The following is a 1,153,433-nucleotide window of genomic DNA, read 5'->3' as shown; positions in this document are numbered from 1 at the left end:
TATAACTAAATATACCCTTTTTTCAGCATATTTAAAAAACAGGCTGTGCTAAAAGGCAGGAGTGCAAAGTAAAACACCCCAAAAAGATCTGAGGCATAAATAAAGTAAAATATTTATTTGTTACACATTTTAACAAAAGTACCCACCCCTTCCACCCACAACCATCCCACCCCTCTACCCAATGAAATATCTCCATCCCCAACCAATTCCAAAATCAAAATGTCCAATGAAAAAGGAAGCCTAAACAGTCCTAATCCCATCATGCCCACGCTTTCCACCCACAACTTGTCCCTCACACCATAACAAATAATAAAAGGGGCTGAAGAATAGGGCACTACTACACATGGTAGGTAAGAAGCTGTGGTACGTGCCCCTCCAACCATGCCATTCTGGCCTCAAGATGAGCCAGCCTCAGCAGAATGGGGGTGCATATTGAGGTCTGCGCTGAATATTGCATATAATTAGTATATTAACTTCATATAAGGAGCAGTTAGAGATATGCTGTTTACACTCAAATGAATTGTCATGTAAAATCATCTTTAATGGTGAAGTTGGATTTAAGTTAAAGTTCCAAAAAGCAAATTTTGGAAAGTTCTCTTTTTCTTGTCACAATCAACTGTGTCTTTCCTCCAGTGTCCTGGGTCACCTAAATGTGAATGGCTCTGCTGTTGGGATTTTTGTATTTTTTACAGACAGTGAGACAAAGGGGCCTTAGGTGTGGAGGACAGGATGGGCCATCCTGACAGGATGGCAGTGGAGGGGCTGTACCCTGACCCACCTTCATTCCAAAGGGCTTTGCTTACAGCCCACTCAAAGGAGCTTGATTCCAGATCTGCCCTGCCTTTTGACACCCTGGACAGTGTGGAGCTGGAATAAGAGGAAGGGGAAGAACTGACTAGAACCCGTTTTGGGTGTAGGTCAGTCAATTCCCACACACAACAGCTGACACTAGGTATATAAAGAAGACTTTCAGAACTAATCATCAGAACTCTCCTGGATCTGTGGAATATTCAGAAGGACTGCCCTGCTGCCTGAAGAAGAATGATTGAGCCTGCTTGCCTTGATCCCGGTTCACCCAGAGTAGCTCCAACAGCATGGACAGAACAAGCTTCCAGAGGCCTGCTCTCCAAGTGCCCAGATGATCAGCACCAACTGGATCTGCTTGGATCTGCCTAAGCCCTGCTTCTCACCTCTGCCAGAGTACGTTTTGACCCGCAAGAGGCACCCATCAAGTTCTGGACTGTAGGAGAGTAGGGTCTCCTTCCTATGGTTACCCCCACTTTTTGCTGTGATTCTCTGGTTTTTCGACTTTAGTGTGGCTGTGGGCCTGCCAATCAGACCCACATCCCAGCTGTTCTCTCTCTAAATTGATACCATGTACTTTAGGTACATACCAGATTGGTTACTGGGTCACCCTTGTGAGCCCCTGTATAGTGTACCATAGGTACCCAGGGCATAGGTGCACCTTAGGCCTACCAGGGGCTGCAGCATGTATTGCGCCACCACTGGTTTGCCTTCCAAACTGGCACCACAGGTCTGTTCACACAGCCTGGGTAAGGTGGTGTAATCACCCCTTACTCAGATATAGTATACCTATATCTATATATGCATATAGACACATATACACCTATAAGTCACTCCTATGGCAGGCCTCAACAATCCTGGAGGCACAGTGCTTGGTTTTATGTGAGAGGGTGCCCTAGCATGAGCTGAGCCCCTCTGCAGCTTTCGGAACCATCTCCTTATAGCTGTTCTATGATATAGCCATACCATATACTATTAAGTGCATTATAATCCTCGTGGTTAATGCTAACTTTGGTTTGGCTTTCTCACAACATGTCGCGTAAGGTGTCAAACACTTTGGAATAGTACCCCCCGCCAGTCCTGGCAGCGAGGATAGCATTCCACCCTTCTAGAGGGAGAAAACATGTAGTTACTGGTTTACCCGGTTAAAGTTAAACAAAGCCTCAGCATCACAAAATGGATGCTGCTGCCACAGACACAAGTCTGACCTCCTGTTTCTGGACGAAACTCTGGCAGGGGAGGCCTGGACAATAGGTTTCCTGTCCAGGGAGGTGCCAGCACCTCCCCAGACAGGCTTTTGTGTATTGGGGCAAGGAGGGCTGCATTCAGTGAATGCTTTCCAGACACTGCCTGGGGCACACAAGGTGCTCCATGCATTTCCCAGTTCAAACTGGTTGCTGGGGCACTCTGCCCCAACTCTGCCAGGCAACTGGACAAAGGGAAAGGGGTGTAACCACCCCCTTCCCAGGTCCACCCAAAGGAGGGACCTTAAGGTTAGTCCAGCCCCTAAACTCAGTATAAGTATAGGAGCTGTGTTCCTAGGACTTTAGATTACCCTGGACTAAACTTTGATACAGAAATCCTGGACCTTCGAGATTCCATTTCGACTGGAAGACGGAAGACATCTTCCTTGTGGTCAAGGAGTGACCACCCTATTCAAACAGGCACCAACAGCAACTTTGCTGGTCTGCATTTTCAAGGCTCCCGCTGGATTCCGAAGAATCTGCGACAGAGGACACAGACTTCCAGTCATCTCTGACCCCGACCCACATCCACAGCAAAGCTGAGACACGTGGCAGACACAAGAGACGTGGGACCAGAACTCCTGGACATTGTTCATTTAGCTAATTGCATCAACTCCCGAGGTATTCTCGCAGTTTGCATTGGGGTACAAGAAGCCCCAGCCCCAAGCACCATTTTCCTTGAGGCACAGGCCTCCACACTCCATGAGTGTCCTGTGGGCCCCGCTTTTGCATTTGAGCTTGACGCGTCTTCCTGGTTCCTTGCCTGTTGACTAGTGATCCCACTGAAGACTTTTTTTATGAAAAACTTGCTTTCCTAGTTGCTTCAGGCTTGCTCCAGCTTCTCTGCGAAGGAGAAGCACCACAAATCTTGCTGGTCTGCAACAGAGCCAACCTCAACATCCTGCATGGGTTGCCGTTGCCAAGGCTTGTTGGGTCCAATCTGGATACCGACACTGCAGTCAACTAGATCCTTTGTGTGACATCTTGAATCCAGTGCCTGGTCATCGTCAATGCCTCCTGGATCTCGTGGCTGAAGAGACATGCTTGACTTCTTCAACTGAAATCACCCAACATCGCCTAGTTCCTTCCTGGTGCCTTCCTGGTCACTGGCTAGTGACCCAGACTCTGTCCCTTCTGCTTTCAGGTTCTACAGATCTTCGATCCACCCTTGGATCTACCCGGACACTTTTCCTCTGGTCGGCTGCAGCACTTCTTTGCAGCTCTCCATTGAAAACGACGACGAAACCCGACACGAAAAGACACCTATGCACCCGGCTTCCCTGGGTGAGGTAACACGAGTACTCCGGTGCTCCCGTGGGTCTTGACTCTCAAAGTGTCCTAGTTTAAAAGGGTTCCATCGTAGTCCATCCGGAAGTGTCCTTAAATTGTAGATTTGTAACTTCTACGTTTCCCATAGAAAGTCAATGGCAACCCGCGGCTTTGTTTAAACACTGCACACATCTCTCCTGTGGGACTCCTACTTCCTAACCTTTGGTTGTTTGAAGTAGCCCCAGCGATTCCACAGGCCCCAGGCCTGCTTTCTAATTCTTTTGTGGTTCTTATACCACTATTTTAGTATATGGTTTGTGAGGCCCCTAGGGCATAACGTATACTGTGCAACTTATTGTATATTAACTCAGTGACTTGTATTGTATTTTTACCTCTGACCTCATAAAGAGTGCAGAGGGGTTGTGTTTAGAATAAATACATATATATTTGATATATACCTTGTGTGGTGTCCTTTCATTTGGTTCTCAAGGGATTATAATTGGTTAAACAACTTGCTTAATATGCTCTCTGAAGTCTTAGCCTGATGACTGCTGGTCCATGCTACCACTAGGATAGCTTTCTATAAGGTTGACTTTACAACCAACATCAATAAGGGCTGATTAGACTGGTGCAAGGTGCCCACTAGAACTAGTGGACATCATATGCCAGGCTAACTTCTCACATGGACCATTGGCTGGCATCAGAGAGCATACCTTCCTGCCTCACTGAAGGTTCCATCAGATCTGGCTTGAAGAGCCGCAAACCCAGCACAGCTTAGAATTGGAGGCTTCACTGGAATCAAGTGATGCAAAGCCACGCAGGGACTCCAAGTTGCGGATCCGATATGAAACCTGTACCACTTCTAATGCAGTGATATGAAGCCCCGCAAAGCTTTATGCCCAAGGTGACAGATTTATAGGGACTGACGCTGAGCAACGCAAAATCCAACAAAGGCTAGATGCCCAGCTGAGAGCTTCACCCTTACCGATGCTGAGTGACATGAAGGTCATTAAAGCCTCAGCGCACAAATGGAAGCTTCATAGGAACTGATGCAGAGTAACACAAAGCCTCACAATGCAATGCTGAGTAGAACTTGAAACAAGGCCATAAGGAATAACTCCCAGTCGGCCAAACTCGGTTCTGTGCTGGGCCCGTCCCCATCGCATTTAGCCTGAAATTGTGGCTTTGTCCAGGTCTAACACGACCAGATACACACAGTTGGGGCTTTGTGCTTCTTGGCAATACTTTTGTAAAAACATCAAATTCAATATCTTCCATTCTACTGTTTGGATTTTTGTCGTTCTGGTATGATTTTATTTATTAAAAAATACTATATTTATCTACATTAGTTTATTTTTCTTGTGCAATGCTTTCAATCTATAACTGTTTGTGTGCTACATAAATAAATTACACATTAACAAATTAAAGTTAGGTCTGACTGCTTTTGTGCCAAGCTACCAGAGGATCAAGCATAGGTTAATTTAGTGACCTTTTGTGGTTCACCTTGACAAGAATTGTTGTTGTTGTCAGAGGGCAGGCTTGGACGGCCTATAGGACATTCAGGCACTACTTGAAGGGCTGGTCTGAAAGATCAGTGTGTGGGACAGTTTTTGGATGTTTATGGCCCTGTTTTTTAGTCTGCTGGGGCGCTTTTTTGACAGGCTGTAGGCCTTATTTATAGTCTTCTAGGCAGATTTGTACTGTTGATTTCCCTGATATTAAAACAATCTTTGTCTGAAGCAAACTCAGATCAATGCAGTTTTCTGTACCTTGTAAAATGATTAAACAGCATGTCTCTACATGTTCAAAAGGGCCCCAATTTGCAAACTATGGCCACTTTTTTAGATATCTAATTCATTAATTGATGACACTTATTTTGAAGCCCGGACCTATTTTCTTTCCCAGTCCAATCCTGCCTGAGGGCGCTTTTACCCCTCTCAAACAATATACCAATTTCTTACCCCTACCATGACACAGAATCATGACTTCATGAATAAATAAGCCAACATGTATTTGGGGGTAGATGACGGAGAAGAACTACTTCTTGATGAAGATGAGTTGAAGATGTGCTCCAGGGCAATATGCAGGCAAGGCAGCAGAAACCTGGTTCATGGTGCACGTTTTTCCACACCATGGGGCATATTAGCAACAAATAGCGATAATTATTGCTAGATGTGCTTAGTGCATTTTTTTTTTATCGCCGGCTATTGCCAGATATTATCGCAGAGATAACGTGCTATTAGCAACGTTTTTCTCCAAACCGATAAATTATCCGGGGATAGCGGCTCAATGCGTGAATATTGCTGGAAATCCAGCAATATTCAGGCATCATCGATAATGGGGACTTAACCTGACTTAACCTCCCATTGGATATATGGGTTAAGAAGTGGTCTGAGCAAGTGTTGGTTTCTAGCGATATTCGGGCTGAGCGCAATTTTTTTTTATCGCTTCGCCTATCTTCCTAATAGGCAATAGCTGTGTTAGCCACTGTTTTCAGTCGCTAACAGTTTGGGTACGCCCACTTTGCATGTCATTATCAATAAATATCGCTGACATGCAAAGCGGGCCCCAAACCTGTAGCTATCGCCTAAAAGCTGTCGCTAACTGCTGTTAGCTACAGCTTGCTAATAGGGCGATAATAATATTGCCTCTTTCGCGTGAAAAAGTCCCGCCAAAGCGGCGATATGGCCCTTGATAATATGCCCCCATATTTTTTTCTTGACTTTCCAGATGGCCCCTTAATCCACTGCTTTAGCATTGCCCATATCAATCAAATAATTTGGCAGCACTAAGGTTGTGTAGATGCTGACTGAATAGCGAACCACAACGTGAGTCTTCTCCACAGGAAAACTGTGCTTCATCTTAAGGCATTTGGGTTGCAATATGGTGGTCGATGCATTACACTACACTGAAATTCTGTTCGTACACGTTTCATGTGCGTAATCATGCTGGTGCTTCACATACAATTTAGATGAATTTGCACGTGTACGCTTTCCACACGTGGACATCTGTTTACATACATTGCACAAATACAGTTTCATAAATCCAGAACAAAGGCCTATCTACCAAGAATGTACCCAGGCATTTAGTAGGTAGATCATCAAATACCTACGCCTATCTACCTTCATGCTCGGATTCCTTGTAAGTCACATGCCTTTGTATAAGTGTACACGTTCCCATCCATAAGCTTATGCATGTAAATGTGTGAAGCTACTTTTATTTATTTTGAATGACAGGGGACCTTGTGAGTTGAGCATTAATTAGCATCATGATATAAACTATAACATTTATAACACATTATGAGTTCAGACACAGACATTTATGCCAACCACCTGGTCTGTACTACAGCTTTAACTTTTAATAGAAGCATTTCTGTGTGCCTCTGAAAAACATTCTCACTTACTAAACCGATGAATATGAATCCACGATAACAAGTACATCTGGAAAACATTCTGTATGAAATAAGCTATTCATATTCAAAATGGACGCCCACATATTAATTAAAAATAACTACTTGTTGGCAAGGATAATGTTTCTCTCAAACATGTGCGTTCCTATTCAAGTCAGGTGACTCCTCAGATGCCCATGTGTCTGTGCAAGGCAGACTGCCTGCTTACTGGCGGTCAGTGATTATTAAGGGGATTCATGCATGCTTGTGTGTCTGTAGGGGACTGCCAAAACAGTGCATGTGTGCGATTCCAGCTGGCAGGCTCTCCTTTCTTCTGTTACTGGTTCTACATGAGGCTCGGGCTGCATGTGTCTCGATGTAGTGAGTTTTTGCTCGCCATCTCTTTGACAATATGGCTAAATAGATATGCTGTATGGATGTCAATATCATTCCGTAAGGCTGCTTTTCCCCTCCATCTAGTTATTGCATCGCATTACGGGATCACTGACATAATATCGACTGTCATAATATCGAGATATCAAAATATCGAGGTAAAAATATCGACTGACAAAATATCGACTTCCTATCTTCAAACAGGTAAGTACAATAATATCGACTTTAAAATATCGAGTGTAAAAAATATAGACTGTCAAAATATCGTTTTTTTTAAATGTCTTAAAAGTAATTTAAAAGTAATATAATACTAAATAAAATTAATTTTAACTTATTTAAAAAACTTAAATAAACATAACATTAAAAAATAAGTAATATAACTTTAAATTTAGTAATTTATTTTGAATACATATATATATATATATATATATATATATATATATTGCGCTCGAAACTCTTCTCAAGTATATATATATATATATATACATATTATTAACAAAACATATACAATATTTTTACCGTAGGATAGCAAAAGGTTTAAATGTACTGTAACGACTCCAGTGAGTGCAACAGAAGGGAAAGCGTTGGATAGCGTAGGGGTAAAAATTACTATTCCCACTCCAGAGAGTGCAACAGTAGGGAAAGCGTTGGATAGCGTAGGGGTTAAAATTACTATTCCAACTCCAAAGAGTGCAACAGTAGGGAAAGAGTTGGATAGCATAGGGGTTAAAGTTACTATTCCCACTCCAGAGAGTGCAACAGTAGTGAAAGAGTTGGATAGCGTAGGGGTAAAAATTACTATTCCCACTCAAGCGAGTGCAACAGTAGGGAAAGCGGTGGATAGTGTAGGGGTAATAATTACTATTCCAACTCCAGAGAGTGCAACAGTAGGGAAAACGTTGGATAGCGTAGGGGTTAAAATTACTATTCCAACTCCAGCGAGTGCAACAGTAGGGAAAGCGTTGGATAGTGTAGGGGTAAAAATTACTATTCCCACTCCAGCAAGTGCAACAGTAGGGAAAGCGTTGGATAGCGTAGGGGTTAAAATTACTATTCCAACTCCAAAGAGTGCAACAGTAGGGAAAGAGTTGGATAGCGTAGGGGTTAAAGTTACTATTCCCACTCCAGAGAGTGCAACAGTAGTGAAAGAGTTGGATAGCGTAGGGGTAAAAATTACTATTCCCACTCAAGCGAGTGCAACAGTAGGGAAAGCGGTGGATAGTGTAGGGGTAATAATTACTATTCCAACTCCAGAGAGTGCAACAGTAGGGAAAACGTTGGATAGCGTAGGGGTTAAAATTACTATTCCAACTCCAGCGAGTGCAACAGTAGGGAAAGCGTTGGATAGTGTAGGGGTAAAAATTACTATTCCCACTCCAGCAAGTGCAACAGTAGGGAAAGCGTTGGACAGCGTAGGGGTAAACATTACTATTCCAACTGTCAGGATCAGCACTCTGCAGGATTCGTTTTGTAGCAATAAGCTCCACCTCCGGACCTCCCAAACACCCTGACTGATACCACACAGGGTGTTCGAGTGATACGGCGAGGGAAAAAACCCCGAAAACGGGGAAAACCCAAGGAAGGAAAGGAGGGGTCAGCAGGGAAAGGAAGCTGCAAAACAAAAGAACAGGTTAGTATACTTCCTATGTCTACTCTCAGTAAAGTCTCGCTAAAAGGACTAATCACCTGCTTCTATCATGAATCATTCTCCGCACGACGGCCTTCATCCCTTTCCTCCAATCCCTATACAACACAAGGGACACAGTTAACACATACAATGAATACAACACCCTGCACTTCTACTATATAGGTTATTCCGTCTTCACATACCCCCAGAGTGGCAACACTCTTCCTCTAGAGAATTACACAGCCAAAGTCTTGCACAGTACACTGTTTCTACTGTCCAGCAGATCAATGAAGGCAAGCATAAGAAAGCAAATAACTGCAGAGGCTTTTTCTAAATAAAACGATATCAATTACAGCATTGAAATCCATGAATGGAACTGAAAACCTCTTTTTGTCAATACCCAACCAAACACGGTGAGGTGTAGCCAAAAAGCCACTGCCACCCGCTTTGGGAATTGTAATCCGAAAGAAAAGATAACACTCGTCATGAATTCATGACGGCAATGAGGAGATTGACATTCCCCTTCATTCCGCCACTGGAAGTGCCAAACCAAGTACAACTGTTGAAGTAAACAAACGCCAGACACGCCTTATCCAAGGACGTTCTGATTCACACTCACAGTAGTTTAAGTCGAGTTCAATGCGACTTGCATTTCCCGCTGCAGGTGAGCGCCCCGCACTCATAAGAAAAATATGCCCAGCAAACAAGGTAAACTGTTTCATATAACGATACCAAACCAGGATCGCCAACGTCGCCGAATCCAATGCCGACCTCGCTCCTGGGAAGGAGAGCAGGAACCGAGAGCAGCCGCTCCCGCGTAGACAAACAGAATCACTAGCTCCGAGCAAGCCGCTCGGTAACGCTATATCGCGAGGGCCGCAAAGGATCATGGGAAGCGTAGTCCTTGGCCCGCAATCCCTGGGAAATGTAGTTCATAATGCAGGCGCGAAGGCTAGGACCTGACAGTACGCCCCCCTCCCATGCGCCTCCTAGGCCCGGGCTTAGAGGGAAACCTCCGATGGAACGAAGCAACAGCCCTGGGAGCATGAACATTGGACCATGGTTCCCAGGAATCATCCTCGCTAGAATATCCCTTCCACGAGACCAGATACCACAACACCCCTCTGCGCATCTTGGAGTCACGAATGGACCGAACTTCATATTCAGGGCCATCCCCAAGAGCCACTGGCGGAGGTGCCCTCCGCTGGGAGGTGAGGGCCGCTTTCAGCAGGTGGACATGGAACACTGGATGTATTCTCAAGGAGCCCGGCAACCGCAACTTATAAGCCACAGGGTTGATCTTTTTCACGATCTGATAAGGGCCAATGTACCTAGGATGGAAGATGCTTCTCATCTTGAAGCGGATATACTTGGTAGACAACCACACCCTGTCCCCAACCTGAAACTGAGGTCCTGGCAGCCTGTGTCTGTCCTCCCATCGTTTGTACGTAGCCTTGGCCTTTAGCAAATGATTCCGCGCCTCTCTATGCACTCTTCGCAAGGTACGCATGCGAGCCAAAACAGTGGGCTGATCTCCTACTTCCGAGGGCAGAGTAATGGGCAAAGTGTTGGCATCATACCCATAATTCGCCCTGAAAGGAGACAGGCCGGTTGAACTATGCCAAGCGTTGTTATATGCCAGTTCAGCCATCCATAACAGATTCACCCATGAGTCCTGTGCAGAAGCAGAATAACACCTTAGATACTTCTTCAGGGTTTGGTTTAATCGCTCTGTCTGCCCATCAGTTTGAGGGTGGAAGCTTGTGGAGAGAGCAGCCTCAATTCCCAAAGCCTTACACCACATCTTCCAGAAGCGAGCAACAAATTGTGGTCCTCTGTCTGACACAATCACCCTAGGAACTCCATGCAAGCGGATGATTTGTGAAGCCAGTAACTGCGCCGTTTGCCCAGCGGTTGGAAGATTCGTGCATGGAATAAAATGGCCCATCTTAGTCAGGTTATCAACAACCCCCAAAATAGCTGAATACCCCTGTTCCATAGGCAAGCCCGTAACAAAATCCAGACTGATATTCTGCCATGGTTGAGCGGGCGTGGGCATGGGCATCAACTGACCCTTTTGTTTGGTAGCCTCCCCTTTCGCTCTTGCACACTCCTCACAACCCTTGACCCATGCAGTGGCGTCCTCAACCAATGTTTCCCACCAGAAATATCTCCGAAGCAGCCTTACTGTTTTGGTTATACCAGGATGCCCTGCCATAGGTGCTACGTGGCACCATTCGAAGGCTTTCTTCCGGAGCACAACTGTGGGCAGGTAAAGACTATCCCCCTGGAATGGCAGGCCATTTCTCACCGACCTCCCCGATCTTTTTCCAGCCCATGTATTCCAGGCCTGTCTAGAACGTGCGCTCTGCACTTCTTCCAAGAACCGCTCAGCACGAACCACACATAACACCTTGGCCGCCGGAATAATGGCTTGTTGTTCTTTCTCTTGTGGTACCTCCGGCATGATTTGTCGGGACAGTGCATCTGCCTTCCGATTGTCAACGCCAGGCCTAAAGGTTACCACAAAATTGTACTCTGCAAAAAATAGCATCCAACGCATCTGTCTTTGCGTTAGATGTCTGGCTGAAGTCATGTACTGGAGGTTTCTATGATCCGTGTACACTGTAACCGCATGACAGGCCCCCCACAAGTATTGCCTCCACTCTTGGAAGGCACGTTTAATAGCCAGGAGTTCTTTTTCCGCTATTGTATAGTTGTACTCAGCAGGGCTCAGTTTCTTTGATAGATACGCAACAGGGTGTAGCTGGCCTGTGAGTGAATCCCTCTGAGACAAAACCGCCCCTATTGCTTCATCCGAAGCGTCCGCTTCCACCACGAAGGGATGCTCAAGAACAGGGTGTGCCAACACAGGTGCCGTAACAAACGCCTTTTTTAATACCTGGAAAGCCCCCTCTGCTTCATCGTTCCATTCAAAGCGCACTCCCTTCCGTAACAACCTAGTGATAGGGACAGCCTTTTGCGAGAACTGGTCGATAAAACGGCGATAATAGTTAGCAAAACCCAAAAAGCTTTGCACCTCTCGCACATTCTTAGGGACTGGCCACTCCTGCACCGCCTGGACCTTCCGGTCTGACATCTGTAACCCCTGCGAGCTCAGATTCACTCCCAGAAACTCCACCTCCTTGACCCCAAACTCGCACTTACTCAATTTTGCATACAGGCGGTGTTCCCTCAGCTTTTCCAAAACCGCTCTCACCTGTTCAGCATGGCATGAGTCATCCTTAGAGTATATCAGTATATCATCGATATACACAACCACGAAACGGTCCAGATATTCTTTCAGCACATCATTAATGAAAAATTGAAACGCCGCAGGGGCATTACACAGCCCAAAGGGCATCACCATGTACTCATATAGACCGAATCGCGTCTTGAATGCCGTCTTCCATTCATCCCCCTCACGTACTCTGACCAGATGATAAGCCCCCCGCAAGTCCAGACGGGTAAAGATCTTTGCTTCTCTCACCTGATCAAGCACGACAGAAATGAGGGGGAGAGGATAACGATTCCGAATGGTATTTTTATTCAAGACGCGATAGTCCACGCAAGCCCTGAGATCCCCATTGGCCTTCGCTATGAAGAACAGAGGAGAGGCTGCCGGGGAGCGGGAAGGTCTGATGAAACCCAAGCGGAGGTAGTGGTCAATATATTCTTTCAGGTGAGCAGTCTCAGGGACAGACAATGCATATATTCTACAAGATGGAATTGTAGCCCCCTCTACCAGATCTATGCAACAGTCATACTCTCTGTGGGGAGGAAGGGATTCTGCTTTCACTTCACTAAACACATCCCTGTAACTACTATACATAGCTGGAAGCTGTACATCCTTTTCCGCTGCTGTGGCTGCTACATAAGGAGTGGATAAAACTGCTACATGGACCGAAGGACCAGCCTCCATGTGATCCTGACAAAATTCAGGCAAAAACGCAAAGGTTTTATGTTTCCAATCGATCACAGGATTGTGTCTCCTAAGCCAGGGCATTCCCAGTATTACCTCGTACTGAGGTGCCGCTATGATATTTAATGACAGCAACTCGGAGTGGATCATACCTCGCAATACCACTGACAACCCTACCTCACTTGTTGTTTCGGTGATTTGTCCTGACATTAAAGGTTTACCATCCACCGCTAGAACAACCTCGGGGTTCTCTCTCAGGATGCGAGGTAAGGCTAAACGAGAAACCAATCCCTCATCAATAAAATTGCCCGTTGCCCCTGAATCCAACATAACCAGAACTTGGTGACACTCATTCTGGCATTGCAACGTCATTCCAATCACCAAATGGGACTCTGTTTCCCCCACCTCGATGGCCGACAAGGAAGTCAGATTCCATTCTGATTTCTCCCCTCTTCCCGGACTAACAGGTTCCCCCTGCTCATCATTGGGTGTATTGGCAGAAACAGCTACTCTTTTGAACTTACTGTTACTGGAGGCTTTGGGCTTAGAAGGGCAGTCTCTCACGAAATGCCCCTTCTTCCCACAATACATGCACAGCCCCTGGGTTCTCCTAGCTTCCCTCTCTGCCCTTGACAACGGGGATCTGAGGGCTCCGATTTCCATAGGCTCTGTACTACTTTCAGGCCCACCAGTGGATTTTGAAGAGGTGCGATCGTAATGGAATGTACCTCTATCCCATCTTTTCCTAGCACCACCCCTTTCTGATAAACGACCATCCAGCCGAAGAGCAAGATTGATCATGTCCACACAAGTCTTGGGCTGGGGGTCCACTTGAGCCACCACGTCTTTTAACTCGTCTTTTAACCCCTGATAAAAAAGGGACATTCTCTTCTCCTCAGGCCATTCGGCCTCTGCCACTAACCTGTTAAACGAAGTCAGATAAGTCACCAAATCATTCCTTCCTTGTCTCAACTCCATGAGTTCCCTATCTACTGTGAACGAGGCGGCCCTACGATCAAATACCTTCTCAAACTCGGCTCTAAAAGCCGCCCAATCAGACAAAAGGGGATCGTTATTCTTTACCAGTGGGACCGCCCAATTTGCTGCATCACCCGCTAAATAGGAAATGGCAAAAGCCACCCTAGAATGGTTAGTAGGAAATGACGCGGGTTTACAAGAAAAATGTAATAAGATCTGAGTCAAAAAGACTTGTGCCTTCCTAGGATCTCCTGTATATCTATCTGGGGTGGCCAAAGGAATAGGTGGGGGTACAGTCACCTGCACATTCGAAGCAGGAGAGGAGGCGTTGAAAGGATTCCTAGACAACTGCTCTACCTTTTCTCTTAATGCGGCTGTCTCTGCCTTTGATGAGGCCAGCTCTTGCTGGACCAATACCAATGCATGCAACACGTCCTCCATGGATGCCATTATTGCTACCAACGAACCGGGCAGAGTGTAATTCTTGGGCTAGTGATTCTGTCAGGATCAGCACTCTGCAGGATTCGTTTTGTAGCAATAAGCTCCACCTCCGGACCTCCCAAACACCCTGACTGATACCACACAGGGTGTTCGAGTGATACGGCGAGGGAAAAAACCCCGAAAACGGGGAAAACCCAAGGAAGGAAAGGAGGGGTCAGCAGGGAAAGGAAGCTGCAAAACAAAAGAACAGGTTAGTATACTTCCTATGTCTACTCTCAGTAAAGTCTCGCTAAAAGGACTAATCACCTGCTTCTATCATGAATCATTCTCCGCACGACGGCCTTCATCCCTTTCCTCCAATCCCTATACAACACAAGGGACACAGTTAACACATACAATGAATACAACACCCTGCACTTCTACTATATAGGTTATTCCGTCTTCACATACCCCCAGAGTGGCAACACTCTTCCTCTAGAGAATTACACAGCCAAAGTCTTGCACAGTACACTGTTTCTACTGTCCAGCAGATCAATGAAGGCAAGCATAAGAAAGCAAATAACTGCAGAGGCTTTTTCTAAATAAAACGATATCAATTACAGCATTGAAATCCATGAATGGAACTGAAAACCTCTTTTTGTCAATACCCAACCAAACACGGTGAGGTGTAGCCAAAAAGCCACTGCCACCCGCTTTGGGAATTGTAATCCGAAAGAAAAGATAACACTCGTCATGAATTCATGACGGCAATGAGGAGATTGACATTCCCCTTCATTCCGCCACTGGAAGTGCCAAACCAAGTACAACTGTTGAAGTAAACAAACGCCAGACACGCCTTATCCAAGGACGTTCTGATTCACACTCACAGTAGTTTAAGTCGAGTTCAATGCGACTTGCATTTCCCGCTGCAGGTGAGCGCCCCGCACTCATAAGAAAAATATGCCCAGCAAACAAGGTAAACTGTTTCATATAACGATACCAAACCAGGATCGCCAACGTCGCCGAATCCAATGCCGACCTCGCTCCTGGGAAGGAGAGCAGGAACCGAGAGCAGCCGCTCCCGCGTAGACAAACAGAATCACTAGCTCCGAGCAAGCCGCTCGGTAACGCTATATCGCGAGGGCCGCAAAGGATCATGGGAAGCGTAGTCCTTGGCCCGCAATCCCTGGGAAATGTAGTTCATAATGCAGGCGCGAAGGCTAGGACCTGACACCAACTCTAGAGAGTACAACAGTAGATTGAGATTCCAATAGAAGCCCAGGTTGACACCAGAACATGGGCTTCTATTGGAATTCTCAAGGGCATATTATCAAGCCCATTATCGCCGCTTTAGCAGCAGTTTTCTGTCGCGAAAGCGGCGATAATTTTAATGCCCTTTCTTGATAATATGCCCCTCAATGCTTAGACCTTCAATAGTTACTGGTTATCCAAAAAACAGAAAGCACAATGCAAACCAATTAGGTAATGAAGGCTCGATGAAGAAAGCCAGTTGTATATGTTTATCTGGAAATTACAAAGCTAGACGATCTTTCATGTCAGAGTGTACTTCTGCAGCAATTGATCAAAGACAATAAGAACAAGAAACTATCAGGCTTAAGTACAAGGAGTTAACGCTGCACTAGCGGCACTTCTTCGATGGTTTTGCGGCAAGATTTTTATCGCCTTATGTACAAGCTGCCACTAACCTCTGTTAGCGACAGTTTTCCGGCGAAAACGTCCATTATAAAGATCGCCACTTCTGTTAGCGATAATGACATGCAAGGGGGGCATTCCTGTGCAAAAACGGCCGCTAACCCCACATAGCAATATTTACAAGGGTATTCCTTAAGTGTGGAGGACCCAAAAAACTGCCTCTAACTACAGTTAGAGGCAGTTTTTTAAGACCAGAAAATAGCTGGTCTTAAAAATGGAGATAACCCTTGGGGCATCATTTCAGCAGTGCGGATGACTGCTTTGTGTGGCCTGAGCGGGCCAACCAAAGAGTTACTGCGCACTTGAATGGGCATGTCACTCTGCCCCTGCACTGCTCCGTGAGTGGAGAAGCCCTACCCATCCTCCCGCCCGCAATGGAAACATGGCACCATAACATCAGGAAGGTCTCATCATTTTATGATTGTTCCTCTTCTTGCACTGCTTGGAAGCCGCGGGGTGATGCTCTTTCGCCATAGCGAATGAGCCGACACTGGGGGTGTGTCATCTACGGTACTAGGCCTAGGTGACTTGACCCCCGGGCCTCCTCCACTACGTGTCTCACATTCTCCTTACTTGGACATTGGCAACGTGGTGCAATCCGCTAAACTCTCTCCAAATCTGTTACTCACCCAGCAGGAGCCTCAGCCAGGTGGGATTTCACAAGCCTGGGCACAGCAGTCGCCGCCAAGTCTGCTGGTGAACCTCCAGATGCAGTTGATGCAGCAGGGCCCCCTGAGGAATGAACTTGCAGCACTTCTGCAGCACAAGTTTGACGCAGCTCAGGGGCCTCACTCTCCACAGAATCCGGCCAGCACAAACTCATCAGGCCTGGATGCAGAGAGGTGCCGTGCACCATTGGTAATCATCTCTGTGCACCCCAGTGTAGTGGTGGAGTATGCGATGTAGACCTCCTTACGTTGGTGCGCAGGAGCACCTCTACCATTCACAGCTCCACGAGTCGCAAGTCGGCCTTCTCACACAGGTCAGCAACGTGTTCTCATGCGACCGGCCAGACTTTACCACCAGGTACGGGTGATCGCCGCGCCTCAATGTCTACTGCCACAGCTCATTTACTCCACAGCTCGTCCGCAACCCACTCCAGACTCCAGATGCAGGTCCGGCAATGCATTCAGGAGCAGGCCCAGCGAAACATCCAGTCTCCAAACGCAGGTCCAGTGACGCATCCAGGCTCCAGGCACAGGTCTAGCGATGCATCCAGGCTCCGGGTGCAGTTCCATTGAGGCATCCAGGCTCTCATCCTGGTCATCCTGGATGTTGGGTGGCTTGAGGGGGTTTTTGATGTGTGCTGAACTTGGCCCTGGCTGCTCCATTCTGTATTTCACTGTTTTTTGTTTCCTATTGTCTATTGGAGGTTGACTTATTGGCTATTTTTTCCATTAGAGGCAAAAAAAACTCCTGTTGGGCTGACTAATGTGCAATTTTTTGCTGCTAATGGGTCTTTCATTGGTTTTTGCCCGCTAACGCCGGAATTCCTATCGCAATCACGCTAATGTTAGCGGCCGTTTTCACCGCTGATCCCTGAAGCTATCACCATGTAGCGACGTCTTGTACATACGTTGCAAACAAGGCGATAGTTTTCTGCGGTACACGGCGATAAAAAAACTGCCACTAACTAGCATTAGCGATAGTTTATCGCCAGTTCTTGTACATATGCCCCTATGGATCTGCCTTTTAGAATAACATTACTGACCAGCGCTCACATCTACAAAAAACAAACCTTAAAAAAAAAGAAAGTCTGTGCTCTAAAACCAAACAAAAAAAGAAAAGGTGTTATGCCACACTAAATGCCCTGTGGAAAGAAGAGTAATGCCCTTTATCTTTGTTAATATGAAGCCATATCTGCTTTCTCCCTTTTATGCGAAGCAGGAACTTTGCTTGCTTTCCTAATTTACGTGACCATTTAGTAAATGATCCCCTTATAGTGTCTGAACTTCCTTTTCTATAAAAATCAAGAGTGCGTAAAACAGACAAGCCCACATTGTTATGTATCATAGAAAACATATAAGGGCATATTCACAAGGAGTTACCTCCGATTTATCACCACCTTAATGCATCAAAAGTGGAGATAGAACTAACACCCCATTCACAAGCTGGTGCAAATAGCAGACATTGTCAGAATTCCCACAATACCAGCCCCAAAACCTAACACCACGGCGGACACCACCAACTAACGCTAATGAGATGCAGAGTAGGCGTTCCCGTGCAGAAACACACGAAAAAACTGCAACACCACTTTCACAACGAACTGACAGATCTGCGAAGTGAAACAAAAACACACTATAAGCTGCTTTAGCTGCAGGTATTTAACACCTACCTCAAGCAGGTGTAAAGACGGACGACTAACTGCAGTAGGCAATGGAGCCCCACACACAGCACCAATCGAAGAACGAACAATGCCATGGAGCTACTCATCATGCAGCTTGGAGCTCCAACAGGGCCACAACACCCACTGCCACCACCCCCAGGACTGCCACCACCCCCTGGACCTGGACCCACCCCCCCGGACCACCACAGAGGCAGCGCAGAGTAAGATAGTGGACCTACCTTAAACACACAACTCTCACAGACCTAACGCCCGAGGAAGTCATTGCCCACTACAGGCTCAAAAGGACAACCATTCACCGCACCCTGACCCACATTGCCCACAGGATGACGGTCCCAACAGAGTGGAGAACCAAAATCCCTCCGCAGACAAAGCTGCTGGCTGTGCTGCATCTGTTGGACTCTGGTACCTTCCAACCAACAACTGCCAGAGTCGGAGGGTTCTCACAGCCAGCCCTATCAAAATTCATCACACCTGTCCTGGATGCCATCCTCAGCTTCATACCCCAGTAACTTCACTTCCCCAACACTGCGCAGGAACAGCTTGAGGCAAAGCAAGGCTTCTACGCCATAGCCTGATTCCCGACCTTGCTGGTGGCAATCAACTGCACACATGTCCCACTTGCGCCCCCTGCGGATACTCACACCACTACCGCAACAGAAAGCACACGCATTCCATCAATGTGCAGGCAATTGTGGACCACCGGGGACTATTCACCAATGTCGTCGCCAGCTACCCAGGCAGTGTGCTTGATTCCTTCATCTTCCGGCAGTCCATCATCAACCAGCGCTTTGAGGATGGCACATATGGGACGGGACTGCTCGTTGGTAAGTCAACACACCACACATCACAATGCCTCCAAAGCACAATGCACAACTGTGGGAATGCACATGTGACCAAACCACATTCAACATGTCAAACTACACGAACACCTACCAGACATGACCACAACACTCCATGGTCATCCTGGCTTACCCCTGCACCCTATACAGACCGGTGGTGTGTTTGCCTGCATCAGCTACTCCCTGTAGGCTAGCGAACACTCACCCCACACACAGCCAGCACAGGCATCACTGGATTGGTGGTCCTGCCATCACATTCTGCCAAACCAAGTATTGACTCTTTTCTCCCTGCACTGTCACAGGTGATCAAGGATATGCACTCTGCCCTTGGATGATGACACCCCTTCGAGATCCGAACACACCAAAGGCAGTACAATGCGGCCCACATACGTACCAGGGGCATCGTTGAACGCATATTTTGTGTGTTGAAGTCACATTTCAGGTGCCTGGAAGGCACAGGTGGGAAGCTCCTGTACAGCCCAGACATCGTGTGCAAGCTGATCGTTGCATGTTGTGTGTTGCACAACATCTGTGTTCGCACCAGGACCCCATGGATCCCATTTCCAGAGGTACCAGCCGATGATGGTGGTGATGGGGCAGGTGATCCACATCCCACTTCAGCAGCGGCAGGAATGACCCGTAGGAATACCATCATTCAGGGGCGTAACAAACACCCCCGCAGCCCCCGCAGTGCGTGGGGGCCCCCCTGTCTCCAGTGGATGAAGGGGGCCCCTCAGCTGAGCACCTGCTCCGGTATAGAGCTGTCTCTCTCTCTCTCTAAAGCAGCTGCTGCTGTCTGCAGCCTGCTCCTGGCTCCTCGCGCTGCTGACCTTTGACTGAAGAGAAACAAAGTATCAACTATTGTTTCTCTTCAGTCAAAGCCACGAGCCAGGCCCGGAAAGAGGAGGGGGTAGGGGCCCTAGGATAGTGGTTTCTTCTTTGAGAAGGGAGGAGGCCACGGCTGTGAGGGGTGAGGGATGGGCGAGGGGGGGTTGTCATGGTTTGGGGCCTACATGGGCTGGGGACCTCTTAATGTGATTGTGGCACCCTTAAAAAAACGCTTCCCTGCTTCCCCCCGGCAAGTTATTCAAAGACACAATTACAATGCTGAAGCTGGCTCTGTGTTTCCACATCCGCATTTTAAAAGCATGCTTACCTTTTCTGGATGATTTCAGCCGGCTCGACTACGCATGTCTAACATGCGAAAGTGAAAGTGATTTGCACACCCCTCTTGAGTGGGCCTCGGTAAATGTGGAGAGCTGGCATGCTGGCATGTGGCGAAGACGCAGTGTTCTGCTATGTGCTTGTGCACATGTTCCATGGTGAATTATAATTATTAGAAAGAACGCTCCAGATGCAGAAGCACTTCCTCAGCCACCAAGTTTGGGACAAGGAACGAGACAGTGAGTACGTTTCTTTTTATTGTTGAAAGGTGAAACAGAGGTCTCGGTGGAATGGGATAATGGGCCTGCAAGTAATGGAAGATTATCTCTGTTCAGACAGTCTGTAGGTCCTTTCTCCAACATACGTGCCTGTGTAATATAGTTTGTAATCACTGTGACATTTTTAAGAACTTTTATACATAATAGAAATTGTGTTTTCCGACAAGTCATGGTTCTTTTAAACAAAATATAATTTTAATTGCTTGCTTTATCGTAGTCAGTTTCACGCTCACCCTGACATCTGTTTAAGTCCTCCAAGTCATTTGTTATTCTCTCGATGTACCAAGTCAACCTTCCCTCTGAGTTTGGTAAGCTGAGTTACAGTGACAATCGTTATGTTATGTACAGCACACAGAGGTGTCAAAATGGCATTTGTACAAATATTAATTTTATTGTGAGAGAAAAGCATCCTCATTAAAACATGAATGCATATGAGGGTGATGTGCTCTCTGCCCACCCTTGTTTGGGCAATATATTGTTGGTAGTTCTTAGTATTTAGTGTGTATCCTTGGCTTGGGATGGTGGCACATTCCTTGTATAGCCAGAGTACATATGGATACTGGATGGAAACTGCAAACTGATAGTAGAGCACCTGCCATGCATTTACTAAAAATAAAAAGCTTGTCTATTAGGTCAAAATTATTTTGTTTGAAGAAAGTGATTAGCTTACGTTTTGGAGTCCAGGCGGAGGGGGAGAAGGGTGCAAGGCAGAGGGGAGAATGGTGCAAGGCAGAGAAGAGAAGGGCGCAAGGCAGAGGGGAGTAGGATGCAAGGCAGAGAGGAGAAGGGCGCAAGGCAGAGAGGAGAAGGGTGCAAGGCAGATAGGAGAAGGGTGCAAGGCAGAGAGGAGAAGGGTGCAAGGAAGAGAAGGGTGCAAGGCGGAGGGGAGAAGGGTGCAAGGCAGAGAGGAGAAGGGCACAAGGCAGAGAGGAGAAGGGTTCAAGGCAGAGAGGAGAAGGGTGCACGGCAGAGAGGAGAAGGGCACAAGGCAGAGAGGAGAAGGGTGCACGGAAGAGAGGAGAAGGGCACAAGGCAGAGAGGAGAAGGGTGCAAGGCAGAGAGGAGAAGGGCACAAGGCAGAGAGGAGAAGGGTGCAAGGCGGAGGGGAGAAGGGTGCAAGGCAGAGAGGAGAAGGGCACAAGGCAGAGAGGAGAAGGGTTCAAGGCAGAGAGGAGAAGGGTGCACGGCAGAGAGGAGAAGGGTGCACGGCAGAGAGGAGAAGGGCACAAGGCAAAGAGGAGAAGGGTGCAAGGCAGAGAGGAGAAGGGTGCAAGGCAGAGAGGAGAAGGGTGCACGGCAGAGAGGAGAAGGGCACAAGGCAGAGAGGAAATGGGTGCACGGCAGAGAGGAGAAGGGCGCAAGGCAGAGAGGAGAAGGGTGCAAGGCAGAGAGGAGAAGGTTTCAAGGCGGAGGGGAGAAGGGTGCAAGGCAGAGAGGAGAAGGGCACAAGGCAGAGAGGAGAAGGGTGCAAGGCAGAGAGGAGAAGGGTGCACGGCAGAGAGGAGAAGGGCACAAGGCAGAGAGAAGAAGGGTGCACGGCAGAGAGGAGAAGGGCGCAAGGCAGAGAGGAGAAGGGCGCAAGGCAGAGAGGAGAAGGGTGCACGGCAGAGAGGAGAAGGGTGCAAGGTAGAGAAGGGTGCAAGGCAGAGAGGAGAAGGGTGCAAGGCAGAGGGGAGAAGGGTGTACGGCAGAGGGGAGAAGGGTGTACGGCAGAGAGAAGGGTGCAAGGTAGAGAAGGGTGCAAGGCGGAGGGGAGAAGGGTGCAAGGCAGAGGGTATAACGGTGCACGGTAGAGCAGGGTGCAAGACAGAGAGGGAGAAGGTTGCATGGCAGAGGGTAGAAGGTTGCAAGGCAGAGAGGAGAAGGGTGCAAGGCAGAGAGGAGAAGGGTGCAGGGCAGAGAGGAGAAGGGTGAAAGACAGAGGGGAGTAGGATGCAAGGCAGAGAGGAGAAGGGTGCAAGGTGGAGGGGAGAAGGGTGCAAGGCAGAGGGGAGAAGGGTGCAAGGCAGAGGGGAGAAGGGTGCAAGCTGGAGAGGAGAAGGGTGCAAGGTGGAGAGGAGAAGGGTGCAAGGCAGAGGGCAGAATGGTGCAACGGGGATGGAGAGAAGGGTGCAAGGCAGAGAGGAGAAGGGTGCAAGGTGGAGAGGAGAAGGGTGCAACGGGGAGGGGAGAACGGTGCAAGGCAGAGAGGAGAAGGGTGCAAGGCAGAGAGGAGAAGGGCGCAAGGCAGAGAGAAGTGTGCACGGTAGAGAAGGCTGCAAGGCAGAGAGGGAGAAGGTTGCAAGGCAGAGGGTAGAAGGTTGCAAGGCAGAGAGGAGAAGGGTGCAAGGCAGAGAGGAGAAGGGTGCAAGGCAGAGGGGAGTAGGATGCAAGGCAGAGGGGATAAGGGTGCAAGGCAGAGGGGAGAAGGGTGCAAGGCAGAGGGGAGAAGGGTACAAGGCAGAGGGGAGAATGGTGCAAGGCAGAGGGGAGAATGGTGCAAGGCAGAGGGGAGAATGGTGCAAGGTAGAAAAGGGTGCAAGGCGGAGGTGGAGAAGGGTGAAAGGGGGAGGGGGAGAAGGGTGCAAGGGGGAGGGCGAGAAGGGTGCTGCAAGGCAGAGGGGAGAAGGGTGCAAGGGGGATCGAGATGAAGTTAGAAATGTGCCCCCCGGAAACATTTCTGCGGATGCCCATGGAACGCACACTACTTTGTGAGAGAGAGTGGGAGAGAGTGGAGAGAGAGAGAGGAGAGAGAGTGGAGAGAGAGAGTGGAGAGAGAGAGTGGAGAGAAAGAGTGAAGAGAGAGAGTAGAGCGAGAGAGTAGAGAGAGAGAGTAGAGAGAGAGAGTAGAGAAAGAGAGTAGAGAGAGAGAGTAGAGAGAGAGAGTAGAGAGAGAGAGTGGAGAGAGAGAGTGGAGAGAGAGTGAGGGTGGAGAGAGAGGGTAGAGAGAGAGTGGAGAGAGAGAGTGGAGAGAGAGTGGAGAGAGAGTGGGGAGAGGCAGTGGAGAGAGAGTGGAGAGAGAGAATAGCGAGAGAGTAGAGAGAGAGAGACAGTGGAGAGAGAGTAGATAGAGTATAGAGAAAGACAGTGGAGAGAGAGTGGAGAGAGAGAGGAGAGAGTGGAGAGAGAGAGTGGAGAGATAGAGTGGAGAGATAGAGTGGAGAGAGAGAGTGGAGAGAGAGAGTGGAGAGAGAGTGGAGAGAGAGTGGAGAGAGAGTGGAGAGAGAGAGTGGAGGGAGAGTGGAGGGAGACAGTGCAGAGTGGAGAGGGAGTGGAGAGAGAGTGGAGAGGGAGTGGAGAGAGAGTGGAGAGGGAGTGGAGTGAGAGTAGAAAGAGGGTGGAGAGAGAGTAGATAGAGGGTGGAGAGAGCGTGGAGAGTGAGACAGAGAGTCAGACAGAGAGTGAGAGAGAGAGTGAGACAGAGAGTGAGAGAGTGAGAGAGAGTGAGAGAGTGGAGTGAGAGAGTGGAGAGAGAGTGGAGAGAGAGTGGAGGGAGAGTGGAGGGAGAGTGGAGGGAGAGTGGAGGGAGACAGTGCAGAGTGGAGAGAGAGTGGAGAGAGAGTGGAGAGGGAGTGGAGAGGGAGTGGAGAGAGAGTAGAAAGAGGGTGGAGAGAGGGTGGAGAGTGAGACAGAGAGTGAGACAGAGAGTGAGACAGAGAGTGAGAGAGAGAGTGAGACAGAGAGTGAGAGAGTGAGAGAGAGTGAAAGAGTGGAGTGAGAGAGTGGAGAGAGAGAGTGAGCGAGTGGAGAGAGAGAGTGAAAGAGAGAGTGGAGAGAAAGAGAGAGTGGAGAGAAAGAGAGAGTGGAGAGAAAGTAGAGAGAGAGTGTGAAGGGAGAGAGGGTGGAGAGAGTGGAGAGAGTAGCGAGAGAGAGTAGAGAGAGTGGAGGGAGACAGTGGAGGGAGACAGTGGAGAGAGAGTGAGAGAGTCGAGGGAGAGTAGAGAGAGGGAAAGTGGAGAGAGAGACAGTGGCGAGACAGTGGAGATGGAGTGGACAGAGTTGAGAGAGAGAGAATGGAGAGAGAGAGAGAGAGAGAGAGAGAGAGTGGAGAGAGAGTAGAGACTGACTGACTGACTCAGAGACTGAATATTGACTGACTGAGAGACTGACAGAGAGAGAGAGCGAGACTGGCTGACTAAGAGAGTGACTGACTGACTAACAGAGAGAGAGAGAGACTGATTGAGAGTGAGACTGACTGGCAGAGAGAGAGACTGATTGAGGTAGAGAGATACTGACTGACTGAGGTAGAGAGATACTGACTGACAGAGAGAGAGACAGAGAGAGAGGCAGAGACTGACTGACTGAGAGAGATAGACTGATTGACTGCAAGAGAGACTGACTGACTGAGAGAGACTGACTGACTGAGAGAGACTGACAGAGAGAGAGACTGACAGAGAGAGAGACTGTCTGAGAGGGGGACTGACAGGGAGAGAGAGAGAGACTGACTGAAGTAGAGAGAGAATGACTGACTGAGAGATACTGACTGACTGGGAGAGAAAGAGACTGACTGGGAGAGAGTGAGACTGACTAACAGAGAGAGAGACTAAGAGAGAGAGAGACTGGGAGACTTACTGGCTGAGAGAGAGACTGGCAGAGAGAGAGAGACTGACAGAGAGAGAGACTGACAGAGAGAGAGACTGACAGAGAGAGATTGACTGACAGAGACTGACAGAGAGAGAGAGACAGAGACTGACAGAGAAAGAGAGACTGACTGACAGAGAGAGAGACTGGCTGACAGAGAGAGACTGACTGAGAGAGACTCACAGAGAGAGACTGGCTGACAGAGAGACTGACTGACACAGAGAGTGACTGACAGAGAGAGCCACTGACTAAGGGAGAGAGAGACTGACTGAGAGAGACTGGCTGACTGCGAGAGAGAGAATGTCTAACTGAGAGTGACTGACAGAGGGAGAGAGAGACTGTCTGGAAGACTGACTGACTGAGAGAGAGACTAAGAGAGAGACTGACAGACAGAGAAACTGACTGAGAGAGAGACTGACTCACTGAGCGAGACTGACAGAAAGAGAGAGATAGAGAGACTGACAGAGAGAGAGAGACTGCGAGAGAGACTGACAGACAGAGGGACTGACAGGGAGAGAGACTGAGAGAGAGAGAGACTGAGAGAGAGAGTGACAGAGAGCGGGACTGACTGAGAGAGACTGACAGAGAGAGAGAGAGACCGACTGACTGACAGAGAGAGAGAGACGGACTGACTGACAGACTGACTGACTGACAGAGAGACTGAATGAAAGAGAGAGAGAGACTGACTGACTGACAGAGAGAGACCGACTGACTGACAGACTGACAGAAAGAGAGAGATAGAGAGACTGACAGAGAGAGAGAGAGAGAGAGAGAGACCGACTGACGGACAGACTGACAGAGAGAGACTGAATGACAGAGAGAGATAGACTGACTGACTGACAGAGAAAGAGACTGACTGACTGACTGAAAGAGAGAGACTGACTGACTGAGAGAGAGAGAGAGAGACTGTGATGGAATTGGGGTCACAGTGTGTATGAAGCTATGCAATGTCTCTTAAGATTGCTATTGCCTACTAATAAAAATGTATTATCAAAATGTGTTCTTTGTAGTTACATCTGCTTTTGTCTAATCATTTAAAACAGAAATGAGAAGGAGCAGTGGATGCACTTTTTTCAAAACTGAGCGATGAGTGGGCCCGATGTTGTATATCATGACAGGAGTTTGCATCCGGAAACCCACATAAAATTGGGCAAACTTTCCCGGCCTACTGATTGCAGGGACCCTGTAATGAATGGACCACCACCTATGACAGCCTGCTGGCAGACTAAGCCCAACCTTTGACTCCACCATCCAGTGTTACTTAGAACGGCTGGATTGGTGACAGTGGCGTAACAATAGTCCCGCATCCCCTGCAGTACGGCGGGTCGCTGGCCTGAGAGTACTAGACTGGCACGGAGGATGGGAGGGGGGCCCCTCCATGAAGTTTGCAGGGGGGCCCCCTCAAGTTTCGTTACGCCACTGCCATCATTGACACTTACTTCTCATGAGCACGTCACATTGTGACCGTCCATGGCAATGTGGTGGGGGTGCTGTTTGACCCGGGATGTTGTCACTGCCGGGGTGCACTCCTGATTGTGTGCGTATGCTGCACGGTGGGTGTGTCGCTCCTGAGGCTCTGCTCTGTCTGCCACTGGTCTCTTTCGTGCGGTGTGCCTGTCAGTTCTGTTCTTCCATGGTGCTTCGATGTTGTGGTGTACATGTTGTCCTCTGCAGTTGGCCAAGGTGCATTTGTCGTTCTCCGCTGTTGAAGATTTTTGTTCAGTGTCATTTTCCGTGTGCTGTTCTTGTACTATTTTCCTGCATTGCGCGTGAGTACTATTGCCCTTGTCACTGTTTTTTATTGAGCTTTTGACCATCGCAGGTTTTGTCGCGCTGCGGTTAGTGTTTTTATCTCCGTTGAGGTGGTTGTTTATTGTCCGCGGTGTCGGCAAGCTATCGCATGCTACCGCCGTGTTGTGAATTCCACGATGTCACTGGGTTATTTTCCCGTGATGGGCTGCGGTGCTGAAAGTTGCGTTACGCTACTCTTGCTGTAGTTATCACACGTTCTTGTGAATATACCCCATAGATGTTTAGAGTGCCAATTTACTTGTTCTTAATGGAATTCAAACAATGTGCTTTACCTCTTTCAATGTACATAGAAACCAGCATTGAAATAAGGAATGATGCAGTTGCTAAATATAAGATGGGACATAAGATGGCCATACCACCATGCCATTGTACTGAAACCCAGCAGTGTTTTTTTAGAATTTCGCTGGTAGGTCTGGAAAAATGTGATCAATAGGTAACAGATTTAATTTAAACCCTGAAATGAATATTTCCTTCACGAACAGTTGAAAATCAGTGTATTGAGGGCTTGATATCGATCAAATTCTGGATACCACTGAAAATCTCATATTTGATTTCATGTAAATAACTCCCAGTCAGAGATAGGAGAATATTAGTCTAATTTTGTGCTGCCATATTCTAGCTCTATTTGGTCTTTTACTGAAGGTTTATGAATCAAAAGCCAGGAACGACAGATCATTGAGAAGCTATAGCAATAAGTAGACCAGTGTGGAAAGGGAACACATTACAAACTAACTTTACTTTCAACAACATGGTCTTAGTACGGCTCATGAATAATGTACACGGTAATGCAACTTAGATGAATTAATCATCTATCTCATCTGGAATTACTATTTAAATACTTTCTCCTTAGACACACAAACCCCACCGCTTTTTGGCTCAAAATATTAGCAAATTATAAATAGCATAGATTAATGCTGCGGGTGCTTTATCAAGATCACCTCATTTCTTTTTGACGTCCCAGTTACTCCCTCATTACATTTGCATACATATTAGAGATCTTTGAGCTTACTCTTGTTTATATTATTTTCTAGGTCATTTGGCAGCAGGTAGGTGGGTACATCATGCACTTCCATGTCTCTGGCAAACGGATGATGAATTAGATTATGTTGTTGCAAACATTGACTGTATGGTTTGAAATGAAAATGGGAAAATCTGCAATCCACATATATTTTGAAAATAAGAATTCAAGACAACTAATTGTGTTTTCTTCAGTTTCACGTCAAGCTATTTCACTTTGCTTTGCTTAATTCTTTCAGCTATCGACTTCTTTCTGTTAAGGAAGTAGCTGTTAAATCTTAAATGTACCATTTTCCTAGGTATAGCATGTTTCATCCCGAACACGCAGAAATAAGACAGTACAAATATTTACTTGCTCTGTGTGCTCGAAATTGAATTAGCTAATTACCACTGTGGCCCAGCTATACTGTACTATATGGAAGGGAGCACTTTGTGTAAATATGTGTAGGGCTGTACAACATGAAGAGCAGAAGATGGTGCAGCAGCAAATTTAGTAAAAGTTGCCTACAGGTGACATACTCGGCAGCGCTTACTCTAAATGGTACTGTTCTTCATGGTGCTATGCTTTATGATACAGTGCAACTCCATTTATAAGCCTATGTGACAGATAGCCTTTTAATAGTGAAAACGAAATACACTTTATTTTACTATCAGGACATGTCACACACACTAGTATATGTCTTGCCTTTCACATACACCGCAGAACCTTGGGCCTATTTTAAGGGTGTCTTACATGTAAGGAAAGGGAAGTTTTGGGCCTGGCAAGTGGGTGCACTTGCCAGGACAACATGGCAGTTTACAACTGCGTGCGCAGACACTACAGTGGTAGGTTTGAGATACATTTACAGAGTTACTCATGTGGGTGGCCAACCAGTGCTGCAAGCCCAATAGTAACACTTGATTAACAGGCCCTAGTACACACCGTGCACATTACTAGGGACTTACCAGTAAATCAAATATGCCAGTCATTGATAACCACTCATTGTCACAATTCATACAGAGAGCATACACACTTTAGCACTGATCAGCAATGGTAAAGTGTCCAGAATCCTATAATCAACGAAAACAGGGTCAGAAAACAAGAAGGCAAAAGGCAAAAAGTTTGGGGGAAAACCTGTCAAAAGGGCCAGGTCTAACAATGATATTGCACAAACATGAGCCAGCAGCATCTAGGGTACGATTGGTAGTGGAGGTACACTATTAAAACAAAACTCTTGGGTGCATACAACAACACAGGGGTCAGACAAAAACGATATGTGCTTCAGGGTAAAGTGTACATATTAGAGGTAGGTGTATCAGCCGATATACCTCTTGACTACCTGCTTTTACTTGGCTTTAGAATCTGGGGCAAACCAAGATGACGTTAATTTAGTAGACATTGCATTGTGCCAATAACTGAGGCACAATGCAATGAAAAGTGTTGCATCTGTGCGTGAAAACAGTGATGCAACACTTTTCAATGTGCCCTCCTTGCGACACCATGGATGTGCTGTTTTTACTGTAAGGCGCTCCATCTTGCAAGGATTTACAGATACGTCAGTATTCATCACGTATCTGTAGGCACAAAATTGACGCATTGCTGGAGTGTGTCTGTAAACAGATGCAACTCCAGCAATGTGTCCTTTCACATGGGGAAGCCTCATGTGAAAGGGCCTGCATCAGTCTAACACGTGCTGTGAGGCAACCATAAGGATTTGGCACAGTGGTGTCCTATAACTTTCCTATAAGTGGCGTAGTGAAATCTGATAGATTTCACCGCGCCACTTCTTTGACCCTTTTTCGTGGGATAACGCCCATCCTGCATACATTATACCTGACGCAGGTTTAATACAGCGCAGGGGTTGACAAAGTGAGCATCTGCTCAGTAGCGTCACTTTGTAAATATGTCGCAGTTTGGCGCATATTATACGCTGACGGTGTGTAACAAAAAGTGATGCACCTGCGGCGCAAGGGGCTCATAAATAAGACCCTGAGAATTTTGCTTTGGCTCACCCCAGACACTCTCCCTTGCCATCATTAAGAGGGAGATGGTGCTAAGGTAATTAGCTGCAGAGGGTCAACTCTCGGTGCAAATTGCTTTTGGTTGTAAAGGTTGATCTTTTGCTGCTTTGTGAACCACTTGGAAATGCTTGGTGATACTTTGCGTTGCTCTGTGTCACACGAATGCCAAACAAACCTTTTGTAAATCAGGGACTATGAGTCAGAAAAAGTCCAGTGATATTGATTGCCTGTCTCCAGTGAGCTATAATAAGATATGTGGAATGTTCATGTTATTGAGCACAGACACAAACATCTACCAAGGAGGCCAAGTAGACATTCAGTCCTTGTTGGTTAATTTTATCATTTTTTTCTGTTATGTTGGCATAGAAATTTGAGTACTTGGTAGCCTTGTTTCTTAGAAATTAGGTTGACACACACCATGGCTCAGGTGAACATCTTTTTAGTTCGATCCTAGCGGCAGCACCCATGCGCTGCTCACTCTGCGAGGCATGCTGTATTAGGGTATGCACTGGAAGCCCTGCCCACTCTCTGCCCATATTTGTCATCGGCTTGTGTCATTGTCCTTCGAAAATGGTGGTTTCTGATTCGTACATAGGTTTGTTAGTTCCGCCTTGGTTCTGCCTTGTCTGCATTTGTTAACACCCATAACAACTGGACCTTTTACTTAGCTCGTTACACGGTCTCCGTTATATAGTGGGTGAGTACTATTTTCTTTAATGGTCTTTTCTTATTCCAGTGCAGTCTACTTTCACTTTAGCGGCCGCGCTGCTTTATTTAATTAATTTGCAGCACGGTCCGCATCAGTTCAATGTAGCACAGGCAAACAAGCATTTGCAATGCAACAGGTCTCGCATTTACGAGAGTTTCAGCTATTGGCATTGTAAATGACAATGGCTTTTATTTATGTTTTGGTTTTTGAAACATAAATAAAACGCATTGTCATTTACACTTCCAATAGCTTAAACTCGCGTAAATGCGAGACCTGTTGAATTGCAAATGCTTTTTTTGCTTGTTTTATAGAAGAGAAAGGGATAGGAGACATAATCTAGTGTCCAATACACTTCTCGTAGAACTCAAAGGTATGGGTTTGAACCCCTTTTAAGGCATGTGACAGAAGTATTGTGTGATCCTTAGCAAATATGTTTCAATTAGCTTCAATTTCTATTAAAAAAACCTAGGTAAAGTATATAGTGTACAAGCTCCATTGGTAACTATGACAAAAAGCGAGAGGAACTGAGAATGAGCATGACATAATTTAAAACTAGCTGTGTTTATCGCATCAGCTTCAACAATATCTGCACAGTTAAGATATGTTTTAATGTTGCTGCTTTTAAAAATGTATTTATTTCGCCCACAGGATCTGACTTAGCAGTAGTAGAAGGGCTTAATTTTCCAATAGTTCAATAGATGTAAACTATGAATAGTGTATACACTGTTTATTTGCTGCATGGATCAATAACATATGGTTCTTCTAAGGTTCTAATATATTAGCATGTTTTACAAAGTGACTTTTTTGTATAAGGTCTATTATAAGTTATATTCTCGAAGATATTGGATACTTATAAAGGGAGAATGGAACTTAAAGTTGTGTTGTGAGGATAGGACCTACTTCTGATGTTTCAAAAAATGCAGATAAGATATGTTCACAGCATGAAAATGAAGCATGCATTGAAGGAAGTTTATGAGGAATGGAAAGCAAGGGGAAAACTCTCAGCCTCATCATTAATTACGCGATACAAAAGGGGATCATTAATTACAGCAAAACTAGAATGTGGCTGACCCAGAGGTTCCTATCACGCCCCTGAGGCTGAATTGCTTGTTCTCTGACAGTCAGGCGCATCAGTGTGAATTGAGAAAAAGTGGTAGCAGCAACACACGGAAAAATGTAATAATTGAGTATTACTTGTGGTTGCTTAAAGGGTATTTATTCTGTTAATTCCTCACTTACTAATTCTCTGAGTATCCACAGAAGACAAATTAGAGGTACTCTCCGAGGAGAGACAAGTTGTGTGGACTGACATCACCAATGTGTTCAAATAACGTTATCTTCGTTCTTGAATGCTCCAATATTTTTTTACATTTTTGTCGCCTTAGCATCTTGAACTTCTGTTTTATTTTTATTTTTTCCCTTCTGTTAAAAGTATACATGGTGTAGGAAGGCCTTGTGGTGCTATACTTCCGGAATGCATTAGAGGAGTTAGCACCAGGCCGCTCGAAGTGTGAAGGAAAGCAGCAGCAGGATGAAGAAAGACAAGTAAGTGGTTTATTCATGTAAACAAATGCCAAACAACCCCTGAGGGAATTTTTCCTGCAACTGCCACCACGGGCTCCAACTGGAACCTTATTAAAACTGATGGAACGAGGTTCAGAATAATATTTTGTTTTGACTCGCAAAGTTAAACTTCCGTAACAACATAACTGTATTAATGAAGTCTGTGAATGAAATGTACTCATCAACTTAGTTTAAAATGCATACACGATACAAGGGACTAACATATGTGCATTTTGTTGCAACTGCAAGTTTGTGAAAAATAATAGATTAACCTTGTCTATTGTCTTTGTCAGTATTAATGCTGCTGTTTAACTAATTGCATGTGCTTATTTGTGTGTGCTTATGTTATGTCTTTTCGTCTTTATGTGGCATAAGCTCGAGGAGGAATCCTGTGGCCTAAACGGAGAAAGTAAATATAAAAGCTGCTAAATGTGCTTCAGCTAGGTAACATTTATTAATGGGTTAATATTTAGCAAAGGGGGTGGGTAACAGAATAAATCATAATTCTTTAATTAATTATTGTCTTGTGTTTGTTTAAATATTAGTTTTCGAATGGGCCTAAGAAATGGCTGGCAGAGCTGGAGAGATTGTGAAAACTTGACCAGAGTGAAGACTTCACTCATGCGCAGAAAAAAAGAGTTTTTTGCTGAACAATCAACGTTTAATGCAGAAGCAGTTTTAGTCGAGTTGAATGTGTTCTTGGAGAAAAGTCCAAGGACAGGAAGTTCGAATTGCCTGCCAAGATTAGGAAGTAAAGTTTTGTGCTTGGGCGAATGTAACACATTCGAGGAAGCTAGAAGGATGGAGAAACTAAGAACAATAAGGGCTTATGATGAGGCCCGGACTTGGTTAGGAGTGAATGACCTAATGGTGGACTGATGGGGCTCAGCCAATGACAAGTTTGGATTTTCAGAAAAGAATGCAAAATTTAGTTACTTTAGCTAGTCAGAAAGGTATAAAAATTGCCCCCGTGGGCAGGAGGGCGCTTCTCGCTTTCCGATTCCTGAAGGGCGTGACGTGCTGAAGGACTTGTTGGCGCACGTAAGAATAACTGACTTAATGACTACTTCTTTTTAGGTGAAGCGAGTTTAGACAGGGAAAATTAGAATTTAGGGAATGGAAACTGTTTATTTTACTTAAATCATGCTAACTGATTTTGTTTTGAATTTACTAGTCTAATGTGTTGATCCTGAATTAAAAGCTGCTAATTAAATGCTAATAAATAAAGAATTAAACGAAAATGCTCTTTCTCTGAATAAATAGTTAATAAATAAGATTTTTGAAACGACAAGCTGGTCTTGTTTATTCATGGTCTTGTTACCATCAGTTGATCCATTTTCCTTAGTGACTTAATTAAATGATAAATGTTTTTAAAAAAACATGGTAAGAAATGATAAACTGCAGTTGTATATAAATGTGTAAATAGTTTTCTGAATATATCTGTTTAATTAGGTCACATGATTCAGTCGCTCAGAAATTGTCTCGTTAGTTTATGGGCCTTGGTAAGTGATTCTTGATTAATGGTGAGTATTGCGGAGTTGGGTAGCGTTGGTGAGACAGTTTTTCTATAGGAGCGCTGGATCAATTCTTTGGTAGCAGAGTTACGGTTACTATGGTAAAGGACATGCTACATGGTAGTTACATAGGATTTATGACTAAAACATGTTAAGTTTGTCAAGTTGTTATATGTAGTCGAAAGGTTTTTTCCAGCAGTGGGAAAATTCCTAGTTGTGCCGGCATAAGAGTAGTGTAACAGGTGAAGTTGCACAGTGCTTTTGTTCTGTTTCAAAATAGTGGTATTGTGATATATCACTAGTGTTGTGGACGTACAGCACAAGTTTAGGGATTTTAGGTGTGCAAGGTGGTAAAATGTATAGTGAGGATTGTCTATGAAATCGTAGCTTTCCAGTATAGGGACTTGGAGCCTGTTTTAAAACTCACTGCGAAAAGAGTAGTAGAATTTATCTAAGCTTGAGTGAAGGGTAAGGAAGCGTTGTCTATTCTTACTGGCAAGTGAGGATTTCTATTGGTTGGTTAAAGTCCTACCAGGATTTCATGTATGTATGGTTAGGGATACTTTCCGTTTGAATGTGCGTAAATGATTTTGTAATTACGTTCGAGTCAAACTTTGAATTGTCACTTTAATGTGCATTCAGAGGGAAACGAGATCGTTATTTCCTGTTAGAAGGGTAGAGTAGCATTACTTTATCAACAATTGAATATTCTGTGAGAATAGCGTCGTCTATTCCACGCAAAAGAATACTTGAATGTCTGTAAAAGCTATCACTTTAATTTAGTGAAACAGACAAATAGTTTGTTTTTCTGTAGTTACTAATTGAAATTCATTGAAAAAGTTTTCTTAAAATGGCGCTGTGAAAATATTTTGTAAAGGAGGGGTGAGCTCTAGGAGCGAGAGACGAGAAGCTGCAGCGGTAGTGTACGTCATAGGGTCCGCACTGTGATTGGCTAACATACGTCACAGCAAGCGCGCTGATTGGTTCACGTGACCAAGACGAGCTGATAGCTGATTGGTTTTGCTTGAAAACAGTAATTCCATTGGTTGAGCAAGGTGGTGACGTAGCTTAACCTGATTGGCTTGTTGGTGAGTTTCGCGCACGGATTGGCTGGTGTAGCGGAATACCAATTTCCTTGTTACGTTCTTTACTGAAGCAAAGGTAACAGATTTAAATCAGGGATTATTATTATGTTAAACAGAAAAAGAAACTTTCGTGGTTTCAGAAATTGAAAAATAAACTGAAATCCGATAAGAAAATTGAAACGCGTGGTGGAAGGTTACTTCATAAGTACAAGACACCAGCAGCTTATATGTAAGGTTAATATGGTTATCATTCTTGCCTTTGGTTTGAGAATTGGATGGATTATACCAAAAATGATGGTGTTCTAGCATGGCCGGAAGATGGATCGTTTAACATGAAGGTCATGAAAAATTTGAGAGACAAAATGATGACACTTGAACCAAAGCCTAGACCTACACAATTTGAGGTTTTAGCTGAATGGGAGGATGAGATGTTTGAATTAGAGCGAGAATATAAAGGTATAACAAGAGGTACCAGATTAGACATTAATCGTGAAACTCATGAGGATAGAATCCGTCGATGGAGACATAGTGCATGTGATGGTCTGTATCCAGCAAGATTTAGTGAGGCAACCAGTCAAAATAATGCCCAGAAGAAAAATAATAATGTTGAAGAAAGTGAATTAGAAGATGCGGTTTTAGAAGAAATTTATATTACAAAACAGAAAATGTCACCCTATCAACCAGTTTGTTCATTTGCTTCCCCGAGAGTTCCCCCAGGAACTTCTCCAAGCGCTCCTCCTAGAGAAAATATTGATGAGACACCACCCAGATCAAATCAGAATAATGCAAAAACTCCTGAAAGAGTAGAAACAAGAACTAATTCTAGTATATCAGGTGAAAATAGAAGTTATCCTGAAACTCCAGTTTTGAGAAATGAGACTTCAAGAAATGTAATGAGAACAGAAAGAAGTGAGGAAACACCAAATACTTCAGAATATTTCCGATCAAAAGATGAATTAATACGACAGTTAACTAAAAGCATGGAAGCAGTAACGGTACCAGTAACGATTGGTCCTGTTCAACCAGTTTTTGATCAAAGGGAAATTAGACATTCAGCTTTAACAGTTCCATTAAATGCAGAAATCCAGAAAGTGGCTGAAAAATTTTATTCAGATTTATCTGAAATTCACCGAGAGAAAACAATGATGCCCGATTTAACTTTTAATCAAAGTCCAACATGTAGAACACCAACTGGTGGAGAATCTGATGCTGATACTCCAGAAAAGAGCGTTGATAAAATAGATTTAACACAAACCCCGAAAACTCCAAAAATTAAATCACTTGATGTCGCAAAATTAAAAGCAGATTTGGAGGAATTGATTATTGGCACAATTGGACCTGACAATTTAAAGCATTAAATGAAGATACTGAAGAACTCGTGATATTAGACTCTGAAAATGATGAAGATCTGCTAGAAAAAGAAGCAGAAAAGGAGCTTGAAAAAGAAACTAATAAAGATCAAGAGAGTATTGAAAAGCAGATTAGAAGCTCTGAAAGCAGGAACGGAAGTTCTGAAACTGGGAAGTTAGAAGTAATTCAAGAAGAAGAAGAGTTACCGAGTACCAGCTATAAGGATGATGTTCCTAACAGAGTGAAACTGCCGAGTAAAGAAGAACCAAGATTCAGATTTGAAATCTCAGAAACTGAATCAGATGGAAGTGATGAAGAATCTGAAATAAGAAATTTCAGAAAAAGAGCCTGGAGAGCAGAGTGTAACCTGACTGAACCAAAGAAGAAATTACCAAGAAAAGGAGATAACTGGCCTAATGAAAATGAGGGCCTTAAATTCAAATTGGTGAACAGATCAAAAGAGCAAATTAACGAAGTTTCAAGTCAAAAAGGTGATTCTGAAAAGAAAGGTGAAGCAGGAAAGAAAATAGAAGTGATTAGCAGTAGGGCAAAAAGAGTTGTAAAACCTAACCAGAAGTATAAGTCCCCTGAGTGGACATACATAACCATCCCACCTGTGGTGGAGGTGAATAGTAGTAGTCAGGAAGACTTAGATGACACAAGTGATAATGATTGAAGTGGTTTCTGTAAAAATGTGAGGATTTGTTTTTGGCATAAGGCTGAAGAAATTGTGTTAGGTGACACAAGGTCGCAGAAATTGTGTTAGCTGGAAAAACATATTGATGTAAGACGCAAGGTCGAAGAAAAGCTGTTAGAAAGTAGGGTTTTCTTTTTTTTAAAAAAAATCAAAAATAGGGGGGGTGTTAGAAATTTAGAAAATTTTGAATTTTTGATTTTTGTTTTCTTTTGTTCTGAGTAAAAGATGCTTTTTGTTAATAACAACTCAAGATGTTCCATTCTAAGGAGATGTTGTAAAATGTCTTCTATTTGTCTGGTTTTATTAATTCTAGTCTGGTTAATTTTAGCTGTCATTTTCCCTTTTGGAGTTGACAAGGAAATGTACAAAGCTAACATGACAAGTAAAGCTATGGCTAAACAAGATAATCATGGTGAAGCAGCCAAAACTAACAGAGTTATTGATCATAAACCAGAGATCCACCAAGATAGATCTTTTGGTGATTTCTCTAGAAATACTTTTTCAAGGCTTTTGGCTGAATATGTTAAGGTTATGGAAGTCAAAGATTGTTATATTTGGGTGAAATTGCCTGCTTCTGTTTCGGAGGGGGTGACCTACAACATGCATCCCCTTACTTATGGTATTACTTGCAGTGTGATAGCTAGTTTATTTTATCAGACTGGTCGTCTAGAGTACTACTACTCGAACCATGATGAAATCTTTGCAAACTTGAAAATTGATAAAAGCTTGAATAAACATAAAAATGCTAAGCAGATGAGGGATTTTTTCATTGTAACTAATGAACTCACCTATGAGTACGCTTTTAAAAACAATTTAACCTGTAAATTGAGAACTGAAGAAAAATCTTTCTTGAATTTAGTTGAAGAGAGAAGAGCAATTTATAAGAGAAACAAAATGCTGAAACAAACCAAATCTAAGTTTTGGCAGATTGAAGATGAAAAGCTAAATGGTAGAACAATAGAAAATGTTGCTATTCACATAGATAAACCTGTTAGTGGTAAGCTTTGTATTAGGAGAGACAACACGCTTGTTGCCAATTACTTTGTGGGTGCAAGTCAATGTGAGGATACTTATCAAATCTTGGGTGGATGGGGATTCAAAGGTGGCAAGGATCCAATTTTTCCTGGAATTTATTTTGTGTGTGGGGACAAAGCCTATTACAATCTCCCAGACCACTGGCATGGGACTTGCTTTGTTGGTTTAGTTTTTCCAAAAATGTTTCATGTTGACAGAAATGCTGAGGGTTCATTTGAAATCAGCAATCATCTGAATACATTTATAAGAGAAAGCTTCTCAGAAATTTTGGGAGATATTTTTGGTGCAGTAATACCTTTGGTGGGTATAACCCTGAATGCAGTTAAAATCAGAAAATTGTCCACAATTGTTGACAGATTGTCAACTGATACTGCCAGTGCTTTCCAATTAGTGGATACTGAACCTATTGATATAAGGTCCATGGTAATGCAGAACCGTCTTGCTTTAGACATTCTGCTAGCTAAAGAGGGAGGAGTTTGCGGAATTTTACATATCCAGCATTGCTGCACTTATATCCCTGTTAAGAGCCAGAACATTGAGATGTACATTAAAAACATTACTGAGTTGCACACTGAAATAGAACCTTTAGAAGATGAAGATTTTTCAGAACGCTTGAGCAAAAGATTTGCAGCAATCAAAACCTGGTTTCATGAGATTGGTAGTTCAATTTTAGGCAAAATACTGACACCTTCATTAGTTATAGTCTTTGTGATACTTTTGTTGAAAATTAGTTGCATGTTACACAAGAGAAAGAAATATCTAAGGGAAAAGAAGAGGATTTATAAGCTCAGAAAAGAACAAGAAAAGGACATTGAACTAGAAGAGTTTCGTAGAACACAATATGAGAGTTACAAACAAGCAGCAGAGTCAAAACTTTAGAAATACTAATACAGTGAAAGTCGAAACATGTTCAAAGGTTAAAATTTTGCTAAAATTTTGGGTGTAGTTTGGTGATTTTGAAATCACCAGATGAGGGAATTGATGGAGCGAGGTTCAGAATAATATTTTGTTTTGACTCGCAAAGTTAAACTTCCGTAACAACATAACTGTATTAATGAAGTCTGTGAATGAAATGTACTAATCAACTTAGTTTAAAATGCATACACGACACAAGGGACTAACATATGTGCTTTTTGTTGCAACTGCAAGTTTGTGAGAAATAATAGATTAACCTTGTCTATTGTCTTTGTAAGTATTAATGCGGCTGTTTAACTAATGGCATGTGCTTATTTGTGTGTGCTTATGTTATGTCTTTTCGTCTTTATGTGGCATAAGCTCGAGGAGGAATCCTGTGGCCTAAACGGAGAAAGTAAATATAAAAGCTGCTAAATGTGCTTCAGCTAGGTAACATTTAATAATGGGTTAATATTTAGCAAAGGGGGTGGGTAACAGAATAAATCATAATTCTTTAATTAATTATTGTCTGGTGTTTGTTTAAATATTAGTTTTCGAATGGGCCTAAGAAATGGCTGGCAGAGCTGGAGAGATTGTGAAAACTTGACCAGAGTGAAGACTTCACTCATGCCCAGGAAAAAAGAGTTTTTTGCTGAACAATCAACGTTTAATGCAGAAGCAGTTTTGGTCGAGTTGAATGTGTTCTTGGAGAAAAGTCCAAGGACAGGAAGTTCGAATTGCCTGCCAAGATTAGGAAGTAAAGTTTTGTGCTTGGGCAAATGTAACACATTCGAGGAAGCTAGAAGGATGGAGAAACTAAGAACAATAAGGGCTTATGATGAGGCCCGGACTTGGTTAGGAGTGAATGACCTAATGGTGGACTGATGGGGCTCAGCCAATGACAAGTTTGGATTTTCAGAAAACAATGTTAAATTTAGTTACTTGAGCTAGTCAGAAAGGTATAAAAATTGCCCTCGTGGGCAGGAGGGCACTTCTCGCTTTCCGATTCCTGAAGGGCGTGACGTGCTGAAGGACTTGTTGGCGCACGTAAGAATAACTGACTTAATGACTATTTATTTTTAGGTGAAGCGAGTTTAGACAGGGAAAATTAGAATTTAGGGAATGGAAACTGTTTATTTTACTTAAATCATGCTAACTGATTTTGTTTTGAATTTACTAGTCTAATGTGTTGATCCTGAATTAAAAGCTGCTAATTAAATGCTAATAAATAAAGAATTAAACGAAAATGCTCTTTCTATGAATAAATAGTTAATAAATACGATTTTTGAAGCGACAAGCTGGTCTTGTTTATTCATGGTCTTGTTACCATCAGTTGATCCATTTTCCTTAGTGACTTAATTAAATGATAAATGTTTAAAAAAAAACATGGTAAGAAATGATAAACTGCAGTTGTATATAAATGTGTAAATAGTTTTGTGAATATATCTGTTTAATTAGGTCACATGATTCAGTCGCTCAGAAATTGTCTCGTTAGTTTATGGGCCTTGGTAAGTGATTCTTGATTAATGGTGAGTATTGTGGAGTTGGGTAGTGTTGGTGAGACAGTTTTTCTATTGGAGCGCTGGATCACAACGCAGGTCATAAAGCATTTCCCTTCCATAAAACAATTATACTCTCATCTAAACAGTACGTGGAAAACAATAAAGCAAAATAACTAAATATAACGAAATAAGATAATGCAAATCTTGAAAGATGCATCAAATAAAACATTCTGAAACATTAAATTAAATCTGAGCCTCCTATTCCACCTAAAACGAATATAAAAATAGTACCCACATTTTTCTGACAGCTTAAACCATTTCTGCTTATGCAGCATTTTAGAATGTATGATGTTGCTACGCCATCCATTACCCCGCGGTAGGTTACAACGCGGATGATGTAACGTCCGCGTTGTTACCACGCATGTTTTACATCGCAGGTAATTTCTACGACTTGCACCAGAAGGCATGCTGGACTTAGGAATACCATAAATTACTATACCTTCTCCAGTTAGAGCAACAGCAGGGAATGTGTTGGATTTAAAATCCAACACATTGCTTGGTGTTGCACGCCATCTAGCGCAAGTCGTAGAAACAACTTGCAATGTCATGCCATGCGTGGTAACAACGCAGACGATGTAACATCCGCGTTGTAAGCTACCCGGGTGGTATTACCAGTGTTATAAACGCTGTTTCCCAGCATTTTATGTTGCCCGTCTACACATGCGAAATCCCTCTGCAACATCTCTCATTTCAAACCAATGCCTTCTTTCAGGCAATCAGGAACTATCCCAACATTTTTTACCTTCCAAACATTGCCGTCTCTTAGCAAAAAAGCTTTTTTATGACCTTTCTCACAGTCAACATCCTTGAAAATTTTGATTCACACTAACATTCTGTCCCTTCAAAGACATGTACCCAATCTCCAACCTTGTAATCCATACCATCACCACAACGATCTGAGACATTGATCTTACTCTCAACTCTAGTAAAACTTTGGGTTTATAACCTTTCGTCAAGTCAAAGGGAGATTTACCAGCCACTCAATGAGGTGTAGTGTGATATGACCGAATTAACCTTCTCACTGCTTTTCTCCTGTCTGTGCAACTACTGACAGCGAGCTGTATCCTTTCTTTGATTGTCCTGTTCCACCTCTCAACAAAACCAATACTTTGGAGACAATACACGGAAGACTGAACATGTTCAATTCCATACCTTCCCAAAAAGTATTTCATAGCTTCAAACACAAACTAAACCCCATTGTCATTAACAAAATCTCTGGTACAACCTCTCTATCAGACAACTCACTCAAAAACTCAATTAGCACTTCTGTAGTGATATGATCAGTGAATTTCACTTCAGACCAACAACATAAGTAATCCACCACCACAATGGCATATTTGGGATATTTTCCCAGTACATAACACGGTCCAGTAGCAATCTTCTTCCACACCATGAGACATCGAAAACCACTGGAGAATTCATCAACAACTTCTGTGATTTATCAATCCATGCACAAGACACACATTCTCTAATGCTATGTTCAACATCACGCCAAATCCTAGTCACCAGTACTCTGCTCTGATATGTCTCTTGGTAGCACTCATACCAATATGTCCTTTATGTGCTAGTCTCACAATTCGCCCTCTTAGCTTCAGAGGAACCACCCACAACTCTCCTCTCAACATCACACTACCCACCATGGACGATTCTGTATTCACGTGGTTGGAATAACGGTGCAGCATCAGAAGCCCTACCCCTCACTGACCAACCCTCAACTAGATACATTTTGACTTGTAGAAACACTGCTTCACTCTTCACAGCACTCCTCCACCCCTCATGGGATATCCTTCCATCAATGAATGCTTTCACACTTACCACCATCAAATTATCATTATCAACAATTTTATCGCATACCCTCCAACAGACAACGGGGACAAACAGTCCACCAACACATTTTGTTTCCACATGAGCTCTTGTATACACTTGGTTTTGTCTGCAAATATTGGGATGAACCTCAAAAAGTATTTTGTCAGGCCTAAGAAAGACCATAGCTGGTCTTTGTTCTCTGGCGACAGAGTCTTGTCAATGGCTACAACAAATTACATTTTTGGGAGAGATTCCCTTCTCACCCATCAAATGATCCAAGTATTCTAAACCACTCACTCTGAGACTGATAATGCCCCCATATATTTTTTTACCAAACACCAGAATGTCATCTTGGAAATCAGTGACATGAGGTACGCTCTTCAACATGTGATGCATCCTTTGTTGGAGCACAGTGGCCACCAAGGCCAACAAAAACAGCATCCGCTTGTATCTGTAAGCACTCTCAGGCATAATAAAAGATGCCAATGGCCTAAAATCAGGATGTAACACTATCTGGTCCTGCGCTGAGGACAGATCTAAATTGGTAAACACCGCAGCCCCTTTAACCCCTTCGCTGCTAGGCCTGCCCTTCCTTTGCTGGCTATTTGGGGTAGTTTGTGCTTGGGCCTCTGTGACTTTTGGACCACAAAAGGTATCCATGCCAAATTTGTGTCCTTTTCTTCCAACATCATAGAGATTTTAAAGGAGGGGACCCAGAAAGTTGCAAAAATACAGCAAAATTTTGTTTTTTGGGGGGAATGGGAAAAAAGTGCTGCAGATGAAAGTGTCTGGTTTTATTCCTGCAAATGGTATCAACAAAGGGTTTGTGGTGATGAAATCACCATCTTTACAGCTTTCAGGGAGTGATATACTTTTGTCAGAAAACCAAAATGTTTTACACAATTTTGGCATTTTACTGGGACGTAGCCTATTTTTGCTATATTTTGTGCTTTCAACCTCTTCCTGTTAAGGGTAGAAATGGGTGTGAGAGCAATAATGGATCCTGGAAAGCTATATTGTAAATAAATTGGTCATTTGTGTAGATCCTTTAAGGTTTTCTTAGAGAAACTAACAGTTGAAAGTAGGAAAAAAAAGAAATGAGTTAAAAAAAACAGCCATTTGTGCCAACGTTTTTACCTGTAACTTCTTCTAAGTATGACATATTTTTTAAAGCAATAAACAGTTACATCTGCTGGACCATTCTCATTGTGGGGATATATAGGACTTGTAGGTTTACCAGGAATCCGACGAACCCAGAGCCAATAACTGAGCAGCCTCTTGCAATGTTATTTTATCGTGTAGCGGGTATATAGCAATTCATTTGGGAAAATATAAACAGTGAAAAATCGGTATGAGAGACACCTATGTATTTCTGAAATGGGAACAAAATATGGAGTTTAGAAACAGTAGCTATTTGCACATACCCAAAATTGTGGGTACCCATACTAGCATGTGAATTATAGGACATTTTTCAAAGTGACCTCTTTTTTACACATTGTCTTACATTTGGAAGGCAGAAATGCATCGAAAGTCAATAGATAATAACAGTTGCTCTACTATTCTGTGTTCCCCTAAGTCTTGTGATGAAAATGGTACCTCACTTGTGTGGGTAGGCTTAGTGCCCGCAAAAGAAAACGGCCCAAAACGCAATGTGGACACTCCACATTTTTACAGTGAAAACTGACCCTTTTTTTTCAAACTGCCTATCTGTGTATTTGGATCCCTAGCTCTGCCGGTACCTAGGGAAACCTAGCAAACCTATACATTTTTAAAAACTACACTCAGGGAAATCCAGGATGGGGTGATTTGTCTGGCTCTCTCGAGGTTCTGTTACCCAGATTCCCTTGCAAATCTCAAACTTTGTAAAAAAAAAAAAAGAAAAATTCCTCACATTCCTGTGATTGAAAGTTGTGAAATCTGCGTGGATCTATAAAATTCTGTGCCCCCGCATTCCCCTAAGTCGTCCAAGATAAATGGCACCCCACTTGTGTGGGTAGGCCTAGTGTCCACAACAGGAAATGGCCCAAAGACCAATGTGGACACACCATATTTTTACAGTGAAAACCGACCCTTTTTTGCAATGTGCCTAGCTGTAGATTTTGAACCCTAGCTCTGCCGGCACCTAGGGAAACCTAGCAAACCTATACATTTTGAATACTAGACATGCAGAGGAATTCAGTGTGGGGTGACTTGTCTGGCTCTCAAAAGGTTCTGTTACCCAGGATCCCTTGCAAACCTCAAACTTTCTAAAAAAAACACATTATCCTCACATTTCTGTGATGGAAAGTTCTGCAATCTGTGTGGATCCACAAAATTCCACCCAGCCCGCATTCCCCAAAGTCTTCAGAAAAAAATGGTACCTAACTTGTGTGGGTAGGCCTAGTGCCTGCAACAGGAAACGGGCCAAAACACAATGTGGACACACCACATTTTATCAGTGAAAACTGACACTTTTTTGCAAAGTGTCTAGCTGTAGCTTTTGAACCCTAGCTCTGCCAGCACCTAGGGAAACCTAGCAAACCTATACTTTTTTTTAAAACTAGACATGCAGGGGTGACTTGTGTGGCTCTCACTAGGTTCTGTTACCCAGAAACCCAGAATCCCTTGCAAACCTCAAACTTTGTAAAAAAAGAAAAAAGAACATTTTCCCCACATTTCTGTGATGGAATGTTATGGAAAATGCGTCCACCACCCAGCATTCCCCCTGGCCTACCGATAAAAATGGCACCTCACTTGTGTGGGTGGGCCAACTGCCTGCGGCAGGGAAGGGCCCAAAACGTATTGTGGAGACATAAAAAGAACGATCTGGTTTTGCAAGGGGGGGTAACCTGGGTTTTTGGCCCTGCGCTTTGCGGCCATCTAAAAAAAACTACCAAAACAACTAATTTCTGAAAATTTGAGACCCGATGGGGTCCAGGGAGGTATGGCTTGCATGGATCTCCCAATGTTTTCCTACTCAGAATCCCCTGCAATCCTCAAATTTAGTTGAAAAAAATCTAATTTTCCTCACTTTTCTGTGACGGAAAGTTGTAGGATCACCGGGCTGACACAAATTTCCTACCATCCAGCGTTCCGCCAGGTCTCCCAATAAAAATGGTACCTCACTCATGTGGGTGGGTCAAGTACCAGAGACAAGCTAGGGCCCAAAACCTATTGTGGAGACATCAAAATGACCTATCACAAAACGACGTAGTTTTGCAAGGGGGGTTACCTGAGTTTTTTGCCCCGCGCTCGGTGGCCATCTAGGGAAACCTACCAAACCCATGCACTCTGAAAACTAGAGACCCGAGGGTTCCAGGGAGGTAAGGCTTGCGTGGATCCCCCGACGGTTTCCTGACCAGAATCCCCTGAAAACCTCAAATGTAGCGAAAAGAAATCAAATTTTCCTCACTTTTCTGTGTGGGAAAGTTCTGAAATATTCGTGGGTCCACAAACTTCCACCCACCCAGCATTCCCCCAGGTCTCCCGATAAAAATGGTAACCTGGACTACCCATGGTGTCTAGTTTTCAGAAATGTGTTGGTTTGGTAGGTTTCCCTAGATGGCCGCGAGCCCAGGGCCAAAAACAACAGGTGCCCCCACGCAAAACCCGGTTGTTTTATGATAGGTCATTTTGAAGTCTCCACAATAGGTTTAAGCCCTTGCATGTTGTGGGTACTTGACCTACCTACAAGAGTGTGGTAAAAATTTTATCAGAGACCTGGGGGAACGCTGAGCGGTAGGAAAGTTGTGTCAGATAGGTGATCCCACAATTTTCACACACAGAAATGTGAGAAAAATGTGATTCCTTCAGCTAAATTCAAGGTTTGCAGGAGACCCTGGGTAGGAAACATTGGGGGATCTACGCAACCCATTCTGTCCCTGGACTCCCCAGGGTATCTAGTTTTCAGAAACATGTGGGTGTGGTAGGTTTCCCTCAATGGCTGCCGAGCCGGGGACCAAATACCCAGATGACCCACCATGCAAAACCAGTTCATTTTATGATAGGTCATTTTGAAGTCTCCACAGTGCGAATTGAGCCATTTCCTGTTATGACCACTATGTCCACCCGCACAAATGAGGTACCGTTTTTATCGAGAGACCTGGAGGAACGGTGGGTGTTAGGAAATTTGTGTCAGCCTGGTGATCCCACATCTTTCCCACACAGAAATTTGAGCAAAATCAAATTATATGAGGTTGAAGTCAGGAGCGCCGATGTCAGCAGGCATCAGGGCTGGTGTGGTGTGTGGCGTGAGGTGCCCTCAGTTTGCAGTGCTTTCAGCGGCTCGGTGACGGTGTCCAGTGACATCGGTGAGACCAGGGCTGTGGTGCGAAGTGAGGCGGTGCTTGCTGCAGTGCTGGCAGGTCACAGTACAAGCAGCATCATCGTCGTTGCTGAAGTGCTGTTGTCGGTATATGATATGGAGAGGATGGCGCCGGCGGGTCAGGCTGCTGTTTGGCACAGGGTGGTGCATTGTGTAACTTACAAGCAGTTCCACCAGGCTATGGTGCAGGTAGCAGCATCGAGGTTGGCATGGAGCGTCATCGTCAGGGATACCAGGGTGAATATGTGAAGCGAGATGGTGTGGAGTGCGGTGCCCTCAGCAGTGACTCAGTAGCGGATTCAGGCATTGTCGTTGGGGAGACCAGGTTTGCGGTGCAAAGTGGGGCAGTGCTCTCTGCAGTGCCAACAGGTCAATGAGCCCACAGCAGTATCATCAATGGCGTAGGGTTGCTTTTTCTTCTCTTGCAGCACAAAACACACAGTTTCCAGTGCTGTTGGCAGACGCTGTTGAAGTCTTTGCTGCCCCTGAGACTTCTTGAACAGGGGGCAAGCTCTACCTTAAGCCCTTGGAGAATCTCCAGAAAATAAGTTGCAGAAAATCAGGTCCAGTCCTTTCACTGCCCAAGACAGAAGCAGCCACTGCAGGCCAAACTTGTAAAATGTTACAAGGCAGCTCCAAAGATCACCTATGGGAAAGACAGCCTTTCAATAGTGAAAAATTAAATGCACATTATTTCACTATCAGGACATGTAACACACACTACTACATGTCCTACCTTTCACATACACTGCACCCTGCCCATGGAGCTAATTTTGGACTACCTTAGGGGGGGACTTACATGTGAGAAAAGGGAAGGTTGGGGCCTGGCAAGTGGGTGACTGGAGAAATATAGTAAGGAACTACAGGAAGGAAAACTAAGGAAATACAAGCAAGATACCATAGATTATAAACTTAACAAAGTGTGCACATGGGCAGAGTTTTATGCCCGCAGAAGGTTTGACCAAAGGAAGACTACAACAATATCATCTGAGGAAAGTTTAGTAACAGACAAAGACACTTCCTGAAACATCAGGACTAAGCACAACACGACCATCTACTGCATCTGGTAAAACTGTTCATACAGGCAGGCCCCAGACCAAGGGTTACCACCGGTACAACAAAAGGGAACAACAAGAACATCTGCCCGACCAGGAGAGGACAAAGAAAAGGCAGGCAAATTACTTTGCAGCAGGAAGAACATAGTTTAATAATCAACATCTCATCAACACAGCTGACTTCACACCAAAACAAAGTGTTAAATAAGGGGTTATCATTTGTGCCCACCAGCACTACCAACTCATTGGAAATTGAAGCATCCTTGTTTAGGTTCATGCAAACTTTACGTCTACGTCATTTTTTTTACCAATGTGGCTAACACTGGAACATCGGAACAGTCACCAGAGAGAGTGAAATTCCAACTTAAGAATACATTTCAAGCGCCTATTTCACATAAAATGTTAGACACATTTAAAATAATGATTAACAAGGACATTAAGATGTTGAATTTGAAGAGATCGAAAAAACAGAACCTTACAAAACAGGACAGAATAACTATTAAATCAATAGCAAACAATCAGAACATCACTGTGCAGCCAGCCGATAAGGGAGGAGCTATAGTGATGATGGACACTATTTTCCACAAACAAAAAGTTAACCAACGTGTCATGGATAACAATACATATTTGCCATTGGATTCGGATCCCGCAACACAACTTTTGGGTATTTTAGATACAATTCTACAAAATACAATAGACTTGGCCTGGATAGATGAACCCACTAGGGCATATCTTACTGAGCACAATCCACGCAGACCAAGACTGTATATGATACCCAAAATTAATAAGGATTCAGCTACCCCCCTTCAGATCCATTGTGTCTGGATGTGGGTCACTCTTTGACCCTCTGGGCAGGTATTTGGATTATTTTCTTCAGAAATTTGTACAAGGTCGGAAATCCCACATCAGAGACACAACTTATTTCTTGTTTAAACTTCAAAACATGCAACCTGAGATACAGGCGATGTGGCTGCTGTGTACCATTTATGTCACAGCACTTTACACATCAACACTCCACGTAGCAGGATTGAAAGCGGTTAACTGGGCTTCCACGTAGCAGGATTGAAAGCGGTTAACTGGGCTTTACTTCAGCTTAAAGACATCGATATTGAGAAGATACTATTGCTTCAGTTACTTACATTTTGTTTACACTACAGTTACTTTAGGTGGAATGACAAATATTATGCACAGTTAACAGGAACCTCCATTTTTTTCAGGGGCCCCTGTGTAAGCAAATATTTTCCGGGCTCTATTTGAACATCATAACATAATGAGCAATCCTGCATTGTGGTCTAAAATCAACCTTTACTGCAGATTCATAGACAACATTTTTGTAGTTTGGACAGACACTCGGAAATCACTGGAAGAAATGGTACAAACAATGAATACTTTTGATCCTAGAATCCAGGTTACCCACATGATACACGACAAGCAAATCAACTACCTGGACGTAACAGTAATCAAGAAAAATGAAGGCACAGGAGTAGATACTCAAATACATACTAAATTGACAGACAAAATTATACGTTAGCATACTCGAGTTTTCATCCCAGGAGTCTCATCAGAAATTTACCATACTCACAGTTTATTTGGATCAAAAGAATATGCTCAGAACCTAATGTATACTTGAGGAAAACGGAGGACTATAAACAAAAATACCAACAAGGAGGATACCCAGAAGATATACTACAAGACTGTATGAATAGAGCAGCATGCAAAGAACGTAAAGACTTATTTTTCCCTACTACCCAATAATGCAATTACAGGCAACAGGTCAACACACCCAATCTCTGGTCAAAAAATAAAATTGAGACTTACGAGTGATTGCAATACTAACATTGTCTTCAGTGGTAGTTAATTATGAGCGCTATTACCTTTTCTCACGGTAATTATTTCCACACTCCAATATGGCAGCCATCTGCATCCGCAAGTGGCAACACTTACTCCAATAAGTCTGCTCTCTCTTTGCGTTTTGTCCCGTGTTATACATGAGGACATCCGGCATCCCGGATGCAACTATTGTTAAGAATCTTGTTGAACGCGGGAGTGACTGTGCACTACGGTAAGGGTATTGCGCCATCAGTGCTATTAGTAATAAGGAGGTTTTTTGATGTGTGGTGGAACAGTTCTTTTGGCATCGTATTGGTGTTGTTTGGAGAGCGAGTATGTTGATCGTTTTAGGGGTTTGATCCTCATCTAAGGTTTGAATTCTTTATTTTATTTTAGGTTCCCCTCTTTGACTTAAGCAGAGAGACATTTTAGAGAAGGTAAGATGCATTAATGATTTTACATCAGTTAGATGGAATAGTTATATGAGAGTTAGTCACCTATCTGACTTTGTTGTATTGGTTGATTGCAGTACAGCATCAGGAATCACCAATGTTTGTGGTAAACTCTTGAGGGTACAGGTATGAACATTGGAAATATACAAACACAAAAACACCGGGTGTATTAACACTTTAAAATCACCATGAGGCACACCATGGGTACAATTAATCATGGCTACAGGGCAGCATGTGACCATTTTTTTAATTTCTTGTAACGGTTAACAGAGATCCATTGGGGCATTGGGCTCAAATGGACATCCAAATTTTAGATCTGATAATAATTACATTATTTTGTATTCACAGATTTTCCCCTGAGGAAGGGACTATGATGTCCCGAAATGCATCGGGCATAAGATTGAATGTTGTACGAATTTGTAAAACATTGTTGTTTTCATGTATTGATATATAATGTGCACGCAATGCATTCATGAAAAATGTCACAAGCAATGTGAATTGAAGAAATAATTGATTATGTTATGATTTGTTGAAATAAAACTTCTCTGAAATGAATTGAATAAATACAAATCAATTTGAATTTTAAATTGAATACATTGATGGTGGGATTCACCAAGTGAATAGTGAGCAGTATATCCAAGTCTTAGTACTTGTTATTAAATGATCATTTGACCCAACATGTGTTGACAGCCCATGCTATGCTGCTGCACCTCAGTACAGAGTATTAAAATTGTCAAAAACAGGAGTGCACCCCCTAATTCAATAAAAAACTCTAAAGAAGGCCATAATCTGCTATGACAAACCCGGTGCAGAGACAGAATATCGAGTTGGAAATGTCGTGACACAGAAATATCGACGGAAAGAATATCGTGGTCAAGAACATCGAGTTCAGGAAAGAAATATCGTTTTGAAAAATATAATAGTCATTAATATTGTTTGCAAAAATATAGTTGTTTAAAAAGATATCAATTTTTTAATTAGCGTTATGTATTTTAGTTTGTATTTTAAATGTATGTGATCTATTTTTTTGCATAAGTATTGCTTTTGTTTTTTAATATATGTGTTAATTTTTTAGTAGTTATTAATTTTTTTAAATAAAATTTTGCGTTTTTTAATTCTGGAGTGGGTTGTGGTTTTATAGGGGAATAGGGTGGGAAGTAATTTAATTATACTACATTAATTATTGTTTGTTTATTAGTATTCAATGAACTTAGAGTTTATAATGTTAATTGTGGGAATTTATGTATTATTAATTATTTATTAATTGGTTGTTAATTATTATTAATTAATTAATTAATTGGTAATTATGTTAATTGTGCCATATTTTTAGGAGCGGGTTGTAGCTTTATAGGGGAATAGGCTGGCAAGTAATTTAATTATAATAAATGTATTATTATTTTTAACGTATTAATATTTATTTATTGATGTTTATTTATATTTTATAGTGTTAATTGTGGGCAATAATGTATAATTAATTATTTATTAATTGTTGTTATTATTTAATACATTGGTAATTATGTTAATTGTGTCTATTTTAGGAGCGGGTGGTGGTGCTTACAGGAGAATAGGTTGGGAAGTAATTGAATTATCATAAAGTATTTTTTTTAATTTATTAATATTATTTTGCTTTAAATTGTATTGTGTTAATTTTGGGAAGTAATTTATATTGTTTGGTAATTATTATTAATTAATTAAGAGGTAATTAATTATGGAAATTGTTATTATTATTATTATTATTTATTTTTGTAGAGCGCATAGTCACCCGGGGGTATCCCAGCGCTAAAAGATCCTATCTCCTAAGTTCCGTGGGGCAAGGGAGGAGGAGGGGGAAAGGAAAAGGACGGGGAAGAGACACTGACGAACAAGGTAAAGGCCAAAGGTGATTCACTGAGGAAAGAGGTGGGTTTTGAGCTGTTTCCTGAAGCGGAGATATTGTGATTCAAGTCGCAGGACTCGGGGGAGTGAGTTCCAAAGTCGTGCGGTATGGACTGAGAAACATCTTCCTCCTAATCGGGCTTTCTTGAATCTGGGGATAACAATGAGGTTTTCTGTGTCAGAGCGGAGGGATCTTAAAGATTTGTAGGGTGTGACAAGTTTCTTAAGGACAGGGGGGCCTTGATTTTGTCGTAGTTTGTGAGCTAGACATAGGGCCTTAAATTTGACTCGCTTTCTTATGGGGAGCCAGTGGAGGAGTTTTAGGGCCGGTTTGGCCGAGGCTCTGGCAGGGGTATTTGTGAGAAACCGGGCTGCGATGTTCTGAATTCTCTGAAGTTTATTCAGAGTCGCCTCGGGGGCGCCCATGTATATCACATTGCTATAGTCAAGCCTCGAGATTATTAGGCCTTGAATTAGCAACTTTTGGGAGTTGGTGGGCAGGAGGGGCAGGACTTTCCTCAACGATTTCAAGAGTCCGAAACAAGTCCCGGCCACTTTCTTTGCCTGCACGGTGAACGAGAGGTCGGTGTCAAGCCACACTCCCAGACTCTTTACTTCCTCTTTGGGTTCGGGGAGAGGGCCCAGACAGGCTGGCCAGATGTTCGGGGAAAGTGTGAATCCTTTCGGGCCGAGAAGCAGGACCTCCGTTTTTGACCCATTTAATTTCAGGGCTGAGGTGTTCATCCAGCGATGGACCTGCACCAGGCAATTAAATAGGTCTGCTGGTTGTTGTCTGGGGTGGGATAGTGATACCACTAGTTGTGTGTCGTCAGCGTAACTGACGACGCTCACTCCGAATGGGATGATGACCTCCTCCAATGTGGACATATAGATATTAAATAATGTGGGGCTCAGGGAGGAGCCCTGAGGCACACCACATTGGAGGGGAATTTCGGAGGAGCGGGCGTTGTTCTCCCAGATCTGATAGGTCCGTTGAGCCAGGAAGGATGCGAGCCAGGCTAGAGCAGAGCCCTCCACACCGGCTCCCTTGAGTCTTTTGATTAGAAGTTGGTGGTTGACGGTATCGAAGGCCGCACTTAGGTCGAGGAGGATCACTGCCACTGATCCTCCTCCGTCCAATAGCGTTCTGGCCTCCTCAACCGCTGCCAGGAGGGCGATGTCCGTGCCCTGCCCTGGACGAAAGCCCGTCTGGGAACTTTTTAGTATGTTATTGACTTCCAGGAACTGGGAAAGTTTTTTATTAACCAGTTTTTCAGCAATCTTGCTGATTCCTGGGAGTAAGGAGATGGGCCTATAGTTGGCCAGGTTTTCGGGGTCGAGGGAGGGTTTCTTTAGCAGAGCTTTCACGACCGCCGCCTTCCAGCTCGGGGGTACAACTCCCTGTTGGAGTGAGGTGTTGATCAGATGAGTCACGGGGGGGATGATCGTGGGAGCTACCTCCTTAAGAATTCGAAGCGGGGCGGGATCCCTGGGAGAGCCGCTTTTTATGGATATTAACGTATTTCCCACTTCTTCGGTCGTAACTTGACCCCAAGAGGAAAGACAGCAGGGTGTCGGGGGGTACGGGGGATCATTTTCCTCGCCCGGGATCACGGGGGAATTGAATCGAGAATTATTTGGATTTTTCCATGAAAGAAATCAGCCAATTGTTGGCATTTTGTCTGATCAGCTATGGGGTCCGTGGAATGTCTTGGTCCGGGTACTGGGGTTTTCAGGAGGTCTTTTAAGATGGCATAGGATTCCTTGCTGGAGCATACTGCTTTCTCTATTCTTTCCTGGAAAAACGCGCTTTTGGTTTTTCGGATGGCAATTTTGTAATTTAAGAGAGAGGTAGAATAAATATCTTTGTTTATTTCCGATTTGTCTTTCCTCCACGAGCGTTCCGTTCTCTTGCATTCTTGGCGCAGGGCTTTAAGCTCTGGAGTGTACCATGGAGCCGAGGCTACTCTTTTGGGATGTTTGAAAGAGGAAGTTTTAGGGATGAGTGAATCAAGAGAAGAGGTGATCCATTCATTAAACTGCTTATCGGCTGTGGCAGGGTCGATGGAGAGCTCAGGAGTGGACTCTGCCAAAGCGGCGGCCCATTCCCCGGGTACGAGTTTATGCCACCGTCTGTCAGTGACCTGAATTTTAGTAATTTGAGAGTTGGTAGTGGGCATTTCCCAGGAGATAGGGACGAGAAAGTGGTCCGTCCATGGGAGGATCAGGGGAGGCTTAGTGGTGATGGTTGTCGCATTAGTGAGGACGGGATCCAGTAAGTGACCCTTCTCATGGGTGGGCTCATTGTTTACCAGTCGGATATTGAGTGACAACAGGTCTTGAAGAAGGTCAGCGGCTATCCCATCCATAGGATCTTTAAAGTGTAAGTTCAGGTCGCCTAGGATGAGGAAATTGTCGGCGGACGATGCTAGTTGTGCGACTGATTCAGTGAAAGCGTTAAGAAATTTCCCAGGGGTGCCCGGAGGGCGGTAGATCAGTAGCCCTGACAGGGAGTGAGCTGGGGAGGATTGAATGGAGAATTGGCAGCTTTCGCAGTCCTCGATCTGGGCGTTAGAAGTTCTACAAGTAAGGTGCTCCTTAAAAATTATAGCTATCCCCCCTCCCCTCCCTTTGGGTCTGTGTAGGGCTTGACAGAGGTACCCTGAGGGCAGAGCTATGACAATGTCCGAATCGGCACTATCTGATAGCCACGTTTCCGTGAGAAAGAGCAGATCAAAGTCCTGGTCCTGAATTAGCAAATTTGTTTCAAGTGCATGTTTTGAGAGGGAGCGACAATTAAGAAGTCCAATCTTAAGTCCGGGTTTTGCGGAACTAATGGGAGTCGGGGTGCAGCGCGTACAATTGTAGAAAGGTTTACCTTCGGAGTGCGTGTGGTGACAGGCCAAGATTTTTTCCGGTTGGAGTGCGCGGAGCATATCTCCAGTGTACACCATGCGCTCATGGGGGATATCCGACAGCGTTTCTGGGCCTGGGTCCGTCTGGGCCCGAACTGGCCCAGACGGGCTTGCCTTTGTGTCCTTTTTTTGGGAGCAGGTGGTGGGTATTATAGGGGTAAAGGGGGGGAAGTAATTCATTTTTAATTAATTAATAATTATTTGTTAAATAATGCTAATTATTTAAATTTTAGATATGGCAATTGTGTAAATAATGTTAGATGTGAGTTGTGGGTTTATAGTGGTAAAGGGTGGGAAGTAATTTATTTTAAATTAATTAATAAGTTGTTGATAATTGATATTAATTCATTAATTTAAAATAAATCATGAAAATTGTATAATAATTTTTTGGTATAGGTTGTGGTGTTTATTGGGGTAGAGGGTGGAAAGAAACTTGTTTAACTAATTAATAATTAGTTGGTCATTAATATTAATTCATCAATTGATTATTAATTAGGATAATTTATTATTTTTATTTTGTGTGTGGTTTTGCTTTTATATGGGTCACGTTTGGGCAGTAAATACATTTTTATCTGTATTAATTTGTTTTTTAATTAATAATATTTCTTTAATTGATAATTATGTTAAATATGGAGGTACATTTTTTTTAAATTCAGATGTTTCTTGTGAATTGTGTGGTGTTATAGGGTAGGTAATAAAAAAGATTACATTTATGTAATAGTTAATGTTTTTGTTTATAAATAATATCTATTTAAAAAGAGTTATTTTGTTTGTAAATTATTTTAAATTTTTTTAATATAATCTTTCTAGGTATTTGTTACATCTATTTAACATTATAATATGTTTCTAACTTTTATATTTTTATATATGTTTTTTTTGTTTTGTAAAATCTTTTGTGTTGTTGTTGGTATTTTGTTTGTTTTTAATTTTGAACTGACTCCAGTGAGAATAGTAATTTCTACCACACTGCTATCCAACATTTTCCCTAATGTTTCACTCACTGGAGTGGGAATAGTAATTTTTACCCCTTAGCTATCCAACACTTTCCCTAATGTTGCACTCACTTGAGTGGGAATAGTAAGCTTTAGCTTTCTGCTATCCAACACTTTCATTACTGTTGCACTCAATGCAGTCGGAAAAGTCATTTTTATTCCTCCGCTATCCAACAATTTCCCTACTTTGCACGAACTGACATGTAAATAGTAATTATTCCCCATCCACTATCCAACACTTTCTCTACTGTTGCACTCACTGGAGTGGGAATAGTAATTTTTACTACTGTGCTATTCAGCATTTTCCCTACTGTTGCACTAACTGGAGTGGGAATAGTAATTTTTACCCCTCAGCTATCCAACACTTTCCCTACTGTTGGACTGACTGGAGTGAGAATAGTAATTTGTACCCCTCCGCTATCCAACACTTTCCCTACGGTTGCACTCACAGGAGTGGGAATAGTCATTCTTATTCCTCTGCTATCCAACACTTTCTATACTGTTGCACTGACTGGAGTGGGAATAGTCATTTTTACCCCTCCACTATCCAACACTTTTCCTATTGGTGCACTCCCTGAAGTGGGAATAGTATTTTTTACCCTTCTGCTATCCAACACTTTCCCTACTGTTGCACTCATTCGAGTGGGAATAGTAATTTTTACCCCTCCGCTACCCAACACTTTCCCTACTTTTGCACTCACTGGAGTGGGAATAGTAATGTTTACTACTCCTTTATCCAACATTTTCCCTACTGTTGCACTAACTGGAGTGGGAATAGTAATTTTTACCCATCCGCTGTCCAACACTTTTCCTACTGTTGCACTGACTACAGTGAGAATAGTATTTCTTACCCCTCTGCTATCCAACACTTTCCCTACTGTTGCACTCACTGGAGTGGGTATAGTATTTTTTACCCCGTCGCTATCCAACACTTTCCCAACTGTTGCACTCACTGGAGTCGGAATAGTCATTTCTATTCCTTCGCTATCCAACATTTTCCCTACTGATGCACTGACTGGAGTGGGAATAGCAATTTTTTCCCTTCCACTATGCAACACTTTCCCTACTGTTGTACTCCATAGAGTGGGAATAGTATATTTTACCCTTCCGCTATCCACTACTTTCCCTACTGTTGCACTCGTTTAGTTTCAAAAGCGTTATTCGATCATTAAAAAAATAATCATAAAAGCACATAAAATACATCACAACGTCACAAGCCAGTACATATGAAATATTTACAATTATTAACGGTACTGTTGCACTCACTGGAATGGGAATAGTAATTTTTACTACTTAGGAATCCAACATTTTCCCTACTGTTGCACCAACTGGAGAGTAAATAGTAATTATTACCCCTCCACTATTCAACACTTTCCCTACTGTTGCACTCACTGGAGTTTGAATAGTATTTTTTACATCTCCGCTATCCAACACTTTCCCTACTGTTGCACTAACTGGAGTGGGAATAGTAATTTTTACCCCTCAGCTATCCAACACTTTCCCTACTGTTGGACTGACTGGAGTGAGAATAGTCATTTTTACCCCTCCGCTATCCAACACTTTCCCTACTGTTGCACTCACTGGAGTGGGAATAGTATTTTTTACCCCGTCGCTATCCAACACTTTCCCAACTGTTGCACTCACTGGAGTCGGAATAGTCATTTTTATTCCTTCGCTATCCAACATTTTTCCTACTGATGCACTGACTGGAGTGGGAATAGCAATTTTTACCCTTCCACTATGCAACACTTTCCCTACTGTTGTACTCCCTGGAGTGGGAATAGTATATTTTACCCTTCCGCTATCCAATACTTTTCCTACTGTTGCACTCGTTTAGTTTCAAAAGCTTTATTCGATCATTAAAAAAATAATCATAAAAGCACATAAAATACATCACAACGTCACAAGCCAGTACATATGAAATATTTACAATTATTAACGGTACTGTTGCACTCACTGGAATGGGAATAGTAATTTTTACTACTTAGGAATTCAAAATTTTCCCTACTGTTGCACCAACTGGAGAGTAAATAGTAATTATTACCCCTCCACTATTCAACACTTTCCCTACTGTTGCACTCACTGGAGTTTGAATAGTATTTTTTACATCTCCACTATCCAACACTTTCCCTATTGTTGCACTAACTGGAGTGGGAATAGTAATTTTTACCCCTCAGCTATCCAACACTTTCCCTACTGTTGGACTGACTGGAGTGAGAATAGTCATTTTTACCCCTCCGCTATCCAACACTTTCCCTACTGTTGCACTCACTGGAGTGGGAATAGTATTTTTTACCCCGTCGCTGTCCAACACTTTCCCAACTGTTGCACTCACTGGAGTCGGAATAGTCATTTTTATTCCTTCGCTATCCAACATTTTCCCTACTGATGCACTGACTGGAGTGGGAATAGCAATTTTTACCCTTCCACTATGCAACACTTTCCCTACTGTTGTACTCCCTGGAGTGGGAATAGTATATTTTACCCTTCCGCTATCCAATACTTTCCCTACTGTTGCACTCGTTTCGTTTCAAAAGCGTTATTCGATCATTAAAAAAATAATCATAAAAGCACATAAAATACATCACAACGTCACAAGCCAGTACATATGAAATATTTACAATTATTAACGGTACTGTTGCACTCACTGGAATGGGAATAGTAATTTTTACTACTTAGGAATCCAACATTTTCCCTATTGTTGCACCAACTGGAGAGTAAATAGTAATTATTACCCCTCCACTATTCAACACTTTCCCTACTGTTGCACTCACTGGAGTGGAAGTAGTAATTATTACCCCACCGCTATCCAACACTTTCCCTACTATTGCGCTCACTGGAGTGGGAATAGAAATATTTTCCCCTTCACTATCTGACACTTTCCCTACTGTTGCACTCACTGGAATCGAAAATGTAAGTTTTTAGAGTTTTAAATAGTTTAGGGCCTCATTTATGAAAAGTGTCACATCGCTCCGTGAAAACAGATATGCGTCACTTTTCATTGTGCCCTCCTTGCGACATGATGGATGCGTCATATTTACTGTATAACGCATCATGTCGCAAGGAATGACAGATACGTATCTGTCGGCGCGAAAATGACGCATTGCTGGAGTTGTGTCTAAAGTGTGACGCAACTCCAGCAATGCAGGGGAAGGCCCATGGATATAGCACTATGTCAACCTTACACCTGCCATGAGGCAGGCATAATGTTTTGACGCATTTGTGTCCTAGAAGTGACGCATTATACATTATACCTTGCGCAAGTATAATGTGGCGCAGGAGTTTACAAAGTGATGCATCTTCTAAGATGCGTCACTTAATAAAGAGGGCGCAACAGGGGGCATGTTTTACACCGTCGATGCATCACAAAAAGTGAAGCATGGCAGTGCAAAACTGAATAAATAAGGCCCCCGATATTTTAATGTATAATATAACGTTTTCTTTATTAGATTTTATGTTATAGGTGTATGTATATATGTATATTTATTTGTAAATGTTTATATATTAATAAAATTATAAAATACTTTAAAATTAATTGTTTATTGAATGTTCTAAGGTAAATACATATATATGTTACATTTTATATATGTATGTTTACATTTTTAAAATTAAAATTATTTGTTATATTTGTTAGAATGTATATTACATCTAAATTATTTTTTTAAAGAGTTAATTTTATTATTTAATATATTTAATATTATATATATATATATATATTTTCACAAAACCAGCAATTTGTCTCCAGAATGCATGTATTCTCGCCGTACGCGTCTCAGAGCCACAAGCCCCTTGTTCACAGGCCATTCCCCAAGTCTTGGCAGAAACGTTGAAATTTGAACCTGTCCCCATATATATCCCCAATATATATATTACCTACTGGCGGTCGCCAGTAGGTATATATAGTTAGGATTTTTTCTCTATGGGATTTTTGAAAATTCTATGTCTAATAACTTTGGCGTTTGTGGACGGAATTGGCTGAAATTTTCTGGAAAATGGAACATTTTGTTTCTGAGCAGCCCCTGGAAATTTGGGGGGGGTTCGTCAAGGGGGGGCCGAGAAAAAAGGGGGGTCCCAAAACGTGTTTTTAACATTGAGTTTTCCATAGGGCGGTTGGCCTCACTTTTAGCCCGAACGGCTGAATGGATTTCCACAAAACTTGGCAAAATTGTAGGGACTGGTAGCCCGATGTGCCTTTGCTAGGTCTCAATATATGTGCTTCAGTGGATTTTGAGAAATTAACGTTCAAAAAAAGATATATATCTGTAACAGCGGACCGGGCAGCGCTCCGGTTCGCAGACTTTTCGCGGTACGGAGCTTTGTGAAGCGAAGCTGATTGGTTCTCCGGCGTCTGTGAACATTCCAAACAGTCCGTAGCGGCCGCCATCTTGTCTCTCGGTAGGATCGAGAGACAAGAGGAGGCCAAAGCGAAGGGGCAAATGACCATAAGGGGGCATAGTAGATCCTCGCTGACCCCCTAGGTTTGATGTGGAGGTTTTAAAAGGGCCCCGCGGGGCAAAAAAAAAAAATAATAATAATAATCGAACGGCTGAATGGATTTGCACGAAACTTGGCAAAATATTAGGGACTGGTAGCCCGATGTGCCTTTGCTAGGTCTCAATATATGTGCTCCAGTGGATTTTGAGAAATTAACGTTCAAAAAAAGATATATATCTGTAACAGCGCTCCGCTTCGCGTACTTTTCGCGTTACGGAGCTTTGCGAAGCTGATTGGTTCTCCGGCGTCTGTAAACATTCCAAACAGTCCGTAGCGGCCGCCATCTTGTCTCTCGGTAGGATCGAGAGACAAGAGGAGGCCAAAGCGAAGGGGCAAATGACCATAAGGGGGCATAGTAGATCCTCCCTGACCTCTTAGGTTTGATGTACCATTTTGCCAAGTTTGGTGTAATTCCGTTCAGCCATTCAGGCTGTAGACGTATGTAAATGTCCTATGGAAAATTGCATGGGGAAAACACATTTGAAAGTGTTGAAATTTAGAACCAATTAAAATGTTACTTTGGTTTTGTATTTGTGTGTGATGAAAGTTAATTGGTTATGTATATATCTCAAATGAGAGGAAACCACAGCCATTTTGTGATACTACTGTCTGAGGTACATTTGTGAGGAATTTTTGGTGGTCAATTTCTGGTGTTTGATTTACACAGTACTAACACTTCTCCTACTTTTAAAAAGGTGAGTTGTTAATTTGTAAGGGGAACTATGTTGTACACTTGAAGATAATTTGAAAAATGTTTTCTGTTATTTATTTGCTGTCCTTCTGTTATACTAAATACTTGATAAAGTTAGTTTTATATTATGTATTACTAAAAACGATAAATGAAAGTGATTATTTTTTTCTGCAATTTACAGCAAGCAATTTCAAAATAAAATGGCTCACAATGAAGAGACCGTGGCAATTTCTTTTGAATTATCCACTACATTGATTGAAATTGACAGCACCAATAATGAAATATTGTCACAAGGAGGAGATGACTTGAATGATTTTTTTGATCAATCTGTTGATGGCGAATTTATCGAATGTTTGGAGACCATAGAGTTACAAGAATCATCATTGCAGACTTTTAATGAGGAGATTCCAGATGAGATGATTGAAGAGGAAATTCCTGATGAGGACATGTTACTAGTTCTTTCAAATTTAGAAAATTCAGAAGAATAAATTTATATTTAGAAATCAAAAATTGTTTGAGACATTATTCTTTTTTCTTTTTAATTTATGAGGTTGTAGCGAAGTGATTGTAGTATAAAATGAGACTTATAGTATAGAGTGCAACATTTTTATGTTACATGGTAAGTTTACTCATATTTACTTCCCTTCTCCTACTATATTATCTCCAATGTGTATTTGACATCTCTTCTTCATCTCCGGCCTCCTTTCTCTCACTGTGTGTCTCTGATGCATCTTATCGCTGCTATTTTGTGTAATTACAGAAGAGAGTAAAATAAAATAGTTCGGAACGTGAAAAGGGGGCAAAGTAGAGTACCCCTCACCCCCTAGGCCTTCTCAGGCGGTCCCAAAAGGATCAGTTTCTGCTTTCCTGAGAGATTATGGTATGAGTTCCATATACCACAATAACTTGCATTACAACATGCAAGATATCTATCTCCTATTACCAACTTTTGGAGATATTCGCGCTAAGCGCGAATATCTCCAAAAACTAACACCTGCCCTGAGCAGTTCTTAGCCATGTTATCCAATGGGAGGTGGATAACATGGCTAAGAGCATTAGCTCGGTAATGCATGAATATCGCTGACTTTTTAGCGATATTCATGCATTGCGGCCGTTTTTTATCGCATTTGCGATAAACCTTGATAATAGCAAGGTTTATCTTCGATAATTTCTGACGATGCTTAGCGCTAAAAAATTTGTTGGTAAGCATCGTTAGCGATAAATATCGCTTAACTTTGGTAATATGCACCAACGTCTGTTAACGTTCGATTCGAAGGAAATGAGGAAGTGTTGAAAAACATTGTTTGCGCCATCTTGCCTTTTTTGAAATGCCACACTTTTGTCGTGCACGGCAGCCATTTTAGATGCCTTGACCAGACCCACTCTCTGCACGCTGTCGATTCGTAGCATGGCTCCCCACCCTCGCAAGCATCTTCCCCAGGCACTGGTCACCCCCGCTCTCTGTCTTATGCATGGGCAATAAACCTCCCCCCATCTGCGCTGCTCTTCCCTGAGAATCACACTCTGTGCCCGCCCGACACCTCCCTTTCGCCCTATTCACTACCGCACCCTCTGACACTCCTCTTCCTCTGTGTCCGATTGTCCAGGCTATCAGCTAGCCCTGCAGATGTAGTTTATGGCCCCAGCTGTAAAGAATCACCCCTCTTCAAAGGAGTTATAGTAGATCAAGGCCCACACCCGATGAGATCCGTCACACCACACGTGTTCCTACTATCTGAAAACCATCCTGTATTGTGATTGGGGAGGGGACCGAGCCTGAAGCGGAAGATTCCAGGGATGACTCTTTGTACATCAAAGTTTTTACATTTATGTGTCACATTAAAAATATATAGCACTCCAACAAAGTAGTAGGATTATAAAACTTTAATAACTTATAAATATATACAACAAAACAAAAACAGTAAAAACATTTAAACAAAGAAGAGACCGTGGCAATTCCTTTTGAATTATCCAATACATTTATTGAAATTGACAGCACCAATAATGAAATATTCTCACAAGGAGGAGATGACTTGAATGATTTTTTTGATCAATCTCTTGATGGCGAATTTATCGAATGTTTGGAGACCATAGAGTTACAAGAATCATCATTGCAGACTTTTCATGAGGAAATTCCTGATGAGGACATGTTACTAGTTCTTTCAAATTATGAAAATTCAGAAGATGTTGCCTGGGTGCCGCACTGATTTGGGTATCCGGCGTGGGGCGTCTCGGGGGGTGGATTGTCAGTAGCGGTCTGTTGTGCGAATAGTTCCAAGGCAGCAGAAAGCGCTGAAATCTGGATGTCACGAAGGTGATGTCTAGTAAGTTGCCGCCCAGCAAATAACGGCGTGGGGTGCCGCGGGGGTGAGTGAGTCCAGTAGGCACCACAGCTATACTTACCGGCATTGCAGAATTACTGCTGGGGACAATGCCTGTGCTGTTGCAGGGTCACAGCAGAAACAAAAAGGATTCTGTTGAAGATGTTGTTGGTTTTCAATTTGAAAACAGTTCTGGTGTCAACTGCTATGCTAATGTAGTGGTTAATGTTTTGTTTTCTCTAGAAAATGTAAAAGAGGGGGAGGCAGTCCAAAGTTCTGGTAAAAGGGCAAAGGAAAGGATCGGTGGTTTGAACTATCAGTCAAAAAGGGGAGGGGGTGCAACAATTTTTCCTACCGGGTCACAGTGTGCTTTCACCGGAACTGAGGTCTGCAGGATTCTAGTCATTCAAAGTGAGGCTGGCGCCAGCATGGGAGCGCCGACGTCCCGCGGATACAGCTTCGTCACTCCACGGGCGATCATGGCAGTCATTCCCCATCGGGGGTGTCTGCGGGGGTCGGAGACTCCCGCGGCTCCTCTAGAATCTTCAAGGTCGTGGAGGACTACGGTGGTGGAGTCAACGAGTGACCGGGCCATTTCTTTATGCTGGGCCCGCTCTTGCCAGGTCGACCGCCATTTTGAGAGTTCGGTAGCTACTGGCGATCGCGGGGTCAAATGAGCGGACGGGCTCCACCCTGCCGGGCGAGACGTTGCAGCATCGCCACAGTGGAAGAACCCTTTTCCGGGCGCCTGGAGCGCTGAGGGTGCAGGTGGGAAGCCTCCACTGGGGAGGCGGGAGAGGCCTGTTCGCACCGTCTCTCCCTCCCAGTGCTCCCCGCGGCGTCCCGCTTGAGATTTGTTATGGCCGGACCAGGCGATGAGGACGAGGGGGGGGGGGTCGGAGGCATGTGCAAGACATCCCCCCCAGTGTTGTCAAAGATATTATTGAAGAAAGAAGAAATGTCCCGTCCGTCTTCGGGCCGGGCTTCCGGTGGATGTCGGCCGGACGCCCCTTGCTCTGGCCCCATGAACGGGTTCCTTGGTTTATCGGCTGCAGCCGGATCCCATCGGCCCCGGCCGTTGGTGGCCGGACCGGTAGAGAATGTGGCGGGACTACCTGCAACTGTCAAGGGCCACCGTGGCCGGACTGGGAGAGAGAGGGGAGGGTCGAGGACACGGACATTCCCCCCCCTGCAACTCTCCAGCGTTGTCAATCCCCCTGGCCGGGTCCCGCTGGCCTCGGCCTCTCCTCCGGCTACACCATACGTGATGATCTCCTGGCCGAGGCGTGGCAGCAGGACCCGTCTTATATGTGTTGCTTCCGGCTGGGCGTAGCCGAAAACCTGTTGCCCTTTGGAAGTTTCTAGAATGGGGCGGATGTCTGCTGACTTCTATCTTTCCCAGTTTGCCGTTATTTGGCCGTGGCAGGCGGTGGGACAGACAGGTTTTGGGGCAGTGAGGGGCGATGTTTTCAGGTTTCTTATTACAGGCTTACTTCTAACGTTTCTTGTTTCTAGGACAATAATAGGTTTTATCATTACGTATTGTTATCGTTTCTTTGTTTGTTATTTAATAAAAAGTTAATCAGTGGCCTACTGATTTTCGTTTTCCTATTCTTTTCTTTCCAGGTTGTTTCATGCTAAAGTTTCTGTTAACAGGATACAGTGATCACTTCGTTATTATTGCATATGTCCTTTTCACTAGGGGTGCTCTCTGGTCGGGCCAGATGACGTATCTCTAGTAAATGGTCCGGGTGAAACAGGTGCATCAATCAGTGGGGAGTAGATAGGCATGACAGATTACAACGGGGGAGAAAGGTCCGCATTACCTACCCTTTCACTACTTGCAAAGATTTTCCTACGTATATTTGCAAACAGGGAATACCTCCAAAAAGAACCAATTCCCAAACAGTCAATGTTTGGGCAAACAATCAATCAATGAGGAACGAAATAGGCACGACGTGTTAAAGGTTTGCGTTACCTACCCTTCACTATCTGCAAAGGGAGAGAGAATATTCCTATTCTTCCTCGTTTGCAGGCAGAGAAGATCCTTAAGAGAACCAACTTCGAACAATTCAATGCTCGATTCAAACAATCAACAAGGGGTACTGTGAACACAAATGGACGCCGCTTATGTACATACACATTGCCATTTTCAACAGGTTGTTCTTAATGTTTCTATTTTAGCGAGGTCAAAAAGAGATCCCATTAGTGGCCTACTGATTTTGCTCGATTCCTTTTGTTTTTTTACACGATTTTTCGCTATCTGCAAAGACTAAACAGAGTATTGCGACTCTGTGCTTGTTTGTAAATAGAGAATGAACCAAAGAGAACAATCAATCAAATGGAGAGAGAAGCAGGCACGACGGATTACAACGGGGGCAAAGGCCTGCGTTAACTACCCTTCACTATCTGCAAAGAGAGAGTACTCCTAATAGAAATGAGGGGTGGGGGGCAGCATTCAAAGCAGATCAGTGTGCATAAACACGAAAATGTTTTTACTTACCACGTACTTGACATTCGACAGCTTATGATATTTGCTATTAAAAAACCATTGAAATTCACTGAAAAAACCATAGGTTATAGACCATATATAGTTAGGAATTAGCATTTACAAAACCTTGAAAATTCACTGAAAAAACCATAGGTTATAGACCATATATCGTTAGGAATTAGCATTTACAAAACCTTATTTTACTCACACAAAACCATTGAAATTCCATATATAGTTAGTTGCACTAACTATATATCGCGCACCCGCAATCCACTGCTGATGATGTCACATATTACATCATTCATGACATGGTCAGTGACATCACTGATGACATCACTGATGACATCTCAAATGACCCTGTCCACTTCCAAATATTGCTGTAAGGAAATTAATTCCCATGATTTGTTTATTTCCTTCTTATTAAGTTTTTCCCAGAGTCTGAGTTTGTCCTTTGTATCATTTTTGGTTGTTGTTTGTTCTTTATTGCTTTCTGTTTGTTTACTTGTATCTCTTTTTTCAAACATTGCAGCTATTTGTTCTTTCCTCCTTGCGTCTCGCTTATCCATTTGTACCTCTTTGGTTTCTGAACCCCCTCTTTTGGATTTCTTTAGTTCCCGTATGGTAGCGCTGTAAGTGGCTGGATTTGGATTTCACGCTATTTCGGAAAGTCAATGGTATCGGGCGATTCGTTTGCTCTGTCCTGATAGACTATTTTATTGCAATGATCAAGTCCGTTATCTGGCTTTCCTGAAAACAACGTTTGTACCACAAAAGCCGGTCTATGCTATTGCATATATTCAGTTCTTCCGTTACTGGCGTTTATCCCTTCCACATTCAGCCGGCGTACTAGTGATTACTCACTCTTACCTTGGAGTCTCCCCCCGCGGCAGGCAAGCGATCACTCCCTTCCGTCGGCTGGTCGTTTGGGATTGCTTCCGTCACCATCCAGGTTGCGTTGCCGGCGAGCGCTCAGGGAAAACCGTATCACCTCCTCATGGCTCCCTCCTTTCCCAGATCGGCGCTGCAAGTGTGGTCGCGTCGCTCCTGCAGTTGAGCCCAACTGCTCTCTATTCCACAACGTTTCTCCCCCTCGAGGCGGGACGTTACTTTAGAAAATTTGTTAAATTGTGTAAATATTGCCAATCATGATATGGAGAATTGTAAATAAGGGGAAGACTAGCACTTATTAAATCTTGGAGATGCCTTAAACATTGTTAAATCCCAAAAACTACAATTGCCACAATGCTTGTTGGGATACACCCAAAAGGGGCGGTACCTGCAGTATTAGGAAATGTTAAAAAACACTGTGAGTCACACCCACACACTGACCGTGAACAAGACAGCGGACGCTGTCGAAACGCGTTGGTTTTTTGTTTTTCTGACCCCATGGATGAATAAAATCATGAAGGAAACTTAACTGCTGCGCTGTGCTGGAATTGTTTTTGAGTGCGACTCCATGTTTTCTGCCTCGAGGGGGAGAAACTTTGTGGAATATATATATATATATATATATATATATATATTTATTATTTATTTTAAGCATTTGTAAAGCGCGGCTGACACCTTGCAGGTTTCCTGGCGCTGGCGAATACTCTTACCTCAGGGGAACAGCAGCAAGGAGTAAAGAGGAAGGGGATTTTCTAAGGGAATAACCACGTCTTGATGCGTTTCCTGAAGGGGAGGAGCTGTGATATTTGACGGATATCAGGAGGCAGACTGTTCCACAGTTTAGCCGCTGCGACTCTGAAAGATCTGCCCCCCGTCCTGACTTTGTTGTATTTAGGAACAATCACCAGGCGGGCTGAAGCAGAGCGTAGAGTTCTGGAAGGGATATACCATGTGAACATGGCCTGCAGAGGTTTAGGTCCAGCTCCGTGGAGCGCTTTAAACACAAGGCAGAGGGACTTGAAGGCCACGCGCTGCTTAAGCGGAAGCCAGTGTAGTTCAGCTAGGGCCGCTGTGGCGGAAGATCTCCTAGTCCAGCCTAGAACTAGTTTGGCTGCGGCCGACTGAGCTCTTTGAAGCCGGTCAAGCAGGGCAGCTGGGGACTCAAGTAGCAACGCGTTGCAGTAGTCCAGGCGACTGAGGATGGTACACCTGACTATCTGCTCCCGAGCTTGAGCGGGTAACAATGGCATAATTTTGCATAGGGAACGTATGAGAGCTGTGCAAGTTCCCACCGTCTTTGCAACTTGGGTTTCAGTGTTCATTTTATCATTCAGTGTGGCCCCTAGATTGCGAACCGATGTAACTGGCCGAGGTTTATCTGTCGATTCCGGGGGCCAGAAATCGCAGGGGAATTGCCGGGGGATGCGGCTTCCTGCACAATAAAGAACCTCCGTTTTGGAGGAGTTAAATTGCAGCGAGTTAATGTGTAGCCACCCAGCCGTCTCCCTTAAGCAGTCGTGAAAGGCTGCCAGGGGGGTAGAGTCTTCTCCCTCCCAAAAGAGGATGAGCTGGGTGTCGTCCGCATAATTAATTGTTTTTAACCCGTGTGCCTTTATTAACGTGATCAGGGGTCTAAGATACACGTTAAAAAGAATGGGGCTGATGGAGGAGCCCTGAGGCACCCCGTGGGGGACAGGAGAGAAAGTAGATTGATAAGGGGGGAGAGATACCGCCTGTCTCCTGTCCTGTAGAAAGGAGTGGAACCAGAGAAGGGCAGTGCCGTCAATCCCCGCCGCCTGGAGTCGCTCCAACAGGATCCCATGGTTGACCGTATCGAAGGCGGCAGACAGGTCCAACAGAATCAAGGCTACTGCCTGGCCCCTGTCTGCACGCATACAAAGGTCCTCCATAGCTGTCAGGACAGCTGTTTCGGTCCCGTGGGCAGGGCGAAAGCCAAATTGAAAGTCGTCCAGGATCTGATTATTCTCTAAGTAAGTGGAGAGACAGGAGCTTACCCAGCGCTCCACAATTTTAGCTGGGAAAGGCAGGAGGGAAATAGGCCGGTAATTGGACAGACAGTCGGGGTTCAGGGAAGGTTTTTTTAACAGAGGGGTGATAAGGGCCTCCTTCCAGGGGGATGGCACAAGTCTGCAGTGTAGAGATTGATTACAGATCCTGTGGAGTGTATCAAAGAGGTCGGTACCAAAACTCTTCCAAACTTTAGGAGGTACAGGGTCAAGAGGGGATCCGGAGGTGATCCCAAGAGCCAGCCTTTCAAATTCTGGATCTGGGATAGGGGGAAACTCCCGCAGCTTCTCCCTGAGAGGAGAATCTGAGTGCACCGGAATGGGGTCGCTAGTGCAGGTTCTAGGTGTAGTGGGGCCCCCTAGGGGGGGGGAGGAGTTCAGATTAAAAATAATAGTGTCGATTTTGTTTTTGAAGAACAACGCAAGGTTGTCACAGAGGGCTTGGGTAGGAAGGGTAGTTGTTGAGGCGCAATCAGGGTGGGTGAGGTTTTTGAGAATCTGAAATATGCTTTTGGAGCTGTTGGGGGCATTGCTAATCATCGAGCAGAAATAGTTGGCTTTGCTCTGAGTAATGGCAATTTTGTAAGCTTGGAGATGGCTTTTCCAGATAGCTTTATTCGACTCGGAGTATCCTTGTCTCCATTTCCTCTCTGATTGTCTGCAAGCTAGTTTAAGGGATTTGAGAGAGTCGTTGAACCAGGGAGCAGGAACTCTGCTTTTTACTTTGCCTTTCTTCTGAGGGGCAAGAGAGTCAACGATGGAAGTGATTGCTAGGGAGAAGGCTTTGAAGTTGTTCTCAACGGAGTTATTGGGGGAAAAACTATTTTCAACATTGAATACAGTGCCCGCCGCTCTTAGTGTGTCAAGGGCTTTCCAGTCTCTATACAGAAAATCTGGAGTAGTGCCACGTAGGGGCCTTTTAGTTTTGTCACAGAAGATGTGAAATTTAACCAGTGCGTGGTCGGTCCAACACAAGGGCAGGATGTCACCTAGGTGAACCAACTGGGAAGAGGCAAAGATTAAGTCCAGTTGGTGCCCGGCAATATGGGTGGGTTTGTTAACCAGTTGTGAGAGGCCGACTCCATCGCAGGAGAGCACTAGGTTGTGCAGTGCGTTATCCAGGTTGCCATTGGGCCAGAGATTAAAATCTCCTAGAATGATCAGTTTGTGGTGGGAAGATGCCAGGTTAGAGAAAGTAGTGAGTAGCGATTGTTGCTGCTGGGCGTTAAAAACCCCCGGGGGACGGTAGCAGATAATGGCCGTTACTGTGTCACCATGGTGACAGTTAATAGTAACGCCAAGGAGTTCCGTTCCGGCAACCGGGTCAATGTCAAGAGTGGCCGTCGACCAGGATGCTCGGTATATAACACCCACTCCCCCACCATGGCCCTTTGGCCTGGGGAGATGCAGTATTTTAAAATCTTGAGGGCAAGCCAGACCGAGGTCGATGTTACAGTCTGCATGCGTCCAGGTCTCAGTGAGGAATAGTGCGTCAAGATGATGGACGTCAATGAGCAGTTGGATTTCACTGGCATGTTTTGGTAGTGACCTGACATTGAGGAGGCCGCATGTGAGAAGGCCCTTGCTGGTGAACTCGTGCAGGGGGAAGGCGGTGTCAAGAAAAGACAACTGACCCTGGTGTGCGAAGTCTCGAAGACGGAGAAGGGACTCACGCGCCAAATGTGAGAGGGGGGGGCGACCGGCGGGGGAATCAAAGCTGGGAGAGTTGCCCCGGTTGCGGCCGAGGCGCGGACGAGCGCAGACGAGCTTGCCTTAAGCGCGCCTTCGGCGCGCAATCGTCGCGCCCGCTGCGCTCGTCCGCTGCGCTTCCGACTGGCACTCATGTTTTGTAGAGGGAGGAAGGGGGGGGCGTGGCCACCCGAGGTGGGCGTGACCCTCGAGCAGGGAATGGCGGCAAGACTCGGGACCGGGCAGAGACAGCAAGCGTTCTGCTATCCTGCGCCGACCTGGCAATGACCAAGACAAATGTGCAAATGAGCTTTTTAAAGTGCAAAGTACCAGTTAAAAACACAGTATTAATCACAGGTTTAAAAAACAGATCAGCTCCCGGCTAGTTCGCCTCAGGAGTATTCACGGGTAAGTGGGAGCGGCGCTTGCAGTCAGCGCGTATTTATAGCGTCCTAGCGGGGGGGCGTGGCCACCCGAGGTGGGCGTGACCCTCGAGCAGGGAATGGCGGCAAGACTCGGGACCGGGCAGAGACAGCAAGCGTTCTGCTATCCTGTGCCGACCTGGCAATGACCAAGACAAATGTGCAAATGAGCTTTTTAAAGTGCAAAGTACCAGTTAAAAACACAGTATTAATCACAGGTTTAAAAAACAGATCAGCTCCCGGCTAGTTCGCCTCAGGAGTATTCACGGGTAAGTGGGAGCGGCGCTTGCAGTCAGCGCGTATTTATAGCGTCCTAGCGGGGGGGCGTGGCCACCCGAGGTGGGCGTGACCCTCGAGCAGGGAATGGCGGCAAGACTCGGGACCGGGCAGAGACAGCAAGCGTTCTGCTATCCTGCGCCGACCTGGCAATGACCAAGACAAATGTGCAAATGAGCTTTTTAAAGTGCAAAGTACCAGTTAAAAACACAGTATTAATCACAGGTTTAAAAAACAGATCAGCTCCCGGCTAGTTCGCCTCAGGAGTATTCACGGGTAAGTGGGAGCGGCGCTTGCAGTCAGCGCGTATTTATAGCGTCCTAGCGGGGGGGGCGTGGCCACCCGAGGTGGGCGTGACCCTCGAGCAGGGAATGGCGGCAAGACTCGGGACCGGGCAGAGACAGCAAGCGTTCTGCTATCCTGCGCCGACCTGGCAATGACCAAGACAAATGTGCAAATGAGCTTTTTAAAGTGCAAAGTACCAGTTAAAAACACAGTATTAATCACAGGTTTAAAAAACAGATCAGCTCCCGGCTAGTTCGCCTCAGGAGTATTCACGGGTAAGTGGGAGCGGCGCTTGCAGTCAGCGCGTATTTATAGCGTCCTAGCGGGGGGGCGTGGCCACCCGAGGTGGGCGTGACCCTCGAGCAGGGAATGGCGGCAAGACTCGGGACCGGGCAGAGACAGCAAGCGTTCTGCTATCCTGTGCCGACCTGGCAATGACCAAGACAAATGTGCAAATGAGCTTTTTAAAGTGCAAAGTACCAGTTAAAAACACAGTATTAATCACAGGTTTAAAAAACAGATCAGCTCCCGGCTAGTTCGCCTCAGGAGTATTCACGGGTAAGTGGGAGCGGCGCTTGCAGTCAGCGCGTATTTATAGCGTCCTAGCGGGGGGGCGTGGCCACCCGAGGTGGGCGTGACCCTCGAGCAGGGAATGGCGGCAAGACTCGGGACCGGGCAGAGACAGCAAGCGTTCTGCTATCCTGCGCCGACCTGGCAATGACCAAGACAAATGTGCAAATGAGCTTTTTAAAGTGCAAAGTACCAGTTAAAAACACAGTATTAATCACAGGTTTAAAAAACAGATCAGCTCCCGGCTAGTTCGCCTCAGGAGTATTCACGGGTAAGTGGGAGCGGCGCTTGCAGTCAGCGCGTATTTATAGCGTCCTAGCGGGGGGGCGTGGCCACCCGAGGTGGGCGTGACCCTCGAGCAGGGAATGGCGGCAAGACTCGGGACCGGGCAGAGACAGCAAGCGTTCTGCTATCCTGCGCCGACCTGGCAATGACCAAGACAAATGTCCAAATGAGCTTTTTAAAGTGCAAAGTACCAGTTAAAAACACAGTATTAATCACAGGTTTAAAAAAACAGATCAACTCCCAGCTAGTTCGCCTCAGGAGTATTCACGGGTAAGTGGGAGCGGCGCTTGCAGTCAGCGCGTATTTATAGCGTCCTAGCGGGGGGGCGTGGCCACCCGAGGTGGGCGTGACCCTCGAGCAGGGAATGGCGGCAAGACTCGGGACCGGGCAGAGACAGCAAGCGTTCTGCTATCCTGCGCCAACCTGGCAATGACCAAGACAAATGTGCAAATCAGCTTTTTAAAGTGCAAAGTACCAGCTAAAAACACAGTATTAATCACAGGTTTAAAAAACAGATCAGCTCCCGGCTAGTTCGCCTCAGGAGTATTCACGGGTAAGTGGGAGCGGCGCTTGCAGTCAGCGCGTATTTATAGCGTCCTAGCGTGGGGGGCGTGGCCACCCGAGGTGGGCGTGACCCTCGAGCAGGGAATGGCGGCAAGACTCGGGACCGGGCAGAGACAGCAAGCGTTCTGCTATCCTGCGCCGACCTGGCAATGACCAAGACAAATGTGCAAATGCGCTTTTTAAAGTGCAAAGTACCAGTTAAAAACACAGTATTAATCACAGGTTTAAAAAAACAGATCAACTCCCGGCTAGTTCGCCTCAGGAGTATTCACGGGTAAGTGGGAGCGGCGCTTGCAGTCAGCGCGTATTTATAGCGTCCTAGCGGGGGGGCGTGGCCACCCGAGGTGGGCGTGACCCTCGAGCAGGGAATGGCGGCAAGACTCGGGACCGGGCAGAGACAGCAAGCGTTCTGCTATCCTGCGCCGACCTGGCAATGACCAAGACAAATGTGCAAATGAGCTTTTTAAAGTGCAAAGTACCAGTTAAAAACACAGTATTAATCACAGGTTTAAAAAACAGATCAGCTCCCGGCTAGTTCGCCTCAGGAGTATTCACGGGTAAGTGGGAGCGGCGCTTGCAGTCAGCGCGTATTTATAGCGTCCTAGCGGGGGGGCGTGGCCACCCGAGGTGGGCGTGACCCTCGAGCAGGGAATGGCGGCAAGACTCGGGACCGGGCAGAGACAGCAAGCGTTCTGCTATCCTGCGCCGACCTGGCAATGACCAAGACAAATGTGCAAATGAGCTTTTTAAAGTGCAAAGTACCAGTTAAAAACACAGTATTAATCACAGGTTTAAATATATATATAATATATATATAATATTAAATATATTAAATAATAAAATTAACTTAAAAAAAATAATATAGATGTAATATACATTTTAACAAATATAACAAATAATTTTAATTTTAATAATTTTAATAACGTTTCTGCCAAGACTTGGGGAATGGCCCACTTACGAAAACCCGGATCCTAAAATGCTTCAGAGATGGGCTGATAACAGTCTTCAGTCATCAAGGAATATGTTACTAATTTTGACCGAATTTGCCCACTCTGACAGAGAATCACTGTTAATTGAAATTGAAAAAACGAATGCATTACTGGAGTCATCAGGCGACACTGACCTAATTGCAAATGCCCGGAAGGAAATTGATCTGAGGCTTACAAAGCTGGGGCAAACAATTCAAGAACGGAAAATCAATAAGTTTGCCAGGGACAAAGAGGACTACGAGACAGGTCGCATTTTCACGTTTTCACGAAAATACGATTCTTATAAACGTAAGGCCATGTCCACTGGGCAACAAACAACCAACACTGCTGATTCTGGGTCAAATATAGACCCTACTTCAACTAATCAAGATAATTTATCAGTAGCGTCCTTTAGTGGCTCTGAAGACAGTCTACCACGATCAGTGGCAAGTTCAATTGACTTAACTAAATTCTCTATGGTTGATGAATTAAATTTTGTCAGCGAGGACCGGAGGTACTCTCTGCGCTCACGGAATATTCCTCCCCAAGCAGACAAAGTGTCAGCCAAAAGCGACGCTGCAGGAAACGTAGCGCCAAAAAGAGGTGGCAGGCGAGGCAAAACTCGCAAGAATTGGAACAACTAACAAGCAAGCATGATAATACGGTGATTAACTTGACTGATTTGACATTGTCTAAAGCGGAGGAACAACTCCTCTCTCTAGGATTGTCGTACTGTCCATCTAATGACTTTTCTTATGTCCAAGCATCGATTGATGTTTTTAAATTTATTAGGAAGATTAAATTGCAAAAGTATTTTTTGTTACATCCTGATAATGCAATACCACGTGCTATGTCCGATGTGGCGACATCAAATGTCGAGTCTTTTCAAGTGAAACACCTGCATGGTTTACAGTCATTATTGTCTCTTGATCATGAAAACAACACACAGACTGATTTGACAGTAAGCCAAGTTATCAAAGTAAATTGTTCTCCACCCACTACTTTCCGTGGCAAATCTACTTTCCTACCCTTGATGCCTAAAGACGCTATAGATGTCTTTAGTGATAGGATCATAACAGAATTTAAGTCCCTGAACAGAAAGGTGCTGAAAATGAAAAGACAGATTGATTTCAACAACACGCAATACACCAAACTTGTAAAGAGAATACAGGGCAATGACCAAGTTATCGTGAAAAGTTCTGACAAGGGGGGTAACACAGTGTTATGGGCAAAAACAGATTATACTGCTGAAGCAAACAGGCAACTTGGAGATCTTTTATGTTACACTAAATGTACCAAATTTATGATGCTAAAAAGTCATGAAAACACAAGAAAAAAGATCAATCTCTGGTTTAGAAATGGCTTATTAACCAAAGAGGAAACCAAGTTCTTAAATGTTTCACATCCCATCACTCCTTTGTTTTATCTGTTGCCCAAGATTCATAAATGCACCGTTCCTGTCCCAGGCCGTCCTATTATTTCAGCTCAGGGTAGCATGAATGAGAACATCTCCAAATATGTTGATTTTTTTCTACAATCACATATGTTTTCTCTCCCCTCATTTTTGAAAGACACTACAGATTTTTTGGTTAAGGTCAGTCATATCACTTGGTGTCCTGATTTTTGCTTTCTGGTGATGGATATTGAGGCACTTTATACCAGCATCAACCACGAGCAGGGCCTTGAGGCAGTAAAATATTTTTGGGATGGCCGGGAGGCAGGTTTTAGAAATCACAACCTCATGCTTGAGGAAATGATACGATTGTGCCTGTTCAACAACTATTTCCAATTTGGTAAAGAATTCTATCATCAGGAACGCGGGGTGGCCATGGGTTCATGCTTCTCCCCCAGCTACTCTTGTCTCCACGTTGGCTGGTGGGAGAGGCATGTTCTCGGGGTCACTCACGCACATTGGCTTCCTCATTTGGTGCATTACTGGCGCTTTATCGATGATATTTTCATCATATGGCGAGGCACTAAAGACCAGGCAGCGTCATTTGTCAGTGACATCAATATCAATGATAGGAATCTTAAGTTTACGGCCAGCATTTCATCTGATATGGCTGTATTCTTGGATGTCCAGCTTTACATTGACAGGGATACCATACAGACCAAACTTCATAGAAAAAGCACTGCGGGTAATTCCATCTTGCATGCCCGCAGTGCTCATCCACTTCACACCATCAATAGTATACCTTTGGGTGAATTCATCAGGATCAAACGAATCTGCAGTAGCCCTGACAGTTTAGAGCATTGCTTAAATGAATCTAGGATTAGATTCCTTAGCCGGGGTTATAGTAGAGCCATTCTCGATCAGGCTATGTCCAAGGTATGTGCTCGTTCAAGAGAGGACCTTCTCACTCCTAAAAACAAGGAGACCTTGGATCCTACTGAACAGGGCTCTGTTCGGTTTATTACCACTTTTTGTTCTCAGATATCCAAGATCAGTAACATCATCCGATCTGAGTGGCCCATTGTACTAACTGACGTTATTCTAGCTCCATTTCTACCTAAATCACCAGCCATAACTTTTAGGAGGGCCCCTTCTATGAAAGATGCATTAGATAGAACCCAACCGGAATTGCCTCCTAAAACTAATTGGTTAAAAAAATCTGTTTTTTTCAGATGCACTTCATGCCGTGCTTGCACATTTGCGGTGAATGGAACCCATTATACATCGGCTTTCAATGACAGGTTGATCCCCATAAAAGAACATCTGACATGTCGCAGTGTATATGTAGTATACCAACTTACCTGCACATGTTCTTTGTCATATATTGGGAGCACTAAACTCCCTGCATATCAGCGCATCCTGCAACACATCCGAGCTATTGTTAATTCGGATATGAGTTACCCGGTGGCTCGCCATTTTAAAGCAGTACACGACAAGCAATTAAAAGATTTGAAATATACTTTGTTGTGTTCGGTAGCAAACCCAGGCAGAGGTGGGGATCGTGAGAAATTATTGCGTCAAAAAGAGGCATTTTTCATTTTGTTATGCGATACTCGGGCCCCTAATGGACTTAATGCCTTTGATGAATTACACCATTTTCTATGAGCAATGTATATTCTTTTATCTGACCTTACATTGAATATGCAAACTTTCACTTTTTGGTAGTTTTCCATGAGTTGTAAAGAATTTGTTTGATTATGTTTTTCTCATGTTAATATTTGTAGTTTTCATATCAGCCCTTCCGCAGCCAGTACTATGTATTTCATTGTATCACACAATGAATTTTAAGCATTTGCACTTTAGCACGTAGGCACTTCTTATCATCACTCAATTGACATGGTATTTATAACAAGGGATTGTCATCAAATTGGTCCAGCAAGAAGATAATCAACACCTTTGTGACTGAGAATAAATAGAATGTTATGAATGCACTTGCAATTAATTGTTCCAACATACTGATCTTCTGTCATCTTTGAGGTTTCAGTTGCAGTACACACTTTCTTTTTTTCTTTATTGTTCAAGTCCTTAGGCAGACGAGCTGAAATCACAATTGGTTTTGATTCTGTTTGATCATTTGCTATACGGATTTGTACCAATTTTTGACATGATTTTTTGAGCACTATGCTTTTATTTTGTACTCCCATGTTTCCATTTATGTAAACACATTTTGAGTGATATGATTACTTCAATGATGAATTGTATGCCTATCTGCTTTTTGGATACCCTTGCGTCCTGTTTCTTTAGGCGCTTGGGCTTTTAATTTCAATTTAATGCACGTCCTACTCCTGACGCGTCATGTGATCAAGCTCCGCTCGCGGAGCGAAACGCGTCAGGGAGGGCACTCGCTCTTGCACTTTAACTGCAATTAAAATGGATTGCTGGCACTGACTCTTGTAATGTGGCTTTTGTTCGTGTTTACGATCTAACTAAACACTTTTTGGATTGACAACGAGGTCCGCGCCTGTGGTTTCCGTCACGTTTGGCGGTCAGGATTCAGCGTTGAATATATATATATATATATATATATATATATATATATATATATATATATATATATATATATATATATATATATATGTATATGTATATATATAATATTAAATATATTAAATAATAAAATTAACTTAAAAAAAATAATATAGATGTAATATACATTTTAACAAATATAACAAATAATTTTAATTTTAATAATTTTAATAACGTTTCTGCCAAGACTTGGGGAATGGCCTGTGAACAAGGGGCTTGTGGCTCTGAGACGCGTACAGCGAGAATAAATGCATTCTGGAGACAAATTGCTGGTTTTGTGAAAATTATACCTGCAATCGAGTGCGCTTTCAAGCATAGGAGAAATGCTTTTGGGTTGTTGTATTTCCGGTCTCTCTGCCAGAGAAAGCAGCACCATCTACTTTATTTTCAAAGAGGCCGCAGGTTGGAACGAATGCGGGACTGCAGAGGAATATGAAAATAACTGTGCAATTTGTTATTTAGAGACCCACTGGAGGCCTAAACTAACATGTCAAAAGACATTAAAAACTGAGCCAGGTCTTTGCAGACCCCACAAGAGGGGAAGCATTAATTGTTGGAAACTCTGTGTCCCTGATAGCAAGCAAACTATTTACATTGGGAATGCCCACCAAGGGGCTATAAATTGCTTGCAACTAATGGGGACAGGTTTGAATTTCAAAGATGAAATCCACGGATATTGTGTGGTCCCCTTTCTATGTCACTGATCTTTGCAACTCAAATGAGAATGTAACTCTATTTAAACCCACAAGATGAAATGTGAAACTGACACTGAAGAAGGCGGAAGCGCCGATACGCATTTGTCAGTCCGACACAAGATTAAACTTAAATATATAAACGTATATTGGCTCCAGAGTGCGCTCGATTTAGAGCAACTTCAAGTATAGGAAAGTTGAGGTGAAGTTATAGACATCGCAAGACCACCTTGCGCTGGGCAGGCAGAGATGGAATTAGAGGATACCAAAATTACAGTCTTAATCTGTCTGATCGGATTCTGACAGATAAAGAAATCCAAGTTCTACAACTAGGACTAACATTCTGTCCAACTCCAAAATACGACTATACACAAGTAAGAATCGATGTCTATAAATTTGTGCGTAAAATCAAACTAATGAAGATCCATTTATTAAATCCAAGAAGAAGAGATGGATTTCAAAGTGATGCATCAGAACCAGTGGAAGCCTTGACAGGTGCTGATATGGAAACCTTATGGAGCGCATATGAAAACTAGAGGCAGATATATACTCTCAAGATCCAATAGAGATAAAAAAAACACAGATGCTACAAGAAACAGGCATCCAACAAAAAAGTTGTAAGATCAACCTCAGAGTAAAATCAAGAGCAATACCACCGACACCGCATGATGGAATTGACACGTTTCAAGAACTTATAATTGAAGATCTAAAACAGTTACAATATGAGAGATTTAGAGGAAATATCAGAAATCCCGGAAAGGAGCAATGGAAATCAATTACAGGTTTGAAAGATGATGAAGCCATAGTAATAAAACCCTCAGACAAGGGGGGAAACAGGGTGATCCTTAACAAAGAGCAATATGAAGGGGAAGCTCTGAAACAACTACAGAATCCGGAACACTACTTACCAATTGACAAAATGGAATATGAAAAGAGTATTAGATCTTTTCAGGAATTGATCAACAAATGGAAGGATAAAGGAATCCTAGACCAAGAGGATTATACTTTTTTAAATTGTCAATATCCAGAAGTGGCTACCTTTTACCATCTACCAAAGGTGCATAAGGATAAATATTTTCCTCCAGAACGACCAATAGTGTCCTCTAAAAACAGTTTACTGGAGAGGACCTCTATGTATATTGATTTTTTCATTTCTCCTATGGTTAAAGATCTTATCTCTTATATAAGAGACACAAAATATTTTCTGAGAATCATACAAGGCAACAGTTGGGAACATGAAATGTTGCTGCTAATAACACTTGACATTACCAGCCTCTATACAAGTATTGAACATGAGAAATGATTAGAGGCCACAAAAGTCTTTCTACAAAAACAGCCATTACACTTTCGGGACCACTATCTCCTTCTAATTGAATTCATCTGGTTCTGTCTAACTAATAACATGTTCACCTTTGCAGGCCAGCCTTACAAACAACAACAGGGCACCGCTATGGGCACGTGCTTCGCCCCCAGTTACGCAAATCTTTTTGTGGGCTGGTGGGAGAAGCACATGGCCTGGGTGGGGGCCAGTGAGAAGTGGGTTGACGATGTGGTTTTGTGGACATGCTATATTGATGACTTATTTATCATCTGGCGTGGACCACAAAATGGGGCAGAGAAAAATATTGAAGCATTAATTATTAATGACTGTAATCTCTGCTAACAAAAAATAACAAAGGAGGGGAGAGAGAGTCTCAACAGTGGATTCGTACTCCCTGGGCAAGTTTACATAAACAAAAAGAATCCACCTTGTGATTTGGTAAAGTGTTCCTCACAGTGGTGGGGAACACTCAGTGTTGTTTAAATACCCCTCACACACCAAAAGGACCCTTGGTGTCATGCTTCATCATTGGGGTCTTCGCACCCCTCTACGGGATGCGGCGTGCTACGACCTGCGACTACGCGGGAGCACTTTAATCAATGACTATGTATGGTGCGTGTGAGGGTGTTTTGTATTTAAATTTTTATGTGAGTGAGTGGTGGGGTGAGTGAAATGATAAAAAGTACCTGGCTCGTAGGATAGTACTAAAAATATTTTATTTAGGTCCCCGGGCTGGTACTGTTAAAAACTGTGAAGTGCGAGGTGTTTATGTCGTGATTATGTACATCACCTCATGTGTGGGTCGACATGTTTTCGGAGACCAAGCTCCTTCTTCAGGACGGGGTGCACAAATTCCCCACCTTACTCATGTTTCACTAAGTAAAATCAATGTTATGTATTTACAAAAGTGAAGAAATGATATGTGTCTTATAGGTTATAATGTACCTACAGCGGTGTATCCATAGTTTTTATGCCAATTGCATTATCTAAGGGAAAAAGGAAAAAACATCAATGATGCTCTTGATGACATTTCGCTGGTCTATTCACCTAGAGAAAAGCATCAGGCAAGTTGTGCTCCCTGGGTAAAAGCGGTTATACTACAAGTGAAGGATAACCCTGTAAAAAAGACATGGACATGACAAACATACACATAACAGAAAACACACACTCTATTTATGTGGTGAAGGAATCCTGTTTAGGGAGGAAAAACCATAGAAGAAACAAACATTATAGGCATACTTGTCTCTATGGTGTCGAGAGCCTCATGAGCCTCCTGAACGTCTGGGGTTAACTTGCCAGTCTGCAAACTAGAATGCAATGCCAGTAGTGAGCATGGTTGTCCACTTACTTAAAATTTGTAGTCCAAAAGTACGATCTCTATAATACTCATGGACTCGGAGGAAATCAGAGTCGGTATGTCCCCCAGGCGCGGCTCTGCTGGAATGGTGTTAGTGCCGATTCGCGCTAGTATTTTATACAAAAAGGGGGGTCATTAATTAGGTGCTGATTGATTGTAAAAAAGGCGCAAATAGCCCGGAAGGGCCAAATAAGGGCTTTCCGAGTGGCTTGACCGGTGTATGTTTTCCCGTTGACCATCGCCGATCTAGCTAATCGCGCATGTGCGTAGCTCAGCTACAAGGGTAGTGGCTCACGCGCATGCGCTGGACTGGAACGCTCCCTAGAGCATGCGCTGTTGTTTTAAGCGGTGTTATAGCCGTGTGGAGACAATGAATTAACCCTTACACTTTTAGAAAGTGCAGATACCAATCTTACTGTTTAGTAGGTTCCTCCCTTGAGCATGCGCTGTTAGTAAGCGGTGTAACATCAGTGTTGAGACATTGAATTAACCATTAAACCTCAGGTTTTCTAGAAGGGTACCAATTTACTGTTTAGCAAGTTCCTCACTATGGATCTAGAGGAAATTAATCACAATGCTGATATTGGTTACACGCCTTCTATTACAGGTTCAGTTTAATTGTGCACCCAGTGCCTTATATGACAGGTTCTGTTTAATTGTGCCACCCAGCAGGTGGTGTGTTGACCGAGGGTCAGGGAAGCCCTAAACACGACCAGTGCGAGTGAATGCATCACAAGGTGGCTACATAGGTCAGTGGGTGGTTTATAGGTCAAAGTAGCATGTTCATAGTGTTTGGCTAAGAGGCTAGTTCGCCCCACGGTATGTCATCATTCAACTCTTTTATGTGAGTGCCCAAACGGAACACCCAGCGTTGTTCTTTTTGGAAAAGGCCTTCTTCAGACTGCAGTTGTTCAATTACAGTCCAATGAAGGTCATTGACGCAGTGTTGGGCATTCAGAAAGTGAGTCGCCATCTTTGTTGTACTCTTTTTGCACCTTACATTGCTTTTGTGTTCATTCATGCGAGTTTTCACTGCCCTGGTGGTCATGCCCACATACGTTGAGGCGATAAACAGGGACCCCCTGACTGAAATCTGATTTCTGGATCAGGGCAAAGCAATAAACAGCAAAATATAGTATCCAGGCAAAGGCAATGTAGATAACTGGCAGGAATTACATATAACAAAATGGCAAACACAAGTAAAAGAAATTAATAAAACCAATAATTATGAGCACATATAAAATTTAATAACATTGATAAAAGTTGATAAACATGTTCAATTAAGTGCAAAATTCATTAAAGAAGGACATAAAAAAAGAATACAATAATGAATAATTATAGTCTCTAATATATGCACAAAAGTTTCAAAGGAATTCTGATGATTCCCAAAGACTTAATGCTGGAGTTGATATCTGCCTGTCGACGCGTTTCGGCACAGACAATGTGCCTTCATCAGGACTTTATCAGCATATTTCTATAATCAAAAAGATAATAACAAAATATATACTTTTACTTGTGTTTGAATCAATAAAGCTATTTACAGTTTGGTTAGTTTATACAGTTTGCCAGACATTTCTTACAACACTAACAGATAATACCATGACCTAAGGACACATACATAAACACTTAAGACAATAGTGGAAAGCTCTTATTACAAAAATTAATTAAAAAAGAAACATTAGTATGGAACATTCAGCATAGTAGATGATATTCATTCGATCGCATAGATGATTTCTTTTTGTACATCACTATCGTAATTGATTTTTCAAAACACAGATTTTAATCATCATATAGTTTTGTAAAACCCAAGAAAAATAGGAGAAAGAAAGAAAAGAAAAAAATTTAAATGCTACGTTCCTATTTAATTTTAAAATATTTCTAAAGTGGATAAACTAATATCTTATTTTTTCATCTTGTTATTCCCTGGTCTAAGGTACGTGTCTTGGAAAAGTTGCCACTCTATTTTATTATAAGAAGGATTTCAAGCCTATATTGGGGTTCTAGAACTATGTAGTTATGTAAACCGTGAATTATTATTCCTATTATCCTAGCGTACATTCCCAATAAGCGGGAATTAATTTTGAAAAAAGGTGAAAAAGCAGAAAAAACGGCTATTCTGATCTTCACATACCGTAATCACTTGTCATTAATCTTTCCAATGTTCGACGATAGGGAAAAGTTGGTATACTATGCGATACTTTATATTTTCAATGCCTTAACATCTGTAAAAAAATGATCACGATTGGTAATGTAGTACAGCTTATTCTTAATCAAAGGGGTCCATTTCTGTAGCTGTTTACCTAGCGTGTTATCAATGTGAAGAAGATTACCTGGATTTTCTTTTAATCACAGATGATTATTTTAAAATTGCGCACAATTGTCATTTTTCACGAACTTCTCTTGATAGTAATAACGTTAAAGTAAACTCTGTAAAGATAGAATATTACATAAAGGATGTCAAATAGAGCCCTATTGGAGACCCCCTTGCAGAGGCCTAAAAACTTTAAGAAGTCGTAAACTTACTTTAAAAAATAGAAGCGTGTTCCCAAACGCTGATATTCAAACTTCTAATTCACAGGAGTCGCAACACGGCTCAGTATTTTGAATTCTTCTCTATGAATAATAAAGGGGGCAATTATTTTCTATGTTATTCCTTTATTCTGTTCATTTGCTCGGCCCTTCTAAATGATATCTCAAAATCAGAGTAGGGAAGTTGTTGTGTAATCTTGATGTTCCGCACTGGGTCGCCTTATGTTCTGATACTACTTTCGGTGCAGGTTTATGGGAGTTGGGAAGTTGCGTGGTTGTCCCTATGTTTGTTTTCCCATAAGGTTGCCCCTCCCATCCCGGATGCCGTTTTCCTCTTGGGCCTCCTCGCAATGGAGCGAGGTTTATTTTGGGCGCTTCTTTCCACTCTCTATAGCTTTTTATTACACCACATTTGGCCCACCCGATGTGAAGTTTTAAAGTTTAGATGAGGCTTCAAGCAAAAGTTGCCCGATAAACTGTTGCCCTAAAGAGGTACGAGCGCGTACACCAAGCACTGCTTAAGTTCTAAACGTTCCCCAGAGTAGTCTTGAACTAGCTAAATTTCATGTGCGTCCCTAGTCCGAACTTAAAATAATGGAGGGGTAGTGGTAAGGGTGGAAGAATGGGAAATGCCGATGTGGTGGTGACATCCTGAAGAGTGAACCGCCGTGTTCGTGGGGTATATAATGTTCGACGTAGACTTAGCGCCTACATACCCCTATGGGTGACATTACTGCGCTTTATAAATGCTGATTGATTGAACCACATTTGTAGTGTGTACTGTCCTGGAGGCATATTTGCATTTAAAGTGAATGTATTATATCTATAGTTCGATTTAGAGAACGCCTATCTCATTACAGCCTAAAATAATTCGTTTACTGCAGGCCTCTTATTTGCATCATGCACTGATATCCCAGTATTGACGTGTATTGACGTATTGAGCTCTAATAAAGCACACGTGTTTTTACATGCACACCTATCCCGTCACAGCGCCTTACAGACTTGCACCTTGCATGTAAGTCCCAGTACCTACTGATTAGTCACATAATTTTACTTCCACTGTTCTCAGGGCTGATACATCCTAGGCGCTTTTAAAGTGCACTTTTATCCCAAACCGTTTGTTGTACATTATCGCCATATTGCTCTGCACATGCACACACTGCTGACTTGCATCACGCTCCGAAATTTTAGTGCTGATATTTAGAAGGGATATCACAGGACAAGTCCATATTTATCTGTACCATGTCTTTTAGCCGTTCAGGCTGTTGCGATGGTTATTGGGGGATGAGCTTTACAATCACAATAAACTGCCTGTGGCTATCTTGCCAAAAGCTACATGTACCTTAACGATCACACCTAATCCGGAGGAGTAACTCGACATTTGAACCTTTCAAAGTTGGCAAAATTAGTATATTTTGTTTGTTCTACAAGAATTCTTTTCTGGAACTCAAAAAGGACTTGTGAAGGTATTTCAGGAGCTAAACACCATATGAATGCTAATTACACACCCATTTCTTAACCCGTATGAGAACATAACATTAGAGTGGTGAGTATTTTACAGTGCACTATTAACCCTGAAAAGTAGAGCCAGTGATTATTAGTAGTCTTGATTCATTCTACCCTTCCCAGTCACAACAGGTATGAGTAAACTTCAGCTAGCTATCATGTGAGTATCCGACCCACGAGTGCATGATCTTGCCCTTAGCTCGCTTGTAAACTGCACAGGTCTATTGTTTGCTGCTGTATTTAGCTCTTTAATCGCCGTTTTTTATCTATTTGGTTTTTAACATTGGTCATCCTCATAGCGCTGACACTGTGTGTGTATTTTTAACTAGTACTGTTTGAACTTTGCTATACCCCCATAGTAATATCCCCTTCCTACCTTTTTGATCCCTTTTCGTTTTTCCTTCTTGCACCTAGCACTTTGGAAGCTTTTACTTAGGACTCCGCCCTTAGCGTTCGGCCCCAGCGGTCCCCGGAAGTGAGGCGGGGCCGCATTGCACCGGGGTTGACGCTCTAGCCTTTTGCTCGCCCGCCCGTATTAAACGCTATGATGAGGCGTGCGCGCAGCGGACGCGCGCAGCGAGCGCGCCGCATGCGCGCCGAAGGAGCGCCAAAGGAGGGCCCGTCTGTGCCCGTCCGTGCTCCGGCCGGGCACAGGGCCACGACCCTTGGTAGTTTTTTCTCTAATTCTTTTCCACCTACTGCACTCCGGTACTCATCGGCAGATCTTAGGACTTTAAATGTCCCTGCTTGTGAGTTTGCACATACTTGGGTGGTTTTGGACAGTCGGTCCAGAGTTTGCTCCTGTTGCAACTACCAATTCAATAGCCCTGAACCCCTGGCCACCCAATCTAGCTATAAAATTAAGAGCTTTCAAGCGGGCCTTATCAATGCCAGATCACTGGTGCGCCACACGGCGGAGGTCTTTGATCTACTAGCAGAAAATGATTTTGATCTGCTTTTTGTTACCGAGACTTGGATGACCGACTCCTGCGCGCCAGTAGTTGAGCTGGCTATTCCGCGTGGTTTTAAGATCTGCCGCGCTGACCGCCAACAGGGAAGAGTTGGAGGGGTGGCGGTGATTTATCGGGATCATTGGACTCTCACCTGTGAACACTTAGATGAGCTGGTGGAGGCTGAGCTTCTCCACTTTTGTTTGGAGCTCACTCCACATTTTACTTTAGGCGGCACGTTAGTCTACCGTCCCCCAGGCTCTGTTGGTAACTTTATCGGATCCCTGGAGGAGGTAATTGTGCCACGAGCTCTACGGTTTCCCCGTTTTCTTTTGCTGGGCGACTTCAACATTCATGAGGATTTAGGGAACACCACTGTAGCTACTCGTCTCAGTGAGACTTTTAGTATGGCCCACCTTACTCAATGGGTGGACGCTCCCACGCACGTGGGAGGTCACATTCTTGATCTGATCTGCACCAACTTTGACATCAGTATGTTCCCCCCCTTGCCTATGCCGTGGTCTGATCATTGTTTGATTAAGTTCACCTGGCAGCTAGATAAGGACTTGAAAAAAATTCCTTCTCTGGCACATAGGCCACGAATTAACTTGGGGTCACTAACTGAGTCCCTCTCTCGCACCCGCCCGGATCCGACTACGGAAATGGAGGCGGCGGTTGACGCATTCAATCTTTGGATTGCGAATGGCTCCGCAGCCTCCACTAATGTGGGAGGTATCCGTCGGATGCGATCGAGACCCTCTCAGCCGTGGTTCACACATGCTCTGCGGGAACAGAAGTCGGTCTGTAAGAAACTAGAGAGAGCATGGAGACATGCCTATTTGCCGGCCGATAAGAAGACTTTACGGGTAGCACAAAAGGACTATTATGCTGCGATTAAGGCGGCTAAAAGCAGGTATTACTCAGACAGAATCGAGAAGGCGGATAACAACAGTAAAGAGATCTTCTCGATTGTCCAAAATCTTTTATCGCCTTGCGCCGCCCAATCTCTGCTTCCTTCATCTGCACCTTGGTGTGAAGAACTGTCCTGTTATTTTACGGACAAAATTAAAAAAATTCAGCTGGACCTGGAAGCGGCTCAAAAGACCTTTTTGACCTCGTCTGCTCACCCTCCACCTGATAGACGATGTCCAGAGGCCCAGTTTGCTGCCTTCCAGCCAGCATCGGAATCTGACATACGGCAAATCCTGGTGGCTTTAAAGTCCGGTTCTCCCTCGGACCCCTGTCCTGCCAGGATTTTGGGAGGGATAGTGGATACCATTGCCCAAGAGGTGACCCAGATCGTCAACCTCTCCCTTTCCACTGCCTTGATTCCGCGAAGCTGGAAGGAGGCAAAGCTGCTCCCGCTGTTAAAAAAGGCTGGTTTAGACCCATCAACTCCATCGAGCTACCGGCCTATCTCACTGCTGCCAGCTTTGGCTAAAGTATGTGAGAAGGTGGCTTTCAAACAGTTGGATAATTTTATCGAGTCCTCTCACGCCCTACATCCTGCTCAGTCGGGGTTCAGGGCAGCTTACAGTACCGAGACGGCATTGGTCGAGGTCTCAGAGGCAGTTCGGGAGTGCTTGGACGGGGGCGGCAGAGCGGTCCTGATTCTATTGGACCTCTCTGCTGCCTTCGATACGGTGCCCCATGCCCTGCTTATTGTGAGACTGGGAGCCGTCGGCATTTCTGGACTGGCCCTCGATTGGCTTATATCGTTCCTGAGCGATAGAACTCAGCAGGTCTGGATGCCTCCTCATTCTTCAGCCCCAAAGAGACTGACAACTGGAGTCCCGCAGGGGTCTACGTTGAGCCCTTTATTGTTTAACGTTTATATGACCCCCCTACTTTTTTTGGCGGAACAGCTGGGAGCCAAAATAATGGCCTATGCTGACGACACACAGCTACTTTTCACCTGGCCTAAGGATGTGTTGGATCCATCAGCTATCCAGCTTTGTTTGTCAGAAGTCTTTCGGTGGCTTGCACAAGTCCAGCTTAAGTGCAATGAAGACAAGTCGGAGGTTTTGTTCTTTGGCACCTTCCCTGCTAACTTCAAGGATCAGATCTGGCCCCCTGACCTACCCTGCCCTAGTGCAATGGGAGGCCCGGCTAAGAACTTGGGGGTCTGGTTCAGCCAGGACCTGAAGTTTTCGGACCATGTAAAAAAAAAATCAACCGGCATCTGCTTTGGCACCTTGAAAACCCTGAGAAGATTTTTCCCTCTCCTCCCCAGGGCTGCTAAGGAAACCGTTCTTCGAGCCCTGATTTTGTCTCGGCTCGATTATGCTAACGCCTTATTTAGCGGCCTGCCTGGGTATATGATTCATCGCCTTCAGGTGATACAAAATGCTGCAGTACGTATGCTTTTCTCGCTCCCTAGGAGGACGAGTGTGCGGAGCCACTTGCGTAGCCTGCATTGGCTCCCGGTACCACACCGCATTTTGTTCAAAATTCTTGTGCTGCCCTTTAGAGCAGCTCATGGTCAAGGTCCGATGTATTTGCAGAGACGATTCTCATTTTATATCCCCAATCGTGCTCTGCGATCGGCCAACCAATGCCAATTGATTGTTCCCAGATATAGATATGCACGCCTGGGAGGCCAATCTATCTCAGTTAAGGCAGCTCATGCTTGGAATGCCCTTCCTCTCCACCTTAGAGCTTCTCCAACCATCACTGTCTTTAAGAAGGATCTCAAGACCCATCTCTTTAATGCCCCGCTATAACAGACTTGATTCAGATTTGTTCACTCATGAGGTCACACTACTCACCGCGCCAGGATACCCTGTGGTAATAGAGCGCGCTATAAAAGTTTTAAAATAAATAAAATAAATTATTGAAAAAAACGAGCACATACCTATAAGTATACCTTGTAGCTCGTTCGTGTTGCAATTTCTTAAATTTCCATTTGTATAACGTATAGTGTTAGAAGCGGTGGCAGTATATCAATATGGAACTGACAGACTCCGGTTAAAAAACCCTGAGGATAAAGGAATACAACGTATCAAAAGTGAAGCGCAAGCAGCTCACACGTGGCGGTCTACATAAATGAGTTCGAAGAGGGACGAACGAGTTAAGCTAGAAAATGCAATCAAAACAGCATCCGCTGTTTAATAATAATGATACTCTGGATACCCAGGAATACTATAAGTCCCCTAATGCGAAACGAGCCTACCAGGACTTAAATAAAATAAAATAAAGCGCCAATATTAACACAAATAGTTCCTAACCGAAGCACGAACCTATGGCAGAGTCGGGATACAACGTGGACAATGGCGGCGAGTAAGTCCGTCACATCAGGCAAGAATTGTACGATGATGGCCGATTGGTGTATATATAGCGAATTTCCATAGGCTAAAAAACAAAAGTCCCTCCCATTCTTAAAGAGCTATACTACTCTAATCAGGTGATGCAAGTCGTGTGTATCGAAAAGTACTCAAGGCAAGTTACAAAAAGTGTAATGGCCAAAATAATATTAAAAGAAAGTAGAATTTAAAAGAGTTGAATAAATATAAAGAAAAACCCTAGTGTAATAAATCTATAAGCAGATTTAAAATTTCCTTAATTTCAGAAAACGTATACAGAACCACCTTATATAATTGCGTTTTCCCATGGAAGATCAAGGTTTAACCCTTGAGTAAAAGTTCCAAGGGTAAAGATCCAATATACTTCTTTTTTCTTACGTATTCTGTCTCCTCCTTTGTCATCCGGTGTGTGTATCTTCTCTAACACACACCATTTTGTCTCTGTTGGTAGATGTTTATGTTCCACAAAATGGCTAACCAAAGGTGCCATATGTTTTTTTGTTTTGATTGCCGATCTGTGTTCAGTGAGGCGTGTTTTTATGGCTTGAGAGGTCTCGCCCACATAACCCAGATTGCAGGGGCTGATAATTAAATAAACTACATTTCGGGTGTTACACGTGCATAATTCTTTGGCATTGATAGTTACATTATTAAATGTTATGGTTTTCCCACATACTCAAGTCCACATGGGCATGTGATCAATGTGATCAGGTAGACCACATTTTTGCTGTTGCAGTTGGTCATTTTCCGTTGTTCCCAACTGGTTCCGTTGCTGAATTCCAATCTCTTATTCTTTTTTGTAAGGTGGCAGCTGCTACAGTTTCTACAGGGGAAATGACCTTGGATTCCATGAATGAATGGTGCTTCTTGTTGCGTTTTTTGGGGAAGTGTATGGACAAGTATGTCCTTCAAGTTCCTGCCCCTTTTATGCGCAAACATGGGTTTCTCCAAGTCTAGTGTGCCACATGTAAGTATCCCTCAATGTCTATTGACTATCTTAGAAACAGCATTTGAGAGCGTGTTGTACGTGGTGACGCAGATTGGTCGTTTTTTTTCTGGTATAGCTGGTACCTTGTTTTCCAAAAGGGATTCCCTATTATTGTTTTTGGCTCTCTTCATGGCTGAGTTAATTATTCGATCAGAGTATTGCCTCCTTTGTAATTTCACCTTTAGGTCATTGGCCTGTAACTTGTATTCTGCCACTTCAGTACAATTGCGCCTGAGGCGCAAAAATTGGCCATAAAGGAGGTTTTCCCTCAGGTGCCTGGGATGGAAGCTGTCAAACCTTAGTAACCAGTTCCTCACCGTTGGTTTCAAGTGAGTCGTAGATTTTAACTTACCTCCTTCTGGGTAAATGTGTAGGTCCAGGAATACCAGGGATTCATTTGACACAGAGTTGGTGAATGTCAAAAAAGTGTTTTGAGTGTTTAGCCAATTCATGGAGTTGTTTACTGACTGTAGGTCCCCTTGCCAGACGACAAAAATGGCGTCTATGTACCTTTTCCATACCCTGATATTGTGTCTGAAAGGATTGTGTATGTTCAGGATTTTGTTGGCCTCTAAATGATGGACATAGAGCCCGGCTAGACTTGGAGCAAACGTGCTCCCCATGCTGGTCCCATGGCACTGTAAGTATATTGTTGATTCGTACTGGAAAAAGTTTTTTTGCCAGGCTAGTGAAATGCATTCCAGAACCAAACCCCTTGGTGTTTGGTATTGCCATGGTGTGGTGAATAATATCTCTTCGATGACAGAGAGTGTTTCTTCATGGGGCAAACTAGTATAGAGGCTTTCCACGTCTAGACCTAATAAAAGTTGTTTTTCAGGATCAAAGGTTAGATCTTGCAGTAGTTGGAGGACTGCTTTGGTGTCCTTTAAATATGTGTCCGTGGTTTGTACAAGCGGACGGAGGAAGGCATCAGCGAATTTCGACAGAGGCTCAAGAATCGAGCCAATACCCGAAACTGTGGGTCTTCCCGGTGGTGTCTCAATATTTTTGTGGATTTTTGGTATACAGTAGAAATAGGGCATTCGTGGACATTTTTGTACCAGGAATTCCGCCTCTTTTTTGCTCAACCAGTCATGTGCTAGGGCTTCCTCTATCATACTGCCTATCCTGATGCGGAGAGAGTCAGTAGGGTCGTTAGGTAAGATGGTGTAGTTCCGTCTGTCTGACAGGAGTCTCATGCATTCCGCATCGTAAGCTGTCGAGGTTTGTAAGACTATGGCTCTGCCCTTGTCAGCTGGTTTTTATTAAGATTTCTTTATTGCTAGACAGTTCTCTGATTGCTTGTTATTCAATGTGGCTCGTATTATGAAAAGTGTTAGTTTGGGCCTGATCCAAATTGTTCAACTCACTCATGACTGCCTTTTCAAACATCAATAGTTCGATTGGCAGTACAGAGTCAGGAGGGGTGAATGTAGACTTTGGTCTTAGACCTGTGTCAGAAGTGATACTGGCAGATTCTTTGTCCAGAAAAAAAACTTGTAGTGTTAGTTTCCTGATAAATTCTTGCATTTCGGTGTTGAGCTTGAAGGTGTCTGGTTTGTTAGTGGGTACAAACCCTAGTCCTTTATTGAGCACAGCCTTGTGGATGTCTGTAAGGGGCCATGGGGTTAGATTTACCACTAGGTCCCTTTCTTGTTGGTTGAGGTTGAGGGTTAGTTGGATAGAGCACCTGTCATGCTCCTTGTGTTCATTCTGGAGTCGCTCTGCTCTTGGTCTTGCCGCACTACATTGTTGCCCTTTTTGTTCCGTGCCCGTGATCCAGGGCGGGTCCCTAAAAAAGGCTGCGGGCCATAGAAACAGCCCTCACAATCCGGATTCCATTGGGGGTATCCAGGTGGGGTCGGGGGTGGGCCGTATTGACAATGTGGTTTTGTGGACATGCTATATTGATGACTTATTTTTCATCTGACGTGGACCACAAAATGAGGCAGAGAAAAATATTGAAGCATTAAATATTAATGACTGTAATCTCTGCTTGTAACCAAAGAAGGATACTGAGTTCCCCGGGGATCAAAAGGAGGTATGGGAGAATGGAGACAGAACTAAACTATAGTCAGGGAACTGGGAGTTCCCTTGTTGGAACTAAGGGACCTCACACACCCAGTAATCTAGGTGTCATGCTTCATCATTGGTCCCCTGCTCCTCGTCAGACTGGCGCTGCAATGTCTGACGGGCGCCGTAGGCGCGCTTTGTTGGAGATCTTTTGTTCCAGCCAATAGTTTGTATGCGTGTGAGGGGTCTGGTGGTGGTGTAGTCGTGAAGGGAAAGTGAGGTTTAAAAGAAGGTGAGACAGTCCACAACGGATTTTATTCGGGTGGCTGACTCCCTTATTAAAAGGGTGAGAGGGGAGAAAGAAACTGTTTGATTGACAGCGGACTGACTCAACCCTCTAGAAGGTCGACATGTTTCATGCCTGTATGGCAATTCTTCAGGACCTCAAAACAAATGTACTACACAGTGAAAAATAATAAGGAAAAATTAAAAAGATACAACCTCACTGGGTCAATCTGGGAGCAAGCCAACAGGTCCTACTCTATGGGGGAACCCTACAATATAACCCTGGAGGGCCCCGCAGTCTGTTCCCGTGGGGCTGTTCGAGGAGGTTAATACCTTGGCGTCGAACAGCAGAGGTGGAAAGACCTACCCCCCACGCACGGCGCTCCGACCGGTAGCGCGAAACAGCTGGTTTCGCGCTACCGGTCGGAGCGCCGTGCGTGGGGGGTAGGTCTTTCCACCTCTGCTGTTCGACGCCAAGGTATTAACCTCCTCGAACAGCCCCACGGGAACAGACTGCGGGGCCCTCCAGGGTTATATTGTAGGGTTCCCCCATAGAGTAGGACCTGTTGGCTTGCTCCCAGATTGACCCAGTGAGGTTGTATCTTTTTAATTTTTCCTTATTATTTTTCACTGTGTAGTACATTTGTTTTGAGGTCCTGAAGAATTGCCATACAGGCATGAAACATGTCGACCTTCTAGAGGGTTGAGTCAGTCCGCTGTCAATCAAACAGTTTCTTTCTCCCCTCTCACCCTTTTAATAAGGGAGTCAGCCACCCGAATAAAATCCGTTGTGGACTGTCTCACCTTCTTTTAAACCTCACTTTCCCTTCACGACTACACCACCACCAGACCCCTCACACGCATACAAACTATTGGCTGGAACAAAAGATCTCCAACAAAGCGCGCCTACGGCGCCCGTCAGACATTGCAGCGCCAGTCTGACGAGGAGCAGGGGACCAATGATGAAGCATGACACCTAGATTACTGGGTGTGTGAGGTCCCTTAGTTCCAACAAGGGAACTCCCAGTTCCCTGACTATAGTTTAGTTCTGTCTCCATTCTCCCATACCTCCTTTTGATCCCCGGGGAACTCAGTATCCTTCTTTGGTTACAAGTTATCTGGACACATACTCTGGACCCCGTAAAAAACTGTCCACACCGGTTCCTTCCTTTGTACTAATGTAATCTCTGCTTCACAGGCACCATTAGCAAGAAAGAAGTCATGTATCTGGATTTGAGGGTATCTGTAGAGGAGGGTGCCCTTCACACTGCGCTTTACTGAAACCTACCGCTGAAAATTCGATTCTGCATGTGGGTAGTTATCATACAAGGAGTGTGGTAAATAATATTCCTTTTGGTGAATTTTTAAGGATGAAGCGCAATTGTTCAACCAAGGCAGAATATGAAGTGGCCAAAAAGCAAGCAAGACAAAGATTCTCCAAACAGGGTATCAAAAGGCAGTGTTAGATAGAGCGGAAGCTAGAAGTAATAAGAATAATGATTGCTTATCAGCAACTTGGGGATGTGTAAATAGATTGGTGTAAATTTAGGTAAAACATATCACAATGTAAATCCAATATGTCTGTCATACAAGGTGAAATACACGGATATTGTGTGGTCTCCTCTTTATGTCACTGATCTTTGCAACTCGACTTGCGAGGGGCAATATAAGGGAACACAATGCCCATTCAGGGCAGAATAAGTTGGTGCAGCTAAGTGCTGAATGTCGATAGTATGTGATGTAGCCCTTTTAAGGGCAGAATAAGGTCTAATCACGATGCATTGTTACAAAATGATCGGCATGTAGATACTTTTGTTGTTAGTTGAAGCTGATAAGCAGTGCACGATTTTGATGTGTAAAGAATATGATTTGAATAAAAAAGAATAATGATTGCTTATCAGCAATTTGGGGATGTGTAAATAGACTGGTGTAAATTTTGGTGAAATGCATCAAAATGTAAATCCAATATGTCTGCCACACAAGATGAAATCCACGGATATTGTGTGGTCCCCTCTCTATGTCACTGATCTTTGCAACTCGAAGGAGAATGTAACTTTATTTACACACACAAGATGAAATGCGAAACTGATACCGAAGAAGGCGGAAGCGCCTATACGCATTTTTCAGTCCGACACCAGATTAATTATATAAAAGTATATTGGCTCCAGAGTGCACTCGATTTATAGCAACTTCGAGTATAGGAACGTTGAGGTGAAGTTATACACTGGTCATTGCACAAGATGCACCGCATAGTGGATTGAAGCCTGCCAGCAAGTTTCTTCCACAACTACCTTCAGATGCGATTGACATCTTCTCGGATTTAGTCATCAGGGAGCTGAGGAACTTCTGAGTAAAGAAACCATTGAAAAGAAGGTTGGATAACATAACAAAGGCACAGAGGAAAGCACTTAAAGATCTAGTGGATGATCACTCCATTGTCTGTAAACCCTCAGATAAGGGGGGGAACATTGTTCTTCTGTCAAGGGAACAATATATTGAGGAGGCCATGCGTCAACTGGGCGACGTACACTGTTATGAACCAACAACTAAAAAAGTGTACTTGGAAAGTATTGAAAATCTACACTGCCTATTGAAAAAATGGCATGACAAACACATGCTTGATGTGGAAGAATATCTTTTTCTAAAAACGACTAACCCAATTCTGCCTACGTTTTATTATCGACCCAAGATACATAAAAACATGAACAGACCACCGGGGCGACCCATAGTTTCCTTTATGGGGGGGTTAACTGAAAGTCTATCCAAATTTTTGGATTATTTTTTGTTTGGTTCAGTTCTTACCTTGAAATCGTACATCAGAGACACTGCTGACTTCATTGAACGTGTTGAACAAATAAAATGGCAATCATCATACTGCATTATAACTCTTGACATCACTAGTCTATATACATGCATAGACCGTACACAAGGTCTTCTAGCAGTTGAATACTTTTTGGGAAAGAAACCGTTGAAGCATGCTATACACAATCAGATGCTACTGGAGCTAATTGACTTTTGTCTTCTGAATAAAAATTTTCTTTTTGAGGACAAGATGTTTAGACAGATCTCAGGGACGGCGATGGGCTCCTGCTTCGCCCCCAGCTACGCGAATTTATTTTTGGGCTGGTGGGAGGAGCAGGTAGCCTGGGCCCCAAAAAACGAAGTTTGGTCTGAGATGATTGTCTCATGGTACAGATACATTGACGACCTGTTCCTGATTTGGGATGGGTCAATCGTTGAGGCAGAAAACTATATAACTGTACTAAATGGAGAAGTGTGGCTCACTGGTTAGAGGCGGCAGACCCGTAAGCAGAGAACGTGTCATGCACGCACCTGTTATGTCTCGGAAGCGCCCTGGATCCACGATGCTAGTCACCCTGTCTTCCCCCTGTCACCCTCCGGGTGCCAGGAATTAACACTAACACCCAAAAGGTAACTAAGAGGAACACAGGGGAACAAAACAAGGGTAGGAGGGGTAAGAAAAGACAGACACTCCACAGTCTTCTTCCAAGCTGGGGTATATGTTATCTTCTGTGAAACCCTGCAAGGATATATAAGCAACAGTTATGAGAAGAAACCCCTCCCTATGTCTGTTCAGTAAATGCAAGTAAGAAGTGTCTATTGTACCTTGTGGACTGTGTAATGCTCTATGACTCCAAAGGAATATGTGTTTAACGAAAGAACTCTGATGCAGACTGGAACGGACTGTGTACGAAATGTCTGTACCCTTAAACACAACAATACTTGTTAACTGTCAGTTATCTCTATTCCAACTACTAAACTTCTTGACAGAAAGCGTATAAACACTCACCCTGCACACCTTCAAGGTGCGCCTCAAAACTGCCATGAAATGCCCTCCACAGAGGGAGCTAACCATGCACGCCTAACCGAGCGTGAATACTAAAAGTAAACTCTCTATACTTTGTGTCGAATAGACCTTAATACAACTGAAAGATAATACCGCACACCGCGATAAACAAAAGACAAAAAGGATAAGGCAAAACAAAGACTCTTCCTGCAAGCAAACCGCTATACGGAAGAACAAGTGAACAAACGAGTACTTGCAAGCCTTGCACGCCGACCTTCTCCTAGCTCCTCGGACGCCGTAGTGAAACCCGGAACGAAATCAACTCTCACTACCTGAACGCGAAGCACTTCCTGTATGTCGGGGCGGGCTTATCACGGGAATACTACTCAGTTGCGCATGCGTGGTGTTGACGCATGCGCACTCTCCTCTCCAACGCATCTTGCCAACCAAGCCAACCAACAATAACCTGTCTGAACCACGGAACTGTTCTACTGCGCCTCTCCACTCGTATTGCAGGCATGACAGAACACCCCTCCCACAACGCCCCCCACCGGTTTAGGCTTGTGAGGGTACCGTCTATGAAATGCACGCAGCAATCTAGGAGCATGGACGTGTGAGGCTGGTTCCCAAGATCTGTCCTCCACTCCGAACCCCTTCCAATGTATTAAATACTGAAGACGACTTCTCACTCTCCTAGAGTTCAGTACAGCACCTACTTCATATTCCGCGTCAGACTCCACAGTCACTGAAAGAGGTGTAGGAGAAAGACGGGTGCCAGGCTGTACCGGTTTCACTAACGAGATGTGGAAGACAGGATGTATCTTCATCGAAGGGGGCAGAACCAATTTAATGGCCACTGGGTTCACAATCTTAAGTACAGTAAAGGGGCCTATATACTTGGGTTTAAATTTACAGGTTCCCTTCAATGCCAGGTATTTGGTGGATAACCACACCTTGTCATTTTGATGGTACACTGGACCTAGGTGTCTATGTGCATCAGCAGATCTTTTGTACTCTGTCTTGGCCTTGTCAAGGTTGGTATGAATGGCAGCATGAACCACCTGTAAATGGGCTACTAAATCTTGCGCGGCCGGAATGGTACAAGGCCTCAACGGGGGAAAAGGCAACACCTTCGGATGAAAACCATAGGAAGCATAAAAGGGTGTATATAAGGTGGAAAAGTGATGACTGTTGTTATAAGACAGTTCTGCCAACCAGATCAGTTCATCCCACTCTCTTTGGTCTTGCAACAGTTGACACCGTAAGAATTGCTCAAGACTTTGATTGACTCGTTCAGTCTGTCCATCAGTCTGTGGATGATGACTAGACGATAGACGCACTTCGATTTGTAATGTTTTACATAATTGTTTCCAGAATTTGGAAATAAACTGGGACCCCCTGTCAGTGACCAAGACAGATGGAAGTCCATGGAGACGTGCTATTTGTTGCAAAAACACCCCCGCCAACCCTGCAGAGGTAGGTAAACCTGGAAGCGGGATGAAGTGAGCTGCCTTGGTGAACATGTCCACCACTACTAATAAAGTAGTGTTGCCCCTACGTGTTCTAGGTAATTCCACAATGAAGTCCATGGATACCGATTGCCAGGGTACTGAGGGTGTGGGAAGGGGCAATAACAAACCCACCGCCCCTTCATGAGAGGGCTTGCTCTGTGCACAGACATGACAGGTTTGTACATACTGTTGTACGTCTTTAGCCATATGGGGCCACCAACAATGTCTTTTGATTAATTCTAAGGATCTTTTATACCCAGGATGCCCTGCCACTCCATGATTATGACACCATTCCATGACCTGTTGTTGTAACGATGTAGTGGGGATAAACAACCCTCCCTGTATGTACTGGAGATCATCTGTGACACTAGCCTGGTGTTGCTGTGCTAGGTCTCTAGCCTTGGCTTCACTCTGTGCATGCTTGACCTGTGCTAAGAAGCCTTCTTCGTTATGCAATACCCCTATCAATCTATGGGGTGCAATAATACAAGGAGGCGTCTCTACCGGTGAGACCGGATCGAACCCCAAACGTGAGAGCGCGTCCGCTTTCCCGTTCTGCCTCCCTGCTCTGAAATGGATTTTAAAATCATACTCATTAAAGAACTGAGTCCATCTCAACTGACGCATGGACAGAGCTCTGGCAGATTTAAGGTACTGGAGATTACGATGGTCAGTCAGGACAGTGACTGTGTGATTGGTTCCGAGGAGGTATTGTCTCCATTCTTCCAACACCTTTTTAATAGCCAAGAGTTCCCTCTCCCCCACAGCATAATTCACCTCCGCAGGAGTCAATTTGTGGGAATAATAGGCCACCGGATGTAGCTCTCCGGAAGTAGGATCAACCTGAGAAAGTATCCCTCCCACAGCAACTTGGGATGCATCAACCTCGACTACATAGGGACTGGAAGGATCGGGGTGTTTCAGAATAGGAGCCTGTGTAAAGGAATTCTTAAGCTGGAGAAAAGCCTTATCTGCGGTTTCAGACCACTGGAACGGAACCCCTTTCCTCAACAATTTCGTGATAGGAGCCACTAAATCCGAAAACTGGTGTATAAAACGTCTGTAAAAATTAGCAAACCCAATGAATTGCTGGATTTCCTTCACGGTTTTGGGATGGGGCCAGTCCATCACTGCTTTGACTTTACTCGGGTCCATACGCAATCCTGTAGAAGACACTATGAATCCCAAAAAGGCTACTTGATGACGATGAAAGAAACACTTGTCTAATTTACAGAACAGATCGTTATCCTGTAATAGCTGAAGAACCGACTTGACATGCTCCACATGTTCCTCTAGCGTATTGGAATAGATCAGTAAATCGTCAATATAGGCTATAACGTGCTTGTCAAGATACTCCTTCAGCACCTCATTGATGAAATACTGAAATGCTGAAGGAGCGTTGCACAGTCCAAAGGGCATTACTAAATATTCATACAGCCCATATTTAGTACAGAAGGCTGTTTTCCACTCATCGCCCTCTCTTACCCGGACCAGGTGATAGGCTCCACGAAGATCTAACTTGGTAAACCATTGAGCTTCTTTCACCTGGTCGAGCAGAGAGGAGATGAGCGGCAAGGGATATTTGTTCTTTATCGTGATGTCGTTCAATGAGCGGTAGTCAATACAACAACGTAAACCCCCCTCCCGTTTAGGGATAAAAAATAAAGCGGAAGAGGCAGGGGATCTGGAGGGTCGTATAAACCCAAGTTCTAGCATATTGTCAAGATACTCTCTCAAGTATAGATTTTCTTTCTCCGTAAGGGAGTACACCCTGCTAGTGGGTATGCGTGCGCCGGGCTGGAGGTCGATTCGGCAATCATATGCCCTGTGTGGTGGTAAGCATGTAGCCTGTTTTTGATCAAAAACGGTATAAAACCTTTCATACTCTGGGGGTAGTGTGACATCTGGTGATTCTTCTTGTATCGAGGCCATAAGGTATTGTGATCCCACGGATTCTGTAGTGTGCACTGGAGTGGCACAGAGACTGTCAGAAGACGAGTGTTCCTGAACAATCTCAAGAGGAAGTGATTGTTCGTCATGTATCGGGAACGTAATACTAGAGGTTTTCCAATTTATATGAGGGTTGTGAAGACGCAACCATGGAAGACCTAAGACCACAGGAAACTGGGGTGATTCTATCAAATCAAACGTTAATTGTTCTCTGTGTAAGGAACTGATACGTAGTCCTAAGAGGGTGCTGGCATGTGTGATGGGCCCAGATCTTAAAGGGCTCCCATCTATGGTATATACTTCCTCAGGGGTCTCTTTGGGTTCAGTGGGAATGTTATTGGCAATCGCCCAACGATAGTCCATGAAATTGCCTGAGGCCCCAGAATCAATCATTATCGACTGGGTTAACGACTGTGTCAACCAGGTTAGGATGGCTGTGATATAGAAATGTCCTTTATCATTAACCAAGGAGGAGACCATTTGAACCAATGGACCCTGCGGTACGGTCTCTATTACCTTAGGGTCTTCTAGTTTTCCGCTTTGCGGTAGGATTTAGGTTTGACAGGACATTCACGTACAAAATGTCCTGCTTTTCCACAATACAAACATAGTTTGTTTACTCTACGCCTTTGTCTTTCTGTCTCACTTAAGGGACCCTTAATACTCCCTATCTGCATGGGTTCTGGTTCTTCTACCTTGGTATCTGTTTCTGTTTTCTTTTCTTTATGACTATATCTGGAGTATTCATATCTTCCTCTATCTCTTTTTCTTTCGCCCAATCTGTGATCCAATTTAACCACAAGATCAATCAACTCAGGACATGTTGAAGGAGGATCCACTACGTGTGCCAATTCGTCTTTGAGATCGTCTCGTAACCCTTTATAGAAGAGAGCACTTCTCTTATTCTCAGGCCAATCAGCCTCTACAACTAATCTGTTGAAGGTGGTAATGTAAGTGACCAAATCTTTAGACCCTTGTTTCAAATGTAGGAGTTCCGTATCTGCCGCATGCGTAAAGGTATGTTTGTCAAACATTTTTCTTAGTGCTCGCCTAAACGCTTCGTAATCCAATAACATGGGGTCATCTTTTTCTATTAATGGGATGGTCCAATTGGCTGCGGACCCACCAAGATATGACAATACAAACGCCACCTTAGCTTGGTCGTTAGGAAAACAGGCAGCTTTGCATAAAAAGTGTAACTGGCATTGCGTCAGAAAAGCTGCGCATTTCGAAGGTTCACCGTAAAATCTTTCAGGTGGTGCTAAAGGAATAGACTGGGGGGTAACCACCTGCACTACTGGTGTTGCATTGCTGGTTCCTGCTCTATCCCCATCTTGAGCACTCAAAGCTGCCAATCTATCTGCGATGTTTTGGGTTTCTCTCTGCAGATTCCCCACCATACTAGCCACATCCTGCAGCGTAAGATCCATGACGCCTAGGAGACACTGTACATAAAGGCTTCGCGTTCTGTCATGCACGCACCTGTTATGTCTCGGAAGCGCCCTGGATCCACGATGCTAGTCACCCTGTCTTCCCCCTGTCACCCTCCGGGTGCCAGGAATTAACACTAACACCCAAAAGGTAACTAAGAGGAACACAGGGGAACAAAACAAGGGTAGGAGGGGTAAGAAAAGACAGACACTCCACAGTCTTCTTCCAAGCTGGGGTATATGTTATCTTCTGTGAAACCCTGCAAGGATATATAAGCAACAGTTATGAGAAGAAACCCCTCCCTATGTCTGTTCAGTAAATGCAAGTAAGAAGTGTCTATTGTACCTTGTGGACTGTGTAATGCTCTATGACTCCAAAGGAATATGTGTTTAACGAAAGAACTCTGATGCAGACTGGAACGGACTGTGTACGAAATGTCTGTACCCTTAAACACAACAATACTTGTTAACTGTCAGTTATCTCTATTCCAACTACTAAACTTCTTGACAGAAAGCGTATAAACACTCACCCTGCACACCTTCAAGGTGCGCCTCAAAACTGCCATGAAATGCCCTCCACAGAGGGAGCTAACCATGCACGCCTAACCGAGCGTGAATACTAAAAGTAAACTCTCTATACTTTGTGTCGAATAGACCTTAATACAACTGAAAGATAATACCGCACACCGCGATAAACAAAAGACAAAAAGGATAAGGCAAAACAAAGACTCTTCCTGCAAGCAAACCGCTATACGGAAGAACAAGTGAACAAACGAGTACTTGCAAGCCTTGCACGCCGACCTTCTCCTAGCTCCTCGGACGCCGTAGTGAAACCCGGAACGAAATCAACTCTCACTACCTGAACGCGAAGCACTTCCTGTATGTCGGGGCGGGCTTATCACGGGAATACTACTCAGTTGCGCATGCGTGGTGTTGACGCATGCGCACTCTCCTCTCCAACGCATCTTGCCAACCAAGCCAACCAACAATAACCTGTCTGAACCACGGAACTGTTCTACTGCGCCTCTCCACTCGTATTGCAGGCATGACAGAACGGCCCGGGACCAGGGTTCGATTCCAGACGCGGCAGGGTCGTGGACCAGGGTCAGCGGACTCGATAATTCTCGCCTCGGTGCCTACTCTAGTCAGAAACCACACTCGGCAACTCTGGGCATCAGCTTGCCTCATCTTCACAACGGCCCCCCCAGACCGCCGGGGATGCTTGGTCGCACCTTAGAGATACCCATCAGGGACCATCTCTCAGGGTGAGCCAGGACGGGTTCCCCAGCGGTCGAAGCGTGGAGATACTCCTCCGGGAGTCGATTCCTAGCGCTATATAAACCCGCAATTAAATTAAATTAAATTAAATGATAATGTTTGCAATCTAAAATTCACGGGACAGGTGAGCTCGGTGGCAGCGAGTTACCTGGATCTGAGTGTTGAGATTGCCAACAATACTGTCCAAACATCATTGTATAGAAAGCCCACGGCGGGCAATAGCACCCTGCATGCTGCATGCCTCAAGTAGTCATCCGAAGAGTCTCGTTAAAAGTATTCCATACGGAGAATTTTTAAGACTAAAACGCAACTGCACATTGGACAGTGATTTTCGAAAGGCAGTTAGTGACAGCAAAATGAGGTTCCTAGCGAGGGGATATAAGGCTGAACTCTTAGACAATGCCCTGCAGAGAGTAGATCAGTTGACCAGGGATAAACTGTTTGAGAAGAAAATCAAAGCCCCTATCGATCAGGGAAAATTCAGATTGATAACTGCATTCTCACAGGATGCTGGCTGGCTCAGATCTGTTATGAACAAACACTGGCATGTCCTTAAGACAGATCACATCATTGGTTCGGACCTACCCCCGAGGCCCCAGATAACATTCAAGAAAGCTAGATCCATACGGGATCAACTAGTACATAGTCATATGGACCCCATAATTAACACCAAAGGCACCCTACATGAAGCAAAGGGTTTTTTACCATGTGGAAAATGCAAAGCGTGTGCATTCAGTAGAAGAGTTCTTACTTACCAGGTAAATGGAGTGAAGGGAGGCAAAAGAATAACCAAATTTCTGTCCTGTCACACCAATTATGCAGTATACTGCCTGAGGTGTCCGTGTAAATTAAATTACGTGGGGAGCACCATTAACCCCGTAAAATTGAGGATACTAGAGCACATGCGGGCTATAGCCAAAAATGACTTTGCATACCCTGTCTCCAGACATTTTGCAATTAAACATCGGAGCGACAGAAATCTCCTTCAATACTTTTGTTTGGATCAGGTACCTGACACCCCTAGAGGGGGGGATAGGTTATTAAAGCTCAGGAGACTGGAGTCGAGATATATAGTGGATATGCAAACAAAGGCACCGGGTGGACTCAATAGTGGGGAGGATTTGTCTGTTCACTTATGAACTATGAAACTAGTACGGTGAAGCCATAGACATCTCAAGCATAACAATGAATTCTGATGCAGTGATGTAATATCTTTTTGATATAATATGCTAGAGGTAATGTGAATATTTGCATATAATGGCAGGGAGCTGTCGTTTATGTTATTTATCTCATGTGATGGAATGACATATTGATGTATATATGGGATACTTAGATTTCACAGGTTATGTGTTAAAGAGAGAAGTGTAATGTTTGAATGTATTTTTATTGATTACAAAGTAGAAGGGACGTGGCAACCCACATGGGTTGCTTTGCCGATCCACGGCAAGATAACATAGACTAAAACTATATGTTTTATAATGTTTAAGACGCAATATTTATGCGCGACTTAGACTAGACAATGTGGCATGAATTGTATGCTTTGTAATGCATTGTAGCACTTACAAGATGGCGCCCATGAATATTCAAAGTGCGCGTAGTCCCTCATTTGTGTCATTGGACCGTGAGTTACCTTTTAAAAAATGTTGTTTGACACAGAAGAAGGGAGTTTCTCCCGAAATGCGTCTGTCTAAGGCGTAAATAAACCCACTTTGTGGCTACTGTTCCCGCGAGTGCTGTTTGTTTTTCTCAGAAAGGAGAGAGAACTTTGGAGCCTGTATATATATATATATATATATATATATATATATATATATATATATATATGTGTGTATATATATATATATATATATATATATATATCGATATTTTGTACAACTATGTTCTTCACATCAATATTGTTCGCCCATATTTTTATCCTTACCATTATAAATATATCATGTCGATATTTTTTTACATCGATATTCATAACTTTGATATTTGTGCATGGGGATAATTTGGGTGTTGATATTCTCTCAGTGAACCATCAAAACCATTGCTTGGAAGTGGGTACTACTATCTACAGAACCTCATTTCTCTATACTTTTGCAATTAACATATGTGAGCTAGAGAAAGTTACAGAAGCTCCACCCCATTGAGGAAATACCCAGTGGAATAAAAGGCATGTTCAGTCTTGGCTGTGGAGCATGATTTTCCTGTGAGCTGATGTTTTTAACAGAAACCACATCCATGTGGGTTTCAGGGTGTTGTGTATTTGTGGCGGTCTACAACTTGTCCCTTGAGGTGTGCTTCTGCGCTACCTTCCATCATGCTTCCATTGTGTGTTTGTGGGTTGTCAGGCAGACAAGTTCTAATGTGTGCCTGAGAAATCATGACTGGCCCAGTGATGTGTCACTCTTCAAGAACCATTGCCTCTGACTCAGAAGCAGAAGCAGGCAAGTACAAACATGCGTGCAGTAATGCCTGAGTTATGAAGCAGAATATGAAATAATATCGACTACTACTACTACTACTACGACTAATAATAATAATAACAATAACAATAATAATGTGCTTTACATAGTGCTTCAGACTATACTGCTGCTATTTCTGAGCAATGTATAGAACAGTTGATGCAATAGGCAGTTTACTGATGCTCAATGTCTGGTAATAAAAAGATGGAATTATAAATTAGCGTTGTCGGGTTTTGCAATTGACCTGTATATCACAGAATGGTTTTCCAGTATTGCAAACCCAATTATAAAATATAATTTTTTAAGCTTAAGTAGCAACATTGAAGGTGCTGTAAATGGGACTTGCATACAATTATCATTCAAATAGCACAGTAGGCATCATGCAAAGAAAGCACAAGATTGAACCTGGGTGTGAATTAAAACGAACTTGAAAATAGGGTAAGTGGGGTTGGTACCACCAAGTGTTGATGAGGGACAACCCTGAGTATCACTCCAGCTCAAATAGCACCTTTCCCCTGTGCTCTGATAATACTTCATCTCAATGTTGATTCTCACGATAAATCCACTGAAGCTGGGTACTATTGAATAGTTAAGGGCATAATGCTTGGCCAAAAAGTGAATTTGAAAAAATCCCACTATATTTTTTTGATTACGTCAACAGACAGAAATAGGAAGAAATTTGCTTATATCGTCTCTGAGATCAAGCTAGGAAAAATGGTGCATTTGAATCTCAAACAGAGAAAGGCCAAGCTTTTTCCTGTGTTTTGATCTAGGAAATTCAGTTGTCAGGCATGTGACCTGCCCAAAGGGCTTCTAATTGGTTATCTATAAGTAAGGTCCTAACACATGGACCCGTTCAACCAATAACAAGCCCATAACTAGTCATAATGACCCATTATGACTAGTTACCGGCAAATCTGCCATTCCCCAACTTGATGGGGGGTCACTGTACTCCTGCAGCATTATAAAATGCAGTATGCTTATTTTTTTTAGTATTGCTAGCCTTATGTTTTCCAAAAAATATAATAAATATACAACAATGCATAGGGATTTAAATCAACACTTTTTTGCTATTTGGCTGTTTAAATGTCACTTATAATATGCACCCTCCCACTGCTGCACAAAGTATAAATCAATGGGCCAGCTGACTAAAGCCATTAGATGTCCCCACTTTGAGCGTCTGCACTTTATTTTTGCACATGTAAACATTCACTGTACAAATTGATTTCCCCAGGTAATACAATGAAAAATAAATAAATAAATACCGGTAACTGCTTGTGCTGTAGAGTATCTTAAACTATTTCCATGATAATCAAGACATTTATTGAAATGTGCAATGTTGACTCATCATCATAAACCACATTTAGATCATTTATCCTATGGAAAATGTGAATACATCATTAGAGTAGCAATAATGTATAGTGTACTTGCAGATTTACTCTGTGTATAGTAGGAGCTTGGCCACCTAATGCGGCTTGAGTGTTTTTGAGGGAGTAGCCTCTACAAAACGAGCTGTAATTGTTTGTAGAGTAAATTGTACAGCCAAGATGTCATCAATGATGTCATCAGATATGGCATCAATAATGTCTTTCGGGATGTCATCAATGATGCCATTGAACATGGCAAGAGTGATGTAATATGTGAGGTCATAAGCAGTGCATGGCATAGGTACAAGTTATAGTTAGTGAAACAAACAATAATTGGTGAATTTCAGTGTTTTTTAGTATATAATTTTACATGTTAGCTGACATTTTCACCTTACTATACTGTCACTTGAACCTTTGTTTTTGATATAAATATTACACAGAGGCAGTCACCACTGTGTAGTTATACGTGAATCACAGTTACCATTACCGTAGGAAGAGTGCTTTTTGTTTTGGTTTTGCTATTAACTTTGGTGTCATCTGACGAATCTACAGAATATAACTACACTGTGGTGACCGCCAATGTCTAAATATGAATTTATAAATTACAAAATTAAGTTTCCTTTTATTTTTTATCCATTGGTTTGCTTAACAAATATTCATGTTTTATAGCAGGACACAACTTATTAAATTATATTGGGGCGGTCTAGCTTGACCAAAAGCAAATGAAATCTGCTCGCACAGATATATATAGCTACACTTGAAAAGTGTTAGTTAAGATTAAGGCTGAACACACTTAAACATACCAATGGTTACTAGTTCTTATTTATAGTAGAGTGCCATCAGAAATTCTACATAGTAATCAAGACCATTATTGAAAGCTGCAGTAGTGAATAATTATCATAAACCAGGTATAGTATATTTATCTTCAGACCTTTACATCTGGTTCCAGAGAAACATATACTAATGACTCACCACATTCAACGTTTCTATAATAATTACATACCAAAATACACATATGGATACATTAAAAATAACCAATCCATTTAATTTTTGTTTGACCGTTTATTCAACTTGCCTTGGTGTTTTATAGTCATAGACATAATAACCAAACTTTACAGACAGGACATACAATTTACTATCAAACTTATACAGCTCCAGTAAAAAAGAAAACACAAATGGAGGTTTGATTAAAATTAAGACTGAAGGCATTTGAACCAACCAATGACAGCCTGTAAATACTTATAATGCCATCACAAATGCTGCATAGTAATCAATTCATTTATTGTATTACAATTTTGCCTAATCATAATAAATTAGCATTGGCATATTTATTTAGCATTTAAAAAGCAAGCAGACATCATTAGAGTAGAAATATTGTGTATGCAAATTAATAGGTTGAAGTTGCCCCAAGATTTATGAATGACATTTCAAGCAATTTCATCTGTACCTAGATGGACACTTAGGGACCGATTCGGTAAAATCCTGTCCGAATCGCCGTACGGAGCACATTTCCCATACGAATCGTATTCCGAACCGTCCCCGTACGTACGATGTAGTACAATGTGCACCAAACCAGTTCTCCGTACGAATCGTATCAAACACCGTACGACTTAATAACCCGTACGGATCGCATTCGGAACACGCAGTACGCGATGTCCATACGGATCGAAGCAGCATTTTCCGACCCAGCAAGTACGAATAGTCTGGACAACACTCCGTACGACTCTTTTTCTACGGGAGCTGGAAACGTCCAGAAAAGCAGATTTCGACTCGAAATGCGTACAAAATGGCACCCCCGGGTACGGTGCATACATCCCATAATTGCAGGGGTACGGTGCATCAGGGTACAGTGCGTACACCCCTGGATTTCAGGGGTATGGTGAGTATGTCCCATGCGTACACCCGATGATTGTGGGTGCACGGTGCCTAGGGGTACGGTTCGTACCCCCCCCAAGGTAGGTATGTATACCCCATGCGTACACCCCTTGAGTTTAGGGGTACGGTGCGTATGTGATTGTGTGGCTCTTTGCACGAATTGCTTCTACGCGACGTTTTCCGTAAAAATCAAGTACTCATTCCCCGGTCCGGATCGTACTTGTCGGGTCATACGACATTTTTACGATTCGTACGGTTCACTGTGAGGGTCTATGTCGTACGGATTCAACCTTGTTTTTCGTACGGTTCGCAATGATTCGGATGTAATTTTTTTACCTACAGATCGTACTACGCAATTCAGACGGAATTGTACGATTCGTACGGAAATAGCTACGAATACGAATCGTCATAAGGATTCGTTTCCCGAATCGGAATCGACCCCTTAGTAATTGCTTGGAGTACTACAATTTTAGAAAGATTTGAAACACCTAGATTTGACTGAAGGGGTATCTAGTGAGGATTTGAGGTACTGCATCTTTGTGAAACCTTGAAGCAGGTATATATAATTTGCACAATCACCTACTAACCACTTGACATACTGCAGCTTTCTGAAGAACATCAGATTTTTATGTTCAACTCAAATGGAACATCTGATGTCCAGGACAGCCAATCTTTACGAAAAAAATCAAAAGACATTTATTTGCTCATATACAAAACACCACTCTGAAAAGTTTGTTAATATGCAATTTTCTAGGTTGAAGACACACCTCTTGAAAGTTTTGTTCACAATTCAAGCAAGTGCATCTGGTCCTAGATGGACACCTGCTAAAGACTTGAGGTACTACAGCTTTGTGATTCCCTGAAGGAGTTAGATCTGACTCAAAAGTGACTCCTAGTTACGGCTCCCGATACTACCGATTTGTGAAGGCTTAAAGCCATTAGATTTGCATCAAGAGGGACACTTAGAACCGCTTCAGTCTTCAGACTCTTGAACCTGATTCAAGAAGGCCATCTAGGAAGGATTCACCAAACTGATGGTTTCTCAAATTAAATTGCAATTTCTTTTATGTTTAGGTATGGCATTTGAGACAGCTTTGTAGTCTCATTAGACTATTGGCTTTGGAAAATAAGAATGCACAAATAATGCAATTGATTCCCTTCGTTTTGAAGGACTGCAAATGTCCCATGCACCATTTGTTAACATCCACCTAAAGATAATTCCATTGTATTCTGTGACAAAGTAGGCTTAAAGTGGGATTTTTATTGTTATTGTTTAATATTATCATGAAATTCCCACTATTTATTTTGGTTGCTAAGTTAGATATTGATGTGTTTTCTTTCTCCTTTTTAACATTTTAAAGTCTTTAAACATTTGTAGCTGCCTGTGACTTGCATGCGTGGGTAGGTAGTGATTAATTCTTATTTCTTTAATAACTACTAATAATAAAATGCATGGCACAAGAACAGGTTCTCTGTAGTTGTGCTTAGGCGCAACGTTTTCTCAGCTTATTGTTCCATTTTGATTGGCCACGGCTGGTCAGTGACCTTACCTCTGTCTTCCTTTCATGATCTTTTTTTGCTTAGGTTTGAACAAACACTTTTCAGACTAATGTTCTGAATTAGAGCTCTGTTTCTGAACTTTCCTTCCCTTCAAGCCTACTAATTACAACCTTCACCAATCTGCTATATCTAGCAGCAGTTTCCTAATCTACCAAGGGAGAAGTTACTTTGAGGAGGAAAGTCCCTATGTAAAGGTCACTAATGCCTGCCATTACTGGAGGACTCTGGAACTCTTGCTGAGCGAATTGGAGATTGCAGTGTGTGTAGTGTGTCTTTTGCTTTTTTTAAAAACTGGATGTACGAGCGGTCTGCTCTTTTTAAAATTGCTCATACTCGTCTGATTACGAGACAATAGCACTCCACTTACTTGCACTATAAAATTGTACACTCTCACCCGCTGCTCGAGCGGGCTTCATCGCAACCTGCCCTGTGACACCGCCATCTTGGGAGGAAAGGTTGAACACTCGCCCACTAGGCAGCGCCATTTTCGAACGTGCTCTAGTGGCTGGGTCAGGGCTCTCTGCCCAGATTATTTAGCTGGGGTAGAGCGAGCACGCGCCCAGGACTCTGGAACTTCCGCGCTCTTGAGAAGCGAATTGGAGATTGCAGTATGTGTAGTGTGTCTTTTGCTTTTTAAAAAACTGGATGTACGAGCGGTCTGCTCTTTTTAAAATTGCTCATACTCGTCTGATTATGAGACGATAGCACTCCACTTACTTGCACTAGAAAATTGTACACTCTCACCCGCTGCTCGAGCGGGCTTAATCGCAACCTGCACTCTGACACCGCCATCTTGGGAGGAAAGGTTGAACACTCGCCCACTAGGCAGCGCCATTTTCAAACGCGCTCTAGTGGCTGGGTCAGGGCTCTCTGCCCAGGACAGTTAGCTGGGGAAATGCAAGCGCCAGAGTCAAGCCCGTCTGCGCCCGTCCGCGCCAGGACGGGGCTAGGGGCAGGAATCTCTGTGCAATTTATTCCGGTTATCTATTGCTATAGCAGGGATATGCTATTAAGGCTTAGAGATGCTATACAGGATAGCTGTGTGCAGGTTATTCTACCCGAGTCTGAAACCAGGCATTGTCCTGATAGTACTTTTTCACTCTTGCCCTTAGAGCCCTCCCCTTCAAGCATGGATGATGTTAAATCGTTCTCCCTCCAACACCTTAACTGCAGGTCTCTGCCTAAGCATGCGAGTGAAATCCATCTACTGCTAGAAGAGAAGGGCCCTGATGCTCTCTTTCTTATGGAGACCTGGACTAACGTGGGTTTGGACCCTGATATTGTCCAGGCCCTTTCTGCTAACTATGCCATGGCTAGGCAGGATCGGGAAGTCGGTCGTGGAGGGGGAATTGCTATCATTTATAAAACGAACTATAGCTGTAGATTGGCTAAGTGCTCTATACTGGATTGTGGGAGCCTTTCTTTTGCAATTGGTTTCTCTCCCACCTGTACTTTTTCTTGAATCCTTGTATATCGTCCTCCAGGGGGCCATGCTAATTTTTGTAACAATCTACCAGGCATTGCTGTAAATCTGACCAGTGCAACCTCCAAATTTTCTATTATCGGTGACTTTAACATGCACTTGGACGACTCGGAATCCACCTATGTGCATGATTTCCTAGTAGGCCTTGAAGCCTTCCAAGCCTTTCAATTTAGACAGATTGTAACTGGCCCCACCCATACATTTGGTCATCTACTTGATCCGTTCTTTACGAACTTAGACAATATTTTCCTAAAGGAAACTATTCCAGTCCCCTGGTCGGACCACTCACTTCTATCTTTTGTCTTTTCCCCTTTTGACCTGCCACATCCCTCCTTGAAATCTAAAAAGCTGGGTAGGACCTGGTCCAAGCTTCCAGTGGACGAATGGTTAAACAATCTCAGGAATAGTGTTCCTTTACCCTGCCCCAATCCTATCAAGGGCTACAATGACTTTAACAGTTGGTTGGAATCCTGAAAATATTCTCCCTAACATAGAATTCACCCACTGGGCCGGGCATAATAAGAAGGCATGGTATACACTTGAACTTAGAGGACTTAAGCAATCCTGTAAGCAGTTTGAACATAAGTGGAGGAGGATTTTTCCCCCGCCAGTAAGGCAGATTACAGAGCCGCACTTAGGCTGTATAAGAACAACATCAAAGCGGCGCAAGCCAGTTACTAACAGGAAAAGATTGAGTTGGCCTCTAATTTCCCTAGGGAAATCTTAATTTTTTTAAAATCTCTCACCACCCCTCCTAGCCCCGTCCCTGATCCAGCGAATGCGCAAAAGCGCTGTGACGAGATTGCAAGTTTTTTTGCCACTAAGGTCGCCAACATTTATTCGCTATTCCCACAAGCGGAACTTGAAGCACTTCCCTCCCCTCCCCTTCCATATGGTAAGATGGATATTTTTTCTCCTCTTTCTTTATTAGACACTGTGTGTCTTCTAGGAAATCTTAAATCTGGCTCCCCATCTGATGTTGCTCCCCCCTCGATCCTTAATTCCGCTTCAGAGACTATCTCCCCAGTCATCCGGGATGTCATTAATTCTTCGCTTGCGGCCGGTGTGGTTCCTCCACTGTGGAAAGAAGCAAGAATCAAGGCTCTTTCAAAGAAACCAAATTTAGATCCGGGGGAATGGGCCAGCTATCGCCCAATCTCCCTTCTGCCAGGTATCAGCAAACTGGCTGAAAAGAACGTTAACTCCCTACTGTCCGCCTATGTTGAGGAGAATAACGCTCTACATCCCACTCAGACGGGATTTCGCAGCAGGCAGGGCACAGAGACCGCCCTCATTGCTGTGATGGAAGAGACGAGGAAAACGTGGTGGCCCAGTTGTCTTAGCTCTCCCCTTCGGCCCAAGAAACAAATTAAGAGACTGGGTGTATGACTGGATTCCAGCCTTAGTCTCGCTGTGCAATCTCGCAAAGTGGCCGCTACTTGTTATGGCTTAATTAGACCTTTGAGGAAGATTCTGCCACTCCTTCCTTTTGACGCTAGGCGGCTGCTGGTCCAGGCCCTTATTTTATCAAGGCTTGACTACGCCAATGCAGTCTATCTGGGTGCCCCTAAGGGGACTATCAATATTCTACAAGTAGTGCAGAACAGCGCCGCTCGACTTCTGCTTAATATCCAAAGACGGGCCTCTGCCCGGCCAGCCCTTGTTCAATTACACTGACTGCCAGTGCAACAAAGAATATAGTTTAAGGTCATGTGCACTGTGCATAAGTTGATCACCGGGAATGGCCCTCCGGTGATCTTGCCTATGCTTAATCTCTATCAAGCGCCTAGGACATTAAGATCAAACAACAAAAACCTTCTGACGGTTCCCAAGATCTGGCGAGCACGCATGGGTGGCCGACGCTTTTCGCTTCACGCTTCAAATCTGTGGAATGGGCTTCCCAATTCCATCCGCCTGGAACCTAACCATCTCCTCTTTAGAAAGATGCTAAAGACCTTCTTCTTTCTCTCTCCATGAGTAGTGGTGTCGTTCCCTAGTTCCTGAAGTGCTGGGATGCCCTAGGGTAGCCATGCGCTATAGAAATCCGCATTCATTCATGTCTGCTAGCAAATATGAGTACCTCAATGTACAACCAAAGCAGAGTCAGTGCTCATGAATAAGCCTTTCTAAATAACATGCAAGACTTTTATCAGCATTTTTATCAGCATGTTAGATTCCACTAAACGTATCAACCATTTCCACATCACGTATTCACTGAGTTAACTCTCATGGAAATGGTGATAGTCCAGTCATCTCACACTAGGCAGCTGATCTACCACTATGTTTGGTGAAAGGCTGTTGGCAGAGCTCAATGAGTCTCCAGCAGCAGCTTGTCTATTATGTAAGGTACATGAAATCTGGTGCTGATGTGGTTGGTAGTGCAGAAGGTAAAACATATTATTGTTTCATGGTTGCACTATTACCACTAAACTTCAAATCAGGTCCTAAGTCTTTTTGCATTGACTTCTTTTGACAGAAAGTAGTGTAAGATATTGTCCCAAGGGTTGAAAAGTTGGAGATTTCCAAACAGATACAGCAGGTTGTACCCCTATTAATGCACTAGATCCCCAATGAAAATCTGAATTCAAAGTGCCAATTTCTCACTAGCTATACAATCTGGTGTATGTATTTTTACAACAGCAGTGGTATGAAGACCACATCATGGCACAACAACAGTGGCAAGATATCAATTCTCTGAACCTCCTACCCGTTGTGTGACAATTGGTGTGGTATTAGTGTTCCAACATTTCTCCTTAAGTGCATTGTTGCAGACGTAGGCCAGAACTGGCTTATAGAGTCTGTAGAAGTGGAAAATGGCACACTAGACAGTCCGACAGTGTGTATCCAAGTAGAATCATTAGACTCATTTTGGCTTCTCTCTATTTAGAAAAGTCATAGACAAAAGGAAAACAACAAACAAGGATTAGTATATTTAATAAACCTCTTCAGGCACAAATCAGGGATTCATCTTTGCTCAGGTTTAAGAAACAGTGCCAGTTGAAAAGTCAGGGAAAAAGTCTTGGTTGTCCTGCTTTGTTTTCTGGTAGACTGGCAGCTGAGAAGGAGATTAGTAAAGCAAGAAGGAAGTGGTGTTTATCACAAAAAAGTTCAGCAGCCGCATTAAACCATTCAGTGCGAAGAAAGAGATGTATTTTCAAAAAGGAAGGGAAGGAAGCAAGCTGAGCCATCTGTCTTTAGATCCTCACCTAACACATCAATGCAGAGACATAAAAACTTGCCCTGCGTCATAAACAGAAAAAAGAGAAGGCAATTTCATCACATTCCAATGCAATTGTGAGCATTTTAGGACATTTTATTAGTAAGGATTATCTGCAACAATAAGCAGTAAAAGGCACTCAGGAAAATCAAAACACATGGGGCCAGATGAAAGACCTATCCAATTTGCAACTTGCAAATTGTGTCATTTTGCGACTCGCAATTTGTGAGTCACAAATTGGAATTTACAGCATTGTCTCAGACACTGTGTTTCCTAATTGGTTCGCAAATTGCATACTTCATTAATATTCATGAGGGAGGTGCAATTTACAAGCGTTTCTGTTTCATTTTTTAAGAGTAGACAGTGGTCCATGAGATCATTGCCTGCTTGTTAGACCTGGTACCATAGGCATGAGTCTCTCTTCCATTTTTTGCTGTTGTCTCCTCTGTTTTTGATATGTTTTTGGTGGTTACATGCTTTGGGCACTGTGCCACAGCTATTCAGTGCCACAGTGCAAGTGATCCCTATGTTAAATTGATGTAATGGATTAGTGACTCCATGCTTGCCTTATTTGATTTACTTGTCAGACCCTAGTACAGTGCACCATGTGTGCCCAGGGCTTGCAGATCAAATCCTGCTAGTGGGCTTGCAGCACTGATTGTGCCACCCACAGAAATAGCTTGTAAAGTGTGTCTCAGACCTGCCATTGCAAAGCCTGTGTGCAGTCCAGTACTGCCATGTCGACTTGATAAGTGCATCCACTTTACAGTCCCTAAATCTTCCCTTTTCTACATGTTAGCCACCCCTAAGGCTGGCCCTAGGGCAGGGTGCATTGTATGTGAAAAGTAGGACATGCCCTGATGTGTGTGGCATGGCTTGATAGTGAATTACAGCCAATTGTGTTTTTCCCTATTGCAAGGCTACCTGTCCCCATAGGCCAGAATGGGCAGTTTTATTATAACATCTTATAATCCTAACTGACCCAGTGAACATGGTAGAAAAACAAATGTAGTATGCCTGAACTCAGATTGATAAAATAAATGTTTTAGTAAAGTTGGTTTTAACATTCTGTGTTTGAAAATGCCACTTTTAAAAAGTAGGTATTGCCTAAACCATCCACCCTGCCTCTGCTAGGTTGTGTATTGCATGTCTGGTTTGTCAGTGACAGGGGCTGAGGGGCTCCAGGAGGCAGGGTGAGTCATCACTAGGCTGAATAGACCTATCTGCATTGGGAGTGGTGGGAGGAGTAGCATCTGGGCCTGAATAGGGCTGTGCCTGCCTTTCACAATGCTGGCTCCACCTCCTGTGGTACGTCTGATGACCCTGGCCCACACTGACAAAGGAAGAAGTTGTGCACTGGCAGAATGCACCCAGAACTGGTTTGGACTAGGTACAGACACTCTCTACCTTCAGAAACAAATGATGTGTGTGTGTATAAAAAGGGGGACCCAGACCCCAGAACTTTAGATTACTTCTGGACATCAAGACAGACCTTTCGCCAAGGAGAAGAACCAGAGATTCTGCAGGAGTTTTTGACTTCCCCTGTGCCAGTGTGTTACTTTCTGGGGCTGGCCTGCAGTGGTTTCTTATTGCCAAGGAAAGGAGAAAAACTTGTATTTGCAACTTTCATCATCTTGAAGAAGAATCTCCAAGGGCCTGAACTGTGCTTGCCGCCTGCTGAAGTCTCAGGGATACAGCTCACCCCTGAATTTCCTTGCTAGGAATTCTGTCTGCAGAAACCTGCGTGTTGTTGGGAACTGGAAGCGCGACTCAACGAGGAGTGTGTCGCATCCGCAGCTGTCACCTCATCGGAGAAGCATGTCGCCACCACAAGGGTCGCCATCGCATCACCGGAGAAGCGTGCCTCCATTGCAGCTGTGTGTCTTCGCATCACTGGAGAAGCATGCCGCTACCGCAAGGGTCGCCGTCGCATCACCAGAGAAGCGTGTTGCAGCTCCAAAGTTACAGAGCTGCCACACGCCCGTCGGGCGTGCACGCATCACCTTCACGTCGTTGCATTGCATCAAGGGCACCATCTTCTCACATCGCACCGGATCATTGCATCACATCAAGGCGCCCTCTTGTCGCACCGCAACCAGGCCACACCACGAGTACTTTGCACAAGCACTGAGGAACAGACGCATTGACTCCCCCGAAACAAGGAACCGGCGCTTCGTCTCCCTGCGAACCTTTTGTTTATCTTGCGTGACGCATCCAAAGGTACTTTGTAAGAAACGTGTCGCATTTACCATCTAAAGTGAACTAAGCTTACCATCTTACAGTCATTTTCTTTTTACTGTATTGTGGATTTTTGTCGTTTGGGTCTTGTGTTAAGTCTATTTAAAGAATACTTATTTTTTATAAAACCTGTGTTGTGTCCATCTGTAGTGTTTTCTCTGTATTACTGTATGTGTTCACAAATGCTTTACAAGCTGCCTCTGGGATCAGCCTTCCTGCTCATGCCAAGCTACCACAGGTTTGAGGAGGGGTTATTTAGGAGTGTAGCCCCCTTACTCTGACTGGAAGCAAGGGTGCCTATTTGGACAAAGGTGCAAGCCATTGCCAACTAGAGACCCCCAGTTCTAACACTGCTCTTAAAAAATATTTTCAGTGCCAGTCACAAAGGGGAAGGTGTTCCCTGGTGACCCATCCCGTTTACGAATGGCTTACAACCCATTTGAAATGTGTGGTAAACTGCGAGGGGCAGATTTATGTTGCCTGACGCAGCTCTGCAAATCGGCAGAGATGCACCAGGAAAGATACGGCACGCAAGTTTATCCTTGCGCCACCCATGATGCACCGCATTTACAATGCGGCGCACCAAGGCAGAGGAATAAACAGATGAGTGTCGCATCTAGGGCGTGAAGTTGGCACAGTGCTGAAGTTGTGCTGCGTGCGGCACGCAACTCCAGCACTATTCCAACTTGCCCTATCTCTAACGTGGTGCGTCAAGCCTTACGCCTGCTTCAAGCAGGCGCAGGCTTTTGACGCATCAGCGTTGGGAAAGTGACTCAGTGAAATCTTGTAGATTTCACTAAGTCACTTTTCAGGGGCGTTCCTGCAACGGAACGCCCCCCTGCGTGGAAACGCTCAAATGAAACCTGACGCAGGTTTCATGTGGCGCAAGGCCTTACACCGTGACGCATCTCCATAGATGCGTCACGATGTAAGTATGCCGCAACGTGGCACAGGGTGTACGCAGCCGCTGCGTCACAGAAGTGACGCAACGGTGGCGCAAAAGTGCCGCAAGTCCGACATAAATCTGCCCTGAGTGTTTTGCGGCTGCAAGACAATCTTACATTGAAGTGCGACTCACTATTAGGAAGGGATGCCCATGACATGCCCCTACCTAATAGCGAGTCACAAACCCTATTTTGTGAGTCAGTAATAAGTTACTGACTCGCAAAATAGGGTTTGTACATAGGGCAGACCGATTTTGCAGTCGCAAACGGGCCGATTGCCCGTTTGTGACCACAAAAAGCGGTTGTACACCTGGCCCAGAATGTGATACTGCATTCCTTTGCTGATGTAATTGATTCAGGACTGCTCACAAAACCATTTGGCTATCCCTGTGCCAGATCCTCCAGCCATTGATTTCACTTTAACTAATCGATTTGCCCCATTAATGAATTTAGATTCAACTCAACTAGGAGAAATGGGTCTGGAGAAGGGTGTAGTTGCTCTGGAAATTGGGGGAGACAAGGAGTTAAGGGCTGGGGATAGTGCTGGTTTGGGTGATGAGGTTTCTTCAGAATATCTTGCCTGCCTTGACGTTGCTGCATCTAGAATTAGAGCGGACTAATTGACAGAAGTTAAATTGTTGAAATCTGCTGTCCAGGTTCTTACTGAACAGGTCATTTCTTTTCTAACTAAAGGCGACCAAGAAAACCGCTCCCTGATCCAGACCCCTATCCTGCACCCCAGCCAACTTCACACATCCATAAGCCACATCCCTTTGGAACAGCCCTCCATCCTCAATTGTGCCAAAATCCTTCAAGTGTTACTACCAGATGAACCTCAAGGACTTTAGACACTCATGCGGTCCATAACTCTCAAACATAAGCTCCCTATAGCAGGTTACCTCATCAAGGTTTTGGACCAACCACTGCCCATCCCTTGCCACCTTTTAGAACTAACGAAGGCATAACAAATCCCACAACCGATCCCAAAAGCAGGTGTGAACAGATTCGCTTGCCCCAAAAAGCATTTATTTGACCTGCATGCCCAAAATTCCCCCACATGCTAAATATGAAGCAGAGGACTCATTAATCAATAAATCAATTCATTGGATTTGCGATGTAAGGGGTTGCCGTTCAGTCATACGGGAAAGATATATTGCAAACTAATAGACTTACCCACCCTAACATTCAACCAAGCTGTATAAATCTTCTCTTGGCTGATGGAAATCTTGACCACAATCTTATAGCTCTGGAAGCCAGAGTGAGTACCTCGAATACTACTGGCATTCAGTTCAAGTATCGACCATTTCAATCTTCACCTTCACCATCGCTCATTACACATTACACATACATCTGTCCAAGCTCTGACTCCATCTTAGAAATGAATGATTGACTCAATTGGCAAAGCAAATACAGGGAGATGATGGACGGAGCGCTGAAAATTTTCAAACACTCCCCCCAGTCACAGATCTGGGTTGCCTCCATCATCGTTCTTTAACTCACTTTGCCACCCCAGTTCAGACAGAGCTATATGCAAATCAGTCTTGACCCTGTGCCTCATGGGAACAGTCCAGCCCGAACTGCCAAGCCATGTCTTCCCTCGCCCGGAAACAAGCATCCTGTGACCGGTTTCGGGCTAACAGCCCTCATCAGCCAGGCTAGCTTGAATCCAGTAGCAAAGTGAGGAAGGGACCCTCTTCTGGGATACCCTGCTAATTTAGGGAAAACAAAGCAAACACAAGGAGATGATGGACGGAGCCATGAAACTTTTCAGCGACTCACCCTCAGTCACAGATCTGGGTTGTACCGATCATCGTTGATCACAACTCAACCAAGCCAAAAATAGACCCAGGGAACTATTCAGCATTATCAAAAATCAAACAGCTTCTGGCCACTATTGAAAGATGTGAAGAAATTGCGAACTTCTTTTCTCAAAATATCACCAAGAGTGATCTATCCTTTGCCATAACCATCCCACCAAAGTGCTCATCACCCCTCTATGACCTCCCATCCAAGTCTCCTTTTACACCTTCGCCCCCTCCTGACTCTGTTCATTTACTCACCAGCCCACAGCTACAAAATAATGCATCTTGGCTTAACTTCAGCCCAGTTACAGAGTGGTAAGTCCTCAACATCATCACTAAGCTTAAACCCTCCTCTCATACCTTGGACCCTCTCCCCGCTAACCTTGTTCATGATTTAAAGCATATCATCACACCTTATTGGACTACCATCATCAACTCCTCCTTGGCCACAGGGTGTGTCCCTGTTTCCCTCCAGCTTGGCCAAATCTCTATCCAAGGCCCTCGAAAAATGCGCCTTGCTCCAACTGGACAAGCACATTGACTCTTTCAGCCTTTTGGACACATTACAGTCAGGCTTTAGAAAGGGCTGCAGTACTGAAACTGCAATGCTCAACATTGTTGATGACATCCATCACTATCTTGACAAGGGGGAGGCCTCCTTTCTCATTCTTCTTGACCTCTCTGCTGCTTTTGATACTGTTAACCACTCCGCCTTACTCAACACCCTCAAAGATCGGTTCGGTTCAATGGTCCTGTCCTCAAATGGTTCACCTCCTTCTTTCAGCACAGAACCCAACAAATTAAAATCAGCAATTGCCTCTCTAAACCTATTCCTGTCTCCCTGGGTGTTCCCCAGGGTTCTATTCTCTCTCCCTCTCTATTTAACCTCTTCATGGAACCTCTCACCCTCATTCTTAAGCAAGCAGGAATCAACTACCACCTCTATTCAGACAATACCCAGCTTTACTATAAAATCAAATGCCAAGCTGACATTCTGCACCTCAATGATGCCCTGACTAAGATTCAACAATGGTCCCATCACAATCACCTTAAACACAACCCTAAAAAACGGAAGTCATTCTCTTCACTCCTAAAAACAGCCAACTCCCCATTCAACACTGGATCTCTGACCTTAAAGCTCTCAACTTCCCTTTGTCCACCTCTAACTCAGTGAAATCTATCGGAATAAGCATTGACCAGATCCTCAGCCTTTCTCCCCACTTAAAAATGCGGCCAAAGGCGCTCTCTTCTCTCTACATCACCTCAAGAAAATTAAACCCTTCATTCCTACTGATGACTTTAAATTAGTTGTTCAATCACTAGTACTTTCTAGATTGGACTATGGTAATGCCATTCTCTCGGGTACACCGAAGGTCCACCTAGCCCCAATCAAATCAGTCCATAACCTCGCGGCCAGGCCTATTTCAGATTGTAAACGGTTTGATCACATCTCCCCCATCCTCAAAGATCTCAAATGGCTTCCCATTGAAGGTGGATCCACCTACAAGAATGCTTGCATCACGCATAAAGCTTGCATCATCATACCCCATTGTACCTCTCTCAGACAAATTCCACAAAGCGGGCTGCTCTAGAGAAATGAGGAGCACAAGTACTCTCATGCTAGTACCTCCCTTGGTAAACAAGAAATCTACCCAGTTACGCTCTTTCTCCGGAAATGCACCTACTATCTGGAAGTCACTCCAAAAAGATCTACGTTGCAACCGCTCCTACCTCAGCTTCAAAAAAGATCTCAAGCGGCACCTTCTCAACAAATACTGGGGTCCCTATTCCTGCCACCTAACAGGGTTTCACAACCTGCCCATGATGGTGCTATGTTCTCACCACCTTATACCTGACTTACTAACAACTCTCCTCTCACTCTCACATATACTTCCACCCTCCCCCAACTAGTTCTCTTATAATCACTGCCTACTCCTACATGCAATCTCCTCTCCCATCACCCTCCTCAGTTCCCCCTACCTCCATACTTCCCCTCATCCCTGACCACTCACGCTAGCTCAACTATACAATTCTGGTTATGGACTAATTGTACTCCTTATTTTCTAGTCCATGTATTTACTGTTCTTTGCATTTTGTTCTTATTATCTTGCACTTTTCCTTTTTGTACACATGTTATATTGCAATTTATTCTACTCCCAACCCTTGTAAAGTGCTCTGATACCTTTGGGTCTAGCCTGCGCTATATAGAACCGTTTAAATAAATAAATAAATGAATCGTTCTTTAGCTCACTTCGCCACCTCAGTTCAGACACAGCTATATGCAAATCATTCTTGACCCTGTGCCTCATAGGAACAGTCCCGCCTGAACTGCCAAGCCATGTCTTCCCTGGACTGGAAACAAGCATCCTGGGACCAGTTTGACTCAATTTGCAAGACATCCCCGTATGCACTCAGTCACACATCACAACTTCTAATTTCACAGTCATTGCATTGGCCCATGACAGACACCATATTGACACCAATGTGGTAGCCCCCAAACTCGATGTTTTTGTAACTGAGAGTGAGCGGTTGTCTGTCAAGGAGACACCCGGGGAAGGGACTCAGTTTGTACAACTAATTCTGTCTCGAGAACAACAAGGGGTGGCAAACACTAATACCCACTCTAACCTTAGAAATCTGCCAGGAAATTCTAGTAGTCTCAATTTGGTTTTGTGCAATGTGACAGGGGTAAGGCCTAAAATGTTCCTTATGCATTGGATTAATTTCATCAAGACGTTCGATGTTGTATCTTGCAAGAAACCTGGACCACCACCCCTGTATACATCCCTGGCTAACTCACATTCCATCGCCCTGCACGCCGCAATAATTTAGGTCATTCATTGGGAGAGGGTTGCTAAGCTGGGTAAGAATTGCACTTGAATGTACAGTACCGGAGCTCATGACTAAGGGCTCTGCTATTCTAGCTATTTAAGTCAAGGGATCGAATGGTATTGCAATGGACTTTTTTTAATGTTTATGCTCGAGGAACTAGAGCAGGCAGTAGGTCAACCACCCTCCAAGAGTTGGAGGAATTACTGCACAATAGGGTTCCCCAGCCTTTATTGGTTGTAGCCGGTGACTTTAAGCCACCTTATAACCTCTTGAGATGGAGGATGCATGTCGGGGTAGAGAGGAAGACGAGGTATGGCTTGTTCCTCACCTTGATTTACCACCTGATAAAAAATGGTCGCAAGTAGAGTTTCAGCTCAGCGCACTCACCCTTAAGTTCGGCCTCAGGGCAGCTAATGGCCGAACAATATCTGATAGAAAAGGGGCTAACACATTCAATAGAACCACCAACCTGAGTTGCACAGACTTTTTTCTTTCGGACCTGAGATTGTGGCCAAGAGTGGTCGATATGACTGTGGGCCGCACCACTGGCAGCGACCATAACCCCCTGAAATTACTCTTGGTCTCCCCTTGGGATATTCCTCAGAATTCATCAAATTTTTCACTTATGTCCCCGGAGGCACACCCGACAAATGATGATAGGTGACTAAAATGGTCAAGGATTGCTATGGACAAAGACATCATTAAAATAGTCAAGTCTAACCATTTAGAAAGTATTGCGGACCTAGACAGATTGTCCACCTATCAGGGAGGGTTGCATGAGGTCCCGGCTTGCCATGACCATTTATATAACAAACTGGCCGCATGCTTTATAAAACCTAGACGTCACCAACAAAAAGGCAAGAAGTTGAGGTTGCAGTTTGCCCGGTTCAGTAAAGAGAGCAGGAATCTTCATAAAAAACTAGCCCTTGTCATTAGATGTAACGATGTGATGCAGACACAGGAAGTGCGGAAGGCTTATAAGCTTGCTCAGTCCAGAGCTAAGAGGAAATGGGACCAAAATAGATGGGAGCAAATCAGGGAGGCCTACACTCATAAAGATTCCAAACACTTTTGGCTCCTTGTAACTAGAGGGGATGCTAGTAGACATCTCCCTCCGTCTAAACAACTTCTCAACACCAGCATAGTTTGACCATTTCTCGTCACTCTACTCTGGGTCTTGCACTACTGACAGTGATGTAACTATCAAAAATAGAATCCATCCCACTGCCACGACTTCTTCACAAGAGATGAAATTATTTTTAATGTGAACTCTATCATCAGGTCTAAAGCCCCTGGCCGGATGTCATCCCAGGTGATGTTTTTGTCAATGACCCGGAGAGTTGGGCAACTTACATCTTAGCCCTAGCCAACGGGATAGCAGCAGGGGCCCCAGTTCCATCCTCGTGGAAGGCAGTGGCGTAACGAAACTTGAGGGGGCCCCCCTGCAAACTTCATGGAGGGGCCCCCCTCCCATCCTCCGTGCCAGTCTAGTACTCTCAGGCCAGCGACCCGCCGTACTGCAGGGGATGCGGGACTATTGTTACGCCACTGTCACCAATCCAGCCGTTCTAAGTAACACTGGATGGTGGAGTCAAAGGTTGGGCTTAGTCTGCCAGCAGGCTGTCATAGGTGGTGGTCCATTCATTACAGGGTCCCTGCCATCAGTAGGCCGGGAAAGTTTGCCCAATTTTATGTGGGTTTCCGGATGCAAACTCCTGTCATGATATACAACATCGGGCCCACTCATCGCTCAGTTTTGAAAAAAGTGCATCCACTGCTCCTTCTCATTTCTGTTTTAAATGATTAGACAAAAGCAGATGTAACTACAAAGAACACATTTTGATAATACATTTTTATTAGTAGGCAATAGCAATCTTAAGAGACATTGCATAGCTTCATACACACTGTGACCCCAATTCCATCACAGCCTCTCTCTCTCTCTCAGTCAGTCAGTCTCTCTCTTTCAGTCAGTCAGTCAGTCCCTTTCTCTGTCAGTCAGTCAGTCTATCTCTCTCTGTCATTCAGTCTCTCTCTGTCAGTCTGTCCGTCAGTCGGTCTCTCTCTCTCTCTCTCTCTCTCTCTCTGTCAGTCTCTCTATCTCTCTCTTTCTGTCAGTCTGTCAGTCAGTCGGTCTCTCTCTGTCAGTCAGTCAGTCTCTCTCTCTCTTTCATTCAGTCTCTCTGTCAGTCAGTCAGTCTGTCAGTCAGTCCGTCTCTCTCTCTCTGTCAGTCAGTCGGTCTCTCTCTCTCTCTGTCAGTCTCTCTCAGTCAGTCCCGCTCTCTGTCACTCTCTCTCTCAGTCTCTCTCTCTCTCAGTCTCTCTCCCTGTCAGTCCCTCTGTCTGTCAGTCTCTCTCGCAGTCTCTCTCTCTCTGTCAGTCTCTCTATCTCTCTCTTTCTGTCAGTCTCGCTCAGTGAGTCAGTCTCTCTCTCAGTCAGTTTCTCTGTCTGTCAGTCTCTCTCTTAGTCTCTCTCTCAGTCAGTCAGTCTTCCAGACAGTCTCTCTCTCCCTCTGTCAGTCACTCTCAGTTAGACATTCTCTCTCTCGCAGTCAGCCAGTCTCTCTCAGTCAGTCTCTCTCTCCCTTAGTCAGTGGCTCTCTCTGTCAGTCACTCTCTGTGTCAGTCAGTCTCTCTGTCAGCCAGTCTCTCTCTGTGAGTCTCTCTCAGTCAGTCTCTCTCTGTCAGCCAGTCTCTCTCTCTGTCAGTCAGTCTCTCTTTCTCTGTCAGTCTCTGTCTCTCTCTCTCTGTCAGTCTCTGTCAGTCAATCTCTCTCTGTCAGTCTCTCTCTCTGTCAGTCTCTCTCTCTGTCAGTCTCTCTCTCTCTGCCAGTCTCTCTCTCAGCCAGTAAGTCTCCCAGTCTCTCTCTCTCTCTCTCTTAGTCTCTCTCTCTGTCAGTCAGTCTCACTCTCTCCCAGTCAGTCTCTTTCTCTCCCAGTCAGTCAGTATCTCTCAGTCAGTCATTCTCTCTCTACCTCAGTCAGTCTCTCTCTCTCTCCCTGTCAGTCCCCCTCTCAGACAGTCTCTCTCTCTGTCAGTCTCTCTCTCTGTCAGTCTCTCTCAGTCAGTCAGTCTCTCTCAGTCAGTCAGTCTCTCTCGCAGTCAATCAGTCTATCTCTCTCAGTCAGTCAGTCTCTGCCTCTCTCTCTGTCTCTCTCTCTGTCAGTCAGTATCTCTCTACCTCAGTCAGTCAGTATCTCTCTACCTCAGTCAGTCTCTCTCTCTGCCAGTCAGTCTCACTCTCAATCAGTCTCTCTCTCTCTCTGTTAGTCAGTCAGTCACTCTCTTAGTCAGCCAGTCTCGCTCTCTCTCTCTGTCAGTCTCTCAGTCAGTCAATATTCAGTCTCTGAGTCAGTCAGTCAGTCTCTACTCTCTCTCCACTCTCTCTCTCTCTCTCTCTCTCTCTCCATTCTCTCTCTCTCAACTCTGTCCACTCCATCTCCACTGTCTCTCCACTGTCTCTCTCTCCACTTTCCCTCTCTCTACTCTCCCTCGACTCTCTCACTCTCTCTCCACTGTCTCCCTCCACTGTCTCCCACCACTGCCTCTACTCTCTCTCGCTACTCTCTCCACTCTCTCCACCCTCTCTCCCTTCACACTCTCTCTCTACTTTCTCTCCACTCTCTCTTTCTCTCCACTCTCTCTTTCTCTCCACTCTCTCTCTCACTCTCTCTCTCCACTCTCTCACTCTCTCTCTCCACTCTCTCACTCCACTCTTTCACTCTCTCTCACTCTCTCACTCTCTGTCTCACTCTCTCTCTCACTCTCTGTCTCACTCTCTGTCTCACTCTCCACCCTCTCTCCACCCTCTTTCTACTCTCTCTCCACTCCCTCTCCACTCCCTCTCCACTCTCTCTCCACTCTCTCTCCACTCTGCACTGTCTCCCTCCACTCTCCCTCCACTCTCCCCCCACTCTCCCTCCACTCTCTCTCCACTCTCTCACTCCACTCTCTCACTCTCTCTCACTCTCTCACTCTCTGTCTCACTCTCTCTCTCACTCTCTGTCTGACTCTCTGTCTCACTCTCCACGCTCTCTCCACCCTCTATCTACTCTCTCTCCACCCTCTTTCTACTCTCACTCCACTCCCTCTCCACTCTCTCTCCACTCCCTCTCCACTCTCTCTCCACTCCCTCTCCACTCTGCACTGTCTCCCTCCACTCTCCCTCCACTCTCTCTCTCCACTCTCTCTCCACTCTCTCTCCACTCTCTCTCCACTCTCTCTCTCCACTCTCTCTCTCCACTCTATCTCTCCACTCTATCTCTCCACTCTCTCTCTCCACTCTCTCCTCTCTCTCTCCACTCTCTCTCCACTGTCTTTCTCTATACTCTATCTACTCTCTCTCCACTGTCTCTCTCTCTCTACTCTCTCGCTACTCTCTCTCTCCACTCTCTCTCCACTGCCTCTCCCCACTCTCTCTCCACTCTCTCTCCACTCTCTCTCTCCACTCTCTCTCTACCCTCTCTCTCCACCCTCACTCTCTCTCCACTCTCTCTCTCCACTCTCTCTCTCTACTCTCTCTCTCTACTCTCTCTCTCTACTCTCTTTCTCTACTCTCTCTCTCTACTCTCTCTCTCTACTCTCTCGCTCTACTCTCTCTCTTCACTCTTTCTCTCCACTCTCTCTCTCCACTCTCTCTCTCCACTCTCTCTCTCCACTCTCTCTCCTCTCTCTCTCTCCACTCTCTCCCACTCTCTCTCACAAAGTAGTGTGCGTTCCATGGGCATCCGCAGAAATGTTTCCGGGGGGCACATTTCTAACTTCATCTCGATCCCCCTTGCACCCTTCTCCCCTCTGCCTTGCAGCACCCTTCTCGCCCTCCCCCTTGCACCCTTCTCCCCCTCCCCCTTTCACCCTTCTCCACCTCCGCCTTGCACCCTTTTCTACCTTGCACCATTCTCCCCTCTGCCTTGCACCATTCTCCCCTCTGCCTTGTACCCTTCTCCCCTCTGCCTTGCACCCTTCTCCCCTCTGCCTTGCACCCTTATCCCCTCTGCCTTGCATCCTACTCCCCTCTGCCTTGCACCCTTCTCCTCTCTGCCTTGCACCCTTCTCCTCTCTGCCTTGCAACCTTCTACCCTCTGCCTTGCAACCTTCTCCCTCTCTGCCTTGCAGCCTTCTCTACCGTGCACACTTCTCTCTGCCTTGCGCCCTTCTCCTCTCTGCCTTGCACCCTTCTCCTCTCTGCCTTGCACCGTTCTCCCCTCCCCGTTGCACCCTTCTCCTCTCCACCTTGCACCCTTCTCCTCTCTGCCTTGCACCCTTCTCTCCATCCCCGTTGCACCATTCTGCCCTCTGCCTTGCACCCTTCTCCTCTCCACCTTGCACCCTTCTCCTCTCCAGCTTGCACCCTTCTCCCCTCTGCCTTGCACCCTTCTCCCCTCTGCCTTGCACCCTTCTCCCCTCCACCTTGCACCCTTCTCCTCTCTGCCTTGCATCCTACTCCCCTCTGTCTTTCACCCTTCTCCTCTCTGCCCTGCACCCTTCTCCTCTCTGCCTTGCACCCTTCTCCTCTCTGCCTTGCAACCTTCTACCCTCTGCCATGCAACCTTCTCCCTCTCTGTCTTGCACCCTGCTCTACCGTGCACCGTTATACCCTCTGCCTTGCACCCTTCTCCCCTCCGCCTTGCACCCTTCTCTACCTTGCACCCTTCTCCTCTCTGCCGTACACCCTTCTCCCCTCTGCCGTACACCCTTCTCCCCTCTGCCTTGCACCCTTCTCCTCTCTGCCTTGCACCCTTCTCTACCTTGCACCCTTCTCCTCTCTGCCGTGCACCCTTCTCCTCTCTGCCTTGCGCCCTTCTCCTCTCTGCCTTGCGCCCTTCTCCTCTCTGCCGTGCACCCTTCTTCTCTCTGCCTTGTGCCCTTCTCCTCTCTGCCGTGCACCCTTCTCCTCTCTGCCTTGCACCCTTCTCCTCTCTGCCTTGTGCCCTTCTCCTCTCTGCCTTGCACCCTTCTCCCCTCCGCCTTGTGCCCTTCTCCTCTCTGCCTTGCACCCTTCTCCTCTCTGCCTTGTGCCCTTCTCCTCTCTGCCGTGCACCCTTCTCCTCTCTGCCTTGCACCCTTCTCCTCTCTGCCTTGTGCCCTTCTCCTCTCTGCCTTGCACCCTTCTCCCCTCCGCCTTGAAACCTTCTCCTCTCTGCCTTGCACCCTTCTCCTCACTGCCTTGCACCCTTCTCCTCTCTGCCTTGCACCCTTCTCCTCTGTGCCTTGTGCCCTTCTCCTCTCTGCCGTGCACCCTTCTCCTCTCTGCCGTGCACCCTTCTCCTCTCTGCCTTGAACCCTTCTCCTCTCTGCCTTGTGCCCTTCTCCTCTCTGCCTTGCACCCTTCTCCCCTCCGCCTTGCACCCTTCTCCTCTCTGCCTTGTGCCCTTCTCCTCTCTGCCTTGCACCCTTCTCCTCTCTGCCTTGTGCCCTTCTCCTCTCTTCCGTGCACCCTTCTCCTCTCTGCCTTTTGCCCTTCTCCTCTCTGCCGTGCACCCTTCTCCTCTCTGCCTTGAACCCTTCTCCTCTCTGCCTTGTGCCCTTCTCCGATCTGCCTTGCACCCTTCTCCCCTCCGCCTTGCACCCTTCTCTTCCTTGCACCCTTCTCCTCTCTGCCTTGCACCCTTCTCCTATCTGCCTTGCACCCTTCTCCTCTCTGCCTTGCGCCCTTCTCCTCTCTGCCTTGCATCCTACTCCCCTCTGCCTTGCGCCCTTCTCTTCTCTGCCTTGCACCATTCTCCCCTCTGCCTTGCACCCTTCTCCCCCTCCGCCTGGACTCCAAAACGTAAGCTAATCACTTTCTTCAAACAAAATAATTTTGACCTAATAGACAAGCTTTTTACTTTTAGTAAATGCATGGCAGGTGCTCTACTATCAGTTTGCAGTTTCCATCCAGTATCCATATGTACTCTGGCTATACAAGGAATGTGCCACCATCCCAAGCCAAGGATACACACTAAATACTAAGAACTACCAACAATATATTGCCCAAACAAGGGTGGGCAGAGAGCACATCACCCTCATATGCATTCATGTTTTAATGAGGATGCTTTTCTCTCACAATAAAATTAATATTTGTACAAATGCCATTTTGACACCTCTGTGTGCTGTACATAACATAACGATTGTCACTGTAACTCAGCTTACCAAACTCAGAGGGAAGGTTGACTTGGTACATCGAGAGAATAACAAATGTCTTGGAGGACTTAAACAGATGTCAGGGTGAGCGTGAAACTGACTACGATAAAGCAAGCAATTAAAATTATATTTTGTTTAAAAGAACCATGACTTGTCGGAAAACACAATTTCTATTATGTATAAAAGTTCTTAAAAATGTCACAGTGATTACAAACTATATTACACAGGCATGTATGTTGGAGAAAGGACCTACAGACTGTCTGAACAGAGATAATCTTCCATTACTTGCAGGCCCATTATCCCATTCCACCGAGACCTCTGTTTCACCTTTCAACAATAAAAAGAAACGTACTCACTGTCTCGTTCCTTGTCCCAAACTTGGTGGCTGAGGAAGTGCTTCTGCATCTGGAGCGTTCTTTCTAATAATTATAATTCACCATGGAACATGTGCACAAGCACATAGCAGAACACTGCGTCTTCGCCACGTGCCAGCATGCCAGCTCTCCACATTTACCGAGGCCCACTCAAGAGGGGTGTGCAAATCACTTTCACTTTCGCATGTTAGACATGCGTAGTCGAGCCGGCTGAAATCATCCAGAAAAGGTAAGCATGCTTTTAAAATGCGGATGTGGAAACACAGAGCCAGCTTCAGCATTGTAATTGTGTCTTTGAATAACTTGCCGGGGGGAAGCAGGGAAGCGTTTTTTTAAGGGTGCCACAATCACATTAAGAGGTCCCCAGCCCATGTAGGCCCCAAACCATGACAACCCCCCCTCGCCCATCCCTCACCCCTCACAGCCGTGGCCTCCTCCCTTCTCAAAGAAGAAACCACTATCCTAGGGCCCCTACCCCCTCCTCTTTCCGGGCCTGGCTCGTGGCTTTGACTGAAGAGAAACAATAGTTGATACTTTGTTTCTCTTCAGTCAAAGGTCAGCAGCGCGAGAAGCCAGGAGCAGGCTGCAGACAGCAGCAGCTGCTTTAGAGAGAGAGAGAGACAGCTCTATACCGGAGCAGGTGCTCAGCTGAGGGGCCCCCTTCATCCACTGGAGACAGGGGGGCCCCCACGCACTGCGGGGGCTGCGGGGGTGTTTGTTACGCCCCTGGTGGAAGGGAGTGGAGGTAATTCCTAAATAAAAGAAGGGAGATAGTTCTGCACCGTCAAATTATAGGCCTATTAACCTTTTTGATTTCGTACAGAAGGTTTTTGCACGCGTACTCCTCCTGAAAATACAGGCCTGGATCCCCGACCAGAATATTTGGTCTGTTTACCAAGCTGAATTCAGGCAAAAAAATAGCACTATTGACCAGGCATTTTGTTATCTTTTATTGATCTGGAAAATGGGGACCATCGGGCAAGGTAGTCTCTGTGTAGCCAATTCAAGCTTTATTCGACAATTAAGTCATAAAAGCATACATAAAATCGACAGTTTTCAATATAAAATCCATTAAAAATAATGCAATAAATATTAAGAAAAGATTAAACTGACTATAGACTGTTGCCGAATATGATTTTTCACAATTTCATAAAATCCTAAAAAACCCATAATTTTTCATACAGTCCAGGGTAATATTTAAGCATGGGCGGATTTTGCGGATCCACGATCCGCGGATTTGCGGATTTGCGGATCGTGGATCCGCAAAATCGGCGGATTTTGCGGATTTGCGGATCCGCGGATTTATGCAGGGTGAGCTGTCCATCATAGTGGGTCAATGGCAAGTGTAAATATCTAGTATTAAAGCTAGAGCAAACCCCCGAGGGTGTCAAGGCGCTGGGGCCGTCTGTAAGATTAAGCCAGCTATTGCCCTGAGTCACGTGGTGCTAGGCTTTTATGCCGCTGGCACAAGCACCGGTGATGGGACTGCGGGCCCCGGTTCCGGAGGCGGCTGCCCTGCCCGCCTCAGGGTATCATCGCGGTCTCCTTGTAAACCTGGGTGAGCATGCAGATCGTCGTCCGGCATGGGAATTACATCCCCAGACTGCATGAGACAGTTGCTCGCCCCTCCCGCGCTCTAATTCTACTTTTACTAGATGCACCGTTAACTTTTCTTGAAACAACGTTCATCAAATTTAATTGTTCTCTCGAAATTTGTTATGCAACAACTCCTTTCTCTTCGGAATGCAATTTACAGATTGCTATCTCAAATCGTTTACAAGCACGCCACTCAAAACACCCCCTGCAAGCCTCTCTTTTAAAACTCATCCTTTTCTTTCCCTCGGGCGCTGGGTCGTATTCAGTGACATGTTTGTGGAACAGGGACCACAGGGCAGGCTGTACAACCTTCCATGAGTTATCCTGCGGCCATGACAAAATTGTTGAGTGGGCGAGTTCCTCAACGCGAATTATGGGGAATTATTTAAAAAGGAGAGGGAATCATTTACTCCCGGGCGATGAAATGTTACAGCATCACAGCTGATTTTCGACGGTAGATTTGGGAAGAAGGCACACCTGCCCAGCCTCGGTGACGCGCACGATTTTTTTTGGGCTGATGAATGAGTCACTGAATTTGAGCTGCCTGGCCTGTTGTAACTATTTTACGATGGCGCCGGCAAGCTGCCAGCGCCATCCTAAAATAGTTACTAAATTAGCTTCAACAGGAAGCTCTAATAGATAAAATCGAGCACCTGCTTTATTTTATCTATTAGAGCTTCCTGTTGAAGCTAACTTAGTAACTATTTTAGGATGGCGCTGGCAGCTTGCCGGCGCCATCGTAAAATATTTACAACAGGCCAGGCAGCTCAAGGCTTCAACTTTTGCCCCCGGATCCGCCGCTCGCAGATTTGCGAATTCTCGGTAAATTCGCGGGAGTTCGCGGATCGCGAATTTACCGAAATTTCGCAAAATCCGCGAGCGGAACGGATTTTGCGCTCATACTTAGTAATATTGCACATAACTCATATAAATAAAGCATCCCCCATAATTTTCAACTAATTAATAGTGATACATACTTAGTATTCAGGACTCGGCCGCAATTAATCGCATATGAATTACCCATGCCCATTTCAAAAATTTGGCCAGAGCAATAGCAATTGGGGGACTAGAGTCTGTACATAGGATTATTAGAGCCTCTGCATATCTGCGTGTGCCAAGCAATTTACAAATTGGCTTAACCCACATAGCTCTAGGGGCAGTATACAAGGGACAGAAAAAAAGGAGATGACTTATTGTCTCTCGTTCCTCCCCACACTTAGGGCATTTATCCTTACCGTTTTCACCTGCCCATTTAGCTGTAAAAGACTTAACTGGAAGGGAGCCTACTCTAAATTGAAAATAGAGTTTGCTGTTCTGCTGTTTCTCTATGGCATCACAATATATTTCCAGCTTCGGTTGGGCCTTAAACTCCAGAAAATGTCCTGTTAAGTGTGAGGAGAGACCCTTTGTACAAACCTCTGCATTCACCATCTCCCAATACTTTTCTTTCAGGATTTTCTTGGAGGGGAATGCAGCATTTACCGGGTCATCCCATAGTTCCCTCATTCCCAATCTGGATAATAGGGTCCGAATGGTCTTCAGCCAGTGTATTTTTTGACAAACATCCTTAGCCATTATCTCCCTCAGGCCCTGTGCATAGTGCTGTAGCTCATCTGTGGTCCATAGGCGGCGCCAGTACAACAAAGGCCGCAGAGAGGCAAGATCTTGAACCGTTTTTTTCCCAAGATCCCACATAAGAGGTGTTAAAGGGGTACTTATAGGAACACTAGCTGCTTTCCGCAGAAATTCATTTTCTGCTAGCGTCAGGTTTCTCAAATTCTGAAAGCCCCAAAGTTCGGCACCATAAAGGGCCGAACTTAGCATCTTCATCCCATAAACTTCCAATAATGGGCTAATGGGCTTTGTTGTTGAGGAATTAAACCTTTTCAGAAGAATGCCAGCCTGCTGGCGGTGCTTTAACACTGCAATGTCTAATTGGCTGGTCCACCCCAGATCTCTCTGGAGGGTAACCCCCAGGTAGGTAAAGGCATCAACCCGCTCCAACGGGGATCCATTCATATATATCATCCCTCTGAAGGGTCTAACAGGCCCAAAAGATGTACGACCACTAAGAACCATAAACTTTGTCTTTGCCGTATTTATTTCAAGGCCTCTCTCCAGACAAAAATCTTCAAAGCACTTTAAGGCGCGCTGGAGCCCACAAGGCGTTTTTGACACTATCAGGGTGTCGTCCGCGAACATGAGGATCGGGACCCGCTCACCACACATTGCAGGGGCATCAGTCGGGATCAGGGAGAGGAACTCCGCCACCCCGTTCACGAAGAGCGAGAACAAGGTAGGCGCCATGACACAACCTTGCCTCACTCCCCGCTCAACAGGAAAGGTTTCCGTGACCTCTCCCTGACGTCCCCACCGAACCCGAGCGAACGTATCCTCATGTAAGCGGACGATTAGGCTCAGCAGCTCAGGTGCCATCCCTAGCCCTACAAGAACTTGCCACAGGATATTACGTGGAACAAGGTCAAAAGCCGCCCTTAGGTCGACGAAAACGGCATACAGGGTGCTTTTCTCCAGAACCACAGTACGCCAGTATAACATAATAAACCGGAAGACCTGATCTATGGTGCTTGTTTTCGGTCGAAAGCCAGCCTGGAGGTGACTCAGAATGTTATCATCATCCATCCAGGACTGGATTTTTCCCAATACAAGTCGCCCCACAATTTTTTGAATGGAGTCGATCAGACTTATTGGCCTGTAGTTACCTGCTGTCGACTTATCCCCTTTTTTGTACACTGGCACTATTTCTGCACCTTTCCATGATTTAGGTACTTCCATCCCTTGGGCTATGGCATTTGCCACATACAGAATATCAATCCACCAGCGGCCTCTATTGTTTAAAAATAGGTCAGCAGGGACACAGTCCATGCCTGTAGCACGTCCCTCATTGACTAGGTCTAATGCCCTGTCCACTTCTCCTACAGTGAAGGCAGCCTCATTGTAAAAAGTATGGACAAACGCCCCCTCACTATTGCCAGCTATACTGCTAGCATATTGGGGCCTGAAGTAATCGACCCATGAGTTTCGGTCATCATTATTTTGGGGGCTCTCTCGGTGCCCTCCCCTGTCCCATTTAAAAATATTCCAAAAGAGTTTCGGGTTTTTAGCCTTGCATGCCATTTTAAGGTCTTGCCACCTACTCTCTTCCCAGTCCTTTTTTGCTATATGTTGCTAATGCCTATAGTTTGCACGGGCCACCTTTATTTTGTTTAAATCTTTAGTCTTTAATGCATGGCCTAAGTCTCCCCTAGCTTGGCGGCAGGAGCCATCATACCAGCTCTCCGCTTTTCTAGTTTGGGTTCTATTACCTAAGCTAGGTTTACAGAAATATATTTTCAGTTTGGCAAACAACCTGTCGTGAGCCTCTATCAAAATTTTATGGGAAGGTCCACACATGGTGGCCTATTAACCTTTTTGATTTCGTACAGAAGGTTTTTGCACGCGTACTCCTCCTGAAAATACAGGCCTGGATCACCGACCAGAATATTTTGTCTGTTTACCAAGCTGAATTCAGGCAGAAAAATAGCACTATTGACCAGGCATTTTGTTATCTTTTATTGATCTGGAAAACGGGGACCATCGGGCAAGGTAGTCTCTATGTAGCATTTATTGATGTAAAGTCCGCTTTTGACCTTGTACCCCGAGATAAGCTTTGGACTACTCTCAAAGAGATGGGTCTTCCCCCCCATGATTTTATCACTAGTCATTCGCCTTCATGAGTCTAACTATGCAATGGTTTGCTGGGGCAACCAAGGGCAACTTACTGGCCAGATTAAAGTCAACAAGGGTGTCCGGCAATGCTGCGTACTGGCACCCACACTTATTTTGCTATTCATAAATGGGGTTTCCCAGTACCTTTCTGAGGTCCCAGCAGATAGCCCATCTCTAGGAGGTGATAAAGTGGTTACCTTGCTGTTTGCGAATGACACTCTGCTAGTTTCTAAGAAGACTCCAAGAGGTCTGCAATTGCTTCTAGACTGATTCAAGGTGTTTTGTGACTCTCTGGCCTGGAGATCAACACTTGAAAGACAAAGGTCCTCATGCTGAACCCACACAAGTCATATAAAGAGAACATAACACTGGGTGGAGTCTCGTTAGAGAGAGTGAGTATCATTGATTATCTAGGGATCACTCTCTCCGCCAAAATGTCCTGGAAGCCCAAGATACTGAAGCGCACTCTGCAGCATAGACAGATAACGGGGGCCTTGATTAACGAGCATAGGTCCTCTCACAATAAACTGGTAGCAGATCCTCTCTATATATACGACTGCAAGACATTAAGTTCAGCATTGTATGGAGTGGAACTGTGGGAATTTGAGAAGATGGAAGGTTTACTGACCACCGAGAACAAACTTCTAAGGGCCTTAGTTTTGCTCCTGCAGAGCACCCTTCTCCACCCATTAAGGCTGACAATGGAAAGAGCTACCATTGTCGAAAAGGCCAAGGTACGCCCTTTGTTATTCTGGCTCCATATAAAATCAATTCCAGAGTTGTCTTCATATGTGGCTGCCCTTTACGAAGTCCAAGCACTTGATGGATTCAAGAAGATCCCTTGGCTGCAGGAAGTGAAATCTTTGCACACTGCTATTGGCCTAGAGGGACTGTGGGAATTAAGGGATTGGGCAGGGCTGCCTACCAAGGAACTACTTCAGAAATAATATTGGCATTGGGTGGCCCAGTCTTCCCTTTCATATTCGTCCTGGGGCTGCCTAACTACTGAGTTTATGGAGTTCATACACCTTACTTCATATGAATACTACTTGGATGCTATTACGAGTCCTTAGGACAGGAAGCTGTTTATGCAATTTAGATTTGGTTTGCTTCCAGCGAATGCTTTTACAGCTTCCTGACGCCCACCTTCCATTGTCTTACAAAATCGTCCAGACTGTCCACGTGCTGTGGAATCGATAAGTCAAATATTTTATGCTTGCCCATTGTACAAATGGCCGAGATCCAAATCGTTAGCTCCCACATGCAAACGCTTTGTTATCCGGTGTCATCTAGAGGTGCTGCGCATCTTAAAAAGCTTTGTCGTCTGCGCTGTAGCAAAGTTTCTTGGCACCTGGTGGTCTATTAGAATGTCTGTCCTGAAGCTATAACATTAATAATTTTGGATATTGCTAGGATATTCTCTTTTATTGTACCTTTTAACCAGTTCTTACATTTTTTTATATCTATTTCCTGTTTTAATGTGCAAGTCATGTCTTAAAGGTCTTTACCATTTTAGCTTCATATAAATAACAAATTAACAGTTTTACGATGGGCCTTGCTATCTATTACTCTTGCGTTATTGGCCTCCGCTGTATTTTTGTGCTTCACTGCCTTGTACCACTTGCATTTTAGCACTCATTTGAACTAATTTTCGTTGTATTTCCAGCATGTCTCTAATGATTCTATTTTCATGAAATGTTTGTATTCTTACTTTTATGGTCATAAGACCGAAATGAAGCTTATGACAGGACTTGATACTGCATTCCTTTGGTGAAAAGCCATCAAGAATATTGAAACATGTCACCCTCTTTCTTTTCTGGTCAGATCACCACCGCTGAACAGTTGATCATGCAGGGCAAAAGGAATTAGAAGACATCACCATACCTTGCTGATTCTAAGCACTTTAGGCTATTATCAATGACTGACCTGTGTGGGTGTAAATTGATTATAACATGAGGGATTAAGTATTAAGTGGTTGTCAGTGACCTATAGGTAGTCTAGGTTCAATCATAATAACATCAGTGAACTGGATTTCTAGATACACTCAGGAGAATGGGTGACTGTTCAGTATTATATAAAACATGCATAAAATATTTTAATCTACTAGAGGAAATACTAGGCCAATTCAACAATTATTCTTTCTTCCCTTATAAAATGAAAAACGGTTTCAAAAGCTCTTCATATAGCTGTACTTATATTTAAATTGAAAGATAGGTTAGGCGAGATTCAAGGACAGGGTCTACCAAATTGTATTTTTTCTGCTCAGAGTTGCTTATTAGATGTCTGGAAATACAAGACTCGAAAGCCTAATACTGAGACCAGGACAGTGGTAGTTGAAGCTCAAAATTCTGCACTTATGTATTTAAACAGTTAATGGGAAATGTGTAGAAGGGAACAAAGTTACACAAATGATAAGGCATTGAGGAAAAGTTAACATTCGGCATTTTGAAATAAATGACTAGGCTAAACTCATTTCACTGACGGAACGATAATATTCAAGACAATGATTTGCTAAGTTTCAGTGAAATTTTACAAAGTATTTTGAGTTATTACCAGTTTGAATTTCGAACTGCATTCCTATGTTTAACGTGGGCGCCTTTGCTGCTCTGGGTCCTAGAGGTATTAATTACAATTCAGTCATGTTCCCTCATGCCAGTGACATCACTAGAAACTTCAGACATGGCACTAACTAGAACTACAGCCAGCAGGACACTGCTAAATCTACTATGAAACTGTGCTGCTGCTCTCTTCCCATTCCATAGTACAAAGATGTCTGTGGATGTCTAGCGTAGGTTTTGTACAGTATAAAACACTGCACTTAAAATTAATTTGAATGTTTTACTGGTTTTGTGCAGTACAGTATTGCACACATGCAAAGTTAGAAAAGTTAAGAGAAACAACAGCATCTTTGTACTGGCTTTCATGTACTAACACAAGGAAATATATTTCTGCATGCCTGTGTTAGCTAACATTGGGCCCGATTCACAGAACTAACTTGAGACAAAATCCTAAACTTACTACCATTTTCATATTCACAGAAGACACTTACTCATTTTGGTATTCACAAAAGACACTTACTCATTTCGGTATTTACAGAAGTTAGGAGTCCTAACTTTAGGACTCCTAAATGCCTTTTGTGAATACCGAAAGTCTTAAAGTTGGGTTTTTTCTAGGTTTAGTAGTAGGAAAGTTAGGACTCCTAACTTTAGGACTCCTAAATGCCTTTTGTGAATACCGAAAGTCTTAAAATTAGGATTTTTCTCAATTTAGTAGTAGTAAAGTTGGGAAAAATCCAAATTTTAAGACTTTCGGTATTCACAGAAGGCATTTAGGAGTCCTAAAGTTACGACTCCTAACTTCTGTGAATATCAAAATGAGTAAGTGCCTTCTGTGAATACCAAAATGAGTAAGTGCCATTTGTAAATACCAAAATGGTAGTAAGTTTAGGATTTTGTCTTAAGTGAGTTCTGTGAATCTGGCCCATTGTCATGTGAAAGCCAGGACTTTTGTCTTTGCCAACACGTGTGATATGATCACTTTTTTTCTTGGCTCCTAATCCTCTGTTTAGCACTTCAGCGATAGTAAAAGTATAATTACTAGAGTATGCCTCAAATTCCTTCACGAATCTTCATTCAGCAACTAATCTGCCATATAGCATGCTGAATCGCTGATTTGAGCAAGTACCGAGCCAACTAGATTATTTTAGCAGTTATAAAAGAGATTTCTTTATAAATCAACACTCAACTTAATTAAAATAGGCAGAACTATAAATGAAATTCTTCTTCCACGATATAATAAAAAAGACTCCGGTCAGCGGGAACGATCCTCAGACAGCCAGTTTATTTTATGTCTAAATGCTCGCCCCCAATTTAGCTTTATATAGCGACTAAATGTGCTTTTTATATATTTACAACCATGGCTGAGAAGGCAGCGTTCCTGGACAGAGCTGTGTACTGACCTGGTACAACAACAGTCACCTAATTAATCGATTCAGTTATCGGAGAGTTATTTGCACACAATTATATAACTATATATAAGGATGCCTGATTTATGATGACAGTTGCGCATGGTGCACCCTCGTGGTTGTATAAAGTGTGAGAATTGTACTAATGGACGTCGATTTACCAAAACTCGAGGGGTAGTGGAAGTGACATCACACATTCTTGGGGTTCTATGTCATCACAGTAAGTGACATCATATAACCTTTTTCTGACAAGAACAACATAATAAGTGCACAGTTCATATACAGAACAGCAGTCACTAATACTAAAGCATGTATATTTTATAGCTGTATTCCACTCAGCATGCTAACATGGTATGCTAGATACGCATTACACGTTTCTGTTCTTTTGAACTGGGGAATTTTGTGTTACCAAACCAAAACATGTTTTGGGCTTACAGTGTTCCTATAATTGTTAAAACGTTTTTATTTATGATCACTCTCACTAAGTACAATGTTGAAGGTGTTTTCTAACATAATTGTTCACATATACACAATAAAGAATTGTAAATTGTTCAGCAATGTGTGTTTTTCTTTCACTTTTTTGTTTATTCAGAAGACTGTTTACCTTTCTTTCTTGGATTTCTTTTGCCTTCTCCGAGGCCTGGTGTCACAAAGGAAGTGACAGCGGTAGCAGGAAGCTACCCAGGGGTCTCAGCTGCATCCCCAGGCGACCCCTAAATGACGTCTATGATTGGATTTGTTCATTGTTTACATACTATGGTTTAAAAGGACTACTAAAACAGGGTGCTCAAGATCACATATTTTGCATTCTACTGCAAAAATGGAATGGATGCCCTTGTGCACGTTTGCTGCATTCATAACAGGGAATGATCCATGTTAGATTTGGGTGTCTCTGGTTGGTGCAGGTAGGTACTTGTGACAAATAAGGACCCTTGCCTCTAGTCAGGGTAAGGGGGTGCACTCCTAAATTAACCCCTGCTCACCCCCTTAGCAGCTTGGCACAAGCAGACAGGCTTATCTCAGAGACAGTGTGTAAAGCATTTGTGACCACATACAGTAATTAAGTGACAACACTACAGATGGATACCACACAGTTGTATATTAAAAATAAGTATTCTTTATATAGATTTAACACAAGACCACAAACGACCAAAATCCACAATACTGTACTTAAAAAGGTAGGTTTCAGCATAGTTCTCTTTAGATCTTAAAATGCGACACTTTGAGTCAATGTACCTTTAGATGCGACACACAGGGCAACGAAAAGTGTTGCAAAGATGGTGATGCATTGAAATTTTGGTGCAAAGAACTAAAGATGTCGTCTTCTTGTTGTTGCGGCACGCTTCTCTGATGAAGCGAGAAGTTTTGACTCGATGCGTCAGCTTTGGCTGCAACACTCTTCTCCGAAGTTGCGAGACGCTTCCGCACAATGCGACAACTGCAGCGGCGACACCCTTGTTCCGTGATGCGACAACAGCAGCTCTGACGGCGGCTCGCTTCTCCGTGGATGCGAGGCGCTTCTCTTGATGCGGTGCAATATGACAGCTACAGCGGCGACATCCACAATGCGACGGCAGCAGCAGCGACGGCGACAGGCTTCTCCTTCATTGCGAGACGCTTCTCTTGATGCGGTGCAATACGACAGCTACAGCGCTGACATCCAAGATACGATGGCAGAAGCAGCGACGGCGACACGCTTATTCTTCGTTGCGAGATGCTTCTCTCGATGCGGTGCAATACGACAGCTACAGCGGTGACATCCAGGATGCAATGGCAGCAGCAGCAACGGCGACACACTTCTTCTTCGTTGCGAGACGCGTCCAGCTCTTTGCAACACCCAGTTCCTCAGAAGGCCCAAAACAGCAGCAGCCACTTCCAATGAACTCTGGGGAGCTGGGGGTTGAAGTCTGTTGTCCCTGAGACTTCAGCAGGAGGCAAGTTCTTTTCTCAAGCCCTTGGAGATCCTTCACAACATGAATAAAGTGCACACAAAGTCCTTTCTCCTTTCTTTGGCAGTCAGGCAACCACTGCAGGCCAATCCCCAAGCAACACCTCAGGCTAGGGATAGTCTCTCCTCAGTTTCTTTAGGTTCCGCTCCTCAACAAAGGTTTCTTCTTGTTTGTCCAAAAGTGATCTAAATTCTTGGGATCAGGGTCCCAATACTGATACCCCCAAATCCTTTGTCCTCTGAGAGCAGAGGGTCTTTGCCTAGTCCAAACAAGTTCTGGAGCACTCTGTTTACATGACTCCATCTTTCCTTTCACAGTGCAGAGCAGGAACATCAGACGCCCCACAGGAGGTGGAGACAGCATTGTGGAGGAAAGGCACAACCCTGGAGCACTCTGTTGACATGACTCCTCCTCTCCTTTCACAGTGCAGGGCAGAGTCATCAGATGCACCACAGGAGGTGGAACCAGCATTATGGAGGGAAGGCACATCCCTATTCAGGTCCCAGGTGCTACTCCTCCCTGCCGTCTAGATGCAGATCTCTCTATTCAGCAATGGGCTGACTCATTCTGTCTCCTGTAATCCCCCAGCCCTGTCACTCAAACTCCAGACAAGGAATACACAACCTAGCAGAGGCAGGCTTGGATAGTTAGACAAGAAAATACCTACTTTCTAAAAGGGGTATTTTCAAACACAGAATGTTAAAATCAACTTCACTAAAAGATATATTTTATCATTCTAAGTTCAGGCATACTAAACTCAAATTTCTACCATGTTCCCTGAGTCGGTTAGGATTATAAGATGTACTAATCTAACTGCCCATTCTGGCCTATGGGGAATAGGTAGCCTTGCAATAGTGAAAAACGAAAATGGCTGTAATTGACAATTAGGACATGCAACTCACATCAGGGCTTGTCTTACCTTATACTTACAATACACCCTGCCCTTGGGCCTACCATAGGGGTGTCTGATATGAAGAAAAGGGAAGGTTTAGGGACTGACAATTAGGTGCAAGTGCCCAGTCAACATGGTAGTACTAGACTGCACATTCTCTGCAATTGCAGGCCTTAGATACACTTTTACAGGCTGCTTCTGTGGGTGGCACAGCCAGTGCTGCAAGCCCACCAGCAGCATTTGGTTTAAAAGCCCTGGGCACTCCTGGTGCACTGTACTAGGGTCTGACAGGTAAACCAAAGCAGCTAATCATGGAATCACAAATGTATACATTAATTTACAATAAGCAGAGCATATGCACGTTAGCACTGTTCAGCAGTGGTAAAGTGCCCAGAGTCATAAAACAAACAAAAACAGGTCAAAGTACAGGAGGAAGGCAAAAGGTTCAGGAATGACCCTGCAAAAAGGGCCAAGTCCAACAATCCATGTCACGAAATCATGTTTGAATCATGGCAAAACATGAAGTAATTTGATTTTTTTAGGTCTGGCCTCAAGGCAGCTTTAGTTGTCATGCCAGCCTCATGTTTTCATAAAAACCACAATAAAAATACATGCAAACAGGTTGCTTTTAGTCAATATCTTTAGCTTTTTGGCTGCTCAAGTTTTACTCAAACTATGATCCATCCACCACATAATATAGAATACTGTGATAAAGATGTAGAACACTGAGCCAGCTCAATTTAGCTACTGAATAGCTTCAATTTGAGTGACTCCATTTTGCTTATACACATTTATGCATCCTCCTACTGAAAATAACTAAATAGCATATTAACTCTGAACATCTACATATATAACATATACATAGTGCACAGTGCTGGTCACCACACTGTATTTCTAGTTAGGTCAGAGTTTCCATTAGATAAGAATTTTTTGGTTTGTTAATTACTTTGGCACGGTTTGATGAAACGCCGGAAAACAGCCCCAAAAATGTTGATTCACACAGCTACTTTCAGGGTAATCCATTAAAGGGGGGGGGGGAACAGGAGGAGGGGGTTCCAAAACACGCTTTTCCTATGCAAATTTAAATAGGAATTTCTAGAAGTGTGACAGAAAAAAACAGCTAAACAGAATTGCACCATATTTGGAAGAAAGGTAGATTTTCACTGAGAAAGCATGCTTTTCTTTTGATTTGGTTTAAATCCGTTCAGCTGTTTGCTGAAATTAGCGTTTAAATATAGTGATATCATGCTGTGGGTGTCCAGATATGCTCTGATTGGAAATTTTAACAGGGAATAATCCACACTGATTGGTTGCTCTCAACTGAAGAATATGTTGTGGCATCCATGAAAGGACTCAGAACATGGTCCCTGTGTCCTGAACATGATTTAAAAAAGGAATGATGGTCCAGGGTGAGCAAATTCTGAACCCAGAGGGCATGTGTGGGGGGTATGAGTCCTCCCCCTTAACTGGCTGGTCATAACATAGACAAAATGTTGTGCCTGCCATTACAGGACCTTCGGACATGGTCCCTCTAGGAATGCATTGTTGTGAAAGCCTATTTTTGAGCGTCACAAAAGAACCACAAATAAAGAACGATAAGATGTTTTAGTCACACAATACATCATTTGTTGTTGGTACCATACTAATTTTAGGCAGTGTTGTGTAATCTATGTAATTTACTAATTCGTATGTAAATTGATCCTCTGCTGGGATTTGATGAACCATGTTTGAGAAGGTGCTCTACAAGTTTAACAAGAGCATATATTTTGCAAATTTACACTATCTTCTTCAGCCATGTGAGAATAAAGGCTGATATATGAGAAAAGCATATACTTCCATCAGCAGCAGCCTGCAAGTTCATATCCCAGTGTTCTATCATAGTTCTCACTTTTGGTCTAATGAACAACTAGTGTACCAACATTCTTACTTATGACATAGTAGAAGTGGTGCGGAGGTAAATGTAAATGTAAATGTGTTGTATTTGTAAAGCGCACGGCTGCCCACGCGACGGGTGTCCCAGCGCTGCACTCATACTGCTGTGGAACCCTTCCTGGCTTTTCCATGTGAAATGTCCACTCCTGGGCACCCCAAAGGTGAAGCCAGGCATCCAAGCGCTGCTGAGGCCGTTATGGAGATTAAGCAAGCTATTGCCCAGAGTCACAGAGTGGGACCCATTATTAGACTAGGCACCGAGGCGAGAATTATCAGGTCCGGGGAAATTGAGTCCAAGAGCCGCCGAGGCGGGAATTGAACCCTGGTCCTGGGCCAGACCTCTGCATCAGGGTCTGCCGCTCTAACCATTGAGCCACGCTTCTCCACTAGGTAGCCATTTGATATGGTGAGCCAGCCTTCATAGGCAGGATCATCACAAAAGGACCATAGAGTGCCGAAAGGAGGGGCAAGTACATGGAGAATGGAGGGCAGGGGGAAGAGTCTGGGATTGCAGGCTGGCCACATTGGACATGTGCCATAAGCAGGGGAAGTACAATAGATCAAGGGGTGCTAGTGAGAGTGGGCAAGGGTATGCACACATGTAACAGAGGTCAGAGGGGAAGGGCAGGGGTAGCACGGTGACTACATAAGGTAGGCAGGAATGTCAAAGGCATTCTGGCAGAAAACAGAGGACAGGCTTGGAGGGGCATGAGCAGCAAGCTGATCACAAAGGGCAGGGTGTGGGTCAAGGACATGCATATAGAGAGAGGAGGGGAAACAGGAGGGAACTAGGTGCAACTTGCTGACCATGGAGGAAAGGCTGTGGTGGGTTGGCAAACAGAAGGTGGCGGGCCTGTGACAAACCCTTGTTGGGAATGACTGAAAACTGTGCCCAGTGGTGGTGTTGGGTGAATATGTTAAAAATTCCTAGAAATTCACCACAAAAAACTAAGTTTAAGTAAAAAATATTTTGCGGTATGCTAAGATGATCTTCTCTATCATTGAAAAAAGGTGATATTCACTGAAAGAACACAAAGGATAAAGTGAAATTAATGTTAGGTATGGTAATAATGACTAAATGAATGAATAAGGTTTGTAAAGCATGCATATACTCAATGGAGTGTCAAATGGGAAAGACTCATATCCCCCCACAAATGCCCTCTGGGGTCAGTGTTTGCTCACCCTGATCCGGTATATATTTTTTCCATGGAGTGTCCCAACACTATGCCATTTAGCAAACTATGCAATTACCCTTGTTGAAACAGCCTGGTCTTTAGCTTTTTCTTGAACACAGATAAAGCAGTCACTGAGGGTATCTCAAGACAGTGATTATTCCAAGGTAGGATAAAGTCTGACTTCCTGGTAATGAATCTTAGGAATCTTAACCAGCAGGCTGTTGGCCGACTGCAGGTTTCCAAAGGGGGCATATTGTTTAATTCTATCCCTAAGATAGCCTTTGCCTGTAAAGTGCAGTGCTTTATCAACCAGGACTAGCGTTTTGAAAATAATTATTTTCTTTATCGGAAGCCAGTGAAGGGAACACGTATGTAAAGACAGATGATTTCTTGCAGGCAGGTTAAGGAGAGTGCAGTCTGCCATATTCTGGACCACCTGGGGATTATTAGGCAGGTAGTCCGAAAGTCCCAGATACAAGGCAATTCCATAGTTTTTTAGAGAATGCAGAAGCCCAAACCATGTGCCAACCACTGATTTAATTTGTGGATGAAAGGAAATAGCATTGTCAAATTTGACACCTAAGTTTTAACGATTTCCTCCTGAGGGCCTGGGGGTGGGGCGTCTTTCAGCCACAAGGTCTGCTAAGAATCTGGTGCATTAGAACTGAAGAATAATATTTTGTTCTTATCTGCATTGCATTTAAATTGGTGGGTGGTCATCTAATGGAACACAGATGAAAGGCATTTTTTGATGGTCTCTCCTGCAAACTCCTCGCCATTTCCACAAGCAAACTGCAACAGATTGTCAACGACATATGAGACCACCTTAGCCTCTATGGCCTCTGCTAGCTGGGCTAATGAGAGAGGTACACATGAAATAATGTTGGGATAAGGGCAGAGCCCTGAGGCACTCCCATTGTCAGCTCATGTGCCCGTGCCAAACAAGGAGGTACACAAATTCCAAAGTAAGTGAGAGGGGTCCTACACACCAAAGGAGGGACAGGACACCAAAAATAGACACTTCGGTCTATTCCTCTAGCAATTCTAAGGGGCCATTTTATATAAAGAAAACGTCATCAATAAAACAATGCCATTCACCTATATTCTCATAGAGGTGAGAGTTTGTTGTAAATATGATGTTTCTCAAATTCCCCTACATACAAAAACGCTAGACTAGGAGCGCATGTAGCACCCATACTGGTCCCTTTCTTTTGACGAAATAACTGATCCTTGAACAGGAAGATGTTGCTTTTTAACACCAAATCAGTACATTCTACAATAAAGTCTTTATTGACATCCTCCATCTCTATGTTCTCAAGAATTTCCTTTATGACCTCAACGGTGGATTGCTGTATTGCCCTGCATCACAGCGAATGGACAAGAATCCACAGTATTTATCCAATATGTTGCACTCCTGTCTTTTCTCCCTGTGCAGGCATCATTCGGCAGTCTCACACCAACGTAGGCACACTTGCAACATGGTGCAAGGGTGCCTGCATTACAGGAAGGATTGTTTTTGTGCAGGAAGGCACATCTTCCTGCATAAAAACAATCCAAAGAGACATTTTCCTCTTTCTATGTGTGCTGCAGAATGTAGCACACATAGAAAGAGGAAAAAACGAGAGAGTGGAGAAGTAAAGCAATTTCTCCTCATGATGCCTCACCTGGGTAGGGTAAGATTATATTCCCAGCTTTACAAGTCCTTGTAAATGTGAGAATTCGTCAAAAACCTGGGGGAGTTGCGTGGGAAAACCCACTGCTATTCCCATGGAAAGCCTCCCTCGCACAGAGTAGTCATAATGCCCTGCACTTGAAAACAATTGCAATAATAAAATGTGGACAAACGGTGAGTTATTAACACTGCGTACAATATCTGGAAAACACGTCCTGAACACTTGCCCACATTTGAGTTAGGAATAAGGCAGAGCAGATGCTAAATGCTGACAAAAGCACAGGTAGAAGACATGCGGTTCTTTGCACTGACAGTCTCTTAATTACCAGCATATACCTGAAAAGCTAAATCGGCATTTCTGGGGTGACATACAACATGCCAGTTTCATCATAAAGAACATTTACAAAGAAAAGATTGACACGTCCCTCAGCATTTAGGACAGGCACCATACATGCGTTACGGGTTCATATCATTTTGCACCTCATGGCTGACACTGCATTAACGGAAAGATTCACACAAGCCACTCTCTAAGGGGCAGAGTGGAACAGACAGATGGTGATTTGGGGCCAAGCTGGCACACGATTGAGTCTGAGCTGCAGAAAGGGACTGCATGCGTGCCATGCTAGGTTCTAGAGAGAGGTGGAACAAATAAATGTCAGCAAGTGTCAAGAGTGCACAGAGCAGCACTCCCTGCACACGTGCCTGGAGGAGGTTAGGGCAGCAAACTTAAATCGAACACAGTACCTGTTATAATCTGTGGCAGCCATCCCGCCCTGCAATGGGAACATAACGGGGGCGTTTAGAATCACTGGGCCATTGCCAAAACATTATTCCTTGACTGGCTGCTCATCGCACCGCGCATGCGGCAATTGGGACTTGATGTCACGTAGGCTTTAGCCTATTGAATGCGTCACAAACTCCCCACCCCAAGCTGATTGTCACCTTAGTAGGGATTGGGCACACAGACTTGGCAGTGAATACATTGAAATTTAATTGGTGCAGCACTGTGCCGTGACCGATCCTTAAATAATATTGTTACTGTTGAAACCTGAGTAGCAGCTGCCAGAGCAGACTCTGAGCCAGCACCTCGGGCATGATGGATTGGGGGTTGCTGCCCTTTTGTCCCCTATAAAGGAGCCGCCATTGCAATCAGGAGCTCTCCTGCCGAAGGGCTGTACTGAGGGGGGGGCCTGTAGCTTGGGCCCCCCCCACACCGCGGGGGCCTGTGTTACGCCCCTGGATGTCCAATGTGTCCAGGAAAAATCAGGGAGGACTAATTCATATAATGACTTAATGCATTATGCATAATCAGGTATGGCTGTTCTGCCTAAATTAAGGAATCCTAATAAGGATTGTATTTTCCTAACGGTGTATGGTAGTTGTAGTAGAGCACACAATTCTAAGAAGTGTGGTGCAAGACTTTTTCCCTATGGTTAAGTTTGTATCCTAGAAATAGGACACTTCCAAATGCTTTATTAGATTTCTTAAAATCTAACTTTTAGCTATATTTGTAAATCCCAATATAATGTGATTTACCCTAGCTAAATGTGTATTTAACTCATCATCAATCAGGCAGATATCATCTACATAGGACAATGTGTCTGGGTCAATATCATGAGGAATAGTCACAATGCGGGCGGCAAACTGTCCTGGACTGTTCTTATATCCCATGGAGAGTGGAGAGAAATGATGTTGGAAGCCTAACATTGAGAAGGCAGACCAATCTCTGCTTTCCAGCGCTGTATTTTAGCAGAACAAAACATTGGGAATATCCAAGGCTGTTTTGTATTTTCTACCGACTATATTATTTATAATTGCCATACTGTGTGTATTTTGTATTGCTATTTAAATGTCTATAGTCTAAGACTATACAATATGAAAGATCCAGTTTTGAGATAAGAAAAAGAGGATTATTAATTTGATAGACACCGGGTTGCAGTTTCTACCTGGTACTCTCATTGAGAGAGTATTTCTCTAACAGGTGCCTTAGCATCCAGTTTGATTGCTTATTTTGGTTGCACTTGTGAGCTAAAATTTATGGGTATTACATGATAAGGAGAGTCCATATCCCAGCCGACATGATTTCGATATAAAGCTAGGGCTAAGTTAAGAGCCCATTCTGCTGTGTATGCTTGTTTAACTTAATCAGGGACAAGCGCTGAAAAAGATGGTAGCATTACATCTTCACCGTGTAGCGATGTTCGTACAAACTTGGGGGGCCTATCAACGTACGCGAAAGAATGTTGTTCGATAAAGTTACATTTCCCAGGATCTCACACGAATAGTGTGCTGTATATCACCCTCAACTTATCTGTCCAAATCATATAATCCGTCTGGAGGGACTATGCCTCTGTCTGAGGGTTCAAGTGTTACATATTAATCAGTTGATATCACTGCCAGAAACTCCTTGAGATTTCAGGGACCTATAGTGACTTCTGCCATGCTGTTGAGGAGGGTCAATGCCCACCTCCTGTTCAGGAAGAGAATTCTCATTGTTTGTGGCATACTTTGCGATTAAAGCAGCAACTTTCTTTTTCTGAAATTGGGTCTTAAGTTGTGGAGGTTTCTCCACTTTTTTATCTTCAGTCAGACAAGTGTTGTTAGTCCTTTTTTTGGTTTCATGTACTCTGCTTGTCCATAGGATCTGTGTGGATCTGTGTGGGGTTTGTATGATGATTACAACCATAGATTAAGATTTTAATAAATGCACAAAGACACACATACACATCCACATCTACAAACATATGCACACAAAGACACACAATACATACACCCACAGATATATGCCCACATGCATAGTCATACACAAACACACCGAAATGGACACAAGAACACACACATGCACATACACATAAGAACACACAGACATAGTCTCACTCATACATGAACACACACATTCTCAAACACACATCAGTCATTGAGTGCTTAACTGATATTTATAAAGATATTGCCCACTCCCATGAACTGCAGTTATGCTTATTTGTAGACACCACACATAATGGAATATATGAAGTGCAAAGGTCATCCTGAAGAAGGCTGCATATGGTACCAGGGTGCTAAGCACCCTCACTATGGAAAACCTGCTACCCTGGGCAGTAATGTAGGGCTTTAAGTGGGACAGGTCACTCCGGTTCTCAGGCTCAATAGTAATAGAAAACTGACTTTGTAACAAGTCCCTATTTGCCTGTATATTGATGCCCTTTGTAGGATAAACACTGATTTATTTCTCAATATATGAACATTGACTGTACAAACCACTAATGTAATTCATGTCAGTGGGGTAGCACTGTGTGCACCTCTCATATTTTACTGTAATTACTTCCCTGAGAGAATTAGCTTTTTCCAAGGTGCCAGTTTCTGTAGTTTACTTTTTGTTCATACAGCATGTTAATCTTCTATCGTGAATACCGTGACCTGGGACATTTGTAGGAGTCTGGGTGAGTTAAGGTTTTGGGTGGGTGTTTATAACAGGTCAGAACTGAGAGCGCAGGTGTTGAGGCTGAATTCAGTGTGAAATTCTCAGAGTGCCTGTCAGTGGGTCATGATGCTATTGGGTATATAAGCTCAGCCGCCTCATCGTGGCCTCTCTGTAGAGCACATGGAGCAATGCTATTATGTGCCACTTGTAATTGTGAGTATAGTGAAAACATGTGAAGTAGGTACGTACCTGTTGAAATATTGACAAGCCAAAAGTAAAAGAAAATTACATTCTTACAGCTAAGTGCTTGTAGGGTTTTGTGAAGGAGATGCAAGGAGGTACGTACAGAAAGAGAGTGAAAAGAGGGTGTTGAAGAGGTAATATGCAGATGAGTGATTTCATAAATATGTGGAGCGAAAAAGAGCGTAAGTATCTTACAGAGTTGCAACAGAGGATATTGGTGTAAGGAGATGAAAGAAAGGGATTGAAGCTCTTCAAAGATCAGTACCCTTGTTAATGTTAATGCTATTGATATTCCTAGAGCGTGACTGTTACCCGGAGGTCCCCTGGTGCTAACTGAAGTCCTACAGAGGCCAAAATAGGGGAGGAGTAATGATGAAGATTAACCAGAAAAATCCAAGTTTGAGGGCCTTCCTAAAGGCAAGTAGATTTATCATGCATCTAAGATGCAAAGGGAGGACATTCCATTCCCTGGCTGTCCCATGACCACAAAGCTTCGGCCACCCGAGTTAGCTCTCTTTACAAAGGGCCCCAACACCAATTTTGCTTCTGTGGAGCATAGTGCTCTTCTGGGTATATACCAGTGAAATCACAGTTTTAGGTGATTGGGCCCAGTTTCTTGAAGGGCTTTATGAAGCATGCATAGAGCTTTGAACTGAACACGTTTTTTAACGGGCAACCAGTGAAGCCTTCTAATCGCAGCCGAGATTGAAGTGTATTTTGGTATGCCAGTAAGCAATCTGGCAGCTGCATTCTGCAAAAGTTGACATTTGTTCATAAGCCCTTCCTGGATATTGATATAGAGACTATTGCAATAGTCCAGTTTGGACATGGCTAAAGCAGTGATAACTGTTTGTTGGCTGTCTTTGGGTAGGAATGGCATCATTTTCTTACATAATTTCAGAATATAAGTTGTAGATGAGACTACCCCATTCACTTGATCCCTAAAACTGAGTTTATTGTCTATGTAGACACCAGGGTGTTTTACCTTCTTAATAGGAGTTAGGTAGAGGACCCTTCTATAGACCTCAGAAATGTTTAGTTCATTGTCTCCTATTTTCAAATAAAAATTTTCATAGTAATATAATTGCTCCTCATTATTCTGATATACCTAACAAGCAGTGACAAAGGCAACAGGTTTGACTTGTTTTAGGTGCATTTCCATTATTGTGTGGTGTGTTTGGGTGCAATATTGGAAAGCTCTTATAGGGCAAATTTTAGTTAGATGGCAAGTAGTGTGAAACACAGGATTTTAATCTACATGTTTTACGCCATGCCCAGTAAAGGAAAATGTAAAGTCTTGACATAGGTGATTTACCCAACGTGATCTACCTAAGTGAATACTGGTGGTAAAAAAGAGTCAGTGCAGCCCAAGGGTGAATGTAGTGCAAAAGAGTGGAGCAGGTGTGTCACTATTTTTCAATATGGCTTTTCAGCTGTCGATCCCCAAGCATCAAAGGGACTGAATTCTCTCTCCCCACCAACTTGCCCTGGGATATCAGGGACCATCAATAGATTTGAATAAGGGCTTGTTTTTGACTGTGGACCCTTTTAGGCAAGAAAGCCCTTCATAGGGTTCCAGGTGGCCAAAAGGACTACTACAAACAACAAGGGTCCTTAAAGTCATTTAAGTGCCTCAGTGCCATCTACAATACTTTACACTTTCCTAACAGCCACAAAAGGGACTAGAAAGTGACAAAGGGCCGAATAGATTTAAGGTTCTTCCATAATATTGATACAGAGCAAATCTAATGAGTTTTGCGCCTTCATGCCCTCCCCCTGGCCCCACATATGAGATTTGTTGTTTAATTTGACGTTTCTTTCTCGTTTCCAATAAAGATTTCAAATACAAGCAAAAGAATATCGGATTAATGTTCTTACATTTGAAGTAAAGTCTTGGCGGAACCTCACAGATCTTGGCCAGTTTCAAAATGTACCAATTGATTGTAATGCCGCTAGGTAGGTGGGTATTATGTAATTAGCATGATGGTGACATATATCTGCCACAGTCCTGTGGGTGAAAAACGATGCCGCAAGGAGTGCACCCCGACAGTATGAGCACACCAACGTCACAGGGTTCTTGCCTGCCCCTACTATAAGTGTAATAGCAAACGCTTCTGCCACTGCTCAAGGTATTGACTGTGAGCAGAGACTGAAACTGAACCATCTTTTTTATTGGAGATGGCTTTAATGTCCTAAAACCTAACCAGACATACATACTCTCTACTTTCACTGATGCTCCTGTCATTAGATGAAAATACATGACCACCACATTCAACAAAGATGTAATTCGTCACTGCACTGGAAGGTGAATTCAGTGCTGATACCGGTGTTATTTGAAATGTGCCTCAAGCAGACTACATTATGTGTTTCGGAAAATAACTAATAAATACATTATTGAGCAGTTCTGTAAAACAAGTAAGGTTATCCCATGGGAGTCACCATATAAAGGCATGTGTTAACTGTTTTGGTTGTTAGAAGCTCTCTCAAAGGGCAGTAAAAGGAGTGCATGCTAATGGACCCTGAGGCTAATTTTACCACTGCAATGCCTGAGTACATCCAGTCTTCTTGTGATTCCCCAAGGGTCCTCTCACTGCTCAGTATATGTGAACTTGAGTTACCTTGTTAACAAAAACATATGTGCGTAAACTATTGATGTAGCTCAAAAACCCATTTTTCATTGTAGGGGTGCCTTATAATCACACGTGTAGACTGCATCCACATATAATGTTTTGTTGTGTTTGTTTAAGTGTTAGAATCTTGTAACATGATAACATGAAAGTGATGTGTATAGGGCAAAATGTACAATATGTGAAGAACATAATTTGGAAAATGAGTCTAACTAGCAGAGAATATTAACTGAACACCCGTGCCATGCCATAGACAAATATTTCATTATTGAATGGGCTTATTAATTGTGCCTTTTCATGTGTAGGTGAAATTATTAACTGTACATGATTCAATTTCTATATAACTTTGCAAAGTTCATGTTTCACTTCTCTTATATTAGCTGAATTTTGTAGACCTGAAATGCATTTTCCCTTGAAGCTCTTGCATTAGAATTAATAATTGAATTTCATGGGCATGTTGGATTCTGTTCCTTCTCACGTTTCTGTTGCAGGTGGAAGAACCATCCTTGTTAGTTAGAATAATGTCTTTGTTTTAGGAGTTAGGCAAGGAGAGAAGGGGATACATTGAGCGTTGATACTGATAATAGAGAACTGTTGTATTTTCTCACCGGAGAGAGCCTGGGAATCAAGGCCATCTCACCACCGCTCGGGACATCGCTGCTCAAATGAAAAGTATCTATGAGGATGTGGCTTGACCAGATGGCGTGACTGGTGAAGGATCATGAGAAGCTACCTGTGCTACTGATGTATCATAAATAGGGAAAGGGCCCCTGGCACTTCTTCTTTGCCTTGAGAGAGAGAGAGCATCTTAGAACGAGCTCTGTAGCTTTATGCTGCTTGACCCAACGGATGTGCGGCCCTTCTAAGGAAGACCTCATACGCTGACACCTTAACTAATCTTGACCCGCAAAATGCTTATTTAGGGATGTCAAGTTAGTTCTAGTATAGGGACAGATTAATGCTTTATTCGCAGGAACCTTTGATGCAGGGGAACTTGGACGTTTGTTCCTCATTCTTTTGTATCCTGATTCTTGAACTAATTATCTTGTGCATGTTGCACCTCCTTAATTTCATAAGTAGATTTGGGTTTGTATTAGTCCTAATGTATTTCTAGCCCCTCATCCTGAGGTGCCTGTACAGTAAGTTATTTTTGGCTTTGTAATAAATCAACTAACCTCATTTGGTAGTCTGTGATTGAAATTGAAATGATTGCCCAGCTAACGAATTCTCTCCCCCCATGCTTTCATGCTGAGAAAAAGTACCATTGACTCAATGATCTAGAGCAGATCTAGAACGTGGAAACTCAGATCCGTCACTAGAAAGATGGGGACGTTTTTTCATGTTAAATGAAACTAACTTTAAAAACATTACCAGTTCCTGAAAAATGGATAATGATTCCTGGCCAATTAGGGAGCCATACATTTTTCATATATTTCTCCTGTCAATAATTAAATGAGACAACATGTGGACATCCGCAGGCTGCTACGATACCCCAAGAGTTGGGCTCCGCTGATCACTCTTACGACTTGAAGATTCTTACAGATGTTATGGTGTCCAATCCTTAAAGAAGATGGATGGGAAAAGATCCCTGCAAATATGTTTGCACCTATTAGCCTTGTTTTGATAGAGCATACAAAATTACATAATTTTTATTTAATTTCAGACTATTAGACATAATTACCCAGAGTCAACAGTGTGAAATCAAAATACCTTGTTTAAAAAATTACTCAGATACCAGTAGTCGAAAATTACTGTCAGCGAGCCATGTTCTACTCTAATCAGTCGCCCCTTAATAGAAAATAGCACAAATCTGCATAATACATTTTTGTCAATTTAATTATTTCGTGCAATATGAAATTTGAAACATTTCCAAGATAGTTTAAATTTTACACAAGCTGAATTTTGAAGCACTGTTCCATTTGTGTCACAGAGAGCTGGCTTTGTCTCACTTTTCGTTTGCATTATTAGTCAAGTAAGGTGCATAGGAGTTTGGTTAGTTGGTAACCAGTTGCTAAGATTTGCAGACGAGCCAAGTAAATGAAGAGAAATAAGGTTGCATTTGCGGATCTTGTTTTGGGTAGATTTTGCTGAACTTCCATCGGAAGGGTGTTCTACTGCAAATGAGGCCATGGGGAATAGCCCACTTTCATAGACCAAAGCGCCTTGTGAATGGGCTCCACTTATAGTAAGTACACTCCAAGGCAAGGGAGAAGCCAGGAAAATAAAATACAACCCACTTGCAGCCCAATGACATTAAATAAGAGAGAAACGTGAGTGATCACAAATTTTCCTAAGAATGCCAGTGGTCAATAACGTAATTTACCTGTATTGACTTCTTGCTTTCATTCTTTCTCTCTTTCTATCTTCTTTCTTTCATTTTAGTCTTTTTTCACTGTGTCCTGTTTAGCCATCTTTCTCTCCACCTTTCTATTGTCATTTCCTTTCTTCATCCCATTCCCCTTTCTTTCCTCTTTCCATCTTTCTTTCCGTCTGTTCGTCCTACTTTTGTTCCATCTCTCATTCTTTCTATCTTTCTGTCCTTTTCATATTCCTATTTCATTTTCTTTCTGTCCTTCCTTCAATTCTTTAATTATTTTGTTGTTCCTTTATTTTTTCTTTTGATCCTCGTCCTTCTTTCTCGCCTTCATTCCATCCTTTTTTCTCTCTCTATGTCATCCATTTGTTCTTTCCCTTCTTTCCTTCCATCACCCTTCCCCATCTCCTTTTTCCTCTTTCCACTATTTCAGTCTATTTTTCTTCTCTCCATATTTCTTTCCCATTCTTGCAGTTATCATTTTAGTTATTTGTTCCTTGCAACTTTTCTTCTTGATGTCCTTCTTTCCATGCTTCTTTTTATGTATTTATGTCCTTCTTTCTTTGTTCTTTCCTTTCCTTTCTACTTCTTTCCTTATTTCCGTTTTTCTTTTGTGCCGTTTCCATCCTGCTTCCTTTTTTATTTTTCTCTCCTCATTTGCATTCTATTCTCCTTCCTTTTTTCGCACTCGCTCACTCCATTTACCTCTCACCTTTGTCTTTACTGTTTAAATAATTTATCTTTCTGTTTGTCACTTTTTGGCATCTTTGGCAGTCTATGCCTTTCATCCACTAGCTTTGTCTTGGTAAATATTCTTGCCACATTGCGAGCCACAGACCAAATTTACGAAGGCCATAAAACAATCTATTTTCCCCCAGAGGCACCCCCACTTAAGCTGAAAAAGCAGGTACATCACTACGCCCTTCCTCCAAAGGAAATATTTGAGCTGAAAACTGGTGATCCCACGGATGTATGTCAGTACAATGCGATCTTTTAGATCGCGGTACTTAACAACGCGGTTATTACAACGCAAGTCGTTACAACGACTAGCGTTGGAGGGCGCGGATTGAGGAATATTATAATTTTATATTCCATCACCAGTCCATGTAACAGTAGGGAAGGTGTTGGAATATAAAATTACAATATTTTTTAACCAACAGCGCCATCCAGCGCAAGTCGTAGTAAAGACTTGCAAGTCGTAGTAAAGACTTGCGTTGTAATGGCAGCGCGGTAAAGGTCGTGCGGTGTAAACACCGTGTTGTAAACGACGTTTACCGATCCCACTAGCAATCATGCAATACATATTTGGACATATTAATATTTCTGCAATGTGGCCTCAAATCATTTATGTTGGTCTGTAATGTATGCAAACTCTGCATAGAACAAACCGAGCGAGTCCGTTAAAATACTTCTGCCAAAATAGGACCTACTCTCTGGCATTATGGACTATTCTATACACTCTTTGGTTTATTCTGTGCAGACGAATTTTTGATGTGCTACATTTTGAAGGTCAAACTGACCGGAATTTATCAATTTAAAAAAGTCCCTGTAAATACCGGAATATGTGGGCTTTTGCATAGTAAATACCAAATCTGCAGACAATGGCCCTCATACAATTTAAAAGATAAATTCTAGGCCCGGGTGTAATTTTCATTATGCTGGTTAAATCAGAGTAACTTTGGTAATTTTACATTACTTTTTTATGTGAAATTGCTGATAAAAACGCAAAGGAGCACATTTAGGGATCGCACGCAGCCGCTCATACTCATTATTTGTTTTTTTTTCTGCCACAAGTAAAGCTATTTCTTTTATTACAAAATGCATCCTCACGTCCATTTTGGATGCAAGGGTGCACTTTGCGCTAAGAAAATAGCACTAAATGCTGGAGTAAATTGGGAGAAAATTCAACCCCAACAGCACCTTTAGCACTATTTCCGATCACAAATTGCCTTTTTGAGCCCATTTTAGATGCTAAGGGGGCAGTTTACGATGCGAATATAGCGCTAAATGTTGTGGGGTATTTAGGTGAAAATTAGCAAGCAGCAGCTGCTTCTCGTACTTGCTTTTTGTGCTCAACTGCATTTAACACTATTTATTAGTGCACTTTTCTTTTGAACGCAAGGGGGCATTTTTGCATTAAGCAATACGCTCAATGCAAAATTGCTCTTCTCACATAATTATGCATAATCTTGCATAACTTTGAGGTAATTCCGTATGATTACTCTACACTGAATTACGCAAGTTATGCTCACCCCTACTAAACTACAATCCCTTTGCAAACAAATTACCTCTTCGTAAGTCGCCACATAACTAACCAAGTGATCTTCAGCTCCACACCAGAACCCTCCAAAGCAAAAGTTAGCCTCCCATCCCTTCCCAACATGGCCGACCCATATCACCCCTGATCTCTATAAGAGGAGGGCCGGCCCAAACCCCAGCCTGTTTTTTTGGTTCTGCGCTGCAGATTCTCCAAAGCATGTTTCAGGTAAGTGGTTTCTGCTGTAGCTGGAACTGGAGTCCCTGGTTGATGGCCCTGCTTTAGCGGGCCCTAGGACTCTGGGAACATCCTCCTTCCTTCCCCCGTGTAGTAACGGAGCCACCCGGCCCGTTCACGTACGCATACACGCACGCATACACCTCAGGGGCGGGGTAGCCCCTGGGTATAAATAAATGGCCGGAAGACCGCTCGAGGTCTTTGGCCCTAACCGCTAGCAAGTGTCTGTGTCTCCTTTTGACTGTGAGGTTAGGCCCCATTACGCGGCATAGGTTTGCCCTACCCCCCCCCAGTGTCCCCGACACTACACTGGCGACGAGGCGGGTCCTTACCCCACGCCTCGCCCCACAGCAGTGCCCTGCAGTTTGGCTCCCGCCTGGAGGGCTCGCGCCTGTCGCGCTTGAGCCCTCGGCACGGCGCCGCCAGGTGTACCCGTGCCGGTACTCACCGTCTGCCCAGTGCTAGGCCGTAGCACAACAGGTGAGCCCGCACCTCTGCCAGGTCGAGGTCTGCGGCCCCCGCTTTGCACCGCCCGTCTCTGCCTGCGACCCTGACTCCGAGCACCTCGCAGCCGCACCCCCCCTGAGCGGCGTGCACGCGCTCACGGCGCCGGCGTGCGCCCTCCTTGCCTGGGAAGCGCTTCGGGGGGACGTTCTCGGCCCTCGCGCCTGAAGAGCACAAGCCACACTGGAAGCTCTGGCTCGCGCACGTGCACTTCGCACGTTTCCGGCCGCCACCTGCAATTGCTCACGCATCAGGCGGACAGCCGTCATTGATCGGGGGTAGAGGTCGGCCCTCACGCCCAGCTCCTGTACTACCATCGCTTCCAACCATTAGGCCGCGCCAGGAGGCAGCAAGCACCCCGACCAGCACATCCGCACCAGGGAGGCCCCGTGGACACATAGGGTGTGTCGCAGCACCCCTCTCGCCGCGCTCTCATGTGCACTGCGTCTGGAGGTGAATCTCCGAGCCTTCCACGCTAGAGGCCTCCACGACTCCACACCTCGACTGGAAAGCCGGCACGCAACGTCACTGGAGTGGCCCCGCCCACCTACCTCACAGCGAGGCACAGTCTCTTCACAGGCCGCGAACACGTGCAGGCACATCACCAGCCATGAGTGTGCAGCCCGGAAACGGCGGTGCCGCAGCTGCGGCCCCAGCGCTTCCCCAGGCTCAGCAGCCCACTGGACCTCCTGCCACGGCGCCGCCTCAAGTTGCCGGACATGCTGCGGGCCCTGCGGCAGCCGCCACGCCAGCCCCTCCCGGACACGGTCTAGCAGCGCCCCTTCCCCCATTCAGCGAGCTCTCGGATCCATTCACAGCTGCAGCAAGGTGGCGTTTGTGGATAGGGAGGCTGGAACACTACTTCGTGGGTGTGAGAGAGACCGACGGCAAAGTGAAACGCTCGCTGCTGATGTGCTACGGGGGAGATGAGCTTTACGAGCTCTTCGAGACACTGCCAGACAAAGGTGGAGACCATGACTACGACGCTGCTGTCAGAGCTCTGAACCTGTATTTCGATCCCAGAGTGAATCCGGACTATGAATGGTTTAAGTTGCGCCAGGCACGTCAGGGCGAAACAGAGTCGATCGACACCTTTTACGCCCGGCTGCGGAAGCTGGCATTGGCTTGCGAACTTCCTAACCAGCGCCAAGAGATACGCGTGCAGCTCATCCAAGGTTGCAGGTCGGTGCAACTCAGACGCCTCATCCTTCGGCAACCACGGATCTCCCTGGATGAGATCCTCGTGCTTGCGAGATCACATGAACTCTCCAACGCCAGGGCGGATGAGATGCAAGCGGCCCTCGACTGGCCTGGAGCGGCAGCAAGAGTCCCGCCTATCAAGGAGGAGCGAGTAGATGCGATCCGCCGGCAGCCACCATCTCAAAAAGGGAGCACTCAACCGCCGTCACGCGCCTCTTGCGGAAACTGCAGTATGGATCACCCAGCAGGAGGGAAGTGTTTTGCAAGGGGAAAAGTCTGTTCGAATTGCGGAAAAATTAACCACTTCGGAAAAGTGTGCCGCATTAGCGGCAGCCGCCGCCCCGGACCCAGTGGGAGAAGTCCCGCACAGAGTGTGCCACAGCTATCCCTGGAGGACCCGGGACCATGCAGTGACGCGTCAAGATCGGCGTTTCGCCTCGAGGACGACGACGATGATGTTTTCTTTGTCTCATTCGTGGGGAGAGAGGGGTCGAGACGAAGGCCACCACCCATGTGCGAGATATCCATAGCTGGTTCACCTGTGCAGGCACTCATTGATACCGGGGCGTCGGTAAATGTCATGGATAGTGCCCAATACGAACAATTGTCGCCACGCCCACCGTTATCTCCATCCAAAGCCAAGATCTATACCTATGACAGCGATGACCCCCTTCCACTGCGCGGAGTGATTGAAGTAGTGGCCGCCTGCAACGACCAAGAGGTTAAGACGCGATTCCACGTGACGGGTGGAAAGCGTGGCACGCTCCTCAGCTGCCACACGGCTGAAGATCTTCAACTAGTATTCTTTGCACGACAAGTACACGAGTTGCACACCGACGCGATGCTGAGAGACTTCCCAACTCTGTTTCGAGGACACGGCTGCCTAAAAGGGAAGACATTCAAACTCCACGTGGACCCCACCATCAGGCCGACAGCCCTTAGACACAGAAGAGTACCGTTTCACTTGCGGCCGCAAGTTGAGGAAGAACTGCGAAAGCTCGAAGACCTGGGCGTCACAGAGAAGGTGTCGGGCCCGACACCCTGGGTTTCACCCCTGGTGATAGCCCCAAAACCGAAGAAGCCGGGCGCTATACACCTGTGCGTGGATATGCGCCTCCCCAACAGGAGAGACACCTGACGCCCTCGATGGATGACATCGTAGCTGATCTCAACGGTGCCCGCTGGTTCTCCAAATTAGACCTCAATGCCGGGTACCACCAGCTTGAGCTACACCCGGACAGCCGCAACATAACTACCTTCTCCACCCATGTTGGACTTCGGAGGTACAAGCGCTTAAGCTTTGGCGTGTCGTCGGCCGCTGAAGTATTTCAAAACGACATTTTTGTCTTCTCGAAGACCCTAGAGGAACACCATACACACCTCAAGGCCACCCTACAACGTCTGGCTGATCATGGTCTCACCCTGCATCGGGACAAGTGCTCCTTTTACAAGGAATCGGTGGAATTCTTTGGATACGTATTCTCCAGGGAAGGGCTTCAAGTCGATCCAAAGAAAGCCGAAGCCATCCGCGCGGCGCCCAAGCCAACTTCCGCCACCGAAGTCAGAAGCTTCCTGGGAATGGCTACTTATTGTGGCCGTTTTATCCCCGGTCTAGCATTCCTCTCGGAGCCACTACGTGTCCTAACCAAGTTAGGCCAACCATGGGCATGGACTGCCAGAGAAGACGAGGCATTCATGGCAATCAAGAGTGCACTGATTGACGACAAGGTCATGGCCTATTTCAGACCCCACCGGCGCACGGAAGTAATCGTTGATGCGAGCCCCGTTGGTCTCGGAGCCGTCCTTATGCAAGAGACAGAAACTCACGAGTGGGTACCGACGGCATACGCAAGTCGGGCGCTGACGGCAACCGAAATGAGATACGCCCAGATTGAACGGGAGGCACTGGCCATTAAGTGGGCGTGCCAACACTTTCACCTCTACCTGTACGGGCACGAGTTCAAGGTCGTGTCAGACCACAAGCCCCTGGTGCCTTTATTTGCGGGAACGGCCAGGCTGGCCCCTCCCCGGATCGAGAGATGGGCCGTCCAGCTCCAGACCTACCGTTTTGAAATCATATACCGTCCCGGTGCTGACAACCCCGCTGAATTTCTGTCAAGACACCCTGGGACCACCACCGCAGATCAGGGGTCGGCCGACACGGAGGAGGTCGAAGAGTTCGTAAGAATGGTGTTGCAAGAGGCGTGCCCAACTGCCTCACGCTGGAAGTCATCGGGAAAGCCACAGAAGAGGACGAGTGCCTCAACAAGGTGAAGGCCACCCTAACGAATCGGAACTGGAAACACTTTCTGGACGGAGACAGTGCCCTCACGGCCACCGAACAACAGACAAGACAGCAGATGTGGAGAGCCCAGAGCAAGCTCAGTGTCGGACCCCATGGAATAGTTCTCAGGGGTACAGCGATTGAGATCCCCGCCAAGCTACAGAAGAGGTTGTGCGCCTGGCTCACCAGGGTCACCAAGGTGTGTCGAAAACGAAAGCGCGACTGCGCAGCAAAGTGTGGTTTCCCGGCATGGACGCTGCGGTGGAAGAAGAAGTAAGCAACTGCCACTCGTGCGCCATCACAGGCCAGGATCCGGCTCCCCACCCAGTGATAACCGAGGATCCGTGTCGCGAGCCGTGGTCAAAAGTCAGCGTGGACTTTGGGTCCTTCCCAGATGGACGCCATACCCTCGTGCTGATCGACTCTTACTCACGCTTTCCTATCGTGGAGGTGGTGCCTTCCACTGCATTCACACATATGAGAAAGGCCCTGGAAAAAGTATTCGCCATGATGGGCCTGCCGGAAGAGATAAGATCAGACAACGGCCCGCCCTTACAGGTAAAAGACTTTCAGGCATACCTCGCAGCGAGAGGCATTCATCATCGGAAAATCACCCCACAGTGGCCCCAGGCAAATGGGGAGGTCGAAAGATTTATTCGAACTCTGAATCGCGCACTTCAGATTGGGGTGGAAAAGAGAGAAGATGCAGAAGAATGTCTGTCTCAATTCTTAAGTGGGTACTGGCAAACACCACACTCAACCACGCGCTGCGCCCCGGCGCATTTACTATTTAAGAAAGTGCCCAGAGACTGTGTGCCAACCGCACCCTCGTGGTGCCCACCTGAAATGAACCAAGATTCAACCCAAGATTGGCGAAGCCGCACCAATGATAAAGCCAGTCAGGCCCGGAGAGCCCATACCAGATCCCTAGTTGTCGGTGACAAGGTAGTCATCAAGAACAGACATCGGAATTCAAATTTTGACCCTGCGTTTGAACCTGGAGTGTGGGAGATCGTAAATGTCCAAGGCACCATGGTATCCGCTACCCGAGGCACGAGAGCTGTGACACGGAACGTGTCATGGTTTAAGCGCGCCACTCGAGAGCGCGAAAATACCAGCTCCATGTCCGAGTGTGCTGAGGACTACGGACAGATTGGCAGTGAGTCATCGACAAGCTCACGAGAAGAAGAAGAGACAGCCCCGCCAAGATCTGAGCCAGAGAAGACCGTCAGTCTTGAATACCTCCCGAATGAAGTCCAGAATCCCCCTAAACGACACGGTGAAGCCGAGGACATGTAAATGTAAAATGTAAATTGATACTTGTATAGCGCACTACTCACCCGCAAGGGTCTCAAGGCGCTTGTACGAATACCGCTGTGGAACCCATCCTGGCTTTCCCTGTGAGGTGTCCACTCCTGGGCACCCCCAAGGTGGAGGCCAGGCATCCTTAGCGTTGTGGGGGCCGTTGTGGAGATTGAGCAAGCTATTGCCCAGAGTTGCAGAGTGGGACTCCATGATTGGAATAGGCACAGAGGCGAGAATTATCAGGTCCGTGGAATTTTTGAGTCCAAGACCCGCCGAGGCGGAGAATTGAACCCTGGTCCCGGGCTAGACCTCTGCATCAGGGTCTGCCGCTCTAACCATTGAGCCACACTTCTCCACTGGAGAACCGTCGAAGCCAAAGATACCACCTCAGGCCGAATCCAACTTCCAGCCAGAGACTGAGAGACTATGCATGGAGAGTGGCTTCGCCTAAACAACTCCCATGACCGGGACTATTGATCCGTGAGTTTGGAGGGATGTAGTAACGGAGCCACCCGGCCCGTTCACGTACGCATACACGCACGCATACACCTCAGGGGCGGGGTAGCCCCTGGGTATAAATAAATGGCCGGAAGACCGCTCGAGGTCTTTGGCCCTAACCGCTAGCAAGTGTATGTGTCTCCTTTTGACTGTGAGGTTAGGCCCCATTACGCGGCATAGGTTTGCCCTACCCCCCCAGTGTCCCCGACACTACACCCCGGTGTCAGGTCTGGGCCTGTTAGGCTCTGCTTTAGTGAGCCAGTGATTTACAGGGGGATGTATGATGGGGTCTGGGGCTCTTCCTGGCAGCCTTCGTTTCTCTCCCTCGCCCGTATGGTCCGAGTGTTTTGGTTGTGCTCGTGCTCAGGACCCCTCTGTGACGCTCCTTCTGTTGGTGAGGCTCTGGACATCCCCGGGTGTCCCATTGCTTGGGTAGCTTGGGCCTTGTGTGTGGGGTGGGGGTAGGGGCACCTGACGGTCTGTTCTCCGGTCCCCACCACACCTCTGCCTCGCGGTTGTTTGATTTTTTGGGCCTCGCTGCAGTCCAGTTTCGCAAATTGGTTAGCGTGCAGTACTTATACGGCAGTACTTGCACTGAGCCATACCAAGGTTGTGAGTTTGTTCACCTGGAGCAGCTGAGTGATTTTTCATAAGCCTTTTTTTCACTAAACGTACAGTTTAAACTCAGGATAAAGACGGCCCTTGCCAGAGATTCTTCTCTGCCAAACCCCATCCCATGTGATGCCGCGTTACTCGCTCGTTCCTCAGGATGAGAGCGTGCAGCTTGTATTTCGTGGTGTCCTTGCGTGGCACCAGTCCTTTGTGGGATCTTTCCTGGCCTTGCCTTTATGCCGGCGTCCGGGTCAAGGGCAGTTCCCATCACCTTTCCTCGCTGCGCTTGGCTTCCCACCCTTTCCGCCCGTGCTTGTGATGTGTACAGCACGGGTGGTTGGTGGCACTCCATTTTCCCCCTCAAGTACACGCACGGCGGACCATTCTGGGTTTGCCTTTCGGGAGGTCTTTCCCACATTTGTTTCCTGCCTCCAGCAGGGCGTGTTCGCCCTTCCCACGTGGCCAGTGTCTTCCCTACTGTGTGTGTTCCCCTGGCATTTTTTTGCAGCAATATCGCCTCTTTTCAGTCAAAGGCTAGGTCTGGGGCGTCTTTGCGCTCCTTTCTCTGGTGATGAGTCGACGTGGCCAGATGGTTGAGGTCTCTGACTATTACTCCAGGGACTGTGGGTTCGAATCCTGGTGTGTCAGTGGTTTCTGTGTTACGATTTTGTTGATGGTACTTCTCTGTGTTGGATAATGTATATAGGTTTTTTTATTGGGTTATAGCCTATGTGAGAACCTGTCTTTGCTGTCCATCCGGGCATTGATCCAGGCTGCGATGTCAGCAGTTTTTGTGGAGCACGAAGGGGGGCAGGTCCCTCTTCCCCTGTACATCCGTGCCTGGACCCCCTCGGTCTCAGTTGTCGCTGGGGAGGATGTGACCCTCCTGGGTCGATTGGTTCGGGTCCGGGACCAGCGCGGTGTCCTACATCTCCTTGGGGTCATCATGGCATCTCCTGCTCTCACGGTCTGTTGTTCTTTCAGGCATGGAGCCTGTGTCCCGTCCTCTGTTTTCTTCCCTTTCCTGGGTTGTTGGCTTTAGGGGGCTGGATGTCAGTTGGCTGGCATTTCCTCGGTTACTGGCCAAACTCTACACTCTCTCTGTCTCTCTCTTTCTCTATTCTGGGGTGGAGAAGGGTCCATTGGGTGGTTGTACGCACTTCATGGAGGGCTTTATGTTTTGCCATTATTGTGCGTCCTGGTGAACTCATGTTATTCACCCATTTGCCCTTTTGGGTTGTGTGTTCGTGTGGTCCTTCCGTCCTGTATGTTCCTTCCCGCCTGTTGTCCTTTGGGGTGCAGGGTATGGCGTGGTTTGTCCCTGGTTGTGCATCCACCTGGGGATTCCGGTAGCAGTTGGTTTCTGCGTGTATGCTGGGGGCTGGCTGGTTTTAGCACCTGTCCGTCTTTCTCTAGGCTACTTCTGTGGTCTCTGAGTGAGCTTTTGCTACGGCTTCTGCCCCTGGCGGGCTTGCCCTCTACTGTCCAGGCCGTGGTACCCCTTTTCTCGTCCTGCTTCTTGGCTCTGCAGGTGGATGCTGAGCCTCTTGTCCGTGTTGTGCTTCTCTTCGGCTCCTGGCCTTTGGGGGTTTGTTGGGAGCACTCTGTTGCCTCTTTTGCGTCCTGGGTGGCCTGTCATGTGGTTTTGTGGGTCCTGCCTACTGCCGCGCCGCCGTCTGGTCGGTCTTGGCAGTCTCCCAGGTTCTTCTCTGGAGGGTCCTGTTCGGATGGGGTCTTGGGGTTCTTCCGGTTCCTGGCAGTACTCCTTGGTTTTTCCTCTGCCCCCTAGTTTTCAGTTGGGGTCGGGTCCTCCACGGGGTGTATGTTGGGTGTTCTGCCTTGTTGGCATGCAGTACTTTACGTTGTCCTTCTCTTGGGGGTTCGTCCCTACCGGTGTTTCTCGAGTGCTGCTCGGCCGTCCTGGGTTCTGGCTTGCGCTCGTCTTCGCATGTTCCCATGGGCATACTTTCTCTTGTCCCGCCCTTGGTTCCATTGTGCCGGTGGTTGTGCTCCACAGATTCGGACCGGTCTGGGTTGGGTTGGTGGTGTCCATTCTCTTCCCCTTCCTTTTGGTCACAGGTTGGGTGCACAGCTCCCTTTCCGCCTTGTCTCTGGGTGCGGCCTGCGGTCTTCCTTTTCTGATGTCCCCTTCCTGGGTGCTTGCTGTGATTTCCAGTCTGTGGGGCTGGAGCTCTGCTTGGGTTCCCGGTCGGTTGGTCCTCCTGCTGGCGGTTTTATCGTCTGGCATCTGTTGACCATTCCTTTGGCTCGTCTGGGGTTTGCCCCCCGCCGTGTGGGGGCCTCTGGTTTCTGGCTGGGTGTTTTTTTTTCCTGCCTCTTCAGCCAGGAGGGTTGCTGACTTTGCTCCCTTTGGCTCATTTGTTTCTGTCCTTGACTGGGGTTCTGGGGTTGTCACTCATGGCAAGTTCTCTCTCAGGGGTGTTCTGCCTGTTGTTTTTCTTGGTGCTGGATCTTCTTCCTCCTGTTGCTTCGGTCTTTCTATAGGCATCCAGGTTGCTTTGTTACGGGCTCGGGTTGGGTCCCCGGTGGTGGCTCCTGTGCTTCCTCGTCAGGGCTCCTGGCTTGGCTCGTTCTTGCCGAGGAGCTGTGTCTCAATGTTGAGTCTTGTGCTTCTGTTTGGCACAGGCTTGCACTGGGCAAGGGTTTGTACCCTGCCAATGCTTTCAAAGTGTCCCAAGGTGGTAGATGTTCGTACGTTGCTTCTCCTCTCCCTTGGTTTCCACAACTGTGGGTGTTAGTTGTCTGGGGGTACTGGATTTTCCCGGATCTTCCTTCCCCTTTGCAGGGCCCTCCGCTTCCGGTGGGATTTTGCGTCCTCTTCTCCTTTGCCCGTGGCTCTGGGGTACTGATGCCTGCTGGCTCGGGGTGTCTCCCTGGTGGTGTTGGCTTGGCTTCGGGTGCGTTTCGCCCGGCTCTTCTGTCCTTCTTGCCATTGGTGTGTTTCTGCCTGTGGCCTTGCCTCCTTGTACACTTCTTTTCTTGTCGGCTCTCAGTTGTTCTGCAGGGGCGGGCCTGGTTAGCGGCTGGCTGGGTGGCCGCTTGGGTGCTCCCTTTGGCGGCTAGTGTGCTGCGAGTGGTCTGTGCGGGGACGGTTTTATTAGCCCCAGCGTGGGGATGATGTGCTCTTTCATGCTGCGTTCTCCTTGCTGCCGGGTGCTTTCTGCATCCTTGTGCATGGTGGCCTGGTGTTGGGCCTTCATTTTCCTTTCTGGTGGCTTGGCCTTGGGCCTGAGCCCTTCTGATTTTCGGGCTCCTTGGGCAGCTTAGCGGGCTTTCCACTGTTTGCCGCTTTGGTTCCGTTGGTTGCCGGGTTGCTTCGGGGTTGTTCCTATGGCTTCCGGGGGCTGGTTTCGGGTGCTTTCCTGGGTTCTTTTGCACCCTTCCATGGGGTCGTGTGGCCTGTTGGGGGCGTGGCCTGCCTGTTTTTCACCATGTTGGTGGTGTTTTGTTGGCCTTCAATTCTGCAGGTCGGTTGGGGTGCTGGGTTCCTTCCTGTGCTCTCCTCTGTTCTTGGGGCTCCTACCTGTCCACTTTAGGTTGTGTCTGGTTCCTCAGATTCTGCCCTTGGTTCCCTCGGTTGTCCGCTGGGCCTGGTGGGTTTTTGTTTTCTTCTGTCCCTCCGGTCGTTGGATTTGACATGGTTTCTTCCCTTTCAGTGTTGGTGGTCCAACATGTGGTTTTGCTGTGTTTGGGTCGGCCTGCGTCTAAGTGGCTGCTGTGGCATCTTGTTGTCTCTGGGGGGGGTGTTCCCCTTTTTCCTTCGGTTCCGGGGTCTGGGCTTCTGCTTCCCTCTTCCTTTGGCTGTCCGTCGGGCAGTCTTAGTGTGTTTGGGCCCTAATGCCTCTTCCTGTTGTGTCGACCCAATGGGTCTCGGGAGTTCAGGTTTTCGGCCCTTCCGGGGTCTTTCTGCCCGGGCTGGTTCTTCCTGCTTGTGGTTGCCTTCCTCTTGGCTGGTTTCTTCCACTCGTCTGTGGTTGTTGGGTTTGCCTTGCTTCTTTGGCATCCCCTTCCGGTCCGTTGGTTTCTTGTGAGTTTCCATGAAGCTGCTTGGCTTTGGTATGTGCTCACTTCGTTAGTCCTGTGGCGAGGAAGACTTACGAGGAGGTAATGCCCTGGTTACTTACTGGTAATCTTCATTACTCCGAATATAGTCTCGCCACATGAATTCCCATCCCTCCCTCCCTGTGTTGCTGTCGGCTTCATGTTTATGGTTGGTATTTCTTAGGCTGGGGGGTGGGCTGGCCCTCCTTTTATAGAGGTCAGGGGCGATATGGGTCGGCCATGTTGGGAAGGCATAGGAGGCATGGGAGGCTAACTTTTGCTTTGGAGGGTTCTGGTGTGGAGCTGAAGCTCACTTTGTTAGTCATGTCGCGAGGAAGATTATACTCGAAGTACTGAAGATTACCGGTAAGTAACCAGGGCATTTTTGCGCAGAGATCGGAATGATGAGTTGTGCGATAATTAACCCACCCTCTCACTTTCCCCCTGATAAATACCAGCACATCAAACCTGTCAAAATCTTTCAGGGGAAAAGGGTTGGAAAATAGGCAAAACCTGGGGATTTCCGTGTGCGAAAAACTGACTCTGCAAGTTATGCTCCGTTTATCTTTTAAAAAATCGAGGTATTTACCACACGTGATAAAAACCTCATCCTGGGGTACTGACATTTACCCCACGTATTCTGAAAAGCTCATAATAAGGACCATTTTCAGAGCAAACCTTGTAATTGCCTTTATTTATCCCAAGGTACCATTATTTATGGGGCGCGATAAGTAATTATGCATAGGATTGATAGTCCAGGCCTATGTGCGATGTGTTTGTATTTGCTATAGACGACTTACTGAATAAAGGAATCATAAAGATTAGACGCCCTACGGCTACTTTCATCTTTTGCGCATAAACGGAAGCTGCAACGCCCGCCGGAGCTGTAACACATAAATCTCCGCCTGTTCCTAGAACCTGCGCATATTGTGACAGTAGCTTTGATGGAAGATTCCCACAGCCTAGCCTCGGCCTCCTCGCGATCAGCTGGCCGTTCCCAAGGCACCTCTTGCTTAACCCCTTTAATTAACTCTCAGAAGAAAGACTGTCAGTGCGGCATTAACTTCACTGCAATGAGGCCATAAAATGGCAGCTCGGAGCAGGTTGCTAAGCATGGCCGTAGCTACTGGTTTTACGAGAGAGCCAGGGCTTCCACGGTTTCTTGAGCGACTCACTATACAATTTTTTCTAAAATATATCAAGGTACGCTAAAAGCTGAAAGGACCCTGTACTATTTAACCAACATTGTAAGATAGCTCGATATTTCCCAGTCCACCATGGTAACTCTTACAGCCTATGTTTTTGCTTTGCACTCTGGGGAATGAAGTCCTTACCATTCCATACTGAAATTAAGAATACATATCTTGAAATGCAAAGAAAAAACCTGAACTGGATGAGCTACGGACAAATGGACTTAGAAAACATGTGAGCTCGGATTGGGTGATGCAGCTCTGCTGATGAGGAATGATAAGGCTCTGTATATATACCAAAAAGAACGCAGAGCTTATCAGAAAACTAGTTAGAAATTGTTTCAAAACGTTGGCACCTACTACGTTATGCTGTCCATTTACCCGAGTCCTGAGCAGCCTCTGTGGATCCAATATTGGAAGCCAAATTATAATGGCACATCACTTTTTATACATCGCTTGATTGTGCATTTTTGCCATTCGAAAGCACTGTAAATTATAGCATTGCTATTACGCAACATAATGGTAATTAATATTTAACCTCATAAGGATAAAAGTTTTAGCTTGATTTTTTGGTTGTCACTTTGTCCTTTCAAAATAGAACATTGTGAGAATTAAGGACATGGAATACGGACAAAATGTGCAAATGCAGTGTAAAATGGTACACAAGTACATAGCAAACACTGTCAGAGCCAATAGGCCAGGCTTTATTGTTCCGCACAATGCTCACTTTGTATACACAGGAGCCAGAACCACATTAGAGCGTCTACATGCTCTGGTGCGATGGAACATGGGCACAACCGTGAGCACATTAGAAGAGGAACCAGGTATGTCAAAGGGCTTCTTTACAAGTGGAGAAGTGTGGCTCACTGGTTAGAGCGGCAGACTCTGAAGCAGAGATCAGGCCCGGGACCAGGGTTCAAGTCCCGCCTCGGTGGGTCTTGGGCTCAATGTCCGCGGACTCGATAATTCGCGCATCGGCACCTTCTCTAATCATGGGTCCCACGTTGCAACTCTGGGCAATAGCTTGCCCAGAACGGCCCCAACAGCGCTGGGATGCCTGGCTTCACCTTGGGGGTGCCCAGGGGAGGCATCTCACAGGGAGAGCCAGGAAGGGTTCCACAGCGGTATACAGCGCCGGGACCCCCGTTGGGGCAGCTGTGCGCTTTACAAAATACACTACAAATACACTACAATTGGTAGCAGTGGTTTGAGTTAACTGAACATGCAAAAACAAGTATACGGCTATGTATAAAAGCACAAGAAATGTGTGAAAATAGATTATTTGGAAATGTGGGTGCTATATCGGACTGCAGCATCATTGCTACCTGACAAGTGCATGGAGAGTGAAGTAAAAACCATTCTCAACAATATTGCAGGAAGGTCTAGAGCGCACCAGCATGTAAAGTGCAAAAATATGGTGTTAGTAATCCAAATGCTATACACGCCAAGGCTATGACTTTCTTTTTTAGTTCATATTTGCCCAATCAAAACCAGTGTCCATAATTAGTATAACTGTGTATACAGTAAATTCATATAGCTACAGAACCAGCAATATAATACTGCATATGGATTCAGCGAAAGATTTATTATTCAGTTATTACCAATTCGGTAATCTGCTGTGCATTCAGTCAAATACACAATACAGCCAACACGTGTTTTGTCTAAGGCACTTTTTCAAGGCTTATAATGGGGATGGGGAAAACAGATGGACAAAAGTGCGTGGTAGTTACATGGTCAGCTGCAGATAGCTTGCACCTTAAGTGAAGTGAGTTTTCCCAATTGATGTATGTTGTAATTTTAGTCAGATATGGTGGGAGTAGGAGTTAACCCACACTAGGTTTGGGACAGACATTGATAACAGGTGTTCACTCTCTGGTAGCCTAAAACAGAGCAGTCAGGCTTAACTGTAAAGTATTTGTACAATACTTCAAACAGTAAACCCAAGAAAACACCACACAAAACGATTCCACACTGGGTTAGGTAAATAGAGTTTAAATGATTAAATAAAACAAGGTCAAAACAACAAAAATCCAATAAGTAGAAATTGAGATTTGAATTTTCAAATAATAACCTGTAAAATAGCAAATAGAAGCAAAAGTGTTTATTTTGGATATCTGGTGGCGTCAGACTGGGAGCATGAGCCAGACACAGGGCCCTAGTGAAGCCTGCTGAACGAAAGTACCTTGATACTGGTAACTTCGAGGACAAGGTACAGCCGAGGTGATGCATTGGTGCTGATCCATGCAGTGATGCGCTAGTCCTCATCCACCTGAGATATGGTTAGAGGGCTACTTAAGTGGGTGTCACAAGCAGTGCTGCAGGCCCATTAATAACATCTAATTTACAGGTGCTGGGGACATGTAGAGCTCTTCATTAGGAACTTATTAGTAAATTGAATATGGCAATTCGGTATGAGCCAATGCTACCATGTTTTAGGGAGATAGCCTAAGCAGTTTAGTACTGGTTAGCAGTGGTAAAGTGCTCAGAGTCCTAAAGCCAACAAGAACAAATTAAGAAGAAAGAAGTAGGAGGAAGGCAAACAGTTTGGAGTGACCCTGCAGAGAAGGCCATTTTCCAACACAACCCCCTCCAGCCTAAAGCCAGGTTCGACTAATCAATACTTTATTGTACTTCCCTGCTTAGGGTGATAGATTATATGGACAATGGCCCACTAATGCAGGGGCACAGGTCAGTTCTACGCTTCTCTGAACTTGGCTCTGAACTTGGCTGGATACCTCTGTCTATAATATCTTGAGCCATAAAACTATCCCATGGGGACTCCTTCTCCTCACCTGTGGACCCCATCTGTGCAGCATCTAACCATAACCTGGTCACAGATGCATCCCATAGGCACTACAGACAGTACTACCATGCCCAATAAATTGATATTGCCCATTCCACCCCTTGGATTAGACTTCTGTTTCCAACCCAGGGAAAAGTCAGTCCATAGGGACTGCAACCAATAGAGGCCCCTTGCAGCTGTCAGTGTCAGGAGCCAGGTCCCAGGCCCCAGGCCATCGGCTGCCAGATGGAGGTCCTATGTGGGGCTATTGGGTAGACCTCTCTTCCAGCCTTGGAACTAGCAAGGTGTTCCCTATGGCCTCCAGAGGTTTATTTGACCTCTGAAGTGTCTCAGAGTGTGTGTGTGGGGGGGGGGGGGGGCAGTGGACCCACATGATTTGCATCCTAATTCCACCCTACCTCCCGCCAGTTATGAGGTGGTATTCTGAAACTAGCCCTTCAACCCAGGATCTGTACCCTTACGCTGACCATGGGCCTGGCGATGAAACTCACTATTTGTATACGGAGAGAAAACAAAAGAAATGTGTACAAGTTTGGTGCTGTGATGGTGTCGGATAAGATGTCATCACAGTCAAAAGAGGGGAGCCCTGTTTTTAGGACAAGAACCCTCACTCACCGGGAGGTGACGTGCTTCATTATAGGTTTCCCTCCTCACCCCAGGGCAGCAAGGTCACGGGTGTGGGTAACAACTCTCAAAGCTTTGAAGAGGAGCTGAGGTGTTTTCAAGGAAGGGATCAAGGGTAAGGGTGGTGAGGGGAAGAGTACAGAAAAGGAAAGGTTATAAAACTGTTTACAGGAGGCCAAATAACCTTTATTTTGCAGTCTTCTGGGACAGGATTAAAAAAAAAGAGGATTAGGGGTTACCAGCAAATATACCCCTACAGTAGGTCAACATGTTTCTGCCCTTAGGTGACCCATCTAGGGGTTCAGGGGCATTCTTCAGGACCAATTGGCTAGTCGCTCTGACTGAAAATGTATATAATTGTAAATATACTGGCCACAAGGAATCGGTAGTTGTAGGTTATAGTGATGGCCCAGATTTGTGGTAGGGATTGGGTCCCCCATCTGTCTATTCAGTGATGTAGAAAAATACTCTCCAGCCCTGCGGGTGACACCACTATTTGCAGGGCTCTGTTGGAGTCTGTCTTCTGACTATTACGGCTGTCTCGGTGAGAGAGGACAGCCAATTGATCCTGAAGAATGCTAAAGCAAGCAGTATATATATATTTACCTGCAAACGTAGCTGGGGCGTTGGGGACTCAAGGGACCTCTGACTTTGTAAATTAGGATGCTGCCTGCCACTACACGGCCCCCCTTGACTCGGTACACCAGCTATTAACCCTCTTCTGGTACTTACCATGATGTTGCACTCTGGGAACTGTAGTCACGGACTTGACTGCAGCTGCTCCCAATCAGGCGGGGTCAGCTGATCTCCTAACATTAGGAGCACCGGAGGACTTTCACGGAGGGAAACGGCACCATTCCGTTGCGAGCAAGCGTCCGAAGAAGGCAGTTTAGCCGAAATGCATCACGCTGCGCAACTTTCAGAGAATAAAGGGCTCCCTTATCAATCCCCACTGTGTCCTTGAAGTCACTTCTATTCAGGTGCTTTTTCTGGGCATATATATATATATATATATATATATATATATTCACTGAAAAAACCATAGGTTTCACACCAGTTATAGTTAGGAATTAGCATTTAAAAAACCTAATAAATTCACTGAAAAAACTATAGGTTTCACACCAGTTATAGTCAGCTGGAAACCATCGAAATTCCCACGTTATAGTTAGTTGGACTCAATATAACTTGCGCGTGCAATGCACTGCTGATGACGTCACATATTACATCACTCATGACATGGTCAGTGACATCACTCATGACATCACTGATGACACCATCCTTGTGACAGAGTGACAGACCTCCTTTCACTGAAATGTAACCCTTGAAACACATATTCAAAAATAAAAACTAACATTTTCAAAAAAATGGAGATAGCCATACCAGTTACAACAACCAATTCAATTATTCCACCATCTATATACTCATACTTGAACCTAAATTACTCAAAATCCTCTGGAGCACATATCTTGAGACATAGCAAAGGCACATCGGGCTACCAGTCCCTACAATTTTGCCAAGTTTCGTTGGAATCCATTCAGCCGTTCGGGCTAAAAGTGAGTCCAACCGCCCTATGGAAATTAACATAGGGAAAACACGTTTTGGGACCCCCCTTTTATCTCGGCCCCGCTTGACGAATCCCCCCAAACTTTCAGGGAAGGAGCGGAGCGGAGCTGGCCATTTTCTTGGAGAAATGCAGCCAATTCCGTCAATCAACGCCAAAGTTATTCCCAATAGAATGTTGCAGATTTCCCATGGAAACTAGGTCCTAACTATAACTACCTACTGGCAACCGCCAGTAGGTAATATATATATATATATGTATATATATATATATTTTTTTTTTTTGGTGCAATGTGGTCTTGTAACAGGATCGCTCTCCAGCGGGTGCCGGCGTTGGGCCAGACCAATGGCCAAAAAACAATTTTTGGTACAAAGGACGCCGCACACAGCAACTTCAGTTCACAGATTTATTTCAGTGCCCAGTCTAACACCAACGCGTTTCAGCCTGACGGCCTTGCTCAATAAATCTGTGAACTGAAGTATTCCCACGTTATAGTTAGTTGGACTCACTATAACTTGCACGTCTGCAATGCACTGCTGATGACGTCACATATTACTTCACTCATGACAGTGGTTTTAAAAAAAAAAAATGATTGGTTAACTGGCTTATTAAGTGTATCTTAGTGAATACATATATTAGCGAGTAATGTTTAAATATTTAAATATATGCATGAGTGATGTAATATGTGACGTCATCAGCAATGCAGTGCAGACGTGCAAGTTATAGTGAGTCCAACTAACTATAACATGGGAATTTCAATGGTTTTATGCGAGTAAAATTTCCAGCTAACTATAACTGGTGTGAAACCTATAGTTTTTTCAGTGAATTTCAAAGGTTTTTTAAATGCTAATTCCTAACTATAACTGGTGTGTAACCTATGGTTTTTTCACTGAATATATATATATATAAAATTTCTATGGCAAAATGAAACCCCTCATTTTGTTCCTTTTCAAATTAAATGTATTAAGTGTTACCACTTTATTCCAATCAAGATGACTTCAGGTGTGCCATACTTTTGTCATAAGTAAGACTGTTAGCGTTCTAGTTGTTCTTTAGAACACTCTGGGACATTCTGTCATTGGGCTATAGTTGGGCTACATCTGGCTGATATTTGGGCTACATTTGTTGTCTCTGGTGGCCATCTTTGGGCTACATTGGCCTACATTGGGCTACATTGGGCTACATTTGGGCTCTAACATATATATAGCCCAATGTAGCCCAATATATATTTTTTCAAAGTTAATTTTCGTAAAAACCACTGGAGCATATATCTTGAGACATAGCAAAGGCACATCGGGGTACCAGTCCCTACAATTTTGCCAAGTTTGGTGGAAATCCATTCAGCCGTTCGGGCTAAAAGTGAGTCCAACCGCCCTATGGAAATTAACATGGGGAAAACATGTTTTGGGACCCCCCTTTTATCTCGGCCCCCGCTTGACGGATCCCCCGAAACTTTCAGGGAAGGAGCGGAGCACAGCGAGGCAAAATTACAGGCAGATCCCTCATTCGGCGCCAAAGTTATTCCCAATAGAATTTTGCAGATTTCCTATGGAAAACGATCCTAACTATAACTACCTACTGGCGACCGCCAGTATGTAATATATATATATATATATATATATATATATTCACTGAAAAAACCATAGGTTATAGACCATATATAGTTAGGAATTAGCATTTAGAAAACCTTATTTTACTCACACAAAACCATTGAAATTCCATATATAGTTAGTTGCACTAACTATATATCGCGCACCCGCAATCCACTGCTGATGATGTCACATATTACATCATTCATGACATGGTCAGTGACATCACTGATGACATCACTGATGACATCTCAAATGACATCACTGATGACAACATCCAGTGACTGTATGTTTCTGTAAAGTTAAAATATGTCTTAGATATTGAAGAATGAGTGGATGTATAAGTGTCTGGATGAAGGATTTAGTAGGTGCGTGACTGACTGTATGAGTGAGTGATTAAATGTGTCTCACTGAATGCATGGGTTAGTGACTAAACTGTCTTAATTTGTGCATCATTATGTCTGTTGTGATGTAAACTGCTGCATGTGTTGATCATTAGCTATACGAGAGGCTATATGTGTTATTAATTGGTTGCCCAAGTATTTCTATGGGAGATTGAGTGTGTGTGGGGGTGGCTGGAAGGTGTGTGACTCTGTGCATAGATGTGTGAGCAGTTTATTCACTAGGTGTATGAGTTCAAGAGTGCATGTGGAAACAGCTACATGGGCAGTTGACTGTGTGCATGAGTGTATTGATGAGTGAATGGATATCTCAATGCTACATGTCATAGTAAGTACATATGTAAAACACAGTACATGTGAGAGTTGGCATATATAAATAACTGTGCATGAGAGCCACTGAGTGAGTGGTTGTATCGATCATTGTGAACTTGTATCAGGGATTGTATAAGAGAGTAAATATGTGTTAGTATATGTTTCAATAAGTAAGGTGTGTATAACTGTATAGTTGAAGAAATGGAGGTGAGATTGTTTCTTTGCATGACTGACTGGGTGTGTGAGTAACTCCATGGATGAGTGGCAGTGTGTGAGTGTCTGTATACACTGAGTGTATCTAAGGTTATATTAGAGTCTGAAGAGGTTTATCGTATTAGCACAAGAATGATGCCAAATGAGACGTCATCAGTGATGTCATCAGTGATGTCATTTGAGATGTCATCAGTGATGTCATCAGTGATGTCACTGACCATGTCATGAATGATGTAATATGTGACATCATCAGCAGTGGATTGCGGGTGCGCGATATATAGTTAGTGCAACTAACTATATATGGAATTTCAATGGTTTTGTGTGAGTAAAATAAGGTTTTCTAAATGCTAATTCCTAACTATATATGGTCTATAACCTATGGTTTTTTCAGTGAATTTTCAAGGTTTTGTAAATGCTAATTCCTAACTATATATGGTCTATAACCTATGGTTTTTTCTGTGAATTTCATTGGTTTTTTAACAGCTAATATCTGTAGCTGTAAAATGTATTCTTCTTTAAATCCAAAAATATATTTTATATGTTTATGAATAATTTTTTTTTTAAATATTTTTTTTTCTTCGTTCCCGCTTCGCGAATCGGGAAGCTTCCCGTTAGCTGACCTTGATGCCGCGAAATAGACCGCGAGCCGGTAAACGTTTCTTTACCGCAAGTGCCGCGTTAGAAAACAACATCGTGACGCCTCCCGTCCGCATGACGTTTCACGTTGTCGCGTGATACGTCATATGACGTGCTACGTTAGCGAACTGGTACGCGAAGCGAGTCGCAAAGCGCAGGTTTCTGGAAGCAAACCGGGAGGCCCTGCAAAGCGCTTAACGTAAACACAGCAAGTCATGTGACTTGGTAATAACACTTTTCATTGGTTCATTTCACTTTTGGTTTCCTAATGATGTAAGACTAGGTCATATAATCTAAAATGAACACTTTTGATTGGTTGAGAACTCTTGTTTTTCCCAAATGATGAAAATCCCTCCTTCTTTCCTCACTCTGACTTTCATCATTGTGAGAGAAAGACCCTTTGTGATCACTGAGCAATGGCTTCTTTAGTAGCTTCAGCTGGTGCTTCCCCACCACCTCCACCACATCCAAGGAAGAGTGGACCACCTGCTCAAGTTGTAATTCAACAAGAAGAAGAAGAAGAGGAACAGGAGGACGAGCACGAAGAGAGGCAGTTTTTGCCTGAGCAGCCCAGGACGTCTCACCGGAAAGAAAACTTCATTTGGCAATTTTTTAAAATTCCCAAAGGTCAGAAAAAAGTAAATGCAAGATACGTAACTTGCCTTATATGTCAAGATAGACTGTCCAGAGGGACCGACAAAAAATACAGTTTCGGAAACTACACAATGCATCGCCATATGACTAGGTGGCATCCTAACAACTACAGTGCTGCACAGTTTCGGAACGACCTAGATAATCTCCCTATTATGGCCAGAAGATCTGTTGTACCGGAAGTAACGGGACCAGAGGGCAGGGAGATGGTGCCAAATATACAAATGAGATTTGGTGATGTAAAACACATCTGCGCATTTTGCGATGGATTCATTTCCTACGGAGAAAAAAGCATCACTCTGATCAACAGAGCTATTGACTATCATATGCAAGTTTGTCCGAAACGCCCAAAATAATAAATACTTCTTTTTTTTGTTTTGTTGCTCCTGTTGAGCCCTTTACAATGAATCGTTTTCATTGCCCCCTCCAAGAAAAACCCAAAAAAATATAAAACTGTTCCGAAAATTCAAAAACAGTAAAAAAATGTTCAGAAAAAAAAAAAAAAAAGTTCTTTTCAGAACTACCTCCCCGTTATTAAAAAATTGGTACAATATTTGGAACTGTGCCAACCTCTATTTCTCTTAGTTCGCTTCCTAGTTCGCTCGCTGGTACGCGAACCGGAAGCGAACCAAAAACAGTAAGTATAAGGGAAGGAAACAGACACTTATGTTAAAAGAAACACAGCTATAAGGGAGTAAACTAGAGATACCATTACCCGTAATCCACTGCTGATGATGTCACATATTACATCATTCATGACATGCTCAGTGACATCATCAGCAGAGGATTGTGGGTTTTTTGGCAACATGCCTTATCCACGGTTTAATAACGCTGCCTTTTGCTTTATATAAGTTTTCAAATTGTATGAAATATATACCAATAGGTCGTTATGAACCTTTAGGTAGTGCTTTTCTTCATGAGGTCTGGTCGCTTCCATACACATACAGATGTTTCAAAGATGATCAAGAAGTTTATCTGAATGGAGAGGAATGCACTGAGACGCCAGATCATTCACTAATGTGTAGGCACATACAGTTACACGGTTCATGCAACAAACACCGACCAAATATGGCTTGCGTGTTGCAAGGCACGCCAGTTCCTGCTATCATCCCCACGTTCAAGTTGTTGGAAAATGGTAGTTATTTGATGCTCAATAATGAAGATTGTTCTGAGTTAATTAAAAGTATTCCTTTTATCGTAACAGTAAGTGAACGGGTTATTTGCTGCAGAAATGTTCTATTTCCTCCCACACATGAACATAGGGAGTTTTCAATCTGGCCACAAATACCAACCTTGGGACACGTTTCAACGGCATGGCAAGAATAAGAGCTCTTTTGTCTCAGAGAGAGGTGGCCTTGAGTTCGGCCCGTGAAACTTTCGTACTTCACATAGCGAACACCCATACAGAGGTGCACACCCTTTTCAATTAAGATTTGCCTTTCAATTTCAGCAACATGTTTCCGACTATCTTTAACGCATCCTCCACAAAGTCCCTGGCACACTTTTTTAAAGTTGTTACCAGTGGTCTCGTGACTTCATTTGAGAAAATCTTTGGAGTCATCCCTGCTTCCTTTCATTGTATTTTCTGCACTCTGGTTCGTAGATTGGCATTTTTACTTGCATTACCAGCGGACGCTCTTGTGCTTTTTTACATTTTTAAATATGGATGTCCCTCCTATGCAACCTCCGACCCTGCAGCTGCTGACACTGTTCCGCAATCGCATGCTAGAATATTATGGCACAATGCCGTTGGCGATATTAAGCACGGCATATGGATTATCTTTTCGGTTCTCCTACTTCACCTGTGTCCAGCCTGTATTTCACTGCCTGACCTGTGATTTCGATTGGGCCATTGATTTGTGTCTCTGCGGACCGGTTTCTCCTGACGTCGACTTTAATCAGCTGATGACTCCTATCATTACTCACGAGTTGGTTTGTCCTGGCGAAAGGATTATGGCTGTGGCATTGATGCATGGACTACTTGGTCCCTGGAATTTACTGGCGGCAGCACAGTCTTTCTTGGAACAGAGCTTTCTTGAAAACCCACCGAGCTGTCCTCTGATGGTGATAGAGGATCCGGTGCTGGGAGAGCACGTATGTTCTTTTCCGCTTTTAAATTGGATGGCTGAACTGTTTTCGGATGAAGACGGTGACTTCCTATTGGAGGCTGTTGCAGCTTATTTTGCATACACAGTTATGTCATAGACCTTTTTCATGTTTGATATGCTGAGTACTAGCATTTCATTGACAATTCATTGACTTATTTGTCAAGTTTTTATTATTTACCTTGCCTATTGGCTTAAGACTCGATAAAGTACTTGGCTGTTTTATTTTTCTTTAGCATTAAATTTTCCTAGTTTTTAATGCTTTACCTTGCGGACCGTCCACATATAAACTTGCAATCTGCTCTCATGAGATGGCACTTCTATTATCTTATTCAGTTCGTTTCCGGATCATGAGGAGGTGTCATCTAGGTCCTGGATATCTTTACACCGTGTTAAGTTAGCATGGGCTCATTACCGGTTTAAACGCCATTTTTCCTTTTTTGCAACTTCTGCACACGACACTTAGTTGTTGCTTTAGCTTTCCACCTAGTAGTTCATCATGGTTTACATGAGAATAATATGTTATTGGTCTACTATCTGCTTTACTTGTTAAACTATATCTGTACAGCGAGTGCTAAAGTTTCAAGAACAACACGATACAGAATTGTTATGAGGTCTGATCTCCACGACTTCATACTCATAACATAAGTGCAACTTCTGCCAATTCTGGGCATGAGGCGGGTTTTATATTGCTTTGCCGAACACACATACACAACAGTTGATGCGGTTCACATGAAGAGAGAGCTGGTGTATGCTGATGTGATTCCTTCAAATCTAAGACACTAAAGTATGGGCACGCCCTAAACCAACACAAAGAGACCTTCTTAGCAAATAATATAATATGTGTATTAGGGAGGGTGAGATATAAGCAGCCGCGGGCCGTGCAGGGAGTTACGATGGGGCAGGGAGGCGGGGAGGGGGAGAAGCAGGGTGGAGCCCTCTCTACCTTGCCCCTCCCCCTCCCCGCCTCCCTGCCCCACCGTAACTCCCTCCACGGCCCGCGGCTGCTTATAAGTGTTGCTAACTCTTATTCATTTACAGCATGTTAACATACTATCACCATTCACTTTTTATGTACTAGTAACTATGCTGGTAATTTTGCTACTGATAATATGTGTACTTTTATTATCTAAGGTACTACGCCTGGGAAGACGGCATTAGTAAATAAACATTTCAAATACACATCTGTTCTTCTTAACTCCATGTTCTGGTTTCTAAGAAATCTATAACGACCGACTGTTCATGAGTTCCACGTATCCTGAGGTACTATAAGTTCATATTCTGGATTGTCTAAACATTGAGAGTTTGTTATATCCAATGTGACACTGTACCTAGCTTGCTAAGGAGTTTTTGATTACTAACGTGAGTTTTGGGACACCCTAATTCGCCGAGGTTCCAATCCTCTGTCCACAGTTCTGTGTGAGAACAGAAACCCTGCGACAGGGGCACCCCCGACCCTTGCTGGAGCTTCATCACACTTGCGATACAACTCCAGCAATGCGCCACCTTTACGGCACAGATACATCACGCATCTGTGCTGTTTTTGCCCCATGATGCGCCGCATTGTAAATGCAGCACACCATAGGTGACGGAACAGCGGCACAAAATGACTAACACATCCCTGGTGATGCGCCAGTCATCATAAATGTATCCCTATGCTTCTTATCTTGTTAGAGATGAACCGCCATATGTATCATCAAAGTTATTTGCATTTCCTAAATAGCGAACTTTAAGGAATAAATAGCGATTCTTTACCATTCCTAGTTTGCGATGAGCTATTTGCTAATTAGCCGAATGTAGCCCAATGAAGCCCAATGTAGCCCAATGTAGCCCAAAGATGGCCGCCAGACACACAAAAAAACAAATGTAGCCCAAATATCAGCCAGATGTAGCCCAACTATAGCCCAGTGACAGAATGACCAATCAGCTTCGCAAACCTCCGTTACGCGAAGCGGAGCGCTGTTACAGATATATATCTTTTTTTGAACGTTAATTTCTCAAAATCCACTGGAGCACATATATTGAGACCTAGCAAAGGCACATCGGGCTACCAGTCCCTAATATTTTGCCAAGTTTCGTGCAAATCCATTCAGCCGTTCAATTATTATTATTATTATTTTTTTTTGCCCCGCGGGGCCCTTTTAAAACCTCCACATCAAACCTAGGGGGTCAGCGAGGATCTACTATGCCCCCTTATAGTTATTTCCCCCTTTGTTTTGACCTCCTCTTGTCTCTTGATCCTACCGAGAGACAAGATGGCGGCCGCTACGGACTGTTTGGAATGTTGACAGACGCCGGAGAACCAATCAGCTTCGCTTCACAAAGCTCCGTTGCGCGAAAAGTCCGCGAACCAGTGCGCTGCCCGGTCCGCTGTTACAGATATATATCTTTTTTTAAACGTTAATTTCTCAAAATCCACTGGAGCACATATATTGAGACCTACAAAAGGCACATCGGGCTACCAGTCCCTACAATTTTGCCAAGTTTCGTGCAAATCCATTCAGCCGTTCGGGCTAAAAGTGAGGCCAACCGCCCTATGGAAAACTCAATGTTAAAAACACGTTTTGGGACCCCCCTTTTTTCTCGGCCCCCACTGGACGAACCCCCCCCAAATTTTCAAGGGCTGCTCAGAAACAAAATGTACCATTTTCCTGAGAATTTCAGCCAATTCCGTCCACAAACGCCAAAGTTATTAGACATAGAATTTTCAAAAAACCCATAGAGAAAAAATCCTAACTATATATACCTACTGGCGACCGCCAGTAGGTAATATATATATATATATTTTTTTTTTTTACTAAAAAAATATGTTTCAGGGATGTTATAGTTAGAAATTGGCATTTAAAAAACATTAGAAATTCACTGAAAAAAACTACCGGTTTCAGGGACATTATAGTTAGTTGGACATTTCACTCATACAAAACCAGAGAAATTCAGCCCTTATAGTTAGTTCAGCTAACTATAACTCGCGCCCGTGCAATGCACTGCTGATGACGTCACATAATACATCATTCATGACATGGTCACTGACATCACTGATGATATCTCAAATGACATCCCTGATAACATCACTGATGACATCATACAGTGACTGTGTTTTTCTTTAAAGTTTAAATATGTATTATATATATGCCAACCTGTATTGAAATATGAGTGGGTGTATAAGTGTCTGACAGGATGATTTAGTAGGTGTGTGACTGACTGTTTAAGTGAGTGATTACATGTGTCTTACTGAATGCATGGGTTAGTGACTAAACTGTGTGAATGTCTGTACCAGTCTGTCTGTTGTTGTATAAGCTGCTGCATAGGTTGGTCAGTAGCTACATGAGTGTCTATATGAGTTATCGATTGATTGCCTGAGTATTTGTATGGGATCCTGGGTGTGTTTGTGAGTGGGTGGGAGGTGTGTGAGTCTGTACATAGATATTTGAGTGGTTGATTCACTGTGTTAATGGGTTCAAGAGTGCATGTGGAAACAACTGTATGGGTGGGTGAGTGTGTGTATGGGTGTGTTGGTGAGTGAATGGATGTCTCAGTGGTACATGTCCAAGTAACTACATATGTAAAAGGTAATGTATGTGAGAGTTGGACTATATAAATGACTATACATGAGAGTCAGTGATTTTGAGATTGGCTGTATGGATAAGTGTGTACTTGTATCAGTGATTGTATAAGAGAGTAATTATGCGTTTCTTTCTGTTTGAATAAGTGATGTGTTGTTTGTATAACTGTATAGGTCAGTAAATGGAACTGTGATTGATTCTTTGCGTGACTGACTAGGTGTGTGAGTAACTGGATGAGTGATGGTGTGTGAGTGTCTATGTAGGTGTATGAGTGCATATGATAATGTTGTATTGATGAGTGACTGCATTGTATGAGTGATTGTATGGGCGAATTAATGGATTGTGTGTAGACCCAAGAACCAGTGACTAGATATCTTGTAACTGGTATTGGTGTGTCTATTGTTTCAAAAATGGTATTCTGTTTTTTGGAGTGGGTGTATCAAAGGTTAAATTAGGGTGTGAGAAGGTGCATCAGATTGTCACATGGATGATGTCATCAGTGATGTCATTTGAGATGTCATCAGTGATGTCACTGACCATGTCATGAATCATGTAATAAGTGATGTCATCAGCAGTACATTGTGGGGGCGCGAGTTATAGTAAGGTGAACTAACTATAACGGCGAAATTTCTATGGTTTTGTAGGAGTGAAATGTCCAACTAACTTTAACATCCCTGAAACCTATGATTTTTCATATATATATATATATATATATCTGACTTCGCCTCCTGTCATCCAATTTCCCTGGAACAGACAAATGCGGATTTATGGTGCAAAAATGAATTTATTAGCTGCCCTGTACCACCGCTATATATATATATATATATATATATATATATATATATATATATATATATATATATATATATATATATATATATATATATATATGTATTCACTGAAAAAGCCATAGGTTTCACACTCGTTATAGTTAAGAATTAGCATTTAAAAAACCTTTGAAATTCACTGAAAAAACATAGGTTTCACACCAGTTATAGTTAGCTGAACATTTTACTCATACAAAACCATTGAAATTCCCACGTTATAGTTAGTTGGACTCACTATAACTCGCGCGCCCGAAATCCACTGATGATGATGTCACATATTACATCATTCATGACATGGCCAGTGACATCACTGATGACATCACTGATGACATCTCAAATTACATCATTGAGGACATCATCCAGTGTTTGTGTGTTTCTGAAAAGTTTAAACATGTTTTACATATTGATGAATGAGTGGATGTATAAGTGTCTGGATGTAGGATTTAGTAGGTGCGTGACTGACTGTATAAGTGAGTGATTAAATGTGTCTTACTGAATCCATGGGTTAGTGACTAAACTGTCTGAATGTGTGCATCATTATGTCTGTTGTTGTGTAAGCTGCTGCATGTGTTGATCAGTAGCTATATGAGTGGCTACATGAGGTATTGATTGGTTGCCCAAGTATGTGTATGTGAGGCTGCGTGTGTGTGTGGGTGGCTAGGAGGTGTGTGACTCTGTGCATACATGTGTGAGCAGTTGATTCACTTGGTGTATGGGTTTAAGAGTGCATGTGAAAACAACTGTATGGACGGTTGACTGTGTGCATGGGTGTGTTGGTGAGTGAATGGATATCTCAGTGCTACATGTCGAAGTAAGTACATATGTAAAACACAGTGCATGTGAGAGTTGGCATATATAAATAACTATACATGAGAGCCTGTGATTGCATAAGTGACTGTATCTATCAATGTGTACTTGTGTCAGTGATTGTAAAAGAGAGTAAGTATGTGTTAGTCTATGTTTGAATAAGTAAGGTTTTGTGTGTATAAGTGTATAGATGAGGAAATGGGAGTGCGATTGATTCTTTTCATGACTGACTAGGTGTGTGAGTAACTCCATGGATGAGTGGCAGTGTGTGAGTGTCTGTATAGGTGTATGAGTGCATATGATAGTGTTGTATTGATGAGTGTCTGTATGTATGAGTGATTGTATATGTGAATGAGTGTATGTGTGTGTAGACCTAGGAATCAGTGAGTGCGTATGTAGTTACTGAGATTGGTGTGTCAATAATTTCAGGAATGGTAGTATGTATTTATCTCTTGGTGTATCAAAGGTTAGATTAGAGTGTGAGCAGGTGCATCAATGATGTCATCAGTGATGTCATTTGAGTTGTCATCAGTGATGTCATTTGAGATGTCATCAGTGATGTCATCAGTGATGTCACTGACCATGTCATGAATGATGTATTATGTGACATCATCAGCAGTGGATTGAGGGCGCGCGAGTTATAGTGAGTCCAACTAACTATAATGTGGGAATTTCAATGGTTTTGTATGAGTGAAATGTTCAGCTAACTATAACTGGTGTGAAACCTATGTTTTTTTCAGTGAATTTCAACTGTTTTTAAAAGCTAATTCCTTGCTATATCAAGTTTGTAACCTACGATTTTTAAAGTGAATTATTACGTTTTTTTAGTAGCTGTTTCTCATAACTATTAAATATTATATTTTTTATTAAAAAAAATCCTAAAATTAATTTTTCAATGTATTTTTCCTGTGGATTTTTTTTTATAATTTTACCTCGGAGCGCTTAGGGTGCGCGCACCCGTAAACGCACCCGTAAACGTAGCGAGAGCGCTATTCCCGCATGTGGAAAAAAATATAAGTATGTATTTAAAGTAAATAATAATGCAAGACATTTAGTGGCATACTTATTAAAGTAGTATTTTTGATTTTAAATAACTGTATTTTATCTTTAAAAGCATTTCCTAAAATCTAACAAAACGTCATTCAGGCGCGCCGCGTAAGCGCCCCCCGGAAGCGCCTACGTACGTGCCGCGTAAGCACTCCCGGAAGTACTCCGGAGCGCGTAGCGTAAGCGCATCAAGTCATGTGACCTTAAAATAACACTTTTCATTGGTTGTTAACAGTTTTTTTACAACTAATGAAAACCCCACCCATTTCCTTCACTACCTCTTTCACTTTGGAGAGCGCAAGACCTGTTCCCTTCTTCTCTTCAATTCTTTGGAAAGAATGATTGCAAGACCACCAAGCAGCAGTGATGACTCTGATGAGTTTCTCCATGAGGACCCTCCTCAGCCAAAAGTGAAGGAGCACTTCATTTGGAAGTTTTTTAGCATTCCACAAGGAGAGAAGAAGGTAAATGCTCCAAAGGTGGCGTGCAAGATATGCTATACTATTTTTTCACGGGGTAACCCCACAAGAAAATATAGTTTTGGGAACTCCACCATGATAAGGCATGTGCAAAGAAGGCACCCCAGAACTATGCCCGGGAGAGTGTCCGGGACCTGGCACGCAATCCCCCGAGAGATGGTGCTTCGACTTCCACCGGAGGACCAACATCATCCGTGAGAGGAAGACCAGTCGAGTTAATACCAAATTTTCAGCCTGTTTTTTCGGACATTACAATTAAGTGTGTGCAGTGTGACGAACTGCTTTGTTATGGGGAGCAGAGTATCCTACTAATTATTTGAAAAAGAGAAGACCATCGCTGCCCTCCCCAGCCCTAATATTTCCCTTTTTTTTGCTCCTGTTGAGCAGTTTGGCATTCCCTAGTTTTGTTTTTGTTCTGAAAAAAATACCAAAAAAATTTAAAAACTTTCGGAAAAAGTAAAAAAAATAATAATAAAAAAGAAGAAAAAAACCCAGTTCTTTTCAGAACTACCTCCAATTCTCCAAAAAGATCTATATTCTTAATATATTCTAAAGGAGTGAGTGAAGTGAAGTACAGTGAGAGAGAAATGGAAAATGAGTGAGGGAGCAAAGGAAGGGACGAGAGGGGAAGGGAAGTGAAGTAGGGGGACTGAAAGAAGGTGAGTGTGGGAGGTAAGTGAGGGGAAGGGGAGTGAACATGGCGAATGAGGATAAGTGAGGAAAGCGGAGTAAGGGAACGGTTGTGAGGAAGGGTAAGAGAAGAGCAGTGAGGTTGAGGAAAGAGTAGTGATAGAGGGTGGATAAAGGCAAGTGAGTGTGAGACAAGGGGAGTGAGGGAGTGAGGAGACAGAGGGAGTGAGTGAAAGAGTGAGCTAAGAGGACTGAGTGAGGGAGCATAGAAAGATAAGTGAGGGAGTGTAGGTGAGTTATAGGGAGTAAGCGTGATGGAAGAGGAGTGAGAGAGTGAGGGGATGGAGTTAGCGAAGCTAAGAGAGAGAGAGTGAGGGGAGGAGAATGAGGATGTGACAGGACAGAGGTAGCGAGAGAAAGAGTGAGTGAAGTGGAGTAAAGTGAGTGAGGTAAGGGGAATGAGTGAGTGAGCGAATGAAGGGAATAGAGGGGAAGAGGACTGAAGCATAGGTACTGAGAGAAGGTGAGTGGGGGATGAAAGTAAAGGGAAAGGGAGAGAAAGATAGGGAATGAGGGGTAGTGAGGGAACCAGACTAAGAGAACGGGAGTGAAAGAACGGCAGAGAGCATGAGTAAAGAGGGATGAAAGAGGGTGGATAAAAGTGAGAGAAGGTAAGACAAAAGGAGTGAGGAAGTGAGGCAATAGAGGTACTGAAGGAAAGAGTGACAGAAAGGGACTGAATGAGGGAGCAAAGACAGATAAGTGAGGGAGAGTGGCTGGGTTATAGGGAATGAGCGTGACAGAAGAGGAGTGAGAGAATAAGAGGACAGACAGAATGGGGGTAAGAGAGGGAGAGTGAGGGAAGGGGAGTGAGGAAGTAAGAGGACAGAGGGAGTGAGAGAAGGAGTTAGTGAAGTGGAGTAAGGAGAGTAACAGAAGGGAAAAGAGTGAAGGAGCGTAGGAAGGGAAGAGAGAGGAAGGGAAGTGAAACAGGAGATCTGAAATAAAGTGAGTGTGGGAGTGTTGCTGAGTTATAGGGAGTGAGCGTGACAGAGGAGGAGTGAGAGACTAAGAGGACGGAGAAAATGAGGCTAACAGAGAGAGAATGGGGGAAGGGGAGTATAGAAGTAAGAGGACAGAGGGAGTAAAAGAAGGAGTTAGTGAAGTGGAGTAAGGAGAGTAAGGGAAGGGAAAAGAGTGAAGGAGCAAAGGAAGGGAAGAGAGAGGAAGGAAAGTAAAGGACAAGGTCTGAAAAAGGTGAGCGTGGGACAGGAGTGAGGAAAAGAGGAGTAAACATGGGGATTGAGAATAAGTGAGGGAAGCGCAGTAAGGGAACTGGGGTGTGGGTGAGTGAGAGAAGAGTAGTGAGGTTAAAGAAAAGAGTGTTGAGAAAGTTAATTTTGTATGTCAAACTTACCTTATAAGTAATGTAAACTTAATTACACATTTTCAGTAAATTTAATATCTGTGAAAGAGAAAAAAAGTAAGTTATAATATTTATAATATATATTTCACAATACAAGAGACAAAGCAGGAGATTAAAAGTCATAAAAGGGTAGTAAGAGATAATGTAGGAGTGAGGGACTCAGAAAGGAAAACAAAGGAATGGCGAAGGTCAGAGAGAGTGAAAAAGAAATAGAGGGAGAGTAAATTACTAAGAGGATAATGAGATGGATACATTCAGTGACAGAGAAGAAGAGAAGGAGAGAGAAATGAAGTGAAGATGAGTAAGATACTAAAGGAATGTGCATTAGGAAAACTAAAGGAAGAAAGGGGAGTAAAGAAAGGGGAGTGAGTGACAGGGAAGCAGGAGTGAGTGATGGTGGATTCATGACAATGAGGGATGGAAGGTGAGTGAGGGTGAATGTAGGGACGTAAGACAGTGAGGGGACAATGGGAGTGAGGGTAACAGAGAGGGAGTGAGGGAAGACAAGTGCGAATATGAGAGAACAGAGGGAGTGAGAGAAAGAGTGAGTAAAGGGGAGTAAGGTGAGTGAGGAAAGGGGAATGACTGAGGGAGCAAAGGAAGAAAAGAAGGGGAAGAGAAATGAAGCAAAGAGACTGGGAAAAGGTGAGGGCTTAAGGAGAGAAAGAGGAAGGAGAGTTAAGGATGATGAATGAGGATAACTGAGGGACCCGGAGTAAGGGATCAAGGGTGAGGGAGGGTGAGTGAAGGGCAGTGAGGTTGAGGAAAGAGGGAAGATAGAGGGAGGACAAAGGCAAGTGAGCATGAGACAAGGGGAGTGAAGGAGTGAGGACATAGAGGTAGTGAAGGAAAGAGTGACAGAAAGGGACTGAATGAGGGAGCAAAGAAAGATAAGTGAGGGAGTGTGGCTGAGTTATAGGGAGTGAGCGTGACAGAAGAGGAGTGAGAGACAGAAGAGGACAGAGAGAATGGGGTAAGAGACAGAGAGTGAGGGAAGGGGAGTGAGGAAGTAAGAGGACAGAGGGAGTGAGAGAAGGAGTTAGTGAAGTGGAGTAAGAAGAGTAACGGAAGGGAAAAGAGTGAGGGAGCGAAGGAAGGGAAGAGTGAGAAAGGGAAGTGAAACAGGAGATCTGAAAGAAAGTGAGTGTGGGAGTGTGGCTGAGTTATAGGGAGTGAGCGTGACAGAAGAGGAGTGAGAGACTAGGAGGACGGAGAGAATGAGGCTAACAGAGAGAGAATGAGGGAAGGGGAGTGTAGAAGTAAAAGGACAGAGGGAGTAAAAGAAGGAGTTAGTGAAGTGGAATAAGGAGAGTAAGGGAAGGGACAAGAGTGAAGGAGCGAAGGAAGGGAAGAGAGAGAGAAAGGAAAGTAAAGGACAAGGTCTGAAAGAAGGTGAGTGTGGGGAAAAGGGGAGTAAACATGGGGATTGAGAATAAGTGAGGGAAGCGCAGTAAGGGAACGGGGGTGTGGGTGAGTGAGAGAAGAGTAGTGAGGTTAAGGAAAAGAGTGTTAAGAAAGTTAATTTTGTATGTCAAACTTACCTTATAAGTAATGTAAACTTAATCACACATTTTCAGTAAATTTAATATCTGTGAAAGAGAAAAAAAGTAATTTATAATATTTATAATATATATTTCACAATACAAGAGACAAAGCAGGAGATTAAAAGTCATAAAAGGGTAGTAAGAGATGAAGTAGGAGTGAGGGACTCAGAAAGGAAAACAAAGGAATGGTGAAGGTCAGAGAGAGTGAAAAAGAAATAGAGGGAGAGTAAATTACTAAGAGGATAATGAGATGGATACATTCAGTGACAGAGAAGAAGAGAAGGAGAGAGAAATGAAGTGAAGGTGAGTAAGATACTAAAGGAATGTGCATTAGGAAGACTAAAGGAAGAAAGGGGAGTAAAGAAAGGGGAGTGAGTGACAGGGAAGCAGGAGTGAGTGACGGTGGATTCATGACAATGAGGGATGGAAGGTGAGTGAGGGTGAATGTAGGGACGTAAGACAGTGAGGGGACCATGGGATTGAGGGTAACAGAGAGGGAGTGAGTTAAGACAAGTGAGAATATGAGAGAACAGAGGGAGTGATAGAAAGAGTGAGTAAAGGGGAGTAAGGTGAGTGAGGAAAGGGCAATGACTGAGGGAGCAAAGGAAGGAAAGAAGGGGAAGAGAAGTGAAGCAAAGAGACTGGGAAAAGGTGAGTGCATGAGGAGAGAAAGAGGAAGGAGAGTTAAGGATGATGAATGAGGATAACTGAGGGAACCGGAGTAAGGAAACAAGGGTGAGGGAGGGTGAGTGAAGGGCAGTGAGGTTGAGGAAAGAGGGAAGATAGAGGGAGGATAAAGGCAAGTGAGCATGAGACAAGGGGAGTGAAGGAGTGAGGACATAGAGGTAGTGAAGGAAAGAGTGACAGAAAGGGACTGAATGAGGGAGCAAAGAAAGATAAGTGAGGGAGTGTGGCTGAGTTATAGGGAGTGAGCGTGACAGAAGAGGAGTGAGAGACACAAGAGGACAGAGAGAATGGGGGTAAGAGAGAGAGAGTGAGGGAAGGGGAGTGAGGAAGTAAGAGGACAGAGGGAGTGAGAGAAGGAGTTAGTGAAGTGGAGTAAGAAGAGTAACGGAAGGGAAAAGAGTGAGGGAGCGAAGGAAGGGAACAGTGAGGAAGGGAAGTGAAACAGGAGATCTGAAAGAAAGTGAGTGTGGGAGTGTGGCTGAGTTATAGGGAGTGAGCGTGACAGAAGAGGAGTGAGAGACTAAGAGGACGGAGAGAATGAGGCTAACAGAGAGAGGATGAGGGAAGGGGAGTGTAGAAGTAAGAGGACAGAGGGAGTAAAAGAAGGAGTTAGTAAAGTGGAGTAAGGAGAGTAAGGGAAGGGATAAGAGTGAAGGATCGAAGGAAGGGAAGAGAGAGGAAGGAAAGTAAAGGACAAGGTCTGAAAGAAGGTGAGTGTGGGGAAGAGGGGAGTAAACATGGGGATTGAGAATAAGTGAGGGAAGCGCAGTGAGGGAACGGGGGTGTGGGTGAGTGAGAGAAGAGTAGTGAGGTTAAGGAAAAGAGTGTTGAGAAAGTTAATTTTGTATGTAAAACTTACCTTATATGTAATGTAAACTTAATTACACATTTTCAGTAAATGTAATATCTGTGAAAGAGAAAAAAAGTAAGTTATAATATTTATAATATATATTTCACAATACAAGAGACAAAGCAGGAGATTAAAAGTCATAAAAGGGTAGTAAGAGATGAAGTAGGAGTGAGGGACTCAGAAAGGAAAACAAAGGAATGGTGAAGGTCAGAGAGAGTGAAAAAGAAATAGAGGGAGAGTAAATTACTAAGAGGATAATGAGATGGATACATTCAGTGACAGAGAAGAAGAGAAGGAGAGAGAAATGAAGTGAAGATGAGTAAGATACTAAAGGAATGTGCATTAGGAAAACTAAAGGAAGAAAGGGGAGTAAAGAAAAGGGAGTGAGTGACAGGGAAGCAGGAGTGAGTGACGGTGGATTCATGACAATGAGGGATGGAAGGTGAGTGAGGGTGAATGTAGGGACGTAAGACAGTGAGGGGACCATGGGAGTGAGGGTAACAGAGAGGGAGTGAGGGAAGACAAGTGAGAATATGAGAGAACAGAGGGAGTGAGAGAAAGAGTGAGTAAAGGGGAGTAAGGTGAGTGAGGAAAGGGGAATGACTGAGGGAGCAAAGGAAGGAAAGAAGGGGAAGAGAAGTGAAGCAAAGAGACTGGGAAAAGGTGAGTGCGTGAGGAGAGAAAGAGGAAGGAGAGTTAAGGATGATGAATGAGGATAACTGAGGGAACCGGAGTAAGGGAACAAGGGTGAGGGAGGGTGAGTGAAGGGCAGTGAGGTTGAGGAAAGAGGGAAGATAGAGGGAGGATAAAGGCAAGTGAGCATGAGACAAGGGGAGTGAAGGACTGAGGACATAGAGGTAGTGAAGGAAAGAGTGACAGAGAGGGACTGAATGAGGGAGCAAAAAAAGATAAGTGAGGGAGTGTGGCTGAGTCATAGGGAGTGAGCGTGACAGAAGAGGAGTGAGAGACACAAGTGGACAGAGAGAATGGGGGTAAGAGAGAGAGAGTGAGGGAAGGGGAGTGAGGAAGTAAGAGGACAGAGGGAGTGAGAGAAGGAGTTAGTGAAGTGGAGTTAGAAGAGTAACGGAAGGGAAAAGAGTGAAGGAGCGAAGGAAGGGAAGAGAGAGGAAGGGAAGTGAAACAGGAGATCTGAAAGAAAGTGAGTGTGGGAGTGTGACTGAGTTATAGGGAGTGAGCGTGACAGAAGAAGAGTGAGAGACTAAGAGGATGGAGAGAATGAGGCTAACAGAGAGAGAATGAGGGAAGGGGAGTGTAGAAGTAAGAGGACAGAGGGAGTAAAAGAAGGAGTTAGTGAAGTGGAGTAAGGAGAGTAAGGGAAGGGATAAGAGTGAAGGAGCGAAGGAAGGGAAGAGAGAGGAAAGAAAGTAAAGGCAAGGTCTGAAAGAAGGTGAGTGTGGGAGAGGAGTGAGGAAAAGGGGAGTAAACATGGGGATTGAGAATAAGTGAGGGAAGCGCAGTAAGGGAATGGGGGTGTGGGTGAGTGAGGGAAGAGTAGTGAGGTTAAGGAAAAGAGTGTTGAGAAAGTTAATTTTGCATGTCAAACTTACCTTATAAGTAATGTAAACTTAATTACACATTTTCAGTAAATTTAATATCTGTGAAAGAGAAAAAAAAGTAAGTTATAATATTTATAATATATATTTCACAATACAAGAGACAAAGCAGGAGATTAAAAGTCATAAAAGGGTAGTAAGAGATAAAGTAGGAGTGAATGACTCAGAAAGGAAAACAAAGGAATGGTGAAGGTCAGAGAGAGCGAAAAAGAAATAGAGGGAGAGTAAATTACTAAGAGGATAATGAGATGGATACATTCAGTGACAGAGAAGAAGAGAAGGAGAGAGAAATGAAGTGAAGGTGAGTAAGATACTAAAGGAATGTGCATTAGGAAAACTAAAGGAAGAAAGGGGAGTAAAGAAAGGGGAGTGAGTGACAGGGAAGCAGGAGTGAGTGACGGTGGATTCATGACAATGAGGGATGGAAGGTGAGTGAGGGTGAATGTAGGGACGTAAGACAGTGAGGGGACAATGGGAGTGAGGGTATCAGAGAGGGAGTGAGGGAAGACACATGAGAATATGAGAGAACAGAGGGAGTGAGAGAAAGAGTGAGTAAAAGGGAGTAAGGTGAGTGAGGAACGGGGAATGAGGGAGCAAAGGAAGGAAAGAAGGGGAAGAGAAGTGAAGCAAAGAGACTGGGAAAAGGTGAGTGCGTGAGGAGAGAAAGAGGAAGGAGAGTTAAGGATGATGAATGAGGATAACTGAGGGAACCGGAGTAAGGGAACAAGGGTGAGGGAGGGTGAGTGAAGGGCAGTGAGGTTGAGAAAAGAGGGAAGATAGAGGGAGGATAAAGGCAAGTGAGCATGAGACAAGGGGAGTGAAGGAGTGAGGACATAGAGGTAGTGAAGGAAAGAGTGACAGAAAGGAACTGAGTGAGAGAGCAAAGAAAGGTAAGTGAGGGAGTGTGGGTGATTTATAGGGAGTGAGCGAGACAGAAGAGAAGTGAGAGACTGAAGGGTTGGAAAAAGTAAGGCTAAGAGAGAGGGACTGAGGGAAGGGGACTGAGGAAGTGAGAGGACAGAGGGAGTGACTTAGGGAGTGTGAGAATTTGAGTAAGGTGAGTAAAGGAAGAAGAATGAGTGAGGGAGCAAAGGAAAGAAAGAGAGGGGAAGGGAAGTGAAGAAGGGAGACTGAAAGAAGTTGAGTGTGTGAGGGGAGTTAGGGAAAGGGCAGTAAACATGGGGAATGAAAATAACTGAGGGAAGTGGAGTAAGGGAACGGGGGTGAAGTAGACTGAGAGAAGGGCAGTGAGGTTGAGGAAAGAGGAGTGATAGAGGGTGCATAAAGGCGAGTGATTGTAAGACAAGGGGACTGAAGAAGTGAGGACCTAGAGGTAGTGAAGGAAAGAGTGAGAGAGAAGGACTGAGTAAGGGAGTAAAGAAAGGTAAGTGAGGGAGTGTTGGTAAGTTATAGGGAGGGAGTGTGATGGAAGAGGAGTAAGAGAGTGAGAGGACCGAGAGAGTGAGGGTAAGAGAGAGGGAGTGAGGGAAGGGGAGTGAGGATGTGAGAGGACAGAGGGAGTGTGAGAAGGAGTGAGTGAAGTGGAGTAAGGTGAGTGAGAGAAGGGGAATTATTGAGGGAGAAAAGAAAGGAAAGAAGGGGAAGGGGAGTGAAGTAGAGTGACTGACAGCTGGAAAGTGGTGGATGGGAGAGAGGGAAAGGGCAGTAAAGGAATGGGGAATGAGGATAAGTGAGGGAAGTGGAATAAGGGAAGGGAGGTGAGGGAGGGTGAGAGAAGGTCAGTGAGGGTGACTTAAGAGGCGTGATAGAGGGTGGTAAAAGGTGAGTGAGTGTGAGACAAGGAGACAATAATATATATTTAATAATACAAAATATAATTTAACTTGTGCAACATGTTATATGGTTTATTTTTGCTGTTCTCAGAATATATTGAATTTCACTTAAAACAGTGACGTCAATACTACTCATCATATGACAGCGGGCAAAAAAAAACACAGTCAAAATGATTGTGTTTAAAAAACCCATACAACGTTTCAATAAATAATGTAAAATTTAGAAAAAAACATATCTTAACTCACTTTTGATCCACGTACTTTTCCACGAGGCCAAATAGTATATGGAAAATCCTTTTCTTTGGAAATTACTCAATAGTATTCTTATTCTTCCATTTACCCAAGTTTCTGAAAGAAAAGCTCCAACATCTTTTACATTATGAAACAAAAGTTATATTTCCACCTTTGGCTTACTTATGATTAATATTTCCTATAATACTCATATCACACACTCCGTGATACACTTACACTACCTCTATGACAACTAAAAGTTTTTTAATATCTTAATCAATCTCACTCACAAAGTAATTTTGAACAGCAGACTAAGTTTTATTAACTGCTCCAATCTTCATAGGCCAATTACCTTTCCTAAAATTTTGGTTGTAAGAATACTAGGTAAGAATTTGGTAAGTGATAAGGCAAACGTTGTGTGAAAGCCAATTGAGTATCATTGCAATTAGTACAGCCCTTTTGACATTTTAAATAAGCTGTGTAATGTCCTGATGTTGTCGAAGGACCATCATGGAAAATAATTGCTGCAGTTGCAAAGGTTCTTCCTGAAATTGATAATTGAGAAGCCACAACATTTTTAATTAAAGTTGTCAATTTAGTTCCATCAGGTCTACATCGTTGGAACATTAAAATTACATACTGTCCATATCTTTGTATAAATAATGTTGATAGCATTGCAGATTTACATTGAGTACAGACCATGTTTTGATTTGCTTCTCTAACTAGATTATTAAAAGACACTGATTTGCAGTCTGGTAAACTCAAATATATAAGTCTTTCAGTGTCTATTGTAGTACTACTTGAAAAGGAGCAATTGTCGCAGTCATGCTGCCATTTATAAGAAAGGCCAAAAAGATTTTCTACATCTACACCTTCATCTTGCAATACACCAAGCATATACATAAGAAATTCCTGACAATCTTGCTGAATATTCTGTGTAAATTGATTTAGACCAGAACATATGTCTAAAACATTTCGAATTTCAGAAACAGTTTGTATTTTTGTTCTATCACTGCTACATTTCTCAAACACAGACTTCAACAAAGAACAAAATCTTTGATCCCGATTTTCAACAATCTGTTCTTGTACAGTTTGGAGAAAAAAACCCATTAACCACTACATTAGCATAGCAGTTGACACCAGAACTGGTTTCAAACTGAAATCCAACAACATCTTTAACTGAATCCTTTTCCTTTCGGCTTACAATGACTGGTTCATCTACTTTTCTTCTCTTTGCTACAACTTCACTACAATTTTTCTCATTTCTTCTTTTTCGGCCTACTACACGCTTTTCAAATAGAGGATATTGAGGTAAATTTGGAGCATACTCTCTTCTTAACCTATTATATTCTTTTACACAATTTAGATCAGCACTAATCTTTGTCTCATCAAAATCAATCCAGATAAAGTTCTGACTCGAGATAAAGCAACATATGCCATACCCTCTTTGAACACAGAACTTCCAATATTCACCAAAGCACTATCTACACTTAAACCTTGAGATTTATGAATAGTCACTGCATATGCCAAAGAAACAGGAAACTGTTTTCGGCGAATATATAAATCTTTCACAAGCAAAAATCAAGCAGAACAACGACTGATTTGTTGTACTTCTTCAATACCATCAAATTTAATTTTTAGAAATTAAATTCCATCTCTATTTCAGTAATTCACTAAATCAACAACAAGACCCATTGCTCCATTTACTAAACCTCTTTCCACATGTAAATTCCGTCGTAAAATTATACGACAATTTAAAGATACATACAGAGTCTTTTCCAAACCAGCAATTTTAGATATTGTCTTCTCTAAAGAATCCAATTTTGATTTCAACTTTTCTGACAAAATAATAGTTCCTCCTTCATGCTCTATTTTATCAATAGCTTCGAGTTTCACAATCTGTTGATTTTCTAACTGTAACATTTTGTTGTTGAAGATTGAACATTCTTGCAGAGTTGTCATCAAGCATATAACAGATTTGTTTTCAAGAATTTTCTTAAAAATATTCTCTGGGAGAATTTTTTCATTTGGAAACAAATTTGAAATTAATCGTCCATGTAAAGCTTCTTTGCCATGCTCAGTTAGTTTTCCAATTCTTACATCTTGTAGAATATTTTTATAATCTTCATCCTTTGCTTGTCGCATATTTTGAAGCAGTTCTACATATTTGAAATGTAACCATATGTTAACATTTCCAATGCTTCCTAGGCACTTCCTGGTATCTTCATGTGTAAGCATTTTAAACACTGGTTGTCCTTTCACTGGAGTTAGCTGCAGTAGATCTCCAAAAACAATGATGTATTTGCCTCGAAATAACACATCATAGTGGAGAATATGTGGAGAAGTGTGGCTCACTGGTTAGAAGCGGCAGACCCTGAAGCAGAGGTCGGCCCGGGACCAGGGTTCAATTCCCGACGCGGCAGGGTCTTGGGTCAATGTCCGCGGACTCGATAATTCTCGCTTAGGTGCCTATGCTAACCATGGGTCCCACTCTGCAACTCTGGGAAATAGCTTGCTTAATCTCCACAACGGCCCCAGCAACGCCGGGGATGCCTGGCTTCACCTTGGGGTGCCCTCTCACAGGGAAAGCCAGGACGGGTTCCCCAGCTGTATACAGTGCCAGGACGCCACGTAACAAGGTAACAGTGCGCTTTACAAGTATACATACATTACATTACATTACATACTCTGTTTTAAGAATTTCTTGCATTCTTAAATGCACAAAAGCAAGCATTACATTTGATACCATGCTTACCTCATCAATGATAAGAAGTTTCATTTTCTTTAGGACTCTTGAAACTTCACAACAAGCTTCTCCAGATAGCTTGTGATATTGTAATTTATTATCATGCTCTACTGGCAGCATCAACAAGCGATGTAAAGTAATCCCTTTAATGTTGTGTGCTGCCAACCCAGTTGGAGCGGTAACAACACAAGACAGCGATGACTCAGTTCTTTTCTGCAGATACTTTGCAATTGCTTTAATCAGAAAACTTTTTCCAGTTCCTGCTTCTCCACTCACGTACAGTCGGACGGGTATAAATGATGTACATGAGCACTCTTTTTTCCCATGACATAAACCATGCTCAATCTGTTCTGTGACTTCGTCATATATTTGTCTCTGCTCAACGTTTAGTTCTTTTTCCAAATCTTCTAAGTTAACTACATCCTCCTGAGCTTGTTCCATAGCTCTTTCCACTTCATTCATGGCAGTGGCAGCTTCATTTTGTATAATTGGTCCTCCTAGTGGATCCTGACTCAATGAAGCAGAACTCTGACTGTCTTGAGAACTGTCTCTAGCAATCTCTGCTGCAATTGTAGCTTCTTGCTGTATTTCCTCGTTCAACATCTGCAGATAATTAAACAAAACAGGACATTCTATGGTATCCTTGGTTGCATTGAACAAATCTTCATAAGTAAGAAAATCTCCAAGTAGTTCCTCTTCTGTACGCCATGGCTTAAAGAGTTGCAAAAGAGCTAAATAGTAAAATTCCCTTTTGTCTGAAGATTCACAACTCAATTTTCGATGATTAATCAAATGGCCTTTTCTTTGTTTCACCAAACAGCCTTCACATCCAATTACATCATATATACCTTTATTGATATCTTCTGTGATATTTGTGATATTTTTGTGATATTTGTGGGGTATTTCTAGAGCGCGACGTTCGCTCCGGAGGGAGCATCTTGGCGCTTGGAAACCTATGTGAACCAGTCCAAGAGGATTAGATGGAAGCTTTGGAGTAATCGTCCGGGAGATTAAAGATCCATGTCTTTAGGAGCTTTTGAAAGGGTTTTTCCTGGGTTTGTTGTCTGAGGATTTTGGGCAGTTTGTTCCACGCTTTAGTTGCAAGGAAGCTGAGGGTCTTCTCACCCTTCGTTTTCAGGTTGTATTTAGGTAGAAGGATGAGGTTGTCATTAGTGGAACGAAGGTAACGGCTGGTCACGTAGTGGGGAAAGCGCTTGTTGAGGTATTTAGGGCCTGTTTTGTTGTAGGCACGAAAGGCTGTGATCAGGATTTTAAAGAGAATCCTTTTGTGAAGTGGGAGCCAGTGAAGTGAACGAAGTGCTGCGGAGATAGAGGATCTGCGGGGTAGACCCAGAACAAGACGGGCGGCTGTGTGAAGTACGCTCTGTAGTTTTTGGATGGTGCTCTTTTTGACTCCTGCGAGCAAGCCATTGCAGTAATCCAGTCGCGAGATTATGAGTGCAACTGTCACCGTCTTTCTGGCATCGATGGGGAGAAAGTCAAAGAACTTTCTCAGGGATCTGATTGTTCCAAAGCATTTGCCTGCGACGGTTCTGGCATGCTGATCGAAGGAGAGATCGGAGTCAAAAATAACGCCGAGATTCCTGGCAGACAAAACTGTCTGGGGGGGGCAACGGAATTGTCTGGCCACCATAGTGCTGGACAGAAGGAGATGTTTGTGCCAATCGGGAGGATCTCCGTTTTACTCGAATTGCATTTCAAGTGGTTATTGTCCATCCATCGAAATACTTCAGTCAGGCAGTGTTTGAGGTTAAGTTCCGCTTTGGTAGAAAGTTCGTCCAATGGCACGATGAGTTGTGTGTCATCGGCATATGAGGTGACAGGTATGCCGAATGATTCTATCAGATTGAGGAGGGGAATGAGGTAAACGTTGAAAAGGAGAGGACTGAGGATAGATCCCTGCGGGACACCTGAGGAGACAAGTTTGTCTTTAGAGTGAAATGGGCCTAAAGTGACAGTTTGGGAACGGTCGGAGAGAAAGGACGTAATCCAGGATAGGGCGGAATCAGAGATGCCAATGTCCCTGAGTCTACTGATGAGGATGGTGTGGGAGATGGTATCAAACGCCGCCGTTAGGTCGAGAAGGATTAAGATGGAGTTTTTTCTCTGATCTTGTAGGGTTTTTATAGTGTCGGTCAGTTCAATGAGAGCGGTTTCAGTCGAGTGCTTGGGGCGGAATCCGGATTGTTGGGGATGAAGAAGGTTATTTTCATCCAGATAGCATTTCAGCTCTTTATGGACTAGATGTTCCGTGATTTTTCCCAAGGCCGGGAGTAGCGAAATTGGGCGGAGGTTGGTGAGATCCGTCGGTGGTTTATTTGCCTTCTTCATAAGGGGTTTGACGATTCCTTTTTTCCAACAGGTCGGAACTAAGCCAGAGCTAAGCGAGGAGTTGATTAGGTTGTTAATGGTTGGGTTAACCTCGTCGATTAATTGGTGGAGTATCTTGGGGGGACAAGGATCGGATGGGGCGCCCGATTTGCAGGCCAGGATGGCTTTTTTCGACTCCTCAAGAGTGACAGGGGCGAAGTGACTTAGCGTGCAGCTTTGGGGGACCAGTGGGGGGGGCACTGGGGGAGTGACAGGGAGGGGAAAGTTGATTTGGATTGAGGCAATTTTTTCCTCGAAATAGTCAGAAATTTGATCGCAGAATTTCTGAGAAGGGGGGATTTCAGGCAGGAGTGCCTTAGGATGTGTGAATGATTTAACTATCGCGAACAGCACCTTTTGTTTTTGGCCTGCGTTTTTTATGGCGTTGACGTAGTAGTTTTTTTTTGCCAGTTTGATTTCTGAAAGGTAGTTTTTTCTTGTTGCGATATAGGAAGTACGATTAGTGGCTTCGTATGTCTTCCGCCATTTTCTTTCTGCCTTTTTACATAGCAGATGCGCATTTGCAAGTTCTGGTGTGAACCAGGGGGCGTTGATTTTGGTTTTGCCCCGGGAGGTACGGGGGCGTGAGGGCGGGATTCTGGATTTGATTTCTTGAGCGATCCAGTTGTGAAAGAGATCAGCGTCGGTATCCACATTGCCGGAGAGGATGGGAGCTTGGGTTTGCATTGAAGGATTAAGAGTGATGTTATTCTGAACCTTTTTCCAATTGATGTGATTGTCGGGGAGGGAAACAGATTTGTCGCGGTTGGGTAGGTTTTCGTTCAAGATGTGAAATGGGATCAGGGAGTGATCAGACCAGATCTGGGGCAAGGGCGTTAGTGTGATCAAGGAGGGGGAATTTGTGCAGATTCCATCAAGGGTATGACCCAGGGAGTGGGTGGGTAAGGTGACGAGTTGTTTAAAATCGAACATATCAAGGGTTTGTACGAAATTGATGGTATGAGTATCTGTTTTCGATTCTAGGTGGAGGTTAAAATCACCAAGGAGGGCGAAGAATGGGTATCTGAGTGAAAGCTGTCCTAAGGAATCGTGCAGTGAGTCGAGGAACTCAGATGCGTTGCCAGGTGGGCGGTAGATAAGTCCGCCTGAGAATGAAGTGTGATCGTTCAATTTGATAGAGAAGCCTAGTCCTTCAGTCTTTTTTAGAGGCTCTAGACTAAAGGTGTGGCAAGGGAAGGTGTCTTTAAGGATGATTGCAACACCTCCGCCTCGGCCCTTGGCTCTATCTTTCCTGAAGAGTGAGTAGCCCAGGGGAAGAGCAATAGCTATGTCAGGGTTGCTATCAGCTGTTAACCATGTCTCAGTTATCATGAGGCAGTCAAGGTCGGACTCCAAGATAAGGTCGTGTATATCTTGGTTGTGCCTGCACATGGAACGCGCGTTGATCAGGCCACCTTTGAAGGAGGGCAGAGGGGCCTGAGGTATATTGGCCGCTGGAACAGCTGAGTGAAGCCCAGTGGACCAGTGGCAATGTTTGCAACTGACTGGGCCTGGAAGTGCGGCTGGGTCGAGTATACCTGGACACTGCTTAGTGACCTGTAGTTGAAAGAGGTCGCTAGGTTGGTAGGAGATGTGGGAGGAAGTAAAGGCAGAGTTTCCTGCGCCTGTCGCGGTCTTGTCGCAGACGGGCGCAGACGGGCTTGCCTTAGGCGCGCCTTCGGCGCGCAAACGGCGCTCCCGCTGCGCTCGTCCGCTGCGCGTCCTGTAAAGGCACATTTATAGGAGACCACGGGGGGCGTGGCCTCAGAAAGGGGCGGAGTCAGCATGCACGCCGGTGGTGATGGCGGCGGCAGGCTAGAAGAGCTAGGAAGGGCGCGAAGCAGCTATTACCATCAGCTGTGCGCTAAGGGGAAAATGCGAGCGCTGAGTGAAGTAAGAAGCTTTAGTTTTAAAAGGCAAATGAGCAAATTGTGACACCACACAGAACAATTTTAAAATAAACAAAGTACCTCCAGTTCCCGGCTTCCGCCTCAGGAACTGGGTCAAAGGTTTCTGGTTGTCGCTCGTGGATCAGCGGTTAATATACAATGATCGGGGGCGTGGCCTCAGAAAGGGGCGGAGTCAGCGTGCACGCCGGTGGTGATGGCGGCGGCAGGCTAGAAGAGCTAGGAAGGGCGCGAAGCAGCTATTACCATCAGCTGTGCGCTAAGGGGAAAATGCGAGCGCTGAGTGAAGTAAGAAGCTTTAGTTTTAAAAGGCAAATGAGCAAATTGTGACACCACACAGAACAATTTTAAAATAAACAAAGTACCTCCAGTTCCAGGCTTTCGCCTCAGGAACTGGGTCAAAGGTTTCTGGTTGTCGCTCGTGGATCAGCGGTTAATATACAATGATCGGGGGCGTGGCCTCAGAAAGGGCCGGAGTCAGCGTGCACGCCGGTGGTGATGGCGGCGGCAGGCTAGAAGAGCTAGGAAGGGCGCGAAGCAGCTATTACCATCAGCTGTGCGCTAAGGGGAAAATGCGAGCGCTGAGTGAAGTAAGAAGCTTTAGTTTTAAAAGGCAAATGAGCAAATTGTGACACCACACAGAACAATTTTAAAATAAACAAAGTACCTCCAGTTCCCGGCTTCCGCCTCAGGAACTGGGTCAAAGGTTTCTGTGACGTTCCTCTTAAAAGTATAGGTTTGCAGAACTTCATAGAGACAAACGTTCTCAAGATGACTACTTCTATTTGGATAGTATGTATCCAACATGTTTGTCTTCAAAATATCTGTACTGTTTGGTTCTTTCTCCGCCAAATACTCTATTTCTTGTACAGATTTCAAAACTCGGTTTCGTGTTGCTGCAAGACCTAGACTCACCCAAATGATGGTTCTAGATTTGGCATATAGACTTGCTGATGATAACCAATCAGAACATTCATATGCTCCAATTTCTCGATGCGACAACATCTTCAGACTGTAACTGTATAATTTCTTGCTTAGACTCTTTTCATGTGAAATTTCCTCCCACATTTCCTTCAGTTCCGTCTTTTCTGATTTTGTGATGTAAGACGTCACATATCGAGCCACAGCAATAGAGTTGTCAGCAACATATTGAATATCCATGTTAGCATTCCACATGGACAAAATGACTGGGTTGTAGTCATTTATGTATTTGGACTCCTCATTTCTTCTTAGGTTGTATGTATTTTTAGGTGATTTTCTTGTGACAGTATGTCGCAGAGAAGACATAAAATTGTTCACTCTTCCTTTCGATGTTACTGGACGTGGAAATGCAAAACGACATTTTGTGTAGAACTTGTCCTTGGATTTGTATTTTCGACGACAGTATTTTCCACAACGATAGGTTTGAAAGCGTAAAACTTGATGTCTTAAATTGTTTTCTTCTGTACTTTTCGGAACAACACATGTAGAATACTGCTCAATGAAACTCATCACTTTCTCATCTGAATCTGTTCCAAATTCTGGTGCATCTTTAATCCATAGCAGCATATGTATGTGAGGAGCACCTCTTGCTTGATACTCCTTTCTCCAAAAGAAATCCAACACCTCTCCAAGCGGAGCATTTTTTTTTGTAATAAAAGGCATCATAGCTTCAAACCTATGATTGAAATATCTGCATACATTAACTGGATCCAAAGAGCACATTTCTCCAGGTGTCTTGTATTCAATATTTTCAATGTTTTTATTTGCCTCTCGTAGAAATTCAAGTAAGTCTTCCTAAGCATACTCAGCACAGCTAAGATTGAGGAACCATGTAGGAGTTCCTAAGTTTCTTAGGATACATTTCAATTCCCCATGACGACGGTACCAATACCGTTAGTACCACGCTGACATGCCATGACATTAATTAACTGAGATTCCAAAACACTGTCTTGCAGATTCACTTTATCCATAAAGTCCCTTGCCGAAACATTTTGTAGATGTACTCCACTTTTCAGTATATGGTTCACTGCATAAGAAAGTCCAGACAAGTCACTCTCAAACAGTAAGAGGAACAAATATGGAATGCATTGACGAAACCTTGGATCTTCTGCATATAATCTTAAAGTCCGGTATTCAGATGCAGGAATTTGAACAGGTCGGTCGTCATATCGTCCACCTTGACCTGTTGGAAATAATTGTGGAAAACAACGAGCTTCCAAACTTTCTTCCCATACACTAATGGGACTTCCTTTTGCTTCTTTCATTCGTAACAAGTCAATAGCATTCCCCATTACTTCTTTGGAATGCAATGGATGAACACTATAATGTTCATAAATTTCTTCACTTCTAGAGACATCAACTTTTTCAATTTGCCCAGCTGAGAAATCACTGTCCTCTTCTACAGTTGTTTCTTCTTCTCCAACATTTACATTTTGGTAGTAGTGATTGTTTTTTACCAAATACAATGTTGCCTTTTTGACTTTCCTAACATTCACTAATTCTTGCCAGATTTTCTTACTCTTTGTCGGAACACCATTAACTAGAATAATCAGAGGTTCCTCTTCTACTTTTTCTACACCAATTGTATCAATATTTTTCTAAAAATCTAGAGGCAAATAAACAACTCCTCCCTTTAATCCTCTCTGTAAATCTGAAGGAGGCAATTTCCCTGTCGTAGGCTCCATGCGAACAATAGCCTGAAAAGGATGCACACATTGAATCAGAATAGACTCATAGGAATTTAAATCCATCAATTCAGAAGGAATGTCTACCAACTCCAGATTATTATGAACAGCTCGAGCATGCATTCTGTTTTCATTTAATTTATTATAACAATATTTACAAATACGTTGATCAGAACCCAAATCAAAACAATTTTCTACCAACAAATAAGTTGCAAAATCCTTCCACTCATTACTTTTTGCTTTTTACATTTAAATCAACTAATCTAGTCTGATTCTTGTAATGAGTTCGTCGACAACACACACAAGTAAAATTAGGCCTTTCACTTGAATTGACCTTAAACTTTGTAATTTCATGTTAAAATTTTTCTGTACTTGAAATCTCTACATTCTCTTCCACATTACCTTCTATTACGGTATCAGTTTCTGCACTGTCCTCTTTTTCACCAAAGTAACAAAACTCAATTTCTTCACAAATGTTCTTCACATCTAATTCAGTTCCATGCAAAAGAGCACTATTTAACTGTTTTAGCTGAAGTGCTGGACTTTTTGCATAATACAACCATCTCACTAATTACCTCACTTTATTATGATGCACAGCTAACATCCTAAAATGGTGAAAAACACTCTGACATACTTTTCTTGAAAGTCAAGCCAGTGAATGCCCATGCAAACCTGTTTTTTCTCTCACTCTACAAGGATCTAACTCTTGCAAAATTTTCATTTTTTGTTTTAGACTTTTCTTAGTATATGTCCGTAAGAAACTGAGAAACAAATCAATTGATTCCTGTCGCACACTACAAATACTACTACAATTCCAAGTATACACTGGAGCCTTAGGACATCTCCCTAAAACTTCATCAGCTAACACTTCTTCTGTATTTCTAGTCACAATTTTTTCTTTTTCAACCGGACAACCGTCCTTCACCTCAAATGCTCGACCACTGGTGTCAACTGCATGCACCAAATCATTATCCTGAAAGTAACTTTCTTCATTAAAAAATGGCTCATAACTTGAACTATGCTTCCATTCTCCAGAAAAAACATCAAAAAATTAGTCCGAATAATTACTCTTTTCCACTTACATTTTGATTTGAAAACATTGATTACCTTATCTAGTGTACAAATTCTATTCATTACTAATCCATATAACTTATTTTTCACTTTAAATGCTTCATCCACAATCTTCATTATGGTTTTTTTTCTTGTAAAAAGCGGTCTTCTTTTGATACATCTTTACATTTTTTAATAAATTTGAAACTATTCTGTTATAAAACATTCGTCTACGAATTTCAATAAATTGATTTCTCCTTCTATTGATATAGACAATATCATCTCCTTCTACAGGTCTAACATTTTTTGAGGGGCAGAATGTTTTCTTTCTATTAAGAGATCCATTCTTCTTCTTTGATACAACATCTTTTTTTTGACATTTCAATAACTTCCTTAAAAAGTCCTTAGTTTGCTTACCAGGAGCATTATTTTTTTTCACCAAAGATTGTGTTTTGGATGAGTCTTGTATTTCTGTTTTCTTGGACCTTAAATCCGGTTTATGTTTTTTTTTTACGTCTTTCCTTTGACGGCATATTTTTGTATCTTTCTATAGATGATTACAATCTGTGGTAAAGAAAAAATAACATATTATAGACCACTACAAACACACTACATAGCAATTACAATAAGTAAACAATATAAACACTAGTTTACAACATAAGTTACTTTATACCACAGCAACTGTGTCACAGTAACAGTGCAGTACAGTTTCATTATTAATCTTACTCTCTGCTTGCACCATGTCACTCTGTGCCTGTGTCTTATGTCACTCTGTGCCTGTGTCTCATCTCACTCTGTGCCTGTGTCTCATCTTACTCTGTGCCAGTGTTTCATCTCAGTCTGTGCCTGCCCCATCTCTCTCTTTGTGTGTGTCATTTCTCTCTTTGCGTGTCTCATCTCACTCTATGCCTGTACCTCATCTCACTCTGTGCCTGTGTCTAATCTCACTCTGAGCCTGTGTCTCACCTAACTCTAGGCCTGTGTGTCATTCAACTCTGTGCCTGCCCCATCTCTCTCTCTTTGTGTGTGTCATTTGTCTGTTTGCGTGTGTCTCAACAAACTCTGGTAAATATTTTATGGTAAAAAGTATGGCTTTAACATTTTTGTCAAGGATCACACTGAGTGTCTGTATGAAATAAGGAATTATATTTTCACATTTGTCAATAATGTCACCTGAGTCTGCTTACAGTTTGCAGTTCTAAGGTTAAAGGGTACTTTGTGCCTGTGTCTGACCTCAGTCTGTGCCTGTGTGTCATCTCATTCTGTGCCTGCCCCATCTCTCTCTCTTTGTCTGTGTCATTTGTCTGTTTGCGTCTGTCTCATCTTATTCTGGTAAATGTTTTATGGTAAAAAGCATGGCTTTAACATTTTTCACAAGGATCACACAGAGTCTCTGTATGAAATAAGGAATTATATTTTCACATTTGTCAATAATGTCACCTGTGTCTGCTCACAGTTGGCATCTCTAAGCTTAAAGGGTACTCTGTACCTGTGTCTCACCTCATTCTGTGCCTGTGTGTCATCTCACTCTGTGCCTGCCCCATCTCTCTCTCTTTCTGTGTGTCATTTGTCTGTTTGCGTGTGTCTCATTATACTCTGGTAAATGTTTCATGGTAAAAAGTATGGCTACAACATTTTTGACATAGATCACACTAACTGTCTGTATGAAATAAGGATTTATATTTTCACACTTTTCAATAATGTCACCTGTGTCTGCTCACAGTTTGCATCTCTAAGCTAAAAGGGTACTCTGTGCCTGTGTCTCACCTCACTCTGTTCCTGTGTGTCATCTCACTCTGTGCCTGCCCCATCTCTCTCTCTTTTTTATATGTCATTCATCTGTTTGTGTGTGTCTCATCTCACTCTGGTAAATGTTTCATGCTAAAAAGTATAGCTTTAATATGTTTGACAAGGATCACACTGTGTGTCTGTATGAAATAAGGAATTATATTTTCACATTTTTCAATAATGTCACCTGTGTCTGCTCACAGTTTCCATATTTCTAACTCTCATCAAATTATTCATCCAGATCCATTTAAAATCAAGCTTGACTCACAGTGTGATCTTAGGCACATGACCAGGATGTTACATGTAATCTATCATGCCTGTCTCTGCATGCAATATGTGTGTCTCAGGTCATACTATTTCACTGTGTCTACTGGCAAAAAACAGACCACATATATAAATAAGCAAGACATAACATTCCTTTTTCATTTCAAAGGCACACCCTGGATCTTGATTGCACAGCTTAGAGCCTATTTGTGAAGTAAGAGGCCTAACAGACATGCTGCCTAAGATTCCCTACTAGTACCTATGCTAAAGCCTAACTGACTTTTAAAATACATGTATTTCCATACTTTAAACACATTAACTAAGCAAATTATTCACCCAGATCCATTTACAATCAAGCTTGACTCACAGTGTGATCTTAGGCACATGACAAGGATGTTACATGTAATCTACCATGTCTGTCTCTGCATGCAATATGTGTGTCTCTGGTCATACTATTTCACTGTGTCTACTGGCAAAAAACAGACCACATATATAAATAAGCAAGACATAACATTCCTTTTTAATTTAAAAGGCACACCCTGGATCTTGATTGCACAGCTTAGACCCTATTTGTGAAGTAAGAGGCCTAACAGACATGCTGCCTAAGATTCCCTACTAGTACATATGCTAAAGCCTAACTGACTTTAAAAATACATGTATTTCCATACTTTAAACACATCAACTAAGCAAATTATTCATCCAGATCTATTTAAAATCAAGCTTGACTCACAGTGTGATCTTAGGTACATGACCAGGATGTTACATGTAATCTACCATGTCTGTCTCTGCATGCAATATGTGTGTCTCTGATCATACTATTTCACTGTGTCTACTGGCAAAAAACAGACCACATATATAAATAAGCAAGACATAACATTCCTTTTTCATTTCAAAGGCACACCCTGGATCTTGATTGCACAGCTTAGAGCCTATTTGTGAAGTAAGAGGCCTAACAGACATGCTGCCTAAGATTCCCTACTAGTACATATGCTAAAGCCTAACTGACTTTAAAAATACATGTATTTCTATACTTAAACACATCAACTAAGCAAATTATTCACCCAGATCCATTTAAAATCAAGCTTGACTCACAGTGTGATCTTAGGCACATGACCAGGATATAACATATAATCTACCGTGTCTGTCTCTGCATGCAATATGTGTGTCTCTGGTCATACTATTTCACTGTGTCTACTGGCAAAAAACAGACTACATATATAAATAAGCAAGACATAACATTCCTTTTTCATTTCACAGGTACACCCTGGATCTTGATTGCACAGCTTAGAGCCTATTTGTGAAGTAAGAGGCCTAACAGACATGCTGCCTAAGATTCCCTACTAGTACATATGCTAAAGCCTAACTGACTTTAAAAATACATGTATTTCCATACTTTAAACACATTAACTAAGCAAATTATTCACGCAGATCCATTTAAAATCAAGCTTGACTCACAGTGTGATCTTAGGCACATGACCAGGATGTTACATGTAATCTACCATGTCTGTCTCTGCATGCAATATGTGTGTCTCTGGTCATACTATTTCACTGTGTCTACTGGCAAAAAACAGACCACATATATAAATAAGCAAGACATAATATTCCTTTTTCATTTCAAAGGCACACCCTGGATCTTGATTGCACAGCTTAGAGCCTATTTGTGAAGTAAGAGGCCTAACAGACATGCTGCCTAAGTTTGCCTACTAGTACCTATGCTAAAGCCTAACTGACTTTAAAAATACATGTATTGCCATACTTTAAACACATTAACTAAGCAAATTATTCACCCAGATCCATTTAAAATCAAGCTTGACTCACAGTGTGATCTTAGGCACATGACCAGGATGTTACATGTAATCTACCATGTCTGTCTCTGCATGCAATATGTGTGTCTCTGCTCATACTATTTCACTGTGTCTACTGGCAAAAAACAGACGACATATATAAATAAGCAAGACATAATATTCCTTTTTCATTTCAAAGGCACACCCTGGATCTTGATTGCACAGCTTAGAGCCTATTTGTGAAGTAAGAGGCCTAACAGACATGCTGCCTAAGATTCCCTACTAGTACATATGCTAAAGCCTAACTGACTTTAAAAATACATGTATTTCTATACTTTAAACACATCAACTAAGCAAATTATTCACCCAGATCCATTTAAAATCAAGCTTGACTCACAGTGTGATCTTAGGCACATGACCAGGATGTAACATATAATCTACCATGTCTGTCTCTGCATGCAATATGTGTGTCTCTGGTCATACTATTTCACTGTGTCTACTGGCAAAAAACAGACTACATATATAAATAAGCAAGACATAACATTCCTTTTTCATTTCACAGGTACACCCTGGATCTTGATTGCACAGCTTAGAGCCTATTTGTGAAGTAAGAGGCCTAACAGACATGCTGCCTAAGATTCCCTACTAGTACATATGCTAAAGCCTAACTGACTTTAAAAATACATGTATTTCCATACTTTAAACACATTAACTAAGCAAATTATTCACGCAGATCCATTTAAAATCAAGCTTGACTCACAGTGTGATCTTAGGCACATGACCAGGATGTTACATGTAATCTACCATGTCTGTCTCTGCATGCAATATGTGTGTCTCTGGTCATGCTATTTCACTGTGTCTACTGGCAAAAAACAGACCACATATATAAATAAGCAAGACATAATATTCCTTTTTCATTTCAAAGGCACACCCTGGATCTTGATTGCACAGCTTAGAGCCTATTTGTGAAGTAAGAGGCCTAACAGACATGCTGCCTAAGTTTGCCTACTAGTACCTATGCTAAAGCCTAACTGACTTTAAAAATACATGTATTGCCATACTTTAAACACATTAACTAAGCAAATTATTCACCCAGATCCATTTAAAATGAAGCTTGACTCATAGTGTGATCTTAGGCACATGACCAGGATGTTACATGTAATCTACCATGTCTGTCTCTGAATGCAATATGTGTGTCTCTGGACATACTATTTCACTGTGTCTACTGGCAAAAAACAGACCACATATATAAATAAGCAAGACATAACATTCCTTTTTAATTTCAAAGGCACACCCTGGATCTTGATTGCACAGCTTAGACCCTATTTATGAAGTAAGAGGCCTAACAGACATGCTGCCTAAGATTCCCTACTAGTACATATGCTAAAGCCTAACTGATTTTAAAAATACATGTATTTCCATACTTTAAACACATCAACTAAGCAAATTATTCACCCAGATCCATTTAAAATCAAGCTTGACTCACAGTGTGATCTTAGACACATGACCAGGATGTTACATGTAATCTACCATGTCTGTCTCTGCATGCAATATGTGTGTCTCTGCTCATACTATTTAACTGTGTCTACTGACAAAAAACAGCCGACATATATATAAGCAAGACATAACATTCCTTTTCATTTCAAAGGCACACCCTGGATCTTGATTGCACAGCTTAGAGCCTATTTGTGAAGTAAGAGGCCTAACAGACATGCTGCCTAAGATTTCCTACTAGTACCTATGCTAAAGCCTAACTGACTTTAAAAATACCTGTATTTCCATACTTTAAACACATCAAATAAGCAAATTATTCTCCCAGATCTATTTAAAATCAAGCTTGACTCACAGTGTGATCTTAGGTACATGACCAGAATGTTACATGTAATCTACCATGTCTGTCTCTGCATGCAATATGTGTGTATCTGGTCATACTATTTCACTGTGTCTACTGGCAAAAAACAGACCACATATATAAATAAGCAAGACATAACATTCCTTTTTTATTTCAAAGGCACACCCTGGATCTTGATTGCACAGCTTAGAGCCTATTTGTGAAGTAAGAGGCCAAACAGACATGCTGCCTAAGATTCCCTACTAGTACATATGCTAAAGCCTAACTGACTTTAAAAATACATGTATTTCCATATTTTAAACACATCAACTAAGCAATTTATTCACCCAGATCCATTTAAAATCAAGCTTGACTCACAGTGTGATCTTAGGCACATGACCAGGATGTTACATGTAATCTACCATGTCTGTCTCTGCAAGCAATATGTGTGTCTCTGCTCATACTATTTCACTGTGTCTACTGCCAAAAAACAGACAACATATCTATAAGCAAGACAAAACATTCCTTTTTCATTTGAAAGGCACACGCTGGATCTTGATTGCACAGCTTAGAGCCTATTTGTGAAGTAAGAGGCCTAACAGCCATGCTGCCTAAGATTCCCTACTAGTACATATGCTAAAGCCTAACTGACTTTAAAAATACATGTATTTCTATACTTTAAACACATCAACTAAGCAAATTATTCACCCAGATCCATTTAAAATCAACCTTGACTCACAGTGTGATCTTAGGCACATGACCAGGATTTAACATATAAACTACCGTGTATGTCTCTGCATGCAATATGTGTGTCTCTGGTCATACTATTTCACTGTGTCTACTGGCAAAAAACAGACAACATATATAAATAAGCAAGACATAATATTCCTTTTTCATTTCAAAGGCACACCCTGGATCTTGATTGCACAGCTTAGACCCTATTTGTGAAGTAAGAGGCCTAACAGACATGCTGCCTAAGATTCCCTACTAGTACATATGCTAAAGCCTAACTGACTTTAAAAATACATGTATTTCCATACTTTAAACACATCAACTAAGCAAATTATTCATCCAGATCTATTTAAAATCAAGCTTGACTCACAGTGTGATCTTAGGTACATGACCAGGATGTTACATGTAATCTACCATGTCTGTCTCTGCATGCAATATGTGTGTCTCTGATCATACTATTTCACTGTGTCTACTGGCAAAAAACAGACCACATATATAAATAAGCAAGACATAACATTCCTTTTTCATTTCAAAGGCACACCCTGGATCTTGATTGCACAGCTTAGAGCCTATTTGTGAAGTAAGAGGCCTAACAGACATGCTGCCTAAGATTCCCTACTAGTACATATGCTAAAGCCTAACTGACTTTAAAAATACATGTATTTCCATACTTTAAACACATCAACTAAGCAATTTATTCACCCAGATCCATTTAAAATCAAGCTTGACTCACAGTGTGATCTTAGGCACATGACCAGGATGTTACATGAAATCTACCATGTCTGTCTCTGCATGCAATATGTGTGTCTCTGCTCATACTATTTCACTGTGTCTACTGGCAAAAAACAGACGACATATATAAATAAGCAAGACATAATATTCCTTTTTCATTTCAAAGGCACACCCTGGATCTTGATTGCACAGCTTAGAGCCTATTTGTGAAGTAAGAGGCCTAACAGACATGCTGCCTAAGATTCCCTACTAGTACATATGCTAAAGCCTAACTGACTTTAAAAATACATGTATTTCTATACTTAAACACATCAACTAAGCAAATTATTCACCCAGATCCATTTAAAATCAAGCTTGACTCACAGTGTGATCTTAGGCACATGACCAGGATGTAACATATAATCTACCGTGTCTGTCTCTGCATGCAATATGTGTGTCTCTGGTCATACTATTTCACTGTGTCTACTGGCAAAAAACAGACTACATATATAAATAAGCAAGACATAACATTCCTTTTTCATTTCACAGGTACACCCTGGATCTTGATTGCACAGCTTAGAGCCTATTTGTGAAGTAAGAGGCCTAACAGACATTCTGCCTAAGATTCCCTACTAGTACATATGCTAAAGCCTAACTGACTTTTAAAATACATGTATTTCCATACTTTAAACACATTAACTAAGCAAATTATTCACCCAGATCCATTTACAATCAAGCTTGACTCACAGTGTGATCTTAGGCACATGACAAGGATGTTACATGTAATCTACCATGTCTGTCTCTGCATGCAATATGTGTGTCTCTGGTCATACTATTTCACTGTGTCTACTGGCAAAAAACAGACCACATATATAAATAAGCAAGACATAACATTCCTTTTTAATTTAAAAGGCACACCCTGGATCTTGATTGCACAGCTTAGACCCTATTTGTGAAGTAAGAGGCCTAACAGACATGCTGCCTAAGATTCCCTACTAGTACATATGCTAAAGCCTAACTGACTTTAAAAATACATGTATTTCCATACTTTAAACACATCAACTAAGCAAATTATTCATCCAGATCTATTTAAAATCAAGCTTGACTCACAGTGTGATCTTAGGTACATGACCAGGATGTTACATGTAATCTACCATGTCTGTCTCTGCATGCAATATGTGTGTCTCTGATCATACTATTTCACTGTGTCTACTGGCAAAAAACAGACCACATATATAAATAAGCAAGACATAACATTCCTTTTTCATTTCAAAGGCACACCCTGGATCTTGATTGCACAGCTTAGAGCCTATTTGTGAAGTAAGAGGCCTAACAGACATGCTGCCTAAGATTCCCTACTAGTACATATGCTAAAGCCTAACTGACTTTAAAAATACATGTATTTCTATACTTAAACACATCAACTAAGCAAATTATTCACCCAGATCCATTTAAAATCAAGCTTGACTCACAGTGTGATCTTAGGCACATGACCAGGATGTAACATATAATCTACCGTGTCTGTCTCTGCATGCAATATGTGTGTCTCTGGTCATACTATTTCACTGTGTCTACTGGCAAAAAACAGACTACATATATAAATAAGCAAGACATAACATTCCTTTTTCATTTCACAGGTACACCCTGGATCTTGATTGCACAGCTTAGAGCCTATTTGTGAAGTAAGAGGCCTAACAGACATGCTGCCTAAGATTCCCTACTAGTACATATGCTAAAGCCTAACTGACTTTAAAAATACATGTATTTCCATACTTTAAACACATTAACTAAGCAAATTATTCACGCAGATCCATTTAAAATCAAGCTTGACTCACAGTGTGATCTTAGGCACATGACCAGGATGTTACATGTAATCTACCATGTCTGTCTCTGCATGCAATATGTGTGTCTCTGGTCATACTATTTCACTGTGTCTACTGGCAAAAAACAGACCACATATATAAATAAGCAAGACATAATATTCCTTTTTCATTTCAAAGGCACACCCTGGATCTTGATTGCACAGCTTAGAGCCTATTTGTGAAGTAAGAGGCCTAACAGACATGCTGCCTAAGTTTGCCTACTAGTACCTATGCTAAAGCCTAACTGACTTTAAAAATACATGTATTGCCATACTTTAAACACATTAACTAAGCAAATTATTCACCCAGATCCATTTAAAATCAAGCTTGACTCACAGTGTGATCTTAGGCACATGACCAGGATGTTACATGTAATCTACCATGTCTGTCTCTGCATGCAATATGTGTGTCTCTGGTCATACTATTTCACTGTGTCTACTGGCAAAAAACAGACCACATATATAAATAAGCAAGACATAACATTCCTTTTTAATTTCAAAGGCATACCCTGGATCTTGATTGCACAGCTTAGACCCTAATTGTGAAGTAAGAGGCCTAACAGACATGCTGCCTAAGATTCCCTACTAGTACATATGCTAAAGCCTAACTGACTTTAAAAATACATGTATTTCCATATTTTAAACACATCAACTAAGCAATTTATTCACCCAGATCCATTTAAAATCAAGCTTGACTCACAGTGTGATCTTAGGCACATGACCAGGATGTTACATGTAATCTACCATGTCTGTCTCTGCATGCAATATGTGTGTCTCTGCTCATACTATTTCACTGTGTCTACTGGCAAAAAACAGACGACATATATAAATAAGCAAGACATAATATTCCTTTTTCATTTCAAAGGCACACCCTGGATCTTGATTGCACAGCTTAGAGCCTATTTGTGAAGTAAGAGGCCTAACAGACATGCTGCCTAAGATTCCCTACTAGTACATATGCTAAAGCCTAACTGACTTTAAAAATACATGTATTTCTATACTTTAAACACATCAACTAAGCAAATTATTCACCCGGATCCATTTAAAATCAAGCTTGACTCACAGTGTGATCTTAGGCACATGACCAGGATGTAACATATAATCTACCGTGTCTGTCTCTGCATGCAATATGTGTGTCTCTGGTCATACTATTTCACTGTGTCTACTGGCAAAAAACAGACTACATATATAAATAAGCAAGACATAACATTCCTTTTTCATTTCACAGGTACACCCTGGATCTTGATTGCACAGCTTAGAGCCTATTTGTGAAGTAAGAGGCCTAACAGACATGCTGCCTAAGATTCCCTACTAGTACATATGCTAAAGCCTAACTGACTTTAAAAATACATGTATTTCCATACTTTAAACACATTAACTAAGCAAATTATTCACGCAGATCCATTTAAAATCAAGCTTGACTCACAGTGTGATCTTAGGCACATGACCAGGATGTTACATGTAATCTACCATGTCTGTCTCTGCATGCAATATGTGTGTCTCTGGTCATACTATTTCACTGTGTCTACTGGCAAAAAACAGACCACATATATAAATAAGCAAGACATAATATTCCTTTTTCATTTCAAAGGCACACCCTGGATCTTGATTGCACAGCTTAGAGCCTATTTGTGAAGTAAGAGGCCTAACAGACATGCTGCCTAAGTTTGCCTACTAGTACCTATGCTAAAGCCTAACTGACTTTAAAAATACATGTATTGCCATACTTTAAACACATTAACTAAGCAAATTATTCACCCAGATCCATTTAAAATCAAGCTTGACTCACAGTGTGATCTTAGGCACATGACCAGGATGTTACATGTAATCTACCATGTCTGTCTCTGCATGCAATATGTGTGTCTCTGGTCATACTATTTCACTGTGTCTACTGGCAAAAAACAGACCACATATATAAATAAGCAAGACATAACATTCCTTTTTAATTTCAAAGGCACACCCTGGATCTTGATTGCACAGCTTAGACCCTAATTGTGAAGTAAGAGGCCTAACAGACATGCTACCTAAGATTCCCTACTAGTACATATGCTAAAGCCTAACTGACTTTAAAAATACATGTATTTCCATATTTTAAACACATCAACTAAGCAATTTATTCACCCAGATCCATTTAAAATCAAGCTTGACTCACAGTGTGATCTTAGGCACATGACCAGGATGTTACATGTAATCTACCATGTCTGTCTCTGCATGCAATATGTGTGTCTCTGCTCATACTATTTCACTGTGTCTACTGGCAAAAAACAGACGACATATATAAATAAGCAAGACATAATATTCCTTTTTCATTTCAAAGGCACACCCTGGATCTTGATTGCACAGCTTAGAGCCTATTTGTGAAGTAAGAGGCCTAACAGACATGCTGCCTAAGATTCCCTACTAGTACATATGCTAAAGCCTAACTGACTTTAAAAATACATGTATTTCTATACTTTAAACACATCAACTAAGCAAATTATTCACCCAGATCCATTTAAAATCAAGCTTGACTCACAGTGTGATCTTAGGCACATGACCAGGATGTAACATATAATCTACCATGTCTGTCTCTGCATGCAATATGTGTGTCTCTGGTCATACTATTTCACTGTGTCTACTGGCAAAAAACAGACTACATATATAAATAAGCAAGACATAACATTCCTTTTTCATTTCACAGGTACACCCTGGATCTTGATTGCACAGCTTAGAGCCTATTTGTGAAGTAAGAGGCCTAACAGACATGCTGCCTAAGATTCCCTACTAGTACATATGCTAAAGCCTAACTGACTTTAAAAATACATGTATTTCCATACTTTAAACACATTAACTAAGCAAATTATTCACGCAGATCCATTTAAAATCAAGCTTGACTCACAGTGTGATCTTAGGCACATGACCAGGATGTTACATGTAATCTACCATGTCTGTCTCTGCATGCAATATGTGTGTCTCTGGTCATACTATTTCACTGTGTCTACTGGCAAAAAACAGACCACATATATAAATAAGCAAGACATAATATTCCTTTTTCATTTCAAAGGCACACCCTGGATCTTGATTGCACAGCTTAGAGCCTATTTGTGAAGTAAGAGGCCTAACAGACATGCTGCCTAAGTTTGCCTACTAGTACCTATGCTAAAGCCTAACTGACTTTAAAAATACATGTATTGCCATACTTTAAACACATTAACTAAGCAAATTATTCACCCAGATCCATTTAAAATGAAGCTTGACTCATAGTGTGATCTTAGGCACATGACCAGGATGTTACATGTAATCTACCATGTCTGTCTCTGAATGCAATATGTGTGTCTCTGGACATACTATTTCACTGTGTCTACTGGCAAAAAACAGACCACATATATAAATAAGCAAGACATAACATTCCTTTTTAATTTCAAAGGCACACCCTGGATCTTGATTACACAGCTTAGACCCTATTTATGAAGTAAGAGGCCTAACAGACATGCTGCCTAAGATTCCCTACTAGTACATATGCTAAAGCCTAACTGATTTTAAAAATACATGTATTTCCATACTTTAAACACATCAACTAAGCAAATTATTCACCCAGATCCATTTAAAATCAAGCTTGACTCACAGTGTGATCTTATACACATGACCAGGATGTTACATGTAATCTACCATGTCTGTCTCTGCATGCAATATGTGTGTCTCTGCTCATACTATTTAACTGTGTCTACTGACAAAAAACAGCCGACATATATATAAGCAAGACATAACATTCCTTTTCATTTCAAAGGCACACCCTGGATCTTGATTGCACAGCTTAGAGCCTATTTGTGAAGTAAGAGGCCTAACAGACATGCTGCCTAAGATTTCCTACTAGTACCTATGCTAAAGCCTAACTGACTTTAAAAATACCTGTATTTCCATACTTTAAACACATCAAATAAGCAAATTATTCTCCCAGATCTATTTAAAATCAAGCTTGACTCACAGTGTGATCTTAGGTACATGACCAGAATGTTACATGTAATCTACCATGTCTGTCTCTGCATGCAATATGTGTGTATCTGGTCATACTATTTCACTGTGTCTACTGGCAAAAAACAGACCACATATATAAATAAGCAAGACATAACATTCCTTTTTTATTTCAAAGGCACACCCTGGATCTTGATTGCACAGCTTAGAGCCTATTTGTGAAGTAAGAGGCCAAACAGACATGCTGCCTAAGATTCCCTACTAGTACATATGCTAAAGCCTAACTGACTTTAAAAATACATGTATTTCCATATTTTAAACACATCAACTAAGCAATTTATTCACCCCGATCCATTTAAAATCAAGCTTGACTCACAGTGTGATCTTAGGCACATGACCAGGATGTTACATGTAATCTACCATGTCTGTCTCTGCAAGCAATATGTGTGTCTCTGCTCATACTATTTCACTGTGTCTACTGCCAAAAAACAGACAACATATCTATAAGCAAGACAAAACATTCCTTTTTCATTTGAAAGGCACACGCTGGATCTTGATTGCACAGCTTAGAGCCTATTTGTGAAGTAAGAGGCCTAACAGCCATGCTGCCTAAGATTCCCTACTAGTACATATGCTAAAGCCTAACTGACTTTAAAAATACATGTATTTCTATACTTTAAACACATCAACTAAGCAAATTATTCACCCAGATCCATTTAAAATCAACCTTGACTCACAGTGTGATCTTAGGCACATGACCAGGATTTAACATATAAACTACCGTGTATGTCTCTGCATGCAATATGTGTGTCTCTGGTCATACTATTTCACTGTGTCTACTGGCAAAAAACAGACAACATATATAAATAAGCAAGACATAATATTCCTTTTTCATTTCAAAGGCACACCCTGGATCTTGATTGCACAGCTTAGACCCTATTTGTGAAGTAAGAGGCCTAACAGACATGCTGCCTAAGATTCCCTACTAGTACATATGCTAAAGCCTAACTGACTTTAAAAATACATGTATTTCCATACTTTAAACACATCAACTAAGCAAATTATTCATCCAGATCTATTTAAAATCAAGCTTGACTCACAGTGTGATCTTAGGTACATGACCAGGATGTTACATGTAATCTACCATGTCTGTCTCTGCATGCAATATGTGTGTCTCTGATCATACTATTTCACTGTGTCTACTGGCAAAAAACAGACCACATATATAAATAAGCAAGACATAACATTCCTTTTTCATTTCAAAGGCACACCCTGGATCTTGATTGCACAGCTTAGAGCCTATTTGTGAAGTAAGAGGCCTAACAGACATGCTGCCTAAGATACCCTACTAGTACATATGCTAAAGCCTAACTGACTTTAAAAATACATGTATTTCCATACTTTAAACACATCAACTAAGCAATTTATTCACCCAGATCCATTTAAAATCAAGCTTGACTCACAGTGTGATCTTAGGCACATGACCAGGATGTTACATGAAATCTACCATGTCTGTCTCTGCATGCAATATGTGTGTCTCTGCTCATACTATTTCACTGTGTCTACTGGCAAAAAACAGACGACATATATAAATAAGCAAGACATAATATTCCTTTTTCATTTCAAAGGCACACCCTGGATCTTGATTGCACAGCTTAGAGCCTATTTGTGAAGTAAGAGGCCTAACAGACATGCTGCCTAAGATTCCCTACTAGTACATATGCTAAAGCCTAACTGACTTTAAAAATACATGTATTTCTATACTTAAACACATCAACTAAGCAAATTATTCACCCAGATCCATTTAAAATCAAGCTTGACTCACAGTGTGATCTTAGGCACATGACCAGGATGTAACATATAATCTACCGTGTCTGTCTCTGCATGCAATATGTGTGTCTCTGGTCATACTATTTCACTGTGTCTACTGGCAAAAAACAGACTACATATATAAATAAGCAAGACATAACATTCCTTTTTCATTTCACAGGTACACCCTGGATCTTGATTGCACAGCTTAGAGCCTATTTGTGAAGTAAGAGGCCTAACAGACATTCTGCCTAAGATTCCCTACTAGTACATATGCTAAAGCCTAACTGACTTTAAAAATACATGTATTTCCATACTTTAAACACATTAACTAAGCAAATTATTCACGCAGATCCATTTAAAATCAAGCTTGACTCACAGTGAGATCTTAGGCACATGACCAGGATGTTACATGTAATCTACCATGTCTGTCTCTGCATGCAATATGTGTGTCTCTGGTCATACTATTTAACTGTGTCTACTGGCAAAAAACAGACCACATATATAAATAAGCAAGACATAATATTCCTTTTTCATTTCAAAGGCACACCCTGGATCTTGATTGCACAGCTTAGAGCCTATTTGTGAAGTAAGAGGCCTAACAGACATGCTGCCTAAGTTTGCCTACTAGTACCTATGCTAAAGCCTAACTGACTTTAAAAATACATGTATTGCCATACTTTAAACACATTAACTAAGCAAATTATTCACCCAGATCCATTTAAAATCAAGCTTGACTCACAGTGTGATCTTAGGCACATGACCAGGATATTACATGTAATCTACCATGTCTGTCTCTGCATGCAATATGTGTGTCTCTGGTCATACTATTTCACTGTGTCTACTGGCAAAAAACAGACCACATATATAAAAAAGCAAGACATAACATTCCTTTTTAATTTCAAAGGCACACCCTGGATCTTGATTGCACAGCTTAGACCCTAATTGTGAAGTAAGAGGCCTAACAGACATGCTGCCTAAGATTCCCTACTAGTACATATGCTAAAGCCTAACTGACTTTAAAAATACATGTATTTCCATATTTTAAACACATCAACTAAGCAATTTATTCACCCAGATCCATTTAAAATCAAGCTTGACTCACAGTGTGATCTTAGGCACATGACCAGGATGTTACATGTAATCTACCATGTCTGTCTCTGCATGCAATATGTGTGTCTCTGCTCATACTATTTCAATGTGTCTACTGGCAAAAAACAGACGACATATATAAATAAGCAAGACATAATATTCCTTTTTCATTTCAAAGGCACACCCTGGATCTTGATTGCACAGCTTAGAGCCTATTTGTGAAGTAAGAGGCCTAATAGACATGCTGCCTAAGATTCCCTACTAGTACATATGCTAAAGCCTAACTGACTTTAAAAATACATGTATTTCTATACTTTAAACACATCAACTAAGCAAATTATTCACCCAGATCCATTTAAAATCAAGCTTGACTCACAGTGTGATCTTAGGCACATGACCAGGATGTAACATATAATCTACGGTGTCTGTCTCTGCATGCAATATGTGTGTCTCTGGTCATACTATTTCACTGTGTCTACTGGCAAAAAACAGACTACATATATAAATAAGCAAGACATAACATTCCTTTTTCATTTCACAGGTACACCCTGGATCTTGATTGCACAGCTTAGAGCCTATTTGTGAAGTAAGAGGCCTAACAGACATGCTGCCTAAGATTCCCTACTAGTACATATGCTAAAGCCTAACTGACTTTAAAAATACATGTATTTCCATACTTTAAACACATTAACTAAGCAAATTATTCACGCAGATCCATTTAAAATCAAGCTTGACTCACAGTGTGATCTTAGGCACATGACCAGGATGTTACATGTAATCTACCATGTCTGTCTCTGCATGCAATATGTGTGTCTCTGGTCATACTATTTCACTGTGCCTACTGGCAAAAAACAGACCACATATATAAATAAGCAAGACATAATATTCCTTTTTCATTTCAAAGGCACACCCTAGATCTTGATTGCACAGCTTAGAGCCTATTTGTGAAGTAAGAGGCCTAACAGACATGCTGCCTAAGTTTGCCTACTAGTACCTATGCTAAAGCCTAACTGACTTTAAAAATACATGTATTGCCATACTTTAAACACATTAACTAAGCAAATTATTCACCCAGATCCATTTAAAATGAAGCTTGACTAATAGTGTGATCTTAGGCACATGACCAGGATGTTACATGTAATCTACCATGTCTGTCTCTGAATGCAATATGTGTGTCTCTGGACATACTATTTCACTGTGTCTACTGGCAAAAAACAGACCACATATATAAATAAGCAAGACATAACATTCCTTTTTAATTTCAAAGGCACACCCTGGATCTTGATTGCACAGCTTAGACCCTATTTATGAAGTAAGAGGCCTAACAGACATGCTGCCTAAGATTCCCTACTAGTACATATGCTAAAGCCTAACTGATTTTAAAAATACATGTATTTCCATACTTTAAACACATCAACTAAGCAAATTATTCACCCAGATCCATTTAAAATCAAGCTTGACTCACAGTGTGATCTTAGACACATGACCAGGATGTTACATGTAATCTACCATGTCTGTCTCTGCATGCAATATGTGTGTCTCTGCTCATACTATTTAACTGTGTCTACTGACAAAAAACAGACGACATATATATAAGCAAGACATAACATTCCTTTTCATTTCAAAGGCACACCCTGGATCTTGATTGCACAGCTTAGAGCCTATTTGTGAAGTAAGAGGCCTAACAGACATGCTGCCTAAGATTTCCTACTAGTACCTATGCTAAAGCCTAACTGACTTTAAAAATACCTGTATTTCCATACTTTAAACACATCAAATAAGCAAATTATTCTCCCAGATCTATTTAAAATCAAGCTTGACTCACAGTGTGATCTTAGGTACATGACCAGGATGTTACATGTAATCTACCATGTCTGTCTCTGCATGCAATATGTGTGTATCTGGTCATACTATTTAACTGTGTCTACTGGCAAATAACAGACCACATATATAAATAAGCAAGACATAACATTCCTTTTTTATTTCAAAGGCACACCCTGGATCTTGATTGCACAGCTTAGAGCCTATTTGTGAAGTAAGAGGCCAAACAGACATGCTGCCTAAGATTCCCTACTAGTACATATGCTAAAGCCTAACTGACTTTAAAAATACATGTATTTCCATATTTTAAACACATCAACTAAGCAATTTATTCACCCAGATCCATTTAAAATCAAGCTTGACTCACAGTGTGATCTTAGGCACGTGACCAGGATGTTACATGTAATCTACCATGTCTGTCTCTGCAAGCAATATGTGTGTCTCTGCTCATACTATTTCACTGTGTCTACTGGCAAAAAACAGACAACATATCTATAAGCAAGACAAAACATTCCTTTTTCATTTCAAAGGCACACCCTGGATCTTGATTGCACAGCTTAGAGCCTATTTGTGAAGTAAGAGGCCTAACATACATGCTGCCTAAGATTCCCTACTAGTACATATGCTAAAGCCTAACTGACATTAAAAATACATGTATTTCCATACTTAAAACACATTAACTAAGCAAATTATTCACCCAGATCCATTTAAAATCAAGCTTGACTCACAGTGTGATCTTAGGTACTTGACCAGGATGTTACATGTAATCTACCATGTCTGTCTCCGCATGCAATATGTGTGTCTCTGGTCATACTATTTCACTGTGTCTACTGGCAAAAAACAGACCACATATATAAATAAGCAAGACATAACATTCCTTTTTCATTTCAAAGGCACACCCTGGATCTTGATTGCACAGCTTAGAGCCTATTTGTGAAGTAAGAGGCCTAACAGACATGCTGCCTACGATTCCCTACTAGTACATATGCTAAAGCCTAACTGACTTTAAGAAAACATGTATTTCCATATTTTTAAACACATCAACTAAGCAAATTATTCACCCAGATCCATTTAAAATCAAACTTGACTCAGTGTGATCTTAGGCACATGAGACACATGTCATGACACACACACAAAGAGAGAAATGACACACAGAAAAAGAGAGATTATGCACGTGCAAAGTGACATGAGACACAGGCACAGAGTACCCTTTAAGCTAAGAGAGGCAAACTGTCAGCAGACAAAGGTGACATTATTGAGAAATGTGAAAATGTAATTCCTTATTTCACACAGAAACTCACTGTAATCCTTGACCAAAATTTAAAAGCCAGACATTTTACCAGAAAACATTTTCCATAGTAAATCATTTTTGACACAGAGCACAGCCCATTTAAATGACCACTACAAAACAAGTATGGAATGACGGTACCAGCAAGGTTTTTTTTTTTTATTCAACGTTACAGCGTCAGAAGTTCTATGTGACTAGAGCTCTTAAACTGAAATTATCAGTAGCTGTCGTAGTTGTTGTGACACCCTAAAATTGGTGATTAGACCTCAAATACTACCACACTAGCTTTGAGGAATTAGAACTATTCAGACATTAGAAACCAATTCCAAAAATAAAAGCAACACAAAAATGTATATTTCAAAGAGACTTATTCTTTATATCTTTGAATCAAACTCATAAATTGTAAGGGTACATAATCAACTTAATTACTACCAAATCTTAAGTATAAGGAAATGAACATTCATTCCATAAATACAAAAGATAAGAAATCCAGTCAGTATAATGAATAAAAAATGACTTCTTGTTGAAATAGCCAGTAAGTCAGGTGGAAATAAATGCAGACATGGACTGGTATGTCGACGTTTCGGTCTTATATGGTATTATCCCAAGACCATCATCAGGACGAAGGGTTAATGTGGTATTGATGACCCTTATAAAAACAGATTGCACTGTGTGACTTCTGAACAACGATTTAGTTTGTGATGTCACACTCTTAGGGAGTCACAATTATCTCCCTTGGGCGGCGTTCGGTCAAAAGTACCAAGTCAGATTATTGTTCTTCGACAATAGACACCAGATCCAATTTCTGAAAGTTTGAGAATACGTGTAGACGGGAACACTGAAACCGCAAAATCAGGTTACAAAACAAGGCAGAAACCTAACTCATTTCCAAAATACATGTCAAATATGCCCCATTAAATTTTTTAACAGCATTACAAAAAAACATGACACACAATGCAAGAATAAAGAAGCACAATATGCTTTTTAATCTTCCCCATAGTGCATACAGCAGTCTATCTTTATTAAAAGAATCCTTACTCACCTTTAAAAATGCTTTGGAAGATTTAGAACAGTGTCAGTCACACACACCAGATTTTCTTAATCAGAATCTCTGAATTGCTCCTGAAACACTGCAGCCAGAAATGGCCCTGATTCCCTGTAATTCTTCACACATATCCCTGGACTTAACCAATTAAAATTCATCCCACACTATTTCAAAACCAAACTAACATTTTAATTGGCTCTACATTTTAACACTTTGAAACTCACATAATATTCACCCGTCCCCCAGTGCGCATTCACCCTGTTACCATGGTAACTCCCACCTCACCCAGCACACAGTTCAAAAGTTCATAATACGATGTTGCAAATAAATCCAGCAAGGGTGTTTGACCTCTCAATATACTAGCTAATCATGTGCAATGTTTCTTTCAATGACTTTTTCTCAACCATTAGAATTACTTATTTCAAAAAACAAAAGCATGCACCCTAATTTTCAGTGGAGAATTTTAAAAATCAAAAAATCATTTCTTCTCTTTCAAGTGCACTGAATCTCAACCACTTTTTTTTTCATAATTCCTACTTTCAAACTGCCATTTTATTTCCACAACTCATCTGAATACAAGCACATCTACCTTCAAGATGCCAGAAGTCTGGTGTGTGGGTCATAGCTTTGTCTACTGGAGTGAAACATTTGCAACTAACAGAGGTATTTACAACCTTGATTTACCAAATGTGGACATTGTGTGGATTGGACAGAGAGAATTAAGAAGTCATCAATTGATACCATTGATACAATCCTTTATGCATCTACCACACCCTGACCTCATAATTGTGCACTGTGCTGGCAATGACATGGGCACTTTGACTGGGGTAGGTCTGGAAATGCTTTTAAAGGACATCTTTGGGCAATTGATGTCACTTTTTCCAAAAACTGCCTTGGTATTTTCTAATATATGCCAAAGGCAAAAATGGAACTGGTCCAACCAATTTTGTCCACAGATTGAGAAAGCAAGAAAACATGTGAATAAATCTGTTTCTGCTATCCTCAGAGACTATGGTATGGGTTCCATTTACCACAACAACTTGCGTTACAACATGCAAGACATCTATGGGAGAGATGGTGTACATTTTACAGATGAGGGGAATAGAGTCTTCCTCTTGAATTTGAGACTCTGCATCGGTACCTACTTGTAGGTACAAGAAACACCCACATAACACAACAGCTCTTTTCAGAGCTACCCTACCTCTAAGCACTCTAAATTATTTTTTACTCTAATTTTTTACACTGTTTTTCCCCATGGTGCGCTCAGGGTGCGCGTACCGGTAAGCGTACATGGGAACGCACCCAGCACTTACCCCGCAAATTTATTTTTAAAAAAAAAGGTTTTTTGCCCTTCAGGGTCCTTCTAGGCCTCCCTCAGAAAACATAGGGGGTCAGGGGGTGTCTACCCTGCCCCCTTTTAATCATTACCCCCTTTTTATTTTCACCTCTTGTGTCTCGATTCTACCGAGACACAAGATGGCGGACTCTCCGGACTGTTTAGAATGTTGACAGACACCCGAGAGCCAATCAGCTTTCTGCACGTGCACTCCCGTAGCGCACCGGGTGCGCTCCTTGGTACGCGTACCTGTAAGCGCTGGAAGCGCGCCTATAGATATATATATTTTTTTTAAGTTAATTTTTGTAACAACCACTGGAGCACTTTTCACCAAATATACCAAAGGCACTTCTACGTACCAGTCCCTACAATTTTGCAAAGTTTGGTGAAATTCCGTTCAGCGGTTCGGGCTGTAGCCTTGTCAATTTGTCTTATGGAAATTAACATGGGGAAAACACACTTTGGGACCCCCCTTTTTTCTCGGCCCCTGCTTCACGAATCCCCCCGAAACTTTCAGGAAAGGAGCGCAGCGGAGCTGGCCTAAATTTTGGAAAATTACACGCAAATTCCTCCGCCGGCGCCAAAGTTATTCCCAATAGAATGTTGCAGATTTCCTATGGTAGCTAGGTCCTAACTATAACTACCTACTGGTGACCGCCAGTAGGTAATATTTATATATATATATATATATATTTATACATACATACAGACTGTGTATGTGTATATATATATATATATATATATATATAATCCACCAGCCCGACCAATAATCTCTAGCTGTGGCTCATTATGCGAAACAGTAGCATCATATGTGGATTACTTGCTGGCACCCATCGTCCCAACGCTCAGTTCATTTATAAAAGACACTGGGGACTTCTTAAGAAATATTATGAACACTGAGTGGCATTCAGAATATTGGTTGGCAACTATAGACGTCGTATCATTGTAAACTTTGATACAACATGATGTGGGACTTACAGCTATAAAATATTTCTTGAAAAAAAGACCGATTTCAGAATTGAGACACACGAACATGTTGATCGACATGATAACCTTCTGTCTAACCAACAACATATTCTTATTTAATAAAAACATGTATGCTCAAACATGTGGTTGTGCCATGGGCGTGTCATTTTCCCCAAGCTATGGCAATCTCACCATGGGATGGTGGGAGAAAAACATAGCCTGGGGAGAAGCAAATGATCAATATACCAAGGATGTGGTATTATGGCTTAGGTTCATCGATGACCTTTTCCTCCTCTGGAAGGGTCCAAAGAAACAACTAATCAAATATATCGACATCTTAAATGAAAACAAAGTGGGTCTCAAATTTACCTACAATTTCCCAAAAAAAGAAATAGACTTTCTAGATACCAAGTTATATGTAAAAAATAACAAAGTTGAGACAACAGTCTTTAGGAAAAAGACGTCAACAAATAGTGTCTTGTATGGTACCAGCTTTCATCCAACATCACTTAAGCAAAGTATTCCATATGGAGAATGTTTGCGCATGAGACGGAATTGTTCAGAAGAAGAAGAGATGGAAAACAAATTCAAAGAAACTAAAGATCGTTTCACCGCCCGTGGATATAAACATTCAGACATCGTGAAAGGTGAACAAAGAGCCAGATTGAAAACGAGAGCTGAAACGCTCATATCCAGGAAGAAAAAATCAGAAACAGACAATGACAAACCACAAATGATTCTAACTTACTCCAAAGAAAGCTTTAAGATACGGCAAATCTTGACAAAATACTGGAGTGTGTTAAAAAAAGACACAGAAATTGGCTCCCTAATTGGAGAAAGTCCATTAATAACTTTTCGCAAAGCGCCATCAATACAGAACAACCTGGTCAACAGTCATTTCAAAATAATCAAACCAGTCACATGGCTAGACAAACGACAGTTAGGCTTTGCTAAATGCCAATCATGCAAGGCTTGTACAATCGGTCAAAATCTTAAAAACCTAAAAGACTCTAAAGGACGAAATTTTGAGATCAAAGAAAAAAATAACATGCGAGTCACAATTTGTGGTTTATCAACTACAATGCTTCTGTGGAAAGAAATATATCGGCTCAACCACCTGTCCACCTAAAAAGAGAATCCTCGAACATATAAGATCAATTCAAAACAATGATTACAGCTATGCAATTGCCAAACATCTAAAAACTCACCCTGGTAAAACTTGGAAGGATGTCAAATATGCTGGCATTGCAATGATAAATGAAAATGAAAGAGGCGGCGATCGCATCAGTAAACTAAGACGTCTCGAATCAAAATTAATAATCAGATTCCGAACCAGAACCCTGATGGGATTGAATGGGGATGAGGAGATGCATGACATCTTTGAACACTGTAACAATCCTGATATTAAATGACTGTGGGGCAAAAGTAAATACACACTGCTGTATCAACTTAAGACAATATTTGAATAATAATGGATGAGAGAATATGGCTTTTTGATCTGGCCTATATATGAACTATTATGATACATGTGATGCCAAGCAAATATTTTTGAATAAGTAAAAATTTCTTGATTATCTTTGTGCGTGAGGGCTGTGAGATTGACGCACATTTTTGGGATAGAATAACCAAGGCACTCAGCCTCAATTAACATAATGACACTCAGTCGTGATTGACATAGCATGAATCCAATGTCAAACGCAAAAGCGTTAGTTGGTTATTGACGTACTCAACGTTAATTCCAGCACAGACCACTGGTAACTCCCACTGGTGATTATCCTGAATAATTACAAAGCGCCAATCACGGCCAACTAACACAGACATAATGCTAGTAATAATAGCAAATCTTAGTTTTGCCTACTGTTCCCACAATGCTTCATAATGAGCTGAGTGGTAGAAACAGTATAAATATGCAACATGAAGAAAGGACTAACGTTTGTAAACCGTGACCAGGGACTGGTAAAGTCCGAAATGCGTAGGTGGGGAAAACCTACAGGAGAATAAAGAAACTAAGCGCAATTTGAAGTGGTGTGCGGCGTCTTCTTGAGTGAAGAAACTTTTTGCTACAGCAATTACTAGCGAGGTTGTCCCGAACTTCGCCGCCAGCACCGGCCAGAAGCTGCTCCCCTATATATATATATATATATATATATATGTATATATTTATATGTAGATATATATATATATATTTATACATATATGCAGACTAGCAGCTTTAGCATCATTGTAAGGTAAGAATGGTGTAATGGGTAAGTGGTTTGGTTTGCTTTATAACTCTGTTGTTGCTCCACGATTCATCAGAAAAAGTTACAAAACAAGTACTTTAAAGTTTGGTCCTTATGGCAAATTTTCTGCAGCTCAGTCAAGAGGGGGCAAGAAAAACTGGGCAGAAGTACCATTTCCCAGGTTAATTCTCTTGGGAAGTTTTGACACCCGATAAAAAAGGGCTGTACTGGCCTAATCCACATTTTGCATGAATGTTGAACTTTACTCAATGTTGTGCCTTTGCTTGATTTGAAATTCATGTTTAAAAAAGTGCTAATGTTGGGTATGAAGAGAATACATTTTAGACACATATGGACCGTTAACTCATTTAGAATCCACAATACCGAATCTGTAAGCCTCCACAGCTCTAAATTTTAAACAATACTCAGATTCGATTGGCAGAGGGGACGTTTTCTCCAGTCAACAATTTTGGTACTGCAAATCCAGAGATGGATCAGTGGTACCAGAATGAAGGAATTCAATGATGAACATTTTGCATCCATCATTAGAGGACACAAGGACTCAGTCCAAGCATCCTGAAAGTAAAGAAAAGGTTTCCTTTTAAAGTGGGCAGATTGAGTACACCCTAATCTGCAGGCCAAAGTGCGGTGGGGACCACAGTGACTACCCTGCATTTAACATTTAAAAATGAAATGATTTTATTGCAGGGCCACGGTTCCAGGCAGAAGTAAACGAACTGGTACTGCAGTTCTGGTACCACCCTGCGTGGCTTGCATGGGATTGCAACACCAGGTCTTGAAACTTGCCATGGGAGCACAATTACAACTTTCGAACTGGAGAACCAAAAAATGTGAACAAATGATAGACAGATTTGTTGATAAACCAAAACCTGGGCCAATCCCTGTTGAGCACGACCAAAATGAGTGCATAGCTTGGGTTAGCTGCACAGGACGGATTGGATGAGAGGCTGGATATGCCCTGCGACCCACCCCTGCTGAGCATGATCTTCACACACTAAATTACTAAACACTGAAAAAGGAAATGCAGGCATGAAGAGCGTCCATCCTAGATTATTAAATGCTGGACGAAACAATTTGAAGGGGTAAGTGCCATATTGCCCGAAATAGAGCGTTAGGCCCTATATAATTTTACAGAATGTCATTTTAAGAAGTAAATATTTCTCATTCTTTAGTAACAGTTACGCCTTACTTCAAAGTGAATGTGCTGCGTGCTTTGTCTTTGATAAATATGCATTCTGGCATGATAGTACGAAATCCTCTTCAAGGGAAACATAACTCTAGAGGGGTTGTGGCCAGCGGCCAGTGACTAATGTGATTTCATTGTTCCTGATGGATAATATCCCATTTCTGATCTGTCGCATACCAGGGCTGAAAGTGCTTTTCAATCTATTATGTTTTTATATCACTTACATGGTCGGTTTCAGAACCTGCTGACACTGATATTTCTCCCCTTTCAGGTCATAATTATCTCTGTTTTGGTTCATTCTCAAAGTTACAGTAACACATTGTCAGATCACAGTGTCCTAGAAGTGAAAGCAATGTTGCAAGTAAATTATATCTGAATGACATTGAAATCGCAGACCTGGACATGGGTATTGTAAAGGCAGTAATATGATTTTAGAAATATATAGATTAACGAACTTGATAAAATGTGGTGCCCTTGTGATATGCAGTTTCCTATTTTTTGAAACTGGTAATTTTTCAAGGTCAAATATGTGTCCTACTCACATATGGCATTTTGGGACCATGACAACTTAATGAGAAGATGGTGAGTCTCTTAATGCCACAGTTTTGAACAAAGGCACCAAGAAGTCACCAAAGTTAGAAAGGGAATTGATCCACACGTTGGCTAAAATAAATGTGTATTACAAAAAGAAAATCGGTAATGTGGGGAGCCCACCACCTTGCAAAAATGGTTGGCTGTATAAGTTTGATGCTGAGGCAAAGGACTGGCAATCAGTTGGCATTGGTGGTACTCATTTGGAGCACCCACCAACTGTCCAAGTACAGCATCTTCCAACTCTTCCGAGGCTACACCTAGTGCTTAATTTGATACGGGGGTTTACGGAGCTTAGCAACGTCACTTAATCATGAACACTGGTGCTTATAGCATGAACTCAACATAAAAGTATTGGAGCACGGACGCATTCATTTTTGGTTAGCATGAGAGTTTTGTTCTCAGCGGTGCTTATTGGAGAAATGGGCTGATGCACGCACCCTCCTGACGAGAGGCCTAGCTCTTTTTTTTGTGTGCAAATGAACCACTGGCTACACCACACAACCTTCGCACGCCAGTCATACTTGGTGTGCTTCTGGTTTCTTCTCTCTAAAAACACCCCTCCCCATTTGCATATGCTGTGGGCTTGCTAGTATGAAAAGAGAGTGGTCTCAGGTGTACTTTGCAGATAGCCAATAAATTGAGGTGTTGACTCTCTGATAAGTGAGTGGCCACTGCAGAACTTTGATGGAGGAGGCTTTTCAGAGGCAACCACCACCTTAGATGAATGCCTAACTATACAGTCAGAAAGTTGCAATGGGTTTTTGACCACCACAACCCTTTGCACTTTATGAGGTGAGTGCCCTCAGATGTACTTTGGTAATTGCTGGGGCAATGAGGCAACCATTGCACCACTTTTACAGCAGGGTGGTGTGAAAATGTTCAGGTCTGACAGGCGCAGAAATGGCTCTGCTCAGGGCTGTCTTGCTCTTGAAGGCAATGCAATAAAGTAAGATCCTGGTACACTGGATAAAGTTGATAGAAGAATCTTTATTGATTAACGGGAGGTAACTTCGTATAAACCTCCTACCCACACAGCTCCAGCAGGAACTGAACTTTTAGAGTTCCATAGCAGCTCAAACTAGATGAAGGCTCTAGAATGAGGAACTCTAGAGACCGTGGGAAATAGAACATCATGACACGTAGGTCATTGCACACCTTTCCCATTTCTATAAAAGAAGCAGAAAGAGAAAAGGAAATAAAGGAAAATGAATAAAAATGAGCTTACGTAAAACAAAATCATACAATTTAGCCGGAATCTTCCCAGCATGAGAACTCCTTCGCTGTGTAGGCAAGGGAAGTTTTTCTGGCCCAACTAACTCAGTTTGGACCTTGTTGTGCATGGGAGCAATCCTACTCAAGTTCCAAATGTGAACATCATCCAATTTTGCAGCATTCTGAAAGAGTTTTTTCACAACAAAAGGCCGGGAAAACTTGGAGACCCTAGCAGACCTCTGGGGAAGGCGTACCCTTACTCTCTCACCCACTCGTATGCGGGTGTGAGTAACAGCGTGGCAGGCATCAAAATACTCCTTCCTTTTGACAATCTTCAAATTTTGGACTTCTTGCCAGGACCCCACACCAGGAGTCGTACTGGAAGGTACCACACAAGATTCTGTACTAGGGGCCATCACACTAGAATCAGCATTCAAACCCTCACTTACACTTTTGTTCCTCATCCACGCTTGAAACATGTGGGTGTTGAGACCCCGACCCTGAAACAGCTCAAAAGGGACTTTACACGTGGTAGAGTGAGGAGTGAGACAGTAAATCATAACACGCTCTACCACTTCAGACTTCCAGTCTCTGTTTTGAGCCTTGGCCAGTTGGATGAATTCTTTCAAGACACGGTTAAACCTCTCCACCATTCCGTTGGTTTCTGGATGGTAGAGAGAGCAACACTTGTGCCTGATCCCTCTTTCCCTCTAATACTCCTCCATCTCTCTCGATACAAGTTGGACCCCATTGTCAATCAGGAGACAGTCAGGGAGCCCTTCTCGTGAGAACACTTCTTCGAGGAACTTAATGACATCATTAGTCTGAGTGTTATGGGTGATTTTAATCTCCTTCCACCTGGAGAACATGTCTTTGAGAACTAGGAAATAGGATTGGCCAGAACTACTCGTAATGGGACCTAGAAGGTCTAAAGCCACTTATTGTCAACAACGATCAAGGGTCTCCCGCACAACCATAGGTTGAACCCTGGTCTTGTAGACATAGCCACACATATTACATTCAGAGCAATCCCTCACTATGCGCTCTACAAGGAGATCAATGCCAGGCCACCAGAAGTGTAATCTAATCCTCTCTTTGGTCTTGGATATACCCTGATGCCCCTAATGTGCTGGCTAGGCAATTCTTTGTCTGACTGAGAAGGGATGTACAAGTTTTTTACCTCTCCAAATCAAGCCAGAGAAGACATAAAATTCGTGGTGGACATTCGTGATTACTCAAGACAAGACGGGAAAGAAAATCAGAAACTTTGTTCTGAGCACCAGGAATAAAGTTTACAACAAAATCATAGTCTTGGAGAGCAACTATCTATCTGGAAATCCTTGAGGAAACAGCATCTAAACTCTTTCAAAGGCTTATGGTCGGATTGTAGCACAAAAGAACTTCCCCAAAGAAACTTTTTGAGTTTCTTAGTCGCAAGAAGATGCAGAGGGTTTCCTTCTCTATGACTAAATAATGAATCTCGGGCCCCACCAGTGCCCTTGAGAGGAACATAAGAGTTACCTCCTTACCATTCTTCATCTGCTTAAGAGCAGCACCGAGACCCTGGGGCTGGCACTGTGATAAGGATGGAATGGTCAGCTGTGTCAAAACTCTCAAGAGAGGGTGCACAAGCCAAAGCTTTTTTAATATCATCAAATTCTACTTGCCACTGTGGTGACCAGGTAAATCTCACACCTTTCTTTAGAAGGGACCTTAAGGTGAAGGTGCGACAAGCAAATTGTGGGATGAATTTATTATAGAATTTGTGCCGGTGCTTTCCGGTGTTTAGCACCGGCACTTAAATATCAGGGCCGGGTCTACTGCGCGTTCATTTTTGAAAAAATAAATATATGGTATTCTATATATACCTTTATTGTACTTGTACTATCTGCAGCCACAGGCCCGACCGGCGGCCGCAATGTGTTTTTTCATGTATCATATGTATGAATGATGAATATCCCGCCGGGCGCCGAGTGCAATGTGAGTCATAACTGTCATCACCGACGTCAGGGCATTTAAACGGTTTAATGCAAGTGTGAGTTACTTGCGAGTGAGTGCCCCCCCGTCCGCCGCCGCAACTCACATTTCTTCTTAATCACTGCATGTGAGGTAGTAGCACCAGCAGCCCTGTTGCCCCTGCCCAGGCCAAGAGAGAATATATATTGAATAATAGTATTATTTAGTACTGAATATATATAAATATAAAATATGTGCTAGCAGCCAAGTTTTGTTTCATCATGGCTGATGCAGAGTTGTTGACAGTTTCTGTTTGAGTTTGCCAGTGGGTGGGCGGGCCGCGGAAGTTCAGAACGTGCACAATTATGTATTTGGGCGGCATGGAGGTTCTGATGTGGGTAGGCATGGGCTGTGCGCGCGGTAGCACGCGCAGATTTTTTTTCACCTTTGCTCAGGCAGGCTGCCACCAGTTGCCGCGCCCCAGCATAAGTTGCGCAGTTACATCGGCAGGCGGCAGCTCCCCACGCCACAGACGGACGGCCCACGAGTGATCCACATTAAGTTGACCCGATGCGACCAACAACGACGACGAAGCTGAAGGGTAGAGCTGCTGTGCCTGTGCTGAAACTGTGTCTGGTCTGGTGTGGCAGCCTAGTACTAGAGTCTACACATCACAGGCAGCCTCAGGGCGGTCTGGCACTGCAAAATGCGGCGACGGCGGCCTGGTAGCAAGCAGGCAGCACACAGAAGTACCACTGAGCAGTCAGTGCAGTGACAGTGCAGCAGCACTAGCTAAGCTAGCAGTGTGTGTGTCCTCCCTGCTGACCGGCCCACCACGAATAACGGTAAGGACTGAAGATAGGAATTAAGCTAAGCAAAGCACCTAAAGTTTAATTAAGCTCTGCAGCAGTAATTGGAATAATTGTAATTTGTATGTAAACTAACTAACTAGGTAAGAGAAGCCAGCTAGGCTAACTAGGGATGCCAATTTATGCCAAATGCGGCCCGTCACCATCCAGTCACCGAGAGCATAACAAAGGTCACGGTGTGGGGAGAGTGATTTTCCTGCTGAGGAAGAAATAATACACATGTGACGTTTATGGATCATTTACACAACAGACACCAAAAACCCGGGCCAGCACAGACCGTGGCACTGAGGTGCCAGCGCCACACTGGAGAAGGGCGCTGTGTGTGATATCAGAGTCAGACATGAAAGGCAAGGGAGGGCGCTGGCGGATGTCACTTAGCTTTAGCTCGGGCCAATTTAATCTCACAATAGTGGCTCGGGCTCATTTCATGTCAGGGCTCTGTGTAATTGTAGGGCTTCACGTCTGGTTCACAGGCTTCGTGGCACCCTAGTTTCTAATTTAACAGCCATCTGGATTTATCAAAGCGCACCAGTCTGGTGCAGCAGCCTGTCTTTCTTTGGCAAATCATGGCGTCTGACAGATCTCGCCTCGTACCTCCTGTGTTTTAGGGAATAGAATGTAAGCAATGCCTCCCACAAACCACCATCACCACAAGCACCATGGCACCCCTCATTTCAGCATGGCATACATTGTATCATTGCAATATTCTGAACAACAGAATTAAGTTGATTTTAGTCAGTCTATTTTCGGATCTGACTCCTGCACTCCAGCAGCTTTTGGTTACAAGAAGCAGAGAAAGGTGAAGTGACTTGCCAAGGATCACTGGCTGTCACCTCCGTTCGGCGCTAGGATTGATAGCATGCAAGGTTTAAAGGCGCACAGTCCCCATGTTGTCTTCAGCACATCTCACGCGCTCATTTATGTTTTTACTTTGCCCTGATGTCACCCGGGCGGACCACGTCACTGCGTGTATCTGCCATTTTGTGAACAGGTCTTTGAGTCCCTCTCCGTGTCCCTTTTTAATGCTCTCCCACTTAAGCCCTTCCAAGTGTTTCTTTCCGACTCTGTCAGCACAGGCAGTAAAATTTTTCATTGCCCGTGTGGAGGATGACTCGGCGGGTCTTGGGCTAAAAAATTCCACGGACCTGATAATTCTCGCCTCGGTGCCTATTCCAATCATGGAGTCCCACTCTGCAACTCTGGGCAATAGCTTGCTTAATCTCCACAACAGCCCCCACAACGCTAAGGATGCCTCGCCTCCACCTTGGGGGTGCCCAGGAGTGGACACCTCACAGGGAAAGCCAGGATGGGTTCCACAGCGGTATTCGTACAAGCGCCTTGAGACCCTTGCGGGTGAGTAGTGTGCTATACAAGTATCAATTTACATTTAAATTTACCCACAGTCGTAGAAACAATTCAGTGTGTAGTGGGTGATAGGGTTGTATACTCGACCCTTGGCCTGATCATGGACAAGTGAAATCCGAAGTATGCATAGTTCAAAGGTACCAACCCTGAAGGAAAATCCCACAGACCAGTTTCAAATGGTGTATATTGCATCCAATATTTGATTTTTGAACATCTTGTGTACAGGGACGTTGACAAGGCCAGCTCTATCATGGAGCTTGTCTTTTTTTTTGCAGGTTTATATAGCGTGAACTTGACCCGGAGGAGGTATTACAGGAGCACCAGTTACGTGACACGAGGATAGATTCACTTTTTGGGTAGGCACAGGGAAATACATTAATTTGCCTCTGTCTACTCAAAAGCTGTAAAGTAAACTCAGAAAATAACATGAATTTATAGGGTTCAATGAGATGCTTGGCTAGAGCAGGCGCAGAGGGTTAAAATGCCTGCTGCAAAGTACATGTACTATGCAGATTACAGAGCAGTATTTCTTCTAGAGTGCTCAGAAGGATGCTGCATTTTTTCAGAGATCCTTTTGTTACTGTGCACTTCATAAGTTACAATCATGATCTTGCACAGTGAGCTGTGAACTGCATCAAAGCGCTGATGCAAACAGCTTGGTACAGGTTAGAAAGTTGTTTTTTCCCCAGAGTTTTAACTATCCTAATTTTACTAAAAAATGATTTGTTTAGGTAGAAAAAAATTGTAAAGTCAACTCTAACCACTGTGTTGCGTTGCAAAATTTGTATTAGTTTCAATAATCATTTTGGCTAATGTATTCCAAAATTGTGTTTTAAATGTTCTCTTGCTTTTATTTTTAAAAGAAAATTCTTGGTGGGGGGGTACTTCCTATTAAAACCTTACCTGAGGCAGTCTCTCTTTCTAAAATTCAGATTTGGTATTACATCTGGCTTTCAGCAGTGTCAGTTGAGGATAGGGTGAAGCCAACAGAGTAAGTGGGTGGCGCCAATGGAGGAAGTGGGTGGGGCCAGAAGAAATGGGTGTGGCCTCCTAAAAAAAATTGAGCACCTGGACTTCATATTTTACAAATTAAGCACTGTCGGCCATACCGAGAAAAGTAACCAAATCATCTCTGGAATGGGGCACGGGAAAGTTCTCAATGGTCTTCACTAAATGATCTTTAGGTTTAACAGCATCCTTAGATAATTTATGTCCCAAATAGTCAATTTCAGATTGGTTAAATTTACATTTGCATTCGCGTAAGGTTAAACCATGTGACCTAAATCGTTCCAGGACAGCTATGAGTCTCTCGTCATGTAGTTTCTGAGAAGAGCCATGTACAAGAACGTCATCTTGGTATATCTTAACACCTGGTAAGTCATGTAGGACATCTTCCATAGCTCGTTGGAATACGGAGGCTACAGAGTTCAGGTCGAAAGGGAGCCTTGTAAATTTGTATGTACCAAACAGCATTATAAACGCAGTCAGGTTCATTGAATCAGAATCAATCTTAATGTGCTGGTATGCAGCCCTAAGATCTAATGTGGAGAACACCTCAGCCCCACCTAGCTGCGTCAGCATTTCAGCAATGTTGGGAAGAGGGTACTTGTCGGCTATGACTGCGCGGTTGAGAGCACGCAAGTCCACACTAAGTCTCACCTCGCCAGAGGCTTTGCGAGCAAGCACAACAGGAGCCAACCAATCACTTGCCTCAGTTAAAATTATTATCCCTTTTTCGGCAACTTTTGTATCTCTTTCTGCATAGACTCTCTCTGGGCTAATGGCACACCACGCACCTTGCATGTGACAGGGGTAGCACCAGGCCTTAGGGTAATTGTGTGTAGTCAGACAAGCAACCCAATTTCTTGTTGAAGCTCTGCTCGAACTCATTAAGTAAGACATTAACCCGATCAACGTTTGCAGGCTTGGGTACACTAGTGGTAAAAGGGAGTGAAGATGATGTTTCACCCCTTATGACAATACATGGGTCTCCTCCAGGAATTAGCATGACAAAGAGAATAGCCTGGTGGATCCAGTTCACAATACTGTCACCTCTGGAGGAAATATATATCTTCCCAGCAGTGAATTTACCTCTCTATTCTATTTCACTTTCAAAGTAGCCAAACAACTTTATGGGTTGACCTACGTAAGAAAACGGTTTGATGTCTGGTTTGAATATCTTAACTTTTCCTAATAAAGAAGAATCATAAAAACTCTTTGGGACTAACGTAATTTTCGCTCCTAAGTCAAAGAGCATTTTGACAAGATGACCATGTACTCAAACACAGTAGATGGGACTATTGCACTAGTTCTGACAGGGCTGAGCTATGACCTCACCACAATGCAACTCATCCAGATCAGAGTCCGACTTAATTTGGACCCAAACTTCTTTTTCATGCTTGTTCTTTTTAAATCTCAAAGCTCTGCAAGCTTTTGCTACGTGACCAACTTTCCCACAATTAAGACATTTGGAGTTCAAAGTAGGGCATGACTTGTCATTGGCCAGGTGACCAACACTGTTGCAACGGTAACACTTTCCAGAGAAGACAGTTTTGGACTTGGAAGGCTGAGGCAAAAAATATTTTTAAGTTTTGTTTTTGGTAACCATTTGTACTTTCTCACTAGAAGTGTTGATAGTCCCATTATCCTTCTTTATTACTTTAACACATGCAAGAGAGTGTTCAATGTGCTTTGCGAGATTGATGTCTTCATCTAGTTTCGGATCGTGCTTTTGCCATTGTTCATCTTTGCCCGTCTCTATTGTACAACCCAATATAAACTGGTCACTTATATGGTCTTCAAGTGCACCGTCAAATTTGCAAGTGGAAGCCAGTTTGCCTAATTGAGTGACATATAACTCCGCAGACTCTTTGAGTTGTTGAACACACTTTACAAAGTGGTAACGTTCCAAGATGGTACTGACTTTGGGTAAGTAATGTTTGTCAAGATTCTTTAAAGATATCTCAAATTCATTGAGACTATCAGATTCGGTGTCATTAAGATCTGGTAAGTGTTCAAAGGCTTCTTACCCTCCGAGCCTCGCAGTGTAGTAGTAAAGCTGACTTTCTCTCGGCACTCAGTGAGACTCCACACACCCTAGAGTAGTTGAGAAAAGCCTTCTTCCACTTTGACCAGCGGATGGAGGGCTCACCTGGACTTGACAAGAAGAAGAGAGGTGTAGTGACATTTTGCATTTTGAGATAGTGGTGTGCTTGTCACTGTAGAAAGGTGCGCCTGTCACCGTAGAAAGTAAGTAAATGAAAGCACTTCAAACTAAAATGTGATTATTACTGTAGTAGGCGAATTGAAGGCATATGTGCCTACAACTTATTGCAATATTAATGTGATTCCAAATGGTTTAGATTCACTTGCTCTATATCAGCAACAATTTATCACCCTCTCATTATCAAAACGCCAGAGCTTTTCTGACATTTAAAGCATTTGTTTTAAAAACCAGCACACTTTGAAGCAGGTCTTTGGGGTACTCAGCTTTTTCAAACATTATTACACCGATTTACATTTTTTGAACTCTAATACTCTTAAAATAGGTATTAAAAACTGTCTGGTAAAATGGGAATCAAAACCACAGAAAAAAACAAAGTGCAACAGACTTTGTGGTGAGCTCTCATCACATGGGTAAAGCAAAATTGAAGAGCTAACAAATGCCCAAGGGAAAAACTTAATTCTCATCTAATGGTTCCTAAACGGAATTTAGTAAGAAGTGTCCTATCTCAAGAGTGCAAAAGAAAAATCTAGATAGGACTTCATCCCTGGGGAAGTTTGGATCATGATAACATCTTTGATCTTGCCTTAAGTGAACTCCAATAACTCACTCTCCCTTCTCCTTAGTGCCAGGAAGGATTTTTTTGCCCATACCATTTCACCTTTTGAATGACCTACCAGGTTAAAAAAGATAAATAGTTTACCCAAGGCAATACATGATGTTCTGATCTAAAGGAAACACAACAAGATGATGGACGGGTGCTGAAACTATGTAACCACTCATCCCCAGTCAAAAGATCTGGGTTTAATCCATTGTTCTTTTGTTCACTATGCCACCCCAGGTTTTACTCAGTCATAGGCAAATCAGTCTTGACCCTGCTCCTCATGGGAACAGTCCACCCAGAATTGCCAGGCCAGGTCCGTCCTAAACTGGAAACAAGCGTCCTAGGACAATTTTTGGGGTATCACCCCTCTTCAGCCAGGTTAGCTTGAATCCAGCAACACAGCGAACAAGAGACCCACGTCTGGACATTATCTTGTCCAGTTAGGGTGAGCATAGCAAGCACTACAAGATGATGGACAGAGTGCTGAAACATTTTTACCACTCACTTCCAGGGCTCTCCATGCCACTGGAGTAAAGCTAGCTTGGCTGATGAGTGGGTGAAAACCTGAAACTGGCCCCAGGATGCTTGTTCTCGGTTCAGGGAGGACTCTGCCTGGTAGTTCAGGCTGGACTGTTCCCATGGGGAGCAGGATCAAGACTGATTTGCAAATCGCTAAGTATAAACTGGAATGGCATGGGGAGCAAAAAAAAAAGATGGATTCAGGCCCAGATCTCTGTGCTGGGTTGAATGTTTGACATTGTTCAATATTTTGTCCATCAATTGTTCTTTTTGCTGATGTAAAGGATGCCAAGGGATAAGCTGCCCCATAACACAAGATAGGCAGTTTTAAATGACTTCTCTATTGAAGACCACCAGGTAATTACTCCAGACGGTGAACCAAAACATCACCAATGCAATGTGTATACGGTCTTCGGCATACTCAGGCCCAAGTTCCTCATGCAGAATGTAGGAAGGGTAATAGGGCAGATGTCTGAGTAATCTTTTACAAACTCTGGTCTCTTCTATCTGGAGACTATGAACCATTTTATATCCCGAAATGCTAAACCCATTCCTCAAAACCGGGATACACTTCCTCCAATACACCGCTATAAAAGGGGCAATTGTTTTCTTGTTTAAGCTATTGGCTATCTTGTCCAAGAGCCCCTAACTATGCAAAAAATGATTTCTGCCATTAATAATACATGGAGACGAGTTACCAGCTGAATCATGTTACTCCCAAATAGGAGAACGTGCAGACTCTGGAGATGGGGTTCTGACCAAACAGGAATTGCCTCATTTATACAGTCCCTGGGCCACACTCCATAACAAAGGGGTTATTGACATTAAGCTCCAACTTTTAATTGAACATAAAATCAATGCAGCCCTCTATCAGAATGTTCTGCTCCCGGGGAGACCTTGACAGTAAAACTGTGTAGCACAAATCTGGAATAGGAGCCTCTTTAATAACCGGGGCATCTACAACATTAGCTAGTAAAGGCTCCTTTACAATAGACAGAGAGCTGGGGCAAGCACACACCCTTGTCACATCCCTGACCTAAGCTAAAAGAGGCAGTTCACTCCCCATTTTCTTCATATCTAACCACTGCTGAAAGGTCATATTGAAGGGCTTGCAAGTCCCCCAGGAGCTCCTTTTCAACTCCCATAATCACCTGTTTCTCCCACAAAAAATATACCTCACCATACAATTGAATGTGCCTGAGAGGTCCATAAAAGCTAAATAAATGAACCCCTATTTAGCTATAGTATATGAAGGTTAAGACATTTTTCCAGAGTCCTCAGACCTATTCAAAGCCCATACTGTAATTTAGAAACAGTGCCGCTGTTTTCAGCCCAGGTTACCAATCTATGAAGAACAATTCTCCTGACTATCTTAACAATAGAATATGAAAGGGAGATTGGCCGATAGCAAGGGGGGTTGTCCCTTTTCCCCTTTTTTAAAGACTGGTACTATCAAGCTGATCTCCATAAGTTCTGCAAACCAATTTTGCATGCCTGGGTAATACAATTAGTAATCAAGTGGTCCAAAAATTAGGATTCAGTTTATATAGGCCCATAGGGACCCCATCAGACCCAGGCGCCTTGTTAACGGGGCTCACAGAAATAGCCTCAGTTACTTTACCCAAGGAGAAATTAATGATCAGTGAAAAAATCTCCAGGGTGGGGGTGTGGGACATGACACAAGAGGTATTATTGGGTGCACCAGGATTATAAATACAATAAAATGGCTGACCTATTGTTCCGGGCTAATATTTAAGTCAAGAAAAGTTTGACTATCTTTCTGCCGTCTAATACCATTAGCAGTGAGCCAAAAAGATTTAGTCTCTTTCATCTTACAGGCAATAACTAAGTTTACCAAAGTATCCTGTCGTATTTCTAATTTCTTATGCTTCAGTACAAGCTTATACTCAAATCTAAGCCTGAAGATGGAAGCAGGGTCTCTGGGCTTGGCTTGAAGGGCGTGATGAAATTGGATACATGTTCTTCTACAGCCTCTAAAAGGAACCTCCGCTCCGCCGACCTCGACCTGGCAGAGGTCACCCGCATCCGCAGAAACAGAACAGGTGGGAGACCCTTCTCCTACATCGCCGCAGAGACCAGGAAGGAGCTCTCCGTGAACATCAGACGCTCCCCAACCTGGCACACCTTCAGGAAGGACCTCAAGACCTGGCTTTTTGACTGATACAGTGCTGCCCCCCCCCAGCACATTGAGACCCTCACGTGTGAGTAGTGCGCTATATAAACCCCTGATTGATAGACAGCTTCCATCAAACCAGGGCTGAGACACTGCCTCCTGCCCCCGGTCTGGTTTCAACAAGAGAGCTCTGACTGCTTCACTCAGATCAACAAACGGCTTAACCGTCATTGAGGGGTCTAGTTTAGGAGTTAAACAACAATCAATCAATAACAGATGAGTTGCACATAGCCCCCCTCCACACTAACCTTCTACCATTATCTTTTAATCCTAAAACACCACTGCTGCCCACAGAGGTGACCTGTCTCTCTATTGGGGTTGCCAGCACAATTATTATCGGGATATGGGCGCTAAACACGTTATGATCAATAGCTCCATCGATGAGCCAAGGCAAAAGCAGCCTGGAGACAAAAATATAGTCAATAACTGATTGGCAATCAACAGAAATGAAGGTCAGGATGTTTTTTGGTTTCACACCTACGAGCTCCATAGCGTTACACAAATCATACCCAGAGATATAAAGAACTAGACTACACCCCTGATGGTCATTCCCCAGGTTGGTGTGACATCTCACCCCTCTATCAAACAAACCCATATCATAAACACTGACATCATGACCTAGCTTGGCATTCAAATCCCCTGCAAGTATAACATTTATACCCCTCATCCTTGGCTGATTTCCCTCAATAATTCGCTCAAGATAATCGAAAAGCTACATGAAATTGGGGTAGCACAGTCTTACAAAATTATCATTATAAAAATATATAATGGTTAAATTAAAGATGTTATCCCTTACCAGATGAAAAGCTTGTATTAGTTTGAAGCCAGATTTTGGCACCTTAATACTAAAACTCAGGCTTGTTTTAAACTAGGTAGTAAGCCCTGCCTCTGCGTGTCCCATCAATGAGGGCATTGCAACTGCTGAAAAGTAGGAATAGCTGCCATAAAAAGTCTCAATACCAAGTTTCTTGAAGTAGGATTATATCAAACCATAGTCCAGCCAATTACTATTTATCAGTTTATAAATTAATACTGCCACATTCCAGCTCAAGATTTTCTAGACCCCTTGATTAACAGAGACAGTCTCATAACTATTACAGTTTGCATTAGGCACATCGGATTGTGTATTTAAACTCAAGCTAGGAAATAACGAAATACCACCATCAGTAACTCTAGAAGATGAACATACCAAATTAGGATCACATATCTGATTATCTTCACACTGACCGCTCCCCAGTCAATCACAGTCCTGCATGTTCAATAGCACAGAATATCGATTTAGAGTAGCAAATGTGGGAAGCTGCTCTGGGGCAGAATGCTTACGTGAAAGTCAAGCCCTAGGATCTGATATGGCACTTACACCATTCAGACATATATTAATAGACCTGGTGTTAGCCCCACAGATGTAAAACCTTTGCAGCTAGGGCCTCACAATCCATAGCCTTTTAAAATTCACAATAATACAATTGCCCACAAAATCATTTAACACCAGACCCACCCAGCTCACCCTAAGTGCAAACAGATCTTCATTAAATACCCACAGATTATCATCTGTATTTACATGCAGCCAATAAGTGGCTATGTTCATAAACTGCTCTGTAGTTTCCAAATTATAATCTGCGGCCTTCAATAATCTGCCAGAACCAACATTTAAGGCAAAGGAGGCAGAGGAAAATGGCAGACCAGGAGAATTTTAAAACTGCTCCCAGCATCCCTTATAGTACTAGAAGAAGTCACACCCAGACTGGGTTCATGTCATTTCCCTGGTGGTATAGTGGTCTCAGATGGTGCCTGTTCCGGGACCATATAAAGCTCCACTGTGGTCCTGAGTGCATCAGAGCCCTAAGAACAGGATTCCCTGCCTATAGTTTGCCTTTGGCTGCCATTGGTGGGAATAGGGGCCAGGGCACAGTAAATAGTATGATCATTCTGAGTTTCAGGCAGGATGGTCTTCTGAGCACCACCTAATCCTGACTTGTCCCTATTTGCCCTCAGATGAGCCTCAATTGCATCTAATCTTGTTAGAAGAGGGTGAAGAGAGTTATCCAATGACACCTTAATCTGTTCATAAATTTGATTTACAATGACTGCCTTAAAGGGTGCCAAATCAAGCCTGAGACAAGGTGAAGAGGATGCATCAGTGGGGAATCCAGATTATGCCTCATTTAAAGCTCTGTGGTCTCTTTGTTCCTTTTAGCACAAGTAGCCTCATCAACTCCATCAATTCCACCAGACACATGTCAACAGACAGCAGGGTTAATCGAAACAACTGACTCACAGCTGAGTTCTCTCCCAACGGTGGCTGGTACATTATTCTCAATGATGACCTACATGCTCAGTGTACTTAGTGTACTTACTAACCCTGGAGAAGCTGGGACCATAGAAGGAGCAGGGGGAGAGAGAGAGAGAGAGCGAGAGAGAGAGAGAGAGAGACGTTGTTCTGCTAATTGTATCTCTTTATCGATGTCCCCAACAGCTTAAACAAAAAACCCACCAGGGATGTGCTTCCTGATCTATTACTGATGGTAGACTTACAGACTGCCAACTTCCTTTTCCCCAGGTTAATTGTGTATGCCAAAAATAAGTGGGGCACTGCTTTTACCCACCACCAGCACACAATGTGTCACCCTCATCTCCTACGGTTGGTGCTACCCTCCAGCTCACCATGCGCCTTGCAGCTCGTGGCCTTTGGGAATCTATATCCGCAGCTGCTTCTTGCTAACCAGTGTTCGGCGGCCTCCAGGACTTATCCAGCCCATAAGGCACTGCTGGGAACATGTCATGCTCTTTTTACCATTGCTTGTTTAGTGTGTTGTTTATTTTCTATGCATTCCTTTATGGAACCTTGATTACATCAGGTACCGGCCAGGTTCTGGAGTGCTGGCTTTTTGTCAGTTGCCTTATCAACCTGGGTGTGATTGGTAGCTGATGCAGTTTGGGATCCTATCAATAAAAATACTTATAATATCTGCTTCACGGGGCTCCAGTGTTTACCGTGTGCGAGGGGTGTGTGTTCCAGACTATCTTCACCCCACTACATCTTTGGTACCAGAATTGGGGTCAACATGGAGCAGGTTTTGGACCCACCGACACCGTAGTGCCACCAGCAGGACACCTGACTGCTTTAGTAAGCACACCATTCAGCTTCTGATTCGGATCATCAGGACTATACGACTGGGCCCATTTTCAACCCGAGATGTTTAAATTTCGGATCAATGGAAGAGAATTGTGGAGGTCAGTGCCTGGGTACCTGGGTTACGTTTGTTTGTGTGGGGCATTCCAGGGAGCACGCTGCTTCGAGAGTTTGATGGTCAGTGTTGTGCTGAGGGCGTGCTGGTTGTGACATTGCAGGAAGTCTGGGCGTGATTTAAAGTGGCAACAAGAGCAGCGTCCCTATGGTTGACCGTCCCAGCAGTGTATGGTGACATCAGAGGAAGACTGGCTCTGGATTATGGCACCTTCAAGAGCAGTGTCTTCATATCAGAGCATACACAGTTCTCCCCGAGCACTCAATTGTACATTCACAATATCTGTAGAAATTCAACAAGTCACAGAAATCCACAGTCCATATATTGATCCAATATGCCAGATCCTCGTGTTCTCGAAACAGGTTTATTTCTCCAAATTCACATCGAGAAATGCAGCCTTTGTCTTTCCAATTTCATATCCACATACAGCAGCCAACACGTGTTTCGTCGTGCTGGGTAAAGCACATTGACTTCGTCAGGGCTGCAACCCAAATAAATAATAGATAAAATTCCATACCCATATGTCAGTCTATATATCACAAGATCACATATATTATCCACACAGTGGAAAAGTGAAAAAGAATCCTGTGTTGAAGAAAAGAAAGGAACAAAAACCCAAGTGTTCACATCACCCGATCATGTGATAAACATGGTAAATGGTCCACCACCATTGAGTAGAATAGAAAAAACACAATAGAAAATTCACCTGTTCTCTAATATCTCAATCCACTATTCATCCACCGGATATATCCAGTACAAACATCCTGAAATAATAATTCACCATCAATACTTAAAAGAATGCCCCAATATGAGTCACCAAAGTTAATAATTCTCCAATATGCCATTCCTGATCGAGTTGCCCCAATTAATCCATCATAAATGACTGTCAAATTCATACCATACATTGCGTCATGTAACAGTATGGTAAATCAAGACTCATTTCAAACTTCACCCAAAATTGTCCTAAATATGTCTTACTAGCAAGTGGCAGTATAACTGTGAGACTACCGTATAAATCAAGTCCAACGTCGTATTTCCTATATCCCCAAATCAATATTCATGTATCCAATAATACCGGTAACTCCTAAAACAAGAATTCCAAAAAGCACATTATAATAATATCGTCTTCCGTAATGCGTCCAACGCATTCACTATAGATTTAAAGACTCTGAAAGCACCACCTACTCACCCCACATCTTCAAGTAGAAAGAGCACAAATCTCCCTCTGTTCCAAGCAATCGGTCAAATTTCACTCTGATTTGCGAACCTGCAATGACATATAATAAGACGGTTTTGTTGTAACACATCCGTCTCTAAATATCATAATAGCAATACATAATAAAAACAGAGCCTACACGGGCAATAGCGCTCACCATGTGTACATCGGGTCGTGTGTATCGACAGTTCCCCACGGTAGCACGCGTTCTACATCAGCGTCATATTGGAATACCCATTATATAGTTGAATTTAACAGGCGCCATCTTGTAATGTGCAAAATTCACGTAACTACATATAAGCTTAGTCGCATTCGTTGAAGTTCTAACGTCCTCCTAATGCCGTCTAAGCATTACATAAAAACAAAGTCACTGCGGGCAATAACGCTCACGGTATACACATTAGATTGCATATATCGACACATTATCTATGGCTGCCGGCATTCAAAATCAGCGCCATATTGGAATACCCATTAAGTAGCAGGAGCCCGCGGGCGCCATTTTATGGTATATGAAGAACATCATTCGACCTAAACAAATCCAGAATTTAATCACATATTGTATCTAACCCAATCATAATATAATAATCGTGAAGTATACAAACTATTCATAATACTCATGCCATGTGTGAGTATTTATACCTGCGCTCAGTGGTTACTTATAATATGTTATGCCTCAATCCATGAGTCATAACAAAGTATGCTAAATGTCTCATAACAGATCATATCATCAACGCCATATTAGAATACCCATTAAGTAGCAAGATCCCGCCGGCATCATCTTGTAGTATAAGAAAACCATAATTCCACCTAACAAATCCAGAATTAAGTCACACACTGTATCTAATCCACACATAATATAATACTCCTAAAGTATATAAACTAATCATATTACTCATACCAAGTATGGGTGTTTATACCTGTACTCAGTGGTTACATGGTATGTGTCATGCCTCTATCCATGAGTTATAACAAAGTGTGTTCAATATCTCATGACAAGCCATGTGCCCTACAGATTGTTGTCACAATTCCTGTTGATATAATCTGCCAGCAAAATACGAGTATCCTAATAATACCGCTATCGCTAAGAATATCCTGTAGTGAGTACACACACTTTCCACTCTACTCCAATGGGATGTGGAGTTGTTCCACAGTCACTTCACGTCAAAACCTCGTAAGTCACTCTTCTCCTTAAAAAAGTCAAAATTCACTGCAGTGAAGTAAAAGGATAGTAGGAAGATTAGAAAAGAAGAGGCATGTTCAAATGCAATACATACAATTCACAATACAATAAAAATCAGATTATACATTGTCAAGACTCCTATCACATATTTGAAACAATCACGTGTAATTATATCCAAATTGTAAACAAGGGGTCACATCAGTTTTAACAATTACACACTACCATATCCTCGTATCTTGTTATTTTATCTCTAAATTGTCCTTTACATTTCATTGTCATATCCTAAGGATGGTTTATTGTCAGTACAAATAAGAATTATTCACCATTCCCATCCAGATGGTTAAGTGAATATAAACAAATCAGTAATATGAGCAAATTCTACACAGTTGAATAACAACATGATGTAAACAAATATTCCATTCAACTGCACTATACAGTAAATAATTCCATTCATTCTTGTCCCAGAAAATATTGGAATTCGTTATCAATATTCATTCCAAGTTCCACAGCTCTCAATTTCATCAACCACACAACATCCCTTCGCCTAAGTTTCAGTTGCCTATTGCCTCCTCTTGGGTCCTGGCTAACATGGTCAATCCCATGAAAACTGAAAACATGTTCATCCATATTGTCATGATTCTGGACGGCGCAGAACCCCAGAGACAGCGGATCGATGCAACTTTCATCAGGTAGTCTTCGCAACAGGCCATTAAAGAAGTACTGTTGACAGTGGAACTACGTACTACCCTTCAGGATATCCTTCCTCCTGATTTTACAAAGAAAGGGCTGTAGAAGAGGCACTGTTTTTAAACCAACATACGTCCTAGACTATCGTAAGAAACAGGGACCGCAAGGCAATCACTCAAGACATGTGTGGCCTAGAAACAGATCAATAATAAGGGTTTTTTTCCAAATTGAAGTGGATCACGCATCTAAAGTGGGATAATATAATAAGTCGTATAAGTTTAAATAGGCTAGACAACTGGCAGCAACATACTACCCATATCTCGACTAGAAACCATCGTTCGGATCACAAACAGAGTACTCACTATAAGAAGTGATCCTCATCAAGAATCCTGGGGCAATTACATATACCCCCTGATTGTGACAGCTTACCATTGGTCTTGATAAAGGTGGTAACTATAAGGAGAACCCACCGAAACGCGTCGACGCCCAGAGTGGTATAATTCAAGTCTCCAACTCCAGAGTTGATATGCTGATGTCATAGCAATACAATATTGGTGTTATCACAATGGAGCCAGAATATACAAGCTGTATTCAACAATTGCATGTTGTACCTGTTCTGTCTTTTCTTCTCAATTGTGCAGGTCGCAATTGTGTGTATTGTTTTAACCGTGTTTTAAGACTAGGGATCTAGATTAGTGAAATTTACTCCTGTGTTTTTAAGTTATTCAAAATAAATGAATTTTTAACTACCTATATGTTTCTATTGTATGTACTTATGACATTGTGAGGCTTGGCATCGTAACCTTCACCTAGCATTGTCTCAAGGGAAACTTCTCTTCTTTTGGTTGTATAACCCCATTTCCCTTGGTTCCTCAAGGGGTACCTCTCGACTTCCTGCATCAGGTACCAGCCAAGTTCTGGAGTGTTGACTTTTTGTCAATTGCCTGCTCAACCTGGGTATGATTGGTAGCTGATGTAGTCGTGGATCCTATCAATAAAAGGACTTATCACATCTACTCCACGTGGCTCCAGTGTTTACAGTGTGCGAGCAGTGTGTGTGCCAAACTATCTTCTCTCTGCTACAGAGCCCCATTCTTCCTGGCTTAAGTCCGAATATATGGTGGCAGTGGAACAGAGCCGGGCAACAACCGCTCCACTCCCTCTGTGAAGTTCTCTCTTCTGGTCTCCAGGGTGACGGCCCAGTCCTAGGTCAAGGGATGCCGCAATGCTCCAGCAGCCCCAGGTGGGAGGCCTCTCCACCAATAGGACTCCAAGTGGAGGTATCAGCAGCATCGATCTCTTTGGTAGACAGGAAGAACACAGCGTTACCCTCAACAGAGAGGTCCTTCCTGAATGCCTCAGAGTGGAGCAGTGAATCGATGCTGCAACGCGCCAACCTCCATAACAAGCCTGCCTTGTACCCTGTGACGCCATTTCCCCCCTAGGTGCCATCCTGGGTGCTGTTGACAGGTGCAGAGGCCCAAACACAGCACAGGGAGTCCCCGGCCTCTTCAATTGCCTGGGGCAGGCAGGGGTCCATAAAAGACAACCTGAGCGGCTCCAGCATCCCTCTGGCATCTTACTGTCCTCTTGCTAATGGTACTCAGGTGATAGCTTGAGAAAGGAAAGGAAGCTATGATTTAACCAACTGAAAGGATGGAGGTAATAACAAGATCAGGGTGGGCCAGCTGATATTTCACAAAATATTTTGAGGGTTTACATTGTGCTGGTACCACAATAGGGCATTCATGGACGCACATGGGTAAGTCAAGGCTCACTGTCCTGTAACACCATTCTTGATCACCTGCCACGCACTTCAACAAGCTTCATACATAGTCTTACCTGTTTATCTGGTGCTCTTGTGAATTGGATGTCAAAAGAAGAAATGGATTGTAATGCTATGCAGAACTATTGCTTGGAGGCATCGTTCTACCTTATCCATGTAGATGTGGTATACTGTTGAACATGCATGTGGAAAGTTTGATTGTCTAGTTGATGCGTGCTATGGCATGGTGCATGAGATAAAGGTTGAAAGCTCACCACCTGCAGCTGGTGTGATTGGGTGATCAGGGTGGGAAATAAAAACATGATGTATTTCATGCTTAGGTGTGCTGTGGTTCTGAATTACAATGTCGCTTAAGCTCTGTCTAATTTTCACTAGTTGTTGTTCCAAGATGTGGACACTGAGATGACTCTTTCCAAGACAAAAATACAAAAGATGACATAGTGGACTTAAACATAGTAATTACATGTTCCAACCACTTAAGAACAATGTATGTTATGTTGATTAGCAAAGGGGCCGTACATCATCAGACACTGGAAATGAAGGTCAAAGAATTTCTGTGGAGGGAAAAAGGGGCACCAAAGACTACTTAACCAAAACAAGCAGAGGAAATGGTTATATGAACTTAAGTGGAGTAATAGGATTATTAATGGGTAGTACAGAGCAAAAGTGCAATCACAAGGTAGGAGGCCCCCTTTTGATATTTCCATTCAAGTTTATCTTCTATAATAGGTTGTATTTAACCCCTTTTTCTCTTCATAAAAAGAAATATTCTCTAACCAATAAATGCTCTATTTGTAATGCAGATGACAGTGATGTTTTACATGTTTTTTGAATGTCCTAATGTTTATTCCTTTCGGTTACAGGACTAGGGTAAAATCGTTGCCATACGCACTGTTCAGTTACCTTTTGATATAGTTTAAATTGATTATGAGGATGGATCCTATCACATTGGGAATGTTGATACTGTGACTGGAAAATCTGTGGCTCTTCTTCTTGCTATTGCCGTACAAATATTCACTTCAAATTGGAAAGATTCTATGCAGATTACTTTCATTAGATGGTGGAATCTATAGTGTCATAATCACATACTAGATAGAGATCATTCATCTTCTGTTCGATAAATGATTAAAAGGGACCTTGTGTTGAGGCCTTTGGCCTCATTTTAGTCCAAGCATGTTTCACGTCCCTCTCTTGAAATCTTATATACATAATAGTTGCATGTTTTTTGTATGATTTCGATCTCTCCATAAACAGATTATCTTGTAAGAACCCCCCACCCCTTTTTCTTGTCTCTTCCTTTTCTCATCATCTCTTCTTCTTATACAGAAACCCCATAAAATGCTTTGTAACTGTATATTGCTAGCCCTAGAGTAATATTCACCTTTGCCTTTGTTACTTGTCTTCTTCTTATCGGAACTTATGTTTGCAACTGATTCTCTTGTATTGATTTTACCTTCTAAGGTCATTAGTAAAGCATTTTAAACAAAAAAAAGCAAAAACAAATCAGTGAAGTCTTCACTAAGCCTAAGGAGAAAATATCAATAGAGGCACTATCAGACACAAATGTTACATGCTGACCGCAGCAGGTGACCTTAATATTTAATGTGCTAATTCATTATCTAGTGTATTATATTGATACTACAAACAGTGGTGGGAAAATACTGAAATCTGTATCCATAGCTCTAAGAAGGACATAAGATCTACCTCTCACCTGGAGGTAAGCTTGCCAAATTCTTCAGTGCCGTCACTAGGGTTGGTGTCATCCAGTGCGGTAACTCATGGTGTCACCCCCTCAAGACTTACCCCATGATGGACCTCCTCCGAGTCCGCCAGTGCCAAATAACCGGATGCATGCCTATAGTTCTCAACTGGCTCTATTTATATAAATAATAATGATAATACCAGCCTACTTACTTTTACACCCTTTTTGTAATGGGGGAATGAGCTACAGGTATAAATGTAGAGAATCTTAAATCAGTTGTAAGTTGCCCTGGACTGGTCGCTACCTGTATCCATTAGAAAGTAGCACATATAAGGCAATGTACTCAATCGTGGCTTATTCATTCTAATAGTTGTAGCCTCAATTTTATATTCACTTGGACCCACCTTCAGTCAACTTATTAGGTTTGCCACCTGACTGGTTTCCCTTCCTGCACCGAGGCGGAATGGCCGTAGTAAAATCTAAACCAATTGGATAAAACATAATGGTGTAATCTGACAAACTTTCATTTCTATTAGCATGAACGCATATTAAAATGAAGGGTGACTTACTTATTTTTGTGCCTGTTTTTCAATGGGTCCTTCTTGTATTAAGGCCCTTTTATTCAGCTACAAGGTAAAAGCCAGAATACTATCTTTTCAAGTAAAAGTCGAGACATCCTCACTGCTTATGTTATCTTTCGTTCAGAATTACAAAGGCTTGGTTACTAACTTTCTCTATTTTAGCCCCGTAGTACGACTGGCCATATTAGATATCATTGTGGAAAAGCCGAAACATCCTTGCTTCCTCTATTGTATTTGCTTCACAATTGAAGAGGCTCGATTACTACATTCCTTTATTCTAGCCCCATACTCAGACTAACCACCCACACTACTTCACTTTCCCCTTTTAGGATCTATAAATAAAAGTCTTCCCCCATGACCGCTGTTAGATCTGGGGGTCTCTAATTGGCAGAGGTAAGTACCTTAGACCAAGTAGGGACCCTTGCTTCTAGTCAGGGTGAAGAAGTACACACAGTAGATAACCCCTGCTCACCCTCTAGGTAGCTTGGCACGAGCAGACAGGCTTATCCCTAAGGCAATGTGTATAATAGTTGCACTTAACACAAACAATGACCCCCCATGCACCACAAACTTAGACCACACAGGTAAGTATATTTATAAAAATATATCTTTATCTAGTTTCAGCAAGGAGAATAAAACAGTTGCACGATATTCATCACTTTGGAAAAATGTAGCACTTAATCTTAATGGTTGCACTTAATTTCAGGATCTCATATAAATTGTCTCAAGTCTCTTAAATCGGTATTAAAAATAATACTATTGATTTAGCTCCTCGTGGCTCTAAAAACGAGCAAACCAAACTATGCCACTGATTTTATCAGCAATAATCAGCCCGCAAAGCAATGAGCCCCAAGCGCTGCAAGCGCGCCTCACCAGAATCTCTGGGGACTCCTTTCTTCTGATCGGCACTGCCTCGTGTGCTTAATGGCCTCAGGCACCCCGCGCCTACTAGAGCACACTCGCTCCTTGCCCCGGCCGGTCCCCTCTGCTCTCCCGCCTGCTCTCGACAATCCAGCGAGCGGCGGGGGTGCAGCACACCTCGGGGGACGACGGGCCAGGGGTGTGGGACACACGCAGACTCCCTCGGCAAGGACGGGTCGGGCAGCTGATTCGGCTGTCGGCTCCTCGCTGGGTAGAGTTGATCACGGCTTCTCAGCGGCTTCGGGGCTGCGGGCCAATCCGGTCGCGGCCCTTCGGTCGAGCCTCCTTCAGTACCCGGGAGTCAGCCAATGGCAGCGCGGCTCCCGGGACAGACCCACGATGACGCTCCTTCCGCCTGCCAATCACAGCACACGGCAACAATGATGACGCTGCGGCGCACGGGCCTATCCCGTCGCGGCGTTAGTGAGGGGGCTCGGCTCCTTCAACCAATGGGAGCGCGGCGGCTTCGTTCTTCGGCCCCGCAGCTCCGGTCGGGACGGCGATCTTTTCGAGAGTATTTCTGGCCCCCGGGCCGCGGCGGTAAACAGGCGGCAAGGGCTTTTCACGGGACCAGAGGCGAGCAAAATGCTCGTGGGGGCACCACTCCAGCTGGGGAGTAGTTCACGGATGAAAACACAGTCAACCTCCGATCCTCTACCAAAACGTGCCGATGAGCACGGCGATCTTCCTCCACGGCCGCAATTCGCAAGCCACGGTCTCAGCAATAATTAGAGCACGATCTTTCTGGCGTAGTTCAGTTACAGGGGAACCTTTTGACCCTGGGTTCCCAGACAGGAGGCCAGCTCTTCTCAGGCCCTTGGAGATTCAGTAAGCAGACACAGCACACAGCAAAGTCTTGGTAGGTCAAGCAGGCAGGGTCACAGCACACAGCAAAGTCCCTTTCCTCTTCTCAGCTTTCAGTTGGAACAGCAGAACAGGTCAGCCCTTAGAGCACACAGCAAGGCAATCTTCCTTCAGTTCTCCAGCAGTCCTTCTTCCAGCAGAGGTTCCTCTTGATTGTAGAATCCAATTTTTCTGTTGTCAGGGGTCCTTCTCTTATACCCCTAAAAGTCTTTGAAGTTCTTTGAAGTCTTTGTGCAAGTGGGCCCTGAGCCCGGTCTAAACCAGTTCTGGGTGTTGCTGAAGCACTGGGGGTTTCCTGGCTTCCTTCTTCCTCTCAGTATCAGGGACAGAGGTGACAGTCGCCCAGCAGGGGGGTGGAGCCAGCATTGTGGTCAGGCAGGCACAGCCCTATCACTATCAGTGCGATCTCCTCCCACTTCCCTGGCAGCAGATGCTGCCTTTCATCCACGGGCTGACTCAGACAACCTCCTGGGGGCCCTGCAGCCCCTGTCACACTCGGGCCAGACAGTCAATCCACAAACAGGCCCAGGCACACAGAAAGGTTAGACAAGAGAACAGCCACTTTCTAAAAGTACTATTCTCAAACACAGAATTTAAAAACAACCCTTCCTAAAAGATGTGTTATTAAATTCTGAGTTCAGGGATATCAATCACTTATGTCCCATCTTGTTCCTATGAGAAGATAGGCTGGTATCCATTGGGACCAGCCTCCCCCATGTTATTCTATGGAGCAAGATAACCTTACAGCAGTGAGCACACAAAATGGCTGCTCACTACCAGAGCATGTGACTTGCACTAGTACATGCTCTACCTTACCCATACACTGCATCCTGCCCAGGGGGGTACCTTGAGCTTCCATAGGGGTGACTGTTGTGCACAAGACAGGGAAGGGTTAGGCCCAGCCAGTGGGGACACTGGCCAGGCGGACATGGCAGTCCACTGACTGCACACAGGCACTGCGCTGGCAGGCCTGAGACACCATTTTAGGTGCTACTCATGTGGGTGGCGCAATCTGCGCTGCAGGCCCACTAGTAGCATCTGTCATCACCAGCCCTGGCACACACAGTGCATTTTACGAGGGACTTTATGGTGATACAAATATGCCAATCAGGTATTCCCAATCAATATGACAATTTACATAGGGAGCACTTACACTCAGGCACTGATCAGCAGTGGCAGAGTGTCCAAAGCATCTAAACCAGCAAAAACTAAATCCAGCACAGCATCAAAAATACAGTAGACAGAGGCAAAAAGATGGGGGAAAACCACGCCAAGGGTGTCAGGTCTAACACGTGTCCCCTCCAGCTGAAAGTGGGGAGAACTACCCAACCTCTTGGGAGTCCTCATCACTAAGGCGGAAGAATCTGGACAGACCATCAGCATTGGCGTGCTCTGTACCAGGGCGGTGCTCCACCGTAAAGTCCATCCCCTGTAGGAAAATGGACCACCTCAACAGTTTTGGATTCTCACCCCTCATCTGCATTAACCATCTGAGGGGCCTGTGGTCGGTCTGAACACGGAAGTGAGTCCCAAACAGGTAGGGCCTCAGCTTCTTCAGAGCCCAGACCACAGCGAAAGCTTCTCTTTCAATGGCACTCCATCTCTGTTCCCTGGGGAGTAGCCTCCTGCTAATGAAAGCCACTGGTTGGTCTCTGCCCTCATCATTGATTTGTGAGAGTACTGCTCCCACGCCTTGCTCTGAAGCGTCAGTTTGCACAATGAACTCACTGGAAAAGTCAGGTGCCTTAAGCACCGATGCTGTGCACATGGCAGCTTTGAGGGTGTCATAAGCAGTTTGGGAGGCCTCAGTCCAATTCACTTTCCTGGGCTGATTTCTAGATGTCAGCTCTGTCAAAGGGGCCACAATGGTGCCATAACCTTTGACAAACCGTCTGTAATACCCGGTGAGACCTAAAAAGGCTCTCACCTCAGTCTGAGTCTTGGGGGGCTCCCAAGCCAGAATGGTATCAATCTTTGCCTGTAGGGGCGCCACCTGGCCACTCCCCACCTGGTGTCCCAAGTACACCACTGATCCCTGCCCTATCTGGCATTTACTGGCCTTGATAGTGAGGCCTGCCTTCTGCAGAGCCTTCAACACTTCAGAGAGGTGTTGCAGGTGTTCCTCCCAAGTGGAGCTGAACACAGCAATGTTATCCAGGTATGCCGCGCTGAATTGCTCCAGCCCTGCCAGTACCTGGTTGACCAGTCTCTGAAATGTGGCTGGGGCATTTTTCAACCCAAAGGGCATGACACGGAACTGGAAGTGCCCCTTTGGCGTTGAAAAATGCTGACCTCTCCTTTGCCCCTCAGTTAAGGCAATCTGCCAGTACCCTGAAGTCAAATCAAAGGTGCTCAGGTACTGGGCAGCTCCCAACCGATCCACCAGCTCATCAGCTCTGGGGATGGGGTGCGCGTCAGTCTTGGTGACCGCATTGAGCCCATGGTAGTCCACGCAGAACCGGAGTTCTGGGGGGCCACCGGGGGTAGCAGCTTTCTGAGGCACTAAGACCACTGTGCTAGCCCAGGGGCTGCTGGAGGGCTCAATTACCCCTAGTGCCAACATCTTGGAAACTTCTTCCTTGATGCTAGCTCTGACCTTGTCAGCCACCCTGTAAAACTTCTGTTTCACAGGCAGACTATCTCCAGTGTCCACATCGTGGACGCACCATTTGGTGACACCTGGGGTCAAGGAGAACAGGGGGGGCGAACTGACCCAAGACTTGGCGACAGTCCTTTTGCTGCTCTGGGGTCAGAATGGGCGAGAGGACCACACCATCCACTGACCCATCTTGCTCCTTGACTGCCAGGAGGTCAGGGAGAGGATCACTATCCTCCTCCCCTCCAGCATCTGTAGCCATGAGCATAGTCACTTCAGACCTCTCAAAGTGGGGTTTGAGGCGGTTCACGTGCAACACTCTCAGGGGCTGCCTGGGAGTTCTCAGGTTAACCAAGTAGGTAACCTCGCTCTTGCGCTCTACCACCTCATATGGCCGGGCCAACTTGTCACAGAGCGCACAAGCCTCCACCGGCGCCATCACCCACACTTTCTGACCAGGGTGGAACTCAACCAGAGAAGTGTTCTGGTCATACCATCTCTTCATTTCCTCCTGGCTAGCCTCCAGGTTCTCTTGAGCGAGCTTCCTGAAGCGCTTGGTCTGGTTGCGAATGGCCAGCACATAGCTGAACACATCCTGAGGGGTTTTCCCATGGGATTTCTCCCACCCCTCCTTCACCAGAGTGAGAGGCCCTCTGACAGGGTGGCCAAACAGCAACTCAAAGGGACTGAACCCTAAGGATTTCTGAGGCACCTCCCTGTAGGCAAACAACAGGCATGGTAACAAGACGTCCCATTTCCGCCTCAGGGCTCTTCCAGGCCCATAATCATGCCCTTCAATGTGCGGTTGAATCTTTCAACCAACCCATTTCCTTGAGGGTGGTAAGGAGTGGTGAATTTGTATGTCACCCCACACTCCTCCCACAGGGACTTCATGTACCTAGAAATGAAGTTTGTCCCGCTGTCGGAGACCACCTCTCTGGGGAACCCCACACAGGAAAAGATTCCCATCAAGGCACGGCCCACCACGGGGGCTGTGACTGTCCTGAGCAGTATGGCTTCCGGGTACCGAGTGGCATGGTCCACCAAGACCAGGATTAACCTGTTGCCTAAGGCAGTCTTGGGGTCCAGGGGCCCCACGATGTCAATGCCCACCCGCTCAAAAGGGGTGCTCACCACAGGAAAGGGTTGGAGGGGTGCCACGCACTTCCCTCTGCTCTTGCCACTGGCCTGACAAGTTTGGCAAGACTTACAAAAGGCAGAGACGTGCTTCTTTATCTGGGGCCAGTAGAAATGGGTGACAAGCCTGTGATAGGTCTTGTCTTGCCCCAGATGTCCTGCGAGAGGCACGTCATGAGCCAGACCCAGTAGGAAGTTCCTGAAGCGCTTGGGTACCACCAGCACACGGGCTGCACCAGGCTCAGCGAACTTAGGCTCACTATAAAGTAAGTCATCCTCCCAGTAAATCAAATGTTCTTGGACCCCAGGCCTGCTGCCTGGTCTGCAGCCTGCTGCCGCACACCAATGAGAGAAGGGCACTCCTTCTGAGCCTGGCAGAATTCCTCCCTGGAGGGACCACCATCTTGCTGCCACTGGGACAGCTCAGGCAATTCCCCCAGTTCGGCCACCTGCTCCCCTGTAGGTTCCAGGGCATCCCCCTCAGGTTCTGCTTCCTCCTGGACCGTGGGAACGGTGGGGGCTGGTTTCCCACGCCCTCTACCCCTTCCTCTCTTGGCAGGTCCCTAGGCCATTGTTCCAGGCTCCAGTTCTGCTAATCCACCCTCACTGGCTGCCATTGCACGGGTGGTCACACAGATCCATGCAGGCAAACCCAACATTTCCAAATGAGTTCTGTGCTCAACCTCTTTCCATGGAGAGCTCTCCAGGTCATTACCTAATAGACAAACTACAGGCAAGGCATCACTTACAACAACTTCCAAAATACCGGAGACTCCTCCCCATTCAAATGAAACATTTGCCAACTTGCAGAGGCGCACTGAACTGTCAGACGCCACCACAGGCCGGAGTACCTTGGGAATTATTTGCTCTTCAGACACCCACTGACACCTGACAGATGTCACGCTGGCCCCTGTGTCTCTCAGAGCCTCTATTTCCTGTCCATTGATGGTCACCTTCTGCCCATATTTCTTAGTGTTTTGGGGCAGCAAGGCTTCCTGGGCCATCTCTTGGTCTCCTAAAGAGACAAGGGTCATCACTGCTAACCCCTCCTCCCCACTGGAAATCAAATCCCCTCCCAAAGCTACACTGGCTAACCCTGGGGTTGGAGCACCAGTGGGCGCTGAGATTTTCTTTGGACATTTGGGGGCAATGTGCCCCACCTCCCTACATGCATAGCAAGTAGGCGGGGACCTGTTGTCCTGCTTGCCCTTATGGGGCCCGGACTTTTAGACTTTGGGGGTTGAGACTCCTTCTCCTGGGAACTATTTTGGGGCCCTTTAGAAGACTCCTTTTGATTACCCGTGTCCCCCCACTCTTCTGCTGGGGACCCTGTCCACCTTTGGCTGGGGTACTTACCACCCCCTTGTGGACCCTGATGCTAGTCCAGCGGTCCGCCTCTTTAGCAAGCTCACTGGGATCAGTTAACTTGCTATCTAAAAGATGCTGGCGCAGCTCTGGAACACATAAACTACTCAAGTGCTCCCAACTAATCAAGTGACACAACCCCACATAATCAGTAACTTTGCTGCCCTTTATCCAACCTTCCAGTGCACGCGTGTACATACTCACACACTCCACCCAAGTACTAGAATCAAGCTTCTTGAAGTTCCTAAACTTCTTGCGGTACTGTTCTGGAGTGAGCCCAAACCTGAGGCACAAAGCCTCCTTCATAGCGGGGTAGGATAAAGTACCTGCTGCTTCTAAGGGTGCCAAGACATCCCTCCCAGAGGCCTCAAAATGCTTCCACAAACCTGCCCCCCAATTCTTCTCAGGCACTTCATTCATCTTCAAGGCAAGTTCATACGATCTAACCCACGCATAAATATCTTCACCCCTCTGATAATTCTGTACCAGATCTTTTGGTATGTATACTTTACCCACCTGTACTGGTTGTGCGCTGCCACCATTAGAACTGGACTCTACCTGTTTGGATTTAATGTCCAGCTCCCTCATGCTCAACTCATGAGCTAACTGGAGTTTCTTCTCCTTCAAAGCGAGAGCATTTCTTCTCACCTCCGCCTTCTTCTCAGTTTCAAGGCGCAGTCTCCTTTCTTCTGCTTGGGCTTTGAGTTTAAAAAGCTCAATCTCATGGGCCCTAACTCTCTGGTTATCCTCCAGCTCCTCTGGAGAAATGATCCTACTGGAGTGGTTGCTGCCAACCCTAGACGCTGGCCTTCTAACAGGCAAATCACTGGATTCAAAAGCATTCTCCTGTGTGCCTCCCTCTCCAATAACCTCTTCTGGATCACCATGTTTGGCCTCCCACCAGGCCCTCAGAGCTTTCTGTAGCTCCTCCTTGTTTGCGCAGCCCTTCACTGGGCATCCAAGCTGTTTGCAGAATTGCTTCAGCTGCTCCTTTTTATAGTTGAACAACTCCTGAATTTCAAATTCCAAATCTACCCTCACGCTTGCTGCTTTCTGAGACATGATGCTTCTTAACCTTTTTAAAAAAAAGGTTTCACCAAAAAGAAAAAATCTTGCGCAACCTGTGCTGCTAAACTAGACTAGTGATGTACAAGAAATGACTGCTGGTCAAGTGCAAATATTAGTTCAAAATCCGCACCGCTGTCCACCAATGTTAGATCTGGGGGTCTCTAATTAGCAGAGGTAAGTACCTTAGACCAAGTAGGGACCCTTGCTTTTAGTCAGGGTGAAGAAGTACACACAGTAGATAACCCCTGCTCACCCTCTAGGTAGCTTGGCACGAGCAGACAGGCTTATCCCTAAGGCAATGTGTATAATAGTTGCAGTTAACACAAACAATGACCCCCCATCCACCACAAACTGAGACCACACAGGTAAGTATATTTATAAAAATATATCTTTATCTAGTTTCAGCAAGGAGAATAAAACAGTTGCACGATATTCATCACTTTGGAAGAATGTAGCACTTAATCTTAATGGTTGCACCTAATTTCAGGAAGTTCTCATATAAATTGTCTCAAGTCTCTTAAATCGGTATTAAAAATAATACTATTGATTTGGCTCCTCGTGGCTCTAAAAACGAGCAAACCAACCTATGTCACTGATTTTATCAGCAATAATCAGCCCGCAAAGCAAGGGCCCCAAGCGCTGCAAGCGCGCCTCACCAGATTCACTGGGGACTCCTTTCTTCTGATCGGCACTGCCTCGTGTGCTTAATGGCCTCAGGCGCCCCGCGCCTACCAGAGCACACTCGCTCCTTGCCCCGGCCGGTCCCCTCTGCTCTCCCGCCTGCTCTCGACAATCCAGCGAGCGGCGGGGGTGCAGCACACCTCAGGGACGACGGGCGAGGGGTGTGGGACACACGCAGACTCCCTCGGCGAGGACGGGTCGGGCAGCTGATTTGGCTGTCGGCTCCTTGCTGGGTAGAGTTGATCACGGCTTCTCGGCGGCTTCGGGGCTGCGGGCCAATCAGGTTGCGACCCTTCGGTTGAGCCTCCTTCAGTACCCGGGAGTCAGCCAATGGCAGTGCGGCTCCCGGGGCAGACCCACAATGACGCTCCTTCTGCCAGCCAATCACAGCACACGGCAACAATGATGACGCTGCGGCGCACGGGCCTATCCCGTCGCGGCGTTAGTGAGGGGGCTCAGCTCCTTCAACCAATGGGAGCGCGGCGGCTTCGTTCTTCGTCCCCGCAGCTCCGGTTGGGACGGCGATCTTTTCGAGAGTATTTCTGGCCCCTGGGCCGCAGCGGTAAACAGGCGGCAAGGGCTTTTCACGGGACCAGAGGCGAGCAAAATGCTCGTGGGGGCACCACTCCAGCTGGGGAGTAGTTCACGGAGGAAAACACAGTCAACCTCCGATCCTCTGCCAAAACGTGCCGATGAGCACGGCGATCTTCCTCCACGGCCACAATTCGCAAGCCACGCTCTCAGCAATAATTAGAGCACGATCTTTCTGGCGTAGTTCAGTTACAGGGGAACCTTTTGACCCTGGTTTCCCAGACAGAAGGCCAGCTCTTCTCAGGCCCTTGGAGATTCAGTAAGCAGACACAGCACACAGCAAAGTCTTGGTAGGTCAAGCAGGCAGGGTCACAGCACACAGCAAAGTCCCTTTCCTCTTCTCAGCTTTCAGTTGGAACAGCAGAACAGGTCAGCCCTTAGAGCACACAGCAAGGCAATCTTCCTTCAGTTCTCCAGCAGTCCTTCTTCCAGCAGAGGTTCCTCTTGATTGTAGAATCCAATTTTTCTGTTGTCAGGGGTCCTTCTCTTATACCCCTAAAAGTCTTTGAAGTCCTTTGAAGTCTTTGTGCAAGTGGGCCCTGAGCCCGGTCTAAACCAGTTCTGGGTGTTGCTGAGGCACTGGGGGTTTCCTGGCTTCCTTCTTCCTCTCAGTATCAGGGACAGGGGTGACAGTCGCCCAGCAGGGGGGTGGAGCCAGCATTGTGGTCAGGCAGGCACAGCCCTATCACTATCAGGTGCGATCTCCTCCCACTTCCCTGGCAGCAGATGCTGCCTTTCATCCACGGGCTGACTCAGACAACCTCCTGGGGGCCCTGCAGCCCCTGTCACACTCAGGCCAGACAGTCAATCCACAAACAGGCCCAGGCACACAGAAAGGTTAGACAAGAGAACAGCCACCTTCTAAAAGTACTATTCTCAAAAACAGAATTTAAAAACAACCCTTCCTAAAAGATGTGTTATTAAATTCTGAGTTCAGGGATATCAATCACTTATGTCCCATCTTGTTCCTATGAGAAGATAGGCTGGTATCCATTGGGACCAGCCTCCCCCATGTTATTCTATGGAGCAAGATAACTTTACAGCAGTGAGCACACAAAATGGCTGCTCACTACCAGAGCATGTGACTTGCACTAGTACATGCTCTACCTTCCCCATACACTGCACCCTGCCCAGGGGGGTACCTTGAGCATTCCATAGGGGTGACTGATGTGCACAGACAGGGAAGGGTTAGGCCCTGCCAGTGGGGACACTGGCCAGGCGGACATGGCAGTCCACTGACTGCACACAGGCACTGCGCTGGCAGGCCTGAGACACCATTTTAGAGCTACTCATGTGGGTGGCGCAATCTGCGCTGCAGGCCCACTGGTAGCATCTGTCATCACCAGCCCTGGCACACACAGTGCACTTTGCTAGGGACTTCATGGTGATACAAATATGCCAAACAGGTATTCCCAATCAATATGACAATTTACATAGGGAGCACTTACACTCTGGCACTGATCAGCAGTGGCAGAGTGTCCAAAGCATCTAAACCAGCAAAAACGAAATCCAGCACAGCATCAAAAATACAGTAGACAGAGGCAAAAAGATGGGGGAAAACCACCCCAAGGGTGTCAGGTCTAACAACCGTGTTCCTCATCCAGAACCTACCTCATGCGGGGAACCAGCGGTGTCTCAAAACTTCAGTTTCTGCCTTTCGTGCAATTAAGGGCCATTTCGCTATGTTGGCGCTTTAAATGCCTCCTCATTTCTCCTACGTCAATACGTGAACGTCAGGGTCATATGACTTGCATCTCTACATCTTAGCGGACTGTTAACTATTGGCACTCCGGTTTCGCACGACGCAACAAAAACTTTATTAGGACTAGTTACATAAAACACCCGTATTGCGCCTTCCATCATCTAATTATACATTCAACATTGTAAATAGTCTCATTTGGGAAAGGTGTTATGCCCGTCCAAAGGTGACATCTTGCTCACTGCGCAACTGGAGTGACTGTTAAAAGAGAGTGGACTTCTTCCTTTAATGTGTTGTGGAAGTTAAATAGATAAGCAGCTTTGCGCACCCCTCTCCCCCAGCCCACACACACACCTAAATACCAGGATTGCCTGTGTTTTCCCGTATGACATCATACGCGCCACCACAAACATCCTCAGTGGTATACGCGCACCATTGCCTGGCCCTGTCATTGTCCCGCGCAGTTATATGTGGCCATGTAATTTTTGTTGTTGGAGTACAACAAAGTGACACTGACATTGAGTGAGATTTGCGCCATAGTTATGCTTACATAAAACAGACACGTAGCTAAGAATGTTACTTACTTATCTTGATACCCTGTTGTACTGTAAGAATGAATCAGGTTCTTTCAGAGTGACAGGCTGCAGACAAAACGTGCATGCGGGAAGCCGCGTGCTGCTGTCAGTAGCGTCGTCCTCTAGACAATTTAAAATTAGTGAAGGTGTGTAAAATGTTAGCATTTACTCGCTTTATGCTGAGTTTCTAAAATGTTGCTGCCCAGTTGTAAAGTCTATATTTAGCCTATTCATTCTAAACACAGCCTCGCAATATGACGGGAACTTTCCTCAAGGTTTGAATTTCAGAATAACTACACGATTTCAATCCGGTCAGTTTATGAGAGCAATAACATATATAAATCGCCTAGTTGACAGTTACCATTTCACACCTTAGAAGTCTGGAAAAAAATAAGTCAATTTAACAAAAACTTACATTTATTTTTTTTCATCCAGTTTCTGCATCCCAGTTAAATGTGGTTCAATACGCCTAAACAGCAGCCAATGCTATCATTCACATATAGGTATTTGCTCAACCATTTCGGTAATTTACATCAGTGTATGTGATGCTTTGCTGTTTTTAACTACTCAATCAAGGCTGTCCGCTTCTCCTTTAATACCGAATTTTACCGAGATGAAAGAATAGGGGGAAGATAGGTGATGCTTGGGAAAGGTGCCTGCATGCGCGCTGTGCTGGCTATCATTTAAGCGTGTTGCGCTTATTATCATTATTTTAAATGCTCGTTTTGACCAAGGTATAATTTTTTCTTGTGAGCCTTGTTTTTAACTGTACTATTCTCTTGCCCACATACTTGCATTTTAAAAAGTGCCCCCACCGCGTTTAGCGCGGAGTTTACCGTTTTTTGCAGCTGCCTCGTGGCGCTTGGCCGCCATCTTGGGGTGGTCTCTGCCTCCTTCCGCCATTTGCCTGAGCGCTCTAGCGCTTCCTGTAGCCCAGGTGAGCTGCTACTTAAGGCGAGCTCTCCCGCTGTTCATTCTTGGGAAAGGTGCCTGCATGCGCGCTGTGCTGGCTATCATTTAAGCGTGTTGCGCTTATTATCATTATTTTAAATGCTCGTTTTGACCAAGGTATAATTTTTTCTTGTGAGCCTTGTTTTTAACTGTACTATTCTCTTGCCCACATACTTGCATTTTAAAAAGTGCCCCCACCGCGTTTAGCGCGGAGTTTACCGTTTTTTGCAGCTGCCTCGTGGCGCTTGGCCGCCATCTTGGGGTGGTCTCTGCCTCCTTCCGCCATTTGCCTGAGCGCTCTAGCGCTTCCTGTAGCCCAGGTGAGCTGCTACTTAAGGCGAGCTCTCCCGCTGTTCATTCTTGGGAAAGGTGCCTGCATGCGCGCTGTGCTGGCTATCATTTAAGCGTGTTGCGCTTATTATCATTATTTTAAATGCTCGTTTTGACCAAGGTATAATTTTTTCTTGTGAGCCTTGTTTTTAACTGTACTATTCTCTTGCCCACATACTTGCATTTTAAAAAGTGCCCCCACCGCGTTTAGCGCGGAGTTTACAGTTTTTTGCAGCTGCCTCGTGGCGCTTGGCCGCCATCTTGGGGTGGTCTCTGCCTCCTTCCGCCATTTGCCTGAGCGCTCTAGCGCTTCCTGTAGCCCAGGTGAGCTGCTACTTAATGCTCACTCTGCTCGCGCAGCGGTGACGCGCAGCGGTCGCGCCTGACTCGCGCCGGAGTCGAGCCAGAGTCTGCCCGTCTGCGCCCGTCCGCGCTAAGGACGCGCGGGACGCCGGGGGATTTACTTTGTTAGATCATTGTATGCCTTCATCCTTTGGGTTGATAGGATGATTGTTTATTCCAGTGCCTCGCTTCGAGCCATCAGGGATTCTCTCCCACGCTGCTCTGCCACATTATACCATCCGCTGTGTGGCCCGTGTCAGTGTGTCTGTAATACGTGGTCGCTTGACCGGCCTGTATGTATTCGCGAGCTTGCTACCTCTCCCGCTCTACGAGCTCGTCCCGGTGGCTTTCCTGTGCCTGGTAGCCTGGGATCTGGTCTACGATTTTTAAATCTTAATACCAGATCTCTAGTAAAACACTACTTGTCTGTGGCAGATCTTATTTTGGATGAGACACCAGATCTGCTGGCTTTAACTGAAACCTGGCTTCAAGACACTGATGACACTATAGTTAATCTTGCCTGTCCTCCGGGCTATCTATGTATGAGATCTAATCGCCATTCTAGAGGTGGAGGTATTGCCTTATTTATTAAATCTGCTTTCACATGTACCTGGACGGTCTTGCAGATTGCTGGATGCGAGAGCGCGCTGTTTAAGGTTACCATCAGCCCCCAGTTCTCGCTGTCAGGGATGGTTGTTTACCGCCCCCCAGGCAGCGACGTAGCTTTTAGAGGTGCTTTTCCGGAGGCTGTGAGCCTATTGGCTAGTGGTTGCGCTAATTTCTCGATCTTAGGCGACCTTAATCTCCACTTCGATAGGTTGGAGTCTCTGGCCATTAGTGGTTTTCTGGCCGACTTAGAGGCCCTGCAGCTGACCCAGCTTGTCTCTCAGCCTACACACGTGGCTGGCCACACTCTTGATCCGTTTTTTACGACTCTCTCGGATGCCCAGATTGTGGCGGTTGATCCTGTGGTATGGTCTGACCACTACTTGGTGTCTGCTTGGCTTCCCCTCCCTGCCAGCCCCATTATTCCATCTTCTTTGCGGATACCTCGACGCCACTGGAACAAACTTAGGCTAGAGGACCTTCACTGCATTATGGGTGCTGAGCCTCTGGGTCCTTTGCTGAATGCTACCTCGGGCTATGACCGGTTCTGTAACTGGATTACCAGGGCGCTTGACGCCCTGGTACCTATCATCTCCAGTAAGTCTAGTCCTCGGCAGGCTAGCCCCTGGTATGACAGTGCGCTGCGTGCCATGAAGTCCTCTTGTAGACGGGCAGAAAGGGAATGGCGTAAGACGTATGACGCCGATAGGAAGTCCGCCTACCTGGCCTCAGTTAAGCTCTACCATCGAGCTATATGCAGGGCCCGGGCGGCGTTTTACGCAGCCGAATTCCGAAATAGCCTCAATCCCACCAAAACCATCTTTAAAACCATAAAAGATCTGATGGCAAAGAGAGTTCCCCCGCAGTTGGACAGTTCCATCTCCCACTGCGAAGTCCTAGCTACTTTCTTTCTGGATAAAGTTAAGAAAATCTACCAGGCGTTTCCGAGCACACTGCCACCAGTGATCCCCTGGAGCGGCTCCAGTAACTGTCCATCGCTGCACTCCCTTCCAACTCTTTCTAACGAGGAGTTCGCTAAATGGGCCCTGCGAGTCAAATCTGGCTCGCCTGCTGACCCGGTAAGATCGGCCCTTTTCAGGGATGCTGCCTTTCAGGGACGCACAATAGTGTGTTCTCTGATTAATCTCTCCCTGACTTCTGGCCTTGTCCCTGCCAAGTGGAAGCAAGCGGTGGTTTCCCCGATCCTAAAGAAACCATCTTTGGATCCGCTGAAACCAGAAAACTACCGCCCTATATCTTTGCTCCCTTGGCCGGCCAAGGTCATGGAGGCCCATGTAAATCTGGCCCTCACAGAGCATATGACCCGAGTCAATGTCCTGGATCCCATGCAGAATGGGTTTCGTGCTGGTCACTGCACTGAGACGGCCCTTCTGGCAATGGTTGAGCATCTGCGGACTGTACTGGATGCAGGTCAAACGGCAGCGCTTATTTTATTAGACCTGAGCGCTGCCTTTGACACTGTTTCCCATCGCATCCTTCTACACCGCCTGCAGGACATTGGCATCTGTGGTTCAGCTCTGCAGTGGTTCCGCTCCTTCCTCAGTGATCGCTCCTTCTGCGTTGCCACCCCTCCCTTTCAGTCCAAGTACCATCCGTTGGACCTGGGGGTGCCTCAAGGCTCCTCGCTGAGTCCCACGCTTTTTAACCTGTACGTGCAGCCGCTGGCTGAGGTCGCCAGGCAATGGGGCCTAACCATGATTTCCTATGCCGATGATACTCAGCTGGCGGTTACGATCAGCGGGGATGTCAAAAAGGATGCCCTCAGGTTCCGCTGTGGACTGAGAGAGGTGGCCAGCTGGATGAATAACAACTGTCTCCAGCTGAACGCGACAAAAACGGAGGTGATGATCGTTGGAAAGGATGCGGACCTCTGGGGGGATGGATGGTGGCCTCCTGAGCTGGGATCAGCTCCAGCCCCTGTCCTGGAACTCAGGAATCTGGGAGTATGGCTTGACCACACGTTAAGCTTCGTTACTCACACGAAGAGAGTGGCGGCCTGCTGTTTTGGAGTATTACGCGGGCTAAGACCCCTGCTCAAATTTTTTGATGCTCCTACAAGACAGCTGGTCATTCAAGCTATGATTAATTCTCGGCTGGATTACGCTAGTTCACTCCTTTTAGGAGCGAACCAAGCTGAGATCCTTCGTTTACAGCGAGTCCAGAACGCTGCGGCTAGGGCGGTGGTCGGTTTGCCCCGGACCTGCCCCACCTCTAACACTCTGCGGTCCCTGCACTGGCTCCCGATGAGTAAGCGAATTCAATTCAAAGCTCTCAGCCTGGTTTTTAAAATTCTCCGAGAGTCAGCACCTGTGATACTTAATACACTGATCTCGCCCTATGTTCCAACTCGCTCACTCCGTTCCCTTGGACAATCCTTGGTGGTTGTTCCCCGTTTTAGACTTAGTCGGATGGGGGGACGCTCCTTCCGAGTGAAAGCTGCAGCCCTCTGGAATGCGCTCCCTTTGGAAATCCGCCTCTTGGATGATTTAATATCCTTTCGTAGGGCCCTGAAAACCTTTTTGTTTTAAATGCTTCCGGTTTTAAGTGTTTTGCTTTTCTGTTGCTGGTTTTAGTGTTGTGTTGTGTTTGCCTTTCCCTGCGCCAGGACGCTCCTTCGCTGGAGCATCTGTGCGCATTAAAAATGTTACATAACATAACATAACATAACATGCACAGCAAAACAGATAACAGAATAACGATGCATCGGCTGAAAGATTTCCAAATATAAGCCTTGTTAAAGTTAGCACGTGTCACCCCATGTGATGGGTGTCACCCGGTGCGGTCCGCACCCCCCGCACCCCTCTAGTGACACCACTGAAATTCTTGTGTATAAAAAAGGGACATTCTTGATCACCTTGTTATAGACATTTTTGACCCACTAATTATAGGCTATTGGCCATGTTCTGTCATTCTTGCAAAGTTCTTGCTAAGGCCTTAAACACCCATTTTTTCCAGAGAACATAAAATAAATTTTGCCCGCTCAAGCAGATAAGATTTCACTCAGCCCTCTCAACTTTACTTATCTCCTTAGTTATTATAGTCAATCTTTCTAGAACAGATATGGATTGAGAAAATGTTCACCATTACATAGTGTCTGTTGACTGTAAGTCAGCATTCAGCACAGTTGATTGTAGTCAATTATGACAAAAAATTATCACACTAGGAATGCTTGACCTACTCCAAAAATACATTCAGGTTCTGTGGACAAACACCTTATTACAGGTGGCGTTAATAAAAAAAAAAGTCATGACCCACCGTGGTGTTTAGCAAATATGGATTCTTGAAGCTCCCTTTTCAATATCTTTTTTGCAGATATGAATCTTAAATATTCATCCTCCTCACTAAGATCTGCTGTGCGCTTAATCATTGTAGTACGCTGATGCAATGTACTCCCGCCATTACCATCTTTGTGGACACATTATAAACTACATGAGCATGCCAAGTACTTAAAAGCTAACAAGCTAAAGGCCAACATCACCAAAAATGCTTTCATAGTTTTTAGTGAAGCTAGAAAATGCAGTAGTGCTAGATCCAAATGAGAAAATCTGCAGTTTGTTGGGCGATATAATTATATTGGATGACAAATGTAAAACGTGATTGCTGTTTACAGAGGCTCTTGCCGGTCACGCAAAGACCATTCCTTGCTGGACAAGGTAGAAGGATCTATATGGAAGGAAATGTTCAGGATCCATAAGACTATTCCCTGAAAAGCAATTAGACTTGAACTATCCCTTGTCTCAGCAACAGACATGACATTGAGATCTGCAGCACTACTGGGTATTCATGTATGACATATGGATTGTGGGGGTAGGAACACTTCTAGGACATGACCCAAAGATCCCTTGAAATCTTCAAATCTACACTGTCTTCATGCGTGGGTTGAGAGAATTGTGCTTGGTTCTTTTTTGATGATGAACCCAACATGTCACCTATTTAAACGTTTTTTGAAGGACAACAATGAATCACTCAAGTCCAGAGATAGGCATTGAAGAAATGTTATAAGAATGATTTGCTTTATTTTAGCTGTCTTTTTATTATGCTCTTTTTTTTCACAAGTCCTTTCCATTAAAAGGACGGCCTATCTTTTTTTTGCTTACCTTTGGTCAGTTACTGTATCTTTTCTAGAAAAATGCAATTTGCGCTTTTCGCTCAGTTCTTTTATATCGACACATATCTGGTTCTGTTTATGTTCCCGCATTTAACATGTTACGAGACTTAGCTTTATCTCCTATCCTGTATGGAATCAAATGGAGAACGAACTCTGACGCACTTTGATATTTGATAAATTTGAAACGAAAAAGCATCTTTGTTCGTTAACTGGATGTTAGTCCGGTGTTCAAATTGTTAAATGGGTGTTAAAATGTGAAACCAAATCCAACAGTTGCTTTTTATTCGTTTATTAATGAATTTGGAAAGGAAAAATATATTTGCATGCAAAGGTCCTAATTTGTTAAGACTATGTGAAGGTTATGATAATAAATAGGCCAATATGAAGTGGAACATTTTTTATGATTTAATTAATGTGATGTGGACCAGCCAAGGTTGATTGGTCATGTAATTGATGCTTTGTGTTAAAGAGACAACTTGAATTAACTGAAAATGGACAGGAGACAAAAAATATGCCTCATTCCCAAACATGGATAAATTGTGCAAGCAGCAGGAAAATATATGCAATTTTAAATAATAAAGATTCATAAGTTTAGGATTAGATGTACATAGAAAAGGGATCTTTTTTGTATGATTCCCCCCCACTTTTTACTCCAAATGCTGATGCTTATGACTTTGAAAGTGCACTGGAGTCTGCTGCCTAGACCCCAGTGCCTGTGCTCTCTCCTAAACTGTTATGTTCACTTCGTAATCCCAAGTTGGCAAAAGCTTTACCCTCTTATAAGTCCCTAGTATATGGTACATGGGGTACCCAGGGCATTGGTGGTAAAGGGGTTCCCATGGCTGCAGCACAACTTTGTGCCAACCTGGGTGATCCATGCAGCCTACTGACAGCAGGCCTGACATTGGAGCCTGCAGGAGCAGTGCAAACTGCTTGAACTCAACTGTGCCTTCATCATGTGAAGCACAGTCATATACACTGCCTTAATGTATGAAAGGCACTAATAAGGAAGGCCTCCTCAGCCTAGGAGGCAGGGTGCATAATATTTCAGGTGAGGACATGTCAATGGAAGCCTATATGTCCCTTTACTGGCATTTCCCATTGGAAACCACTATATGTTAGTGGTCCATTGGATAACATGGACTGCCAACCGGCTACCCTCAAGATTGGCAGCTCCACTATGATACCACTAAGTAAGATATGTTTAGTATCAAAAAATGTGCCTTCTTACCTTTGACATGATTCTCATGCGCTAAGTGATGTGGCATGCACCTAGAGGGCACCTTAGAGGTTAGCTCCTGGTTGTCCCCAGCTTTACTGTGTTCTGGCTGACCCACCTGTGCTTTCCCACACCACCAGCCACCAAGACATGATTCTGACATCCTGCCAGTCAGTGTGATCACTCCCAGGAGTCAGAGATAAAGGTTGCGCAGGAAGATGGTCACACCATCTCTTCCCCAGATGGCTAGTGAATTGGCACATCAGAGTGGTGAGCTTTAAAGGCTACACTGCCTCTGATGTGCATTGGGGCTGTCCCCCTGAGGAGGAAACAGCCTCTTTTTTCCCCAGATGTGATTGCACCCAGGCAAGGTCAAGAATTAGGTATGCAGTGGGTGTACATCCTCAGGAAGGCTGACCACACCTCCTGGGTGGGCAGCCTGCAATGTACACCTCAAAATAAACTCTACCATCTTTAGGAGGGCAAAAATACTGGGCTCTGACTAGAAAAGGTGGCCTACACCACTGAATATGGTCACCTCAGGGGTGGGCTAGCTGTAGAGACTAGCTGCTCTTTGGCTACTAGCTTCTACACCCCTACATCCCCTAAATCCAGGATTTAAGGAACCCCTCCTTACACCAGAACATCGGATTCCAACAACTTATTTCAAGAAATGACCAAGAGGAGACCTGTGTCCCCAATAACAGGACTTTGACCTCCAGCACAAAGCAAAAGTACCTTGTCCCTGAGGCAACAGACTTGGAACTGTGTGAGCGACTCTCGTCCTTGACCAAATCTTGACACTCCCACAGAGAAGGATTCTTATGGAAGCCAGAAGCACCCTTAGTTTCCCTTGGACTAGTAACACTAGTCAACTTCCCAATACAGGTAAAAATGTCGATATAAAGAATCACTAGCCATCAGGCCCTACGAGGGATTTCCCAAATCCGGCTGGCCCAGCTCACAGTGGGAGTTGTAGTCTCACCTGTTCTGAATTCTTAGGCAACTATGTTACTTCCCCGCCCACATGCTTATCACTGCCAAGGCTTATTTGTCACCAGTCCAGTAACTGATCCCCACATTTGACGCTGCAGCTACAGAGAACATCATGCAACCATCATCGGAAATCAGCAGCTGTGTACCTGTTATGTTTTTGCAGTTTGTTTCTTGCAGAACCTTGCAAGTCATAAGAACAGCCCACCCACGGATCTCATTCAGCATGAAGAAGAGCCAGAATAACTCTGCACCTGGACTCCACATGCTTGGTAAAATGGATCTGACTGTTGTGGTCTGGTCCTGCGGCCCACATGAACTTCCCCTATAAGGGTTCCAAGTAACACGACCTGCAAGTGACTTATTTTTAGTAGTGGATTTTTCCATTGACTGCAATGTTATTTTTGTAATATATTTTACTGCACCGATTTAATATTTCTTCAAATATCCATACCTCTGCTTACTTGTATGATATCTCATCAATTTTTGGCGTGTAAATTAAGATACAAAACCCTCTATTTTTATAAATTGATGCCACATTTCTCCTGAGTCGTGTCAATTACTTATCGTCCATGTTGGTACTCTGAAATGCTTATCACAGGTCCATCTAGTAAAGCCTGACTGATCTTTGCCACTCTACGAGGACTGAGATAATAATGTTTTTGTGTGAATCCAAGGACCATCTTTGGGGTATTGAAATAATATTACATGGTAAGGCTACCTAGCATCATACCACATATCATTCCACTTTCCTACAATGAATTGCTGTTGAAGAGACAATTGTTGAATTAGATGTTGATTACAATAGGAAAATATTATTTTTAAGCTGTATTTAAACTTTTACACATGATTAACTCATGCATTGACAGTATCCTGATTTCTACTAAGAGAGTCAATTTAGCACAATTTATAATTTATGATGTGGGAAATCAGTAACTAGTTAAAATATAATGTGGAAGGAACTCACAGCATTTCATTAATTGGAAAATAAAATCCGTCAGCTGAATGTTAAAAACATTTGCCTTAATAGGATTTGTTATGGAGTGCTGGGGCTCACATTAGATATATTTCCATGGATAGTATGAGACTGTTGTATATGAAGATCCATTTTCAACATGGAGCATTTATTCATTGTAAATATAGTGAGCAATGAAATACCAATTACATAATTATCTGCAAAAATTGGTATATGCTGCAGTGCTCCTCGCCTCTTTCGTCCAATAAGTCAGTGTTGGCTCAGCCTGAAGGTGTGCAAGTTTCGACCCAGGATATCATTGACAGCATGAAAAGTCCAGAGGCCAGGGCAAAATCACCTTTGTAGTGATTGGAAGACTGCAGCAGATCTTTGGGGGAGATATGAGGTTTGTGAGCACCAACTCTCTTCAAGAAAGTTGAGAGAGATCAGAGACATACCAAGGGGGGGTTCCAGTTACAGAAAAACCCACTTCTACAGCAAGATATCTGCATAAAGTCATGGGTCCTTATTGCAAACTGTGATACATTCTTATCTCTATTCTATCTCCTATTTACGCAGGGATCAAATTTCGTAATTTTCTGTAAGTACTGTACCTCCACAATTTCCCCCCAGTATATTTTGCTATGACACGCCTGTATATACAGGATGAAAACATGAGGCATTTTGCGTGAACAGTAGGGGCTCCTCTGCTAAGGCAGAGAAGGCTTGCTCCACTGTTTTAAGCTGTGTGACAAAAGGAAAAATAAACTGATAATAACTTGTTGTTATATTCATTTTATTGTTTCCAGCTGCTTTGCGGGCAGGCGGGGCTGCTCTGCTCTCAGAGGAGGTTAGGAGAGGAGTGGTTTGCCCACTCCAAGTGCGCTTTGAGGTAGGCCAAACAGTCCTTGAGGTAGGCCAAACAGTCCTGTGCACTCTGTATGTTCTCCACGCAGGCAGCATTACTGTCTGATTGAAGAACATGCCCAGGCCCTCAGTCTCCATCTGAGTGCTGAACCAGAGCGCTTAGACCAACCACAATGTTGTAATTGCTCAGGGGGCCTGGGAGCTTATCATTCACAATGCTGATCTATGCTGGCCTCCACTGTGCGTGGAGCACAGTTTTGTATGGAAAACACAATCTACTTCACATTCAGAGCAGTCCGAATAGAACTTTTAAGCACAGGAACCATTATTTACTAAATATGTAAATAAAGGAAAGTTATTTAAATATATATAATAAATGCAAATGGTATGACTGTTGTAACATGCCTGCTGTGCAAACCATCACTATAGAAAGATTAGAAAATGTTTAGGCAAGCAATATGACTACTCACAAACGTCATTGAAATAGTGTAGCTAATAAACATTTGCACATAGCAAAAGGAAGGCATATGGGTGAAAGCAGCAAACATCATGGGGGTAGAAAAGCACACAGGCAAGAGCGCAACACAATGCATGAAGGAGAGAAGCACATGGATAAAAGAGATTAACACAAAGCATGAGGGAGAGAAGCACATGAGGGAGACTGCTGGAAACATTCATTCTCATGGAGTACTTATGCAAAAATAAAATCAGTAGTTCACTAAAGTTGAGCAGAGGAAGAACACAAATCAAAAGAATATCTTCCAGAGAAGGGATAAATGTAAGATGGAAAAGGTAAGACATTGAATGAAACTCAAGCAACTGAGAGTGACAGTAAAGTCAAACAACGGTAAGCAATTAGTGAGCTTTCAGCCCAAAGTCAGTTGTTGGCAGTGCTTAATTTGAGCCAGTGTTTCCGGTGTCAGCACCAGAACTTAATTGTTGACACTGGCACTTAAGACAGCTGCCACTTAGTGGCGCTGTTTGTAAAATTTGGAGATAAGTAGAACAGCAATACCTGCCACCCAAGCTATTTTTTGGGAGGCCTGGAATAGTCTAAATTGCCACACTTGTAGCAGTGTGCTGGTTAGTAGTTGTGTAGGTACTGTCATTGGCAACACAGGCAGGGGCAATGTGTGGTGTAAGCTGCAGAGGCCCCTGACTAGAGCTTTAGAACCTATTTCTTCTTTTACAAAGTAAGCACTGGTTGTTGATAACCTGGAAATAGGTATTTTGTAACCAGATTGCTTTGCTGTCTGATAGACTCAACCTAAAAAAGTATACATTTGGGGAAATGTAGAGCCCAGGTATTGAGAAAAGCATTTGGAGTCCTTTGAGTCAAGCTTGTCCATACTGGACTGTATGGAGTTTTGTTAAACTCCAATGAAAATGACTGGTGTTTCCATGGTTTCCAAGGTAGTGCAGCTTTTCAAAAACAAACCTTTCTGACTTACTACAATGCCTCCAGCATACACACAAAGGTGGCAGCCTTTTCACAATGTCAATAATAAAGAAAAAGAGAAATCTTTTCAGGAGAAGAACAAGTTGCAATGTGCCAGTCTAGCACGTACTGAATGCAGCTGTACAATGCAAAACGATTTAAGAAGAACCATTGTATACTTGTCTCCGAGAGCACTTTTTATGTTTTTGAAGTACTCACCCCTCTTCATTTCGCACTAGCTCACCAGCCTGCAAAACAACCACACATGTATATGTTGCAGCTGCATGTCCTGCTTAGAGAACTTCTAAGATCCTTCTCTGGTATTGCTCCAAGAATATGGAACTCTCTTCCTCACGAAATCAGAACTAACCCCTTGAAAGCCACATTCAAAAAAGAAGTCAAAGGGTTGCTCATGAATAGCTACTTGCAACAAAAGTCCTGAAGCCACCCAAACATACTGTACTTCCTGTTCACTGCACTGTTTGAAATGTCTTACAATGCATTTTATACTGCTGTTTACCTCCAATGACCATGGCTATTTTTTATCTTCTCCTGGTTATATTGCTTGCTTTCATGTACAGGGCTCTGATAACCTAATGAGTCATGTTTGCGCTACATAAAACCTTTCAAATAAAAAATAAAAATAAAAAAAATCCCTTCATTTAAGGGTTTTTAAGGCTCACTGCTCACCACGATATACCACTGCCTTATCTTTGACAGCTGAGCCTAAGTACCGCTTCTTTTGCTATGTTCAGCACAAATGTTCGAAGGTCTCCCACGCAATAAATACTCCAGGCAGGAAGACATAAAAGAAAAGGAACAGCAAACCACGAGGCAAATTAGATCTTCCTGCAATCTTTTATAAGTACCAAAACCCGGACTCGAGAAAATGCTTTTCAAAATCAAAACAAATGAACACATAAAAGGTATTTTTTCATGGCCAAACCCTTTTTTCTTTGTGGAGAGGGCAGATTCCAAAACACATGCAAGTGGGGATGTTTTAAGTAAATTAAAACTAATAGTGCCGCAGTGCTAATGAGAAATAGCACGCGATATCTGCACTATAATTAGTGAAATGTTTGGGAGCATAAAACAAGTTCAGTGCGTTTGTCTCCTTTCCACAGCGAGTGGAATGTCAATTATGAGCCAGTAATGCAGAATGTTTTCTCCACAATGAGGGTTGATTTTCTCTCTCCTCGTCACGCACCGAGATCGCCTCATTACTGAACCATTTCATTAACTGTTTTTCATAACTGCCGGAGCGGGTTAGGCTTCAGTAACAGAATGCATCTGACAACATTTTCCATTTTAATTCTGCAAGATTGAAAAAGGAGGATGCGGGAGGAGACATGCCCGCCAGAGTGGCTTGTTGTGTTTGCATAACAAATACAGATGTAGGATAGAAATGTTCTTTTTTATGACTAGGAAATGATTCATCTTGTTTTCGTTAGAGAAAATGGAGCATCAAGAACTCAGGCAGGATGTGCAGTAATTTCGTGGCATAGGAAAAGAGAGTGAATTCTCTGGTCATTCATTTTTAGTGTCAGTAGGAAAATATTTAAAGTGACAGTCCGTGTACAAGAAATATTAAAAAAAGAAGTGAATTACTAAAACAAACATCAAAACAATTCAGCTGCCAACATTTGATTGTTAGAAATACTGCCGATGAAAAACAACCCAAAAAAAGCGCTTGGAAACTACCAGATCTAATTTTCTAAATGTGAACAGATGATATGCACTTGGGTAGTTAATCAAAATGTAATGTCTCATTCACAATCACCACTGTCTGATTTTTGTTCCCCTGCCTTAATAGCTCAAAAAATGAAATCCGAGTGAAAAGTGAAACCACTACAAATTATCTTTGAGGATGAGCTCTCATTTACACCACAAATGATTGTCGTGGTCTATGTTGTACATTTCCGCAAGAATTAAAGCTTCAGCGGGACCTTGGGCAAATGGTAATTATCCTCTTAGACCCATGGCTGGCTATAGCGTGCTGCTAGAGAATTTTGAGCTGATTAAAAATTACTGTGTCCACACGTAAAAGCAGAGAGCATTAAAAATGGGAAAGAGACTAGGTAAAGATAATTAAGCACTTCCAGTTTGTTCAGCTTGAAGTATTTGGCTCCAAGGCTCAAGGCTTCAACGTGGTCCAGAATCCGGAATGTATGTCCATGTGGAGCCTTTGATTATCAAATCTAAAGAAAAGACTAAGGGGCATATTCACAAGGAGCTATTGCAGAATTAACAGCACTTTATCGCAGTCAAAGTCATGATAAATTTACCCCCCAATTCACAAGCTGGTGCTAACAGCCCACACCACCAGTTTTCCCGTGATAGCAGCCGCACAAATATTGCCACAGAGAACCCCCACAACTATCGCTAATGAGATGCAGAGTAGGCGTTCCTGTGCAAACAGCAGCGACAACACGACACCTCAACATTCACAACAAGCAGCCAGATCGGCGATAAGAACACAAAACACGCGATAGGGCTCGTTAGCAGAAGGTAATTAACACCTGCTCTGACCTGATGTAAAGTCGGACCACAGCCTGCACCACAAAAGGGAGCCCAGCCCACAGCCACACCTGAAGACAAACAGATGCCATGGAGCAAACAAACATGCAGCACAGACAACCAAGAGGGTCAAAACACCCACCAACACCACACCCAGAACCACCCCTCCCTGGCACCCCCCGACTAAAGACATGCCACATCAGCTACATCTAAACATGTACGAAATAATCCGCCTGATGTCGCACAATCACAACTGGTGACATGCATGCGTCGTCACATAAATGAGCATCACACATTCATTTCCAAAGCAACCAATGAAACTTTATTGAAATTAACACTGAAATGCAATGAAGACACATGGCGGCTCCCCTCGGGACAATCCGTAGGTCACAGCCTGCAAGTCTAAAAACATGATGAGAAGGTGTGTCCTGCGCACATCAAAGGACAGAGAGAGAGAGAGAAGGAGAGAGAGAGAAAAAGAGAGCGGTAGAGAGAGAGAGAGAGAAAAGAAGAGAGGGGTAGAGAGAGAGAGAGAGGGAAGAAGAGAGGGGTAGCGAGAGACAGAAGAAGAGAGGGGTAGGTAGAGAGAGAGAAGAAGTGAGGGGGAGAGAGAGAGAGAGAAGAAGAGAAGGGTAGAGAGAGAGAAGAGAAGGGGAGGGAGAGAGTGCTGCCCCTGAGCACCCACGCCACACTGCTCACCTGCTGCCACCGGTGTGTCTCCAACCCCTTGCCGGTATGTATAGCAGTACACCAGGTCACACATTGGAGTCAGAGCTGTCATCTGAAACAGAGTCCAGATACATGACTGGCACAGTACACACACTTGCACAAGACAACATCGCCTGCCCGCCCATGCACACCCAGGCAGAGGCATCGCAGCCCCTCCCACCGCCCATCGGAGCATGCCCGCCCATGCACACCCGGGCCTCACTGCTCACCTTCCGCAACCCGGCGTGTAGACAGCAGGTCCCACCATGTGCAGCTGCAATCCACAAGCCTGGGGCCCTCCATACCATTCAGCCATGCTGCTCAGGCCACCAGGTCTCATGTCTGGCGCTGGGTCTTGATTACACCATGGCATAGGACATACCAGGGCACCTGGAAACATCGCAGCCTCCACAGTCGCTCTGCCCAATGGGTGCCACTAATTCTGTGATCCCTGACGCAAGGCCACGAGCAGTTGGCCCGCACAGCCCCCCTGGCTCAGCCTACACTGCGGTCGAGCAAGGCACACAAATCCTGAGCAGTCCGGACTGCTGGGACAGGGCATCATCGCAGGCTGCACACCCACTCAGCAGCTTAAGGTGCGAATGACTCAGTGCACCAAAAGTCACTGTCCCGTGGCGGGGTGCCTGTGCCAGCCGCAATGCAGTGTGTGCCACAAACCCTGTTCAACTTCAGTCAGCGCCACATGGTGGTAGGCCCGTGCCGGCCTCAAGGCCTCGGGTCCGTCATTCAGTCACCACCGGCACAGGGGTATGTGACGTCATCGGCCCTTATATTTGCAGGGTCACATGGCCTGTGACACCTGTGCCGATGGGTACCACACCCATTCGGCACAGGTGCGTGCAAACCTGCCCTCATGTAGTGGCTGTGACAAGCAGACAACTAGACCAGTGACCTGCACACGACCAGAGAGTACCCCTGTGACGGGTAGCAATGAGGCCCCCCCTGGGAGCCTTAGCAGAGTGGTCTGGCCTGCCATACAGTGGAACAGCAAAAGGCTTGACAAAATGACTAGTGGGCACTTGGCGTAGTTCAGTCCATGTCCGGCCAAGAAAGTGGCTGATGCATGTGTCCCTGTTGTGGTGTCCACGCGACCCGTAACACAAATTGCTATGCAGCACCCTCTGACTGGCATCCCACAGGATGAGCATCATTGACACAAGGGAAATCACTGTCCCTACATTCATCCACACATACATACATGAATGTTGAAAGACATGTCACAGCAGTGCGTCACTGGATGTTTATTGCACATCCAGTGCAGTGCTGCAGCTGGAGCGGTACAGGGCAATGCCGAACACATTACATAATATGGGCCCGTGGAGGGCCAACCAGCGTCCATCCAGGGATGACAAGTACTGCGGAAGAGGAGGGGTGCAGTCCGCAGTCTTGTCGCCGTGTTATTGGTCATCAAGCAAGATGTGGCAGTCCACGTTGTTGTCCACGGTGAGTGCATCTGAGTAAATCGGGGGTCACTGGAAGGTGGAAGGTCACGATGCCATGTGTGGGGCCAAGCAGAAACTGGCCAGGTGGCTAAACTGAATGCTGCTGAGTCCTTCTGATCACAGCACATCTACGTCCTCATACCCAAATGTGTGCTCTGCCCCACCTGTGGGTGTTGCTGTACCGGCTGCGGCACTGTGTGCCAGTGACACATCAGGGGCCGGAGGTGGATTGTCGGCTGCGCTATGTGTCACTGACACATCAGGTGCCGGAGTGGTAAGGCCTGCTGCACTGGGAGGCAGAGTCACACCAGAGGGTGGAGATGTGGATGGTGTGGGGGCAGCAGCATTCATCATGGCCACACCTTGTGGCAGCAATGCCATGATGAGGATCTGCAGGGCATGGTACATCCCAGCTACATTCCGCTGATGTGCAGCGGTGGCTGAAATCCTTTCCGCCTCCATCCGCACTGTGTCCTCCATGAGCCTCCGCTTGCGTGCCAGCTTACGGCTGGTATCGCTGGAACCACTCTGAGCGGACAGGTATTCTTCTCTCATGACTCCAGCGATGTCACTCAGGGCTCGTTGGAGACCATGGAGCGGGCCTACACACCCAAGGATGGCATCAAGTTTGGTTGCCATGATGCCAAAGCCCGACCGCACCTGCTCTGCGGTCTCCCTCTTGCACACCAGCACACGGCGTTGGAAGGCCATGTGTTGTTCCCGGGGGTCTTGGAGGAGTGTCGGGGCTGTGGGTGCCTCCTGCTGGGTGCTTTGGGTAGTGGGTGGGGTCTCCTCGATGTAGCTGGGCTGCCCTGATCCTGGAGGTCAGCTGCGGATGGGGTCAATGATGTCTTGGATGGTTTGGGTGTCGATGCAAGTGTTGTCCTCCTCGTCATCAGTGAAGAGTGGCTGAGACTGCTCTGCAGGAGTTGTTGACGGTACCCCTGTGTGGTGAAGGGGAGATGGTGTATTATAATGTGTCCACATGTATGTAGTCGCATGGTACATTTTGACATTCAGGCAGCATGGCATTGCACATTGTGACAGTCTGTAGATATGGGCCAGGACCCAGAGTCATTGTGGGTGTGCACTGTGCTCTGCTTGATTGTGCATATGTGCCATTGTGCCCATCTCCACCTGTCCCCCCAGCACCTGGTGGTCACTCACCCTCTTGCGGTTGTGTTGTGTCCTGTCGAGCATTTTCCGATCCCCCGACTCTGGCCACAGTCTCCACACTCATGATAGTCAACACCAGCTCCTCCATGTCATCCAGCTCGAGCTGTGGCGCTGGACCCCTTCCTCCAGTCTGAATTGCTGCCTTCTGGTTGGTGGAGAGTCTCTCCTTGGGCCTCCGTTTGATGTCATTCCATCACCTCTTGACCTCGTCCATTGTCCTCTTGTGCTCACCGACGGCATTCACCTTGTCCACGATGTCCCGCCAGATTCCATTTTTGGTGCCCAATGACACAATGGAGGTGACAAACAGTTGTTGATGGTGTTCCATCACCTTCGTGACTATGATCCTGTCTGCCTGCAGACTGAACCTCGTCTTCCTCTTCTTCTTGTCCTTGCCCTTCCCTGTCCCCGAGGTACCGGGCTGGTCTTCCGGGGTGCTTGTGGGGTTGCGATCGTCCACTGCGACTGCTCCGGCTGCCTTCATGGTGCTTGGGAGTTGGTCAATTTTTTTGGGTGTTTTTTTCTACTTTTATGGTGATTTTTCCTGCCTGCCAGGTGTGTGTTGCAGGCCTGGCGCTGCTTATCGCTGATTTCCTCATTGCGCTTTGGCCGATCGCAGGTATTTTGGTGTTGTGTTTTGTGTTTTTGTCTCCATCGAGGTGGTTGTACAGCAGACATTGTCCGCAGTTTTAGCAGACTATCGCATGCTACCGTCACATTAGAATTCCACATTGCCACTGGGTTATTTTCCCGTGATAGGCTGTGATGTTGTCCTTGCGTGATGCAAGGCAACACAGGGCAACGCTAGTACTTAACTGGGATTCACAAGCCACACAAAGTCACTTTGCGGGTCTTTGTTTCTCCAGTAAATACCCAGAAAATCGAAACAGAGCAGAGCTGCCTTTTATTACTTTGCATCGGGTAGGTGTTAAATTGGTGGAGTATGGGTGTTCTCATGCATCTACCCATATATTTTGAGGCAAACCGAGACTTACAAAAACTTGTAAACCTGGGTTTGCGAAAAAATGGTGTCCCTACCTGAAAGAGGCGCAACGTGAAGAAAGATCTTCATTTCTCCAAGTTAATTCCTCTTTTCACATGAGCAGCATTCTGCAGCACAGAAATAGAAGAGGAATATGCCTTGAAGGGCTATTTTTGAGCAGGAAGTTATCCCTTTCTGCACTTAAACAATCCTGCCCGTAACACAGACACCCTGGCACTATGATGGAGGGGTACCTGCATTGGTGGTTGGCAGCACACAGTGCGCCAGCACAAGGAGAGAGCAGTAATGCTTCATATCTTTGTAAATATGGAGCATTTCTGCTCTGTTCCTTTTTATGCAAGGCAGTATAGCACCAAGGTGCCTTGCTGCGTTTAGTTGGGTTGCGTGAAAAAAATTGTAAATCTACCCAAAGTCAGAATTTACAAATGTTGACTAAGGCAAACCATTAAGCTTTACCTGATCAGTGGTCACTCCAAAGGCCTCTCTAGAACCTGGTCATTCACACCCTATAGACTTAACACTGATATTGCTTTCTCCATCATTTTGTTTGGATATGTTTTGCTTTTTCATAAAAATTAATAACTTTTTTGGTCCCTTTAAAATGTTTGTAATTTGTTTTTTCGTTTTTCACTAAGCTGCTTTGCGAAATTTACTGTTGATGTTCTTGGCTATAATGTTACTTTTACACTACTGCAATACTTTACACACACATTTCTTTAGAAACCCCTGATGCTTTTGATTGCCAGGTACCAGGGGCAAGCCTGGTTGCTTATTCAAACCTGCTACTCACTTCTTGGGTACTTGATCACTTCACTGTGTGGCAGTGCATACTTTGCTCTGGTTTACATAAATAATTCAGTTTCTCACAAGAGTATAGAAGAGAAAGTTGAGTAGCTGACCAACCCAGCTACTCATCTTTTGCACATCGTCAGAGACTGTAATGTTTAACCCCTTCGACACTCATGACGAGCTGGGCTCGTCATGAGGTAGCCTCCTCGCACGCTCATGACGAGCCCAGCTCGTCACGTAAAGTGCGAATCCGCAAAACCCAGCGTACGGGCGGAAATCATGCCGCACGCATGCGGTTAACAAACGTGTTTATCATAAGTATTATCTGGAAATACATGCCGGTTTATTGGAGTGTGTACATGTGTATCTGCGAGTAGCTGCGTTTGCTTGTGTGTTCACCTAAATCAAGTATTATATAAGATAGATCCATGTAACTGTAGCATATGATGCATTGAGACATGAGTTCTGGAACATCAGGGACATCTTACCACCTGTGATGCCGGAGAGGGTTTGATTGCGTGTAGTAATAGAATACCAAATATACATGCCATTTCTCCTATATAAAACGAGTTCCTTACAACTTCACAAATTTCTGTCAAAATGCTGTAAATCTGTCTTCCATGTCTCTAGGTCTTTGAGCAAAGCTGCTTTCAGTTTTTTATCTAACTGTTTTTGTGACCAAGCTGGAATTTGTTTAATGGTAGAGGCTATGTTAGCAGGTAAGGTACACCTTAGATGCTGATTTGGCAAGGCACTACTAACATTCATGCTTTAAGAAAGTGCATTGTTAGTTGAGAAGGATGTGGGTTCTTCATGTGTAAAAAGTCTGCAACCTTCCCTTTACTGGGATCCATTGAAGGCCTTGACTCTCTCATGATAGATAATCAGAGCAGTCCAAGGCCTACTCAGAGGAGGTGGTGCTGGTTAGTAGCTCACCCTTGGTACGCCCCAAACAACACTCAATAAATCATTGTTCTGTCGATGCCTTCACTAATAAAAAGGAATAAAAAGGAAAAGGACTTTATTATGCACACACTACTGAATACCACAAATGAATTGATAAATATATACAATTAAGCCGATAGAAATAGTTATGGTGGTACCCTCTCAACATGTTATATCCTAACCAGCCCTGAATCCGAAACCACAATATACCCACCTATGAGAGACAGATATAGAGGGAGTTGTTAACAAAAAGGCAGAACTACTGGATTTATCAGGGGGTCATCCCATTAGTACAAAGAAGATGTATGTCATATAAAGCAAATGCAACACTATTAAAATCACATTAGATGGTACCAATTAACAAGAACATTAATTAAAGGCTGTCATGACTAAATGTTAATCTTGGGGTTTTCAATAAAGCACTTAATCTATGTCAATGAACTTCATTAAGACGTGCAACGATTGGCTGTTAACTTTGTGTTGTCAATAAAACCTTTTGATAACCAATATTAAACCAAAGGTGATACTGGCACTTTGGAGCCTTTGTGCAAAAGTACCAGCTTTAAGACTGTCTCAAAAAATTGAAAACCTTTCTAAGGGTCCTAAATGTAATCTTGGAGACTTAGAGCCACTCCAGTGGAAACTCTTTTGAGTGGCTGCTGTACTTCTGACAGTCCCACAAGCATACATTTTAATTTCATGGATGCACCACAAAGACCATATGCATATTCTGAAGCCTCTGTGGGGGCTAATTGTGTACTCTCACAGCAGGCAGGTGAATTATTAATGAGTGGTTTTTCCACACCTAGAAAGATGCTTTTTCCTATAGAAAGTAGCCTTGCACCATACCTTACAGTTCTTTAAGGTCTGGGAGTCCCCACCCCTTTGATGGGGTATCTAAGTGGCTATTTGCTGGGGCTGCATTGGTGCCCTTTTCCGCACAGCCAACTAGCTCAACCTGATGACACAGCTGTTATGTTTCACAGCAGAGCCAGTTTCCTCTCCTTTCCCCCACCTTAGCGTGGGTCGGGGAAGCAGATCAGGGTGCCACACGGTCCCCCAGGAAGCGTAGTGGGGCAGATACCTGATGATGCTCCCAGGAGTTGGCTCTTCCCAGGAGCTTCAGTCTTTGTGAGTGCACTAATGCTCCATTTCTGGTTTCTGTTCTGTGCCAGGAAGAAATGGGCCCCTGAGACTACTCCAATTTGCATCAACTCACCCCAGGATGGGGTCACTGAAGCAAGGGATATCTCTGACGAAGGGGCCCCTTATATGATCCCTCCCCACCATAAACAATTAAAGAAATCCCTTTGACCCCTGGAGGCTGAGCCCTCTCAGGTCTATTTTTTAAGGATTCGGCTAAGTACTACATGCTTCATTTCTCTACTGGATCCCTCAGCCCCATTGGAGTGGTTTTCTAGTTCCAGGTGTTTTCCTGATGGCAAGCCCTAGCCACCAGGATTATTTTCCTCAGGCCTCCTGATCTCTACCTTCACTTTTCTTCTTGAAGCCTAGTTTCACTGGTTTTGATGCAGGGCTTGTCATCTGTATTGGGCACTGTCTTTGTTCAGGGGCTTCTTCAGCAGCACCTACACAGCCTGTTAGCAGGGTACTTTCCCTGCTGCGCTCACAAGCCCCCATGACTTTGGTTGTCTTACGGGGCACCTTTGTGTTCGCAGGGGAATCAGTTACCCAACCTCATGATGGAGGTCACCCATCTGCAGGACTTGCCCAGCAGGTCCATCCCTCTACTCTCCCTCAGAGGATGTAAGGGACAACACCACTGGCCAAGGAGAAATCCTCCTGGAATATAAAAAGTCCTTTTCGCCCTTACAGTGGAAACAAGTGCTTCACACCCCAGCCAAGCATTCTTGTGTCGTCGTCACTGCAAGGTCCAGAAACTTCCAAGCAGTCTTCCCTTTGTACAGGGCTTTTGAAGTGGTAGAGGAAAGCTTCATGCTCACAAGTATGCCCAAGTTAGATGTGGCCAATTGGGCGAATTATCTGATCCATTACCTGTTAACAGAAGGGTCAGACAGGGCTGCGTCCTCGCCCCTACTCTATTCACATTATATATTAATGATTTGGTAGCCTATCTAGAGCGGTGTTACAATGATACACCATGTCGGGGAAACATTAGGGTCTGGCTCTCATGTCTGCAGATGACACGCTTCTGCTCTCCAAATCACCTATGGAGTTGCAAAAAACCTTAGATCGCTTCATGGGTTTCCGTAGACAGAGGGGCCTAGAGATAAATGTAGGGAAAACCAAGTACATGGATTTGAACCCATGCTATTACACAATATCAAATTCCAAGTTAAGGGAGGTTCCCTTGGAGTGTGGGCATACTACCTAGGGGTCACACTAACAAAACAGCTTGGTTGGCAGACCCACATAGCACAGTGCAGGATTAAATTGGAACAATCCACCGGGGGATATTAAAAATATACAGAGGGTCTCAATTTTGCCCTATCTCCCTGGCTCTTAAAGTTTTCAATGACCAGGCCATAGGAGCCACTCTATACGGTGTGGAGCTATGGGGCATAGGGATGTGACTGGCCTGATGACAGCCAAACCCTAATTCATTCACTAGCTTACGGGTCTCCCTATCTGTGCCCCTTGCTCCCTCTTAGGTTAGATATGGACCTCAGACCAATCTCTGTTGGGTAAGACCCATCCTGTATTGGGGAAGGATCTGGACTACTCCAGAGCTCTGGTCCTATTGTCAAGGCCTAGAATAAGTTCTTTGCTATCCGGGGACAGGTTACATACCCTGGATTAGGTATGTAAAAATGACCCTCACAATGACTGGGCATTAGAGATTATGGGCTGCTCTCAGGAAGGCCTATGTTACTAGCAAATTATCTATTCAGTTCAGCTATTGGCAATATAGAATAAGGAACATGCAGGGGAATCCCACACAGGGCACTATAACAGATGCCTTCCTTATGATGAAGGATGAATTTGGTGAAGAGCAGTTCCTGGCTGATACTGAACCTTGCAATTTTAGTATGGAACCCTTCCACTTTTTTCTTTTACTGCTAAGTGGGCATGTAACCCCAGGAAAGCGGATTGGCTGTGTCCTTCCTGTATAGTGTCTAATGAGACAGTTGAGCATGCACTATTTTTCTGCCCAGCTCATCAGTGCCGTAGGAAAAAATGGATCACACCATTGTGTCAAATTTGTGGTGTTAAGGAAAACAAGGAGACCCTTAGAATATTGAAGTCAGATTCCAGACAATGTACAGTTTTTGCAGTTTCCCGTTATTTGTTGTCAATGTGAAGAATCAAGCAGAGCTTAAGTACTTCAGTATTAAAATAAGGTGCTAATGAATCAATGTTAGCGCAGTAGATCCTTTTTTCTGGTACAGTTTACAGCGGTATACAACGTTTACAACAAAACTTTTACAACGCACTACCATTACAACAAAACTTTTACAACGCAACATCCATTACAACGCATGCATTTACAACGCAGTCATTACAACGCATGACACTACAACGCACACTACTACAACGCATACCATTACAACGCAGTCATTACAACGCATACCATTACAACGCAACACTTACCATCCAATACTTACCCTACTGTTGCACCCCCTGGAGTTAGAATAGGAATTTTAACCCCCACACTATCCAACACTTTCCCTACTGTTGCACCCCCTGGAGTTAGAATAGTAATTTTAACCCCTACACTATCCAACACTTACCTTATATGCAATGTAAAGAAATGCGTTGTAATGGTATGCGTTGTAAATGTAGTATGCGTTGTAGTGGAATGCGTTGTAAAGGTAGTTTCTAAGAATTCGTTGTAATGGTATGCGTTGTAATGGTATGCGTTGTAATGGATGTTGCGGTGTAAAAAATGCGTTTTAAAGGTATGCGTTGTAAAAGTGTGCGTTGTAACGTCATACATCCGTTTACAGCACTTAATGAGTAAGGGTATAATTTATGATCTCTGCAGGTCATATTATGAAATGTGTACAGATTTTGTACTCGTTATAATGAAATGGAATTGCCAATGCTGTTATCATAAGGTTTAAAAGGTATATCATTGTATATTACGTTTTATCTACTGCACAGTTTGTATTTTATGTTATTTGTGCCTTTATTCTGTACTTTTATGGAAAACAGCCAAAATAAGGATTTTGATCATGATGGAAGTGAAAGGTTTTGGAAAGTGCACACCATAAACCAAGGGATATACACCATACCTCAACCCCTGCCTCATAACCTCCTGCAAAGGGGCATTTCATCATGGTGGCTTGAAATAGTCCATGGAAAGACTTTCCCTGAGAGTCTCAGCCCTGTCCCCAAATTTCACAGCTTCCTGATCTCTTCCCACTAAAGGGTGTCCTCCATTGTTTCTGTTGGAGCGAGCCTTCTCTGACAAGGTGCACTGTGAAAGGTAATTAGCATATGCAAACTCATGTTTAGTACTGTTAAATGGCACTATTGTGTGGGGAGGCCTTTCATTCTCCTGCTGACCAGCATATTAATTACCTTGGCCCAGTAGGAGGGACAAAGGCCTCAAATCTAATTATGAGCGGAACAGGGAAAATATTACACAATTCCACAAGGAGTACATATATCACAAAGTAATTTTGAACATGAACGTGGGGTACACTTTTACCCTATAATTGATATCTGATATGTATCTCTAGATCTAAGTGGAGTGAAACTGTACTTTGGGACAGATTTCGCTCATAATACCAAATTCATTAAAGCACCCATTATTTTCAGTTAATCACTACCAGGCTACACTATGAATGTCCACTCAAATTCGAAGGTCTACGCCAAGTCAGCACCAATCCCTGAAGAGTCCCTTCTGTGAGAGACGACCTGTGCATAAACACCAGGCTGAGCTAGATGGATGTCTCACACGCTCAGCCTGCATAAATGTGCACACATAGGTTGTTTAACTTTAAACAAATGTATATGATTATTAAATTATGATTTTGTTATTGTAAAATGTAAAATGTAGCTTAATTAAAAAATTTATATATAAATATATTGATTTTTTGTTAAAAAATTAATTCAATTAATTCATTTAACACATAACTTTAACAAAATTGAATACAGAATAAATAAAAAATAAAATGTTACTGAGAGTGGGTATTTTTAAATGATTCTTTAAATTATTCTTTAAGGAATATTGCTTTTACATTAAATATAGGTACATAAATTAACTAAATTTAATGTCATGATTAAATGCGTAATTTTATGTTATTATTTGTATGTTGATAATAAATATTTTACATCATGTTACAATTATGTTTGACATTAAAATTGTCGTAATCTTTTTTAAAGAAAAATAAACTTTGCTAAGTTTTGTTATACTTTCTCATAGGGCAGTCTCTGCCATGTTGTGAATATCTCCAGCCACATGTTAAAATGTGCTAATAGTATTGATACACTCATAAATGCAGCCTTAGGGGTCTCCACCCCTGAACTGAAGGGTTTCGACATATAAGTATACACTTAGGTGTACATCTATACTCCGAAGTGATGAATAGCACAAACGTGTAGATTTAAATATAGGATCAGTAGGAGATTTACATGTGAATAAATGTGCACATTTGAATTTAACTTTGTGAATAGAGCCCTTTATTTTTTGATACAGCATTCAGCCGACAATGATGATGTGCTTTGTAGGGATCTTGTGGAGAGTTGGAGATTGTGGCCTAAGCTGTCACAGGGGTGATAATGTCTAATAATATCCCTTCCTTACTCAACATCTGACCACTATTTGCATGGATCAAAGACACCTTATATAGACAAGGTTAGACAGTACATGTTGAATCAAATTCTTCAAATATGCAAGGAGATTTCATACCAGGAAATTAGAATATAAAAAAGAAATGTTTGCTGTGGTTTTTGAATGTGAAATTGGTGTTGGATTTCTTTTGTGTTGTGTTATTTTCTTATTTCATTGTTTTGGTTTTTCTAAATGCTTTACATTTATTCCTTTGTCCAAGTCTGACTGCCACAGCTCCCCAGGGTTTATCTAAAGGTTTTCCAAACAAGCCTGACTAGACTTAAAACAGTTTTGTGAGTGCATTACATTGTTAGGTCGCAAAACCACACCATATAATGTGCATTTTCCTCACACTCAGCAAGAGAGTATCATGAGGTGCTTTGAAACAAACTGCTGTCAAGACTGGGTATCATATTTGGGCTGAGAATAGTCATGGCTCCAGATTTAGAAATGTTGAAGCTGGTCATAATCCCCCAATCATTAGCTAATAAAGACTCTATGATTGTGGTTTGTGGGCAAAGGAACCTTACAAAATCCTTGTGATTTACCAAAGAACAAATAAACATAAACTCAATGCTGACAATAATTTTGGATCTTATATGATTCTCTTCAAGAGTTTAAACTACTTAAGATTCCCTTCTAAACCCATGGAAGATTTGCTGGTCCCTTTGATGTTATGTACACTCTAAATTAATCTATTTTTCTTGGTTTTGCTGAACTGGAGAATATTCATAATTAGCTTTTAATGTTGGAATACTGATTTCTTTCTTTCAACCTAGAAAATGTCAAATCTAGAATACATAGACTTGGAATTTAAGAATAGTAAATGTATACTTATCTATATCTCTGTGTTATATTTTTAGTTGATATTATGGATGTAATAGTTTTGTAGATCAAAAGAATTCTTTTTACAATGTGATAGATAATATGGTATGATACCACGCTCCCTGTCTCAGGTGTTCTTTTCAGTTTTCTGTTTGTAAGAGCTTCACCCTCTGAATGTTTGGTTGGTCTTCCATTTCTATTATTTAATTGAATGCTCTGTTCCTTATGGTTACCCTATTCTTCTATATTTTAGTTTTTTTAGGTAAACCTGGCACACTAATGCTGTTGAATGTGCACCCTATCCAAAATTATACCACCCATCATCCCAGTTGTAGTTTATCTGAAATAGACATTGCTTTCATTTGACATCACACACCTCATGATGCATATAATTCCTTGAGTGTATGAACATTTCTTGAGTGTTACTGGAATAGGACTCTTTCACCAGCTTGGACTGCTGTTGGTAACACAGGTCACCTAAGAGCTTCCTTAGGAAATCATCATTGCACAGGTGGTGACCTTCAAGATACTGTGAGTTATCAACGTGCATCTCTGTTGATCATTTAACATGTGCTCTATTTATGCAAAACAATTCAGTTTGAAATTATTTTAACAAGACTGAAGTGCATTTACAGCAATGCAACTCTTGTTTACAAATGACGCCGAGCTTTTCAAATACAAAATTTCCCTTAATCAGTGCACGTTTTAAGCCATCAATGGAGACATCATTGGGCTGGGTCTGGAATTTAACTAACCCTGGGCGAAGCACTACGCTACGCTCGTGGAGTTTGCGAAGTTTTCGCAACTTCGCACTACGCGAGCTGCACGTAGCACAGTGCGAACATGCGTAGTGCAGCGTAGCGGTCGTTTTTTGCTTGTTCGCGGTCCTGAACGTCATGTTCGCGACCGCGAGCAAGCAAATTGACATCCCGGCGAGATTCTCAACGCGAGGAGGTCAGGTTTCTCATTGTGAGTGGTTGCGCATGCTCGCGACCGCTCTCAATGAGAAACTACCTGTTCGCGTTGAGAAAGCTGCCGTTCGAGTAATAATCTACTCGAGCAGCAGAAAACTACAGCTTGCACTGTGCAAGATGCCGTTTTCAATGCTTGCACAGTGCCGGATGCTTGTCCGCACTGTGCAATCATTGAAAACGCATCTTGCACAGTGCGAACATGCTACTACGCAGCTCGCGTAGTGCTACGTGAAGTTCGCGTAGTGCGAAGTGCACTTCGCGTAGCTTCCCGTAGCGCTACTTCGCGAACTACGCCCAGGGTTAAATTTAACATGAACATGCAAGGGCACATCTCTCCATTGTGAAAATTGCTAAGTGTTTTTTATACAGCCATGGGCAGAGGCCACAGAATGTTGTGGTCTTCCCTGGTGAGATACCATCTGTGCCACACTTTACAATCTTCCTCTTCTCAAGAAAGAAAGGTCAAAGAGAATAACTCAATTAAGTATACAAGGCTCATCTCTCGATCCATCTTCCATTTTCTCTTGGCCAATTGGAAGCACATGCCCACTACACAAAATAATGCCAGATAGCACTGTTTGCATGAGCTTGTAATCATCTTTCATTCAGCTGTAAATATGACAAAACTCTGACCGTTAATGTTATAATTACATTAAACATTTGCATCCTCTAGTTTTCTAGACAAGTACTGTGAAGCAACATAGTCAATGGTAGCTTGATAATGCAAATCAAATTATTGTTTCTAAGGCCCTCATTATAAGTCACAAGGTATTCATGAAACTAGACAGAATTTCTTCCCAGATTTGGGTTAAAAGTATTGCTGTAACATCAAACTATCAATTACTTTCCATGTGTACATGTTTGCAGAAACAGTCTTGTATAATCTGTGTGGTCATAAAGGCCCATCTCAAGGTGAAAACATGCAGGACTTCCTTGGCTACTCTCCATTTGAAAGTAAAAAACTCATAATTGGCAATTAATACAGCAACCCAGATGTGTTGTGTCTAGTGGTATCAGTAATTCCAGGTGCAGTTTTCCATAACAAGAGCTATTGGGCTTACTTGGAGTTTGGCAGATGGGACACTCTATCACGTATGTGACAGATATCTCACCAACCCTATTACAAATGTTATAGGATCCAATGTACTTGCTATATTGCAGACAGGAAAGCCACCATGTTTGTGATGCTGTATCCCGTCTACCAAAAATCCAAATAGGCCAATATGTGTATTAATGAAGCTTAAAAGGAGGCATGAGAAATTTGCACCATCATCATAACAAAATAAGCAGTGAAATATGAAATGTGTATTATCAAGGCAGATGTAGAAGCTGCCACAATGTAACTGTGACTCTGAACGTGGCTCAAAAGGCCTGATTGTTTTTTGGCAGACAGGTTACTCCATCACAAACGTTAGGTAAAACTCAGAAGTGACAACCAGAAGAAAAAAAAAATGACCCCAGGGTGTCGGCCCCTATATTTGTGTTCTTCTTATACAAACTGATTTGGGAGTTTGCGTCTGAAAAATAAGAAAGGTTGGTGCACAGCCATCTGAAATAGGATGAATGCACACCAAATGTATTTGCCTTCACAGGAGCTGTCCAGGCAGCACCTCCTGCAAAGGCACAGACATCACTTTAGGGATGATGATAATCTCTTAATTTGCTGGGTGGCCTACACCACTCCGGCAGTTGACTGCTAAAGTCCAATCAACACCTAAATGTAATGGCTTCTTACTATTGTACTATAGAATATTGACAACGCAAAGAAAACCACAAACAAATATTAACACCACAATATCCTATGGCAAAATATCGAAAATACATTGAAACTGTGTAAAATGTCAAAATATTGAAACCAAAAATATCAGTAATAATAATAATGCAAATAAACAATATTGTGAATAAGAATATCATAACCCATAATGTTGACATTGCTATATTCAATAGTACACTCCATAAAATATCAACAACTACCAATATTAATAGTAAACACAAAAATATACATGTAAAGACAAATTGTAACACAATGTAAACACCCTTTTAATACAAAAATTGACAAAAAATGCATATTTAGAAACCACTACAATAAATTCAAATACAACAATCTAAACACTACAAACAAAAAACAATCATTAACTTAATCACACAAACAATTAACAAACTACTGTAAAAGTAGGATTTTTTTACTATCTTGTGCCTGCACTTTAATGAGAAGAAAAAAGCCATCTATGCTGTCAAAATATTTACAGTCAACTAAACATAAAAAAGTAAGTAAATAACAAGGTTACCCTAATGCCCAAATTCCTTCAGCTAGTAATACAAAGGAGACCAAAACAAACCACAAGATATTCCAAACAAAATAAAAACTTCTACAAACCAAAGCAACCAACCTGAAAAAAAAGACCAATTCAACATGTATAAAAAACACAAATAGCTGTTACTAAACTATTTAAGCAATTACTATGACACACAATATATAATAGGTAATTGCGTTTATATTTTGTAATTTAACATAGACTACAACATGTCCAAAGAAGCAAGATACACTGTTTCACCAAAAGAAAACCCCCAGTTAACATAACCAGGCTATACCTGCAGCCGAGAACATTGCACCAAAGAACATAGCCATTGGAAACGTATCTAATACTACACAAACAGTTGCTGAGGGAGGGCAATTAGTATGAATGAGGAAGTAGAAAGCACCGCTGATCATAACCATCCACCAAATATGACAGAAACAGCAGTCAGCAATATAGTTCAATACCTCAAGGAAATGTGTAACCACTCTAATGCTACAAGTGAGTGCTACAGGTAAAAAGTACTATGGGGTCAATTAGGATGGCGATCCGTCCGCCATCCTTGCCCATCCGCCACCTATTTCCCCCCGCCATATTACAATGGCGGACGGGACCGTGGCGGACGGGAAGACCGTCTGCCGCTTTTCCGCCGCAGTCGCCTTGCGACCACGGTGGTAAAGGTCTAATATGGTGGCGGGGAAACATCCTTTACAACGCAACTTTTACCACGCAGTGCCTTTACGACGCAACTTTTACAACGCAAACCATTACAACGCATTGCGCTGGGGGCCGCTCTAGGATAGGGAATACGTTTAATTTACTGTCCAACACCTTCCCTAGTGTCCACGGGGACTGGAGTTGGAATAGTAAATTAAACTATTCACTATCCAGCACCCCAAAGCACTATGCGTTGTAAAGGTATGCGATGTAAAAGTATGCGTTGTAACGTCATACATCCGGTGGCGGTGTCTATCAGACACCGCCAGCCATATTAGGATGTGCTGGGGGCTATGCCTTTCCGTGGCGGCAATGCAACCATGTAAAGGCATACGGTCCTTGCATTGGGGGCCCGTTGCGGGCCCCCAGGGTGAAGGGGGGGTGGAGGGTGCACATGGGGGGTACCTATCATACCCCCCTGCGTTTCAAAATACAACATGGCAGGCACCGCGCGGTGCCTGTCATGTTGTGCTTTGAAACGCATAACATGCATTTTTAACACTGCGGCGTGCGGTGCTTTCAGCACCGCCCGCCGCAATGTTAAAAATGCGGGATGCACCCGCCACTGTGGCGGGTGCATCCTAATTCCACGGACGGGACCTCCGCCCCTGTGGCGGACGGTCCCGTCCTCAGACAGGATGGCGGACGGACTTTGTCCGTCCGCTATCCTAATTGACCCATAAATGACTATGCACATAAAATTCCAAACTACTGAATAGCAAAACTACCAACTGTGCCAAGCTTAAAAAGAAACACAGCTAGAAAGAGACGCACTGACTAATAACTAATACATCCCTAAACAGTTTGCAGAAATAGGTATCCCAGACAACCTACTAATTAACCACTCAAAAGAGAAATTCATACTATATGACACTCAAATAATAAGAAAGTGTAATGCTTGCTGCAGAACACAATCAGCAGGCCTGAAAACTGTGCCCCATATGGCTAATGAATGGAAGCTTTAAAACATGTCCTCCACCTTTTCACCATCCATTGAATACTACATGACAATAATATACCTTTAATACTCAATTTACTATGCAATACACAGACAAACACCTAGAAATGTGTAATATAATTTAAGACATATGTACCAACTATGCAGCAGTTAAATAATCATAGATTGTTAATTTGCTATGTTACATACAATATTGAAGATGTATCCAAAACACAAATACAGGGGTGCTATATTCCTGGTAACAGAGCCATATGGCACCAAATAAAATAATCCACCCTATGTATTGAAAACTCTCAAATAGCACATTACATTATCAATAAGAAAAAAATATTTGTGCCACCCAAACATCTAATAAACAACAAGATCCCTATACCTGGGGCGATTAATACATTTCAAAGACATGAGTACACATCACTCAGGTAGTATTTTTTGTTTACATACCGAGGTAAACCCCTGCTATCTATCGCAGTGCGGTATCACTCCTCTAATGTCTGATTGTCCCCACTCATTCTATTGTTCCAAAAAATTAATTACTACGGTCTCAATTCAAACAGTATCCAGAGTGATGTCCAACAAATGTCTGCCTTCTTTACTGACAGTACATCTATCCACACTTAACCACATGTGTACACACCTTAAGAGGAAAAAATGTGTGGTGGAGAGGAAGGCACCTCACGGGCGAACAACCCTCGGGGATGTTGGCAGATGTTACCAACTCAATGCCCCTTTCTCATCATCGGTTGCCTTCCAATCCGAAAAGAAAACAAAATAGGTACAACACATAAACTGAAATGCGTGTAAAGGTGCAACATAAAGAGTATCACAACATTAACTCATAACGGACAGAGTGACATAAAATCAACAGCCACACCCACTCAATCACTTTATTCTTCGTTTCAGTGTGAGCTGAAGAATTAAAAAAGAGGTTGGTAGCTTAATATTGCCTACCAGTACCACCCAAACATCTAACAAGATACTACAACCTGATCATGGATTCTAAATTGTACAAATAAAAATTAAGATAAATTAATTCCACTGTTAGATTACTTTGGGGGGAACTGAGTTGGTCGCCTACAGGTCACCTACACTGCCCTCTAAACAGACGCCCGCCAGGTTTCACATTTACTGGTGGAACATATATGAAAGCACCCTAACCAAAGAATTAAAAAAAATAATGTAACCAAAGGGTGGCACAACTCATTTCAAGCCACAATAGACAGACATCATCCAACCATATACCAATTCATTGAAATACTTTAAAAATAACACAGCTACTAAACCTTAAGAATACAGCAATCTCCTTCAGAAACACTAAAGCCAAGAGCAACCAAACACATCTTTCAGATGTATGAAATTATTTGAAACAAAGTTAATATATACAAATAATTATCACCCGTAAAACATTTTGAGACTTATTACGAGTTCATCGGTCCCCAGGACCGTCAAACCCGTGGTGGTGGTCTGACCACTGCCATACTGCGAGACCGCCCACAGTATTATGACTGCGGTATTTGGAATGCCACTAGACTGCAGACACCGCTGAGACTAGGGATCCCAATGGGCCGGCAGTCTTTCACCGGCAGCAATATGCTGGTGGTGCAATAGCCGGCACTGCCGGAACGCCAAGCATATTCCGATTTTCCATTTCACTGCCCTTTTCATGGGTGGTGGAATGGCAACAAAGGAGGCCCTAGCAGGGCCCTCTGCCAGAATAGGGCATGGGAGTGCACGCAGGGGGGCACATGTAGTGCCCTCCCTGGATTTGCACCTGCACATCCTGCACGGTGGGGCATACATGCCACTCCATGCAGAAGGTGCAGTCGGCGCTCTGACTGTGACTGTCTGCATGATAGGCTCTTCTATAAGCCTAGCTGATTGCCACAGTCAGACCACCAAATGACCGCCCACCGGACTAGGATTTGATTCCTGATATGGAAGGCGATCACACTGTAGCTTTCAGTATTCCTACAGTGGATGGCACCATCCACTGAAGGACTAGCAAAGTTGTATTAAGACCCTTAAAGCAATAGCATACTAACTACTATGTACAAGACCACTACACAAATAAAACACCCCATTTATTATAAAAGAAGTGTGCTAATTTAAAAAACATACATTAAACACCATAGACAGAATACACATAAATAAATTAAAACATCATAATTCAAAAATACTAAACAGAATTAGAAAGTCAAGAAAATGTACTTCAAAAACACTCCCACCCACAAATTAGAAACACTATAAATAATACTTACAATTCAGTAGTACTAGGGTGTCTTACGAATTACATCACCTCAATATAAATGCAGAAATGGTAATCCATAAACAAAATGAAAAGCTCAACCCAAATAAAAATTTAGAAAATATCTGCATTAAAAAAGATACCTTATTGCGGTTTTAAAAAATTACACAACATATTTTTTTTAAACTGACCAAGAGACCTGTGTAAAAAAGAAGTTAAAAATAGATATAACATTTTTAAAATCAATAAAACAAACGAAAATCAAAGTCCTTAAAGTAAAGCTGCTTCTCTCCTGTAAATCTAAAACTAAAACATAGAAAAACAACTCACCCAAAGTACCCACAAATAACATTAAATTGAATACATAGCATACACACAAGCAACATTTCATACACAATGCAATTTGAATAAATATATTTTACAGTAGAAACAGTGATAAAAATCCTCAAAAACATAGAAACCTAGTAAACAATGTACCAAATCCAAATAATCATAACACAAACACCTACTATAAGCACAATTTGTAAAACATTACATTTCACATGCCTTCCAAACTCAATGTTACTACAAACCAACAACTATATTCTAGACAGTACATGAAATAATACTACCTACTTGCAAAACACAACTAAAACAGTGCAATACCCTTATTAGGATTAAATACAACCACTAAATTTACAAATAATATTTAAAAAAATCTTTCCTGTAGCGCCTACACAATACCCCCTCTTCCCCTCCCCAATTTGATGGCTCCAAACTCAAGGTAATGAAAAAGACCAAAATACGATGGACATTGTAAAAAAAAATCCAATTTTTATAGAAATAAAAAATAGAGCAAAAATCCATAGCAAACAATGGAATTAAAATAAGATTATACAATATCACTTTAAAAAAAAAAATAGTATTGTTGAATTTACAAAGTGTAAGAAAATGTTGCAAATAAATAAAAATGTGTATTAGTTTTTTCAGCAGTAAATACAAAAGTTACATGAATTGTGTGTGTAAAATGTAAATTGCAATGTAAAAAAAATAATTATGTAAACTGAAAATTGTTAATACTTTGTCGAAACATATAAAGATGTGTAAATACATACCACAATCTTATATGATTCAAATATTAAAATGTATGAAGAATGTTTAAATGTGAAAATAAAATATACATATTTTCAATATATTTACAGTGCATACCTATATACTTCTTGTAAAACCATACTTCATTATGTAAAAAATGTATGACAATGTATACAAGAAAAAACTGTGCTTGATAAAGTAAAAAACAATTTGCAACAAAATCTTTTTTGTTTGATTATAAATAAAATTAAAATGATGTACCGCAAAATATATTATACATTGTATTTTTTCAATACATTACTACAGAAATATATGACTAAAAACTCCCTTAGCTACACTGTAAAAAATGTTAGACATCGAAAGATTTAGATTTACTGTTCCCACTCTAATCTAAGCTACATTGAGTAAAGTGTTGGATATTGAGTGGATGAGATTTATGATCACCACTCCGTTCTAACCTACAATGGGGAAAGTGTTGGACATTGAGGGGTTAAGATGTATTATTCACCACTCCAGTATAAACTATGTTAGGGAGTGTTGGACATTGAGCGGTTTACATTTGCAATTCTCACTCCAAGGGTGTGGAAGTGAGAAGCCAATGGACAGCTAGTCCCTGCAGCTAAATGGGCAGATTGTGAGTGGGAGGTGCGTCAGAGGGAGGAGTCAGTGGAGTGTATAGAGTTATGATATCACCTGCTAGGGATGCAATACTGGTGGCTTGCCCAAGATTAAATGTCCTGGGCTGATTCTGGCTAAGGAAGTGGTCTCTGCTTTGCCCTTGCAGTAGTGGGTACAACACCTCTCTCCCTTACCTCCACAGCCAACGTTCAAATGGGTGAGGCTCCTGCTGAATGAGTGATAGTCGCTCATTTGCTAGATGTCTATGCGGTCCCGTCAAGCATATTGGGAGTTTCCTCTCCATCAGGGTTTACATGGTGGTTCCTCCTCTATGTAAACCCCGGTGGAGAGGAAACAAAGGGGACCATATAGGCCCCCCTGATGCCTCTGCACCCTGTGGATTCACACAGCGGAGCACAACATGTGCCCGCCCTGTGTGCGTGCACACCAGTTCCTGCACAGCATGAACTTTTGAGTCCATGCCGTGCTGGAACTGTTTTTAGCATTCCGATTGCCGTGCCTGTTTTTAAAGGCACCACCCATGTGAACGCCAAAAAAATCCCGCAAAACATGAGGAAACTCCAAATCTGGCAGGCGGCCTCAACATGGGTTTGGCGGTGCAACAGCGGGGCGAACCCGGTGCCACAGTGCCAAACTCTTAATCAGGCCCTAAGTTGATTGATGGTACTGTAAAGATTAGTAAGGGCAAGTTAAGGTATTGATCAAGTAAGGTTTTATTTCCTATTTAAAGAACACATTTTTGGTGGCTTCATGTATTTGTCCCCTTTTCGAACAATCTGCATGAAGTGCCCCAAATATATATTTGACCATCTAAGTCCAAAGAGCCTAGATACCCAATTTTTTTTTCTTTTAGAGTAATTCTAATTAGCCCTATCATCAACATGCAGTAACCTGGTACAACTGCATCATTGGAGTTGTTGGAAAGATGACGAACTAGAAACATTTGCTAACCAAAATATCTTAAAAAACAAGAAACTCCATTTAAATAACCACATGTTCCCCATCACCCAGGTAAGTTGCCAAACTCATGTTGACTGAAGGGTGATGAAGAACTTGTTGCAATCGGTACTTGCTTTGAAGTTGATAATTTAACAAAATGCCCTTCCTCAACTGTAAGTATAAACACATTATTTCACTCTTAAATACACAACTGTAATAAAGCTTACAATTTCTAGGAATTTGGAGCCTGCTTGATTTAGTTAAAAATAGCAACGCTGCCGCTGACTAGGTAAATATTCTTCCTGTGTGACTCAGCAACCAAAAATTTAAATCTATACATCACATTAAATTTAGGTCAGTCCCTAGCTAATATGGGTTACAGCTAGCTTTTATTCAGATTTTTTAAAGAGTTTATTTGTCTCTACCTAAAATATTAACTATAGTAATGGAAAAAAACCTAAACATTATTGCAATTATATCCACAAAGACTGTGCATATCTTTTTTCATAGCATTCCATGTAATAGCATATAATTGTGAGTGAAACGAACATTAAGAGTGGTTCTTCACATTTATTATCCAAGTTTCTTTCGAATAGATTACACTTCGATGTGTCCTGGACAAAAAATACTTAATGAAATGGATTTGATAATTTGGAAAACCTAGTTTGAACAGTATATTGGATAAAAATTGTTGAGTGTAAAATATATTTTCTGTCAAAATTAACATATTTCAAACATGTCAAATCTTTACAAAATGAACAATCTAGTGTAAGTCACAAATGCATAAAATGGCAGGTGATTAAACCCATGAAGGTGATACAAATCAGTGGGAGCTGGCTGGCAGGATACCAAACTTCATTAAAAATGTAGTGTCCATCCTAGAATATAAGATAAAGCCTCGTTTGAACCTGCTGTACCATTACAGCCAAAGGCAGAACATCCTCTGGAAAGCCTCATGAGATGTCTTCTGCAACGTTTCTGTACTCAGGCTGAACACATTTACACTGTGATACAGATCAAGATCAAATATAAGATCAGGATCTCCAGTGGACTGTATAGCACTTGCAGCCATAACCTCATCAAGCTCTAGACAACAATTTCTGGCCAGAGACTCAAACATTCTCTTGTGAAGCTCCTATGATGAATTACTCCCTTTCAACCTGGATCCGGCTGCACCCCACTCTCCAGCTTTTGAAGAAACTGCTAATAACCCTACTTTTAAAGTAACACCTCTGACTGCAGTGCTCCAGGTAGTAATCATCCTTGACCTTTCAGCATCCTCTCCCATATCCTCTACTCTATCCTACACCCTTTTCTGTGACCTTTGGGTAGGACCTCAGTGCCTTGAAGAAACATTTGTGTTAAATAAATCCTAATACATACACATTGAACAAACACAGAGCAAAGAAGCTGCCTGTCTGTTGACACCTGGTACACAGAATGGTCTGTGATGATGAGCATTAGAAATTCGCTAGGGACGGAGAATGGGAATATATCATAACTTACACACTCATGGGGGTAACATTCCTGGAATCTCTACAATTGCCACTGATTTACAAAGTAAGGAGTATTTCTAGATAAACACTAGGGGCCTCATTTATGAAAAGTGACGCATCGCTGCGTGAAAACAGCGATGCGTCACTTTTCATTGCGCCCTCTCTGCAACATGTTGGATGCTTCATATTTACAATATGACGCATAATGTTGCAAGAAGTTACAGATATGTCAGTATTTCTGACGTATCTGTAGGCGCAAAAATGACGCATTGCTGGAGTGTGTCACAAAAGTGACGCAACTTCAGCAATCGGCCATTTAACATTGGCAAGTCCCATTTCAATGTACCTGTGTCAGTCTTATGCCTGCTGTGAGGCAGGTGTCAGATAATAACTCATTTGCATCCTAGAAGAGATGCAGTGAAAACTCATAGATTTCACTGCGTCATGTCTACGAGGCTTACTTGCGTCAAAACGCCCACCCTGCATACATTATACCTGCCGCAGGTATAATGTGGCGCAGGGGCTTACAAAGTGATGCACCTACCTAGATGCGTCACTTTGTAAATATGACGAAACATGGCGCATTTTTTACCCTGCTGGTGCGTCACAAAAAGTCACGCACCATGGGGGAAAAAGTGACGCAAGGGCTCATCAATAAGCCCCTGGAAGCCTTGCCCCTGCTTAAGGAACAGTAGCAGGATGTGGAATGAGAAGAGTATTGAAGATATTATTTTCAGGGGCATATGTACAAAGAGTTAACGCCGCATTAGCGGAACTTTTCCGATGGTTTTGCAGCAAGATTTTTATTGCTTGTGTACAAGCTGCCACCGACCTCTGTTAGTGGCAGTTTTCTGGAAAAAACGTCCATTATAAAGATCGCCACTTCAATTAGTGATAATGACATGGAAGGGAGGCGTACCTGGGCAAAAACGGCCGCTAACCCCACATAGCGATATTTACAAGGGGATTCCTTAAGTCTGGAGGACAAAACAAAACTGCCTCTAACTGCAGTTAGTGGCAGTTCTTTAAGACCAGAAAATAGCTAATCTTAAAAATGGAGATAACCCTTGGGGCCTCATTTCAGCAGGTTTTGTTGCTGGACTGCGCTGCAAGCAATGATGCTGCGCTGCCCTGCGACAAAACTACAGGGCGGGACTGCGCACCATCAATAAGATAGTGTGCATTCCTGCTCATCACTCATGAAAAGTGGTGCAGCGCTGCCACAAGACGGCTTTGCAACAATTTTCACTACCCCCGTCTTGCGACACCACGTATGCACTGCATTTACTGGACAGCACTCCATGACGCAAGTAATGACATATGCATATGGAATCCTGACGTATCTGTCTGCGCTAAAGTCACCCATTGCTGCAGTCATGTCACAACCATGACGCAACTCCAGCAATCAATGGGGCCAGCCTATCCCTGTGGTACTGTGTCAACCTTACGCCTGCCATCATGAAGGCATAAGGTACTGATGCAGTGCTGTTCTTGAGGGGTGCCAGGGTGTCGGCGCAGTTGGAGATCCATCGGTGGTGGTTGCCTGCTGCGGTGTCATCATCTGTAAGCGTTGGCGAAGTGGTGGTGTTGAGGGAGTTGATGAGACGTACTTTGGTGGCCTTGATCCAGCTGCGACAGTGGCGAATATGGCAGTTGTGTATGGCGGGCATGGGGAAGCTGTGATGTATACAATGATGGTAGGTCCAGGAGAGTCCGGTGGTGTGGCTGTAGTTGAAGGTCCTGATGGCCAAGGCGATGTTCTTGACCGTGTGTCCTGCTATGTGGCTTGTTGCGGTGACTAGCTGCTTGAGTGTGATGTTGGGGAGCTACCCCAGGAGGAGGTAGTGTTCTGGTCACTGAGGTTGTCCAGGTGGAACTTAAGTTCACCAAGTAGAATGTTGTCGGTGGATGGGAGAGCTTGGTGTGCAATGAGGTCTACAATGGTATTGGAGAATGGGTGTCGATGGCCCGGGGGCCTGCAGATGAGGGTGCCGCAGAGGATGGGGTTGGGGTCGGTCTGGATCTGGAAGCTGACGTGTTCCATGGTCACCGTTGCGTGCTCAGTCGGAGTGTGCTTCTGTAGGGAATGGCAATGCCTCCTCCTGGCCAGTTGGGGTGGGCCTTGTGGGTGATTTAGTAGCCGTCAGTGATGGCGATGTCCGGTCCGGAGCAGATTTTGGTCTTGGCAGGCGATGTGGCGTCCAGGGTTGATGGCGAGGCGGGTGTCGGCGGCCTAGGGGTGGAGTGTGCGAGAGGAAGGGTCCTTGGTGCTGAGCGCAGTCTAGGGGCAGATGGACGTAGATGGACTTGCCTATGGCTTGCGTTTGGCACAGGAGTCTTCCATTACAACGCAGGCATTACATCGTAATGCCTTTAGAACGCGAATTCAACAACACAGATGCCTTTACATCGCATTCCATTACAACGCATTGTGAGGTCAGGAATGGGATCATTTTTTTTTTAGGGTGGGTATGGGTTTCGGGTGTCGGAGATGAAATGTGGGGTGTAATAGGGTGTAAATTTAAAATAGGAGTGTGTTTTGGGGTCAATCATGAAAATTGGGGAGTGCCTTTGGGTCAAATATGAAAATTGGGGTGTGCATTTGGGTCAAATATGAAAATTGGGGTGTGCATTTGGGTCAAATATGATTTTTAGGGTGTGTTTTAGGGGCTCAAAGATGAATTTTTTGGTTCAGGATTTGCCTTGGGTTGCAAGGGTCAATTTTAAAGTTGCACTCACTGAAGTGGGAATAGTAATGTTTACATCTCTGCAATCCAACACTTTCCCTACTGTTGCAATATGCCTAGTAATAGTATGCATTGTAATGGAATGGGATATAATGGTATGCATTATAACTCCATATATATCTTAGGCACACCAGTAGTACGCCCACTGTGCATGGCCGCACAGATGCCACCATTGAGAAGTACTGCTGGGGAGATTGGACAGCTGGGAGGTGGGAAATGCCAGAAAGAACATTGGATGTGGAGTGGACGCGGGTTGTGTGTGTGAGAGGGTTTTGTAAATATTTAAATGAGAGAAATCTTACCTCAAGGCCGGGTCCCATGTCTTCGTTGCTCCTGCTCTCCTGGGTCTGCTTCCAGGAACAGGAAGTAGGCAGCCAGACTGCCTCCCCTAAGCCAATCATAATGCTGCAATGCAGCGTTGGGATTGGTCATTGGCGCCGGGACGAGGCATTCAGCTGGAGGTGTGGGCAAGTTCTCCATGCAGGCTCTAATGCAGCCTGCATTGAGAACTGGACAGTATGCATGACTGCTTTGTGCGGCCAGAGCGGGCCGACCAAACAGTCACTGCGCACTTGAGTGTGCATGCCACTCCTCCCCTGCCCTGCTCCGTGAGTGGAGCAGCCTACCCACCGCCCGCAACAGAAACATGGCACCATAACATCATGAAGTTATCATCATGTGATGATTATTCCTCTTCTTGCACTGCTTGGAAGCAGTGGGGCGACAGTCTTCCGCCATAGCGGATGAGCCATCACTGGGGGATGCGTCATCTGCTGGTGCTAGGCCTGGACGACTCGATCTCCGGGCCTCCTCTGCTACGTGTCCCACCTTCTCCTTACCTGGTTATTGACACAGTGGCGCAATCCGCTAAACTCTCTCCAAATCTGTGACTCACCCAGCAGGAGCCTCGGCCAGGTGGGATTTCACAAGTGTGGATACAACAGTCGCTGCCGAGTCCACTGGTGTACCTTCTAATGCAGTTGATGCAGCAGGGCCCCCTTAGGTGTGAACTTGCAGCGCTCCCGCCACACAAGTTTGGTGCAGCTCAGGGTCCTCACCCTCCACAGCGTCCGGCTAGCGAAACCTCACCTGGCCTGTGCTGCAGAGAGGTGCCGCCGACAGTTGGTAATCCTCTCTGTGCACCCCAGTGTAGTGGTGGATCGTAGTATGCGATGTAGACCTCCCTACTTTGGTGCGCAGGAGTGCTTCTACCATTCACAGCTCCAAGGCAGTCGTCTCACACAGTTCAGCACCGTGTCTCCATGCGACCAACCAGACTTCACCACCAGGTACGGACGATCGCCGAGCCTCAATGTCTACCGCCACGGTTCATCGACTCCACAGCACCTCCGCATCCCACTCCAGGCTCCAGACACAGGTCTAGCGAGACATCCAGGCTCCAGACGCAGGTCCAGCAATGCATTCAGGCTCCAGGCACAGGTCTAGCGAGGCATTAAGGCTCCAGACGCAGGTTCAGCAACGCATCTAGGCTCCAGGCGCAGGTCCAGTGAGGCATCCAGACTCCAGACGCAGGTCCAGCAACGCATCCAGGATCCAGGCGCAAGTCCAGCAAGGCATCCAGGCTCTCATCCTGGTCATCCTGGATGTTGGGTGGCTTGAGGGGGTTGTTGATGTGTGCTGCACTTGGCCCTGGCTGCTCCATTCTGCATTTCATTGTTTTTTTGCCTACTTTTTATTAGAGGTCGACTGATAGGTTATTTTTAGGTCGAGCATTCGAGACCTCTTGTAGAGACTTTATATATACTTTAGCACATATACTTTAGTATATACTTATATGTGTATGTACTTTGTGGGCTCTGGAGATTAGCCTTCGGACTTGTCTGCTTCATCTTAGGGACTTTTTTCTATTAAACTGCCTCTATTTAACTGTCTTGATAGAAAACGACCAGAGGAGGTCAGTAAAATATCAGAATTGCCTTCTACTGACGGACTTTCTTTTTTAATTTTTCCGGCAACTGCCTCTATTTAACTTTCTTGATAGAAAACAAAGAGCAGAGATCAGTACAATACCAGAATTACTTTAGCATTCTCTAGATTCCAGTCCATAGACATTGTCCTCCAAGAGCACCTGTAGACAATAATATTTTTTTCAAATCTTGTATTTTCAGTGTTATGACCACCGAAGGCCTTGCTTTTTATATTAAAAACAGAGCTTTGGACTATACCATTTGCAGCTGAAAGGCAATATTTCTCTCCATATGTTCCCATACCAGGCATGTCACAAAGTCTGCTGTTTACTTTCCCTCTATGTTAAAGAACAGTTGATGTTTCAGCACCTAGGCTAATGTGCTGCACAGCTAAATATATATAAGGTCCCAAAGGCGAGACCGATTGCATTGGAAATGCTTGTTTCCATTAGAATACAAAAAACTCACGTTGGGCTGACTAACATGCATTTTTTTTCCGCTAATGGACCCTTTGTTGGTTTTTGCCCGCTAATACTGGAATTCCTATTGCCATCACGCTAATGTTAGCAGCAGTTTTCACCGTTGATCCCTGAAGCTATCGCCATTCAGCGACGTCTTGTACAAACGTCGCTAACAAGGCAATAGTTTTCCGCGGTACACGGCGATGTAAAAACTGCTGCTAACTAGTGTTAGAGATAGTTATCACCAATTCTTGTACATATGCCCCATAGTGTCTTTCTGCAACATCAGTTAATTTCTGAAGCCAGCTAGCTGTTCATATTAAAAACACTAAGGGGCCAATTAGGATGGCGGATGGACCTGCGTCTGTCCGCCTCCCCAGAGGCAGGGGCAGCGGCGGTCCCTCCGTGCGAATTAGGATGTGACCGCCACCCTGGCGGTCACATCCTGTATTTTTAACATTGCGGCGGGTGCTGCTTGAAGCAGCACCCGCCGCAATATTAAAAATGCATGTTTAACATTTACATGCACAAAGCGGCAGGCACCACGCGGTGCCTGCCGCTTTGTGCATGTAAATGCTGGGGGGTACCATAGGTACCCCCCATGTGCACCCCCCACCCCCGACACCCTGGGGGCCTGCAACGGGCACCCAAACGCCAAAGTCCACATGCTTTTCCACGGCAGAAAACCCACCGTGGAAAAGCATGTTTCCCCATGCATCCTAATATGGCTGGTGGTGTCTGATAGACACCACCACCATATTAGAGTTTTTCCGCCGCGGTCTCGCAGCGGAAAAGCGGCGGACGGTCTTGCCGTCCGCAGATGACCCCCCCGCCATCCTAATCTGGCGGGGGGTCATTTCTCTCACCGCAGCGGTGAATCCGCATCCTCCGGGCCGGTGGTGGCTTCCGCAGGCCCGGAGGATGTGGATTCACCGCAATCGTAATCGGGCCCTAAATGAGAGTCCTGCACATCCTACCTCAGGGCAAGGCCTGTGCATAAAGGTATTGCCTCCAATTTCCTCACTTTAGCATATCCCTCTCTTCAAATACCAGATGCCTTTTGCAAATTTAGCGCTACGCAAACAAATGATGGACAAAATGCTGAATAAATCATAAATTCACCCCCAGTCAAGAGATCTCGGATAAATCCATCGGCCGCTGCCTGAGGAACATGACGGCAGCTGACTGAACGGCCGCGGGAGTTCCCCTCTGGGCTCTAATGGGGGCTCGACTTTGGGGAGGAAATTAAGAACCCCTCACTAGTTCTCCCTAAAAAATGGTGTGGACTGATTTCAACCTCTTTTTCCCAGAATTGGTACCTGTACCTTTACCTCTGCCGGCACCCGCGTCTGCGGTTGTGGCGGCTCCGTTGGAGGCGGGGCGGAGACGGAGAGGAGCCTGTTCCCGGCCTTCCGGATTTGGTCCCAGGGTGTGTTGTTCGAAAGCTCGACCTGAGGGCTGGGCAGTGCTCGAGGCGGCTGCAGCTGAGCGTCCGACAAGCTGGAGGTGGGGAAGAGCGGCTGCGGTACTGAGGCGGTCTGGGCGGCTGCCGTTTTGCTGTATGGACGACGCTTCGGGGCGGGATAGTACAGTACAGGTAGAAGGAGTTGGATTGGAGGTTGGGAAAGTTTGGCAGGGATCGCAGGCTGAGGAGGAGGCTTTTCACAAAGTTTTTTGCCCGAGTAGTGCATCGGTGAGAGCAGTTCCCTCGGGAATGGTGGTGGCATTCTTTTCTTTTACCAAGAATAAATCACCATCATATTTTTTTAATAATAGAAAAGGCACACTTAATCTGTTGCAGCACAGGGACATATATCAGGCAAGGTTTTGTCTGATTGTATGGAGAGTGGAGCCTCTGCGCAAGAGGGCATTTTTGCCCTCCTATCTACCAGATACTCATTCAGGGCCAGGGCATTACACATTGTTTCAAACAAATTGATTACTCATTCTATTATTCCCCAGCAAGTTTCCCCACCTGTGGCTGAAGTCAATATTGTGACCAGGAAGAGAAAACAGATTAAAAAGGAGGGACGTTCAGGAACACCAGGGACCCCTGTTTTTCTTAAAATACAAAAGAGTAAGGCAAAATTAAGAGATAAGAAATCTGCAGAAACTAATGTAAGAATTACTCCATCCTTGAAATCTTACTACCAGGTCATGTCTCTTACTTCTACTAAAATGAATCCCCAACCCCAACCCCAATCCCAACCTCAAGTTCCTTGTGGACCTGAAGCAGCTTCTACATTAAAACTGGGGCCTGAACAGACCAGTGTGCAGCAGAGGGAGAATCCCTTACCGGAGTTGAGAGGTGTGGATAGCGGCGTAGTTGGTAGGGAAGATAAGGCAGAATATACACTAAAACCTAATCTTTGGAAGTGCATCCAGATATTACCCTCATTAATAGATTCTCCATTTTAGAACAGCAAGGGAAAGATATCTAGGGGTTTGACCAACCACTTAGTAAGCAACAATTACAATCCAGAGATTCTTCTGATTCATCAGAAACGTTAATGAAGGGGCAAAACGAAGAGTTGGTAAAAAAAGGCTCCATCTGTCCCCTGGTGATTAAGGACACTCCAGCTCCAATTTCTCATTCATTGGCAGATATTCTTTTGGCCCTGAAGGATGAGATGGCTAATAGGTTCACAGTTTCCGAGGCAAACCAAGCCGATTTGGCTAATAGATTCCTGGTTTCTGAGGCAAATCAGGCGGCCATTCGATCCTCCTGTGAGCTACTGGCCCAGAAACTGGAATTAGTGACTGCAAGGACGGATGCAATTGAGGAAGAGATTCCTAAGATTAAAACTGCAATGGAGGCCACTGCGTCACAGTTGGAGAAACTGTCTACCCAAAATAAGGATCTTAAAGACGATCTTGAGAGGTTGGAGAACCATGCAAGGAAAAATAATCTGAAGTTAATGAATATACCCGAAGCAATGGAAGGAGATGACATTGAGGGTTTTCTGATCTCGCTTCTGAAACGTACTGTGCTGAAAGACCATCCGGAAATAGATTTAAGCTTTGAAATACAGAGTCTACAGAGACCCGTTTAAAAGGAATCCTGGTCGGTTGAAACCCCGGAAAATGTTGGTTAATTTTCTATCCTATTCAGTAAAAGAACAAATCTTATCTGTTGTTTTAAAGGAAGGTGCTATCCCTTCTCCATTTGCAGAACAGTCACCTTTTTCATTCCTAATTAGATCAGACATTTCACATATAACAGCAGAAAGACAGTGGGAATTGGGGAAAAGATTATCAGAGCTGAACGGGTTGGGGGCAAGGGCTCAATTGAGATTCCCAGCGACATTGCGTGTTATGTGGAACAACCACATGCACATGATTCGCTCTCCACAAGAAGCCGACACCCTAATAGCAAAAATCCAGCTTGAAAAACAGGGAGGCCTGTGAGGGGGGTGAAATAGAAGTCCAACATAAAGCCTCGAGTCCAGCCGCCAGTGTATGATTATGTGAAAACGTTTTTTCTTAAAGCCCAGAGAGGGGAAGAGCCCGAATAGGCATTTGCCTTTTGGTAGGTAGGGTTCCTCAAGGGGTTAGGGGGTTAGGGGCTCTCGAGGGGTTAGGGTGGGATGGGGGGAGGAGGGATGGATGGGTTGGGGGGGCACAGGGTGGTAGGAAAAAAAGCAAAAAAAACTCTCATCTCACTGGTTATCCAAACTATCCTGTAAAGGCCGTTTGTTAAGCAGCGAATACATGGAGAAAGAACAAAATGAAGGGGGGGGGGCGTAATATCCAATTCATGTCCTGGAATATAAATGGCCTAAGATGCCCTAGACGGCAAAGATTAATTTTTAAATATTTAGAGATGCTACCAGTACAGGTTTGTTTACTACAGGAAACTCACCTAAATCAAACAGAGTCTAAGAGCATCTTTTCTAAACTCCCCTGGTTACAATGTTTTTGCCACTCTCAACAAACAGTGCACTGTCGAGGGGTGGCAATATTGGTCAAGAAGGGATTTAGTTGCAAAATAAAATAAGTCTCAACAGATCAATCAGGAAGATGGATCATCGCCCAGTTGGATTTCGAAGGGGAAAAATGGCCCCAATGTGGATGACCCCTCCTTTCTGGTTAAACTGCAGGATAACCTTATCCTAGCGTCCCCCCGATGATAGTCAGAGGTGATTTTAACATCCGCCTTGATCCAGTTAAGGATAGGTCCAACCGTAGCCACGCTATTGGATCTCCCAGATCTCGAAGGGTTTTGAAAAATCTCCTTCTCAACATTAACATGGTGGATGTATGGAGAGCTAAGATGGGGTGTTCACAGGGTTTTACTTTTCACAGTAAGAAAATACCACCACTTAGCAAGAATAGATTATGTTTTGATCAATAAAGAAGCCCTAGATAAGATCCAAAGTATCTCCATAGCACCAAGTCATCTTTCAGATCATGCCCCTTTGCTATTTGTATTTTCCACGAGTAGTATGTGTATAAAATCAAGGTAGTCTTTGAATAGAGCTTTTCTGACAGATTCGGAGATCATCCAGGCAATTAAAGTGGCCTCTACTGAATTTTTCACTTTGAACTTAGGCTCTACTTCAATAGATCAGGTTTGGGATGCGTATAAAGCCAATTTGAGAGGGGTGTTGGGTACCCAAATAAGAATTAAAAACAAAAAATGCCCTAGAATTGCAGTCCCTGAAGTCAAGAATATCGGATCTTGAAAAGGAAAGGTATCTTGTAATTCAAGAGAATCCCAGGGACTTAGCGGAGCTAGAGGAGGATCTTGAGAAAGCCAGACAGAATTTAAGGATTTTCCTAGATGGGAAATATAAGGCCCAGTGGCAAGCACGGAATATGGAGAATTTTGAATACGGGGAAAGAGCCGGAGCATTGCTGGCCTGGAAAGCAAGATTGGACCGAGCAAAACATGATATAAACGAACTTATCATAGATAATATGGGCACAAAATCAAAACATTCTACAGAAATGCATGATTGTCTTCGGTCCCTATTCTCAACTCTGTATAGCGAGGAAATAACACCTTCTTCTGAAGCAATCAGCGTATGGCTAAGAGATAAGTCCATGCCGGTTTTAACTAAAGCCACTAAAGACTCATTAGAAGTATCTATCTCTATGGAGGAGATAAAGTCTCAAATCAAGAGGGCAAAAAATAAAAAAGCGGCCGGCCTTGACTCTCTTCCTAATGAGATTTATAAATTGTTAGCCGATGAGCTTTTGCCTATTCTCCATATTCTTTTTAACTCAGCCTATTCCACTTCTGGGGTGGTTCCAAGATCAAGGAAAGAGGCTACAATAGTATAACAATAATATTGAAGCCAGGGAAAGACCCGTTGTTGGTAGATTCTTACCGGCCAATCTCCCTGCTGAATGCCGACTATAAGATCTTCATGGGCATTTTAGCAGGGAGGTTGGCAAAACTGGCACCAAGCCTAATAAATCCCGACCGGAAAGGCTTTATGGTGGGAAGGTTAATCCAGGAGCAAACCCAAATCTTGATCGGTAACATCGACTTGGCCGAGAGAAGGAATGACCCTCTTGCAGTAGTGGCCTTAGATGCCGCTAAGGCATTTGACCGAGTGTGCTGGAGATATCTCTGGGGGGTATTAGAGACTGTGGGAAGGGGCCCGGTATTCGTGCAGACCTTAACAAAGTGTTATACTGGGTCATCAGCGAAAATCCTGTTAAATGGCTCCCTGATCCCTAGCTTTGAAATAAAGAGGGGAACAAGGCAGGGATGTCCCCTGTCCCCGCTTTTATTCAATATTTACATCAAACCTCTGGCTCAGATGATCAGGTTGGATAATGGTATCAGATCATTTAAATCACAAAATGTATCTGTGTAAACTAGCTCTCTATGCAGATGATGTTATTATCTATACAAGCGACCCCAATATTGCCATTCCTCGGATACAGACACTGTTACAGGAGTTTGGCTCATTGTCGGGATACCTTGCCAACTCGGCCAAAACAGAGATTATGTGTTGTAACACAGTTTACAGGGGAGGTCCAGAAAGTGGGGAGTTTAGGTATTTGTGGATAAAAATTGTGAAAGACCTGAAGAATATCCCCACGCTAAATTTGTCTAAGATTGAAAAAGATATAGATGACCTCTTTGCAAGATCGAAAAATCTCCCTTTGTCCATTTATGGTAGGGTGAACCTAGTAAAGATGACGGTCCTCCCCAAGTTGACTCAATTATTCAACACAATCCCCCTCACCTTCCCACAGAAATCTATTGATAAAATTGAGGGCAAGATTAGAAGTTTCATATGGGGACAAAAAAGTGCACGACTGTCCTGGAAGAAGCTGAGAAGGAAGCTTCTAAAGGGCGGCTTGGCTTTACCAGATATTAACTGGTATCTAATTGCATTTCAGTTTAAAGGTATTAGGATGCTGCTAAGAACACCAGCTGAGACTAAGTGGGGTAGCCTCTTGAGGGAAATGGCTTCAGCAGAGGGGGACAACGGGCAAGGTGGGTTCCTGTATAAATTTGGCGCTCCCAGATTTTCTAAACGAGTCCGCCTCAAGGTTTTGAAAACCGCTTTGTCAACTTGGTATAAATTGAGGCAAATTTGGGGTATAGGGTATTTTTCTGATCTTGCCTCAATATGGGACTCTCCAGGGACCCCAGAGTGCTTGAATGACAGCTTAGCGACTCCATTAAGGGAGGCTGGATTGCGGACATGGTCGTAACTGGCTGACTTGGATGGTCTACTTCCATTGGAATTCCTATTGGCTAAGATTGGTCCCACTTTTTCAAGATTTAAGTACCTCCAGTTGAGATCATGGTATGAGGCAGAAGAGGGTGAGATCAAAGGGAATTGGAATCTCAAGCAGCTATTTCTAGAACCACAATCAAGGAAAAAAGAAATATCTCACTGGTATGTAAGTTTGCTTGAGGCAGAAGACAGTGAGATCCCATCTAAATCTGCGGTGTGGAACTCCCTTCCCCAGTCCCTCCCCCCAGAAGTAAGAATTGAATCTTCCCTTAAACTCCTATGCAAATTTATAAATCCAGCGAGGCTAAAAAAGAACCACTTTTTTGTGTTCAATAGACTTTATTATACCCCGGCCAGAATTGCGTAGTTTGCCCCAATCCCGATTCCAAAATACCCTCGATGTAAAAATGACAAAGCTGATGATGTCCATATGTTTTTTAAATGTAGGGAATTAAGTTTATTTTGGAAGAATTTGAGGGAAATATTGATTGCTATCTTCGGTATAGATTTGGATATGGACATTAACCTGCTTATTTTTGGTACGAATGATTCTACAGCTGAGGCACTCTCCCAGATAGACAAGGGGCTATTATTATATCTGATAATCAGAGACAGGAGAGAGATCTGTCAAAGGTGGAAAGATCCGACTCACCCTAATAGAGAAAACTGGGTAAAAGCTGTGCTAAACATCGCTCGTATGGACCAGGGAGATGGGACAGGACCACAGGCTAACATTTGGTCTCCCCTTATAGTTTGGGGTCGTCAAGTACATCTGATAAATTACTAGTTTTATGGTGGTCGTATCCCGGTCCAATGATTACACCTGACCTCAACCACGTGCGCCTGGGGGGCATGGATCTATGCAGTGAGTCCAAGGGCGCCCAGGTCCATCATAGACAGCTTGTAAAACCTGCCCAGATCTAAGGTGATATGAGGACAAAAAAAAATAGATTGTTCTTTTGCTCAACATTCCACCTCAGTTTAGACCCAGCCATATGCCAAACAGTCTTGACCATGTGCCTCATGGGAACAGTCCAGACCGAACTGCCTAGCTAGGTACTCCCTGGACCGGAAACAAGCATCCTTGGACTGGTTTCTGGGTATTACCCTTCATCAGCCAAGCTAGCTTGAATCCAGTGGCATAGTGAGCAAGGGACCCACCTCTGGGCATACCCACCCCACTTAGGGTGAAAAGTGCTACGCAAACAAATGATGGATGGAATGCTGAATAAAGCGTAAATTCACCCCCAGTCAAGAGAACTGGTTTAAAGCCATCATTCTTTTGCTCACCAATCATGCCACCCCAGTTTGGCATGGTGAGCAAAAAAAAAGATGGCTTTAGACCCAGATCTCTGTACTGGGGTGAATGAATGACATTGTTCTGCATTGTGTCCATCAATTGTTCTTTATGCATTTGCCACCCTGAGTGGGACGTGGGCATGCCCTCTATGCCACTGGAGTCAAGCTATCCTGGCTGATGAGGGCTGAAAGCCCGAAACTGGTCCTAGGTGCTTGTTTCCAGTCCAGGGAGGACCTGGCCTGGCAGTTGGGGCTGGACTGTTCCCATTGGGCGCAGGGACAAGACTGATTTGCATACGGCTGGGCCCAAACTGCAATGGCATGGTGAGCAAAAAAATTATGGACTTAGGCCCAGATCTCTGTACTGGGGTGAATGTATGACATTGTTCGGCATTCTGTCCATCAATTATTATTTTTGCATTTGTCACCCCGAGTGGGACGGGTATGCCCAGACGTGGGTCCCGTGCTCTCCATGCCTCTGGATTCAAACTATCCTGGCTGATGAGGGCTGAAAGCCCGAAAATGGTCCTAGGATGCTTGTTTCCAGTCCAGGGAGGACTTGGCCTTGCAGTTCGTGCTGGACTGTTGCCATTGGGCGCAGGGTCAAGACTGATTAGAATATGGCTGGGTCCAAACTAGAATGGCATGGTGAGCAAAAAAGCGATGGATTTAGGCCCAGATCTCTGTACTGGGGTGAATGTATGACATTGTTCTGCATTCTGTCCATCAATTGTTCATTTTGCATTAGTCACCCCGATTAAGCACTAAGTGGGACGGTTATGCCCAGATGTGGGTCCTGTGCTCTCCATGCCTCTGGAGTCAAGCTATCCTGGCTGATGAGGGCTGAAAGCCCGAAACCGGTCCTAGGATGCTTGTTTCCTGTCCAGGGAGGACAGGTCTGACATTTTGGTTGGACTGTTCCCATTGGGCGTAGGGTCAAGTCTGATTTGCATATGGCTGGGTCCAAACTTGATTGTCATGGTGAGCAAAATAACTATAGATTTAGGCTCAGATCTCTGTACTGAGGTGAATGTATGGCAATGTTCTGCATTCTGTCTATCAACTGTTCTTTTTGCTTTTGCAAACATAGGGGCACATTTACCATTATGTCACACAATGGTGCAGAGCAAGGTAACTTGCAGTACTGCGTTGTGTGAAAGGGAGACAGCAGAAATGTGGCACCTTTGCACAATAGTGTAAGTGTGCCTGTGTTACGGGCAGGATATGTTTTGTGCAGGCAGGAAGGATACCTTTCCACATAAAAACAACTCAAAGAGGCATTTTCCACTTTCTATGTGTGGTGCAAAAAGCATCACGCATAAAAAGAGGAAATAACACAGAGATTATTTTTTTTCCTCGTTAAACCATTTTCAAGGAGGCACACTGATTTGACGCAATCCCAAGTTTACAAACTTTTGCAAATCTGGAGTTGAATCAAATCGATGCTCCACTCGTGGATCGCCTCCCAGCTTGAAATGTAACGTAACAGCACAAGAAACTGCTTTGTGGTACATTTCTTTACAATGCCATGCAAGGAGAGGAAAATCACCCCTTGCATGGCTTTGTAAATCTGAATTAAGGAATTGGAGTGCCTTACATCACTTTACGTGACTCAAGGACAAAGCAACTCCACAATAAATCTGTCATGTAGGGTGCTGGTATGTCTTTCTCTGTTAATAGTGGCTGCTTGATTCATCAGTGCTATAGATCAAATAGGAAAAGAACAGTTTGCACACAGACTATGGGAGGCAAAATGGTAAAGTACAGATATCATTAAGACGTTTAGGTAAGCTTGTTGTTCCCTTTTGTTCATTTTTACCAGTGCTGGGTTTGGCAACACACCTCCATCCCAGGTGCATCTAGTGCAGAAAAGAGTGAGGATGTGGCTTTGGTGTCAGAGCTGCCTGCTGGCTTGATAACTAAGGAGCCACGTTCGAGTCTCGACATGGGCTCAACATTGTGTGATTCTGGGCAGCTCACTGAATTGCCCCGTGCATGAAGAAACAAAAAGACCTTAGGTAATGTAATTTCAAGAGGTATTACACACTGGTTGGGTTCTACTGTGTAGCATAGCGCTACAAATAATCACAGACACTGATTGTGATTACACTGGAGCTTTATTCTCTACTTCCAGCTTCTACCCTGTCCCTACTCTAACTGCCCTCATCCTGTCCCTGCTCCACCTCTTCCTTTCCCTGACCACCTAGCTCCTCCCACCCAGCTACTAGACTGCTAACACATAACATCTCCCCCTTTCTTAACAAAACTAATGACATATTCAATCATATCTCTTCAATGAGTCTCTTTGGTCGCTGGGCATTGCGGTGCGGCCTTACGTTCCCTTCACCAGTGTTCTCTTCAGTCTGGGGTACATCCAATTGGCTCAGATCCTCTAGAGCGTCTCGGTCAGGGGTTCCAGGATCTGGTGACACAGTGGGGTCAAGCAACGATCCGGTCGAGTCTCGGGAGCACTTCTTAAAGTGAGACACGTTTCTCGTAACTTGGCGGTGGTCAGACTCCGCCGTCAGCATAGTGCCTTTCTGCCGAGTGACCAGTAGTGGTTCATCGTGAAAACGACAGTCTGTTTTCTTCTGTTGGTCTTGTTTCACTAGTACATAGTCTCCTTCATGCACAGAGGGTGACCTTGCTCTTCGCTTGGCGTCGGCATACGACTTCATCTTGTCCTTGTTTCGCTTGTCCATGTCTGCCATCTCTAGATGGGTGTGGGTGGGTGATATAGCTCGCAGTGCTCCATCCCAGGTTGGAATTCGGTTTCTCATGGGGTGACCTAACATCAGCGTGGCAGGACACTTGCCAGTGGTCGAGTGGGGAGTTGTCCTGTAGGCTCTGAGGACCTCGTTGAGGGCGATCTGTAGGTCCTTCTTTTCGGCACAGGCCTGCTGAAATGTTTTCTTGATCGTGGCCATGAAACGTTTAACGGTGCCATTTGCTTGTGGCCAAAGGGGTGTGACTTTCCTATGATGGAAGTCCAAGTGTCGGGCATATGCTTCACACTCATGTCCATTGAAGGGGGGACCATTGTCTGTCTTCACCTCTCTAGGGACACCCCAGGTGGCAAATAATTCATCCAGCACCTTAAGAGTACTGGAGGCACCAGTGGAGGGTACGAACTGTGCGAATGGGAAACGAGAGTACTCGTCGATTATGACTATCACGTACTTGCCGGAAGACAATGGTCCATAGAAGTCCACAGCAATTTCTTGCCATACTCCCGCCGGTAAGGAGGTCATTTGCAATGGGGCCGGGGAATCACCTTTGCTTGTCGGGTGACAGTCTTTCAGGGTGGATTCCACCATTTGGTCGAGTAGGGGAAACCACACACGTTCCCTGAGTGCTTGCTTCGTGGACACAACTCCCCGGTGACCTTCATGGGCAAGATCGATTACACCTTGCTGTAGATTACTGGGGATCACGATTCGCTGTCCCCGCAGTATGATTCCGTGGTCACTGACAGTTCCTCATGGACATGCCGGAATGCTTGTAGCTCGTGTTTGGTGTCCAGCTCACTGTCTTCATCCTGAGGGTCATGTCTCCACCTGTTGGTTCGAATATTGCTGAGAACCTTTTGCAGGACGGCGTCCTGCACGGTGGCGTCTCGGATTACATCTATTGGAATGGCAGGAGGTAGCGCCTGGTCAGCTACGAAATGGATGTATTCCTCTGCAATTGAAGGATGAGAATTGGTTGACGCAGGCGGATGTCGAGACATGTAGTCTGCTGGGTTTTCAGATTTTCCCGGCTTGTGTACAATCATGAAGGTATACTCCTGAAGCCTCAGGCCCCACCTCTCAATTCTGGGGGGCATTTTGGATCGGGGGTTGCCGTAGATGGTGACTAGCGCCTGGTGATCAGTGATCAGGGTAAAGTGCTTGCCGTAGAGGAAGACATGAAAATGTTCACATGCCCAGACCACTGCAAGGCTCTCCTTCTCAGGCTGTGAGTACGCCTTCTCGGGATCGGACAGGCTGCGGCTGGCATAAGCAACAATGCGTCTCTGGTCAGAATCATTGTCATATTGTGCTAAGATGGCCCCCAACCCTACGGGGCTGGCATCTACGGTGACTTCAGTCATGCGTCTGGGGTTGAAGTAGGAAAGGTTATCAGCTGACTCCACGGCCCGCTTGATCTCTGTGAATGCTTGCTCACACTGAGGAGTCCATTCAAAGGGTTGCCCTTGCTTGGTCAAGGTGCGGAGCGGGTGGCTGATGGTCGCGTAGTCCCGGATATACCGGGCGCAATAGCTGGCCATTCCCAGGAAAGATCTTAGATCGCTGACGTCCTGAGGACACTTGGCGTTGTTCAAGGATGCCACTTTTTCCGGATCAGGTTTCACTCCTGCTCCTGAAAAGATATGACCGAAGAACTTTAATGTAGATTGGTGAAATTCACACTTGTCCTTGTTCAGGGTCAAGTTCGCATCAAGCAGGGCATGACAGACGCGGTTGAGTTCAATGTCGTGCTCACGGGTGTCGGAGCCATAGACAAGGATGTCATCGCTGTAATTGAGCGTATTGGGGATGTTTTGGATGATCTGTCTAATAGCCTCTTGGAAGATTTCGGCAGCTGATGACACACCAAAGCTTAGTCTCTTATATCGAAAGAGTCCTAGGTGGGTGGCAAAAGTTGTGATGGGGCGTGACTGGGCATCCAGTTCCAGCTGGTGATAGCCCTTGTTTAGGTCCAATTTAGAGAATACCTTGGCTCCGTTCAATGCCGAGATCATGTCACATAGAAGTGGCCCTGGATGGCGTTCACGTTCTATCGCAGTGTTGGGTATGCGCATGTCGACGCACAGTCTCACCTTCCTGGTGGTGCCCTTTTTTGGTACAACGACTACCGGCGAAACCCACTGGGTCGGACCGTCCGTGCGTTCAATGATGTCGGCAGACAGGAGGTCATTGATCTCTTCTTCGACAGCCTTTTGAAGGTGGAAAGGAACACGCCGGGGGTGCTGAGCAACAGGCCTGATCTGCTTGTTGACATGCAGGTGTATCTGACAGTCCTTCAGCTTCCCTAGCCCAATGAAAAGGCAAGGAAAACGGTTGATGATGTTCTGGTCATCACAGACTTTGAAGAGGATCTCCACAAGACGGAGACGCTCCGCAGTCGGCAGGCTGAGCAAACAGTCAGCTTCGGGTCCTTTGATGACATGAATGACTGCATCAATAGTGACATTGTCATGTGCAAGTGTAGTCGGGAATTTGCCAAGACATTGCAGGGGCTTCTTTGACATCCAGGTGTAGACTCGTACAGGTGCATGAGCAAGCGACGGCTTGGGGCGCATCCTCTCATACTCGGTGACGGGGATGTAGTTCAGCAAAGCTCCGCTGTCCATCACAAATTTGGTGTCATGATTCCCTACTTTGATGTGTAACCGAGGGTACTTCTTCAATTGATCTGGGTCTGCAATCATGTTAGCATGGTGCTTCGTGTATTCGGAGCCTCGAGATGAAGATCTGGAGCTCCGGGACGGAGATCTGCGCTCCCATCGCGATCTGTGCGACTCCCTGCTGGAATGAGGCGAGCTGGAGGACCCTGTTTCTGTGTCATGGACGGCTCTAATGTGGTGCTTTCTGGTGCCCGATCGGGACTACCTCCCAGTTCCACTTCGCCTTTCTTTGTTGTACTCGCCACACATCGCTTCGAAATGGTTCATCCGACCACATTTTCTGCACCGCTGGCCCATGGCAGGGCAGACGTCCACGCGAGGATAGTCATATCCGCACCTGTAGCACCTCCTTGCCCTCTCTGGTCTCTTCTCTCTTCGGCCGGTTTCCCGCCTCCTGTGATCTGAGCGCCTCGAGCGATACGACGGTCGCGATGTCCACTGACTGTCTCTCGAACGTCTTCGCCCGCCACCCCGGTCTTGAACTCGATGTGCTTGCTCATTGCTCACTTTGCGCCCAGATTCAATGGTGGCAGCATGCTCCTCAGCCTGATCGTAGACGCGAGTCAGTTCCTCAATGTCGTCGAGTTCTTGCGGCTTTCTCAGCAGTCGTCTCCTGAGGGATTCTGAGTGGCACCCCTCTATGATCTGTGACTTGATGACGGCGTCGGTTGAAAAATTGTCGAAGTCGCAGTGCCTCGATAGTCGCCGCAGTCGAGTGATGAACGTGCTCATTGCCTCGTCTTTTCCTTGACGTGCCTGATGAAAGGCATGGCGCTCGTAGTCCACGTTCTTTTTGTGGAGGAATCTCTTGTTTAGTGCGTCGCGCACTTTGTCATACGTTCCGGTATCTGCAGCAGGGAGATCCTTGATAAGTTTACTTATTTCACGCCCAGCTAGATTCCGGAGAGCTATCAGCTTGTCCTTGTCAACGGTCGCTTTGGACCCTTCGAGGTAGTCCTCGAAGTCTTCGAGCCATTCCTGCCACTTGGGGCCCATGCTTCCACCTGTCGTTAAGGTGACTGGCTCTGGGGCCCTCAAATTCGATCCTCCTGCAAAGAGGGGCTTGACCTCATTTGGTCGCGGTGATTGCGACATCGTGGGACCGCAAAATATTGTGCTAGATACTTGTCAGTGCTTGTTTGTTCCTTCTTTCCAATGCTTGTTTATTTACTGTAGACAATGCTTGTTTCTTCTTATTCACCAATGCTTGTTTGTTTGCTCTTTTCAATGCTTGTTTGTTTCTTCTCGCCGATGCTTGTTTGTTTCTAAGCGCCAATGCTTGTTTAATTGCTTTTGACAGTGCTTGTTTCTTTCTGTTCGCCAATGCTTGTTTATTTGCTTTTGACAGTGCTTGTTTCTTTCTATGCGCCGATGCTTGTTTATTTGCCTCAGTCAGTGCTTGTTTCTTTTGCTGGGTGCCTGACTTCAAGATGGCCGCTCTACCACAACCAAGGGTTGTGTCCTGAAAAACGCCTGACTTCAAGATGGCCGCCGTCACTGCAGGCACACACGAGGCTTTCTCTCCGGTTTCATTCACCTCCAGTTCATTCAAGACTCACCGGCCGGCAGCTCCAAGGGCAGCACACATCAGGATTCACTCTTCTTTGGCCTCTGCTACTGCCAGGTGAGGTTGGGGTGGGCTCCCGCCTTACTTTTCACGCTCTCGCTCTTCTTCTCCGCTCGCGTGCCGAAACTCACGCATCGGGTGTGAGGTTTTCCGACCTCCGACCGCATCCGGGCTCCGCTTCCAGCACGCTCGGCTGCGCTTGACACCAGGCTCTCAGGGGCAGCGTCCTCCACGTCGGGGGATCTGTATCTCGTTCTGGGGTGCTGGACAGGGTCGGAGTGGGCTCCCGACTCCTATTCTTTCACGGGTGCGAAATTGCACGCATCTGGCGGGACTTGCGCTTTCGGCGCGAACAGCTTCTCTTTCGAGCGTTTCAGTGCTCGTTGCTGTGGTTCCCTCTTCACTCCCTCGCCACCACTGGGAGGGATAGGGTCACCTGCTGCTGGCCTGTCCCCTCAGGCGGCAGCTCTGCACAGCAGCGTTTTCTTCCTTTCGGCGCTGCACGGGACATGGCACTCTTGTGGGATCCTGTGGGCTGCATTCATGCCCATCCCACCCTCGTCGCCAGTTGTAGCATCGCGCTACAAATAATCACAGACACTGATTGTGATTACACTGGAGCTTTATTCTCTACTTCCAGCTTCTACCCTGTCCCTACTCTAACTGCCCTCATCCTGTCCCTGCTCCGCCTCTTCCTTTCCCTGGCCACCTAGCTCCTCCCACCCAGCTACTAGACTGCTAACACATAACATACTGGAACCAGAATGTTATCGCTGTCAGAGTTAGGTTTTACTTGTAAGTCCCAAAAATGCCTCACTGTTGCCTTCATTCCAAGTGAAAAGGTGGTGAGGTACTTGCTGCCCTCAATAAGTACTAGTATTTCTGGATACAGTATTAACTGAGTGCATCAAATAACTCCTATGATTAGTTTTGCTTGAGAAAAAGGAATTATTTGCATAAGCCAATACTGAACGTAGGTGAATTTTTTTTATGTGTTCACATTACCATTTTCACAAAGGGAAACTTTCGGGGGGCAAAAATGTCCTCAAATCTCGGAATTCCAAAACCTGCACAAACAATTGATAAATCTCAAAGCTAGAAGGAATGTATACTACTCACCTCCTAACTAGGCAACGCTTAAATTGATTTCCAAAGCTATTCCTCAATTTAGGAGTTTATAACATTCCTAATTGCTGTGCATAGGTGAGGTTTCATTTCTGAAAATAGTTATGAGCCTGAAATATCTAATAAGATTAATGTAGTCATAGAAATGAAAGGTTGTTCACATCCTGTATGCCTGGTACACCCTCAAACATGTGGCAACAATAACAGTAGTAATAAAGGAGCATATTACAAAGGCAGGCGATATGTGATTATCGCCGCTTTAGCGGCCGTTTTCGTCCGCTAAGCGGCGATAATTCTATCGCCCTATTAGCAAGCTGTCGCTAACAGCAGTTAGCGACAGCTTGTAGGCGATAGCGGGCGGTTTGGGGCCCGCTTTGCATGTCAGTGATATTTATCGCTAATGACATGCAAAGTCGGCGTTCCCAACCTGTTAGCGACTGAAAGCAGTCGCTAATGTTGCAATCGCCTATTAGCAAGGCATTCGCAGCGATGGAAATATTCGCGCTAAGCGCGAATATCTCCGAAAACTAACGCCTGCTCAGATCAGTTCTTAGCCATTTTATCCAATGGGAGTTGGATATTATGGCTAAGTGCTCATTAGCGATAATGCGTGAATATTGCTGGATTACTAGCGATATTCATGCATTTTGCCGCTAGCGCCTGATATTTTATCGCTTTAGGGATAAACGTTGCTAATAGCACGTTATCTCTGCGATAATATCCGGCGATGCTTGCCTTTAAAAAAATACTCGCTAAGCCCATTTAGCGATAAATATCGCTAGTTGTTGGTAATATGCCCCAAAGTCCGATATTGTGACCAGTGGAAAATATAGCATTGGCTAGAGGTTCCTATGTGCACTGAGATAGAAATGAGCATTGCTATTAACTTCATTCTTTGTGCCAGTACACGAGTTTGCAGTGCACAGAACATTTTATTCTCCACCATGAAGCCACTTGTCTCACACACATGGCAGCGTTTATGGAATCCAAGTATCTCTGTAGCCTTGGCTGATGGAAAATGAAGTTCTTTGTTAGAGCAGTGAGCTCTGCTTCTTTGAGGAGACTAAACACACTTCTAAAGCCCAATGCTCCATCTGTGAACATACATCTGGCTGAGGTGAACCCTACTTTGGGTGTAGGTAGTGTAAGCACAAAGCCCAGGAGGATCTGATTCAGAACTGAGTGATACAATAATGTAACAGAACATAGAACTCATACCATATGACTCGTTATTAGATCTTAACACCTCATGTCAAGTTTGATTGTGAAAGGCTATTTCACAAGAACTGTGTTGTGGTGAAAAGATAAGGTGGGATTGGGGGCAATGTGGGTATTTATCGGAAAATCTCCGGATTTCACCGATAGGGTACAAATGGTGATTGTCTCTTTGCTCCTGTCAGGAATAGTTTTAGTGGATGTAGGTACTACCTGAACAGCGTGCATGACTAGTGCATTGTCAATGCCCGGGTTACTTGCCAGTAATCTTCATTACACCGAGTCCTAGTCTTCCTTACCACCGTATAGTTCATGTGTGAATTACTGTGGCGAGGAAGACGGACGAGAGGTAATACCCCGGTTACTTACCGGTAATTTTCATTACTCCAAGTCTTAGTCTTCCTCCCCACAGTATAGTTCATGTGTGAATTACTGTTTCGAGGGAGACGGAAGAGGAAGTAATGCCTGTGTTACTTACTGGTAATCTTCATTACTCCGAGTCCTAGTCTTCCTCGCCACAGTAAATCACAAATTAACTATACATTGGTGAGGTAGATGGATGAGGAGGTAATACAAGTTATATGTTATCTGTACAACACTAATCCTAACCTTTGTTCCCTTACACCACTGCTTTAAGTTGCACTATCTTCTACTTTTTGTGTGGGTAATTAGTGCTCCTGGAATGTGTTGTATTCATCGTGCATACTCTCAGTATGAAACTCATTTTAATGTGCATTTGTTACAATTCTTAATTTACTTTACCTCTTCTTATCACCCTCATTTGTTAACTGTTTTTAACCAGCCCGTTCAATTTCATATGCACCTATCTTAGATCCAGATGGATGCGAATAGCTCCTAATTTGTAGGACGTATCAACATAGATTGGTTTCGGAATATCGAGGAGACATTGAGGTCTCACAATTTTGTGACCAAAATATTTAGGGCCAAACTATTGAGAGACAGGTATGTATCTATTTTCTATACCTAACAGTACATATACACATCTTGATTCTGTCTCTCTCTCTTTCTGTATATATATATATATATATATATATATATATATAATCAGCGCTTATCTGTCCCATCTTCTTACAAACAGACTTCGACACTCCCCAGGAAAGCGATATTCAATATTTATTTAACTTCAGTGTTTCCGCACATAAAGCGTTTCGGCTGGCTCCCCAGCCTTTCTCAAACTGGCAATACGCCATTATGGTAGCCAATAAATGCAAAAATGCAAGCACATGTTCAGTGTTACATGTGGACGGGGAAGAAATACTCCTCCACCATTTTATAGGTTTTATCAACTTTATAAGTAAAGTGTATAGTGTGGTTTCAATAAATACATACATACATGAATAATTGCCTATTTAAACTGTTAAATTACGCAATGTCGTGGGAAAATTATCATAAAATTGCACCAAAGGATCACAAAAATGTCTACATTTCATGCACTTTTCCTGAAAATATTTTGGTTAAACTGTTAAGAAGCGGTGTGTGTATCAATCTAATTTCCCCCCAGGATACATATATATATAGATACACATATATACTCACACACACACATATATATATATATATATATATATTTGGTGTGAACAAGCTCTCGTGTAGAGCGAAACGCGTCACCTTCATTTAATAAATCGTCTTCCCTGTTATCCATTTCTGGATTGCTGAATATTGTGAGGCTATTGCTGTTTGCTGGGCGTGAGGCTTCTGAGGTCTCGACCTTTCGGTTCCGCCATTATTGAACGGGACCAGGACTGCTTTATTATATATATATATATATATATATATATATATATATATATATATATATATATATATATATATATATATTCACTGAAAAAACCATAGGTTATAGACCATATATAGTTAGGGATTAGCATTTACAAAACCTTATTTTACTCACACAAAACCAATGAAATTCCATATATAGTTAGTTGTACTAACTATATATCGCGCACCCGCAATCCACTGCTGATCATGTCACATATTACATCATTCATGACATGGTCAGTGACATCACTGATGACATCACTGATGACATCACTGATGACATCTCAAATGACATCACTGATGACATCACTGATAAAATCTCATTTGACATTACTGATCACATCACTGATGACATCATTCATGTGATAATACGATGAACCTCTTCAGACTCTAATATAACCTTAGATACACTCAGTGTAAACAGACACTCACAGACTGTCACTCATCCATGGAGTTACTTACACACCTAGTCAGTCATGCCAAGAATCAATCACAGCTCCATTTTCACAACTATACAGTTATACACACCTTATTTATTCAAACATATACTAAAACATATTTACTCACTTATACAATCCTGGATACAAGTGCACAATGATCCATACAGCCACTCACACATTCACTGGCTCTTATGCACAGTTATTTATATATGTCAACTCTCACATGTACTGTATTTTACATATGTACTTACTTTGACATGTAGCACTGAGATATCTATTCACTCACCAATACAGTCATGCACACAGTCAACCGCCCATACAGCTGTTTCCACATGCACTTTTGAACCCATACATCTATGCACAGAGTCATACACCTCCCAGCCACCCACACACACTCCCAGTTTCCCATACAAATGCTTGGGCAACCAATCAATAACCCATATAGTTACTCATATAGCTACTGATCAACACATGCAGCAGTTTACAGAACAACAGACATAATGATGCACAAATTAAGACAGTTTAGTCACTAACCCATGCACTCAGTGAGACACATTTAACCACTCACTCATACAGTCAGTCATGCACTTACTAAATCCTTCATCCAGACACTTATACATCCACTCATTCTTAAATATGTAAGACATATTTTAACTTTACAGAAAAATACAGTCACTGGATGTTGTCATCAGTGATGTCATCAGTGATGTCATTTGAGATGTCATCAGTGATGTCATCAGTGATGTCATTTGAGATGTCATCAGTGATGTCATCAGTGATGTCACTGACCATGTCATGAATGATGTAATATGTGACATGATCAGCAGTGGATTGCGGGTGCGCGATATATAGTTAGTACAACTAACTATATATGGAATTTCATTGGTTTTGTGTGAGTAAAATAAGGTTTTGTAAATGCTAATCCCTAACTATATATGGTCTATAACCTATGGTTTTTTCAGTGAATTTTCAAGGTTTTGTAAATGCTAATTCCTAACTATATATGGTCTATAACCTATGGTTTTTTCAGTGAATTTCATTGGTTTTTTAACAGCTAATATCAAAACCTTTACAATGTATTCTTCTTTAAATAGAAAAATATTTTTTACATGTTTTTAATACAATTTTTTTTTTATTATTTTTATTGTTTCGCTCCCGGTACGCGAACCGGTTAGCTTCCCGTTAGCTCAATTCGGAGGCGCGACCCGGTCCGCGAACCGGTAAACGTTCCGTTTGCGCACCTCTCGCGTTAGAAAACAACATCGTGACGCGTCGCGTCAGCATGACGTTTCGCGTTCTCGCGTAATACGTCATATTACGTGCTACGTTAGCGTACCCGGAAGCGCAGCGGTACGCGAACCGGAAGCGATCCGCGGCGCGGCGCCGACCGCGTAACGTAAACACAGCAGGTCATGTGACTCGGTAATAACACTTTTCATTGGTTCATTTCACTTTTGGTTTCCTAATGATGTAATACTAGGTCATGTGATCTAAAATGAACACTTTTCATTGGTTTAGAACTTTTGCTTTTCCCAAATGATGAAAACCCCTCCTTCTTTCCTCACTCTGACTTTCATCTTGGTGAGAGAAAGACCCTTTATTTACACTTTGACATGGCTTCATTAGTAGCTTCAGCTGGTTCTAACCCACCACCTCCACCAAATCCAAGAAAGAGAGGACCACCTGCTGAAGTAATTTTGCAAGAAGAGGAAGAACAGGAAGAGGAGGAAGAGGAGGAAGAGCCAAGGTTTTTGCCAGAGGAGCCCAGGAGGTACAATCTAAAAGAGAATTACATTTGGCAATTCTATAGAATTCCTGAGGGGCAAAAAAAAGTGAATGCACGCTACGTGTTTTGCCGTATATGCGGTGATAGATTGTCAAGGGGAACTGAAAAAAAATACAGTTACGGCAATCACACTATGCATCGGCATATGAGTAGGTGGCACCCAAATAATTATAGTGCTGCCCAGCTACGTGATGAGCAACAAAATCCCCTCCCAATGGCAAGAAGATCGGTTGTTCCAGAGGTGTCGGGACCAGAGGCGAGGGAGATGATCCCAAACATTCAAATGTTGTTTGGGCACGTGAAGCAAGTGTGCGTGCACTGCGGCGATTTCATCTGCTACAGGGAAAGTAGCATCATTTTGATTATGAGAGCTATTCAGAATATAATGTTTGTCCGAAATGCCCCAAAAAATAAATTCTTTTTTTTTTGTTGCTCCTGTTGAGCCCTTTACAATGGATCGTTTTTGTTTCCCCCCCCCAAAAAAAACCAAACAAAATATAAAAACGTTCAGAAAATACAAAAAAAGTAAAAAAATGTTTAAAAAATACTAAAAAAAATATAAAACAACAAAAACATAAAAAAAAATTTCTTTTCAGAACTACCTCCCCATTATAAAAAAATTGGTAGAATATTTGGAACTCTGCCAACCTCTATTTCTCTTAGTTCGCTCCCCGGAGCGCTACCCGGTACGCGTACCGGAAGCTAACCAAAAAAAATATTTTTAAAAAAAAAGAACAGTAAGTATAAGGTAAGCAAACAGACAGTTATGTGAAAAGAAAGACAGCTCTAGGGAGTAAACAAGAGATACTGTTACCTACAATCCACTGCTGATGATGTCACATATTACATCATTCATGACATGGTCAGTAACATCAACAGCAGTGGATTGCGGGTAACAGTATCCTTAGTTTACTCCCTATAGCTGTCTTTCTTTTAACATAACTGTCTGTTTCCTTCCCTTATAGTTACTGTTCTTTTTTTAAAAAATTTTTTTTGATCAGTCATAAACAGTGACATTAATAGAAACAGAGAGAGTGAACAAGAGTGAAGAACTATGGTCCTCCTCAGCCACCCTCAGAAAACCAAGGGGGTCAAGATACATCTACCGTGCCCCCTTCTACCCATTCTGAACATTATTTGCCCTCCATCTTGTATCTTGATTCGACCGAAACACAAAATGGTGGACTCCCGTAACGCTGCTGGTTTGCGAACCGGGCCACTTCCCGGGAAGCGGTCCAAAAAAAAAGGTGGGAAAGTAATTCACAGACACTAAGAGTAATAGAGACGGAGTGAGTGAACAAGACTGAGGAACTATGAGAACAGAGGGACTGAGAAAAAGAGTGGAAGGAGTTGAGTAAGTAGGTAATAGAGAAAGGAATGAGGAAAGTAGCAAAGGCAGGAAACTGAGGGTTAAAGAAGTGAAGCAGTGGATCTAATAGTAGTTCAATGTGATAGAAATGTAACGAAAAGAGTACAACTATTTACCTTATAATTGCCGTTAAATTAATCACTTTTTATTTTTATACTTTCAATCTGTGAAAGAGAGAACCAACATTTGAAAAATATTAAAACATGTATTTAAAAATTACAAAAGACAAGGGAAAAGATTGAAGGACAAATAGTTTTTCAACAACTTTGACACTGACAGAAGCTTCTGCTTCTCCAGGTCCCCTACACAGTCCTAAAGATATACATTTTAAACTAACAGTATCTTGATGCAGATGAAGTGAGGCCTATCTTACAACATGGTGCATCTTTTGCATTGCTCTTGTTTCAGAAAAGTGTCGCTTCAGGATGCCAATAACATGTCTCCTATCCAGAGATTTGTTTGAGGTGAGGCCTACTCAGAGTTCAAGATGAGATTTACACTTGTTGAAGTGTACAGAGGAGATAATATCTGTGAAAGTCTACCAATGAAGTGAGTCATGTCCACTGCACTCTTCAACAAAGTAGAAACCTCCTATGTTTCCCTGGACAGACCTAAACTTGATCTGCACAATGTGATTCATAATGATAGGAAAGACAGGTGATGTAATTGAAATATGTGCAATTTATTTTGCTCATTTCACAATCACATCACTTGTGTTTCCTTTGCTTAGGTATCTCATTGTGCAGATGTAGTCCAGCATATGAAAGAATACGTAGAAGTGCAGCACTGCATGCAACAACTTTGACACTTACAGAAGCCTCACCTTCTCCATGCCTCCTACACAGTTCTACATATACATCATAAATGCAAACAGTACAGAATTAATTATACATGTTAAATGGTTTATTTTTGCTGTTCTCAGAATGTATCAAAATTCACTAAAAACAGTGACTTGAAGGTATTCATCATGTAACAGCGGGGAAAAAAAAACACAATCAAAATGATTGTGTTTAAAAAACCCATACAACATCAGAAATCAAAATTCAGAACTCCTTAAAGTTAACTTACTTTCCATGACGTCCAAGGATGTCCTATGAACAGCTTATACTCTTTTGTGCTGTTATTACTTTCAGCCCGCCACTTTCTGAAAGAAAACCTCCATCGTTTTTAAAAACACGTTACATGCAATAAATGACTTCTTGCTCTCTACCACAATTTTCCACAAGGCCAAATCTAGTCAGAGCCATTTATAACTCTTGGATTTCTTGTAAGCCAATCCCATCATTTGGCATTTCCGCAACTTTCAGAATTAAAATGTTGAAGATCATTTTCACAATCCTGGAATAGTAATATCTTCCCCTTCTTGCTCAGTCATGTTCTACATTTCCTATGACACTGATACTGCTTAATATGAAGCAGACTTACACTACCTCTATGACTACTACAATTATTTAATTCTCTACATCACTTTTAATCACAAAGCAATGTAAAACAGTAGACAGCATTGCAGACTTACATTCCCTCTACTCCATGTTTTGATTGGCTGCTTCAATTAGCTTATAAAAAGAAACAGTTTTTCTGAACTCATTCAAAGTTCACATATATCTCCATGATGTCCAGTCCTATGATTAGAAGTTATGTCTCTGAACTACACTTATCCTCAAGGCCAAATTGTGTAGGAGCCATTAGAACTTCTTGAAATTCAACAGAGCACATCCCGAGATTATTTCCCTAAAATTTTGGTTTTAAAAACACCAGGTAAGAGTTTTTAAGGTCATACGGCAATTTTTTTTTTTAAATTAAAACAGAATCATTGCAGAATGACCAGCCATTTCTAGACTTTAAATAAGCGGTGTAATGTCCTGATGTTATTGAAGGGCCGTCATGATATATAATTGCTGTAGTTACAAAAGTCCTTCCTGATATTGACAACTGCGAAGCTACAAAATTTTTTATTAAAGTTGTCAATTTTGTTCCATCAGGCCTACATCGTTGGAACATTAAAATGACGTACTGGCCATATGTTCGTATAAATAATGTGGACATCATTTCAGATTTACATTGGCTACACTCCATGTTGTGATTAGCAGCTTTTACTAGCTTATTAAAGGAGACTGATTTACTGTCTGGCAAAGTTAAATATATAAATCTTTCTGAGTCTACACTAGTAGTACTTGATACCATACAGTTCTCGCAGTCATGCTGCCATTGATAAGAAAGCCCAAACAGCTGATCTACATCTACACCTTCAGCATGTAATACATCAAGCATATACATTAAAAACTCCTGACAATCTTGCTGAATATTTTGAGAGAATTGTGTTCGGCCTGAACATCTGTCTAACAGATTTCGAATTTCAGACACACTTTCTATGTTTCTTCTATCAGTGGTACATTTCTCTAACACAGAATTTAACAAACTGCAAAATCTTTGATCAGAATTGACCACAATCTCCACTTTTACATTTTTTAGAGAAAACAAAACATTAATTACTACATTAGCATAGCAGTTGACACCAGAACTGTTTTCAAACTGAAAACCAACAACATCTTCAACAGAATCCTTTTTGTTTCTGCTTGTAATTTTAGGTTCATTGACTTTTTGTCTTTTTGCTACAACCTCCCCAGTATTGTTCTCATTTCTTCGTTTCCGGCCTACCACACGTTTCTCAAACAAAGGAAACTGAGGCAAATGTGGCGCATACTCTCTTCTTAACCTATTGTATTCCTTAACACAATCTAGATCTGCACAAATGTTTGTGACATCACACTCAATCAAGTACAATCCCGATAAAGTTCTAACTCGTGACAATGCCACATATGCCATACCCTCCTTGAACACAGAACTGCCAATATTCACCAATGCACTGTCTACACTTAAACCTTGCGATTTATGGATTGTCACCGCATATGCCAAGCAAACAGGAAACTGCTTACGGCGAACATATAAGTCTTTTACAAGCAAAAATCTAGCAGAACAACGAGCAATTAGCTGTACTTCCTCAATGCCATCAAATTTAATTTTTAAAAATTCAATTCCATCTCTATTTCTGTATTTCACAAAATCAACAACATTACCCATTGATCCATTTACCAGACCTCTTTCAACATGTAAATTCCTTCTTAAAATTATACGGCAGTTCAAGCACACATTCAGAGTCTTTTCAAAACCTGCAGTTTTAGATATACTCTTCTCTAATGAATCCAATTTTGTTTTCAGATTCTCAGACAAAATAATTGTTGATCCCATATGCTCTACTCTATCAATAGCTTCCAGTTTCACAATCTCTTGCTTTTCTAAATGCAACATTTTGTTGTTAAATTTGGCACATTCTGCAAGAGTTGGCATCAAACATATTCCAGATTTCTTTTCAGTAATTTTCTGAAAAATATTCTCAGGCACAACATCTTGTTCTGGATATAAATTTGACAGTAATCGTGCATGTAAAACTTCTTTCCCATGCTCGGTCACTTTTCCAATTCTAACATCTTGTAGAATAGTCTTGTAAACTTCATCCTTCGCCTGACGCATATTTTCATGCAGTTCAGCATAATTGAAGTTTAACCATATATTGACGTTGCCAATGCTGCCTAGGCACTTCCTGGTATCTTCATGCGTGAGCATTTTGAACACAGGTTGCCCTTTCACTGGTGTCAGCTGCAGAAGATCTCCGAAAACAATGATGTGTTTGCCACCAAATAACACATCATACTCTGTTTTGAGAACTTCTTGCATCCTCAAATGCACAAAGGCAAGCATGACATTGGAAACCATGCTTACTTCGTCAATGATAAGAAGTTTCATTTTCCTCAAGCTTCTTGAAACTTCAAAACAAGCATCTCCAGATAGCTTGTGATATTCTAATTTGTTGTCATGCTCCACTGGCAGCATCAGTAAACGATGTAAAGTAATCCCTTTAATATTATGTGCTGCCAGTCCAGTTGGAGCAGTGACAACACAAGACAGCGATGACTCTGTCCTTTCCTGCAAATAGCATGAAATTGCTTTAATGAGGAAACTTTTTCCAGTTCCCGCTTCTCCACTCACGTACAGTCGGACAGGCTTCAACGACGTACATGAGCACTCTTTCTTATCATGACTTAATCCATGATCAATTTGCATGGTAACTTCGTCATATATTTTCCTCTGCTCAACGTTGAGTTGCCTTTCCAACTCTTCTAAGTTAACCGCATCCTCTTGAGCATGTGCCATGGCTCTTTCCACTTCATTCATAGCAGTGGCAGCTTCCTTTTCGATAACAGGTCCTCCTAGTGGATCCTGATTCAATGAAGCAGAACTCTGACTGTCCTGAGAACTGTCTCTGGCAATCTCGGCTGCAATCGTTGCTTCCTGCTCAATTTCCGCATTCAACATTTCTACATATTTGGGAAAAGCAGGACATTCTATGGTCTCCTTGGCGGCATTGAAAGAGTCTTCGTAACAGAGAAAATCTCCAAGCAGTTCCTCTTCTGCACGCCAAGGCTTGAAAAGTTGCAAAAGTGCTAAATAGAAAAACTCCTTTTTTTCAGGAGATTCGCCACTCAATTTTCGATGGTTTACCAAGTGGCATTTTCTTTGCTTGACCAGACATCCCTCACTTCCTATTACAGCATACACTCCTTTCTCAGTATCTTCTTTGATGTTCCTCTTGAATATGTAATTTTGCAGAACCTCATACAGACAAACATTCTCGAGGTGACTGCTTCGATTTGGATAATATGTATCCAACATGTTTGTCTTCAAAATGTCGGTACTGTTTGGCTCCTTTTCCGCCAAATACTCAATTTCCCGCACAGGTTTGAGAACTCGATTACGCGTTGCAGCAAGACCAAGACTCGCCCAAACGATACTCCTGGACTTGGCATAGAGACTTGCTGAAGACAACCGGTCAGAACATTCGTACGCTCCGATTTCTCGATGCGACAACATCTTCAGACTGAAACTGTACAACTTCTTGCTGAGGCTCTTTTCATGGGAAATGTCCTCCCACATATCCTTCAATTCTGTCTTCTCTTTTTTGGTGATGTAAGACGTCACATACCGAGCCACAGCCATACAGTTATCAGCCACAAACTGTATATCCATGTTAGCATTCCACATGGACAAAATCACCGGGTTGTAGTCGTTGATGTACTTGGACTCTTCGTTCCTCTTCAAATTGTAAGTGTTTTTAGGTGATTTCTTCATGACATTGTGTCGCAACGAAGACATCAAACTGTTTACTCTTCCTTTAGAAATCACCGGTCGTGGAAAGCCGAAACGACATTTAGTGTAGAACTTGTCTTTGTTTCGGAATTTACGACGGCAGTACTTTCCACATCGATGGCTTTGGAAACGCAGAACTTTTTCTCTTAGGCTTTTCTTCTCCTTTGCGTTTGGAACAGCACACGTAGAATACTGTTGGATGAAACTCATCACTGAGTCTTCTGGATCCGTTCCAAATTTAGGTGCATCCTTGATCCACAGCAACATATGTATATGAGGAGCACCTCTTGCTTGGTACTCCTTTCTCCAGAAGAAATCCAACACCTCTCCAAGAGGTGGATTCTTCTTATTCATGATGAAAGACATCATAGCTTCAAATCTATGATTGAAGTACCTACATACATTGACTGGATCCAAAGAGCACAGTTCTCCAGGCGTCTTGAATTCGATGTTATCTACGTTAGCATTTGCCTCTCGTAGAAATTCAAGTAAGTCTTCCCAGCCATACTCGGCACAGCTCAGAGTGAGGAACCATGTGGGAGTACCTAAGTTCCTCAGCATACATTTTAAATCACCATGACGACGGTACCAGTACTCATTAGTACCACGCTGACACGCCATGAGATTAATCAGGTGAGAATCCAAAATACTATCTTGGACATTGACTTTATCCATAAAGTCACTTGCCGAGATGTTTTGCATGTGTATACCACTTTTCAAGATGTGGTTCACTGCATATGACAGTCCAGACAGATCGCTTTCAAACAGGAGATGAAACAAATAAGGAATGCATTGTCGAAACCTAGCATCTCCTGCATACAATCGCAAAGTCCGGTATTCAGAAGCAGGAATTTGATGAGGTCGCTCATCATATCTTCCTCCCTGACCTGTTGGAAAAAGCTGTGGGAAACACCGAGCTTCCAAACTTTCCTCCCAAACACTAATGGGACTCCCTTTGGCTTGTTTCATTTGAAACAACTCAATAGCATTCCCCATGACTTCCTTGGAATGCAAAGGATGAACACTATAATGTTCATATATTTCTTCACTATTAGAGGGTTCTACTTTCTCAATTTGACCAGCACACAAATCGCTATCCTCTTCCTCACTTACTTCCTCTTCTGCAACATATACATTCTTATAGTATTTATTATTTTTTTTCAAATACAATGTTGCCTTTTTAACTTTCCTAACATCTACTAAATCTTGCCATATTTTCTTATTCTTTGTCGGAACCCCATTAACTAAGATAACCAGAGGTTCCTCTTCCACTTTTTCTACTCCAATTGTGTTAATGTTTTTCTTGAAATCTAGAGGCAAATAAACAACTCTTCCCTTTAATCCTCTCTGTAAATCAGATGGAGGCAATTTCCCTGTCTTTGGCTCCATTCTTACAATAGCCTGAAAGGGATGGATACTTTGAATCAAAATAGATTCATAAGTATTTAAGTCCTTCAATTCAGAAGGAATCTCAACCAATTCCAGATTATTATGAACTGCTCTAGCAGGCATCTGGTTTTGTTTTAATTTGTTACAACAATAAGTACACACACGTTGATCCAATCCCAAATCAAAACAATTTTCTACCATCAAGTATGTTGCAAAATCCTTCCATTCACTATTATTTTCCCTTTCACTTTTTGCATATAAATCCACTAACTTAGTCTGATTCTTATAATAAGTGCGTCGACAACACACACAAGTGAAATTAGGCCTCTCACTTGATTTCACGTCAAACGTCGCAATTTCCCTCTGGAAATTATCTGTACTGGAAACCTGTACACTATCTTCCACATGACCCTCTACTTCTTGCTCAATTTCAACATTCTCCTCTTTACTTCCAAAGTAACAAAACTCAATTTCTTCACATATATTCTTCACATCTATTTCAGAACCATGCAAAAGAGCAGCGCATAATTGTTTCAGCATAATTGCTGGACTCTTAGCATAATACAACATTCTAACTAATTTCCTCACTTTGTTATGATGCACTGCTAGCATCCTGAAATGATGAAAAACACTCTGGCATACTCTCCTGGAAAGACAAGCCAGTGAATGACCATGCAAACCTGTCACTTCTCTTACTCTGCAAGGATCTAATTCTTGCAACAACATCATTTTCTGCTTCAAACTTTTTTTGTTAAATGACCGTACAAAATCACAAAGCAAATTGATGGAATCCTGTCGCACACTGCAAATACTACTACACTTCCAGGTGTACACAGGACCCTTAGCACGTCTTCCTAAAACCTCATTACCTAACACCTCTTCTGCCTCTGTTGTCACAAGTTTTTCTTTTTCAACTGGACAACCATCTTTCACTTCATAAGCACGACCACTGGTGTCAACTGCATGCACCAAATCATTATCCTGGAAATAACTCTCCTCATTAAAAAATGCCTCACAGCTTGAACTATGCATCCATTCTCCAGAAAAAACTTCACAAAAATTACTACGATTAACTATTCTCTTCCATCTACTATTTCTTTTGAAATCAAAAATTGCCTTGTTTAGCTTCCTAATTCTATTGATTATCAAAATAAATAACTTACGTTTAATTTCAAATGCCTGATCAATAACTTTCTCAACTTTTTTTTTTCTCTTATAAAAAACTAGTTTCTGTTGACCTTTCTTAATATTTTTTAACAAATTGCCAATTATCCTGTTGCGGAACATTCGTTTACGAATCTCCCTAAACTGTTGTTTCCTTCTACTATCATGCACAGATTTATCTCTTGCTCTAGCAGTAACATTTTTCATTGTCCTTTTCTTTCCATTTGATTTCCTTCTCGTTTTATGGACTGAAACATTTTCTGTAGTAATATTTTTTTTAATACAAATATTTCTTATGAAATATTTAGAGCTCTTACCCGGTGCTTTCTTCGTGGCTAGAGAAATCTTTTTGTTAGAGGACTGCTGCGTTTTTTTTTTCACCTGCTGTCTTTGACGTTTTGCAGCCTTTATCTGTCTTTCTATTGTAGGCATGGTGAAATCTTGAAATGATCTGCAGTTGAATCTGTGGAAAAATATAATAAAAAATGTTATTAAACATTATTACCAAACAGTAAATCAGTAACAGTGATCAAAAACTTAACACACTACTTGACATTTTAATTTGAAGATTTTTTAGTCATTGGCAATTTTACAATACAGAAATACCAGAAAAGAAATGACATTTATATTTATGTTACCTATGCTATTTTATATGTGAATCTGATCTAATTTTATGAGCATATTTTAATAATTTTTTGAAGACACTACACATAACCTGTTTTTGAAGGTGTCTTTATTTTTAAATTAAACGGTTTACCTTTTTACTTTTTATTAATTATAAATTTTAAAAATAAATGTTTATATTTCCAAAGGCTCAAGCAGGTCAGCTTCCCATCCTATATCATATAATTCGGACAAATCTGCATCCTCATCACGCTCTTCTTCATCCTCAGGATTTAAATCATCCAAAGGATCAACATCCACTGATGTTTCAATTACAAGTTCAATGATGAGGTCAAAATCAACTGATTGCAGATTGTCGCTCATGTTGAGGTTGTCTTTATCTTTAAAGAAAGATAACAACAATGAGATGTTGCAGAGTAAGAGACAAATTGTTTAACAAGATTAACATTTTGCAGCTATTATTTAGCCATGTCCAGCAATGCTGAGCAGGTGAAGCCTATGTCTAATTTTTCACTGAACAGGACTCATCTCTTCTTAACCTTGAATAAGCCTCACCGACTCTGTGTCCCCTGCACATACTTAAATGTAAAGGGGCAGATTTATATTAAATGGCACATCCCCAGGCATGCACCAGTTAACGTGCACCACTGCTCTGCCACCCATGGTGTGCCGCATTTACAATCAGATAGGAGAAAGCTGCGTCAAAACCCTGCGCCTGCTTGAAGCTGGCATAGGTCTTGACGCAGCATTGTGGAGATGGGGCACCCCTGAGCCTTGCTGGAGCTGCATCGCACTTGCGATACAACTCCAGCAATGCGCCACCTTTACGGCACAGATGCGTCACGCATCTGTGCCGTTTTTGCCCCATGCTGCGCCGCATTGTAAATGCAGCACACCATGGGTGGCGGAACAGCGGCGCAGGATGACTGTCACATCCCTGGTGATGCACCAGTCATCATAAATCTATCCCTAAGCTTCTTATCTTGTTACAGATGAACTGCCATATGTATCATCAAAATATTTTACATTTTCTAAATAGCGAATTTTAAGGAATAAATAGCGATTCTTTACCATTCCTAATTTGCGATGAGCAAATTGCTAATTGCAAGTTACCCATTCATTTCCATGGGCTAGGAGGCTCATAGGAATGAAGGTTTAATTTGCGATTAGCAATTTGCTCATCACAAAATAGGAATTTTTCCAAGGGTGCAGGGGTGTCTCAAGAACACCCTGCTGCACCCCTGAAAAACAAATTTGGGGGCATATGGCACACATACATGCCCTAAGGGCATGTGTTGGCGTCATATGGCACCTTTTGTTTTTTTGAAAAAAAGCTTTTTGAAAAGAATTCACAAATTACCACCAATTTACCACAATAGTTTACAAATCCTTAATGTCATTTTTTACATAGTTTTTGTTTGATACATTGCATTTAAGTAGTCACAAAATTTGCAAATCCTTCAGTGCAATTGCAAAATAAGGAATACCAAATTTTGCTACTCCTTATTTTGCATCAAACTTGTTTGATACATACCATTTGTCTAATTAACATTCGCAAAGGCCGAAATTCGTAGAATTTTGATCTTTGCAAATGCTAATTAGCTTGATACATATGGCCCCAAGTGAGGCCTGTCTTGCGACATGTTGCATCTTTTGCATCACTGCTGCTTGGGTTTTATGTGGTACGTTTTTTTTACACCATGACATATCTGCCTAAATGCATCAATTTGTAATGTTGTCGCCTATAGCAAATCTTTTGCACCACCGCTGCATCATAAAAGTGACGCACAGTGGCACAAAAGAGGCATACACCTATCATAAATCTGTCCCTAGCATTTTAAATGATTAATCCAGGATGACAATAAAGTGTGTCCTATCCAGAGGTTTGTTTAAGGTGAGGCCTACTCAGGATTGCAGATTAAAGTTACGCTTGATGAAGAATACAGAGGAGATAATACATGTAAAGGCCTACCAATGAAGTAAGTAATGTGCACTTTATTGCGCCAGTCATCATAAATGTATCCCTAAGCTTCTTATCTTGTTACAGATGAACCACCATATGTACCATCAAACTATTTTGCATTTCCTAAATAGCAAATTTTAAGGAATAAATAGCAATTCTTTACTATTCCTAATTTGCAATGAGCAAATTGCTAATTGCAAATTACCCATTCATTTCCATGGGCTAGGAGGCTCATAGGAATGAAGGTTGCAATTTGTGATTAGCAATTAGCTCATCACAAAATAGGATTTTTTTCAAGCGTGCAGGGGTATCTCAAGAACACCCTGCTGCACCCCTGAAAAAGAAATTTGGGAGCATATGGCACACCTACATGCCCTAAGGGCATGTATGGGCGTCATATGGGACCTTTTGTTTTTTAGAAAAAAATGCTTTTTGAAAAGAATTCGCAAATTACCACAAACTAGAAGTTGGTGGTAGTTTCCAAATCCTTAATATCATTTTTTACATATTTTTTGTTTGATACATTGCATTTAAGGAATCGCAAATTTTGAATTATTGACATTTTAAGTCATTTCCACATGTGCAGTGTTTTCAAAATATGATTTGAAAATCGTTTTTGGGGAAAAGTAATGGTTTGCAAATTTATGACAAGGACATAATGGTGTATGCTTCTCTATAAGGCATTTCAGTGTCTCTGATGTCATTTTTCCCATATTACATTATAAGACCTTTCCCCATGGAGCACATTCCTTGTAAATATGCTCCCACCTGTGCATTGCGAATTTAGATTTTGACTGTTTGAGTCACATAGCCATGTTAAAAGTGACCCAAAAAAATTGCAAACGTTTTAAAATAACACATTCATGTGTCTTAAGGACATTTTAAGTCATTTCCCCATGGACAATGTTTTCTAAGTGGCGCAAAAGAGGCATACACCTATCATAAATCTGTCCCTAGCATTTTAAATGATTAATACAGGATAACAATAAGATGTAGCCTATCCAGAGGTTTGTTTAAAGTGAGGCCTACTCAGGATTGCAGATTAAAGTTACGCTTGATGAAGAATACAGAGGAGATAATACATGTAAAGCTCTACCAATGAAGTAAGTGATGTCTACTTCATTGCGCCAGTCAGCATAAATGAATCAATAAGCTTCTTATCTTGTTAGACATCAACCGCCATATGTATCATATAACTATTTTGCATTTCCAAAAAAGCGAATTTTAAGGAATAAATAGCGATTCTTTACCATTCCAAATTTGCGATGAGAAAATTGCTAATTGCTATTTTACCCATTCATTTCCATGGGCTAGGAGGCTCATATAAATGAAGGTGCAATTTGCGATTAACAATTTGCTCATCACAAATTAGGAATTTATTCCAAAGGTGCAGGGGTGTCTCAAGAACACCCTGCTGCACCCCTAAAAAAGAAATTTGGGGGCATATGGCGCACATAAATTTTAACAACATTCCTTTACCTCAACAACGATTTTCAAATCATAACTTCAAAACACTACACATGGGAAAATTACTTAAATTGTCCTTAAGACACATAAAAGCGTTTTTTGATTGGCTTTCCTGCATGGTAGGGTCACTTTTAACATGGCTATGTAACACAAACATTCAAAATCTAAATTTTCCATGCACATGTGGGAGCATATTTACAATCAATTTGCGCCACAGAGAAATGTCTTACACTAAAATGAGAAAAATAACATCAGGGACAGTCAATTGCCTTATAAAGAACCATACACCATTATGTCCTTGTCATGAATTTAAAAACAATTCCTTTTCCCCAAAAACGATTTTCAAATCATAATTTCAAAACACTGCACATGAGAAAATGACTTAAAATGTCATTAAAACACATGAAAGCGTTTTTTGATTGCCTTTCGAGCATGGTTGGGTCACTTTTAACATGGCTATGTAACACAAACATTCAAAATCAAAATTTTCCATGCACATGTGGAAGCATATTTACAAGCAATTTGCGCCACAGAGAAAGGTCTTACACTGAAATGAGAAAAATAACATCAGGGACAGTCAATTGCCTTATAAAGAAGCATACACCATTATGTCCTTGTCATGAATTTAAAAACAATTCCTTTTCCCCAAAAACGATTTTCAAATCATAATTTCTAAACACTGCACATGGGAAAATGACTTAAAATGTCATTAAAACACATGAAAGCATTTTTTGATTGCCTTTCCAGCATGGTTGGTTCACTTTTAACATGGCTATGTAACACAAACATTCAAAATCAAAATTTTCCATACACATGTGAGAGCATATTTACAAGCAATTTGCGCCACATAAATCATAATTTTCTCCTTAAAGCACACTATTCTCTATCTAAATTAAAGAAATATTTTCTCACCTTAGCAAATACTTTGAGTTTGAAAACAGTCTCAGAAACACACCAATTTGTCTTCAGCAGAGCAAAAGGTATGCACTCCAAAGTCTGCAGCTATCAAAAGCACAGAAATGCTGTAATTCTTCACACATATTTCTCATGTCACCCAATCAAAACTCTTCCCTCACTTTTTTTCAAATGAAAACCCTTCCCCCCTCTGCCCTTTCTGTCTTTTCTGCATGGCAACCACCTCTTGGAAGACTTCTGGTGTTTGCAAGTTCACACAACTTTGTTGCAATTGAACTCTGAACTCTCAGTGCACCTGCATATCCAGTGCATTCTTTCATTTAATGATTTTTTATTGACCACTCAAAATACATCTTTCAAAGAACACATCTGTGCACCCTAACTTTCTGTTTTCATCAATCAAAATCCACCAATCACTGTTACTGCTTCATGAACACAGAAACTCCACAGTTTTTTTTTCATTTTACACTCTCATTTTTTCAACTGCCATTTCATTGCCACACTTCATCTGACTGCAGGAGAACCTTCTCTCACCATGTTTTCTGTCTGGATTGTTGGTCATAGTTATATTCACTGGGCTCAAAGGTACGTTGAAAGCAGGAATTTACCTAACCTCAATTTACAAGATGTGGAAATTAAGTGGTTTGGCCACAGAGGATTAAAATGTCACCAATTGATACCATTGGTGAAAACCTTTATGCATTTGCCAAAACCTGACCTGTTAATTGTGCACTGTGGAGGTAATGACTTGGGCACTTTGACTGGTGTAGGTCTGGAAATGCTTTTAAAGGACACCTTTGAGCAATTAATGGCACTTTTTCCTCAGACTGCCTTGGTATATGCAAATATATGCCAAAGACAGAAATGGAGGTGGTCAAACCAATTTTGTCCACAAATTGAGAAGTCGAGGAAGCATGTAAACAAATCTGTTTCAGCTTACATGAGAGACCATGGAATGGGCTCCCTGTACAACAATAACTTGCGTTACTACATGCAAGATATCTACAGAGGAGATGGAGTTCACTTCTCAGATGAGGGCAACAGAATTTTCACTCTGAATTTAAAAATGTGCATTGGTACCTACTTATAAGTACCTAAATGTACCATAAACCCAAAAGCTCTTCTCAGAGCTACCCTACATCTAATCACTCACAATTATTATTTTACTCTAACTTTTTTCACTAATTTTCAACAAAGTACGCTCCCTGGGGCGCTACCCGGTACGCGTACCGGGAGCTAACCTCGCGAAATTTTTTTAAAAAAATGTTTTTTTTCGCACATATAAGCCTCCTCAGCCACCCTCAGAAAACCTAGGGGGTCAAGATAACTCTACCGTGCCCCCTTCTACCCATTCTGAACATTATTTGCCCTCCATCTTGTATCTTAATTCGACCGAAACACAAAATGGTGGAGACCCGGAACGCTTAAGGTCCGCGAACCGAGGCGCTCAACGGTTCGCGTACCGGGTCGCTCCCTGGGAAGATAAAGGAAATAAAAAATAATCAACAAAACCAACAATCAATTAACATACAGCATTTGAAAAGTCTATCATTCATTTTTCATTGTAGTACGCTCCCCAGAACGCTTCCCGGTTCGCGGACCGGGCGCTACCCACGCAAAAAAACAAATTTTTTTTTTATTTTTTTTTGCTCCGCGGGGCCCTTTTACAGCCTCCACATTAAACCTAGGGGGTCAGCGAGGATCTACTATGCCCCCTTATGGTTATTTCCCCCTTTGTTTTGGCCTCCTCTTGTCTCTCGATCCTACCGAGAGACAAGATGGCGGCCGCTCCGGACTGTTTAGAATGTTGACAGACACCGGAGAGCCAATCAGCTTCGCTACGCGAAGTTCCGATACGCGTAAGGTCCGCGAACCGGGGCGCTGCCTGGTCCGCGCTTACAGATATATATCTTTTTTTAAACGTTAATTTCTCAAAATCCACTGCAGCACATATATTGAGACTTACAAAAGGCACATCGGGCTACCAGTCCCTACAATTTTGCCAAGTTTCGTGCAAATCCATTCAGCCGTTCGGGCTAAAAGTGAGGCTAACCGCCCTATGGAAAACTCAATGTTAAAAACATGTTTTGGGACCCCCCTTTTTTCTCGGCCCCCCCTGGACGAACCCCCCCCAAATTTTCAGGGGCTGCTCAGAAACAAAATGTTCCATTTTCCAGAAAATTTCAGCCAATTCCGTCCACAAACGCCAAAGTTATTAGACATAGAATTTTCAAAAATCCCATAGGGAAAAAATCCTAGCGACCGCCAGTAGGTAATATATGGATCCAATCCTGGTATGGCTTTAGAAAGGACAGGCACCGACTCCGTGGATGAAAATCAAAGGTTTTTAATTCCAATAAACGACCAGACGCGTTTCGGCGGACAAGTCTGCCTTGTTCACTACATCTGTCTTCACCATTGTAATGAGCATAGTTATACCGGTGCAGAGTGACTCGTTAAGGATCAGATCGATGACACAGGTAACATGTGACATACAGTAGACATGGAAAAGTTGGTGTCTAAAAAAAGTGCAAGTCATGTTGAAAAATAATAAAGACATGTAAATAATCTCTTTACAATTGGTATACATTAAATTATTCCACTCTGGTTCACAATTAGCTTAGCTTGGCCCTAACGATAGTGAATTTGTATGTGTTGATAAGGCCCTTTGATGCTGGGATGATGGACATTCTCCTACGTGTGGTAACAGACATAGAAGAGTGATTATACTGTTACAAGAAAGGCCTGCCCACGCGGTTTCTGTAAGGCCAGTACATATTTATTTTCTTTTATTTTCATGGTACATAGCTATACAGTAAGGAATAGTCAATCTATACCTCTCTGTTCATTTGCCTTCTCGAATATTTGGTCCTCAATATTCTAGCCATTACATTGTGTGACCTCTGTATTCCCTCCCTAGTATGCCATACTACATTCCTGATCTGACTGCTGACTCTGGATCACAGTTTGGAAGATTGATAGAGTCTTGGGGCCAGATGTATCAATCGTTTTTACCGTTCGCAAATGGGCCGATTACCAGAATTGGTGGTAATATGCGTATTCCATGAAAAATTCACTTTTTTGCATTTATCAAGGTGCCTTGTGGCGTACATACATGCCCTTAGGGCATGTATGTGCTCCACATGTGCACACATGCATTTTCCAGGGGTGCAACAGGGTGTCCATTTGGCACCCTTGAAATTGCATGCGCAATTTGCGAGTACATATTGGGTACTCGCAAATTGCGCATGCAATTCACATTCATTCCTATGGGCCTCTAGGTCCATGGGAATGAATGGGAAGCCATTCCTTAATTGTGACTTGCAAGTTGAGAGTCGCAAATAAGGAATATGTAGAAATCGCAATTATTATCGTGAAAACTACATACATTGCATTTTGCGATTCCATAATAGCGAATCGGTAAAATTCATTATTAAGGAATCGCAAAATTCAATGTTGATACATATGGCCCTTGACTCCTTGTTTATCATTTAAAACTGTGCAGGACTCTCAAATACAATTGTTCTCTTTTCCTGCATTTATTTCTCTCACCAAACAAGCCAGCAATCCCACTTTAAATCTCTGTCCAGGATAATCACCAGCCCACCTCCATCATGTTACTTCCTTCTTCCACGTTCCATCTCCGTTCATTCATACACACATCCCACGCCTCTCCCCCTGTAGTGCTACGTCTGCTTGCATGATGTGTGCAGCCTGAAGACTGCATGGGGTGGGTAATTACACTGACAAGTTTTATTATGCAGACAGACTGCTACAACAAGCCTGAAGGCAGTAACATTAAGAACAATTTTTCAAAAGCATGTCGCCCCTCTTTCATTTGCTGTACCGTTCGAATCACTCATGTTCTACACAGACAAATTGCCCTTATGAAAAGCTTTGCTGATAAACAAATTAACCTGAAAACATCAGTACACACCAACGTCCTCCCCATGTTCTTACTAGGATAGGACAATCAATGGCAGCTTTATTAAACATTGCTAATCAATAGAGGGATCCATAAAAAAGCATGTTTTCTCATTTCACTTGTGCTAATGCCATCAATATACTCACTTGTCTTGTGTAGCAGAAAAAAAATATATGTGTAGATATTAAGTAAGATAGCACCGTTGCTTGATTAAGTACCCTGATCATATTTTAACGATTTATTAAAAATAATAAATTGTACTACACAAGGTGAATGACCCTTTAGATCAATTTTGTGCAATAATTTGCATCTACTGAGAATAGTGGTTCATAAAAACAACCGAGGGGCTTCCTGCTTAAAACCCTTTCATTTTAAACTCTGGAAAACGTATACATAAATATATGATCGTATACCTTCATTTAAGCCCGACAATGAAGTCGAGGATAATAACTTAAAATACATTAATAATGCTTCCATTTGGTATTACCTCTAAATGTAATGTTGTATCCCCTAATTTAATTTTTTACTGATTGATCAGTTGATATCCGATTCCATACTTCACATTTTCTTTTGTGGGGCAACATTATTACCCAGTTCTAATTTTTCAATGGTGGTATGGGAGATGATGTGCAGGGCTGCTATTAATACACTGTAAAAAACTGGGAGATTAATCTAGAGGTGTGGAAGCTACACTTAAATAACAACCACAATCCTTGTTAAGAGACTACAAAAGTTAATACATTAATTCATGTTTAACCCTCAGGTAGCTTGGCACAAAGCCATAAGACTTAACTTAGAGGCAATGTGTAAAATATTTATTCAACTCATAAACAGTAATAAAGTTCAAAAACAACACAAGAAAAATCCAAAACCAATTTAGAAAAATAGAGAACATTTTTAACACATAAAATTACACCAAAACTAACAAAATTCAATCAGTAGAACCAGGCATATTCATTTTTTGGTAAAAATAGTGTTAAGAAACAAGTGCCCCTTGGGGTTACTGGGGCGTGCTACACCAGGAAAAGTAACAAGTTGAGGCCAACCATGAAGGAGCGCGGGTCAGACATCGGGACCAAGTTAGCCCTGTTGAAGAGTTACCTTCTCAAGTCCAGTGGGAAGAATTCTGTTTGCATTGGAGGGGGCCATAGAGAACCGGCGCTCAGCGTAAGAAGAAGGTTGAGAGTGGCAGACGATCATTGCTTTTCTCAAAGAGCCAGTCGTCGTTGGAGCCTCACGTAGATGGATCGCTATAGACGGTCACTCTCAGTGAGAATTTCAGATCTTATGCTGCAGATTGACGCAGAAGTCACTGTTGGTGCAAAAAGCATGTCCAGCTGGAGCTTTGCGTTGGTGTGTGTTGCGCTTGGTCAATTCTCGGCATGAAGAGTTCACTTCACAGTCGCAAGGAGCCCAAACTTTAGGATTTTCACCTTTCCCTGAGAAGGATTTCTCACTGATGATAGCAAATGGACCAGGACCCTGAGGGCACCTCTTGGGTGGTCAGGACTCACCCCAGCAGAGGCCAGGCAGGTTTAGGCAGGTCCATTTGTTGCTGGTCAGCTGGGCAGTTGCAGAGATGCTTCTGGAAGCTTATTGTGTCTCTGTAGCTCCCACAGGACTTAAGCAAACTGACACTTGGAGTAACTTTTGGGCAGCCTAGGATTACGACAAGAAGGTCCACTTCTCCTTATTCAGACTGCAAGGCAATGCTTCCAGCAACAGGGGAGTCCCTCTGGCATCAGGGGAGTCAATCTTCCGAATATTCAATCGATCCAGGCATTTTCTGAGGAGTGTTTCTGAAAGTCCTATTTTTATACTTTGAGCCAGCTTTTGTATGCTGGAATTTTCTGACCTACCTCCAAAACTGGTTCTGGTCAATTCTTCCACTTCCCCTATTCCTTAATCCAAGCTGTCTAAGTTGACAAATTTAAGGGCAGGCCTTGTGGCAGGTTCCTTTGTCTGTTCTGCAGATATGGCCCAGTAAAATGTAATAAAAGAAGACCACAGCCCATCCCCAGTCATCCTGTTATCAAGCCCCACTCCCCTCACGCCAAGGTATCTTTTGCCCTATTGTATGGAAGCAATACAGAAATCCCAAAAGCAGAGCCATTGACCGTCACGTGACCCAGGACATAGGCAGCAGCCATGAAAACAGAAGGCTGGACTAGAGCAACTGACTTGGCTCCAGCAATGCCAACCTGTCGGCTGTTCCCCGTCGAGACTGCACAAAAGATGTCTTGCGTTGAAGCTGTTGTGCCTCAAAATCCTGGGAGGAATGCCTTCCTTCAATACAGACTAAAGAACTCCTGTGGAACAGAGCAACCCTGCTGCTTCCCTGCATCCAGCAGGCACCCCAAAGAAGACTGGGAGGGCTTCGGACCTTGAAAACCCGATGCCGCGAAATAGCTCTGCACCTGTGCTACCTAGCATGAGCTGAAGTGGGGTGACAGTTCCAGTGTGGTTCCACAGCCCTCCTGAGACAAAGCCTACTTTGAACTTGCCGACTGTGGGCTTTCCAGAGCTGCCTGCAGCCTCTGCATGCACCTTCTACCGTGAGTGCTCCCAGGGACGAAAATCCGACTCCACGAGACACCTCTGCACCTGTCACCCCTGGAGAAGAGGAACACAGGTGTCCCCATGTCCCTGAGCATCGCAAGAGCTGAACCAAAAGTTGGTTCAACCTAGCTGGTCCCCCTGTCCGAGCCTGCAAGCTCTTTTCCAATTGATGAATCACCATAGATTTGAATATCACTGTAAGGCTCATCTGCGCCTGGCCTCCCCAGTTTTGGCCGAAGCGAACTATTGGTGCTGCCTTGGACCTCGCCCTGTACTCAGCTTTAGTTCAGAATATTGGTCCTATAAGTAGCCGTTGAGTGCTCAAATGCAATACATGTTTTTCCTCCAGAGGTTAACATTACCACAAAGTGCTTCAATTACAATTTGAAGTATCAAAAACATGTTTCCTTCAAACCTGCTGTTTTAAAAAGTACCTACCTAATTGGAATGTTCTTGGTGCCTACATTTATAAAGAGATCGTGTTATTATTATGAATTGGTGTGGATCTCCTTATTGAGTTATGTGCATCATTTAGTGACTATTGTGGTTATGTGCAGGTGTCCTCTCTGATAAGCCTAAGGTTGCTCGACCACACTACCCCCTAGAAGAGCAACTTTGGATTGCTAGAACAAACCCCTGTCCACTAGTAATGAAATACCTGGAATCTTTGCATGATATACCTCGTTTTGGTGTCCCATATAAAGAGCCGGCTCCCTACATTGGTGGTGCAGCAATGGGGTACAAGACTTGACATCTGCTGTACCACATGGTTAGTGGGTGATTTGACTAAGGAATCCAATATTGTCTTTAGTCTAAAACATTTTTACAATTCTGATTTTTCTAAATTGTTTAAAACCTAATTGTTAGGTCCTGGTGTTAAATCCAACAGTGAACCTCTTTGGAATTAATAAGTATTTAAGTTATTTGGGTCTTTAGAAAGTACTTAGAATTTTTTGTAGTTTTCTAAAAACACCCCAACTACATTAATAGCAGGTTTGAGACACTTCCTTCCCAGGAGCTCAACATGGGGCCCTACAGGAACCTTAAGTTGTCTCATCTTAAGTCCCTCTGCCAAGCATGGAACCTCACAATGGGACCTAGATCCATAAATGCACATCTGCAAAGACTGCTCACAGACAATGCTGGGTTCCTGGCCAAGGAAGAAACGACTCTTATAGAAGGGGCAGAGATGCAGAGGTGGATGATGTCAACGATATTTCCAACAGCAAACCTACTGAAAGCAACACTGGGAATACTGACTGTACCTCAGGAGATCAAGATTTTCAAAAACTAGCCAAGAAGATAACATTAGAGGCTAAACTCCTAGTTATAAAGAAAGAAAGAGATGAGATGGACCTTGGACCCATCTGTGATGTCAGAAAAATAATAAATAGGGAGAAAGATGACGCTTTTGGCCCTAAAATCACCAAAGGGATAGCCCCAAATACACAGAGGGTGATGATTTCACCAAATGGTTTACAGCCTACGACAGGGCTTGTAAAATGAGGCAACTAAAAAAAAATATCCTGGCTCTCTTCTCTGGGATCTGTTCTCAAGAAAGTGTAGGGATTGACTCCTGACACTGAATGAGGCAGATACTGAGTCCTATGACCTCATGAAGGACACCATGATTGAGGGCTTTGGACTCAACACTGAGGAGTACAGGATCAGGTTCAGAGAGACTCGAAATACCCAGAGTCATACCGGGTGAGGTTTTGTAGACTTTTCAGTGAAAACACTAGGCGGCTGTTTAAAAGGTAACAATGTGCAAGACTATGATAGCTTTATAGTCTTTTTATGAAAGAACATCTGTTGAGTAATTGTGTTCCTGAGAGATGACATCAGTACCTGGTAGACTTAGGTCCACTTTCTCCTTAAGAGTTAGGGAAGAAGGCAGACCACTGGGTAAAGAAAGACAAGGTTCGATTCGAAATACACTATCCCTTTTTTGTAATAATAACCTAGTATTTTCAAACTGGCTTTAGATTAAGTCAGTTTGAAATACAGGATGACTTTACGATATGGGATTATTCCAATTGGAGAGTATATAATATGACAATGTTGATATATCTAAAACTGTGCAAGATAAATGTTTTTGTTAAATGGGACAAGCAACATGCGATATTGTATAGGTTATTATTACGAGAAAAAGGGGTTGTATATATTTGTTTTTTACAGGATGCGTACAGTGAATATAGAACGAGGTGTACAGTGAGACTTGAATTAATTATGGTCTTCAAAAAGATGGAACATTAACAGAAACCATCGAAACATGTTGACGCAATTTGTGGCATAATCTGTGGGAATACTTGGCTCTGTAGATGTTGTAAGATTTAGTGCATCAAAGCATAGTTATTATATTGTCCCAAAGGAGATGCTGTATGAATGACAACGTGTACTGTCAAAATTTCTTCTCGCTTTTTTATGATATTTTGTATTGTGTAATGTTTTCATTGTATTGCATTTTATGTAAACTGTGTCTTTTTTTAATAAATAAGACTGTGTCACATACAACTTGTGACTTTTAAAGAGTCGAAAATTGTATACAAATGTTTTAAATAAAAGCAGATTTTGTGATAAATTTGGAGTGGTAGAACCAATATTTCTTAAGAATATAGAAAGGTGTTTAATACATGTGAAGGAACTATTGTGTGATGTAAAGGTTTGTCGTACTATTGTACTAGTTGTACAATTGTATTATTTGTCCTACATTTATTCTAAGAGATAGTGTATTTCTAATCTACTGAATAGTATCCCAGTCCCTTGGTGTTGAAAGCAGTCTCTCTCTATTTTTACATATATCATGACAAGGTTAACCAAGACAACTCATGGTGGGGTGACTAAAAGAATGGTGTTGCTAAACCAATCCCAAGGTAAATATGGTGACCAGTCGAAAGACAAAAACAAAGAGTCTTCTCAAGGCCCCCAAAAACCAATAGAGGAGGGTAGGCCTGAAGTAAATACACATTTAAGGGTGGGTTCCAGGGTAAGAACTCAGATCCCAAGAAGGCTTGGTGCTTTAATTGCAAGGTCAATGGACACCACACTAAAGACCCCAGTGCCCCAATACAAAGAGTCCCCCTAGTGCACCTGCAGTAAATGCAATGGGAAGTCTCCAGATGGGATCCCAACCAAGCCATGACCATGTAATAGAGTTCACTGAAGAAACTTTTGTCTCTGAGGTTGGGATGGATGTAGCTGCCCTGGCTGTCTGGCTCATTACCATAGAAAAATACAGACAACAGCCTTGAATAAATGCAATGAGAGTTGAAGCACTGAAGGATACAGGTGACTGAAATACAGGATTTTCTCAGGACAGTATCTGACTGGTGATACATTGACAGTCCTCAATGCTGATAATCAGACTAGGGTCCATCCAATGGCGATGTTGTCCGTAGAATGGGGAGGGGTTACTGGCCAAAAGAAGGTGGTACTCTCTCCTCAGCAATTCCTGTAGAATGTCTGCTAGGAAATGATCTGGAGTCCTCAGCATTGACTGAGGTCAAAAGAACAACCACTGCATATGTGTGAAAACCCAAGCAATGCAACACCCAGGATGAAAAAAAGGATTTGGAGCCTGAAATAACGGCCCAGCCCTCCAAGATAAAAGGCAAGAGGTCTGGGAAACTAGCTTCTGAACAGACAGAAGCTCAGGTCCCCTCTCCTCAGAGAGAAGACCGGTCAGCCCCTGAGGGAACTGTGCCTCAGGAAATTGGGCCTTTATATGGCAGAGCTGATATGCCCAGGGAGACCCTCTAGGAAAGATTTGTGCCAGGGTCAGAGGACCTGTCCCTCTATTGAAAGCCTGAGACAGTAATCTGCTCACAGGAAACGGGATGTCAGTGGCTCCCACAGAACCTATTGGGAGGAGGGACTCCTTTACACTGAGGCTACAGACCCCAAACCTGGTACGACCACGAGAGTGGCAGTGTGTCAAATTTATAGAGAGTTCCTGCTTAAATTGGCTCAGGACATCCCCTTAGCTAGGCATCTTGGCCAGGCCAAAACTTTGAATAGATTAGATACCCCCTTCTACTGGCCAGACTGTCCCAGAAGGTTGAGGAGTTTTGCAGCTCTTGTGCTACTTGCCAAGCCAATGGCAAAGCAGTTGCCCACCCAAAAGCCTCCTTAATTCCACTCCCAGTGGCAGGGGTACCCTTTGAAAGAGTCAGGGTTGATTTGGTTGTCCCCTAGATCCTCCACCAGCTCTAGGGAACCAATTTATACTGGTAGTGGTGGATTATGCTACCAGATACCCTGAAGTAATACTCATTAGGACTACTTCAGTTCCTGCAGTGGCTAGGACCCTCATTGGTATCTATGTCAGAGTGGGCTTCCTAAGGAGGAAGTATCAGACAGAGGTAAAAACATCATGTCTGGCAACCTGAAACACATGTGGGTTGAATGTGGAGTGACTTACAAGTTCACCACCCCATATCACCCACAAACAAAGAATTTAGTTGAGACATTCAACAAACCCATAAAAGACACAATCATGGGAGTCCCAGAAAAACTCGGAAGGTGATGGGATGTCTTACTGCTTGCCTGCTTTTTGCCTACAGAGAAGTGCCACAGAAGGGAGTAGGGCTTTCCCCTTTAGAACTTCTGTTTGGACATCCTATAAGGGGGCAATTATGCCTGGGGAAGGAAGGCTGGGAGAGATCTCTAAGAGAACCTTAGCAAGACATAGAGGAGTATGTGATTGGCCTACATTTGAGGATGACTAAATATATGGAAAAAGCATCGAAACACCATAAGGCCTGCCAAGAGCTCCAGAAGCTCTAGAAGGCTGCACTGGTGGAGTTACAACCGGGGCAAAATGTGTGGGTTTTGGAACCTGTGGCTCCTAGGGCCTTCCAGGGCAAATGAAGTGGGCCCTAGAAAGAAAAGGAGGAGTCTGGCAGACCTTGACACTTGCAAGAACCCCAAAAGAATAATTATTGTATTCTTGTGCACCACCTTAAACCCTACCGTGGCAGGGCTGTGGTGACCATTCTGATGTTCACTGAAGAGGATTTGGAGGAAGAGAGTGTACCTCACCCTGATCTCTTCTCTCACAACCCTAAAGATGAGTCAGTAGAGGGAGGGGTCTTTTCAGACGCCCTCTCAGGCCAACAGCAGGCTGACTGTAGGCAAGTCCTGCAACATTATGCTAAGCTTTTCTCTTAGACCCCTGGTCAGACAAGCTGTAGTACACATGAGGTGGACACTGGGGATAGCCTTCCAGTCAAAAATAAAATCTACAGGCAGTCTGATTATGTCAAGGAGAACATCAGCGCTGAAGTAAGGAAGAGGCTGGAGTTGGGTTCATCAAACCCTCTGAGAGCCCCTGGGCCATCCCAGTTGTCATAGTCCCCAAACCTCATACCAAAAGAGATAAAGCAGAGCTGAGGTTTTGTGTGGACTATAGGGGCATCAAAGCAGTAAATAAGACAGGTACACACTCAATTACTAGGGCTGACACATTGATTGACAGGTTAGGGGCAGCCATGTTTCTCACCACCTTTGGTTTAACATTAGGATACTGGCACATTGGTCTGAACCTTGGAGCAAAAGAAAAATCTGCATTCTGAACCCCAGAGGGGCATTATCGGTTCACTGTTATGTCCTTTGGATGAAAGACCCTCCCTGCCAACTTCCAAAGGTTGGTGAACAAAGTCCTTGCTGGGCTAGAATCTTTTAGTGCAGCATGTCTTGATGGTATTGCTGACTATAGTTCCACTTGGCAGGATCACATGCTCTACATTGGACATTGGAAAGGTCCTGGAAGCTCTGCAGAGTGCAGGCCTCACTATCAAGGCAAGCAAGTACCCACAGTTTAGTAGCGCAGGACTCAGTTGTATACTTGAGCCACCTTGCCGATGGTTCATCCCTTACAACTCAAGATCCAGACAATTGTGATCTGGTTAGCTCCAACCACCAAGACTGAAGTCAGGGCATTACTTGTATTGACTGGGTACTACCAAAGGCTTGTGGAGGGATATGGGTCCAATGTGGCCCCCGTCATCGACTTGACCTCTAAAAAAATGCCGAAGCAAGTACACTGGACAGAGAGGTATCAAAAGGTTTTTGACACTCTGAAGGAAGCAATGTGCTCAGCACCCCTTCTAAAAGCTCTAGATTATTTGAAGCAGTTCATCGTGCCGCCCAACATAGGATAGGAGTGGTCCTGTCCTAAACCATTGATGATGGCCATGACTGACCTGTTGCTTTTCTTAGCAAGAGGTCACTCCCCAGAAAGCTGTGCCATTGAGAGGGAAGCTTTTGCTGTGGTTTGGTCCCTAAAGAAGTTGAGGTCATATTTGTTTGGCTTTCAGTTCATTGTTCAAACTGACCACAGGCCTCTCAGATGGCTGATGCAAATGGAAGGTGAATTCCCCACACTGTTGAGGTGGTCCATTTCCCTACAAGGGATGGACGTTACAGTGGAGCACAGACCTGGGACTGGCCATGACAAAACAGATGGCCTTTTCATGTTTTTACACTTAGAAAATAAAGACTCTCTTGGGAAAGGTTTGTCTCATTTGCTTTAGTTTGGGAGGAGATTATGTCGTGAATTGCCCTTTTTGACATCGTCATCCTCCCTCACTTTTTGCCTAGTATTTGATGTGATTTCGAATGGAAGTGCACTGGATTTCTGCTAACCAGGTCCCAGTGCCAGACCTGTTTCCCAAAGCTGTGCATTTGTTTGCCCCCATTAGCAGTACCTTTAGTACCCTCTGTAAGTTTCTAGTAAATGGTACCTCTATTATCTAGTGCCTGGGATCCTAAAGAAGGTCTCCAAGGCAGCAGCACAAATTGTGCGACCCTAAGGGACCACTCACCAAGCTCATGCAAACTGCCACTGCAGGCTGCATGTCTTGTTGCAGACAAAAGTGAAAACATGACATGGCAAGCATGCATTATAAGTAGGTCACCCCTAGAGCCGGCCTTACTGCCCTAAGGCAGGGTGCACTAAACCACATGTGAGGCCATAACTGCATGAGCAGATATGCCCCTGTGCTGGTCTGTTCCATTACTGAGAGTACAAGTGATCAGGGAAGCCATTTTTAAAAGCATGTGCTTGACTCTGCTGGAAATGAGTTCCCTATCTCTATGATGGCTTCACTGAAAATAGGGATGTATTGAACATCTTATATTAATGATCGCCAACTGATGCCAGTGTCAGATTATTTAATACATGCACAAAGAAGGCACCTTTGGAGGTGCCCCCTGAAAGCCTACCAGCCACAGGTGTGCCTACTGACTTATTTTCTCCAACTGCAATGAAAGATGAGTTGCTGACCCTCAAAGGTGAAGGCCTTTTCTCTCCGGGGACCATAAACCAAGCCTGCTCGTCAGTTGGGTGCCTTGCACCTGCGCCCACAGGATAACCTGCAGATTAGCATTCCAGGCCCAGGAAACTTCAAAGACACCCGCCACCTTTGGTATGTGAATCTGGCTTCTCTCACAAGATGGGAAATTGACCCCCTTTATCTAGAGCCTTTGGCCCCTGGACAGGTGGAAACATTCACTAGGCAAGACAGGTGTATCTACCCTCAGGTGAGTACCACCGCTGTCCTGGGCTACCTGAAGTGGCTTTGACTTGTCAGAATTGACCACCTTGGTGATGGCAAATTTAGGATCTCTGGGACAGGGCTTTGTCCACTTAACCCATGAAGTGGCCATCTAGGTGGTGTTGTGACCCTAGGAGTAAGTATCCCATTTTCCACTACCCTATACTACCCTAACACTCCAAAGCTCAGTATTTAGGGGAGACCTGGCACTGGGAAAAATGATCCCGCCAACCTAAAGAAGAAGGCCAAGAGCCATGAAAGCAAGAACTGAAGAAGAAGCAGCTGACTTGGCACCAGCCCTGCCCATCTGTTTGCCTATTTTCGACAATTGCACCAAAGTTGTCTTACCCTGCAAGCTGCTGATCCTTCAAAGCCTGGGAGGGCTGCTAACACTTCTCCAGAAATTCTAGTGGAACAGTGAAGCTGTTTTCCTGCAACTTTCAGGTACCAAAGACTCAGCTGTGAGGCTCCAAGTCTGAGAACACCTGATGGGAAAGCAAAACTTCACCCAAGCTGCCTAGCCCGAGCTGAAGTGGCAAACTGTGCCAGAGTGGTCCCTGGGTCCTGATGACCTGAAAAGAAGGACATTAAAGAGACGCAAAAGCAGAAGACTGAAGAAGAGCAACTGACTTGGCCCCGCCATGCTGGCCTGTCTGCTGTTCCCTGTCAAAACTGCACCAAAGACGTCTTGTCCTACAGCTGGTATGTCTCCAAAGCTTGGGAGGACTGTCTGCCTTCAATATAGTTTCAAGATTTCCAGTGGAGCAGTGGATCTGCTTCCAGCAGTCACCCCAAAGAAGACTGTAAGGGGTCTCGACCGCAAAAAACAGACAGCGCAAAACACCACTGCACCTGTGCTACCTAGTCTGAGCTGAAGTGTGTCAATGGTGCCAGGCATACATGAACATCACAAGAGTTGAGCTACCCTTGTTGGTTCAGCCTAACTGGTCCCTCAGACCAAGCCTTCAACCTCTTTTCCAATGGACCCATCACATTAGACTTGAATGGGGCACCCGATGCTCTTGGGTACCTCTACCACTGGCCGCTAGCCCGACTCACCTTAAGTCCAGAAGATTGGTCACGTAAGTGTCTGTTGAGTGCTCAAATGCAATAAATATTTTTCCGCCAGAGGTTAATATTACTACAAAGTGCTTCAGTCACAATTTAAGATATCAAAACCTGTTTTAGGGGACATTGATAAGCCACTGCAGATGTCGGATGCCAGCTAGATCAGCTCATGCCAGCTGATGCAGTAATCTGTAATTAGTCTGACAACAATAGAGCAACAGGCCCATGAGTAATTGATGGGGGTCCAGGATGACTATTGGAGAAGCCTGACAGAGATATTGCTGGGCTTTATTCCCTGAGAACCAGACCTCTCCGTTACAGAGCTGGGGGCCTGACCGCCAGGGTATAGGTGATATCTAATCCCCTGAGAGCGGGGTTGCAGGGCCTCAGTGCGGTGAGACCTTACCCTGAGCAGGTTGTCCTCTGCAGAGGCCCCACTGGTGAGTGGTGCCTATGAACACTTGCTGACACAGGAAGAGGCCCCATCAGGAAATGCTGTGCCTCCAGCCTTTTTGTGGTAGGTTCAGAAGGCGAGCCTAGGGGTTGCTCCACCTGCTGGATACCGCTTTTAACTATCCCAAGAAGAATCTGTGGGAAGGCCAAAAGCTGGGCCCAAAGAATGCCCCATCTTCTTGAATATGAGTAATTGTGCACTATAAACTTAACAGATCCCTATTTTTCCAGGTGAGATCCATGAACTGTACGAAACGGCACAAATACACTGATTAACGCTGATGGGTATATCATCAATTTACTGTGGAGACTGTATACTACTGTGGGCATCACCCGAGCGTCTCTAATTAATTGAGCTCCGAATAATTCTTTGTTAAACTTGGTTTGCAGCAGTGTAGTGGTGAACTGACTTTCGTATATTTTGTGCAGCAGGCACGTGAATAACAGGGTAAAGCAGTACAGGACTGAGAGGGAATAGCTGTTAATTGCTTTATGCCTTGAGCGAGAGACTGCCCAACATGAGTTAAAGGGTGAACAGTCAAAATATTGTTTTTTAAATATCGAAGCACATTTATATCGAGTTTTAAATATCGTAGGGACAGAACATTGAAATCAAGAATATTGACAACCAGAATATTGAAGTTAAGGTTAGAAATATCGATGTTGCAAATATCGATGTTAGTAATATCGATAGTTAAAATATTGACGTTAATAATATCAATATTTTTATGTTTCGTCTCACAGGTTGCATTGGTTCTTAAATTGATATTATTGCAACGGGATGGATCATTTATATCAATAGTCTTTTATAATGTTGTTAGAAGTGTTGCACAAGATTATCATAGGAATGACAAATTTAAAATCCTCTGTTGCTACCCATTTAAGCTTCTCGAGACACAGAATCTGCCAACTCAGATTTACAGTATTAGAACAGGTAGAACACAACACTGATAATAGAAGGATCTTATTGAAGAGAGAAATATTTTGTGTCAAGAAGTTGAACACCATGACACCTACAGGATTAACCTCATCAATGTGGCACAAATTCCGCCTCAGTGCTGAGCATTCCAATCGAGGGCGTGGTCATGACGACTCCTGGCCGTCATCAGCACACGCCCACTGTGACTCATGACGGCGGGAGCCGTCATCAGCGTCGAAGAGGTTAAACGACAGGCTGGAATATTTTTGAAACAAAGAATGACATGACATCACAACCCTTTATCATTCTCTGGGCTGAGATTATGGATATTGCTGTATACCCTGCATTCAGGGAACTATTAAATGGGTTGAGTTTCATCATTTTGGGCACATGGGACTACCATCCATGAAATTATTAAAATGTCCATATTGTATGATGATATGGTATCCTAATCAACAATTGCAGACAATTATTATCAATATTGAAAGTATAGTAAACATGTATTTGAGAATTTCAGATTGAGGCAAACACAAGGAGATGATAGATGGAGCGCCAAAACTTTTCAGACACTCACCCTCAGTCACAGATCTGGGTTGAATCCATCATCGTTCTTTAGCTCACTTCACCAACCCAGTTCAGACCCAGCCATATGCAAATCAGTCTTGATCGTGTGCCTCATGGGAACAGTCCCATCCAAACTGCCAAGACAGGTTTTCGCTGGACATGAAACAAGCATCATGGGACCGGTTTCGGGCTAACACCCCTATTTAGCCAGGCTAGCTTGAATCCAGTGGCAAAGTGAGTAAGGGACCCACATCTAGGCCTACCATGTCAACCTAGGGTGAACAAAGCAAACACAAGGAGTTGATGGACGGAGAGCTGAAACTTTATAGACACTCACCCCCCAGTCACAGATCGGGATTTTCAGATCGTGAACATTGTCTGAAGAAGATGACCAAATTTTTCAGGAAACCCAGATACACACAGTTGACATTGAGAGGCAACGTGGTGTTTTACCTGGCTAGTCCACCTTCCTCCCAGGCAGGAGATACATTTCGGATCATTTGATTTCCCAACACACTAGGCTTTAGATCAGTTGCATCGCCCGGGATATTATTTGGATCTGATTGAGATTCACAGTCCAATCAAATACATTCTCGTTAATGAGGCCATCTTAACATGGCCAACACAGAAACGCACCATTTTCCTGGACATCTAGTCCTATCTTTATGTCACTCATTGCTCACGGCTCTTAAACGGATGAAAACTAAACACAACACCATAGGAGCATGCCACTAATGGGTATATGATATTTTTCCGCACGTCAGGTAAGGTTGACTATATATATGGGGAGTTCCTCAACTAACACGAGGCACTTTACGATTTTTACTAAACTTGTTGGCAGTTTAGCGAGCACCATTTTAAATACTAAGGGGCATAGTATCAAGGACAGCGTTAAAATTATCGCCGGTTTAGCGGCAGAAACCAGAACATGAACTTCTATTGGAATTCTCAAGGGCATATTATCAAGCCCATTATCACCGCTTTAGCTGCAGTTTTGTGCCGCTAAACCGGCGACAATTTTTAACGCCGTTCTTGATAATACGCCCCTAAATTCGGTGATGAGAGTCTCACACTCACTTTTAATACGGGAGGCACAGACTTAATTTTAGCAAAGCGTGGAGATCTCTGCACGAACCACCGATGTTCACTAGAGTCCTTAGTGTTATGTAATGCACAGCACTACGATAAGGAGCATGGCTCAGAACCGGCAAGTCTTAAAATGTCTTCAAACTCTGACTACACTTTTCAAATGCTTAATTTCGATCAAGCATTGGATTAATGCGGCACACGCAATGGGAGTCATGTTTGACACTTGCATGGTAGTGTTGTAACACACTTTAAACAACATGCTCCACATTTCGCGACGATTCTTCTTTGTTGCACTTCATTATTCAGAGCGTTACAAGGACATATTATTGCAATCTTTTAACAGGACCTGTTTTGCATTACACATTTTGTTGCACCGAAATTTGTTGCACCTAAATTACTCAGAATGTCTACACACTTTTACAGGACCAAGATACCTATGGACTTTATTGGCAGATCAGAAATATATTTATACCAGTAATTTATTATATGGGTGGGCTACACTTTATAAAACGTTCATCCACTACACCATGAAACGTTTTGCACTGTTAAACTCTGTATGAATTGAAAACATTCTGACCACACAAATCCAGGAACAATGGTAAGACTTCATATTAATCCTGATTAGCCAAGGACAAATGCATTTACACTGTTAATAGTAGATAAAACATTAGCGCTATTCTCTCAGAGTAAAATACCTCCTGATGAAGGACCAGGGGTAAGAAATGGATTGACGTTCATAAGGAGTTTGTTTTTGTTTGAACCAAACATTGTTGAAGCATGAAATGCTTTATATTTGAAGTTCAAGTTGAATTTTGCAATTAACAGAAGGGTACCAACTTAATAAATTGAGAAATATCTTGTTGATTTCACTGGTTTCTTTAGAAATTCATTTGGAAGTTAATGATTTGCAAAAAGATGTAACCAACCTGGGGACGCAAGGAGTGCGAAGGGAGAAATGATGCCAGACAGGTGCAGTGAATTTATCGATTTTCTTTCCACTCCCAGGACTAGTGGGTGATACTCTTTGCACCCTAAAACTATTTGTGTTTTTGAATATTTGTTTATTTAATTTGGATCAACATATAAAGGTTATAACTTTTTAAAAGTGTCATTTTCAGCACTGTGACTTAAAATTTGACTTTACATTACAAATAGTTTTAAATTACAACTCCGCAGACACCAAACATGATATTCCTGCCTGCTCTCAATCAAACGTTATCACCTATTACATGTAATAAGGTAACCCAATATTATTGTAGTGGGAGAAGCAGACCTCTCAGTAGTGAAAAACAAATGTTGGAGTTTTTCACTACCAGGACATGTAAAGTTAAACGTACATGTTCAACTTTATCAATGCACTTCACACTGCCCTATGGGTGGTCTAGATCCTACCAAGGGGTGACTTATATGTATTGAAAAAGGAGGTTTAGGCCTGAAAAAGGTTTCTTTTGCCAGGTTGAAATGTCACTTTAATACTGCATGCACAGTTTGTACTAGGAGGCCTGAGACGTTTAAAATGGCTACTTGAGTGGGTGGCAATATAAGTAATGCAGGCCCACTAGTAGCACTTCATTTACAGGCCCTTAGTACATGTACTACCACTTTACTAGGGACTTTTAAGTAAACTAAATAGGGCAATCTTGTATAAACCAATTGTACTATGATTTAGGGAGAGCACACTGGTTAACAGTGGTAAAGTGCGCAGAGTCGTAAAGTCCAACAAAGGCAGGTTCAGAAAACAGGAGGAGTGAAGGCAAACAGTTTGGGCTACTCCTACAGAGAGGGCCAAGTCCAAAATTCCCAATCAAAAGTTAGAACTTATTAAATGTAATATGGTCACCCGATGAATGAACTATGTCGCTACGATGACCGACCGTGTACTGGTAGCTCAAGAATTATCAAGGTACTCCTTGGGCGCAATGATGTTATGTGGCATTATTCCTCGTTTGATGCTTTGGATAATGACTTTGTGAGGCACGACTCCTCGTTGACATTTTAGATCTAATATATCATTATTTGTTCCTTTAGCAACTGCGATTGTTTATAATGCTTCAGAAGCCAGGACGAAGTTCCCACGCTTGGGAACAAAATGTGTTGGCTGAGCTGTTTTGTTGTAAATAGAAATTACATAAGAAAATAAAGAACATAAATAAAGGTTTTTGAAAAAGTACCACGTCTACCTTGACTTCATCACCTGGCATACCCCGTATTGCTTTATGGATTAAGGATCTGGAGAACAGCTCCAGATGGAGAATCCCCTCCACCGGTATAAAGACCGCCGTTACATCGAGAGCACTCGGACTCTCCAGACATCCTAGTGCCGTGAGCACGCTTCCTGATTCACTCACCACTACAGGTCTTGTACTAAACACGGAAAATATCCCTCAGAGCTGTGTTTTTAATCACAGATGGACGCTCGATCTTAAGGGCTCCTAGCGTTTTTATTTTCACTTGCACTGTACTATGTTTTAAGTTGTGTCACAATTGTTTGCTGAATAAAAAGTCACCTTTTGTGTCCATTGGCATGCTCCCCGTTCCACCACTGATCACTCAGCTTGCTGTGGAGGGATCGAACGCCATAACAGGAAGTGCCACTCTACACTTCCAGTTACCAGGGAGGTTAGCGGTGTAGTTCATCGCCTCCACCGGTATAAAGGCCGCATGCCCCCCCAGACGTGCAGTGGACGCGCCCAAGGCAAGCCCGTCTGCGCCCGTCCGCGCCTGGACCGGGCCCAGGGCCACCCCCCATGACACATTATCCCCAGATCCATTGCCACCTGCATAAGATACACTGCAACACAAATAAAAGCACTTAACTCTGGTGCCAAGGTTCACTGTTCCACCCTGCCGTTGCCTAACATGCTTTCTCCCGGACCAGTCCAATGTCCCACATGCCCTTTCACCCTTCCCACTCCTTGTTCCTCTTCCTACTCTGCCCCGACCACCCATCAGACTCACTTCCGCACTGCTCTCAGCAATGTACGCTCCCTCCCCAAACACAATTTAGACATTACAGAGCTCATCATCAACCAAGAGCTAGACATTTTGTTCATCACTGAGACCTGGGGCGATGCCTCCTCCGGTCCCGATTTTTGCTCGCCCACCCCGGAGGGCTACCGGGTGATCAGACAGGACAGACCCACCGGGAAGGGTGGAGGGTTAGCTATTATTCACAAAGCTCTATATGTCACAAAAATAGAACCATTCCAACTTCCTGACTGCGAGGCCTTCATTTACTCTCTCTCACTCAATAACAATCAAGCGTTTAGAGGTACCCTACTCTACCGCCCCCTGGCTCGCGAAAACGCTTCCTCGCAGCCCTTGACGATCTTATTGAGCCTCTTGTAGAAACCCCGCACTACACCATATTAGGAGATTTTAACTTCTATCTTGAATCCTCTAGCGATATAGATACTATTAAAATTATAACTGACTTGCAAGCGGTAGGTCTCCATCAGATAGTGTCCTCCCCTACCCATGAAGCAGGTCATACGCTTGATGGTTTATTCACCAATGACCTTGACATCACACTGCTAGCGGTCCTTCCCGTGACTTGGTCCGACCACGCAGTAGTAATATTTTCTATCAAGGCCCACAACCCTAATCCACCACAGTTTAAGACCCATACGCCTAAGATCACTCAAGCATGGAACAACGCGGACATACCGCTACTCATTCAGACCCTCTCAAACTCTCGCTATAAAGGCACCCCTAATCCAGAAACAGCACCCAACCTGTATCAGGACTGGATCCAAGATGCTTGTAATCATGTAGTATGGATTAAAAATACTTTCCCCGATCGATCCACCACTTCCTCCCCTTGGTTTACAGAGGATCTCAGACTCCAAAGACAGTATTGCAGAAATTTAGAAAGACACTGGTGGAAGCAGTACAACCCTCAGGACACACAAACTTACAAGAACACTTTGTCCATATATAAGCGGGCAATTACCACTCAAAAAAGGATCTTTTACTCCTCTCAAATTGAGTCCGCCCAGAACTCAGCTAAGAAACTATTCCAGGTAGTCAATACCCTTTCCACCCCGAAAACATGTGAAGGCACAAAGGCATCCCAAGATCTCTGCAACCCACTAGCTGACCTCTTTGCCACCAAGGTCACGAAGATTTACACAGCTTTCACCTCCCATCCTCACCCTAACGCTCCCATCCCTTCTTCCCCTCCTACGTCCCTGCCCTTCTCCTTCTCCAATTTTCACAATGTTTCCGCGGAACAGATCAGTAAATTAATTACTTCCATCAGGTCAGGCTCCCCTTTAGACCCCTGCCCACCGTCTATACTCAAACAGATGCCAGAGGTGATTACACCTTCTCTCAAGGATATCTGTAATTCCACATTCCTTACAGGGACTTACCCCCCTGCATGGAAAAAAGCTGTAATCAAACTTCTTCTCAAAAAACCTTCCCTAGATCCCACTGCATCAGTCAATTATAGACCGATAGCGTGTCTCCCGTTCCCTGCCAAGATCTTAGAAAATCTTATGAATAGACAGCTGTCTGAGTACATCAATTATAACCACCTATTAGACGACACCCAATTCGGGTTCAGGCAAGGTCACGGGACCGAAACCGCACTGCTAAAAGTTACGGATGAAATCAGGGCAATTCTGGACCAAGGTGGTACGGCGGTTCTCATACTATTAGACCTATCTGCAGCCTTCGACACGGTCGATCATTCCATCCTGATCGACCGTGTCGCAACCCTAGGGATCAACCATTTGGCAAAGGACCTCCTTGCCTCATTCCTTTCCAATCGCACTAAACCGTAAAATTGGGCACCTTCTACTCCCCCATCTTTACTCTTCCATGCGGAGTGCCTCAGGGATCCTCGCTAAGACCTACGTTATTTAATATATACGTCTCGGACTTGGCGAGGATAATTAAATCACACGGCCTGAGTCTAACCACCTACGCCGATGACACCCAGCTGGTGCTAGCTGTGCACAAAGATGGGGCAGCTGTCGCGTCCAGATTCCTGGAGGGTATGCTAGCCATAAGCTCCTGGATGACAAAAAATTGTTTAAAACTGAACTAAGAAAAGACTGAGGTCATGACCTTCGGCAACCTATCCCCTGCTTGGTCTGCCACCTGGTGGCCCAAAGAAAAGGGCCCCTCATCACACCCTGTCGCCAAGGTCAGAAACCTCGGAGTAATGTTTGATGACAAACTGTTATTCCATCATCACGTAAACAATGTGGTATCCTCATCCTTCTACACCCTAAGGAAAATCAAGAAGCTAATACCATACCTCTCAGCTTCGACAGGAAAAACCCTTGTTACCACCCTGATATTTTCTAAGATCGATTACTGTAACGCCCTCCTCCTCAATGCCCAAGAGAAGGTCTTGAACAAGCTACAATCTGCTCAAAATGCGGCGGCCAGGGTCCTGCTTGGCATCCCCAAACACAACTCTATCACCACGGCAATTCGGCACCTCCACTGTCTGCGTGTCAGAAGCCGCATTAAATTCAAGGCGCTTTGTATGGCCTACAAGGCCATCCACAACTCAGGACCTCAGTTCCTCAAGAACGCCTTTCTTATTTATGCCCCTACCAGAACTCTCCGCTCTTCCGCTGCCCTCTACCTACCAGTCCCACGCACAAAAGCTTCCCCCTGGGGAAACAGACGCTTTCTGGTTGCCACCGCCAGACTCTAGAATACTCTCCCCCTCTCCATTAAAAACAGTCCCACCCGCACAATCTTTAGGAAACAATTGAAGACTTGGCTCTTTGATCAATAAGTCTCCTCCAGCACTTTCCTGTCTGGATCTACAGTCCTCATGCAAAATATAGACAGAATTCCCTCACGACCTCTATACTAGAAGTGATAACTACTTCTATATTTTGTCAATTATTATTTCACACAGTATGGCAACGAATTATTTTCATTCATATTTTTTATTTTTTATTTTTTGAGTACAAAATCATATAATTATTTTTTCATTTATAGCAGATACATTTTCATTAATTCATTTAGCAAAACACATAGTGATTTATTAAAGACATAAAAAATTATTATGACACTCCGTGCAGAAAAACATATAAGAATAAACAATTTGATCAATTTCACCACACTCAAACTCTCTCATTCATACTCCATTCGCTCCTTGTTCTGCGTCTGAGGGATCGCAGATTGAGACGCGATATAACTACGCGTGGTGAAATTGATCAAATTGTTTATTCTTATATGTTTTTCTGCACGGAGTGTCATAATAATTTTTAATGTCTTTAATAAATCACTATGTGTTTTGCTAAATGAATTAATGAAAATGTATCTGCTATAAATGAAAAAATAATTATGTGATTTTGTACTCAAAAAATAAAAAATAAAAAATATGAATGAAAATAATTCGTTGCCATACTGTGTGAAATAATAATTGACAACATATAGAAGTAGTTATCACTTCTAGTATAGAGGTCGTGAGGGAATTCTGTCTATATTTTGCTTTTGCTGTTCCTCTCTTTCCCTGACCGATAAAGTAGACATAGAGGGGGTCCCAAACATATGTTAACATCTACAGTCCTCATGGCCGAGACACCCCTGAGTATTTGCGCGCAATACAAATCACCTAAACATAAACATAAACATAAACAAGGGCATCGTACAACGGCGGATGCTGGAGTGTGCGCAGGACAGTTTAAAAAAAAACGAAACAAGCCTGAGGTGCAGATTGGGTAAGTCCGCCATTGGGCTCTGTTCTTTTTGGTCACCCAATGTTATCCAATGGAGGAGATAGGCCTTGCATTAGTGAAAAATATAAGTTTTCCACCACCAGGACATGTAAAACTTAAAAACATGTCCTACATTTTTTTAAATACAATTTACTCTTTCATATATGCAGTTTAGGGCCTACCTTATGGGTGACTTATATGTTCTAAAAAGGAAGGTTTAGGCCTGGCAACATGTTTATTTTGCCAGCTCGAAATGAGCAGTTTAAAACTAACGGATGCAATGGCAGTTTTTTTTAAAGTGCTACTTAAGTGACTGGCACAATGAGTGCTGCAGGCCTACTATTCAAATTACTTTACAGGCCCTGGGTACATGTAGTACCATATGCTAGGGACTCATAAGTAAATTAATTATGGCAATCATGTTTTAGGGAGTGGGCACAAACACTTTAGCACTGATTAGCAATAGTAAAGTGCACAGAGTCCTAATGCCCACAAAAAAGGAATTCAGAAAACAGGAAGGATGAAGGCAAAAGGTTTGGGGGAATATCACATGAAGGATGACAGGTCTAACACCAGGATATAATTCATAGTAAATATTCATTAGTGGGAAGGGGACCAATATGTCAAGGAAGAGTGTGAAGGGGGATGAGGTAAAGATGACACGTGGAGCTAATTTGAATTGAGGTAATTATTACAGTGGTTTCTGGGCTAGAACCTCCTGGTATCAGAACCTATAACATTGATGTGAAACTATATTTGATATATTCTGTCATACATTCAGAACATATCCTCAAAAAACTGAAATAATTTCTTTTCAGAATTATAACCACAAACAAAAGATTCTCTTTTAGGCACAAGTACGTCTTATCTTAGAAGGGCAAAAGGCTATCAATAAGTCACCTCTTTTGTCTAACTTTGAAAGAGACTTCTCTTAACAGCTTCGCTGCGGTGGACATTCCGCTGCGGTGCTAAAATCTTTTTACGCGTGTGCGATTTGGAAGGCCCCCCGGTCGTCCGACGCACACACCCACCATGACGTCGGGCGGCCGGGGGCTGTCCGACGCATGGAAGGGGTTAAAATGATTGACTAATCATGTTATATTTAATCTGTGAGAAAATACCCATTTCTTGCTGAATTCTATAGGTGGTTTTTCACACTCTTCACATTAGGGCACTGCCATCTAGTGCCCTGCGTTGTGCTATGACCCCTAAAACATGCATACATTGGGTAATCCCTGATTGGCTTATCTACATTTCTTATTGTGCATTTAAACATGTGGTATGCATTTTGAGCTATAAGAACAAAAACACCTTCTTCTCAAACTTACAATGGTCTTATAAAAGCAGCGTCATTCAGTCCCTCCGAATCTGTCGGGTAAAAAAATACAAAGTTAAGTAGGAGTGTGTAGCCCCAATAAAAGAGAAACAAATTTCAGCCACTACCAATAACAAAATAAGTGTACCTACTCCCCTTGTGTAAGGAGGAGTCAGCCCAATATTTCTGGGCCATGTGTTCTCTTCCCTCTGTCCTCTTCGGGACAGTGCTCACTGTACATTCTATGTGCCAACAAGAAGGTATGCAGGGCCCTGCTAGGGAAGAAAAAACCTTGGGGGTCTTGTTAGGTGTGATATGCTGTGCTAATAAAACGGACCTGACTGTGGTTTAAGAAAGATAACTCCTGTGAAAGACTGCATCTGTAGTGCTGCCAAGTCCCAGGGATTGGCCATCTGGATTGAAGATTTGGCCTCCCCCTAGCTATTGTGGTCCCACAGGCCAAGAAGAATACAGGTAGATGGCTGTTTATGTCTGGTGTCCTATGGGTGGTGGGTGTGTGGTGCGTTGCTGAATGGAGGTGCCCCCTCTGTAGATTGTATACCTGGGATGTATGTGTGAGGCTGAGGTCGCATCTCTGTTGTAAGGTGAAAAGATTGTCATTTAGACGTTCCATATTGGTTTATCTAACTTTCTTATAAAGCCATAGTACATGGCCCAGAAAATATGGAAATGAATATTTAATTTGCGGTTTACAGCACTTATTGTGACATTCAATAGTGCAAAACATAATACATAGTGACAGGCCTAGCAGTGTAGACTGACTGAAGCAGTTAAATCTGCTGCCCAGTTTGTCAAAATAACCCTTTTGACAAGGAGAAAAAACTTTCCTTTGAAATCTCATGATGTCACTACAATGGAGGCATTGTAGATCAAAATGTAGAGAGCATGGTATTTAAACATGGGACATGTAGAAATGTAATGAAACCATGGTCCTACCATGCAATTCCCAAGAGTCATTTTCACTGTGAAGGCCCTCCTGTTCAATAGGAAAATTGGGTGTATAATAAAGTTTTAGGAAAATCAACTTTTAGAAAGTTACCTTTTCACTTCCCTGAAGCTCTTGGGAGCTAATCTATATTAGGTCTCCAGCAATAAAGTGCTTGATGTTAATGAGTTGTGAAATTCACCACACCCTTGAAAAGGATCAAACAGGATCAGAACATAATTCTTATGCATTCCCTATCTGGTTGCTGAAGGACACTGGTTTTGTCCTACCACTCTTCTCTCTCCTGTTTTGTTGTGGATCCAGAGCCTGTTTCAGAGTGGATTTAGGTGTTAAATATGGGAGGACACAGGTGATTTACTTAGTACCCTCCCATGTACACCCAGAGTTTTCAGAGGCCAAATTTCGTGTGGCAGACGTCTTAGCCATCTTGACATTGCCTTGGCATAAAGCATTTTCACCTGTTTCCAAAGAACGGATAGGGTTGTCCACAGAGGCTTTTACCCCATCAACTGGGGGGGCACCGGAGTATCCCATACCCACTAGAAAGTCCGAACCATAAATGTGGCACACCCAAGGGACCCTCCTTAGAACATTCTCTGGACTTGTGTAAGAACCAAAGAAGGACTGCAACTTCTGTTTGAGAAGTCTCAGGAGATCTAAAGGGTTGGACCTGCTTCCGCTTGTACCCAGGACAAAGAAGTGAACTACAAATATCAGTTGGCTGACCTTAGTGGCCACAGGGACACAACAAGCAGCGAGGGGACTTTTTCCTGAAATGCTCAGTTCATCAGTAGCAACTGGAAATGGACTGGACCTCGCTGTTTGCCTCTCCCTGACAACCTGAGAGTCTCTAAGTGTTTTCCTGTGGTTGTCTGTTCACCTGAAGAATGTTGGGAAACTTTTGAAAACTTTTCTTCTAGAGCTTCAATGGGACCCACTGGAAAAAGTATCCAACTGGCAGTACAACTGCATAAGATTGGATTTCAGCTTTGTCTTGCTCAATGGTCCTCACACCTCTGAAAAAATGTTTTGATTCCATTCTGCGTAAGGGAAACTTTGAGTGTGAAATTTCCAAAGGTCCAAAGATCCAGTGACATCAACTTGCTTCAGGTATCTGGCCTTTGGCTGAACGGTAGTTGTTACTATTTCACTGATGGCCCCTGAGGGGAGGATTTTTCTTCTCAAAAAGGGGAACAGTCCCATCCTGCATTGGGACTTGAAGAAATTTTGACATTTTCCTTCAGAAAATTTAAAAGTCCCTTTCTGAAGTGGAACCTCAAAAGTTTTATCAACTTTCAGAAATTTACCATGACCAATTGGTGTATCCAACCCAGGCTTTGGCATGGTTGACCGAAAATTACGCCTTGGTCCTGGACTACAGTGACCGCTCACTTACACTGGGCGCTTTACCGTTCCACTTACATCTTTAAAAATTCATATTAGGTTCCCCTTATTGAATTTTTGTCTTTTTGGTGTCATTTTGTATATTATATTTTTCCATCTTTTTATAAATTGTAGTGCTATTTTTATTGTGTTTTTTATTTTTGACTTTTACATTGTTTTTGTACTGTTAAATGCTTTACACATTTTCTATAAATTAAGCCTATCTGCTCCATGCCATACCTGCAGGGATTGAGCCCAGGTTTAATTTTGAAACCTTTGAATGTACCTAACAGGTTAGTGACATTATTATTTGTGGTGGATTACAATCCTCCTAAATTATTAACACAATATCTTACAAATTCCACAATCTGTTTTTGTGTAGATGATGAATGTCATCTCTACTGACTCAATGATGATGCCTACAACTTCTACTGTTGCAATATCTTTATAGTGAAATACTACTTTTTCAACATACATTTCGTAGTGACCACTCTAACTCTTTATTAGCAGTTCTATTTATAGCTTTCAAGTCAAAAATGAGAATAAGGGGTGGGACTTTCATTTGTACAGCAGGTGATGAGTCACCAAGGTACTGAGGTGTGAGGGGCTCTCTGCACTCCATCTGAGTTGTGGCTGTATTTAGCTGCCTAACTCGGGAACAGGGAAGGGACTTACTTACCTGCATCAATGCCCATGATATCCTTGACCCCGTGCTAAAGTAGACAAAGGGGGGTTGGTTTGTAGAGTTACCAGATCAGCATTGCCCTCGTAGAAGAAGACACAATAGTATGGCCTTTCTCGAGGGACAATCACTGTTAAATATGATTATGTATGATTATGAATTAGCACAAAGGCTATTGTGGGCCAGTGATTTTTGAATAGTACTTTCTAAGACCTTTTGGTGTAGATGCCTCATCGTCAGCACAAATATTATGCATTCCCTATTCAACTAGGACCTATATTTTAGGTCTGGGAGTGAACAATTTTGTAAAATAGCCAAACTATGATTTACACAGTTCAATAATTCATGTCTCATTTATATTAGGAAAAGGAACTTATATTCAATTCAATTCAATTCAAAGATAGCTTTATTCGGTATTTGTGAAAAGACCATAAAAGCACATTAAAAACTATTTTATATTTTAAAAAACATTTTATCCACTAAATACAAAATTACAAATTAATTCATTATTTTTCATTTTTAAAAGAAGAACTTAATCGTTACATAAAAAGCACTAAAAGAATCCAGAATAGTTAATTTATACGGTTAAAAAGATTAATATACAGTACGGTCAATTATGCCATCGAAGATCTACATCTTACTGCGTATTTCAAAAATTTAATAGCTGCAACCATGGTGAATTCGTCTTGTAACATGTATATTCTGATCAAGGTTGGTTTGCATTGTCTCAAGCCCCACAACTTTAGAAGGGGCATCAAATGCCTCTTTCTGCCCCAATCATAATATTTGCAGAAAAAGATGCAATGAATATTTGACTGAGTGGATAAATCATCGCATGGACAGTTTATTAGCGTAGGAGACCAGTCATTTTGGGCAGGAAAGGATATCAGCCTATAAAAACAGTCAGTCCTCATCCTTGTTAGTAGCATTCTGGTGTGGCTGGAAAGTGCCGGGGCCAGGTATGGATGTACACCTGGGCCGTGTAGAATGCGGCGGTGTGAAATAATCGTAGACTCATTACCGTCCAGGTTCCACCGCCTATCATCTAGCAGCTCAAGGCAAATTTCCTTTAAGCCTTTTTTTGAAATTGATGCACAGGAGCTGGGTGTAACATAGAATTCTGGATGGCCGATGGAATTAGAGAACTTTTTGACATATTGAAGCCAGATAAGCTTCCTTACAGCTGATTGGTTCATGCAATCTTGAATCACATCCCTGCTGAAGGCTGTCTCCTCAGAGGTCCACATCTTATGCCACAGCATGATTGGTCTTATCTTGATTAGGTCTGTGATATGTACCCGGTCTAGTTCCTTATGGCATATGGTTGTGGAGATTGATCTTGGGACAGGTAACAAGTACCTGAGAAAGGAGTTTTCCGCTCGTTGGATTTGTGTACAGTCAGCCGTCCCCCAAATGCCAGCACCATAAGTCGCAGTGGAGACACATTTTGCTGCATAAATCTTTACCAGAATTTCAATGGGTTTTCCGCCCGGTCTCTTTGCAAATTGTTTTAATGCGCCAATGGTGCGGGAAAAAGCCAGGTTACGTGTAGCGATGGCTGTGGACCAAGTTCCTCTATTATTAAAAGTAATACCTAAATAAGAAAACGTTTTGGTCAAGCTTATCTTTGTCTGATTAACGAAGGTTTTACAGTCTATTTTGGAATAGTTTTTTGGCGTGCAACACATGGTGAAGGTTTTTCCCACGTTTATCTTCAGACCTCTAGAGCCCATAAAAGTGGAAAAACCAGTTAATGCCTTTTGCAGGCCCACCTGAGTTCGAGACATTATTACGGCGTCATCAGCGTAAAGAAGTATTGGTACCGCCGTGCCGTTTATTTTAGGATAGTCTACTTCCAAATTAGACAAAAAAACTGCCACTTCGTTAATATATAGATTAAAAAGGAAAGGTGCAAGGATACAACCTTGTCAAACGCCTTTTTCAATTGGAAATTTCTTGGTGCGTTCTCCATTTTTACCATAGCGGACAGTTGCCCCTGCACCTCTGTATAGTTCCTTTATAAAATTCAAAACAGATGGGTCTACCCCCATCTTGGTTAAGGTATTCCATAGCACTTTGTGACTTAAGCAGTCGAAAGCCGAACTTAGGTCGACAAACGTCATGTATAGGTTCCCTTTTTTTGCCACCGTATATTTACTAGTTATTAGAGCCAAATTAAGTCCCTGCTCTACTATACCCAGCCCACGTTTAAATCCATATTGGAACTTTGAAAGAACCCCTTTCGCTTCGGCCCAGGATTGTAATTTAATAAGTAGAATTCTTCCTGCTACCTTCATCAAGGAATCAAGCAGGGAGATTGGCCTGTAGCATTTGGGATCCTGTATGTCTCCTTTTTTAAATATGGGAATTACAATGGCTTCCTGCCAAGTTGCCGGAAAGCCCGTACAACTATAGGAGTTTAGAACATTCGTGAGAAGCGGGGTCCATAAGTCCATATTATCTTTAAATAAATCAATAGGGATGCCATCTGGCCCTGGGGCTTTGGAATTCGCGCTCTCTCGGATGGCCTGCTCAACCTCAACTGGGGAAAAGACTATATTCAGCGGAAAGGAACCTACAGTATAAGATTCCTCAGACTGCGGGACAGTGGCAGTGTGTAATGATGTCCCAGGGCAATTTGCCAAAGGCAAATCATTATTTTTATATAGTGCCGTGAAGTAACTAACCCACACATCCTCCGCTATAGCTACCTCCAGAGAAGCAGTCTTTCCCTCTGCAAAGAACGGGGCGTTAACTTCTTTCCAGAAGGAGATAATGTCCCGAAGGGCGCTAGCCCTTATTACCGCTACCCAAGCAAGGTCTTTAATTTCTTTTTTCCTATTTTTAAGTGCCTGTTTATAAACCAGCCTGGCTGCTCTGACTTCATCGAAATCTTTCGGCAGGGCCTTTACTGCCTGCAATAGAGCTTTATGGGCTCCAGTGCAGGCAGAGGTAAACCAGCCATTCGTTCTAACCCTATCATCGACCTTTCGCTTCCTGGTCAATTTCTCATTAATAGTGGCTACAATCTTGTCATAGGCCGCTATGATCTTGTGGGGATTAGGATATTGTTCCAGGCATGTCATGAAGTGCCCAAGGTCTTCAGTGATTATGTCCTTTAGAACATTTTTAGGGTCTACCTTGGCCCACTTGATAGCATATCCATTTCTTCTGGCCAAGGAAATTGAGTGACAATATAATGAACTTATATACAGGGTAATCTAGCATAATTCTAATGATTGGGTTTTTGTATTTTAATACTTTTGTGGGTAATTTGGTTTGAGTTTAAAATGTCTCATAGGAACTTTGAACCTGGCTGTGTGCAGTAGCTTCGTACACTGCACTAGAACCTGTCACCATATCTCTTTCAAAACGGTGGAAACTCCATTTAGTGTTTTTTACATAATGGCATAGGACGAGAATACTTTTCATACTGACAATCATAAAGGTCTGGTGCATGCTGAGGTGTCTGAGAAGGGATGTATGACGGCTTTACACCGCAGTACCATTACAACAAAGGGTTTTACAACGCAAGTCGTTACCACGACTTGCGCTGTAGGGTGCTGGACTTAGGAATAGTAAGATTTACTATTCCAACACCAGCCTACGTACAGTAGGGAAGGTGTTGGAATAGTAAATCTACTATTCCTTAGTCTAGAGCGCCCTCCAGCGCAAGTCGTGGTAACGACTTGCGTTGTAAAACCCTCGTTGTAATGGCACTGTGGTGTAAAACCCGCGTTGTAATGGATGCTTCCCCTGAGAGGGGGCATCTAGAGAGCAGAGCCTTACATGTTCAGGATACATCTATCAGAGCATTTGTTTCATAGACTGGAGTCAGTTTATTTAAGAACATCAGTTTCAGGTGCCTAGTGAAGTGTTAAGGTGTGAACAGTGCTCTCTTATATTCTTTAAAAGTGGCATGTTGTCTCGGACTGATAAAATCTTTCCCAAAAATTCAATTTCATACCTAGATATGTGTATCCAATTTATTCTTATAACTAAGCAGACCCAATATTCAGAATGATCACTCTAAATATGTAGGTAATGTTCATTGGAAAATCACCTTCTTGCGTGCTCCCCCAGCTCTTTAGCTTCTGTGGCACTGGAGTTACTGGCATATTTTGACTCCCTACACAAGAAACTGCGTAAAATTTACTCAAACATGTGCCCTGACGCGTAAATAATGTAAAATAATAGCAACGCCTGATTGCCTAGTCTAATTTTTAGGTAAGCCACAATAAAATAGTGTAGAAATAGCACAAGTGGAAAACATTATATATGTCTCCATGGGACGTAGTATGCTATTGCATAGCTCAGATGCATGACTTTAATAACATAGGGGCATATTAGCAAGGGCTGGCAAAATAATTATCGCTGCTTTAGCATCCGTTTTTGGGCAAAAAGCGGCGATAATTATATCGCAATATCATCAAGGACAGGCTAGCGTGTGTTTCCTTGATATAGAGCCCGTTTTTTCACAACCTCGCCTCGCATCGCTAATGAGATGCAAAGAAGGAGTGGCTGTGAAAACAACACATGTTAATATCGTTAAGGCAGCTTCGCGATATTAACAAGGAGGTGCAGCGATAAAAAAAATCGCGCTACCTCAGCCTTAACACAGGAATTTAACGTCTGTTAAATCCTGACTAAGGCATAATTTTAATGGGAGATGGATAATGCTGATATGACCACAGGGTTGTATCAGCAATGTTATCGCTGTTTTCAATGGAACATCGCTGGAAAACCAGCGATGTTCTATTGAAAACACCGCTATCGGTGAAATATTATCGTTATAGCGCTATGTGTTGTATATATAGTGTTATAATGGCGATAATATTCAGCGATAGCCAGCGATAATATTTCTATCGCTATGTACGGCCAGCGATAATTATCGCTGGCCGTTAATGATATGCCCCATAGTTCTGGGCCTGCCATTGCAGCATTGTTTGCTTCTGTGAACAATTCTGTATCAGACACAAGTGAAAGGAAACCATTTTAATATAGGTAAAACCTACATTTGACATTAGGTAAATGAGGACCATTAGGATGGTAAGCCCATTCAGTAAACAGATAAAACAATTATTTATCACTGCAAGCCTGCGTTCACTATCACTATGGTAAAAGTCTCCTTGTCCATTAATGTATTGTTCCATGGTTCCAGATAGGATATTGCAACAAAGATCATTTATGCACAGATGTCATATTCTTCAAAAATCTGATTTGAACTAAATTTCTAAGTCAGACATTGGAAGGAATTACTCCTGTTTCAGAATGGTTAGGTTTTTCTCCACCCGGATATTCCAGGTGTGGAGAACCATTCCTGATTTACCCACTTGGTAGTTAAGGCTGGAAAAATCACATGAGGCTCTGCTGGCGGATGTATGACGTTAAAACGCATACTTTTACAACGCATACCGTTACAACGGGACTTTTACAACGCAAATACTATTACAACGCATGTATTTACAACGCATTTTTTTACAACGCAGGTACCTTTACAACGCATACCATTACAACGTAAGTATTGTTAAGTATATATAATTTTTTTAATTGTAAATTATTTAAAATTAATATAATTTAATGTAATTGTATTTAATTTAATTTAATTTCATTTAATTAATTTAATTTAAATTTAATTTTATTTTATTTTTACCCTGTACCCCTGTACCCCAAAAACCCAAAACTGACCCTGAACCCAAAAAATACCCCTTTATCCAAAAACTGAAAACTGACCCTAAACCCTAAAAATACCCCTTTACCCAAAAACTGAAAACTGACTCTGAACCCTAAAAATACCCCTTTACCCAAAAACCCAAAACTGACCCTGAACCCTAAAAATACCCCTTTACCCAAAAACTGAAAACCGACCCTGAACCCTAAAAATACCCCTTTACCCAAAAACCCAAAACTGACCCTGAACCCTAAAAATACCCCTTTACCCAAAAACCCAAAACTGACCCTGAACCCTAAAAATACCCCTTTACCCAAAAACCCAAAACTGACCCTGAACCCTAAAAATACCCCTTTACCCAAAAACCCAAAACTGACCCTGAACCCTAAAAATACCCCTTTACCCAAAAACCCAAAACTGACCCTGAACCCTAAAAATACCCCTTTACCCAAAAACCCAAAACTGATCCTGAACCCTAAAAATACCCCTTTACCCAAAAACCCAAAACTGACCCTGAACCCTAAAAATACCCCTTTATCCAAAAACCCAAAACTGACCCTGAACCCTAAAAATACCCCTTTACCCAAAAACCCAAAACTGACCCTGAACCCTAAAAATATCCCTTTAAAAAAAACCTAACATATAACATTTTAAATATAATTATATACTTACCAATACTTACGTTGTAATGGTATGCGTTGTAAAGGTACCTGCGTTGTAAAAACATGCGTTGTAAATAAATGCGTTGTAATAGTATTTGCGTTGTAAAAGTTCTGTTGTAATGGTAGTGCGTTGTAAAAAATGCGTTGTAACGGGTGTATACCCTGCTGGCAGCAGCAGTCAAACCTTATTCCCCATTTATTAGATGTGGGATCATAAAAGGCTACCTTGCCAGAACAAAAATCCTTCCCCGAACCCCCCCCCCCCACCCACAGGTCCCTGCATGCATTTGCCACATGCTCACCTGGCTATATGATCAGAAAAATTGGTCACCCTTGGTAATTTCCTATTGCGTCGGATGTAACTTGTAGTTGCATGGCACTGATGCAGATTTCCTCTATGGTAACCATTATTTTCATGTTATTTTACTGTTACCTAAGTCACGTGCATCTGCAATAAGTCATTTAGTAGTGAACATTGATTCCTGGTAAATATACTGCAAAGATGACTTTCTGAGAACTTGTTTTTCTCTAGTTGCAAGGCAGGACAGTAATGAATGTATTTCTGATCAGAGTCTCCTTTTTTCAAGTAGCATTAATTAGTTCTTTCTTGAGGTGCAACATAATATTCCTCAGAATTAATGAGAGGGCTTGGCTGTTGGGAAGGAGTAATAATTACTGCTTACTTATCTTAGAATCTGGAAGAAGACTGGCTCACCAGATGGCCCTTACATAGAACTGTTTGAAATCTTCCAGAGTACCATGTTTATTGTAAACAATGTCACAGTGACCTTTAAAGCTTGTCCGCCGCCAGCCAGCTTGCCTCCCCTCACAACAGAGGGAAGGGTCATGGCTTAAAAAATGACCAAGGTTTGTTTTTTAGAGAGGTCCTTCATCTCCATAGCACAGACCCTCAGTGAATTGTCAGAGCACTGCACACTTCTGTTTTTAAATGGGAAACAGCCTTTCAGTGTGGAAATTACCATGAACTGTGTTTACTTCACATTTTTTACTGCACACATTTTAGCAGAAATATGCGTATACCACACATGACTTGACCAAGCATAGAAAGTCTATTTAAGGTAAATATAAATGTGTGTGTGTATGCATATTTTTTATTTTTTTATTTTTTCACTGAAAAAAACAAAGGTTCCAGGGATGTTATAGTTAGGCTCAGATTTCACTTATAAAAACCAGTGAAATTCAATAGTTATAGTTAGCTGAACTAACCATAAATTATGCCCCTGCAATGCACTGCTTATGATCTTAAATATTACATCACTCATAGCATGGTTAGTGACATTATTCATGACATCTCAAATGATATCACTCATGACATCACTGATGGCATCATCCACAGAAGCACTGACACACTCACCCACACCCCTTGACAACCTCTCAAACACTCACTCAATCACTCGCATACCCATTCACAGCCCCATACAAGTACTTGCACAATGACTCACTTATCCATAGAGCTACTCAGACACCCACTCACTCATACAGGTACTCAGACAACTATTTACTTACCCATAAACCTACTCAGATATTCAGTTACTTACCCATACAGCCACTCACAGAGCCACACACTCACTCATACAGCTACTCACACACCCACTTATTCACCTATACAGGCACTCACATACCCACTCACTCACCCATACAGCCTCTCAACACAGTGAGGTACTCACTCAGACAAGCCTCACACACCCACACAAACACTTACATATCCATTCATAATGTGACTAACCTCTCAGAATGTACCTTCTTTAGCCTAAACTGTAGATCACTTCCAAAACATAATAGAGATATCTATGACCTTCTCTCTGTCTCTCAACCAGATGCTGTCTTCCTCACCGAGACATGGCTAAGCGATAGTTCTGGCCCGGATATCGTAATTGCTCTCCCCCCAAACTATACCTTCCTGGGTTGAAACCATGTTGGTAAAGAAGGAGGAGGGATAGCAATTATTTTTAAAAACAAATACAAATGCAAATGGGTCGACCTTAACTTCCAGGATTGCAAAGCTGGTCTTTTTGAACTTTTGCTCTCACCTAATTTCACCCTCTCAGGAGCTCTTATTCATCGCCCCCCAGGACCAGTCAGTTCCAGGGCTGCATAAAGCAGGCAATTTACTAGATCCTATCTTTTCCAACCTCACCACTGTCTTATGCATACCTGCCATTCCCATTCTTTGGTCCGATCATTTCTTGGTCGAATTCCAAATTAAATGGGAGCAACCTTTGAAAAATCCTTTATACCCACCTGGGCTTAGAAATGGCAGAAACTGGAAAAACCTGGATGTAAACAAATGTAACCTCCTCCTTGAAAACACCAGACCGGTAGCCTCCATTACTACCCTGGATGAAGATGCGGTCATCCATCACTGGTTTAGCTCATCTATTAACACATGCCTACCTTGGCCCAAAAAGAAATACAACAGCCACTACCCTCCCGCCCGTGGTTCTCTGAAGCACTCAAACAAGAAAAAAACAAATGTAAAAACTTAGAGAGACGTTGGCGCAAATACTACAATCCGAGAATTAAATCACTGTACAAATCAGCCCTTAGCAAATATCACCTACTATGTAACAACGCTCGGGCAGAGCACGCTAATCTAACCATTTTAGATGCACAAAACTGCCCCAAAGTACTTTTTAAAGTTGTCAAAGAAATTTCAGGTGCCTCCTGTCACCCTAAACCCCCCTGCCTTGACTCTAAACAATGTGATGATTTAGCAGATTTCTTCATCAACAAAATTGCTACTATCTATGCTGACTTCGATAAACAGTCGCCTACTTCAACAATTCTACAAGCCAATGGTCTCTTTAATCAACATCCCCTTCAGAAAACCACCCTAACCAACAATGGCACCAGCTTAGACAAATGGACTCTACTTGATATCACTACATTTCGCAACATCCTTAGCAGCATCAAATCAGGGTCCCCAAACGATCCACTTCCCCCTTCAGTCTTTCAAACTTTGAACCATCCTACACTTAATCTAATTATGGAGTTAGTGAATACTTCTTTACTTGAAGCTAAAGTCCCTGCAGCCTGGAAACATGCTATGATTGTGCCCCTGTTGAAAAAAGCTATGTCTGATCCAGAGGTACCATCAAATTTCCGCCCCATCTCCCTTCTCCCAGTTTTCTCGAAAGTCCTGGAGAAATATATTAACGTCCAGCTTACCAACTTTGCAGAAACCCATAATTTCCTTCACACTTCCCAGTCAGGCTTCAGGGCAGGGTTTTCCACGGAATCAACCCTGCTGGGTGTCACTGAAAACATCCGTTTACAGGTTGACAAAGGAGAAACCGTGACACTTATTCTTATTGATCTAAGTACCGCGTTTGATACTGTCACCCATACCATCCTCCTAAACACCCTCCACTCTTGTGGTATCACCGGCCTTGCACTCAAGTGGCTATCCAGCTTTCTCTCGAACAGGACTTTCCAAGTCTTTTCCCCAACTTCTAACTCCAAAGTTTCATGTCTCTCAGTATGGAGTCCCTCGGGGCTCCATACTGAGTCCCTTGCTCTTCAACAAATATGTCAGCCCTTTGGCTAGAATAGCTGAGCAAGCTGGGCTCGTGGTTTATTCCTACGCCGATGACACCCAGATCATTTTCTCGCTCTCTTCCAAAACTAATTATAATGCCTCAATGCTCCAATCAGGGTTAATAAACATTGCCGACTGGATGCACGCCAATAAATTAAAACTTAACGGTGGGAAAAACTGAACTCCTTCTTTTCAGTAACAATTAAACCCTCTGGGGCCCCCAACATTGGCCGTCACAGATGGGCTCTCCCTCGCTTCCTGTACAATCCGCCCGAAACCGTGGCGTCATTCACGATGACCAACTGACAATGAGGCAACAAGTGGTCAAAGTAGCCTCCACTTGTTTTGTCATCTTAAAATGGCTGAGAAAAATCCTGTGGGTGCTTCCGTTGCCCACTCAAAAAACTGTAATCCACGCCCTTATAACATCGCCTGGATTATGGAAATATTCTGTATCTGGGCGCAAGTAAGGAAGTGCTGCACAGGCTACAGGTTGTACAGAACTCCGCTGCTAGGCTGCAAACTCCCCAACAGAACTGCTATCTCAGCTTCACTACGTGACCTCCACTGGCTCCGGATTGACAATCGTTCCAAATTCAAAGCATTGTGTTACATGCATAAGATTAACTCTGGTGAAGCACCTCAGTATTTAAAGGCCTTAGTACACCAATATTACCCCCCCTGCCTTCTTCGATCCTCTAACCAGCAGAAATTCCAAATTTCTAGGATCAGACGAGTGAGCATGGGTGGACGCTCCTTCTCCCATCTGGCTCCTTCACTTTGGAACTCTCTCTCCTATCATCTACACATTGAACAACACTATCCCAAATTTCGTAAAGATGTAAAAACATGGCTCTTCAATCAATAGTCCCCTTCTTTTTTACTGCCTAGCTGTTCCTTCCATCTTTTTGCATTTTCTAGCGCCGGGAAACCTTCGGGTAGCTGTTGCGCTGCATACATTTAAAAATAAATACATCTATATAAGCACTCATACATCCACTCACTCACCCATAGATCCATTCACATAGACACTTACGCTACAACACAGCTACTCACACACCAACTCACTTAACCAAACACCCACTCAAAAACCACTCACTGACCCATACAGCCACTTACACGGCCAGGGACTCACTCATACAGCAATGCAGACACCTACCCACACAGTCACTTACACACTCACTCACCCCATACAACCACTCACACAGCCACTTAATCATGCACACAGCCACTGACACACCCACTCATTCACCAGTAGTCACTCACACACCAACTCACCCACCCACACTATTATTCACACACCTACATATACACTCATACAGGGACTCAGACACCGACTCACATACGGATACACACAGTCACACAGCCACTCATATAATATATGTTACAAATAGTATCAGTTATTAGTAGTACAGAAAGCATGCTATTTTAACTTTTGGAGTACCTTGATATATATGTTTAACACTCATAAACATTTAAAACACACTCTCACTCACTGGATGATGTCATCAGTGATGTCACTGACCATTTCATGAGTGATGTAATATGTGAGGTCATAAGCAGTATTTGCGAGGGCATAAATTATATTTCACTGGTGCTGTATGAGTGAAATGTGAGCCTAAAAATAACGTCTCTGTAACCTTTGCTTTTTCAGTGAAAATATATATACACACACACACATGTGTGTGTATGTGTGTATATATATATATATATATATATTCACTGAAAAAACCATAGGTTATAGACCATATATAGTTAGGAATTAGCATTTAAAAAACCTTATTTTACTCACACAAAACCATTGAAATTCCATATATAGTTAGTTGCACTAACTATATATTGCGCACCCGCAATCCACTGCTGATCATGTCACATATTACATCATTCATGACATGGTCAGTGACATCACTGATGACATCACTGATGACATCTCAAATGACATCACTGATGACATCACTGATGACAACATCCAGTGACTATGTTTCTGTAAAGTTAAAATATGTCTTACATATTGAAGAATGAGTGGATGTATAAGTGTCTGGACGAAGGATTTAGTAGGTGCATGACTGAATGTATGAGTGAGTGATTAAATGTGTCTCACTGAGTGCATGGGTTAGTGACTAAACTGTCTTAATTTGTGCATCATTATGTCTGTTGTTCTGTAAACTGCTGCATGTGTTGATCAGTAGCTATATGAGTAACTATATGGGTTATTGATTGATTGCCCAAGTATTTGCATGGGAGACTGAGTGTGTGTGTGGCTGGATGGGAGGTGTGTGACTCTGTACAGATCAATGTGTACTTGTATCAATGATTGTATAAGAGAGTAAGTATGTGTTAGTATATGGTTGAAAACGTAAGGTGCTCTATGTTTAACTGTATAGAGTAGAAAATGGAAGTGTGATTGATTCTTTACAGGACTGACTAGGTGTGTGAGTAACTCCATGGATGAGTGGCAGAGTGTGAGTGTCTGTATAGGTGTATGAGTGCATATGATTGTGTTGTAAACATGAGTGATTGTATGTATGAATGATTGTATGGGTGAATGAGTGAATGTGTGTGTAGACGTAGGAATCAGTGAGTACGTATGTAGTAACTAGTATTGGTGTGTCAATGGTTTCAAAAATTATACTCTGTTTTTAACACTGGGTTAAACAGAGGTTATATTAAAATGTGAAGAGATGCATTGTATTGTCACATGAATAATATCATCAGTGATGTGGTCATTGATGTCAAATGAGATGTCATCAGTGATGTCATCAGTGATGTCATTTGAGATGTCATCAGTGATGTCATCAGTGATGTCACTGACCATGTCATGAATGATGTAATATGTGACATGATCAGCAGTGGATTGCGGGTGCGCAATATATAGTTAGTGCAACTAACTATATATGGAATTTCAATGGTTTTGTGTGAGTAAAATAAGGTTTTTTAAATGCTAATTCCTAACTATATATGGTCTATAACCTATGGTTTTTTCAGTGAATTTTCAAGGTTTTGTAAATGCTAATTCCTAACTATATATGGTCTATAACCTATGGTTTTTTCAGTGAATTTCAATGGTTTTTTAATAGCAAATATCATAAGCTGTCGAATGTCAAGTACGTGGTAAGTGAAAACATTTTCGTGTTTATGCACACTGATCTGCTTTGAATGGCCCCCCCCCCCTCATTTCTATTAGGAGTACTCTCTCTTTGCAGATAGTGAAAGGTAGTTAACGCAGGCCTTTGCCCCCGTTGTAATCCGTCGTGCCTGCTTCTCTCTCCATTTGATTGATTGTTATCCAAGTATTTACTGTTTTAGAATTAGTTCTCTTTGGTTCATTCTCTATTTACAAACAAACACAGAGTCGCAATACTCTGTTTAGTCTTTGCAGATAACGAAAAATCGTGTAAAAAAAAGAAAAGGAATCGAGCAAAATCAGTAGGCCACTAATGGGATCTCTTTTTGACCTCGCTAAAATAGAAACATTAGGAACAACCCCTCATGACAAATACAAAACTAGTGAGATGAACTGAACTCCACACAATGATGGCTGCAAAACAGCTCGGCTCCGCCACCCACCCCGCCCAAAATAACGATAAAGAGCGGCTGCCATGATTGGTTGCGGAATGGCCACGACGGAGCTACGAAATGATGCTGCTCTCATGCTAACCCCAGCTTCAGTCTGAAACATCCAGAAACACTGTAGACTACCAATTCGATCAGTTCCGGTAGCGCCCCAATGTAACCCGGTAGAGAAGAACTAGCCCTCCCCTCTTTGACTGATGGTTCTTGTTGCCTGTCCCTTCTGTTGTCATTTAACAGAACTATTTAGCCTGCTGAAAGGGGTTGTGTTCCGACCGCTGGTTGGTGGAGACATTTTGACTATATTCTGGACCTGCGTTGTCGCGTAATGCGTCATATGACGCGCCGCGTTAGCGCATCCGGAAGTCATCCGGGGCGCGCAGCGCGTAACGTAAGCATAACAAGTCATGTGACTTGTTAATAAAACTTTTCATTGGTTCATTTTACTTTTCTTATTGTAATGATGAAAGGCTTGGTCATATGACCTAAAAATTACGCTTTTCATTACTTCCGAACATTATTTTTTCTTAAATATATGTTATAATGTTCCAGACTAATGTACTTTCCCGGAAATTTTACAACTGTCCTGCAAGTAAAATATATTCTTTTTTCGAGAAAAAGAGCGTTTCTTCGTCCCATGATGGAGCCGTTGAGCAAAAGAGGGTCGACCTGCTGTCTTAGTCGCCGATACGCCTGAATATGAGATTCTTATCGATCACTTTATGTTGCAGGAATAGAAAACACAACAGCCCTTGACCATTTATCTTTACTGCGTTCCTTCGTATTATACCTTTTACCCTTCATGTAATTGGTCTGCTTTATTTCACTTGCCTTTTAATGATTCTAAAACAGTGACTATTATTACAAACTTTACCAATGTATATACTACTACCATGTTTTCTTTTAAAAACCTTTATTGTGAAAATTTCATTATACAAATACGAGCCTATAACCACGTGGGCCGGCCACGGAGCAAACTGTAATCGTATGTGATGAGTAGACATTTACACTGTAGAGGAACGTAACGGGCGGGCCATTAGGTTGCAAGAACTAAGGTGTCTAACAGTTACGGAATCGGTGGACGTACATTTTATAATTAAAATACGACAGGGCCAGTTACAATAAAATTATCTAGATATACATTTGCGGGCAAGTACCATGGGTGACGTTAATTCGAACTTTCAACAGTACAGTAATCAATAACACATCAGAACTTAATATCAATAGGGATGTCGAAATATTCAATCAATTCTCGTCCCCGCCCGCCATGTGCTTCAAAACTGCATACGTATCTCGTGATTTCAAGGTTCTGCAACCAGTACACAACAAGGAGTTACGAGTCCCATTTATTCCGGCGCCATTTTGGGCGAGGACGGGCAGGTCCAGGATATAGTCAAAATGTCTCTACCAACCATCGACTATGATGATGTTCATATGCTGTATTTATTAGAGTAACACTCATCTGTCCACATGAAATTAATTTGCCACAATCTAAACATGTCATTTTAATCTTTCCAAAGTTCTTCTAAAAATTTGGGACCGTTTCCCTTGCCTCTGAAGCTCTCAGTGCCACTTCTTTGATGAATGTACTAGCAGGTCAGGGGTTCTCCTCCAAATCTCTCTTTTATGCAGCACTATAATTAACTGGTGCCACCTCTCCATATGACGATGCATGGTATAGTTACCACAACTATATTTTTTTTCGGTTCCTCTGGAGAGTTCATCGTGGCAGATGAAGCGTGTAACGTACCGGGCATTTACCTTTTTTTGCATGTACAGGAAAGGAAAAAAAAATCGAGCGTCCGAGTTCTAAGGTGTCCCAGGGCCATTTTAGTGGAGGACATGATACAGCGATAATGCCCTGGATAAGGACACTTCCTTCGGGCACCCCACGCCGTCTTTCGGCGCAGCATTGTAGGATGGCCACACCAGTGCGGCAACTTGCTAGACACCACCTCGGTGCCATCCGGATCTCGGCGCCCCACTGCAGATGAACTGCCTCCACATGGAGAAGCGGGAGAGGCTCGTTTGCGCCGCCTCCCCCCCCCCCTTCGGGCACCCCACGCCGACTTTCGGCGCAGCATTGTAGGATGGCCACACCAGTGCGGCAACTTGCTGGACACCACCTCGGTGCCAACCGAATCTCAGCGCCTTGTGTTGTCTTCCATTCCGAAAATATTGTTGGCAGCATTTTGAAAGGAAAGACAAACAGCCGTTTGTGGCCCTCACTACACCGTTCTCCTAGTGAGTCTCACATTGTTACATTTAGGAAGAATGTTGAAGAGTAGTATGTTGAAAATCTGAAGCCATTGTTATACAAACTCTCAACCAGCCTTGGATGGAAAAATCCTGAAGAATGTACAAACTGAAAACCAGTTTTTCTCTGTATAGCATCAGCAGCAACGCTTGAGTCAGCTTTGTGTGAAGCCGCCATTTTGATTCAATCAATAGCGTCCCCCTGCACACATTCAGGGACCTGGTCGTGTCTTCAGGTCAAACGGATTGTGGGACAAGATGCACAAAGGAAAAGGAAAAAAGTTCCGCCGGACCCCGGGAGGTGGCCGCCTATGTCATGGGCGATCTTAGGCCACACCAGGGCAATAGTGAAGCTGCAGCAGGTGCAAATAAGCTTCAGACAGTGTTACAAGCGCTGCTCAGAACTCTCAACTATGACACCACCTCGGTGCCATCCGGATCTTGGCGCCTTGTGCTGGTTCCGGCCTATTCACACATCGGTCCGCTACTGACGCCACCTCACAGGCCAACGGGGCACCCCACGCCGACTTTCGGCGCAGCATTGTAGGATGGCCACACCAGTGCGGCAAATTGCTGGACACCACCTCGGTGCCATCCAGATCTCGGCGCGTTGTGCTGCCTTCGGCCTATTCGCCACAAGTGCGCACGCAACTCAGCTGCATAGCGAGTGAAACACCAAGGGGCGCCCCACTGCAGCCGAGGAACCTCCATCTTGGGGGCGACGCACAGCATCACATTGCTTTCCAATGCAGTCAGATCCTCAAACAGCCCCCACTGACTGACGCGAACTCACAGGCCAACGGGGCGCCCCACGCCGACTTTCGGCGCAGCATTGTAGGATGGCCACACCAGTGCGGCAAGTTGCTGGACACCACCTCGGTGCCATCCGGATCTTGGCGCGTTGTGCTGCGTTTGGCCCCATTCGCACATCAGTCCGCTACTGACGCCATCTCACAGGCTAATGGGGCGCCCCACGCCGACTTTCAGCATTGTAGGATGACCACACCAGTACAGCAACTTGCTAGACATCACCTCGGTGCCATCCGGATCTCGGCGCCCCACTGCAGATGAAGTGCCTCTCAACTATGAAACCACCACTGTGACATCCGGATCTTGGCGCGTTGTGCTGCCTTCGGCCTATTCGCACATCGGTCCGCTACTGACGCCATCTCACAGGCTAATGGGGCGACCCACGCCGAGTTTCAGCATTGTAGGATGACCACACCAGTGCAGCAACTTGCTAGACATCACCTCGGTGCCATCCGAATCTTGGCATCTCAACGCCTAGTGGTATCTTCCATACAGAAAATATTGTTACGCTACCTTTGGCCCCATTCGCACATCAGTCCGCAACTTAGACATCACCTCGGTGCCATCCGGATCTTGGCATCTCAGCGCCTTGTGGTGTCAGTCAGAAAATATTGTTGCGCTGCCTTTGGCCCCATTCGCACATCAGTCCGCTACTGACACCATCTCACAGGCCAACAGGGCGCCCCACGCCGACTTTCAGCATTGTAGGATGGCCACACCAGTGCGGCAACTTACTAGACACCACCTCGGTGCCATCCGGATCTTGGCGCGTTGTGCTGCCTTCGGCCTATTCGCACATCGGTCCGCTACTGACGCAAACTCACAGGCCAACGGGGCGCCCCACGCCGACTTTCAACATTGTAGGATGGCCACACCAGTGCTGCAACTTGCTGGACACCACCTCGGTGCCATCCGGATCTTGGCGCGCTGTGTTGCCTTCGGCCTATTCGCACATCGGTCCGCTACTGACGCCGCCTCACGTGCCAACGTATTTTCTCCGCATTTTATACCCTATGCCGCATAACAGGTCATGTGACTTGTTTATAAAACTTTTCATTGGTTCATTTTACTTTTGGTTTCCTAATGATGGAAGGCTTGATCATATGACCTAAAAACAACACTTTTCATTGGATGAAAACTTTTTTTTTTTCCAAACGATGAAAGCCCCACCTTGTTTCTGGATGTTTCAGACTGAAGCTGGCGTCAGCATGAGAGCACCACCATCTCGTAGCTCCGTCGTAGTCATTCCGCGAGCAATCATGGCAGCCGCTCCCCACCAGAAGCCTGCAGGAGTCGGAGCCCCCAAAACTTTTGATGAATTCTCAAGGCGGAGGGGACGCTTTCGAGAATGGGGTCCAAGACCTAGCAGACAAGCGTCCGATTTCCAAGGTGTCCCAGGGCCATTTCAGTGGACCAGGCCCAAAAAGGAAAGAGCCTGCCGCCATTTTGAGAGTCCTGTGACAGCCGCCTATCGCTGCACCGCAAGAGTGGGCGCAACTCAGCTGAATTGCGGCTTTTGACACAGTGGACCAAAAACGGACGGAATGGCAACTGAAACGGTAAAGGGGCGCCCCACTACAACAGATGACACTCCACCTGGAGAGGCCCGTTCACGCCGCCTCCCCCGGGGCGCCCCACGCCGTTATTCGGAGCAGCATTGTAGGATACCAAAACCAGTGCGGCAACTTACTGGACATCACCTTGGTGCCATCGTTCTGCTGCCTTGGAACTATTCGCACAACAGTTTGCTACTGAAGACCCACCCCCCGCGACGCCCCACGCCGTTATTTGCTGGGTGGCAACTTACTAGACATCACTTTCGTGTCATCTAGATTTCAGCGCGTTCTGCTGCCTTGGAACTATTCGCACAACAGTTTGCTACTGATGACCCGCCCCACGCCGGAAATCTGGACGTTGTGCTGCGTTGGGACTATTCGCACAGCCGACCGCTACTTCGTTGTTTTTCCCTAAAAATGTTTATATGTTATTACTATTTTTGTTTTCTTGTATATATTTATAAATTATTAAAGTTTTATAATCTTACTACTTTGTCGGAGTGCTATATATTTTTAATGTGACACATAATTGTAAAAACTTTCATGTACAAAGAGTCATCCCTGGAATCTTCCGCTTCACGCTCGGTCCCCTCCCCAATCACAATACAGGATGGTTTTCAGATAATAGCAACGCTTCTGCTGTGACGGATCTCATCGAGTGTGGGCCTTGATCTACTATAACTCCTTTGAAGAGGGGTGAATCTTTACAGCTGTGGCCATAAACTACATCTGCAGGGCTAGCTGATACCCTAGGACCAGCCTGGACAATCGGACACAGAGGAAAAGGAGTGTCAGAGGGTGCAGTAGTGAATAGGGCGAAAGGGAGGTGTCGGGCGGGCACAGGGTGTGATTCTCAGGAAAGAGCAGCGCAGATGGGGGGAGGTTTATTACCCATGCATAAGACAGAGAGCGGGGGTGACCACTGCCTGGGGGAGATGCTTGCGAGGGTGGGGAGCCATGCTAAGGATCGACAGCGTGCACAGAGTGGGTCTGGTCAAGGCATCTAAAATGGCTGCCGTGCACGACAAAAGTGTGGCATTTGAAAAAAGACAAGATGGCGCAGACAATGTTTTTCAACACTTCCTGATTTCCTTCGAATCGAACGTTAACAGACGTTGGGGCATATTACCAAAGTTAAGCGATATTTATCCCTAACGATGCATTGCAAAGATTTTTTTACCGTCAGAAATTATCGCAGATAAACCTTGCTATTATCAAAGTTTATCGCAAATACGATAAAAACCGACCGCAATGCATTAATATCGCTGAAAACTCAGCGATATTCATGCATTACCGAGCTAATCCTCTTAGCCATGTTATCCACCTCCCATAGGATAACATGGCTAAGAACTGCTCAGGGCAGCTGTTACTTTTTGGAGATATTCGCGCTTATCTCGAATATTTCCAAAAGTTGATAATAGGAGATAGCGATGTTAGCGACTGTTTCCAGTCGCTAACATCTTGGCATGCCCACTTTGCATGTCATTAGTGATAAATATCACTCACATGCAAAGTGGGGCCCAAGATGGTCGCTATCTCCTACTAGCCGTCGCTAACTGGTGTTAGCAACAGCTAGGTAATACAGATATAATTTTATCTCCGCGAAGCGGAGCGCTGTTACAGATATATATCTTGTTTTTGAACGTTAATTTCTCAAAATGCACTGAAGCACATATATTGAGACCTAGCAAAGGCACATCGGGCTACCAGTCCCTAATATTTTACCAAGTTTCGTGCAAATCCATTCAGCCGTTCGATTATTATTATTATTTATTTTTTTTGCCCCGCGGGGCCCTTTTAAAACCTCCACATCAAACCTAGGGGATCAGCGAGGATCTACTATGCCCCCTTATGGTCATTTGCCCCTTCGCTTTGGCCTCCTCTTGTCTCTCGATCCTACCGAGAGACAAGATGGCGGCCGCTACGGACTGTTTGGAATGTTTACAGACACCGGAGAGCCAATCAGCTTCGCTTCGCAAAGCTCCGTAACGCGAAAAGTACGCGAAGCGGTGCGCTGTTACAGATATATATCTTTTTTTGAACGTTAATTTCTCAAAATCCACTGAAGCACATATATTGAGACCTAGCAAAGGCACATCGGGCTACCAGTCCCTACAATTTTGCCAAGTTTCGTGCAAATCCATTCAGCCGTAAGATTATTATTATAATTTTTTTTTTTTGCCCCGCGGGGCCCTTTTAAAACCTCCACATCAAACCTAGGGGGTCAGCGAGGATCTACTATTCCCCCTTATGGTCATTTGCCCCTTCGCTTTGGCCTCCTCTTGTCTCTCGATCCTACCGAGAGACAAGATGGCGGCCACTACGGACTGTTTGCGGCCACTACGGACTGTTTGGAATGTTGACAGACGCCGGAGAACCAATCAGCTTCGCTTCACAAAGCTCCGTTGCGCGAAAAGTACGCGTCCTAGGCCGCTGCCCGGTCCGCGCTTACAGATATATATCTTTTTTTAAACGTTAATTTCTCAAAATCCACTGGAGCACATATATTGAGACCTACAAAAGGCACATCGGGCTACCAGTCCCTACAATTTTGCCAAGTTTCGTGCAAATCCATTCAGCCGTTCGGGCTAAAAGTGAGGCCAACCGCCCTATGGAAATTAACATGGGAAAAACGCGTTTTGGGACCCCCCTTTTTTCTCGGCCCCCCCTTGACGAACCCCCCCCAAATTTTCAAAGGCTGCTCAGAAACAAAATGTGCCATTTTCCTGAAAATTTCAGCCAATTCCGTCCACAAACGGCAAAGTTATTAGACATAGAATTTTCAAAAATCCCATAGAGAAAAAATCCTAACTATATATACCTACTGGCGACCGCCAGTAGGTAATATATATATATATATATATATATATATATATATATATATATATATATATATATATATATATATATATGTACCTAGAGAGAGATAGACAGACAGACAGACAGATAGATAGATAGATAGATAGATAGATAGATAGATAGATAGATAGATGGATGGATGGATAGATAGATAGATAGATAGATAGATAGATAGATAGATAGATAGATAGATAGATAGATAGATAGATAGATAGATAGATAGATAGATAGATAGATAGATAGATAGATAGATAGATAGATAGATAGATAGATAGATAGATAGATAGATAGATAGATAGATAGATAGATGGATGGATGGATGGATGGATGGATGGATGGATGGATGGATGGAGAAGCGTGGCTCAGTGGTTAGAGGCGGCAGACCCGGAAGCTGAGATCGACCGTGGACCAGGGTTCGATTCCCCGCCTCGGCGGGTCTTGGGCTCAAAATTCCACGGACTTGACAATTCTCGCTCTGGTGCCTACTCAACTCACGGGGTCACACTCTGCGACTCTGGGTAATAGCTTGCTTAATCTCCACTACGGCCCCTCGCGGCGGGATGCCTGGCTTTCACCTTGTGGACACCCTGCCGGTTGTTTCTCACAGGGGAATACCAGGACGGGTTCCCTAAGCAAGCGCCGGGACGCTTACGGGCAGCCGTGCGCTTTACAAGTCCAATACATTTACATTTACATGGATGGATGGATAGATAGATAGATAGATAGATAGATAGATAGATAGATAGAACACTTACCTTAATTATACTTACATTAAATAGACTTTCCGTTCTTGTTAAAGGCATATACACAGGAAATCTAGAACTCTAGAAATATACTGCAGCAGTTCAAGGGCTGCTGTAGTAGGCATGAAGAGGTTTTCCAGCATCTTTGAAAGTGGGACTTAGAGCCATATTTATGGGCAAGTAAAGGAGTGCAGTGCAGTTTAGCATAGCGCAGCATGTCACATGGAATGGACCTTATATAAATCAATGTGGCACATTCCTGCCTTTTCCCCTGCACCAGTGCCCTTTTGGCTTCCTCGCGCCAACACAGGCACCCTTAAACCATTGTGCAAGCATGCCTGCGGTGTAAGGTGTTTTATGCATGGGGGTGCATCTTCCAGCACAAAAACACTCCCTGAGGCTTTTTTCTCTTTCTATATGTGCAGCAGAATCAGGCCCTTTAACACCTGTGATACCTTTCTTTTATTGAGTTGACACCATGCATGTTTCCTTTGCCAGTTTCCTCTATTGTGTGATTATTTGGATTCTGATGTCTTTTCAGCATATTAAGTCAATATAATCTTTATTCGGCAGAAGCCATTAAAGCAAAACATAAATATACAGTACATGGCTAAACACATAAAAAGTAAAAATTCAACAGAATGTAAAAAACCAGTGTCAAAGAATATAATCTTCATAATCAATACAAAAATCATACCGGCATCACAGATGTAAAAGTTCATATCATTTCCTAATAATAAAAGCCACTCTTATAACATTTTAAATTGGATTGCAATGATCTATTGAACCAAGACGCGGCAAAAAAACAGGTCCCCTCCCCATGCCATCTCAGGTATGCATTATGTAATATAGGCACCAGAAAAAGAGGACAGAGGGGCTCAATGCAAGGTTCAAAACAGTGTAAAGTGACATGGGCTTTGCTTAGAGACGTTATCACAGCAACAGGAAAGTAAATTGTGTTGCCAAGGACCTTGCAAGGAGAAAGTGAACTTTAAGTACAGTGTCTGTAATCTTAAAAGGGTAAGATAAAAATGATGGATAAGATTCACCATCTAGTCTAGGGGGCCTATTAGGATGGCGGATGGACACAGAGGTGGAGGGACCGTCTGCAGGGGCAGCGGCAGTCCCTCCGTGCGAATTGGGATGTGACCGCCACCCTGGCGGTCACATCCTGTATTTTTAACATTGCGGCGGGTGCTGCTTGAAGCAGCACTGGCCGCAATGTTAAAAATGCATGTATAGCATTTACATGCACAAAGCGGCAGGCACCGCGTGGTGCCTGTCGCTTTGTTCATGTAAAAGCAGGGGGGTACCATAGGTACCCTCCATGTGCACCCCCCACCCCCTGACACCCTGGGGGCCCGCAACGGGCCCCCAAACTGAAAAGACCACATGCTTTTCCACAGCGGAAAAGCCTCCATGGAAAAGCATGTTTACGCATGCATCCTAATATGGCTGGCGGTGTCTGATAGACACCGCCACCATATTAGAGCTTTTCCGTGGCGGGACCGCGGCGGAGAAGCTGCGGACGGTCTTCCCGACCCCCCTGCCATCCTAATCTGGCGGGGGGTCTTTTGAATCACCGCAGCGGTGAATCCGCATCCTCCGGGTTGGCGGTGGCTTCCGCCGGCCCGGAGGATGCGGATTCACCACAATCCTAATCGGGCCCTAAGTGAGGTTCCAAACTTCTTGTTGATAAAAATGAGTATCCTACAATTGACTCCTTAAACTAGGCCCTCTCCAGATGCAAATTCATGCAGTGATTTACATAATGCTGTTTAAGTACTTCTTTGAGTTTAAACATACTCTTATATGGATTTTTGTACAGTTCTGAGATGCCTAGGGTCTTGTAGGTTTTCCTCAAATAGGAGAACCAAGGGACCTGGCATACCCTATTAAGAGACAAGCAATCAGCAATACAGGTTCTAAGAAGGCCCGCCTCTGGGCTTCCCCAGCTTTTAATCCAAAGTAATAGAGGAGAGAGCCCAATCATGCCCTCCAGGTATGGTATCCCTAATTCCTTGTGGCATATAAAAGTGGCACTACCTCCAGCAATTGACAGTGATCTATGACTAAAATGGTCTAAAATTCACTAGAGCAGCCCAACGTTCCAGTAACCCCATAGCCCTTTACCCAACACCCCTGCCGAGCTCTATTTACTTTTATATAAACTTAACATCTCTTTAATGGATTTGTGCCTTAGTCTGTGTGCTAATCTACAAATTGCCTCAATGTTCCTGCTGAAATGTTGGGATCTTAGGGTTAATAACAAAGTCCAGCTAAAAGATGAGCCACAAAGAACTCCCAAATATTTATAAGATGTGATCTTTTCTAAGTGTGTCCGCCACAATAACAAAATACTTAGACTTTGAGCTTGGATGGCCACCGGTCATAATACAGGACTGTGCATGGTTTACCTGCAGGTCCATGTATTCAACATTGGTTAAAAACAAGTCTAATAAGACATGTAGGCCATTTGCTTTGGGGCAAGAAGCACTGCGTGTGCTGCATTTAATGAAATGGGTATGGATTGAGTACCCATATGTGGTTTGTCTTTCACTTTATCCACTAAGTAGGTATTGTTCCCATTAGTATAAAGTAGGAAGATAATTAGCCAAAATACACCCCTGTCCAACGCCCTGAGTAGAACTGATATCGGGGGGAACAATCCCCTGTAGAGCCATGACAGACTCTTATTCTTAGATCCTGATGTAAACATCTTATAAGGATGAGGAGTTCTTTTTCAACACCAATCAGTTCCATTAAGTCCCATATCTTCGAGCGGTTCGCTAAATCGTATACACTTGATAGATCAATGAAGGCCAGATGTAAGGATCCTCCTTTGGCCCTGACATATTTCCCTGCTATAAGATGAAGGTTTAGGCACTGATACAGTGCTGATACCTGGTCTAAACCCATACTGGATTTCCATTAGGATATAATTTTCTTCAGTCCAGCTCTCTAGATGGGACAAGAATATATGGACCAGAATCTTAACACTAGAATCCAATAGTGAAAGTGGCCTGCAGAAGGATGGCATGGATCTATCTCCTTTTTTAAAATTACGGACAACAATAGCTGTCCTCCAGGAGTCTGGAATGGGGCCTGACTCAGCGGATCTAAAAACATTTGTTAGCAAGAGAGCTCACAGATTAATGTTAGATTAAAAAATATCCGGTGGAACACCGTCAGGGCCAGGTGCCTCCCCAGTAACACATTTCATGATGACTAGAGTCATTTAATGGTTGACGATTGGGATCGGGAGGCCTTGTGGGTTTTGGGAAATCAGACAGTGAGCCAATCCTCTATTAATGATCTTGATCTTGTTTTCTAATTGAATTTTTTTTTTAAGTGGGACATCCAAGTAGCCGCTTTAATTAGAGATTCAACTTTAGGGGCATCTAGCTCTGAAAAGAAGGGCCGATTAACTACTTCCCAGGACTCTGCATTATCTCCAGCCATCCTCGCCACTACAAGGTCTTCCCATTAGCTTTTCCTTATTTCATTTTTCCTACCCTCTAAGGTGGTTTTATAGAGCCTTCTTGTGTCCATGACCACTTGTATTGAATGAGGGCAGGGTCAGCTGTACATGAGCAGCCGAACAGGCAGCGTTAAACCATCAGCGGCTCTCTGAGGGACCTATTGGAGGTTACATTGTCTGATATAGACCTACTAATGTCATTAAACCCATCTTGTATGATATTCGGCCCTATCTCCAAAATCACACAGGTTGAAATAGAGTCAATGCTCCCTACCATCATATCTCAATTAAATACAATTGGGTCAACCTTAGATAATTTTCTCTGTAATCCTTTATTCTTTCAATAAGCTTTCTTATTCTTATTTTTAGGGCCTTTAGCTTAGGTTGGGAAGTCAGTGTGATAATGAGAGGATTATGGTGACTTGCACATTTACTGACCGATGTCACAATATAAATATTAGTGCTCTCTGAATAGTTTCCCAAGCAATTTGGGATACCGGCATTGCATCTATAAAATATGTCACTGGAAAAAATGAAATTGTGCTTCATAATAATGGTATTAAGTGCCTCTCCACAAACAGTATGCTGAAAATGGGTAACATTATTTTTCTTTGGATAAATGAAACCACACATACGATTGCCAGTATGTTGACATAAAGTAGTAATAAAATCCCTCCCCCATATTATGTAGACAATGCGATTTGTTTTCTGGTAAAAGTCATCTAAAGCCCATCAAATTGATTTATCCAATGACTCAAGCTCTGGTTGATGACATTTTAGTATAAATTAATCAAATAATGTCAGGATCAGCAGGGAAAGATAAAAGAGTTATAAAAAAAAAGTAAAGAGAAGACCACATTTTATAAACTTGGAATGCAGTTATTTGGATAGAGAAAAACATAGCTATGCCGCCCTTAGCTCTTTCTGTCTTTAAAGGCAGGGCTGACTGGACACAAGCATCATACCCATCAATACAACACCTTACAACACCTTCCTGTCATTCATGTTTCTTGGCAGCAAATAATTTCAAAGGCAATGACAATCCAAACCCAATCAGAGTTTTTGATTTTTTGAGGGAGCTCCAGCAATGTCCCGAGAAATAAGACTGAGACCATTCTATGCTGGACAGGAGACTTGGACTGTGGGCAACTCTGCTTCATCCTGTAATTGGTAAGTTCCATGTAGAGGAGGATCAGGTTCAAGATCTTGTACTGAAGAGAGTTTTCCTTCACCCGGAGATTGGAGTATGCCCTGCACACAAAGATCTAAAATCAGCCTCCCCTATAGTTTGACACATCGGCAAAGTCAAATTATCCTGCAAGGAAATTCCTTCAATCATTTTCATCCCTTCCATAATATCATATTGATTGCTCACTGAAACATTGTAGCGATCCTGCATATTATCATCCCTACTTATACGTGTGTGTCAAGGGACACGATTGTTTGGTAAGCGGAAAGCAGGCCTATGTAAAAAAACAAGGGGGTGAGCCCTTATGCCCTCTTGAATATTGGCCAGGTAATTTAAATGCTGTGTGAGGACATTTACAGGCTTTGGTTTTCTAATTTTATGACAATGCAGTCACCATTTGATTTTTTTTGTAAATTGGCCACTTTACCCTATTCTGCAGGTGAGAAATATGGGCAAATACAAATCATAACCAGTGAGTAGTATTGCGTTTTATAGCCACCCTGTCCTCCTATGTCCTACACTTGATTGATGAAGCACAATCACATAAGGGGTACTGTCAGGTGGGAGCTGCAAGGGTTCTGTGTGCATACAGTTGATGTGATTTTGATTAGGGATCAGATTTTGAATATAAACCTCCTTTATACGTGATAAGCCATGTGATGCTTTTTCTCCCACCGGTCTTTGGATGTCTGCACCATCTGGCGGATGGCCATTTACTGTAGCACTGGCGCAATTAATAAGCTCCTTAGTGGTTTTCTTATCCGCTTCTTGGGGGGCCTGCCCCATATTAGTTGACATTTGAGCTGTTGGTAAATATATTATCACTTCTTCAGAACTAGCAAGGGCATGGTCTCCTCTGTTTTTAAAAGGAATCAGAGTCATGAGTGCTTGCTCCAACTGATGTTTCACAAGGGCCTAAATTTGGATTCTAACTTTGTGCATTTGATAAAATGCTGGTTCAAAATATCCAAGACAGAATGGTGGGTATATTTTGTTATCCCATGCTGACCATTCCTTGGTTTGGCCCCTTCTGGCTCATCAATCCCACTGCCATTTCCATTTGCTCTCTCCAACCCGGGCCATTTCCCACAGGGTTGATTTCCTCATAGTCTGGCCTTAGAATCCCATCTTTTGGTGTTGGAGGACTTTTAAATATTGATATGTTTTCCCCTTGGGCTTTCTACGAGACATGCCTGATGTACAAAGAAGCAGGGCTCGCTTCTCTCAATAGTTCAGAGCCCAAACCAGCACTCAGTGGCCCCTTACCTTCATGAGGCAAGGAGGTCTTGGTACGGATTACTCCTTTGTCAACTATAATAACCTCTGGTTCCAGAGGTCCTTCGGGGCACACCATCAATCCTTTCCTCAACGTTCTCTATTTCTGATTTTTATACTCCCATTTCCCAGTTTAGATACTTTACAATGGAGGATTGAGGTGCAGGAGAGTCACATTTTCTCTTCTTTAGGGGTGCAGCTTTTCTGATCCCCATAGTTCAGAATGGATGATGAAAAGAAATGTCTTGAAGTGCGTGGGGATGAGGGATGAGCCCTGTGAGTTAAGATTGTGAAACGTGGGAGGTGGATCCTCTGGATTCTTCCGGTGTGAACAGAGGTGATCCATCTGAGCGTGTCCCCTTGGATGTCAATGTGATGGAGTCGAGGAAGATGTAGTCCTTGGATTCTAAGGCTAGGGTTGCAATGAAGTCTGCGATGCTGTTGCAGAAGCTGGAGCATGGGCTTGAGAGTTGGTATGTGAGGGTGTCTCTGATGGTTGTCTTGTTGTCTGTGTGGAGCTTGAAGTTGAGATGTTCCATGGGGGTGGTGGTATTGCCGGTGGTGGTATACTGTATGGTTTCTTATCTGGATGAGGGATTTTCCTTGTCCCGGCTTGCTGGTGTAGTCCTGGTGAGTGATTTTTTTTATCCATCGGGGAACACTGTGGAAATATCTGGAACAATTTTGAGTTTGATCCAGGTGTCAGTGATGAAGACGATGTTGGTTGCAAGAGTGGCGATAAGGTCCCATAATTCAGTGGAATGCTTATATAGTGAGAGTGTCTTGAGGAGTTTGTTGTGGCATCCAGGGTCGAGAGTGTAGAGCTCAGTGATGTTGTATTTTCAGGGGTGGAAGGGTCAGGGGTCCTGGAACTGGGCACGGTCTAGGCAGGGATGGGCGCAGATGGGCTTGCCTGTGGAGAACTTTCAGTGCACCACTGCCACACCCGTTGCAAGTGTCTGCTGCACAGTTGTGCTTCTGCGTGTATTAAGTAGGTTCAGGGCTTCTGTTGGTGGGAAGAACGGTGAGTGGGAAAACCCTGTTGGAAAAACCCCAGCAGGAAATCCCCGCCAGCTCCGGTGTCACTGGATCAATCCGGAACAGGCAGGAACTGGAGGCCAAAGGCAAGTGGCAAGCTAGGTGTCCAGGTGCCTACCACCTTATGGGCCTTATAGGCAGCCTGATGGAGTGCTGACAATCTTACAGGAAGGCCAAGAGGGGTGGCCCGTCCTCTTTTGGGCAATGACAGGTGAAGACGGGCCTGGTCTTGGCCAAATCTTCGCTTGTGCATGCGCCTGTGCAAGTCCCATACCGTGGGCACTCAAATCGCTTTTGAGCATGTTGTGCAAAGGCCCCCGCTCCAGGCCACAGGCTCTTCAGAACCTGCTGGGGGATGTAGTCCCACCCCAGTAGTGACTGTTGTGATCATAGACTGCCGGCAAAAACAACTCCTGTGCAGCAGGAGACTCAGGGCAATTGAAGGACATTGAGCAAAGTCCCTTCCTCCAGGCCACAGGCTCTACTTAGCCAGCTGGAAGAGGCAGTCCCACCCTAGCGGTTACTGTTGCCGCCAATGAATGCACGCAAAAACAGCTGCTGTGCAACAGGACTCTCAAAGTGCTTTTGAGAATGTTGTACAGAGCCCCCTCCTCCAGGCAACAGGTTCTGCAGAGCTTGCTAGGGGATGTAGTCACAGCCCAACAGTGACTGTTGTGGGCAAAGAATGTGGGTGAAAACAACTCCAGCGCAGCGGGACATTTAGAGTGCTTTTTATGCACATTGCGCGAAGTCCCTTCCTCCAGGCCACAGATTCTTCAGAGCCTGCAAGGGGATGTAGTCCCATCCCAGTGGTGACTGTTGCGGCCAAATAATGTGGGCTAAGACCACTCCCATGCAGCAGAACACTCAGAGCGCTTTTGAGCATGTTGTGCAAAGTTTCCTCCTCCAGGCCACAGGCCTGGTGCGGGATGTGTTCCCACCCTAGGGGTAATTTGTAAGAATGTGGGCAAAAACGACTCCAGCATCATACTTAATGCATGGAAGTTTTTTAAATCTTCTTAAGTGTTTATTATTTTAATATTTTCAATGGTCCCCTGGTGGTATACTGGTCTTCTTTGTGTAGAATGTAAAACATTGGATTTACTTTACTATCATTAATAAAAGGAGACCACCAAACAGAATGATATGCTGTCTCCAAACAGCCTATCCTAGCCAGACCAAAGTACTTCTGGCATCCTAAAATTGATGGGTATTACAGTTAAGTTTGAAGCCATGTTTATGAATTTATCAGGACCCTTATTATTCCAAGGTGCTATATTTCCTGACAATCTTTTGAGGATTCAATGTGTTGTTGTCTTTAAAAGACAAATCATCGTTATCACACAATGAATGATTCACACACATTTTAAGCAGCCAAGTCTGTAGGTGCTCTCACAATACAGATGACCAATACCCTATTTTGTTGTGTTTGAAGGCGGCTGTTACACATATCAAGGAACTTTTTCACGTTCATGTTAGTATACTTCCATACAGGAGCGGAGTTTTAAATTTGGCTTCATGTGGCATGAGCAATTTATTGACTTGAGACTTTTGTTGACTTGATAAACACAGAGATCTCGAATTTCAATTCGTTTTTTATACATTTCTCTTTAATCATCATTCAGTTTTAAGACAATAGAGGCCAAATCAAACCAACCATTTATTCCATGATCCATGTCATGCTTACTTCCTCATTGCTGGTAAAGCTGCCTTCTGAGTAACATTTCTTCAAGAGGATTTTGCATACTGCCACCGGAAAATAGACTTACTTGATGATTCTTTTTGAAATTTCTTGTGCTATCTGTTCTACTTTGCCTATTGCATTTTTAGATATGTTTGGAATCTGAATATCCTCTCTGACTGTTTCACAAATAGAACTGTATTGGTATTGCACCAGAGAATATCTTCTGAATGTCAAAATATAAACAACTACAGCTGCACCTGAGCTTTTTAGTAAAATGCATTCATTTTCTATTCTCTGCCACAGCATTTCGTAAAGTCTGATAAGGATGGTCCCACTAAATGACCATCACATCCTCTTACTAAGAAGTGACCAGCTTAATTATTTTCAGTCATTTTATTGTATGTGTAGAGCTCTAATGCTGAGTAAAAGCATGGCTTTCGATGTACAGAAAGTTTATGGCTTGATTTAGACTTCGACGGATGCAGTAGTGTCCATGAGGATGATGAAGAATATTACCTACACCATCTCAACGGTACTCCATCCATTCAATTTAGGGACGAGGGTCAGACTAACGGCCATTTCTGTACATTGAAAGGAACAACCATCATAGCTGTTCCCTTCAAGGCACAAATGTTTTGAGGACAGCTGCCGTCAATTTTGAAAAATGAAAAATGTATTGCCCTCCATACCAATGGAGTGTTCTCCCAGGATGTAGAGCTCATTCTTAATCATTTTTTCTGTTTTTTTATTTGCTTTTTTTGTCTGTCACTGCCAGGCCTTACCTGATAGTGATAGACAGAAAAAAGCACATTACACCATTTACCTCAAATAGGACTTTGTGGTGGAATGTCCTTACTCTGATGGCCCCCTACTCCTTTGAGCTCCCGGTGGAAGTTTTTTGTCATTGGATCCAATGGAGGAGGGAGGAAAGATGGCGGGCTGAACCTGCGCTGGGTTTTGGCTCCCGTAATGTTCTCGTCTGCTTTCCGTGATCACCATTCAGCGCTCACCATGTGATCTTGCCATCCCCTTAGATGCTACTTCTGTGCAGCGGTGATCCTGGGGCCAGACTGCGGATGGTGACAGCCTTGTATGCAGTGGTTGGCGTTCGGCATGGAGTGGGGGAGACTGTTGGGAAAAAAAGGGACTTCTGATAAAAGGCAGGTTAAAACTGGGAGAATTCGCCAAGGTGTTTGGAAATCTCAGGTGGCTCACTGCTCTGATTTCAGCTCTCCGGGATCTACTCGAGGGGCCAAGGAGAGCCCCTTGTGGAAGTGGGTGACTTCTAAAGGAGAGATAAAGTCTCTGATCTCAAGGCTGTCTAAAGGTGGTTGCCCCCCTTCGTCCCATCTATTGCCAGCAGGGGGCATAGCACAATCTATAACGGATACTAGTTCTACCACCAGTGAGACTGTGAGTTCAGCAATTGGACTCAGACATGTGACTGATGGCCCTCTCGAATCATCAAGCTACTCATTATACCAAGGTATCTCCACTGTCAATTCTGAACCTAGAGAGGAGGGTGGGCACTTTAAGACAACCAAGCCCTCTTTTTCAGCTATTTTGCTGCTGTTACAGATGCAAAGAACCGAGGCATTCGTACATTACGCTCAGGTCAAAGAAGACAATAAAAACATACAGTGTGCTCTCACGGAAGAGACCAGTAAGATGGCCAGTGTAGCCGCAGAGCTCACTGAGCTCCAGAAACGAGTTGCAGATGTCGAGGAGGTGGGCACAGCTACTACTAAAGTAGTCACAGAGCATGAACACCAACTAGCGCATATCCTACATAAGGTTGAGCATCTGGAGAACAGGCAATGTCGGAACAATCTTAGGGTTTTCGGAATCCTCGGAAGGTAAAGAAGGCAATGACATGAACGCCTTTGTGATCAGTCTACTACAGAATGCTCTCCCAGATCTGGCAGATTGGGATATGGACTCCAAATGCAGAGAGCACTACATTGAATCTCAAGCAAGCAGTTAACTCTAGGCGTCCTTATCCTCGACCCATACTTATCTATGTTGGGAACTTTCTTCTGCGGCTAGCAATCTATTTTAAAGCTCGTCCAACAGCTCCATTGTCAGCACATTCTGTCTCAATTTATGTTCGCTCACATCTCTGTAAGACAACAATGGATAAACGCTGGAAGCCTGGCCAGCTGTTAGATGCATTTAAAGCTGTTGCGGCGCAGGTGTTCTTGCAGGAGCCAGCGCGACAGAATGTCATCAGAAATGGGCAGACACAGATATTTCTTACGGAATTTGATGCCTCACAAGCTCTCACCCAATGGAGACAAGGGACGTCACAATCTTCTAGCTAAATCTATGTTAAATGTTTAATTAAAGTAAGAAGGAGAGGGACTAAGGGGATAGGTTGTACTATTAGGTAAAGGGGCATTTGATTATGCACAGAGTGGCACTAAGTGGTGGGGGTGGGAGGCTGTCAAGAGGACATGGGGCGCTCCTCGTGTGCTGTCAAACCAGATGACAGCATTAGGGATGGTTGATTTCTTCTTGTAGCCAGAGGGTGGGTTGGGCTGGGTTAGGGGGGTGGCAGGGGGAGGGGGATGTTGTATTAATAAGTTAATAAACGTCACAGTGACAATTGGGAAGTAAGGAGTGGGGCAGTTATAGGAGTCAGAGTAAGTTGAATTGGTGTCCAGTATATAACGCTAAGAGTGAGGTCGGGAGGCAGAGATGGTGGCACTGTAGTATTAACTGATAAGTGTGGCCATTTAATTACAAGTATTAAACTATTGTGCTGGAATGTGGCAGGCTTAAACCAGACTCAGAAACAACAGCCTATCCGGGAAGAAACAGCAGCATATAAACCATAAACTGTTGTGGTCACTGAAACACATTTGGCATTCAAGGATCGACAAGTATTGAAGTATGAAGTAGGTGTATGTACAACTAAAACTGTGTCTATACGGGGGTTGCCATTATGAAAGCTAAGAAACTAGCTGCTAGGAAACTGCAAACTTCTTCTGACAGCAGAAGTAGATGGGCTATAGCACAGTTAGATATCGGTGGGCAGATCTATAATATATGTGTAGTATATGGCACTAATTCGGACTACCTACCAGTTTTTGATCACTTAAACTTGGAACTGCTGGAATGGTGAGGGAAGCTGATCGTAATGGGGGATTTTAATTGTGTGATGGATTACAGGATAGACACTACCAATCGGCAAGCTAGTGCCTGCATGCCTAAAACATGTGCATCTATCATGGAATTAATTAGACTTCACTGTCTTGTAGATGTGTGGAGAGCCCTGAACATCCGGGTACCCAGTTATACATATTTCTCAACACCTCATAGACAATATTCCTGTATCGATCTGATATTGGCCCATGGGCAACTCCCGGAAAGTGCATCTATCGAGATCTGTCCCAAGGTCACCTTAGATCATAATCCCATTGCATTTGTTATGCAGTCCATTTCAGGGGAGGGAAGGGACGGCTGACGACCATTTAAATTTCCTTGGAAACTCTTGGCTAGTATGGCATATCGGATTTATATGAAACATTTACTTTTAGAATATATTTCAAAGAATAAAAACACTGCACCGACTTCAATAGTTTGAGACTGTATGAAAGCATACGCTTTGGTTAATTCTGGCTCGGAATAAGAGTAAACTATTAGTAGAACCTCAAATTTAGCAGGAGTGTTTTAATCTGGAAAAAGATCATGCACAGGCAATCCTTTAAAAAGATACACTGGAGAAGCCACATTTTTTAAAAATATTGAGAAACGCCAGACGCTTAGTAGGGGGCTGAAGGAGAGGGTGGATGCCATATTTCTGAAAAATAGGGCCTTTCAATATGAGTATGGGGAAAAGGTGGGGCGCTTGTTGACGTATCAGATCTCTGATAAAAAATGCAATAATACTACCCATCACATCACAGGGGAAAGTGATGCAGTGTATATGAATCCTCAATCAATCATGGAGCAATTTGCCATATTTTATCAAAAATTATATCAGAAACTTGATAGTATCGATGTTCAGGCTCTAGATAAGTACTTGCAGGAATATGGTGTGCCCCGACTACATTCTCAACAGCAACAGGCACTTGACGGGGAGATTACCCTGGATGAGGTTGTGACAGCCATCAATTCACTATCCACATGGAAAGCAGCTGGGGAAGATTCTATACCAATAGAGTTTTATAAAATATTTGTGGGTATCTTGCCACCAGAGTTCTTAGATTTGGCTACTGCCATAAGCAATGGAGAAGAGCTCCATTATCTTGGGGAAGTACTAATATTATAATTTTTCTCAAAAAAGACAAACCTTCTGAAGAACAGAGCTCCTAGCATCCTATTGCCCTGATTAACGCGGATGTAAAGGTCTTCTCTAAGATTCTACCTCTGCGTCTCGCTCCATTCATGCAAAATGTGATTTCAGAACAAAATCATGGGATTATCCCCGGCAGGGACACTATGGTTTATATCAATACTGCGATTGCAGCATTCCATGGAGCCGGTAAAACTAAGGATATTATTGGTATGATTATGTTGGACGCGGAGAAGGCCATTGACCATGTTACCTGGGAAGCACTCTGGTTGATCATGGATAAATGTGGGATAGGTAGCCGATTTGTCACTCTGGTCCAGAGGCTCTATAAGAACCCAGTAGCAAAGGTAATGGTCGTTGGCCATTCGCCTTTGTCTTTTTCGATTAGTCGGGGCACACCGCAGGGCTGTCCACTCTCCCCTCTGTTGTTTGCCCTATTAATTGAGCCTTATATAAGACACTTGAATCAGAACAAGGGCATACAACCTGTCCGACTTAATGGCATCGATCTGAAAATGATGGCCTATGCTGATGATGTTGCAGTCTTTTCTAGCAACCCATGGATGTGGTCAATATAATAGCCAAGGAAGATGAACAGTTCGGCCTCTTCTCTGGCTATAAGTTGAACCTCTCTAAGACGCAGATTATTTCAAGTGTTAAGCCGCAAGTCCCTTTGACAGGAATAGTAGATGTTGTCACATACCTCAGCATACTTCTGTGCAGTCGTATTGAGAGGATTATTCCTTTAAACTATGGAACTCTTTTGAAAAGCGTCATACTGTAATTTTGTCAATGGCATAAACTCTGGCTGAGTCTGTTGGGCAGGTGTAACATTGTGAAAATTAGTATATTACCAAAGTTCCTGTTTCGTTTAATACCACTACGAGTTCCAGGCTTGTTTTTCAAACGATTGGACGGGGCAATCAGTAGTTTTATATAGGGATATAAGGGACCAAGGCATGCTATTCACTTGATTAAGTTACCCAATACACAGGGTGGATTTAGGCTACAGTATTTTAAGCAATTTTCCTGGGCATCATTTACTGGTCGCTTTCGAAGTCTATTGGTGGGATACAAGGCTGGACCAATTGAATATGGGTATCAACTAGAAATAGGAATTGATTCCCGATTATTTATGTATTAACTGATGGACCCCAATTATTTTAAATGGGAGAGGTTTAAAGTATTAAGGGATATAGTCTGAATCTGGTGAGACATTGGTATAAGATTCTCATTACCAATGGTCCACTCATTGATCCTGCTTTGGGACAATCCTCTCTTTCCCAATATGTTTCATGACAGGATCGGGCAACTCAGGGGCCAGGTGGGTATAGCTAATTTAGGAGAGTTGTTTGATAGTCATGGGTTTCGGACATTAGCTACTTTGCAGGCTGCATTTGAGCTCCGGCAGCAATACTTTCTAAAATATCTACAGTTGAGGGACTATATCCTTCATGATCTTAAGTATAGGAGCGATATAGCAACAACTGACCTTCTTACTTTTTTATTGTACAGAACAGGAAGCAAAGATGGTCAGTATAAGTATATCCTATCAGAAGGAGAGGTTCGGTGTCCTCGATGATAGCCCCGAACTTGATTTAAAATGGAGCCAAATTTGATGACTATAGTCACGATGGAAGAGATAAAGGATTCATTAACCGTTTTAAATTAGTTATCTAGCTTGACTAATCTAAAAGTACATAATTTTAAAACAATTTGTATGTTATATTAAACGCTGAAGCGCATTTCGAAATGGAGCACGATCAAGACCACAGAACGCTCATATTGTCCTAAATGTAAGCTATATCCAGCAGATGTAGTACACATGTTTATCAAATGCCCCAAGCTTAAAGACTATTGGTATAGCTTATCCGAGTTGATCACAGTGCATACTGGGATTCAAACTAATCTGAGTGACAGGGAAATCATGTTGGGGGACAAAGAGGGATTCTGTCCCAGTTTGAGAGCATTAATTATGATTGTAATTGTTAGTGCTCTCCTCTCTGTTGCTAGGGAATGGATCGACCCCACACCTCCTAAAATGTCTGAATTTTGGACGATTCTCTTCCAAATTTATGAATGTGAAACTGCTATTGCTATAGCTCGGGGACCTCAATCAATCCAAAAAATGGGGAAGATATGGTCTCACTGGCCTTTGTCATAGCCACTTATAAGTTGATTTTAACTGGCCATACCTGGACGCTACCCGTGAGGATTTCCTGGTGCACAGAACGCTCACCTTTCGCGACACCCGCTCCGCGGGTGCCGCTCATTCCCTGCCCGACCCCGTTCTCCCTGGTGTGAGCGTCCACAGTCGGTGGAAAGCTAACTCCGCTCCCAGGTCGAGCTCAGCGGGGTCCAACAGAGCGGTAAGCCTACCGGGGGACTGCGAGGACCAGCAGCCTTAGCTGTTCACAGCTGGTGCCTCTTCCCCCGGCGGCCACACCCCCAGCCTTCGACTTCATCAGCGCCAAGCCTTGCTTAGAAAGTGGGTGTAACTGGCCATACCTGGACGCTACCCGTGAGGATTTCCTGGTGCACAGAACGCTCACCTTTCGCGACACCCGCTCCGCGGGTGCCGCTCATTCCCTGCCCGACCCCGTTCTCCCTGGTGTGAGCGTCCACAGTCGGTGGAAAGCTAACTCCGCTCCCAGGTCGAGCTCAGCGGGGTCCAACAGAGCGGTAAGCCTACCGGGGGACTGCGAGGACCAGCAGCCCCCAACCTTCTCCTATAACATACGAGGGGCCCTTACCGCACCGCGGGGCGCACGCGGGACGTAGCCCGGGGCGAAGACCGGGCAAAGAGGGGGCCGTTTAAGGCCATTAGAGGCAGGTAGAGACTGGACTGGGCCACCCCATTTGATTTTTCATCTTCACTCTCTACGCTCTCTTGTAAGCCCTTCAGCATTCGCCCAATATGGCTACCCGCGAGTTTAGAGACAGAGCGGCAAAGTCCAAATTGAAAAATGGCACACTGGATGATTTTATCACCAGGACCAACACTGCTATTGACAATGAAATATCCAAGATGCAACATAGGGTTTCACTAGAACTCGAAGCTGCTAGAAGACTGTCAGTCGAGCTAACTGCTGCCAAAAAATACTCTTTAGGTCCTATTGCATGGGCGAAAACACCAGAACGCCCACACGGCACTGCCCCCATCCTCCTTGTTACAAATGCTGATATTCATTCACCACAAGTAGATAGTATACCTTTTTCACAGGGGGGATCTCCACAAAATTCCACTCCCCCCCTAAAATCTCACTTGGGTGCTATAGTTGAACAAAAGAAGGGATCTGAAAATACCCACACCTCATTAGAAAAAGGTAGCAACTCACCTATAACACAAAACCGCCCACATAATAAAAGGAAGCGCAACCCCAACTCGGCATATTCAAGGAAAAAGGCTAAAATAGCTAAGGCGCAGCAACCAACCAAAGCACCACCCCTTGCTCCGCTGCCACTAATCAAGTCTTTTCCCTTGGAAACGTGCCTTGAAAATACTCCCTCGCACATAGTAGTTATCCAAGAAAACAATGACCTCACGATTGAAAGTGATACCGTAGGAACTCCGCTCTGTAATATCAAAGGGAAGGATGTTGAGTTTCTTACCGTTGTTTGGGAAACACTCAAAAAACTACTTTCCCCACTAGAAAAGAGATTCACACACATAGAAACACAGCTATTGGAAATAGAAAAAAGTATATTAAATATGGCAACTATCACTATGCAGAATCTTAAGTCAATATGCTCACATGGACCCCCGCCTCCAACAGCATCTCGTGTCCACACGACTCAAGTCGCGGAGAAATTGCGGGTGCCTTCCAAGGCAAAGTCACCGGGAACCACCAACGTTGTAACCTCTTCTTCTACTAGTCTTACCGTTACCCCCAAGGTGAAACCAATCCCTAAACCCCGAACCAAGGCAACAACCCATAATCCTTCAAGTAGGGTAATGGCGAATACTATGCAACCGGGGGCTGTATCTCTTCCGTCATCTCTATTAGCTACACCTGGTCAAAAAGTACCCGCCCCGACCGACCAGCCCAATCTTAGGCAAAAAGGCCAGATAATAAATCCTTTAACATCACAGAGAGCAAGCATCGGCCGCACACGCTCAGGGGGATTTGTAGATCTTCCCCCTGAGGTTAGTTCGTATGTGGTGGTGCTGACCCGGGTAACTGAATTGACGTACAACCAGCAGGAAAACTTTGCTTCCCTAAAGAACAAGGTGATCCACTGGCTGGACGTCAATAAATCAATACCCAACCACCTAAGGAGTAAAATCCTTATGGTGCGGAGGGTACCCTGGGTTGGCACCACACAAAAGTCCATCAGTGGCGACTGTGTGATTGTCTCCTTCTAGGATCCAAATACTGCTCACGCCATTTATTCATGGATTAACCATAGCACAACTACAACAATAATAGCAAGACCACTTACCTTTTTCTATCCGCCACGTTTCCCTCCATCTCAAGGTGGGAATTGGAGTAGGATCCCGGAGAGGAACCACACATGGGGAGGGCAAAGTAACTTCTGGGCTGACACACCAGGTGGATGAAACGGGGTACCGTTGTCTAATAGATATGGGTGCCTCGAGGAAGTGGATTGACTTCTACACTCGATAACCATCGTACCTACCCCACCCACCCCAAAAAGCGCCAATATACAGCTAAAGGGCAATGTATTCACCCATAGTGTATCAAACGCACACACGGGCGTGCAAACTTTGCCACTAACACCGGCCCACACAATGACTAACCACTCCAGAGTAGGGGTAGGTAGGCAAGACATCTGCTCACCCAAGTGCGTAACTACTGACTTCCATCTAAAGCTGGAACATAATCCCACTATGCCCCACTGCCTCAAACTAAATAGTCCCCCAATGGAAGTCCCTCCACCCAATCAAAGTGGTAAACCCTTAGTATATGATAGCCCCAAGATATCTGGCATGAATAACACACCAGAGGCCCCGGGTGTAATCTCCATTCTATCCTGGAATGTGGCAGGGCTATCTAACAAAGTAGATACGACGGACTGGGCTGATCTCGTAGAGGGCTATGACATATGTCTCCTACAAGAGACATGGGCAAGAGAACAAATCACACGCCAGGGCTTCGCTATCTTCGATATCGAAGCGAAATGGGGAGGAAGGGGCAGACCCTCAGGAGGACTCTCGACCTGGGTTGGGTCCCACTTGGGCTGTAGGGCCACACATCTTGAAACCAATTCTTGTGACTTCCAGTGTGTCTCACTTGAATGGCCTTGTGGAGGGAAGCTCATATTGATTAACATATATTCAAGGCCAGTGGGGGTTGCAGCAATTTCTGGCCCAGTGGAAGACCTAGCACAGTTTCTTGACACACACAATTTCTCTTCCCCTCTAATTATAGGCGGAGATTTTAACCAGCAATATGAACCACTCCCTGACTATCTGGTGGGCATATCTAGTGAAGAGGATGATTTATGGGACATTCCCACCCTGATAGATCCAGTGACCAGGACATGGTCCCCACTTGCCACCCAAATAATGTCCCTCACGCTTAGCCATTCGCTGAGGGCGATCAAGGGTGACATTCCGCCAAAAAATACCTTTAATAGGCCGGGCCATGAGTCACGCATCGATTACATTATGGTTCCAACCAGGGAGTGGAGGAGGGTGAAAGACTTCAAAGTTATCCCCAGACTCGATAGTGATCATAATTTGCTCTCATTAAAATTCGAGACCTTTGGCCGGTCAATAAATAAGGTAGACACTAACTCTGCATCACAGTCTGACCTTGTGTTATCCAGCAATAGGCGCAGAATCAAATGGGCCAAATTGCTGGAAAAGCACAGCAACATCAAGAGACTTTATGCATTAGTCGTCCCCACCCTGGAAAAAGTGGAGCATTGTATGAACCACTCAGCCAGTGAAACCGATATTAATATCACAGGTAGCTCAGGCACGCAGGCACAATTATTTGATCTTGGTAACATCCACTCTGAGCTATGCACCAATCTTGCAGAGGTATTGAACCCAGTGGCCAGGCCTCACAAGTCTAAACAGAGAAGAGCGACCTGGTTCAATGCCTCTTGCAGGGAAGCAAAAACCACTCTATTAAATTCACTCAAAGCATGAGACACTTTAAACACAATTAGGGAGAACCGATTAGCTTATAAATCAGCCCTCCGCACTGCAAAAATAGACTGGGATGAGGGGAACTGGACAAAAATAACAGCTGCCCTCGCTTGTCGAGACTCACAAACTTTTTGGCAGATTGTTAGGCACGGTTCGGCGGAACCCCCTGCAGCAGTTGAGGCCAACTTAGCACCATCTGTTTGGGAGGAACATTTTAAAAATCTATACCAGCCACATAGCAGTGACCAGGGGACGAGTAAACCTGCAGGAGCGTCCCTCTCTACCAACAATAGTGCAATTGTCATGGACGGCTTTAGCATAGAGGAAATCACCTTGGCAATCTCGTCCCTACCAGCAGGTAAGGCGCCGGGCCTAGACAGGCTTCCAGGCGACCTTTACAAGCACGAACCTAAAATCTGGGCTCCCTATCTCGCGGTGCTATTTAATTCCATTTTGAAAGGCCTGCCAATTCCATCCACCTGGCCAGGGGCCGAAATAGTGCCAATTTTTAAAAAGGGTTCCCCTCTCCTCCCGGCAAATTATAGGCCAATAAGCTTGATTGATGTATCCCAAAAACTATTTTCCAAGCTATTGCTAAATCGCTTACATGAGTGGATCAGGGACCTTAACATTCTTAGTCCCTTTCAAGCAGGCTTTAGGGAGAAGGTCTCCACTGTGGACCAGGTCTTTCGCTTTGTCCTCATATACTGGAAAACGGTGCAGTTGGAGGGTGGCAGCCTCTACACTGTATTCGTGGACCTGAGGGCAGCGTTCGACCTGGTCCCAAGGACCAAGCTGTGGGAGGTCCTTGCCAAACTGGGGGTCCCCGAAGGTCTTCTGAACATGATAATCCGCCTCCACAGCACTAACTTTGCCCAGGTCAGATGTGGCAGGATGGGTGCACTGTCCAAGAGGTTCCCCGTTGGCAGGGGGGTGAGGCAGGGTTGTGTGCTCGCACCAACCCTGTTTTGCCTCTATGTCAACGGGGTAATCAACCATTTGGCGGGTGTACTCAACTCAGACGCCCCAAAACTGGCCGCTGAAAGGGTGCCAGCCATCATGTTTGCCGACGACACACTGTTACTATCAAAGTCGGCAAAAGGCATTCAGCGCATCCTCGATGGCTTTGTGGACTTCTGTGAGGCACATGGACTAGAAATCAATGCCATCAAAACGAAATTCATGGTCCTCAACCCCCCACAGAAATTCCACTTTACCCCAAGTATTGCGCACATCAGACTTGAAAGAGTAAAAACCTTTGAATACCTGGGAATTGTACTAAATGATAAATTTACCTGGAGTTCACACCTGGAGAAGGCAGCACTTAAGCTGACCCAGCATTCGGGAGGTATAATGAAACTCTTGGCAAGCAACAAATCTACAATCAGGCCCATTGGCCCTCCATTGCAGATATATAAAATCCAGGCCAAGGGGGCTGTCATCTATGGATCTGAACTCTGGGGTCATGAAAAAACATCAATGCTGTTGAAGGTGGAAAATAAATTCATCCGCAACCTTGTTGGGTTACCACCGAGCACTCCTCTCGTCCCCCTCAGGATGGACTTGGGCCTACACCCGCTTGATGAGGATCTGGCTCTACGCCCACTGGCCTTCTGGCGCAGACTATGGACAACTCCAGAATTGGCCAGTTACAGAGAAGGACTCCGGGAGGTTCTTGCTATCCCAGGTGCTGGAAAAATTAAATGGCTCAATTCCATCAAACTAGAATTGGAGGCCCTGGGTCTCTCATCAATGTGGTCTGACCCTCTGAACACGTGTCATATCCTTTCTAAAAAGGAACTAGCCAAGACAAACCGTAAAAGCAAACTACTTTTTCTACTTAATCACCAACACCTCGGGACTCTGACAGCTTCCTTTTTTTCCCACAAGGTTAACTATAATATGGAACAAACTCTGGACAAAATATATCCCTCCGTACTGAGAAAATTATACCTTCAGTGGAGACATGGGTCTCTGCCCATTAGAACTCATACATCTAAATGGAGTGACAATCCAAGCAGCACCTGTCCAGCGTGCAGAACTTCGGATGAAACTGAGCTCCACATTCTATTCTTCTGCCCAGTTTATCGAGAGATCCGAAGGTACTGGATTGTTCCCCTATGTAGGAATCTGGGATTCGAGAGGTGTTTGGCTGCCTTTAGAGTCTTAAAAACTGATTTATCGGACCATATTGTGTTTGCTATGGCCAAGTACTTTGGTGCTCTCTGGTCTATCAGAAGGAAATGTCTTAAAATGCAGACTTGAGTGCAGACCTGATTTTAGCATTAAGGATTTCTTGCAAGAGATGTTTTTATGGATTTTACAATTTGCTGTTAAACCCTTTAATGAAATGTTTTAATGGCTTTCACAAATGTCTTTTATGGTATAATTTTACCGAAATAAAGATTTCTTGAATTGAATTGATTTTAATTATCTTGGACTAATGTATCGATTAACTTTTAACTTCCTTGTATGTTATCTTAGCTCACTTTTTAACTCTGACTGGAGCTATTTTGTATGTCTAAATAATCTAATTTATTATTCTGACTCTTGGTAAAATAAAATAAAAATTATTTGAAAAAAAGTATTGAGTAAAAGCTATGGCCCATCTCAAAGTAAGGTGGTGCAGACTGAAAGTTTGACAGAGAGGTACTCAATTGTCTTTGCGGCAGAGTACCCTGTCTGCCAAACTTTAAATTATGCCCTTGTTTCCTCTATTTAGGGTTCCTATTTTTAATATTCTGCATGTTTGTCTATACCATGTTCATGCCCAAATATTTCATATATGGGAATGGTCACATCACTATATTGCATGACCATGCTATATAAATTATTATTATTATTACGAATTTTAATATAGCGCCTGGTTACCATAAGGCATCCCCGCGCTTATCCAGAGGGTAGCAACGTCACATCAGCCCAAGAAATCAGGCAGGAAACAAAAAAGTTTTCAAGAGTTTACGAAAACGTAAAAAACTTGCTTCCGAGCGCAAGTACAGAGGGAGGGAATTCCACAGGGTGGCCACCCTTATGGAAAATCTTCTTCCACCAGTTCTTTCTTTCCTCACCCTCCTGACCTGCAGCAGGTGTTGATGGTCGGAGCGGAGAGAGCGGGGGGCCTTATAGGATTGGACCATATCCTCAAGGATAGGTGGCCCTTTCCCCTGTAAAAGTTTGTGGGCTATACAAAGCGACTTAAATTTAACCCTCTCTCTGACGGGGAGCCAATGTAGCGCCTTTAGTGCGGGGCGAGCAGACTGACGCCTAGGGACATCCGTCAAGAGTCTGGCGGCCGCATTCTGCACTTGCTGCAGTTTGTTTAGTGTACATTCCGGGGCACCCAAAAATAGGACATTACTAAAGTCCAACCGCGAGATGATAAGCCCCTGAATAAGTAACCTCCTGGAGGCTGCTGGCAGGAGAGGTAGAATCTTCCGGGCTGACCGGAGCAGGCCAAAACACACGCCTGAGATCTTTTTCGCGTGTGTTTTAAAGGAAAGGTCCTGCTCAAGCCACACCCCGAGGCTCTTGATCTCCTGCTTGGGGGTGGGCACAGGTCCCAAACAACTGGGCCAGCTGCTAGGAGGTAAAGAAGGTGAAGAATTCCCCAGCAGCATCAGTTCCGTCTTAGAGCCGTTAAGCTTGAGGGCTGAGCTACACATCCATGTAAAGATCTTCTCCAGGCATGTGTGCAACCGGTCGGGATGATGAGTCGATTGTGGGAGACCTACTACCAGCTGGGTATCATCAGCGTAGCTGATGATCTTAATACCCAGAGGCAGTACCACACTCTCCAGAGGGGCCATGTAGGTGTTAAATAAAGACTTACCTAAAGAACACTCTGAGATTTTATGTACAAATTAGATCAGGATAGTCAATCAAGTTCCTCATATGAGCCAGATTCATAATAGGATGCACCTATGCAGTTTTGTTGCTGAGGCTTTACTAAAGATATTCTTTCCTAAGTTTCTCTTTTAACTCCTTTCAGTTTGTATCAAGTAGTAGATAATGTAGCAAACAACAAGAGTTTAATTGTGTCACCAAAAGACTACAAACTGGGACTCTGGGATGAGTTATATCCTGGTAATCACCAAACCTGATATGGAGAAATCAAAGACAATTAAAGATTTTGGAGCTCAATGTGGAATACTCATGCAGAAGGGAGAGCTTCTGGGAGAGTGATCAGACTCTCACAGCAGCAAAGCACTGCCCACATATTCTGGATTGCAGAGTAAATGTGACAGAATTCTGGAGGTGATCTCAGCTAGATCACACTTATAATATAGGTAATGTGGCAGCTGATGTTGGCATATTAGTAGGGGATCAGATCAAAATATCTGACAGATTGCAGCACATGGAAGACACTCTGATTGAACTTCACTCTAACACTAGAGTTCTTTTTAACAGGTATCTGATCTCATGAAATGAGTCTACTTCCTAGAATACAGAGAAAAAGATGTGGGGGAAAGGAACTGGTGCAATAATGTAAGAGTGGTGGGCCTCCTGGAAGGAACTGAAGAAATGAACATGTATTGACCTTGGAACATTGGCTCTCAACAGAAGTAGCTCCTCAAGGATTCTCAAATGTTTTGACCCTGGAAAGGGTGTAAAGGGTTCATGCACGCCACCCTCCACTGGGAGGGACCTACAGGCCATTAGTGGACTGTCTACTACATTATCAAAACCTGGATACAATATTGCAGAGGTCAAGCATGTCTGGACTGTGCAAATTCGAGAACTGGTTTAGTGTCTTTATTTCTGTTTTATCCAGCAGTGGGCCAGTTCAAAAGTGGCCCTTTACTGAAGTTAAGAAAGCCCTGAGAGGGGTTGGACTTCAATATAGCTTCAGATTTTCTGTTAAGTTAAGAGTGATGATAGATGGTAAATCCCTCTTTTTCATGGGACCATCTGAAGATGAGACTGGTTGGAAATGCATAAATCCAGGAAAAAAGGCTGCCTGAACCAAACAACAATCCTCAAAGACAAAGAGAAAGAAACACCTTTGAAGAAGAAAACAAAACATAAGCTTCCCAGAGTCTCTTGGAGTGCATCCAGATCTCAAGCCAAAAAAATCGAATGCAGTGTATGCAGCAACTACTCTTGGACAAACATTAAAGGGCAAATGTATCTTTCTTTGATGAAGTGCAATGCAGCAAGCCATCTTTCTGTGCTACGCTACATGAAAAGGAAAGGGCAGGAATATTCTGTATTTAACATTAAACCGCATATTCGTGTCCTTTCCTAGCTCTGACACACATTAGGCTGCCTAGCACTAACACAGGCACCCTAGTGTCTTGGTGAAAAGATGCCAGCGTTGTAGGTAGGATCATTTTTGTGCCTGAAAGAAACAAATTCTAGCAAAAAAAAACATCCTCAGAGGAATTTTCCTCTTTTAATGTCTGCTGCATTCTGCAGCATACTTGGAATGAGGAAGAAATGAGGAGAGAAAAAAATATAGTTAACATTATGTCTCACATCAGAATCCATGGCTTTTTGATGCATTTCTAGGTCTACCACTAATGGTAAATCTGGGAATGTTCCAAAATACATGCATGGTTGCATGGGATTACCCACTCTCCACTCATGGAATGCCTCCCTGCTGCAGAGTAATTACAAGGCAGAGGTCTGTGCTGCCTTGCGTTACTTTAGATTTATTAAGCCATACAGGGCCATGCACGGTCACATTGCGTGGCTTGATAGATCTCACTTAGGTTTTGCGTCCCCAAGGGTGACGCACAACCTTGATAAATCAGGCCCTAAATTCGGACACAGAGGGCAGTGGTGAGTCTGGGCCATCTGACTCTGACTCCAAAACCTGAGGCGTTGTCAAATCTGAGAGGCCACATATTAAACCTAGACCTACAGATGACTTATGAGCCGGAGCTGGGGTGGAACATGACCTTGCTCTGAGAAAGAAGCACAGTTGGTCGTTCATATAATTATCGATATGTGGTTGTTCTAAGAAGAGTCTGTAAGGCACCAATGCCAAATAATTTTAAGATGTTATGCAAAGGTTTATTGTATGGGGATTGTAGGAATATACCAAAGTAATGGAACAGGGTCGCCCCCTCCCATTCACTCCCTACTCGGTTTAGAGACTGAAGGAGTACTTTAGTCTAGGGGACGAGTCATTGCTGCTTTGTTCTGGGGTTGGGGTGTCGGGAAATGTTCATAGTGATTGTGGTGTGTGCAAGTAGTTTGGCTTCATTTCATAGCAGCTGTAAGATTAACGGTGAGGGATTTTCAGATAGATGCTGGGCGGGGTTTTCTGTGTGGAAGTGAACCTCCCAATGTATTGGGGTAGAACAATAGATGCAGAAATCATTGATGCCACACCATAATGACAACTATACATTCCCAACATGGGATAGTGCTATGAGATCAATGCCTATTTGAAAAGATAATAAGTTAGGTTGGGGCTACTGCAGGAGACACATCTCACCAAGTTTGTGGCAGCCTGCTTGCTATGCACATGGAGAGAGCAAGCATACATTAGTGAATACTCCTTATTTGTTGGGCGAACCCTGCGTTTGGGAGCGAACTGGAATACCATTTAAATTTTCACATGTCCAGGTAGATAGATTTGGCACATATTGGTGAAAGAACAATTCATGGCATTGAGATATTACTGATGATTGTGTATGCCTACAATGGAGACCAACTGATGTGCCTTTATTCCCTCTCACTGCAGCTCATCCGAGAGGGGAGAGGTCTGTGATACTGGAATGGGATTTTAATTGTGTTATAGATATTAACTTTGGCTGTCTACCCCACCTCTGCCTAACTCCCAGCCCTCTAGGGTGGCACAGTGGTTTTCTCAGTGGATTGCTAACTGGGTTTTAGCAAGTGTATGAAGGTTACATCATTACAGAGAGAGGAACTACTAGCTTAGAATGTTGTATACTAAAGATGTCTGCCAATAAATTATGGGCACAGAATATCTGGGGGACCCTTTTGGACCCCAAGTTGCTGAAAATACACCTCAGGGGGTGGTTTCAGCCTATCCCCTCCTGGCAGAGGTAGGTGGGAACAGTGGTGGACAGACCATTTAGGGAAGAATTGGGAAGCTGTTTCGGCTTACTTTGCACTAAATCACGAAACTGTGCCTGGAGTGCTGGCTGAGTGAGGGGCATTAAGGGCCATATGCATCAACATACCCTATTGCGATTTGCTAATAGCGATTTTTAAGGAATCGCTATTAAGAAATCGCAAAATGGTATGTAGAAATTCGCTATTTTTTAGCGAATTCTTAAAATTCCTTAATTGCGATTAGCAAATTAAGGAATAATATCCCATTCATTTCTATGGGCCAGGAGGCCCATAGGAATGAATGTGAAATTATTCTCAATTTGCGATTCGCAATTTGCTAATCGTGAATTGAGAATAATTTCAAGGGTGCAGGGGTGTCCAAAGGACACCCTGTTGCACCCCTGAAATAAGCCTGGGTGCACATGTGGTGCACATACATGCCCTAAGGGCATGTATGTGCATCACATGGCACTTTGAAAAAAGCAAAAATTGGCATTTTTCACGAAAATCGCAAATTACCACTAACTTTGTTGGTGGTAATTTCCGATTCCTTAGGGACAATTAGCAATTTTTTTTTACATCATACATTGCATTTAAGGAATCGCAAATTTTGCGATTCCTTAAATGCAATCGCCAAATAAGGAATCGCAAATTTTGCGATTCCTTATTTTGGGCCACATTTTGCTTAATACATTCCATTTAGGGCCATATGTATGAGAGTACCGATTTGCGATTCTGAAATAGCGATTTTTGAGAAATCGCTATTTCAGAATCGCAAATTGGTATGTATGTACAAATTCGCTTATTTTTAGCGATTTCTTAGTATTCCTTAATTGCGATTCGCAAATTGCGAATCGCAATTAAGGAATACTTTCCCATTCATTTCTATGGGCCAGGAGGCCCATAGGAATGAATGGGAAGGTATTCTCAATTTTGCGATTCGCAAATTGAAAATCGCAAATTGAGAATAATTTCAAGGGTGCAGGGGTGTCCAAAGGACACCCTGTGGCACCCCTGAAATATGCATGGGTGCACATGTGGCGCACATACATGCCCTAAGGGCATGTATGTGCGTCACATGGCACTTTGAAAAATGCTGAAATTTGCATTTTTCAAAGAAACCACAACTTACCACCAACTAGAAGTTAGTGGTAATTTGCGATTCCTTAAGGGCATTTTGCTACTTTTTTGGGCTTCATACATTGCATTTAAGGAATCGCAAAATTTGCGATTCCTTAAATACAAATGCAAAATAAGGAATCACAAATTTTGCGATTCCTTATTTTGCATGCCGATTTGCGTGATACATAACATTTACCGAAAATGCTTTCGCAAACGCCGAAATTCTGCGAATTTCAGCGTTTGCGTACGCATTTGGGCTTGATACATATGGCCCTTAGCAAATTCGCATTTGCAAAGGCCGAAATTCTGCGAATTTCGGCCTTTGCGAATGCGAATTTGCTTGCTACAAATGGCCCTTAATATTGTGATTAGAGTCCTTTGTATTGGCTAGACAATCTGTAATAATAGATCACTGGAGGTGCAGCTACTTGGATAGATCTACACATGAGTTTGCAAAGGAGGTGGTGTTAGACCTTGAGAAGAAGGAGGTATTGGTGGCTAGGTGTGCTCAACCTATTGAAACATTGCAATGCCATAGTTATAGGGACTATGTGGCTACAATGCACAATGAAGAAAGGAAGACAGAAAGAGTGCTTACTATGGCTTGTTCAGTCTGGGAGTAGGTAGACCATGATTGCGCACGTGCAGAATTTGTTAGGTCAATTGGTAGGTGCGCAACAAGAGAAAAACGCTGTATTTCTGGACTATTATAGCAACTTATATGGGAACTCTGGAGGGTTTCCTGACAGGAATATCAAGGTTTATTTGGAGAGGGCCACACTGCACCACATTCCTGAAGGGGAGGGGAATCCGGGAGGTGGGCCTATAAGTGAGGAGGAGATTCTATGCTATTCTCTTCTCTGCACATTTGTAGAAAACATGACTACCCTAGGGCATCCCAGCACTAGCAATGCAACCTAGACTGCCCACATGCTCTACAGGGGTTAGTTATCAAACAACAAGGATTTTAGGCGTTTACGGAAAATCTACTCGATGTCAATGAGCCATTTTGTATGAGGCAGGGATTTCCCTAAATTGGCCACGTTGTAGCCAAAGTAGCGTCCTCCACTTCTCGCTCTCTGAAAAAAGGGAAATAGAGGGTCAGAATCATTGGTTGATCTCATTAGCAATCAACAATTATGTTATTTAAATATAATCAGGGATGAAATCAATTATGTCATTTAATGTGTCATGAGTGCTATAATACATGTAGTTGTAAGCAGTGGATGATGGGGGCATAAGGTATAGTTAGTTTATTTTACTTTAGCTTGTGTCTTATTCCAACCAATTAAACATAAATAGATAGACAGACAGATAGATAGACAGACACACCACGCCCACAGCTTGGTGATCTTTTTCGTGTTTGAATCTATAGACCTACTGCTTCCTGGAATTGCTAGGCAGCTTGGGTGAATGCATGTGCATCTGCTTTTCAGGGTGAACCATCGGTGCTGAACAGAAAAGGCTTCTCCCTGCAGCATTACAACCCTCTTCAGCGGAGTGGTGCATTCCACTATGTAGTCAGACAGTCCTCTCAGCTGATGCGGCTTCAGGCTCATTACTTCTTGCGCTTTCATTTTCTGCGTTTTCCCCCCGCAGCTCCCTTTCTCTCGCGACAAGTGGATTAAAAAACAACAAAGGAAACATGCTGCTCTTCGCGTGGTCGAAAGGACGGCGCTGACGCCAATTTGCAAATGATATCGGAAACCACGGATCACCTGAACTTTTACGATTGCGAATTACGTTCTCCATATGCTTTTAAAGGATGGCTTCTAATTTTAATGACGTCGTCAGACAAGGATATGTGAAGATAAGGAGCAGACGCTTAGGTGTAAGTATATTTTCATCTTCCTTGGATGGTTCCAATTGCCGGTGTATTCTTGCCTCTTCAGAAATAATTCGGCTTCAGACCCTCGTGTAGCAATGAAATGGCCGACTCTTAATTTAAATCTTAATGCATTCTAATAAGTATAATATCTTATGACAAAATCAATAGCTCAAATCTGTCTATGTTAACAGAATCCCTGCACTCACTAGATTACCAGTCCCTGTTAAAAACGCCTCCATTGTAAAGAGCTCCTATTTCCTGGCTGTCAATAACTTTCCACTTGATGCATTAGGCTTTTTAAATACTAGCAGGGGAGAAATGGCTTTGAAGAATACTGGATAAAATAAATCTCCAGCAGAAAATGGGTTTAGAGGGCGGTATGTGGTTTTTGTTTCTGTTTGAGCCTCTTGAAAAATGCATAACAGAATTTGCGGTGGGGGAGGGTAGTAAAGAGTACATGTGCCAAAATTGGAAAAGGGATTACTTTGCATTGTTATTGTTTTTGGAGCGAGAGAATTACACAACTCTTGTACTGTTTCTGCCCTGATGCTGTCACCCACGTGCGTGTTCTGAGGTGTGTGTGTGCCCGTCTGTAGAGTGTGCACGCGCGCACAAGTTAGCGGGTTCGCGCACGTATGTCTGAAACATACTTTATAACAATCCAGTTTGTGTCACGCTTAAAGCTAAAGCATTGTACTTCGAAAACACAGTAAATAATGAGTTAATTATAATAACATAAAAATGACAAATGGGGTTTAAGAATGAATATGATTAAGCCTTAAGTTGCCGTAAATATTATTCATTACTTTTCTTTTGATTTATTGGTAAATGTGGAATTAACAATATATGTACGGTGGGAAGATGAATGACGAAAAATACCTATTTAGCAAGACTGTATGAAAAGAATGACAGTAGAAGGCCAGGGGCGTACTTCCATTGGTGCGACAGGTGCTGTGGCACCGGGCCGGAGTGGCATGAGGTGCCCATTGACACTTGATTATTACTATATTTGAAATTCAAACAGCAGGGGGGCGGGGCAGGCATTTCCTTCTTTGCAGTAGTGCCAATGACTCACTGGCTACGCCACTGCAGTAGGCTGCCTACTATGATTTCAAATACAAATATATGAAAGAAGTGAGTGGGGAGTACCTGCATATCTGAGCGTGTATGTGTGTGAGTGAGGGAGGGAGAGAGGGAGAGAGAGAGAGAGAGAAAGAGAGAGAGAGAGAGAGAGAGAGAGAGAGAGACTGTACCTCTTCCTAGAAAGGTAGAGTGAAACGTTTTATTCCGAAGTTTGATAAGAAATGTGCTTACATTTAGCTGTTTATGATAAAAGAGATTAATTTCTTGTGGTTCACGTGTGTATTTGCTTTTGTGTATGGTATTAACTTCAGAACTTGGACTATGAAGGCGGGCAGAAATGTTTTCTATTTTTATATATTTATTTCATGGCTTATTTTTCATATACTATCTTGATATTGCAAAAACAAGCATGCCAGAGACTATAAAATATGTATTAGATTCTCATGCAAAATCCCGTGTGCCGTAATGCAATTTATGTAAAATGTGACAGCATTGTAAATGAGAAAATAATGAAAGTTGTTGTTCACTAGAGGAAGAGCTTCTCTCATTTAAATTCCATATGCGGACAAGTAGCTCCTCAGAATTTCATAGCACCATATCTACTTCACCCAATGATGCTTGACTTTACAGTTCTATTTCCTTTTAAGAGTCCTCTTGTATCTGTGTGTTTTCCTACTGTAAACACACTATTCACGAGATTGCCTTTTCTCAGTAAGGATGTTCAGTGTTCTTAGAAGTGCAGCACCCGGAAGACAATAGACTGCGTGAATATTCCTTAAGGAAGACAAATGTATACATTATTTATTATTTCAATATGAATTATTAATGAGATGAGGTCTTACGCTAAACCAGGACAAATGGTTATTTATTTGAAAGAGTAGTTACCTTCCTGGATTATTGTAATTTAAAGGAACTGCTGCACTTTACTATTGCAATGTCTCTTTGAAATATCTATGAATTTATAAAATGATTACATTGAACGTGAAATCATGGTTTACTCACTTGTTTTCTACAGAAGTATGTTTCTCCTCTCCATGTTGATTTACTAATAATTTGAATGTATTTATTTATTGATTTATTTGTGATGTCTTTGTTTATTTAATAGAGTGTGTGATTCAGGTTGCTTATTGAACTGTAGCAATATAGCACTCTGTACATATGCGAAAAAATAAATACATATTAGCTATACTTTTTTATATGTGACGCTCACTCTGATATAAACAGAAAAAAAATTACATAGGAGACTGTACAAAAATATGAACAATAGTTATGAGAATAGGATATACAATTACAACACTAGAAAAAGCAACTTTTTCTAGAAAACTGGAGTAGACATTTAAAGATAATGCCATGGTGGCTTCTTCAAGCCAGTATGCCCACCTCCTGGTTGAACCCGAGGGGGCCATTGTGGACCGTTAGTGCTCTAGTCGGTTGACTAGGAGACACTGCTTAAAGGCTATGAGAGCGCGGACGAGCCACTGGAGTACCAAAGGCAGGACCATCTGCACGCGTCAATGTCCGAATCGCTCACTGCACTCGAACCCCTGCTTCAGCCTGCCTAGGTAAGCCTCTGCCTATGGTTTACTCCAGAGATCAGCTCCTGAATCTATGTTGAGAGGATGAGTCTAAGCATTGTACAGCATTATGCTTTGACAATATAAATGTCAACAGGCACAGCTTGTGTACTACCTGTGGTTTTGAGCTATCCCTTCTGCCCATTGGTGCACAGGACAACTGCTATAGGCTATAAAAACTGCCTTGGTATCTGAACATACAGAGAGGTTGGAACCCACCCTTAAAAAGTTCCTAATTACTGTGAGGTCCATGGTAAAACTCAAAGTAGAACTAGGAGACTTTTTGTCGTCACACAGACCTGGCTGTGTTTTCATCACAGAATGTTGGGCCAAAGAAGCTTTGGGCCCGGACTTAGTGGTTGCTATCCCCCCCTCCTAATCTTCAGACTGGATAGTGCAGTCAGGCCAGGAGGAGGCTTGGCAGTGATTTATAAGTCACAATACCACCTGGTGACCAGCAGCTGTAGCAGCACCTGTGAATCACTCTATTTTAGGATAGAAATGTCTCCCTCCATCTCCTTCTTAGTTATGCTAATTTATAGACCCCCCTGGTCCCCGGACGCTTTACCATCTGAAATAGCTAATCAAATAGAGCCCCACTTGGGAAATTGATACTTATCTATTCTGGGAGACTTTAACTTCCATCTTGATGATAGAACAAATAGAGAAACCATATCTTTTAAAAAGACCCTGGCCTGTTTGGGGCTGCTACAGCTGGTCTCGGGCCCCACTCACGTGGCTAGACTTACCCTTTATGGCTTCTTTTCCAATGATCCCCAGTTGGCTTTTCAATCTGTGCTCCTCTTTAGCAGGTCTGACTCTCCAGCAGTCTCCTTAAACTGCCTTCCCCCCATATGAGGGACACTACGGTCCACTCCAGGATTCGGAGGAGGGACTGGAAGGGGGTGTCAGTCAAATCCCTCATTTATGTGTTGGATAGCATGCCCTTGGCTGTTCTGACGGATGTAGACAGAGGGGCAGTGGATTTCTCAGCATGGCTAGGGGAAGCAGCATAGAAGGTTGCCTTCATCTGGGAAGCAGAGCTGAAGAGGAAAGCTCCCTGGTTCTGAGACAGACTGAGGTTGCTGAGGTAAGCCAGCCATTACCAGGAATGTGTCTGAAGAAGGAATTATAAGGAGCAAGAAAGAACGGCTTCTAAGTCTATGATCAGAGACTATAAGAGGGTGCTTACAGAGGAAAAGGCTAAATACTATACTAAAGTAATTGAGGCCACAAATTTCCCTAAAGCTCTTTTTAAAACTGTTATGCAGTTATCTACCCTTCTGATGCCTGTTGTCACATTAGGCTCAAAAGAGCAATGCTGTTAGCGCGTGGATTTCTTCCAATCTAAGATTGCTAACTTCTATAAGGAGCTCAAATCGTGAATAACACCCGTGGATGATTCAGTGCCATTAAGAAGTGAGGGACAGTCAGAGCCTCCTATTCTCACTGAATCTTTGGAAATAACCACTAATAGGCTCACAGCTTATCCCCCACACCAGAACTGGTGGAGAAACACCTACTTATTATTAATTCGGGCCTGCTCCTGAAATCTGTGCTTCTAACTTTATTCAGATGATGGTGAGGGTGATTATACAGCCTCTTTCATCCATAATGAACAAAGCCATCACTTCTGCGTGCTACCCTTGACTGCGGAAGGAGACATTAGTGAAGCCTCAAGAAACCTAACCTTGACCACAACATCTGTAAAAATGTCTGACCCATCGCTCGCCTCCATGTTCCTGCGAAGATTTTGGAAAAAACATCTTAAAAAAACACTTGATGGCCTATGGGGAAGAGAAGGACTGGTTGGACATATCACAGTATGGATTCCAGGAATATTACGGTACCAAAGTTATTTTGGTGGTGGCTACAGATAGGGTTAGGTGGCTTATGGATGCAGGACAAGTAGCAGCATTGATCCTGTTGGATCTATCCGCAGCCTTTGACACCATCTCCCCATGGCTGCTGATCAGTCGTCTACAGGAACTCAGATTCTTTGGCCCAGCGCTTTAAGTGTTGTCCTCTTTCCTTAAGGGTTGATCCCAGAGGTTTGCAGTGAACCATTATCTATTAGACCCTTTTCCACTGCCATGTGGAGTGCAGCAGGGCTCATCTTTAAGCCCTATGCGTTTTAACCTGTACGTGTCCCTCCCCTTGGAAAATGTATTCATTCTTTTGGGCTATAGGTGGTGTCTTAAGCAGATGACACACAGCTCATTGTGTAAATTTCAAAAGACATAGTAGATATTGCAGCCAATTTAAATCATTGTATGATAACAGTAGCTGATTAGATGGGGAGGAACTACCTGAAGCTCAATGGGGCTTCGTCGGAGGTACTGCTCTTTGGAGCACATACCTCCATCTGGAATAATAATTGGTGGCCTGACACTCTGGAGACTATACCTATGCCCACAGAGAGGGCTAACAACCTAAGGGCGATGCTGGACTATAAGCTCTCATTAGATCTTCAGGGTAAATGTGTTGTGTTAACATGTTTCTGGCTGATTAAAATGTTGAAGATTTATTTTACCTTTATCCCCCTTTCAGCACGGAAACAAGTGGGCTTGGACCTACTCATGTTTAAAATCGACTACTGTAATGACATATCTGGAGACCAACAAGAGCACTCAAGCCAAATTACAGTTAGTCCAGAAAGCACTGACCAGTCACATCCTGGACATTCCAAAACAGGAGCCTGCATCCAAGGGATTGAATGACCTTCATTGGCTTCCTATAAGTAAACAAATTATATTGAAGGGCGTCTGATTAGTGCACACGTCCCTCTTTCAGACTTGCCCATCAGGAATCAAGAATATTTTTCATAGCTACATCCCCGGGAGAATTCTCTGCTCTGGCCACTTTAACGTGGTGACGGTGCCCAGATTTCAAGAGAAGATATGGGGAGGCAGAGCCTTCTCGGTCGCAAGACTTTGGAACTTGCTACCAATATTTCTGACCAGGATTAGAGCTCATTTCCACTTTAGAAATGCCTTAAAGACTTGGGGCCCGATTCACAGAACTAACTTAAGACGAAATCCTAAACTTACTACTTTTGGGATTCACAGAAGGCATTTAGTAGTAGTAAAGTTAGGATTTTGTCTTAAGTCTGTCTAAAGTCTGTCTAAAGTCTGTCTAAAGTCTGTCTAAAGTCTGTCTTAAGTCTGTCCTACTAGTTTTGGTATTCACAGAAGGCATTTAGTAGTAGTAAAGTTAGGATTTTGTCTTAAGTTTGACTTAAGACAGACTTAAAACATACTTAAAACAGACTTAAGACAGTCTTAAGTCAGTCTTAAGACAGTCTTAAGACAGTCTTGAGACAGTCTTAAGACAGACTTAAGACAGACTTAAGACAGACTTAAGACAGACTTTAAACAGACTTTAGACAGACTTTAGACAGACTTAAGACAAACTTAGGACAGACTTAAGACAAACTTAAGACAGACTTAAGACAGACTTAAGACAAAATTCTAACTTTACTACTACTAAATGCCTTCCGTGAATACCAAAAGTAGTAAGTTTAGGATTTTTTCTTAAGTTAGTACTGTGAATTGGGCCCAAGGCTTTTCATGCTTTTGGATGGCTCTTACATGTCCATTGGTTTTACTTCACGGGGCAGTTCCTCACCTCTACGACTATAGCGCCTTGACGCCCTTGGGCAATTGTTGTGCATTGTAAATCTCGTTCAAATCAAATCAAATAGTTTAGAAAATGCTTACGTGGAAGGAGGAATAGCTGATCAATCTCTTGTTTTCCTCGATAATATGTTTTCCGTTTGCAAGTTGAGTCATTATTAATTGCAGTGTGTGTATGTCGTTGTGTGTGTGTGTGTGTATGTGCAAAACACGCATGTTGCAACTATTGGTGGCTTCAGATTACTACCTTCCAAATTACAATACTGTGAATCTGTACAGATGCCAAACAAAATAAATATATATAATACATATATTTTCCATAAGCAATGCTCAGTCTCACAAAAAATAAAGAATCCATATAACGTTAAGTGCACAAACATAAGCTTTATGTAGTAGAAGAGTAAACCAGTGATGATGCACAATGACAACAATATAAAGGTATGTATTTTTTAATGCATCGAATTTTATGAATGGCTCAAGCATTTAGTCAAAATGCAACTTTGACCACTGTCTGACACATTTCAAAAAGTTATACAATGGGACGACTTTGCAGCTGAATCTGCATGTATCATTAATTGATGGCTGTGCAAAATGATGTAATCGTTCATTGTAACTAGGTGGAATTCTAATTAATGTTCATTCTAACTTAAAAAAAGAGAAAATGGCAAGCTCTGTTATGTGCAACGTTTTTAGAGCATGCATATATTGAAATGGGATTGACAAGATGAATTCAGTGTACTTTGAATGGTTCACTACTTATAGTCACTTACCCAGCTGCACACACATTGCTTTCCTTAACCGCATGCGTGCGGGCGGAATTCCGCTCGCACGCTGAGATTTTTAAAACCGCATGTTACATGACGAGCTGGGCTCGTCATCAGCGTGCGAGGAGGCTACGCCATGACGAGCCCAGCTCGTCATCAGCGTAGAAGGTTTTAAAGAGGTAATACATATAATATATATGGGATTGGATATCCCCTGCCTTACAATTTAAGGTTATTGCAAGTCCCAGAGGAGTTCCATATAGAGTAATGAGTCTTAAGGTCAAATTACTTTATACGGTTTTGGAATTCCTAGGTGGCTTGCAATATCATTATCAAGTACAGCAGAGGGTAATTTATTAATTAAAATACATGGTCACAATATCAGCTCTCACACAAACCCCTTAAATGCGTGGTGTGTAGCTCCTTCTTATGAAATAGAGAATGTTTCTAAATATGCAGAATAAACGTAGAAACCCTAGTGCAAAATGAAATACATCAAGAAAGCTGTTCGATATTTGTTAAAAAAAATAATAAGAACCACGTTAATATAAGCCAGTTTTTGTTTTTAAAAAGGTGCTGTAGAAATATGCAGAACGTTTCCAACTTTTCTATAATTCCCCAAGGAGTGCTAAACATAAATATCTACTTTCTAATTGTCACTGCATAACTATATAATGAGCCTCGTTATTCTATATGGACCTCCTCTGGGACTTGAAATAGCGTTATTTTGTAAAGCAGGGGATACCTAATCCATTATATATGAATTTGTATTAGTATGCATATGTATATTACCTGCTGGTGGTTGCCAGTAGGTAGTTATAGGTTTAAAAAATATATATCTTTATTGGTATTTTCAATTTTTCAAAATACACGTTTTCATAAAAATATGCAAAGGCAAGACATTCCTAAAAGTAAATATCAGGAGAACCACAAATTATAGCAACGTCTACCTTCTCAGTGCATGATCCAGAGCACCTATAATATACCATATAATGGTCAGTGTGGGATCAATCACCAGTTATTTAAAATGCCCAAACAATGCAAAAATCAACATCAGTCAGTTAAGGATACCCAACTGGGGCAAAGAAAAAAAGGAACCAAACAAATGAAAGACCTTAAGCAGAGGAGGAATCATAGTAATTATTTCCAGTGCAGCTAGTGGTGAGGACACAATATATGAAGTAGGTACAGCAGGGGACCAGCAGGTTAGCCCTCAAGGTAGGGTCCTATAGCTGCAACTAAGGTTACTGCTCCCATATACGCAATAAGTCAGCAAACGCTTTTCCCGCACAGCCTTTAGATGCATTGCACTGTCTGGGCACCAAGCCAACTGAGATGGCAACAGCCAATTCAAGCTAGGGCACCACTGGGCGCGTGCCCATATCCGACTTGGGACCCGAATCTATCAACCCCGCCTCCCGTCCCTCTGGGTTCTCCCAGGTCGCCAGCACCTCCCTCTACTGGCCTGCCATGGGAAGCTTCCTCATGCCATTAGTTTCCTCCCAGCTGAGTGCTCTGCCTTTCGCTCCACCCCCCATCACAACATCTCTATGTCAATTTGCAAATTGTGGTCCCTCAGGATATTTCCAACCCAGCGCAATACAGCGTTTCGCTAGCCCCAGTGCCAAGTCTATAAGTCTGTTCCCTCCCTTAAGTTTCAGCGGTCTAGGAAAAATCCTAAGATACACGTCTGTATTGTGGGAGATAGATCCCTGCCCGGTACGTCCGACAGCTTACCCTGCACTGCCTCCCAAAAAAGCCGCAAGACTCCACACTTCCAAATCATATGGCCAAAGTCCGCATTCGGACGCAAACATCTGGGGCAAGAACGAACCTCACCTCCATATGCCACGTTAAGTCGATCGTGGGGTCATGTAAGCCATGTGCGTGTAATTAAACTGTAGATATTTGAGGCGGGAGTTCCGAGAGATCTTCTTGGAGTAGTGCAAAACTCTTCTCCATTCCGCATCTGTTAATACCCTAACCCCAATCACGTCCCATTTAGCACGTAATCTGGTCAATGGACTTGCTGAGGCCTCCTGGAGAGCCACATAGAACATTTCACTAGGTGCCTTGCAGTTCCAAGCGCTCAAGAAGGCATGGAGCACCGTATGGGTATCCGGCTCACGTCTACCCACCCCCCACAACTGTGCAAAGGTTCGGGCCGTGCTTCATAATGCAAAAACTGTCCTGAAGGCAGACCACAATCGTCAACAAGGCCATCAAAAGAAATTAGGCACTTGTCCAAGAAACAATCACCAACAGTACCGAGCCCTACATCTGTCCAGGGGGCTAATTGCTCAGCAGTAAAGACAGATTGGGGATCTCTGTGCGGTAGGCCCACCAAAGGCAACACAGGGGTATACTTAGCAGGTTGCCCTCCTCTATTCTCATATTTCCGCCTGGCCTGAAAGGCAGTACATTGCAATAGGGAACAGTACCGTGTGGGCGTCATTGGTTTTAGCACTTTTGCCGTAACTAATCTCGGACGGACTTCTGGGAGGGACACAAAAAATCCCTCTCCGTTAACCCCTTCTATCCATTGTGCTAGCCACTGCAAATGACAGGCCAACATGTAATATTCCATATTCGGCACACCTAGCCCTCCCTCGGCAGTTGGACGCTGTAGTGTTGCCAGGGACACTCGGGTACAACCCTCTCCCCACTCCAAGTCTCAGAGCAGGGCGTTCAGGGGGCAGAACCAACCACTGGGTAGAAGGACTGGAAGGTTGACAAAGAAGTACAGCATACAAGGGAGCTTGACCATCTTGGATAGGGAAACCCGGGACATCACTGGCAGCTGCAGGGTACGCCAAAAGTGGACAAACGCACGTAAAGAGCGCACCGCTTTTCCCAGATTACCCTCCTTCAAATCCTCAAGCGAATGGAACATTTGTATGTTATGTTATTCTGAATGTTATTCTGAATTTATTAAGCGCGCGGGCAACCAGAGGTTTCATGGCGCTGGTAGTGAGGAAAGAATTAAAAATGGTTAGCCTATCCTGAGGCTTGCTTGAATAGACAGGTCTTCAGTGCTCTCCGGAACTCCATAAGATTGGTACACTTCCTGAGCGACAGGGGGAAAGAGTTCCACACCTCTGGGGCAAGATAAGCAAATCGACACCCACCTTGACGCTTTAGTTTGAAGGAGGGTAGAGTGAGCAGGGACTGATGAGCAGAGCGAAGATTGCGGGAGGGCTCATGTTTGATTATTAGGTTGTTTATGAACATGGGACTTTTCCCATGAAGGGCCTTAAAGGCCAAACATCCAACTTTGAATATTACCCGTTGGGCTATGGCAAGCCGGTGAAGAGTAGCCAGCAATGGTTTCGCCGAACTCCTACCGTGGTTCTTGAAGATCAGTCTAGCCGCTTGGTTTTGCACAATTTGCAAGCGTTTAGACAAGAACAGGGGAAGGCCTAAGTAAATAGAATATGAAAAGTCTAATCGGGACAAGACCAAGGCGAGTACCGCATGAATGAGGGCAGAGTGGGTGAGTAAATTAGCAATTTTTCTAATTTTGCGCAATTGATGGAAGCTGGACGAGATCACAGCTCCCACCTGGCTTTTCAGAGAGAGATCAGAGTTATTTTTTTTTTTTTTTTTTTTTTTAAAAAGACCTTTATTGTTTATGTTACATATACACAGCGGTGTTCCTACAACCCACTGTAGGGCCGGCCGCAATCGGTGTATCAGGCAAAACAAGTGAAACCAATAATAAGCAGCATTAGCGTTGGAATGCATATTATGAATACTCAACTCAGAAAGGCACATCAGATGATTACATAAAAAATGTACATAGCTCACCAGAAGGCTGCGGCCTCAGCGCCCTGAGTGGGTCTCGGTCTCTTTTTTATATAGTGAAGAACCAAACTCAACAATCCTATAGAACCCAATCTACCGCCCCCCCCCCCCCAAACCTGGTCTTCGTGGGTGGTCCCAACCTGTAAAATACATTGTTTGTAAGGTATTTCTCCCTGTTGACAACAGGTAAGTAGCAACCCAGGCCGGCAGGTACAGAGAGACCTACTCACAGTGATGTAAAGAGCAATTGTAAGTAACGACACAAGCATTAGATCCACTGTCCAACTATGGCGTTGTGAAGGCCCCACGGGCATCCGTAACTCAAGGACATCGTGCAGGACAACCGACACACGCTCCCCAGTCACAACTCATTCGGATTCAGCACCTCCCACAGAAGAGGCAGCCCTCACACTTCCCTCGCTGTCAGAGTTGTCCAGGGAGAGCATATAGAGCGTAAACGGAGTCCATATGTCCCGTGGTCTCGCCGCCTCAGGGAGCCCCTCATAATAACAATTAAGCTGATCCCTACAGTAGGCTATATCATTCAGCCACAGCCGCACCACAGGCGCTCCCCTCCCTCCCCAACACAGCGCCACTCTTCGTTTGGCCAACTGGAGCGCTAACACCACAAACCTTCTAAACTTAACCGACACACCTGAGACAATGCCCAGCAGGCAAGTGCGCACATCCAACGCAACTGCAGTCGATGTCATAGCAGTAAGCATCTCGGTCACCGCCTTCCAGAAGTCATACACTCGTGAACATCCCCAGGCCAGGTGCACAAAATCAGCGTCATCCTCTCCGCATCTAACACAGCAGGCAGAGTCGCGAAGGCCAAACCTAGCCAGCTGGACCGGCGTGTAGTACCACTGATGTATGTACTTAAAATGCAGAAGTCGAAAATTACCATTTATCATGAATCCTCCTGTCAAAGTACAGCACTCAGTCCAGTCATCATCGCTCAGAGGTTCAGGAAGACTTCTATCCCATCGGGCTCTAGCTTGGGTCGCACCCCCCCTTCATCCTCCTGCGCCGCTCGGTACAATCTAGATAGCAACTTAGACCTATCCGTGGTGGTGTATAGCAACTGCAACGCCCCAAGTATCTTTGGTTCCCCCGGGTATGTTGGATACAGAGTGTGCACCACAGCCCGAAGCCTAACATATGTGAAGGTAGCCATAGTGGCGTTATTGGAGCGGCCCGTCATTGCCTGCAAGGGAATAAACGATGCACCAGGGAACAGGTCCCCCATGGTTTGAAGCCCAGCGTCCCTCAGAACCTGCAGTCCCCCCGTCTCACTAGACACCGAAATGCCCGAGTGATAGAGCAGCGGCATGGCCGGCGCATACAATGGCAACCTGTCTGCCCGCCTGCCCAGGTCCTCCCAGGCCTTCGCTGTGATTCCTACAGTGTCAACCTCCCCCTTTCCAAACACCGAGTGGTCATTAACAATTTTGGCCCTTAGTGGATATGGCAAAACAGCACTGGCTTCTAGAGCCACATGCGGCGTGTACGGAGGGGCACACAGCCAGTAAATCGCAAAATGTGCCTGCGCGCAGAGATAATAAAGCTTCATGTCCGGCACGGTGAGCCCCCCTAATTCATATGGTTTGGTCAGCACCTCCCATGTCACCCGAGGTTTCTTACCTGCCCAGGTGAGAGTTATTAGCAGGGACCGCAGTCTGGCAAAGAAGTGTGATGTCAGGGGAACAGGAATATTTACGAAGAGATAGAGAAACTTCGGCAGAACTACCATTTTTATTAAGGACACTCTATCTTCCAGCGTCAGAGGGAGCCGCGTCCAGCGTGCCACCTGATCCTCCAGCTTAGAGACAGCCACTCCATAATTAGCCCTAATAATTTCTTGGGGATCTCTGTGAACCCAGATGCCAAGATAACGAACCGACTCAGTCGCCCATTCCAAGGGGAACTCCAACGGGACCCGACGCGTAACATCCGTAAGAGGCAGCACAAAGGATTTGTCCCAATTGATGTTCAGTCCAGAGTGGCGACCAAACTTGATGAATTCCCGGAGTATGTTTTCGAGGTATATCGCCGGTTCACGAACATAGAGAACCATATCGTCAGCGTACATGGACACTGCCAGGGACCGAAGAGGAAATTTCAACGCCGCCTCCGCATATTTCTGCCGTAGAATACAGGCCAGTGGTTCCATCATAATGGCAAAAAGTAGGGGCGAGAGCGGGCAGCCCTGTCTCGTCCCCCGTTGTATCGGAAATGAGGAGGACACATGACCATTAACCCTCACTCTTGCCGTGGGCTCAGTATATAAGAGTGCAACTAGTGAAGTGAAAAAGAATGGTACCCCCATCCGGTGTAAAACCGCCAACATATACTTCCACGCCACTGAATCAAAGGCCTTGGCGGCGTCAAGCATGACCGCCACCGCAGCCAGCTCCGGGTTGAGGAGATGGAGCACAGCAAAAAGCGCCCGCAGATTATGTGTAGTTGACCTAAGAGGGACAAACCCTGACTGATCCGGCAATACCATAACAGGAAGAAGCAGTTGTAGTCTTGTGGCTAAGACTTTGGCAATAATTTTCACGTCAGTGTTCATGAGTGACAGGGGGCGATACGATTCACATTTATTCAGGGGCTTCCCTGGTTTAGGCAACGCCACCAGCAACGCCTCTCTCATGGTCTCCGGAAGCCGGCCACATTCCTTCGCTTCCTCCAAGACCCCCGCTAGCTGAGGAATCAACAACTCTGCATATTCTTTATAGAATTCGGAGGTCAGGCCATCAGTGCCCGGTGCCTTCTCATTCGGTAAAGCAGCTATCGCCTCCCTAAACTCAGCCTCAGTGATAGGTTGCATCAGAAATTCCTGTTGTCCTCCGGACAACCATACCAGAGCTATGTCCTCAAAATACCTATTCACATCCTCCTCGTCTGCCGTATCCCTGTGCTCGTAAAGTTTTGCGTAATGTGTCGCAAAGCAATTCAGAATGCTCTCCGAACTCGTCACCACATCCCCCTGATCCTCAAGCTCCTGCACAGAACAGTACCTTGCCCAGGGTTCCCTGATCCTGTCCGCCAGGCCCTTCCCCGGCCTACCACCTTCCCCATAGTATCTGGCCGTGGAGCGCTTGGATAGGAATTTCACCTCTTGCTCCGCCAATTCATTATACTCAGTGACTTTCGTCTTGATCTCAGCCAATAAAGCGGCCTCTGCGCCGAGCTCCAGGCGACGCTCCAGAACCGCCAATTCCCTTTCCAGTCTGGCCATAGAACCCCGCAGGGACGTCAGCACACCAGATCTCAGGCCAATGCACGCCCCCCTTATCGTCACCTTGAAGGCCTCCCACACAACACTCATAGCGTCGACAGATCCCACATTTTGCACAAAGAACTCCTCAATAATCTGACGCAGTCTCTCACGCAATACTTGATCAGACAACACACCAGGGGAGAAACGCCACGTGAAAGGAGCGGGCGCAAACATAGGCAGTTGCATCACTAATTTCACAGGCGCATGATCGGAGATAGTGCGAGGAAGGTGGTCAACACCCGTCACCCAACCATGCACATCACGCGTTACCAGCCAGTAATCTAACCGTGACCACGTATCATGTGCCGATGTGTAACATGTACCCTCTCGCCCAGTCGGGTTCCTCATTCTCCAGGCATCCAACAGTCTCAAGCCACGCATGCCCTCACACACCGCAGCCGTAGCCTTCTTACGCCCACACGGCCTGTCCTGCTTTTTGTCCAACTCAGTGTCCAACGTGACATTCAGGTCACCACCACAGATGATAGCCGACGGGGGAAGCGCATAAAGTTTGTTCCAGAGAGTCACATAAAATTCAGGGTCATCCACATTGGGCCCGTACACATTAAGAAGAGCGACCTGCAAACCACACAATGTACCCTGCACGAGAATATATCTACCCTCCCGATCAATTTCCTCATGATGTATTTCAAACGGGACATTTTTTTTGACCAAAATCATCACTCCCCGGGCATATGAGGAATAGGACGTGGCCAGCCGGACTCCGGCCCATTGCTTACCCACCATTTCAGCCGCCCTCCACCGAAGATGAGTCTCCTGAAGAAACACAACCTGGGCACCGTGCCTATTCAGAAAAGCAAGCATCTGCCGCGTTTTTTGCGGCCGATTAAGTCCCCGCACATTCCACGTGACACATGTGAGTTTACCCCCTCGATCCATATCGCCTATCATTCACGCAGCCCAACACTCCATATTCCCCCACCAACATCCACCCATCAACCCAACCATCTCCACCCAGCGACCCAGCATGTACATTAGCACACCAGCAGGTTACCTCGAACAGCTGCCAACAGGAAGTAATACATTTCTCAGGTAATTCAGAACCCCGACCCCGGACCAGGACATGGAACAGTACTCCAAAAAACTCCAAGAACTCTCCCCCCAACCCCCCACCCACTTCAGCAGCCCCAATTTGCCAAAGCCACTCCGAGCCCCCCCCCATTGCAACCCCCAACCATGCAATCAACTGTGTGTGGGGATCTCCCATAACCAGGGGCGCAGCGGCGCACAACTCCCGCCAGAACACTGACGAGAGCAAGACCAGACTCAATGATCAAACCCCCCCCCCTCCAGAACCCCCATCTGCCAAAAGTTTGAGGCAGGCAATGCAGCAGTCAAACAGTAGCGCAACGTTGCATAACATCCATGAAGCTCGTCATAAATCAACAAAGATGACAACAGGGGGGCCCAGTGCAAAAAGTATCCATGCCATAGGCGCCCGTGCCGCCCCACAGCCCTGCATCAAGCCAACTCGCTCACCGCATCAACAGTGCACTTGTTCAATACCGTAGATCAAATGGTGCATTTAGGCGGCCGGGACGCAGCACAGTCCTTCCGTCCCTCAGCAGTAGCCACAGGACCGGCCGGGACAAGCCCAACTCTCAATGACTGCAGGATCGGGCTCAGCCGCCCCCAGCACAAATCCAGCAGAGGCGCAATGCAGCATCGCTCGACTGTGCACCCCCACAGGGAAACGGTCACAAAAAGTTAGGCAACATCATCTTGCTGTCTATCCCCATCTTCCTGAAGCCCTTCAGACGCCCTTTTGCATTTCTTTTGTTTTTTAGCGTAGTCCATAGCTGCCTTAGGAGAGGAGAAGATCTTGTTATCCGACGGCGGTCCTATCCGTAGGCGAGCAGGGTATAGCATGGCATAAGGAACACCTTCGTCACGCAGAAGTTGTTTCACTGTGGTAAATTCTTTGCGCGCAGTCTGCACCGCCACTGTAAAATCTGGATAAAACTGAAGCTTGTTACCCTGATATTCAATGGAGCCTTTCTCCCTTGCAAGGCGCAGAATGGTATCCCGGTCCCTGTAGTTCAAAATTTTGGCTACTATTGGACGTGGTGTGGCCCCGGGAGGTGGTCGTTTCGCCAGGGAGCGATGAGCACGCTCCACTATGAAGACGCTAGACAACTGGTCCGCTCCAAAGATGTCTATAAGCATACGTTCCATAAAGTCCTCCATGCGACCAACATTTGTGGACTCTGGCAGGCCCGTGACGCGGATGTTGCTCCTTCTGGATCTCCCTTCCAACTCCTCATTCTTTGTTTGAATGACCGCCAGAACCCTCTCCATGTTGAAGACCTTAGTCGAGACCGTCGCAAGGCCATCTTCGGTAGTCGATACCCTCTGCTCCACCTCTCCCATCCGTTCATTTTGACGATCAAATTGCGTCGCCATGTGGTCCAGTCGGTGATTGACAGACTCCATAGTACCCTCGATCGATTGGAGGGTCTTTTGCATGGCAATCAGCGTGGATTCCAATTTCGGGGCACCCTCCGTCGCGCCCCCCTGTTCATTGTTAGTGGGCTCCTGAGAAGACACGGGCGCCGTCTTTTTGGCCTCAAAGGTGATCTTCGGCTGGTTCCTCTCCGTCCTACCCATGATGGCGCTCTTCGTGATGCAAGCCGGGCCACCTTCTGTGCGCAGCCAGAGCGTCCCGCGACCTATCACCCAGCTCTCGCAGTGTATGTCAGCCCAGTAGCACCCACAATCAACTTCTCTGCTGCAGTCCCACAGCCAACAGTGCGCAAAATGGCGGGCACAGGATGTCTTCGCACCACGTAACAGGCAGCTCAGCAGTGACCACAATCACCCGGTCTGCTACAATCCCCGGGTCTCAGCCGACATGCAGTCCGCCCAGCACCGTCTGTGCCGTAGCTAATGTACTCCCGGTGTGGCCCTCGTTACCGCCACCGATGCATCCAAGAGTATGTAAGATGGCGGGCACAGAACGCTCCTCAGCCTCACAGCAGAGCCCAGCCTGTCCACGCCATGCAGCAAGCCGCCTGTCTCCGCTCAGCGCATTCCAGCAGCGCCGTCCAGACCTTCCGCCTCTCAGCAAGCCGCCTCCGCTCACCCCCCACCAGCCGCGGGTCGCGCAGCGCGGCCCCACGCGGCCCGACACCACCTCCGCAGCCCCGGGCTCGCGTAGCGCCCCGCCCCACTCACCACAGCCGGCAGAGCCGGGACCTCTCCGCCTTCGTTCCTGGTCTCTTCAGAGGCCTCCGCGTCCGGCAGCTCCACCTCACACGCCAAGCCGAGCGGCACTCAGGCTCCACACGCCGGGAGCAGGCAGGCTCCCAGCTCAGTCTGCGGCGCGCTGATTCCCCCTCTCAGGCCGGGGGTCCGCCGGCAGAAACCCGGGGAAGGGCCGACCGGTCCAAAAGACGCCCACCGCAGCGGCCGCCCAGCTGAAAACAGCACCAGGACTTCTCCGACAGCAGCGGAGTCAGCTGCCCTCAATTACGGGGCTCAGGGGGCACGATTTACAGGATAAATAGGCAAATGTTAGCTGGTCTCGGCGGAGCCTCACACAGGTGCGGCCATCATGCTCGGCGCCCTCTAGCGCCCCCGAGAGATCAGAGTTAATGATAATCCCGAGGCTTTTCACCGAGGGAGAAGGGGAGGGGGGGGATCCCATTGTTGATGGCCCCAGCTGATCGAGCTTTTTCCCGGAAGTACTAGCTCGGTCTTCCCGGGGTTGAGTTTTAAGTGGTTCAGCTCCAACCACCGTTGAATGTGCAACATGGTTGCCTGGAATTCCATGGCGGAGTCAGTTGAATCCAGTGGGAAAATTAACTGCAGGTCGTCTACATAGTTAAAAATCATGACCCTCCTGTTTTTTAAGGAATGTAATAGAGTTTGAGATATAGATTAAACAGGAGGGGGGACAATGACGTGCCTTGCGGGACACCACAGATGGTAGATAATTTGGGCGCTGAGAAGTTCCCGAGTTTGACTGCCGGGTCCGGTTGCTCAGGAATGATTTCACCCAATCGAGGACTGAGCCACGCAGGCCAGCTTGTTCGACACGGTGTAATAAGATAGTATGGTCCACCGTGTCGAACGCTGCCGATAGGTCCAGAAGCACCAAGGCCAGATGTATACCCCTGTCGGCGTTGGACCTCATTGTGTCCAGAACTGCGAGGATCACTGCTTCGGTTGAGTGCGCCTGGCGAAAACCGGCTTGGTTAGGCTCCAGGTAATCCGATGTTTCAATGATATTGGAGATGTAACTGGCTACATGAGCTTCCAAGAACTTTGCTCCAAAAGGGAGGAGGGAAATGGGCCGATAGTTAGAGAGATCAGTCGGATCGGCACCCGGTTTTTTGACTAACGGGACCAGCGTTGCGTTTTTAAACGAGATGGGGACTATTCCCTGAGCTAGGGACTCATTCAAGAGGGGGAGTATGCCTAGTGGGAGTGCTGAATAGATGTCCCGCAGGACGTTCGGGGGGCAGAAATCATTAGGTGAGCCGGACTTCACACGATTCATCAGTTCGACTAACCTGGGTTGATCTGTCGGGGGGAAAATCTCGAATTCCCATGGGTTTCTGCAAGAGTCATCGATGGCCGCCCTACTAGGACTTTCCGGGATGCTATCTTTTATGGTGGCTACCTTGTCCATAAAGAAATTATTGAGCTGATTGCAAAGCTCTTGCGTGGGAACTTGGGGGGGGAGGTTCTTACATCATTTCAGAGATCGTTCACAACCCTGAAAATTTCTCTAGATTTGTTGTGTGCATTCAAAAAAAATTCGGAGAAAAATGCTGCCTTAGTAGTAAGGATAGAGTTCTTATAATTCCTACGTGCGGTCGTATATGACACTCTGTCCTCATCGGAATACCCATGTCTCCATTTCCTCTCGAATTGGCGCAATTCCAGTTTTTGTTTTTTTAGATCTGCCGTGAACCACCTATGGGCATCCATGCGACGGACGAGAGAGAATTTGGAGAGCGGGACATGCTCATTGCAGGCTGCCAGGAGCCAATCAGAGAGATTTTTTTCCAAAAGATTAATATCCTGGGTTGGTGCTGGGATTGAGTTAGACAGGGATGACAAAAAGTCGTGATTGTTTAGAGATCTCCATTTCCTTACTACCCCACCTGCAGGGATGGAGGCCTTCGTATGGCCGTGTAGGGTGCAGGAAAATTGGAGTAGATAGTGATCTGACCAAATGCAGGGGGTTGCCGTCGGGATAGACATCAGGACATTATGAGACCAGATCTGGTCCAGAATGTGTCCTTTTTCGTGAGTAGGGATCAAGACTGATTGAGAGAAATTCAACTGCAGGAGGAACTCAGAGAGTTCAGTGGCCTGGGGCCCTGCAGCTGGGTCATTAAACCAATAGTTTAAATCCCCGATCAGCATTACCTTGTCATAATTGACAACTAAGCCAGCCATTTGCTCGCTCAGGGAAACCGGAAAGGTGGGCATGGCCTTGGGGGGTCGATAGATCAATGCCAATACCATGGTTCCCTTGTCCGTGTCAACTTTGATTAAAAGGTTTTCAGTATCTGGTAGATCCAGGGAGGGTAATGTGGTGAACTTATGATCTTTGTGGATGATGGCAGAAACGCCACCCCCTTGCTTTCCTGATTCTCTAATCACTGACAATATGTAATAGTCTGCCGGATGAGCTGCTAAGATATCCGGTAGAGAGTCTTGGGTGGTGAGCCAGGTTTCAGTGATGAGTAGCATATCCGGTCTATCTGAGTTAAGGAGTAGAAAAAAATCCAGTTGGTGTTTTACCATAGACCGTGTATTCAAGTATAGGCAGCGAAGCGTAAGGTCATTCGTTCTCAAGGTTAGCTAGTATAGTGAGGAGGAGTTTTATCAGAGGAGGCCTGGCCTGACTGGGGGCGGGAGATGTTATTGGCCGTTTGGCAGGATCGTGTGGCAGGATCCAGGCTAAGGGGGTGAGAGTGTTGTAGGGAGCGAAGTTCCATGGGAGTATGGCTGTAATTTTCACCATTCTGCCTAGTCCCTAGGCCCGTACTGGCGCGGACGGGCGCAGACGGGCTTGCCTTAGGCGCGCCGCTGCGCTCGTCCGCTGCGCGTCCGGGAAATGCACATAGTTATAGGAGGAGGAAAGGGCGTGGCCTGATGATAGAGGGCGTGGCATGTGTGCTCTGGGGAAATGGTGGCAAGAAGAATTGTGACCCGCGGCAGCGCTAAGATCCCCTGCGCGGGGATGCCCAGCAAGTGAAATACGAATGAATAAGTGCCCAGGGGGAAGGGACTAGTAAGTAAAAACACGATATCACATTCAAGTTTTAAAAATATTACAAGCTTTTCTCCCGGCTTCCGCCTCACGAGCTAGATGTCCTCTGTCTCGCGTTCGTAATCAACGCGCCTTAAGAACTTTCAGTGCGGGAGGGGCGCGGCCTGACGATAGAGGGCGTGGCCTGAGTGCCCTGGGGAAATGGTGGCAAGAAGAATTGTGACCCGCGGCAGCGCTAAGATCCGCTGCGCGGGGATGCCCAGCACGTGAAATACGAATGAATAAGTGCCCAGGGGGAAGGGACTAGTAAGTAAAAACACGATATCACATTTAAGTTTTAAAAATATTACAAGCTTTTCTCCCGGCTTCCGCCTCAGGAGCTAGATGTCCTCTGTCTCGCGTTCGTAATCAACGCGCCTTAAGTACTGTCAGTGCGGGAGGGGCGTGGCCTGACGATAGAGGGCATGGCCTGAGTGCCCTGGGGAAATGGCGGCAAGAAGAATTGTGACCCGCGGCAGCGCTAAGATCCACTGCGCGGGGATGCCCGGCACGTGAAATATGAATGAATAAGTGCCCAGGGGGAAGGGACTAGTAAGTAAAAACACAATATCACATTCAAGTTTTAAAAATATTACAAGCTTTTCTCCCGGCTTCCGCCTTAGGAGCTAGATGTCATCTGTATGCCCAGATACTTAAATGTGTTCCGTGCCCAAACAATATCGGCCGTCAGAGCATCCGGTCTAGGGAGGGGACCAGCTACTGGGAATAGGTAAGTCTTCTTTTTATTAACCCGCAGACCCGATAGACTGGCAAAATCCTCCAATATCGGCATTACCATCGGAGTGCCCACCACTGCATCCCTCAGATACACCAGAAGATCATCGGCATAGACAGACATAATGTATCCATCCAGCAGAGTCCAGTGAAATCCTGTTACCCCCCTGGCGAAGCCTCTCGGCTATGGGCTCAATCGCCAAGGTGAAAATGAGGGGGGACCCATGCCTAGTCCCCCGATACACACCATACTCACTGGATATCGTCCTGCCTGTGCAGACCCTGGCAGTGGGCGCTGCATATAACAACCGTATTCAATGGATCCAGTCCTCCCCCAGCCCCATTCTCCTCATTACTTCAAAGAGACACATCCATCCCACTGTATCAACAGCTTTTTCCAGGTCGACGGAAAGCACTTCAGCCTGGAGGCAGCGCGGGGCATCGGCATGGTACAGAATAAAGTAAAGCCTACGGAGATTGTAGGAGGTGTTGCGGGTAGGAATAAACCCATTCTGATACAGGTGTACCAGCCGTTGCATATATGGGACTAATCTACCGGCTAGTACTTTGCTGAGAGTCTTGAAGTCTAAGGAAAGCATGGAAAGGGGCCCATAGTCCTTGACCCCAGCCCTCGGTGACTTCGTTTTTGGAAGAGGAATTACTAGAGCACTATGAGTGGAGGCAGGCAGCATCCCAGTCTCGTAGGCATCCTCATACACCTTAACCAGTTGTGGTGCAAGTATGTCTAAGAAGTGCTGGTAAAACTCGGCTGGCAGTCCATCCGGTCCTGGCGTCTTACCCAATGCCAGCCCATGTATAGCAGCCTGAATTTCCTGCAGGGTGATTGAATCTCCCAGCTCTTCCCTATCCTCATCCTCCAGCACCCTAAGGGGTAGCAGATCCAGGAACTCCCTTACCGCGGAACAAAAAAGTAACATAAAGTTGTTCATAATACGCATCAAAATAATCATTATTCTCATTAGGACAATACTGTAGCACACCATCCTCCGCTGCCAGTTGGTTAACAGGAGAACCACCCAGCTCAGGCTGGATCAATCTAGCCAGGAGATGCCCTTCCACTCCTCTCTCTGCACCCTGTCAAGATACTCGTTATAGTTGTAGCAGCATAGGCGACCCATGGTCACATCGTAGCGTTTATGGGCCTCCTGCAACTCCAGATGGGATGCCCCCCTGGTGCTTTGCAGATTATCTAACCTACGTAGGTCGCCTTCCAGTTGGAGTACCTCCTGCCGAAGCTCCCTATAGACCCCAGTTGCCTGTCCCAAGCAGTGGCTGCGCACCACCACTTTAAATGCCTCCCATTCCACTCCGACTTAGAATGCAGTATTAGTATTTATAGGGAAATAAGTATCAAGAAGAGTATGTAGTGAAGACCGAAATGGGTAATCATCTAGCAGCAATGGATTAAGTCTCCATGGGGGGATTGGGGGACACCATCCTAATAGCTGGTGCGTAATCAGTAATGGACTGTGGTCCGACAGTGTACAGCCCAGGTACTCTGAATGTGTGATAGTACTATTAAAAGCAGGGGAACATAAAAACTTGTCAATGCACGTGTGCACTTGGTGCACTGAGGAAAAGAAGGGAAATTCCCTATGACTATCATTTTGTAGCCGCCATGTATCCACAAGCCCCCAATGCTCCATCCAGGCACGGAACCCCAGAGCAGTGCGGCGAGTCAGGGACCCCAGAAAGGCATGTGTGAACAATCTAGATCAACATTCGCAACGCAGTTAAAATCTCCCCCAAGGATTAGATTGCCCTGTACACTACTCACCAATTCAGCAGAAAAGAGGGCCAAAAACCCAACCCGATCCTGATTAGGGGCATAGACCGTTCCAAGTGTAACTTCACGACCTGCCAATCTCCCAGCCACCAGGACATATCGGCCTCCCTCGTCCGCCCATGTCATTTTTACTGCAATGGGGACCCCTGGTTTGACCCAGATCAATACCCCCTAGCAAAGGTTGAACAGGTGGTCGCAAAGACCTGGACCCTCCACCGTCTTTTCAGTCTCCCAGCTTCCTCGCTGTTTAGGTGGGTTTTCCTGCAAGAATGCTATGTGATAACAGTTAATTTTTTTTTAATGGTCCAATGATTATGCCTTATCAGCCCGCTTGGCAGTTGACATTTGGTATTTTGTGGTTATTGCTCAGCCGGTGGGCTAGTGAGAGTGGAAGAGCAGACGAACCACTTACATCATACTGCACTGCTGAAGAGCAAAAGAAGGGCAGAGGTGTCTAAGGCCCATCAAGATGTGCAAAGGGGAAGATCGCAAAAAAAAAGAATGCTATGTGGATGTCCCTACGCCGCAAGTACAAGAAAAAATTAGAGCGCTTCACCATGGACCCCATCCCACTAATGTTCCAATTTAGGAACCGTAAATGTTGAATCGCAGCCATTCCCACTGCATCAAACCAAGAAACATCCCAGCAACCAAGGTCCCCACCCCAGCCGCTTGGTGTACAAAACTGCCCACTCCTCTATGATCAAACCAGGTCATAAACACAACAACGAAAAAACCCTTATGATGGGGAACTCCCTGATCCCAGGGCAGTCCGACAACGGTCCGCCGCCCAAACATCATGGTGAAAAGTACGTACTAATTGAGGCCGCAACCTAGCGTGGCACTCAACGGGGGTAGGCCAGACAAGAAAGGGCAAGAAAAAGGGAAGAGAAGTGATCCTATTAGGGAGGGTGCACCAGCCTGCAATAAACAGGACACAGCACAGGGCCCAGAGTGGGCAACAGTAAGGCAAGAAGTCTCCAGGGGGCACATCGGTCCTTAGTTACCAATCTCATCAGATGATACCATCCGCAGTTTGAGGTGTCACCTCTGGTATCTTTGTGCCATCGCTATGAGAGGAGTCTGTGTCAATGCCGTCTGACTCTTTAAGGGAACCGGCCTCCGCACCAGAAGCTAGTCTTTGGCATCCCAGCAGATCTACCACAGCCTGTAGAGCCGCGGCCCACTCCTTCTCAGTCTGTGATGGAGTCGGTTTCTTGGAGATCCCTTTATGAGTGCGCTGCCTCAGTCGTTTCTGTTGTTCCAGAGGTTGTCGTTCAATGCTCTCAGGTCCTCCAGCTGCAGGATTCTCGCCTTTATAGACCTCTTGCCGGTCCCATGCATTGTTAGGACTATCAAAGTAAGGAGCAGTCCCATCTAGCAGGATACGGAGTCGGGCCGGTAACATCAGGGAAAATTGAAGGCCTTTGTTTCTTAGGGCTCTCATGACCTCTAGATAGGAAGTCCATTTCCTCTGGACCTCCAGCGTATAATCTGGAAAGACTGAGACTTTACCATTATTCACTGTAAAAAATCCAATCGTTCTCACCTTTTGTAGGAGGAGATCTCTGTCACGAAAGTGGAGCAGGCGAGTACCACTGGATGTGGAGGCCCTCCAGGTGCCAAAGGTCTGGCCAGCACCCTATGCGCCCGTTCTATAGTGTAGAAGTAGGAAAGGCCCTCCGGCACCACAACAGTCTTAAACCATTGCTTTAGAAAAGCAAACATGTCACAACCCTCCATTCCTTCCGGCAGGCCTAGGACATGCACATTGTTCCTCCTATTATGCACTTCAGCGTCCTCCGCCCTGTGTTCCAACTGACCCACTCTGTCCGTGAGGACTCCCACCTGTTGTTCCAATGGGCAGGCGCCAACTCAGTCACAGGATGCTCCGTCCCTTTGACCCTCTCTGACAGTTTTTTATGCTCATCTCGCAGCAGGCCAAGACCCACTGTGACAGTGTTAATATCTTGATGGAGGGTCGCCTTAGTGTCTGCTATTGCCTCCAGGACTTTGTTGGATTACCATTGGAAGGGGTCATCCAGATTGGTTTGTGACTGTTCCTTCGCACTGTCTTCCAGCTCCAGCCTGGCAACCTCTAGGTCTCCCCATGGCAATAGATACTCCTGTGCGGGGCGCAGGTCACGGTGTGCACCAGGTCCTAGGATCAGGGTCAGTAAAGAGCCACCCACCACGGCGTGGCCGTCGCTGTGGGCGATAGCGTAAGCTGGATCTGCACTCCCCGCCTTCTCCCGCACCCAGAGGCTAGCACCCACTCACCCCAGGGTCCGATCAGGAGCGCAGGCATCCGCCACGTGGTGGATCCAGGCTCCGGTGCCCGCTCTCGTGAGTCTAGCCATCGCCTGAATCCCAGCGGCCCTCCAGCTGCCCAGACCACCAACCTCTCGGCCCCTCCCTATTGTGAATACTCCGGACCAGGAGGTGACGTTGTCATCCGATTTGTTTGGTCAGCACACAATCTTTAAGGCGGGGTGTGTGTGAGGGCCCAGGACACCCAGCCGCTTCATCAGACTGCGGCACTATGCATTAACGTGGAGCCCTGCTTGCGATCAACCGGGCAGAGGAGGCTGTAACCCCCGTGTTGGTGGTAGGGTGCTGGACGCAGGTTTCCTCTCAGCGCGGCAGATGGGAGTGTCCATGTGTGCCGGTGCCCCACAGCAAAGACACCATCCGAGGCAGTGGTAGGAGTGGGCCGCAACCAGGAGTCCCAGCGGAGGCCGCGAGGATCTCACCAACACCAGTCGGGAGCAGGGAGGGGCAAGAATGCCAGCTATGCACGTTTATGGGGGTCTGTCTCCATCCCCAAACTCCCGCTGAACTCCTTGCCCTGGCCGCGTAGTCTTGCTCCCGGATGCTCCCGTTCAGGCACAGAGTCGCACAATCACCTAACTTCCTGGTACCTTGCAGGGCGTCGCCACCACTTCGGCAGGGGTGATCCTCCGGTGCAGGCCCCAGTCACTCTGGGTTCCGTATCGCAGCTCCGGAAGACCGTCGGTGCCAATCTCTGTACTTCCGGTAGCTCACAGGCAGGTGGCGTCCTCTCGCAGCTAGTCTCAGGCTCCGTCACAGGCATCCGCGTCGGGATAAGGCCCACACTGGTTAGCTCGGCCCACGCGTGGCCTCCCGTCCAGGATGTGAAGTGTAGCCGAGGCAGCCCCTGGAGTCAGCCCATACAGCCTTAGTCAGCCAAGCCTCAGCTGCCGCTGCGGTGTTCAGCACACAGCTCCGGAAGCCCCAGAAATCGGACTGAGTGCCCTCCTGACTACCTCCAGCACTCAGCCGGCGGAGGAGACGCTGAAAGATGCCCCGGCTGCAGGTTACAACAGGAGAAGTGATCGGCTGGTGCGGAGCTCTTCGCTCACGCGTCACCATCTTCTCCATCTAAGCCATGCCCCCAGTAGGTATTTATAGTTAAGACATAGTTCCCATAGAAACATAGTTTTTTGACTTGCCTATATCTTTGATGTCGGTTGACAAATCTCCATGAAATGAAAAAAAAGTGTGTCGGTGAGTCTTAATGTGCATGGAAAGTTTCGGGTGATCCGTCAAACAGGGGCAAGGAAAAAGGGGGGGGGCAAAAAAAGTTTGTTCCCATGCTAATTCCCATTGAAATTTTAGACATGACTACACCCTGAACTGCTGGATGGAAGTAACACCAAATTTAGCAGAATGGTGGCTCCTGGTCCAGAAAGCACCCTTTTTGTTATTTGGTGTAAATCTGTTCAGTAGTTTCAGAGATAAAAAGAAAATCAAAATGTGTATATCTGTGGCTGCAAAGCCTTTGCGAATAATGATGATCTGATTAGCTGCCAACTCTTCAACCAGGAAATGTAGGCAGCCATCAGCATCTTGGGACGCAGCCTCAGCCAAGTCCCAAAAAGTAAATGTAAAAATAATGAAAAGGTGGCAGTGTAGGAACACCCTGACACTGTAGCCTTAGTACTGGGGTACTACTGGGACCACGCCAGGACAAAAAAGCATTTTTTAAAAAGATTTTCACTAAAGATTGTGGTGTATTTGTGCATTTGCTGAAAAAAATACCAAGTGTGATCTCCTGTGATTGTTTATAATATAAAGCCCCGGGTGAGCCAGGTTCTGGGGTCATGAGTATTTTTTTTTTAACTGTAGGGGGCGCATTGGTCCCCCCTCATAAGGCTCTATTGAGACTCGGGGACCATCGCCTCTCTGGGGCTTTATAATTATAATGGAGTGGAGCGGTGCATTCCCCCCTCAATGGGCTCAAGAGAACAAAGGACATTCTCCTCCCTGGAAATGGATTTGTAGAATACGGGGGGGGGGGCATGTGGACCTCCCTCCGGGGCTATTTGAAACCTCGGGAACCACTGCCCCCCTGGGGCAAAAATGAAATATTTAAAGGGGGGCCGAGTAGGAACCACCACCTCCCTAAGGCCTATGAAATTTATTAAAGTAGGAGCCGGGCCACGCTGAGCCCCTTCTGGACCATACACAGCCCCAGCGGCCACCACCTCCCTGGGGCCTGCCTGTGCATAATAAAGAAGAGGGGCTGTGCAGCCCCTCTTCTGGAGCCAGCAATGGCCCTGGGTATTTTTTGGCTTCTTCCTACGTGTGGGAGCAATGCCCACTCCTGCTGGAGGCAGGGAGCTGGCTGGGACAGCTGGTGCATTGCGGCTACCCCTACAGTCTCCAACTGTGTTCACTGAGTGTCCCGGGTGGGCTCTCTGGCACAGAAGAGCAAGAGGCCGGTTCCTGGGGAATAGAGTCCAAGGGGCCAAAATCAGCCATGGAGTGGGCCGTGCAGCCCTCCTCCCCATTGATTTTTGGCCGGGCCTGGGAGATGGGGTCCCAGGGGCTGTAATCGGCCTGCAGATGGGGGCGCATGGCCCCCTTCCACTCTTTAGTAATGAGGGGTACTCTTTCTTGTGCTATCCTAGTGAGATGAGAGTCTATGGTAATGCCTTTAAATTACGAGTATGCACATGAGCAAATAACCATGAAGCTTCATCCATTTGGCGCGCCCCATCCACCTTAGTAGTAGGAAAAGATCTTCATGCCTTTTGCCAGTATGATGGGATGCTTATCAAAAGACCACCCATCATGTTTTCTGCTGATTTTGGTGATGCCCGTGGATAGCCTCTTTCTGCAAACCGCCCTTTCAGACACTCCAATTCCAATTCCTATACATAAGTTTTTTTTTTTGCTGGGAGAAGGGCTACTTTGGAGTAGAGTTTGCAGTCCATGTTGATCTGACTGATTGTTCTTTAAGGTTTTGGATCATTCTTGGCTCCTTTTTATAAAGTGGTATAATTATGCTCTTCAGCCAAGAGGTAGGGTAGGCCTGGAGAACTGAAATCTTGGGAAAGACGGATGCTAAGATTTGGGCTCATGATTCCAATTTGGAAACTTCAGAAGGGCTCATATTTGAGGCAGTGCCTTTCCCTCTCAGATAGCCTTCTTCGGGTCTTCTTCAAAGAAGATTTCATTATATTCCCTTGTAATGCCTTTGTCTCCTTTTGGATCTGTTTTTTGCACAAGTTTTGCGGGGTAATACTGTTTTGTAGCTTGTTGCTGGAGATGGTTGCTCCGTTGAAGGCTGCTGTGAAGACGACTACCCAGTATTCAAAAGCTATGTTTGCTTCTAGTCTGTTCTTCCACTATTTTGCTGTCTAGAGGTTTTGGAGTATTCTACCATTACAGCTTGTAACACTCCCAGCCGCGGGCCTTGGAGGGAGTTACGGTGGGGCAGGGAGGCGGAGAGGGGGAGGAGCGGGGTGAAGGGTGCTAAAAACAGGCATATTGATCATTGCAGGTAAGTACACAATTTAATTAATAAAACGAAATTCGTAGCGCGCACTGCCTGGCAAAAAGCAATGCTGTGCGCGCTACGAATGTTGTTTTATTAATTAAATTGTGTACTTACCTGCAATGATCCATATGCCTGTTTTTAGCACCTTCCACCCTGCCCCTCCCCCTCCCCGCCTCCCTGCCCCACCGTAACTCCCTCCACGGCCCGCGGCTGAACACTCCTGTTTATTCAGCATTGTTTCTTCTTTCTTTTGTTTAACTGCATGCTTTGTTTGTGCATCTTGCTCTGTTTTTGTCTGGAATTTTCATGACAAATGGTTTTATTTGGGATTGCAGGTTCACAGCAGCTAGCTTCTGTTGAAGGTGGTTTTGCTTATTAGGTTTGATGCAATATTTACTCTTTCTGACTCGTTCTTCCATTCTTTTACTTTAAATTCAATGACTTGATGCCAGAAGACCCTTCAGGGGATATTGACAAAGAAGTGGCGGAGAGAGGCGTTCACCTTCATGGCTTATCGCCTTTCTCCGTCACTTCGGAAAAGCAAGGCTGCCCCATATTCACAAGGACATGGTGCAGCCTTGTTTTCCCCCCTGCGATGGCGCTAAGTTTCAAAACTTAGCGCCAATGCAGGCACCCTTGCACCAGAGTGTAAGGGTGTCTGCAAGCAGGGAGGTTTGTTCGTGTACAGGAATGTGTCCCTTCCTGCACATAAACAAACCTAAAATGCCAGTGTGTAACTTTTTACGTGTGCTCCTTCATGGAGCACACATGTAAGTTAAAAACGGCATTTAAAAAAAAAGTTTGGTTTATGTACAGAAAAGGACATCTTCCTGTACATAAACAAACCATGGCATTTTGCATGTTATGTGTGCTGCACGAGGCCGCACACATGGACAATGCAAAAACGAGGAGAAATATAGCATTTCTCTTCGTATCTCCAACTTAAGACCAGGGTTTTCCTGGTCTTAAGTTTGGCATTAGATCCTATTTCCGCTGCCCTTGTGAATTGGGGGCAGCGTCAATATCAACGGGTGTTGCGGTGGAACACCAACCACAACACCCACTGCACGCACTTTTCACACTAAACACAGCATGAAAGGGGGCCTATTCACAAGGCAGTGTTAAGCCACGTTAACGCTGCCTTGTGAATAAGGCGAAGCCCCTATCGACACCACAACATCACTGAAAGTGACGTTGTGGTGGCGATAGGGGCTTGTGAATATGCACCTTCATTTGGAAGTCAGTCCCCAAGCGTTTCCCAAGTGCTCTGTTTCGTATCACTGTCTAAAATAATTTATTTGATGCCCATGTGTAGGGAGCTGTAGTCGCTCTCTACTTTCCACACTAGGCTTGGATGTGTGATCAAACAGGTAAATATGTCTGCATTATTCAAAGTCACGTATTGTAACATAAAGCAAAATATACCTTTCAGGCTCTTAACAGATCAATATGGGCTTATGCCATTGACAGCTTAGTGAATGATTCTTCCAGACAAACAGCCTTGACTTTTGTTACACGCCCGTTTTTATGCTGTCATTATATGTCATCAATCATGACTGCAGGCTTCCTTTATTGGAAGACAGTGATTTACTCATCACTGGTCTTCTGTAACTTATTTATGTCTGAATGGATCCATTTAACCACATCCTATTAAATGAATCACAGGATGCATCTGTTAAGTCCCACATTTTCACCGTCTGAGCCTAAACTGCCTTGACCTATGGCCTTTGGATTGACTCATAGTATTTACCTTCCCATTAAGATTTATACTCACAACGTCTTACCAATTACAATTTTTTTCTCAGCCTGTCGTATTTACTCATGCGCAGTTTTTGTTTGAACTGGCAACAGTCTGATCTGTTTGTCCCCACCTCAAATACCCAAACAAAACAATAACTTGCAACAGTGTATAGTGCTGAGAAAAGAAAGAAAAAATAGACTTTAGCTACATTTTATGCATTTGCAAATTACCGGAATGTTACTTTGGCAACTTGAAGCCTAATGAAATCGAAACAAAATAAAATGCGATATTGCAAACAGACGTGTAGAAACCCAAGTGCTAAAACACTGAACCGTTTTGTGTTGGTAAAACCTGAATTTGTCAGTAGTAAAACCTGTCCTCCGTATTTTTATTTATCATCCTTAAATTGAGCAGGACAGGATTATAGGACCATGTGGTATCGTATAATGCATCATTCGTTGTTATCACTGGAATACGAATTTTAAAAAATGTGTGAAGAAAGTTCAAATACTGATTACAGCTACGAAGCGAATGTTAACCTGTTTGCATGATAAGGTCAACATAAAAGAAAATTCAAATACCACCCAAAAAAAATATTTTGAAATTTTGTTCACAAAACAAAACACTCACTCAAGGATTGTGTTTTTGCAAAACCAAACGAACAAAAAAATCATTATTTTGCAGATTTCCAACTTTAGGGAATTCGTAAAGTCTTCCAGTTGTACTCCTGAAAAAGCAAATTATATTTCCTTGTCGAAAAAACCCTTATTCTACATCATCACAAATTGTATGAGTTATCAAACAGAACGGGGGTATTAATTCTCACAGGTTTGCAAATGGTTCTATACCAAATATCGTGTATTTCTGAAAGAGATCAAACAGTTAAATGTGGTGCTATAGGTGAGGGAAAATCCCCTAAACCCTCTAAAAAGGACCAGAGGTCCAATAGAATATACAACAAATGAGTAAACAAGCATAGTACAGTACAAAATGTTGTTAACAAAAGAAAGCAATTATGTCCTTTTTGGGAATGTCCACTTTAGTTGTCGAGTTTCATAGCAAGCCAGCCAACATGTGTTGAAACCCAATCCCAGAGACAGGGATACGATGAGCGCTCTCGCTGCGGATTTGTCATTGGCCAATCATACCGCAATCCCTTTATTGAAAGTGCCATACACTGGTTGGAACCTGCAGGAACCATGAATTCGAGACCCGCACTTGGGTTTCTTCTGCATTATTGTGTGTGACTTATACCTTGGACTTAGACTCACACTACAGGAAAGATATGGTGTCATACTGAAACCAGTCCTTTGAACACTCATGACCTACCGTGTCGGAATTATCACCGGTTTCAAGGTCTAGATAACAGCTTGCCCTTTTCAGTCCTGAAGAAGTCAAGTGTTTACAACCCGTTTGACGAAACACGCGTTGGCTGGCTTGCAATGAAATTCGACAATTAAATCGAACATTCCCAAAAAGGACACCATCACTTTCTTTTGTTACCAACATTTTGTACTGTATTATGCGTGTTTACTCATTTGCGTGTGCATAGGACTTGTTACAAATTGTATGAGTGTTCCATTATTCTTGCCTGTAACAGGAGCACATATCTGACCATTTCCATGGTAGGACTGAGTAGGAGAAAGGTTTGTGAATACCAGCAAAAGCTTGAGGGTACCACCCCTGGATAGGGATTTTCTCCATTGTGGGGCACTGTTGTGCGTGGGTAAATGAATGTATCAGTGTGTGTAGGTTAATTGTAAAGGCGCAAACGGCTTTGAAAAGCAATCACAATATTTCTAAAGTTACCACTAAATCGGAAAATGTAGGAATGGACTGGATTTTTAACACAGAAGTGCAGGCACATATTTTCCCTCAGTTTTCATAAAATACTGTGTAATTTATTTTTGAATGGTAAAATCATGTCAAATGAATCTGTTCTGCAACAAATCACACCTTTGAGAAAAGATATAATCTCGTGCAAAGCTCTGAAATTCACTGGGTGTTTCATGAACAAGACTTGAGCATAAGTTGATTGCAGCTTTTGTCGTAGGAAATAAATTCAGCAGGTATCATCATACAGATTCAGCAGTGAGATTAAACCATCCCTTATTAATTCCAGAAAACTATTACTGATTGATTTAAAAATCTTCCCTCTTATTCTGTTTTGTCGAAGATAATTGGGTACATTTACTACAAACTCATGCAATGCAGCACAGCATACGAATAAGTTTGAGAGGGAAAGAGTGGGACAGTACCATATCTACTATCAAATACATGGCAATATTACTTTAAGGCTACTTTCCAGAGCAAAAACGTTTGTGCTGTAAAGTAAATAGCAACTAAACATTTAGCACTGATTTATGTCACTTTTGTGATAAAACTGGTGCAATATGTTAGTAAATCTGCCTCAAAGTGATTTAATAAATTCAGTAGTAACTCCACTCTGCTTATTTCCATATCTCCATTATTTGCCAGCCTGATTAGGTGGTGTACCAAACACATTCTGCAATTCAGTTCAAAATGATCATTTTTAATAAAATCCTCCAGAAATCCTAGAGTACTAAATGGCTGTGCCACAATATATATTATTTTTCCTTCTACAAAAAACGCTTTATTACGCACTCAGGGGTATATTCACAAGAACATGTGATAACTACCGCAGGAGTAGCATAATACAACTTTCAACATCACAGCCCATTGCCGGAAAATAATCCTGTGTCAACGTGGAATTCACAAGAAGACAGTAGCATGCGATAGACACCAGACAACGTGGCAAATGTCCGCGCGAAAATCTACACCACGCCGCAAAAATGCGATACGGGAAACACAAAAAAAACATGTGATGAGGCCAACAGCGTTACAAAAAGTAGCGAAAACAGGCCACAGGCCTGCAAATCCCATGCGTCTGGCGGGAAAAAGCACCATAAAAACCCCGGTAAAAATACACCAGAGACAAGCCAAAGCACGTAACAATATGGATGCACCCTGACCCAGCGCAGAGCCCAACTCGAACCCCACAACCACCACATGCTTACAGCAAGGAACAACGGGGTCAGGAAGGCCAACGAGAAGATGGAGAGGAAGACCGGGTGCAGGCCGCAGGAAAACAAAACCAGCGTCACGGAGGTGACAGAACACTACCAGCAAGTTACCCACAAGCAGAGGAATCCAGCACCCCCAAACAGACACAATGTACACCGCCATTCAGTCTGCATGAAAACTAGCACAATGCGCCAACATATATGCCAACACAAAGGCAACACGCACCTCCCCTTCACATCGCATAGGGGCACACAACACCTGCAGCAGACCGCATAATACAACGCATCAGTGATGCCGGATAGGACCACCAAACCATCGACACCAATGCCCTACAACAGCCCATGGATATCCAAGGCAAACCCCCACCAGGACCCGGACAGCCAAGAGACCAAGAGGAGAACACCGAGTCTGCAACAGACCACACAGCAGGAAGCACCCACAGGCATAGCTGGCTCACAACACTTCACCACCCACACCTGGCACCCCAATGGCATGTGTCAGCACGCCAAAAGGAGGTGGTCCAAGCGGTGTTGGAGGGGACTGAACCCATGGAATGCGAACCAGGACACATACATAGGGATCTATCATCCTACAGGGCCCTCCCACATCCCACTAAGGAGACCCATGCTGCCATAGGGACACATGCAGATGCACATGCACAACACAGAACCACGCCTAGGGACGCGCAATTAGCAGTCACACACCCATGTTGGATATGCGTGCGATGGCGCTGGCCACTCTCCTCCCGAATAGAATGGGTGACGACAAAGCTACATGTCCAAGCCTCAACCCGCTGCCTCCGGTGACATGTCTGCAACAATGGGGCACCGCACAATGTAAAGTCGTAGGGTACAGGGACCACATGCATACTACAAGACCACAGGGACACACGCGGAGATCATGTTGAACTGACTACAGTCACATGTGCCCGGCCCCTTTATTGGCTGGTCCACATGTACAGTGGCGCCTGTGCTGGATGTGTGTGGGGTAAGTGTAAGCCATTCCGCACGGAATGTCTGGTGTTGGCAACCACTTGGACATTAGACATTAGTGCAACGCAAACTGAAAACACATGCAATACAGTCAACTGATGAGCAACATGAGGTGAGCAGGATAAAGTCCAGAGGACAGCCAAATTGCAAAGAGAAGTGTCAGTGAATCGCAGTGCACTGGGCTGTGGACACTAGAGATGAGCACACTCATGTGCAGAAAAAGTCTTGAATTGTGTCCCTATGATTTATTCCTGATGCAGATGCAGTGGGTTGTGTCAGACCTGCCTCATCTTCACCATCAACATCTCAGGGCCCCCACACTGTTTGAGGTGACATACCTGTGTAACCGCTCCACAGCACAAAACACAAACAGGTACGGACAATGGCCTGTGGTGCACATAGTCACTGGAACCTGGAGTGCTGAGCAGGGTAACAGGCCGATGATGGAAGCCACGACAGGCCTGAGCAACCACAAAGTCTGTCAGGACCACCGCTTCAACTCTAGCAGATGGCGTTTGGAGGTGGTCCTTGCGGTGGTGGCGTGTGCCTCCTGTGGTGATGCGTCGTCCGAGCCGGTCTGGACTGGCTTTGGTGTGTGAGCCCTGGTGGGACGCATTTGGGCCCAGAGGCTGCGTACAGCACAAGGCCACAGAGTCATGGCATTGACTCCCACGGCTCAGGGGCCAGCCTATGTCTCCGGAGAAGGGGTCCCAGACTTGACCAGCACAGAGTTAGTGGCCCCGGATACACTGCCGCCAGCACAGGCACCCAGCCACAGGACGGTGACTTGCAGTGCAGTCAGCTTGGCCATGTGACCTGAGCGGGTAAGCTTCAATGTCCGAGGTGTATGTTTCGGAGTGTTTCAGGGGACAGTGGAAGGTGTCCTCCAGGGCAAGATGCCGGAAGGTTTGATTTTATCAGGAAGCAGCAAATTGAGGAGTGGAATGCGACAGCCCCTTGCCACCACAAATTCAGTATCAGCTATATGGAGGTGAAAACTGCCCCCTAGTCTATAGGCTCAGACGCCACCACTGTTCGACCAGAGCGTGTCCATGAATGTCAGGGAACAGACTTAGTGGCACCAGGGCTGATTGGGGATGCAGACTGCGATGATGCCGGCACACTGATAATAACTCCGCCATTGCTGAATCATGACTCTGTGACCTACTGGACCGCAGTGTACGCCGTAGGCAGCGGTCAGCAGTGGCACACAGCCACGTGTCTTTCTCTCACGATGCACAGCACTAGTGACACCATGGCTTTTGTCGGTAGTGTATGAACACCTCCATAACAATGATCCTTTTCTCTCTGCCAAGTTGCAAGGCAACATCCTCTTAGACCTCCCCTTGCGTGCAATGATGTGTAATCAGCCTTTGCATACTTGAAGCTCTATTCCAAATCTGTGGCCTACTTGAGCACAGCCTAGGCCAAGAGAAGTGTAGGCCGGAGGAAGCGGACAGCACAGGCCATTCACTGAGTGTCTCCGGCATGGGTTGGTGGCCTCACCGGCCTGTGTAGTTCAGGTTCAGTGGCACCACGTGTCTGGTCACCTCCGGGACTGTGACCCGGCTTCCGTCCGGACTGAGCCGCATCTTCCTCTTATTTCTCTCCGTGCGTCCACTGGTGTGGACTCAACCAATCGTGATTCGCGACTAGGTGCTGGATGTGAGACCTACTGGTCCGCAGGGTTGTCCTGGTCCCTCATCCACGGTTCGCCGGATGGCGTTGGACAGAGTTTGTGGCAGCACGGCTTGCCGGATGGTGTTGGACAGGGTTTGTGGCAGCACGACTTGCTGGATAGTGTTGGACAGGGTTTGTGGCAGCACAGCTCGCTGGATGGCATTGGACAGGGTTTGTGGCAGGATGTGTTGCAAGAAGCAAATATGGCACTGTGCTTCACTGATCGAAGGGAGTCGGCCTGATGGATTTGGGTCCAGCAGGCCGGGGTATGTCAGGCGCACGGGATCTCAGGCAACTCCGCTAACAAGGACTGCCTCGGCCTCATGGCGGGGTGGGAGGCGCCACCCTGGCAGAGATGTTGGTCATCCGGAAGAGGACAACGCCCAGGGCTATGTGCTTTTTATTCACACCCCTACGCTGGCCCTGCATGCCCGGCCCAGCCCACTCACGGTTACGGGTAGGGCGTAACAGGCAACATTTTCGCCAGGACCCCCACTGGCTGGGGTGACATGGTTGCGTCCACTGTCCACTACACTCTATTCACCAGAGGTGTATGTCGCTGTGTATATGGGAGTGTTCAGCATACTGCGGTTTGTTCAGTACTTCGCCGCCACTCTTGACATTGTGTACTCTCCCAATCATGGTTCTACTGCATCCTTCACACATGCCTGGTTGACACCTCTCCCCTCATTCGGCTATTGTGAGGCTGGGGTGCCATGCCGTTGATGGATCATGTTCGCAGCTTGCTCAGGTTACCATTGTGAGTTGTTCTGTCGTGTCTGGTGGTTGGGCATGTTGTTGTGCATGTTGGTTGTGATTTTGTGACGTGTGCATTGCCAGAGTTGTGGATTGCATTGTTGTGGAGTTGAGGTGAGTGGGGTGTTAATTGGAAAGTTGCCAAGCGGCTGTGTATTTCTCTTTGTGTGCTCTTGGGATGGCTGTTTGCTGTTGGACTGTCGGAGGGTGAACAGATCATCCACACTGGCTGTGTATTTAGAGGCGACATTGGTAAGGGTCCCACGGTGTTCGGATGTTGCCTGCACCTTGATATGTGACGTGTGATTCCAGTTGCGCTGATTGTGTACTGTATCACCAGGGGGCACAAGTGGGACATGTGGGCAGTGGATTGCCCCCTAAACGTGCGTGCATCCATCTATTACATATGGTCCTTGCTTAATCACCAGTGGTTCCTGCGCATTGTGTTGGCCGTACGCGGACTGGGGTGCCAGGATGATGGTGATGTCCAGGGCAGGTGTGGGGGTCTTGGATGTGGCTGGCTGTGAGACTCCGCCAACTCTGATGGGTGTTGTTTGGGGTGTGCCAGGGGCCAACAGGTGGTGCACGGCCAGCAGCTTGGTGTGGAGTGGGATGTTGGTTGTCTGCTGTGTTGGTGCCGTAGGTCTGTTAGGCGATGATGGCCAGGATGCGTAGGATGGTTGTCCCTTTCAGCCTGTAGTGGACAGTTACATTGTCAGATGTTGTGCCTGTTAGGCGGGTGCGTTTGCTGGAGGGCACAGCAATTGTTTGCGCTGCCCGTGTGGTGCTCCGGGGGGGATGCCGGGGGGATGTTGTGGCCCTCTTGGGTGTCCGTGCTGCATGTTCAGTTGCTCCTGGCATCTGTTGCCCTTCCGAAAACCCCCTGGGCAGGGCTCCCTATTTGTGGTGCAGATGGCCATCCGATTTTACAACAGGTCAGAGCAGGTTTAAAATTCCTACTGCTAACACTATCGCCGACCTGTCTGGTCATCGTGAATGTTGAGGTGTGGTGTTGTCGTGGCTTTTGACATGGGAACGCCTACTCTGCATCTCATTAGCAATAGTTGCGGGGTCCTCTGTGGCGATGTTTTTTGCGGCTGCTATCGCAGGAAAAGTGGTGCTGTGGGCTGTTAGCACCAGCTTGTGAATGGTGGGGTACATTTATCACGACTTTGGCCACAATAAATTGCAGTTCATTCCGCGATGGCTCCTTGTGAATATGCCCCTCAGTTGAATATTTTCAATTTTCTCCATGGTAATGTCTTAATGAAATTAATTTCAGGTGTCCTTTTTAATATTTCCTAAAAGGTGAAAATATACGGTCAAGTTGGAAGGGAAAGATACAAAAACGAAAGCAATTGGATCTCTTTATAGTTTATTTAAACTTTCTTATCCATCTAAAGCTACCTTCTTTCGATTTCTTCTTTGGCTCCCCACAGCTGTTTCCCTAGTTTGGGAGAGAAAGGGTAAACAATAAATAATCCAAGATGGGTATGGTGAAGTGTGAGGGATGGAGTAAGAAAGGAAAGTGAGGGAGTGGATGCAATGGGTATAAATATATAGACCATCAATGCACATGAGAAATTTCTATACAAAGGCCTAAACCATCTGGGATTAAGTTAAAAAGCATAAGCATGAGAAACGGCAGGTTAAATAACTTATTTTCCTCTATATATTCAGAATGTATTACATTTGACTCATTGGGTTATATGATTAGGAATGGCAGTGCCTTGTGGGTGTAATCTGCAAGAACAGGAAAAAAGACTGTCAGGTACCTTTTCAGAAGTAAATTTAGAATGATCACAACCAAACTAGCTACTTGCAAATTTCCCAGCTGTGGTCACCAGATTTCTTTCCTCAATCTGCTTTCTTCATGTGCTGCTGTGCTCTGATGTTTCCTGCCTTATAATCTGGCGTTTAAACCTCCAAAGAATTATTGGTCCTTGCCGTTATGCACTGCTGTCTGACCTTCCCTAACACACACACAGGTATGATGTAACATTTGAAATCAGCTGTTCCAGCTCCAGGGCACCCATGAACATCACTACGCAAAACATGTGCTTCTTTTGTCATCTGCTATTACATGGGCCAATGATCACCTATCCTACTCCCTGACACAGAGCAGCTTTTTATTTAGCTGTAAAATTTGTTACATGACAGGAGGGCTCTCATCCATCCCCACACCTTCCCCATTAATTATCCACATCAATTGTGCTGAGAATTCAGAAAGCATGTGACAGGAAGGCTCAATTTCTTATTTATTGCCTGCCACAGTGCTAGGGTACATAAGTGCACAGGAGAATTTCAAATGTGGCGCTGGTCCCTAATGACCCACCTGTGAATCAAATGAATCAAGGTTCTCTAGTAAAAGGAGAAGTTTTGGATCCATTCTGCATCACTAGCTGGTTAAAACGATCTGGTCCTTGAGAGACCTTTTAAGACATGTGTATCTCAGAAATGGGACAAATACACAGACACCCTTCTGTCTCTAGCATTATTTTAAGAGGTTTTATCTCCACCACCACAGCTGTGAAATCCTTTTCCTCTAGAACTATGTTTGCTGCTTCCTTGTGGCCACTTTTCAATACGATCCTTATGATGGTTATGCATGTCCTTTAAAAAAAAAAAATTTTATTGAGCAGAAGCACAGAAGAGACAGAAAAGGGAGGAAACTGCAAAACGATTTAGACAATAAGCGTCTTAGTATACATATAAATTACCGACAAAAGCAAGTATAAACAAGTATAAAGTGCAATGTGTCATATTTATCTTGGATATGTCGTTCTTAATAGGGTTAACGTTAGCAGAGCCTTACCAGTTACAGTACAATATGCCATTTAATCATCCACACATAAAAATCGTGATTGATCTTTGCAGAAAAACTGTACAAAGTGCAAGTGCAGTACAATACTAACAGACATATAAAGTGCAAGATGCGGTATTTCACAAATATATACTATTCCTACAAATTAGGACTGGTTCTTTATAGGAAATATCCGGCTAAAATGCAATGTGTTTGTTACCATCAAAACGTGATATTAAAAAAGTTCTTCTTCCGGGCATAGCTCCATCTAAAATGCAATATGACAATTTGCCATCTACACAAACTCTAATAGGGAGAGAGAAAGAAAAAAGGAAAAGCATTCATCTTCATCTTCCAAACATACCTCAAAGTACCGTCTGCCACAGTATTTTCCAAGCTAAAATTTACAAAAAGTGCAGTGCATAAAGTGCAAAAGTGCTAAAGTGCAAAAAGAGAAAAAACTTTTTTTTGCCTTTTTCCCCCTTTTCCCTTTTCTTTCCTTCCTTTTTTTTTATCCGACCCAACATCTCCGAATAGGTCTCCAGCTTCTCCATAAATCGCCATACAGTATTGAATCTTTTATTGGCAACTATTCTCTTAGCGTATGCTTCTTCAAATTTCCTAGTACAAATTAGTTTAATGAGTAATTTCGAATAAGTGGGGATTTTTTGGGACCTCCAATTCTGCAAGATCAGTGAACGTGCCACGAGGGAGGCGATTGCTACAAATGTCTCCTCCCCTCTCGACATTCCGAGGTTTTGTCTCTGGCTTGCCCTACCAAAAAGTGCAATCTCAGCGTCAGAATCAAGACTTTTCTTTTTTTTTTTTTTTTGTGTCCTCATATATGCCACCAGTAGATAATTGCTCTAGATAGGCGCTCTTCAGGCCACTGACACAAACCTTCCTTTCCAGCCCTCGTGTTTGTAGATAGCCGATGAAGATTGCCCAGAGGTAAGGTTGTTACCCGTCCAACTTCCTCTCGTGAAGGTACTTGCTACATAGGAAGGACAGGACCACAGAACCTCTGGCATAATCATTGGACTGTTAGTTTATCTCTCACTCCAGGCATTCAAGGCTGACCACAAATTAACAGACTTTTCTCCCCCACATAATATGTCCAATTTACTCACCGCCATGATGTTTTTGAGGCAGTCTGCAAATGTCGGAGGGAGTACCGACTTCCACACTTTACAGATCTCTCTTCTAGCAATCACTATTACGTAAAAAATAAACTGTGATAAATTGCTGTTAATATCATAATCAAATGGGAGGCCATAAAAAACCAATCTGGGAGTACATATAAGTGAAAGTGAAAGTACCTCCTCCAAAAACCTACACACTTGTCCCCAAAAGTTACTTATATTAGGACATTCAAAAAACATATGTATGTCATTTGCTTCTTGTAACTTGCATCTGGGACACGAGTATTGAACTGCAGCTATCTTAGAGAGTTTAGCTGGAGTCCAATAGACTCTATACATTGTATATAGATGATTTCTTCTTAAATTAGAAGGTTTGATTATTTTTTGAGACATAGAAAAAGAGTCTGTCCACAGTTTAACTAGATTATCAGAAATCTGAACCATGGAGGGGTCCCATAATTTAGTAATCTCTGATTCTAAATTATCCTTATTGTCTGTAAAAATGTTATACCATTGAGCAGTCTCCCCTTTCCTACCCATGTTGCTGCTGATTAAATCCAACAGGGGGCTCTCATCCTCTAAATCCCAAGTTTGGCTTCCCCACCAGGCCGACAGTTGATAAAACTTAAATCTTGTGAGAGTACCTCCGGTTAGAGCCACTAGGATTTCCCATTTTAATACTTTCGATGCATCACAAAAGTCCCCCCCCATTTAGAGAGACCAGCTCTTTTTAACGGGAGTGCTAGTTGATCAATCAAACAGTCCGGGGTACCAGGGGAGTCCCAAATCGGGGCATATGAGTGATAGTAGTGAATACCTAGCAGCTTACGTATCTGTAGCCAGTTATATAAGGCAGCCTTCAAGAGCTTCAGTCGAACCTTTTTAAAAAAATGTTGATCTCCAAATTTAAACAGAAAAAAGTCTGCACCGTATGGAAGGTCTAACAACATAGCCTGAAAGAGTATACCGTGAGAAGTAAAGTCCAATTTATTGGCTAGGAGTCTGAAATTTTTGAACTGGAAGGCATAGCAGTAGAGAAGTAAGTCTGGGAGAGCAAGGCCACCTAGTTTTAATCCTCTCCTCAACTTCTTCCAAGCTATCCTAGGAGATTTTGTCGCCCAGATAAAGGATCCTATCCTACCTTGCAGGTTGAGAATATCTTTTTTATTGAATATTAAGGGAATAGAATTAAAAAGAAACGTTACCTTTGGTAAGATGATCATTTTAAATAAATTCACTCTGCCATAGATGTTTAAACTGTGAAACAGTAAAGGTATTGGATCCTACATCTGACCAACCCGGATCTCAACAATAGGAAAAACAGAACAGGGTGGCTGGACAGGATTATTCGTGAAACAATTCACCAGACACACAGTCAATCTGTACCGTGTGACCACTGGATTTAATTTTCCAAACAAGTTTATTTTTCTTTTTTACATTTATCAGCAATTTTTTGAAACACAAGCACAAACAAAACCACTGTCAATTCAAAAGGTTCATATATACAGTATCTATAAATGCACACATTTACAAATTTACAACAAAGAATCAAACAAAAGATTGGTTAGACACACCAAAAGACAATCACAAATGTATAATAATTCAAATAAATTGCAATTATATACAGTGCAGAGATTAACCCATAAGCGAACAAACGGGAACCAGTCCTAGAGATTGAGAGCGGCACCCTTTGTTGTAGCCACAGGGTGGTATTGTCAATACCACCCTGTGGCTACAACAAAGGGTGCCGCTAGGATGTAAATCATACCACCACTCTGTATCCTAGCCTTGCAACCCTATTTAACATTACACCACAGGCTTTCGTTGACAGGCAGGCTTGTTTTTGATCTCAACCCCGCCTGTCACTTGGTTTTTTCAATCTCTAGGACTGGTTCCCGTTTGTTCGCTTATGGATTAATCTCTGCACTGTATATAATTGCAATTTATTTGAATTATTATACATTTGTGATTGTCTTTTGGTGTGTCTAACCAATCTTTTGTTTGATTCTTTGTTGTAAATTTGTAAATGTGTGCATTTATAGATACTGTATATATGAACCTTTTGAATTGACAGTGGTTTTGTTTGTGCTTGTGTTTCAAAAAAGTGCTGATAAATGTAAAAAAGAAAAATAAACTTGTTTGGAAAATTAAATCCAGTGGTCACACGGTACAGATTGACTGTGTGTCTGGTGAATTGTTTCACGAATAATCCTGTCCAGCCACCCTGTTCTGTTTTTCCTATAGATGTTTAAAGGCAGGGAGTTCCATCTAGTTAGAAGTTTTTTAACCTCTTTAATCACTACTTCCCAGCTGGTCTTGGGAATTTCTTCTAGTTTGTGAGTGAGTTGAATACCCAAATATCTCATCTTGAACTTAGCTTCTGGAATAGAAACTGAATTATTCCAACACATAATATCAGTTTTGTCCCTGTTAATGCTATACCCTGAAACAACACCAAAATCCTCAGCAAGTTTAAATAATCTTGGTATTGCTTCTAATGGGTTTGAAGTGTACAGAAGAAGATCGTCTGCATATAAGGCTGTCTTGATTGTTAAGTCTCCTATTTTAAAGAGGTGGATTATTGGATCCTGTCTTAAGGAACAAACAAAAGGCTCAATATATATGTCAAACAATAATGGAGACAAGGGGCATCCTTGCCTTGTCCCTCTACAAACATTTAGCCAGTCTGACAGACCACCATTTACCAAGATCCTAGCTCTCGGACCCCTATATAAAGTTTCAACTCCATTGATAAAAATCTTAGGGAAGCCAAATTTCATCATCACTTTCCAAAGAAAAAGCCAATTCACCTGATCGAAGGCTTTGGCTGCGTCTATTGCAGCAATGGCAAGTGGCTTCTTCTTCTCTATTGCGTAGTCTATGGCGCCAATTACTTGAAATGTGAGTTCATTCAGTTGGCGACCAGGAATAAATCCCCTCTGGTCGGGATGGATGATAGACTTTATGACGTTAGCCAGCCTGGTTGCTAAAATTCCGGAGTAGATTTTTAAATCAGAATTTAGGAGTGAGATGGGGCGGTACGATTCTATTTTTTCCGGGTCTTTATTCGGTTTCGCAATTAGTGAAATTGTGGCGTCTAACCAAGAAGGCGGTATTTGTTCTCCCTGAATGAAGATTTTATTAAATAATTTCTGTAGTGGAGCTAGATTTTCTCCAGTATTGTCCTTGTAGATCTCTATTGGAAGTCCATCGGGACCTGCAGCTTTATTTCTTGCCATCTTCTTTAGTTGGAGTCTGATCTCTCCCTCTGATATTTCCTTTGCCAAGAGAGCTATGTCTGTATCTCTCAATTGCGGTAAATCCCTCAAGATCGACAAGGTATCCAGCTCATCTATTGACCGGTTAGTTTTATCTGCATAAAGTTCTTCATAAAAAGATCTGGCTTCCTTCCTGATCTCATCATCTTCTGACAAAGCAACACCAGTCCTACGTTGTATCAGGAATTTAATATTATTCCTGGTTCTCTCCGACCTAGCTTTCCACGCTAGCAAGGATCCACACTTCTCACCATATTCAAAATTACATAACTTACTCACTTCCCATTTGTCTTTAAGTAATTTTTCAGTTCTTGATCTAAAGTTTAATTGTAAATCTACTAGTTCCTTTTCCAGTCTTGGTACATTAGTTCTATCGTCCAGAGTAGCAGAGAGAAGCTGCTGTTCTTTTATTTTGATCAAGCTGAGCTCCTTAATATCCTTTTCCTTATTAAGCTTCCTGTTTAAGATCATTTGAGAGCCGTATATTCCTCTTAGATAAGATTTAAATGCATCCCATATAATGTTCTCTGGAGCAGTTTTATCATTAAATTCGAAGAATTCGGTTAACTTTTCTTTAACTTTGATATTAAATACTTCATTTAACAAAATGGTCCTGTCCAATGTCCACCTATATTCTGAAAAATTCTTCCGGATATTGATATTTAATTCAACCACTGAATGGTCTGACAAGCCAATCGGAGTGTAAGAAATAGAATGAGTATTTGCTAGAAACGATTGATCTAATAAAAAAAAATCTATTTTGGAGAACTGATGGTACTTTTTACTATAAAAAGAGTATTCTCTTTGGGCTCCATGTTTAATTCTCCACACATCGCACAACGTATAATCTTTCATAATATTCTTCAGAATTGAGAGGGATTTTTTTGGACAATTGTATTTAGCTTTGGCGGTGCGATCTACTTCGGGGTCTAATAGTAAATTAAAATCACCTCCTAACACGATAGGGATTGTATACTGAATCATATATTTTTCTAATTTCTGCAGGAAACAAGCATTATCCTCATTCGGGCCGTAGTAAACCCCACATAGAAACTTAACTGAACTTATTGAAACCACTGCAGCCAACCACCTCCCTGACTGATCTGTGGCCCAATCATGCACAGTAATTCCCTTATTGGCGCTAAATATTATTGCCACACCTCTCGTCGTGCCCGTTTGTTTTGAGCAGAAAATATCCTGAACCCATTTATACTTAATGAATATTTTCCTGCATTCTTCTGCTTCCAGGTGAGTCTCTTGTAAGAGGATTATAGAAGCTCCAGTATTTTTCAGAAAGTGAGAGATATTTAATTTTTTCTTACGGCTCCCTAAACCATTCAAGTTCCAGGAAAGGATTTTAGTACATCTAGATTGAGCCATCATGTGACCTTACTACCCTTCCGTTCGTGGCCAGCAAAGAGCTTGGTAACCTATGGTCACGTTTAAATTCAAGAAAGTAAAATTTTATGGCAAATGAGGACTTTTTTGTCTGATTTTTTCCCCCACCCCTGTGAGCCCATCCCCCTCCCCCCGAGGAACCCTACCCTCCTGATTGGCGAAATTACGCCCTAGGAGGCCCTGAACCTCTGATGCCCTGCCTATATATACGAAAGTGTCGGTCTCTAATTCCCCTTATGTCCATTTTTTTTTTCTCCCCCTCCCCCCAGTTTCCTTTTTCGCATGAGCACACCACCTCGTTTTTTTTTTTTTAAACCAATATTGCCCCCTCACCATTCTTAACTAAATTAAATTAGGTAATGTTACAATCATAATACAGTTACTCTGTCTGCTCCTTCATCCTAGTTAACACTGCATCAGCTTCCTCCGGGAAATGGCACGTATACATTTTATTGTTCCACATTATTTTGAGGAGGGCTGGGAATTTCATTTGAACTTGTGCCCCCATTGAGCGCAATTCTGGCATTCTGGAGCCAAGCTCCCATTGTCTTTGAGCTGTTTTACTACCTATATCTGACCTAACTTGTTAAGGGTTGGCTCGAAAATGTAAAGAGGTGCGAGATAAACATCTGGTAAGAATGAGTTCTTTGACACTATAAGTTTGAAAATATACAAGGATCTTCCTGGGTGCCTTCCGTTCAGGGTGCAACCTGAACGGGTCTCTGTGAACCCGCTGAATCTCCGCTTCCAAGTTAATGTCAGGACGATCCTTTAGAATGTCCTCAGGAAACAGTCTGCATACAAAACCTTTTATATCCTCTACTTCAACTCATTCTGGAATTTTAAGGATCCTCAGATTGTTGCGTCGACTCTGGGTTTCCAACCTTTCTAGGTCCATTGTTAAGGTACGGTTCTGAGCTTTTAGGGCATCTATATCTTTAGAACTCCCTTTAGAAGACTCTGTGAGAGATGACACTTTTCCTTCTAGGACACTAGTCCTAGCACTGATACCTTCAATTTTGGCCTCCAAGAGGTCGAATCTGTCATGTAGTCCCCTCTGATTTTTTTCAGAAATCTCGAATCTGCCCAGTAAGTCTTCTCTAAGGGTATGTAGTAGAGAGCCCAGTCTATCATCTACTGCTCCACTCCCTCCACTCGCTCCAGCTTCCTCACTCAAATGTGTAAATGAGCCATTGTTTTCCAGGTTAGGTAGAGGTAATGGAAAAGAGCTATTAGAAAGGGGTTCCAATGTTTGATTAGCTTGTTCACCATTCGATAGAATAAGTCCCCCTTGTTCGAGACATTGATTAGGGAGATACATTGCAGTTGCCCCCGATATTTCTTGAGGATTAACTGAATCCAAAGCCGCATAGTTATTGCTCAAAGGGAAAGTAGCTAGGAGAGGGGAGTCTGTTGTTAAGTGAGTCTTATCAGTCATATCTCTTATGGATTTCTCTGTCCCATGTAAATCTTTATCCACTCCTCCATGTTCTGTGTTATTCTCTATGCTATTCTCTATATTATTCGTTTTAGAGGACACCGCTTGCTCCATGATTTTAAAATAGCTTATTAGAGAAGGAGTCCCTCTGGGTATTGATGATTGTTTAGGTCCTTTAGATTTTCCTCTTTTTACCCCCCCTTTCCTATTTTGCTTAAGGGGTGAAATAGGGATCAGCCCGCTGCTCGTTCCTTCGGATAAGTCAATGGGGTTAAGAACTCCTTTCTTTTTGAGCTCCTGTTTGGAACGTAACTGATAGCGGTTTTTAACTACACCCCTTTTTTCACTAGTTACAGCAACCCCTTTAAGAACTGGAGAGCAGCCTAATGCGGGACCCCGTACTGTTGTTTCAGCTCTGCTCGTGTATTCTAATGCGGAGATAGCGTTCTGTGGCTCAGAAGAAGCTTTCTCTGCCTCCATACAATCAGCCAGATCACCACTAGAAGAAGTTACTGAAAGAGGAACTTGACAGGCAAAGGCGCTCGCTCGGTACCAAAAGGCTGCTCTTGAGCGCAGCCATATGTTGTAATAGCTTACCCGCAGTCCAGAGGCTTCTATAACTTTTGCTGCTTGTATAGTGTTACTAGCGTAGCCTCTTCTCCCCAGCTTCGTAAACTCGCTATTCTCCTCGCTCGAAATCCGGCGTAGCTGCCCGGTGTTCCGCTCCTCAGCATACCTCCGTTCACGCTCTCGCATCTCACGTCCCGCCCGGTGTTCCGCGTAGGTCCTAGAGCCTCTACATTCCGTGCTCCTGCAGACTCTAACTCGGAAAGGGGAGAAGAGCGGGGGAATCGTCAACGAAAACGCTCAAAACATTAACCTAAACAATACCTTTCATCTCACCAATTAATCCGCTACAGCAATCCGTGTTTGTAAGGCGTAGAGACCGACTCAAAAGCTCATCTCGGGGCGTTCAGGATCAGAGCCTCGCAGCAGCCGCTAGCCTGCCGCCGCCATGTTCCTCTCACCCAGGAAGGATCAAGACTTTTCTGAACTCCCCAGCTTATAGCCAGTAAGAACTTTTCCAAAATGGTCCTAACTTCGGACAGGTAAAAATGGTGTGGAGCTAGCCTCCCTCGCCTGGAATCTGGCTACGAAAGCATTTATTCTCTAATTCAGGATTAATCTTGTGGAGAGCATTGGGAATACAGTATGCCATCCAGCGTGACAGAAACGCCATTATTTTAAAATTAGCCGCTCATAGGGCCTTGCTGCTTAGCTGTGCAATTGCTTGCCAATCCCGATTTAAGAACCTACATTGGGTTTCCAGTGCCACTTTTTCAAAATTATTTTTAACCATAGTAGGTGCCCCTTGATACCAGTTGCTCACCCCTCTCAGTTTTGCTCTAAATAGAGCAGTCACAATTGGAGCTGGGCCGGGGACAGGTGAAAGGCTTGGCTTTTTTAGTAATTGTGAAATCTGAATGTATTAAAAAAGGGAGGCTAACTCGAGGTGCCACACCTCACTTAGACTTCTTGCCAGGTAATGCCTCTGCCAGCCACTAAAAATTGCCCTAGCTCTTTGAATCCCCAGTTAGTCCAGGACCTTTAGATGACTGGCCTGTATTTGAAGGCCCAATCTCTTGCATTCGGTTAGTTCTAAAAAATAAGATCCTGTGGAGCAGGCTTGTTTCGAATAGGTTATGCAAGTCCTTGGTGGACTTTATGACCGTTACGTGCAAAAATCTACAAGAAGACATTTTGTATTTCCAAAGGGATTTTATGATTTTATTTCCTGACAGTGATTTTCAATGCAAAAGATTGCAAACGATTTTTCGCTACGAGCAGCTCACGTATTTCTGCGGGGTTGATTGGTGTACTTTATTCATTACATTAAAATAATAAATATACAACAGCAACCACAGTACAATCCTTTTCCTTTAATCTTGGTTAGACCTCCATGGCGTCTCTTCTCCTCATAGCCTTAGCATCTTCTCTTAGCTGTTGTTATTGCTTATAACAAAAACACAGTAATACATTGGACACAAACTGGTGCATTGGATAGTAATAAACTGCCCAAAACTCTTTGTAGTTATTATTGTAGTCTGCTAACCAGGGCAGCAACAAAACAGGTTACTGGCTGCAATGTGAAAACAAACCCACCTGCTGTGCTTCAGAGATCCGAAGCTCCAAAGAACTTCAAGGGGAGCTCTACATCAACAGCTAGCGAAAGTCTGATGTACTGAGATGGCTTGAAAGCAAGTTTCTTTTTTGTAAATATAGATCTTTATATCTCACACAGTCACTGCGTTAAATAAAAAATGAGGAACTGAATAATTGAAATTTTCTATATTTTGCTGAATTTCCTCTCCATTGTTTCCCATTTCTTTTAGTCTATGTCAATGTCTTTTTGACTTCCATTTCATTGTCAACTTTTAATATATGTCCAGTATGATCCTCTTGATTTGTAAGTCCCCAATAATTTTATTGGAAAGTATTAACACATTATACCTCTCATCCAATCCCAAGTCATAGTCCATTTCCATCAGGGATTTCAAAACCCTTGCAAATAATTAAAAATAGATTTTGTATTTTCATTTACATTTCTCTTCCATATTCCTCTGCCCCTCGATTGTGTCAAATATGTTGTGATGTCAGGAACCAAGAGGTAAATAAAAACACACAGCTGCCTAGATTAATTCAAGCAATTGGCCTATCACTTTTTCGTTTTTTTGAGTTATCAAGAAATAGAATGGCTATCTTAATTTGTCTATGCATTTCTTTTGTAAGCTCCTAGCATGTGGCAGAGAGGCACGTAGCAGCATGTAAGGCTCTGAAGAGAAAAAGCCTGTAATTATAGTTGGTCTTCTATTTGGGGAAGTTTAGGGATCTCTCGGTACGAGCTTAGGGGCCCATTAGAATGTCGGGCGGATGGACACCGCCCGCATGGCGAGGCGAACCGCCTGACATTCTCTCCCACCCACAAGCCATTTCCCCCGCCATATTACTATGGCGGGGGGACCCCGGCGGACGGAAATAAAGTCTGCCGGTTTTCCACCCGGTCAATGATTCGACCGGGCGGAAAAGCTTTCAATATGGTGGCGGTGTCTGTTAGACACCGCCATTCATATCAGGATGCATGCAGCGTTGCCGTCACGAAAAGGCATGCGTTTTTTTACATTGAGGGCCCATAGCGGGCCCTCAGGGAATCTTAGGGGTGCACATGGAGGGGTACCTATGGTACCCCACTGCATTGTCATGGACATGGTGGCAGGCACCTCGCGGTGCCCGTCACCTTGTGCATGACAATGCACGCAGTGCATTCCCAGCATTGTGCCGGGCGGTGCTGTGAGCAACGCCTGCCACATTGCTGGGTATGGAGGATGCCACTGCCACAGTTGCAGTGGCATCCTAATCGCCGGTGCGGGACCGCCGCACTACTGGTGGTCAGTCCCAGCACCGCTAGGGTTGCGGGGCGGACATAAGTCCCCCCGCCATCCTAATGGCCCCCTTAGTTTTTACCAATTCGTGTGGTTCTTTTCAAGAGGGGGGTATTGTCGAGAAAGGGGTTGTGCCAGGCAGTTTTAATGCACTTAAGTTAAAGCCACGGTGAAGAGCTAGTTCTTAAACATTGCCATGTTTGGGAGATGTCTAAGTTTGGGCAGAAGAAGATTCAGAGTTCAGTAAAAGTCAGCATGCTGCCTGCACTGCATGAAAGGGAATGGAAAGGAATGCACAGTATTTACCATTATTTGGCGTTTTCCTGTCATTTTCTAGTCCTGGTTCACTTTTGGCTGCCTAGCGCCAAAGCAGGAACCCTTGCGTCATGGTGCAAGGGTGCCTGTGTTGTAGGCAGGATTGTTTTGTGCAGGAAAGTACACCTTACTGCACAAAAACAATGGAAGGCGTAGCATTTTGACACAGGATGGGAGGGATGAGCTGGGTGCACCAAATTACTCTCAAATAGGCTGTGTCCTGTCTCCACAAAAAGGGCTGCATACCCCATGTAATTAGTGTAGAGCCCTTGGCCAGAAAGGCAGGGCATCTGTTCACTTCAAAGGCATGCCTCTAGAAGCTTCTCCTCCTTCAAAGGCACAACTGGGTATAAATACCGGACCTCAGACACCAACTCTTGAGTACACTTCTGGACCTATGGATACTATGCCAGGAAGAAGGACTGCTGTGCTTCTGAAAGGACTGTCAATCTGTTGCCCTGTTGCCCTGAAGAAACTGCTGCCCTACTGTGCTGTCCTGCTGCTTGAGTGAGAAGTGAACTAGACCTGCAAGTTCACCCTTGAACCCAGGACACCAAAGTGAGTCCAAAGGCTAGTCTGCTGGCCTCCTGATCTGAGCTTTAGGGACATAAAGGGCTCTGCATCCTGCAATTGCCCCTAGACCCTTGGTATGGCTCAAAGGAGCTGTATTTAAGCTTTTAGGTTGTTTGTTAATGCAAATGCGCCCTTTTGCACCGAGACCTCACCATTTACACTGCGATTCAGTGCAAATCTCTGCAGCTGATTCTTCACAATACAGCATTGGCCTCTAGCTGGAAACTGCCAATCTGCAGCTCCAGCAACACCCACCCAAAACACGTGGCCTAGTCTTTGTGCTACACCGACAGCCTCCCGCTATGCTCTCCCTGCTCCAGGAGGCCCCCTCCATCATGAACGGGACTCTTGGCAGTGATTTGAGAAGGACAACTTCAACAGGCCTAAACTGGTTACTGTAGCCGACCAGCGCTCCAGTGCCGTTGGCCTGAAAGTGCGACTTTGACCTGGACTAGGGCAACCTGAAAGCAGCGGTTGGGGAATTATGCTTTTTTGCACTAGTTTACATTTAAATAATTAAGTATTCAAAAACTGATTGGATCTTTGTCATTTAGGTCTTCTTTTATTTATAACATTTTACTTTATTTTTCTATCTTCTTAGTGGATCCTTTTTGGGTGGTGTTATTCACTTTTATGCTGCTTGAAATGTTGCACAAATACATTACACAGTACCTGTCAGTTAAGCCTGATTGCTCTGTGCCAAGCTACCGGAGGGTTGAACACTGGTTAATATAGGATTGGCATGTGCCGCCCTCTGACAAGGATTGTGATTGGTGGTTGACCAATGCCATGCAAAAATGGGGGGCCTAATCTGCCAGCACATCCTAATTCTTATACAATCAAGATGCCTCACAATGGGTATGACCTAGTGCTTAATTTGAGCAGGTGGTTTCCGGCGCTTTGCACCGGCACTTAATTATCAACACCAGTGCTTGTGACAGGCTGCTACAAGGTTGCACTTTCTGTCTAATTTAGAGATAGCCACAACAACAGTTAATTATTAATAAAATGTACATTAAAAACGAGTATTACTTGCAACCCAAGCCATTCTTATAGTTTTGGAGACCTGGAATAGTCCGAATTGTCACACTTGTAGGAGAGTGATGGTTAGCAGTTGTTTTGTTACTATCACTGGCAGCATGTCAGGGGCAATGTGTGGCCCAAGTTGCAGTGGCCTCCTGACTAGAGCCATGACACTAATTTGTTTACAAATTAAGCACTGGTAAGACCAGTATATAATTGGGAAATTCAAACAATATGGCATATTTAATCATGTATATGAAATGGTCATCTAGTGGTTACTATTTTGAAGAAGCCAGTCAAATGCTACATAAGCAAATGTATCTCCACCAAGTGAACCTTAATACATCAGACTGGGACATTACAGTGGTTGACCCTTTTTGGACCCATCAACAGCATGCCATATCTAAAAATGTCAGTACTTAAAGGTAATTTCAAGACAAATGGGGGAAAACAAGCCGTAAGAATATAACTGTGTGCAACTGTTCAGTATACGAGAGGTGGTTTGAAAAGTCACTGCAGCTTCATGAGTTAACATCTTGAAAAAAAACTCTTATCCCTGCTCTCCCCTCAAAGGCAGACAGGATAATAAATCCCGGTTTGACACCTCAGCCACTTTTTTCAGGCACTCATCTAAGAGATGGAGCCTTCTGGACTACAAAGACACTCTCTTGATATGTAATTAGCTTCAACCAAGTCTGTTCAGCTTTCTACAAAATGCAGAAGTCAACTTAAAATGCAACTGACTGAATTCCAGCTCACTCACAGCACTGACCCCACCTCAGCCCCGTCTACCATCAATAATCAAAGGTAGGACAGATGATTAACCATGCCTAGCCCTACCTTTGAGTGATGAACCTAAAATCTCACTGGCTCTGAAGCATCATTGTCCTTCTTTCAGTGGCACTAAATTTCCCCCAAATATTCTGCATCTATAATGGCATTAACCTACCACCAATAAACTGTATAAGAGGTCTACAATGTGACTAACTCTACTCTACATCATCTGCCTGTCCAGAGTCTTTGACTCAACATGTGACTAACAAGACATTTGTAATGCTTTTCCAATACCAAAATATCCACTGGTGGAGTATCTGTTGTAAAAAGAAGGTTTTGTCTTTTCACATATGTTTTGGACCAGGCTTTGGCTTAAAGACTAAACAATTTGAATCCTACATCTGCAACCCACCTTAGGGGCGCTCACCCTTTGTCTTGTTTACCAGGGAGTAATACTCACACCCCAAACTTTAATTATTAGCAAATAGTGCACTACATAACTTTCAAATGCACAATCATGCAGGCCTCCAGGGCTTACACTATTCCCATGCTATGGTCCGACACAATGACACATTCAGGACACATTCAGTAACAATATGCTGCATATAACTATTTTGTTATCAGTGATGTTATCAGGCAAGGGCTTGAGTTACAGTTACTTAAAATAAATGTATCTGTTGAATTTCATTATTTTTAGTTTAAACTGGCATTTTTACTTAACTATTATGTCTTTAACCTTTGTTTTTTTCAGTGCATAGTAAGATATTGTTACCAAACCTAACTGTAGCATAACTTTAACCTTAGTTTTTTTCCTGTGAATTTCTAGGTTTTGTTATTACTGCAGAGTTATAATTTACAACCATACATAACTATGCCAACTGCTGATGGTGCCTGTGGCCAGGCCTCGCAACCAAATCCCATGAAAAACCAACCCCCCTCCCCCACCCTGTGCACGCCCTTTGGCTATGCATAAACTGGTGTTCCCACAGGGCCAGGCCTGCTGCAAGCCCCTTGACCCAACCCTTCAGAAGCAGCCCCCCTGCACATTGCATGAATTAGCCACAGAACTACTGCCCATACACACCAACCCACTACAGACACTCACGCCACCCCTTTTTTAAAGCCTGCACTTCTCAATTTAGTGCAGACCCATTTAAAGGAACACAGGCTTTCAAATGGGGGTTGGGGGGTTGTGATAGAAGGGTTCATCTGCAAATTAAATTTGGCACTGTTTGAGGAATCTCAACAAATTTTGTATGGCATTACCCATGTCTAGCTTAATGTGAGTTATGGCAAGATTTTAGCAGATCTGTGGAGGGGCAAAAATAAATGGGAGGACTCTTAGAGATGAATTCCCTAATATATTTGATACTGTTCAATAAATCTGTATACAATTTCAATGCTAGTCGATTAAGCCTAGGCCTGGTAAGTTCTGTAACCAACCTCTGCTGCGTACAGCCAAAGGTGGTGGGGCACACGAGCTGGCTGAAGGCTGAGCACAGTGCAGAATGGATACGTGGCAGACCGTAAACAGTAGGGGTTGGAGGACATGGCGGGTTTGAAACAGGATCAGGCCTTGTGAGTCGAGAACCATAGCTGTGAATTTTAGTGGTGTTGTTGTGATTTTAAAACTGTTCAGAGAAGAAACCAATGATTGTAGCAAGAGCCCTATGTGTAAAATAAAAAGTTCTGATCCCTGACATTAATTTAGTGTTCAATTCATTTTCCGTTTAGACAGTTCTATAAAAACCGCAAGTAGACTTTATCAAACAGCTTCTTATCATGTTGTTGTGATCCTCATAATTTAGGGGTCACCGCTGGTTAGGTCTCATAAGACTCAAGGGGACAATGTATGTAGTACCCTTCAGCGAAATGGAGAACTAACATGATGATCACTCTTCTCTATGATATGTTAAGCTCATCCAGATTCAGATTGTTATGAGTCAAACAACCTTGCTAGAACAACTCTTACATGCTGGGGGATTTATGCATGTATTGACCTCATCCAGATTCCTGAACAGTTGTGCGTATAATGCAAAAACGTTAATTTATTATATATCAGAATTTACATCTTATGTATTAGAATGATGGTAATTATGATAATATCAGTAGTCATTATAAAAAACAAAATGATTGGAAAAACCTTAAGCCATTTACATCACACTCCCCCACTTCTCCTGCTACATTAGTCTAATACCTTCCAAATGTCTGCATATATGTTATCAGCCTCATAGTTATTGTATAACTTGGGGAATCAGTCATCTCCCTATCTATCTTATCCCAGGCCGTGTAATCATTCCTGCATCCATCAGAAAGAGCTGGGCCTGCAGTCATATAATGGCCCTCTGGCATATCCTCTCTGGCAATCAGTGCTAGTGTCTTCTTGTGCAAACAATGACTCATTTAGAGACGCACTAGAAAGAAGAGCAACTTTAACCCATTCTCATTCCTTAGAAGCATGTTCCTTGCAAGACACCTTTCACTATTAATCACTATATGCAGTCCTCCATGCATTAAAGCTTTATTTGTGATGCATTTGTGTCATTTTTGTTAGCATCACTGATGTGAACTTGCAGCTAAAATAATATGGTGATCTCACAGACACCTATTAGTAGTACCATTCAAAGTATTAGTATCCAAGGACCAAAGCCTGTTATATGCACATTTTAATGAGTTAGGGCCCCTACTGTTACAGGCAATCAGGCTCAGCTTGCATGTAGTGCAAACATATTACCAGGAAAGCCTTGCCACACAGGACAATCTAATAGTACTATACCTCATGGATGCCTATCAAACTTCACACATTCCAATATTCCCACTCCTCTTTGTTTTGGAAAAGTCATATCTTGTTGAGGAATATCTCTATGGTACCAGGGTGAAAGTAAATACTGGATTATTTGAGATAGATACTTGGGCAATAGTTTTGTGCAAAGGTTTGTATCCAAAATATTTATGGTCGATAATCTGGCTAGAACATTGTGGTAGGACAATAGTTTTGTGCTCAGTGTAGTAGTAGTAGTAAAAATACTTTATTGCATTAATCATTTGATTACAATAAAAAGAAAATATACAAACATAAAAATAGAATAAAACAGTCATATATTAACCATGTGTAGTATCGTAAAAAGTAAAAATATACATAGGTCCTGATACCTGTCTTTGCATCTATATACAGATCCACTGAAAACCATCTAGTCAAGTAATATTTTATAAACATGCTCTAAAAACTGTACCATCCTTCTAATTGCACTTTCCCCTGTGAGCCAAAAACAATAACACATAGCCTCTGTAGTTGTTTTTATTTTGGCATTATTAAATATGGGGTGTAAATATAACCTTGGTGTGGGCAAAAGTCTTGGGCAAATGCATATTAAATGTTCAAGAGTTTCCTTGCCAATTCCACAAAGCCGACATCCCTGAATATCTTAGAGAGCCTTATTCCAAGTCTCTTCAAACTCCCCTATTGGAATATAGAATTGTCTGAACCGTACGTATTTCTGTTTAATGTAGCTGGTCAAATTCCATCCTAAGTATTCTTGAGCCTGCTGGGTGTATGAATCAATTATTAAGTCTGTGTGTTTATATTTCCCGGCTTGTAGGCGATCTAAATTCCACTGTGCTAGCTTTAATGTATTCCCTATTAGTTTTTTCCGCACGTCCCTGGTCATTAGTCCCATCTCCTGAATATCAGGCAGTTCATAAAGGTCTATTTCCATCATTGTAGTAGATAGTTGTAGATCTCTCACTTTTTTACTCCAGAGTTCCTTCATTATTAGATGTTTCAATGTACATGAATCGGCCTTAGCACAATTGATAATGTAGTTAACTGATCTTATGCAGCATTTCCAGAGATTGTAGGCCGAATTCCAACCTTATCATACAATGTGGAGTAGCCTGTCATAAATGGAGTATGGTACGTACGCTTTTCATAAAACATTTTTCAAGATCAAAAATGACTTTCTTATTCATAGCAGGAGATGAGTACAATAGAAACGGAATAATTTTCATCTGTAAAGCTTTTAGAGATGGGATAATTTCATTACCTCTGCACAGTTTCATAAACCTCGCGATTGATTTTGTGATAGTTATTGATTTTACAATTTTACAGACCGTGTGTTTTGACCATGATAACTTTTTGTCAAATGTTACGCCGAGGTAGTTATATTGGTCCACTACCTCGATTGGAGTGTCTCCTAAAGTCCACATTTTTGATGGTGCGGACCCTCCAAACGTCACAATTTTTGTTTTAGATAAGTTAGCTATCAGACCGTTCACTTTGTTGTATGTGTCTAGTTGGTTCAGTTGATGCTGTAAACCATATGGAGTTAAGGATAGGGTTACTAAATCATCAGCATATGCTAGGTATGGTATTTTTTTGTCCCCTAATTTAGGTGCCACACCCATATCTGAACTTAACACTGAGTCGATATCTGCTATGTGCAAGGAGAATCATAAAGGCGCAAGGACACAGCCTTGTTTAAGACCATTGGTAGTATCCATTTTTGGAGATAGTGTATGATCATGAGCCAGCTTCACCCTGAGCCATGTGTCCGAGTGCAAGGCAAAAATAAAATTTTAAAGGTTCAGATCAACCTCCCATGCTGTTAATTTAGTCCACAACCTTTGCCTGTTTACCTTATCGAATGCTGTGGAATAGTTCACAAAACAGGCATATAATGTTATTTTCCGCAAGCTTGCCTTTTTACCCATCATGGCCAATGAAACAATAATATAGGGTCGAACACCCTAAGCGAAAACCAGTTTGCGTTATTGGTATTAATAATCTTTCCTCCGCCCATGCCCTTAATTTATTCTGGAGGTGCTTCGCAAACAGTTTTCCTTCAAAATCCAGCAATGCTATTAATCTATAGCTGGACAGATCCTCTTTTGGGCCTCGCTTATAAAACGGGTGAATAATCGCTCCTTTCCAGGAAGATGGTATTATTCTGCTTTTAGTTACCTGTAGGAACAACTGTTTTAACATCGCACTCCAAAATGTAATGTTAAATTTTATCAAGCCGATAGGGATACCATTAGGTCCTGCTGCCTTGGATGAGCGAGAACTCTTTATTAATTTGACAATTTCATCTTCAGTTATTTCTGCAAGTGAACCATCCATGTTAGTTGCCATATATTCACTTATCACAGATGATTTGTATAAAGATTTGATGTGACGTTCCCACTTGTGACTTGAGACAAAAAAGTCCTCAGGCTGTTTATACAAATTTGTACCCTGTCCCACCAGGGACCAATAAGCTCGCTCATTCCTAGTCGAAACAGCATGATATAGTTTAGCATCAGCAGTATCCACACTATCCCGCTTTATCTGTAAGTTCCTGTTCTTAAATAATTTCTTTATGTCTTGTATTTTCATATTCCTCTCATTCGATATTGGAAGTTTTAGGATATAGCGCATCTCCTTACGATAGATTCTCTTTGATTCCATTGTGCTCAGTGATCTGACATCCAACCCCTTCTGAAGGGTGGGAGAACAATAGAAGTACATCCCATGAGTTAGGAGTTTTGCGTTTTATAACTGCCATTGCAATGGTACATGGCCAGATTCTTGAAGGAAACATTATTTTGCTATCCGAGGTTGCCCTTTTTTCATATACTACTCTCTGTTGGTACTTTGGTCTCAATGATGTATGATATTTCCCCCAATCAAATTGCACAAGTGTGGTTAAATATGTATGGCTGATCCAAGTGCATACAATTGATGGACCCCTGACTGCTGAAGCATGTGTCATACCACCAAACACATCAATTTGTGCATACAATCGATGTACTCTTGATTGCCAAATCATATGCTAAAGCACTAAGACATCAAGTTTTGGTCTTTGATGAGTTTAAAATCACCAATTTCTAAAACTTACAGATGTAGCCTGCAATGGGGATTGTAAGCATCTCCTGGTGGGTACACTACTCCTAGTACAAATTAGGACTTTTTGTGAAATCCCAAAGTAACAAGACCAACATAGATTAGAGACGAGGCTGAAGGAATGTCACCTATAGACATGATCATTTGTGTTTGGGAGTTGGTATAACAATCACTTGCCTCCGAAATGGCTGAGGTTAAGGCCTTTTGAGTATCATAATACAGTACAGAAAAGGGAACCAGAAGGTCCCATAAGTATTGTTGTGCCATCACCTCCCATACCAAGGGCACCAAGCTTCATAGAGATGATCATTTACAAATGCACAATAATTGTTTTCTGTTTCTTCTACAACATGGTCTGGATGCAGGTGTACTTTTGGCAAAAGCTGAGCAGTTACAATTCAAAAAGAAGTTTTGCTGCCATTCGTATTATGAGTAGGCATGGGGAAAATATTAATTGCGCAGGATAATCTGAGTAATTTGAGTAATTTTGCATGACTCTTTTGAAGTAAAATGACTGAAAATTATGTGATCACACCAGTTTGATTAACTATGAGTAATTTGGCACAAACAATGTATGCAGGAGCACAGGATTTATGAACCTAGCAAGCACAAGTGACTGTGGCTGCTATTTTCTGAGCTCAAACTCCATCCTTGAGACCATTTTGGATCCAAGAGTGCATTTTGTGCTAAGAAAATATTGCTACATGCTGAGTTAGTCTAGCACGAAATTTTATGTAATTAAAGGTGCAAAAAGAGCCTGTGCCCACTGGCATTATATTTTTTTCTTAGATGTTTATTATATTGTTCAAAATGTTACGTATGTCCTTTATTTTAAATTAGAAAGACAATGCCTCCATGTGGAGGAATATCACAACAATGTTCTGTTGTTATAAAATAAGGGGGTCATTACAATGGCAGTCGAAGGGGGATTGAGACCGCCTGACAAGGAGTCTGCGGTCCCACTCACTATATTTTGATCAGACCACCATGTAGGAGGTCGGAAACAGGCCGCAGCACAAGATGCAGTAGAAAAAGGATGTTTTCAAAAATCCATGCACACTGTGCATGGGTGATGGGGACCACTTAGCAGTGGCCCTCAGGGGACAGATCCCATTGGGGATGCCCCCCAAGTCTCTTTCTGGCTGCCTTTCCATGGCGGTTGGACCGCCATGAACAGGGAATCGAAAAGGGACAACATGATTCTTATGGCGGTGCATGAGCAAGCACCACCTCCATTCAGGATCACAATTCTGACTGCCACCCCATAGGGATCAGCGGATCCTGTCTGAGGCAGTGGTCTGGCCCCCAACAGTCAAGGGTCCGATCGCCTGCATCATAATTCGGAGGTCGGCCCGAAAGGCTGTCAGTCGGTGGGACCACACCAGATGGCCTGTCGTGGTGGTCCCACCGGCATTGTAATGTGCCCCAAAGTGCCAATGCCAAGCCCAGGTACCCACCAGCTCAAATTAGGCACTGCAGAAGGCATTGGTTGCTGAACCATGCCATGAGGGAGATAAATAATTATATTAAGGCACTGAGGGCCAGATGTAGGTAAATCTCTTTTTCCAACTCTTAAATACCGACTCATACCGAATCAGTAATCAGGAATCGGAAAACGTGATGTAGCAAAAAAATCGGTAAATTTTACCGAATCGGTATCATTCGGAATATCCAATCGGTATTTACCGAATCAGTATTTATCGATTCGGAAAATCCCGATTCGGTAAATCACATACATTCCTATGGACCTTCTGGCCCATAGGAATGAATGGGATTTACCGAATCGGGATTTTCCGAATCGGTAAATACCGATTTGGTAAATAAGGAATCGGTAAATACCCATTCCGAATTTTACAGATTCATATTTGCCGAATCGGTAAATTTTTAACACCTACATCTCATTTTCCAAATACCGGTCGGTAACGGCCGAAATTACAGATTTTCGGCCGTTACCGACCGGTATTTGCCTACCTACATTGGGCCCTTAGTGAACACCCAAATCCTGCACTGTTCTTAAGGACTAAGTATACTAAGGTTAACATTGTTGTAGGGGCTTCTAAAAATGCCATTTTCCAAGCTGTGTTCAACTTTGCACAATCAGAGTTTAATATGGTACACTGTTGCTTGATTTTTATTATTGTCAGGTTTTGTTTGTGATAATGGAAACTAAACAAAAGATATTTATCTGCATGAATTTGAAAACACCTACTTGTGCAGGGGAACACTGGATTGTGTCACGTATGGGAATGTGATCAGTCATATGACCCTGTGAAACCCATCAGACTTGGGCATAATTGTCCTGATGCAATCTTATTATTTGGCTGAGTAAGCCATCAGGGTCCCCCATGCTCTTAAGTGATGTCCACAGCAATTCCCTTTGGACTAGATAGGCTGAGGCTCAAAGATCTACGAAAGCTATACACGCCATCTCTCAGTCTGGTCTATTTCCGGCAATAAGAATCAACCTCAGGACTAGGTCTTTGGATCTGAACCCAGCCTGATAAGGGATCAAGAACCTTGAGTTGTTAATCCAAGTTGTTTAATATTTTTCTCCCCCTTTAGTAGATAGGGATATCGGTTCACATGGGGAGTCCAAACTGATAGGTCATGCCACAATAGTTCTCCTGGAAATTTGTCTGGGCCAGGGGCCTTACCTAGTTTAACTGCTACAATGGCAGCCTTTCTCTTCTTAATAGAAAAACTAGGGTACAGTGGGGTAGGTTCGAACAGTGAGTCGAGGAGAGCATAATGCTCATTCGGTTTTACTGCCTATTGCTTAGTAAAAGGATATACCCATACCGCTGTATTCAAGTAGTAGTCGATCTGCTACAATCTTCTAAAATAACTTATTATCGCCAGATTGTGCTACCTGAACTAAATCACTCCAGTTAGAATCTTCCCTCTAGCACTAGTGCTTTCTTGTACTGGGCTCTTGCTATACGAACCTGGGTTATGTTTTTAGTTTTTAAGGCAATAGCAAAGTTTTATTTAGCCTTACTACACTCCCTCATATTCCAGGGGTTGATATGAGTACTACTTGCCCTAGGAAGGATGGAGCGATGATTTTTACCTGAGGTGTTTGGTTAAAATCATTTTTAAAGAGCCAGCTAATTTGTTGTAAATGTCAAATATGGAAATACCAAAGGAAGACAGAAGAGTAAAGGGAGCTAGGGGCATATGCATCAATATTGCATTTTGCGATACCTTAATTGCGAAAAATAAGGAATCGCAATTAAGGAATTGCAAACTGCAATGCATCAAGAAATCGCTAAAAAAAATAGCCATTTCTTAAAATTCCTTAATTGCGATTCTCTAATCGCAATTAAGGAATACATCACTATCCATTCCTATGAGCCTAGAGGCCCATAGGAATGAATGGGAAGACATTCTTAATTTGCGATTCACCATTAGAAATTCGCAAATTGAGAATGCAATTTCAAGGGTGCAGGGGTGTCCAAAGGACACCCTGTTGCACCCCTGAAATCTGCCTATAAGCACATTTTGCACACACACATACCCCAAGGGCATGTGTGTGTGTAAAATGGAACTTTGAAAAATGCACAAAGTTTTCGCAAATTACCATGAAGGTCAACTTCATGGTAATTTGCTCCCCTTATTTGCGAATTCAAATTTGTTTAAAGTTGGATGCATTGCATTTAAGGAATCTCAATTTGAGATTCCTTAAATGCAATCGCAATTTAAGAAATCGCAATTTTGCGATAATCACAAAAATGATAATGCATCCCAAAAATTGGAAATGCATTCGCAAACGGCATAATTTTGCGATTCGCACGATTTGCGAATGCAATTTCCATTGATGCATGTGCCCCTAGTGTAGCCGAAAATACACTATAATTTACAGCCAAAATCTCTGCATTCCTCAGTCACTAAAGAAAAAGCACGTTATTATTATGACCCTTATTGCTGTCAGTTTGTTCACCCCCAGTTGGCAGGACCAGAATTATGAGTATCTTTTATTTCTGTATATGTAAAACAAAAAACGATATGTAGAGCGCTTAGAAATGCACAATGCTGGATGATAACTACATAGGAAACAAGTTATTCATACTATGATTATTTTTATCAGAGGAAGTCATGATAGAGATAAAAAATACAGAGCTTAAATCTTTATATTGTTTGGCAGCATTAGGATTTAGTCATCACTACCAGGAGATCAGAGCAGGGATGTGTAATCCACTCAGAGCTTTCCACTCTGCTAGCTTGACCGTGTTAATGCTAGATTAAGGGGTGGCTTCAGGTGCAATATTATTAAAGAAAATGTCTTATGCATTTCTCACCGGCTCTCTTTGAAAAGCAGGTTTTGTAAACCGTCATAAATACTTTCACTTTCTGTGCTGAGGCAAATAGCAAAAAAAGCACGTAGGGTATGAACATAGTAAAACATTGCATACAGTGAAACGACAGCGGTTTTAAACTACGGCTTTTTGTAATATTCCTGTTTAAAATTGATGCAGAAAAGCTTGAATTTATAATGAAGGTATGTCGGCGAGTGGTTTGAAAATTTAGAGACAAACTGGCACATGCATCAATTTGTAGTGTATTTTGTATTTGTAGTGTATTTTGTAAAGCGCACAGCTGCCCCAACGGGGCGTCCCGGCGCTGTATAACGCTGTGGAACCCTTCCTGGCTCTCCCTGTGAGATGCCCCTCATGAGCACCCCCAAGGTGAAGCCAGGCATCCCAGTGTTGTAGGGGCCTTTGTGGAGATTAAGCAAGCTATTGCCCAGAGCTGCAGCATGGGACCCATGATTAGAGTAGGCGCCGAGGCGAGAATTATCGAGTCCACGGACATTGAGCTCAAGACCCTGCCGCGTCGGGACTTGAACCCTGGTCCCGGGCCTGATCTCTGCTTCAGAGTCTGCCGCTCTAACCAGTGAGCCACACTTCTCAACAATGCACTTTGCGATTCCTTATTAGCGAAAAATAAGGATTCTCTAATATGGAATAGCAAAAGGCTCTGCATGTAGAAATTGCAAAAAAAATAGCGATTTCTAAACATTCCTTAATTGCGACTCGCAAATTGCGAGTCGCAATTAAGGAATGCCATTCATTCCTATGGGCCTAGTGGCCCATAGGAATGAATGGGAAGAAATTCTCAATTTGCGATTCTCAATTGGAGAATCGCAAATTGAGAATGCAATTTCAAGGGTGCTAGGGTGTCAAAAGGACACCCTGTTGCACCCCTGATATCTGCATATGAGTACAGCTTGCACACACACACATGCTCCAAGGGCATGTGTGTGTAAAATGGAACTTTGAAAAATGCACTTTAGTGCATTTTTTAAAGCTTTTGCAAAATACCATGAAGTTCAAATTCATGGTAATTTGCTCCCCCTATTTGCAAAATTGCTAGTTTTTTTACTTTAATGCATTGCATTTAAGGAATCTTAATTTGCGATTGCTTAAATGCAATGGCAATTTAAGTAATCGCAATTTAGAGATGCATCCCAAATGCAAAAATACCGGTCGCAAAGGGGCAGATTCTAACGTCCACATGTATCATCTTTGCCGTTTGCGATTTCTTAATTGCGAAAATTAAGGAATCGCAATTAAGAAATCGCAAAAGGCTATGCATCAAGAAATCGCAATTTTTTTGCGATTTCTTAAAATTCCTTAATTGCGATTCACAATTTGCGAATCGCAATTAAGGAATCCCTTCCCATTGATTCCTATGGGCCTAGAGGCCCATAGGAATGAATGGGATGTCATTCTCAATTTGCGATTAGCAATTTGCGAATCGCAAATTGAGAATGCAATTTCAAGGGTGCAGGGGGGGTCCAAAGGACCACCCCCTGCACCCCTGAAATATAACTTTAAGTGCATTTTTCACACACACATGCCCCAAGCGCATGTGTGTGTGTAAAATGAAACTTTCAAACATGCACTTTTGTGCATTTTTGAAAGTTTTCGCAAATTACCATGAAGGTGAACTTCATGGTAATTTACCTCTCCCTATTTGCGAATTCGCAAATTTTAAATGTTCATGCATTGCATTTAAGAAATCTCAAATTGCGATTTCTTAAATGCAATCGCAATTTTAGAAATCGCAACATGATTGCGATTTCTAAAATTGCGAAAAACATAATGCATCCCAATTTTGTCAATTGCATTTGCAAACGGCCGAAAATTGCGATTCGCACCGTTTGCGAATGCAATTGACAATGATGCATGTGCCCGTAAGAATCTGACGGGTGCAGTGAGTGACTGCACCCGCCTGCAAGGTGATGTCTGGGGGGTACATGAGACCTACTTTCCCCCCTCCAGAGGGCTGCAATCAGGGGGTGCACTGACAGTGCACCACCTTGTAGGTGGCACACTCTCAGTGCACCTCCTGAAAACTTATTTACCTCTGTGCCCGAGTCTTTAATACGGCGTGGGCGCAGAGGCAAAAGGGACTCCCTCATTTGCATGGCACCACACCCCCATGCAGATTAGGGGACACCCACTTCAGGAAGTGCTAGTGCTGTATGTGCGCCAGAGCTTTCAGTATTACAGATGGGATGAACAAGCGTCTGCAGCCCTTTCTGTAATTCCAACATGCCCTGGGGGCATGCAAAGTGGGCGCAAATGCCCGATGTGCCCCGGAGCAATTCTATAATATGGCCCCTGGTCATGAACTATAGCAACTGGTTTTTATCTATCTTAAAAATAAGTGCCTACCAACAGCCACCACAGAGCTGCTTCCAACATTCATCACTTTTGCACCCCCACTTTGGTGCTTGCATTCCCTCTCTGCTAGAATCTCAGTTTGGGTATCACCTTCTACACACAATATGATCATCTATTCACTGGCCAAACATCTGCAGGCTACTAAAGCCTTATCTGTTCTCCAAAGCATGATATGTTGTCAAGGAGGCTTTCAATCCTGTTTGACTATCTTGTAAAAAACACAGAAACCACTTTTTTAGTTGATTGTTGGCAGTATATGACAACTATTAGTAAATTAATAAATACCATTTGAAGCACTTAATTTCATCATCACCTTGTCTTGAAAGGGTTCTTTGATAGGTAAATTCAAGAGGAACATTACACAGTCTGTCTCTTATTTTATGTAGTGGAGTACACTATTGGAATATAGTGTATCCATCATAGTTCTCAATATCCTCACCTTCTTCCTCTCAAGAGTAGGTTCTACGACTAACAGGTGACATTACCACTATGAACCCGAATTTTAATATATATATATCCGTCTGCAACAAGGGGTGGAGATGAGTTTGTCTAAATGTCTTAAAATATCTTCCATTGCTTGATGAGCCGCTCACTTTGTCTTTGATTATGAGGTTCCCCAAGATTTAGTGACTGATCCCATCAGAATTACAAAATTGTGGAAAAAACACCTGAGCAGCACCTGAAATCTCAAAGAAATCTCTGGGGGTAAGATGAGAATTTACCAGGGAAATCTGGTTCAAATGACAGATTCCTCAGTGTTAGAACTGGGGGGTCTCTAGTTGGCAGAGGTAGGTACCTTTGACCAAATAGGGACCCTTGCTTCTAGTCAGGGTAATGGGGAAACACACTGTTGACAACCCCTGCTCACCCCTTTGGTAGCTTTGTATAAGCAGACAGGCTTATCCCCAAGGCAATGTGTAAAGTATTTGCACCAACAAACACAGTAGCAGAGTGAAACACCACAAATGGACACCTCACTGGGTATTTATAAAAATATACAATACTTTATATAAGTTTCAGGCAACACAAAATCAGCAAAAATTTCACATATAGTTTGCAGACAGTTTTTTTTGTAAAAGGAAATAAACTTGCAGGTTCTGTAAGTCTTTAGGCACATATTGTGGGAGTAATAGTTCAGTCTCAGGGTATAAAGGGAAACGGTTTGTGGAGATGGCATCCCTCCTAACCATCAAGTGAAGTATCCCTAGCACTGATCTCTTTAGCATCTGCACCGCCCGGTTGTCAGCCCAAATTACTCAATACTGGTGCGCAGTACTTCCCTGGGACTTAAAAGGCGCTTTCCTACACAAGGCTCCCTCGGTTGTCAGCCTCTCTGACACTGGCCTCCGGGTCCCCTCAGGACCAAAAAGAATGCTGGTGACAGGCCCCGGTGTTGCAGAGCTCACTCGAGCAAGTCAGACATATGGGGAACACCCGGGAGGGAAGCGCCAGTGGCAGCCTTGCGTTTTGCAGCTCCCTGCAGGCCCACACCCAGGCTAGAACAATACAACCCGCAGCGGTCTTGATCACAGGCTCAGATCGCTGATCTGAGCCTTAGCTGTGGGGGTGAATTTCCTGGGGGCTCTCCTCTTGACGATGCAGCCAAGGAGGATCGGGACAGCCCTCCTTGGCTTTGCTTCTTCAGTGCACTAATGGCGTCCCACTCGGCGGCTCCCTTTGCAGCAGCGCTGTCTCGTAGATGCGTCCTGGTTGATAGGAGACGTCCTGCAACCGCCAATCGTGGCACGGCTCCTTCTTCCTCCGGCAATGACGTCCCGCTGGGCGGCTCCCTTTGCAGCAGCACTGCCTCATGAATGTGTCCCGGTTGCTAGGCAACGTCCTGCAACCGCCCATCATGGCATGGCTCCTCCTCCTTCCGTTAGCGATCTCGTTGACAACTCCAGGCAGCAGCGGTGTCGGGGCACGGAGGCTCTCACATCTGGGGGCAGGCACACGCCCACACTGGCACAGGACAAATCAAGGATTTGGAGCATTGAGAAGCACCGATAACTTTACGCCTGCCACACGCTGAGTGCACAGGGCAAACCGGGGATTTGGAGCGCTGGGAAGTACTGATAACTTAACGACGTCCACACGCTGGGTGCAGACACTTGCACACAGCGGCTTGATGACGTTTCTGGGGAAACTTTTTATATCACTGTGTTTCAGCAACAGGAGGCCAGCTCTCCTGAGCCCCTTTGAGAGTTGTTCTTCTGTCAGGACACAGCACACAGCAAATTCCTTAGCAAGCAGGGGGGACACAGCCACAGCAAAAGTCCCTTGCCCTCTCCTCAGTGAAATCTGCAAACTGCAGGCCAGCCCCAGAGCACGCAGCAAGGACAGTACTTTTCCTCAGTCTCTTCAGCTGTTCCTTTTTGGAGGAGGTTCCTCTTGATCACGGAGTAGTCTGATTTTATAAGGTTTCAGCTCTTACTTTTATACCCCAAAAGTCTTTGTTCTTCATGTGTTAGGGGTCCTGGACCCAGTTCAAACTAGTTCTGGGTGCGCTCTGCCAGTGCATAACTTCTTCCTTTGTGAAGGTGGGCCAGGGTCTTCAGACTCACCGAAGGAGGTGGAGCCAGCGTTATGGAAGGCAGGCACAGCCCTATTCAGGCCCAAGGTGCTATTCCTCCCACCACTCTAAATGCAGATAGGTCTATTCAGCCTAGTGCTGACTCACCCAGACTCCTGGAGCCACCCCAGCCCCTGTCACTCTCAAACCAGACAGTCAATCCACAACCAGGCAGAGGCACACAGAAATATTGAACAAGAAAATAGCCACTTTCTATAAGTGCTATTTTCCAACACAGAATTAAAAAAAACACCTTTACTAAAAGATGGGTTATTAAATTCTGAGTTCACGGATACCAGACTCCAATGGGCTATTTCACTCCTATGGGAAGATATGCAGGTACACATGTTACACAGCATTCCTCATTCTGTCCTATGGGCAAGATGGCTTCTCAATAGTGAAAAACAAAATTGGCAGTATTTCACTATCAGGACATGGTACACACATTAGTACATGTCCAACCTTCCACATACACTGCACCCTGCCCTGTACAGACAGGGAGAGGTAGGGCGTGGCAAGTGGGTGCACTTGTCAAGTCAGGATGGCAGTTAGAAAATGTGCGCAGGCACTGTTGTGGCAGGCCTGAGACATCTCTTTTAGGGCTACTAGGTGGGTGGCACAATCAGTGCTGCAGGCCCATTAGTAGCATTTGACTTACCAGCCCTGGCACACTCAGTGGACTTTACTAGGGACCTACTGGTAAGACAAATATACCAATCATGGATAATCAATCGTCATAATAATTTATACAGGGAGCACTTTCACTTTGACACTGATCAGCAGTGACAAAGTGCCAAAAGCATCTAAACCAGCAAAAACTAAATCCAGCATAGCATCAAAAATATAGGGTGTAGAGGCAAAACGTCAGAGAATACCACGCCAAGGATGCCAGGTCTAACACTCAGTAAATCTTCACTTTTTGGGGAACCTATGGACTCCAACTGTTATCACTGTTAAGTCTGCCCCCCTCGAGATTCCTGTACTCCTGGTATCTGTAACTGAGGAGATTATCGTAACATGGGAAATCCTGGCAACTCAAAATGAGGCCCTTAGTGATCAAGGAGCTGCAAGACAGTTGCTCACTTGCTTGGGAATGATGTTGATGCAAAGTTGAGTTCAGGCATCTTGCTTTTATGTAATTATCCACTCATACTACTTATTGTTTGTACAGGGATGCCCACTTTGACATAATATATGGGAAAGTGGCACTCTCATTTTTTTTCATTATATTTAGAGCAGAGTGAGGCTTGATGATTGGGTAGATGAAAGGGACTGTAGGTACCCACAGAGTTTCTGCACAGTGCTGTGCAACATCAGACTAGGGGCCATATTACCAAGATGTGCATTAAAAAACGCACATCGCACATTTCCCTATCGCCGGCTATCGGCGGATTTTATCGCCGTTTTAGCGCGTCATTATCAACACGCAACACGTAGGCAATATTAAATCCGGCGATAGGGAACATTAGCGCGTGAAAACAAGCATTGTTGTCACGCGCTAATGTGTGCCTTGATAATATGGGGGGGTGGATTCAGCTTTATGATCCACACCCCCATGTTATCAATGCCTAACACCTGATCAGAGAAGGCATTGGGAGACCTGCGATAAACGAGTTTATCGCAGGTCTCCTTCTCCCAATGCCTGCCTTGGTAATAGGGTGTTACCACCACCACCAACCACATTTTACATGTGGTTGGACATGGGAACGCCCACTTTGCATGTCATTAGCGATGTTTCTCGCTGACATGCAAAGTGGGCTTGAGGCAGACGTTAGCATGCCCTTGTTAATAGGGCGCTAGAAGTATCGCCGCTTTCTCATCACATTTCGCCGTAAAAGTGGCGATACTTCACCTTGGTAATATGGCCCTAGATTCTTGTTAATCTATACTTAAGTTATTTGGTTTAGACACCAATGCTTTTCACAGTGTTTTGTTTTGCTCTAATATACAAATGCTTATACTAAATCACTAATAAAACGTAGTACTGCATTAAACACTTTAGTCATGTAAACCTGGCTTTCAGAATAATCACTAATACGGACAGTGAATGGCCATGCTACTTGTATGAATTCTGGTAATTTTTTAACAACTTTCCTCAAATTATATCATGGCTCTAAAGATACCACAGACTCATAGACATGATCTACTACCTGTCCAAAAATGTGAAGGATTGTACATTTCTTTCAAGGAAAGAATTAAACTGACAGTATTTTGCAGTGGGGATAGGTAGGGAAAAGAGGGTGATTCTTACTGTTCATGAGTGGCATTCAATTTCTTCCACATTTATCCACAACTATTTCTGTCTAAGAGGCACCAATTTCCTCCAACTGAGCTATACCGATTTGTGATTTCACTAAAAACATCCTCCTTCCATTAAGACAAAACTACAAGACTTTGCCTCCTGCTGCTTTCCTACTGACAGACAGCTGATATTTTTAGTGGTTAGGAATAACACCTGAGCTCTGAAAAGGCAAGTTTAAATCGAAGCAATGGGCTCAGGGCTACAGTGAGAATCTGTTACTAGGAGAACACTAAGAGGAGTGACTAGAATATTGTAAAGAAAGCTAATAAAATAATTGAAAATGAAACAATATGGAGACGTGGTAATGTTCACCTGTTATTATAGAACTCCTCACTGTGACTCCCGAGCTTACAAAAGATCACAGAGCTGAACAGAAAGTGAACTCTCAAGTAAGCTATATTACTATTATTACTGATGTAAATAGTTCTCTAGTGTTAGTAAAAATAACCCACAATGTTGAACATTACTAAAGTATTCGACAAAAAAGTTCACAATAAATACATCTTTATTTGACTTTGACAATTGTTGACTCATTCTGCCACCTTCTTGCTAGGAAAACGAACAATAGAAAACAGGTGGCTATTTTAGATGTGAACACTGATCTTCTTTCTGTAGAGTTGTCATTTAGTTTTTTAACTTGAGAAGTTACTAGTTAAGGCAAACGCTCTAGGATGCAGGCACATCCGGTATTTGTTATGCTGACTAGAACACTGTTGTTTGTTATACTTTATGGTCTATATCCAGTTAGTTGACTGGATAAATGGAGATGAAAGAAAAGAAGCAAATCTTCCCTCAAAACACATGCATAATGTAAACATTGACAGTAGAGACCACGTTTTGGGAACTACTTTGGGGGTAGGCAATTTTGCTCCTGTACATTGACACCTTAAACTGACATTTGAACCAATCTACCATTCTAAAAACAACATTTACACTGAATAATCAGTGCAAAGAAATATAATTTGTACAATCTAGATACTGTATAAGTGGAACGTTGCTGCTCTGCGTTGCATGAATGGGAGAAAGGTGAAGAGCACCACATCTACTAAGATGTGGCGCTCTTCAGCTCTCTTCCGGCGCCTTGCGCCAATGCAGGCACCCTTGCACTATGGTGCAAGGATGCCTTAGTTAGAGGCAGGATTGTCTCAAGGCATGATTTGGAATGCATCATGCTTAAAAAGAGAGAGTAACAAGGAGAAATAAACACAATTCTCCATAGACAATTGTGCGCAATCCAAGGTTACTGATTTCCGTCAAATTCCATAAGTGGATGCATGGGAATGCCCATGCACCACCCATGGAATGCCTACCACTGCGCAAGCAATGTATTGCATATCTTTACAAAGTCACACAAGTTGGTGCAAATCACGCTTGCTTGCCTATGTGAATCTTACTTATGCCTTTGCATTGCTATGTGTCACCTTGCAGGAGATAAGGACAATGAAAAGCTTGATAAAATCTGCCATATTAGAGTCCAAGTACTTATAATGAACAGTGAAACAGGAATTGCTGCAGATGATTCTTCCAGTTATTATTCATTTGGAGCCAAAGGAAGATCAGCAAGTCAACCTGGTCACCACAATGCAAACGAGTTTGAACAATATCTCATTATTTCCATATAAACGAGCAGTGGTATCTAAAGCATTGGCTGCGTGGTATCTGTCATTTTTTTCTCCCTCAGGAATACATAATATAATTGTATTTTCCAAATTTAATTTTTATTAGGTCAATCAATCAATCACTCACGGCATTTATATAGCGCGCTTCTCACCCGGGAGGGTCTCTAGGCGCTGGGGGAAGGGGGTGTGTTACTGCTCGAACAGCCAGGTCTTGAGTTGCTTCCTGAAGGAGAGATGGTCTTGGGTACGTCGAAGGTGAGTGGGGAGGGAGTTCCAGGTCTTGGCAGCCAGGTAGGAGAAGGATCTTCCTCCGGCGGTGGTTCTGCGGATGCGAGGTACGGTGGCGAGTGCGTGGCTGGTAGATCGTAGCTGGCGCGTGGGCGTGTAGAAGGTCATTCGGTCGTTGAGGTACTTGGGTCCCAGGTCGTGTAGGGCCTTGTGTGCGTGGGTGAGGAGTCTGAACGTGATTCTCTTGCTGACGGGGAGCCAGTGCAGTTCTCTCAGGTGTCCGGTGATGTGGCTGTGTCTGGGGATGTCCAGGATGAGTCGTGCGGAGGCGTTCTGGATTCGTTGGAGTCTTCTCTGGAGTTTGGCTGTAATTCCGGCGAAGAGGGCGTTCCCGTAGTCCAGTCGGCTGGTGACGAGTGCCTGGGTGACGGTCTTCCTGGTTTCAGTGGGGATCCATCTGAAGATCTTACGGAGCATGCGCAGGGTGTTGAAGCACGAGGAAGAAACGGCGTTGACTTGTCTGGTCATTGACAGGGAGGAGTCCAGGATGAAGCCCAGGTTGCGTGCGTGGTCTGTAGGTTTGGTGGCGGTGCCCAGGGCCGGGGGCCACCAGGAGTCATCCCAGGCGGAGGGTGATGATCCCAGGATGAGGACTTCCGTCTTGTCTGAGTTCAGTTTAAGACGGTTGTTTCTCATCCAGTCGGCGACGTCTTTCATCCCTTCGTGGAGGTTGGCTCTGGCGGTGGTGGGATCGTTGGTGAGGGAGAGGATCAGCTGGGTGTCGTCGGCGTAGGAGATGATGTTGAGGTTGTGTTGGCATGCGATGGCTGCGAGGGGGCTCATGTAGACGTTGAAGAGGGTCGGGCTGAGAGAGGATCCTTGTGGTACGCCGCAGATGACTTCGGTGGCCTCGGATCTGAACGGAGGGAGGCGGACTCTCTGGGTTCTTCCGGTGAGGAACGAGATGATCCATTCCAGCGCTTTCTCTTGGATTCCGATGTTGCTGAGGCGCTTCACTAGGGTTCGGTGGCAGACTGTGTCGAACGCTGCGGATAGGTCCAGGAGGATGAGGGCCGCTGTTTCCCCATTGTCGATCAGGGTTCTGATGTCGTCAGTGGCTGCGATCAGGGCGGTCTCGGTGCTGTGGTTGGCCCGAAATCCGGACTGCGAGTGGTCGAGGGATCCGTTCGTCTCGAGGAAGGCGGCAAGCTGTATGTTGACGGTCTTCTCGATGACTTTGGCCGGGAAAGAAAGGAGCGAGATGGGACGGTAGTTCTTGAGGTAGGTGGGGTCCGCTGTTGGTTTCTTCAGGAGGGCGGTCAGCTCGGCGTGCTTCCAGCTCTCCGGGAAGGTGGCGGTGTGGAAGGAGGCGTTGATGGTGTCTCGGACATGGGGTGCGATGGTGGCGGCGGCTATGTTGAAGACGTGGTGTGGGCAGGGGTCGGTTGGTGATCCGGAGTGGATTGAGTTCATCGTGCAGATGGTGTCTTCGGTGCTGATCGGGGTCCAGTTGCAGAGGGTGGTGGTGGCGGGCGTTGGTTTGGTGGTAGGGTGCGTGGTCTGTGAGTCTAAGCTGTTTTGTATGTCGGCGATCTTGCGGTGGAAGAACGAGGCGAGGGAGTGGCAGAGGTCTTGCGTGGGAGTGATGTCGCTGGTTCCGGCGCTGGGGTTGGAGAACTCTTTGACGATGCTGAAGAGTTCTTTGCTGTCGTGGGCGTTGTTGTCCAGTCGTTCTTTGAGTGCCGTCTTCTTGGTGGCGCAGAATTCAGTACAGAGGGAACGAAATTCCAACCAGGAAACCATTGATTTCTCAACATATCCGCATAGAAACCAGCACCAGATGTAGTACTCCATGCAGATTTTTTTAAGAGTTAGTGAAATCAAAAAATATTACATCTTTAACTCGGATATAAAGGTAAATATCTGAGTGCAGAGTTCCTACTTTTTTGGTGAAGAGACTCTATGGTCTTGAGGACAAATTGATAAGACGAAAGAAGGTTAGAATGGTGTAGACCCAGACTTGTAGATATGTTACTTTTTGTTTTAGCATGGTTGTTAAGTAGAAGTGGGTAGAACACGTGGAATTCTACTCCATAGAATACTGCGGAGTTGAATAAAAACTCTGGGTGATTCCGCGAAGTCATCCTGCTCTGTGCTTCAACGTCCTGGAAGGTGCGTCTTCAGAACACGGGCATCCAGTCGTTGGACTACAGTAGGCAGACAATTTTACAGAGAGAACAGTCTTTCTTTAATTGACATTGTCTAGCCAAAAAATGGTTATTGCCAAAGTGCAAGCAGGGTCGCTGAGAGAAAACAGAGTCTGAAGCGCATTTGTGCCCTCAATTTCTATTTTCGGGTACTGTACATCTTTACCATGACTTTACTTTAAAGGCTTAATTTGAGAGGTACAGACTTTCATAGCCAGCTGAAATGGCTGATGTCTGGGGTTGGATGCACAATAGCTGCATTTGTCAACCTTCAGCCTGATAGGAGGACAATGTCTTTTGAGAATGAAGTGAAGCCCCCAGGCCATCACTTAAGGAACTTTGAAGTGCTCCTGAGTGCCAAGCTCGTCAGCACCCACTGTCACTTTTGAGAACTGGCTCGTGATGGGAAACAAAAATAGCTCTGCGAGTATCATTTCTAGCTCTTCATTACCATGATGATATCCCCACCAATAAGGTTCCAATAAATTCTCCTGGATATCAACACAGCTCAAACCCCTGTCCTGACAGAACGAGATCGGTGTCAATATCTCAGTCAATCCTCCAAGGAGTGGGTGAGTGTCACGCCAAGCCATAGTTTTCTATTTGCATTCTGACGTGATCCTGCATTTATAATGAGTTTATTAAAATTAAATTGCAACAGTGCAATGTGAAATGCAGTACTGGACTATCACACTGCGTGGGACAGACTGTGAGATCTTTGCTAAAGTAGCACCTGAAGGGGCTTTTACACATGCCTAGTGCCGCCCTTGAAGTTGCCAGAAGGTGTTGAGGTGCCCCTAGCCCTCCTGGTCCTAGACAACCCCTCCGGGAGGGTCCATCCATGATCCAAAGACAACCCATGGCAGATCAGAGCACCCTCGCCTCAGCAAGGGATGTGCAGGGGTTGAGTGTGAAGGCAAACCCATAGCAGCTCTCTCACCCCCAGAGAGGTCCATATCCAGTCCTTCCACAATCAAAAAAGATGCCAAGGGAGACCCTGAAGTCTGCAGTGATCAGTTCACAAAGGGGTGGAGGAGCTGGCACGTTCATGCAGAGACCCCTGGAAGAACACAATACCCCTAATGTTTTTTTACCAAGCTCCACAGGCGGGGCGAGAGAAACACACAGGCTCGGGTGTAGGGCTCTAATAAACTGCAGAGAAGAGCTTGTCTACCATAATCCATTGAATAACCGAGCAGCAGGTCGAAGACACATGAGCTTGAAGCATTTAAGGTGCATTCACTGAAGAAACAATGTTCTTCAACAACAAGCACTGTTCCTAATGTCACTCTTCACATAGCCTTTAACAGACGGATAAACGTAATGAGTGACAAAATACGTTCTTGCTCTTCATAAAAAAATGGAGCAACATAAGAACGCTGTCATGTTTTTCTTGTGTTTCATATGATGCAGTTGCTTTTATGCCTAATTATTACCTGAACCTTGTTTATAACAAATACAATATTTGTTTCCATTTAAGGTGAAAGTCCTCCCCATGAGACAGTATGCCAGTATGCGTCTGTTGGGCCACAGTGCAAACCTCTGCCAGGCCAGAAATGTAAAATACCCTAAGGCTGTTGCCTCTAGAAACGTGCAATCACTTTTCAGAGCAGATAATGCATTTTTTAACAGCTCTACACTTTTCAACCTTACCCTAAGAATGAAGCGCATTTGTTTCCCATGGTGGGTGGACACCTGGGAAACTCCGCTCTACTGGCAGAGTTTGCTGAGTTTTCACCAAACTCCATGCTCCAAGCAGAGCGTGGAGTGGTAAAAACTCCAGCGGAGTGGAGTTTACCTCTCTCCCCTAGTGTTAAGCCTTCTTCCTCATGACATAGGAGATCGAGCATGTAAAGTTCAAGTTCAAAAAGTACTTTATTCGGTTAAAAGACAATAACCATAAAAGCAGCAGCATGAAATTTACAATTTCACAACAGGGGAATTTAAAAAGTGACAGATCGAGCATGTAAGTGGGGGAAGGCGAATGTAACAACATGCATTTTTCCCATCTTTAGAAAATGAACAATGCAGTTTTAGAATTTTGTTTCAAATGTCAGAATGTTTCCTCACCAGTGTGATTCTAGTACTCAACTATATGATCCATTTACCACACTTTTTTTTGTTAATGCTTTTTGTTTTGTAACAATTTACTCTGATTCCTACCTAGAGTACCTTGTGAGCACAGTCTTCGTTGAGGACCTTTGCATAATGCCCGTCTCTGCAGAAGCCACTGTGCATCAAAGTTGTCCATCCCAGGGACCAGACACTCAATAACCATGAATTTCAGGTCATGGCCTACGTTAAAGCGGAATACAGCTTTTCTGGGCAATCCACTGGGCTGAGCCAGTGACGTACCCAGGAGGTAATGAGCACATGATGTCTTCTTGGACTAGGCCGTATTTGTAGGAGGCCAGTCATTTGTGTGCATTGTGCCCTCCTGTCTTTAAAAATAATTTGCGTTTACTGGTGCATAAGTCATGATTCTGAAACTCTTTTAGCATTGATATGTCCTACTGTTCTTTTCTGTTTTGTTCCGTTATGTTATGGTACATTATGTTATGTTACGTTAAGTGAAGGGTTATAACATTCAGTGTACCCTCAGGAATAGATCCCTTGGTGCTGTAAATATTATGCATGATGAAAAAAGCGGCAAAAGAGCCATCTAATGTAAAAAAAAAATGGCTGAAGTTTCTCATTCACTACTGGGTGAAAGTGGATCTTTATTGGGTGTGGATGGTAGTACAGCACAAATAGTAATGTCTCAATCCTTTTAAGGTTGAGCCTAGCGGCAGCGCGCATTCACTGCTCACTCTGTGAGACTGCTGTAGTAGAGTATGGGAGAGAAGCCGTGCCCACTCTCCTCTGATATTTTTCATAGGCTTGTGTCATTGTCTTTCATAAATGCTGCCTTCGGATTCTTCAATAGGCTTGTTAGTCCCTCCTTAGTATGGACTTGTCTTCATTTGTACCCTCCCATGGCGACTGGCCCTTTTACTTCAGTAGTTACACTGGACCTGTTATTTAGTCTGTAAGCACTATTTACTTTATAGAGTTTCTCTTACTGTAGGCCGGACATGTGTTGCTCCAGCTGAAACCGCGTCTGTTTTTTTTAAGCAGCACAGCCATCTCTGTAACACGAGCGCAGCTTTCAATCACTTTAACCCAGCATTTTCTCGTGTCTGTTTCAATTCCGCCCCAAGTAAAATGGATTTAGAAATGATTAGTGAATTAAGTCATGCGATTTCCTAGGTAGCACATAATCCTTTGCTAATGGGCTGAAGCTGACAACAGCACATCTGTGTTACATGTCATCTGTACTAATGCCACTTGACAGGTTGTTTTCAAAAGCCTGTTTTATTAACACCATCATCACTACCACCACCAATACCACCACCATCAATACCACCACCTCCACCAATACCATCACCACCACCAATACCACAAGCACCAATACCACCACCACCAATACCATCACCACCAATACCGCCATCAATACCCCCACCACCAATACCACCACCACCACCTATACCACCACTAATACCACCACCACCATCACCAATATCACCATCACCAATACCACCACCACCAATACCACCAATACCAACAACAGCAATACCACCACCACCAATGCCACCACCACCACCAATACCAATACCCCCACCAATATCACCACCACATATACCAATACCACTACCACCAATACCTCCATCAATACCAATCACACCACCAATACCAACACCAGCAATACCACGACCACCAATACCACCACCACCACCAATACCACAGCCAATACCAATACCACCACCAATACCACCACCACCTATACCAATACCACTACCACCAATACCACCACCAATACCAATACTACCACCAATACCACTACCACCACCAATACCACTAACAATATCACCAACACCTTTACCAATACCACCACCAACAGTACCACCACTAATACCACCATCAACACCTATACCAATACCACTACTACCAATACCACCACCACTAATACCACCATCAACACCTATACCAATACCACTACTACCAATACCACTACTACCAATACCACCACCACCTCTACCACCACCACCAATACCTCCACCACCACCAATACCACCACCACAAATACCACACTACCAACACCACCACCACCACCAATACCACCACCAATACTACCACCAATTTCAACACCACCAATACCACCACTGATACCACCACCAATACTACTACCACCACCACCAATACCACCACCAATACCACCACCAATACCAACACCATCAATACCACCACCATTAATACCACCGCCAATACTACTGCCAATACCACCACCAATACTCCCACCACCACCAATACCGCCACCAATATCACCACTAATACCACCACCACCTATACCAATACCACTACCACAAATACCACCACCACCACTACCACTAATACCACAAATACCACTGCCACCAATACCACCATCACCACCAATAAAGCCACCACCAATGCCAACATTACCACTACCAATACCACCACCACCACCAATACCACCACTAATACCATCACCAATACCACCACCACCACTAACGCCACCACTAATGCAACCACCAACAATACCACCAACAACAATTCCAACATCTATACCAATACCACTACCACCAATACCACCACCACCACTACCACCACCAATACCACCACCTCAAATACCATTACTACCGACACCACCACCAATGCCACCACCTATACCACCACCAATTCCACCACTAATACCACCACCAATACCACCACCAATACCACCACCACCAATACCCAACCACCAATACCACCACCACCATCTCCAACACCACCAATACCACCAACACCACCACCAATACCACCACCCCCAATACCACCACTATTACCACCACCACCAACACCACCAATACCAATACTACCAATACCACCACCAATACCAATACTACCAATACCACCACCAATACCACTACAACCAATACCAACACCAATACCAACACCACCAAAACCAACACCTATACCACCGCCTCCAAAACCACCACCATTAATACCACCACCACCAATACACCACCACCACCAATACCACCACCACCAATTCAGAACCATCAATACCACTGTCAATGCCAATACCACCATCAATACCACCACCACCAATACCACAACCAATGCCACCACCACCAATGCCACCACCACCAATACCACCACCAATTTCACCACCACCACCAATACCAACACCCATGCCACCCCCACCAATACCACCACTGCCAATACTACCACCACCACTACCATCACCACCAATACCACCACCAATACCACCACCAATACCACCAATACCAACACCAGCAATACCACCACCACCAATACCACCACCAATGCCACTGCCAATACCACAACCAATACAACCACCATCTATACCAATACCTCTACCACCAATGCCACCACCACTAGCAATACCACTACCACCAATACCACCACCACTAATACCACCACCACCAATACCACCACCACCAATACCACCATCACCACCAATAGAGCCAATACCACCACTAACAACACCGCCACCAGCAATACCCCCACCACCTCCAATACCACCACTAATACCACCACCACCACCACCACCAATACCACCAGCAATACCACCACCAACACCACCACCAATACTAATACCACTTCCACCAATACCACCACCACCAATACCACCACCACTATCACCACCACCTATACCACCACCACCACCAATACCACCACCAATATCACCACCAACACCACCACCAATAACACCACCATCAATACCAGTACCACCACCAATACTACCACCACCACCAAAACCACCACCACCACCAAGACCACCAATACCACCACTACCACCACCACAATACCACCAACACCACCGCCAATACCACCACCCCCAATACCACCACTAATACCACCACCACCAATACCAATACCACTATAACCAATACCACCACCAATACCAACACCACCAAAACCACCACCTATACCACCACCTCCAAAACCACCACCACCACTACCAATACCACCACCACCAATTCAGAACCACCAATATCACTGTCAATGCCAATACCACCATCAATACCACCACCACCAATACTATCAATACCACCATCACCAATACCACAACCAATACCAGCACCACCAATACACCTACCAATTTAATCACCAATACCACCACCAATACCAACACCACTAACAATGTCACCATCACCAATACCACAACCAATACCACCACCACCAATACACCTACCAATTTCACCACCAATACCACCACCAATACCAACACCACTAACAATGTCACCATCACCAATACCACCACCACCAATACCACCACCAATACCACTACCACCACCAATACCACCACCATCAATACCACCACCAATACCACCACCACCAATTCCACTGATCCCACCAATCAGCTGCAGCAGGTAAGAGCACTGGGGCTAGCTGAGGGGGGATTTCGAGAGACGACCACAAGGGAAAATTAAATAAATAATTAATTTCACCTCATAGTTGTCTCCCCCCTCACCTGGCCCCATTGCCCACCGCTCTTACCTGTCACAGCCACGGCTGCTACCACCAATACCACCACCACCATTACCACCACCACCACTAATGCCACCACCACAATACAACCACCATTACAAATATCACCACCAATACCAGTGCCACCACCAATACCTCTACCACCAATACCACAAATACCCCACTACCATTACCACCAACACCAGTACCACCACCACCACCACCAATACCACCACCACCACCAATACCAATACTGCCACCACCAATACCAGTACCACCACCACCAATACCAATACCACGATCACCACCACCAATACCAAGACCACCACCAATAAAAATACCGCCACCACTAATACCACCACCAACACCACCACCACCAATGCCACCACCACCAATACCACCACCACTAATACCACCAATACCAAGACCTCCAATACCACCACCACCAATTCCACCAATACCACCAAAATCATAACCACCACCATCACCAATACCACCAACACCAATACCATTACCACCATTACCAATACCAATACCAATACCACCACCTCAGCGCCTCTCACTCACTAGTAATAGCAGGGGCACTGTACGAGGCCAGATCTGCAGCTGAGACCATCCCTCCATGCCTGCCATAAAGCACAGCCCGTCCTGCACCAGGAGGTGAAGCCAGGGCCCTACTACAGCTGGAGTGTTTTTTATCAGGCCAAAGATAGCAGTGACATTATGCAATGCCACACTGCACACTCAAATCATGGAGAGGGCAGGAAATACCCCCTCCCGCTCTTCCTCCTGAGCTGCAACAGTGTAATCACAGATGAAAGGTGTTGGAGCGCTTTGTTAGTGTTTATATCTCAGATGATATGTAACTCTCACTTCACACTTTGTCTATGTAATTTACAACACTTATAGATCTTCTTGACTGCACTATTTATCACTACTCTGAAGATGTGCAGGCTGGTCTCTTCTTCTGATATTTACAATCTAACAAGCGGTCGAGAAGGTTCTTCATTGCAATGCAACAGGTCTCGCATTTGTGAGAGGTTAAGCTATTAGTATTGTAAATGAAATTAAATGAAATGAAAACAGCACTTTTATAGCGCATGGCTACCCGGAGGTATCCCAGCGCTTGCAGCCACAGGAGTGAAACATAAGAGATGGATTAATTGATAGGGAAAAACCAAGTTTTTATTTTTAAATAACAATGACTATTATGTATCTTTTAAAACCAAAAACATAAATAAAAGGCATTGTCATTTACAAAGCCAATAGCTCAAACTCCCGTGAACGCGAGAACTATTGCATTGCAAATGCTTGTTTAGGTAAGGTAAAGGTTTCATTAATTCAAAGCTGAGCTCAACCTCTGCTAAATATGGCACAGAGCAGACAGGCTTAACTTGCAAATGTGCAGAGCATTTAGAAGTACCACAACACAACAAATATCCCACCCCAGCTTATAAAAGTAAAGAATAATTAAATGTACAAATTGATATCAAAACGACAAAAAACACATTGAGGGGAACCGAAGATATGAATTTCTGGGACAGAAAACTCCCTCACATGGTGATGGATGTACAGCCCTTCCCTGAGTGCCCCAAATGTAATGATGCCAGGATACCTGATGCTCATTTTTGTTGTCATGGGCAAACATGAATCAGGCATGTTCACCATGACATAGGTCTGTCTCACGTATTACTGCTTTTTTGGGCCAAGACTGGACCCTAATGCTCTACCCTCATAGTGGTGAAAGGCTACTGACTTTGCCAGGAGTTAAGCAGCACAAGCGCGGTGGTGGCAGCATACCGTGTAGTTGTCAGAAGGAGTGAACAGGCCTTTTTACCTGAGTCACTGGAGTGAGGCCTCAGGCTGACTTACTTATAATTTCCCTACATGGTGCTGTGCAGTGTGTGTGTGTGTGTGTATTATATAAATATGCTGGGTGTATGTGTGCCTGTGGATGGTACAATATATGTAAGATTCTTTGTTCCATTTTGGGAGATCCTGGGATAACTGGAGGAATATGAGGAGGTAGAGGAATCCCCCAAGACAGATTTATGGATTGCTGCATTCCTGTGAGCTGAGTAGGACACACGGGAGGAAGAGAGAGCCAGGTTCTTCTCTGGACTACAAATGGTGCTCTTTGATTCAGAGGGAGGTCACTAGAAAGGGGCAAGGGCACTTATCAGGAAGGAGATGGGACTAATAGGAGAATATTGAGGTGTAGGGCTGAGGCCCTGGTGTAACATTTTGATACACATATCACTGTGGATGACATTCAGGTATGAACCTCTCACTCACATGGCCTGTCTTGTGGTGGAACTTGAGGTCCTCAACTTGTCAACTGTCAAGCAGTCAGTTGGGCTGTGCAAGGGGGATAACTTCTGCAAGACCTCTGCCTGTGACCAGGACTGGGGGCAAAGGCCTCCCAGTCTCCCGGCTGGGTGAGGGAAAATCACCCAGAGAATCCTAGACCATCTACCCCTTAAGCCTGAAGCACCAGTGCCTGACTGCTTGATATGACCAGTGTGCCTTGTGAGGAAGAGGAGAGGTCTGGAGGGAACGAAGTCCAGTGGGGAATTCAGACAATTGTATCCCTGTACTGAGGTGTGAGAAAACGGCTGCTGAACCAATTGGTGCATTGCTCATGTGCAGGGAAATGTCAGTGCTCACCGTATGGAAGAGAAGGGCTGTCATTAATATTGCTGCACTGGCCAGGTTGTTGCCCGTGTGCAAGTTTGGTGGCGGTGACCCTGTATGCCAGGTGGAGCCTCCGTGAACATTGCTGCTGTGCTTATCGGGCCATACACATATGTGGAGTGAAGCAGGCGACCCCAGTATACCTGTTGGTGCCCCAAAAAACTTACCAGTATCAGAGGAGCATTGAGGACCCCCACAGGCCTGCAAGTGGGGAAGTCAGGGACACCCAACTGATGCCTCTCCCATACCGTATGTAAATAATTAACCAGAGATAGCTGCTGCAGCTTCAGTGTCTGCAAGGGGGGCACGCTTGGAGACACCGGTCATTCAGACCCTGCTTGTGTGGGTAAGACTGATTTCCAGGTCAGACGGTCTCGGGTGAACTTGTCTGCCATACAGCTCTTCAGCTCTGGTATACTTTTGATTTTAAGAAAGAGTTGAAGTCAGACTGAGACTCAAGAAGTCAGGAGTGGCACAATACTAGTGTCAGGTTATTTTGTGTGTGTTGGATGCAAGGACTTTTGAAGTGTAGGTGGGGACAGCTCGGCCCCAAAATATTGTGACAAGACGTCTCATCTTGACCACACCTGATTCCTTCTGTATCACGGTCTGCAAGAACTACACTAACCCCAACAGCAGAGCCATTCACTGTCATGTGACCCAGGATACACAAATGGTTAGGACTAGAAAATGCCAACTTTCCAAAAGTGGCATTTTCACAATTCTGACTTAAAATCTGACTTTACTGTGAACGTACATTTGTAAATTACAATTCATATGAGTGTAAACACCATATTTCTTTCTGCTTTCAATCAAAAGTTATCACTTATTACATTTAATAAAGTAACCCAGAGTTCGTCAATGCGAGAAATTGGCCATACAGTAGTGAAAAAGTACTTTTTCACTGCTAGGACAGGTAAAACTTAAACCCACATAGCCCACTTTTTAAATACAATACATCTTATCCTACAAGCCTTTTTGGTTCCTACATTAGGGGTGACTTGCATTAAAAAGTAAGGTTTAGGCGTGGCAAAAGGTTTATTTTGCCCAGTAAAAATGGCAGTTTAAAAGTACTACAGGCTGTAATGTTGGGCCTGAGACGTATTTTAACCCGTTGGCTGCTTTCGCTTTTTTGCGGCAGTGCAGCCGTTTTAAAAAAAGGGTGCGGTCGCGTCGGCCATTGGCCGACGGCCGCACCATCGAGGTAGTGCTGCCGTAGGCCAATGGCCGACGGCAGCAGCCAACGGGTTAAAAGGCCACTTTAGTGGGTGTCACAATGAGTGCTGCAGACCCACTATTTATTTATAGCGGAACAGGCAGTCCCTTTCAACAAAGTATTATACAAAAATAAACATAGAAATCAAATAATTTCTATGACAACGCTGATGAAAAAGTAACACAATTTAATTAGGATTGAAAAAAAGGAAAGCTGAAACAATTAGAGTGGGAAACATGTAAGACACCATATAATTGGTTAACAAAACTGAGACATAAGATGAGTGGCTACAAAAAAGTAAACAGTTGGTGTAACAACTGTTAAGGTACCAATGCTATAATTTTTAAATTAAAAGAGACATTGCAATAGTCATGGTATTACGGGTCGGCTTTAATATACAGAACCTGGGTACATGGAGTTCCATTTACTAGAACATTACACGTAACTTAAATGTTCCAATTAGGTATATTGCAATTTTGCCATGTTTTAGGGAGAGAGCCCATCTCATTGCCACTAATAAACAGTGCACAGAGTGCTACTGCCTACAAACACAAGTTCAGAATCAGAAGTTAAATATCTGGCTAGACCCTGCAAAAAGAGCCAGGTCCAACAGATTGCTACTCCAAATGACTGTGAGTGGTTAGACTTATGTAAGCATACCACTCATAACCTTTTGTGTGTTTGATGTATGCCCGTATCTGCAAGGGTATGTCTAGACATGGGTCTGTGCTAGCTGTGCCACTGGAACCAATCTACACCTGCCTGAAGAGCCCCAGTCAGGGTGAAAATGGGTTTGGATTACTTGTGTTCTGGTTCAGGGAGGACCTGGTCTGGCAGTTTGGTCTGGACAATTCCTATTGGAGCAGGGTCTAAACTGATTTCCATATGGCTGGGTCAAACTGAGGTGGCATGGTGAGCAAAAGAATGATGGGTTGGACTGCAACCCTGAGTAATTTCCAATGGTTAGGCTTATTGCAAGCATTCCTCCCATCACCTTTTGTTTTTTGATACACATGACTGCTGTCATGTTTACACTGTCAGTTTAGAGAATGGTGCAAAGGGCAATGTAGTCCACTTGTGACATTTTATTTAAAACACTAGCCATCCTTTTTACAATATACTAGAGACTTATAGGAAAGTTAAATATACCAATTAGTAGTATAGACATTTTGACATGTTTTAGTGGTCAGACACATGCACTGGTGGCCTGGTTAGAGGGTTCCAGTGCACAGAGTCAAACAATCAGCAGCATTAGTACAAAAAATTGAGTTTGTCATAGGAAAATAGGTGTTTTCCTACAACTGCGTTAACACATTTTGTCACTAGAAGTGTGCTATGTGCTATTTCCAAACGTAAAACCTAATGATCCACTTTTACTTTTCAAGCATGCTTTCTATTCTTTTGATGTGAAAAGAACTCTTCTCTTCCTTCACCATTAACAGATAAGCAAGTAAAAACGGGTCCTACCTACACTGTTTTGCCATGAAATCGTGGAACAAATATACCTCCCTTATACTGATTTTAAATTTAATTCATTCGTACTTTCTACAGATATAAATTTATTTTAGAAAATCTTGTATCTTGCACATAATCACGATTTGTTCCAATCATGAATGAAGTAATTATCGCTGGTTGATCAGGCCACAGATATTTTCTGATGTTGTAAATACCGAATGTACCAGGTATGGATTTAGGAAAATGCATCAAAGGTAATTTCCGGACTACAAATTATTATTTTCAAATAATTTAACTGGCGAGAGTGTTTTGATAATCTGTAACTGCTCTTTTATATCTTATTGACAAGGGTTGCACAAAAGCAAGGACTGATAGACTCATATAGAAAACTAACAGAAAATGGTGAAAACATTTACTCTGTATTTCTTTCAACAATTCTATTAATGACCATTAGAAGTTATTAAATATAAGTTGAACACAATCTCAAATTAAAAAGTAATAATAGTTTTAATAGGAGTTGTTACCCAAAATTAGATTTTTCAAGCAAGCACAATGAGTTTCACTGGTCGCGACTTACCTAAGTTCATGCTGTGAGACTTTGAAGGCCGAAGTTCCGTTCCTCACCAAGACTGTATCTGGACTGCCTGCTGTGCTGCAGATGTTCAAACCTAAAAACTTGTCATTAGAGATTACTCTCTTCTTTGAAAGCATGTCATCCAACTGACAGGTCTCATTTCAAGCCCAAAGCATGCCCTTCTACACCTACCGATGAAAGATGTGTGGTTTTCCTTTCAAATACTTGTTCTTCAAAGTGCTTTCTTTTAAAGTCTTGAGAACTCGGCAAGTTTTGAGAAAAATGCACTAGGAATTGACAGCTGACCATTCAACCTTGCTCCATTGCAATGTTACAATAATGTGAGCGATGTCTATTAGTTAATTGCATCAGGTGTTTAAAGTGTGCTCATGGTTGCTGATAGTTGGAATCAGCAGTCATTGTTGGCGAATGATTGGAAAAAATTGACAAAAGGAGAAATCAAGAAAGAACAAGTACTGGCAAAGCCAATCGGTCTGGCATTGATCTGGCAATGCTTGTTTTGTCATGCTTTTGCAAAACGTTAGTGTTGGGGAAGCTACCAGTCCCTGATCAATCAAAAAAATAAAAAATAAAGCCAAAAATATTTGTTGGTCTACAAAAACACACATTGCTGTAGTGATCTCTGGCACTAAAGGGAACTCATTTGTGCGTGAATGTACTCCGTGTGAAAAGGCAGAATGCCTCACTGACAATGATGTTAGCCAATCAATGAAGTGGTGACCCATTACACCTTGCTATAGTGGGAGGAATTAGAATGTGAAAGATACAATATCAGGCCAATAGATGAAGAGGACGGCTGAAATACTCCATTAGTAATCTTATCATACATATTTTTTTGGTAATATCAAACAGTCTTGTCTAAAAAAGTATCTGCAAGTATAAGGTAAAGAAAATGGAAGTGTAGCATGAGGGAAGAAGGAAGCCTCAGGTAGAATCAAGACTAGGCAATCTTGGTATTTAGCAACGCCAGCTATTACAAAAAACGTTGAGACCCTGCACTTACTATTTTTTTACAATTGAAACACTGATTGTGCCTATAGTGCTACTGTTAAATTCACAACTTGGATCATCAAAGCGGACCATGCTGCGTGAGGAAAAGGTGTTGGTATGAGGTTCTTTTATCTGAAAGAAGAATGTTTTGCATTATAAAAATGAGAGAAGCAGACGTGCATAATGTCAGTCCTACCATGACTGTTTACACCTGCCATACACAAAATCTACGCTAATTTGAAAGGATGATATGTCAACAAACCATCTTATGCAACTGGTTTGTCAATCTTGGTCTACCTACTAGACTACATCATGATTGCTGGGAGTTGCCTGGTGGAAAATACCAGCTATGGGAGATTCACACAAGTGGGGGCCCAAAGACGACAGTGCTCTAGGGCGTATGGATGGCCAGGCTTTACTTTCATGATAATGCCATCATGAAAGTGAGTTCATATTGATGTTACTGATGGCTGCCACAAAGAGTTTCTATTCTGTGAGCGGCTTTGACAGGCCAAACCATGTCTATTTCTGTGCAGCTACTTCATGGAACACAGGTGAGTCTCCTGGAGGTCCTCCAGAGCTTTGGGAAGTCATGGGAAACATTTGCTAGTCATGTGGGTGGGGGACCAGAGACACAATACACAAGATAGCAAATCTCAACATTTTTCTTCTCCTTGCAGAGACATTTCTGATAAATGTCCCAGAACAAGTGACCCAATGGGCTGGGAAATTGATGATCTTCTTCTGTACCCGTCCAAAGAAGAAATATGTATTTACATTCCCTTACCCTAAGTATCGCCAAGTGGGAGATTGAAAAAACAACCCTTGGTTAATGTGCGTGATTCTTTACAACACTGAAAAAGCATCATAAATATAAGTGAAGGCTATAGGACAATGTAGATGAAGAATTGCTAGAATAGTGTTACATTAACGCTTGCTTGGAGCTTGAGGGCTGGGGCACTTCTCAAAATATTTAAGTATTATTGTAAAAACCAGAAGAGGTAAAAAATATCAGAAATGAATGTTGACAAAATACAAGCTTTGCAATTAACAAACGTTTTACTACACCCAGGCACACAGTTCATCGCCTGGCTGCCAGATCTAATAGGACATGGTAGGGGAGAAGGTGGAGGAGCTCTAATGAATTAAATTAACAAACACAGCTAAATTAAATTAATAATTAATAAGCGTACAGAACTGGCACAGCAGACAATCCTTTGAACAAAAACTGAAATGTACTCATACTATTACAAATTAAAATGAAATATATCTCTTCATTTTTATGTAATAAAATGTATTGCAAAGGAATTAAAGGTGAACTTTATCCATTTCCCAAAACGTATACATTTTCCAAACATATAAGACAAGAACCGATGGAATATATGTTATATGAAAACCACAAGCCTTTCACAACAGAAGGCACCACATAACATCAACTAATGGACAACAAACTCAGGGGCATATTTACAAGCCCCTATTGCCACCACAACGTCACCTTCACTCTCAGTAACATAACGTCATTTAAAGATGGTTTATGTGCAGGAAGGGAGCCCTTCCTGCACATAAACATTCTTCCCCTCACTGCAGAGTGAAAGGATGCCTGCTTTGGCGCTATATATTTACAACAAGGGGTCCCTTGCTCATTGCACCATCAGGATTCAAGCAAGCCGGGCCGAAGACGCCTGAAATGGCAGAAACCGGTCCCCGGAAGCTTGTTTCCTTCCCAGTGTAAGAATTGGCTTTTGTAGTCTGGTCTGCCCTGTTCCCATGATGCACTGGGCCAGGGACAGACTAATTTGCATACAGCCAGGTTCTGAAACTGGGATGGTGCAATGAGCTAAAAAACGGTGTTGGATCTAGCCCTGATCTCTTGACTGGGTGAGAGTACTCTGCTTAATTCAGAGACTCTGTCCATCACCACCCCTTGTTGTAAATTATTTTGTCCACCCTAAGCGTGGAAGGGTATACTCAGATGTGAGTCCCTTGCTCATTGCACCATCAGGATTCAAGCAAGCCGGGCCGAAGACGCCTGAAATGGCAGAAACCGGTCCCCGGAAGCTTGTTTCCTTCCCAGTGTAAGAATTGGCTTTTGTAGTCTGGTCTGCCCTGTTCCCATGATGCACTGGGCCAGGGACAGACTAATTTGCATACAGCCAGGTTCTGAAACTGGGATGGTGCAATGAGCTAAAAAACGGTGTTGGATCTAGCCCTGATCTCTTGACTGGGTGAGAGTACTCTGCTTAATTCAGAGACTCTGTCCATCACCACCCCTTGTTGTAAATTATTTTGTCCACCCTAAGCGTGGAAGGGTATACTCAGATGTGAGTCCCTTGCTCATTGCACCATCAGGATTCAAGCAAGCCGGGCCGAAGACGCCTGAAATGGCAGAAACCGGTCCCCGGAAGCTTGTTTCCTTCCCAGTGTAAGAATTGGCTTTTGTAGTCTGGTCTGCCCTGTTCCCATGATGCACTGGGCCAGGGACAGACTAATTTGCATACAGCCAGGTTCTGAAACTGGGATGGTGCAATGAGCTAAAAAACGGTGTTGGATCTAGCCCTGATCTCTTGACTGGGTGAGAGTACTCTGCTTAATTCAGAGACTCTGTCCATCACCACCCCTTGTTGTAAATTATTTTGTCCACCCTAAGCGTGGAAGGGTATACTCAGATGTGAGTCCCTTGCTCATTGCACCATCAGGATTCAAGCAAGCCGGGCCGAAGACGCCTGAAATGGCAGAAACCGGTCCCCGGAAGCTTGTTTCCTTCCCAGTGTAAGAATTGGCTTTTGTAGTCTGGTCTGCCCTGTTCCCATGATGCACTGGGCCAGGGACAGACTAATTTGCATACAGCCAGGTTCTGAAACTGGGATGGTGCAATGAGCTAAAAAACGGTGTTGGATCTAGCCCTGATCTCTTGACTGGGTGAGAGTACTCTGCTTAATTCAGAGACTCTGTCCATCACCACCCCTTGTTGTAAATTATTTTGTCCACCCTAAGCGTGGAAGGGTATACTCAGATGTGAGTCCCTTGCTCATTGCACCATCAGGATTCAAGCAAGCCGGGCCGAAGACGCCTGAAATGGCAGAAACCGGTCCCCGGAAGCTTGTTTCCTTCCCAGTGTAAGAATTGGCTTTTGTAGTCTGGTCTGCCCTGTTCCCATGATGCACTGGGCCAGGGACAGACTAATTTGCATACAGCCAGGTTCTGAAACTGGGATGGTGCAATGAGCTAAAAAACGGTGTTGGATCTAGCCCTGATCTCTTGACTGGGTGAGAGTACTCTGCTTAATTCAGAGACTCTGTCCATCACCACCCCTTGTTGTAAATTATTTTGTCCACCCTAAGCGTGGAAGGGTATACTCAGATGTGAGTCCCTTGCTCATTGCACCATCAGGATTCAAGCAAGCCGGGCCGAAGACGCCTGAAATGGCAGAAACCGGTCCCCGGAAGCTTGTTTCCTTCCCAGTGTAAGAATTGGCTTTTGTAGTCTGGTCTGCCCTGTTCCCATGATGCACTGGGCCAGGGACAGACTAATTTGCATACAGCCAGGTTCTGAAACTGGGATGGTGCAATGAGCTAAAAAACGGTGTTGGATCTAGCCCTGATCTCTTGACTGGGTGAGAGTACTCTGCTTAATTCAGAGACTCTGTCCATCACCACCCCTTGTTGTAAATTATTGCTTTGGCGCTAGGCAGCTGAAATTAGCGCCAGCGCAGGGGAAAATGCAGGGCTGCACCATATTGTTGTACATATGGTGCAGCCCTGCGTTTCTGAAGTGGCGGAGAGCGGCCTTAAGCCAGGTATGCTAATGCTGCGCTCCATCACTTCATTGCAAATACTCCTCTCATTTGCAAGTAACATTACTGACCCTTGTGAGACAGATTTGGACTGATGCACCACCCCTACACTTTCCCTCGTTGAACAGGTTGATTGTTCTTATCTCTGGGTGAGACATGTAGTGAGTGATGGACAATGTATGTCTGGATTTATTGACATTCATGTAGCGAGAACCTAACTAGGAAGCAATTTAGTGCTGTGCCTTATAGGGGGTGAGGAGTGGCACTAATAGAATATCTACAAGATCATCATGTTGAGATGAATCCGTACATTTCACACTTTTAGACACAGGGAATTGAGGGATTTGCCCATGCTGATGCTCAGTATCACACCTGGAGCCAGAGTTTCCAAAGTAGGCAGCTCTAGCCACTGAGGCACATTTCCTCCGTTGTGAATGCCTGTCTCATAAGGATGGACTATTAGACTTGGCAGCAGTCAAGCAACTGGAAAATATTTTGCCTTCAATGTTGCCCTGCTGAAGAATTTTTACTTTCATTTCAGAGGCCAAAGAAATCATACTATATTATCTTTGATCAGGCAGTGTCTGCTTGGTGTATCGGACCTCCACTGCATTCGGGACAGCCTGAAATTGTGCGAACAGTGACTTCTGATTGGTGCTTTACTTTTTTTTTAGCTGTTTTTGTCCAAAAAGTTTACAAATGTATATCTCCTCCTGTTCCCTTTATTGGGTTTGAATACTTTTGTGTCATTTTTATAATTAAAATATTTTTCTATTATCAGAAATTGGTTGTACGATTTTTTTCGTGTTGTATTTTGGCTTTTTAATAGTGCTGATGGTGCTATGTTCTACACTCATGTCCTTAAATGAAGACTGCCTTTCCTGGGCCATAGATACCAGGGAATGAGCACTGGTTCATGTAGAGAACTTGTGTTTTGAACCTAACAAAGGGGCCTATTAGGATGGCGGAGGGACCTGCGTCCGTCCGCCACCCCCGAGGTGGAGGGACCGTCCGCAGGGTCAGCGGCGGTCCCTCCGGTGCAATTAGGATGTGACCGCCACCCTGGCAGTCACATCCCGTATCTTTAACCTTGCGGCGGGTGCTGCTTGAAGCAGCACCCGCGCAAGGTTAAAAATGCATGTTTTACATTTACATGCACAAAGCGGCAGGCACCGCGCGGTGCCTGCCGCTTTGTGCATGTAAATGCTGGGGGGTACCATAGGTAACTCCCATGTGCACCCCCACCCCACGACACCCTGGGGGCCCGCAACGGGCCCCCAAACACCAAAGACCACATGCTTTTCCACGGCGGAAGAGCCGCCGCGGAAAAGCATGTTTTCTGCCCCATCCTAATATGGCTGGCGGTGTCTGATAGACACCGCCACCATATTAGAGCTTTTCCGCCACGGTCAGAAGGTGACCGCGGCGGAAAAGGGGCAGACGGTCTTCCCGTCCGCCGATGACCCCCCAGCCATCCTAATCTGGCGGGGGGTCTTTGTAGGCACCGCAGCGGTGAATCCGCATCCTCCGGGCCGGCGGTGGCTTTCGCCGGCCAGGAGGATGTGGATTCACTGCAATCCTAATCGGCCCCATATTTCGGACGTACTACAGAGGAAGGACTCACATCCTCCTCAGCTATTAACCAACCCATTTTTTTTACAGAAATCAAATTCTCTAGTTTCTGCAGCCACTCCTACTAATAGGGGGTTCAGCCTGCTGCTTGGCTAGGTCATCATTCAAGGCAAGAAAGCAGCACGTTCTTCATCGCTAGTATGCTGTGGTCTAGAAAAACAAAAGCTTTGGGGGTGATGAAAACATTCCCTGTGAAACTAAACCAACCACAGCCTCTAAACCTGTCCTATCGAGCCAAACTGTTCTCTCAGTTCTAAAGGTGGTCTTGGTAGAGACAGTACAGGGATTTTTTTGCATTTTATACCAAATCTTTAATACTTCACTTGGGGCATCTTTTAGGCAAACGGTTCTAAATTGGTGCCACCTAGTGGTGGTGCCCTAATGCTGTTGCTTTATGTTACCTTATGCAAACACCAGACCTACATATTGGAGCAGGCACCTTTCAGATAGCTGCATAAATTACATTGCGATGAAAGTTTGTCAAATGCAATATCAGCTTGTTACATTTGCACATGATACATTTACAGTTAACTGTTACACTCTTCCAGATATCTTTAAAGCTGTTTTTTTATGAATAAATACAAGACTTGATATAATCAGCAAATAAATTCGATGTGTGACGATATTCCCCCAGAAAGTTAATCCAGAGGAAATGAGCGAGAAGTGGGCGAGTTTTGCTCTCACAGTCTTGGGGAAATGACAGACTTAACAGTGAGCAGACATGCCTGTGCAGCCTAAATGCAGGTCCAGTGAGCCTGCAGTGTTGCATTACTAACACGTACATTTGCCAGAGGCAGGAGCAATCAAGGATATCGTAGACTGTCGATGATTGAGCTCTGCAGTCACCCATTCCCATGGCAGACGGCGGGGTACACGACTGAAATACAAATGAATTAACTGATAATCTGCATACGCATGTGAACATTATGTGTTCAGTATATTTGTGCAATTTGTAGTAACTATTCATTTCGTCCCAAAACCTATACGGGTTTGTACTTTGGAGAGTATTATTATTTTAATCCAGTCGTTTTAGTAAGAGGAGAACCTACTTCCCTGTCTTTAAAATTAATGGGAAACATTAAAAATATATAATTCCGAATTCAACAGCAATAAATTATCGATGAAAATTTGACTTATGGTTTTACTAACTTTGGGACTGAGGAAGAAGTCGAAAGGAGATTAATACATTATTAAAGAGGCGAAGGGTGCAATCTTCCTCAAATAAGAACATTTTTTAATAATATATTTGAATCCGAGACACCTGTAATTGTTATAGCTTTAAAATGTAGAGTTTGTCTTCCACATTGTACCCAAGACTACAGTTATTTTTGCAAATTTTATATTTATAACGTCATGACAGTCTGAACATAAATCACTATTATTATTGTTATTATAAAGTAAAATAAGAACAACAATACAACCAATAATACTGATAATAATAATCACCACCGTAGTCATCATCCTCATCAACAAAATAATAAAAGTAATAACTGTACTTATAGCTGAAGAGGGAAGAGAAAAGATTTAAACTAATTAATTAGTAACAATGGTTCATGGGTTACTTTCTGGGCTTTTGGAGACTCACTGGAACATCTCAGCAAAGAAGGAACATATTTAATCACATTATATAATCCTTAAATAACATGGGATGATTTAGATTGTTTTCCACTTAAATGCTAATGAACTTGTATCGACAGGGTCGCTTTAATTTGCCCTCAGTAAGCTATCATCGCAAATTAAAATGTCCTTTTACTGACCGTGTTACATTCATCAAGGAAAGACTGGGAGCTGTATTGAAAGCAGAGGCACAATTAAATACACAGGCATTAAATTATTGAAGGCATGATCATGGGATATCTGAATGTTTATCTCCTTTTTAGAAGGTACTGATTAACGATGCATCCACGCGCGTTTCTTAGCAATAATAAACATGAAAAACAGACTTTTAACAGCCCGGTTTTGACGCAGTTTATTGTCTACCAACATGGAGGTATCTGTAAACCTACGCTCCTCCCTTTTATTAGCATAGAGCATTACTCAGCTCGCTAACGATTTATGGCACGCGCATTATGCTTCCTATCAAATAGTTCATGTTGCTCTGAAAATCTGCTTAGCATCCAACATTATTTAAGTTTGTAGTGAATTTTACCAATAAATTAAATCTCCAATTGTGTCTAAAAGAATAGGCAAGATTCGCAAAGACTAAAGTATGGAAACCCGCTCTTGTAGTCCTTGTGGTTTACTCATGAATTTAAGGAGTAAGCCAGTGACACTATAGTTTACTCCTGGCTTACTCCTCCAATTCCAGAATAATAGAAGAGTAATTCACAGTAGAATATTTGTGAATCATGACCAATGTCTGGACTTCCTGCATTAATGCATTCTGTCCATAGACAGAAGAATTAGCTCTGTATCACACAATTGGGTGCAACCTGCTTGAGACACATTACCTGGTAACCAGGACCAAGAGCAGTATTTCGGCTGTCAGTACAAAGACAGAATCTAAAAAAAAAATACTCAAACCCGTCAGTGCGTGTTAGACTGAGTGTACTGTTGATGAACCTCAACACAAGGGAGAGTGCCCAGCTTGTGCTGCTTAATCCGTTGTTAGGCATTGAAACCACAGGTTACTCTCATGCTAATGGAATTTAGAAGGTCCATCCCAGGTCATGAAATAGACATTAGCATCCTATATTTCCAAATGTACATACTACTTTGCCCTTGTTAAATATTTATGCTAATCTACCAAACCTTTCTTTAGCACTGATTTTTTTCTGATGCCCATGAATCCGACTGGAGTGATTACCAAGTGACAAAAAATCCCCATCTATCAATAAGGGAATAACATGAAACTATCCTCCTCCAGTAATTCCACAGAGCCTATCCTTATCTTAGTGCTTACCTCACTGGCTTTGACATATAAACAACTGACCTATTCTTAAAACTGAATTTTGACATATCGAAACCATAATCATCGTCAGAATATCTCACGGCTATTCTGCAAAGCTGGCAAGAGTTATGGGACATGCACAATGACCACATGAACAAGGGAAGTAATATTTTACCCTTAGAACTGAACACCACCATCACAGCACTCAAACTGGACAATCAATGGCCAATTTGATCAAACCAGCCAACATCAGCTATACCTTCTTGTAAATAAAGAAATTCCTTCTATCACATTGCTACTTCTTCTACTATAAGGGAGAAAGCTCTAGAGTTTTCTAAAGCACCTTCTGTTTGTGCCCTCATAGATCAAGTTTGCACTTGCTCAGAGTTTTTTGCAGCAAGATCGTTTGCTGATGCAAAGAAGTCTAACCATAGTTACCACTCTGGGGATGATAAAATGGTTATGCTAGAAGACAGAACATGCCTCAAAATATTCTGTATATTACACTAAAGTTCCATTCATGAGCCCAGTCTACCGGGTCCACAGCCTCACAAACTACCAAAATGTCCTACACATTTGCAAAACCTCAACGTAATTTTCAAAAATCACATTTACTGATAAAATAACAAATAAGATCTTCATTTTTTCTCCACAGTGGAAGACTAGAAATAATATGCCCATCACCTGACAGCTTGCACCAGCGGAAAGGCTTGTAAGCAACTTAAAAATAGGTATTTTGTCATAGCCAGTAAAGAACAAAACATAACACACTGAGGGCCATATTTATGACTGGGGATGCATCGGGCTTGCACCACACAAAGTGGTGCATGCACAACGAATGCCCAAAATGTGATTTATGAAGCTGCGCAAGGCCACCTTATGTATCCCTGAGTTATTTCATTAATCCAGAGTAACACAATGCAGTGTCAATTGCTGCATTGTATTACTCTGCCATGGGAAGGCATTCCATGGGTGTTTCATGGGTGTTCCCACGCAACTTCCATGGATTTTGACGCATTCCCAGATTTACCACTGCTGGTAGACCTGGGAATGTGCTAAAAAGATACGCCTTCTCAGGTGAGGTGTAACAAGGACAAATACCTTTATTTCTTTCCATTACTTCCTCTTTCTATGTGTGTGCATTCTGCAGCAACATAGAAAGAGGAATTTGACTTTCAGGATGGTTTTAGGCAGGAAAGTGCCCTTTCCTTCCAAAAACAATCCTGCATGCAACGGGCGCTTGGCAGGCAAAACGGTGCGAGTGCAGGGACAAAGGCATGCGCTGTATTTTTTTAAATACGAAGCATACCTGCCAGTTTCCTGTCACGTAGCGCAACACAGCAAGGTAAATTGCTGCACTACGCTGTGTTGCACAGCATGACTTTCTCATAAATATGTCTCTTAATGTCTATGTGCATAGAATTATCAAACTCATAAGAAATCAATTTCTTCTTCCATATTACTCAGATGTATTTTCCTCTATTTTAATTCTATTTATTTGTCTTGTGTTTAACCCCTTGCATGCTGCCGTCGGCCGTTGGCCGTCGCGAGCTATACCTACGTAGTGCTGCGCACGTTCAACGGCTGACGTGGCCCCACCCGCGCACGGAAAGACCCGCACCGCGGCGGAATTACCGCAGTGGTTAACGGGTTAAGAGACCCTCCTTTACACGTTAGCATTGTGTCATCTTTTGTATAGCTCCCAAATATCCACGACTGATAGTGGCCCATACCATTTCCCATGCCCGAGGATTATTACATATTAAACATATTTATTTAAGCTCTTTTTCATATTCTAGTTGTGAAACACGTCACATATTAAATTAAAAACACATATACTTATAAAAAAATCTGAATATAAACACAATATTATAACATGGTTATATGTAAGAATATGATACACAGAAATGTAATTTGACATACATATTCTCTGTTAACTATCATTTACAAAAATGGTGCCACTTTAGGTGTAGACTTTATTATTAACTCCAAAGCGTTGACATTTTTGTTGATGATACCAAGAACATAATATTTATGCTAGTCCATATTCTGACTACAATAGTCTCGTAACGCACCTAAAACATTCATGTTAAATAAATATTAATCAGAAAATAACAGGGTATGCTAAAACATACATTCATAATAGAATGATGCATTGATATATAATAATAAACTGCACATTATCCCTAGGTCTACAGCACAATATCCATCTCTCCAACCCAATTATTTTGCAAAGTTTTAAGAGGTATTACAAATAGAAACTGGTCATTCTTCGGTGCTCTATAAAGTCTTGTCAGGCTTCAACGTTCAGTTGATCTACATAGTATCACAGTCTTCTTGAAATTCCTAGTACCCTCGGTTATCAGAAATGCTTGCAAACCTTACGCTTAGAACCTATAGCAAGGTCCACGAATAGAAAGAAAGCATAGTACAGGACAATGCTTCTGAAGTAGAGTAGGAATATTGCTCATAGCCTTTGATGTTTTCCATGAGCACCATTGATGAAGGTGTTCATAATCTGAATTAAAAATAAATAGCTGTGGTGAATAAATTGTTCCGCTAAACACATTTCTGTTGAGGCTAAACTCAGTCCACTGTTAACCTGGATGCTATCATATGACCATCCACAGCCATTAACTCCTCGCCCATTTTCCTTGTACCAGTCCTTATGTCACAAGCTTAGCCTTACAACAGATAAAAGCTTCACCTTCACTGTTTAAAATAAAATACCTTTAAAATGTACAAATACAGTTGGATCTCAGTAGCTCCTCCTCTTCCTATCAAGAGAGACTAGCTCATAACCCTTCCTGTTTACTTTCGGGATATGAGTTATACACGTTATACATTACCTATGCTTTTAACACCTTCGAGTCTCATGACAAGCTCAGCTCGTCATGAGCCAAGGTGCTCGTGTGCTCATGACGAGCTGAGCTCGTCATGACCGTTAGAACGCTCGCATGCTGGGCTAATTCCCCTGCTGTGCGAGCGTTCTAAAGAAACAGGTGTGGTCATGACGAGCTTGCTCGTCATGAGCACACGACCACCGTGGCTCATGATGCACGGGGGCGCTCTGCGCGCCCCCCAGCACAGAAGGGGAATTTGCCACACTGTGAAGGGGTTAAGGTAAGTGCTAGTCTTTAGCTCTTTAGACATTAATGCAAAAAATAATTCAAGTCTGCGCTGGGACCAATGTTTCTTCTTCCTCAGGAAAAACAAATGACTCATTAAAAGACTTTTCTACAGTGCCCAAAGCTTTGATCAGACAGTGTTTGAGAGTCTAGGACACCTAGCTGCCTCCCTTTTTTCTGGCTCATTGAACTCATCTGCAACTATATCCCTTGATGAACCATCTGCTTTTTAATGGGGACTTGAATTAGGACAACTGCAAGTTGATGGTCCCTATCACTCAAGAGATTTTTCAGAGACTTCAGTGGTGGTTAGATCCTTCTCATCTGTCTAGAGGAATCACACTGGCTACTCCTAAGCCTCAGTCCTGATGACTGATACAAGCAACAAAGGGTGGGGAGGCCGTCTAGGCAAGGCCATTGGAGAGAGGAGTGCATTAGCTGAAGTTTATAAAGTGTTTTTGTCCTTTGTTCGTCTGCTTCAAAACCAGGCTATTTGGACGTGAACAATCAGGTAAATTGTTGCTATATAAACCAACTACACAATTTAAGAGATCTGAGATTAGCCTGATCATTACTGATTGCATTTTACTGGCAGGAGTGAAGAGAAGGAGAACAAAGATTGTGTTAATTATAGCACTCTGGCTGAAAGGTTCTTGGTTTCCATAGCTCTAGAGGAGTTGTGTCAATGGAGTAATTTTGGGAAATGTCCCACCACATTTGAGATATCCTAGGTCATTTTTAAGTCAGATATGCCATCTCACTTTATACGTTTGTAAGTAGAGAATAGGGCTTCAGCAGCTTTACCAATTGAAAGAGGCACCAAAGGCTGTGAAGGGGTCCAAGTGATCCTTTATACTACCATCATTGTATATTCATCAAATCCGGGTATACAATCAGGGAAATGAAACTTACCTTGTGTTTGCCTCTCAATATCCTGCGTTGTTTGTTTGGACATATTTAGGAAGGGGCTGTCTGTAGCACATTTGCTTTATTGTTATACCACTAAATCAAGGTTGAAATATCGATTTCTCAAAAAAATCTCATCCACTTTGTTAACCACCATTATATCATAAACTTAAAAATAAGCTGAGTTAACAATAATAAACCTATGCTTACCCATACATACTTACTTTTATAATACAGTGGTAGTGAATTTAGTGGATGAAAAATGTTGGCAGGTCAATATTTTAACCACTGTCAAGTGACATAAAACAGTTATTTTCATTGAATATTTTTCACCAACTTGGAAAGGATGGAAAGGATGCATTCCAGCTCACTCATGATTTATATTATCAAATTCCTAGTGGGAGGTGTTGTTGTTTCCATGATTCTTTGACAATTGCAGGAAGCTTAATTTTAGCCTCTGGAAGGCATTGCCATTGATCTACTAATCCAATGCACCTTTGCTAGTGGCCACGATGTTTGTTGATGTCGGGGTTGTGGTGTAACTAGGATTCTCAGGACACATTCTCAAAGCACTTTCGGAAGTTATGATGCCAAACCGGAGCCTGTCCTTTCTTCAAAAGGTTATTTTCCAATTTCACACTGAGTAAGAGCTGGTTTTTCCAGCCTGCGAAGACTCAAAGGGGTAGATTTTCAAACATTGTGCGCTGGTTTAGCATCACAAAAGTGACCCTAACCAGCACAAAATGTTTTTGTATCAATTTTCTTTCCAGCTCCAAACTTGTTTTGCATTGGAAAGTACTTTACAAGTAATTTGAAGCAGCACAAAGCATTGCTTTCTTTACTTCGCTTACATGGGTGGAACATGGGCATCCTCATGCTACCACCCATGCCTAATGATGCATGTCCCTATCAACAATTAATTGTAGACATGGTTTAGCACCAAAAGTTAACTCCACTTCAAAGGTTGTGTTAACAGGAGAAATGTTTTCATTTTTCCTTTCTTTTCCTATTGTGAATATGTGCTGTGCTATGTAGCACATATTACACAAAACAGCGGACCCTAGTCATTTAGGATCAAGTGAATGATAGACCCACACTAAATAGTATGTGTGTCCTTTGTCCAGCCGGACAGAACTTTTATTTAGCTAGAATAATTTATATTGGTTCAAATAATCAACATTTATACACAAGTGGGCACAACCTGTGACCCACAGAAGACAAGACAAAACAAGTGAAAATAAATTATGTAAAGGCGCACAAGGCGGTCTGCACTAGTAATTCAGTTCAACAGACTTGGATTCTTATTAGCAAACCATTGTAAAAGACGTTTGTGACTTTTATAACAAACATATGGTGCTTTTGGGTCGACGACGTTTCGATGCAGAGAGAAATGCAAGCATCATCATCAGGACAAAAACCATTATGTCATGTTTGTCTTGAGAGCATAATAGCTAGGCCTCTTCGTGAGGGACGCGACTTGCACGGTGGGGGCGGGGGTACCGGTTCTGCACGATCGCAGGATATCACGGTTAGTCTCCGTCCTAGCCAGGTGGCGCGTCGCGTAATTGGGGGGATTTTAATGATTCAGGAGATCCTAGATTACCGGCACGGCAGAAGGTATCTCCGGCGGGCAGAGTCTGGATATGGTCTTGCTCGTTGGCAGGACAATGGGGTTCTGGCGGTGCTATGTAGCACAACATACAAAGTGGGGAAAGTATTGGAATTTGTATAAGCATACGTTTTGTACAGGAAGGGTACAAAACCTATGCTAGACTCAGGCGCGCACTCTAGTGCTGTGGTGCTAAGGTGTGTGCATTGTGCACAGCAACTGAAATCAGCGTGGGTGCCAGGGAAAGGGGAGGAGAGAGCCATATATCTGTAGATATGGTGCTCTTCTACTCACTTCCTGTTTTGCAACGCAGCACAGCCTCTTTGAGGGCAGCGCCGCATTGCGTGCATCTTTGGGAAATCTGGCCCTATGGGTTGTGAGGATAGTGACCATGTAAGTATCTGGTGAATGGCATTGCCCAACCATGCTAGAATAGTGAGTTTGTGAAATGCAAAGGTTATGGTGTATTATTTGTTATTTTCAATTAAGCTTTGATAGGTGTTTACAATTTCAGCTTTTACATTAAGTAGCTGGATTATTTTGCTAATTTCTAATGTCTATTTTCTGGCAGGTGTAGACTGAACCCCAATATGGTTGTAAACTCTACCATAGGAGTAGTGAGATTTGGGCAGTGGGAGAAGGTGTGCTCCAACGGAATATTTGCAGAACGGCAACACAGGCTTCCCCATCAACTGTTGTCAATCACTACAGTCTCTTTATGACTATCAAGCCAGGATTGGAGTGTAATCATCAGTTTCAAGTTTTAGATTGGTATGCACTTGTCACTGAGAAGATGTAATAGGTCATATGAGTGATTCAATTTCTTACTTTAGATATTAACCTCCAGTTTGATTGGTTGTTTTGTCACATCCTCAAGGGCAAGAAATGACAAAAAAGTGTAGAAAACTGTGATTATTAACCATTATTTCTCATTAGGCTGATATGTTCTCTTCCTTGTCCCTTTCTTTACAGATTACCCTCCAAACACCATGTGGGATGTGACAGTCGTGACACATAAAAATGAGTTTGACATTGATGTTACACAGGAAGTATGTTCTGTGTCTTAGTATCTTATAGTTGGCGTTGATGGTAGTACCATAATGGTAGGGCATACACAGACCCAAAACCAGTGGCCTGATGTGTAAAGGAATTTTGCGGTCATAAAGCTGCTCCCTAGTGATGACAGATTCCCTTTGGGGATTGTGTTGGCAGTCTTAGGAGAAGCAGGTAGCCGTCGAGACTCGAGAGGAACACTGGCTGCTTCAAGGACCCTCTTCCTGGTCCACATATTGTTCTCTTAAATAGGAAACATTTATTTTAAAGCAGCATGTGTCCCTTTAATTGGCAATGACTGAATTTAAAAAGAAATGTTACTTGTTTGGAAATGAAAATGCGTGGAGTGATATCTGCTGTCCCATGCAAGCCTCTATCCCTACATTTTCAGGCAAACACTGTGAGTTGAAAATTGGACCCTGCCCGATTAACATTCGTTCAGCAAGTTGTTTTGAGACCCCTTACAATTGTAGAATTTGGGTTGTGACCAAATAGTTCATAGGTCACAACGCAAATTACATTCACAAACTAGTCAGTGTAAAAATTGCACATCCCTGGTCTGTAAATTGGAATAGTACTTTTAGGCCGGAAATACATTTGCAGATATGGATATGATGTTCTTTGAGTACCTCAAGGGTATGAAGGGAAATGAATGAGGATTGCCAGCATGCAACATGCAAATAGGAAAGTTAAAGTACCTAACTTCTTTGTTGGTGGAGTGCTGATGCTTACAACAAGCATTTGCAATGCAATCAGTCTTGCCTTTGGGACCTTGTAGGTATTTAGCTATGCGGCACATTAGCCTGGGTGCTGAAACATCTACTGTTCTTTAACATGGAGGGAAAGTAAGCACCAAACTGCGAGACACGCCAGGTATGGGAACACATAGCTAGAAATATTGCCTTTCAGTGGGAAATGGTATAGTCCAAAGCTCCGTTTTTAATATAAAATCAGGGCCTTCGGTGGTCATATCACTGAAAATACAAGATTTAAAAAAATATTCTTTTCTACGGGCGCTTGTGGAAGACAATTTCTATTGACTGGAATCTAGAGAGTATTAAAGTGATTCTGGTATTTTACTGACCTCTGCTGGTCGTTTTCTATCAAGTAAGTTAAATAGAGGCAATTGTCAGAATTTTTTTTAAAAGAAAGACCCTCAGCAGAAAAAAATTCTGGTATTTTACTGACCTCTACTGGTCGTTTTCAATCAAGACAGTTAAATAGAGGCAGTTGAACAGAAAAAAAAGTCTCTAAGCGGAAGCAGACAAGTCCTAGGGCTGATCTCCAGAGCCCATACACATACAAGTATATACTAAAGTACATACAAGAGGTCTTGAATGCTCAACCTAAAAAAGGGGTAGCCCCCCTCAACGAAATTAAATCTATTATGAACAGTCAGATCATATTTGTAAAGATACATCTGAAATAGACAGTATAGGAAAAGAGAACAACAGAGTGAGGAAAATGGCACTTTAGATATATACATATTATTGGAAACAAAATAATTTCAGCATGTAGTTTAGGTGAGTTACCAATGATGAGTTTCAATGGCACATCTTTTCAATTGAGTTTGACTATTCATGCTAATTTCCTGAACTCACCTGACACAAGATTTATTGAAAATATCCTTTACCTATTTCACAGCGCTCTGCAGGTGTTGCTAGAGTTTGCACTACATATTCACGTTTTAAATACAAATACAGTGCCCCAAATATGTACACCCTGCCTGAGATTTAAAACACAAAGAATAGAAAACTTGTTACTGCAATACTTCTGTTTCTTGTGAACTGGTTTCTTCGAAAAGATGTAAATGATTTTCATCCTATCAAATTCAAAGTAAATGTGGGTTTCAGAAAACAATTAGTATTGTCAAAAATGTCAATTAGTTCCTAGAACAAAGGGGGTCAGTGGGGTTGGAGAAATAAGTCAGTGTAATGCAAGAATCTTAAACAGCTCCAATACCGGGATTATTTTTTTTTTTTTTACTTTCTCTTCCTGTAAATGACATTGCTGCAGACATTCTTATCTCCTCGAATCTGTGCTTCTGAAAACGTAAAGGAAGTGGAAACAGCTCTAACATTCCTTGTTGCTTAGTTACAGAAATCCGGAAAGTTGCTTTGAAGAGATGTCATGTTCTATATTTCAGAAACATGCCCGAGTGGTGTAAAGGTTACACATTCAGTAAAGAGAAATAAATGCAGGCGGAAAAAGGGAATGTATCCGTTTTTAAATATTTTATTTGAAATGTACACTCAACTAATGAGTCTGGGTGTATCTAACTGCAGCTGGACTGGGCATTTGCACCCCCTATGTTCCTTCATCAGTGATCCAGCTAGTAATGCCTGTATATTCCTTTTAACAGTTGTATGGGGGGGCACAATTGTTCTCCCAAACTCTCATTTCGAAGCCCCTTGTCTTGCTGTTCAATCCAAGTTCACATCGGCACCTCTCCCACCACTACAGGCATTTTTTCCACCACCGCAGACAGGGGGCATTTAATGCCCTGGTTACTTACCCTTAATCATCATTACTCCAAGTCAATGGCGTAGCTGGAGGCGAGCGGTCTGCCCCGGGCAGAACTATTTTTGGGGGCGGCGGAGGTGAGCAAGTCATGTCTGTCGATTACCACCATCCCTCCACCCTGAGAATAAGTCATCCATCAGCTGTCAGACCACCCCCCAACAAGTAATCCGTTGGCCATCACCACTCCCTGATCTTACTTTCGTTGGCTGGCAAACTCTTAGGGTCAGCCCCGGGTGGCAGACGGTCTAGCTACGTCACTGCTTTGAGTCCTGGTCTTCCTGTAGGCAGTCCTTGTGCATTATATACATTTTGTAGTAGAAAGGAAAAGTGTTTCATGCATACGGACTGCATCCAGGAAGAGGAACGAAGAAAAAATGGCTGTTTAAGACCTCTGTCTGCTCTCACCAGACATCCTCTACAGACTTATCTGCCCTGCTGCCCCCCACAGCCTACGGATGTCTCGAATGGAGAGTGTGGCTGCTGCATCATGCTGGGAATTGTACATATGACAAAAGTTCTGACCATTGAGTGGAGACAAGAAGCATGATTTCTCCCTCTTCACCCGAGTCCATAACAAAGACGAAATGAGGGCATATTTGCTCTCTATATTCTGGTGCTGGAACAATTTTGGAATGGGGGTGCTGGTTTCACTGAAACATAATTGAAGTAATTGGGATTGTGAAAATTCCAATTGTCGCACATGAGCAATGCCCATTGAGCAGGAGAGTGGTCGGAGTACGGTACATAGCGTCGCAAATATATTTCTAAAGCATGGTGTGAACGGTAATTTACAGACAGCCTATTTTCTATTGAGAGCACCACTTAATTTGCACAGACATGCAGATTTACAGATAAAAATGTATAGCGCTGATACGATTATGGTTGAGGAAAATGGTTTGAAGGAAATATTTATCATTTGTGCATCACCAATTAAAACGCTGTCGTTTTTTGTGATCATATAAAAATGTGTGTTTCCATCACACTCCAGAACTACAATAATAATGTGCTTAAGTTGTGCAGCTAATTTACAGGTATTTAAATTGTGTTGTGTTTTAGAAACTATTGACATCCTACAACCTTTTCTTTTGAATTCCATGTACCAGGAAGATTGACTCATATGTTGATTTACACAATCCTCTCACTTTGCGGTAAAAAAAAGTAAATAGCAGTCTACATGTTAAAAGATCATACAACAATTTTCCTTAAGAGGAGCCTGACATTTGACTTCCGTCTTTGAAGGCACAACAAATGTGGCAAGATAAAAAAAATGTTTAAGACATCTCTATTGCTCATACATCTTCTAAAAATCAAATATGATTATTTTTGAGGTGTTGCAGTACCCCCCCATACCCATACTTCCAGTGTCTATGCTCTAAATCCAACACATATGAAGGCTTTAAGGGTGCTCTCACATCTCCAAGCCAGCATGAGTAGTAGCAGTGGGGTCTGCAGCTCAGGAGGACCAGAGGACTGTATTCACATTTCTTTGTGTAATTAATAGGCAAGGACCCCGATTACAAGTAGCGGGTATTGAGACGGGGTGATGGAAATAATGGGTCAGGAATGACTAATTGCAGACAATAACTATTCTGTTCCATTGTGCTATTATTATCAGAATTTCCAGACAGAATGGGACCCCACACGAGGGCCCTACATGTACTAGGTCCACATTCCTTCATGTTTTCCCCCATTCCTGCTGTTTTTCTGGAGACACTGAGGGTGGATTTATTCATTTTATATGCAATGCTACACAGCAACCAACGTGGCAGCTGTCATCCCTTGCACTGGTGTGTGGGAGATGTCTAGCATCGGATTTATACTGGAAGCATAACATTCCAGTACAAAATCCTATGCCTACACAAATTGAAATACATTCCACACTTTGGATGATGTGTGCTGTTCAGTGCAGCACACATGCAGTGTTTGAAAAGTTTGGAGAGCTAAAAACATTTCTCCAATTTAGCCCCAGCTTCAATGAGTCCTTATGTTTTTTTATTCAAAGACCAGCCTAACTAATTTAGTAGACTGGGCTTTGCAGCAACAACTATGTGTGTTTCCAATGATCTGCTGTTTCACACCTATGTAATGCCCCTTCATGCAATGTGGTACAAAGAATAACAAAGCTCTATTTGCACAAAGAAAAGGATGATCTTTCAGTGCAAAACACCTGTGCTCAAAAGTACCTTTTCAAGACTTTGTGCCTCTTTTCACCACTTTGTGTGACAAGTGCACATTCTTTGTAAATCTGCAATTGGGTGCTGATGTGCATCAGCTGCATTTCAGAATAGGCATTGCAGTATATCCTGGGGCTACTATGGATACGAAGGATACCTTTCCTCCCAACTCCCAAAAGGCTGTGTTATACATTATTTTTTATTATTGAGGAAGTATCACAGGATAAAATACAGCAGACAAAGCAAAAGTTCCATTTCATTTCGGTAACAATTACAGATACATGGAATTAAAAAAATAGCAAATAAAAAAGTGCATATTTCAAATCACCATGATTTCTATAATGATAGTCAGCACTGCTGCATCCTTGGTCCCAGACACTGTGTAGATTAGTTATAAATGTTATGGTCCTAAAGAATTGCCCTAGATCACATCTTGACTAATTGATGGCATGAAACACGTTGACCTTTTAAGTTACAAGGGATTATTGCCCCACTGGTGACATCATGTTTTTAATAAGTCATGCATACTCTTGGATTGAAATTTGATTTGAGCCTTGCCTAGCCTTTTTTAAGTCACTACATTAAAACCTATGTTTCCTCAGTCTAAAAAAAGGGCCCTTAACTTGCATTTCACATCACAGCATTGGAAAAAGATCTCCAAGAATGAGCCCCCTTGGGAGTTCCCGTCAGGCATTGCAGCGCCGGCCGGACGAGGAGCAAGCCTGATGATGAAGCATGACACATGCAAGGGTATGTGAGGGCCCCCTTTCCAAAAATTCCATAAAGGAACTACTCCCCTTGTAGTGGCTCCTTTTCTCTGACCTACTCCCTTTTGTCTTTTGTCCTTTGTCCCCTTTAGGAACATCATATCTTTTTCTTTTGGGAATAGAGTCCGGACATCAGCAAAGTTTCCAGCTGGCTGGCACTGCTGATGATGGCATGCACCAATGAGACTAGCCCCCCTTCCCCTGGCTGGTGGGACCCGCCATGTTGCTCCACCAAGATCCTGCCTAGCTCACAGCTTGATCATACTGCCCCTCCTCCGGCAGCGCATCGGTCTAGCATATTACAGAGTTAGGTTCTTCGCATCATGACCAGCCGCTCTGAGGATGCCAGTACCTAGAGCCAGTGGGGCAAACACACAGCAAATCTGCAATAAAGCAATAGCGAAAGATGGGACCAGCATGCCTCCTTTTCAACTCCAGCCCACACGTTAGCTAGCACACAATCTCCTCCATCACTTCCATGGCGAATAACAGAGCAGGGCCAACAGAGCTCCCCAGGGGAGATGAATGAGACCCATCTGCAGCCTTCCATCATCTTCCCCCAAGCAGCAGTTCTTTCCCAAGGTAGCATAATGTATATAGGAGTCAATCATGTTACTGAATAAAGATTTGACTTCGAGAGTCTGTTTGGTGATAGCTACACTTAGGGCCCGATGTAGGTCGGTCGGTAACGGCCGAAAATCGGTATTTTCGGCCGTTACCGACCGGTATTCACGAAATGGTATGTAGGGCCACATATTTTACAGATTCGGTAAATTTACCGATCAGTAAATTTACCGAATCTGTAAAATACCGATTCGGTATTTTTACCTATTCCATAATTTTGATATGTAGGTGGGACTCTTCTGGTGTGGAGTGCAAAAAAACGATGGATTTGGGCCCAGATCTTTTGACTGGGGGAGTGTGTGACATTGATCCACATTCAGTCCATCACTTGTTGTTTTTACAATTGACGCCCTATGTGCGCTGCGGATGCCCAGACGTGGGTCCCAGGCACTCCACACCACTTGGAGTCAAGCTAGCCGGGCTGAAGAGAGGTGTTACCTCGAAACCGGTCCGGTCCTCGGATGCTTGATTCCGTTCTGGGAAGGACATGGCTTTTGTAGTTCGGACTGGACTGTTCCCATGGGGCAACAGGGTCAGAGCTGATTTGCATATCGCCATTGTCTAACCCAGGGTGGTGTGGAGTGCAAAAAAACGATGGATTTGGGCCCAGATCTTTTGACTGGGGGAGTGTGTGACATCGATCCACATTCAGTCCATCACTTGTTGTTTTTACAATTGACGCCCTATGTGCGCTGGGGATGCCCAGACGTGGGTCCCAGGCACTCCACACCACTTGGAGTCAAGCTAGCCGGGCTGAAGAGAGGTGTTACCTCGAAACCGGTCCGGTCCTCGGATGCTTGATTCCGTTCTGGGAAGGACATGGCTTTTGTAGTTCGGACTGGACTGTTCCCATGGGGCAACAGGGTCAGAGCTGATTTGCATATCGCCATTGTCTAACCCAGGGTGGTGTGGAGTGCAAAAAAACGATGGATTTGGGCCCAGATCTTTTGACTGGGGGAGTGTGTGACATTGATCCACATTCAGTCCATCACTTGTTGTTTTTACTCTTCTGAGTCCCACAACCCTTACCGAATCTGTATTTTACCATCAAATATATTTGATGGTAAAATACCGATTCCGGTGTGCATGCACATGTGTGCATGCACATCTGTGCCATATGACAGGCAGACCTGCCCTTAGGGCAGGTATGCCTGCCACATGGCACCCGAGCCTCTTTTGGGGGTGCCAGAGGGTGTCAAAGTGACACCCCCTGCACCCTTGTGGAATTCGGTATTTACCGATTCGGTAAATACCGAATCGGTAATGCCCATTCATTCCTATGGGCTGCAAAGCCCATAGGAATGAATGGGCATTACCAGTCGGTATTTACCGAATCGGTAAATACAGATTTTTACCGATTCGGTAAAAGGAACATCTGGATGTTCCTACATGTCCCCCCTTCTTATTTACCGATTTTTAATTACCGAATCGGTAAAATTCGGTAATTAAAAATCGGTAAATGAGTCCTACCTACATCGGGCCCCTAGTCTTTTGCTGCTAGAAGAACACAAACACATAATTCCATGCACAATACCTCTATGGTAGTTTGTCTTAGTAGTAAGAGCTACATAAATTCTGAGGGCCACATAAAAATCCTGGAAATAACCCACGGATCATATTATGATCTCTGCACCTGTCATATTTTGTCACACAGTATGAAATATGGCCAGTACCCTTGTCTTAGGTGTCACAAAAGCATTCTGAACCGTAGCACCTTAATGTCAGTACAAGCACCTAGGCATGTTCCCCGGCACCTTAATATTTCTGGAAGCATATTTGTGTGTTATGCTGCAGCTTGAGATTTGACAGTATGACGAAATATTTCCCTATTCGCCTTTTTTATCAATGACCATGCCACGGAATTTTGACAAGCCCATTGATGTGCAGCCCAGTGGCTTTGAATGGTTAAAACCTGGATTGAAATAAAATTAAATGAAATTTGAATTTATACGCACACTAAATACCAAAGATGTCTAGGCGCAGGTACTCCGATTGGGAGAGGAAGAGAAAATAGTAGTAAGGATGATAGGGAGCACAAAACTTTATAGAAGCCTAACTTATTAAAAAGCCTGGTTGACATTCAGGAGGTGGCGGGCATTTAATGTGCCCATTGGGATGGTCCTTAAGAGGGAGCACTGATGCCCCTGGGACATTCCAGAGAAGACCAGTCATTGAACAGCACAGATCTAAATGTGAATCCTGGATGTCTTTGCTGAGGTCCCAGGGTAGATGGCTTATTTAAGGAGACAGGGTTCATCTGCACTCGTAATGTCTCTATTGCAGGGCAAGGAGCGTATCAGTAGATGTAGCAATGCCTGACCTTATATGGCATTTCAAAGCTTCCAATACAGAGTCCCAACACCAGAGCAAGAGACTATGGGGATAGCTGCATAGATCCATGTTCTTCACTACAGCTCGCTTTTTCACTGAAGTGACATTTAATCGATTACATTTTCCAGTCTCGAGTCAAGTGACTTGTAGCTAAGAACAATAGGGGAATTTAAAGGAAAGAGTCACGCTAAAAAACCCTGTGCTTGCTACTGGATCAGAGTTGAGCGACATCTGTCCGTCCAGTACCATCCTAGCAGTACCCAATCAAATTCGTCTTTGAGATCAGGTATAGATAAAAACCATCAATGAATCTAGAGCTGCTTAATGTCGATATTCTACAACAATACTAAAAGCACTAGGATGCCCTTGAAATCCTGTGGGAATTGAGGCAAATAGTTAAACAAGTTAAAGCAGAATGTATCAATGTATTAATTTATGAATGGAAACATGGCTTATTCAAGTTCCCTTATGTTAGAATACATAATGATTTTCTATTTGTTTCTAATTGTACATACATTAATTGTTCCAGGTACCACATACTTCATATATTTTACACAATACAACGATATAATACATTTTTGTGATGTCAAAAATGTCTTTGTTTTCATCATTTATATTCAAACAAATCAATTATTAATAAAAGTAACTTTTTGAGCACCTTTTTGATATTTTTGTGGCTATTTAAAATCAAAATGCCAGCAATTCACACGTGTGCATAATATGTTTCTTCTGCACAATAATTTTGCTACTGATTGGTTGTGAATATAATGTATGAATTAGCAATTGGGTTGACCAGAGAAGAGTCAGTCATACCTGTACTAAATGTACAAATAAATATAAGATATGTCCAATGTCTGTTTCGTCATTCTTGCTTGCTCAATGCAGCGGTAGAGTAGCCACTCTCATGCTCTCCACGGCTGGGAAGGGAGTCCCAATACATTAATAACGATTGTGCCTGAACCCCACCAGAAATCAACAAGATATCTTCTCAGTCCATCTAATGAGTCCTCTTTTATTTCAGATTTCTTAAACATGTAATGTTCTAATCAGCCAACATGTGATTTGTCAGGAGGGTGTAACCCAATGACATCATTAGGGCTAGGAAACTACATACCAGTATTAATTCCCCAGCTATGGGCAAATCTTCCGGAGAATATGTGAGGGGACACCACTCTCCTTCCATTTAAGAAAACATTGGAAATGTTATTAGTCACACAGGCTTTTGGAAAAGATCAGCTCTAGCTAAGTGGTACTTTGCAGATAACATCTGAGGTTGGTGGCAGTTCTCTCACAAACGCTAAGAGACCATTGGTGATTATGCGCTATACAAATGAGATATATCGATAACATCAATTCTTACTTGATCACACATAAGACATTTCAGAGTACTTATGTGATTACCGAAACCAACAACAAAAAACATACTGGTTCCTAGTAACAATACCATTGATACCAAGAACTAAATGGCAAATATAACTTATTCAAAATAGTTTATGAAAAACACTTTCAAGACACATTGCGGTGCAGTGAATATTGGTGCAAAGCAAATGTGCTCAGTGCTCTCTTTTGAGGTGATACACTCCAGTGCTTAATCGTGATCAACAAGTGTATCCACAAACACAAGAATATCCCAACCTGTTACAGCAAGTTCTCAACAATCATATAGCGTCTGTGTTTTTAAAGTAGATGGTCTTTCGATTGCAATAAAAACAGCAGGAACATCATCAGGACTCAACAGGATACAACGCGCCAGTGAGACAGATTATGAACGGGAATTCTGTTGCTAAAGAAGGGGGTCCCTGGTGACAAGCCTCTAAAAGAGGGTGGCCAGGAATGACTTGTGGTGGAAATATGCTGGATGCCCATGGGTTGGTGGGGGGCGCAGTGGGAAGCCTGTTTGGCGTGTGGGGTCTAGGTGTTAAAGCTGAGATCCGGATTCCTTCACAGGGCTCAAATCAGTCCAAAAATTAAGATGCACCAGTAGCACTGACTGGCAACATTGGAGTCCTTTCAGAGCAATGAGTTCTCAAGTCTCATTCTTTGGGGCTAGATTTTGTTTTGTTGTGATATTTTGCAAATCAACTGAAATGCCACTTTATGACCTAGGAAATCTACTATTAGATTTGTCTACAGAGCTGGATCTAGATATGCAGTAAGAAAATATTAGCTCATTTTGTGGTGTATACATGAAAAGCTAGTATAATTTTAATGCTGAAGAAGTAATACATACTGAATAGCCAGAGAGTGATTTTACTATTTTTATTCCAAGAGACTACCTAACTGAGTCAAATCTTTGCATTGTTATGGAATTTGCCTAAATAATTCACTTGAGCATTGAAGGTATACTTATGAAAAAGCTATGTCAGCAAGGCGGCATTGTTCCAAGCAGATGCTGGAACCTTTGATGCTAACAGCACTGCATTTGCAGAGTCGAGTCAAATGGAATGAATATTTATGATTTTATAAAACTGAGATACTGAAATATTTCTCTGCAAGGGACCAAAAGCAGCCCAGGCAAAATCTTTAAAATCAGCCCTGCTCCATACTCTTTGCTCTCTTACGTCTCTCTCCTTATCTCTATTTATTATCTCTCTCTCTCTCCTGAAGCAGTGCCCGCTGTAATTACCTGGCAAGCTTCAGAAAGTGACACCAGTTCCACTAGCTGTCCCCTGCCCTAAAAAGCGGCAACCAAAGTGTCCACCCTCCTGAGGAAATGCTCAGTGGAATTAACCAGTAGTTCAGGCTTGCTTCAAGGAGTAGCTCTTGAAAACCTATTCACAATGAGCCACCCTGACATGTAAGACCCCCGTCGGAGTCCTTCTGTCAAAGTGCCGATAAAGTAGGCAAGTGGGGGCTGCTTGTTTAATGACACTTTAAGGAGTAGGCTTATCAGCTATTGGGGCCATATGTTTCAAGCCATTTTCCCGTTTGCAAACGGGCAGATTCTCAGAATTGGCCAGTTTATGAATTGGAAAAAGGCTTTTGGGATGTATCATTCCAAAAGGCCATTGCAAAATAGAGAATTGCAAAATTTACGATTCTCTATTTTGCGAATGCAATTAAGGAATTGCAAATTGCGATTCTTTAAATGCAATTCTGGAAGCACCAGAAATTTGCTATTTGGCCTGAAGGAATTGCACATTACCACCAACTTCAAGTTGGTGGTAATTTGCAATTTTCTTTAAACGAGCACTTGTTTGATTTTTTAAAAGTGCCATATGTCACACGTACATGCCCTTAGGACATGTATGTGGGCAAAATGTGCACACATGCTTATTTCAAGGGTGCAACAGGGTGTCCTTTTGGCACCCTTGCAAACTTGAAATGGCATTCTCAATTTGCGATTCTCGAATTGGTAATCGCAAATTTGATAATGTCTTCCCATTCATACCTAAGGCCCTCCTTGCCCATAGGAATGAATGGGAAGGTATTCCTTATTTGCGAATCTCAATTTGCGATTCGCAAATAAGGAATATGTAGGATTCGCAAACTTTTTAGCAAATCCTACATATATTGCATTTTGTGGTTCTCTAATTGCGATTCGCTAAAAATCGCAATTTGAGAATCGCAAAACTCTTTTTTGATACATATGGCCCTTGAGTTTTTAAATGCAGAAAATGCAAGAAAAGGTTGTATGACACTAGATATTGTGCAATACTATGAATGTAAAATGGCATTGCATACACTACCTCATCCTGGTAAATATGTAGTTCTTAACTCCACATCAGCTTACCTATACTTACCATGAAATGGGGTGGTCAGGTTGATGTAGTGGATATGATATTGACACTGTATGATACAATGCATTTAATATTGTGAGGGTATTCCTTAGATGTTTACATTTCTTACTTTTTTGTGACTAAGCTTACCATTTAATGGTCAATGCTTCTATTATGCACGGTTTTTGTCTGTGAACAACACTGGATGTGATATTTTAGAGTAGCTGTCCAGTGCCGGATAATGAGTCAACATTAAGTGTAATAAATGCAATTAGGCCTAGAAATTTGAATATGTTCAACACCACTGCTAATGTAATACAATTCCCTGTGCAGCTGTATTTAGACATAGCATGTTCAAGTCTTTTTTATAAAAAAGCAATAGAGCTTCATAATGAAGCTACAGCTTGAATAATTGAGTGTATCATTCATATAAAATGCTGAATGTTTTCCTATTGATAAATTAATCACCACTCTGCTGGTATAAAGTCTTAAGAGTTCGATTCTCAAAGCCACTTCCTCACCTAATTTGAATTTAGGGGCTTCATTTCAAAGTCTTATACACACGAAAATGCCTGCATATGCAAATTGACTTTTTATGAGTGTGCAAAAAGCTGTTTTCTTCAAAATGCAGCTAACAATGGGCAGTGCTGTTATTAGGATGTTCAGCTTCACCTTTAATCAAAGTAACCATAAAAGTGCATCATAAAAGGAATACATAATATAAAAAAGTTTCAAAACAATACAGTACATAGAACGTAAAATCCTCAAAGGCAGCAGTGCACAGGAATGAGAGCATACAAAAGGGTCACTCGCATATCACAAAAGGTCTTTGTCATCCTGCTATTTGCGTGTCCTTTGCCCAGTGGTGATTCGGACAAATAAAGTGCAAGTTCCAAATTAGGAGGAGGATAATTACAAAATAGCAATAGTCGTAGTGCATTAGAAAATTACTCCTAGGAAAAAAAAAACCAAAATACTAGTCCTCGTTTAAATCATATTTTTAGGATTAGGCAGACCACCCAGGTTAAAACAGCATTACATTATTTCTACTAATTACATATTAAAAAAAAGAAAATATTTTAATACAAGGGGAGGGGGGATCGAGCAATTCCAAACAATCCAAAGCCTTCTCCAGTCTTCCACTGCCCCGTTGCCTGATGACTAGGAAACATTTGCTAAGATCGAGATAAAATTTACAGGAAAAAGTAAAATGTAACAGGCTCCGGGGTGACGAGTCATTACATGAGCACAGCAACATTTTGGAAAGGTCAAACTGTCCCAGGTGAAAGCCGAGGTGCCATCTCACAAAACCTAGTCTAAAGCATGTTAGTAACATTCTATCCCAGGAGTGGTCAATCCACTCTAGGGGCCTCATTTATGAAAAGTGACGCATCGCTGCATGAAATCAGCGATGCTTCACTTTTCATAGAGCCCTCCTTGCGACATGCTGGATGCGTCATATTTACAGTATGACGCATCATGTCGCAAGGTGTTACAGATACGTCAGTATTTCTGATGTATCTGTAGGCGCAAAAATGACACATTGCTGGAGTGTGTCACAAAAGTGACGCAACTCCATCAATGAGTCATTTCACATGGGGCAAGTCCCATTTCAAATGTTCCTGCATCAGTCTTGCGCCTGCTGTGAGGCAGGCGGAACATATTAACGCATTTGCATCCTAGAAGTGAGGCTGTGAAATCTCATAGATTTCACTGCGTCACTTCTACGAGGCTTACTTGCGTCAGAACGCCCAACCTGCATACATTATACCTGGCACAGGTATAATGTGGTGCAGGGGTTTACAAACTGACGCATCTACCTAGATGCGTCACTATGTAAATATGATGCAACATGGTGCATTGTTTACGCTGCTGGTGAGTCAGAAAAAGTGACGCACCAGCAGCGTAAAAGTGACGCAGGGGCTCATAAATAAGCCCCTAGATACGGTTCTAGTCCCAACGTACCCCATGGAGAGGCATACTTCCTAACGAAACCTATGGTGCTCTCATGGGCCTCTCTGAGATTATGTTTATTCTGCCTGAAGGCCATTTCTATCCAGGCCATCTCATGTTTATTCTGGGTCTCGGGCTCATGGAATCAACGAGGCACACCCAAATTCATCAGGGCGGACTTGACATAATTTAACCATGGGATATTCGGGGCTCTTTAAATGGACAGACAATCTTTAACAATCTCCCAGTTAAATGAGGCATCTGGGTTGATCCATATAGATCCCAGAAAGAGAAGGGGGCCAATTTAATAGAATCTTCCACATAATCCACCCCCAGGGTCCTGTTGCAGGATAAAAGTAGAGCAAGCAGTTGGATGCCCAGTAGTCTCATGAGCACTCTATTTTGTTCACCCTGGAAGGGGTTCGGGTTATTGTATCAACCATGCCTGACCCGTACATTAAAACAGGGAGACACCTTCTTCTGTAAATCTACAACAATGGGCCCAATGGCTTTATTTCAATGTGCCTAACCAGGTTAAAAACATAACTAGTCACACTAGCAAATTTCTGTTGCACTTTAGAGGTGCAGGGTCTCCATTTGCCTTTCGCATAAAAAACGACAGCCAGGTAGGAGAAATCCTGAGTGAGAGCAATAGGATGTCCCTGCAACAAGACACCCTGCATTTTGGTTTGCTTAGGGTGAATTGTGGTGTATTATGTGGCATGGTTGTGCTCCTTTTCCGTGTAATACACTCTCTAAATTGTCTTGGGTTCTATCAGGCTTGTTTGTAAAAGCTCTAGCTCAACCCTGGGTAGGTTTTGAGCAGCTAGGCTTAAACAAATAAACTTGATGAAAGCATTTAGGAGCACCAAAAAACGAAACAAGAAAGTCAAGCCACATGAAAGTACTTCAGCACCAATTTAAAAGATGGATTATATTTCTATACATTTTTAGACACTAAGATGAGCAAAATCCACCAGAGGGTTCTGGAGATATAGATGTTTATGTAAAACAGAAATCTCAGCTTTTTAGCCAAAAGCACAAACTAGCATTGTTAACAGCAAAGTTTAGAAACTTTTTAAAAGTTTGAAAGATTTCTGTTTGGCTACTGTGGCCCAAGTTGGGCGACCAGTCCTGACAATAAGAAGGTCAAGGGGGCCAATAAGGAGTACTTGGAAAGTTACCTGGTCGCCAAAGCAGTCACAGGTCCAGTTCCACACTCTACATTAAGACTGACATAGACTTCACTGGAGTGGTCCCGGTGCTGATGATGCAGAATTGTGAGGATGCCAAAAGGTGCTCTGGGTAATGTGTGGTTAACAGGGGTGTGCTTGTGGTTATTTCTAAAAAAAAGGTACAATAAATTTGACTTCATTTGATATATTGAAGTACCCATTTTAAAAGTCCAGTTCAGAAATTAGCTGGACTGAGAATCAGCCGGAATTTCGGGAAAGCCAATTGGGCTACTAACTTTTCCACAGCAAAAACAACAATTTGGAGGTTTTGCTGTTAATTCACATTCAACCTATATGTCCTATTTAATAATAGACAGCTCCCTTCCTTAGGGCTCCAACGGCCTTCCTTAGGAGAGACATATCTATTGTTGAGGGAAGTGAGTACTTTGCCATGGATTTAAATGGCAAAGTCAAATTAACAGTTTTAAAACTGCCCTTCGAGGCTACCAATAAGGTCTGATTAGCAGGTGTCGTCAGTACTCTCATAGTTGAAAAATCAGCATCTAGTACTCAAAATGGAGCAAAACGTTGAGGGGAAACCTGCCGAAAGCCTATTTCCTCACAATCACTTTAACCTTTGTGTTTTTAGTGAATATTTAGAAGAGAGAGCATTTTAATAGGCAAAAACCATCAATAATGCCATAGACAACCCCATATATATTGTATAATACATTTTAATTTTGCTACACACTTCCATTAGTGATCTCAAACGTCCTGGCAGGGGAAATGGTACAAAGTGGTACAACATTATGCAATGTATTTTCATGCTTCATGTGTATCTTCATGCATCACATAGAATTGACTTCTTTCATGTCATCAATTATTCTGACTGGGAACCTTGGTAGTAGTAGGCTCCTAAAGAGGTTTTCAGAGCACTCTTTGAATGGACTTATCAAAGCCATAGAGCTTCATTTAGAGTTTGGCTAAGCAGGAGTACTGCCACAAATTACTGGTGCTCTTGCAGTTTTCCTGTTCTATTTATAGTCACGGGAAGCCATGTGGTTATATAAGTGGAGAATTTGATGACCCCGCCAGTGTAATCATTTTCCTAGGTGGCCAGTTGGCCAGTGCAATGCTAGCTCACAATGGCTGTCATCCTGGCTTTTATGATGTCAGGGGGACCACTCACTTTTCCTACTTGCTTCTGACCTTCAGACGCACACAAGGAAATTATAGAATGCCCCCCAAGAACAGCAAAACTCCCTGCATATGTCAGGTCCATTTATTTTTTGTATTGTGAAAACAAACTCCAGCTTTGTGATTTTATTTCCTCATTAAAAAAAAGTTTGGCAATTAGGCACCTGCTTGGCAAACCTGCTGTGCCTTTTGTGGAACCAGCACAGTAGCAGATCCCTTCACAACAAAGAGATCTCTGTCAAACAGATGGGGATTACTAAAAATGCTGGAATGTCCTCCGTCCAGGTGCAGGAGGTCACCAGGGACTAAATGATTCCCATTGTGCTTTGTCTGGCAGGAGAGGAAGGGAAGTGAAGATTGCAGAATACAAGTTGAATGCTGAGCTGTGTGTGATGCTGGAGAAAAAGGATGACAGGATGCGTACATGGAACTTAGTATATGTGAGGATTTGGGTGTATTATATGGTATGGTTGTGCAACCTTACTGTATAATACACTCAGGGCCAGATGTACAACTCTTTCCTTTATAGCCTGGCAATTTGCAACTCAATGCAAGGGGCAAATTGCGAGGCGCTAAATGAAATGTACAACAGTGTTAATACACTGTTTTGTGATTCCCAATGGGCTTGCAAATTGCAAGGCGCATTAATATTAATGAGCCTCTTGCAATTTGCGAGCTCATTGGGAATGCCAGCCCTCCCAGGGATGGTGGCCTGCTGGGGTCAGCAGACCAACATATCTGTGACAACTTTTTTAATACAGCAGTTTTTTTTCTAAATGCATCCCGTTTTCCTAAAGGAAAACGGGATTCATTTAAAAAATAAAATTGAAACTTTTTGGTCTCATTTTTTTTAAGGGCAGGTGTGGTATCCTAGGTTATAGAACCAGCTACTCATGGTTCTGTAACCTAGGAGCTTGGAGCCGTTGAACCAGATTGAATCTGGACTGTGCTGTTTGTGGAAGGGTTTGTGAGCTCTTGTGTGGATGAGGTCTTTAATCTAAGTCTTTTCAAAGAAGGGTGTGGATCAGATCTCTAATCGTATACGTAGGTGGGTGATTGCTTTACAAGAGTTTGTTATCAGATAAACTATGTCCCTGGTGCTATCAATTTACAAGCCAATTGTTTGTCTAGGATGGTTAATGAATCTGTAAATGACATAGAACCTTTGGAAGAAGACTTTGCAGGTGAGGAAATTGGTGAAGATTTCAAAGTGTGTTTGGTCACTGAAGGTATAATACAGGAAGCAGAATGGAAAGCTTTGTTGGTGAAGGACACCTGTTTGCAGGGTGTCATGAAGATGATTTCAGAAGGTTGGGTAGTGAAGAATAAGTGTGAGGAGGTTTTGTTGAGTTTTTGGGAAGTTAGAAATGAACTCCCTATTGTTGATGGTATACTTATGAGGGGCAGCAAACTTATCCCTCCTATAGATTTGAGGTTAGTTTTGGTCAAGAGGGCTCATTCCAGTCACATGGGTATTTCTGAAACCAAAGAAAGGGTCCAAGAAAGTTTCTGGTGGCCTTCGATGGATTTGATGATTGAGAGAGAGGTTAGAGAATGCTTGGAGTGTATCAAGAGTGATAAGGTGTTAAAGTGTAGGACACAACCCATGGTTATTAGAGAGAGAGCCTCAGGTCCGTGGGTTGATGTTTCAATGGACATTCTCGGTCCTTTAAAGGTCGGTTCTGAAGACAAATATGTGATTGTTTGTATAGACATGTTTTCAAGGTGGCCTGAAATAAAAATTGTGAACTCAATTGAGTCAAGTGATGTGGTAAACTTTTTGGAGGAATTGTTTGAGAGAGAAGGTTTTCCATCTAATATTCTCACAGATAATGGGGTGCAATTTACCTCTAAGCAGACCCCCCAGGATATAGCGGCATGGATTAGCAAATTTAGCGGCACAAAAATAGAAATTTAGCGGCACAAATATGGAAATTTAGCGGCAATTTAGCGGCATTTTATGTGCATCCATCCATTTGCAGGGGGACCCATTATTTTGCATTATGCCACTGGGTCACGATGATCCAGTGTAGAACAACAGTACTGGATAGAAATCACTCCAGGCTTCCTGCAGTGCGAGCACCCTGTGTTGCCCAGCACTGCAATGCAGTGATGTCTGCCATGTGGTTTTTGATATTGGGCGAGGGGGGCGGGGAGTCGTTGCGTTGTCACGACCGGAGGTGTGAGGAAGATGGGAGGAGAGGGGAGGGGGTTAATGGTGGTGCTACAAGTGACGCTGAGGCACTTTAAGGGCTGATTACAAGGTCTTTAGCAAACAGCACTTGCTCTCAATCGGGTTCCATTAAATTAATGGGACCCGATTGAGAGCAAATGCTGTTTGCATGACATGACGCTCGGCAGCTCCCTCCTGCTGCGCCAGCCGTGTCCAGGGCTGGCTGGCCCCAGCATGCCTGGAGTGGCTGCCCGCGTGGTTCGCCGTTTGTGGCCGGTTTTGTATCGACGTGGTGCGTAACCCAGAGCCTCCAGCCAAGAACACAGAGGCTGTTTGTTCTCAGGGAGGATGCGTTTATGGACTCCGGTCGAATCACCTGCTAAACACACCCGCTCTTATCCGCCCTGGAGACCCAAAGGCCAGGGCTGAGCAGGAGACCCAGGGCTTGAGCCTTTCACTTCCAAAAGAAACTTTTGTTCCGGTGATTTTTAAACACCCATCTCCGCTGAATCAATATATCTCCTTCAAAGGTTTATTATACCTTCAGGCCTTGCTCCAGTCTAGCCCTCACCTGCCTCCCTGCTCGCTTTGCTTGCACCATCCGAGAACCCCAGGATAAAGGCAAGCAAACATGCGAGCAAAGTACCCACAGCAGAGAAAGAGCCGAGGCCCCGCATGTGAGTGCGGGAGGGGGTCAGGGAGCTGAGGCCACAACATCCTGGCTACGAGACCTGCAGGGAGCGGAGAGATAATCACCGCGCATTCCCGGCGGGATGAGCCGGGCCGGGCAGTGATGGAGACCGTCCATGGAAACGGAATTAGAAGAGGGCCACGAGAAATGTCTAGAGAAGGGATAAGAAGTTTCCTAACTCCGGGAGTCTGAAGCAGACAGGTGCGCAGAGATGGAAATCTGCAGGAGAGGTTAGAGCAGCAGAAAAAGAACAGCCGGCGGTGGATAACAGATGCGCCAGGCGCTTAGCTGCAGCGCCGGCAGGGAATGCTCATATCAGACCCCCCCAGGATATAGCGGCTTTTGTAAAAATGCCGCTCGATTTCTACAAAAGTGGCCGATTTCGCGGGCACTTTTGTAAAAATCGCGGCATTTTTACAAATGTGCCGATTTCGCGGCAAACCGCGAAATCGCGATATCCTGGAGGGTCTGTCTAAGCAAGTTGAAGAGTTTCTTAAGGAGAGAGGTATAAAACATAAAAGGGCTTCGCTCTATCATCCAGAGTCTAAAGGGGTTGTTGAACGGTTTATTAAGATTTTAAAGGAAAGTTTGCAGTTGTCTTTAATTTCTGGGTTTAATTGGATGGAAAGTTTGAGGAAGAAAGTAAGAGAATACAGGTTGACTCCCCATTCTAGTACAGGGGTCTCATCTTTTTGTTTGTTTAAAGGGAGACTACCTTCTTGTGAAGCTAGCCCTGGTTGGATCAATGAAAAAAGGTTAAAATTGGATAAGAACATTGGTGTTCATACTGGTTGGGAAGACAAGGAAGAAAAAAAAAACTGAGATCAAGAGAAACTTATGACGTGTGAAAAGCTGTAAAAGAAACCAAGTTTGAAATAGGTGATTGGGTAAGGATCAGATATCCAAGAAAAGGTGCCAAAGGTTCAAAGTTTGGTAGTCCATGTCAAATAAACAAATTGTTTAAAAATGCTATTAAAACTGATGACAATAGAATTTGGAATATGAACAGAATTTCAAAATGTTTTTATGATCCAGAAAATGCTTCTTTGTCTTCAAATGGTAAAACAATTTCAGGTCCATTTCTTTTGAAGTCTAAAAAAATGGGTTTGGTGGTCTTTTGATTAGACCTAAACGTGAAAAATGTAAACCCATTTGTTTTAGACATTATGTTTAAAATAGTTGTATTAATATCGTTATTTCATTTATGTTTTTTCTGCTATTATTATTGTTTTATTTTTATTTTTTATTTTATTATTATAAGAAAGGGGGTGATGTGGTATCCTAGGTTATAGAACCAGCTACTCATGGTTCTGTAACCTAGGAGCTTGGAGCCGTTGAACCAGATTGAATCTGGACTGTGCTGTTTGTGGAAGGGGTTGTAAGCTCTTCTGTGAATGAGGTCTTTAATCTCCTGAACTTAAAATAAACTAGATTTGTTTCATCAACTATCTATTCTCCGAACCTTCATTATTACAGCAGGCAGTGGTCTCTGGGACCACTGCCTGCTCTTAAAAAGTAGTTTACCACATACTCACAAAGGGGAAGGGGTAAATTGCAAGCGTTTTGCGGCCGCAAAAGAGACCGCAAAACATTTGTACATAGCATGTTGACTCGCAATTAGGAAGGGAGTCTCAAATGCTATTTTGCGAGTCAGTGACTCGCATAATAGCATTTGTACATGCTGTTACCCTTTTTTGCGGCTGCAAACCGGAGGATCTCACGTTTGCGGGCGCAAAAAAGGGTTGTACATCTGACCCTCAGTTATCTGTCTTGGTCCAGTCAGGCTCTTTTGTAAACCCTTAACCTCAACCCAGGGTAGCTATGGCTCCAAGCAACAACTCTTGAACAAAGGAACTTAGTGTAAAGTATTTAACATTACCAAACAATAAAATAGAAAAGCCACACAGCATGAAAGAAATCGAACACCAATTTATAAAAATAGATTCTATTTTAATGATTATTTAGTGTTCAAGATGAGCAGAATCCACCAGACCATTCCAGGGATACAGAGTTTTACAGAAAACGGAAATCTCAGTTTAAACACAAACAAGTGTTAATAGCTGTAAAGTTTGTAAAATGTTGAAGGGTTGAAAGAGTTGTGTTTGCCTACTCCAGCCCAACTTGAGCAACCAGATCCGACAGGGAGAAGGTCCTAGGGGCCAACAAGGAGTATTTGGCCCACTAAAGTGTTTTCCAGTCCAGTTTCCCACTTCAAAGAATGACTGCCATAGACTTCAATAGAGTAACTCTGATATTGCGGATGTAGGAGATGGAAGATGCTCTGGGTGCTGTGCGGTTGACGGGGGTGCCTTTGCGATTATTCCTTGGCCCACAGGTCAGGTGGGGTGACTTTGGCACAGAGGTTTGGGTCACTCAAAGTTCTCTTTGTGCCAGTAGAAGGCCAGCTGCGGCTGAGCTGTCGGTCTCCGTCCACAGTGGTCCCAGCGATATAATTTGGTGGAGATTGGTGTCCCTCTTGGTTGACCGATGTGGACTCAGTTGACATTCCCGGGTGAGGTGCCCTCATGTGCAACTTTTGGCTGTTGGGAATCGGTCTCTTGGGGCATCCAGCGTAAGTCGCTACTGGCTTGCCGGGTTGGGCTACTTCAGCTTTGATGGCCCTGGTGCTGGTTCTAGGGGGGGTTCAGCCGACTGACTCTTGGCATCATTTTTTGGGTCTGGGGCTTGGGAGCAACTTTCCCCCGAGCCACAGGCACAGATCTTTCTTTGCTAGCCTATGGTGTGGCAGGTGCAGTCCAGGGGTCAGCATGGCAGTCTTTTTTCAGTGCTTTCTGAGGTCCAGTGTGATTTGAGGTTCAAGGCACTGGGTAGGCCATATTTATGCCCAGAAAGTGCCTTGGAGGGATGATGCAACCACTAGTCAATGGGCTACCAGGTCCTCTCCTGCTCTGTGATGATTTTCCAGCTAAATGTGGCATCTAGCACTCACCGAGTGCACTAGTCTGCCCACTCCCAAGATGTCTAAGCCCCTCCTTGGATGTTGGGATCTCGGTAGCCCAACTGGGAAAACCAGAATGGACACAGGTTTCTCTTCTCTGTTCCTGCCTCCCTCCTGTCTGCCTGAACAAAGGTCAGCCCCTCAAGAGTGTGATCGCTGTTTACTCACCAAAGACGGCTTCACTTTTGAAGGTCTTGGCCCGTGTTAAATGCCATGAATAATGTTATACCTTACAGTACTCATCCCAGTAGTCCAATTCAGAAGTTAGTCTGGCTGAGTGGCAGCCAGTAACTCTGTGGTAGCCAATGGGATTACTAACCTTCCCAGAGTAAAACAACAGTTTAGAAGTGTTGCTGCCAGGATATGTGTATAAAAGACTTGGCCTACTTAATAATATATACGTCCCTGCCCTGGGGCCTGGTGGGTCCTACTGAGGAGTGACTTACTTATACTGTTAAGGGAAGTGGAGGCTTTGCCATTGGTTTGGTTTGGATGGCACAAAATGTGCTGTTGACCTGGGTGAACACTCTGCCTTATATGCCCTCGATACTCGGGGTATCATATACTAGGGACTTATTTATTTATTTATTTATTTTGACAACTAGCGGCAGGCATGTGAACACCTATATTACCACTGTGTATGCTTCAACTGGGAAGAGATTTAGTGTTTTCTAAATTGCGTCTCCTGCCAACAACTCAGCGCTGCTCTTTTTGAGACGAAGCCTGACCTTTAATTGGTGACGGCAAACTGAATACGGGGAGCCACAATCTGTCCTTATAATTGGGACTCTACGAGCAACACAGAGCTCCTCCTTCCAGCCTGATGACTTGGTGCTTTGTCAACGTGGCGCTAGCCAAGTGGGAAGAGGTAATGCCATTAGACCCTTTCACAGGGAGTGCCTTTCTCTACCAGCTTGACTCCCTTAAATGGCCCAAATAACTATGTTGAAGATGAAGAGATGTATCTCATTGAGGGACAGATTTTGTCTCCATGACGATCATGATATTACAAGTGGCTCTAATGTCTTGTTTTTGACCAGATCTCAAGACGGCCGCCGTCCCATTTCCCTTCTAGGCTATAGAGATTCATGGGGGCCGACTGAATCCGATCTTTCAACAACTCATCCCCCCTGCCTGACTTCTAGGTGGCCAACTCAGTGAGACCCCCTGAAATGCTCTTTTCTCCCCATGGTCTATATTCTTTGATCATCGTCGGGACCTCGACCAGCCTTCACCCGTCCCTGTTCCCGCCCACCCACCAGGACCTTTACTCTGCGAACTTCCCTTGACAGCTGAGACCTAGCCATTTCGACTGATGCCCAGTGGAGCTACCTCACGAGCTAAAGGGGAGATGGACTTTGGATTCCCTCCAGCTGGACTTTGGGCAAACTCTCCTGTGTCTCTCCTGACCTTATCTCCCCCTTCCCATACCCCCACCCCTCTCTGCTCTACTCTTTACAGCTCCTGACCTTTGCCCTCACCTGTCCTTGCCCTTAGTCCCCACCTTGTTTTTCTGTGAACGTTTTCCCTCGTCACTTGAGACTTAGCTATTTTGTCGGATGCCCGATGGAGTTACCTGGTTTAGCTAAAGGGGAGACGGGCCGTGGATTCCCTCCTTGGACCTCACCTACCCCGTCGGTCTTTAGACAGACTTCCTTTCATCTCTCCTGTCGTCTCTCCCCTCATCCTCCCTCTTCTCACCTCCCCTTCCCCCCTCAACTATATTTTTCTCTCCTTTCTCTCCTCTCTTAATGTATTGCTTATTTTTTGACGAATTGTGTAATTGTGATCATTTTCTGTTACATTGTAGAACCTAATGTAAAGCGCTCTGATACCTTCTGGTCCAGCCAGCACTATATAAAACTCTTTAAATAAATAAATAAATAAAATAAACAAGTCAGTCTCTGCCAATTGGGGGTAGCCAATTTGACATATACTTTGTCAGGGGTTAGAACCCTTTCAGTGAGGAATGGTTAGCAGGCCTCAGTGCACTCTCAGTTTAGAAAAACCAGCAGCATCAGTCCGAAAATGTGGGGGTGAACATGCAAAACATTATATATACCCTTATAGTATAGCATTTCAAAGAGGAAAGAAACAATTAGCTGCTTTTTGTTACAGTTGTAATTTTCTTGATTAATTGCAAAAAATGGCAAACCCCTTTCAGAAAGCAGTATTATAATGATTACATGCATGGGTGGAAAAAAAGAAGATACTGTTTTATAGTTAATATTTAATGACATATTTTTGAGCCATCTTTGAAGTGGCTTTGTCTAGGTGTAAGTAAATATGAACAATGTAGAAAAAGGTCAATGTGTTTGGCATTTAGAAACGTTGTTCTTGTGATAAGGAATACATTAGTGTATACAATAACAAAATTGTACATAAATGAACCACCATTCAATAATTTCACACAATACTCTTCATAAGGGTGGACCAGGATTAAAACCTACAGGTTCAAATAAGCAAGTGAGACAAGGAGACATTTTCACTAAATTCTTATTTGAGATACACATTGATAGTAGTGTTAAAAATAAAATTTAACCTACAGAATTCATCTGTCTTTATTCAAACCGTAGATCATTACATAATGTCTGATTGTGTATTCATTTTTGAATTCTAGTAATTGACTATTAAATTCGATGTTAGGAGATCTAACTTCCATCTTTGATTCTCTGAAGAGAAATAGAAAATATTAGTCAATGGGAGAATTCTCACCAAAATGTTATGTAAAACCTATATTTCTAACAGAGAAAGATGTTTTAAGGCACGGGCAAAGTAGGCAATTGGCAAGGGCCTCACCTTCCGATTGGCCTCTAATAATGTGATTGGGACAGTAAGAAGCCTCTCTTAACTTTTTCTCATTCTTTGTCCCATCCTCACCTCCTCGATGTGACTACCTCTACTTCTTACTCTTCTCGCCACCTATCCCAGCCTAACTACTCTCTACTGTTCTATATGCATGTGTTTCTCTAGGACACCTGGCTGTTTTTTTACACCTCCCTCTTACCCTCCTTTACATATCACTCCTCACCTCTCTCTACTTCTACCTCCCTCTAACTTACCCTTTCCTCCCTCTGCCACCTTGCTTCTCTTTCTACATATCCCTGCTCAACTTGGAGCCCGATTTACCCTCCCTGCATTGTGTCAAGTGGGCCAGGGCATCGTGCTTGGCGTAATCTCCTCTGTGCCGACTGACATGTTTAATCGATATACTTCCAATTTTATTATAGATGATGAAAAGAGACATATGCATGACACCATGAGTAATCTACACTGTAAATAATGGCATAGTTATCAAAATATACATGGGGGAAATGCTTAAATGTGTTCTTTTGGGGATATGTTTATTAACCACATGCTTTAGCAATATTGTTTATTGCGTGCCCTCATTCCTGAAAAGATATGGTATGATTAAATATTGCTTGGCATCATGAGGGCTTAGATTAGCTGAAAATAAATAACAAATGTAAAGTTTTTTAAGAATAGGTGGTATCAAAAAAATGTCTTACCTGGGGCCAGGGGCGGCTCATCGATGTGGGCAGAGGAGCATCGTCTCTCTGTTTTCTTGCAGTGCGAGAAGCAAAAACATAAAACGGGATTTTAAATGCCATTTTATGTTTCTGCTTCTTGCACTGCGAGAAAGCAGATGGCAGTGTTTGTTGGGGGCGGGCGGCCCTGCTCCCGGCAGGGGAGGAGTGGCTAGCCCACTGTTGTGGGCACTGACTGTTTGGCCAATCATGCACATTCTGCATTTTTCATTTGTAGGCTGCATAGAGCCTATATAGAGATAATGGCCTCCCCATAGACACCTGTGGGGTCGGCGTCCTAGCCAATCACAACGCTGCCATTGAAGCATTGTGATTGTCTTAGAGGAGGGGAAGGAGGCTGCCTGCTTCCCGTATAGAGAGGAGAGAGGAGATGTAATGCGGGACCGGAGGAGATGGTAAGTTTAATTTTTTTTAATTAATTAAATGAACACCTCCCTCTTTGCACGACAGCCCTGCCCCCACCTGCTAGTCATGCCGGCTGCAACTGCCTGGGACCCCAAAAATCCTAAGGATGGTACAAATTGTAGGGTTGAGCATAATTTAATTTTCACACCCAAAATGTTAAGAGTTTGCCAAACTCTGCTAGCAAGTAAAACCCTCAGAAACAAACCAGGCACTTTCTCTGAAAGGCATTCTATGTCAACACCTTTTTGTCAGAGAAGCCTCCTACTAAATGTATTTTTAATGATGAGGAGATATGTATGTTTTCCTGACATTTTACTTTAAAGCTTTTCCATATTTGCAATGGAAAACCTTTGCATAGCTACATAGCCTTAATTGATATTCTGAATTTTATTTTAGATGAGGAGTCTCCAACCTTTCATTTAATTGGAGCTAATAATGTTTAATGAAAATTGTTGTGGGTTGCTATTATTATTTGTGTTGTAATAATGATCACATCAGAAAGATTTACATTAGTGGCCACCATATGCAAGATTACCAGTAGTAATCACCTGAGGGCATTAGGCTGGGTTACTAGCAGTAATGTAAAAAGGCTTTGACAATCTGAGATGCATCTACATATTTCATACATGCCAATCACAGCTTCAGTGCCCCTGGAATGAAAGTAAGAATATTAGGATCCCCACGTGATTTATCACTCAAAAGCAGCTTTAAATATGTTCTATGAAATTTGGAGGAAGTTTTACAAACATCAGCTTCTGAGTTCTGAAAATACACGTTTGTCTCAAATACATAATTTTGGCATACATATATTAGTTCATCCAAGTAAATGGTTCTAACGTAGTAGGCTGGGATGCACGAAGTGGAGCTACTTACAGGTAGCAGGAGCTCATGAGCTACTTGTTAGAGATGGCTGCTTTAGATACTATCACCAAGGATACCCTCAAAATAGAAGACTGACGCGCACCACATTTAATGTATGTTGATGATGACGCATTAATAGAACACTAATCGGCAAACAAAAACATCAAATCATACATTTCTACAAATGCACCCAAAATATTGTCAAAAGCACTACTCCTGATCATTGTCTATACGTGTAGACCCACATTTATCAAGCCTTTGTATTGTCCTTGCATTGGGCAAGGCAAAAAAAGGACAAACAAAGTCTTCCATAATATTCATATAGTCATTCAAGTGCCGCCTTGTGTAATACAACGCAGCTGCTTGCACTGAGTTTCATTACATTTCAACTTGGGAGGCTCTCCATGGGTGGAGCATTAGAGTTCCCATTTACCATGCTTCCACCTATGGATTTTGGTGCATTCCATGATTTACTAAAGCTTGCTAACCTAGGAATGTCTCCTGAGGCAAAATAGCCGGGAGTGTGTTTTTACAAATGTAATTCTGTGTATTTGTGATTTTAAAACTTACCTTCATTACTACTGCTACTTGCATCTCGAGGGCGCCGTGTAGCGGATTTAGCGCTCACGTGACCCCCTCCCTCCGGCTTCCTCCACGGCTGGCCACGCCCACCTAGAGGCCACGCCCCCTTCCCGCCCTACTTAAGCGCTGAGTCGCTAGCGCTCGGTTGGTTCGAGTCTCCTGAGGCAAAATAGCCGGGAGTGTGTTTTTACAAATGTAATTATGTGTATTTGTGATTTTAAAGCTTACCTTCATTACTACTGCTACTTGCATCTCGAGGGCGCCGTGTAGCGGATTTAGCGCTCACGTGAACCCCTCCCTCCGGCTTCCTCCACGGCTGGCCACGCCCACCTAGAGGCCACGCCCCCTTCCCGCCTTTAAGATCTCCTATATTAATGTGTAACCCCAGAACGTGCAGCGGACGTGCGCAGCGGGCGCGCCGTTTGCGCGCCGAAGGCGCGCCTAAGGCAAGCCCGTCTGCGCCCGTCCGCGGCCGGACGGGGCTAGGGGCACGACCCCATGCCAAATTCACATCATACTCCCCTGAGGAGCTTACCATCCTCCAAGGCCATTGGCCTCTCTCAGAAACCGTCCGCAGGCACATCGCCTCATTAGGGCTTGCCTCCTCTTCTACTCCTACATTGCCGCCCTCCCGGTTGGCCTCTCCGCCACATGGCTCTCCCCCACCTGATCCTCCCCCCCCTGCTCCGTCGCTATCTGTTCTCTTACTCAACACCAGGTCAGCGGTCAAGCACCATCACGAGCTGTTTGTCCTGCTTGATACTGAGAAGCCTGACTTACTGCTCTTGACCGAAACCTGGTTTTGTGATTCTTCCCTCCCCGTTCTCTTGGCTACCCTCCCCCCTTCCTACGTTGCCCTGCGCGCCGATCGTTCGGCGGGCAGGGTTGGTGGTGGTGTGGCGTTAATCGCTCGGTCTGAATTGAATTTTCAAACCCTTCCCTCTCCCCCCATCCCCCTCACTGAGTTCCTTGTAGCCCGTTCCCTCTCCTTCTCTCCCCCTATTACCTTACTTCTAATGTATCGCCCACCCCAGTCTTCGTCTCTGTTCTTACCGGCATTTGAAGACCTGCTGGCCAATTTGGTGGTCAACTAGGCCTCGGTTCTGGTGCTAGGGGATTTTAACTACTGGCCCTCGGACCCCTCTGAGTGCACTGCTTCGAAAGAGTTCACAGAATCTCTTTTTTCTCTGAACTTTGTCCCGCACATAACTATCCCCACTCATTCGCACGGTCACATACTTGACCAGGTTTGGTCCCTTAATCTTCCAGTCTCCTCGGTGACTATATCTCCCTGTCCCTGGTCCGACCATGCCCTTATTGCTTTTTCCATCTCTTCCAACCCTGTATCCAAAGCCCCACACGCCAAAAATACCTGGGCGCGGAATTGGAACAGAGTCGATTTCCCTTCCTTGTCCTCTCTGCTTCGGAACTCCACTCCAACCCTTTCTGGTCTTTCATCCGACTCCCAAGCCAACGCCATTAATACCTGGCTGACTGGAGGCTGTGACTCAGTGGCTCCCCTGCGTCGCATTTCCATCCGGCGACCCAAGGACTCCAACAGGTGGTTTAACAACCACCTAAAAGAGCTAAAACTGACCGCTCGACAGGCAGAGAGGCAGTGGAGAAGAGGTTACCACCCCTCACTAAAAACCCTCTATCTCACATCACTTGCCGAATACAAAATTGCAATTCTCTCCGCCAAAACCTCCTATTTTTCAACAAAAATAATGTCAGCCGAGAACAAACCTAGGGAAATATTCGGTATAGTGAATGACCTGGCCTATTCCGACAGAGCTTCGCCCCAAATCCCCCCATCTCAGTCACTATGCGACCAACTCAACATTTACTTCTTGGAGAAGATCGATACCATCAAGGCCAACATCCCCCCTCTTTCGTCTGCCTTTGTGGATCCCTCCCCTCCCACTGTTCAATGTCATCTTACCTCTATCCCCCCCCTTACTGAGGCAAGATTCCGGGAGACACTCCCCAAAGTAAAGTCGGGTTCTCCGGCAGACATCTGTCCAGCACGAATCCTGCAACAAATTTATTCCTCTTGCCCTGAATCCCCCATTACTTTCCTCAACAACTCCCTTGCGCAGGGAGTAGTGACCCCTGCGCTCAAATCAGCCACCATAGTGCCCATCTTAAAAAAGCCTGGCGCTGACCCATCCATCTCAGCCAATTACCGCCCCATTTCCCTGCTGCCCTATCTGGGCAAGGTGCTGGAACGCCATGTCACCGCAGTATTCAGCGCCCACGTAGAGGTTAATGGGGGACTGGCCTCCCGCCAGGCCGGCTTTCGCCCCAGGCACTCGACCGAATCAGTTGTGGTCTCGGTCCTGGACAACCTCAGGAAGGGTATGCATAATAACAAACATCAGGCGCTGGTACTCCTCGATCTCTCCGCCGCCTTTGACACGGTGGACCACACCATCTTACTGTCCCTTGTCAAGGCGGCTGGAATTGAGAGTTCAGCCCTGATCTGGCTTTCCTCCTTCCTGAGGGACCGCACCCAGGCGGTTCGGCTAGGAGACTTCACGACCACTCCACTCCCTTTCACCTGTGGTGTTCCCCAGGGCTCCTCTCTTTCCCCTCTACTATTCAATCTTTATATCTCTCCTCTTATTTTCGCTCTTCAGCAGCTGGAGGTCACCGTGTAAAATTATGCCGATGACCTCCAGCCCATCTTTGATCTGTCTTCTTCTCCTCTCTCTGTTTCTAACTTCCAGTCTTCCATGACATTCATCAGGGACTGGATGAACCACAACCATCTCAAATTGAACCTGGATAAAACCGAGTTGGTTCTCACCGGTGGTTCTTCCAGTCCCTGGAATTCTCTCTTCTGGCCCCCCTCTCTTGGTCCCTCCCCCACTCCTTCAACCTCGGTCAAAACACTGGGTGTTAAAATGAATAACCAGCTCACCCTTCATTCACAAATCAGCTCTGTAGTTTCCTCCTGCTTCCTCACCCTCCGAACCATCCGCACTGTTTCCGTTTTTTTTCCCCCCAGGCACTCAAGTTGATCATGGCCGCACTGGTGATATCGCGGCTGGACTATGCCAATACCCTCTACAACGGCATCCCAGCATACAGCCTGCGGAGGCTCCAGATGGTCCAGAACCAGGCGGCCCGGCTGGTCTTTGGTCTCTCACGATATCATCACTCCACAACGCTCCTCAGGGAGCTTCACTGGCTTCCTGTTAAGGAACGTTCCCTTTTTAAAACCGGCTGCATGGTCTTCCAGGCTCGCCAAGGCACTGCCCCTGCCTTCATCTCCTCGTTAATAAAAGAATACGTCCCCACTAGAGAGCTTCGTTCTTCTTCCAAATCTCTCCTTCAAATCCCACGTTTCAAACGTAAAAAGTGGGGTGGAACCAACTTTTCTACCTTAGCCCCCACGTTCTGGACCTCCCTTCCTGATCACCTTCGTTCTGCCACCCACTACCTTTCTTTTCGTAAAGACCTAAAAACGTTCCTTTTCAAACAAGCCTTCTCCGTGTAATCTCCCTTTCGTCTTTACGACAGGTTAATTTTGCCTCTTTTGCCGAACTCCCTACTAGCGCCAAGAAACCGTACGGTGCACGCTGCGCTTTATAAATGTTTTAAATTAGAAATTAGAACATGATACAGCTTCCCCACTGAGGTGTAATGAGGAGAAATACCTTTTTTTCTCCTTGTTAGTTCATCTTTCCATGTGTACTGCATTCTGCAGCACAACTAGAAAGAGGACAATGCCTTTGGGTATTATTTATGTGCAGGAAGGCATCCCTTCCTACACAAAAACAGTCCTTCCTGTAATGCAGGCACACTTGCACTTTCGTGCAAGGGTGCCTGCAATGACACTAGGCAGCCCACAGTACACCAGCAGGAGCAGATAGCATACATGCTCAGTATCTTAGTAAATATGGAGCATTGCTGCTCTCATCATTTCATGCAACTTTGCTTGCTGCCCTGAGTTCCATCAAATATTAGTAAATATGCCCCGTAGTCCTTTCATGCACTGGTAACTTAGCCAGCTCCTGCAACCATTCCTCCATGGTTCACCTACAGACAGGGGGTCTCATTTATGAAAAGTGACGCATCGCTGCGTGAAAACAGCGATGCGTCACTTTTCACTGCGCACTCCTTGCGACACCAATGATGCGTCATATTTATTGTATGACGCATCATGTCGCAAGGAGTTACAGATACGTCGCGCAAAAGTGACGCATTGCTGGAGTGTGTCACAAAAGTGACGCAACTCCAGCAATGCTCCCTTTCACATGGGTCAAGCCCCATGTGAAAGGGCATGCGTCAGTCTTACGCCTGCTGTGAGGCAGGCGCAAGATTTTAACGCAACGGCGTCCTAAAAGTGACGCAGTGAAATCTCATAGATTTCACTGCGTCACTTCTATGACCCTTCCTTGCGTCAATACGCCCCCCTTGCATACATTATACCTGGCGCAGGTATAATGTGGCGCAGGGGTTTACAAAGTGACGCATCTAGGTAGATGCGTCACTTTGTAAATAAGGTGCAACAAGGCACATTATTTACGCTGCTGGTGCGTCACAAAAAGTGACGCACCGGCGGCGTAAAAGTGACGCACGGCCTCATAAATGAGGCCCCGGATCTCTTCCAAAGGTGAAGAATTATCTTGTTCAGCCCCTCCAACTCTCTGATGAGAAACAACCTGTCAGATCTGTAGATAGGAAGAAAATCAGGTTGAATGTTAAAATATAATCCCCTCTTACTCTTTGCCTAGAAAATCCCAGTCTGCAGAACATCACATCAAATGATTATTCAAATAATTAGATTCATAAACCATACGGCTAATTGTGCCATGGTTCATCTTCTAGTTGCAGCCTGTATCCTCATGCAGCTCTATGTTGAATTCCTGTACTACCTCCAAACAATATTGGCTAAATAAAATCACAGTGTAGGCTCTCCCACCATCTCTATCATCATTTCATTTAATCAGCAAACTCTCTCCCTAATTCATCCATTCATATTTACACAAGCGAGCTAAATCTGTGTAGTTTAATTTTATGTTCTTTATGCTAAAATGTGTAATTTGTTTTCGCTAGAAGACCGTACTATGGCTAAGGTGGATGAACTACCGCCAAGTAATTCTATGCGAGGTTTAGCAATTCTGCCACAAATCGTAGAATGTTTTATAAGTGCTCAGATGCCATCAGGCACAAAGACATTAATCGTTCAAAAAGTGACAATGGCAAAGGCAATACTTTCCCTGTCAAAGCAGGGCCCTGTAAAATAATGTATTACATTTTACCCACGTGGAGTAATAAGAAAGAAGATTGGTGTATTATTTGATCACATTTAGCATCCCAGCAGAGGACCATAGCTCACTTCAAACAGGAATCAGGCAACCAGGACAGGTGAAACCAAAGTGCTTAAAAGCTTAGAGTAATGAATTTTGCAAGATAATGCAAGTGGCTCTGAAGTGTTCCCATTTCAGGTAGAGTACATCTCGAATAAAATGCATGAATCAATCAGCCATTCTTGTTTTTGTCCTTTTAACTGCATGCATGCTACAAGGTTTTTAAATATTGTATTACTAAACAAACGTTTATGTAGAGCATGAAAACAGCATGGGCACGTTTTATCCAGTTGAAGCATTACATCAGCATTATTCATGTAACAACCAAGACTGAAATAATATAAAAGCAATCTCCTATGCATATTCTGCCCTCATTATGGTGAAATGTGGTAGTATAGCTCGGCATATATATGAGAGAGGTGCCACACACATTCTATCAGCTTACTTAGGAACAGAACTGGTATTAGTGGAGCAGGCTTTGTTGCACCAGCACCCACATGTGTGAGGGCTCACTGCATCCCAATTGCTGCTGTCTTTTACTACCCACCATGGGGAGTAGAGGCTTATTTGGATTGTGTGCATCTTGTGTCTGGACACCACTGCTGCATCACTGAAACTATTTAAACTAAAAGGAGCTAGTAGCGGTCGGCAGTAGGAGTTACTGCAGGGCGGTGACGTGGCCAGGGGGAGGGGCAGGGTGGGGGGTAGTAATATCATTTGGTGATGCAGTGCGCGCAACAAAATTCGTTTTATTTATTTAAATGGTTACTTACCTGTAAAACTGCGTAATCCATACATTACTACCCCCCACCCTGCCCCTTCCCCTGCCCACGTCACCGCCCTGCAGTAACTCCTACTGCCGACCTATACTGAAAGGAGCTCTTGACTCTTCCCATGTTTGGCAAGAGCAACCCAAATACTTTTCTAAGAATGGGACCTCAAATTCGAGTGAAAATAGTCTAAGCCAGACCCCTGCGGACTATCAATTCCCAGCTGTGCATGGCCTTCAGCTGTGCTCAGATGGAGACTGGCCATCCCACCCTGTGAGGGAAGGCCACAGCCTGAAGAATGTGCACAATAGGTGGTAAGCCGCAAGGCCTGGCAAAAGGCCAGTCTGTGTACCCACCCTCCCTGTGGGTAGGCAGCCCTTCAATGCTGGTCAACCCCCCACAGCTGTGCAAACCCCACGGACACCAACTACACATGTTCCTATTTTATTTTGCAGTGCCACAGTACTCCTGGTTACTTGTTTCATGAGTCATACATCAAGGTACCAGAGGACAGTGCAAGCTTGACCTTTGAACTCTTCATGGTCCAGCCGTACCCTCTGGTTTTCACATGGGACCTCATGGGTGCCTCTTTGAGCCCAATGGTACCCCAGCAGGATCCAAACAGAGACCTTGCTGGGTCTTGTGGTAGTACTGAAGGACCTGCAACAAGATATTTATTTTTAATTTGACCCTAGGGCTCAGGGTACCACCCATCCCACCTTGTACCTTATTTTATGTTAAAACTCAGAGCATGTGGACTGAGACCCTGGGCAATATGTATCATCCTCACCATTTGCGATTTCTAAATAGCGAATTTTAAGAAATCGCTATTTAGAAATCGCAAAATGGTATGTATGTAGGAAATCGCTTCTTTTTAGCGATTCCTTAACATTCCTAAATTGCGATTAGCAAATTGCTAATCGCAAATTTCCCATTCATTTCTATGGGCCAGGAGGCCCATAGAAATGAAGGGGAAATTTGCGATTAGCAATTTTCTAATCGCAATTTAGGAATATTTTCAAGGGTGCAGGGGTGTCACAAGAACACCCTGCTGCACCCCTGAAAATGACATGTGTGGGCATATGGCGCACACACATGCCCTAAGGGCATGTATGAGCGTCATATGCCACCTTTAGATTTTAAATAAATTGCTTTTTCAAAAGAATTCGCAACTTACCACCAACTAGAAGTTGGTGGTAATTTGCGAATCCTTATGGGCATTTTTGCATTAATTTTTATTTGATACATTGCATTTAAGGAATCGCTAAATTTGTGATTCCTTAAGTGCAATCGCAAAATAAGGAATAGCAAATTTTGCGATTCCTTATTTTGCTGCGAAAATGTTTCATACATTCCATTTTGCAAATTAGCATTCGCAAAGGCCGAAATTGCTTGATACATATGGCTACCTGTGTCATAAAATTGGCAGCCACAACATTTCGATTCATGATGTAGCCAGAGAGTCAGATTGATTGGTACCATGGGACCAGTACCCGTCCCACTGTACCTAAGGGGCCTATGGAAACAGAAGTCCTTTTGTCTAATCAGAATGCTATATTTTTTACATTTGTGGTCCAACAGTACAAATATCACTGTATTTTGAAGCTTCATTTCTCAAAAATGGTCTTAAAAGACTTACAACAAATCACAATAATCACACTTTCTGAGTGAAGATCGAGCTTACTGCCAAATTTGCTGTAGTTATGTTCAGCCACTTTATTGCATCACTTCCCAAAATTCCTATAGGAAATTGTATGGGAAAACGTGCTTTGTGCCCTTCAGTTTTCCTCAGCCCTCAATTAATGGATTTTCCCTAAACATTCCAAGAAGGAGCTGAGGTAGAAGAACTTGTTGTTCGGAAGGTTTTATGAAGCTTAGTTAAACAGCGCAAAAAATAATTATCAGAACAAAAGCTCTTCCTATGGAAACTCTGACCTAAGATCCAAACTCTCCAATATGCTGATGACACCATTCTGCTAGACCAAACCCAGCTGGGTCTTCAAAGACTGTTCGATTCCCTTGCTCAGTATTGCAGCACAAACATGCTCGAGATAAATGTGTCGAAAACCAAAGCAATGACAATATCTTCCGGAAAAACTAAAAAAATCACATGGCTCGTCGAAGGGAAGAGATTGGAAACCGTTACTGCCTATAAGTATCTGGGGGTGTGGATCGACCACAAAGGGAGAACTTCTGTGCATACAACTGAAATGCAGGCTGTTGCTCGCTCCCTGGAAGGGACCTTTATAAGAACGAAAAGCGCTCTGCACTCCCAGGATCTAGTACCATTATTAAAACTGATTTCAGCAAAACTTCTCCCCACAATCTCCTTCGGTGCAATAATATTTAAGGACAAAATGAACAATTGGTTGGACAGAGCTCAATCGTCGTGCTACCGCAGGGTTTTTCGGCTGCCAACCTCAACCGCCCATGCCCAAATCCGGAAAGAATTTTCATTGTCTTCCCAGAGATGCATAATGAGCGCACGCTACATGAGTTATTGTTTACAAACTAAGCATGCTAGCCCTTACACCCTAAAGAGCTGTTTATGGTCAATCTTTAGTAACCACAAAACTTCTTGGAGTAAATATCTGACATCATGCCTTGAATCCCTCAAAGCAAAGGACATATGGTCATCCTCCCTCCCCAACGACGTGAAAACAAAACTCCTAACCAAATAAGCAAAAATCCTATCAAGTGAACTCGATGAGCAACGTGTTGCCCAGCTCTCTCATGGTCCTTGGGTCTCCAAATTATATGCCCCGAAAACTCTTCCGTCCTATCTAGCATCTTCTACGAAAGTCCACACAAAACTCCAACTAATGCGACTTCGTTTTGGCCTAATTCCGCTGATGGCCTACAAGTTTGGTCAAGGATACAAGAAAGAAGTATCATCGCAATGTCGCTTCTGCAAGCTGGACGACGAAAACCTTATTCATATCCTGTGTATATGCCAAAAACTCCGAGCTCAAAGAAACTTTTGGCTGCGTCCAATTTGGCTGCTTCTTAACAACAGGACTTGCCAAGAAGCATTAGACGCTTGCATGAGGGGTGATTCCCCGCAGTTGGCGGCGCGTTTTGTTAAGTTTATCTCAGAAATTAATTCTCCTAACTTTGTCTTTTGAACCAGTTTGAGTTCGTTTTTCCCTGGTGACACTATTAGCTGTCCTTTTAATTTATAATTCTTCTGTGTTTGTAATTGATCTGTGTAGCTCCTCCTCTTTTTTTACTATGTATTAGTCATTTCTGTGAGTGCAATGATTTTAATTAATTGTGCAAATAAAAACTTTACTTACTTTACTTACTCTGACCTAAGTTTACCTATACAACGTATATTATATATATTTTTAGATGGGTAAAATGCATTATCTGATGAATTTTTTATGGATTTTTTTCTGTTTGTATGATTGCAGTATGGTTGTAGTATCTGCTAATATGAATTATCTTAAGGAACACGATTTTTTTACTGATGGATTGTCCATAATCATCCATATGTGCTCACTCACATAAGTCCTGATTTCAGTAAAATGCTTGTCCATTCAACTCTACACACATACATCTACACTCCCATTAAGTACATTTTAATTAATGAGAAGCCAGACCCACTGGTTTTCCCATGCCTGTTTATATTATTTTGAAAGCACATTACACGATTCTGTCTGCTCCTGTTACCATTTATTTAATGCCATTTGTCCTTCATTTGGGATAATGCGTAATACTGGATATTATCGAGGAATATATTGAGAAATAAATAAAAATAGCTCAGTGGATTCCTTTGACGCATGCTGTCTGAAAATAGAGGGTACTGGTGACAGCTTAGAGTTTAAATAATGTATGCAGATATCATATGAACTTTAGAGAGGTTTGTTCGGCAGTCCTCAGCAAAGAAACAGTGACATAACTCCCATATGCTTAGCAACCAGTTTGACAAATATAGTTACATTCTTCATAATCTAGGTCTAGGTCAGGGTGTTCATATTTCTTCTTTCTTTTTAGAACATTCACAATTAAAGCAAGAATTGATTGGTAGCAGATTTGCTATCAACGTATTTCATTTTATATGTTTCTATATTCTTAACTATTCGAAGATGCTTTTTTTTTGCATGAAAAGTTGAATGATTGAAGAGTTGCTAACGCCAGAATGTGTTTATGAGTAGGCTTGGGCAATTTTGTATGTACACTCGTTAAATTTACATTAAAATGACTTGTGAGAGACTGATATGCACAGAGAAGGCCTCGCCAAAACATTATGCTGTATCTCATAAGACATTCTTATCTCACACTCAGGTGCACACTCATGTTAGAAAGGTGACACAATACACCCACAAACTACATTTCACTAGCAAAGCATAATTTCACAAAATGTTTATGAAATTTAATGACATTTTCAGAAAAAACTTAAGCTATTTGGCAAAACGTATTTAGTGTGTATTACGTAACACTGCGTCAGCGCGTATAAGGTTTTCACCCATGTGCACAAAAGACCTGCACAAGATAGGAGTTGAATTTTCACCAGTCGAAGGAAGCATCTTTTCATTCATTAGTCATAGGCGTGTGCCAAATCTTACTGTACCAGTGCAAACCTAATGCTATTTCTCCAGTGTATCCAAATACCTCAAATACCCATACAAGTCATCACTTCTGAAATAGAACCAACACCACTTCAAATTAGTCATAATAATACACAAATTAAATGAATGTATGTCTATGTTTTACAAGGTACCTTTATACTAAGGAATGATATTCAAGGTTTTTTTGTACAACAGGTTATGTAACGAGTGACCATCCTTGCTACATAACCTATGTTGTTGTTAAATGCAAACAGATGGGAATAGAGACAACTACGTTTTATAAGCACAGCTTTGCAAACTATGGGGCTTAGTCACAAACTGCATTTTGTTGTGCATTTTGTAGTACTACAATAGTACTACAAATGTACTACAACATTTTAATCACAAACGTACTTGCAGGGAACTTCCCCTACCCTATCTTTCTTATTCTGTGCAGAGAACCCAGCATTAACTGGGGCGTTTCCACACAAGTAAATATTCATTTTTGAAGTAAATAAGGGAGGGACAGAGGTGAGTGGCTGGAAAACAGTGACTAGTGTGTTTAAATAAGAGGGCATTAGAGAGGAGTAAGGATAGGCTTAGGAGAGAGTTAGGGAGGGGTTTGGAGAGGGACATGTGCGAACCATAAAATATTGAGACCATTTCTGTTCAGCAACTGCACTTCGAGAGTTACTATAGCCAAAAAGAGATGCAAAACAGTAGCACATTACTCCAGTTCAGAGCCGAAGTAAGTCCAGCTCCACACATGGCCAACCACTGATACTGGCCTCCAATTGAAAACAATTGCAGTTGAAACTTAAATTGAAACCCTCTGGAAATATTGTTAAATAAAATAATTTAAAGGATTTTAAAATATATCATTTATTATTTAAAAATATTAAAAGTAAAAATATTTATTGAGTTAAAAAATATTTTAACTCACTTTTTTATTTTGAAGAAATGTAACATTCAATTTTATTAACATACACTTATATTACTTTGAATTAATTCAAGAAAATCGTTTTTACTAATTATTAATACATGAATATTTTACTTTAGATGAAAATTATTTTTTTATTTAAACTTCAGATAAATATTTGTATTTTACTCTTAATTTAATATATTCATATTTATTAAAGCCTGTATTCACAAATAAGGGAATAGTGTTGCAGCATTTCTCGTGTTGTACATTTAAAACAAATATATACAAATAATTTACAATGATATTTAACATGGAAAATGCTTAGTAACTTTCTTGGGTTAAATAAACTTTTTTACATTTTGTATACTTACTTTAGGGAGACCATGGTAGGAAGCTGAGACTTCACGCAGGGCATGGCTATATGCCTGTTTGTAAAAGTGCATTGGTTAAACTGGGAATTTCTCTAAGTTAATGACAGCCAGCAGTGTTTGAAAATAGAGAGAGGCGATCACTGCTCAGTTTCGGAAGTGTACTTTACCAAGTTTAATGGTGTAAAAACAGGCACACAGATGTGCCCTGCATGAATGCACGCATTCAGTATGCAACCCTTGATATCTTGCAGCTGTTGTTTACATATAAAACCATAGGTCCTAATGGTATCCACAGTTCATTGCGGTTTCACTGACGTATAATACTTCAGAAGAGGCAGTAAAAATAACTTGTTTTATATAGCAATTCATAACTCATTTGTGCCGTTTCCAGAATTCTAAACAATAGGGCCTAAATGTAGGTAAATGTGAATTACCGATTCATAAATACCGAATTTTACCGATTGGGTATTCATGAATCGGTAAATCAAATGTAGGTAGAAATTCGGTAACAAATACCGAATCGGTATGATTCGGTATTTACCGATTCTGTAATTACAGAATCGGTATTTGTCATTGATTCCTATGGGCCTTGAAGCTCATAGGATTCAATGGCAGATATCGATTCGGTAATTACCGAATCAGTAAAAATACCGAATTTACAAGGGGGACAGGGTGGCACTTTGACACCCTGTTGCACCCCTGTTTCTGGCTTGTGTGCCATGTGACACACATACATGCCCTTAGGGCATGTCTGTGTGCCACATGGCACAGGTGTACATGCACAGATGTGCATGTACACAGGAATTCGTTATTTACCATGGAATAGTATTCCATGGTAAATAACGATTCGGTAAGGGCCTGTGGCACTGATTGTGTGCCACATGGCACAGGTGTACATGCACAGATGTGCATGTACACAGGAATTCGTTAATTACCATGGAATAGTATTCCATGGTAAATAACGATTCAGTAAGGGCCTGTGGCACTGATTACAGTGCCACCTACATATTGATTTACAGAATCGATAAATTTACCGATTCGGTATTTTACCGACTCTGTATATTTACCGAATCGGCAAAATTACCGATTCTGTAAATCAATGGCCCCCTACATTACAAATCCCAAATACCGGTCGGTAACGGCTGAAATCGGCCGTTACCGACCGGTATTTGGTGAGCTACATCTGGCCCCATATGTTTCTATTCCCCAATGTGATGGTACTCTTTTACTGACTACAGAATGGTAGAAAATTGGATCTGCTGTCTCAGGATTCCAACTTGTGACCTTCAAATCAATTGAGATATGAATGAGAATCCTAACTATTTGTACATGGATGAAGTTGGCCTCGTTTTGAGACTTCACCAGAATGAAACTGTGTTGTACGTATAAAACTGTGCTGGCCTCACATGGCACGCAGACGAACCCAGTGTGTTCGTAGTGCCATCCCAAAAGTTTGTCCAGAGCCTGCATCTTCGGCTTGCTTGCCCATATCTCACAAGACATAGACTTTAACAATGCCCAGCAGGGTCTGCTTGCTGGCCTGGAGTTTGGCCAGACGCCCCCCCCCCCCACTCCTTTTCAAGTACTCTAATTAAGGGTTTTCATATCTAGCCCTGGGAACAACACTTCTTTCCATTTTTACTTAAGGGATACCATCAATACTGTGAATGGTGATGTGATTTTCGATGTCACAACAGATCTCATCAATTATGCCATTTTTTTATATCATTCCTCCGGTTATGAGCAGAACATGAAGGTTTTATGGTTGAATTGCCTACTATAACTAGCCATTTGCAATGTATTTGCGTTTTAGATTGCTACTATAACATCAATTCAACAGAAGTATTTTAGGAAAATGTGTGAGTTTTTATGAATAAATAACAATTATTTCCCGTTAGTAAAGGTATTTAGCTTCCTTTTCCTAGTCTCTATTCATGCACCTAGACCACTGAACATAGTAGCAAATCCTGAGCAAGGCCTAAATTGAGAAAGCTCAGGGTGCAGGCAGTTGCTTTTGACCATTCTTGAACTCCTATTCTATGCCCCCACAATTCAGACCATGTGCAGCTCTCACAGGGGGCACCTGGCATTTGACAACACGTATCTTCTCTGCCTACCCCTAGAACCAACTGTGCATTGTGTAAAGTGTCGGGCCCAAGACGCCCATGCACTAATAATAACCACATAGACACAGTTGTGTAGTATCTGGAAAACGCCCCGGGCAGGTGCGCCCGGCCCCTTTTATTAACAGGGTCACATGTCCTGTGACACCTGTGATGGATAGGTGTGGGATGGTAATGTAAGCCAACCCTTGAGGAGTGACTGGTACACGAAACTTTAGAACAGTGTCCAGCTGGTCACTACTCATTGCACTCATCCATAAACAGTAAGCAAGAGGTGTTGCGCAGCGGCCAGGCCAGGGTGCCTGACTCCAGACGACTGGGTTCACGGTTCGATTGCAAGCGGCAGGTTAGCCCAGCACCATGTTACTCTCTGCAATAGTTCGCCTAATCTTCCCGACAGCCTGCAGCGCCGTGACATCTCTCCGGAGGTAGCTGTGCGCTTTACAAATGCTGGTATTTCATATTATATATTTCATAAGCACTGTATAGAAATCCACTGTCGACAGAAAATGCAGCAGACAGGTTTCAGTCATGCCGATCAGTTTCTGTGGACAGGGTTGGCTTTTTGAAGAGCCATGCTGTCTATAACACTATTAAGTCCCCACTGATAATAGTATCATTTCTACTTATTTTAGTTTTTTATTTAACACTCTTATATAGATCTCGGGTACCAATGAAGGTTGAAATCCAGCCTTCATTGTCTCACGAAATCATTTGTCTTTGTAAACAAAAAAAAAATACCTTTTAACATGGACCCATGTTTGCAAATTAGTTATTGAACACTTTGGTATTATTCAGCTTCAACAAGCTTAGTCATGCTTGAACTATGTGGCATTTACAATACTCACAGGGGCAGGAAACAATGCAATTATGCACCAGCGATTGTAATTTATAACATGACAAAAATACATTTAAGGTCTGTGTGAAAGGCCGGGTGCCAACGCCATAAATAATAAAGTTGACAGCATTTTATTACAGTAGCCTGTATTTGAAATGGGTTACTGTGTTAAATCGTGCAGGTGGTAAATTGAAAGCTTGCATTAAAATAGGAAAGTCACGTGGCTAGCAATTTTATCTTATAAATAGTTCGAGGAGAACATCATTTATTATGCAAGTAATGCATAAGCTTTAGATTACACCGAAGTGCATTAGGGAAAATAAAAAATAGTGGGGGCAGATTTACAATAACTGGTGCATCCCTGCATATCAGCAGGGATGCGCCAGTTATTTTGCGTCACAGCAGACACCTCTTGCGCCACCACAGATGTGCCGCACCATTGGGCAAGAATAGACAGATGCGCGACACATCTGATGCCGTAAAGGTGACGCATTGCTGGAGTTGCGTCGCAGCTCCAGCAAGGCTCGAGGTGCCCCTATGCCTAACATGCTGCATCAATCCTTACGCCTGCTTCATGCAGACGAAAGGTTTTGACGCAGCATCGCCGTAAAAGTGACTGAGTGAAATCTTCTAGATTACATGCAGCCTCTTTTAGGAGGCGTTCCTGCGCCGGAACACCCACCCTGTGCTGGAACGCCCACATATGGCGCAGGGCTTTACAATGTGATGCAATGGCGCGCAAATGTGGCGTACATGGCTTGTTAATCTGTCCCAGTGAAACATTTTGTTTCGTGTATTGTATGAGTGCTGATAAAAACGAATTTTGTTTGTCGATATTCATTGAACAATGAAATGAGGCTTTGCAAACTTTTAACCCTCATGTCTTTTCTAGAGGATGCTGAACGCATAAAATACATGTTAAAAATGCAGGAATTGCAATCCGGTGTATTTTGAAGCACTAAAAAATGCATCTTAAAACGGTATTATGCATTAAGAAATGCCACAATGCCACTTTACTGTAGAGCAAATGAATGTCTGTTAACAACAGCTAAAACAGGTGTAAACTTTACAGTTAAATGCTGAAAAACGCTTTAACATTGTATCCACGTTTAAAACAAAGTTTAAAAGTAAAACCACGATTAGTCATTATAGTGACGAAGTTGCTAAACCATGATATTAACTCGACGGTCCAGATTTTTTTCAAACTATTGACCACAGTAGTAGCGTCAAGTGGTGGTATTTATGGTTTTTCGGAAATGAATGCAGAGATTTAGGCCACAGTGCCATGCAATACTATTAATCCCGGCCACCTGATATACCTCTGTAAAGAATTGTTGTGTAGGGACTTCATTTTTTACTTGTGCTTTTGGGTCAGTACAGAAGTAATTTAGCTTGGGTAGACATTGCTGACCTGTGCTGATTTTTTCTGGATGACATTTTAAAAAATGACAGATTTGTTGCAGTGATTATGTAATATTTTAGGAATCATGAAACCTATATACTTCTTTTTGGTGTGAAAACACAGGTTTTGGGGTTCAAGTAGTCTTATAGAGACAGAAAAGACCTCCTCAGAGCAACCCTTCTACCATTTCCCCAAATCGTGGCTATAATAGAGGAAGAAGAGAAATGTATAGAAATGAAACAAATAATAATGTTTTTTAATCCTTTATGTATACACCAAACAAGGTTTATGATCTGAATACGAGAAATTTTTTTTATCACTCCTGTATTAGACACATTTTCATAGTTCACTTTATTTATTTGTTTCGGCAATCGCTTGTGGTACATTTGCAGAATATTGAACATTTGAAAAGAGCATATCGAGAGGGACATCTTTTAGTAGCACTGGTTTTATAAGTACATGTAAATTTAAGTTCTGGGTGTAAAAGATTTATACATTTTGTATGTTTTAGCACCCCATCAATATCTTCCCAAGCAGATTTACACAGACCTTTCTCTATATAGGCATAATCCAAAACATTTACACATGTTCTGAACAAGCAGAATGCACTTTTAATGTGTCTATGCACAGAATATGATGCCGGTGGAAGGTCACTTAGCGAGACTGATCTCTTGAACTCACTCTACCGAAGATTGGCAAAGGTGTGACACTCAGAACTCGTTTTCCACATACATGCAAGGTATTTTTCTATGTTTTTAAAGTTAGATTTTTCTTCTGTCTCAACAAATCCTTTTAGAAACTTTACAAGTTCATCAGTTAAAGCTCCGAGCTATGTTCCTGTTTTGCTCATACTGTCATCACCCGCAAGAACATGTCCTTTCTCGCCTGTTCCATAACATAAAGTAACTCTGGCAATTCGTCATTTATGAACATTGCAACAACTCTAAGCAGCACAATAATACTATCTGTGTCATTTGACAGTACAATGACTCGATTGGAACCATTTTGAATAGTTCACCCAACATGTGGCACAAAACGAAGTTCTGCTTCCTCCAATTTCCTGTTAAGTCCTTGAACAATATTGCGTGTACCTTTTGAATATATCACTGCATCAACAATCATTCCATGTTCAATAATTCAAAATTCACTGTTCACTGAAGCATCAACAATGTTGTGTTGAGTTAACATTTACCCTGGGCGTAGTTCGCAGAGTTTTGCTACGTGGAACTCCGCGAAGTTACAAAAAAAGTCTGCGAAGTTCTGTGAGTGGCGGAGTGCATTGTGAACTGCAGTTGGTGCTGGTATTTCTGCCGTTCAGGTAGAAATTCTACCCGAGCGGCAGCTTGCGTTCGCGAACTTACTGTTCACGATCGCAAACTTACCGTTCGCGAGCGGGGAGAGAAGTCGTCTGCACATTGCGAAGCGGAGTTTTCTGCACTCCGCAAGATCCACGGAGTGTGGAGTGCAGAAAACACCGCAAACTCCGCGAACAGAGTGAAGTTCACCGCCCAGGCCTAGTTAACATATCTAAGTTCATCTTCTTTGATGTTTACCAGAATTTATCAAGTTGCACAGGTACAGGTGTCGAATTTTTGATGCAGGTAAAGTCAATTGTTCCACTTTTAGACATTTGTTTTATCCTCTCACATTCTTTCAAGATAATTGTTAAAGGCAAGGTGCAGTTCTTGCAAGGTGCACACTGACTTTGATATCTGTTGAACAGTCAGAATTACCTCGCTGAAGTTTTGCATTGATGAAATCTTGACCATTCACAATTGTGACATATAGTCCATAATAACAGCAGTTTTCAATAAGGACGCCTTTTCAAACTGAAATTCTCCAGATGAAATGTTTTTTTTTAGCTCTTGTACGAGTTTTTGCTTCACGGGTTATGTTGCAGCATTGCCATCAAATAATGCATTTTATGGAAGAAGATCACGCAACAGAATGTCCTTGATAAATTCACCCCATTCTTTTGCTATATCCATCTCTCCATGTGCTTGTCAAAGTGTTTTTTTTGGAACCTGTTTTGTGGTGACCGGTTGGACAAAACTCCTACTATGGCAATTAAAGCATGGACATTTAGCTTTAGTGATTATGTCAAACAGCATTTTCTCTTTCAATACAAATCTCTACTGCTTCTGTTCTGTATATAGTTACGATCCCTGTTCCAGGACATCTAGTAGATATGTCTTTATATCATTATCCATATATTGTTTGGTCACAAAGGTGTGTAGATGCACAGGCTCAGCCATTTCAAAGAACTTTCCTTGTTGCTGCATGACATGAAGAAGGCTTTCAACTTGTTTATTAAAACATTCCCCTCTCTTTCCCATAAGTTCATGGTGAGGAACAGTTTCACAATGGTCCATTCATTCTGAATCTGTCATCTCTCTGAAAACAATGCAAATGGAAAGGACTTCATAGTAAACTAGCTACTACAGAGTAAGAACACTTTTTATGTGTCTGACCAATAATTCACTTGGAGCTTTTCTGTGATGTTCCAGTTTCATATCTGGAGCAACAGCATTAAACCTTCCCTCTCTGTCTTTCACCACAAAATGGGCCCGACTCACAGAACTAACTTAAGACAAATTCCTAAACTTACTACCATTTACTCATTTTGGTATTTACAGAAGGCACTTATTCATTTTGGTATTCACAGAAAGCATTTACTCATTGATGAGTAAGTGCCTTCTGTGAATAAAAAATGAGTAAGTGCCTTCTGGGAATACCAAAATGGTAGTAAGTTTAGGATTTTGTCTTAAGTTAGTTCTGTGAATCGGGTCCAATGTCTTTGGATGAATTTTCTGTAGAGGTATAGTTTTTCCACCTCTAGCTTCTTCCCTCTTTCCAAATACCAGGACCCATATCGCCAGTAGTTTATGCAATCGTATTAGCAAATCATAGTAACTCAACAGTCTTCACGTGCAGCTTCCAATCACCATCCCGATCAACATGTACAGCATTTTTCACTAGAGCTAACATGTGTAAAATATTTCCCCAGCACTTGCAAAGTTCAGATTTTTCTTTACATTCTTTGATAAACTCTACTAATTTGATTTTCAGGTTTTCTGATTTTGAACTGAGTATATTGAACATTGCCTGGCTTTGCAGTATGCTTTTTCAATGAAGTGTACCCTGTGCGTTGTGCACTTCTGAGTTAAGATATGCAAAACCCAATTTGTCATTCTTGTTCCAGAAAGCATTCCAACACAGTGTTTCTATAGCGACAGATATGATGAGCATACCTTGTAATGAACAAATATAATAAGTTCCACTCAATACTGACAGAACAGTTTTGTTCCAAAGATTTCAGCCTCAATAAGTGCAATGTTTTTGCCACATCCACTGAGATAAATTATTGCACACTACAACACAACATTTGACATGTGGAAAATGCACATCATTGGATAATGATCATCAAATACAATCTACCAGATTGCTAATAAAAATGTCAGCTACAATACAGAAAGCATCTTCATAGCAGACATCTGGCAGGATTTGCTAGTCTTCAAGCTCAGCATGCACATTTTGGAACTGGATGGTATTACTGGTAAAAACCCAATCCTCTTCAGTGGAACAGTATTCTTGGAGATCAGAGCATGAATTCCAGCCCACAAAGGAATTGGCTTTTCTTCATCCATCAACCCGCACCAAATAAGCAATTGATAAATTAATTTAAATCAGCTTTGTGGACCGCAGCATTAGGTAGAAGAAGATCCATGTCCTCAGCCACTTTGAAACTTTCTGGTAGATTGGGAGGTGTTGATGGCTTGTAGTGATTTTGCAAACGTTGTCAAGGTAGTTGGGTTATAGGTTTGCAGCTTTGTTTGCTTATGCCTACAGTTGTCACAACTTGTTTTTCAGCAGCTACTTCCTTGTACAGTCTTGAAAAAGCACCATGGCAGTATCATGTGTGCTGAATGTTCCAGACAAAGGAGAGATGTCTTCAACATTATCATGAGCAGCATTTCCCAGTAAAGTGACTTTGACGTTGTGTGCTGTTGGATTCACACGTTTTACAGCATGAACTATGTTAGATATGGGGGTCTCTAGTTGGCGGAGGTAGGTACCACTGTCCAAATAGGGACCCTTGCTTCTAGTCAGGGTAAGAAGGATACACTCTTTTGATAACCCCTCCTCACCCCCTTGGTAGTTTGGCACAAGCAGTCAGGCTTATCAAAGGCAATGTGTAAATTATTTGTACCAACACTCACAGTAACACAGTGAAAACACCACAAAGTGACTCCACAATAGTTTAGAAAAATAAAGGTATTTAATCTAAACTACACAAGACCAAATCAACAAAAATCCAACATACACAGTTCAAGAAAATGGTTTCAAAAGAGTTCTTAAGGTTGCGTTAAATAATCCACAGTTGCGTCACATTTTAGCCAAAAGTACCTTTAGATGCGCCAAAAGTTCCAAGTGAAAGCTGCAGCGCTGAAGAACAAGCTATGCGTCATTCCTGAGACCCTGGGGAGGCAATGCGACAACCCTGCTGGACGCAGCGGCCGTGTTGCAATGACTCCAGTCTGTATGGGGAGGGATGCAATACCTTGTGTGGATTCCAGTGCATAGGTTTCGTAGGAAGTGTCTCGCAAAAGATACGATGCGACAATCTTCGTGATGGGGACGATCACAGGTGCGGCGGCGATGCGCAGTGCAGCGTCGATCTTTTCCTTTCGCGGCCCCTCGATGGGATGGCTCTGGGACGACTCTCGCAGCGACGTGATGCGGTCCGCAAGCAAGCGGTGCGACGATCTCACCCAGTGACGACAAGCTCTGCGACGATACTCGCATCGATGGTTCTTTTCCCGCACCGGAGCGATGCGTTCTGCAAGCGAGGGATGCGTTGGTTCTTGCAGCGGCAAGAGGCGCAGCGACGATCTCGATCTTCGCGCCGGCGGGGATTTGCTCGCACTGATGGGGATGCGCTCCGCAAGCGAGCGATGCGTGAAACTTTGCAGAAAGTCTTTAGTATCTTCTTTTCCAGCTTCCCAAACACAGGTACAACTTCCAGAGGCACCACAACTGGCCCAAGCACTCTAGGAAGGACAGAACTCTCTCAGTAGAGTTCAGGAAAGCTTTGTTCCCTTTGTGCAGGAGTGCTCTGAGCCCAGTCTGAACCAGTTCTGGGTGTTCCTTGAGCACTTTGTTTTCCTGGCCTCTCCTTTCCTTTCAGAGAGAGGGACTGGGTTGTCAGCTGCCCAGGAGGTGGAGCCAGCATTGTGGAAGGCAGGCACAGCCCTATTCAGGCCCAGGTGCTACCCCCTCCTACCACTCTAGATGCAGATGGAGCTATCAGGCCCAGGGATGGCCCACTCAGCCTCTGGGAGCCACCCAGCCCCTGCCACTCACAAACCAGACAGTCAATTCACAAACAGGCCAAGGCACACAGAAAGGTCACACAAGAGAACAGCCACTTTCTAAAAGTGCTGTTCTCAAACACAGGATTTAAAAAATACCTTTCCTAAAAGATGTGTTATTAAATCCTGAGATCAGGGATACCAGACTTTTATGTCCTATCTTGCTCCTTTGGGAAGATATGCAGGTAACCACTGTAGCCAGCATTCCCCATGACAGCCTATGGACAAGAAAGCCTTACAATAGTGAAAACACGAAAATGGCTGTAATTCACTACCAGAGCATGTCACCTGCACAATTACATGCTCTACCTTTCACATACACTTCACCCTGCCCAAGGGGGTACCTTGGGTCTTCCATAGGGGTGACCAATGTGTACAGAAAGGGAAGGGTTAGGCCTGGTCAGTGGGGATACTGACCAGGTTAACATGGCAGTTCACAGACTGCACACAGGCACTGCGGTGGCAGGTCTGAGACACCATTGTAGGGCTACTCATGTGGGTGGCACAACCAGTGCTGCAGGCCCACTAGTAGCATTTGTATCACCAGCCCTGGCACACTCAGTGCACTTCACTTGGGACTTCTTGGGGATACAAATATTCCAATCATGGATAACCAATTACAATAACAATTTACACATGGAGCACTTGCACTTTGACACTGCCCAAAGCATCTAAACCAGCAAAATCAAAATCCAGCAAAGCGTGAAAAAATACAGAGGTAGAGACAAAAAGACTGGGGAACCACGCCAAGGATGCCAGGTCTAACAAACTGCTAACAAGTTCCTGTTCCGTACTATGTCATTATCTTGTTGATACACCAATCCTATTCATTGAAGTAATTAGCTCTCTACTGTTGCACTTGTCATAGATTGTGTGGGCAGTCATCATGTGTAACAGAGTTTTCTGTTTGCAGTGATGTAGTTAATAAAACATGATTTTGAAAAGATAGTACATTTGCACAGCATCAGCCTGTCAGTTCACGGGACTGTCTTCCACTTCTTCACTTATATCTTCAATGCCATCATCGATGTTGTAGGCTTCTGTTCCACATTCAAGAACTTTAGTTTGTAACAGTTTTGGTTTGCTGATATTAAACAATGATGTAAAAAGAATGTTAAGACAACATCAGGCATTCTCATTGACTCCCATGATTTTGGAGCTCTGGGGGATCACACAATTTGTCATTAAGAAAAAAATCTAAATCTTTCAGGGCATTTCTTAAAATGGTTCCTGCTGATTTTTGCTGCATCCTGGGATCTTATTTTGCCAGCAAGAACGTCAGAAGTCAAATCCACTGACACCATAAATGACTCATTCTTTTTGTTAGACTGACAACAACTAAATCTGTCATTGTACATTTTCACAAGAAAAATCTTACTTTCATTATTATGGATCAATACAGTTTCATCAATTTTGACCATTATTTCTCTGTGTGAACCACGTAGCCAGCACTCAAGAGTGGCTTTTAAATGTCATTTGCTTTTTCAAAGAGTGCAAACTTAACTGAAGACTAGCAGTTACACCGCTGCTGGGAGCTCATTGTACATTCATATTTTCTAATGTATGCATGCGTGCAGTTCGAGTGAGCATACAAATCCGCTGTAAATACATTCACCTCACTATTTACATCAGCGATTCACCTGAAAACGTCATCTTGGTGGAAATTTGCTGCAAATAAAAACATGTTTGCCCTCTGAGACTTACATACTCTATACTTTGTTCTTTCGTCAATTTGTTTGACCCATGTTGTTGGAGGTGGAAGAGGGGTAGATACCGATCTTTTAAGTGGATGGTCATTGGGTTTGGTTGTTGTCGCTTTCTCAGAAGACTCTGATTCTTGTGATTCACTGGTTTCTGATATTTTTTAACAAATGTTTTCTGTGCTTTTTTCCATTGTTTACGACTTGCAGCACTTGTTATAATGATGAAATATTTTATCCTCATCCCCCATCAGTTTCAATGTTTTTTTAACTTCGTCTTGCAATTTTCCTGAAGCATCTCAAACTCTCTTCTGTCCAGCCATAGTTGATGTTACCTTTTATTTCAGATTAATTTGGCATATGACACATTTTTATTTGTTGAAGCAGTCCTCAGATATTGTAGTTAGCAGCACTCTGTCAGGAGGTAAAGATCCTCTGCCACTATCTGTTTGCTCATGTTTATAAATTTGAATCAATGGAAAACCTGAAACAAAAATCTTATTAAAATAAATTACCAATATTATGGCTAAGGCATGTTATGTTATGTTATGTTAATTGAATTTATAAGAAGCGCGCAATTACCCTTGGGTGTCCTGGTGCTAAGTTCAGCCTAAACGTTGGTCCATGCGGTTAATGAGAAAACAACCAGGTCTTCAGACCCCTTGTGAAGGAGAGAAGATTATCAGCATTCCTCAGATGAAACGGTAATTCGTTCCAGGCCTCGGAAGTGCACGTAACAAAGCTCTTTCCTCCCCAGCTGGCTTTTTTGAGGGTGGGTATTTGGACATATTTAGCTCCCAGGGATCGCAAGGTTCTAATGGGGATATACCATTTGAACCTTTGCCTCAGATGACCGGGCCGATACCATTATGGGCCTTGAAAGCTATACAAAGGGCCTTGAAATTAACCCTTTGTTTCACAGGAAGCCAATGTAACCGAATTAGTTCTCCTCGGACCGAAGCAAATTTAGGTGTACCGGGCAGAGGTCTAGCGGCTGCATTTTGGACTATCTGAAGCCTATCGAGAAGTTGTTTTTGGGCATTCAGAAAGACGCCATTACATTGCAGTAGTCCAAACGTGGCATTACAAGAACTGTGACAACCGTCCTGAAGTTAATGTCCGAGAGATAGAGTTTTATTTTCCTTAAAGTTCGCAAAATCAGGAAACAGGAGGATAGAACTGAGCTAATGTGATCACAGTCTATTGTTGACTGTTACTCCTAGGTTTTCACTTTAGGGGTGGGAACAGGATGGTTTCACATGTCTGTTGGCCACCAATCTGGGGTCCAAACATGAGGGTTGTTACCAAAAACAATCGCCTTTTGATGGAGTTCAGTTAAACAGTTTGCCGACATCCAGAGTGCAAAAGCCCTCATGCAGTCATGAAAACGAGCTCCTGTTTGTTTTACCTGACCGTCTTTGAAGGATAGCACCATTTGAGTGTCGTCGGCATAAGAAGTCAACTGAAAACCAAACAATCTTATCAAGGCTGCTAGGGATATCACATAGAACGTAGGGCTCAGTGACCACCCCTGGGGCACCCCACAAGGCAAGCTAAAAGGCTGTGACTTATTGTTATCCAAGTCGACCGTTTGAGATCTCTCCGATAGGAAGGAGAAGAAGGAGTTTCCAGGCAACTTTTCTTACCCCCACCTCCGACAACCAGTCCATCAAAACTTCGTGATGGACCGTGTCGAAGACTGCTGATAGATCTAACATAATTAGTATAGCCTTCCCACCGCAGTCTAGCACCTCCCTTACCTCCTCAAAAAATTGAATTAAGGCAGATTCCATACTATGTTCAGTTCTAAACCCGTACTGGGTAGGATCAAGAACATTATTGCTGAGAAGAAAACTACTGAGCTGAGCATTCATAGCCTTTTCAATGATTTTTGCGGGCAAGGGGAGTCTCGAAATTGGCCGATAGTTATCCAGGTCAGTAGGGTCTAAGGTAGGTTTTTTAAGAAAGGGGCAAAATTGAGGCCTATTTCCAAGCTTTAGGGAAGCTCCCCATAATAAAAATTGTATTAATCAAAGGATTAAGCATCGAGCAGATGACTTCAGGAATGGATTTAAGTACCGGGACTGAACATGGGTCAGTAGGGGAGCCAGAAATTTAGCAGTTTCTTCAATCCCTAAACAGGGAAAGTGATCAAAAACTGATCCTTCTTTGAGAACCACCTGGGTAGAACTCACCGAGTGGGGGTCAGAGTCTTTCAACTCGGGAGTAAATGTGGAAAATATGGCCTCCACCTTTTATTGAGAAAAGGTGGCAGGTTTATCACATAGTTCAGGACTACTTTTTTAATGATGTGTGGAGAGGTTAACCTTTTCACAGTTTTAAAAAGTTCTTTAGAATTAGATTTTGCTTGAAGGATTTCATTCGAAAAAAAAATATTTTTGGTTTCCATCAATAGATCTTTATACTGTTTAAGACTGTGTTTATATGACACTTTATCGTCGCTACCATACCCTCTCCTCCAGGCCCGTTCATGCTTATTACAGACCAATTTCTGAAGTTTAAGCTGGTCAGAGTACCAAGGGGCTGAAGTGATGGCTCTCTTAGGAATCCAACTTTTTATTGGCACCAATTTTTATACACACTGTCTCAAGCCATTCTGTGTAAGCGTTGGTAGCTTTATAAATATGCAAAGTGGAAAAAATAAAGTGTTTTTAAATTCCACCTCAAGTTGTGACCTATCTAAATCTTTCCAGGCCCTTTTTTCCACCAACTTGAGTGGCGCCATCTTTGGTTTCGCATCTAGTGGTTCATTCAGCCCAAAAATAATGGCGCTGTTGTCTCATTCAGCCCGAAAATAATGGCGCTGTGGTCGGACCAGGCCAAAGGAAGAACCTCTATACAGGATACATCTGAATTGTTAGATTATATATCCCATCTAAAGTATGTCCTTTAAGATGCGTAGGGCCAACTACCAGCTGTTTGAGATCCCCCGCTTCCATTATTTTATTCAAACAGATGGTATCCGGATCCTCAGGGTCCTTGAGATAAAAATTAAAGTCCCCAAGCACTGTGAGAGTATCTAGGCACAAACCTTCCACGAGTAACGTGCCTATCGTTTCCAGAAACCCAACTCATGGCCCTGGAGTATCCCTTTGAAAATGCAGTGATGCTCAAGGTTAAGGTTAATGGAAAGAGCTTCACAGAAAAGGTTTGATGCTGGACGAAATACTGGTTTTAATGAATTGTGATATATTACCACTAAACCCCCCCTTTCCTCAATGGTCTGTCCAGAGAAGAGCAGGAAAAATTTGGGGCAGTGGCCTTTACTAGGTCAGGTTTGGAGGCTGGATCTGTCCAGGACGCCGTGATAAAAGCTATTTTGATGTTATGTTCTTCTAAAAAGAGGGCACATTCTGCACTATGTTTAACTAAGGACCTTGCATTTAACAATAGGTCTAGCATCATTACCTGGGCCAACATGAAGATTATGTTGCGGACCGTATGCAGGTTGGTCAAGGTAAATAGGCAGTTGCGAGCCACATTTGCCACAAACCCCCGGAGAACCTTTAACTCCAGTCTCACAAGCGAGTCTAGGGCAGTTGACTACACCCGCTTGCGGCCTGAGCCCTAAGAGCTCCTGTTTTGAATATTTCATAATATCTAGAGTCTCACGGACAGTTCAAGCGCGGACGGGCGCAGGCAGGCTTGCCTTAGGCGGGCCCGCTGCGCACGTCCACGTCAGCATGCCTTTAAATAGGCAGAGGAAAAGACTGGACCACTACCCCGCAAGATCCCAATATGGCCACCCCTTAAAGAAGAAATGTAAAGTGCAAGTAAGCAGCGATTTAACAGTATCAACAATACTCCAACACACTATAAAATCAGAATAGAGAATCCTCAGTGCAAATATGGCAGAAGAATTAAAAAGCGTTTTCAAGGTCTAATAACCAGTCGGGCATTCAACGCAGCTCCGACACCGGTTAGGCAAACATGTCATGACAGAGCTGCCATTTTGGAAAATTGCAGTATGGTTGCTCTGAGAAATTATTTTCTGTCTCTGTCAGACTACTTGCCTCTTAAAACATATGTTTTGAAACAAAAATGTAGTATATAGGTCTCATAGTTCCTGAAATATTACATCATCACTGCAACACATCCTCCATTTTTCAAAATGCCGTCCAGAAAAATCTGACCCCGATTAGCAATGTCAGCCCAAGCTAAATTACTTCTCTAATGAGACAAAAACACAAATCAAAAATTAAAATCTCTGGAAAACATTTTTTTATGGATGTATGTCAAGGGGACAGAACTATATGTGGTGTAAGAAATCAAAGATCAGAAAACATGGTTTTGAGCTAAAGGTGTGCACCCAAAAGGCCAAACAAAATGAGAAAAGCCTGATTTGCTTTATTCAATGTATGTGATTGCAGTGCAGGCAAAGGTATCAATGAAGAACGGGCCTTGACAGGTACATAACACGAGAATTAAGCTGACGCATAACTATCATTGGTGCAGCAGGTGCAGTGCCTCGAGGGCCAAAGGCCCTGAGGGGGTAATCAGGCCTGGACTGGCCGTAGCAGGCACCGGGCAATCCCCCGGTGCGCCGCACGGGTGGGGCTGCTTTTGGGGCCTCGGGGCCGTTTTTGTTCCAGGGCCGTTTTTGCAGCATAGCTGCAAAATCGGCCCTGTAACAAAATAGGCCGAAAACCGGCTCTTTTCCATCTTTGCACCAGGGCGCCATGCCATTCCTTGTACATTACTGAAATTAAAGCATTAGTAAAATATAGTGTTGGATCTGGTCAGAAGGAGGACTATCTATTAAGTTCAGAGGGAAAGCTTTGAGACATATTTAGGAGCATGTTTCACCATCTGTAGCAAAGAAGCTCTGGCAGATAGAAAAAGGCAGCTGTCTGTAGTAAGCCATCCGAGAAAAGGACAAAAAACAAAGCATTAACTGAGTCAGTTTTCCAAATATACTTAGACTTACAATCCAGAATATGCTCCTTTTTATTATCCCTGTAATTTCCTGAAGTGAATGTGAGTAGATGAACATTATACATATGGTTGAAGCCATACATCATAAGGTCCAGATTTACTAACATTTGGGCCGTGGTTGCACCACTTTTTTGATGTAGCAACAACAAATATTGTTAGTCAAAAATTACAAAGCCAAGTAAGGGCTGATTTGCATGGGATTGCATGGCTTTGTGAAAAAAAGTAATCCACTTTAATCACTGTATCGGGGAGGCAGTACATGGGTGGAGCATGTGGATTTATTCTTGCCTCCACCGATGTATTTTACTACAACACCAGATTTGCCTTAGTAAGTAAACCTATGTTTGCACCAAAATGATTCACATATCTGAGAGAGAGGCTTAATGAAAAGTATATGTATTTCTCCTTGTCACTTCCTCTTTCTTTCTGTGCTACAGTAGATGTTGAAAGAGTAAAAGGACTCTAAGGATTGTTTCTGTGCAAGAAGGTATCCCTTACTGGAAAAAAACAATACTACCAGTTCCATAGGCACCCTTGCACAATGGCAGAAGTGTACCTGTGTTGATGCTAGGCAGCACTTAGTGCTCCAGCACTATAAGAGAGCAAAAGTGAGCAAAAGTGAGCCAAATAATACTAGATATAGTGCATTTATGCTCTCTCCCTTTGACTCAAAGCAGCGCTGCAATTTGCCTTTCTGTATTGCTTTGCATGAAAGGTCAGTATATTGCGGCCTAAATTTATAAATTATGAACTCATTTTCACAAGTTTACAAGAGAGGAAGACTCACATTCTCCAAAGAATAGCTTATAGCTTATTGAGGTACCTTGATATTATGGGCAACTTGATTCAAAATATAAACAATGATAAGGTGTCTGCCTCCGCAGGAATGCCATTGAAAACAAACTCCCTTATACAATATTCACAGTGCCTTATTTGCATTATGAGCAAAAGACACGCAATTGATGCACCTAATGCAGAACAAATCAAAACATTCACCCCCAGTCAAGAGATCTGGGTGACATACCCTGAAACCTGTCCCAGGATGCTTGTTTCTGATCCAGAGAGGACCAGGCCTGGTAGTTCGGTCCGGACTGTTGCTATGGGGCACAGGGTCAAGACTTATTTGCATATGGCTTTGTCCAAACTGGGGTGGCGTAGTGGGCAAAAGAAAGATGGATTTAACCCAGATCTTTTGACTGGGGGAGAATGTTTGCATTGTCAGCATTCCGTCCGTCATTTGTTTTCTGGAACACTCTTCGCCCTAAGTGAGATGGGTATGCTCAGACGTGGGTCCCTTGCTCACTGTGCCACTGGATTCAAGCTAGCCTGGCTTTTGAAGGGTGACATACCCTGAAACCGGTCCAAGGATGCTTGTTTCTGGTCCAGGGAGGACCTGGCCAGGCAATTCGGTCTGGACTGTTCCCATGGGGCACAGGGTCAAGACTGATTTGCATATGGCTGGGTCCAAACTGGGGTGGTGTAGTGGGCAAAAGAACGATGGATTTAACCCAGATCTCTTGACTGGGGGAGAATGTTTGCATTGTCAGCATTCCGTCCATCATTTGTTTGCTGGAACACTTTTCACCCTAATTGGTATGGGTATGCCCAGACGTGGGTCCCTTGCTTACTGTGCCACTGGATTCAAGTTAACCTGGCTGGTGAAGGGTGACATACCCTGAAACCAGTCCCAGGATGCTTGTTTCCGGTCCAGGGAGGACCTTGCTTGATAGTTCGGTCCAGACTATTGCCATGGGGCACAGGGTCAAGACTGATTTGCATATGGCTTTGTGCAAATTGAGGTGGCGTAGTGGGCAAAAGAACAATGGATTTAAACCAGATCTTTTGACTGGGGGAGAATGTTTGCATTGTCAGCATTCCGTCCATCATTTGTTTGCTGTAACATTATTTGCATTATAGGCAATTTCCACTTACATCTCATGGCTGACTGTCTAGGCAACTCACATCTCAGGCTTGAAAGTTAAAGCACTATTTCAGTGAGAATAAGCCAAGATTTTCCACAGACATTCATCTGTATCATGATGGTCAACATTACTTTCACTATGGCATAGTGGTTTAGAATTTCTCTTTCTGTCGCCTTATTATAGAAAGTGCCCCATGGCACAATGGACATATGCGCCCCCTTTGCGTACGACCGGGGCACGTTGGGATTATAGAAAAGGCTTCAGATGGTGGTGCCTCATGGCGGCGTCGCTCCATGCAAATGAGGGAAACTGTAGGAAACCCACCTCTCTATATAGTGCACAACAATGGAGTACACGGTGCAGACATGTCAAAGAGACCCCTATTGGCTGACAGAGGCAAAAGTATTTAATAATAACACTCTATTTTGTGGTAGAGTGTGCGAGAGGTTAGGCTTATCAGAGGGTAGTGCTAAGCATTTCCTGTAAACACCAAGGCAATGAATGAGGCACACACTCAATGAATGAAGTCAAAAACGAATTAGAAAAATAACTTTTTATATAAACATTAGACCACGAACCTCGGTACAAGGTAAATACATTTTGCAAAATTATACATCACATTAAAATTCAATAATCGCAGTTGTGAACCATTAGGCACAATACATTTCCTATGGGAGGAAAAGCAATCCAAAGTGCCAAAGACCAGGTTCTCAGGAACTTCCGGGTTTCTCAGGAAACAAGAGAAAAGGGAACTTGGTAGCTGGCATGCTGCAAAGCCAAGAGGCCACCTGTAAAAGCAAAGTGTCACTTACAGGCAAGTTTGAGGGCTCCTAAGAGATAGTAGAAGTCACAAGAGCTCTGGAGCCTCTGGACCACAGAAGGTTTGAATATTTCCAGCCGGGCGAACTGGGATCAGTGAAGATGGGCAGCTGGGCAAAGGCACACAACGTTGATCCTTGCTGTCAGGGGCTGACACCTTGGAGAGCTTATTATGGAACTGCTGGGCCACTGCTGAGGTGTGTGTCTGGAGTTCTAAAGTCCCCCATCATGTGCTGGCTTGCTGTAAAGTTGGAATCCGCATGTACTCGGTTTTGTAGGTTTTCGCAGCAGGGGGTCCGGCTCCCCGGGTATTTTGTGTCTTGCAGCTCCGGTGGGTCCTGGGACCTCAAGACTTAGTGCAGAGACTGAGCTGACCCCCCAGAGCAGGCATTCCTTCAGATGGCCCTCAGAAATGTTGGTCAGGCTGGGGAGCTGAATGAAGCTGGACCAAGCTGGACCCAACTTTGCTGTCTTTGGTGCCTGCAGCTGCAAGGAGATAGTACCTCTATCTTGAGGGAGTTCTTTGAAGATTTTTGAAGTGCTGATGACCCTCCAGGGTTTGTGGAAGCCACACAGCAATGGGACCGGGTGTCGAGTTCTGTGGTGGCAGGCAGGAGTTTGCTCCCAAAGTCCACAATGAGGTCTGCAGTTCTCAGTCCAACAGCGGTTCTTCATTTGACTTCCTCTTGTGTCCGTGGAATTTAAGTTCAGGGTCTGAGGATGCCACCTAAATACTAAATTTAGGGGCATTTCTGAGTGAGTAACAGGTAGTGGCCAATGGGCCCTTTACCTGGGGAGTATATACCGTCTATTATTCCGACTTCCTATCGAAGGGTGGCACAGCCCTTGCCCTGATTGGTGAAGTCCCACCTTCTTCAAGATGGTGGGCATTGGAAAAATATGCTTCACTTCGCCTTCAACACCTGAGGGATGGAGTTGGCAGAGGGGTGCACACCTTCTATTCTAATTTGGTTTTCCCAGCGGTCTTCCCGCCAAAAGGTGTGACAACAGGAGGGCGGCCTGCTCCTTCTAACAAGAAAGTCTTCGATCACATTTCAAAGGTGGCAAGGCCTTTGAAGCTTCCACCCACGGATGGCTCTTCCTGATTGGGGAGTGTTGTGACACCTCCACCCAGGAAAGGCTTTGTTCTCACTCTCTGACCTCACTGGCACTCACCCCATGAGGTCCGAACTCTGGCTAGGGGTGACAGCCTGGCTGAGAACAGTCAGTGATCCAACTAAGGGTTGGTAGGTTTCACTGCACCCCTCTAAGGGGTCCTCTGTGTGCAATATTTAATACATCTGACACTGCAATGAGTGCAGTTTTATTAAGATGATATGTTTGGTATCAAACATTCTTTAATACAGTGAAGCCAACATGGAGTTGGGGATCTCATAGTGACAAGTGTCCAGCCCATACATTCCTCATGGCTTCCCTGATCAGTTACAATATCCAAGAATCAACATAAATATGGTAGGGGAATATCGGCTACTGCAGATATGTTCCCACAGGAGATATAGTGCACCCTGCCTTAGGGCTAAGGGAGGGGTGTCTTACCGATATCTGATGCAGTGACTGTGGGCATAGCAAATGGATGTGTACCATGTCGACTCTTCGGTTTTGTCTACACAAACAATGCAGTCTGTAATGGCAGGGTGCATGGCCTTGGTGAGGGGACCCTAGGGTGGCACAATTCCTCCCGCTACCCTTGGGGTCCCTCTTCAATGCCAATGGCCTTCATACCAGGGGTACCATTTACGAAGGACTTACAAGGGGTACTGAAGTTGTTCCAATTGGGAAACAAAAGGTACAGGTTAGGGAAATAGTTTCTGGCAAAGAGGACCTGGTTGGCAGGGACCCTGTGCACTTCTTGTCGAAATGACATCATTTTCCAGGCAACAATTGGCGGCTAACCATGTTCAAAAGAGGCACTTTCCCACAAATTCCCTTTGCCTTTGCACCCGCGCCTTATTATAGAGGTGAGCACAGACACAAAGAAGCTGCCAGTGCCTCCCGTGATGGCAGCCCTCTGGAGGGGGAAAGGGGGTCCTATGGGGTCACTCACTGCACCTGCATGCAAGGGGATCTCTCTCCCCTCTTAAAAGTGGAGATGCATTGCCGCTTGCACAGTGAATGGTGAATGTAGCACACGGCTCACCGGCTCCTCTCCAGGCCCCCAGAGCCCTCGCACCTTCCCCCGGGCCACGGACAGCACGGCTTGAAGCTGGACGCCTGGGCTATGATCTGAGCACGGCGGCCAGGCCAGAGGGGGCTGGAGCTAACACGAGGTGGGCCGGCTGCTGGCGCAGATCAGTGGCTCTCGCCATTGCCACTGCTCATGGCCTCCACCTCCCGGCCCAATGAGGCGATGTGGCGGAACATCGCCCGTCACCTGTCGGCCGAGGGCTACGAGCGCAGCGTGTCCCAGTGCCGGGCCACGTGGAAGAAGCTCAAGCAGTCCTTCTACTCGGACTGGGCGGCCTGGCGGCAGGGGCCTGAGCCTCTGCTCCCCGGGACACTACAAGGTCATGCAGGGGCTATTTGGGGTGCGCAGGCTGCCAGGTAAGCACAGCAGATCACACCTGGCGGTTGCTGCTAAGTATATTTGGGGAGGGCTGGAGATCACACTTGGGGTGAGGGGAGGCTGCTGGATCCGCATGTTTACGTGAAATGAGTATGTGTGGGGGAGGGCTGGAGATCACACCTGGGGCGGGGCTGCTGGAGACATATGTATCAGATAAATTAAGTATATCTGGGGGAGTGCTGCTGGAGCCACATGGTTTACATTTGTCAAAGATGGCTGGACGTGTGTCTAGGATCACACGTGGTGTTGTTTTAGTATCTGGTGTGAAGGTACATCCATCTCTGCCGTGGGACAGCGTGAGCCAGCAGGATAAGGGGCTGTCATCCAACATGAACGTATCAGCGTAGGGACCAAGATCTGTACTAATCTACATCCCTTAACTTACAGGCTCTATTGGGGGGCCAGACTTTGTCGCGTTTCTTTATTCTGATCCTCTAGATGCTTTGTTTAAGATCCCATAATGTGTGCAAAACGTGGCGGTGCTACTGAACCGCGTGTGTAAATGTTTAATAGAGGTGTTTGGAGGCACCGTTAGTGGCAGGTACACGCCAACCCTGCGATCTGCAGGGAGATAATCACAAACCCACGTGGGTCCACCTTCGGTTAATGTTCGCGCTATAGAAAATCGCATTAAATAAAATAGAAAATACATAGAGGGTGTCTGTCAGGGTAACACCATTAAAATAACTTGTGGAAGTAAAGTGAAATGTGGAGATCAAAATAGGTAATTTACCAATAATTTACAAGTTAAATATCAATATCTACAATTAATTTAAGAATTAATATAAAAAAGTGCAATAAGGTGTGGCTCCGCTAGAAAATTTGAACAGTAAAACGTTAAGAGTAAACAATATACTTTTTTTTTTAATGAAAACATGCAAGCAGAAAAACAAACTCATGCACTAGGTCCACTAAAATATTAGATGTGCCCAAAGCTGATTGTAGCATTTAAGGGACACAATGAAAAACAGAAGGAAAACTCAACCAATGTCTACTTTAGGAGAAGCACAGCAATTCAGCACATCAATAAAGGCACCAGGAAAAAATCATAAGTTAGCCTCCCTTCAGTTCTTGATCGAAAAAACAAACAAAATACACCTTGCTTTGACTATTAACGGAACAACCATGAATGGGAATTAGAATTCACCTGTCTTTATCCCTGCTGTAAAACATGCACCAATGACAATATTGAAGTAGATGGACAAAATAAAAGAAATGACCTTGACCACCTCCTTCGCTCAAACTTCCTTCAAGAAAGACACAAGTGGTTTAGTGTAACTGTTGGAGATTCATTTGAATCTCAGTAGTGGCTCCTGGAGGGAGTGCTGCCGGGCGGGGGAGGGGCAGGGTGGGGAGTAGTAAACTCCGGATTATGCCCTAACGGAGGTAAGTATACAAATAAATAAATAAAACAAATTTCATTGCGCGCAATGCATCGCATTTGGCGATGCAACGCGCGCTAGGAAATTCATTTTATTTATTTGTATACTTAGCTCCGTTAGGCCATAATCCAGAGTTTACTACCCCATGCCCTGTTCCCCCACCCTGCGTCACTGCGCGGCCTCATTCCCTCCAGGAGCAGCTACAGTTGAATATACGTGTAACCCCTACTTATTTACTTGTCTACACCGCTGCTACCAAGATAAACTGTGCATCCAGGCCTGTTTATTTTACTGAGTCCTCTTGTCTTTTAGTGGCTTTCGCCAACCCTCTCACAGCTAAAGTTGTATAAAAAGGAAGGCCCTATTCACTGCATGGGGTAATGTTAATGTACATAAAATGCGACTAGGGGCTGTGGGACTACAAGGTAACATAGAGTGAGCAACTACCTATTATTGCGATTTTACTTTATTTTTCAACCTATGCATAAATGAGGCTACAAGATAACGAGGAGGAAAGAATTACCTACAGCGCATTGTAACATTATCTTTCATAGTGCTCATACAATGGGGCGACGAGGTAATACAGGGAAGCAAAAACTGCCATCCACTTTTATGTACACTCTGGCAGTAAACCATTTTATTATGTCTCCATGAGTCTATGTGCTTCAGCTTTCAGCCACCAGTTGGAAAGTGGCCAGCCAGATGGTGCTAACATGTTAAAGAATTGAACTCTTCTTTTTGGTATATCAGAGGTGGTTGCTATTTTAAACTATTTTTTGCATTCTTTATATAGGACTCATTTCTATCGTAGCACACACGTTATAAATTAAATGGTAGAAAAATATATTTTATGGTATGTCAGAATATGTGACCTATATTTTCTTAATGAAAATATACCTCATTTATCTAGCACACATACAACTCTTTGTCAAGCCACTGTAATGTATTTGGATTTTTGTAACATTTTCAAAAAGTGAATTTAAATATAAGAATTAATAATATCAGAAGATGTGATGTTCACCTGTTCTACATAAAGAACCTAATAACATTTTCAATAAATAAAAATGTAGAGTAAAGCATAAATGTTTATTTGGCTAGTGTTTGTATCACAGTCTGTGGTGCATATTCACAAAGAATTGACGGAGCATGGTGTTAGCATTCTTGGCTTAATGCTGCACTCCGCTACTTCTGAAATGTAAGCCTGCACTGTATTTACAACAATACGGTGCTGCCCTGCATTTCCCCCTGTGCTGGTGGTAATATCAGCTGCCTAGCACCAACGCAGGCACTGGTGTTACCTTGATGATACTTGGCTAGGCTCAGACTGTTGGTTGCAATCTGATGTTATTTGTGGATTCCATGTTTTAGTTTGTGATGTGTTTTTTTTAAGTTGCTTGTCCGAGAAAGCTCTGAGTTTGTGCAAACTTTGCCATCTCCCCACAATTGATATGTTTATACACAACAGAATTACAGTAAGGTGTGATTCTTACCAACCCTTCCATGTGGGGCCCTTCTGTTGTAAGTAACACAAGATTGCTTATGTACATGGGATTTGTGCCATTGGTGCTAGTATTAAACATCCTTCTGTCGACACTGATTTCTATAATCTGGATTCTTGTTTTAGCTCAACTCCTACTCTATTTAGTCTGCAATTCGTAATTGGATTCTCAAAACCATTTTACAACAGGGCAGAGTAAAGTGTTCCACTGGGGAAATAAAAATAGTCACGATTGTTGCTGCAAGAGGAGGAACTGTTGCCACTATTGTATTCATGTTTGTTTTGCTGCTGTAAAAATAATGTATCACAGTACAGAGCGTATACTGCCCTCCTTATTATGACCGTTATTATCCACTTTTTCAAATTGGGGTGAGCGGCTTTACATATCCCCATTCATTTAATGTGTTTTCCAATGGACTATAGTGTTTACAATATGTTGTGCTGTATACATTTACTGATAACCACTAGTTACTTCTCTGCTATCTTCTATTTCCTTCACTCAGTCTCCTCCCCTCACTGTTTTGCTCATAGATATGCAACTATAGAAATGCATGGGTTTCAAACCTGCTGCAGGTCCCCAAATCATTGACATTCCACCTTCTTTAAGACTACTGCTACTGCTTGTTGCATATAATGTGCTGCCAAATGCCTTCATGATGTGAAGTTCATTTTCAGACTTAGCATATTTGTTTCTGAATTGTGCTTGTTAAACCAGTAATTAGGAAGGCGAGGAAGGATTTAGAGAGACTGAATAGTCTCCATCTCTCTCTCGTTGGACGTTGTAATGTTATTAAGATGCTTTTTTTACCAAAAATGCTATACTTATTTATGGCAATCCCACTGGAATTCCAAAAATCCTTGTTTATCACTTTAGAAGGTTTAGTTAATCGGTTTATATGGGCACACAGTAAAACTAGGAGGGCACTCTGGTTTATGTCTTTATCACGGGATAGGAAGGGGTTTTCGGTTACTGATTTTAGAAGTTATTACTGGGCCGCTGCCTTACAATATATGGGGATATTGGTAGGAGTATGTCCCACGGATATGGAAGGGGAATATGAGCTTCCGGATGTTTATAAATTGCTACTGGGCGAAAATGCTGGGAGGTGTTTTTAAAAATGTTCAGAGCCCAGTTACTATAAAAGGACAAAAATTAAGACGTTGTCCGCTGCCTTCAAGATCTGGGGTGTGCTAAAAAAGAAGATTGGCTTGGGGAGACTCAACCATTATACGGTGTTATATGATAACCCTACATTTCCTGAAATCTTCTCCGATGAGACTAATGCAGGATCCGAAAGGTGGGGGACCTTATTGGGAGAGAAGGGTTTCGCCAATTCAATGATATACAGATGGAGTTTGGGTTGGAGAAACGCAACTTTTTCGAGTATCTACAACTCCGCAGCTTTTTTAGCACAAAAACAGGTGTGGAAAGTGGGTTTGATAGTAATGTTATCATTGATATTATGCAAAGTAGGAACAAGGGGGTTATCAAGCTGATATACGCAGAATTGATGGGTTTAAAACAAGATAATTTAATCAAGCACGAGGCTAAATGGGCTGAGCGTGTGGGGGCTGCTCCTGGGGTGCTTGAGAGATCTTTATACCAGGGGCAGTCAGTCTTATGCTCTGCTGGGCTCCAGGCACAACATTTGAGAACATGTCCTAAGTGTGGGGGGACGGACCCAAATTTAGTTCGTATGTTTGCATCCTGCCCTCATTTACAGGGGCTATTGAACTCAATGATGGAATATTTAGATCACATACTTGGAGTAAAAATTAATTTAACACCTGAATTATTTTGCTAGGAATAAGTAGTTTGACCCAAAATTAGATAACCTATCGATTTCTCTTTGATGTTATGGCTGTTTTGAGGATTAAACTTGTCTCTGCCTGGTTAGACCCTCTCCCCCATCCTTTCAGCAATGGCTTGCTCGCTTACTTTCTATATATATATATATATATATATAATGGAGAGAGCAATTTATGAAAGAAGGGGCAAGAAGTCGAAGCTGTTGGGACAACATATCTGGGCTCCTTTAATAAAATGTAAGAACAAGAATGACCAGGGGGGAATGTAATATGATGCCAGTATAATTGGTTAAAGAAAACTAAAAAAACTTTGTTAAATGAAAAAAACGGAGTATGTTTGCGGCTCAGACCGAGTCTTTATTTTGATATGCTTCTTCTTTTATGTTTCTTGATGTTTTTGTTTACTTTTCAGATATTTGTCTTCCTTTTCTCAAGCCTTGCATATTTGTTTGATTTGTTTGAATCTCTTTTTTGGTTGTTGTATATTTGTGCTGATACGCTTGCAAGAAAATGTGAAAATCTTAATAAAGATATTTAAAAAGAAAAAAATAAAGCCTCTTCTTTGTTGGATCTTGTTCTTGTTGAAATCATTGAGGCTTGATGTCTGTAGTATTGCTAGCACTCAAATGGTAACCACGGCTGAAGCTCATAAAAATACATGTAAGTAGTCAATGTGGCAAATCTTGCAACAGAGAATCGTGAAGTTTAAAAGGAAGGTTATTGGGCAAAGTACAACAAGGAAATGCCAGTCAGTCAGTCAAGAAAAACTTCATTCGGTTCAACTGAGCCATAAAAGGTTACCATAACATTATCACAGTGTATTTATCAGTTACAAACAATAAATTAAGAGAAGAATAATTCATAAAATACCAGAAATATAACAATTCTTTACACACAGTAATTACATTAAAACAACATGGTAATATTTCTCGATCTAAAATAGTCATTTTATGACAACATACAGAAAAGCCCTTAATTATACAGGAGCACTTACTTCATGTCATTTTCTGATAGCCAAGGAAACTTTTATATAATTGGCTACCGCATCACAAAAATCAGGGGCAGCCAGTGAGTCCTTAAAGTTAAAACCATCGACATCTGTGTAGGGATGGATTTTCCTTAATAATGGAACTAGAAATGTACTCCTCGCCGTTTCATATAAACTGCAGAATATCCTAAAGTACATAGTTCTTTGGCTCATTAAATTGTTTCACGGAAAGGGTGTGAGCTTATCAACCCACCCTCCTTGACGTGGAAATGCCAATAAAAAGTGCATAGTGCATAAACGGAATCTAGCTAAGTAAAATCTAGTCAGCAAATCGATAGTAAAAGTTAAATAATATTGCAAGGGGCAACTGTAGTGGGCCCATCTCATCTTGGAGAAGATGGCATGAATTGACCCTACAAAAGAATGCCTCTTTAATAATAGCTTTAGCATTTGATGGGATCTCATGATAGGTGTCCCTCATAAAGTGAAGCCATGGTATTTTTTGGGCATTAGTCAGATTTTGGCAATCAATAATTATTTCGCGTAAGAACATTAACTATTTTGAGAAGCAGATTTTTGCCCAAAGAAACAAAGGAGCACTAGATATGCGATCCTCTACAAACTCTAGATCCACTTCCTGATGCACTGCGGGGTCATCAATAACCTTTTGGTGAATTTAATTTCTAATGTTTGTTGCTGGCAGCTTATGTGGTGTCCCCACACCCCTGCCTCATATGTTGCAATTGAAAGACATTTTGCTTTATAGATAGTGATTAATTCCCTCACTGGCTTGTGGCCCAGTCTGCACGCAAAACGAAATAGCCCATCAGCAGCCCTGTTTGTAAGATGGGCTCTTGCTGTGACAAGTGGTTCCCAATTCAACTGATTATTATGTAGATTCCCCAGATACATAGAATTGTCAACTTTTCCTATTTTCTTTCTCCACACTACAAAGTTCCTAGTTCTTGTAGTCTCTGGACCACATCCCATTATATATGATTTGATAAAATTGACTTTGAGGTCGAATGAGGACATAAAATCAGTAAAAATATTGAGGGATTTCTAAAGGCCATTGGCTGTTGTTGCAATTAACCCCATATCGTCTGCATAAGCTAATAAGGGAACATATTTGCTACCAATTTTAGGAAAATCAAGCTACCTATTTAAGAAAGTGGCCTCCAAACTGTTAATATATATTGCAAACAAGAAGGGGGCTAAGATATACCCTTGGCGAATGCCCTCTGTTGATGCAATCAGCTCAGTTTTTTCCCCTTAGATGCCGTGTCTAATGGTGACCGAGGTGTTAAGATGTAATCTGTGGAGAAGGGATAACAATGCTTCTTCTTCGCCCATATCTTTCATCATGGCCCACAGTTTCTCCTGATTAACTTTATCAAAGGCACTGGACGGAGCCATGAAGGACAAGTGGATTGAACCCTTCCTGGCCTTCAAGTATTTGTTAATAATTAAGGAGAGGTTAAGGCATTGCTCGGTCATGCCTAATCCCCTCCTAAACCCATATTGCATTTTAGACAGGACCCCTGAGTGGTTACTCGGGTCTCCAAACAGACAAGGAGGACCCTACCCAGCAACTTAAACATTGCATCAATGAGTAAAATTGGTCTGTAACATGCCGGGTCACTTCTATTGCCTCTTTTAAAAACAGGGACCACTAGAGACTCTTTCCAGGACACAAGCATGGGATCAATGATAGGTGGCATAAAAACATTCATCAACAGTGATGCCCACATTTTAAGATTGGTTTTAAAAAGGTCGAGGGGTACCCCATCTGGGCATGGTGCTTTCAAACGGATGCCCTGTGCTATCGCCTATTCTACCTCAGGTACTGTGATTGATAAACTAAGTTGGGTGGCTGAAGATAGATCTTCGAGCAGATCAATTGTAACAATTTCTACCCTCTTGCCTAGCGGGTTAAAATTACCGGTAAAATGAGCTACCCAAGACTCTGACAAAATGATTGAGTCTATCTGCCACACTTCGTCAGTAAAAAACGGGTGGTTAATGACTTACCAGAATGTGCTTCTGTCTTTTAAGGCTCCTGCTCTCTCCAGATCTTCCCATGCTGGGCTTCTCATAGCTGCTTTTTTTTCCTCTATCATAAGTTTATATTTATGCCTTGCAGCTTTAACCAAAACACTATGGCGCACGGTAGCATGGAGCGCCCTTTCTAACTCTTTATGTGCTCTAGTACATTCAGAAATAAACCATCAAACCTCCAGAGGCTGTCCAATCCAAGATGCATGAGGAGGTCACGACCTTCTTTAAAGATAATAATGGGTCAGCAAAAATCCAGGTAATCTGGGACCCCTTTAAGGCTTTTCTGAGAGCCTTGGGCACCTCTTTTAAGAATCCTTTAGTATGGTTCCCCTTCTCACTAAGGAGTTAGAGTACCTCCAACAAGAATAGATGGAAAGTAGGTATGATAGAGCGCGCGAGGCCACCCGACCAATAGTTTTCGCCGTTTCCGGCTTCAGGGCCCATATACTTTTCAAATCACCATATACATCGATCAGGTGACTTCACGAGCTCTACCAAGTTGTGTGTGTGTGTTCCCTGCTAATAATTTTCAGTGCACCCGACTTACCATCCACCGATGCGGGTACCTAATGACCACAATGAATCAGGGAGCTAGCTGTAAAAGAAAGGCAGCAAAATACAAACCCAACCAATAACATTCAAATACTGTTTAAATGACCACGGACAACTGGAAGTTTTAAAATGTTTATCTAAATTCAATATTTTCTTGCATGAGGTACAGTAAAATAAGGCAATCAATAACCAAGATAACATAAATCATATAGGCATAAAGAAATAATGACAGGGTAATCATTCAAATGTAATATGAAATGCAGATGGGAAATATTATAAAATCTCAGAAATGTTTAAGCATGGACATTTTATGCATGAATAACTATGGGAGGGCCTATAAAGAGTAGCACGCTTCACTTAAGGTGAATGGGCCTTTGAACAATCTAGGTAATGAAGTTCTAGACCATATCATAAAATTACAGACTGCAATGCAAAATATAATTTCTAACCAGTGAGAAGACATAGGAACAAAACCTCACGGAAAAATATGTAATTAACTTTCAATAGTTGCAGAAAGGCATGGAAAATATAACATATGCAATGATGAACTTTATTAAAGCAAAAGTCAGAAATTTAGAAGGTGCAAGATTTAAAGAGTTTTCAGAGCAATATTTACCTAGAAAGGTGTGGAAACCAAACCCTGGCCACGGGTCAGTTAAGGACAGGAAACCCTCAAGGAAGGATACCCCTCAAAGGACAGCAGGTGCAGAATGGTCACCCAGGACAGGACAGGATACCCTCGGAATAGGAATCAGGACAGGACCCTCGGGACAGGACAGCAAACCCTCAGGACAGGACCCTCTTCAGGACAGGACCGGAACCCACAGTTCGGAAGCAACGCCTGCGCTCCACCCGCTCTGCAGCTATCGATCAAGACCCCGATTGGGTCAGCGAACTCCCAGCTAAGTGCTTGCCCAGCACTTTAAGGCTCAGTAGAACCTCAGTCTATGGTCAAATTCGGACAGAGTGCTTCGCAGCGCTCTGTATCTTCAGTCACCTATTGAGTGCGTTGGGTCAGTGACAGGTCAGCTAAACCAGACAAGTCGGACGGTTCACTAGGTGAACCCAGGGTAGATATACAGTTTGGGGTCAGTGTACCACCCCCCAATGTTGCAAAGTGTCAGAATCCCTCAATTTCGATTGGTCCTAAGGTAGGATTTGGGTAACACACCAATCACAATACAAGATTTTAAGCCTTCATTAGCATACTTGGGTACCGCCTAGCAGGTTTGGGTTTCTCATGAGAACTGTGCAGAAATACGAGTGAAAATTAACATTGTAACATATGAGGAGCAACATTCGCCATTCTCGTAGCGCAGAGGTGGCTTTCCCAGGCGCATCTTGACTGTGGCTGTCAGCTGGCTGAGTTCCACTGTCCAAAGTGGCCACCTTTCAATGCTCCCTGGTCATGCGCAGAAGAGACCGTCAATATGGCTCCCAATCAGTTTGGACCCCCATTCCCCGCGGTACATGAAAAGTAAGCGAAAACAAATTAATACATAATAATGTCATTATGGAAATACATCACAGGATTTGTACTTTTGACTCATCATCAAGAAATAAAACTATTGCATTAAATGTTAGCTACATTGACACAGTCACAAGAGCAGTGGCACGAGCAGTACCACATGATAAGCACAGCTATGAATTACGCATGCGCATAACTTTCCCTCCACTTCTGCAGACGCGTCAGGACACGTGAGTGTGGCTGACGCATGCGCAGTAACTAAAATACAAGCGGCGGCCATATTAAAGGACACGGATTAAATTCATTAGAAATACACATAGGCAAGCTTCGGGAACTTTGCCTAAACAAAAATAAATGTTAGTAAAACATACGCTTTGTTACCTTATTACACATAAACGAGGTTCTTGACTTCGGCAAGCCGCAAAAACATGCGAAGCTTTGCTTCATCAATCCCCTCTTTGATGATATTTACTATCATCACAAATTATAATGGAACCAGATGCCAACTTTCTTTCACACTTTATAAAGTTCTATTTCTTCCAGCAACCGTTCTAACTTTTCTCTCTCAGTTTTAGCAGGGTGAGAAGTTTTCACCTTTTTGTATATCTGATCATTCACTTCCTCTAATTCAATCTCATCCACACTTCGTTTCACTCCTCTTGCATTTACCTCGTGCTTTTTGGTGCGCTTGCGGCATTTACAGCATAAGAAAATGGAAAGTATAATAAGACCTATAATACCAATTGGCATCAGGATTTTGAATAATAAGCTTTTACCTATGCTAGCAAGCCAATGACCTACATTTGAGAGACCATCTACCAGTCTCTTCCAGGCACTATCAACCTCGAGTGGTTTGAGTTCCTTTGCCAAATTAGTAATGTTTTTCACATATCTTTTGATCTGTATACTTTTATCCGGAATATAAGTGCAACAATGTTGCGCCTTCAACATCCGGCAGACTCCACCCTCTTTCGCTAATAAGGTGTCAAGAGCAAGTCGATTCTGCAAAACCATTGATCTGATCGCAACCATTTCAGTGTTGACCAGCAGAAATCCATGAGCTGTTTCAGTAGACAGCACATCTACTATAGTAGACAATTTGCAAATTCTGTGAGTGTTCAGAACCACTCCCACTCCAGGTATCAGTGCACTGAAAATACTACCCATAATTTCACCTATACTTTCTCTTTTACTACGCACTAAGCCATTAGTATCTTCATTGCTTCCAGCTTTCCCATTCACATGGTATATTTTCGGGAAGACAATGCCAAAGTAGCAGCTTCCATACCAGTGATCCGGCAATTTGAAATAAGCCTTGTCCCCACAAATATAATAAATTCCAGGAAACACAGGCTCTGACCCATTTTTGAAACCCCAACCTCCAATTACCTTGTAATTATGTTCGCATTCACTGGAACCAATGAAAACATTATTATAATAGCTAGTCTTCTCGCGGTGAAGACATAGCTTGCCTTTCTTTTCAAAATCCAGCAACAGAGCAGGACCCGCTCCACCAGATGAGGTGCCTTCCATGTTCTCTGCCCACTTTGGCTTTTTCTGACTTTCGTCATTAGCCTTCTTTTGAATTTTAATTCTCCTTTTCTCTGCCATGTTCAGGAACATCTTTTCCTGCTCACGCAAAGAACAAGTCAAGTTATCTCTGTGTGCGTCTGCTATGTCAATGTTACCTATAGTCAGAAAGTAGTCTCCCATATATCTTATGGTGTCAGTTTTGGTATGTACAGGATTCAAGTTCCCACGTATAGGAAGTTCAGAAAAGATCACGTCATTGTTAGAATAATAATACTGCAACGGTCCCCTTTTGTAAAATAAACTAGCTAAAATGCTACAGGAGATTCCATATGTCAATGGCAGGTGATGGTATGTCACGCCTTCAGCCACAGAAGTAGGTAGCTTCATGCAGACATAGCAATCTTCAATTTCCATAGTCTCTACATAGTGTATTAATAAGTTTGCGAAAACATTTAAGTGTGTCTTGTTCTTAACTCCATGATAATGTAGTCCTCCCTCATCTGATGCTTCTAAGTTCTGTTTTGTTTGTCTCAAAGCTCTTTCATGTCGTGCTACACTCTGTGTTGTTAGCTCCTCATTGTCAGTATTTACAACTTCAGTAGGGACAATGTTAGTATCTTTACTTACAGCAAAGGGAATGAAAATTGTTAATCCTATCCAGATAACTATCAGTACTACTACACTACATATACACACCTTGCAACACGTCTTAAAACGGCTGCAACTAGGTCTACCATTCACTGTTGAATCAGACATTTTGGTTCAGAAGGAGTCTCTCGAACCCCTCTTTTTGGCTTTACACAATTAGCTTACTTTGTGCAAATTCACGGTGGTTCGTCTTCTTCTTCAGCTGAGTACTCAGGGACGGGTTCTCCGTCGCTCACGTCAGTTATATCAAGATCTTCAAGTTCTTCCAAAACCAGTGTCCATTCAGGAGACTTGTACTTTTTGTTTTGTCTTTTTATTCGTTCACTCCTTCTTTTGGAAGAGTCTTCTTCTTGCTCTGCTATCCGAGCACTTCTTCTTGCTTCTGCACGTTTTTCTTCCACTGTCTTTATCCTTAGTCTCAATCTTTTTACAAACCTAGGCTCAAGGTTGTTTCTTTTCTTTAGTCTCTTAGTCGGTACTGGGACTTCACTTTCTTTTCTTATTCTCTTGTTCTCTTTATCTTGTGGTAATTCTTCTCCACTTTCTTCTCCTACTTCCCCTATCTGGCTAGTTCCAGGGCTAGCATCAAATTCTTCTGCCTGGTTGCTAATCTGGCCTTGTTCAGGAATATTTTGTTTTTGGCTTTCGATTGTCTCTGTTTCTGTTTCTGTTTCCTGATCCCGTTCTTTTAACCCTCTCTGATCCTGTTCAAGCACTTCGATCTCTTGATTTTCTTCTGCTCGAACTATCACTCTATTTCTAGTCTCTCCCTTATCTGCATCAGGTGTTAGCGGTGGTGTATCGAATACCTGCTCTGTCCCTGTCTGACCTTCTCCTTCCTCAGTTTTGATGTGAATCTCAAGCGGCTGAGGTTCTTCGCCTGTGCCTTGCTTTTCCTGACTAGTCCACTCTCTATCTTCACTAAGTCGCTCTCTTGTTCTGATAGGATCTTCGGTCAGATCAATCATCGGTATCCATTCTTCTGGCCATATGCTTGGCAGCTCGTCTTCAGCTACTCCTGGCTCAGTTTCCTGGACCTCTTCAGCAGGCTGGATTCTTGGCAGTTCGTAGTCAACTACTCCTGGGCCAACGTCTGCTGTTCCTGCAACCTGACTGGTGCTGGGCTGCTCGTTGTCAGCTGCTTCTGGACCGGCTCCTGCAGGGTCCTCTGCTGGTTGCCCTTCTTCTGCAAATTCTTTGTCTGGTAATACCTTCTGAGTGTGTCCAGCGTGGATCCACTGGGGAACACCTGCGACCTTCACTGCAGTTGTTGTTACCAGGATTACTTGGCGTTTCTTTCCCCACCTTGGTGCCAGACAATTAGATCGAGTGTGCTTCTTTATTTTGACCCAGTCTCCTGGAACCAAGCTGTGGAGAGGAGTCGTTGGATTGAGGATGCCGTCGTCTCCAATCTGGCGAGAGATAGAACGCACTTGGTCACCCAATCTTCTGCAGTATTCAAGCACTAAATCATCAGTAATACTCAACAGTTTGCTTCCTGGCACCCATGCTTGTCTCATCACTCTTCCCATAATGATTTCATGGGGACTTAGGCCTGTCTTGCGGTCAGGAACACTTCTCAGTCCCATCAGGACCAGGGGCAGGGCTTTCACCCAGGTCATGCCAGTAGCATCTGTCAGCTTTGCTAGTCTGTTTTTGATAGTTCCATTTACTTGTTCCACTATTCCAGAAGCCTCTGGGTGGTATGCACAATGAAGTTTCTGCCTTATTCCAAAGGCCTTACAGAGTTCAGCCAGTATGTCATTCTGGAAATGTCCACCCTTATCTGATTCAATAATGAATGGCACCCCGAATCTAGGTATCAGTTCTTTTAGTAAACACTTCGCTACTGTCAGTGCGTCACTTTGGGAAGTAGGGTAAGCTTCTACCCATTTTGAAAATACGCAAACAATGACAAGGACATATCGCTTCCCTTCACAACGGGGCATGGTGATGAAATCAATCTGTATCCTTACAAAGGGACCCCCTGATCTCCCAATTTTGCTCAGTTCAACCATTGTCCTCTTGCCTGGGTTCATCTGTTGACATGACAGGCACCTCTGGCAGAGGGACTCTGCTACCTTCCTGAACTTCTTACTGTACCAAGTCTGTTGAAATACCAGAATCATGGCATCCCTACCAATGTGTGATCCTTCATGTATTAATCTTGCCATTGTGCCAAGCAAGTGTCGGGGTAACACAGGCATACCAGTTGGGCCCAAAATCACACCATCCACACGTCTCGGTCTACACCCATCCTCCTTCCATTTCTCTCTTTCTTGCCAAGGAGCCGATTCCTGCCACTCTCTCACTTCATCCCACGTAGGCACTTCTTCAAACACCTGAAGCTGGCAGCTGGTTCCTGGCCCCCCTCGTTTTGGATTTACAATATACCGATCTTTGGCACACCATTGGGCCACTCGATCAGCATAATCGTTTCCCAGTGATACTTTGTCCATGCTCCTTTGATGAGCAGCACATTTTACCACTGCCAGTTCTTTGGGCAACTGGATGGCCTCTAAAAGGTCATGAACAACCTTTGCATTCCGAATGGGAGTACCTGAGGAAGTCATGAATTCCCTCTGTAGCCATAATTGGCCAAAGTCATGCACAACTCCATAACAGTACTGACTGTCAGTATACACTGTTATGCGTAAGTCCTTCCCAATTTTGCAAGCTTTTATCATAGCTATCAATTCGGCTACTTGTGCAGACTTGATGTTATATAAGTAACCTGCTTCTTCAATTTTTGTAAAAGAGACTACTGCATAAGCAGCACTCAAGCCTCCTAGTTCATGTCTTAGACAGGAACCATCCACAAATAGTTCTTTATCATGTTCAGGCAATGGCGTCTCTTTTATGTCTGGGCGTGGTTTAGTACTGAACTCTGTCAGGTCAATACAATCATGTTCATCTTCATCCCCACCTTCTATTTCCAAGGGGTCGGGGAGTAAGGTGGCAGGGTTCAGAATACCGCACCTAACAATGCTTACATTTGCTGCACCCACAAGAATCCTCTCGTATTTAGTCAGCCGACTAGGGGTGAGATACTGTGTTTTAGTTCTGGTCAATAGAATTACCACTCCATGTGAAACATACACGGTCACAGGATGTCCCATGACAATGGACTCACTCTGTTCCAAACTTGCACAGGTAGCAGCTACTGCTTTCAGACAGCCTGGCAACCCAGCAGCTACTGGGTCCAAGGTGGCAGAGAAATAGGCCACAGGCCTTCTGGTCGTGCCATGTTCTTGAGTCAGGACTGACAATGCGCAATTATCGCGAGTGTCACAGAATAGGGCAAACTCTTTGGAATAATCTGGCATTCCCAACGCAGGGGCCGTACACAGACAGTTTTTCAGTCTTGTGAAAGCCATTAGACTTTCATCGTCCCACTCTACAACATCTGGCATTCCTCTCGTGGTCATTTTTATCAAGGGCCTGGCTAAGGCTGCAAATCCCAGAATCCACTGCCTGCAGTACCCTAATACACCCAGGAACATTCTGACATCTTTTTGAGTACGGGGCAACTGCATCTTTTGAATTATTCTCACTCTTTCTGATGTGACTTTTCTGACACCCTTTTCTATCTGGTGTCCTAGATATTTCACTGATTTCGCACAGAACTGTAGTTTGTCAGGGGCCACTTTATGCCCTTTCTCACACAGATGATTTAGGAGGGCAATGGTGTCAATTACACAGTCCCTGTGACTTTTAGACGCCAGTAGAAGGTCGTCTATGTACTGCACTAACACAGAGTTCCCAGGTAAGGTCAAAGTCTCTAGACATTTTTTCAAGATCTGATTAAAGATAGAGGGGCTCTCTGTATACCCTTGAGGGACCCGGTTCCAACAATACACGTGACCTTCGAAGGCAAATGAGAAAAGAAATTTGCTGTCGGGGTGCAGGGGTATCGAAAAGAATGCATGACATAAATCAATCACAGTGAACCATTCAGCATCCCAAGGAATCTGGTACAATATCACTGCAGGGTTTGGGACAATAGGGCAGCAAGGAACTACAATTTTGTTAACCTTTCTCAGGTCCTGCACTACCCTATACTTGCCACTAGGCTTTTTGATGCCCATAATCGGTGAGTTGCATGGGCTGCTCATCACTTCCTGTATGATGTCTCCTTCTAATAATTTTTGTATTTCTAGAGTGACACCTGCTTTCACTTCAGCATTCATTCGGTAGGGCCTAGTGTTAGGATATACTGCATTGTCCTTGATGGCTATCCGTATGGGGTCCACATCTTTCATCAAACCCACATCTTTTCCAGTGAAATCCCACACCTCTGGCTTTACGGCTTCCTGGAGTTCTTGGGGCAAGTCCTGCAGGGTCAATCTTTTAATTTCTGAGTCAGGTCTGAGTAACAATAATTTATAAATGCCATCTTCATCTGGGGTCTGTATCTCAACACCTTTCGGTGTGCAAAAGATGGTACAGTTCATTTTGCACAGCAAATCACGACCCAGTAGATTCACTGGACTGGTGTCACAGACGACAAATCTATGCATCTGTTTAAAATTTCCAATTGAAATCTCCATTGGTTCGGTAACAGGAGTACTAATCAATTGATTAGATACACCCACTACTTGGATATTTTCTCCCGAGAGGGGTAGGTTTGGAACGTCCACTGTTCTTACAGTAGAACGGGTAGCGCCAGTGTCCAACAGAAAGGTGACATCATTTCCGTCAACCTTTCCTTCAATATATGGTCCAGACTGGTCTACCGGCAAGGAAGCGCCAAGTACGCACTCCTCGTCCTCCCCTCTCAGGCCCCGTCAGACCTGATCATTACAAAGGAAGGTATCATTTAGCAGATACTGCGAAGTTGCTGTATTTCTGTTCTCCCCGCTTTCCCAAACCTCTATCTCTTCATCTTCTGCCTGTCTTCCCCTGTATACCTGCTTGGGTGCTCGAGGCACCTGAACTGTTTTTACCTGGGGTTGAGTCTTTCTTGGTCTTTCTTTCTGCGTCTGTGGAGTTAAATCAGGAGTTTTTTCATTTATATCTACTAATTGGGACACTCATTCCGCCAGTGTCCAATTTCGCCGCACTGATGGCAGGGAAATTTCTTCATAGCCTCTTCCCTGCTAAATTTGGGCCGGGGCTTTCCTCCACCCCCTCCCCCAGGACTTTTGTTCTCAGCATTCTTAACCATGTTACTCAATTGTTTTTCCTGCTGTTCTGCGAGCTTCACCTGAGCCCACATCACCTTTTCCTTAAGGGCCTTTTTCTTTTCTGCCATCTCGTCCTCGCAGTACTTAGCGTACCGCAGGACCTCATCCATTTTCTTAGTATGCCAACAGATTTTATTATCTTTTATCCACTGACAAATTTCAGGTCTTAAACCATTTACAAACCTGTAAATAAAGTGCGTCATATCCTTCAGGTCGATGTTATCAATACCACTGTATGTTTTAAATACCTGCAATAACCTCTCATAGAAGGAGTGCACTGTCTCGTCCCTTTCCTGTGTTGTTCTATCTATTTTTGTCCAATCAGTTTCCTTTGCGGGCACCTTTTCTTTCAAGTGCTGAATTACCTGCTCATATTTTCGCATGACATCCTTTGATGGCTCCCCTGTTTCTTTATTTCTTGGGTACTCCTCACTCGGCCAGTCTATGTTTATTTTACACTGGGTCCATAAATCTACTGGAACCACAATGTCGAAAAACCCATCCAGGTCTTTCCACAGACATTTCTGTACCTTCACGAACCTTTCCACCTGCCTGTACCAGTCAACTGGTTTCTCTCGTAATTTTGGAAAATCGTTCGTGAAGGACACAATATCCTGCCTAGACCAGGGGACATGCACATATTTCCCTCCTGGCACTTCGCGCATGGGGCATAACTGCTCAGGTTTTTCTACCTCCCTTAAAGCAAATTCAGGAGTCACTTGTCGGGAGCGAACCTCTTCTCTCTTTTTCGCCCACCTGCTTCTCCATCTTTCCACATCTCCCCATTTCTGCAGTACCCCCATTAATTCTTTAATCTGCAATTTCTTCCCTGCCACATTCAGGTGTTCTATATCCTTGTCTGAGAAGTCTGCTCTATACGGTTTCTGTAAGGGCTTGGATTTTGAGATATCTACCCCCATACTAACTGCTGTTTCGGTCAGTTTTTCGTGGAGCACTCTGGTGTTCCTTGTAAAGCTTTTACATATGAACGACAATTCTTCTTCAGAGTAGGTATTCAATCGATCCAACCCCACATTTCCTGCCATTAATTCTTCTATTTCGACCCTCAGTTTGTAGAGGTCTAAAGGTTTTGTTTGCGGAGTCTGCTTCTCTAATTCACAACTCCAACTCTCAATTTCATCCGGAGTTACCAGAGAGACATTCCTAGTACCTGTTGCTGTCTCTAATTTAATTTCTTTTGTATTAAAAGGGTTATGCCTCTGCTGTATTCCCTTTCCAGTCTGTTTGTTTGGCAATTCCAAGAACGCAACTTCAGACTCGCACTCACTGGACTGATCATCTATGATGATCGGTTCCTGTCTCGGGGTTGCCATGCCTGGGGTCATAACTGGAGTAATCGGATTTCCCTGACCATTTCCGTATAACGGGACCACCGGTCCAATAGTTACTGGAATAGTCAATGCCTCAGGACTGGTATTTAACTGGGAAATTTTCTGAATTATTTCTGTCCTTTGTCTAGCTAGAGCCTCTTGCTCCTTTTCCACTAGTACCCTTCTTAAAGTTGTGTCATGCAATATCTGTGGGGTCAATGGAGGAGTAAAACTCGGGGCAGTAGGATGCGTTTCACTGGGTCCTCCCCCATAATTTGGTTTCGGGAATAAAGTTCCAGTATTAAAGGACCTGCGCTCTTCCCCATATGGAGGTTGAACAAAAGGCAGTCCTGAATTTGATGGTTTTTCTTCGCTTTCATACAAGGGTCTGGGAAAAAAGATTTTCGTACGTGAGTATTTTTCTTCCTGGCTCGCGGGCACTTTGGGATATATATCCCTTGTTTCCGTCGGTTCGGGTTTTTCAGGATAGGGCAATACTTGACCACCCCCTCCCAGTCCCAGGGACCTGTCTTCTTCCTTTAGGAAGTGGCGTCGGGGAACATCTCCTACACTGGAAGGTCGGGTTCCCTCATTGTAAGGTGGCGGACTTCTGGTACAGATGTCATCTATTAGTTCATCATCTGATTCCCCCAGGGCCCCCCAATGTTTACATTTTTCAGTACTTTTCTCACCCGCTCCAATGTTATGACATGCCGGCATCATGGGAAACAGACCCTCAACAATCATGCTCTGCCTCCACTGTTTCATCCTTTTATCCCTGGACTCCTGTTTCTGCCTGGGGTACCACTTGGTCAAACCCTTGTCCATTCGGGGTCTTTCTCTTTCAAAAGCCTCAATCTCCCATTCCTCTAATGCCTCATACTGCGTTAGTCTTGGTCTGGGATGCAATTCGTTCATCCGAGTCCTTAAATTAAATAGGATCCTACCATTGAAAGTACCATCTAACGGAAAAGCCAATACTCCGTCATCTTTCGTGTATTTCACCCAATTCTCCAGCCACACACAGGTATTGTATCCTCGGTCAAACATCATGAATGAGGCAGGAGTATTAGGTGGTGGGACAAGAACACCTTCCCTAGATTTAATCGGTTTGTCCGTTTTAAAATAATTTTTCACCTTACTTATAAGTGACATTTTTCTCTTTGTTCCGTACATAATATCGTATCTATTAGTCTTCCACTGATCCCTTTCAAACCCTAGGTGCCTTGGATCAGGTCGAGTTCCTGTAGTCTGCGAGTGCCACATACAACTTCTGCGCTAAACTTTGTTTACAAACTACCTCCAATCAGAACGCGCTTCAGAAATTCGTGCAACCAATGGGTGTGCGACACCAAATAAGCTCCGCCAATGGGTGCGCGGCCCCTTCGTGAGACAGTTCCCACGCTCCGGCGCTCACCCCTCCTTTACAATTCCAGCTCCGCTACCCGCCCGCTGCTTCTACCAATCCCAGCGCGGCACAGAGTGACGTCAGAGGCGCTTCGCGACTGACTCCCTCCCTTCACAAGGTAACGGAAACTTTCTTTCTTTTAAAGTGCTCAGTGCTTGGTTATTTTACAACAAATACACATTCGCCACAGTGCTCAAGTGTCTAGACAGAGAAAGAATTGTTTTACTGCAAGTAAACTACTTCCATTTACTTTTCACTCGCTGCGGGCAGATCTCTTCCGCCTACCCTTCACTCTAGCATCGGTGAACCTGTTATTCCCCTAAACTCATCCACTTCTTTCCGGGATATATTCCGAGTTTAAGGTTTCTCAGCGGACCCCTCTGCTTTCACGCTAGCTCCGAGGAACCTGCTACTCTTCCGATGTGACCCTTACTAGGTTACGCCACTATGGGAATTTTGCCAATGAACCCCGTTACTGTCATTTATTCACACATGTATTCAGAAAACCCTAGTTAGTGCTTCCCGGTTATCCTAACCTGCACCTAACTTTCCTCGAACCTGTGACCTCAGGACAATGGATTCTATTCACCACTTGCCCTTTCAATTCCCCGGGGAGTTCGGACAACACGAAACGATACGGTTTACAAATGCATGGATTAGTACATATAGCAATATAAGAACAAGAATAAAAACAATGAAAAAATTCATGAGTTTCAGCAGCGTATTCACAAGAGAATGATCAGGTCTCTTAGAACAGCCGCTCTTCTAGCAGCATCAATATAATAGCAGCTTCCGACTCAACTAGTCCAACTAATCCCTGCCTTACTCTCAACTAGTCCCTAACCATCCTCTAGCTACCAGAAAACTGATAGAGCGCGCGAGGCCACCCGACCAATAGTTTTCGCCGTTTCCGGCTTCAGGGCCCATATACTTTTCAAATCACCATATACATCGATCAGGTGACTTCACGAGCTCTACCAAGTTGTGTGTGTGTGTTCCCTGCTAATAATTTTCAGTGCACCCGACTTACCATCCACCGATGCGGGTACCTAATGACCACAATGAATCAGGGAGCTAGCTGTAAAAGAAAGGTAGCAAAATACAAACCCAACCAATAACATTCAAATACTGTTTAAATGACCACGGACAACTGGAAGTTTTAAAATGTTTATCTAAATTCAATATTTTCTTGCATGAGGTACAGTAAAATAAGGCAATCAATAACCAAGATAACATAAATCATATAGGCATAAAGAAATAATGACAGGGTAATCATTCAAATGTAATATGAAATGCAGATGGGAAATATTATAAAATCTCAGAAATGTTTAAGCATGGACATTTTATGCATGAATAACTATGGGAGGGCCTATAAAGAGTAGCACGCTTCACTTAAGGTGAATGGGCCTTTGAACAATCTAGGTAATGAAGTTCTAGACCATATCATAAAATTACAGACTGCAATGCAAAATATAATTTCTAACCAGTGAGAAGACATAGGAACAAAACCTCACGGAAAAATATGTAATTAACTTTCAATAGTTGCAGAAAGGCATGGAAAATATAACATATGCAATGATGAACTTTATTAAAGCAAAAGTCAGAAATTTAGAAGGTGCAAGATTTAAAGAGTTTTCAGAGCAATATTTACCTAGAAAGGTGTGGAAACCAAACCCTGGCCACGGGTCAGTTAAGGACAGGAAACCCTCAAGGAAGGATACCCCTCAAAGGACAGCAGGTGCAGAATGGTCACCCAGGACAGGACAGGATACCCTCGGAATAGGAATCAGGACAGGACCCTCGGGACAGGACAGCAAACCCTCAGGACAGGACCCTCTTCAGGACAGGACCGGAACCCACAGTTCGGAAGCAACGCCTGCGCTCCACCCGCTCTGCAGCTATCGATCAAGACCCCGATTGGGTCAGCGAACTCCCAGCTAAGTGCTTGCCCAGCACTTTAAGGCTCAGTAGAACCTCAGTCTATGGTCAAATTCGGACAGAGTGCTTCGCAGCGCTCTGTATCTTCAGTCACCTATTGAGTGCGTTGGGTCAGTGACAGGTTAGCTAAACCAGACAAGTCGGACGGTTCACTAGGTGAACCCAGGGTAGATATACAGTTTGGGGTCAGTGTACCACCCCCCAATGTTGCAAAGTGTCAGAATCCCTCAATTTCGATTGGTCCTAAGGTAGGATTTGGGTAACACACCAATCACAATACAAGATTTTAAGCCTTCATTAGCATACTTGGGTACCGCCTAGCAGGTTTGGGTTTCTCATGAGAACTGTGCAGAAATACGAGTGAAAATTAACATTGTAACATATGAGGAGCAACATTCGCCGTTCTCGTAGCGCAGAGGTGGCTTTCCCAGGCGCATCTTGACTGTGGCTGTCAGCTGGCTGAGTTCCACTGTCCAAAGTGGCCACCTTTCAATGCTCCCTGGTCATGCGCAGAAGAGACCGTCAATATGGCTCCCAATCAGTTTGGACCCCCATTCCCCGCGGTACATGAAAAGTAAGCGAAAACAAATTAATACATAATAATGTCATTATGGAAATACATCACAGGATTTGTACTTTTGACTCATCATCAAGAAATAAAACTATTGCATTAAATGTTAGCTACATTGACACAGTCACAAGAGCAGTGGCACGAGCAGTACCACATGATAAGCACAGCTATGAATTACGCATGCGCATAACTTTCCCTCCACTTCTGCAGACGCGTCAGGACACGTGAGTGTGGCTGACGCATGCGCAGTAACTAAAATACAAGCGGCGGCCATATTAAAGGACACGGATTAAATTCATTAGAAATACACATAGGCAAGCTTCGGGAACTTTGCCTAAACAAAAATAAATGTTAGTAAAACATACGCTTTGTTACCTTATTACACATAAACGAGGTTCTTGACTTCGGCAAGCCGCAAAAACATGCGAAGCTTTGCTTCATCAGGTAAACTCCAGAATTTTTCATACGGTGAGAAGAGTGGCCGTCTTCTAGATTGGAAAGCTAATAATGCTCAAAACCAAATAAGTAGCTTAAAAGAGAGTTCAACTGGTCATATAGTAGACACTAACAGAAAAATAGGGGCTGAAGTGTGTGGTTATATGACTAAGTTATATAAAGAGGATATTATGCCAGGGTTGGAAAATATTGAGGAATTATTGGATAATGTTGTCTCCCCTCCCTGAATGAACATCAAAGAAAGTCTCTTGCCTCTGAGATAAGCGAAGAGGAGATTCGAGCACAGATGAGAAGGATGGCAAGAGGGAAGGCGGCCGGGCCAGATGGCCTTCTGATAGAAATATACCTGTCTCTTGAGGATAGCATGGTATCTGTGTTTAAAAAACTTTTTGATACTACCTTGAGGGATGGGGAGGATCCCCTGACATCTTGGGCTGAGGCAACGATAGTGTTAATTTAAAAACCAAATAAGGAGCCATCGCTCGCAGAGTCTTATAGGCCTATATGCCTGTTGAACACGGATTATAAAGTGTTCACGGGGATATTGGCAGCAAGGGTTGCTAAGACTATTAATAGTATCCATAGAGATCGGAGGGGTTTTATTCCTGGAAGGCAGTTCAATGAACTAACCTTCACACTGCTCAGGGTAGTGGATCTGGCAGAATCCTTTAACCTCCCAGTAACAGTGGTGGCAGTTGATGCCGCTAAGGCGTTTGACCAGGTCCACTGGCCTTATCTCTGGGAGACCCTAAGAACTCTTGTATTCCCTAAGAATCTAATAAAAGCTGTCCAGTCACTATATAGCGCACCTAGAGCTAGCGTTTTAGTTAACGGGGAGTTAACGGACTGGTTTAGCATTATGCGAGGAACAATACAGGGATGCCTATTGTCCCCCCTGCTATTTAATATTCATACTGAACCCTTTAAAGCTTTAATCAGAAAAGATACCTCCATCCTTCCATTCGGGTATAAAGACCTTGAGGTCAAATTAGCTCTATATGCGGATGATCTTATCCCAAGGAGGCTATCCCCAGTTTGATGGCCAAAGCAGAGTTATTTGGGAAGATATTGGGGTATAGTGTAAATAGAGATAAAACTGAAATTATGGAGTGGAACCAAACATCTCAGACCTCTGGGGCAAAATATCAGATGTGCTATCTTAGTATTATAATCACCCAGAAGTTAGCTGATGTTCCTATAGTTAATTGGAGAAAGATCAGTCAGGAGGTAGGGAGATTATTGATCAGATGGGCAAATCTCCCTCTTAACCTATATGGCAGGGTCAATTTGATCAAAATGATCGTACTCCCAAAAGTCACTATTTTGTAACATTATACCCCTCCCATTCGACAAAGGTGAGGTAGCAAAATTACAGGGCAAGATTGGCAGCTTTATTTAGGCTTCGAAGGGTCCCGGTATTTCCTGGAAAAGTTTAAGGAGAAAGTTGGAGAAGGGGGGACTGGCTCTTCCAGACTTGTGGCTATATTTACATGTTTTTCTTTTTAAGAACTTTCGAATGCTGTTAAATATACCAGATGATTCTATATTAGGTATCCTCTATGGAACAATGCTTAGTGATTTGGGGGATGAACAACAGCAGTTCCTTTTTAAGTTTGGGGACCCAACATTTATTTAAAAAGACAGATTGAAGATTTTGTTGCAGGCAGTGAAGAACTGGGTTTATATACAGAAAAAACTTGAAATACCCTATAATTTGGGGCATCCCAGGCATTCCAGCCTGTTTAGACGACATGGCCAGCCTACCATTGAAGCAAGCGGGTATCTCACGTTGGGGAGATTTGAGAATTGGTACGGATCTGGTTACTTGGCAAACTTTGACATCATGCACTCGGGGACAATTAACCAGATTGAAATTCTATCAACTCTCTGCTTGGTGGGCTAGGCAAAATTGGGAGGAACAGATGGATGATTCTTGGTTAATTCAAGCCATAAAACTTGGTGGTAATAATAAAGAACTGGCCTTGTGGTATCGAACTTTGATCGAAGCAGAAGACGATATAGATCAGGATATCCAAAAGCTCTGGAGTGATGATGTTGCTAATATTAATTTGAGTGAGGCTTGGATGGGTTCATTTGCATTGCTTAGAGAGTCAGTTAAACCCGCCTTTCTTAACAAAATCATCTTTTTACCCTATATCGGGTATATTGGTCCCCAGCAAAATTAACAACATTTTCTGGAACTCAGTTTGTTTGTTCAAGGTGTCAAGATCCTTTAGCAGATGACCGCCATATGTTTTTAACCTGCCCAGAGATTACTAAATTTTGGATGGACCTGTATGAATTTTTGTCAGATGTGACAGGAATTCGGATAGAAGTAACTCCCTTACTTATATTTTTCGGTATAGGCCAAGACAGTATTTCTGTTTCAAATAAAATGGCTGCAAGACAATTTGTTTATGTTATCTTAATGGGAAGACAAGAATAATATCATACACATAAGCAAACAGGACACTGCATGTGACCCTAGAAGTCGGGAGAAGATATGGGCTATGTTGGTTGACTGGTGTCAGAGGAATGGGGTCCAATGATTAAGTCAATAAACAGCTGTCCGTCCTGGTCCCCTTCTTCTGTATGTTATGTTTGAGAAAGGTAGGAGTGGAAGCAGCTAGATTTCTTGTGTGGAACGACTTCCTTCCCGTCCGGCCCTCTGTAAGGGAATGGGAGTATCGCCAGCAAGTAAATTGGCGGAATGAGGACCAAAAAAAAAAAAAAAAAAAAAGACCTCCAGAGGTTCTCTGTACTGGACTCTCTTAGTCAGTCTCTTAGCTACATCATTGCACATTGTGCCAAACTTCCGGACAACTTCCCCTGGGGAAGAATCTAACAGCAGACACCCCATTATTGAGTGGTCATTTCCACTGATGATATCTTCCTCAAACCTTTGTGGGTTAATCTTGCCCCAATTTATTCTGATGCCCTTGTTTACATGGTAATGAATCAGGCATTTAGCACCCTCTTTCGTCTGAATTTTTACATTAAGAGAGGTGATGAGGGGGTTATGATCGCTTGCGCAATTGGGCTCCACCCTAAAATCATGGACAAGTGGAATTAAATTCCTAGAATTCAGCATACAATCAATAAAACTAGCCCTTCCACAACCAATATATGTGGGACACTGTGGTAAAGGATCAGTAACTGTGCTATTCATAAAATTCAAATCGTTCCCTATAAGGATAGAATTTAGGGCTTCACCCTGGTGGGAATGAGCAAAATGGGTCTGGGGTTGATCCCCAGTATCCATCAGCCTGCACACACATTGGGAACTATGCTTACACAGAGTAGAATTAAAATCCCCACCTAAAGGATGCATAGCGAGTGTCACTTCCCAGTGACTTGTGTAATCTCATTTTGTAGGGATTCAATGACCTGGCAATTATTTTGACCAAAAATATTATGGTACCAGTTTACCAATAGGACTTTTACCTCAATTAAGTTGGAGATCATGATTAATTGGAACCAAGTTGACGAGCTTAAACAGCTGACTTTTATAGATCCATGTTTTAATGTTATGAACACTGCAATCTCACCCTTGGCCCACCCTGCAACCCAAGGCAAAGCAGGAATACAGAAAGAACAATACCTATCTATAATAATATCATCTCTGGACCATGTTTCCTGGAGGTAAATGATGTCAAAGCTTCCAATGAATCCTAGCCAGTCCTCGTTCGTAATTTTATAGTGAGTGCCTGCAATATTCCAGGAAATTATTTTAAAAGATGAGGTAACATTTATCTGGCTTGCTGGTCCCCCGGTTGTGTTAGTGGGTGCATAGGGTATAGCTAACTCTTGGGGTACAAGCCCTTCAGCTGCGTGTTCAGCATCATCCATGGCCTTCCCTAAGTTGTTACATGCCTGTTCGTCACCTCCTACCACTGTTACATCTGTAAGATGGACCTGCAGTCAATCATTATTATTGAGACCATAGAGAGTTCAAAGCAATTTGAGTGAGTGAGCAACAATGGCTGTGAGCGAGGAAGTGTTCTTGAACCTGTGGAGGGGAACCCTGTGGACAAGCTGCTTCTCATATGGGGAGGATAGAAAAAACCAAGCTTATAAGCCCTTATGCGATCATTCTCCCCTAGTGTATCCTTGAGGGGCATCAGGAGGAATCGCACATACCTAGGGTCCCTAAAATTCAGAACCACACAGTCCCCCTGGGCCCAGCCAACTAACCCGCCTAGCCATAAAAATATTGTCTAACAAAGTTGTCTGTGGTGATATTTTACTACTACACCAGTGGGCTACTTTGTTAATAAGGCTCTGGCAATTTTCTTGGCAGCCAGTAGGAAGATGGGCAACTCCAGTAAGTACCACGGTGTAGGGGAGCAGTCTGGTGGCAAGTTAAGTATATCCTTTGCTCCCACCCTACCTGGTAATGTATTTACTACATGTTTTAAATTTGGATGCGGGTGATGGTGACTGATCCCAGTATGGAGATTTTGTCAAAGTGAGTTTGTGGCCCCTTACCCCCCTTTTTGATTGTTCCTAGATTGTACTATTTCCCAAGGTAGACGATCTGGGGGGTTTTGGGGGTGCTCTGCGGTTGGATCCTCACTAGGAGCTTCTTCCATTGTGGTAATGGACGTAATGGCTCTATGAGTCATCTTATTATTGGTTGGGGCAACTGTGCTACTTGTTTCGTTAGCCTTATCCCTTTGAGTGACGTGTGCTGGTAACTTAGTTGACTCCCGTACCATGAGGGAAAGTGGACTTTCATTACAAACTAGGCGATCCAGAATGGGGTCTACTGCCTCTGATAATAAATCACTGTGCTTACAAAGGGGGGCATCTACCCCCTCTTTTGTGGTCCCTCTGCCCCTACCCATGCCCTTTCTATTCCTGGTGCCTATTACAGGATCCTGCCTTGCACTTTTAATCACAGGTGAATCGCTCATTTGTTTCTGTGCTTGACCTCTCCCCTCAGTTCTCTTTCGTTTCCCCCCTATGACTTGAGGGAATTTTTTTTCCTCCAAGATTTGGTTAAAACTAAGCCCGTTTTGGGCTTCTTTGGCCTGGGTTTCATAATTATTTCTTCTTGACACAATGGGCGACAGTGGTACTCGAGCCTTTTGTTCACTGTCAACAACATCATAGTCCCTATTAGTGTCTACATGGGCTGATAGAGGTAGGACGGTGGTAGGGGCCAATGAAAGTCTATGTTCTACTTGGTCAATTTCCTTAATAATTGCCCCCAACACTTTTTGGAGAACACCGTGCAGCTTAGTGCAAGTATGTTTTGAAGCAGGCGTGGCTTTCCGTTTGCCCATGGTTCAGTCAGCCCAAATTATGGAGGTAATGTTGTCAATCAAAACACAAGGAGAAAATACACTGAGATAATTCACTTTTACCTTTTATAGGACTGCGAAAGCTAGAGTTTATCTGGGATTTAACGTGAGGTTCCAGAGTCACAGGCCAAGAAGATAAAACAAAGAATTACAATGAAGGAATTCCATGGGGTTAAACAACAGCTCCCACACCCCGCCCCCCTCCTCAAGTTTTTAACCACACCCCCGGTTGAAGGAGATGGCAACGTCGTTATAGCAACCGCTGTTGATGGTACAAGCAGGGCCTAATCCATGCAAATCACGCCACACAACGGCAATGCCCACAAATATGACTATTGCCCCCTTATATGCCATAGTAACGCCAGAGGAGTGAAGATGGGGCGGAGACCAAAAGAAACCGACAGATCCGCGCAGCCTTTCTACAGGTGATACTAGGTAATCATCTTGCCACAGGGTACCTGACACAAGTTTGAGTACGTTCCACAAGCTATACCGCGACCACCTCTCACTAGAGCGAGTAACTGTGGATCAGTCCAAATGGCCTGAGAAAGCCTCCAGAGTATAGGAGCCAACAGCACTACAAATAACAAGAGTGTCCACTCACCAACATAAGGCACTCAATGACTAGTCCTCCAGAAAAAAGGGGGGGTGGCCCTGCACAGCCTCTGTTGGACTATAACGGGCTAAGATGGGCCCATCTTGGCCTGGTCCTTGCTGGGGCACGCGCCTGGGCGCGTCCCGTCGAGAGGGAGCCTTCAGATGATTTTATTTCACAACTCCATGGGCGGGCTACAGCGTTGCTGGCGGCATCAGCCGCTCCCGGTTGTGGGAGGTGTAGTCTTTCCCCTGAGGTGGTGAAAAGGGGGTCAACAGGGAAATGCGTTCAAACCAAGGAAGGATGTGTAACCGAAGAAACAAGGTGGAAGAGCAATAGGAAAGGGGGATAAACAGCAAGATAATCATACATGGGCAACTGTAAAATAATATGAGTATAATAAAAAAAATTTTGTTAGTGGCATTGATATATACATTAAAAAGATTTGAATGCATCATCAAAATAAAAAATAAATAAAAGGAAAATCAAGGAGGTTGAAGAACTTCCTATGTGAGATTTTGACGTTAAAAAAGAAGATTGTGCCTCTCAAGCCAAAAATGTTGTGATGGGAGACCACATAACAGAACGTTTAAAAACAAGCGAGAGAGACTGTCCGTCATTTGTGTCTAACTTGTGGTTGTAACAAACTGCATACTACCAAGCTTAAAAAGACAATTGATTGAAGTATTTTGTGATTTCTTTATATGCCACTGCTGTCAATCAATCTATGATTTTTATGTTAGGTGAAACCCCATTCCAGTCAACAGTTAGATTTCCTAAGATAATAATTAATGCTGGAAAAAGGTACTGTGGAATTAAAGATGGAATTGATTTGCTTCCAGGCTTGCATCCAGAAAGTGTGTACTAGAGGAAAAATGAATAATGAATATTTGATATCTGCGTGTGTTGAGTGACATGACCAGCAACTATCTGGATGTTCCGGTTACATATGGTTAAGTGTAGAAGGGGGATAGAATAGTCTGTTGTAGATATAATACAATGTTTTAGTAGTGTTAGCGGCACGAGCCATTTACCATAATTTTAGCCACATAAATCGCCAAGTGGAGCCTGGCCAAGTTATTTCTAGGTCTTGTTTCCAGGCTAATTCAGTGTCTGTTTCATGTCTCTTAACTGGAATTTGATGTAGGTAATGGAATCTTTTGGATATGGAAGAAGGAGGGTACCTAATGTAGAATAGGGTAATGAAGGTTAGTTAACACAAGATTGGAAATGATAACAAGTGTTAGTTATAATATTTTTTGGTGTTTGAAATTTATTTTGAAAATAAGGTGGGAGATTAAAAAGATGTTGAGCCTGTGTAAAAGTCAGAAAAGAGTTATTAATAAATAGCCGAAGGACCCATGTTAGTCTGGTTTTCCAAAAAAAGGGTTTGTTTTTGCATAATATTGAAGTGTTGTGCCAAACCGCAGAATTAAGAAAAAATGTAATGTCAAAGAGTTTATACAATAGTGAAGGTTCTAATAAAAGTACAGAGATGTTACAAAATAGGTGTGGAGAACGTCTGAGGTCATCTGGAGAATGTCAAATATTTGTGAAGAGTAAAAGAGAAGAGAAAACACTTCTCCAATTCTTCCCACAAATGAGATTATTCAGATGATTCTAAACGCCAATAAATAGATTGTTTCAGAATAAAAGCTTAGTGATATTTAGGAAGGTTAGGGAAATTAATGTACCATCTATTTTTAGTAGAGATATGCAGGATTTTTTCACATTCCATAGAAACGAGGAAAATGTGGAATTAATGTGTTTAATAAGTTTAGAGGGGATGGATATTGGAATATTGGAGATGCTGTATAATATGATAGGCATTAACTTAATCTTTATAGTGTCAAGGTGATACCACCAGGAGAGATATAAAGGAGGCCAATGATTTACTAAGGGTGATAGCTTATGTAAGCAGTCTTCTAAGCTTAATGAGTGAATAGTAAAAATATAATGCTAAGTATTTAATTTTGCTTGTGTTCCAAGAGAATTTGGTGGCCGAAAACTCTGTTTTAAAAGTATGTTTGTTGAAAGGTAAGATTTTACACTTGCCATGATTTATTTATAGCCAGAAAATAGAGAGTAGGAAGATATTTTATGTAAGAAAGCAGGGAATCTGCATAAACTGCCATTTTTATCTTGTGGTCATGCCATGAAAAACTTTGTATGCCTCGATTGTTACTGAGCCTGGAGATTAACAGTTCCAAAGCTAGGTTAAAGAGAAGGGATGAAAGAGGCCAGCCTTGACAAACGCCTCTACACAATGTAAAAAAGGGGGAAGTGAGCCCATTAGCAAAGATTGCTGCTAGACGATTAGTAAAAAAGAGTGAGTTGATGTTAATAATTTTCTGTCCATATCTAAACCATTTAATGGTATAGAAAACAAAGGACCAATTTGCATGGTCAAAGGCCTTTAGGCATCTAAAGTTATTGCTGCTATAGATTTGGACAAACGTGTGGATATAGATAAAACATCAATCAATGATCAACTATTATCAGATATGTATGTCTCTTTAACAAATCTGGATGTTTCCTTTCCAAGCCATTTGGGTAAAAATGATTCCAAACAGAGGGCTGAAGCTTTCAGGAAGATTTTATAATTGGTGTTAACAAGAGAAATGGGTCTGTAATTCTTGCATATCTGGGAATCATTTCCTTCTTTGGGCATAAGACAAATAAGGGCATTTAAAAAGGATACAGCTGATTCACCTTTATGAGAAAAGGAAGCGAGAAGAAGAGAGAACTTGGGACGAAGCAATTCAGAAAGTGAGTGAAAAATTCAGTTGTAAAGCCATCAGGGCCAGGAGCTTTATAAGATTTAAGAGAGGATTAGGCATTCTGAAGTTCTGACAGAGTAATGTCTGGTTCTAACTTCCCAAAATGTGATCAGGTGTCCAAAGATTTTTGTGTATATGAAAGGTAATTTGAAATGTCATGGTCAGAGGGAACGTGATCAGGGGTGTATAGTGTTTGATAAAACTGAGGACATTCTCCTATTATGTTCGGGTATTTGTGTAGCAGATTTGAGCAGGTGTCCCGAATGGACTCAATTTTATTCCTATTTTAAGCTAATTAGCAAGTCATTTTCCTGACTTACTCTGACCACCATAGTATTTGGCACTGGATTTTAAAAGGAATAATGAAGCTGTATCAGTTGAAAATGTGTTAAATTGAAGCTTGTCATTAATAAGTTCTTGTAAACAATCCTTTGATTTGGAAGTATAATATGTGTGCTCCAACTGGTAAATGTTTCCAAAAATGTAATTAGTTTTATTAGTAGAGGTTTTCTTCTTTCTTGAGACGAATCTGATAATAAACCTCGAGCTGATGGAACCCCTTTGCTGTTCGGCCTTTTCCCACCCTGTGCTAAGGTTTTTTTGGGCTATTTGAGGTAGTTTGCGGTTAAGTTCCTATAACTTTTTTCCACACAAGGTATCAAAGCCAAATTTGTGCCCATTTTTTCAACATCCTGGCAAATGTAAAGGTACCCAGGGCTTGTGAATTCCCCCAGAGGGGGCCAAGAAATCAGCCAAAATACATCTAAATGTGGATTTTTTGGGAAAGAATCACTCGTGAAGAAAGTGTTTTTTTTCTGCAAATAGCCTCAACTATGGGTTTGCGGTACTAAAATCAACATCTTATCAGCTTTCAGGAACAGGCAGACTTGTATTAGAAAACCTAATTTTTCAACACAGTTTTGGCATTTTGCTGGGACATTGTCCATTGTTCCAAATATTTGGGGTTTCAACCTCCTTCCAGTTAGTGGTAGAACTGGGTGCAAAACCCATGGTGAATCCCAGAAAGCTATACATTTTTGAAAAGTAGACAATGTTCTGAATTCAGCAAGGGGTCATATGTGTAGATCCTCCAGGGTTTTCCGATAAAAAGTAACATTTGAAATAAAAGAATATTGAAATTGACTTTAAAAAACCAGCCATTTGTGTCTACTTTTCCATCTGTAACTACTTCTAACTATGGCATATTTTTGAAAGCAATATACCGGTATGTCTGCTGGACCCTTTTGGGTGCAGGGATATATAGGACTTGTAGGTTCTCCAAGAGTCGAGTCACCCAGAGCCATTAACTGAGCTGCACCATGCAATGGTTTTTCATTGTGTACCGGGTATAAAGCAATTAATTTGGTAAAATATAAAAAGTGAAAGATAGTCATCAAGGAAACCTATGTGTTTCTGTAATGGTCACAAGATATGGAGTTTATTAAAGTTACTCGGCCTGCAGGTCTAGTAACATTTTTAGGCCTGTAGAGGCGAGAGCTCAGGGTGGGGGACCCGCAGCCCGCTGAAGCCCATTCAGAGCTCATGAAACCTGGCCACACAGGGCAGGACTTCCCCAGCCTGCGGGATCCCAGTCCTGGGCTCTTTTCAAAGTGGCAAGCCAGAGGACAGAGCCCAGCACCGGAGTGCCCACCCAAGCCATTCCCTCAGTGAGGGCTCCGGGGCCCCTTTCACAGCCTCTGAACCCGCCAAATAAGGGAAGCCTCCCTGAGTGCTTTACAACACCACCTGAGCCAGAGAAGGGAGCGCAGGGCCCTGGTGGGCCTGCAGCCTCTGGCTTGCTGGTGACCTGAGCAAAACCAAAGGTGGTGATGGACGGAGCGTTGACAATACAAGCACTCACCCCCAGTCAACTGATCTGGGTTTAATCCATCATTGTTCTTTAGCCCACTCTGCCACCCCAGTTCAGACATGGCCATATGCAAATCAGTCTGACCCTGTGCCTCATGGGAACAGTCCAGCCAGAACTGCCAAGCCATGCCTTCCCTGGACCGGAAACAAGCTTCCGAGGACCGGTTTCTGGCATTACAGCCGTCTTCGACCCGGCTTGCTTGAATCCAGTGGCAAAGTGAGCAAGGGACTCACGTCTGAGCATACCCTGCCAACTTATGGCGAACAAAGCAAAGCAAAACCAAAGGTGGTGATGGACGGAGCATTGACAATACAAGCACTCACCCCGAGTCCAGCCCGAACTGCCAAGCCATGCCTTCCCTGGACCGGAAACAAGCTTCCGAGGACCCTTTTGTTTCGCTTTGTTCGCCCTAAGTGTGGCAGGGTATGCTCAGACGTGAGTCCCTTGCTCACTTGGCCACTGGATTTAAGATAGCCTGGCTGATGAGGATTATAAATCCGAAACCGGTCCCAGGATGCTTGTTTCCGGTCCATGGAAAACATGGCCTGGCAGTTCGGGCTGTACTGTTCCCATGAGGCACAGGGTCAGACTGATTTGCATATAGCCATGTCTGAAATGGGGTGGCTGAGTGGGCTAAAGAATGGTGGTGGATTAAACCCAGATCAGTTGACTGGGGGTGAGTGTTTGATTTGCTCAAACGCTCCGTCCATCATCCCCTTTTGTTTCGCTTTGTTCGCCCTAAGTGTGGCAGGGTATGCTCAGACGTGAGCCCCTTGCTCACGTGGCCACTGGATTCAAGATATCCTGGCTGATGAGGATTATGAATCCGAAACCGGTCCCAGGATGCTTGTTTCCGGTCCATGGAAGACATGGCTTGGCAGTTCGGGATGTACTGTTCCCATGAGGCGCAGGGTCAGACTGACTTGCATATAGCCATGTCTGAAATGGGGTGGGTGAGTGGGTTAAAGAATGGTGGTGGATTAAACCCAGATCAGTTGACTGGGGGTGAGTGTTTAATTTGCTCAAACGCTCCGTCCATCATCCCCTTTTGTTTTGCTTTGTTTGCCCTAAGTGTGGCAGGGTATGCTCAGATGTGAGTCCCTTGCTCACTTGGCCACTGGATTCAAGATAGCCTGGCTGATGAGGATTATGAATCCAAAACCGGTCCCAGGATGCTTGTTTCCGGTCCATGGAAGACATGGCTTGGCAGTTCGGGCTGTACTGTTCCCATGAGGCACAGGGTCAGACTGATTTGCATATAGCCTTGTCTGAAATGGGGTGGCTGAGTGGGCTAAAGAATGGTGGTGATTAAACCCAGATCAGGTGACTGGGGGTGAGTGTTTGATTTGCTCAAACGCTCCATCCATCATCCCCTTTTGTTTCGCTTTGTGCGCCCTAAGTGTGGCAGGGTATGCTCAGACATGAGTTCCTTGCTCACTTGGCCACTGGATTCAAGATAGCCTGGCTGATGAGGATTATGAATCCGAAACCGGTCCCAGGATGCTTGTTTCCGGTCCATGGAAGACATGGCTTGGCAGTTCGGGCTGTACTGTTCCCATGAGGCACAGGGTCAGACTGATTTGCATATAGCCGTGTCTGAAATGGGGTGGCTGAGTGGGCTAAAGAATGGTGGTGGATTAAACCCAGATCAGTTGACTGGGGGTGAGTGTTTGATTTGCTCAAACACTCCGTCCATCATCCCCTTTTGTTTTGCTTTGTTCTCCCTAAGTGTGGCAGGGTATGCTCAGACGTGAGTCCATTGCTCACTTGGCCACTGGATTCAAGATAGCCTGGCTGATGAGGATTATGAATCCGAAACCGGTCCCAGGATGCTTGTTTCCCGTCCATGGAAGACATGGCTTGGCAGTTCGGGCTGTACTGTTCCCATGAGGCACAGGGTCAGACTGATTTGCATATAGCCATGTCTGAAATGGGGTGGCTGAGTGGGCTAAAGAATAGTGGTGGATTAAACCCAGATCAGTTGACTGGGGGTGAGTGTTTGATTTGCTCAAACGCTCCGTCCATCATCCCCTTTTGTTTCGCTTTGCTGGTGACCTGACCCATGTACTCCCCTATCCTGCATGCTCTGTGTGCTTCAGAGCCCTGGCCGAGAGAACTGTCAGGTGTTTCCAACCAAGCAGCCCAGAGACACCAAATGGACCCCAACTATGCCTTGATTAACCAGAGTCCAGTCTTGAGTCTCTCCGAGTAGGCCACCCTATCTGGGATCGCGGAGCCCTATCCCACACACTTTGCAGCAATAGGGGCCACCGCATCAAGCATGGGTCCCACCGGAGTTCAGACCGAGGCCACAGCCTCCTGCCAGGCCAGAGAAGGGTGAGAGGACCTTCCTGGGCCTGCTGCTTTCCCTTTGTCAGGCCCCACTTGTTCTCAGGTGAATGATAAGCCTTGTGCTGGGCCTACTGATGATTTCTCCGTGGTGGTGCAGGACATCGGTCACCAGGCCCAAGCACTGCTGAGGGCTTATCAAAGCTCTGCCTGGCTCATTTTTAAGCTTGGAACCATTCTGGGCCTTCATGCAGGGTTTGTCTAGCCTCTAGGCCCACACCCAGAGCAACAGATGCCTCCAAGGTCTGCAGCCACCTTGCCCTGGGTAGTGACTGCCACCACAACACTGTGTGCTGCCTTGGGTGGGTGCCTTCCACTTTCCTGGATCTTGGGCCTGGGAGCCAAGGAGGGTTAAGCCTAGCCCACCCTACACCCTTTCCCATGGGCCTGCAGGCAAGCCCATTTTTCCTCTACTATTGGAGGCTTTCACAACCCCGGTGTGGTACAAAACTTGGAGTTAGCCTCACGGCTGGCCTCTCTGGCCATCTGGTCAGCCACCGTGCTGGGCCTTTTGGCCACCCTGTCCGGTGATCAGATGTCCAGGGGCGACCCAATGTCCAGATAGCCCAGGAACCAAGCCCCATGACCCAGGCCCACGGCACTCCACAGATGACAAGAGGGGCCATACACTATGAGGCCTACGCTGGGGGTGGCTTCCCTGGGCTACTTGCCTCTCGGCAACTCTTGCGAAGAAGGGATCCTATTTAGGACATCTGGTCACCCAGCTGACCTGCAAGGGATCATGCCCCCATCCCTCTAACCGGCGGCAACCAGCTCAGTTCCCTATTAGTGGGTGACCAATCCAACGTTTGTTGAATTCTGCTTCACAATTATGGGAAGAGCCACCATCGAAGGTTCAAAATGCGATGCTGCTATGAACGCTTGCCTGCCACAAGCCAGTTATCCCTGTGGTAACTTTTCTGACACCCCCTGCTTGAAACCCAAAAAATCTGAAGAATCGTGAGGCCCTACTTGGGATATTGTAACATCCAAGAGTGTAAGCATGGTATGTGTATGAAATAAGAATAATGGTTATTTTTTTCCCATACTGATTTTTAAAAAACTTGGAATATATTACTATTATTAATTACTTCAGTAGGCACAACTAGTAAATAATGTCCATAATGAAATCAAATTTAAGCAGCTGACGAACAGGAATGTAATGTTAGAGAGGAGCTGCCCTAACGGCTAAGGCGCTCGACCTCGGACCTGGGGATCTGGGTTCGAGTCTCGGTAACGATGCCTAAAACCTCCTGTGATTCTGGGCAAATTACTTAATCTCCTAGGGCCAGATGTAGGTAATGTGATTTTACCGATTCTTAAATACCGAATTATACCGATTCGGTATTTAAAAATCGGTAAATGATATGTAGGTAAAAAATCGGTATATTTTACCGATTCGGTAAAAGTCGGTATCGGACGATCGTAAAATACCGATCGGTATTTACCGATCGGTATTTACTGATCGGTATTTACCGATCGGCATTACCAATGCATTCCTATGGGCCTTTTGGCCCATAGGAATGCATTGGAAATACCGATCGGTAAATACCGATCGGTAAATACCGATCGGTATTTACAAAAACGTGCAGAAATCAAAAGTGAAACTTAACACAACAGCCAATCAGGTGCAACCACCCTCCCCCTTCCTACCAGGAAGTGCCTGCCCAGCCAGCTGCAACTCATTAGAAAGTTCTGGAGGCAGGCAGAGCTGAGCAAACAGAGAGAGCAGCAGGGAGAGAGTTTTTGGAGTGAAACACAGAAAGAATGGCAAGCAGCACAGAGAGCCAGAAGGCTGAGAGAAAAAGAAAAATAAAGTTTAGCAACATGGAGTTGCAGGTACTAATTGAGGAGGTGGTGAGAGTGCACACCCAACTTTTTGGAAAGCTGTCCCTTACACTAGCAGAGTCAGCAAAACGAAAGCTCTGGCTGCACATTGTAGAAAGGGTGAATGCAGTTGGAGTCACCACCAGGAGCATGGAAGAACTGAAGAAAAGGTTCTATGACCTCAGGAGCCACACTAAGAAAAAGATGGCTGAGCTGCACAAACAGGCTGGACTCACCGGGGGAGGCAGGAATCCAGCACCCCCCCTGACTGACCTGGAGGAGTTGGTGGCGTCTACCATCGAGCCTGAGAGTGTGGTGGGACTGGGAGACGTGGACAGCTCTGCCAGAGCCAAAGCAAAAGGTAAGAAGCATGCGCAGCACAACACCCCATACCGAGCAGCATCCCTTAACCCTTTGTGCACAGGCCAACCCCAGTCCAGTACTGCTAGCACTATACAGGAGCAATGCATTATGGGAAATGTAGTCAGCAAATATTAGACCATGTATAACTTAACAGACATCAGCAAGGCAGTGAAAGTAATGCAGATTAATGAAAGTTAAATGTGTAAAGATTTATTTTAAGTCACTGTGACACAGTAGCACTCATTTGACATACGCTTATTTACACCTAGGGGCACCATCAGCCAGTCAAGGCACACCGACAACAGGGACAGCAGCAGCGAGGGAGGAGAGTGAGGAGGCAGGGCCAAGCCATGTCCATGCATCGCAGGATGAGGAGGACACAACTGCCATCACACAGGAAGAGGAGACAGTCCTGACCCCCGAGTGTCCACACTCCCCACACCTTTTCCAATCCCCAGCATTGCATTTCTCTCCTGAAACATCACCATCAATGCTACAGGCTGCACCTAAAACCCCACCAGCCAGGAGGCGACTCGTGGCCCCACTGACAATTATGGACACACCAGAAGCTGAGGATGAGGACACTGCACCTAGGGCTCAAGCTGCACTGCAGCCCAACACAGATCCTGACACCATGCGCAGACATCGCCGCATGCCCAGCACTGCAGGTGGCTCTGGAGATGGCACTGTCTTCCGTGGGCTGGAGGGAAGCATGGTGCGCATCCAGCGCATGCAGGGCAAATCGCTACAGGCCTGCCACCGCCAAATCCGTGCCCTACATCAAACAATAGGAGAAATGGGTAAGAGCCTTATTGACATCGCACAGAGCAACAGGGACATTGTCAAATCTAATGATAACCTAGCTGCAGGAATTACTTCTGCAATCACGCAGCTGTGCACTGAAATGAACAACATAGAGCACACAAGGCGCAGGGACGCCCAAGCAACCAATAGGGCCATTAATCGCCTCGCCACTGCCACAGCCCAGCTATGCCGCAGAGGCAATAATATGCAGGAAAGCCTGACCCAGAACACGGCCGAGGTCACCAGGGGCATGGCCAGAATAACCAGTGCCCTAGAGGCAATGATGATCTCACAAACAGCTCAAAATCCTGCCCTGGATGTGCCTGAAGGAGAGGACACCAGTAGCCGCAGCAGCTTGGGAAGTGCTGTCTTGCCACCTCGTAGGAGCCGCAGGCGCCCAGCTGAGCCTGCAGGCCAGGAGGAAGGTAGTGAGGAAAATCCCAGTGGCTCTGGGAAGCGGGCGCGAAAGTGACTTTGCCAGGACATGTTGTCCCCACATTTGTTTTACTTCATTAGTTGCACTTGAGTGCTTTAAGTTTGTGGAAACATATAAATACTTTAGTTCCATACACAACCTGTCTGTGTCTCATTACTTACTCAGAAATAGTTGCTTGTTATTTCCTCACGCCTGTATCTCCCATCACTTGGTGTTGTGACTCCAGCAAGTTGTCTCTCAGGCACTGCATTGTCGTCATCATGATCCTCATAGTCAGACAATTCAACCTCTGTGCCCTTCCTCACAGCCAAGTTGTGCAACATGGCACAGGCAGCTATGATCTTGCAGCAGGTGGTGGGGGTATACTGCCTTGCGCCTCCACTTTTGTGAAGGCATCTAAATCGGCTTTTCCATATGCCAAAGGTCCGTTCTACCACATTGCGTGTACTTTTGTGGGCCCGGTTATACCTCCTTTGGCTGGGTGTGGAGGGGTTGAGGTAGGGAGTCAGGATAAATGAACGTAGGGCATATGCACTGTCTCCTAAAAGGGAAATGGGAATACATTACTCACATGCATACTTGTAATTCTCACTGCAATAGGTGTGGAAGGGGTCGCAGACTCTGTCTTACCTAGGAGGTATCCTTCGCCAAATTCCCCTGCTGACAGACGTGCATAGATGCCGCTGTTCTGAAATATATAGGAGTCATGGGTACTTCCAGGGAATTTTGCGACAAGGTCTGTGATGACATACTTTGCGTTGCAAATCACCTGGACGTTGATGGTGTGGCTTGACTTCCTATTGCGGTACATGTATTCTGTGGCAGCAGGGGGACAAATGGGGATATGCGTGCCATCAATGCATCCGATGATATGGGGAAATCTTGCCATCTGGTAAAACTCAGATTTTGTTTGCACAAGTTCAGCATGGGTGGATGGAAAAGAAATGTAATGATCCATCCTATGCAACATGGCGTCAAGGAATCTGTGAAAAAACCTTGAGAGGCTGCTCTGGGTCACCCCTCCCGCCACAGCAACCACGCTCTGGTAGCTCCCTGACGCCAGCAGGTGGAGGCTGCACAGCACCTGTACATGTGTTGGGATTGCATGTGCCCTTGGGGTGGGGTGCTCCAACAGTGGTTTGAGGTTCCTGATGAGCTCCATGATGGTGTCTGGAGCCAACCTGTACCTTTGAAGTATCTCCTCCTCTGTGAGCATGAACAGGGTCACCCTCTGCCTGTAGACCTGCTCCTGTCTCAGCCATTCCCTCTCTCCTTCCTCCCGTAGCCGTAGCCGTCTTGCTATTACGTAAAATGCCGCCATTGTGCAAACTGAATTGCATTTTGGGTCCTTTTTTATAGGCTGCACCTGGTTACCACCTGATTTGAATCCATGGTAAATACCGACTCTTAAATACCGATTTTGAGGCAAAATCGGTATTTCAGAGCCTCCCTACATCTCAAAAATAAATTTTACCTATTCTAATTTACCGATTCGTTAAATTTACCGATCGGTAACTATACCGATCGGTAACTTTACCGATCGGTAAGTTTACCGATCGGTAACTAGACCGATCGGTAAATTTACCGATCGGTAATATTACCGATCGGTACTTTTTCATAATCGGTATTTTACCGATCGGTAATTTTACCGATTCGGTAAATTTACCGATTCACCCTCTTTCCTATCACCTACATACCGAATACTCAATACCGGTCGGTAACGGCCGAAAATCAGTATTTTCGTCCGTTACCGACCGGTATTTGGCTACCTACATCTGGCCCCTAGTGCCTAAAATGAATGCGTGTCCTCGTGTAACGTAACTGGTGCTATGTAAAGCACTCTGATACCCGATTGGGTTCGGGTCTAGTTTGCGCTTTATAAAACTCTGTAAAAAAACATTTCAAAACATCCACATGAATAATCGTGTGAAAAGACTAGAAGGCAGATTTTACGTTTTGCTGGTGTATTTTCAACTGGCAGAGTGAGGGATACATGCCCTTGGTCAAACAGGGTGTGAGTATTCTGTTACATTTAGAGCTCACCACTATGAAGACCGGTTTCTCCATCAAATTAACTGTTGTTACCATTGAAGTTGTCATTTTTATGGTGAAAGCCTGGTGAATATTTGGTAATACCCATGGCAGATGGTGATAGTTCCACCAACAACTCCTAGCAGGTGGATTGTCCCTCCAAATTAAGGCTATATTGTTACAAGTCTTCTGTACTTGAAGGGCAAGAGTGGTTCCCAGCATTTTATGGACACGTCTTACCTTTTGTCGAAATTCCACAACCATTTACTGACATAAACTTCTTTCACAGAGTTAAGTCAAGTAGATTTATTAATAATCCGACAATTTAGGTTGAGCAGTAGTGTTCCATCATGTGTGGCAATAATGACATTACACTACAGCAGACCGGAATGCAGTCAGTGGTGTCTACCTGTGGGGCATCTGTCATGGAGGAAATCAACATAGGGTAGTTCATCCAGTGGAGTTGTGGGCAACAATTATGGGGCTTTTGAATGGAGTAGCCATTAATGCTCTCTTCTGCATTAGGCTAAATCCTAATTTGGAGTCTCAGTAAGACAAGCACTGAAAATGAGCCAACTTGACACCACAAGTTGAGAGTGGAGAACCTTCCACTTGGAAGCAAAGGGTACAAGATTAATGGAAGTTTACAAGCCATTGGCACATTGAATGAGCTGAGGTAACGACCAAATTCTGCCAACAATTTTCAATTGCTCTCTCTTTAGAAATAATTGCTAGTCTGACTGGCATGATTCTCTGTGCTTTACTTTTGATTAACAATAAATTAAGAGACATGCAGAAAACTAATTGAAGAAAACAATGGCCCGATTCAGAAAGGTAAACTGAGATGAAAGTCTAACTTTACAACTTTTGGTATTCACAAAGGGCATTTACGAGTATTAAAGTTAGACTTTTGGCTCAGTTGGAGTCTCAGTTAAACTTAAGACCAAAACTTACATTTACAAAAGTCTAACTTTACTACTCGTAAATGCACTCCTCAGGTGATGTCTTGAAAAAATTACAGTTAAAGTAGAGCCAGTAAACCATACTCCTTCCTCAGGTTATGTCTTGCAATGAAATGACAATTACAGCATAGCCGGTCCACCATACTCCCTCCTCAGTTGATGTCTTGTGAATAAAGGCCAGTTGCAGCAGAGCCACTCCACTGTACTTCCTCCTCAGGTGACGTCTTGCAATGAAATGACAATTACAGCATAGCCGGTCCACCATACTCCCTCATGAGGTGATGTCTTGTTATCAAAGGACAGTGGCAGCAGAGTCAGTCCACCATACTCCCTCCTTAGGTGGTGTCTTGTAAATAAATGACAGTTACAGCAGAGACAGTCCACTGTACTTCCTCCACAGTTGTTGTATTGTGATTAAAGGACAGTGGCAGCAGAGCCGGTCCACTATACCCCCTCCTCAGGTAAGGTCTTGTGATTAAAGGACAGTGGCAGCAGAGCCGGTCCACCGTACTCCCTCCTCAGTTGATACCTTTTAATTAAATGACCAATGCAGCAGAGGCGGATCACACTGGCAGACATAGATTCTGATATAAGGATTAAATATTTACATTAGTCACCAGGAATGGAGAAGATGGAACTAGAAGCAATGTGGCAGAGTCACACCCATTGTAGATTCCAGGAAAGGGATTTTCTATTCAAAAATTGTGCTATAAAAAGGAAGATTGCTTATTGCCTTATTGCCATCCAGTTGGTACCCTTAACGGTCCATTCCTGCAGGTTTGGGTGTCAGTGTGTTATTTTTGTAAGATGTGTGCAGTATTATTTACCTATTACAGGAGTGTGTACCTCAAATAAAAAATAAATAAAAATATCACCAGTTGCTTGTATTAATTTGATGCAAGTGAGGCACATTCGAGTCCCCTGCTGCTGGTTCTAGGGCCAACAGCTCCCTTCTTTAATCTCACACACGGCCTAATGCAGCCCGACCAAACAGCAAAGCAGCCTTAGTCAGAAGGAAAGCCACAGACCCCGGTTGCAGTCAAGTTGGCAACCCGAGCGTGAAGAGGCTGTGCATGGAAAGGCAGCCATGCACGACTAAGCAGCACAATGGGCCGAGGGTGCATGTGGGAGGAGAAGAGAAAGGAGAGACCACGATGGAGGCAGCAGAGCAGGCAGAGCACACAGCAAAGAAGCTGAACAAGGTGAGGCAGGAGACATCAGGACTGCCACCTATTAACCCGTTCTGTGCTCATGACGAACTGAGCTCGTTATGAGGCACAGTGCTCAGATGCTCATGACGAGCTGAGCTCGTCATGGCCCGTGGAATGCTCACACGCGGGGATAATTCCCCTGCTGTGCTGAACGTTCCACGAAAATGGGTGCGGCCGTGACAAGCTCAGCTCGTCATGAGCACCTGAGCACTGTGCCTCATGACGAACTGAGCTCGTCATGAGCATGGGGCGCTGTGCGCGCCCCCCAGCACAGCGGGAGGAATTACCCCCACATGCAAGAGGTTGGGAACACTTTATATGGAATTACAGTGGAAAACCGAGCAGTTTGTGACTGCTAAAAAGGTTTATAGTATGTACAAACCCTATTTTGAGAGTCGGTAACCTTTTACTCACTCGCAAATAGGATTTATGATTCACTATTAGGAAGGTGCGTGCCAAGCGTGTTCCTTCCTAATAGCGAGTTGCAGGGAGATGTACGATAGTCTTGCAACCACAAATGCGGTACCAAAACAATCGCAGTGTACGACCTACTTTAAGTAGGTGGTAAGCCAGTCGCAAACTGGACCTCTTCCCCTTTGTGAATGTATGCAAACATATTTTTTAGGAGCAGGCAGTGGACCCACGGACCACTGCCAGCCCTTAAAAAAATGAAAAGAAAACTTAGCATTTTTTCCTTTGAAACGCAAACATGATGGTCTGCTTGACCCAGCAGGCCACCATCCCTGCGATTATAGCCTATTCCCAATGGGTCGTAAATTGCAAACCTGCCTCATGTATATTGATGAGGCAGGTCATTTGCAACCCCATTGAGAATCGCTAAATGTGTTTGAGACACATTAGTACATTCTGTTTTGCGAGTCACAAATTGCCAGTCGCAAAAAAGCTCAATTTATGACCTGCAAAACGCAATGGCTGTACATCTGGCCCTATATTACAGAGGTATTACAATCCATAGGGGTGTTCAGTGCCCCTATCAACTGCTAAGCCTTCAGCCCCATTCCTCTATATGGCCAAGAACTTCTCTGGAACTTGTACTATCCTTATCATATACAGTTGCGGTGCATCGCCCTATACAAAGTCTGCAGCATGGAACCATAATGGTCTTAATTTGCATTTTCACTATGATTGCGCTTTGCTTGGGTCAATAACTCCAGAGCTGACATTTAATTCTCATGAATTCACCCTTTGAATATATCAACTGCTATTTTTGGATTTATGCATTTAAAGAGTGCATTGGCCTACAGGCATTTTATAATCGCGACACTGTAAGGGGTTCTGTCACTAGACGGATGTAATTTCCCTAGCGTCCCAAATATTGGAAGCCTTTGGGATAGATAGCCCTGGAAAGCGTGAGTGGACTTTTGTCTTTACTAACAGTTATGGTTTTTTGTGCAATTTTCACTTCCAGGAGACTGGTTTGGGCAGAAACTGTGAAACTGGATGTGTGCCATTGTCTCAATAGCAGCGAGAGCAATTTTATCCATGTGAGCTTAGAAACTCAATGATCTATACATTGGCCAATGACCTCACATGGCCTTATGCAAGGGCACACTTCCCATACAGTTGCCTTGCAGACAACCGCCTCTGACTAATTCCCGTAATGTGAATTCTTTCCACAAAAATTATGCATTATTTGTGATGAAAAAATAGACATTCCACACATTCCCCAACCCAGCTCCTGTTAAAATGTATATGGCACGTATTTTCCCACTTGTCTTTACACTCAGAATAGTACATATAACATCTCCATTTACCCTTTATAAAGCATTCTAATGTCTTCTTTAATGATGTCCATGCTGCGAAAAATTCCATAAAATAAATAATGGTTAATATCCGGCGGATTTAAGTGGATAGATACGAAAACAATAAATGAGCAGTCTATAAACATTGTCATATGTAAATAACACCTACACTTATGTGGCTTCTACATCATCATTATTAGAATTTTCCTCGCTTGGTGGTACTGATTGATGACATTTCTGGTCCTGGCTCATAGCCTGTTTCGTCTTGAATTAGCGCAGGCTTAACACACTTCTGATTGATGATGGGTGACAAGCAGTCACGTGACGCTAATGCAGCTGCTGCTGAATATCCAGCCACGTCCAAATGAGTTTCCATTACCGCGTTTCTATGGACTGTGACAGAGGAGAAAAATAAATGTCACCAGTCTGAAGAAGGAAAAAAATGGACACCATTAAATAACAGTAATGTAAACAGAAGAACAAAAATGCTCTTCCTTTTAGGAGAATGGATTAACAACAGTTGCAAATGCATATAAACATTGTATGCAAAACAGTGTAGCGTGTATTCTGTGGGTGTGAGAAAATAATCCTTTCTATTAATATCCTTGCAATTTGCTGCTATTGCCTAGCTTAGTGAAGCAGGAAAGCCTAAAAAAAATCTATGACTTTTGTTTTGGGCCTCCATTCAAATAGACAGGGGCATATTACCAAGAAAGTGGCGGAGAAAGGCCTTAGCTGTCTTGGCTTAATGTCTCTCTCCGCCGCTTCAGAAACGCCAGGCTGCACCATATTAACAAGGATATGGTGCAGCCTGGCGTTTCCCGCTGCGAAGGTGCTAAATTACACAACTTAGCGCCAGCGCAGGCACCCTTGCACCAGAGTGCAAGGGTGTCTTCAAGCAGGGAGGTTTGTTTATGTGTAGTAAGGAGTTCCTTCCTCCACATAAACAAACCTAGAATGCCATTTTGTAACTTTCATGTGTGCTGCTTCGTGCAGCACACATGGAGGTTAAAAAGTGGCATTTTGAAAAACGGTTTGTTCATGTACAGGAAGGGACACCTTCCTGGACATGAACAAACCATGGCATTTTGCTTTTTCCATGTGTGCTGCACATGGCAGTACACATGGAAAAAGCAAAAATGAGAAGAAAAAAAGCATTTCTCCTTGTTTCGCTACCTTAAGACCAGAATTTTTCTGGTCTTAAGTTTGGCACCAAACTTCATAATAGGTGGCAGCGTCGACTTCAATGAGCGTTGCGGTGGAACACCCACCGCAACACCCACTGCACGTCCCTTTCACACTAATTTTAGCGTGAAAGGGCCCGATTATCAAGGCAGCGTTAAGCCAGTTAACGTGGCTTTAAGCCTCGTTATGTGGCTTAAAGCAGCCTTGACAATAGGGCGCTGACCCTATCGGCGCCACAACGTCACAAAAAGTGACATAGTGGTGGCAATAGGGGCTTGATAGTATGCCCCATAATCTTTTGACTTATGAAGCAGTGGTATCACATAGAGATGCCTCTTCAATTGCAAACTGTCCATATCTGAAGAAAGGAGGCGGAGTGGGCCGGTGAGGAGGCGTTAGTGAGTTAGTGAGTGTTGCTTTACCTGTTTAAGAATCCTACCCCCAGATTCTGTCCTCCTGCAGACTGATGTCCCATTACAAATGACAATACAAAGGCCATCCTTAGTCACATCACTGATTATATCGGCCATTACACCATTGTAGACATTGGTATTAATTCATCTAATGATGTGTATAATCATTTTGTATAAAAATGGTGTTTCCTATGAAGAACATTCTTTTTATAATGAGCACCTTTGGAGCTACTGTTGTTGTTGCTTATCAGTTTTGTGTGTGGTTTTGTGATCACAAACGTATGCAGCTGTGGCAAAGGGATAATACACCCATCGTAATTAGTCCCTTGAAAAGTTTGTTGGTGGGTGCTTCCTCTCTCAGTTCTCAGCTGCTAGAAGTACTGCAGCAAAGATTTGAAAACAGGGCCTAATAAAAAATCCATATAATAAAGAAAGCCCACCATGGTACATAAAGTATTGACAGAAAAGCAAATGTCAAATAAAAATCCTCTTTGTTCTTCATCATTGTCAAATTACACACAACAGTCAACTTGTTTCATTCCAATGACAATGTGGAACTTCTTAAAGGCGAATCTTGTCAGGATAGTGAATAATTTATCTACAGTATATATTCTAGCATCTGTCTTGTTCTTCAAATGTCATATTGATATGTACTTACAGTCATGTAGAAATGATGCTGTATGCACAGCCTTGTTGGAGTACAGTATTTAATCGACATTCAATTGTGTGATATATGTCTGTGCTGTATATGATAGTAGGTATGCTGTAGTAGGATGACAATTGTTTCACTTTTTCCAGCAGTTGGATGGTATATGATCATGGTTGTTTCATTATGAGATGGTAGATGTGTTTTAGACTCATATTGGATGTCTTTGTTTCTGTTGTTTATTTTATAGTTGTTTATTATTCTGACTATATAAATAGATAATGTTGTATGCATTTTAAAACAAAGGGGCATATTATCAAGGCAGGCGAAATGAAATTATCGCCACTTTTGTGGCCGTTTTCGATATTTATCGCTAATTACATGCAAAGTGGGTGTACCCAACCACTTAGCGACTGAAAAGCAGTCGCTAACGTCGCTATCGCCTATTAGGAAGGCAGGCGTAGCGCTAAAAAAATTTGCGCTAAGTGCGAATATCGCTAAAAACTAATGCCTGCTCAGACCAGTTCTTAGCCATTATATCCAATGGGAGGTGGATATTCTGGCTAAGACCCTATTGGCGATGATGCGTGAATATCGCTGGTTTTCCAGCGATATTCACGCATTTCGCTGCTATCGCCAGTAATTGTATCGCATTCGAGATAAACGTTGATAATAGCACGCTATCTCTGCGATAAAATCCGTCGATGCTTGGCGATAAAAAAAAAATTGCTAAGCTTCTTTAGCGATAAATATCGCTAGTTGTTGATAATATGCCCCAAAGTTCTTTTTTCTGACACTACAAGTGTGCTACTCTATGAGGGAGAGTTATATTTCTCAATTACTTCATATTCTACTAGTAAATTCTGTAATCATTGATACATGTTGTGGTTTATTTGTTAGCATACTACTTCACAAAGCATAGTTAGTAAATATGAATCTAGAAGAGAGCAGGTATAGCATTGGATGATGTCATCAGTGCTGTCAGAGGTTAATGTAATAAAATATATTTGAGATATTTGCAATGATATCACCATGTATTTAATTTTACATGTCATCAATTATTTCATGCATGAAGTCATAATCATAAGCAGTGCGTGAAGGGGCTCAAAGTATGATTAGTTTAGCTAGCCATAACTGACTAACTTCAGTGATTTGAATGTTCTGTTTTGCTCCTATGCCTCCACATTAACTGTTCTTCTTTTCCTGTGAATTTATGAGGTTTTATAGAAAGGAATATATAATATTTGATTGGATGTTCCAACCATGGCTTCTCTTTAACACTGTTTTCAGTGATGTCTGAGTTTTTTAAACATGTTAGAATGTGTTATACGTGTTCTAAGCATCATTTTGGTTAAACTTAGACTAGCCATAACTACCAAAATGGAGCTGTTATCTTGATTGGGGGGAGGCTGTAATGACATCTATGGAAAGTGCTTGCCAAGACATAGTAGGGATTGGTAATGGTTGAAACAGACCTTGGGGATGAGAGTGATCTACTTTTGCTCACATCCACACATGTACCTGCATACATCACAAGATTGTACTTTCAAGTTCACATTGTGCCGTAAAGTCAGCCACAAAAATTACACTGAATGAGTTCTATAGTTCTTGCTATTTCTGTATGTCCAGCAGTGGGCACTATATGACACCACCCAAGGACAATGCTATGTAATGCTTTAATGAGTAAGAATAATTCTCTCTTTATAAAGGGTAAACCGTGTATGATTGTTCCATCCTGACCTTCTTCTTGCTAATGTTTCCATTTTCTAGTATTGAAACTCGGTGAAGCAGTTACCAAAATGTCCTCTCTAGTTGTTACTTCTATAACTTGCTGCGGTTTTAGGGGTTTTTGTAGGCAGCGTTTGCTAGTTACTTTTGTACTCACTTTCAGGTCCATCCTGTATTGTCAAACAAGCAGACCTGTGACTTTCAGCTCCTGTTCTGATTGTAATTCCAGAAATTAACTCAGCAAATAATAACATCCCTCTAAGTAGACATGCTGACACTAAACAAGCTGAATGCATGAATTGTAGGTTGTGATAATCTGTGAACACTGTCACTGAGGAGTGCAATGCCCCAAGGAGATAATGAAATCCCTCATGGAAAGGATACCAAATAGCTGAAAGCTCTTTCTCAAGTGTGGTGTATTTTATCTCTCCTGCATTTAATTTAGGGGACCATAAATGCTACTGGATGAAGTTGTCCATTTTCATCATGCCAAAATAGCACCGACAGCTGAATTTGAGGCATCTCCCTCCAGCATAAAAGGTAGGGCAGAACTAGGATGAGCTAATACAGAGAAAGAACTAAAAGCATTGTTCATATGCAGGAGGGCTTCTTCAGCATCCTTTGACCAAACACATATGGTATTTTATGGAGTAGATGAATGATAGGCTCTATAACAGGAGGCAAATGGTCAATGAATCAGCTATAGAAATTGGCAAGCCTCAGAAAATCCTGCATATCTTTCACAGATTGTGAGGTAGGCCAATAACTAACTGCTTCTACTTTGTCTGTGCCATTTGCACACCAGTAGGTGAAAAGCTCACCACTAACAATTCCACTTACCTAACATGGAAGTCATATTACATGATTTTGCAGTATGAATGAAGTTTCTGCAAAGCCAATAGTAACTGTCATGGCTCTCACCCTGAGCAGCTCCAGGAAGGGCTAGATTGTAATGCATGGTGGTTTGCATGTCTGCATCTTGCAGGGTTTTCACAGGGAATGCTGGACCAGTTAGCAGTGCAGCTTTCCTGTACAGGAAGTAGCAGTCAGGTCAGCTGACATTGCACTCCCGGGTGAGGCCGCATAAAAGTCTGCAGTGGTCAACCCACAGTGCTTCGAATACAGCACTTTGCCCGGATGCCAGCTGCTGACTTCCATGTCCAGGAGACATCTTCCTCAACAGTTGGTGAACAGGTGATCCTTGTTACACACACTGACACTGGTGTTTTTGTGCCCCCTGTAACAGGTGCAGGAGTGTGCTGTCACTACTCCGCCCCCACACTTGCACAGGAGTGCTTGTGTTTTCTGCCATTGTGGCACACGCAGGAGCGCAAAACCACCTAAAGCACTTTCCCATGCTCACGCAGGAGCGCCTGTGTCCTTAGCCATTGCGGCACGCACAGGAGCGCATAGCTGCCTAAAGCACTTTCCCACACTCGTGCAGGAGCGCTGATGTTCTCTGTCATTGTGGCACGCGCAGGAGTGCTTGGCCGCCTAAAGCACTTCACTGCACTCGCGCAGGAGCGCTTGTGTTTTCGCTGCCATTGCTGCACATGCAGGAGCGCATAGCCACCTATAATTTAGCCCAAACTCGCACAGGGTCGCTGGTGTGTTTTGTGCCCTTGTAACAGGTGCAGGGGCACACAGTCTCAACACTGTTTGTACACTTGCACAGGAGCGCTGGTGTCAATTCTACATTTAAGGCTAGCGCAGCAGTGCTTAAGGTTACGTTTCTAATCATTTTGGCTCTCGTGGATTACCAGGTTACAAGATCGGTGTTATATAGGACGTGCTGGAGCGACCAGAAGCTGCCTTCCTGTTTGTCCTGTTCACCTGTACGAGAAGACTTCTCATCTCTGCTGATCGTTGCATTCTCCAGGTGACTATATGCTCCTTAGCAGTGCCTCTAGTGTTGGTGTGTGAGTTATATGTGTAGTACCCCGGGAGAGGGATGGGCAGATGCACTAATCCTTATGATTTATCCCTTGTCGAAACAGTGATTCCCAGGAGGGTTCCCTCAGCATCAGTGGCCGTACCCAACCAGGTCGTCACGTTAGACTCTCTGCTCTACGCTTCTATGATTCCCTCTCTGGGTCCCATCCTTGCCCTGGTCAGTATACATTCCTTAACTAAGGAAAGTAGGGAGACAGTGGAGGTTGTTCATGTCCTCCCTGCGAGATTACTCTGCAAGTAAAAAAAGGTAAGATTTGTGGGGTCCTAACACTGTAACATAGATCTGTGTTGAATGACACAAGTCTAATCTAAATAATAGATCGGGATGTCATCTATATAGACAATACCAAATTTGTCTAAAAAAGTCATGTTAAACACCATTCAGAAATGCTGGAATGCTGCAGCAGTTTTACTTAAGCAAATGGCATCAAGCAAAGTCATACAGTGCTCATATAGACCATATCATATTTTGAATGCAGTCTTCGACTTGCCCCTTCTCCTAACCTTATCATATGTCCCTGTGAAGTCCAACTTGGTTGTTCAGAGCTCTAAGATTAATACATGTGTGCAATGCCCCCATTGCTTTTGGTACAAAGAAGAATCGGGAAACCATCGGAAATTGGTGAGGCCTAATGAACCTACTGGCTAAATACTTGTCAAGATAAGCTCAAAGGTGAACATTATGAAGTTCTCTAAGCATGTATATCGAGCATTTGTAATGTGTGTGCAAGGAACTAGATCAATATGACAAATTGAATGTCGATGAGGATGCAATATTTCAATGGTATACTCATTAAAAAGATCAGCATATCTTTCATAAAGAGAAAGGAGTGTCACTCTTTTTCCATGACCAAGGTTACTGCATGTCTCTATTAAAGATTGCACTAGGGATTTATGAATTGCCACTTTCAAGCACTAAAAAGAATTACCACAGAAGGATAAACAAAATAAGTGTGTGAGTTTTTTTTTTTTTTTCAGAATCAGAAAAATCTTTATTCGGTTATTTACACAAAACAACCATAAAAGCACAATTTGATAAAAAAACATCATCATAAAAACCAACTATCTAAAAACCTCTTATCCAGAAATATAAACACGATTAATCTAGTGCAAAGATTTACAGCATTTCTAGGCATTTTAACCCTCCATACTGTTTCTAAATTTTAGGGCTAATTATAAAAAGCTGATTACAAATAAAGTGCATTCGTGTTTTAGCAGCTGTAAATAACAAAGTACAGGTCTAACCTGGGTAAAATTCAGTTTTTTAAGAAGAGGCTTTAGATAAATCCTCCGAGGTGTATCATAAAACGAACAAATAAATAAAAAGTGCACCAAGTCCTGCGGAGACACATGGTCGCAGCCACAGGACGGTAGCACTTGGCCTTGGTGGCTACATTTTGGAACTGCTAGCAGTATGAAAAAGACCCAGACAGAACCTAATTAACAAAAAACGGTCAAAGCTTGACATTGGCCAGGACAAATAAGGTTCCATGCTGAATGTAGATTGTAAAACAACATATTTTCGGACACTGCTTTTGTTTAGTTCCGCCTCCTCACACTGTAGGTTCTGCATAAGAGAAAAGGTGTTCTTTACGAACTCTACATCAACTATGGTGATAGAGTCAGGGTTCGAGAAAAGTTCAGGGCGCCCTAATGCGAGGAAGCAATTTTTCAGTTATTTTAGCCATGGGATTTTTAATATATTGTCCCATGATAAAACTTCTCTCAAGAGCTGGTGGTTTAACGGTAAATCCTTATTAAGCCAACATTTCAACCAGCATGTTAAAGGTCGTAGTGCTATGATGTCACTTAAATAGGGAGAACCTAGTTCTTCGTGCACTTTAAAGTTAGCAGTTCCCCTCGGGACCCCCAACAGCTGTTTCAAGAAATTATTTTCAGCTACCACCAGATCATTAACAGCTGTATGCCCCCATAACTCACTTCCATAACAGCCTATCGCCACGCTCTTGGCCTGGTAAATTTTTAACAGCGCGGCAATGGCCGTTTGCCCATTTTCCTTGCAAAGTTAAAAATGGCCGCATTAGCCCGGGTTATCTCCCCCTTTTTCCTCTGTATGGCGGGTCCCCGTTTCAGTTGGTTATCGAACAGGACACCCAGATATGAAAAGGTTTTTGTTGTAGGAATCTTCTCACCGTTTACATAAAATGGAAACGTCTTATTATGTCCTTTGCCTACATTCATTACAAAGGATTTTGAATTGTTAATGGCAAGATCCCGGGTTTTCATAAAACTGAAAAAGGTGTCAAGCAACAATTGGAGGCCTTTTGCAGTCCTAGCCAACAAAACGGCGTCGTCCGCATAAAGGAGGACCGGTAACGCTTTGCGCCCAACATAAGGATAATCGGCGCCTGTATTTAAAAGATTGTTCTCTAAATTGTTGATGTATATGTTAAAAAGAAACGGGGCCAGGATACAGCCCTGACTTACACCCCGGTGTACTCCAAATTCCCTGGTTAACTTCAAGTCCTGGGAATATCATACATTGGCCCGGGTGTCCTGGTGTAAATCCGCCAAAAAGTCAACCAGGTTCTGTTCCACCCCCATGTTTCCCATAGCCTCCCATAACTTGGCCCGGTTGACACAATCAAAGGCCGAGGAGAGGTCCATAAAGGCCATATAAATTGTGCCCTGACGTGCCAAAGTATATTTTCCCAGTACCATGTACAGGTTGAGGCACTGTGAGATGGTGGAGTGACCTGGTCTAAAGCCATACTGGATCGGGGAAATTATGTTGTTTTTGTCAGCCCAGGCTGTTAACCTGTTCAAGATTACACCTCCCACTACTTTGACCACCGAGTCGATTAAGGATATTGGCCTGTAGCAGGTCGTGCTATTTCGGTCCCCTTTTTTAAAAACTGGGACTATCGTGGTACCCCCCAAGACTTAGGGCATCCGTGATCTGCAACTGCGTTAAGTACAGCAGAAAGAACGGGCGCCCATAATGATACCCTTGATTTAAAAAGGTCCGGGGGCAGGCCATCAGGCCCGGGTGCTTTATTACTGGATAGGCCCATAATGCCCTTCTCCACCTCACGAATAGAAAATTGCAGAGGGTTGTCACCTGGATCACCTTTTTTATGTTCTGGCTGTGGCATTTCGCTGTTAAAAATAGCACTAAAATGGGAGACCCACTCTTCTTCTAGTATATGCGTGCCTACGGAGGAATCGCCTGGGGATTCAAACAGGGGTTTATTTATAATTCCCCAAAGTTTTGCACTATTTCCAAGTGTTATGGGATCTAACAGATTTTCCCAGACGGTAGCTTTCACTTCTGTTTTACGTACAGCCAAAGCCTTTTTATAGGTAAGGCGAGCTGCCCTGATACTTGGCGGATCTCTCGGTCTGGCTTTTAAAGCCGTCTTTAAGTGTGTGAGTTGCCCAGTTGATGGTGGATTTATGCACACTTCATCAAGCATTCCGAGAGTAAACCCACATTGAGATGCAACAATACTGAATTGTATTTCCTCTACATACTCTAAATACATTCTCTCTACATAAAGGAAGAGGCTGTTGGGCAGCATCCTTCAGCCATGAACCTCTTTGGCTTTGAAAGCTTCAGTTATCAGCTTGAAACTTTGTCAATCACACTATGGATCAGCTGACAAGAGTATTATAGTTCCACACTTTTTAAATTTGCTGTCTCATTGTTTCCTCCCACCTCTATTGGAATCAGGGCTGGATAGGCCTAGTTTTCTACTAAGCAGTTCCCTGAAGGGATTGGGTCCTAGGAGACAACAGTTAAATGCCAAGTGCTGCTCCTGGTGTCTCCGTCACTTCCCCCCACTCCCAAGGATAACTGCAGCAGGAATGAGGAAACTTCAAGAGAAAGGGGAAGGGAGGTGAAAGGCAGAGAGAAAGTGAACCGAAATGGACAAGAGAGAGGAAAAAAAGGGAGAGAATGGATAAATGCAAAGAGAGAGATGGAGTGAGGTGAGCAAGGGAGCAATTCTGCATTGGTAATTTGTGGATGGGCTACTTTTGGCTCCCGGTCCGACACTGATTGAAATGAGTGATGGACTCATTTACATCTGAAAAATACACTGAGTCATTACACATTAAAAACAACAATGTAATTGTAGGAAATGACCCTTTTTCTATAGTCACCCCTCACCTTTTGCTCCAAATGCTTATGGTAATGACTCTGACCCCAGTGCATGTGCTCTCACCGAAAACTGTTGCGTTTAATGTGGTAATTCCAAATTGGCAAATACTTTACCCCCTTATAAGTCCCTAGTATGTAGTACCAGGGGTACCCAGTGCATAGTTGGTAAAGAGGTCCCCAAGCTGCAGTACAGTTTTGCGGCACCCTGAGTTGGCCAAATAAACTACTGACAGCAGGTCTGCCATTGCAGACTTCAGGAGCAGTGCAAACTGCTCGAACACAACTGTGCCCTTACCATGTGTGACATAGTCAATACACTGTCTTTAATTTATGTCAGATACCCCTAAGGAGGGCCTCCTACAGCCTGTATATTTAAGGTGAGGAAATATAAGTGCAAGCCATATGTCCCTTTAGTGGTGTTCCCCACTGGAAACTACTATTAGTGTTAGTGTCTATAGGATAACACGGGCTGCCACACATGCATTCTCGAGGTTGGCTGCTCTACTATGATACAGCCAAAACATGCCATGTTTGGTATCAAACAACATGTCCCCCCACCCCTGACATGAATCTCATGCCCTGGGCGATGAGGCATGCACCCAGTTGGCTACCTTAGAGTTTCCCACACCTGGCAGCTCCAGTTTCTCTGTGCTCTGGCTTGCAAGCCCTTGCTTTCCTGCCATGAAGACAGGATTCTGATGTCCTGCCAGGTATTGTGATGAATTCCAGGAGTCTGGAACAAAGGCTTGGGCAAGAAGGGGGTCACACCTCCCTTCTCCCTTCTCCCTTCTCCCTAGCAGGCTAGTGAAGTGGCACATCTAGGCAGTTAGCTTCAAAGGTTGTACTGCCTCTGATATGCATCAAGGCTGAATCTCAGTGGAGAAAAAAAGCCCTCCCCTGTCCTAGGCACATTTGCACTGTGGCATGGTCGGGAAATTAGCTATGCAAGGAGGTATACACCCCCAGAAGGCTGATCACACCTCCAGGGTAATCAGACTAGTCTGTACTCTAAAATTAGATCCCTACCATCTTTAGGAGTAGCAAAATAAAGGGTTCTGGGTAGAAAAGGTGACCCACACCTCTGGATGTGGTCACCTCAGGGGCAGACCAGCTGCACATTGGCTACTAGCTCCCACATCCCTAACTTCCCTAAATTTAGTGTTTAAGGGACCCCCCCCCCCGATACCAGAACCTCAGTACTGGACAACCTGCATCAAGGAGGACAGAAGAAGATATGTGTACAAGTGAGAAAAAGACTTGTCCAAAGCAAAAGAGGGATACCCTGCAACTCTGACAACCAACGCTCTTGGTACTACTACCTGATTGAGACTTGTCCTAGTCTATCTCTCAGCTCCCCCAGACAGAGAGACCCCAGTGGAAGCATGTAGCACCCTCAGACTCCCCTGGACTAATGACACTGCCCCCCTGCAAACTAAAGGTAAAACAAATGCTCAGGATCTGAATAATCCCCTGGACCACCGGACATTGTCGTTACTGCGTGCTCCATTTTCCTCTACCAAGGCTTGTTGGCCACCAGTTTGGTAACAAACCCCTTTACTCGATGCTGCATTAAGAGGGAATTCCATCCGATCTTTGACCGACATCAGCAACTGCACCGTTGTTGTCTTTTTGCATCTCTTTCCCTGCAGCACTGTTTCAGTGGTAAAAGCAGTTCTCCCATGGCTCCCTTTCAGCACCATGGACAGCCAGGATCACTCTACACCCAGGCTCCACGGGCAGGGCCATCTTAACAACATTATAGGTCCCCAGGAAAAGCAGTGCACTGGGGCCTGCCTACACAACCACTCACAGGAATAAAAATATAGATTATCGCCCCTGCCAAAATTTTGGTCTGTACATAGATTAGCATGGGGCCCCTATGCCTTTGGGGCCCATGGGCAACTGCCCAACATTGCCATGCATTAAGACGACACTGTCCACGGGCAAGGTAAAATTGAACTGACTGTCATGGCTTGGTTCTTGGACCAGCATCACCTTTAGCCAGAGCGGGCAAGATGGCGGACGCAGCAGTGTCCAAGTGAGCAGCGCTGAAGGGAGCTCCCGTCTGGTTCTACCCCGTGTTATGATACTAGCATACTGACTGTGAACCGCTGATTTTCGAAAAAGAGCTAACCTTTCACGGAGTAATATTCTATAGATTTCTTTAAAAAACACGAGATTTACGGACTACGGACTCGGAGGCTGGTATGCGGCTTGACCTTTGGAAAAGTTACTCGCGATCACTCCGCTCGGCGTGGATACGCCCAATTCTCTCTTCCTCTCCCAGGGACACACCTGATCTGATATCCCCAGCCTCACGGCGGATTCTCCGACACCAGCACCAGCACGAACGCCCAGAGCTGTTTGAGCGGGGAAATCACCATTACCAGCATATGCGAAAGGAGAGACATAATCATCCAACTTCTGAGTCGGATAGTTTTACCGCATCAATGGCACCGAAAAACCCGACATCTGGCGTGCAAAGACAACAAAAGCCGAAAACAAGGGCGGTTACTGCGGCAGCACAGAAATCGATGAAGTCAACGGGGCTAACAGTAGTTTCATCTTCTGACAGTGTGAGTACAACTAATTCAGTAAATATCGAAACTATACATGCTACTATGACTGAAAATACTTCTTTAGCTCCTACTGCACCTCCTGTAACAGTTTCTGCCACATCCAATATAGAAGACTTGAACGTGGTGAATTCTGGGGGATGTAGGCAAGGTGCCATTCCAAAAATACCAGTGATGTTCATGAAAAAAATGGTCACTACATCTAATCCTTCTAAAAGTCCAGATAATCCAAATCTAATTCAGGATAAACAATTGCACGCTACTGTACGCTCTGCTAATGACTTAACCACTGTGGTAAACAATCAAATTTCCGGAGTATCAGAGCTGTTGGCTTCAGTACCATTGATCTCACCTGAAGATACGGACTCTATAGACTCTGCTGGTAATTTTTATTCCATGACCGATCTTTCTCAAGCTTTAGACTCGGATGGCACTGAAGATCTGGAAGCAGCAGGGGGGGTCCAATCCCTGCAAGACTATGAAAAATCGTTCTCTGACCCCGGGCAAGACGATCTAACTGACCTGGAAGATTCGGACCTTGAAGATTTTCCCAATAGACCGGGGTGGGCGGAAGAAGAAAACTTAAACACCACTAGGCAAGGTGATAATGGACCTTCCCCTCCTCTTGTTTCCATCACACCCGAAGTAACCAAAGGAGGGTCTAAAACACCGGAGGTAACATTAGAAGTTCTTTATCAAGTTATGCTCCACCATAGAGAAGAAACAAAAGCAGAAAACCTACGCACTCAGGGGGCAGTACGGAGACTGCAAAATAACTTGAGGAAGCTGATGAAAGTATCTAATGACACAGTAGCGAGAGTAACTGAGACAGAATCTAGGATTTCACAAATAGAAGATTCAATGGTTCAGCAAAACTCTCAACTAAAAGCAATGGAAGGAATAAAGGAAGAAATTAATTGGAAACTCGTCGATTTAGAAAATAAATCACGCCGGAACAACCTTCGAGTCCTAGGCGTTCCGGAAGGGAATGAAAGGTCAAATCCTCGACAATATGTTATAGAACTATTCTCAGAAGCCTTCCCAGAGTTAAATCATTGGAGATGAGAAATTGAAATTCAGAGGGCGCATAGATTTCCCTTTCCAAAAAATCGACAAGACTCAGCTCTCAAACCATGAGCTATTCTGATCTCTTTAAATAACTTCTTGGCTAGGGAAGCCCTCTATGATTTAGCTAGGCCTAATAGAAAGCGCAAGGGCAAAGGTATAGAATTTTTTGTGCGCCCTGACTACTGTCATGTCACAGTTCAGTTGCGCTGGCAGCTTCGCCAGCTCATTCCTTTATTTCAGGCCAAAGGAACACAGGCATTTCTGTTAAACCCTGCAAAACCTAAAATAATTTATAAAGAGCGCTCTTACTTTCTAATCTCAGAGGGGGCAGCTAAAGAGCTCTTAGCCTTGTTTTGAAAAGGTTACTGTTTCCTATACAAAAAAAAATGGGGTCAACTCTGATTATAGCGGTTCTTTAAGTTTAAGATTAACGTTCCAATATTCTCAATTTAAGTGCAAATACCTTTCTATGTTTCAAGGGTCGGAGAAAATATAAACTCTTTATTTTTTTTATTTTTTTCTGTTGGTATTTGCGCTTATTGTCTTAACCAGTATCTTCAATGTTTTGATTCTGGCTGTTCTTAAGCCTGTCTTTCATTCTTTGTGTCTAATATGTTGTCAGGATACTGGATCTGAGTTGATTTTGATTTGGTATGGAATAATAATCATGGAGTAGAGCCACGTGACGTGAGCTATTTAGCGCCTATCACGTCATCAATGCAAGGGACTAGTAAATCCCTTTGCCCTGATAGTTTGGGGGGGTTAGAGGGGGTGGGTGGGCTCGGGCTGAGCTCAGGGAGGGTAGGGTGGGGAAATGGGGTTGCAAACAAAATCAGAAATTGTCTTAATTTGTCTATTTGGAAATTTTTTCTCGCTTTCATTTGTTCACCAAATGTCTATGATATATTGAGATATAAGAGGTATTGCTGGATTGTATCGATCTATATGTTTTCCATCTTGACTTTATATAGGCTGTGCTTTGGGGGGGAAAACGAAAAAATACTCATTTAAATGGAGAAATTACGAATATGTTCATGGAATATTTGTGGGCTAAATAATTTTTTAAAAAAGGGGAGTTGCTGCGCAAATCATACAGACTATGAAACTCGATATCTTATGTATTCAAGAATCACATATTATGTGGAATGATAGACGGATGTATGAAGATCTGGGTATGAATTTAGTAGTTTGTACATCGCAAGGGACAACGACAAAAGGAGTGGCAATTTTATTTAGAAAAGGTTTGGGGAATCTGATCCGGAGTAAGGCATATCAATATGGTAAATGGGCAATTGCTGAAGTTAAAATTAATAGTAAAGTTTGGACTTTTTGTGCCGTAAATGCCCCAAATTCAGATGATCCAACCATATTGAACCCTTTAAATTTAGAATTAGCTAATTGGGCCCCATCGCTAATATTATGTGGAGATCTAAATCTTCATCTAGACCCTAATTGGAATATACGTGACACCTTTTATTATCAAGGGGCAAAAATAAAAATCATTTAAAGCTCTTCGTTCTTTGATAATGGATCATGGTCTATTCGACGTAGCTCATGAAATTTTTTTATCATCACCCGGGTATACATTCTTTTCTTTTCCCTATAAAAAGTTTGTACGCCTTGACTATTTCTTCATTAAGAAGGCATTACTCTGTGACACTAGATTTGATCTATACCCACGTATAATCTCGGATCATAATCCAATAGTGATTGAAATTAAAACTAACATATCAATTTCCCATGTCAGGCCCTGGACATTCGATCGTAAATTACTAGCCGACTCTGAGTACTTAGATATGATGGCAAAATGGATAAAATAATTTTTTGATAATAATAGAGGAACGGCCTCTGTCCAGAATGTATGGGATGCTTTTAAAGCAGAGATTAGAGGAGAGTCACTATCATATGTTATCAAGAAACAAAAAATTATTCGTGAAAAGGTAGATCAAGGGTACAAAAATGTTTTATTCTGGCAAAAGAAATTACTAACAGCAATTGCCCAAAAGCAACCAACATCAGATATCGAAACAAATCTAGCGATTCATAAAACTGGCCTATACACATCTTTTTTTCATCTAAATTGGCGGAACAGATAGCAACCTTTAGATCTCAAATATATGAGATGGCTGAAAATGCAGGGAAAATTCTTGCAAAGAGAACTAGGCAAAAAGAAGTGTTCAATACCATAGACTCAATACAGGACGAAACAGGGCAGATATATAATAAATCTGAATCAATTCTTGAAGTTTTTCGCCAATTTTACCTTAAACTATATCAATATAAAGATTACTCTTATTCTTCAGAACAGTGTATGTACTTCGCCAGGGTAAATGCTTTACCATCTCTGTCTAATGACCAAAAATTAGCCTTAGAAACAGAAATCACTTGGGAAGAAACTGAAAATGCAATAACATCGCTAGCAATAGGTAAAGCAACGGGACCTGACAGTAACCCATTGGAATGTTATAAGATTTTTAGGAACATCATAAAACAAGATATACTCATCACCTTTCATGAGGCACAGAGAGGTTTCCCACTGGAGTCCTGGTCCCAATCGGTTATAATTACATTTCTTAAAAAGGATAAGGATCCATTAAACCCTGCATCATATAGGCCAATATCATTAATAGATACTGATAGTAAGATATATTCAAAAATACTAGCTACACGACTGTCAAAAATAATATCCACAATTGTGTCCCGATGGCAACATGGGTTTATCCCAAATAGAGACACAGCAGATAATATTCGGAGAGTTATTGCTATGATGGACTGGGCAGAGGGTACCAAAACATCAATTGGGATCACCCTATTGGATGCCGAAAAAGCATTCGATAAGGTGGCATGGCCCTATCTTTGGGATCTGTTGGTTATAAAGGGCTTTGGTCCAGGAATAGTAACCGCCGTCAAGGCTCTGTACAAAAACCAGATTTCAGCTGTAAAAATTGGGGCCACTAAATCTGCCCTATTCCCTATTCAACGAGGAACACAACAGGGATGACCTTCTTCCCCTCTTCTTTTTGCCATTTACATTGACATCTTTCTTAATCAATTAAATCAAGATGAGTATATAATCCCGGTGGAGTTGGGCGGTGTCACCTATAGAGCTCTTGCTTATGCAGATGATCTAGTAGTAGTCACTAAGGATACTGAAAGGGCTTTCTCTAGGATTGAAGAATTAGCAGCAACTTTTGGTTCCTTCTCAGGATATAAATTAAACTTATCCAAAACTCAAATACTTTTTGTTGGTCAAAACCCTCCGCCTCTCAATAATATAGTCTCCGAAGCAACCTATTTGGGGATTAAATTAACAACACCAATTTCGAAGATTCCTAATCTTAATTTTGCTCCGATCCTGAAGAAAGCCAATTCAACCTTGGAAAGAATAGATCATTTACATCTATCACTGTATGGTAGGAACAATGTGTTAAAAATGCTGATCTTCCCAAAATTTATATACTTATTTAGAACAGTCCCATTGGAATTCCCGCTTGATTTTTTTAAGCAACTCGAAAAAATGTCAGGAAGATTCTTTTGGGGATATAAAGGCATTAGGAGAGCTTATAAAAAAATGATCATACCAAAGGATAGAGGAGGATGGGCCGTTCCATATTTTTTATTCTATTACTTGGCAACCGTGTTACAATTCATATCTCCTTTGATTGTGGGCAACAAAACCTTCATATCACAAGCACACTCCCCATCGATATACAAACTAGTACTAGGTACTGAAGCTAACAATCATTTCTTAAGAATAATAGAACCAAGTTACTATAAAAAAAACAAATTTAAGATTATATCTGCTGCATATAAAACATGGAGAATCATAAAAAAATTGGTTGGGATTCCAAAGATTGTAAGATATACTCCCTTAAACTCACCACACTGTTTTCCCCCTATATTTAGAGATCCGGTGATGAAAAGGTGGAATCATATTGGTATCTGCTACCGGAGCGATTTATGCTCAGCTAATTCTACCACTATATCTACTTTTTCCGAACTCCAACATAAATTCAGACTCCCTTCTCATGATTACTTTAAATATTTACAGATCTTTAGCTTTCTAAATTCGCTCTCTCTCAATGATCGACAAGGTATTAAAACGATTTTGGTAATAGACAGTCTCTATATCAAAAGGAAAATAGGGCATTTGTATAACTTATTTATGACCTTTCTTTCAGATGATCTCATTATGATTCAACATAAATGGGCAGAGAAATTGGGAGTAAACAACCTTTTGATAAAAGAATCAATCAAGACAGCTAATTCCATTTTAATTTCTGGGCCATCATGAACTCAACATTATATGACTATGTGTGATCTTTACTACACACCAGCTAAAGTTATGAAATCGGGCAAACTGCTGGTATAATCTGCAATCGCTGTACTCTGATCGGAGCAGATGCATTACACATGTTTTTTTCTTCTTCTAAACTAGTTGGTATAATTTCAGAAATTCAACTATTTATTGAAAAAATTACAGGGAGAAAAAAAATTCTCTCTCCTGAATTGATCCTATTTGGATTATCAATAGATTCTATAGAAAGAGAGCAACAACACTTGATTTTTATTATAATGTCTGAATTTCGTGCATGCATCACTCAGGAATGGATCAATTCGGAACTACCATCTTTTTCTATGTGGAGGGCTCGCTTACTAGCCAAATTTAATTTTGAACTGGCTATATATGCAACAAAAGGAAGAAAAAAGAAACAATTAGGGAGGAAAATCTGGTCTCCGATAAAACAATGGATCCATGAGGAAACGACTTAAATATTTGTCTGACTTTATCTATGTTAAAAAATTCATTGTATTCTTTTAGCAATTCTTCAGTTTTTTTCTCTGGTCTTCATTTTTTATTCTTTATTGGAGAATGTGTTGTTGTGAATTCTTTCTATGTAAAATGTAATGAAACTAATATATTTTTGTTTGCAACAAAAAAATCAATAAAAAGGAAAAAAAAAGCATCACCTTTAGCCTGCAGGGGTACAACGCAACTCGACTTGCAAGTGACTGATTTTCACTAGTGTTTTTTTCCATTGGCCGCAATGTTACATTTTCACAGTGTAATTTTGCATTCATTTTCTATTACATCTAAAAACTATAACTCCAGTTGTATGTATGCAATTCCATTGGTTAAATTAAGATAAAAAATACACTTTATTTTTATAACTTGGTATTGGATTTCTCTCGAGTGGTGTCAATTTCTTATCGTCCCTGTTGGTTGTATGTAATGCTTAACACATATTCCGCTAGTAAAGCCTGACTGCTCTTTGCCACACTACAAGGAATGAGCTAAGGATTTATTAGTGTAAATTGAATGACCATATTTGGGGTATTGTGATAGTATTACATGATGAGGTCTACCCTCACACCACTTAATACTCCACTCGCCACAGTCATATATTATTGAGCAACATTTTTATTATGTTTATAGGTAAATTCTGTACAAATATAGTGTCATCTACAGTAGTAGTAAGGGCCTTGGTCAGTAGCACGTTAAGCGCTGCATTCCAAACTATATGCTGACGTCATCACTTTTTCACATTGAACAGTCATTTATATGTCCATTGTGGTGGTTGCAACCTCTGGCAATAAATACTTTCACGTTTAGTGCTTGGAAGTAGAAGAAGTCTGTCTGAGATCAAACTTATCATTGCAACAATTCAGTGTTGATCAAAAGCATTTCATCAGAAGAGAAGCTGGGCTTGCTACTTCTGATGACCTACTGATACACCGGTTGGTGGATTTAGGTCTAGATGGGGCTGCCCTGGCCCTTTTCAGGTCTTTTTACACTGAGCAAACTGAGACAGTATCCTTGGGTGACTTCACCTTGAAATCCTTCTCTCTGCCCTGCAGTGTACCTCAGGGCTCTGCGATGAGTCCAACGTTTTTAACATCTATGTTATACCGCTGGCTGCCTTGGTGAAGTCGTTTGGGTTTTCAACTATCTCGTATGCAGATGAAACCTTATTTCTTGTGCCTCTTTCCAAAAGTAGCCCGGACAGCAGTGAATCATTCTGTGCACGCATGTGAGAGGTCAGTATCTGGATGGATGTGAACTGCCTCAAGCTGAATTCCATAAAAATCGGAAGCTATTCTTTTTAGTAATAACAATTCTTTTAGGAATCCCTCATGGTGGCCAGAGGAATTGGGCTCTCTCCTGGTCCCTGTGAACAGGGTGAAAAATCTGGGTATCCTGGTAGAGGTTCAGCTTACCTATAAGGAACAGGTTAATAAGGTAATCTCTACCTCCTTCTTCATACTGCACATGATCAGGAAAATAACAGTTTCCTAATTTATTGTCCACAGTGATCCTCTGCCTTGTAATCTCCAGAATTGACTATTTCAACAGTCTCTTTGTTAACCAACCCATGGTTCAGCCGAAAAAATTACAAATTTTACAAAACACAATAGCTAGACTGCTGAGGAAAAGTCCAAGATTCCAGTTGGCCTCTCATGCTCTGGTAAGTCCTCATTGGCTGCCTGTTCGCAAAAAATTCTCTTTAAAGCGCTTTGTATAACCTATAAAGCACTTCAAGGTTAAGGGTCTGCCTTCCTTAGGGGAAAAGTCTGCAGGTATGTGCCCAACAGGACCCTTAGATCGAGTTCAGCGATGAATTTGGTGGTGCCTCCCTATATACTTTCTTCCGGGGGAGGCAGGAGTTTTCTGGTCTTCACAACCCAAAATTGGAACAAGCTTACTTTGGCAATTAATTCAGTCCCCAATCCCTGGAGTTTCTGAAAGCTTCAAAAGACTTGGCTTTTTACTAAAATGTTATTTCCTTCCCTCTATCTTCCCTCCTTTGGGGCCGGGACACCTCTAGGTAATTGTTTGCACTTTATAAAACTCAAAATCAAACACTATTAAGCAATTTATTTATAGAGAAACATTTTAGAATACCATAGTATGCCCATTACAAATTTTACTTTTCTGGAAAAACTAGGGGCCCCCTGTTATGTCGGATTGTACCCAAACAATGAAAATAACTATCTTGGAAAAAAGGAATTTGCACTGGGCAGAAGTGCTGCTTATATCTACGTGCTGCAGCTATATCATAGATATGTAGGCAAAATGATTTGTTGATTCACACATGTATATTATCAAAAATATATCTTTTTTTATTTTTCTTTTAACAATATTTGAAGTTTTACCACATGATATACAAATAATTTCAAATAGTAATAAAAAAGACTGGTCTTTATACAAAATTGATATTGTATGTCCACAAGGACATTTATTATTTTTTGTTTTTTTAAAGTTCATCAATCATTCACCATGTTAATACGACCACTCTGGGAAATTGACAAAGATAGCATCATTTTGTACAGTGCATGTAGAAAGATATATACAACACTACAATTGAATGTCAATTTTAAATTTTATGCGAAACACTGGTATTCAGACACAATTATCACCAACGCGTTTCGGTGTTGAACCTTCCTCAGGGTGAGTTTACCAATGGCATACTAAAACAGAAAAAGAAGTTAAATAAGCATGTATCTATGATATAAATGCAAGGCACTATCTACAAATTACAAAAGACAAGCACATGTCAACCCCACCTCCCCACATAGTTCAGGTTTCATAGGAAACAAAGCTGACAATAAGGCCATCATAGTGCACTCCCACCACCAAACGATAAAAATTCGCTCAAATATATACACACATCATATTATTTTATACTTCCTCAGCCCTATAATATGAGACTGTTATTTTATGTTTGTGTTGCATCAGTCTCATAGCTTGAGGCAGCAGACCATCTGACATTATCCTATAAAAGGTCTCAACTCCAAACAGTAGTCAAGACAAAACTTTATTGAGTTCTTTTTCAAGGCCAATCTTGATTGATTTGGTGGAACTAATCTTTTAGATGTAAATACATTGTTGGGTTCAGCTACAAGGCCAATTTAGTTTGATTTGGTGAAACTAATCTTATAGATGGCAGAAAGCTGTATTATATGATTGCTCAGACTGCAATCCCAGCGGACATTAAAAGACCCTACTTACCAGAGTTTCTCTTGTGTGGCGCCTTCCAATACAAAGACACTTGTGTCTAGCTAGACATCTAAAAATACAAATGATAATAAAGGAGTCTATCAGAAAGGTAGTCTCCTACATAGTGGCCACAATCGAACGTTTCAACTCAACCTGAGAGCTTACCTAAATCCTAAAATGAATGGATTAACCGCTGGTCAAGCTCCTTGTGTATACTTGATGTTATTTTTTAATATTTCACTGTAAATATAATGTAATACTGTTATAAAATAAAAGTATACACTACCACGACTAGATCTTATCCCTAGTCTGAAGTTCAGTACAGAAAAAAACGTACCTATTAATTTGGCCTGAATCCCAAGGAGTATGCAGGTAAGTCCAAAAACGTCTGATATGCAAGGGCCACTGATAGTTTGCTAATGAACACAATGCTACAGCGAAGTGTAGCCTGTTAAAGACAAAGGTAGAGATTGAAATGCTCTATGTTAAAAACTGTCACTATATCCTTCGAGCAAGTATATAGGCTACTGAAGTTACAGAGCTCAATATGGTTCTTATCTCCTAACGTTATCTTAAACGCATGAAAGTCTCTCTAAGACGTCCTGTGAGCTGTGTGAAACTATTAGTAGCTCCCAGACATGCTTTTACCCGATGGTTAGTGGTGATAAAATTATCAATGATTGATAAACATTTCTGATAAAGATGAGGTCACAGGCGTACCATGATAAAGCCTAATGAGAGAAAAAAGTGTTTTTCAAAAATAATAAAACAGATCTCCAATAAGATTACATAAGCTGTCTGAAGATCAAAAACAAAACCTTCTTAATGAACCATAGCAACCGTTGAACGAATATTTTCAACAAGAAATGGCAGACTGGAATGGAATAATAATCTCAAATGAACTGGTGTATATACTAGCACTCACAAGTTGTGTGAGTAACACATTTTACTCCTATGTGTTACTTTTACACAAAAAGGTATATAAATGTAACATAGCGTTTTGTGGTGCTAAAATCAAACTTGCAGTTCCAAAACAATTACACTTGGTTTACTTTGGTGCATTTAAATAGAAGCACACACATTTTGAGAACCACATTTACATACATGCACACATATAAATAGAAGAGCTCATATTCATGGAACCATACATACAAAAGTGAACAATCATAGTGACCCCCATGAGCATAAAGACTTTGAAGCAAGCACCCATGCTCCCAGCCCAATAGACAAACCAGCATCCGTATACTTTCGTTCAATATAAAGACAGGCCCAAGCACACTCATGCAGTAACAGCCTAGAGGCATACAAGCACAAACAGGTAGGCTTATATTCCTCACCTCTTATCTTACCTTTTTTCCTTTTCCTTACATTCAATTAATTGTCTTTTCTCTGACCCATCTTCTTTTCAACAGTGCATTTCTTATTCTCAGATTTGTCTCTTGACATTTTCTGTGGTCCACTCCATTCACCCATACCTCATGTCACAGGGAAGTATGAACAGCAGGGAGAAGGTGCAACTGAAATCCAGATTTGGAGTCAGTTGTGTCAGAGACATAACACTACTCAAAAAGAAATAAATAAAAAAAACATTCTGAGGGGTATGTGGCCTTACCACATTTCGGAGGTAAAAGTGCATTTGCATGTGTGTTTGGTTGTATTTTCACTTGATTAGCACCAATCTAGTGCAATGAACACAAAATAAAAGCCTATTTTACAAAGGTGCAATTCTTAGTAAGGAGTATGGGTCAAGAGAAGACATTCACAATGTGTGTCTTTGGGACAAGTGCATTACCTAGGTTTCCTTCATTTTAAAGGGAGAAAATGCATGTTTGTACGTGTCCACAATCCTATATTAGGACTGCACTCAAAATATTGGCATTTTTACTGCAGCCAAGCCAACTATACTCTTTAATGTTTTGGATAAAATAACCATTTACAATTTTAATGGACTAAAAGGTATCTACGAACTTCTGAAGACGACATCTGTAAATACGATTAATTCTGGTATTGGTCTTCAAATTAATGGCTTGGTGGAAAGAGAGCCTCACCATACAACCTCGGGTATCTCGCTCTAGCAGATGTTCAGTCACAATTAGAGTTGGAGAAATAACAGATTTACACTGGTAGAGTCATCAACTGAACTTGTTGTGTCTTGAAGCGAATCACCGGGGCCATGGGCCCTTTCAGTGTACAAAGATGAAGACTGGGTTGGTGGTCATCTCCAAAAATTAGAAGACGGCAGTCTGTCAGGGTGGCAGAGGTATATGTTGTTCAACTTACTGATGGATGGTGCAACATCCTCTAAACTGACATCAGGTCCTTAGCTCCTAATTGTTACTCACTAACCTTGCAAAGTCATCATTCAATATGTATTTCTTATACTGGAATTTTCCTTACCCTTGAGAAACAAAGTAAATAGAAAGGTGCAATTATTATCTATTTTTTAGAATTTGCAAAGGGCTCACTCTGCTAATAATGTGGCATTGCAGTCTTGGTGTGATAATATCAAAGCGGTGCAAGCATTTCCATTCTTGATTTTGGTTTGGTTTATGGTGCTGTGTGGTGAGTAATGAGTGAAACTTTAGCTCACTGTTTGCTGGCTGTGCAAAAATTGATGATTTGAGAATTTGATGTATAGTGCCAAATATGTATATCTACATATAATACTCATTTTTACACATATATTTATTATAGGTTTTCCCCACATATTTGGGGCAAGAATAGCCTATTACTACAACCTATAGCAAAAGTGATTGAGATCCTTTTGAATCCTAAGATGTAGATACAGTTATTGGTAATGAATGAATTATTTAGATTTTTTTTAAAGCCGAACAATTAACTGAAAATATAGAGGGCAAGGGAAACGTAACCATAGACTTGGCAATTCTCATAAGACAGCACAACTAAACTGGGCGTATGGTGCAAAAAAGGATATTAAAATAAGATCCTACAAGGTTTTCGGTCATAAAGAATAAACATGTAGACAACACAATTTAAGCTGTAAGAGACATGCAGATTATTAAGCATGCCGACGATGACTGTTTTCTGCTTCCAGATTTATCAGAGATGCTGGTTAGTTTTCAAGAAAGCTTCAAGTAAAGGACCAAAGCGACTAGAAAAGTTTTCAGATGAGCGGGCTGCCTACTTTAGATGTTATCACAAGGTAAGACCAAGTTGTAATAAAGCAATTCTTTCTTGTGTTTTTGTGTGAGTTGTTACCAAGTTGCATAGTAGAAACTAACTTACAGCACAAACTACTCTAAATAAGGCGTGGGTGAATGACAACTCAAAAAGTATTTTGTATTCCCTTTTTGAAATATATGCATTTTTGGATGCTCTTTTAGTGAACCATCTGCTTAAGAGAAGAGAAAAAAAAACGATGCTATCAAACATGTCTTTGACCTAATGAGTATAATTACTTAGGTTACTTGACATAAGTTGTAATAAAGGTAGATGGTAACTCCTTCATCTAAACTTGATCTTTCATAGAGCTGTCTATGGAGGGGTTCCAATTATGTCTTTCATCTTCGTTTTTAAGGCTAAAGGCCATCTTTAAAATATATAAGCCTTTACCAGCATTCAAAAATATTATTCACCTATAAATACTAACTAAATCTCTTGCTATATTTTGTGAATCCTATATTGATGTCAGTGATAAATTGTCATATTTAAAACTTGATTCACTTCACTAGTGCTCTGTCTTCACACACCTTCCCATCTTCTCTTTATTCCCCTCTCCTGAACCATATATGCATGCACGGTTCTTAAGAAATTGACTTTTACCATTGCAAAGGATATGTAACTGATCAGGTCTGGAAATGTCTACATTAAGAGATGCTGGTTTTGTCTTTTTGTGCTTTTTTTAAAGTATCTTTTTACTATTGGAAATTTGTTCACGTTTCTTTAGGAATTTGTATATTGATATTATTTTCAAGTAGCTTAACATATTGGCCCTGATTGAGCAATCAATTTGATTCCCTTTACATGGTGGTTTTGCAATTTCAAAAGACTAGTTACCTTGATGTCAAATGGCAGCTGCAGGTGTTTAATGGAACTATGCAAAAGACAAGTCGGGCTCACAACCCCAAAGCAAATGTAACATACAACTTTTTGAAAAATATGTGGTGTAAATATGGATGTTCCGCAACTTTCCAGGGACGGCTCCTCCGCTATGGTGGAGGAGCATCACCTTACTGTTTTTAAGCAGTGCACTGCAAAGAAAAGGTAACATAAAATGATAATAACTTTGAATTATTATCATTTAATGTTTCCTGCTGCTTTGCGGGCTGGCGGAGGGATGGGGCTGCTCTGCTCTCAGAGCAGGCCAAGGGAATAGTGGGTTGCCCACTCCTAAATACGCAATGACTGTTAGGTCTGCCCTTTCGGGCCACCCAAAACAGTCATGCGTACTTTCCCAGTTCTCCATGCAGGCTGCATTACAGCCTGCATGGAGAACAAGCCCAGGCCCCCATTCCCTGGTTGATCCTCAAACCAGGATGCTCAAAACCAATCACAACGTTGCTGCATTGCAGGGGAGCCTGGCTGTGCTTCCTGTGCCTCAGTCTGATGAGGAGAGCAGGAGCAGGGACGCTGGACCCGTCACGGCGCAGTAGGTGCTTTTTATTAATTATATATATATTTTAAATTGCACACAGTTTCCCCTCACGCCTCCCCGCACACGCCCACACCTGCCCCGCCACCCACGAACCATGTCGGCCACCACTGCAACTTTCCCTTCCCCCATAGATACTGATTTCTTTATTCTTTGTCTGGGCAATCTACTGGTTAGTGTACCTAAAGCTTAGTCTATGTCTCACATACTACAATAGGTGATTAACTTTTTTTAAAACTCTATATCTATTCATGGAAACAAATCCATTGATGTTTCCGCTTTTCAAAGTAGATCCGAGATAATCAACCCAAATTCACTGTATATGGTGGAGCCAATTCAATCTCAAAAACCAGGCAAAGGCACTGAGCCTAAAAGGCAGAGGCGACTCCTCCGCTAAGGCTGAGGAGCGCCACTCCACTGCCTTGAAGAAGCAAAAGAAAGGGGAAAAAATGACAATAACATAATGGTATTATCATTTTATTTTGTCATCCTGCTGTGGCAACTTGTGTGAAGGGTTGGGGCTGCAGAGCAGGGGAGGAAGGTAGAACCCTCCTAAGTGTGCAGTGACTGTTTGACTCTCTCGGGCTGCCCAAAAAGTGATGCCCACTTTTCCTGTTCTCCATGCAAGCTGAATTACAGCCTGTGGGCAGAACATGCCCCCCCCTGCGCCCCTTCACCCCCACCCGCCCCACTGCTGCTTCCGCGTAGCAGCCACAACTGCTAAAAGGACTCTCCTAAACCTGTAGGAATACTACTGGAAATATGACCTTTATTGCTCAAACAATTGTTTAATCCCACTAGTAGATGTTCCCCACAATTGTAGAATAGCAAGTATGATCCTGACTTTCAAAAGTCAAGACTCCTCATTGTCTCAGAGGGTTTTGCAATAAATATAAGGCCTTCTTTAAAAATGTTTGGGTTCGATAATTACCCAATAGACAAGGTTCCACATCCAGAGAGGTAACAACATACAGATCTCGCTGCTTTCTGTTCCAAAATCTGCTTATACTAGTATTTTAGGGCTGTTAAATTTCAGCAGGTGCGACCTGCCAAAACGGAATCTTGGAATGCAACTTTTATTACAACTGGTAATTACTCTGCTCCATTTGCAATTACAATTGTGCAAACAGATGTTTGTGCAAGGATTGTAGAAACCCGGGTATTGCTTATCAAGCTCTAGGTACCCTTTTGCCATCTATGCTTAATCCATCTGTTTTTGCATCTTTGACAATTTTGAGTTTCATCAATACTAGAATTTAAAGATGTAACATAACAGATGTATTGTGAAGTGCACATTCAACCCGATGGGTTTCATGAAACTTAGATCAGTAACAGATGATTTTTATCTGTGATACAATGTCAATCATTTTATCACCCTACAAAGAATATCTGTATGCACACACTATGAACCTGTGACCATAGGGTTTATGTTATGGAATGGTTTGTGAATTAAGCCACCAGACTTGGATTTGAAAACTGTGATTGAAAGAATAAATAAGCAAAAATTGCAAAGAACCTTACCTAAAATGGCCTATCATAAAGGGTGCCTGAGCTGCACTCCACAAGATTAATGGTAAAAACGGACAAAAGATTGAAGATCAAAACCTTAGTTACAGAGCACAATCACTGTTTAGTTTATCAACCGACCTTGTTGTCAGTTGGTTTCAATAAAGACAACACAATGCAATATATACAATACAAAAAGTAACCATCTAAGTACAGAAAGCAAAAAGCATGTAAAATCTTGATTGTGTTGACACAAGGTATGTATCGTAGATGCAGACAGTGACACATGTTTTGTCGTGTATATGACTTTTTCAAAGCTTAGCAATAATTTGGAAAAGATGAGAAGTGAGCTCCTTTGATCCCTCAGTTGTTCGGGATGCACAACAGCAATGGTGATAATCCAGAGTCCTAATTATTAGGTCACAAGTAAGACTTCAAAACACTTTCCAGAAATGTAAATGATTGTGAAGACAGCGCTAGACAGCGCATTTGTAAATAGTGCTAGGATTCAGTGTGTCCAATTTTCAAGGAAAACAAATACAAATGCTCTTGTAAAACGTAGGAAGTAAAGATCACAAGTGCTCGTAATATGATAGATCAAACACCAAAGTCACGTTGGTACAACTAGTAATACAGCATCAACAGTAGCAGCTGTACACAGCCTGGCATATGGAATCGCGCCCGCTACAAGTGGAGAAGATTGGAGATATCCATGTTCTCATGGCATGCAACAAGGATGAGTACTTGTTGATTTGCTTACATACTATAGATCAGCAGCATGTACCACTATCTAGAGGAGATAGTAATACATGTTCTGAGAATTGAAGTTTAGATTTGCCTTGAATGCTCTGTTCAATTGAGACTGTTGTTGAACACAAACCAACCCTTCCATATAGATATTCATCACAAGTTTAGAGAAATCTGAATTAATGGGGATCTAAAGTTAAATATGAGTGAAACTCAATAAAGAACCCGCGCACACATATAAAATCATTGATACAATTCTCATAGAAAACAAATAGTGTAGTCCAGGCGGTTGGGTCGTTTTGCTTGATCTTGTCTGTTTATTAGTTAGGTAGAAGGATTTATTTTGTGTATACAGCCAGCCGACACGTGTTTCATTGTGGAAAGACAATAATCCACAACTCTTTTCACGAGCTGGACACAAATCATAATCAATAGCAGATTGCAGTACCATAGGTTCTTCTTAAAGGTCTCTCGAATCAGCCACAAATATTTTCTGTAGCAAGTTGCAGTCCCTTTGGCTGGTACTAGAGGTCACAGCAGTCCCATAGGTTGTTACTAGAGGTCCCTGGAGTAAGACAGAAAGGTGGTATGTGTGATGGTGCAGTACCTTAGCCTAATACTCCAGGCCCTGGACAGCCGTGGCCCATGGAGGGAGTTGCGGTGGGGCAAGCAGGTGGGGTGGGGGATTTTGTTCTATGCCCTGCATCGCAAAATGCAACGCAGGGCGCAATACGAAATTCGTTTTATTAATTTGATTGTTTACTTACCTGTAATCATCCATACTCCAGTTTTTATCACCCCCCCACCCTGCCCCGCCTGCCTGCCCCACCGCAACTCCCTCCACGGGCCGCGGCTGGCCCTGGAGAAAGAAACACATCTTCTCCACAGCAGAGTGTATTCCGTTAGATCGTTGCTAAAGGTCACTTAAGCCAGATGTAAATCCTTTTCTGTAGCAGAATACAGTGCATTGGGTAATTATTTGAGGTCCCTGACATCAAACATGGTTCAGTACCCAAGGCTCTTGCTAGAGGTTCATGGAGCCAGATGTATATCCTTGCAGTAAATGGGCTGCAGTACATTAGGTTATTACTAGAGGATGCTGGAGGCAGACACACATCCTTCTCGAAAGCAGGAGGCAGTTCCTTAAAGTGTTACAATTACAAAGTGCTCACAATTAATAACTCCAAACTCCTGGTCCTGGGAGATTTTAACTACTGGCCGTCAGACGTACACGAAAGCTCCCACTCCTTGGCTTTCACCGACCTGTTAAGTGGGCTCAATGGCCTTCAACACGTCCACACGGCCACTCATTCCAAGGGCCACATCCTAGATCAGGTGTGGACCTACAATCTTGAAATCAAGTCACTTGCGATCTCACCCTGTCACTGGTCGGACCACTTCTTAATCTCTTTTCTTCTCCTGGTCCCTCCACCGCCCCCCCGTAGCCGAGGCCCTAGCCTCCTGGCCCGTAATTGGAACAAAGCAGACCTCGATCTATTTCTTACCTTTTTAACATCTGCGATTACACCCAGCCCCGGCTCTATAGACTCCCAGGAAGCTGCACTTGTCCAATGGCTAGAGTCCGCTAGCGACAAGGTCGCCCCCCCTTAAGTTAATTAGAACTAAGCATCCCCATGACGCACACCGATGGTTCTCAGATAGCCTTAAATCTTTAAAACTGGGACTCCGCCAAGCCGAGCGTCGCTGGCGTAGAAACTATGACCCCTCAGAAAAACTACAATTCTTAAAACTATCTGGAGAATACAAACAGGCTATTTCAGTCGCCAAAACTGCTTACTTCTCTACAAAAATTCTTAATTCTGCGCAAAAATCTAAAGAAATCTTTGCCATTGTGGAGGAGCTCTCACACCCGGACAGGGTGACCATCAAACCCCTCTCATCTCAGGCACTATGTGATTCCCTTAACCAATTCTTCACAGATAAAATCATCAAAATTAAAAACAGTATTTCCTCTGGATCTCCGGCGATGCCCCTTACAGAGGGTACTCCCTACCTTAATACCCACTCCCTGACCCAGCTTCCCCCCATACTAGAAGGAGATTTTCTCTCTCTGCTCAATAGAGTCTCATCTGGCTCCCCCACGGATTGCTGCCCTCCTGCGATTTTCCGTGCTGCCTTTTCGGCTTGCCCTGCCCCTCGGCTGGCCCTCCTGAACAATTCTCTTCTGCTCGGTGAGGTCCCCAGCCAGTTTAAAAACGCTGAGGTGGTTCCCATACTAAAAAAACCCAACGCTGACCCCGCGGTCATGGGTAACTTCCGCCCTATCTCCCTTCTCCCTTACCTTAGTAAGGTACTTGAAACACATGTAACTAGCGTCCTCAGTTCTTTTATCGAAGATTCCAATTTCCTAGACTCCCAGCAAGCCGGGTTTAGACCTGCCCATTCGACGGAGGCGGTCATCCTCTCGGTCATGGAGGAACTCCGTAGAGGCGCCAACTCTAACCTTAGTCAAGCCCTGATTCTCCTGGATCTGTCGGCGGCCTTTGACACGATCGACCACACCATCTTGGTCGACCGTGTCAAGGAGGCGGGCATCAGTGGGACGGCCCTTAGTTGGGTCCGCTCCTTCCTGACTAACCGCCACTAATCTGTCCGACTCTCCCAGTTTTCGGCTGACAGGATGAAGCTCACCTGCGGCGTCCCGCAGGGTTCGTCCCTGTCACCACTCCTATTTAATTTGTACCTTACCCCCCTGATCCGCTCCCTCCGGGGAAGGAATGTCACTGCATTTAATTATTCAGATGACATTCAGCTTGTCTTCAACCTTGATTCCTCGGACGAAGCGGTCAAAGACTTTCAGTCCACCCTTTGCCACATCAGTAATTGGATGAGTGCTCACCATCTTAAACTCAACCCCGACAAGACGGAGCTTGTTCTTGTCGGAGGCCCATCCAATCCCTGGAACCCCACCTTCTGGCCCCTTTCCCCCGGCTCCTCCCCGTGCCCCGCTGACAAGGTGAAAAGCTTGGGAGTTTTTATTTCCCATGATCTCTCTATGAAGCATCAGGTCAGTGCCACTGTGTCCTCCTGTTTTTCCAGCTTAGGAAGATCCGGAAAATAGCTCATTTTTTGACCACCGAAACCCTCACTTTGGCACTGCTGGCATTAGTCATCTCCCGGATCGACTATGCCAACGTCCTGTATGCAGGCATCCCACAATATCAAATTAAAAGACTACAGTTGATACAGAATCAGGCAGCCCGCCTGATCTACCATCAACCCAAACACCACCATGTCCGCCCCCTGCTTAAAGCCCTCCACTGGCTCCCAGTATCAGAGCGTTGCAAGTTCAAACTAGGCTGTTTGACCTACAAATCTCTGGCCGGCATCGGCCCTTCCTTTATCTCCTCTCTCCTGCACCCCTACGTTACCTCCAGGCACCTCAGATCCTCTCACCATGCGCTCCTTCAGACGCCTAGGTTCAGGCGCAAAAAACACGGAGGTCTCAGATTCTCTTTCCTGGCTCCTTCACTCTGGAATTCACTTCTGCGGGAACTCGGACTTTCTCCTTCCTACCCTCACTTTAGGTCCCTCCTTAAAACTCACCTCTTCCGTAGCATCTACACATAAGCACTCTTCACTTTCCCTTCATGCCTCTTCTTTAAATAAGTGAACAGCGCCAAGAAACCGTCCGGTGTAAGCCGCGCTTATAAGAATTTTTTACATTACATTACATTTACAAGAGACCCTAGAAGTCAGACATTTGTCTGATGTCCACCATTGCCCTTTAATCCCAGGATATCCTCAAAATTATAAATACAGCAGATGCCCTTGAATGTCTTTTATTGACTATATAACAACACACTAGCAAAAAGTTGACAGTGTCTTTGTTTCAAAAGTTCAGGTCATTAAAAGGCAAGGCTTAATATGAATGTACGTATTCCCTTTCACAAGAATATCAATATGCTAATGCTTGGTTATGATGATAACAGTTATTGTCATGCCTTTAAATGCATTGGTATATGTTCTGGAAGAAGTCACCCTAGCCTTTTTCGGTATTAGTGAAACGTTCATGTTGAAGCAAAGCTGGGAACAGAATGAAAGTAGGAGCTAGAAAGTGATGCATTGAGGAGGAACAACGAGTGCCCAGCCCTTGATTTCTAAATGCAAAACATTTTGAATTTTCTTTTTTTGTATGTTTTTCACATTTTTTAACTTTATTTCTAAATGTTGATACAGTAAGACATATAGCTGTATTTTCTAAATGATAACCTCTACTGCCCGATAGCCAGGTGAGGTTGCTGAAGAAAAGCGGATAGAGGCCCAAAAAGCTCGTAAGCCCATAATTAAGGAACAAGAACCACTGTTTCGTGATATGCAGGGCAGACATATGATTCGGCTTTTCATGGATAGCACTATATCCTCCTCGAGTGCACATTTGTTTTTCGCCTCTGTGTAAAAAACTCCCTTCCAAGTGAAGTATTTGATTTTAGGAGTTTCTATCCTTACAAAAATATAACTCTAACTGTTAGGGATGTGACACTTATAGATTTTAACGTGGTTGATGTATACATGAAGTTGCTTAATCCGATTCGGTGAGTGAGACAATGTGTGGAATGTAATGCACAAAAGTACTTTATGTTAACAACATCTCTCAATGTTAAGAAGTAAAAGAAATGGAAAATTTCTAAAGATTATTTTTTACGAATTTATGTGAAGTTCTAGTCCTATGCTCTAATTCTTATGTTTTTTATCGGTGTCTATTGTGGCCTTTGAATGCTGTAAAACAAAATAAATTGTGGAACATTGTTCTGCTGAAATGAACAAACAACTCTATCAAAATCTACCAGGGAGTCGCTTTGTGTAGAAGCCTCTGAGCACAAACTGAGCAGAGAAGGATTAGCAAAGAAATACTATTGTTTCAGGACCAGAGCAGCAAGTACTGCAGCAAGTACGGAACACGTTTTAAAGCTCAAGCTGTTAATTAAACCTTTTCCTTGGTAACCTCAGCATTTATCCACTCACCAGAACCCATTAAACTGTTCGCTGCAGGAACGTGATTAATGTACACTTAACTTGTCAACCATGCAGCATGCCCTTTTCGTTATTTTCTCATTAAATATATTTATTTAGAATGAACCTGCACTTACGGCTACATTCGGGTTAAATAAGTATGTGTAAAGCGAAAGAAAACCTGTAATGGTCATTATTCAGCAACATACATGCACAGTAGGGTGTTTACATAAATTCTCTTTAATGCCCAGTTTAAATGTGTGTATTTATTACATTGTTACAAATATGCATATTATTAATGATTTTTAGGTCTGGCTTTAGTCAAGATATTTTGATTATACTAAATTAATGTACACAAAATATCTATTTTGTTGCACCAGTTAAATATTGCTCTAAAGGTACGTATCTACACACAAGACCAGCTGAGGCCACTCCGAACGGACAGAGGAGTCATGCACCCCACCTATTTTCCCGACAAGTAAAGGTCAGCCTGACAGGCCCTCTTCTTGTTCTGGTCAGGCAGTCAGGAGCTAGAATTGCACTAAATGTGCAGGCACCGCGCTGCCAGAGCTGAACTAAGCTAGGCTGAGAATTGCACTGCCCTGTGGGCGTGACCTCCTCAGCTTGGGAAAGTTGCCACGAGGACCACCCCATCTCGGCGTGATGAGTGGGAGCATTGCTGATTGCCTCAGACATGGGCAATTCAGTTGTAAGCTCTGAAGTGCCCATGGCTGCTTGTCAGTCAGTGACAACTCGTCACAGAGTGGGGTGTGGGCAGCAACTCTCTCTGACCCCATCCCACTCTGTGACGACTGAGAGACAACTGTCTCCTCTCATAGGCTGACCTGAAGTCAGCCAATGAGAGGAGACAGTAGTTCCAATCCTCTTGGGACCTTTGAGGTTTCCTTCACCGGGAGCTGCAGTGCAGGTAAGATTTATATTTTTGGATGTTTGGTGTGGAGTGTATTAATGTATGAATTTGTAAGTGAGTGTTGTGAATGGGTGAATACACGGATGTGACCGAGTGTGTATGTGTGTGTGTGGTCTGCCAACCCCTCACCCTGCTAAAATTACCAGCAGCCAGTGCACTTGAGGACAGAACTGCTAAAATACAGAGCATTGCAGAGCAGCAACCAAAGTTGGTGTGTGCCAGGGGAATACCGCAGAGCAGAGCTATAGTTACCCCACAGCAGAGATGATAAAATATGTTATTCGGACAAACAATCGAATCATATATATAGAGTGACACTACTATCGAGTTTTTAATATCATGTCCCAGAAACAGTGGCGGCTCGCATAGGGCGTGTTGTGGGACGGTGAGGCTTGGCGGGGGAGGGGCAGGGTGGGGTAGTAAACTCGGACATACGATGCAACGGAGGAACGTAATAATTACTTTCCTACGTTCTGTCGTATGTCTGAGTTTACTACCCCCTGTCCCTCCCCTGCCGCACCGCCCCACAGCCACTGCTCAGAAATATTGTGTTGCAGGTATATCGTTTACGAAAATATCTATTTTTAAGGTGAGCAGTATTGTTTTGAAGAATATCTTTTTTGTTAAAATTGTTTACCATAAAATTGTTGTAAAATATTATTTTTCATTATCTTTATGTGTTCTAAATAATATTGCAATTGTATATGTTATATATTGTTTGTATCGTTTTTGTATTTTTTTATAAAGTTGTAATTTTAGGTTATTTATCATTTCTATTTAAATTGTTTATAATAATTTATATTGTCAGAGCTGGTTGTGAGGTTTGTAAGGGTACAGGGTAGGAAGTAAATCAAGTATAAATAAGTAGGAATTACTTTAAAATTAATATTATTTATTAAATTGACAATTAATGATGTAAATTGTATAATGTTTTAGGTGTGGGTTGGGTTTGTAGAGGTATGGGGTTGGTAGTTAATTAGGAAATAATTTAAGTTTTAATTAATTGTTAATTATATAATTGATAATGAATTATGTACATTTTGCAAATGTTTTTTTAAACTAAGTTTAGGTGTGGATTGTTGGGTTTATAGGGGTATATGGTGGGAAGCGAATTAAGTAAATAATACTTTTTAATTAATTCATTATTTGAATTAAAATGTTTAATTTATATAAAAATACATACATTATTTAATAAATAGATTTTCATTTTATATATTAGGTGTGCATTGTTGTGTTTTTAAGGGGATAGGGAGGGAAGATAATTAACAATTAATTGTGCATTCTTTATTATTTATTTTATTTATTGCTTAATTTGTTAATTGTGTTGTAATATCGTATTTTAAATTTGGGCTGCTAGGTATGTGGGTGTATAGTGTGGGAATTTAATGAATCAGTTAATGCAATTTTTAATTTGATATAACTTTTTTTTAAATTATGTACATTGTTTAATTGTTTTAAAATGTATATATATATAGGACCCACTGTGGTTGGAATGCCAATGAGGGAACTTCAAAGACCAGCATGCAATCGCGCATACGCCCACTGGGGCGGGATATTTAATTATGCGCAGATGGTTCCCTTGTTGCTGCTGCTTCATCTGTTTGCCAGTGATCAAGGGCGGTGACACGCCCGAAACGCGTTTGGCTCTAAATTTTGTGCTGTGAGTGACAGGAAGACTGCAATCCTCTGATTAAATGGATTTAAACTCATCTTGTGTGGCTCCCTCACTTTTGGGCAACTCTTCGTTTGAATGTTAGCGGTCTGCCGAGCCGCGAGGAAGCCCCACTGCCTACAAGCGGGTCTGCAGTGACGGAGATAAAGGGACACTGCGGAGAGATGAGTCCGTTTGGAGGATGGTGTTACTATGTGTCAGCCTGTCTGCTTTCCGCATGCCCACTGGGGCAAGATTGAACATTGGATGATACGGCAGGACCCACTGTGGTTGGAATGCCAATGAGGGAACTTCAAAGACCAGCATGCAATCGCGCATACGCCCACTGGGGCGGGATATTTAATTATGCGCAGATGGTTCCCTTGTTGCTGCTGCTTCATCTGTTTGCCAGTGATCAAGGGCGGTGACACGCCCGAAACGCGTTTGGCTCTACATTTTGTGCTGTGAGTGACAGGAAGACTGCAATCCTCTGATTAAATGGATTTAAACTCATCTTGTGTGGCTCCCTCACTTTTGGGCAACTCTTCGTTTGAATATATATATATATATATATATATTTTACTATTCATATATTAGTAGTTTTTATTTTTGTTCAATTAACACACGTTTTAAAACATGGTATGTGCTTGAAGTGAATTACTTTCCCTACTGCTTCACACACTGGAGTGGGATAGTAGCTTTTACCCTTCTTCAGTGCAACGCTTTCCCTACTGTTGCACTGAGTGGAGTGAGAATAGTACATTTTACCCCTTTGCAATCCAACATTTACCCTACTGTTGCACATGTTGTAGTGGGAATAGTAAATTTTACCCCTTTTGAGTCCAATACTTTCCCTACTGTTGCACCGACTGGAGTATGAATAGAAAATGTTACCACTCCTAAGACCAATGCTTTTACTACTGTTCCGCCAACTGGAGTGGGAATAGTGAAACATACCCCTCCTGAGTTCAATGCTTTCCCTACCGTTGCACCAACTGGAGTGGGAATAGTAAATTTTACCCCTCCTGTGTCCGACGCTTTTCCTACTGTTCCATCGATAGGAGTGGGAATAGTACATTTTACCCCTCTTGAGTTCAACGCCTTTGATAATATGTATTTATATATATATATATATATATATATATATATATATGTAAAATTAGTACATTTAAAAAAGAAAATAATAATGGAAAATATAATGACTATTTTCATTTTTATCATATATATGTATGTGTGTACATCAACATACACATATAATACATATATACGTATATATGTGAGTGTGCTTTCAAATATGTATATTTATATATATCTTAAAATTTTATTTAAACACGTTCCATTAACGTAAAAATTTGAAATATGTCATATTTACTATTTGTAACTATATATATATATATAAAAACAATATTATTATAGAATCTTTCAATCTTAGTGTATAGGGACATTTTTTACCTAAAATATAGTGCAACGCAGCAACCAACGTTTAAAGAACATTTACTATTTTCTCACACAACATGATGCAGATTTTTTTTTTTATTAAACTCATTTTTAAGGCGCACAAATCATCCCCCAAGGGATCTCGCGACGCCTGAGAAAGAGAGGCGGCCGAGGAGGCATAAAAAGTCATTCTTCAAAAAAGCCAAGTTTTAAGCAGCTTCTTGAAGTGTATAAAATGTGTATATAAATATAAATATATAACAACAACAAGAGAGTTAGGGCTCAAAGGACACTCCTATACCGCAATCGAAATATAATTAACAACAAAGGAGTGACTAGAAAAGAAAACACAAAATTTGTAAAATTTTTTTAAGTGAAGTGAAATGTGAAAAAAATATAACAATTATTTTATATATTACCCTCACTCACCCAACTATTGGGTGACATGCTTCATCATTGGGTAGTTTTCACCAGGCAGGTAAAAGACCTATCTGGTATGCTACGACACCTGCATCTGCAGTGGAGCTGGATTCAGTAAAAACAGTGAATAAAGTGAAAAAGTGATAAAGGTAAAAGGTGCGAACGCTGATCCAAACCAAACTTTAATAAAGATCGGCGTGAGCATCTGGTTAAAAAGGGTGGAATGGATAATGTAGACCGTTCGGGCAGTGGATGTGATCATTCTAGGTCATACACGGGGAGCCATCGGAGCGCTGTTCCCTCCGATGTGAAGGAAACCCCCACCACTTGGCCCCATGATGTGAAAACAATCTCCGTTTCATATCCACATGACCTGGAAATCCCAGGTTTAGTCGGTACTAAGAACCGTGAGTTTAAAAACACTTAAACGTTTACACTGAGGTTAGGGTGCACCTTAGAGAGTGCATACCGCCCAGTGTTTTTTCCTTTTTTGGTCCTGATGAAAGCTCGGCCGACTTGGCCTTAAGAGCAGAAACATGTCGACCCAGTGATTTGAATGATACGACTCAAACTTAAGGTCTACATTATCCATTCCACCCTTTTTAACCAGATGCTCACGCCGATCTTTATTAAAGGTTGGTTTGGATCAGCGTTCGCACCTTTTACCTTTATCACTTTTTCACTTTATTCACTGTTTTTACTGAATCCAGCTCCACTGCAGATGCAGGTGTCGTAGCACACCAGATAGGTCTTTTACCTGCCTGGTGAAAACTACCCAATGATGAAGCATGTCACCCAATAGTTGGGTGAGTGAGAGTAATATATAAAATAATGGTTGTATTTTTTTCACATTTCACTTCACTTAAAAAATTTTAAAAATGTTAGTGCTTTCTTTTCTAGTCACTCCTTTGTTGTTAATTATATAAATATAAATATAAACGCTCAAGGCTCCCTTACTCGAAAGGAACAGCAGCACTCAGGAGGTGGTAAATTTCGGTCTCAGTTTAATTTGAAAAAGTCAACAAACAAACGCGTTTATTACCTACTGGCGATAGCCAGTAGGTATATATAGTTAGGATTTTTTTCCTATGGGATTTTTGAAAATTCTATGTCGAATAACTTTGGCGTTTGAGGACAGAATTGGCTGAAATTTTCAGGAAAATGGAACATTTTGTTTCTGAGCAGCCCCTGAAAATTTGGGGGGGTTTCGTGAAGGGGGGGCCGAGAAAAAAGGGGGGTCCCAAAACGTGTTTTTCCCATGCAATTTTCCATAGGGCGGTTGGCCTCACTTTTAGCCTGAACGGCTGAATGGATCTACACCAAACTTGGCAAAATTGTAGGGACTGGTAGCCCGATGTGCCTTTGCTATGTCTCAAGATATAGGCTCCAGTGGTTTTTACGAAAATTAACTTTGAAAAATATATATTGGGCTACATTGGGCTATATATATGTTGGAGCCCAAATGTAGACCAATGTAGCCCAAAGTAGCCCAATGTAGCCCAATGTAGCCCAAAGATGGCCACCAGAGACAAAAAAAACAAATGTAGCCCAAATATCAGCCAGATGTAGCCCAACTATAGCCCAATGACAGAATGTCCCAGAGTGTTCTAAAGAACAACTAGAGTGCTAACAGTCCTACTTATTACAAAGGTATGGCACACCTGAAGCCATCTTGATTGGAATAAAGTGGTAACTCTTAAAACATTTAATTTAAAAAGGAACAAAATGAGGGGGTTAATTTTGCCATAGAAAGTATGATTAGCGAATATATGACGAAATCCCGCATACCATCAGTCCACAAAAAAAATCCCGCACGTACTATTAGGCCGCAAATTAAAATAACGAAAACTTTTAGAACGAATATGCCTTTAGCATACACTAAACAACTAAACTACCCTAAACCCTAAAACACTACCCCCAGCATGACCCTACACTACACAAACACTACAACACTACCCTAAACCCTAAAACACTACCCCCAGCATGACCCTACACTACGCAAACACTACACCACTACCCAAAACCCTAAAACACCACACCCCAGCATGACCCTACACTACGCAAACACTACAACACTACCCTAAACCCTAAAACACTGCCCCCAGCATGACCCTACACTACACAAACACTACAACACAACCCTAAACCCTAAAACCCTACCCCCAGCATGACCCTACACTACGCAAACACTACAACACAACCCTAAACCCTAAAACACTACCCCCAGCATGACCCTACACTACGCAAACACTACAACACTACCCTAAACCCTAAAACACTACACCCCAGCATGACCCTAACTACGCAAACACTACAACACTACCCTAAACCCTAAAACACTACCCCCAGCATGACCCTACACTACGCAAACACTACAACACTACCCAAAACCCTAAAACACTACACCCCAGCATGACCCTACACTACGCAAACACTACAACACTACCCTAAACCCTAAAACACTACCCCCAGCATGACCCTACACTACGCAAACACTACAACACTACCCTAAACTCTAAAACACTACCCCCAGCATGACCCCACACTACGCAAACACTACAACACTACCCTAAACCCTAAAACACTACCCCCAGCATGACCCTACACTACGCAAACACTACAACACTACCCTAAACCCTAAAACACTACCCCCAGCATGACCCTACACTACGCAAACACTACAACACTACCCAAAACCCTAAAACACTACCCCCAGCATGACCCTACACTACGCAAACACTACAACACTACCCAAAACCCTAAAACACTACCCCCCAGCATGACCCTACACTACGCAAACACTACAACACTACCCAAAACCCTAAAACATTACCCCCAGCATGACCCTACACTACGCAAACACTACAACACTACCCAAAACCCTAAAACACTACCCCCAGCATGACCCTACACTACGCAAACATTACAACACTACCCAAAACCCTAAAACACTACACCCCAGCATGACCCTACACTACGCAAACACTACAACACTACCCAAAACCCTAAAACACTACACCCCAGGATGACCCTACACTAAGCAAACACTACAACACTACCCAAAACCCTAAAACACTACCCCCAGCATGACCCTACTCTACGCAAACACTACAACACTACCCAAAACCCTAAAACACTACCCCCAGCATGACCCTACACTATGCAAACACTACAACACTACCCTAAACCCTAAAATACTACACCCCAGCATGACCCTACACTACGCAAACACTACAACACTACCCAAAACCCTAAAACACTACCCCCAGCATGACCCTACACTACGCAAACACTACAACACTATCCTAAACCCTAAAACACTACGCCCAGCATGACCCTACACTACGCAAACACTACAACACTACCCTAAACCCTAAAACACTAGCCCCAGCATGACCCTACACTACGCAAACACTACAACACAACCCTAAACCCTAAAACACTACCCCCAGCATGACCCTACACTACGCAAACACTACAACACTACCCTAAACCCTAAAACACTACCCCCAGCATGACCCTACACTACGCAAACACTACAACACAACCCTAAACCCTAAAACACTACCCCCAGCATGACCCTACACTAAACAACCACCACAACTCTACACTACACTAACACAACACTACACTACACAACACTACACTACACTACACAATCACTAACCCACGAAAAAATTAACACAAACCCACTTACCTCTCTCGTCATCGTGGTTTTCACAACGCAAATGCATTTACCATACATGCCTTTAAAACGTAATTCTTTGTAAAGGCATGCGCGATAAATGCACATGCGTTTTGAAAAAATGCGGGATAATGGTATGCGAGGTCAATGACCTTGCGGGATAATGGTATGCGGACTGAAAGTCTGCGGGATAAAAAATGCGGGAAAATGGCTGCAAACCATGATTAGCAGCAGACTTCCCTGGTGAGCACTAGCTTTACTACAGTGATCTAATGAGCAACTAGAGTGCTAACATTCAGAATTTATGGCAAATGTGTGTCACATCTGAATGCCTTCTTGATAGAACCAAAGTAAACAAGCATTGAAAATGCAATAGATCTCGCCCTCGTTTAAGTTAAAGCCATTCTGTTTGTAATGAGGTGGCTTTTTAGCTTTGCTTTTATTAGTGTTTTTAAAACTTTCATGTAAATAACATGCATATGTATGCATATATGTATATGTATGCATGCATTTATATTTATATAGATATGCAGATTATATATGTTTATATATGTATATTACCTACTGGCGATAGCCAGTGGGTATATATAGTTAGGATTTTTTCTCTATGGGATTTCTGAAAATTCTATGTCTAATAACTTTGGCGTTTGTGGACGGAATTGGCTGGAATTTTCAGGACAATGGCACATTTTGTTTCTGAGCAGCCCCTGAAAATTTGGGGGGGTTTTGTCAAGGGGGGCCGAGAAAAAAGGGGGGTCCCAAAACGCGTTTTTCCCATTCATTTTTCCATAGGGCGGTTGGACTCACTTTTAGCTCGAACGGCTGAATAGATTTACATGAAACTTGGCAAAATTGTAGATATGGTTTGCCCGACGTGCCTTTGCTATGTCTCAATATATGTGCTCCAGTGGATTTTGAGAAATTAACGTTTACAAAAATATATATATCTGTGACAGCGCTCCGGTTAGCGCCCCGGTTCGCGTACCTGACGCGTAACGGAACTTCGCGAAGCGAAGCTGATTGGCTCTCCGGTGTCTGTCAACATTCTAAACAGTCCGGAGCGGCCGCCATCTTGTCTCTCGGTACGATCGAGAGACAAGATGTGGTGAAAAACGAAGGGGGAAATGAAGGAAAGGGGGCAAGGTAGACCACTCCTGACCCCCTAGGATTGATGAGGGGGATATTAAAGTGCCCCGCGGGGCCAAAAAAAAAAAATTTTTTTTTTTTGCGATTTTACGCCATAGAGGCGCGTCCCTGTACGCGAACCGGACAGCTCACCGGGCAGCTAACCGGGCAGCTAACCGGCAGCGTAGCTGTCAACATTGTAAACAGTCCGGAGCGGCCGCCATCTTGTCTGTCGGTAGGTTCGAGAGACAAGATGTGGTGAAAAAAGAAGGGGGAAATGAAGGAAAGGGGGCAAGGTAAACCCCTCCTGACCCCCTAGGATTGATGAGGGGGATATTAAAGTCCCCCGCGATTTTTCGCGGTAGAGGCGCTTCCCGGTACGCGAACCGGGCAGCTAACCGGCAGCGTAACGGGAGTCCGCCATCTTGTGTTTTTGGAGCGTCCGGTTCGCGTACCGGGTAGCGTCCCGGTAAGCGTAACAAGGGGAAAACCAAGAGAAACAGTAAAAAAAAAATTAAGGGAATAGATTTCCAGCAAACTTGGCAAAATTGTAGGGACTGTTTGTTTGATGTGCCTTTGCAAGGCCTCAAGATATGTGCACGTGTGGATTTTGTCTAATTAAGGTAAAAAAAAATATTTATATCTGTAAGCGTGCTCCGGCACGCTTAAGTTACGGGTTTTGTTTGCGCTGCAGAGCCGATACGTCACGGTTATGCGACGCGTCATGAGGCGTCTCACGTGGCTACGTGATACGTCACGTAATAAAGAATATATTTTACAGCTATAGATATTAGCTTTTAAAAAACCAATGAAATTCACTGAAAAAACCATAGGTTATAGACCATATATAGTTAGGAATTTGCATTTACAAAACCTTGAAAATTCACTGAAAAAACCATAGGTTAGAGACCATATATAGTTAGCTGGACATTTTATTGACATAAAACCAATGAAATTCCATATATAGTTAGTTGCACTAACTATATATCGCGCACCCGCAATCCACTGCTGATGATGTCACATATTACATCATTCATGACATGGTCAGTGACATCACTGATGACATCACTGATGACATCTCAAATGACATCACTGATGACATCACTGATGACATCTCAAATGACATCACTGATGACATCATGACACACCAATACCAGTTACTACATACGCACTCACTGATTCCTACGTCTACACACACATTCACTCATTCACCCATACAATCACTCATACATACAGTCACTCATTATTACAACACTAACATATGCACTCATACACCTATGCAGACACTCACACACTGCCACTCATCCATGGAGTTACTCACACACCTAGTCAGTCCTGTAAAGAATCAATCACACTTCCATTTCCTTATCTATACAGTTAAACACAGAACACCATACTTCAGTGACATCACTGATGACATCACTGATGACATCTCAAATGACATCACTGATGACATCTCAAATGACATCACTGATGACATCATGACACACCAATACCAGTTACTACATACGCACTCACTGATTCCTACGTCTACACACACATTCACTCATTCACCCATACAATCACTCATACATACAGTCACTCATTATTACAACACTATCATATGCACTCATACACCTAGTCAGTCCTGTGAAGAATCAATCACACTTCGATTTCCTCATCTATACAGTTAAACACAGAACACCATACTTTTCACACATATACTAACACATACTTACTCTCTTATACAATCACTGATACAAGTACACATTGATATGCACAGAGTCACACACCTCCCAGCCAGCCACACACACACTCAGTCTTCCATACATCCACTCATTCTTCAATATGTAAAACATATTTAAACTTTACAAAAACACACAGACACTAGATGATGTCATCCGTGATGTCATTTGAGATGTCATCAGTGATGTCATCAGTGATGTCATTTGAGATGTCATCAGTGATGTCATCAGTGATGTCACTGACCATGTCATGAATGATGTAATATGTGACATCATCAGCAGTGGATTGCGGGTGCGCGATATATAGTTAGTGCAACTAACTATATATTGAATTTCATTGGTTTTATGTCAATAAAATGTCCAGCTAACTATATATGGTCTCTAACCTATGGTTTTTTCAGTGAATTTTCAAGGTTTTGTAAATGCAATGTCCTAACTATATATGGTCTATAACCTATGGTTTTTTCAGTGAATATATATATACATACATATATATATATATATATATATATATATATATATATATATATATATATATATATATATATATATATAGCAACATATTGCAAATTAATTTACTGCACTTACCTGCTGGTCCGTGTCCGTGCTTGCTGATTGCGTGGCGAGGGAAAGTTGCCTGCTGCTCAGTCGCGGAGTTTTGTATATATATATATATATATATATATAAATATATATATATATATATATATATATATATATATATATATATATATATATATATATATATTACCTACTGGCGGTCGCCAGTAGGTATATATAGTTAGGATTTTTTCCCTATGGGATTTTTGAAAATTCTATGTCTAATAACTTTGGCGTTTGTGGACGGAATTGGCTGAAATTTTCTGGAAAATGGAAAAAAAAAATTCTGAGCAGCCCCTGAAAATTTGGGGGGTGTTCGTCAAGGGGGGGCCGAGAAAAAAGGGGGGTCCCAAAACGTGTTTTTAACATTGAGTTTTCCATAGGGCGGTTGGCCTCACTTTTAGCCCGAACGGCTGAATGGATTCGCACGAAACTTGGCAAAATTGTAGGGACTGGTAGCCCGATGTGCCTTTTGTAGGTCTCAATATATGTGCTCCAGTGGATTTTGAGAAATTAACGTTTAAAAAAAGATATATATCTGTAACAGCGGACCGGGCAGCTCCCCGGTTCGCGGACCGGGGCGCGTACCGGAACTTCGCGTAGCGAAGCTGATTGGCTCTCCGGTGTCTGTCAACATTCTAAACAGTCCGGAGCGGCCGCCATCTTGTCTCTCGGTAGGATTGAGAGACAATAGGAGGCCAAAACAAAGGTGGAAATAACCATAAGGGGGCATAGTAGATCCTCCCTGACCCCCTAGGTTTAATGTGGAGGCTTTAAAAGGGCCCCGCGGGGCAAAAAAAAAAATAGTTTTTTTTTGTTTTTTTGCGTGGGTAGCGCCCGGTCCGCAAACCGGGAAGCGTTCTGGGCAGCGTACTACAATGAAAAATGAATGAGAGACTTTTCAAATGCAGTATGTTAATTGATTGTTGGTTTTGTTGATTATTTTTTATTTTCTTTATTTTTTAAGCATTTTTTTTTATTGTGATTGTGTTTCATAATTTATTAAACTTTCTAACATTTCATTGTCAGAAATTTCATAATTATCATGGAATATACATTGTAGTCTCTGAGGGTGTAAAATGTCCTCATTTGCAAGGAGGTTATCTACTGCTTGTACACATTGCAGTAGTTCATTGTCCCAAGTTTCATCGAAAAATTCAATGTCAATTTGATCAATTGTATCAATCAATTCTTGGCTGCTCTCTTGCAGGTCCATTTCAAAAGAAACTTGGTTTTCGCCTTCCATTTTGCCTGAAATTTGGATTAAAAAAATATATATTAGTAGAGATAGGGCAATGTTGGGAATAATTTTAGATAGGCATTTTTTATCAGTGAATTTATCTTTGGGCAGTGTATAGTATCAGAGTGGAAGTAGGAATATAAAAAAGTGTATGTGATTTAACGTAAGTAAATTCATAATTATACAAGAGAAGCCTAACTCCATCCATAACTATAACAGAGAAGTCTCTCTAAATCTATAACTACTACAGAGGGATAGTATATATCTATCAGAAAAAGTTTACCATATTAACTTATAGTGCACAATATACTTCAGTTTTAAAAATAAAAACTTACCTTTAGAAAGAAGTTGAAGGAATTAGTGAAAATACTATTGAAATGTACAGCAAGAAGTAGTAGTCAAAATGGCTGTGTTTTCTTCTCTTCCTTTATATATATTCAGGTATATAACCAATGAAATGTCAGGTAAAAAAAGTAGAAAATGAAAGTAACATTTTCATTGGTTGTCAATTCCAACACTTCAGATGTGTTTTGTGAAGTAATTTACCTCAGGGTATTTAGAGAGGTCTACAGGCTAAATGACTAAATGGAATTCCAATCAAATTTGTGAAAATGGTAGGGATTGGTATGTAGTATGAGCTAATCTATATTTGGTGAAATTGTCTCCAGTGGCTTTTCTGTGAACTACTTTCCCACCTTTTTTGATGGTGCGCTTCCCAGGGAGCGACCCGGTACGCGAACCGTTGAGCGCCCCGGTTCGCGAACCTTAAGCGTTCCGGGAGTCCACCATTTTGTGTTTCGGTAGAATTAAGATACAAGATGGAGGGCAAATAATGTTCAGAATGGGTAGAAGGGGGCACGGTAGAGTTATCTTGACCCCCTAGGTTTTCTGAGGGTGGCTGAGGAGGCTTATATGTGCGAAAAAAAAACATTTTTTAAAAAAATTTCGCGAGGTTAGCTCCCGGTTCGCGTACCGGGTAGCGCCCCAGGGAGCGTACTTTGTTGAAAATTAGTGAAAAATGTTAGAGTAAAATAATAATTGTGAGTGATTAGATGTAGGGTAGCTCTGAGAAGAGCTTTTGGGTTTATGGTACATTTAGGTACTTATAAGTAGGTACCAATGCACATTCTTAAATTCAGAGTGAAAATTCTGTTGCCCTCATCTGAGAAGTGAACTCCATCTCCTCTGTAGATATCTTGCATGTAGTAACGCAAGTTATTGTTGTACAGGGAGCCCATTCCATGGTCTCTCATGTAAGCTGAAACAGATTTGTTTACATGGTTCCTCGACTTCTCAATTTGTGGACAAAATTGGTTTGACCACCTCCATTTCTGTCTTTGGCATATATTTGAATATACCAAGGCAGTCTGAGGAAAAAGTGCCATTAATTGCTCAAAGGTGTCCTTTAAAAGCATTTCCAGACCTACACCAGTCAAAGTGCCCAAGTCATTACCTCCACAGTGCACAATTAACAGGTCAGGTTTGGGCAAATGCATAAAGGTTTTCACCAATGGTATCAATTGGTGACATTTTAATCCTCTGTGGCCAAACCACTTAATTTCCACATCTTGTAAATTGAGGTTAGGTAATTTCCTGTTTTCAACGTACCTTTGAGCCCAGTGAATATAACTATGTCCAACAATCCAGACAGAAAACATGGTGAGAGAAGGTTCTCCTGCAGTCAGATGAAGTGTGGCAATGAAATGGCAGTTGAAAAAATGAGAGTTTAAAATGAAAAAAACTGTGGAGTTTCTGTGTTCATGAAGCAGTAACAGTGATTGGTGGATTTTGATTGCTGAAAACAGAAAGTTAGGGTGCACGGATGTGTTCTTTGAAAGATGTATTTTGAATGGTCAATAAAAAATCATTAAATGAAAGAATGCACTGGATATGCAGGTGCACTGAGAGTTCAGAGTTCAATTGCAACATTGTTGTGTAAACTTGCAAACACCAGAAGTCTTCCAAGAGGTGGTTGCCATGCAGAAAAGGCAGAAAGGTCAGAGGGGGGAAGGGTTTTCATTTGAAAAAAAGTGAGGGAAGAGTTTTGATTGGGTGACATGAGAGATATGTGTGAAGAATTACAGCATTTCTGTGCTTTTGATAGCTGCAGACTCTGGAGTGCATACCTTTTGCTCTGCTGAAGACAAATTGGTGTGTTTCTGAGACTGTTTTCAAACTCAAAGTATTTGCTAAGGTGAGAAAATATTTCTTTAATTTAGATAGAGAATAGTGTGCTTTAAGGAGAAAATTATGAATTATGTGGCGCAAATTGCTTGTAAATATGCTCCCACATGTGCATGGAAAATTTAGATTTTGAATGTTTGTGTTACATAGCCATGTTAAAAGCGATACAAACATGCTGCAAAGGCAATCAAAAAACGCTTTTATGTGTCTTAAGGACATTTTAAGTAATTTCCCTGTGGGCAGTGTTTTCAAATTATGAATTGAAAATCGTTTTTGGGGAAAAGGAATTGTTTTTAAATTTATGACAAGGACATAATGGTGTATGCTTCTTTATAAGGCAATTGACTGTCCCTGATGTTATTTTTCCCATTTTAATGTAAGACCTTTCTCTGTGGCGCAAGTTGCTTGTAAATATGCTCCGACCTGTGCATGGTAATTTAGATTTTAAATGTTTGTGTTACATAGCCATGTTAAAAGTGACCCAACCATGCTGGAAAGGCAATAAAAAAACACTTTCATGTGTCTTAAGGACATTTTAAGTAATTTCCCTGTGGGCAGTGTTTTCAAATTATGAATTGAAAATCGTTTTTGAGGTAAAGGAATGTTGTTAAAATTTATGTGCGCCATATGCCCCCAAATTTCGTTTTCAGGGGTGCAGCAGGGTGTTCTTGAGACACCCCTGCACCTTTGGAAAAATTCCTAATTTGCGATGAGCTAATTGCTAATCGCAAATTGCACCTTCATTCCTATGGGCCTCCTGCTCCATGGAAATGAATGGGTAATTTGCAATTAGCAATTTGCTCATCGCAAATTAGGAATGGTAAAGAATCGCTATTTATTCCTTAAAATTCGCTATTTTGGAAATGCAAAATAGTTATATGATACATATGGCGGTTGATGTCTAACAAGATAAGAAGCTTAGGGATACATTTATGATGACTGGCGCAATGAAGTGGACATCACTTACTTCATTGGTAGAGCTTTACATGTATTATGTCCTCTGTATTCTTCATCAAGCGTAACTTTAATCTGCAATCCTGAGTAGGCCTCACCTTAAACAAACCTCTGGATAGGCCACACCTTATCGTCATCCTGAATTAATCATTTAAAATGCTAGGGACAGATTTATGATAGGTGTATGCCTCTTTTGCGCCACTTACAAAACACTGTCCACGGGGAAATGACTTAAAATGTCCTTAAGACACATGAATGTGTTTTTTTAAAGCGTTTGCAATTTTTTGGGGTGACTTTTAACATGGCTATGTGACTCAAACAGTCAAAATCTAAATTCACCATGCACAGGTGGGAGCATATTTACAAGGAATGTGCTCTATGGGGAAAGGTCTTATAATGTAATATGGGAAAAATGACATCAGAGACACTGAAATGCCTTATAGAGAAGCATACACCATTATGTCATTGTCATAAATTTGCAAACTATTACTTTTCCCCAAAAACGATTTTCAAATCATAATTTGAAAACACTGCACATGTGGAAATTACTTAAAATGTCCTTAATTCAAAATTTGCTATTCCTTATTTTGCGATTGCACTGAAGGATTTGCAAATTTTGCGATTCCTTAAATGCAATGTATCAAACAAAAAATATGTAAAAAATGATATTAAGGATTTGGAAACTACCACCAACTTCTAGTTTGTGGTAATTTGCGAATTCTTTTCAAAAAGCATTTTTTTCCAAAAAAACAAAAGGTGCCATGTGACGCCTATACATGTCCTTAGGGCATGTATGTGTGCCATATGCCCCCAAATTTCTTTTTCAGGGGTGTAGCAGGGTGTTCTTGAGATACCCCTGCACGCTTGAAAAAATTCCTATTTTGTGATGAGCTAATTGCTAATCGCAAATTGCAACCTTCATTCCTATGAGCCTCCTAGCCCATGGAAATGAATGGGTAACTTGCAATTAGCAATTTGCTCATTGCAAATTAGGAATGGTAAAGAATTGCTATTTATTCCTTAAAATTTACTATTTAGGAAATGCTAAATAGTTTGATGGTACATATGGTGGTTCATCTGTAACAAGATAAGAAGCTTAGGGTTACATTTATGATGACTGGCGCAATAAAGTGGACATTACTTACTTCATTGGTAGGCCTTTACATGTATTATCTCCTCTGTATTCTTCATCAAGCGTAACTTTAATCTGCAATCCTGAGTAGGCCTCACCTTAAACAAACCTTTGGATAGGCCACACCTTATTGTCATCCTGGATTAATCATTTAAAATGCTAGGGACAGATTTATGATAGGTGTATGCCTCTTTTGTGCCACTGTGCGTCACTTTTATGATGCAGCGGCGGTGCTAATTTGCAATTAGCAATTTGCTCATTGCAAATTAGGAATGGTAAAGAATTGCTATTTATTCCTTAAAATTTGCTATTTAGGAAATGCAAAATAGTTTGATGGTACATATGGTGGTTCATCTGTAACAAGATAAGAAGCTTAGGGATACATTTATGATGACTGGCGCAATAAAGTGCACATTACTTACTTCATTGGTAGGCCTTTACATGTATTATCTCCTCTGTATTCTTCATCAAGCGTAACTTTAATCTGCAATCCTGAGTAGGCCTCACCTTAAACAAACCTCTGGATAGGCCACACCTTATCGTCATCCTGGATTAATCATTTAAAATGCTAGGGACAGATTTATGATAGGTGTATGCCTCTTTTGTGCCACTGTGCGTCACTTTTATGATGCAGCGGCGGTGCAAAAGATTTGCTATGAGGCGACAACATTACAAATTGATGCATTTAGGCAGATATGTCATGGTGTAAAAAAACGTACCACATGAAACCGATGCAGCAGTGATGCAAAAGATGCACCATGTCGCAAGACAGGCCTCACTTGGGGCCATATGTATCAAGCTAATTAGCATTCGCAAAGATCAAAATTCTACGAATTTCGGCCTTTGCGAATGTTAATTAGACAAATGGTATGTATCAAACAAGTTTGATGCAAAATAAGGAGTAGCAAAATTTGCTATTCCTTATTTTGCAATTGCACTGAAGGATTTGCAAATTTTGTGACTACTTAAATGCAATGTATCAAACAAAAAATATGTAAAAAATGACATTAAGGATTTGGAAACTATTGTGGTAAATTGGTGGTAATTTGTGAATTCTTTTCAAAAAGCTTTTTTTCAAAAAAACAAAAGGTGCCATATGACGCCAACACATGCCCTTAGGGCATGTATGTGTGCCATAAGCCCCCAAATTTCTTTTTCAGGGGTGCAGCAGGGTGTTCTTGAGACACCCCTGCACCCTTGGAAAAATTCCTAATTTGTGATGAGCAAATTGCTAATCGCAAATTAAAGCTTCATTCCTATGAGCCTCCTAGCCCATGGAAATGAATGGGTAACTTGCAATTAGCAATTTGCTCATTGCAAATTAGGAATGGTAAAGAATTGCTATTTATTCCTTAAAATTCGCTATTTAGGAAATGCAAAATAGTTTGATGGTACATATGGTGGTTCATCTGTAACAAGATAAGAAGCTTAGGGATACATTTATGATGACTGGCGCAATAAAGTGCACATTACTTACTTCATTGGTAGGCCTTTACATGTATTATCTCCTCTGTATTCTTCATCAAGCGTAACTTTAATCTGCAATCCTGAGTAGGCCTCACCTTAAACAAACCTTTGGATAGGCCACACCTTATTGTCATCCTGGATTAATCATTTAAAATGCTAGGGACAGATTTATGATAGGTGTATGCCTCTTTTGTGCCACTGTGCGTCACTTTTATGATGCAGCGGCGGTGCTAATTTGCAATTAGCAATTTGCTCATTGCAAATTAGGAATGGTAAAGAATTGCTATTTATTCCTTAAAATTTGCTATTTAGGAAATGCAAAATAGTTTGATGGTACATATGGTGGTTCATCTGTAACAAGATAAGAAGCTTAGGGATACATTTATGATGACTGGCGCAATAAAGTGCACATTACTTACTTCATTGGTAGGCCTTTACATGTATTATCTCCTCTGTATTCTTCATCAAGCGTAACTTTAATCTGCAATCCTGAGTAGGCCTCACCTTAAACAAACCTCTGGATAGGCCACACCTTATCGTCATCCTGGATTAATCATTTAAAATGCTAGGGACAGATTTATGATAGGTGTATGCCTCTTTTGTGCCACTGTGCGTCACTTTTATGATGCAGCGGCGGTGCAAAAGATTTGCTATGAGGCGACAACATTACAAATTGATGCATTTAGGCAGATATGTCATGGTGTAAAAAAAACGTACCACATGAAACCGATGCAGCAGTGATGCAAAAGATGCACCATGTCGCAAGACAGGCCTCACTTGGGGCCATATGTATCAAGCTAATTAGCATTCGCAAAGATCAAAATTCTACGAATTTCGGCCTTTGCGAATGTTAATTAGACAAATGGTATGTATCAAACAAGTTTGATGCAAAATAAGGAGTAGCAAAATTTGCTATTCCTTATTTTGCAATTGCACTGAAGGATTTGCAAATTTTGTGACTACTTAAATGCAATGTATCAAACAAAAAATATGTAAAAAATGACATTAAGGATTTGGAAACTATTGTGGTAAATTGGTGGTAATTTGTGAATTCTTTTCAAAAAGCTTTTTTTCAAAAAAACAAAAGGTGCCATATGACGCCAACACATGCCCTTAGGGCATGTATGTGTGCCATATGCCCCCAAATTTCTTTTTCAGGGGTGCAGCAGGGTGTTCTTGAGACACCCCTGCACCCTTGGAAAAATTCCTAATTTGTGATGAGCAAATTGCTAATCGCAAATTAAAGCTTCATTCCTATGAGCCTCCTAGCCCATGGAAATGAATGGGTAACTTGCAATTAGCAATTTGCTCATTGCAAATTAGGAATGGTAAAGAATTGCTATTTATTCCTTAAAATTCGCTATTTAGGAAATGCAAAATAGTTTGATGGTACATATGGTGGTTCATCTGTAACAAGATAAGAAGCTTAGGGATACATTTATGATGACTGGCGCAATAAAGTGCACATTACTTACTTCATTGGTAGGCCTTTACATGTATTATCTCCTCTGTATTCTTCATCAAGCGTAACTTTAATCTGCAATCCTGAGTAGGCCTCACCTTAAACAAACCTCTGGATAGGCCACACCTTATCGTCATCCTGGATTAATCATTTAAAATGCTAGGGACAGATTTATGATAGGTGTATGCCTCTTTTGTGCCACTGTGCGTCACTTTTATGATGCAGCGGCGGTGCAAAAGATTTGCTATGAGGCGACAACATTACAAATTGATGCATTTAGGCAGATATGTCATGGTGTAAAAAAAACGTACAACATGAAACCGATGCAGCAGTGATGCAAAAGATGCACCATGTCGCAAGACAGGCCTCACTTGGGGCCATATGTATCAAGCTAATTAGCATTCGCAAAGATCAAAATTCTACGAATTTCGGCCTTTGCGAATGTTAATTAGACAAATGGTATGTATCAAACAAGTTTGATGCAAAATAAGGAGTAGCAAAATTTGCTATTCCTTATTTTGCAATTGCACTGAAGGATTTGCAAATTTTGTGACTACTTAAATGCAATGTATCAAACAAAAAATATGTAAAAAATGACATTAAGGATTTGGAAACTATTGTGGTAAATTGGTGGTAATTTGTGAATTCTTTTCAAAAAGCTTTTTTTCAAAAAAACAAAAGGTGCCATATGACGCCAACACATGCCCTTAGGGCATGTATGTGTGCCATATGCCCCCAAATTTCTTTTTCAGGGGTGCAGCAGGGTGTTCTTGAGACACCCCTGCACCCTTGGAAAAATTCCTAATTTGTGATGAGCAAATTGCTAATCGCAAATTAAAGCTTCATTCCTATGAGCCTCCTAGCCCATGGAAATGAATGGGTAACTTGCAATTAGCAATTTGCTCATTGCAAATTAGGAATGGTAAAGAATTGCTATTTATTCCTTAAAATTCGCTATTTAGGAAATGCAAAATAGTTTGATGGTACATATGGTGGTTCATCTGTAACAAGATAAGAAGCTTAGGGATACATTTATGATGACTGGCGCAATAAAGTGGACATTACTTACTTCATTGGTAGGCCTTTACATGTATTATCTCCTCTGTATTCTTCATCAAGCGTAACTTTAATCTGCAATCCTGAGTAGGCCTCACCTTAAACAAACCTTTGGATAGGCCACACCTTATTGTCATCCTGGATTAATCATTTAAAATGCTAGGGACAGATTTATGATAGGTGTATGCCTCTTTTGTGCCACTGTGCGTCACTTTTATGATGCAGCGGCGGTGCTAATTTGCAATTAGCAATTTGCTCATTGCAAATTAGGAATGGTAAAGAATTGCTATTTATTCCTTAAAATTTGCTATTTAGGAAATGCAAAATAGTTTGATGGTACATATGGTGGTTCATCTGTAACAAGATAAGAAGCTTAGGGATACATTTATGATGACTGGCGCAATAAAGTGCACATTACTTACTTCATTGGTAGGCCTTTACATGTATTATCTCCTCTGTATTCTTCATCAAGCGTAACTTTAATCTGCAATCCTGAGTAGGCCTCACCTTAAACAAACCTCTGGATAGGCCACACCTTATCGTCATCCTGGATTAATCATTTAAAATGCTAGGGACAGATTTATGATAGGTGTATGCCTCTTTTGTGCCACTGTGCGTCACTTTTATGATGCAGCGGCGGTGCAAAAGATTTGCTATGAGGCGACAACATTACAAATTGATGCATTTAGGCAGATATGTCATGGTGTAAAAAAAACGTACCACATGAAACCGATGCAGCAGTGATGCAAAAGATGCACCATGTCGCAAGACAGGCCTCACTTGGGGCCATATGTATCAAGCTAATTAGCATTCGCAAAGATCAAAATTCTACGAATTTCGGCCTTTGCGAATGTTAATTAGACAAATGGTATGTATCAAACAAGTTTGATGCAAAATAAGGAGTAGCAAAATTTGCTATTCCTTATTTTGCAATTGCACTGAAGGATTTGCAAATTTTGTGACTACTTAAATGCAATGTATCAAACAAAAAATATGTAAAAAATGACATTAAGGATTTGGAAACTATTGTGGTAAATTGGTGGTAATTTGTGAATTCTTTTCAAAAAGCTTTTTTTCAAAAAAACAAAAGGTGCCATATGACGCCAACACATGCCCTTAGGGCATGTATGTGTGCCATAAGCCCCCAAATTTCTTTTTCAGGGGTGCAGCAGGGTGTTCTTGAGACACCCCTGCACCCTTGGAAAAATTCCTAATTTGTGATGAGCAAATTGCTAATCGCAAATTAAAGCTTCATTCCTATGAGCCTCCTAGCCCATGGAAATGAATGGGTAACTTGCAATTAGCAATTTGCTCATTGCAAATTAGGAATGGTAAAGAATTGCTATTTATTCCTTAAAATTCGCTATTTAGGAAATGCAAAATAGTTTGATGGTACATATGGTGGTTCATCTGTAACAAGATAAGAAGCTTAGGGATACATTTATGATGACTGGCGCAATAAAGTGCACATTACTTACTTCATTGGTAGGCCTTTACATGTATTATCTCCTCTGTATTCTTCATCAAGCGTAACTTTAATCTGCAATCCTGAGTAGGCCTCACCTTAAACAAACCTCTGGATAGGCCACACCTTATCGTCATCCTGGATTAATCATTTAAAATGCTAGGGACAGATTTATGATAGGTGTATGCCTCTTTTGTGCCACTGTGCGTCACTTTTATGATGCAGCGGCGGTGCAAAAGATTTGCTATGAGGCGACAACATTACAAATTGATGCATTTAGGCAGATATGTCATGGTGTAAAAAAAACGTACCACATGAAACCGATGCAGCAGTGATGCAAAAGATGCACCATGTTGCAAGACAGGCCTCACTTGGGGCCATATGTATCAAGCTAATTAGTATTCGCAAAGATCAAAATTCTACGAATTTCGGCCTTTGCGAATGTTAATTAGACAAATGGTATGTATCAAACAAGTTTGATGCAAAATAAGGAGTAGCAAAATTTGCTATTCCTTATTTTGCAATTGCACTGAAGGATTTGCAAATTTTGTGACTACTTAAATGCAATGTATCAAACAAAAAATATGTAAAAAATGACATTAAGGATTTGGAAACTATTGTGGTAAATTGGTGGTAATTTGTGAATTCTTTTCAAAAAGCTTTTTTTCAAAAAAACAAAAGGTCCCATATGACACCAACACATGCCCTTAGGGCATGTATGTGTGCCATATGCCCCCAAATTTCTTTTTCAGGGGTGCAGCAGGGTGTTCTTGAGACACCCCTGCACCCTTGGAAAAATTCCTAATTCGATGAGCAAATTGCTAATCGCAAATTAAACCTTCATTCCTATGAGCCTCCTAGCCCATGGAAATGAATGGGTATCTTGCAATTAGCAATTTGCTCATTGCAAATTAGGAATGGTAAAGAATTGCTATTTATTCCTTAAAATTCGCTATTTAGGAAATGCAAAATAGTTTCATGCTACATATGGCGGTTCATCTGTAACAAGATAAGAAGCTTAGGGATAGATTTATGATGACTGGTGCATCACCAGGGATGTGTCAGTCATCCTGCGCCGCTGTTCCGCCACCCATGGTGTGCTGCATTTAGAATGCGGGGCATCATGGGGCAAAAATGGCACAGATGCGTGACGTATCTGTGCTGTAAAGGTAGTGATTGCTGGAGTTGTATCGCAAGTGCGATGCAGCTCAAGCAAGGCTCAGGGGTGCCCCATCTCCACAATGTTGCGTCAAGACCTATGCCTGCTTAAAGCAGGCGCAGGGTTTTGACGAAGCTTTCTCCTATCTGATTGTAAATACGGCACACCATGGGTGGCAGAGTAGTGGTGCACGTTAACTGGTGCATGCCTGGGGATGTGCCATTTAACATAAATCTGCCCCTTTACATTTAAGTATGTGCTGGACACACAGAGTCGGTGAGGCTTATCCAAGGTTAAGAAGAGATGAGTCCTGTTCACTGAAAATTTAGACATAGTCTTCACCTGCTCAGCATTGCTGGACATGGCTAAATAATAGCTGCAAAATATTACTCTTGTTAAACAATTTTACTATTATAATCTCTGAGATTTGTCTCTTACTCTGCAACATCTCATTGTTGTTATCTTTCTTTAAAGATAAAGACAACCTCAACATGAGCGACAATCTGCAATCAGTTGATTTTGACCTCATCATTGAACTTGTAATTGAAACATCAGTGGATGTTGATCCCTTGGATGATTTAAATCCTGAGGATGAAGAAGAGCGTGATGAGGATGCAGATTTGTCCGAATTATATGACATAGGATGGGAAGCTGACCTGCTTGAGCCTATGGAAATATAAACATTTATTTTTAAAATTTATAATTAATAAAAAGTAAAAAGGTAAACCGTTTAATTTAAAAATAAAGACACCTTCAAAAGCAGGTTATGTGTAGTGTCTTCAATAAAATATTAAAATATGCTCATAAAATTAGATCAGATTCACATATAAAATAGCACAGGTAACATAAATATAAATGTCATTTCTTTTCTGCTATTTCTGTATTGTAAATTTGCAAGGACTAAAAAATCTTCTATTTAAAATGTCAAGTAGTGTGTTAAGTTTTTGATCACTGTTATTGTTTTACTGTTTGGTAAATAATGGTTAATAAAATTTTTTATTATATTTTACCACAGATTCAACTGCAGATCATTTCAAGATTTCACCATGCCAACAATAGAAAGACAGAGAAAGGCTGCAAAACGTCAAAGACAGCAGGTGAAAGAAAATAAGCAGCAGTCCTCTAACAAAAAGATTTGTCAAGTCACGGAGAAAGCACCGGGTAAGAGCACAAAATATTTCATAAGAAATATGTGTAGTAAAAAAAATATTACTACAGAAAATGTTTCAGTCCATAAAACGAGAAGGAATTCAAATGGAAAGGAAAGGCCAATCAAAAATGTTAGTGCTAGAGCAAGAGATAACTCTGTGCATGATAGTAGAAGGAAACAACAGTTTAGGGAGATTCGTAAACGAATGTTCCGCAACAGGATAATTGGCAATTTGTTAAAAAATATTAAGAAAGGTCAACAGAAAATGGTTTTTTATAAGAGAAAAAAAAAAGTTGAGAAAGTTATTGATCAGGCATTTGAAATTAAACGTAAGTTATTTATTTTGATAATCAATAGAATTAGGAAGCTAAACAAGGCAATTTATGATTTCAAAAGAAATAGTAGATGGAAGAGAATAGTTAATCGTAGTAATTTTTGTGAAGTTTTTTCTGGAGAATGGATGCATAGTTCAAGCTGTGAGGCATTTTTTAATGAGGAGAGTTATTTCCAGGATAATGATTTGGTGCATGCAGTTGACACCAGTGGTCGTGCTTATGAAGTGAAAGATGGTTGTCCAGTTGAAAAAGAAAAACTTGTGACAACAGAGGCAGAAGAGGTGTTAGGTAATGAGGTTTTAGGAAGACGTGCTAAGGGTCCTGTGTACACCTGGAAGTGTAGTAGTATTTGCAGTGTGCGACAGGATTCCATCAATTTGCTTTGTGATTTTGTACGGTCATTTAATAAGAAAAGTTTGAAGCAGAAAATAAGGTTGTTGCAAGAATTAGATCCTTGCAGAGTAAGAGAAGTGACAGGTTTGCATGGTCATTCACTGGCTTGTCTTTCCAGGAGAGTATGCCAGAGTGTTTTTCATCATTTCAGGATGCTAGCAGTGCATCATAATAAAGTGAGGAAATTAGTTAGAATGTTGTATTATGCTAAGAGTCCAGCAATTATGCTTAAACAATTATGCGCTGCTCTTTTGCATGGTTCTGAAATAGATTTGAAGAATATATGTGAAGAAATTGAGTTTGTTACTTTGGAAGTAAAGAGGAGAATGTTGAAATTGAGCAAGAAGAAGAGGGTCATGTGGAAGATAGTGTACAGGTTTCCAGTACAGATAATTTCCAGAGGGAAATTGCGACGTTTGAGGTGAAATCAAGTGAGAGGCCAAATTTCACTTGTGTGTGTTGTCGACGCACTTATTATAAGAATCAGACTAAGTTAGTGGATTTATATGCAAAAAGTGAAAGGGAAAATAATAGTGAATGGAAGGATTTCGCAACATACTTGATGGTAGAAAATTGTTTTGATTTGGGATTGGATCAACGTGTGTGTAGTTATTGTTGTTGCAAATTAAATCAAAACCAGATGCCTGCTAGAGCAGTTCATAATAATCTGGAATTGGTTGAGATTCCTTCTGAATTGAAGGATTTAAATACTTATGAATCTATTTTGATTCAAAGTATCCATCCCTTTCAGGCTATTGTAAGAATGGAGCCAAAGACAGGGAAATTGCCTCCATCAGATTTACAGAGAGGATTAAAGGGAAGAGTTGTTTATTTGCCTCTAGATTTGAAGAAAAACATTAACACAATTGGAGTAGAAAAAGTGGAAGAGGAACCTCTGGTTATCTTAGTTAATGGGGTTCCGACAAAGAATAAGAAAATATGGCAAGATTTAGTAGATGTTAAGAAAGTTAAAAAGGCAACATTGTATTTGAAAAAAAATAATAAATACTATAAGAATGTATATGTTGCAGAAGAGGAAGTAAGTGAGGAAGAGGATAGCGATTTGTGTGCTGGTCAAATTGAGAAAGTAGAACCCTCTACTAGTGAAGAAATATATGAACACTATAGTGTTCATCCTTTGCATTCCAAGGAAGTCATGGGGAATGCTATTGAGTTGTTTCAAATGAAACAAGCCAAAGGGAGTCCCATTAGTGTTTGGGAGGAAAGTTTGGAAGCTCGGTGTTTCCCACAGCTTTTTCCAACAGGTCAGGGAGGAAGATATGATGAGCGACCTCATCAAATTCCTGCTTCTGAATACCGGACTTTGCGATTGTATGCAGGAGATGCTAGGTTTCGACAATGCATTCCTTATTTGTTTCATCTCCTGTTTGAAAGCGATCTGTCTGGACTGTCATATGCAGTGAACCACATCTTGAAAAGTGGTATACACATGCAAAACATCTCGGCAAGTGACTTTATGGATAAAATCAATGTCCAAGACAGTATTTTGGATTCTCACCTGATTAATCTCATGGCGTGTCAGCGTGGTACTAATGAGTACTGGTACCGTCGTCATGGTGATTTAAAATGTATGCTGAGGAACTTAGGTACTCCCACATGGTTCCTCACTCTGAGCTGTGCCGAGTATGGCTGGGAAGACTTACTTGAATTTCTACGAGAGGCAAATGCTAACGTAGATAACATTGAATTCAAGACACCCGGAGAACTGTGCTCTTTGGATCCAGTCAATGTATGTAGGTACTTCAATCATAGATTTGAAGCTATGATGTCTTTCATCATGAATAAGAAGAATCCACCTCTTGGAGAGGTGTTGGATTTCTTCTGGAGAAAGGAGTACCAAGCAAGAGGTGCTCCTCATATACATATGTTGCTGTGGATCAAGGATGCACCTAAATTTGGAACGGATCCAGAAGACTCAGTGATGAGTTTCATCCAACAGTATTCTACGTGTGCTGTTCCAAACGCAAAGGAGAAGAAAAGCCTAAGAGAAAAAGTTCTGCGTTTCCAAAGCCATCGATGTGGAAAGTACTGCCGTCGTAAATTCCGAAACAAGGACAAGTTCTACACTAAATGTCGTTTCGGCTTTCCACGACCGGTGATTTCTAAAGGAAGAGTAAACAGTTTGATGTCTTCGCTGCGACACAATGTCATGAAGAAATCACCTAAAAACACTTACAATTTGAAGAGGAACGAAGAGTCCAAGTACATCAACGACTACAACCCGGTGATTTTGTCCATGTGGAATGCTAACATGGATATACAGTTTGTGGCTGATAACTGTATGGCTGTGGCTCGGTATGTGACGTCTTACATCACCAAAAAAGAGAAGACAGAATTGAAGGATATGTGGGAGGACATTTCCCATGAAAAGAGCCTCAGCAAGAAGTTGTACAGTTTCAGTCTGAAGATGTTGTCGCATCGAGAAATCGGAGCGTACGAATGTTCTGACCGGTTGTCTTCAGCAAGTCTCTATGCCAAGTCCAGGAGTATCGTTTGGGCGAGTCTTGGTCTTGCTGCAACGCGTAATCGAGTTCTCAAACCTGTGCGGGAAATTGAGTATTTGGCGGAAAAGGAGCCAAACAGTACCGACATTTTGAAGACCAACATGTTGGATACATATTATCCAAATCGAAGCATTCACCGCGAGAATGTTTGTCTGTATGAGGTTCTTCAAAATTACATATTCAAGAGGAACATCAAAGAAGATACTGAGAAAGGAGTGTATGCTGTAATAGGAAGTCCCACTTGTGGGACACCCCCGCGCCGCACGGCCACCAGCTGCTGCGTGTGCCCCCTCGCTCTGCCTAGCTGCCTGCCTCGCCGACGGCCTCGCGGCCGCTCTGCTTCTCCCCGTGTGCTAGTTCGTCAGTTTCCTTTTGTTTTGACCGTCACTTGTGCTTGTCTGGAATTGTCAGGATTTCTGTTTTGCTGTGTTTTCCGCCATTTGTGCTTGCTTTTTGTCTAGGTTTCTGTGTCTCTCCGCCTCCTGTGATCGTTTCTGACCCTCGTTCCCTGCCTCCTTTCCTGCCTTCCTCGCCGCGCTCCCTCCCCGCTTCCCGCCACCGCCATCAGCCCCGCCCCTTTCTCTTCTGTACCCTCCCCGCTCCCGCCTCCCAGCTGCTCCGCCCACCCGCGCACTTGGCCTTAAATGGCGACCGTGCGACGCAGGTGAGTGTGACCCACTTGTGGGACACCCCCGCGCCGCACGGCCACCAGCTGCTGCGTGTGCCCCCTCGCTCTGCCTAGCTGCCTGCCTCGCCGACGGCCTCGCGGCCGCTCTGCTTCTCCCCGTGTGCTAGTTCGTCAGTTTCCTTTCGTTTTGACCGTCACTTGTGCTTGTCTGGAATTGTCAGGATTTCTGTTTTGCTGTGTTTTCCGCCATTTGTGCTTGCTTTTTGTCTAGGTTTCTGTGTCTCTCCGCCTCCTGTGATCGTTTCTGACCCTCGTTCCCTGCCTCCTTTCCCGCCTTCCTCGCCGCGCTCCCTCCCCGCTTCCCGCCACCGCCATCAGCCCCGCCCCTTTCTCTTCTGTACCCTCCCCGCTCCCGCCTCCCAGCTGCTCCGCCCACCCGCGCACTTGGCCTTAAATGGCGACCGTGCGAACGCGCAGCGGTCACGCGCAGCGGGCGCGCCGATTGTGCGCCGAAGGCGCGCCAAAGGTAAGCCCGTCTGCGCCCGTCCGCGACCGGATCGCGACCAGCGCCTGGACCCCTGGCCCACGAAGACCCCGACCGTCCCGCCGGACGTACTCCGCCGCCACCCTCACCGCTCTCAACACCGGCCGACTCCCAGAATGCCACCAAGCCACTCCACGACGCACCCACGGACCTTTCAGCTGCCACGCCTGCAAGTTCGCCTGCATCCGGACCTGCCTCACACCAGCACCCGCCAAGTCGAACACCAGCAGCACCCACCTCAAGTGCATCTTGCTCAACACCCGCTCCGTCCACAGACACGCCGTAGAACTCTGGAACCTCCTAGACGCCACAGCCCCTGACGTTGCCTTCCTCACGGAGACCTGGATGAACGCCTCTTCAGCTCCCGACATCGCCATCGCCATCCCAGAGGGCTACAAGATCGTCCGCAGGGACCGCAACGCCAACCAGATGGGAGGAGGCATCGCCATCATCCACAGGAACACCATCCGTCTCACGACCAGCACCGACAACACCCTGACCAGCGCCGAACACCTGCATTTCCAGATCCACACCAACCCGAACACCACCCTCAGAGGCACCCTGATCTACCGACCCCCTGGACCACGCACACATTTCAGCGAGGACATCGCCGACTTCGTCAGCCCGCATGCCCTCCCCTCCGTTGACTACATCCTCCTGGGAGACCTCAACTTCCATCTGGAAAACAACAACGACCGCAACTCCAGCACCCTGCTCGACAACCTCGCCAACCTGGGACTCAAGCAACTGGTGTCCACCCCCACCCACCACGCCGGACACACACTCGACGCAGTCTTCTCCTCCAGCAAAGACGTCAGCTTCAGCCACGCCACTGAGCTTCAATGGACGGACCACAGCTGCGTCCACTTCACCTTCAAGAGAACGACGACCCACCACCACCAGCAACAGACCGCCCGCAGAAGCTGGAACAAGATCACAGCAGACCAGCTCGCCACGTCCCTGAGCCAGCACCCTCCTGCCAGCTCAGCAGACCCCAGCCAGGCCGCCGACAACCTCACGAAGTGGATCAGCATCTGCGCGGACGAGCTCGCCCCTCTGAGGACCCCGCCTAGCAGACCCGGCAGCAAGAAGGCCCCATGGTTCACCGACGAACTCAAGAGCTCCAAGAAGAACTGCCGAGCCCTCGAGAAAGTCTGGAAAAAGGAACCGACACCGGACAACAGGACCTCCTTCAAACTCGCCACCCGGAAACACCACCAGCTGATCCGCGCCGCCAAGAAAACAGCATTCAAGGACCGGCTGGACAACAACGCACACAACTGCAAGGAACTCTTCAACATCGTGAAAGAGCTTTCCAACCCCAGCGCAGGAAACAACAACATCACCCCATCGCAAGACCTCTGCAACTCCCTCGCTTCATACTTCCACAACAAGATCGCGGACATACACAACAGCTTCAACAAGCAACCAACGCACACCATGACCGAACAACCACCCCCCACCACCACCCTCCACGCCTGGACCCCGATCAGCACCGAAGACACCATCCGCACGATGAACTCCATCCACTCCGGATCACCAACCGACCCCTGCCCCCACCACGTCTTCAACAAGGCCGACGCTGTCATCGCACCCCACCTGCGAGACATCATCAACACATCCTTCGACACCGCCACCTTCCCTGAGAGCTGGAAGCACGCCGAACTCAGCGCTCTACTCAAGAAACCAACAGCGGACCCCACCGACCTCAAGAATTACCGCCCCATCTCGCTCCTCCCGTTTCCAGCCAAAGTCATTGAGAAGAACGTCAACAAGCAGATGGCCGCCTTCCTCGAGACGAACGGATCCCTCGTCCCCTCACAGTCCGGCTTCCGAGCCAATCACAGCACCGAGACCGCCCTCATCGCCGCCACCGATGACATCCGAACCCTGATGGACAATGGAGAAACAGCGGCCCTCATCCTCCTAGACCTCTCCGCGGCCTTCGACACGGTCTGCCACCGCACCCTAGTGCAGCGCCTCGACAACGCCGGAATCCAGGGGAAGGCACTGGAATGGATCATCTCCTTCCTCGACGGAAGAACACAAAGAGTCCGCCTACCACCGTACAAGTCAGAGGCCACCGAAGTCATCTGCGGCGTCCCCCAAGGATCCTCTCTGAGCCCCACCCTCTTCAACATCTACATGAGCCCCCTCGCGGCCATCGTACGCAAACACAACCTCAGCATAATCTCCTACGCCGACGACACCCAGCTGATCCTCTCCCTGACCAACAACCCCGCCGTCGCCAGAGCCAACCTGCACGAAGGGATGAAAGAGGTAGCCGAGTGGATGACGACCAGCCGCCTGAAACTGAACTCAGACAAGACGGAGGTCCTCATCCTGGGCTCCTCGCCCTCCGCCTGGGACGACTCCTGGTGGCCCCCCGCCCTGGGCACCGCACCCAAACCGACGGACCACGCACGCAACCTGGGCTTCATCCTGGACTCCTCCCTCTCCATGACCAGGCAAGTCAACAACGTCTCCTCGGCGTGCTTCAACATCCTACGCATGCTACGGAAGATCTTCTGGTGGATCCCCACCGAGACCAGGAAGACCGTCACCCAGGCCCTCGTCACCAGCCGGCTGGACTACGGCAACGCCCTCTACGCCGGGACCACCGCCAAGCTCCAGAAGAGACTCCAGCGGATCCAGAATGCCTCAGCCAGACTCATCCTCGACCTCCCACGAACCAGCCACATCTCCGGACATCTGAGAGACCTTCACTGGCTCCCCGTCAACAAAAGAATCACGTTCCGCCTCCTCACCCAGCACACAAAGCCCTACACGACCAAGGCCCGAGCTACCTCAACAGCCGAGTCAACTTCTACGCTCCCAAACGCCACCTCCGATCAGCCAACCACGCCCTCGCCGCCGTCCCCCGCATCCGAAGAGCGACATCAGGAGGAAGGTCCTTCTCCTACCTGGCCGCCAAGACCTGGAACTCCCTCCCGACCGACCTGCGCCTGACCCAAGACCACCTCTCCTTCAGGAAGAAGCTGAAGACCTGGCTGTTCGAGCAGTAGCGGCACCCCCCCCCCCCCCCCCCCCCAGCGCCTTGAGACCCTTCGGGTAGGTAGCGCGCTTTATAAGTGTCACTGATTGATTGATTGATTGAAGTGAGGGATGTCTGGTCAAGCAAAGAAAATGCCACTTGGTAAACCATCGAAAATTGAGTGGCGAATCTCCTGAAAAAAAGGAGTTTTTCTATTTAGCACTTTTGCAACTTTTCAAGCCTTGGCGTGCAGAAGAGGAACTGCTTGGAGATTTCCTCTGTTACGAAGACTCTTTCAATGCCGCCAAGGAGACCATAGAATGTCCTGCTTTTCCCAAATATGTAGAAATGTTGAATGCGGAAATTGAGCAGGAAGCAACGATTGCAGCCGAGATTGCCAGAGACAGTTCTCAGGACAGTCAGAGTTCTGCTTCATTGAGTCAGGATCCACTAGGAGGACCTGTTATTGAAAATGAAGCTGCCACTGCTATGAATGAAGTGGAAAGAGCCATGGCACATGCTCAAGAGGATGCGGTTAACTTAGAAGAGTTGGAAAGACAACTCAACGTTGAGCAGAGGAAAATATATGACGAAGTTACCATGCAAATTGATCATGGATTAAGTCATGATAAGAAAGAGTGCTCATGTACGTCGTTGAAGCCTGTCCGACTGTACGTGAGTGGAGAAGCGGGAACTGGAAAAAGTTTCCTCATTAAAGCAATTTCATGCTATTTGCAGGAAAGGACAGAGTCATCGCTGTCTTGTGTTGTCACTGCTCCAACTGGACTGGCAGCACATAATATTAAAGGGATTACTTTACATCGTTTACTGATGCTGCCAGTGGAGCATGACAACAAATTACAATATCACAAGCTATCTGGAGATGCTTGTTTTGAAGTTTCAAGAATCTTGAGGAAAATGAAACTTCTTATCATTGACGAAGTAAGCATGGTTTCCAATGTCATGCTTGCCTTTGTGCATTTGAGGATGCAAGAAGTTCTCAAAACAGAGTATGATGTGTTATTTGGTGGCAAACACATCATTGTTTTCGGAGATCTTCTGCAGCTGACACCAGTGAAAGGGCAACCTGTGTTCAAAATGCTCACGCATGAAGATACCAGGAAGTGCCTAGGCAGCATTGGCAACGTCAATATATGGTTAAACTTCAATTATGCTGAACTGCATGAAAATATGCGTCAGGCGAAGGATGAAGTTTACAAGACTATTCTACAAGATGTTAGAATTGGAAAAGTGACCGAGCATGGGAAAGAAGCTTTACATGCACGATTACTGTCAAATTTATATCCAGAACAAGATGTTGTGCCTGAGAATATTTTTCAGAAAATTACTGAGAAGAAATCTGGAATATGTTTGATGCCAACTCTTGCAGAATGTGCCAAATTTAACAACAAAATGTTGCATTTAGAAAAGCAAGAGATTGTGAAACTGGAAGCTATTGATAGAGTAGAGCATATGGGATCAACAATTATTTTGTCTGAGAATCTGAAAACAAAATTGGATTCATTAGAGAAGAGTATATCTAAAACTGCAGGTTTTGAAAAGACTCTTAATGTGTGCTTGAACTGCCGTATAATTTTAAGAAGGAATTTACATGTTGAAAGAGGTCTGGTAAATGGATCAATGGGTAATGTTGTTGATTTTGTGAAATACAGAAATAGAGATGGAATTGAATTTTTAAAAATTAAATTTGATGGCATTGAGGAAGTACAGCTAATTGGTCGTTGTTCTGCTAGATTTTTGCTTGTAAAAGACTTATATGTTCGCCGTAAGCAGTTTCCTGTTTGCTTGGCATATGCGGTGACAATTCATAAATCGCAAGGTTTAAGTGTAGACAGTGCATTGGTGAATATTGGCAGTTCTGTGTTCAAGGAGGGTATGGCATATGTGGCATTGTCACGAGTTAGAACTTTATCGGGATTGTACTTGATTAAGTGTGATGTCACAAACATTTGTGCGGATCTAGATTGTGTTAAGGAATACAATAGGTTAAGAAGAGAGTATGCGCCACATTTGCCTCAGTATCCTTTGTTTGAGAAACGTGTGGTAGGCCGGAAACGAAGAAATGTGACCAATACTGGGGAGGTTGTAGCAAAAAGACAAAAAGTCAATGAACCTAAAATTACAAGCAGAAACAAAAAGGATTCTGTTGAAGATGTTTTTGGTTTTCAGTTTGAAAACAGTTCTGGTGTCAACTGCTATGCTAATGTAGTGGTTAATGTTTTGTTTTCTCTAGAAAATGTAAAAGAAGAGATTGTGGTCAATTCTGATCAAAGATTTTGCAGTTTGTTAAATTCTGTGTTAGAGAAATGTAGCACTGATAGAAGAAACATAGAAAGTGTGTCTGAAATTCGAAATCTGTTAGACAGATGTTCAGGGCAAACACAATTCTCTCAAAATATTCAGCAAGATTGTCAGGAGTTTTTAATGTATATGCTTGATGTATTACATGCTGAAGGTGTAGATGTAGATCAGCTGTTTGGGCTTTCTTATCAATGGCAGCATGACTGCGAGAACTGTATGGTATCAAGTACTACTAGTGTAGACTCAGAAAGATTTATATATTTAACTTTGCCAGACAGTAAATCAGTCTCTTTTAATAAGCTAGTAAAAGCAGCTGATCACAACATGGAGTGTAGCCAATGTAAATCTGAAATGATGTCCACATTATTTATACGAACATATGGCCAGTATGTAATTTTAATGTTCCAACGATGTAGGCCTGATGGAACAAAATTGACAACTTTAATTAAAAATTTTGTAGCTTCGCAGTTGTCAATATCAGGAAGGACTTTTGTAACTGCAGCAATTATATATCATGACAGCCCTTCAATAACATCAGGACATTACACAGCTTATTTAAAGTCTAGAAATGGCTGGTCATTCTGCAATGATTCTGTTTTAATTTTCAAAAAAAAATTGCCGTATGACCTTAAAAACTCTTACCTGGTGTTTTTAAAACCAAAATTTTAGGGAAATAATCTCAGGATGTGCTCTGTGGAATTTCAAGAAGTTCTAATGGCTCCTACACAATTTGGCCTTGAGGATAAGTGTAGTTCAGAGACATAACTTCTAACCATAAGACTGGACGTCATGGAGAAATACGTGCACTTTGAATGAGTTCAATAAAACTGTTTCTTTTTATAAGCTAATTGAAGCAGCCAATCAAAACATGGAGTAGAGGGAATGTAAGTCTGCAATGCTGTCTACTGTTTTACATTGCTTTGTGATTAAAAGTGATGTAGAGAATTAAATAATTGTAGTAGTCATAGAGGTAGTGTAAGTCTGCTTCATAGTAAGCAGTATCAGTGTCATAGGAAATGTAGAACATGACTGAGCAAGAAGGGGAAGATATTACTATTCCAGGATTGTGAAAATGATCTTCAACATTTTAATTCTGAAAGTTGCGGAAATGCCAAATGACGGGATTGGCTTACAAGAAATCCAAGAGTTATAAATGGCTCTGACCAGATTTGGCCTTGTGGAAACTTGTGGTAGAGAGCAAGAAGTCATTTATTGCATGTAACGTGTTTTTAAAAACGATGGAGATTTTCTTTCAGAAAGTGGCGGGCTGAAAGTAATAACAGCACAAAAGAGTGTAAGCTGTTCATAGGACATCCTTGGACGTCATGGAAAGTAAGTTAACTTTAAGGAGTTCTGAATTTTGATTTCTTATGTTGTTTGGGTTTTTTAAACACAATCATTTTGATTGTGTTTTTTTTTCCCCGCTGTTACATGATGAATACCTTCAAGTCACTGTTTTTAGTGAAATTTGATACATTCTGAGAACAGCAAAAATAAACCATTTAACATGTATAATTAATGTTCTACTTTTTGTACTTATGATATACATTTAGAAATGTGAGGTAGATATGGAGAAACTGAGGCTTCTGTAAGTGTCAAAGTTAATGCTTACAGTGCTGCACTTCTGGGTACTGTTTTTTTTTTGAAAACTGAATAGGCCTCACCTTAAAGAAACCTCTTGAAAGGACACATCTTATTTGTATCCTGAAAGAATCATTTAAAATGTTAGACACAATTTTATGATGGCTTTACATCTTTTTTGCGCTGCTATTGCATCACTATTGTGAGACATCAGCAGTGCAAAAGATGCACCATGTTCCAAAATAGGCCTCACTTCATCAGCATCAAGATACTGTTTGTTTAAAATATATATCTTTAGGATTGTGTAGGGGACGTATAGCAGCAGAGGCTTCTGTAAATCTCAAAGTTTTTGAAAAACTGTTTCTTCTTGAACCTTTTCCCTTGTCTTTTCAAATTTTTAAATACATGTTTTAATATTTTTGAAATGTTTCTTCTCTCTTTTACAGATTGAAAGTATGAAAAAATATTTGAAAAAGTTAACAAGAATTATAAGGTAAATGTTTTCTACTCTTTTAACCCGCAATCCACTGCTGATGATGTCACTGACTATGTCATGAATGATGTAATAAGTGGACATGACTTACTTCATTGGTAGGCCTTCACATGTATTAATGCATACACTGCTGCACTTCTGCGTACTGTTTCATATGCTGAACTACATCTGCACTATGAGATACCTAAGCAAAGGCAACACAGGTGATGTGATTTTGAAATGAGCAAAAGAAACTCCACGTTTTTCAATTACATTACTTGTGTTTTCTAGGTTTACGGATGACATTGTGCAGATGAACTTTAGGTCTGTCTATGGACACAGAAGAGGTCTGGCCGTTGTTCAAGAGTGAAGTGGACATGTTTTACTTCAATGGTAGGCCTTCACATGTATTATCTCCTCTGTATTCTTCAACAAGCATAAATTTGATATGCAACCCTGAGTAGGCCTCATCTTAAACAAACTTTTGGAGAGGACACACCTTATCGTCATCCTGAATCAATCATTTAATCTATCACATTTAACATCTATTAGTTCTACTGCTTCATTTCTTTAATCCTTACTTTCCTGCGTTTGCTACTTCTCTCATTCCTTTCTCTATTACTTAATTATTCTACTCCTTCCAGTATTTTTCTCAGTCCCTCTCTTCTCATACTTCTTCATTATTATTCACTCATTCTGTCTCTATTAATGTTACTGTTTCTGAATGATCTCAAAAAAATTTTAAAACAAGAACAGCAAGTATAAGGATAGGAAACAGACATTTATGTTACAAGAAAGACAGCTATAGGAAGTAAACAAAAGATACTGTTACTCGCAATCCACTGCTGATGATGTCACTGACCATGTCAAGAATGATATAATATGTGACATGATCAGAAGTGGATTGCGGGTAACAGTATGTTTTCTTTACTCCCTGTAGCTGTCTTTCTTGTAACATAACTGTCTGTTTCCTTCCCTTATACTTACTGTTCTTTTTTAAAAAAAAATTTTTGGGTTCGCTCCTGGCTCGCGTACCGGAGTGCGAACTGGAAGCGAACTAAAAGAAATAGAGGTTGGCAGAGTTTCAAAAATTCTACCAATTTTTTTTATAATGGGGAGGTAGTTCTGAAAAGAACTTTTTTTTTTGGTTTTTGTTGTTTTAAATTTTTTTTATTATTTTTCTGAACATTTTTTATATTTTTTTTTGTTTTTTCTGAACATTTTGTAATTTTTTTGTTTTTTGTGGGGCAGGGGGGAAACAAAAATGATTCATTGAAAAGCGCTCAACAGGAGCAACGAAAAAAAGAAGAATTTATTTTTTGGGGCGTTTCGGGCAAACATGATTCTTGATAGCTCTCATTATAAGAGTAATGCTACTTTCTCGGTAGCAAAGTGTTTGGCTGCACCACACGCACACTTGCTGTACTTCCCCCATGTCCATTTGAATGTTCGGGATCACCTCCCTCGCCTCTGGTCCCGATACTTCTTTGACAACAGATCTTCTCACCATTGCCAGGGGATTTTGCTGTTCATCACGAAGCTGGGCAGCACTATAATTATTTGGGTGCCACCTACTCATATGCCTGTGCATCGTATAATTTCCAAAGCTGTATTTCTTGTCTGTGCCCCTTGAAAGTCGATCGTCGCAAATACGGCAAAACACATATCTGGCATTGACTTTTTTTTGCCCTGCTGGAAATTTAAAAAATTGCCAGATGTAGTTTTCTTTTCTATTGTACCTCCTGGGCTCCTCTGGCAAAAACTCAGTCTCTTCCTCCTCTTCCTCCTCTTCTTGATCTTCCTCTTCTTCAAAGATTGGTTGAGCAGGTGGTCCTTTCTTCCCTTGAGGAGGTGGGGGTGGTGGTGGGGGAACACTAGCTGAAGCAACAATGGAAGCCATTTCTCTAGAATGTAAAAGGGTCTTTCTCTCACCAAGATGAAAGTCAGAGTGAGGAAAGAAGGAGGGGTTTTCATCATTTGGGAAAAGCAAAAGTTCTCAACCAATGAAAAGTGTTATTTTTAGGTCACCTGACCTAGCCTTCCATCATTATGAAACCAAAAATGAAATGAACCAATGAAAAGTTTTATTACCAAGTCACATGACCTCTCACGCTCATGTTACGCGCTGCGGAACGCTCCCCGGTTAGCTTCCGGGTCGCTCAGCTTCGCGCCTCGGTCCGCGCCCCGGGACACTTCCGGGTGCGCTAACGCGATACGTCACAAGACGCATTACGCGGCAACGCGATACGTCGCGCCGCGGATCGCTTCCGGGTCGCTGCGTTTCGCGCCTCGGTCCGCGCCCCGGGACACTTCCGGGTGCGCTAACGCAGTACGTCATAAGACGCATTACGCGGCAACGCGATACCGTCACTATGTTGATTTCTTATCGGTTCGCGGACCGGGTCGCGGCATCTATTTGAGCTAACGGAAAGCTTCCCGGTTTGCGGACCGGGAGCGAAACAAAAAAAATATTTAAAAAAAATTATTAATAAACATATAAAATATATTTTTGTATTTAAAGAAGAATACATTTTACAGCTATAGATATTAGCTTTTAAAAAACCAATGAAATTCATTGAAAAAACCATAGGTTATAGACCATATATAGTTAGGAATTTGCATTTACAAAACCTTGAAAATTCACTGAAAAAACCATAGGTTATACACCATATATAGTTAGGAATTAGCATTTAAAAAACCTTATTTTACTCACACAAAACCAATGAAATTCCATATATAGTTAGTTGTACTAACTATATATCACGCACCCGCAATCCACTGCTGATCATGTCACATATGACATCATTCATGACATGGTCAGTGACATCACTGATGACATCACTGATGACATCTCAAATGACATCACTGATGACATCACTAATGACATCTCAAATGACATCACTGATGACATCACTGATAAAATCTCATTTGACATTAATGATCACATCACTGATGACATCATTCATGTGATAATACGATGAACCTCTTCAGACTCTAATATAACCTTAGATACACTCAGTGTAAACAGACACTCACAGACTGTCACTCATCCATGGAGTTACTTACACACCTAGTCAGTCATGCAAAGAATCAATCACAGCTCCATTTTCACAACTATACAGTTATACACACCTTACTTATTCAAACATATACTAAAACATATTTACTCACTTATACAATCCTGGATACAAGAGCACAATGATCCATACAGCCACTCACACATTCACTGGCTCTTATGCACAGTTATTTATATATGTCAACTCTCACATGTACTGTATTTTACATATGTACTTACTTTGACATGTAGCACTGAGATATCTATTCACTCACCAATACAGTCATGCACACAGTCAACCACCCATACAGGTGTTTCCACATGCACTTTTGAACCCATACATCTATGCACAGAGTCATACACCTCCCAGCCACCCACACACACTCTCAGTCTCCCATACAAATGCTTGGGCAACCAATCAATAACCCATATAGTTACTCATATAGCTACTGATCAACACATGCAGCAGTTTACAGAACAACAGACATAATGATGCACAAATTAAGACAGTTTAGTCACTAACCCATGCACTCAGTGAGACACATTTAACCACTCACTCATACAGTCAGTCATGCACCTACTAAATCCTTCATCCAGACACTTATACATCCACTCATTCTTCAATATGTAAGACATATTTTAACTTTACAGAAAAATACAGTCACTGGATGTTGTCATCAGTGATGTCATCAGTGATGTCATTTGAGATGTCATCAGTGATGTCATCAGTGATGTCATTTGAGATGTCATCAGTGATGTCATCAGTGATGTCACTGACCATGTCATGAATGATGTCATATGTGACATGATCAGCAGTGGATTGCGGGTGCGTGATATATAGTTAGTACAACTAACTATATATGGAATTTCATTGGTTTTGTGTGAGTAAAATAAGGTTTTTTAAATGCTAATTCCTAACTATATATGGTGTATAACCTATGGTTTTTTCAGTGAATTTTCAAGGTTTTGTAAATGCAAATTCCTAACTATATATGGTCTATAACCTATGGTTTTTTCAATGAATATATATATATATATATATATATATATATATATATATATATATATTCCCTGAAAAAAACATAGGTTTCAGGCACGTTATAGTTAGAAATTAGCATTTAAAAAACCTTAGAAATTCACTGAAAAAACTAAGGGTTTCAGGTGCATTATAGTTAGTTTGGACATTTCACTCGTACAAAACCATACAAATTTCCCCGTTATAGTTAGTTCAGCTCACTATAACTCGCGCGCCCGCAATGCACTGCTGAGGATGTCACATATTACATCACTCATGACATGGTCAGTGACATCACTCATGACATCACTGATGACATCTCAAATGACATCACTGATGACATCACTGATGACATCATCCAGTAAGTGTGTTTTTCTGAAAATTAAATATGTTTTATATATATATATATATATATTCACTGAAAAAACCATAGGTTATAGACCATATATAGTTAGGAATTAGCATTTAAAAAACCTTATTTTACTCACACAAAACCATTGAAATTCCATATATAGTTAGTTGCACTAACTATATATCGGGCACCCGCAATCCACTGCTGATCATGTCACATATTACATCATTCATGACATGGTCAGTGACATCACTGATGACATCACTGATGACATCTCAAATGACATCACTGATGACATCACTGATGACATCTCATTTGACATCATTCTTGTGCTAATACGATAAACCTCTTCAGACTCTAATATAACCTTAGATATACTCAGTGTATACAGACACTCACACACTGTCACTCATCCATGGAGTTACTCACACACCTAGTCAGTCATGCAAAGAAACAATCTCACCTCCATTTCCTTAACTATACAGTTATACACACCTTACTTATTCAAGCATATACTAACACATATTTACTCTCTTACACAATCCCTGATACAAGATCACAATGATCCATACAGACACTCACACATTCAGTGGCTCTCATGCACAGTTAATTATATATGCCAACTCTCACATGTACTGTGTTTTACATATGTACTTACTATGACATGTAGCATTGAGATATCCATTCACTCATCAATACACTCATGCACACAGTCAACTGCCCATGTAGCTGTTTCCACATGCACTCTTGAACTCATACACCTAGTGAATCAACTGCTGACACATCTATGCACAGAGTCACACACCTCCCAGCCACCCCCACACAAACTCAATCTCCCATACAAATACTTGGGCAACCAATCAATAACACATATAGCCTCTCGTATAGCTAATGATCAACACATGCAGCAGTTTACATCACAACAGACATACTGATGCACACATTCAGACTGTTTAGTCACTAACCCATGCATTTAGTACGACACATTTATTCACTCACTCACAGTCAGTCACGCACCTACTAAATCCTTCATCCAGACACTTATACATCCACTCATTCTTCAATATATCAAACATATTTAAACTTTACAGAAACACACAGTCACTGGATGATGTCATCAGTGATGTCATCAGTGATGTCATTTGAGATGTCATCAGTGATGTCATCAGTGATGTCATTTGAGATGTCATCAGTGATGTCATCAGTGATGTCATTTGAGATGTCATCAGTGATGTCATCAGTGATGTCACTGACCATGTCATGAATGATGTAATATGTGACATGATCAGCAGTGGATTGCGGGTGCGCGATATATAGTTAGTGCAACTAACTATATATGGAATTTCAATGGTTTTGTGTGAGTAAAATAAGGTTTTTTAAATGCTAATTCCTAACTATATATGGTCTATAACCTATGGTTTTTTCAGTGAATTTTCAAGGTTTTGTAAATGCTAATTCCTAACTATATATGGTCTATAACCTATGGTTTTTTCAGTGAATTTCAATGGTTTTTTAATAGCAAATATCATAAGCTGTCGAATGTCAAGTACGTGGTAAGTGAAAACATTTTCGTGTTTATGCACACTGATCTGCTTTGAATGGTGCCCCCCCCCCCTCATTTCTATTAGGAGTACTCTCTCTTTGCAGATAGTGAAAGGTAGTTAACGCAGGCCTTTGCCCCCATTGTAATCCGTCGTGCCTGCTTCTCTCTCCATTTGATTGATTGTTATCCAAGTATTTACTGTTTTAGAATTAGTTCTCTTTGGTTCATTCTCTATTTACAAACAAACACAGAGTCGCAATACTCTGTTTAGTCTTTGCAGATAACGAAAAATCGTGTAAAAAAAAAGAAAAGGAATCGAGCAAAATCAGTAGGCCACTAATGGGATTTCTTTTTGACCTCGCTAAAATAGAAACATTAGGAACAACCCCTCATGACAAATACAAAACTAGTGAGATGAACTGAACTCCACACAATGATGGCTGCAAAACAGCTCGGCTCCGCCACCCACCCCGCCCAAAATAACGATAAAGAACGGCTGCCATGATTGGTTGCGGAATGACCACGACGGAGCTACGAAATGGTGCTGCTCTCATGCTAACCCCAGCTTCAGTCTGAAACATCCAGAAACACTGTAGACTACCAATTCGATCAGTTCCGGTAGCGCCCCAATGTAACCCGGTAGAGAAGAACTAGCCCTCCCCTCTTTGACTGATGGTTCTTGTTGCCTGTCCCTTCTGTTGTCATTTAACAGAACTATTTAGCCTGCTGAAAGGGGTTGTGTTCCGACCGCTGGTTGGTGGAGACATTTTGACTATATTCTGTACCTGCGTTGTCGCGTAATGCGTCATATGACGCGCCGCGTTAGCGCATCCGGAAGTCATCCGGGGCGCGCAGCGCGTAACGTAAGCATAACAAGTCATGTGACTTGTTAATAAAACTTTTCATTGGTTCATTTTACTTTTCTTATTGTAATGATGAAAGGCTTGGTCATATGACCTAAAAATTACGCTTTTCATTACTTCCGAACATTATTTTTTCTTAAATATATGTTATAATGTTCCAGGCTAATGTACTTTCCCGGAAATTTTACAACTGTCCTGCAAGTAAAATATATTCTTTTTTCGAGAAAAAGAGCGTTTCTTCGTCCCATGACGGAGCCGTTGAGCAAAAGAGGGTCGACCTGCTGTCTTAGTCGCCGATAAGCCTGAATATGAGATTCTTATCGATCACTTTATGTTGCAGGAATAGAAAACACAACAGCCCTTGACCATTTATCTTTACTGCGTTCCTTCGTATTATACCTTTTACCCTTCATGTAATTGGTCTGCTTTATTTCACTTGCCTTTTAATGATTCTAAAACAGTCACTATTATTAAAAACTTTACCAATGTATATACTACTACCATGTTTTCTTTTAAAAACCTTTATTGTGAAAATTTCATTATACAAATACGAGCCTATAACCACGTGGGCCTGCCACAGAGCAAACTGTAATCGTATATGATGAATAGACATTTACACTGTAGAGGAACGTAACGGGCGAGCCATTAGGTTGCAAGAACTAAGGTGTCTAACAGTTACGGAATCGGTGGACGTACATTTTATAATTAAAATACGACAGGGCCAGTTACAATAAAATTATCTAGATATACATTTGCGGGCAAGTACCATGGGTGACGTTAATTCGAACTTTCAACAGTACAGTAATCAATAACACATCAGAACTTAATATCAATAGGGATGTCGAAATATTCAATCAATTCTCGTCCCCGCCCGCCATGTGCTTCAAAACTGCATACGTATCTCGTGATTTCAAGGTTCTGCAACCAGTACACAACAAGGAGTTACGAGTCCCATTTATTCCGGCGCCATTTTGGGCGAGGACGGGCAGGTCCAGGATATAGTCAAAATGTCTCTACCAACCATCGACTATGATGATGTTCATATGCTGTATTTATTAGAGTAACACTCATCTGTCCACATGAAATTAATTTGCCACAATCTAAACATGTCATTTTAATCTTTCCAAAGTTCTTCTAAATATTTGGGACCGTTTCCCTTGCCTCTGAAGCTCTCAGTGCCACTTCTTTGATGAATGTACTAGCAGGTCAGGGGTTCTCCTCCAAATCTCTCTTTTATGCAGCACTATAATTAATTGGTGCCACCTCTCCATATGACGATGCATGGTATAGTTACCACAACTATATTTTTTTTCGGTTCCTCTGGAGAGTTCATCGTGGCAGATGAAGCGTGTAACGTACCGGGCATTTACCTTTTTTTGCATGTACAGGAAAGGAAAAAAAAATCGAGCGTCCGAGTTCTAAGGTGTCCCAGGGCCATTTTAGTGGACCAGGCCCAAATCCAAAGAACAGGCCGCCATTTTGAGAGTCCTCTTGCAGCCGCCTGTCGCTGTAGCATCAAGAGCAGCCGAAACTCAGCTGAATGGCAACTGAAACGGTAAAGGGGCGCCCCACTACAGCAGACGAGCCTCCACCTAGGAAGGCCCATTCACGCCGGCTCCCCCCCCTTCGGGCACCCCACGCCGTTATTCGGAGCAGTATTGTAGGATGGCCACACCAGTGCGGCAACTTGCTAGACATCACCTCGGTGGTAACCGAATCTCAACGCCTTGTGGTGTCTCCTATTCAGAAAACATTGTTATGCTGCCTTCGACCTATTCGCCGCAAGTGCGCACACAACTCAACTGCATAGCTTGCTAGACACCACCTCGGTGCCATCCGGATCTTGGAATGTCAGCACCTTTTGGTGTCTTCTCTTCAGAAAATATTATTGCGCTGCCTTTGGCCCCATTCGCACATCAGTCCGCTACTGACGCCATCTCACAGGCTAATGGGGCGCCCCACGCCGACTTTCAGCATTGTAGAATAACCACACCAGTACAGCAACTTGCTAGACATCACCTCGGTGCCATCCGGATCTCGGCGCCCCACTGCAGATGAAGTGCCTCTCAACTATGAAACCACCACGGTGACATCCGGATCTTGGCGCGTTGTGCTGCCTTCGGCCTATTCGCACATCGGTCCGCTACTGACGCCATCTCACAGGCTAATGGGGCGACCCACGCCGAGTTTCAGCATTGTAGGATGACCACACCAGTACAGCAACTTGCTAGACATCACCTCGGTGCCATCCGGATCTCGGCGCCCCACTGCAGATGAAGTGCCTCTTAACTATGAAACCACCACGGTGACATCCGGATCTTGGCGCGTTGTGCTGCCTTCGGCCTATTCGCACATCGGTCCGCTACTGACGCCATCTCACAGGCTAATGGGGCGACCCACGCCGAGTTTCAGCATTGTAGGATGACCACACCAGTACAGCAACTTGCTAGACATCACCTCAGTGCCATCCGAATCTTGGCATCTCAACGCCTAGTGGTATCTTCCATACAAAAAATATTGTTACGCTGCCTTTGGCCCCATTCGCACATCAGTCCGCAACTTAGACACCACCTCGGTGCCATCCGGATCTTGGAATGTCTGCACCTTTTGGTGTCTTCTCTTCAGAAAATATTATTGCGCTGCCTTTGGCCCCATTCGCACATCAGTCCGCTACTGACGCCATCTCACAGGCTAATGGGGCGCCCCACGCCGACTTTCAGCATTGTAGAATAACCACACCAGTACAGCAACTTGCTAGACATCACCTCGGTGCCATCCAGGTCTCGGCGCCCCACTGCAGATGAAGTGCCTCTCAACTATGAAACCACCACGGTGACATCCAGATCTTGGCGCGTTGTGCTGCCTTCGGCCTATTCGCACATCGGTCCGCTACTGACGCCATCTCACAGGCTAATGGGGCGACCCACGCCGAGTTTCAGCATTGTAGGATGACCACACCAGTACAGCAACTTGCTAGACATCACCTCGGTGCCATCCGGATCTCGGCGCCCCACTGCAGATGAAGTGCCTCTCAACTATGAAACCACCACGGTGACATCCGGATCTTGGCGCGTTGTGCTGCCTTCCGCCTATTCGCACATCGGTCCGCTACTGACGCCATCTCACAGGCTAATGGGGCGACCCACGCCGAGTTTCAGCATTGTAGGATGACCACACCAGTACAGCAACTTGCTAGACATCACCTCAGTGCCATCCGAATCTTGGCATCTCAACGCCTAGTGGTATCTTCCATACAAAAAATATTGTTACGCTGCCTTTGGCCCCATTCGCACATCAGTCCGCAACTTAGACATCACCTCGGTGCCATCCGGATCTTGGCATCTCAGCGCCTTGTGGTGTCAGTCAGAAAATATTGTTGCGCTGCCTTTGGCCCCATTCGCACATCGGTCCGCTACTGACGCCATCTCACAGGCCAACGGGGCGCCCCACGCCGACTTTCAACATTGTAGGATGGCCACAGAAGTGCGACAACTTACTAGACACCACCTCGGTGCCATCCGGATCTTGGCGCGTTGTGCTGCCTTCGGCCTATTCGCACATCGGTCCACTACTGACGCAAACTCACAGGCCAACGGGGCGCCCCACGCCGACTTTCAGCATTGTAGGATGGCCACACCAGTGCTGCAACTTGCTGGACACCACCTCGGTGCCATCCGGATCTTGGCGCGTTGTATTGCCTTCGGCCTATTCGCACATCAGTCCGCTACTGACGCCGCCTCACGTGCCAACGTATTTTCTCCGCATTTTATACCCTATGCCGCATAACAGGTCATGTGACTTGTTTATAAAACTTTTCATTGGTTCATTTTACTTTTGGTTTCCTAATGATGGAAGACTTGATCATATGACCTAAAAACAACACTTTTCATTGGATGAAAACTTTTTTTTCCCCCCAAACGATGAAAGCCCCACCTTGTTTCTGGATGTTTCAGACTAAACTGGCGTCAGCATGAGAGCACCACCATCTCGTAGCTCCGTCGTGGTCATTCCGCGAGCAATCATGGCAGCCGCTCCCCACCAGAAGCCTGCAGGAGTCGGGGCCCCCAAAACTTTTGATGAATTCTCAAGGCGGAGGGGACGCTTTCGAGAATGGGGTCCAAGACCTAGCAGACAAGCGTCCTATTTCCAAGGTGTCCCAGGGCCATTTCAGTGGACCACGCCCAAAAAGGAAAGAGCCTGCCGCCATTTTGAGAGTCCTGTGGCAGCCGCCTATCGCTGCACCGCAAGAGTGGGCGCAACTCAGCTGAATGGCGGATTTTGACACAGTGGACCAAAAGCGGACGGAATGGCAACTGAAACGGTAAAGGGGCGCCCCACTAAAACAGATGAGACTCCACCTGGAGAGGCCCGTTCACGCCGCCTCCCCCGGGGCGCCCCACGCCGTTATTCGGAGCAGCATTGTAGGATACCAAAACCAGTGCGGCAACTTACTGGACATCACCTTGGTGCCATCGTTCTGCTGCCTTGGAACTATTCGCACAACAGTTTGCTACTGATGACCCACCCCCCGCGACGCCCCACGCCGTTATTTGCTGGGTGGCAACTTACTAGACATCACTTTCGTGTCATCTAGATTTCGGCGCGTTCTGCTGCCTTGGAACTATTCGCACAACAGTTTGCTACTGATGACCCACCCCCCGCCGGAAATCTGGACGTTGTGCTGCGTTGGGACTATTCGCACAGCCGACCGCTACTTCGTTGTTTTTCCCTAAAAATGTTTATATGTTATTACTATTTTTGTTTTCTTGTATATATTTATAAATTATTAAAGTTTTATAATCTTACTACTTTGTCGGAGTGCTATATATTTTTAATGTGACACATAATTGTAAAAACTTTGATGTACAAAGAGTCATCCCTGGAATCTTCCGCTTCACGCTCGGTCCCCTCCCCAATCACAATACAGGATGGTTTTCAGATAATAGCAACGCTTCTGCTGTGACGGATCTCATCGAGTGTGGGCCTTGATCTACTATAACTCCTTTGAAGAGGGGTGATTCTTTACAGCTGTGGCCATAAACTACATCTGCAGGGCTAGCTGATAGCCTAGGACCGGCCTGGACAATCGGACACAGAGGAAAAGGAGTGTCAGAGGGTGCGGTAGTGAATAGGGCGAAAGGGAGGTGTCGGGCGGGCACAGGGTGTGATTCTCAGGGAAGAGCAGCGCAGATGGGGGGAGGTTTATTACCCATGCATAAGACAGAGAGCGGGGGTGACCACTGCCTGGGTGAGATGCTTGCGAGGGTGGGGAGCCATGCTAAGGATCGACAGCGTGCACAGAGTGGGTCTGGTCAAGGCATCTAAAATGGCTGCCGTGCACGACAAAAGTGTGGCATTTGAAAAAAGACAAGATGGCGCAGACAATGTTTTTCAACACTTCCTGATTTCCTTCGAATCGAACGTTAACAGACGTTGGGGCATATTACCAAAGTTAAGCGATATTTATCCCTAACGATGCATTGCAAAGATTTTTTTACCGTCAGAAATTATCGCAGATAAACCTTGCTATTATCAAGGTTTATCGCAAATACGATAAAAAACGACCGCAATGCATTAATATCGCTGAAAACTCAGCGATATTCATGCATTACCGAGCTAATGCTCTTAGCCATGTTATCCACCTCCCATTGGATAACATGGCTAAGAACTGCTCAGGGCAGCTGTTACTTTTTGGAGATATTCGCGCTTATCTCGAATATTTCCAAAAGTTGATAATAGGAGATAGCGATGTTAGCGACTGTTTCCAGTCGCTAACATCTTGGCATGCCCACTTTGCATGTCATTAGTGATAAATATCACTCACATGCAAAGTGGGACCCAAAATGGTCGCTATCTCCTACTAGCCGTCGCTAACTGGTGTTAGCAACAGCTAGGTAATACAGATATAATTTTATCTCCGCGAAGCGGAGCGCTGTTACAGATATATATCTTGTTTTTGAACGTTAATTTCTCAAAATACACTGAAGCACATATATTGAGACATAGCAAAGGCACATCGGGCTACCAGTCCCTAATATTTTACCAAGTTTCGTGCAAATCCATTCAGCCGTTCGATTATTATTATTATTATTTTTTTTTGCCCCGCGGGGCCCTTTTAAAACCTCCACATCAAACCTAGGGGGTCAGCGAGGATCTACTATGCCCCCTTATGGTCATTTGCCCCTTCGCTTTGGCCTCCTCTTGTCTCTCGATCCTACCGAGAGACAAGATGGCAGCCGCTACGTACTGTTTGGAATGTTTACAGACACCGGAGAGCCAATCAGCTTCGCTTCGCAAAGCTCCGTAACGCGAAAAGTACGCGAAGCGGTGCGCTGTTACAGATATATATCTTTTTTTTAACGTTAATTTCTCAAAATCCACTGGAGCACATATATTGAGACCTAGCAAAGGCACATCGGGCTACCAGTCCCTAATATTTTGCCAAGTTTCGTGCAAATCCATTCAGCCGTTCGATTATTATTATTTTGGTTTTTTTTTGCCCCGCGGGGCCCTTTTAAAACCTCCACATCAAACGTAGGGGGTCAGCGAGGATCTACTATTCCCCCTTATGGTCATTTGCCCCTTCGCTTTGGCCTCCTCTTGTCTCTCGATCCTACCGAGAGACAAGATGGCGGCCGCTACGGACTTTTTGGAATGTTGACAGACGCCAGAGAACCAATCAGCTTCGCTTCACAAAGCTCCGTTGCGCGAAAAGTACGCGTCCTGGGACGCTGCCCGGTCCGCTGTTACAGATATATATCTTTTTTTAAACGTTAATTTCTCAAAATCCACTGGAGCACATATATTGAGACCTACAAAAGGCACATCGGGCTACCAGTCCCTACAATTTTGCCAAGTTTCGTGCAAATCCATTCAGCCGTTCGGGCTAAAAGTGAGGCCAACCGCCCTATGGAAAACTCAATGTTAAAAACACGTTTTGGGACCCCCCTTTTTTCTCGGCCCCCCCTTGACGAACCCCCCCCAAATTTTCAAAGGCTGCTCAGAAACAAAATGTGCCATTTTCCTGAAAATTTCAGCCAATTCCGTCCACAAACGGCAAAGTTATTAGACATAGAATTTTCAAAAAACCCATAGAGAAAAAATCCTAACTATATATACCTACTGGTGACCGCCAGTAGGTAATATATATATTTATATATATATATATATATATCTCAACGTCGATGGTGGGTATATAAGTGTCTAAATGGATGATTTAGTAAATACAAGAGTTAGCAAGTAATGTTTAAATCTGTTTCAGTCTCTCACTGTTTGTATAAGTGGCTGCATGGGTTGGTGAGTAGCTACATGAGTGTCTATATGGGTTATTAGTTGTTTTTTTTGAGAATCAGTATGAGTGTCTAAGTGTCTGTATGGTTCCGTGGGGGTGTACTTAGCGCATAGATGCATGCATGAGTGACTCACTGTTTGTATGTATTGAAGACAGCATGTGTGCAGGACTGTATGGGTGGATGAGTGTGTGTATGGGTGTGTTAGTGAGTGAATGACTGTCTCAATAGTGTCTTTATGAGTAACTACATATGTTTTAAACTAGTATATGTGAGTTTTGGTGTATAATAAGTGAGTATATGTGAGAGTGAGAAATTGGAAGAGTTTCTGTATAAATAAATATGTGTTTCTATAAGTGATTGTTTAAGAGAGTAAGGGGCCCCTTAGGATCTCGGGCAGATCGCCAACCCCTGCATGGCGGTAGCGAACCACCCGAAATCCTTCCCCTCCTGCCACCCATTTCTCCCGGAAAGACCGTCCGCTGCTTTTCCGCCTGGTTAACAAGTTGACTGGGCGGAGAAGAGTTTAACATGGTGGTGGTGTCTGTTAGACACCGCCAGCCATATTAGGATGGGGCGGAAACATGCCTTTCTGTGGCGGCATTGCCGCTACAGAAAGGCATGCGGGGATTGCTTGTGGGGGCCCATTGCGGGTGCCTCGGGACTCCTGGGGGGTGGGGGGTGCACATGGGGGTACCTATGGTACCCCCTGCAGTTCCATGCACAACATGGCAGGCACTGCGCGGGGCCTGCCATGTTGTGCATGGAAGTGCACAACATGCCTTCCTGGCATTGTGGCAGGCATTGCTGAGTGCACCGCCCGCCACAATGAAAGGAATGAAGGATGCGCCCGCCACTGTGGTGGGCGCATCCTAATTGCCCCCACGGGACCCCGCCCTTATGGCGGGATGTCCCATTTCACTATACGCCCGCCATCCTAATGGGCCCCTGTGTATGTGTAAGTTTCTGTAGAAGGAAGTATGGTGGTGTGTGTATAACTGTATGTGTAAGTAAATGGATGTTTTTTATACTTTATTTGCATGTGTGACTATGTGTGTGAGTAACTCTATGGATGAGTGGCGGTGTGTAACAGGATGTATAGGTTTATGAGTACATATGATGAGTGAGTACATGTATGAGTGAATGTATAGGACTGTTGGTGAATGAGTGGATGTGTGTGTAGATCATGGAATTACTAAATAGGTGTGTTGTAACTGGTATTGGTGTGACCATTGTATTGAAAATGTTAGTTTCTATTTTTGAGTGTGTGTACCAAAGGCTATATTAGGGTGAGAGGAGGTCTGCCACTCTATCACAAGGATGAAGTCATCAGTGATGTCATCAGTGATGTCCTTTGAGAGGTCATCAGTGATGTTATGAGTGATGTCACTGTCCATGTCATCAGTGATGTAATATGTGATGTCATCAGCAGTGCATTGCGGGCGCACGAGTTATAGTTAGCTGAACTATCTATAACGGGGGAATTTCAATGGTTTTGTACGAGTGAAATGTCCAACTAACTTTAACGCCCCTAAAACCTATGGTTTTTTTCAGTGAATTTCTAAAGTTTTTAAATGCTAATTCTAACTATAATGTGCCTGAAACCTATGTTTTTTTCAGTGAATTTCAATGGTTTTTTAAATGCTAATTTGTAATTATAACGTGCCTGAAACCTATGTTTTTTTCAGTTAATTTCAAAGGGTTTTTAAATGCTAGTTTCTAACTATGCCTACAGAGGTAGGACATGTGAAGAAAGAAGAAAAACACACAGAAAGAAGAAAAAGAAATGCAGAAAGAAGCAACAGGAGTCCTCAAAGACGAAGAAAAGTGCAGGAAGAAGGAAGACCTGCTGAAAAAACAAACAGAGTAGCAGAAAGAGGCCTTGTTGTAAAATCACCCTGTACCCTCAACTTTTTCCGAAGGGTACTGGTGGTACCTGACTCTGACTAACCAGTCCTAGAGCCAGTGCTATGCTAAAAGACACTTCAAATACAGTTAAAACACCTACATACACTAGGGAACACTATGCATTGGGGTACCCCTGTGACTACCATGGCCTCCTCTGTAAGACCCTAGTACATAATAGGGCAAGGGGATTAAAGCTGCCTCTTAAAACGTGCCACGGGGCGCGTTTGCACACTGATGAAGGGGGGGCTGAGCTGACGTGTGCAAACACGCCCTGATGCCGTTTTAATTTGGGGATAAAGTCCCCTTGAATCCTGAATGTCCCTTGGGTCCAATTAGCCCACCAGTCATCTCCAGTTAGCGCCACAGAGCTGTGTTGCGGAAAAGTGTAAAAAGGGGCATGGCCAGACCACCTCTCTGCATGCAGCACAGTGGCGCTTACTGGAAGCACCTGGTGAACTAATTGGCCCCCAGGGGCCCTCAGGATTGAAGTGGAGTTATTTCCCCAACTTAAAACGTGCCACCGGGCATTTGTGCACACGTCACCTCAGGCCCCGCCCCCGCCCTTCCCCACTGTGTAAACACGCCCTGTGGCCGTTTTAAGTTGGGAGATTAAGTCCCCTTGAATCCTGATGGTCCCGAGGGTCAAACTAGCCCACTAGGTACCTCCAGTAAACACCACAGAACTGCATTGCAGAGAGGTGTAAAAAGGGGCACGGCCTGCACCACCTCGCTGCAACGCAGTGCTGTACCGCTTACTGGAAGCACCTGGTGGGCTAGTTAGCTCCCAGGGGCCCTCAGGATTCAAGGGGAATTATTTCCCCAACTTAAAACGCACCACAGGGTGTGTTTCCACACCTCACCTCAGGCCTTGTCCCATCCCTACACCACTGTGTAAACACGCCCTGTGGCCATTTTAAATTGTGGGATTAAGTCCCCTTGAACCCTGAGGGTCCCTAGGATCCAACTAGCCCACTTGGTACCTCCAGTAAGCGCCACAGAGCTGCGTTGCAGAGAGGTGTGAAAAGGGGGATGGCCTGGACGACCTCTCTGCAACACAGCGCAGTGGCGCTTACTGGAAGCATCTGGTGGGATAGTTAGCGCCCAGGGGCACTCAGGATAGAAGGGAATTATTTTCCCAACTTAAATCATGCCACAGGGCATGTTTGCACACGTCACCTCAAGCCGTGCCCCTCCCTTCCCCACTGTGTAAACATGCCCTGTGGCCATTTTAAGTTGGGAGATTAAGACCCCATGAACCCTGAGGGTCCCTAGGGTCCAACTAGCCCACTAGGTACCTCCAGTAATCGCCACAGTGCTGCGTTGCAGAGAGGTGTAAAAAGGGGCATAACCTCTGAACACATCTCTGCAACACAGCTCCCTGGTGCACAGTGCAGGTACCTGGTGGGCTAGTTGGCCCCCAGGGACCCTCAGTATTGAAGGGGAATTAATTCCCCAACTAACAATTTGCCAGGGGGTGCGTTTGCAAAGTGGTGGATGAAGGGGGTGGGCCTGAGGTGACATGTGTGCAAACATGCCCTGGGGCGCATTTTAAGTTGGGGAATTAATTCCTCCTCAATCCTGAGGGTCTCTGGGGGCCAACTAACCCACTAGTTACCTCCAGTATGCACCAGGGAACTGTGTTGCAGAGAGGTGTTTAGAGGCCACGCCCCTTTTTACAACACTCTGCAACGCAGCTCTGTGGCGCTCCGCTGCTGATGTGCAGACCCGGATGGTGCCTAACTGCGATCATTGTTTTGGAACAGGAGCTGGTATCGTTGGCAGGAAGAGGCAACTGAACATCGCAAAGACTGCAAAGCCACCCACTGGGGTAACAAGCATGAATTAATGACTGGTTAGCAGAAAGGCACACTTAGGCAACACGATGATGCACTACGTGTCCCAGAAGGCGGTGCGAGCGACCACGCCCATAAAGGTGGCGGACTCATAAAGATCCCAGATGCACCATTCAATTTCTGCGGTCCAGTATCAAATAACCAATGATTAAGGGCAGAGGCCCGGAATGCGTCTGGTTTGATAAAATGACTTTTGCACCTTCGATGCGTGTTTGCTGCAGCCACGATTAAATGTGTAAAGCAAAACTTACCTGTGGTGTGAGGCGACTCTTGCGGTTTGATATATATATATATATATATATATATATATATATATATATCCAGCTTCACCTCCTTGAAAGTACCGGGACAACAACGCGAGGGTGCACACAGGGTCCAAGGTTACCCAACCATATAAACGTTTCACCATGCCACGACGCAGCACGCATGCACTCCTTATGAAGCAGGCAACATCAATTCAGGTTTTGCTTCAAGACAATTTATTATACATCAGCCAAGAAAATTACCCTACGCGTTTCGGCGTGAAAACGCCTTGCTCACGGGTAGTTTGTTCCGACATATGCATTTGAATATAAACAAAACATTTACATTACGTACAACGTGAAAATAAACATAGAAAGTGGTCTCTGGAAACTGTCGGCCATCTTTAAGTGGTGAACCACATATACCTCTCCATATATACAACAATATTATATACATACAATCAATATGTTTGTTAAGTCTGTACGCCTTCATAACCATTTGTAATCAGGAAGAGAGTCAATCGAATTAGTTTTTTTTAGAACCCTCCTATCGCCATAACGGACATGATGTTAATAACCATAGCTAGTTTCATCGCCTGATATTCAGATACAAAGCTGTTCTTGCGGCGGCCTGACAGTTTTGCTATTGATTCTGTTCACGCTTAAAATACAAAGTTACTATTAAAATGGTCCACAACTAATTTCCCAATATATCGTCCCTTCTTGTCTGATCTTTTTTCAATTACCATAGTACAGACATATAGGCAAGCTTATGACATCACATAATTATGTGCGTAAAGTAGAAACCTTCCGACCATGTCCTCATAGATAAATCCGATCCCCTTCAGGAATCCATAATACAAATATATAAATTTATAAACCAAATTTTTAAATCAAATTCTTCAAATTTTTCATACATGCCCACACCCCAGTGGGTGACATTAAGTATAATACATTCTGTATCGACATCACATAATAATATAATAATTATATATAATAAATATATAATAAAATCGTAATAAAACCCCAGTGGGTTAAGGGAAAATATTTTTTGCCCAATTTATCATAAATATAGCCCTGAGTGTTCCATCTCATAATATATTAGTTGTATTCATAATTCATACTCAAAATATCATCTCCACAGGAATCTTCCACCTGTATAGAAAAAGAAAAGAAGGGAAAAACACAAGTTGTGACCAATAGAATTGCCGAAATAGTTTCCACACATATAATCTAGTGACACAAGTGCAAGTGAAATAAAATCAGATTAAAATCGTCATCGTATACAATACTATGAACAATAATGGTATTTTGCAAATATCTAACTGATAATTGGAGGTCATTGCAAAGAAAGAAAGGAAATCACAAAATTATCTATCATTACAGAATGAATGTACCATTAAAGGTTAATGGCATCCCAATCAATGCTAGATAAATGCTGACACTGTATTTATTCTCCTAAATGCCAAGACAGTTCTTCCTCAAAATGTAATCCTCCAGGAATTTTAGTGTCCAATTCCAGGATGTACCTGGACTCAAGTTGACGCAATTTGTGAATTCTGTCACCCCCCCTCTTGGAAGGAGCAACTCTGTCAATGACAAAGATTTTTAGCAACCATACTGCTTTTATGAAATTCTTCGAAATGTCTAGCTGCCGGAGACAGCTTATCTTTATGATCAATAGCCTTCATGTGCTTTAAAATATGTTTTTTCGCAGCAAACATTGTGCTGCCCACATATGTTTTTGCACAAGGGCAAATCAGCACGTAAACACAATGGTCTGAAAGACAGGTAAGATGTTTATCTATCACTTTGTCAGTATCAGTAATGGGATAAAAAACCATTTTAATGTTTGTGCTGTATTTGCAAGCTTTACACAACATGCAGGTAAAAAAACCTTGCACGCCTCTATCTGTGTTCTTTTTACATGAAACATCATTGCTGCAAAGTTTGTCCTTCAAAGAGTCTGCCTTTCTATATGTGATCTTCGGAGAATCACCGATCACATCTTCCAGTGCAGACTCAGTTTGTAGAACATTCCAATGGCTATTAAGACATTGTCGTACCTGCCAAGAGCCTGAGTTGAAGGTAGAATTAAATCTAATGACCCTCTCATCATCAGATTCTTTTTTCTCCTTTGTTTCCGTGGTGTTCAGCAACTCACTCTGTGTGAACTTAGCCGCTTTGGTCTGGGCTTGCATAACTACATTCAAATCATAGCCCCGCTTTAGAAATCTTGCAGTCATACATTCACACTCTGCACTAAAACCCACTTCTGTACTGCAATTTCTCTGTGCCCGGAGAAATTCCCCATAGGGGATGCTGCGTATTAAAGTGCTAGGATGGTCGCTTTCCGCATGCAGGAGAGTGTTCCCCGCCATTGTCTCAGGCACCCGAGAGAACATATCAATGACTACTAAAATTAATACTTGTATATCTTTAAAATGCACTTGCCCTACTAAATCAAGAGGAATATCATCCCAATGCCATTACCTGAAATATTATGACCTAAATAGTTAAGTGAATCAGTTCCAAATCTACACTTTTCCAGCCTAATCGTTAAATTACCATCACTCAGTCTTCCTAAAACAGATCTGAGGCGATCATTGTGTTGCTTATCATCATTTCCAAAAATTAACATATCATCCTGATAAATACACACACCTTCCACATCTTTTAAAACACCTTCGATGACCCGCTGAAAAACTGATGAGGCAGAAATCAACCCAAAAGGCATTCTTTTGAATCTGAACATTCCAAAGGGAGTTATGAATGGCATGAAATCCCTGCATGATTCTTCCAATTCAACCTGATGGTAAGCCAAAGTTAGATCTATGGTGCCAAATACCTTTGCATCACCCAATAGCATCAGCAACTCATTATTGTTGGGTAAAGGATACCTGTCTACAAGCACAAACTTATTCAACTGGCGCAAGTCTATGCATAGACGAAGGTCCCCACTGGGTTTGCGTGCTTCAACCACCGGAGCAAGCCATTCAGTTCCTTCTACCTCTTCTATGATGCCTCTTTCTTTTAATTTAATAATTTCTCTTTTCATATCTTCCTTTATAGAATTTGGTACACTTCTTACTTTGCACAATACTGGAATAGTGTCATCCTTAAGTTTAATATTGTGTTGGTAACCTTTAAGGCACCCAAAATCTTCCTCAAAAACTTTAGGAAATTAATTTTTCATAGAGTTGGTTAACTCAACATTCAAAACCTTTTCTACTTGTTCACTCCAATCTCATAACAAAATCTGGGGATCTGAATTTGGATCCAAGTATATACCCATCTCTCCTTGATGAGTCCAGCTTATAATGCTGTCACCTTTCTTTGAGATATAAATCTTACCAGAAATCATCCTATGAGGTTTATTTGGCTCCCCACCGTAAGCGTATGGGATTATATCAGGTTTGAATTATTTTATTTTATCTTTAAATGTATTCACATAAAAATCATTAGAAATAATGGTAATTTTCGAGTCAGAATCAAATAAATTGCGCGTGTTACATCCATCAACTTTAATCTCGTCAACTGGACAAGATCTTTTTATAACACTCCTGTTTACAACAGATACTATTTGTCCACATTCATATTCTTCTGGACTATAAAGGCTGTCATCGACATTGTAAACTTCAATTTTTTTTACTCTGGAAGTCAACTTACTTTTACAAGCAGATGAGAAATGTCCCTGTTCTTCTTTTTACATTTACTACAGGTGTTTCTAAGGGCAGGGCATCTCTTGTCATTAGCCAGGTGCCCAATTTTATCACATCTGAAACATTTCAAAACCACATAGCCACTATTGTGTTTATCCTTCTTTGCAGTGTCATTAGGAAATACTTTGCTCTTAACCTCTTGATCTTTTCTCATCATGTTTAATTGTCCTTTTACATTAACTTTTCCTACACTATTGTGATTATCATTATTTATAATGGCAACACATTTCAAAGAATGTTCGATCCTTTTAGCAACTAAGATTACCTCTTCAAGAGTTGGTTCATCCCGTAACCACAACTTCTCTCTAACTTTATCCATATTGCAGCCTAACATGAACTGGTCTCGAATATGTTCATCCGCTAAGGCTTCAAATTTGCATGACGATGCTAATTTTCTTAAATCTGTTAAATATGATTCAATTGTCTCATCTTCCCTTTAGACTCTCTTTTCAAAATTATACCTTTCTAAAATAGTACTGATCTTGGGAAGATAATGCAAGTCAAAGTTTGCGAATACTAATCTCATATTCATTAAGACTATTGGACTCTGCGGTTGATAATTCTGGCAGATGATCAAATACATCTTGCCCTTCAGAGCCAAGACAATGAAATAACAGAGAAGTCTTCCTTTCAGCACTTAACGATGTACCACATACTTTGGCATAACGTTCAAATCCACTTTTCCATTTTTTCCATTTTATAGGTGGTTCTCCTGGACTTTCCAAAAAGAAAGGTGCTGCAGTTACGTTTTGCATTCTTACACACAGGTAGTGTACAAATATTAAGTCAACTTGTTATGAGTTTTAAAAGACACACTTGAACAACAACATTCTATCAATTCACACTGCCTAACAAACAATAAACAGCTTAGTTGCACAGAATAAATTAAATAAATGTATTCTAAAATGTTACAACCCTCAGGACTCAAACAATGCCACAATATGGCAATTTATTTTGTATGGGTGAAGAATTCTTCTTCTAAGTCATCCAGACATGCTTTGAAGCCTGCTTTCCATTCTTCCCAGTCCTACTCTGGTGCTATGGGATCAGATGAAAATGCAGACTGAGAAACAATGATTTGTTACATGTCTCTTGAAGAATAACGTGCAATAAGAGCAACTTTAGTCAATTCAATACTGATAATACACAGTAATAGCTGTTTTTGCCAAGTACATATGCAGCAGTCAAGGCAATGTGACCTGATAAACAATGCTGACCAAAACCTGTCAATCCAATAAGTATGGCTGCTGGTTACAATTTGCTACCTCTATGCCTGTTCTGAGAATGAGCGCCAAGTACTGATGAACCTGGGGCCTGCGGGGCACAAAGCTATCCCAGGCCTAAATAGTGCACAAGATGTTGCATGGAGGGTTAGGCTCATGCATAGGAAAAACTCACCAGAGTTACCTGCACTGGCCAAAAACACTGCAGATGCTGCTGAGTAGTGAACAAATATGGAAAACATTGACTCCATTGTTGCTTCACTAGGTGTTGCAGTAGGGCTCACAGCCTCTGACTCTGCCCCATCAATGCCTCGCTCGAAACTACGTCCCTGAAACCAGGATTTCAGCACGTGTGGAGACTTTGTTCTGTTACACTGCTTCGCATTGCAACTAGCAAGAAGAGGTGCATCAAAGGTATGGCTTTATTGATTCTTGGAACATATATTAATTTAACAGGATGAGAAAGCAGCCAGCAACCATCACCGACCAACTCCAACTGACTCCCTCGCCTTCAGTTCTATCACCCTCGGAACCTCAACATTTCACAAGTCACGGCAACCCCAACATTCCATAAGCCAAGAAGCCAACAGCTTTCCCAAGAGTGCATTGTGTTCTAAACTGTAAGGTGATAAAGAACATTTCTAGTGCTAAGAAATGCCTTTGTTTCTGCTAACTCCATTCATTACTAACTTGTTCATCCTAGTCCACTTCAAACCGATTCCAGCACCATATATCAACACTTTCTCTTTTTTTTTTTAAGAGTTTTATTTTATTTTCACCTGGTATGAGACTACAAAACATTCAAAAATAGTTTCAGTTCATCAAGTAAATACACAATCAAACATAAATAAATCATTTTTCACGTTATTAAGTAAAGTTACTAGACAAAAGTCAGAAAACTCATATACACAAATAGTAGTCTTGCATATGTCAATTCAATTCTAAGTTCCCCCAGATTTTCTCAAATTTCTTTAACGATCGAACACCCCTAAATTGTGCCAGCGTACACTCCATAGTTTTAATTTCATTGACCAAGTACCACCATTCCAATGCGTTAGGTGGGTTAGGGTTAATCCAGGCCCTGTCTAGAGTTAATTTGGCACAGGAAAATAAAATTGATAAAAGTATATAATGTGATTGATTTGTCAAATGTGGGCCTAGTATTACCATAGGGGCTGTTATTGGTGAGCTGAGAATGTTTTTTGTAGCTAAAATTTTTCCCACTTCTTCCCAGAATTTCCCAAGTTTTGGACATGAAAACAGCATATGAACGAGATCTGCCGCATGTTCATCACATTTCGGACATTTGGTTTTCTCTCCCATGATGTTGTTTGAGGACCATTTAGAAAAATTTTCTGGGGTATAGTATAACATGTATGTAGTTCTATATTGTTGTAGTCGTAAGCTAGATGATCTTACATAATAATGAATATTAGTGTAAGATTTATTTATTTGTTTTCCTGTTAGATTAGTTCCAAGTTTTAAATTCCATTTATTAGCTAGTGCATCATTGTCGTCAGATCTTAAACCTGTAAAGAATTTGTATGCCGAGCTAATTATTGATTTCTCTTTTTTAGAGTTTAAGAGGTCCCAAATACCCCCACTCGACAAAGTGTTAATTCTATTCTTCCGCACGAAAAAGTCGTATATTTGCATGTATTTAAACTTGTGTATATCAGACAATCCATATAGCTGTTTTAAAGTAAGAAAATCCATTATGCCTTGGGAGTTATATAAGTCTCCCAAAACCATAATTCCTTTCAGTTGCCACCTACGAGATTCCCCATCACTGAATATACTAGGGAGCCCAGGATTGTCCCACAAAGTTAATTGAGAATGAAATATAGTGGTTTTACAGTGGGTAAGTATATCCTTCCATATTCTTACTATGTCCCGTACGGTCTTGAATTTAACCCTTTTGTAGTAGTTGGGGTCTGTAATACGGAGTAAAAATTGTTTAGAATCTCCCTTTAATGATAAATGATGGTAGAAAAGCAAGTCCTCTGCATTCAGTAATGATCGCATACGTCTTACAAAGAGGCCCAAAAGTATAATTTCATGTCGGGAAAGTTAAGACCGCCAGATCCGATTTGGTTTTTCAACATCTTTAGCGATCTCCTAGCCTTCTTGTATCCCCAGATAAAGTTACAAAAGATCCTATCTAATTGTTTAAAAAAAAGCCTATTCTGTGCCAAAGGAATTGATCTAAATAAATATAAGTATTTAGGTATAATTTTCATTTTTATCAGATTTATCCTACCGATTAGATTTAGTGGAAGTCGATGCCATTTTTTTAAGTTCGTAATGGTAGTTTTCATTAAATTATTATAGTTGATGGTATTAAGTTCTTTAATGTTTGAGGTGATTTTAACTCCGAGATATGTCACGATCTTACATATTTCAGACACTGGTTGAGGGGGGACGAAATTAGTTATTATTTGGGTTTTATGAGCATTTAATTTGTAGCCTGATACATTGCCGAATTTGGATGCTTCAAAATTGATGGCTCTTAGAGAGTCAGTTGCTTCGGTCGAGTAGATAGCGATGTCATCCGCATACGCAGTGATTTTTAAACTTTGCCTACCAGTCTTAAAGGGTATTATTCCTGGCTGAGTATCCAAGGCTTTTAAGAAAGGTTCCAATGAGAGGGCAAATAATAAAGGTGATAGGGAACACCCTTGACGTGTGCCCCTCCTGATTGAAAAACAATGTGACGTGAGACCACCGTAACTAGTATATGCTATTGGATTATCATAGAGTGCCCGAATCTCTTTTAAGAATTTTCCACCGAACCCCATTAATCCCATTATATGCCATAAATAGTCCCACCCCACCCGATCAAATGCCTTTTCGGCGTCAAGCATTATCATAGCAAGGGGAGTAGTCTCTACCTCTGCTATGTCAAACGCTGTTATTGCCGTGTTAACATGGGCTGATGTATCCCTCCCTGTTATAAACCCGTGTTGCTGCGTATTTACAATTGTAGGCATTAGTGGTGCCAATCTTCTAGCCAGACATTTTGCAAAGATCTTTGCGTCAACGTTAATCAAGGAGATTGGTCTCCTCTTTAGGTTTACCCTTTTTATGAAAAAAGATGATTTTTGCTTTGTTCCAAGAACGGGGGGCTGACCCTGTTCTGCCAATATAAATGATTACTTCTAGAAGGAAAGGTACTAGCTCGTCCAAGCATGATTTATAAATTTCCAGAGGGATGGTATCCTCACCAGCAGCTTTTCCTAATGGCAGTGATTTTATAGCCTCCTTTAGTTCTTCACTAGTTATTTCTAAAGCCAGTTCCTCTGCTTCGTTTATTGTTATCTTATTCGTTAGATTTTCTTTTAGATAATTCTCGATTGTATAGTCGCTAGGCATATGCTCCGGTGTATACAAAATTTCATAATATTTAGCAAATTGTTGAATTATATCATCTGGCTGATTGTATCTTTTATTATCGACCCCCAAAATTTGAGAGATCATAGACTCCGCTCTATCCTCTGCTACTTTAAATGCTAAAATTTTTCCAATTTTGTCACCTCCCTCGTATTGTGAAAATTTATATTTATGGATCTGTGCGCTCCTTTTCTTTAAAACAGTTTCTTTGGTCTTACATTTTAGTTGACTAAGGTTTGCGCTGATACCCAGAGTGGATAGGTTATCTCTTAGAGCTTCTACAAGTTTTGTCTCTTCAGCAGCAATATCAGAGGTCAAGGCTAAATTATGTTTATATCTTTCATGATTCTGTTTCAAGACAAAGGTTTGTGTAAACCCTCGGATACTGGCTTTACATGTATCCCATACTGTTAAGCATGAAGCAGTGTTTCTATTAAAAGTCAAAAATTCTGTAATATGTTGTTTTAGTTGTGAAATAAAGATCGTATTCGATATTAGATTCCTAGGAAATGTGAAAGCTCTTGGTGGTCTACGATTCAAAGAGGTAGTAAATTCAATCATAATGGGATTTTGATCAGATGTTATACGTGGATATATTACCATTGTTGTGGATCTCATCAGTGAGTCTGATATAAAAGCCATGTCTAGACGTGAACATAACCTGTGGGGGGCTGAGTAGTATGTATAGCCTGGAGAGTTTGAGTATAGTGAGCTCCATACATCTCTAACATTATATAGCTTACATAGATCTAAGATAGATGTTCTAGTTTTGGGCATTCGTTTGTAGTTACCCGGGCGTGTTGTATCCGTCTGACAGTTCAAAATGCAATTAAAATCACCCATAATTATTACTTCTCCCTCCCAGTCTAGTAAAGCTATATTTAGCTGTTCGAAAACTCTAGGATCCTCTTTGTTAGGCCCATATACAACACATGCTACAAGCTTCACATTGTTAAAACAAAGTTGGGTAATTGCCCACCTGCCCCATTTATCAGCTTGTGTTTTAGTTAGTTCTACCTTAAACCTTTTGTCTTTTAATATAGCGACCCCTCTTATAGGGGATGCAACTGCCGAGTTGATTATCATCTCAAAACCCAGTTGGCTTAGCAACTTCTTATCTTTATCTATAATATGAGTTTCTGACAAGAATACTAAGTGGGGATTGTATAAACTTAGTTCTTCGGCAACTAAATGCCTCTTACGTTTGTTGTTTAACCCTGAGACATTCCATGCCAAGCATCTAATATTATGCATCTCTAATAAAAAAAATGATGTCTATAATCAGCATTATTTTGTGTAATTCCAAGTAAAAAATACATTTTACAAACATAAATCTCTCATCGAGTCTTTCTACCAGGTTGAAAATATTTTTTTTCCTTTTTTCCCCAACCCTCCCTCCACTTTCCCACATCCTCCACACCCTCCCCAAACTGCGAAGGCCTCCCCCCCTCCCCCCTTACCTCCTGCTGCCGTTGAAGAGGCAGCACCTGCGGCAGTGAGCCAAGGGTCCCTCCCCCCACCCCACACGGTGTCAGCTAAAATATTACTTCATCAACACTGATGACTAAATATTGTGAAATAGAAAAAAAAAACGAAAAAAAAAACAATTTTTTTTCTTTCCCTTTAAATGTTATATCTATCTGAAGTTTCTATATATCTTGTACAAAAAAGGGTTAAAGATCTCCTCTATTTCCTTTAGTCTTTACTCCTGTTACCACGGGCTGTAAATGACTGTACCTCCCTTAGTACAATCATACAGGGAAAAAAAAAACTCCCTCTCTTTCTTTTCAATCTTTACTCTTGTTGACACTGGCTAAAAATGCCTGTGCTTCCCGTACTTCACTAAAGAAATTTGTGCGCCCATTCATTTTCACTTTAAGTCGGGCGGGTTCTTGCAGATATGCTAAGCCTCCCAGTTTATTGATTGGATCGATTAGTTTACGCATTTCCCATCTCTCATCCATCGTGGCTTTGCTAAGATCTGACCGAGCGAAAATGGTAAGATTGTCAATAGTTACTGGGGTGTTAAGTTTAGCTTTTTGCCACACAGCTTGTCGGAGCAGAGAGTTACCAAACTGCATCAAGAGTGGACGTGGAAATTTACTATTCTGGCGTTTTTGACCTAGTGGAATTCGATGTGCTCTTTGCACTTGGGAGTCCCAATCCCAATCCGAAAGGTCCGGGAAAGCACGAGGCAACAGTCTCACCAGAAAGGCCCTCGGATCGGACCCCTCTAGTCCTTCCGGGATTCCATAGAGTTTGAGGTTGGATCTTTTCTGACGATTTTCCAGGTCCTCGACTTTCCCCTGGAGTTGGATTAGTTCTTTATCGTGGTGCCCCACAGTGGTATCTAACCGTTGTGTTCTTTCTTCCACCAAGACTGTGCGTTGTTGGAGTTCTATTATCTCCTGTGTAATGCCTTTTAGTATGGAGGCTATATCAGTTATGGAGGTTTGCAGTCTTACATTGTCACTTTTCAGTTGCTGATAGTGTGCCTCCGATTCTACCCTCTGATTAATCAAGAGTTTTAGTATAGTGTCTAATTGTGGGTGACCAGTGTTTCCCAGCCTGATCTCTTCCATTGAATTTGTATTCATATTTCCAGCAGAAGATTTGTTTAAGTCAGTATCAATAGCCACAGATGTCGGTAGATCAGACGAGGAAGCAATTGATATGAGATCTTTTCCTCCTGTAATCTGCTCATTAGGTACATGACTGGGAGTTTGCGTCATATAAGACCCTATTTCGGGGACTTGGAGTATCTCATTATCTGTAGGGCTGCCCCCAGAGAGCCGTAAAGTCATACTCTTGACCAACCCCTTAGCCTCAATCCATTTTCTTAGCGGACTTTTATGGATACCCATTTTTTTTGTAATCAAGGGGGCTGCTCCTGTAACCAAGCAAGACAAAGTTCTCCCTCTCTTCTTGTGAGTTGTCTTGACTTTACCTCTGCGTCTCTGTGGAGGTAGCTTGCTCAATGTCTTATCTGTAGACACATCCAATTCCTCCTCTGTGTCATACTCACAGTCCTCAGAGGAGGGGTGTTCCTCAGTCAATTCCAAAGTTTGTTCCGAACCAAAATTACCCACTGGGCACATAGCAAGACTGTTACTCACTTCTAATGTGCCTCTACCTTTATTTGTGGGGTCTTCCATCCTCGAAAATATAGCTGCAGTCTTAGGAATATAATCTGAGGTAGCATCTGATAATGGCTTAGCGATGTTTAATGATTGGGGCCTCCCATTTGCCATCCCGCTTGCCACCTTTATCCCTACTGTTGTCTCAGGGCTTTCTAGTATCTCCCGGGTCTCGCTGTCTTCAGTAAGGGTAGGAGATATAGCTAATTGAGCAGATAGAACAGAGTCATCATCTTGATTTATATTAGCCATTATCATAGTATTTTGAAAACATGCTAATGCTCCATCTCCCCCTGAAGCTGCCCCGGCTTTAGCACTTTCATAAATGTCTGCACCTTTTTGTGCCGTTTTTTTCAGAATTGTCCCGCAATTCAACAAAGGAGGGCGCAGAACCGTCTTACCTATCGCCTTCCTGTCGCCCCCCTTCAAAGTGGTAGCCTTATTAAGAATGTCCGTCCCTCCTTGGACCGGTGCAGCCGTCGTTGCCGCTTCTGCATTCGCTACCATTTTCTCAGCCCCCCCCCGTCGTCGTTTCTTCTGAAATCTCTACGACCGTGTTAGTCGGTAGAGCAGGGGCTGGGGCTGGGGCTGCGGCTGTCGGTATGAGCGTTATGAGCGTAGGCAAAGCGGCGGCCGCCGCCGCTGCTGCTGTTGCGGAGGTTTTGGTGTTCCGTGTAGTACGCGGAGGGTGTTTGGGCGACATCCCTTCTGGTGATACTGGTGATACTGTTGCAAGCTGCGTCTTAGCCAGGCCCAACACGTCGATTCCAGAGCGAGCGAGCTGTTTCTCAAGCCAGTCCCTCACCGCTCGCCAGATTCTCGTGGAAAGCCACAACATCAATCAGTAATCCGTTAAGAACAGTGTGAGGCGTTGTGGAGCGTAGGATATCTACCCAGGCAAGTGATTTGGTAGAATACTCTGCAGCAGCAGTGCTCTAAGCCGCCCGGTTCATTCCGTCGGGTTTAATCCGGCTTCGTATTCTTTCTTTTCCGGTTACTCCTCGCCGTGCAAACTATCGATAGAATCACACTCCTTTCCCCATTTCTGCACTCTTCGGAGGCTCTAGTAGTCCGTTGACACCACTGAGTGTAGGGAGAGAGCTCTTGATCCGCCGCAAGCAGAGTCCTCACTCCGCCATCTTGGACTCCGCCCTTTCCACAGTCCTATATCAACACTTTCTCATGTGATCAGGTTGGGTAGTTGTGTATTTCAGTCATGCAAGGACTTACTCATGAAAATAACCATGGCCCTAGTGTACAAAGGCATTTTGTGGTCACAAAGCCTGTGATTCACACAATCCCTAAGTCTGTGACTGCAAAATGGCTTTTTGTAATATGATAAACTGATTTTGAGATTCAGAAACAGGTTACGAAATCGTAAAATGGGTTTAGAAATCAATATCAAAGCTATTTGGAAAGGGTTTGTTTAGGACAACATCTTCAAATAGTGATTTTTTAAATATATATATCAATGTTTTGCACCCAAAATCAAGTTGCAAACATTATTGACATTTTACCAACACCTTAAAGGAGGTGGTAACACATTTCCAAATAGGAAGGGATCCTGTTAGGACTCCTTTTCCTTTATGAATATTGAAAAATGTTCATTTAGGAATATGCAGTGGTCCTCAGGGCCACTGCCAATTGTTAACCAAACCCTAAAAAAGTTTCCTTCTAAATGCAGACCAATGTTCTTTAAAGCAAATGTGGTGCATTTAAAATAATCGTTGACTTTATTCAAAATCGTCTGCCAACCTCAGCAGTCCACCATCATTATGATGGCATCCAATTGTAGTAAGTCACAAATTAGGAACTACCTAGTAAATATTGATGAGGCAGATCAGATTACAATCGACTATGATTCATAATTTTCTGCGCCAACCTATTAATATGTAGGTCAGGTCACAAAATTGCTTTCCATTTGTAAACAGTTGGTGCAAAGACATCAGGGTCTAGGACATTGTCCAGACACGTCCTCTGCTGGTTTTCCCACAAATGCGTGTGTTTCCTTAGAAACTTGGCCACATCTGCTACTATCCAGTAAGTCTTGCTAAAGGTGTGAGCCGAATTTCTTTAGACAAAGATGGAAAGAAGGTGTGAAGTACCTAATTAAGCTGTGACGCTAATATACCCTGTTTCAACATCACAAAATTAAAATAAGTAGCAAAAATATGATTAGAGATAATAATTTTTCATGCTACATTATGACATATTGACAGTGTTTATTCAATTTACCAAACCTGAGATGTACTTTAAAAGTGAAGTAATCTTATCAATAAGCAGAGACATGGTATCTGCAGCAACAAGTTGTTAGCGGTCAGTACAACATGCTGTTAGGTGAAAGATCCAACTTGCTGGATCACCGATATTTTATTCACTTTTCATGAATGACTCCTTCTAAAGCAGTAATTAGCAAAACCTTTAACCCCTTAAGTGCTGCCGTCGGCCGTTGGATGTCGCGAGGACTACCTTCGTAGTGATGCGCACGTCCAACGGCTGATGCTGCCCCGCCTATTTGCGGAAGTGCCGCACTGCCGCGAAATCGCTGCCGCGGCAAACGGGTTAAGAGGGGCTCAGTGACTTGTATCCCTAACCACATCAGGGCAGGACAACGGTTAGGGAGAGGAGCACTGAGACAGCAATAACATACAATTTTATAGAGCACATTGAGGTTGAGCCTGTCTAACAGGCCTCAGCTAGCATTGGAGGTAAGCAGAGCTGAGCTCCAATTTGAAGCAAACAGGTAGAAACAGACAAAGTAGATTTATGTTTTCATGGGATATGAAGCAGCAGCACACATGACAGTGACAGAATGGCATTTTAGGATTGCTTATGTGCAGGAAGGGACACCTTCCTACACATAGACAATCCTCTCCTGCATGCAGACACCCTTCCTGCGTTGGCACTAAGTTGCTAAACTTTGCACCATAGCAGGGGGAAATGCCAGGCTGTGTCACATTCTTCTAAATATGGTGCAGCCTTGTGTTTCAGAAGTGGTGTATAGAGGCGTTAAGCCATATCGCTAACTCCTCTCTCCGCCACTTCTTTGTACATATCCCCCAAAGTGTCACACCAAAAGCAAGGTAGAAAATGTACCACGTCGATTCAGCAGGAGAGTGGTAAGTGGGTGTTTTGTAGCTGGTGGTGCATTTTGGAGCACTGTTGTGGTTGCGCACTGTCATTAACAGACATCACAATTTCCATTACAATGGATACTACATTTGCACAGTCAAGCAATTTTACTAGTAAAACCTATATAGCACACAAACCATATTGTGTGGAAATCGTGTTTCAGCAAATATATATCACTTGTACATCACCAACTAAAGTGTCTTGATTTGTTTTGGTCCTATTAAAATCTTGGAGGCTTATTTACAAGCCCCTTGCGCCACCGTTGCGTCACTTTTAATATGGGTAAAAGTGACTCACCGGTGGCACAACGGGCATGTAAACAAGCCCCTTTGTTTTCATCGCTCTTCTAAATTACAAAAACAGGTGCTTCATTTGTTCTCTCCTACTTGCTGATACATTTTGAATATGTGTATACTTAATTTACAGATATTTAAATGCTGTTGTGTGTTAGAAAAAATCGGACATCCTACAGCCTTTCCTTTCACTTCCTGTACTGCAGCAAGATTGTCACCTAAGTGACTTTTCCAAAATCCTCTCACTGTGCAGTCAGAAAAATAAAACGTAAGCACCAGTTTCTTACTATACAGCAATTTGTCAGGGGGCATGGCATGACATTGACCTCTGTCTTTGAACAAACATCAAATGTGACAAGATAAACACAAAATCTAAAGGTATCTCTATTGCTCATTCACCTTCTGAGCTTCACACCCTCAGCACCCCTACTTCCAGCGCTTATGGTTTTGGAGGACATCGTTTTGAAGTTTGAGCAGTTTAAAAAAGGATTGTATTATATAAAGAAACTCTACGAACCAGTTTTTGTTAAACAATAGTATGTACACTTGCCTTTTGCTGCATTTTGACATTACACGCTTTAGATATTCTTCCTGGTTAGATTTCATTATTCCTTTTTAAAGAAATGTAATTGCCTTAAACAAATATTCTGCCCGACTGGAAAGCTCATTACGATAATGGAAGCCCTATGTAATGACAGTTTTATAGCAAACAGGGAATTGAAAAGATGTTGATATATAATTAGAATACATTTTAGAGTAAATTGAATTAGTAAAATCAAAACACAGGAGAAAACTTTTTGTGGTGAACATATAAAGACACTAATACACATATGTATTATGATTTGGTTGATTTGCCTTTATAATTAAATCCAGGCTTTTTTCGTCTCAGTTCTGTAATTTTACTCCAAAACTGCAAGCCTTCCTTCAAAAGATTACTAATGAACAGGAAAAGACAGAAACTCGTTGAGAAGGTACAATGGAGAGCATAGTCGTCATTGTGGCTTGATATTAAATATTTTAACGACAATCTAGATCAAAGTTAAGTTGCGGTTCATATCTGTAGTATTCATGTTTTTGTTTTTTATAAAATATTTAAACATAAGTTATTTCGTGAATTTGCTAACATCGGGAGAACGATCCTGCAATTTTGGACAATAATGAGCGATTTGCTCAAATCAGGGCACTGGTTTCAATTCAAATCAGGTAAATATTGGCCAGACTTAGTGCACTCACACCCGCTGCGGTCTCTGAAATGAGGTGTGGTCCTTTGGCAGACTGGCCATTGACTGTAATGAAAAGTTATCATCACAAACAAAGTTGCTGGAAGCACTATTGCTGTCTGTAGATCAAAGTCAAATGTTAACATAATTAGAACTGCAATATTTCCTCACCAGCAATTGTCAGGCATTGGTTGGGAGGAATAGAAATTCAGCACATAGAGGCAATTTAATTTGCAAAGGTTCGTGCCAAAAAGTAACCAATAACTCTTTCACTCACTCAAAATATGCTTGTCCCAGCATCGCTAAACTTGATCTGTGAATACAGGAAGTGGTTAAATTACAAGTGCTCTAACATCAGCACTTCTGAGCAATATGACATATGCATGGCAAATAATTTTGTGATGAAATAGTTTTGCCTGTCTTTTCATTCACAATAATGTATTTATTTGCTCGGTTTGTGTTATCTTGTTGTTGTGTTCAGGTAGGATGGGTCAAAATATTTAATTGTTTGGGCAATTTCACGTAAATTATGAATGATTATTAAAAAAATACATGAAGTGTGGTTGGCTGGTGCTGGTACCTCCTGTGACTTTTGTACGTGAGCACACTCTGATTGTACAAACGAAGCATAATAGCCTTTTGTAAAACTAAACATGTGGGTGCTTGGTGTAAGTCAGTTGATGTTCCTTTATTTTAACTTCCATCAGTTAAAAGTCATTCATTAGGCAGGGAAATGTACTCACGGACGTTATGATTGATTTCCAAAAACAAAAATTCAGAAAGGGTTATCATGTTGTGCCACATTTGAGTATCATGAATCACAAACCACAGCCTTTCACACATGAAGTTGGACAATTCTCTCAGTTCTGCATGCCTAAACACTTACTTCTCAGCAAATAAGCTACTGATTCCTGCTCGCATTGGGTCTGAGAGCTCACCATTAGTACACATCGATTACGTGTGTGATTGAATCCATGGTACACGCTAATAACCTTTTTTGCCACAATCCCATCATGTATGAAACTCAACTCAGGGTAACTGAATGCGGACTGAAAAACAAGACTAAAAAACGATTTACCTTTAACGGCCGGCCACCGCCTCTCCTCCGTCCTCATCATCTTCCTCCTTCCTCCAGTAAGAAGCACCTAGTTTCCCCAGGCTCCCCTGAGCTAATAACAACCCTACAATGCAGCATTGTGATTGGTTTGAGCGCTGTTGTTTCGGCACTCAGACGGGGATTGGGAGGCTTTCGGTGTTCCTCAATAGGCTGTGTAAAGCAAGCATGGTGAGGAAGATGCAAAGTGCGCAGGAGTGTTTGGCTGGCTTATGAGGGACGGCCAAGCAGTCATACGCACTTAAGGAGTGCAAACCACTCATCTACCCGCTCTGGTCATCCCCGCCCGAAGAACCACTGACTGCAATTGGAAAACTAAAATGATAATAATGATACGTTATTATCATTTTATTATTCCTTTTGTTTAGTGGGGCGACGCTGCTACACCACTGTTAAAAAGGCCTCTTTGCTCTCCACAAATATTTTGGTCAGAAGTGGGTCTCAATTAAGTGAAATTGGCTCTCTGAGTAGATATGGGAAGTAGTCGAAAGCTTAATTCGAGAATGGAATGCTGTGTGGGTCTTGGTACATTACATCACATTTATTACAGAAAGAACACATTGTGAATGCCCAGCCAAGGGTTTTTAAACCCATGCGCGCTGTGCTAATTCTCCCGCTGTGTGGGCGAATTAGCGAGTGGGCGGGATTTGGGCACCCCCCGGCAGCCCTCCGCACACGCACGCTGTCACTTGGGACGGCAGGGTGCCGTCCGGCGCACCGAAGGGGTTAAGAGCACTATACCTATAATAACAGCTCCTGTAGATAATGTGTATTTTTGGCATGAGCACCAAAGAAGATTGAGGCACACAAGCAACAATACCACGCCCAATACCAGGTACAAAACCAACTAATTCAATCATGAGACTTTGTATCTTTTAAGTTTTTTTAAATATGTTTAATTTAAAAGTTTGCAAACAGTTAAATATTGCAATAGAAGTCAACAACAGGAGAATAGAAGTGTCAAGGGCCATGAGTTTGTGCAAGTTGAACGGCACAAATAAATGAGAATCACAAACCACTCTGAAAATCTCAGGTGCATTTTGCTCTACCTCAATGTGTGCCTTCTTCCTGGTCCGCTGCACCCGTAGTTGCTATGCTGTTTCTTGTCACGTTTTAACGTAGAAAATGGAATAATCATATGCTTGGATCCCCTTACCCGTTCGGATTTTAATACATAAATTTAATACACACATACACAAGTGTCCTTTTGTATTTGCAATCGGACCAATTATGCAATTCAGACTATTTGCGAATGCAAAAGCCCTTCATCCATCTGGCCATTAATTCTCTAGCTTCCCTAAAAGAAATGCCGCTGGCACCACGACACGAAGGGGAGTATGGGGGGACAGCGCCCTAGTCCCATACATCTGGCGAGCGCAGCCTGCAGCGCGTCCCCCGGTGCCGCCCCCCCAGCCAACAGCCAATAGGGAGGGCTCTTCATGGACGGGGGAGGGCTCTTCTGGGTTTCCCGGGAATGAGATGGGGCCAGCTAAAGGGCAGACTGCAGCAATGTATAGCAGAACGGGGCAGTCCTCCCAGCATCCTGATTATCCATCTAGGGGGAAATGACCTGGCAAAGGTGGGGAGGAAAGCCTTATTGGAGGCCATGCAGAAGGATGTAACAGCTATAACTAATGAATTGGGAACTACGGAGATAATATGGTCTGAGATTTTGCCCCGCATGGCCTGGAGGGGAGCACGGTCGGTAGTGGCAATAGAGCAGGGCCGGAAGAGGGTTAACAGGTCCATGCAGAAATTCTTGGAAAGGAGGGGCCTGGGTTTCATTAGGCATGCGCTGATACAGGAAAGGACTGAGGGATATTATGAAAGCGATGGAGTACATTTGTCTGGGCTGGGAATGGATGTCTTTCTACTAGACTTACATGAAGCCCTGTCGGCGGCAGGGTGTCGGTAACTGGGTAGGTGGGGGGGCTCTGTCATCGACGGGGGCCTCCTCCAGAGCTGTGGCGGAGTACAGGGCGATCTGGAAGCAGATGGACAGTAGGGGTACCTCTGCGGCAGAAGGATACAGTCTAAAGACCTCTGCCTGGCACAGTAGGGTGCCCGAGCCAAGAACCTGGAGCCGAGGGGGTTCCAGGAAACAGCGTCGGCGTCCCGTTAGTCCTTCGGGCGGTCGGGGGGCCTGAACCGACCGGGGGTGTGCCTCATTCCCCGCCCTGACAGGGGGGGCGGGAGTCTAACGAAATAAAGTGATAATGTACTGCACCGTCTGAGCATCGACTCGCCGTGCAAGATGGCTCCTTGGGCATGCGGGTCAGCGAGAGGCTGCCGCTTTGGATCGCCTGTAAGATGACCCACCTACAAGTACCTGTGTTGTACGAAATAAACCTGCACCACTGCTTTCCCACAAATATGTCTCATGGTTTCCTTGGTATGTAAGCGTATGCGCGCAGGGCGAAGTAAGCACTGATGGTGTGGGCACTATGCCGCTGGCACCACGACACGAAGGGGAGTATGGGGGGACAGCGCCCCAGTCCCATACATCTGGCGAGCGCAGCCTGCAGCGCGTCCCCCGGTGCCGCCCCCCCCAGCCAACAGCCAATGGGGAGGGCTCTTCATGGACGGGGGAGGGCGCTTCTAAGGGATATACCTGGCCAGCAGCTAGGCTCGGCCTTTCTCTCCCGCGCCGTGGCTGCTCTGCGCTGTAACTCACCCTGAACCCTGACCCAGCGGCAGAGCGGTTGGCACAGTTTGGAATATTTTGATGATCTTGTTTTATGTTGCAGGCGGAGTCACAGGGCGATCTGGAAGCAGATGGACAGTAGGGGTACCTCTGCGGCAGAAGGATACAGTCTGAATACCTCTGCCTGGCACAGTAGGGTGCCCGAGCCAAGAACCTGGAGCCGAGGGGGTTCCAGGAAACAGTGTCGGCGCCCCGTTAGTCCTTCGGGCGGTCGGGGGGCCTGAACCGACCGGGGGTGTGCCTCATCTCCCGCCCTGACAGGGGGGGCGGGAGTCTAACAAAATAAAGTGATAATGTACTGCACCGTCTGAGCATCGACTCGCCGTGCAAGATGGCTCCTTGGGCATGCGGGTCAGCGAGAGGCTGCCGCTTTGGATCGCCTGTAAGATGACCCACCTACCAGTACCTGTGTTGTACGAAATAAACCTGCACCACTGCTTTCCCACAAATATGTCTCATGGTTTCCTTGGTATGTAAGCGTATGCGCGCAGGGCGAAGTAAGCACTGATGGTGTGGGCACTATGTTCCTGGTGACCTTGCGGGCGTGCCCGAGACGGGCCCCCCCATTTGGAACTGTCTGCCTTTGGCAGAAACTTAATTGGGAGCACCGTAATCCCAGTCATAGGGGCCCAGACGTTGCTATGCCCGGTATCCCTGTGTACGGTACCATATAACATTTAAAATAACAGCAGGAGCGCTGTCATAAGTGTCTTTTGCATTTCAGGCCCTGATGGTGGTATATGCATTGTTTTATTCCCTAAACTGCTTCACCTAAATGCTCTGGTGGAGAGATGTATGATGTGGTTAGGCCTTATTACGGACAAGATAACAAATACATTTTCAAGACCTGCATAAACTGGCAGTAATGGTGGTTTTAGAACCTGTGCAACCTATAAGCTGTTTACTTGATTGCACTATCTATGCTATGACCATTACCTAGTAGCAAAGTGATTTTAATATCTATGTGATGTCATGACAATCGCTTGGTGGGCGAAGTGATTTATGTGAATATGGTCTAGAAGTGCTTTTTGTACATTACAAAGGATATTTTTTATATAACCTTGTGTGGAGTCTCTTTTTGTGGTGTGCCTAGTATGTCACTGGTGTGTGTGTGCTGCTGAAATGCTTTACACATTGCCTCTGGGATAAGCCTTACTGTTCTGAAAATCTACAGATGGACAGTTTTTTATTTTCCATACTGTTTGCACTTTGAGTTATGAGTCGTAATCACTGACCTGTATCTACATCCCCCCAACCCCCCCCTCCCAGGCAGCCATGACTGCTCGACCACAGGTACCACTGAGAGTCAAGTGCAGAAGGGTTACTTGGCCCAGTTGAGCAGAATCCATAGTAGATCGTGAAGAGAGACATAAGGAATAAAGGCCTCGAACACCACAGTTGGGTCCCATAACCCCTGCATCCCCCATGGCCCTCTGAAAGGGGTTCTGACATCCCTTGTAAGTGGATGTGAGAACAAACTGTGACACTAGTGTCAAAGAATAGAGAGCACTCAATAGTGCCATGGTAACAGTGAAATCGTCAATAGATTATGCTCCTTTTGTTCTCAGACTCATAATGATGTGTCTGGTCAAACCATAAAACGCCAACATTCTATGTGGATTTCAGAATGACTGAAAAATATTTTTTCATGCATATGCATTGTGATATCCTGCAAATATGAACAGAATTTTCTCTGCTAATTCATGAATCACTGTACGTATATTGCATCTGACATATTGAAGACAATGGTGAAGCTTTCTATTTAATAAGGAAGAAAAGATGTAAGAGAAACTCACGTTGTCTGGCCTTTCGACTGACTGACTAATGCCGTATCTAAAATTACATAGCAGAATGCACACATAAAGAAATAATTACCAGCAGACAAAGCATTTTGAAGTGTATTCAAAGCCACGGCTAGAATGCTTAAAATAATCTGGGAATTAATGTGCTTGCCATTCCACTCAACTCCACTTCAATGTCTTTAATTTAGTTTGCGATTACAGACACAAACCAACCTTATGTAAATCAGTCTTGTACCTCACAACGAAAGGCCCATACAACACAATGCACAGGCCAACTCAAACTAAACCATATTCCCTCTCATTAGGAACATATGTGACTCCATAACAGTTTATGATTTGTTGCCCTCATTATTGGGGTGCAGTCATTGGCATAGGGTGCCTGGGACCCATATTTGGGTAATGCTCAGAAAATTAGACCCACATAACCCAAAACATTGATGACAAAAATGCTTCAATTATTGTCAGCCATTCCTGAGTACATTTATTATATTGTCTTTTAGATATGCTGTGTCATTACGGTCATCAACCAACCATAAGCAAATAAAAGATTGTCCCCACTCTAGAATGGGTGGTCCAGCAAAGTGCTGGAAAACTTACCCACATAACTAATTCTAAACCAGCTTTGTCTGCATTGGGGTTTTCCAGTGAGATGCAGCTTGAGTACTGTGGCAGAAAAACCTTCAGGACAACCTGTGGACATGCCACCCACACCAAAAAAGGCTCATGTAAACAGCATAGAACGTGCTCAATGTTTTTCAATAACATGCACTGTCTACAGAAATTTTGATTGTCTATATTTTGCTTTGAAAGTGCTGTTTAAAAAGTAGATTTCCAAAGTTGTGGAGGGTCTACAAAGCTCTCCACAACCAAGGACCATCCTACATGAACCACTGCGTGTTCTTCCACCAACCTACCACAAATCTTTTCCACACATACCACACTCGCACAGACACTAAAAATCCACCACTCCGCTCCGGAGGGCGCTGTTTTTACCATCTCACTGCCAAAGCCTGGAACACCCTCCCCCTACACCACCACACTGCACCCTTGCTGACCAACTTCAGAAAGGGACTCAAGACATGGATCTTCTACTGATACCTGCAGCACAGAGCCTGGATGCCCTCTGGGGTGATTATCCGTGCTATACTAGTATCACTTGATTTATTGACTGTATTTGGCACTTCATTTACTTGTAAGGAGACCTGATTCTTAACCAGTTAGAGGTTGAAGAAAAACGTACCCAATTTTATGAACCTGTCTTTAGAGTGCAGAAATTCACCTCAATCGCAAACAAGAATGTTACTGAGGCCTCCCATATTTCTCTCACACACCTACATTTAGCTGCATTCACCAGTGAATGCTGATGTGGATACAGCACAACAGTCAGTCCACATGGCCTTTCCATCATCATCATTTAGTCTTTATTTCGGCTTTTAGCCATATAGAAACAATTAAAAAAACACATATTTTACATAACAAAACTTCCAAAAGGTCTGATACAATGGAATTGGAGGTAGAAATAGTCATACAATTTATATACACATGATCAGTTTACACCATAAAACCTATCCTTTAATATCATAAATAAGCTAAAAAGTGTTTTAAAAGCCAGGCATTTTAATTAAAAAGGATTTTGATATATATATTTTCTCGCATCTTCCAAGATCCCAAAATTCATAGGATGTAGACTGTTTGGCTAGAGTTTTAATCCCATATTTTTCCTAATCAAATACACATTGTGAAGGAATCTACTTTTACAAAATACCACCAATTGTGAGGTGTTAGACTTCAGTATGCGTTCAGCTTCACTACAGGTCCTTACTCCCAGGTTCCTGCACAAGGGTCTAATCCATCGATCCCGAACAGTTTTATAGGTTAGACAAAAGAAAAATAAATGAACATCATTTTCCTTTGCCTTCTACATGCAAAGAGTCATTTTCTTCATTAGAACCCCCCCATCTGGATGTATATGCTTTTATTTGCAGAATGCCATATCTATATTTTAAAAATAAAGATTTGGCTAGTAGGGGGCCTATCTCATCCATGAAGGGTTCGGAGGAACCTTCATCTTTAAATGCAAGGAACTTCTAGGTGGGTGACACCGTAGAAGAGCTGTGAAGTAATTCATTATGCATATAGGTCCATAATGTGGATTTTAAAATTTTCTTGCAAAGAGGTGTTCATTTTAAGGGTTCTTCCCAGTAATGGATTAGACCTATCTTATTCGCCCAAGAAGAGATGTGTTTTAACCAGGGGATGCTTTTGTACCCATTGATCTGCATAATCTCTATCAGGCCATCTCTATAATCAATGAGCTCAGGAGTGGTCCATATCCTTATCCAATATAACAAGGGTCTTAGAGCTGCCAGATAGTCAGTGCATTTGATATTAATATCTAATAATACTGGGATCAACAGAGTTCTAGTTGGGATTTTCAATAGTCTCCGTATTAAATTATTTTCCTCCCATTCGAAGTTATTTTTACAAAAGGGGCCCCAAATCGCGGCCCCATAAAGTACCGCAGACTGAGCCTTAGCTTTAAACACTTCCAAGGCAGGTGAGATAGCCTTAGACTGACTATCTCCATGTCTTTCAAGTATTGGGAATAGATTTTGGCGAAATGTTATCCTGTTTATCTCTAGATGTCCCTTCCAGGATAATTTACTATCTAACATAATTCCTAAATAATTAAAACTTCCCACGTATTCCAGTTTTTGATTATTTAGAGCTAAATTCTTCCTGAAGGATTTTTGCGGATTTATAGACATGTATTTGGTCTTGGTTGAAATAATTTCCAGACCTTTCTCCATGCAGTAATTATGGAATGAATTCACTACGTTTTGTAGACCCTTAGGCGTCTGGGAAATAAGAATAGTGTCGTCAGCAGATAATAATGCTTTAATGGCTTCACCCCCAAGTTTTGGGGAGTCATGGCTACAATTACCCAGGTAAGTGGGGATGTCATTTACGTAAAGTGAGAAAAGCGCGGGTGCCAACACACAACCTTGTCTTACACCCCGTCTCACTGGTATGGCTTTGGATTTTTCTCCCCTTGGTCTCCACCGTACTTTCGCATAATTCCCTGCATGGAGTCTTATCAGCTGGGTAAGTAATTCACTTGGGACCCCTATATTTTTGAGTGTCTCCCATAATAGGGTTCGAGGGACTAAATCGAAGGCAGCCCTCAGATCTATAAAAGCAACATAAGGCTGCCCTTCCTCGAGGTGATATATTTCCAGCAAATACATGTGAATCTAAAAACTTGGTCCGTGGTACTTGTTCTTATTCGGAATCCGGCCTGGTACTTTAATAAAATGTGAGTTTGTTCCATCCATTCTAAAAGTCTATTTAAAATATGTCTTGCAAAAATCGATTAAACTAATTGTGCGATAGCTTCCTGGATCATGCCGATTTCCTTTTTTTAAAATAGTGACAATCTCGGCCCCTTTCCATAAGTCAGGGATTGGAGTACCTGCTGCTATTGAGTTACATAACAAATGTATATATGGTCCCCATACTTCAAGGTCATGTTTTAATAGATTACCAGGGATCTTATCTGGTCCTGGCGCTTTTCCTGCCTTCATGGCTTGTATTGCCTCTGTAGTCTCCTCCAGATCGAAATGTAGGATAGGTGCCCTTGGTGCTGCTTCTAATTCATATTTCACTGTTTGTATTCCCTCTTTGGTATCTGAATAGAGCTTGGAAAAATGGTCAACCCAAGTTTTTTCATCTAAGAAAAAATCCTTTGGGCTCATGCCTGTCCTGTTTCCCTTGGATATTAAGTTCCAAAAGGTAGTCTGGTCCCTAAATTTTGCCGCAGCAAGTAAATCAGACCAGATTTCCTCATCCCAAGCTTTTTTTGTATTGATAAGAGTTTTATTATTTATATACCTTTTTTCCTTATTTCTTGGATATCCTTGTTCTTTACTGCCTGGATTAAAGAGGTCTTAGCTATACAGCACTCTTTATTATACCAGGCGCTGCCTAATGCAGGTTGGATATCCCTGGCTCCCTTATCTTTCTCATAGATTTTACTCAGGAGGGGTGTTAATGCATCCACCAATTTAAGATGCATGTCTAGTGCACCGTGTTCTCCATTAAGGAGATCTTGGAAGGGTGGAACAGTGTCTGCAAAGGCGTGATAAATACTAGACATCATTGCATCATTAGACAAAATGTGTGGCCATCTTAAGGCTTGTCTGTTATTAGTTATTTGGGAATCAGCAACATTCAAGCTATTCACTACGTCCTCTACTAGGAATGTTTTAAAAGGCTGTGGTTCAAGTATTAATTGTAACGGGAAGTGATCACTTTCCGTCCTAGAATCAACTTTAAAATTAACTATTAAGTGCCATAACATAATGGAGACCAGTATAAAATCTATGTAGCTCGTAGAGGTCCCTCTGCAAAATGTAGGTGCTGTAGGACGGTCTGACTGAAAGCGGCCATTACATGCCCTTAACTCATGGCCCGTGGTTAATTGCAAAATTTGGACTGCTGCTGCTGTGCATTTAACCTACCCTCTACTATCTAGGACAAGAATATTATTTGCCCTATCTTGCTCATCAAATATACTATCAAAACCCAGTATTGGTTCGAACTTGCAATTAAAGTCACCACCAACTACTACTTGGGAACTGGAACCTAAAGTATTAAGATAGGAATCAAGCTGCTCTATTGTCTGGGATTCCTTATTAAGTGGGTTTGGCCTATTGTAAATGTTTTTTTTATCTTTTGTGGTTATTTTTACACCCAGTAGATCTTGGGATTGGATACAGAGCGGGGTGCTTTCTATTTCTAGAGTGATCCTAATCCAGATCACCAGGCCCCCGGACGGTCTCCCTCTTACTGAGGGAGTAGCATTCATACTAAAGGTTTTAGAGCCAATTCTGTGTGGTATCTCCAATGACCAAGTCTCCTGTAATAGTATTATATCCCATTTGTCTATATAGGTGCACCAAATTGTGTCTTGGAGATTTTTATCTAACCCTGTTATATTCCAAATAATAAGTTTAACTTCCTGTTCCACATTTAATGGTGACAATTTATGGTTAGTATAAGAGACAGGTCTCCCTATACTGTTATTAGCGGCCTTTAGACCTACTATTAGATCTTGATTGCTAGTGTATGTCGGTAGTACCTGCTCTATACCATCCCTTTCGCTTAACTTTTTTAATACCTGATTAGTAAGAGGGATCTGTACCTTTTCACTGGAGTTAATCTCCTTCCAGTGGTTAGCTATAGGGGTAGTTTCCAAACTTTGATTCATTAGTCAGGCCAGCTCGTCAAATGTGGAAAGACCATCAAATCTGTTTTCCAAGGGGACTAGAGGAGTCTGTTATCTGGGAGTACTACCAAAATGTGGCTTATAGAAATAACCCAAGGGGAGGACGCTAATGGATGTATTTTGACCATAAGCTTCCTCCCTGTCTTCTAATATCCTCCTAACTTGGTGTGGGAGTCTAAAGTTAATGACTACACAGTCCCCTTGGATATTCTTAGACGATTCGCCCAACCACCCAACTCTGCGGACCATCAGTATATTCTCCCTACCTGCTGGATTAAAATGTTTGAATTTTCCCAACCAGTCCACTACTTTATTATGTAGATTATGCCAGGATTCTTTTTGTTCTCTTTTTAAAGATGGTACCCCTGTTAGCACTAGTACATAAGGTGCGGATGCCGGTGGAACCTGCAGAACATCAGTACTGGGAATTAGATCGGTTCCTTTCGGACTATGCACCAATTTTCTGCTTGAGGTTTTAATTGGGCTTCCCTGTATTGGTGCTCTGTATGTACTCCCACCACTATGGCTGTTGCTGCTGTGCATATTATGTTTGTTTCCCTCAGTTTGTCTATCAGTCATCTGGGCAGGTGTTGTATGTTTTTTTGATTTTTCCACTTCCTGTCCTTCAGACCTAATTTGTGGGGGGACATTGCTCTTACTGAAACAAGAATTTTGTGATACCGGAATTTTATTCCCTTCTGGGTTCTCCAGCTTCCAACACAGAAGCTCAGTCCTTAAGATAACCTGGGAGAGGCTAACCATCAGAGTGCTTTCTAGCTTATCCACTTTCTCATGTATTATGGTTTCTAATGCGCGTTTAAGATTAGCTTCGAGGTTTTTAATGGTCTCCCTAGTTAGTGAGGTGAAAGATAAGCTTTCACACTCCGTTTGCGTGCTTATTGTTTTTGTTTTTGTTCGATCCATTTTCCCCGCCCCATCTGCATTGGGCATGTTCTTTTGCAATAATCCCCCAGTTTCCTTGGCATTGTTATTTTTGTTATTCTTCTCTGGGGGGTTTGCCATTTTCTTCCTCGAACGGTATCCTTGACTCCTAGGCCCTAGAGCTGGTCTATGGTTACGGAGGCGTGATACAAGGGCCGGACTAGTGTTGGGTGTATCCTCCTCTGAAGAGGAGACCCGGGTTTTTTTGGGATATTGGATAAACTGGAAGCATCTCGTGTAACCATTATCGGGCTTAAAGGGATTTTTTTGGGCCATGTCCAATGTGGATGCTGTCAAAGTAGGGGGTAAGTAATTGGGCGCATCTGTGTTTGCATTAGCAACAACCATGGCTACATGATTTGCACTGCCTGTCCCTTGTTCCTGCCCCTGTTTATTAACATAAACTAGAGGATATAAATTAGCGGCTGGGGATTTAGCTTTACTAATTTCTCCCAATGATGACCTCTTGTAACACTCAGCGATTTCTAATGAAAATCTCTTTTCCGTCAATATTATCTCCTTCTGTAGGACAGATTCAGCTCTGGTTATGAAAGCGTCCAGAGACCCAACCACACCTGCTCCCACTCTCTGTACATTTTTCCGACTGGCTGCCATATTGACCACACAGCCGGGACAACTAGTAATTAGTACTTAAGTCACTAACCAGAGTCTTGTTCTTCTAAATGTCCTAGATGAGAGAGGGGTGGCCCAGCCCAGCCTCGTCTGGCCTCGGACGGCCAAAGACGGTCCCGCCCTTGTCCGGGGCTTCTCCCAGGACGCTCCCGCGACACAGGGAGATGACGTCGGTTTTATGCGCCTCCTAGGTGCGGAGCGTGCGTTGGCGGCTTCCGGGAGTTGAAGTCCTCCCGCTCGCGGCCCCCTCAACTGCGGCCGTGCTCGAATGCAGGAGAGCTGCGGCGGCAGGGGAAGGCCGACAGTGAGATCCCCAGCACAACGGACACAGCGGACACAGGAATGGGCACCAGTAGCAAAGCCCCCAGCAGGACTCAGGAACGCTGCCAACAAATTACCGCCAGGTAGGTCCCCCGCTCCACCGAGAGATGACGTTGGTTTCTATGCGCCTCCTAGGAGCGGAGCGTGCGTTGGCGGCTTCCGGCCGCAAAGGCTGATGGGAGTTGAAGTCCTCCCGCTCGCGCCCCCCCCCAACTGTGGCCGCGCTCTGATGCAGGAGAGCTGCGGCGGCAGGGGAAGGCCGACGGCGAGATCCCCAGCACAACGGACACAGCGGACACAGGAATGGGCACCAGTAGCAAAGCCCCCAGCTGGACTCAGGAACGCTGCCAACAAATTACCACCAGGTAGGTCCCCCCTGGCCTTTCACAAGCAGAAGGATGAGGCTTTACAACTGGCAGCAAAAAGAGAACTGATCTAGCAGATAATTTCCATGGGTTGTCATCAATGCAATCTATTACAATGGTCCAAGCATCTTTCTGCATGGGCTACCTTTCTAGCATGACACTGAAGTCTATACGGTCTGCGTGGAGTGAGATGTACACCGAAGTTCATTTGTCAGAGTGGTCAGTCGAGGTATTGAGCTATTCATTGGGGCAGATTTACAAGCCCCTTGCGCCACTTTTGCGTCACCTTTCCCATGTTAAAAGTGATGCCAAAGTGGCGCAAGGTTGTAAATCTCCCCCATTATTTTCAAGTTACTTTGTTTAGCTTTAACAGTGTATGGTTTTCATTATGGTGTGCATGTGTGCCTCAGTTTACACTCAGCGTTCACACACAGAGCCTCTAGCTGTTACCTAGCACCTGACACAATTAGCTGAAGGGCACGGTCTGACAGTGGCATATAGGCCCCACCTCCTCCAAATTACCAAGGGAGGGGCAGGTTTCCTCATCTTGAATGTGTGTTGTATTATGACTTAAAAACAATTAACAAATTGGGAAAGCGTTAGCAGTTTTGTCGGGGTGAAATAATACCAACAATGAGAAACGCGCAACATTGTTGAATTTTGACTGCAAACTGAGCAGCTTTTCTCGGCAACAGGGTGCCACGACCAAAATACTTGTATGTGTGAGAGAGAAAGGGGGGACGGGGCCAGGAGAAGGAGATGTGGAAAGAGAAAGAGAAAGTAGAAAAGGAGGAAAGAGAGGTAATCAACGAACAAGGGAAAAAGAATAGAAAAATGGTGCGAGGAAGAGCACATGACAAAGAGTTAAGTGCAGGGTTGGATTGGGATTAAAAATCGGCCCAGGCACGCAAACAAAAAAGTGGCCCACATTTGCATATTGCCTTTTGCAAAACACTGCTTCGGCAAAATTGTATTGAAAAAGGGAGGGGGGTGGGGGGGTAAAAAAAAGCACAGATTAGTTTACACTGGTGAAATACACCTGAAAACCAGTGAGGCTACTTCTGCTCAGGCCCCCTGCACCCGCTGAGTATGCACACATTATTTGGCCGGCCCAGTGAGAAAAAGGGAGTGACGCCTCTGCCCTTTGATAATAGGGAGGTAATGGACGCCCATCTGCCCCCAGAAAGGCAACTCGGGCCCCCACTGGGCTGCTGGTAGTATCCGAAAAATGCAGAAACCGCCCAAATCGGCCCCCAGACTGCTCAAAAAAAGAAGCCCAGAGCTGGAACTGGACACCAGCCCCTCGGGCTTTGCCCAAGTGCCTGCGTCACCAATCCGACCCTTGTTAAGTGAAAAAGAGACAGTGGGGTGAGAGCAATAGAGAGGGGGGGGGGTGACGAGAGGGAACTGTGCATGGCAGGTGGCTGTGAATCTGCATATAGACTGAGATAGCCCAGCTCTGGAAGACCGAGTCGCGCATACTAGAGAAGGTGGACAAGAATTGAATGGGTGTGTAAACGGAGCCCCCGCCCTGTACTTTGAGGGGGTGCTCCAGAAGGTCGGGTACGCCGGCGACTCTGCCCTAAAGCATTGCACAGCTCTGAGATCGAATTTCCCACAGCATAATCTGGTTGGGCATTCAGTCTTAGAAAAGCTCACTTGAAAGACAATCCTGCCTCCTCAGAGCTACGTCAATGCAATCACCCACTACAAAACAATCAATAAATGTATGGCTTGGCGTTGATTATCTCAGCATTTTCCACACAAATCACCAATGCAGTTAACAGTCTGTTGAAAGACAACCACAAAGCTACAAACATCCTAAAGAAAGGTCATTTTCTGGCGCCCTTATTTATTTAAACATAGCATTCCGGGGCGATGTCAAACCACAAGAGAAGTGCTTTTGTCTTGAAGTATATAAACAATAGCCTCTGTTGGAACCATACAGAAGAAGCTCTGCACGATTCATTATTGGCATTCTGTCAGCCCCCAGAGCTCTTATGTGATAGCAGCTCAGTATCAGGATGATTTAAAAAAAAGAAAAAAAAAGAAACCTCTTGACCGTAAAGTACCTCCAGCCATCACTTCAATCTGATTTATGCTAATTGTAGGGCTGTGGTTGCTCTACTCAATGAAAGGAATTCGTACTTGTATAGCGCACTTATACCCTGAGGTGTCTTGGTGCTGTACGCATACCGCTGTGGAACCCTTCCTGGCTTTTCCCTGTGAAATGCCCACTCCTGGGCACCCCCAAGGTGAAGCCAGGCATCCCAGCGCTGTTGGGGCCGTTATGGAGATTAAGCAAGCTATTGCCCAGAGTTGCAGAGTGGGACCCATGATTAGAATAGGCACCGAGGCAAGAATTATCAGGTCCCAGGAAATTGAGACCAAGACCCGCCGAGGCAGGAATTGTACCCTGGTCCCAGGCCAGACCTCAGCATCAGGGTCTGCCTCTCTAACCATTGAGCCACACTTCTCCACAATGGGCAGCCATCCTTAGGTTATTATTGGCAGGTTTAGATGTAATGAATTAAAAGACGTTTTACAAAGATCGTTGCTACAGAATGCCAATATCAAACATTTTTTTCAAATGTTGGCCTCTGTGGCCAACGCTAGGGGAGCGAACTTCAAGATACCCTTTGAAGTACAGCTGTATAAACTGTGGGCCGTATCTACCAAAGGGTTGCAACGCTTTTGCAATGGGGTGCAAAAGTGACGCAACCCTTGAGATGCCATTTATCAAGCCATGTAAAGCCACCTTGCATGGCCCTGAGCGGCTTAGTAAATCCAGAGTAACGCAACGCTGAACAAATCACTGCATTGTGTTGCGTTACTCTGCCTCAGGGAGGCGTTTGATGGGTGGTATGGTGCATGGAACTTCCCACACAAAACACGTGGATTTTGACTCATTCCCAGATTTACCATAAGTGGTAGAGTTTGCAATGCACTAAAACTGCTATACCTCTCCAGGTGAGGCGTAGTGAGGAGAAATATGTTTATTTCACCTCACTTTTTCCTCTTTCTATGTGTGCTGTATTCTGCAGCACACATAGGGGAATATTTACTAGAAAGTCATGCAGCGGAGCAAGTCACCTTGCTGCTCTCCTTGACTGGGAATGGGCAGGAATGTGCCGTATTTAAAAGAATGCAGTGCATTCCTGCCTTTGTCCTTGCGCTGGTGCCATTTTGACTGCCTAGTGACAATGCAGGCACCATGGTGCAAGGGCACCTGCGTTGTAAAGAGGATTTTCTTTGCGCAGGAAGGTCCTGCACAAAAACAATCCCCTGAGGCATGTTCCTCTTTCTAAGTGTGCTGCAGAATGCAGCACACTTCGAAAGAGGAAACTAGGAGAAATAAAGATATTCCTCCTCGTTAGGCCTTACCTGAGAAGTTGTCTCTTTAATGCGCATTCCCTGGTCTACCACATTTAGCAAATGTGGGAATACATCAAAATTCATGGGAGTTGCGTGGGAACACCCACGCCACACCCATGGAATACCTTCCAGGGTAGAGTAAGGCAACACAGCAATTTGAGCTGCTTTGCGTTACTCTTGATTTATGAAGTCACTCAGTGTCACGCAAGGTGGCCTTGTGTGACTTCATAAATCACTTTCCCGACTTGCGGCACTCTTGCAGCACATTGGGTGGTGCAAGAGTGATGCAACTCCTCTCATAAATGTGCCCCATAGAAAGGGGAAAATGCCTCAGGGGATTATTCTTGTGCAGGAATGGTCCCCTTCCTGCACAGAAATAATCCTGCTAACAACACAGGCACAGTGCAAGTGTGCCTGCATTGGTGCCTGGCAGCACATTGTGCACCAGCACTGGGAAAAAGAGGGAATGTGCCATACAATGTTAAGTACAGCGCTTTCCTGCCCTTACCCTATCATGCACCGCAGCAAGGTGACTTGCGCGCCGCGTGATATAATGATAAATATGCTTCTGTGTCTTCTCAATAATTATCAGCGGCTTTGTGTTCATGAAGGATGAATCTACGTTACATAACAAAAGAGAGTGGTAACACAATGAAGCCCATGTGCAATTATCCCCGAAGTAAAAAGATTACCCCCTACATTCAAATAGGCTTCGCCCACTGTACCCCTGGGGAGAAGCCTCCATTGAACAATCGATGGAGGTGTCTGCGATATTCCGCTAACAAGGTAAGAGTAACTCGGTAATAGAAAATTAACAAAGCAAATGCCTTCAAATGGTGCAGAGCATTCATTTTCCGTTCTGTCTGCTGTTCTGTCTGCTTTCTTTCCATCTGCAGTTCATAGTAGGTGAAAGCCTTTGAATAATAATAATGTCTGAATAGCTTTTAAAAAATGTTCATTCATCTTTGTGCCGTCAGGCAGCCATTACTGCAAGAAGCTGACATATTCTCCATGTGGAAGGTGTGCGGTTATTACATCCTTCTTAAACATCTTTCAAACTATTTCAGAAAATAGCAATGCATTAGCCCAGCTTCTTGTTCTACTTCTCTCTAGTTGATGTCAAGTCCCTAGTGGGTCTGGGTAGCCAAGACATGCAATTCATGCTCAAGTTATACAGTCGAATAGTTTGAGGGAAAGTGTCAGGATAATGTGTACATTTTAAAATCGTTCCCGCAAATTACAAGTATTTTCTTAGGCTTGGCATCTTCCCTTTTAAGCCCACTTTCCAGATGGGGTGGTATAAAAATGTGGCTAAACTGATACTACCAGTACACTACAGTAATGCTACCCTGTTTAGGGGCATTACAAGTGTCATATCTGGAATGGGAAATACCATGAATGGTATACTGAAACTACCAATGCACTGCAGTAATGCTGCACTGTTTAAGGCTAATTACAAATTTTACATATGGAATGGGGAATAACATGAATGGTAATTCTGATACTACCAAATACACTGCAGTAATGCCACACTGTTTATTGCTCATTGCAAGTTTTAAATCCGGAATGGGGAATAACATGAATGCTAATATTGATACTACCAATACACAGCAGTAATGTCACACTGTTTAAGGGCATTACAAGTTTCACATCTGAAATGGGGAATAACGTGAGTGGTAATACTGAAAATGTGTGTCATTGTGCTGATTAGAATTTCCAGACCTTTGTCTGAGGACACATTGGACAGAGCTCAACCTGGTGTATTTAGCTCTGATATCACAAATTATATTATCGTAATAGTGTATTGCTAATAATTTTAATTTGGGTGGAAAGTCCATTCCACCCAAATTGGATTCAATAAGCCACTTGTAATTAGAGACTATAGTTCTCATTGCAAATAACGCAGATTTAGATGCAGCGATTCAACGATGCTGGCTCGTATCCCTTCACCAATATCCAGCCATTACGAGGTAAGGAGCCCAGAATGGGGAATAACTTAGATACCCATTTTTGCCAAGTTTATTTTCGCCTATGTTCCACATATCAGGCCCACTGCATGCGATTTGGGCTGTAATTTGAAAGACAGTGTGGTTAAATATAAAACTCATTACAGGCAGAGGATGAAAATTGGAAAATAGGATGGAGCAAAAGGGAATGATGTAACTGGGTGGCAAGCACCTTGGAGGCTTGGAACAGCAGAATATCAATTGCACTGCAATTGAGGTGGATGGAGCAGGATGTCCCCAGGACTGAGAGGCCTGCATGCAGGGGGATGTTCTATTGGCAAGATGGGAGCTAAGTGAACAAGAAGTGATAACAATCTGGAAAGTGCACCCACAGAGGTTGTAGGAATAGCAACTTTTGTTGTCCAATATTCTGGATTTTCAGGCATGCCGGCCAACATGTTTACAAGATTGCTTTTCGATTAGTCAGTCAATTGTATTGATGAGAATCACATCTTTCCATCAATGTTTATATGCTTCTACAAAGAATGCTATTTACAACACACGTTATTGGTGCCAGCATGTATGACTAAATGTGCAATGCACAAAGTGCCCACCCCATGTATTTTCATTGATTTCTCCAAAATATTTGACAGTGGAGTCAGTGATTTGCTGTTCAGAAAGCATCCTAAATGTGGCGCCCCGTGAAGCTTATAAACGGTATTGTGGAAATTGTTGTGGGAATCTTATATGATATATAAAATATATATATAAAATATAAAATATATAAATATTAAAAAAACTCTAAAATACTATGGGCCATATGTAGGTAATCCATTTTTACCGATACTAAAATACAGAATTTTTCTGATTCGGTATTTTAGAATCTGTAAATGGGATGTAGATAATAATTCGGTAAATTTTACAGAATCAGGAAGATTCAGTAATTATTGAAGACTTACAAGGGTGGCAGGGAGGCCCATAGGAATGAATGGGAATTACCGAATCGGTAAATACCGATTCGGTAAAAGGGGGAACACATTGAAGGGTGGCAGGGTGTCACTTTGACACCCTGTTGCACCCCTGGATAGTGCATGGGTGCACATGTGACACACATACATGCCCTAGGGGCATGTATGTCTGCCACATGGCACTCTTGGAAAGGCACAAATTTGCTTTTTCTAATGTTTTCGATATTTACCACCAACTTTTAATTGGTGGTAAATACCAAATCCTTAACTCAGAAATGCACTCACTTGAGTGCTCCCTAAATTAAGGATTCGATAATTTACCGAATTGGTAATTTACTGATTCCTTAAATTACCGATTCGGTATATTACCGAATCCTTAAATTTAGCCCCTACATCCCAAATGCCCAATACCGGTCGGTAACGGACGAAATTCGGTAATTTCGGGGCTTACTGTCCGGAATTGGGCCTCCTACATATGGCCCTATATGCTCTGTGAAAAAAACAACATATCAGGCCTGAGAAGGCCATAGATGTAAAACAACAGCATTAGGCTGACAGCCAAATAAAACCAAAATGAGAGGCATTAGGTGTTCTTGAACAGGCGCCCCGGGGCCTAGGGGTTGTGAGCCCTTAGTTGTACAACAGCAGCATTAGGCTGACAGCCAAATAAAAACAAAATGAGAGGCATTAAGGGCCTGATGTAGGTGGCTCATTACCGGTCAGTAAACCTGAAATTCGGTATATTTCAGGCTTACTGACCGGTATTGAGGAATTTGCTGTGAAGGTGATGATTCGGTAAATACCGAATCAGTATTTACAGATTCTGTATTCACCGAATCATTATCTACTGATTCGATCTTTACCAAATCAGTAAATGGCATGTAGGAAGCACATTTAAGAGTGCTTATGTGCTTTAAGGATTCGTTATTTCCCACCAACTATAAGTTGGTGGTAAATACCAAATGCCTTTGAAAATGCAAATCTGTGCATTTTCAACTGTGCCATGTGGCAGACATACATGCCCTTAGGGCATGTATGTCTGCCACATGTGCACACAAGCAAGATTATGGGGTGCAACAGGGTGTCCTGCTCTAGAAAAATTTACCAGCTGTCCGATCTTTCAGGCGCCTTGATGCCCCTGGGCTAAGTTGCGCATTAGAAGACCCCCATTCATTCATTCATTCACACCCTGCCACCCTTCAATGTGTTCCCCCTTTTACCGAATCGGTATTTACCAATTCGGTAATTCACATTCATTCCTATGGGCCTCCATTTGGTAATTACCGAATTTTACCGATTCGGTAATACTTACCGAATAAATACCTACATCCCATTTACCGATTCTAAAATACTGAATCGGAAAAATTAGGTATTTTAGAATCGATAAATCTTCATTACCAACATCTGGCCCTAAGTGTTCTTGAATAGGCGCCCCCGCGCCTAGGGGAGCCCTTAGTAGCGCCACGGGACTGGGCCTCCTTTGGGGCTGAATAGAGGGCTGGATGAGGTGATGTCATCGGGATGTGCTGGAAGAATATTTAAGTCCGCACCCCGGGATCTTCAGCCTCTTTGTCCCCTAGGACCTCCGACCAGCTGCAGGGGTGTGTCTGATTCTGATTCGGTTTTTGGGGCAATTGGGGAGGAGTGAATGTCACGTTGAGCGCATACTATGTTAAGACGTCTGAGGTTTTGTGCGAATATCCCATCTGAGCGACAAGTATAGGCCTGTTGCCCTGGTGACATGTCTCGTAAGGTCACTTAGTAAAAAGAATATTTGGGCCGCATTATTTCCACGTTGTCCTTTGTGTAGGATCTTAGCTATTGTAATGGGCTTAGCCTTGCCGTAATGGCTGCAGACAAACACAAAATGTTCCAATCCTCTTTTTCGCCGCTAAGGCATTTGTCTTTGACCTCTGGGTTGCGTCTGTTCTTGCTTATATTAAGAAGCGGGACCCCCCACCCCCTGCAGGTTTCACACCTTACACCTACGACTCTCCTGTTGGTACTTTCAGCTTGCCACAGCCCATGATTTGCAGTTTCAGCACCTGTGGCCTGGCCCTCAGTGCCAGCCCTGGCACCCAGTATTGGTATTAACCATTGGACTCCATGCGCCGTGCCCACAACGGTGTGAGCTTAACTGCGAGTGGCCTGGATGCAGGGGCATAACAGAGGCCCCCGCACCCCCCGCAGTGCAGGGGTCCCCCTCAGCACAGTACTCTGATAAAATCCGGAGCATGGGGCCCTCCATGCTCCATGCAGGGGGGGCCATCTCAAATTTCGTTATGCCACTGCCTGGACGTCTCCTCTATAGTGCTGGGTGCAGCAGATGCGGAGCTGGTTCTGCCCTGGCCCTTCTGTTGCTGCTATTTGGTGCTTGCTGCATGGCTGGTCTTTTGTCCCAGAGGCACTTTAGGAGCCCGAGCTAAGCCTTGTCGCTGCCTGTTGTCTGCCTTCTGGGTGTTACACCCAGGAGCACTCTGGAGGCGCTGCTGGGAGATCTGTGTAGCACAAATGGCTGCTTCAATGGTGTGCCTTTGGTAACAATAATTTAGGGCTCAACTGTGTCTATATTATATAGTGCGTGCTTGGTGAGCTTGAGGGGGCCCAACAGCCTTTGAATGCCCCCGCTGCTTGCCCCTGTTAGCCTTAGAGCATAATTGTTCCTTTCATGGTCACCTGAGCATACTGGTCATGGTGCTCGTAGAGCTGATCCGAGCTGAGCGGTATAGGGGGGTTGTCCAGTTTGGGCTATGGTAAGGCCTGTAATCCAGTGAGACTGCAGCTCTGTATGACCTGTAAGCTGGACAGTGGAGCCTAGGAGTACTTGTAGGTAGAAATTACACTGAGATGATCCGTTCATGTTCTGGAATTCAACAAGGTTGTGTTTTAAAGCCCTATTTGATTCAGAATTATCTAAGATCAATCAATCCGAAGAGCCAGGTCTTGAGGTCCTTCCTAAATGTGTGCATGATCGGGGAGCGACTGATGTTCCAACATCACTAATCACTATAGTGACTCGTTCTCCACTTCTTGTTAATAAAAGGGTGACTGAACTCCATTCTATAGATTATATTCTGCTATATACCATTACTGTAGTAATATTGTAAAGAGTGTTGAGTACCCTAGCACAATATGCTACAGACAATGGTCCGGAAAGTAATTTTCAATAGTGTGAAATCATGTATGTTGCAAAAGTGTGCTTTGGAAGCAATTGGGCAACTAGTAATATGCCTCTGGCCATGACAACTGAATACATAGAGTTATGGTACCAGAATATCGTACCTAAATTATTGTCTGATGGAAAAATATGCCTTGAATATTGTTAACAAAAAGTTTGCCCCACTGGAGAAATTAATATAAAAGCTACAATCAATGGGACTAGTATTACTGTCAGGCAATATTTTTTATTATCAATATTCTGACATACAACTATATTGGTATGAGGGGTTCTTTTCAACAGTCCCCTTGTTATAATTTACACCCAGAGAGTACAACATTCTTGTAAAAATTGTTATCAAATGCACTTTTGGGATTCCGTAAGACATTTAGGGGCTTATTCATGAGAAACCTGTGTTAATTTTGCACCACATAAAGTGGTACATGTATGATGTAGGGCTCTCATAAAGATTTATAAAGCCACGCAAAGCCATCCTGCGTGGTTTTTAGTGGCCTCATAAATCATGAGTAAGGAGATGCAGCGCAAATCGATGTGTCGCCTTACTCCGCACCGAAAGGCGTGTCATGGGCATTGTGATGGGTTTTCTCAAGCAACACCCATGGAATTTGACCCTGCCCCAAATTTACAAAAACATGTGAACCTGGGAAAGAGCCAAATCCGAATGTCTCTGGAGGTGAGGCATAACAAGAAGAAATAACTTCATTCGTCCTAGTTTTTTCCTCTTTCCATGTGTGCTGCATTTTGCAGCACACATGCAAAGAGGAAGACCTCTCTTAGGATTGATTTGGGTATGAAGGTGTCCTGCACCAAAACAGTCCTGCTTGCAAGCAAAAGAGGTACCCTTGCACTATGGTGAAAGAGTGCCTATGTTGGAGCTAAGCTGCCGAAACGGCGCCAATGCAGGCAGAAAGGACAGGAATGCACAGTATTGCTTAAATACAGTGCGTTCCTGCCCTTTCACTTGGGCGTAGGGCAGCACAGGAAGGTGCCTTTCTGCAATACCCTACGCCAAAATGCCATAAATGAGGCCCTTAATATTAATATTATTTAACTTAACAATAGAGGCTACCAAGTTTTTCGTATGGCCCATCTCTATGATTCCAATCATCAATAAATCGATTGAACCCAAGAATCTTCCTAAAGACATTTCTTGATGATAAGGCATCTATATAGATGGAAGTTATTTGTCTAGAGCTAGGGCTGATGTCCAGTAATTTATGATGACTATAAATGGTATTGGTATTTTGTAATATACAAGGTGTGGCAGACAGAGCAGAAGGCTGTGTCTTCAATGAAATCTTTAATTTAGGGTCTGGCCCATATGCACTCAAAGCACAGCTTGTTGAAGTTTTCTAATCTCAACCAAGCACTTTGTGAAAAATTGGCCGCCACAGTTGCAAATCAGAGCAATTTAAAGAAATCCCTAAATTATCCTCAATTAGTGCTGCATTCAGACTTTTTGGCATTAAAATTACTTATATCAATTACTCACTGATGATAATATAGTTAAGATTTATGATTTCTATTTTAAAAAAGCTTTCCAATATTAATGACAGTTAAGCTGAGCATTATTTCTACATCTGATGTTATTGGATGCTAGTTGGGATTTTAAAAAGGTGAATTTATATGTGCTTTATTTTAAAAAAAATACAAAGAGCAGTGTGCACAATATGTTTCATTGCCAAGAGCTAGGTCAGATATATGACTACATTATCAATTTTTATAATATTAATTTTTCAACTAGAGACATTAAGGGACTTATTTATGAGCCCTTGCGTCCCTTTTGCCCCGCTGGTGCGTCACTTTTTGTGACGCACCAGCTGGGAAAAAAAATGTGCCATGTTCCGTCATATTTACAAAGTGACGCATCTAGGTAGATGCGTCACTTTGTAAACCCCTGCACCACATTATACCACTTGGTTCGCCATAAGTTGGCAGGGTATGCTCAGACGTGAGTCCCTTGCTCACTTTGCCACTGGATTCCAGCAAGCCGGGCTGAAGACGGCTGAAATGCCAGAAACCGGTCCTCGGAAGCTTGTTTCCGGTCCAGGGAAGGCATGGCTTGGCAGTTCGGGCAGGACTGTTCCCATGAGGCACAGGGTCAGACTGATTTACATATGGCCATGTCTGAACTGGGGTGGCAGAGTGGGCTAAAGAACGGTGATGGATTAAACCCAGTTCTGTTGACTGGGTGTGAGTGTTTGATTGGTTCAGATGCTCCGTCCATCACCACCCCCTTTTGTACCACTTTGTTTGCCATAAGTTGGCAGGGTATGCTCAGACGTGAGTCCCTTGCTCACTTTGCCACTGGATTCAAGCAAGCCGGGCTGAAGACGTCTGAAAATGCCGGAAACCGGTCCTCGGAAGCTTGTTTCCGGTCCAGGGAAGGCATGGCTTGGCAGTTCAGGCTGGACTGTTCCCATGAGGCACAGGGTCAGACTGATTTGCATATGGCCATGTCTGAACTGGGGTGGCAGAGTGGGCTAAAGAACGGTGATGGATTAAACCCAGATCTGTTGACTGGGTGTGAGTGTTTGATTGGTTCAGATGCTCCGTCCATCACCACCCCCTTTTGTACCACATTATACCTGGGCCCGGTATAATGTATGCAGGGTGGGCATTTTGATCCAAGTAAGCCTCATAGAAATGACTCAGTGAAATATATGAGATTTTTCTGCGCCACTTCTAGGACGCAAATGTGTCATTATCTTACGCCTGCCTCACAGCAGACGTAAGACAGACACAGGCATATTGAAATGAGACTTGTCCATGTTAAATGGCCCGTTGCTGAAGTTGCGTCGTTTTTGTGACACACTCTAGCAATGTGTAATTTTTGCGCCTACAGATATGTCGGAAATACTGACGTATCTGTAACATATTGTAAATATGACGCATCCAGCACGTCGTAAGGATGGTGCATCGAAAAGTGATGCATCGCTGTTTTCACGCAGCGATGCGTCACTTTTCATAAATGAGGCTCTAATCATTTCCAAACTTTATTTAATATTGTTAACAAACTATTGTCCAATTCTAAAACTGTAAAGTAAAGCAAAACGTTTTCCCTATGGGAAGTATTATTTCCTGCTCCTAAACCAGGACTCAAAACGGCCTACTCGGTCCACAACACTCATTCATCTTGCATTTTGTTGCCTAGGAAAACACTCACCAGAAGGAAACAAAAACAGACTATTTATAAAAATATACAATTTATTTTAAGATAAAAAAACATATGAATTTATATGTATGGCAGGTTAAAAACATGTTATACACAAATAAAACCACCTAATGTGGGTATGGAGAAAGTTTATCGAAAAAGACACTGCTATCTGTCTTAGTTATGTCATTTCGGGCCCTAGGAGGAACTGCCTTAGGAGGAACTGCTCCAATATGGAGGATTATCTAAAACACGCGAATAAACTGAGTGATAAACTACAGGACAGAGGATATCCCAAAAAACGTATTAAGAATTCGTGTAAAAGAGCACGATTTTATAACCGTGACAGTATGATACACCCAGAATCTGTCCCAAAGAAACAATCTGTGACTGACTCTAAATTAGTGTTTGTGAGTCAATTTTCAAACATCAGCAATAAATTGAAAAATGCAATTCAATCGAGCTGGCACATCTTAAATGATGGAAAAAAGGACAAACTCCCGAAACCTATCTTTGCGTTTAGGCGCAATGAAAATATTCGTCAGAATCTAGTGCACACGTACAGAGAGCATAATCAAACTAATCAGCTCACAATTAATGGTACTAAAGCAGTGGGAAACCACAAGTGAAGTAGTTGCTCAATATGCGAAAACTGAATTGTTGGAAAAACTCTGACTTACAATAATTACACCATGACTTCTAAAACACTGAACAATTGCAGGAGAAGCAATCTTGTATACATAATATTGTGCCCCTGCAAATTGGCTTATATAGGAGAAACTGGCGGAGAAATAAGACTACGCCTATTGGAACATAGATCAGCACTCAAAACAAGCAAAGAAAATGCCCCCATGGTGGATCATTTTAATAAGCTGAAACACAAACACACAGAATTCTCGTGGTTTGTGATAGAGAAAATTGCAGCTTCCAAAAGAGGAGGAAACCTTGACACAAAAAGGAAAAATAGAGAACAGTGGTACATCTCTACTCTAGACACTGTTAATCGAGGTCTTAACACCAAAGAGGACTGGATGAGAATAGCAGTGTAGAATGGTTCATAAGAATAAATAGGCATAGCACTGGAGTACATACACTGACAAAATTGGAACACACCATACGAGATTTGTACTTTAATTCAGAGATTTCTTTAGTTTAGACCTTGTAAATTGAGATCATCCTAATCGTTACGCCAGGAAATTCTAGATAAGAAAATAAATAGGCGATACCTTTAGGGGGTGATATCTTTATGATAGGTTAAAAATGAGACGTTTTCCCACAACTATTAAAATAATATAACATCTGAGGCCGTCCCAAATCATTATTTCACACCTTGTTCAAATATGCACAACAACTACAAATGGCCGGACTAGCCGCGCGTTTTACTTGGAACCACCAGGGCCAAACGAATGAGGTGCGCGTCGAAAACAAGGAATAATAAAGTTTTTGGTTTGCGAAAAAACGCCACTTGTCTCCCTTTTAAAAAAAAAATTTTTAAAAAAGGGGAAAACAGAACGCACGTAGTGACGCCTTGCCGCGACAATAGGATTCAGAACCACGTGATTACATTACGGGGCTTTAAAGGGACGATTTGCGCTCCTCGAGCCTCTAACCTAATATACGAGTGGTGATCGTAAAGACGCCACGTTTGCAGTCCGGGAAAGACAGCCGTGTGTAATCAATAGGTAAGAAAATCAACCTACGCGTAAAACCTACCAGGGCGGATTTAGCGGTGCACAAGAGGCGAACTAGGATATGCAAACACCGAGTGATTAATGGGGGTAGTACTGAATAAAGACACTATCTTGCCGTATTCGAGTAATCATGACAAATTGTATGCAACATGTGTCGAACGTATTTTTGACACAAATTTATTCTGTTATACAGCCACGTGCATAAAACTACCCGGCTGCGTGAAAGGACTACTTTTCCGAAATATATCGTTTTCACTATCGGTAAGGAGTTTTTTGTATATAGGTTCACGCAATATAGCAACGATGACAGTAGAGGCTTCTTCTAAAACAAATGTATCTCTTTCAGTACCAGTACAGTACAGACAATCACTTGGAGGCATCAAAATATACACGCCCCATGGGAAGTGCGCAAGGTAACTTCACGTTATCATAACTCCATAGCAAGTTGAGCTCTGTGTAGTAAATAATAAAACGCACGAAGTAAATAATTAACCCGGATTCTCTAACCCATGCAGGAATTTGAGGATAATATGACAACTTAATCAGTCTTAGAGAACCCGAATTGAAAATGAAGTTCTCTTATATATTGAGGTAATAGACAAGTGCCCTTTAACTAATGGTGTCAGGATACGCTATTAAATAAAACTTAATACTGTACTCTTCCTGATTATACACAGGACTGTGGTAGTCTGTGAACATTAGAAGGCGACTACAACAGGGATACTACGAACCACGTAGATTTCTTCTTGCAACATAACCGCAATGGTTAGTAACTATATAATGCGACATTATTGGTGTGTGAATGCTTAGAATGGCTACCAGAAGGGTGTGGACAACACTAACCAGACAGTTCTTGAATGTAGCATAATGTTCTTGGAAAAATAATTATAGTAAATCTTGTTTGTATACATAAGCAGCAAATGAAATTTGATATGTATGTTTTTTTTTTTAGAACTTGACATGTATGTTGTTTTAGAAATGATACACACTAATTACGTTCAAATTCACAAAGGTGAAGTGGACTTTAGATGTTCAGAATGTTGGTTTTGAGGGTCATGAACAATTACAATTGACCGGCCAGTACACATAGGCTCCCTGTGAGTACATATAGGCCCCTAGTTTATAGATATAATTGTTTTTCTGCATATAGACTTGAGTATAAGTTGTGACATGTGGGTGCCAAAGTTGTCTAGCTGTCCCCATGAGATTTTATTAAATTATGTGCAGATAATAATAATTGTTATACTAGGAGCTAATAGCCTTATATTTTTTGTGTATTAGGTGTGATACAATTTTGTGGAGAAAACATATAGAGACTGTCCTGAAGAAGGAAGCCATTATCAACCTAAGCTACCGAAACGCGTCGACGCATTTACATCAAGTCATATTCGGTGTTGTCAACAAATAATTTGGCTAAAGGAATATTATTCCCCCCATTGTTGTCAAACGAGGGCCCGAAATGACATAACTAAGACAGATAGCAGTGTCTTTTTCGATAAACTTTCTCCATACCCACATTAGGTGGTTTTATTTGTGTATAACATGTTTTTAACCTGCCATACATATAAATTCATATGTTTTTTATCTTAAAATAAATTGTATATTTTTATAAATAGTCTGTTTTTGTTTGCTTCTGGTGAGTGTTTTCCGAGCCAACAAAATGCAAGATGAATGAGTGTTGTGGACCGAGTAGGCAGTTTTGAGTCCTGGTTTAGGAGCAGGAAATAATACTTCCCATAGGGAAAACATTTTGCTTTACTTTACAGTATATTGGTGCTCCATTTCCCTACGGGTTATTACGAGCCCCTCTCTTTCACTTATACCAATTCTAAAACTGACAGGGAGGGTTGTAACATTATGATTTGTGGCAATTTGAATGCTAAAATAAGCACTACATCTACTAATGCAAGTTCTGCATACCACCACACCATGCGTGTTACAACCGCCACTTGGCCACAATGTTAAGACCCGAGATCTCATCAATCTACATGAGCATGTTTATGATAGATTACCTAGGGAATACATCTTCCAAGGAAGATCCATAACTGAATATTGTTTTGTAACTCGTGGTTTTGCCCAGAATTTGTATGAAAGCGATATAATGGGCTCTGCTTTTAGTGATCCATTGACAGTCCCATTATTCCTACTGATGAATATCACCAAACGGTCTATGAAGCAGTTTTTCAGCCAACGCCACAGCATTATGGCCTTAGGCTTACAGGGCATTTGCCTGATCCAACTTATTTCTTAGTTGAATTACTACTGTGGGTATTTTTCTGTTGTGTCTAGCTGAAATTCCCACAGGTATTAACTTGAATAATCATTTTAGAGCTCATTGTAATTCTGTGAAAGATCAGCTACTTAAGCTGTTTGCCAGGTCAGCCCACCCACGTTCTTGTTGGTTCAGTAGATCTTGTTCCCAGGCAAACAGAGACCTAAGGCTTGCTTTATCAGGTAAACCTAGAACTCCTAGCATAATTGCTTTGGCCCAGGCATGGTAAAAGAGGTCCTGGGGATAAAGAAGTTAGCAATTCAAAGAGCAAACTGGGATTGCTTAACAAATGCAGCCACCCTTAAGAACCCCTGTGAATTTTGGAAAGTGTTCACTGAACACTTAGCACAGACATCAGCTCTTTCATTAATGAACAGTCAGATTACGGGAGATCAGTGATTGGACAGGATCATGTTTTTGTGGGTATCTCATGACATCTAGAGATCAATTAGTTCTGATTTCACATTTTTAATTAAAAAAAATGCGCAACAATGTCTATTTTTCATATTGCATAGTTTTTCTGATTTGCATCTAATTTTGAATAATCTAATGGCAATAAAAAGTAGACTAAAGAACAATAACTAATTATACCAAACAAAAAATGGAAGAGCAGAGAGAAATATGATTTAAAGAACTTCAGCAAAATGATTACAACCTCCAACATACATAATATATTTATGAGGATCAAACATCAAGTTTTGTCCACTGTAAACAATGTATAGTTGAATTAAGCTAGATGACAGAATGGTTAAACTCACTCATATGGCTATGACTGTCTGTTCTTGGTAAGGTCCTGGACTCTTAAATGGATGTTCAAATATGAATGAGTCATATTTAAATTATGTTAGGGAACTGGTGAACGTATGAGAATGCCTTTGATGATGAATGAAAATTCATTTTCAATCTCACATTGAGAGCAAGATTGGTTATTACATGAAGATGTATAGATGTTAAGCCACCAACATTTGTAGAATGAGGTATGTAAGGTCATGCAGCTATAACATGGACTTACAAAGGGAGACCGAGGAAATTAAATAAGGATATTGTTTAACAATCCATGAAACTAGTCTTCTCAAACATTCTGTTAGAATTAGTAAGAACTGCAAAATATCATAGCCTAGAAAAAATATACAGTGCTGTGATAAGACATTCAGAAAAAGATGAGGCAAAAAATGCTAATCTTTAAGTAATAACCATAATGGAATTACTGTGGTATGTTATATATTATTTTGTAAATATCTTTTTATTTAGAATTTGGATTAAATGCAAACAATATAATACACTGCCCCCAAAATTCAAGAACATGCAGACTGAAGACACATGTATTTCTACAACTAGTCACTTAAGTACGGGGCTGAATTGAGCAGCAACATGGCTGAAAATGTTCGGCCTGGGAGAATGACCCAGCCTGTGTGAGTTTCTCTTCCTGAAACCCATATGTGATGCCCAAACCGCCCTCCATCAGAGTGAACATTTGTCTTTCCATCCTAGTCAGTCTCTTTTTCCCCTCTCTCCAGGAGCCCCAAACGTTTTCAAATTTGCGTGGGCAGCCATGTAGGCTGATATACTTGTTTTTCAGCCCCCATGCACCAGACTACCCCCTCCTCCACTCCCGTATTGTGGACTGCCTGGGTTCTCCACAGTGTTTCAGGATATCCCTGCGAGTCACCAGCAAGGCCAAGTTATGAAACAGTAAGGCATAGTGGTCCAGGGTTTGTCCACCCCATATTCTCAGTGTGACAAATTCAGGATTAAGCCTCCCCTCATCTCCCACGGTCTCCGTAAGCCTATTGCCCACCCATTTCCAGTAGGTTCCAACTTTGGGCAACCCCCCATTATGTGAATTAAAGTGCCTCTCATATGGCAGCCCCTGAGGTATTGATCATCAGGTGCCCAGCCCATAATGAACAAACGTGTCCGGGTGCAGTATGCCCTACACAGGATCTTTAGTTGAATCAGTCGAAAGCCTGCCCATATTGGAACATCACTAGTGTACCCACATGCCTAATTCGAGTTGCTGTTCTCCAGTCTTCCCAGATATTGTTCCCACCTTTCCCTCAGGGGTTCTAATGAGGGAATAATATTATTTAGGAGGGTGAAGCAGATTTGGGACCCTGCATGGCTTGTCAAGGGAAACTCAGCACTCTACCTGCCAGTGGGGGCTCCTCCTCTATCTCAGCCTGCACTGCAGTACCTAACATCTGCCGAGTAGGCCTGGGCGGTGAACTTTGCTCTGTTTGCGGGGTTTGCAGAGTTTTCTGCACTTCGCATTCTGTGGTGTTCATGGAGTGCAGAAAACTCCGCTTTGTGATGTGCAGCTGAGTTTTTTCCCGATTGTGAGCGGTAAGATCGCAATTGAGAATGGTAAGTTTGTGAGCGCGAGCTGCCGCTCCGGTAGACTTTCTACCAGAGCAGCAGGAATACCAGCACAAACTGCAGTTTGCACTGCACTCTGCCACTTGCGGAACTTCGCTGAGTTTTTTGTAACTCTGTGAACTATGCCCAGGCTAGCTGCCGAGCAGGAACCACAGCTATTGATACCTCAATAACTGTCTCTCTGACAATTAATTTTCCGTCTGTAGTTCGTTAATTTGGTAATTTAAACATTTTTCAGTGAATATTCCTGGCACAAAACATACAGGAAGTTTTGTGACACTCAATATCCTAGGAAACAAAAGGAGATGATGGATGGTGAGTCTCTAAAAAGTTTTAGCACTCCATCCATCATCTCCTTGTGTTTGCTTTTTTCGCCCTAAGTTGGCAGGGTATGCCCAGACGTGGGTCCCTTGCTCACTTTGCTACTGGATTCAAGCTAGCCTGGCTGATGAAGGGTGTTACCCAGAAACTGGTCCCAGGATGCTTGTTTCCGGTTCAGGGAAGACCTGGCTTGGCAGTTCGGGCTGGGCTGCTCCCATGAGGCACAGGGTCAAGTCTGATTTGCATATAGCTGGGTCTGAACTGAGGTGGCGAAATGAGCTAAAGAACGATGATGGATTCAACCCAGATCTGTGACTAGGGGTGAGTGTCTGAAATGTTTCAGTGCTCCGTCCATCATCTTCTTGTGTTTGCTTTGTTCACACCTAATATCCTATTATAGTTACTTGGCTAGTGAATGCAACAATTATTTGGCAAGTAAATATCACTGGATTGTAATATGCTCTCACACAGAATTGTGGTTTTTAGTACAGTATCTTATCTGAGGTATTAAGACACATAGGTATTCTGTGCTTGATCCTATGGGCCCATTTCATAAAAGTCCTTATGAGTGAGGGAAGTAGTAATGCAGGTGTACTGTTTTAAGTAATCTTTCATGCCTTTTTGACCTACACAAGAAACAACTCATTCCCTATTAGTGAAAGTACAAAGAAGGCAAAGTCATTTCTATGTGCACTAATTCTATATAAATATTCATTGACTTGTTTATTTTATTCACATTTGAAATGTGTTGTGACTAATTAACAAATATGTGAGAATATATAAAACAATATTTATATATTATAAGAATGCTACCTTAGGCACTCTAAAATGCTTTTGTGAATTGGCCTCTCTAGCCATATCAAACTCTTTTGCACAGTGACTTTGCCCATAAAAAGTACTTTGGCCTATTTTACCTCTTATATTTAATGTGAAGTTAATTATGTCAAATCAGTTCTCGCCTCAAAGAGTATGCCATCTGAAATATTAGGTTGTTAGTTTTGCTTTGTCAATGTAATTGTCAATAAATATTCTGACCACAATGTATGTGCCAGAGCTTACGTCATTAAGGTAACCATAGTAACCGTGCAGAAGAAATGTGTCCATTCTCGTCCCACCTCCAACGCTGAGAAACACCAGCATCTCCTTTACTCCTGCCCATCATACCCATGCATACCACTATGATTATATGATGTACTATGAGCTTTTTACATGACACATTGAAATGTGTTTATGTTTCACCTCTGTGCTGTGTCTTGGACTGCGAGATGCAAATGTCCTTAATTTAAAGTACTATTCTGGGGTGGTCGTGAGGTTTAGTATTCTACCCTTTCACCAACATTATTTCTACAGATACCTGATACTGTCATAATATCTTGCCTTGCATGTTTCTGTGCTAGAGGTGCTGTCTTATTGTTTTTAAAAACGTTGTATGCCATCTTGAGGCCTAGGTGAAATACACATTACAACAGTGTATGTCACGTATGCTCGGGAATTTCATGTTACATTTGTTACGTAAAATCTCTTAAATTACACCACTATCACACGGTACGTAATTTACATGCCATTTATGGTCAAATTTATGGTGAAACACAATTTGAAGTAAAACATTACCACAAGTACACAGGAACAACATAATTTAAGCGGCTATTGTTCATGGTGCTGTTGTTTAAATGCATCCCCACGACAAAAATTGATGCAAGGATGAATTTGAGAAAACATATAGGGGCCTATTTACAAGCCCCTTGCGCCGCCGGTGCCACATTTTTAATATAGGACCAAATAATGCTCTGGTGGTGCAAGGGGCTCATAAATAAGCCCCACAGTGTGAAATGACACATTTGCATTTTGCGTGTTTGCATATAATTTTGAAGACATTTCACATAATGCTCTGGTGGTGCAAGGGGCTCATAAATAAGCCCCACAGTGTGAAATGACACATTTGCATTTTGCGTGTTTGCATATAATTTTGAAGAAATTTCACATAATATCGTGAAAGCAAATAACACACATTTCACACATCCATACTCTGCTGTTGGGAACCATGCACTTTCATTCGATTCCAACCAACTTTAAAAATGAAATTTGACTCTGCCTTCTCAGAATTGTCTTACAGAACACCCTACTCTAACATGAAATCAATCAATCAATGAATCAATCAGTAATCATATAAAGAGCGACTACTCACCCATGTGGGTCTCAAGGTGCTGAGGGGGGAGGGTGTGGGTCTGCGGTTCAAAGAGCCAAGTTTTGAGGTCCTTCCTGAATTGCGACAGCAATTGTGATTGCATGAGGTGCAGAAGGAGGGAGTTTCAGGTCCAAATCAAAATGGTTGATGGCTACCCCACCCCATCCTTCATAGTCCATAACCTACTACCTTCAATCTGCCTACACCCTCCCACGAACTGCTTCATTTATTGATATAGAGTTGGCAATTTCTAATACTTATAGTTAAATCACTTAATTCACAAGGAACACAACAGTTAATTTAGTTTTTGCTGCATTGTATGCAAGTCAACTAGTGAGGATGTTGATGGGTGGCCCTCAATTCAAAATAGCAAAATTAATATTTGCTGCAGTCTGAACCAAAAACTAATGAAAAGGTTTACAAGTAAAACTATGCTTAGCCACACTTCGGTAATTTAGAAACAACAAAAAAGAAAGATAGCTACATTAGCAATTTGGTTCTAAGACAAAAATTAAAGAAGTGAAAATCACATGGAATTGGCTGTGACAAAACAACCCTATGGCTATTTTAAATTCCAAGAATCACAGAAATAAGACCGTGGCAATCTCAATAGATTTTCTCTATAGGACTTTACAAAGCCTGCTGCTATCATCCTGAAGGTAAAAGCCTATAGAGTATTGGGAACATGATGCGCTCCCTCCATCTTAGTGGATGACCTGACCATTCTGAAAGGATGAAAAATGCCATCATTTACTTACTTATAAAAATACATGCACGATGTGGTTCCCTAACAGGTCATCGTGGTTCATGAACTGTGCAAAATAAAGTTTAGAAACAACAATTAAAATGTCAAGTTACCATTCTAATTCAAGGGGAGAATCATTCTCAAACATTCTTGAGTAAGTGGATAAAAATAGGGCATACTAGTTGGGTAAAATTCAAGTATCCTTGGCATGAACAAGCTTCTATGTTCAAATCACTAATCACCTCAAGTAAACAAGTACCTATCTTGTTTTACATTACTTCTTTTGCCAACTAAATGCCATTATTATTCAACATGACAGTTGAATCCCCCCCTCTACACAAGCCTGGTGTTTCTTTTCAGCCACTCCTCTCTGGAAATTAGGCAACTCCCTTCTCCCCATGCTAACCACTGTTCCTTCTTATGGACATGCAGACAGAAAGTCTAGGAAGAGCTGCTGTGGCTGTCCATTTTGTAGCTATCTGTTTCTGACCTTCTTCCAAATCACTCTGGTAACTGTTAACACCATGTCACTCTTCCTGCTCCCAGAAGCAGTATCATTGTTCTCCCGGAGTCCAGTCATTGACACCTGGTCTAGGATGTATATTCTAGTCTCTGGCATGTTCCAACCAGGTAAATTAGTCAGAAACCATATTGCTCGGAGACAGCTAAAAAATCAGTTGAAAAGTTGCTTTTCTACTACACGTCCCAAAAATGTGTTAATATTGATCTAGTTTTTTTCCACAGAATGGAAAAGGACCTTACATTTGTCTAACATTTTCCAGGTTGAGTAATGGAACATGATTCTATTCACAATCAGATATGTAAATTGAAATTGTTGTTTTGTCTACTGTGACAAATATATTTTTGCAACTGATCATTAGGGACATATGTTCCTTCATATTTAGTATATTCCATTATTGTATATTAGTTCCCCCATCACTGTGGGATAAAATAACATTAAGGGATGCATTAGTGACTTTCTAAAAATAATTTACCTATAGGGCATAGCACTTTTCTTTGCAATGTGTCACCTCAGTAGTTTTTAGACTGTACAGTCACAGCTCAAGAATGTTATCCAGAACCACATCACCCACTGTCATGTATGTGAGTGATGTCATAACGTGAGTGGTGCAGCTCATACTTGACATTTATCTTCCAAGCTACAAATTACTTTATTGGAATTCCTGCACCAACATACATTGAGGAGGTAATAGACTAACTATTTGTAGCTAATTTATAGCCAGTTTTAGGGGTAGGTCCCAATCACCCGGGCACAAAATGGCAGTGGTCACAGTGCACAAAGTCATAAAGTAAGCAGTAAATAAAGTCCACAAAGGAAGAAAATGTCCTGGAGACTAAGGTGAAATAATGATTGTTACACATTGATGATATGAGTTTTGATGCAATCTGTGATGGCTCAAGTGATTACACTGATAACTTAATTTGTGATGTAATCTGTGATACAATGCATGCTATCTCAAGACATGCATTAAGGATAGTTAGTGATACTTAACTCAAGCATGATAGATGGTTTTCAGTGTTTTTAGAAATAATCATTAGATCTCTTCAAATGAAGTTATTTTATTGTTATATTAACGAATATTAAATTTATGGATATACTATTTTATCCTTTGCCAAATCTCATCATGCTCAGTGCCGGGGTATGTCAAAATATTGAGTTCTAGTAATAGTGCTATCAAAATAAAGTAGCAAACATATCTGTGACCAATAAGTTAGTGTGTACAAGTAAGCTTAGATTTAATATTCTTAACTGTGCACCTAAGTGCCTTGGATGTATGGTATTTGATAGTATTCTGATACCTTACTACCAATATATATAGCAGCAATCATCTTCTCCCACCACTTCCGATCCCCACACAGCGGTGGCGGCGGCGAGGAAGGAGGCACAGACCCCTCAGGACATCAGGCAAGTTCTTCAGTTTATTTAAAACCCAACACAAAGCGTTTCGAGCTGCAAGCCCTTGTTCATGTGTAGTCTGGATATACGCCATCTTCATTTTTATTGCTAAAGTGAACACACCCCCTCGACCACCATCACGGGTCACATGGCCATAGTCAGAGTAAACAGACTACATTTTACACGGTATTGTAATTGTAAACAAAACCATGAGCATTCATTATTAAACCATGTAAACGTCACATATTATATACACATGAATAAATAATAAATATGTGCAAAAATCCACTGACGCATTTCAGATAAGAATTTAAATAACTGGATAAATCCACCGAATGCATAAAAATAGTAGTCATAACAAAACAATATATCATAGGATAAATCCCTTGTGTGGCCATGTATTTAAACTGTATATGTGCAAAATTATATATAAAAGATTCATGATTTCTGTGCAAATTGGTGTAAGGTGTGCAAAAATTACAAGTTTAAAGTGCTTAGAAAAAGACATATAAATATATACAAAATTGATCCGATAAAGTATATTAATAGTGCAAACCTCTAAAAGCTATTATATTAATAACAGTAAAATGTCCCCAACCGGACAGAGTACTATTAAAAGACATATAAAAAGCATTAGTTTGCATTAAAAAATATGTATATTGTTCTACTAAAATCAAATCATGAGGGAAAAAGTGGATAACAATCCATCATAATTTACAGGATGCATCACAATTCATAAATATACCGAAGGTAACTATGCAAAAAGAGAACCGACATCATGCTCATAAAAAGTTATACATGTCTTCTGTATTATTTAAACCGTTAGGCCATTTACTATCGAACTCAAGAATGATTTTTGTTTCTAATTGCCTGAGTTGGCGTTCTCTATTGCCTCCTTTTCTAGATTTTAGGATGGCGTTAATGACATAATAAGAAAGGCAATTCATATCATTTGCATGAGCTCGCTTAAAATGTTGTGCCACAGGATATGCTGGATCACTGTGGAGAATGGCCCTAATATGCTGTAATATCCTGAAGTGCACCTGCAGCTTCGTACTACCAATGTAGTTACGGCCACAGGTGCATGTCAGGACATACACAGCATATTCGGTTTTACAATTGTAATTGCCTTGAATAGGAATGGGTATTTCACCAAAAGGGGTTGAATAATGAGTCATGTTGCGGCCAAACTTGCATTCTCTACAGGTTACACATTTTCTGAATCCCTTTGCAGGATGTAACCAAGAGGCTGCTTTCCTAGTTTCTGGTGAAGTTGTATCTAGAATAGTACCCATAGTACTCCCCCTTCTAAATGTAATTACAGGGGCTTCTGACAGCTTATTTCGAAGAATATTGTCTGTGAGTACTATTGGCCAATGTTTTTTAACGATGGATCTTATTTTACGTTCCTCCCTATTGTACGTGGTGATCAGTCTGGGGGTGTTCATATTTCTCAATGCTGTCGGAGATACATTTTGTTCCTCATTGTTTTGGTTATCAAAGAGGCTTGTTCTAGATCGTGTATTAGCCTTCATTATAGCATCTCCAATTATTTTATCAGAAAATCTGTCTGACTTGCAATCTATTCACCAAATCAGACTGACATTTATTAAAGTCCACCTCATTGCTGCATATACGTTTTAGTATTAGAATCTCTCCATACGGTATGCTAGCAATGATGTGTTAATTTAGGTTGTGAACTTGTCACATGTAATGTAATGTTACCAGAAGTTGGTTTTCTGTATAACGTACTTTCAATTCTTCCATCATTGTCGTAAAGCCTTACATTTAAAAAATCCATCTGACTTTTATGAATATGGGAAGTGAATTTAAGATTTAAGGAATTGTTATTAATATCATCTATGAAGCCATATTCTTAATTTTCACTTCCCTTCCATAATATGAAAACATCATCAATGTACCTTAAGTATGTAATAACATGGGATTCAAAGAGTGCCCGATGCGTGGACTTGAGCACCAGCTCCTCCCACCAGCCAACATGCAAGCATTCATAGCTGGGGGAGAAGCAGGCCCCCATCACCACACCCCTCACCTGTTTGAAGATATCTTTATCAAACAGGAAAAAATTATTATTCATGCACCAACTAATAAGCTCAAGAATCACCTTATTATGCTCATAGAATTCACTTGACCTGTTATCTAAAAAATGCTTCACAGCTGTCAATCCTTGTGTGTGATCTATACTCGCATATAGAGATTCTATATCGAGAGAAATTAGGTACAGATCATCAGTCCAGACTAGATTTTCAACTTTTTTGAGAAAATCTCAGGTGTCTTTTACATAGCTTGGCAAGTCCTTTACCAAGCTTTGTAGAAAGAAATCTACATATTGGCCAACATTCACTTCTAAGCTATTAATAGCCGAAATTATTGGCCTACCGGGGACTGGGGAAACATTTTTATGTAATTTAGGGATTAGATATAATACAGGTAGTACCTGGAATTCATTGTACATGAATTTGTATTCTTCATTAGAGACGAGGCCTTGTCTTTTCCATTGTGCCTAATGTTTCTGAAGTGTTATTTTAGCTTCTTCATACTTTCTAGTGTTAGATTTTGTATAGCAGCTCCCCTCATTGAGCTGTCTTTGTGCTTCCAAAACATAATCTTTTTTGGGCCACAATACCAGGTTGCCATCTTTATCAGATGTTTTTACAACAACATCATGATTTTTGTCAAGTTTCTTAACCAACTCATTATAAGCACGTTTCTTAAAAAATAAATGTCTCTCTTTTCTATTTTTGTGCACAGTGTGATTTAATTTTTTCAAATCATTGGTAATCATATCGTGAAATACATCAATAGCGTCCTTTGGCATGATCGGCACAAAACAGGATTTGGACTTGAAGAGACTGATCCCAGCTCCCTTTTGTAAATGATTTATTTTTCATAATCTCTCCTGAGTTGCCATATCAATATCCACTTGTGAAGTTGGAAAATCACTTTCATCATTGAGTTCGTGTAACATGAGTAAGTTAGGGATATCAGAGGCCGCCAACATGGGTTCTGTTTCTTCTTTTTGCACCATGTCTGTGCCAATTTTCTCTTTACATGCTTTTAGAGCGAAGAATTTCTTTAGCTTCAATCTTCTAATGTAGCAATAAACATCGATCCGTGTACGTGCATAATTGAAATCATTGCCTGGGCAGCAGGTAAGGCCTAGGGCTAAATATATATATATATATGTGATCAAGGCAGGGATCTGTCGAAACGCGTCACGGCGACTTGATGGTGTGCTAAAAAAAAAAAACATGCACCAAACCTGGGTCTACGCTCGTTCTGTTCTCACAGGTGAAGATGTTGATGGTGAGGACTTTGGTATATATATATATATATATATATATATATATATATATATATATATATATATATATATATATATATATATATATAACTTTGTGTTGGGCGGGATGCATTGTCACTCCTGCCCCCGCTTAATGGAATCCTGAACTTGGGAGTTGAAGTGGTCTCGGGGACCTGAGGGGGCATTTGGACTTAATGTAACAGGACACTGGTTTTAAAAATGCACCACAGATTATCCTGCTTTACGCTGAAACACTTGGACACTTCAAGTAAAACTGCTTGCAGCACTTACCTGGAATTACCAGTGCATCCTGGGAATCGCAGTTCCCAAGAACCCTGTGAACTGTGATTAGTGAGGGGTGGAGCAAACATACACCAATCGCAGTGTAGCAGGACATATTTAAATGCGGAGCCGTAAGCCTCCTGAAATATCTTGACGCTGAAGAAGGCCGCAAGGCAGAAGTGCATTCGCCAATTAATTAATAAAAGATGCTTCCACTGTGTCCCTGGCGTGGCCTCTGCTCTTTCTTTCAGAGGAGTTGAATGGTGAAGATGGAATAAATAAATATAGAGCCTCAATTTGGCATGTGAAAAAAAGAAGTGAAGTAAACTTTAAAGCCAAATAGGGTTTGAATCTGTAATGCAGCAACATTAGATTTAAAGGTCTTTGATAATGCTTCATAATTAAGGTAAATGAAATATACAGATTCTGAAAAGGTTGCTGAAATGTAATTCAAACACATTATTCTTTAATCAAAACAGCAGAAGTAATTTAAACAGCCTTTCTGTCCACTTGAAAAGTAACCCATTTGGCAAATTGAAATGTGTAATATGTAGTTATTTTCCAGGCTGGATAATACTAAGCTGTTCTCTGGGGGATTAGAACTTTTCACATAAGCCCCTTTTGCTAATCAGTAACTGTTACACATTAATTAAAAAATATGGAAATATCCCCACTAATTCTACAAAGCAGTAGATGTGTGAGGTTCGATATTAGATTTAGAAATAGGTTGCTGAGCTTTTTTTTCAACATTGTAGAGAGTTTTATGTTTGGTGCTTTATTTGAACACATAACAGGCTGTTTATGCCTCCTAGGACCGCTTTCAGGTTTCACCCCTCTTCAGCCAGGATAGCTTGATTCCAGTGGCACAGTGAGCCCAGGACCCAAGTCTGGGCTTGCCTGGCGCCCTTAGGGCGAGAAAGCAAAGACACACAAATGATAGACGGAATGCAGAACAAATCAAAATACCCCCCATCAAGAGATATGGGTTAAATCCATAATTCTTTTGCTCGCCATGCCACCCCAGTTTAGCCCTGGCCATACACAACTCAGTCTTGACCCTGTGCCTCATAGTAACAATCCAACCTGAACTGCCAAGCCAGGTCCTCCCTGGACCAGAAACAAGAAATCTAGGACCGATTTTGGTGTTTCACCACTCTTCAGACATGATAGCTTGATTCCAGTGGCACAGTGAGCCCAGACCCACTTCTGGGCATGCCTGGCGCACTTAGGGCAAGAAAGCAAAAGGCACACAATTGATGGACAGAATGCAGAACAAATCAAAACATTCACCCACAGTCAAGAGATATGGGTTAAATCCATCACTCTTTTGCTCACCATGCCACCCCAGTTTATACCTTGCCATATGCAAACCAGTCTTGACCCTGTACCTCATGAGAACAGTCCAGCCCATACTGCCAAGCCAGGTCCTCCCTGGATTGGAAACAAGCATCCTAGGACTGTTTTTTGGGTTTCACCCCTCTTCAGCCAGGATAGCTTGATTTCAGTGGCACAGTGAGCCCCGGACCAACGTCCAAACTGAAATGGCATGGTGAGCAAAAAAATGATGGATTTAGGCCAGATCGCTGTACTGGGGTGAACGTCTGAAATTTTTCTGCATTTTGTTCATCAGTTCTTTTTGCATTTACACCCCAAGTGGGACAGGTATGCCCAGATGTGGGTCCCGTGCTCTCCATGCCACTGGAATCAAGCTATTCTGGCTGATGAGGGCTGAAAGCCCGAAACCGGTCCCAGGATGCTTGTTTCCAGTCCAGGGAGGACCTGGCTTGTCAGTTCAGTCTGGACTGTTCTCATTGGATGCAGGGTCAAGACTGATTTGCATATGGCTGGGTCCAAACTGAAATGGCAGGGTGAGTAAAAAAACGATGGATTTAGGCCCAGATCGCTGTACTGGGGTGAACGTATGACATTGTTCTGCATTTTGTCCATCAATCGTTCTTCTTGCATTTGTCACCCCGAGTAGGACTGGTATGCACAGACGTGGGTCCTGTGCTCTCCATGCCACTGGAGTCAAGCTATTCTGGTTGATGAGGGCTGAAAGCTGGAAACCGGTCCTAGGATGCTTGTTTCCAGGCCAGGGAGGACCTGGCCGGGAATTTCGGGCTGGGCTGTTCCCATTGGGTGCAGTGTCGAGACTGATTTGCATATGACTGGGTCCAAACTGAAATGGCATGGTGAACAAAAAAAATGATGGATTTAGGCCCAGATCCCTGTACTGGGGTGAATGTATGACATTGTTCTGCATTCTGTCCATCAATTGTTCTTTTTGCATCTGTCACCCCGAGTGGGACGGGTATGCCCAGACGTGGGTCCTGTGCTCTCCATGACAGTGAAGTCAAGCTATTCTGGCTGATGAGGGCTGAAAGCCAGAAACCGGTTCTAGGAGGCTTGCTTCCAGTCCATGGAGGACCTGGCCTGGCAGTTCGGGCTGGACTGTTCCCATTGGGTGCAGGGTCAAGAATGATTTGCATATGGCTGGGTCCAAACTGAAATGGCATGGTGAGCAAAAAAAACAATGTATGTAGGCCCAGATCTCTGTACTGGCTTTAATGTATGTCATTGTTCTGCATTCTGTCCAACAATTGTTCCTATTGCGTAAAAATATATTTGAGCATGAAAAGTGCATATGGTTCAATACCTTCAGGCAGAATTGATGTGTTTTTGGGCAAGAAAATCAAGAATGAAATAGATCAGCTGAAGGTGTCTTATATGTCCAGCAAGCAGGGGAAATGGTTGAATTCATTTTGTTTATAGACATGGGCTTCAAAAGAAGTCTTTTGTATATAAAAAAAGAATAATATTTAGTGCTTTGGATGATTTATCAATTTTGGTCCAAATTGTATTCCATGGGTGTATTGACCATGAGGTGTTAAAATAATTTTACATTTGGAGTTCAATTTGAGGATGAGGATGATATGAGGTGTGCAAGGTGCGGCTGAGAAGGTTTAGACTTTATTGTGGAAGGAGGGTTCAGTAATAGTTGTGAGATGACTGCTGTTAAGATTGTATCTTTCAGAACATGGCGATCTGGTAAATGGAAGCAAGGTTGAGCTGGTTATACAATCATTGTTGTTAACAAGTTCTTTAACTTAGAGGAGTCTGTTATCTCTCCAAGATAAGGAAAATGCTTCTACCTTTAATTTTAATCAATGTATTATACCATAAGGAGGATTTTATCTCTTTCAGTAAAATGGATGTTCATGATTGGGGGTAATATTTTATAAAAGGTTTTTAAGAATAGGATGTGGAAGCAGGAAGGTTTTTAAGTGAAGGTTCACAATTAATCAAATGAAAATGATATAATATATGGAACTTCAAGTCCTGCCTATAAAAGAGGAAGATCTGTCATGTCTTCCATCACCAAATATCTAGATTTATTTAAGAAAACAGCAGAATGAGAGATATATTAACCTGGAAGTTGTATATGTAAGTAGTTAAACTAAAAAGAATAATTTGTATAAACATAATTTCTACTGAATCCAATCTGCCCCACCATGCTAAGAATGAAGGACTGGGTTTAAGTGAGAAAGATTTTATCTATATGATGTTATTTGCAAACTATAATCCCAAGTATTTAATTTCCCAAGGAGTTCAGGCAAAGTTGGTACAAACAAAATCGTGTCTTAAGCACTTTAAAAAAAAAAAAGAGGATTTCATATTTATCAGTATTAAGTTTATATCCTAAAACTATAACAAATGTACTTCATTTAGGAATGCGGATAGAGAGAAAGTTGGATTAGATATAAACAACAAAACCATGATACAGTGCCAATTTAACTAGTATCTCACCATATCAAAAATCCCTTGATAGTTGGGTTGTGCTGAACTTTAGGTACAAAATGTTCTAAAGCCAAAATAAAGAGTAGAGGCAAAAGATGGCAAACGTTTCTAACTCCTCTCTGTAATGAGAATGATAGTGATAGCAGACCATTTACAAATACAGATGCCGACAGAGATGAGTATAAACGAGAAACAAAAATAAGCAAATATAGACCAAATTCTAAACCCTTTAAGTGCATAGAATAGGGTCAAACGTTTCCTCAGCATCTACAAAAAAAGCACCTAAGGAGTGTTTATATTTATTAGATTTGCTTAATACATTATTGAAAAGTCTGGTATTGTCAGATAAATGTCTGCTGTTACCAAACCCTCTTGTTCTTGACCTATCAGTTTAGGCAATAATGGAGCCAGACGAACAACAATACATTTTACAAACATGTTATAATCCAAAATAACTAATGAAATAGATTAATAGTGAGATAGGTCTATCATTTTTTAAACATTTGTGGTATTAACCTGCCTTAGGAATGAGGCAGACCAAGGCTTTTTGAAATAACTTGAACATTTTAGGTAATTAAAGTTTTGAGAAACAAAGATAGAAATTCAATTGGAAATCCAGCAGGGTAGTAGATTTCCCTTTCCTGATTAAATGAATTCCATGGAGAATTTTGTGGGTAGTAATCTTATCCTCTGGAGGAGAGAAGTCAATAGAAGTATCATGTTCTTTGTAAATAAAAAAACACGAATTGTGAAAGAGACTCAGAAGTAGTGATGATTTAAGGTGTGTACCAATTAGAACAATTATTTTTAGATTAATCTTTAAAGAGAGCGATATTGTCCTCTTTCACAATAGGTTATATCTTAGTTCACGCTCTCCTAATTTTGAGCTAGTTGGCAAAGAAGTTTCCAGCCTCATTTTGACCTCCATAAAACTATGACCAGATTCAAGTAAATAATAGGCTTCATCTTCCATATAAAGTTTATTAAAGTGAAATGTAGCTTTAAGTAACTCATCCAGATTAGATTTGGAATTAGATGTATCATATAGGTGTTCCAAGTGTTTGTTATTTTTTAAGATTTTAGATGACTTTTGGGGTCATTAAGATCATGTTTTCTGGAAACATGTGGAATAAATAAATCTCTTGCTGCTGATTTAAATGAATCCCAAAGAATTTGAGGAGTATCATTGAAAAATCATGAGCGATGCTTTGAAACTTTGGGCATCTAATAGGAGAGAATTATTAAAGAGACATCTTTTAGTACAATTAGCAACAGGCACAGTATATAAATCCATAATAACTGGTGCATGAACAGAGATCAAGATTTTTAAAAAAAATGTTTTTATTAACGATTTTTTAACAACAGTTTAGTCCCCCTCCACTCCCCCCCCCCCCCGCACAGGACAATTCAAGACACAAAAATGTGAATAAATGCAAACCAAAGCAGTCCTTTTTACACGACAATGATCCATATTTACATTTGTTTATATGCTTTCAAGAGAAAAAAGAGGAAAAAACTAAAAAAGAGAGAAAAGGGTATAAAAAGAAAAAAAAGACATAAGCAGGGAAGGAATTGATATAACAACAAGCCTGATCTATCCTAGAATAGGAGATATCAGCAAGTAGGGAACAGCAGGCAAACCCAAATAGTACCTTCACACCAGAATCTATAATCTAATCATCCTGTTTTTCCAATCAATAATCGGATTCCAAATCCGCAGTCCTAGTGATCTTCCCTTCTTCCCCTTTCTAGCGTATATCGCCTTTTCTAAATTATGAATATGCAACAACCGTGCCAGCCATTGCTGCTTTGTAGGTGGTAATCTATCCCGCCATGCGGAGGCTATACATAAGCGCAGCACCGCCATAGCCACGAATACAAGATATACATATTGTGGTTGAAATGTTCCCTGCTCCACTCCTAATAGTATTACCTCTGCTGTTAACCTTAACTTACAATTCAATGACCTATCAAAAAAAACTACTATATCTTTTAACAGAGGGAGCAAGTTCGGACACTCCGCAAACATATGCTTTAGATCTCCTTCAGTGCTATCACATCTTGGGCACGTAATCCCCTGGGTGCCTCCCCACTGAGCAATTCTGGCTGGCGTTTAATATAGCTTATAAAGGGTTTTATAGTGTTGAGCTTGTAACTCTGATGAACAGAGAGCCTCCTTCCCAAGTTGTAACGATTTTCCGAACATCCCCACGGGTATCCCTAAAGAATCCATCCATTTTGTTTAAAATTTTCCTAAATCATCCCCTCTATGGGCTATAAGCTCTGCATACAATCTTTTAATCGTACAACCGTGTCCCCCCTCAATTACTCGAAGTATTGCATTGTCACCAAATCCAAGTGGGCCCCCTCTTTTACTAGTCAAGAAGCTTCTCGTTTGTAGATACTTGAAAAAACTCCTTGTACTAAGTCCAAACTCCTGTTGTATTTCTGTAAATTGGCGTACTCCCGTAGGGCCTATCAGGTTCCCCATTCTTTTCACACCTAATCGTCCCCATTCCTTAAACGTAACGTCTTCAAAAATCTCAGGGGGTAATGTAGGATCATCCCCTAATCTAGTATATGCATGAAATCTTCCCAGGCCAAAACTTCTTTTAAACGCCTTCCATACCTTGTATGCCGCCTCTATCATCTTGAATCTAGTTTTCTTAAAGTAGCCTGGTTCTATATATCTCAGGAATGCATTCTCTGCCTCTTCCCCTAAGATCAGACCATATATCTCTGTTGATCCTGCATGTGTCTCATCTTCCATCTCGGCACCTCCCAAACGGCCTGTCATTTGCTGTAAAACTGCTGCCCAGTAATATAGTCTCAAATCTGGCAATGACCATCCGCCCCTTTCCCTTGGCAAAGACATGAACCTTATTGCTCTTCTAGTCTTACCCTGTGACCAGACAAATCGGTTAATTATGTGTTCTATTTTACTAAATCAAATTAAGTAAAAAAACAAGGGGATAGTTCTAAATAAATATAAAAATGTTGGCAGTAAGTTCATTTTAACATAGTTTACCCTCCCTACTATTGACATGTGCAGGTTATGCACCCTATCTAGGTCCTTTTTTACTTTCTTAATAATAGGGCAAATATTAATTTCCACCAGTTTATCCAGATCAGCTGTAATTGTTACACCCAGATAGACCCCCTCAGCCACCACCCGTGTATCTGTACAAACTGCATGTGCATTCTTTATAATTTGCGTCTTAGTTTTATTCAGTGCATAACCAGCCACTCGCCCGAACTGCTCGGCCTCCTGTTCTATTGCTCTAATAGCCGCATCAGGTGATGGTGTGATGACCGCGATATCATCTGCGTAGGCTAGTACTTTAATGAGCCCCATTTTGGTGTTTAAAGGACAGATTTGATTGTTTAACTCCAGTTTCAGAATCAGTGGGTCTATGTACATTGCAAATAGCAGGGGCGAACACGGGCACCCCTGTCGTGTACCCCAAGTAATGGCAAAGGGAGCGGTACGGCCTGCATTCACCCTGACACACGCAGTGGGATTTTTATACAATGTTTGAATTGCCTTAACAAAACCTCCTCCAAGGCCCCCTCTCCTTAACACTGCCCACAAAATCTCCCACGTAACGCGATCAAAGGCCTTTTCGGCGTCCAACAACAAGGCTGCCATTGGTTTCCCCTCCTCACCCTGTGCATCAAATAGTGTGACCATCTTCCTAACATGTAATGTGGTGCCTCTTTGTGGGATGAAACCATGTTGATTAGTGCTCACCAGCTACGCTATTACCTTGGCAAATCTCGCTGCTAACGTTTTTTAGAAGATTTTTAGGTCAGCATTAATCAATGTTATTGGCCGATATGATCCTGGCTCTGTAGGATCTTTCCCTTTTTTAAGGATTATTATGACGTCTGTCCCTCCCCAGCTAGCTGGTATGGATATACCTGCCTGTGCTTCCCTGAGTGTTCTGACAAGGTCCTCCTTAATAGATGACCAAAACATCTTCGAAAACTCTCCTGGAATCAGATCCGGCCCGGGTGCCTTGCCGGATGGCAAGCTCATCATAGCCTCATTAATTTCTTCCGCATCTAGGCAGGCATCTAGTGAATCTCGGTCCTCATCCTGCACTATTTTGCTCGGTGACTCTTGCAAATATCTCTGTATTTCGACAGCATCTCCATCCTGTTCCTCCTGATAGAGCTTGCAGTAGAACTCCCTAAAGACCTCCATAATCCCCCACTGTCTGAGATCAGATTGCCACTGCTATCTCTTATTTCCTTTATCTCCCCTTTGGCTGCCCTCTGTCTCGCACGTACTGCTAGCGTGCGCCCCACCTTTTCACTGCATTCATAGCATTTCTCCCTCTGTGCATTATATATTTTAGCCGCTTTGACTGCTATACCCTCTTCTGCTGCCGCCTTGACAACCATAACCTCCAGGGACCGTTCTGCCACCTCCCGATGCACTAGAGTAGCCTGTGTCAATCTATGTTCTGCTTCCAGCAAAGCTGCATATAACTGATCCGTCTTAACCTTCTCTTTTTTTCGTTTAGCTAGGCTGTAGCTTAGCGTTTCGCCGCGAATCCCCACTTTAAAGGCGTCCCAATCATTCCCTGTGGTGGTACTACCTCTATTAATATCCCAGAAATCCTTTATCCATGAGCGCATATAGGTGACGTATTCTGTATCCATCAGTAATTCCCTTTCAAATGTCCAGGACCTTACCTGCCTTCTGAGGCCACTGCCCACTATTGTCAAGATCAGGGGGTTGTGGTCCGACAGGATACGTGGGAGTCTTTCCACTTTAACGTTGGCTAGCATTGATCTAATAGAAAAAAATAGTCTAGACGGACACACTTAGAATGAGGGGCTGAGTAGTAAGTAAAACCCGCCTCATCTGGCTTTAGTTCCCCCCAGATATCCACCAGTGCATTGTTACTAGCCATATTCATGATTGCTCTACAGACTCTCTTTTTCCTGCCTTGGTATTGCCCTTTTGAATTTAACCCTAAACCTGAGGCCCCATCAATATTGAAATCTCCTGCTAGGACTATTCTTGGGGCCCATGTAGCTAGCTCTATATCTAGGAATTCGAATATCTCTGGATCGTCCTCGGTTGAACCATAGATCGATCCAAGAGTAACCCAGTCTTCTCCAATCAGACATTCAATCAGGGCCCATCTCCCCCATTGATCTTCCAGTTTCTTTCTTGTCCTAATATTAAATAGTCTCGTTAAGATAGCCACACTCCCTGCTTTTAGCCCCCTGTTTTGAATGTGCTAACAGGCGTAGCCATTGTTGTTCCAGCATGAATGGTTTATTACCCTCTATGTGGGTCTCCTGAAGACAGAAGTAAAAGAGCTACCCTTTGCATTTTTAACCTGTCATTAAGCCCACACACATTCAATGTTAATAACTTAATATTTGAACTCATCTTGATTTCTTTTTTGTTTTCCGCACGTGACTCTCAGATATTCCACTAAGCCTTTCTTTATTACGTCTGTGTTGCTTTCCATCTGTAATTGCCCCTTTTCCCCGGCTATACATGTTAACTTTTGTTTCCACTTGGACCTCTCTTGCTTGTGTTTTCCAATTACAATGATTACCCTCTCTATCCCGTGGTGCCCTCATTTCTTTCCACTGTCCTGTGCAACTCCCCTCCCCCCTCCTGCAGCCCCACCCCGAACCCCCCCTTCACAGGCAAATAGGTCAATCCTGACCTATGTGTGGCTGTTTCCTGGCCCCTAGAGTGTCGCCTCCCCCCTCTCCCTTATACGTATTTTTACAAATCAATACCATTGCAGAGTATCCCCATTGAGCTTAACCATATAATCTGACACTAATAGATAATTCACCCTTGAATGTGTACAAAGTGACATGCATACTTTCAGACTTCTATCTTTTCGATAAACAACAGTACTCATTTAACCGCGAGTCTAGAACCCCCCGGCTTCTTTTCTCTTTCAATTCGGTCAAAAAACTCTGCGCCTTGATCTCCGAAAAAAACATTCTAATATGACCGTCTAATATCACTTTTAGTCTTGCCGGAAATAATAGATAGGCCTCGCAACCCATCTTCTGGAAAGGATCAATCAATTGTCTTAACCACCATCTCCTTTCTATCGTGGCATGACAAAAGTCAGGCCGTGCAAAGAAGGTTGTTCCTTTGAAAGAGCGACGGACCTGGGGCTTAGCTTTGTCCATGATCTCTTGTCTGGCCAAAAAGTTCCCCATAAATACCAGCATGGCCCTTGGTTTATCATTTCGTGAGGCGCCATACGTTTTCTTTTGGGTCAGGGGGAACATATGCGCCCGTTGGACCTCTACATCCCAGTTCCAAGCCACAATCTCCGGAAATGCTTCTTTCAGGAGGGTGACCACAAATGCTGTAGGATCTTGCTCCGCCACGCCTTCTGGAATACCCAGGAACCTGATGTTATTACGCCTCTGCCTGTTCTCAAAATCCTCGAGTTTCCACTGAATATCTTCATTGCTTTTCTCTTGAGCTGTCCTAAACTCCTGCCAGCGGGTCACCTCATCCTCAAGTTTCCCCGTTCTCTCCTCGACTTCAGTTACTCGGCCTGCCATCTTACCATACAGCTTGTTCATTTTGCTCAACGACCCTTCGCTTTTCTTGTTGACTTGCTTGGCTCTTTTGGACTCTGCCCTGGCCTCCCCCTGCATTTGTTTCAGGGTTGCATAAAGTAAGTCCATTGTAGGAGCCTGGGTCTGATTTTGTGAGCTATGTGGGCCAGCCTGTTGATCTCTCACGTCCCCCTCCTCCTGGTATAGGTTAGACGTAGCCAAATAATCCCAGGCTAGTTTTTTGGCCATCTCTAATTGTGTTGGGCTGACCGGGCTTTGCCGGATACGGCTCTGGCGGCTTCTCTGCAACCTCCTCTTCTGGTTTAAGGTGTGTCGCTGGATCGTGTCCTCCGATGATGATTGAGCCTGATCTGAATCTGAAGTGAGGCTTACTACAGATCCCTTCTCCGAGTCAGACCCTCCACTTCCGGATGATGTGTCCAATACTCCAGTTTCTTCATTTACAGAGAAGAAGCGTTCCTCATTAGGAGAACCTGGCACATGTGATACTTCTATTGTATCTGCCTGTACTTCCAAGGATTCAGTGGCTTCGGGGTGTCCTGGGATTCCCATAGTATACCCATTCTCATGGCCCCTCTCTTGTATACCGGTCTCCAGCGATAGCTCCATGGGTAAGTCTGAGATTTCTGATGTTTCTGTACCTCTTGTAGCATTTGTAGCACTTGTGGCCATCGCACCTAAAGTTTTTGCCTCCCCCTGTGCTCCTATGTGCTTTGGGCAGTTATAGGGAAGGGCTGGAGCATCTAGATGCGTGTCCGATAGTGGTTGCGGTTGCGGTTGCTCAGCACCACACCTAGGCTCAGGGTCATCTAAACCTCCTGCTAAGCCATTTGGTCCTTCTACTGTGCCACCGCTTTCTCACGCTGCATCAGAATCCTGCAAAGCCAGCCCATTGCTGTCTATCTGAGATGCAGCGCGGCTTACCTTACTGCACTCATTATTGTCTCTGCCCAGGTTTTCTGAATCTTATGTGATCTCCACAGCGAGCTGCTCCCCCGCCGTTTGATCTGCTGCCTCGAACAGTTCCGACCCATCTGCTGTCTGCACATCGAGAATTGTCTCTCTCAGTGCTCCTGGTGCGCGTGCCACTGCAGCCCGGGCTACCGTTCGCCGAGTCGATGATGGTGAGGAAGACGGTGAGGCTGTGGTGCATCCGCTCAAATCTATTCCGCTTGTGCTGCCACTTTGGATGCCTTGGACACCGGATCCCCCGATGCCCCCTGAACCCCCTGTGAACGCCTCCTCGAGGGTAGGTTGCCTCAGTGTGCTTCTCGGGGTTTTAGAGACTGTCTGCTTCTGGGATAGCGCCTCCGTCTTCAGGGCTTTTTTCTCGGCCGCTGCTGCTGCCGCTTTGCGCTCAGCCCTCTGCTTGGCTCTTATCTCGGCATCTCTCTCCTTCTCCTTTCTTTTAAGTTCTTTTTGCTGGATGCCGAGTCCATAGCTGTATCAGTATGTTTGGCTGCCGCCTGTTTCCTGGTCACCGCCTGGGTGTCGGATGCTTTCACGGTCTTGTCAGTCTCCTTCTGTCTCACCCCGCGTGGAGGCATCTTGTCACGAGTGGTTCTGGCAGAACTAGACTTCCGAATATTCCGAATATTCTGTCGATAGAGCCAAGCAGCCTGTAATACCTTGTGAGAGGACTTTTGTTGCAGCAATGTCAATGCCTTAAACAATATGCTTCTTATCGTAAACCAACTAAACCTCTGCATTATCCTCGTTTGATGAGGTCATTTTCTTCTTTGTCGGGAGAGGGAGTTACTAGCGACTCACTCCTGTGGCCGGTCCGCGGCCATCTTGCCTTCCAGGTTTCTTGAACAGAGATCAAGATTGACTCTATTTTTGAATTCAAAAGATGTGAAAATAAAGATTTAGAGATGAATAAATCTTCTATCCTGGATTGGGAAGATAATGCTGAAAAGAAGGAAGAATGTTGCCTCAAAATTGGAATACAGAGCTTCCATGCACCTACCGGAGATCTATGCTCAATGATCAAACTGAAAGGTTTCAAAATAATAGAAGGAATATAGGTAACTATAGAATTACAATCAAGAATGGGTCCATAATAAGATTTCAATCACCTTCAAGAATCAATCATCTGAAATTGTCATTAATGTTTGTGAAATACTAGTCCACAAATGTTTATCAGATTATGTAGGAGCATAAATATTAAGAATAGAAACATTTATATTAGTATTTAACATTATAACAATCAATTTCCCCTACTCATCACATACTTGAGAATATAATTGGACATTCAAAGATTGTCTGCAAAAAATAACTCAATTTTTCTTACCAGATCCTGAAGAAGAAAATACTGCCCTCCCCCCCAATTATGTACGAGTTTATTGAGTTCAGATTGTATAAAATGTGTTCTTGACACTAGGTCACAATTGAAGCAAACTTAGCTAGATGCAATAAATCACTTTACCTTTTAATTGATGAGCTCAGCACCCTTACATTCCAGGAAATTATCGTAAAGACATTAACATACATTCACTGTATTGGTAATAATATTATACCCTATACAACATAGCAAAACACTGTCTTACAGTACAATAATAGACAAAAGCTTGGCTTACAGGAAAATAATAAGCAAAAGGCTGTGTTACCAAGCAATAGTAGGTAACGCTGTAACTTTATATCATTGGAGAAGCTATGCATAGAAAGAGTACCAACATGAAGAGAGGATAAAAAGAATACAGAACTCAAATATGAAAAGGGAAACTAAAAAAAAAATTGCAACAGTGAAAGAATAAATAACAAAAACACAAAAGAAATGAGTATTGACAGACAAATGTTTAGGGGGAATGGATCCAAAAGGAAATGGCACATTTGGGAGGATCCAGTGTGGATCAAAGAAGAGGAAGGGGCACAAAGGAGGAAATAAATGACATCAGCCCAACATGGAATACTCCTAAGGGGAGATAAAATTTAGATTCACTTTTGGTTATGTCTATAAATATTCATGTTACAAGCGAGTAGTCAAAACATGTATTAACAATGAGCATGTAAATAAATCAAATACAGCACTGTGGTGTAAGTCAAAGAGAGCACACTTCATGAAGAAGAAAGTCTTGACATATCCATATGTTGTTCTCTGAAAGTATCCAAGAATTTCTGTAATAGATCAGGATCCTCATATCCTGTAGTTTTATTTTTATATGTTACTTAAGAAAAGCATGGACCAAAGAGTCCAAATGAAGCGTCTAAGGAGCGTAAAGCAAGATACACTTCTCAGTCTTTTCTGTTGATCTACGGTAGATTTAGCTAGATCCTGAAAAACGTATAGATTGTTTGCAGACCAAGAAAGCTGAGATTTACTTTTAGAAGCTCTGATTACTTTGAGTAGGTCAGTTTATTCCACAAAAGAAAAACACCTCTGAGTTTTTGAGAAGTACCTCAAGTGGCATGATAAAGTTTGTGTGCCCACTGAAAAGTTTGTGTAGTAGACTCTGGCATGCTAAGAATTTTGGGCAGAAAGTTTTGACAAAAGGCAATAGGATCAGATCCCTCCAAACCCTTTGCCAAGTCATAAATGCATAGGATATTTCTACAGTTACATTTCTCAAGGTTTTCAGTATGCTTTTGGAGATGAGCAAACTTGACTTGAAGGTGGAGAATATGTTAAGTAACATTTTGTAACTCTCCAACTCTGAATTCCACCTCAGTGACTGTATTATCAATTAAATTCAATTTATCATCCAACCTTTGAAGTTTTTGATTTGTCCATGTAAGGTTTAAGAGCTCTAAAGTAGAGGAAGTAGAGGAGGAGGATTATACAATATGGTGGAGTACATAAAAGTCAGACTACTTTTGATAGATTGAAGTTGCTTTGAGCTCTTGCGGCAACCTGCAAGAGGGTAACTGGAATATGAGGTGAGGAAATATTCTTGCTACAAGGTAAGTATTAGCCCTATATAAGAGTGAAATCCCTGCAGTATTGTATAAAAAACATAATGGCCTCAACATTATATGTAAAATACTGTCAGGGATCAAATGCAGAAAGGTCTAACCAAAAAATGATAGTAAAGAAAGCAATCTTCTTGACTTTCTAAAAGCTGAAATGAAGAGAACTCCAAATAATGGAGGAGTCAGTCATTTTGAATCTCCAATATCATTTATTTTGCTTCACTGCAGCAGTGAGTCTCTGAGCTTCTGCTAAAGAGTCTGCTTCAGCTCACAAACTACTCAGTTTATTAACATTTGTTGTCACTTAAGAAATAGTGAAAAACAATTATCTCAGCAGAAAATTGTCACTAAGCGCAATGGTCCTTGAGAAATGCAGCTGTATCAGGAAGATGTCAGACAGCTTGTTGCTAACCATTCACAAATGTTATTTGTTTTTCTTCGTTTCTAACAAGGTCTGTTTATACTTTAAACAAACCACTATTTACTAACCTTGACAACACAATGGGAAGCTTATAGTAGTTAGTAGTTAAAACTAATCTTACTAGAACATCTGTGCACCGTCATGCCCTGGTGACAGCTTACAAGGTAAAGAGACAGATAAACACTTGCCTTTGGTGATCATTGAACTGAAAAGAAAACATTCTGCAGTTGAAGCCTTTTCTTACACGTAATTCAACTAACCTTTCCATGAACCCAGCTGCACGCAGCTAAACTACATAAACATGTTTATCCTGTAAAAAAGTTAATGTAAAGGATACAGAGAAGAGAAAGAAGATGATCTTTCTCAATCTTCCCTTTGAATGCCCTTTTTACATGCACATTCACTTTATCTCAGTCTGCGTCATCCACATAATTTCATGCTGATTGGGGTATGTCTGGAATACCATAGCTCACTTGCAGTAACAGGAGGTTTAGGGATGCATGCTAAGATACATGCAGGTAATATATTTATGAGAATCCATACTGTTACCTATTTTGCCAAGCCATTTAATTGTCCTTTTAATATCATGTGCCCTGGAAAACAAAGAGGGCCCACAAATCTTTTCAGAATGGTGCCTCATGCACTTGATGCACCATATCGTGCAGCTTTTCCAATGCCTTATACACACTTGGTCCATTATCTGGTTTGTAAATGCATTGATCTGTTTTTAAAATCCTACAGACTCCACCCTTCTCAGCTAATATCATGTCTACAACCATCCAGTTTTGTAGAGCTACGGTCCTCATAGCAACCCATTTGTACCATTAGGTTTCCTAATGCTGCTGAGGTTTCTCTTATAGTTGTCTCTAGTAACCTATCCAATTGTCTTTTTATTCTGGAATTAAGGGCTACTCCCAGCGTGGGTATTATTCCTGTTCTTATATCACTGGTGTCTTGGGCTGCTCTATCCTTTTGGTCTAATCTTCTTTTCCCTCTAATTATTGAATTAGGGTTTTATGTTTTCATAAGTGTTTTTTTTTGCTTAGTGCCTTATGGTAGGCAATAACAATTGTACAAATAAACACTTAGGTAACTGTTAGAAATCTGGGCCTGTGAACAAAAGGAATATGCAAACACCAGATCGAAGTTCATATACAAACCATTTATTAGTACAAATACATCATCTATATATATTCAATAAGTACATTGATACTAGAATAATCTGTGTAAGTTTACTTTAAAAACAAGTTGTAATCACATCTATAATACAGTTTCTTTAGCCTAGATGGTCATTCATAATACCACACTCTTCCGATTTTTCCGAGGTGTAGCTTATGTTAAAGTATTGTTCACGTTCACTATCTCCAGCTTCTACCTTTTCTTCATCCACTATACAGATGCTCCCCTTTAATCTCTGCCTTAGGTACATAGACCAGAAGGGCTTGTCCATATTAAATTCAAACATTTGGTACAATTTGTTGTTTTTATTATTAAGAGTTATTTTTCCTTATTTACTGGCATAGCCCATTCTATACAACCAGAAGGTAAACTGACCTGTCTACTATATACTAATAATATACCCGATTCACAAAAGTTATCTGAGATCAAACCCTAACTTTATGACTTTCGATATTCACAAAGGGCATTTAGGAGTAGTAAAGTTAGGATTTTGTCTCAGTTAAACTTAAGTTTTGGTCTTAAGTTTAACTTAAGTAAAACTTAAGTTTAACTGAGACAGAATCCTAACTTACTACTCCTAAATGCCCTTTGCGAATACCAAAAGTCGTAAAGTTAGGATTTTGTGTCAGTTTACTTTTGTGAATTGGGCCGACTAATTTTACTATGATATGATACTGGTGCAAATCAGTTGTTACAAATGTAACTTCCTGTTCACCAGTAGGGACCATTCATTTTGCATATCACAATTGCAAGTAAAAGGGCCAAACGGAGCAAAACAATAACAAACATAACAAGAGAAGGGAACCCTAATAGTCTCTTTTGAGATCCCTAGTATGTCTCTCCATAATTGTATATCGTTGTATTCAATCCAGGTTGTTATGTTTTGACAACGCACTTGGCTTTGGATTTTTACCTCTATTCACCACACTCAAAAGATTGAAATATATATTGGTTGCAAGTTATATCTGGTCTTGCCAATATGCACTGCTAACAGTAAATTTGGTATGCTCTCTGTTTGTTCTTGACACGTTGGTGCAGGTGCTTTCTTCACATGGCTTGCATAGATCCAATTCTTATGTCCTTGACATTTCACAGCTCTGTTAGTAATCAGCAATACCTGTGTGGTGCCTTTCCTCCTCTGCTGGATTTAATTGTTGCTTTGGAAGTTCTTAGCACCCTGTCTCCGTGCTGGAGACCGTATCCTTTAGTTGAGGATGATGAAGGCAGGGCGTCTTTTACCTGATTTTACAAATAAATCAGTATTTTAGTCTGGGCAATTCAAGAGTCTCTCAGTGTTGTATCACCAATGTGTAGAATAGCATTTCCTTGGGGATCCCCCCTACATCGTCATCAATCTGACAGTCAGCTTCTCACAAGGGCTCAATATAGTTGTGGCATTCGGAGTACTGTTCATATTTAGAAGTTCTCAGTACAATGCATCTACCCAAGTCAGTTCAGTCTCTGCACATATCTTCGCAGTCTTTGCTTCAAGAATTCCATTAATCTTCTCCACCACCCTGCTGCCTGAGCATGGTACACACAATGGAACATTGCTTTTATTGCCAGTACCTTATATACATAATCCACTACTTTACTCACAAAGTAAAGGACGTTATCTAATGATATCCTGCATGGGACCACGAATCTTAGAATCAGTTCCTTCAGCAAACACTTACCCACTGTTTGTGCTTCGTTCTTCTTTGTAGCGTAGGCCTCACCCCAGTCAGAGAACATACAGATCACCACCGGTGCATACCAAAATGTGTGAGTTGGTGGGATCTCCACAAAATTGTATTGTAATAGTTTGCATTGCAACATCCTACATCCATCTGAGGGCATCTCCCTGGATCCTGATGTGGTGCAGTCTCTTGATATGTGTGTGGTGGAATGCGGTATTGAATGCCACTTGGAGGTCGACGAGGATCAGGGCCGTCAATTCTCCTCTGTTAAGGAGGTTACGGATATCATCTGTGTCAGCAGTCAAGGCAGTCTCGGTGCTGTGGTGGGTGCGCAAACTGGATTGGGAAGCATCGAGCAGGTTGGTCCTCTCCAGTGGTTCAATGAACTACTGGTTGATGACCTTCTCAATGACTTTGTTGGGGAAAGGGAGCAGCAAGATTCGGCGGTAGTTCTGGAGTTCGCTGGGGTTGGCAGAGGGTTTCTTGAGGAGAGGTCAGATTTCTGCATGTTTCCAAGCATCAGGGAAGGGGGCTGCGGTGATGGATGGTTGTGACTTGATGGCTTATGTCTTTGTGTCACAGGTTGAAAAGATGTTGGGGGCAGGGGTACGTTGGTGCTCCAGAGTGGATGGTGTTCAGGATGGCGGTGGTGTTCTGAGCAGTGAGCTGATCCCATCTGGTGAGTAGGTGATCATGAGAGGTTTCCATTGGGGTGAGGAGGGAGTGGAGTTCCATGGGTTGGGGCTTGACGTTCTTAAAGATGGTGGATATCTTGTTGTGAAAGTGGTCAGCTAGGGGGTCATAGAGTTCCTGTGAGGGAGGCATCATGTTCTCAGTGGCCATACGATGCTTGATTCATTCAGTTAACTAGAGCTTCTTTTTCACATCTTTGAGTCATTGGTGGTATTTGTTGAGGGCTGCCTTGAAGGAGGCTTGGTCTCTGGTGCCTCTGTTGGTGCACCAGCTTCTCTCCAGTAGTTTGCAGCTGTGTTTCATTGCTCTGAGTTTTGGTGTGTACCAGCTGACGTATTTGGTGGACCTGTGATTTGGCATGTTTGATGGTGGCTACTCAGTTGGTGGCGGCTGTGATCCAGGTGGTGAAGCTCTGAACGGCTTGTTCCAAGTCGGTTGCTGGGACAGGCTGGGTGGTGTTGAGGGCACTTATCCATTGTGTCTATGCTACTTTGTTCCATCTGTAAAAAAGGGGTGTTAGGGGAGCTGGAGGGGGTGCCAGGTGATCCTGCAATGGTGAAGTAGATGATGGAGTTGTCAGTTTAGGTGAGTTCTGTATTTGACTCTGTCACTGGTCCTGAAAATTGGGTCCAGTTTGTGTCCTGCTCTGTGTGTGGGGTCAGTGACAAGCTGGGAAGCTGGGAGAGGCCTATATTGACCCGGTTTCCAGGAGGTTGGCAGAGATGGTGTCTGTGTGGTTGTCCAGGTAGAATTTGAGGTCTCCTAGGAAGATGTACTGTTTGGTGGCTGGTGGTGAGATGAAGATGATCATTTTGTCTCTGAAGCCGGTGCATGATCCTGGTGGTCTGTAGGTGTGTAGGTGCTGGTGCCTCTGTTGGCCATTTAGTTATTGTTGTGGAGCTGGAAATTGAAGTGTACCATGATCGGTGTTGTGCAGTCTTCAGCGGTGATGCAACAGATTGTTTGTTTGTGAATGATGGCAATGCCTCCTCTGTGTTTGCTGGTTCGGTCTCTGTGTGTCAGCTTGTATCCATTGAGCATTGCAGTGGCAATGTTGGAGGTGGCAGAGGAGTTGAACCAGGTCTCCGTGATGAGAATCACGTTGGGTTGAGGGTAAAGGTGGTGCCCCCGACTTCGGTGGCATGTTTGCAGAGAGACCGAGCATTGAGCATGAGACCTTGGAGTGCTTCTGGTGTGGTTGTGGTCGGCAAAGAAGGGGAGGTATGAGTATCTACAAGGCGGGAGGTCCGGAGTTGAAGGTGGAGGTGACAGCGGTGTCAGGTGATTAGTGAGGTAATTGAGGGAAGAAATGCGAGGCAGCAGTTGTTGAGGTATCTGGGGTCCAGGTCTCAGAGTTCTGCAGAGGAGTAGCTGTGGATCCCTGGAGGGCTAGGGTTCCTGGTACTGGGAATGGTCCAGGCAAGGACAGGAGCAGACAGGCTTTCCTTTGGCACCCTAGTGCTGTTTCCGCTGTGTGGCTGCACTGCGGCGTCCATTAAGTAGGTCCTGGGAGGTAGACGGGTTGCTACATGGCTGGAGGCAGTAACTGAGCTGCATAATGGGGGGAACGATCTGCGAGGTGGGCTGGCTCACCGGCAATAGTGAGGAACAGAAATAGGAGAGTGAGGGCATAAGCAGACAAAAATGCAGGCACAATTAGAGAAAATGGTAAAATACTCACTAACAGAAATAAGGGCTGACTGAGCGTTAGCAGCGGAACACTAGCAGAGTCAGATACCTGCTAGACAGAGTGGTGAGCTGGCAGAGGACCTGCTTTAATAATGCATCAACAAAGTGAGATTAATACTCATTCAATGTAAAAGGAATATACGAGGTAGTGGTGGTCAAAGCAGTAGCACATCAATACTATGAGTAATCAGTATGGTAATAGTTGACAATATTAAATCAACAGTAAAGGTGCTCCTCAAGGTGACAAATAAAACAATTTTGCACGCATCGAGCACACACCCCACTACACAGATTAAGGCCATAACATAAGGTGAAATGAATGGGATACGGAGAAACTGCAGCAAAGATTTCCTCTGAGAATTATACAATCTACAGGAATGATTTAGGTGCAGGGGATATTCTCCTTTAGTTTTAGACCAATCTAAGAGAAGGATTATGAAGACACGTAGACATACTCAAAAAGTGGTGCAGGACCAACCAAAACAAGCACAAGGATAAACTCAGTTTTGTTACAGGATACAGTGTACAAAGTCATTCCATTCACAAGATCATTTCTAAACACTGGCATCTCCTTACTTTAGACAGGTCACTAACAGAATATATTTCCAGTAAACCAAGAATAGTATACAGGAGAGGTAGGACCCTTAAAGACATCTTCTGCTCTAGCTATTTACCCCCAAACCGTTAGCCCTTACATGGTTACCAGGAAAGCCGAAGGGCTTCTATAGGTGTGCGCAATTCAACGTGCCCCTTTGCTTGCAATAAAATTAAGGAATTCAGTTACAATACTACTACCACAGATTACATACAACAGTTCTTGAACTGTAATTCCAAGTTTACTGTATATTGCATACGGTGCTCATGTGATTTGGTCTACGTTGGGAGCACCATACGACCTCTGAAAGAAAGGATCAAGGAGCACATGAGGACAATACGTTACCCTCTGGTGGTTCATTTTAATACCTGTCACCCAAATATGACCATGACCAGCTTGAGGTTTCACAGCATCATATAAGCAAACAGTGTCTCAAGGGGTGGAGATAGGACTCTAGCCCTTAGGAGAGCAGAAGCACAATGGATTTTATGACTTCGGTCTGTAGAGAATGGCCTAAGTTACAGAAAGTAACGAAACACGTGTCGGCTGCCATCATCTACTACCAACTAGGTGGATTTAAGAACAGGACCTCCACATATCAACTATACCTCTGTTGTTCATAAATAACCAACAGGATAGTATCAGCTGCAACTATATTACTGTTCTAGATATTGGTGTCCTGGACATGATTGTCGATTCACGCAGCTTATTTAAGGTTACTGAATATGAAAACAGATCTCTGTTGAATTTATACTCATTCAATGTATTGCCTATAACCACATTCTCAGTTTGGTTGACTCTACTGAGAATGCTACCCTCAGACATTTGGAAAGTGACCTGCCTACAGGCTCTTATATGGCAGACAACCATGCATATGGCATCGTAAGACCCCCCATGTACCTGTCTGAGTACTGCACGGGCACATCCTTTTGTAGAGAGGTGGAACTCTTTAGTGTAATCTGGAACCCCTAATAATGGACTCTCACAGAGAGGTGTCCTAATAGTTTGAAAACTTTGGTTGTGCATCTGCATCTAGGGGTTGGCATTGGTAACAACCTTGTGTGTGAGATCTTGTAAAGGTTTGGGAATGAGGGTAAAATGTTGTAACCCCTGCCTGTAATATACTGCCATTCCTAGAAATTAATGTACTTCATGTTGTTTTGTTGGAGTAGTGTGTTGCATTATTGCATGAGTACGTTCGGATGACTTTCTTCGCTTCTCTTTAGAAATCAGGTGGCCCAGATATGACAACTGTAATTTCTTTGGGGATGCTTTATGACCATGGGGTGCTAAGAAGTTAAGCAAGTTTATAGGAGAAGATTTGGTGCAGCTGCCGCAGCTGCCATCTCAAGAGCTGGGGATCTGGGATCGTGTCTCTGCATCAGCGACACATACTGTGGCAAATCACTAAATCTCCCTGTGCCCATGGACAGACCCTGGACACACTCATGGGTGATAAGCTGCATATATTAATCTACACACATACTAAACTTACTCAATATAGTGACCCACCTACACTGTTCTTCCGTATTAGCTGCAATTTAAAGACCATCTACATATTGGACCAGTGCCACCCCGGGGTACCAGAACATGTTGATCAAGGTCTGCTTTCAGTATTTGTAAATATATGGAAGGAGATTCAGTATACCCTTCAGGAGTCTATATCCAAGAAAAACTGTGACCTTGAAAATGGAAGGAAAATAAACATTGACTATTGGAATGTAGTAGAATGCAGAAGAAGACACTTGTCAAATCTATGACAGAGAAATATGGAGCTGTTGGGGGTATTGTGGTAAGTATAGTTGTGGGGTTTGGCATCACAGGGAACCTGGGTTGGACTATCTTATTAATCTCACAGATGGCTTACACCAAATGCTATTCATCAGGTGTTAAGGGGTCCCTGATTCGTTTACGCACTGGAAAAATCTGTCAATTGCATACACTCCCCTTTGTTTCTACCAGGAATCCCTCCTTAATCAGTGCAGGTATCATTTTCTGCAATCCCATCTCACCCTTCTGTGAAATATTGCACTGTGAAACTCGGGGCAACACAACATGAATCGGCTCAACATTCAATATTCTTCAAATATCAGATTTGTTTGTACCCCAAACATTATTTAATACATTATTTCATACAGTTTAAGGTAGACAATCCAGAACATCAGATTGAACTTCAGTATGATGAACATCCATTTGAGAGTTGAATCGATATACATCATTGCATTCAACGACAACACAATACAGTGTTCATTTTATAACAGCACTCATCTTTTAAATCAAAACCATCAAATGAAAGGTACTTTAATCAGATATCACAAAGGAATGTTTATCCATAAGTGGACCTACAGTAAACATTACAGGTTGAGGATTAGGACTTGCAGTGGCAACACTTATCCCCTAAGAAGTGTTGGTCATCCCCAAGATGGGTAAGTGAGGAAGTGTATTAGCTGAACTTTGGAGTAAGTGGCTCCAGTGCCTATGTAGTACTTAACATTATGACCACAAACCTCTCCTTGAACTTAAGGACCCATCTGGTCAACTGCTTATTGGACCCAATGGAGCCCCTGTATGGGAAGCAGGGAAGGAATTGGTTTACGTTGCATGGGGGGGGGGTCATACCAGACTGGGAATTGGTGAGGTTATTGGGATATTTATTCTTCCAATGATCATTAGCACCACAAATGCAACATCCTTGGTCTAATGTTGGGGGTCCCCCTATACCCTGTGTTCCTCTCCTGACGGCTCCTTCTCATGCACATGTCATAATATTATGACAACAGTTTTAACTCAATAGTATTTACCATGTGGGGCACATCACGAATTGTGAGAATTCACATGGTGGTATCCACAGGGGAGAGTGAGAGTGGTGATGAGGAAGCGACTACAGACTATTGCCACTGTTAACAATGTTGTTTGTATCCCAATAGGTTGGCCATCACATCTACAGGTACTTCTTTGTTAGGTGCTTGGTGTGGTATATCAAGGTTAACAGTACCAGAACACCACGCTTAGTGTAGATAGACATATCTCTTAGATCCTGATGAATTGCCGCTAGATTACTTTGACTAATAGGCTTGAAACATGTTGACCACATGAAGTTGAGCTCAACATCCTGACACATCACATTAGGTAGTCGCCACTCTATTTGTAATCAGGTTGGAAGCCAGGTTCATTAAAATTATTCTCTCTGGACTTCCATTTCCTGGCTTATCCTTACACGGTCTATTGACCATCATTTAGCACATCTACACTATTAGGCCCCTCACACGCATGCCACCTTATGGCAAGGAATAAAAGATCTCCGCTAAAGAGCCTCTCATAGGGTGCCTGACAGGTATTGCAGCGCCGACCTGACGAGGAGCAAGCCGTATGATGAAGCATGACACCCAGCTTGCTGGGTGTGTGAGGGCCCTAATTCTGAAAGGAGTGATTCCCCTTTCCCTCCTTTCTCAGGGGACAACCAGTCGCCTCCCCTCTGACTTCTCTCTCCTGCCCCCATAGGAATCGCATACTCTTTTTGGTTTTGTTGCATAATTTTAATACATGTCCCACAGAGAATACCATGAGTCAGTGCTCTCTTGTAAAATAGGATCATCTTTGATAGAAGAGTATAACTAAGTCCATCTTTGTCCATATTGTATAAACATAATGCAACTTCTCAGCTGCCATTCCCAGGACCTTACAGGGGGTAGTGTGAGGCTCTAGAACTATGAGTTGACTGGGTGCATTTTTATAAATCTTTTCTCCAGACAGTGAGTTTTCTGTAATCATCTGACCTGTAGTGTGGCTGGCATTTGTTGTGTTTTACCTTTCTTCATTTCTCATTCGGATTCATCAGCTTGATCCCTTCATTCCCATATCTTTGGATACAATGGGGCATATTATCAAGGGGGTTTATCTCCGCTTTTTTGGCTTTAAAAGCCAAGAAAGCGGAGATAAAGTGATCTCCCTATTACCTAGCTGTCGCTAACACCAGTTAGTGACAGCTAATAGGAGATAGCGACCATCTTGGGCCCCACTTTGCATGTCAGTGATATTTATCACTAATGACATGCAAAGTGGGCGTGCCAAGATGTTAGCGACTGGAAACAGTCGCTAACATCGCTATCTCCTATTACCAACTTTTGGAGATATTCGCGCTAATCTCGAATATCTCCAAAAGCTAACACCTGCCCTGAGCAGTTCTTACCATGTTATCCAATGGAAGGTTCGATAACATGGCTAAGAGCATTAGCTCGGTAATGCATGAATATCGCTGACTTTTCAGCGATATTCATGCATTGCGGCCGTTTTTTATCGCATTTGCGATAAACCTTGGTAATACCAAGGTTTATCTGCGATACAAAACGCTGCAGCTCAGCGGTAAAATTTTCTCTCTAACCAAGCAATAGCGATAATTATCGCTATTGCTTGGTAATATGCCCCAATGTGTCTATCCAACTTTTACCTTCTTCCCTATCCCACCCTCCTTTACCCAGCTCTGCACAGTTATTTGTTAAATCAGTTTCCCATGGTGCTACTGATTGTTCCTTATCACTAGGGTACACTGAGAAAAAAGAGCATCAGTATATGCTTGATATCCCAAATCGCACATCTCATGTGCAACCTCATCCATTGCTCTTTCCTCTAATGCAACAAATACTGAATCAACTCCACTGTGTAGAAAATATCTGGCTAAGTCCATCTCTGAATCTTTTGAGATGTCACTCTTCAACCTGTACACCCATACGTGGGTGTGTCACCCTTGGCATACTCCTGACCCTATATAGGGTTATTCAATTTCTCCAAAGTAACCAGATTACTCCAAATTTCATACTTGATTGTCTTTTATGTTTCTCATCTTTACTTCAGACAGAATATGAATTACAATATCAACCCAAAGATTTAAATTTGTTATAGAATCATCCACAATGTATTAATACATCCGTTTCCCAATGCATTTCGGGCTCTTGGCCCTTCATCATGGGACAACTCTATAATATAAACAGAGTAAGGCGCCATGAGGTTGCCATCCAATAGGCAATATATAAATGCTTAATAATCATAGGTGAAAACAAGCAGGCAATAGTTATGCTGACCAGTTAAACAATCCAAAGTGGAGTGTGAAAGAATAAAGGTAACAGCAAGAGTTACGCTGTTGGTGGTGTATCCACTAACCATGCAGGAAAGATAATTCAAGTATGAAGGTCCAAGTAAATAGAGGGTATAGTGTTAGTAATGTGCATATCATTGCGAGCGTGACGAGATTTAAATGGCTTTTGTCTCAGTTGATAAACAATTAAAGAAATCCTTGTGTTCACAGCGTTCTAAAGATGAAAAAGTAGCGAGCATGACGAGGTTAATACAGCCGGTGTCTTGGTTAATAACGCGATTAATGAAATTCTCGTGCTCCATTTTGAGTACTCTGGTTATTTTAGAGAAATTGAATAGCCCTACATAGGGTCTGGATTGTGCCAAGGGTGACCACCCATGTATGGCGTGCAACTGTTTTCATTTAGCCTTATGTTCCTGACCGGAGAATGCTACCCAGTGAGCACATCGCAAACTAAATATTTACCACAAGATTTATTCAAACTTGGAGGTTGTGTGCATAACATACCTATTGCTCTTCAACCTGTGCCACTTGTCTTTTCCCTGACCCTTTGCCAAAGCGTCTTCGCACCAGTATTCCTTACTCTTCTGCATGCTCTTGGCCTGTCTAAATTCCTGTAACTCCTGTTTCAATATAGTATATACTATCCCTTTCACCTCTTTCGCACACTTCAGTTGTCTGGCATAGATCTCCCATTCAGTCAAGCAATCACACTGTGCCAATCTAATCTTCTTATTCCTGTGTTTTTTCACCATGCAGTACTGTCAATACTATAATTTTGCTAAATCAAAGGTTCCCTCCAAGGGGGTATGCAAATAAATATTGTCCTTAGTATATTCATGCCATTGATTTTAAAATAAACCTTTTGTTATTGAAACGTTCAGATGGAGAAGGCTGGCTCTGGTCTGACCTATTACATTTGTTAAATGCTTGACCCATTATTAAGGGGTATCTTTTGTCACTCCAAAAATCCTAGCAAAACTTGGGAACTTCAAATATTCCACAGTGGAGGACTCAACCGCCTGAACTGAGGAAGAATCAGTGATTTTAGGGAAACCAATACCCTTTGTTCCCTTTAACAGTGCCTCTATTTCTCCTTTATCCTGCTTGCCACCCTTACCCAATGACTGAATTCTCAATAGTTCTTTGGGATGAAGCATCGGTCACTCATCTGGTCCCCCACAGATGCCTACTCAGGAAACCAGTCCCGTTGTTGTGGTTCCAATTGCAAGATTTGTAGTGGTTGAAGCTGGGCCTTTCACTGCAGTGCTGAAAATTGATTGGACTGGTCCTTATTCATCATTGTATGGGCCACCAATTTCAAAAGTTGAAATGAACAGACATTCAAAGAACAGAGAAGTTAGTCATGAGGAGTCTCCAGTACCCTTTATTATGCTCCGCTGCAACAGGGAGTCTCTGAGCATCCGCCAGAGAGTCTGCTTCAGCTTATAAATTTCTCAGCCGATAAACATTTATATCAGCAAATAGGAAGTAGTGAAAAACAATGATCTGAAAAGAAAATTATAAAAAAGCACAAAGGTCCTGGAAATATGTAACAGGAAGATTACAGACAGTTTGCCACTTATCATTGACAATGTTTGATTGGTTTCCTTCCTTTATCACAACATCTGATTGGACTGTAAACAAGCATTATTCACTAACCTTGATAACACAATGGGGAATTTGTAGTATTTATAACTCATCTTGAATACTTGAAGCAGTATTTTCAGTAGGTCCAGTTAGGAGTTAGCAGGACTGGGTTGTCAGCCTTCAACCCTGTTCTGGTCAATGAGACTACTAGTCTTCCCACAGAAAAAAACAGCAGTTTATTCAAAGTCCTACTGTGATGTATTCCTATAGGTTCTGAATCGATCCCCCTATTCCTGACCCTATTCTGGTTAGCAAACTAACAAGTTAACTAGCAGTCAGCCCATGAGGCAGAAAACCCCCATGATGCAGATACCGTTATCTGACGCAGTCACACTACGGCACAGGAACGTGTTATCTGATTAGGTCATAACGCTTGCGATCTAATTAAGACAAGCGATATTCCTCCAGCCCCTGATAAGGCATACGGAGTTCTCATAACAAATCAAACCTATGACAACCTTGGCAAAACCCTGCGGCCATTGTTTTGATTTCACCGAGAACTTCAGCAAAAGAATGTGCTAACGAGCAAGTCGTATGACATCCTTATTTACATATCTATGTCCATCCTTACGTCAATCTCGGCACCTTAAAGGTATAAATATTACCGATATTGCCCTATGCAAACACACGCGGTGGTGACGAGACGGAGCAGCCATACTTGCCGAAGCCCAGAGCGAGCAGACCCCGCTGGCGCAGCCCCGCCTTCCTGACGCGCTGAGAGAAGCTGCTTTCTCCTGCCGAGAAATCCAGCACCGGCGTTTTTGGGTAGCCCTCGCAGGCAGCCTGGAATATCGAGACCAGAGACGAGAGATACCATCCCTCATTCATCCTAACTTCCAGGTACAGAACTGAATAACCCCTCACAGAGAATTCCTTAGTTATTCACTTGGCAAAAACAAACTTAACTTAAACTGTAACTTTCTATTCCCGCCCACGTATTAGGCTTAGGTCAGGTACACGGGGTAGGCGTATTTAGAAACACCAGTTGAGTACGTTTAGTCAAATGTATATGTGTATGTAATATATTTTATTCATTTTAAAACATCTTATGGCTTAGAAACCATATCAATGTTTTTACAGTATTATTTTATACTATTGCTTTTAATGTATGCACTTTACTTAACTATAAGTATTGCAATAATATCGATCCATTTCTCTTGTATGAGAAAAGAGACTGAACAATAAATAACACCTTTTTATTGAACACGCCCGTCTCTTCCTTTTCTCTACAATCTGATGAGACTAAGAATGCACGTACTGACTGAGTAAAATAAATTGCCTTTTGTTCACACGACTCTCGAGGTATACTCTTGATTAGGGGAGAGCAAAGTTGTCATGTTCTATGGTTGTCAGAAACTAAATCCCTTCTTGTCTAATCAGGGAAGTTAATTCCTTCCTGAACATTCGAGAAAGTTTCTAGTGAACTCTGAGCTAGCTGGCAAACCCAAAACTTTAAGTCTAATATCGACAGTAGTAGACCTAGTTAACGTCTGGTCTAGGCCTTTACTACTGGAGGTATTATTCCAATGCGCAGAGCCTATTGGGATAATAGGAACTACACTACATGGCGCCCAACGCGTTTGGAAAGGGCGATAAAACTAACGTAAGACATTTAGAGTAACTCAGTCGTGCTTTCTCACTCAGACCCCTTTTTCCATAATACTCCAAAGACGTCTGGAGTGGGTGAAAGGTTATATCCGCCAGACCTCGCAGGAGGGAACTCCTATGTATGGTTCTTGGTATAAGTCAACGTTGAAGGATACACTGTTCCAAAATATTGTGCATCTAATCTTTGTTTCCATAAGAAACCTGATCTGCAAACAAACAGAATAACCTTCCTGTCGGTAAAATGGTAGACAGTGATGAAGAAAGAGAGGCAGTTAGATTAGCAACTGAACTCACAGAAGCTGATGCTACCATGCAGGAAGCGGACTCGAATATAATACTCATTCCGGTCATCAAAAGGAAATCTATAACCATAAAACTTATAGAAAATGGACTGACACCTAGAGGTGGTACAGTCATATTCGTAATTGAGGCACACGAATATCGGCAGACAGAGGTATACTATTCATGGATAAATTTTCCAGCAGCAAATCCTGTAACAAAGTACTTCCACTATTACAAAATAGAGGAACCTCCTGAAATGTACACTCCTTTCGAGGGGGTGGAAGTACCACTTAAATTTCAAGAGCATTTGCTCTTATTTAATGGCGCCCTAATACACAATAATCACATCACCAGGCTCGGTCCTTTAGGTAGACCAGGAGCAACGTGGCCGGTCCTAGCCGGATACACACCACATCCAGACATCGACGGGATGTCTGCAGCTAACCTGCTAACACAGTTAAAACAATTAATAAAAATACATAGACAATTAGTCCAATATGTGATGCGGACTTCAACAATTCAGCCAGCGATTAAACTCCCACAGCTGACCCCTCACCAGGGGAACACAAATAAAATTACACCACAGAACATCCAGTCCTGCCTAGGTAAAGTACCGGCTAAACGGGAACAAATACCATTCTGGCTAGCGCAGAAAATCACCCAAATAGAGGCGGTGTTTCCAGACACCACCCCGCTAGAAAAGCACAGGATTCTGACTATCTGTCTCCCAATGGGAATCGCACCACACATTGAGGACTGTGACACTTGGGGTACAGTCTTTGCTTCCATCTACACAAAAACGCACGGTGTTCCATCCATTTCGGTAATACCAGATGTGCTAAAACAAATTCAAGATGAATACGGTCCAGAACCCGCTTTAACTCTTGGTATGAAATTACTGAAAGACTTCAAGCAGGTCTCGGCTATATTATTAGCCAACATAAAAGGAGAAGCAGCAAACGTGGCGATCCGCCAGAGGTTAAAAGAGACAGATATAGCAGACCAACCAGCTGAAATTGCCAGAATCATAGAAAAATCCTATGAGGAACTAGGTAGAGATAGTTTAGGTGGAATACCAGTAAAACCACAACTAATTGAAAGTCCTGAAAAAATATTTTTTAATAATAATTCAACATCACAGAAAAAGAGCTGGGATGGAAACAAACAATCCGATCCCAAAGAAAAGAAATTCCAGTCCCGAGGAAGGTCTCCTAGGCGAAGAGAAAAATCTCCGAACCAAAGACACAGGTCACCTCAGAGTGACCCCTCTGGGAAAAGATATAACCTTAGAAATAGGGATAATATAAAAAAGCCTGATAGATATCAAGACATTGATACACGTCCCTCTCAATCTTTTCAGACTTCCTCGCAGAAATCGGAAAGAAGAGGACGATCAGAACAAAGAGAAGAGCACGCCAAGTCCAAAGACAAGGAACCTGCTCAGCTAAAAAAGAAATTACAATTTCCAAAGAAGAAGGTAGCCAGCATTAAAATAGTTAACAATGCCGAGAATTCTGAGGACACAACTGAAAAACGGGGAATGGGCTCAGACAATGCTAGACAGCGCAGCAGAAGTGAGCATAGCTCGCAAAGTCCTTATGAATCATCTGGAGACAGTGGACACGAATGAATATCTTCAAGTGGAAACTGCGGACACCAGAGTTAGCAAACCTCACAAAATATACGAAATAACATTGCGTATAGAGGGGGATAAGACTAGAAAAATAAGGGGACTATTTTGGGATAATCTCTCCAAGGGCTATGATATACTTCTAGCTGAAAAAGACTGGCCACCAGAGTTTGTCAGGGAGTGCCCTCATGGCGAAGAAATAATTATGCCTGCCTTCTCAAATCATATCCCAATTCATAAAAAATACACACTTGCTAGAAAGTGGGCAGTGGCTCTAGCTCCTGCTTTATATAAAAATCACGTGGGATGGGATGAGGACTCTCCTCCTCACAAAATCCAGTTAAAATCACAACCTACTGCCCAAAGGCAGTACCCAATTAAGCAAGAAGCTAAAAAACAGGTAAATGAAATACTAGATCAGCTAGAATACCAGGGGGTGATTGAAACTTGCACCTCACAAATGAACAACCCTTTGTTTCCGGTCTCCAAACCAGACAATTCATATCGTCTAGTTTTGGATTACCGACACCTTAACACATGTTGCAAAACTTTTGCAGTGCAAAACTCACATAGTGCTGCACTAATGAATAACATAGTGCGCAAAAAATACAAAAAAACATTAGACATCTCTAATGGATTCTTTTGTCAAAACATAGCACCAGAGAGCAGATATTTAACTGCATTCTCAATAAATGGCACTCAAAAACAATTCTGTCGGTTAGCCCAGGGGTACAAGAACAGCCCGGGGGTATTCTCAGCGAGAGTAACAGAATTACTACAAATATATGATGATGAAGCATTATCTTATGTCGATGCCATTTACTTAACAGATGATGACTTGGAGACTCACTTGAAAAGAGTGAACACTATAATACTTGGGTTCGCAGCAGAGGGTTACAAATTCAACTTTAAAAAATCCAGAATTGCCCATCTGACAGTCCTGTTCTTAGGATATGAATTATCAAGTGAAGGCAAAAGCCTGGCTGACAATTTCCTAGAGAAATGTGCCGTACTCCAAGCACCTAGAACACTAAAAAACTTACAGTCGATTCTAGGCTTCCTAAATTTCGGAAGAACATACATTGCAAATTACGCAGAAAGGGTTAAACCCCTTTATGATCTGATAAAACCAGATTTTAAAAGATCCAATTGGACTCAAATACACATAGAAATTTTGAGATCCTTACAAACAGACATGCTAATTAAAACAAAATTAGAAACACGTGATAACACACGCAATCTTGTGATTCGAGTCATCACAGGGAGATGCGGATTCACATACCTGACCTCTAATGAGGGAGAAAAGGTACCAATTGCATTCAAATCACACTTGTACACAGAAGCTGAACAGAAATTCAGCAACAAAGAAAAAATTGTTCATGCAGTTCAAACCGCAATAGCTAGAGAAAAAGATCAAGCGGACGGTAGACATATCACAGTCAGAACAGCAGAATCAGCCTTTGAGGCACTAACAACACCGTGTAATTTACCAACAACAACATTGAATCCGGAATGGATACAATGGGTGAATTCAATCACAACGGACAAAGTATACTACTACTTTGATCCAGAACTAGAAGAATTAAAAAATCTAGAATATGAAAAATCATATCCTCTGCCAATCGACATTCTGCCTTTACGACATTACGCCTGTGTAATCTATACAGACGGACATGCTCAACCCCCCGTTTGGGGAGAACAGGCATACAACCCCACATGTGGGATTACAAAAGAAGTGTGGCGCGGAGGTAAACTAAAACCTCTATTAACAAAAACACACTCAGTAGAAACTAATTCAGAACAACAGACTGAAATATTAGCATTGAAAATGGCGCTAGATAATGCGGATCGCGAATTCCCGACACTTGTAGTGTCAGATTCATATTACTGCGTCAAATCATATAACAGCGATTTGCAGACATGGATTCAAAACGGTTACAAAGATGACACAGATGCACCAATAAAGCAAAAACTGCTCTGGGAACAAATAGCTCTTTTACAGAAAGAGCTACCAAAGACTCACGTGACACACTCACTGAGTCATCAGCGTGATGGCGTTCACGTTGCAGGGAATTCATTGGCTGAGACAGCCACAGCGGCAGCCACTAAATCGGCTCCCGTAGTTCGAAAAAAGCGTACATTAAAATACATTGACGGTGAAACAGTGCTGGCGGTGAAAACGTCATCAAAAGGCGACTGCTCAGCGTTACCGATCAACTATCCACTCAATTATACATACATAATCGATGCAAACTCCGTCCCTTTTGCTCGAATCCCTGGAGTGGGGGATAGAGTGATTCCAAACATGGACAGGAGAAACTTGTTAATCGCAGACGCACATATGGGCGAGGGTCTCAGACACCTAAAACTAAAAGATTCTCTGGAAGAATTACAATCACGGTACTGGTGGCCAGGCATGAGCCTGCGTCACACCATGTTTGTAAAAAACTGCCCAAACTGCAACAGAGATCGCAGTGGGGAGAGAAACAGTTTAATACCTCGTCGTTTTACTCCAGAAAAAATCAAGAGTAAAAAGGAAGGGTTGCGATTAACATATACAGACTAGTTTCCACTTATAATGTAGATCACCAGCACTCGGCTGACGTCTGAACTGTTATAAAAGATTTGCGAGTCTTTATCGGCACATACGCAATTGGCATGCTGCATTCGGACCACGGTCCTGCTTTTAGCTCTAGAGCTTATAAGGAGGCCATGGTCAGCATGGGCGTGGCATTGCGGTACTCTTGTCCATTTCACCCTGAGGGGAACGGAATTGTTGAAAGAAAAAACCGTGACATAAAGCAATCTATAACGGCAAAGGTATTAGGTTCGGGAGCTGGGTGGGTCAAACATCTAATAAGTGTCCAACGTAGTCTAAATAACTTGCCAAGAAATTCTCTGAAGGGATTCAGTGCGTACGAATTATTATTTGGAACTAGGATGTTGATCTCTGACATTGATAGTCAGACTTCAGTGGTGAAAGAAAAAAGCTTTGATATCAAAGACCGTTTGGCTATTTTGCAGGACTTAAACAAAACAAGAAAAGACCTGAGCAACATAAAGTTGAAACAACAGCCAACAACCACTGAAGAACCACCACCTGTCCCAGCAAGACCTGTCTGGATTCCAAAAGTCGGGGATCTAGTCAGGGAAAAGATCGCGGTAAAGAAGGAATTTGGGCCTTCTTACAGAAAAGCAGTCCCTGTCTTGTCTGTCAACGGGACAAGATCAGTTGTACTACCGCCACTTGCTGGTAAAAAGGAGAACCGAGTTGTATCCATCGACCTGGTAAAACCACAATCATGTGGCCGATAACAAACAGTAGGCCAAGTGGACTCCCAATAAGTAGCAGAACACCAAGGTTTGCTACCAGTACAGAGGTCCTAACAAAGAGGCTCATCACATTCGAAACGCCTACAGAAGAACAACAAGGACTATGCAGCAATGCAATAGAACTCAGACCTCTAAAAACCCAAATAAAAACATTTAGCAGAGACACACCAATCTATAATGAAGTACCAAGTGAAAATGCAAGAAACAGAAATCCTGAAGCAATTGGAACTATTGACAGAACTGCATCCGGCTACTTCATAAACTTCGATGATTCCTCTGAAGGCTTCAGTGAATCAAAGACACAGCCATCATCAAAAACCTTTAAAGATAAAGCTAAAGAACTTTTGAAACAACTGAAAGAAACATACCTGATTTCTCCATGGATTGAATTTTGGGTGGGTTTTGGTGCATTTATCCTCATACTTTGGCTCATCATGGTACTTACTTTGGGACGCTTCATTGAGGGAAAATATGCTAAAATGGACACAGCAAGTCAGAAAATCAACTTGATCCTCAAACCACACACATCTTCACACGTCGAGAAAAGAGAACTTTCTTCAGTCAACTTCACAGCCAATCCGATACCGGGTGGGGTAGCCTGGGACAACACTGACTATGAAATTTATGGTCCGGTCGAAATCCTGAAATATCCACACCAAATTAAGATCTCATTGAGTGACTTTGCAAAACCAAGCTCATTTGCTGATGATTGGGACTTCGAAAGCATTAATAATATGATGTCTGACTTAGTAATGTCTGCTAAATTTACCAAACATGATTATTTGCAGGGTTCTACAAATTATGATAGTATGTACTGTTATAACCACTATGGTAACCATTTTTTACATAGATCTGCACAACCTAGAAATGTTTTAAATTATAATCAATGGGAACATTGTGCAACCCCTCCAAAAGGAAGCTCAAGAACCTTCTATGACAAATATTCATACTTTTCAGGTTTTAACACAAGTAATGCTGAAGCATTTTATTTCAAATTGTCAAACAAGACAGGAACTAAGACCATGATAACAAACACAAAATTGATATATTCAGACTCGTTTTTTGAACAAATGAATACTTTTGGTTTTGATTATTGGGACAAAAATGTTGAATTGAAAAGTGTTTGGGGTACAAAAGAATGGCAAGTGCAGGGTATAGAATCTTTGTTTAGAGCCTGCATGATCCCAGAACAAATGATATTTTTAAATGACACTGTTCAACAAACTACCTGTCTTGACCTAGCCAAAATCAAAGACTTAAATAACCCGTCTATTCCAAAGCCAACAATGTTCAGCAATAGCTCTACAGATGAAGAGATAGACGTAAATTATGTTTTAAACCAAAACAGAACACATCCAGATTGGAAACAGTGGTTGATCTGGCCCACAGATACTAATAACTGTCAAGACAGATTCCTGAACAAAACACAGGGGTTCAAAATGACCAGGCCAGACCCTAGATATTCCCAAAGACATCATCCAGGAATAATAACCACCTACAGTGTGGGCAAATTGTGCCTTCAATGGCTACAAACTTCCACACTGACAGAAATTAAACAACACCTAACTTTACTTACTGATGGTGCTGACTTGCGTGATTTCATTATTGGACCGCGCAAACAGCGTCAAAAACGTTTCATAGCAGCTTCTGTATATGCAGCATACAATGAGGCCTGGAAGGTTACTCAAATTGAAACAGCAGAGAGAATACGGGAAATTGACCGTATTAATTTGGAAAAATCACTTTCTGTAGTGGACAATGGGTTAATGACTCTGTCCTCCAGAATTTTTTCTTTGGACAGCATTGTGTCTTCAGCAATCGACATATTATCGCAAGACTTACTATTGTTACAACACGGTCAGTCACAATTGCGTTCTATTGTACAGCTTGGCTGGACGTTACAAAATCTGCGTTCAGGCTATGTGCCTTGGCGTTTAATCAACACAACGTCACTATTCCAAATCTTTAACCTTACTGATAGACAAATCAGTATGGCACAAAAGGGTGCTGATTATACAATCTTGAGCATTGAAAAACTCGAAAGATTACCAGTGACAATGTCAGAACGACCTGTCAGTGAATGGATAATACATGAGATAATAAATATTCCAATCTCAACCTTCAGGTTTCAATACTGCCAAAAATATATACAGGCTGCCATGTACGAGAAATTGGGAAAGGGGTACATTAAAACAACATGGAACCTGCCCTATTCACATGCATGTGTCAGTAATAAAGGACAGAAAGTGTTTCTTAGTGGCAATAATTGTGCGATGTCACTAAGCGGCACGCTTCTGTGTAACGGAATTAGTTTGCATGGAGCCTGTGAAGGGAATTCATACAACCTTTCATGTCACCAGCAAGGCGCACCTGCAACAGAAATAGAACCATTCTTTCAAAGACTCTATAATGGGAGTTACATTCTAATTGTAGACCGCAGATGTTGTAGTCTTATGCCCGGGACTCCTTATCTCGTAACTACGACTGCGAAGGTCAAGTGCTGTGGACGCTCATTGTTCCCCAGCTCCTTTCCAGACAGGGAGGCAAGGGCATGGCCCAATTTGAAAATTACTTCTATTCGAATAGATACTTTAAGCAGAATGAAAACAGTGCTTCTTCAGACGCCTACAAGGCTCACGTCATCAAAAGAAACGTATGATCTACAAGTCGCAAGGACGACTGCAGAGATACATTCATTGTTATCAACTAATTCCCCCATACATTTCGCAGAAATCCTGAATGAAATCTTAAATATTTCTGATACAGATGGGGTCTCAAAGGTATTTAAGACAGTATTTTCGATGGCATTAACACCATTCAAAGCCATACTGGGTATTTTTCCAGATTTCGTCCATTCGATTTTTGGCGGACTTCCACTGATTTTGGGACTAATTGCAGGAATCCTATTCTTAGTCCTTATTTTTCATTATGGCAACCCATGTCACAGACAAAACTCTTGCGACAAGGGAAGAAACAATCCTAGCCATTGGATACCGGGACCGGATATCAAAAATCCTGGGACTCTCTCGGCTTAGAGACCTGAACATGACTTGGTTTCTATCATTTCGACCAATGTGGCAAAGATGTGTTTTACCTGTATTAAGGTGTCTGCTATGCGGAGAAGAATGCGTGTTAGACACCTGTCTGACGCTACAATCGGATGCGCCAATGGATGCAGAAACATTGTTGAGCCCGATCAAGGTTCACGCTTTGTGCTGCCCTCAAAGGCTACCAATCCTGATGACAGCATTCGTGGAAGCTTCACCACTACGATTGATGGGCAGTGAAGTTCAAGATGAAAGCAGCATCGATCAGGTACGACCTTCTGTCAGCAATGCAAATCAGAATGTCAATGGAGACAATCATGCGCACGAATGCATGGTTACACCTATTTCCGAATTAGTGGAACTCTCCCAGGAAGCTGTTGACAACTTTTTCGAGAGTCTAAATGATATGATGTTCTCACCAGAGCAGAAATAGAGACTTTTGAGCAAGCTCGCACACGGCGTTCCCTGAATTCGGCCTTCAACTTTAAAAATAAAGTCACATGAACAATTTTCCCTCCAGTTCACGGACAGCAAGTTTTTCAGCAGCCCCAAAATATTTTTTCATATTTTTCGGGACACTATCTTCTGCTTAAAGTAAGAACTATTCTTAAAGAACTAAAATTTCTAATTTTAGATAGCTTATAGACATTAGCTGCCCGCTGGTATGTTCATAAATATTTTATTCTGTGATGGAATGGCCTCGAACTTTTTTTCTGTATTAAGAGCCATTTCATGTGTAATTCTCATATACCAAACAGCAATAATGTATACAAATGCGATTACTTTGGCATTATTCTACAGCTTGAGTGCATACAATACATATGTCTGCAATTTTTCAGTATATTTGATAATTTCAAAATGCATTTATGTATTTTGGGGTGGTAAGGTATACACAATACTCTATAGTATGTTGTACTATGTTTTACTATGCATAGATTAGTAAATATGGCCATAGTTAGCGTGGAGTGGGTGTGATGTATTCCTATAGGTTCTGAATCGATCCCCCTATTCCTGACCCTATTCTGGTTAGCAAACTAACAAGTTAACTAGCAGTCAGCCCATGAGGCAGAAAACCCCCATGATGCAGATACCGTTATCTGACGCAGTCACACTACGGCACAGGAACGTGTTATCTGATTAGGTCATAACGCTTGCGATCTAATTAAGACAAGATATATTCCTCCAGCCCCTGATAAGGCATACGGAGTTCTCATAACAAATCAAACCTATGACAACCTGGGCAAAACCCTGCGGCCATTGTTTTGATTTCACCGAGAACTTCAGCAAAAGAATGTGCTAACGAGCAAGTCGTATGACATCCTTATTGACGTATCTATGTCCATCCTTACGTCAATCTCGGCACCTTAAAGGTATAAATATTACCGATATTGCCCTATGCAAACACACGCGGTGGTGACGAGACGGAGCAGCCATACTTGCCGAAGCCCAGAGCAGAGCAGACCCCGCTGGCGCAGCCCCGCCTTCCTGACGCGCTGAGAGAAGCTGCTTTCTCCTGCCGAGAAATCCAGCACCGGCGTTTCTGGGTAGCCCTCGCAGGCAGCCTGGAATATCGAGACCAGAGACGAGAGATACCATCCCTCATTCATCCTAACTTCCAGGTACAGAACTGAATAACCCCTCACAGAGAATTCCTTAGTTATTCACTTGGCAAAAACAAACTTAACTTAAACTGTAACTTTCTATTCCCGCCCACGTATTAGGCTTAGGTCAGGTACACGGGGTAGGCGTATTTAGAAACACCAGTTGAGTACGTTTAGTCAAATGTATATGTGTATGTAATATATTTTATTCATTTTAAAACATCTTATGGCTTAGAAACCATATCAATGTTTTTACAGTATTATTTTATACTATTGCTTTTAATGTATGCACTTTACTTAACTATAAGTATTGCAATAATATCGATCCATTTCTCTTGTATGAGGAAAGAGACTGATCAATAAATAACACCTTTTTATTGAACACGCCCGTCTCTTCCTTTTCTCTACAATCTGATGAGACTAAGAATGCACGTACTGACTGAGTAAAATAAATTGCCTTTTGTTCACACGACTCTCGAGGTATACTCTTGATTAGGGGAGAGCAAAGTTGTCATGTTCTATGGTTGTCAGAAACTAAATCCCTTCTTGTCTAATCAGGGAAGTTAATTCCTTCCTGAACATTCGAGAAAGTTTCTAGTGAACTCTGAGCTAGCTGGCAAACCCAAAACTTTAAGTCTAATATCGACAGTAGTAGACCTAGTTAACGTCTGGTCTAGGCCTTTACTACTGGAGGTATTATTCCAATGCGCAGAGCCTATTGGGATAATAGGAACTACACTACACTACTTAGAAATATACAATTCCCTGCCTCAGGATTAGATAGGCCTATATTAGGATAGACCTTTATATATTATTAAGGGAAGTATGGGTTTTGCCATTACTTTGAATTGCAAATTGAAACTAGCAGTTTAAAATTGCTCTTCCAGGCTGCAGTTGCAGGCTTGGAGCTTTTGTGTAGTTGGTCTCACTCAGGATGGCACAATCAGTGCTGCAGCCCTGAGTGGACACTTTACCTTACAGGCCCAATGTACCTTGGTACAATATCAATTCAATAAAGTCTTTATTTCGATTGTTCATCATAAAAGACATGGTACAATAAAGTAGAGCTATATAATTAAGTGAACTTATGCCAATCGGGGTAGCCAATTCAACATATATTTTGCAAAGTGTTATAACACTGTCACTGGGATATGGTTAGTAGGCTTCAATTCACTCTTAGAGACAAAAATTCAGAAGGATCATACCAAAACTCTGGGGGTGATCATACAAGGAAAATATTGCAGAAAAGATTTTTAAAAACCATTGAGCAATTGAACCTTCTAGCCACACTGCAACAGAGATTGATGAACCAAGATAAAGGGGTGGATACATGAGAAGCTGCCCAGGTGAACGGTGGTCCATGTTTCATATTATGAGGCTATTCTTTGTATTCGTAAACCAAAACCTATGTTTTATTTTTATCAACATTTCTAAGTGAAACAACTGTTTAAAATATTGTTTGATCCCAAAAATATGTATAGTCTGACATGCAATAGTAAGCATGGTGTTCTTCCACTAGGCGAAACTCTTCATTTACCAGTACAGGACGGGTGAACGTGATCATCTTGCATTTTTCAGCACATCACTTCTCTATTACGAATTCACACTGAAGCCTGAACAAGAATAACAATTAGAGCATTGTTTTCATTCACCTATGTGGCACCTTTAGCATTCCTTTTTTAGGTTGAGGTAGAATACGCATGCTAGCATGCGTCTAGCTCGACAACTATTGTCGCCCGTCTCCTGGGAATCTGAGATAGGGGATGGGCACGAGCGCCGATTTCTCCTCATGGGCGCGCACGGCGCCGTGCACATCCCCTGCCTCAGATTCACAGCCTCTCTTAATCACACACAGCCACATTCACGCATGCGCACAAAGACACACAAACACACATGCAGGCACAATGCATCATGACGCACTTACAGACACACAGCCCCACATATACACACGCACAGCTAACAGACATACAGTCACACATATACATACACATGCACAGCTACACACGCGCACACACACAGCTACACCCACATACGCGCACACACCCCCATCCCCCCTCCCCTGCCGCCACCCCCTGCTGCCACCCCCACTACAACTAAGCCCCACTTACCGCATGGGCGCAACTCCGGACTTCAGCCGCCACAGCGGGGCTCTCCCTCGGGCATGGGAGCCCCACCCGCGACACCACTGCTCCTCTCCTGGCCAGCCACTCCGTGGGCGCGAGCTTCCAGCAGGAAACGGAAGTCCCGCCCCACGGCAGTGTTCGTCACGTGCACGTCTTGTTTTTAAATGCAGATGATCCTTTCACGGCCGCGCTTGTTTATCTTGCAGCGGCGGGCACAAGCGCGCTCCCAGAAGCAGGTCAGTTGTGTTGCCAGCAGTGTGTCCGGGTTGCTGGGGACCTCGGTGGGTGGTCCGGGGACATAGGGAAAGGGAGATTACATGCAGACAACCAACGAGCCGGTTGGGTGGGGGCGAGCGAGGCAGAGAGAATCTCTGGGCCTTGTTTATAATGTATGTGGCTCTGAATGTAACCCAGGCTCCACAGGTCTCAAATTAAAAATAAATCGTGCATTGGGTAAGAAAGTTGCTTAGGAGATTTGCCTGCATGTTGCAGATTCCAGCCCCAGGAAGATATTTCAGTGGGTAATGCGGATGTTGCAGAGATCCGTAAAACTGCAGGGCACGTGTTTGAATCACGGTTAGGTTGAAAACTGTGCTTAGCGCCTACTGAGGGGAGTTTGTGTGTGACTCGTGAGTCACGGGTTCGAATCTGTCAAGGCCGTCACATCCCACTCTCACTGAGTCCACTGGGTCTCCCTGCTGCCTCCCCCCCCCCTTTCCCGATGCTGGCAATATAGTTCCGCAGGATAAAGCGCCTGCTCGGGCTGAGATTTGTGTAACATTCAGTAGTCTGCATGTTTGGTCATGGAGGGGTTGATCAAACGCTCGCCCTTGCAAGTTCTTTTAAATTATTGTGTTAAGTTTGGTAGCAATAACTTGTTACTTGTATCTCCTCAAAACACACGCGATGACAGTAAGCACTACACAAGCACCGTGTTATTTTTCAGCGAGTCAACAATGCATCAGCGTTTGCTCTGGAATGCAGTAAATACGATATTTTTAATCAGCACATGTGCCAGGTATTAATTAAGCAATAGCAAAAAGATTCAGGTCTGAGTGGAGTGTTCCTGTGACCTTCAAAATTTGAACAGACCGCACAAGAAGAACTGCCGAGCCCTCGAGAGAACCTGGCGCAGAGACCCAACACCGAACAACACGACTGCCCTCAAGCTCGCCACCCGAAAACACCACCAACTGATCCGCGCCACCAAGAAAACTGCATTCAAGGAACGACTCGACAGCAACGCACACAACAGCAAGGAACTCTTCAACATCGTTAAAGAGCTCTCCAACCCCAACGCCGGAATAAACGACATCACCCCTTCGCAAGACCTCTGCAACTCCCTCGCCTCCTACTTCCACAAAAAGATCGCGGACATACACAACAGCTTCAACACTCAACCGATGCACGCCACGACTGAACCACCGCCCCCCACCACCACCCTCCGCGCCTGGACCCCGATCAGCACCGAAGACACCATCCGCACGATGAACTCCATCCACTCCGGATCTCCGACCGACCCCTGCCCTCACCACGTCTTCAACAAGGCCGACGCTGTCATCGCACCCCACCTGCGGGACATCATCAACACCTCCTTCGACACCGCTACCTTCCCGGAGAGCTGGAAGCACGCCGAACTCAGCACTCTACTCAAGAAGCCATCAGCCGACCCCACCGACCTCAAGAACTACCGCCCCATCTCGCTGCTCCCGTTTCCTGCAAAAGTCATCGAGAAGACCGTCAACAAGCAGTTGGCCGCCTTCCTCGAGACGAACGGTTCCCTCGACCTCTCGTAGTCTGGCTTCCGGGCCAACCACAGCACCGAGACCGTCCTAATCGCAGTCACCGATGACATCCGAGCCCTGCTCGACAACGGAGAAACAGCGGCCCTCATCCTCCTAGATCTCTCCGCGGCCTTCGACACTGTCTGCCACCGCACCCTAGTGCAGCGCCTCAGCAGCATCGGACTCCAGGAGAAGGCACTGGAATGGATCACCTCATTCCTCGCCGGAAGGACACAGAGAGTCCGCCTCCCCCGTTCAGATCAGAAGCCACCGAAGTCATCTGCGGCGTCCCTCAAGGCTCCTCGCTCAGCCCAACCCTCTTCAACGTCTACATGAGCCGCCTCGCAGCCATCGCACGCCAACACAACCTCAACATCATCTCCTACGCCAACGACACCCAGCTGATCCTCTCCCTCACCAACGACCCCGCCACCGCCAGAACCAACCTACACGAAGGGATGACAGACGTAGCCAAGTGGATGATGAACAGCCGCCTGAAACTGAACTCGGACAAGACGGAAGTCCTCATCCTGGGTTCCTCACCCTCCGCCTGGGACGACTCCTGGTGGCCCCCCGCCCTGGGCAGCGCACCCAAACCAACTGACCACGCACGCCACCTGGGCTTCATCCTGGACTCCTCCCTCTCCATGACCAGACAAGTCAACGCCGTCTCCTCGTCGTGCTTCAACATCCTGCGCATGCTACGTAAGTTCTTCCGGTGGATCCCCACCGAGACCAGGAAGACAGTCACCCAGGCCCTCGTCACCAGCTGTCTGGACTACGGCAACTCCCTCTACGCCGGAACCACCGCCAAACTCCAGAAGAGACTCCAGCGGATTCAGAACGCCTCAGCACGACTCATCTTGGACATCCCCCGCCGCAGCCACATCGCCGGACACCTGAGGGATCTGCACTGGCTCCCGGTCAACAAGAGAATCACCTTCCGCCTCCTCACCCACGCACACAAAGCCCTACACAACCAAGGCCCAGGATACCTCAACAGCCGCCTCAACTTCTACGCTCCCACACACCAGCTCCGATCAACCGGCCACGCCCTCGCCGCCATCCCCCGCATCCGAAGAGCCACAACAGGAGGAAGGTCCTTCTCCTACCTGGCCGCCAAGACTTGGAACTCCTTCCCGACCCACCTCCGCCTGACCCAGGACCACCTTGCCTTCAGGAAGCAGCTCAAGACCTGGCTGTTCGAGCAGTAGCGGACCCCCCCCCTCCCCTAGCGCCTTGAGACCCCCCGGGTGAGTAGTGCGCTATATAAATGCTTGATTGATTGATTGATTGATTGACAAGTAGGTGCATTAGCACACAGAAGTATCGCAAGTTGATTTTACCACATATCTTGTAAATTGCAGTGTTCAAAGGCTCCTGTGACAGCTACACAAACTAATTAGCCAGCTCACTGGGATGGGTCCTTCCTCCTGTACATTAAACACAAGTCTCGGCAGCAGGCGCATTATCCCTGCGGGCTATATGAGCAGTGTAAATAGCAATAAACATGGATTTTCGTAACTGGTGACCATCATTTGTAGACAATAAATGACAGTGGGCAGAAGGGTGGTATGGATGGTGTACCAGGCAGAGCAGCAGGCTGGGCAGGGGGCCCGGGGCCACATGGTCGCAGGTCGTGAGCTGCCTTCAGGCCAGTGCGAGTACGGGACTCCCGGTCCAGGCTCGGGCCCCGGGGTCAGCTGGAGGGCAGCCGGTGAATGCATTCCAGCAGGGGCGCCCGGGCAAGGTCCAGGGGCTGCTGTGGACTCCTCTGGGGTACGGATGCTGCAGGTACCTCCGCGGCAGTCCATCAGAGAGCTGCCACCCTCAGCGCACTCCTGCCGCCTCCTCCTCTCTCCACCCCTCCCGTCAATCTCTCCTGCCCGCTCACTCACTGCCCATCTCATGCTCCCTCTCCTGGAGTCTGCGCCCCCTCTCTTCGCGCTCCCCTCTCACAGATGCTCCTCCCGCGCCCCCTCTCCCCGCGCTGTTCGTGACCTGCTCACCCCTCCCGCTTTGAGAATTCACACTTAACTACGAGGCGCACAATCCTTTCCCCCATTTATCGCCCCCTCACCCCTCTATTCCTGTGACTTCATTCATCCCACTCAGAGGCATAGCTTCCATTGGTGCAGCAGGTGCAGTGGCACCGGGGCCTGTTGAACCTTGATTATTGCTGCATTTCACAGGGGGTCGTTTCTTTCTTTCCACTAGGGGACTTGTGCAGCTTAGTTCCACGAAATGTACTCCCTCTTCTCTGAATGTTAGACTTTGGAAGCGTTTGGCAGAAAAGGAAGCTGACACCTAGGAATGTGGTGCGCTCTGCCCAGGATCACACCATTTTGGTCAAGGGTTAGGCCCCAGGTCACCTGGTTTTCATGTATAACGCAGGCCCCCGAAACCACATCTCTTGCACCAGAAAAATTCATTAGTGACGCTCGCTTTACCTAACTCGGATTATGAAAAATCCTGGTCCCTAAAAATGAGCGCTAGTGCGGACTACCTGCAACCACCGGCACAAGTTAAGGGCTGGTGTAGAGCTAAAAGCACATTCATTGTAGATCATTGCTGATGAATCCTGATTTTATGAAGGGCAGAGGGCTGCAAGCCGTTACTCTTGAGCATATCTGTGTAATCTCTTCACTCGCCAAAAAGCTCTTCAACTCAGGAGTCGTTAGCGCTATATAAATACAATTACAAAACAAACATTTGCAATGCAATAGGTCTCGCATTTACGTGAGTTTAAGCTATTTGCATTGTAAATGACAATGCCTTTAATTTAAGTTTTAAAAACAAAAACAAAAATCAAAGGCATTGTTATTTGCAAAGTGAATAGCTCAAACTCGCGTAAATGCGAGACCTATTGCATTGCAAATGCTTGTCTAAAGTGAGATAGCGGGACTGTTGCAGTCAACAGAGTCCTCATAGTTCGGGAACTTTAATATAAAATAAAGAAGTGCGTTTTCTGTGCTTGTTGGACTTGATTAACCATAGATTGTCCATTGGTAAACTGAGGCCCAAGCTAATGTCTCTGGCCTGATTCCCAGCAGGTCTGACCCGTCCATTCATCATTCTAGGGTTTTAAAAAATGGTGCCATAACGTTATTATCATTATTATTTTGTGGTTGTTGTTATTATCTCTTTTTCCATAAGCGACACTCAAGGCAAATTAAAGCAATAATACTCAGTGGCGGCTCCTCCGCTTAGGCAGGGGAGGGTTACATCACTGCTTTTCAGCAGTATAAAAAAGGAAATACATTTGAAGAACATGATATTATTATAATTGTATTTGTTCCTGCTGCAGCAACTTTGAGGGTGGGGTGGGGCGTGGCTGCTCACACAGGAGCAGGGGAGGAGTGGTGGGCACACTCTAGGGGCCTCATTTATGAGGCTGTGCGTCACTTTTACGCCGCCGGTGCGTCACTTTTTGTGACGCACCAGTGGCGTAAAAAATGCTCCTTGTTGCGCCATATTTACAAAGTGACACATCTAGGTAGATGCGTCACTTTGTAAACCCCTGCGCCACATTATACCTGCGCCAAGTATAATGTATGCAAGGGGGGCGTTTTGACGCAAGAAAGGGTAATGGGATTGACGCAGTGAAATCTATAAGATTTCACTGCGCCATTTCTTGCCTGCTATTGCGTCAAAATCTTACGCCTGCTTCATGTCAGGCGTAAGACTGACGCAGGCACTAACACCATGGGACTTGCCCATGTGAAAGTACACATTGCTGGAGTTGCGTCACTTTTGTGACTCACTCCAGCAATGCGTCACTTTTGCGCCTACAGATACGTCAGAAATATTGACGTATCTTTAACTCCTTGCGACGTGATGCGTCATATTATAAATATGATGCATCAATGATAACGCAAGGAGTGCGCACTGAGAAGTGACGCATCGCTGCTTTCACGCAGCGATGCGTCATTTCTCATAAATGAGGCCCTAGGTGTCCATGAATGCTTCCTGTTCTGTCCCAGAGAGACGAGGGAGTAGAGACGTGGTTAAAGGTAAGTGCATATTTCTTTATCTTTCTCCCCCCATTTCTCCCCCCACCCCCCTCGATATTTGCCAGCCGCCTCAGATAACACATGTTCAGCAAACCTACAAAAGCTTTTAAAAAAATAAAAATAATAATTCTCATACGTATGTACTTATTTGACAGGTCTTTGTTGATTCATGAAGAGACTTGAAAAGAATGGCCTGCAACCAGAGATGCACTTCTCAGCTCTTCATTTTTGCCTTGGTAGAGAGTTACTATCTCGGAGAGCTTTGAAGGAAAAGGGACCTATTATATTGTGCTGACAGTACAAGCAGTGAAAAGAAGAAGTAAACGACGAAGAAAAAACAAGTGTATCATAAGAAAATACACTAGAGTCTGAGAGTGATGGAAAGGTCTTGAGTGGGAATAGTAGACCTTGGGACCAGTCTTAGGGGCCTGACTGGCAGTGAGGGAAGAAAGTACATGAGGAAACTCAAGCAGAATGACGGGTGTAATCTACAGAGATGAGACCACATATAGATTGGAAAAGATCAGTCTTCTTTTGTTTCTTCTTTTTTTTACTTTTTTCTAAAAGTTATAAAGTCTTTTTCCATTTTTAGCGAATGAGGAAGGTAATTTCAGAAGAAGGTACCCTGAACTGTGAGAGATCTGCTTACACATCTTTTAAACTAAGATGGCCAAACATGATACATATTAGATACAAATTAGAATACTGGAACTGTGCGTGGAGAAATGTACTGCTAAGGAGGGATGCTCTGTACTTCAATAGGACACACGGATACATGGTGTGTAACGAACCATTGCTTAAAAAGGCCCAACAACAAATCAAAATGTCTGGACTATAATACAGGCCACGTGGGTAGCCATTGCTATTCTATATGGATGGGCAAAGTGTAGTGGAAAGAAATCTAAAATATCAACTAGGGCTCTAGTACTGCATCAAAAACTACCCGTAACTATCATAACACAACATACCAGAAACGTCATTGATACTGGACGGTGTGACTGAAATATACCCTGGCAGAGATACAAGCATTTTAGTAAAGCTGCTAGTGAAAATGATCCTGCCCTACAACAATACTATATATCCATTCAATTTGAGAGCAAATTTAAAAGACGATATAGGACAAATGTGCATTCAGCTTTTAACAGGGACGTCTCAAGGTCAGTAAAGATTGAATGCAAACTAATCTTGATATCGCCCAAACCTGGATGCCAATATGTAATCAACAACTACTGTTATGGTCACAAACCAGTTATACATCCCATTGTGACTGCAATGTAGAACAGGGATTTCCTTTTCCCGACCCTTCCATTTGAGATTCTTATAAGGGTCTCAAAACCACTTTTGCAACTCGGAAATACTTTTCCAACTGGTGAATGGGGTTTACTTTGTACTGTGACTTTCTGAATTGCGGGTTTTATGATTAGTACTTTCCATTCCAAGGCCTACTTCTCTAGAAATCTGTGTTCAGCATAATAATAGGTTACAGATTAATATAGGCTGGGAGGCACACAGAAAAACATCCTACAATTTATTAAAATATAATCAAAAATATTACTTCTAATCATAGATCTGTGTTTATATGAATAGGTTATTCGAACAGAAGTTTTGAAATGGTTTGCAATGGAATTTTGTTTTTAAGATATTGACTGTGATATTTGGATTGAACATTAATACAGTATTTGAGCACTGAACATTGAAATGCCTATACTAGTTCTAGCAATAATTAAAAAAAATATTGGAGATTTGCATTGGTGAAGATGACTTTTCAGAGCTCATAAGTAAGCTGACAGGCTTGCCTGCTGGTGCATCTTCAAGGAGACAATTAAAAAAATAAAATAATATTAACCAGTGTTTCTCTAAATATGACTGATCATTGTAGCAGAATACTCCTAATATCTCTTTATATTTTTAACGCAGACTGTGGTTTTCTGATTAAAAGGAGGAATATAAATTCCCAGGCAATCAGGAGATATTTTTGGTTCTGCAAATGCTGGCTCGCCTGCCACAGCACATGCTACATTCTCCTCCCCAAGAAGCAAGCAGATAGCTTTTGAAAGTGAACTCCTCTTAATTGATAAGGATAAGCTATTTATGTTGCCCTCCAGTGAAAAGGCAGCAGATAGTTGGAAGTTATCTCCCTTTTCCTGGGTGATGGCTCTTCATCTCGCTGAATGAGGGCAGGGGCTCACAGGCTGAACCTGGCAGCGCACTGTTCATGTCTGACTTAACAGCTGATTTGTACTGAGCTGAATGTGAGCTGACAGATCAGTTGGAATCTTAAAGCATTTTTCAATGTCCTTTTACAGCTGAGTACATTTAGGACTTTTTATAATTCAGATGGAGAGAGGGATTATTAAAGTGATATCACTGCTGAGGCTTTCAGACAGGAGAAGAGATACATTAAGTTGAGAAAAATCTAAAGACTGGGTTACAGCTTTAATAATTGGAAATACTGATTTTCAGGAGCCATGAATACAAACAATTTTGTAAAGGGATTCTTTTGATTTGTGTCTGTTAAATGTTATTTCTTCCTTTTTCCTGCTCTTTTTGTATTTCAAAGAGCAGTACCGAAATGAGTGTGTGTTAGTAACAGAATAATGCAGCACTACACCCAGCTTTTCAGGAGTAAAGATGAAAAAAATGTATCTCAGTTGACAAAACCCTTGAGGGAGAAGCTTAAGTCGCCCAGTTCATGACTACAATGGCAGATACACTTTTGTAGATGTGCTCATTGCCCTTCTTCAGTAGTCAAAGTATATTCTAAGGGCATCATACTTGACCCCACGTCAGACAATAATGATGCAGTTCCCTAATTCGTTCATGCGCTTTAGACATTGATACCATTTTCAATTTGACAACACAGATGACTCCTCCTTTCACCATTCCAAGGAGAAGAAACTAAACACTTCTTCATAGGATCATGATATCAGTCATATAGCAAAAGCCAATTCAGTTTGTGCTTCTTACAATTATTATTAACCTTTCTCATCTACATAGTTAGGGCACCCACCCCTCATTCCCCCAAATCAAACCTGCACCCGGAAGAAATAATTTAGAGCTTTGCATAAACTTGCTGGTAACGTGTTTAATTGAAGAGAAGGTGGCTCAATGGGTAATATGCAGGCTGCAGAGAATATGTATAGCTTGTGCCTACAAAGTGCCTACTTTGAGTGATCAAATGCTACTTCCCACATCTGATTCAGTTTAAAGGACTGGGACCACTTACCATCTGCCATGTCCAACACGGTCCGCTAAACATTAGCACCCTTCACCCTCTCAGAGGCTCTATGTAATGATTCCTGACCCTCTTTCATACTGCTTGCTCTCTTACACCGTACTGACGGTTGACATAACCCTATCAATTACTTGCTCTTGCCACTGAATGCTTAGAAATCATCTCTTGAAAAGGCTCAGGGAAGGCATCTACACAATACACAAACGTTTGTCCTCTCACACACCCTCACTTGCCCTCGCTACCTCTCCATATCCTGACCGTTCTGCCTAGTACTCTTAACACCCTATAAAACCTGAAAATGACCCCAAACAGTCAAGCCATGCTCGCTTGATTCACAAAACTCATATCCCACTTTAAATCTGGCATGCAGCACCCTAGCAACAAAGATCAACTCACTGAAAACAACAGTTTATCAGATCTCACTATTCACCCCATCAGAGATGCAGCACAGGTCCTTGTAGCTCCTCCAGTGCAGGGGGAACCGATACGGGGGCGATCACCAATCAGGGGGGCTTCCTATCAGCCCAAAGCCTATGAAAATGTGTGAGATTTGACTTGAGCATCATTATCACATTCTGCAATGGAGGGGGCATCATTTTGCGTTTTGCCAATGTACCTCGTGCATATATTGTTTAACCCTATATCCAAGTTCATCATCCTGGAGTGAGCCCAAATACTGAAGCACCAAAAGCAACATAACTGGCACTCTCCAACAAACAAGTACCACCACCATTTGCCTCCCTAATCGTCGTCAAAGTCTACCATTAAACTATGTGTTTTTTGGGAGGAAGATCGAACAACCTTTCCCTGCAAGAGTCAGACTCTCTGCAAAAGGAACGTGAGGAACACAGATCTTAAACACGCATTAGCAAAGCCAATGTATCAGGTTGTAGCGTATGGACATAAGCAAACAGCATTTGTGTATTTCTGTGTTCATCCATTTAGGCCATTCTTGTTTTTGTTTTCAAATGCTTGTCAAACAGAGAATATGGAGATCTTCCAAATGGCAAATGTAAGTCCTGACTGATATATTTTTTAAAAAGCTTGCTGCAGTGAGGAAAAAAGGATTGCTTTCTATATTGAGTGCACAAATGATATAAAGAATTTAATGTGTGGTGTGACAGTGTATCTTTTTTAGATGTATTGCAATGCAAAACTTCAGATGAGGTAGAATAATACTCCAAATAGTCAATAGCATGAGGAAAGAGAGCAATACTACTCTATTTCTATTTTATTAATTTGTAAATGGATTGCTACCTAAGTAGAGTGTCCAAGAGCTAAATGAACCTCACATGGTTATAATATCCAGGTCTTCAGTTGTTTGCAGACGCTCCTTTCCATTGGGCAGCACCGTAAGTGCAGAGGAAGAGAGTTCCATATCTTTCGGGCCAGGTATCCGAACGAGCGACATCCCATCCTAATACGGTTGAACCAAGGCCAGATATAGGAGGGAGAAATGTAGTGTTCTTGTAAGGTAGTAGGGGCTGATCAAAAATCTGAGGAATCAGAGGCCAGAATGTGTCAGAGCTCTGTAAGTAAAACAGTGCAAATTTTTCTCAGGGTGTAACTACAAGTCTCTTATTTTAACAAACTGATATCAAAATGTCCTGTGGGAACATTAACTTCAATGCAGACATAAAAAGGCCATTAAAAACAATCTTAGGGCCTGCTTCACAAAGTTACACCTTTGAGTAAATTTAAACTTTGCAGTAAGTTTACTACTTTCAGAGTTCACTGAGTGTGAACTTACTACCAACCTGTAAGTTATGTGTCTCCACCCCCAGAGTAATAGATTCGACTTACTCTTGTGTGGGTTGGTGATGTGGTGGTCAGACAAAATATTGAAACTAAAATATCATCCTACTAAAATATTGTGAAATGGAAATATCGTCTGCAAGAATATCGCTGTCGAGAATATCAATTTTAAGTTAAGTATAATTGATAATGAAAATATAATTAATTTTATTTGCAAAAATACAGTTAATATCATTTTGTAAATAATTTTTTTTATTTTAGTATATATTTTAAATGTATATGATGAAACTTTTTTTAAATTATTGTTTGTTTTTTAATATAGTTGTTATATTTTTAGAAGTTATTACATTTAAAAATATATATTTTTGTGATATTTAGTATCACAGTGGGTTGTCAATTTAGAGGGGTACAGGATGGGAAGGGGTTTAATTATAATTACTTAATAATTCGTTTTTAATTAATATTATTTTTTTATCTATAATTTACAATTTTAATTGGGGATTTTTTATTTATTGACATTTTCGGTGTTGGTTGTGGTGTTATAGGGGTACAGGGTGTGAAGTAAATTAATTATAATAAAATAATAATTACTTGTTAATTAATATTAATTATTTAATTGATAATTAATTATGTTAATTGTGTAATTCATATTTTTTTACGTTTTCCTTTTAGGTGCGGATTGTGGGGTTTATTGGGGTACAGTGAGGGAAGTAAATTAATTATAATTCATTAATACTTAGTTGTTAATTAATATTAATTACTCGTTTAAAATGATAAATAAATCCTGTAACATACTTAAATATAGCAGTGGTCTTCTTTGTAAGTGCCTAATAGTTTGATAATGGTACGAGAAGTGTGTTGGATGTGAGTAGAGATGTGAGGCATTATTGGCTTCTATACAAAACTAAACTGAAGAGAAAACCTTTTCTTTTACTTTACGTTATTTGGGTGCTCCATTCCATTTGGTCCAAAGAGCCCGTCTCCTTGTTTTAAGAAGACTATTAAGATCAGATACAAACCTTTACGTCCTCTTAGTCAGTTACTGTAATCATATATGTGTTGGTTCCAGGATCAAGACGGTAGATAATTTAGAAAACGGTTCAGAACTATTTCTCTTGGACAAAGTGAAGGATGTGTCTATAATTTGGGCAGCTGATTTCAAAACAGCAACATGCTCTGTAGCCTTGAACAAGGTATGCAGCTTTAGTGATCCTTTAAAGGTAAATATTGATCACTTCAAACTAAACCTGTATGAGTCTATTTTGAACAAATTAATGTGGAAATGTAGTATGGAATGTATGGACCCACATGGTAGAGGAGACAGGTGTAATCCTCCAACATTTATTGGGATGAGAGGGCAGAGTATCATGGAACACATTTTAGTCTCAAATAACTATAGAATTGTTCCAACTAGTAAACAGGTGGAGGAAAACTGTGTAAGTGATCAAGGTCCTTTAAATTTAGCCCTACAACTGTATCTTCCAATGCAGCAGTACCAACCCAGAATAGAAAACATCAGTCTCGTGGAACATAAGACAATCAGAATCAAATGAACAGGAATTGATCCAGCACATTTTACATCAGACCTAATAAGAGAGAATATGGACCACATCTTTTCTTGCCAGGGCGGAAAAGCAGATAATTGCTCACACCTTAATTTTGAAATCTGTTAATCAATATTTGAGCAGAACTCCTAGTGGTAAGGAACCAAGCACAAAGGGTTTGATTTAACCATAGCTGTACTGCGGCACAAAGGGATTTGATTATTCAGCTTCATGCTCATCCAAGAGATGGCACAGCAATCCAAAACAGCAAAACGTATTAAAAAATGACTATAAAGGCCAGAAAGAATGAACTAGAGGAGTTAGCGTGGGCAAATCAAGTACAGGCTGTAAAAACCAGGGATAATACCCTTTACTGGAAGATCAATAATACTCCCCTGCTTAAGGAAAACTCTACACCCAACCTTGAGAGCTCAATTATGGAGGAGGCATGGGTAAATCATTTCCTCTCTAGCTTTTCACCATCTACAGAATTAGACCAAGAGGGGGTGATGATCATGGATATAACCCGAATCTGTATTATTTTTTCCATTGAAGAGAACTAGAGAGCACTAATTAAATCCTTGCTGGGCAATGATCCTGTTCCGGATGGAGTTCCTTTAGAGGTGTACAAATATTTCCCGGACCTTTGGGCTCCTCTGCTCACAATGATATGTAATGCAGCTGGGTTGGGTAGTATACCACCCATTAACTTTGTCATACCAAAGTAGGAATGGGAACGCTCATCTCTTTATTTTTTTAATGATAGCATGATTTTGCTAATTAGGCGGTCGGTTCTCTGGCAATGAGGGCTGGAATCTGCCTAGGAAAACAGTGTTCCAAGTATGGTAAAGAAAAATGAGTTTTTTTTTGATTTCCTGCCAAATTAGGCAACAAACCAATAAAAAACTCTATAACACCAGACCGCAGCTGCTGTGACATATGGGGCAGGAGTCTGGGGGACAATAAAATTATACCAAATTCTTGAGAAGATTGCTGGCTGAACCGCACTAAGCCCCTGGAACTATCATACTTACGCAACTGGGCATTTATTCCATCTCAAAGATCATAGAGGTCAAACCCCTACTACTATGGCATTTGAGCTGGTCAAAACCTGAGGTTCATTTTACTCAAACAATACTCAGGCATTGTATGGCAATGGAACAGGTCCATTAAATACCCTGTCTGTTTACACATTAGAAATAACTTACAAATTTTAGATGCAAAAGATAAGAGATTGTGGGAGATCTCAGAAAATATTGTACTTTTCCCAAAAATGGCCCTAAAATACCATCAAACTGATAGGAGTGCCCGGATAATTATATAGAGGGATGAAACCAAAAGTACTGTGACGACTTGCACAGTTATCTCAGACTGGTCGAAAATTTTAATCATAGATTTCTTTTCACAAGATTTCGATTCTCTGTCATATGGTTGCCTTTCCGGATAGGACAAAGTGGGCAACAAATGAGATCACATGCCAATGTGACAGTATGTCGGAACAATCCCACCTGGACCTAACTCTTTTTCTGTAAGTATTGCCTTAAATGTTGACAAAAATGTGAAACCTCTCTTTTTAAAAGAATGTCAGGCTACTGGGAGGCATTCTAAATGTTAATGTCAATGAAGGACACTAAGGTCTGTTATGCATTAGCAAAATATTTGGCAAATGTAGTATTAATAAGGAAAAGCGAGTTGAATATAGATATAACCTCCTGTTAGTATTATATATATGTCTTATTATTTGCACTTTACTGCAGTTGCAGTCTGTTTTAAAATGACAATTTTAAAGTTTTATGATATATTTATAGTGGAGTTATTATTAAGTTGGAATGGAATTTTAAGGTATTTATTATCTTTTTTAAGGTATTATTTATCTTTTATCTGTGATGGATTTGTATTGAGATGATTTGCTTTATTGATTTATGCGTGATATGAACTGAATAAAGATTATGTTTAGGGCCTTCATATGATCAATGATGCACTATAGACTTAAATGGAATGTAGAAGTGCATGCAGAAATCAGGGCTACTGCACCTATTTCTACCAGTGATGTCCCAATTCAGACCCTTTTGTCCACAGACAAAGTCCTCTAGATTTGCCTTGCAGACTTATTCACTGATGCAGTATTGTGGTAATATTATTGCAAAGCTCATAACGTGTTTCTAGGTGGAAACTACTGTTTCTACCCAAATAGGTACCATGACCAAAGTAAGTAAGTGTTTGCTTACCTTAAACAAAACAGTACAGCTTCCTTCAAAAAATTATCATGATACCAAAAAAGTATTAAATACACCATGTCTAGGGTTATCAAAATATAGTAGTTTACTAATCATTATCATTGGAAGGGTTAGAGTTTTTTCATCATCTATTTATTCTAGTAAGGATGATCATTAGGTCCGAGAGTTCAGGGAGAGAAACATAATGATGTTCACCCTTCATTTCAAAAGCATGCCCTTTTACAATCATGTGCAATACTCAATGAGAACATCTACTGGTACCAGATTTGTATTTTAAAGCATTTTAAGTGTCAGCTGTTGAATTCACCAAATTTGGATAAGGCCAGAACCCTTTCATTCACAATATATATGGACCGTTTATGATGTCAGTTGGAAAGCCTCCGACCTCTAGTCGGAAGCTTTCCAACCGCAGTTGGAGGCTTTCTGACCGACATGGTCGGTTTGCATTCTGACTGCCGAATTACAATGTCAGACCGGCTTTCAGGGTCTTCTGTCCGGATGGACCGGCACCGTAATCTCCCATGGACGGCGTTTCCACCATCTGGATTATGGTGTCGGTTTCCCACAGCCTTTCTGTGCTGACCTTTCCGACATGGAAAGGCTGTCGGAACACGACTTTGGGCGCCCCTGGCAGGGCTCCCTTGCCTACATGGCCTGTGGTTGGTGGCCAACTGGGGGTCAGTTGCTCCCGGGACCGCAACGGTGTCGGTCGGAGGCAACTCTGACTGACATCGTAATACGCCCCATACTATTGAAAAGCAAACAACTGGCTAAACGTAAAATATGGCCCTAGAGAAGGACAAATTAAAACATGACTAACACTCTGTGAATATTGTAATAGTCTAATAGTATGAGTATAAAGACATATGATTTAGAATTATAATATAGCACAAGATATATCCCCAAGAGTGTCTATCCGCGGGGGAACATATTAGATCCCCGGACCTCAAGAGACATGATGGAAGAAAAGGCACCTACAGAGAAGAAAACCTTCACAAACAGAATAGTCTTCAATACTCAGCTGCTAGCAAGATGGTGTTGTATATGCATACTTTGAACCTAAAAGCTGTGAGGGTTATGGTCACTACCTCTGCAGCAAACAGCAAATGCCTCACTTGCAGGACTGACAAAAGCAAACGTGATTTTGATCTGTTGGTCTAGACGTCTTGTAGGATAATTTGTCCAACTTGGTCTTTTGTGAAAATACACAAATATAATGTGTTATGAACCTATGGAAAACCTGTTTAAAATCTATAATCGCAGTTTAAAGCAGAACTATCTAAAAAGACAAGCAATAAAACATCAGCCTCCCAAAGGAATTTGCCGCTGGTGAATCTGGGAACATAATGATTGAGACAGGGATCAGGAAAGTTTGGAATTGCTAAGCTACCTCGCTCTTGGAACTGTTGTTTGCTTAAAAGAAACTTCTTAATTTACAGACCTCTACAAGGTATACCATCACTTGGCTCTAATCACTAAAGATGCCACGACATGCTACAGATAAAGCAGCACAGTTCCAGTGCCAATAAATATTTAATTGTCAAGATAGGAAGCTACTTACTCCTGTATGGAACTTTGGAAAGAGAAAGGGAGCATAAGAGCATAAAATAAAGTAGAAATCTCTATGGTCTATGGACCACATACAACAACAACCAAAGTCCAAATATCACTTTGTGAACAAGTTCATCGGAGTAAGACTGTTTACTCTGGCTGTCTGTGAAGTTAAATGAAAGTGTTAAATTATAAATATAGGCTAGAATTATTTAGATAAACAGAGTTTTAAAAAACAGCACAGTGTGGAATGCATTATGTTTCTCAACGTTCAAAAGGTCTTTCTTTGTTTCATGTGCCTTCAGCTTCTGGTCTACAGCTGCCGGCTTTCAACTCACAGAAGATACCACGCCTCTAGGAGCACTCCTATCAGGGTGCATACATGAATGTCCAACACCTTCTGTGTCATAATTCTTCAATTTTCCCAAATACATTGGAGTTGCAAGAGTGCCATGGAACTTAATTTAAATAAGGAATGGTTCTATAGGTTCTAGATTGGATGTAAAAAAAATCTATAAATAAGTACAATGAATCCCTTAGTCCCAAATGCTTTAGTGCTAGTGAATCTGCTGTAGTATTGTTACCTGCACCACTACTCAAATACATTGACAAATGTCTTTGAATTTGTATGTGTCAAAATATTACGATTAATAACTTTTCCTTGGTCCCTATTTCACTGGTCAGTTTTTACTCATTCCATGATTGATTTTATGAGAGTTGATCTTTGAAGAAATAAAGTGCTTTAGCAAAAATATGGATGTCCATAGAGGTCTTTCCATGAGACAAACCTAGCTAGAAAAAAGTAGCTAGCTAGAAAACAAAAGAGGTGAGCATAAAGAATACTGTTTTTATATTTTTTCACAAACCTGAGCACTTCTAATCCCCACAGTCTTTTCCCAATATTTCAGCAAGTCAGATTTTTCCCTTTCTGGCCTGAATGATTGCAGCTGTATTTTATTTCCATATTAAACTTTGCATCACATTGCAGGCAGTCTTTAGCTTTTTGACCACAACCTTATGCATGCTTTCCAGTAGAGTGTTCTGTATATTGTAATTTTGTTTCTTTGCATTATATATTGTTAGACCTGTCAGCCTCAGATTAGTCTTCCCCTAAACATTACACTCTCCTCCTCCATTTTGCTGAACTTATTTCTGTTTGCATTAGAACGTTGTACACCTTACCACTGCTAACCAGTGTTAAATGGCTTGTGCGCACTCCCCTAAAACACACATAAATTGGTTTATACCCAATTGGCATATTTCATTTACTTATGTGTTCCCTTGTAGAGTGATATACCATTGAGCCAGATCCTGCAAAATAAATGATACCAGTGGTCCTGCTGCACTTATTGTGCAACCCACTTAAGTAGCACCTTAAAACATGTCCGAGGCTGACCAACCTAGATGCAGTTTTAAACTGCTGTGTCAATTTGGCAATAAAGCCTCCTTGTTTCAAAAAGAGAAATCACTGTTCCCGGTAGATATACAAAGATTCTAGGTACTGGATAGAGTATAAGGGACTGTTTCTTGATGCCCTCACACATGCTTCATCATAGGGCGAGTGCTCCTTGTCGGGCCGGCGCTGCAGTGCCCTACGGGTCCCCCGAAGGGTCACTTTAGCGCAGATCTTTTTGTTTTAACACTGTTTGCTGAATGTGAGAGAGTCCTAAAGGGGTGATGAGTGATGTATTCGAAAAAGTGAGATTAATACTGGCTAGGAGATATCAATTCTGTGTTTAATGTGTGGATTCCTCTGTCAGACTAAACAACCTGGTAGGTTAATGCTACTGTCGGAGCTGTGATGACCCCTAGTAGCTAAATGTGATTTTTTTGTGAGATAGAAACATGTCAACTAACAACCCAATTTCTCATGTATATTGTTATTTCAAGATTGGGGGGTTGGCTTCTGGTATATCACTTGCAGACAAAAAAAATAACTTTTATTTTTATTTTGGGCGCTGTTGATGGGCCATGACTTTGGTTTTAAAAGCTTTAATTATTCAATCAATCAACGATTTGTAGAGTGCTTCTGAGGGTATCCAGGGGCTGCAGGGGTGTGCTGGAAGTTATCAGTCGAACATCTAGCTTTTTAGGCTATCTCTGAACTACTGCATGGTGGATGCAGCCCAGAGGTGGAATGGGAGGCCATTCCAGGTCTTGGTAGCCAGGTAGGAGAAGGTGCAGTGGCCACTTCTTCTTTTTGGAAGTGGCGAGAGGTAGGTAGAGCGTAGTTATTGCCGGGTTGGTGGAAGTTCAGTCTTTGGTTGAAGTAGGCTGGTCATTTGTTATGCAGGGCCTTGTAGGCGTGGGTCAGCAGTTTGTACTGGCACCTTTTTGGACGGGAGACAGTTAAGAGCTCTGAGGTGCAGGTTGATGTGGGCTCTTCTTGGGAGGTTGAGGATGAGCTTGCTTGCTTGCAGCATTTTGGATGGTTTGTAGTCTGCTCAGTAGTAATGAGGTTATTCCCACATAGAGGTAGTTTCCGTAGTCCAGGCGGCTGGCAATGAGGGTGTTGGTGACAGTGTGTCTGGTGTTGATGGGGATTCATTTACATAATTTCTGGAGCAGCGTTTTTATGCTTCTTTATGGTGAACTTGTTGTTGAATATGATGCAAAGGTTTCGGTGTGGTCTGTAGGAGTGGGCGAAGAGCCCAGTTTTGCTGGCCACCAGGAGCCGCCCCATGGCCAAGTGTTGCTCCAGAAGATGATTACCTCTGTTTTGTCCATGTTAAATTTGAGGCATTTGTTTTGCATCCAGCTGGCTACGCTGGTCATGCACCTGTGGAAATGGGCCTTGGTGATAGTGGGGTTTGAGGATAGGGAGAGGATGAGCTGAGTGTTGTTGGCATATGATATGAGTTCCTTACAAATGGAGTTGCTGCCCAGGTTGAACATGTGATGGGGCAGGGGTCTCTGTGTGCTGCTGAGTGGATGAAGCTCATGATGGTAGCTGTGGTTAGTTGATCCTACATAGTGATTATAGTGTTTATAGGGTTTGTCTGCTGTTGAGGCGTTTGCCAAATGTGTCGCTGGCTGGTTGTGGTTCGAAGTTTTCATGGCTATTTTGATGTAGAAGAAGTCTGCAAGGGTGTTTCAGAGCTTCTACAAGGGGGTTAGAGTGTTCTCAGTTGCTGAGCCAATGGTGAACTGTTTGATGATGCTGAAAAGTTCCTTGCTATGGTTGGAGCTAGCTTCAAGGTGGTGGTAAGAGTTACTTTTTGCCTTTTTTCAAGAATGTGATATTGTATAGAGAGCCACTTTGAAGTTGGCTCAGTCACTGGATGCTTTGTTGGTGCACCAGAAGGCGCATTCAGTGTTCAAGTTGTTGAAATTTAGGATGGCCACCTTGAGGTGATGATGTTGAGGGTGTTGGTCCATAGATTTTCTGTTACCTTGCTCTATTTCCAATGGGTGGTACTGGTCTGCTTGATGATGGTATTGGGGGTGGTGGAGATGGAGAAGTGGAAGATTAAGTGGTCAGACCAAGTGATCTCTGAGGTATGGCTGTATTTGATTATATTGCTGGCTATGAAGATCGGGTGCAGAGTGTGTCCAGCTATGTGCATGGGGTCGATGATGATTTGGGTGAGGCCAAGGTTGTTCATGCTCTCTATTAAGTTTGCAGTTTTGGTGTTGCTTGGGTCATCAATGTGAAAATTAAGGACTCTGAGGAAGATGAATTTCTCAGAGAGGATGCCCAGGGGTCTTGGAAGTTGGAGATGTCCTTGCTGAAAGCAGGGTGTGGTCTTCCTGGTCTGTGTGCCAGGGTGCCCCTGATCATGGTCTTATCTGTATTGAGTTTGAAACTGAGGTGCAGCTGCTGTGCAGTGGAGGGAATCAATGATGGGTATACCACCTCCTTGTTTGTTTACTCAGCCTCGTTGTATGATCTTGTAGCCGTGGGGAGTAGAGGTGGCAATGTCTGGTGCAGAAGTGGGTTGAGCCATGTCTTTGTGAGGAAAATGACATTGGGGTGAGGGAGGTGATGGTGTACCAAATTTCTGTGGTGAGTTTGTTGAGTGATCGGGCATTGATCAGGAAACATTGGATTTCTCTTTTGTCAGGAGTCCTGCCATTGATTGAGGTGAAATGAGGCTGCAGAGGTCGCTGTGAGATCCTAGAATCAGTGTAGTTAAGTCAGCTCGAGAGTAGCTGTTGGTGGTTAGAGATCATGGGGTCCTGGTGTTTTGCGCGGTCCAAGCGCTGACAGGTGCAGACAGGCTTGCCTTTGGCTTGTAGACAGCACAGCTGTACAGCTGCCTCTATTAAGTAGGTTCCTGGGAGAGTGCTGGCCACTGGGCAGGGTTAGGTGAAAGCTTGAAGCGGGAGGAGGCTGAGGTTAAGTTTAGGCGGGATTCAGAAAGCATGATTAAGAAAAAGATGCAAAAATGACTGTTTATGGAGGCGTAAAGGAGGCAAAAGGTTACATTTAGGCAGGGAAAAATACAGTTTATGGAGGTAAAATGGAGGCAAAAGGTTAAGTTAGGAGTAAAAAAAGACTGTGTATGTAGGCAAAAGGTAGGCAAAAGGTTAAGTTTAGGCTGGAAAAAAGACCGTTTATGTTGTCAAAAAGGAGGCAAAAGATTAAGCTTACGATGGAAAAAAGACTGTTTATGGAAGCAAAAAAGAGGCAAAGAGGTTAAAGTTAGGTGAAAGGAAAAGAAGGTTATGGGGAGAGGTTGTGAGTAGCGGCGTGGTGTCCGGCAGTTTTACAGGCTTGAGTGGGGGCTCAGACTCCAGCAGTGTGGGGAACTGGCCCTGGGACCTGCTCAAAGTGGTCGAGCTATGGCGTCCATTAGGTAGGTTCCTGGGAGGGGGCAGAATGCTGGGCGGGGTTAGGAGAAGGTGGGAGGCAAGAGTTGGAAAGAGGTTAAATTTATGTTTGAATCAGAAAACATGATTAGGAAAAAGATACAATGTTATAAAACAGGGGAAAAAGAGTCACAATTGGCAGGAGAGAAGGTCATGAATAGGCGGAAGAAAAATAAGGCTATGGTTTATGGAGGAAAAAAGGGGGGAAAACAGTTATGTTTAGGCGTGAAAAAAGATTGTATATGGAGGCAAAAGGCTAAGTTTAAGGGTGAAAAAATACTTTTTACGGAGCCAAAAATGAGGCACAAGGTTAAGTTTAGACTGGAAATAAGACTGCTTATGGAGGCAAAATGGGCTACGTATTAAGTCATTTTCTTAATTTGGAAGCTTGGAGAAAGACTGGGAGAGTTCTCAGAGATCTCCAACAGTAGTGGTAGCAGCTAACAAACAAAAAATGGTTCATCCTGAGCTGGCCTTAAGAATGTTTTGTATACATCTGAATTTAACTTAGTTTAAAATATTTATAAAGCATGCCATCATCCCCAAAGGGATATCCCGGCATTGGACCAAAGACATCGAACTCTATTTACTCTTCACCACTAAAAGGGGAATAACCAGGTTTTCAATTGTTTCTGAAAAGCAAGGAGGTCCTCGTTGCGATGAATTTCCAGTGCTAAAGAATTCCAGTGGAGGTTCACTAGGTAGTTAAAAGAGCAGCTACCCATCCTGGCTTTCTTAATTCATCTACTGCAAACCAAGACTTGACTTGAAGATCGAAGAGCTCTTTGCCACACAATATAGGTGGCCCTGAATCATGTTGTGACTTTGTTAGAGGGTGATTTTTTTACCACAGGAATTGACACTGAATGTGTTATCTGAAATAATAAGACCCTCGTAGAAGCAGGATTTGAGTCAGGAGTGGCACTAGTCAAGAGTAAAAACATACAGTTTGGCAAGTTCAAAATCACAGCATTTCAAAAAGAGAGAGAGAGAGAGAAAGGGAGAGAGAGAGAAAGAAATGTAATATCACAGTACAGTGAGGCAGTCTAACTTTATAAAATGTTCAATCAATCAATCAATAAATCAATCCGCTAGCTGGGAGCACCTCAACGTGATTACACTACATATGGTGATCAATGAGCTGGTTCAGTGAACAGTCATTTTATACATTTTTAATAAGGAATCATTGACCGCAAAGTCTAATTATTAGCAGGTGTTTGACTGCAGAACATAACAAAAGCTGAACATTTTATCGAAAACAATTTGCTTCACTCTTCGGAAAATTTTAAGCAGAACCTACTTATAAGGTGCGTAGTCCATTGAAAGTTTATTGTGTTATTTTGAGCCATGTGGCTGTCTTAGTTTCCAAAGCTTGCAAAACATCAGGTGAGAAGCTGTGGAAAGTTGCAGTTGGCCCCCACTAGTACTCTTAGCCCATCTTGTTCTTCTAGATGACTGATGCATCCTGTTATTGCTACATCTTCTCGATGTTCAGAAAGATGTACAAATAGAGGACAGGGGCTGAGAGCAGGGGCTCGGTGACTTGTTTATTAGACAAACAGTGATCTTAGGTTTGTGGCCTACACAGGAAAGAGAAATCTAATTTTGTAGATGAGCATGAGGCCCATTGTCTCACTGAATTCTCAAGGCAGTATGGACAATTTAACACACTCTGGCCAACTGTTTGGCAGGGACATTCAAGACTCTTATGCTTCATATCTGAAAACAATGGCTGAGGCACTATATGGTAAAACTGGACCCCACTTCAACTTATCAATAGCAGAATACCTTAAACTCATTTTTTTCTGCACTGGGAACCAATGCTGCCAATTGAGGCTGGGTAAGGCTGAGTATCTTCTAGAGCTGTTGCAGACCAATCTGGCTGCCTCATTCTTTATGAGTTGCAGGCAATTAAACAAATAGTCAGCCTATATACAAGGCATTGCCATAATCTAGTCTGCTCATAATCAGTGCATGGATGACATTCTTATGGCATGCTATCGGGATCCAATAAAACAGCTTTCTCAGCATGCATAGGATTCCAAAACATGTCCCACACTACATATTCACCTGATTTTGCATTGAAAGAAAATCATCTAACAGAAATACCAAGTTCTTATCCACTCCTTTTGACTTGGGGGCACTACCAAGGGTGACATGCCACCATGTGTCATTCCACACTTTATTTTCCCCTACAAAAAATAGGATTTTGGTTTTATCCGCATTCAGTTTCAACCAGTGTGTCTTCATCCAACAGGTCACATCTGATAGACAAACCAACAAATTCCTATGGGTTTCTGAATGTCTCTAATCAATATAAATAATAAGCTGTGTGTCATCTGCATGTGAGAGATTCTTGAACCTTAATGAATTAACAATACTTACCAGAGGAGAGACATAAATATTAAACAAGCAAGAGTTCAGAGTCGACCCTTGTCGAACCCCGCAGATGGACAAGTTGGGGGTCACTTTGAATCGTGCCAGTTGAACACAATGGGTTCTGTTGGTCAAAAAAGCTCCAATTCATTGCAGAGTGGTAGAATGCAGACTGACTTTGTACAACCTGTGTTTTAATTGAGATTGTGAGACTGTATGGAAAGCCTTAGACAGGTCTCATAAGATTACAGTTACCGCCTTATCTTGATCTGCTTCTGCTTACCTTTAAATCCTGTTTGGGTATCATCCACAATGTTATTATTCTCTAGGAACTGAGAGAGTTGACCGTTAACTAATCTTTCCAGCACTTTAGCCATATATGGCAAAAGCGAGATGGGGCGATAATTGGAAAGGACAGCAGTATCCATTCTGGCTTTCTTCATCAAAGGCAGCACCGGGCATGTTTCCAGATAGATGTGTAGTCTGCGTTTTTCCACAAAAGATTAAACAGCCAAGTAACGTATGGACTTTAATAACAAGGTCAACCATGAGAAGATAAAGTGAGGGTAAGGGTCCAGTGGTGAGCAAGACTTTAACTCTTTCATAGTTCTTTCATCATTTTCGGTGTGAGACATGAAAACTCACCCCAATAAGTTGTCATCCCAGGATACAGGTCAGCATCTTTGAGGATGGACATTTCCACTGGGAGTTGGGTCTCAAATGTTGAGTAAAGCTTGCCAATTTTGTCATAACAAAATTCCGCCAACCCCTCACATCGCTGCACTGAGCCTGGAGTAGTTTAATTTAATGAAACAGGGTGGGACAGCTCTTTGACTATCTTAAATAGCTCTTTTTATGATCCACTATTCTCCTTCAGTCTCCTCACAAAATGCTTTTTAGCTAGCCTAAGCTTTTTATGATAAAGCTTTAATGTGGTTCTAAAAGCCAAATGCTCAACAGGGAATTTGGAAAAGTTGCCAACAGCACTCCATGGCTTTTTTATCCCTCTTCCTTTTCCTCAGTTCATTAGTATACCATTTCTCAGATGGAGAAGATCTAGGCGACTTCCTCTTTTTCTAGGGAGCGCATCTATCGAGCGTCTCAACTATCACCTTTTCTAATACATTAACAATATTTCTGAAGGCAGGTCCGCATTTATTGAAGCAGAACTAAAATTGATAGAAAAGGAACTCAAGAATACCTTTCCTCCAGGGTCTCAACATGGCCAAAGTGGCTCCACAGTTAATAGGGGGCCTACCTTGTGCTAGCAAAGGATAAGGTCACTAGATTGAATAAAAATTGAACATAGGTTAATGAACAGCAAGTCCAGCATGTGTCCTGCTTTATGAATTGCATCCTTTATTCGTTAGTTCAGTTGTAGTATTTGCATTTCGTTCTCTAGATTCCTATTAAGTGAATCATCCTCCTTCCCAAAAATAAGATTTAAATCTTCAATCAGTAAAAAATAGTCATACTTTAAGATCAGAGGGGACAACAAAGAAGATAGCTTAGCAGCCAACTAAGGATTACAACCGAGGGCTCTGTAGAGAATTGCCCCCCACCCCCTGAGATAGTCGTGGACTTAAGGGAGGGCTTAAACAAGAAAATGTTGCTATCTCCTACTGGGGGTTTACTTACATCTAAGCACCCATAAGTATTCTTAAAATTCTAGCAACTCCACTACCCTGCCTACCTGCCCAATTGGTGATCAGTATCTTATAGCCAATTGGTACTGCCCATGCTAGCTCAGTTATAGAATGGCTATTAAGCCAGGTTTCTGTGATAAAAACTATGGGCAGATTTACAAGAAACTGCCGCATCTGTAGAAATGCATCCGTTTCCCAGCGCCAGCCTCCGATACCCTTGCGCCACCATGAATGTGCCGCATTTACAATACGGCGCACCATGGTGCAAGGATTGACTGATGCGTCAGAAATTATGATGCATCTGTTTGCCCAAAAGTCACGCATTGTTGGAGTCATGTCGCAAGCACGAGGCAACTCCAGCAATGCATGTTGAGGCCTATACGTATTGCACTGTGTCACTCCTTATGCCTGCTTCAAACAAGCAATGTTTTGATGCAGTGGTGTCATAGAAGTGGTGCAGTGAAATCTTGTAGATTTCACTGCATCACTTTTACAAGGCTTTCTTGCGTAGGAATGCCCACCATGCATACATTATACCTGACGCAGGTATAATGTGACCTAGGGTTTTACATCGTGATGCATCTCCCTAGATGCATCACGTTGTATATTGGCTGCATTGTTCATGCCGCCGCTGCGTCACGGGGATTGTAAAACTGCCCCTAAATTGGGCTTGAAGCTATTAATGGTATCCCAGATTACCGTGTGATGAATGGTGTAAATTTGTTAGTCAATTCAACATAGCGGAGCAGATGAGAGGTCTAGGCTGCCCTGATCTGTACACAAACCCCAAACTATTACAAACTATTGACACCAGGAGGATTAAATCTCAGTTTCTGGTCAGGTGACAGGAGGACAGGGAAGGTGTGGAAATTGTTAAGCCCACGGTGAGAGCTTCCATCACACTTAGTCCTTGCCCACAGGCGCTCCCTTACTTGTCTCCTGTCAATAACGCCCATCATTGTTTCTTGTTAACCAGCTTCAGATTGAATCTTATCCATTGGCTACTAGCCTTTCCAAAAGGCTATTTGAAGCCTGGAGACTCAAGGCCATGTCCATGTGACATTTTTTCTGATCAGGGCACTTTGCACTTTACTCTTTTTTGTGAATTGTATGCCCCGCTGTGTACAAAATACATTCTTCCACTTTTAAGCACATGTCATTTGTCCAAGCAAGGCCAGCACTATTATACTTGCAGATGCTCGGTTCGCCCATGGTTTGTTTCGGAGTTCTCATCTACCACTCTGGTGCTATAAGAGTTAGGAGGAAGATGTCTCCTGTGTAGATACATTTGTACCTTCCTTGATGAAATGCACAATTTGTTTTCATTATTGATGAATTTTATACATGCTGATATTTATAGTCTTTGTTTTTAATAATGAGCCACAAATCTGTTTTATCCTGTATTTAAATATGGTTTTATGGAAATTTAGATGTATAAATTGTATATGTTGTGTATATATGGTGCTCCATTGTCTTGCTCTAATAATTGTTCTTGGTGTATTTATTTTGTGCTTTAATGGCTTTTATTAACTGAATAAAGGATTTTTGACTGACTGACTAGTCAATTCAACATATGCACTTTTCAAGAGACTTGGGCTTTATCCTCTTTGTCTATCCTGGATATGTACATTTTATTAAGGCTGCCACTTTTAAGGGGCGGGCTGGACCTCTGGTGGGTTGACTACCTGGGTTAAAAATTTTGCCACCTTGCACTATTGCTGTTGTCGAGCTGGAATTGCCGAACCTCTTGTGTCAGCCTGCAATTCTCTGCCAAAGTGACGTACTATCTTTATAATGTATATCGAAGACCAGGTGGTAGAGGGTCGGAGTCTACCATTATTAATGTGTTGAACACTCACCTGGCAGCCCTTCCCCAAGACACCTACAAAATCGTTGTCAGTGATTTTAATTGCCAATTTGAGCCACTAAGCACCACCACTGAAGAGGATCTTGTCTGCGAAGAAGATCAAGGTTGGCTAGTTCCCCGGTTAACCCCCTTTCCTGTCCAATCCAATCCAAAAAGCTTTATTCGACAAATAAATGTCATAAAAGCGAAATACATGTAATAAAACTCATTTTTGTTACAAAAAGTTTCAGTGCAAATAATTTTAATAATACTATAAAAAAGATTAAAAAATACACATCAATCTTACACTGATTAAAAGTCGTATTAAACATCTAGAATAAAGCATTAGATAAAAAATTGGATTGTCCTAATTAAAATTACAATAGGTAATTAAGCATACACAATGATTAAAAAGGATAACACGCAGACAACTGTCAGTAGGTGGACAGCTATTGTGATTCAGCTCAGTGCGCTTCGTAAAAATCAAGGCTTTCAAGCTTGCAATGGGAGTCCCCCCTCCGACAAAGAAGGGATGCATATCTTTGACCGTCCAAACCACAGTAGTCTAATAGATTACATACTGCTGGACCTTAAACTCTGACTCAAATTGGTAGATATGTGCATTGTCTCTCTGCAGGATAGAGACCACAATGCCCTAGATTTGTTATTGAGCACATTGAGATTGCCCTGGCCAGCATCTCCACTGAACCCTTTGGCAGGTTGCTTAGTCTTTCTAATAATAGGAGAAGACTCAAAAGGAGTTCAGTTGGGTATTCCCCTGTAATAATCGAAGAGGTTTATGGCATAGTGGCAGCAGGGTTTGAGGCTGTGCAGTCATTGCCCAAACCCAGGCTGACGCTTCCACGGCAGAGTTTATCTGTTCTGTTCACAATGCTATGGTTGCATCACTGAGGGTTATTGCATTTGTGTAGCCGTAATCACATGAGAAGAAAATGTTAGCAAAATCATGGTATAAAAGTCAAGTAGGGCAGCCAGATGCTATCTATCTAAAACCATTCAGCACCAGGAGAGGCCATTGATATCAGAAGCTAGGCAAGTTTATAAGGCCATTGTAGCCCGTGCTAAGAAAGATTGGGTCTCCGATAGCTGGACTTCCATGCATTTAAGGAAAGAAACGATCACTCCTTTTGGCATATCTTAGCCAATGGAGGTTTGGAGAATCCTTCTTCTCTGGAAAACAATATTGCGGGAGCAGACTGTGTTGTCCATTTTTCAGAGCTCTATTCTCCCACTTTTGATTTTGCAGAGAACTTCACTAATGGCCTGATTGGGTGCTGGGCCCGTTTATACTCCACCTGACCTCTTTGGTTACGACAGCATTCCTATAACATATTCTGAGGTCAGGACTGCCCTGGACTGGAGCATCCCAAACAAAGTCCTAGATTTGGGCAACATTCCAGGGGACTTATTTAGGGCTGAAAAGGATATTTGGTGTCCATACTTGGTACTAATTTTCAATGCTGTTTTGAAAGATGCACCAATGGCACACACTTGGGCAGCGGCTGAGATAATTCAGATTTTCAAAAAGGATTCTCAGTCTCTCCCCTCTAATTACAGAGTTCCATGTTTAAATATCGATTACAAAAATATAGTTTACAAAAATATAGATGTAAAAATATCGATTACAAAAATATCGACTCCCTATACTTAAACAGGTAAGTACAATAATATCGACTCAAAAACTATAGATGTAAAAAATATAGATGTAAAAAATATCGACTTTAAAAAATATTATAACTTAAATTAAATAATTAAATAATATTAATTTTATTAACAAAATAAATTACATTACATATATATTTTAACTATTTATAACAAATAAACTTAATGTAATCAATATAAACTTAATAAATGTGTACATATACATATATTTTCTTAAATACATTTTATTATTATCTTTATTTAATTTATAAACTTTAATAATTATATAAAAATAAAATAAATACATATATAAAACATTTTCAATAAAATAAAATTTTCTATATTTAATTAACACATAAAAGTATTTAAAAATAATAATACATACATTTAATAACAAAATTAAAACATTAGTAGTTAAAACATTTGATAGCGAAGGGGTAAAAATTACTATTCCCACTCCAAAGGGTGCAACAGTAGGGAAAGCGCTGGATAGCGTAGGGGTACAAATTACTATTCCCACTCCAGAGGGTGCAACAGTAGAGAAAGCGTTGGATAGCGTAGGGGTAAAAATTACTATTCCCACTCCAGAGGGTGAACCAGTAGGGAAAGCGTTGGATAGCGTAGGGGTAAAAATTACTATTCCCACTCCAGACGGTGCAACAGTAGGGAAAGCGTTGGATAGCGTAGGGGTAAAAATTACTATTCCGACTCCAGTGAGTGCAACAGTAGGGAAAGCGTTGGATAGCGTAGGGGTAAAAATTACTATTCCCACTCTAAAGGGTGCAACGGTAGGGAAAGCACTGGATAGCGTAGGGGTAAAAATTACTATTCCAACTCCAGAGGGTGCAACAGTAGGGAAAGCATTGGATAGCGTTGGGGTAAAAATTACTATTCCCACTCCAGAGGGTGCAACAGTAGGGAAAGCATTGGATAGCGTAGGGGTAAATGTTACTATTCCCACTCCAAAGGGTGCAACAGTAGGGAAAGCGTTGGATAGCGTAGGGGTAAAAATTACTATTCCCACTCCAGAGTGTGCAACAGTAGGGAAAGCGTTGGATAGCGTAGGGGTAAAAATTACTATTCCAACTCCAGTGAGTGCAACAGTAGGGAAAGCGTTGGATAGCGTAGAGGTAAAAATTACTATTCCCACTCCAAAGGGTGCAATAGTAGGGAAAGCGCTGGATAGCGTAGGGGTAAACATTACTATTCCCACTCCAGAGGTACCAACAGTAGTGAAAACGTTGGATAGCGTAGGAGTAAAAATTACTATTCCCACTCCAGAGGGTGCAACAGTAGGGAAAGCATTGGCTAGCGTAGTGGTAAAAATTACTATTCCCACTCCAAAGGGTGCAACAGTAGAGAAAGCGTTGGATAGCGTAGGGGTAAAAATTACTATTCCCACTCCAATGAGTGCAACAGTAGGGAAAGCGTTGGATAGCGTAGGGGTAAAAATTACTATTCCCACTCCAGAGAGTGCAACAGCAGGGAAAGCGTTGGATAGCCTAGGGGTGAAAATTACTATTCCCACTCCACAGGGTACAACAGTAGGGAAAGCGCTGGAACCCAAAACAATAAAAAACACAAACTATCAAATTTTTTATTAAATTTAATTTCCAATATAAACATAATTAATATATACATTTAAATATATTATTATTAACAAAGATAATAAAAAATATTTAATTACACATTATTTAACACTATAATATCCACCACACACCTAAAATTAATTACACAATTACATTTAATATTTACTAATTAATTAATGAAAATTAAAGTATTTTTTAATTAATTAATTAATTATTTATTTGACAGCTTTCACACCATATACACTTATAAACACCACAACACATACCTAAAATTAATTACACATTTACAATTAATAATTACTAAGTATTTAATAATTAATCAATAATATTTTAATTACTTCACACCATTTACACATATAAACTCCACTACACACACCTAAAATTAATTAAACAATTAACATAATTAATTAACATAATTAATTAATTAACACAATTAATTAATAATTGACTAATTGAAATTAATTAACAAATAATTATTAAACAATTATTAATAAATTAACACATTAATTAATCAATTAATTGTATATATTTAAATTACTTCCCACCCTATTCCCCTATAAACCCACAACCCGCTACGGAACTAATAACACAAAATTCCACATAATATACATTAATAACTAATAGAATTCTACAACATATAATAAAATGACAAACAATTCTCATTAAAAACACTAAAATACATAACATTATTAAAAAATCGATATTTTTGTAAACTATATTTTTGTAAACGATATTTATTACAACTATATTATAGTTATCGATATTACTTACCTGTCAGTCGATATTCTGGTCAAACTATATTTTTGTTGTCGATATTTCTTCAAATCGATATTTCTGCGGGGATATTTATGTCAGACGATATTTCTCCGTCGATATTCCTGCTCTGCACCTAATTACAGGCCCATAAACCTTATTGACAGCATGAAGAAAATCTTTAGTAGGGTTATCCTGGCTAGGCGGTGTAAGTGCTCACGGACGCTGCTACACTGACACCACTACAAGCTGGTTTCAGAGCAGGCGTTGGTACCATTGATGAAGTGTTCTGAATTCAGTTATTGCATTGTAAGTATGTACTACTCCGGGGCTGTTGTCTTTATGTGACTTTTGTTGACCTTCGGTCAGCTTTTGACCTTGTTTCCAGGGATGTCCTCTGAAAGGTTTTAGAAGGAATTGGTATCCCCAAGTTTCTTTTGAAGGCTTTGATTAGGCTAAACTCTGGCAACTTTGCACAGGTACGTTGCGAGTCTCAAGGTGAATGCACGGATGCTATCCCTATTGATCGAGGTTATTGACAGGGTGAGTTCACTCCCAACTCTATTTTTGTTATTTACTAAGCGTCTGGTGGTGTACTTGGCTGACTGTGAGAATGATGCACTGAGCCTTGCCGATGTTAGGATCTCCATCACAATGTTTTGGCCGATACCCTGCTGGTTTCTAGATCTCCGACAGAGCTCCAGAAGCTCTTGATTCAGATTTGGTGCTTCTGCAAGAAGAGGGGCTGGTAGGTCAACATTGGCAAGACCAGGTATATGGTCCTCAATCCTTGTTGAACATCTAGACCAATCCTGATCTTCATGGAGTGCGGTTTGAGCGAGTTCTAATCTTGATTACTGAGGGATTAAACTTACCGACGAATTTGATTTGGACTGCACACATGGTAAAATGCAGGCTGTAGCTTGAACAGTACTCTGGTGGAATTACAAATACCTTAAGCGGCTCCCAATGTTGCCTTATTTCCCCAGCTTGTCAAATTTATAATATACAAGCTGTGGGGGCTAAATCGTATGGTGTGCAACTTTGGGGCCATAAAGATTGCAGCTCATTGGAGAAAGTGAAAAACTGTTTTATACATTCACTGACCAACCTTCCTGTTAGCACCCCGCTTATTCCCCTGCGTTAAGACCTGGAACATAGAGCACTCAATGCAAAAATAGGTCAAGAACACTTTTGAATTTTTGCAGAATTTGGGTGAGCTCGAGCTTCTCCCCTATCGGCAGTGTGTAGAGGATGTCCTTCGGTCACCTGGTGCTTTAAAAATACCATGGGTTAGGTATATTAAGCAATACTTCATACAACTAGGCTGCAAGAGTCTTTGGACTATCCCTGCAGAGTGGGGTAAACAAGACTGTCTAAAAGAGTTTGCATTGGAAGCATAAGCTTTTAGCTAAGTCATTGTAATTCTGTTACGGGACTCCTTCACCTCCAAATAGTAGTTTGCATCAAGGGATCTGGAAGGGACCTGCCCTTTTTGTGCTGAAATCTATGAAACCATTGAACATGTTCTGCTTTTCTGCCCAGTGTATACAGGATATCAGAAAAAATGGATTCTCCTAGTTTGTCGGCTCATGGGTATACAAGGTTATAGAGTAGCAATAAGTACACTGAGAAGTGATACAAGGAAATCTATATTGTTCGCAGTCTCATGATTGCTATTATGTATGTGGAGACTAAGGTCCAAAAATCTGCAGTCCAGTTATTCTGTTTTTATTGCTGCTTGATTTTGCTTGTACTCTGTATGTACATTTGCTGCTAAACTGTATTATTGCAATGATTTTACTAATTCACCCATTTATGTATTGCAACCCTTGATTTTAACAGAAATTAGGCAAAATAATGTACTTTTATGGCTCTATTAAGTAAGTATTGTTGGACACCAAACTGGGTCCCATCCTTGAGAAGTTGACCATGATCGAGAAATGCTTAGCAGTGCATAACCGGCCTGATCAACTTGCACTCTCAGGTGTGCCCAATGATAATTCAAGACTCAGTACTGTAATTGATTCAGGTTTACCTACATATCCACAGATTACTAACAGGGAACAGCCACATACCCTGTGTCAGACGAATCACGCAGCTCGGGGGGAGGCAGACACACCGAGTGAAAGTCAGGTAAACGGTGGGGTTCTGCCTGTACATCAGCATGGGCTGGATCCCCAATTTATCGGTGGACGGCATGCGGGCTCGCAGGGGCACTCAGGGGTGGAATCACAGCACTTACCAGTTATTCATCTCCCACCGGAATCTACGCCCTATGTAGTGATCCTGAGGAACGTGCCGCTGCTCCCACCGGGTATTAAAGAGGATTTTAGCCAGCTTAAAAATAAAGTACTTCGCTGGTTATCTAACAATACCACCGTAGGTTTAAGGGCGGAGCAAAATATTATCATGGTGCGCCGAGTTAGCTGGATAGGCAGCTCGCGGAAAACCGGAGGGGTTGACTGTGTTATTGTGAATTTTAACAGATCATATCTTGCTGAAAGAATTCTGTCCAGGGATTTTGATTCTGGACCCCCGAATAATGGGTCTGCAGTACAGGTTCTACTGTTAAGCTTCTTTATAAAGCAGATACACAAAAGTACACTTCAGGGACTAGTAATATGGATACTCCCCAAGATAGGTGGATCAAAAACCTTCTGAGGTAAAGGATCAATGGTGTCCACAAGCAGCACGCAGTCTATACCAGTATGTTGGGCACTATTCTGCCCCTCCCCTAGAGTTATTTAGCAGATATTCTACACTAGCAAGGTTGGAGTAGTGCGACTGACTGCATAAACCTGTAGAGTCAGCTGTAGAGACAAAGTCCCAGCAGAAGGATCCAATTATGCAAAGTACGGTGGCCCCCTGCGTATTTAATAACAATGTTTTGTCGTGGAACATTGCAGGCATGGCAGATACGTTTCAGGATCCCATTTGGCTGCAGTTTGTAAAACAATTCTCTGTGATTTGCTTTCAGGAGACTTGGTTGGTGAACTGCAACTTATTTCTGGACTGATTCAAGGCCTTCTTTGTCCCAACTTCCCCGTCGGCATGTGGCAGAGCTAAGGGTGGTCTGGTCATTTATGTATCTTTGGCAGTGGACTGCCGGATTAAGATCCTCCCATCTTCAAGTTTGGGTCTTCAAGCTATGGTATTGAAGATGGGGACTACCAGTATGGACCTGATTAACTTTAACAATGTGACGACAAGTACCCAGGGGGAATGTAACTTCATTCAGTTGGGTTCCTACATAAGGCAGTCTTGTGGTTTTATTTCACATAATCTAATAGTGCTGGGGGATTTAACATCCACCCTTATGGAGATCGAAGGTCCACAAGTATGGCTGATCTGGGCTGCCCCAGAATGCGGGGGCTTCATTTCAAGCATTCTACTCAGGGGGAACTATTGAAAAATTGACTCAATGAATTTGATCTAATGTCACTAATGTCTCTTCTTTCTCCATAGTAAAGCCCATGTTCCTTCTTTTAAAGGGAGAGGTAGCGGATCTTTAATAGATTACGTTTTAATTTCATCTACCTTCCAGTCTGTATTTTGTGGATTTACTATCATGGAAAGTGTTTACAGTGACCATAACCCACTCTGTGTGCAACTGAGTGGCCCACTGTTACCAAAATAAAAATAGGGTGGTGTTACCGGGCACACTAAGACCAACGGACGGTAGGCGCTGTCTTAAATGGTCACAGTTCTTCCCTGATGCCTTTTAAGGTGTGGTAAGAGATTCTGGTGCTGTTGAACTAGCACTCTGTATCTTGCCGGGTACTTTGACGAGGGCTGTCCTTAACACCTTTAATGTTATCACCATTAGGGTAAGGGAACTTTTAAGTGCCCCTGCACAGACGGTAGTCACTCCAACTCCCAGATGATTTGATTCATCTTGCTCTCAGGCGGCACAGATGCTGAGGGAGGCTTTGAATATTACTCCGAGAAACCAACTACAGATACATGCCTGTCATAATGAATATAGACAGGTACTGGCCATACGTAGGCGGGCCTTGAAGGAGGAGGCATGGTGGGAGTTGTTAGAGATGAGCACCCTTGGGAACAGTTCAAGGTTCTGGGGTATTGTCAAAAGACCGCTTTTTTGGGAAAGATACAGGGGGTGACTTATGCTCCCACATCACCGAGGAAGAATTGGTGTCCCATTTTCAATCGATGTTTAAGGGCCCTACGGATCAATCTCACCAGACAGACAGGGCCATTAATAATGCCGCCACGGTTTTCGGGCAGGAAGAGGTTGAGGCTGGTTTTGCCGGGCTGACATGTAATAAAGCACCAGGCCCGAACAGCATCCCACCGGACCTTTTTAAATCGGATCCACTCTTTTGGGCACCGGTTTTTGTGGCTGTGCCTAATGCAGCAGCCAGGGATGGCTGCCCTGACTCCTGGGCCACTTCAACTATAGTGCCGGTGTTTAAAAAGGGGGACCACAGTAGCACTTTTTGCTACAGGCCAATCTCCCTTCTTGACTCAGTGGTAAAGGTTGTGGGAGGGGTGTTAGTAGAAAGATTATCTTCCTGTGCAGAGGAGCACAAGATCATTTCTGATATTCAATATGGATTTCACCCAGGGCGGTCAACTGTGGCCCAATGCCTCAGTCTTTACATGATCCTTGGTAAGTACACGATTGCCCGCCCAGGCACGATCTACTTGGCTTTCATGGACCTTTCATCCGCGTTTGACTGTATCAACCGGGTCAAACTGTGGCCGTCCTTGAGGGCCAAGGGGGTATTAACTTCCTAGAGGATCTGCATAGGGCCACCAAGGCCAACGTTAGATACGCTCAGGATCTTCGTGTCTCCAGGGATTTCAACATCGTGAGGGGGTACGGCAAGGCTGCATTTTGGCCCCTTTTATGTTCAACCTCTATATAAACGATCTGGGTAGAGTGTTGGCTGACACAGGGGCAGATTTTCCGTATGTAGGGCGACGAGGTCTTCACGTCTTACTACATGCGGATGATGCGGTCCTTATAGCCAGAACTGCTAGGGGCCTTCAATCCCTGCTTGACACCTTTTGGAATTTCATAGGGGCCCGAGATTTAGCAACTAATAAGGCTAAATCCTATATATTGCAGGTAGGGATACGGTCCAGAAAAAAGTTTCTCTTCACAGTAGGTCCTGAGAAGGTCCCTCTGACGGCTGTCTTTTCATACTTGGGGTTTTATTGGATGACCGTTTGAAGTGGGGGCCTCTTATTCAGAAGAAAAAGGGGGAGCTTACGAGGGTAAACGCTGCTATTTTCAACTCTGCTGCAAAGATGTGCACATCGCCATAGATGCTTTGCAGGTGGTTGAGAACACTTTTCTGAAGCGCTTGTTGGGCGTGCCAAGCGATTTATCAAACTTGGTGGCTCATGAGGAATTGGGGGTGCCTTTTCTATGTGAAGCCTTGGCTTTGCGCCCCATAGTGTTCTGGCTCAAGTGTTGGCTGAATAAGGATATAGCCCTCAGCCAGCAGATTATAATGGCATGCATGAGCCTTGACCATATGTCCCGTATACCATGGCTGAAATATATCAAAAGTTGTTTTAAAGAGTTAGGGTGCCCTGAAATGTTCTTAAAGCCTTATTCTATTGTACAGAAGGATGTGGAGTTTGTCAAGAAATCTTTTACTGGTCCAAGGAAACTAGAAAGAGTCGAGCTAGAAGTGCGAAAACCAAGTGTCCTTAAATTCCTGCTGCTAAAAACAAACCCATCCACAGAGCCTTATCTCCTGGGGTCATTGTCTACATTCGAGAATTTTTTCCTGTCAAGTTTCTGCCTGGATTTTTTAAAATTTGTTACTCGCTGTTCCAAAAGGGTGCAGTAGAGGACAGGTGTTAGCACCCTGTGGCTGCGACGGAGTGTCTCCACAGGATCTGCTACACTTCATTTTTTTGGTAAATTTTACGAGGTACCCTGGAGATATTTTCTACTCCCCTTTTAAAGAAGCTGAATTTTAACCAGATTCGCCCAGCGCTTTTGTATTTTCAATTGCTGAAGGCTGATTGTATTTTTTTCACTGTGGGTTATTTGAAATCTACGTTGAGAACCAGGGCCTGTCTGGACAATCAGCAACCCTTCTTGGTAGGAGGTTCTCTCTGTTTTAATGTTTAGTATATGAGTCACACTAACGGGCCCTTTTTTTTCTTCTTTTATTCACATGAACTGTATTTTGTATGTAACTTTATTATATCATGTTTTAAATGAGATTTGGATGTTGTGAAACTTTCATGGTTTTCTATAGGAGAAACCGAATAAAGTTGATTTGATTTGATTTGATTTGAAGTAAGTATTCCAGATTTCCATACAATGTTTGGAAAGGGAAGGGATCTACCACTAAAATAAATACTGCTAATATGAGAATCACTGATGGATGCTTCAGGCTCCAATAGCCCCTTCACATCCCTCAGGTGCCTAGGAAGTGGCTTGTCCACTCCTTTCCTGCCTAGCCCGGGATTCATAGGTGCCATCTCTAGAAGGATAGAGCAGCCCTATTTTCAAGTTGCGCAGGAAAAGGGACTATTTGGTGGCTCGGGTGAACCTTTGCTACAATTAAGCATATTCATGCCTACTTATGAGAGAAACTAAGCAAAGGTCTCTCACCACTGGCAAAATGGGCAGAGGTTCTGGCGAATGGCGATGGCCAGGCGCAGATGGGCCAGGCTTTGGGTCGACTGAGCAGTGCCCGCATTTAAATCCATATTCTAGGTCTAATACTAGATTGCTATAAATCACACTCCTCCCTTCCACCCACACCCAAAATGGCGGAAGCCATCTTTAGGGAACAGAGATTAGTAACAGTATCTCGGGCAGGCAATCTTGACTGTCTTTCATCTTTAAAAGCTGACTAGTATTCCCTTTTTGTGTGAATATCACCTGTAAATTTGTATATGAGCACAAGGCCCTTCTGACACCAAGCAATTCCCATGTCAGGCTCTCTGTCTTTTTTATCCCTCTAGCCAATTTTGGACAAATGCCAGTACGTGCTAATGAAAAACGTATTACCTGCATCAGGCGTTTTTTCCACATATAATTTCACTTACTTCTTTAAGCCTTTCCCTGGAACTAAACCCATACAGGTGTCTTAATTTTATCCCAGAGAAACCAGGACTATCTGCTATGCAAAAAAATGAAGGTCAGCTGACCTAAACTGTGAAGCTTGGAGGAGAGTCTTCTCCAGTGGAATTCATGAGCATCTTCTTTTAGAAAGGCTAGACACATCATCATTAAAAATAGTATTGCAGTGTTAAACCCATTCTTATTCAGATTTGTTTGCCTGCATTAATTTCTTTGTGGCAAAAATGTTCCGTAAACCACATCTTAAATCTATTGAAGATTTTTGCCATAATCTGCCTACAACAGTTGTCTCCATAGATTTCACCAAAGGTGGTCATTTTCACTAACACAAAATACATTATATGGTATGTAGGAAAATGACCTTTTGTTTGGTCGTCTGCCACTTTTTGCTTCAAATGTTGATGGTTCTATCTCTGATAGTACGCTGAAGTCTGTTGCCCAGACCCAGTGCCTGTGCTCTCTCCTAAAGCTTTTATGTTCAATTTAGAATTCCCAAATTAGCCTTTACCCCCTTATAAGGCCCTAGTACATGGTGCCAGGAGTACCAAAGGCATAGGTGGCAAAGGGGTCCCCAGGGTTCCTGCACAGTTTTGTGCCACCCTGCGTGACCCAAGAAAACTATTGACAGTAGGCCTGCCATTGCAGACTATAGGAGCAGTGCAAACGTCTTGAACTTGTCTGCGACCTGACCATGTGTGGCACAGTCAATGCACTGCCTATAATATATATGTCAGACTCCCCTAAGGTAGGCCTCCTCAGCCCAGGAGGCAGGGTGCATTACATGAAAAATGTGGACATGTACGTGCAAACCTATATGTCCCTTTAGTAGCGTTCCCCAGTGGAAACTACTATATGTGTTAGCGGTCAATAGGATACCATGGGCTGTCAACCAGGCACTCTCGAGATTGGCAGCTCCATTAAGGTGCCACTAAAATAAGTCATGTTTGGTATCAAGCACTCCTGAAATGAATCTTGTGTTGTGGGTGACATGGCGTGCAGCCAGGTGGCGACATTAGAGGTTACCCACCTGGTTGCCCCAACTTCACTGTGTTCTGGCTAACCAGCCCGTGTTTTCCTGTGCCTGCTGCCACCAAGGCAATATTCTGACCTCCTGCCAGGCAACGTGATCACTCCCAGAAGTCACAAACAATGTTTGGGCATGAAGGACGTCGAACCTCACTCCTCCCTAGATCGCTAGTGAATTGGCACATCAGAGCGGTAAGCTCCAAAGGCTGCACCACCTCTGATATCTCCTGTGAGAAGGAAACTGCCCTCCCCTTGCACCAGGTGTAGCTATGCAGGAGCTGTCCACCCCCAGGATGACTCGCCAGACCTCTAGGATGGACAGCCTGGTCTGTACACCTAACATTCTATTTTCTGCCATCTTTAGGAGGGCAGAAATAGTGGGTTCTGGGTACAAACGGTGACCTACACCACCAGATGTGGTCACCTCAGGGTCGGACTACCCGCAGGCACTAACTGCCCATTGCCTACTACCTCCCCTAATTCTAGGACAGAGAAAAAATAAACAAACAAAAATATTATCTGTTTTAATGTATAATCAATACACTTCTAAGGTAAAGTAAATACAAATATTTGGTAAATAGATCATAAGCTGAATGTGCATTGCTCACTAGTACAGCTGGCATTCAAATTCCCTTGCCATCTGTCCTGCTCATTTCAACCAGAGGTATGCTGACTAATATAACTGTTTGCTTGTATTACAGTCCTGCATTGTGTTTTTCACATTTCACAGTTAAAAAACAGATGCATAGGGAATGAAGACTCTTTGACACGTTTTGATTCATGGATGGAGTTGATTTATGCAAACAATTCCCAAGACATTTTTAGTTCCTTATGTTGGCTGCTGTTGTCTAATTTCTCCTGCCTCTAATGATGTGAACTTACTTCAAAGCTCATAATCAATTCTTCATTGTTTTTCAGGTTACAGAACTGAGCAACGTGAAGAACGTTTTGCGACTACCAAAAACAACAAAGAAACATGCTGTAGGAATTTTTTTTAATGATGACACGTCAAGAACATTCACCTGTGAATCAGGTGGGTGGCATGATTGAGTAATTATACACACCGTAACCAGTGTTTTGAAGCTTAAAAATATAACATAATCACATGAAGGGTATCCTTTCTTTATAAAAACAGAACTTGAAGCCGATGAGTGGTGCAAAGTATTACAGATGGAGTGCCAAGGAACACGAATCAATGACATTAGTCTAGGAGAGCCTGACCTACTGGCGACGGGCGTCGAGCGCGAGCAAAGTGGTACGTACACCTCATAACAGAACAACAAGCAACGCAAAAAACATCACCTTCAAAAACGTGTGCTGTGTTTGCAATGAAATGTTCCCTGGTACTGTTTTGTGTGGGTGTTTGAGATCAATGTTTAATTGATGACAGTTAAATCTGTCTTAAGGTTAGGTTTAACCTAGTACATTATTGTTTGCTAGTGCCCAGCATATGCTAATTGTGGCATGTAAATTATAATGATAGTTTTACTTATTATGTGATTATATAAATCATTTTAAAACATGAAAATATATAGCTTAGTTCTAAATAAAATTATTGGGAAATGTAGTCTCACTTTTACAAGTTCTTTTTTGTCTTAGGAATGGAATAATTTTAACTAATGCCCAAATTTACTAAGGTTTTGTGTTTGATGCAACAGAAATGCAACGTGGTCCATGGTAATTAATAACTAGTGCAAAATTCTATTTGCGTTGCTTTACATGGCTTTGTGTCAAGGGGCATTCCTCGGTCAGATCAACACAAACACCTGCCGGTTTTGACACAAAGACAAATCTACTGAGAAAGCCAGACCTAACTTTGCTACAAAAATGACAAAAAGCAGTCATGAACAATGGGGAATGGTTCATATCGTTAAAAAAAATCAATTCATTGTATGGCTGCTGAAGTGCACAGCAGACATACAATGCATTGAATCTTTCTGAATTTCTTTAGGCATAGAAATGTTACTGCAAAGCTATGCTTTTAGTACAAATGCAATGCTAGACTGCTCACCCCCACCTCTGCATTCCATGGTGCAAGGCTCATTGTTGCCCACAACAGCCTGTTCCAAGCAGTGCATTTAGTTGCAGCTCTGCATTGCATGAGAAATTAGTAAATCATACCCTAATGTGGAAAATGATATCAGTATGCACTTTTTTGTAATTGGTAGCCCTATTTTCTTCTAATATATACTCACTTTATATTTTCTAATTTACAGGTAGGCATGGCTATTACTTTGTTTCGAAAACATGGGCAAAAATAAAGTAGCCAAAATCCTTCAAATTGAAAAGTTCTGAAATCCCAGTAAACCCATATAGGCTTATGTCTGAATAATATATATTGTTGTTTATTGTACAGCTGTGTACTAGCTGTACAAATCCCTTTTTGCAGTTGCAAACATTGCAACTATCTAAGTCACAAGGTTTTTGAATTTGTAGAAAATCAATTTTACAAGTGAGAAAAATCTTTTAAAGGGCATATGTGCAGCCGCCGAATGTGCTGGTAACAGCCGTGGGGCCAGGTAAGGGGGGATTTTGAGGGATGACACAGATGGAAAATTAAATAAATAATTCATTTTCCCTCAGGCATCATCCCTTGAAATCCCCCCTTACACGGCTCCACCGCTGTTACCTGCACGGACCGCTGCTGCATATGTGACCCTTTCAGAATCCAAAAAAGAAGCAAATGATGTATCAATGGTTTGTAATGAAATTTAGGGTTACAAATCATTGACTAGTGATGCAGAGTTGGGGATGAAACGGCTTCCAATTTGGGAATCAAGTTGGGAGGCTTGGCCGTGGGAAGAGGCAGTGGTCCAGAGGACCACTGTCTCCATTCATGCATTTTCAGTGATTGATAGGGGATCTCAAATTGTGTCCTGAATAATTAATATCAAAAGGCAGTTTGTTTCCAACCTCTTTGAATTGGTGCATAGCAAATTGAATTCTCACATTCAAATCGGTCTGTCTGCAAACTGCTCATACCTGGTTTGAGAATTAGAATGGTGTATCGGGCCCTTGTTCCAAATGAAATTATTGTGTAAAAGTTTGATATTTATTGACATTTCCTCCATTTATATGATTTATGATTTTCATTAGTGTCAAATACTTTCAAAATGTTATGACAAATACATTAATGGCAAAACAACTTTTTCCAGATGTTGAATTAAAACAATTCAAATCCTTACTTAAAGATGTTGGCATCTCAAAACCTCTGGAGCATTTAGCAGTGTAATCCCACATAAAACATGGCATTACTTTACATTTTATCATTAAACTGTTACTAGAGTCATTCAAATCTAGTTTAACTGACTATTGCCTTGAAAAATCATATATAAATGTTTCTAAATTTCCAAATAACTAGCCAATCAGAAAGTACCCTTTAAAGTACTCACAAAATCTCCAAATGTTTGTTAAGTATGCAACTCCAATCTTTAACAAATATATTTATATTTAATGCTAATCAATATCACGTGCTTACCAGGAACATCTCTCAAGTCTTAAATCTGAGACATTTCATAGGCACATTTAGAACTCTTGAAATATGACAGTGGTCTAGCTGTTAAGCGCTCCCATTGTTTTGGAACACTAGATGGTTCAAGAAAGTTCCCCATTTTAAACAGAAGCAACATGGACAGATTTTGTTTTATAACCTGGCCTAAGTTAGGCAACAGGTATTGGGATTTAAAGGATCAGTCATAGGTAACCTCTAACTGCTATTTATTGCAGGAGTCCTTCCATTTAATGATTCATGATAGCTGAATGTTTACTCAAAAGTGTGATTTTTTTGTGCCTCAAGTGTATTACAAATAGCAGGAAATCAATATTTCGCATTCTCCCTTGTATGACCTGAGCCGATTTCTGACATTTAGTGTATTATAAAAAACCACCACGGACAGTTATAGGGATCTATGAAAAGCAGAAGTTGCTGGATGTATACATAATTCAAGGCCAGCAGAAATATGGTATCACATTTCTGATTATCTGCAAGCTCTGCACTTGCATACTGGATGTGAAGTTAGAATGCATTGCGATTATTTAAACCTTTGTTTCTAGATGTGTGCTAATATTCTTTTGCTCATCTACTGCTCAAAAATCCTTCTCTTGTCTGACTCAATAGTCAAATTAATCAGTAGTATTGCTGATTCAATTTCCGATAATGCTGTTGGTGGTTCAATGCATTGCATTAAAGAGTTTGTTGTAAATGTGTTCATCTTAAGATAGTAATGCCAAATAATTAGACACTGGGTTTTGCATAAAAAAGCATGGACTGATGAAATGGCAAATTCACCAAATATGAACAGAATGCGTGTAAGACAGTGTAAAATCATAAAGTATTAGCTCTTTTTGAACAATTTCACATTCTAAGTCATCTTTTGTCTATAAATACCATGTTTCCAACACCTATAAGAAAAATAATGACCATTCCACCATGGAATTTAGAAGCCACAAATGTATTTCAGTTATGGATCCCCAGATGGTGTGCATATTGCAAGTAATTAATATCGGAATCATTACCGTTTCCCCAAGTTGATTAAAAATCGTATAAAGACAAGGGCAACAGTTCTGTTGATGGTGAAGCATGCGTGTATTTTTTCCATATTACCTGCATCCTGATTCAATGGGTCTGATTCAGTGTGTCTTTAATATATTATATAACTGCGAAGAAACTTGAACAATTAGATTTTATCAGGGGCAATATACCTCGTTAATTAAGAAATACACTTTCTGCTGTTCTTTCAGAAAGATTCCATGTGTATTTGATGCCATCACCCAACTTTGAGATTCATGGGGAATGCACTCTGCAGATTACATTTGAGAATATCTGTCTTTGGGATGTCCAAAATCCTAGACTAAAATTAGTCTCATGGCCTTTAAGTTCATTGCGCCGTTATGGACGGGACCCAACATGGTTCACATTTGAAGCTGGAAGGTGAGTATTGCACATTAACCATACTACTTCCCCAATCAGGAAAAATACAATTCTTTATCACACAGTGAAATGTGAAGGAGTAATTATCTCTGTGCAAAAAAAGGAAAATTTCAGCATGTAAGTAATGGGAACAATGGACCTGTATGACAAATACAAGAGTTATGCCAGTAACACATAAATAAATCATTTAGTGTTGATGTGAACAGTGAGTATAGAAATAGCATGTGTTTTCTAAACTGACATTCTCGGAACAGAGGACTATGAGAAACATTTCTTTGCATAATGCACACAGGTGGTTACTATCATGGACCCTAGTGTGTATGAGTGTGTGTGTCTCTGAAGAACTCATTAACCTGTGGTGGAGTATTAACATGGGTGCCAAAAAACGGACATGGGTTAAAATATTACCTTATCTAGAACACCGATATTACTTGAAGTTTATGCGCATTATGCCTCACTGTAAATAGCACACAATAAAATTAGCCATACCATTGTTTTCGGAATTAGCTACAATAATGCCTATTAACCTTATGCCAATTGTTACAATATGTTTGCAGCTATGACTTTGGCAAAAGGCTTAAGTTCATGTTTTGTGAGACTAGCTAATTGAGTATCTCAATTATCTGGTAAAGATGTGAAGTTCAAGTAGGTCAAATTGTCTTTAAAACATGGGAAAATACCCATTTATTTCACTCCAAAATCCATGTCAGCTTTATGTAAGTAAATGCTACTAAAGTGTGAAATACAAACTTTGCTAACCTTTGGTTAAAAGTTATTGAAATGAGAAAGTGTATTTTTTTCAACACCCTTTTAAAAGTTTAAAGCACAATCTGTGTATTTTTAAATTGATTCTGATTCAGATTGAACTAGATAACTTTCTTATTGTATTTATTGTTTTTATTTTATTCATCTTTTTAGAAAAATAAAAACCTCTCCCACACTAATGACAGATAATAAATGTAAAGCAAAAGATAAAATAAAACAACTTTGTTCAACATACTAATATGTCTTTAAACTTTACATAGGCATGCAATAATGCTAACCAATTCTTAAGTCAAAGTGCAATATAAGGAAGATCTCTGTGCATACATGGAACCCTTTTATTATCTCATACAGAAGAAAATGGGCAATGAGAAATGCAGGTGTGCAAACGAAGAAAAGTGGGTTGAGGTGAAAAAGTCAAAAAGTTAAAAAGGGGAAAGATTTCAAGAAAATAGCGGCAGGCGGCATGCAAAGTGTAAAAACATCAGAACAGTGTAACCAAGGCAGTGTCTCATGCCCTTGAGATTTGCAAACACAGGGCACAATCTGCAACCCTTTATGGTGCAGAGCTTTGGGGGGCCACTAGGAGGAACATGTTTACAGGTGAGGAAAAAAAGTTCCCGAGGATGTTATTTATTCCTGCCTGTATGCACACCCATGATTCCTATCATCCAGGACCTCAACCTAAAGCACATAGACCAACAGGCCATATTGAGACTTTTGCTATTCTGGGCCTGTTTGTGGACCACAGAAGAGCTTAAAAACTATAAAGAGGAGCTAATCAAGATTTTGAGACTCGACCAGCATGCAACTCTCCAGAGGGTCAGATATGTGCTATTATGGTTCTGCAAACTAGGTGTAAAATACTTTTGAGATGCACCCAGCTCACTAACACCACTTTCAAGAAAGATTCTGAAAGATTCATATTGGGCGTACATGCAAAACAGTATTCACCACTGTTCTGAAATAGGCAGGCTAACATCCCAGTTCTTATTAACAAGACCACTCCCCTTTTTTAACAATATTTGGACAAAGTTCAACTGCAATTGGCCAAGTCTTTGTACATGAAGTTTCGCTTCGATGTTCTACAGGTTAATTGCACTACAGCTAAATGGTCATGTAATAACAGCGGTGACAGAGAGGCCTATTGTCCCCTATGCCAACTTAATGTAGTGGAAAATGACTCTCACTTACTATTCTTTTGCCCAGCGCAGGCCATTCCAAGAAAAATAATAATTAAAGATATCAGTCGAAATTTGGGAATTAGGTCACACTCAAGAGCTATTAGGATTTTTAAAACTGATGCATCCCAGAAAATTGTTTTTAGTGTAAGCAGATACTTATATGCTGTTAATTTATTATGTAAGGGAAAAGGCATGACATTTGAATTATTTGTTGTTGACCATATTTAAATGTTTTAACATTGTACACTGTTCAAGTATGCACATGCATTTTTCTTCGCACTTGACCTGTATGGATCCCTGCCTTGAACTAACGAACCTTGTATGAGAGAAAATTACACACCAGCATCAGCATTTACATTTATGTTTTTATATTTACAAGTGAAGTATCTGATACTTATTTTAATACAAGCTTTGAACATTTGGATCGCTACTGGAGGAACGCGGGCATGGTTGTCTTTATTTTTAATTATTATGCTATTAAGAATTGTACAAACTTGCATCTTTTATGGTTTTTAAACCAAATAAAGATTTTTTAATTGAATTGAATATAAAAATGTGTATTATAATCCATTTTTTATGTAATATTTTCTCAAGTGATGCCTTAAAAAATGTCAAAATGTGTTTATCCTTATTTGGGAACTTACTGTTCTTCAGTATTCCTAAAATTGCCTCTGTTTGTAATCATTAATGCCGTCCATATAAATTGACTGTATATGAGGATTTTTTTAGTGAATCGATTTACCCTCCATAACCTACGATGATGGATGTTTCATAGATTGAGGCTTGGTTCCAAAAACAAAGGAGAGCCTCTAAAGAATCTCTTTTCAAAACTGTCTTACATTTTTGCATTCTTGGATTATATATTTAAAGCACAGTCAAGCAAAAAATGTTTGTGGGTATAAATATTTAGTAGAAAATTGATATATCATACTAAGATATCATATGTAATTACAAAAAAGAAAGAAAGAATAACGAAAGAAAGAAAAACTGGTCCCATTTATTCATTCATTAATCGTCAAGCTCGGCGGCAAGAATCGAATGAGTGTCCTAGGTTCGTCGCATTCGAGTTATGGTCCTATAGTCTTCAGTGAGGCATAGAACTTTGTACTATTACTTCTTTCCTTGCTAGGCAGCCAAGTCAATGGAAACGGCAAAACCAGGATGTAGTCACAAAATCAGTATAGTGGCAGCGTAGCAGCATGACGTCCTCGGTTCTACATCCTGGTTTTGCTGTTTCCATTGACTTGACCATACCTCTAATGCGACGAATCTAGGCCTCTTGTTTGGCTCTTGCCGCCAAGCTTGACTACCTACAGTTAGAATTTATCAGAACGACATACCCATGGAAATCATCCACTCTCTACTGCTTAACACTCAGTAACCATCTGCATACAACTACATAGGATTACGAGAAGAACCCCGACATAAAGATTTTGAGGCTTCACACGACTGTATAACCAGGCAACCTCCCTCCGCCTTGAGGCCCTGTTCGGTCTCCCTATTCATTGTCTACCGAGTTACTCCTCTACCATCATTTTCCGATTTTGACAGGTCCATATTTTTCATCCTTCTTCTTTACCATCGTTTGTGCCGTGAAGAAGGTGATACCCAGCGAATGGGTTTCTCACTGAAACGCACATTGGCGCTTGGAAAACGTTCCTGTTAAAAACTGCTTTATTTTATTTGACCTATAGAAATGGGAACCCAAATGTTTTTTAGCACTTTCTAAATATTTGTCTTTTTATGTATGAGTGTGTGTGCCTGAGTATGATACTGGATATATGTTGCGATTAATGAATGAATAAATGAGACCTGTTTTTCTTTCTTTTTTTCTTTGTAATTACATATGATATCTTAGTATGATATATCAATTTACTACTAAATATATATATTAAAAAAATAATTGCAGACAGAAAATTAAAAAATCAAGCAATGTTTATATCGATCCTATGACTCAAAGAGCATGACTGTTTTTGGCACGCTTAGAGTGGGTGTAAATATCAATTGATGTACAGCATAGTTTAATAACAGAGGTAGAGGTTTCTTGCTCTGTAGTTTGAATTTATACACCCTGCCCCTCTACCTTTAATCACCTGCAGGGGTCCCCTTGCTTTTGAATAATTAAAGCACAGTCAAGCTCATTGCATGCTCAACACCTGTCCTTATCAAACAGTTACCATTTGAACAGTTTTAGCAATGGCCACTATGTGTTTAAAAGATTTTCTTGTTGTATAAAGATGTTGTGTAAAGATTATGCAAAGATCAACCCAGATATTCAACTTGGTTTCCAAAATCCAAGACCAAAAATCATCCTTTGGCTGCTCTAGAAAATCCAGTTCCATCTGTTTTTAAAGCTCCCAAATATTTATCCTGAAGTTTTTTAAAAGGTTGTGATTTGTTCAAGCTGATCCGTTCTTCATTTTTCATACAATGAAAGTAAAAGGAGGGGACTAGGACTTGACTGGAAATAAGATTGTGTCTGTGTGTAATTGGTAATTGAAATTGTAAGTTGATTGCTGGTGCAGTCCAATAACCAAATGTTGTGCCATATCTAGAATTTGGCAGACAGAACACCATCTGTCAAAATGGCAGAGGACATTATGTCCACCACACTGATGGACTATTGTCTGCTAATTTATGAGTTGACTGCTAGTCACCAATGATCGCTGTACTTTGACAAGAAGCACCATCATGTAGGTTTTCTTAAAGGTGCAAAAGGTTTGATGGACGGCCGCCATTGGTTTGATAGCCATTCATCGACCTTTAGCACAATTCTTGTTTTTCAAAGCCAAATGCTGAAGTGGGGTGTTGTTATTGAAAATGTTTAAAATCATGACCTCACACTCAGTGATTATTTTCCTGGGTCCGGGGATCATTATTTTGTTTTTTTCTGTCCCTCACTGCCCGGTCAATTCAATTTCATCAGTCTTTATTTCGATTTTAAAAATCATAAAAGACATTACAGCAACTAGACACTTACAAATTTAAGATTACCCACTGTTATATCAGAAATCAAGTTATCACAATACCATATGAAGCTTTGAACCACATCAATTGAAGACCATCCATAAGTTAATTAAAACAATAAGTTACATACAAATGGCAAATATTGGCTAAATCTGTTTAAAATCATAAATTGACAGATGCATTCCATTGTACAGATACCTTTAAAAAACATTCCAAATAAAAACACAGGGTGTTTAATATCAGGTGACGTAAACCCTTTAAAAAACTTAAAAAGAACCCCTTAAGATGTCACTGTAGGCTCATTTTACGTGTTCGAGTAATCCACATCCAGTGGAGAAACTTAGCCACAGCTATTACCACGGCCTGAGAATTATCAGTTTGGAGAATCCTAACGGACTTGCGACCTGTTTTCAAGCCTAACTGCAGACAAATAGGTTTTAGCCATGTTCTCCTAGGAACTTTATATTCAGGGCAGACAAAAAGTATATGCCCAATGCCTTCCTGTTGGGTGGGGCAGAAGGGGCAGGTGGAACAGTGACCCCCGCGCCATTTTGCAGTGAAGGCATTAAGTGGTAATGTCCCCACCCTGAACTGATGATATTTCTTCCTGTCCCCAGGGATGGTGATCCAGTCCCAATAACCCTCGAGGACTGGAGAGTGTTTTAGTCCTAGGAATTCCACCGTTAGTGATGGCCCAATACAATGGCCAAATCTTTTTAGCACAAGCATGTTCCAGTACAAGTTTCTGAATACTTTTCTTGGGCGAAAGGAATTCACTAATGGGTCATCCCACAATGGGAATAGGCCCATGGCCATGTAGATAGCCCTCACCTTCCTCAACCATGTTATTTTGTGTGCCCTATCGGCATCTCTAACCTCGAGAAAGGCCCGAGCGTACTGGGAGAGTTCTGGGGTAACCCATAATCTACTCCAGTACGCAGCTGATCTATACCGAGCCATATCTTTGAGGCTTTGAGATCCCAAATCGTATAGAAGAGGAATCAGGGGGGTCGATACTGGAAGGCCTGTGATGCTACGCAAAAATGAATTTTGCGCACCCGTCAACTTTTTTAGATTGCTAAGTCCCCACAATTCTGCACCATAGAGGACAGCTGCTCTGACTTTAGCATCATAAATCTTTAGGACCAGGGTAATTGGCCTAGTGTGTGACAGATAAAATTCTTTGGCGAGGGCTCCCACCAATTGGGCATGCTTTGTAACCAGCTGGTTTGAGTGATAATTCCAATCTATTTTGGAGGATAGGGTAATGCCCAGATAGGTGAATACTTGGGTCTGTTCAAGTTGTTCCCCATTCATTACCACCTTCCCTCTAACGTGCTTGGATTTGTGTAAGACCATGAACTTAGTCTTAATTGTGTTAATGACAAGTCCATGGTCTTTGCAGAAGACTTTAAAAACATCAATGGCCTTCTGGAGGCCCCGTTGAGTTTTTGAAATTAGTAGCGTGTCGTCTGCAAACATCAACAGGGGGATCAGCTTACCACCCAACTTGGGAGCATCGGTAGGTCGGTGCTCAAAATAGCTGATCACCCTGTTGATGTATAGTGAAAAGAGGGTCAGTGCTAGAACGCACCCTTGGCGAACTCCCCTAGCGATTGGAAATTTGTCAGTTACACTCCCCTGCTGGTTCCAACAGACTTGGGCAAAATGGTCCTCGTGAAATCTAATTAAAAAGGACAAGATATCCAGGGGCATGCCCTGATCTTGAAAGGCTGCCCACATTTTTGCACGTGGCACCAGGTCAAACGCTGATTTAAGATCAACGAAGGCTGCAAAAAGTGTGCCCCCCCTTAAAAGCACCACCCGCCAATAAATTAAAACAAATCTAAAAACTTGATCAACCGTACTGGTGTGGCTGCGAAACCCGGCCTGAAGAGGCGATAAAACGTTGTTGGCCTCAATCCACCCCTGGATTCGCTGCAATAATAGCCTTGCCACCACCTTTTGTATACAAGCAATAAGGCTGATCGGCCTGTAATATCCTGGGTCCGAGCACTCCCCCTTTTTAAAGACCGGGATAATCTCGGCACCCTTCCACGACTCCGGTATGGGTGAGCCCATAGTGATGCCGTTTGCTAGCAGATGAATGTAAGAAGCCCAGAGCTCCTTGTCATGCATAAATATGTCTGATGGGACTGAGTCTAAACCTGGGGCTCTAGCCTTTGGGATAATATTCAAGATCTTAATTACCTCTATTCTGGTAAAGGATAGGGGGATAGTAACCTGGTTTAAGATGGGAAGGACCTCACTCTCGTCACCAACCGCGTCAATAGACGCGAACTGGGATGCATAGTGGGAAACCCAAAGATTAGGCGAAACATGATTAATGGGTTCGTCCCTTTTAATCCCCCTCCCCCATTTTACCATATCCCAAAAGGAGCACATTGATCTTTCTCTACTGGCACTCAGCAGCTCCCTCCAATATTCCTCGTCCCACTCACGTTTTGCGATGTATTGCGTTTTTTTATACATGACTCGGGCATTTTTAATGCTAGCCATATCTTTATTTTTTACAGCATCTGATAGGGCTTTGTACGCAACCCTGTAAGACTTGCCATACCATTGGTCTTCCTTTCTAACTGGCCTAATGAGCTTTTTTGTCACCTTTTTTACAAAAAAACACCTTAACTGGCTAAAAAGTGTAGCATGAGTCAGGCCAACATTTGATATAACTTCCTCCACAGTGGTATTTTTCTGAAGTTCCACAATAGCTTGGACAGTCAAATCCCTCACAGCAGCAACATTTTCTTCTTCCATAGCACAGTTAGCCCATCTTATTCGCCTGTAGTCATTTGAAAGGGCTATTTCCACACAATCCTGTAGGGCCTCACTATGGTGTGATTTAAACAGCCTAAATGATAAAATTAATGGTTCATGATCGCTCTCCACCCGTTCCATTATCAACATATCCTCAATACTAGCCCAGTTCTCTTTATTAGTGAGGATATAGTCAATGTGGCTATGTGATACACCATTGTTAAAGGTAGAGGTGCCATTTTTATCAGAGGTTGTTCTTCCATTTGTGGCACGTAAACCGTGCTCTACACATAAAACTTTGAGTTGAAGCGCGGCCTCTGACCATTTCTTAATGGGGGCTAGTGTCAACTGAGGGATATTCCAGATATGATCTTCTTCCAGAGTAAGATCTATATCATAGCTGTCTAGGGGTTCAAAACAGCAGTTAAAATCTCCTGCTACTATAATATTACCCTTTTTACAGGCAGAATGTCTAATTTCTCAATTACTTCAGAGGATTTGCCTCCTGGCAGACCCCTGGAATAAATGTTAAAAACAAATAGGTCCTTACAATCAGGGCATTTAACTTTAATTAGCAGAATGTCTTCACTATTGGTATCCAACTGGTTAATTGAATATCTACTATCTTCCTTTACCCATGTGAGTAAGCCTCCCTTTGGTCTCCCCCGCAGACTGGGATTAGCCGGGACATAAAAATTCAGATATCCATGTTTAAATTCAGGTGACACCAACCATGTTTCCTGGAGAAGAATACTATCCCTGCTGTCTAGGAAGGATAACCAATCCAAGGATGTTACCTTACTTCTCAGCCCTGCCACATTCCACGAAACCAAAGTCTGTAGATAGGGGGAGTTGGGACTATTGGATAGAACATGGCAACCAATGTCAACCTGACCTTCTCTTGATGTTATGCTATATGATTGACTCTCCCTGGGTAGCTCATGAATTGGTTCAATTCCACTCTTTGAAGAACCGTCAGACCCAAGATGGACGTTAGCTTCCAATAAAGTATTTTGAGGGGGAGGAGGTGGTCTGTCATTAGAAGTATGCCACAAATCCTCTTGATGTCTACCCTCTTCTAGATAAAGTCAATCATTGCTATCCAGTGAATTGAAGATCTCAAATCTGTTGCTAAGTGGTAGAGTAGCACTTGGGGGGACAACTAGTGGTAAACCCTGGCTCATAGCCTGAATACCTGGGTAGGATGATGGAAGGTAGAAATAACCCAATGGTAGCACATTTACAGAATCATGATGGATCCTCACTGATCCAGTCTGCCTTAGAATAAGTCTAACCGGTTCCAGGGAACTAAAATTGACGATGACACAGTCCCCCTGCATACCCTTACTTGAATGGCCCATCCATGATACCCTACGAACCATCTTAAAATTAGCATATAAATGATCTCCCAGTACTGTTTTGTTGCTCAGAAAATGTAGGGCCTTGGGCATATTCGCCAAAATGATGGTATAGGGAGAAGCCTCCGGGGGTAAGTGAAGAGAGACTTCCCTAGAGGAATTATTCGCCGATGGAAATAATCTCCCACTCGGACCCTTAGGAGCTGGCTTTACAAGGGGATTCTTATTTTGTGGCACTACTGCTAAAGCAGGGGCTGTGTTAGCTATAGTATTAATAGGCTGCAGACTTCCCTGCGCATTAGTTATTGGAGCAATGGGAGCAGCAGTGTTAGAAATCGATGCTATTGTTTTTTTGGCCCCTCTATCAAGTAAACTATCAATTTTAAGATGGTTTTCCATAATATCTAGCCTATGTTCTATAGACTCAAGTTTCTTCATAACTTGGTGAAGAAGTGCTCCAAATAGTTCCTTCATATGCCCAATCAACTCAGGCATAATGCCTTCAGTTAGCCCATTCGAAGGGAGTGGCAGTATATTAGTCCTGACATTGGGCACTGGATGGAATATTAAGGGAGTAGGGTTTTCCGGTTGCAGACCCAACCCAGATGTAGAATTTTTATTCTTGGCTAACTTAGCTTGTTGGTGACTACCTTTCGGAGGACCATTAGCTTTTCTCGATACTGGATGTTCCTTCTTTCTAGCCCCAGGAGGCAGTTGTGACTGCCTAGTCCGTGTAATGGGGGGAGAGGGTGAGGGACTAGGAATAGGAGAACGAATAGAATTGGAAATGTGTAATACTGGAACGCTATCATTCTGGGAAGGAAGTACCAGCACCTGTGGAGAATCGGGATAAGGACATATACTGCCAGAAGCCTCAAAGCCCAAGTCATGATCAGAGGTTATGTTTGAATGATGAATGGCTCTATCGAGAGCCTCCTCCTCTCTACTAGTTCTATCTCCTTGTTAATTGCTGATTCAGCCCGTTTAAGAAAGGCATCCATCGTCCCAACCCCACCGCCACCTATCCCACCCCTACGGCTAGTTTTACTCATAAATTATAAAAGATCCGCCTTCACAGTCCTTAGTAGAATGTCCCCCTACACCAAGTAGGCTAAAGTCAATATTTGGTACGCTCAGTTCTGGTAACAAAGCACTCTTCTCTAGTCGTTGCGTCTCATGTAATCATGGGGATAGCGATGTTAGAGGACTGGCCCGGCCCGACCTCCTCTGGCCTCTGACGGCCACAGACGGCACGCCCTTTGCCCGGACTTAGCCCACGCGCGGTCCTGTGACGCGGGGGCTGAGCACTTTTTAAAGCGCCTCCAGGCGCGCTGATGATGGTGGCGGCATTGCTGCAAGATAGCCTGGGGGTTGTGGTCCTCCGCTCTGCGGCCGCGGGCTGCGGCGGCGGTCAGGTAAGCTGGGAAACAAGTTGGGAGATGTCAGTGACTGCCAGTAAGTTTAATAATTGCCCCCAAAGATTAATAGCTGCACCCCGCTCCACCGAGGCTGAGCGCTTTTTAAAGCGCCTCCAGGCGCGCTGATGACGGTGGCGGCTTTGCCGCAAGGTAACCTGGGGGTTGTGGTCCTCCGCTCTACGGTCGCAGTAATTGCCCCCAAAGATTAATAGCTGCCAGGTCATAACTTGGGAAGATGGACAGAAAAAAAGGACATCACACTGTCCGCCCAAAGTAGGGCAGGATGCATAAAGTCTTGTCTACTCTATCGGCCTCAAGAGTAAATTTTCCAGCAATGAAGTTAACAGGGCTCCAGTTCCAGAAAGCTGATAATCCTCCAATTCCTAATAGCACAAGGGGAGTGACATTTTTTTGATATTACTCATCTCCTTTGTATGAAATACCGGAGTTCAAATGATACTGATCTAGAAGCATAGCAATACTTTAATTTGGTTGGAAGTTTGAAAATGTCTATTAAAAAGGAAAAACTCTTTATGTATATACTGTAAAAAAAATAACATACAGTTTCTGAAAGAATCATATCCTTAAAAAGAATTTGCCTTTGCATTTAAAGAGTAATTAAATGCAGCCGCGGTCCATGCAAGTAACAGCGGTGGGGTGGTGGGGCCAGGTGGGGGGATTTCGAGGGACGTTGGCAATGGAAAACAAAATAATTAGTCTTTTTCCCTTGGCGTCGTCCCTCGAAATCCCCCCACACGCGGCCTCACCGCTGGTACATGCATTGACCGCGGCTGGTAAATGGAGATATTTGCAATAACTTTCCCTCTATAGCGATAAGGGTATCTATTTTGTATGGGGAAACTTTGTGAACTCCAGCATCAATATCATAAAAGATGATGAGGAAAGATTTGTGATAGCCAATTTGGTGGTATTTTATGCTAAGTTGATAATCATTGGCCTCAAACAATCTGACAAGATTTACAGCACCTCACATAAAGAGACTATTTTAAGTATAATTACACTTTAGTGTGTGAACTCAATGTAACATTGGAGCCAACAACATAAGGAAAAACATAATTATATTTTTTTGGGGTGTTTACATTTAGAAAGTTACAGAAGATCCAAAATTCAATATGCACGAAGGAAGAAAAACCTAAATATCAAGAAAATCTGAAAAACCTATGCAGCGAAATGAATCTAAAAACAAAAATTATGGAGCATAGAGGTACAACATAACATTGAGACAATAATCAAGCATTCACAGAGCTGTGTTGAACTCCATAAAGTAGGGAAAAGTTTGCAGACAGTGCACGTATCCAGGAAATGTTAAATGTGCTCTGTGAAAGATATCAATTAAACTATTCTCACACTGAACCTGAAATGTCCATGGAAGTAACAGTGTGAGGTAAAAAGAATGGGAGTGAAAAATTATGACAGAGTAGGAAGGAGGACAGCCATTGTATGAGAAATATGTTACAATATCTTTTTCAATTAGGTCAGGAATTATATAGGATGATAATGAACTAGCACACATTTCCAGGCAATTAAGTTATCTCCTAAAAAGGTTTTACTTTGTTCAAGATCTGGAAAAAGGAGGTTCTGTGAGTTTTTCTATTGACAACATATATTTGTGCCTGTGTGGCAAGGAGGAGAGCTTCCCCGGCCCAAAGCCTTGGCCCTTCTTTTCTGACTCTGAATGAAAGGGCGCATTTTGTGTTCATTCACAGGGTAATCCAGAGCCCTGTGTCATTAACCCATATGCCACGAAACAGAAGGGGGCGGGACTTGAAATGTATCCCTGAAGGGCTGATTCTCATTTGAGTCTGCAGTCCTCGAGACAGGTGCATACACTGTGAGAGGAATGCAGTGGAGACTTGGACCACGATGGTGCCTCAGAGAATGCTGCACCACTGCATCAAGGAGAGGAGGTGCCTGACATACAGAGAATTGAGTGGGAAGATGCTGAACTATTCTAATTAGATGCCAATACCGAGCAATGACAATCTGCCAAAGATCCCAGCCACATCCTGGAGGTGCGTGGCTCACTCAGGTGCATGACCGAATTCGAGCATGGGTTCGGCAGGAGGTTACTGCATGGGGCCCGAAGAGCACCGCTAAGGAGGGCAACCCGACTGTACTTCATCACCCATAATCACCTGGGGCATCCATTCAGAGGACTGTAGTCCTCATTATATGAGCAGCATTTTTTCTTGTGAGTACTAATTCCCCAAACCCCTTCACTCCCGAATGCTTGTGCACCAGGGAGAAGGCGGTGGAGGTTTATTAAAGTGGTACAAAATGATAGGTGACCTACCTGCATTGTTTTCTTGACTCAAGGGTACCAGAAGGAGGGCTTCTTCCGGACCAGTGAACAAATGAAAAAAAGGACGACGGCTATTAGTTGAAAAGGACACTATAACTGTTCTTAGACAATAAAAAACCCTATACACTTGCAATCTCGCCTCTCTTGCCCTGAATGTATTATACCTACCTATGACAACCTGTTTTCTAAATCCATTGGACAGTCTGGGTTTGTGTCAAAATACATGGATGGATGCACAGGAACACCCATGGCCCCCGATGTAATGCCTACCTGACTCAAGGTGGCATAGTCAATGAAATCTATGCTCATGCCTGGATGGCAAGAACAGCTTACTTTGTCTCTGGCTATCTTAATTAAGCTACTTGTCACTGGTAAACACTGAGATTTGCAACTTTAACTTAATTAATGATAAAGACGTGAGTGGCTGTTGTCTTCAGCTCCCTAGATGTGTACAATTTATAGATTTTTGACTGTTAATGGGTGTCATTCAGGCAGCTCTAGTTTTCCAGGATTGATTTATAAAATAGAGAAGGGATGTTTTTTGTAATTTCTGCTCTAAGAATATGTTTTCTAGAGTATACTGTTGCTCACCACCTCTTTTTGTGATAGTCAAGAACCCTTTCGAAAATACAGCTTAATTTAATAATTGACAACTTTAACGGTATATAATTAATCTAAGTATATTATGAATATGATTTATATTAAATCCAAATTGAAATTCTTTGGTTTTGTATGCACAGCCTCATTTATCTCTTCTTTGAATACAACACCTTTGTAGTATGATGTTCAAATGTAAACTCTTATTTGTAACACATTTAAAAATGCTAATAATTGATGTATAAATAGTTTCATGTATTTGGCATGATTATTTGAGGGAAAAATTAAATTTTTCTTTGTATAAAGACTTTTCCTGAACTTCTACTATTTGCCGGCGTTCATGGGTGCAACATCATTTGTGCAAGGGTGTCACAATGAATGCTGGCTTTTGTGTGAATGTATGATGGTGTGTGTTCCATCTGCTTGTGTGTATTTATATGCACATATATTTGTACATGTGTATCTGTATGTGCTTCTGTATACGTATGCTGCAATATAGACAGTCTAACAGCTTTATGAGTGCTTGTTTGCCTCTAGCATCTGAAACCTATAATCAACTTTTCAGGACTTGTTTTGTGCAATCAAATCATTTTTGCCAGATAATGGTATTTTCACGTTTGAAGAGACTATCAGTATTAGCAAGGCCAGCTTTATATGCAAAGCAATACTTGTGATCTGCACTGCATCAATGATAGGCTTGACCTCAGATGGACCTATTCTACTTCCAGATATGAATGAAACAAGATACACCACAGCATCAGTAGGACTGCACAATATATCTGATTCAGTCTAATGTCTGCATATAGTCTGTAGGGCAGGGTCAAAGTGCTGCTCAAGACTGCACTCTCTACATCTGTAGATCAGTAACATTATTATTATGTATTTGAATGAAAGGCATTGTCTATTACTGCAACCAGTGTATGTGTTACTTTCAATAAAATATATTGAACATGTGACTACTCGGTGTACCTCATACAGTCCATCATTATGAGAAATTGGGTTCTTGATTGGGGGTGAGTATTTCTCACGCAACAACCACAGTCCTTGGTATGGTAAACCACAAAAGGCACTAAATTAACCTGTGCTTAAACCTCTCATAGCATGGCATAAAAGTAGGAAATCGTAACTCGAAGGCAATGTGTAAAGTATTTATGCAGCACTAAAACAGTAGTAAAGGAAAAACACAACACAAGAAGAATCCTCACCAATTTAGAAAATAGAGCACAAAATATTAGAAACCAAAAAGACAAAAATCCAATCAGTAGAACTCGAGTTATGCAATTTTAAAGATTTAGATAAAAGAAGTGTCAAAAGAGCAAACCACCAACTTAGGGTATCTGGTTGCGCTGGACTGGTACAAAAAGGCAAAAGTTAGACCAACTGCAATGGAGCATAGGCCAGTGATAGGACCAAGTTTGGCCCACTGAGGATTGTACTGTATGTTCTTGGGACACGGTCTGCGCAGCATTGCTTTGCAAGATATGCGGTGAGGTTTGGTGGGGCCTTGCATCACTCAGCGTCAGTTCTGATGAAGCTGGCAGTTGTGCGGCGAGGCTTTGGGCGGCTTTGTGTCACTCAGCTTTAAGTCTGATGTAACGTGCAGCTGTGTAGGAAAGCTTTTCTTGGGCTTGCATCACTTTTAGGCCTCACTTTAATAGAGGCCAGCAGGGCTCAGGCAGGTCTAGGCATTTTCAGTACAGCAGGTCAGCTGGGCAGTTCCAGGGAGGCCTCTGGAGCTTGTTGTATGCCTGTAGATCTAAACAGGAGGTCTGTCAGCTTACTCTTGGAGACACTCAGGGAACCTGGGATGATGGGAGCAGGTCCAGTCTTCACTCTGAGAGCCAGGGCAGTTCTCTGGCAACAGGGCAGTCCATCTTCTGTACCATCCACAGTTCCAGGAGTGTTCTCAAGAGACTGCCTGAAGGTCCTATGTTTATACATAGTGCCTCCTTTGAAATGAGAGAAGCTTCATGAGGTTTCCCTCCCGCAGAGGTGTCTGGAATTTTCTACCTCCCTTTCCCGCTCCCAATCTGTTTGGCAGTACAATAACCTAGTGTGAAGTTCTTTATGAGTGGGCTAGGGCATTGCCTTTGAAGTGCAAGTGTGGTAGGTGTGGTAGGTGACACCTCCACTCCCCATCTGGCCTTGGATGGCCCATGCTGCCAACACCTAGTCCCTTTTCTGTGTGGCTTTTCCGGGAGGAATACACAAGTTATGTCACTCTAGGCTACGGGCACCAAATGTTTTGTGACTTTAAACCTGACTTTACCATTAAAGAAGGTTGTAAAGTACAATTCTTTAGAGACCAAACTCGACATTCTAACGCAACGCCACGACCAGCACCAACGCGGAACCTCTGAAACTTACGGTATGAATACACCACAATATCGAGCCATGTCAATACCGAACTTTGAGACCGATTGTAGAACAAATAATAATTATGGACTGCCCAATATGAAAGCCTCAGGTTAAGCCTGATAAATAGTCAACTGTTGAGAGCCCTGATGAAGTCCTAGTTCTAATAATAACAGACAAAACACGTGTTGGCAGAATCTATGCTGTTGTTAAATGAGTGAAGAAACTTATGAAATGATCCATGGTGCTGTTTGAATAAAGAAGACATTCAAGTACAGAGCAAATGTGGAGAAAACAAAGGACATTTGATGTCTGAATAAAAGACTTTGGACACTGACAAGTGTACGGCAGAATCTATGGTGTTGTTAAATGAGTGAAGAAACTTATGAAATGATCTATGGTGCTGTTTGAATAAAGAAGAAATTCAAGTACAGAAGAAAATAACACATGTGAAGAAAACAAAGGAGATGTAATGTCTGAATAGAAGACATTGAACACTGACAAGTGTACTATACAATATAGTGTATTATTTTGAGTGCTTGGAGCTATATAATAATTGTATGCAAGAAGAGGAGTCTGTTCTTCTTCTTCTATTGTTGGAGATTGGGTGGCTCTCCCTCCTCCTGAAGCAGCTTGATCTGGTTATTGATTGATATTGACCTAATAGGAGTGTGCGCCGGTGCCCAGCCACTACATCTTTAATAATTAAACTCGACATTCTAACCTGGCCCTACTCAAAAGAGTTTTTCACTACCAGGGCATGCAGTACTTAAAAGTACATATGCAACCTTGTAAATGCGCTATACCCGTCTCATTGGCTGTCAAGAACTACCGTCCCATCTCGCTCCTTCCTTTTCCGGCCAAAGTCATCGAGAAGACCGTCAACAAACAGCTTGCCGCCTTCCTCGAGACGAACGGATCCCTCAACCTCTCGCAGTCCGGATTTCGGGCCAACCACAGCACTGAGACCGCCCTGATCGCTGCCACCGACGACATCAGAACCCTGATCGACAACGGGGAAACAGCGGCCCTCATCCTCCTGGACCTCTCCGCAGCGTTCGACACGGTCTGCCAACGCACCCTAGTGAAGCGCCTCAGCAACATCGGAATCCGAGAGAAAGCACTGGAGTGGATCATCGCGTTCCTCACCGGAAGAACCCAGAGAGTCCGCCTCCCTCCATTCAGATCCGAGGCCACCGAAGTCATCTGCGGTGTACCACAAGGTTCCTCTCTCAGCCCGACCCTCTTCAACGCCTACATGAGCCCCCTCGCAGCCATCGCACGCCAACACCACCTCAACATCATCTCCTACGCCAACGACACCCAGCTGATCCTCTCCCTCACCAACGATCCCACCACCGCCAGAGCCAACCTACACGAAGGGATGAAAGACGTCGCCGACTGGATGAGGAACAGCTGCCTTAAACTGATCTCAGACAAGACGGAAGTCCTCATCCTGGGATCATCACCCTCCGCCTGGGACGACTCCTGGTGGCCCCCGGCCCTGGGCACCGCCCCCAAACCAACGGACCACGCACGCAACCTGGGCTACATCCTGGACTCCTCCCTATCAATGAGCAGACAAGTCAACGCCGTTTCTTCCTCGTGCTTCAACACCCTGCGCATGCTCCGCAAGATCTTCAGATGGATCCCCACTTAAACCAGGAAGACCGTCACCCAGGCACTCGTCACCAGCCGATTGGACTACGGGAACGCCCTCCACGCCGGAACCACAGCCAAACTCCAGAGAAGACTCCAACGCATCCAAAACGCCTCTGCACGACTCATCCTGGACATCCCCCGACACAGCCACATCACCGGACACCTGAGAGAACTGCACTGGCTCCCCGTCAGCAAGAGAATCATGTTCAGACTCCTCACCAACGCACACAAGGCCCTACACGACCTGGGCCCCAAGTACCTCAACGACCGCATGACCTTCTACACGCCCACCCGCCAGCTACGATCGACCAACCACGCCCTCGCCACCATACCACGCATCCGCAGAGCCACCGCGGGAGGAAGATCCTTCTCCTACCTGGCAGCCAAGACCTGGAACTCCCTCCCCATTCACCTTCGACGTACCGAAGACCATCTCTCCTTCAGGAAGCAACTCAAGACCTGGCTGTTCGAGCAGTGACACACCCATCTCCCCCAGCGCCTTGAGATCCTCCCGGGTGAGTAGCGCGCTATATAAATGTCCTGATTGATTGATTGATTGATTGATTTATTGTCTAACCTAGGGCTGACTTACATGTTTTAAAAAGGAATATTTAGGCCTGGCAAAATGCAGGCCCACTAGTAGCCTTTAATATACAACACCTAGGTCCATGCAGTACTACTTGACTAGGGACTTATAAGTAAATTAAATGTGCCAATTGGGCATAGGCCAATTCCGCCATGTTTAGAGAAGAAAGCACAAACACTTTAACACTGGCTAGCAGAGTCCTAAGGCCAACAGAAATAAATTGCAGAAAAAACAGGAGGACTGAAGGCAAAATGTTTGGGGAAAGACAAATATAAGACTAACAGGTCTTACGTGCAACACCAGCTGAAAGTGAGGAGAGCTACCAAACCCTCCATAAGGCAGAATAACCCAGTCTGACCATCAGCAGTGGTGTGGTCTGACCCAGGGTAGTGACCCACTGTAAAGTCTATTTCTTGTAAGGAGATGGACCACCTCAATGATTTCGGATTCTATCTCCTCATCTATATGCATTATTCATCTAAGGGATTTGAGGGTCTTGTGGTCAGTCTGAACCCAGAAGTGAGCCACAAACAGGTATGGTCTCAGCTTCTTGAGTGCCCAGACTACAAAAATGGATTCCCTCTTAATAGCACTCTCCCTCTGTTCCTGGGGAAGTAATCTCCTGCTGATGAAGGCTACCAATGTGTCTAGGCACTCCTCATTTAACTGTGATAATGCAGCGGGTATGCAATGCTCTTAGGCATCTGTCTGCACTATAAAATCCTTAGAGATTTAGGAGCCTTGAGCACAGGTGCCGTGCCCATGGCCTCCTTTATGATGTCAAAGGCTTTCTGGCAGGCTTCTTGTGATTCTTCTTAAACGTCAGCTCACTTAAGGGGGCGACAACGATGGCATAGCATTTAACAAATGCCCTACACTGACCAGGAAGGCCCGTACCTCCATCCGTGTTTTAGGGGGTTCACAGACCAGGATGGTCTCAATATTAGTTTGGAAGGGCTGCACCTTTCTTCACCCACCAGGTGCCCCAGATACACAATCGAACCCTGCCCTTTTTGGCATCTGGTAACCTTAACATGTGAGGCCTGCCTGTTGTTAAGACCAAACCCCCCCAAGTGATCCTCCTAGCCAAAGCTGTAAAGAGGCGCACCCGTACAGGTAAGAGCGGTGAGGTGGTAGGGCTGGGTGTGTGTGGATTTTGACATACGATGATGAGAGAAACATTTTTCGGTATTTCATTTTCCCTATTCATCATCCGTCGAAATCCCCACTCCCACCCAGCCTCACCAGTCTTACCTGCCCGGGCCGCGGATGGCTGTAAACAGCTATATTGACCATGTAGGCATTATTGAATGTCTCCTTCCCTGCCAGGACCCTGTTAACCAACCTCTGGAAGGAGGCAGGGGCATATTCCAATCCAAAGGGCATCATCTCAAAATTGGAACTGTCTGTCACGAGTAGAAAATGCAGACCTCTTTTTGGCCACCTCAGTCAGGGCAACCTGCCAGTACCCTCTTGTCAAGTCAAATGCACTTAGGAAGTTGGCAACTCCCAGCCTGTTGATGAGCTCAACAGCTCAGGAGATGGCATGAGCATCAGTCTTAGTGGCTGAGTTCCCTGTAATCTATGCACAACATGGTTTTCTGGTGCGGCCCCCAGTGGAGTAACTTTAGGTATCAGCACCACTGGGCTGGACCAGAGACTACGAGAGTGCTCAATCATCCCCAATGCAAGCATTCTGGAGACTTCCTTTTTAATGCTAGCCCTTACTTTGTCTGACAACATGTATATTTTGTTTTTCACAGGTATACACCAGTCTCAATGTTGTGGCATACTTCAGTATCAAAGCTGTGGCAGATGTATCAGTCCAAGCATGAGGGAGAACAGAGAGGAAAACTGCCCCAACAAAGGGCGCCAGTCTGCTGCTCTTGAGTCAAGGGTAGAGGAGATGTTGACCCCTTCCACTGGTCCATATCGCTCCTTGGAGAACAGGAAGTCAGGAAGAGGTTTACTCTACTGTTCATCCACTTCATCTGTCATCAGGAGCTTGGTCAACTCAAACCTCTCATATTGTGGCTTAAGGTGGTTGACATGGAGAACCAGTAAGGGGCTCCTAGGGATCTTGAGGTTTGCCAAGTAGGTGAACTCCCCTCCTCTTTACTTTGTCTCATTGGTCTCAGACCAGCAGTTTTGGAGGGCACTGGGCACCAAGGGCTCCATAATCCACACGTATTGGGCAGGTTGAAATTATACTGGGGTGGCCTTCTGTACACTCCGAGATTCATTACCTCGGGTCTGGCTTCTAGATTGGTTGCCGCCTTCTTGCAAAAGGGCTTATTTGGTGGCTGAGAGGCAGCATGCAGCTGATTACATCATGTGGGGCTTTCTTCGAAGCTTAATCCCACCCCTCCTTCACCAAACTGAGAGAACAGGGTGGCCATAGAGGAGTTTGAAGTGGTTGAACCTAATTCACTTCTGTGACACCTCCCTGTAGGCAAAAAGCAGGCTTGGAAGGAACTCGTCCCACTTCTATCTCTACAATCTCATTTGTCTAGTGGAGCAATATTGAAAAGAAATTGTAATCTACTCTATGCTAATTCCTCATGGACTTCATGTGCGAAGACATGAATGTAGTTCCCCTGTCAGACAACACTTCTTTGGGAAACCCTAATATGGTAAAAATCTCCATCGGGCCCGAAAGACTGCAGGTGCAGTTACAGACCTCAGAGGTATGGTCTCCTTAGGTATCTGGTGGCATGATCCACCAAGGCCATGATAAACCTGTTGCCTAAGGCAGTCTTGAGATCTGAGGGCCCAAATATGTTGATGACTAACTTTTAAAAAGGGGCGTCAATAACAGTTAAGGGAACCATGGAGCCTTGAGCTTTTTCCTGTCTTCCTACTGTCCTGGCAAGTGGGACGTGATCCACAGAATATATCTGAATCAAGCTTCATCTGGGGCCAATATAAGTGGGTGGCAAGCCTAACAAAATTCTTGTCCTGCCCCAGAAATCCTTTCAGGGGTATGACTTGAGAGAAATCCAGTAGGAATGCCCTGTAGAAGTGGGGGATTGCTCCAGGCACAAGAACCTTAGTCTTGTTACATAGAAGGTTATTCTTCCAATAGATGAGGTGATTTCCAGGGGTGTCACTAGCTGCTTGGGCCTCAGTTTGCTGCCTCAAGCCCTTTAGAGCTGGGCACTCTTTCTGCACCTTGCAGATTTTCTTCTTGGTGGGCCCACCATAAACTTGCCATCCAGCAAGCTCAGGCAGATCTTCCATGAGTAGACTCCATGGCAGCCTCATCAGACACCTCTTCTACCCAGTCCAGAGGAGTTTCAGAGGCTGATTTCCCGCACCCATTACCCCTCCTCTTCTCGACAGTGGCCTAGGCCATTGTTCCAGGCTACAATCCTCATATGGACCGTATGCTCATCCAGACCCACTCATGCAACCCTAACATCTCTAGGTGTGACCTCAGCTCCACTTCCTTCCAACCAGTGCACTCTAGGTCGCTGCCTATCAGACAATCGACAGGCATGGAAGGGCTCACAGCTACCTTTAGAGAACCATAGACCCCCTCCCAATCAAGAGGAACTAGGGCCACTCAGTAGTGACTCTCACAGGTCTGCATCACTAACCTGGTGAAACGTATTGAGAATTACCTTCTCTGAGGACACTGGATGACACCTTGCAATCATCATACCCGCTCCTGTGTCCTTCAGAGCCTTCACATTCTTGGAAACATTTGAAGGCATCTGGGCTTTAGGCACCATCTTTTTGTTGCCCAGGGACACTAAGGTAACCCCTGTTCTCTCCCCCATGCTAACTCAACCATCCCCACCCCAAGTCTTACACTTGCCAACCCAAGTGTCTGCACACAAATCGGGGGCTATGCTCTCTTGAGGCATGAGTTGTCTCCCTTCATTCATAGGCTTCAGACCCCTTATCTATATCATCTCCTACAGCAAACATAGTCACCAGATTCATGAGAATATGTACTCTCTGTCTCTCAGGACTCTGATTGTTTTTCCTTGATAACAAGCTTTCCAAGGTTTAGCTCATGGGCCATTCTCCTTTATTCCAGGGCCAACTTCTTCTCCTCAGATGCTCTCTTGGCAACAACCTTCTTGAGCTTCCTTTCAGCTTTTCTGTTCTCCAGCTCCTCTTGGGACAGAACACAGGAAGAGACACTGCTCTCTGCCGAATAAGGGGCTCCACTTAGATTTTTTTTTTTTTAAATAAAAAATCAAACAAAGGTTGAATCTGGTATCAAATAAGCCTCAATGTGAAACATTGTGGGGGCTGGTGGAGGGGATTATGAGCCTTTCTTATGCAACAGCCACAATTCGTTCATCATTCCAAAGGAGATGGGTGGTCACACCCAAGCAGTCAATCAAAAAATTGTGAAAGTAAAATACTCATTTTGGCTGATTTAAAATGTGATAAAAAAATTATCATGGCAAAGGGGAGAATATTTCAGAGCCAAATACACAAATTGCTTTAGGAAGACTACTTGAATCCCCATTTTGTGAGTGGAGGGTATGTATTAAATATTTTGAGCCCCTATAACAAAGGCAAATTAAATTGTAAAGTATGTTGTCCTCCTTTGAGTGCTGCAGCCCAGGGCCCTCCGGGCCTCTGAGCTCAAATTCCATGCTTGTAGGCAGAGTCAAATGCACAGATGGTCTGGAAGACTGGGAGAGAAATTGAAAAGAACAAAACTGACAATAAAGAAGATTTTAAAACAAAGGTTGAATCTGGTATCAAATAAGCCTCAATGTGAAACATTGTGGGGGCTGGTGGAGGGGATTATGAGCCTTTCTTATGCAACAGCCACAATTCGTTCATCATTCCAAAGGAGATGGGTGGTCACACCCAAGCAGTCAATCAAAAAATTGTGAAAGTAAAATACTCATGTTGGCTGATTTAAAATGTGATAAAAAAATTATCATGGCAAAGAGGAGAATATTTCAGAGCCAAATACACAAATTGCTTTAGGAAGACTACTTGAATCCCCATTTTGTGAGTGGAGGGTATGTATTAAATATTTTGAGCCCCTATAACAAAGGCAAATTAAATTGTAAAGTATGTTGTCCTCCTTTGAGTGCTGCAGCCCAGGGCCCTCCGGGCCTCTGAGCTCAAATTCCATGCTTGTAGGCAGAGTCAAATGCACAGATGGTCTGGAAGACTGGGAGAGAAATTGAAAAGAACAAAACTGCCAATAAAGAAGATTTTAAAACAAAGGTTGAATCTGGTATCAAATAAGCCTCAATGTGAAACATTGTGGGGGCTGGTGGAGGGGATTATGAGCCTTTCTTATGCAACAGCCACAATTCGTTCATCATTCCAAAGGAGATGGGTGGTCACACCCAAGCAGTCAATCAAAAAATTGTGAAAGTAAAATACTCATGTTGGCTGATTTAAAATGTGATTAAAAAATTATCATGGCAAAGAGGAGAATATTTCAGAGCCAAATACACAAATTGCTTTAGGAAGACTACTTGAATCCCCATTTCGTGAGTGGAGGGTATGTATTAAATATTTTGAGCCCCTATAAGAAAGGCAAATTAAATTGTAAAGTATGTTGTATTGTACACGTATGTTTATGATCAAATTCATCTTTTTTGTGCCTGTCAAGAATTCCTAGAGAATTTTATGCCTGGCAAGAATTCCCACAGAATCGGTGGCTAAGATTTCCACCATAAGACCTCTGAAGCCACCACTCCCATTCAAGGGCTGAGAACTGAGGGCCTCATTTTTGAGGTTTTGCCGTAGGGAAGCGCAGCAGGCCTTTCTGCTGCGCTTTCCTACAGCAAAAGAAAAGGGCAGGACAGCGCCGTATCTATAGCATACGGCGCATTCCTGTCCTTTTCCCCAGCGCCGGTGCACAATTGTCTGCTGTGCCCCAACGCAGGCACCTTTGCACCATGGTACAATGGTGCCTGCATTGCAGGGATGAGTATGTTTCTACGGAAAGGGAAACTTTTCTATACTAAAACAATGACAAGAGGCTTTTTCCTTTTTCTATGTGTGTTGCAGAACACTGTGTTAAAGGGACTGATATTTATCAGGGAGCATTACGCCAAAAAAGTGGCTTAGTGCTGCCTGATAAATATCACACAGGCTTCTGTGCCACGGAACATCACAAAAAGTGATGTTCCGGAGGCGCAAGGAGTCTCATAAATTAGGCCCTGAGCATTTATAAACATGGTTTGCCTTGAAAGTTTGGGTAAGATCTTCAAATAAGTAAATTTGTGAGCTTTTCCAAATTTCTAACCAACTTTTTCCTACTGTGGAAATTGTCAAATACTTACTCCAGCACAGCACTGGCTTTAATTCACTTTATGTATAGGAAACCATTTGCCAAGGCTACTAAATGATATCTGCTCTATTCTGGATGAGGGAGTGACCATACCCTTGATAATGCTTGACTTATTGGGCATTTTCGAAAGTTTTTCCCACTCACCACTACTTGATCCCTTGGGTGAATTTGGGGTACTAGATACGGCCACAAATTGTCTTTTTTGTTTGATCACTTGAAAACAGTCTGCCTTGGCAACTATAGATTCTCCACTAAATCTATGATGACTGGTATGCCACATAGATCGGTGTTAAGCTCAACTTTTTTAAATTTATATGTGGCACCCTTAGCTAGACTCACTGACTGTTATGGCCTAAAGTTCTTAGCAAACACTGATTACATCAAATTCATACTAAGGCTAGACAGGGACATAGATTTTTCGCCTTTCAATAGTTCCCCACCTGCAATACAGAGTTCACTGCCTGGATGAAGTGCAACTTTTTTTTATTTTAAATGGGGATGAAACTGAGGTGGTTATCTTTGGTTACCTTGCTTATAATCTCAGAGTTGGTGGTCATCAGAAATGTGACCACTTACAACCCTGGCTCAGCAGATAGGAAAGCTAGAAAACATTTTTGACCCAAGTCTGACCTTTGAAGCATACATACATATGCTTGTGTATGGCTGCTCAGGGCCATATGGAAGATTCTTCCTGCTGGGTCTAGAGTTACAGTGGTCCATGCCCTGATACATTCCAGTCTGATCTACTGCTACTCTTTATTTGTCAGTCTCTCTAAATATCTGGACAACAGAGCTCAGGTAGTTCAATACACGGCAGCTCAGTTGATACTCAGACTCACTGGAAAATCATCAACTTCTAACCATCCCCGTCAGCTCCACTGGCTGCCTGTTTCCAAGAGGAACCTCTTTAAGGCACTTTGCCTTTGTCGCAAAACTTTACATTATACCAAGAGAATCAACTTTATGTTCCCCTTTTTGTCAGTTACCTTCCCACGCAGACTCTGCAGCACAACATGGGCTTTACTTTCCTAGGTATAAACAACTCAGGTCTAGAGGTCCCTAGCAATGCTAATTTCTATAGTATTGAATGCCAAGTCCATCCATCTCCAAACTCAAACCAAATCTGTCCCGTCAAATCTGAACATCTTTTCAAAATAGCGACTTCAGGTAGTCAATGGTCATTGCTGTTTAAAAGCCATATGCTCCACCTCTAAATGACATAAAAACTAGGTCCCTTCCCTCAAAAACTGTGTAGGAGAACCCCTGCTGTAACTAGTACAAGAGGACTGCCTGTCTTCCATTATTTCTTTGGTGATAGGCAGGCCCGGGCTTGTCAGCAGTGTGCAATGTAATTACATATGCAGGTTCTGTCTCTGCATTTTCCTCTCCCAGAAACAGGATTATTCTTTTCAAGATGACCTAGTGTGTGGAGAAGGCTTTCTTTCTAGCTGCTGACCAGAAGAGTAATTAATTTGGTCCAGCAGAGTGGTAAATACCCAAATCCAATTAATGTCTGTCTCTGTGGAATATGATCAAACTTAAAGTACATGAAGGGGTGAAAATATAAAATATTAATGTTATATGTGCTCTGGAGATACTGCTTTGCCTAGTGTGGCATGCATTATCTTCCTCACTAAACTAAGCCAAGGCAAAATTGCACTGGTGCAGCTTTTGCCTTCAGAGTGAATTTTGTTAAGCACTAAAAATCTTCAGTGAAGCACTTTAGGTTTACACTTTGATCAAAAGGAAATGGAAACATTTCTGTTTTTAATGATCAATCAAATTATAAGGTCTGCACATGTCTTTAATAACTTATTAAAGGTTTCATCTGCAACAGTCTGCCTGTTCACAGATTACTGCTGAGATAGACAGTAACCTTATTCGCTCAGCCCACTGCGCACTTGTGTACGGTATGCAATCTGAATATTGACCTCCAAAATATTAATGGGACATAATATCGTGGCTAAAAGATTGAGCATAAAATATTGACAGTTAAGTAAGTCTTGATTTCCTATACTTAATTCCATATATGTGTACCTATAAGGTGCATATATCTTTAAAGTTTATAGATGTGAAGCTAGGAATAGTAAATCTATATATCCCTGTATGAACTTAACTTTTGATATTTTGTTCCTCAACTTTCTGTCCTTGATATTCATGTAACACTGAGGGTAAGCTCATTACGGGTGATCTGAGTGACCACAAGATTGGTAATAAATATCGAACCCTTATTTCCGACTGCCCAGATACTTTCCTTACTCTAAGGAGGGCGTGGGAATCTGATATGCGGGTCTTGGGGAACAAAGAATGTACATAGGCTCTGGGGCACCTTGTGAGGTGGTCATTGCAGCCAAACTTCGACTGGTCCATCTTATATATCTCCAGAGGGTGTATTACACACACCATCATTTATTACAGATGGAGTGATTGCCTCCCCAAAGTATCGAACGTTTCTTCATATGGTATTGGGTTGCCCGGTAGTGGACTGGTTCTGGTGCAGGGTGACATTCTTCCTGTCACTGACAATCAGGATGGCAATGGGTACAAGCTGTCTCTGCTGTTTCGGGGCTGACTTTGGCAAAGTGTGCTATTGCAAAGGCTTGGGAGGCTGAACCCCACCTTTTCCTTTGGGGTATAGAAGAAGGGGATGGATCATTGTATGGGCCTGGAGATGGCAGTTTATACGGCACAAGGTTGTCCCCAGAAGCACCCCAATATTTGGCAGAAATAGGTGGATTATAGAGGCATTGTGCTGGAACCTGTGCAAGTTCTCGATCAACTGATGACTGATGATATTTGAATGTTGAAGTGAACGAGGGGGGGCTTTGGGACAAGTGCTTGGATTAGTATGTCTGAAATTAATGTTACTGTTCTGATGTGGGTGGGGTGGGATGAGACTCAATAAGCTTTATTCTTTTTTGTTTATGCATTCTATGTTTTACATTAGCAGTCAAAATCCATTTTAGCAGAGCTTACAGTGAGTGGGACTTAGTTAGTGAAACTCACTCACAGCACCAAACAAGGGAAAACCAAAAAGTACAACAAAACAAAAAATAGTAAAGCAAAAAGATAAATTGCCTGTAGTAATGTTCACATGACAATAATTTTGAAAATTCTTATTGTAAATGCAGTGAACCATATTTATGAACATTTCACTCACCTCAGTTCAGAATCCACAATACATCTCTATATTGGGGTAAAGGAAAATACAGTGCAGATCCAGATCTACAAATAATGTCCTGCTTTTGGTGTCATCCCCAGGGCTGGCACATGAACAGTATGACTTGCATAATGCACAGGTCCCGCCATGGCAAAAAAGAGAATGTATGTTCCAGCATAGGATTTGTACTGGAGACATACTCTTCGTGTACACATTTGTATGCATAGACAACAGCAGAAGAGTCAGATACATCGGATGTGTGCTGCGCACAGCAGCACAGGTGCAAAGCATTGGTTACTGTGAAAAATCAATGCATTCCCCCGTGTTTGCAGCTGTATTCACTAGATATTGTATTTTGACACAATTTAAAGTCAGGCTACCATAGTAGATATGACTTTGCATCAGACCATGTAGGTGTATGCTACGATTAGCCGCCAGGAACACCCCCTGTCAATTTGCTGCTGTGCAGAGTACCTTCAACAGCAAATCAATGTTTGTACTGGAAAGTAAATCACTGCTGCCTATTTGCACCACTTGGTATTGCTTTGCATTCAGCAACTTCAACACATTCAAAACACCAAATACTTGGCTCTTCTCTCAGTAGTTTAATTCCAGTTTGCTCCCACACTTGAAGGGCACCTAGAGATCCCTTCTGGGATGATTAGTGCTCCTAACAAATGTATTGAATATATAAATAAATAAATAGTACAGGCAAAACACATTAGTGAATCTGGGTGATATTTTTATTGTAGACCAAAGGGTTTTGGCAATGTGTAATACTTGGGGAAACCATTTGTTCAGCAATTTCTTGGAGTAGCTGGATAGGTAATCGAAGACTTATATAAAGTCTGCATTTCAGATTCAGAATTAAAGCAGTTTCTTGCTGCACATCCATCTAGAATGTGCAGCCTTCGTATGTTGCCAGTTTTACTCTGGGTTCGATCAGCATTCTTTTTTGTGAACTAGGATTATCCAAGGCTTAGTAGATACATGTTTTTTTCCTTTGGCTAAAGAAGTGGATATATCTCTTGATGGAAGATCATGTAATCAGTCACCTAAGGAGGTGGTGATTGAGACAGGCATGCACTAATATAAATTAGTTCGATGAAACATAAGAGGAAAATTGAATGGATTTTAATTTTTTTTATAAATAGTTTATGTCTGCTTTTCTTTGGGTAAGGATACTGTTGTCAGAAAACTTGAGTTGCACAATGTTGAATAATTAAACAGAAAAAATTGTGGTTAATAGGAAATAAATCCACCCAGCAAAATGTGCAAACGATAACACTGAATCTACATCTTGGCTTATTATTTCATTCTGGTCATTTGTTCCTCATAAGTATGAGAATGAAAGTGATTATTTGAGCATACACTGAGCACCACAACAAAAAGCTGCCTAAACATGAAAGAATAGTTGTGAGCTTCTAGTTGATATGATGATACCAGGAAGTTCACGCAATCTGTTTTATGAATACCTATGCTAAGTTGCTATTTATTTTTATCTCCTTAGTAGGAATATTTTTGCACCCTCTTAAGTAAATCATCCTTTACTGTGAGAGTTATTTTTGAGAAATTATAAAATTGCTTGATGCAGATTAACATAGCTGTAAAGAAAGAAGTAAGTGTAGGAAAAGTTAGACCTTGTGGTGATGTGGTCAGATTTCCTTCAAATATCCTGACAATTATTGTTCTCTTTTGTGTAGAAATGTATTTAAAAATAAAGGGCATTTTAAGACCATGGCAGGTGTCCCACCTTCCATGGATTTCTTAATAGACTATATATTTTTCATAGAAGAATAATTAATATGAAGTCTCTAGCAGACATGTTATGCAAATCTCAATTATTTGGATAGTATCCTGTATCGCGTACAATATTTAATGACAATACTTGATATGGAAATGGTTGGACTTCTCTTACAAATACAGAGGGGCATATGTACAAACCCATATTGCCAACACAACGTCACTTTTACCGACGTTGTTGTGGCGATAGGGACTGCACCTTATGTACAAGGCAGCTTTAAGACACTTAAGGTGGCTTATCTCTGCCTTGAACCTAAGGCCCCCTTTCACGCTACGGTTGGCGTGAAAGGGGTGGGCAGTAGGTGTTGCGGTGGGCATTGCACCGCAACACACGTTCCTTTTAGCGCTACCCACTATATACACAGGTGGAGTACATAGGAGGCGGTGCAAAAATGAAGACCAGGTAAATCCTGGTCTTAAGTTGGTGAAACGAGGAGAAATACATTATTTCTCGTCGTTTTTGCTTTTACCATGGTTTCTGTAAGTACTGGAAGGTATCCCTCCTGTACATAAACAAACATTTACAGAAAATGCCATTTTGTCACTTTCATGTGTGCTGCATGAAGCAGCACACATGAAAGTGACAGAATGGCATTTTAGGATTGTTTATGTGCAGGAAGGGACACCTTCCTACACATAAACAAACCTTCCCTGCAAGCAGACACCCTTACGCTATGGTGCAAGGGTGCCTGCATTGGCGCTAAGTTGCTAAACTTAGTACCATCGCAGGGGGAATCTCAAGGCTGCACCACATTCTTATAAATAAGGTGCAGCCTTGCGTTTCGGAAGTGGCGGTGAGAGATGTTAAGCCAGGAAGGCTAATGACTCTCTCCATCACTTCGTTGTACATATGGCCCAGAGTCTTTTAAGAGATAAATGTCATTCCTCTGTCCATTTCACCACAGCTTAGGAGGAAGAAAAGCACAATCATAGATCAAAGGAGTGTGGTCAGAACTCAACATAGTGCCTAATTACAATGTTGCTTGGAAAGCCTCCGACTGCTGGCTGGATGCTGGATGTAGTTTCAAACTCTGACGGCTGCATTAGGATGATGGTGGTTTGATTTTAAACAAACAGGGGACTCCGACTCGGTTTTGACAGACTCAAGCAGCCCATCGGCCTGTCGAAAAGCCCTCATAATCCCTTGAAAACGGTGTTTCTGCTGTCAAGATTATGATGTTGGTTTCCAACCACCAATCCATGTCAGCCTTTCCGACATGGATTGGCTGTCTGAAACTGACTTTGGGGGCCCCTAGCAGTGCCCCCTTTCCCTCAGGCCCTTCATCCTTGCACCGAGTGGCAGGCACCATGAGGTGCCTGCCACATGGTGCAGGGATGTTTACTAACTTTCAATGTTTAATGGGCGCCTGTGCTGCATGCGGTGTCGGCCCGCTGCACAACCTCCCATTGATAAATGGAAGTTTGCGACAGCACCATGTCCAGTCGCATTCTAATGGGGTGGTCGTAACTGCCGACCTATGGTCGAGCGGTTTCTTCCCCAAAACAATGACGGTCGGAGACAATTCCGACCAACATCGTAATTTGGGACATAGTGTCAATCTATGAATTTAAATGGTCCCTATTAATATTTTTGGTAGAGGAAATGTAATCTATTCTGTTTTGGATGCATGTACAGAAGAGAGAAAAAAATCTTTTATTTTAGGATTCCATATTCTCCATGAGGCTGTTAGTGCTCCTAGGGTAATAATATGATTAAATGCTTTTTTTGCTTTTATTGGAACACATTTAAATGCTTAATTTATGTTACTAAAGGGACAAAGTACCTGACTAATGAAATCAAAAGATCTTAAAAAATCGATAATAGTTTTTATTCATTCAAATTCCAGAATGCAACATTAGAGTTGACATATAAATTCATTATATTATTTACATTCATTACTGCCAATGGAATCTCATTTACCAGCACATAGCTTTCATCTCTATCACAACATGTATCCAGAAATATATTACTGCAGAATTCCAAATAAAAATAAGAATGAACAGAAAGTAAAAACCATAAAGAAGAGTAACAGAATGAGATGTCATTTTAAGGCTCACCAACAACAAATCATAATAAGTGATTAATGATGCTACTGCTAGACTCTAGTAAGAACATTTGATCCAGGCTTTTATTTCTGTTTTGGGCATGTACTTACTGCAGCCCTTTAGAGAGAGATAGAGAGTGAAACATAAAAGGTATTCTGGTGTCTCAGGATATTTATGCTAAACATATGTAAGTCATATTTCAAAGCATATTGAATATTTTGCCCAAAGGGTGGATTCTCAAACCTGTAGTTGAGCTTCCACAATCAGAGATCTCTGGTCTGAGGCCTGCTCTCTCCCCAGCAGCTCCGCTGTGCACTGCTCCTCCTTTGACCCATCTGACCTCCTCCACCTAGAAGGTATTTGTATTTGTATTTTTTGGTGCTTGTAAAGTGCTTCAATCATCCAGAGGGACATCACAGCGCTAGGAAAGAATGCAGATGCTTGACGGATTACTCGTGGCCTAAATTATTGGTGTTAGAGTCCACTCTGCTCTGTGCCCGGCGCTGCCGGCCTGATGCTGCCCGATTGTGCCTGTACCTGCCTGTATTTGCCTTCTCTTGCCTTCCTGCTAAATCCTGGTATTGTGCTTAATTTTCTGCTCTGTAATTTGTATTTGTGCTTAATTTTTTTTGTATTGGTTTTCTGTCTCGCCATCCCACTGTTTCCCGCCACCGCTAATGCATCTGCGGCACCTCCCCACTGACAGTCCCCGCTCCCGCCTCCCAGCTGCATGCCCTTCCCCCTTTCCTATTTAATGGTGGCCGCGTGCAGTGGGTGCGCCACTGCTGCACTGAAGGAATGCCACAGGCAAGCCAGTCTGTGCCTGTTCATCAGCCGACCAAGACCAGCACCAGCTGCCGCCAGACCTTCACCACTGCCGACACCGCCAAAACCAACACCCTGACGCCCTCAGATGCATCCTCCTCAACGTGCGCTCCTTGCACTGACACGCCACGGAAATCTGGAACCTCTTGGACTCGCTCTCATCCGTGGTAGCTTTTTTCACGGAAACCCGGACCAACGCCTCCTCAGCCCCTGCCATCGCCATCGACATCCTAGAGGTGTACAAGTTCCAGAGGAAGGACTGCCAAAACCACCCGGGAGGAGGCATTGCATCGCGCTCAAATACTCCCTCCGCCTCACCACTCCCAGCGAAAACTTTCCCACTGCCAAACACCTACATTTCCACATCCAGGCCAGCCCCAACTCGACACTCTGAGGCACTCTCGCCTACAGACCACCTGACCCCCGAGCACTCTTCGACGATACCATCACCTACCTTATTGGACCCCAGGCCATCGTGAGCACGGACTACATACTCATCGGAGACCTGAACTTCCTCCTTGACAACCTTAGCAACCCCAACTCTGCCGCCCTGTTTGACAACCTCATCAACATCGAACTGAAACAACTCATCACCACACCGATCCACAAGGCAGGACACAGTCTCAATCCCATTTTCGCTGGAGGCAACAGCGTTCACTTCAGCCACACCACACAGCCCCCATGGACTGACCACCACTGTGTACACTTCCTCGTCAACAAACCCAAGCCATACGAACCCACTCCGTGCCCACCGCAGGAATTGGAACAGAGTCACAGAGGAACAACTCAACTCTACCCTCAACGGTAACACCCCTCCACGGCAGCCAACACCAACCTCACAGCAAGGGAATTCCACATTTGGATCGCCAACTGTGCAGACAAGCTTGCCCGCTGCGCACCCCTAAAAAGCAACGCCCCTGAAAAGCTTTCTGGTTCACCATGATCTCCCAGAAGCCAGACGTACCTGCAGCCACCTGGAGAGGAACTGAAGAAACAGCAAGACACCCGAAACCTACACCACCTACCAGGACGTTATGACGGAATACCATCAACTCATCAGAACCACCAAAACAACCTTCATTCACAACAGAATCCTTGCCAAATCCAACAACTTCAAGGAACTTTTCAGCATCATCCAGGAATACACCAAGCCCTGTAGCGAAGCAACAGACATCACCCCTCCCAGGAACTCTGCGACAAACTCAGCGCCTACTTCCACCTGAATAGAAAGAACCTCTACGACAACTTCAATGACCACACACCCGTCCCCGCAGTCAGCCCACACAGCAGCAACACCAGCCAGACTACCATCTCCGCCTGGACACCGGTCACGACCAAAGAGACCGCAGAAACGAAGAAAGGCATCCACTCCGGTACCCCCACAGACCCCTACATATACCACAGAGCCGCCACCACCATCGCACCCGTATTACAAACACATTCAAGACCAGCTCCTTCCCCGACAACTGGAAACACGCAGAAGTCAGACCCCTGCACAAGCAGCCCTCAGCAGACCCAACAGACCTCAAGAACCACCGGCCCATCTCACATCTCACTTTTGCAGCGAAAGTTGCAGAGAAGACTGTCAATGTAGAACTGACAAGGTTCATCAAAGACAAAGCCATCCTCGACCCTTCTCGCCTCCTTCTCGCCACCCTACTCACCACCTCCGATGACATTCGCACCCTACTCGACCAAGGCTACACTGCGCCCCTGATTCTACTCCTCCCTCTCCATGAATCACCACTTTAACGCCGTCATCTCCAGCTGCTTCAACACCCTCTGAATCCTCTGTAAGACCTTCAAATGGATCCCTGTGAGGCAAGGAAGACAGTCACCCATGCACTCATTACCAGCAGGCTAGACTATGGAAACGTCCTCTACGCAGGCATCAACAGGTCTCTACTACGCAAGCTCCAGACAATTCAAAACCCTGCCGCCAGGCTCGTCCTCGGGGTCCCATGACACGAACATATCAGCCAACACCTACGCAAGCTCCACTGGCTCCCAATTGAGAAAAGAGTCACATTCAAGTTACTCACCTACACCTGCAAATGCCTACACAACACAGGACCCCAATACCTTAACAACAGAATCACCCTCCACATACCCATACAAAACCTCTGCTCCACCAACCTCATCCTCGCCAAAACGCCACGCATTCACAGAGTCAGAGCAGGGGGAAGATCCTTCTCCTAAATCACGACTAAGACCTGGAACGAGCTCCCCACCGGCATCAAATGTGCCGCCTCCCTGAACACCTACAGGAAAGCTCTGAAGACCTGGCTCTTCGATTGAAACTGAACTGCTGACCCCACCCCCCTAGTGCCTTGAGACCCTCACGGGTGAGTAGTGAGCTTTAAATTCCCCTGATTGATGGATTGATTGAGAGGTTTATAGGCAAAATATACTAAGTGATTGGTTTGTATTTAAGTCTGAGTTGCGAATGGTTCCATTATTTCATGAAGAAATAATTGTCTGATTGGATGCCATGCTGGGAAGTGATTTTTAGAGTCACGATTTGTCTATTGACTAGAAGGATTGGCTTACACTAAAACAGCATATGCCTCTTTAATCAATAATTTTTTACTGAGGCGTACTAATTCTGATGATCTATCTGTTGTTCCGCAGACCAAAACTAATTTCACCCATTTCAAAAAAGGTATTTGGGGTCGTTAATATATGTTTAAGGGTTTAAAAGGATTCACCTAAGCATTCCTGACAAGAGTAAAAATGTTTTACTACCCTGTAATTCTACTAGTGTTTAGAATTATACAGTAGTAAACGTCTGCAAGGGGCGAGGAGCGGGCAGAACAATGAATAGAATTCTTTTCAAGTTTATGAGTGCCTAATCTGATAAAACCTTCTCACCTGTGGAATTGGGCAGAGATATACTCTAACAAAGGTCTGTAATAATGATCTTTCCAGGCTGAGAAGGAAGGGCAAATCATCTCCAAAAATGGAGGGCATGTAGAGAAGTGGGGTTCTCTATGGTAAAAAAAAATACTATCCCCACAGAGAAAAAAGTAAATCATTTGTAAATATTTCCACATTGAGTAATTGTATTGTATGTACAGTTTTGCTCTGGGGAGTAGAGAGTCCAGGCAATTTGTCACTTGATAATCCTAGTGTGTGCCTTCAAACATGTACTTGGTGTAGCATTTCAGGCGTACTACTAGGAATTTGTGGAAATGCAAAAAAGTGTAAGCATTTGGTGCAATGGAGATGTAAATCACCACATGTACACCTATTTGTATTTATAAATCAAACCCATACTGTTTACTGACTTATCTATCGTAAATCAACGTTTGAGCCACTTGGGCGGTGGAAGTGAAATTATATCTATGTATTTCAAGTTTTTTCTTCTCTGTCTCAAAAAAGGCCAAAGCACGCAAACAAGGAAAGGGCAATTAAAAAGTATGACAATCACATCTAGACAACCGTGGCCATTTTTCCCATTTCCTCAGTCATCGCTCCAATCTTACCTAAATATTTTCTTTGCACTGTCCCCAGTTGTGAGTCCTAGAAAGTCATAAAAGTGTTTTTTTTTATGCCGTAACGGTTCAAATTCAATCCTACTGCATTTGATGAAGTCAAGAAAGATGTACTGCTGCAGTAAGTATGTGCTCCTGTTAAGCCAGTGTTCATGATGTCACTGGGAATTTATGCAGCCTCAGCTTCTAGGGTAGCTGCTAATTTAGACACTGGCAGCTTAGCGTATAGCATACTGACTGTCAGTGTTAAGTTGGTTACCATAGCAACATACAAGATGTCCTGTTTCAGCAAACAGCATCAGCTTGAAATCTTTTGAACAACTGAATGAGCATATTTTTCTCCAGACATTTACTCTGCTTTCTCGAGCTGGTGCTGTGTTTGAAAATTCACTGCTGGGTGCAGTTTTGTAGTGATGAGTGGGGGTATTTTAAACCATCTTCTCTCCTTCCTGTCAACACTGCCTCTTTTTCGTGGTCGCCTTGGATACCATATTAGATTCTCTTTGCACATTACAATGTACTTGGCTCATGTCCATTTAGTCATGCATTGAGATCCAAATCACTCCATAGGCTATTTGCTAACCTCTCAAATCCGAGTACATTATGTTGCTTTGCTCATTTTAGTATATTAGCTATCCATCAGTACTAGTACATTTAACAGTAGCTCTCAGGAAACATTACAGTAAATCATATTTGCAAATGGAAGAGCATTAACTCCCTTGTCCTCAGGGAACTGCAAAGCCTCACATTATTCTTGAGCCAAATGCTATGTTAACTGTGACATTAATGTACATTGCTAAGTCTGTTAAAAAAAATAAGATGTTACAATTTGATAGCCATTTCCGCCGATGTCTTTACTGAGCTGATCATGACAGTGCGCTTCCATCCACATAGGTATCCTGCAGCATTAACAAATGTGCGACTGAGCTTAGTGGAAGAACTGGCAAGTTCAGTGAAATGTAAATTTATGGACAAAGCGTGAATACTGAAAATCTGTACGTAAGAGTTAAAGGTTCATGTAAAAATATAAACCAGTAGGAAAAAAGTTGAATTTTATTCTCATATTGCAAAATGCAAAATGACTTTGCCAAGAAATGTATCAAAATGCAACACATTTACTCTGATGTAAACTGTTGATACATATAACACAAGCAAAGCGCTTTGTGAACTCCATCCACCGATTTATTCAAAATTACTTTGGGAAACAATACATATATTTCATTAAGACAGCCCCAGATTTCAAGCAAGCAATAGCAAAGCCGATAGTTCTGGCACTGCCTCTTGGCAGTTCTTGATTTGTTTTGTAATGGCTGTTGAAAAACTATTGTTCGGGAGAGTAATCCCTGGCTCTGAAGGGAACTACTTACTGTGTTGGTGTGCTCATTGTGAAACGACAGCATGCCATAACTCATAGTTAATTCAACGAATAGCTGAAGTGGGCTGACGCTTACAGCTAGATTCATCAACGTGAAATCGGCTCACAAAGGGCCGGATTCTGAGAATCTTGCCCTTTGCGAGCGCAATTTTTGCATTTGGGATTCATCATCCCAAATGCAAAAATCGCTATTATAGAATTCGCATTTTTGCGAGGAATTGCATTTAAGGAATCTCTTATTGAGATTCCTTAAATGCAATTCATTAACCATTTTTAATTTGGGAATTCGCAATTTTTGGCTGCTATTTACCACGAATTGTGACTTTGTGGTAAATAGCGAAAACTTAGAAAAATGCACTTCAGTGCATTTTTCTAAGTTGCATGTTACACACACACACATGTCCTTTGGACATGTGTGTGCGCAACACAGGTGTACATTTTCATTTCAGGGGTGCTACAGGGTGTCCTTTGGACACCCCTGCACTCTTGAAATCGCATCCTTATTTGCGATTAGCAAATTGCTATTCGCAAATAAGGAATAACTCCCCATTCATTCCTATGGGCCTTTAGGCCCATAGGAATGAATGGGGAGTTATTCCTTATTTACGATTAGCAATTTGCTAATTGCAAATAAGGAAGATGTAGGAATCGCATTTCTTTATGCAATTTCTACATGAATCCCGTTTTGCAAGTCCTTAATAGAGATTCCTTAATAATCGCTATTAAGGACTCACAAAACGGGACTTTGATGAATCTAGGGGATAGTTCCTTAGGGCCATATGTATCAAGGTATCAATTTGCGATTCTGTAATAGCGATTTTTAAGAAATCGCTATTTCAGAATCGCAAATTGGTATGTATCAAGGAAATCGCAATTTTTTGCGATTTCTTGATATTCCTTAATTGCGAATTCACAAATTGCCAATTCGCAATTAAGGAATACTTTCCCATTCATTTCTATGGGCCAGGAGGCCCATAGGAAGGAATGGGAATTTATTCTCAATTTGCGATTCGCAATTTGCTAATCGCAAATTGAGAATAATTTCAAGGGTGCAGGGGTGTCTAAAAGACACCCTGTTGCACCCCTGAAATAAGCATGGGTGCACATGTGGTGCACATACATGACTAAGGGCATGTATGTGCGACACATGCCACTTTGAAAAATGCAAAAATTGGCATTTTTCAAGAAATTCGCAAATTACCACCAACTTGAAGTTGGTGGTAATTTGCGATTCCTTAAGGGCATTTTTGCTAAAAAAAATCCCTCATACATTGCATTTAAGGAATCGCAAAATTTGCGATTCCTTAAATGCAATTGCAAAATAAGGAATCGCAAATTTTGCGATTCCTTATTTTGCACCAGATTTTTCTTAATACATACCACCTAGCAAAGTCGCATTCGCAAAGGTCGAAATTCTGCGAATTTCGGCCTTTGCGAATGCGAATTTGTATGATACATATGGCCCTTAATGCTTACTTGAGTGGTGTTGTAAATGAATCTAGGACTCTAGTGTAATTTTTCCCGATTCATACCCTTATATTGGTATAGATTACCCTATCCTTATATAAGCATAGAAATCATTACCATATTTAGACTGAGCCTATGCATGGCTACTACCACTAAATTCCAAGAATCAACAACGATTTCTTAGAGAAACCCGCCTTCAGCAGCTAGGGACTTCCCCTTGCCTGAATACTAATTTATCTAGGAAATCATGGACTTTTCGAAGAACTGAGTCTTTGATGACGTTATTAAGTCCAATCACACGTCAAATTCGGCACCTTCAAAGTATAAATAATCCTAGATTTGCCCAGACAAACACACGGTGGTTTGGAGCAGATCGACTTACTACTTGCCCGACGCCCTGCAGCAGCAAGTGCCGAAGGAAGCTGACCCTCCAGTTGACACACTGAGAGACGCTGTCTTTTCTTCTGCTGAGAAATCCAGCTCCATTGTTTCCAGGCTACCCTTGTGGGTTGCTGGGAAATCGAGTACTGAGATAGAGATACAAGACCTCCTTCATTCTAAACTAAGGTACGGACCTGATTAGACCCTTAGAGAATCCTGGGATAGATTCTCTGCAGAGAAATACTAAACTTAAGCTACTCCTCACTTACTTCTTCCCTCGTACTGAACTTAGGTTAGGTACACCAGGGTAGGCGTATTTTAGAAGCACCAGTTGAGTACTTTTAGTCATTATTTTATCACTGTATGTATTTTATATGTTTTAGGCAACTTATGGCTTAGAAACCATATCATGCTTTTACAGTACTACTTTATAATACTTTTCGTATTATATGCCTTGTACTTTATAACCGGTATTACGATTGTAGCAGTACATTTCTTATGCTTGAGAAAGAAGACTGCATAAAGGAGGGGACCCCTCTAACGTTACTTTGAGGTCAGGGAACAGAGGGGAGAAGAAATCACAATAATGACAAAAGTTCCCCCATGACCTATATACTTTGAGTTATCCACATGGTTTGCTTATTACGTTTCAAACACAACAATAACATCATAACCACAGAAAATTATTTCTTTAGTCTTTTATTTTTAATTTCTTTACTAATTCATTTTTCATTCTTTAAGTTCATGTTTGTTTGCCTTTTATTTACATTTCTTATAGCATCTTTTTTTTAAATCTTTTTTATATATATATAAAGATGAACACAAGAGCATATACAATTAATTACAAAAACATATATACAAAAAATATAGCCCCTTGGCTAAAAACCACAGCAATAAAATCTACTCATACCACATCATTCATTCTCACTATTAACAATCACACCATACCAATGCAGTATCCAAATAACTCATGGTATCATAGGGCAAAAACAGAGGAGATTTTTTTTTTTTGCCTAATGTAGGGCCACCAAGTTGGTAAAGATAGCTTTCACGGCAGGTTATTTTATCACTGTATCTATTTTATATGTTTTAGGCAACTTATGGCTTAGAAACCATATCATGCTTTTACAGTACTACTTTATAATACTTTTCGTATTATATGCCTTGTAGTTTATAACCGGTATTACGATTGTAGCAGTACATTTCTTATGCTTGAGAAAGAAGACTGTTCAATAAATACCTTTTATTGAAAACGCCTGTATCTCCATTTTCTCAGCACCGCTGGTGGAACGAAGCATGCACGATTGACTGAGTAAAATAGTTATCTATTGTTTCTGCGACTCTAGAGATTGATTTCTTATTCTTGGGAAACAAAGTTGTCAGGTTTATGCGGTTGTCAGAAACTAATCCCTTCTTGTGAATTCGAGAAAGTTTCTAGTGACCTCTGAGCTAGCTGGCACTCACAATTAAGTCTAATAGATTTGTAGAGACATAGTCGACGTTAGTCCTACGTCTAAACTACAGGATTTATTATTCCAATGTGCAGATCCTATTGGGAATATAGGAACTACACTACAGTGGGTGGGTTGTAAAAAAAATGTGACTGACGCAACCACAGGCAAATGGATGAAATGTGGTTGAAGATCCCTATAAGTAACTACGCCATAGAAATAATTTAGTAAAAAATCAAAAGGTCTTGGCAAACACAGTCCTAAAAAAAGCCAATTGTTCCGCCATTGGCTGACAGACTCTTGCCTCTGAGAAAGAAAGAAAGAAAGAAAGAAAGAAAGAAAGAAAGAAAGAAAGAAAAGAAAAAAACTGAAGAATAAAAAGAAAGAAGGATAGAAAAATGGAAGAAGGAAGGCCAGAAAGATGGAAAGACAGAAGGAGTTAAAGTGAGATGCAAGATAGAAGGAAAGTAGGAAAAACAAGGAAAGATTGAAGGGCAGAAGAAAGGAAAGAAGGAAAAAAGAAGGAAAGAAGTAAGGAAATACGGAAAGAAAAACAGAAAGATGAAAGAATGAAAGAAAAGTAAAAAAGAGGGACAGAAAGCAAGAAAGACAAAGGAAACAAAGTTGGAAGAAAGAAGGGAGGAAAGATGGAAAAAGTAACAAAGAAAGAAAGAAGTACATTTTTAAGGAAAAGAAGGACTGAAAGTCAAAGAAAGGAATGAAAACAAGAAAGAAGGTCCGAACGTAAGAAAGAAAGAAAGGAAAGTAAAAAAGAAAGAAGGAAAGGAAAACAATAAAGAAAAGGAAAGAAATAAGCACGTGAGAAAGAAAGAATGAGAAAGAATAAAGTACGAAAGTAAGAAGAGAGAAGGAAGAAGGAAAATATTTTAAAAGAAGTTACAAGTGCTCCAAATTCAACATGATGAAGGATGATTTTCTTCATGGACAAAGTTTATTTTAGAAACATTGATGAAATGAATTCCAGAATAAACGTATTCTGAAGAATTAGCTTATGAAGCAGTTTATGAATTTACATGTATACTATTGAGAATTTTGGTTTGAGTTCTGGATGCATATTAAAACAGAAGAAGTTTAAACAGAAGTTTCAAATGGACTCGATCTGTTATGTATTGAAATACCAGCAGTCAGATAAACAAAGGACATTTTCAAAGAAATCAGTCGCACCATGTGTGTGATCAATGGATTATGAAATAAGAAGGACGCTGGAGCAGTCACCAGTCCTCGCCCACCAAGTGTGCGACTGCAGGAGCCAGAGTGAAAGTGTGTTAGTTGAGTGCACGAACAGCCCAAGAGCTGAGCGCAGCAGGTTATGGGTTCAGAGTTGAAACAATTAATAGCCTCAAGTTTATTCATCTGTGTGCACATTTATGTGGGTGCCTTTCTATCCCTTCCTAATGAGCTGTGTAGCTCTCTGGAAGCTCTGCCTGATGTCAAGTACCACGAAAAATATGTGCTACACCATTCATAAGGGGTTCATCTACGGCAGAGTTGTATCGGTTCATAGCACAAATGACATGATAATGGTCCTCCTGGTATACTCTGGGCATTGTTGGTCTAGCTGTGTCATACTACCAGCCACCATTGGCCTAATTTTAGCCATCTCAACATATTAGTGGCCATTCCTCTTATAATAGTGCATAACAGATATATGGTGGGCATCTTGACTGTTATGGTGTCCAGCCTTGGCTCAGTGGTGGTCTTAGTGAAATGAAGGGCATTATTGACATAAAACAGGGATCCTTGGTGTTATGGCATGCATAATTGGCCTAGGATTGTAATATTTGGGCATTTGAGGCAGAACCTGTACACGTTTGTACATGTAAGCAATTAATGAATATGACAACCTAATGTTTGGGGTCTGTGCATTTCTTACAAAATGAAAATTAATAATTTAAGGCAAGTTATTTCAAAAAGCTTTTTCTTCTAGAAAATTGAGTTTGTTTGCCCAAAATGGAATGCAGTATTTGGTACAAAAATGTAACATGCTCATGAAGACAAAAGGCTGCAATTCCAAAATAGTTTATAGTGGAATGATAATTCAAGCTGCAGTGTGGAGCCCTATTGCTCTGGTTATGCCCTTAGTGTCAGAAGGCACTTAATGCTCTGGCCATTACTTCATTAGTCAGGTGAAGGCAATTCATAAAAAGCTTTTTAATAGAATGTCTACTTGTAACCTCTTCTGAAATGCTTGGGCAGTCACTATTGATAATCCTGTTTAGGGTGGTCATAGTGTATGTTAACAAATTGTCATAAATATAGTGTTTGCCTTTCCTTTTTATGGTCTGTATTCTCAATCTGTGAAAGACATCTGCGAACTACCTAATCAAAAGTATAAACGTTTAATTATATCAAGTGCTCATTCTTTTTCATATTGTTCTTGTTCCTGCAAATATAATCATCATAAATACATTAATATATCTGTGGTATTTCATAATTGCTAACAATTATTTTTGTTTATCATCGCTATGAAGTGATTTAGTTTCTAGAAGATTGAGATACATTTTGTTGTCTTTTCAAAAGAATACTTTCTGATGGAGTAGCATTAGTTGGAAGGACATTACACAATTACTTGTTGAATGTTTAGTCTTCCGGTTTTCAACAAAGCCCTTAATGATCTCTGAAAAATAGGCATAGAAGGCTAAATGTCAGAGAGGATTTTCATACCAAGCATCAAATGTACAGACACAGTTGTGCACCCACCTCAACTGAAGCTGGGAGGTTCAACAGACTTCACTAGCTCTCTCGGCGACAGCGCATTTGATAAAGCGTATAATGAGCACAAACAGGTATCTATGTGAGCTGAAAATAGAATTTATTGTTCTGAAATCAGGTATGCGAGTGTGAACCATCTCTGAAGCTCAGAATAGGCCTGTATTGCTTGCTAATGTGCTAGAGCTGGTATAGTGCTTAGAAGTAGTAAATGATGGTGTTAGTGTTATAGAATACATGGCAATATAGATGGAATATTTGTTACTGCTCACTTTGCTCATAAACTTCCTTGCTTCCTTAAAGTTTATCTTCATTGTGGTAACAGCTCATATTATGTGCTTTAGGTTAGGTTGATCTTTTTAAAATAAATGTTTTAAAATGAACATTCTGCTGTCTAGTGATCCTTTAGTGTGGTGTTCATGTATTAAAAAGGATCTAGTGTTCCACTAACTGTACCTGTGATATATCTTGGAACTGAATGCTACATGAAGAACATATGCAAACATTGCTCAGTGGGTTGTGTATGGATTACAGTCCAACTGGTTTTCTGATTTGGTTTGGCAAATTGACTGAGCCTTAGTGCAATGGGGTCAGAAATCTGAACCCTGTGACTCTAGAATATTTTTGGGATCATAGCAATATGCGCTCACTATTTACAGTGATAACAGGTGTTAGTAACTTGGGAGGATTTTCCATCAGCAATAGTAGATCTCCCTATCTCACTACAGAAGTGGTTGGGGACACCTTGAGCCCTAAAATGGGTAATCAAACATAGGATATTCGAAGTGCATAGAAGTCGCAGAAATGTAGTGTTCAGTTCTACACAAAAGCAAATCATTATATATTCTCATAGTAACAAAAATGATTTAAACATGCAGTAGTATGGATATAAACTCAACATTTTTTGATATGGTGCAATAGGTACCACATCATTTTAATACCATTTATTTTGAACAGAAATTAATTTTATTCTTGCTTGTGCTTCTGTAAATTGAGTAAGAACTGTGGCTCTGTTACCTTTTAGTGAAAAAGGTACCCTGTATCCAGATGAAGAATAAATACGGATATAGTCCTTTCTTCCTCTAAACACTCCAAAACTCTCTAACGCTATAAATGATTATCTCACAAATAATAATTTAAATGATTTCTTAAAGGTTATTAATTTTGATGCTTTTAAAGCATACCTTACAGGTGCTACCATATCCTTTATGACATATGAAAACATAACCTTTTATGCTAATTTATTTTCATTAGAAAAGAAAGTTGTTGAATTTGATAGATTGTTTATCAGATCTAGAGACACTAAATAGAAATCTCAATCGCAAAAAAGTGACTTCTTTAATTCCAATAAATCTGGATGGCTTTTAGCTAATTATTTATGCACAAAAAAGATAAACCTACCCCTCTGCCAAATGATGTAATTACTACCTTTTTAAAGGATTGCCACCTGCCCCAAATCTCTACAAAAGACCGGCTCCATTTAGACTACCCAATCGATATTCAAGAAATCCACTCAGCAATTAAGTCACTTGGTTCTAAAAAATCCCCAGGTCCTGATGGTATTGCAGCAGAATGTTACACATTTTTTCAGAATCAATTGTCTCCTACTGCACTTTTATTATTTCAAGATTTTCAGCTTTCTTCCGCTGTAGAAAGGACGTTTAAAGAAGCTTTTATTATTGTTATACTCAAACTCAAACCCATATTGTATTCCTAATATGACTGCTGATACATATATTTTTTGGCACTCTCATTCGCTTAAATACTTAGGCCTTTCTTTTTCAAACTCTATCAAACATACCACTGAACTTAATTGCACTGCTCTAATCACAAAAATTTAAAAAAATGTAATAAATGGTCAGCCTTCACTTGAATTGGTGGGGTCGAGTAGGTGTAATTAAAATGGTTATAACTCCCCAAATATTATGCACTTTATCTATGTTATCGATTTGTTTCCCATCTGATTTTAACAAATCTGTGAATAAATTAATGAATCGATTCCTTTGGAAAAATAAACCTGCATGTATTAGCCTTAAATATTTGCACGTTCCCAAAAAGGAGAGGTTATTTGTATATCTGATTTTAAGAAATATCACAAGTCATTTCTTATTCCTCAAAGTTCATCTTGGTTTTATTCCACCTTCTCCAACATGATTATTATCAATATAAATTGTTATGGAACTCTATTCTATTGCTAACTCTAACTCAATTCCGTCAGCTAAAGTGTCTGGTATAGAATTATACATTAATATTTTTAATCGTTCAGGACATATAGCATCCAAGGTACATAAGAAACTTGTTGCCAACATTTCTTCTATTTTCCCCAGACTTCTAAATGGAACCTCTCCTTAGAGACTCCACTAACACCCGATCAATGGATATCTGTTTGGATATGGAACATCACTAACATGTTCTGTCTCACTTGTGCAAATTAATTTATTTCTTTTATACCATTGTTTTTGGTCTCCAGATAAATTGTTAAAAGCTAAATTACTTGCCACACTGAATTGTTGTCATTATAAATCGTCAGTAGGTTCTATCATAGACATGATTTATGAGTGTTCTATTGTTTCCCATTTTTTGAAGGAAGTTTGGGAAATAATTGAAAAGATTTTCAGTTTTCATCTCCCATTTTCACTCACTATCATTATATGTAGGTCTTCTGCACTTACCTATGCACTTTCCACTAATAATTGTAAATCATTATTATATTTATGTTTAATATTTTCTGTTTTCCACCTCTCCCATTCTGCTTTACTCTCAATTGTACTCTCAATTTTAACTAGAAGCATTTTTTTTTTCTTTTCTTGTGTGCAAGGTCATTGCTTCTCATATTTCTATAATTTTATGTAGGTTAATGATGTTTTCCTTATATTGTAAAAGTTGTCCTATTTATTCTTACAGTTATAGTACTTTTTCTCCACGTCTTTTGCTCAATAAAACAATGAAATATTTTTAAACATTAAATCTAAAAACAAAAGTAATTTGTGCCATTTTAGCAATTTGACGGATATGGGTGTGTTTGCCACAGCAGCTCTTTCCTTTGTGCATCAGTAATCTATTCTATCCAAATATGAAGATAATACCAATTTAAACAGTGGTAGCATTCAGAATGTCTACATACTATTTGATGTCAAAAAGTGTCTGCTCCCTTTCTCATGGCATATATGATTTTTTTCTGTTAATCCTTGCAGGTTGATATTTTATTGCCCTATCAATTGGTTTTTCCACAAGGAAGAAAATAATTCAATTGTTGTATACGAAAACAAGTCTTTTTGGAGATAGCCCCCATTTTTTGCCCCAATTTGGAATACTAGATGCTGGTTTTCAACTCTGACAGTGCAGCTAACCAGACTCCAGTGCTCTCTTCCTAACAGTGACATGTGTAATTGGCATCCCCAACTGACAAAGACCATACCCCACTTGTATGACCCTGGTATGTGGTGCTATGGCACCCAGGGCATGGGTGGTAAAAGAATACTCAGGACCTGCAGCACTGGCTGTGCCACTCTGAGTGACCCAGGTAAACAGATGAAATCAGGCCTGTAATTGCAGACTGAAGGAACAGTGTTCACTGCTCCATTTCGACTTTCTCCTCACCATGTGTGACAGCGTCACAGCACTGCTCTTAAGTATATGTCAGTCACCCCTAGAATAGGTCACTTTTGCCCAGGCGGTAGCTTGCAGTACATTAGGAGTGTAGTCATGCAAGTGCTATCTTATATGTCTCTATAGCGGCTTTACTAATAATGTACACTATAAGTGATAGGCAGTCCATAGGATAACATGGATCTTGTACCCAAGCGTACCCAGGTTGCCAGCTTCATTTTGGTGCCACAGAAATATGTAAAGTTTGGTGTCAAATAACATGCATTCTCGCCCCTGACACAAATATAGTGCCAAGGGAAAGCTTGCATGCACCCAGGTGGTTACCTAGTGGTTGCCCACCTGGTTTTCCTAGCTGATATGCACTTTGGCTGACAAACCCGGGTTTCCCGCCCAAGCTGCCACCAAGACAGGTTTCTGACATCCTGCCAGACAGTTTGAGCACTCCCAGGAGTCAGAAAAATGGCTTGGGAAGGAAGGAGGTCACATCTCCCCCCTCCCAAGTGGGGTAGTGAAGTGACACATCAGACCGGTGAGCTTCAAAAGCAGCACTGCCTCTAAAATGCATATGGGCTATCCCCCTGAGGAGGACACAGCCCTCCGCTTGCCCCAGGGGCTTGGACTTCAGCCAAGGTGGGAAATTAGGCTGGGCACACCTCCAGTATGAGCAGCCTGATCTGTACACCTAAAGTTAAATCCTGTCATCTTTAGGAGGGCAGAAGCAGTGGCTCTAGGTAGAAAAGGTGACCTATGTCAGCAGATGTGGTCACCTCAGAGGCAGACTAGCTGCAGGGACTAGCTCCCACACCCCTATTTCCTCTCAATATACAATTTAAGAGACCCCACTGACAGCAGAACCTTAGATAGGAACCGTCTACTTCATCGAAGGACCAAGAGGAAACCTGTGTCACCAACAACAGGACTTTGCACACCAGCAAAAAAGGGATTTTGGGTCCCTGAGGCAACACACTTGGAACTGAGTGAACAGCCTATCTCCTTGGATAAAAACCGACACTTCTGAAATGAAGGACCCTTATGGGATCCATAAGTACTTTCAGACTCCCCTAGATTAGTGGGACAGGTCCCCTGCAAAGTGCAGATAACACAAATCTCTGCATCTAAATAATTGCTGGTCATCAAGCCCTTCAAAGGATCACCCAAAAGAAAATTGTTGAAGTACATTCTGGGAGTCAAAGCCTAACTTTCACTGAAGATTCAAGCCACTACCGCTCTTCCCTGGACAGTAAGACGTTAAAGTTCCATTTTGTTACTTTTACCGCTGCCAAGGCCTGTTGCTTACCAGTTGGGTAACTCATCCCTTAACTCAACGCTGCATCAAAAGGGCACTTCATCACACCTGTGACCGACGTCAGCAAAAACCCCGCTCTTGTATATTTGCATCCCCTTTTTGGAGGCAACTCACATTTAAAGAACCACTGACAGCCTGGACAACCACTGCACCACAGGCCATATAAAGTTGAACTGACTGTTGTGCTCTGGTCCTGGAACCCCAAGTACCTCTACCCTGCGAGGGTACCATGACATTCGACCTCCAAGTGACCGATTGTCACTAGCAGATTTTTCTATTGACTGCAATGTTAAATGTCTATTTAAGCATTTATTTTCTAATGCTTAGAGAATCCATAACTCCAGTTATATGTATGCTACTTAGTTCACTTTGGTGTCTAAATTTACATAGAAAATATACTCTATTTTTATAAATTGGTGTTGGATTTTCTTCAAGTCTTGTTAATTACTTATGAACCCTATGGTACTGTAAAATACTTAACATATGTTCCTACAAAGTAATGCCTTACTGCTTGTTGCCATTCTACCCGGACTGAGCTAAGAATTATTGTTGTGAATCCAAGGATTATCTTTGAGGCATTTGATAAAAATTACATGGTAAGGGTGATCACCCATTCATTATAACATTTTACTTTCCTACAATTGTCATCTTTTCTCATTATTTTCTAATAGTTAAAATGCAAGTGTGTTTTGACATAAATTTCAATCATTTTCCATTTTTAAGAACTGTTAAGATTAAGTGGGTGGTGAGCTTCATGTTCAAGTCTTCTATGGGACTGTTGTTGAATGGCCGTACTGCAGAATCCCTCCGTCCATCCATCCATCCAGCCAACCATCCATCCGTCCCTCCATCCATCCATCCCTCCCGCCCTCCATCCATCCTGAAGCTTAGTAATGTATGCCGTTCACTCAATCATTAGCCCAAAATAGAAAGTAGGTCTTAATACTGTTGATAAATGTCTTTTTCTTTTGGTCTAGTGAAATATGACCATAAGTCTGTTCACCTACATGTGGGTAATGTTTTATTGGGCTGGTTACTTCAATATTAAGTGTACTCCGTTTGAGTGGAGCCAGTCTTCTTATTCTCCACATGACCAGGCTTTCCGCTTGTTCTGTCACTTGTCTCCTCTACAATATATACACTTATGATTCTTTGCCTGTAGTTTTCAGACATTTAAGTCAAATTCATAGGAAGGAGACATTGTGTACTAAGAATTATGAATTGCTACAAAGATGAGGTTCAAGAGGATGACCTACCACGTAGCAACACAATTGAGGAAGATATACATAATCCTGGATGGTGCTTGATCAAAGCTCCCAAATATGAAACTAAACTTTCAAATCTCGGTATTTGCAAAATGAATAGGTTTTGGCAGCAGGAACTTACTCACTTTAATAACTTTAAAACGTTTTCTGTAAAGTAGTAAATTAGCATTAGAATTCAGTTTTACCTGCAGTTACCCTATTCCTCTGCAGAACTGAGAATAGATAAGCATCACTTTTCTTTGTTGAGTGATTCAATGGCTATACAATTGTTCTCATCTGCTCATTGCATGTGTAGCAAGTCGCAATTAATTTTCTACAATTCCCTACATTAGTTATAACACCAATCAGAAAATGATGTGGAAAGAATTAGAATGCAGCATGCACCCTCGAAGCCTGTATTTCCTTGGGTATAATCAATATGTTTTTAATTAGTTTCTAATCTATCCAATCTACTTAATTTACAACGTTAATAAGTCACATTTACCTAATAAATCAGAGCACAACAAGGTAAAATCAGTTTGTTGCTGCAAATTTCTCCCAAAATCAAACTATAGTTTCATCACGAATATATAAAAAACACCTGAGTGAACTGTGGCCAGCGCATCTCAGTGGGTTTCGTTAGTACATTTGCATGCAAAGGTGTGCTGCTGTGCTGAGGATCTATTGGAATACATATGCAAAACAACAGGTGTCTATATAAAACAAACTTTTTTTTGCAGTTTTGTATAGTGCAAACCTGTCCCAAAAGCATTAGAGAGCTTACTGTGAGCACAAGATAATGTTATGTGAGGTCAGATTCTTTTTTTAGGCACAGGAATATTAAGGGCTTCTTGTACAAAGCCTTTTTTAGGTCGCAAAAGGGTCTCAGAAACGGCCTGTTTGCAAATACAAAAAGGCATTTTGACATGTACCAAACCCAAACAGCAATTCGGTAACCTGTTACTGAATCACAATTTGGGATAGTGATTCGGTACTAGGAAGGGGTGTGTTGAGGGCATCCCTTCCTAATACCTAATTGCTGTCGTCTGTATGAATGTTTTGAGACCGAAATGCAGCCGCAAAACATTTGCATTCTACCACCAAATTCAATTTTGTGGTAAACCATTTGCAAATGGGAAGGGGTCCCCAAGGGACTCCCTCCCCTTTGTGAATGTTTGTGAAATCATTTTTAAGAGCAGGCAGTACTCCCAAGGACCACTGCCTACTCTTAAAAAATTAAAAGAAACTTCACTTTAGTTTTTTTTTAACTGATCATGTTTTCCTTTAAAGAAAAAGGGCTGCATTGTAAAGAGAAATATAGCTTTATTTAAAAGCAATCACAGACATGGTGGTCCATTGACCTCAGCAGGCCACGATCCCTGTGATTTAAGTGATTCCCAATGGGTCACAATGGGTCACAAACCAAGACCTACCTCATTAAACTTCACAAGGTATGTTTATTTGTGACCCACTGGGAATCACAAATAAAATCCAAAAGATTCGCAGGGAATCACAATTAGGAACTCGCTATTTCACTCTTTCGTACATGTGACCCCAAGGGGCACATTAGTATTGCGGGCGCGCCCGCTATAACAGTGGAAAATGGACTGCACGCCATGCTAGCAGCGGTCCCGCACATCCCATTAGGATGCGCCCGCCACACTGGTGGGCGCATCCCGCATATTTAACATTGCGGCGGGCGGTGCTGAAAGCACCGCCTGCCTCAATGCTAAAAATGCATGTTGTGCTTTTCAATGCACAATGTGACAGGCACGTTGTTTATTGAAAGGCACGAGGCCCCATGTGCACCCCTCATCACCCAGAGTCCATGGGGGCCCTCAACGGGCCCCCCCAAGCAGACTCCACATGCCTGGCATGTGAAAGGCCACATTGTAATACGGCTGGCGGTGTCTGAAAGCCACCACCACCATATTAAAACCTTTTCGGCCCGGTCGACTTCTAGACCGGGCGGAAAAACGGCAGATGGTCTTTCCGTACGCCCAAGACCCCCCGCCGTGGTAATATGGCAGGGGGTCGTTAATGGAAGGATGGCGGGCGGATCACCTTCCGCCGGGCCGGCGGTGGCTACTGCCGGCCCGGCGGGGGCGATCCGCCCACCATCCTAATGGGGCCCTAAGTTATTTGCCCAGAATTACAGGATGTTGAGCAGACGCCGGGACACAAACCTGAATCCCCAACCGGTAGCTCAGGTCATTAGGCCGCTTCTCCCGCCTTCTTTGCATTATTTAGGAGGGCAAACACGTTCTATTATTTCCCCAAAGATTACTCCTGTGTTTGAAATAAAGAAATTTCAGGATTACCCACTTGACAACAATGTAAGTCGTAGTTTCCCAAGAGTACTCACAAGCACAATATCAATGCATGTGTAATTTAGACCACTTTACAAGTTACCTGACAAATACATTAACACTTTTAACATGTTTTTTTCTGCAAGCGGAACATAACAGTCCCCACTGAAGAAGTGCAATTACATTTAACAGGAGATAGTTAGTTTGCATCCACTTCTGGTGACTGAAACTGCCTGCAAATTGTTTGTTAACATCCACCATCCAATGAGCTCACTGACCTTTACGAATGAGCTCACCTTGACAAGCTAAAAGTTGGACCCTAAAAAAAAAATATTACAAATGCTCAGCACTCACTATACTGGCAGAATTTATACATTTGTGAATGTAAATTTTTACTTGCAAAATTTGACCAATTAGATTTCTGTCTATAAGGATTGTGCATATTCACCCTTATAGCGAACATTTTGCATAGCCAAATTGAAGGTAGGTGCCCTATGTTAGTCATGAATTACATGTTATCTTTTGCATGCTGTTTTGTGGTTCTTCCAAATAAATTAGGCATATCCTAAAGAAATATGTAACACTATTTTTCACCTATTTTTTAAGAAACTGGAATTTTGTTGCAGTGTTATGCCACTTTTTGCCCCCTTTAGAACTACCAGATGCTGGATTTTGACTCTTACAGTGCCCTGAGGCCTGCTAACCAGACCTCAGTGCTAGTGGTCTTTCCCCTAAAACAAGTAAAGACTAATTGTAACCCAATTGGACTGGACTTTAGCACCCCTGTAAGTCCCTAGTAAATGGTACCCCTGGTAGCTAGGGCATGGATACTAAGGAGGGTCCCTAAGGGCTGCAGCATGTCCTATGCCACCGTAAGGGACCCACACACAAATTGCATGCAGGCTGCCATTGTGGACTGCGTGTCATGGTGCAAACCAAGAGTGAAAACACGACATGGCACACACACTGGGTGCCATGCCAAAGTCACTGCGTGAAATATATGTGTCACCCCTATAGCAGGCCTGGTAGCCCTAAGGCAGGGGGCATTTTATTACCTGTTAGGGCATATCTACATGAGCAGATATGCACCTGTGTTGTCTAGTTCCATTACTAGAGAGTACAAGTGAATAGGGAAGCCATCTTAAATATATGTTCTGGGAAGGGTCATTACAAGTTTACCACCCACATGATGGCTTGACTGAAAATACTGGCGTTTGGAATCAAATACCTTGTCCTAATAAATCTATACTGGTGCTATGTGACCCTGGCTTCCCCATACCTGGGAGAAGTCCCCCTGCCCTGATGCCCATTTGGCACCAGGACAGGTGGGAATTTTGCTATCCAAGGGGGTGTGTGCACCACAAGGCTAGTCACACCCCAAGGTGGGCTGATCATGTGCTTCATTTTGATGTTAGTGGAATTAGGAATTCCGGGACAGGGTTATGCCCACTTCCGACAGGAATTGGTCATATAGGGGGTGAAGTCACCCTCAGGGGAAGTAGCCCATAGGCAAAACCCTTGACTCCCCTTAACGCCCATAAATTCAGTATGTAGGTGGCCCCCTGACACCAGGAACTCAGATTCACCTGACAAGAAAAGAAGGACCAAAGCAAGGAGAGCCAAAGAAGCAAGAACGGTGGACTTTGGCACCAAACCCTGCCTGCCTACCTACTCTTGTCCCAACAATCATGACAGTCTGACTCATCCTGCAGCTGTGCATCCTCCAAAAGTCTCAGAGGGCCTCCAGCACTTCTCCAGCATCTCCCTTGAAGTGGGGAAGCCACTTCCCTGCAACCTTCAAGCACCAACTGCAACATCCGGTTTACCGTTCTGCTGACCACTGGGTCAATATTTTCAGCAGCCACCCAGGAGGAGTTTGCCATTCTCCAGGAGGACAGATCCGTCTCCCTACCAAGTTTGAAGATGCCAAAAGTAACCGGAACTGCCCTGCACCAGTACCCAGGATACTGGACCCCTTTCATCAACCAAAGCGTGTTTGAGTCCAATTCGGACTCCAATGTTGCAAAGACCGAGCAGCCAGTGAGGGACATCAGCACCACAGAGGCCAGTACTGAGAGTGGCCCAGCTGTCCTGTTTTACCCCCCTTTGCAGATACTACCAATCATATGAAATGAATTCTTGATAAAAAGGACTGGAAGCAACTCAGGTTCATGGGAATTTCTGTGGACAATATTCTCCCCAGACACAGAGACACGTTCAAGTTATGTATAATAAAAAGGTTAAAAAAAACTCTGATTGAAGTGAAACGTTACACATAAGTCCCTGAGCGATCACCACTGGCGGAGATTAACTGAAGCATGCCTGCCATCATTTTGTTGTTTATTTCCGGAGTCACAAAAATTGCAGTGAGTATGATATGTCATGGATCCCATGCTCGCTGTGCCACAGAACTCAAGCTATACCTCAATGACGTGCCCAAATCAGCCAAAAGAACACTGCATTTTCTTCAGTTTTCGTTTGGAGCATACCTGGCCTGGCAGTTTGTGGACAGGACTGTTCCTATTGAAGCTGGGCTAAGATTGATTTGAATAGGTCTGGTCTATGCCTAGAGTTTCATATTGGATTTAAACATTGGACTGGAAACCATCACTGAGCGATCACCAGTAGCTGAGATTAATTCAGTTATTCCTTCGATCACTTTCTTCTTTGTTGCAATTTAAATCTAGCTACATCCCACTTCACTTGTGAATTCAGCATTTTGGACCTTTATTTCGAGTTTTGTGAAGTTGGACTCCTGCCGTATAGAGTGCCCTTGACATCAATGCACTATTAATATAGTGCACTGGACTCTTCTATTTTTTGGTGGACATCTTGCATTCTCCCAGCTCTAAGGTTTTTTGCCTTTAGCATGGTGCCCCTTATGGTTGATACAAAAGCAGAGAGTATGTGCTAAATAAATATGGAGCACTAGGGACTGATTTAATATTTGGTGGATGTATTGCACTCCATCAAGGTGACGGAGCAAATTACTCTGAGCCCTGATAGAGTACCGACCTGCAAAATTTACAATTGTCTGTCAGCCTAACAGACATTTCTACTGTTCACAGGAACCAACGTAAAGGAGGTTCCTTTGAATGTATTGGTACTTTACTGCACTGCTCCGCCAAACACATCAGTGCATATATTAAAGTTTCACATTTTTTTATTTTGAAAAACAAAACCCCTTGCCATGGGAGTCATCTCCCATGGGGAGGCAGGCGTTTTTTAGATTTTTACTGCCTCTTGCTGCCAGGGTTTTTCTGGCTTTAACACAATAAAAAAGATGGCTATATGTTCAGCCATCTAAATCGGGCGGATGGACACATAGTTATTTTTCTGAAAGCCCATATTTTGTCGGTCATCAAACAAGCTTGCTACGGCGGAGATAGAACAGTCTCTGTTGCTACCAAACTATTGGTCCACCCCCATATAAATTTGGCAGGCGGACCAATATATCAGCAGTAAGGATACTCTGTCGCCATTGTGATGGAGTATGCGTACCACCAATATATAAATCAGGCAGTTTTTTACGTATATTCTGCTGCAAATGCCAATCCGCATAATTGCGCCAGAGGAGGCCGGAGTACAGTACAGACCATCAAAACTCTCAGGTAAGTGTGAAAAACTCCACTTTATTGAAGACAAGTGCACCTCACAAAAACATTAACCTTGGCTTTACACAACTAATCCTAAGATATTTTAAAAGATTTTTTTACCTATCGTGCCTCCTCCCCCCACTCCTAAGGTTCCCCCTCTCCAATTCTTTTCAACTGTTTACATCCTTTATACAATCATTAACTGTTGTAATTTTAACCCTGTAACCTCTTACCTATTTCTAAAATATCTACCTACCTAAGCATCTCTTAATTAACTTCCCGTTATTGCCTGCTCCCAGCTTAACTTGTGGCCCACTATAACCTCAACCTGTAAAAACTTGTAAAAACACTCAAAAACACTCGCCACTCAGAAAAGACCCCCCCCTGCACTGAACTTATGACTTTTTTGACCGCCCCAACCTAGGGTGCTTCAGGTATCTTCTAATATTGAAGGATTTATCTATGATCTCTTTCATCGGTATTAGATACAATTTTATCCAGAAGCGTGAAAAGTGGACAACATCGTCCGTGAAAAAATACACGCTGCGTATTTCAATTCTGGTCATCCTACTCAAGTCAAGTCAAAGATATGTTTATTATGATCGTAATCTTTAAACAAGCATAAAAGGCAATACCATGAGTTTAAAATGTCCACATAAAAGTTAACAAAATCATTAAACGAGTGCTCTAATATTGATTAAAAAAAAACTCTTACCCACCCTTATACATTTCATATCACACCCATAAATTTGTAATTATGACAAAGTGGAATATATTATCTCTTTTAAAACAGTCTCATTTCCTTACATCAAGTATATATTTCATTGGTTAAGAAGCATAAGATCCTACAGATTACTCCTGTCCTCTTAATAGGCTCTGTACCGCCTTTATGTATTTACCTAAGGCAATTGCAATATCAATGGTGGGCATTTCAGTTAAGAGGATAGCCGCCTGCGCCCTTGATCTTATATCATGTTTTAAAAATACTGGGCGCAGCCATAGTTTCCGCTGTTCTAGTAAGGTTAGGCAGTCAAGAAGAATGTGTATAAGGTCGCCTTTGGAGCCCAGGTTACACCTGCAGCACCCTTTATGATCTAACATTTTTGATTTTAGGTTTTTATTTATTAAACAGGGTTTGATCCCAATCCGCAACCTTAATATCTCCTGCCTATAGCAGCGGTTTGGTAAGATGTCAAGGTAGGGAAACCCGTTCTCATTTGACCAAGAGTTCAACATGAATTCTACTGATTTTTTCTTTACTAAATAGCCCATGTCAATCTTTCTGGAGACTTCCTTTCCATTCAATTTCAGCTCACTCTTAGTACAGGCTAATTGGTGCGTTTCCTGATTTACCTCCACCTTTAGCATTTTACAGACCTGTATCATTATTTCTCTACAAGCTTTTGTCCAATTTAGGTCGCTGTTTTGGATTTCTTTCCTGCACCATTGTGCAATTTTTTGACCTTCTGTCTCTTCCAAACGTTTCCAAAGTCTGATTATTGCAGATTGTATTTGTACCTCCCAAGAAATTGTGCCTATCTCTATTCTTATGGCTTGGACCATAGATGATTGTGGGAGAGATAAAAGGCTTTTGAAGCATTTCCCTTCTATCAGGTCCCAGGCTCCCTTACCGCTCAAATAAAGGATTTCTGCTCCATATAGGACCTGTGAGGGTATCATTGCGTTAAAGGCTTTCAAAAGTGGATGGTGCGACAGATCACCGTAGTCCCGATTAAACCTTTTTAGACCACAAATAGAGGTATGAGCTTTTGCTTTTTGTGCTTCCAAATGAGTACGCCAATTTAGTGACTTATCAAACCATATACCTAGGTAACGATATTCTTTTACCGTCTCCAGTTTAAGATCCCCTAGGTACCAATTGAACTTACTTGTCGTTTTCCCAAAGCATAAAGTGTTTGTTTTATCTAAGTTTACTGTTAAGAATTTCCTAGCACAGTATACATTAAATGCATTCAGCTTTCTTTGGAGGCCTATCTCGGTCTGGTCTACTATTACCAGATCGTCTGCATATAGTAGGCAGGGCACCTTTTTCCGTCTTTTCTAGGGCTTGAACTACCTTCTACCTCTAGATAGGCCGGTAGGTCTGACAGAAATATGGAGAATAACTGTGGAGCCAGAACGCAACCCTGTCTTAGGCCATTATCAATGGGTATTTTTTGCGTCAGTGAACCCACGGTATCCCTAATTACTTGAGCCCAGTTTCCTTGATGTAATTCCTTTATTATAGTCAGGAGATCTTTGGGAATTTTTACCTTCATTAGTGTTTCCCATAGGCAGTCCCGATCTACTGAGTCGAAGGCGGCTCGGAAGTCAACGAAACAACAGCATAATTTGCCGTTTTGTTCCGTTGACTTCTTTGCCATTGCCCACAGTGCGAAACCATGGTCTATTGTGGAGTGCCCCTCCCTAAATCCTCCTTGTTCTATAGGTATGATTTGGAACTCCTTAGCCCATGCGTTAAGTTTATTTAGCACAATTTTTGAGAAAACCTTCCCTCCTATATCTAGGAGGTTAATCAGTCTGTAGTTTTGTGGTGCTTCCATGCTCCCTTTCTTATGGATTGGCCGGATTACCGCGCCTTTCCAGTTGGATGGCATTATGTCTTCCGTTAGTATTATATGAAACATCTGGGCGAAAAATGTTGCCCACCACTTTACTTCTGACTTTATTATTATTGAGGGAAGGTTGTCTGGTCCTGCCGCACGAGTTAACTTAAGTTCTCTTATTACATGCTCTACTTGCTTCTCATTAAACTCAGATTTAAGGTCTTCAGATATTTCCTGCCATTTTTGGGGCTCTACATGGTTTCGGGGAGTTCGTACCCCGTACAATTCGTTTATATACTCCTCCCAGGCTGCCTCACTGACCACACACTTCATTTCTCCATCTATCGGACCAGAGGCTGCCTTTACAATTTTCCAGAATTGTCTTAAGTTTTTTTCCTCAATTGCTTCTAGCAGGTTCAGCCAGCATTTTTCTTTATATGACCTTTTTGCATCGTTTACCATTTTTTAAAAATCTGCTTTCATCTTGTTTATACGTTTCTGTCTCTCAAGGGTGAAGTTCTTTTTTTGCCATCTTTGTGCTGCTCGTATCTCCCTTTTTTAGATTGGCACTCGACAGAGAACCATTTCACTCGGGTAACCCGGGGTTTAGGGCTATTCTTTTTGTCCTTTTTTAATTCTATTCTTAGACACTGAACTACTTGGTCTATCTTCTCTATGTACCATTCCGGGTTTTTACTCTCTAAATTTCCTAGTTCCACCTTAGTTTGCATAGCTATCAATTTTTCCTAGTATTCCTCGGTAAGTCGTGTCGTTACCCGTTTAGGGTACTCGACATCCTGTGGGATCCCATTGCCTCTAAGCATCTCACTTCCCCCAGATATCCTTAAGAACAGAGAATTATGGTCACTAAGTTCTTTTTGTTCTATTTTGAAGTCCCGTACTAAATGGAAGTTCCAGGCTGGCATAAACATATAGTCAATTGGGCAATTCTGTAGGCCTATTTTAAAGGTCTTCCCTGCTGGGCAGTCTGTCTTCATTCTACCATTCAGACATTGGAGACCCCTGCCTCCTAGGAAATGTATTAGTTCTGTTTCCTGTTTCGAGGGCTCACCTGCTGGAAAACTAGCCTGGTTTATTCCATACGCTTCTAACAGTTCTCTATTCCAGCGGTCGGCCTTCTTTGGATTTAATTTATGATTAAAGTCTCCCATAATTATCAGTATATCTGAAGCATACTTTTCTAAAAGAAGGTCCACATCCTCTGTAAAATGTCCCATCTCCCTCTCATACTCTACTGTGTTATCCCACTGCATATATACATTCATCACAGTCAACATTTTGTATTTCATTTCCAGGGTCAACAGTTCTAGTCTACAAGCCAGTATCCATTTACATTTCATTTTTAACGATGTTACTTCTCTCAATACTTTCGTTGAGACTAGTGTCATTAACCCCCCAGACGGACGATCAAATCTTTTTCTCGTGGCCTGGCGATTCAATTGTAGATAGCCCTCGATGATTGGGGTTTCGTCGCATGTCCAAGTCTATTGTAGGCAGGCAATTTCCACTTTATTTACTACTTCTTTAATATATTCTCGCTTTAGCTCATTGCCTAAGCCATTTATATTCCATGTTAGGAGACTTAGACATTGCGACACCCCCCATCCTATTCTACCTCACTTAGGCCTCCCTCTTCTCCCCCTTCCTCCGTGTAGTTCTCGTTTAGGTCTCCCACATAACTGCTACTTAGAGACCAGTTGTCCCATGAGGCATCGTTTCCTGCATTGTTTATCACTATATTCATGCAGCTCCGGTTTTCTACATTATCTCTACATAACTTTACTTGTCTCCTCCCCAGACCTGCATGGTATTTTAGAAAGGTACTGCCCGAGAGGCCTTTCACTTCCCTCTCTGGTATTACCCTTATTCCCATTTGGTTTATCTCGCTGGTGGCTTTTAAGATTGCCATTTTTACCAGGTCTGAGTGCAGTGACACTTTATTTATTTCTTTGCCATTTTTATTTTCTTCAAAGCCAACTTGCCTTAGATCCCTTGTACTGATCCCACTCAGGCTACTGCATTTGGCGAAGGCGGTCAGAATCTGTGCCCTATTTAAGGGGTTCGTATTTCTAACCGTCTTTCCCCTTTTCACCACTTGTAATTGTTCCAAGTATACCCACTTGTTATTATCCACCTCTAATATTTTCTTGGGAGTTTCAAATTTTAGCTGTCTGCTCTTTATTCTCCTTGGTGGTGGCCCATGACTTTCCACTTCTGCTAGATCTCGAGAGTGTGGACTAACAGCTCTTTGGCCACTTTTGGGTTGTCCTGGAACTATCCTTGCTTTCTGCATTACAGTATAAGTTGTTGTAGGTTTATCCTTCAACTCCTTACTTCTCCCATTTTTTCAAAGTACTAGCGGGGTCGTTGTTGTTTTGAACACCGAGTGCGGGGGTCCAATCGGTACATAGGTTGGGGCAGATGCATTTAAGCCTGGCTGTGGTTCCCCCTCTAGTTTCTTCCCTTGTCTCTTTGTCGAATGGTACGGGGCCCGCTTCTTACCATCCCTATTTCTAGTGGAAGCTACTGCATACACCCCTCGCCTTTTTATCAGCATTGGGCGTCTAGAAATATATACATTATCTGATGCCTCTGCCGCTTCCTTTACTATACTTTGTTCTATCGGTTGGGGTATGACTACTAAATTTGCCATGACTGCATCTGCGGGGTCATTCTCTACACTTTCTTCTATAGGCTGGGGGGTGACTATCATATTTGGGATTTGGCTCTTGATCCCCATCAGTTCCTCTCCAATCTTTTTTAAGAGCAGTTTCTGTGCTTTCAACACTCCATTATTTGATAATGTTACTTCTAGAATTCCTTGAAGTGTCTTCTGTAACATCAATATTAGTTCCATCAAGGAAGATGTGGGAGTTACAGAAAGGACCGAATCCTGTGGGTTGTTTATTTCTGGGTTTGCTTGATTTCCCGTTCTTACAACGTCCTGCTCTGAATGTTTTTTTCGGACATTTATTTCCGGCAGGGGTTGATCTCTCGCATCTCCCCAGACAAAGCTCGGGCTCTGAGTTTCATTTCCCCTTTGCCTTTCATTTTCAGTGGATTGCAGCGAGAATTTTTTTGGAGATGATGAGAGCCGAGACGCTGCTATTTGAAGATTTTGGCTCAGAAGGGTAAGGTTTATTAGTATTGGGTCCTCCCCTCCTTCCTCTATATCTATAGATTGTTCATCGGGAAGTTCTCCCAGTTCTTTCCTTATTTGGTTCTCTTCCTCTACCCCCGCCTCTTCTCTGTCCTCCACGCCATTTTGTTCCTCGTCTTCTACGTGTTCCAAGTTTATTACTGGCTCTATAGATTTGTAGTGTTTCCCTACAAAGTCCTTTACAGAATTGGAGGCTGCCAGGTTATCTTTCCGTTTAGTGGTTGTTATAGTGCAATCCCTTTTGGCTTGCGGTACATTTTTAGTTGCCTTTTTAACTTTTCTTTTCTTACGTCGCCCCTTGCTGTTGTCCATAGCAGAGGCCTGGCTTTCCTGGGTCTCTTCCAGTGTTATTGAGCCCTCCATTACTTTACTCTTCCCTAAGCTATCGTCTTTGCGCACTTTTTGCCCTTTTTTCGGGGCCATCACATAGGGTTGTAATGCCTTTAGCTGCGATGCTGCTATAAATGATTTCACAGTTCTGTTCAGGAAAGACTCATAGGTATACACTAGTTCTTTCACTTACCTCTGTTGTGCCTTGTGTCTGCCAGCCTGCCTTGCCGCTCTTGTTGTCCTCTCCGGGGTATCTCTCCTACTATTGCACCTTCTCTCCTAGGCTCCTTGCACCTCAGGTGCCTTAGGTACTAACTGGGTGCAGTCACGCTATCCGAGGTCCAAGCAGTAGTGCTATCCGAGGTCCGGGCTGTGCCCCCCCCCCAGCGCTGCTGCACCACTGACTGGCGTGCCTCTGGTATGTCCTGATGATGCTGGGGGCTCCTGTCGGTGTCCGTGTAGCGCTCCCGCTACTTTTTCTTTCGCAGGGCTGAAGAGTGGGGGGGAGGCTGAGAAATGACTCGGGGGTGTTTTAGACCCACAGTGTCCGCGTCTCCGAGCTTGTTTGCCCCCCGTGTCCCGCACGCTTCCTCACAACGTTAGGTCTCCCGGCGGCCGGTTTCCTGCCGACCGGCGTCCAGTGTTCCTGCTCCGTGCTGCTCCGTGCGTTCACGTTGATCCGACTCCGACTCGATTGCTCAGGCTGCGTCTCTGGAAAGGCAAGGCTAGGCGTGGCTAGGCTGCAACAGAGATCGATCCTACTCTCCCTATCCTTTCCTTTTCACAAAAACTCCTCAAGTCCCTATTAATCTTTCTACTTGCTTCGCCAGTTGCCATAGGCCTTTCTGCCCCTCTCCAATGCCTCCTGGGAATGAATTCTGACAAATGATACAACACCTTGACCATAGCTGTGTGATTTCTAACAAATCTTGCGACATCTGTTTGAGAAGCGCAAAACCCTTGCACACCACCAGGTCATCTCAGACAGTTGGACAATCAATACATCCGGACAAATTATATTTTTGATACATTTGTTCAGGAACTGTGTATGCTCGTGCTAGCACATGCCTCCCTTCCCATGCCATGAAACATTGAGTAAAGACAAATCTAGCCCAAGGTTAAAACCTTTCCCTTTTTTTTGCAGAGCATGCGCTGCACGCTTCGCGAGGCATGTAGTATTGAGCATAGCGTGGAAGCTTCATGGCAGCTCCGCCCACTCTCCACACATCTTTTTCATTGGCGTAGGTCTTAAATGCTGCCTTCCAATAGGGTTTAGGCTTGTTAGTCTCTCCTCATGACAACCATGTTGTCATTTGTATCCTTCCATGGCTACTGGGCCATTTACTTCAAACACTATTTTCTTCTCGTTCCCCCCCCTCACCGCAGTCCATGGCTTCTTGGCCCCGCACTCACGTTCGTGCCTTCTCGTCAGCCCGCACTCATTTCCGGTTCAATAGATCTCGTGTAAATGCGAGTCCTATTGCATTGCAAATGCTTGTTATTTGCTTAATGCTTTACATTTCCATGTTATTGAAGTCCCAGTGCGCTTTCGGGTAAAGGAAGTGTCTAACTTTAGTGAAAACTGTGCCACCTGCTTGCTGTAAAGATTTCATTTCAAAGGCATGCCAGAGCCATCAGAGAATGTTTGCTTTACGTCGACCATTTAGCCCCCTCTTTGAGTGGGTGTTCTGTTCTGTATTTCTCTCAGCGCGTTCCTGAATTTAACTACTTAGAAACGTTTTTTTGTTGTCGTCATTCCCCCCTTTCTTTCCCTTCCTTTTTATCATACTCTTTTCCCTTCCCTGGTACTCACTCCAGGGCACCTGCCGCGCCGTAAATCTAAGTCGAAGGCCGAATTTGTCCTTGCCAGCTTCTCTTCTTTTACAGCAGTGTTTGACCAAATGCACAGTTTTTATTGTCCTGTCTTCGTTTTCTGCACCTGAACGCGCGCTGCACTATTTTGAAGGGGCAGAAAATGAATGAATTACACAGAACCGAGATTTTAAATCTAAAAGGACATGGATGGAATAAGATGCACTCGTGTATATTAGTGTCATCCTATTTCACTGTAGCGCCTAACTTATAACTACCGCGACTCAAACACATTTCACTTGGTGGGATTTTTAAGATTAGATATATAATTTAAAAAGCTAAATTAAAAATCGCAGAATTAGTGATGCGAAGATGTGGAGTGGCATCCTTCTGACAATTCTCGCGAGGAGTTCGCTTACTAACCATAAGCTGCGAAGTTCTATTCACTTATGTTTTCAGGTAAAAATTGGAACTTATTGTTAGAAAAGGGCATAAGTGACAGACACACAAACCACAAATGAGTGGGCACAGACAGGGCTTGCAACAAAAAAATAAATTCCCCAGGGTCCACTGTCATCAGTAGATGCAATCTTTGGGTGCTGGTGTCCAATCAATGTTGCAAACCATTGATACATTGCATTGCGACCCTTGAAGGAGGAGGGGATGCCCTTTCACGTCCCTCCTTTTTCCAAATCTCGAGGAGTCATAATGCTCCCACTTTCCAAGCAGTCTGGGACTATGGCAGCTGCTTCTTTGAATAGGTCTTGCATTTACAAGAGTTTGAGCTATTGGCATTGTATATGATAATGCCTTTTATTTATGTGTTAAATAGCAAAGCAGAAAAATAAAAGGCATTGTCATTTACAATGCCAATAGCTTTCTCTCTCAAATGCGAGACCTAGTGCATTGCAAATGCTTGTTGGATTTCATGTCGCTCTGCCCATTTAACAAAAGGCAATTCGAGCCAAATGGATGCCGAACTCTGATTGACCTTAACAGGCTGTTAAAATCATTAAAACTTGAGGATTTTTTCCGGAGCGAAAATAGACGGGTCAGGAGTCTCAATCTCCCCATAAAAAGTGGTGCCCTGTGTGGCAACTGGCCCAGTATCGTGAACAGTGGACCCAAAAGCAAGTATATTGAAGTTCCCACAAGAGGCAGAGCTCTACATGTGTTCTGTGTCCTGAGGAGAACCCGGTAAAGAAATATAAGCGAGTTTGAAACGCGTCTGCAGCATTTTCTTTGGCAAAATAGGTGTTCAGGTTGATGTAACACCACTGTTTGTTCACAAATTCTTCACTTTTATTTTGCTAAAATAACTAAAGTGAACAAAGTAAGGTCACCACTTGGTCATTACCCCTGTAAATAAACAAAATACAACCCAGTGAGATAGTAGACAGGTATTGGTTGTTATTGTGATCAGCTGTAAAACTTATACAGAACTTGAGCTATATATATGGTTTATGTTATTTTCCGGTAATGTGATGTTTTTTATATTTAAAATATATTGTGTCATTTAATATGTATGTTATTTTTTCTGCTGTGATTACAGTGTATTTCCAAATATCCCAAAAAGTTGCACTTACCAAAATAAAACAAATTTTCTAAGATGAGATTAATTCAAAAATACAAATCAAAGTAACGTAAAAAGTAAATAAAACATAGATTTTCAGATCATAGTGATTAGGCCATGTGAACTTTGAATGAAAGTCTGAATGAATGATTATGAGTATTGGCAATTGTTGTGTTGTGTTCTATTTAGTGACCCGATCTTAATGATTGAGGGTCAAACCCTTTTGTGTCTAGCACTATCCATATGGACAGCTCCGCCGAAGCGGGCCTTGCCACTGCACCTGCAAAGACACAATCCGACTTCCACCTCCCCAAGCGCATGATCCTGTCCTCCCCCCAACCCTGCTTTCCCGCATCCATCGCAACCCCGATCCGGAAGGAGTGAGAGCCGTATATCCCCCGGCGTTTCCCCCAATAGCCTCAACCCTCTCTGCATCACCCAAAGCAGCTGAGCTGCCATGACCCCCTTTCTAGACACCCTTCTAAACACAGTCCCATTGGCCGTCCCCAAAATACCCTTCAATGAGCCCCCCATTTCACTGGGCATACCTCCGTATCTTTTGAAGCTCTCAACACTACCTCTTTTCCACTTCCCCTTTGCTCCATCTTTGGTCGTTTAAACTTCATCTTAACTGCTCCTTCTGTCATGTGCAACTCCCTCCATTGAAGACCGGTGAGATCTTTCCTGCCCACCAACTCTGAAACCCGAAAAGCCCCGAAATACATCCAAGGCATTAATATCGCGAACAACGCAGTCTCCTCCTTGTTCCTACAAATCCTCTGTATCAACTGTAACATGGCGGCCAATAATTTTCTAAACACTGGCCTCCTAATTCGGAGTCTGGCCCCCTCTTCTCTTGCCCAGCCTTCCAATACTCGCCTACCTAGCTTGCCTGCTGAATGTGCATACCCCCACCACAGCTTACCCATAAAGGTGATCCCTGCCAACTTGTCTGTAATCGTTATTCTGGACAGGCCCCTGTCATTCATATCCAAAATAAACTGTACTACGTCTTCTTCTCTTGCTCACCTGTCCTCCCTTCTCTGGGCCCGTCAATAAATTCCAGCCAAGCCTGCCTATACACCTTCCTAGTGGAGAGAGCCAATGACCCTACCACCAATTGAAGCATCCTTTGTCTCCGATTGACCACATCCCCACTGGCACCAGTGTCCTACAGGTGTTCGTCTCCATGGCCAGACCATGGAACCTCTCCCACTGTGAATGAGACAAAGCATCCACAATGTCATTGTCCACCCCTGGCACATGTCTGGCTTGAAACGTAATGTCATGTTTCAGACAAAGTAGTACAAACACTCGCATCAACTTGAGCACCTGTGCATCCGTAGCAGATTGCCTGTTAACCACCTGCACCACTGCCATATTGTCCATCCTGAAGACAACATTCTTGTGTACCAGGTCCTGCACCCGTACTGTTGTCACTACCACTAGTGGGAATAATTTCAAAAAGGCAATGTTCCTTCCCTTATTCTCCCAATGTAGCGGCCACTCTTCTGCATACAATCTACCCTGTAAATACACTCCAAAACTATGAGCCATCACTGCGTCTGAGTATATGTGCACGTCCCATTCCAATTCTTTGGGCTCCACCATTGGGATGCCATGTAAGTCCTCTAGAAATTTTTGCCACATGGGTAAATCCTCTTTCGTCCCTGCTGACAATTGCATGTGGTGATGTGGGAGTGTGACACCCTCTAGGGACCTCCCCAGTCAATCTAAATTGACTGGGTTCCTTTTTGGGCACCATCCCAATCGGTGATATTATCAACTCGGGTATGGGAAGGTGTCCAAATGGTCCTGCCGTTCACCCTTCTTCAACTTCTTTGCACAATTTGTCCCATGCTGTTACTTTGTGTGCTTGTGTGCTTTTACTTATCTGAAGTTCTCCGCCCACCTTGCTGACCTTGGCTCCTCATACCCCAACTTGAACCCCTCCCAAAAACCTCAGCCCAGTAATTTGGCGTCCTCCTGACAAGGATAATATGCCAGCCAGTGCTCTAAGCATTCCTGCTTATTGGGTGTGCAAGCCTTTTCCCATGGATCCTTGTGTTCCCTCCCTCCCCTGCCCCCACTCAACTGCTGTCCCTGTTGGCCTTGAAAGGAGCTGTTATGCTGGAAACCTTGATTATGCTGTTGACCTTGCCTGTTATATCCATTGTACCAGCGGGTGACGCCCTGCACACTTGGAGCAATCTACAGTACTCCAATATACAGAGTCCTTTTTTGTAGTCTCAGCAGGCCCCCTGCACACCCCCTGAGTTCCTTGCTGTGTACCCCCACCATGTTTATTTCTGGGTTTGCTTGATTTCCCGTTCTTACAACGTCCTGCTCTGAATGTTTTTTTCGGACATTTATTTCCGGCAGGGGTTGATCTCTCGCATCTCCCCAGACAAAGCTCGGGCTCTGAGTTTCATTTCCCCTTTGCCTTTCATTTTCAGTGGATTGCAGCGAGAATTTTTTTGGAGATGATGAGAGCCGAGACGCTGCTATTTGAAGATTTTGGCTCAGAAGGGTAAGGTTTATTAGTATTGGGTCCTCCCCTCCTTCCTCTATATCTATAGATTGTTCATCGGGAAGTTCTCCCAGTTCTTTCCTTATTTGGTTCTCTTCCTCTACCCCCGCCTCTTCTCTGTCCTCCACGCCATTTTGTTCCTCGTCTTCTACGTGTTCCAAGTTTATTACTGGCTCTATAGATTTGTAGTGTTTCCCTACAAAGTCCTTTACAGAATTGGAGGCTGCCAGGTTATCTTTCCGTTTAGTGGTTGTTATAGTGCAATCCCTTTTGGCTTGCGGTACATTTTTAGTTGCCTTTTTAACTTTTCTTTTCTTACGTCGCCCCTTGCTGTTGTCCATAGCAGAGGCCTGGCTTTCCTGGGTCTCTTCCAGTGTTATTGAGCCCTCCATTACTTTACTCTTCCCTAAGCTATCGTCTTTGCGCACTTTTTGCCCTTTTTTTGGGGCCATCACATAGGGTTGTAATGCCTTTAGCTGCGATGCTGCTATAAATGATTTCACAGTTCTGTTCAGGAATGACTCATAGGTATACACTAGTTCTTTCACTTACCTCTGTTGTGCCTTGTGTCTGCCAGCCTGCCTTGCCGCTCTTGTTGTCCTCTCCGGGGTATCTCTCCTACTATTGCACCTTCTCTCCTAGGCTCCTTGCACCTCAGGTGCCTTAGGTACTAACTGGGTGCAGTCGCGCTATCCGAGGTCCAAGCAGTAGTGCTATCCGAGGTCCGGGCTGTGCCCCCCCCCCAGCGCTGCTGCACCACTGACTGGCGTGCCTCTGGTATGTCCTGATGATGCTGGGGGCTCCTGTCGGTGTCCGTGTAGCGCTCCCGCTACTTTTTCTTTCGCAGGGCTGAAGAGTGGGGGGGAGGCTGAGAAATGACTCGGGGGTGTTTTAGACCCACAGTGTCCGCGTCTCCGAGCTTGTTTGCCCCCCGTGTCCCGCACGCTTCCTCACAACGTTAGGTCTCCCGGCGGCCGGTTTCCTGCCGACCGGCGTCCAGTGTTCCTGCTCCGTGCTGCTCCGTGCGTTCACGTTGATCCGACTCCGACTCGATTGCTCAGGCTGCGTCTCTGGAAAGGCAAGGCTAGGCGTGGCTAGGCTGCAACAGAGATCGATCCTACTCTCCCTATCCTTTCCTTTTCACAAAAACTCCTCAAGTCCCTATTAATCTTTCTACTTGCTTCGCCAGTTGCCATAGGCCTTTCTGCCCCTCTCCAATGCCTCCTGGGAATGAATTCTGACAAATGATACAACACCTTGACCATAGCTGTGTGATTTCTAACAAATCTTGCGACATCTGTTTGAGAAGCGCAAAACCCTTGCACACCACCAGGTCATCTCAGACAGTTGGACAATCAATACATCCGGACAAATTATATTTTTGATACATTTGTTCAGGAACTGTGTATGCTCGTGCTAGCACATGCCTCCCTTCCCATGCCATGAAACATTGAGTAAAGACAAATCTAGCCCAAGGTTAAAACCTTTCCCTTTTTTTTGCAGAGCATGCGCTGCACGCTTCGCGAGGCATGTAGTATTGAGCATAGCGTGGAAGCTTCATGGCAGCTCCGCCCACTCTCCACACATCTTTTTCATTGGCGTAGGTCTTAAATGCTGCCTTCCAATAGGGTTTAGGCTTGTTAGTCTCTCCTCATGACAACCATGTTGTCATTTGTATCCTTCCATGGCTACTGGGCCATTTACTTCAAACACTATTTTCTTCTCGTTCCCCCCCCTCACCGCAGTCCATGGCTTCTTGGCCCCGCACTCACGTTCGTGCCTTCTCGTCAGCCCGCACTCATTTCCGGTTCAATAGATCTCGTGTAAATGCGAGTCCTATTGCACTGCAAATGCTTGTTATTTGCTTAATGCTTTACATTTCCATGTTATTGAAGTCCCAGTGCGCTTTCGGGTAAAGGAAGTGTCTAACTTTAGTGAAAACTGTGCCACCTGCTTGCTGTAAAGATTTCATTTCAAAGGCATGCCAGAGCCATCAGAGAATGTTTGCTTTACGTCGACCATTTAGCCCCCTCTTTGAGTGGGTGTTCTGTTCTGTATTTCTCTCAGCGCGTTCCTGAGTTTAACTACTTAGAAACGTTTTTTTGTTGTCGTCATTCCCCCCTTTCTTTCCCTTCCTTTTTATCATACTCTTTTCCCTTCCCTGGTACTCACTCCAGGGCACCTGCCGCGCCGTAAATCTAAGTCGAAGGCCGAATTTGTCCTTGCCAGCTTCTCTTCTTTTACAGCAGTGTTTGACCAAATGCACAGTTTTTATTGTCCTGTCTTCGTTTTCTGCACCTGAACGCGCGCTGCACTATTTTAAAGGGGCAGAAAATGAATGAATTACACAGAACCGAGATTTTAAATCTAAAAGGACATGGATGGAATAAGATGCACTCGTGTATATTAGTGTCATCCTATTTCACTGTAGCGCCTAACTTATAACTACCGCGACTCAAACACATTTCACTTGGTGGGATTTTTAAGATTAGATATATAATTTAAAAAGCTAAATTAAAAATCGCAGAATTAGTGATGCGAAGATGTGGAGTGGCATCCTTCTGACAATTCTCGCGAGGAGTTCGCTTACTAACCATAAGCTGCGAAGTTCTATTCACTTATGTTTTCAGGTAAAAATTGGAACTTATTGTTAGAAAAGGGCATAAGTGACAGACACACAAACCACAAATGAGTGGGCACAGACAGGGCTTGCAACAAAAAAATAAATTCCCCAGGGTCCACTGTCATCAGTAGATGCAATCTTTGGGTGCTGGTGTCCAATCAATGTTGCAAACCATTGATACATTGCATTGCGACCCTTGAAGGAGGAGGGGATGCCCTTTCACGTCCCTCCTTTTTCCAAATCTCGAGGAGTCATAATGCTCCCAATATTTATTTATTCAAATATTTATTTATGAACGCATTTTTATATAGCTCGAAAGATAAGCAATGTTGCCAGAAAGCACTACAGCAGACATAAGTTGTTACATGAATAGTTACAAAGGGCTCAGGAATGACCAAATATACTTATATGTGCCCTAAAATTACAAAAATGGTAAATTATTTTAAGAACGGAAACAAGTTATACAATAGACATATAAAGTGATGAGAAGTTTGTAAGCACCTGATGAAGTAGAGGTATTGTAGTTTTGTGCTAGGAGGCGAGACAACATGTTCTCAGGGGAGAGCATTAGCTTCAATGACTTAGCTAAAGTATGGTGTAAAGTGGAGGGCTGTCACCAGCTAGTGGTGAGTGAGGGTCCTACTACAAAAGGGAGATCCCTGTCCTGTTTTACAAACTGGGATACAGGTGCCCAGTTGTAGTTACAACCCAACTGGGGGAGGTGTTTGCTATTCCTGTGGAGGGTTTGGTTCATGACACACTGCTTTTTCATAGCTTAATATTATAATTTGAGCACTGTGCTATTCACTCCTCTGTTGTTATTATAGATTTAACTGGGGGCACAGGAGTGTTGCCTTAAGCCCTTTCTCTCCTGTTGTTATTAAAAATGCACTTGTAGCTTTAGACATTGGACTATACACTCCCAGTGGAACATATAGGCTAAACCTTGGGGGGTGAAAAGAAAGGAACACAGGAAATAATAGACACAAATTGATAATGTGAATAATTGCATTTGAAAAAAGTAACATGCTTCAACTGGGATCAATTCATCATCAGCAATAACCATTTTTTGGGTCAAGCCTGGGCAGCGCATGCTCTGCGGCATGCTGTATTGGAGAGTAAGGAATAGAAGCCCCACCCACTCTATGCCCACATTTTTCATTGGGTTGTGTCATTGCCCTTCGTAAATGCTGGCTTCTGATTCGTTAATAGATTTGTTAGTCCCTCCTTTGTACCGCCTTGTCTTCATTTGTAACCTCTCATGAGGACTGGCCCTTTTACTTTGGTTGTTGTACGGTACGTCTTTTTTAGTTTGTAAGCACAATTTTCTTTAATGAGTTTCTCCTACTGCAGGCATAACATGCGTTCCTGCAACATACAGAATGCCACGTAAGCTTTCACTTTCCAAGCAGTCTGGGACTATGGCAGCTGCTTCTTTGAATAGGTCTTGCATTTACAAGAGTTTGAGCTATTGGCATTGTATATGATAATGCCTTTTATTTATGTGTTAAATAGCAAAGCAGAAAAATAAAAGGCATTGTCATTTACAATGCCAATAGCTTTCTCTCTCAAATGCGAGACCTAGTGCATTGCAAATGCTTGTTGGATTTCATGTCGCTCTGCCCATTTAACAAAAGGCAATTCGAGCCAAATGGATGCCGAACTCTGATTGACCTTAACAGGCTGTTAAAATCATTAAAACTTGAGGATTTTTTCCGGAGCGAAAATAGACGGGTCAGGAGTCTCAATCTCCCCATAAAAAGTGGTGCCCTGTGTGGCAACTGGCCCAGTATCGTGAACAGTGGACCCAAAAGCAAGTATATTGAAGTTCCCACAAGAGGCAGAGCTCTACATGTGTTCTGTGTCCTGAGGAGAACCCGGTAAAGAAATATAAGCGAGTTTGAAACGCGTCTGCAGCATTTTCTTTGGCAAAATAGGTGTTCAGGTTGATGTAACACCACTGTTTGTTCACAAATTCTTCACTTTTATTTTGCTAAAATAACTAAAGTGAACAAAGTAAGGTCACCACTTGGTCATTACCCCTGTAAATAAACAAAATACAACCCAGTGAGATAGTAGACAGGTATTGGTTGTTATTGTGATCAGCTGTAAAACTTTTACAGAACTTGAGCTATATATATGGTTTATGTTATTTTCCGGTAATGTGATGTTTTTTATATTTAAAATATATTGTGTCATTTAATATGTATGTTATTTTTTCTGCTGTGATTACAGTGTATTTCCAAATATCCCAAAAAGTTGCACTTACCAAAATAAAACAAATTTTCTAAGATGAGATTAATTCAAAAATACAAATCAAAGTAACGTAAAAAGTAAATAAAACATAGATTTTCAGATCATAGTGATTAGGCCATGTGAACTTTGAATGAAAGTCTGAATGAATGATTATGAGTATTGGCAATTGTTGTGTTGTGTTCTATTTAGTGACCCGATCTTAATGATTGAGGGTCAAACCCTTTTGTGGCTAGCACTATCCATATGGACAGCTCCGCCGAAGCGGGCCTTGCCACTGCACCTGCAAAGACACAATCCGACTTCCACCTCCCCAAGCGCATGATCCTGTCCTCCCCCCAACCCTGCTTTCCCGCATCCATCGCAACCCCGATCCGGAAGGAGTGAGAGCCGTATATCCCCCGGCGTTTCCCCCAATAGCCTCAACCCTCTCTGCATCACCCAAAGCAGCTGAGCTGCCATGACCCCCTTTCTAGACACCCTTCTAAACACAGTCCCATTGGCCGTCCCCAAAATACCCTTCAATGAGCCCCCCATTTCACTGGGCATACCTCCGTATCTTTTGAAGCTCTCAACACTACCTCTTTTCCACTTCCCCTTTGCTCCATCTTTGGTCGTTTAAACTTCATCTTAACTGCTCCTTCTGTCATGTGCAACTCCCTCCATTGAAGACCGGTGAGATCTTTCCTGCCCACCAACTCTGAAACCCGAAAAGCCCCGAAATACATCCAAGGCATTAATATCGCGAACAACGCAGTCTCCTCCTTGTTCCTACAAATCCTCTGTATCAACTGTAACATGGCGGCCAATAATTTTCTAAACACTGGCCTCCTAATTCGGAGTCTGGCCCCCTCTTCTCTTGCCCAGCCTTCCAATACTCGCCTACCTAGCTTGCCTGCTGAATGTGCATACCCCCACCACAGCTTACCCATAAAGGTGATCCCTGCCAACTTGTCTGTAATCGTTATTCTGGACAGGCCCCTGTCAATCATATCCAAAATAAACTGTACTACGTCTTCTTCTCTTGCTCACCTGTCCTCCCTTCTCTGGGCCCGTCAATAAATTCCAGCCAAGCCTGCCTATACACCTTCCTAGTGGAGAGAGCCAATGACCCTACCACCAATTGAAGCATCCTTTGTCTCCGATTGACCACATCCCCACTGGCACCAGTGTCCTACAGGTGTTCGTCTCCATGGCCAGACCATGGAACCTCTCCCACTGTGAATGAGACAAAGCATCCACAATGTCATTGTCCACCCCTGGCACATGTCTGGCTTGAAACGTAATGTCATGTTTCAGACAAAGTAGTACAAACACTCGCATCAACTTGAGCACCTGTGCATCCGTAGCAGATTGCCTGTTAACCACCTGCACCACTGCCATATTGTCCATCCTGAAGACAACATTCTTGTGTACCAGGTCCTGCACCCGTACTGTTGTCACTACCACTAGTGGGAATAATTTCAAAAAGGCAATGTTCCTTCCCTTATTCTCCCAATGTAGCGGCCACTCTTCTGCATACAATCTACCCTGTAAATACACTCCAAAACTATGAGCCATCACTGCGTCTGAGTATATGTGCACGTCCCATTCCAATTCTTTGGGCTCCACCATTGGGATGCCATGTAAGTCCTCTAGAAATTTTTGCCACATGGGTAAATCCTCTTTCGTCCCTGCTGACAATTGCATGTGGTGATGTGGGAGTGTGACACCCTCTAGGGACCTCCCCAGTCAATCTAAATTGACTGGGTTCCTTTTTGGGCACCATCCCAATCGGTGATATTATCAACTCGGGTATGGGAAGGTGTCCAAATGGTCCTGCCGTTCACCCTTCTTCAACTTCTTTGCACAATTTGTCCCATGCTGTTACTTTGTGTGCTTGTGTGCTTTTACTTATCTGAAGTTCTCCGCCCACCTTGCTGACCTTGGCTCCTCATACCCCAACTTGAACCCCTCCCAAAAACCTCAGCCCAGTAATTTGGCGTCCTCCTGACAAGGATAATATGCCAGCCAGTGCTCTAAGCATTCCTGCTTATTGGGTGTGCAAGCCTTTTCCCATGGATCCTTGTGTTCCCTCCCTCCCCTGCCCCCACTCAACTGCTGTCCCTGTTGGCCTTGAAAGGAGCTGTTATGCTGGAAACCTTGATTATGCTGTTGACCTTGCCTGTTATATCCATTGTACCAGCGGGTGACGCCCTGCACACTTGGAGCAATCTACAGTACTCCAATATACAGAGTCCTTTTTTGTAGTCTCAGCAGGCCCCCTGCACACCCCCTGAGTTCCTTGCTGTGTACCCCCACCATGTGGGTCGGTTCTGAAAGGGGGGTAAGTCAGTGGCAGCCCGCTGGCCGTGTAAGTGGTTTTCCCAAACTTTAATGATCCCATGGTTTGCTGGTAAAAATCTGCAACAATCTACCCAAATTTTGCCTCTGGGTCCCAAACATGCCTAGCCCTAAACTTCTCATCATAGTGTGAACATACGTAACCCCCGTATGTCAGCTGAAACCTTCTGATCACGTCCATATATTTAAAGAGCGAGGCAGACCTCTCCTGGTACTTTCGAAGTAAACGCTTGCAAATATTAAGAATGCCGCCGTACAATTTTTGATAGTCATCAGCACCGTAGACCTCTTGGATAGCTCTAGCTCCTCCTCCTTTGAACCTTCTTTTGCCCTAAGCTCCCAGTGCAGTAACTTCAGCATGTCCATGTACTCACCTTTCCAAATTCTTTCTTTAGATGTGCCCCCAATAGCTTCCTCACCCCCATGTATGGCAGCTTCTTAATTTCTATCTCATGGCTCTCTTTAGTGGCTCCTCCCTGGACCCCTTTGCTGTCCCTACCTTCCGCTGGCATCTTGTCTGTGCCCAACTCTGTCTCCCATCCCTCATCCTGATGACCGTCTGCCTACCTCTGTATCCTTGACATACAGGCATTTGCGAAGTGCACTGCCCCTTTCACCTCCACGCTACGTGCATCAGTCCCCACTGAGACCCTGCCCAGGGGCATTACAGTTGGACCACACCCTTTCGTGCCCTTACCTGGAGTCAAGGTCGGTGTCTGCACCCCAAGGTCCCGCCCAATATCTCCCCTCATCTGAGCCTGCCAGACACACCCCTTTCCTCCCCACCCCAGACAAATGTCCCCTGTCGTGCTGCACACCCCACAACCCGGCTCCCCGAGGCGAGTTTGTCCCGATCCCCGGGAATGGCCCTGTCACCCGCCCCACTTCCCCAAACACCTCTTGATCTTCCCTGTTACTCCACTCCAACATTGCCACCATTAAAGCTGATACTGGACATTGAACTTGCACCCATGGCTCATCACTTGCTCACCCCTGCCCTCCCCCTACCTGCTCCTGGATGCCCCTATCTGCTCCCCCTACAGCCAGCCCCCCTCAGACCAGTGAGATCTGAGCCCCCATGGGCCCTGTCTAGCCAGCCCCCTAGGGACAAGAAGGCAGGGGCCCCAAAGTGGCCTCTCCTGTGCCCCTTTGCTGTTAGTCCCCTCCCCTGCCTTGCCTTGCCCTGCTTTGCCTCCCCTTTGTTCCATGCCTGCCTTGACCCCTATCCCTCCTGATACTCCTCAACAACTCTCCCTTTCCCTTGCCCTCCCTCCCTGCCTGGCTCCCTCCAGACCTCTTGTCCTTGGGGTAGACCCTCTATTTACTCCCCTGTGCGTTGACTTAGCCTGGCCCCCTTTTTTGCTCAGCCCTCCCAGCCCACCTGCCTCCGACTCCTCCTGCTGCGGCCTTTTGCTCGCCCCCTCTCCCACAGTGTGTCACACTCGCCACCCTGGCCACAGAGACCTATGACTGGTCCCTGCCACAGCAGCCCTGCCCTTCACCTGCACAAAATCGAGCACAGGATGCCATGTGGCGCCCCGCTCCCTGCCCCTTGCCTGCGATTTAGGAGGGGCCGCCTTCTGCCTGCAACCGCTCCCACCTACCATTTTCATTGACGCGTTGTGGTGGGCCTGTGCTGGCTAGCAGGCCCACACTTTTGCCGCCATCCCTCCAGCTGCATTTTACATCGGCTGCGCCTCCTGCGCCGCAGGCACTACTAAGTCCATGTGCCAGGTGCATGGCCTCAGCCACTCTCGGTCGTCCATCACTACGGTAAGAAAACTGACAATTTTCCAAAACTAAATCCTAAAAACCCTGACTGGACCGACTGCTGTTTCACCTTATTAAAATGGTGACATGGCAGACAAAATGTCTGTTTAAGTACCTCACCGCACCCCCAGCCCAAAACACACACAACCAGAGCCCAATTGGGCTCTTTGTCGCACCACTGGCCCAAAATGGTCCGATGCTCCCCCAAAGATAGAACTAAGCAGTTTCAGTGAAGAAATTTCAACCTCACATAAGGTTCTTGGCAATAAATTATAGTAGCAACTTATCAACTTGGGAATTCTCCTTGTTGTGCAATCTCTGGATAACATTCCTTCTTTGTACCCAGGCACTTTGAGATTGTGTATTGTTTACATAGCGTTACTTTGATGATGGTCTCAGTTCTATTGTAAAAAGCTGGTGTTTAAAACTTACCTAACAAAAAAAACACAACCCAAAACTTAAGATCTAGTTGACTTGAACAAGGTCACACAATAATTGGCAGATGCAGCGTGAGTACTATTTGCATGTAATAAGAATATGAGCTTTCTTCATTTGGTATTTCATTTCATTTAGTAGAGAAGAAAATAGTTAATATCGAACTGACATCTGAAGAATAATTTGGAATAATAAACATCCACAGTAAAATTATCATTAAATTAAAATACAAGGATGCTGTCATAGTTGGGATTTTCTTTACCATTTAACACTGTTTTTCATTCCAACTAATGTTTTTACAAATGTATGTGTGTTGTGACCACAACAAATCAGCATCAATGTCTTTCAGATGTGGTTTACCTGTACTAGTCCACACCCTTTTTCTGGTCTCTCAAACATGTGTGAACCTGGGGCCGTATTACAGAACGTGCATTGGGAGCACAGCAGGTGTTTTCTCCCACTTCTTGTCCCCCTAGGGTACTTTCATTTTATTGAAAAAGTAACACAGATGTTTGTGCAGTCTCTTCTATATTATGGATCATGCCGGCAGCACATGTCTTATACTGGTGCAACCACAAGGATGTTTTCCCTTCGATATCGCTAAATGCAAATAAGGGAACATTTGTCTCTGCATCTTGTTAGAAATTGTGTTTGTGGTTGGCACATGTATGCGCCCGGTCAAAGCAGGAAACATAATGCTGGTCAGGGTAGGCCTCAAGCATGGCATAAATTAACCTGTGCTCACCCTCTGGTAGCTTGGCACAGAACAGTCAGGCCTAACTCAGGAGGCAAGGTGCAAAGTATTTGTGCAAAACAGGGAAAAACACCACAAAAAGACTCCACACCAGATTTGAAAAATAGATAATTTTATAACTAAAACATGACCAAAAAGACAAAAATGCAATCAGTAGAAGTTGTGATATGAATTGTTAAACATTAAATGCAAAAATAGCACTTAGAAGGCGCAATTGCTAAAAGAGATAATTGGTCGTGCTGGGCCAGTACAAAGTCAAGAGTTCAGGCCAACTGCGATGGAGCGAGGGCTGTATAAAGGACCCACACAGGGCCCTCTGTGCAAAAGTTCCTTGATCCTAGTCGCGAATAACGAGATACGGGGTGCAACCGAGCTGTGCATCCGTGATCCCCAAGCAGTTGAAATGATTTGCTGGATTCTTCAACACAACAGCAGGGATGTGTCTGTTCCATGAGCGATGCACCCATTCCTAGGTGCAGCAGTTCCAAATGTGATGCAATGGGTTTCTCCATGATGTAGAGACAATGTGTTGAATGTTCTGAAGGTCATGCAGTGGTTCCAAATGCGATGTGTTGAACTGCTTTTGGCAACAGCAGTGATGCATCGGTTACAATTGGCGCAATGGTGACAACACTTGTGTTCTGGCAGATGCACCAACTTATACTCACTTCCAGGGGCACAAGACTGGGGTGGCACTACTTGGCAGTGCAAGGCTTGCAGCAAGCAAAGTTCATGTGCTGGTTGTAGGTTAAAGAGAAGTCTTTGATATCACTGAGACTTCAGAGCACGAGGCAAGCCAATAAGCCCTTGGAGATACTTTCGTTCCCTGAATGTAGAGATGCAGGTACGTCCTTCTCATTCCCAGGCAGGAGGGCAGCGACAGCAGGCCAGCACTACAAAGCAGTCCAGAAGAATGTCAGTCCCTCCAGCTGCACAGTAGTCCTTCTTCCTGGTAGAATGTCCCCAGAAGTGTTCTAAGTTGGTAGTGTCAGAGGTCCAGTACTTATGCCCAATGGGCCTTTGAAGTGGGGGAGACTTCAAAGAGATGCCTTTGCAGTGCACAAGTACATGTCTTTCCTGTCCTGGCTCCAGACTCACTACAGGGGGTTTGCAGGCTTTTGTGTGGGGATAGGATACAGCCCTTTCAGGCGTTCTAGCTCCTCCCTTCCATCCTAAGCAGGATGGCCTATCAGGATGTGGATGGCCCAACAATACCCTTTGTGGATGGCTGTCTAGAGGGAATTCACAATTCCAGCTGTGACCCACCCTAGATGTGCATTCAAAGACAGTCAGAAGTTACCAAATGGTTACAATAAGAAAATGCCAACTTTCTAAAAAGTGGCATTTTCAGATGCAATTTCAAATCCATCTTCACCATAAGTTGTGTTTTTAAATTGTGATTCCATAGACACCAAAGGTGGTGGTCTAATCTCTTCCCAATCGAAAATTACACTTATAAGATGTTTGAAGGCAATTCCAACATTATCCTATAGGAGAGATGGGCCTTGCAGTACTGAAAAACACATTTAAGAGCCTTTTACTACTAGGACATGTAAATTTAAAAGTACATGTCTTACTTTCTAAATACACTGCACCCTGTCCATGGGCTGTGTCAGGGCATGCCTTAGGGATCATCTATGTGTAATACCAATGAAGGTTTGGGCCTGGCCAGTGGGTTAACCTGCCAGATCAACCTGGTATGTTTAAAACTGTACACACATTCTCTGCAGTGGCACTCATGAGACATGTTTAAATGGCGACTTAAGTGGGCGGCACAATCTGTGCTGCAGACCCACTAGTAGCATTTAATTTACAGGCCCTTGGCACATGTAGTGCACTTTACTAGGGACCTTTAAGTAAATTAAATATGCCAATTGTGGATAAACCAATGTTGATTATTGTTTTGATTTTGGTTATTATTCCTGTATATGATTACTGTATTTACTCCCCTTATGTCATTATGCTCCATCGTCTAGCCCATTCCTCGTTCACCCAGGTCTATAAATGATCTGTTATGTGTGCACTATTTGACTCAATGCCTATTGGATTCCCCATGTTAGACTCATGTTTTGATTTGTTACCTTCCTTTCCCTCAAATTGTAAAGCGCTCTGATATCCTTCGGGATCAAGTTCGCTCTATATAAAACTTTATAAATAAATACTAAGTGTTAAGTATAGAGCACATATAGAGCACATGCACTTAAGCGCTGATTAGCTGTTGTAAAGTGCCCAGATTCCGAAAACCAGCAAAAACGAAGTCAGCAAAAACAGGAGGTCTGAAGACCAAATGTCAGGAGGAACCACACCAGGGATGCCAGGTCTAGTACATCCTGTTTCAGGCACAGAGGAAAAGTACCTATCAGGATATGTACAGACTGAGTACCACATAGTAGTGGTGCACAGGCATTTATGCCCCTGATGACTTCCAAACAGTGGGAGCCAATAGGGTACAGGGACCCCCAGCCAGCCCCGGTAGGTGGGCGCTGTAACTCACTGTACCCACCTGCAAGGAGATGCCTTTCTCCCTCTTCAAAGAGAGGCCAGTTCACCTCTAGTGAAAGACAGAGCTATGGTTTCAGGGCAGGTGCAAATTGTTCGAGATGGTGCCTGGGCTGAGTATAGCATATTTTTTTATAATCTAATGCACTGTCAATCTCTGCACCAGGTACACTTAACTAAGCGTGCACTGTGGCACAAACAGGGACAATGAGCTGGTTAACCTCCTGCTGTTTTATTTTTTAAAACATATGCCACAATATAAAAATAAGACACAAACGAAAACATTTCACTGACTTAACAATGTAACCATAAGCTTGGAAAGAAAAGTTATATTAAAAAAATAACCATTGCATATAATTTTAGCAGACCTGTGCGGATACTTCCCAGGAATCTGGTGTACTTAGAATAAGTATATAGATTTTTTTTTTCATTTTAATGTACATTAAAGGGAAATGTAATTCTTATTGGCAAACAGGAAAACATATTTTAAACACACAAGGGTGTCTACATAATACAAAAACATTAAATAAATGGAATAAAACGGCATTAGATAAGGGAAGTATTGGCTCACCAGCCTGGGCACTGGAATACTTTTTTTTAAGCGGATGTGCGCATGAATTCAGGAACAAAACCCAACACAGTGCGAGAGTGCTACCGGCTCAAGTAGGACAATACACTGATCGTGCTCTGTGGGGTGGTAGGACGAAGCAAAATGTGAACCAAAAACTTAACAGACCACTGGATGAAGAGGTCGGACCCATAGCACTTCTGCCTATCCATGAGTGACTTAATTGTTTATTGTAGGTTTTTTTGCTTTTTTTAAAAAATACTCTTAGCAAGCGTGAACGCAAAATAGGAGGAAGCACAGTTTGCATTGACGCCCAAAATTTCCGCAAGAGTAAAACGGGAGAAATAATTTTTGTATTAATGCGTAGGTCTTGATTGGTTTTTTTTTTGTTTAAGAAATTTTTATTGAGATTTTCAAATACAGAACAAATGCCATAGTAAAGCATACAGTTATCCCAAATTGAAATAAAACAAACAGGCATATACTATAAGATAAATGTATAAGTAGAAAAGGGAGAAGGGAAAAGATAGGAGGAAAGAGAAAGAAGGAGGAGAAGGAAAGAAGAAGAAAGATAGACAGGAAAGGAAGAGGTAAGATGATGTATAGAAGATATATTGAGAGAGAAAGAGACAAAGTTAACGTAAAGGAGGGTTAGAAGAAAGGTAAGCAGTAAAGGGAAGCCAAAGGAGATCAGACTTGATTATTTGAGAAACAGAAGAAGAAGAAACAGTAGCAATCCTGTGTTCATCACAAATAAAATTCCACCAAGTGAGTAACGATAATTTGGAATTATCTTTCCAAGCTGATGAAATCACCTTAAAAGCTAAAGCTATAAAAATATCAAACAGTCTTGAAACAGAGGATTCAATGTCTATAGCAGGTGACAATGATCCTAAAAAAACATGCAATAATGATAAAGAAGCTTTAAAGTTAAATATTGATATACAAACATTCCAAACTGAATTCCAAAAAGATAAAACAGAAGGGCATTCATATAATTGATGTTTTAACGTGCCCATTTCAGTAGAGCAAGACCAACAAAGTGGGGAGGAGGTTGGTGAAAACTTACAAATGCTAACAGGAGTAATAATAGCTCTATGATAAATAAAAAACAAAGATTGAGTTATACGTGCAGCAGCAGAAACTTTAACCAACTTAGACCACAGGTTCTCCCAGGTTATAACAGGTAGAGAAACGGACAAATCAGCTTCCCAAGCAATCTTAATTTTGGACTTAGAACGTACAGTAACATTGGATAATAACAGTTTATATACAAGGGCAGCTTTGGGTCTATGTGTTGAAAACAAAGGATATAGAGAGGAGGAGGGAGTTAAGGAAGGTGACAGAAGTGGAAGGGGAAAAGTATTTAAGTGAGATTGTATGGCATTAGTAATGATACTGAATTCACTTAGAAAAGAATCAGGTAACTGATAGTGTGTTTGTAACTCATGAAAGGGGATAATAGAGAAATTATGGAGAAATTGATAAACAAAAAAGATATCCTTTTCCTTCCAATAGTTGTAGTAAAAAGATTTGCCTCTATATTTAAGAAATTTATTATACCATATAATAGAGGATAAAAAACATTGAAGCGGAGTAAAATCCTTAGAGAATGTATTATAGAGTAACGTTTGGGAGTATTTTAAAACAGGTTTTGTGGACAAAAAGGAGCAGTTAGGCATAAAAATAATGTGTTGGAAAGAAAAGTCTTTGAATAAGGAACGTTCAAAAAGGATACATCTAGGAACAGGAGTATCCAAAAAATCATAAGCTAATAAAAAAGATGGTTTAATCAGAAAAGCTTAGTGATAAGCTTTTTCAATAATGCGGTAAATGTGAATTTAATTGTGTCAGTTAGGGATGATGAAAACCAAAGGCCAAGGTATTTAATTTTGGATGGACACCAAGCAAAATCAGTATCATTAAACATATATTGGTAACAAATAGAATGTAAAGGTAGAACGTCAGTTTTTGATCAATTAAGTTTATAGCCAGAAATAGAGGAATATAGTCGGACTTCATTCATAAAAGGTGGAAGGGATTCAACAGGGTTAGACATATAAATCAGGATATCATCTGCATAGGCAGATACTTTAGTCTCGACAGAGGAAAGCTTAAAACCAGTTATCTGAGAATTAGACCGAATACGTTCCAAAAAAGGTTCAAGGCATAGGATAAATAATAAAAGAGAGCGAGGGCAACCATGCCTCGTACCTCTAGTTAAAGAAAAATACCTTGAAAAATGGTTATTAACAAAAATACTGGCTTGGGGACAGGAGTGTAAGAGTTTAATAAATGAAATAGAAGAGGGCCCAAAACCAAACCATTGGAGAGTTTGAAACATAAATTGCCAATTGATTCGGTCAAATGCTTTTTCAGCATCTAAAGATAGGGCTGCAAGGGGGTATTTAAATGTTTTGCCATGGGAAATAATATTAGAAAACATTCGAGCATTGTCAGAAGCTAGCCTACCTTTCACAAATCCTACTTGGTCAGTTTTAATCAAAAACGGAATAATGCAATCTAGGCGGGAGTCAAGAAACTTAGCAAAAATTTTGCAATCATAATTTATTAGTGATATAGGACGATAATTTTTACAATAAGAATGGTCTTTGTCGGGTTTAGGAATAATGACAATTAAAGCGTCCATAAAAGACCCAGAAGCTTTAGCATCACCAATAAAATAATTAAAAAGTTGTAACTATTTGGGGGCAAAAATAGATTGAAAGGTAGAATAAAATTCAACAGGTAACCCATCAGGGCCAGGTGCCTTCGATTTTTTCAAAGAGTGGATGGCATTGATCACCTCCTGAAGAGTAATATCTTTCTCCAATGCTTCAAATTCATCAGGAAGAGATGGTGGTGAAGGGAGACCAGAAAAAAAGGTGTTTAAATTTCGAGTAGAGGGAATGTGTCATCAGAATAAAGAGATTGATAATATTTATGAAAAACTTCAGCAATATCTTCATCTGATGAGACTAATGTATTAGTAGATTCATTGGGAATTGGGCCAATGGACTTACGTTCAGACTTAACTTTTAAGTAGTTTGCTAGCATCTTTCCCACTTTATTTTGACCTCCATGGTATTTGGATTTAATTTTAAGCAGAATGTTACATGCTTCAATAGTTGCTAGTTTATTAAGTTCAGTCTTTGCTACAATTAAATCATGAAGGGTCTCCGAGGATTTAGAGGTAAAATATTTATGTTCTAAGTCCTTAATCTTTTGCAATTGATCCTCATATTTATGTCTGGTGACTTTCTTCTTTTTGGATACATAAGAGATGGTGAAGGCACGGAGGTCGGTTTTAAAAGCATCCCAGTTATTAGGAACAGAAGTGTCTAATGGATAATTAAAAGTAAAGAATTCATTAATAAAAGTGGTGTGATCTTTCATAAAAACAGTATCAGATAATAGGAAAGTATTACGTTTCCAACGGCTAAGTTTGGAAGAAGTAAGGGAAAGATCCATAGCAGCATAAACAGGTGCATGGTCGAAAAATAAAAATAGATCCAATTTCGGATTTTTGAATAGAGGGAAGTAGGGAGTTACTAACCAAAATGTAATCAATCCTAGAACGAGTGTGATGTATATTTGAGAAAAAAGTGTATTCAAGCACATCAGGGTTACAGGTTTTCCAAACATCATATAACGGACGAGAGGCAAAGGCTGATTGAAAAGATTTATGAGATTTGTCAGGCTGAAATTTGCATTTGGACAATCTATCGGAATAAGGGTCTAGCCATTGGTTAAAGTCACCAGAAACAATAATATTAGGTCAGTCAATTGAAGAGAGAAGGATTTTAACATCACTCCAAAATTTGGGATCAGGTCAAACAAGACCATAGATGTTAAGCAAAACAAATGTTTTGTCTTGTATCACAATCTTAGCCATTATCCATCGACCAACATCATCTTTTTGAGTAGACAGCATTTGAACTGGTAAAGCTTTATGAAACAATATGACAACACCTCCTTTTTTGTTAGATGCAGGAGAAAAAACAACTTGTCCCACCCACTGTCTTTTCAACTTTAGTGATTCCACATCTGTACAATGAGTTTCCTCGAGAAAAGCAATTTGGGAATTAAGTTTAGATAAATGTGACAGTACCTTTTGTCGCTTAACTGGATTTCCAAGACCTCGGACATTCCACGTAACAAAATTACACATAAGGGGGGGTTGGGAGGATGGATGAAATGTGTAGTAGATACACTTCAAGGAAGAGACTACAAAAAAGAACACAGCATACAAAAAGATTAGATAATGACAAACTGCAAAAAAGACCCACAATACTGGGGAACATTACAGCACAGCAAGAGATAAAGTGTGGAAATTAATGGTTAGTGAATGTTAAAGCAATAAGTGAGAGGAAATAAAAGGAGAGAGGAAGAGAGAGGGATAGAAGAAAGAAAGGGGAGAAAAGAGACAGGGGAGAAGAATAAGTAAACAGATCAAGGAAAGAGGTCCAGATCTGTAAACAAAGTAGAAGACAAGAAATGGCAAGCATGGTAACCCCAAAGGGCACGGACCTCAGAAAAAGTCAGTGAAGATAGTAAAAAAAAGGAACCTCAGAAAAGTAAAGAAGGAGGAAGAAAAACATTTCACAGTTATATAAACATGAGAGAGGCATTTAGAATGACATTGCGGAATTAGAAAAGAGATCAGATATTAGTGTCCATTCCATGAGGTGACAAATCCTGAAGATAGAGTCTAAGTTTTCCTGGATCATCAAAAGAACGTATTCACTGGAGGAGCTTGGCGGGCATCCGAGATGGCCGCGTGAGCACAGCGCTCCCCGGACCCCCGCCGCTCCCGGCATAATATCCTGAATGAATCCTGATTTTTTGCGAGGATTTGTATAGAGGACGTTGGGCTGATCTACCTGGAACCTTTCAGAAACTGATTTTGACACCGGGTGCCTGAGATATGGCGAATTGAACTTTTGGGCTCCGCCCTCGAGGTGCGCCCGGGACTGGGTGAGGTTCGGTGGCCGTCTTGGAGTTGAACAACAACGGCAGGGGGATTGCCCTTGTGGGTCCCCTTCTTAAGTTTCGGTTTCGATTCTGCCTCAGACTGGGACATTGGTGAGAGGGTCGGGCCAGAGCTGGTGCCAGGACACGCGTCAGCTGTTGAGCCTTCGGTTGGACTATTCTCCTAATTGGCTGCCTCTATCCTAGTGGTACCCCTCTTGCGGACCTTTGGTCCCGGGGCCTCCATTTCTGGGGCCCGGTCCATTGACCCTGGTGAATCTCCTTGTGACGCATCTACAAAATGGCGGGCAGAGGGGACCGAGAGACGCGCAAGACGAAGACACCTCTGCGCGGCGGTCCGGTCCAATCTAATGTTATGGATCGTTATACCCACTCTAAGGGGTCCCCCGGAGCCGCCCTGCCCGGTCCCACTGCATCTGCCCACGTCTTGGATGCGTCGACGGAGCCCTCCTTGCAGGACATCATGGGCGCCATTTCTGGCATGAGGGAATCCATAGGCCAACAGTACGAAACCTTGGCCCACAAACTTGACACTGTGGCGATTGAGGTAAATCTAATTCGAGCCGATCTCTCCAAGACGAACGAAAAGGTGAAGTCGTTGGATATCAAATCATCCAGCCTCACGACGGACGTCTCTGAGATACAGACGGAGGTTGGCAATCTCCGTAGGGTGAACGATTTCATGACCCGGCGCTTGGAGGATTTTGAGAACAGGGCACGTCGCTGTAATGTTCGCGTGGTTGGTGTGCCGGAGAACCCAGAACCCCACTCGGTTGATCTACTGGTTGAAGACCTGATCCAGAACCACCTTTCTCCATCTGGCCTTACTAAATTTTTCGCAGTGGAGCGCGCACATCGTGTTCCGGGGGGCCAGGGTAAACCAGGCGCCCCGCCGAGACCTATTGTCGCGAAGCTTTTCCACTATAGAGATCGGGACGCTATCCTGCAGGCTTCGCGGGTGAAGGGCCCGGTGGCCTTTGAGAATGCCACGGTGAACTTTTATCCGGACTTTTCCCAACAAGTCCAGAAGCAGCGGATGGGATTTCGTGGTGCTAAGAAGCGTCTCAGGGACTTGGGGATGCGTTACGCTATGCTCTTTCCGACCAGGCTGCGGGTCGAGTATAATGACCGAACTTTCTTCTTTGATCGGCCGGATGCTGTGAATGACTGGCTAGACTCCCTGCCTAGCCGACCTCCTGAGACTGAGTCAGATGCCCACCCGGGTGGTGCTGAAGGTGGTGTAGAGAGCTGAACATTTCGTCTATGCCTGGTGCCTTGTTTTGAATGATTACTCCAGGGGTGTATGCCTATGTTCCTCTATTACTTATGTGTTTGCTGTATGTTCTTTCTCTCGTCCTTGGTCTGATCGGGGGGCGGGTGGGACGGAGCCTTTCCTCCTCCGGGGTCTTTGTGTAGAATAGGGGTTCTTGGGCGACAGGCACACTGCAGGTTGGGGTGGCTCTTTAGCTTTTTGCAGGGGTGCAGGGTGGGGGGTGTTCTCTTGTTATTTTGGGGGAGGGTGGTTGGGAAGTTCGTTGTTTGTGTGTTCTGTTTGCAAGGCGACTTTATCCTGTATTTGAACATGTTTCTGTGGTCATGCTCATCGGTGGGGGGTTTTGGCTTTGTCGGGTGGGATGGGGGGTAGAGGGTTGAGATTTGTTTCGTGGAACGTTAACGGTCTGGGAGATCGTATCAAACGGAGTGTGGTGCTGAAATGTATACGACGTTTATCCCCTGACATTGTTTTCCTACAGGAGACTCATTTGATAGGCAATGTTTGTCATGCAATGAATAGGTGGGGCTATCGCCTCGTAGCGCATTCGGGGTTTACCTCGGGTTCTAGGGGTGTGGGTATCCTTGTTCGGGCTTCCCTCCCCCTGGCTATTGATGAGGTGATTCATGATGACCTGGGGCGGTATGCTGTCCTTCTGGGTAGATATGAGGGCCGTGCCCTCTCCTTATTCAATGTTTATGTGCCCCCCGGCTTGCAGACTTCTACCTTTTCAGATTTGGGCCGAGTCTTGCTGGACCTCCCTGATAGTACTCTCTTTCTGGCTGGTGATTTTAATTCGGTGTTCTCCGGTCTCCACGATCGCCACCCCCCTAGGGATACTCCTGCGGCTCAGCAGTGGCTGGGTGGATTTTTGGATACCTTTGGCTTGGTGGATTGCTGGAGGCTTTTGCATCCCACTCAGCTTCAGTACACCTTTCATTCTGGGGCCCATGGGAGTCTGTCTAGGCTGGATTATTTCCTTATGCCTGCGGCTCAGTCGCCAGCGGTGCGTGAGATTGTGCACCTGCCCAGGGGTGTCTCTGACCACTCTCCGCTCTGGCTTCGTTTTGAGGTTGGGGTGGAGGCAGTGGGCCGGGTGGCTCCTATCAATCCGTGGTACCTTACCTCCCCCGAGACCCGCAGCCTTTTGCTTAAGTCTTTGGACGCGTATTTTCTAGATAACGAGGGGTCGGTTTCCTCGGCTGTGTCCCTATGGGAGGCCTTTAAGACGGTGATTCGTGGGCAGGCCCTCTCCCTTATTGTTAATGCTAAGAGGGCGAGGAATAGAGAGGTGGTGGATCTTGAGGGGGAGATTTCTGCCTTGGAGGAAGCTTTGGAATCGGGTGTCACGTCTGAGAAACTCCATGCCCTGGGTCTTAAACAATTTGCCTATAAGTCCATGGTCACGGATGCTGCTAAAGTGATGTTTCGAGAGCAACAGGGACGTTTGTATGATGTGGGTGACAAAGCGGGTAAATTGCTGGCATGGCTGGATAAGAAGGAGAGAGCTAATCGTGTGGTGCCCGTGATTCAGTCTGCGAGTGGTGAGAGTGTGACGGACCCGATTGGAATAGTTGACCGTTTTGCCGAGTACTTCCGTGTGGTGTATACCCCTGTGTCTGTGAGAGATGTGGCTGACTCTCGCCTTCTTTTGCGTGATATAGCTCTGCCCGGTGTTTCCGATTTAGACCGTGTGGCTTTGGACTCCCCCTTTACTGTTGACGAGATAGCTACTGCCATCCGTTCACTCCGTTTGGGCAAAGCATTGGGCCCGAACGGGTTGCCAATTGAACTGTATAAGTTGCGTCCCGACAGGGTGGCTCCATATCTTCGAGCCATGTTTCTGGAGTCCCGGGAACGGGGTATTCTCCCTTATGATCAGCGACTGGCCACGATAGTTGTCATCCCCAAGGATGGTAAACCGCGAGATCTTTGTTCCTCCTATAGGCCCATATCCCTGCTAAATGTTGAACCCAAGGTATTGGCGAAACTCCTGGCGTCCCGTCTCCTGACGGTCATTAGTGGCCTGGTCCATCCGGATCAATCCGGATTTATCCCGCATCGCAATACGGCTCTGAACCTACGTCGTCTTCACGGCGCGATTGCGAGGGCGGGGCTTCTCACGGAGCCGGCCATTTTGGCATCGTTGGATGCCTCCACGGCTTTCGACACGGTGGAGTGGCCTTATCTCTGGGCGGCTCTTGAGAAATTTGGTTTCGGGCCTGAGTTTATTAGTTGGATCAAGTTACTATACGCGGAACCTCTGGCACAAGTACTGGTGAATGGTAGGGTTTCGGCTCCTTTCACCCTTGGTAGAGGTACACGTCAGGGATGCCCCTTGTCTCCGTTGCTGTTTGCACTCGCCCTGGAACCATTGGCTGCTTGGCTTCGGTGGGAACCTTCACTTTACGCGGACGACATTCTTTTATATCTCACCTCCCCGCGTAAATCTCTGTCTGTTTTATTTGACGTTCTTGCGTCCTTTGGTGCCAACTCGGGTCTTGTTATTAACTGGGCCAAGTCCTGTGTGTTTCTTCTTTCGGGTGTATTGCCCCCATTGCCGAGCAGACTTCCTATCCAGGTGGTCCAGTCTGGCTTCAAATACTTAGGGATTTTTATTACGCTGGACTCGTCGCTCCGCTTTGAGCGTAATCTCCTCCCCCCGTTGCTTAGATTGCGATTGGACGTGGCCCGTTGGCGTAAGCTTCCTTTGTCTCCTCTGGGAAGGGCGGCCCTGTTTAAAATGATGTCCTTACCGCGGTTCCTTTACGCGCTGCAGAACTCCTATGACGCTATCCCCAAGACCTATTTCCGAGAGGTCGAGAGTCTTCAAAGGCAATTGATTTGGGATGGGCGTCCACGTATTGCACTCGCGAAACTCACCATCCCTTGGTATGACGGGGGCATGGCGCTCCCCGATATCAAGCGATATTACTGGGCTTCCCAGTTGTCTGCTATTAATCACGTTATGTTTTCACCGGGTCGGAATCCTGCATTTGAGATGGATAGACTCCAGCTTCCGGGTGGGGACTTTAATAGAGCGCTTTATTCTCGCTCGGCCGGGCGCCATCTTGTGGGCCCGTCCAGGACTGCAGTAACTGTGTGGCGAGCCGCGAATGTGAGTTTAGGATGGGAGGATCGCCTAACGCTGGCGACGCCGCTTTATGCCTCGGAACGTTTGGGCTGTCTCTGGTCTACCAAGGGTTTCGACCGCTGGGATATGATTGGGATTTGTAAGGTGGGTGATGTGTGCTCGAAGGGTAGTGTGAAGTCCTTCCAAGCCCTCCAGGCGGAATATGGTTTGAATGGTAGGGAATTTTTTCGCTATCTGCAGGTCCGGCACGCCCTCGCCTCGGTTTTGGCTCCTGGTGAGGCCCCGCCTGAGTCTTCCCCCCTCGAAGACCGTGTCCTTGATGGGCATCTTCCTGATAGCACTATTTCCCTGATCTATAAAAAGCTGATCAATAATCGGGCGGACTTATTGGTCCGACTTCGGGAGGCTTGGGTCGGCGATGGGTTGGAACTGGACGACGAGGATTGGCAATCGGCACTCTCTTCTCCCAAAGAGGTTGCCATTCCTGCCCGTCTCCGTTTGGTTCAACTTAAGATCCTTCATCGAGTGTATGTCACGGGTCCGCGTCTGGTGGCGATGGGCTTTTCCTTGGATGGGGTATGTAAGCGTGGTTGTGGGTTGAGTGCTACCTTTTTACATATTCTTTGGGAGTGCCCGGCTGTGGCGGCTTACTGGACTGCTGTGCTTGAGGTGATGACTGCTGTGACTGGTGTGGCCCTGCGGCCGGAGCCTCGACGATGTCTGCTGAATGTGTGGGAACCCACTGACTACTCTGTGGCCCAGACCAGATGGGCTACCCTGGGTTACATGATTGCGAAACAGGATGTTGCGCAACTCTGGGGCGCCTCCAGGCCCCCTCAGGTCTCGAAGTGGGAGGACAACATGGACTGGTCCATGTTTCGTGAGAAGACTGTTTATGTGGCCAGGGGCAGACCCAGGGCGTGGACGAAGATTTGGGGTCAGTGGAATGAATATCGTGGAGATATCTGTACTCCTCCCCTTGTGGGCACTGCCGAGGTTGTCCTGTCTCCCTAGTCGGGCGTTCCCGGAACCCTTTCATACTGTTTTTTTGCATTTCCGGTTCTCCCCTCTGCTCCCCTCCCCCCCCGACCTCGTTGGAGCCTCTGGGCTCTGAGTATGTTCTCCTGGTCGTGGACCATCCCCTCCGTCCTTTGGGCTGACCTTCCTTACCGTGCATTCGCCTTTTTAGTGTTTGTTTTTCTTTATGTATAAAATAAAATTCAAAATGCTCTGGGATATGTGGGAAGTAATGCTTTGAGCTCGATTTGTGCCTGACCACGGGTGTATATTTTTAATTCATGCCTTGTGCATTATTATTAGCGGCCAGCCCGTGAGGTTGTAGGCCCATTCTTGTACTTTTCTATGCTTACTCGAATAAAGGTTTTTGAAAAAAAAAAGAACGTGTTCGACCATTATGTGTGATCTTGCAAAGACATGGATGGAGAATTCTATATTGGATGTTGAGAAGTCTCATCTGTGGATGCAAGGCAAGAAATGATTTACGGCGTGCATTGGTTGCAGTAGAGATATCTTGAGAAATGAAGAAATTATGCCCTGACCAAACAAGTCGACGTTTGAGTTTTACAGCTTTCAAAACCTGTATCAATTCACTGAATTCCAAGAAAAGCATGATGATGCCACATGGTTTAGAGGCATTAGGTGTTAGACGACCCAACCGGTGTGCTCTCTGTATATTGAGAGGAGTTGTAGAAACCTGGATATCAAGAAGTTCAAGCGTAAGTTATTTCTGCGATTACGATTTTCAAGGTCCTCCGCATGAAGTTTTAATTTATGAATTTCCTGTTCTAACAATGGTATCTTAGTAGTGACATCTTGAAGGTCGCTGACACGTTGTTCCAAGTCCAATACTTTATCCTCCATAACAATCCATCTCTCTTCGATTTGGTTAAGTTTTCGTTGGTCACAGTCATAAAAGGCTGGAGGCCACGAACTTCATCTAAGATCGAGTCTAAAACTGGATTTTGAGATGAATGTATGGGAGAAGGCGGGTCATTTTTGTGCCTCTTCGGTTTTGTACCGGTTACCGATGATCTAGCAGAATGAAGATCATTAGCCATGTTGATAGGCAAAAGAAACCACCAAAAAGTGTGAGGCAGAACTTTGGAGCGCACACCAATTGAAGTATAAAAACCACAGCGTAATATTATGAAGATAGAAATCCGTTGAAAAATGCAATAGAAGCCTCCAATCCAGACAAAATATACAGTAGTAACTAGAAGATGTATGCCAAGATCCACAAATGGAAAAGGGTATTTGCAAAAAGTTTGAAGGTTATGTTAATGCCTCATATTGATGAGATAAACATTTATTTCCGCATGTTAGAATAACAGAGAGACAGCAGTGTAGAGAAGACTGGCATCTGCGTAGGAAGGCCAATTTAGAAGAGTCATGTGAGAAGGCAATGTATTCCAGAATGACAGTCAAAAATTCCAGGGAGATATTATGTTCCACTTCCAATGCAGAGCGGTATAGAGGGATTAAAAAGCGCTATCCCAAGGAGCATACGGCAAGCACCACAGCAATAGAAAAATGCACTATGGAATTTATGCGTTTCTTTGTAAGAGAGACATCCAAGTTGTTTTGAGGAAATTAGGCGCGAGCAACCGAAAATGGTGGCGCACATACTTAAAACATATTACCATAGACCTTCTTCAAGATGAAAATTGGGTGCATCAAGGTAGCGCAATAACTTTATCAAAAGGAAGCATGCCAGTGATAAGATTGAAGCAAAATTGAATGAAACGTGGGCTCAGCGACTTGAAATGGTGGTTGCTCGTACCACATAGCATACAGAATCACTGGCAGTCCAAATATTGCAGGAAATGGAGTTCAGAGCTATCAAAACCTGCATTTAGGCATAGAAAAGCAAGCAGCATAAATGATAAATATATGATAGGAGCTGAAAATATGAAAAAAAAGTATTGAAAAATTGACTGGGTTCTCAGCACCACATAAGATACGAAAGCGCCTTTGACAAAAAGAATAGCCACAAAAAGATATGCTGACTCTGAGGTAATTATCACAAGCAGCCTAAAATGGCGGCCGCTCACATCCATACATAAGGCATTATTCGATCTTCAGCCAAGAATAAGAAGTGAGTTGAACCACCATGAAGTATTTATCTGGAGAAGGAGATGCAGCGCAGCAAAAATGAGTAAAGGGGGCATACCGGTGGAAGTTGGTGCAGTTAGAGAAGACGCGGGCTCAGCGGCCATAAAATGGAGGCCGCCCGCGTCGCATACCAAACGAAATCACCGGCTGTCCAACGATGCAGAAAGAGGACATGTGCGCCCCTGAAAACCTACTGGCCAATGCAGCGGATCATCCGAAGTCTGAAAGGATGATTCTTTGCCTCGTAGGTATGGAATGAGGCTCAATAAACATGCAGCGAGTTCCGCGACACTGCGGAGCTCACGCCGGGTCCGCCATTGCTCTTCGGCGCGTAAGCCACCAGGTCTCGATTGTTCTGACAAAACGAGTTCTAATCCTAGATTCAATACCTTACCAAACCATCGGATCCTGGTCAAATTACCCATTTTCCCTGTTCCTCCCTTCCGATGTTTGTCAGAATTGGTGCTTTGAAAACAGGCTAAATTGTGGTACTACGCATTGTACAAAAAAACCTGCAAAATATCCTACTTCTTAGTTGAACTGGAAGTTATGTGCATTTTCTCTCATCCAGGGTCATATTATCAACAGTCAGCGATAAATATCGCAAAACGCGCTTTTCGCTGTGTTAGCGGTGTATTAGCAACGCTTTGCTAACAGGCGAGGCGAAATCCAGCGATAGACTGCGACAATGATCATTAGCGTGTGAAATCCAGCAATGATTTCACAGTGCTAATGTAAAGCTTGGTAATAGGGGAGTGTGTACTTAACATTACATGCCACCTCTCATTGGCATTAATGGTAAGTCAGGTTTTATTCAGGCGATAGAATATTGCTTTAATGGGGGCTTAGCGAGCCTTTTGTCATCGCTTCGCTGTTCAGGAGCAGAGTTGGTAATACCATGATGTAGGTTTTGCGTTTTTTTACTGTTTGTCCTAGGAGGGAACGCCTACTTTGCATCTCATTAGCGATGTATATGGCTAAGATGCGTAGCATTAGTAACTTGGCTGCTAACATGCACTAATGCATGTTAGCGCCACCTTGGTAATACGGCAATAGGAATATCACCACTTAGCGCGATATTGCCCTTGATAATATGCCCCTTAGTCTTCATTCCAGATCTAGTGGTAATCTGACCTTTTGTGAAATGGGAAATACCGCCAGCCATAAAATACCACTCCCTCTATTCTGAAAATCTGGTAATAGGAAACAAAAGAAAAGCGCTTTAAATTGAGAATGTTTTCCTCCGAAAATAAGATCAGCATAATGCAAGTGTTAAATCGTGTCAATTGAAGATGCATTTTATCCCTACTGAAATGCTAGTCTGGGTATGATCACAATATACTGAAGAAACGGCAGCGTAGTTAGTTTCATCAGCAGACATGGGCGTAGTTTCAGGGGGTGTTATCACCCCTAATGAATGCATTTTCTGCTAAATATTTGGGTACAGGTGCTTTCAGTCAGGTATGGGAGGTGTCAGGAGTGTGTCGAATTTCAACAGGAATTTTTACCAAAACAGACAAAAAAGCGCAGACACCTTTTCCTCTCTGTTTTAAAAGTCTTCAACAATGTTGGATATTTTACAAAACATTCTGTTTTCTCTCACTTTATACCACTACCAATCCGCATTCGTCCCCCTTTCCATTGCCCCCCTTCTCTCGGGCCCTGCTTGTCCTATAATGTATTTTAACCTTATATGCCACAGAGATTGTTGGGAAATCTGAAGCTTCCCCCCAAAAAGAAAAAATCTTACTGACCGAGCTACGCCCCTGGCAGCAGAATCCCGTCTCTGCCCTTTCAACTTACATTTGTGTGATATGCATGGCTCTGCTGTACATTTGTACACTTCAGCGATTCCCCGAAAACATTAAAGCTTAAAGTGGCGGCCAGGGCATCTGATGGCTGCAGGGTCCTAATGTCCCACGCTGTTCTAATGAAATACATTTGTAGTGGGTGTTGCCGCACAGCAGACTAGTTTGATTGTACAAACACTAAAATTTCTTCTGGAATATGGCACTCTAATGTTTGAAGCTATCAGTAGTAATCTTGATTCGCCATACATTAAATACATTAGAACTAAACTAGTCGTTCTTGCACACATTAGGACGTGAAAACATTTCATAATTCTTCATATTTTGATTAGGTATTTTTGCTCATATATAATTTTTCTGTATTGTCTGTGTCACTTATTCTGAAAATTCAATAAAATATTTTGAACTCTGGACGTGAAAACATATTTGCACTGACCGACCGGTGCAAAAATGTAATTCATGCGCATTTTGCCCTCTTCAATCAGTGTAGTTGCTCAACTCCGAAGCATCCACTCTGCCTTGGCGCTAATCTTTAAAGCCGAAGCATTTAGGCTCTTCCTGAAGGTGATTGATCTCCTCTGCTCTCAAATATAACCACCCATTGCTTGTTCATCACATTCTTATCGCCATTCCAGGTTTTCATAATTAAATAGTGTGCACACTTCAGAAGAGAGTATTAAAATGCCTTCTTGAGTCATTAACGAGTCGATCCTTTTTCAATTAAAGATGCAAATGCTTACTTCCAAGTAGGTGAATCCTTGTTTCCTTAGCTTAATATTATTTCCACCTTTGTGGCTTCCAACTCAATCATTATGCGCATATTACTCTTCAATATTTTACAAAAATGGTAGTAGTATGCGTGATTGTATTATTTATGTTGCACATGTATAAAAGAGGGTTAGAAGTTGTCTACAGGCTTTAAAATGGTGTAATAAGAATTCATTCTTAAAGGTCTATTCTGTTTAAGATGTGCTTTTCAGAACAAGTAAGTCAGGCCTTCTTCCTTTGTTGTAACATTTTAATAATAAACCAATTCTACCAAAGGGCTCTGACATTATTCTTCTCAATTAAGCAACTAGGCCTCTTGACTATCACTGGTGTGTCACCATAGCCAACTGAATTCTTGAGCAGTAGGTTTCCTACAAGCCAGCCAACAGGCATCATTCATACAATTATAAACATGTACAAAATAACAATCTGCAAAACAACAGACATCTCCTCCAAAGAGGGGTTGACAAGATTCATCCAAATGCAAATCTTCTAGAAGGCCTAACAAAAATCCTCGCAGTGCAAATATTCTACCCACAGGATTTGCCAGATGGAGTAACCAAAACCGAAATACATGTCCTTTATGATAAACTGTGAGATTCCATGTAACAAAATACCTGTCTTGAGGCTTTAATACAGTATAATAACAATCCCCCTTTAAATGCCTATTGGCTTTAACATTTGCTTTTCGCTATAAATAAGTCAGACTACTGCCTTTGCCTTAAGTTGACTTTTCATAATAAAAAGCCTTGAAGTGTTTATTACCATAACCAAATGTTTATGGTTTTAATTGACTAAAAAACAAAAATCTACTTACTTAACATAACCAATTCACTCCAGCTGTGTCTAGCATAACCTTTCCCCCATGGCAAAAACTGCAATACAGGCACTTTCTTAGTGGAAGCACACAACATCTGACAAATCAAATACTACACTCAAGGTAATCAACATGTAGGTGGAGACAACATAATTCCCTCATTAGTGTTTCTGAAAACTGCTTTTCTGTTGTCTTTCTGCTGTTGGGTTAGGCCAGACTTAAGTCTCAGATAGTATTTATGTTCTAAAACCATCCGATATATTCATCATTTTAGCACAGTTTTGCTGATAAGTATGACGTATTATCACATTTAAGACAGGGAGTCGTGAATTCTTATTCACTTATTTTTTTTTCTCCTCAGGATGTGTGAAACGGGTGAAGGCCTATTCATCTTTCAAACACGAGATGGAGAAGCAATCTACCAGAAAGTTCATTCAGCAGCATTAGCCATAGCAGAGCAACATGACCGATTAGTGCAGAGCGTCAAAAACTCTATGGTATGTTTAGTACTTCTTGTTGTTACTCACATCTCATTATCCTTATGACAAAAACTCTTTAAAATGTGTTTCCAGGAACCACATCTCTGCAAGTGATCTGTATATATTGTAAGGAATGTTCCCTACATTGTGATGACAAGACTAACACAGCGTATAACAGGCTTGCAAATGTACAATAATTAAACAATTGGGCTTTTTATTAAAATCGTAAATACTTTTTCTTAATGGGATGTGTCTGCATTTGCATGTGAGTCAATTATATATCTTACCAACCACATAGTTTCTCTTAGGAGATATCAACACCTAGCTCACTGAGTATTACATGAAATCTGATACATTCTTACTAACCCTGAAACACTTAACTTTTTTCAACTAGTCACTCCCCTACTCACTTGGAAAGCCACACTTGTGATGATATCTTTTCTTCTGTAGTGTAGTACTAATCTCAGTCAATGTAAACGATGCAGCTGTATATGGTGAGATGATTACATCATCAATTTCACACATACCCATTCCTTGACAACACCACCATCAGTTGCTACTACCAATAATACACTATCTTAAAAGTATCCATCCAGAACTGTGCTCTAGAAATAAAAAAATCCTTACTTGGCGAACACCGCAGATTGCGGAAAGGACAACAAATCCTTTTGTTATTTAACCCTCACACACTCTATTGGTGTCATGCTTCATCATCGGGTCCACCCTGACTCCTAAAGGTCAGGGTGGGCTCGACCATATTTCAGGGAGCTCTTAGGAGATGTAGGCCAGGGGGACTTAAAGATAAAAATCCTACTCTGTTCCCCAGGTATCCCTTTTATTTGCAGGGATGTAGTGGATTTTAAAAATAGTAAAAACTGGTCTTTTTTGGAATATTGGTCCTATGACCCTAATAATCTGCCAACATGTTTCAGCCCAAACTTGGCCTAAAGGGTCCAGAGCTTACATCAGGGCTCAAATGGTTCCCTCCTTGGCATTGACAGTGATTCACTCTATATATTGTGGTTGAAGGAACAGATAGCTGTAACCTTCATGCTCAGTAAAAAGGAGAGCCCGGATAGACGGAGACCAAATAGGTGAACTGAGGGTCAGGACCTTTGGCGCATGTTTGACTACAAGGCTGCCCACACCGCTATCCTTGAGATACCGATTTGGGTGGAATTTTTTCTCATATCCTGAAGAAGGGAGATAAGTATTCCCCCCTTTTGTAGGCAATGGGAAATCTCAGTCTGATCATGTTCTTGGAACTACAAAGACAAAATAATAAAACGACCAGCAATATCTTTGTTTTGTACAATAAAAACGCTACCAAAATCTTCCCTTACATATTCTTTTTTCTCAACTCTCTAGACACATAATCAACAGGCTAGAATAAATCTAGTGCAGTCATGTAGTCCTAAACCTTATCCCCTTGGGCCACGAAGGCAGTATAGCTCCATTATTTTCTGTGGCAGGGAGTTGCAGTACCAGTGGCTCACCATGTGTGGTGCTGGACTCACTCAAGTTCGGAGCTGGTGTACATTTACGACTGTGCAGTGTCATTTAATGCTTTAATAACTAAAGAAGTGCAGTTTGTGAATAACAATAGGCTTACTCTTTTGTGGGTGAGTGAATGTCCATCGCTAAGTCCCTCCTTAAAGCTTACTAAACATCTCCTTACTCATCCATCAGCCACTCCCATTTAATAGTAAGGATTGCCAATTTTCCAGACACTCTAATGTTGTCCCTCCAACATGCAGTACTACAATGTAGGCTTACCTGTGCGAAGGTCTCCTCATTCAAGGAGGAAATTTTTGAAGTTCGGAACCCTGCAGATAAGTTAGTGAATAAAATTTAGTGGTATGTGAGTACTCCTATTCTAATACAACTACATGTGCCACATCAATGCACTTTGTGAATAGGCCCGAAGCATTCTATATATTGTCTAAAAAATATTTACCATTGAAGTTAATAATGAAATATCGACAATCAATAGAGCAATTCTTTGTAAATTAAATTTAACCCACAATATTTTTCTAATTGATATTCTATCACACAATCCTTCCGTATATAATATGGAAGCAGCAGCACTGCAGGATCTTGAGGTACATTAAAAAATAAGCATATGCATCTACTAGAATGTTTCATCAGTCGTAATGTGTAACATAAGTTTTCCATATCACAATTGAAGTATTATTCAGAAAACAGTATAATCCCAGTTCATTAATTTCCATTAAATTCCCTCATTACCAGAAGATTAGCATTCCCTGAAGCCTAATAGTAATCCTCATTTAAGATGCTCTTGTTCTTGTACTGATTTTCTAAAGAGATGTTGCAGATGTAAATGGGATTAAATAGTATAAAGCACATTTGTCAGTTTCTATTATGAAAAAGTTATTGCAAGACAATATTGGTACAAATGAAATTACTATAGTTTTTATGTTGTTACTTAAACTCCGTGAGATAACGCTGCTACCCTGTTTTTTTAAATTGAGATGTAAGTTTTTTTTTGCACTCTACATTTTTAGAACAGACAGTAGAGTAGAAATTTGAGAAGATAAATTAACAAGAGAAAATATTACAAATGTTCCCATTAGGTGCATGTTAAAAGCTATCTGAACATGCATACCATTGCAGTTCACATTTTTAGAGAGACTACTGCACCAGAGAGGACCTTACTATTTTTATATTTACCAAAGTTAAGTGGACAATGCTTCTCATTCACTGAATAGAGTACCCTAACATTCTTCAATGACAGAGTATACTCACCCATCAATTACATCTTAATTACCCTTTCAGACTGGATTCCACACTCAGATGGCAAGTTGTCATTGAGAGGAAAAAGTGATTATTATCCACTGACTTTCACACAGATAAATAATACCTGTGACAAATCTTCTGTGCTTGTCTGTCCTGAAAAGCCCCCCTGAAACTGAGGATATCTCAGAAGAAAAGAGGTAGCTTTCGACAAAGACGCATAACTATGGTTACTGAAATTACCATACTAAAACATCATTCCTCCAACAAACACAATGTTAGTGACTCACTAGCATCTAGAGGTCACAAAGATACAATATTCACTCTCTTTAGAGAATTATCAGAAACATTCTCCCGGCGGAGCTGGCGGGTGGGGGTGTGGAAGCTGAGTCTGCTGTTCAGGTAGGCTGGTCCGGCGTTGTGGAGTGCTTTGTGTGCGTAGGTGAGGAGCTTGAAGGTGATCCTCTTGTCGACGGGGAGCCAGTGTAGTCTCTCAGGTGGGGGATGATGTGGCTGTGGCGGGGGGCGTTGAAGATCAGTCGGGCGGAGGCGTTTTGGATGCGTTGTAGTCGTCGTCGGTGTTTGGCTGGGATTCCTGCGTAGAGTGCATTGCCGTAGTCCAGTCTGCTGCTGATGAGGGCCTGCGTCACCGTTCTTCTTGTTTCGATGGGTATCCCCTTTTAGATCCTGCAGAGCATGCGGAGGGTGTTGTAGCAGGAGGAGGAGACAGCGTTGACTTGCTTCGACATGGAGAGGGAGGAGTTGAGGATGAATCCTAGGTTGCGTGCATGGTCGGTGGGTGTTGGTGCTGTTCCCAGTGTGGTCGGCCACAATGAGTTGTCCCAGGCTGAGGTGGTGGATCCGAGGATGAGGACCTCCATCTTGTCCGAGTTCAGCTTCAGATGGCTGCTCCTCATCCAGTCGGTGACGGCCTTCATTCCCTCATGGAGGTTGGTTTTGGCGGTGTGTGGGTCCTTGGTGAGGGATAGGATGAGCTGGGTGTCGTCGGCGTAGATGATATTGAGGTCGTGATGGTGGGCCACTTGTGCGAGGGGGCCATGTAGACGTTGAACAGCGTCGGGCTGAGGAATGAGCCCTGGGGGACGCCGCAGATGATGTCGGTGGCTACGAATCGGAAGGGTTGGAGGCGGACGCTCTGGGTTCTTACGGAGCAAGGACGTGGTCCAGTCAAGAGCCTTCTCTTGGATTCCAGGTTCCAGGAGGCGTGTCTTTAGAGTGTGATGGCGGAACGCGTCGAAGGCGGCTGACATGTCCAGGAGGATGAGGGCTGATGTTTCACCGTTGTCTAGTTGGCGCCTGATGTCGTCTGTGGTGGCGATGAGGGCAGTCTCGGTGCTGTGGTTTCGTCTGAATCCGGACTGGGATGGGTCCAGGATGTTGTTGTCTTCCAGGTGGCGGGCCAGTTGCATGTTGATGATTTTTTTGATGACCTTTGCCGGGAACGGGAGCAGGGAGATGGGCCAGAAGTTCTTGAGGTCCTTGGGGTCCGCTTTGGGCTTCTTGAGGAGGGCGTTGATTACGGCATGCTTCCAGCTCTCCGGGAATGTTGCTGTTTCAAAGGAGATGTTGATGACCTTCCGTAGTTGGGGTGCGATGGTAGCGTCTGCTTTGTTGAATACGTGGTGTGAACATGGGTCAGCCAGAGATTCTGAGTGGATGGAGTTTATGACCTTGCGTGTCTCTTCGTCGTTGATGTTGGACCAGGAGGTCAGGTGGTTGGCGCTGGTGGTGTTCACAGGAGAGGTGGTGTCTGGTGCAATCGGAGCGGTAGTGGTGTTGAAGCTGTTGTGGATGTCAGCGATCTTGCGGTGGAAGAAGATGGCTAGTGAGTCGCACAGTTCTTGTGAGGGCAGGATGTCGTTGGCGTTGGCGCTGTAGTTGGAGAGTTCCTTTACGATGCTGAAGAGCTCTTTGCTGTCGTGTGCTTTGTTATCCAAGCGGTCTCTGAAGGAGGATCTTTCGACTAAACTGATGAGGTGGTGGTGTCTGCGGGTGGCGTCCTTGTGGGCTGTGTGGTTGTCCGGTGTGCGTTCGTGGAGCCATTTCTTCTCCAGTTTCCGGCATGCGCGTTTGAAGGCCTGGAGCTCGTTGGTGAACCAGGTGGATCTCTTGTTGGCGTGGCTGTTGGAGGGTTTCTTGAGCGGGGCGAGGGTGTTGGCGCAGTCGTCGATCCACTGTCTGAGGTTGCGGGCTGCAGCGTCTGGGTTGGTGGGGTCGGTGGGTGGGTTCTTGGTGAGGGAGGTGGTCAGCTGCTCTTCGGTGACTTTGCTCCAGCAGCGGCGAGTCAGCTGCTGAGTGCAGTGGTGTGTGGTTGGTTTCTTGAAGGTGAAATGGATTTAGCGGTGGTCGGTCCAGTGGAGTTCGGTGGTGTGGTCGAAGGCAACGTGGGAGCCTGTGGAGAAGATGGGGTCAAGCGTGTGGGTGGCGGCGTGGGCGCTGGGATGAGTTGTCTGAGGCCGAGGTTGGCGTGGTTGGCGATCAGGGTGGTGGAGTTGGCATCATTGTTGTTCTCAAGGTGGAAGTTCAGGTCCCCGAGGAGGATGTAGTCCATAGAAGCTCGTCCGTGGGTGCTGGCGAGGTCAGCGATGGAGTCGCTGAACTGAGTTCGGGGTCCGGGGGGTCTGCAGATGAGTGTTCCTCTGAGGGTGGTGTTGGGGTTGGTGTGGATCCGGAAGTGTAGGTATTCAGGGGTGTTGAGGGTGTCGTCCGCGTGGGTGGCGATCTTGAGGGTGGACTTGTGGACGATGGCTATTCCTCCTCGGATTCCGTTGGCGCGGTCCCTGCGGGTGATCTTGTAGCTGTCCGGGATGGCTATGGTGATGTCGGGCGCCAAGGAGATGTTCCACCAGGTCTCGGTCAGGAAGGCCATGTCTGGGGCGGAGGTGTCGAGCAGATCCCAGAGCTTGACGGCATGTTTGCGTGCGGAGCGCGTGTTGAGGAGTATGCAGCGGAGGTGGTTGGGTCCAGTCTTTGGAGGTTTGGTGGTTCTGTCACAGGTGAAGCTGGAGGTGTGGCAGGAGAAGGGTCAGTGGGTCCGTTTTGGGGCGACTTGGAAGCAGGTGTGGTTTCGGCTAGTGTTGAGTGCGTGGAGGATGCTGACGTCGTAGTGGATTCTGGTGTTGTGGCTTTCACGGGGTCCAGGGGTTCTGGCGCTGTGCGCGGTCCGGGAACGGACGGGCGCAGACAGGCTTGCCTTAGGCACGCCAGCGGCACGCCCGCTCGCGCATCTGCTTCTCGGTCTGCATATGAGGTGGCTTGGGAGAGAGGAGCAGCTGGGAGGCAGGAGCGGGGAGGCCAATGGGTGTGTAGGGGGCGGGGCTGCAGGGAAGCAGTGTCGGGAAGGGCCTGAATGGGAGCGGTGGGGAGGCGAGGGGAAACTGGCGCACGGGCAGGGGGAGGCGAGAAACAAGCTCAGGAACACGGAGGCAGCAAGCAGGTGATGAGCAGCGGCACGGGGGCGACCTGCCTGCAAGCAGGGTCAAAGCTGACAGCATGATAGTCACAATTTACTAGAAAGGCTAGATGTGGGACCCAAAATCATATAGCCTATCAGTTTAATAGAAAGGGAAGCCAAGATCTTCACCAACATAATTCTAAAAAACGTCCAAGAATGTGAAAAAGACACAAGCATCCCTTCTATCTGTCAAAGTGGATTCCGAGACAGTGAGCCAGATTCACAAAAATAATCTGAGACAAAATCCTAACTTTATGACCTTCGGTATTCACAAAGGGCGTTTAGGAGTAGTAAAGTTAGGAATCCTAACTTTTCTACTCCTAAATGCCCTTTGCAAATACCGAAAATTGTAAAGTTAGGATTTTGTCTCAGTTAAACTTAAGTTTTGTTCTACCACAGGACCAGCATTTTTGGTTTGCTTATAACTTTGGTGCTTTTTGACAAATCTTCATGAAACTTTTCAAAAACGTCCCATCCGCCATCATTGAAGGTTTTTGGGTGATCCATAAATCGGGGGTCTAGGAAAAGGGGGTCCCAAAACGCATATTCCACATTCATTTTTTCATAGGAAGTATTATGCCAAATTTGGTAGAATGCTAGCTCTTAATCCAGAAAGCGTAATTTGTTGTGGTTTGGTGTAAATCCTTTCAGCAGTTTTAGACAAATTAAGTGTCAAAATGTATGGATATTTCAAGCCACAGATGCTTCATGGAGCAGACAGATCTCTGTATAAGAACTGATTGGCTACTACCATCTCAAAAAGACATGACAGCAGCCATTCTCAGACTCGGGGACTAAGTCCGTGTCCTGGTGAAAAAACCATATAGCATGGCTGGAAAGGAATACCCTGCCCTCTAGGCCTGGTGGGGAACCCCCATTTTGGGGCAAATCATTTTTTTCTCAGTGACTTGGCCTCCTGTGCTTCTTGATTATGCAAACCCCGGAGGTGGGCCAGGGCCCAGGGTGTTATTGCATTTAACATTTTATTGGGGGGTTGCAACCCCATGTCCCTGTGCCAATCATTTTAATTAAGGGAGGGTAGCTTCATTGGGAACTTAAGGACCACCCCCTGTGGCGGATACTTACTTACGGGAGGGGTGTTGGGACCACTCCCTGGGCTGCTCACCAGCCCCTGGGACCCCAGGCCCCTGATGAAAGCAGTGTCCTGGCGACCCCATCCACCAGGATACTGCTGTTTCCTTCCCAGGATAATGCAGCCATACGCTGCACGCACTCTCCTTGCCAGGAAATGCAACTTTGCTTCCGTCTAGATGGGAGCACAAACAAATGCTGCTCCTGCCATGGCTGCTAAGTGCTGGGTGTGGAGAGCAGGAAGGGACCACTAACATGGCAATGGCTGCTCTGCAAGGACAGTGCTCATGGGATTGAAGTAGTGCATGAATCTCTGCTGCTACTTTACCATTTTACAACTACTTTTAATGTTACACCTAGCCAAATACAACACAAGAAGCATTCACATTTCTCTGCTATAAGTCTCACCGTATTACTGAAAAACATAAATGGATGTCTCTCTACCACAACAGTATCTACACCTCATACATTCACAGAACAAACTTCAATTTTAAACCAAACAACAAAAATGATGTGACATATTTCAACTGTACCCCTCTAGAGACTTATAAAAACTAGTCTCATCACTAATACCTTGACTCAACATATGCACTTCCAATTTGAAATCAACATCTACAATTATGCGGTATACTACTAATGTACATATCCACACACTGAAACAAACTGCCATAATCAGTAATCCCTATTCCAAAACACGCATAATACTATACAGAATTTATATTAAACAACATTTAAATACATCACAAAAAACTTCAATAAACATTTCTTCATTACAAAATATATCTCAAACTTCAAATTTCATGATTTATATTTTATCTTTAAAAACAAAGGCACCATTTAGTACACCTGACAAATTGATAAATCACCTTTCAAATTGATTAGTAGATTACGAAGTATCAGAAACTCACATCAGATTTTCTTATGCACACAATCAATATAATGCACTGCTCTTAGCAAAACCCGTAATGGCAAACTTTCCCTCTCTTTCTCTACACATATAGATGTAAATAACAAATCATATTGCTTCCCAGATTATTTAAAATTCTAAAACACATTTCTATTGGTTACAGATGTATTATTGGCAGGCGATTTTCGCTGTGCGCTATGTACCAATGCTGAGGACAATCTATGTGGGATTTTAATTGAAGAGGGGTTATGTTCTTCCCATTTTTGGCATTCTACTTTAGGCCCTCGACTTGGGCTTTGTTAACGATTTGTGCCCAGTACCCATTTTCATACCCTGGACCTTTAGTGGTAGGGGCTTATGTTCCACTATAAATTATGTTTTAATGTCAAGTAACCACGTGCATAGTCTCTACTCATTTTATGTTTCAGAGATCTCCCTTAGTGATCACTTTCCTTTGTGCTTGTCAATCATGTTGTCATCAGCTAAAATGGTCAAATCAAGCACAAATGATCATTTGTTAGAAAACATAGCCATTGGGAGTGTAAATGGTTTCTCTTTGCCCTGGTGTATGGTGGATCAGGTAGCTATAACTAAGACAGTGGTGTATAGATGTAAATATTGATTGTGGGCGCACTGACAGGGGTGGGGGGCAGGGGGGGAGGGTTCTGGGATTTTTTTTCTTCCTTGTTTAGGGGCATGAATATCCATGTATGCTATGTGATTTGTTGCTAACGCGACCTGAGATGATTTGAAATCTGATGCTCCTTTTGTTCTTTCACAAATACCAATAAAATATATTTACAAAAAAAAAAAAGATGTAAACTTGCCATAGAGACATGTTTGTCTGAAACAGCCGCCCCAAATAACATCTTAGCCTCATTCCTGGTGATATCCAATACTAAAAAAGAATCCCTTCTCAGACGCAAAAGTAGTAATCAACATAGGAGTGGATGGTTTGATTCTAGGTGCACTCTAGCTCATTCCCACCTAAAAAGGGAGCTACATAAATTCTCAAGAAACTTGGTCTATTTGAGGACTGCTAGACGGGATTATAAACAAGCAATTAAGGCCAGGAAAAATACTTTGAAGAAGAAGGCTTGGGAGGCTTTACACACGGCCTCATTGGCGAACGATAGCTTGGCATTCTGGAAGGCTGTCAAAATGCCTTTTTTCTTATGTAAGGCTGGCCCAACCATTGAAGTAGCTATCAGTCAGGATCTATGGATTGAACACTTTTCAAGAGTATATAATGGTGAGGGAAATCCTGACATGATGGACAGTAATGTCCAGGAGGGCTATAATTTGAACCCAACCCATCATTACTCTGACCTGTTGTTCATTTTAGACGAAGTGGCTCGGGCACTCTCCAAGTGTCAGGGAGGGAAGACCCCTGGACCAGATGGGGTCCCCGTAGATCTCTTTAAATCAAATATTTCTCGGTGGGGGCCCATCATAGTCCAAGTGATCACTGCCAGCTGTAGTACTTCATTTCCTCCTACCTGGGTAGAATCTACCATTGGGCCCATTTTTAAAAAAGGGGATAGGCAGGATCCGGGATGCTACAGGTCTATTTCCTTACTCGATGGTGTAACAAAAGTAATAGGCAGAATAATTTTGGAACGCCTCCAGGATTGGGCAGAGAAGAACTCTGTTCTATCTGACCGGCAGTACGGTTTTTGTGCTGGCCTTGGAACGTTAGAGCAGGGCATAAATCTGTCAATCCTGGTAGGGAAAAACACGATGGCGAAACAGGGGGACCTATTTTTAGCGTTTGTGGATCCCACAGCTGCCTTTGACTGTGTGATTCACAGTAAACTCTGGTCCATTTTAGACGATATGGGGGTTGAGATCTAGATTATTTATTTTCTTAAGCACTTTTATAGTGATGCCAAGGCACGTGTGCACTGTGGACTGAAGGGTGAGTGCTCTGCCGCTTTCCTGATCAAGAGCGTCAGGCAAGGTTGTGTGCTGGCTCCGTTTCTTTTCAATCTTTATATCAACGGTCTCAGGGATGCCCTCCTTAAAGATAATAAAGATTTCCCACAAGTGGCAGGACGCCCAATACCAGCGCTCCTATATGTGAATGACGCTGTGTTGATGTCCCGCACACAGGTTGGCCTTCAGAGGGTGTTAGATAGCTTCTCTTACTTTATGAAAAATCTTGGCTTGAGAGTAAACTCCTCTAAGACATTTATCATGCACTACGGCCTTTGCATCAAGAGACTTAAAGACATGTTTGTTGCAGGGTAGAAGATTGGGGCAACTAAAAGGTTCTCTTACTTGGGAATTCTTTTTGCCCACAATGACACTTGGGTACAAGCAGTTTCAGTTAAAAAGTTGGTACTCCTAAGAACAACATCTGCCCTTACCACCTTTGCCAGAAAGCTGGGAAAAAGGCCACCAGAGGAGCTTATTAGGATCTACAATGCAAATTGTGTCTCATCTGCAGTATATGGGGCAGGAGTCTGGGTGTTTGCTGACTTGCTTCCAATCCAACACATAGAAAATTCCTTCTTAAGATATATTTTATCAGTCCCGAATAGAATTTCATCCTGCATATGTCACACAGAGCTGGGACTCCCCTTCATTTCTGACTTAATAAAGCTCGAACCTATACTTCTTTGGCATAGGTTATGGACCAAAGATGAGAGCAAGTTATACAGGGATATTTTACTAGATGCTTTAAAACTGGAAGGGGTTTTGAAAATTCCTTGGATAAAATATGTCCGAAAATTTTTAAAAGACCTTGGCCACCTTGAGTATTTTACTAACCCTTTTTCTATTCGGCAAATACCAAGGAAAGAATTGAGAAAGAAGGGTCTTTTGTTGCTGGATTGTATTAGAATGTCATCAGAGATATTAAAACCAACTGTACTCCACAATCAGCTGATTTTATCTACTTTTAAAATCCAACCCTATTTAACTTTTGTACCTGGAGTTTATGATAGATTCTTACTAACCAGATTTAAGTTGCGGGTATTTCACAGACTAGTTACTTTGCCCAAAATGAATGACTGGTCTCAAAACCTCCATTTATGCCCTTGTGATAATAATTCCAACCAATCAACGATCCAAGTAATATTGTTTTGCAAATTTTATACTTTCTTAAAGAGACTCTACCTGGCACCATTGTTAAAGATGTTCGGGCTCCGTCAATGCTGACCTGCCTTACTTGCACTACAACTGCTTGAAGATGTGCATAACACTTTTAAAATAGTGACTTATTTGAAGAAAGTCTTGAAACATTGGAATCATTTGTCCACCTAAACCTTCAGTTTGGATAAACAATAGGTGAATTTAATAACGTTTTAAGTTTACAATGTACTAGGCATCTTGTTCATATTAAGATGACATTTTCATTAATTCACACCATGTATGGATGTATTTTACTCTGATATGATATATATTTTTACCTTTTAAATTGTAAATCATGTATTGATGTGTTCTTTTTCTTCTGTGCTTTTATGATTGTTTTTATGAAGCAACCGAATAAAGCTTTCTTGATTTATTGATTGATTGACTTGGGCATCAAGTCAGATTTGATGCCCACAGTAATTTGATACCTTAGCCAGCTAGGCACTCCTATGAAGAAGGTAGCCAGGCTGAGGGGGTTAGACGATAAACCTGTGTTAGCCAATGGGGCTACTAACTCTCCCACAGCAAAACAACAATTTAGAAATGTTCCTGTTATACAGCTCCCTGCCTTAGGGGACTCTTACATATTTTGTTAAGGGAAGTGGGGGCGTTGTTATTGGTTTGCATGGCAAAATTGAACTAACTGTGTTAACACTGCCCTTGCAGTCTGCAGTGGCATGTTTGGAGCCATTTTGTGCTTTGTAGCACACATGGTGGTGCAATCAGTGTTGCGGCCCTCGGTGGACACTCTGCCTTACATGCCCTGGGCATATACTAGCACCTTATAAGGAAGTCAGTCTCTGGCAATTGAGGGTAGTCAATTTGACATATGCTTTATAAGGGGTTAGAACTCTGCCACTGGGGTCTGGTTAGCATGCCTGAGTACACTCTCAGAGTCAATAAACCAGCAGCATCAGTCCATAAATATGGGGGTGAACATGCAAAAAGAGGCATTTCCTTACATTTACTGATATGAGCATTATTGAAAGTAAATCACACCATGCATTGGGGCCTATTAGGTAGTCGGTCGGAAAGACTCAGACTTTCCGACCAGCATCATACATTTCACTTCCTACCGCTGTATTACAATGACGGCAGTCAAAGTGAACTCAACCGGTCATTCTGGCTGGATTTTGACAGGCTCAAGGAGCCCATTGGCCAGTCTGTACCGGCACGTAATCCCTTCAAGACGGCGTTTTCGCCGTCGGGATTATGATGTCAGTTTCCCACAGGCTTTCCATGTCGGGCTTTTTTACATGGAAAGCCTGTCGGAAAGTGACTTTGGGGTCCCTAGCAAGCCCCCTTCTACATATGGCCTCCAGTTGGGGGCAAGTGTGCAACTATGGTGAATCCTGTTAATCCCTGCACCGTGTGGTAGGCACCATGAGGTGCCTGCCGCGAGGTGCAGGGATTAACAGAAACTCCCAGTTCTCTATGGGAGCTTGTGTTGCGGCCCGTTCATGGACGCAGCACAAGCTCCCATAGAGAAAAGGAAATACTGTTGCATTGTAATATTAGTGTTGGAACCGCCAACCTATGTCTATAAATGCTGGTACTACCCTGAAGGATGTTGAATATTGATTTATACTGTTTTCCACTCCACTCTATACTTTGACTTTATTTGATCATAATGACACCTTGAAAAAGCCAGTGGGCTTGACTTTTGATTACTGCACCTTTCGTGTTGTCTTAGGCGCATTGTGGGTGCATTATGGTTTTAGGGTACAGTGCACAATTTGCAGCCAAGCACCGACACAGGGTCCCTTGTACAATGGTGCAAGGGTGTCTATGTTGTTGGCAGGATTGTTTTTGTATTGGAAGGAACACCTTCCTGCACAAAGAGAATCATGGGAGGCATTTTCTTTGTTCCATGTGGGCCCCAGAAGGCAGCACACATGGAAAGAGGAAAAAACAAGGAAACATGTACATTTTCCTCCTTGTTATGCCTGCTCTAGGGAGTCAAAGGTTTTGGCATTGCCCCAGAATTATGAGATATTTTAAAACTGGGACAGCGTCAAAGTTTATTGGTGTTGGGTGGAAACACCCATTGCAACACCCATGGAACGCCTCTATGATGCAGATTAAGGCAAGGCAGTGACTTGCACTGCTTTGCCTTACCCCACGCAGGGTGTCTTTACGTGGCCTTGTAGATATGGGTAAGCCCTCTGCACCATGGATCACAAAAAGTGACTTTCCGGTGGCGCACAGAGCTTGTAAATAAGCCCCTGAGCCTCTACGTAGCACCAGAGTCACATTTAAATAAAAACCTTAGAATATTGCCTCATTATAATATTGAGGTCAATACCTATGTTGCTATTCTAATGTAATATACTCAATTACTTTTTCGTATTTTCTTGCCTCAATATGTAACATAAAAACTGGAAATTATCCATTGGAATGATTCACACAATACGTCTTTTCTCTTTCTTTTAGATTTTGTAATGTACATGATCACAATAAGGTGCAATAAATACAGTGAAATTGTAGTGCAAACAAAACACTGCTCATAAAAAATGAACATATGCATACTGAAATCAAATGAAGACTGTACAGATCCCAAATCTGAGGGATAATTGAACAAATATCTTCAGAAGACTGTACCCAACTGTATGCATATATTCCCAAGTGCATTCAGTTACAAAACAACCAAGGGAGGGAGTGTTAACATTTAGACCTAGAACCAGTAGTCACGCCTCATCAGGACTTAGGGATCTGTCTAATGCACTACCATACTTGTCTGGTACTTGAGACACATAAAGTGTCACAATCCAAACACTTATATTCCTTCTGGTCCCCAAACTGTACTGCATATGTATTCGTCCACTCTACTGGATACAGGATTAAATCTGAAACAGTAAGATGAGGAAACCGCACTTGTGTGACTGTTCACCGCTGTCTACTGCTTCAAATCCAAGTGCATCATGAACACAAGTCTTGAAATGTATGGTTATTTTAGTTTGTCACAATAATATCAACATTTAAAATGTAATTTACTGTAAAATCATTTTATATTGGGTTATTTTATTTAATTGAATTATGTTTAAATTGTTTTTTACGTAGTTTTGTACTTTATTTTAAATTACTTTAAAAGTATATAGTAATGTAATATTTGTTATCAGGCTGCTGGGTTTATTGTGAGATTGAGTGGAAAGTGTGTTTATTAAGTGCCTTAAAATTAATATTAATTGATTCATATGAAATTTGTTTTTTACATGATCACAATAAGGTGCAATAAATATAGTGAAATTGTAGTGCAAATAAAACACTGCTCTTAAAAAATGAACATATGCATACTGAAATCAAATGAAGACTGTACAGATCCCAAATCTGAGGGATAATTGAACAAATATCTTCAGAAGACTGTACCCAACTGTATGCATATATTCCCAAGTTCATTCAGTTACAAATCAACCAAGGGAGGGAGTGTTAACATTTAGACCTAGAACTAATAGTCACGCCTCATCAGGACTTAGGTATCTGTCTAATGCACTACCATACTTGTCTGGCACTTGAGACACATAAAGTGTCACAATCCAAACAATTATATTCCTTCTGGTCCCCAAACTGTATTGCATATGTATTAGTCCACTCTTCTGGATACAGGATCGAATCTGAAACAATAAGTTGAGGAAACCGCACTTGTGACTGTTCACCGCTGTCTACTGCTTCAAATCCAAGTGCATCAGGAACACAAGTCTTGAAATGTATGGTTATTTTAGTTTGTCACAATAATATCAACATTTAAAATGTAATTTACTGTAAAATCATTTTATATTGGGTTATTTTATTGCATTGAATTGTTATCAGGTTGCTGGGTTTATTGTAGGATTGAGTGGGAAGTGTGTTTTTTAAGTGCCCTAAAATTAATATTAATTGAAATTTGTTTATCTTGTTAAATTGTTATTTATTTATGTATAAGTAGAATACATGTATTTTCTTAATTATTTTCTCAGGCTAGGGTTTATTGGGTGTTGTGGATAGTGTTTTAAAATAAGTACATTTTATTTATTTCAATTGATAATAATGATACAAATTCATATTCGTCACTATCATTAAAATTGTTTTATTATGTTTTGAGTGGTGTATCTGGGATTGCGTTTTATTTCATATTATTCATAATGGTTTAATCTGTTATTTAGCAAATTTGTCATTATTACTAATTTGTTTGCATGTTTAGTAATTTAACAAGGATTATTAATAGTATCATTATTGTTATTAGGCTGTGGGTTGTTTTGGGAGTTTGTGTGGATAGTTTTATGTTAAAGAAATATTCATCATTAATAAAGAATTTAAAACATATGTACATTTTAAAATTAAATATTTTTTCATTTGTTGTGCATGTATCTAATTGTCATAAGTGTTTAACTGCATTTCCTTTAGGTGTGCATGTTCTTTGGAGGTTTGAGTCACAAAGCTTACATAAAAATGGTGCACTTTTTAATATAAATATATTTGACATTTTAATAAATGTGTAAATAACTAGCCAAATGATTTATTAAAGCAATAATTTATTTAATTTAAATATAGTTCTATTTGAAAGTTTTCTTCTTTTATTTATGGAATGCATTTCTTTTGTGGTTATATTATTTGGGTGTGTGTTTTGCTTTTGTTTTTCAGAGGGAATATTAAAATGTATGATATTTAAGCGTGATTATCTCCAAAAGCTAACGCCTGCCCAGAGCAGTTCTTAGCCATGTTATCCAATGGTAGGTGGATAACATGGCTAAGAGCATTTGCTCGGTAATGCATGAATATCGCTGACTTTACAGCAATATTCATGCATTTCGGCCGATTTTTACCGCTTTTGAGATAAACCTTGATAATATCAAGGTATCTCAGCTGTAAAAATCGTCGGAGTGCGGCGATATTATTTTAGCCGATTTATTTTAGCGATAATTATCACTATTGCTTGGTAATATGCCCTTAGCTGATGGTTCTCAGTCCAAGGGGCTATGAATGCTATATTATTCATGTGGCAACCGTTTACAGAAGTTTTGCTGAGTGATGATGAGAAAGGAATGAAATGTGAGGATCTTTGGTTGCATATTGATAGTGATGTGAAAAAAGTACACTCTACTGTATTCTTAGATTTTTACAGGAAAACATAACTGCTATAGTGAACATAATAAAAAAATTAGAGTCTGAAAACACCCTTTTCTGCCAAGTGTTCCGCATAATTGGTGTAGATGTGAAACTTCTCCTTGAGAGTAGGCCGAGTCACACCTTTAGTGACTCTGGCACTGCAAAATGTTCCATGTTAGGGTGCTTGCCACTTGGTAAGTAAAGCAATATTGGAGAGAAATTCAGGAACTTTTATTCTACGACGTATGGGAAAAGACTTGCAATGATGCATAGAAATGCCCATTCACCAACTATGGAATTTGAAGTCAATTAAACCTCACTGTGGTACTCTGTACAAGTTCTAGATCCCTTCATAAAGGGGAATTTTCTCCGTAGTTTCAAAAGTGCTGCTTCATTTTTGATCGCTTTAATAATTCTGATGTTCTTAGCGCCCATTCAACACAAATGTTGAGGAACCTGCCCTGACAATCACAATCTTCAAGTCCACCAGTATTGGCATAGAAAGCTATGTCAGTGCCCAGAGTTGACAAATTGTGTACTGGCTGATTTGACATCGCCCGTCTCAAGTGCCAATGCTGAGAGGGCCTTTTCACAGAAGTTTACATGGGAAGGATAGAGTGAGCGCACATGACCAAGGACTCACTGATGAAGTATTGTATGGTGTACTACGATAAGTTTAATTTGCAAAAATCTATTTGGACCTCACATACACTATACGTACTCTGTCTATATACCATGCGCTATCAGTGCAGAAAGCACACAATAATAAAAGCAAAACATTCCATAAACACCTGAAAAACACTGTTTCCGGTTTTTTTAATGGTTCAAAAATGTGTAACCAATGTTTTATAAGGTATTGAAATCACTTGAAAACACTGACAAAACACCACCAGAATGTACCAAAAATAGAAACTGAAAACAGGAAAGCCTATACATGTATAATTTATGTATTTATCTTGTTAGTATTTCTATTGTAAATGTAGCACTCGTCTATTTGAGACATCTCAAAACAGAAAAACGATTGAGCCTAAACACTTAATGTCACAATGCAAGAAAGGGGCTGTGACCAGGAATATGGAAGAGAGAATCAAATTTGCCTGGGCAAGTTGCAATCCATCTCTGAAAGAGCCAAGACAAAAAACAAAGTTAGAATTTCTTCAGCGCATAACTTGGTTCTATAGTGGACCTGTACAAGAAAGTGTTCACAATCAACTTTCACAACTGACTTCTAGTAGAATCCATAATGGCATTCTGTGGTGGAGGAATCGGCCAAAAAGTCTTACATACTTCAAACCCACCCTTGTTCCATACACAGTTGACACTTTGTTTATTTTTAACCCTCAATGCATTTAAATAATGTTGAATTGCTTTAGATTTGTGCATGCAAAGAACTTTCCTGACATTTTCAGTCTAAGATATCTACTGAAGAGCATATTTAGGCCCTGATTATGAGTCTGGCTGTCCCCGGACTTCCAGACTCGTGGGGGCGCATCGGTGGCGGTCCAGCCATGTCTTCACCGGTGGCCCTACTACCCTATTAGGACTTTTCCAGCCGAACCACCATTACGCTGCCGCAACCTCCAGGGAGCCGCAAGCTCTGGTGGTCCCTCAGCGGTCGGAGGACTGCAAAATGCTTGGTGGTGCTCTGAGACATTGCCAAGCATATTACAACTTTCCTTACCGCAAGCGGCATCATGGAGGTTCTTTCTCCATGTAAGTGCTGGTGGTGAGTAAAGTAGGGACTCCTATTGCCCCTGTGCATGGGGGTGCATGCAGGTGGACACATGTTGTACCTCCCTGTAGATCTGCACCCCAGTTTCTGCACAGGAAGGAATGCATGACATGGGGCATTCCTTCCCGTGCAGCAATGTGAACTGACGGTCCCCAGCGGTGCTGTTTAAGGCTCACATTGAGCCTTTAAACAGCATCGCTGTGGGACCACTATGACACTCTCCCACCAGACCACAAATGTAGTTGCATATATAGGAGACGGGTGGTGGTGAGTTTCAGCAGTCCTGGAGTGGGGCAGTGGCATGACGCCCACTCCAGGAATGAAGAAACTTGTAATCAGGCCCTTAATGTCTACAAAGGTTTAACAAGAACAATAATGGCCTTCTAATCACATGGATACCACATAGCATCTATTTCACCTTTTACCTAAGTTGGTAAATGATCTCTACCTTTGCCAACCCCTTACTTTAGACTTCATCTGAGAAGTCCTGATAGAATGCACTTTGTCATACAGTAGATCTCCTTTCACAAATGACCACCACTCAGCTGTTACTAGGACACCCATATTAGGACTTGTAATGTATGTAATGTTTTGAACACTCTCCCATACTGTGGGTCCATTATGTTAAGAAAATAATTGTGTATTTTCCACAGTCACTGGATCATGGTGTTTGACACATTCTTACAGCTCCTGAGGCTTTGTAATAGTTGTGTACAATCCACAGGAATACCTCTTTTATCAATGTTATCTTGAGACAGCATTGAAAGTAGCCATAAGGACAATCTTTTTGAATGATGAGTGGGCGATCTAACCTTCCCTTAGAATGGAGCATGCTAAAGAGATTAGATTTGCTACCTTGTTACAGTACTCAACAGGGAGTCTTAATGCAAAAGGAATCAGTGAGGTTGAAACAATTTGTATTGCATGTTTATTGTGAGTTAATGGACCATTGGAAAATTCCAGTGAAACTGACATACTTACCAAGGTTTCCTGCATGTGACAACAAGAAACACATTTTACATAGAATGTTAGATTTCAGTGTATGTGTTGGTAACGTGAATGAGAGCTCTCTTTTACTTTGCATTGTTTTACACCATAATATCTTTGTATTTTATATCCTCTCAAATGATTCTTGTTGTTTTCATTGCCTTTGAACTGTGACTTAGGGCACTTGAGTGAGAATGTTAGATTTCCAATCATGTTGGTTTTCTTTCAAGCTTGTGAAATCATTTATTTATATGTTTTTTAAACTCAATAAAAATCTAATATAAGTAACAAACTGAAAAAAGTTTATCATAGAATTTGCATCCATAGGACATGCCCCTATGCAAATGAGGGAACACCCTCTGAAGTTAGTGCTGGCGCTTTAAGTGCACAAGCGCTATTGGTATTATAGAAGGAGACGTACAAGCGTCTGCGCCTCCTTCTATAATACTAAAGTGCCCCGGGGACGCGCACATCGGGTGCAAACAACTGTTGTCTCCCGGGGCACCTTCTGTAATACGGCCCCTGGATGGCACTTTTACCAGCACTGTTCTGTGTTAAGAAGCAAGGCTTTCTCACTCAAAGGTGAAAGCATTTGGATTGCCCTGGAAGCTCTGAAAGAGGGTTTGTCTTTCTGCGCACCATAGGAGGTATAGATAGCAGGTAATCATGCATGGAAGGTCCCATTGCTCCACTGATTTGTGTTTTGTTGAGGTTTAATGCCCAATACCCTGATGGAGGTTTAAGTGATTTATAAGGTTGATATGATTAAACCCCCAATGACTCCCAAGTACTGTGATATGTTTATCATCCTAGCATAGTGTGTTTGGACCCATTGTGGTTACTAAGGTCTCCAGTTCAAACTGGTTGAGAACAAATAAGGGATAATGTTAAAAAGTAAAAACAAGCTTTACAGCTTTCTATGTCTGTAAACCCTAATAAAATAAATAGAATATATTCAACAATTTCCCAGGTGAATTATAAGGTCTCACAAGGAACAAAGATTACATGTATTTGGGGTCAGTGCCAACAGGCCCACTGACAGGATGAACCATCCAGTGACAACGTCTGGGTGATTGCACCTAGATGTAACTTCGATGTGCCAAAGAAACTAAATAAAATTGCACTTTACAGTACTTTACACGATTGTCTTGTTTCACTAAAGCTCACATCAAGGTCGTGAACATTTAGGTTAAACATATGGTTCACATAGCCGGAAAGACGTGGGAACACCTATGTATAATCCACGATCAAGATGGTTCTCGTAGTTTAAGGTGTGCACCCTTAAAGGCTTTCCTGGTTTTCTGTTACCCTGAAGCTTTGAAGCAGCTCGCAGTCTGCCAAGCATTTAGGTTTTGAACCCCACTCAAATTAGAAAGAAAGACATCCCTCTCCTTTTTACTTTATAAAGTACCAATGCCTATACCAGAGTGAACGAACAAAGCAGAAGTCCCAGGATTGGCACAGGGTGATCCATGTCTGCTGGGTCAAAGCTACCTTTGTACACATAATAGCGTATCTCAATCACAGCATGAACATTTTAGCCCGAAGTAAGGAACGCAAACTTCCAGCATGAGAATGAATCCAAGTGACTGTGGCTGCCTTTGCATTTTGTTTTCTTGGAATGACTACACTAGTTTGCTTCTATTTCTGCTGCTGCCTCTACAAATAAAATCCTCCTCCTCAATTGTGGAATTCTGCAAGAAGCTGAAGACTTCACTTTTCGAGTAGCACCACTAGGCCCTGGGTGTGCATAGACTCATACCTGCACTGTACCAGCATACCCTCCCAGGTGATAGTGCACTTTACAAATCTGCGTAACATAACCTAACAACATAACATACATATTCCAAGTTCCACTGAAGAATAAAAAGACATTTACCCCCAGATTCCTCATTGTAATGTTTTGCGAGTCCTTAATAGCGATTATTAAGGAATCGCTATTAAAGACTCGCAAAACGGCATTCATGTAGAAATCGCAAAAATAATTGCGATTTCTACAGCTTCCTTATTTGTGATTAGCAAATTGCTAGTCCCAAATAAGGAATAACTCCCCATTCATTCCTATGGGCCTAAAGGCCCATAGGAATGAATGACGAGTCATTCCTTATTTGCAATTAGCAATTTGCTAATCGCAAATAAGGATGCGATTTCAAGGGTGCCAGGGGTGTCCAAAGGACACCCTGTAGCACCCCTGAAATGAAAATGTAGACTGATGTTGTGCACACACATGTCTAAAGGACATGTGTGTGTGTAACATACAACTTAGAAAAATGCACTAAAGTGCATTTTACTAAGTTTTCGCTATTTACCACGAAGTCAGACTTCACGGTAAATAGCGGCCAAAAATTGCGAATTCGCAACTCTAAATTGGTTCCTGAATTGCATTTAAGGAATCTCAAATAGAGATTCCTTAAATGCAATTCCTCGCAATATAGCGATTTCGCAATTTGCGATTTTTGCATTTGGGGTTATGAATCCCAAATGCAAAAATTGCGCTCGCAAAGGGCCAGATTCTGAGAATCTGTCCCTTTGCGAGCCGAATTTACTTTGATGAATCTAGCTGATAGTTTTCTTTTGTGTTTACAGTCTGCATTGATCCACACCATAGGCAGAGACGTCTTAAGGCATGTGTAAAGTGGGCAATGGCCCAGGCGCCCCACCTTCCCCAAAGCCCGCCGGTAAAACAATATAATCTTTCTTTCACTTTATCTTTGTTGAGGATCTTTTCTGCACCTTTTCCCTTTCTCTGTCTATCTCAGACTCTGTTTCTTTCAACCCAGTGTTTAGGATTTTTCGGGCCCTCAATATATGCGCAATTCAATATTGTTTGGCATCATACAGGCTTGAAATAGTGGAAAGTAGGCAATATAATTCAAAGTTTTCAGAACAAGAGGCCCCTAAATATGCCGGGCCCAGGGCTAAAAAGAAATCACTAACAATAGCCCATGGTTGCAGACAATATATGTAAGAGACAAAGTTAAATTTACATCAACAAGAAAATAAGGTTTATGGTTCCTTGAAAATAAATAAAAAACATAGCTCTAACAAGTGCCCCTATCTTCAAGTCACAAAATGTCAGTGTCACAGTAGCTGTAGCACCGCCTTGAGACTGGACTCTGGTTTGCTGTTCTATATTCGAGAAGAATAGCTTCTTTCTGAATGCCATAAAATGAGCCACAAATGTATAACACTTTCTTACAGTTTGAAAACCCATAACTTTTGTGCTAATGGCAGGTTATTTCTGCTTCTTTCAGCTACAGATGAAACTGACCGAACGGGCAGTCTCTCTTAACACAATGGTGCCCCTTCCGCGAAGTGCCTACTGGCATCACATCACAAGGCAGCACAGCGTTGGCCAGCTCTACAGCCTACAAGGTAAGGGGAAAGTGCATTCAATTAAGAAAGCTAGGCCAAATCCATACTGAAAAACTGTTCCAATTTCCTTAAAAGGGAAATTGGCAGGTAGTCAAGCTCACATTGCATAAATCTTAAATGAAGCTAATTGATCATCCCCTAAAATACATCAAATCAATCAGAACTTGTGTGCAAAAATTATTATACTGGGATGTGTAACTGTCTCTGTTATGACAATTAATGATTGAAATGGGAGAAAGGCCGCCATTGAGGCATTGGAGTCATTAGTTGAGAAAACTATAGGAGACAAATATTTGGCATTTCATTGTAGTACTAATGACTCCATAATATTCATCAGAGAGACTAATGAGCATGAAAATGCACACTGACGTCCAAGGCCTTAGGAGGAAGGAACTTACTATGGTAGCAGCGGCAATGGATCAACCCAAAGGGGAGGAACCTAGACTTGAATCTCATTCAACCAACTAATTAATTGGCACTTCAAATACAGCAGTGACATAAATAGAACTTGAGGCAGCATATGATTCCCCACCAAGCTGTAAAACTTCCCAAGGAAATGTCATAACTAGCAGGCATTGAGAACAATGCCTGCTAACAGCCCTACAAATAGGTAAGTCTTCCAAAATGGTTTATTGCTTAGGGATTCTCCAATACGCAGTGTTGCAGCCTAATTGCAAGTGGTCCAAATTATAAGTGGGGTGAAGTGTATTGAAGCCCAATAAATACCAAGGGACAGATTAACCACTTTTTCATGTAGCGCAGTGCAGCAGCCTCAAATGCTGCACTGCACTGCGTGAAAAGGAGAGTGGCAAATTTACTGAAGTATGGCACTCTGCTCCCCTTTCCCTAGCGCCAGCACTGAAATCTGCTGCCATGGGCCACGAAGACACCTTTGCAGCATAGTGTGAGGGATTTTTGTGAGTCTAGGATAGGATGCACTACAAGGGTACCCTTCTAGCACAAAATACTATGCATAGACTGACTTAAACCATGTTCCTTTTTTGTATGTGTTCAGTACAGTGCAGCATACATATAAGTACCAAGTCGGAAAAGGAAGGAGAAATGAATGCATTTTTCCTTCCTTATGCCTACTTCAAAAGGGGTAATTTTCTGATGCTTAACCCGGTCTACTTTATTTAGTAAATTGGGTTTAGCATCAGAAATCTTGGGTGGTTGCATGGGGACGCCAATGCTCCACTCATTAGGATCCCCATTGGTGCTTAGTAATGTAAAGCAGCGTATAGCGGTACTTTCAGGTTATTTCCAGTGCTTAACAAGTTTAGTGCTGGAAAGCAAATCAGAAAAAAAGATTTGGTGCCAATTTTCATCGCTTTTGTGACGTAAACACAGCATAAAACTTTAATAAATCTCATTTTACATGCTGGAAGATAACATGGCAAAAAATTATACTACTTAGCGAAACAAGCAAATTGTGGGGCGCGTTGCACCAAAGTCCTCGTTACTTGACAAAATGCAAAAACAGGCAATATAGGAGTTGAATTTTGTAAGAAAGTGGAATATTATGTGGTATGGGTGAGTACCCTTACCTGGCAATATTGTCATAATGACCCTTGGATTCACAACAATAATCCTTAGCTCAGTCCCAGTAGTGTGGCAAAGAGCAGTCTGGCCTTACTGGAAGAACACTTTTTTGGACTTTTCCGTGGCGATAGGGCCAGAGCCCTATTCTCAAGGCAGCGTTATTGCATGGCTTAACGCTCCCTTGAGAATAGGGCTCCTTTAACGCTAAACTTAGCGTGAAAGGGGGCGTGCAGTGGATGTTGAGGTGGGCATACCACAGCAACACCCATTGAGTTTGACACTACCGCCTATTATCAAGGCGGCGATAATAGGTGGCAGTGCAAAATTTAAGACCTAGAAAAATCAGGTCTAAATGTGGCTAAACAAGGAGAAAATCTTTATTTCTCCTCGTTTTTGCTTATTCCATGTGTGCTGCATGTAGCAGCACACATAGAAAAAGCAAACTGGCATTTTCGGTTTGTTAATGTACAGGAAGGGACATCTTCCTATGCATTAACAAACCTCCCTGCTCGCAGACACCCTTGCGCTCTGGTGCCCTCATCATGTGTGGCACATCATGTGTGGCACAGTCAATGAGCTATCTTTAATATATGTCAGGCACCCCGAAGGAAGGCCTCTTCAGCCCAGGTGGTAACTGGCATTATTTTTAAAGGTTTGGACATATAAGTGCAAGCGTATATGTCCCTATAGTGGAGTTCTCCATTGGAAACTACTATAAGTGTTAGTGGTCCATAGGATAATATGAGCTGCTAACTAGGCAGCCTCGAGATTGGCAGCTCCATTAAGAAACCACTAAAATATGTCATGTTTGGTATCAAACAACATGCTTTCTCACCCCTGACACAATTCACGTGTCCTGGGTGACGTGGCATGCATCCAGTTGGCACCTTAGAGGTTGCACACCTGGTTGTTCCATCTTCACTGTGCTCTGGCTGACCAGTCCATGAATTCTCACATCTGCTGCCATCAAGACACGATTCATATCTCCTGCCAGAAACTGTGTTCACTCACAGGAGCAAGGAACAAAGGCTTGGACAGGAAGAAGTTCACATCTCTCTCCTTCCAAGTAGGCTAGTGAAGTGGCAGATTAAGTCAGTAAGTTTTAAATGTTGCACCACCTCTGATATGCATCAGGGCTGGCTCCTAGTGGAGGAAACAGCCCTTTCCCGCCTCAGGCACAATTTCACCTGAGCAGTCAGAAAATGAGCTATGCATGGAGGTGTACACCCCCAGAGGCTACACACACCTCCAGGGTGAGCAGCCTGGTCTGTGCCATCCTATTGTCATCTTTAGGAGAGGCATAATAGAGAATTCTGGGTAGAAAAGGTGCCCTACATCCCGATTGTGGTCACCTCAGGGGAGGATTAGCTGCAGGGAACAGCTGCTGATTGGCTACTAGCTCCCACACCCCTAAGTCGACTAAATCAAGGATTTAAGAGACCCCCATGACACCAGAACCTCAGTTCTCAAATATGTTAAATAGTGCTGGCTAGCTATGATGGCTTGTCTAGCACTGTGAAGGCTTTGGGGAGCCACGTACTTTACAAGCGTCTTAGAATAGTGCAGATATTTAACATTGGGATCAACTGGAGAATCCTCTAGTGATAATCTGTCTTTTAGGGGTCGAGTTATGTTGTACCCTCTCAGAGGAGAGGTGTTTGGGGTCCCAGGACCAGGGCCTAACAGTCAGTTCAATTTTACCTGGCCCGTGGAGTCTGGGTGAAGTGGTTGCCCTGACTATCAGTAAACTTTAAACGGAAGTCGCGCCCAAGCTGCTTGTTCCATAGAGACGATGCCACCAGAAAAGGGATGCACATACACAAGAGCAGGCTTATCGCTGGCATTGGTTGCAGGTGTTGTTTAGTGCGATCTTAATGCAGTGTCCAGTAAAGGGGTCGGTTGCAGGGCTGGTGACCAACAACCCTTGGTAGCGGTAAAAGTAACTAAAATGAACTTTGACGTCTAGGGATTCAGGGTAGTGCAGCAGTGGCTTGAAAGTTTAGTGAAGGCCAAACCACACTTCCCACAATGCACCACACCATTTACTTTTGAACGATCTCTCGGAGGGCTTACTGGCCAGTGCTTCTTTGACTCCAAAGCATAGTTTTACCTATAGTTCGCAGGAAACAGGTCTCACCAATACAGGGGAGTCTGAGGGTGGTTCTGGCTTCCACAATGGTCCCTCACTTTGTTAGTGTTGGGTTTTAGCCAAGAACGAGGGTCATTCACTGAGTTCCAAGTCTGTTGTCTCAGGGGCACAATATCCCTCCTTTCATTTGTGCTGGTGGACAAAGTTCTGTTGTCAGTGACACAGGTCTCTTCTTGGTCCTTCTTTGAAGTAAATGGTTCAAATCTGTTGTTCCTGTGTCAGGGGGTCTCCAAAAGTATAGAATTAGGGTACTTAGGGCTGTGGGAGTCAATGGGCAGCTTGTCCCTGCCACAAGTTTGCCCCTCAAGTGACCACATCCATTGATGTAGGTCACCTTTTCTACCCAGAGCCCACTATTTTAGCCCTGCTAGAGATGGCAGAAAATAACTTTATGTGTACAGATCAAGTTGCTCACTCTGGAGGAGTAGCCAGCCTTCCTAGAAGTGTGCACATCTTGCATACCAAATTTCCTGCCTTTCCAGAGTCCAAGAGTGCCTGGGCAAGAGGAGGGTTGTGTCCTCCTCAGAAGCGCAGCCCTGATGGATATGGCAGTGCAGCCTTTAAAGCTCACCACTCTGATGTGTCAATTCACTAGCCCACTTGGGAGGAGAGGCGTGACCTCCTTCTTGCCCAGTTCTTTGTTTGGACTCCTGAGAGTACTCACACCACCTGGCAGGAGGTCAGAAACCTGTCTTGATGGCATCTGGAGTGGGAACACTTGGGCTTTCCAGCGAGAATACATGCCAGCTAGGGTAGCCAGAGAGACAACCGCTAGGTAGCCACCACTGTGCATGCCAGCCTTCCCTTGGCACCTGATTCATGTCAGGGGATAGAAAGCATGTTGTTTGACACCAAAGTCAACAAATTTAGGTGGTGCCAGAATAGAGCTAGCAACCTGGGAATGCCTGTGTGCTAGTTCCATGTTATTTTAAGGACCGCCTATCCATTATAGAGTACTACACTCTTAATATACTGCACCCTGCATCCAGGGCACAAGAGACCTTCTCTAGTGGTGATTAACATATACTTAAGAACAGTGCTGTGACCCTGTCACACATGATGAGGACAACGTAGAAATGGAGCAGTGAACACTGTTCCTGAAGTCTGCAATGACAGGCCTGCTGTCAATTGTTTTCCTGGGTCACTCATGTTTGCGCAACCAATACTGCAGGCCCTGAGTACCCCTTTACAACCCATGCCCTGGGTACCACAGTACCACTTACCAGGGACTTAAAAGGATGTATGGTCTCCGTCAATTGGGGATGCTAATTACACATGACACTTTGAGGGAGAGAGCACTGACACTGGAGTCTGGTTAGCAGACTTCAGTGCACTGCCGGAGTCCAAAACCAGCATCCAGTTGTGGCAAAATGTGGGGGGGACATCTGAAAAGAGCCTTGTGTTCTAACAGATTTTATCACAGGAAACTTGCAATTAGACACTCAATAATCTTTTGACTGTTTTTAGATTGTGTTCTTATAAAAAGGTTTGGCATTAACTAGTGATACAAACCAGCTGATGTAATGCAAGCCTGGTGTGGGTTTGTGTTGGCTTGATTGATGCTGACCTGGTCCCAACATCCGTTGAACAGTGTCTTGTTAATCTTTTGAAATGGTCACTCAAATAGCCTAAATTTAGAATACAGATATGTGACAGAAATATAACCCATGAACAAATGAGGAAATGTGCAATATATATTCAAATACATTGCCCAGAATTGGCAGATACTAAACTGAATTTGAGAAACATTATTCAGAAAAGAGAGATTTAGAGCACTCCTGCAAAACTAATTAAAAACACAATGTTAATTGTAAAATGCGTTCCTGAATTAAATCAGACAGGAATGTTCTATTCATTTCTACCCAACACTGTAAAATACCGTAGATGTCTTTAAGACAAAGATACAGAAGATTTGTAACAATGTTTGAGAAGACTTTTTGAAACTTTGGGGCATATTCTCAAGCCCCGATCGCCACAGGAATGTCACTTTTTTTGACGTTTCCGAGGCGATAGGGTCAGAGCCCTATTCTCAAGGCAGCGTTATTGCATGGCTTAACACTCCCTTGAGAATAGGGCTCCTTTAACGCTAAACTTAGCGTGAAAGGGGGCGTGCAGTGGATGTTGAGGTGGGCATACCACAGCAACACCCATTGAGTTTGACACTACCGCCTATTATCAAGGCGGCGATAATAGGTGGCAGAGCAAAATTTAAGACCTAGAAAAATCAGGTCTAAATGTGGCTAAACAAGGAGAAAACCTTTATTTCTCCTCGTTTTTGCTTATTCCATGTGTGCTGCATGTAGCAGCACACATAGAAAAAGCAAACTGGCATTTTCGGTTTGTTAATGTACAGGAAGGGACATCTTCCTATGCATTAACAAACCTCCCTGCTCGCAGACACCCTTGCGCTCTGGTGCCCTCATCATGTGTGGCACATCATGTGTGGCACAGTCAATGAGCTATCTTTAATATATGTCAGGCACCCCGAAGGAAGGCCTCTTCAGCCCAGGTGGTAACTGGCATTATTTTTAAAGGTTTGGACATATAAGTGCAAGCGTATATGTCCCTATAGTGGAGTTCTGCATTGGAAACTACTATAAGTGTTAGTGGTCCATAGGATAATATGAGCTGCTAACCAGGCAGCCTCGAGATTGGCAGCTCCATTAAGAAACCACTAAAATATGTCATGTTTGGTATCAAACAACATGCTTTCTCACCCCTGACACAATTCACGTGTCCTGGGTGACGTGGCATGCATCCAGTTGGCACCTTAGAGGTTGCACACCTGGTTATCCCATCTTCACTGTGCTCTGGCTGACCAGTCCATGAATTCTCACATCTGCTGCCATCAAGACACGATTCATATCTCCTGCCAGAAACTGTGTTCACTCACAGGAGCCCGAGCAAGGAACAAAGGCTTGGACAGGAAGAAGTTTACATCTCTCTCCTTCCAAGTAGGCTAGTGAAGTGGCAGATTAAGTCAGTAAGTTTTAAATGTTGCACCACCTCTGATATGCATCAGGGCTGGCTCCTAGTGGAGGAAACAGCCCTTTCCCGCCTCAGGCACAATTTCACCTGAGCAGTCAGAAAATGAGCTATGCATGGAGGTGTACACCCCCAGAGGCTACACACACCTCCAGGGTGAGCAGCCTGGTCTGTGCCATCCTATTGTCATCTTTAGGAGAGGCATAATAGAGAATTCTGGGTAGAAAAGGTGCCCTACATCCCGATTGTGGTCACCTCAGGGGAGGATTAGCTGCAGGGAACAGCTGCTGATTGGCTACTAGCTCCCACACCCCTAAATCGACTAAATCAAGGATTTAAGAGACCCCCATGACACCAGAACCTCAGTTCTCAACAACTTGCATAAAGAAGGACCAGGGGAGATCAGAGTCACCGACAACATGACTTTGCCACACGCACAAAAGAGGGATACTTTGTCGCTGTGGCAACAGACTTGGAACTGAGTAAAGAACCCTTGTCCATGGCTAAAACTTGGCACTTCTCAAGAGAAGGACCCCTGTGGAAGCTAGAAGCATGCTCAGTCTCCCCTGGATTAGTGGCAATAGTCCCATCCAAACTGCAGGTAAAAACACTCACATCGTCCCAAAAATTGGGCCATCCAAACCCCAGGTGGTCAAGTGCACTGTGGGAGTTGTAGTCCCACCTGCCGAGAAGTCTCAGGCTGCTACCTCACTCCTCTGGACCCAGTGAAGTTCCAGAAGCTTTTTGCTGTGCTTGCTGTTGCCAAGGCTTGTAGGTCACCAGTCCGACAACCGGCCACTTTACTGGATGCTGCATCCAGAGGGACCTCCAACTGACATGTGACCAACGTGAACAACCACTCCATTATTGTCCTTTGCATCTCCCCCTCCCCCCGCAGCAATGCTTCAGCAGTAAAAGCAGCTCTTCCCCAGCTCCCGTTCAGCACCATAGACAGCCAGGACAACACTGCAATCGAGCTCCATGAGCCATGTAAATTTGAAAATACTGTTGTGGCTTGGTCCTTGGAGCCACACCACACTACAAGGATCAATGCAACTTGACCTACACGTGACCAATTGTCAATAGTGGCTTTTGCCATTGACCGCAGTGTTATCTTTTCCATGTATTTTATTGCACTGATTTAATGTTGCTTCAAAATTCTATAACTCCTGTTATATGTCCGCTATATCATTCGTTTTGGTGTGTAATTTCGATAAAATGCACTCTATTTTTATAAATTGGTGACGATTTCTCTCGAGTCATGTTTATTACTTACCATCTATGTTGCTACTCTGAGAAGCTTAACACATGTTCCACTAGTAAAACCCGGCTGCTCTTTTCCACTCTACTAGGATTTATTAGTTTTAATCCAAGACCATCTCTGGTGTATCGTGATTATATTTAATTGCTACCATTCTAAGCCAGGCAAATGGTGATACAGGGCCTGATCCAATCTCGTTTGGATTCTGGTAACGCTCTGTACTTGGGAGCCCCCGACTCAACTTTGCGAAAGTTACAAGTCATTCAAAACTGTGCGGCCCGCACCTTACTGCAAATTCCAAGCAGACAGTCTGCTAAACCCGGACTAATAAGCCTGCACTGGCTCCCTGTTAAGGACAGAATTAGTTTTAAGTCCCTATGTATTGCACACCAGACATTTTGGGAAACTGGCCCGGCAATCAATGCCCCCTAATTACTCAGTACCAGCCTAGCAGACAACTGCGCTCGGCCAATGGCTTTTTGGCCGTGGTGCCCAAGTTCAGAAGAACAAGAATAGGAGGCCGTTCCTTTTCCCTTAACGTGGCTAAGTTATGGAACACCCTCCCTTTCCCCCTGAGGTCCAATACGCAACTGACTTCCTTCCGAAAGCAATTGAAAACGTTTTTGTTTAATAAGTAGACCCCTCCTCGGCCCAGTGTCTAAAGCAACTGATATCATTTGTCCCACACTAGTTCTCCCCCCTCGGCCCTATGCCCTGTTGGACAACCACTCCAGTCTTAGCGCTTGGACGCCTACGGGCAGCTACGTGCGCTTTATAAAACCCATTTTCATTTCATTTCATTCATTTGATGGTAAGGCTACCCAGCCATACCACACATTATTCCACTTTCCTACACTTGCTTTCTTTGTATGGTAGTGGGTTGGGGATGTGAGTCTGTGACACTTAATAAGCCCAAAACCTTGTCAGGTCCAACACACAAAATCAATAAATAGCACAAAGTAAACAGAATCAACTTAAGGAAAATGGAGTATAGCATTTAGTAGCACTAAAATAATTAAAAGGTCAAAACACAATTCAAAGCACAGAGTTGCAATACAATTCTACAACCAATGCCAAAACCTCAAAAAACAAATAATAAGAAAAATGGCACAATATGATTCTAAATCCAATTAGGAGATTGGGAGAAATAGTTTTTTTTTAAGTTTAAGAGCAAAATTTGCAAACAAAAAGAAAAGCAACAGTTAAAGGTCACTGTCCTCGGCTGTCTGGGACCTAGTTGTGATATAAGGCCGACCATATTGATACAGAGGTCTCATATAACAAACAAAGTCACTTCGGTCAAGTCTTTTCCCTAAGACGGTCTAATTTTGGAAGTCAAAATCCTTCAGTGGGGCAAAATGAAAGACTGAAGCTCACAAGGTCCACCCAAATGAAGATATCCAGTGGCTGAGGCCCTGTTGAAGTGTTTGGTTTTGGCAGAAAAGATTCAAGTGGGAAAATTCTAATTCTGTACCCAACTATATCACCTTGTCAGTCGAAGACTTCTTGTGCCTTTGCAGCAACAACAGGCTCAATTCACAAAGGTAAGCTTAGACATTTGGTCTAAACTTAAACCAAACGTCTAAGTTTACGACTTTAGGAAGTTACAAAGGGCATTTACGAGTACTATCTTTATATCAGCACTTGGGCCGGATCCCCGCATCGAATGCGGATTTAAAGTTAGTATTCGTAAATGCCCTTTAGAATTCCTAAAGTCGTAAATTTAGACGTCTAAGTTCACCTTTGTGAATCTGGCCCACTGTTTCTACACTGGGACCTGGTCACTTTTTTTTTACACTTAAATACTGGAAGCAGTAACCAGGCAGGTAGCACCAAAACTGCATACCATAACTACTGAAATCTTCGTTCAGGCAGCAAAAACTTTGAGAGGTACTAACCAAATTTTCTTGCCCACAAGGTTGCACTTTGAGGCACATAACCTTGATTGGTTATTCTCAGACCTCTGGAGGTTAAAACTTGTTGAACCTTTTGGAGCAGCTCCTCTTGTTCTCCTGTAAGTCTTCCACAACTTTATGTACAGAACTTAGTGAGTCTAAGACCCACACCAACAGACGACACCAGCACAGTCCAGTCTATGTTTTAAATACTGGAAGCAGTAACCAGGCAGGTAGCACCAAAACTGCATACCATAACTACTGAAATCTTTGTTCAGGCAGCAAAAACTTTGAGAGGTACTAACCAAATTTTCTTGCCCACAAGGTCGCACTTTGAGGCACATAACCTTGATTGGTTATTCTCAGACCGCTGGAGGTTGAAACTTGTTGAACCTTTTGGAGCAGCTCCTCTTGTTCTCCTGTAAGTCTTCCACAACTTTATGTACAGAACTTAGTGAGTCTAAGACCCACACCAACAGACGACACCAGCACAGTCCAGTCTATGTCCACTTCCCACTGATCAACTCATCACTCCAAGAAACGGCCTCTTTCACTTCTGGTGACCATGGAGTGACACAGAGGTTATCCAACAGACATATGGAGTCCACTTCTTAGCCCTTGGTAAATGTGGGAGCAAGCCCAGTTGTTTATGTCTCCACACATGTACAACCAGCAGGTGTGTTCATTTGCTGTTCTTCTGCAGGTGCAGATGTAGTCTGAGGAGCTTGTAGTGAGGTTCCATTTTGTTTAAACAGTTCACTAGCTAGTGGGTGAGGTGGCACATGGGCACTGCCTAGACTATGAGTGAAAGGTTTGCAAGGCCAAACATTCCTTCTTTTGCAGACCATCCTGTTTGGATTAATGCAACAGTGCAGCATTTCTAGGGAAAATTAATGATGACAGAAGCTGTCTGCCTCTAGAGCAGGGTGGTGTCTCACCTAGGGTGTGTCTAGGTAAACAAGCAAGCAGATCCCATTACCCAACAACATCAAACTGGTTCTGGAAACAGCTCCTCTTCCTACTGCCATGTAGCCAAACTGATTACAGTTGGACCTAAGAATTAAGTGCCTCCCCTCATAGTTATCACTTTTCACTTAGATATTAATAAGCAGGCTTCATCCTGGTCCCATTCATGTTAATAAATGTATTCAACCCTCCCAACTGTCTTTCATGAGAGAGGTTGAGTCACTTCCCTCACATTCAGGTCTTCCTTCCAATATGCCCAAAGCCATTGTCTTTGCTCTTGGAGCTGTTTTCACAGCTCAAGTAGAATGCAGTGACAGGGAGGGATAATGTGAATTTACCCACTGTAGCTTCAGGCATAGAAACTATCCCTTTCTAAATTCAAACTTCACCATGAAATTGAATTTGATTTTCAATTCAATTCAATTTTCAACATTAATACAGTTACCAAAATAGTACTTTGATTGTACTCTAGGTTTTTTCTGATAGAAACAGCTACAGTCATGTACAGTGAACATAACTTTAGGGGGCTAGTCACTTTAGGAACATATAAACCTTAAATTCTTGTATGTGCCCCTTTTAAATACTTGGCACTCCAGGTTAGGGGCTGCTTGGCCTGCTTATGGGTAGCTTAGCTTATGTAATATTTAAAGGTAGATTTCTTCCTGTCAAAAAAACCTATTTTGAAACTCCATCTGCATATTTAAAAGCTACACATAAAGGCCTAAAGTCATGTTTTTATTTTTAACCATTGGGAATCTTACAACACATGCTTCAGTTCACAGGTGACAATCAACCTTCCAAGCCAATATGGTATTCTTGCATACTAAACCACAGCCTTACTTGAAAGTTTCAAATATGCCAATTCGGGATTAGCCAATTTCACCATTTTTTAGGGAGGGGTCAGATCATGTACACTAGTCTTGTAAGTAAAAGCACCAATACCAGTCAGCCAAAAATAGAAGTGACCACTCACAAAGAGGGACTGTTTCACTTCCTTTGAATATTTTGGGGGATATTCTCAAGGATTATCGCTGAGTTAACAGCACTTTATCACAGCCAAAGTGGCGATATATTTATCGCCCCATTCACAAGCTGGTGTTAATAGTCGTATCACCAGTTTACCTGCGATGGCAGCTGCAAAAAACATCGCCACAGATGACCCCCGCAACTATCGCTAATGAGATGCATAGTAGGCATTCCTGTGCCAAAAGCAGTGACAACACCACTCCGTAACATACTCAATGGCCAACCAGATAGGCGATAAGAACCCAAAAATGCGATAAGGCGCATTAGCAGCAGGAAATTAACTCATTCTCTGATCTGGTGTAAAGTCGGACGACAGCCTGCACCACAAAAGGGAGCCCAGCCCAGAGCCACACCTGAAGTGCAACATATGCCATGGAGCCAACAATCATGCAGCCCGGAGCCCAAACAGGGCCACAACACCCACCACCACCCCCAGGATCCCCCTCACCCGGACCAACACTGAGGCAGCTCAGACAAAGACAGTGACCTCAGAAAATGCACCAACCTCACAGACCTAACACCAGAGAATGTCAATGCCCACTACATGCTCAGAGGGACAACCATTCTCCGCATCCTGACCACCATTTTCCACAGGCTGATGGTACCAACACAGCGGACAACCAACATCCCACCTCAGACAAAGCTGCTGGCCATGCTGCATGTGTTGGCCTCTAGTACCCTCCAACCAACAGCCGTCTGAGTCGGGGGTGTCACACAGCCAGTCCAATCCAAGTCCCTCACAACAGCCATGGATGACACCTTAACCTTGGTATCCCACTATCTATACTTCCCCCACACTGCACAGGATGAGCTGGAGACCAAGCAAGGCATCTACACCTCAGCTGGATTCTCGCACGTGTCAGGGGGCAATTGACTGCACACATGTCCTACTTGTGCCCCCTGGCAACACTGCACACAATAACCACAACAGAAAGTGCACATATTCCAGCAAGGTCCAGGCAATATTGGACCACCGGAGAATCTCCACCAACGTCGTCACCAACCACCCAGGCAGTTTGCATGATCTGTACATCTTCTGACAGTCCATCATCAACCTGCGCTACCAGGATGGCACCCACGGAAATGCAGTGTTCATTGGCAATTAGCAAATGAACACACCACACACAACAACTCCATAATCATGCAACTCACAACACTGGAAATGCGCACATCACAAGCCCACATGCAACATGCCAAACAACATGCACACCCACCAGACACCTCAGCACATCTTACTGTGGGAACCTGGGTCAGCCATGTACATTAGCCATCAATGGCATGGCACCTCAGCCACACAATAGCAGAATGTGGTAAAAGTTGGGGATCAGGCATGTGCGAAGGAGGCAAGTGACCGATGAATGAGAATGTACACAATGCCAAGTGTGGCGTGGATGTGCTGGCCAGACTGCAGTATGCAGACCACACACATATCCATGTCAACACATATCCGCTGGTGTTTGGAGTGTAGTGGACAGTGGATGCAACCATGTCACCCCAGCCAGTGGGGAAGATGGCAGAAATGTAGCTTGTTACACCCCCCATAAGCGTGAGCAGAGTGGGCTTGCCTGGTGTATGCCAGGCTAGCATAGCGGTGTGAATAAAAGTCACGTAACTCTGGGCGTGGTCCTCTTCCAAATGCCCAATGTCTCTGCCAGGGCGGCGCCTCTCACCCTGCCACGAGCCCAATGCTGTCGCCGTGAGCGGGGTTGTCTGCAATCCTGTGCACCTGCTGCATCCCGGAATGCTAGTCCCCGTACAAGTCTTGCCCGCCCCTACGCACCCAGGCGTCAATACCCACCTGCCGACACCAGCGTGTGTCAAAGAGGGCCCACCACGTGCTGGTGCAATCTCCAAGCCTGAGTCCCGTGACCTTGGCAGCCTCCTCAGACCATCACGGCCTCCGCAACACAGGCCCACAGTTCTCCTTTCCCGTTGATGTACTCTACCAACATACACAGCGGACTAGTAGGTCATACATTTGGAACTGAGTCTTGATTACACTATGGCAGAGAACATTACTTATGGCAATTTTATGTCACTATAGTCCCTTCGATGCGGTCAGAGCTGATTTGCATATAGCCAGTGTCTAACCCAGGGTGGTGTGGAGTGAAAAAAACGATGGATTTAGGCCCAGATCCTTGTACTGGGGTGAATGTATGACATTGTTCTACATTCTGTCCATCAACTGTGTTTTTTGTAATTTTCACCCCGAGTGGGCTGGGTATGCTCAGACGTGAGTCCCAGGCTCTCCACACCACTGGAGTCAAGCTATCCAGGCTGAATGAAGGCTGATAGCCAGAAACCGGTCCTTGGATGCTTGATTCCGGTCTGGGAAAGACAGGGCTTGGCAGTTCGGACTGGACTTTTCCCATGAGGCAAAGGGTCAGAGCTGATTTGCATATAGCCAGTGTCTAACCCAGGGTGGTGTGGAGTGAAAAAAACGATGGATTTAGGCCCAGATCCTTGTACTGGGGTGAATGTATGACATTGTTCTACATTCTGTCCAACAACTGTGTTTTTTGTAATTTTCACCCCGAGTGGGCTGGGTATGCTCAGACGTGAGTCCCAGGCTCTCCACACCACTGGAGTCAAGCTATCCAGGCTGAATGAAGGCTGATAGCCAGAAACCGGTCCTTGGATGCTTGATTCCGGTCTGGGAAAGACAGGGCTTGGCAGTTCGAACTGGACTTTTCCCATGAGGCAAAGGGTCAGAGCTGATTTGCATATAGCCAGTGTCTAACCCAGGGTGGTGTGGAGTGAAAAAACCGATGGATTTAGGCCCAGATCTTTGTACTGGGGTGAATGTATGACATTGTTCTACATTCTGTCCATCAACTGTGTTTTTTGTAATTTTCCCTTCGATGCGGTGCCACCAAGTCTGTCCATAGCATTACAACCACACAGGCACATGCAGACTTCTGCCACACTAAGGTCAAGTAGATCACACATTTGGAACTGAGTATTGATTTTTCAATGGCAGAGTACATATCATTGGACGCAAGGAGAGGTGTAAGAGGAAGATGCATTTCAGTCATGAGGACAAAAAGATCATTGGTACGGAGGTGATTGAACACTACCGACAACTGCCCTGGTGTCACTGACTCTGTGCATCATGAGCCAACAACAGGTGGCTGAGGGCCACTGCTGACCGCTGCCTCTGGCCTACACTACGGTCGAGTAGGTCACACATTTGGGACTGAGTCTTGATTTAGCAATGGCCAAGTCCATATCAGTCTACCGGCAACATCGCAGACTGCATCCCCTCTCAGCCCCGGTGCCACTAAGGCTGTTCCCTGACAATCATGGACACTCTCTGGTTGCACTTAGTTTGAGTCTATGGACTAGGGGTTGTCTTCTTCCTCATGTAGCTGATACCGAATTGGTGGTGAAAACTTCTCAATTTGACGCTTCCGGTCAACTTCTGCCCTCTGCATCATGCCCTGGAGGACACCTTTCACTGTCCCCCACAACCCTCTGCCACATTCACCTCAGACATCAGTGAGGACCTGCTCAGTCCGCATGGCCCTACCTCAGTGCAGAGCAAGTCACCGTTTCATGGCGGTGTGCCTCTGGCGGCCGCAGTGCATCTGGGGCCACTAATTCAGTGCTGGTAAAGTCAGGAACCCTGTCTTCAGAGATATTGATTGTCCTCTGAGACGATGGCCTTGGGGTCAGCAACGCCATGTGTCTGTGGCCCTGTGCTGTCCGCTGCCTCCAGCCTCAACTGCGGTCCACAAGGGCGCACACATCAATTCGAGTCCTGACAGGCCCGGATGTTGCTTCACCGCAGGAGGCACACAGCACCACCGCCAGGACCACCTCCAACCGCCAACTGCCAGAATCGCAACAGTCATACTGGCAGACTAACTGGGTTGCTCACACCTGTTGTGGATGCCATCATCTGCCTGATACCCTGCTCAGCACTCCAGGTGCACTGCAACACATGGACTGTTACTGAGTGAGTTTTGTGCTGTGGATAGGTTACTCAGCAATGTCACATCAGGCAGTCCTGGGACAATGATGAGGAAGATGCAGGTGTAACACACCCCATTGAACCTGCATCAGGTATTTCCCGAAGGATCACAATCCTAGACAATTCATTCACATGTGCTCGCTTAGCTCTAGTGCCCCAACCTCAGTGTTCAGCAACACACGGATACTTCTGTTTGCTTATTGGGTGTCCTCTGTGCTTGCTCCGGCTACCACTATGATGCTGCGCTGTAGTTTCTGTAATGCTGGTGTGTTCCGTTTCTGTTTTTGATATTGATCACTGTTCAAGTTGTTGCCAGCACTAACCACTCTGTGAGGGCTGGCTTAACCTCACCCCACACACATCCAGCACAGGGATCACTGTACATGTGACCCTGCCAATAAAGGGGCCGGGTGCACATGCCCGTAGCCAGTTCCACATACTATCTGTGTGTGTCCATGTGGTCATGATGTATGCATGAGGGCCCTGGGCCCTACAGCATTACATTGTGCGGTGTACAGCGGATGCAGACATGTCACCGCAGGCAGCAGGTTAGAGCTTGGACATGTAGCTTGGTCGTCACCCATGCAATACGTAAGGGGAGGGGGCTAGACCATCGTATGCAGGTCCAGCACGGGTGAATGACTGATAATAGTGGGTCTCTGGGCGTTGTTCATTACAGATAATGTGCAAATGCATATGTTTCTGTCGCAGGGTGGGTCTCCTTTGTGGGGTGTAGGTGGTCCATGAAGGGAATTAGACACCAACGTATGTGATCTACTTCATCTTCCATGGGTTCAGACCCCACCCACACCTGTTCGGCCACCACCTTTTGGCATTCTGACACCTGGCATTGGAATGCCATGTGTAGGTCGGTAAAGTGTTGGGAGCCAGCTGTGCTTGTGAGTGCTTCCTGCTGTGTGGTCTGTTGCAGGGGCTGTGTTCTACTCTATGTAGCTTGGCTGCCCTGGTCTTGGTGGTGGGTTGCGTGAGATGTCCATGGGCTGTTGTAGGTGGTCCTCGCTGGCATCACTGATGAGTAGTCTGCTCTGCTCTGCTGGAGGTGTTGTGTGTCCCTCTGCAATGTGAAGGGCAGATGCATGTTGACATGTATGTCAACGCATTCTTCTTTTTTTCATGCAGACTGTATGACAATGTACATTGTGACTATTTTGGAGGTCCTGGATTTAGATACGGGACAGTGTACATTTAGACTACATGACGGATGTGAGGTTGTAAGTGTACATTTCCATTTCACAGTTTCCAGCTCTAACAGATGTTCTGCAGTGTCGGGGTTGCACATTGTACCACATTGTCGTCAATGTGGATGTGCTGTTATTGCTGGATCACTGACTTATTATTGACGGACAGAATATCTACTAGCAAAAATATCGATGCCAAAATATCGACAGACAGAATATCGAGTTTGTATCTACAAACAGGTAAGTACAAAAATATTGAGTCAAAAATATAGTTTACAAAAATATAGTTTATTAAAATATCGACTTTATTAAAAACAGTATTACATTTAATTAATAGTTAAAATTAATGACTAAAATATACTTAAAAATACTTAAATTAACTTATAATAATTAAATAATTAAAAAAAGTTATAATTTTTTTTACAATCACATTTGTTAAAACATACATATATAATAACATTATATAATTAAATAATATCCAATATTATTACCTTGGGATAGCAAAAGTGTAAAAAATACTATTCCCACTCCAGAGAGTGCAACAGTAGGGAAAGCGTTGGATAGCGTAGAGTTAAAAATTACTATTCCCACTCCAGTGAGTGCAACAGTAGGGAAAGCGTTGGATAGGGTAGAGGTAAAAATTACTATTCCCACTCCAGTGGGTGCAACAGTGGAGAAAGCATTGGATAGTGTAGGGGTAAAAATTACTATTCCAACTCTAAAGAGTGCAACAGTAGGGAAAGCATTGGATAGCGTAGGGGTAAAAATTACTATTCCCACTCCAAATAGTGCAACAGTAGGAAAAGCGTTAGATAGCATAGGAGTTAAAATTACTATTCCCACTCCAGGGAGTGCAACAGTAGGGAAAGCGTTGGATAGCGTAGGGGTAAAAATTACTATTCCCACTCCAAATAGTGCAACAGTAGGGAAAGCGTTGGATAGCGTAGGGGTTTAAATTACTATTCCCACTCCAAAGAGTGCAACAGTAGAGAAAGCGTTGGATAGCGTAGGGGTAAAAATTACTATTGCCACTCCAGTGAGTGCAACAGTAGGGAAAGCGTTGGATAGCGTAGGGGTAACATTTACTATTCCCACTCCAGTGGGTGCAACAGTAGGGAAAACGTTGGATAGCGTAGGGGTAAAAATTACTATTCCAACTCCAAAGAGTGCAACAGTAGGGAAAGCGTTGGAAAGCGTATGGGTTAAAATTACTATTCCCACTCCAGTGAGTGCAACAGTAGGGAAAGCGTTGGACAGCGTAGGGGTAAAAATTACTATTTCCACTCCAATGAGTGCAACAGTAGGGAAAGCGTTGGATAGCATAGTGGTAAAAATTACTATTCCCACTCCAGAGAGTGCAATAGTAGTGAAATTAAATACTTCATATATTATTTCAATAAATATAAATTAATAACTATAAAAAATTAATTAAAAGTAATTACAAATGTAATATAATATAATAATTAATCAATTAAAATTAAAAATTAAAAATAATGATTACAATTGTTTACCTATTAATACAAATTAATTACAAATAATAATTACACATTAATGAACAGATATTTGTAATTAAATACAATTAAATAAGTTGATTTATTTAATTAATTATAAATAAATAACTTCCCACCCTATTCCCCTATAAACCCGCTACAGAAAATAAATTATTAAAATTAACATAATTTGCAATTAATCAATTTATGAAAATTAATTGCCAATACAAATTTATTTAATTACCAAATATAAATTAATTAGCAAATAATTAAAATAAATACCAATAAACAAATTTACATATTTAATGAATTATATTTAAATTACTTCCCACCCTATTCCCCTATACACCCACAACCCGCTACAGAAAATAAAGTAGTAAAATTAACATATTTAACAATTAATCAATTAATTAACATTAATTGGCAATTAAAATTTAATTAATTACCAAGTATAAATTAATTATCAATCAATTAAAAATTAATACCAATAAATAAATTTACATATTTAATTAATTATAATTAAATTACTTCCCACCCTATTCCCCTATAAACCCACAACCCGCTACAGAATGAAATTACGCAAAAATTAAAAAAACAAATTTCAATAATTAAAATAAATTATAACATAAATACACACTTCTCACACATATAATAACATAATAAACACTATAAAAAATTAGATATTATTAAAAAATTGATAATTATAATAACCTATATTATATACTTCGATATTTTAACTGTCTATATTTTTAACATTCGATATTACATTACTTACCTTAAAAACGATATTTTTGATGTCTATATTTTGTCCAGTTGATATTTTGTCCAATCTATATTTAAAACTCGATATTATGTCCATTCGATATTTTGTAGTCGATATTTTGACTGCTTACCGTTATTGCTATGTGTGTGTGCTGCAGTGTGCCACGGGGATCAGGGACATGATCCAGGGTCATTGTGGTTGTGCAGTGTGCTACACATCGTTGTGCATGTGTGCCATTGTGCCCATCTCTCCCCGTCCCCCCAGTCCCTGGTTGTTACTCACCCTGTTGATGTTGTGTCAGGTCTTCTTGAGCTGAGTCCTGACTCCCGAATACTTGCACCGTCTCCACACTGATGACTGTGGCCTCTGTTTCCTCCAGCTCCTCCTGTGGCGATGGACTCCCACTTCCTGTTGCCGTTGCTGCCTTCCTGTTGGCAGCGGCTTTGTGCCTAGTTTAGATTTTCACATCATGCCAGCGCCTCTTGGCCTCCGCCATTGACTTCCTCGACACTCCGACTGCATTCACAGTAGTCTGATTGTTGGTCAGTTGATGGTAGTGTTCTGTCACCTCCGTGACGCTGATCTGGTTTTCTTACAGACTACACCCCGTCTTCCTCTCCCTCCTCTCCTTGGCCTTCGCCGAACCCGTTTTTCCTTACTGGTGGTCTGTGGGGCTTGTGCGGTTCACGTTAGCCTCTGCACTTGGTCAAGGTGCATCCATGTTGCTACGCACTTTGGATTGTTTTTGGTGTGTTGTGTTTGTTGTTTGTTGCTTTTATACTGCATTTTCCCACCCAGCGCGTTGGATTTGCAGGCCTGCCGCTGGTTTTTGCTGCTTTTTGTATCGTGATTGGCCTAATCACAAGTATTTTTACATTCGTCTTTCGCATTTTTGCAGCGTCACGTTGATTTTAACGCTGTCATTTGATGCGTTATCTGGAGACTATGACATGGTACCGCCGTGTTGTGAATACTTAGTTAACACAGCATAATTTTCCCATGATAGACTGCGATGTTTAAAGTTGTGTTAAGTTAATTTTTGCGATGGTTATGACAAGTTCTTGAGAATATGCCCCTTTGTATTTCTATAAAAGCATTCAAAGAAGCCACACATGCCTGCAGCCCCATCACGACTATCTTAGAATTGGATTTCTCATGCATTGCCATGAGCCGTCATCCTGAAAAAAAAATTGGATGCTTTTTGAAAAAGACTCTTAGATGTCTCTCTTGTATACACCATCTTGGGAAGGTGTTTTGAAAGTCCAATAACATTCTTTTATATATGTCCACCCATGTGTGTAGAAGCATGTCCACAAATGGACATCCATTTTAGAATATTCTCAGTCAAAAACAAAAAGAAATTTAGTACGGTTATCATGGTGTGATGTACGCATATGAAGACATGGCAGGGGGCTCGTAGTAGTATGGGTGGAGATGCCAATCTCTTGTTGAACAATACCAACAAAATAAAAAGTAAAAAAGAAAAAATATTTGAGCAAACACTGAGTCCTGCCATTGATGTGCACTTTTTTCTGAGTGGATGACAGACTGTTTTATTCACACAGACGGGAAACAATAGCTCAAGTGGGCTGACCCATTTCTCCATGCTTGTGTGCTGTTGCTGGCAGAAGCAAATTGGGAACACAATTAGAAAGGACCAGTGTCCATGGACAAGTAGGGCTCGCTGAAACCCCATTTATGTGTGCATGCATTAATTAAGACTTTATTTGGCAAAAAAAAGTTTTAGCAATTATCAGACTTAAACACATAACTACACTCAACAAAGAACTGCAAACTGTTCTATCATTTAAGAGTAAAATCAATAATTGTAAAAGACTAATATACTTCTGCATATAAGACAACCAAATGTGCCTAAATAATACAAAACTGACATCAGGGTGATTGGACAGCCAGTGGACACACCTTTACCATTCGCATGATCTCAAGAACTAATCACACCTCTGCTATTAAGAGAGAAGGTAAACTATCTGACAACCTTGCCAAAATGTAAGGGTGGTTGAGATTGTGTAATTGTTTGATATGAAGTTTCGTAAAATTCCATAAAAATGCTATAAAATTATTATTTTAGAAAGAAGTGTGGAGTGCTTTGTCACTTTTTAAAAATTGAGCTGGCAGGTTGGGTGACAAATACAGTAATTTTGATAACTTTGTGTAATGTGATTTTTTGTGAATTACGTGACTTTCTTTCAGGCTTACTTTAATCCAAGCTATGGGCCTCATTTATGAAAAGTGACACATCACTAGGCAAAAACATTGATGCAACACTTTTCATAGCGCCATCCTTACGACACTATAGATGCGCAGTATTTACAATATGGCCCTCCATGGCGCAAGGATTTAAAGACACCTCAGGAACACTGACGTATGTGGTGGCGCAAAAATGGCGCATTGATGGATTATGTCGGAAAGCTGCCGCAACTCCAGCAATGTGTCATTACACATGAGCGAGTCCCCTGTGAAAAACCCTGCATCATTCCTTACGCCTGCTTGAATCTGTAAATCCTTGCACCATGGAGCGCCGTACTGTAAATACGGCACTATAAAAAGGGACACATTGCTGGTTTTGCCTAGCAATTCACCACTTTTCATAAATGAGGCCCTTAATTTTATGACACTTATTTAGTGGGAATACTGAATTCAATTTACCATTCTTGTGGCATGATCCCAACTGGATTAATACAGCGTAATCTTAGAAAGGGCCCATACAAAAGTACACAGTTCACAAAATAACGCTTTCCGGACTTTGCTTGCTTATGTAGACTAATGCACCATATCCAGGTAGCGCTTCACTGGCTGGCTATAAAATAGAGATTCAAAAGGCACATGCATCAATCATTTTTGCGAGAGCAAACGGTGCGATTCGCAAAAATCGGCACTTGAGCCCGCAAAAAGGGCACTTGCGATGCCTCAATGTTCAAGGCACTCGCAATTTGAGAATGTGCAATTAATTGTGATTTCTCAAATTGCAATTGCATTAAGGAATCGCAATTTGCCAGTCCTTAAATGCAATGCAAGGACCATTTAGGAATAGCGATTTCGCTACTAGGGGGCGCAAATTACCATCAAGCTGAACTTGATGGTAATTTGCTAAAACTTTGAAAAATGCACTGAAGTGCATTTTTCAAAGTTGTTGGTAACACACACACATGCCCTTGGGGCATGTGTGTGCACAACATGTGTGCACAGAGCAATTTCAGGGGTGCAACAGTCTATCCTTTTGACACCCCTGCACCCTTGAAATTGCATGCGCGATTTGCAAGTACCTATTGGTACTCCCAACTGCGCATTCAATCTCCCATTCATGGAAGGCATTCCTTAATTGCGACTCGCAATTTGCGAGTCGCAATTAAGGAATGTTTGGGAATCGCTAATTTTATAGCGATTCCTACATGCATAGGCTTTTGCAATTCCTTAATTGCGATTCCTTATTTATCGCAATTAAGGAATCGCAAAATCCTATATTGATGCATGTTCCTTCATGTGTGCAGGCTTTGTAACTGGGCCATCAAGGGCAACCGTTCGGAATATCAGAGGAAATTAAATCCTAAATAACACCCCAGCCATAACCTGAGATTCGGCAATATTAAATTAGAGGTATAAACTGATTTCAAAGGGAAAATAAGGGCATCATTTATGGGGAATTGGCATAGGGCAGCGCCGCAAGTCTCCTTGCAGTGCTGCGCTATGCCAATGCGAATGAAGAGAAATATTTCAATTTCTCCTAGTTTTTTCCTCTTTCCATAAGTGCTAACGAGGAAAACGCTAATCTGGATTGTTTTTTTGCAGGACGATGCCCCTTCCGCCACAAAACCAATCCTGCACGCAACAGAGATACCTTTGCAGCATGGTGCAAGGGTGCCTGCATTGGTGCTAGGCAGAAAATTAATTGTGTGCTAGTGCAGAGGGATAGGACGGGAAAGCACCGTATTTCTGAAATCTGGGGCATTCCTGCCCATTTATGTCGGTGTAGGGCAGCACAGGAAGACTTGCAGGTGCTTTTCTATGCCAATTTCTTCATAAAAGAGGCCCAGTGTGTAGTATACAAGCAAAAGAAAACCAGAACACAGTTGAGTAGAGTCCTGCCGGTCGATAGAAAGGTAAAGAAAGTTAATAACACATGAAAAAAATCTAGTGCAGATTCTTAAACTGAAACACTGACATTTAGAGAAACTTCAGAAACAGATTTGCTTTACAAATAAATCGTATGTACAATCAGACGTACAATGCAAGAAAAATGAATGTAAATTTATGCGAACATTCTTTAGCATGTTAGACAAAACAAACTGAGAGGGCGTTGAGCTGTTGAACAAACTGTTTGCAACCGTTTTCGTAGCCCATGTCAAAATAAAACCTAAAAAAGTGCTTTGGTGAGCAAAGAATAAATAGGTATAACTATATTGCCAATTATTGCAGTATTATACTTGTATCGTTGTTTGGTTCTCTTTTGTAACATGAACACGCCACTTTTCTCTGTTAACACACTGATTGCTACCTCTCACATTTTGTTTGCTTTTGATACTTGCACAAGTGCCACCATTACCTACGTAACGTTTGTTCTTGTGCCTCTGTGTCTAGCATATATTGCAGTATATTACCTCTAAATGTACTTTGTTTTCTCTTGTAACCTGCACACTTGTCACTCTCTCCTCCTGTATTGTACTGTTTGCTACCTCATGTATTTTGTTTGCTCACAATTGGCACTTTTACCTCATGTAACTTATCGTCTGCTTTTGTAATTTGTTCACTTGTAATTTTCTGTTCCTTTTGGGAAGCGCTCTGACGCCTTCGGGTAAAGTCCGCGCTATATAAAAACGCATAAACATAACAAAGGCCGACATTTTCAATATATACTTAATAGTCACATTAGCTTAGCTGTAAGCTATCAAAACATTTCAAGTTAAGTTCCTTCACCCTGGTGAAAGCCTGACATCTAATGGCTAACCTCAGTATTGCACACCATTTTCCATTACAAGAAAAATCTTCAGTACAATCATTGCACCTGTTTCCATCTCATTATTCGATTTTAGACGGCAACTCATACATTTTTTTAAACTTTTTGTAGTCTGAAATTGGTTAGTAGTAAAATATATATGGTTTAGGTGTTCTGGTATTCTGTTGCTGAAATATAATTATTATTCTTTTTAACATACTTAGAGACTGATTAATCAAAGTGTCACCCAATGGGGCGCAGCAGCCATACATTCTGCACTACATTGCACAACATGGGAGGGAGAAGGAGAGCATCATATCTACAGAGATATGGCACTCTCCTCCTCTCACTTGAGTGCCGGCACCATAGTGCAAAGGTATGTGCATGAGTCTAGCACAGGTTTTGTATACAATGAGATTCATTTATAAGTCTAGTGTGCTTCCTGAAGGTCACTTTTTGTGATGTTGCGGTGGCGCACAGGGTTTAGCCATATTTGCAAGGCAACATAAAGCCACCCTGCATGGCTTTTCATGGCCTTGTAGACATGGTGTGAGGCAACTCAGCGTAAGTGGCTGCATTGCCTCACACTACGATGGGGATGTGTGCCATGGACACTACACTGGGTGTTCCCACCTAACACCAATGGTATTTGAGGCATTCCCAGGTTTACAACTTGTAAACCTGGGAATGCGTCAAAAGCCTACGCCCCTCCATGGGAGGCATAGGGATGCACAACGTGAAGAAATACTATTTCTCCTTGTTTTGAACTCTTTCTGTGTGCTGCATTCAGCAGCACACATAGAAAGGGGAAATTGACTCCATTGATTGTGCTTGTGCAGGAAGGTGTCCCTTCCTGCACAATGTACAATCAGATTAGATGTACAATCGTTTTTTGAAGTCCCAAAAAGGAATTTTTCCCGTTTGAGGCTGCAAAATTGGTCTGCCCAATGTGCAAACCCTATTTTGCAAGATGGTAACCTATTACAGACTCGTAAAATATGGTTTGCGACTCGCTATTAGGAAGTGGCGTGCCAAGGGCGTATCTTCCTTATAGTGAGTCTAACTGCAATGTATGATTGTTTTATGACCCCATTTGCGGTCGCAAATCACTCGCAGTTTACCACCTACTTCTAGGGGACCCCTTGCCCTTTGTGAGTGTGTTCAAAAATATTTTTTAAGAACAGGCAGTGGTATCAGGGACCACTGCATACTTTTATAAAATAAAACAGAAACACTTTCTTTTTATTCTTTAATTGAATTTTTTTTTCAACTACTTTATTCGAAAATCAGTCGCAGACATGGTGGTCTGCTTACCCCTGCAGGCACCATCCTTAATGGTGTTGCAAATAGCACCTGCCTCATGAATATTAATGAGGCAGGCAATTTGCGACCCCTTTAGGAATCGCTAACAGTGTCCGTGACGCTATTGTACATTGCATTTTGCGAGTTGCAAAGCGATGCAATTTGCGAGTCGCAAAATGTAAGGGTTGTACATCTGTCCCTTAGTGTTGAAATCAATGCCTCTCTTTAAATGCACTGTTAATTTTCCTCAGTTTCCCAAACGTCTCATATATACGGAAGATTGCAGATTCATCTAGCCAGTTGGCAAAGAAGAGTCTTCATTTCATTTAAGACAAAGGGGCGTAATATTATGTAGTCAGTTTGTTTTAAGTAACATATTTAAAGCAGGCAACATTTCCTACAATCCTCCTCCTTTGACAGGGTGCAGAGAATAGACACCCTCCAACCAGAGACAAGTTAAGGCATGAGCAAAGTGGGTAATTGCCCAGGGCCCCCAACTTCCAGTGGGCCCCGGTAAAGTGAGTGGAACAAATAAAATTCCTTAATAATGTTGTTCAGAACAACTGTTTATTCATCTAAACTGACAGCGACAGAAATTAAGGCTCAGATTTACTAAGGGTTTATGCTGGGGCAAAGTAGCACCATGTGATCTAAAGGAGCACACAATCTTGTAAGGGTTTTTCCTTTACAGCAAAAAAGGTATTTTGTACTTGAAAGGTTCCCCTTTGTTAGTGCACATAACACTTTGTGCTGCTCTTTGTCAGTTTCCACCACTTTGCATCAAAGAGCATGGCTTGGGTGCAACTTTGTTGGATTAGTGCAAGTATCCATAGTTTTTGTTGTAAAGCTTGATCTGTTAACCGCATGCGTGCGGCCGTTTTTCCCGCGGTATGCGGCATTTTAAAAATCACCGCGTTACATGACGAGCTCAGCTCGTCATCAGCACACGGCAGGTAACGCTGATGATGAGCTGAGCTCGTCATCAGCATGGAAGGGGTTAAGATGGCCTGACTGGACTTTGCATCAAAACAATAATGCCACTGTGAATCAGGTACTAGGATGGTGCAGAAAAATTTCCCTTTTTGGAAGGTCATCTCCACTTTTTGCTCGAAATGCTGATACGTTTGACTCTGTTAGGTCATTGGAGTCTGATGCCCAGAACCCAGTGCCTGCGCTCTCTCCTACAAAATGCTATGTTTGGCTTGGTAATCCCAAATTGGCAAAAGCTTTACCCCCTCATAAGTGCCTAGCGTGTCGTACTAGGAGTACCCAAGGCGTTGTTGGTAAATGGGTCTCCAAATGGGTCCCCAGGGCTGCAACACAATTTGTGCGATCCTGGATGACCCATGCAACCTATTGACAGCAGGCCTGTCATTACAGACTGCAGGAGCAGTGCAAATTGCTCGAACTTCACTGTACCCTCACCATGTGTGGCAAAGTCACCTACACTGCCTTTAATGCATGTAAGGTACTGTCAGAAAACTTTTTGCAGGTGTCCCCCAGGCTCCAATGCCAGTTGTCTGTCCCTAGAAGTGACATGTTCAATTGGCATCCCCCATTGACAGAATCTTCCCTTGTACATCCCTGGTGAGTGTTACTTCAGTACCACGGCATGGGCGGGAAAGTGTTACTCAGGGTCTGCAGCACTGGTGACCCAGGTAAACAGATGACAACAGGTCTGTCATTGCAGACTGCAGGAACAGTGTTCACTGCTACATTTGTCCTCACCATGTGTGACAGGGTCACAGCACTGCTCTTAAGTACACATAAGTCACCCCTAGAGAGGTTCTCTTGTGTCCAGGAGGCAGGGTGCCGTATATTGAAAGTGTAGACTTGTAAGTGCAAGCTTCTATGTCTCTATAGTGGCTTTACCATTAATGTACACAATAAGTGATAGGCGGTCCATAGGATAACATTGGACTTGCACCCAGGCACAACTGGGATGCTAACTCCATTATGTTACCACCTAAATGTTTTGAGTTTGGTGTCAAGCAACATGCATTTTCTCTCCTGGCACAAATCTGGTGCCAAATGAAGGCTAGCATGCACCCAGGTGGCTATCTAGTGGTTGCCCACCTGGTTACTGTAGCTGGAGTGTGCATGTGCTTTGGCTGGCAGGCCCAGGTGTACCGGCACCAGCTTATACCAAGACAGGCTTCTGACCTCCTGCCAGGAGGTGTGAGCACTCCCAAGAGTAAGAACAAAGGCTTGGGCAGTAAGGAGGTCACACCTCCCTCCTCCCAAGTGGTCTAGCGGAGTGACATATCACAGTGGTAAGCTTCAAAGATTACACCACCTCTGATATGCAGCTAGACTGCCACGTGAGCAGGACACAATCCTCCTCCGTGCCCCAGGCAAGATTGGACCCTGGCAAGGCGGGAAAGTATGTATGCAAGAGGCGTACACCGCCAGGAAGGTGGGCCACACCTCCAGTGTGAGCAGACTGATCTGTACACAGAAAGTTAATTTCTGCCATCTTTAGGGGGGCTGAAATAGTGGGCTCTGGGTAGAAAAGGACCTACAGCACCAGACGTAGTCACCTCAGGGGCAGATTAGCTGCAGGAACTAGCTGCCATTGCTACTAGCTTCCATATCCCTAGATCCCCTAAATCTAGGATTTAAGGGATTCCTCTGATACCAGGACCTCAGTTCTGATTGACTTTTTTCAAGGAAGAACACCAAGAAGATGATTTTCACCAACAACAAGGCTTGCACAAACAAAGGGAAGAATACCCTGTACATGTGGCAAGACTGCTTTGAACTGTGTGATCGACTTTTGTCCTTGGCCAAAACTAGGCAGTCCCTTGCAGAGGGACCCTTGTAGAAACCAGAAGCACCCTCAGACTCTCCTAGATTGGAAGGACCAGTCCCCTGCAAAGTACAGGTAAATCAAATCTTTGCCTCTAATGAATCGCTGGGCATCTGGCCCTCCGAGGGATCACCCAAAAGTAAATGGTGAAGTGCATTCTGAGAGTTGTAGTCTGGCTTTCGCCAAAGTTTCAAGCTGGCTTTTCTCTCTCCTAGCCGCAAGACTTTGAAGTTTGTTTACATCTCTTTTACCGATACCAAAGCTTGTTGGTTACCAGATGGGTAACTGACCCCTTAACTCAATGCTATATTAAGAGCGCACTTCATAACACCTGCGACCAATGTCGTTCTGTCATCGCTATGGTAAAAAGCAGCTTGGGAGCGACTCCAATTGAAAGATTTCCTCAACAAGCAAATAAAGTGGCAGGTATTTGCTTTACCATTCTTAAATGGTTACGCAAAATAGTCTGGATGTTGCCATCCACTACCCAGAAGACCGTGGTCAATGCCTTAGTGACATCTCGGCTTGATTACGGTAACGTCTTATACCTGGGTTCAAACAAGGCAGTGATAAAGCGTCTACAATTAGTGCAGAACGCTGCGGCCAGACTGCTCTGCAAAATCCCTAGATCCGCCAGGATCACCAAATATCTTAGGGAGTTGCATTGGCTTAAGGTTGAAAACCGAATTCGTTTCAAGGCCCTGAGTTATTTATTTAAAATTAAAGCTGGCACTGCCCCCCAAATATCTACAGGCACTTGCTAAACCCTACCTCCCAAATCGTAGTCTTCGTTCAGGCACAGCTGCAAACTTTGTGGTACCAAGGTTTAAACGGGCCAGAATAGGCGGGAGATCTTTTTCCTACCTGGGCCCAACGTTGTGGAACTCACAGCCTATTCACATACGCAAGGAGGAAAGCTACATGAATTTTAGAAAAAGTGTAAAAACATGGTTATTTAATAAATAAATGCTTTGACTGTTCTCTTTCCTGTGGTATCGTGTTCTTGCTGGTCCGGCGCCGGGAAACCCTTTGTGAGTAGCTGCGCGCCTTACAAGTGCTATAAAATAAATAAATAAAATAATAAGATCAATGACAGCCAGGGCAACCACTGCACCTGGACTCAATGGATCAGGTAAAATTGAACTGACTGATGGGCCTTAGTCCTGGGACCGAAAAGACCTCTACTCCCACGAGGGTACAATGTAACTTGACCCCCTAAGTGACCAATTGTCACCAGCAGATTTTCCCACTGACGGCAATGATAAGTATCTCCATTTATTTTCGAATGCTTTGGAAATCCACAACTACGGTTATATGTATGCAGTTTGTTTTGGTGTCTACATTTAGATAAAAATATACACTATTTTTATAAATTGGTGCTGGATATTTCCGAGTCTTGTCAATTGCTCATGAACCCTTATGGCACGGTAAAAAACGATGTTCCTCAAGTAATGCCTGACTGCTGTTTGCACACTAACAGGAGTGAGCTAAGGGTTATTGTTGTGAACCCAAAAATTATCTTTGAGGCATTGTGATAATATTGCATGGTTGGGGTACTCACCCATACCACATAATATTCTACTTTCCTACAGGCACCACTAAAGAAGGCCTCCTCAGCCCAGGAGGCATGGTGCATTATACTAAAGGTGTGTATATATAAGTGCATGCTTTTATATCCCTATAGTGGTGTTCACTATTGGAAAATACTATCAGTGTTAGTGGTCCATCACATAACATTGGCTGCCAACCAGGCATTCTCGATTTTGGCACCTCCTTATGGTACCACTAAAATAAGTCATGTTTAGTATCAAACAGTGCGCCTTCTCACCCCTGACATGATTCTTGTGCCCTGCGTGACATGGTATGCCCCCAGAGGCCACCTTAGAAATGAACCCCTGGTTGCCCCCAACTTTGCTGTGCTCTGGCTGACCAGCCCAAACTTTGCTGCACCTGCTGCTGCCGAGACAAGATTCTGACCTCTTGCCAGGCAGTTTGATCACTCCCAGGAGTCAGAGACAAAGGCCGAGCAGGAAGCAGATCATACCTCCTTTCTCCCCAGACAGCTAGTGAATTGGCACATTAGAGGGGTGAGCTTCAAAGGCCACACTGTCTCTGATAGGCATCGGGCTGTCCCCCTGAGCCCACCCCTTGCCCCAGGCATGCTTGCACCCAGGCAAGGAGGTAAATTGGTTATGCAGGAGGGCCAGCTATACATCCAGAGTAGGCAGCCTGGTCTGTCCACCTAAAATTTAATTCTGCTATCTTTAGGAGAGCAAAAGGATAGAAAAGGTGACCTACACCACCGGATGTAGTCACCTCAGGGTGTACTTACTGCAGGAACTAGCTGCTATTTACTACTAGCTCCCACGCAGAACAAAGAAACTAGTCATTGCACAAACCAGTTTACTGTCTTTGATTGAACTCTAATGGTTGTATTCAACTAGATTGAATACAGTTAGTCCATTCGAGTGTCAACAGGGATGTTGTCTATGGACAGGTACCTCGATAAATCCACATGTATATCTGATTAGACTAGCAATACTATAATCAGTGTGGATATCTAGGATCTCAATAGTGGTCTTATTTTGATATTTAATTATGATGTGACATGTTTTACGGTAATCTAGTGATTTCTTGTATTCTTCAGTTTGTGTTGTTTGGGTAAGGGTAAGCATATGCCTATGTTATTGGAATACATAAACATGTACTTGCCATTAAAGAATTGGATATCTGCTGATTTTGAAAGTGGTTGTAATGTAAGGCGCTCTGACACCCAAATTTTGGGTCTTTTTCGCGCTATAGAAAACACTGAATAAATGAATAAAATGATGGCAGTTTGTGTGGTTTCTGTGTGGGAATGGCAGAATATTGTGATAATGTGCCTAATTGAGAATCTGTATTGGTATGATGGTGATAGGCCCATTACTTAGCTACCAGTGATAAAGGCATCCTTTCTTATTTGTGAAATGCATTTAGTGGCAAGATGACTACAACTTTGAAATATTGATGGCATTCTCTCTGCTCTTTCTCAAGAGAGTGATAACAATTCCCAAAACTTGTGAGTTTCGACCTAACTCTTCCCTTTTGATCACTTTAAAGAAAATCATGTCGCATTGTGGTTTTAGTATGAAAAAAATGTAAAATCCACTCTAATTTTTTTATTTCTTTCTTTTTTCCATTATGCTGATGGACAAGATATTTCAAACCCACTGAAGCTCCATCGAACAGACACGTTTCCCACCTACCGATCTGAGCACTGATGAAGAATGCAGGAAACAGACAATAATAAAAGCATAAAAAACTTTCCATGAGCCTTGAGACACGCTGGCTGCAAAATAGCAATCATGCAATCCTGAGGATGTCCGCTGCAAAACACGCCTGGAATGGACAGTTCTGCAATATATTTATTACCTTTTTTACCTTTGCAAACATAAAAAAAAAAGAACTACGCGCTGTGGATAAAGAAGAATGGAATGTTTCATATTTAATAATTGGTCCTACAAACTGACCGATGACATGTTTTTGTATATTAGATCATTGTTGCAATTACATGAGTGCGTTCTGTGTTTTTTTGTGATGAGTGTGCTTCGGCATGTTATGAGCTCTAGGGGCCTCATTTATGAAAAGTGACGCATCGCGAAAACAGCGATGCGTCACTTTTCGCTGCGCTCTCCTTGCGACACCAATGATGCATCATATTTACAGTATGACGCATCATGGTGCAAGGAGTTACAGATACGTCAGTATTTCTGACGTATCTGTATGGCGCAAAAGGGACGCATTGCTAGAGTGTGTCACAAAAGTGACGCAACTCCAGCAATGTGTCCTTTCACATGGGGCAAGCCCCATGTGAAAGGGCTTGTGTCAGTCTTACGCCTGCTGTGAGCAGGCGTAAGAAATTGACGCATTTGTGTCCTAGAAGTGGCGCAGTGAAATCTTATAGATTTCGCTGCGTCACTTCTATGACCCTTTCTTGCATCAGAACGCTCCCCCGCATACATTATACCTGGCGTAGGTATAATGTAGCGCAGGGGTTTACAAAGTGACGCATCTACCCAGATGCGTCACTTTGTAAATATGGTGTAACAAGGCACATTTTTTACGCTGCTGGTGCATCACAAAAAGTGTCGCACCGGCGGCGTAAAAGTGACTCACGGCCTCATAAATGAGGCCCAAGGTATCTGGGCCTAAAAATATGAAGATGCAAGGTGACTTCCGGTTATAAGAACTTGCTGCTCAATTATACTCGGTGACAATGTACACTCAGCCTCAATCGATGATCATTTTCTAAACATTGGTGGGTTCCTGGTTAGCTGAAAAAATTGAGGCCTTTTCATCTGCTTTGAGAATGCATACAGCAGTAACAGCATCATCTTCTGTGTTATTATTTTGTAAGCAGAGCACACCAGTTTCTAGATTTACTATGCCCTTGCATTGCATTTGCATCAAGGTAGATGATGTACAGCAATAATACACAGGCCTAAGTGATATTTACTAAGCCATGCACCACCTTGGCGGCTCTGCGTGGCTTAGTAAACCCAGAACAACACAAAGCAGCACAAATCTGCATTGGGAAAGTGTTCCATGGTCGGAGTCTGGGTATACCCACACACAAACCCATGAATTCTGACGCATTCCCATGTTTACTAAGGATAGTAAACCTGGAAACAAAATGCTGTGCAATCCCAACAGGGGTATAACAACTGTAAATATGTTTATTTCTCTTCATTATTTCTTCTTTCTACAGGTGCTGCCTTCTGCAGCACACATAGAAAGAGTAAAATGAGGCTGAGGATTATTTTTGTGCAAGAGTGGTTCCCTGCCTGTAATGCATGCACCTTTACACCATGGAGCAAGGGTGCTTGCATTGGTCCTAGGCTGCACAGAGAGAGAGAGCAGGAATGTGCCATATTTATCATCTCTACATGTGAGGCAGAGCAGCAAGTTGTCTTGCTGAGTTGTGTTACGTCTAACGTTAGTAAATCTGGCACGAGGGCCTGGTAAAACACTGATACTGGAGCAGAGAATACTATGGCATTGGTACAGGTAGCATACAGGAAATGGGCCTTCAAATACACCAACATGCAAGCTGCATTCTGCATCACACATAGAAGGAGCAAAACCCTATTGATGATTGTTTTTGTCCAGGAAGGTGTCCTTTAGTGCACAACAACAATCATCCCTGCTACCCAGGCACACTTTTTCACCATGGTGCAAGGGTGCCTGTGCTTGCGCTAGGCTGCTTTTTTGTGCCGGCGCAGGGGTGAGTACGGGAATGTGCCATATTGTTGTAAATACGGCATAATCTTCCACTTAGAAAATTATGAAGCTCCGGGCAGCAAAATTGCTTGCGGCTCCGCCCAGGGCCATTTTCTTGTAAATATGCTGCATAATCCTTTTGCTTTAGTTATTGAAACTGGTGCAATTTGTTTGGCCAATTCCTTCAATAGATATTTAGTAGCATCAAAAGTTTGAATAACAGTCACACCTACCACAACAGGACATGTTTCCATCATAATTAAATAATGTTGAATTGATCACAAATTCAAAGATGTGATAAGGTACTTCGTAGAAACGTCTTAATGATTAGCTGGGTTTTGCTTTGTCACTAATGTAGATGGAACAAATAATGTTTTCCTGTATACCAGAATGCTCCAATAATACAAGAATTTACTTTTCTACTCATCTCCCCACCATCTCCTATCTTGATAAACCAATCAATGGCTATAAAAGGTCAATCTAGTTCTCAATATTCCAGGTTTGCCCATTAAAAAACTTTGATTATTTCAAATGATAAAATAGGAAACTGTCATGGACTTCAACGCCATTTCTAAAATACTTTCTGACACTAAAGTGCAGACGCAACACCTTATTTGAAAAAAGAGATCCATTAATTATTCTGTGACTGTTTATGAATAATGTGTTAATGCAATCACTGATGGATAATGAACACACTGCATATATTGGATAACAAAATGTCTTTACATAGAATATTTTTAGTTATTTCTGTACTCCAACAAAAAAAAAAAAAACATGTTTCAGCCGTCCAGGTAAGGTCTGCTGGGTGCAAGATATCCCACATAAATTAACTGATCATCTGCCACACACAAGGTTCATTGGGGGAGGGGGGGCTGGTAATGGTTTCTGATGGCAGAGCCTCCTCTGGCTCCCGTCACTAACGTTTTGCTGGTGGGCCGTCCCCCACAGGGCATCTGGCTTTAGTACATGAGAAGACAAACCCTATATTCTACCAGATTTCAGACTCAGTTTTTTTTTGTTTGGGGCCAGTCAGTCAGGATCATTATTTTTGTGCTCTGCAGCAAAGCATTTTTGTTGGTGGGTTGTTTCATAAAAAATAACTGGGTGATACATTTTGAGAAGAGAGCTCTAGCATACTGATGAAAATCTCTTAATTTGCCAAGGGATTTGCTGGTAGAGGTAAGCCTCCAGTACCCAAGCTAATTGGCTAAGCACACACCAGGGTCTAAATGACCCCCTTACTCTTTTACAGTGTGATATTTTATCAGTAGATGTATCAATCCAGGTCGACAGAAAAACTTTACCAGTTCCATTAGTACGAGAACTAAGCAGAGTTCCCGTGGATAGAAAGGAGGGACTAGAAAAAATACATTTTGAATCAAGTTTCCATACAAGTTACTTTAATTGTTATTTGTGTTAGGGATCCTGCAATAAAACCTGGTTGAAATGCTAAAACTAAATGGATTTGATAACCTAAGTGTTATAAATGAAAGACGAGGTCGTACAATGATGTCAGCTCAGTTAGGGAATTTATTTATGTTAGAGCGTAGAAAACCCGACCAACCAGACCGGGACCAAACGGGCAATAACGGCCGTTAGGACCGAACACTGGCCACGTAGTGGAAGCGGCAGCTCGAGCTCAGCACGAGATGCAAGCTGAGGACAAGGAGAATATAACACATCTCCTTTCCTTAAACAGTGGAAAAGGAAAGCATATTAAAGCAAATTAAGCAAGAATGCACAGCAGAATACAAAATGAAGACATTGCTTAGAACACGCAGTTTTCACTTTAAGAACAAAAAACAAGTGACACAGGACCATGTAAATGGCATTGTAAATGGCATTGCTTAGAACATAAACTTTCCATGTAACATAGAACCATGTAACCAACCATGTAACCCCACACCCTTCCTTGGACAAGCAAAAAAATTTACACAAAATCTTTTAAATAAGCAGGAGTAACTCTTTTGCGAATTGGTCTGCAAGCTTCTTCAGCAATAACCTTTTTGGTGACAGGCACACGAGTGGTTGGCTTGGCCTTTTTCTGGTAAAGTGCTACCCTGCGCAGATTCCAAGTTTGCCCATTCTGCAGCCTTATGTAGTTACCAGACACAGACTTCACCTGGTAAGGTCCTCTAAACTTGTTAAACATATTCTGATTCCCACCAGGTTTCACCTTTACTAAATCCCCTTCAGCGATGTTAGTGGAAGCATAATTTCCCGATTTACCGTGACCATCCTTCTCTACTTTCCCATGTAGCCAAGTGGGAATCAGCTTCGTACCCGCAGGCCTCCCTCTCATGAGTTCAAAAGGTGTAACAGACATGTTACTGTGAACAGTTGTGCGGTATGCCCACAACATTTCTTTAATCTCCTTCTGGACTGACCGACCAGAAGCTAAAGCAAGTTGCATAGTGCCTTTTACAAGTCTGTTCACCCTCTCGCATAGTCCGTTCCCTTGAGGATTGTAAAGCGACGTGCGCAGGTGCTTTAAGCCCAAAAACACAAAATAGTTCTCCATGATTGCCGAGGTAAGTTGTGTGCCATTATCTGTCAAAACTATTGAAGGGATCCCTTCACGCCTAAAAATTTCATCCAGAACCCTGACAGTGGATTCAGCAGTGATGCTCTTCATAAAAGCAACCTCCACCCACCTTGAAGCCGAGTCCACTAACACCAAAGCAAACTTCTCTGAATCCAGCAGGTCATGAAAAGGACCTATGAAGTCAATACAGACGTTCTGCCACGCACCACCGTCAGAAACGATCTGTCCCATAGTATCCTTACTAGCACAAACCTGTAACCTCTTTTCCGACTCTTTGCACGACTGACATTGCTCAACCCAACTCTTCACCTGTACATCAACTCCCGGCCACCAAAAGTCAGCTTTAACACGTTTGCCAGTAAGGGTTTGTCCTAGGTGACCCTCATGCGCCAAAGCAATGATACGGGGTCTAAGGGAAGCAGGTGGTATGTATTTCTCACCCCGCACAAGGATAAACTCAGTCAGTAAAGAAATTTCATCCTGTAACTGCACGTAAGGCCTAAGAGCAGGTGAGACCGTACTTTGCCTTGACACCCCTTCTTTGCACATCCTAACCAAACCTTCCATTACAAGATCCTTTTTCATTTCCTGCATCCATTCCGCTTTGGATATGGAAGAGGGTAAGTCGCTCTCCAGGTCATCTAAAAACGTAACTACACTCTCAGTCACCAACTCTCTAGGCAGCACTTTAGTGTCAGGCAACCTCGATAAGCAGTCAGCAACACTGTTGCACCAACCAGGTAGGTACTCCACATTGCATGTAAACTCTTGGACGCTGACAGCTAACCTCGCTAACCGCCCTGAGCAATTCCTAATACCCCCGGGGGCTAAAACCTTCAAGAGTGGCTTGTGGTCAGTTCTGAGTGTGAATGTGATCCCCTACAGATACACACGGAAATATCGAGTAGCCCAAGCAGCCGCCAATGCTTCACGCTCTATGACCGAGTAGTTTCAGTCTCAGTCAAGGAACGCGAAGCAAACGCAACAGTGTTCTGTTTACCACCACCTTTTTGAGTAAGAACTGCTCCGATCCCAACAGAGCTGGCGTCTACAGTGAGAATGGTGTGAAATGACTGTACAAAACTTGAGAGAATGTTAGCATCCACAATATTTTGTTTGATCATTAAAAAGGCATTTCTTTGGTCAGTTCCCCATGTAAAACCTTTCCCTTTTCTCATGATGGCACGCAAGGGTTCTACCTTTTCTGCCAAATTTTTTAACGAATTTTGCATAGTACTCTACCATGCCCATAAAAGACCTTAGCTTGTCTTTGTCATCAGGTTCAGCCACATTGCATATTGCGCTTACTAGATCCTTCTTTGGCTGAATCCCAAGGCCAGACACACGATACCCCAAATAGTCTACCTCCCCAACAGCAAAAACACATTTTTCCTTACGCAAGGTCAAACCAGCCCTTGAAAGAGCGGTGAGAACTTTGTCAAGAATAGCATTATGATCATCAACATTTAAACCATAAATCAGGATATCGTCCTGGAAAAATACCACTCTTTCTATGTCTTTCAGGACGTCAGTGATGATTCTTTGAAATGCGCTTGCCGCGGAGCAAAGGCCAAAAGGAAGTCTTTTGAACTGGTATGTTCCTTCCGGGGTGATGAATGATGTAAACTGCTTTGAGTCCGGGTGAAGTTTTACCTGGTGGTATGCGCTGCGAAGATCCAACTTCGAAAAAACTTTGCCTCCACCCAAACTCAGAACAATTTCGTTTATGTTGGGGAGTGGAAAGTTGTCCATTATCACAGCCTTGTTTAGACTTCTCATGTCCACACAGAAACGCAAAGAATTGTCCGGTTTCTGCGTGATAACTACAGGACTTAACCATTGTGTGGCCTCTACAGGTTCTATTATGCTATCATTCAATAACTGTTTGATAATCTTTCTGACTTCATCTCTGGCGGACAAAGGTATTTTCCTCGCAGTGTGTTTTACTGGTGCAACACACCTCTTTATTTTAATAACATGTTGATAACCAACAGCTTCCCCCAGTTTCTCACTGAAGATGTTCTCATGCCTTTTAAGAGTAGTCTCTAAGTCTCCATGAACACTATTGCATTCGTTCTCACTATCTATACACATCACAGGTGGGTCTGCTCTCGGGTTCACCCATATGTTTAACTCGTACTGATGTAACTATCCCAAAATAGCAGGGCCATGTGGTGATACATAAACCTTCCCTCGAGTAATCCTTCCTTTAAACTTAATACTGGCCTCAAAGAACCCAAGGACACCAATGCTCACCCCTTGATAACCTCTCAGGGTGATATCAGATTTGATAAGAGTCGACTCTTTGCAAGAGGAGTTAAACAAACTCTTTGGAATAATTGTATAAAGTGACCCAGTATCCACCATTAGGTTTATTACACATCCATTCAATTCAAAATCTGCTTTTGGGTGAGACAAAATAACACCTTCCGTTAACTCCTGGCTCCCAGCAGAAATCATCATTACCTCTGCCTCATCATCAGTGGTTTCACTCTCAACCATGGCAATCTTTTTTGAACTATTGGTTCTACACATACGTGCATAATGTCCTTTCTTTCCACACTTCAAGCAATCTCTAGACAAAGCTGTACAATTCTTTGAGTCAGCTAGGTGAAAAGGGCTACCACACCTGTTGCATGAGCGTGTGACCTGTCTGAATCTGTTTGGTTGCCCACCCTTATTAAACGAGGTTGTGGCCTTCCCCCTTCTATTTGTCTGTCTCCCTTGTATTATATTAACGCCCTCTGAACTATCTGTTTGCAGGACTGCAACTTCTTGCCCGCTGGCATGCCCATGTTGTATTCTCTTAAGCTCTTTCATGCATCTGTCACTCTCTTCAGCAACCTTAGCAATTGTAATTGCCTCTGTGAGAGTGGGGTTTTTAGCTGCCCACAGCTTTTCTTGTGTTTTTTTGCTAAGACATTGCACAATTAACTGATCACGGATCATTTCATCCTGAATGTTTCCAAATTGGCACTTCACAGAAAGTTCCCTTAACCTAGACACGAACTCATCAATTGTCTCGTTCTCTCTTTGAGGAGCAGTGTAAAATGTATGTCTGCGCATTACAACATTTTCTTGCTTAGCAAACCTTGTATACAATCTAAACAAAGCATCGTTATATACATCATCAATATCTAAGGGCGGGTTCGGTAAATATTTGAAAATTCTTTGTCCCTCCTTCCCTAAGGCACCCAGCAATAAAGCCTTTTTCCTGATGGCAGAAAACTTTGTGCCATCTAGGGCTACGATGTAGTTCTCGAATGCTTCACACCAGTCATCCCATTCCATGGATGGCTCACCCGGGGCACTCAAGAAAGGGACAGGGGCTTGGATGGTATTGTTTACATTCATGGTGTAAACACTGAGCTAAAGTTACAGCAAGATAAACAATTTAAATATTAAATAGCAAATGCTAAATCAGGATGTGACCCCCCGTATAAGTGTGTGTGTCACTGCAGTTTTTTGATTGGCAATTTGTATGACACACTGTATTTTAAAGTGAGTGTGTCACTGTTGTCTGCATTTCGTGCGACCCTCCGTATAAGTGTGTGTGTCACTGCTGTTTTAATTGACAATTGTATGACACACTGTATTTTAAAGTGAGTGTGTCACTGTTGTCTGCATTTTGACAAACGCCGTTTCAAATCGATGCTTGTGTTGGTTTTAAATGCACTTCACCTCGAGTGCGCTATCCTTTTTAATTTACCAAAGTACTTCACTCCCTTGAGCGCGTTGCTCTTTTAAATAGTTTTTCCCAGTGGTGGGGCTCACCAATGTTGCCTTTCGGTTCAGAGAGTGATTTCCCTTTTTACCACGATGACACCGAGGCGCTGTTGCCTGCGTTGACGGGCTGAGGGCTTGCAGTTACTGCTCCGTCACGCTTCACCCACAGTTATATCCTTCCCCGGTGAGTTATTTTAAACGTACCTTCGGATGAGGCTTACGATATTTTCACTTCTTTAAGCGATCCTTCTCACTAGACCGCAAGAGTTCTCCTTTGGTCGGGTCTTCCGCTTTATTTCTTTGACGTGTTGTTCGTCAATTTCCGTTTTTCTCTGTCTTCGGCTATCCCCCGCCTTCGTCCTTGACCGCAAGTCGCCAAAATGTTATAAATGAAAGACGAGGTCGTACAATGATGTCAGCTCAGTTAGGGAATTTATTTATGTTAGAGCGTAGAAAACCCGACCAACCAGACCGGGACCAAACGGGCAATAACGGCCGTTAGGACCGAACACTGGCCACGTAGTGGAAGCGGCAGCTCGAGCTCAGCACGAGATGCAAGCTGAGGACAAGGAGAATATAACACTAAGTATATACTACAAACTAAAAAATATTTTTTCTGTGATTCCGAAAGACTAACAGCTCAAAATACCATTGTAAAGATAACCCCAAAAAGGTGAAAAGAGAATAATGATGAAAGGTTTCAGCAACCCCAAATAATGTTTCATGAGGCCCAATCAAAGAGTCAGCAAGATTAATTTCTTCACTCTAGTGTCTGAAATCCCTTCTGATGACAAACACAGAGAGGGTTCCTTATTCAAAAGCTATATACACTGGAGCATATGTACAATGAAATGTCCGGGCATAGAACTGCACCTGGATTTTCAAGTACTCCCATTAGACTCCAGGGGGCATATTACCAAGAAACAGCATTAACATTATCGCCGCTTTAGCGTCAGAAAACTGCCGCTAAAGTGGCGATAATGGGCTTGATAATACGCCCTTGTGAATTCCCATAGAATCCCATGTTCTGGTGTGAACTTGGGCTTCTATGGGCATTGTCTACGGCATATTATCAAGCCCATTATCGCCGCTTTAGCAGCAGTTTTCTGCTGCTAAAGCGGCGATAATGTTAACTCCGTGCTTGATAATGTGCCCCAAGGTGTGGCTAGACTGACCTGCTCAGTGCCAGGATACTCTCACAGGTGAGAGTGTGATCTCAGAATCTGCATAACATAAAGACAGAGAGCAGATACAGCGCAGACAACATCAGCACAAACCTCCTTTCTTGCACACAAAACCTTCACAGCACAGAAGCAACAGTCCATCTGCCTCGTGCTGCATCCACCCAAGCTTCTCCACACATGAAACAGGTACAGCCTGGGAAACTCGATCTCCACGTGTCCTCCTTAGAACAAAGCTAAGCCCACATTCCAATGAAATCTGGGGGTTCCACAATATTGAGATGACACTGCCCAAACTTAAACACAACAATCCATCTTACATATACAGCAGGCATATCGCAAAAAGCATCAGCACAGGCTTCCTGAGATGAGGAACAGGTACGGCATGGGCAGCAGCACTGCAAGCTTCATACACATTGCAAGCTCCATACACAGACACACAGAAATGCTCTCTTTTACCCATCCACACTTTGAACTTAATATTAAATATATTGTAAGTATTATCATTGCCTTCCAGTTGCTGTTTTGTGGTGACCCTTCTGTGTGCCTGGTTTTGCTAATGACATTGGACAAGCAGATTTCTCTCAACACGGGGGGTGTGCGAAGTTCCAGAGTTGGTTGACTTGCCACCTCACCCTTCTTTTTTAAAAAGTACAAACTTGTGATGTTTGATTTAAAAAAGGGGATTTCAGAGACCTTTTTCAGCAGTGATGGTCTATGAAGAGTATGGGTACAACTGCACTGCTACGCAGCCATACCAGTCTACGTTTCTATCACGCCACAGCCCTTTCTCCAGCCCGTGCCCACTAGATTGCTCCCTGCACATCATCTACCTGCCTCTTAGAGCCTCCCTACTAAGCTACTGTGGGTGAAGTCCCCTTTCCAGCGCACCATCCCTTAGCTCCAGGTGTATTGCAATTGCCTTTCTAAAGCACTTACTACCACTGATTAAGGTGCTTTACAGCGAGTAGCATGTTACTCATCGCCAGAAGCCACAGTTAGTGGTTAAATGCAGTGCTTAGTTGGTTATTACGTTTAGTTCCCCTTGCCACAGCCCCAGCCCCTCGTCTATGCTTCTCAGGTCTGTTGGATGCAGAACAGTCCAGCTCAGCAGCCCTTGGCAAAGTCGAAAAACGTCACCTTGTTACATTGAAGCAAAGTCTCCAAATTCTCTTGACTTTGCAGGTGAAGATTTTAGCTTTGTCCACCTCTGCTCACCACATGGAGTAAAGTGCAAAGAGAAAAGAGGGGTTTGGCTTCAATGGATGTCATTGGCAACACCAGGTCCACAAAATGGTAAAATATAAGAAGGTAAGAAAATGCAAATACGAACATTTTCCCAACCCTGACAATCTTTAAAATGTGTGTGAGAGTGGGAGAGGCTGTGGAAGAGCAACGCCTGTTGAAGGGGAGGTTCAAGTCACTGCCTAAACAGCTAAGTAGCGGTGGGACCAGAGGCCGCCACCAGGTCTGCAGGCACCGCGCCCGAGCCGAAACGGAGCGCAACTCAACTCAAGCCAGGGCTAGCAGCAGGCAGGCAGCCACCACCACCTCGCTCTGGAAGCCGGCTCGGCATCCCTCGGGTCGTACGCCCTGGCCCCTGCTCACCAACAGAAGCAGGCCTGCTCTGCTCACAAATATATCCACATCCAGTCCACATTTCACAATCATGGGCCAGGCTCTCTGCCTTCCTTTCTAAAACTGCACTTCGACTGAGAGGTTTCCCAAGCAGTTGAAGATCTGGCTATTTTAATTCTTATCAGGCCGACCTCGGTCTGTTGTGCTAGCGCTTTTGAAGACCTTTGGGGCATGTTTTATAAATCTCAATAACATAATATCACCACTGCTATCACGCATTGTTGGTATTTGCCTGTTTTATATAAAGAGACAGTGAAATTATGTGATTCTGGGGCCACTTCAGTTACACTAATTTGGACTTTGCTGCACTTGCCACATAATCCATCTACTGCTTATTTGTTCCCTTCCCTGCAGCATATTCCCATTAGTCCTAGTTATATCCTATTGACCTGAGCACAGGACATTCCTTCCCGGGCGTTGGCCAGATCCCTTGCCGCTTGGTTTGTTCCGAGAGCCCAGCTTGAAATGTTTTTCTGTCAGCCCATGTTCTCCCGCCACATTGATCCGTTCGTTCTTTCCAAGTATTACTGTCACTTGTTGTACACAAAACTGCAAGTCTATATATAATCTCTACCGGTATAACAAGCACCGCAAAGTTTATGTACATTTGTGTGTAAAGTGTTCTGATGCACCGAGGCCTGACCTGCGCTTACAAAAAAGATGGGGTCCAGATTTATCAAGGTTTTGCAGCATGCCTGCGCAGAACCGGGCCCCTGCTCACCAACAGCAGCAGGCCTGCCCTGCTCACAAATAAATCCTCATCCTGTCCACATTCCACACTCAGGGGCCAGGCGCTAGTGCGCTGCATGCCTGCGCAGAACCGGGCCGGGGATTAAACAAAAAGGTATAGGAGTGGCCAAGGCCCTGAGCCGGGGGGGGTGGGAGGGGGGAGCTATACCTTGTTTAATCCCGGCACGGCCACAGTGCCATTATGAATCTGATTGGCAAATGGCAATTGCAATTTGCAAACATTTGCAACGACTGGATGCTGCCGGACACGGACAGACACAGGCACAGGCACTAGAGTAGTCTAGAGTGACTGTGAGATCCCTGAAAGTGAGTGGGTGGGCGGCAGGCAGTCAGCAGCAGGGAGTGGGACAGTTTATGGGGTGCCTCTGCTCTCTCACCAGGTGTCGTTGTCTCAGTCTCTGGCAGACTGGCAGTGGCTTAGTTCTGGAATTCTACTCGACCTGGCCTCACCGTCACAGGTCACGCGCACTTGCTATCCAATGCGCATGATCATCACCAGCCTCCCGCCCCCACCCTAAGGTGGGTGAACTGAAGAGACCGTGGCAGCGGAGACATCTGCGCTCTGCACGCAACTCACCCACCCTATTGGTGCACCGACAGTGTTCCAATACATATGCATGATGCATGCCATTTTCTGCAGAATGATTGATTGCAGAGAAATTAGAGAATACAGACTCAGAGAGACTGAGTCGTAAACTTCTCTGATTTTTTTTTCTTCTGACTAACGCTGCCTGCCGGACCAAAAATCGGCCCCCCAGTCACATAACCGGCCCCCTGCCAAAAAATCGGCCCCCACCCCATCCAGCCTACCGGGGGATTGCCCGGTGCCCGGCATTGCCAGTCCGGCCCTGATCACAAGGATACCTTCAGAGAAGATAAGACTTATATCAAAGTCCAAGGAATGTCATCATTGAGACCCTCCGAGTCACTATAGAGTTTGGAAACCCATTGTTGTTCCTTTCTAAACAAAACTTTGAAGATATCGGTAACATGCAGAGGTATGTATAGTTGTTCTAGAATCGTCCAAACCATATCTTCTGGTTTATGTTTCATGTCCCCAAAAATGATTTGTTAATCTCGTCGATTGTTTCTTGCACCGAATGGTGCTTTTATGTTCCATGATTCTCTGACCTTTCTGGTCATCATGCCATCATATGTTTTCAGGCATGGGCATGTTATCAAATAAATAACCTTCTCACTGTTGCAGTTGGTATGTTTTAACTGCCTCCAAGGTCTATTCTTCCTAATGGCTACCTCGATTGTATGTCTAGTCTGGGAGCACAACACACATGTGCCACAGGAAAAATGTCCTTGGACGGCTGGCAAACTCCAAAGTGTCTCTTGTCTCAATGGTACCCCACCCCTTTGTCTCGTGCGTACCAGGCTATCGTGCAAATTAGCACCCCTTTTGAATGACGAGTGGGGTACATTCAAAATGTGGCAATGACTGCGCCCAGACTTCTGAATCCTGTTGGACAGTGTGCTGAATGTACTCACACAGGTAAGTCTGGTCAACGAAGGTTTGGGACCTGTGGGTTCTTACAATGCTTCACGATTGATGTTTGTAGCTCTTTTATAGGACTGGCGTATCAGTTTCTTAAGATACATCCTCTCCTAGAGGTTACGAGACAACGTGTTTGCATGTCGTTCAAAGTTGTCCTTAGTAGAACAGTTCCTTCGAATTCGAAGGAACTGCCAAAATGGCAAACCTTGACGGAGGCACTTGGGATGAAAACTATCAAATGCCAATAGCAAATTCCTCACCATAGGTTTGGTGTACAGTTCACTTTCAAGCCCCTTGCTGATGGAAATATACGGAGGTCCAGAAAGGACAGACTCTCTTGGCTGAACTCAACTGTGAAGTTGAAAAACATGTCTTGCATATTCAACCATGTGTGAAATTCATTAATGGTTGCAGCATCTCCTCTCCGAATGACGAAAATATCAAAGTTCCCGATGTTTGGAGATAGATTTTATCTTCAAATCTAAAGAAGTTTTCCTTCATCGCCAGCCTGGCACATTCTATGATAAAAGGTACTGGTGTGTTCGTTTCTGAAGGTCTCTGGTCTAGAAGTGATCTTACAGAATCTAGAGTCTCATCCTGGGGGATACATGCGTATAATGATTCAACGTCAAAGCTGACGAGGAAATCCGTTTCGATGTTGAAGTCAATCTCGGGGAGCAACTGTAGAAAATCTTTCGTATCTTTAAGATACATGGGCATTTCTTTGACTAAAGGTCAGAAATGATCCACAAAAGTGGATAATGGTTCCAATAGCGATATTAATCCCGAAATAATCGGTGTTCCAAGTGCCAGGCTTACCTGTGGGAGTACATTCAGCACACTGTCCAACAGGATTCAGAAGAGTGTGCGCAGTCATTGGTGCATTTTGTATATTCTTGAGCAGCTTTGGCTGCGGGTCTTCATTATTATCACGCAGATTTTCTGACTTAAAGTTGTGGCTCTAGCATTATCAACTCTTGGTTCATATGTGGACTTGACTATGGCAGAAAGATGCTGTTGGTGCCTGTTTAAACAGGGTGGTCACTCCTAGACCACAAGGGAGATTTCTTCCCTGTTCCAGGCGATATGGAATGCCGAAGGTCCAGAATATATGTTGCAGAGTTTAGTCCAGGGTAATCTAAAGTCCTAGAGACTGGGGTTCTACACTTATAGCAGGTTTAGGGGTTAGACTAACTCTAAGGTCCCTCCTATGGGTGGACCTGGGGTGGGGGTGGTTACACCCCTTCCCCTTTGTCCAGTTTTACGCCAGAGCTGGGGCTGAGTGCCCCAGCAACCGGTTTGAACTGGGAAATGCATGGAGCACCTTGTGTGCCCCAGGCAGTGTCTGGAAAGCATTCACTGAATGTAGCCCTCCCCGCCACAATACACTAAGAGCCTGTCTGGGGAGGTGACAGGAAACCTATTGCCCAGGCCTCCCCTGCTGGAGTTTCGTCCAGCAGCAGGAGGGAAGACTCGTGTCTGTGGCAGCAGCATCTATTTTGTGATGCTGAGCCTCTGTTTAACTTTAAGGGGGTAAACCAGTAACTACATGTCTTCTCCCTCTAGAAGGGTGGAATGCTACCCCCGCCGCCAGGACTGGCGGGGGGGGGGGGGTAGTATCCCAAAGTGTTTGACACCTTACACAACATGTTTTGATAAAGCCAAACCAAAGTTAGCATTAACCGCGAGGATTATAATGCACTTAAGAGTATATGGTATGGATATATCATAGAACAGCTATAAGTAAATGGTTCCGAAAGCTGCAGAGGGGCTCAGCTCATGCTAGGGCATCCTATCACATAAAACCAAGCTCTCTACCGCCAGGATTGTCGAGGTCTGCCTTAGGAGTGGCTTATAGGTGTATATGTGTCTATAAATGTATATAGATATAGGTATACTATATCTAAGTAAGGGGTGATTACACCACCTTACTCAGGCTGTAAGAACAGACCTGTGGTGTCAGTTTGGAAGGCAAACCAGGGGTGGCACAATACATGCTGCAGCCCCTGGTAGGCCTAGGTTGCACCTATGACCTGGGTACCTATGGTACACTATACAGGGGCTCACAAGGGTGACCCAGTAACCAATCTGGTATGTACCTAAAGTGCATGGCATCAATTTAGAGAGCGAACACCTGAGGTGTGGGCCTGATTAGCAGGTCCACAGCCACACTAAAGTCGAAAAACCAGAGAATCACAGCAAAAAGTGGGGGTAACCATAGGAAGCAGACCCTACTCTCCAACACAACCCCCCCACCCCAATGCAGGGGCATTAAACTAACCTTGACCAGTTGAGTCTTTATGTTCTAAGTGGAAATATCTGGAGAGTCCATCTGCATTGGCATAGTTACTCCCAGGTCTGTGTTCCACTGTATCGTCCATCCCCTGTAGAGAAATGGACCACCTGAGCAGTTTGGGATTTTCACCCTTCATCTGTTTTAGCCACAAGAGGGGCTTATGGTCTGTCTGAACTGTGAAGTGAGAACCAAACAAGTATGGCCTCAGCTTCTTCAGGGCCCAAACCACAGCAAAAGCCTCCCTCCCAATAGCTGACCAATGTTTCTCTCTATTCAATTGTGATAGTACAGCCCCTACCCCCATCTCAGAAGCATCTGTGTGAACAATGAATTCTTTGGAGTAGTTTGGACTTTGCAGAATAGGAGCAGTGCACATGGCCTGCTTCAGGTCATAAAATGCCTTTTGACAGCTGACTGTCCATTGAACTTTCTTAGGCATTCTTGACAAACCCCTTGACAGATCTCCTATAGTACCCAGTCAGGCCCACGAAAGCTCTGACCTGAGTCTGGGTGGTTGGACCAACCCGGTCCATTATGGTCTGGATTTTGCTCTGCAATGGTTGAACCTGGCCACCACTTACAAGGTGGCCCAGGTACACAACCTGACTCTGCCCTATCTGGCACTTAGTAGCCTTGATAGTTAGGCCTGCTCTCTGCAGGGCCTTCAAAACATTTTTCAGGTGGATCAGGTGATCTTTCCAGGTGGAGCTAAAGACAGCAATATCATCAAGATAAGCTGCACAGTAGTCATCCAGGCCTGAGAGGACTTTGTTCACCAACCTTTGAAATTTGGCAGGTGCATTTATCAGACCAAAGGGCATCACCACAAAATGATAATGCCCACTAGGGGTTGAAGATTCTGTCTTTGGCTTGGCCTCATCAGCTAACCTAATTTGCCAGTAGCCACAGTAGCCAGCTGTCAGATCAAATGTGCTCAGATGTTTGGCAGAGACCAACTTATCTATGAGCTCATCTGCTCTAGGTATTGGATGGGCATCTGCCTTAGTGACAGCATTGAGACCTCTGTAGTCTACACAAAACCACATCTCTCTCTTACCACCCTGGGTGTGAGGTTTTGGCACCAGGACTACGGCACTAGCCCAAGGGATATCTGAAGGTTCAATAACTCCCAATTACAACATTTTCTGGACTTCTGTTCTGATACAGTCCCTGACATGATCAGGTTGCCTGTAAATCTTATATTTAACAGGCAGACTGTCCCCAGTGTCCACTTCATGAGTGCACCAGGTAGTCTGACTTGGAGTCAGTGAAAACATATGTCTGTATGCAGATGTCCTGCTAAGGGAATATCATGGGCTAGTGTCAAAAGGAAGCCCCTGAATGCCAAAGGTATGACCAACCTCCTGGAAGCACCAGGCTTGGGGTCTCTACCCTCTGAATATAGAAACCCTTCATCCCAGTAAACCTTATGGATTCCACTAGCATTCCCTGCAGCCTCAGCAACAGCTTGCTGCCTGAGGGGTTCAAGAGAAGGGCAGTCCAACTGCGCCTGCCTCAGATCTGCCCTAGAAGGTCTCCCTGTCCCAAGAAACTCAACCTGATCAGGTTCAAGCTATTCTAGGACAGTTCCTTATTTAGGCTTACAGTCAGATTCCTCAGAAGGTTGATCCTCATTCTGAGGCAGGGGGGAAGGCACAGCCTTAACCCTACTGCTCCTTTTCCTGGTGGGCAACTGGTTCATTATTCCAGAATCCAGTGCCTGTTCAGTGTTGCAATTTTTGACCTGTGACCTAGTTACAGCAAGAACATGTGCTGATATGCCCAACATTTCTGAATGTGTCCTAAACTCCACTTCAGTCCAGGCTGAAGTCTCTAGGTCATTGCCAAGCAAACATTCTACACGGAGGTCTGAACTAACAACAACCTTCTTAAGGCCAGTTACCCCTCCCTGGAGGAATTAACAACTGCCATACTGTGTGTGGTAGTGACATTGCTAGCATTGGTCACTAGGTACGTTTCACCTAGTATGATCTGTCCAGGGTCCACAAAGTCAGGTATCACCATTGCGGCACTAGCCAATGTGTCCCTGTAGGCCTGAGCCTCTTTTTCATTGACTAAAGGAGTTTGTCTGTACTTGCCCAAGTTATTGGGATTCACAGGGAAGGACATATCCATGCCTCCATCACAGATCAAAACAGCTTGAATTGGTACTCTGACTAGGCCAGAGTCCATCTCAGGTCCCAGGGTTAACCCTACTACACCCTTCTGTTGAGAACCACCACTTGGAGCTGAACTAGGGGGAACAGTTGCCTTAGGGGCAATGGTGGTTGGAGCTGTCTCTTTTTTGGTGCAATCACTGGCCCAGTGAGAATTACTATTACAAACTTTGCACCAGGGTTTCTTCTGGCCTTCTTTCTTTTTGTATTGTTGGAGACCCCCACCATTAGAAGCTTTTTGGGGACCTTGAGAAGACTTCTGGGGGCATATTACCAACCAATAGAGATAATTTTTGTCTCTAACTTGTTTAGAGACAAAAATTATCGCCGCACATCGGCGATTTTTATCGCAGATAAACCTAGCTATTAGCAAGGTTTATCGCAAATGCGATAAAAAACGGCCGCAATGCATGAATATCGCTGAAAAGTCAGCGATATTCATGCATTATCGAGCAAATGCTCTTAGCCATGTTATCCACCTCCCATTGGTTAACATGGCTAAGAACTGCTCAGGGCAGGTGTTAGCTTTTGGAGATATTCACGCTTAGCGCGAATATCTCCAAAAGTTGGTAATAGGAGATAGCGATGTTAGCGACTGTTTCCAGTCGCTAACATCTTGGCACGCCCACTTTGCATATCATTAGTGATAAATATCACTGACATGCAAAGCGGGGCCCAAGATGGTCGCTATCTCCTATTAGCTGTCGCTAACTGGTGTTAGCGACAGTTTGGTAATAGGGAGATAATTTTATCTCCGCTTTCTTGGCTTTTAAAGCCAAAAAAGCGGAGATAAACCCCCTTGATAATATGCCCCCTGGTCTTTTGCTTTCTCCCCACCCTTTTGGTCTTGCTTCTGCTGGTCATCACCTTGGTTCTGTACCTTCTGCTTCACCCTGGTTCAGACCCATTTGTCTGCCCTCTTACCCAATTCTTGTGGAGATGTAAAATCAGAGTCAACCAGGTGTTGATGCAATAACTAGTTCTGACAATTATTAAGAATCTGTTCTCTCATTATAAGGTTATACAATCCTGTATAGTCACTTACTTTACTGCCCAGTAACCAGCCTTCCAGAGCCTTAGTGGCACAATCTACAAAATCTGTCCAGTCCTGAGTCTGTGTCTTCTGGGTATCTCTGAACAGCAACCTATACTGCTCAATGGTTAGGCCAAACCCATCTATTAGAGCACTCTTCAGGACATTGTAGTTGTCAGCATCCTCTTCTTTAACAGTGATGAGCTTATCTCTACATTTGTCTGCAAAGGAGAGCCACAAGATTGCTGCCCACTGACTCTGGGGTACCTGCTGTACTATGCAGGCCCTCTCCAAAGCAGATATCCATTTGTGGATGTCATCCCCACCCTGATAGGGAGGGACAATCTTGCTTAGGTTTCTATGGTCATAAGACCTATCCCTACACCTAGGGATTTTGCTGCCATCAGTGGGCTCTAGCCCACACAATTATCCCTCTCTTTCAAGAGCTAGGGTCTCTTTCTCCAGGGCAACTTGTTGCCTCTGGATCCTAAGCTTGACTTCTTACATTCTAGCTTCATGCTCTCTTCTCTCAGAGGAGGTTCTCCTCCTATGAGATAAGGCAGAGGACCCTATTGATGAACTAGAATGGTGAGATTTGCCTGAGTGAGATCTCTTACTTCTAGGAACACCAGTAGGCCTACCCGAGGGGATGAAGGAAGGCCCATCATGGCCATCTCCATCTCCAGATAGTCCTGTCTCTCCCAGGTCTGGTTCATCAACCACTTCCTGGTCTGCACCCTCCTCCTCCTCAGAGTCCTGGTGGAGTGCCCCACTTGGATCCTCCTCAGTTGAGGGGTGGCCCCCCTCCCCACTACCTAGGGTATCTGGATCTAATGCTTTTGCTAAGTCATCTGCCACCAGGATATCTATGAGGTGTTGGGTGGTTGGACTCTGTCCTTGCTTTAATTTTCTGATGGCACACAATCCTCTCAATTCTTGGAAAGTGAATGTGTCATATTTAGATGTCTGCTGTTTGCTGACATCTGGCAGAGAGGCACTAGCTTCTGCCCTTAAAGCCATGACTAGTGAGGTGTGGTGTCGTGTGCACCTACCTACACTACTTGTTTCCTAGTAGAACCTCCCTAGACGTTATAGTCAGGGTGTGCTGAGCCCTTACCACCTACACCTGCTAAGTTCAGTAGAACTTATGTATTATAAGTCTTGATTCATATGTACCTACAGGTACCTTAATGTGATTTTTCAAATGATATTCTCAAGATTATTTGGTAAAACAAGTGCAAGCTCTTATCCCATCCGCTGCACACCAATGTGAGAAGTTAGCCTGGTATATGATGTCCACTAGTTCTAATGGGCACCTTGCACCAGTCTAATCGACCCTTATTGATGGTACGTTATAAAGTCAAGCTTATAGAAAGCTAACCTTAGTGGTAGCTGTGGAGGGCAGCCTTCAGGCTAAGACTTGGAGATGAGTTAAGCAAGTTGTTTTACCATTTATAATCTCTTGAGTACCAATTGAAAGCACACCACACAAGGTATATATCAAATATATATGTATTTATTCTAAACACAACCCCTCTGCACTCTTTATGAGGTCAGAGGTAAAAGTGCAATAAATGTAACTTGAATAGCATACAATAAGTTGCACAGTATACGTTTTGCCCTAGGGGCTTCACAAACCATATACTAAAATAGTGGTATAAGAACCACATGCGCAATAGAAAGCAGGCCTAGGGCCTGTGGAATTGCTGGGGCTACTCAGGCCAACCAAAGGTTAGGATGTAGGAGGCCCACAGGAGACGCGTGCAGTGTCTAAACACGCCCGCGGGTTACAATTGACTTTCTATGGGGAACAAACAAGTTACAATTTTAAAGAAAAAGGGTACAAGGAGGTGAACTGCGATGGAACCCTTTTATACGATGACACTTGGAGAGTCAATAACCACAGGAGCACCGGAGTACTCGTGCTACCTCACCCAGGGAAGCCGGGTGCATAGGTGTCTTTCCTGTTGGTTTTCGTCGTCGATTCCAATGGAGAGCTGCGAAGAAGTGCTGCAGGCGACCAGAGGAAAAGTGTCCGGGTGGATCCAAGGGTAGATCGGAGATGTGAAGAACCTGAAAGCAGAGGAGATAGAGTCTGGGCCACTAGACAGTGACCAGAGCGGCGATAGAAAGATGCCACCAGATGTCGGGTGATTTCAGGTGAAAAGGTGAAGTTTGTCTCTCCAGCCACGAGGTCCAGGAGGCATTGACGAAAACTAGGAGCTGGATTCGAGCTGTTCCACAAAGGATCTAGTTGACTGCGGTGTCGGTATCCGGATTAGACCCAACAAGCCTTGGTAAACGCAACCCACGCAGGATGTCAAGATTGGCTTTGGTGCAGACCAGCAAGGTCTGTGGAACTTCTCCTTTGCAGGGAAGTTGGAGCAAACCTGGAGCAACCAGTAAAGCAAGTTGGAACAAAGGTTAGTCTTCTGTGGGGATCACTAGTCAATGGACTAGGAACTGCGAAGAAGTGTCAAGCTGAAATGAACAAAGCGGGCCCACGGGCCACTCGAGGAGTGTGGGCCTCTGAGCTTTGGTGCAAAAGGTGCTTTGGGGTTGGGGCTTCAAGCATCCAATGCACGACTTCAGGATACCTTGGGAAGTTTGTACAGGTAGCAAAATGCAGGATGTCCAGGAGTTCCGGTCCCACAACTCTCGTGTTGCCACGGGTCTCAGCTTTGTTGTGAGCGAAGGACGGAGTCAGAAATGTCTGGAAGTCTATATCCTGTGTCACAGTTTCTTCGGGATCCAGCGGGAGCCTAAAAAATGCAGACCAGCAAAGATGCTGTTGGTGCCTGTTTGAACAGGGTGGTCACTCCTTGATCACAAGGGAGATTTCTTCCGTCTTCCAGTCAATATGGAATGTCGAAGGTCCAGGATATATGTTGCAGAGTTTTGTCCAGGGTAATCTATAGTCCTAGGGACTGGGGTTCTATACATATAGAACGTTTAGGGGTTAGACTAACTCTAAGGTCCCTCCTTTGGGTGGACCTGGGGTGGGGGTGGTTACACCCCTTCCCCTTTGTCCAATTTCACGCCAGAGCTGGGGCTGAGTGCCCCAGCAACCGGTTTGAACTGGGAAATGCATGGAGCACCTTGTGTGCCCAAGGCAGTGTCTGGAAAGCATCCACTGAATGCAGCCCTCCCTGCCCCAATACACTAAGAGCCTGTCTGGGGAGGTGCCAGCACCTCCCTGGACAGGAAACCTATTGTCCAGGCCTCACCTGTTGGAGTTTCATCCAGCCAGCAGCAGGGCAGACTCGTGTCTGTGGCAGCAGCATCCATTTTGTGATGCTGAGGCTCTGTTTAACTTTAACCGGGTAAACCAGTAACTACATGTCTTCTCCCTCTAGAAGGGTGGAATTCTACCTCCGCCACCAGGACTGGCGGGGAGGGGTAGTATTCCAAAGTGCTTGACACCTTACACGACATGTTTTGATAAAGCCAAACCAAAGTTAGCATTAACCCTGAGGTTTATAATGCACTTAAGAGAATATGGTATGGCTATATCATAGAACAGTTATAGGAGATGATTCTGAAAGCTGCAGAGGGGCTCAGCTCATGCTAGGGCACCCTCTCACATAAAACCAAGCACTCTAGCTCCAGGATTTTTTTTGTTTTTGTTTTTTTTAATCCTCATTGGCCTTCCTGCGCCCAATACTCAACGAAACCAGCCTTGGGCTCTTTACCTCATGTACTGGCCATACAAGAAAAATGTTTGTACAACGCTCATTAGAGATACAACCCTACTGCTGGCATGACCCGATTATGCATAGGATAAAGAGTCTACCTCTCGAGCGTGTCCACCGTATCCTTGAATCCTCACAATGTTGGAGAAGATTTTAACCAGTCGAGATAGGCGAAGACTTAATCATTGGATTTACATTTAACAAAAACTGGACCACAATCCCTCACCTAAAACCTAACAAAAATGAGGTTCAAAATCTGTACCTTTTTTTAGTCTGATCGGAAATATCTAACTTAGCTATAGCTTTCATAGCTCGTATCCAGTCCAATTTTGTCGAGGAGGCCGGAGAGACCCATCATTTACATATCTCTCTCCGTGCCAACAGTATAACATAAAACAAAAGCTTAGCATTGTCATCTGTGCCCTTACCTTGCAGATCCAGTCTTCCCGATATAACTAGCTTAAGGCTTACCTCGATCTGCAGGCCTAGAACTGTTGACATACAGCTACTCACCGCCTCCCAAAATTCTCTTATCTTTGGACATAGCAGAAACAGATGAAGGTCATCCTCATTAGGACTTTTGCATTTAGGACATTCCACCACACCGCCGGAACCAAATTTGGAAAGCCAATACGCCCTGTGGATTGTAAAAAAAGGATTCCGCCTTAAATTTGCATGTTTCACTATTTTGTAAATCATAGACATTGTTACTTGCCATTGGTCTTCTGTGGCGATCCCTGGCAAGCAATCTCCCCACAGGGTCTCCGGGTCTCTGGCAGCTTAAAAGGACCGTCCTCCATCTCCAATATCATCCAATACCACAATGCTACTTCCTTTTTGAAAAGGAGGTCTGAAAAAATCTTCTCTTCCAATTCATTATAGATTCCAATTTCATTTCCCATTCCAGTTGACCAGCTCTGAATCTGCAGATATTTAAACCTAGAGAAGCTCCGGCCCCATTCTTGCTCGCAAAACCCCCAAGAGATCAGTTCACCATCCGGAAATAAATCCTTCCACCTCTGGGGGCCCACCTCTTTTAATGTACGAGCCAAAGCATCATTTGTCCATGGTGGGGACCCTGGAGCATTCCAAATCAGAGCCATATAACTATAATATGGAATGTTTAGTGTCCTTCTGATTCTAAACCACAGCTCTGCTAAGTCCCTTAAAACCTTCAATCTAACCTTTTTGAAATTTTCAGATCAGCTAACTTATACATAAAACCCTGCTCATTCAAGTTAGCATTTCTGAGCATTGCACAAAACATGTTCCCAATGTCTGAGTTTGTCGGGGTATTCAATAACATCCTACAGTTTTTCAGCAGGAAGGCCCAAGAATAGATTTGAAAATCCGGAACTGCCAGTCCTCCCTTCACAAGCTTTCTTCTCAGCTTCTTCCAGGAGAGGCGCGGCCCTTTAGACGCCTATAAGAAAGAACTAATCTCGCTCTGTAATGTTAAAAACCACTCTTTCTTAAATAACAAAGGAACTGTTTCAAACAAAAAAGTTAATTTTGGCAAAATCATAATTTTCACCAAATTTGTGTGACCAAACAATGAAAGCGGTAGGTGTGCCCGTCCTCGGAGAGTAGAGCTTATCTCTTTTTTTAACTTAAAAAAATTACCTTTAGTGAGATCTCTAATATCCTGCGTTAACTTGACCCCAAGATATCTCATCTCAGCCTTACATCCGATTCCCTCAGCATCCAAATTCCAGGCCATAACTTCTGTTTTGTCTCTGTTTATAGTATAGCCTGAAACAGCCCCAAACTCCTTGGTCAATTCTAGAAGGCATTCCATTGACTGATGTAGATTAGGAGTGTAAATAATAATATTGTCGGCATATAGCCCAATCTTTTTTGACCAACCCTCAAATTTGAATGGGGCAATGCCCTCTGCAGCTCTTATTGCAAGCTAAGGGCTCAATATATAAATTAAAAAGCAGTGGGGATAGGGGACACCCTTGTCTTGTCCCCCGCATGATTGGAACTGGTTCCGTTAAAATTCGATTTACTAACACTCGAAATGTAGGGGAATGATATATAGAGGCAAGAGATCTATTAAAGTTCTGACCTAAATTTAGATGTTTTATCACAGCCTGCAAATATACCCAATTAACGCGATCAAAAGCCTTGGCGGCATCTAACGCGACACCCGCCAGAGGAAAATCATGGGCCGAGGCCATATCTTTAGCACCAATAAGTGAGAAGGATAATTCTTTTAAATATCTGCCCTTTATAAAACCTTTTTGGTCCTCCCCAATTAACTTAGGAATTACAACACTCAATCTGTCAGCCATGATTTTTGCAAATAATGTATATTCGCAATTAAGTAGCGATATAGGCCTGTAGGAATCCCTATACTTTGGTGATTTCCCTAGCTTCAGTATTAATATGATGTTAGCCTCATTCCAAGAGGGAGGCAGGGAGGCCTTTCCCATAAAAATCTGGTTAAATAACTGGCAGATAACTAGTAACAATAAACCTATCATTGTTTTATAGACTTCGGCCGGTAGACCATCTGGCCCAGGTGCTTTACCTCTTTTTACTCCTTTAATGACCAGTTCAACCTCCGACTGTGATATTTCTTGAGTTAATACGCCCTTCAACTCATCCGGTAAAGGCTCCAAAAACTCTAACCAGCCCTTTAACACCTGCTCTTCAACCCTGTGATCCTCGTTGTAGACTTTTGCAAAATATTCTTGGAAAGCAACCGCTATTCCTTTACTGTCTGTAATCGTCAGATCTAACTCCTCAACTCTTACTTCTTTAATCAGGTTACGTACTTGATCTTTTTTCGCCTTCCAGGCTAGCAGTTTACTGCTCCCCTCACCATATTCAAAATGCGCAAGTTGACTGGCATCCCATTTCTCCTTAACCCTTTGACTCAGGATTCCCACTAGATCTGATTTGAGCGAAGCTAACTCTTGCAAAGTCCTTTCACCTACCACAGTTCCACCAAGATTTACCATCTGAACCTCACACTGGCTAATTTTCTTCTCTAAATCTGTAACAATGCTATAATATAGTCTCCTCTTTTTCGCAGCCAGGGCCCCCAATCTTCCCCGCAAAAACGCCTTGCATGTGTCCCAGACAATATCAATACTGGCTGAACCCAATTTTTTTTCCAAAAAAACCTCCAACTCCTGACTCAAAACTTCCACTACATCCTGATCATAGAGGACTTTTTGATCTAACCTCCATGCCGAACCCAAAATACCATCCTCGAATTCCAGCGACAATGTAATAGTCGAGGGATCCGAAAGATGCACACCAAGGTAGGCAGACAAAATATCGAAAACAAAATATCGATATACAATAATATCGATGTTTTAATATCGATGGTATAGTATATCGATGTGCCATAATATCGACAGACAGAATATCGAGATTAAGGTATGTATGTTAGTAATATCGAAATTTTGATGTTTAGTGTTATGTATTTTATTATGTTGTTTATATGTTTGCTAAATATGTTTAGAAATGTATGTTCGAAAATTAGTAATTATGCTAACATTTTGCGTTTTAGTATTAGAGCGGGTTGTGGGTTTATAGGGGAATAGGGTGGGAAGTAATTTAATAATAATTAAATAATTAAAATATATTTTTAAATATTTTTTAATTAATAATTAATTAGATTTAATGTGGTAATATATTTAGTTTAGTGTTATTGTTAATTAATAATTAATTGGTAATTAATTAATATTAATTAGTTAATTAAATTAATTAGATTTAATGTGCTAAGATATATAATTTATTGTTATTGTTAATTAATAATTAATTGGTAATTAATTAATGTTAATTAGTTAATTATATTAATTAGATTTATTGTGCTAATATATTTAATTTAGTGTTATTGTTAATTAATAATTAATTTGTAATTAAATACTATTAAGTAGTAAATTAAATTAATTAGAGTTAATGTGTTAATATTTTTAATTTATTAATTTTTGATATTGTTAATTAATAATTAATTGGTAATTAATAATTATTAAGTGATTAAATGATTTCATTTATTTATGTGTAGTGGGTTGTGTGTTTATAGGGAAACAACCATTACAACGCAACTTTTACAACGCACTACCATTACAACGAAACTTTTACAACGCAAAAACTATTACAACGCCTGCATTTACAACGCATGTTTTTGCAACGCAGATACCTTTACAACGCATACCATTACAACGTAATTATTGGTAAGTATATAATTATATTTAAAATGTTATAGTTTTGGGTTTTTGGGTCAAGGGGTATTTTTAGGGTTCAGGGTCAGTTTTTAGTTTTTGGGTAAAGGGGTATTTTTAGGGTTCAGTGTCAGTTTTTAGTTTTTGGGTAAAGGGGTATTTTTAGGGTTCAGGGTCAGTTTTTAGTTTTTGGGTAAAGGGGTATTTTTAGGGTTCAGGGTCAGTTTTTAGTTTTTGGGTAAAGGGGTATTTTTAGGGTTCAGGGTCAGATTTTAGTTTTTGGGTAAAGGGGTATTTTTAGGGCACAGGGTCAGTTTTTAGTTTTTGGGTAAAGGGGTATTTTTAGGGTTCAGGGTCAGTTTTTGGTTTTTGGGTAAAGGGGTATTTTTAGGGTTCAGGGTCAGTTTTTAGTTTTTGGGTAAAGGGGTATTTTTAGGGTTTAGGGTCAGTTTTTAGTTTTTGGGTAAAGGGGTATTTTTAGGGTTCAGGGTTAGTTTTGGGTTTTTGGGGTACAGGGGTACAGTGTAAAAATTAAAGTAAAATTAATTTTAAATTAAATTAATTTAATTAAATTAAATTAAATTAAATTAAATTAAATTATATTATATTAATTTTTATTAATTTACATAAAAAAATTATTATATACTTACCAATACTTACGTTGTAATGGTATGCGTTGTAAAAGTATCTGCGTTGTAAAAACATGCGTTAATATTTGTAAAATTATATGTATTTTTAAATTAATTTTAAATTATTAACGCATGTTTTTGCAACGCAGATACCTTTACAACGCATACCATTACAACGTAATTATTGGTAAGTATATAATTATATTTAAAATGTTATAGTTTTGGGTTTTTGGGTCAAGGGGTATTTTTAGGGTTCAGGGTCAGTTTTTAGTTTTTGGGTAAAGGGGTATTTTTAGGGTTCAGGGTCAGTTTTTAGTTTTTGGGTAAAGGGGTATTTTTAGGGTTCAGGGTCAGTTTTTAGTTTTTGGGTAAAGGGGTATTTTTAGGGTTCAGGGTCAGTTTTTAGTTTTTGGGTAAAGGGGTATTTTTAGGGTTCAGGGTCAGATTTTAGTTTTTGGGTAAAGGGGTATTTTTAGGGCACAGGGTCAGTTTTTAGTTTTTGGGTAAAGGGGTATTTTTAGGGTTCAGGGTCAGTTTTTGGTTTTTGGGTAAAGGGGTATTTTTAGGGTTCAGGGTCAGTTTTTAGTTTTTGGGTAAAGGGGTATTTTTAGGGTTTGGGGTCAGTTTTTAGTTTTTGGGTAAAGGGGTATTTTTAGGGTTCAGGGTTAGTTTTGGGTTTTTGGGGTACAGGGGTACAGTGTAAAAATTAAAGTAAAATTAATTTTAAATTAAATTAATTAAATTAAATTACATTAAATTAAATTAAATTAAATTATATTATATTAATTTTTATTAATTTACATAAAAAAATTATTATATACTTACCAATTCTTACGTTGTAATGGTATGCGTTGTAAAAGTATCTGCGTTGTAAAAACATGCGTTAATATTTGTAAAATTATATGTATTTTTTAATTAATTTTAAATTATTATTAATACATTAAAAAAAATATATTTTTAATTTCGATATTTTTGTACAACGATATTATTTTTTCTATATTTTTGTACTTACCATTATGTAGATATAATGTCGATATTTTTGATTTCGATATTTTTGTGTCGATATTTTTGTATGTAGATATTCTGTCTGTCGATATTATGTCATACAACCGCACACCAACATGACCTATAAGGTCACACAATCAATTAATCTTAAATCCAACAAAAAATATTCAATGCAAGATTTATGGATATATTTTTTATTATAGAAAGTAAATCCTAGTTTCTGTCCAGACCTAAATCTCCAAATATCGCACAAACCAGCTGGGCAATCATTGACTTAACCTTAGTAGACATTTTAGAATTAACCATTGCTCTGCTATTTGCTGATCGATCCAGATTAGAGTCCAAGACAGTGTTAAAGTCACCCGCCATAATTATCCTTCCAGAGAACCCCAATAGTTCCCTAGCCATCTCATCTAATGGACCTACATCATCCTGATTCGGACCGTAATAGCCAACGACAACAAACAATTGCCCAGCCATCTTTAAATTCATAATCAACCATCTCTCTCTACCTCCAGGATTGTCGAGGTCTGCCTTAGGAGTGGCTTATAGGTGTATATGTGTCTATATATGTATATAGATATAGGTATACTATATCTAAGTAAGGGGTGACTTAAGCACTAGTGGTGGGTCCAATACTTGGACCACTGACTACAGTTCTTGTTTCTTTTCTCCCCTTTTTTACAGAGCATTGTCTCCCACCCTAAATTCTTACCAGGAGTGATGGTAAGTCCACCCGTACTGATACGGGTAAGGAGAATAAATTGTTTAATTTTAATTTTAGAGTTCAAATAAGCACTGTAGAGATTGACTCATTGATTGAGGATGTTCTTTAAAGTACAGACAGTACATTTGAATACTATATTGTTTGGATCATGACACATGGTCATTTTTTGTTTTTCTTTTTCTACAGGTATCAACAACATCCCTGTAGTTCTTCTAAATAAGTTTTACACAGGTGAATGTAGGTTGTATTGTTTCCTTTATCCAGTTTTAAATTTACTGGTTTTGGCTCTTCACACTTGTTTATTTACACTTGTTTTTTTTGCGGTAGTAGTATCATCTAGGTCCTGAGGAAGGCCACAATCTCATAAATATCATGATTGGCTGAAGCATGTAGACCTCTATTCTGATCAGCGCGCTCGCAAATTGTATTAGACCCCGCTTACACTGTTTTCAACTTTTGACACCAAGAGATACTTAATAAAACTTTTTTCTCCTGGTAGCCAATTTTAAATCACATTGTATACTGCCTTATATACATTCACTTATACTTTGTCATGCTCCATTGATCCTTGGAGATCTAGCTATTTGATGGCAATAAAACATCCGCGAGCTCCTCCATCACAGTGAAGGAGTTGTAGCTCCTTGGCTCCACTAGGTTTGCAGCCAAGAGGAGATCCCAGATGATGAAGCATGCCACTCCGGTGAGTGCTGGAGGCCTCTCTCATTATGAAACGCCAGCGCTGGGTTCAGAAGGAATGATGGTAAGAGGCTGGGGGCCGAGCCCCATTTTCAAGTTTGCACTCTACTGTTTGTGGATTACAATGCAAATAATGGCAGAAGCTCTTATGGGTTCCGTTTGCAGGACAGAGGTTGTCATTTTGGGAAAGAACAAATCTTGAGTGCTTTGTGTTAACCAACACACATGTTCTGCTGTGTTCTATCAGATTTGTAACTCTGAACGGAATGCACTTCTGGAAACACTCTGCCTTTTAATACGAGGAGATATTAACAGTAGACTGTGATTAAAATGTAGTGACTTGGTGCAATATCACATCACCTACTTTTCCTCATTTTCAGTTAAAGATACATTGAAAGCTTAAACGTATGTCTTTTGAGATAAATTCAGCTAGGTTTCTGGTTTAAATTGGCAACAACAGTGACACTGGTACTTGATTTCTGCTTTGTAAAAGGAAGGCCTGTTTTTGGAGGTGATGTTCTCGAACTTGGGCACTTTATGCATTTCTATTTTTGTAAATCGTACTGGTTTTCTGTGCCCAGAACTGGTGGCTGTAAATCACATACAGAACAATTCATCCAAGCGGCGAAAAGCAGCACCGATGTACTATTCAATTCACACTTTCTTGATGGCACCTCTTTTTGACCAAGTTTATTAATTTATGGCTGATGCAAAAGTTAATCTTTTTGAAGATGGACAATTGACAAAATATTCCCATGGTCCATTGGCGCAGTCTGGCACAGTAACAGTATTTGTAGCCACTTAGAGCTGACAGCACACCTCATAATGAACTTCAGTAAATCAAATTACACATGCTGGCCATTACACAATTGTGACAATTTCAAGAGCCACAATCTAATATTTAGACACAGTACCTGCTCTGATGTAAAATTCAATGGCATCCTTAATTCCTCTAGCTGACAAATAGCCCTCAATTTCCTATAGATGTCTTCAGGTAACTTCAGAAATGTAACAATGCTGTGCTACAGCTGTAGAGCGATCTTAAGAATGTTCGAGGTCCTTGGCCTGAGGCTTATTTGGGGCTACCAATGTGGCAGATTCATTGATAAATTTGCAAAGAATAAGTGTTGGTGCATGGTAAGTAAGAAAGCTTTTAAATGTTTTGTGCGTATGGGTGAGAATGTGTGTTTGTGAGACAGAACATGTGTATGTGTGAGCTTGACCTGTGTGTCTATGTGTGTGTGTGTGTGAGTGAAATTGGAAGACACGCAGTGAAGGAGGTAGTTAAATGTGTGAGAATGAATGCAAGTGAGTGAGTGAGGGAGAATGACAAAAAGTTAACTGAGTGTTACTCTGTTTGACATTGAGTGAATTGGAGTGAAACAGACAAGTCAGAGAATAAGTGAGTCAATGTTGCAATCAGTAACACTGACTGAGTCAGTGTGAATAAGGCCTAGTGGCTGGGAATGAGTCAGAAAGAGAATGAGATTTATGAGTCAATGAGTGGGACTGAGTACGTCAGTGAGACCAAATAAGTCAGGAGACTGAGTGACAATGAGTAAGCCAAAATAAGGCTAAATGAGATTGAGTGAATCAGAATGAGTGGGAGCCAGAGAGAATAAGTGAGCCTGAGTGGGTCAGAATGAGTGACACTGAGTGAGTAAAAACAAGTAAAAGTGAGTACAAGAGTGATTGAAAGTAAGTGAATGAGACTGAGTGAGAATGAGTGAGAGAGTAAGACTGAGTGCAAGCGAGTGTAAGTGAACCCCTAAACGCTTCAAGAAGTCAGGTATGCTCACTGAAATTTGAGCCAAGGATTAAGCCACATCACTTTTAAAGGTTACCAACCACCACCGGCTCTAGGTATGATGTGCTTTTATAGTGTCGATGTTGGCCCCACCTCTCAGCCGCCCAGTGGACTGGGGGACTTGGTGTCACTCCAGCCGAAGTATAACAAAGTCCCTGGATGGACCGTGGAACGCTTCCAGTCAGAAGGAGTCCGCTCTGCAGGTCTGATGATGCGCTTCTAGTGCGTCGATGTTGGCCCCACTCCTCAGGCCCACTGTTGACTGGGCGCCCGAGTCCCACTCCAGCAAAAGTATTGCAAGGCCTCTGGATGGGCCGTGAAATGCTTCCAGTCAGAAGGAACTGTTATATATTAATGAGCTAGGTCTCGATTTTCGACCCATTGGAACTCTCAAAAATCACAGGGATGATGGCCTGCAGGGGTCAGCAGACCATCATATCTCTGACTGCTTTTAATAAAGCAAACATTTTTTTTCAATCCAGCCCGATCTCCCCAGGTCTACTCTAGGTTACAGGTATTCAGTAATCACAATGGTAAAGCACATGGTAAAGCAAATGGTAAAGTCAGGTGTTTCAAATGTGCCTAATCTAGCATATTATCAGACTCATAGGCAGGTATTGCCACTGCTTTCTGATAACTTGTTATTACTGCACAGAGCCTGCACTGTGCATCCATGACTAACATGTATTTGTTCTGTGGATTGATGGAAAAAAAATCTTGCGTGAGGGAAAGTAGCATTGTGATTCTTTTGATTTCAATTTACTAACATACAGGTTATTGTGTATTATCTATTATCTATCTATTTGATACTTGTGTTAACTCTATGGCAGTCATCTGTCTATCTTTTCCATTGAATATTGACCAATTGTGATCCTGGTTTTCCCCATAAATAATTCATTGAATGTGAATACAGTATCTCTTGTTCCAGAGTTGCATATTGTCTCAAAAGGGAAAAGAGACTACTTTAGTTTTTGTGGAGGAAGAAAAAAAGAGGAAACATTGCAACTAATTTCAGACTCTTTTCATAGTGCTATGTTCTCTCAGCATTTAAGATGCATTTGATATTCTCATCTACATTTTTCTTAATTTTTGTGTTTTATATATGGGTTTTAGGGATTTTTTTATTAGCAGTTAGTGTACTATTAAATACTCTGGCAAACCTAATCAGCACTACTCTGTATTCAGCATGTTAAGGCTGCGTCAGCCACCCTGTCACTGATCACTTGCTTCAGCCCAGTCCCTGGAGCTCACAGACTCTCCACTGACTACCCCAACAATGCTGAAAGACTGCAAGAGGTAGGACAGGCATCCGCAGCACCACATTATGGATGTTCATATACATTGCACAGCAGCTGGCCCTGTCATCGCCCTCTGCCTACTGCTATGGGTCTGCGGTGTGGTAAACGAAGAGGAGAAAGCACAGCAAAGCAGAATTAACCTAGGGCAGACGGGAAGTGTCACTTCTATGCTGGAGGTCTGGTGTACCCAGAAGAGGCCACCAGAGTTCCAGAATCAGAACTTTCCCTGCATCGCAGCAAGGCCAAGAATAAGTGGAACCCCCTCCGCCTCCTGTACATGTTTACTTGAATTTTAGGTTTTCCAATTATTAATGTCATTAAAAATATATATTTTTAAAGGGTTTAGTGAATCTGAACTCCCAAAATGTATGCACTCTCCTGAATGTTTGTATGGGTTTAAAATAGTAAATTGCACCCCATCCTCCAAATGTGTGCACTTTCCCCAACATTTTTTGTAGTAGAATCAGAATAATAGTAAATGAGAACCCCCATGCATGCAATTGTACCTGTATCTCAGACCGGAGTTATAATCTTAAATGTATCCTCCCAGAATGTATATATTTTCCTCAAATTGTGTTAGAATGGAGTTAAAATATTAAATCTTACCTCCCCATTTATATTCTTCTCCCAATGTTTGTATGTTGGAATGGAGTGGTAAATCCAGCCCACTAAATACATGTCCTTTCTTCAATATTTGTTAGACTGGAGTTGTACTGTATTGTGTTTACTTTATTTTCACTTTCTATCTTGTTACCTACCCCTGTGCATTTAGTTCTCATTTATATCGCTGCCTGTCTACTTTGTTTTTTTGTAACCCCCCCTTCATCAAAATAGAGACAGCAGCATGTAAGGACACATGCGTTTTCCAGGTTACACCCACTTTTTGCCCCCATTTTGGCACTAGCTAACACATCACTGCGATGAGTCAACGATGAGTGAAGAAAAACTTGCGCTTAGGTGAGACAGTTACAAATGCCATAGTTGCGCTGTATTTATGGTACTGCACACCATGTCGTAAGGTCCAAAGTGACAAAGCATGAGCATCAACTCTCTGCATATTTGGCAGTCCATAGGGGACAAGATTAACAGTGTAGAGCAAACTAAAAGGACAGTTCCAGAGTGCAAGAAGTGTTGGCATGATTATTAGCGTAGGTCCAAGGAGAAACTGACCAACAACCTGAGGGCAGCCATGCAGACCAGAGGAGGACCAAGAGATGCTGAACACCTTGGAGGAACAGAGGAGCAGTTGGCATTCGTAATCCCAGCACATTTGGTGGCAGGACTTCCGGCAGAACAGCAGTGTGTTAGAGGACCAAGACGATCAATAGGGTAAGTGGAAACAAGGGACAATATGGTAAATCATGTGGTGCTTTGCTGTGCAGCAACCAGCCATGGCCCACGCAGATAAGAGTGTGGGGCAGTGGGGCCATGTTGGGGAGCATTTGACAGACGACTACAGGGGAAAAATAAATAAATAAATAAATACATTTTCCCTCGTCAACGTCAGTCAAATTTCCCCCTCCTAATAGGGCCCCACCGCTCTTACTTGCACTACCATGGCTGGCAGCAACCTACGTTTCGGCACCCCACTGTGCTGTGTGCAAGGGAAAGGGCAGGAATCTCACATTTGTTCATTAATACATCACATAACTGTAAGTCACACTGGCCAGTTAGAAGTTGCACAGCCTAGTCCAAGTATGTCTAGTCCTGGTGTGATGTGCCACATTAGTCCAGGATCACTTTTGTATACTGGGACCTGTAGTGGAATGGATAACATTATTGACTAGGACTACAAGTCTCACAATACAAAGCCAAAACCTGGACTGGAACACTACATCATGCATGGACATTAGAACCCTGCTCACCCTGACGTTGACAATGCAGGCCCCCTTGCACCATGAGGCTAGTGTGTCTGTCTTGGGTAACTATGGGCTGAAAATCCGTTCCGTTCGCGGAATTTGTGGATTTTTGGCAATTGCGCAGTCTGTGAATCACGCGAATTTGTCCAAATATCCACAATTCGCAAGCTGGCGGATTTGTTTGCTTGGTCGCGCTTCAAAAATACAATCTCCCGCGCGGCGTTGACTTACCGTGATTCTGAGTTCGCCGAGTTGTTTTTACTCCCGGTTTGCGTGCTCCATTTTGGATCTTGCTGTGTGATCGCGCGAGAGTTTTGCGACCGCGAGTACGTCATCGCGGCCCACCATCTTGCACAGTGAGAGTTTGACAACGCGAGTACGTCATAAGGGCCTGCGATCACGCATCGCGGGAGTAAACAATTGCTAAAACGTAGATGCGGCAAGCAGCTGACTTCCTGCGGGAGATTTGAACAGCTCGCTTTCCTGAACTTGCAAAAATTGCAATTCTGCACAATTAATCCACCGCAGGCAGCATAAACTTTCTGAAAATGATGATTTTGATCAGAATAACTCCTCAGATTGACATTTGGCTGCACTTTTTTGTGCAAGGAGTCCATTTTTTTGGGGGGAGGAAGGAAGTGCCCCAGAGTCTCCAACTTCCTGTTCCTGTCCCGCAGGCTCCTCCCAGTGCTTTGTCCATGTCCTGGTCACTTTTCATTTGGATCTGGAGCTGGAAGGATTACTTTTTGTGGCTGCTGCTGGATATTTGTATTTGAGGACTTTTTGGACTTTGGATCACTTTTGGATTTGAGATTTTACAAGTAAGTTGGTGTTGTTTGTTTGGGGCATTGCAGTTGCTGCAACTACAAATGTAAAACTTTTTCACAACTTTAAAAAAATATATTGTGGGTAGCCACAGTATCCAGTAGGCCCAGGGTTAGTCATGGGTGCATGCTACAACTGTTTCTGTGAGTTTTGTTGAACTTAAATCTCATTTATGTTTGGAATTTTAGCTCACAGTTATATGTGGAATTTGTTTTTTACTTTTTGGGGTGTCTTGAATTTAAACATCATTGAGGGCATGGATGGCATTGGATTGTGGTGATTTCTGTGCGTTTTTTGACTTTTTGGGGTGTGGTTGGGGCCGGGCCATGTGGGTGGGGGCCATTTTGAGGCCTGGTACAGGCAGGGCCTGGCCATGTGGGTGGGGGTCAAGGGGCCATTTTGAAGCCAGGCAGTGTGCTCAGGCCTACACCCAGTTTGCCTTGCTTTCATCCATTATGCCCAGGGGTACTCAGTGGTGCATGGACCAAGTCTTTCTGTGGGGTGTCTTGAATTTAAATATCTTTGAGGGCATGGGTGGCATTGGATTGTGGTGTTTTTTGTGTGTTTTTCAACTTTTTGGAGTGTTGTTGGGGCATGGCCATGTGGGAGGGAGCCATTTTGAGGCCTGGTACAGGCAGGGCCTGGCCATGTAAGTGGGGGTCGAGGGGCCATTTTGAAGCCAGGCAGTGTGCCCAGGCCTGCACCCAGTTTGCCTTGTGTTGTAACTTGTGTTTCCCTGCTGCTCAGCTAGTATGTATGTCATATGGATTGTTGGATGATTGGTATGTTGCTGTATTGTGAATGTCAGTTGAGTGAGGGCTGAGCAGCAGGACAGCTGCTCCGGATGGGGTTTCCTTTATATCTTAACTAACTAACTTAAATAAAGTAACTTGATCTACATTACTTGAAGTATCCATCATCTCTTTGAGTACTACATTTTGGCGACATTTGGGGACTGTTATGTAAAGAATCAACGCGTGCAAAGGATAAAGACTATATAAAAACTTCATTCTGACCAAAGAAAGATGGGAAAAGGAATAAAGATACTGATGAAGAGGAAGAAAGAAGACTAAAGGTAAATTTAAGTTTGGATGAATAGTGCGTGTGTAACCCCGTCTGGCAAATAAACCCCATCAGTGACCCAGACATCGGTCGCCCTGAAGCCAAAGTTTGCCAGATTGGATTTGTTTAATTTACCAACAGCAGATTGGATTTGTTTAATTTACCAACAGCAGTGTGGAGTATCACTGTAGATTACCTAAAGATCAGTATATGACATCTTGATAAGGAAAAAGACATTAGCTCTGTGACTGTAACCGTCAGAAAGGAAGAGATTAGCGCTGGAGATTAATACTGTCACTGTTTAAAAGAAAATAAAACTTTGTCAAAGCAGAAGAGAACAGCGGCTGAACTAACGCTATGACTGTTAAAAGGAAAATAAAATTGTGGCGAGGCTGAAGAGATTAGCGCTGTTACTGTCTAAAGGAAAGTGTGCTCTGTGACTGTTAAAAAGGAAAATAAAACTGTGGCAAGGCTGAAGAGATTAGCGCTATTACTGTTTAAAAGAAAAGTGTGCTCCAAGCAGAGAATGGACTGAGACTGATTGAAACTGTGAAGGAAAGCTTTTTTGGAAATTAATTAAAGCGTAACTTGAGCAGTAGAAACCGTGACATCAAAGCATCTTTTGAAAGTAAGATAAACGGTGGCTCGAGCAGACAAACACGAGCCTGACTCACAGTGGAATCTTCTCCATGATATCTTTCAAATCGGACCTTCAGCATTGTGATTCTGTCGAGAGCTGGATGTTGGCGTCACAGCAGGAAGCGGCAGTGATGCAACGATGCTACGTGGCAGGCATTTTGGGAAAATATTTCGTTGCTAAGCAACGCGTCTCTCAGAATCATCGCGTCGCGTCTCACAGTGATTTACAGAAACATCGCGCCTCAGAGAAGGAACGTGTTATTAACGCAAAACTCGGTGAGTGAAGCGGTAACAAGAGGAACACCGTGTTTTGCAGCGTCTTGCTGAAGCTTTGCGTTACCGTGAAGGAACGAGATATTGAGACAAATCTTGGTGAGTGGAGCAGTTATAAGTTCTGTTTGCCTTGTTGGAAGAGGAAGGGAGTACCTCAGTCTCAGCTTAAGAAGCGAGTTGGAGAAATATTAAACTCTACCTGTGGAAAATAAGTGTAATTCGCAATGAAGAACTTTACTGTCCAAATGATGAAGAGGAGCAAAACTGTATCTGCAATGGAGAACCATATTGTCATCACGACGCTGAGGATACTCTGATGAGATATTTGTCGTTGAATATCACTTACAGTATAATACTATGGGTGCTTGAGGATGGGTGTAGTTTGCTGTTGTGTGTGAGTGGAGATATAGAATCTGTTTCACTTTTGGCTTTATGTATGAGTAGAGATCTAGGAGCTGTTTCACTTTTGGTGTTGTGCTTATTGGAGGTTCGTTGTGGCTATATAGTATGTGGTCACTTGGCTATTTGAGGACTATGCTGAATACTTGGCTATTTGAAGGCTATGCTGTATATAGTCACTTATTGGTTAGAATGTTTGAGTGTCGGTGAAAGTTTCACCAAAGAGTTGTTACACAACTGGTGTTGTGTGTGAGTGTCTCTAGAGAATAGACAACTCATTACTCATGTTTGTGGGGACTATGTGGTATATGGTCACCCCTTGGTTGTGTTGTTTGGGTGCTTATGTTAATTTAGCAAGAGTTGTACACAGCTTATGTTGTGTGTGAGTGTATCTCGACTCATTAACTCATGTTTGTAGTGGCTATGTGGTAAGTGGTCACTTAGTTATATGAGGGCTATGCTGTATATGGTCACTCATTGGTTATTTGTGGGCCATGCTGTACATGGTCACTCTTTGGTTATTTGAGAGCTATGCTGTATATAGTCACTCATTGGTAATTTGAAGACTATGCTGTATATGGTCACTCATTGGTTATTTTGTTTTGGTATCAATGATTGTTTCACCAAAGAGTTGTTACACCACAATTGGTATTGTGTGTGACTATGGGTTCGTTGTGTGCACCTGGTCACTTGGTTATTGGAGGGCTATGCTGTATATGGTCACTCAGTGGTTGTTAGAGGGCTATGCTGTATATGGTCACTCATTGGTTATTTGTGGGCCGTGCTGTATATGGTCACTCTTTGGTTATTTGAGGGCTATGCTGTATATGGTCACTCAGTGGTTATTTGAGGGCTATGCTGTATATGGTCACTCATTAGTTATTTTGTTTTGGTATCAATGGTTATTTCACCAAAGAGTTGTTACACCACAATTGGTGTTGTGTGTAACTGTGGGTTCGTTGTGTGCACCTGGTTTCCCGGCTACCCATGAGTTTGCTGTGTGCACGTGTAGTGCCGAGGTGTGCTTGTTGTGAGTGTATGTTTTCCCGTAGTATGATGTGTCATACGAGTACTATTACATATGGTGTGCGCGTTGTTTAAAAAAAAAAGAAAATTGGCATTAAGTTTCTTCCTTTGTGCCTTGCTTCTTATACTTGTCTGGCCAGCTTGTATAATTAGTAGCATAAGGATATAGGATGAAGATAGTTGTTAATGTCAGGAAACAATGCGCTGCGGGAAGTGTTACAATTTATTGTATTTGTTGTTAATTTATACTTTGGTACATTGTTTTTAAATCTTTGACTTTGTGTACTAGAGTGCATCTTATTGACAACCGTTTTATTGCTTTATGCAATTGTACCCATAACGAAGGGAGATATGTTGTAACTTGTGTTTCCCTGCTGCTCAGCTAGTATGTATGTCATATGGATTGTTGGATGATTGGAATGTTGCTGTACTGTGAATGTCAGTTGAGTGAGGGCTGAGCAGCAGGACAGCTGCTCCTGATGGGGTTTCCTTTATATCTTAACTAACTAACTTAAATAAAGTAACTTGATCTATCCTACATGAATTATCCATCTTCTCTTTGAGTACTACACCTTGCTTTCATCGATTATTCCCAGGGGTACTCAGTGGTGCATGGACCAAGTCTATCTGTGGGGTGTCTTGAATTTAAACATCATTGAGGGCATGGATGGCATTGGATTGTGGTGATTTTTGTGTGTTTTTTTACTTTTTACGGTGGTGTTGGGGCCTGGCCATGTGGGTGGGGCCATTTTGAGGCCTGGTCCAGGCAGGTCCTGGTCATGTGGGTGGGGGTCAAAGGGACATTTTGAAGCCAGGCAGAGTGCTCAGGCCTGCACCCAGTTTGCCTTGCTTTCATCCATTATTTATTTTATTTTATTTTATTTTGTGCAATTTTTAAAGCGCGCAAATACCCATACGGGTGTCTCGGCGCTATCGTTACAGAACTCACTTCTTAAGATGAGGTGGGGAATTAGGCAGAGAACAACCATGTTTTAAGGCTCTTTCTGAACTTGAGCAGCGTAGGGGCCGTTTTGATGTGGAATGGTAATGTATTCCACAGTTTAGCAGTAGCGATGGTAAAACATCTATCTCCCCAGCTGGCCTTTCTTGTCCGTGGGACTTTCAACAAGTAGGCTGAGGACGATCGTAAGGTCCTAAGTTGTTCCACTGGGCAGAGGGCTTTTTTTAGGAACTGTGGTCCGGAGTTGTTAAGAGTTTTGTAGGCTATACACAGAGCCTTAAATTTGATTCGGCTCCTAATAGGGAGCCAATGTAACTCTTTGATGTAAGGGGACGTGGAGGTGAATTTGGGGATGGATAGTAGGGTTCTAGCCGCGGCATTTTGCACCATCTGGAGTTTATTGAGTACCCTTTCCTGAGCGTTCAGAAGAAGGGAATTACAATAATCGGTCCTTGAGAACACTAAGGTGCTGATAAGTGTTTTGCCCGCGGACTGAGGTAAGTAAGGGAGTAGTTTTTTTATTTTTTTCAGGGTGTAGAAGGCAGATGATACCACAGCATTGGCGTGATGGAGGAAAGTCAACTTATTGTCGAATGTGACTCCTAAATTGCGGACCTTGACTACCGGTAGGGGGGGGGGACCCAACTGAGATGGCCACCACTGTGGGGACCATGCCGGATGCAAGTTCCCGAATGTCATCACCTCCGTTTTATCGGAGTTTAGTTTGAGACAGTTTGATGACATCCAGGAGCTTATCGCCTTCATTCCCTCTTGGAAGTTGGCTGCAACAGCTGTTCCATTATTGTGCACCGATAATACTAGTTGAGTATCGTCGGCGTACGTTGTAAGTGCAATTCCATGCGATTTTATCACCCTCGCCAAGTCCGATACATAGATATTAAAAAGCGTCTGACTTAGCGAGGAGCCTTGTGGAACTCCGCATGGGAGGGAGAAGGTCTGGGAGGTGAATTTACCCATCTTGACTGTCTGAGGGCGATTGGCCAAGAATGAAGCAATAAGATCTTTGGCCTTGCCTCTTATTCCTAAAGCCGAGACACGGTCGATCAGAGTGACATGATCGACCGTGTCAAATGCAGCGGAAAGGTCCAGAAGTATTAGGACCGCCGCTCCTCCCCTGTCCATCGTTAGTCTGATTTCATCTGCCGCTTTGAGCAGTGCTGTCTCCGTTCCGTGCCCCTGTCTAAAGCCAAACTGAGTATCATCTAGTAGATCGTTGTCATTGATGAATTTCGAAAGCTGGATGTTCATAGTTTTTTCGAAAATCTTGGCTGGGAAAGGGAGACAGGCGATCGGTCTATAACTGGCAGGGAGGAGAGGGTCCAGAGTTGGCTTTTTTAGAAGTGGCTTAATAGTAGCCTCCTTCCAAACCGATGGGTAGACGCCTGTTGAAAACATGGCATTGCAGATAGTAGACAACGCGGGAGAAATCGCTTCTGGGATGAGATTCAGAATAGCTGGAGGACATGGGTCGAGGGGGGATCCAGATTTGGTGCTGGCTACCAGATGTTGAATGTATTCCTGATTGATGGTGTCGAAAGATGAAAAGATTGGAGAGGTGTTGATGGGAAGTGCTACTGGCGAGGGGGAAGAGGAGGAATGAGAGAAGGTGAGGAAAATAGAGCTAACCTTCTCCTCAAAAAAGCTGGCCAGAGCGTCGGATAGAGACTGAGAGCCTTCTAGGCGCGGGGCAGGGGGGTTGGACAAAATTGTAACCACCTGAAATAGTTCTCCTACCGAGTTTTTCGCCTGGTTGATTTGTGACGTATAGTAGCGACTTTTTTCCGAGACTATAAGTCTTTTGTAGATAGAAAGGGCGTTTTTATAGGTCATTTTGTCTGCAGGGCTATAGTGGCGGCGCCACTGTCTTTCAAGGTTCCTGCAATGCTGTCTCTGCATCCGAAGGGGCTCTGTAAACCACTGAGCTGATGGTATTTTCCTTTTGCGGTGGGAAATTTTAATCGGGGCTAGTTTGTTACAGGCCATGTTTAGGTTTGTTAAGTAATTAGAAGATGCTATAGTGGGGTCCTGTTCATTGGGGATATGACCTTCCTGCATCATCTCTGTTAAATGGGCTAGATTGATGTTTTTCCAGTCTCTATAAGAAACTTGAGAGGAGGTTGTAGTAGAAGGTTTAGTAGGGTTAATTTCAACAAAGAAACGGATCACTGCATGGTCTGTCCAGATCAGAGGGGTTACATGGGTAATGGTTATAAAGGGACTGTTGGTAAATAGACCGTCCAGTGTGTGGCCTGCTTGGTGCGTGGGAGATTTTATCAATTGCAGCAGGCCGGCCGCTGCTAAGTCTGTGGTTAGCTGCGTAGTGTCGTGGTCGTTGGAGGCTTCTAGGTGAAAGTTAAAATCACCTAGTATGGTGAAATGAGGGGAGCCAGCAGCTGCTTCAATCATATTGCCTATGTTGGCTAGAAACTTGGATCTTGACCCAGGGGGGCGATAGATTAGCATGCCCTTAAACGTTGACTTGGCCGAGAGGCTTAATGTAAAAAAGAAAGCCTCGTATTCAGGGCAATTAGATTGTGTCGTTGTGAGTTTGAACTGGTCTTTATAGATTATTGCTATACCTCCACCCTTTTTATTTTTAGGCCTGTCTAGTCTGCATACATTGTAGTTGATAGGGGTGGCAGCTCTAAAGTCTGGGCCCAGGGGTACTTAGTGGTGCATGGACCAAGTCTTTATCTGGGGTGTCTTGAATTTAAACATCATTGAGGGCATGGGTGGCATTGGATTGTGGTGATTTTTGTGTGTTTTTCGACTTTTTGGGGTGATTGTTGGGGCCTGGCCATTTAGGTGGGGGCCATTTTGAGGCCTGGTATAGGCAGGGCCTGGCCATGTGGGAGGGGGCCATTTTGAGGCCTGGTTCAGGCAGGGCCTGGCCATGTGGGTGGGGGTCAAGGGGCCATTTTGGAGCCAGGCAGTGTGCTCAGGCCTGCACCCAGTTTGCCTTGCTTTCATTCATTATGCCCAGGGGTACTCAGTGGTGCATGAAACAACTCTCTCTGTGTGGTCTCTCTTCTATTAAAGTAAACATGCATTTTTTATTAGAATTGCAATTTTTATTTTGGGTCTTTCGTTTTTGGGTGTGTTGTAAAACTAAATGCCTAGTTGCAAATATTAATTGATGCAGGACATATGCAACATTTATTTATCTGATTTTCCTCTGGCTTCCTTTGCTTTTAGTTGCACAAGAGAACTACAAATCAGTCATCGTTCATCATCAGTGCCAGGAAGAAGTCCTGCTGCGGTGTGTGCAGCACAACTTCACGTGACGTCACGTGTGGCTACAGACAACTCTGCAACTCGTGCAACTGCGGCCTGCTGTTCTGACATCTGAAGAAGATGGGTCCAAAAAAGGTGGCCATAGCTCCTCTACCAAGAAAGTTGCCAGTGCCACTGTCAGTAAGAAGGAGCAGAAGAAGCAAGTGGCGCCACTTACCAAGGAGACTGGTGTGCCCACAGATACTTTTTTGGGGGAAAAAAACTATGCCTGCAGCCGCGGGGTCCGCCGGGGACCATGCTGGAAGTAGCACCTCCGCTTCATTGGACTCAGTGCCACCATGCCAAGTTAGGTACAAGGCCATGAGTGCTGTAGAGGCAGCCACTTTAATTGCTCAATCACCATCGACCAGTGATGTTGGCTCATCGCAAGAAAGTAGCATTCAATCAACGCAGGGTGTAACTCACCTGACGAGTGTTCAACAACCACAGCCGCAATGACAACCACAGGTGCAACTAGTACAAGCGCAAGTACATGCGCAAGGAGAGGCGCAAGGAGAGGCGCAAGTAGAGGCGCAAGGAGAGGCGCAAGGAGAGGCGCAACTAGAGGCGCATGGAGCGGCACAACTGCCCAAAATGCTTCTTCCTCCAGAAGTAGGGGCACATCAGGAAATCGAGATTCAAGCGGAGGTATCATTCGAGGAAGACACTCCTGATGATGATCCATTGTCTTTCAGATCCCCAGCAAGAAAAAGGTCAAGGAGGGCTACTACAAGTTCTTCTTCAAGCCCCCTTCCTTCTGATGATCTTGATGTTGATTGGAACCCACCAATGCCGCCTGAGAGTGAGGCACGCCATGAGCCGACAAAGGTAGCTAAGCCTAAAAGGAAGGTTTCCGCAAGGCTTTCACTTATGGGTGATGACGACGAACAAGAAGTGGTGTATTCTGCTGCTGATGAACAGTCTGACCATGGCCCAGTCATCACAGTCATCACTCCAGCCCCAGCGAGCATGCAGCAGACAGACATTTTGACCCTACCCCGAATTGCTGCTGAGCGGGATGTGGGCAGCGTGGCACTGGTACCACCACCAACGCAGTTAACTACTACACCAACACGACTTACAGCTTCCATATTTTCTCATCAGAAGGGACCTTCATCCAGCCCGACCTCCATTACCTCAAGTAGTGGTGAAGTAAGTGCACAACAGAGTCAAATTTAGCCACGCCCATCCTCCACTTCATCTGGCATTGAAAGTAGCACCTCCACCACCAGCAGACATCTCCAGTCCCCAGTTTGGGACTTCTTTAGTGTTAGCAAAAATGCGGAAAACATGGTCGTTTGTTCGATTTGTAAAACTGTAGTTAGTCAGGATAAGCTTGGTACCAACTATGGTACCAGAGGCCAGAGAGGTCATCTCCAAAAACACCACACTATCACTTGGGAGGCGCACCTAAGGAAGATCCGGGAAGCCAAAAGTACAACAAATCCAAATGTATCCATTCATATTGCATCTGATGATGACGAGGGGCTGATCGTGCAGGGGGGAAGTGAAGAAGCGACAGATAATTTTTCTGGTACACCCAGTATCCCTGGCAGCAGCACTGCAGTGGTAACGCCCACACCCTCTACCCCAGCAACAGGTATGAGTCTGGGAGAGACACCAATGCGAAAAAGTACATCAATGAGCCTAACTGGGTTGAAGAAGTCTGCATCATCATCATCATCACGTATGAAAACGGTCCAGACCACCATTAAAAGCATGTTTTGGTCGGATGTGCCATTTGAACGCAACCACCCATAATGCAATGCTGGCTAAAATGTTAGCGCTGTACCTTCTCCGTTTTTCTTTCGTGGAAGGGGTGGGTTTTCTAGAATTTGTGGCAACAGTCTGCCCTAAACGGAAGGTTCCTAGCCGGTCCTATTTTGCAAGAGTTGCGGTTCCAGCACTACATCAAGATGTGCTGGAGGTGATTGGGGCATCTTTGCAGAAGAGTGCTGTTCACACTATCCACCTGACAACAGACATGTGGACCAGTTCCCTAGCCCTTGATTACATGTGCATCACTGCACACTGGGATCTCTTTTGCAGGGGTTAGAGACAAGTTATATGCAGGTGTTGACACGGACACAGTTTTTCAAGCTACTCAGAAACATGCAACAGTAGCCATGTTTGCCATGGAGAAATCTCATACTGCAGTAAACATTTTGGAGGAGTTTAACAGTAAGGTCTTTGAATGGCTGCATCCAAGAAACCGCATGATTGGTTATGTTTTCACGGATAATGGCAGTAATATAGTTAGGGCCATGAATGATGGTGGCTATTTCAGAGTGCAGTGTTTGGCGCACAGTATTAACATTGTTATTCAAGATTTCTTGAAAAAAGAAAACAAAGTCAGCAAATTACTGACCACCTGCTGAAGAATCTGTACACATTTCAGCCATTCTTTTAAGGCCCGGAAGCATCTGAGGAACATTCAACGTGACCGTAGAGTGCCAGTCAGAGGACTCATCCAGGAGGTGGTAACACGTTGGAACTCAACCTTCTACATGCTTGAGCGTCTGTCTGAGCAGTGCTTGGTAATCAATGAGTATGTCTATGCACTGGGTTCTACTATGAAAGACATGAGGCTAGAGTTGGAGGAATGGAACCTAGTTAAAATCCTGACAGACATGCTTTGTCCTTTTGAGGTCTTCAAGCGTGGAGTTAGCAGGGAGGACTGTACTTTGGGCAAAGCTATCCCATTGTTGCGCATGCTAGAGCACCAACTGAAGGCGGTGTCTTCAACGTTCAAAGGTGATACTGACAAGCAAGATGCATATCAGTTGGCTGTGAGCTTATTATCCCGCCTAGTTGACAATGAAAGGCTTAAAAAAGACATACAGAACAACATTACATTTGTGCCACTATTCTCGATCCACGGTACAAAAAGGCAGTGGCCAGCAAAGCATTCATTCCTTTTAATGAAGCAGATGTTTCAAAGTACAAACAGTGGCTAGCTCTGTCAACCACTCGGTTCGAAAAAGAGTGGCAGGAAATTGAAGGACCCGGCAGAAGTACTACTGAATCAGCAGGCCATCCGGCGTCAAGGTCCACTTCTGTGGCCGAAGGCAGTCACTTTCCCTCACAGCCGTTACCTACACCAACAACTGTATCATCATCCTCACCTGCACCAGGCCCAGCCATAATATTGTCGGAAGCGGATTGGATAACTCATCAAGGGTTTGCTCGTTCCAGTGCTGATGCAAAGGCCACAGATGGTACGCAAAGTGGAGCACCCCTGGAGAACCTTGAGTGGGTGGCGCAGGCCTATCTGGATGACCCAACAGCGGTCTTCTTTAATCAGAACCCATTGCTGTATTGGTTTGGGAAAAGGGGTCAATGGCCACTGATCACCAACCTGGCTCTAAATTATTTGTCTTGCCAACTCGCAAGCGTGTCTTCTGAAAGTGTTTTCAGTGCTGCTGGTGCCATTGTAACTTCAAAAAGGACCCCGCTCTCGCCCAAAAATGTGGAGAGGTTAACAATGACCAAGATGAATCAGCACTTCATACCACCAGATTACAAAATACATGAATCCACGCAGGAAGAAGAGGACACCAATTTAGGTGACGGAAGTTCTTCTCTGTTAGCTGACCTACTCCCGTCTCAATTCACAGAGTTTGAGGACAAGCTCTACTTCCTTGACACCGAGCCCTGAAACTGACTTCCTTTTTTTTGTCCTGACTCCTTATTCACTTTTACTCCTGTGTGTTTTTCATTGTTTTGCAACTTTTATCATCCACAACAAAACTCTAATCACAACAAATCCATCAGCAGCACTGTCTTCGTCTTATTTCCTCATTGAAGGTGCCGCTGTCTGCATTCCTGAAGTTCACAATTTCACAACTCAGTCATGCTCCTCTATCCTAATCCTCCAGACTCCCCCTATCCATTTCCCTCAAGGCAGATAACTGGATTACGCAGAATGAAGAAACTGTCGCTTCGTAGACGAGTCCCCTCAAAAGAAGTGGGATTGGAATTAGTGACTATATGGTGATTGCTGACAGTTACTTCTGAAAATGACACGAGAGTCTGCCCCGTGGGCCTTCAATTTAAGAACAAGATGCGGACAAAAAGTGGAACAGGTAATGAATAATGAGATGGCATGCAGTGGACAGCATTGGTTGTCTGGCTCTGATGAAAGCAATTGCTGTTTATTTGTTGTGCATGAAATGAATCATATGTCTTCTGTTATTTAATTTATTACACACTAAATGTAACTCAAGTCCGCTCTGTTTTTTTACCATTTTTAATTCAAATTGTACTTCAACTGCAGGGGCCACTACGTTGCATTTTCCAATATGCAAAATGTCCTTGGACTCACTGTTTGCCAATATACCATGATGATGATGAGTGTTGATGATCAAAGTTAAATAATATATCTTTTTTCTTTACAGTCACTCACTGGGATGGATGGATCATCATCGTCGGTTTACGGAAGAACTATGGACAATTTGTGAGTGGCAAACAGGTAAACCAGTCAACAACAACTAGTACAGCAGAACTACATGTCTGTCTAGTCGTGGTATGGAGTGGTCGAGCCAGTGTAGTGTTGTTATGCCAGAGTCCAGACAGCAGTCCATGTAAAATTGCGGCTATGTGGCTTGCTGCATACAATTAGATATGCTTTGTCTGTCTGTGTCAAAGAGGTATGCTACATCAGGTTGCTTTACTCAGTGATGCCTGCCTTGACCGTCTGCATGGCCTTGGCCTGCTGTGTGCTAATTACTATCCTTGAAAAGGAGACTCAGAGTACGCACTTTAGAAATGATGCTTGTATGTAATACTGTTGCCTCTGAAACTGAAAGTGTTATTTTTGCACCACACAGCGTACCTTATTTTTTTTCTCCGTGGTGTTTCAATAACACTTCCTGTTTTTCCATCAACAATTACAGGCCGGCTTTTACCCTGTGCGATGGGAAAAACGAAGAACTCAGGCTTACCATTAGCGATCCGCAATTCCGCATCCGCCAGGCAGGCAGTGGACAGTGTGTCTGGTCACCAAGATTGATCGACGGAGCATCAGATGGAATGGAGGAGTACCGCGAATAAGAGGAATGGCTGGATGCATGCAACTTCCCAAATTCAACAGGACAACTACTACATACAGTTACAGTATCCTCTTCACTTCTCCTTATCTTTTAAATAATGTTATTGTTGTGAACTTCTATGTGTGTGACTCTGTGCATTTGTTTGCTCTCTGCTTCAAAATCATCCCTCCAGCCATTTTATACTTTTTCTTTGCTATTTTTAAAATTAATTCAATGTACTAAGTGTTTATTCTCCCTGAGGGCAGATAGGCAAGTGAAATTGCGTAATTACTGCAGCCCTGTACTGTCAAATTGTTTATTCATAGTTAGTAAGGTGTAGTAAGTACTACTTTTCAGTAACCTAACCATCCATTTAGCAAACAACTTCATGCATGCAGTAGTGCATGCACTTCCTTTATGTCCCTTAAAAGATTTATGGATATCTTCGTATCCAAAGATTTGTTTATCTTCATTTGTTGTTTGTCCATGCTGTGTTTTTTTTCCTCTCTTCATAAAACTTTCTCAAAAACCCCCATTCCCATCCAATTTTCAAACCCTAACTCTCTTCCCCCAGGCTGTGTGGTTTTCATTGAGGTGTGACTAAATGACAACAATAATTCCACAAACTTGCTGGGGAGGATAAGGTCAAAGCAACAGAAAAAACATTCAAATCAGAATTTCATGTGCGCCATCGTGGATTGATCATCAACAACATTCTCCTCCTACACGTGACGAATCAAATGCTTAATGCTTACGCTGCTGTGTCCTTCACCTTCAATACTATTTCTTATAGTAGCCATACTCCACGCAACTAGTACTTATATTTTGAATACTTTAGCACTGCTTAGGCTACAATTTATGGCACTGTTCTCTACCGTACTATCTATCGTACTGTTCTAATGCTACGCTCAGGCCACTAAATGTTTCATTTCCTTTTTTTTCATATGCTGCTACTGCCCGTGTGTACTACTACTACTACCAGCACAACGATGACATTTCATCCGTCCAGGACTCCATACCTAACCTTAATCTCCATTTGCCATGCAGCCAGCCCTGTGCCTAGCCCTATTCTCAAACACGAATCACAGGTAAGATAAGCATTTTAGGGAGGAAGAATAATGGGCTATGACTCCGAGGAGAGGAGAGACTGACAGTAGTACTAGTATTGTACTAGAAGGGCAATTGAATTCACTAACTCTGTTAGTGGCACTTTTTTACATTTTTGAACGTTTAGATAATTCATGCAGGTAAGTTTGAGGAAACCAAACATACAGTAACCCCCGCCCACCACCACACAAAATAATATGAATGCGTATACGATGTTCAAGTATGTAAAATAAATAAATATATTTTCCCTAACAAAAATCAACTATTCAAAAGACCAAACTCACCCCCCTCCCTAACCCCAACCATTGTCCAAATGTCCTTCAAAACTCCCTTTAAATCTCCAACGCCCAATTCCCACCCCCCAAACAGTCTTTAAAAAAGGGGCAAGAGACAGTCACTTCTTCCGGCGGTGTCCTGTGGACAGGTGGTCCCTCATCTATTTGCGGAGGTCTCCGATTTGGCGCTGGAGCTTCTTTACCACGCACTCCAGAAAGTCCACCCTCCGGCGGAGGTGGCGCTGATGTGCCATCCAGGCTCTGGGGGGGGGGCAGCTGCTAGTGTCTTCTTAGCTGCTCCGCGGCGGGAGGCTGTCAGGACACGGCGCCGTACTACTGGAGGCTGCTGGCTGGTGGACCCGTGGGCACTGGAGGAGGATGCAGCTGTTGCCGTCTCCTCCTCCTGCTCCTGAGCCACCAGACAACGATATTCGGCACAAATGGCCTCCAGTTTCCGGGCCCTGGCCCGGACAGCCATCTCCTTCCGGGTCCGTTTTTTTAGAGCATCTATAAGAAAGAAAAATAGAGTCTGTAACCAATACTCTTTAACATTAACACAAAATATTTCAACAGAAAGTTGTCTCACAGTAACACTACCAACTTGCAAGCACAGTATAACATTTTGGCATGTATCTTTCCGCCGTCTTTGTAGGCCTGTGACATTAGTGGGAGTTTCAGGAATTCTACTACCAGCTCAACTGGACCAACTTTACTTTTTCTCAACAGCGAACTAACACCGTTATTATTTTATTTGGTAAACAACCGTCTTGACTTGCATTTGAGTTTCACCCAAATGATATATTGCAATGCACACCGCACACGCATTTTCTCATTCACCCACACGGGCAGTCATCTTTTCTTTCTCCTCCAACCATCCTTGCTTCAAGCAGACATGCATCTGATTCCTTCCTATCAGCCACCTCTGCCTGCATTCAAAAACACGTATCATTCTTTACAGTCATAAATGTTACGACTCGTTCGTCCTTCCTTTCACCCTTCTTTCCCTGTTCGTTCATCATATCCCTCAAGTTCATCTGATATGACTTGGCTTCATGATAAAAGTTTCCCAGCTGAGTTGAAGTCAAATAGAGGGGGCCAAAGCTTACTCGAGAACTACCGCCGCTAATGCTATTGCTAAGTCAAGGGTCACTATCTTCTCCGTGATAGGCAAAAATGTAGTTCTAAATTAGTAAATGTTCTTAACAGTACAGTGTACTTGTACTGGCGTACTGTCTACTGTACAGTACATCATACACTCCTTTGCGAGCCTACTCTAAAATGTCAATAAGTAAGGAGCATAATAACTTACCACTGTCCGCCGCTGCTGAGCCATCCCCACAGCTCCTCCTGGTGGCACTTGTGGCACCGCCGCATCACCCCCTGGAGTGGACGCCTCCACTCTGCTGGCCCCGGCACTGGTGGTGGTGGTAGTATGTGCCGCATCCGATGTGATGCCTAGAAAAAACATGTCATATTTTTAGATGCCATACACCACCCCCTATTTTGTCTCTTAATGGAAGAAAATGTTAATACATAACCAATTTTTAATTATTGGGAATGAAAAATAGTGACGGTTTTGAGGAGGGTGTTAACCTTTCATATGCTTAGCCATTACATGCTACACTTTTTGGCACAACTGATGAATGCAAGCACCATTTTTCTAATTACAGACAGAAAATTCCATTGCCCTTCTGCCAACAAGAGCTTTTCAATTCACCAGCTACTCCTCATCACCACCAGTACTTGAAGTTTAAACAAGATGAGGGCTCCCGCACAGTTATTCTAATAATTAGATGTGTTAAGTTGAAGTATATTGATTCTAGGGAAGGGTGTTTAAACTTTAACATCATCTATCACCACTGCTCGCTCGGAATACTGCGCTATTAAAAATTAAGAAATTGTTTTTTTATTTCTTATTTGAAAATAAAACTTTAAAACTCAAAAACACTGTGTGTTTTTTGTCCACGAGTGAGTGAGTGGAAGGGTTTGAACTACTGCACTTTGCAGGCATGCTTCCGTGACTCTGATGTGTCGGGACTCGGCGGTAGCCTTTTTCTGCTCTTCTGGGTCGTATAATCATTGGTCAGACACAATAGATAGTCGGCCAGGGGATTGGGGGTTCAACTTCTGTTCGGACTGAGGTATGTGGAAAGTCGAACTGCACCTATCATCAACAATGTCCTATTTCTCTTGTCCATACTTCTGTATGTGCAGAATAGTCCCTGAAACACTAGCGGTATGGTATGTGCTCCTATCAAATCAAAAAAGCCAACTACTAGCTTATTCTTGGTGGACACATTCACATTTTGTTGTTGGAAATTGTCAAAGCACTTACATTAAGAAGACTGGAATAGACAGCAAGGGCAACCCAGAGGACTGCACTCAGTGCCTAGAGCTATTGCTGGATCAGAGTTTTGTTTAACACCCTTTGCTGACTGGGCAAGCTTAGATACCTACACAGACCGAATCATAATAATAGTAAATAGTAATAGCACAGAGAGAGATAGTAAAGGCAGGATAAGAATGTAGAAACAGTCTACAAGAATATCAAAGACTATTTTGTAAAAAATAGAATTAGGAAACAGTTTGGAATGAATAGGTGCTGTAAAAGTTAGGGAAGTATAATTATTAATATTAATTTTAAGATTACAACAGAACAACTTATTGGGGCCAGCAGAAGAGACCTCTTAGGACTGATCCTGCCCACCTTGTTCCGCCGGCGTCGCTGTCGTCCTCTTGCCCCTGGGAGTTGCTGATGATCATGAAATAAACACAAACATGGATGATTGTTTTTTGGAAATATTTGATTCCTTTGACCACAATCTAAAATTATCTTGCGTAAACAAATTACCAACAATTGCACTACATGTATTAACCTATCTGATCTGGTCAACTAGGAGGATAGTACAGTATTGCTGGATTCGCAGACCGTCTACTTGGAAAGTTATGTAAATCACTAACTAAACCAACAACAAAAAGGTTCTACTACGACTGCCAGCACTCAGCAGCACGCAACGTGACGGACACAGTCTGTCATCATGATTGTAGACCACTGAAAAATTTCCTACTTCTAATAACAAGTCATAATATACTCAACCTATCAATCCACCACTATCTCTTCTTCTTAGTGGCAACAGGAGTACAAAGGAAGGACTAGACTTGAGTTTCTAGTCTCTCTAGCATTACGCAGTTCTGTAAAGTACTACACTCATACATAATCAGGCCAAATGAGCACAAAGTTGCAAATAAGTAAGCATAGTAGCGACGCCACTGAGCAGGCGAGCACCTGCAATCACAGAAGCTATAAACATTAATTTACCTGCAATGTAATCAAATCGGCAGCATTCTTGCTCTTCTGGAAAAACATATATTAGCAATATAATAACACAGAGCAGAAGAAAACAAAGAAGTTATAAAATAGCTACTCACCAAGCCCAGGGATCTTTACGCCTAGCAGGTCGAGCAGGTCCTGCTCCCGGTCAAGGATGTCCGCCCACCGGTGCGTCGCCTGATGGTAGGTGCGCCGGACCCCCGACTCCCTAAACATGGCCAGGCACACCTTATCCCAGAGCTGGCGAGGCTCCCGGAGGCCATACCCTGCACCGGGCCTGCCGCCTGCTACGACAGTCTTCGGGAGGCGGCGCTGAACATAAAAGATAAGTGCGGCCACCTCCACCGTGCTGAAAATCTCCCAGGCCAATACATCCTCCCCCCTTAATCGCCCGGAAGGGAGCCGGGTACGGGGTGCGGGACCCTTCCCCTTGTTCTTCCCGGCTCCCTTTGCCATGGTCCTGGACAGGAATGGAAAGAAATAGGAAAGAGAATAGGGACAAAGTAAATAAAAGAAAAGAGTTTAAAAAAGTAGTTTTAAAGTAACCAAAAGTAGAAAAAAACACAAAATATAGATGTAGAAAAAGAGAGGGATAGATAATGAGTAAAAAAGATTTTAAAAAAGTCCAAAGAAACAAAGGATTGCAAAGATTAAAGCAGGATAGAAAAAGCATGCCCAGAACCATAGCAATGAATTAAAAACAAGGTGGCCGCGCCCATTGAGGACCACGTCGGTAAGTTTGCGCGATATTTCCCCCGCGAACACGCAAAAACGGACGCGATGACGTAAGTGCGCTCCACACGTAGGAAATGCCCAAAGCGAGCATGCACTAGCAACACGAACACTCAAAACAAGATGTACGACCGCATGGGTAACTACGCGGTCGGCGAGCTGAAAAAACCCCGCAAACACGCAAAGCGCCCCGCGAACACGCAAAAAGAAATCCGCAAATTCGCACAAATTCGCAGATTATGGGGCCTGCGAATTCACTTTCGCACGAATTCGCGTACCGCGAATTCGCAAATTTCGCCCATACCATGCAGCCATATCTGGACTGCAAAGCAATGGAATGGAATGGGGTTAATACAGTATTAGACAATCACCTGAGAGGGGGTTCACCATGTATGAAAATGAAAGGAGCCACATGTATAATCAACAGCATGAAACTACATTGCATGCAGCTGTCCCGATATGTGGGGTGAGATCACACAGGTGTCGGCTGCCATGGTAGAGTCCACCCTGTATTTGTTGGAAGAACAGATAGTGTGTGAGCGTGGTGGGCCCCTGGTAGTGTAGTGCTCTGTAGGTGTAGCTGAGCACATTGAACTGGCACTGTGTCTGAGTGGGGAGAAATTGCATTGCAAGGAGGTGCGAAGTGATGTATGTACTGAAACGTAACCTGAGCGATGCTCTTGCGCTGCTGTGTCTGATAATGTCACACTTGTGATGTAGCTGGAAAGGGATGCCATGGGCGAGTAATTGGTGTACTACATCCTACATGTGAAGTGGACCTTGGTGAAGATGATCCATGAGTCATGAGAGATTTAGAAAGAGAAATATAGTGTTATGCCACATATGCCAAAGTGGGAGGATGTCTAACAGGGAAGGTGGAGAGTGGAGAGGTGTGGTGCAGCGGCCAGGGAAGCTGACTTTGAGGCACAGGATTCACGGTTTGATCCCTGGCTCAGGAGGCAGCTCAGCTCAGCACCATGTGACTCTTAATTTCCACGACGACCCCCAGAGTAGTTTGTGCTTTACAAATACGGATTTACATTTACATAACTGGGGGCATATTATCAAGGGCTGGCAATAAGCTTATCGCCGCTTTAGAGTCCGTTTTCAGGCGAAAAGCAGTGATAACTTTATTGATTTATAAACAAGGACACTCTTGCGCGTGTTTCCTTGACTTAGCGCCCGTTTCCAGCACGCCTAATTTCGCATTGCTAATGAGATGCAAATTAGGCATGCCTGACAAAACTTCATGACAAAATATCGCAAAGGAAGCTTTGCGATATTTACAACAATGGCCCGGCCAGTGTAGCGACAAAAGAAATCAGGCTAACGGGCCATTATCGCTGGATTGTAACGTCTGCTAAAATCCAGACTTTCAGCAAGGTTATCGCCGTTTTGCTTGAAACATGGCTGGTTTTCCAGCGATGTTGGCCCATTTTGCCCGATATTGCTGGAATATTAATCGCCATTGCGCTAAGCATTGTTAATACAGCGCAAGCATGGCGATATATTCCAGCGATACCCTGCCCTAGGAAAATTTGCGGTAAGCGCGGACAGCGATAATTATCACTGCCGGTTGATGGGATAGATATCCACAACGATGGGCAGGTCTTATTGAAGTGTATGGGCCTAGTTGAGTGGCTAACTTGGGTAGGTCCATGTCACTAAATATCATTGCTACTAGCATGTGGGCCTTAGCTTAAGCCATAGCCCTTAGATACAGGCAGACATGTTGCTCAATTGCAAATGCTGTCTCACATTGCGGGTGTTGGTGTCACATGAGTCAAAGTATGATATGTGTGCCATCAGTGTGTGACAGAAAGTTGAGTCCCCCAGTTCACTAGAGGATTGACAGAGGGTTCATGTACAGATGCAAGCCATGTGTGATACTCTGCAGATAATCGAATCAGGAAATGACAAAATGGTGTGAGTGTCAGTGGTAGCAACCTTCCAAGTTTGACTGGGCCTATTCCCTCGGAGTTGGTACACAGTACCTATTATCTCTGTGTGTTTACTGAAATCACATGAGTATGCACAATTAGGGAAACCATGGTAAGTGCATGCCCTTACACATACCTGCAGTGTAACAACATTGCTAGCTGTGTAGAGTTGTGTGTATGCATGTCAAATACAAGCATTTGGCCAGATGAATGCGCACTGTGCATGCAAGACAGCATAACACAGAAGGCTGGAGTGGCATACTGTATGAAATCCATATTCTACATGGCCAAAGAAACATCACTTTCCCAGAGGCTGTGGGCTGAGTAGTGGTCATAGGAAATGCAGGCGCCCTGGTAACTTGCTGCAATATACACAGTAGTGGTGTTAAACATGGAAACTCCGTTCAGTATAGCCTTCATGAAGCAGAAAGGCAATCACCAAGGAAGATGTGGACGTTACGTCCACTTACACTCTCCGGCAGGGCAGGGCAGGCCAGCAAGCTCAGTAACTGTGTTGCAATTGTGTTATGACACAAAATGTCACCCTTGTCACACAGGTGTCCTGTGAACAAAGTAGAGATAATGCCATCTGAAAGGCAACAACAATGAAGCTTTGCCGCAATTCCTATGAACAATATATGTTCTACACATCAATGTTGAACTGAAAGTGAATGAGAATAACATCTGTATGGCTACCAAAGTTATTCATGTCAGCATCTAGCATAGACCACGATTAACATATTCCAATGTCATTGCAGAGGGAGAAACATCACTTCCTGACCATCAGCCTGTCCTGGATGACCAATCTGTTAGCGATGACATCCACATAGAGGATAACGAGGATAACACCTTCCGGCAACTGCTGGACTCCATTGGAACACCTTCTTTAGTCACAGCAAAGGGTAACAGTGTTGTTGGGTCTCATATTACATATCATGCCTCATCTGCCAGCCCAACCCTGGACTCAGAGGACCACCAAGTTCTCTCCCAGTGTCGAGCGGTAGAAGTCCAGCAGCAGCTGGTAGATTAGGTTCAGGCGGGGATAGAAACCATTGCTGGTGCCCTAGAGGGAGTCTAAGGCCCCTACCCTTCGCTTAATAGAATGGAACGGTCTCTGGCTGGCAATGCTGGTGTCATGAGGCAGAGGCAACAACAACAGCCTGCCAATGTGACACAGGTGAGTTTGCCACCCAGCTGGGGGCCATGCACACCACCCTCCATTCTATGGAGCAGAAGCAGGACTCATACATTGCTACTAAGGGTACCTTCCATCACAACACTGTTTACTTGTTGAAAAGCCATCAGGCCATCAGTGATGTACTGCCCTCCTTGCTGGCACAGACAAATGCTGTCTGGGGACAGGGGAGCCACATTGTCAGCCCCTGATGTGTGTGTGATGTGGGTGTGCCTCAGATGCCTTCTGCACAAACACCACCACCCTTTGGCGGAAGTACAGCACACATCAGAGGAGGACGATATTGACTTCACCACTTTCCGCCTACTACCTACCCATTAACATTTGTCTGTGCCTCTTGGCCAGTTTTCCATTTGACCTGTGTTAAATATCATGCCATTGCCTTTGTCACCTGATACTGTCCCCTTTTTATATGCTCAGCTGTTAACCTACTCAATTTGTGGACTGTCAATAAAGCCTACCTTCCCTAATGGCAAATTGGCCCTCCTTCTTACTGTAATACTCCTCAACATGCCACATGAAATGTATCCCCCATGGACTCTGTCTGGACATCTTTTGGCTCTCAAACAATGTTTGGGTTGTTGCTGCAAGAACTGCTACTTTTAATTAGACTATGTACACACCTGTAAATAAATCCACTACCTTGAACCAGTGTGTTGTCTGGTTGTTGCAGATAGGACTAACTAGACCATGGTGGATATACAGATCCAAAAGCCACTTTGTATAATCTCGAGGAAATTGTGCTCCAGTTCTTATTACATGCTTGTTGGACAGAACTGAGCATCATGTACCACACCCGCCAATGCATTATGTGGAAAATCTCTTTGAACTATTTAACGTCATGGTGTAACAATAAGCATCTGTACCTTGAGTACCACACAGTAAAAATGGTCAGCTAATCACACAATTTCAGAATTGCACAAATTAAGTCCTGTGAGGCATTAGGTTAACACATTTTCACACATCCACAGATATCTTTCTCAGTTATCATGACAATTTCATCATGCACATATGTCAGCCTCAATGCTTAAATTGAAGATTTGAGATAAGTTTTATCATTATGCATGAACTGACAATATGGAGATACTAATGGCCAGGCTCCTTCCGTATAGAATCTTGCCGATGACACTCAAGGATGTAGAAGCTCAGTGTTACACCTTGGATGTCATTAAGCATGAACTGCTACTACTAAGTATTTGTGGCCATGTGTCAAATGAAAAATGGTGTAGTAAGGCACACTGGGATATGTAGGGACATTGGGGCATATTTACAAGCCCCTATCACCATCACAACATCACTTTCAGTGAAGTGAGGGCGATAGGGGCCTCGCCTTATTTACTATATTGTGCAGCACAAATGAAGAGAGCAAAAGGCCAATGATTGTTTATGTACAGGAAGGTTCCTCTTCCTTCACATAAACAATCAGGGCCTCATTTATGAGGCCCCTTGCGCCATCAGAACATCACTTTTTTGTGATGTTCCGTGGCACAGAAGCCAGCATGATATTTCTCAGGCAGCACTAAGCCACTTTTTTGGCTTAATGTTGCCTGATAAATATCAGTCCCTTTGACGCAGTGTTCTGCGTTAAAGGGGCGTGCAATGGATGTTGCTGGAGGCGTTCCCAGCAACATCCATGGCCTTTTGATATTACCCCGGATTTATGAAAAATCGTATATCTGAGGCAGTGCCAAAAGCTTACGCCTCTCCAGGGGAGGCAGGCGCAACGGGGAGAAATATCTTTATTTCCCCTCGTTTTTCATTTTTCTATGTGTACTGCATTCTGCAGCACACATAGAAAGAAGAAAAGCCTTTTGTGAGTATTTTTGTACAGAAAAGGTTTCCCTTCCTTTACAAAAATAATCCTCCCCGCAACGCAGGCACCCTTGCCCCATTGTGCAAAGGTGCCTGCATTGGCGCAGGCAGCCCATTGTGCGCCAGCACAGGGGAAAAGGACAGGAATGCACCGTATCTTATAGATACATGCAAAAACAACAGTTGATGGACAGAATGCAGAACAATGTCATACATTCACCCCAGTACAGAGATCTGTGCCTAAATCCATCCTTTTTTTGCTCACTTGCCATTCCAGTTTGGACCCAGCCATATGCAAATCAGTCTTGACCCTGTGCCACATGGGAACAGTCCAGCCTGAACTGCGAAGCTAGGTCCTCACTGGACTGGAAACAAGTATCCTAGCGTGAAAGGGGTGGCAATGGGTGTTGTGGTGGGCATTCCAGCGCAAAAAACATTGATTTTCATGCTATCCCCTATTTACATGAGCAGCGTAAATAGGAGGCATCACCAAAATTAAGACCAGATTAAACATGGCCTTAAACAGGTGAAACAAGGATAAATGCTTTATTTCTCCTTGTTTTTGCTGTTTCCATATGAGCTGCTTTGGGCAGCTCACACAGAAACAAGAAAATGCACAGGAAGGTCCCCCTTCCTGCACATACAATGCACAATCATTTAAAAAGAAATCATTTAAAAAGAATCATTTAAAAAGAAATGCTGTTTTGCAACTTCTATGTGTGCTGTATTAAGCGGCAAAGGACATAATAGGGAGATTGTTTATAACATCTTATAAACATAACTGGCCCTGGGAACTAGGTAGGAAGATGACGTTTAGTATGCCCGAATTCAGAAGCTAAAGAGGCATCTTTTAGTGAAGGTGATTTTTACATTCTGTGTTGAAAATACCACTTTTAGAAAGTAGGTATTTTCTTGCCTAACCTTCCTGTGTCTCTCTGCTGGGTTTGTGGATTGACTGGCTGGGTTTTGGATGAAAGGGGCTGGGGAGAAAGAGTGGCTCCGGGTAGTCTAGGTGGAGCCACTCTTTCTCCCCAGACCTGGGCTGCATTTAGAGTAGGGGGAGGAGATTTCCTTGCACCTGAATAGGCCTGGTCTGCCTCAGACAATTCCGTCTCCACCTCCTGCCAGGAAGCCACACCAGAGAAGGCAGAACTGGTTTTGGTTGGGCACAGACACTCCCTGCCTAAGAGATCAAAGGATTTGGGGATATAAATATTGGGGCCATAGACCCCTGAACTTTCATAACTCTTTTGGACCAAGAAGACTCCAAGAAGAAGAGCTGGCGAAACTGTGAGGAGGAACTACCACTTTGCTGTGTGCTTTGCTTTGTTGGCCTGCAGTGGCTGCTTCTTTCTTTGACAGTGTAAGAACTGGACTGAACTTTCTGAATTCTACGTTAGTCAGTTTCTCCAAGGGCTTGAAGTAGAGCTTACCCCCCTGTTCAAGAAGTCTCAGGAACAGCAAAGACTTCAAGCTCTTCTGCCCTCACCACTGTGAACTGCGTTTTTTGTGAAGCGTGTTTTGTGATGCAACAGAAAAAAAAGCAACCCAACGATGTCGACAATCTGCTGCCAACTCCGTGTCCTGACGCTACCGCAGAGGGCACCGCCACTACACCCCACCGTCACCCTGTTCTCACCGACGATGCCTGCTGATGCTGCCACTGAGTCGCTGCTTGCACCACGACCTGTGAGCACTGTACTCTGCACTGCCTCACTTCACGACAACGCCTTGGAATCCCCAACGACGCCGCTCGATGCCGAAATCTACGCCGCTGCTTGCACTGTGGTTCGAGGGCACCGCTCTTAAAGTTACATGACTCACAAAGCAGCAAACCCTTGCCAACTAGCGACACCCATTTCTAACACAATGTAAGATATTTATGCTGCTGCCTACTACCTCTCGGAAGGTTGTAGTCCAAGCCTTCATTGTTTCCAGATTGAACTTTGGTAATACCTTTTATCTGGGTTTATCACAATGTCTTCTGTGGAGGTTTGTTCTGCTCGATTTTTGGGCTCTATTTATGAGTGATGGTGACTTTAAGCTTGCTACCATGCTGAAGCTCTATTCTTGCCTTGTGTTGGTCCTTTTAAGGCCTTTTTGCCATACCTAGAAGCATACACTAGAGGATAGCTGCTTAATATGATGATAGATCCCTTATTGTTGACTCTAATCCATCTATTGCCTATTGGCTTTGACATAATTATGTGTCCTTTCATGATTCTACCTATAGTAGAGGGTGGATCCTGTTGTCTTGACCTTATATTACATATTGGTATGGTTTGTGTAGGTACTCTGATAGAGCTAAGTGTTATTTCATCCTTCTCAGGCCTACAAGGCCCAGAACTAGAGAGACTCCATTTTGCTTTCTGTCCCTGCAGACTGAGATGCTTGCAGGGTAAAGGTGATGTTTTAGTTATGAGGTGTTGTTCGCTCTTTGCAAACCAGAGAGAACCGGCCAGAGCTGAATCTAATCAAGAAGTGTCCCTGGGCTCAAGTCTCTAGACGAAACAAGCAGCTGATCACTGTGAGAGCGTCTAGCGCAAGGAGCCTGGTACATGAAATTGATGGGAGGAGGCTATTGGCTGGAACTTTCCATTAGAGGAGAGCATTCTATATTAGCGAAGTGCAGAAGAGGAGGAGGGTCAGTTGGTGTTTTGGACCGTTCAAGTCAGTTGCAGTGGATTCTGTGAATGGAGAGAGAGAAGGCAGATGATTGCTGAAGTTGGAGAAAGCAGTCAGATGAATCTTAGAACAATGTTGGAACTGTCAGCTGGAGCTGCCGGTGTATCCGGATGCAGATGGAGGAGTGGAAGTTGCCAGCTGGGGCAGCTGAGCCAGAGGAGTGAAGCTGTGGTGATGGAGGGAGAGAGAGAGAGAGCCCTGATTCCACCAGGAGAGAGAGAGAGCAACAGTCCTCCTAATAGGGTGAGGTGTTCTAAACTAGTTTGCTTTACACATATATATTAACCTTGCTTTGATTTCCTAGGTTAGATTCCCTACTGTAATGTTTTATTGTATTACTAATCCTTTTCCTTTCAGCAGTGTGCAGTCTATTTACAGTCCCTGTTAGTTAGATGTGGATGTGGTCTTCACAGAGACCCTGCGGATCTGTGTATGTGTCTAATATGTGTTGTGGTATGGTGTTATAGGTGTGTTTATTGTAATGAGGAATAAAGTACCCCAGTTCTTAGTGAACCGACATGTGTCGTGTGTTCTTGTATGAGAGGGTAACCTATTCTTCTAGTCAGGTGCTGCTATGTGAACAGATGCTAACCCTGATCAGGTAAGTGGTAACTGAATAAGGGAGAGAGGAGCCCCTTGAATTAACGACCACGCCGTACATTATCTAAATTGGCAACTATTGTGTGATCCAGAATAATGTAGTACTATACCCCTGATGAATAGTGAGACTGATCCCTTTATGTAATGGTAATCATAGGACACTGATACTGCCAGGTAATAAAGATACCCCAGTTCTTAGTGAACTGACATGTGCTGCGTGTTCTTGTATGAGAGGGTAACCTGTTCTTCTAGTCAGATGCTGCTATGTGAACAGATGCTAACCCTGATCAGGTAAGTGGTAACTGAATAAGGGAGAGGGGAGCCCCTTGAATTAGAGAACATGTTGTACATCACCCAATTTGGCAACTATTGTGTGATCCAGAATAATGTAGTACTATACCCCTGATGAATAGTGAGACTGATCCCTTTATGTAATGGTAATCATAGGACACTGATACTGCCAGGTAATAAAGATACCCCAGTTCTTAGTGAACTGACATGTGCTGCGTGTTCTTGTATGAGAGGGTAACCTGTTCTTCTAGTCAGATGCTGCTATGTGAACAGATGCTACCCCTGATCAGGTAAGTGGTAACTGAATAAGGGAGAGGGGAGCCCCTTGAATTAGAGAACATGTTGTACATCACCCAATTTGGCAACTATTGTGTGATCCAGAATATTGTAGTACTATACCCCTGATGAATAGTGAGACTGATCCCTTTATGTAATGGTAATCATAGGATATGCTGCCGTCTGGGTAGGTTGTCTGGGTCTGTATGAGACCGCGAGATCGCCGCTGATACTGCCGTCTGGGTAGAGAGGTCTGGGTTCGAATGGGACCGCGAGATCGCCGATTCTGAAACTGCCGTCTGGGTAGAGAGGTCTGGGTTCGAATGGGACCGCGAGATCGCCGATATTGATACTGCCAGCAGGGTAGAGAGGTCTGGGTCTGAGTGACCGCGAGGCCGCCGATATTGATACTGCCAGCAGGGTAGAGAGGTCTGGGTCTGAGTGACCGCAAGGCCGCCGATATTGATACTGCCAGCAGGGTAGAGAGGTCTGGGTCTGAGTGACCGCGAGGCCGCCGATATTGATACTGCCAGCAGGGTAGAGAGGTCTGGGTCTGAGTGACCGCGAGGCCGCCGATATTGATACTGCCAGCAGGGTAGAGAGGTCTGGGTCTGAGTGACCGCGAGGCCGCCGATATTGATACTGCCAGCAGGGTAGAGAGGTCTGGGTCTGAGTGACCGCGAGGCCGCCGATATTGATACTGCCAGCAGGGTAGAGAGGTCTGGGTCTGAGTGACCGCGAGGCCGCCGATATTGATACTGCCAGCAGGGTAGAGAGGTCTGGGTCTGAGTGACCGCGAGGCCACTGATTGCTAATATTATAGGAGGTACATGGTATATATCTTAGGAATTCCCTGTCCTTAGGGGGTAGATACCTGTTGTGAATAGGTCCTAGGGAGGGGCAGAGAGTAACGTTCTGGCTGGGTTAGTGAGGCTCTGATGAGCTGGTTCTATCTAATCTGAGAACCCAAGCAGAACATATGGCGTCACGAACCGTTTACGTTAACCTGTGTGAAAACCCTTTGAGAATTTGACATCTGTGAACAGTCTATGAATTGCATGGTGAGGTGTGGTCCCTGACCTATTGGCTTGAACAGTTGGAGTGCAGGGAGATTGCAGTACATCATGGCATCTGACTTATGCAGTGTAGGAGAAATGCTTTTCATCTTGGTGTTTGAACTGTCAGGCTTGAAGGGTGCCTGTGTATGAAAAAGGCTTGTAAATTGCTTATCAAATGGCTTGCTGCATTTGCTTATGCTGTGAAGTGTGAAATGTATTCTGTGATATAACTTGCTGAAAATCTTGTAAATAGCGCCTTCTGACTAAGGCTTGTGTGCCTTGTGCATAGCGCTTTGTGCTTCTCACTTGTGAATAGTTTGTTGAATCCAGGTGCATAGCGCTTTGTGAGTGACTAGTTGAATTATTTGTGAATTGCGCCTTGTGCTTCTGACTTGTGAGTAGCTTTTTAAGGATCTTGTGCATAGCGCCTTCTAACTAAGGCTTGTGTGCCTTGTGCGTAGCGCTTTGTGCTTGAGATTGGTGAATTGTTTGTTGAATCCATGGGCATAGCGCTTTGTGAGTGACTAGTTGAATTATTTGTGCATTGCGCCTTGTGCTTCTGACTTGTGAGTAGCTTTTTAAGGATCTTGTGCATAGCGCCTTCTAACTAAGGCTTGTGTGCCTTGTGTGTAGCGCTTTGTGCTTGAGATTTGTGAATTGTTTGTTAAATCTGTGTGCATTGCGTCTTGTGACTAGGGCTTGGGTGCCTTGTGTGTAGCGCCTTGTACATATGGTCTGTAGTGCCTTGTATATTTGGCCTGTGAATAGCGTGTTATCATTGTGTTTCTTGGGAATAGCGCCTTGTGCTTAAAATGTATGAGTGGCTTCTTCAGACCATGTGCATAGCGCTTTGTGCTTCAAATTTGTGAGTAGCTTGTAGTTGCTTGTGGATAGCGCCTTCTGATTATGGTTTCTGAATGACTTGTTCCATTGAGCAGGGAAGGGTTGGATCCTTTCTGTCTGTTGGGGGAGAAAATGTGTTTTTGAAAGGAGCTTGACTGTTCTGTGAGAACGTGAGAGATTAGTCCTGGGACTTTCCCTTGTGTCTGCAGCGCTCGGGGAAGGCTTAGGTTTCAGCTGCCAAAGGGTTAATATCTTGAATTGAGACAGCAGTGTTCATTTTTACGCACTGTTTGGAATGCATCCACGGGTTTCTGTGTGTCTTCCCTTTGTACACATGATTTAATGAGTCTGACTCGGAGGTGTACATCAACCTGTCGGAATGCGAGGGGGTGTTTTGGTCCTTTTCAGCTGTGCACAGATGGTGCAATCTTCGGTTGTGGAAATGAAATTATTTCAATGTAGACTGTGCTTTAATTGGTGAAATGCAACCGTGTGCTTTTAAATGAAATGATGAATCTGGCCCTTTTTATAGGTAGAATGGAAAAGTTTGCACACTTAATTATGTATTCTTGGTTATGCAATGCAAAATTATATGTTGCCCCTTGTTTAATTTGATGGTGTTTCACATGTTATAAAAAATGAAATGTGTCTGCATGCATTGTTGTTCTAATATTTTTTCCCTTTCAGCAAATAGTGAACCGTTATGACAGAATTGTTTGATGTTCGTGTATACAGTCAAGGGTGGATATGAGGGTCTATTTTGATTTTGACTTTAATACACTCACATCCCTTACATCAGTTTAAAATTGCTTTAGTGCAGAATGCCGTCTTTTGAATGTTGGTTAACTTTTCACATGGCTATAGAAAAATAAAGTGCCAGCTGCATGGAGTTTCATTTAAAAATGTGTGAGAAACTCCACAAAGCAGAAGTTGTTGTAACCTTGAACGAGATAACTCAGGCCCGTCCTCAGACCAGATGGTGGGGGCCTTGTACGAATGAAGGCTCCCTTTGGCCATTACCCAATTTCAGAGGAGAGAGAGCTGTCTCCTATTTTGTTATGATTGGAATTGAGCCAGCCCCTGAGCGCGGATGGCTCTGAAGGGAGGGGCTGTTTCTCAAAGGAGTGAGGAGTGACTAGGCCCCAGCCCTTCTGACTTGTGTAAAAAAAAAATTTGGGGGGATTTTGCCCAAACAAATTATGGTATAGGTAGAGTGTTCAAATTATCCCTTGGATTTAGAGAGTTCTTTTCAGGAATTAGGAGGTTTTCTTCTTACAGAAATGAAAAGCACTTGGGGTGCTTTTTTGAATGGAAAATTTTCTTTTATAAGATGATTGATGCTTATCTCTCGTTTCAGGTTGATGGCTTGTGCGGGAGTGCATGGATGGTCTGCCCCGCCCAGTTTGTTATTTTGTTTTTTTATTTTCTTGTTGTTATGTTAGTTTGTTATTTTCTGAAATGCGGAACCAGCTTGGGCCCAAACTACACCGGAGCTGATGGCGAGAAGCGGTGTCTTACGGCGGATAGCTGGAGTTCCATGGATGACAAGATCAGATGGGATTCCTTCCTGGCAAAGAACTTTGGAGCGGTGTGTCTTGCACACTGGAGAACTGTCATACCTGCTTTCTGTTTTAGAAAGAACAGACTAACTTTTTTGATAGAGACACTTTTAATTAAAATCCTTTTGTTGGTTCAAAATGTAAATCTTCAGTTGGATGCCTCAGCAGTACCATTCCTGGATTTCCTAAAATATATATATTTTTTTTTTGACAAAGCCAATAGTAAAGTGATGATCTGAAAGTACCCATTGGTATTTGGTTATAATGATGTTCCTTTATGAAAGGAGTCTACAATGTAATTCCTTGGCCTGCATTCTTGAGTCTTGCATTGTTTCCCATGTTTCTATTTCAGATGGACATAATGCCACTTTTTGCAGTTACCACAAACAGGCCCCAATGATAATGTTAAATTTGCAGTCCTGTTTATGCTTTTGATTTTCCAGTTTGAAAGATGCAGTGCCACATTCATAATTTGGCCTTTGGTTTAATGATTCCTTTTGATATATGCAAATGATTTTGTTTGAAAGTCATAGGGTGCAGTATATAATTAGTGAGCTGCTTTAGTAATCTGATGCCCTGTGATACATGATATTTTGATCTTAGTATGCTATGCTATTACAGATTGACTTTACACTTGTTTATCTTTCACCTATTGGATAGTTTTCCTGTTTTCTGTAAAACAGTTTTGCCAATGAAGGGAAAGTAGTGTTCTGCATGATGGTGCACACATGTGTTCCACAGATTGATACAGAGGGATTAGGTGCACACTGTTTCCTGAGTTAGATGACTTATGACCTTTGCCTATTGACTTTGGCATGGTCTCCTATCACTTAGTTTTTCAAGTTTAAGTTTCTGATTCAGCTATTTTAGCTATAGGGATTTCTGGACAGACTATGTCTGAATTATCTTTTAGAAGAGTACATGCACCACACTTAGATCACTGTTTCTGATTTCTTGCTTGATATGCATAGTGCTACACCAGCTATTTGTAGGAATGGGGTTATCCTTGTTTTCCTGTTATTACACTTTCACTTTGATCCATCAACTTTTAATTGGAGCAGTGGGATTAGTTCCAAGGGTGGTCACTCTAGACTTTAAGTTGTCCCGGGAGGTGTGTCATTTAGTTAGGTCATGTCCTAGATTTACTAGTAATAGTTGCCCAGACATTGAGGACCCTTTGTTATGTTTATTTGTCAGACTTTACCAAATCCTTTCTTAAGTTGACCGAAGTAGGTAGGCCTCATTTAGGCCCTTTGTTATTTTTACTTCACAGACATGTCCCTACATTAATAGATTTCACGAGTTATTCAAGGGTGCTTAGGTTGGTTTCTTAAGTTGACCGAAGTAGGTAGGCCTCATTTAGGCCCTTTGTTTTTTTTTACTTCACAGACATGTCTCTACATTAATAGATTTCATGAGTTAGTACTAGAAGTTGAGGCACATTTAGTTCAAGGGTGCTTAGGTTGGTTTCTGTGGTTGTCAGATATTTTGATTTGTTTTCAATTGGTTGTTAGATTTACATTCCCTATATCAAGCTTTAGGTAGTATTTCCTTGATTGTCATTCATTTTAGGGAGTCTTTTTGTTTTTGATTTTGTTGATAGATCATGTTGATGTTTGTTTATTTGTTTGTTGTTGTTTATTGATGTTAGCAAGTTAAAGTCAAGGGTGCAATGTTCTGCTCGATTTTTGGGCTCTATTTATGAATGATGGTGACTTTAAGCTTGCTACCATCCTGGAGCTCTATTCTTGCCTTGTGTTGGTCCTTTTAAGGCCTTTTTGCCATACCTAGAAGCATAAACTAGAGGATAGCAGCTTAATATGATGATAGATCCCTTATTGTTGACTCTAATCCATCTATTGCCTATTGGCTTTGACATAATTATGTGTCCTTTCATGATTCTACCTATAGTAGAGGGTGGATCCTGTTGTCTTGACCTTATATTACATATTGGTATGGTTTGTGTAGGTACTCTGATAGAGCTAAGTGTTATTTCATCCTTCTCAGGCCTACAAGGCCGAGAACTAGAGAGACTCCATTTTGCTTTCTGTCCCTGCAGACTGAGATGCTTGCAGGGTAAAGGTGATGTTTTAGTTATGAGGTGTTGTTCGCTCTTTGCAAACCAGAGAGAACCGGCCAGAGCTGAATCTAATCAAGAAGTGTCCCTGGGCTCAAGTCTCTAGACGAAACAAGCAGCTGATCACTGTGAGAGCGTCTAGCGCAAGGAGCCTGGTGCATGAAATTGATGGGAGGAGGCTATTGGCTGGAACTTTCCATTAGAGGAGAGCATTCTATATTAGCGAAGTGCAGAAGAGGAGGAGGGTCAGTTGGTGTTTTGGACCGTTCAAGTCAGTTGCAGTGGATTCTGTGAATGGAGAGAGAGAAGGCAGATGATTGCTGAAGTTGGAGAAAGCAGTCAGATGAATCTTAGAACAATGTTGGAACTGTCAGCTGGAGCTGCCGGTGTATCCGGATGCAGATGGAGGAGTGGAAGTTGCCAGCTGGGGCAGCTGAGCCAGAGGAGTGAAGCTGTGGTGATGGAGGGAGAGAGAGAGAGCCCTGATTCCACCAGGAGAGAGAGAGAGAAACAGTCCTCCTAATAGGGTGAGGTGTTCTAAACTAGTTTGCTTTACACATATATATTAACCTTGCTTTGATTTCCTAGGTTAGATTCCCTACTGTAATGTTTTATTGTATTACTAATCCTTTTCCTTTCAGCAGTGTGCAGTCTATTTACAGTCCCTGTTAGTTAGATGTGGATGTGGTCTTCACAGAGACCCTGCGGATCTGTGTATGTGTCTATTATGTGTTGTGGTATGGTGTTATAGGTGTGTTTATTGTAATGAGGAATAAAGTACCCCAGTTCTTAGTGAACCGACATGTGCCGTGTGTTCTTGTATGAGAGGGTAACCTATTCTTCTACTCAGGTGCTGCTATGTGAACAGATGCTAACCCTGATCAGGTAAGTGGTAACTGAATAAGGGAGAGAGGAGCCCCTTGAATTAACGACCACGCCGTACATTATCTAAATTGGCAACTATTGTGTGATCCAGAATAATGTAGTACTATACCCCTGATGAATAGTGAGACTGATCCCTTTATGTAATGGTAATCATAGGACACTGATACTGCCAGGTAATAAAGATACCCCAGTTCTTAGTGAACTGACATGTGCTGCGTGTTCTTGTATGAGAGGGTAACCTGTTCTTCTAGTCAGATGCTGCTATGTGAACAGATGCTAACCCTGATCAGGTAAGTGGTAACTGAATAAGGGAGAGGGGAGCCCCTTGAATTAGAGAACATGTTGTACATCACCCAATTTGGCAACTATTGTGTGATCCAGAATAATGTAGTACTATACCCCTGATGAATAGTGAGACTGATCCCTTTATGTAATGGTAATCATAGGACACTGATACTGCCAGGTAATAAAGATACCCCAGTTCTTAGTGAACTGACATGTGCTGCGTGTTCTTGTATGAGAGGGTAACCTGTTCTTCTAGTCAGATGCTGCTATGTGAACAGATGCTAACCCTGATCAGGTAAGTGGTAACTGAATAAGGGAGAGGGGAGCCCCTTGAATTAGAGAACATGTTGTACATCACCCAATTTGGCAACTATTGTGTGATCCAGAATATTGTAGTACTATACCCCTGATGAATAGTGAGACTGATCCCTTTATGTAATGGTAATCATAGGATATGCTGCCGTCTGGGTAGGTTGTCTGGGTCTGTATGAGACCGCGAGATCGCCGCTGATACTGCCGTCTGGGTAGAGAGGTCTGGGTTCGAATGGGACCGCGAGATCGCCGATTCTGATACTGCCGTCTGGGTAGAGAGGTCTGGGTTCGAATGGGACCGCGAGATCGCCGATATTGATACTGCCAGCAGGGTAGAGAGGTCTGGGTCTGAGTGACCGCGAGGCCGCCGATATTGATACTGCCAGCAGGGTAGAGAGGTCTGGGTCTGAGTGACCGTTAGGCCGCCGATATTGATACTGCCAGCAGGGTAGAGAGGTCTGGGTCTGAGTGACCGCGAGGCCGCCGATATTGATACTGCCAGCAGGGTAGAGAGGTCTTGGTCTGAGTGACCGCGAGGCCGCCGATATTGATACTGCCAGCAGGGTAGAGAGGTCTGGGTCTGAGTGACCGCGAGGCCGCCGATATTGATACTGCCAGCAGGGTAGAGAGGTCTGGGTCTGAGTGACCGCGAGGCCGCCGATATTGATACTGCCAGCAGGGTAGAGAGGTCTGGGTCTGAGTGACCGCGAGGCCGCCGATATTGATACTGCCAGCAGGGTAGAGAGGTCTGGGTCTGAGTGACCGCGAGGCCGCCGATATTGATACTGCCAGCAGGGTAGAGAGGTCTGGGTCTGAGTGACTGCGAGGCCGCCGATATTGATACTGCCAGCAGGGTAGAGAGGTCTGGGTCTGAGGGACCGCGAGGCCGCCGATATTGATACTGCCAGCAGGGTAGAGAGGTCTGGGTCTGAGTGACCGCGAGGCCGCCGATATTGATACTGCCAGCAGGGTAGAGAGGTCTGGGTCTGAGTGACCGCGAGGCCACTGATTGCTAATATTATAGGAGGTACATGGTATGTATCTTAGGAATTCCCTGTCCTTAGGGGGTAGATACCTGTTGTGAATAGGTCCTAGGGAGGGGCAGAGAGTAACGTTCTGGCTGGGTTAGTGAGGCTCTGATGAGCTGGTTCTATCTAATCTGAGAACCCAAGCAGAACAAGGTTCCAGATTATTCAAATTACAGCTGCAAGATTGATCCCAGTACGGACAAAAATTTACATTGGTATAAACTCAGTTAGCAAAACTTCACTGGCTCCAAATGTAGAAAATAATATGGGTTAAGACCTTATGTTTAACTCAGAAACCTTACAATTGTTCATTACCTAGCTACTTCAGTTGCAAAATTCAAAAACATGTTCACTGTGGATACTTTCGCCCAACAGATGAATGCTTAGTGGTGATACCAAACGTAAATCTTTCCAGATAAGGTGGCATAGCTTTCTCTTTCATGGCACCTTGTCTCTGAATTGCTCTTCCATTGACACTTAGACAAAATAATATCTTTCTTTTCAGAAAAAGCTTAAGACATGTCTCCTTTAAAAATAAACATTGTTTCCATGAGCACATCTTGTTTGTTACTGTTGGATGTTAGAGACAGGGGTCCATTGGATACACTTTAGGAGTCTAATTTCATTCATTCGCTACTAGAAAGGGCTATTAGACTATTGATTGAAGTTTTCAGCCATATCTCACAAGCTGCCTGTACCTCTAAAAACAAAATCAAATTCAACTCAGCTTTACTACATCAAATAACTCACTATGGGGCATATTATCAAGAACGGCATTACAATTATCGCGGCTTTAGCGTCAGGAAACTGCCGCCAAAGCAGCGATAATAGGCTTGATAATACGCCCTTGTGAATTCCCATAGCAGCCCAGGTTCCGTGTGAACCTGGGCTTCTATGGGAATTCACAAGGGCATATTATCAAGCCCAGTATCACCGCATTAGCGGCAGTTTCCTGCCACTAAAGCAGCGATAATTTTAATGCCGTTCTTGATAATATGCCCCTAAATCAGCAAATGTTTTATTATGCTCCATAAGCAAAAACAAAACTTTCACAACTACATCAGAAGCCTGGAGCTCGTACTCTTGTGATCTCACTACTTGTCTCTGGAAATACTCAAATGTCCTGCTCGCCAGCAATCCTCAAATGACTCCCACCCAATAAAAGCAATCTTTAATTCTGCTTCTAGGTAAGTCTCATCAAACACAAAATGCTAGCTCATAGCACCTACCTAACAAGACCTACAATAAAATACCTCACTCCTCTATGAAGTAAGGTGACATTAAACGATGCTGCCTAGTGTACAAAGCCATTCACTTGAAGAACTCTCCCTTACTCTCCAAGTTGCTGACTTTCTCAGATGGCCTACCTATAGGGATGGAGGAGTAAGAACTGTCTCCTTGAGTTGCAAACTTAAAAACCGTCCTGGCCTTCAAAATGTTTTTCAAACTTGTTTAGCCCCAATTTTTGAAACTCTCTATTGAATAACTGAAGATTTCACCAACCATTCTGTTTTTCGGAAACCTAATGAATCTTACCTGTATTGCCTCCTTCAGCACTATGGGATGCAGTAGGCCCACTAACCCTTCCTTCCCTATAACTCTTCTACTTTCTTCTCTCTGCCCTCTCCAGCAATCAATCTTTGATATACATTTATAAGCTGCTGTCCTGTTATATATAAAGTGCACTAACACCCTATGGTGCTGCCTGAGCTATATACAATTGTTAAACTAAATAAAGTTTAAAACATTGTTTTAATGTTTTAGGCTAGGATGTACATAACAGTTAATTTTGTCCTCTCTATTTGTGTATTGTAGCTAGACATAAATCAAATCTTATCTATGGAAAATTCAGAAGGACTGATGAGCTGCTTTGCAAGGTCTGCTACTCTGTTGCCCTGTTGCCTTGCTGCCCTGCTGCTATAGTGCCCGCCGATCTGCTGCCCTCCTGCCTGAGTAAGAAGAACTGGACCTGAATCTTGAACCCAGAGCCACCAGAGTGACTCCAAGGACTGTTTGGCTGGCCTCCTGATCAGAGCATCAGGAACAGAAAAAGCTACAACCATCTTGAACCCAGCACATCAACACTGTCAACTTTGAATCCTACTTCCAAAGTGGTGCAATCCTTATCCTAGACTCTTGGAATTGTGCCTGATGGTGGTCTGTCAGTCCTGCTGTGGACTCGTGAGTAGAGCTGATTTAGTGCAAATCATCTTCTCACAGCTGCTTCAGAATCGCAGCTGCGTGATGAACCCCTGATGCAGGACCTCACATCGCAGCATGCAGCTTCATCAGAACGGCTGTTGCAGGACGCATCCTCAAAGAAGGCCTTCGTAACCAAGCTCCTTGCCGATGAAATTCCCAACGATGACGCAGGACTTTGCATCTCAGTTCGCAGCTTCCTCGGAACCACTGCTGCGCAATGCATCCTTGACACAGGACTTTGAATTGCAAGCCCCTCACCGACTGCATTTTCGACGATGTTGAAGGAGGCTGCATCGCAGCCCCACATCTTCTGTGGAACTACTGTGGGACTTATTGTGTTGTGTTTTCACTTTATTATTGTTTGAAGGGATGCATACATACTTTGTTCAATGCAAACAGACAAAACATAAACGGGAGTGAAGCAATAGTCAAATAATTTAACTACAGAGATGTTTCTCTTTCTTTTCATCTGGTAGTATACTTATTCAATGTTGTCTATATCAGTATATTCGTCTCCAGGTTAAAAATAACATGGGAGCCATGGTGTGAAGTCTCAAAACAATTTTAATTTTATGCTTCAAGACATCAATGATTTAGCCTGACCAATGTGTTTCGTCCATGTGAAGACTTCATCAAGGCTGTAAAGAATGCATACATAAATTTAAATGCATACCAAAAAAGTGTAACGTAAACATATCCTTTTACATTGTAAAAAGTGGAAAGTTACACAAACTACAGACACTGGCTCCCACTCAACCTACGGTATATAGAAAAAACAGTATTACACATCACTTCATACAATTGCATTGTTATCCTCTCACAAGGTGAAGCACTATTAAATATTTTAATACCAATACACCTGCCAATCACAGGAAGTGAAAAAAATGGACTTTCATCATCTTCCTTGCAGAGTCATAGTGCAAAGAAAAATCCCCTATACATGGTTAATCCTTAGTGATCTACCTAGTTCTCACCTGGAATATCTAAAATAATACACTTACCTGAAATATTTATTTGCATAAACATCTAATCAAAATCTAAGAGTGAGGGATTAAGTTCTCCTAGTGACTTTCTAAAGTAAAGAGATGTAGGGTGGAGTAAGAATCTCTGACTGGTTAAGTTCAGAATTTATTTCAGTAACTACTGGAAGTTATCATATCTATACGTACCATCACATTACTGACCATGAAAGTGGGAAATCCTATTGTTATTTACTTCTAATAATGTTTTTAATTGTCATTATTATTTCTGTTACTCACTTTGAATGCTTGTTTATTCCTTTGGTGTCGTAGGAGAACCGGAGAAGGCTATACAGAAAAATCAGCTTAATATCCATGTCACGTTTTGTTCTGAAATGTAAACAAAAAATGGAATTTCGCCTAGAACACAAATTTCCTTTTATTAAAGAATAGACCATCCTGCACCATCTATTAAAAAACATCTCCACACAAAGCCAATCCTAATATCTTTCACCAAGGTCTCATGGGGCTTAATTATAATGTCGGTCGAACAAGCTGTGAGGAGGAACTACCACTTTGCTGTGTGCTTTGCTTTTTTGGCCTGCAGTGGCTGCTTCTGTCTTGGACAGTGCAAGGACTGGACTGAAATGTCTGCATTCTATGTTTGTGAGTTTCTCCAAGGGCTTGAGGTAGAGCTTGCCCCCCTGTTCAAGAAGTCTCAGGAACAGCAAAGACGTCAAGCTCTTCTGCCCTCACCACTGTGAACTGTGTATTTTGTGATGCAACAGAAGAAAAAGCAACCCGACGATGTCAACAATACGCTGACGACTCCGTGTCCTGACGGCACCGCAGAGGGCACCGCCGCAACAACGCACCGCGACCCTGGTCTCACCGACGACACCAGCTAATGCTGCCACGGAGTTGCTGCTTGTACCGCGACCTGTGGGCACCGCACTCCACACCGCCTCGCTTCATGACGAGGCGTAGGTATCTCCAACAACGCCGCTCCATGCCGAAATGTATGCCCCTGCTTGCCGGCATTTCTCGTAAAGTTACATGACGCACCGTCCTCATCCCGTACCGTGGCCTTGGCCTACCGACGCTGGCACCATCGACTCCAGTTTGTCAGCCGACGACAGCGCTTCAGCAATAACGACGATGTTGCTTGCACAGTGACCTGCCAGCACCTCGATGAGCACTGCATTCACCTCGCAGCGCGACCCTGGTTTCTCCAACTACGCCATCTGACGCCGCCACCGAGCCGCTGCTCGCATCATGATCTGAGGGCACTGAACACTGCACCGCTGCACTTCGCACCATAGTACCCGACACCTGCCGATGCCAACACTCCTGACTTCAACAGAGAGGAGTTCCATCTGCAACGGGCCAGACGACTCCTGCACCGACGTCCGGAACCAACGCCTGCGGATGCAATGCTTTTGGAAGCTCAATGAGAGGTCAGCATCTCTAAAGGTACATTTTGCGGGTCTTCCCGATACCGTAACTGACCCACGACACAGCGGTCAGTCAGAACTGCTTGGATTTGTTTGTTCACGATGCCGTGATAGGCCCACACAGAGCTATCAACATCAAGGAACTTGTGTAAAGTCTCAAAACAATTTTCATTTTATGCTTCAAAATATCAATGATTTAGCCTGACCAATGTGTTTCGTCCACTGAGAAGACTTCATCAAGGCTGTAAAGAATGCACACATATATTTAAATACATACCAAAAAAGTGTAACATAAACGTATCCTTTTCCATTATAAAAAGTGGAAAGTTACACAAACTACAGACACAGACTCCCACCCAACCTACAGTATATAGAAAACATATTTAAAAACAGTATTAAAACTCACTTCATACAATTGCATTGTTATCCTCTCAAGAGGTGATGCACCATTTAATATTTAAATACCAATACACCTGTCAATCACAGACAGTGAAAAAACGGACTTTCATCAACTCCCCTGCAGAGTCATAGAGCAAAGAAAGATCCCCTATACATGGTTAATCCTTAGTAATCTATCTAGTCCTCACCCGGAATATCTAATTTAATACACTTCCTTGAAATTGTTCTTTGCAGAAACATCTAATCAAAGTCTACGAGTGAGGGATTAAGTTCTTCCAGTGACTTTCTAAAGTAAAGAGAAGTAGGGTGGAGTAAGAATCTCTGGCTGGTTAAGTTCTGAATTTAATTCAGTAACTACTGTAAGTTATCCTATCTATAAGTACCATCACATTACTGACCATAATAGTGGGAAACCCTATTGTTACTTACTTCTGATAAATTATTTTTCCATTTTTTAAATTTTCATTATTACTTCTATTCCTCACTTTGAGTGCTTGTTTATTCCTTTGGTGTCATAGGAGAATAAGAGAAGGCCATATAGAAAAATTTGCATAATATCCACATCATGTTTTGTTCTGAAATGTAAACAAAAAGTGTAATTTTGCCTAGAACACAATTTTCCTTTTATTAAAGAATAGACCATCCTGCATCATTTATTAAAAAACCTCTCCACACAAAGCCAATTCTAATATCTTTCACCATGGACACATAGGGCTCAATTATAATGCCGGTCGGATGAGCGGCCAAACGACTCTGTTGCAGAATGGAACAGCCCAACCATAGGTCAGCAGTTCTACCCACTGTATTTGGATGCAAGCGCCCTATGGGTGGTCAGAAACATCCATTTTACAATTGCAGCTTGTGCGCCGGGCGGAAAAGGGCTGCAGCACAAGCTACAATTGTAAAATGGATGTTTCCAAACATCCCTGCACCACAGTGCAGGGATGTTTTTGGGGGCACTATAGGTGCTTCCAGGCCCCATACTAGATGCCTGGGGGGGCCTACTAGGGTCCCCAAAGCCACTTTCCACCTGCATTGTCATGGCTGGTGCACTGCCATGAAAGGGTAGGTTAAAAGCAAGATCATAATCCCGACGGTGGAGCAGAAGCTGGCACAGCTGTCATTATGGGATTATCATTCCGCCCGCCGCCCCGACGAGCTCAGTGAGCTCGTCCGAAGGGGAGTGGAATTCCCCCATGGGTTTCCTTCTGACCACCAGTATTGTAGTATGCCAGTCGGATGGAAACCATTGATGGTGGGTGGAAAACTTTCGACTAGCTGTCGGATGGCTTTCCATCCGAAAGAGTAATCAGGCCCTTAGCTGTGAAGAAAGATCATAGTACATCTACCTTCCAACATTAACCATTGCATCTTGAACAATGGAACTTTCATGTAGGAAATTACCAATCTACAAAATCACTTTCTACTGACTTGTATACAACATATTTGGAAATCAACTACTACTATATTGAGATGTCAAAGTAATGACAAAATTACTAGCAGTAAACACCAAGGTGAAAGGCAAAAATCCCCCCCACCTTCAGCTACTAACCTGTAAATCCCAACCGAATAACATAACGCACTACTAGCGTCCCGTACCTTCCTATGATTCTTTCAAGAAGGCATTGAGTCTTTATCTGTGGCAGCTACTGCATAACTCAAGTGGGGGTGGAAAACAGTACAGGGATTTAGGGAAATAATAAGAATATAAAAAGTAGCTTTTATGCTGCCAACAATTCAGTCCACCTCTTCACTCCTGATGGAGTCCCAGCAGTTCCTGGGACCCCAGCACAGGCTACCCACCCAATCCCGGCGCTGCTCTCAATAGCATAATTTAGGTCTGAGCTGCTCGGTTTGCCACTCAGACACTGCCTGGGAGTCTGTGCAGTTTCTCCAACACGGCTGTGCAACACAGCTGGGTTGGAGAAACTAAAGTGCGTATGCCGGTTTGGCCAGCCTAAGACGGCTGGTCAGCTAAATCGGCATGCACACTTACAGTGCTGCACTACTCCTCCCCTGTTGTCATCATGGCCCACCCAGACTTGGTTGGTTTTAGCAGGGAAATAAAAATAAAATTATAAATTGGTTTTATTATCATTTCATTTTTGAAGTTTTTCCAGTAGGCAGGTCAATGCTCTTCCGCCATGGTGGAGGAGTCGCCGCTAATCTTTATAGAGATATTTCACCAATCAGTGTCCAATTAAGTTCACAGTGACCAATCATGCCATACCTTGCTTACGATCTCCGCTATGTCACAAAAACATCCCCATAGCGCAATATTGTAGGAGGAAGAACCAATCCGGTATAGTCTTCCTCTTGCCCATATCTGTCACTATCCCATCCTAGATGGTATTTGAAAATCCACTCCTAAGATCCGTGAGTAGAGCCAGGCCAGAACAAACAAACTATTATCAATAAACACTATTGGTCAATACCAATACCAAATCAGGAAAAGGGCTTAGATCTCTCCACAAAAACCATAATTGAGGTTGGACCAGAGAGGAACAACTAATCAAAAGAGGGAAATAGTTGTCCCTTCACAAACTACTGTTTAGGTCCATGAAAATGGTCGGACCTAAGAGAAAAAACTGCTCATCTGAAACCCATTGGTCTGCCCCATTTGCCAATCATGAGAGTGCATTGCATCTTCATGTTAAACCACGGCATAGTGTCTGACCAGAGAGGGCACCTGTTCTCTGCAAATCCAATTAGATAAAAACCACTATCCAATCATCTAGTGGAATTGCCTCCTCATACATACCATTCATGAACATCAATATTAAGTCAAAAAAAGGAGTCACTCTCCATAAAAAAAAAAACACCCCTGAGTTCCCCACATCCAGTCAGACCATTAAGGAACATTTGTTTTCTGTAGGTCCCATTGGGTCGTAGCACTACTCAATCTTCAAGGGGAGTTGTATCTTCATAATAGAACCGCTGTTATGGTCCATGAACATTATCGACAAGTTCTTCCCATTCTATTGGATACTGTCATCATCCAATCATGCGTGAACTCTAAATATCAAGATATCGAAAAGCATGCAACTTATTCCGGAAGTAAGGGAACCAAAAGCAAAATACACAGTATTAAGGTCAGAGTGCGATTACAGAACTTCCCTGGGCACTGAGAGGGCCAGATGTAGAGGTGGACATCTGTTCCTCAACCTGTTGGTGCACTGCACGCCCTAGGCAAACAAAGAGGACACAACGCATGTGTCTCCTCATTCTAGAGCTCTGGTGACTATGGGGCATATTATCAAGGGGGTTTATCTCCGCTTTTTTGGCTTTAAAAGCCAAGAAAGCGGAGATAAAATGATCTCCCTATTACCTAGCTGTCGCTAACACCAGTTAGCGACAGCTAGTAGGAGATAGCGACCATCTTGGGCCCCACTTTGCATGTCAGTGATATTTATCACTAATGACATGCAAAGTGGGCGTGCCAAGATGTTAGCGACTGGAAGCAGTCGCTAACATCGCTATCTCCTATTACCAACTTTTGGAGATATTCGCGCTAAGCGCGAAAATCTCCAAAAGCTAACACCTGCCCCTGAGCAGTTCTTAGCCATGTTATCCAATGGGAGGTGGATAACATGGCTAAGAGCATTAGCTCGGTAATGCATGAATATTGCTGACTTTTCAGCGATATTCATGCATTGCGGCCGTTTTTTATCGCATTTGCGATAAACCTTGGTAATACCAAGGTTTATCTGCGGTAAAAATCGCCGCAGCTTAGCGGTAAAATTTTCTCTCTAACCAAGCAATAGCGATAATTATCGTTATTGCTTGGTAATATGCCCCTTTATTTCTTGTTGCTGCCCCTAGAGAAGTCCTTCTTCCAGATAATACGTCACAAACCTTGAGGAAAGTTTTTTCAACCTTCAGGTAAAGAATTTAGACACCAGGGCCTGCTTGGTGTGCTGCAGAGAGCTCTCCTCCTCCATCTCCAGCTCTCTCTTTTCTCCAGATATCATAGTGAACAATCAAAAAAATGAAAATACACCACAAAGTGGTGGGCCTTAGCACATAGATGTTGTAACACCTAAGTACTATTCCCAATTGAGGCTGAAAGGGTATGAACATCCTATTGGAGCAAGACAATATTTTCAACTAATCACATGTCTTTCATGTGTATGTCATAGTTTCTGCTGGACGACCATGAGATCACCAAACTACAAAATGAGGCTTTTTTTTCTTTGTACAAAAAATGACTCAAGTGATCCTTATGACCCATTTACAAAATCAACGGGTTCAAACAATTAAAAATCACTCATTCCTACTAAATTAAACTTTTGGCGATTTATCAGCACTCTTGCAGTACTTCAGCAGGACCCAGAACAGGAAGTACAACCCACTGGGAACTCCCACTGGGACCTTTCTTTGGTTCAGAGACTCTCATGGGAGTACCTCTGTAGCATAGAAAGTGGACAAAAAATAAAACTCTTGATAACCCACATTATATTTTAACATTTAAGCTTGCTATTAAAAAATGACAACAAAATGTGAAGGGAAAATTAACATTATGCATAACTTTGATAATTAGATTAGATTTTATTTTGCCTGTAAAAATAGGTGTTTAGACAGAATACGGGAACCAAAAATATTGTGGGACAAAATATTGTGTCAGGAATATTGAGGACAAAAATATTGTGAAGGTAAGTTTGTACAGGTAAGTAAAGTTTTATTCTATATAACTCCACATATATATATACCTTAATGATATATATATTTTCAAGGTGCATGGTTGTGGAGTCATTATAGTTAGGAATGGTGATAACTTCTTACTTTACATTAATAAAACCCTAGGAGCTCACAAAAAAATTAATTGTTTGGTGAGAAAAACGGATCACTGACATAATATCGATGACACAAATATAGAACTACCTAAATATCGAGTAAAAAATATAGAATACAAAAATATCGACTTCCTATCTCCAAACAGGTAAGTAAAAAAATATCGAATCAAAAATATCGTTGTAAAAAATATAGATAGTCAAAATATTGAATTTTTTAAAATGCTTTAAAGTAATTAAAAATAATGAAATAATAAATATAATTTACTTAAACATACTTAAAATACTTAAATAACATACAAATTATTAAACAAATTATGTAAGTAAAAAAAAACCATACAAATTAATTTAATAATACATGTATATATATATATATATATATGAACGTAATATTAATAAAAAATATAAAATATTTTTACGCTAGGATAGCGGAAAGAGTAAAATTTACTATTACCACTCCAGTGAGTGCAACAGTAGAGAAAGCGTTGGATAGCATAGAGGTAAAAATTACTATTGCCACTCCTGAGAGGGCAACAGTAGGGAAAGCATTGGATAGTGTAGGGGTAAAAATTATTATTCCCACTCCAGAGAGTGCAACAGTAAGGAAAGCGTTGGATAGCGTAGGGGTAAAAATTACTATTCCCACTCCAGTGAGTGCAACAGTAGTGAAAGTAAATACTTCATATATTAATAAAAAATAAATAAATATGATTACCAATTACAAATGTATTAAAAATAAGTAGAAATGTAATATAATATAATAATTAATCAAATACAAATACAAATATAAATCATTTATTAATAATAATTACCTATTAATACAAATTAATTACCAATTTACTATTAATTAATTAGCAAATGAAAAATAATTACAATTAATTAAACCTAAATACCAATAACTATATTTATACATTTAATTAATAACAATTAAATTACTTCCCACCCTATTCCCCTATAAAACCACAACCTGCTACAGTAAATAAATTAATAAAATTAACATATTTATCAATTTATAAAAAATAATTACTAATTATAATTTAATTAATTACCAATTAAAAATTAATTAACAATTAATTCAAGATAAAACCAATAAGTAAACTAAAACATTTAATCAATTATAATTAAATTACTTCCCACCCTATTCCCCTATAAACCCACAACCCGCTACAGAAAATAAATTAATAAAATTAACATAATTATCAATTAATCAATTAATAAACATTAATTAACAATTATAATTTAATTATTACCAAATAAAAATTAATTAACAATTAATTCTAAATAAATACCAATAAATAAATTAAAACATTTAATCAATTATAATTAAATTACTTCCCACCCTATTCCCCTATAAACCCACCACCCGCTAGAGTTAAATTACGCAAAAATTAAATACCGTAAAATTCATTACTTAAAATAAATTATAAAATAAATATACACTTTTCACACATATACTAACATAATAAACACTTTGAAACATTCGATATTATTAAAAAATCGATATATTTTACATCTACATTAAATACTTCGATATTTTGACTTTCTATATTTATGTAAATCGATATTAACTTACTTACCTCAAATTCGATATTTATGTTGTCAATATTCTGTCCATTCGATATTTTGTCCATTTCATTCGATATTTTTGTAGTCTATATTCTGTCCATTCGATATTCTGTCCATTCTATATTTTTAACTCGATATATATTAAGGTAATTCGATATTTTTTACTCAATATTATGACTGTACACCGAGAAAATCAGTCACAACATAATGCTTTAAACCCCAAAACACTGAAATTTACCAGTTATGGATCAGCAAGCTTACTATAACTTAATCACTGCCATGCACTGCTTATGATCTCACATATTACATCACTCAATGGGATCACTGATGACATCACTGATGAAATCACACATGTTGCAGTACATACTCATCACGTAATAGGCTATCATTAGCCGAAAAGTATGCCCCACAGCATATTTGAATAAACAGCACAATCTGTTTCCTGAACGCCAGTCTCTCATCGCTAAAGGTGAAACTTAGTTGGATATCAGACACTGACAGCGGTTCACACTAGTACTGAGCACTGCTTGTGGTTGGGTACCTTTTGTATATATGTGTGTATTTTAATAAATAGACTTTATTAAATGTCCCTAAAATTTCAATGAGGAGGTCTCCACTCCAGGTACAGAGATCTACCAAACCAGAGAAAATGTACTTGTAGTAACTTGTAAACACATTAGTACAAAGACTCTGGGGCATATTTACAAGGATTTAATGCCGCCATAGCATCAAGTTTATGATGTTACGGCTGCTTTTTTTTTATCACCATATTTGCAAGTTGCCCCAAAGTCCAGTTAGCGGCAATTTTTCAGCGTTAACATAATTTTTTCAAAGCGGCACTTCTGTTAGTGTGACTTATCGAAAATGAGATGTAAGCTAGGCATTCCCGTGTAAAAATTCCTGCATAACGTAGAACGCAATATTTACAAAGACTTCCTTGTACGTCCCTAAAAAAGGAAAATTGCCACTAAGTCCCAGTAGAGCAAGTTTTTTAATGTCATACATTAGCTGGTCTTAAAAATGGTGTAAACACCCTTGGGGGCTCATGTAAGAGGTTTTGGTGCAGGACAGCACTGCAAGATATCTTGCTGCACTTCCCTGTGACAAAACATAAGGGCAGAAATGCAGCCTATCAATCAGATAGGGGGCATTCCTGTCTTTTTCCCCTATGTTGGCGCACACGGGCTGCCATGCGCCAACGCAGTTCCCCTTGCACCATGGTGCAAGGGTGCATTCATTGTGTTGCGTTGTGTTGCGTTGCATTGCGTTGCGTTGCGTTGCGGAGCTGATTGATGTTGTGCAGGAAGGGACACCTTCCTGCACAAAATCTATCAATCCAGCGAATTTCCTCTTTCTATTTGTGCTGTAGAATGCTGCACACATAGAAAAAGGAAAAAAAGAGGAGAAATGAACACATGTATCCTTGCTGCGCCTCCCAAACGCCGCCCTTGTGGTGGTGTTAGATTCTGACATTTTTCAGGTTTACAGTTACTCATAAATCTGGGAATGCTGCAGAGCAACACACATGGAACACCCCTTTCATGCAGTTTTATGCATGAAAGGAGCATATATTTACAAGCCCACGAAAAGCCATGTATGTTGGCTTTACGTGGCCTTGTAAATATGCTGTGACACATTGCGCCACCGGAACGTCTGAAAAGTGACATTCCAGCGGTGTAATAGTGCTGCTAGAGCCTCATAAATGAGTTGGATAATAGAAGACCTCCCAAAATTAATCCTTGGTAAGGTCAACAACGCCATGGATCTACTGCTATTGAAGCTAGGAGCACCAAAGAGACCACCACCCCTGTCATGCTTCACTCACCTGAACAACTGCTCTGTTCTCTTTGGGTGACTACTGGACCTGATATCCTATAAGTGCTGACCTTGGTAGACTGGCATGTCAGCAACAGGAAGTTGGAGACCAGGAACCACAGCAAGCCAGAGACTCTCCAGAGCCATCTGTAATTGTGGAAGAATGAGAGACGCACAACCATTCAAACTTAAATTAGGTAATCTGTTGTCTTAAGTGTCACTTCTGGGGGCTGCCCGGAGCTGGGGGAGCATTCAGGGGAAGTGCCAGGATCCTGTCTCTGAGTGCAATTGCTCACTGTCACAACTTCATGCAGCGCCTTCTGCCTCTCTTGTATCACCTGCTCTAGTTTGGGGGTGGCTTGTAGTTGTGGCGAGGGATGCCTGCTCATCCTACACCTCCCACTATGACTGGCTCCGCGAATGACAGCTTGCTGTGCAGAAGTTTCACTCCCTGTCTACAGCACCTGGCAACCAGTAGTTCTCCACAGCTGCGAGTACAGAGTCTAGTTTGGATTTCAGGGTGTCCACTGTCTCCTGCCCTGGTGGCCAGCGACCCCCAACTGCTTGGGCCACCAATACGATGAGCAGCCAGGTGTAGAAGCCACCCAGTGTGCAGGTGGCCCATCGTTGCGCATGAAGCCCAGGCACTATGTATGACATGGGGTGCAGTGCAGTGTGGCCAGGGGGTCCCTCTCTTCCAGTCAGGTGAATGCTATGCAGGAATATTCATTCGGGTGGCACCGAGGGAAATCCCCGCACACCCAAAAGTGAAGAAAGGCAGCACCACTCAATCGCCTCCTCCGACCTAACAGTGTCGACTAGATTCCATGTGTCCCAGCTAGTGAAAGCAGATCAAGCTGTGTGCCCAAGGGCCTGGGCCCTAACTGGCCAGCGTTCCCCTGCCACATGCCTCCATCAACAGTTGATATCAGTGACTTGATCCCTCCAGTCAGTGGAGTCCCCCACCAGTCTTGTTCAGTGACCTTAACTATGTGCGTTCACTGCAGCAGAGGGATTGCTCATGGCCTGGTGTGCACCACCCACAGCACTAGGCCTGGGCCCAACACGATCTCCCGGCATCTTCTGCTCCCCGTCCCACCTTCTCCTCACTTGGACATCGACCCCGGGGCTCAATCCGCTGTGCTTTTTCCGAATCTGTGACTCAGCCAGCAGGAGCCTCAGTCAGGCCAGATTTCACAAGCCTGGGTATAGCAGTCGCTGCTGAGTCTGCTGGGGTACCTTCTGAAGCAGATGATGCAACAGGGCCATCTTAGGAGCGAAGTCGCGGCTCTTCTGCCACACAAGTTTGGCGCAGCTCAGGGGTTTCACCATCCACAGTGTCTGGGCAGCGCCACCTCCTCCGGCCTGTGATACAGAGAGGTGCTGCCCACCATCGGCAAGCTCTTCCGTGCACCCCAGTTTAGTGGTGGCGCATGCTATGCAGTGCAAACCTTGCCACATCGGTGCGCATGAGCGCATCTACCAATCACAGCTCCAAGGGGTACCAGGCGGTCTTTTCACACAGGTCAGCAATGTGTCTCCATGCGACCTGCCAGACTTCGCCACCAGGTAAGGGCGATCGCTGACGCCTCAATGTATACGGCTGCGGCCCACCGACTCGGGCCCGATGTGGCCCCCCTCCACTGTCAGGCTGCAGTAATTCCACAGCACCAGCACTTCCCACTCCGGGTCTCAGACGCAGGCCCAGTAAAGCCTCCAGGCCCCGGGGACTATCTGTGCTTCCAGGCATCGGCCGCCAAGGATGGTGCAATGAAAAGTGCTGTATCACTGTTTTTCCCCAGAGATGCACTACCTTTCATAAATGAGGCCCTTATTCTGCATTTCCTCTTCCCCTGGGACTCAGGCTGGTCATCCTGGCTGTTGGGGGCTTGGGGTGGGGGTGTTGTTGACCTGTGCTGAAATTGGTTCTGGCTGCTCCATTCTGCATTCCGGTGTTTTTATATAATTTCTTCTTTATAGGTGTAACGGGTGCAAGCTCTTTTGGCCTCTAGAGGATGAAAAGTGACTTTGGGCTGACTAACGTGAATTTTTTTACTGCCCTGCACTTTTTTAATGCTAGCTTGTATTTTTCTATCGCTGTGATGCTAGTGTTAGCGCCAATTTTCCAAGCCGCTAGCTAATCCCTGCGCCATGTAGCGCCATCTTGTAAATACGTCACAGACATAGCGTTAGGATTTGGCAATTGGCAGCAGTAAAACAATTACCACTAAGCAACGTCAAAACTGCTTAGAGGCAATTCTTGTAGATATGCCCTTCCATCTCTTCATTTGATGGGTGGGGATATGGTGGTGCAAATATCCACTCAGAAATGGGGATGACCCAGGTGTTATGACCCAGGTGTATGAGTAGATCGACACTTAAGTAGATCTACATCCCAGTACAATACAACCCTACCACAACGCAATAGTGGATCACAAAAACACAAAAGCATTAACAACCAACCCATCACCACTAAAAGAAAACGCAGCATAAAATATATAAATACGGAATCTTGCTACACAATACCACCTCCACAAATATGTCTTTCATGATATGGTGGTAAGCGTATTTGCACCCATCACTGCCTTAAATACAACTAAGGACATGCAAAAGACCCAATAAAAAAGTTTTGTGGTTCGGTCCTAGGACTGCAGCTTTTTTAATTGCCACATTTCTCACCACCCACAAAATACCGTTATAAAGCAAAGTAAATACAGCGCTATAGCCACCTAGAGAGAGCGGATAAATCTATGTAAATGTTACTGAAGCGCCTGGATGGGTCTAGAGAAAGAGAGCTCAATATGCCTGTTTTATGTTTTAAAAAAAGATGTTTTTCAAAGAGACATCACGGGAAGGACACCAGTGTACACGCCATCTGTTATCAGGAGCCGCAGCGCTTCTTTCTAAAGGGAAGAATCGATGCACGCTTATTGCTTACAATCTACACCACACTGATAGGAATCCTTTTCTGCAAAGATGCACGCGCTGGAGTCCGCGGGCAGTCAGTCAAAATAAATATGTGAACTAGCGGGCATGTTATGACAAGCAACAAAATAATCTTTAACGGGTGCTTTTCAGCTCCATGAAATATTCCCCCTGGCACTGTTGTGTCTTTGTTTTTATCTTATAAGTGACAGTTTAGTAAATGCCTGCATTCAGCCCTTCACTCACACCGTGACTGTGATTTAACCTATAGAGAAGGCTGCAATTACCCAGAGGAAAGACAATGCCATGACCTTGGCCTTGTGGCCTTTTTTGAAGGCCACCCAAATTGTTTATTTTTAATATGTCTGTCTAACAAGGGAGACATTGAATAGCAAGTTACTTTATTGCTAGCATCATGTACTATGTTGCCTGTCAGAATTTCTTTACATTTTGCAGTCTAGCAAACACCCTCCACCTCTAATGTGGCTAACTGCAAACTTCTGGATATTTTATATGGAAGAATATATTTCTACTGATTTTTATATAAGGAATACATCAGCAGCAAAAGCAGCATGAACATGTTTATAGAGATGCAAAAACGTTAAGCCTTTGATGCATATCTTCTAAATCCGTTGAGTATTCCTTCAGTACATAGAGTTTGTAATCTTTTTCTAAATGCCTTTCAAGTATTTTTTTATTACATGCGAGCTCTGACCTAAAGAAATGTTTTTGTTTAGAACCTGAATACAAATAGGCTTCACGTGTGAGCTATTTACCTCTTCCGGTAAATTTTGATATTCTGGGGAAGAGTTTTTTCAGGTGCATTACATACATCATATTTTGAATTGTCTTCGAATTACCTGCGAAAGTGGGGCTTTCAGCACCTAGTTATCATGCCTCAGAATGTATTTTGTATCATGCTCCAGGTAAATGTCAGGAGGTTTGGCTCATCAATATTTTCCAACAGAAAATTGCTGAAAGTGTGTACAGTAATCGGAATTGAGGCCCAGATCTAGTAAGGTTTTGCATTGCCCTTGTAACACGCAAGGGGATACAGGGCGGCACAAAACGTAAGATTCAGATTTATCAACCCAATCAAGGCTACCCTGTGTGGCTTGGTAAATGTTTAGTAACGCTAGGCAGTGCAAGTCGCTCCCTTGCGTTACACTGGGTGGAGGAAGCATTACATGGGTGGAGCGTGGGTGTTCCACACATCCACCAATGTATTCCGATCATTCCCATATTTATCAGCACTGGTAGACCTGGGAATGCATCAGTATTGTATGCCTTTCCAAAAGAGGCGCAATGAGGAGAAATACCTTTATTTCTCCTCGTTGTTTCCTCTTTCTAAGTGTGCTGCAGAAAGAGGAAAAAGCCTCATAAGATTGTTTTTTTGTGCATGTATGTGCCCATTCTTGCATCAAAACATCCCTGCCTACAATGCAAGCACCCTTGCACCACGGGTCATGGGTGTCTGAATAGGTGAAAGGGTAGCACATTTTGTGCCCTGCACAAGAAAAGGACAGGAATGCACCATATAATGTTAAATATGATGCAGTTCTGCCCTCTCCCTTTCATGCATCACAGTGCAGCAAGGTGACTAGCACAAATTGCACTTTCTATGGGAATAGGTCCACTCGCCGGTTAGGAAGAAGAGGTGCATAGATCTGAGTGTATTACAGTGCACTCAGAATCATTCACACTATATATCATTACCTTTTTACATTTCTACTGATTATTAGGGGACCCATTTTCTCACTGAATTTACTTCTTGGCATTTTTCCATTTCCCACAAAGTTTGAACACCTTGGCAAAAGTCAGCAAAAGTCAGCATAACTACTTACATTTCTCCCGGTACATTGGCAGGAATATTTGGAAATTTTGAATTCTTATACGTTTTTAGGGGAAATTGTGTGTAGCATTTTAAATGATTCAGATTATATTTCAAACAGCATCTGTAAGGCTAAATCCCAGGCTAAGGGATTGGGTGTATTTTACAGGGCATTGGGGCCAGGCATTTTTCCTACTTACTTACTATATTTAAAACCAAAATCCTTGCTATTTTATTGTATGCAGAGGAATTAATTGGTGTTGCAACCAAAATTAAAAGCTACATTTTCTGGAACTTTTGTAGATGTAATACTCCGGCAGCAGTCGTGACCTTAAGAATCGAATTTGGGTTAAAAGGGTCATTTGTGCAAGGTCTGGCGAAAGGGGTTAGTTGGGGTCATTGTATATTAAGAAGTGATTCTATCTCATTTAGAAGTTATCTGTCTAAAGAGATTTTTGCGATGAAAAAAGAAAAATCCCACGTTTTTTTAGGAAGTTCTCATATGCTTTCCTCTTTTTTAATTTAGACCTGTCAGGTATCGTCTATGTCTGTAATCCAGTGAAAAGCGCATCTCACCTGACCACTTCCTACTTAAATGTACATCTGGACACCAAGGTTTGTGATAAAATAGAAAAAGTTGAGTTGGTAAAGAATCCTTGTATTTTGAAAAAAACACAACAATATTTGACATGAAACATGGATCACAATGTCAGGCATTTTTTGGTTATTACCACGCTTAAATATGTAACCCTTGGAAGTTTTTACCTCCAAATAGTATAAATCATCTAATATATGCAAACTTTGCAATAATGGTGTCCAAGATTTGAAACACGTCTAATTTACTTGTCCTGCTTTGTTATTATAGCACTGCACCTTTAAGAGACCCTTGTTCTTAAAATATCAAGTTTGAATGACAGCTGATGCTATACAACTGTTATTTTCTCCTCCTAACTAAATGTTTTGTGTACGAGTTTTTACATTTCTAAAGTCCTTTTTAAATCTGTATCGAATTTAAGATGTAATTTTGTATTTTTAGAAAATGAATATGAATGTACCATGGTGGATGATTAAAAAGGGTGTTATTTATCTGAGCACTTTGTTATGACAATGTCACACCTTAAGGAAACCTTCCTCCTTAAATGAAACATCAATCTTGAACGAAAGCCATTGCCAGTCAGCCATTATTTCCTACTCATAATGAAATGTTCTAAAGTCTGTGTTGAATTTATATTCAAAATCTTATATCGTTAGATTATACAATTGCTTGCACCATGGTGTTTTTTACGGTTTTTTACGGTGTTACTATTCATGATATTTTTGATTTTATGATGTTAGTATTCATGGTATTACATCCTTGATCTATCATGCATGTGTGGCATTTCTTTCATGTGGACTTCATTTCAGCTCCAAATCATGAATACATAAAAGGTTAGGGGTATATTCACAAGAACGTGTGATAACTACCGCAAGAGTAGGGTAACTCAACTTTCAACATCGCAGCCTATCGTGGGAAAATAACCCTGTGGCAACGTGGAATTCACAACAAGGCGGTAGCATACAATAGACACCAGATAACGCGCCAAATGTCCGCATGAAAATCAACGCCACGCCACTAAAATGCGATACGCGAACGCTAAAAAACATGCGATGAGGCCAAACGCGGTACAAAAAGTTGCGAAAATCAGCCACAGGCCTTCAAATCCCAAGCATCTGGCGATACAATGCACGATAAAAAACACAGAAAAAATACACCAGAAACAAGCCAAAGCACGTAGCAACATGAATGCACCCTGACACAGCGCAGAGGCCAACTCGAACCCCACAACCCCCACAGACTACCAGCAAGGAACAACGGGGTCAGGGAAGGCCAAGGAGAAGAGGGAGAGGAAGACAGGGTTCAGACCGCAGAAAAACAAGACCAGCATCACAGAGGTGACAAAACACTACCAGCAACTGACCCACTTGCAGACCACCTGGATTTCAGTTGGAGTGCCAAGGAGGCCAATCCAGGAGACCAATAGGCGACGCATGATGTGACAACCTAAACCAGGCACCAACCCGCTGCCAACAAGAAGGCAGCAACAGCGACAGGAGGTGGCAGTCCAGCGCCACTGAATGAGCTGGAGGAAGCCCAGGCCACAGTCATCAGTTTGGAGACGGTGCAAAGAGTAGGGAGTACGGACACAGCTCGAGAGGATCTGACACAACATCAACAGGGAGTGAATGAACAGGGACTAGGGGGACAGGGGAGATGGGCACAATGGCATACATGCATAACACATTGACGACAACATGGAACAACACACATAGCCGAGACTGCAGGACACAACTGGCTCTGAACAGCACAGAAACATGCCAAGGGGCGCCCAACCATGTTGGCTGTGCGTACGATGGCCCTGGCCACTCCCCTTATGAATTGTGTGGGTGACGACAAAGCTACATGTCCAAGCTCCAACCCGCTGCCTGCGGTGATATGTCTGCATCTGATATACACAGCACAATGTAATGTCGTAGGGCCCAGGGCCGACATGCATACTACAAGACCACAGGGACGCACGCAGATATCATGTTGAAGTGGCTACGGGCACATGCGCCTGGCCCATTTATTGGCAGGGCCACATGTACAGTGACGCCTGTGCTGGATGTGTGTGGTGGGGGTGTAAGCCATTCCGCAAGGAATGTCTGGTTCTGGCAACCACTTGAACATCGGACACCAGTGCAACGGAAACAGAAAACACATGCAATACAGAGTCAACTGCTGAGCAACATGGAGTGAGCCGGAGAAAGTCCAGAGGACAGCTAACATGCAAACAGAAGTGTTGTGAGTTGCAGTGAACTGGGCTTTGGACACTGGAGATGAGCGCGCTCATGTGAAGAAAAAGCCTCAGATTGTGTCCCTTCAATATATTACTCATGCAGATGCAGTGGGGTGTGTTAAATCTGCATCATCTTCCCCATCAACGTCTCAGGGCCCCCAAACTGTTTGAGGTGACATACCTGCGCAACCGCTCCACAGCACAAAACACAATCAGCAACGGAAAATGGCCTGCGGTGCACTGAGTCACTGGCATCTGCAGAAGGGTATCAGGCCGATGATGTTATTCACGACAGGCCTGAGAAAGTCTGAAGTCTGTCAGGACCACCGCTTCAACTCTGGAGGATGGCAGTTGGAGGTGGTCCTGGTGGTGGTGGTGTGTGCCTCCTGTGGTAATGCATCATCCGGGTATGTCTGGACTCGATTTGGTGTGTGAGCCCTGGTGGGATGCATTTGGGCCCGGATGCTGCGTACAGCGCAAGTACACAGAGTAATGGCGTTGATGACCCCAAGGCCTACGCCTCAGGGGCCAGCCAATGTCTCCAGAGAAGGGGTCCCGGACAGGACCGGCACCGAGTTAGTAGCCCCGCGTGCACTGCGGTCGGCACAGGCACCCAGCCACGGGACAGTGACTTGCAGTGCGGTCAGATGGGCCATGCGACCTGAGCGGATCACCATCACTGTCTGAGGTGTATGTTTCTGAGTGTTTCGGGGGACAGTGGAAGGTGTCCTCTGGTGCAAGACGCCGAAAGGTTTGATTTTATCCGGAAGCAACAAATGGAGGAGTGGAAAGTGACAGCCCCGTTGCCACCACCACTTCTGTATCAGCTACATGAGGATGAAAACGGCCCCCTAGTCCATAGGCTCAGACGCCACCACAGTTCGACCAGATAGTGTCCATGAATGTTGGGGATCAGACTTAGTGGGACCGGAGCTGAGTGGAAGTGCAGTCTGCGATGATGCCGGTACACTGATATGAACTCCACCATTGCTGAATCATGACTCGGTTACCTACTGGACCGCAGTGTAGGCCGGAGGCAGCAGTCAGCACGGGCCATTCACCGAGTGTCGCCGGCATAGGTTGGTGGCCCCACCGGCCTGTGTAGTTCAGGTTCAGTGGCACCGCGTATTTGGTCACCTCCGTGTCTTTGACCCGGCTTTCGTCCAGACTGTGCCGCATCTTCCTCTTACTCCTCTCCGTGCGACCACTGGTGTGGACTCTGCCATTCGTGAATCGTGACTAGGTGCTGAATGTGAGACCTACTGGTCCGCAGGGTCCCTCATCCAAGTGTTGCCGGAAGGCGTTGAACAGGGTTTGTGGCAGCACGTTTCACCGGATGGCGTTGAACAGGGTTTGTGGTAGCACGTGTCGCCGGATGGCGTTGAACGGGGCTTGTGGCAGCACGTGTTGCCGGATGGCATTGAACAGGGTTAGTGCCAACAGATGGCGCAAGATGCGCATATGTAACTATGCCTCACAGATCGAAGGGGGTCTGGTGTTGTGGCTGCTGTCCCGGATTTGGGGTCACTGCCATTCAGGGGCCAGGACATAGTATCACATATGGGACCCACTGGGCCGCAGAGGATGCCGGTAGAATATGTCAACGAGGAAGGGGTAATGTGGGCCAGCGTCGGGGGGACAGCAATGGTCTGAAAGGCTAGCTGGGTCACAGGCCTCAGGCTTGGAGCTTGTACAGGCATGTGGTGGGCCCACCATGACACACGCCAGTTTCGGATGCAGATCAGTGTGGCCTGGCTGCATAGGCTTGGGCCTGATGGGTCCGTCGCCAGCAGGCCGGGGTATGGCAGGCGCACAGGATCTCAGGCAACTCCGCTCACGAGGATGGCGTTGGCCTTGTGGTGGGGTGGAGGGCTCCGCCCTAGTAGAGACGGTGGGCTTTCCGGAAGAGGACCACGCCCAGGGCTACGTGCTTTTTATTCACACCCCTACGCTGGCCTGGCGTACACTGGGCCATCCCACTCTGCTCACGCTTACGGGGGGCCTAACAGGCAACATGTCCGCAAGGACCCCCACTGGCTAGAGTGACCTGGTTGCTTCCATTGTCCACCCCACTCCATACAAAAGAGGTGTATGTCGCTGTGGATATGGGTGTGTTCTGCATACTGAGGTCTGTCCAGCACTTCGCCGCCACTCTTGGCATTGTGTACTTTCCCAATCATGGTTCTACTGCATCCTTAACACATGCCTGGTTGCCTCCTCTCCCCACATTTGCCTATTGTGTGGCTGACGTGCCTTGCCATTGATTGGTCATGTTCACGGCTTTCCCAGGTTACCATTGTGAGTTGTTCTATCGTGTCTGGTGGGTGGGCATGTTGGTTTTGAGCTTGTGACGTGTGGATTGCCAGAGTTGCAGATCGCATGGTTGTAGAGTTGAGGTGAGTGGGGGGTTAATTGGGAACTTGCCAAGGGGCTGTGCATTTCCCTTGATCCTATCCTGGCCTGGCTGGTTGCTGATGGACTGTCAGAGGGTGAAGGGAACATGCATACTGGCTGTGTATTTGGAGGCGACATTGGTGTAGGTCCCACGGTGTACTGATGCTGTCTGCACATTGATGTGTGATGTGTGCTTCCTGTTGTGCTGATTGTGTGCCCCCAACACGTGCATGCATCCGGCTATGGCGTACGGTCCTTGCTTGGTCTTCATCGGTTCCTGCGCATTGTGTTGCCCATACGGGGCCTGGGGTGCCAGGGTGATGATGATGTCCAGGACAGGTGTGAGGGACTTGGATGTGGCTGGCTGTGAGACTCCGCTGACTCTGGCAGGTGTTGGTTGGGGTGTGCCAGGGGCCAACGGGTGCCGCACAGCCAGCAGCTTGGTGTGGGGTGGGATGTTGGTTGTCCGCTGTGTTGGCCTGTTGGGCGAGGACGGCCAGGATGCATAGGATGGTTGTCCCATTCAGTCAGTAGTGGACAGTGACATTGTCATATGTTGTGCCTGTGAGGCAGGTGCATTTCCTGGGGGGCCGCTGTCTTTGTCTGCGCTGCCTCTGTGGTGGTCCGGGGGGGGCTGCTGGGTGGGTGTTGTGGCCCTCTTGGGTGTCCGGGCTGCATGTTCAGTTGCTCCATGGCATCTGTTGCCCTTCCGATGATGCCCTGGGCTGAGCTCCCTACTGTGGTGCAGGCTGCTGTCCGACTTTAAACCAGGTCAGAGCAGGTGTAAATTTCATGCTGCTAACACGCCTTATCGCGTGTTTTGTGTTCTTATCGCCGGTCTGTCTGGCCGTTGTGAATGTTGAGGTGTGGTGTTGTCACAGCTTTGTGCACAGGAACGCCTACTCTGCATCTCATTAGCGATAGATGCAGGGGTCCTCTGTGGCGATGTTTTTTGCGCTGCTATCGCGGAAAAACACGTGCTGTGGGCCGTTAGCACCTGCTTGTGAATGGGGTGGTAAATTTATCACGACTTTGGCTGAGATAAAGTGCTGATAATTCGGCAATAGCTCCTTGTGAATATGCTCCTAAATCTTTTTAAATAAAATAAAGAAAACCCTTGTGTTATTTGCCATTTCCACAGTGTTGTTCATAATAATGACCTTATTCAGAAAGGTAAGTTTGCATATGTAGATCTGCTCCTGTGTTGATTCTTCTTCTAATTTCTTTGAGAACTTCCTTGCTGCTTTGTAAACTGCCGAAGTTGAGGCAAGGTTAGACAGAGCCTGAGGCAGAATTCCAAGTAAATTGGGCGTTAGCCTCATATTCTCTTACCCCACAGTTACAGATTTTGGGAGCATTGGTAAGTCCGGGGAAGCAGAAATACTCTTTCTTTAGATATTGTGCCAAAAATGGGGGAATTAGTGATTCTGTATTCATACCCACATATTTCCCCCACTGTTCCTCCTGGAGATTTCAAGTGCTTTAGGCAGCTGAAGCCTCTCAGTGAACCACTACATTTTGTGATACTGATGGGAACAGTGCCTTCTATTAGCAGCCTTATAAGAAGCTCAGGTACATTGTAATGTTGCCTTAATTGAATGGGCATAAGTAAAACATATAAAGGTATAAATGTGGGTTCCCGACTATTACCAGTGTCAATGGTCAGTCACAGTTCATATCAAAACTGTGACCTCTCTCTTCTGTGGCCTAGCAGGTATATTCATTTAAATAGGTACAGTGTTAACATCGTTGCCCAATTTTGTCCTGAGAGAACAGGTCTAATGAGTAGACAGTCTCTGCAGGATGGCTGAGAGTCAGTTTTGGTACTATAATATTTTCTTATTTTACGGAGTTTTATATAGCTCAAACTTGATTCAAATCGGGTATCAGAGCGTTTTATATAGCAACAGTTGCGTTACATGAGGACACATTCATTTTGTATTATTTAGGCACGGGGAGATTCAGAGATTTGCCCAAATTCACAGGATGTTCAGCGTCATTGCCTACACTCGAACCGAGTTCCCCAGATTCGAGGACGACCACCCTAGCCGTTAGGTCAACTCCTCTCCTCTCCTCTTTACATCCTAAATATCACTACCATATATTCTGCGGTACCATCCTATGTCATAGCATCCATTTATTTATTATTATTTTATTTATTTAATTTATATAGCGCAAATCCGCTACCCACCAAAGGGTTTCCCGGTGCTTGATAATTCAGAAGTGCGTTCTAGTGCCAAGCAATATTAGATGTTAAATAGCCAGGTTTTTAAGGCCTTTCTAAATTTCACGTGGCTCATCTCCGTACGTAATGCATATGGCATCGCATTCCAGAGAGATGGACCCAGGAAAACAAAAGATTTCCCACCCATCCGTGACAGTTTGATTTTAGGAATCACGAAGTTATTGGCTGTTGCTGACCTAAGGGTTCTAGATGGTTGGTAAGGACGGACAAGTTTCTGCAAGTATTTTGGGGCAGTGCCAGTTGAGATTTTATGCATGAAGCACAAGGATTTAAACTTAATCCTATTTTCAACTTTCAGCCAATGTAGGTCACGAATGTATTTAGAAGTAGAGCAAGACATAGGGATTTTGAATAAGAGTCTCGCCGCCGCATTTTGCACCATTTGCATCCTTCTGATCGTAGTTTTCTTTGCCCCTAAATATAGCACATTGCTATAATCAAGCCTTGAAGTTATCAAAGCATTAATAACTGTTTTTTTGTACAATCAGGTAGCATCCAACAGATTTTTTTTAGCCATTTTAAGACTGCAAAACAGGTGGCTGAAGTCTTAACGGCTTGCTGGTGCATATTCAAAGATTCATCAATGATGACACCTACATTTCGAGCCTGTAGGACTGGCATCGGAAGAGGGCCCATTTCAGATGGCTAATGCTGGGGTCCCCATAGTTCTTTATTTCTTCCTAGAACGATTAGCTCTGTTTTCTCGCCGTTTAATTTTAGAAAATTAGCTTGCATCTATCCCGCGATCTTACCCAGTCCTAGTTTTAACGTGGAAGGATGATCGCTTTCTGCTGAAGAGAGAGAAAAAAGGAGCTGAGAATCGTCAGCATAGGAAAACATATTTAAACCTGCCTCTTCTACTATTCTGGCAAGTGGACTCATATATAAGTTAAAAAGCAATGGGCTTAGAATTGAACCTTGTGGTACTCCATGCTTAAGAGTTAAAGTCTCTGAGCAGGCAGACTGGGAGAAGACTTGAAACGTACAATTGCTTAGCAGGGACTTTATCCAGTTTATAGCAGCGCCATGAATACCTATAGAGGAGAGTGTTCGTAAAAGTACCGCGTATGACACCGTATCAAACGCAGCACTAAGGTCTAATAATACGAGTGCAACCGTTTCTCCTCTATCCATCATGGCACGGATGTTCTCTGTCACTCCAAGCAACGTAGTTTCAGTTGAAAAGCCTACGCGGAAACCAGATTGTTGCAGGGGCAAGAGATCGTGTGTCCTTATAAACTCAGTGAGGGACTGAAGAACATGTTTTTCTAAAATTTTTGAAAAAATAGGCAGAAGAGAAATTGGCCTAAAATTTGAAGGCATGTTTGGATCAGCTCCAACTTTCTTCAACAATGGATGAACCATTGCATGCTCATATTCTTCCTGAAGGGAAGCATTTAGAAGGTCCTTGATCGTAGTCATGGCGTTCCTATTTAATTGCTTTAGAATAGAACATGGTAGAGGGTCTTTTGGTGAGCCAGATTTGATCGTGTTTAGTAAGTCGATGACCGAATCAACACTCAGCAAAGGCCAACTTTCTAGTGTAGCGTGCATGTTAACAGTGACACTTGAATCTGATACATTAATATTATTGCACAAGTCCTCGGTTGGGCTACTAGGGATAGTCTTGTTCGACTGATTTTGGTCCTTTTGTATACGTTCAATACCCTGGTAAATTTTATCCACTTTATTTACAAAAAAGGAAGCTAATTGGTCACATTGCATTTTGTTTAAATCAGGAGGTGTTTGAACGGTATTTGACCCAGCGAGTTCTTTAACGATATTAAACAATGTTTTGGATTGGTTAAGAGCATCCGTAATCATCATACAAACATATTCTGTTTTTGCTTTCCTGCACAGCATCTGGTAGTATGTCAGTTTAGTTTTATATTCTTGTTTGGCTTCAAGGGAATAAGTTTTTCTCCAGTTGCGCTCAGCGCTTTTACATTTGGTTTTCTCTTTTTTCAAAATATCACTGAACCAGGGGGCAGGGGGGCAATGGACGTGACCTCTTAATTTCGTTTTGGGCAGGCACGTATCAATGGCTGTCATGAGCCATTTCTGTACTAGTGGGGAAAGATTTTTAACCTCTGTCTTTGTGCATGGGGTATGTGCTTCAAGGAATGCATTTAGAGCATAAATATCTAACTTTTCCCACTTCCTAATGTATTGATTAGTGTTCAATTTATTTTCAATTTGTCCCGTATTTATTTGAATGGAGAATTTAATTACAAAATGGTCAGACCAAGGAATAGGTAGGGCGGGGAACATAATCATGTCTGTAATATTGGAAAAGACAGGATCTAATAGGTGACCAGCACGATGTGTGGGTCCGGTATTTCTCAAATTTAGGTTAAGGGAAGCTAAATCGGCAATAACATCAATAGCAGTTATACAATCCTCTTTGTCCAAGTGTACATTTAAGTCGCCAATGATTGTGAAATTTGCCGCCTTCATTACCAAAGGGCTGAGCAGGTCTGAGAATGTGGTTTGCCACTTAGATACTGCGCCAGGCGGTCGATAGACAAGGACACCTGAAAAGGTGTAGTTGGGAGCAAGTATAAGCTTAAAAATAGCACCTTCACAACCAGAGCATGGAAGTGTGCTAAATTCACAATTATAGTTTTTCTTAAAAATAATAGCTAGACCTCCACCTAGTTTCAATGGTCTATCCTGTCTGACAATCGCATATGAGCCCTGCTGCAATGTCAGGACCAGAACTGTCCTGAAGCCAAGTTTCTGTCAAAAATAAGGCATCAGGTGCCTCATCAAGTAACAAATTAATAATCTCCGTCTTATGTCCAGGAAGAGAACGACAATTCAAACTCAGAAAGAAAAAAGACAGATGTATTATCAGAGGATGTTTTACAAGTTCTGACTTCACTAGTTTTAGTTCCCACTGGATTAGTAGTGATATTACAATTTTGGCAAACATCTCTTTTTCCTAATTCTAGTAAAATGCAAAGAGGTGACCTAGGGATTCTTAAAGATCGTATATATTCCGATGTATATGTAATACCAATATTCGGAGTTTTCTCCGCCTCATGTAATACCTGTGAAGGATCCTTACTAATAGGTGTTGGTAACGCCATAGCCCTATGGCACGTCCGAGGCGCGGACGGGCGCAGACGGGCTGACTCAGGCGTGACTCCGGCGCTGATCGAGGTGCTTCCGCAAACACGCGTCCGCTAGCGCGGAGAACGACTGTTTCCTTAAGTACTGGAGACTAGAGCGCTCTCACCGCTGTCGCCTCCCACCCAAGATGGCCGCCGTTGGGGATGTTATCCCTAAGGCTCGGTTTACAGCCCTAAGATCGGCTGAGACCATGTGAAATGCGGCGAAAATAGGTGCAGGCAGCTAATGAGTATGCTGTGTGCAAACAGAGTGGAAAATACAATTTTTTAAAATTCAGCGATTAAAATAGTAATAGCACACAATCTAAATTCCTCAATTCAGCTAGAGTGAGCAGCGCCTCAGAGAGGACAAGTAAAGTGCTGGCAAACGCTTAGAATCTCGCATCTGCTTTCCCTGGGGCTCCTTAAGTACTGGAGACTAGAGCGCTCTCACCGCTGTCGCCTCCCACCCAAGATGGCCGCCGTTGGGGATGTTATCCCTAAGGCTCGGTTTACAGCCCTAAGATCGTCTGAGACCGTGTGAAATGCGGCGAAAATAGGTGCAGGCAGCTAATGAGTATGCTGTGTGCAAACAGAGTGGAAAATAATTTTTTTTTAAATTCGGCGATTAAAATAGTAATAGCACACAATCTAAATTCCTCAATTCAGCTAGAGTGAGCAGCGCCTCAGAGAGGACAAGTAAAGTGCTGGCAAACGCTTAGAATCTCATGTAGATACTGTAACCAAATCCCTCATATATTTATCATCTTTTGCTTGAATTGGGTGTCAAAACCTCCTGAGATCCTCTTTAGGAAGGTATTATCATAGGACAATGCCCCTTTCAGCACATTCTGTCTAGAGTATATGTGTTCTTCATTAGAGCCAATAAATGACCAAGGGGGTCACTGGAGATCTATGCTTTACATATTTCTCTTTTAGCAAGAAGCTTTATGTAGAAGAACGTCTTATCATCCTGCTGCAACATTGGTGTCCCTGCTGCTATCCCAATATGATCCAAGATCCAGTTTTTCTTTATATTTTGAAGCAGAATGGATACGGTTAGGACACATGAATACATCCCAAAACATCCCCATCACAGTTGGCAAACAGTTGTACGTTATCTAAGTTTGAGCTCTTACACTGTGCATCACACACATCTGTTCCTTAACCCATGTTTACCAACTTTTTAGACATTTAGGGCCAGATGTAGGTCACTCAATACCGGTCAGTAACGGCTGAAATTACCGAACTTCGCCCGTTACCGATCGGTATTTGGCATTTGGAATGTAGGTGGCATGATTAAAGGAATCGGTAACTTAAGGAATCGGTAAATTACCGAATTCTTAACATACCAATTCGGTAAGTTACCGAATATTTAAGGATTCGTTATTTACCATCAACTACAAGTTGGTGGTAAATAACGAAAACCGTTAAAAAAGCAATTTTGTGCTTTTTTAACAGTGCCAAGTGGCAGACATACATGCCCTTAGGGCATGTCTGTGTGCCACATGTGCACCCATGCACTATTCAGGGGTGCAACAGGGTGTCAATGTGACACCCTGCCACCCTTGTAAGTCTAACCCCTATTACCGATTCGGTATTTACCGAATCGGTAATTCTCTTTCATTCCTATGGGCCTCCAGGCCCATAGGAATGAATGGGGAATACTGAATCGGTAAATACCGAATTGGTATTTACCGGATTTTACCGATTCCGTAAAATTAACAAATCATTTGCTACATACCATTTACCGATTCTAAAATACTGAATCAGTAAAATTCGGTATTTTAGAATCGGTAAATGATATTTACCTACATCTGGCCCAAAATATAGCCTGTGCAAAGTGAAAAAGTGTCTTTCTTACATACAGCAAATTCAACATTGGAATAAACATAATCAGAGATGTGCGCCATAGGTTTTCCAGGTCCAGCTCAGACAAGGGCCCATTCTATACTTGATCTGCAAGCAGAAAGCTATCACCTTCTGCTTTACATAGCCCTGAATTCCATCTCCGCTTGGTGTTACATTTTGTAGATCCATATCCATGTCTTGTGGGGGCTCCATACTCCACTTTTACAATGAAAGTCGAGTCCGAGGGCCTTGTTTACAAGAAGTGACACATTGCTGCGGTGCGTCAGCGATGAGTCAAAATCGCTTACAAAATGCTACGTCAGTGTTTCACTGCATGGATGCGCCATATTCATGGTATGGTGCACCATGTTGTAATTTGCCAGCTACGTGGATAAAAAATGAAACTGGCGAAGGCATTATGCGCAGTAAAAACTGACGGATCAGCCATAAAAGTGTCATAAGGCAGATTAGCATCACTTAACGCAACGCAAACCACCTTAGCACCACTTTTGACTGCATGTAACGTAAAAAAGGCAAAAAAACTATGAAAATTAAAAAAATTACCACACTTCATAGAAGGCAGCGATGGAGTAGGGAGAAGAGACCAGCTGTCAGGACAGCAACGCGACAGCCGCAGCACCAGCCAGGATTTCCAGGTAGACTCCCAGGAGAAGAGGAAGACGGAGTGCAACTTCAGTGAGGAGGAGAATAAGATTGTGATCACTGAGGTGATAGACCACCAACATCTGCTCTTTGTCACTGCAAATTTGCCATTATAAAAGAAAGAATACATTCAGCAGTTCACACTGGCCTAGGTCAACAGCGTGGGACAAGCGAAGAGGACAGTGACCCGCTTGTAGAAGCACTGGTGTGACAAAGTGCAGGATGAAGGAGAAAATGGCAAACAAACAGATGGCATAAATGGAGACTAGAGAGGGGAACCCAGTGCTCCAGGACAATCTGGATGCCCTGGAGGAGAGAGCTGGCAGCTGTAATCCCATGCTGTAATCCCATAGGAGTTGGTCGCAGGACTTTCAGGACAAGACAAATCAGCCCATGAGGAACATCAATACATACAGGGTAAGTCGTAACATGGGGCAAAGTGGGTAAAAAGGTAATGTCATGCAGTGGAGCTAGCTAAGTACCGGGGGCAGGTTTGTGGGTCATGTACTGTTAAGCATTATAGAAATGTAAGTCTCACTACCCACTTACATGTTTCACAGCTCACTCCAGCTCTGTAATATTTCTCACTTCCATGTGTGAAGTGCTGCACCAGTCTAGTCCTCTCTGTAAACGACCACCTGTAGTTTTAATTACAACATGAGTCACCAGAAGTAGAAGTTTCACCACACCCTGCAACAAACATGGGACCTTAGTTACAAGAGGCTTGTGCTGCTGGTCCCTCACTTTTCATTACACTCCGATGGTGCAGGCCTCTCGATCGTATTTGTGATGTGACACTAAGCCACCCTGCAGGGCTTTTTATGGCCTCATAGATATGGCTTAAAACTAAGCAGTGCAAATCACTGCCTTGCCTTACTCTACGTCCATGTGGCTAAGCCTGGCCTCCCAGAGATGGGTCTGTCCTGTGAGCCTCCAGAGCATCAAGAAAAGTGACATTCTTGGAGAACACTGATCTGTAATAAGCACCTGGGTTTGGGAGTGAATGCAAGTAATGCACACCAAAGGACCATGGGGCATATTATCAAGAAAGGCGATAAAATTATCGCCATTTTAGGGGCAGAAAACTGCCGCTAAAACAGCGATAATGGGCTTGATTATATGCTCTATGGAATTCCAATTGAAGCCCATGTTAAATGTGAAGGACATCTAACATGGGCTTCAATTGGAATTCCATAGAGCATATTATCAAGCCCATTATCGCCGTTTTAGCGGCAGTGTTCTGCCGCTAAAACGGCGATAATTTTATTGCCTGTCTTGATAATATTCCCCCTTGTGTTTCAAATTAAAGATGGGTTGTGGCCCTGGGGCCTCTGGTAGTGTAGTGCAGTGCATTGTAGACACTGGCTGAGAATATGCAACTGCGAGTATGTGTGGATGTGGAGAAATTGTATAGGAAGGAGGTGAGAAGGCATATGTGTACATCAAAGTAGCCTGACAAATACACATGCACTGCTGTGTCTGACTTTGTCACACTTGTGTCATAGTTGAGAAGGCATGAAAGAGAGGAGCCCATTGGGGCACTACATCCTATATGTGATGTGGCCCTGGTTGAAGACGGAGCACATGGCAGGAGGGAGTCTGGAGGCAAAGTATCTCACCATTCCACATATGTCAAAGTTGGAGTATGTGAAATAGGGATAAGTCAAGGTATATGAAGAACTAGTTTGCCACCACAGAGCCATTGAGATAGGGATGGTAGGTGGCTGAGGTAAATGTGCCCAGTTGTGTGGATAAGTTGATGTCACAAATTCCAGCAATACTACAAAGTGGGCTTCTGGTTTGCTCAGAACCCTCAAAAACAGGCTGCTATGATAGTCTATTGGCTATGCTTACACATATTGTTGGTGTCGTAGGCACATGAGACTCAATGTAGGATCTGTGTTACATCAGTGTGTGGGAATAGGTTGGGTCCCTATTCCAAAATAAGAAGTGGCAGCGGAGACATGTAAACATACAAGTGAGGGGCCCTGAGTCAAACACTGTGTGATACTCTGAAGATAAACTACTTTTCCAATGATGAAATGGGGTGAGCGACCATTTCAGCAATCTACATAAATTCACTGGGCCCACCCCCTCAGATTTGATACACTGTGCCTACTGCCCACTAATATGGGGTCATGGGTGTGCATACTTAACTCTCATCAGTATCCACCACTCAGAAAACCATCATAAGAACTTGCCCTCAAACATTCCTGCAGTGTATCAAGTTTGGAAGCTGTGCAGAGGATATGTGTGAAATACAGACACCCTGGCCACATGAATACACAATGTGCATGCAAGACACCACAACAAGGCAGAGTGCTGTGGTGTACTGTGTGAGAGGCAGACTGCAGGTACATAGCTAAGTAATTTCCCAAGCCACATCACTTTCACAGGAGTGAAGGGCTGAGTACTGGTCACAGGGACTGGAGGCTCCTTGGCATTATGATGCAATGTGAATAGAAGTGGTGTCCACACGTCCAAATACATGGAGGATATTTACAAGCCCAGTGCGCCGCTGGGGCTACACATATAAAGACATGGACGCCACGCATTGGGCTTTCCCATATCTACAAGGCCACATAAAACCACCCTGCTTGGCTCTTAATGGCCTTGTAAATATGGAGAAAGGCAACGCAGCGTAGGTTGGCAAATGCCTCACACAACGATGGTGAAACATGCCATGGGCCTCATGGTGTTCATCAAAAAACAATGGGAAATCATCGTGCAGGAGGTTGACTTCATCAAGCTGGTTATGGAAAAACCCATATTTGCGTGCAATTGATCTAAAAGTTTGAGGGAATTATTAAAACCCAGACCCGTCTTCGCAGCTCAGAACCACAAAGGGATGAGAAAATGATGGAATTGTGGGCAGTGCGGCAATATAATGCCTGGAAACACTTTTTCTCACCCTCATTCTGGGAAAAATATTCTATTGAGACACACATCGGATTGCAATACAGAAGGAGTAATTTATGCCTTTTAATGCCCATGTGGGTTAACCTACGTGGGCAGAACATCACGGAAAAATAAAACACGTATAATAGAACATAAAAGCATGAGCCGTAATAAAAATCAAAACTCCTGCTTAGCTGCACACTGGGTTCACGCATCACATACCATCCCTCAGATCAGATTCACTGTCTTAGAAAAAATAGACTTAGTTCCAGGTATAGATTATAAGACATCTTAACACGCAGAGAAACTTTTGGATCAAATAATTAGGCACTAGTATTCCGGGAGGCCTCAATGACCATTATGAATTATAATGTTTTTTGTAAACACTACTGGCAGCACTCATGATGCTCATTTAGACATATTTGTATTATTGTAACTTGGATGTTGTATATCCTGTCTTTATACACCTCTTACACCTACTACTTTGTATAGGATTTGCACATGCGCACCATTTACTTCTGTTTTTCATTAACGTTACCATGTGGTCAGCCCAGTACCACATTCATTCTCTCCTACTCTGTTTGACAACTGCCCCATTAAGTGGCATTCCGCACTCTGGCTTAACCAACAGAATAGTCTTTTTTAACACGTAACAGAAAAGTCTTTTTTCTATTGTGATGTGTAGCATAAAATTATCCCGCATCATTTGCCATGAGCAAGAATTCGGGCAGACTACATATTATTGACTAATTTAAATGTCTCTTTTTATTTCTGTTTATTTCCAACCTTTATGTACACAATGTTTAATAGCGGTACACGTCCCGTGCTTGACACCAGCTGATGCTTACAGCAGCGCAATAAAGTTTTTTTCTGTTGACAAGTCTTTTTGTTTATACGTACCTCTTACGTGAACACACTGAGACGCACGTTCTTAAGCGGCGAAGCTTCGGCATTGCGGCAGGCGGTGACTAACACATGGAGGTGAGCGACGTAACTGTCTCTTAACTATCAGCTTAGTTTTTACAACTTTTTAACATAGAAAAGACAGCTGACTCCAGGTGCTCTTTTTCTTTTGTCATAGCGATGTGGTTAACAATACAGAACTTGGTAAGCCCTTAATCAAGCAAAGACGAGCACATGTCGACATTCACTTCACCAGAATGCTTCGCGACTTTCACGTTTTCCGTATTTTGTTCTTATTTATTCAGAGGTGACACTATTGCCATAGCATACCCCAACGTTGGTAAGATTGTGTCTGTGTTGTAATCAAACACAACATGAATGTAGATGTTCTTCAAGTTGAATTTATTAAAGAGATAAGTCAATAAATATATATAAAAATATCCACAAGCGGAGCTTCTGATGTGTTGCTGCTCAGTCCGGTATTCAGATAAGAATGCCTGAACAGCAACGCATCAGAACAGGAACTTAGAACAAAGAATGAAGAACACTAAACAATCTAGTAACTTAAAGGTATACACATACAACATCTCCTTTCCATAAACAAAAAATACAAATTAATACAAATAATAATCTTTGAATCTTGCTGGAGTTACAATATTTCTTTTTCCATCAATCAAATCAGAATTACATTTTGAATTGCAATAATTGTCCTTTTGAATATCATTAGCATCAAAATTAAACTCATTGCAAGCATCTTGTTGATTAAAAGGATTACAGCTGTGTTCCAGACTTTCATTTTGAATATGTTGCTCATCGCTATCAGAAAAATCAAAATGCACATTTGATGATTTTTTAGATTTATCACAAGGATTTATCACAAGGATACTTTTCAAAACACAAAAATTATGAACCCTTCATATTTTCTGTTTCATGTATTTTCTTTTCAATAATGTCTTTCTGAAACGGTCTAATTTTAATAATAGCACTCTTATTCCACCAACCTTTATTTTTAATCATAACTGAAGAACGTGTGACTCTTACAATTTGTTGTGGTGTACTATATTTAGATTTTCCCTTATGCACCCTTTTAGGTTTTTTAATATGACCCAATCTCCAAATGCATATTCTTTGCTTCCAACAATATGAATTTTTGTTTTCAATTTGTATCTTTTTTCAATTTTTTTTAACACAGCCATCAATTGAACTTTCATGTTTGTCATCTTCAATATTTTTTAATGAAACAATCCTATTATGAAAAACAGGTTTTAACACAGTCTTAGCATCTCTACCTCTCAATAGGAAAAAAGGTGTAAAACCTGTAATAGAATGCGGAGTATTGAGATAACTCCATAACTTTTCTTTAATATGTTTTCTAACGTCCAAACCAGTTGATAAAGCTGTTTGTATTCCTTCCTTAAATAATGTATTGGCTCTATCCACAAGACCATTTGCAGATGGAAAATATAATGGAGCTTTCTCATGCTTTTAAAAACAAAAATCAACCATTTTATTTGAAATAAAGTGTGTGCCATTGTCTGAAACTAATTTTTGGGGTAAACCTTCAGTACAAAATATTTTCTCCAAAAAATCAATGACTACTTCAGTAGTTGGAAAACTTACAAAATCATATACAATCCACTACGTATAATAATCAGTTAAAACAATGAGATATTTCATATCAACCCTCAAAATTTTGTAAGGTCCAGAAAAATCTATAGCTAATTTCTCCCAAGGCTGATCAGGTAACTTATTAGTAGAAGAAACAACTTTATTATTTTTCCAATGTTTATCTGCTAATAAACATTCTGGACATTTATTGACATATTGATCCACATAAGAATCCATACTGGGCCACCAATAATACTTTCCGATAAATTTTGTAGTTCCAGACATTCCTGGATGCCCAATGTGTGCTTTCTTAATTAAACCATCAATAAGTTTTTAGGTGGAATGAAAAGACCATTTCTAGTCACAAAATCATTTTCAACACTTAGGGGCCGAAAAGGATCACAGTTTTCCCCCATCCTCCGGGCCGGCGGAAGCCACCGCTGGCCGGGAGGATGCGGGAAAACCACTGGGGAGGCACAAAAGACCCACCGCCAAATTAGGATGGCGGTGGGTCTCAAAATCGGTCTGCAGCTTTTCCGCCGCGGTCGCCTTCCGACCGCGGCGGAAAAGCTCTAACATGGCTGGCGGTGTCTATCAGACACCGCCAGCCATATTAGGATGGGGGTCAACAGATGCCTTTCCGCGGCGGATTCTCCGCCGTGGAAAGGCATACGGTGTTTTCTTTGGGGGCCCGTTGCATGCAAATGCACTATTGTCATTTTTTACATTGCGGCGGGTGCTGCTTCAAGCAGCACCCGTCGCAATGTAAAAAATACAGGATGTGACCGCCAGGGTGGCGGTCACATTCTAATAGCCATGGAGGGACCGCCCCTGCCTATGCGGACGGTCCCTCATACTCAGTGGTGGCAGACGGACGCAAGTCCGTCCGCCATCATAATCGACCCCATTATTCAGAAGACACTTGTTGGTAAGGTACCACTTTTTTTTCAAATTTCTTAGTGGTGGCCAACCATTTATAATATACTTTTTGATTTTGACTAGTACATAATCTTTTTTTATATTCACTAATCCATTCATATTCTGAAATTACACCCATAGAATTTTCTGAAGCATCAATTGCAGAGACAACAACACACTCATCATCATTATATTCAGATGTTTCCTTTGTGTTATTAATTGGCAATCTGGACAAACAATTTGCTCTAAAATTCGCCCCTCCAGATATAGGCTTGATATCAAAATTGTATTCCTGCAACCTAGATTTGATTCTTACCAATCTTGAAGATGCCAATCCAGTTCCTTTACCATTCATTTAAAATATCAATGGTTTATGATCAGTAAGTAAACCAAAATGACTTCCCCATAAATAACTTTTGAACTTTTCAACAGCCCATGAGCAGGCTAAAGCCTCCCTCTCTATGGTACTGTAGTTCGATTCTGCTTTACTTAATGTACGTGAGATAAATGCAATGGTATTTTCTTTTCCATTAAAAAATTGAGCTAGCACACCACCAAGTCCAAGAGAACTAGCATCTACCTTGACAGTACATTTAATGCCACATGTAAAGGTTTTTAACGCCGGTGCATTTTTTATCATTTCCTTAACATTTTTATAAGCATTCTCGTGCTCTTCTTTCCAAATACATTTCTCATTTTTGCGAGTTAGACATCTTAGGAGCTCTACACAAAATGCGTATCCATGTACAAAACGTGCATAGTACTCACTGAGTCCTAAAAAAGATTTCAGTGATTCTTTATCAACAGGTTCTAGAGCATTAGTGATTGATTCAATAAGATTTTGTTTTGGTTTGATACCCACTTTTGTAATAGAATGTCCCAATCACTCCAATTCATTCACTAAAAAATGACATTTATCTTTCGATACTGTCCACCCTTTATCATTCAAAATCCAAAGAACTTTATCCAAGATTTTATTATGTTCCTCAACACCTTTTTCAAAAATGAGAATGTCATCTTGGAATGCTTGTACCCCTTTGATGTCTCCAAATAATGAGTCCATAAGCTTCCGAAAAACACTAGCTGCAGAAGCTAATCCAAATGGGAGTCTCAAATATTTGAAGGCACCAAAGGGTGTGACAAAGGTTGTAAGGTCCTGTGAATTCTATGAAAGAGCAACCTGATGGTACGCTGACTTTAAATCTATTAGGGAGAAATGAGTGGACTCTCCAATTGCCATTAACATTTCTTGAATAAAAGGCAAAGGGTGACAATCCACCAGAATGTTTTTGTTTAAAGAGCGTAAATCAGCACACATGCGCAATTTTCAATTTTTCCTTTTAGCTAAAACCACAGCCGAAACCCACTCCAAGGAATCAGCTGGTTTGATGATCCCATCTTTGCATAAACTTTCTAAGTGTTCTTTCACTTCTTTCCTTACACTAAGTGGAACACTTCTCACTTTATGTTTCACTGGTGTTGCACATTCTTTCAATTTTATATCATGTACAACTCCCTCCACACACCCAATTCAGTCTTCAAAAACACCTTTATATTTATCTATGATGTTAGCTAATTGGCACAAAGTCTTGTTTTCTGTACACAAATCCACAGCTGAAAAAGGAATATCCCCAAGATTATTGGAGTATCACTGCCTGGTTTAAGCATTATACCCATCTTTCCCAAATCACGCAAACCAATAATGTCACGCCCTTTTCTGGCTACATAAACTTTAGTTATTATCGATCTTCCCAAAAGTTCTACTTTTTCATTAACATATCCTACCATGTCTATGTCTTGTCCTCCAAATGCCTTGGGATTAACATCTGTAATAAAAAGTTAATTAGGAAAACCATTTTTATAATAAGTAATATGAGACAAAATGGTTATTGGCGATCTGGAATCTGCAATGACTTCTAACTTCACATTTCCTATAAATGCTTCACCCAAAGGTGCTTTGAAAGACAAATCACAATCAACAATGTTCACATTTACTATCAGATTGTTAATCACGTATTCTTCTAGTTCCTCTTTAGCATTTACACTAGTTTGTGTTACATTTTTATATTTCATATTAGTCTTGCATGACATGCTTCAGTGTTGTGGCATATATGCAGTACACATATTGTGCACCAGAAATGCTTCAGTGTTATGGCATATATGGCCAAACACATGGCAGCACAGATTGACTCAGTGCCAGGTAGAAGAAAGATAGACAGATTGTTGCGATATTACTTTGTCAATAAGTGACGACACAAACAAATTCAAAATTTGCCTGTAGCTATTTGTATTTTTCGATTAGTCTATTTTTTCCAATTTGTACAGTCAACTGTTACAGCCTTGGTAAAGTCACTGAAACCAGTTGTTAGAATGTAAAAACAAACTTTAGTTAGGACAAAAAAGTGTTAAGGTTTTTTTAACATTCCAAAAAGGTCACAACTTTAGTGCAATAATGGATAACTGACAGGGACAGGCTCAGGAGCTTGACCTGACATCTTACATGAAGATGTCATACTCCAGGTTAAGGAGTCTCTGTACAGGGTATGGTATTAAAGCTGGTGCTCATGCTACAATTGCAAAGCTTAGAAAGCTGTTGGCAGAGTATGAGCGAGATCATCTAGTGTTTGATTCTCATGAGGATCAAACAGGAGATGATGATGGTGAGGCAGTGGTAGAGACCCCTGTCTCAGAAGAAGCAGCCCCCTCAGAGAAGGAGCTTGCTCTAGGAAGAATGGATAGGAGGGCAGCTATAGATGCTCAACTCCTGGACAAAGAGAAACAGAGAAAAGAGTTGATTCTAGGATCCATCTCTGGTGGCAGCAATTTTATAACTAGAGAATGGAGGAAATTTTTGATCATAAAACACTCAAAATGATTGCCCCCAAATACATAGATCGTGATGATATCACAAAATGGTTTACTGCTTTCGAGTGAGCTTGCATTCGGAGATAGGTAGCCAAGAAGCATTGGGGCTCCCTCCTTTTGGAACTATTCTCAGGTAAATGCAGGGATGGACTCCTGACATTGACTGAGCCAGACGCTGAGTCTTTTGTACTGATGAAGGGCACCCTGATTGTGGGATTTGGACTCACCACTGAAGAATATAAAATCAAAGTAAGGAAAACTTGGAAAAACCCAGAGTCAGTCCTGTATTGATTTTGTAGACTTTTTAGTTAAGACATTAGGAGGCTGGTTGAAAGGTAACAATGTGCATGACTATGATGGGCTTTACAATTTAATCATGAAAGAGCATCTGTTGAGTTATTGTTATCAAGGGCAGACCTAGGTCCACTTTCTCTTCAAGTGTTGGGGAAGAAGGCGGACCACTGGGTCAAAACAAGGATGACCAAAACTACTACTGGTGGGGGTGAGCAAAAGAAAGAGGCCAAAAAGAACCCAAAGGGAAAAATGGTGACCAAAAAGATACAAAGAGACTTATAAAGGCCCACAAACACTTGTTCAGGAGGGAGGGCCCAGACATTCTTCCTAGTCATAGGGTGGGTACCGGGATAAAAACTGGGATCCAAAAAAGGCTTGGAGTCATGACTGTCTCTTGGACACCAAACTGGAGACCTTAGCTGTAAAAACAAAACAAATGCCTCCTGTGCACCTACAGTAATTGCAATAGTAAGTCTCCAGAGGGGATCACAGGTGGGCCCTGACCATGTCAAGAAGCTCACTGAGGCAACTCTAGTCATAGGGGGTGGGATAGATGCAGCTACACTGGCTGTCTGGCCTGGTAATCTGGAGAGGTACAGACATCAGTCAAATATTAATGGCGTTAGAGTTGAGGCACTGTGAGGTACTAGTGCCAGTGTCACCATGGTGACTGAACAACTGGTTGGCCTCAAGCCAGTACTTTACTGTAATGCCTGGAGAGACCTAACAGTTCTCAATACTGATAATCAGGCTAAGGTACATACTGTGGCGTTGGATATCCTTAGAGTGGGGAAGGGTTAAATGCAACAAAAGGGTGGTGGTATCTCCTGCAATTCCTGTAAAGAGTCTGTTTGTCAATGATTTGGAGTCCTCAGCATGGGTTAAAGTAGAAAAGTAAACACTTGCAGCCATGCTAGGTAGACCATTAGTGGGTTTTTGTAAAAACAAGACCCCGGAATAGAACCCAGGGTGAAAAACAAGTGTTGAAACCTGAAATTATGGACCAGCCTTGCAAGAGAAAGGGCAAGAATACTGGGAAACCAGCTTTCCAACGTATCCCATATCACGTCTTCTATCCTCAGGGAAAAGACCTGTCAGCCCTTGAGGGAACTGAGCCCCAGTACTTTGGGCCTTACACAGCAGAGCTCTTATGCCCAGGGGCACCCTCTACTTTTGAAAGCCTGAGGCAGCAAGCTGCTGATCAGCAAATGGGAGATGTCAGTGGCTCCAACGGAACCTATTGGGAGGAGGTACTTCTTTACTCTGAGACTAGATACCCCTAACCTGATGCCACTCGGAGAATGGTATTGCCTTGGCAGTTCAGAGAGTTTATCCTCACATTGGCTCATTACATCCCCCTAGCTGGGCATCTTGGCCAGACCAACCCAATGGAGTAGATTGGTGAACCACTTCTATAGGCCAGGTATGTCCCAGAAGGTGAAGGAGTTTTGTAATTCCTGTGCCTCCTTTCAAGCCTGTGGCAAGACAGGTGAGAACCTGAAGGCCCCTTAATTCTACTACCAGTGGTTGGGGTTTCCTTTGAAAGGCTAGTGATGACATTGTTGGGCTTATTGACCCTCAAACAGGATCAGGAAACAGATTCATACTGGTAGTAGTGGATCCTGCTACCAGGTATCCTGACGCTATTCCCTTTCAAACTATCACTGTCCCTGCAGTGGCTAGGGCTCTCCTTGGTATCTTCAACAATGTGGGTTGTCCTAAGGAGGTGGTGTTAAACAGAGGTACAAACTTTATGTCTGCTTCCCTAAAACACACGTGGGCTGAATGTGGAGTAATCTACAGGTTCACCAGTTCATATCATCCTCAGACCAATAGACGTATTGAAAGGTTCAAAAAGACATGGGAAGGTATGATTAGTGGACTCCATGAAAAATTCAGAAGGAGATGGGATGTTTTACTGCCATGCCTGGTTTTCGCCTACAGAGAGGTGCCACCGAAGGGAGTTGGGTTTTGACCTTCTGTTGGTTATCCTGTAAGGGGGACCAATGCGTTGTGAGAGAAGGATGGGAGAAGCCTCTCAAAGAGTCAAACAAGATATGTGGATTAGGTGCTTGCCTTGGTTCCAGAAATGGCTGAGTACATGAAACAAAAAACAAAAAATCTTGAGGCCAGCCAAGAGCACCAGAAGCTCTGGTATGGTGGAGTTCCAACCAGGGCAGAAGATGTGGGTTTTGGAGCCTGTGGCTCCTAGGGCCCTCTAGGACAAATGGATTGGGTTTACCCTATCCTTGAGAGAAATAGGGAGGTCACCTATCTACCTTGGCACTTGCATGAACCCCAAGAGGGTCATTAATGTAAACTGCCTAAAAACCTATCATGACAGGGCTGAGGTGACCATGCTGATGGTCAAAGATGAGGATGAGGAAGCAGAGAGAGAAAATGTCTCTGACCTACTTTCAAACAACCCTAAAGATGGGTTAGTTGATGGAGTAGTATTGTCAGACACCCTCACTGTCCAAAGGCAGAATTATTGCCAGCAAGTCCTAAATGAGTTTGCTGAGCTCTTTTCCTTGACCCCTATTCAGACTAACTGGTGTACTCATAATGTGGACATTAAGGACAGCCCACCTGTCAAAAACAAAACCTACAGGCAGGCTGAGCATGTCAAGGAGAGCATCAACGCTGAAGTAAGCAAGATGTATGAATTGGGATTCATTGAACCCTCTGAGAGCACCTGGGCCAGCCCAGTTGTTTTAGTCCCCAAACCTCACACCAGCGAAGAAAGAAATAGATGAAGTTTTGTGTGGCCTATAGGGACCTCAATGCTGTGACCAAACATGATGCACATTCAATTCCTTGGGCTGATCAAATAATTGACAGGTTAGGGGCAGCCAAATATCTCCGTACTTTCGATCTCACATTAGGGTTCTGGCAGATAGGTCTGACCGCTGGAGCAAAAGAGAAATCAGCATTGTCAAAACCCAGATGGGCATTAACTGTTAATGGGATACTCTTTAGATTAAATAATGCCCCTGCCACTGTCCAAAGGTTGGTGAACAAAGTCCTTGCTGGGTTGGAATTCTTTAGTGCAGCTTATCTTGATGATATTCCTGTCTTTAGCGCCACTTGGCAGGATCACCGGTTTCACCTTGGCAAGGCCCTTGAGGCTCTGAAAAGTGCAGGCCTCTCTATCAAGGCAAGCAAGTACCAATGTATGTAAAGTATTTTATTGTTCAGTTAATTAAAACCTTAACAAAATTTCCTTATCGGTCTTAAGCATAATTAAAATGTGATCAATGAATAAGGACAAATACAACACATTTCCATTATCATCTCAGCTTAAATTAAAATTTTGATCATTGAGTTTAGTCATCTATTTAAAACCTAATAATTATAACAAATAACTGAAAATAGTGAAAAAATAAAACAAAAACTTAGGGGTCGATTAGGATGGCGGACGGACTTGCGTCCGTCCGCCACCCCTGAGTAGGAGGGACCGTCCGCATGGGCAGCGGCGGTCCCTCCATGGCAATTAGGATGTGACCGCCAGGGTGGCGGTCACATCCTGTATTTTTTACATTGCGGCGGGTGCAGCTTCAAGCTGCACCCGCCGCAATGTTAAAAATGCATGTGTTGCATTTACATACACAAAGCGGCAGGCACCGCACGGTGCCTGCTGCTTTGTGTACGCAAATGCAGGGGGGTACCATAGGTACCCCCCATGTGCACCCCCCACCCCCCATTCACCCAGGGGGCCCGCAACGGGCCCCCAAAGTGAATGTCCGTATGCTTTTCCATGGCGGAAAAGCCGCCGTGGAAAAGCATATTTACACAAACATCATAATATGGCGGACGGTGTCTCATAGACACCGCTTGCCATGTTATAGCTTTTCCGCCGCGGTCGGAAGCCGACCGCGGCGGAAAAGCGGCGGACGGAATTCCAGACCCACCAGCCATCCTAATTTGGCGGTGGGTCTTTGGAGTCTCCGCCGCGGTTTTTCCGCATCCTCCAGGCCGGCGGACACTTCCGCCGGCCCGGAGGATGCGGAAAAACCGCCATCCTAATCGGCCCCTTAGTATTTATATTGCGTTCACAAGTTTTTCGAAAGACCTCATGAACTTTACAGTCTTGCAATTTGATTGTGGTGACATTGCGTCCAGACAACCAATTACAGCAGTCCTACAAGTACGTAGTTTCCTTGCTAGGAATATGTTCCTTAAAAAGCGCCTTCGCTCCATTGTCAACGGTTTGCAGATACATATTATATGAATAAGATCTTCTTTTACATGCCCACAGAGGCGGCAGGAGACGGATTCTGTATGTTTCCAGGCTGGCTCGTCGGCCAATGTTGGGAATTTACCGACCCTCAATGCCATCAGCTTTCTTTTGATAAAGATTGAGTATGTTGCATCCAGATAAGCCGCTGGGGTTAAAAATCGATAGCTATTAATCAGGATCCAAGAATGTGAACGTTGCGAAAAAATGGCTTTGTCCATAATCAAAGAGTGAAATTTTGCGGCCTTATTTAGTGCTGTTTTGAATGCTGGAAATGGCAGGTTTTTGTCCTAAAAATTAGCGGTGCATGTAATCTCCAATGCACTAGTCAGATATTTGTTTGCTTCTGATTTTTTTTGAGTTTCTAATTCCTGCCAGAGATATTTGTTCAAATTATTAGCTACGGCTCTCTTTTTGATCCGATACCACTCCTTTGTGCATGAATAAAGCCGTCCCAAGCTTTCATTCTTTAGTCCAAACTCTAGGTGAATTTGCGCTGGTGAAGCAGAGTTCGGCAATTGTAGTACCTTTTTGTAAATTTTGGTAATTAAACTGTTTAGGAGAACAGAATCCTTGCCATTCATTGCTACACTACCGTAGGCTAGCGTTGGAAGAGCTTTATTGGCAATCACCGTAAGTAAGGGTTTTAGAGAGGGACCTTCTAGCTTTTTCGATAAAGTGCTACGTGCAAATGTTAGTGCTTTTGATCTATAAGTTAAATAGGTTTTCTGGGCCTTTAAGGTGAGCTTATATTCGATGTAATATCCCATGTATTTGTAACTTGTCACCCTTTCCAACTGTTGTCCTTCTAGCCAAACATTGTGTGATGTTATATGCCGATTAGAAATTAGCATTGTTTTAGATTTTGAGAAATTAAGAGCCAAGTTGTTTACAGACAGAAAAGCTGATAGAACTGATAGCTGTCTTGATAAGCCAACCTTTGTCTGACTCATGAGGACGATATCGTTGGCGTAGGCCAGGTGTGTCAATTGTAAGTCGTCTAATTTTGGCGGATGGGCATTACATCCATTCAACTTTGCTGAAAGGTCCGAAATGAATAAATTAAACAGATGCGGAGCCAGGACGCATCCCTGTTTTAAGCCAGATGTTGTGCGCACTTTTTTTGATAGTCTTGACCCATCTCCTAGCCTTACTTGCGTTCAGGTGTCGGAGTAAAATAGCAGCAGACCCCTTAGTTAGTTTTCTGGAATCATCCAGGCTCTTAATTTCGTCCATAATAGGTTCCTATCCACGCTGTCGAAGGCTGCTTGGAGGTCAATGAAGCACAAGTTCAGGTCTTGTTTAATGCGCTTACATTTATCCGCGATCATGGAGATGGATAAAATATTTGTTATAGTCCCGATCCCTTCTCTGAATCCCGTTTGATTAAGTGGGATCAGGTCCCTCCCTCCTGACCACTTTACCAGATCAACTAATAATAGCGATGCAAAGTATTTGGCTTCGACGTCCTGCAGGGCGATTAATCTGTAATTTGCAGGGTTGGATCTCTCACCGCCCTTGTATATTGGCATTGTGATAGAACCGCGCCAGCTTTCAGGCACTAGGTTGTATGTTTGGATGTCTGCAAAGAGTTTCTAAAGTAATATGCTCCAATATTCCGGTGCGTCTTTGAAAGCAGCTTGCGGTATGCCGTTTGGCCCCGTTACTTTTGCCCTTTTTAATTATTTTCATTATCTCCTCAACTGATTTTTTTCCATGTAATGCGACAGAAGTTGGATATTTAAGCTGGCTAGTGATTGGTGATTGACTGGTGCAGGCTTCTTCCAATGTCTTTATTTGTTGATGCGATGATAGCTGTATATTCCCGGTGGCTATTGCAGGGCGAACTTTAAATTTGGAGGAGAGAAAGGTGACCCATTCGGATTCCTGGACATTTGAGGTCAATGCATTACGCGGTCTTGTTAATTCATTTACAATTTTCCAGAATTTGTTTGAATTCGGAAGTTTTGAGCTAAACAGTAAAGTAGCAAGCAAGTACCAGATAGGGCAGGGCACGGTTGTGTACTTGGGCCACCTTGTAGGTGGAGGTCAAGTTCAGCCCTTACAACGCAGGATCTAAACCATTCTGGACTAAGTAGCTCCAACAAACCAGGCCCACGTCAGGGCATTTCTTGACTTGAGTGGGTACTACAAGCGGTGTGTGTAGGGATATGGGTCCATTGTGTCCCCCCTCACAGAACTGACCCCCAAAAAGATGACCAAAAAAGTTAACTGGAGCGTGAGCTGTCAAAAGGCTTTTGGCACCCTGAAGGAAGCAATGTGCTTCGCTCCAGATTATACCAAACACTTCATAGTGTAAACAGTTGCTTCTAAACATGGGACAGGAGTGGTCCTATCCCAGACCAATGAGGATGGCCATTACCAACTTGTTCCTTTCATTAAGAGGAGGTTACTCCCCAGTTAGCAGCTTTGGAGTGCCATTGAGAGGGAAGCATTTGGTGTGGTTTGGTCCCTGAAGAAGATGAGACCATACTTGTTTGGTTCTCACTTCCTAGTTCAGCCTGACAACAGGCCTCTCAGATGACTCGTGCAACTGAAAGGTGAAACCCCCAAGCTATTAAAGTGGTTCGTATCTCCTCAGGGAATGGACTTTACAGTGGAACACACACCTGGGACTGACCATGGCACTGCTGATGGCCTTTCCAGGTTCCTCCACATAGAAGATGAAGACTCTCTAGGAAAAGGTTAGTTTAAGCCTCTTTCATTTGGGGGCTGGGGGAGGCATGTAGTAAAGTGCCTCTTTTGGCATAGTTAGCCCCCCACTTGCTGCCACAACATGATGAGATTTCGATTGAAGGTGAGCTGGGTCCCTGCTAACCAGGTCCCCAGTGCCAGATCTGTTTCCCAAAACTGCATCACAATTGGCACAACTTCAGCAATCCTGTAAGGCCATAGTAAGTGTTACCCATGGAACCTTGGGTTTTGGGACTGAAGAGGGTCCTTTGGGGCTGCAGCATGAATTGTGCCACCCTAGGGAGGCCTCACCAACACCTTGCAAACTGCCTTTGTAGGCTGCGTGTCTAGTTTCAGACAAAAGTGAAAAGTCGACATGGCACACATCCTTGTGGGCCATGCCCACAGACACTGCATGAGATATAGGTAAGTCAACCCTACTGCAGGCCTTCCAGCCCTAAGGCAGGGTGCATTGTATCACATGTGTGGGCATATCTGCCTTAGTAGATATGAACCTACAATATCTAAATCAGTCAGTCAACTCACTTTATTCAATACTTATAAGATAATAAAAGTACAAATGTTCTAAGATAAAAACATACAAGTACAGTTTAAAAAAAAATCATATAAAAGTATACATTGAAAACATACAATTGATTAAAAACCATTACTAAAAAAATAGGATATAATTCATTCTTTGGTAATATACAGTCACCTAATTTTCCATGATAAGGATAAAAAAGATGCCACGGTGTAACAAACGAGGGGAGTGAGCAGAGATTGTAAAAAAGACATTCCTATGCAACACTGTGTGAAATGATGTTCATGCATAAGGTTCAATAATATTTTTGGCCGGTGTACCACATAAAATTTACAAAAGAAAACAATTTACAAGTTTGATTGAGCGGAGACACCGTCACAGGGACAGAACAGAAGATCATGAATAGGAAAGATTCCCCATGGATGGGCCAGCATACAAGGGATAAGATTGAGTCGAAACCTGAGTAGGAGGAACCTGTGACGTAAATTTGTAATGGTGAAAAAATATGAGGACTTTCCTTCTTGGACAATCGGTCCCTCTAAGAAAGATTGTACTGCAATCTTTAGACAGTTAGTTTTCAATCTTTCATTTGCCCTGTATGTGAGAAAATAGGTTTTGATCTCCTGCTTTGAAATTTCAGTACAATCACTTGGTGAAACAAATAGGTGTGCTAGGCCAAGGGAAGAGAGAGACAATCTTCTATGAGCTTCTGAATAATGGGAACATATTCTCTTCTCCAGATAAAATGCCATTAAATAATTTATGCAAAAGAAACAATTGATGGATGGATTGCATGACAATGTAAACATTCGTCCCCAGTCACAGGGAACTGGGTTAATCATTCTTTTGCTCACCACATCACCCCAGTTTGGACCCGGCCATATGCAAATCAGTCCTGAGACTGGTTTCAGGGCATCACCCTTCATCAGCCAGACTAGCTTGAATCCAGTGGTGTAGTGAGCAGGGTACCCACATCTGGGCATACCCTTCCCACTTAGGACGACATATGCAAAAGAAACAATTGACGGATGGAATGCAGGACAGTGCAAAAATTCACCCCCAGTCTCAGGGATCTGGGTTAAATCCATCATTCTTTTGCTCTCCACCCCAGTTTGGACCCAGCCATATGCAAATCAGTCTTGACCTTGTCCCTGGTGGGAACAGTCCAGCCCGAACTGCCAAGCCAGGTCCTCCCAGGACCGGAAACAAGCATCCTGGGACCGGTTTCAGGGCATCAACCTTCATCAGCCAGACTAGCTTGAATCCGGTGTTGTAGTGAGCACGGGACCCACATCTGGTCATACCCTTCCCACTTAGGACGACATATGCGAAGAAAACAATTGATAGATGGAATGCTGGAGAATGCATACATTCACCCCCAATCAGAGGGATCTGGGTTAAATCCATCATTCTTTTGCTCACAACACCACCTTTGTTTGGACCCAGCCATATGCACATCAATCTTGACCTTGTTCCTTGTGGGAACAGTCCAGCCCAAACTGCCAAGCCAGGTCCTCCCTGGACCAGAAGAAAGCATCCTGGGACCGGTTTCAGGGCATTGATTAGCGCCAGGTTTATTGTGACATTTACATAGGCAACATTGATTACTGCTTGACATATATAATTTGAGCAGCTTATGGTGAGGCCTACTAGTTTTTTTCTCGAGATATCCTCCATATTCTTGAGAGCTGAGCAGTTTGAATTACCCCAGATACCTGCCCCATAAGTTGCTACCGAAATGGATTTAGCAATGTAGTCTTTTTTCACCATGTCAATGCGTTTTGCCCCAAGTTTTTTTTATAAAAGAGTGTAGGGCGATTGTACATTTTTCTAGCAAAAAAACCTTGTAGGAATCATATTGGCCCAAGTTAGATTTCTATCAAAAGTCACACCTAAGTTAGAAAAAGCATCAATTTTTCCTACATTTTGGCCATCTATTTAAAAGCTTGGGGCCTTCCTATCTTTCCGTCCGGTGATTAAAATAAAGGATTTGGCCTTGTTGTTTTTTAAATCCAAATTATGCATTGATTTCACATATACCTCTAGTAACTTTTGTAGGGCTAGGCCTGTGCGGGCAATTAACATCGCATCATCTGCATAGAGTAGGATTGGAATGCGTATGTTATTGATCTTGGGGTCATCTGATGCTGAGAATGCCAGGAGAGCTTCTACCACATTAGTACAGATGGAAAAGAGAAATGGGTCGAGTACACAGCCCTGCTGGACGCCCCTATTGATTGGAAACACCCTAGTGCACTCTCCCTGCCTTCCGTAACGGACACAGGCCAAGGAGTAAAGCTGCCTTATAAAGAGGATGATTGCCTCATCGATACCCATTTCCTTCATTATCCTCCATTGATGGTGATGTGCCACGCCGTCAAATGCTGCAGATAAGTCCTTAAAAGCTAAGTATAACTTGCCCTGCTTGGCTTGGGCATACTTGGCGATTACCAGTCTTAAATTGAGGCACTGATCTTGAGTGCCCATCCCCTGTTTAAAACCGTGTTGGATCCAAACCAGAACATTGGTATTGGTGGCCCATTCTTCAAGGCTGTTCAATAGAGCCCCACCCATAAGTTTTGCAGTACTGTGACATTATTAGAGATGGCAGCTGAATGCAGTTGTTCCCATGCTTCTTCCTTTAAATTGTTAATTCTAATCTTCCTGTCCTCTTTGCACTGGAGACAGAGAAGTTTGACTAAGTCCTCCTCTCTAGGCGTGGCTTTGAGAGCCTGGTGTAAGACTTTTAGGTACTTGGCACAGGCTTAGTCAAACTATCTAGGGCCTGATATTTTAGCAGTGGGATTTCTTCTAGTAAGGAGGCTTTTAACTCAAATAGTATCGATTCAAAGGTCATTGTTACCTGGATGGGATCAGGCTCTGCTTCATGGCAGGTCATATTATCATTTTGCCTATTTGTGACCACGCAGGAAAAAGTTATGCTTTATCAATTGTGGCCCAATAAAGAATGATCCCATTGTTCCTGGATATAATCGGTTTGGCATGTCTTGAGTGCTCTAGATAGATTCCTACCCATTCCAACTCGCCAACAATGGCAGCATGGTCACTAAAATAAAAATGTTTATTTTCTACATGGAATTTTTTAAGGGGTCTGAAATTAAAAAATAATAAGTGGTTGAACCCTGAGTTGGTGTGCTAAATGTATCCATTTTTAGATATTGTAAGTGTGCAGGGAAGCCATGGAGAGTACATGGCCTGGACACCCATCATTATGAGTTCCCCAACACCATGATGGCTACACTGTACCCAGAGATGTTTGGTACCACACATCTCATCTTAATAAACCCACACTATTGCCATTGGTGGCTTTATTAACAAATTCACACAGAAGGCACCGTAGAAGTGTCCTCTGAAAATCTAACAACAACTAGTGTGGTCTCTGACTAGTCTCAGCCAGCCTGCCACCATCAGACATGTTTCTGACCCACGGGGTGAGAGCCTTCGCTTTCAGAGGCCAGGAATAATGAGTACTCTGGGCAGACGTAGGCTCTTGCATTCAGTCTCACCTATTTGGATAATTTTAATTTCTCGGACACCAAATAGCAATAGTCAATGGTTCGAAGCATAAGAGGAACAGAAGAGGGAATAAAGGACATGTCCAACTCATCCTCCTAGAGGGTGTAAAGGAGTCTCACGGGAAACCTCCACAGTTGATCTGGGCCATTGGACAAGCATAGAGCTGTCTTACCTTGACAGCAAAGTCATAGCCTTGTTCATGTCTGTCTTTTCCCAGGTTTGCATTGATTGCTCGGGCGGATTTAAATTTTCAAATCCTTTCATCTCCCTCTATCCTTCCCTCTGAAATGCTTGTTGCCCGATCCCTTTATTTTTCTCCCCCTATCACCTGTCTCCTGATGTATCGCCCACCCCAGCCCTCGCCCCTATTCCTACCTGCGTTCCAGGACCTACTGGCCACCTTGGTGGTCAACTACGCCTCGGTCCTGGTCCTCGGTGATTTTAATTATTGGCCATCCGACCCTTTCGAGTGCGCCACTTCGAAAGAATTCACAGAAACTCTTCTCTCCCTGAACTTTGTGTCGCATATTTCGGTTCCCACCCATTCTCACGGTCACATTCTCGACCAGGTTTGGTCCCTTAATCTCCCAATCTCCCCGGTGACCGTCTCTCCTTGCCCCTGGTCGGATCATGCTCTTATTTCCTTTTTCATTTTTACTGAACCAGCGCCTAAAATCCCACGCGCCAAAAACACATGGGCTCGAAATTGGAATAGAGTTGACTTTCCTGCTTTGACCTCACTGCTCCGGAATTCCACCCCGACCCTCACTGGCCTCTCGTCGAACTCTCAAGCCGAGGCAATCAATGCCTGGCTAGCCAGAGGCTGTGACTCTGAAGCTCCCTTGCGCCGTATTACCACCCGTCGACCCAAGGATTCAAATAGATGGTTTGATGGCAACTTAAAAACACTCAAATTGACCGTCCGTCAAGCAGAGAGACATTGGAGGAAGGACTACTGCCCTTCATTAAAAACCCTCTACCTCTCTGCACTTGCCAAATATAAAACGGCAATCCTTGATGCCAAAACCGCCTATTTTTCTACCAAAATCACGTCAGCTGAAAACAAGCCCAGGGAGATTTTCAGCATAGTGAATGATCTAGCCTTCTCTGACAGAGCCTCACCCCAAATTCCTCCATCCCAGTCTTTATGTGCCCAACTCAATTCATATTTCCGAGACAAGATTGTTACCATCAAGGCTAACATCCCTCCCCCCTCATCTGCCTTCGTTGACCCCCCTTCCCCGACCGTCCCATGTTGTCTTACCTCTATTCCCCCCCTTACCCAGGAAGCTTTCTTGGAGATTCTCCCCAAGGTTAAATCGGGTTCCCCCGCAGATGTCTGTCCTGCACGCATTCTGCAACAAATCTACTCCTTCTGCCCTGAAACCCCCGTCACTTTCTTGAATAACTCTTTGACCCAGGGAGTCGTGACTCCTGCACTTAAATCTGCCACCGTAGTGCCAATACTGAAGAAGCCTGGCGCGGACCCATCCATCTCAGCCAATTATCGCCCCATTTCCCTACTGCCCTTCCTGGCCAAGGTGCTAGAGCGCCACGTCACCGCGGCACTCAGCGCCCACGTAGAGGCAAATGGGGGATTGGCTTCCCGCCAGGCTGGCTTTCGTCCCAGGCACTCGACCGAATCAGTCGTGGTATCGGTCCTAGATAAACTCAGGAAGGGAATGGATCATAACCAACACCAGGCGCTGGTGCTCCTGGATCTCTCCGCCGCTTTTGACACGGTTGACCACAACATTCTCTTGTCCCGTGTCAGGGCGGCCGGAATCCAGGGTACTGCCCTGGTTTGGCTTTCCTCCTTCCTGAGGGACCGTACACAGGCGGTTCGGCTGGGAGCATTCACGACCACCTCACTCCCCGTCACTTGTGGTGTCCCCCAGGGCTCTTCTCTTTCTCCTTTACTATTCAACCTTTATATCTCCCCTCTTATTTTTGCTCTTCAGCAGCGGGAGGTCACTGTATTTAATTATGCAGATGACCTCCAGCTCATCTTTGATCTTTCTTCCTCCTCTCTCTCTGTTTCCAATTTTCAGTCCATTATGATTTTTATCAGGGATTGGATGAACCACAACCACCTTAAATTGAACCCGGAGAAGACTGAGTTGGTTCTTACTGGTGGTTCATCCAGTCCCTGGAACCCCCATTTCTGGCCCCCCACTCTTGGTCCCGCCCCTACCCCTTCAGTCACAGTAAAAACACTGGGAGTGAAAATGAACAGTCACCTTACTCTCCACTCCCAAATCAGTTCCGTAGTCTCCTCTTGCTTCCTCACCCTTCGAACAATCCGTACCGTCTCCCGTTTTTTTTCCCCCCAGGCTCTCAAACTGATCATGGCCGCATTGGTAATCTCGCAGCTGGATTATGCTAATGCCCTCTATAATGGCATTCCGGCATACAGCTTACGGAGGCTCCAGGTGGTGCAAAACCATGCGGCCCGGCTTATTTGCGGTCTCCCACGCTACCATCATTCCTCCCCTCTTCTTAGGGAGCTCCACTGGCTGCCTATCAGGGAGCGTTCCCTTTTTAAGACCGCCTGTATGACCTTCCAGGCCCGGCAAGGCACTGCTCCGGCCTTCATCTCTTCGCTGATAAGCGAATATGTCCCCTCCAGAGAGCTCCGGTCCTCCTCCAAAGCTCTCCTCCAAACCCCACGCTTTAAGCGAAAAAAGTGGGGTGGTGCCAATTTTTCTACCTTGGCCCCCACCTTTTGGAATTCTTTGCCTGATCACCTACGTTTTGCCACCCACTATGTCTCTTTTCGAAAAGACCTCAAAACGTTCCTGTTTAGACAGGCCTTCCCTTCATAAACTCGCTCACCCCTGCAACCCTCAGTAATTCGGACTTGTTAGCGCCAAGAAACCGCTCGGTGGACGTTGCGCTCTACAAATGTTTTAAATTAAATTAAATTATGACGCACGTTTTGTCCATGGACACATCCTTCTTGTATAAGTCTAGGTACAGCTTTTCTCAATCTCTTCACCCAGAATTTTGCAAGGAGTCTAATGTGTGGGGTGATCAGTGATATGAGGTGGTAGCCACAGCAATGAAATGGTTTTTTTCTTCATTTGGAGATAATACCAATAAGGGCTTTGATTGACAGTCTACGCTTATTTGAAAGAGCAATACGCCAGGTCAACCAGTTGGCTCGACTTCTATTTGTAGGATTCCTTTGGGAAGGCTTCATTCCCGGTGAATTTATTATGGTTGCTGTGGTTTTGTCTGTGGAGATTTTACTTTTCAGAGTCAAGGTTTTGGCTGGTGTTAAGGACCACAGCCTCAGGTTTACTAGGAGGTGGCCCTCCTCGTCCATTGTTCTGCTTCGCCTATCACGTAAAGAGCCTCAAAGAAGAAGTCAAAGCTGTTGGCAATGTCTTGTAGAAATTGGAGCAGATGGTTCTTTAAATTGTATATGGCAGGTATCATGCAAACCACTTCCTTCTGCAAAGCTGGGCTGCCAACTATCTACTGGCATTCTCAACCTGTTCATAATGTCAGTAGCATAAACCGAAAAGGCATACTTAAGTTTCAAAGCGTAGAGGCATTTGAGTGACATTTTTCCTGTTCCAGGACTGCACGTTTGGCATTTATGGGTGATTGGGCGTATTTTTGGGTCAGAATTGTTTCTTTCAATTCAGACTGCTTCTTGAGAATGAACACATATTTTATTAGTTGACCTCTCAGGCTTCCTTTGCCGGCACCTCACATCATTCTATTGGATGTCATAGTGCCATAGTTCTCCTCAATGTATGACTTAATGAAGTCTCCATTGTCTTTGTTTTCAGTAGTAGCTTGTAGATTTAAGGTATTCTGATGTCGGGGTTTGCATGTACTAAACTGCAGGACGCAATCTTGTGATAGCACTATTGGGGGCACAATCAGAGACTGCTCTCTGTATATATTCACAATCAAAATCAAATGCAATGCTGATGCCATAACAAGGAAGTGCTCTATTGACAACCAAGATTCATGCGATTTCTAATGATAAAAGTATTCTTTGTTTGACAGATGTAGGCATCACCATGCATCTCCGAGCAGGTACCAGAGACTACTTTATTCATCATGCCCTTTTCCTGGATATTTTCCACATTCTATCCAGAATAGGAGCTAGTTTATAGTTTTCTTGTATCATCAAACGTGTACTATCAAACTCCGTGAACAGCTTGAAAATGATTAATAGGAATAATGTTCTGGCGTGGTTAAGTGCATACTAGCTCGTACCAACTACCAAGAATTGGTGATGGATAATGAAGTTAGCAAATGCTAATCTTCCATCTTCATCAGTCCATGCTTTCAGGACTCTGCGGTGTCAGCACTTTTTAGGTCTCACCTAGGCAGCGCTTGCGCTGTCTCGTTGAGACATGCAGTATATACTACATCAGGGAAGCTTCGTTTAAGCTCTGCCCACTTTCCCCCCATCTTTTGGATTGGCTTACATCCTAAATGCTGCATTCTGATTGGTTTTCGGCTTGTTAGTCCCTCCCCATAACGCCCATATAATTTGTGTCCTTCCATGGCTATCAGCCCCTTTACTGCACAGAGTACTTTCTTCCAGTCTCTCCCCCTCCCTCCAGCAGTCTGTGACTTCTCGGAAGGCCCACCCCCCTCCAGGCACTCCCGCTCATGCTTGTGCCACTATGGGGTCGCAGCCTTTGCCTTGTTTGCCGTGGTTGCCCCTGTCTGCAAGAGGGAAGTAGGAGCCCACCCCACTGTTGCGTGTCTGGCGTGTTGCATTATAGTCCTCCTGAGCATGTGTGCGTGTGCTGTGAGCAGCTGTGCGGAGATGCTGGCAGCCTCTCTACCCCTCAATACCGCAGCCGGTGACTTCTTGGCAGCCCGCCCCCTTCCAGGCACTCCTGGTCGTGCCACCTCGGGGACCCAGCCTTTGCCTTGTTCGCCGTGAGCTGCTGTGTGGAGCTGCTGGCAGCCGCTGGAAGGGAAGATCTTCATTGCTGGAGCTGGAGAGAAGCATCGCTGCTGCTGGGGGCAGGCTGCTGATGCAGCTGGATGCTGCGCTCGCCTCGGTGCTGGAGATGATTCCTTCTGCTGCTGCCTATATTAGTCTTGGTGCTGGAGGTTGCTGTTCCTTCTGTTGGATACTAGAGAGTGATTCCTGCCGGATACTGGTTTAGCTGGTCTTGAGGGTTGTGTGTGTCAGAGATGGACGTGATGCTGCTGGTTCATGGCGCCTGCTGCCCCAACCAGTCGCGCTGTTACTCAGCCTGTGCTGCTTGCTGCCATCCTGCATATCCTCCTGTCAAAGCCCTGGCTTCCCCTGGGCAGGGGTGGACACTCAGTTTGTGAAGCAAGGAGACATGGCCATGGCCATGCTTAGGTAGGAACGCTGCCTCATACCCCTTCTTCCCTGCACTGAGTAGCGGCACCTGGCACTCAGGTGCATATCGGGGTCCACTGCACTCCGAAAATAGCTATTTTTTACCATCAAAAGAGCAGATGGGGCAAATTTTCCTTACTTTCTTTTTGACCCATTGTACCATTGCTACGCCACTGTTTTGCAAGTTTGCACAGGGTTATAATTCGAAGATGCATGCTAATTTAAACATGACCATGATTATGTGCAGAGATCCTATGGCCAGAAGATAACATTCAAATATAATATTGTCTGCCCAGGTGAGGAGTGCGTTTACTTGTGTACTCCAAGCACCATTGTATAGCTCCTCCCATATACTAACATTGCGAGCCTCCAATCACTACACATTAGGACACTTTAATCAACTAGTTTGCAATAAGTGCATTAACGTATAATTCAAAATCTATTCTTTGTTATGAACACTACTAAAAAACTGCTTTATTGTGAGGATAAGTCTACTTTGCATTCAGAAATGGCCGCCACGTCAACGTATTCCACAGACAAACCTTCAGCAGGCACTCTAGTCCATTGTGAATCTCTATTATTGGTGACCTGGGCAAGGGGCGGAGTTGTCAAAGGGGGAAGATGTCTGAGGTGGTAAGTATGTTTATCTCCGGCTTCGTAACACATATTGGTGGGGCTATGTTATCCTTATAAATCACACTCTGCCTCCCCCCCCCACAGTGTGTAATCCCGCCTCCCAGAATATTCTCACCCAAGCTCCTGTTTTATCTTGTAGTAGAGTAGTATTGTCAAGTCCGAGGCACTGGTGAACCTTTGTTTTTCAGTTTCAGGTGACCGGATAGGTTATTCCCTGACAACTCGTATAGAACACTGAGGAAGTGGGGGAGTGGAGCGCAAGGTTGGTCAAGGATTCAGGACAGAGGCCGGGAGGACTCGTAACAATGCGAGTACAGAACCCTGTGGATAGCTCTACCACAAGCGGCCCAGGTACAGACAAACTTTGCCCACTATACTTCACAGTACGCTCACTTACACCTGCTGTACATACTTTGTCCAGTGTGCAAACGTCTCAGGAATTCTTACACTGCAGACAACGTGTACATACAATGGACAGAACCCACACTGTAAACTTTGGTCAGGGCAGATTTCCCCCTGAATACACGCTGTGCAGTTCATAGCCACCAACAAGCTCTACATAGTTTTCTGCAGCCCAACCCATGCATTCCTGCTAACTGAATCCTTGCTTCTGTGCTCACCTCGCTCTATAGTTTTACCCACAAACACGCTGCTTAGTGCTACCTGTCTCACATTGGTCACATACAAACTCCGTACGCACTACCGCTTGCCTCATCCACAAAACTCTAGGCATAGTGACCACTGCAGCATGACCAGTGGAGCCATTACCATTCTTAGTCTAACTTATTTGTAGACATTGCCCTGTTCAGCTATCCAAATCCATATACTCACTATCCTGTTTGGCCTCATTCACATTTACATAGCACTCCGTGGTCTAATCCATATGCTCCCTACCAATCGCCGGCTGCTTCAACTACTGAACACAGTGCCCGGTGTATTTACGAATTCGACACATTGACCGCATCTGGCTTGTTCAATACTGCTTAGGTCAGCCTGCCTTTAAGTTTTGGCCCTTCTACTTAGATTCGTATACAGTGTGACCAATGTACAGGGCTCATCCGTACAGTTTGCTTGGTTTCCTCCCACTACAAACCAAAACACACGGGTAAAAGACATTCCCCCAGATGCATCAAGCATCCATTTTGCGATTCCTTATTAGCGAAAACTATGGACTCGCTAATAAGGAAGAGCAAAATGTTATGCAGGAAGAAATCGCTTACAAAAATAGCGATTTCTCAAAATTCCTTAATTGCGACTCGCACATTGCGACTCGCAATTAAGGAATACCTCCCCATTCATTCCTATGGGCCTAGAGGCCCATAGGAATGAATGGGAAGACATTCTCAATTTGCGAATCACAATTAGCGAATCGCAAATTGAGAATGCGATTTCAAGGGTGCAGGGGTGTCCAAAGGACACCCTGTTGCACCCCTGAGATTGATCTGTGCACATATGTTGCACACACACATGCCCTTAGGACATGTGTGTGCGCAACATGAAACTTTGAAAAATGCACATTTTAAAACGTTTTTGCAAATTACCATGAAGTTCAACTTCATGGTAATTTGCGAGCTCTATTAGCGAAATCGCTATTTTTTAAACTTTAATGCATTGCATTTAAGGAATCTCAATTTGAGATTCCTTAAATGCAAGTAATCGCAAATTTGTGATTTCTTATTTTGTGATTTTTGCATTTGGGATGATGCATCCCAAATGCAAAAATACCGGTCGCAAAGGGGCAGATTCTGATAATCTGCCCCTTTGCGAGCGGATTTTACCTTCATGAATCTATGCCATTGTCATTAACAACCCCCAATAGCTCAAATTCACAAATGCTAGACCAATTTGCATTGCAATGCTTGTTAATAAGAGCAGTGATATCACATTTTCTGGAGCTGTAGGAGTAGTTGTCCATGGTGCTAGCTGTGAGGTCCGCCCGGTGGCTATGCATCACTTTTCTCACCAAGCATAGTTAAAGTCACCAAAGGCTGTGAGGTTGAGGTTGCATCAGAAATTCTGGTGCAGGACTCAGAAGTAACGATCGGTCAGTGAAGAGGAAGAAAGAAATAAGAACCTGTGTGTTTAGGGAACAGGTGGGGGAAAGAAGTACAGCAAATTATGGATGCTCTGGGTAAAATCGGGTCGGGCATTGGAGGTTAAGCTCGGTGTGGGGACTGAATATTTGGGCTTGTGGGGTAAACTTCCAAGTCTGCCCTAGTGTGTGGGTGACGCCGGGTGGCCCTGTCATTGCATGAATATGCATGTAAAAAGGTTGGAATTAATGATAATGTGAATGGCAGTCCTCACATAGGCCATTAAAGGCCCGATGGACAGGTTTTAAGCTTTAATTGCCAAATATTTGTAATCACAAATATATTCCCCTTCACTAATGGTGAACTTGCTGCTGCAGCAGTTAAAATACAAGCCCTGCTCTTAGGATTTTCACCATTCCATTGGTAAAAACCTAATATATTTCTCTTATTTTCTCTTTACATGACTTGCCTCTCTTCTCCTCTTTATATGGGTGCTTCTCTTGCTAGACAGTTACATGTGTCGCACACAGTACCCCTAGAAAATATGCATGACAGAGGCGTAAATTTGGAGAAATATGTTTATTTCTCTTCATTTTTTCCTCTTTCTATGTGTGTTGCATTTTGAAGCAGATGCAGAAAGTTAAAATACCTCTTAGAATTTTATTTTTTTCGGGAAGGTGCACTTCACGCTCAAAAGCAATGCTGTCTGTAATAAAGGCTCCCTTGCAACATGGTACAGGGGTGCCTGCATTAGCGCTAGTCTGCACACAGTGGGGTCGATTCACAGAACTAACTTAAGACAAAATCCTAAACTTACTACTTTTGGTATTCACAGAAGGCATTTAGTAGTAGTAAAGTTAGGATTTTGTCTTAAGTTTGACTTAAGACAAACTTAAGACAGACTTAAGACAAACTTAAGACAAAATCCTAACTTTACTATTACTAAATGCCTTCTGTGAATACCAAAAGTAGTAAGTTTAGGATTTTGTCTTAAGTTAGTACTGTGAATCGGGCCCAGTGTGCCAGCGCAGCTAGAGACCACCTTATCCTGGAACTCCACATTACCTCTGATATCAAAGAATCGGCAGTATTTCCCCTTTTTCTTCTCTAAAATTTGTAATCCATACTCCTGTGGGGCGGAGATCACAGTTACAATATTGTTACCTGTTCATTCGACCTGCCAGGAGTTAGGGACAGTCTTTCTTCCCCTCATAAGCTTCCCATCTTCACTCTTCCTCGTTCCCCTTGTTTCGGGCTCCTCTTTATCTTATGAGTCCTGATGATGGTCCCCTCATCTTCTTGAGGGATCAAAACATTATTGACTACCACTACAGTCCCTAGACAGAGTAATTTATATATATATGGGCTGTGTTGTTCTTGGTTTTAACATACACAACTTTAATCTCTGAATTTGTTCACCTGAGGTATCACTTTGATGAGAGCACCACCACATTTCTCACTACACACAACTACAGCACTGTCAAAAAGTATTTTTTTTTATAAAAGTTTATTATATATGATTGATTATAACTAATGATTAAAATAACCATTTGGTTCATTTCTACTGATTGTATTGTTTTCAGTAGCTTAGAGCAGCGTTCTTAATCGTTCTCATGTGAATGCATGGTCTGCTAAATAGGCCAATAATGTTTTGTAATTATCTGTTTCTTGTCATTATTTGTAATTTGTTTCACAGCAAAAGCAATCAATTTGAATAGATCTCATAACATCGAAATCTTACATCTAGTACAGTCCTTATGAGTTGCACATTCAAATCAGATCAGTCAAACTTATAGCAGACCAGGAACTATCAGCGAGATTTTAGTGCCATCAGTCATTTTTATCATCTGTCTTCGCAACTATTTATTTTCTGAATGAAACAAAAATTCACTTTAAAAACAGAAAGGAGACCTTTGACCAGATGCTTGACATGCTTGGCAGACATCTTGACATGTTTTGCATTTTTATTCTTTTAATGCAGCCCACTCAAAAAGGTGCAAATAGTGTGGATAAAATGGCAGTAATTTCAGTAAACTTTTAGAATGATACGTGAAAGCAAGCAGTCTTTTAAGCTAAAAAATAAAAGATGTGGCATAATAAATATGGCGTTAATATACACATGAGGGTATGAATGTTATAACAGTCAAGGCACTTCTTAAACTGCCTCCCACAGTAGGAATGTGGGCATTCTGCATTGCGTTAAGAATAATAAGTACCTCCTGCTTTGTGTTACTTTCCATTTGTTGTGGTCGCTGCCTTTTTTTCTTTTCAGGTTAGCTTTCCCAATTTAGCACTTCAAACGCTCTCCTACTGCATCACTTAGGCATCCTTTGTACTGCGTGCTCTGGATGTACCCTGTGAGAAAATCATTTAAAAGTGTCGGTGCATCCTGTCTTACGGCTTAAAGAGAAACATTGTGGACAGGTTGTCAATTGAACGCACACAATATTTTTTATGCCAATACTATTGCAGCCACTACATTGTAATGTAAGTACATATTAAGTTTTCTGAATTTCACTTATATTTACATTTCAAGGTAAATATGTAGTAAGCGAGGCAGCAGGTGGATCCCACATGATCCGCTGCTGAGTGTAGTGAGCCACCCGGATCGTACCATACATAGTTGTACCCTGTACCTCCTAAGGGCAGGCTCGTCTGAGGAGATAAATAAAGGGGCACATGACTGCACAGGGTCTTCGCCCACACCCAACAACACTGTGTGCTTGTATCATTTATTAGCAAAACTGGTTAGGCCACAAGCACCGTGTCACCAGACCCCAGCGCCACGATCTTGCACACCAAACTGGTGACAAGGCAGTTCTTACCCACTCTGTCCACGGCCAGCCTCTTCTGCCATTTGGACCTCCCCTCAGCGCTGGTGGAATTCGGCCCCAGCATTCCTGGCCAACCCGCAGAGCAGCTGCCCACCTCGATTCCATGTCGGCGCCACGAGCGAAGCCCCTCCCTGCATCGGAGGCGTCCCTGACAGCGCTCCATCATTGGACTGCGTATTCCTCTGTGACACCAGGTGGGTGCGCAGGCTGCGCAGCCAGGGGCTAGTCTCCATGCTGCAAGTGAAAAGCTCCGCCCTCCCGCTGAGCGCAAGCTTGAGGAGAGTGCTCCGGCCACTCTGCAGGCAGCACAGCTCCTGGCTTGGCAGGAGGCGTCTCGGCCACACCACCTCCAGTGAGCGAGGCCGTGCGGCAAGCCGGCTCTTTAGGACCTGCCCCCAGGCGGCACCAGCAGCACGTTTCGTATTGAAAGAAAATTAAAGGAAAAAAAGAAAGTTTAAAAGAGTTTTTGGTCTCTCAGGATTCCGAATAAGGGAATGTAGAGTGTGGGGGAGGCAGAAGAGGAGGACATACATCACATTGCACACCACGTGCAAAGACGCACAGGACACAAAGACAGAACAATAAGAAAAAAAATGCAGAAAGAGGAATAATAAAAAGGCATCCACACAGGCATTGAAGGTACACCATCCCTCAGCAGGGCACAACGGATGACAGCCCACACATAACTCACGGCTTCTGCCCCTAGGGCTAAAAAAAAGGCAAAGGAGAAGGGAATCATGAACACGCCAGCCCAAGTCAGCATTGCAGGACCACCAGCTGGCGGTGCACCCCCACCACAGCCATGCAGCTGTAGCGCCACTACCGCCATTCAGTAAGTTTGCCGACCCTGCAACAGCAGCACCCCTCTGGAGGTCATGGATTGGACGGCTGGATCACTATTTCAAAGGCACGAGAGAGGCAGATGGAACTGTCAAGAGGTTTGCTTCTCATGTGCTACAGCGGTGGGGTGCTATATGATCTGTTTGAAACCCTGCCGAATACTGGGGGAGACGATGACTATGACGCAGCTCTGGCAGCGCTAAATCGGCACTTCAAACCTCAATCAAAACAGAGTTCAAGCGGTTCAAGTTGCGTTAGGCCAAACAATCCGAAACTGAGTTGGTGGACGTCTTCTATGACCGCCTGAGAAAGCTCGCAAGCGCATGCATGTTTTCAAGATCAGCAGGAAGAAATACAAGCCCAGCTCATTCAAGGGTGCCGGTTAGTGTTATTGCGCCTGCTGATTCTCAGACAGCTGGGGATGTAACTCAACGACATCCTCATACTTGCAAGGTCCCACAAACGATCGAATGCACAAGCGGATGAGATGGAAGCGGCCCTCAACAGACACATGACTACGTCTTGAGCTCCTCAACCTTCCCAAATTAAGGAGGAGAGAGTAGAAGCCATCCAGAGGCACCCAAACCCAGCTTGGGCCACCTCTAAGATGCCCAGGGGTGGACCATGCAGAAACTGCCACACCGAGCACCCACCAACCGGCCTCTGCTACGCAAAAGGAAAAGATGCTCATGATGTGGCAAACGGAATCACTTCACAAAGATCTGCAAGAGTGGGAGATCCAGACCCACTTTCAACAGGCCGCTGGAATGCTGGCCAACATCAAGCAGTTATCCCTCGATGACTCGCTGGGGCAGGAAGACATCACCCCACAAGGTTCAGGTTTCCACATAGAAGCAAATGATGAAGATGCATTTGTGGTGTCCTTTGTCAGCTGCACTGATCGACGCCGATAACCGTCTCCCATGTGCTCAATCCTAATGGTGGACTCCACGATGGAGTTGCTCATCGACACAGAAGCGTCTGTAAACATCATGGATTCTGAACAGTATGAGCGTCTCTCGCCTCGCCCCCCTCTCTCACCCACCAAGGCAAAGATCTACACCTATGGTGGGACAGAGTCACTCCCTCTGTGAGGTGTTATTGAGGTAAAAGTGGCCCAGTGATAAACACCTCACTCAAGCAAAGTTCCACTTGACCGACGGGAAGAAAGGCACCCTCCTCAGCTGCCACACGGCGGAAGACCGGGAGCTAGTCTTCTTCAGCAACCAAATCCATGATTACCACTCAGACGCAATCCTGAGTGAGTCCCCAAAGCTGTTCAGAGGTCTCGGAAAAACTCAAAGGCAAACAATGCAAGCTGCACATCAAATCCTCGATCCAGCCGATAGCATTGAGGTACAGAAGGGTGTCCTTTTACTTGAGCCTGCAGGTAGAGGAAGAGTTAAGGAAACTGGAAGAGCTGGTTATCATCAAAAAGGTTGCATGCCCAACCCGGTGGGTGTCACTCCTGGTTATCACCCCATAGCCCAAGCAGCTGGGAGTCATCAAGCTGTGTGTTGACATGCACATGGAACTCAACAGGGCAAAGTTGTTTTTCAGACTTGACCTAAACGTCAGATACCACCAGCTCGAACTTGCACCTGAGAGCAGGTACATCACCACTTTCTCCACTCACGTGGGTTTGAGAAGATACAAGCGGCTGAGTTGTCGGCCACGGAAGTCTTCCAGAACGTGATCCGAGAGACGTTGTCAGGCCTGCAGGGAGTCATAAACCTCAGCAACTACATCCTAATTGTCTTGGACAGCCTGAAGGAACATCATGTGCACCTGAGCAATACACTCCAGTGCCTGGGAAACAGTGGCCTTACCCTCAAACAAGCAAAATGCTCATTCTACTGAGAGCCGGATGACCTCTTTGGGTACATTTTCTCCCATGATGGGCTCCAAGTAGATCTGAACAAAGACATCACCATCCACATGGTGCATATCCCCACCACCCCAAAGTCCAAAGTTTTTTTAGGATAGACACGTACTGTGGCTGCTTCACACTAAACGTCACCTCGTTGTCAGAACCTCTGCAAGCCCTCACCAAGAACGGGGCACCCTGGGACTGGACCACGGAGGCTAATGCATTCTTCAATGCCATCAAGAAGGTGCTGATGGACAAGACAGTCATAACATAGTTTCATCCGGGGTGGCACACCAAGTTGGTCATAGATTCAAGCCCCGTCCGTCTTGGAGCAGTGCTCCTCCAAGAGAATTCAAATAAGGACTGGGCAACAGTAGCAAACGCCAGCAGGGCGCTTTCTGACACGGAGACGAGGTATGCCCAGATTGAGACAGAGGGCCTTGCCATCAAACAAGCCTGTCAGCAGTTCCACCTCTATCTCTATGGACACAAATTAAGAGTGGTGACCAATCACAGGCCGCTGATCCCCCTCTTCATAGGAACCACATGACTGGACCCTCCCAGAATTTAATGTTGGGCCATGCAACTCCAGGCACATCGCTTTTAGATGGTGGTTCGTCCAGGGGCCAGCAACCCTATCTATCTCGCCACCCCATTGCGATAGACACAACACAGCTGAACGCTGATGAAGAACACATTTAGGAGTTTGTGAAAATCATCACCCAAGAGTTGTCAAGGAGGCGTTGACTCACCCAACGTGTCAACATTTCTTAGATGGTGCCATCTTGCTGAATACGGAAGACGAAAGCATGAGACAACAATTGTAGAGAATTCACAGTGAGCTCAGTGAAGGCATTCATGGGATAGTGCTACAAGGCAAAGCCAACTGATCGCAAGCAAGCTACAGTATCAGGTCATCGGCCTAGCTCATGTCAGACTTCAGGGGATGGCCAAGATGAAGGCCTGTCTCCGAAGCAAGGTATGGTTCCCTAGAATGGACACCATGGTAGAGGAGATGATCCATCAGTACCACTCCTGCACGATTACTGGGAGTGATCCAGCACCAGCAACCATCCTCTCAGAAGAGCCAAGCAGAGAACACTGGTCAAAGGTCAGCATCGACTTTGAGTGTTTTCCGTGACAGCCGCAGCACCATAGTCATGATGGACTCACATTCAAAGTTTCCAAATGTAGAGGTCTTCTCATCCACGACATTCCCTCAGGTCAAGGCTGCCCTCGACAGGACCTTTGCGATGTTGGGCCTCCCTGACAAAATCAAGTCTGACACAGACACTGCCCGGGTTCGAGAATTCCAGGACTATCTGGTGGCTCTTGCCATTCAACACCGGAAAATCACTCCACAATGGTTGCATGCCAATGGTGAGGTGGAGCGCTTCATGTGGATTCCCAACCGGGCGTTGAGGATTGGAGTGGAGAAAGTAGAGCATGTGGAGGCGTCCCTCCACCAGTTTCTGAATGCATACCACTAGCCCCCACATAGCACCACTCACTGTGCTCCATCTCATCTGCTCTATCGACGTGCCCTGCGAGACAGCATCCCTGCAGATCTCACCGGGCACCCAGCTGAAAGGGACAACAAAGCCACCCAAGCAAGGAGAGAGGCCAACAACATTAAAGCAAGACTCACTCAGAGAGCCCAGTCATCCTCGTTGTACATGGGCGACCACTCTGTCATCAAGGACAGACATCCAGGTGGAAGTTCTGGACACCCTGGCGGTCTTTGCCATGCATGGGACCATGGTTTCCACCAGGATGGGTGCTCGAGTGGTAACAAGAAATGTATTGTGGTTCAAAAAGGCGGTTCAATAGTAGTCCAGGCAGGAGTCGGATGCGAATCCGGAGATGGAGGAGGACACAGCTGCTGATTTAGTGCCCTCTCCCATGGCAGGCAGAGACTGTTGCGTGCTGACCGAGACATGTGGAACGGTTTCAACAGAGGGTCTGTCACCGGAGGCCCATGGAAGTGCACCACTCTCTAGTAGCCCAAACAGAGCAGGACCCAGCTCCAACTCCCAGAGCCAGAAGTATTGTCTCCT

General features: G+C 43.2%; 1 protein-coding gene across 2 annotated transcripts; it reads left to right on the top strand.

The window, feature by feature from the left end:
* The first annotated feature begins 425,042 nt into the window (after positions 1 to 425,042).
* Positions 425,043 to 1,016,035, top strand: DOK5 (docking protein 5). 2 transcript variants are annotated; one of them, XM_078650482.1, is made up of 9 exons: positions 640,677 to 640,764; positions 640,883 to 640,995; positions 659,660 to 659,767; positions 860,961 to 861,075; positions 861,178 to 861,297; positions 864,783 to 864,972; positions 961,525 to 961,660; positions 984,061 to 984,181; positions 1,015,688 to 1,016,035. In XM_078650482.1, exons 2-9 carry the CDS (start codon positions 640,963 to 640,965, stop codon positions 1,015,750 to 1,015,752), a joined length of 888 nt encoding a protein of 295 aa, XP_078506608.1. In that variant the 5' UTR covers positions 640,677 to 640,764; positions 640,883 to 640,962; the 3' UTR covers positions 1,015,753 to 1,016,035. The 2 variants fall into 2 exon arrangements, with proteins under 2 accessions (XP_078506607.1, XP_078506608.1); XM_078650481.1 differs by lacking the exons at positions 640,677 to 640,764; positions 640,883 to 640,995 and adding an exon at positions 425,043 to 425,287.
* Positions 1,016,036 to 1,153,433: the final 137,398 nt, after the last annotated feature.

Source organism: Lissotriton helveticus, chromosome 7 (assembly GCF_964261635.1).
Source record: "Lissotriton helveticus chromosome 7, aLisHel1.1, whole genome shotgun sequence".
Lineage (NCBI taxonomy): Eukaryota > Metazoa > Chordata > Amphibia > Caudata > Salamandridae > Lissotriton > Lissotriton helveticus.
Note: the sequence above shows the minus strand (reverse complement) of the source record. Positions and strands in the feature narration are given on the sequence as shown.

Bases quoted from the DNA above. Each gene is read 5' to 3' on its own strand.
- DOK5 (XM_078650481.1), top strand. From the start codon at position 425,222: ATGGCTTCTAATTTTAATGACGTCGTCAGACAAGGATATGTGAAGATA. The intron at 659,768-860,960 runs GTAAGACCAAGT...ATTGTTTTTCAG, and splicing joins ACTTTAGATGTTATCACAAG to GTTACAGAACTGAGCAACGT. The intron at 861,076-861,177 runs GTGGGTGGCATG...TTATAAAAACAG, and splicing joins AACATTCACCTGTGAATCAG to AACTTGAAGCCGATGAGTGG.